The sequence below is a fragment of the Drosophila subobscura genome, chromosome E (assembly GCF_008121235.1).
Source record: "Drosophila subobscura isolate 14011-0131.10 chromosome E, UCBerk_Dsub_1.0, whole genome shotgun sequence".
Taxonomy (NCBI): Eukaryota; Metazoa; Arthropoda; class Insecta; order Diptera; family Drosophilidae; genus Drosophila; species Drosophila subobscura.
Genome location: NC_048531.1, coordinates 13,114,763 through 14,138,749, shown reverse-complemented (window position 1 = coordinate 14,138,749; position 1,023,987 = coordinate 13,114,763). Strand labels below are relative to the sequence as shown.

The window sequence follows — 1,023,987 nt, the reverse complement described above, 5'->3', positions numbered from 1 at the left end:
CACCCCACACGCCAGTCGTTGCAGCTTGCCACGCTCACAGCCCCCCACTCTCGCTCTCCCTCTATCTCTGTCTCTCTGTTTGTGTGTGTTTGTGGGTGTCTTTTGTGGCCTTTCAACAGCAACAACTCGAGGGCCGGGCGTGGAGGCGTAGGTGCTTTTTAATTGCACTGAAAACAAAATGCTAAACACTTGTTGGCTGCCGCCTCGCTGCCTTCCAGCTAGTTGCTGTGTTTGCTGTGTGTCCTCCTCCCGGACGAGGTGTCACCAAAGCTCTCTCTCAAAACATGCCCGTGCCCGTCAGCAGCAATTTTTGCTCACTGTTGATGTTGCAACTGGCACTCGCACTGGCTGTGGCAGCTGCTTTGATTGTGCGCTGCGCTGTGGCAGTTTCCATGTGGCAGCTTCCTTTGCTGTTGCTTCTCCTTTGGAGTGTCTGAAGCTGCGCTTTGATCGCTTTGCAACATTCTGCGACAGTTTTAGCATTTGCAATGGGGCACCCCGGGGCGACATTCGAAGACTCTTTTGATTGCAATAAATGTGGAATTTATCTTCAAATAATGAGCGATCTCTACACTAGTTGATTGCTGCCTCCTTGGGCTCAAAGATCGCTTAATGCAGTTGCTATTCGCCCTCGTACTTATTCGATTTATTGAGCGCTTCATTAGCCTTCGAGGCATGTTTAATTAACGAGCACAATGCTGGAGTTTGTCACTGACATTCGACGTTGGCTGCGTGGGGGGAAGGTTGTACATTTCGTTGCGACTCTCTGGTGACATTTCAAAAGTTTAAAATAATATAATTTTCAACGCTCTTGCTCTGGCTCTGGCTCTGGCTCTAGTTCTGCCAAAACTAACAAGTTCGACTGACGGCAAGCCCTGTCTGGGGAGCTGGTGGTGTTGGGGGGAGGTTTGTCTTAGCCAACTTTTGCCCAAAACTTTTTGGCTGCTGCACTGTTGCAATGGACCTGGACACCCACACACACACACACAGATCTATGAATGTATTGTGTGTACGAATATGAGAAAGTTTTCTTGGGCTGGGTGGTGGGGTGCTAGAGGGGAAAGTGCAGCGTTTTTCCCCGTGAAACCAGCATCCAACGTAGTCTTTGGGGAAATTAAACATTTTCTATTTGAAAACTTTGCTCGTGTGTCTTTCGGCTGGCGCAACAGTTGCCTCTGCACTTTCGCATTACATTTCGATGCCGTCCATGCCCCCTTTTGTTCTTGCAACAATTGCGGAAGTCATAATTTTTCCTAATTTTTTTTACTTGTGGCAAGTTTTCGGGGGGTTTTTCTTCGGTTGTTCGGTTCTTCGTTTCCTGTGACAAATTCAGCAGCAAATTGCTGGCAGATTTCCGACATCAAGCCCCCCGAAAAAGAAAGTTTCCTCTGTGAAAGTTCACGTTCAGGTTCAGGGCAGCAAAAGGGGGTGGCGCGGGTGGCACAATGGCCGGGATCTAAATGTCAAGCGGGTTACTGTCATAGGTGTTGCATATTTAATGCGCCTGTGGAGCTGCAACGGCAGCAACACCAGCGAACAACATTCGTGGCAGCAATTCAGCGATTCAGTGAAGTGCACCCCAAACGGCAAAGTGCATGCAAATATTTTTGTCAACAATTGTTTTTGGGCTGCCAGAATGAGGAGCTGCAGGGCAGCAGCACTGCAGTCCGGGAAAGTGCAGCATCGCGCGGGCTGGGCACAAGGATAGCGATAGAGGACACAGGACACAGCTCCCAGTTGTTGTTGAGTAATTGCCGCTGGTGCGAAATTTGGCAACGCTGACACAGAGCCGGAAAAGGATTTGGCTGGGGTTATGTATGACTCCAAAACTCTGATTGAGATGAAGTAGGAGCAGCTGCATCGCGTGCACAGAATGGCCATCAAACGTTGCCAAATTTCAGTAATCACTGGGAATGGCAGCATTGGAATCAAGTGAGGAAACTGTGGAAACTTTCAATTGGGACATAAAATTGGGACCACCTTTAATTTGTTGTTCAACTGACAGCGGACTGTGCTCAAGCCGATAACATTCAACTCTTTGTCCGAATTTTGCACAAATAAAATCAATTAAAGCGAAAAATACAAATGATATTCGAGTGCTGCTAAAGGGGGAAAAAAGACCCCGCCAGCTGATGGAAAAAATACTCATTTTCCACCAGAGAGGAAAATAAACGAAATTACGATTCAAAGGCTAACAAAAAAAGAGGTAGAAAAAATTGGTTAAAAAACCGAAAATAATTTGCACATTGACAAAAATGAAATGCGATGAGTGCGAATCCTGTTCGGGGATGCCTGATGGGATGTTGTTGCAACTGCAACTTTGGGGCATTATCAAATAATTCAGTTGTAATCCATTTTAATCCGGCAGACATCCCCCATCAAAATTGTTTGTTTGTTTGTGTGTTTGTTTGTCCATTGACATTCGCTGAAAGATCCAATCTCTGTGCGTGTTTTACGCGTATTTATTTGGCAGCTTTTGCTAAACATTTTTCGTGATTTAAATTCGCATTCAGGGCAAGTCACACGTGTCTATAGGTTCTGCAACTATCTGATGGAGTGATGGAAATGTCCAGCTTTATTTACGTCACACTGAGATTTCTTTTTTAAACCAAAGCGTAAAATATTCAAATGATTTAAGCGGCTTAGTATAATGGCTGCCAGCCAGCGGCTCTAAGAGCAGAAGAATCTGTTGCGGTGGCTTCAATTATACAATATAATTTGGCAATATAGATTAACAAGTTCACAACAAATACAAATGCAAATACAAATATCCACAAATATGCTTAAAAAAGCGCAGGCTGTTGGTGTTTTTTGTTCGCTGCAATAATCGGCTTTGAAATATTTTAAATTCAGGCGCAGTTTTTGTATTTTGTAGCAGAAAGTGTGGAATATTTGTATATTGTTTGGTGGATGCACTTACTTGACCTAGTTGCTGCGCAGTTTGTTGAGACCAAAGCTTCTGGCATTCACTTCCCTTCCAAGTAGATAGAACTGGCAGTAACTCAAATTGATGAATGATCCCACACGCAGATAGGCAAATGTAAAACACATTTTACACAAAATTCTTCAGCTAAGAAATTCCACAAAATTCCCATAAAAGAAAGCCCTCTGGTAGCCTCAATTCAGTTATGGAAAAAATGCGCCACCTGCTGCTCCTTCTATCAGTCCTGCCACAGGCAGTGCCTGCTCGGCAGCTCGCTCCTCGCATCATTGCTGGCACCACCGTGGAGCTGCAGGCTGCACCCTGGCAGGCATCGATCGTGATCCAAAACGCGCCACTCTGCAGCGGTGCCATCGTCCAGGAGAACTTCGTACTGACCAGCGGCTGGTGTGTCCACAGGGTCGCCATCTCCCAGCTGAAGGTGCGCGTGGGCAGCAGCACCCGCTGCACGGGGGGATCCTTGATCCACGTCTGTGGTGTACACATTCATCCGCACTACAATCTGTTCCGCTACGACAACGATTTGGCACTGCTGCAGCTGTGTGAGAATGTCACCGTAGTGGAGAACAAGGTGCAAGTAATCCCCTTGGCCACGGAGACTCCCAGCGACAGTGCTGAGGCAATCGTCTCGGGCTGGGGTTACACCTCGTCGAGCAGCTGGAGCATTCTGTGGAGAAGAGTGCACTCGATTCTTACTCTTCTAAGACTCTACTGGATCGATTGGCTGACAACCGGATCGCAGCAGTTGCAGCAGGCCCACGTGAAGATCCTCAACGTGCAGCAATGTGCCAGGGATGTGTCGATCTTTGGGCAGTTCCAACCCATCCAAGGCATCTCCGAGCGCACACTCTGCACCACTGGCGGGACTGCTGGCGCCTGCTACTTTGACCAGGGCGCACCTCTGGTGGCAAATGGCAGCCTGGTTGGCATTCTTGGCAAAGGTGGCTGTGCCGGCCAGCCCGATGTCTATGCGAATCTGGCGGAGCACAGGAGCTGGCTGCAGGAGAACACCAAATAGTGGGTGTGGTGGCTGGAGCTGGAATAAATTGACATTAGCGAGGCTCCACTTACCAAATGGGTTTCCCATGTGTTGGGTTTTTGTCGACTGCAACCACAATCCTGGGGCGGCACTCAGCACACACACAGGACACAGGACGCAGGCCACTGGGACGAGTCAGTTCATGCAAATTTGTCTCCTGCACCGCTGGACAGTTGCATTATTCATTGTGGTTGCAGCAAAGAGACAAAAAGAATGCACAAAAAATAATGTTAAAGGGATATGCGAAGTGGAAAGTACCCTGTGAAGTTGATGCTCACCTAAAAGATAATCCAGAATCCAAAACTCCAGCCAGAAATCTAAGGGAAAGACAGACTCCAAGGAAGCCTTTGCATACCCTCTTTCCCTCCTAAAATACCCTACTTAAAATCCCAATCAAATTGCCTGTAGCCATGTACTTAAGTTAATTAAAGTTTATTTTTAGTGCTCGGCCCCAAAAAAAAAGGAAAGCAAAAGCCAAAGACAAATGGGCGGAGGCGGCAGGGCCATGATGAAGAGATTCGTTGGCTTGACACCATTTATAATCCGACCTGCAGTAGCTGCTGCTGTGGCAAGTGCAACCGCGACAGGTGGCTGGCTCACTCCTTTGCTGCCACAAAATCACAAGAACTGGGGGGGACACCGGGTTGCAGGGCAGCAGCAAAGGAAAACACTTTTAGTGAAAATTGAAAAGTTCTCTCGCTGCTTAGACAAATATCTTCGAGGCAGCTGGTCCTACTGCTGCCACTGCCACTGCCAGTGCCAGTGCCAGTGCCAGTGCCTCAAGGACATCGACACGAAAGCCGTTTTGACCATTTATCAGAATGTTATTGGCCAAAAACAAAGAAAGGGGAAAAGGACAGAGGAAAAGCACAGCCAGAAGAACGAAGACAACTGCAATAAAATGCAATGTTTCTATTACAGCGATTTACGTGCCGCAGACGGACACAAACAGAGAGCGTACAGTGAGGATACGTCGTCATGCACAAGGCATGCAATTTGGTGCAGCTTGGGAGACTGTACCTAAGGCAAGTGTACGACTTTCTGCCTAATTTTATGTAACATTTAGGTTCAGCCACTGCAGGCTCATTATTTTGAGCCCCCACTGTGCTACACCGCCCTCCCCCCTTGCTGTCCAGTGGCTCAGCTCTGACCAATGTACCATTTCTCCGCCTCATGAGCAACATTTTTATGGCTTCTTCGGCAATGGCGAATGCTGTGCAAAGTTTTCGCTCCGGAATGATGTCTCTTTTGCAATGACTTTTTGTTGCTGTTGCTGTTGTTGTTGTTGTTGTTGTGTGTTTGGTTTGTTTGTTAACTAGCGGCAACTAGAAGATAAGCAGACCCTCCCGAAAATGTTTCTCTTGTCGTTGGTCAAAAGCATTTTCACTGCTCCCGCTGCTGCTCCCGTTGCTGCTGCTCCTCTGCTGCAGCTTTGCTGGCCATTTTAATTGCAGTTGAACTTTGTGTTTGGCAATTTCCACCAGCAACAGCAGCAACAACAATAAAACAGAAACAATACCGAAACGAACCCCATTTCAGCGTGCAACAAATCGAAGCAATATATTTGATTTAACTTGTTGGAACAGAACATATTGTTGTTCCGTTGTTAGTTCTCTTCTCTCCTCTCTGTTTTCTTTATTCGCTTTGTTGACGCGCTTTTAAAAACTATTTGGGGAATTGCCGGAGATTTGTGGCCTGGCAGCGTTTGGAATTATTATGGCCAGTCATGCCGCAATTTATGGGCACTTCAAAGTGCGGAAAGTATTTGAAAATTAAGTTCAAATCCATGGCTGGCATGGCCTGCAAATTGATTTGCCATTTCTGCCTCAAAGTAATTCCAATGAAAGCCCAAATTAGTTGACATAATATAAGTAATTTAATTTTAGTTTTATTCCACAACAGCAAGTGCAAAAAAAGGCGACGATTGTCCTTTGTGTGCTCATTGTTCGGTGGCAATTAAATATTTAACATATTTTTATTGTGTGTGTGTTTTGTTGTTGTTGCTGTGCAAGAGAGAAGAAGAATATGCTCTTAACATTGTGTATTATTCGCATGTTAACCGAATTTTCATTTTCCAATTAAGCTTAATATGTTTTTAATTCATGCACTAGCTTATTTAATTGAATTTGTTATGCAAAGCGTTTCACTCGCGTTTCTTGCTGCTCTTTCTCTTCTGTCTCTTTCTCGTTCTATTTTTCTGTGTTATTTTTGCATTTCGAGGGGCATGATGGCAGACACCAAAGGTTTGTAGCGCATAGAAGCAGGAGGATAGCTATAGAGTAGAATTCTGTATTGATTTGCGCTCTGGAAAGCACTTTCCTGGGAGCACTTTATCGTGATGAAAGATTTCATAATTAATTACCAAATAAATACAATAAAATGATATATGTATAAGCATCTCATATCCAGGGTATCCCATTTGTCCATCCTCCTATCGTTGCCTTTGTTGAATTTTTGCAACAATTAAATGTTGCGCTTCAATCGACAGCCAAAGAGCGTGTGTGAGAAATGGCTGGGGGCAAGGGTAAAGAGTAAACGAAAACATTTAAATTAGGATTAGTTGCATTTCCATTTCCATGTGTGCGTGGGTGAGCTTTTAAATCAAAACGAACTGAGAGTGAAAGAGTGAGAAAGAGGGGAATGTGGAGCGGAAGCGCCAACGAGTTGGGGTGACGCTGGATAGTTTTTGGCCATTTGGCATATTTTTCTTTACGCCGCGGGAATATTGATTTGGTGTGGACTCTGGGACACACACAGAGATATACATACACATATAAATTAATGTCCTAACAACAGCACCGCTGCTGTCCTCTGCCGGCGCCACTCTCCCCTGGCCGGACATTAGGAGACATTGAAACGGAGCGTCGCGGCACGTCGGCGAGCGCATTTTCAAATTATATTATTTTTGAATGGCTTTTTAGAAATTAATAATTACACACACACACACACACACACACACACACACACGCACAGGACAGAGGCAAGTGTGTGCGTTGGGGAGCTGGGAGCTAGTGGCGTTGTGTACGTGGCATTTAATTTTAATATTATGCAACTGTCAGCGTGTCGCGGGGTTAACGGCTTTAATGGCTGTATAAATGGAAATGCATACAGCCAATGCAGGAGCTATAACAGAAATGGTAGACTAGCTGGAAATGCAATGGGAAGAGCAGGTTAAAGAGGGGCTTATGCTGGGTGCGACTCTCGCTCCAATGCGAGCCAAGGAGAGTGATCCTGAAACTAGGAAACTAGAAGCGAAAGAGAATTAAATTAGCTGAACGACCACTCCTAAATGTATGAACGTACCTTCTAGGATCGCTTGAGAGTGTAAGGACTTGTCCTCCCATATATTCCCACGGGCAGAGCAATCAGCAATTGTTCACAAAGACCCTGCCGTACCCTCTCCTAACTGCACCTTGCTATTGTGATACACTCTTTTTTCTAGTCTTCTTCCGCTGTAAGCCGCATTCTCCCTTTGCCTTTTCCCAGGATAATTTATGAACCGAAATTGCGACCATTGAGCAGCATTTGCCATACATTTCCCGGCATTTTCCACCAGAAGTTGCTGCCTGTATTGCATGGCGTAGTGCGGCGACAACACTGTTGGACAGGCTACATCTGTGGAGTCCCGAGTTTTTTGTGGGCTCTGCTTGGGGCATCCCACATCACATTTGTATCTTTCAATCCTTTATTTTCCTTCTATTTTTTTTGTTATTGGGGATTTTCTTGTGGTGCTTAGGTGCCCATACGCAGGCCGTCCGCCAAATATTTCCTCCGTTTCCCGACTCTGACTCTCCCAGTGGAGACACCGACACCGAAACCGACACTATGACTGGAACTGCGACTGGGACTGGGACTGGGACTCTGTGACTCGGAATACTTTGGTCTCCCATTATTAATTGCTAACGTGCGCTGATTTCTGTGCTCCTTTTGGCTGCTGCTCTCTTTGGTGGAATTTATTGTTTGTTTGTTTGCTTTTGTTTTTGTTGTTGTCTCTCTTTCTCTCTCTGTGTTATTTGTTGCTGTTCGTTCTTTCTGTCTTTCCGCCAATGTTCAATGCCATTTAACCCCTGCTCCCAGCTAGCAGTTCCCAGCTCCCTGCCCTCCGTTTGGTGTTTTACTTTTCCCTTTTCTCTTTTCTTTACGCCCTTTTGCCAGATTCCCTGTTTGCTGTCCATTGGGCTCAGCAGTGACATTCATGCACCGGCGAACAAAGCATCGCAGGGGATCCCATTCCGATCCCCCGTAAGGCAATAAATCAATGCATGCTCTGCTCTCCACTCCTCTCTCTCTCTGTTTGTGTTCTCCTTTAAAGTCCATCCGTCTATCTGCCGTCCCATCTCCCGTGATGATGCGTCCCTCAGTGTTGTATTTAATGCATTTCATATGCCGTTCCATAAGGTGGCCTCACATACCCTGCCTGTTCAGCACTGCCGCCGCCTAATTAGGAAACCATTTCAAACGATGTCGCGGTCGCGCTTCTCTCCTAATTAGTTGCCATTTTTGCGCTGCATTTAGCAATTGTGCGCACCCTGCCCTGCCCTTTGCTTTGATTTTTATGAGCTTTTTCCACTGAATTTCGCCACTCCCCCCCATCGGTCACTGATGAGTTCCGTGGTGCACACAATCAATGGTATTTATTTCTAGGAATACTTCAATATAAACAAACTTTAAGTTAACACTTTGCAATAACAAATAAAAACAGGACCGCCCACAGAATAAAACTGCAATAAAACAGTTGGCAGCGGCAAATTGGTTGCGAGGGGACTCCAGAGAACTGGGAAACCAATGCGCCAAGTTTAACAATGGACCATCTCAAAAAAATATTGAACAAAAATGTGAAAGCAAACCAGTAAAATGCTGTAACACGATAGGTTTTTCAGCGATTCATTGCCGACTGCTTGGAATATTTTTGCACCAACAAAATATGTACAATTCGACTTTTACCATCATGATAATATCGAAATAAAAGACCAATGGCATGGGTGTGTAGTTCGTTTGCTGAACTTCGGTGTAAAACGCAACGTATACCATCACCAACAGCAACAGCTGATGAGCGGGACAGAGTCGGTCAAGCAATAAGAGCAGGCGGAGCTCTCTCTTCCTGCTCTGCCATAAATCTGCCTGAAGAGGGGAACGACAGAAAGCAAAAGAGTGGGATTGTTGTTTAAGTGGTGTAGGGTTGCCTTACAAGTTTCCATGACATTCGCATGCATGCATTACATACATACATACATATGTACATACATATGTAGATGAAGTGGCTCGCAACAACAGTTACTGTTGTGTGTGCTCACAGAGTATCGCTTCGTATCGTGCATGAATGTGCATGCATTACATTGTCTGTCGGCCTTTTAATTGCTGTTGCCGTTGCACTGGCACACGCTCTCTCTTCTCCTCTGTGCCCTGCTCAGCTTTGCGTTGCTCTGCTCGCGTCTACTGCTGTCCCTGCTCTCTCTTGATGCGTCTGTGCATGTGTGTTTGTGTGTGTTTACAAGCTGCGCCAATTTCGCGCGGCTATTAAATAAACCCCTCCTTCAATCCTCCCCCTCCACTCGGCGCTCTTAAACCAAAATTTGTTGCACAATTTAAGCGCTGATTGCTTCGGCCGCGCGCACTCTCTGCGACTCATTTTAATTTAATTTCTATTTAAATTCATGTCATCTATGCGCGCGAAAACTTTCGTGCAACAAATTTTACGGCCAACACTCAGGGCTCTCACGCCTCCGCCGCCCCGCAGCCCCACAGCCCACGACTGGGCGCTTAATTACCCCTGGCTTATCACAACATCTCCAAGAACGAAGAGCGAAAAACGAAGAAGATGTGGCCGCAGTCGACGACAGTTGAGTTTCCTTAATGAATTATTTAATCTACGCCCCTGGATCTATCCCCCACCCCCGCACGCTGCCAGATCGTCTAGCCTGGCATTTGTTTGGGCAGAGGGAGGAGAGGTGCGGAGCGAGGCGAGGCGAGCTAACATTTACTCGGTCCGTCGGCTAACCGACATTTTTTGCGCTCGACTTGTCAACCCAGCAACCCCATCATGGCAGGCGCAAAAAAGTGCTTGCGAAAGTTTCTGTGCTGCTAATTGAGGCATCGACGAATGCCCAGATACACTGGGAAAGTGTAAGATTGAAGGACGGAATTATTCGAAAAGTATGATATAATAATGTAAGACAAATTATTAAATAATTATAAACATAATTTGGCTGGTGCTGATTATATTTTCACCCCAACAAACTTTCCCTTATAGTGTGTATACCCTGCCATCAATTAAATGTCATGAACTGCTGCGGCTAATGCAAATAGGCCACAGATCCGGGCCTGGCATGGCCTGGCCCTCCCCTGAGAGAGGCTGCTGCTGAGACTTGACTTCTACTTCGACTTCCTCTTCGACTTCCTCTTCGACTTCCACTTCCAGTTCGTCTGAGGCTCACACTGAGGCTAATAAGTTAAACGACACCGTGACACAGTTACGAGGGCATATATTAATGCCAAGGCGGCGTGCTGCCCGTCAAGCCAGGGTCTCTGCACGGGGGGCATGGTGCGATGGAGGGCAGGCAGGTGGGAGTACACGGTTGAGTGAGCTTATTTGTTCACCTATTTACCACGCAAATGAAGTTGAAAATAACTGTGAAATGAAGATGAAGTGCCAGCAGAGCAAAGAGAACAGCGAATGAGAGTGGAAAAGAGGAACACAGAAGCTGAGCGCAGCAGCAGACAGGCCGGCGCCTAAATGGAATGTAAATATTTGAGCAGCGACACAGCAGAGCAGAGCAGAGAGCGCGTTACGGTAACTTTAACGCTTCTGTGGCCACCAGGAGGGGCAAAGAGGCGGGACGGACCAGCAGGCGAGCGAAGGAGCAGCTCTACGGCTGAGATGAGAGCAAAGGAGAAGCAGCAGCAGAAGGAGCTGCTCCAGCGCCGACTTGTTGGCAACTTAAGTGTCCGTGTGTGTGAGTGTTACGCCATGTCGCACGGCGAGTATGTTCGAGTGTGGCACTGCGACTATGTGTGTGTGTGTGTGTGTGAGACCATGTTTAACTTGGCAGCCGTATGTTTATTTTAGCCCACACCCCCCTCTACCCCTCTCGCTCACCTACTCTCGCCTGACAGCTCCCCAAAAAGGCCTTAAGCGGCAAAACAATGGCCAAGTGAAGCCATTGAAGGACAACGTGCCACGCCACATCACGCCACGCCACGGCACGGCTCTGGATATGGACCTGGCTCTGACTGTGGCCATAGCTTTGGGGAAGCTGAGGAGAGGAGTCAGTGCTGTGTGCCTTTGGGGTGTTGGAAATTAAAGTCAATTAAAAGTCCAGAGAAGATTTCCTTGTCTATGTGGGAATTATGCGCTGTGCGAGGAGGGGTATGATGGACTTGTGCAGATGTTTGGCAAGACAGATAAGGAGAGCTTGGAAAATATATAGAGCAGTGACTGAAACTTAGCTAATGGAAGAGTACCATAGATCAATCGAAAACCGAAAGGCAGGAATAACTCGTACATAAATATACTCACATAACCCCATAAATTCCAGGGTACTCACAGCTTCCTTACGTCTACTTCATTCCTTTCTAATAGAAGAACTCCTAACCCATTTTTTGGTTGAAATCAAAACGAGCAGCGCCTTGAAGTGTCTCTATCTCATGTGTGTGTGGGTGTCTTTGTAGATTCCTCTGTGTGTGTGTGTGTGTGTGTGTAAGTTCAAGGCAGCTGCTCACAGCACTAAAGTGCATGAACGGCCCACAAGTAAGCAAAAAACACTTTTCCAAGCCAAAGCCAAAGCGGGTCGAGTGGGCGACGCTGTGACTCTGAGCCCTTGCCTTCGATGCTGTGGCAAGAGTCTCGACTGACGCTGCATATGAAACTGAATGGGCTGCAAAGACCCACCAGTCAAGCACTTAATTAGTCATAGAATATTCTCACACACACACATCAAATGGCAGGACTAGGCAAAATTAGAGAGTAGTGGCTAAAAGTTTGTAATTAAAGAAGTTTTAGGCAAAGTCTCGAATTGAATTAAATTTAAGATTAAAGAGAGAAGCTTTGGGCAGCTCTTAAAGCTTGATAAGCGATTGATGTGCATACAAATATGCATAAAGTTGTTAATAGAATTATAGAACAGAGGCTTTGGCTTGCTCCTCCCTCTAGATGTCACTCCATCTGATCCACCTGTTTGCAAACAAAGAGCTGGTAAATAATGCTCTTCCCTTGCTGCACTCCACTGCCCAAGGATAGCAGCATAATCGTCTTAGCGTGCTCTTAAATGCTATTTGCAAATATACTTATAATCCTTTCAATCGCGTATTAACAAAGTCCGCATTCAGCCGACTGCCACAGACACCGCCTCCTGCTACTGCCACTGCCACCGCCATAGTCAGAGTTTTCATTTGGCAACATTTAACGTCAATTGTTTTATGACTGGCAGCAACAAAAACCAGACACAGCCAGGAGCAAAAAAAACAAAAAGACTGGCAAAGAGTGCATGATTTATTCAGCGCAAACTGTGAAAAGCGCAGCGAAAAAAAGGAGCGAGCAGAAATCACAAAAAGGAAACACACAAAAAAAGGTAATGGGCAAAAGCAAAACAAGCTGAAAACTTAGCGGAGTGCTGGGGAAATTTGCTAAAGTTGCGTTTTCTTTTAACTCTGCCGCTTTTGCCTGGCAGCCTTTTGTGGAGTTTATCTTGCGGCTGTGGTCGGAGGCACTGCATTCACCTGGACTCAGCAGCAGCTACTCCAGCTCCTCCTCCTGCTGTGGTCACGCGTTTTCTAAGCGTTTTCTTATCAAGAGCAGCCACGTGACCGCACGCGCCAGCCAGCCGGCTTGATTTTTCACTAAAAGATTCGCAGCATTTCGGCTGTGGCCTTTTGTTGCAGTTTTGCCTTTTGGCATTTTCCATTTCCCCCCATTTTCGCCCACATTTTCCATACAGCAAATGGCAGCAGCGCCTTGGACTCGCAGCGCCCGTAGCCTAATGGCCAACTCTGCGGCTGAGTGGTTTGGCTTAGCCTCTGAGCGATGCAGCTCCCAGCTCCCAGCTCCCAGTCTCTCTTCACAAGGATTTCTCTCGCTTTGTTTGTAATTAATAACACTCGACCACCGCACACTTTCATAATTAAAAGGCTGGCAAATGCAACCGCCAGCATCTTAAAGATTTAAAACTGACGACGGACGACGGCTGGCATTCGACAGGCCATTGGGTGGAGGTAAATCCCTGCATTCCTGATCGTAAAACGAGTTTAATTTCGTGCAACTTGAAAGTGGCAATAAAGATGAGGCAGGGCATGCCTTCACGCAGCACGCAGCAAGCTCGCAGTGCAGCCAGGTGGCTGAGGCCAGGAGCTGCTGCCCCCCCCCCCGTGCCACACGGCACTCGAAGACGACCATCAAATGGCAGTGGATGAAGATGTTCAGGCATTTGATGATGCGCTGCAATGCGGGGCGACACTCGCTCTCTGTGTGTGTGTGTGTGTGTGTGTCTGTGCAACAGTTTCGCCGATAGAAATCTTTCAATTTGCCTTTCAGCAGTGGATAATGTCCCCAAGTGTCAGGGCAGGAGTGCAGAAAAAATAAATACTCTGCCGAAGGGCAGGGAAAAAGCGAAACAAAAGTGAGCTGTAACCCATCCGGCTGGCAAGGGGAGGCGCAAAAGGGGGAATGGTGGCAGCTCAATTGCAGGACAATCAGCACAATTGATTTCCCCAAAGTGCCTGCGTCCGGGGCCCCTCTGGCCAACGGGGCATTAAAAGGATTTAATGCCATTTAAGCCAAACAATGTGAAGACAGCCAGAAAGCCAGCACAGCCAGGGGGACGTAGCAGCAGCAGGAGGAGAAGCAAAAGCGGAAAGCAAAAACGTCAAAAGAGCGAATCAGCGACTGGCTCAGCTACTGGCAGCAGTCTCGTCCCGCCCCTCAGCCACTCCCCCTGGCCCTCGTGCCCCTTGCCCTCTTGCCACTGCCAGTGCACTCGGTAAAAAGTTTATCAATAAAATAACTTGTCGGCAAACGGACTGCAGGACCAAAAGACAGCCGCCACGACTCGAGTCTCGAATCTCGAATCTCGAGCTCCTGACTCGCTGACTCCTGCTTCTGCTCCTGCTCCTGCTGCGACTCCTTCGCCAAGTCAAGTCGAAAATTGCAGCAACTTTCTGTCAGAGAATCCTCTGTCCTCCCTCGCTCTCTCCCTGCCTCTCTGCCTCTCTGCCGCTCTCTTTCGCTCGCTCACTGGCTAGATGGCTTGTCAGCAGCCAAAGGACAATTCGAGTGCTGCAAACCCTTGAGAAGTAACTTCAATTGCACTCATAGTTTTCGGTCTGCGTTCGGAATTCTTATATATGACGTATACGCCGTGTATGACAATGGCAAACGAAACCCCAAAGCTGAAGGCTGTCTGCCTGTCTGCCTGTCTGCCTGTCTGTGCGGCAACTTTTGTGGCTCCTCAATTAGTGCCGCTTGTGCTGGGGGCGTGACGCAGGCAGAAGGTACATTGTCGAGTGTGTGGCATGTCGATCCTCTAATGAAAATCCATCGAAAAGTTAAAGCAAGTCGCGACACAGGTGGAAGTACCAAGAGTTTGAATTGTCTGCCGAAGGAACTGCAAGAATTTGTACCTCTAAGATTTAGGCTGTGACTATGGCTTGTCAATTAATTGTTTAGCTTTGGGCTTTGGCTTTCCTTTTTGAGTTACTTTTCTGCCACTTGGACTTGGACAAAGTTCACACTCCTTTGGGCAACCTTCACCTCTCTCCGCCTGCTGCAATTTCTTGCCTTTAATCTTTCAACGCCATCGACTTCCATTGATGCCCGAGGCAACACGGAAATAAATTATTAAATAAACATTGCTACGTGACTCTCGCGTTGACCTTCCGCAAATGGCCACTCGAGGCGGCCAGGCAGGCAGGCAGGCAGGCAGCCAGGTGGCAGCGAATGCAAGTGCCACCCTGGGTCCAAGTGGCTGCCCCTTGAACTTTGTGCCGAATCGAAAGTTGTCCTCGCTCCATGCCCATCCATGGGCCTTTTGCACCATCTCTCTGTCTCTCTCCCTCCCTCGCTCTGTCTCACTTTCGCTGGGCGTTTCTGGCAATTTGCAAGTCGACTTGCTGGCTGACTGGCTGACTGGCTGGCTGCTGAAATAAGTGGCAAGCAAATGTGAAATTGTTTCGCTAGTGGCAATAAAAATGAGGCCAGAACAAAGGGGCTGGCTGTCAGGCAGCGAGACGAGAGATGGTTCTTCTTTCTGCTTCTCTCTGTTCTGTTCTGGGACAGCGGATTGTGGCAGGGGGCTGCACAGTTTATTCCTCATATGCTTGACTTGAACAAATGACTTTGGGTAACGTCCCTTTGCTTGTTTATGCATAAATTCCAAATAATCCTGCAAAGTTAAATGCGCCAAAAAAATGCGCTTTCCACTTACCCCATGCCCCGTCTGCCCCTCTGCCCCCTGCCACTTTTCAGCTACTTCTTTATGCCATTTCCTGCTCCAACTCCCTTTTCCCCTTTTGCCTGTCGGATTAGTGGCTTGAAATCCCCCAACGCTCCTTCTCCCTGCCTGTGCCACGCCCCCTGCTGACTGACTGCCGCCTCTAAGTATCGCTAACACATGCCCAAATAATGCTTGCGTTATCAATTTATCTCAAACGGCTCCTGCGGCTCTTTTATTTTCTGCCAATTTTCTGCTCTTTTTTTTTTTTTTTTTTTTTTTTTCTGCTGCTGCCCAAAAATTCAAATTACGTCAAAAATATTAAGTGAACCGCAGCAGCAGCAGCAGCAGCAGCAGCAGACATTATTATCCTTATTTTGGTTCGATGTATTGGTGTATATCCTTTGCTTTTGTATATGCACTCTCCTCTCTCTCTCTCTCTCTCTCTCTCTCTCTCGCTCTCTTGGTCTCTTCTCACCTACGCCTGTGCCCTGGCTGCCAAAATGTTCAATCAATTGCTACTCTTCCAATTTCATGCATGAGAGCTGCCTAAAAGGTAAAATGTTAGTTGACCAGGCCACAGACCTGCCTCGCTCCAGCTCACTGTCAGCCTGCCTGCGTTGCATGCAACACATACGAGTGGGAGTGGGAGTGGAAGTGGCAGCACTCTCACGCATACAAAACGCCACCCAATTGTTGAGGCTACAATTGAGGTTGATTCAACAACTTTTACGGAGCGCCGCAGTAGCTGGAGTAGACGAAGGAGTTTGCTGGCCGAAGTTTGCTTTTACCCAAAGTCTCACCTCTCTCCCCCCTCTTATCCTCTCCCTCTCTCCCTCTCTCTTGTGCTGCATTTGAATCGTTTATTGTTTTAATTTTACTCACAGGCTCACAGCAGCAAAAAGCATTTGCACATTGTTTACCATTTTGGCATTTGGCTTAGAGCACACTTTCCCGCCCGAACAAAAGAGGAGCAGAAGAGAAGAGTTGAGGGTAGACAGGGGGGTGCCTGGGAGTGGCTCCTTTTGTCAGGCCAGGGCTAACATTGAGTGACGCCAGTGCGTATGCAACATGCGATGTTATGCCCCAAGAGGGCACCACCCAGCTCTGGCACCTTAGACGCAGCGCGGGGGCAGAATATTAGTTGCTCGTCCCAGCTGTAGGCCTGGCTTAACTCTTAGCTCTGGGCCAAGAGCTCAAGTCTCATATTACACAAACTGTGTCCAAAGCAATAAGATTTATGTACGTACAAATGATGGGATAGTTTTTGGGAGCAGGTTTCCGATTTGTCTTCGTAACTTATGAGGTTCCACATGGCATAATGCAGAGCCTAATTTGGAGTCCTTTTTACTCCTTTGTACCTGTGCAACAGAAGCCGCATAATTGGGATAATTTCTGTATGTTCTTCAGCTCTGTTAAGAGTAATTTTTATTATATTTATTTCATGTGTAAAAACTCCATAAATAGCCACATGATTCCCCCCCTAGGGCCTAGGCTACACTTTCATCTCGTTGGCCAGGGATCTACCCTTTGCATTTGATTATCTCTCGCTCTCTCTCTCTCGCTCTCTCTCTCTCTCTCTCTTTCCCTCTCTCTGTTACATTAACTTCCCTCTTCTCGAAAAACATTTCTAATTGACTTCAAAATTAGTTTTTGCCTTTTTGCACAGCAAATAAATAAACCACACTTAAAAAAACGAATAAAAATAAATGAAAATCAAAGGGGAGCGAACGGGAGAGGACGAAAGCGAAAAACAAAATATCCTTTTGGCAAAAGGTGGCAGCAGGTGGGGCGAGCGGACATGGGGAGTGGCATTTTGCACACTCAACTGCACAACAGATCGGTGGTCAAAGCACACAAGCAGCAAACAAATAAACAACTAAATAAACATTAAACTTTTCTAGAACTAGGGAAGGGAGTGGCAGGGGGGGAGCAGCAGTGGGGCAGGAGTGGAGTTTGCTGGCTGTTGAATGCAACAAAGTGGAAAAAGTGTGCGCCGCTCGCTGGCCGTTGGTAACTTTCGTTTGTTCCCCGACAACATCAACTCCAAATAATTATGAGCTTGCAGCTTGAGGTGCGAAATGGTCGCTGCCCCTAGCCCTGCCCCTGCCCCTTAACCATCCTTGAACCCTACTCCCTGTGGCTGCTTTGTGTTCCATTTTGGTTTTAAATTGGAATTGTTTCTGGCATTTGGATTTACGCTCCCTGCGTGAATCCTCTGAAAGAAATATCTGTTTGGATTTGGATTTGGATCTGACTTTGGCTTTGGCTTCAGATTCTCCTTATGGCCACCTTTTGGCCAATTAAAGCGAACAAAATTAATTCTGATGCGGCTTTAATTTATGGCCAATTATATTTTGTTTTTGATATTTTATGGTGTCCAAAATGTAGATATTTATTGCCTTAAACTGTGCTGAGTTTTCCTAGTTTTATTGGTTATTGTTTCATGTGTTTTATGTCATCCGGGATCCGCTTCCTGTTACTCTTTGACAGCTGAAGATCTTCCCCTATCATTTCCCCAGTTCTATCAATGCCCAACCCATCTGATGTGTCATTTCTTTACCAATTTATCCTTCCATCTCCTGCCACTCGCAACCCTCTTTAATGCCACGTTTCCCTCTCGTATTTCTAGCCTCCCCACAACACTTTTTCCTTCAACTTCAAGTTGGACTTCCGTATCGCAGGACACGTATCTGCTGCGCGTTGCAACACCTTTAAAATCCATTTTTCATTTATGAGGAACATTTTCATTTATACGCAGGCAGCGATAAAACCATGCACCATGCAGCATGCAGCATGCCCCTCCACCCCACCCTCTCTGCCACATGAATGCGGTTGGTGGGGCGGGTGGCTGTTGGGCTGAAATCTTTAACCCATTTTCGTTAATTTTTGGTAGCACATTTTTTAATTTCAAAGCATTTTTGGTTCACGTTAAGCGTTGCCCCTGGCCCTGCGCCACCTCTGCCCGGGCCATTCCCTGGCTGCAGCCTGCCCTCTGCCTTCCCCCTTTTGCCATTAACGATTGCTTGCTGGACAACTCTAAACACGGCAATGGTCCGAGGCAGCAGCAGCAGCAGCAGCAGCAGCAGGAAGGAGGAGGAGCCAAAGATCCAGAAGCTGGGGCCCTGCTTGCTGGGGCGCTGCAGTCGGGAGTCGAGAGTCGGCAGTCGAGAGTCGTGGCAACAAGAAATGCGGTTACAGTGTCCAAAGGCCGTCCAGGAATGCCATAAATAACGTTGTCGGCAGAGCGGCAAGCCGGAGCCAGGTCCAGGTCCGTGCAGCAGCAGTGAGGCGGCAGTCTGGGACCCATTTCGCATCCTTTAGGTGCTGGGTGTCCATGTGCAGCAAGGATAAGCGGTGGGTAGGGGGAGCGGGGTAGCGGGGGGCGCAGTGCGTTACGTTTTTGGCTCTAAATTAAATTTTTGCCAACGCCGAAAGAAGCTGAAACATTTTTGTGCTGCGCATTGCACTGATGCCGCCGCATCGGAGAAACGGAGAAAGCGGAGAAAGCGGAGAAAGCGGAAGCGGAGAGCCATTAGTCCGTGTGTGGGGAGGGAAGGAATGGGGTGTGGGAAGGGGAGGGGTGTTGCCTCCTGTGCATGCCGACTCCCTTGGCCGGTTCGCCTCTGTTGCGCTGCTCGCTCGCTTTGCTTTGTGGCCACCGCCTCATTATATACTACATGCCCCACGCGGTGTCTCCTCCACGTGCTGGTCTGCCTGTGTGTGTGTCCTGTGTGTGTGTGCCTCTGAAATGTCTGCAATTAGCAGTCGCTTGTTAGTGGCTGCAATGGCAAATGGCCAACAGCCAACAGCCAAGCAGACAAACTGGCAAACTGGATATGATCTATCGTGGAAATCATTTGTGAACATTTACCTAATGCTCATTTATCCTTTTGGCTTGCTCCTCCTGCCTGCCTCCACTTGTCATAGCTAAGGAGAGTATTTTCTTCCCTTGGCATAGCTTTGGCGTCTCTGGTGGCTCTTCAAGGACCTTGTGGCATGGTGACATGGCCATCAACTGTTTGGACATGGACATGGACATGGATGGCGTGATATTTGCGACAACCTGTAGTCCCTCTGTTGTCTGGGACCAGTGCGCCTTTTGTCTCTGCCAACTGCCAGACTCCTGCAGCCTGCAGCCTGCTGCCTGCTACAAAAAGCCGCACGTTATCCCCTGTTAAGTGCAAAAGTGGATTGCTGTGGGGGGCTTGCAGCTGCAGCAAAAACATTGGCAGCCAAAGCTCCAAACTAGACATGGAATGTACCCTGTAGAAGAGCCAAAAGAGAGTGCACTTGTAGATGGGTAAATACATAAATAAATAGAGTAACTGCTGGCAGATTTAACAAACATTTCAAAGAACTTCCCGAAGCAGCAGGAACACCCAAAGATGAAGCTTCACAAGTCAACAATTTAAGTGCAGCTCCAGCCTATATACCCACGGTGGAACAATCCTCAACGCTCTGCTGTTTGCCAGCGACACTTGCAAATGAACTTTGGCCCCTACCCCCCGAAAGCAGCCAAAGCCTGGGCCACGCGTCAGGTGTCAGACGATGTCCCATTGTGTTGGCTCGCTGCCACGGCCACTGCCAGGCACAAGTGCATAACGCGGCGGCTGACATTATTAAATAGTTTTAGCTGCAACAAACAAGTCTTCCACCTGACAAGGCCATAAAAATGCCGAGCACAGCAGCAGGAGGAGCAGCGCCAGAGTGCAGCTTAGATGGGCATGGAAATGGAGCTGCGAATGGAGACGGAGACGAAGACGAAGATGAAGAGCCCTGACGGGCCTGAGTAATGATAACAATGATGTGGATGGCCACAATGCTGAGAAGACGGCAAAGCTGTGATCCTTAGTCAACTTCCTGGAGACCTATAATTAGGCCCTTGGTCTATGGCCTTTACACCGGAATAGAAGGTGGAGCAGGGTCGAAGCCGGAAGGAGCTCACGTATCCTGGCAACGGAGCGGCGTATGCCAAGGAGCCAAGGAGCCACGGAGCGACCCCTTGGGCCATTTTTCGGGACAATGAAATTGAATTTAGACTAAGGTACCCGTCACGTACTCCCCCCCACTCCCTAGCTCTGCGCTGCTCTCCTGGATATGGTCGCCAAAAAACTTTCTTTTTTTTCACAAATTATTTGATTTTTTTCGGTCGGTGGGGGAAGGGAAAACTTTGTGCTGCTGCTCGGGAAAAAGTTTACTGCATAATAAAGAATGAAATGAAAAGGGAAAGGGAAAGGGAAAGGCAGCAACATACTAAGTAGCAGAAAGCCAAACGGTGATGGAAAGCGGAGGGGAGAGCGGGGATAAACCCCAGCAAACAAAAAGCACAAAAAGCGTAGAAAATGCTCAAGCCGAGCCTTAACTTCAAATCAAAATTCTGTGTGAGATACATGTGGGGAGTGGGGCAGAAACTTTAAGGCATCTTCACTCTAATTGGAGCTGCAATTGGCAATGTCATTGCGTATGCGTAATGTAGGACAAATCAAGCATACGCCGTGGAATATTTAGCCATTGATTTAGCATTATTTAAATGGGGAGTGCCGAGAGGAGGGGTTGGCAGGGTTGGGGCATGGCTAGAACAAACAAATATTCAAGCAGGAGCAGCAGCAGCACCAGGAGCAGCGTTCGGAGGAGCAGCGGAAAACCAATGAGTATTCGCAGCATTCGCAGAATTTGAAACTCAAAATTAAAAAATACAAATAAAAAGAGGAAACGAAGTATGGCAGAAGCTGTAGATACACTTGCGAAATCATTGAAAATGCAGTTTGCTTTGCCGAAAGGTTGGGGATTTCCCCCCGCGAAAGTTCACGATTTTCAATAGATTTCCCCCATGCTAAGAGCTAGTCAAACTACCCTTCCAGAAAGTGTATACAACACGTAAAAGTACGGTAAATAAATGCATGAAAGAAGAGCAAGCACTTCGTTGAAAATAAAGAAATAAATGTATAAATTTTTCACTCATTTCGGGCATTGTGTTCATTTTCAGACAATACCAAAAACATGTATTTATCATGCATGTACAGCAGTGGAATATATGTACATAAATACATATTTACATATACATATATGTACATATGCATTCCTCATATAACACACGACATCCTGGCGGCCAGCTTCAATGTCTCTTTTGAATACAACAAATGGCAGGCAACATTTTTCCGCCTTCACATTCCACAAATCCATTTACGCTTGCCCCGCCCCCGCCCCCTCCTCACCGCCTCGGCTGCTCAACAAATGAATGAGTTTTAATTTTAAGGATAATTGCTTTCTGTGGGCTTTTTAGTTGTGGCGATGATCCCGAAGGCTGCTACCATAAATATGCAAAAATTGCAGAGATTTTGCTGCCCCCTTTGAGTACTTTACAAGCGACCCATGTGGGCTGTAAAATGACAACCTGCTTGGAGGCACAATTGTTGTTGTTGCAACGATGTTGCACCATTGCTGACTGCATGATTAACAGGTCTATCGAGTAGCAGGCGGTGGGTGGGGTCCTTTGGTCTCTCGACTTTCGGCTGCTGTAAAATCAATATGAAAATAATTACCAGCCTGAATGTGCGCCAAGCCATTCATCAGCTTTGGCTTTAAGCATTTCGTTGGCAAATTGAAATAAAGCCAGGACTCGGGTCAGACAGGAGACATTTGTCAACGGCAGAGCCACAACCGCAGACGTGTCCCGAGGTGGGCCAACTCCCAGGGCGACAACAACAACAAGCTTAGACGCCATAGTGGAGGAAGCTTTTGGCTTGGCCATAACCGAAACAATCATCATTTGGACACTTTTAATACTTTGTATGCCATTCGGGGCGAGCAGCTCCCAACTGGAGATTTGCAGGCTTCAACGAAGCTGAAACTGAAGCCCTTCTCCTCGTTGAAGCTGTAACAAGTGGCAGCCAAAGTGTCACAGCTTAATTTTGGGGCAGGGCAGGGCTAACTTTTCAGCTGGTGTCGAAAAGCAGCAAAATATCTCGCGGGATTGAAATTTATGCTTCTGGCGCTCTGCTCTCTGCTCTCCGTCTCACTGCCAACTTTTCAAATAAAAAATGGAAAAACTCCAAACAGAAGTTGAAGCTCAAACTGTGAACTGTGAACTGGGAACTGTGGTGCGTGCTGATTAGTTTTTGTGGCTGATGCAGACAGACATATGTGCCACAACAGCATCTGGCTGGAAATCTTTCAATTCAGCCCAAAAGACATGTAGAAATATCTGCAACATTATGGCCTCTGTCAACCACCACATGTTGCATGCCGTGCCACTCCGCAACATGTGCCCAAGTGCATATCAACATGCTGCTGCAGCACCCTCCTGCAACTGTCAGTCGACCGCAGAGTGTAAATGTTGTGACAGTTAATTTTGACAAATTTGTCTAAAGCTTATCACTTATTGATGTGGCGGCAGCAACAACAACTGCATTTGTGGCCTGCAACGGCAATTTATGGGCTGGCAATCGAGTTTTCCGGGTGCGCTGCATAACTAATTTTTGAGGTTCGCCGGGCAACAAATTAGTTTTTGCCATTGGACCACCTCCACTTTGTCGCTTTAATTGTTAAGCGTGGAAAAATGGCAGGGGGAAGTGCGGTGCAAAATGCGTGCCACAAAAATGGAAATCGTACATTTTTGTATCTTTTGCTGCCGCAGTTGTTGTTGTTGCTATTGCTGTTGCTGCAGCGTGCAACTGTATTTGGTTTCGGGATTCCTGCTGCTTTTTTGTGTTTTATTTCTTTCCTTCTCTTTTTTTTGGTTGGGTGTTGCAGTGGCCATAAAGCTCGATTTTATTAAGCGTGAGTGGGTGCGTGTGTGTGTGTGGGTGTGTGGGTGTGCGCTTTGTGTGTGTATTTTCTGTGTATGTTTGTTGCATTTTGTTTGGTTTCTCGTGCAAAAAGCGTAGATTAAAAACTTTTCCCATTACGTAAAAATTAACAACTTTCGGCTGGGTAGGGGCTGGCTATTGTTGCTATTGCTTTGGCTGCTTCTTGACCGTATCCAAAACACCAACAGAGAGCGTGGAGCATAGACAAATTGTTGCACTTTTGCTACTAAATTTGGGCGAAAAAAAACCAACAAAAATAAAACTGTAGCTAGGCGTGGGCCTGTTGCAGTTGCAACTTCATTTCTCGACTTCATTTAAACATCGAGGAGCCATTGCCCTGACCCCTTGGAATTTCGAGGAGTTTCTGCTTCAGTTTTGGAGAACCAAAACCAGAGGGTAGCCAGGTGGAAATCGTTTAATTAAGTGTAAAGAAAGTAGTTTGAATAGGAATTTAAGTTGGAGTTGGTGGGGAGCATTTCCACTTACAGCTGAGAGTTCAGTATCAAGGATTACCTGTGCTCCAAAAGTTAACCAAGAATCTATCTAAGCAACGTCTGTGAATGTTTTCATAGTGTAAAATATACCATCTCTGGCCATTCATCTATGCCGCGCACATCTCTGATCTACCTGCAGTGTAACTCGCATTTAAGCAGCAGCAGCTCATTGCTTGTATCTGTATCTCCATCTGTATCTGTATCTGTATCTGCTGCTGCCTTATTTCCTGTGCTTATTGTATCTGTATCTGTATCCGCACACTTTTCCGCAATATTTACCAGCTAGGAAAAGCATTTTTAGCGATTTATGATCCGAGAGAGCGAACGAGGATGTTCTGCCTCCCGCTGCTCATTTCATTCCCCATTCCCAGACGGCAATTGCAGCGGATATAAACATTTTGAACGCTGAATATCTGGCATTCATCTGCGGCTCATATGAGGGGTGTGCCTGGACCAACATTTATGCCACTGCCTCATGATGTGGCACGTGTCGCTCTATGTATTACACACACATGTACATAGAGGTGTATGTGTGTGTGTGTGTTTTTTATTCCACTTCCCTGCTGGAAGTATATTCCGTGTGTCTGACTTTGGCAAAGTCGCTGCAATCCGCTGTGCTTATGTTTCACTTTTCACAACATAAATCCCCCCAGGAAGCAGAGTAGCGGTGGAGCAATAGATCCCATGCCCAGCAGCAGCAGCAGCAGCAGCAGCCAGAAGCCATGCCAGAAGCCGCAGAAGCCCAGCTTCCAGGTGTAAGATTTTTGCTTCTGTCTATCTGCTGGCTGGCTGGCTGGCTGGCTGGCTGGCTGGCTGCGAGGGCACTCTCCCGATACAGCTCTCAACTCGAGACAAACTTCAGTTTGCTGAGCTATTTATTTAGATACTTTTCAGTGGCACAGCAACCGCTTCGGCTCTGAGCTTCAGCTTCTGCTACTCCTTGAGCTCCTGCCGCTTCCTAGCCTGCTCCTGGAGCTACTTTTGAGCTACTGTAAAGGAATCTGAGCCATGCATTATCCTTATTATTGCTGACTGGCCTGGCACGGGGCAACGGGTGGGGCGGGGGCTAAAGGCTTATGCCATAGCTTTTGCTCAACTTGCAGATAAATATGATGTGCCACACCCCCTGCTCCCAGTCTCTTTCTTTCAGAAGTCAAACGACAAAATCACAAGTTTTGAATCCAAAGCCAGACCCGCCTCATGGCCATGGCCCCTGCTGTGGTTCCACTCTCCCCCCTTTCTGCCAACCTCTTGCTTAGCTCTGGCTAAACAATATTTAATTTTTTCCACTGCTTATATTTATATGCATTTATTTATGTATCAGAACTAATGAGGCACGCGGTCCTATTAAAAATCTATCTTCTATTCGTAAATGCTTAAGTGCATCCTAGAAAGGGGCCTGGCCAAGAGGGAGGGGAGGAGTGCCCAAGAGAGAGACAAGTGGTGGAAAACGTCAGAAAACTTTGAAAATTATTACTTTGCTTTGTTGCTGGATAACTGAACGATGGAACGACTGAGCGACTGGCCCCTGGCCATGGCTAGAGCCAGTAAGCCATTACCCTGCAGGCGCCACGGTTGAGGCTAAGTCTATGAGCACCTGCCAACAAAGCCAGTGTTGGAAAGTGCTTACAAATTATAGGAATTAAGGCAGAAATAGAAGAGAATTAATGGAGAGAGGTTAGAGCGGAAATTGGACTCGATTTTGAAACAAAAAAAGATGCAGATAATGTTGCCCATTCCGAGAAAGATATTTAGCAGTAATATTGTGGAGATATCCATGTACCCCAGCAAGTACTCTACCATTTGCAGTGTCTGCCACGAGCGACTGTTGCCTTATAACACCAACACCACCCCACAAACGACCCGCCCCATTGCATCTTTCTATCTGTTTTTGTGGCCTGCATTTCCACTTTTGCTCATTAATAACGTACAGCAGCAACAATAACAAAAATATAGAAAAGAAAATAAGATACGAAGAAGCTGAGAAGCAGCAGCAGCAGTAGGGGCATGAGGCAAGCAAGTTGCAAGAGCCACAGAGCCATGGCGGCAGCTACAAACAAGTTAACAACTACAAAGGCAAAGATACTTGCAACGTTGACTGGCCACACAAACAAACAAAATAACAGAAAAAAGAAGAAAAAAGTTGAACGAAAAACCAAGTCAAAATTGAATTATGAATATTTAAAATGTGTTTAAGAGGCATTGCGGCTGGACCAGCCCAGCCCAGCCCAGCCCTGCCCTGCCCTGCCCTGTGCCGCCTCGATGCGGCTGCCACAGTTGAATTTGTTCATTTTCCATTTTCATTTTCTGCTCGGCTGCCTTGCTGATGCAAATCTATTAAAGATGAAGAAATATATACACAGAAATATATGAATGTATATTTTGCAGCCAGTTATCTGTGGCTTAAGTTGTTCGCAGCGATGCAATTAATGCGAGCTGCGCTCCGTGCTGCAAAGTACGCTCTAAAAATTGCACAAGCACAAAACTATTTTATGCAAAAAGGCAAAGGACAAGGCCTGTGCACACACGGCCTACGTCCGGGGGCTTACGGCTTGCAGCTGGCCCGGCCTCCAACTGTTTGGCCCGGCACAGTAAATGTCAAGTTGGCATAAATAATTCACCAATGCCAGCCAGCAGCATCAGCCGGTGCAGCAAACACACACACACACACACACACACGCACACAAGTCTGTTTACAGGTTGCATTGTCCTTGCAACAGCATGCCTCATAAATTCCAGCAAATGTCTGTCACTCACACAGTTCCTTCCTCACTCACTCACTCACACGGGGTCACTCTGTCAGTCAGTCAGTCAGGCAGGCAGCCATTCAGGCAGTCCCTCAGTTCCGCTCGAGGTGAAAATCTTTGCACTAATGGCGCTGTTTTACATAATTGCCGTGACATTGTGCAAATTTATTCAACTGCAGCTAGAAGCTGGCACTGCCACTGGCATGTGTAACCTCGAAATAGGTGAGACACTGAGAGTGGGATCTACGACGCGCGGGATACCCTGTGAGCGGAGAGGTGTAAGGTAAAAAAAGAATAATTAAAATGAAATAAAAAGGATGAAAAATCGAATATCGAAAAGATAAGTAGTAGGATGCCGTCTAACAGGTTGTTTCTCAGGGGGCAAACGGAACTTATAATTTATGCCAAGAATTGTATTTAATATTTTTACTTACCCTGCTGATGGCGCTGCTATCATGATATTCCCTGCAGATTTTCTCTGAAAATAAAAGAAATAAACTCGATTATTGCCTTGTAATTATGAGCAACGAAATTTAAAGATTTCTACGCTTTAAAAAATCCCTCTGCACGCTGACCTTGCACTCGGCAATCACGCAATCTTGTTTGACATTCAGCTCCATTGGAGCCATCAGTTTACGTTTTCTTAAGTCATCCGATAATCCATAAATATGCCACCCCGGAAAGGCGTGCAGGGTATAGTCGAGACACTCACACACACATGCAACTAACTGACTTTGGTCTTATGCACTCTTGGACACTGGACACAAGGGGCAACATCAACAGCAGCAGCAGCAGCAGCAGCAACAAGGTGCACAGTAAACACACAGTGGGGGGCCCAGGTGTTGGTTGAGAAGGTGTGGAAGGGGGAAGCCCGTATCAAGAATATGAATTGCTTACTGCGAAGGTGCTTTCTCCTGTGCTTTCACTCGTGCTCCCTGCCGTTGCCTCGCAGCTATTGTCCAACAATGAAAAGACAGTAACAGCAGCAGTCAGAGAAGCAGCAGGCAACAGTCGCCTTTTGTTCTCCTGTAAAATATAATAAGGCAACAGCAACAGTAAGAGAGAGAGAGAGGAGCGAAGCAAGAGCAAACAAACAAGCAGCTCAAGCACATAGAACGAGAGAGAGAGAGAGAGAGAGAGAGAGGGAGGGGGAGGGAGGGAGAGAGAGATACCCACACATAAATGCAAGCACTTTGTGGCACCCACTTCACCCAGCGCCTGCCTCTCCGCCTCTCCGTCTTCCACCGCCTTCCGCCTTCTCCATCATTGTCACCTTGAGCTTTGGGTTATTGGGTTTTTGCACACTCGTCCACGCGTGGCCTCCCACCCCTGCCCCTCTGACACCCGCATCCTGATGCACTTTGCACTCGGCTTAAAGTGGCAACAACACCAGTGGACAAATTGGTAGATGATGCAGGCAGCAGGCGGCAGGCAGCAGGCAGCAGGCGAGCCAACAGGAAGTGAGAGAATATGCTATAAATGAAGGCTATCAAATGAGACTGAAGAGTACGGGCGGATGGAGGGAGAGGAAAGGAGAAGCAACAAAAGATGGAGATGTACACATTAGATGATGAAGAGACATCTTTGGATGGAGATGGAGACATCTACTCGATGAAGATTTAGATATAAACAGAGAAGTACATGCAGAAGCACCTAAAAACTAGATATGTATATACCAATAATCTCTACATTAAATGTTTATAATATTCATTATTTTGCACCAGTTTGATTCCATTTTTAAAGTTCAGAGTTCGCAGTGTTCCGCCCGCACCTTGACATCGTTCTGCACACCCTTTTCCACCACGGCTGAGCACCCAAATTCCTCTTTGTTTTATCCGTTTTTGCCGTTCGTTCCACTTTTGGCACCACTAGGCGATTAAACAAACAACTTTGACTTTGAATTTCTTGCACAACACTGGGTAAACACACACACACACACCACAATGTGACACCTACGCCACACACCCACTCTGTGCCACTCTTCCGCTTGACCATATCACTTTGGTTATCGGCAAAGAGCGAAACGAAAGGCCAAGAGAGCACAAGAGTTGATAAATATTTGCCATGTCAAAATATTTGTGCTCGCTTTCAAGAGTCAAAGGAGATAGAGGAGGAGACAGACAGTGGGAGTAGGATGGAGTGGGAGCTCTCTCTTAGTTCTCAAATTTTGTTGTTTGGTTTTAATTGCGCCAATGAGTTCTGGGGGGAGGGAGGGAACGAGAGAGAGCGGGCAGGGCAGGGCAGTGGCTGACTGCAGTGGCTTTATGGTCTGGTCAAAAGTTTGACCTCACTCACCCACAGATATGTACATCCTGCTACCGTATACCCCTCTGCTGATACCGGCATCCATCAGCCACACTCTTTTCATGGCCATAAGCCATGTTTGTTATTAATGTGCATCTGCGAGTATGTGCGTGCCAAGAAACATGATCTCCGCTCTGCGCTCTGTACTGCTTCCGCAGCACAGTTTGCAGTAGTTTTTAGTAAAACTATTTGACCATGCCCATTTGACAGTAGCCCACCTCCAGAGCCACCCTTCAGACCCCCTCGTACGGCGTATTTATTGTGCACGGCAGCATGCGGCTCGCATGTTACATTTTATGTTTGCCCAGACTTATTTGTGGGTGTTTGTGTGAGAGAGAAGTAACGATATTTATACCCGCTGTCCACACTGCAAGAAAAGAGAGCAAGAGAACAAGAGAACAAGAGAGAGCGCCAGCTGCTGGGAGAGAGAGCAAACGCCAGCGTGGAGTGGGAAGTACAACTAAAGCACAGGGGAGAACGCAACCACAAAGCGAAAAGCAAAACAATTCCCCTGTTTACCTGCTTAGCTGGTACCGTTATTTCTTGCAGTGCAGCAACCGTCTGGTGATTCGTGGTAGTTGTGTGTTTAGTTTTCGGCCACGTGCCTCGCATAATAAGAAGCGGCCGCCGAGTCGCAGCCGCAGCTCCACAATGCCACAACACGCCTGATGCTGCAACTGCTCCTGCGGCTCCTGCAGCAGGCTGCAGGTTAAAAGCGCATTACAGTTGAACTTCATAAATTGCAGTAGCAGTGGGCTGGGGAATGGGAAGGGAAAGGGGGGCTACAGTGTTCACATGCCAAGCAGTTGGTTATAGCTGCCACATTGCTCTCATTCCACTTGCCACTGCCACAACCCCAGGGAGTGGGATAAAGAGAGAGAGGGAAAAGTCATTCTCATTGCACATTCCAACTGAGGCTGAGGTCCCGGGCTAAATGCAAATTCAGCTTACAAAGGACACGTTAGGGACTCGAGCACATGTCAAAGCAAAAGGCAAAGAGCCCCACAGCCCAGCACTGAACAGCTACCAAAGCCAAAAAGGTACCCAAAGCTCATTAGTCCAATCCGAAGGAGAGCGAGTGACAGAGACAGCAAAAGAAAGAGAAATAAAGAGGATTAATAAAAGAGAATGGAAGTGGGAGTGTGGGAATATAATTGAGTTGAGGCCAAAATGCAGTTTGCCAGAGAGATATTCCGGCCAAGATTCGTTGTATGGAAACTCAGTTAAAGGTAGAACAATGCAGAATAATATGACTGTAATAATATTACAAACAATTGAAAGTCAGTGCTTTAAATTGCTTAAAATAAATAATTTGATCGAATGCAAACAAAAATAAATTGAATTGGATATCAATTAGTGTGCAGCAGATTTAATCCCAACTAAAAATAACCAACAAATCTGTGAATGTAAGGCAATCGCTTGAGCACTTTCTCGTGTTTCAAATTGCAATTTCATGTCTATTGTGGAGCGGAAAGGAAACGCAGTCTCTCCATCCGTCAGTGCGAAAGGTAATCAATTCTACGTGCAGGTCTGGATGGATGGATTCCATTGACACGCCTCCATCGGATTCGGCCTTTCTCGCATAATTGACAGCCCTTCCGTTGAATGCTCTCACATTGAAATGTGATTCCAGATGAAATGCAACCAGTTGAAGCCGTCAACGCGACATCCTGTCATCCTTTTGTGCCTAACATTGAGCGCTTAGAACAATGCTGGGCCGGGCCCCCACTGTTACTCCATTGAATTTATAATCAAGTTGACATTGCCCCATCCATCGCTCATTGCCAGCCAGCCAGCCAGCCAGCCCTGCCCTGCCCTGCCACCAACCTGGTCTGCTCTGCGGTTATATGATAATTAAAATTCAACCCCGAAAACTGCAACAAAATGGGGATCAAAAGCGTGCTAGCTGCAGCGGTCCACCGATGGATGGTTGCCTTTGTTTATGCAGGCCAGAAACGTTTTCTAGCTGAATACTCGCATGTGTGTATGTACGTGTTCGTTTATATATGTATATGTGTGTGTCAGTCACACTATGTGCATAATTGCGGGCCTCCTAAATGTCGATGAGGTAACTGCCGCTTCAACTGCAGATTTGTTTCAACCATTAGGCACATAGTATATTTATACCCGGTATGATGAAGTGCCAGGTTAGAGTATGCCCTGCATGATTTACACAAGAGCGAGCTTTCTCGCTGGCATTTGGTGTGCCAGTTTCCACCTGTCCTCTGTCCCTTGCTCTTGTGTACTCCACCATCAGTGGGTATCTGATAGTCGGCACACTCTGCCATGGCATTTTTGTTTTGGACTTGTTTTGAGTTTGAATCACCGCAAGGGCTCCTGGCCATGGATGCAGTGGAAGCGATGCGCTAATTTGAAATGCCACAAAGGCATTTTACAAACGCGTCGCCATCGCCATCGCCATCGTCGTCGACGTCTGGCCAGCCGCCGCCATTGATTGCAATTATTTTCCATTTTGGAGGCAAAGGCTGGACAAAAGTCGGTGCGGGAGTGAGGTGTGGGAGCAGGACCAGGGCTGGCGGGACGTAATTACGAATCAATTGAAACATTAATTCAGCAACAGCAACTCGTGCTCGTAATTGATTGGGGCAGGGAAAATCAAATTAGAATGATGACGAAAACATAAATGAAGAGACAGAGACAGAGCTGGAGCTGGAGCTGCAGTTCGCTTATTGAAAGACTTTCCATGCATTTGTTCTCTGAATTGCAAGACAGTTGGCAGCCCTGGACAGCAAAAGAACAGCCAAAATAAAAAGAGAGCGAGTAGAAGAGGAGGAGAAGCGAAACCGTTGAAACCTCAAAAACCGTAACCGAAAATGCACTCTCCTCCCGCACTCTCAATACGAATGCAACGAAACGCAGGCAGGCAGAGGTAGAAGAGAATGGAAAGACTCCGTTAATTTGCTGTTATACACGCACAGGCACTCACACAAGCATACACATGCACACAGACAGTGGACACGGGCAGAGTTTTTGCCGGCAAAATGAATTCAATTAATTTAATTACTGTTCCACTGGCAGCGGCGGCGGCCAAATTGTAATTGGAAATGGAAACGGCAAAATATAGAGAGGGACTATGGAGAAGGGAGACTACGATATCAGAAAAAGACAAACAAAAGCTCTCGTTAGAGACACAATAACAAACGGCCAGTTATGCGACCAACAGTTTTACAGTCACATATGAAGCATAACTCGAATAGAAGAGTTAAGCTGTGCCCTTTTATCCAGTTTTGATGTTCACAACTCCACAAATATTTCCATGTACTGTACATAAATACATATATTGATGTTGAGAAGTTGGTGGACTGCAGGGCCAACTCAATTACAAGGAAAGTTGATGCCGTAAATGCAAAGGCCACGTGGGCCCGTGTGCCCCCGCAACTTTTTCTTGATGCTGCACTGCGTTTATGTATGTGTGCGCGTGTGTGCGTGTGTGTGAATTCTCTTTGGCATTTGCGCAATTTGTGACTCAATTTTCCAGTTAAATTGTATTAAGCGCGGCCCAATAATTAAGTTGGTCCAAATGGGCAGTGGGGCGGAGCTCAATTATGAGGCAGAACAGAACCCTTGCCCGATCGGCAACATTTCCGCTGCTGGATATTAATTGCATTAGTGACATATGAATGTATTTATGTACAATATGTATCTTTTTTTTTGAGCCTGTTGTTAACATATTATTAATGCTATTTTAAAGTGGGAACCCGCGTTAAATGCTAATCTCCGACATCTCATCTGGCTCCATAAGTCAAGTGAAATGTCTGTCATATGAAACACAGAATCTAAAAACAAACAAAAGTGCTAAAAAAAGGGTTTTTTTATAGTCAACGTTCATCACGGCATGATGAACGGGAGCGTCAAACTGTCAAGCACCCATCATGTCCCCCATCCACGCTTTTGCGTGAAAAATGGATGAGCCAGAGGTCGCGGGTGGTCCCACTGTTAAGGGGCTGTGACTGCGTACTCCTGTGTAGTGGGCCTCCATTTTGTGTGACTATTGCTATTCATAAAAATTGAGCAATTTCTTGCTGCCGTTTGCTAGTTTTTTCCGCATCGCGGATTTTTGCTGGCGTCGCGTCGCCAACACACAACGCTCATGCGGGGGATAGGTGCAAGCCATCCTCCCTGCTGCTGCTATCGGCAAGCGGGTGATCCCTCTCCTACGGCCATCCGTTTCGTCAGTTCTAGCATGCATGCATGCAAATGTAAGTGCACCCACCCCATAAAAATACACCTTGCATGTGCCGCAATCAGAGAGTGGGCGCCGGAGAGCGAGAGGGCGTAACAAAAACAAGTGGCTGTTTGGGTGGAGTGTTTAGATTGCGGCACAAAAACACAGACACCCCTGCAGCCACTGACTGTGGCCCTGCCAGCAGCAGCTTCCCTGTTAGTTGGTTTCTGCCAAAAATTATGCCCAAAATTATGCACAGCCATGCAAAAAATATGCCTCAAACAGGAGCAACAAAAAATAGCAACAAAATAGGAGTAAATGTTGGTACATTTTGCTGGAGTTGGCAAAAACTGTTCCCAGACCATAAATTACTATTTGATTCAATTTTTAGCAAGCAAACATATGTCTGTGCGTGGAAAAAATATGTGGGAAAACAGCCAGGTGCGAGTAACGAAGCATTAGATACCCTTGAAGATTGATCAGTCCTTTAAAGACACTTTCATATGTCCTTCTTCTGATTGAATTTTCAAAAACGGAACTCCCAAACATTTGTATTGATTTATTTTGGAGAAACTTTCCTTTTTGAGCGATTTTTACTCCGCCCTTCGCTCCCATTAACACTCCCAACTTTAGTGTTGAATAAACTGCTGCCCAAAATCGAGATGCCTACAGAAAAAGATCTTCTTCTACAAGCAAAATAAAACAACAAACAACAAACAATTTTTGTTGCAGTGGCAGCATTTTGTGCAACAGTTGCAGATATGCCCCAAAGCGGAGTGCAACATTTGCAAACAAAATGCATGGCTGAAAAGTAAATTGAATTAAGGCCACAATATTTTCTGCACTTTGAAGAAGAACTCTTCAATAAATGGAAAGGAAATTAATTTAATTTAAACCCATTGGAAATCATTTAAATGATGTGTCGAACCGAAAGAAAATGCTGCCATTTTTAGCATTTAATTTGTACAATTTACATACTTATATTTTACATTTTGATATTAAATTTCTTGTAGCTTTAATTTTAGTCAAGAAGGAATGAGGCAGTGGAAGTTCTGCTTGAAGAACCGAGACACACAAAAGCCAACCCGTATTATTATTTCTTAATTTTATAACTAATTTTCATTCAGTTTATTTTTTGGCTATTTTAATTTGCATTTTTGTATTTTTTTGTGTGTTTGAAGTTCCAATTTGAAGTTCTTTATGTTTTAATCGAGTTATACAAAAGTACACCAATGAAATTAATTACAGTTAATGGCAGCCACTCGACTGCTGAAACCGAAACCTTTTAAGCTGCCACATTCAGTTGCATACCCCAATCCGACCCACAGCCAGAACAGCCACAGCCGCCTCCCCTTCTCGTCAGCCGCCGCATCATCATCATCAACAGCAGCGGCAGCAGCAGCAAAGTTGCCCCTTCACCTGCTGCGGTGTGTGTTTGTGTGTGTGTGGGTGCAACAAGTTTATGCATCCGCACGCAAGTGGGAGGTGGGCTGGTAGGTGGCACGATCTCATAAATTAAACTAGCAAAACCCAGTGAAAAAAGAGCGAGCAAAGACCGTGCAAAGCCACAAAAAAAAAGGTATATGCTGCCCAGAGCAGACCCAACGCTTCTCGGAGCCTGCCTGCAGTTGCCTTACCGGAGCCGGAACCCAAACAGAGCAAGAGCCAGGGGGCAGGGGCAGAGCCGCAGAAGCCGCAAACATGCAAAGCCAAAAAAAAAGAAGGAGATACAGTGTGAGGGGCATGGGGGCAGCGAGAGCAGCAGCACAAACTAAGCACGTGTCAAGTGTGTGGCCCAAGTTTTAATTTGCACGAGGATGCCCCATCCCCATATGACACATGCCCCAGCCCAAACCCCCGCAATGGCATCAGGCAGAAGGGGAATCCCACCCAACGCTGTCTGACGCTGAGTAACTGTCCGGCTTGTTAGTCCTTTCATAGCTGGGAGCCGCCTTGATGTCTGACAATGTCATCAGTTGCAGCTGACACAGCACCAGTGGCAGTTGCAAGAGCAGTACATACCAACCAGTACGAGAACCAGTGTGGCAGTAGCAGTGTGGCAGCAGCAGCACCAGCACCAGCCCAGAGTTGAGTTGCAATGTTGCAATTGCTGGACCGGACAACGCTTCGCTGCCATTCTGCTCCTCTTTTCTTTTTTTAGGGATCTCTCTCTCTCTCTCTGTCCCTCTCTCTCTGAAGTCTACTGTCTCTGCGTGAAGTGTGAGGGTAGCAGTGGGGATACGGGTGGGGAGATATTCCTGCAGCAGACACAAAAACAATCTAGAAATAAACGCTGCTCAAAGTGGCTCAAAAATAGCTTAGATATGTTTTCGATCCTTTCCGCTTCCAGGGTATTCCAGCAGTCTGCGTTGCTGTTGGCTGCCACAACTTTTGGTTGGGCTGCTCGAGGGGGTTTCTGTGACAAGTGGCCAAGTGCGTGTGACTCTTAGTGCCCCACACCCACACGCTGGCGCTGCCTTTCACTGCCATTGTTTGCTGTGTGGCACCCTGAAGAGGCAGATAAAGCAAAAGCCCCCTGCTTGGACGCTGTCAGCCAGCCAGTCAGTCACTCTGTCAGTCAGTCAGTCAGTCAGTCAGTCATCCCGTCAGTCATCCCGTCAGTCATTCGGTTATCCAATCCACCGGTCAGTCAGTAAGTATAGTTTTCAGTTGGTTTTTGTGCGGCACGGCGCTGATTGCCGCATGCCTCAATGACATTTCATTTATTAAGTGGGCGTAGACACGTACCCCGTGCTACCGCTCTTGGTGTTTGTGCAACTCAGCGTGCCAGCAATTAACTATGCAACGAGCCCCGCTGATGTCACCCATGTAACCGATACCGATACCGATCGGATCGGAACCACTTGCCAAAAAAATAGAAGGAAGAGTGGAGCAGAAGGAGAAGGAGCAACCTGCAAGGGTAGAGAATTGTGCGGCATCATCTCCGGTCGTTTGCTCGGCCTTTGATTTGTTTTGCCAGAGTCCACGTGCCCCATGGCCCCGGCCCCCTGCCACCACTCAGTCGTATGTGTTACTTGTATCCGCTACAAAAGAGCATTTGCATATCAAATGAATTGCAAAGAGCATGAAACAAGCAAAAATAGCAGCGGCAGAGTAGGGTTCGCCTGCTGTCACACCCTGGCCATTGCTCCATCATGGATCCATGGATCCATGGATCCCTCCTGTTAGTCCTCTGACTGAAATATAAATGTTAATCCTGGCGGCGTCAATTGCAAAACGTTCAACGTTGTTGACAGACAGCCAACGGATGCGACGAGCCCTAGGCGGAGGCAGCAGCCAGGACACAGACACAACATCCTGGGGAGCCAAAGCCTCGCCCTGGCTGCCCGGGGCCTCCTCCCGTGCCTGCGCCTGTGCCTGGGCCAGTATGTCAACGCGTTTTTAATTGATTTTCATGGCTGCAGTTTTTGATTGTGCTGATTGACGCATCAAATGAAGTGACTTCAGTTCGGTGCCTGGCCCACAAGAGCTGCCTGTCCTTCTCTTTAGCCCATGTGTCCTTCCGCCTGTCTGTCCATCTGTCCGCCTGTCCGCCTGTCTGCCTCTCTGTGGGTCCTGGGCCCATATCAGTGTCGAAAGAGAGGCCCCGCTGCCAAGCAGTAATTAAATTTGTCAGCCGGACAAAACGTTCTCTGGGCCGCTGGTGGGCGGCCTATTCTCTGCAAGTGCACAGCATGGCGTGGCAGCAAAAGGAGTTTTTGTGTGGCCAGAACGGGGGCAGTAGTTGGAGCAGCGGGAGTCAGGGGAGAGCAATAGCAAAAGTATAAACACATGCAACCAAAACAGCAGGCAGGCAGCAAAGTGAATTTGCTAAGAAGGTGACTTTGCGCGCTGCGGTGAGGACCAGTTACTTATTCACCACGCTCTCTCGGCTATAACAGATAAGCGCTAGAAAGGGATGGAGATATAGAAAGAGATTCCACTGCGGTGAAGACGTCAGTAAATTCACCTTGAGAACTGATGCACATGCACATGCAGAGGGTATAATCATATTTAGCATATGTTTTGCCACACACAAAATGAAACATCAGAGAAGTGGGAACTGCCTCCCTCTCTCTCTCTCTCTCTCTCTTTCTCTATGACTCAACCGAACAGCAAGAGACCGAAAAGAGTAACTCGAGAGACTCAACTTAGATTAAAGTTCCCTATGCAAAGCAGCAAAGTTAGGGCATTAAACGCTTCGATGTGCAGTGTTAGCTCTTGCCTCCTGTTGTTGTGCGCACATTTGCAGTACATCGCGGTGCGTTCAATAAATTTATATTGTTTATCCTCTGGCAGTTGCCGTTGTTTGCGCTGTTTGCGAAAATATCAATTGAGTGAATGAATGAATTGTGGGGGAAAATCAGTGAATCATTGATACTCGCGTGCAAATGAATGAAAAGCAGGAGGCATAAATGAATGCATTTATGAATGTTTTCGGGACACGGCCGGCTGCTAATGAGCTGCCTTCACCTCCACGGGCTGGCTGGTGGCTGGCTGGCTCTGACGTCAGTGGGTAGGGAGGGGTTCTGGGTAGCGACTGAGGTAAAATCCACAGAGGTGGCCGCGAAAATCTGTGAAATCTGAGACGCAATTTAAAAATCATTATGAGAACACATTAAGCGTAAAAAATTAATGAGCAAGTTGCGTCAACAATGAGCTAGGGCCTGCTCCTGCCTCTCCTTCCATTCAGGATGTGGGTCGGTCGCATAGGAATACAGCTGGGAGTGTGTGTGTCTGTGTGTGTGTGTGCTGCAGTCTGTTTAAGGTGCGTCCTTGTGCCGCGACTGCAACATCCTCCATGTCGTGGCTTTGGGTTTCATAATGGTGGAAAAATGAACACACATAGAGGCAGAGGCAACACGGAAACAGGAAAATGAAGAAGGAAATCTCTAATAGAAGCAGCAGCAGCAGGCAAGAAAAAGGAGCTGGGGGGTGCCGTTGGAATCGTAGGATGTCGACTTGAATGGCCGCAACGGCATTGGGTTTCGGTTAACGGTAATAGCCAGGGAGCATAGGTCCTGGCATATAAGATCCAAGGCGGCACAGGAGGCACAGCGTTGGCAGCAGGCAGAGGCCTAGCGCCTGACAAGAGGGACTACAAAACGGGACTTTGTTTTGTTGAGAAGAAAGAGAACCAAGAAATTGATTGAAGAAAGAGAAGAGAAGAGAGAGAGAGAGCGATGGCTTGATTGAAGCGTTATTCACCAGAAACAAAACGAAGAAGCTGCTCTAAGATTAGGTTTCAGATTAAGATACAGCTGCCGGGCCCCTTCTGGCGGCGTCCCTGCCCAACCTTTCAGCTCTCCATTGGCTCTACAATGTCTACAACTTCGTTTACTTTGCCTAACAATATTTAGTTTGGCAACAAAAGTCACGAACCCCCGCCACCAAGGACACACTCGGGCACACTCGGGGCATGGGGCACACAGTGTGTGTGGTGTGGGGTGTGGGGTGTGGGCTGTGACATCCCCTTGTCACTCTGCTCTCCTAACAACTCATTTGGTACTCATGAGTAGGTCAGGGCACTGCTAATGCGACATATCCTTGAAATCCAGGACAGGATCCGTTTAAATTGTTGAGCTTCCTACGGCTGGACTTTGGCTCCACCTTCGACTACACCTCCAGCTCCAGCTCCAGCTCATTCCGCATGCCTGTCACGTTGTCCAGCGCTGAAAGGAGACACCGAAATGGAATGGGATTTTGGCTTTTGGCTTCTGTGCTCTGGCTCCTGGAGGTGGGGCACAGACAGAAGTTTTTTCCCGTGCGTGCCTGCCCAGAATTTTGCTCGATGAAGGAAGCGGAGGGAGGAGCTGCTGCTGCTGCTGCTGCTGCTGCTGCTGTGTGTGTGTTTCCTCCTCGTCTTTGTTGGTAATTACCTCAAGTTGGTCATTTGATGATGCGCAAATCCCGTCGAGCGTCGCTGTCGGGGCTGTGATTGCGGATGCAGGTGGACGGAGTGCTCGTCGTGGGGTCTTTTGGGGTTCGAATTTGTCTGCTGCTGAATCCACAGGTGTGTGTGGCCCCGGGGCTAATTGCCGTTAAGTGCCTGGCAAATCCTCGAAGCGTTTGATATTTTTCATCATAAATAATCCCAGGCAGGAGTTAGCGGATTCACCTTCATGGTTCCATGGCTCCTTGCTCCACAAAGCTTTAAAGCATCATGTTAGGGAGGGGTGGGGAGGGGATGGCTTGGTTGGCAGGCTATTCCCACCGCATGGTCAAAGTGCTTTTGGTCGCTGGGACCACTTAAGCACAACGCTTTTGGCATTGCTACCCCCATGGAGAAGGCCTCACCTATAGCCCCCCCCCTGCCCTCCTCCTGCTGGGGATTGTTTTTTGGCGGCAGCACGTGCAGGTGGCAAGGCTGCCTCAGTGGCGGCTGCAACATGGATGGGGGAGCATGCGGACTAGCTGAAATGCAGCTAACGAACCGCAATTGCGGTCACATTTCATGAGAGGTGCCTCACGTCGCCCCGCCGCACCGCCACAATTGCAGGATGGACACCAAACTCGAGCCCCCCCGGGGGCACCAAAACAGACACACACACACACACACACAGTCACACAGACACAGATGCAGACACGTACGGACAGGCAGGCAAGCAGACAGAGAGAAACTCTCTCACTAACGGACAATGAGAGACACACACACAAGTGTGTCGACCCAACGGCGACTGATTCAATTTGAAGCCACCGACAGGCTTTTAGTGCACTCCCAGGGTGCACTCTGCACTCCCTCTGCACCCCCTTTCTGCCATTGCAAATGCCTGACCCACCGCCTGTGGATATCGTCAGAAATTAGCTGCTTTGATGGGACAGCAGCGGCGGCAGCAGCTCCAAAAGTGGCAACAGAACAAAAAAACAGTAAAAAGAGCTACCTCCTATGGCGAATTAGGAGCGTGTCTTAGGAGTGTGGGAAGCGAGAGCAGCAGAGCAACAGGTGCCCCACGTATATGGCAGTCCAATTAAGTTAAATGAATGCATAATAAGTGCAGGGGAGCACTGCACTACAAAGGATAGAAAGGTGAAGGCAGGGAAATATTTACAGAGGAGATTGGAGATTCCAGAATGTAGAGAAAATGTAACGAAAGACCCCGCCCTGCCCCTTACTGGCGCACCTACAAAGATCAACCCAGCCAAGGTGAATTTACTTGCAAGATGAAAAGTAACTTATTCACCATGCACAGAGAGACAAGCGCTAGAAAGGAGTAGATATAGAGCTATATGTCCCCTTGTAAGTAAATTGATCCCACCATTTAGAAGTGTATTCAGACAACCATTCCATGTGATATATATTGTCTTAACTTTGTAGCACAGTGCACAAAAACTCTCGAGCCAAAAAGTGTGCATTCAGTGGCCTGTCTACCAACTCCCCACCCCTCTTTGTATTGCCATTCCGACTGCCTCATCATACTAAATGTAATGAGCAATTTGTAGAGCATAGCGAAAACTATTTCTGGTGACAGCTGAGGAGCTGCAAGGGGGGTGTCTCTCGCATACAACGGGCAAAAGATGTCGAAATAATTATGCAAATTCTTGGACCGCCCAGCGGAGACACGAACCAACAGCCGTGACACCTTCGGTGGGGACAGCAGTGCAAACGACGAATGCCATTTGCTGGCTACGTGCGAACGGAGGAAGTCGTGACACAGCACCCCCGCCCCCACTCCCCACAGTGTCTCAACCAGGTGGACCTCCGAAACTCTCTCTCTCTCTGTGCACTCTGGTCACCCAGTCACCCGGCGACACAGACGTAAGCGCATTTTAATGATCTCATTTATGCTAATCTCCAAGCGGTGTGTACACGCGCACACACACACACACACAGAGAGAGAGAGAGAGAGGAGGAGGAGCTGTGGTTGCCCCAACCTGAGGAAGAACTAACTGCCACCGGCTGCTAATGCTAATGAAGTCTAATTGAATTTCGGACACTTGACACGTCCCACAATCTCTGATCTCCTTGTTGACACTGCGGCACGGGGTGCCAGGTGCCATCGGGGCTGCACACACACACCACAAAACGAAATCTTTGTCAGCAAAGGAATTGCATTTGGCGGTAACAAATGTGCGAATCCTGATGTCAAAATCCTCAATTATTCCATCTACACTCTATCACTAAACTTTCCCATTTATTGTTCACGTCTTTTCCGCCATGACGAGTGCTCTGAGACCATCTCGGGATTTGTGTTCTGCTCCTCCAGCTGTCCAGCTTCTGCTCCAGTGCGGAGTCAACATTTGCGTTTTTGCGGTTGTGGCTGGCACAAAATTTCCTATGCATTCGACCGCATTCGAAATTTTCTCGTAATATTTGATTTGATTTTTTGAACAAAAAAGGCCGCACACTCGCTTAGTAAGAGAAACGGACAGAGAGGAGGTGGACACTGTCCGGTACGGGGAGGACTGCTGGTCAGGAGAAGGCTGTCATGTTGACTGACGAGGGGTAGGTTGTCAGGGGAAGGGGAGCAGCAGGACGATAACGGTTCGGCTTTTATTAGCATCCCAGCAGCAACAACAGCACTGCACTCCCTCCCTCTCTGGAACACAAATCAGAATTATTTGACAACGCAGCTAATTTACATGAGTGTCCCCACAGGGGCATACCGACATGCACATGTAGTACCACAGTGGGTACCAGCAGGAGGCGACAGATACGCTACACTCCTATCTGGACATGCCGCTTCGAAGCCCCCAAACATATCATCGTCAACGTCAGCATTGGGCATCGAAACTGAACTGAACCTGCGGCTTCTCTCTGCGGCGAGACTGTGGCCAGGTCATGGCACTGCTGCTCCCACTGAAACTGGAATGAGCTGGACATACCCTCTACTCTCCCCTCTCATTCTTTCTCTTTCTCGATTCATTGCGAAATCGTTGGACAACATTTCAAGTCAGTGGGACAACAAAAAGAAACTTTTTTCACCACTTGCGACTTGCATTCAATTTTATTTAATTACTTTCGACGTAAATTTCGAAACTTTATTACCTACAACGAGGCAGAGAGGTGCAAATGTGGATGGAGAGAGGAGCAAATGGATAGGGAAGAGAGAGCTGAAAGTTATAGCGACTAAAAGTTTCACTTACACGACACTGACCGGTGGAAGAGATGAGAAACCACGTGGTGGTAAGCCGAAGAAAGGTAAGCAAAGGGTTACTCAAGTGGGAACACCCTGGAGTGGGAACAGTGGAGAGCGAATACCAAGGAGAGCCAGAGCTCTTCTACTGAAGCTTTTACTGAAATGTTTATACAGATCGCAGGTGTTCGGGAATCGTTTTAAGTATTTCTGGTTGCCATTAATGATTCGATTTGATAAGCAAACACTTTCTACTTATTGAATAATTGTGTGTTCCAACAGCTTGCAAATAAGTTGAATGGAATTTTTATAGTACAACAATTTTCATAGTATTAGTATGGTAATGATACATTTTCGGTACATAATTATATAATTGAAGTAAACTGAAACGCCACTTACCATGAATAACTGTTGATTATTATTTAGCAATATATGCGCTCATCATTGAAAGTGTTAAACCATAATCTCTTCATTCGTACAGCTTCCAGCTTTACGCATCTCAATCAAAGCAAAACTACCACACGACCTAATCACAAAATCGCAAGGGAGAGTAGAAGCTGAGAGCCATCAACCACCAGACACTCTCTCCCTTGCTGCAGTTTTTGTCACTACGTCACACTCTCTTTAGATAATTCAAAACGAAAACGAAAGCGAAAACAAAAACAAAAGCATAATCAGCATCTTTCTCCCTTCGCAGAGCTTGGAAAGCAGAAGCGCGATATCACGAACCGAACGAACGAACACCAACACGATCCAGCGAAAGCGTAACAAAGGAAAACACTCACTCTAGACACGCGATAATAGAATCGTTTTACAAGCAGCCTATGTACATACATATGTACATACATAGGTTCATATGTATGAACATATTTGAGATATGGAATCCAGCAACATATTCGTGTATATGCAAATATAGTGCCCGGTAGATAGTGCACGGCGATAACAGGGCTGATTCCTATCTAAACTGTAACAGGTGCCCAGCAGACTGGAGCAGGCTGGAGCCGTTGGGCCCCGAGATAAAACTGATTGATAAGGGGGTGTACGAGTATGTGGGGGGTGTGGGTGGCTGGGAGGAGAACGCTGGCGAGAACACACAAAGCTCGAAGAGAGCTTGGGGGCAGGAAAGCTTCGTTTTTTTGTCATCTCGCTTTGTGATTATTACTGTTTCTCTCTCCCTCTCTCTGTCTGTGTCTCTCTCCCTGTGTGTGTGTGTGTGTGTGTGTGTGTGTGCGTGCGTACCGTACCGTGCCGTTTGTGGCTCGAGTTTCAATTTATTCAATTTACCGTTACAGTTGCAATTGATGACGACGCCGACGAGCACAACAGCAGCAGCAGCAGCAGCAACAGCAGCCACAACAGAGGAGGAGCTTTGGAGCAGTCGCGCCACCTCAGTCGCTTCATCCTGGCTGCACGACGAGCTCGTAAGTGTTGCCGCTGCTCTCAGTAGTGACTTAACCGCAGGCCGGCGATCATCTCTTTTCATTGTGCTCTCTCTATCCAACATCCAACACCCACACCACACCCTCCCCGCGTGATGAGTGTTCGTGCATTACTCTCCTGTTCCCGTTACTGTTATTGTTACTGTTATTGTTTCTGCTACTGTTGTATGTGATACTATCTTTGTGCACGTCTGTCATGTATCGCAATAATGCGGACAGCTCTTTCTGTTTTATCAATCGCCTCAATGGGAATGCCAACGATGACCTGCAGCAGCCGGGGGAGCACGAGCCGACCTCCGCCCTGCTGGACTATTGCAAGCGAAAGGTGAGGCCAACAACCGCTCCATCGATCGTTTGAAAGTCTTTCATTCTGCAAACAGTTTCTGCGTCCCTATGTCACGATCTTGACGCTGGTCGGCCTCAATCCCATCTCGACGGACATGAGCAATGTGCGGGCCTGCTGCAGCTATGTCCAGGCTCTGATGGTGCTCTTTATCCTGCTGGTGGGCTATGTACTGCGCTACATATGTGGCTACAGGTAAGTTGAATGTTATACGAATGCATGCTCACGTTAATCTTGCTGCTTCCAGGGGCGATCGCGGCTTCACCAGCTACAGGGATATACGACCCATTAGCAACAGCACGGATGGCGGCATCGCCACACCAAACACCATCGGCGAGCTGCTCTTTGGTTATGTGGTGCCGAGTGCCTTCAACCTGATGGCTTTTGTGGCTGCTGTGCTGGTGTGCAAAGTGATTGACCACGAGCAGCTGCAAAACCTAATCGAACGGGTGTTCCTGATGTCCGCCAAGCCCAAGAGACTGTGTCGGATGCTCTGGCTGTTTTTGGGGCTGGCCCTGACCCTGCTGGTGCTCCTGTTTGCGTACGCTTGCGCTGTGGTGGTCATGCAGCCGGCTCAGATCATCAAGGTGGCCTGGCTAGCTGAGCCTCTGAGCGACTGGGAGCTGTGCCTGCGCACCGGATTGCTGTGCACCATACTGCTGCAGGACCTGGTGGAGATAGTTGTATTGAGTAACTACTACATAGAGTGCTACTTGCTAAAGGTTCATTTGGAGTCGCTGTCGCACAAACTACTGATGCACTCCATCGATTCGCTGGACTGGATGCGGGAGGTGCTGGAGTTCCGCAAGCTCCTGGATCGTCTCAACCAGCACGTGTCCGTGCCCGTGTGCTTCCTGATTGTGATGAATCTGTCGTATGCCTTCGCCGGCATGGTCTATCTGTTCAAGGACTTTGATTTCCACTTCTGCGCCTTGCAGCTGGTCCTGCTGAACATCGCCAATGTTATGCTGTGGCTGTTCCTCGGCCTGCTCCCCTTCTTTGTGGCGTCCTCGGTGACGCGTGTCTGCCAGAGCGCCCAGGCCAATGGCCACCAGATCCGCGTGCGTCCATTTGTATACCACAATACCTCCGCGGAAGATCTCAACTCGACCCTGCTCTTTGCCTCGTCGCTGGACATGTCCGCCAAGCTCTTCCGCATGCCCATCCAACCGAACTACCTGTGCTTTGCCATTCTCGTTGTCGTTCTAGTGATACTCACACTTGGCATGTGCCTGAATCTCACGGCCCTGGGCAAGATCTAATCTACTTAGAGTACATACATACAAATATGTGCATATGCATACATTTAATAAAGATTTATGGTATTTGTCTAGCTTAAAACTTTCCGACTTGCCTGCCGCACGGCAATTTATTTACAATTTACGATTTGGTTCTGCCTCCAGTTACGATTTAGCTACTTATGGTAAAACTATAAGCTTAGTCTCATTTTGTTTAGTTACTATCGCTGCTTCAGTACTGACTAAGTATGCACTTTGGTTTTAGATCGGGTGTGTTGTGTGTTGTGTGTGTGTGTGTGTGCCTCTGCCGGGTTGCTCCCAGTGTCATTCAAGGTCCAGGTCTAGTCACCATCCCAGCCACGGCGGGTGATTGATTTTCGATGGCGGGATGAAGGTTAGGTTTACTGGTATATTGATGAGAGCATGCACCCGCTTCAAGCGCTGCAGCGTGGACCGTATGATCACGCCGTTCTTCCCCAGCAGGAAGCCAGCGGGTATTGAAGCATCTCGATTGGTGTTGTCGTGGATCATCTCGATGTAGTGCTCAAATTCCGGTGAATTCGGATTGTACTCGGTGATGATGGCGCCCACAGCCCCGGCCATCTCCGCTTGCAGGGTCTTGGCGAGGAAGGAGCACTCCCTGCAATTGCCACGCACATGGAATTCTGTTAGATAAAACTGTAATCAAATCTTATCAATGCCATCCGCTTACCCCCTGTCCATGAGAGCGATACTTCCATGAAGATCACGTGTATTGCGCAGCTTCTGGCAGGCGTCTGGGGGATCAGTCAGCACCAGGGGGACGCCTTCGTGCTTCTCCGAGAAGGTGATGCCAAAATCCTTGGCCGGCCGCAGTCTGTAGGTGTATTCCAGGTCTTGCGGCGATATGATTTCAAAAAACACGTCACCCGCAATTATGTCCTGCGTGGTGATGGGAATCGATATCGTGGTGGTGGCTCGGATGCATCGGCTCAAGGTGGAGGCAATCACTAACCAAACAATCAACATTTTGGACACAGACGCATAACTAACATATAAGTTTGTTGCAAAAACAAACTACTAATTTTCATTGCACTAAAAAACTATCGATTGCCCAAGCAGCCGAGCCGATGTATGAGTATCGTGAGCCGGCTGCGATTTTGACAACTGTCAAAAGAAGTATCGAGTATTTTCACAGCCGATACTGCACCACTTTAAGTACTCGATATTAGTGGGTCGACTAATACAAATATGAGTGCACGGTGCTACTTAGCAATGGGCTGTAAGTATATATACTAAATTGTTATCAAATATTGTTTGTTTTTCTCGCTGTTTTTAATGCAAGCCGGTTGGCGTGCCCTTAATGCAACAATCGATACGCTACTGTCATCACAATGGCTTGGATTGTGCACATTGGGCTGAAAGCAACACTTCGCAAGGTTAAACTGGGTCATTAGTAAAGTTGGTCGAAAATCTTAGAGTCCAAAGGTCAAAACATTGTTGAAATTGTATATTTGAAAAATCCAAGTTACATTTGACGGAAACGTAACTGGCAGTATCAACCACAGGGCTCAATATATGTTCAGTTTTCGATTTCATCCCGAAGTGAGAGCATCTCGAACCAGTGTTTTCAGAGCCAACCGCGTGGAGTTTCAGTGTTGCAATTTTCGCGTGTCAAAGCAACTCTGATTGGTTTTTTTCGTACTCGATACTTGCCGTCGATGCCATTGTACTAGTTCTGTGGTAGCCATTTTAATTTTTGGCGTCGAAAATACGGCGAGGAAATTGGCCCGGACCCTGTGGTTTTTCGCATTTAACGCAAGCAGTTTGTAGTCCTCGAGCAGGCAACGTGTGTGTCAAAGACCAGAAGTGTTTAACTTGTACAAATAACCAAGTTCCAATCCAGTACAATGTCGATGTCTGCCACGTGCTACAAGTGTAACCGGCCGGGCCACTTTGCCCGGGACTGCAGTCTCGGTGGCGGTGGGCCAGGAGGCGGCGGACCAGGTGGTGGTATGCGTGGCGGTGATGGCGGCGGTATGCGCCGCAACCGCGAGAAGTGCTACAAATGCAATCAATTTGGGCACTTTGCACGTGCCTGCCCTGAGGAGGCTGAGCGCTGCTACCGCTGCAACGGCATTGGCCACATCTCCAAGGACTGCACCCAGGCCGACAACCCGACCTGCTACCGGTGCAACAAGACTGGCCACTGGGTGCGCAACTGCCCCGAAGCCGTTAACGAGCGCGGCCCGGCCAATGTGTCGTGCTACAAGTGCAACCGCACTGGACACATCTCCAAGAACTGCCCGGAGACATCGAAGACTTGCTATGGCTGCGGCAAGAGCGGACATCTGAGACGCGAGTGCGATGAGAAGGGCGGACGGAACTAGGAGAAGACCCAGTACCGCGTTTCAACTTGAAAATCATCGAAGAAGAAGAAAAATTAAACACGAAAAAAAATTACAAAAATGAAAAATCAATTTGCTACAACATTCACAAAGCCAGCCAACAACAACAAGCGACAGCAGCACCCAAGTCAAGATCAACCCCAACCAACACTACCACCACCCCAAAAACACAACTACACATACTCCCATCACACACAAATACACTCACACCTACAGATATAGGAGGCACCTCAATCTAACCATCATCTATCCAAGAATCAACCAACAACAATCTTGCATCTCTGATTCCAAAAGCTGAGCCTGCAGCGCGGTGCCAACGTTCCAAAATATGAAGAAGAAACTTTTGAGAAAGTAGAAGAAGAACCCAGCCGAAGACAAATGAACGAAAACGAGGAGCTGAAGCAGAAGAGGATCCGATCGAGAAAAGGAAGGAAGGAGAGCACAGGAGACGCGGGGTGAGAGACGGCGGAGACGACGATAGCAACGGCAGCTGTGCAGCCAAGCAGACGATGATGATGAAGCCGAAGAAGAAGAAGACGACGACGTCGATGCGACCCAATTTGTAAGATGAGACTAAACCCCAAACAACAAGAAAAAACCAACAACCAACCACTTTATTATAATTATGTATGATTATGCTGCGAAAAAGTGTTTGAATTTACTAATTACATTATAACGAATGGAATGAAAACTATATAAGAATATATAAATACCTTAAAAATACTATAAAGCGATCCTATTAGGAGTTCCACACCAGAAGAAAAAAATAAATAAAAAGTATAAAAAACAAAAGCAAAGAAGCAAGCGAAGAGGCCGCGTTACTACTCCATCCAGCTGCTGCCGGCGAGCCGTAGGAATTATTATACACATGATGATGAAGATATATGTAGTGTATACCCAAACAGTCTGCCTACCAACCTACCTATACCACCACCACCATCTCCACAAACATCAGCACCCATAACCATCCACACCACCACCAGAGAAGAGAATCACCAAACCAAACCAAAACCAATTCCCAAGCAAGACGAAACTCGCCCGGCAAGATCTCGAGCGGGGTACATGCGGAGCTAGCTAAGCCGGAGGGGCAGCAAACAAGAACAGAAGACAGAAGAGGAGGAGCACATCAGCGATGGTAGAAAGAGACACTGGAGGAGATCGACAACGAACCGATGAGAAGAATACAGTACAGAGAGCCCCAGTTGGAAGACACTTTCAGTTGTAACGAGACACCTACGAGAGATGCGAAACCTACGATGAAGAAAATGAAAATTCAAATATCACTGTGATTGTTTTTTAATTGTAAATTAAAATGCTGGAGCTGCTGATTTGAGACAAAAAAAATAATCCCATGCCATGTGTCGTCTTTGCTTATTTATTCTTTATCTGTTCTTTTTTTTGCGGATCTCTGGGGCCTGGCGGAGGCCGATCGCTCATCATCGGTTCTCTTTTGATCTCTTACGTTGCTTTTCTGCTCTTTTCTTTGTTTCGTGGGCAACCAGTTTTCGGAGTGGTGCCGGTAAAATTGCAGCTGTGAGCGAACACATGGCGCGGGCAGCTGATGGGGCCCCAGCCTGTCCCGATCTCTGACTCAGCTTTTGGAGTAAGTGTGTGGTGTGCCGGCCCGGCAAAAGTCTGCCATTGTCTTCGACTGTGTGTGTGTGTTTCTGCTTTCTTTGCGCCGTTTCCTTGTGCATTTTTTGTACAAGTACACGCACACACACACATACTGGCACGCAAGTTGACGTACATACAGACACACATTAAGTGAATATCTCGAACCAAAGTACAGTCGTCGCCGTGTGCTGCTAATGGTGAAAACTCGCAGGCGGCGACAGCGACACATACATATGCATATGTACGTATAGAGGTGACTGTTGGTTGAAAGAGAGAGAGAGAGAAAGAGTAGGAACAAGCATGATATGCGGCACGGCGAGGGGGGTGGGGGGTACGATTGCGAAACTTCAACTCCACTCCGCCTTGCCGTGGCCATGCTGCTGCACTTAGCAACAAGTATCGTGTGGTATAATCTGGTCTGGTTGCCCGGGCGACTGTGATTGAGGGTCAAGGTCAGGCTCTCCGCGCATCAGCTGCTGCGCGCATGTGTAAAAGAAGTTTCTTGGTTCCCGGAGTTTCGTTTGGGCAACGACGACTCTGCTGGTGGTGTGCTTTGCGTTGCCCAAGCCGGTTTCGCATGATCTCCCTTTGTGTATGTATGTAGAAGCGCGGGGAAACTTCGAGTAAACGCGCCATTTAGCCAGGGTTACCCGCCAGGGTCGTGAAGATCAGCCAGAAACAACTCTGTCTTTGTCGGTGTTGTTTGCTGGGTAGTTTTATTTTTTTTTTCTTTTTTAATTTATTTAATGCTCAATCAATTACATTATTAGGAATTTATGCTACAATTTGATAGGTTTCCGATTCTGCTATCGGTTTATTTTGGTTAGTTCATTGGATAGGGTTGGGGGCGGGCTGCTAGGACACACACAATTGACGCTAAACGAGTCGTGAAATGAACATTGAATATCAACTAGAGCGCACCTGGAACTCGAATAGAATCACAAACAAAGTACAAACAATGCATATGTATGTATGTATATATAGAGCTATATATCATCGTAATCAGTTACAATTTAAACTAAAACTTGAGGTTCTGTGCGCTTGCACACCATCTGACAATCATCAATCATAAGCATCCAACAGCCATATTGAGCAGCAGATGAATACACACAAAGTACACGGATCTTCCCTTCGTCTGTCCATCTACTTCTCCGACTTGTTTCGCGTCTTGGCCTGGCTAGAAGATGATGTTCCCGTTACCATCTGAGATTTATCAGTCCTGCGGCTGCTGGTCCTGGGCAAGGTGGTGCAGCTAGCAGACATGGATTTGTCCTGCAACAAGGGAGCAAAGAGATTTTAAATATATATGTATATTATAATGGGATCACAGGAAACAGTCGAAAGAACATGCTGAAAATGCTGAAATTGATTGTTAGTAACGCAAAACTGTACAAAAGGGGAACAGGGGCCATGGAGGTTAAGAGCTGACAGGCCGCCCAGCGATGAACGAGCAAAACGAACACTTGGATGAGCTTTGATTAGAACGAACTCCCCGGCAGGGCTTACTTTAGATCTCCGTCTCTCTGCCCGCCAGCGGCTCGTCCGGGGCTGCCTGCTGGCTGGGATTAGCTTTGTTACGCAGCACATTAGCTTTGATATTCTGGAACAGTTGGCCGATACCTGACTTGCGCTGCTCCACACTGCCCGTCGATGTCTGGCTAATGGCATCTGGCTGCGGACTCAGCGAGTGGCGCTTGGGTGGCAGCGGAGGCGGCGGAGCTCGGCCCTTGCCATGCACAGCCCTTGGACGCAGCGACGGGGAGGGAGAGGGTGACAGCTGCAGCTCTGACTCCAGTTGGGCCCGAAAGCTGTGCTTGATCTCCTCCAAGGTGTCGCGTAGTTCCCGTGGCGACACTGGTCTAGATCGATCGGATGGTTCTGGATCTACAATTGAGTCTGTCTCTGTGACTGAGGAGCGTATCACCAGCAGAAAAGGATCTATGACGGATGGTAGTTCATTTGTCAGTTTGCTCTCGGTAGAGGCATCTGTTTGCAATGTTTTTGTCGTGGTTTCAGTGGGAAACAAATGCTCTGTTGGCTCTTCCTTAATGGCATCATGGGTTGTTTCTTCAAATGGTTCTTCTTTCTTTGGTTCTTCGCATGACAGAAGTTCCAGTTCTGAAGCTTTCTCTGCTTCATCTGCACCCAGCAATGGCAAGGCTTCATAGAAGTCATCCTCAACCTCATCTGGATCTACATCTACATCCTCTTGCTCCTCATCCAATTCATGATGTGTAATCCTCTCCATGTGGTCCAAGCCCTGCAGTTCTTCTGGCTCTTGCTGGCGCACACCTTGAAAGTAAAGCTGATTCTCCAAATAAACCTCGTCCCTCATCTCCTCCAGCAACTGCTAACCAACACCAGTCTCTAGATGGATTAAGATTGTCAGGGATAAAAAGATACACATTATGCCTACCTCATTGCGCTTGGACTTGACACGTCCCTTGGAAGCATTTGTCATGGAGGATGTGCGACTGAGCCCACTGATGGGCTCGGCACTGGAGTAGCCAGAGCTAATGTCATCCTGGCTGCGTATGTTGTAGCTAAAATACAGAGAAATTAGACTTTCTGTCAGTTGGATTGTGGACTGCAACACTCACTTGAAGTCACCCGCATTCTTGGCGGTCACATCGACCTCGGTGAAGTACATCCCGGTGGAGTGACGCGTGCCGCTGGCGGATCTGCCGACGGGCGTGTGATTGCGTGGCCGCAGGAGACGTGTTGCAGTTGGCTGTGTGCGCATCACCACCGACGAGGACATGGACGATCTCATCACCTCGTCCAGCTCATCCTGGGTGCGATGCATATCTGGCTCACTCAGATCGCTGAGGCTGTAGCTCCGCTTGATCGTCTGCACCAGATTGCCGCCGCCCTTTGATGGGATCACAAAGAGATTACAGAGGAGTACAGAGTGTACATTGAGCGCACAAGCAGTTGGCATTTAAATAATTTAATTAAACTAAAAACTTATCGAAACTTAGTCGTAAACAAATATAGGAATAATCATAGACATGGTAGCAGGCGGAGGCGGAGGCATAATCATTTACATGTGCGTGAAACGGAAAAAAAACGAAAAAGCTTCCAGCTGGCGGCTGGTATTAGATGCTATGTGTACATATGTATGTGCGGGGTGTATCGCTGAGTGTGTAAAATTCGATCATTCGCTGAGTATCTATTGGCGCAGGTCTCCAACGCCTGGTTTAGTCGTTCTCCACATCCACGTCGGGTGTGGGCTCGCGCAGTCTGCGACGCGCTCGCACCCCATGAGTGGCAGCAACGGGTGCATCCAGATCCGGGGCTCGGCTGACACGTTTGACGGCAGCTCTGGAGGCAGCAGCGGCGGCACGTCGTGACTGCACTCGGCGTGCTGGCGGGTCACGTAGACGGGCCGCTCCAGCATCTGGCACCGGCTCCTCCTCAGGTATCTCTTCAATCACCATTCCGCGACGCTGTGGCTCGGGCTCAATATAGCTCTCGATGCCGCTCAACGAACTGGAGCGCGGCAGCCAATCCTCCAAGCCATCCATCATGTCCTGATTCCTCCCGACCGCAGACAGATCGCCTGCCGACTGTGAGTTTTGCAGGCTGCGACCCACTGTCATTTCTGTCATCGCATAGGTCTGGCGGCGGCGGTTAGCGGATTAGTAGCAGGCAGGCAGGGCAGGGCAAGTGCAGGTGGTTGGGTGAGATTCGTTTTGATTTGGGTTTGGTGGGTTAAAATGCAAAGAAACATAAGTGTGAAAAAAGAAACGAAAGAGTTAATCAAAAAGAGGCAAACGAAAAGAGTCTTAAATTGAAATGAATTGCAGCTGAGGCACACACACACACACCAGCACACTCTGGGCCAGAACTGTCCCCATGGCATTCCCCACATATCTATTTTTATGCCCTACCCTAGCGGAGGGACTAGGAATGGGAATGGAAATGATGCAACGGGCAAGGGGAGTGCGATATCAAAGTGGAATATAAATCTAGCACCGAGGAGTGCCACTGCATAAAGGAAATTTCCCATTTCTTTGTAATACTTTCGGACAAAGACGAGAACAAGGGTTTCCAGTCATACAATATGACTAATTTGGACATGACAAATCAATAGGAAATGCCCCTACAACACCCACGCAGTAATCCCATATTCTCATTTAACTTTCATTAACTCTTTTGACCTACATCAACACACAAAAATCATCTAAATAAGTTTTAGTACCAGGCACAACACATTATCTTTCAGTCGAGCGTCTCGAGTGTCTTGGCCCCCATTTCGAGTGTTTATGCCGGGCTGGCCAACAATGTGCCGTGATGGGTACGTATTCGTACCCGTACAGCTGCTCCCTTCAGTTTTTTGTGTTTTTATTACATTCGTTTCAACATGTTCATTTATCTGCTATCTTCTATCGGGCATCGTGTAATGTACTGCACACAAAAAGAGAACAACGAAACTAAAAACTAAATCGAAACAAACACGCAAAATGGCACAAAGAGCATTCAATTCTATTTGTTTAAACTAAATAATATTAAAAGTAAAGTGTGAAGATAAGAGAACGCAAGCTCTCATGATGATGCTGTTGATGATGATGATGTGGATGTGATGTGGTTGGTGGTGATGATGCTACTGTTGTTGTTGTTGCTGCTGCTGCTGTTGCTTGCGATGATCGGTTTGCTTTGGCGATGATCAAGATGAGAGCGCGCGCGAGAGAGAGCATTGCGCAAAAGTTTATATCTATTTAGAACGACTGAAAGATGCTGCGGAGACGGAGGCGATGCTCTGTTTTGCTGCTGCTCATTTTATGCAACGTCGCTGGAGGCAATTGAAAATGGCGAAATGTATTGTATTGTGTGTGGAGAGCGAGCAAGGGCGAGCAAGGAGGGGGAGTGAGTGTGTGGTGTGGTGTGGTGTGGATTAGTGTGTTTTGGTTGTGGCTAATTGTAGGGGCGTGAGTAGTGTATGGTGGCTGTGGGGATTACCTTTACGGCCGTCTGCATGATGACATTTGTGGCATATTTGACTCCCTTGGAGCCCAGCTGTAGCACCGCCGTATAGCCACGCTCCTTGGCCTGAGTCAAATACTCGTCGATTTCCTACACAAAGAGAGAGCGTACACAGAGAGCGTTATATGCGAATAAATATATAGATCTGTATATGTATGTATGGTTAAAAGTATATCACACCTGTTCGTGGCGCGTCAACATGGGATGCACAAACTTGCGATACAATGTGGAGCTGCCCTTTGTGGCTGGCGACAGCAGCCAGAACACGAGGACCACTTTCACTTCATAGTAGAATGGAAACCAGGATATAAAGATGTCTGTGAATGTTTCAATGCATGTGAAAAATGCAAAGACAATCCAGTACATCATCCATTTTACCTGCAAGTAGAGACAGTTATAATTGGAATGCTCGCAGAATCTGTAGATCTAGGCTATACTCACATATTCCTTCACGTTCTTGGTGCGCACTGCCTTGTATGAGGCATAGGCCGGGTACAGGGTGCCGAAGAACAATCTGAAAGCGGGAAACAATAAACTTTGTGCACAAGTCCGCGGCGCTAAAAATATAATGATGAGCGCACAGATGCACGCCGTGTTGAAGGATAGACTAGGCAATGGCCAATGCTGCAGCAAATCTAGGAGCCAGCCCAGTGCGTTCAGATTCTGCACAACTTTGGGAGCGGGCGGCGGAGACACGGGCTGCTCGACAATGTAGGGACCAGTGTAGTCGTCCACGAAATCACTGTCCAGAGAGCTAAGGGAGTCTCCTAGCTGGTACAGCGGCAGCTGATTCGAATGCCGCTGGTTGGCATAAATGAACTTTTGATAAACGGGGACAACATTCTCTTGGTGGTGGTGCTGTTGCTGCTGCTGTTGCAGGTCTTCCTGCTCTTCCAGCGAGTAGCTGCGTCCGTAGACACCTCCTGCCGGGTGACGGAGGCGTTTAATATTAACTGGCCGCTGATAGAAGATCGGCCTCTGCGCCAGCGGCTCCTGCTGATAGAATGGCCGGCTCATGGCGATGTCGATGCATTGCCCGCACCCGAAAATGCCTTGCGTTTGCGGTTCCTAGCGGCTAGAACGCCGAGCACAGACTACTGGCCAAGGCACACAGAGAGCACAGTGCAAGCCCATCTAATGCTCAGGCGGGGGGGTCTATTAATAAACGAACGCTCGGCACACATTGTTAGTCTCGCTGAGAGACAGCAACAGCAGCACACACAGCCAGCGCCAGAGTAGCAGCATCAGCGGCAGGCATGTTTATGCGGAAGATTGTACACATCAACTGATCGACAGGAATCACGATATCCCCATCCCCTAGCCACTGTTGATTAGAACGGAGCACTCTATAAATACTGACAATAGTTTTGCATGGAGTTGCGGACAGAAGGCAGACTGCCGACTTCAGTGTGGCCTCGTTCGGGGTCGCACCATATTGGGCAAGGCGAGTGCGTCGGCCTCATGTGGCAACGCAACCATATTTGGGTGCAGTTCAATTGAGGGTTACACACACACACACGACAGTACGGAACGTAACGGTACTTCTCTGCCAGCACGCACCGCACCAACGCTCGAGCAAATCACAGACCAGAAGCGTGACGCCCACACAATTAGGAAGCACTGAAAATGACTTTCGTTGCGGCTGGAGCGGAGCGGAGAGCAAGGCCGAGCTTCGACCAACTTTGTTTTGGGGGTCAGCACCACTCGTTCTCCAATTGTGGAGGCAGATTTGTGTTTGTGTTTGTATTACTCACATGAGAAGTCGCGAAATCAAGCTGCTGATCATCTTGAAGGCTGAGGCTGGTCTCCGCGCAGCACCTTTGTATATCTATGTACGTCCTTTGTTCTGGAAGAGAAAAGTCAATCGTAATTACGCGCATTTCTCCTACCCCCTTCCCCATCACTTTTTCCATCCTTACCCACCTTTTTTTCTAGCACCTTTTTCAAGCACTAGTCGTGGATTTTGTCTTGTCTATTTTTTAAACTAACAAATTTTAAACAAAATCTCTAATAAATTTCGATTTTTGTGACTCTTTGAGCGGAGTTTGCTGAGATTCGCAGGAGGACTCCTCTACAACGCAATTTAGCACCGTGTTGCACGTCTCCACTTCGTACTGCGACTGTCAATCAACTAGACTACATTTTTTTTGTGCATTTCTCGCACGAAATTGGTGCCGTTTTGTGCACTGCTTTTTGCCTGCATTGCCCGCGCGAACAATAATGCTTTTGTTTAACACACAAAAAAACGCTTGCAGCTGGACAGAGACAGAAGAACAACAACAAGCTGGCAGTGTGACCGCCAATCCATCGATGGAATATACCGCCCAAACACTTGGAAATATACCGAAATTTACCAATTCATCTAAAAAGTATGACTCTGTAACCAACCGATGTCAGCAGATGGATAGAAACTCTTCCTGTTGCATTCCCATCATTGTTCTATTCGAATTCCTTCCCAAAAAAAACATTCTTGGTCACCCACAGGGTCTCAGTGCCACCAGCATACCCTTCAGGAGCTGTCGTAATGTCACTGGAGGCCACTGTGGCCTATTGTGGAACTAGTTCGATAGTATATTACAAAGCGACACGCGGCATATTTTATCGAAAAAACTGCGGTCACACTGCTCGATTCCGACACAAAATCAAACCTTATTTTTGTTAATTTAATTTCATAAAACATACGAAAATGGCGCAAAGTGCTCCAGCCTGTAAGGATACACAGGTGAGAGGTTCATTCAGGGGTTGCTCCTGCATAGTTTTCAATCACTTCCTTGCAGGACTTTCAATTTAAAGTGCACAACAAATTTGCGGCGTTCAAAAAATGCGGCGAGCCCCGCAGCAATGTGAATCTTTTGGCGATTTCCTGCAGCCGCGGCTTGCTCTTTGCCAGCAACCCAACGCAGCCGGAACTTAAGGGTATGTATGGAAGAGTGATTGGCGTTTACATAACGAGTCATTGCCAAACCTTGCAGTGATCATCCTCAAGGATTTGGCCAGTGCCAACAAGTCGATCGGCGAGCAGCCGCAAGCGAGGAGCGTGCCCCTGCCCAGCGTGCCCAACTACATTTCGTGCAGTGCCGATGGCACTCTGCTGGCCGTTAACCTCACACAGAATGGCACCAGCCTGCTCAACATATACGCTGTGCAGACGTTCCTGACTGCGGATGTGAGGCTGGTGTACAGCATTCGGCTGGCCAGCGAGGACTATGTCCATGCTGTGCAGCTGCTGTGGAATCCCGTCTTGCCCGGCAGTCTGGCCGTAGTGCTGAGCAACGGTGCCCTCGGCATGTACACCCTGAAGGAGGGCGACACCTTCGAGATGCATTCGCTGGACAAGAGTCAGCAGGTGAAGTGCGGCTGCTGGTCGCCCAAGGGCAAGCAGATTGTCCTGGGCTTCCCCGGGGGCAAGATACAGCAGTTCAAGCCCGATCTCACACCAGCCAAGACACTGGTGTGTCCACCCAACATCCACGATGCTCCGTTCGACACCATCGCCATTCAGTGGCTCTCGACGTACCAGTTCGCTGTGGTCTTTCTGCAGCATGGCGAGGACTGTAGTCCCGCGCTGTACATTCTAAATGCCCCCAAAGGTGGCGCACTCAGCTATGTCAACTACTACGACATCTGCTACAGCCTCAATGGGCCGCGGAATCATCAGTTTTTCTTCAATCATGTCGCCCAGTGGAATTTGCTGCTGGTGACATCGGCCAATGGCGTGGAAGTGGGCATAATGGGCACCTTCGAGGCTGGCGACACACCCGCCTGGCAGCAGTTTACGCTGCTGGATGAGGCGAGGATCGAACTGCCGCTGACTGAGGGCAGCCAAGAGGAGACCTTCCCCCTGGGGTCTGTCTACGACACTTCCTCCACGCACCAACTGTCGATCAACGAGCAGAAGCTACCCACAATGCCCATGGTGCATGTCCTGGGCACGGACGGCACCCTTCTCTCCTTCAACTTTCTGAATCTGCTGCCAGGGGCGCCCTCTGTGTGCTCTCCGCCGCCGCCAGTGTTTGACAGCTCGGGACAGTTCCGTCCGTTGGACACGCTGCTGCCAGCTGACAGTGAAGCGGAGGCAGCCACACCACCGCCAGAGCCTCAACCGACTCAGTCCGCTCCCACGGACATGTCCTTTGCCTTCACACCAAACACGGTGACCTCGACGCCAGCTCCTGCCAAAGACAAGCCGCCATCGCTCTTCTCTGGCTTCGCAGCACCCGCAGCGAGTACTCCATTTGGCGTGGCTCCAATTGCTGCTCCAACCGCGACAGTTGCCAGTTCCGCTTCGGGATTCGGTGGGTTTGGTGCGCCCACGTCGACTCCTGGCTTAGGATCGATGTTCTCCGCGCCAGGCGCACCCGCAACAGCAACCTCTAGCGCCTTTGGTGGTCTGTCTCTGGGGAAACCCAATGTAATGCCGAGTGTGGCCAGTGCTCCCGTTTCTGCCCCACCGTCCGCACCGGCTGCTGCTGCTGCTCCTGCTCCCATCAACAAGCCGCTGTACACAGTTCCGCACACATTTACGCCAGTGGCCACAAAGCAGCCAGCGGCAGCGTCAGCAGCTCCCTTGTCCAGCCAGTCGCTGGATAACACAGAGACCATCGTCAGGGACATGATAGCCCTGCAGATCGAAGCATTCAATCAGGACATACAGCAGCAGAAGGCACTCACCACGGAGCTGCTCAACACGGTAAGGCATCTTTGCATTTCCTCTCCTCTTCAATCTCTCACTGGTGTGTACAGATTGCAGCTCCCTCGTCGCTTAAAAAGTACGCCAAACGGTTGGACGACCTCGAGGAGCTGAACGAGCAGGCCAAGGATGTGGAGTTCGAGTTGGATGTGCAGGGACTGCGACAGGGTCTGAATGAAGCCTACGCCATAGTGGCCGAGTGCCGTGGCAAGCTGGAGGTCTACAGAAAGCCAGAGTGGGTAGCAACCATCATACAGGCTATCCAGCATGGGCTTTCATTATTGTATCTCCCTGTAGCATTACGCGGCTGATGAATTCGAGCTCCTATGATCCCGCTGGACGCCGCATGCTGGCTCGCCTGCAGAGCTATGTGGCGGCCAATGAGGCGCAGCTGCGTCTGGCCCAGCAGCAAGTGGATCTGCAGTGGGAGCAGTTTCAGGATGTGTTGCGGCGCAAGTCCAAGTCGAGCATGCACATACCGTGCCTGGAGGGAATCTATCAGCAACTGACGCGCCTGCAGAACCTTGCCTCCGACCAGCGGATCATGCAGAACAGCATCAAGGCCAAGCTCAAGGAGCGTGGGCTGCTCCAGGCCGCTCTACTCGACCAGGACAAGAGTCGCACGCGCACCAATGAGGCGTTAGTAGCAGCTTTAATCTCTGAGTCATCCGATTACTGACCCATTTGCTTCTGCTTTCAGTGTGGAAACCTTGGCCGACTCGATTCTCTCGATGAGTCTTAGCCAGGCCGTTGACTCGAATGCTGCCAAGCTCACGCAGCACAAGTTGCGCCAGATCCGGAAAGTGGTGCAACTGCAGAAGGTCAGCATCATTTGTCCCCAGCGTCCAGATCGTGTGGGACTCAAGTCGGAGGTTATAATCGAGACGAAGCGCAAGGCAGAGATGGTGAAAAAGGCCGCTGCCAAGGCGACGACTGCCAATAAGGCAACCCAGGCAGCGGCCGCACCTGCCCCGGCACCAGCTCCTGTTGCTGCGCCACAACTACCAAAACCGACAGCATCGAAGCCCGCGGTCAGCATTCCGGCCATTAGTGCTGCACCCATTGCCACGCCATTCGCCTTCAGCCAGAGCAGTCCGTTTGTGAAGACTTCGAGTGTGACGACGACAACGACCACGGTAAGCTCTGGGGAGGCGCCCAAGCCAGCTCTCTCCATGTTCGGAGGTCTAAGCAGTGGATCCGGCTCGAGTTTTGGCCCGGTAGGAGGCGGTCTTTCGTTTGGCGTTGCTCCAGCAGCGGACAGTTCAGGCGGAGCCAAGCCGTCGCTCTTTGCCGGTTTTGGGATTGGCAAAGAGGCCACAGCAAAGCCTACTCCAGAGCCAACAAAGCCACAGGATCCGCTAGCCAAGGAAACTTCACCATTCGGAGGTGACTCTGAGCCAACGAAGGCGCCGGAAACCCCAAAAGCCGAGACAGTAGGGAAATCGTTTGCCTTCACAGGCTTCGGAGGAACTGGGACACCCAGCTCCACGTTTAGCTTCGGAGGACTGGGCTCTTCGCTGGGTTTTGGCGGTGTGTCAAAGCCGGACACAACCAATGCTGGAGTGACATCATCAGCGTCTGCCGTTCCTCGTGGCCTGTTCGCTGCAGCTGCAACGAAACCCAATGAAAGCGAAGCAGCTGTAAGCAGCAGCAGCGCCACCAAGCCCACGGCCACATCTGTTGCTAGCCTGAGTGCTGCTCCTGCCATGCCCACAAGCAACAGCGGAGTGACTAGTACCGCACCCAGCAGCTCTGATTCGCTTGGCGGGCTCTTTGGATCTGTCAATATTTGCAAGCCACAAACTAAGGAAACTTCCGCAGGTTAGTTTTGATTTAGAGTTTAGATTTTACTTGAAAACTAATTCTGATTCCCTCTGGAAACAGCGTCTGGACAGCCTGGAAATATCTTTGAAAGCGGCTTCACCTTTGGGGGTCGAGGTGGAGATGCGCCAAAGGGTTTGTTTGCCACAATTACTCCAGTTACAACAGCCACCGAAACAACTGCAGCAGCCGCACCAGCTATGACAAAACCTGAGCCAGTGAGCAGCACAGCTGGAACAGCTGCATCGACTGCTGCGCCAGCAACTGCAACTTCCACAGCAACTGTGGCCGCTGCACCCACACCCACAACGACACCAGCTGCACCAACTGTGGTTGCGGTTCCACCAAACATTGCTCCAGCTACAGCGCCAGCGTCGACTGCCGCTCTGACTGTCACCTCAAACGCAGCCGTGCCAGGCAGTACGTTCTCCTTCTCGAACGCATTCAGCAGCCTCGGCACCGCACCAGCCGCCGCACCTGTGACTGCCAGCAGCTCCAGTGCCAGCACAGTGAGCAATGCATCGTCTTCGGTATTTGGAGGATCCTTTTCGGCAGCAGCAGCTGCACCAGCAACCACCGGAGCACCAGTAGCAAGCAATCCATTCCAGGCGTCGACAACGTCTGCAGCCCCAGCACCCGCCACGAATCTTTTCGGAAATGTGGCCAAGCCCGAGGCCAGCGTGTTTGGCGGTTCACCTGCAGCCAATGCCACTCCTGCTGCAGCCGCGGCATCCCCGCCGAGTGGCCTCTTTGCATCAGCAGCCATCAGCAATCCAGCGCCTTTTGGAAGTCCAACATCGGGAGCAGCAGCCTCCGGGGGCAACATCTTTAGCCAGGCCAACAAGCCAAGTGTATTCGGACAGCCGGCTGCAGCAGCAAGCGGTGGCGGATCTATCTTTGGAGGCTCAGCCGGTTCTTCATTCGGATCGACATCCATTTTTGGTGGAACCAATGCGCAGAGTCCTGTCAGTGCACCCGCTGCTGGAAGTACATCCATTTTTGGCCAGAACGTCTTTGGACAGCCTGCGGCACAAGCAGCGTCCCCTGTGGCAGGCGGTAATATATTCGCAAGTCCTGTCAGCGCCAGCCAACAGCCGCAGCCCTCTGCCTTTGGCGGAGCCGGATCTATTTTTGGCGGACCAACGACGCCGAACTCTTCACCTGCATCTGGCGGATCAATCTTTGGCGGTGGCAGCAGCACTGGTTTTGGTTCATTCTCACAGACTGCTCCTGCTGCTGGAGGCTTTGGCAGTGGCTTTGCTCAGGGCGGGGGATCGTCAGTGGCCCAGTCCGGATTTGGGTCCCCCCAAACGCCTCAGCAGCCTGCTCCGGGTGGATTCGGAGCGAAGCCCGTCTTCGGTGGCTCTCCAGCCTTCGGGGCCAGTCCCACCTTTGGCGGAGGCGCAACCTTTGGCAGTCCCAAGGGATTTGGTGGCTTTGGAGCCAGTCCTAATGTGGCCGCCCCACCAGCCTTCGGAGCTCCTGCGAAACCAGCTGGAGGCAACATCTTCGACACTTTGGGTGGACAGGAATCTGGCTTGTCCTTTGGCAATCTGGCCCAAACTGGCAACCCTAATGCCCAGAAGCCAGCTTTTGGCGGGTGAGTAATACCAGCGCTTTCTTACAGCGGATGTTTCGTTACCCAAATATTTTGTCTCATTTCAGATCGAGTTTTATGAATTATCGTTGAATTTCTGTACTGTTCTGATTTGTTCTTCCTGTTTCGATTCGATTATAAGTTTAACAATTAAATCCTAATTATATGTAAATGCTTAACTATATTTCAACACAAAATTAAAACATGTATAACTATGGTCCTAGAACCTTGATGTCCTTGATGCGAAACTGGTTGATAAGGATCGGGGAAGCTATTCTGAACAAGAGGAGGTATGCAACGTCCTGATTCGACGGGAAATGGCAGAGTTACATTCACTTACATAAAAATATGTTTTAATTCAGAGATTCATTTTACATGGCCCAACTGGCGGCCCAAGATTTCGCCAAATGTAATAAGACTAAGTCAAATTTTGACTTGTGCATTTGTGGCCCGACTTAGGCGAGATTTGGCCGTCTGGCTTCTTGCTGGTTGTTGTACAACAATACTAAAAACTTTTGTTGTGCAAGTATTTTATTTTTGTCGTAAAAAATGGTTTTTTGTTTGGAGTTGACAAGCAACAAGTTGTTAAAACGTAACATTTCATTGCCACTAACATAACGTCAGGAAAACTGTCCAATCTTATATAGAATTCAGTCATAAATTGGATAAAATTATAGTTTAAGCGCTGAGAGCCCTCGCTAGCTGGTAATATTAAGCAGAATATCAAAATCGAGGAAAATGTTATGGGATAAACGGTATGTTTACGGTATATTTTGCAAATGGAAAGATATTTTTGGTATCGATTTGCGGTCACACTGGTTTACAAGTTAATTATATTCTTTTTAATTTTTAAATGCTGCGTAACTGCGTGATCCGGGGATTGGCTCGGAGTCGCCACCAGTCGAGGCACGCACACAACGCCAGCACCGATATCTACGATGTGGTTGTCATTGGCGGCGGACATGCCGGCACTGAGGCCTCTGCAGCCGCGGCTCGGATGGGTGCGCGCACGTTGCTGCTGACACACAAGCTGGAGACCATTGGCGAGATGTCCTGCAATCCCTCGTTTGGCGGCATAGGAAAGGGCCACTTGATGCGAGAGGTGGATGCCCTGGACGGAGTCTGTGGGCGTTGCTGCGATGTGTCTGGAGTGCACTACAAAGTGCTCAACAAGCGACGCGGACCGGCAGTGTGGGGGCCGCGGGCACAGATCGACCGGCAGCTGTACAAGAAAGCTGTTCAGAAGGAGCTGCATAGCACGCCGAACCTGGAGATCAGAGCGTCGGCTGTGGACAACATCCTCATAGAAGATGAGCAGCAGCAGCACAAAAGACGTTGTGCTGGCGTTGTGTTGGCCAATGGAGAAGTGGTTCACAGTCGAGCGGTTGTGCTCACAACCGGAACATTCTTAAGGGCACACATCAACATTGGACTGGAGGTGAGACCGGCTGGTCGTATGGGCGATGCTCCAGCAAAAGCCTTGGGCGAGGCCATAGACAGACTGGGCTTCCGCATGGGACGCCTCAAGACAGGAACGCCGCCAAGGATAGCCAAGAGCAGCGTCGACTACAGCCAACTGGAGAGGCACGACGGAGATGATCCACCGATGCCATTTTCATTTCTCAACAACCAAGTGTGGCTACCAGCCAAGGAGCAGCTGCCGTGCCATCTCACCTACACGACGCCGCTGGTCAACGACATTGTGAGGAATAATCTCCACGTGAATCGTCACGTAACCGAGGAGATAACAGGGCCTCGCTATTGCCCCTCCATCGAGTCGAAGATTCTACGCTTTGGCGCAAGAGTACATCAAGTCTGGCTAGAGCCGGAGGGCCTGGATAGCCCCTTGGTGTATCCACAGGGAATTTCCTGCACATTGCCCCATGAGCAGCAAGTGGAGCTGGTGCACGCCATCAAGGGCCTGGAGCATGCTGAGGTGGTGCAACCCGGTTACGGTGTGGAATACGACTTCATTGATCCCCGCGAGCTGTTCCCCACGCTGGAGACAAAGCGGGTGCCTGGTCTCTTCTTTGCTGGCCAGATAAACGGCACCACGGGCTACGAGGAGGCAGCTGCTCAGGGCATCGTGGCTGGTGCGAATGCAGCGGGCAAAACGCGCCACGCAGACGGAAGGCAGCTTACAATTAGTCGAACTGAAGGCTACATCGGTGTCCTCGTGGACGATCTAACATCTCTGGGCACCAATGAGCCCTACCGCATGTTCACCAGTCGGGCCGAGTTCCGACTGTCTCTGCGGCCTGACAACGCCGACATGCGGCTTACCAGTAAAGGCTATGAATATGGTCTGGTCTCGGAGCATCGTTTCCGGCACTTCAAGCAAGCGGAGGAGAGACTACAGTCCGGAATGGAGGCGTTAAGGAAACTCAGCAAACACAGCAATTACTGGCGGCAGTCGCTGGACCTGCCCACGTCCAAAGCCTCTGTGGAAAAGACTGCCTTCGAGATGCTTGCCATACCAGCCGACAACATCACGGTGGATAAGCTCATCAATCTGTTCCCAACGGAGCTGACTTGGATGCGCGACGACACCAACCTCGCCGAGAGGCTAAAGATAGAGGCCCTGTACTCGTTCTTTGTTGAGGAACAACAACGGGACGTGGAGGATGTGCGCCGGGAAGAGCGACTGGCCATTCCCGCTGACATTGACTACTTCTCCAAGGTGCTGAGTCTCTCGAACGAGGAGCGCCAGAAGCTGAGCCTCATTCAGCCACAGACCATCGCTGCTGCCAGTCGGATCCAAGGTGTCACCCCGTCCACAATCGTGCGGATAATGAAGTACGTGAAGAAGGCAGACGTTGCCAAGGCATAGGAAAATATAAGCTAATTGTTAGATACATATGTATGTACATAAGTGTTAATAAATTTACATATAATGTATAAAAGATCCTTGGGTTTTTTGGGTCCTGACAGGCTCCTTGGGCTTTTTTTGGACGCACATTCATTCGTTCTGCAGTCGTTACTTTCTGAAAAATACTGTAGCATACTTTTAGTTACTTTTCGACTGAAAAAAATATTGCAGTTTCATAGCAGCCAGCTCTTGACACAGGGAAAAAACATAAGAACCAGCTACTTGCTGCTGATTTCTGTTGGCCTGGTGCTTTGCTGGTTTTCGGCCATTTGAGCGAAGCCATTTCCAAAGTTGTTGGTTGTTGTACAACAATTTTTGTTTGTTGTACAATAATTGTTTGTTGTAAAACAACAACAACAACCACATTTGTTGTACAACAACATCAAATGGACAACAACAACAGGCAAGATTTGTTTTGTTGTTTTCTCCTTTATTTGTGGGTCGATCAGGACGTGCCACGCCTCCTCGTGTTCGGGAAAATGTCCAGGATCGTTTGCAATCCCTTCGGCCGCAAGGACATCAAGGATAATGCCATTTTAACGGTGTTTTTATCTAGAAACCCTATACCGCTATATCTCGGCTGTATCCTGTCGGATCAGGACATGCCATACCTCCTCGTGATTGGGACCAGGTCCCGCCTCCTCTGCAATCACTTCGGCTGCAAGGACATCAAGGATAATGCCATTTTAATATATTTTTTTAGGCAGAGTTCGAAAAACCCTATAACTCCGCTCTATCCTGTCGGATCAGGACGTGCTTGTATCCTTGTGAGCGGGAGGGACTCATGCATCGTTGGAAGCCATCAAGGACCTCAAGGACTGCAGGATATGGCTGTTTTACGCAATTGAAAATGTTTGATCTCTTCAGCCTGAAAGTATGCCATACTTTTCAGAATCAAAACAGCCCACAAAAGATACTTCATTATTTTGACTAAAATTCGACCATTGCACCCCAAAAGTATGCTTAACTTTTTTTGTGATAAAAATAAGGCTGGCCCTTTCTCGAATTTCTGCTCCAGCTGCTCCAATGAATTTTTGTTTAGTTTTCTTGGCTATCTGGGGCGATCGGGGTCATGGCATTTCATGACCGCTTTATAGTCTCTTACAGTCATGCCTCACCCACCTCGATAGGCCGCTAATCGTGTCTTGCCCGGGAAGTCCTTACGGAAAAAGTCCCAGGGCAAATCAATTGAATGCTTACATACAGTTTATTTCATAAAATCATAACGTCATAAAATCATGACACGATCGGGACGTGCGATGACTTTCTGTGATCGGGGCAACATCCTTGATGCTATAGAGTCCTATTCAAGGATCAAGGATAATTTGTAGGATAAATATTTAGTTTTCTTCACCACTTCTCGGCCGATCTGGTCATTTTGTGATCGTCCCTACATCTCGGATATTCCTCATTCGATCTGGACATGCGATGGATTCCTGTGATGTGGAGATCGACAGTGGCCAGACTTAATAGTTAATTTACGACGTAGGTAGAATAATAGACAGTTTCGTTTTGGAACATTTTCGCTTGTCACTTTTATTACGAAATAAATATTACACACAGAAATAAAAGCCATATTTTTGCTGATTTTAACCCATTGCCAATCCGAAATTCGAGGATTCTGGCTTCGATCTCGTCCCCACTCTTTTTGCTGAACACAATTTAGGGTAGGTTACGGTAAGGTCAGTAAATAATAAGAACTGATAACTGATTAAACTTGGTTTAGCAACAGCTATTACACACACATAATATATATATGCATACATACATATGTATATATATTTGTCAATAGGTTATACATATTCGTATGCGTATAATTAGTGCAGTGTGCATAATTATACGTGAATAATGCATATAAAATAATACATACAATACAGCACAGATACAGATTAAAAGACAAGAATTAAATATTTATATAAGTATGTATAAAAGACAACTAAAGTGACCAAAAGGGGTGAGTGGCTATTACACATAGTCATGTATCGTATGGATCGTATATACGCATATATAATATATATGGATATAAATAGTGAAAAATAGTCAAAAACATTTTACATATACAATTATAGAGTCATACACATACATACAGCATACAGCATATACATATAGTAGGTATATAGATATAGATTGGTATAAATTATTATTATTATATATCAATATATATGTTTATATGCATATTATAGATTTCTTTAAATGCAATTCGATTTGTTTTTGTTTGTTTTTGTTTTGGTTCTTTAGGGCTAACTTAGGTTGGTAATTGTTAATTAATTGTTAGAGATTTACATGCGACTACCCAGCTTAGATGTTGTTATCCGAATTATGTTTAGGATATTTTTTGTGTTTATATTAATTGTAATATTAGTTACGCTTCGTTTGCACACAGGTTTTAGTTTACGCTTTAGTTACGATAATTAATTATTATTCTAATTCTAGGACAAAACACTCTGCAACAATTTTTGCTTTGAAATTCGTTACACGTTTTTTTGGGGGCAATTTGTTGTTTCGTTTTCGTTTTCGTTTCCATTTCGATTCTCTCATTCGTTTCTTTGTTTTTTACCGGTTCGTGCGTTCTGTTCTGTACTTTCATCTAATTTCATTTGAGCAAAACTTAAACTTAAGAAGGTTTTCCGTTTACATCTGCACTTATTATCGTTTTGCTTACTCGTTTCTTTGAGACTGTTGCTTGCAGGGTGCGTTTAAAACGACCTTTTTTTTGCATTTGTTAATTTAATTGTATTGTGTGGTGTGCGATTTTACGGTGTTTGTTTCTTTCATTAAGTTTTCATTTATCATTTATCGCTTTGTCATTCGATTGCCATGTGGCTGGCTTATCTTTCAACAACTGTTTTCGTTTTCTATCTACAACAGGAATCGGTACTGTACTACATCCAATTTCAGTGTTTCTTTGATCGATTTGGAGGGGAAGGAGCGCTGATGATTTGTTGAAGAGGAGGAATGTTTCAGATGGCAGGACTTTGCTTAAAGCTCGTAAAGGTGGTTTGGTTTGGGGGAAAGAAAAGAGAATTTACATCTCAAACCGAGTTGGAAAGTAAATTAAATCTCTCTGAAACGGAGGCGAAAAGGGATAAGGACTTGGACCTGCTACTTGGGCATGGCAGGGGCTACAGTTGCGTTTCATTTACATACATACATTGACTGGATAATTCGGATCGTATTCGATCGCCGTATAATCAGTTAGTTATTCAGAGTATTATGCACATCGCCTGGGTAGCTTGCACTAGTAAATTGGATATATCAATAGAAGATATATAATGAATATATAATATAGAATATATATATGCATATGTTGGGGAGCTCCATCAATTGCTGGACACTCCGCCGAAGGGTTACATAATAGCGGAAGGGAAAAGGAAAGCAAATTGATGCCGCTGCTTCATCATATATGTGTCTGCATATAGATTATGTGATTAGCTGATGTATATATATGTATAGGGATATATGGTTCGAGTATATATATATATATAGATCTGTGAGTATACATATGCTGAAGGAGCAGAAGTAGTAGTAATAGCAGAAGGAGAATGCCTCGTGTTCTAGTAGTCGATGGAGTGGACAACGATGGCCATAGCGATGACGATGACAATGCGTAGGGAATGGAGATGTAGATGTAGATGTAGATGGGAAAAGTGGGGCATTCGATACCGAACATCGAATACCCTTTGTTGTACTACCAGTGCATCATGCGCAGCTGATCGAGAATGCGCTGCTTGAAGAAGGTGCCCAGCATCCCGAAGACCGTCGAGACGGCCGCAATGCCCATCATGACCTGCATGACGCAATGGATGCCGGACAGCTCCTCCTCCGTCTGCTTGTGGCGGTGGCGTGCCCTGTGGTGTCGCCGGCCGCCGGAGCCTCCTCCGTTCTCGTGCAGGCGCTGCAGCCGCTCCATGTCCTCATCGAACTGCGGCACAATGGCCAGATTGATGACCTCCGTCTTGGCCAGCAGCTGCTCGTTGGCTATCGTGTGCGCCTCCGTGGCTCCACCACCGCCGCCCTTGCTGGTGGCCTCATTGTGCTCCCGCTCCCTCTCCCGCTGCCTCTCCAGCTCACGAATCCGCGACCGCTCGTCCAGCATGGTGTTGTCCCTGCTAAAGTCAAAGTCGCGGCTGAACGGCATCAGCGGCTGCTGCAGCGTCCGCCCCGAGGTGGGGTACTCGGCCAGATTCACCTTCGTGAGGAAGTGACGCGACGTCTCACCGCCAGCTCCGCCACCTCCGCCTGGCTGTGCCAGCAGGGAGCGAGGCGTGGCCTCTGTGGGCAGGGTGGGCAGCTGGTCGCGCACTCGCGTCTCCTGGAACTGGTTCTTCTTGATGCCCAGCACCTCGGACAGCGGCCGATTGATCATCGGCAGCAGCGAGTCGGAAGTGGGACGAATGATGAAGGATCCGCCAGGTTGGACATTTGCCGGGGGCTCCATAATCTCTGGCTGAACGGGCTTTGGCGTGGTGGCCGCTGTGGCCTCTGACTTGCCATCCGCACGATCCTCGCTATCCTCGCTGTCCGTATAGACGGAATCGTCCGCGGACGAGTCGTCGGCTGCACTGTCCAGGGTGGAGGTCTTCGAGGAGGACTCCTTCGACGGCGTGCCGGCGAACTTGTGGGTAAGATTGCGTATGGGCTCGTACTTGGAGCTCTCCGAGTCTCCGCGGTAGAGCAGAGCCACCTTGCCATCGGGTGTTAGAACGGGCGTAATCTTCGGATGTGGCGACGGAAAACGATGACTGCTCTCTGGGTCGGGCGACAAGGCATCGAAGTCGGTGAGCGCTGGCTTCTTCTGTTGCTGCTGCTGTTGCTGCTTCAGCTGCTGGTCCTTGTCCAGCTGATCCTGCTCCTTGTCCGTCTGCTGGTAGACAATGCTCACCTTGCCCAGCGGCGTGGAGATAATCTTGATGGCATCGTTGCCATTCTTGCGGTAATAGTGGCTGCCACTCTTCCGCTGATGCTGCTGCTGATGCTGCGAGCCAGCACCAAAGAAGCCAGCACCGTCGCCTGTGTCGGCGAACTCGTCATCAACGCCGTCATCGTTATCCTCGCCATCCTCATCATCGTTAGCAAAATGGCCACTGCTCTCGCGCAGATCGATCGCAGTGCTCGGCACGGCCACAGCCACAGCCACAGCCGCCGCCGCAGCGGACTGGCTCTCGGTCAGCAGCTTCTTGCGAATATTCTCCAGCTGGCTCTGTCGATAGCTGGCGCTGCCAGTGCTGCTGCTGCTGCTTGGCCTGAACCTTGACTGAAAGCCACCAAAGCCACTGCCCTCCTCATTGACAAACTGCTCCTCGTCCGCCCGTGGCCTGACTGTGCGCGGCCGCTCGAGTGCTATCCGCTCATCGTCCTCGTCATAGCCCATATCCTCCTCCTCGTCCTGTACGCCCACCAGACCCTTGGGGTCGGGCAGCGACTCGGGCGACTCCCGTTCATCTTCACCTGGAAAATCATCATCATCATCCAGACCATCATCATCATCGTCATCATCATCGTCGTCGTAGAGATCTGCCTGCATGCGATCTGTTTGCTCTGTGGGATAATCCTCACTATCCACCAACTCCGCTTCCTCCTCCTGCTCCTCCTTCTCCACCTTCTCCTCCTCTTCCACCTTCTCGTCAACACTTTTCTGGGCCCCCAGTTTCGTGGTGTCGTCCCTAGGGCTAAAGCTAAGACTATCGTTACTATTACTACTATTCCTACCGCTAATATAAGTTAAATTTAAACCTGTTCCTAAACTAACATCTAAGCTGCTATTGCTCCGTTCGAGCAATTGGGTAGTCGCATCTTTCAGTCAGTAGCATTTCTTGGTGCATCCACACTTGCGGACAATATCCAAATTCTTGATGTATTTGCGATTATTGCTGCACACCATGCGCACCTATCAAACAGAAAGGAGAGCGAAGGGTTAGACGTGTCCATTAATCAGCCATCCATCTGTGCACTCACCTTGCGGCGCCTCACAATCTTGGCCGCGCAGCACTGATTGCCGCAGCCTCCCACGCACTTGGCGTACTTCAGCGGCTGCCGGGAGCGGCAGTCGTTCTCCGTATAATACTCTCGCACCTGCTCCTTGCGGCACGTGGATGCAGCTGCAAAATCAACAAAGTGTAATTAGTCAAGAGGCTGGGGGGGGCTCATTAAAAGATGCTAAAAGCAGCAGCTGAGCATCGTGTGGCATGTGGCATGTGTCTGTTTGTGTGTGTGTGTTTATAGCAAATGATGAGGTGAGGTGATGGTGCGTGGTGCAGTCAAGCGATAGAGTTGAAGCAGCGCAAAAGTCAAGCGAAAGATGTACTAATAAGGAGGGATAGCTAACTCTTCTCCCTCTATCGTTGACCTCCACCCCCACACTTAATGTCAGAGTGTCTAAGCCTAAGCATGATAGATGCATGATGTATTTATGTATTTATGTACCGGTGATTGTTGGGGGCTCTGTGTTGCCCTCACCTTGATCGCAGTAGCGTCCACGTTGGCCGTGCTTGCACTTGCACTGGTAGCCATCCCGGGCATTGGCATTCGCCACACAGCGGCTGCCACGTCGGCACTTGTTCTCCAAGCAGGGATCCACGGGTTCCTACATCACAAAACGAATCATAAGTAAGCACAAAAGAAGAGTTTGAATCACTCATCGCTCACCTCTTTAATGTGAGGCGTCTCGTCCATAAAGTCCTGCTCGTCATCCTCCTCGTCGGCGGGTTCGCCCTCGAGCAGGGCACAGCCTGGCGTAATCTTTTGCTGTCGCTGTGCATTGCCAAAGTCCACCAGCTTGTGGTTGATCCACACCTCCTTCATGCAGCCCTTGAAGCTGGTCAGATTGCGTATCTGCCAGTTCTTGTAGGCCTGCTGTGCGGGCTCCGTGGGCAGACCGCCCAGGAACATGGGCGTCATCAGTTTCAGGTAATCGTTGGAGCCCTCATTGATGATGGAGCGTGCCAGGCCGCGGTCCACGCGCAGCGTGAAGTTCTTCTTGATGGCAAGCAGCTCGACGGCATGGTACTTGCCATCCGCCACCATCTCGAAGCTGTACATGGTGGACACGGGGTAGTTGCCCACGTCGTAGCTCACGCGAATGCGTCCATTGAACAGCTCCACCGCCAGATGGGCATCCTGTCCGTCGTACATCAGGATGCCATTCTGCTCCGCGCTGCTAAAGACAATCGTCACATTGGCCTCGGGTCTGGTGCGCAGCGGCTCGAGCTCCACGAACGAGTTGTTGTGCACAAAGCTGATGCTGGTGAGGTACTCGCACCACTTGCCCGTGTAGCCCGGATGGCACTTGCACAGGTAATCGGAGCCGGCGGGATTGGGCTGGAAGCAGACGCCATGCTTGCACTCGTGGTTCTGGCAGGGCGATGTCTGCGGATACATCATGGAGATCATGTTGTGGCCCTCGCAGTATTTGCCGGTGAAGTCGTCGGGGCACTTGCAGACGTAGTCGTTGATGCCATCGATGCAGGTGCCGCCGTTCTGGCACATGTGGTTCTGGCAGTCATCGATGTTGTCCGTGCAGTTGGTGCCGTGGAAGCCCGCCTGGCAGTCGCAGCTGTAGTGCGTAAAGTGATCCACGCACTTGGCTCCGTTGGCGCACGGATTGAACTCGGCGCTGCAGAATTGGATCTTTGTGTCGCAGAATTCGCCGCTGAAACCGGGCTGGCACTCGCAGCGGTACGACTCCACGCCGTCGATGCAGGTGGCATTGTTCTGGCACCTCGTCTCGCCCAGGCAATCATCGATGTTCGTCTCGCAGCGGGCACCCGAGTAGCCGGGCGCACACTGGCAGCTGAAGCGTCCCTCCTCGAGCACCGTGCAGGTGGCATTGTTGCGGCACGGATTGCCGTAGCAGGCGTCGATCATGTACTCGCAGTGCCTGCCATGGTAGCCCGGCTGGCAGAGGCACTGGTACTCCCGCTGTGGCAGGGCCACGCACTGAGCCTTGTTCTGGCAGGGCTGGTCGAAGCAGGCGTTGCACTTGGCCAGGATGTCGTTGCGCACGCGGCCGCGGCACACAAAATTGGACGAGGGCGTCGACAGGATCAGCTTGTCCTTCATCTGCTCGGGCTCCGCACAGCGTGCAATGCCCGGCTCCACATAGTCCAGCTTGATCCAGTCCGAGAACCACTTCAAGTTGCAGTCGCAGTACAGCGGATTGCTGCCCAGGGCTCTGAAAAAGCGGAAGAAATTCCATTGGTGAGCATTGGTGAGATAAGGCGGCAACATTCCACAGAGTACTCACATGTGTGTCAATGACTTGAGATCCTCGAAGGAGCCCTCCGGCAGCATCGAGATGCGATTGCCGTGCAGCGAGAGCACGCGCAGGTTATTGAGGCCAGACAACGCATGCCGCTGCAGACACTGCAGCTTGTTGTACGAGATGATGCTGCAAAAAGGGCGAAACCGGGAAACGTTTACAAATTGCATTAGCCACATGGACACACAGACACACAGACACACACAGACAGTCACAGCGAAAGACGCAATTGATGAAGAAATGAAAGTAATTGCAAAACGTTTTCTATTCGCAATCGGACAACAACGGCAAAAAATAAAGGAAGGATGAAGAAGGAAGGAGGAAAGAAACACCAAAGCAGAAATAACGGCTAAGCTTTGATTGTGGATAGAGCACACAATGTACAGGCGGCGGCGGCATCAGCACAGTGGGTTGATGTGTGAGATATGCATGTCAAAAACTACAACTGAATGGACAACATGACTGGGTGAAATTTCTGCCAAATGGCATCCGCTGTACCCAAACTAAATATCTAATAAGCTCATAAATATAAATATTCCTCCATATATGCATGTTTATGTTCTTTGCAAACTATTTCTTATATAATTTCCACAGCAAACATTTCCCTTCCATCCCACTGTGCGGCAGGCAATAGCATCGACGCGACGATGACGACGCTGCTGACGCCAGAGCAAAGGCAAAGGAAAAAGCAAAAGCCACAGCGCTGACGACTAATGCTTAAGCACGAGTCACGATTTCGACTTTACGTTTCGGAATGAATTTCGTGCCTGCGCCTTGGTTGGGTCCCGCCCGGACAGCGGACAGCAGACGGACTGAAGCCCAAACCCAAACCCATGCCCAAGTCTTGGGTCGACAAACGATGCAATTGGCGCAGAATTGTGTCAAGCCCTCTTGAGCATTGCCTTCGATTTGTGTTGCTTTTAGTTTGTACTCCTAGGTACTCTCCTAGGTACCATTATAGTTTCTGTCTTTTTTTGCGGCTTTTCGTTGCGGTGCAGGAGCAATTAAAAAGCCATTAGACATGGCCATGGACAGTACAAAACCCCCCCTTTGCCCGCCCATACTTACAGCGTGGATAGTTTGGTCAGATTGGCGAAGGTGTAATTGGAGAGTATGGTGATCTGGTTGTTGCTGAGATCGCTGCATAAAAAGAGAGACAGAAAATTAGTGCCAGGGTGAGGAAGTCAGCCCTCTACTCGTTTACTTACAGTCTGGTGAGAGCTCGCAAATGTCGAATGCGCTCGTAATGGATCTGTTCGATCTCATTGGACTCCAGATAGAGTTCCGATGTCTCGGCGGGAATGCCGCGCGGAATCTCCTTCAATTGATTGCGTGAGCAGCGGACCACAGTGCCGGTGCAGGTGCACGACGGCGGACAATAGCCATCACCCAGGCAGCCCTCACTGTTCTCGCTGCTGCATTTGAATTCGTTGTGTGGCAGATCCTTGATTTGCACATCACGTACCTTCGATGGGGCCGCACAACGTGCCGCTCCACCATTCAGCGACTTTTTACGCAACCATTCGGCAAACCAGGCCAAATGGCAATTGCAATTGAATGGATTCGAGGCGAGGTTACTGCAAAAATGGCAAAAAACAAAAGAATTAAGTACAAATGGCTATTGTTATTTAGTATTCCATCTAGGGTATAGCCTCCCTGCTAATCAGATAATCAGATAGAAATTACAATTGGAGTGGAGAACAAAGAATAAGAAATAGACAACGAATATACCCATTTTACCTCTTTGAATATTGGGCATACAAATGGGTAACGAAATGTGTATCGATGGGCATAAAAACATCCCAATTCAATTAGGGCTGTGGGACACATTTTTCCTATGTCTCTTTTCCGCTGGACATTCGGGGATATTCGGGAGTTTTCCGCTGGACTTTGAATATAGAACGAATGTGGATTGGGTTCTGTAAATCAGGAGGGCTCTTTGTCTGCTGCTCTCATTCGATAAACAGATTCCATTTGCCTATTCATGCCGTGTGGAGCCTGCTCGTATGTGGTGTGGCAGATGCCCCTCTTTAGCTCTGCCACTCGGGCCTTTAATTATGCGGTGTGTGGGGCGTTGAGTGGGACCCGAGCAGCACCAGCGGTTGGGTGGTACATAGGAACAATGGGGCACAAATTACATTGGCAATTGCAGAGTTACAACCCGAGAGTCCAGACTAATTCAATAAGCAATTCTGCTTTGTAATGCCATTAGTATTACAATAGAGGGACAGAGTGTGTGTGCGTGTGGCTCCTTTCACACATAAACACCTTTCGCAGGTGGGTGGGTGGCTGTGTGGTGTCATGTGGTGGGTGTCATGTGGTGCACAGCACTTAATGAATTTCATTGATGCTATTTATTAGCTAGTTAAATGAATTTTACAATAATTTAGCAGAGCAGCAACACGAGGCATAGGGACCACAGGCCATGGCAACTCTTAGTCACACCAACACACACACACACACCAGATACTGTAGCCACACACACATACACACACAGAGAGATACTTTTACTCGTAGACGAAGCAGCCGCGCGCTCTCTCTCTCTCTCTCTTCATTGAACTCAATTTTAATTAATTAAATCATCGAAGGCAGTCAGCAGGCGGCAGGCTGGGTGCCTCATGTGTGTGTGTGCCCTTTCCCTGCCGTTCCATCATTCACTTTGGGGGTTGCTTGATTTTCAAGTGAAAAGAGGAGCCAGTGGAATGGATCTGTTATCGCAGCGGGCAAGGCACACACATGGACCCCGCCATAAATTGGAGTTCAATTGAATTATATACAATAGTTTGCTGTGCTTTCGCTGGCGAGCACTGGAAGTAAGAATGATTTGGGAGCAGCCAGCAAGCGAAGCCACATCAGACACAGCAGAGTTCAGCGAGAGAACAATCAAAGCCATTAACCTAATTTTGTGCAGAGCAAAAGGCAATTAATGCTTAAGCTAAATCATTTATCTATTAAAGTGCTCCATGATGGAGGAGGAGTAGTAGGAGGAGGAGCACTTGGCACAGCTCTAATTATTATGTATAGGCAGCAAAGGCATCTGGTAGCTAGAGTCGTTGTGGGAGTCTGTGGTGTAATCAGGCAAACTTACAGCGACGTCAGTGAGTTGAGATGCTCAAAGGAGCCAGGCATGACGCAGGAGATTTGATTGTCGTACAAATTGCTGCAACGAGAGCGGAAGACAGAGTCTATGATATATCAGATATTCCCTTTTGTCGTGCACACTCAGCGGTCTTACAGTGTCTTCAGCTGATGGAGGCCCAGAAACATCTTGTTGGAGATTTCCTTAATCTTATTCTCGCCCAGCTGCAGGTCCTGGATGTGCGAGGCACCCTCGAAGGCATTCGGCTCGATGCCCGTCAGCTGGTTGCGCTTCAGCTCCAGCTTCACCAAATGCGGCAGCCGTCCAAAGAGGCCATCGGAATTGATGCGTCCCAGTTCGTTATCGTTGAGCAAACTGCAAAATCGAATAATGTATCAGCTTAGCTGGGCAAGGGGGGGAGCGAGAGGGGCAAGGAGTAGCCGGATGCAGCAGCCGGAACCGGACTTACAGCTCAGTTGTATGCAGGGGTATGTCACGTGGTATTTCCTTCAGCCCACGGCCCGCACAGTCGACGGTGGTGCCCTCGCAATGGCACATGGCCGGGCAGTCCGAGTCCATGCGACACTCTCCGGACAGCTTCATTCGCAATTCATCCCAGGAGCCTGCAAAAATAGTTTCAAGGGTTTAAGCGGGGGGTTCGTCCTCTGTCCACTGTCCTCTGTCGTGTCGGTGCCCAGAATTTTTACTTACATTTAAATTTCTCCTCGCGCAGAGATTCAATGCGACGACGATGCATCCGCTTGGGCGACTCGCAGCGCGCTCCACTTGTCTCTATGGGATTTTTGTGCAAATAGTCGGCCAGCCAGCGGAGATTGCAGTCACAAATGAAAGGATTCTTGGCCAGATGTCTGTGTATATATAGAAAATGTGTGTACATGTTTTTTTGTGAGAAAATGGAAAGAAAGTAAGCAAAAGAAAGTAGCATTGAGCATTCGACTGAATGGAATGGCGTTCTTAAGGGATTCACTGAGAAAGATGTTGCAAGCAGCAGCCCAGTGGAGGCTTGAGACGTCTTAAAAGTGCACCAGCCTTGTGGCTACGACATTTCCGTTGTTGTTCCACTTCCCAGCCACCCCGCCTTCACATTCCTGGGTGGGTGTTTTGGTTGTTTTGAAACTATTTAAAAGCAATTCCCGACAGGGTTGCCAAATGCTCAGGAAATTGCAAACTTGTAAGTGCATGTTTCAGTCTTTTATTTCGTTTTCAAATGTATTCCCAGGTGCACAGAGGGAGATTCAGTAAACAAAGAGCATTGATAGGTGGCATATTGATCCCTTTACGTAATGTAGCATTGCCAAAGCGAACTCTGGACGGGTCTGGACTGCTTTCATATTAAATTAAATGAATTTTTCTTTCACAATTTCTGCTGCCTCATTTGTTTTATGGATCTTAAGCAGCTTAAAGTGGTTTTCCACTTGAAGAACTGATCGCTTTCAGCCCAGTTAATGGTTAATGGGTAGTAACAAAAGCTGACATGAGAGCTGACAACCCTGGAAAACTGCTTAACCCACTCAAGCATACAAATCCTGGTCCCGTCGCGCACTTAGAGTCCCATGCTCTGGAGCCGCATACATTTATCGATGCCAAAACAGAATTCTTCTTCTCAGCGTCTCCTCGTCCCCGTCATCGTCATCGTCATCGTCATCGTCTTTTGTTCGCTGTAAAGAGCGACCCAAAGGCTTCACGGTTCACCGGGGGAATCCCGGGGGAGAGCAGAGAAGTTGCAGTGGAAGGCGGCTTGGAAGCTGCAGCTTGTTTGCCGCTAAACAAATGTCAACGCGCAGACGAGGCAGCGACGATGAGGCAACGACGAGACGAGGGACCCAGTCAAAGGCAACTACTAAATGCACTTCAGAGGTTTAACACCAAAGTGCCTGATGCTCCATTCAAGATGGGCCACGGCATGCACGAAGGCTTGGGCATGTTCAAGCTCTGGTGGAGGCATCCCCACCCATGCATCCATCCTTCCCATTCAAGTGGTGGGAGCAGCAGTGGCAGGAGGCCGTCTCTTTCCATGTACTTACACCGTTTTGATGCTCTTCATGGCGTCGAATGTGCCATTAGCCAGGGACTGTATGTTGTTGTCGTACAGCGAGAGCAGGCTGAGGCTGTGGAGGTCGCGGAAGGCGTCCTTGCGTATGCACGAGATCTCGTTGGCGTTCAGCAGCAGCAGCTGCAGCGAGCCGAGTCCTTTGAAAACGCCCGAGGGTAAGTCCTTTATTTTATTGCCGTACAGCACGCTGGTTTTGGGGCGTAGCAGAAGGTGGAGCAGCAGTTGGAGGCGAAGGTGGAGCAGCAGCAGCACAAGCAGCAGCAAACATGAAAAGAAACACAAATAAAACACACGACAAATGTTGATAAAAAAAGAATGCGCAAGAAATCACAAAAAATACTGGGCTGGCAGGACAAAGTGGTTAAGGCTGTTGTTGTTGCCGTCATTCTTCTTCTCTTGTTTCGTCTTTCCTCTTTCCTCTCTTCTCTTCCTTTTTTTTGTGTTTGTTGGCTGTGGTTGGCATTGCGGGCGGCAACTGGTTTTGGCTTAACCGACTGGTGATGGGCGTGGGTGTCGTGCGTGACACGTGTGGGGAATGGAATTCTGAATTCAGCATAGAATTTTTCTTTGGTAAAATGATTCCTTCCACTCCTAAATCTCTCAATAAACTTTTTTCGGCTTGTCCTCCCATTAAGCCGTGTCCCGTGTCACGCACTCCTCTCTTTAAGGGCTACCCATGTACTCGGCAGAAGGACAGGGCGTTGGAGCTTTTAGTCAGGTAAGCTGATGCCTTGCGGGCAGCTCTTAGCGTGGGCCCGATTAGCTCGCTTCTGGCCAGCCCCAGAGCACCGCCTGTCACACACCACACCACACACAGTGCCTCTTCAGTCACATTTAGAGTTCAGTTTAGCCTCAGGTGAGTGCACATTTTGTTGTGTGTGATGGCTACTTGTTGCGCACATCACACCAGACGGGACCAAACGGGACCAAACGGGACCACAGTGCACCTGAAACCTGAAACGCATACCGTGCCCAGGCCCACCCAGTTCTCTGGGCGCACATTATCCGTACTTACAGTGTGGTTAACTGCTTTAGGCCGCTGAGTGCATCATGGGCTATCCTCGAGATGTTGTTGTTGGACAAATCAATGCGTCGCAGGCGTCGAAAGCTGGAGAACGATTTCGGTGGCAGTTCCGTAATGAAATTCTGCTCGAGGCGTCTGCAAAAGAGAGAGAGAGAGAGAGAAGGAAAGAGTAAAGTAAAGAGTAAAGAGAGATTTGCATGCACAAGATGCGAGTGTTTCAAGAGATTTGAAATCCGAATTGCACTTACAGTTCCGTGGTGTCGTCTGGTAGCGTGACGGGCACACTGGTCAGGCTCTTCTCACGGCAATCAACGATGCCATCCGCACAGCGGCATGGGTGTGGACAGCTGTTCTCCACTCCGCATTCCATCGGGGCATGCTCCGTCAGACCTGATGGAAGACAACACACATAAATGAGATGATGGGGTTTACTTAATTTTGCAAAATTTAATTTGAACTTCAAGTCGCTAGACGGTAGTCTCTGCCGCTCAACAAGGCAGCCCATCCGATTTGATCGCTCTTTCTCCTCCCCTTCCTCTCTGTACATAATTATGAATGCTACTGCACAGCACGCCATGTACTAGAGGGGCTCTGGAAATGGATTAATGGATGTGGATGGAGCATGGGGAGGTGCAACTATTGCCAGCCGCTGGTCATAAATGTTTACCCACATAATTCCATAGCATTTCATCCAAAACGAAAGTCAAACAAGGAACGAAATCACAACTCAAGCAATCAATGGTTGCCAGGTGGAATTTGGGATGCTCTAACCCGAAGAGACGTTCCTTTCAGACGCTAAACTTTTCGTTTCATCAAATGTTCTCATCATTATGGCACAAACAGTAAGTATCTTGAGTATCAGATCTCATGACACGGGTCTCTATATCAATATCATGTCCCCCGCATTGGCATATCAATTTCACAGGCTGCCCCAAAAAAATATACCCTAACCATTGAGATTCAACAGAAAGGAGATTGAGGAAAGAAAACTCGTTTCATTTCGTTTCTTTCGGTCTGGGTATGGGGCACATTTTCCGCTTCATTGAGCGGACGCTCTGTGCCTCGATTGTGGCCAATTTCCCATTCACTTGGCTCAGCGCCTTGCCTTGCCTTGGCTTCGCTTGGCACTTGGCCCGCAGCCGCTGTTTCAGCTTCAGCTTCAGCCTTGGTTCGAGCATCTGCATCTCTGCGTCTTTCGTTTAGGAAAAAGAAGCCAAAAACACACACACAGAAGATGATTTCAACGGCGTTAAACGTTTTGGCAAACACACGACGCCGAGTCGATGAGCGGTGAAGCCGAAGACGATGCGCGATGCGATGCGATGCGATGCGATGAAGCCACCAAAACCACCAAGTGGTTATGTTTATACTCTTTCTACAGCGAGGGGTTGTATTATTTGGGCACTAAGGCAAGCTGTCTCTTAGTTTTTACCATATTTATAAAATATTCAACAACGTTAACAAATGATTTCTATGGTAAATAATGGAAATTTCAATAGTTTAATCTTTGCTACTTTTGAGGAAGTTATATTCTCCTCAAGCTCTCATGAATACTCTGATTTGTAGTGTATTTAAAGATTCCATCTACAGCAAGTGTACAGCTCCCTTTCGCATTGCTCCAGCCCCTGCACCTTCACCCTACTCATGTTGCTGTTGCTGCTGCTGCTGTTGCTGTTGGTGGTGGGCGTTTGCAGCGGGGGTGGGTGTGCCCATATGACTGCTTATGATTTATAGTGCTTTGTGTTTGCCATCGTTCGATGGGTGCTTTGGCTTTGGCTTTGGCATATAAAACTAATTAATTTGGCGTATACAACCACATGGAGGGGCATATGGCATGGCATGGCATGGCTTGGGCATGGAAACGGGGCCGAACGAAGCTGAAATGTTTGCCTATTTTTGGTAGCGCCTTTTGAGAGTGCAGCAGCAACATGTTGCACAGACCAGACACACACAGAGAAAAAACCATACCATATACCATAATCGTATAATCGTATAACATACCTGAACATTTGAACTCCTGGTCGTGCAGGTCCGCCACGTTTTGGCCCTTCAGCTGCGAGGGGGACTGGCAGCGGGTGTAGGGGGCCAGCCGCGGGGCGCTGCGTAGGTAGCGCGACAGCCAGGACAAATGGCAATCGCAGGCAAACGGATTGTCCGACAGTCGTAGCGCCCTCAATCTGCCCAGTCCGCCGAAGGCATTATGGGGCAGGGCGGTCAAATTATTGTTGTTCAGCGTGCTACAAAAAGAAGAGAGGATACAAATAAATAAACATATACTAGTAAATATGTAAGCATGTAGAAAGATACAGACAGCAAGATAGTTGGTTAAAAAGGAGAGAAAATATGAAGTTGACTTTATCAGCTGGGCCGCATCTTTTTTGGCTAGTTATGTTTTCTCTTTCAGGCAGAGAATGGGATGGGCCCAAGCACAACCGACAGCAGATCGAATGCTGATCGAAATTTAATTAAAAATTTACCATCCATGGCCGCGAATGAAGGTGGGTAATTCATTCCAATTTGCATTCTTTCAGTTAACAATTCACTCTAAATAAATCGATGTATCATCGAGGAGCTGTTTGTGTGTTTCCCCCCCTCGAATCGGTTGATATATGGCCACCACTTTGTGGGGCACTCCGATTAGTTTATCTCGCGCCGCGAAAAGCTAAACCATTTATTATGTAATTTGGGTGGCAGCGTCCAACATTAACCGATTGATTTTTAATTCATTGACTAACTCCCCAGTTGATTGATTAACAAAGGGCACTAATTTAGTGATTAATTACTCCGCTTATACTGGCTCACACAGAGATTCATTCATTGATGGACTTGCCAATTAGTGGGCTTAGGCATCTGTGGGGATCTACCTATAGCCATACTCACAGTATTTCCAGCTCCACGAGACCCTTGAAGGCATGCTCGTCCAGACAGGTGATCTGGTTGTTGTCCAACTGGAGGCTACGCAGCGACTGGGCACCCTTGAAGACTCGCCTTCCCACCGTCGCGATGACATTGTGGGAGATGTCCCTAGAGGGGGAGGAGGGATGGGGATGGAATCAGGAATGTTAGTATCGTTCGGTACATGGCGCACATCGTTGCAGATGGCTACAAGTATGCGACTACTATCGGCTACTTTGATTCGATTTTACGAGTACTTACAATCGCAAAAGATTCGCTGAACTTGTCACAAAGTTTTCAGGAATTGCCTTTAGTCGATTGTTGTTTAGGCGTCTGATTGATATTTGATTTGATTTGATTTGATTTGATTAGAGTGTTGGTTTGTGTTTGTTGTTGCGGTTTGGTTTGGTTTTTTGGTGTTTTTGATTTGGTTTTTGTTGGTATTTGGAGACGAGCATATTAGGGCACGCAAAACGAAACGGTAACGAAAGTAGAGAGTAGTCAAAAAACGGTAGAGATATGCAATAAAATAAAACAGAGAACGAATACGGGAATCAGATACGCAAAAATGATTAAACAAATTCGAACGGAAATCTGGCATCAAGCTAGCTAGAACTACTAATAGAGTGGGTACATAAGTATATCTAAATACGATATGTACTCGTGTTAGTATCCAATAAAAAAGAGCTTCAAAAAATGGGTTAGTATTAAATTTGTTCAACAAGTTCTTCATGCAGCTACTAGCATCAGTAGAAATGGAAAGTTAAATTATAATTATAATATGCCTATGCCACAGTGTACTTACAGTCGCTCCAAAGAGACCAAATCTTGGAAGGAGTTCCTCTCAATCGTATGGATTTGGTTGTCAGTCAGTTGTCTGGTTGGATATGGAAGAATATTTAAACATAAAGATTAGTAAATGCTTTAGAGTGGTGTTGAGATCTTTTTTCTGTTGGATGAACATCATTCCATGGCGAAACCTGTCGAAATTCTCTAGCTTCGGTGGGAAACTCAACTTCTAATCTCTTGAATCTTAAAATTGATTGAGTTCGTCCATGTGCATCCATCTCTCCGATGGAATTTCCTTTATCATAGATACTTCAACCACTCCCATTAATCGCTCAGGCATATTCCTGAAGCTAAAGCTTCCTTCTTATGGCATAAAGAACTCCCCTTTGGCGCATACTTACAGCATTCGGAGCTTGGTCAGCCGCTGGAAATCCGTCTCGTATATCACGGTCAAATTGTTGCCCTGCAAATCGCTGCAAATATAGATAAAGAAATTACGATTAAAGGAATGGAATGGCATTAATTATGTTGCAAGCTGTAGGATGTAACCCAAGGAGCCCCCATACCACAAACTCTTTCACATTCAAGGCAGAGCGATAATTTTTTTTAATTGCTTGTAAGACAAGAGGAGAAACAAGAATCTGAGATATGGCAAGCAGCGTGGAGTGGAGTGGTGTAGCTGCTCCAGCTGCGCCAGAGAGTGAAAGAGTGAAAGATTTTGTGCTGCCTGTTGGGGCTGATAAAGAAAATATGATATTTAATCATTGAACATGGAACCCCGCCAGATGATCGCAAAGAAGGAAGAACTCGGAACTCGTTTCTCTCGGTGGTGGTGCAGACAGACAGACAGACAGACAGACGGACATACAGAAAGAGAAACAGAGGTAAAATTTGTTACCTGTAGATGTCATAACAATGAAATGCAGCCAAAAGAGATACAAAAGAGCAACCCACCCCGGGACAGCGGACAGTGCGCAGTCTCTGCGCTTCGATCTTAACCGAAGTCCGAACTGAGCCGAGCCGAACCGAACCATATGCACATGCGCAGACTCAGACGCCCTCCCTCCCCGCCCCACCTACAGACAACAACGATTACAACAACTACACAGGTCCGGGCCGTCGTTTCTCAGCTGCTTATTTTTGAGCAAGGTTCCGAGACCCGCGAGACGAGACCAACTCCAACAGGTAGTAAGACCTTCAGCGACCCAAAACGTAAAATATTTTTTGTTCAGGCTTAAGCCTTAATGAATCCCGCATCAAGTTGCCAGCCCAGCCAGCACCGCGAACACCGCACGGAAATTTACACTGAGACAATAAGGCTGCTTCTCGAGAAATATGGTAGATCTTAAGTCAAAAAGGACACGGACTTTTCGGCTTGGGAACTGCATTGAAACTATTTTTATTAATTTATTATACATTTATGACTGGAGAATGTCTGGAGAATTTACAATTTACAACTCTGATCGAAACCCCTTCCTGCTCACCGACTAAAATATTCAAGTAAAACATTACCATTTTTTGGCCAGTGTAGACGTAGTCTCCGAAGAAGGGGCAAAGCCCGTATTCACTTGCGCTTCACTCTCTCAAACACACACACAAATTTTAATGAGCTTAATATCTCTTCTTTCCACATCTGTGGGCATCATCTCCCTCTCGCTTAGATCCAACAGATTACACCATACACCAAGAGCATATCCAACAGCAACAACAGCAACAACAATGCGGTGCGCGATTTTCGATCGCTTTTGCCTTTTGTTGTAAAAGCGAAACAAAACAAAAGCTTTGCCCCATAGTGTCTCCGCTTCTCCTCTGCTCTCCTCTCTCTTAATCTTTATCTCTTGCCTAATTGCTAAACATTTTTCAAATGCTTCTGGCACTGGTTGTGGCGGTGGCGTTGGTTTTTTCCGTGTAATTTGTTTCAATCATTTTTGGTTGGTTGGTTGGTCTGTGCATAATTTTTGCCGTTTTTCTCTGGCTTATAATTAAACATTTAGACATTTAACTTCATTAAGTCCTATGTGGGGTCGTCTCTCTCTCCAATGCGAAAGCTTTCGGTGTGTTTCTGTTTCTGTTTCGCTTTTTCTTTTGATTTTGTTGGTTTTTGATGCCAGCCGCGTGACGCCTAAGTGCTGCCTGTTGCCCAGGCAGGCAAACCTTCCTTCCCAATTAGGTGCCATCTTGGTTTTTGCTCTTTTGTGGCTCTCTTTGATGTGTGCCCAGAGCAAGAGGAGCAGCAGCAGCAGTAGCTCGAAGAACATCCAGAGAGGAAGGACATATTTGGATACCCTTTCGGTATCAAGGGGCATAAGGCAGAGTATACATATGAAAAATATTTAAGTTAGGTTTAATTGGAGTATCTTTGGAAAAATGTACTACCATGTACCACATATAGAAACCTCTCTTATAAACCCATCCCTTCCCTGCAGTAACAACCAGCTGCTCTAATTAACAATACCCTTCAGCAATACCCTTCTGCAGTGCAAAAGCAATGGTAAGCAGCTGCTGCTATAAATTAGCCGTTCTCAGGTGTGAAAGGGAGAGACGGTACCGAACCCGAAAGACCCTTTCCCACTCCCCCACGCCCTCACTCACACCCTCGCCCAACATTAAATATGCAAAAATGCTGTCGTGTCAATCGAGTAAACTGTGTGGGTGACAGCCAGTGGGAAAGGGATAGCCAGAGGGAAAGGAAAAGGAAAAAAGCATAGGAATAGGGACAGAGCAGAGCTGCCTGTCAGAGCTTAGATTGGCACTCCTCTTCTCGCTGCCAAGCTCGTTGGGGTTCATTCTAGTTCCGTTTTCTGTGTAATTAAATGGCAATGACTTGTCCAGCGGGTGGGGGGGATTGCTGGTGGCGAGCGGTGCTAGAATTTGCCAGGGAACCCAGTTGGCATTTGCCATTGTTTTTCATTGCTATCCCCTCCTTTCTCTCTCTGTGTCTGTGTATCGACAGGCCAATAGTTGTTCAATATTTGTGGTGTATGTTGTTCTTCTATGTTCTGGTTCTGTCCGGCATCAGGGTGCCTCAAGCTGCGGTCAATGAATATTCCAAAACGAATTATTTGAATTTAAATGGGAATGTATTTCAAATGCATTTCTCTTTGGCATTTAACTTTGAGTAAATGCTAATGTCTAGTGCAGTTGCACTTCATTTCAAAGTGAAATATTCAACATAATCTAACTGAGATAATTCTCCACCAATTCCCTATCAAATTTCATTCAATTTATGAGTTTCCCTTTGACAGCTTTCAATGAAATCTCCCGTGTCCATCAACCATTATTTATAATCTGTTGAAATCATAATTCCCCCGCCACCAGACACTCCATCATTTTCCTCTCCCCACCGCTTCGGCTGCTCTTTTCCTTTGCGCTCTTCTCTTTGTGGACTGTTCTCTAAGCTGTGCTCAAGTCTCCTCGACACATTCTTGGCACTCTGACACAGAAATCTCTCCACTCTCCGCCCAGGAATGTCACTCAAAATATGTGACATCTTTCTCTCTCAAAAGCAATGAAGCATGAAGCACCCTGTGCTGCTGGTGCTGTTGCCGCTGCTGCTGCTGCAATTCCCATTCCCATTGCCTGTGACCGTGCTCGGGCTTTCAGAGTATTGCTATTTTAAAATGCAAATATGTCGTGCATGTTGATATGTTTTCTGTTTCTGTGTGGCAGCATTAAAAAATAAAAGACTACATAACAAATAAATACCAAATGTGTCCCTGAGCGACGCTCGAGAGCGATCCAACGATGGTTGCCGCTGCTGCTGTTGCTGCTGTCGTTGCCTGTTTGACTGCTTATAACTGAACTGGGCTATAACGCTGGCTATGGCTACGGCTATGGCTGATACGAGTATCTGTTATTAATTTATGTACAAAAACTGCAGCCACGACAACAGCATGGCTTTTGAGGTCGTTTTTTTGTGGGGCTGCCAGAAGGGGAGGGGCAGCAGCCACAGCAGCAGCAGCAGCAGCAGAGGTTGAAAGGCATTCTGCATACACTTGCTAATTGCCGGCGCGTTAATTTATGTGGCGACTGTAAGCAATGGACAGGGAGTCCAAGCGGAGACGCAGAGATGTACGACCGGCGCGAACGATTGGCTTAATGCATTTGAGTCGAAGCGCGGCATGCAACAATTATGGCTTTGGTCGCTGTGGCGGTGCCCCCGATGCGCTTATGGGGACTCCTTCGGCGACAATTAATAAACTTAATGGCAATTTAATGTAAAAGCAACTCCCAAAGAGACAGACAGAGACAGCAGAGGAGCGTCTCCAGAGAGAGATAGAGGACACGAATATTTGTTTGAGCATGGCACTCTGATTTCAAAGAGTGTGCGGGCAGGCGCTTGGACAGTTCGATGTTCAGCAACGGACCTTTTCCGTTCGTTTGTTTTCTCGTTATCGACACGACGACATGGTCATGGCTTTGTTTGTCCCCTGACTCCGCTCCTGTTTGGCTATGTAGAGTTTTAAATAAATACAAAACGGAACTCAGCACCAGACCAATCCCGGCCGGAACCCCCACAACAATCAGACCATCATCGTCGGTCGTGTGCGTGCGTCAGCGTCTGCGTCTGGTCTGGACGTCGCCACCGGGGCTTTATTATTTTAATAGAGTGTGCATAATATTTGAACAATTGGCCCGGCAAAGAGTATTCAGCATTCGCAGCATTTGGCATTTGTCACGCCGCATTCAGGTCGGGTCTAGTCTAGCCCAAAAGGAAGTCTTTGAACAGATTTGAAAGGCATTGATATTGATTGGGGGATTGTGTCTGGTTCGAGCGGAAATCTTTGTTTTCCTCTCCAGTGTCGGCAGGGGAAATGTGTTTCTGATTGTTCTTTGGGCATTCCAAGTGATTGTGCTGATGGCAAATGTGCATATAAAAGGTGAATTTTCCATTGGATTTGTGTCAGGAATATTTCACAATGAATCCAAATGAAATTTGCGCAAATATTTGGATAGGTCTGTGTACGGAAATCTACTTTGATAGGACACATATTTTTGGGCATAAGTATTTTTCTGATATCAAGAGAGGAAGGGTTCTACTTACAGTCGTTCCACATCTGCTGAGATCTTTCTGGGTATCTGGGTGAGTCCTCGGTGCGAACAGTCGACGGTTAATCCGCTGCAGGAGCAGACCCGCGGACAGCGGGCCTCCGTAATGACGCCGACACCGCCTCCGGGTATGTGAATGCCCACAGAGCCCAGGCCCCCGCTGGCGACGCTGGAACTGGCATAGCCGCCCATGGCATATGGCTCGGCGCCCACTGGCCGGATGGCATCATGGTGCAGGACCAGAAGCAGCAGGAGCAAAGGCAGGGTCCGAAATGGTGTGGGTGGTGTTGGTGCTTTTGCTGATGCTGGTGATGGCAGCCTCGTCGTCGTCCTGGACGGCGGCGCCATTGTGGCACATTTAAGCAGCAGCGTGCGGCGTTTGTTCCTAATTGAAAGCGCCGTCGGATGCGTGGGCGGACGCCACTTTGTCAACACCAATCAAGCAATCGGATTTGGTAAATATTTGCCCGGAAACGGAACGAAAGGATTGATAGGGGCACACGGCACTCTCACTCGCGCTTCACTGTTTTTCCACTCTCTCTTGGATATTTTGGGGGCGGAGGCGGGATTAAACACACGCGCGCGCACTCCCCGGCGCTCACTTCTTTTTTTTGTCGAGCGTTTTACGTGCGGCCGTCTCGAACGCGCTTCTTGACCGTAATGAAACCAGATGATGATGGAACAGAAGCGTCGAGCAGCGAGCAGCGACCGACGAGCAGCGAGTAACGAGTGGCAGAGGGCAACTCCACGCTCTTTCCTTTCCGCTCGAGAATGTAGGTAGATTCTTGGGCAGATCTACCCGCTCTCTCGCTTAGCAGGAAATGCACTGTTCCTTTCGCTTTTGTCTAGTATCTTCTCTCCTCTCCTCTCCTCCTATCTTGTATCTTTTCAGTTGCACTTGGCTGTCAGCAGTTGGCCTGTTGCCTCGGCAGCAACTTCATCATCATCAGCGGCATCAGAGGCGGCAACATCATCGTCTCCGACAGTGGCAGCGGAGACCTGCTGCTGGGCGCATCTGCAACAAAAAAAACGTTGAGAGGGAAAATGAGAAAATGTGTCGGTGGAAAATCATGAAAAATTATCTATAAATTCGGCAAGCCATCGCAGAGACAGGAAATTGCCACCGAGTCTGAGTCCATACATATATTTATTTCACTTAAATTCGTTATATACGAGCATCAAGAAATCAAGTGGCCGGAAATTTATTTTCTCAACTGTCACACTCCAACAAGATCCAATGATATATTGGCCCAGCCATTGAATTAGTAGAGAGGGGCAGTGCCCCCTGTGCAACCCTTGGCACAGGCAAACAGAAAAGAAACACAAACACACCTGTCCGCTAGGTAGGACTAGCGGGGGCAATCAGCTCAAGGGAACCCTACCATTATCATTATCTGATGTTTAGATAACATGTGTTTTCAGGCTTCCTTACGAATTTCTTTATAATCGCTAATTGCTGAGTGGTTTTTCCTTGAGGAGTTGCTACAGAAATTCTGTACTTTCTCATGACTACCTACATATGGTTATTATTATACCAAAAAGTGGTTGCAATATTTTCTTTCGTGTGAGAGCATGTGAAATTGTTGATTCATGGATCTAATTGGTTCCATGGACTGTCGTTTCAAACATGTAAAACGTTCCATTCCTAACCTACCAGAATCAGAACTCTGCATAACCGCCAGCAATCTGTAATCTGACTTGCTCTGAGAATGCGTACGAGTCGTACATCTTAATTACTCCGATCCACAATCTGCTTGAGATTGTCTTCCGCTTCCTCCGACAGACTCTTGCCCCTGCCTGGAGACACAAATCATATTTAAGGGCACTTTGGCCCAATTAAATCTAGTGATTCTAATGATTCTACAACCCCTGCTTCGGCTTCAGCATCGGCAGCGGCAGCGGCAACTGCATTTCACTTTCTCTGTGCCCCCTCCTTCCTTTTCTGTCCCTCTCAAGTGCCAGTCTTCATTTACTGTAGGAAAATTCGATCTATATTTGGCTCTGCGGTGGTCTCGCCTCTGTTTCTCTCTCTCCCTCTCATTCCTCTCCACTCTGTTTTGTGTTCTTAATTTGCAAATTGACATGTTAAATACAGTCGCTCCCCTTTGGGGGCTGGGCCTTCTCTTTCTGCCTGTATTCCCAAATTAATTGTTTAAATTAACATTTGGATAACTGACAGAAGCGATTGATGCTGATTTCCGATTCTCAATCCAATTTCTGAGTATGAAATGTTCGGTTATTGGATAACTGGAGCCATCATCGGTCCGGCCTGTACCCCTCACTCACTCAATCACTCTCTATATATTTCTCTTAATCGACAATCAAGAGAAAACTCAATTGAATGTCAAATGTAATTTGAACAAGCTCTCAGTCCCAGTCCCAGTCCCAGTGCTCTCTCCCCACCGAGATGTACCATGCGATAAAAATTCGAGTATGTACAGACACGCACACAAATACTCGTAATGCATATCATATCCATGGAACCTATCAAAAGCATGCACGAAACTCGCACATATGAATATGTTTGGAGAAGGGCCTTTAATCAAAAATTTATCAGTCCACCAACCCCCCCGCGCTGGCTCTCCCACTGAAAAAGCTCTTTTACAGAGTAAGAAAATATTTTGTCGAACAGCAAAGGCATGCCATTGCCTTTCACATCACGGAAATGTGTGTGCGGGTGCGGGTGCGGGTGGGAGGTGATGGTGCTATGATGGTGCTCAAGAGATGTAATCACTGCATTGTCACCCTGGATGGAGAGACGGTAGACTCTTGCCTTGAGGGTATCTCAGCCTCTGAAGGCTCTGCTCCTCGCTCTCTCTTATGGAACATAAATCAGTGAAATTCTATACATGCCACTGATTGTCTACTCTTTTGCTTGGTTGCCTCTGTCTCTGCCTCTGCCTCTGCCTCTGCTGCCTCCCCCTACGACCAATCCTGAACACGAGCCTGAACCGGAGCACCCCGCACAGCAACCCGACAACGGAACCCCTTCAAGCCAACAAATTCCATGGCAAATTCAATGCATGCCAATAACTCGTTCTTCTCCGAGCCTCAAAGAAGCACACAAAGAAGAGGCTAAGCATAAAATGCATGGGAGCGGGGGGAACTGTGTTTAAAAGATACATAGCCTATGCCTAGTCATCCGATGTGGATTAAATGTTTCCCATTGATGAGAAAACGAAAAATCATAAATGAAACTTTTAACTAAAAGTGCAAAATAATATTTGAAATTCAATTTAGATTTATTTTGCTAAGCCTATTTGAAGCTCTTTGGTTATTGTCATAACGAATTTTTGATGGATTTCTGCTGTGAGAGAGAAGACTCAAGGCTGCAGTGCAACGCCTTGTGATGCGAAAAGTTTAAAATTGATAAATTAATTAATTTCTCAAGAGATTTACTGAAGATGGAGTGAAGCGTAATGCAATATTCTGGCATTATGCTGTGTAATTTTATAGTCTTTTGCCATAACTTAGGAGCAGAGCAAACACAGATGAAACCAGACCCAATGCAATCCTTATACCAACAAACCGGACAGACGCCCACACAAACAGAGCCACACACATGGACCCGGCCGCTACCCCTTCACCAACACTCCTTTCCCCTACGCTATGGGGTGGCTGCCATTTGGTATGACATTAAGAGATAACACGCGAAAAATAAAAGCAAAAGAGTGAGACATTTGGACAAACAAAACGAGTGACAGTGGCAGTGGAAGACGAAGAGGAGTACGGAACGAGGGGATGGACGGAATGTCATCTGCTTCGCTTCTTAATGACGCGACCTCATAGCGCGGTCTAAGAGTGGCCTCAGATTTATGGTACATGTCTCTATCTCTCTGGCTAGCGCCTGGAGGGAGGCTCCAACGCGTCTCTTGTGGATTTTCCAATAAATTACGCTTAAGTATGCTCTTAATTCAAATAAATCCAAGTTGCGCGCCACCAGCGAGGAGTTGGGGGAGACCCTCAAATGATTTGTTTTTTTGAGGCTTACATGAATAGACAGAGAGAGAGAGAGAGAGAGAGAGTTGGTGGGTGGGTGGCAGAGTGCAAATCTCTTGGGGATAACGTAGCTGGACTTCTGCCTATCTGTCTCTCCCCCTCTTTCACTCTCTTTCCGTCACTGTGTGTTTGTCCATTGCCTATGACATGTGTCAAAATGGTGTCTTCCCTCTCACTCACTCTTTGTCTCTCTGACAGATAAGCCATATACAGTTATCAAAGTTCGAAGATGGGGGACGGGGAGTGGATGAGCGGATTAGGCCCGGAGACAAGTCAAACATGCCAACTTGGCGTAAATGTTGAGCCTTAATCAATGAACCAAGCAAAAACAAACCAAACACAAAAATCACAATAAATAAGAAAATAAGAGGAAAGGAAAAGAAAACTGTTGACAAAGCAGAAAACAGAAAAAACAAAGTGCAAACAATCAATATGAGATTGGGAATTGAGATGGGAACACTCTGCACACTCCCGCCTCGCCCCCACACTTCCCATTCCGAAAAACTATTCGAGATGTTCCCATCCCCCCCCCACAAAAATAACAGAAAAACAAACAGGTTCCAATCAGCTTTTATTTATAGATATTCGTACTATGAACAGACACCCTTCACAGAACCTCAATTAGTGGCTCAAGTATCCCACAATTATGGATCTATAAAATGTGTGTGTGGGTGTGGGGAGGGAAATGATATAAAACAGAAATGAAATACGAATTTATAATTACTATAGAGAGATCTTCGAAGTTGATTATCCATAAAGGGGAGTCAAAGATATCATTTACAGACTGAATAGAACAGGAAATATCTGTCAAAATAGATAAGTGAATAATTGTTTAAAGATCCAACGATGATGATGGTTCTTTGCTTTGGAATTGTTTGGAATTTTATATTTATTATAAATCAGGAATGTATCTTGCCGCATTTCCTTCTCAACGACTGTTGCATTCGTGCTCTGGCATTTCCTGAGCTTCTTTCTTCTCTCTTTCCCTTTCCCTTTCCCTCTCTCTTTCTGTTTCTCTTTCCACTTGCAAAGTATGTGGGATGGGAAATAAAGGGGAAATCAAAGGAGTAAGCCCCTGAGAAGCGTGGTCAATTCTCAATGAATTGTATTACGGAATAATACAGAAAATAAATAAAAGGGGGAGAGCAAATGTCTGGACTCCAATTCGATGGAAGCTGCTGCCGAGCTGCTTGTCCGAGCCGGGCCGGAAGTGCCATACTTTTACGGATACACCGGCTTAATTATGCGCATAAAATGTAAGAACATCAGTCCAGAGAGTGAAGGAGGAGCAGGCAGGAAGAAGAAGAAGCAGCAGCAGCAGCAGAAGGAGCATTGCTGGGCATGAAATGACAAAACACAAACATTAATTGCTCCACATTCACATCAGCAGCGGCGGCGGGGAAAGAAATGAATGGAAGAAGAGGGAAAGATGAATGTACATACATATGTACATACATATGGAGGGGCGGACCAACGTCTGCCGTTGTCCCACAGGAGTTGGAATGAAAAGAAAGTAGCAACAAAAGTACAACAGAATGTGCACTGAGAGAAAACCTAACTCAAGAGAGTTTATACTTGTTTGCCATTAAAGAAGATTATCGAAGAACCAATGCTGGACAAAGAGAAGCTTTGCCGTTTCTTCTTTCGTGCTTTGACTCTCACAGTTTTACACGGCAAGCAGTTCTCTTTGAATCCCGTTGAAAGCTTTAAGCTTTCTACCACACATATTTATGTGATCTTCCTCTCCTTTAAGTTCCAGCCCCAGTCAAGGTCAAGCACGTTCTCGACTCTCTCTCCCACACTCTTTCAAGCTCCGTCGCTACCTTTCTCTCTGCCCAAGAAATCGTGAGCTCCTGCTGGTCTTTGCTGCTCTTTGCTTGTTATTGCTTTCCCTTTTCTTCTTAAGATGCACATGCACATGCCATGCCCCGCCCTGCCTATGCTTTTCTTGGAGTGTAATCAGTGCGACTTCCATGCAGAGAGCGGCGGCTTATAATTTATTAATCTATGCATAGAGCCCCCAACAAATACTCGGTGCTCTTAATTCCCGCTACCATTCCTCCTTGCCTTTCCCCACACTCTCCTCCACCCAAATGGTGGAAGGTGTCGTCAGGCAGTTCGTCCGTCCGTCTCTCTGTCTGTCTGCCTGTCAGAGAGTGCTCTGTCGAGTGGCGGTGGGGAGGGGTGCAGAGTGTATGTGTATGGAGTTCAGCTGGAGGTGCGGGACAGGCCACTACATGTCACTTTAATCTCTTAGAAGTGTCACTTTTGCAGCTCTCCAAGTGTTGTTTGGGTTTTGTTTGGTCTGCCTGCTGCTGCTGTTGGATTGCTGGATGAGGTCTGATGAAGGGGGTGCCCACTGCCGAGTGCGGAGCATGCGGGGGCGTGGCAAACAATGTGCTGTTATAGTTGAATTTGAATTTTCATTTTGATAAGCAACAAAAAGGCATAATAACACATCCAATTGCATATGTACGAGTCGAGTCTATGGGGAGATGGCGACGCTTTCCGAATGGTCCAATCCAAGGCAAAACCTTATGGTAATGAAGTGTGGCAGCTGTTTTTGAGTGGAATTTGAATAATACGAGAGCCGACGACCCTCCTCTGATTTACATTTGATACAGAGGCACAGAGACGCAGAGAAGCAGAGCGATGGCAGGGCAGGCCCAGGGCGACTCACTTGAACAATCAAATTCAATTTGTGCCTCGGCATTCTCATTCACATTCAGATTCATTTTCATTTTCAGATTCAGATTCGTTTTCGGATCCCCAAAACAAGTGATCAAGTGTAGGACCACACTCTTAGGACACCCCCTCTCCCATCATCATACATATTTAATTCTCCTTTTAAATTATGTTTTAGGAATATATTTTTTGATGCACTGCAAGAGGGAGTAATGACTGATTAGTCTATTTATCTTCGTGATACAAAGATAAATCCATTGATAAGATCAAAATCGAATCACTGTATCCCAGAGCTGTCATAGAAAGCAACCATTTGCTAGAGCATCTCAGTGTTCGGCCAACTAACGATCAAGTGTAGCTCCCACTCTTCGGATCATCTCCCCCTCTGCTCTCTGCGTTTATGCGTAGATTATGCTCTATTTGATTTAGGCTTGGATTTCTGTCTCTTTTTTTTGTTCGGGGGGTTTATTATTACAATGGCGCCACAAGTGCCCCGTGTGCGTAATCTTTATTTTACTGATATTTATCTCAATCTGTGGGTGTGTGTGTGGGGGCCTCTCCTCGCATCATTTTTATCATATCATCATCATCATCAGCACCTCTCCATCATCATCTTGAGCATCGAAATAGACAAATACAAAGCTCGGGCATTATTTAATTTCTGTCTTTCTCGCGCCGCTGTATGATTTTTCGTTTTTGTGGCTCAGGTTTCAACTTGTTTTCGAGGTTAACAAAATAAATGACATTAAAAAACACCCTGACACACACACACACACACACACAGATGCTGCTCGACAAATACATGCATGTAGATTCCATGTAAAGTTGTAAAATGTTTCACAAAATCATAAAAACTAAAAGGGCGCACAGGGCGTGTGCTATGTCCAATCCCCATCCCAGTTCCAGTTCCAGTCCCGATCCCAATCCCAATCCCAGGTGCTGCATGCAGTTTCTGCTTTTGTTTTCCGCATTTTCGGGTCAGGTACGAGTTTTTCTCCGTCACTGAAAGCCTTCGCATTGTTCTTGCCACACGAGAGAGTTGTGAAATATGTTGCACGCTGCTCTCATGCCTCATGCTGCATGCAGCATCACGGGGATTAGGACAGGTACGACGGTACGGTGCGGGTTGTAAATCTCTCCACAGCCACGAGAGTCGCCTCTAAAGTCAAAAGGTTGGACAAGCCAACAAGAAATGAGCAAAACCCACAGTCCAAAAGAACACGAAGGAGATTTCCTGTGCGAATTGGGAGAGTTCTGAAGAGTCTTGGCAATTGTAATAACAAATAAAAATTTCCATCCGCAAAATAAAGATCTTAATCGAAAAACCAATGAGCTTCAAGAGAAATATGATTTTTATGTATTCCCTTAATATTTCATCTTCTGCACAAACATAACCTCAAACTCCACAGGAAATCCCCAAATCTCTTTAATGAACATCAAAACTCATCTAGTCATAACAATAAAACCCCATCAAATGGCTCATATTTGGCCAAAAATAACGACGAATGTCATAAACGAGGGAAAAACATAAATTAAACATAACCTCAAATGACTGTCGTGGCTGTACTGTCGCCCAACATGTGTTTGGCTAATAAAAGACAAGTTTAGGCCATAAATCACGACATTCACGTTATTAATTCGACTTCTTGGCATACGGGGGAGTGAAGGAGTCCTTTGAGGACTCCCAAAACAAATAATAAAGTACTCTATTAAAATAGCGCCAGTCATAAGCTGAATCTGAAAAACAAACCCATCAAACCACCCATCGGGGCTGTGATGGTGGACTTGGATCGATATCATTGTGAAAGTTCACTTGATGGACGCCTCCCCTTAGTGTCCTGTGTCTGTCCAAGATGGACATATTTGTTGGTCTCCATTCTTTATCGAGCAAAGTTGTGTATTTCTGGAGGTACTGTCACCTTGGATGTCCCCTTTAAGTGGCTCATATTTAATGTAGAATATTGTACAACCTAAATTAGATTTTCTCAACATCAACAAAAAATATTAAATGGAAATTTCTCTGGTCTGTCCTGTGCTGCCCCGTCCCCCTGCTTCTTTAAAGCCTCCCACCTTATAGACCAACTCCTCCACTCGACTCCACGCCAAAATCCACCAACTGACGCACTCGCATCGTATCAAATTTCATGGCCCTCTGTGCGGGCGAGTGGAGTGAATGTGAATGTGAATGCGAATGCCTGAATGACTGTGAGTGTATTCGTTTCTTCTTTTTCTCTCTTTCTCTCGTCGTTCGTCGCGTGTTGATGACAGATTTCTGCTGTCGTCGTTGCGTCTGTCGCTCTGTCTCGTTTGTCGTTTCATTTTCGTTTCGTTGAGTGTCATTTTTACTCATTTATTGTCAACGTTAGTGCGTCAGCGTGAGTGTATGGGCGGTATGGGCCGTATGGCTGTATGGGTGTGAGTATGAGTGTGTATCCTTACAAGTACTTTCGTGGCACTGCAGGCGGTAGGACAGACTCGTCCCGTCCATCCATTTCCATTCCCTGGGTATTGATTCCACTTCCATTCTGCCACACAGCGGGTACACCGCTCCGTCAGTCAATTGACATGACTCAACAGCAGGCAAACGAAGCAGAGCTCTACGGCTCTCACGTTGCAACAGCTTTGGTACCCTTTAATATTGATAAAATGTGCATGACTAATATGCTTTCTAAGTACATATTTCCACCAAATATTTAGAATAAATCCCACATTTAGTACAGAAAAAACGAACATAATGCTACTCCAGTTAGGGATTGGAAAAAACCATAAGAGTGGAGTAACATATTTCCCATTTACAGTCTGTCAAACTCCGCAGAGTATCTGCAGTTTGGTTTTTCCAGTAATTACATTGACTTGACTTCCTTTTTTTGTTGTTTTCTTTTCTTATTAAATATTTAAAAGCTCTCTGGCCTTTGTTCCTCCAACTGACTGGCAAATACTTAATAATTTCATTTCTTGAGCCGCCGCACCGCAGGCAGCCATCGACGCGACTGTCGTAATTCATTCTGGAGTGGCTCCGAGTTCCTTTTTGACAAACTGCACGCACAGCGGCAAACTTTAAAATGATGGCTCGTTGCATTTTAAATACAAATTATATGGTTACAAATATCGGAGAGCGACGATTATATCCAGGCATTCATTCGTACAGTTCTGACTCATGGCAGGGGCAGGGGCAGGGGCATGCGGCATCGTGGCATGAGGAACAAGTGGGTCAGGTAAGACAATGAATGGTCATTAACCGCCGCCCTTCGTCTCGGTCTCTCACTCTCACTCTGCCCTGCTGCGCTGTGAGAACTTCAGGAAATACTCCTACGGAGTCCTGCGGCAATGGCCGGAGGGTTGCTGGAACAAAACACTTGAACTTCTTTTTTGGGGTGACTTCTTGGAGATGGTTCTTAGAATGCTCTTTCGGAAGCAGTCAAGTGGACAAACACCTTACCCTACACATGGCCGTGGCAAGCGCGGAATGCAATGCTGGAAATTCCTACATCTGTGACCCCATTTGAGCGTTGAACCCAACATCTAGGAGGGTGTGATCCCACTCTGTTGCTGCCTTTCGGGGGGTATTACTTAACTATACCTTGAACGCGTATGTTTTCTATCCAAAAGAGCAGCCAAGAGATGAGCCCAATTGAATGGTGACCCCGTTTGACCCTCTAATTGGTGACACGTCAAGCAGACGTGGAATTTCTTAATATTTACTTATGGCTGTAATGTCTTTAATCTATAAGGGTGGTCTTCTGCAGTTCTTTAACTACAAATCTTCCTTCATAATGCTGAAATTTGTTATGGCAAAGTGCCAACAGATGCCTGATTTTCCTGCTAAAACCCATAGCCAAACTGGAGTAAACCTCAAGCACACCTCGCAGTCACGTTGCAGGTGCTGTAGGTACACAAATGCATAGAGAAACCCACAGAGTGGCGTCTGCTTGGACATGGTTATCAAAAGGGAAACCTAGCGAATAGTAGGGAGTGCCCTGGTGCCCCGTTGCCTGCAGCCTGTAGCCGGACAATGGCAAATGGCAGAAGAATAGAGCCAAAAGGTATACATAATATGACAATTGTTGTAGCGATGGGATAGAGAGCAGAAATGCAATGGGTCTGCCATATGCGGTTTTTGTACCTATTCGTAATAATGGGAAATGTGAAATGAAAGAACAGATTCCCAGATAGCTGCAGGTGAAGTTTTCACTCAACTTATGGCCAGAGGATAATTGCTTTGGACAGCCCCTCAATGATCCCTAGAGAAACAGCAGCAGCAGCCGCAGAAGCTTTAGTGGATTGGGGATTAGAAGTTGTGTTTCAAGTGGAGAAGTTCTTTAATGCCTCCGCCTCTCCCTCTTTAAAGAGGGTTGCTTGCTGTCCAGCTGGCCGCTTTAGTGTTGAGTCTATTTGCAGAGTCTGCTGCTGCTTTTGCTGCTGCTGCTGCTGCTATCCATCCATTCAGCTAACACTCATTTAAGGTTGAAGCCCCTCTGCTACTTATTCGAGGAATGCCAGAAGTCCGCAAGTCTGCAGTGCCATGGATTTTGTGGTAAAATTTTTGGAATTGCTCGAAAAATTTTGAATTTAGGACTTTAGGAAAAAAATGAAGGGATTTCGAAGGGTTCAATTAAAGCTCGCTGCAGGCCTGTCTGATGCAATTATGTAATGGTTTAACTTCCTAAAATTATTGACAGGACTCATATCCTTTACGTAAAAGCTATCCCTATGCGATCCCTGCAAAATTCTGATCAGGAGAGAAAAAAAACTTCCAAATTAGGTGAAAATTTGAGTCTTTCATCCACTTCTTTATCAATTTACCGTTATATTTCGTGCGAGTATCCTGGTGAAAGTAGCACGACCGTGTGACAAAAATGTTGCAGAATCTCACCAAAGGACTTTAAGAGTAGCTTTCCCACTGATTTACTCAACATCCACGAAACAAATCGGGTGTCAAGTGCGCCATAAAAGCAAAGGGAACCCAACACCAGTATGGTCCTCAAAGGACTATTGTAACGAGTCAAAAAATTTTCTTTTTTTCTTAGATCATGAAAGAATTATTAAATCGACCTATTCTTTTCAAATTAAAACTTTTTTTATAAAAAAAAAAACGGATACAAAAAATTCGGTTTCCGGCGTCATGACACGCGCGACAACAATGCAAGAATCCTTGCGAGACCCAGTAAGAGGATAACTTTTGTCTAATTTCAATTATACCACAATGCTAATAACATTTTTTTTGTCACATAGAAAGGCTAGTTTCACCAGGATACTCGCACGAAATATAACGGTAAATTGATAAAGAAGTGGATGAAAGACTCAAATTTTCACCTAATTTGGAAGTTTTTTTCTCTCCTGATCAGAATTTTGCAGGGATCGCATAGGGATAGCTTTTACGTAAAGGATATGAGTCCTGTCAATAATTTTAGGAAGTTAAACCATTACATAATTGCATCAGACAGGCCTGCAGCGAGCTTTAATTGAACCCTTCGAAATCCCCTTCATTTTAATGTCCTGAAGGACATTACCGAGCAATTCCAAAAAAATTTTCCACAAACATTAATGGCTGGCTGCTGCTGCTGCTCGTTCCTCTCCTGCCACTGATTCGAGCAAATATTTGCAAATTTACGTTGGACTCTCTCTCCCTCTCTCTCGTGTGTGCATGTAACCCCGGGGCATGGACCGTAACGACGACCTCCAGAGCAGTGCAGGGCAGTGCAGGGCAGTGCAGGTCCAGGTCTAGTACTGTGTAGGGCAGGGACACGCTGGCATTAGCGACAACTCTCGTCGAGTGGCACTTAATGAGCAACGACTGTTGTTGGAGCTGCAACATTACGTTGCTGCTGTGGCTGCTACTGGTACTGCCACTGCCACAGCCACTGCAGTGGCCCGCATGACACCAGTGGGGCAGAGCGAGACAATCAAGTTTCAAGTTGAAGTTATGCACGATGGCCATGCAATTGGCGTGGCGGCAACAGCAGCGAGGAGGAGGCAGGCAGCATCTGTAGCAGCAGCAGCTCTTGCACTAGTAAAAATCTATCTTACGGATGCGGACTTTTGTTGCCTGAGTACGCGATGCGCTGGTCGTTCGTTTTTCGTTTCGCTTTGCTGTTTTTGCCACAGATTCTTCTGTTGCTGCTGCTGCCGCTACTTGTTTAGCATTGCAGTAATTTTACTTGATTTGTTGAAGCTGACATGTACAAGGGGGCACCACACACACAGATACAAATGCACACATGCACACTGGCAGAAATTACCCATGGAGTTTACTTTTTCCATGGATTCTATTGCAAAAGATGAAGCAAAGAATGATGCGCAAAGTCCTTCAATAACTGAACAAATTTCCCTTAAGCAAAAGGATAATATTGTAGCAATTAATTCAGGAAAATCTGGTACAGCATCTAATGAGCATCTCACAGAAAACTCTTCAATTTAGAGACCAACTTCACGCACACCAAACCCACTCTTCATCTCTCTCTTTGCCTCCCATTTCTCTCAGTGCAGACCCCTGCTGGAACACACATCGAAAGAGAGAGGGAGTTACACCATCTATGAAGCTCCACGGTATCCCCGGATGACAAATGTGCCGCTGCCATGTAATCGCATTAAACGTTCGGCTGCAGCACCCCGCTCCCCGCCGCAGCACTCCATCTCCATTCAGCCGTTCACCACCCCGAGTGTCCGTTGCATATGTTGCGCTCATTAAATTGGTATTTATAATAGCCATGGCCAAATCGCCTTACATTTAGCCACGCCCCCAGCCCCTCACGAGGCTTAGTGTGGAGCCCAACAGTGATGATGGTAATCATCATCATTTTTCGGCGGAACCCCTCCTCACCAGCTCCGAAATGTTAGAAATAATCGGAGGAGCCTGAAATTGACATTCGACGGTGGGGCCTGTTGTCTGTTGTCTGTGTCTCGCTGGTCGCCTGCCTCTTGCCACTGTTCGATCTATGAAAATTGTGAAATAAATTAATTTTTCGCACAACTTTCGAGCGCTAAAACGAGAGAGTTGCACGAGGCTTGTGCTGGGTGCTGGTGTTGGGTGCTGACGTTGGGTAACTCGTTCTGTGCGTTGATTGCCGCTGCGCTGCGGTCGCTGTGGTCGCCTGCTCGAAAGGGGTTGCCCCATTTTCCGGTGAGCAGCGGTGGCCAGGAAAAAAGAGGCAAAAGCCATTGAAGCCCAACCCAAGCCATGCCATGCCGCGCCGCTCCACGTTTTAACATTTCTCGTACATGCAAGTGACAAGGCAATATCCGTCACGCAAACAGCAGCAGGAGCAACGAGGCACGGGGCACGTTGCACGTGGCAGAGTCCACACTCTGACCAGCAACAACAATGGAAATCTAGCTACAATGGCAAGCATTGCAGATATTTTTGAAAGATATAGGCCCCAAAAAAATGGATTAGAAAATGTACAAAAAGTGTCATAAAAATCGCAAAAGTTATCCAAAATTTCAATCGAATTAATTTGAAACCAAAAAGGTAAAATTGAGCACTGAAAATCCTTCAATAAGTGCTCATAGATTGCTCACAATAACGTTTCCAAATATCGACATAAATGTGTTCAATTTTCCGGCAAAAGTTTTTCCAGTTTCTTTCCATATTGTTACCTTATACTTCGAGTAAATAATGGTTTAAGTTTTCTCACATGCTCCAATTCGTGAAGAAAAGTTGTACAATTTGATGGTAATTAGAGCTGCAGAAGTTTTACTTTGAAGTCTTGGCTTTAATTGCCAGTCAAGTGAAAGGAGAGAACAAGTTTCAGCTCAGTTATTAATTAATTATGGAAGAAAGGAAAAGTTTTAGCCTAGTTATTAGCTATTCAAAAGAAGTTTTCAATAGTTTTCGGAAGAATATCTTACTAAACATATGCCGATGAAAATTGTAGGAAAAGATTATTGACTTGGGTAGTTTCTGTCTTAATAAATCACATAATTTCTAATGAAACATTATTCCTGGCCATATAATACGGTAATCCAATAATCAAATACATCTGTTCTACCCCAATTGATAGTCAATAAATCCCATATGCCTTCCCGCTCATAAAGCAACATGCGGCAACGTTGACATAATGATTGCATCATTTGGTGGCGGGCTGACTCTCACTGGCTGACTCCTCGCATATGCGTTTATCTGAAACGACTACGACGATTACCTAAATGACACAATCGATAAGTTGTGGCCAACATCTGGGCGCAGTATTTTCACCGTTAATGTATGTAAATGTAATGCAAATTGCGGCAGCGAGATCAAACCCCGAAATTATTGACCATTAAAATGGCAATTTTAGCCACTGTGCATTGGTAGGACTGAGTATTGGCGGGGTCCTGTGTGACGACGACGACGCCGACGACGCTTTGGCAAAAAATTATTATTCATCGCTTGTACACCACACCAGAGCAGCGCAGTTGGCGTCGCTGTTTGCTGTTTCTGCTGCTGTTTGCTGGCGCTGCCGCAGCTGGCGTACGAGTTAATTACGGTCCATTAGACTGCACAAGGGGTGTTTATTACCACATCAGTGGGCGCCGCCGCCAACGCCATTTCAGACATCAGCGACAGGCGACAGGACAACAGGGACATCAGCTCAGCGGAATATGCATACTTGTACATACATAAACTAGGAATCGCCAGGAAGAGCGACAGAGAGAGAGAGAGAGAGAGAGCTGGTCGAGTGTGCGACTGCGACTGCGACCGCTTCAAATCGCTGGACACGAAATCAGTTAGAAAATCTGCTTTGACATGGAAATGGAAATCCGCTCGAAGCGGGCAAAAATCAACTCTGACAAACAGCCAGAGTCCTGGCTTTTGTTCTGGTTTATTTCCCCATGGCTGATCCATTAGTCCCCCCCACCGTCTAGAGTTGGGTTCGACGCACTTTTGTGCGTGCCTTGGGATACCCTTTTCGTTTGGGGCTGTGCTAGGCAGGGTATGATGTAGTCAAAGGAGTACAGCTGTGAGAACGAGTAGAAGAAAGAACGTTTCTCAAGAATGTAAGCATCCGAACTAATACTCCATGTCTTATCAGAGTAATGCATAAACAGTTCTGATTTATATTTACTCAATTACCACCCAGCTCTTTTATGTTTTCCCCCGATCAATAGGTGTCATCTAGTCGTTAGATCAAGAAAACTTTCCCTACCTGAGCTGTAGAACCTGCTGTGTATTTTGTTGTTGAGTTTTGTTGCCTTTCTTTTGTAGCTTTTAATTAGGACGAAAGTCGCCCGCTCGACAAAAACAACGACAACAACATGATTTGGAAACAAGAATCAGAGTTTAGATTGTTCTCTCTCTGGCTCTCTCTCTCGTTCTCTATCTGGCGACAAAAATTTATTAAAATATTACGGTAGGTTGGGCAGTCACTCATGGGTTCCGTTTGCTGCGTTGTTGCTCTTCACGGCACACAAACTTTTTTCTTTTCTCCGGCGAAAGGAAGCGAGTAAGAGAGAGCGCAAATATTTTCAACAAATTTAGAAGAGCGGAAATTGCAAAGCATTCAAAGCGAGTCGCAGAAGTCGAGTTATTTGTGCAGGGTAAAAACTTTTCCCTTCATGTTAGAGGGCGTAGCGTTTCGTGGGTGAGTTGGTGGGTGGATTGGGGTTGCTGCTTTAACTTGGATTCGGTATTGCAGCGTCGACACAAAAGAACTAGAAGAAACGTTGACTAAAGTTGTGGGCTACTGGGTGCGCTTAATACCCTTTTCCACATTCAATGGTCTTCTAACATTTTGATTAAATATTCTTCAAAATGCTGAAACTTTTTTGGGTTCTCTGTAGCAAGAGAATGTTCGATTGGGTACTCTGTGTCCCTTCTGCGTCGCAAAGGCTAACAAAAATCGTATTACTCCTCTACAGGGTAACAGAAAAAAAGTATGGTATAAAGTTCCCGTTGTTTACATAACAAAAGCTGTGCGCGGGAGTGGAAAAGGAGAGCGGGGCGGGGGCTGGGATGATGGGTTGCCTGTCAATTTGTGCATTGGAATTCGACAACATTTCGTAGTCCAGTTCGTAGAGTATGGCAGGGGCCAGAGAGGGTGGCAGGGGCGGGGAAGAACACATATAAATTGAAGTTTTATTGTTGCTGCGCCTCTGTCGTTGGTGCTCTGTCGCTGCCGCTGCCGCTGCTGGCTATGCTGCCACTGCCGGAGGCCATAAACAAAGTAATTAAATGCAAAATTCAGGCAGCAGCAGCAAATCCCCAGACGGCGAGAACAACAAAAGCAGAAGCCAAATGCAATTAAACAGTTGAAGAAAAACCGATTCTTTTTAGGCGTTCTTCTGTCTCTCCCCTCACCCCTCTCTCTACAATCTGCACTGTCTCTGCTTTTTTTCACATGTGCCGACCCCCAAGGCAACAAAGCAAAAACCAAAACCAAGCGCAAAATCAAAAGCAAGGAAACACAAAAAAAAGAAGCAAATCTGCAAATAAACAGACATTTGCTGCTGCCGACAACGTCGATGCAGACGCTGACGCTAATTGAAGCAGCGCAGCTGCGCTGTCAGCGTCAGCCGTTGACCGTTTCCACGACTCTCTTGGGTAGTGATGGTGAAGAGAGGGAAGAGGGTGGGAAGTGTGTGTCCATGATTTGATGGATGATCAGCAGGCACAAAGTGCATCGATGAAAGGTGGGCAGGTAGCTCTCTTGCTCTCTTTGATTGCCTAATTGCTCTGACACGGGTAGGAGTTACCCGATATTGCATATACCTTGAGCGCATCTAATAAAGTGTACCCCAGAGAGCTCTCAGAGAGCGTATCAATCGAAATGCTAAACTCCAAGAGCATCACTGCCCACCTGGCACACATACACAAATACATTTCGAACAGGCAGAGGATTCCCATTCCTCTTCTACTTTTTCTTTTACTTTTTTCTTGTTTTTGCGTTCGCCTCTTAATTGGCAAAAAGTGACAAGATTTTTCTTGTTTCATTTTGTAGTATTTTATGTTGTTTTGCTTTCTTCAAATAGCATGTAAGTTTATTTGCTAAAGATGTGGGCAGGTGTGAAGACTTGGCACCAAACTCCCCACTGGAGGATGGGGCAGCAGGCAGCAGGCAGAATGGTGAATGGTTAAACGCTAATGGAAATGCCGTCTAATTGCTGCAGAGTGGGGCAGAGGGAACAGCTAGGGAGGGGTAGCATGGAAGGCAGTTTAGTGTGTGAGCAACTTTGTTGGCTAAGTGTTTCATAAATTCACGAGTGCACAGCAAGACAGAGAGAGAGCGAGGCAGTGAGTGGAAGCGCTAGAGCGGGTGGGATGGGGTGAGAGAGAATGTTTAGCATAACATAATTAACCGCTACAATGGAAGACGGCGGACAGCGCCAAAGCAAAAGGGGGACGGCACCAGCCAACATTTAAGAATAATTGCAGCAAAGTGAAAAGTTCCCAGGAAAAATACTCAAAAGTAAATGCATTCCCTCTTTAATGGAGCGGAATGGTCGGGATTTATGAGGGGAAATTGCTTTAAAAAGAAGCTACAACTTGGGGAGCCAAAGAGTTAATGAAGGTATTTTCAAAGTATTTGATGGGAAAATCCTTTAGAATTTACAGATAAATTAAAGACAATGGAATTTATATTATAAATCATCTTCAATAAGATGTTTTTCACTAATTTCTGCATAAAAGTATCTTCCATCTTCCTAAAAAATACTTAAACGTCTCTAACAATTAATTATTCTCCACTTTGGTACTTTTAAAATTATTTCAGATATTTCCTAACATAATTATGGGACTCATCCATCAACTGTCTGTCGAATTGGGTTAGTTTTATCATTATCTATGTATACTTGCAGCGCAATGACATTTGTACCGATGGACTTCACCTGAGAAGCAAATTACTTCGTAACATACCTGCAAAGAGATTAGAAAGGGAATATAACGATTAGTATTCTCATAAATCATTCAAAATATTTCACAACTTCAGGCCGAATATAGCAAATATTTTATGGGAAAATGCGTACAGTTCTAGAGGAAGATATGAGGATTTAATCTCTCTAAAGAGCACATTCCTTACACAATTTTAAACGCATTCTAAGCACTACTGAGCTCGAAGTTTTAAGCACTCTAAGCTATGGGATCTGCTGCAGCCACAACAGAAGTCGAAAGGAAAATTGCTTAGCTTTTCAATTTTGCTTATTTCCCTGTCCCTGCCGCCTGATTGCGTTCCGTTCCTGTTTTCGTTTTTCAACAAGAGCAGAGTGCAACAGTGCAGCAACAGCAGAGGTGAAGGCAAAGGCAGCAGCAGATAAATATAACGAACTCTCCGAGTTCGAGTTCCCGGAATGATTTAAATGCAAAGTGTACATTTTAACACGCGGCCTGTGCACTCCTCCTGCCGCTACTGGAGGCACCACCTTCTCCCCGACTCCAGCTCGACTCCGGCTGCAGTTCCTTCTTCCACATCACAGCCCAACCCATCCTTCATTTTTTGCGTCTCCCCACCAGAGGTCCTCTCCTGCTTCATCAAGACATTGCCTGCCGCCAAATGAAGCAATTGCACATACAACCAGGCGGCAACAAGCGTGAAATGCCTTCATTTCCTGACGCACTTCCCAACGAATCGCGAATACTCTTTGGTAAAGCATATTAAAGTTATGATGGATAATATAAAACTCTGCCCAAAAGTGGTTCTAACGATTTTTATATAATTCCCAAAGTGTATTCCAAGAGTTAGGTTTGGTTATCCCTTTCTGCTGATTCAGGATGAATGCTGCTGCCGCTGCTGGTGGCGTCAGTCAGTGTGTGTTGCACAGGGCCTCTCCTCTGCCACTGCATCTGCACAGTGCCAGTACCCAGTGCCAATGCCGATGCAAGGCGACGCGCCAGTGCAACAACAAAACATAAATTCCAATGAAATAAGTTGATTTATGCTGTTGCGCGCGCCGTGAGCTGACAGCCGCAGAACCCCAGCACCCGAGCAACGTTAGAGGGGAGCGGGCAACGGGTAGTTGGGGGATCGTGGCGGAGAGTACGAGGTAAAGTTGGGAGACCATCATCTGGTCGGTTCTTTTTGGTCTGGGGGTCTCTGGTCTCTGGTCTCTCTCTCTGCTCATATGCCATATTTCTCATATAAACGACGATATATTTCTACTATATGTACATATGTATATCTTGAGGAACATTTCTCTTTGCCGACCCAACTCCACCTCCTTCAACGCTGACGTGCGGCATGCAAGAGTCAAAAATAACTCTAAAAAAACTATGGAAAATGTATGTACTAGTGGTTGAGGCGTTGAGACTCATGTGCCAGGGTGGCAGGGGAGGGCAGCGGGGCGTGGCACTTGGCGTTGATTGAATTATATTTTGTGCACCGGATAGCATAAAAACCAAATGTGCGCCTACAATTTCTTATGGATGTTGTTGGATGTGTTGCTGTGCCTTTGCCTTCGCCGTCGCCTTTCCCTTTGCACAATCGAAAAGCTCAGCGGCAAGTTTCATTCTTCATATTCCTAGAGATGGTAGATAGTTGGGGGCACGAATTGGAGGCACGAGACGGGGAAGAAGTCAACTTTGTAATGGGAGTTGGTGGAACTTCTTTAATAGCAAAATATCAGTGGGTAAAGAAAAAACAAATTTTAGTTTTTGTTGCACTCTAGCCAAACAGCAATATGCCGCATCATGTACACGACATGCATGCGGTATTCTCACTAGTGTTCCCAAACTTTCCTCAGGTTGTCTGCCGGCTTCCATCTCTAATCCAAGCATTACCCGTGCCAGCCTCCCTTTCTATGCCCACGCCATGTTTTTAGGGCCTTTAATTTTATGAGCTTTTAACCCAAAACACAAACATAACCGCGGCCCAGCGCACGAGGGGAGAAATGGAGAGCGTTAGCCGAGCGGGTGGAAATCAGGGAGCTGCAAGTGTAAATCATGAAAATTATAAGCCATTTTAATTAGCTGCCGTTCTTGTGGGCCAGCAGCGGTAGCGGCAGCAGCCGAGACATCATCAGAAACACATTTCCCAGGCAGCGGCAGCAGATGATGAAATTTTGAGGCTGCTTCTGCTGCTGCTGTTTCGCCTGCTGTTGAAAGCTATTTCCCTACAGCCTACACACACTCATCATCATTGGAGATTGGAGAAGGAAACACTGCCCGTCCCCCACATGGGAGGAACATGGAAGTCCAGACGCGAGTCGACCCCCAGACCCCAAGAGTGGAACCCGGCGGCCAGACAGGGGGCTAATTTGTGGAGGCCAGGGGTCAAATAATGCATTTTACTCATTAGACGGACTCTCGTCTTTGATGTTCTCTTAGCAGTCGGAGTAGCCGCCACACATCCCCCTACACAGTTCCATTTTCATTTTCCTTTTTGCTTTTTGCTTTTCAAGTGATTTGCATTCTCCATTCTGACCCAAACTCTGATTTATTTGCGATAATTGCAGGGTAATTAGGGTATGTCGGTTTCTTTTCTGGGCTCCTTAATGTCTTTAATGGATAGAATTTTTGCCTGGAAGTACATCTATGAGCACTTTGATATTGTGAAACGCTTTGAGAGAGCTGAAAAAGTTCTTTTCGTCTTCTTTTGCATCCGAAAATGGAGAAATTTATGTGATTTATACACTTTGAAAGCTGCACGCTAAAGATCAATCGAAAAGCTATACAAGTTTTCTAAGTACATAAATAATACAAGCAAACAGAATATGGAAATCGAAGTGGAATGTATCCATTCGTTTATGGGTAATTTGTATGTTCGCGCAGGAGGTGCCTTTCACTGTTCTCGTTCTGTACGCTCTCGCACTCCCTGTCTCTTAAAAACAATCTATTTCTTGTTCTTCCAGTCATAAATTCTTGCTGCTCAACGACTTGTCATTCATGTCGCGCACTGTGCGCATGGGCAGCAGGTTCAACAGAGGTATGGTAGGTATGGGAGAGGTGGCCAGGCGGTTGCTCTTTATTCGAGCTCCACTGTCGTCTGTCTTTTGTCGTCTGTCGCTGTCTTGTCGCCGCGTTGAGCCGCCGTCCGGTGTGCACCTGCGCCGATAAGATAAGATGTGTCAGGTGGGGCAGTGGCAGGGGGGCACTATGCAGCGGGGAATGCTTAGACGGGCGGGAGCGGAGCATGGGGAGGTGATTTCTGGTTTGTGTTTTGGTGGCATGCGGCTTGTAAGTAGCCTGCCTTTGTCTATGCTTCAATGTTGTTTAACGTTGTTATTGTCCGCCCAGGGGAATGAGGCGCATACACAGATAAAGAGCGAGACACACGCAGAGAGAGAGGGAGAGAGGGTGAGAGAGAGAGTGACGGAGAGCGGGTAAATGGGGAGCTCAGAGGGTGGTGCATTGTTGCTTCTCGGAAATGTTCGCCCAGGGAATTGTGTGGCGTACCGTGTTTTCATTTATATGGAACGAAAAATTGGGGGAATTGAGTCAAGTCCAAGGAAATGTTGCCACAAATGAAAAGGATGAATTTGCTCAGAGCAAACGAGGGGGGCCAAACACACAGAGCGATGGGGTTGGCGGGGGAGTAGACACATCTTGGGCCAAAGGAAAACAAGCAAAAGGCAAGGGAAAAAGTTAATAAGCAAAAGGAAAGGCAAAGAATGAAAGATACATACAATAGAGTTTCCCTGCCCTTGGAAAAGCTTGGCGGAAATTAATTTTGACAAAAATGCTCGTATTTCAATGGAAAACGCTACACCAAACTCACTTTTCAATTGATTCGTGTTCTGGCACTCGATTTTCAATTGATTTTCATCAGCTCGGAAAAGGTTAGACCTCTCTGGCGAGTGCCTGAAGGGTTGCCCCTATATCTGCAGCACTCTCAGTGAGTTTTTAATTGAACTTTCACCAAACGCAAAGCAGCCAAAGTTCTGACTCTAATTAACATATTTTTCCATAATTCTAATTTCATTTCCACCGCCAATACCCCCCGCCAGCACTCACCTTTCGCACTCAAAGCGAGTGACCCACAAAACACAAACAAAACACCAAAACAAAAATACAAAAAACCCTTTCAAAAGAGTAGATTGAAAAATACAAAGGGTCACCCATAAAGTAGGCCACAACGAAGTGGGGAATACCCTGTACAGGTAGTCATGGATGGGAAATCTAAAGGAAATCTGTTCAAATAAGGGAAGATTTATAGAACATTTCCGCTATTCAGTTTCAAGAGGTTTATTCTGCGTTTCAAGTGAATTTTGAGTGGAGTTTCCTCTCTCTACCTATCAACATGTAATTATTCATCCAACTACTAAAACCTCAAATGAATTCGGGCTTACGTATCTGTTTTTCAGAATCTTTTCCCATGCAAGGTGCACTTTTCATATTACTCAGCGTTTTCCCACCCAGCAGGGCTGGTGGCAGGGGCAGGGCTGGACTTATGGTTGGGAGGGAGTTGCTGGAGGGTTAGATGAAAGCACAAAACACATTTCCAATCAAAGTCGTTGACTGTGCGGATGATGACGATGACGGAGACGCCTTAATGTTTTAATTTTTGAGCCATTAACAGCTGCATATTTAGCAGGCAGTCGGAAGGCATATGCCCCTGCACCACAGGGGGGGGTTATGGGCTAGAAGTGTTAGCAGGGGGTGGAGTGCAATGGGTGGTGAAGTGGTGGCAAGTACATCATTTCGACATTTGCCAACATGCATTAAACAGGAGGCAAACGGAGTTGGAGACGATGGAGGCGACAACTCTCGGAAACAATGCCATTAGATATATCGCGTCGCAGCCACGCCTATTTTTTGCACATTTTTGGTTTGCCTTCCACTCCACACACACACACACACACACACAAACACACGCATGCAAAAGCGTATTCAAAGGATGCACACACGGACACACACCCTCGCATATAGAGACATTTGCAACCCCTAACCAAATCTTACCCCCAAAAAGCACGCTGCTCTTCCACTCTCTCTCTCTCACTCTCACTCTCCTTTCCTTCTTTTTCTTTTTTTTTGGGCTTACTTTTAGTGCTCTGCCCCACTCGCTTCACCCCTCCGGTTGTTCGGTGGCGCAGCAAAAATTAAAAGCATTAAAAATGCCCAAAAGAAAAAGGGAGTTCGGGCTCCGTGTGTAGCAGTGGTATAGATTGGACGAGAGATGGGTTGGGTTGGCCTCTTCTCGGGGATCTGGGATCTGGGATGGTCTGGTGTTGCACACGGATTGAGAGTGGGTTACGGCTGTCTGTTCCCCCTCTATCCTGTGCTCTGTGCTCGCGGCTGAGGTGTTGCGATTGCAATAACCTTGCGCCGCAGAGATGGGAAAACCCACAAAAAAATCCATTAAGTGCAGGGGAACAGTGGGGCTGCCAGGACATTGATGGATGATTTTCGAGCGAAAATAGAAAATCGTGATTCAGTGGAGAACAAATAATGTATGAGATTGTATAAAAAAACGTACGAATGTATTCTACTATAATTTTTAGACAGCTAATTTTATTCCATGAAACGCTAATTGATTTCATAATTGAACGTCATCCCAGAACTCAATCTTTTCTCTATTTTTAAATTGATTTTCTCTCGAAGGAAATCTGATCTGTTTGCATAGGATCACTGCGTAAATGGGTCTTGTTTGCCAACTGAATTCTGATGAATTTCCCACAACATAATTCCGCAGCAATGAATAAAAATAATTAATTAAAAATCCCTTCATACAATTAACCCCTTTGGGATCAATACAACATTTGATCCACAGTCGAAAGTTACTGCCCGTAATCATCCCTCCTCTTTATGAGTATCGGTCCCACTGTGCCCAGGTTCGGGTTCAACGGCGGACCGCGCACCGCGCACACATAACGGTCCATGTGCGTCGCATCGCCGTTTGGCTTTACTTTGCCGTTAAACGTAACAACAAATCGTTGTGGACTTTTATGAGTTTCCTTTCGCTAGTCCCTTCGCTCTGTCCCCTCCCTCTCCCTTCTAACTCTCCATCACCCATCCACCCATCATCCATCGCTGCTGCTATTGCTGTTTGTCTTGTGACAGGCAGCAAACAGATTGTTTTTATCCACGAACCTGAGGATGGGGTTGCTTCAGCATCAGCATCATCCTCAGCATCAGCATCAGCTTCAGCCTCATCCTCCTCCTGCTGGCATATTGGTGGTGGTTGAATTGCAGTTGCAATTTCCCCCCTTGGCTTTAATTTAATTTAAACGACAATTCGTGGCACGCACTGTCTACAAAATTTTACAATTTTTGATCTGCGGGCCGGAACCCCTTAACGGACCACGCCCACATTCACGTACATGTGTGGAACCACACTAATGAGACACATTTAACGGAAGGGAAGGGATCTCCGCGTCTCGCACCCGAGGGACACACACACATTTTTCCAATTTCCTAACTATTATTGCAAAGCGAAGCGGAAACACATTTTCATTCATCTCATTCCCGTTCATACATTCATTCATTCATTCATTCATTCATATACCCGTAAGTGCACACACGCACATTCGTACCATTTGGATATTTACCCAAGGGTCGGACCTATTTGCTTTTTGTACTTTTATTGCACCGGGATCGAAGCAGCTAAAGAGAGAGACAGAAGAATGGGCATAGTGAGAGAGAGAGAGAGAGCACCACCCACCACCATGGCAGAACGGAGAGCGGAGAGCATCCAACTGTTGAGTGGAAATACTTCGTCGTTGCATTCGGCATCGCTGCCACGAACATGTCTCGAACGAATGCACTTCGAAATCGAAGCCTTATCAGACACTGAAGACCGTGTTCAAGATAAGCCTCGAAGCTTTTTGATGCCCATTATGCGTGGATTGGAAAAGGGCATAAGGGGATTAGTGCAAGCAACAGAAAAGATCATCAGAATCAACAAAGAAATGAATCAACGAAGCAGGGAGAATCGTAAATAAAGAAAAAATATCCGAAAGAAAATCCAAGACGGCTTATCTCCAATCAAAACTCAGAGTTTTCAAGTACGCTGTGGCTTCCCCCATTGCTTAGTTCAGTACGGGGTAATCTTTAGTCGAATGTGTAAATACAATATTCCCACTTTTATAATCTCCTCTTACTCTACAATATTTTCCCTTTCGTTGTTTGCTCTACTAAAGCGTCCAATGCACATAAATAAATTGATTTGGGGTTACGATAAAGTGCATATAAAACACACATGTAAAAGGGGTGCAGTCGGGCGGGGGGGATAACCGATTAATATTGCCCACGTTTCCGGTGTTTGCTTTTGGGGGGGGGACTGACATTATTAAAGTTCTACTCAGCAGGGAAGAGCTTGGGAAACTTTCGATATTTCTATGATAAGCAAAGTAAATGAACGAATATACGAGATATGGTTATGGTTATGGGAATATGGTTATAACTTCATCGACGTTATACAATATAAACTTATATCTATTCATAGTTCAATGGGAGTCCCAGGAGCTTGGCAAACCATTTGGTTATCAGAATGATTGGGGGATTACGTTTATCTGGAACATATGCAAATGCTGGAATTTTTCCATCGGAATTGTTTATTTTTCACACAGAAACGTTAAATATTTATTCAGGATAGATCAAATCAATGTGTAGCCTGGGAACATTTATGGTTTTATTTTGATAACCAAAGAAAAGTTCGTCTCTGTTCAATTATGCTTTTGAAAAAGTTTTTATAGAATTCAATTACGCTTTCAAATTTATTATTTAAATGTTTTCATATCCGTTTCCCCTGCTCCAACTCCAGGGTTTCATTATGTCAATGGCATTTGAAATTTTAAATTGAAATCAATTCAAATTCTTCGACAAAAGAAATAATTCTGTATATAATCCACCACTATAAGACCCGATTGAGGGCCATTAGTGTGGACGGTGGACCCGATTGAGGGTCATTTATTGTGCTGCAGCCACTGGACATCCCCCAGGGCTAAGTCGCCACAGAAAAAAAAAGTTAAATTCCCTCCACATAATGGGCAGAACTTTCACTCGTTGCAGAGAATGGATTCTTGGTTGCCCCACAAACAAATTTATGTGAGCTTTCAATTTTATAATTGTGTAAATAAACAACTATTAGTGGGTCCAAAATGCGACATAATTGTCCAGTAATCCTAACTAATGAACCGAAACAGCAACGCAACCGAAGATGAACATGAAAAATGGAAAAATTTGTATGCTGAAAAGAAGTGGGAATGGGCATGGAAATGGGAATGGGAATGTAAATGCAGATCAGACCTGTCCACAGTCCCCCCCAATGCTCTATGCCCAGTCTTAAGGCCACGTCCGGGGCTCTGACCAGACCACCAGGTGTCACCGTCTCACGGTTGTTGTTGCTGTTGTTGCTGTGTGTGGGACCCATGTCTTGGGGGAACCCGAAATCACGAAATTAAACGAATCAAAAACGAATAAATAGAAACATTTCTGTGGCCCCAATCGTAGCAGACGGTGAGGAGAGAGGAAAATTAAAATTCAAATGCAAATGCAAACAAGCCTATAAAATTGAAAATATTTAATTAAAAAGATGCGACACATTTTTGAGAGAGGGAAAATTAAGGGGAAGCTGGATGGAAGCTTTTCCTTGATTTGAACGTGGGATGCGGTTTTCCGTTGTTGCTGCTTTTGCTTTTGTTGTTAACTGTTTGCCTGCTCAAATATTTGGCTACAACAAAGTGTAAAAGAAGGAGAAACAGAGAAACGGAAAGAGAAGCTAAAGAGCAGCAGACGAGTTGGTGGAAAACTACGACAGACAGTTTGCCTTTTATTGGTTACTCTCTGGTCATGTGGTATGTGTGTGTGTGTGTGTGTGTGTGTGCGTGTGTGTGTGTGTGTGTGTGCGTGTGTGTCTGTGTGTAGGCCACAAATGATGGCCCGGAGACAACGATGGCGACAATGTGACAACCACAACAATGACAAGCAAAACCCAAAGGGGCGAATGGGTATGGAGCGAGGGAGAGAGGGTGCTGAAAAGAGGTAGAAACTGCAGAGAGTAACTAATAGTGGAGGAGAGAAGCTTGCAGACCGATATGGGAATACGCTCTACCAAGAGAACAGCATTTAAAATTATCTGAGGCTTCTTCAAAATCTTAAAATCAGTTATAATTGGAGTTTTTGCAAACATAAAAAACTATTTTCTGTTAAAACTATGTATACCACTTTGATCATGTTGATGCCTTCTGTTGATTGTTTTATGAAAAGTTTCCTCGAAATAATAATTTCCTATAATATTAATATCATTTAACTTTAGCACATATCGCTCCAGGATCAATTTTTATCCCAAGAGTTCTGCTAAAGGAACCGTCCCATAACTATTAAAACACTTTCACTATTAAAAGAACTTTTCTCTACTGTTATATTGCTTTTCTTAGCCATAACTGCTTTTCCGCAAGTGTTTTCCAGCATTTATACGTTTGGATGCCAACCCATTGAACATTTACAGCCCCATCTAAAGGCGCGCAAGAAAAGCTACCAAGTCGTAATACCCCATTTACCCCTGCAGCGTATTTCTGGTATTCCTTGTATAATGAGGAGTAGTCGGCTTGGCTTTGGCTTTGGCTTGGCGCAGATTTTATTGCAGCATCACGTCCACGTCAACAATGTCCACCGGATGCCTGCAATATATCAAATGAGAGACGGACTGGCCATTGCCTGTGTCCCCCCCTGACGACACTCCTCGCTCGCTCTGCCTCTGCCTGTTTGACTCTCCCCCTCGGTGTGGTGTTTGTCTGGTTTACTTTTAATAATTCCGCCCCGAAGGAACGGCTGGTCGGTCACCTACACACAGCAATAACAACAACAGAAACCAACAATACTCGTAAAAGCAATGACAAAACTATAACAATAGGGGAATATCACTCGAGGCAATCCCGAATGCAGTGCCCGTCGTCTGGAGTGGCTTCACCTCTTCTTCTGCGCTCTCTCTCTCTCTCTCCCTCGTCTGAGATCTGTCTGCTCTCCCATCATTTTGGTGTGCAGCGAGGCATAGAAATTACCAAACCCCCACCCCACACCAGCCTACCCTACGCTACTCCTCCACAATTCGTTCATCCCTACCTACCTCCCGCACACCCTTCCCGCCGGCAGACAGTGTCCAAGCCACTGCCGTTAATTATGGGAAGATTTTTCATTGTACAAATGAGCTGGAAGAACTTTTGTCAGGCCTAATGATGGGCAACGGACAGGGGAGGGAGGGAGGCAGAGAGCTTCCCAAAAATGTAGACAAAATGTGGAAGAGGGAGGAGGAGAGTACAAGAGGCAGTCAAGCCGGAAGAATGCAAATGGGCAGAGGAGAAGAGAAAACTAAATTGGTTTATTACATTCCTTCATTAGGAATGGACAGCAGACAGCAAAAGAGAGAGAGAGAGAGAAAGGGAGTGAGAGAGTGGGATAGATGCGGGGAGGGAGATAAAAGCAAACGGAACCGTGACGCTCTCTTCGTCCGAAATCAGCGACAATCAAATAAAGTTTAAATACATATTTTTATTCCATTACACACTCGAAAGGTCTAAGCCCCGCCGCATCGAACGAGCCATGTCTCCGAGAGGTGGGAATGGCATGGCAAGAGAATGGCAGTGGGGCACAGGGCGGGAGGAGGAGGAGGTTGATGGCGATGGCGATGACGCTGCTGATGTTTGGATGCTCGGATGCTGTGGCCCGTCCCGGGGTCTCTGCCAAGTGCTAACGATTTGGCAATGGCCAGAGACACAATGTCCATCAGTGCTCCGTGTTCAAGCCCCCCCTCCCTCCCTCCCTCCGCCTGTTTGGCCATTCCGCAGCGCAAGAGCAGCGCTAAATGTTTTTGCAGCTTTTGATTTACTTAGCGATGATGCCGTGAGAGTGGGAAAAGATTGAAGGAAGGGATGGAGAATATTACATTCTGAGAATATTATTTATTTGCCTCTTTCGTTTGTTTCCCCTTCTTTCGAAAGTTCTTGGATAATAACTTAAATTTATTTTTATTTTTTATTGCTCCATTCACACGAAATATCTGCCAGTATTGCTCTGCTTTTATCCCCCCTCCCACACCATTAAACAATCTTTTCTGTGTCTATTAATTGTTGTTATAAATAAGAATTAACTCTGCTGTGGGGCAGGCAGGCACATTCATAAATTTCAATTTGTTAAGAACGTGATTTTGGTGAGCGTCTAAGGAGAGCGAGAGAAAGGTGTGGGGTGGCGGCTGAATGACCAAGTCACGTGCGCATCTCTAGGAGACGACCGCGAATGCTGTCTGCCGCCTGCTTACAGGTTTTCTTTCCCATTTTTTTGTTCAACTTTTTGGCCCAGGCTTTACTTGACTTTGGCTGACCAAAAGAGGCCTCAAACCCGCAACTCGAAGCGAGCCTCGGTCCAATGTCTGTGTCCTCCGCTCAAGCGAAAGGGGTCTGGGGGTTCCTGAGGTCTGAGAGCGCGGGCACCTAGCCTCTGACACCGGAGCGACACTCCACTCCACTCCGAATGCGAATGGAGGAGCGTTGCCTATACATTGTAACTTGTTGTAGCGACTCCTCGCTCCCCGCCAAACAACATGAACCCAGGCGTAGATGTTGAAGCAACGAAGTTTTAGATACTCTAAGAATACATTTTATCTATGGGAACTACAAACTTGGTAGTTTAGTTGGTTAGACACACAGTTGAATCAATAATGTAGATATTTTATAGGCATCATAGAAACTTTACTGTCTGTGATACCCTCTGAACGGGTAAGGGTATCAGCGGTGCGAGTGTCAGTGCCAATGCCAGTGCCTGTGCTAGTGCCAGCCTCGTGCACTGTGTGTTAGTATAAATTCTCGCCTTTCATTTTGGCGAGTAGTCACGATTTATGCGAAATCATTATAGGCAAGTATTTCTTTTTCATTTTACGACGTTTTATCTGCAGGAAGAAGACACTAACCGACACAACCAACAGCAGACACAATATATATACGAAATATATATAGATATATACAGGTATATGGATGCACCGGTGCTTGGTGTACACTATAATTGCAGTCAAGTCAATTAAATACATAGATTGCAGCATGTCGATAAGACATTAACCTTGCCTCGCTGCCCGATCGCTCTCGCTCCTCCTCTTCGACTCCCTCTCTCTTTCCTGCCCAAACTTATTATTTGTGACTTGGGCTTTTTATTTGAGGCACCACCAAAGCCAAGTCTTGAGATATTCCTCTTCTTTTTTTTTCAAGGAAAATGGCAGGTCATTTCACTTAGCCAGAGACTGGGCTGGAACCCAAAGAGAGTGGCAGCAGGGAAGAGCACCAGCACGAGGGGACCCAAAGAGAGTGTGAGGGAGCGACAGGTATTTCTTTTTGGCAAGGGAATTTATGAAGACATGAAATGACTTTGATGTTTTTTATCTCCCACTGCAAACGTCCGCTCACACGCCCTCCCACCCGCCCAGGAAAACCATGACTTGCAGTGGAAAGTGTACACCATTTGTTACGGACAACATGGTCTTGTCTAAACATCAAATTAGAGATTAAAATCTAACATGAATATGATTAGTGTGCTAGATGAGATCTAAGGCTTAAGCCTTTGCATCATTTTAATTGCCTAAATGTCACTTGTGTGCGGTTTCATGTTCCCCTTAAAAGGTATTGCAATGCGTGGAATTCCTTCATTTTATTTATATTATTTGCATAATTTCTGATACCTTAAATGTTACCGAGAAGTTGAACATATTTTATTAAAGGTAGAGGGCATATTTCTGGCATTCCTCTACATATTTTTTTCCTGCCATAATCCATCAGAAAAGCTTCCTAAAGTTGATTTGTTTGTGGATCTGCCTCACTCTCTGATTGTATGGTAAAATTGTCCATAATTTGAATGTCTTTACTCACTCAATCATCTTCCATTTAACCTCACAATCCACCATTGAAAGGTACACACTACTCTCTGTAATCTTCCAAATTCTTGACCCCACCAAATACCATAAAAGGGCAAATCTGTATTTGTTGAAATGACCATCAATCTGTCTCACTCTCAATCAAGCCCCTCAATCAATTTAGTGCTTAGATGAAATTCCCTGCAATAAAAGCGATTAATTAGAACATCAGACAGAGTGAGCTTCCGGCGGGAGCCCGAGCGACCCAACTTTTTACACCTGCCTACAATTTCCCCAAGACTTTCACTCATGTGTGTGTGTGTAACGTAACCCTAATGCTGGCCCCGTCCAAACCATTCCCTAGAGATAAGACTTGGGGAGGGAAACAGCAAGAAAACAAAACACTTGGCACCCAGGGAGAAGGGCCGTCATCAATGCGTGTAATCAACACTTTTATGTGATCCCAAATCCAATTCTCAACTAATTACCAAAGCATCGATAGGAATAGGCAATGGCTGGTATGTGGCATGTGTGTGTGGGGCAGTGTGGCACGAATGGGAATGGGTGTGTGTGGATTGCATGTGGATTGGGTCGCAATTAACGTGTGGCATTAAAGACCTGCGCTGATGATGGCCCCTAGCGATATTGTGCGATGTTTATTTACTGAACCGAAAGGAATCCTCAATTCGAACGAAACGAAAGTGCAACCTGGCAGTGCCAGTTCCAGTTGCTGCACCCGAAAGCTTATTGGGGGATTATGGTGGCAGCTTTCTGCTCTAGTGTGCAGTTTTGTTTAAACAAAATCAATCCAAATCGATTGGTGGAAAATAAAGACGTAAAACGTGGGACAGACGGCCGTACAGAGTGGAGGAATGGGCAAGCCGTAACAGATTAAAGTGGGCCCTTCCACCATTGCCTTTGGGTTCCCTGTGCGATAAGAGCGTGGTTTTGTCCATTCAAAATAAAGCAAACTGAGGGAATGTGCCGACGGGCAATGCCACCAAACGAGGCACTAATGCGGTGTAAGTAAAGAGCAGATTAGAAGGTAAACTACGAGTTTATTTAGTTTGAAGAACAAAATGTCACAGAGGAATTTCTGGCACAACTGTCCATCGAAAATCAATCAAGAATCTGTACAAGAATAAAAACAAGTAAAAACTGTTTGCTTTCCAATCTTCGTACTTCATACACCAGAAGAGTCTTTTTTGAGTGTTTTTCTGTACTACTAAAATCTGTATAATCTATTTAATATGCTAGGAAATGGTTACTCCGTGATAATGTCCCTCCCATTCCACACACTTTAGAGGATATCAGCTAGTCGTTGCCTCCACCTCCTACTCCTACTCCATCCATGCACTTGAGTGTTTATTTACACTCCGTCTTGAGTCTTGTGTCCCATTCCCTGCTCGAAAGATCTTTTTGGGGATCTTTTTTTTGTTTTAAGTAAGCGATTAGTGCGGCGGCTGCTGTCGGCAGGGCAGGGGAAGACAATGAAAATTTGTCACTTGACAAAACAGAAAACAAAACGATTTCCATTTGGGCAACGACAAATAAGACATGAGGCATACATAAGTGGACGATGACTACCCCCTGCCACACGCTGCCCTTGGAGTGGGCTCTAACTTGGGTCGCACTCGCCCTGCCCTCCTCCTCCTTTCTCTCACTCTCTTGAGTGAATGCCAATGTATTGGAAGTAAGAGCCAAATCAACAGAACAATCGTCGTCACACACAGGCAGGACACACACAGGACACAGAGGACACTCTCTCAATGATTGTTATTAGTACATTTGCTTCTGGAGTATATCTAATTTGCCATTGATGTGTGCATTAAGTTTGTATTGGAGGCACAGCACGGGACAGGACAGGATAGAACCACCCAGACATAGGCTGTGGCAGTGTCGTAAAACATTAGTGTCCCCTGAGATTAGAGCAACAACAGCGCGTAAGAGAGAACGATAGAAAGATAGTAGCAGGGGCAGGGACGGGGGGACAGGAAGCGGCAGAGGAAAAAGGCTGGCTCATCGCCCTTTTATTTGACATTGGGCCATATTTATTGCCAACTCATTTCAATGCAGGAAGATAGAGAGACAGAGAGAGGAACTAGAAGAAAGAGGATAGAGAGACAGTAACTAGGGGAAAGGCAGAGAAAGAGGCGCTACGCAATTCTGACAAAGCGGAAAAGCAAAATACACCATCAAAATAAATAACAGCAAAACAGACACACACACACACCCAGAGACATGTGCACGTATGCGGGAGAGGCTGTAGCAGCAGCAAGGGAAAAAGTCAGAAAGCTTAAGCCGATACTCCCGACTAAAGGATACCTGTTTAGGGATACAATTAAGCGAATTTTGATACGAGAGCAGAGGCCTTACACAGGAACTGGTTGCCTTCGATAAAAGTAAACGATTTCTCATTACCAGTGTGGCTATTGGAGGAATATACAGATAAAATCAACAATGCAGAAAATTTACATATATAATAAAAGCTCCAACGACTTCCACTGTATATTTTTATTTAATGAGGATAATTAGGACTGAGAATTGCAATAAAATTACACAGATATACCCCCATCCACTACTCAAGTAAGGGGTACACAAATACAGTAGCACAGCATTCGGCGTCCCGCAAACAAAACGTAGTAGTAGTAACGCAAGAGAGACAGAGACAGAGAGAGACATACATAGCCTGGGGGAGGGTTACGTTACGTTACAGTTACAGTTACTGTGTTTGGCGGCGGCGCCGCGTCCCACCCAAAATGTAATGAAATCCTTTGTGTGAATTCGTGTGCGTGTGCGCCAGTGTGCGTTTTGTTTGTCAACTTTTCTGGCCAAGGCGGCGGCGGCGGCATAAAAATGCTAATACCCAAACACTACAACAAATTGCGGCCCAAAACATACATAAGCTCCAGACACCGCCTAACTGTATAATTTCAGCGAGCACTTACCGTTTGAATTCGGCCAGGTGGGGGGGTAAGTAACCAGGAACAGTAGCTAAATCCTTCCCGTCCAAAATTGTGACACACTCGACAAAAACACACACACACAGAAACACTTGCAAAAACCACTGGCACTTGTACAATAATCACTCGGCGCCTGGCGTTGCGAAAAACTTAATTTTCATTCGTATTTTATTCGAATTGCGCTTTTTATTCCGATTGCGAGCCGAAATTCAGGAATTTCAAGTAGAAATCTTGTCGGAGCACTTTTTGACGACGGCAAACGGGTGGCGGCAACGTGCCAGAAAAACTTTAGGCCAACTTCTTAGTTAGAGTGTTTAATTAACGTTGAAAACGCGCGCTTCCCAACTACACACAAGTTTTTCGCTTCACGACAAAGTCTTTCCTTTTAGAAATAAATAAACACCGAGTTTTTACCGTTCAGCGACGCGCACGACCCGCGCAGTTGGAAATTTTTTTTGTTTTTGTTTTTTTGCTTAGTGTTGATTTAAGAAGTTGGCAGTTTGGTCGGGGAAGTTCCCTTTGGGAAATTCTCTCCTGTCGGGGAAATCCTCTCCTGTGTCTAAACGGTCAGGGGAATTCTCTCCTGTGTCTAAACGGTCAGGGAAATAATCTCTGTCAGACGCTCTCAAGTGCTCATTTCTGCGTTTCAAATATGAGCGAGCACAAAATATCCCAAAAATAATACCAAAATAAACCTTCGCTAAGCCCGCCTACGTGATTATTCGAAAATTCAGCAGCTTAACTTATCTTTTTTGCACCAAAGCAGATGCAATCTGCAATTCACAATCAAAAAAAGAAAATCCAGCCAAATTGCGTGACTAGATGAACCCGAACTGTATCCAGATGCACTCGTTTCCTGTCTGGCTCGGCTCCTTTTCCGAATGGTCACGTCACGTTTATTAATCGGCTTAAGACTTCGGTTTCGTTTGTTTTTTAAATACGTAGGGCACGTAGCCCTCCCATTGTTTGGATAATTGAAAGGGCAACTGCGTCGACAGACGACGATCCATAAGCATGAAATATGTGACACGGGGGTAGGTACGACGATCAAAGGACAGACTTGAGGACCGGTTATGTCCGCTGAATGTTTAGTTCTTCTCATTATTATTATTCGCATAACTACAAGTAATATTCGTATTTGTATAACTAGCGCTAATCAAGTCTAAGAAAGCAAGCAGATATGTGGCTCGTAGCAGAGAGTTGGCTTCTGTACGACACGAAATTAGTCAATTAAATCACAGATGTATTATTTTGCGCACACTCGTCCTGCACCTCCACGCCGGGCGTCCGATCGGGTGGCTCGGCATTCAGCACCAGATTCTCGATGGAGCGAAACGAGGCATCCTCCAGGTGCGTGGACATGGCCGCTGCAGGCGGACGTGGCAAAGTGCTGGCAGTCCCGCCCTGACGTACCAACGGCGGCTGGCGATGACGCACCGAGGAGCGCAAAATGGTGACCACATCCTCGGCGGTGTACGGACGCCGCTCCAGCGTGGCCATGGCCGAGGTGGACACCGTCTCCGAACCTGGCCGATGCAGCTTCCGGCCCAGCGACTGCGAACGTTGTGCATAGCCAGCGTGGCTGGGACGCTGCCCAATCTCAATCGACTCGGGACTGTCGCCGCTGCTGCTGCTACTGCTGCCAACTGGCGACAGTTCAGCCTCCGCATTGGAGCTGCTTCCCGCTGGATTGGTCAGTATGGTCAGATAGTCGGGCGGTGCCACGGGCGATCCAGACTCTGCATCAATGCTGAGCACGGGTCGTGTGCGCCTGGAAGAATCTCCGAGAACTCTGTGAATCGAATGGGGAATGTTTAGTTATAATCTGCGTGTGGATCTGTGTGCAATCTCTACTCCCTACCTGCGCACGCTGCGTCTAATGCTCTGGCGCAGCAGCTTGGCCAAGCGAGCGCCAGTCGCAGTGGTGTACGATGGCGGCGGCGTGTACTTGGGCGGGGCATCATTCTGGGCGTCAAGCTGCCCGTTGTCTTGCTGCTGCCCGGACGCATTGCGACGCCCCTGGGATGTGGTCTGACGTGCCGAAGGGCGTCGCGGCTCGTCTCCCTCCTCCGGCGGACGGTACAGCAGTTGAATGCGCTGATAAAACAAAGATTTAAGCAAGGATTCCGCAGGCAATCCACAGTGCAGACTCACCTCTAGGATGTCCGGGGGTCCGTGGGTCAAGTAGCGATAAATCTGAATGATGGCCGTGACGGGAATGACCAAAACGATGCCAATTTGGATGAGGCTGCCCGTCTTGCGAAGCCAGTAGCTAAAGTACGACTTGCCGCGCCAATAGTAGAACTGATTCGACAGCGATGCCTTGTAGTCCACCACCGAGAGCGTAATCAGGCCAATGGGCAGCAGCACATTCCAGGAGAGCGCCAGGAAGGCGGACATGGAGCCGCACATGCGCAGATCGTTGACCAAATCATCGCCATTGTATGGACGTCCGCGTATGAGAAACACTCCAAATATCTGAGCTGTCCAGATGATGGGTATAAACCAGGAGCCTCCCAGCAGAAAGTCCACGTAGTACAGTATCGAAATGCCCATCTCGGTGGCAAACGGAATGCTCAGCAGCAGCCCCGTGACGCAGCTCAGCAGCACGGAGCTGGTCGAGTTGCCCAACGCACTCGAAATGGGTTTCCACATCACACACAACTGAGCCAAGCCAAAGCAGGCGAAGAGGGCAAACGCCACAGCAGCCCAGACCCAGGAGATGCTGTCACTGGCCAGCGATAGAACGGCCGGAAAGAGTTCGGTGATGAAGCGCAGCGCCTGGAAGCCGCTCTCAATGTGTATCATGGTGCGATTTCGACGATACGTTTCCCCAATGAACGAGGAATAGTGCGGCACCAGCGAGCGCGGATACGACAGCAGCTGGGGATTGGTGTGCGACTGCAGCGAGTAAACGGACGTATAGCTGTCGGCATTCTCTGGCAAGGCAAACAAGATTCAATTAGTTTTATATTCTCTTCTGTTTTGTGTGCTTTTTCTCACCGAAGGATCCCGGCACATAGATGTAGCCATGCTGCCAGAGTATCTGAGCACAGCAGAGGGCCAGCAGCGCCATCAGCCCCAAGCCTAGAAGGGTGAGCAGCACCAGCACAATGGCATCGCGTCGCAGCGTTGTCTTCGAGACACTGGCATGTGTGCGACTGGTTATGGCTATGACCGAGGCACCCAGCAGGCCCCAGGTGAGGAAAGTCTCCTGTGTGGCCGCCGTCCAGCTGTTGGAATTCACGAGAAACTCATCGAAATCGCTGGCAGCAAAGACGTTCTACGAAAGGGAACACAGAAGAAGAGTTAGAGAAGTGACAGAGGAGAGGATTATCAACTCACCTGCAGCTTTGTGGGATCAACGACATGGAGAAACTTCACTGTGACCACCGCGAGAGCCAGCAGGGGCAGCGTGTTGATGAGATATGCGAATTTCCCAAGAGATTTCAGACCTTTGCAGAGTATGAGGAAGACGCCCGCCCAGATGAGAGCCAAGTAGAAGGCCAGCTGCTGAAAGGAAGAGGCAGAGTTAGTCGGTTAGATCGGGGGCGGGAGGGAGTGGAGGTAGGATGTGCAGGGAGAGTGGAGGATGTTCGTAAGGAGAGGGAGAATGAGAATGAGACCTACCCGATCGTTGACATGAAAGCGCACGCCACTCGCATCCGGATGCTTGGCCAGATGCAGACGCTGCAGCACGACAATGTTAAAGTACTCGGCGACCGTTTGGGTGAGATTCCCAGTGGCATTGGCCGTGTCATAGCGATAGGGAAAGGCCAACTCCTGCCAGCGATAGCCGATGCGCTCGGCTGTGGGAAAGACATCCCGCAGATAGACCAGAATCCAGGCAATCGACACCGTCGAGTAGATGGCCAGAAAGCACTGAACCATCACCAGAGCAATGCCCACGCCGGAGCAGATCGGACTGATCTTCCACATGGACACGGGCCCAGCACGGATCTTGGCCCCGAGGCACATCTGCAGCCAGAACATCGGGATGCCAAAGATGATGGAGAGCATCAGGAACTGAAGCAGAAAGTTGCCGCCATAGTTCATGGTGAGCACGGCAAAGCGGCACAAATTGAACACTCCGAGGGTGCAGGCCATCAGCGAGAGAGTGCGACTGGCGGCATGTGGCCACTGGCTGTTGAAGCCGCACTTCTCTCTCAGCGGCAGATGCAGCGGCTCCAATGGGGTGGTGCTGCTGGCACTACACATGGTGGTGCTCTGCGCCTGCAGCTCCACTTGGTCCTGATCCGCATCCTCCTGATCATGGGTCGTGCTCACCGAACTGCTGCTGCTATCCGAGACCAGGGACAGGGGACTGGGCATGCGGGAGGAGCGCACGGAGCTCAGTTCCGAGCAGGTGGTCATCATTTGATGCGTTGGCGTCTCCGACTCGGGCAGATACACCCTCGTTGGTGCGCTCTGCGGGCGGCCCTGTCCCGCAGCTGCGCCCCCACGCGATGGAGTGGGCGGTCCCTCCAGGCGGCGACCATATTGCCGGGGTCGCTCCTCGCTGGAGGCACGCGCCGCCGTTCGCTGTTCGTTCTGCAGCAAATTATCGAAGATGTGCGCCTCGGTGAGCATCTCCGAGCCATACTGTTGCGGTTCCTGGTGCTGGAGCAGCGCCTCCGGGCAATCCCCTTGCGAGAAGCAACGACGCATATCCGCCTCCCGCCTGTGCGGCAAATCCACTAGCAATGTGGGCAAATCATCTTCTTCCCCCACTGTGGCTTTGGTCTCATCTGATTCATGGTCCTGCTGCTGCTCCATGGCGCGTCGCAAGGACTGGCGCAGCCACACATCTGCGACTGGCTCATCCAGGGAGGTGGCACTTGAGCAGGCTGCTGCTGCTGCTGGGAGAGCAAAGTTTATGTAATTCCTATTGATTTCTATCGATTCTCTTCCGTTGTGCAACTTACCCGCCGCTTCGCTTGTGCTGGGCCTCAGGGAACAGCTAAATGTCTTGCGTATTTGATGCTCTCGCAGAAAGTCACCGCTGGAGCTGGCATCATCCTCATTCGGGGCAGACTTTTTGTGTGCCTTTCGTTTTCTGCTCAGCGGCAGGGTGCGTGTGCGCGGCTCTCGCTTGAGGCTCGAGTGACTGCCGCCATCGATGATGACCAGCGAGTCCTCTCGACTGAGGGCATTGTCCATTTCCTCCAGATAGTTGTCCAGATCCATCAAGTAGTCCTCCACCTTGTCATCGTCGCTGTGCATCGAGGGGGAGGAGTTGCGCGTGGAGCTGCCATTTAGCTGCGAGGCACCGTGCACGTCCAGTATGGCGTCCAGTTCGTTCAGCACACACAGCTCAGCCTCATTCGTCTCGCCCTGATCTCGCTTGATGGGCGTACTCAGTGGTGGCGGCTGCATCTCCTGGCTGCCGCAAAAGGCACTTCGATCGTCCTCGTTTGTGTCCATCTTAAAGCTAATGGGTTGGAGCTGCAGCTGCTGCTTTTGCTTGGATTTTTGCTTCTGCTGATGGAAGCCTTGTGGTGTTTGCTGGATCTCAATTAGATCCTCGTCGCTCAGTTCATCGTCGTAATAGTCACAGGCCTGGCGCATCGATTCGCTCGAGAGGCTGTGCGAGAGTCCATAACGCTCGGGCTCCTGTTGTTGTTTCTGTTGCTGTCTGCGCGGCTTGCCCGCTGTGGGTCCTGTGTTTGCACCTGCTGCCGCGGAGGATGTGGATGGTGTGGGTGGTAGACTAGCGTAGGCATTTGAATTGCGTTTGAATTCCCCCCGGCCTGCTGCTTGTTCTTTATTATTCATTTTGTTGGCATTGCCGCACAGCTGACGGCTGGTTCTCGTGTGTTGGCAAGCGGCGCCTGCTGTTATCCTGCTGCTGGGCCCAGTGTTGAGCAGGAGCTGTGGGTTCAAATTGGACCTGCAACAAAAAGAAGAAACCGAGTTAAGTTAAGTACTCGACTTTGCGGTTTACACTATCTGGGCATTGAGATAGGTCGGCGGTCAGTTTGTGAAGATCGGGGATCAGCTTGCATTCATTATATGCAAAAATGTGCAATCAAATGCAAACAAGCGCGTGCTCTCAGCGCTTGCGATTGTTTGCACGTGAGTGAATCGCGCCGTCCGACAACAAACCCCTCCAGCTGTCCGTTTTGTGACAGCCGCAAATGGTCGAGAAAATAAAAATATAATAAATAATTTCATATGTGGGCATAGTGGAATGCATGTATGAGCGAAACGGCAAGAGGGTGAAGTAGAAACAAACAGTGCGGAGAGCGTAGCATGTTCATTCAACTGATCAGGTGAATGTACTTCCGTTAATAACTCTTTTTTTTTTATTCATCCATGATATGTACGCGTTTAAACAATCCGAAAGGGAGTGGCGTGTGGAGACCGGAGGGGCAGACTAGGCACTCAAGCCGCTCTGGCACGTTACCTCGATTAAAGTCAAATTTCTGTGTTTTATTTCTTCTGTTTTTTTTTCGGACGCTGTGCCGCTGCCCGCCAAGTCGAGATATCTGGCTGTGAATCAGAGTCTGGTTTTCTTGTTTCGGTTGATTTTGCATACATATGTATGGAGTAGGTATAGCCGTGACCTTCACAGAGTTTTTGTCGCCGTCGCTGTTTTGTTGGGCCATAAAAAACTTTAAAGAGATCGGATAGGCACCGCACCGCACAGCATCGCATTAGGGCACACACAAAGAAAATCAGTTAACCTGTGTATAGGAGTCGTATGCATCTGTCTCCGGCTAATAGAATAAGCAGCGTCCATATATTAATTGTTGACTTGGGAGGTCAAATTATTTAGCGAACAGATGCCATTGATCGCAGATTCACAAACACACACAAGCCACTTTTCACCTCCCGCTCCCACTCTCACTCTCATTCGCTGGACGACAAATATTACGGGTCTCTGGGGAGACCATACCGTTAAATTTCGCCAGTGCTCTCGTTTTTTCACATAAAATGTACGAGAAATAAAGGCAAACAAGACAATTAGTGTTGCCGTTTGAAAATGCAGTTTGGCATTTGGCAACTCTGTCCGCACGGTCATTTATGTTTTCGAATGATCAAGGTATGTTGAACAGGGGGTGGGGTAGCATCTTTTGAGCGACCAAGACTATGCAGCGCTGCCTCACACACTTATTTCTTATACCTTGCTAATGACCTTCGGTGGGGGCTAAAAAATGGCAACACCCAGCTGCCAAACGGCGACGCGGCTAACAACTTGTTTTCTTTTCGTTGCAATTTTAATGCAATTTACAATGAAATTGACATTCACCAAACAAATAAAATAAAACTAGTTAATGCTGGGGTACACGACGCACCACACCACGTACATGCCCAGCTTCAGTAGTAGGTACCTATGATCGCTAGCGATGCTGGCTAGTGTGGTTTCCTTGTCACATGTGTGTGTGTGTGTGTAACTGGGGTTGCAAACGCAGCACCGAATGGTACCGTTTTCGATGTGAGCCACCAGTCAGTCCCTATAGCTATTATTATGGTTACAAAAAGAAAATCAAAGTGCACCACGTTTTTTTCTCTACTTGAGCGCCATTTCCTCTTTGACGCCACAGAGAGCGAGCGAGAGAGAGACAGAACTGACAGCTGCCAGGTTTTTCTTTCCAACGAAGCCTGCCCGGGGGCTTGGTACTGGTACTGGCACTGGCCCTGGTTTAGGGGGATACAAAGGGTGTAGGGGGTCTGATGTATGAGTAATGCAACAGTCAGAATGTTGCAAGCGGCAGCAACACGTTCAATTAAGTTCAATATTTGAGGAAAGCATTGGGTCAATTGCAAAACAAACGATCGTGCAAATGTATACAGCAGATTCTCTACGAATAGCGGGAACTGTGTTATTTATTTGTTTATCTGCTCATTTTGCATACATACCCGTACAACGGGAACGGAACGTGAAAGGGAGCCCCTGCCCAGCCCTGCCCTGCTTTTGTTTTTTCTGCGTTGTGGAAATCGCTTTTACAAACAAACACAAACACACACACGCACAGACACATTATCCGCTACTTATGAATAACTGTTTTTCAGCTGAATGCAAAAAAACTGAAAGAAATGCTGAGTGCTGCTGGATTTGCCATTGCGGTTTGTATGGGGAATACCTTAAGTGGGGATTGCTCATTCCCTAAGCGATCCAAAAACAAAAAAAAGAACCACACAGCTGTTTTCCCAAAAGAGTTTGACCCGAAAAACGGAATGGAGCCACCGCGTATGCGCAGCACGCCCCGAACCCCGAAACATCATTTCAGATTTCACATCAAAGTGTGTGTGTGTGTGTGTGTAGTATTACTTTCGGGTAGAAATAGTGAGATCTGCAGATACGTGTCGTGCTCTCGCTCTCACTCCACCTCACCTCCTCCCTCCTAAGACGACCGTGTGTGTGTGTGTGTATTTGTGCTGCTTTTGTTTCTAGCATTTCCATTTCCAAGCGCACGAACAAACAAACAAAAAGAAGATTCCAAACTTACGACACTAATCAAAAGGGAGCTGTGGGGCAACTTGCCACACAATCGCAGGTCTAGCACGCCTTCTCGCTCGCTCGCCCACACTTAGTACGAGCAGTTAGCATAATGCACCAGTCACACACTCGCACTCGCACCAACACACACTCTCAGTTGAATGTATTTTTGTATGAAGAATACTCACACACACGTGCACGCGATTGGTAATTTTGATATTTTGTATCTTCTTTTCCTCTGAATTCATCAGAAAAATTGAATAATTTGCTATTCTTTTCGAGTTGGTTTGCGTTTCTAGAGCTGTTTGCGTTGCGTTACCGTCGCGACCAAGGCGACACTCGAGTTCGTTCGTTTCACTGCGACCCGCACCTCGCACCACAACACAACTTTAAGAAAAAGTTAATAAAAAAACCACACAAAAATTAAAACTGAACGGCCAGTGCTGAAAAATGTCGAGTGGCAAAACAAGTGTTGCCTAGCAACCAGTATGAGCGTGAAACTATCGATAACATATTAAGAATATAGCCAATCAATACAATATCGCTAGAGATCGATCATTTGATTTGAAAAGAAGAGCGGGGTTTCAACATTTACATATATATTTATAATTCGTAATTGAATATCGATTTCATACACAAATCAGCGGCTTATAAACAGTATCAACAAAAAAACACACTTGTTAGTAGAAGTACGATAACAAAATAAAGATACGGTGATGAAAGTAGCGCCTTGCCTTGCACCCTTCACTGCTAGTGATAGGAAATTGCTTATAGTTCTTTGTGATGTGTGTTGTTTGCTCTTCATAAGTAAGATTAGGATCTAAGTGTGTGTGTGGACTGTGAAGGGTGCACAGGTGGAACAGAGTTGAGAGTTATTTAAGAAATTTCGGAAAATATCTCACACACGCACACGGAAGGACTACCCTTAGTTATTATCTAATATTTATGTATCAGCTTTCTGCTCCTCTACGATAGAAATGTGCGCACAAATCCCTTGATGTCCGCCCGGCACATGGGACAGTTGGAGACGCTGGGCGCACACTGATTGCACGTTGCTGTAGGGCAAAGAAATTTAGTTGAAACAAAAGCGACAATGCAGAGGTTTAAACCAATCCTTACCCAAGTGACCGCAGGGCAGAAACACCACGCCCACCTCCTCATCCAAGCACACTTTACACAAGCGGGCGTCCTTCAGCTGACGGTTCTCCTCCTCGAGCGAAATGTTGCCATTTGCCGATGCCAGGGACATGCTTTGCATCTGCTCCAGTAAGCTCTTCTCGGGCATGGCTGCCAGCTGCGGCTGCGACTGTGGCTTGAGCTGAACGAGATCGGTGGCTGCTGCTGCTGCCGCTTTGCTGGTGGTGGCCTGACAGCAGTCTAGCGGCGGTGCAGTCGGCTCTGTTGGTTCGCGCACCTCTAGCGCTGCCTCACTGCCCGCCTCGTCGAAGATGGCGTGCAGCAGCTCGTCGAGTGTTTCGAAAGCACAGCCCGAGCTGGAGAGCTTGCGTTGAATGGTGTTTCGCACCACTCCTCCGTCTATGCCCAGCGCGAGGGCCTCCTTGGCCGGTCCCTCGTCCATTAGGGCATCCAGCTGGGGTGCCGGAGCCGTTGCTATCTGGGAACCCGACGATGCCGCCATTGTCTCGCGCACCTCGTTGACAAACGTTGGTCCCTTGGCCAGCAGCACAAATTGGCATTTGGGCGACCACTTGGCGTGCTCGTGCCAGGGCTCGTCCTCCTTCTGCCAGGAGCGCAGACCAATGTTGCAGTGGAAACAGCGCACCTGATCGCCGATCTTCTGATAGTAGAGGCCTGCCTGGGCCAGTGGCACGGGCGGCTGAATGTTGCCAATGGGCCAGTCGCTGAACGTGCGCAGTCGCGCATCGACGCAGGCGTACTTTGGACGCTGTGGCTGGGTTGTGGGCTGAATACCCAGCTCCTCCAGGTTCTTGCCAGCGGCAAATTCGATGAGCGGTCCCATCTGGACACGCGGACAGTTGGGGAAGAAGCGTCGATGCTCCTCGAAGGCGTTGTCGTTCTTCTCCCACTTGGCTATGACGCCGTTGCACCACACGCACTTGACGTGATCCAAGATGTTTAGATAGTAGAAACCAGCCTTGGCCAGCGCCTGAGGCGTAACGTTGGGATTCTAAGTGGAGAAAATGAGAAATTTTGCACTGGAAGAGAATTCTTTTGGGACTTACTGGCCAGTCCTTGAATGTCTCCAATCGATTCGCTTCGATGAGCATATCGGGACAGGCACAGGGGGAGGTGTTGCCACCATCCACCATGCTGTTGCCTTCGTTGTCGTTCTCCTGGCTCAGCGTCACATTGCCGCAGTGATTGGGGGCCAGCACCATGGAGCAAATGGGGGAGGAGCGTCGATGTCTTTCGGCCACTTGGTCCCCGTACTCCCATCTGTCGATGCGCACGTGACACCAGTTGCACTCAGCCTCCAGCCAATTCCCCGTGGCAAAGAAACCATTCGTTGCCAAATCCTCTATACTGACGGGGGCATTTAGAGGCCACACTGCAAAAGTGGCTGTGCGTACGCTCTCCAGCTCCAGTCGCGGTTCCGTCATCGTGCTGACGCACAAGTGAGTTGTCTTCACTTCTGTCGTTTGTCTCTCTTATCTTTCGTGTAAGTGGTTCCCCTCAAAATGATGTAATATGGGATTGAATCCTAATTATCTTTACAGAAAACCAGAAAACGTAAACAAGGCAGCAGTGTGACCGCGGAACTATCGATCAAATATACCGTCTAAATATGTTTTTTACTGGTATTTTTTGCCTAGTGCTGCCAGGTCACTCTGCTATGTAATTATCGATGTAAAAATGTTATTATCGTTGCCAGTCACAAGTCAACGTGCTTTTATTTCGATCCAATCGCCATTCACATTGTTAATATCAGCTGTTCAACAAAACAAAAATGTATCAAAATTTCAATTATCTATTTAAAATCTATGTAATCTATTTAGGTAAGTGTTTTAAAACACATTGGGAAACGATAATAGAGCAGCTCACTTTTCTTTTTACAGCGTGCTATGTGTCTCCTTCGAATGCTGAGCTGTCTGGCCTGCTGAGTGCTCTGCAATATTTTGGCCTCTATGGCGGATCGGAGTCCTTGGGACAGTCGCGCGGCCAGTGCCAGTATTCATTCGAGTCTTTCGCTTTGCTGGGAGATCGCCACACTTGCGCGCCAGACGATGAGCATATATTGCACCTGACGCAGCTGCCACCGCAGCGAAAGCCGCCCATCATGATCAAGTGCCTGCAGCCGGAGCCAGCGGCCGACAATGGCAATGGGACTGTGACTGTGCCCAAGCTGCTGATGATGAAGAGTGCCAAGGACATTGTGAACCTGCTGAAGCCCATTGGCAATGCCACCAAGCGGCACGAACACGGCAGCTGTGTGGTTGTTCACTTTTGCACGGCCACGAGCCTGGAGTGCTCGCGCGTAGCTCCAGTGATAAACCTGCTGCCGCATCTCTTTCCCACGCTACCCGTCGCCTACATCGATGCGTACGAGTTTACGCCGTTCAATGCCGAGTTCGGCATTGTCTCGCTGCCCACGCTGATGATCTTCCATCAGGGACGACCGTTGCTCAAGTACGACACCTCCTGGACGGACGCGGAGAAGCGCGCCTTTGGCACGTTCATCATGCGGCACACCAACGTAAAGACCGTGGACCCCAACAGCATAGATCCACAAATTATGCTGCGAACACTCACCGAGCCGCTGGCCAATACGCCCGAGGTGCAGACCGACTACTACCTGGGCATGGCCTGGGCCTTTATCCTGCTATGCCTGGCCAACTATGTGCGCGGCACAGTCTTCTGGAAGCAGCTGGTGGCCATGGTGCAGCGCAACTGGCGCGAGTCCGAGGAGACGCAAATGGATGTCGTGGACTAACAGGCCAAAGGGGTGGCGGGGGTGGGAGCTTCGGGAACGAAGTACATTCAGACATACGCTTCACATTTTACTAATGTAATGTATTTAATGGTTTAATTAAATTCACATCAACGTTACTTAAGCCTTATTTAGTTATATATATTTTATTTATATATATATAGATTGGGGGGAATTGTAATTGTAATGTTCAGAGCGTAGAGCCTTCCAAATTAGTTAGATTCATTTCATCTCTCCACTTCTCTGCTACGTAATTAAAGCTTAGCGTCTAACCAAATCTGGAGAAATGTGAGAATTGTGTCCAAAGAGTCAAAGTAAAACCTAAAATTGCCTTCACTTCGCTTATTTTGGAAATTTTGAAAAATTGTTTCCATTTTCCTGCCTTAGTATCGTACAACTCAAGTGTTTTGTTTTTAATTTCGCTGTTTGGCAAATTTTGTGGGTGGTGGTGGAGTGCTTTTATGCCACAGCTGTTTATGTGCCTGCCTGCGTAACGGCACGCAGTCGGATTGAGGAACAGTTGGTTTGCACCTGTCGCGGCCAAACGATAGTTGTGTCGATAGTCGCAGGCAGGAACGCGCACAAAACGGCCGCCTAATTGTGTTCTGTGTGGGGGTGTGGTTGTGGTTTTATCTCTTCTATATTATAATTAAGTGTACTTTTGGAACAGGATCAGCGTTAGCTTTCCCAGTGTGTGTATGAGTGTCCTTGTGTGTGTGTGGTGGTTAGAGATGAAGCATTGTGTGTGTGGGTTTGCAGCCTGTAGCTTTTCTTCTATTTCTTGACCCGTTTGCCCGACTTGGAACTTGGTGCTTCGCCGCCATCTTCTGTGGCGTGCTGCTGCTGGTGGCTGTTCTTCATGGGCCGCTGCTGGCGCCTTGGATGTGCCGCATAAGGATGTGGATGTATGCTAGTCATTGAAGGAGTGAAGGAATAGATAAACTCAAATTAGTAAAGTTTGGCAAAACAAATCTGTTCGTAAGGCGAAACCAACTTAAACAAAAGACTCAAAGTATACGTAATCATTCGCACAGACAGGCCAATTCGAACGTAAATGGTAATATGATGGCGGGAAGATAGCAGTCGTCGAGGGTTGGTGATGATGATTAAGGCATGATTAAGATGGAGGGAGGCAGCAGCCGGGTATGTCGCGCGCAGTTAGTAGTGTGAGTGGCGGTGGCACAGTCGTCGTAGGCACAGCAGCAACAACAACGTTCGAATTTTGCGTTAAAATTAGCGTCGATGAATTACAATTTGTCGTCGTAACAGAGTAAAAACGTAAAGGGACATAGTAGATAAATTAAATGCGCAGTCTTAAACGTGTGGCACTCGCAGATGATAGCTGAAGGATTACGGATTTAGCGATTCACTTTTCGAGGGATTTACGGGGTGGTGGTGTAGTACGAGTACGACAAAAAGACAATTCGCACACGCTACATTCTTGTCTTGTTATACATATGCGAGTATATATAGAGAGAGAGATAAAAGTGTGAGTGGGGTGTGTGGTGTGTGTGGGATTGGGTGGGTGGAGGGTTGGTTGCGGCAGCCTTACACATAGCATGTGGCACAACACGTAGCTGCTGCTGCTGCTGTTGCTGCATTGCGTTGACGGAGTTGACGTTACGATGGTTGGTGTTTTGGTCTTGCGAGTGGCTGTGGCTGAGGCTGTGATGATGCGTAGATAGCATTGATGGCGCCGCCGAACGTCGTATCGGCGGGGGTTAGTATTGCACCGCACCGCACGGTGATCGAAGAACGCCGAATGCTGTTGCTCATTGCGTTGCGTTGATTTGTTTGTTTGGGTTAAATATGGTTACATGAATATTGCTTTGCTTTGCTTGGATTAAAAAAAGATTCGATTTTGATTTTGGATTTGCTTTGGTTGCGTTGTGGTTCTACTTTCGATGGAACCGTGAGTTATATAGACGCCAGTCTCTGCATAAATCGAAAGTACATAATAAGTATTGTTGGAGTAGAAGGGAGAGAGAGCAACAAGTCGTTAATAGAGATGTAAATTGCGAGTGTAACGTAACTCTACAGGGGCTAACATGTCGATCGGAAAACATTATGACTTTGGCTTTGGCTTCGTTTCGATTCGGTACTCCGAATACATTCTTTCAACGCGTTAATATCGAAGCAGGCAGGCAGGCTGGAATGTAAAATGTAAGCTATAGAACTTGAATGTAACGTTAGGCGGCTCTGCTGCTGGCTGGCTGGTTGGCTTTAGGTTAGGCTCCCTAGGCATTAGTTTAAGCCAAATCTTTGGCAGACTTTGGTCTATGGCTGGTGCTGGTGCTGGCTGGGGTAACAAACCTTGGCGTGGCTGCAATGCTGTGACTGCCGCTGGATATCGTGGCCAGCGGCGAGGACGCGGGGGTACGCAGAGGTCGACGGGGAGTGGCCAAGTGTTGCCCATTGCGCATGTAGGCGCGTCGCGAATTCCCAATGCTCACGTAGTTGTTGTTCGATGGATCGTGGACCGCTGGGGACGACGAAGTTGTTGCTGCTGCTGCTGTAGCATTGCGGCTGTCGTCGTATGGAATCGAGTCGAAGAAAAGTTGGAAAATATTACAATACGTTTTGGCGAGTCTTTGATGTGTGATTTTGATTACTATTTTTGGCTGTAATTATAGCGTGGCGTGGCGGTCCATAGAACGCGTTCAGGTGGGGGGGTTAAGGATTGCGATGAATGAGTAGAGAGAATTAATCAAAGAAAACGTGGAGTCATGGGTTTGGGAGCAAAGTAAAGGGGGGAACAAAGTAATGAACAAATTTGATAAAAACGAAAAAAGTTCTTGATCTTCTTTGGAAGGAAGGTGCCGCCTACCTCATCTCAGTGTTGGTCTTTCTTTCGTTATAGATAGAGTTACATATATGATCGTTATTTGTTATATATTTTCTTTGCTTTTCTTTTCGGGGTTTTTGGTTTGGTTTTTTGGCTTTGGCTTTCTTTGAACGTTGTTGGGAATGGTAAAAGCAGACATTTATAATATGCAATTCAATTCTGTTTCTGATAGTTAGTAAAATATACTTGTATGTACGTTAGATTTTAGTAATTGTATCTGCAAGTAAATACAAATGTTTTCAAATTTAGCAACAAGTTGTGTGACGGTTAGACAAGTGGTTGTAGGGGGGTGTTAGTGGGAAGTCTGTGGGCTGGGATGTCTGGGATAGCTCCAAATGCTACTACGCAAATTGCTAGACCTACACACACACATAGTTGGCGGGGGCGTACCACGTACTGGGGCATAATGGGAGGCATTGATGCAGTTACATGCCACACAGTAACGGACTGCGGGCACACACACTCACCTTCCGTGCGGAGCCGTAGGAGGTGCTGGCAGCGTTGGCAACTGCCGGCCAGCCGACGAGCGGCCCTGTGGCTGCTGCTCCTGAATCACACAGTCATCATCGTCGTCATCATCATCGAGCGGCTCAATGGTGAGCGTAGAGGTCGAGGCTGCTGGCGGAGGTGCGCGTATGGCCTGCATGCCACCGTGGCGGCCGTGTGGACCGCCTCCACGATGGGCGCGAGTGGTAAACTCGCGATCAAACTGCTCGGCCTCTTCCTCGTCCAGGTTGATGAACTCCTGACGCTCCTCCAGCTGCCCCGAGCGCATGTCCTGCTCCTTCTCAATGATGTGGGCACGCTCCCCAATGTGATGACCGATGGCCATTTTCTTCACGCCTGTGCGCGAGTCCTGGACTGTTTTACGCGTCTCGCGAACGCCGCCTGGGCCAGTTTTGGTGCTGGTGCTGGCCTGATAGATCTGTGGTCGGCCATCGGGGCCCGATGACATGGTCATCACGGTGCTTTGGCAAAACGAAGCGCCAGGATTGGCGCCAATATCTAGGGTAAAGGCAAAGATTAACATTTTTTACTATTGATGGTTGTTTAGGTGTTATCCCGGCTTACCGGCATTAAGCAAACGATTGAAGTTAGGCATCATGGGCATGCCAAACATTCCCATTGCTGGCATGGCTGCCATTTGATGGGGACGCTCCATCAGTGCGCTCTGCTGGAATCCGGGATCGAATGGCGATACTTGCATAAACGGATCCGGCATAAATGTGTTCATCAAGCGGTTCATCGAGCGCATTTGCATGCCCATGGCATTCATGGTGTGGTTCATGTGATTGCTGGTTGAAGGAAATGAAAATTATTAATAAATTTTTTCATTTACCAAGCACTCTGCAATACTCTTCGTCCATTTCCTCAACTTCGTGGTACTGATTGGCTCTGCCACCACGATAACTAGATTTTCCCTTTGATTTCCCCTTTTTACTCATTCCAAGTCACGATCCAAACACAAATGCTGTCTCCCAAAAACTAAACAATTTAAAACTGATATTTTTGACAATTTGAACTATAAATCAGAGGCCTGCCTGGTTGGGGCTCTTTGTGTGTGACATTTGTTGCAGCGGTTGCTAGCATGACACGGAATTAAACGAAGCCAATGCATTTAAATGCCGCCTGCGGTCGTACTTTTGAAATTATTGATTATTACGTCTTCTCTTCACGCATGCTGCTCTCACACGTACGCACACACCCATGCACACCCAACTGGCACACACACGTGAAAACACTAAGTATTGCATGTATCTGTCAATTAAGCACATTTTTACCCGCAAACTCTCAAGATTAACTTTTAACCCAGTGCGAAAACTTTTATCCGTGTGTTTCAAACCATTTTGTGCCAACGCTGGTTCGTTTTTCAGGCACCACAGCGAGCATCACAAATACACACACAGGTACACAGAGCCAAGAAACAGCTAGCTGCTGCCCGTTTAGGCTGACTAGAAAGGTGTTTCCACTTACTTCATTAGTCCCAAGTCATCGTCGAAGTCGCCCATTAATCCCAATGCACTAAAAAGTGACATTTTATTTGTTTTTGATAGTGTTTTAGTTGCAGAAGCAGATTTTTCTCGAACGCACGTATGTAGGAATCAGTGTGACCGCGGAATTATTGATAAAATATATAGTCAGACCCTCAAAAATAGACTAAAATATACCATATTTTTTTATTAAAAAATATACCACAGTCTTAAATTATATTTCTCGATGCTGATGTTCTATTTGATGATGTTCTGATGTTCTATACCAGCTTGCAAGGACTTTTAACACTGAAACAATAATTTATTCCGATTGAATAATCAATTTGACCTATTATATATACTCCTTTTTATTGGATTGTATACCTTATGATCTTATATTATACAGATTTGTATTTGAATTTTTAATTTGATGATCTGGGAAATTCTCTTCTGTGACCATCTAAGAAAAATATCGATGTATTTTACGCTCTACGGCTCATTCCTGCGTTGAGCACAGAAATAAGCGCCTTTATTTAAAATTCTTTCTTTTCTTTCTTCTCCTTTATAATCACACTTTCAATTTTTTTGGATTCTTTTGGAAAAGCAATTCTTTTTCAGGTTCACAATTTTCACACCCATTTTTATCTCTTAGATGTTGTCTAGTATATAATATATTGTGCACACTTTTCACACTTAAATGCTCATTTGTGGTTTATTGTAGGTACATAAAATAATAATTAATAATGTTTAAATAATTTGTTCGGTTATTTTGTTCGCTTGCAGCTGTTTAAGTCCTTTTAAGTTGTTTGAATTCAGAGGTAGGGCGCAGCCTGCTCCTCAATCCATGCAGTGTGCGAGGTGACGCTGGTGTACACGCCGGGGAAGCCTTCCCGGCCACAGCCTACACCCCAGGACACGATGCCCACGAGCACACCGTCCACAGCCAATGGGCCACCGGAATCGCCATTGCAGGAGTCCTTTCCGCCCTCCAAGTAGCCGGCGCACAGCATATCGTCGGTAACGGTGTAATCCTTGGTCATGTATTGGTCGCCACATGCACTACGATCGACAATTTCCAGCTCCACGGAACGCAACAAAGCGGGCAAGGCCTCGTCCTCCTCCGTGCGCTTGCCCCAGCCGCTGACAATGGCATGGGCACCCGCGGGTGGTGCCTCCAGGGCCAGGGGTATGGGCTGCACCAGGCTCGAGTACACCAGCGGCTCTCGCGTGATGATCAGGCCAATGTCATTGATGAAAGTCTTCTTGTTGTAGCCAGTGTGGTAGATCAGCTTGCTGACCTTCACGCCCTGCTCCTCCAGATCGGCAATCGAGTTCTGCCCCGACACGATGCGAATGTACGAGGCGAAGCGTCCCTTGATGCAGTGAGCGGCCGTGAGCACCACATTGGGGGCGTACACGCTGCCACCACAGATGTGGAGCAGCATGTAGGTCTCCAGGCGCACCGACACCTGGTAAGGGAAATCGGAAATGTCCGCCTGATCGCCACCCACAATGCGGGTGTTGAGGGGAGCGGATTGGCCGAGGGCTGCCAGGGATAGCAGCCCCAAAAGAATTAGTCCCAAGCGTAGCGACATTTTGCACAGTTTAAAGCAATAAAATCGTACGACTCGCGGCTCTTATATAGAGGTCTAGCTCCCCAGCTTATCGCTGGCCAAAACCACGAATATCGCGATCATCCATGCTACGATAGCAATTCGAATGGATTTCCATAAAATTTAGCCACGATATAGTAAAGTTTATAGGACCCACAGGCACGGCCAGCTGTGTCCATTTTATATCCATTATAAACAGCGCTGTGCCGTGCTGTGCCTGTCGGTAGTCTTCTAAAGACTTTTCCACAATAAGCCAAAACAAAGCCAAAACAAATTTAAGGGGAAGGCAGGCCAAGCCAAAGGAAAGGGGGATTATCAGCAAAAGCAAAAGAAATTCCATTGAGTCATGGCGCTATTTCCTTTTGCTCTTCGAACTTTCCCCCTGGCGCTGACGAAGATGTCTCGACCAATTTCGCTTGTCGTTCTCGGTACACTCCAACACGGAATAGATAAGGAGTCGACGACTAGCCAAAACAGAGATTTAAATACTATTAAGTTGGTTACGTGAAAAGTACTCTGGAGCAGCGATAAGCCAATCATAATGATAATGATTATTGCATGACTCAAGAAAACGCTTGAGAAAAAGGGAAGCAAATTCCCAAAACTAATATTACGAATGTGGAATTTCAGGGAATTTAACACTGAACACTGAAGATTAAGTTTAACAAATAATTTCTCCAAATTTGAATATTCGCGGAAACGATGCCCGAATAAGTCTGTATCTGGATGGGCTGAATTTATGATGACGTTAAAAGCTCAAAGCTTACTGATGTGCAAATGTAAATAATATTAATTGATGTAAGGGAACGGCACCCTTACCGATGGGCACTTGGCTTTGGCTTGAGCCTCAAGTGCATTTGAGCGACACGCGACTCACCTTTGCCCTTCTGCTTGAGGGTTTACTCCTTATAGGCAACAATGTGTACGTAGAATGTGTACGTAAAACCAGCTCAGATGAGTAGCTGAGAGCATAGGCTGGGATCTGGCAACTGTTTGTTCCCATAAATTGTGACTATAGTATGTACATCGGGGAAAAAAATGGTTAATTGATTGGCATGGCACTTGACTAACTTGCTGGCAGCATTACTTCCACTTCTAGCTACTTAGCACTTCAAGAGCCGACTAGTTAGCAATTACTACCTACAATATTTGCCCCCTCTCTCGCCAGAGCCACTTGGCTCCACGGCTCACGTACGCGCACGCCATTGAAGGTACAACTACGAGTGCGACTACGAGTACGAGTATTTTCGGCACAGTGCTGCGTTGTGTATGTGTACGCCAAAGCCGAGCTTGATCGAACCAAATCGGTTATAAGTAGACGCCATGCCGCTGGAGATCCCGCATTTGAAGCTCAACTGTCGGCAGCTGTGACCGGATAACCCATAAACCATAAACCCCAAAAAACTAATTACCAAAATCAATCGTGTGACACAGCGTGTCGGCGGCAAGGACTCTACCTCAAAGCACATCAGATTCCATTTGTTTCCCATGATTGATGTGAAAACTTGAGTAAAAGAACTGGAAATTAAAGTGTTTAAAATGTTTGTGGAAAAAGTGGTGAGTGAAATGTAGAAAAAAGGATTATCTCATCGCGATCTGCCACTCTCGGCTCGCCTTTAAATGGAATTCTGTCTGAGGTGTTGGACCCATAACGAGGCCTATGTTCGGGTCTCGTTTCAATGATGATTATGATAATTTATGAAATTAGTGAGAAATAATCATGATGTGCATTTATTAGTGATCAAGTGCCAAATGTTTAGACAAACACAGAGGTGCTCGGTTCTGCACACAGCCTCTGCTCTGCCTGGATACCTCGACAACACTCGAACTTTACCTTGCCCAAAAACAGAAACGAAAAAAAAAGCGGAAGCCTTCCCATGGAGCGGAGTTGCTTCACTGGCTGGCGGGTAAACAGCTTCTAAGAAGAACAAATAGAGATTTTGGTTCCGCTGGTGTTATTTTGTGTGCTGTGTTGTGGTGTGGGAGCGTTGCCCTTGAAAGCTTCTAATTGCAAATCGTTTTGTGCCAATCATTTAAATCTTTGTTCCCTATTCTGACTTGTTGGAAATCGACAGGAAATGTGCACTTTGAATTTGAAATAGAATTCCTACTGGCAACTCCTTAAATGTCTACAACACTGAGAATTTTGAAATAAATCAAGGCCACTGCCTGTACAGACTTTTCGTTTGATCACCACGAGCAAGGTGAATTTTCTTGCCTTGGGGGAGGACCAATAACTTATTCACCACCCTCAGAAAGGGATAGAGATATTGGTCGCCGCTGTAGTAAAGAGGGTGCAGATATCTGCTAAGTAAATTCACCTTGACCTGGAGTTTCATTCGCTGGGCAAAGAATATGCAAGTTCCCTTGCGCCTTGTGGGTACACCGCGTTGTTTGAAATTGTAGGTTACTCTTTAGTAACCTACTGAGATTTTCCTATTTAAATACTTTCAAGGAAGGACCCTGCTTTGTGTACATCCTTAGATAATACTCACACACTGCATGCAAATGGTTATTTAATTGCATCTAAACGCCTTTATCTTGCCGTTGATTAGCCATAAAAGATCAGCTTACGACTGATGTGCAGTTGGCCCTGGATTCCCCAGCAATATATTGGCTGAAAGCCATTAAGCAGCTGCTCCGTTTACGGATATGTACGAGCATATCAGAGTACATTGTTCATGCCCAGAACTGAACAAAGCTCTTGGGACAGGAAGATGCGACGTCGGAGGTGTTTCCGATTGTGTGCCATGTGGGAAAAAGCCAACAAAAAGCCTGTCCCTGCCAGGTGATCATCATTAGCATCTGTCATCTTTTTTGGCCAGCGACTTGGGTGTATTGTTTTGGCTGCCACCGCTAATCGTAACCTGTTGCACCACTGACACAAATAGGCACCAAACAACAACACAGAGACACAAAGCAAAGAGTCGAGCCGAACCAGACCACGTACTCCGTACTGAGGGTGCAGGGTGCAGGGTATGAGGCAGCGAAAGCGAGAGTTTTGAGATACTTGCTCGCTGACTTGTAGGCTGCCTTCGTGTGATTTTATCAATCTCAAATGCTGCACGTACTTGAGATGGATCATCGCATCACATTGCCCATACGCCATGTTGGCTTAATCAATTGGCACCTTCGTTTGGATACATAACTTGTACTTTCGTTGCCATTACTATTGTCGCAAGTGTGTGTGTGTTTGACAACTACTTGCGACACGAGGCAAGGGCATCTGTGCCATCAGTACATAGGTCCATCAGTCCGCACGTCGTTCCATTGCCAGTTAATTTGATTCCAAATACGTTTGAGCCGCGCACTGAAGTGAGCTTTAAGGGCCAATTGTCTCGCTGCTGTGGGGGCTAGGCAAACAACACTCTGACAAATGGCAGCCTGAGGGGCAAACACACAATAATAATATTGACAGATCAATGCAATTTTATACATGAATGACGACTGCTTCCACAGCTGGAACGCGCCACAAAGTGGGAGCTATGCTCAGTCCTGGCCCTGCTGGTCATCAGCCTGAGCATCTACACATTCTATGCCCATCTGGAGACGTATTTGCGATCGGTGCTGCTGTCGCTGCGACTGTCGGGACCGCCAACGTTGCCCATTCTGGGCAATTGTCTGCTCATCAAGGACAAGGATTGTAAGTTTCAACTACGAAATACTCGTTTGGGCATGCCCTTTGATTGATTGTTTCTGTGCCTCCTGTTTGTAGTGATGAGAAATCAAGCAGCCAAGGCCTTCGATCTGTATGGTTCCCTCGTGCGCATTTGGGTGCTCTTCTTTCCCTTTTTTGTGGTGCTGCAGCCGGAGGATCTGCAGGTCATACTCTCCTCGCAGAAGCACACCAACAAAGTCTTCATCTACCAGCTGATGCACAATTTCCTCGGGGACGGCCTCATAACCAGCAGCGGCCTCAAGTGGAGCACCCATCGCAGGCTCATCCAGCCTGCATTCCATCTGAGTTTGTTGGAGAAGTTCATTGGAACCTTTGTGGATGCCTCGCAGTCGCTGTACGAGTCACTGGGCGCCGCCGCCGTGGGCACCGAGATCAACATTGTCAGCATCGTGAACAACTGCGTGGTGGACATCTTAAATGGTGAGTTTCCCTTGCAGTTCCCCTCCCTTGACTCACTTTCTGACATTTCGCAGAGGCCGTTCTGGGTGTGCCCATCAAAAAGAAGGGCCTGGATCCAATCAACATTGAGGAGTCGCCGTTTCGCCAGGGCAAACTGATGATACCCACGCGGTTCTCGCATCCCTGGCTGCTGTTCGATGGCATCTACCACTGGACGAAGCTGGCCAACGATGAGCTAAACCAGAAGAAGCGCCTCCACGACTTCACCCGTCAGATGATTAAGCTGCGTCGCGAGATTCTGGCCAACATCGGCAACAACAATGCCGAGCGCAAGTGTCTGCTGGACTACATGATCGAGATATCCGAGAGTAATCCCGACTTCACCGAGGAAGACATTGTCAACGAGGCGTGCACCTTCATGCTGGCCGGCCAGGACTCTGTGGGTGGCGCTGTGGCCTTTACCATATTTTTGTTGGCGCAGAATGCCGACTGCCAGGAGCAGTGCCACGAGGAGCTGGAGCGCATCTTCGACTACAGCGATCGGGCGCCCACCATGGGCGATCTGCGTGAGATGCGTTACCTGGAGATGTGCATCAAGGAGGCGCTGCGGCTGTATCCCACGGTGCCGCTGATTGCCCGCAAGCTGGGCGAGGAGGTGCGTCTGGCGAAGCACACGCTGCCCGCGGGCAGCAACATTTTCATCTGTCCCTATGCCACCCACCGTCTGACGCACATCTACCCCGAGCCGGAGAAATTCAAGCCGGAGCGTTTCTCTACAGAGAACTCCAAGGATCGCCATCCGTATGCCTTTATCCCATTCAGCGCCGGGCCGCGCTACTGCATTGGCAATCGATTTGCCATCATGGAGATGAAGACGATTGTGTCGCGGCTGCTGCGCAGCTTCCAGCTGCTGCCGGTGCCCGGCAAGACCACCTTCGACGTCTCCTATCGCATCACACTGCGTGCCTCCGGTGGGCTGTGGGTGCGCCTGAAGCCACGCGATAATCCCATCACGCAGACGCGCGCAGACAGCACAGACAGCTATGGGTTGTAGGCTGCGAGGTGTTAATTTTTCGTTACATTAACTTTAATTAGTATGGTAAATAAGTAGATATGTATATAAATCGATACAATAATTTAAATATTTAGCTTCCTCCTAGCCTAAGTACAGTGCTTGAACCCGTTTAGTCGGGTTGCCTGATCTGATCAGAGAGTTGTGTGGGGTGGACGTGGATGTGTGTGTATTATGTGTGTTTATGGTGTGGCTGTGGGATGTGTGAGCTGTGGGTTGAGGGCGCTCTAAACCAGTGTTCGCTAACGCTAATCGCAATCGCTATTCGCATTCACATTCATATTCGAGTGTTTCGTAGAGTGTTTCTTCTCCTGGGGTTTGTTTTCTGCAATAATGTAATAAAAGTTATGTTTGTGTCGGCATTTAAGCGACATACATCTAGGACGTGATATGTTTCGTTTCGTTGAATCTATTGATGAGACGCCGCGCACGTGACTCGCGACTACTCTCTGGGACGTTTCCATTGCTGTTGCTGTTACTATTCCCGTTCCCATTGCCATTGCCATTGCTGTTTTGCCGTTGAGCGCTTGCCACCGTGTGCTGTTGGGAAAGACGCTCGGTCGCCTCACGGACACGTTGGCTCATCAGCCGCGTTGGCGTGGCAGCGCGCTGGGGCAGCGGTGAACTAGGCATGGATCGGGTTTGTGCAGATTTTGCTGCTTTGCTGCTGCTTCCGCTTTTTCCTGGCTCCTCTGCTGACATAAATAGAGAGAAAATACAGGCATTAGATAAGAGTCAAGCCTTCAAGCTTCAGCTAGCAGTTACTTAGCGGTATGCGCCCCACGCTGGCGACTTTGCTGATCTTGTTGGGCTCTGGGGCAAGCTTGGGTTTGTTAGCAGCAGCTGCGGAAGCGATTTTGGCCTGCTGGAACTTGTCCTTTAGCTGGGACACCTTCATTTTGGAGGACTCGCACAGCGGTTTGGCATGCAGCTTGGGTTTCTCGCGTGCCGCACTGTCCTCCAGCGACTTTTTGCGCATCTTTATTGTGTTGGTGAAGTCGGAGCGCATTATGGCCTCGCCTTTGGCGGGCAACTCAAGGCTGATGGGACTCTCGGGTGTGTCCAGGACCACTGGCAGCGGACTAATGCTCGCCTTGGCAATCTGTTCCAGCTTGGATTTGGCCAGTGACAGCAGCAGCGTCTCCTGCGCACCCACGCCGGTGGCCCCGAGGCTGCAGTTGGAGCATTCACTGTAGCCCGAGTCGCTGCGTTCGCTGCACTGGGACTTGTCGCGCAGCTTCAGGGCTCCGTGGGCATACCGCTTCTCCACGTGCGGCATCTCCACACTGAAGTCATCCTCCTCCTCGTGCAGCGACGACATTTGCGTGCTTACAGGACTGACCAGTGCGCTGGCGGCATTCAGCATGCCCAGGCCCGAGATGGAGGGTCGCGGGCTGTTCAGCGCGCCCATGGCAATGGCAGAGTTCCTTCGCGATGCGGACAGTGTGGCCATGCGTCCCAGGGCACGAATAGCATTTCCCGTTTTCTGGTTAAGCAGCAGCAACGGGAGTTCGGCAAGCAGTCCAGCAAGCAGGTCGGCAAGCAGGCAAGTTAGACAGGGAGAAGCACAAAAGGAGCAGCAATTGCGTTAGGTTAGGATTTGTTGCAGCAGCAGCCGCTGGCCAGCGATATTACTAACCTGCCACTTGCGTCGAATGATAAACTTCTTGAGCTTGTCCGTGCAGATCTTGTTGTTGCTGAGATTGTCATCGTGCCGCTGGCACAGCCACTTGGATTCCAGGCACTGCTTGGCAGTCAGGCGCTCCTCCTTGCGGTGCACCAGCAGCTGCGAGATAAAGTCCTTGGCCTCCTGCGAACTAAGGATGGATGGGTGATTAGTAAAAGAAAGAAATGCAACGAAAGCTCAAAGCCTACACGCAGTCAAAGGCATCGTCATCGTAGTCGTAGTCCGCTCTGGTAATATTCGAAAAGGTCTCCACATCGGTGTCGCCCATGAAGGGCGAAAGGCCAGAGAGTCTGCAAGGGAAACAGATGGAATAAGCACTTAAATACCAAGACATTCCCTTGATCCACTCACAGAACATAGCAAATAACGCCAACACTCCACATGTCCGACTTAAAGTCGATGGGCTCGTAGCTAATGATTTCTGGGGGTATAAATTCTGGTGTGCCGAAGAGCACGCGTACGGGCGCCTTCGTGTCCAGTCGCTGGGCCAGGCCAAAGTCAATGATCTTGATCTGGTGGCTGGTTCGTGTATGGCACATGATGTTCTCCGGCTTCAGGTCCAAATGGACAACGCTCTGGCTGTGCATGTAGGCGACGCCCTCGCACACCTGACGCAGAAACAGAATGCAGTCCAGCTCCGTGAGGGTAAAGTCATCGGCCACCACACGCTCGAACAGCTCTCCGCCAGTGATACTAAGGATAAACAGGAGACAAAGATTAGAGAGCGCTGCGAAGAACGTCTTGGATCCACTCACTATTCCATCACCATGACAATCTCTCGTGGACTCTCGAAGGAGGCGGCCAGCTGCAGGAGCTTGGGATGCTGCAGCGAACCCATGATGGAGATCTCCTCGAGCACCTTCTGGCGATCCCGCGACTTGATGCACTTGATCACCTTTGCGGCGAGCAGCTGCTGCGGCTGATCACGCTCCTGCACCTTGTACACGATGCCGAAGCGTCCCTTGCCCAGCTCCTCGATGATCTCGAAGCGTGCCTTGAAGTCTCCGCCAGACTGCACGCTCACCGCCTGTCCATAGTCCACGGTGGATGTGTCCGTTGTCGTCCTGGTCTCGTGCTGGCTGCTGCTCATCTGCACCAGTTCGCTGGGCTGGCTGGGCGCACTGCGTCCGTGTATGTTCTCGGCGCGCACGCGAAATCTGTACTGCACCTGGGGCTGCAGATCCTTGACGGTGTAGGCCAGGGTGTCCACAACGCGTGCCACCTGCTGCCATTCCGCATCTCCGTTCGCCTTATCACAGTCCGCGGGATCGCAGCTCTGCATTTCAATGCTGCAAGAAGAGAGGAACGTCCATTAAGAGCCACTTCTGGGCAAGCATCAGCGACAGATACTCACATGAAGCCCGTGATCATGCAGCCGCCATCGTAGGGTGGTCCACACCAGGCCACCGCCATGCGATCCGGACCGAGGGATACACTCGGCTGTCCGCTGGGTGGCTCTGGTGGTCCCTCGACGGCCACCGAGGCGGCTGCCGCCTCCACGCCGTAGTCATTCATTATTTCCACCGTGTACTTGCCGCTGTCATCGGCCGAGATGTCCGTTATGTAGAGCGTCGACTGCTGCGCGCTTGTACGGATTGTCACATTGGAGCCCTCAACAATGGCACGGCACTATAGAAGAGAGAGATAGATATATAGATGGGGTTACTGTAGGTTCGTGTGTGTGTGTGAGTGTTGGGTTAAGCGTTGGCCAACCTTCGTGTGGCGCGCACACACGAAAAAAACACGTTCATCTCGGTTCACATTTGCGGTTTGCAACCATTACGTAGCCGGGCAACGGCGGCATACGTCAATACCGCAAGCTGATCGTGACACAGTCTGGGGCTGTGCCCATACCAAGAGCTAAAGATAGAGCCAGGCGCTGGCTTATGACAGATAAAGAATGATACGGATCATGGCCATAACAATGAGAGTGAAACACTTAATCCCCCTAACAGCGGCCTGCCCAGCCCTAATTGGGTCAAGACATTGCTTGCGCAATCAAAAGCCGAACAAATTACCATATGCAAAAGCAAAAGGCAGATCCTCCTGCGTCAGTTGTCAGTTGTGACCCTATTTGGGGTTCGATTGACACTTACCGCCTTGTACCAGATGACTTGGGTGCCCGGCAAGGGGTCGTAGCGCACGCTTAGCCGCACATGACCACCAATGAGGGCGGTGCAATCGTCGGGGCGTGTTAAAATGCAGCTTCTGGCAGCCAGCGGTGAGCCACTACTGTTTCCCCGTACAATGGGCAAGACGAGCAGACTGGTGTATGTCCGTGCCGTGGGTATGCGCCGCTCCGTCTGTGAATGCTTCACTTGCAGCCGAATCTCGCCGCTCTGTGAGGGCTGCACGTCTCGCAGGCGCAGCACCCGAATGCCGTTCTCTGGATACGACTCCAACTGCAACAGAGCAAAAGAGAGATGATTAACGAACACCAAAAGGAAGCCTCAAAGCAGATGGGTAAACATTTGCATACACTGAGGGAACTATTACAGCCAGCGGATGGATATATATTGTGTGCACAAGTGTTTCCGATCCGGCGGAATGTGACGCGTCGCGGTGAATGGTTAGTCCAGCACTGAAAGCCTCTCTCAATGGCAACCGTACAACAATTAGTCGCGGAGAATCGGGAGCACACCAGAACCGAACCGATCGCCGACAACAATGACACTTTCACGCTCACTGTTGCTGTTGCTGTTGCTGTTGCTGTTACTGTCGCTGCTGCCGCTCGCGTTCCATTTCCATTGGAGCACACACAAAAACAGCGACAAGTGGCTGGTGCCCTGTGCATGGGCGACCCCACAACACTCGCCCTGCCTTATCTATAAGTTATTTTATCTACACGAATGTAAACGATATTGATACACCTTAAATGCAGCAATCCATTTGCCTCGCCTACCTTCGACATTGCTACTGCTGCTACTTCTATTGCCTAACTAAACCAGGTTGTCATCTGGGGGAATTCTTGGACCTGATGTGAGCCGCTTGAGCGCCACTGAGCGAGTGTTTCATTCCTCTTCGATCGGTTGGACGGGAGCATGGCGCATCGGATTGGGAGGCGGCATGCGAACGGGCCGGGCAGCGACGCCTCACTAACATTATCGTTTCGCATGCAGCTCACATGCGGCAGTATTTCAATCTTTTGGGTCTCTGTTTTCAATAACTGATGTATAGAAGCAACACACATGGCTGTGTACATATACACATATGTAAATGAGCATGCCTATATGTATGGAACAATCATTATTATTGTTATTGTCTTCTCAATCAAGGTGTGAACAAATCAGAGGCTGTGGCTGAGGCTAAGGCTTGAGCCTGCGGCAAGGCGACAACGAGAAATTGAAAGCAAGTCCAGCCAGTGGCAAGCCGCATTTTTTGATACACTAACAAATTGAACGTTTAAACTGCAGTGATTAAGTGACTCTAAGCCAGGGCCACACATTCACCAATGTGCGAAAACAGCACGCAAAACGGAACATTGCAATGTGTTGGTATTGGTGCGAATCACTGTAAGGCACGTGTACGTGAGCGGCAGAGAATTTACCTATTCACAATAGCTGCTTGCTGCTTTCTTCTTTGCTTTGCAAGCATCTACTCCCAGGCGTAATACCCTAAGCAAGGGCATAACACCACACTCAAATGAAGAGCTCTGTTTGGGAGATGGCAGTTATCCAAATTCTCCGCGTTCCACACACACACACACACAGGCACAGATTGGGGCCAGCAGCAGCGTCAGCGAGCACCCGAACCACTTAATGTTTATAGGGCCTGTTGCTCCGCGGCTTGTTCCCCCCTCCCTGCATACGCACCGTCATGTTTAGTGAGTCATCCATATCGTCGGTGAGCGGCTTTCCATTGAGATACCAGACGGCTTCCGCTTCGCAGGGGAAAACACGCGCATAGAAAAGCGCCTCCTCCCCCGCACCGCAGACCACGGGCAGCGGCGTCTTCAGTAGTTGGATGCACTCTTGGTCGTTTTGGGACAGATCGCGCTCTAGAATGCACAACTCCCCGCTGCTGCTGCAGTCGTAGCTGCAGTCCAAGGTGGAGTTGTTATGGATCATGTCCGTGCTTTCGTTGGGGGAGGTAAACACCTGACAGCTGTATGTGCCCGAGTCAATGTCGAATGGATCGTTCAAGCGCAGGCAGAGGCAACCATTGCCGTGATCAATGTAGCTGCAATATATAATTAATAAACTTTTAGTAAATGCCAGCGATTACAGGTAATACAATCGAGAGAATCGCCAGCGATCGGTTCTCAGATCTGATTCGTGGATTAATCTCTGGGCCTGGCATTCCACACTCACTTGAACTCGTCACTATCTGGTAGCATTTGCCCATTACGTAGCCAAAGGTAGCTGTAGGGCTGGTCGCAGTCGATGGTGCAGCACAGATCGATCGCCTCGCCCTCCACTGCTTTGGTAATCTCGGGCAGGGGCTGCGCAATGACAGCGCGACGCTGCGGCACCTCAGTGTTGGGTTCGTGGAAGGTAACGCTCGTGGCACTGATCAACGGATCATGATCGCCGCTTATGATGCAGGTGTAGACGCCCTCATCCTCGCGCGTCACATTGTCCACGATGAGCATGGCCACTGAGTCCTCCGGCTGCAGCAGAATGTGCACTCGGTCCGTGGGCTCCAGCTCCACGTTGTTGTGGTAGAAACGCACCGACGGCACCGAGGAGCCTCGGTAGCCGCTTGCCAATGCCATGCGTCCGCCAATGGCTGCAAGGTGAGAAATTGTACATGTAATTTTGAGTGTAAGGGAGGAAGGAGCATACACCTACCTGTGGATGGACCCATGATGCGTCTATGTAGATAGGCATTGCGGCGTGAGGAGGAGGCCCGAACACTGCGCACGGATGGGGACTTGGAATAGCGAGAGCTGCGAATGACATCCAGCCGTGCGGTGGCCTCAATACGCCCAAAGTCGTTCTCCAGAGTGATGCGGTAGAGGCCCGCATCGTCGAAGCCCACCTCATCGATCTCGATGAAGCGCAGATCGTCCACTTCCTTCACAGCTATGCGTGTGGTGGGTGTCACAATCAGTCCGTCCTTGTCCCAGGTGGCCCACGGTGTGGGATGGCCCCCGATGGCGCACTGGAAGCGCACGCTGTCACCCTCCTCGACGACGCGGTTGTAGGGAATGGCAAGGAATTTGGGAGCTGTGAAGGCATTTCGCGCATCGCTACGGCGCCGCTCCGCTACCCCAGACAGATCGATGCTGCTGGTGCGGTACGAGAGGCGTCGCATGGGCGAAAAGCTCCGATTGGGCGTCGATCGCGGCGTCGAGCGGGGCGTCGAGTGGGCCGAGAGCAGGCCGCTGGGCCGTGTCAGCTGGCGACTCAGCATGTTCTCCTTCTCCTCGGGCACATCCACGATAATGCAGGCCGACGAGAGCGTCCGTCCCACGGAGTTCTTGGCCACGCAGGTGTACTCGCCCTCATCCTCGGGATAGACGCGAGGTATGCTCAGAATGGCCTTTGTGCCGTCATACGACATCACGTAGTCCTTGTCGCTGGGCACCACATGGCCATCCTTCTCCCAGATTATGTACGGCTCGGGCATGGCCTCCACATGGCACTCCAGCGTAATGGCGTCGCCATCGCAGCACCGCAAATTTCTCAAGTTTCTGACGAATCGTGGGAGTGTCTCGATGTTGCTGCAAGGTACAATTATATATAATTGATACTAGAATTGCATTGCGTATGAGGGAGCGGAGCGTTACTCACCCATGTCGCGTGTGAACCTTATCCATGCGGCTATCTTTAAGTATATCTGCGAAACGAAACGGAAAATGTTTTAAACAAGCCATGCGATAACCATAAGATGCCAGTCGGCAAGCAGTGTAAAGCAGTGCAAATGATGCATTCAGCCCTGGCTGCTCTTTTGGTATTTTAAAACCGCGAAGGTATATTTCGGTATATGTTATCGGTAGATCCGCGGTCACACTGGTATTTATAGAAGATCTCAGAAAATCGTAATTTTATAAATAATTTAATAATGAAGGGGATGATTATTGTCCCCATGGACATAGATCCTGGCTACCGTAAGGCAACCATCCACAACTTGCCCATCCTCAACAGCGGAATGGTGTATAACTTTTGCCTGGCAGCAGCCTCCGAGAAGTCTCAAAATATGTAAGCAACATATCACTATCTCTCTCCCACACACATTAATAATAGAATTTCTGGTCCATAGATCGACGGATAAAAATGATCTACTAACAGACTATGTGCAATTGCGACAGCAGGGCAGCATCTGCGAACTGAAGGCTATGGTGTTCTCCACATCTGAGTTTGACAATACGGACACACATGCCAATGTGGCCATCAAAGTGCTCGACAACCCGCGGGCCATTGCAGAGGGTCAATGCAGCCGGTGTCCCGAATCTGGTAGGCAATCTGGAAGTCGTTGCTTTCCCAGCATAAATATTAATCAGACAATCTCCCACCCTTAAAAGCGTGTCCACACATTGTAGCTTTTATATTTTGGCTTCTCCACAAGAGCACGGAGCGACAGCCCTCAGCTGTGGTGGAATTTTGGGGCCACGAACTGGAATTGCTGGTGCAGCCGGAGCCCACACGAGCCATTCCCATATGTGATATGATTCCCAAAGACGAGGTGCGACTGCAGAGTGAAGCGAACTCTCAAAAAATAAGCGACAGCGATGGACAGGCTTTCCTCTCGACTGTGCTGGAGGAAATAGCCATTTGTGGACGGGGATCGGCGCTGCACCGGCAGTGCGTGGAGACCAGCGATGAGTTTGAGACACTCTTCGTGCATCATGTGCTGTTGCGTGCAAATGAGTACAACATACACGATGTCCAGGGCTTTCGACAGCACATGGAACAACAGGCGCAGATCGGGCTCCTCGAGAGCTTGAATGATGTGAGCAGAAATCAGTACAAGTCGCGGCTGTGGGTGGAAACGCAGTACATGCGCATACGCTGCTCCATGATAAACCTGGTAGCCAAGCGGAAAACGGCCGAGGACGATGAGACGATATACAACATGATGTTCTGCAAGGGACGCGACAGGAGCACCGAAGCCCGTATGCAGCTGAAGCAGCACAAGCGATTCATTCTGAAGCAGACGGAGAAGCTGGAGAACAAAGAGTACGTCGAGTGCGGATTGCTGCTGCACGAGGACTATCCGTTTCTGTGCGCCACACCAGATGGCATCACAGACGATCACATTGTCGAGATCAAAGCGCCAAAGTCTGAAGAGGATTTCGAAAGGTATTTGGAGGCTGGTGAATCAATAGCACCGAAGTACATGGCCCAAATACAGATACAAATGTTTGTGGCGAATGTCAGCAAGGCGCTATACTGCGTCCTTAGTCCCATCTTCGAGACGAACGGAGCCCTGCACTATGTCTGGGTGCAGGCCGATCCCGAATTCGTCTCTAGTCTGATCAGCATGGCCGGGGAGTTTTGGAGAGACATTGCCTTTCCGCGCCTGCTTAATACCTATCCCCAGATAACCTATACCCAAATTAGTTGATGCAGCAGGAGGAGCTGGAATGCCATCCTAGTCTAGTTAATAAATTAAAATTTAATCTTACCTTTGGCAAATATTTGTAGCGATATTACAGCCTTGGCCTCGCCATGGCAATTGCTGGCTATGACAGAGTAGGTGCCGGTAAAGTCCAATTTGGCGCTGGGTATCTCCAGTCTATACTCTGGTCCCTCGCCAATCCTGCGGAAATGTGGCGCGTCCTTATAGTACTCCGGCTGCAGATAGAAGATGTCAAGATGTGAGTCAAGGTCACTCTGAAATATAAGCACAAGCGTTCGGTCTGCGTTTGTCAACAAGGAGCATGAATCACGACGGACGACTGTCTTTATACAAATGTCTGAGGCCTGTGGCTGTGGCCTGAGGCTGGTTTCTATGTCTCGGACTTGTTGTTGTTGTTGGATAAAGCTTATGGCCATATAAGCACAAAATTAAATTTCGAGACTGTCGAATAGGAGAACTGGTAACAGGTATACGCTCTGACAACTGATGTTGAATGGTGACTGCTGACGTTGACCTCCTCCTGCCTGCCTCCCTGCCGCCTGCGTGCCTGCTTCTGCTTCCTTGGTTGCACGTTGCACACGACAACGGACAGCCAGCCAGCCAGCCAGCCAGTACGTGTACTCGTAATAATTTTGTTTTTCCTTTTTGGCTCGTATCGTATAATTGTTTGTATCAGTTTTCGATGGCCTGAACAAGCCTGTTATTTGATATGGCCTGAACTTGAATTAGCGTTTGACAGCGAATCGGATTTATAAGATCTCTCTATGTGTGTGTGTGTGCCTCTTGTCTCTATGGTGTGTGCCACTCTGGGTCTGGGAATGACGCATTTGTCCGAGTAATCCGAGTGCAGCTGTTTTTGCATTGCATTGTTCTTTCATCACAACATTATTGCTTCGCTGTCCTATCATATTCCGTTTACCTTTGAGTACGATTCTGTTTTTCCTTTTGTACTTTTCCTCTACACTTTGTTCGCGTTTTCTGCGGATCAATACGAAACTTTCTTGGAATCTATCCGCACGAGCAACTGTTGCAAATTCGAAATATGAAAAACTAACGTCTGTGGGCCCCCTGGGAGTTCACTTTATATACGAGCAAACACACAAAAAAACAGGCGGAAATCACTTTGCACTACTTCCTGATGCCAGTAGGGCCCCCCACGTTCCTTGTTTCACCTGTGCTTGAGCTTCTCTATGAGAATGGGCGCGCGAGAAGGTAACGAACGCGTAACGGGCGTAACTGGCGGGCAGCGATAACTGAATACGACCCACATTCGCTGGTGCCGTGAATGCAACTGACTGGCCGACTGGGTGGCTGTGGGGTTGCCGCTGCCGCTGCAACTGCTGCGCTTGCGCTTTTGACTCTCGCTCGTACTCACATTCAGAAAATCACGCAGCCAAACCACATCGGGCTTTGGATCGCCAACCACTTCGCAGAATATGATGACATTGTCACCCTCGTAGGCCTCACTGGAACGTGGCTTGACCACAAACAGCGGCTCCTTGGAGTAACTAGAAAACATAAATGGAACCTTTAATTGTCTCTTCTAAGCGCTCTTCAGTGTGCAACTTACGGCAAATCGTCAGTCTTGATGCTGGGTATTTCCATTGAACGTTGCTGCACCATTGTGTGCTCCTCCTCTTCGATGGCCACGCGGCAAATGGTCTCCACCTTGCCGACCACATTGGAGGCCACGCACACATAGATGCCAGCATCCCGCACTGTGGCCTCGGCAATGATCAGCTCGACGTAACCATTGCTGTCCAGCGTGGCGGTCAGGCGACGACTGGGGCGCAGCCGCATGCCATTACGATGCCAGGTAACGCCCACGGCTGGGTAGGCCTCCACCTTGGTGGAGAGGCGTATCTCTGAGCCCTCGGGGAACACATAGAACGGATCGAGAGGCACATAGAAGTCGGGCGAGATGTACGCGCGTATGCCTTTGTCCACCACCAAATTGCAGTGGCAGGACACGGAGCCCAGCTCGTTCTTAGCCAGGCAAGTGTAGGTGCCGCTCATGTCCAGCGTTGTGGCCGCAATCTCTAGCGTGAAGAACTGCCCCTCGGCTGTGATCAGATGACGACTATCGGCGTTAATGAGCTCCTCATCCTTGTACCAGAGTATCTCAGGCACAGGATAGCCCACAATCTGGCAGGTGAGACGCACTGGATAGGTGACCTGTACCCGACGATCCCGCAGGCGCATGGTGAAAATGGGCAACGAGTCACCCACCTCAGCCACATTGCGCCCGTGGGCGATTTCCTTCAGGCGGGAGTCCGCCTCGTACAGCCGCGAATCGGAGACAACCTGCAGCCGCGCAAAGGTGGAGACGCGGCCCTTGGAGTTGGTCGCCTCGCAGGTGTAGCGGCCAGAGTCCAGATCGCTGACCGTGGGTATAGTCAGGGCACAGGTAGAGCCAATCTGTCGTATCCTCACGCGCTCCGAGCTGCTGCTCAGCTGAATGCCATCCTTGTACCAAGTTATCTGTGGCCGTGGAGCTCCTCGCATGTTGCACTGCAGCGTGAAGGAGGCGCCAAGCAAGGCCTTCACCTGGCCGGGCAGGATCTTGACGAACTCGGGCAGGCACTCGACGCCGCCCACCTGCAGAGTGGAGCTCGTCTGCACAGCCGGTCCCCAGCCATAACGATTCTTGGGCGTCACACGGAAGTGGTACTCCAGATTGGGCTTCAGATTGAAAGCGTCGAAGGAGTTGATGGGTGTCAGTCCGAGTTCTCGCCAGCAGGCGCCACCCTCGTGGCCCACAATCCAAGCGTCCACCTTGTAGGCAATAACCGGAGCTGAGTTGGCGCTCACCGGCTTGCCCCATGACAGGGGAGATGTGCGAGGGTCCAGAGTCAACGACCAACGGCTCGGTGGATATGCAGCCAGGTGGATCTGTGCGGGGGTGCAAAACACATCAAATGAATGAAAGACAATACCACAGATGGAATATAGTATGTAATATATCAAAGAGATCCATCCAAATCCTCAAATCAAAGACAGTTCACGCCCCGGAGAAATATTTTTTTATTTTTCTTGTTTTTCCACTACGTAAATGTATAAGCTGGATTGCTGTGCTTTAAATAATACATTATTTATATACGATAATAAAAGTAATTAAGTCAATCGTTCAGAAATACTAACAAAAGATAAATACACGAATTACTTTGTGTGTGTGCTGCTGCTGCAGGGTGTATCGATCGTATTGATCTATCGATCTCATTGATCTCACAGGAAATCTCTTTTGTCGTTTGTGGTTGTGGTTTGTGGCGGTACTTAACCGATCTGCAAAAAGATCCAACCAAAGCTCTGGCATCATATCTCAAGAGAATGAACGCAGACGAACAGACAGACAGACAGACATGCGATGGAACGGACAACGAACGGACAACAAACGGACAAAGGAGTAAGACGACAAAAGATCCACACAAAAGAAGGGTACAAGTAAGGTCTTTACAGGGGATACACAGTAGTTACACTCGAGTACACTCACCTCTGAAATACGATGTGTCGCTGTAACTGTCCAGGGGTAGGCCCCAGCGTGGTTGCGTTGGCGTTGCTGAGCGTGCGCGCGGGTTTACCTATAAGTTTTGTAGTCAGAACGATATTATTATATTGCTTTGAATGAACACATAGAGAGAGAGAGAGAGTGTCAGGAAAGTTGACTTGTTGAATTATTAATTATAATTGTATTTGGAGTTGGATTTGTTGGTAGTTTGTTGGTGGCGGAGGCGTTCGAAATTTGCAAAATATATTTATATATGTTTAATTAATAAGCTTTATTCTTTCTTTTTGGGGATTTTAATCTAGAAGAAGAGAAGCAGAAGCAGAGAAGAGAAGAGAAATAATAGCGAAAGGTTAGTTAGCGAAAGCATTTGGCACTCGTAGAGCACACAGAAACAGAGACAAGACATGGAAGGTACAGCCACAAGCAATAGCAAACAGAAACCACATAGATACAGATACATTATCCCAAAGTGCTTACCGTGACGGTAACAAATATCCTGTCCGTGCCAAAGTTGTTACGTGCCACAACGAAATATGTGCCCGAGTCGGAGATTTGGGCCTGCTGCACTGTGAATCTGGTGTAGTCATCGGATACCTCTTGGCTGACACGATCCGATTGGGTGATGTCCTTGGTGCCCTTCATGAATGTGACTGCAACGGGAAACAATCGAATATGATTAGTGGATATTCCAGCACACGCAAAGGACTCGCTTACGCCTTGGTTTCGGATCGCCGGCAATGCGGAAGGCAAACGAGAAGGGATCACCCACGGCGATCTTCATTTCGGTTTCTGGGCGCGACAGGAACAGCGGTGGTCGCTCCTCCTTGGGTGCACCAACAGCCACATCGATATTGACATGCGACTCGATCCGTCCGTATGCATTCGAAGCGCGGCAGGTGTACGTGCCCTCAACCTCGGATCCGGCTTTCATGATGGTCAGCGTGTAGACACCGCGCTCAGCCAGCGTCTGGACATTGGGTCCCTCGACCACCTGGCGGTCGCGCAACCATTTTACCTCGAGGGGCGTGGCTGTCTGCATGAACTCGGCTGAGATGGCCACGGTGCCGCCATCGCAGACGGTCTGGTTGCCCAGCGGCATGAGGAAGTGAGGCTTGTTGGGATCACGATGGTAGAAGCCCGAAGTCTTCTCCTGTGTGTAGCGTTCGCGACCCTTGAAGTCCACCTGATGGGACATCTTGTTCTCGGCTCCCTCATTGCGGGCCACGCACGTGTACACGCCAGAGTCCTTCTCGGTGGGGCTGTTAATGACCAGCTTGGCATAGCCATCAGCCTGGTCGCTCATCACGAACTTGCCATCGTTGTTCAGTATCTCGGTGCCCTTCATCCACACAATCTCGGGGCGTGGCTTGCCACGCACGCGACAATCCAGAACCAACTCATTCTCATTGAGAGAATATGTGTCTGCAAGAAGTGAACAAGAACAAGGATTAGCAAAGAGTCAATCGAGTCAGTGGAGTTACAGAAGCGGTTAGCAGAACAGCAAAGATGTGGGCAAAGGCGCAGGCGAATGTTCTCCTCTTCGGGTACTCGGGTTCTACCTCGAATTGACTGCGTAAATGTACTTGGCTGTGAGGCTTCCTTGAAGTGCTTGTAGACACGCAACTGGGCGTGGGTGAGACTCTCGCCGAAATCGTTGCTGGCACAGCAGGTGTAGTTGCCGCTGTCATCGGCCACTGCGGCAAAGATCTCCAGCGAGGCTTCGCCGTTCTGGTAGAGCGTCTGGTAGCGCGTGTCCTTGGGCAGCGGCTTGTGATTCTTTAGCCACTCGATGTGTGTGTTCTCAACGCCCGAAACTGCGCACAGCAGCCGTAGAGTGGCTCCCTCGGAAACGGTGCGATCGTGCAGCAGAGCATGGAAGAGCGGCTTGGATTTGGCCACGCTGCGACTGATGCGATCTCCGGCCCGATGCAGCTCTCCATTACCATTGACCTGCGCTGCTGTTGTGCTTAAATGCGATGTGCTGCGTGACCAACTGGACAGATCCTGATCAGAATTGGCCAATGCATCCTCTGCGCTGGCACTGATGAGACGCTTAAGGGCGGCAGCTCTGATGGTGGTGCTGATCGAATCAATTCGTTCCTCGTGCTCCGCATAGCAGGCAAAGATGCCGCAATCGGAGGATATGGGATTGCGTATGACCAGCTTACGAACGCCTCCGGGCTCCTCCACTGTTTTGTAGCGATTATTGCAGATTGTGTGATCGTCGCGCATCCAACTGACACTGGGACGTCCATGCACCTGACAGCTGAGCACAATCTCATTCCGCTGCGCATCGTAGGACTCTGGCAAGCACAATTACAAAGATCAGTAAAGGAAAATGGGTACATGTATGGGTAAGACTCACCTGTTATGCCACTGGAGAAGCTCTCTGGCAGTTGTCCGTGGCTCTGATCCAACACACTGAGCTGTCCCGCACTCTCCACGGTCTGTTTGCTGTTCTTTACGACACATCTGTAGTGGCCACTGTCCTCGACACGCGCATCGTAGATCTCCAGGCTGATGGCTCCGTTTATGTTGTAGATCTTGTGACGGGCATCCTTAGTCACTCGCTCATCGTTGCGCAGCCAGTGCACATCCTCGATGAAGCCGGTCACATAGCAAATCATCTGCGCCTTGTTGCCGCTGCCAATGGTCATAGTCTTCAGGCTGGTCTCCAGGCTGAGGCGCAGCTTGGCTTCGCGAGCCTTGGCCTTGGCCGCCGCATTGTCACTGGCAGCCGTAGCGGAGGAGAATTCATCATCCCGCTTGATCTCCTGAATGACCATATCAATGGGTTTCTTGTCAGCCGCTCGCTCGCGCACATAGTCAGAGGCCTGCACGAACTTGCTGATCTTCATCTGACCATTCTCGCTCTCCGCATAGCAAGTGTACAGGCCAGAGTCGTCGCTGCCAAAGCGTGTAATGGTCAGGAGCTTCACGCCGTCGCTCTGCTCTGCATACTGGTACTTGCCGCCCTCCAGTGGCAGCAGCGTGTTGTCCCGCTGCCAGTAGATGTGTGGCTTGGGGCTGCCCGACACTTTGCACTCCAGCGTGAGGCTATTGCCTTGGGAATGGTAGGCATCTGCAGCCCAAATGGATGATGGATGATGGGAAAGAGACAAGACACAATACACATAAGACAGAATACAATAGACAGCTGGGAATAATCTAGGGATTAGAGTTCCTTAAAGCTACATCTAGGAGTACAGTAGGACTACACTTAGATCAAATCTGAAAGGTGGAACATTCACGTGGACGCACTGGCGTGAGACACTCAAGAACCCACAAACGAGTAACGCGTCCTACCTTTGATGCCCACGACAAAGGTGGGTGGGATTATCTCCTCTTTACCCGTGCTGTAAACGAACAGGTTGCAAGTGCTCACGATTTCGTTGTCGGATCCCCTCACCCGCAGCGTATACTCGCCGGCATCCTCCTCTGTTACACCCACCAGATTCAGCCAGGCAATGCCGTCCTGCATGGACATCTTGCTCTTGGGGCCGAAGGCAATCGGCTGGTCGCCGTGGAACCACTTGGCACTGGGCTCTGGGCCGTCAATGTTCACCATCCACTTGACGTTGCTGCCCGACTTGACGGTGCGGTTCGAGAGGTAGTTGCGGAAGTACAAACGCTTCCTTAGATCCGGTGGCATGGGCACCTCTCGCCTCGAGCTTGTCGCCTCCTCTTCGTCGGGCTTGGGCTTCCTGCGTCGCGGCTCACCGTCGGCTCCTACCTCTCCCTCCTCGCCTTCAGCTGGTGGCTCCTCGCCATCGCCAGCAGGACGTGGAGGACGACCCTCCCTGGGCGGTGAGACGCGTGGTGCCCGCACACGCTTCTCCACGGTGACCATATGCACGATCTCCGTCTTGCCCTCGCGATTCTCGGCCTGGCACACGTACTTGCCGCTGTCCGAGGGCTTCGGGCTGCTGATGAACAGCTCGCAGGTGCCATCATCGTGGTCCACCTGCTGGTACTTGTCACTGTTCTCGATCTTCACGCCATCCTTCACCCACGTGACTGCGGGCGTGGGCAGACCGCGCACATGCACATCCAGCTGCAGCTCGTTGATCTTGCCGTGCAGCGTGTCCTTGATGTTGCGCGTGAATGTGGGAGGCACATCGCCAGTGCCCGGATCCTCGAAGACCTCCAGGCGGCACGAGGTGGACGCCTCACCGGTCTCATCGCGTCCCCAGCACTTGTACTCGCCGTTGTCCTCCGCCGTGGCGCTCATGATCTCCAGCAGGCACAATCCCTCGCTGTAGCGTCCCCTGATCTTGGGTGAGTTCGTTATCTGCTCCCCGTCCTTGAACCACTTGACCTGCGGCTCCTTGGCGTCCAGGAAGCACGAGATCTTCACCTTGGAGCCCTCGGCCACCACACGATCCCTCATCGATGTGCTGAAGTGGATGACGATGTTCTTCTCGCGCCGCTTGCTCGAAATACTGCCCGAGTCCGAGGCATAGTCCGAGGCGTAGGCCGATGAGGCTCCCTCCTCATCGTCCGCCTTGCGGCCACGTCGCTTGCCCTTGCCTCCCTCCTCGGCCTCAGCCTCAGACTCGGCCTCGGGTGCGGCCGCCACTGGTGCTGGCTTTCTCCAGTCCTCCGATGGCTTCTCCTTCTCCTCCTTGGGACGCAGCAGATTCTTGTCCGCATGGAACACGCCGTGGATGTTGTCCGCAATGTGATGGGCCTTGCCCTCGAACAGCACATAATGCGAGATCTCCATTTTGCCGGCACGACTCTCGGCCTTGACCACATATTTTCCCGAGTCCTTGTTGTCCGGGCGATCGATGAGGAGCTCGCAGGTGCCGTCCTGATGCTCAATCAGCTGGAAGCGACCGCCGCTCTGGATCTCAATGCTGTCCTTGAACCACTGTACCTCCGGTGTGGGCTGGCCACGCACCGCCGTCTCCAGGATCAGCTCATTGGTGTTCAGGTGATACGTGTCTTTACATACGGAAAAGAGGATGGCAGAATTTTGTATTATGCAACGACAAAAAGAGAGAAGTCAACACCACAAACAACAGATAGGATTGCATAATGGATGCGATGCGATCGTTGGCATTGCACAACCAACAAGCGATCAATGTCGGATGGCAGCTAATTATAGATCTCCCACTGATCTGATCCGATGGGAAGACAATGTAATGGTTATGCTTGATCCCTTACCTTTCAGCGAGCGAATAAACACGGGCTGGACATCGGTGTTGACCTTCGTCTCGTAGACATGCAGCACGGCCGAGGTGGTGATCTTGCAGTGTTCATTCTGCGCCGTGATGGAGTAGGTGCCCGAGTCCTCTGTGGAGGCGCTGACAAACTCCAGGACCGCCAGTCCATCGCGATTCATGTTGCGAATTTTCGGTCCGAAGGTAACATTCTGGTCATCCTTCTGCCACTTGAGCGTCGGCTCGGGACCTCCAATTACGGCCTGCAACTTGACCTTGGAGCCTTCGGCCACATAGCGATTGGACAGATTGACCGTGAAGTAGAGCATTTGCTTGGGCGAAGGGTCCGGCATGCGGCTGCGTCGCTCGTAGCCGCCATCCCCACCGCCACCGCCTTCCTCTTCATCGTCCTTCTTCTTCTTCGGCCTGCTCTTGGCCTTGCCACCGCCCTCCGCGGCATCGCCCTCCTTTGCACCGTCCTGCATGGCCAAAGTGGAGAGAATACTCGATCGACGGGATGAGTGTGTGTCGACGACGACCGTGTGGGTGGTCGACTGAGTGCCCAACTTGTTCTGGGCCGTGCAAACATAGATGCCGTTGTCATTGACGGTCGGCTTGTTGATGATAAGCTCACAGATGCCGTCCAAGTGCTCGATCTGCACCACCCGATCGTCAAGCACCACGGGTATCTGGTCTTTGGTCCACGAGATGACGGGTCGGGGATTGCCGCGCACCTTCGTATCGAGAATTAGATCGTTCTGCGAGGCATGATATACATCTAAGGCAAAGGAAAAGGCATCCAATCAATCAATTCATCTATTTTCGTACACGGACGACCTCAATCGCGATCGTCGGACAACACACACGGACACCGCACACACACGGACACCGCACACACGGACACCGCACAAACACGGACACATATTGCACGTATAGCAGTCGTGTAATCAGAACACTTAGGGACATGGTATATCCACAGAGACATCCACAGTGAGTAACATTGAGAGACGAGACGAGACGAGACGAGCAAAGAATACCTCGCAGGGGCAGGGCGAATATGGGCTCCGATTCGTCGCCATCGGTCTGTGCCGCATACACTTTGAAGTAGCAAGAGGTTTCAATTTCGCTGAGATCGTTCTTGGCCACGCACTTGTAGACGCCCGAGTCGGCAGTGGTGGCGTTTTCGATGGCCAGAATGGCTTTTCCCTCTTCCGAGAGGTTCTTGATGTTGCCACCAACCACCACCCACTTGTCGTCCTTCATCCAGCGGGTGCTGGGCGAGGGTCCGATAACGGTGGCCACAAACTTAATGGTGGATCCCTCGAGAGCCATGCGATCGCGCAGCTGGGTGGCGAACGAGAGCTTCTGCTTGGAGGGCACCAGGGGCTCCGGGGACGCACGCACTGGACGGAGACGCGCCTGCTCGGCCTCGGCCTCGGCACGCCTCTGATCCGACTCGGCCATGGACTTGAGGGCCGCATCCATTTGTTTCTTGGCCTGCTTCAAGCTGTCCAGTTGGATCCTGTCGCGGGCATGGAAGATGCCAGGCACATGGTAGTGCAGATTCTTGGCCACCTCCACGGTGTGATTGATCTGAGCCTCGCCTATGGAATTGATAGCCTTCAGAGTGTAGATGCCGCCATCCTTGTTGCCGGGCTTGTAGATCAGCAGCTTGCAGACACCGTGTGCCTCCTCCAGCATGGTGAACTTGTAGCTGGGCTTCACCTGGAACGCACCACGCCACCAAGTGATGACCGGCCGGGGCACACCATGAACATGGCACTCGATGGTCAGCTCATCGTCGCGCAGATGATAGTACTCTGGAAGAGGCAAAGAAAAGCTACAGCATGGCAGCATGTATTGCACCTGAACGCGAACACGCTCACTCGCCGACATATACCTTTGATGTACTGAATGGATGGGGGTTTCGGCTCGTCCTTGAACACTTCGTAGATGGTGACAATGCACGAGGAGGTCACCTCGTCGTTCTGGTTCGAGATCACGCACGAATACTCGCCGGAGTCCAGGATATTTGTGTTGAGCACCTCCAGCACGAGAATGTTGTTATTGTTGAGAATACGATGGTTGCCATCGCGCTCCAGCTGCCGGCGATCCTTGAACCACTTGGCCGACAGCTCGGGCCCGTCGACAGCGCAGGCGAGGCGCACACTCTGACCGCACTCGACGGTGCGATCGGAGAGGAAGTTGATAAACTTGGGCCGACGTGCCTGCTCTCGGCGATTCTGCCAGTCGGCGTCGCGCTCCTTCTCGCTGATGCGCTTGGCCATGCTGTACTTGCGCATCTGCTGCATGAACGCCTCACCCTCGATGGCGGCAATGCGCTGCCAGCGCTCCTCCTCGTGGGGATCGGGACGAACAAAGTCGTCGGAGGAGTCGCTGCCGCGTCGTTTCTCCTTCTTCAGGGGGACCACAACGTCCTCCTCTTCCTCGGCGAGTTCTTCGGGATTTTCTTCACCTTCCTCGAGATTTTCGTTGCCCTCTTCTCCGTAGCCAGCCTCATCGCCCTCCTCTGGTAGCTCCTCTTCCTCTTCGGCTTCCGCCTCGGCCTCCTCTAGGGCCCGCTGCTCGGCCTCTAGGCGTTCCTGCTCCTCCTGTTCCTCCTTCTCGGCCTGCAGACGCTTCTGGCGCTCCTCAAAGGTCTCGCCCTTGGGCTTGGCACGTGCGGCCGCCTCCTCGGCGGCCTTGGCAGCCGCCTTGGCTTGCTCCTCCATTTGGAGCACCATCTTGCTCTTCTTTGGCGGTGGCTTGGGTCCAGCCTGCTGCTGCTCGAACATCTTCTTGCTGGCCTTCTGGCCGCCACCAATCTCCAGCTTCAAGCTCAACTTGGGACTGGGTGACTTCTCCTTCTTCTCCTTCTTCTTGGGCGGAGCCTTCTTTTTGCCCTTCTTGACGGGCTCGTCATCGTCGAGATCCAAACTGTCCTCCCGGTCATCGAGGCCTTCAGCAAGCTCATCGTTATCTTCACCGCCCGATGTCAAGTCGACGGACTTGCGCGCGACACGCGGCTTCCTGGCCTTCTTCTCCTTCTTCTTGGGCTTCACCTCCTCGAGGATCTCCTCCTCCTCGTCGACCTCCTCGTACTCCTCCACGACGTAGATAACCTCAACGTTCGACACATCCATTACGGCAGCGCGATCGATTACCGACAAGTCCGACGTTATGTAACGCACGGGCTTCTGCACATCCAACGGCTCGGAGATATCCATGACGAGGGCCCGATCGAAGACGGCAATGTTGCACGTGGTCTGGCTCTTTATGTCCCGACCCAGCTCGAAAGGAGTCTTCTCCTTCTCCTCGCGATTCAGGAAAGGCGTAATGCTGCGCCATGTCGAGGGCGTGGCACTGCGTCGAGTCATGTAGAGGGAGAACGGCGTCTGACTCCGGCCATGTATTGGCGTGGAGCTGCGTCCGCGTAAGCTGCCCGGAGTTGGTGATTTGAGTTTTCGCTTCTTTTGCGTTGGCACCTGCAAGGTGTCCTGCGCTGCTGGCGCCTCTGGTTCGGCCGAGGCCCGTGGCTCGATATCTCCATCCGTTTCTCCCATTTTGATTGGTTTCGTACCTTTTTTTCAAGGCGGTTTATGGAAGGATAACGTAGGAATGGAGTTCGTAATGGGTAACCGATAAAAATTATATCCGTCCGACTTTATATACTATCTATATGTATACTATATAGCCCGCAACGGTTCGATCGATAGTTTTTTAGGACGTGAGACGTCCGCTCGAAGCAAAAGAAGATTCACGACTGTCACCGAACGTGGTGAAATATTCGAAAATACATTCCTTCTCGAATCGAATCGAAACGAACCCCACCGATCTCTTCCGATCTAATCCTAATTCCCAATCGATTGTTATGCTCAAAACTATTTTACGAATTCTGTTTTGTTTCGCCGCAAAGTGTTCGTTCGCACAATCACACGATCACACACATGCAGCAACATTCAGTGCCAAAATGCATTTCTATTTAAATAATTATTCACTTGAATGAATGCAGACAGTAAATGCAGGCAGTAAATGCATATGTAAATTCAATTATATAAATGCAGCGAATTAAATGAGCTATTTAAAAAGGTTTCTATTTAAATGCCATGATAATGGGGCTGCCTCATTTACCTTCAAAACTGAACACATGCCATATTTGCGAACCGAAAGTGCGAAACGATTTGTTTGGTTAGTTAATGTGCGCATCCAATACACGCACACGTCCTACGATTAGTGACTCTTTTGTTATTACTAGTTGCACTGATAATTCTCTAACCCATTTACTCAGGAACTATGTAGCTGTCAGCAATCAGAGAATATGCATTAGTTATCACTGGATATTTCTTAGACGCAAAACCTACTATTTCGATAAATAAGAATAGGTAATATAATAGAATTAATACTTAATCAAGAGCCTTACGCATACTTGCTTCCTATATATTAGGTCTATTTTTATATACCTTACACATTAGGTGTACGTTGGATGCCAAGTCAAGATGCATAAATGCAAATAATTGAATAATTTGTCTTTAATTGAGTTTGAAATTCGGGCATTGGATCACTAGGTAGAATAGGTAGATCAGGGCACGATTGCCGCCACTTACCTCGAATGTTGCGTGTAAATATTGGCGGTGTGCCAAATTTGCTTGAAGGTGCTTCGTATATAGTCACAAGACAGCTCGTTTCGACTTCTCCATTTTGGTTGGACGCTATGCAGCGATAGATGCCAGAATCACTCAGTTCGGCCGATTTAATTTCAAGGCACGAGAGCCCGTCGTTCAATGTTTTCCTGTACTTGACCCCATTATCAATCGGAGTGTTCTGCTTGAACCACTCCACCCTCATCTCGTGTCCAGATAGTCCACAAGTCAGCTTAAGATCACTGCCCGATGCCGTGTTCCGATTGGTTAGCTGGATGTCTACGGTGGGCTTACGCTTAGCACTGCGCGATTCCTTTTTATCCTTGTACTCGGAATCCATTGATTTGAACGATCGCATACTAATGGCGTCGGTGGGTTGATCCACTCTTAGATTTCTCCCAACGTCGCGCTGTGATTTTCTCTCTTCAATAATATTGTCTTTGGGGATATTTTTGCTTTCTTCTACCTTTTCTTCAGATATCTTTTCAGCAGCAACCGAAGATTCCACTACCTTCTGGGACTTCTTTGCGGCATCCTTTTCAGCTTGCTTCTGCTGCTTCTCTTCCAGCTGCTTCTCCTCGAGTTCTTGTTGTGCCAGAGCCTTTGCTTTCTTGGCTTTAGCCTCGGAATCCTTGACCTCCGCCTTCTTGCTCTCTTCTGCAGCAAGCACAGATTCCTCGTCCTTCTGGGCCTTCTTTTCGGCATCCTGTTCAGCCTGTTTCTGTTTCTTCTCTTCCAGTTGTTTCTTCTCGAGTTCTAGCTTCTCCAGATCCTTGACCTCCGCCTTTTTGCTCTCTTCAGCAGCAAGCGCAGATTCCTCGGCCTTCTGGGCCTTCTTTTCGGCATCCTTTTCGGCCTGCTTCTGTTTCTTCTCTTCCAGTTGTTTCTTCTCGAGTTCTAGCTTCTCCAGATTCTTTGCTTTCTTGGCTTTAGCCTCGGATTCCTTGACCTCCGCCTTTTTGCTCTCTTCAGAAGCAAGCGCAGATTCCTCGGCCTTCTGGGTCTTCTTTTCGGCATCTTGTTCAGTCTGCTCCTGTTTTTTCGCTTCCAGTTGCTTCTCCACAAGTTCTTGCTGTTCCAGAGCCTTTGCTTTCTCGGCTTTAGCCTCGGAATCCTTGACCTCCGCCTTCTTGCTCTCTTCAGCAGCAAGCACAGATTCCTCGTCCTTCTGGGCTTTCTTTTCGGCATCCTGTTCAGCCTGCTTCTGTTTCTTCTCCTCGAGTTCTTGCTTCTCCAGAGCCTTTGCTTTCTTGGCTTTCGCCTCGGAATCCTTGACCTCCGCCTTCTTGCTCTCTTCAGCAGCAAGCGCAGATTCCTCGGCCTTCTGGGCCTTCTTTTCGGCATCCTGTTCAGCCTGCTTCTGTTTCTTCTCCTGCAGTTTCTTCTCCTCGAGTTCTTGCTTCTCCAGAGCCTTTGCTTTTTTGGCTTTAACCTCGGAATCCTTGACCTCCGCCTTCTTGCTCTCTTCAGCAGCAAGCGCAGATTCCTCGGCCTTCTGGGCCTTCTTTTCGGCATCCTGTTCAGCCTGCTTCTGTTTCTTCTCTTCCAGTTGTTTCTTCTCGAGTTCTAGCTTCTCCAGATCCTTTGCTTTCTTGGCTTTAGCCTCGGAATCCTTGACCTCCGCCTTCTTGCTCTCTTCAGCAGCAAGCGCAGATTCCTCGGCCTTTTGGGCCTTCTTTTCGGCATCCTGTTCAGCCTGCTTCTGTTTCTTCTCCTCCAGTTTCTTCTCCTCGAGTTCTTGCTTCTCCAGATCCTTTGCTTTCTTGGCTTTAGCCTCGGAATCCTTGACCTCCGCCTTCTTGCTCTCTTCAGCAGCAAGCGCAGATTCCTCGGCCTTCTGGGCCTTCTTTTCGGCATCCTGTTCAGCCTGCTTCTGTTTCTTCTCCTCAAGTTTCTTCTCCTCCAGTTTCTTCTCCTCGAGTTCTTGCTTCTCCAGAGCCTTTGCTTTCTTGGCTTTAGCCTCGGAATCCTTGACCTCCGCCTTCTTGCTCTCTTCAGCAGCAAGCACAGATTCCTCGTCCTCCTGGGCCTTCTTTTCGGCATCCTGTTCAGCCTGCTTCTGTTTCTTCTCTTCCAGTTGTTTCTTCTCGAGTTCTAGCTTCTCCAGATCCTTTGCTTTCTTGGCTTTAGCCTCGGAATCCTTGACCTCCGCCTTCTTGCTCTCTTCAGCAGCAAGCGCAGATTCCTCGGCCTTTTGGGCCTTCTTTTCGGCATCCTGTTCAGCCTGCTTCTGTTTCTTCTCTTCCAGTTGTTTCTTCTCGAGATCTATCTTCTCCAGATCCTTTGCTTTCTTGGCTTTAGCCTCGGAATCCTTGACCTCCGCCTTCTTTCTCTCTTCAGCAGCAAGCGCAGATTCCTCAGCCTTTTGGGCCTTCTTTTCGGCATCCTGTTCAGCCTGCTTCTGTTTCTTCTCTTCCAGTTGTTTCTTCTCGAGTTCTAGCTTCTCCAGATCCTTTGCTTTCTTGGCTTTAGCCTCGGAATCCTTGACCTCCGCCTTCTTTCTCTCTTCAGCAGCAAGCACAGATTCTTCGTCCTTCTGGGCCTTCTTTTCGGCATCCTTCTCAGCTTGCTTCTGTTTGTTCTCCTCAAGATGTTTCTCCTCGAGTTCTTGTTGTTCCAGAGCTCTTGCTTTCTTGGCTTTAGCTTCGGAGTCCTTGACATCTGCCTTCTTGCTTTCATCAACCTTTTCTTCTGATATCTTTTCAGAAGCAACTGCAGATTCCTCTGCCCTCTGGGCCTTCTTTTCAACATCCTTTTTAGCCGGTTTCTGTTTCTTCTCCTCCAGTTGTTTCACCTCAAGTTCTTCTTGTTCCAGAGCCTTTACCTTCTTGGCTTTAGCTTGGGGATCCTTGACATCAGCCTTCTGGCTTTCTTCAACCTTTTCTTCGGATATCTTTTCAGAGAGAACGTCGGGTACTTCAGTATTTTTGACATATTCCGCCTTTTCGTCGGATATCTGTTCAGTAAGAACTTCAACCTCAGAAATTTCCTCTACTTTTTTTTGTTGAGTTTGTTTGCCGATCAAGTCTTTCAGATCTTCACAAATGCTCAACAGTTTCTGCGTAACATTGTGAATTTTTCCATGGACAATTGCAGTATGAAGATCTCCTTGTTTCTTCTCAATATAGTCATACTCGCCGAGCAAAATCGACTTAATATCTTCAATCTTTGGCTTCAAGATTTCCGTCTTCTCGTCTAGTAGGTCGTCAAGTATGATGAAAATATCCATTAGATTCTGTTGCAAGCTGATCATCTTCTCGGATGACTTATCTAAATGTTGCGTAGACTGAATTTTCTCAGAAATCCGTTCAAGATTAACTAGCTTCGGCACCAATAGGGATGGTTTGGTGAACATGTTGCTCTCGTCGATGAGCTGAATTGAAGCTTTAGTCAAAATCACATTTGTCTTAATTTCCTTAAGATAGTTGTGAATTAATTGCTCAGCTGCATCGGGGCAGGTCTCTAGAAGGGCTTCGATTAATTCTTCCGCGAGTTGCTTATCATTTTCGGCATTTTCTTTCTTTCGGTCATAGGTATGAACGATGTGCTCTCGTAATTTAAATATGGACTTGGCTACCTTGTCCACATCACTGAGATTCTCGATAATGTCTTGGCTTTCTATCACAATTGCCTGCAATGCCTCGTTATTTGTGTTGAGAGCAAGGGCCTGGGAAAGATCCAAGAACTTCTCCTTCAATTTGTCTGCCTTTTGGGACTTCTTATCAGTTTCTATTTCAATCTGCTTTTGCTCTTTCTTATCCTGTTGTTTCTCCTCGAGTTCTTGCTTCTCTACAACCTTTTTCTCTTGAGGTTTGGATGCTCCGTCAGGTTTCTTGATTTCTTCCACGTTTTCTTCAGACACCTTCTCAGAAAGAAGTTCAAAGACTTCTGCTTTCTTGGCCTTCTCCATGTCCATCTCAGCTTGCTTCAGCTTCTTCTCCTCCAGTTGTTTCTCCTCAAGTTCTTGTTGTTCCAGAGCTCTTCCTTTCTTGGCTTTAGCTTCGGAGTCCTTGACATCTGCTTTCTGGCTTTCTTCAACCTTTTCTTCGGATATCTTTTCAGCAACAACCTCAGACTCTTCGGCCTTCTGGGACTTCTTTTCAGCATCCTTCTCAGCTTGCTTCTGTTTTTTCTCTTCCACTTGTTTCTCTTCGAGCTCTTGCTTCTCCAGAGCCTTTGCTTTCTTGGCTTTAGCCTCGGAATCCTTGACATCAGCCTCCTGGCTTTCTTCAACCTTTTCCACGTATATCTTTTGAGCAACAACCTCAGACTCTTCGGCCTTCTGGGACTTCTTTTCGGCATCCTTCTCAGCTTGCTTCTGTTTGCTCTCCTCCAGTTGTTTCTCCTCGAGTTCTTGTTGTTCCAGAGCTCTTGCTTTCTTGGCTTTAGCTTCGGAGTCCTTGACATCTGCCTTCTGGCTTTCTTCAACCTTTTCTTCAGATATTTTTTCAGCAGCAACCTGAGATTCTTCGGCCGTCTGGGACTTCTTTTCGGCATCCTTCTCAGGTTGCATGTGTTTGTTCTCCTCCAGTTGTTTTTCCTCAAGTTCGCGTTGTTCCAGAGCCTTTGCTTTCCTGGCTTTAGCTTCGGAGTCCTTGACATCAGCCTTCTTGCTTTCTTCAACCTTTTCTTCGGATATCTTTTCAGCAACAACCTCAGACTCTTCGGCCATCTGGGACTTCTTTTCGGCATCCTTCTCAGCTTGCTTCTGTTTGTTATCCTCAAATTGTTTCTCTTCGAGTTCTTGCTTCTCCAGAGCCTTTGCTTTCTTCGCTTTAGCTTCGGAATCCTTGACATCAGCCTTCTGGCTTTCTTCAACCTTTTCTTCGGATATCTTTTCAGCAACAACCTCAGACTCTTCGGCCTTCTGGGACTTCTTTTCAGCATCCTTCTCAGCTTGCTTCTGTTTTTTCTCTTCCACTTGTTTCTCTTCGAGCTCTTGCTTCTCCAGAGCCTTTGCTTTCTTGGCTTTAGCCTCGAAATCCTTGACATCAGCCTTCTGGCTTTCTTCAACCTTTTCCACGTATATCTTTTGAGCAACAACCTCAGACTCTTCGGCCTTCTGGGACTTCTTTTCGGTATCCTTCTCAGCTTGCTTCTGTTTGCTCTCCTCCAGTTGTTTCTCCTCGAGTTCTTGTTGTTCCAGAGCTCTTGCTTTCTTGGCTTTAGCTTCGGAGTCCTTGACATCTGCCTTCTGGCTTTCTTCAACCTTTTCTTCAGATATTTTTTCAGCAGCAACCTGAGATTCTTCGGCCGTCTGGGACTTCTTTTCGGCATCCTTCTCAGGTTGCATGTGTTTGTTCTCCTCCAGTTGTTTTTCCTCAAGTTCGCGTTGTTCCAGAGCCTTTGCTTTCCTGGCTTTAGCTTCGGAGTCCTTGACATCAGCCTTCTTGCTTTCTTCAACCTTTTCTTCGGATATCTTTTCAGCAACAACCTCAGACTCTTCGGCCATCTGGGACTTCTTTTCGGCATCCTTTTCAGCTTGCTTCTGTTTGTTATCCTCAAATTGTTTCTCTTCCAGTTCTTGCTTCTCCGGAATCCTTGAGCCTTTGCTTTCTTTTCTTCGGATATCTTTAGCAACAACCTCAGACTCTTCCGCCTTCTGGGATTCTTGACATCAGCCTTCTGGCTTTCTTCAACCTTTTCTTCTGATATCTTTTCAGAAACAACCTCAGACTCTTCGGCCATCTCGGACTTCTTTTCGGCATCCTCCTCAGCTTGCTTCTGTTTGCTGTCCTCCAGTTTTTTCTCCTCGAGTTCTTGTTGTTCCAAAGCTCTTGCTTTCTTGGCTTTAGCTTCGGAGTCCTTCAAATCTGCCTTCTGGCTTTCTTCAACCTTTTCTTCTGATATCTTTTCAGCCACGACCTCAGACTCTTCGGCCATCTGGGACTTCTTTTCGGCATCATCCTCAGCTTGCTTCTGTTTGCTCTCCTCCAGTTGTTTCTCCTCGAGTTCTTGTTGTTCCAGAGCTCTAGCTTTCTTGGCTTTAGCCTCGGAATCCTTGACATCAGCCTTCTGGCTTTCTTCAACCTTTTCTTCAGATATTTTTTCAGCAGCAACCTGAGATTCTTCGGCCGTCTGCGACTTCTTTTCGGCATCCTTCTCAGCTTGCATGTGTTTGTTCTCCTCCAGTTGTTTTTCCTCAAGTTCGCGTTGTTCCAGAGCCTTTGCTTTCCTGGCTTTAGCTTCGGAGTCCTTGACATCAGCCTTCTTGCTTTCTTCAACCTTTTCTTCGGATATCTTTTCAGCAACAACCTCAGACTCTTCGGCCATCTGGGACTTCTTTTCGGCATCCTTCTCAGCTTGCTTCTGTTTGTTATCCTCAAATTGTTTCTCTTCGAGTTCTTGCTTCTTTAGAGCCTTTGCTTTCTTGGCTTTATCTTCGGAATCCTTGACATCAGCCTTCTGGCTTTCTTCAACCTTTTCTTCGGATATCTTTTCAGCAACAACCTCAGACTCTTCCGCCTTCTGGGACTTCTTTTCGGCATCCTTCTCAGCTTGCATGTGTTTGCTCTCCTCCAGTTTTTTCTCCTCGAGTTCTTGTTGTTCCAGAGCTCTTGCTTTCTTGGCTTTAGCTTCGGAGTCCTTGACATCTGCCTTCTGGCTTTCTTCAACCTTTTCTTCTGATATCTTTTCAGCAACAACCTCAGACTTTTCGGCCATCTGGGACTTCTTTTCGGCATCCTCCTCAGCTTGCTTCTGTTTGCTCTCCTCCAGTTGTTTCTCCTCGAGTTCTTGTTGTTCCAGAGCTCTTGCTTTCTTGGCTTTAGCTTCGGAGTCCTTGACATCTGCCTTCTGGCTTTCTTCAACCTTTTCTTCTGATATCTTTTCAGCAACAACCTCAGACTCTTCGGCCTTCTGGGACCTCTTTTCAGCATCCTTCTCAGCTTGCTTCTGTTTTTTCTCTTCCACTTGTTTCTCCTCGAGTTCTTGTTGCTCCAGAGCTCTTGCTTTTTTGGCTTTAGCCTCGGAATCCTTGACATCAGCCTTCTGGCTTTCTTCAACCTTTTCCACGTATATCTTTTGAGCAACAACCTGAGACTCTTCGGCCATCTGGGACTTCTTTTCGGCATCCTTTTCAGCTTGCTTCTGTTTGTTATCCTCATATTGTTTCTCTTCGAGTTCTTGCTTCTCCAGAGCCTTTGCTTTCTTCGCTTTAGCTTCGGAATCCTTGACATCAGCCTTCTGGCTTTCTTCAATCTTTTCTTCTGATATCTTTTCAGAAACAACCTCAGACTCTTCGGCCATCTCGGACTTCTTTTCGGCATCCTCCTCAGCTTGCTTCTGTTTTTTCTCTTCCACTTGTTTCTCCTCGAGTTCTTGTTGTTCCAGAGCTCTTGCTTTCTTGGCTTTAGCTTCGGAGTCCTTGACATCTGCCTTCTGGCTTTCTTCAACCTTTTCTTCGGATATATTTTGAGCAACAACCTGAGACTCTTCGGCCATCTGGGACTTCTTTTCGGCATCCTTTTCAGCTTGCTTCTGTTTGTTATCCTCAAATTGTTTCTCTTCGAGTTCTTGCTTCTTTAGAGCCTTTGCTTTCTTGGCTTTATCTTCGGAATCCTTGACATCAGCCTTCTGACTTTCTTCAACCTTTTCTTCTGATATCTTTTCAGCAACAACCTCAGATTCTTCGGCTTTCAGGGATTTCTTTTCAGCATCCTTCTCAGCTTGCTTCTGTATGTTCTCCTCCAGTTGTTTTTCCTCAAGTTCTTGCTTCTCCAGAGCCTTTGCTTTCTTTGCTTTAACATCGGAGTCCTTGACATCTGCCTTCTGGCTTTCTTCAACCTTTTCCTCTGAAATCTTTTCAGCAACAACCTCAGAATCTTCAGCCTTATGGGACATCTTTTCAGCATCCTTCTCAGCTTGCTTCTGTTTGTTCTCCTCCAGTTGTTTCTCCTGAAGTTCTTGTTGTTCCAGAGCCTTTGCTTTTGTTGCTTTAGCCTCGGAATCCTTGACATCAGCCTTCTGGCTTTCTTCAACCTTTTGTTCAGATATCTTTTCAGCAGCAACTGCAGATTCCTCTGCCTTCTGGGCCTCCTTTTCGGCATCCTTTTCAGCTCGTTTCTGTTTCCGCTCATCCAGTTTTTTCTCCTTAAGTTCTTGTTGTTTTCAGCCGTTGCTATCTTGGCTTTATCTTGGCTATCCTTTTCTTCGGATATCTGTTCAGTAAGAACTTCAACCTCAGAAATTTCCTCTACTTTTTTTTGTTGAGTTTGTTTGCCGATCAATTCTTTCAGATCTTCACAAATGCTCAACAGTTTCTGCGTAACATTGTGAATTTTTCCATGGACAATTGCAGTATGAAGATATCCTTGTTTCTTCTCAATATAGTCATACTCGCCGAGCAAAATCGACTTAATATCTTCAATCTTTGGCTTCAAGATTTCCGTCTTCTCGTCTAGTAGGTCGTCAAGTATGATGAAAATATCCATTAGATTCTGTTGCAAGCTGATCATCTTCTCGGATGACTTATCTAAATGTTGCGTAGACTGAATTTTCTCAGAAATCCGTTCAAGATTAACTAGCTTCGGCACCAATAGGGATGGTTTGGTGAACATGTTGCTCTCGTCGATGAGCTGAATTGAAGCTTTAGTCAAAATCACATTTGTCTTAATTTCCTTAAGATAGTTGTGAATTAATTGCTCAGCTGCATCGGGGCAGGCCTCTAGAAGGGCTTCGATTAATTCTTCCGCGAGTTGCTTATCATTTTCGGCATTTTCTTTCTTTCCGTCATAGGTATGAACGATGTGCTCTCTTAATTTAAATATGGACTTGGCTACCTTGTCCACATCACTGAGATTCTCGATAATATCTTGGCTTTCTATCACAATTGCCTGCAATGCCTCGTTATTTGTGTTGAGAGCAAGGGCCTGGGTAAGATCCAAGAACTTCTCCTTCAATTTGACTGCCGGACCGCTGTCAGCATCCTCCTCAGTCTGAGCATCTTTCTTAGTTTCTTCTTGTTGGTCCTCAGTCATCACGCTTTCTTTGACCTTGTCTATGGTGTCAGTAACTTCAGATATGCCCACTTTTTTGGAATCTTTTTCTACATCCTTCTCAGCTGGCTGAATGGGTTGGTCGAGAACCTTTGCTTTCTTAGCTTCGGGTTCAGTGTCTTCTCGAAGGTTCTCTTTCTCTTCGTTCAGGTCTGATTCCTGGGCCGATTCGGACTCTGTTTGGAGTCCAGCAAGAGAAACATTCAGTTCCGTTAGCTTCTCCTTCAGATTATTCAGTTGCAGCTGCACTGTTTCTATGAGAGTGAATTGCTGTGCGGTTATCTGCGTTAGTTGAGGCTGAGAAAGGATTTCTTTCTCAATTTGAATGAGTGTTGCTTCCAACTGAGCAATATCCTCCGTGTTTTCGTCGAGAAGCAGGATGCTTTGGGGTTTGTTGGCCTGCAGTCCCTCCTCGATTTCTGTTAGGAAGGCTTTACCTGACGATACGTTTTCGATGATCATGCCAATGTCAATGGGCACAGTCTGTTCGAATGGAATCAGAGAAAGGGCCTTTAGGTCTCCAGTAATGGAATCAATTTCCTGAAGCAATTCGATAATGCGAATCGAACTCTCGCTGTTCTCAATGAAATCAAAGACGGTCACTAGGCTGCTCTGGGTTTTGAGCAGGCCACCCAATAGCTCATTGCTGGCCCCCTCGCTAACCTCATTGAGACTTCTAAATGCAGTCATCAGACTAGTCTGAAGCTGAACCACTACCGCAGATGACTTTTCAACATCAACGTTAGGTTGAACGGCCACAGTTTCTATGGACTGCAGAAGGTTCCCAATAGGTGCATTCAGGGAGATGAGTTCCACTGCTTCTGCACTCTGGCAATGGGCCACGAAGTTCTTGAAGACTTGCTCAATTTTGCCAAACATTTCCTCGGCCAATTGTGTCTCCAATACTGGCAAGGAGAGTAGTATGTCCTCGAAAGCACTCTCCACATTCTCCAAAGAGTCAACCAGTCCCGATTCATAGGTATGCACTAGACACTCCTTCAATTTGAACATGGTGCGTGCAATTTTCGCCTGAGCCAAGACAGTTTCCTGCTGATCGGTGCCCGACACAAGGGAGGCTTGAATGCTTTCCAGATCGGACTTTAGCTGCTCCATTATTTCACCCACTTGCTGGAGTTCTTCGCTGGCATCGGTCTGCGTGACCACCAGGCAGGCTTCGAGCTGCTTGATGCCACTCGCCACACCTTGCTGTATATCGAACACCTCTACCGTTGGCTCTGCTTCTACTACAGCTACCTCTTGGATGTTATCCGAAACGGTGTGCTTGTGTCCACTGGTCTTAAGGTCCGAAATATCTTCCTGCGTGGATATATCCATGGCCTGCTCCAGCACGTGGGTATCGAGCTGTTCACAGTATTCCCTTACATCACGCAGTGGTGTGGCCAATGTCTGAAGCTTCGATAGTTCCAGATCACTGATATTCTCGACCCCACTGTGGGCAATACACTCCTCCACATGCAGGACACAGCGCTCCAGGCTGCAAAGGGCCTCGGCAAAAGTGCCTTGATGACTGGAATCTGACAAAGAATAAGCAGCCTCCACGAGGTTTGTCTCCTGCACCAGAGCGATGCTGTTCTGCAGTTCCTGCATCTTAATTATGGCTGAATGGACCTGTTGGCCAACATTGCCGGCTAGAGAAGTCACATCAACGTCTTCACAATGGGATAGAACTGAGGCTATTCCATGGTTTAGGTCCGCGAGCAAGGCTCCAACGTCTGTCAAGGGCTTTTCGGCGCTAATGAGCTCTGCTTCGGGCTCCGTGGGCAATGACTCTGCAATCGATTTTAGCACTGAGACATCGTCTAATGTTTCCGATAAATCTTCCACAGATGCCCTCAAGGGGTGTACCTTTTCGAGCACGTGAATCAGACTTGACAGCGGACCGGCTATGCTGAGTTTTTCCTCCGTGCTCTGCTGCTGTTGGCCAACGATTTCGCTAAACTGATGAAGGGCATTCTGGAAGTCTCCTTCCGACTGAGCTGCTGGATTATCAAGTGCCCTGGCCAAATCGGCAAAGCTTTTGCCACACTCGTACAGGACTCTGGATGTGTTGGCTTCGTTCACGTCGAGCGTTGTCTCTGCCTCGCTGAAGGTGGCCAGCCCCTTGGCAATCTGAAGGATCCGCAAAAGTGACACTTGAGCTTCGTTTGCGGATGACTTGACAGTTTCCGTGGCTTTGGGGCTTTCGCTCATTTTATTTAATGCCACCTGCAGAGTTTCAAGATTTTCGATGGTCTCATCCAGGGAGACTTTTGTCTCGAGCACCTTCCGTAGCGCGCTAAACGATTTGTCCTGCTGCTGCTGCGAGGCCTGCTGTTCATCCAGCTGAATCTCCTGCTGAAGAATCTTAAACTCGTGCTCTTCAATGTCAATGACTGCGTTGCGAATGATGCTTCTGATATTGTCGAGCGACTGCAGGGCCTGTTGATCAGGCTCCCGGGCTGTAAGAAGCAGGCCATGGCCTTTCTGGGTGTTATCTTGCAACATGCTCAGCGGTTCAATTAGATCTGCCAGCGAGCCGGAAATAGTCTTGACCTCTGTCTGGCGAATGCAGTAGTTGAGTTCATCCACCGGACGCTTGAGTCTGTCGAGCAGCTCCACGTGATGTCCGGTTATCTCTCTGTCCAGAATGGTGCCAATCAATGCCGATAGCTCATCCTTCAGATTAAGCAAGCGAATTTTCACATTTGCCGAGAGTCTGGGCGAAATCCTCTCGATGTTCGTCTCAAAATGCAAGACTGCCTGTGCAAAGGACTGCAGTAGCTTCTGCGTATCGGCGACATCCAGTGCGGGCTCGGGTCGGAGCTCCTGCTCTGCCGCATCAGCCATCACGGTCTGGCCACTTTCCAGATCTTGCCCCAGCTGTGCCAGGCCATTTTGAATCTCTTGCAGGGGCGGCACCATCGATTCCACGGTGCTTACCGTCAGCATGCCTCCCTCCACGCTGTCCGATTTCTCGTTGAGTATCACCTCGAGTCCCTTGTTGAGCTCGAACAGTGGCGGCGTCACAATGTCAAGGATGGCCATATTGATCTTCTGCTCCATCGATTCGGTTCCTGCCAGTGATTCGGTCTTGTCTTCTATGGACTGCAGGGTGCTCTGCAGCTGCTTGATGGGCTCCACAATGCTTTCGAGCACTTTCTGGTGCACTTTCTTGTAGATTTGCTCCTCTGACTCCTCCAGCGACAGCTCCAGCTCCACACGTTCCAGTGCCTCCTGTATCCTGGCCACTGGCTGGCAAATCTCCTTTAGGGCGCTCGCTTCGCTGGGCAAATTGGCCTCCGATATGGTGGCAAAGGATACAGAGTCGGGCACATCCTGCATTTTCTCCACGGCTTCGGTGAAATGCTTAGCTGCCTCCAGTTCCTGTGCCTCCTGCAGCAGTGCCTGTGATCTGATGGTGCCCTGTGTGATGTCCAGTCCCTGCTGTATGTCATCGGCGGTGAGTTCTATCTGTGCCCTCAGGCACTCTGACTCGAACCGCCTGCTGACGATTTTCAACTCCTCGAGGGCCCGCTTCATTTGATCGGCCACACTGTCAATGATGCAGACACTGGTGCGCTGAATAAGCGTTGCCCCAGTCTCATCGATCTCCACACACTTCTCAATGACCTGCAGGCCCATGTGGAGTTTGCGTATGTCCTCGTCCATGGACTGTATGAGGCCATCGATCTGCGTCTCGCCAGAGTATACGCGTAGCTTCGATTCAATTTGTTTGATCGGATCAATAATGTTGCGGATAATGGCAATGCTCTGATCTGCTGCAGCCGCTGTCATCATCATGGTGGACTGCTCAACCACCTCGTTCTCCACTACCGTCAGATGCTTCTCGATTACCTTGAGCAGCTTGGCCAGTGGCACGAGGCCCATAAGATTTCGATTGATTTCACTCTCGTCGGTGACTGCTTTTGGGTGCGATTTTGGAGTCATCAAAAGACCATCACCCACTGCACCGGAGATGTCCTGCAGGCGGGCCTCATCCTCGTTGGTCTTGGAAGAATCACTGTCGGCTGATGGCTTCTTGGACTTTTTCCTCTTTGGCACCGACAATGACTCTGGATCCTGCTCCGGACTGGCCTTAGAGACTGAGGTGGTGGCCACCTTCTGCGATGTGGACATTTGCGCACTGGCAAAGGTCTGCAGATCCGATGTCTCCTCCTCTCCTTCCTGGCTGCCCGAAGCCGAGGCCTTCGACAGGCTGAAGAACTCGTCTGTCTCCGTGGGTCGTGACTTTTTCCGCTTCCTAATGGGCGCCGATAGCGATAGTTCCTCCTCCATTCTCTCAAAGGACTGCTGCACATATTGCTGCGTCTCCTTCTCCAGCTTGCCCTCCCTTCCGGACGAGCCGTGCACTGTAATCTCTGTTATCGATATGTCATCCATATCCGCCTCGGTGCGTAGATCCTCCTCGTGGCTAAAGTACTCGGGCGCTATGTCAATGACAACAGCTTCCATTAGCAGCTTGCCCGACTGTGAAGTCTCTTTGACAAAGCGCAACGGTGGCAGCTCAACGATATTGTGCTCCGTCACATGCTCGGATATTTGATCTGCATACATTTCCACAATCTTGAGGGCCTCCTCCTCGGTAAGGTCGGGCGTTTCGTAGAGCGAAACGGATACCTCTTTGCCATCGAAGGAGAATGAAACATCGCCCTTCTCGTCAATGGTTATGTCGCCAACGGGCGTCTCATACATCTGGGATGTGCGCTCCTCTTGAATTGTGGAGAGCGAGTAGTTTCGCTGCAATTCGTTTTCGTGCAGCGGCGATTCACTCTTCTGGCTCTGGGTCTTGCCCTGACCCCTTTGGGCATCCTCAAAGCCCAGCAGTGAAGCAGAGCTGGCGACGATACCCATGCAGTTCCTGGCCTCGCATGTGTACGTCCCCAGGCAGCAAGTGCCATCCTGGCCAGAGATGATTCGATGTATATCGCCTGGTTTCAGTTCCACCCCATCCTTGTACCACTTGAGCACGGGTTGGGGCACGCCAATGACCTTGCACTCGAGATTCACGGCTCCCTCCTCGGTGAGCACCGCTCTCAGACACTCGAGGAAGCGCGGCTTCTTGTAGTGCCGCGGTATCTGCAGTTTCAGGAAGCACGAGGTGATGCTGGTGCCAAAATCATTGACGGCAACACATTTCCATTCGGCCTGGTCCACAAACTCGACTGCCTTGATGTCCAGCAGCCAGCAGTCGTCGCTCTCCCCGCGATAGTGATTGTATCTGTCGTTCGGATCGATGGGCAGCTCATCCCGGAACCAGGACAGTATGGGATCCGGTGTCGCCTTCACCACCACCTTGAACTGGAAGGGTTCGTTGATTTTGGCATCGGTGCTCTTCAGGCCCGTGAGAAACTTGGGTGCCTGGTTCTGTTGCGTGAACACCATGCGCTCCTCGTCGGTAAGCTGATTCTGTATGTCCTCTACGGTGAGTACAGCCGTACTGCTTGTCTCTCCCATGCAGTTGCGGGCAATGCAGCAATAGGTGCCCAATGAATTGGTTCCCGTCAGCTGGTACACATCGCCGGGCTTCAGTTCGTGGCCATCCTTGAACCATTTGAGCACTGGCGTTGGGAAACCCACCACTTTGCACTCGAAGGAGACGAGTCCCTCTTCGGTAAGAACGGCGCGTAGACTCTCCATAAACCGCGGCTTGCGATAATTTCTGGGAACTGTAAATAAATAAATTTTAATCAATTCCGTAGAGTGTAATCTTTCGTTTATCTTCACTCACTGTCCATGTTAACCGAACAAGTGGAGATGCCAACACAGCCTTCAAAGCTGGTGACCACACATTTCCATTCCCCGGCATCGCAAGATTCCGATGGCTTTATCTCGATCATGTAAACGCCCAGCCCATCCTCAATCAGTTTATATCGTTCGGCGGTCTCCACACGTCCATCGGTGTTGTACCAACTGACGCTCTTGGGCCAGGGCGGCACCACCACTAAAAAGAAAACAATGTGAAAGAATTTACTAATAGATACGATACGATAATACGGTGAGAGCGGAAGGCGAGAGCTTTGTTCGCGTCTATCTCTCACTGCCTCCGCAGCAAAGTGTTTGTTTCCTTCTCTCGGGGCGGCAGGCAGCAAAGCAATTATCGGTTTTGTTTTGGTCGCCACACTCGCCACGCTGCGATGCTGTTGACCTGCCTCAACATCTGAGGCATTCCAACCATTTAATCGAGTTCAAGTTTCTAGAGCACGATCGCCGTGGTCTAAAAACAAACAAGCGCCGGCGAGAATTTAACTATATTCGCAAGAGCAAGATATACGAATGTGATGCCGATTGCGAACCACAAGTGTCCGAGTGCTCGAGAGAAAGATAAACAAATATGCTTTGGCACGGGGCCAACACGGGAGATCAGCCACGAAGCGAACGACGTATGCGTAGTGCTCACCTTGACAGCCGAGAATGATTGTCTCGCCGATGTGGATGCTCATGTCCCTCAGTTCGTTTGTGAATATCGGAGGCGGCGCATTGCTCGATACGCTGCAGAAAGAGAAGCAAAGAATCAGCACTGAAGAGTGACAAGAGAGACACAACTCACTTGTCCGCTGGCTTGAGAGAACCCTCCCGACTGCCGCGTCCCACCACATGAACCTTGGAGCTGGAATAGTTGACGCCCATGCAATTCCTCGCCTCGCAGGTGTACGTTCCAAGCGATGTGGGATCATCCGCATTGGCGGTCAGTGCAAAGATATCGCCAGCCTTGATCTCCTTAGAGTCCTTGAACCACCGCAAATGCGGCGTGGGCACCCCCACCACCTTGCACTCCAGCGAAACAGTTCCTTGCTCAGTCAGCACGGCTCGCAGCTCTTCCACAAACTCGGGCGTCTTGTACGCCTTGGGAACCAGCACATTTACAGTGCCCAGACACGAGTTGCGCCCGCCAAAATTTTCCGCCATCAGCATCCACTGCCCGCCATCATCCAGTGTCACGGGGCTCACTTCCAGGTAGTGGAACGTGCCCTCGTTGATCTCTGTGATGCGATCATTCTCACACACTCTCCTGTCGTTTCTATACCATGTTAGCTGCAGGTTCAAATAGTTTTTTAGTGGTTTGCAATTTAAATAGGAAGCGTGCACGACATGACCCCTTTGTGAAAATCTGTGTTGCAAAAGTTTACATGGTTTTTAAGTGGCTTGAAAATGAAATAGGAAAGCGTGCACGACATGACTTCTTTGCGAAAAACTGTGTTGCAAAATGTAGGAAAGGGGAGAATCGATAACTGCACAACTCTACACGGCAACCATTTTCTTTGTTTTTGTTTTGTTCTGGGTTCTTTCTGCGTACCTTTAGATCTGTTGAGCTGCGTATTTCGGTGAGGAGGCGAGTTCGTGTGCCCACTTTGACGGAGAGATCGACCAGGCGCCGCAGGAACACAGGCGGATCGTCTCCGGTCGATCTGTCCTCGACAATGAGTTCGACGTGCCTGCGCACCACATCGTTGCTTTTCGTTCGTGCGAACAGCGTGTAATGTCCTGCATCCTCCCGCTGCACATGCTCCACGGCGAGCTGAACGGCATTGCTGGTTTGTGTTATCCGAAAGCGATCGGAGTTCTCAATGGGTATCTCACCCCGGCTCCTGAAAGTGAAAGTTTAATATGTGCCACACCACACCAAGCAGCGGCCAGGCCATGATTCAGTGTGAGTAAGCGTAAACAGCAGAGAGTAGGGAGAAACGGTAAATCTAAATGGCTGAAGGAGGATTCACCTTTTCCTGTAGACGGACGAGGCCGAGGACAGCGTGCCGTTGAGCTGTTTATGTTCGTTGCACTGACACGTACAGCATTTGGAACATCCGTTGCCCATGGCGTTTGACTGACCTTTATGGCCTAATTTATGTTCAAATAATTACCGCCAGCTATTCGCTTTTGATTGATTGATTTCGTCTAATTTTAAGACTTGAAAGAATGCCTTAAATACTCTTGCAGTTCCCGCTCGTAACCGCGACAGCTGTCTGATCAGATGATGAGATTTAAAATTGAGACTGAGCGATCAATCCTGATTGATTATTCCATCTAGAATAGATGACTTAATTCTTTAAATGTTCAAATCTCTTTCCATCGATCTGTATCACCCCCAATAGTATTATACACGTGCCCGCGTATCTATTGGTTTGGATGGGTAAACGTCATTTGTTTATTTTGGCAGAATTATTGCCCAATAAAACAGAACCTCATAAAACAAAACAATGGAAGTGAAAGATGACTAAAATATCTTTGAACCGAAACAAGAATGTTTATAAATAAATGCTCGAACCTGCGGCGGTGAGTGTATTAATTGTATTTATTTCTTTCGCATTTCCCACCGCTCAGACTCGGACCGCAATAATTTAAACGTTAGCTAGACGGCAAACAGCGAAACAAAAGCGTCGGGTCGGTGCGGCTTTGTGCCAAACTTATTTCGGGATGCGTATTTCATGTTGAACGCTAATAACTTGTTGTTTCGCTGTCGTTTCTCTGAGGTTTGTGTGTGTTTTCGCTGTTTGTTTTTCATGCACAAAATCACCGAGATCGAGAATTTTCATTCAAATTGTTTCTTGTTTCTTTTGTGTGTGTTTCTATCTGTTTTGGGGGGCCCAGCACACCCCTAGACTACATTTATTTATTTATTTATGCTCTCGCGGATATTGCTAAACATCTGACCGACTCTCTCTTTCTCTCTTTGTTTTCACAGCCAAGTCAATTATGTAATTTTCAATTTCGTTTGAAAAACTTATTTCAACACTTTTAGGGCATAAAATTGAAACGTTTTGACGCACGCCACACTAGAATTCACCGAATTCCGTTCAATGCCCGAGACAATTTCACTGGCGCAACCCGAAAAATCACGGACGATGGCGGCGACGGGAGAGGAGAGGCAATGCGACGCGTCGCGGGCCGATGCGATTTGTTAATGCAGCTATATTTAGACGATCGTTATAGTATTCTGGCCGGACACACGCAGAATATGGGACAGGTACCAGGTACTGTTCCCCCAATTGCTTCTGGGCACTGTCTCCTGTCAAAGGAACTCTCACTAATTTGATTGATTTCGTTGTAGATGTGATTTATTAAGCATACGCCACGTTTACCCCCAGATATACGCACTACTCAACGTATACGTTCGATCTCTTTGTGTGGATATATATATAGAACTTTCGTTTGGCCGAACAGGAATGCTGATGCTGCGGATAGCCGGATGGGCAACGGATATGTTAGTGCGCCGATCGTCAAAGTGGAACTGTCCGCTCATTTCGGTGGGCCAGAGGCACGCCATACCCCATAGACCCCTAGAGCACGTTGAGCAATGGCACCGTAGGAGAGGCACAGCACTAGCGCTCGTGGCGCAGTCGCCGGTGGAACGCTGCTCACTCTCTGTATCTCTCTCTGGGTCTCTGCTCAATAGAGCGTTTGAAGGAGAAATCATATGTTAATGCGCACAATGCTGGCATTATGCAGACCAGGCACACACTAGGACGGGATACGGGCAAGGTCTGAGTGAATCACCAACGGCAAGTGCACAGGTAGACAAGCAGAACAGGCAGATTTATAAGTGGATATGACTTACCATTCGAATTTGAAGGGCAACAATTCGGACTCCTCATCCTCATCGCAATCGATTTTCACAAAGAATGTTGCCCGCTCGTTGGGTATGCAGCGGATCAAAGAGCTGGAATTATCGCTGAACGTGATGCGGGGTGGTGGTCTGCCCTGGACCACAGCTTGTTCCTGGCCAGGAGGTTCTATCAAGGAGAATGGAGAACATCATTTATGCGCGCCAGGCATGACTAATCGGTGTGTATGTTGCGGTGTCTCAGGAAGTTTCACAAAACATAAATTATTAACTAAATATTTGCAGAAATGTCAAAGATTCCCCTCCCAAAGAGCAGAACATAAATTGTCTGCCGGCAACAAGGCAGGCGCGACACTGTCCAGATACGACTGGGAGATACCCTAAAACGTGAAACTTTTCCTTGGAACTCTGCGGTAACATAGGCATCTATGAAGTTCCCTGTCTAAGCTCGGTAAATCTGTGGTTGTCACCTTTTAATGTATTCCATATTGACCGCTATACCCTCGGAATACATCGAGTATTCAGAATTGGCACTAAAAATAGTTTCAAATATTATTCATACACGCAAGACAAGAACTATTCTCGAGCATGTCGAATCTTTCCTTTCCTTTCCTTTCCGCCTGAGGAAGCATAATCAAATGTGATTCCTAAATACCATTGAAATATTAAGGAACATCTCGATCTTGGCTACGAATGACACTCGGCCAGAATGGACAGCAGCCGCAGCCGCAGCAGCAGCGCATTTTCCAACGTACAATTATGAAAATTTCTCATACACATTTCACAATTACGTAACTCGCGCACTGGGGCCGCTACCAGAAGACTAGCAGACACGGATACTACGGACAAAGGCGGAGCGGAGCCCGTGGCATGCCATAAAAATACACATAAATACACAAGAATTCCCATTGTCTGCTCGGGAATGGGCCGGGCACGGGCAAGGGAGCCAGAACGCAACGGCGGAGGGGGGAGACAAAAAAAGGAGAAATCGTTCGCTTTCCCGGTGTCTGGGGCCTTACCTACTACGACGGCAGCCTCTTCAGCGGCGGCTGCTGCTGGCGATGTTTCCATGTTAAGGTCTCGCTATATAATTAGCCAAAAACAGGGCCACCAAGCGGACAGTGGCGCCGGTTGGGGATAGGGGCACGGGTACGGGATACACACTTTCAGGACGACTTTCGCTGTAGGATTAGACCGCGCTATATACCGAAAATTGTTGAATATTTTTAAATGCGGCTTTAGCCGCCGACAGGCGATTTTCCTATTTATTTATATTTAGAACTCTCGACGCGCACACACCGACGACGTGAATGAACACGGATAATAATTGAAATTTTCCACTTTTTCGATGGGTAATTGCTCGTATTTTGCTTAAAACAATTTATATATTGGTTGATATAGAACTAGGATCTATTTAGATTCGGATGCCTTTTCTGGCATTGCATTGCAAATGGCTGCGTTTTCTTCTTTGAATTTCCAACAACCCAGACCAGACACACACTCACAGAAATTGACACATTTGTGAACACAGAAATGTTCATTTCATTTCTTTTCTTTCTATATATAAATAATATATACAACACGGCGTTCAACGTCGAGGGCGCGCACCACGTCCAGCAGACACCTCCTGGATCTCCGATCGTTTTTCTCAGACTGAACAGAGCAGACAACAGATCGTCGGCAGTCCATGGCACTAGCAGAACATACACCTCGCAGAGAGAGATACAGAGAGAGAGATCTCTCTCGAGGATGAGCAAAGATTTGCGCATGTTTTTTCAAACTTTTATTTCCGATTGTGCAGCACACAAACAGACACACACACAGACGTTACACTTACACATACAGACGTAGAAGTGGTCTGGTCTCCCATTAGGTACAAAATAAATACATTTCTTAGAGTAATGCTCTCCGTGTTCTTTCTCAGGTGTATAGTAAGTACAATAGATGCTGCACTCGACCAGGCGCTAAGGCAATCAGTTCGCTTAAGCTTAAGACACACATCGATTGATCGATCAAAAGTACATTAGGGGGGAGAGGAGGTTAATTAATGGAAAAATATAAAAATTGCACGAAGCGACTCCAACAAGTGGCGGCGGCGGTGGCGGCTACTTGTTGCCTCCTTGTACGTTTAGTTGTTCGATAAAGCTAGCCCATTGTCGGGATTGTCCGGAGGGGGATCCTGCCTCAGACCGAATAGAAATGGGTATGGAATTTGGTACGACACGAGGGCTCCGTAAATGGCGAAAACCACGCAAGCGAAAACCGCCCAAAAACCGACTGAATGCTCTTGAGGCGCGACTTCTTCGCCCAGCGAGCCTCCTCCTTCTTCAGTTGTTCAATGCCCTGCAAAAGAAGAAAACAAATCAGATGAGTTCTCCCAACAAATTGACATTCACTCACCGTCTGATCGTTGAATATGGCCGTCAGCTGAGTGGCCAGCATTATGATGGTGAATATGCCAAACATCAGGCCCTCGAACGTGAGAAAGAGCAGCAGGAATATTGTGGCCGGCGGTGAGTACGGTGAGCATGTGTGCCAATCGTTTTTCACGCACTCTGCAAACTGCGTGAGCACCAGAAAGAGCGTGTGCAACGATATCGAGGCAATGTAGAACTGCAGAGAGGGAGAGACAGCGTGTGAGTGAGAGTAAGAGTGAGCGTTCGCGTTCGCGTGGTGTCCGGAAAAAGTTCCGCATTCGCTTACGGTGAAGAGTACAAAGTACTTTTGATTGTTTTCGCCCACGCAGTTGTTGACCCAAGGACAATGGTGATCCATTTTGCGAATACATCGCTGGCAGACGGAGCAATGATGGGCACGCTCGGGCTTAATGCTACAGCACTTGGGGCACTTGTAGAACATTTGACCCTCCCGGTAGCCCATCTGCTCAATCATTTCCTTGGTGGCATTGCCTCTCGGCACAGCGCCCTGCAAAGTGGAGACAGTACATGATGAAGGTGCAAGCGGAATGCTTCAGTTGCTGGCTACTTACCGGATCCGAGAGCATGGTGCGTATGTGAGAGGCGAATGCGAGGAACGCCAGCGCTTGGAATATTATCATATTAATGGTGCTGAACACTGTGTAGTCGCTGGGCATGAGAATGAGGCGCATGACCACAAATTCGGCAAAGAGGATGAGCAGCCAAGTCATGATGACACAGACAATGCCGCAGATGTCCTTCACGCACCAGGCGCGATTACCGCAGCACCGATTGTGGTGGTCCACACTGGCCAGGGCGGAATATGAATAGTTGTTCATGGTTGTTGAATACGGCGCGCAAATGACACATCGGTTTCACCAGTTCCCAGATAACATGGCGCGACGGCAAACCATTGGCTATTAACAACAAACTGCGACCGAGTAGATAAAGAAAAACCAAATAAAAACTAAGAAAAGTGCCACTCACAGCGTGGCGGCGTCGAATCAGCTGGCCGCTCCATTCGCCCAGCCCCGCGACCGCAAACACAACCAAGAACAGCATTAGGGTGGTTCATAAAATCGTTCATTTCATATCATATCTTTCAAACTTAATCCAATTTGCAGGCACAAATACAACCGTTAACGTATCTTTACAGATAATGGGGGGAATGAAGTTGAGGCACAAGTTAAAATATACAGAGATTAAAGTATTAGGTCACTCAGTATTAGGCTGGCGTCAGCTTGGCCTTCGGTTCAAGCAGTGCCCAGAGGCCGGCCAGCGATGAAATTGCTCCAAGCAGGCCGATCGTCCGTGGGGTCATACTGGTGTAGCCCAAGGCCGTCAGGGGGATGAAGAAGTCACACATATTCTTCACAGTGTCCACCACAATGTCCTTGTGTCCCTGCATCATGACATACGACTGCAGAGCCAGGTCTTTGAAGTCCTGCGGGCTCTTAATGCTTGTTGGCAATCTGCAGCGTGTTATGCCGCTCCTGCAGCCGGACTTGTGAAGGTCCAGGACTCGCACTATCTCATAAAAGTCCCGGCACAGGTTCATGATGATCGAGAAGAGCCAATACTTGTTGGCAAGACTGGACCAACGCTTTGCATCCACTGTCGTCAGGCCCGTCCTCGCCAGCCACAGGAAATGGTCAGCGACCAGGAACAGCGACTGCGACAGCTTTCCCAGGGTCAGAGTAACCCGAATGGTGAGGTCCGGATAGTGTATTGTGCGCAGAGTTCCATAGAAAACATCCAAACATTTTCCAAAACGAAGCACTAAATTTTAGCATGTTTTAGTTGTGCAATGGAAATGGTTTGAATGAAACTCACGCTTTCGGAATGTGCTCAGGATGTACTCCACTGTCTTGAAGTTGTCCACCAACGCCGGACTGGAGTTGGCCGCCTCCAGGGAGTCCCACAATGCTCGCGACGCATATTGGATTAGTCTGTTGTATGGGGGTGAAATAAAGGTTACATTACATCTATGCCAACGCTAAGTAAACTCACCTCGCTAGTTTGTCCCGGCCAGCAACCTGGTTATTCAACTGCACCCACTTGTCCATATTCATGTTATGACCAAAATAAAGTCCAGTCGATCCGAACGGTCAAGGTACAAAGAAGCAGTGTAAGAAGAAGCAGTTGAACGGTATTTGCCTTTTACAGCACTGCTGCTTATGTGGTGTATTTTGCAACACTAGGCCGTTTCATTGGAGTGTGTCGCCACGTAAAAGTTTCGAAATTTTGAAATAGCACCATAGTTAATACATAATTATTAAACTAAATATGGCTGTAAGTAAGCTATACTCGCTGAGAATCGCCCACTAAACCATTTCTCTTACACAGCCAACGCAGAAGGGAAAACAGGGCACGAAGGGTGCGAAGCAAATCGTCGAAGAAAACAAGACCACATTAGCATTTTATCGGAACATGGCCATTGGCTGCGCTGCACCTGCTCTCCTATTGAGCTTTCTAGTCTTCGAGTTCACCAAAGTCACAATCGTAAGTCGTACAGTGGCTAACTGCGACCACCATTTGCTAATTTGCTTTCTCCACAGTTCATGTACATCCTTTCGTTGGCGATTCTTGGTGGTGCCTACCAGTTCATGGCGTTCATGTCGCAAGCAAAATACTCGGACACCGGTGCCCTAGTTGACTCGGGCAACGATCTGAACATGGAGGGCGGCATAGCGGAGTGAGTACTTGCACTTGCATCTGTTTCCCAATTTGCTAATCCTCAATCCGGCCTTCTGTGCTTGCAGAAATGTCAAGGATCTGATCATCCTTACGTCGGGCACGTTACTGATGGCCCTCATCTCGAACTACTTCTGGCTGGTGCTGCTGCTGGCCCCCATACGCGCCGGTTGGATGCTCTGGGGCTCGTTCATAAAGCCATGGCTTGCCCAACGCAATGCTCAAGAGGAGCCCGAGCTGGACGAGAAGAAGCAGAAGAAAATGGAGCGGAAGATGCGCCGCATGAGATAGGAGACAGCAGCAGCAGCATAACTTTCAGTTCACTATCGGTTGAGGTGTCCCTTGGGGCCGGCTTAAATATGTTTAAATGAGATTTTACGCTTAGATATTGCCTAGGACCATGTAGATGTGTGTGTGCGTGTGTGAGCGTTTCCAAATGATCCAAAAATGTTCAGCAAAAGACAAGAGACAATCCCCGCAATTTCAGCTACGTGAAGCATTTGTGCGATTTAATAATTTGGTGAAAATTTGATCCGAGTGAACAAACCAGAACAACAGCTGTATAGAACGCAACAACGCATTAACCACCTCTCCAGAAAACGGCCCACAGACTACTACTAAATATAATTAATTAATTTGTTCTGCGAACGTTCATCCTGTCGTGGTGTGTGCATTGTAAATACATATACATTACGATATATTGTTTATAAATAAATGTGTGCTTGAGTGCAGCAGGAACTAGTGCATGTCCACGTCCACGTTCATGAGCACGGGAGGAGTATGGAGTGGCCAGAAAATGTTCAAAATAGGTGCCAAAAATAAAAGGGAGCTCAAGCTTCTTGCAACAATTTATTCTCTTGTTGTGTGCATCCAAACTAAGGTAAGGTAAGGTATAAAAGAAGTATCAAATAATGTTATGTTAGGTTGTGATGTTGTTTGCCCCGCCCCCAGGGTGGTGCTTCGAGACACACACGCACGCATCTATGACAGATTACAGAAAACAACATGGGCTAAATGTTTGATAACTTAAGAAGAACTTTAAATGCAGACGTTAGTGGGAAGAGAAAGGGGCAAAGGAGAGACACGAGCGAAAGTATAAGAGATTGTTCTGCGCGGAGATAAACAGCTACTGGAGTGTGTGTTGTGGGTGTGTTTTTTGTGTGTGTGTTTTGTGGCCAACTCCTCCGTTTTTTGCTTAACATCGTACATCTGTGCTTAACTACAACAACTTCCGATTAATATACATATACATATATGCTTTGTATATATCTATGTGTGTGGGGGTGTATATAAATATATAACATCAGGGCTTGCTCCTCCGCTTCGCGAGTATGTGCTTAGTTGTACTGCTCGGGAATGACATAGGAGATGTCATCCCATGGATGGCGATAGAGACCCTGCTTGAGACGCTTCTGATCCATATAATGTCCAATAAAGCCTATGCTTCGGCCCAGCACAAACAGCGAGTTAATGGCACCCACATTGATGTACTCCTGCGCCTCCTCACTGCAAAATTTAGAGTAAAAGTTTATAAATGAAACATTTCCGCATAGATTATAGACACGTTACCTTGTGAAGGATCCACTGTTGCGCAGCATATCAACGAAAGCAGTGGCTATCACACCATCCACATTCAAAATCAAATTGGGCTTCTTGTTGGTGGTGATCTTCTCCACCTCCAGGGCGTATCTGAGCAGCGGGCACGCTGGGAAGTTCTCGAGTACAAACTCCTTGATGATTTTCACACGCACATCGGGATTGTTGATCGACTTGACTCGATGTCCAATGCCCAATATCAGTTTACCCTCCTTGCGCATCTTGTTCACAAACTCCATGGGATGCAAATTGGTGTCGTAGGCCTCGGAGAACTGTCTGGCCGAGCCATCCAGAGCACCACCAAAGCGATCGCCCTGTAAGTTAACATAAGAATTGAGTAATCTTTCAGATAACAAAACGAACTTCACTGCACTTACAATTGTGAGCAGGCCACTGACTACGGAAGATACCAGATCCTTGCCGGCACGGGCACAGACGATGGTGTTGTGAGCGCCAGAGACAGCGGGTCCATGATCGGCCGTCACCATCAGGCACATCTCAAAGAACTTGCACACGTACGAGGGCAGACAGCGCTGGAACCAGAGCAGCGAGATGACACCGCCGATGCCCACCTCCTTGCTGAGCACCTCCGAGATGGGCATGCCCGCGTAGATCAGCTCCTGGCCACGCTCATCGCAAATCGAGGTCATGAACGAGGCTGGCTTGCGGATGAGACCCAGCTCGCGGGCCCACGAATAGTCCATGGGCACGGTCGGTGGCGGTACCTCCTCCTTGGGCACCACACGGCCCGTCTTCACCAGCTCACTGTACACGTGATGGATGAGCTCGCCGAGAGTGTCGAACGAGTCGGGGACATAGGCACGCGCCTCGCGCAGCGCCTTGTTCTTGGCTGTGGCCGTTTCACGGTCCGAATTGGCGCAGGAGCCGGCGTGTCCGAACTGCACCTCTGAGGTGAACATGCTGGCGCAGGTGCCGATGCACCAGGCCACCAGTGGCTTGGTGATGCGTCCATCCTGAAGAGCGGCGCACACTTCGTACTCCTCCGTGCCACCAACCTCGCCCAAGAGCACAATCAGCTTGGTCTCTGGGTCGGCCTGGTAGCGCAGAATGTGATCCATGAACGTGGATCCCGGATACCGATCGCCGCCAATGGCAATGCCCTCGATCACGCCATCGGTGGCCTTCGATATGATGTTGTTCAGCTCGTTGGACATGCCGCCGGAGCGAGAGACGTAGGCCACACTGCCCGGACGGTAGAGTTTCGAGTGGAGAATGTTGTCCAGCATGCCGCCAGTGTTGCCGATCTTGAAGCAACCCGGCTTCACGCCGCCCACTGTGGCGGGTCCAATGATGGCGACACCCTTCTTGTCGGCCTCAAAGATCAGCTTGCGTGTCATGTTCTCGGGTATGCCCTCAGCAATGATGGCCACGGTGCGTATTTGTGGGAACTCCAGCACCTCCAGCGTCGACTCGTAAGCACTGCGCAGCGAGGCAAAGTTAACCAAGACATCGACCTCCTTGTTCTTGTGGATGGCATCGGACATCTTCTTATAAACAGGAATGAGAATCTCCTTGTGGCCCCAGTAGTACTTCTGCTTATGATCGCCAGTAAATGGATAAACCATGGCCACCACAGAGGGTTCATCGCGCCTGCAAAGATAGAGAGAGAGATTATGAGTTGGAAAGTGTCATTTCGGTTAGGAAATCTTTTGCTTGCCTGCAGATAAAATCAAAGTCAAGCATCGACTGCACGGCACGCTGCTGCATGCCCCACACAATCGCCTTGGTGGTGTTGGAGAAGAATTTGCGTGTCAGGCTCGAGCCATTACGATGCTGGCCACTGGCACTGCTGCCATTGTCCGCCTCATCTGCTGAGATAGGTGGTAGTTTAATCGATTTAGCTGCAGTCGAGCTCAGGGCTTTGTGAGTTTTGATCCCAGAATGAAGTCGAGTCGAGGTCGTGGTCGATTAGTCGATTAAAATGATGATGGAGTAGGTGGAGTAGAGAGCGAGTAGAGCGAGATCAAACCAGGATACAAGAATACACAAAGAACATAATACAAATACATAAACAAATACGATACAGATACGATATACAAACACGGGATACGATTTATGTGAGGGTTTTTTGGTTTTTTCGTGGTGCAGTTTCGAGGTTGGCCAAAAACGAGCATTTCAAATTGGATTTTTTGGATTTTTGTGGTTGATTTTTATGTGGTTTGTTTTTGGTTTTTTTTTCGATTTTGATGTGGTTGTCGGTTGTCGACGGCGAGAGCGAGAGCGATCAATGCAAATACATACAAAATACAGAGAGAATAAAAGAGAGAGAGAAAGATCAGAGATCAGATCAAAAGATTCAGTGCAGGACAATCAATGCAATCGATGCCACGGGCAAGGATACAAATGATTGAATATTTATCCTACGATTACTGCAGGAATGGATTAGTGACCTCCTTTGGGTTTACCTGGGGGGGACACATACACCACACAACAGAAACAGAATCAGATTCAGCTGCCATTCCATTCCACTTACCGGTGCCCAAGGCATCGCTGCTGCTGGCATCGCTGGCCGCCTTGAGATCGGCCTGTGCCTGCTGACCACCGGGGAGCAAAAAGTTGGCCGTGGAAAACTCCACACTGGCCACCTTCGGTATGGGCCGCTTGCCCAGCGCCATGCCGCAAATGGAAGTCATGTGTGTCTCGGGTCCAAACACGTGCAGCGGTATGCCCAAGGTGCCGCCAAAGTCACGCATGCGACGCAGACCCTCCTGATAGTTGGGTCCAGCGCGACGCACAAAGATCGAGACATTGTGCTCGACCAGCTTGGGCTGGAACTCGCGCAGTGCCGTGATGATGCCTGGTAATGAGAAACGAATTAGAACATTGTTGATCGATGGCTGATAAGATAATATATATATATATGGCTTATAGAAGGTATATATCACCTTGGAAGGTCGCGGCAACGTTTGTGAAGTTGGCAATGCCACCGCCGGTTATCAGCACCTTGCCATCGGGATGCTTGGGCGAGGAGGTCATCAGGTTGAGTATGGTTTTGGCGTACTCGTACGTCTGCTGCTCGGAGGGTGCACCGCTGTACTCTCCATAGTTGGCCAGCTCTGAGGCGCCACCCAGATCACAGATTGTGTCCGAATAAATGACGCTAGCACCGCCGCCCGCCACCATTGTCCAGATGCGACCATTTCGATTGAGAATCGTGAGCTTGAGCGAAGCACCGCTCTTGGCGTCCAAGTCGGCGATGTACGCCTCCTCGGGATAGGCATCGCGGCCAAATGGTGGCGGATAATCGATCTCTCCCCACTTGGGACGGCAAATGAAGTCGGCCGTCGAGTCCAGCTTGGCGGCCAGATCCAGTATGTACAGATTGTCGGCCGTCACCACCAGGGGATTGATCTCCAGATATGTGAAATACAAGTCCACAAATGTTGCATACAAGGCCCCAATGAATTTGGCAATGCGCTCCTTCTGGGCCGCATCCTTGACCTCCTTGAGCAGCTTGCTCTTGACATCAGCCAGCGAGAGTTCACTATTCACAGGGACATCCAGCTTCACGGCCTTGGCATCCACATCGCCAATATCCACGCCACCCTGATGATAAAACAGAATCGTGTCCGCCGAACGATGCGAGTAGATGCAAACGTACATTTCCTCGGCCTGGGTAGAAAAAGCAGAAAGTAAAGTTAGTGGAGATTCAATTGGGGTATAGAACGGAGTCTGAACTCACATCGGTGTGTGGCAAAAACGGTTCGATAATGAAGTTGCGCAGCTTGCCCACAGCATTGCCAATCTTCTGATCCTTGTTGATGCGCTCGCCAATCCATTGTTTCACCTGCTCAAAGCTCTTCTTCACGCCAATCAGTCCCAGCTTGCCACGGCGCTTAATCAATTGATCGGGCTTGACCACAAGCGGCTGCAACAAACGAAATCATTCCACAATATCGAAATGTTAATTAATTTGTTTATAAGGTACGAGTACAGCTAATAATAACAAAAATCATTGAACTTAAACAGGGGACAGTTAAGCCAGAGCAGAGAGGAGAGGAGCGCTAAGCCAGCCGGTTTTCTCAAGCAGCTGTAGATGTAGCTGTAAAGGCATCATTGTGTGTGTGTGTGTGTGTGTGTGATGAGCAAGATCATGCGATAGCGCGCGAGCGTCCCCAAGGGTCAGGCCAGCCATCGCCTCGTCATTGACAATGACAATACGAACAAACACAAACACACACACACACACACACACAGGTCGGAGATGCTTTTTAGAAGATCGTACGAGTGTAAATTGAGCGAAAAGTCATCCGAGTCGTCAGGCGACACAACTTTTTCGTGTAATTAAATGTTCATATCTTGAAAGAACTTTCATTCGCTTAAAAAAGAAAAAGTGTTTACGTTCGATATTTTTATGTGGACACAAAACGCGGCAAATTGTCAGCACAAAAACAAAACAAAACACGCGACATTTTGGGTGCAAAATCACAGATTTAAGATTTCTCGCTTCCAATGACCAATGACCGATAAAACGCGAGTGAATTTCCGTTGCGATTCCACATGATTGAGTAATTCTATTGTGTGGACGAGTAGCCTAGCCACTCACGCTAATCGTGCACTCAGGTGAGGACAACTACTGGAAGACCACGCCACACGACCTATAGCCATAAAGCTACATCTATAGCTATGGCACGCCGATAAACAAACACCACGCACAAAAAAGCCGCGCAGCCACTCTGCTATTTGATTGGAATCACTCGGCTGCCTGGCGCTCGAACCATGCTGCTTATCAGGAGGAGGCTTAGTCATCCAGGGAAGGCGTGCAGAGAGACCCCGTCCTCCCCGTCCCTCTGGTTGGGGTCAAGTTCAATGACAATGTCGAATGTTTGTGGCCGACGCTGGCCTAATTATCGGTTGGTGCTGCTGCTGCTATTGCTGATTAGGGATCCGGTAGGCTATTTTTAAGTGGCACTCACCGTGGTCAGCAACCAGGGATGATCGACACTCAACTTGGACCAGTCTGTGTCGGCATTGACTGTGGCAAAACGGCAAGTGGCCGCGCCTGCGCCATGGGCATTAAGGTGACGGTTCAGGATATCCTTGCCCGTGGCTTCAGTGATTGCTTTCGCCGACATCCCAGATGCTGTAAATTATAGAAAGAAAAACAGACAAAGAGGGAAGTAGCATTAGCATTATCGGATTGGTTTGCCAGTTCAATGTTAAATATAGAGGGGCCCGATGTCCGGGAACGTGTCGTGCCGTACCGTTTGACTTTTGTCTGTACTTTCAAACTTTGATTTTACAAGTATTAACTTAGAATTGATTAGAGACGGGGCTGTCCGTGTGTGTGCGTGCAAGTGCAATAGGTATTTCTGACAGTGTTGGTGTCGTTGTTGGTGTCCGTTGTCCGGTGCTTTATTTTTCTGGAACCACTTGGAACCTGTGTGTGTCGTTTGTCAACCTGCACGCTGTCGAGTTTGGAAGTAAACTGAAATCAAATATGCGCAAGCACCAGCCATGAAAGGGAAACAAAAGCCTAAGCAACAGGGCAGCGTCAGCGGACGCCTCGTCAGCGCCTTCGTGCGACGGTTTAAGCGCCGAGCGCGAACGAGCAATCGAGCGGTTGCCATGAAATTTTGAAAATTCTGTTTTCACTCTCTGGATGATGATTGGGAGACTGAAGAGCGACGCGACGATAAGCACCGTTATTCCCAAGAATGACCTCTCTTCAGGCGGGAAGCAATATGCACTAGCTGGACAGTGGTCCATCGTCTCCCAGTGGGTTTGTCAAACAAGTGGTTGGGTTGGGTTGGGTTGAACCGGTTATCGAATTGGTTTTTGGCTAAGGGCAGCCAGCTGCCAGTTGAACTTTCTCCAAAAATGTCTTTCAAACTAAATGATGAGTGTGGGGGAAACGGTGCTTACTAGTGGCTGGCTGGCGTAGTTTTGAATCTAATTTGAAAAGCACACACATTTTAAGCAGCCACTGACATTGGCGCCCTCCCCTTCCTATCCTCCTTCCACAGGTAATGACTTTGCTATATGTACAGAATGTGTATTAAATGTATACATTGTATGTATCTGCGTACATAGAGACCGCTGCCTAATTTACATCGGGCAACGAAGTTCACTGCGCAGCGGTGCGTTCCTATTTCTGACGCGTATGGAAATCTGTGGCGGTTTTTGTGTGAAGCCGAAACTGGCATTATTGGCAACCCAACCGCATTTTGTAAGCGGTGAAAGTGGGCAAAATCAATACAACGGCAGTTGCATCACAGGCCATGAGGTCAGCTTCACATGTATCTAACGGTGCAATTGCTCATTTCAGTATTTGGGAATACAATTCTAAAGCAAAACCAGATATGCACACACATTTCTGCAAGATTTAATGTGCGTGCCCGCCCGAGTATGTGTACACTTGCGAGTACCAAAGCCGAACGATCTACGTCACTTGGTTACCCATGTTTTACTTTCAAATAGCACTTGCAGTGCGTTATTAACTGCCGATTTAGCAGTCCTGTGCTATCCTTTTGGGGAACACTCACTTTAGTTATAGCAACTTTGCGTATATTAGCTTATAATTTACACGTAAACCAATTTTTTGCAAACTTTTTTTTTTAGTGTTTTGTTTTGAGTCGTGTGACCGCGGAATTATTACCGACACCCCGAAAATATACCGAAATATACCCTTGCATTTTCAAAATATACCGTAAATCTAAAATCATTTTCCTCGATTTTTATGTTTTATTTGATATTACTAGCTAGTTAGGAGTTTCCGCGCTAAAACTATAATTTTATCCAATTTATCAATCAATTCTCCACAAGAGTGGCTAGTTTTCATGACTACCTTTTGTTGGAATGTTTCCAAATTAAGCATAAATCTAAAAAGGTCAACGAACAAAAATAGCATACAACGTAACGTGAGTGGGAACGGAATGAAACGTAATTTGAGAATTTGTTGCTTGTCAACAGGTAGGTTTAGTATAGTATGTGCATTTGTATACCCTATTTCCATAAATTAATATAAAAATTTAATATTCAAAGCTGCTCTCAAACATTAAAAATGGCTTTATCTTAGACTGACATGTTTTTAACCTTTCTAATATATTTCTATTATTCTCCATCTCTCTCTGGATGGCTTTCCCGCTCGAATTTTAGATAAGTGAAATGTTTAAGTGTAGTGTCATGCGAGCAATATCGATGCGCAGGCTTGTTTTGAAAATAGATCAATATTTTGGTGCAATAAGCAAAAGTAATCGGCGTTTTATTTTGAAAATATTAATATTATATTCAGGTGTGGGCTAATAAACTATGGTTGATTTAAAATATAGGCATGCATAAATATTTTTGATATATACAGAAATACGGAAAAATCCAACAACTCAGCCCTCTTATTTATGTACATGTTACCGCAACGAGGTGAAGTCACAGAGAACCGATATACGCTATCGATACCAAAAGAAGGTTTCATGGTGTGTGACCTAGAGAGGGGGACACGCTCTGTTTTCGCACATTTTCCGCAGCCGAAAAGTATACCACCAAAATGGTTCTCAAATCAGCTGATTGTTGCAATTCTAGATATGCACCACGCCATGAGATTGCACTTTATACAAACTAACCATCATCTTGATGTATAAATCCCATACGAAACTAACTGAAAATAATTCCATGTGCATGAGAATGCAAATATGTATAGCTATGCGATAGTATCGCTTATCGGCATGCTGCGCTGCCATCGCTAACCACAGACACAGCTGATAATACGAGTCCAGAAAATAAGCGATAATAGCGACGAGACGATATTGAATAATATAAATAAAGCCCAACGCAGAGGAAACCACGACCGAAAAACGCTGGACAGTAACTGGAAAGGCTAGGGCAGCGCAACTGCAACCAAACCCACACACGATGTACACATATTTACCGCTGCGGCTCGTCCTGAGGCTGATACCAGCTCTGTTCGTGCTGCTCGGCGCCCGAGTCAGTGGCAACAACCAGCAAATGCAAATGCAGCTGGAGCCCAGCAGTGAAAAAGTGCTGGAGGGCCTGCAGGAGAGCTTCATCAGTCTCCCGGAGCCGCACACGCGCGACCACAGCGAAATGCTGGGCGACCTGCGGATCGTGCCGCCCCACCTTGACTTTGGAATATGGTCTGTGGGGCAGGCGCGCACTAAGCAAGTGACGCTGTTCAACCAGCACACGAATCGCACGCTCCAGCTGAACTCTGTGGTGGGTCCCAGTCCGGCCTTCTACAGCAGTTTCTTTGGAACGCGCGAGGTGCCGCCGCTGGGCAACACGACATTCAGTGTGGTCTTCCTGCCGCGGCAGCTGGGTGCCATATCAACGGATCTGCTCATACACACATCCTTCGGCCGTGCGGAGATGACGGTGCGCGGCGAGGGCAGCGAGTGTCCGTATCGGCTGAAGCCGCTGGTGGGCATCAAGGCGCCCATCAATGCAACGCTTACCCCAGAGATTCACATGTACAATCCGCACGAGCGTCCGCTGCAGATACTCGAGGTAAGTGGTACACACAGTCCACAACAAATGCACCACTAACCCGGATCTATGGCACAGATTTACAGCAGTGGCGGGGAGTTCCAGTTGGAGCTGCCCAGCGGTGGCTCCGAGGGACCACAGAATCTCTGGGAGATCCCGCCGCACACGCTGAAGCCAGTCATTCGGATCTCCTTCCATGGCCGCACCGCCGGCAACCACAGCGCCTACATACGCATCAAGATATCCGAACTGGAGGAGCTCGAGGAGAGCATACTGGTGATACCCGTGGAGTTCGAGATCCTGCCCAAGCACACACCCTACGCACGCAACCCGCTGGCGGACTTCGGTCGCGTGGCCACCCACAATGCGGAGGCCATGGAGTTCAAGCTGGACATGCACGACCACAACGAGCACAGCAGCGAGCTCTTCGGCAGCTATCTGCGGAATATTCCGGGCCTCTTCTTCGATCCCAACAGCACGAGCATCGTGCTCGATCCCAAGCTGTTCGAGAGCAGCGAAACCATCAACGATCTGCTGGTGATCAGCAGCAAGAGCTCCAGCTCCAGCCCGGAGCCAGTGCAACCTTTCACGGTTCTGGTCCGAGCCGAGATCTTCAAGGGCGGCCTCTCCTTCGACGGGAATGTCACCAAATTTCTAACCGGCGGCTCTACCGCCGATGGCTCGGAGGCAGCCTCACCGCTGGAGCGGAAACGCTCGCTGGTGGTGCGCAACAACTTTGCCATGCCGCTCATCCTCTACAATGTGAGCCTGAGCGAACCGATAGACGAGTCGCTGCTGGAGGTCACCATGATGGGTGATGCACTGCAAGTGCTGCTGCAGCCAGGCGACTCTGTGGAGCTGCTAAAGCTCAATCTGCTCAACGATGAGGTGATGTTCAAGTCCTCGCTGCGGATCGACACGAATGTCACCACCTTCGAGATGCCAGTGGTCTCGTGCAGCGGCCGTCTGCACGTCTCCGCGCAGCCCTTTGTGCTGCGGATACCACAGAAGAAGCGCGAGCGAGAGCTGCAGCCGGAAGTGCCCAGCCTGGAGCTGGATCTGGGCACTGTGCCATATGCCCAGATGTCGCGCGATGGCTATGTCATCCTGCGCAACGACAATCCCATGCCCATCAAGATCACAAATTGGTTCTTCAAGGAGCCCAAGACCGTCTACTCGACCAGCTCCTTCTTTGGCTGCCTGCTCGCGGAGGACATTGAGAACTCGCAGGATGACTTGAACGAGGCCACGCGCCTGCACATCTGCCGGTACTTGGGCCAGGGCGACAGCGCCGTCTTCCAGGTGGCCGTCAAGACCTACATCGATGGTCCGGCCGAGGGCACCCTCAAGGTGTGGACACCCTACGAGGTGGTGCGGGTGCCCGTCAAGTTCAAGGCCTCCATGGGACAGCTGGACATTGACCAGGAGCAGCTCAGCTTCAAGAACTGCTTCCCCGGCAAGATCTGCACCGCTGTGCTGAGCATCCGCTCCAGCTTCACGCATCCCGTGCACGTGAAGAGCATCAGCTTCGCCAAGCCGGGTCTACGCTTCAAGGACTTCAATGCCAAGGGCACCACCATCGCTGCCCAGACGCTCACCAAGGTGGGGCGCATCTACTTTGAGCCGACGGCCATGTGCCAGAGTCAGTGCTACATTCGGGACTCCACCAACGACCAGGCCGTGTTCCCCAGCATACCGGGTGGAGGATCGCTTAGCGGAGAGCCCAGCAGCATCAACAACAATCTGCTGTACGATGGCGTGGAGCTGCGCCAGCGCACGGAGCTCTATCGGCAGTTCAAGCGGCAGCTGCAGGCCCTCACCCTGACGCTGCACAGCGACGAGCTGCCGCCGCTGGAGCTGGACTTCGCCATTGCCGTCGAGTGGCCAAAGCTGGTGCAGTTCCAGCCCATACCGCCCACGCCTGCCATCGAGATCAGTCAGGTGCAGCGGCAGTGGATAACGCTGACGAATCCGTCGCAGCAGCCGCTGCTCCTCGACTACTTCCTGTCGGATCCGGCCTACGCCAGACGCACACAACTCTCGCTGCCCCACGAGGTGATCGATGTCAGCTCCACCAGCTGCTATCTGACCGACCGTGAGGTGTTCTCGCTGCCCGAGGCCGGTGGCCCCATCCTGCTGCCCGGCGGTTCCAGCCTCACCATTCCAATCACCTTCAGCGCCTATCAGCCGGAGAAGTACTGCACCCTACTCCATGTGAGGAGTAATCTGACGCTCTACGAGGCTGTCTGGCTGCAGGCGCGCGCCGTGCAGTCCCAGTTCCGCTTTGGCAATCGTCGTCCCGGCTCCCTGACGCCGCTGCTCTTCGATGTGCCGCCGGATCAGTTTGCAGACTGCCAGTCCGGCGACAAGGCTGTGGTTACGGTCCGGAGTTTCACGGCACGCAATGCGGGCGTCATACCCATGAGGATCGAGGGATTCCTGATTGGTTCGCTGCCCTGCGAGGACTACGGCTTCAAGGTGATGGACTGCGCAGGTTTCGATCTGGGCGAGAATGAGATGCGCAAAGTGGAGATTGCATTCAGCTCGGATCTGACGACATCGCGCGTGAAGCGAACGCTGACGCTGATCACGAATCTCACCTACGACATTGGATACTTTATGCTCGCCCAAATGCCGTCCGAGAGCGTGGAGCAGTGCGCCGTCCATCTGGTGCGACCCGTCTGGGAGACCTCGCTGCGCAATGCTGCACTTGTGGTGCTGCTGGCCAGCTTCTGTCTGGTTTTGGTGGCGGCCGTGTTCGATTCGAAGGCCATTATGACCCAGCAGAGTGCGTACGATGCGGCGCGGTACAAGGGCCCCGTTCAGCCCACTTTTAATCTGCGGAACATTGTCAAGATGCAGGCCGAGGAGGCGGCAGCCAAAGCGGAGGCAGTGCAACAGCAGCAGCACCATCACCATCATAACCACCAGCAGCAGCAGCAGCAGCGGGCCAGGAATGGCAACCAAGTGAAGGAAGTGCGCAAGAGGACATTCATGGCGCCCACAACCACGACAGCGTCGCGGAAGTCCAAGCCCTCCTGGTCATCCTGGGGCATGGACATGAACTCCCTCAGCAAGCATTTGCAGAAAGCACCGAAACCAAAGCCCCAAGCCATAGTCAATCCCACACCCAATCCTCCACAGCCAGCGCCAGTGCCCGTGGAGTCTGTGAAGCCCGCTAAGAAATCAGCGACGCCCTCACCGCCACAGCCAGCAGCGCCAGTGCGACCCCAGAAGAAGGTCAGACAGACAGCCGTGGTTGTGGCAGCTACAGCAGCTAAGCCCAAGCCAGCAGAGCCATCGCCCAAGACAGCAGAACCAGCGCCCAAAGTAGAGCCCAAAGCAGAGCCATCACCCAGAGCAGAGCCCTCCCCCAAAGCAGAGCCAGCGCCCAGAGCAGAGACAACTCCCAGAGTAGAGCCTTCACCCAAAGCAGAGCCTTCCCCCAAATCGGAACCTTCCCCCAAAGCAGAACCCTCGCCTGTGTGTACCCCAGTCCTCCAGGAGGTGCAGGAGAAGCCACTGCCCAAGCCGAGTGCCCCACAGTCGGAGAATATATCGCCCAAACCCGTCAAGATGCAGGAGCCACGCGTGCTAAAGGAACAGAACGGATCGGCCAAGAAGTTGGGCAAGACTCCGGGACGCGAGAGGGAGCGCGAGCGACGCAAGGAGCAAAAAGCAACCACCAATGGCACAACGGCTGTGGGCGCAGTAAGGAAATCGGAGCGTAAGCAGCGCCAGAAGCAGCTCAACTTTGGCCAAGCGGCGACCAGCACCTCGCCACCAGCCTCGCCGGACACCATGAAGTGCATCACCTCGCCATGGGAGACCAGCAGTCGAGTGTCCTTTAGGGATGTGCTACAAACAGCCAGTAGCCAGGCGGCACCCATGGATAATGGAATACATTTGGGAGGAGCAGCCACAGCAGCGTCGGTAGCAGCTCCAGTATCAGTCGTAGAACAACCAGTGGCAGCAGGAGGAGGAGCGGCAGCAGGAGCACCATCAGCTGCAACATCAAGCGATCTCGGACCGATTGGCGGTAGCAGAAAGAACTCGACGCCGCCAGCGATGACATCTTTGTGGGAGCCCTTGTCGGCCACCGCCAGCAATTCGCTCTTTGCCAATGCGGAGATTGAGCTGCCACCCGTGGATGGTAAGCAAGACACAGAATACACAGTCCAAGCAGTTTCTCTTTAGCTCAAATCTCCCATTTTGCAGATCTGTACGAGCAGAGGGAACGGGAGCGGCAGCTGCAGCAACAGCAGGTGCAGTGGGAGCGCAGCGAATTGGTTATGCAGCAGCAATTGCTGCTGCAGCAGGCCCAACAACTGGAGTTGCAGCAGCGACAGCAGGAACAGCAGCAGAAGCAGCTGCAGCAGGAGAAACTCTTGCTGCTGGCCAATATGGAGAGCAACAGTTGGGGTTCGCCCTGGTCGCCGCTGGGCTACGGTGCTTGGCCGGATCAGCCGACGGGCGTGGTGAATGTTGTGCGTCCGCCACCGGGTCTCAGTCAGCTGCTGGCCACATCGCACAACATTGCACAAGAGCAACAACAGGGGACAGCAGCAGGAGTAGCAGCAGTAGGAGGAATAGGAATTGGAGCTGTAACTGGAGCAGTGGCAGGACCCGGCGAGAGTCTGCCTACTCAATATGATCCATTCACCTCGCCAAGCTCAATCTGGTCAGACACCTGGCGTCAGTCTTCGCAACGCAACAACAACAACAACCACAACAACAACCACAACAACAATCACATGAACTGAGGAGGAGTTGGTGGGAGGAACAAGCTCACAGATCAAATAACTGAAATGAAATCAACCAAATGAAATTCTTACCACATAAACACAAAACTTAGGCTATGCTATAAACGATGGATGGATGGATGGATGGATGATGATTATTAATATGAAACAAAACAAAACAAGACGAGACGAGGACTAAGACGTTGCTGATGGAGCAGGGACGAAGCATGATCTTTTCCAATTTGACTTTTGACTAAATAAACGCAAAGATAAAATGACTTTCATATTACATTTTGCATTTGTTCGTTTTCTTTGCCGCTTCCTCAACCCAAACAGAAATCGAATTCATAATTATTTCTCCTTGTATGTGATGATGCCCTTCTCGATGAGGTCGGGAACCTCCACAGCCAGCCAGGGTGCCAGCTGTAAATAGATTCATGAGTAGATTTCTTTGCTGGATATTTGTGTCACTCACTCCCAAAGCCATGGCATGAGCAATTCCGAACTTTGGCACATTCCGTGCCCACAGTGGCTTAAAGTGATCTGTTAGGCAGATCTTGCCACCGCGGTACATCTTTGCCGTCTTGCCATCCAGCTCGGGCAGCGCTATCTCGGGCGCTGTCGTTGGGTATGTCACTGGAATGTCAAACTCCACATCGAACTCGTACTTGAGGAGGTTGTGCATGTACCAGCATTTGCCGAACCATTTGGTGCCCTCTTTGTTGGACTCCAGGCGGAACCAGTCGCTGCCCGACTGCTTATTGTTTTCCACATACTGCAAGACAAACAATGCAACAGTTGAGACGATTTTGCTGTAGCTGCGCCACTCACCTTGATCAGTGCCTGGTATTCCTCTTTGAGTCTCTGCACCCACACGTCCTTCTCGCGTGGCCCAGCACGTATCTGTAACAGTGGAATGTTGCTCAGTGTCTTCCTGGTGCTATCGTCCACCATTCTGGCCTATAGTTTGTTCAGGATGCAATAGAAATTAAGGAAAATCCAAAGGAAAACACCTTGGGTGACACGTTCACACGTTTGTGTGAGCGAAAGAGACAGCTGCAAGCAGCTGAGCGGGCAGGTGTGCATTTCAGCTTGAAAACAATCGATATTAATCGATACTTTGGCGCCAAAATGCGTTGCGAAATTCAATTTGATTCCACACATTGTGTCCCATAATGTATTTCAGTTGTCATTCGGCATTATAAAAAGGCATGGGGCCAGGCATTTTACTCAAACAATATTTGCTCGTCGCTAGATAAGCATCAGCCAGAAAAGAACTCCTCTAAGAGGTGATAGTGTGAATATAAAACCAAACAAACAAGATTGGAAAAAGTAAATAGTGTCTGCTCTCTCTGTGCAAATGAAAATACGTCTATAATTCGTCGAGTAAGTACAAATTAGAGCGCAAGAATTCTTACTTGTGAAATGGGTGGACAGGGAACACTGAGTAGGGAGGATACGGGATGGGATAGAAGGAGATTCTTCGTTTAATTTGTGATTCCCATTCGAATGTCTGGTCTGGGAACCACTTGAAGTGATTTCCCAGGCCTGCACAGAGCGACAATTTGTGGGGAAACACCTACAAAAGGTTCAAAGATCTTGGGTACTTTTAGAAATCTTTGAAAAATCTAAAAATATTCCATCGGTAAACAGGATGATCTCTGAGATGCTGCTAGAAAAAGAACAACAAATTGTTTTGTCATTTCGATGGCACAGATTTCAAGCATTCTGCATGAGACTAGAAAAAACGACATAAACACACACGCCGATCGATGGTACCTTTGAACTGAGCATGATAATGCCAATCCAATCCGTTGATAAGACGTGGAGCAGATCCACTTAAAAAACCAAACCAAACCGGTTCGAGTGTCTGAAGCCAGCTTGAGCCACAGAGCCATGTGCTATATGTGCTCGCGGCATGAAAATATAATAAAAAGTGATTACCAGACTCGACCTTAATCGCTGATAAGGCAGCGTCGATGTCCGTTATACCAGTTCGAGATGATCAGGGTGCAATCCGCGAACCAGTTACAGCCGGTTACAGTCGCCCAGCCCCCACTTTACACATCGATTCTCGCAGTTCTTTGAACAGAAATTACTTTTCGCTTTATTATGCGCCACTGTGTTAGCACTCCTCCGCTGCAGGAGGACTAGCTAGTGCCTCGACAGCCGTGGACTGTGGCTCTGCACTGCCGTCCTCCCTGCCCGCGGTGGTCTTGCGCACGCTGGCTGCAATGATTGAATCCTTTTTGCGTCCCCGCACCAAGCGCTGCCGGCGGTGCTCCTCCCACTCCTTCCGATGCACCTTCTTGCGATGGGCATGCATGTTGGCATTCGAGTTGAAGGTCTGCGTGCAGTGGGGACAGGTGTACAGCACCTCGCCCGTGTGCGTTGTCAAGTGTTCCTAGAAACAAAACAAACCCACAGGTTCAATGGCTATCAAACAGATGGGGTGACATTCCCTCTGGCTTACCCGCAATTCGTTGGGTCGCTTGAAGGCCTTCTCGCACATCGGACACTGATGATTGCGTGCCGTGTTGTGGGTGTACTTCAGGTGGTGCTGGTACGCCTGCAGGCTGGGTGAAACCTTGAGGCAAAGCTCGCACTGCATCGGCTGTAGATTCTCGAGAGTGTGCATCATTTTGATGTGACGCGCCAGGCCGTATTTGGTGGTCAATTTGGAGTCGCACAAATGGCACTCGATGGTGGCCTGCGGTGCGCCCGTGTGCTCCTTCATGTGCCGGACGAGTGCTTCCCGCCCGCGTATCGACTTGCCGCAAACGTCGCAGATCTTGGCATATAAATTCAAGTGCACGAGCTTGAAATGCTGCTGCATGGTGTATTGGGTGGGGAAGCTGCAAATTAGAGAATGAATCAGAAGTCTTAGAACACAATTTAGTCGCTGGCCCCACTCACGTCTTGTCGCAGCTGGTGCACTTCACCTGGCACTGCTCCTTGGGAATGTGCGTTAGTTTGTGGCGTTCACAGACGACGGCGCTGTAGAAGCTCTTCGAGCAATGATCGCACTGGTAGAGCCGCCCCTGCGACTTGGCGCTGTGCATTCGCATGTGGAGTTCAAGGCTGCGCCGCTGGCCCATGACGCGATCGCAGATTGTGCACTTGAAGAGGTCGGGATCCTCGTGCCGGCGCAGATGGTCAACCAGTACGCCGCGCTTCCTAAACTTTCGATTGCAGCAGACGGCGTAGCCGCGCTGATGATGCTCCCGCCGCACGTGTACGAGCATATCTGAGAAACCCTCCATGGGGGCATTGCACACGGGACACTGCATCTTGTAGTGCTGCTTGATGTAGTCATTGAACTCGCTCGACTTCTGCTGATTGTATACGGGGGCTTTTTTTGGCTTCTCTGCGAGCCGCACACGGCCACGCCCGCGGGCCTGTCCACGAGCCTTGCGAGTGATAGTCGGTTTGGGCGCCTCCAGTTCGTCCTCGTCATCTTCCGTTGCGCAGCCACTGTGTGACTCAAAGTCTTGCTCCTCCTGATCCTCCAGCACATCTGCGATGGTCAAATCTGCCTCGGGATACTCAATTTTAATCTCATTTAAATTGATCTGCTCCAGCACGTTCTGAAATTCCTCGTCATTGGCAGCGACAGGCGTTTTGCGTGGACGCCCACGCCTGCGCTTCACGGCAGCTGCCACGCTCTCCTCGTTCTCATCCTTTACAGCGCCGCCATAAACGGCCGCAACCACGGCTGTTGGAGTGCTGCTCTCCTCGGTCTCCTCGGGCTGCTTTGTTGCCAGTGCGGCGAGCGCTTTGTGGGCATTCTCCACGGTTAAATAGAAGTTGTGAAACAGCAACAATTGTTCCCAGCATGATCCGCACACGTATCCACTGACTGGATCAGTAAACTGCAATGAAAAGTGGTCAAATTTATTCGAAACTCAAGCCAAGCGATTTGTGTTTTTGTTTACCCGCAACCAAAAGTGTTTTTCAATTATTTGCTTTAATCCAAGTGAGTCAGCTTCGACGGAATCGAATTTGATATTGCTGATGGCGTTATCTACATTATGGGTGCACATAAAGCACGGCATTGTGCCTCAGGTCTCCTATAATTAAGGAAAATGCGGACAAATTGTTAATTTAACTTATTCGAGTCGGAAATGGCACAGCTGATTGATACCATCTCCAAAACTATCGATACAATGGTATCGCAACAGAAACAGGGTTGAGTTTCGTATTTTTACTGCGCCGACTAAATTAAGCAATTTAAGCAATTTAATTTAATTTGTTAATACGCGGAGATTTGTTTACGAAATGGCCACGCAGTGTCTGGGGAATGAAGACACAAATCATTCACCTTCAGGCGAATAGACGCGTAAGTCAGCTTCAGCTTCAGATCGGTTGTGCTTAGCTGCCTTTGGTCTATGCTCTGCTTATCTTGACGCTCTATCAATGCCATAAACAAGACAAACGTTTTTAATATTCTTATCTTACCTGTTTTCAGCTGCCTGAAGCCATTGTATTAGCAAACTTGGAGCGTATTTAGCCAGATATGGATGTGCAGACGAGCCGTGTTGTTCCAGACGGTGGCTGGGGCTGGGTTGTGGTGGCAGCCGTGGCCGTCATTAATGTAAGCAATCAACAATTGCGTTTTAGAATTTAAAATTAACTAACCCACATCATTGTTGTTCTTTATTCGCCCTCACAGATGACAAATCAGTCCATTTTGTCCGTATTTGGACAGCTTTTTGTGGGTGAGCTGCGTCGGATGAACGAGGACACCTTTACATCGGCGCTGATCACGAACCTAAACAGCTTGGCCTTGAATTTCTCGGGCCTGTTCGTTGGGCCGGCCATCAAGAGCTTTAAGCCGCGCAATGTGGCAGCCACGGGCTGCGTCTTGGTCTCCTTTGGCCTGGCGCTTTGCTCCTTTGCCACAGAGAGTTGGCATTTCATCGTCGGCTACAGCTTCTTTGTGGGCTTTGGCCTGGGACTCATTTCGCCTTCCACATTCATGGCCATCAATTCCCACTTCAGCAGCAAGCGAGGCCGTGCCGTGGGCGTCTCCCTGGCAGGTGCTGGCGTTGGACAAGTGCTCATTCCCCACGTGGTGCGCTACTTCCTGGATAACCACGGCTTTCGTTTTGCAGTCCTCGCCATGTCTGCACTCTCATTGACTGGGGTAAGTCTTGAACGAACATTTCAAACGAGAATCAGGTCTAATTATATTCATTTTTCCAGCTCTTTGGTGCCATGTTTTTGAAGCCACTGAATCCGCCCGTCAAGCACAATAACCGCCGACACATTCGCCTGCTGGCCGAAACGGATGGGGAGAAGGGACAATCGAGTCCCTTGCAGATTGTCGTTGTAGCAACTCAAAGCAAGATCGAAGAAGCGCAGCCAAAGAGCGAGTCGCTGTGCCTACGAATGGGCAATCGACTGGTCCAGGCCATGGACTTGGAGCTGCTCAAGGACGCCGTTTTCTGGAGCATCATTGTGGGCATGGCGCTGGTCTACACGGCCACCATCAACTTTACCATGATCTTTCCCGACTTTCTCGGCCAGACGGCTGGCCTGAACAGCACCGTGGTGGCCTTCTGCATGTCCGTGGTGGCCGGTGCCGACATCGTGTGTCGCCTGCTGCTGCCCTGCATTACGGATCACCTGAGGATACCCTACCGCGTGGTCTTCCTGCTCGGCACCGCTGGCCTACTGTTTGCGCGTCTTGTGCTGGCTGAGAGCCAAGACCTGAGCGTCATCATTGCCATGTCCATACTGATGGGCATGATGAAGTCTGCCACCGTGATCAACAACAATCTCACCATATCGGCGCACTGTCGCTCGGACAAGCTGGCCGGCGGTCTGGGGCTGAGCATGATGTCGAAGGGCGTGATTGTCATTACAGTGGGACAGCTGCTGGGATGGGTGCGCGACTACACCGACTCCTATATCATCTGCCTGTACGCCCAGATTGTGCTGCTGCTGGTGGTGGTTCTGGCCTGGGCACCGGAGATTTACTATCGTTTCCGCATGCAGAAGCGCACCACCTCCAAGTCCATGGAGACGACTGTTGATGCCGCCGAAGAGAATGCCAAACTGAACTCTTGAATCTCGTGGCATTGGTCTAGGATAGAGTTTAAGTTAAGAATGGGGGGAGTATAATTTACGATGTGATAATCGGCGCTGTGGAATAGTTTCAAGAGTGACCCACTCTGGTGGCTATTCCATAGCGTCGATGGGTGGATAGTATTCGGGTTGTGAGGAAAGACCAGTGCCATGTGCGCTATGTATTAGAATTAAGGTTTATTTTCGACTATTTATTGCCATGTAGCACTTAGAGACTTAACTTTTGTACTGCCACAAGAGCCAAAACAGAAACACAAATATAATTATTAAAAAACAATCAAACATAAAGAATTTGAACATAAAATAATGAATATATCCTATTATTATAGGATATAAAAAGTGTCCATACTCTATATTATAGAGTCTATAAATATGTCGCTGACACGCAGAGCACATGTAGTTACCATGTAACAAAAATACAAGTTGATTTTCTTTGTTTATTTGTTATTTTCGAGATAATTCAATAAATGGGAATCATTTAAGTTAATTAATGCTGCTACAAATTGATTCAACAATTGCATAAAATTGCACGTTTAGCGCTGAGGGTCCTAGTTAGCTTGAAATATTAAATCGAATATCAGAATTGAGGAATGTGATTTGGAATTCTTTACATTTAAGGTATATTTTGAAAGCCACCAGATATATTTTGGTATATTTCTGAGGGTTAAGCGGTATATTTGATCCACATCTCCACGGTCACACTGCGGGCTGGCGTGTTGTGTGTGGCGGATTGTTTTGCGTAACGTTTGGAATATTAATTTCTGTGAAGGCTCGTCTTGAAACGCTTTGACATGGTGCTGACGAAGGAATATCGTGTGTGCATGCCGCTAACCGTGGAGGAGGTGAGCCCATCCATCATTTGTCGCCAGCACCTGATTTTATGTCATTATTTCTTAGTACAAGATTGGCCAGCTGTATATGATAGCACGCCATAGTCTGGAGCAGTCCGAGGAGGGCGAAGGCGTTGAGGTGGTGGAGAACAAACCCTGTGAAGATGATGTCCACGGCAAGGGCCAGTACACAGAGAAACACATCCACTTATCCAGGTGAGCGGCGCCAGGTTTTTGCATAGACTTTTGGCATCTAATCAAAGATTCGTTCGCTTCCCCCTCTTAAAACAGTCGACTGCCTTACTGGGTGCAAGCCATCTGCCCGCGCGTTTTCTATGTGATAGAGAAATCCTGGAACTACTATCCCTACACGCTAACAGGTGAGTGGGTGGACAGCAGCAGCCCACCTTTGCGCATCCACGGGGGGTGTCGTGTCGCTCCCCACACGCACCTTGTGTTTATGTTTATCACTTTCTACTGTGGCCATATGGCAGCTGCCCAGGCCTTGTCCGTTCTTAGAACATCAAGCTATTCCGGGGATATCAATCGGGCAAGGGCATGTGTTGGTGGGGGTTTGTCTGCCGATAAAGCCCCCCATAAAGTCTTACGCACACTTGTCATGCCACCAATACGTCACCATTGCTAGGCATCATGGCAGCCGATATCAATTTCATGCTGGCCAGAACAGACAGCGACTCGGTTCCAATCAGCGTTTGGCATTTTGTTAACAAATGCTAGAATTCCCAGCGCATTCCTCCGCTCTGTTCTGATAATATCAGATTACACATGTGTCCACAATGCACTTCAGAGAGCTACACATGTACATACATAGATATTTCCCCGAATAAGCTGTTGGCCCTTTGATTCCCTTATCTATCACGCGTATTTATGGCTTTATAAGTGCTCGGATCAGTTTGCAAGTCTCTGATTGGCATTCGATTTGTACTTTTACTTTGCTGCGGGCTTATTTATAAATCGTTTTATTAGACACACGCCAGAAATATATTTAGAATGGATTATTGATTTCGATTTTCTCATTAAAATTTCATGTGCCATAATGGAACTGTAATTGGTAATGCCTGGAAACCCACCACCCACCTTCCAACCCTCCCATGTAGAGTATACGGTAATTACACACAAAAGTTTATTTCTGTATGTCCTCCGCTAGACCGCTCCTCCCTCTATTCACAGTGCTCCTTCATACCCAAGTTGAATGTCCTGATCAAGACCAAATATGAGGACAACAATGGCACCACAGATAACGTGAGACACAGACTTCCAGTCAGTACGCTCTTTTGTTAAAACAAATCTCTTTGACAGTGTCTGGATCTTAGCGAGGAGGAGCTGAAGCTGCGCTCTGTGGATCACCTGGACATTGCTTTCGATGAATTCAGCCCCAAGCACTACAAGCGCGAGGAAGATCCCAAGTTCTTTAAATCAATAAAAACAAGTAAAGTAACCCACAAGTCGCGATCCCCAGACATTAATTGTGACGCCTCTTCCGTGCTTTAGATCGCGGTCCACTGGTTGAGGGCTGGCGGGAAACGGACAAGCCCATCATGTGCTCCTACAAGGTAGTCCATGCCAGCTTCGAGGTCTGGGGCCTGCAGACCAAGGTTGAGGACTTTATACAGCGCGGCATACGCGACATACTGCTGCTGGGCCATCGTCAGGCCTTTGCCTGGCTGGACGAATGGCACGGCATGACACTGGAGGATGTGCGTGACTACGAGCGCCAGAAGCAGGCCGAGACCAACGAGAAGGTGCAGGCAGCTGGCGATGGCCCAACACCCAATGCCACTGGCAGCAATGGCCGTAACACACCCACTCAGGATAGTGATTAAGTGAATGACCAGAGATTTCAGCTTTAGTCAATGTTATACCAAAATTTTAGTGTAGACAAGTGGCAGGAGGAGGAGGCGTAAGTGTACCTGCACAAAGGAGACAACTGTTGAACATATGTACCTACAAACATATGCAAATACATATGTAGATATATTATCATTGCATTTCACTGGTCCAAAGAGGCAACTGCCGCAAAGACAAGCACAAAACTCGAAAGTCCAAGACCCCCAAATAGATTGTTAAACAGCCGCACCTACAGGATGCATACATACATAGAGAGTATATATCTTATACACATATTGCGCACTATATATTTGTGTCTAGTGAACGGTTTTTGTTAACTATATTCCGTAGCTTAGCGCTGATCAGATCAAAGTGCGTTCCATATTTTGATGTACAATAAAGATGATGTTACACCAGGCAACGATTGCATGCACCTCGTACTCCGTGGATTATTAATTACTTTTATTCAACACATTAGCCATTTGTTGAGCCAAAATCGGTTTGGCGGCCCATTGCTGGCCATTTGTATGCGCCAAAGTCGTCGAGTGTTGAACCAGGTAGTGTGGATTCGTCATGTCTCCAGTCAACATGTTGCAGAAACATATGCACATCATTTAATACGAACAAACATCGACCCTGACACTGATCGTAAATCAACAACGTCACGCGCGCAGGCAAAAACAGCTGCTCCGAGATACGAACGAGCCCCCACGTAGCGGCTCTCAAGCGCTCTCACACTCTCCTCTCTTTGCGCTGGTCAGCTGTTTTCGGTGCTGGAGATCTGTGGCGTGAAAGAGGAAGAACCAACCAAAATCAACCAGCAATTCGCAAACGCGCCTCATTTGAACTCAAAGCGCGCAAAGAGCAGCAAGCAGCACAAAACAGAGCACAGAACTTGGGCACATGGCAGCGCAGAGACACCCGCGGATATTGAGTGGCGATTAAGCAGCGGAACATCAGCCATGCCTGCGTAGCGAAATTAAAATAAATACCTAATTATGTGCGCTAAATCTGAACAAATTTCGGCAACAAACTTTTGTGACAATGGAATGAGTTTTCGTATTCCACGTGAAAATTGAACGAAATTTGCATAAACAATATCTCGAAATAGACTTTGGTTCCTGTTGTTAAAAGAGATCATGGCACGGCGAGCCAACATCCGTGGGTGTACGCATGGAAAGTGGTCTGTGAGTGGCGCCCTTTCGCTGCTCTTGGTGATGGTCTCGATGATGAGGTAAAGCGGCGTATGCGCTGTAAGCAAATGTGTGTCTCTGGCTCTTATCAAGTGTTTACAGCACTCATCTGTGTCTGTGTTTAGTCTAGCTTATTTACTAATAAGCACACTAAAACCTATTCTGGGCCATTCCATATGTGGGTTATTGTTCATAGTTAAACCGCCTCCACCCGTGCCAAAGTTATCGTTGAAACCAAATCAGAGCGCAGCGCTCTTTATTGGATCCGTGCTGATTGGGTTTTATGGTTAATATAAAGTCCAATTGATACAAAGTCAACTCAAAATATAAAACATCAACATCAGCCCCACACATTGGTGGAGCATTTCTTGCCATATTTTTGTACTTCTTCTTGTCATCTGTGTTGACACTTGGAGATTGCTGAGATTTATTACGCCAGAGACATAATTAGAGGCCGTATATTTCCCAGGTAGCGGCAGCAACTTCCTCAGCATTCAAGTCAAAGCCACACCGAGTGCTGCGAGCATTCTACGACTTTACTTATCTATCCTACCCCACACCCCACACCCCACACAGCGAAGGCTGAAGAGAACTTCTTTGCCTTCACGGAAGGGAAATGTGATATTTTTTTGAGGTATTCTATTTTGAAATTCTTATCACAAGGCGTTTATTTTTATTTTATTTATCAAATTCATACAACACCAAAATGCCATTAGATCTGGAATACGGATAGTTGCGGATTTCGGTAGGCATTTTGCCTCCTCTCTTGTCTATTTTCTGTTCTGTCAATCGCCAAACGAACCAAAAGCAATTGACAGCCGCTTTCGTGAGCGATTCATAAGTAGATTTATTCAGATCTATTTGCATTGTGGAATTGATAGACCTGTTTCAAGTGTGGAAGAAGAAACCAAATAACAGATTACCTTTTATCGATTCCTATCTGTGTGGAAGGTGGCACAGTAAATATTGAAAATTGAAGGCACGGGAGTTCCCTTTTCGCAGCATAACTCAGCGTGTGTTGTGCTGGCCCCCCCACTGCTATAAACAACTTATGCCAAGGGCCATAAATTTCATCTTTTATTCCTCTGCCACTTGCCGAAGCAAATCGAATCGATTTGATTGTCTAAATGAAACGCCTGTGACGCCGGAGAACACACTCAATGGACATAAATGCTCTACAAGTGAAACTTTTCAATTAATATCTGACATTGCGGCGCGCCTCAGAGACGAATCTTTATTAATCATACGCCATGGTGTACGTTGGTGAAACTTCTACGGATAAATAAAGATCAATTCGGTTGCAGAATTGGTTGAAAAATAATGAATTCAGGTCTGGGCTTTGGCATTTTGTGTACTTTAAGAATTTGCCAATGCTAATTGACGATAATTTTCACTCAGAGAGGGAGAGAGAGAGAAAGAGTTTCGGCATGAGTGGTTTATTTTAGGGAATGGCACGATTAAAAACCCAACATAAGTATTCAAATATTTATTGTTCGCCAATTGTTGCTGCCACTTGAATTTGACTGCAAACAAAGCTGCTACCAAACGATAGTTATTTCTTGTCGACTTTTTATTAAGTAAATATTTTTGCATGTCTATTCTTGTATTTCCAATTGTGTATTGTTCAATTTAACACCTCGAAGGCGAACCGAGTGCCACGAATAGTTGCTAATTGTGTGTTAGACACGCAAACAAATGTATGATATATGGCAAAAGCACGGCGGGATATGCAAGTCGATTGATATATAAGATTATCTGTAACTGAAAGTGTAACCAGCAACTTTTGGGCAATAAAGCTTTCAGTTGTTGTACATTCAGCTCAAAGAGCAACGACTTTGTCCAGTTTCGAGATTATATCTCCCACCAAATACCCAAATAATTCCTGGTAAACATTGACAGCTCTCGGAAATGTTGTCACACAGCGATCTGCCACCTCTGTACGTGCTAAGTGGGAGCATCATGTGATATACTTCGGGCTCTCTGCTCGCTAATAGAAGAGCTAAACAGTATATAGGCAGTGCAAACAACAACCCATACTACGCAGATTAACTCGTACTTGAGAGTAGTGGAACTCTAGGAATAACATCTAGAATATATTTACCCAAGTCTGCACCCGAAAACTTCTACTCGCATTTGAGATGAAACCTCTCCACTCATACCGCTGATATAACCTTTTACAACTAGTAACTAGCTCTAATTGTTTAGTCTCTATCTGAGGCTGTGTTTTTCCCCAAAGCAATCAAGACTTACCTGGCGGCTGCTTATCAAGCCCTAAACGAGAGTCGCGGGTCCCGTGTCCGCAGTGCGACGGAATTATCACCAGTTGGGCGGGTGGAGGGGAGAGCCGACTGAGCTAAAAATAGACCACAAAGCTTTCGGGCGGAGATGTGTAGGGTTAGGAGGGGGATCAGTGTGATGTACCCAATTATTTACTTACCAATTTACCCGTCTTCCTAGACTCCACCACGTCACGGCTGTTGACAGCAATGAGACAGGGACAGCAGCGACGACGTTGACAGCGCTTGAGGCCATCCCAAGCACGACCCTGAGGATGCCCGCTGGTTACAGTCAGAGCTGCTTCAACTGGACCTCCATGCCAGAGGCAGCGGGCGGCAACTGCTCCAGATTGAGCCGCAATGGATTCCTCAAGTGCTACGGCGGCATGAACAACCTGGGGGCACTGGCGTGAGTATGAGCTGAACCCTACCCGAAGATTTGTTCCTACATTGACTCTCTTTGCCTGCAGTAAGCTGGGCAAGCCGCTGCCTGCTCAGCAAATGCTGCTGTGTGGCTGGCCGCTGGATGCCTCCAGATTTCTGGGCGAGCTGCAGAAGCTGCCACGGCTGCGCGCTCTGACCATCGAGTACAGCGGCTTCACGGAGTTCACCTTTGACTTTCCCGAAATGGCCTATCTGCAGAGCATCAACATCTCGTGGACGAATCTCTCGTACATTTCGGCGCGCACCTTCAAGCGGGTGCACACGCTGAAGGTCCTAGATCTGCGCTGGAACCAGCTCATCCAGCTGGATGGCCCGCTGCTGCTGCCACGCTCCTTTGAGCAGCTCTACCTGGCTGGCAATCCCTGGAACTGCACGCGAACTTCAAGTGGCTGCTGCTGCAGCCCGAGAAGGGGCGACTCGTGGTGGACAGGGATGAGCTGCTGTGCACCGATCGCAAGTACAAGGAGCGACAGATGCTGCTGGTGATGCACTACAAATTGGTGCGCATTTGGAGCTCTCAACGATCCTTAGACTCTAGCTAATTCCTCCCGTTCTTAGGAGCTGAAAAAGGAGTGCCAATCGCATCCGGACCTCAGGAACTGCACCTGCCTGATGCACCACATTCTGCCCAAGACACACATTCCACTGTACACGGTCAACTGCTCCCACATGCAGTTCCACAGCCTGCCCGCCTATCTGCCGGAGAACACAACGACGCTGACCATCAACGACAATCTGGTAAGAGACGGTGAGAGATTGTGCCTAAAGGGTCGTAGTTTCAACTCTACTTCTATGCCAGATCAGCGACATCAATCCGCTGCGGGACAATCCCCACTACCGCCATGTGGTGGATGTGCATCTGGAGAACAATCGCATCTCGAATGTGGACGATCTGGAGAACACTTTCTGGCTGCAGAACTTTCGCCTCTTCAATCTGCGTGGCAACAATCTGCGCAAGCTGCACGTCTATGCCCTGGACAATGCGCTGAACGACAATGAGAATGCGAATCTGTTGCTGCTCAGCAAGAATCCCTGGCACTGCACCTGCAAGTTTGGCATGCGACTGCGGGAGCTGCTCAACAAGTACCGGGACATTGTGCGGGATGCGTGGAATGTGACGTGCACCTACATGCAGGAGGATGAGCTGCGGCTGGCCAAGGTGCTCAGTCTCAGCCGGCAGGACATGTGCAATGTGAGTGCGGAGAGTGGCGCGCAGATACATCCCATCGACTGGCTGAATGGCGTGCTGGCCAGCCTCATACTTCTCATACTGGGCAAGCTGGCCTATGACTATTATCACTACAAGTATTACAATCGAGTTCCTTGGATAGTTATGAAGATGCCATAGGATTAGATAAAGACTTAGCTATAAGTAGAAGCATCAGTCATAGTTTTAGTTGCCTCAAAGACCTCGAAAGTATTTGTCTGAAACAACGGTTTGGTTGGTTTTTATTTTGCAAATCTACACGTAGATTCATTCGGTTATCAATATGGGAATATGTATGTCTATATTTATAATGTATAAATAATCCTCTTTTTGGTATATATATTTAAGCTAAGATCAACACAAAACACACACAAAATAGTGGCCCTGCTTGCCTCATTTCGTAGCAACACTTTAGGTTGTACATTCCCTGGTTCTACACTCACTTTCCACACACTCACATACACTTTCCACACTCACGCACACGTTCTATGGGTAATTAAACTCCTTCTAATTGGCACAAAGCGCTTTAAACTTGTTTGTTTGATAATAATAATACACGTAGGAGAAACAGCAGAGCTAAGCTTTAGATTAGTCATTAAAACACACTACTAATTGGGCATAAAACCGAAATTGAATCTAAACATAAACTATTCCCCCACTGCGCTGCATATTTACATTCGAAATATAAACTACAATCTTTGGCTTCTCTTCCCGCTCTTCTCTGCACAACTAAACACTAATTAAATAATGGAAATGTTCAATCGTATCGCTTATAAATTAAACAACAGTGCTGGACATTGTAAACAAAGCTTAGAAAACATTTTTTGTACTTTACATTCAAGTTTGAAACGAGCAAAAAACGAAATGCAAATGAATTCGCTGGCTCGAGTCGAGTCTGCCTGCCAGCCTCTTCAATTGTGCACAGGAAGAAATGTGGTCAAAGTGGAGTACCCCTCTGCTACCTCGTTTTAAAATCGTTCAAAGACATGTCTCTGTCTTCATGTTCTTGTTGCTTGTAAATTGCATATAAAAAGTAAAACTTTTCGTTTAAAATTGTTCACTTGATGATATGGACAGCGGGAGGAGATGGTTGATTATTCTCGGTTCTTCAAGCACAATTCAAGAGGCTGCCAAATGGACGGCCAGGGACGCTTAAGGATGGCAAAGTAAGTTAACAGCGGATGGCATAATGTTGGCATTTTGTGGGCGCCGAAGCAGGCATCGGCCCCAACTAACAATTTCTGTTTTTCGTTTGGTTAAGCATGCGAGTATTCAATATGATACTATTCCATTATGTAATGGTTTTTGGTTACTTGTTCCTAGAACAACATGTAGGAGTGATCACGCTCCAGCTGCGCTTTGGCACGATTTTGTATGTTGCTGACTGGATCCGAGGGCGGCGGTATGCCATTGATGCGGTGCGTCGGCTCCTTGTAGTAGAACTCTGTCCGTCCGCACTTGTGGCGATAGTAAACGGAATCCTGGGATCTACAAAAGACAAGGACTGGCATTAGAAATGGGACATTTATCTCGCTGTATGCTACCCACCGTAAAATCAGGTCCGTCAGGCCACCGTGCTTCCCATCGGAGTCCGCGGTGTGCATGCTCTCGAGTATTTTCAGCTCCAATGAATTCCACGGTCCACTGCGCTCCAAAACGTCCCACTTGGCATCCACGCACATGAAGCTGTAGTTGCTGTAGTCAGGCATATCGCCCTCCAGATTGGCATTCAACGTTTGACTCAATTGAGATTCCATGTGCGGGAACTTCGCCACACAAATGTCAAACTAAACAGAGGGAGATCCAATTAGATATATCAAAGGACAGCGCAGGCTTCCACTCACCATCTTTTGGACCACTTCCTGCTTCTGGGAGGTGCCCTCCTCCATGAGCAGCAGCAGCGTCATGTTCTTCTGTCCACAGGTGTAGAGTTCCGTGCGTTGCATGCCATTTGCCAGGCTGGGCGCTGGATTCACTGGCACAATGGACTGTGCCGCAAAGGCGTCCACTGCGTCCTCACACTTGACGAAGCTGCGGGATGGAAAGACCATGCTGCTGGTCAGCGGAGTCAGAATCTCAATGGAGGGCGTCTCGCTGAGGGCCAACACCGAGAGCTTTGCCATGAGCGGAGTCAGCGGTACGCCACCAGCACCACTCCGCCCTGCGCCACGCTGCAGGGGCGCTGCGGCAGCTGGCTCCACGCCGCACAACTCCCCCGCTGGCTTGAGCGGCAGACTCATGGCGCTCTTTTCCATCGGCGACTTGACCACTTGACGGGTTGACAGATTGAGATTCGGATCGTCGGAGCCTTCAGCCAGTGCCTGCTGACGCATGTGCTCGTCCAGCTTGTGGACCTCTTCGTTGAACTCCTGGAACTCGGCCACAAGCGCTGCCAGCTCGGCATCCTGGTGGGCCTGCGCACTGGCGACGCCCCACAGCTTGTAATACTGGTCGAGAAACTGCTGGAACAGGTTGCGCGAGATCTGCTTGCCGTTGGCAATAAACACCGGGTATGTGGGATCGTTGATGGTGCGGGCGCTGCTGTTCTCGTCGTACTCCGAGTAGTCGGGCGAGGGGGAGGACAGATCGTCGCTGGCACTGCCGCTGCCACTGCCGTTGCCGCTGCCGCTGCCATTCCGGTTGACATCCGTCCGGAAGTTCGGCGTGAAGCTGCGTATCTTCTTGGAGATGGCTCGCAGGGCGTCTTGCAGATCAGCGGAGGACTTGCGGCGCGTGAACTGCTTGCTGGGATTGATGATAAAGTTCGAGAAGAACTTCTCCACATCCGACTTGAGCGATTGGCGCCGCGACTCCGCCTTGTCGTTGAAGTTGTGGCCGTCGTCGGCGAGTGGCAGCTCCTCGGGATCGGCGCAAATGGACATCACGCTGGCCACCGGCAGCACCTTGTTCTCCGTCATGGGCGTGTTGCACACACTCGTGCGTCCAATGAACTCAGGATACGAGTCCGTCTCGTCAAAGTTGATCGCCCCCGTGCCGGTCTCGGGCAGCTCCCGACTGTGCATGTTCTTGTGCCGCAGCGGCAGGAATGTGGGACGCATCGACTTGGGGCGGGCTGCTGGCAGTGTTGCCAGCGGGTCCACCGTTGCCTGCTCCTCCTCGGGAATGTGTGTAAAGATCAGCGACTTGTCCCGCTTCAGCTTCCGCTTGGCACTCGTAAACGGCAGCCCGTTCTGCGTCTGCGCCGTAATCATCAGCAGATTCTGCGCACGCTGTGCATCCGCTGCCATCTGGCGGTACTGCTTCTGCTCCAGGTACACGACCATCATCTGCACGCCATACGGGACGTGGAACTGCTGCGTTGTCAGCTGCTCTGCGGCGTTGCGGATGTGCCGTGGATCGGTGAGGACCAGTTTCTTGGTCACCACGTCGCTCAGCTGCGAGGCCACCACCCTGACAGAGGAGAGAAAACACAGATGGAGTCAGTAAACAGCCAAGAGCTGGTGTGCCGCTGTTGCGTCTTACTTGTTGTGATAGAGAATGACTCCGCCCAGTATGCCCTTTGTCTCCTGGCAACTCTGCAGCACCTGTATGGCCTCCAGGAAGATGTGGCTGGCGGTCTGGAAAGCACGAAAAGAATGTAGAAATGTTTACAGCGTGCAATCACCGCACTCACCTTGGGCATGCGCAGACGAGGAACGTTCTGGAATGTGTCTCCATTGCGGTGCATCATGGGCAAATATGTCTCAAAGATCTGGTACAGCTTGTCGCACAGATTCCTGGTGTTCGGAGCGGGCGGCAGGGCGTACTGGTCGTACAGCGTCTGCAGGTCACGATGAAAGAACTTGAGCAGGGAGCTCAGCAGCTCCGCGCGATGTTCCAGGTTCTCATCACTGATATTTCGATCGGTTCCAACGGCCTGAAAGCGAGGAAAGCCAGTTAGGATCGGATCTGTTGTTGCTGCTGTCCCCCCACTCACCAGTGTGAAGCGTCCGAATTCCTTGAGCACAAACTTGCCATTCTGCAAGGCCAGAACGCGTGGCTTGAAGAAGCAGTCCTTGAGGAAGTACGTCGTTCCCATCAACTGGCCGCAGAGGGCCACCTTCTGGTAGTCGGAGACCCAGCTGGGATGGAAGTACAGCACCGCCTTAATCGGATCATCCGCCTCTTCCTTCAGGCACTCCGTGTCGTAGACAAACACAATCATTGTTTCCCTGTGCACGAGAAAGAGCAGAAAAACGTCACAAATCGCTGGGTTTAGATCCACAGTTTACGAGTCACTGGCTGCACCTATCGGAAGGAGGCTTCTGTGGCTGCTGGTGGTGCCGCCAGCGCCTGTGGCTGCGGCTCCGCTGCCTTCGCCAATCTTTAAACATTGCTTCTGCTGCTGCTATGACAACAATCTACGAATATTTCGGCAATTCCGGGACAAGTCTAACGCTGCATCGTGGCAGCTTATCTACGTCTGCGTCGTTGCTGCTGCTGCTGCCTGCTCCGGCTGCCGATTGATAAGTCAACAAGCCAATACCGCGACAGAGTGCCAACTGTGTGGTCTAGCCTGGTCGGGTCGGTCGCTCGTAAATGTGATATGTGATATGGGAGAGCTGAGTGAACGTTCAGCATTCCGCTCACGATTGTAGAGCTACAGCTGCTGCTGGAAGTGTACCCAAAGGTGAGGCACTGAGAACTGAGGTGAAAGCTTCAGCTTGTATTGTAAATTTACAATCGCTGCGGTTGTGTCGGGGGTGGTGTGTAATATGTAAATTCATATACATTTGCCCATGAATCGATCACGCGACGTAATTCAATGCCAAATGTATCATTTACAGTTGCAGGCGGGCGCCTAGAGCTACAGCAGCAATAGAAGATAGCGGAAAGAGAGCGAGAAAATAGGTTTTAGAGCGACCAGCAATTCAGCAGGCAACAGTTTGAGAGGTTTCAAGAGAGTCTGAAACTCACCACTAACAAACAGTTCTAGCAGCTTCTACTCTAGCCAGAGTTTTACAGCCACTATCAAGGGACAATCCAAAGTTATTTATTGTTTGTTTTTATTTCAAGAAAATGTTAACCGACAATGGATTTGAGAACAGTACCAGGCAGCCCCAGCCCCAGGATAGGAGGCGAGTCCGTGGCCGTAGCCTTCTCATATCTATACTGGGCCACATAGCCATTGGGACCAGCCTCATAGAGCACCTCCAATTCGAGGCCTTGATCGGCAAACGTCTGACTTAGCGAGCCCCTGACCTGAAGCACACCCGGATCAATCAGCTCCACGTACTCCTCACGCGTTGCCATATCCGGAAGATATATCCTATGAGAATAAAAGTCGCATTGAGCGCAGTCTCTGTTGTTCCATGTCCAGTATCTACCTCAGAGAGTACATGGTTTCCTCCGGCTCGAGTTGGAAATCTTCCAAGTCAATGTGCGGCACGAGCTGTGCAGCAGGTTGGGGCGCCGCGATGGAGCCATTCAGAAAAACTGAAAACACTAGCAGCTAAACGAGAGATTAGCGGAGATCTTTGAGGGGAGTCGGTAGCTCACCGTGCTAAACAGCGTAGCAGAAGACATGTCCGTGGCTGATGCTTTGCCCGTGGCTGTTGGCTTGAGACTGATAAGTCCAGCTTTTATGCATCTTAGCCGAAAACTGGCTTTAACGTGCTAACTATTGCTTGAACAGACGTCAGTCACTAATACTAAACTGGATTCCAACGATATTCGATCGTTTAACATTAGTTATGTTTTGTTTTAAAAAAAAACAGTGTAAGATTCTGTTTCTGGAGGGGTTTTATTCATTCAAGAGATTCGCTTTAGAGCTAGCCCACCGAAGACTTTAAGGCATTTGGACTAAGGAATTGCGGCAGTTGGGGCGGCGGTGTTGGCGGGCCCTTGCCATACGTATACTTGGCCACGTAGCCATCGGGTCCAGCCCGGTAGGTGACCACCAGTGAAGTGCCCAGCTCCTCGAATGGCTGATTGATGACACCCTCAACTTGCAGCAGCCCCGGAGCAATCTCCTTCACAGATTCCCGGCGAATAGTCCCATCCGGATGCTGAATGCTATGAAACCCGGGAAGAAGTGATGAATCAGAATCAACCGTTGAATCGATTGTCGCTCGAATTGCGGTACCTGAGGTAGTACGTGTTCTCGAGGGGCTCCAACTGGAAGCCATTAGTGCGAATTTGTGGCACGAGTGTTGGAGGCGCCGATGCCGACAGGTGCACGAGCAGAATCACAAGGAGCTATGCAAAAGATTGAAGTCTGCTTGAAGCGGATCTTGCCGACTCATTTGGCCTTACTCACTGCGCACAATCCACAAGGCAGAGGCAAAGACAGAGACAGAGACATGATGGCCTATCTATGGTCGACTCGAAACTGTCTAGTCGACGACCCCCAACTCATCTTTATGCCGAATGTAGTCAGACGGTATAATTAACAGGGAAACAAGTTTTGATTTTGAATGAAGATAGAAAAAATCACATCACACAAGCGCTTGTCCACCTACAAAAAGGTGGAGAGAGACGTCAAGGGATTGTCTCTTTCCCATGCCACTTCGGGGTTAAAATTTGTTCAATAAGATAACAATCAATCCGGTAGATCGTCTAAAAAGCAATTACGACCACTTGCTAGCCTTTAAATCAATTTGCAAAATCATCTTGGTACGAGCAGTCCGCCAAAAAGCTCTGACTGCGTCCAATCTAAGGGAATTCCCCACCATCTGTTTGTACGTGTGACAAAAGCACTTTCAGTGCTCCATCCAGACACAAGTTATCTTTCAATGTCTCTATGTCAATGCAAAGTGCATTCATTTGGTGGTGCTGATTGAGTCCTTGACATTCAATACATTCAATACATTTCACCTGCATCCGCATCTGTATCTTATCAATATCGATTAGTTTTCTCGGCTTGTTGGGGCTTCCTTACGGCATTTTCATAAATGCGCATGCCGGGGCGTGGATGTGAGTAGGCGGCAGCTCAAAACAAACACCGAAATGCCACCACATACACACACAAAAGCCGCCCACTCACAGATACACCCACGCAGGTAAAATTTCACATCTGTCTGGAAAATTAAATGATTTCACTCACTTTGTACCCATTTTGAATTGCACTGGTCGTCCTGGTTGTTTGGTTTTATTGCACTTTATTTTTACTTGAGTTTATCCATATTATTTATTTATTATTTTTGTATTTAAACACGAATTGGGGGTGGTCGCCAGTGTGACAGCGGAGTTATCGATCAAATATACTGCAAAACCCTTACAAATATACCATAATATACCTTCTCATTTCAAAAATATACCGTAAAAATACCGTAGTCTTAAATCATATTCCTTGATTTTGATGTTCTATTTGATATTGCTAGCTAGTTAGGAGTCTCAGCGCCAAAACTATAATTTTATCCGATTTATCAATCATTGATTTTTGTTGACGAAGGCAACCAAGGTGTTGCATTGGAGAGGTGTTCTTAAATTTTCCGATGAGAATATCTTCCGTGTCTGCGTATTGGGCTAAAAAAAATACATTATTTTTCATCAGTATATTTTAAGGTATATTTTGAACATTAAAAAGTATATTTCGGTATATTTTCGAGGCCCCCTACGGTATATTTTATAGATAGTTTCGCGGTCACACTGAAAATAAAATGGCCGTCAAAGTGTGAAGTGTATACATTTTTTCGTGTTCCGTGTTTTCGCTTAATTTGATCATTTATTTAAATGTTTTTATGAATTTTGGTGAGTTGAAAGGGCACACAAATGCCTGCGAAATGAGTGCAGTGAAAAGAAGGTGCAAATATAGTGCGAGGATGGCTAGGAAAAGTGTCTAAAGTAGGCGATCTACATACAAATCAAACCAAATCCCAACCCCCGCACAGCGTCCCGTAGCGTTCGTACACACCCAGAGAGACGCAGAGGCATATAAAAGCAACAAACAGGTTTTTATTGTGTACAGACGTGTGTTTTTTCCTCCTCACAATAATTTATGCGCATGCAACAACAACGCATACACATATAAACAAAACCCAACATGAAGCTAAAGCTGAAGCTGAAGCTGAAGCAAGCATAAAAAACAAGTAATACAAGAAAATAAATCGTAGTGGTGTGTGCATGTGTGCGTTTATGCTGTTTCGTGTGTGAGTAAACGCTGTAAACAGCAGCAACAGCCAACAAGAAGCAGCAGCAGCAGCAACCAAAGTGGTAAAGTGGTAAAGTCGGTGGCTGGCTCGACTCGCTCCACTCGCTTGGCCAAGAAGTGACGCGACGCGACTTTATGCTACGCTCTTATAGCTACAGGTGAATTGGACTTGTTTTTCGAAGCGCTGTGGCCTGTGCTGTTCTGTGCTTTGCTTCGAGGCGGTGGCTAGGCAGCCAGCAATTATGGCAAAGTGTGTGTGTTGGGTGTCGGTGGTAGTGTGTGTCTAAGCCAAGAACTGTAAAACGAGTTTGATGTTCAAAAAAATCTAATAAATTAACAGCATAATCAATTTATGGTGCGCCGCGCCACACATTGACAAACTGTAAAACTGTAAAAAGGTGTCCAAGCGAACGGTAAAGCAGCACCCAGTCTCCATCTCTCTCTCTCTTTCTACCCCCTGTCCAAGTGCGTTGCAAGTCAAGTGTCAAACCCGAAAGTGGAAGTGGAACGCGTCCCACTTAACCCCACAGTGCAAGCTGTCCAAATTGTTTGCTGTTTGATTAGAAGAGGAGAGCAGAGGAGAGGAGAGAAGTGAATGCAAAGAAGAATTGTGACACCACTGGAAACTTGGGCTCCGTTCCGCTCCCACGTTTCACGTTCCGTATCAATATTGATTGTTCGTTTGTTCGATGTTTTTTGTGAATGAAAAACTTGTCGCGCCATATTCGTTACGCTCGTTTACCGCCCGTGTTTTTGTGTACTCCAAATGCTATAATGTGTAAAGTTTAAGCTGAATCATCTCTACATCTATGGCTGCCACATTTGTCCGACAAACTGGTTCTCCACCTCATGATTCATCTCTGAATGTTTTGGAATACATCGGAAGTCCGGTGATAATACTACGCCTCTGTCTCGCCTCTCCCCGCCTCGCTAGTTTCCTTTATGTACTCATATTTTGATATGTGGAAATGGAGGAAAAGCCAGTGCAACGAACCAACGCGTTGATAAGAAAGGAAACAACAGCAGCATAAATATTAAATTCAAGTAAAGTAATTTCAGAATTGATTGCATGCTGTATGCATTATGCATTACATCAGCGACAAGAGCCCAAAAGCTACAGATAGCCAGCCAGCTTGACTCCATAAGGCAACATCCACTTGAATCCACTCGAGTCCACCTGTTGCCACTTGTTTCGTCTTAATGAAAACGCCCACGGACCTGCGACTTGCTTTTGCTGCCAGACCCAAAACTGGTTGTTTGTTTCTCGAGTGCCCGCCAGTGTGCTGGGCTCACGTTTGTCCGCTGTGGGCGATGCGATGCGATGCCTGTGCCGAGTATCTATGTGTCTGTATGCCATATCTAATAATTACACGCGAAAATCAATTTCCCATTGATCACGTACGAGTACGTATTATACTGTAAAAAGACAGTTTCATAGTTCGTTGTATTTTTTATGGTAGTTTGCTGCTGCTCGAGAGAGCTATCTACAGTCTCGCACTTTCCGCACGTTCTCTGCCGACACCCCGGGAAGAGATAGCAGCAGCCCAGACGGGCATAGAGAATAGAGGAGAATCACAAGCAAATGTCAAACGTGACACACTTTTCACCACTATCTTGATGGAAGAAGCTGTTATCTCTGCCCTGAGCATCGTCTGTTCAAACTGCTGCTTATCAGTCAAAGTAGAGAGTGGACCTGTGGACACACACACAATACTCGCACACACACACACTCGCGAGTAACCCGATCTCGAATTCGAGTTATAGTAATTAATGCCAGACTGCCAGACGACGACCAGTTGGGCCATAATTGTATTTGTATTTGTATTTTTATGGGCCGGCAGAAGCGGAACGGACTTCCTGGCATTGAACCGAATGCGGCTTATGAAATATGAGAACCTCCCCAACTAAAACCGAAAATATGACCATTTTAGATTAAGCCGCAGCTGGTATACCCTTGTAATTAAGCTCAAGTGTCGCTAGACATACCCTTTAGGAGAGTGTTTACCGAGCACATAAACATATCAGACTCTATAAAGTAGGTCCATGAATGATTAGCCGAGTTTCTCTGTGCAAACAAGCATCTCACACACATGACTGGAAGGCCTTGTAGAGCGCGGAACTGCCACAATGCCATCATAGTTTTATGGCGTGTTTGGGTGATAAATTCCCCTTGAAGATAACCATGGCTGTGGCTATATAGTACTGATGAATATGGACCCAAATGAAGCCACCTCATCGTATAGGTGACATCCGAAACGAGGCAGCAGCAGAACATGGACAAGTTGAACGGAAATTATGGTGGAAGCCATAAGACTGATCGACCCGAGTGCTAGCTAAAGTTTCAGCATACCGCTTAAAGCATTTTTTGCTTAATTTATTCATGTAAAATGTCTCCAAGCTGTCGAGGGAGAGTACACTCTCTTGGCCGAGCCCAGACCCATTCGCTTTTGGCCACCAACAGTTCGTGAATTTCTCTGCCCTCACAAAGCCACAAAAAAACACATCACAGGGGAATGATAAATTGACCAGCTCAAGAGGGTATTCAAATGTAATTTATAATATTTATCATGCACTTTTATGGTGTGTTTGTACGTGTTCTAAAGGCCAGCGATGCGAGGCAACGGCGCAACCCCCATAATTCGAACACATTAAGCGACGGCCCAAGAGATGGGCCAAGAGTCGCGGCGGGTCACTTGACCTGTGACTGGCTGAATGACTGAGAGGCGGAGTGGCCAAGTGGCGGTGGCTGAGCCGTGAAAAGCCTTCGCTTGGGAAAGACGACACCAGCAACCACCAAAGAAGTCGAAAAAAGACGAATCTTTGCCGTCCATCCATTTACTGAGAGGCGAAACAACAAGTAGTTGATTGTTGCTGCTGCTGTCGGCAGTGGTGGTGGTGATGTTGACCTTCAATTGGCCAATAAAGCAATTTATCGACGAACTGTCAGGTAAAAGTTGTCCAACTGTAACCGAGCGACGCGACGCGACCCGACTGGGTGCGTGAGAAACTATAACATTCGTTCGTGTTTATCTTAATGTGAAAAGATAACCTGAAGACACACATGTGGAGATTGTAATGGAAATTACGTGTGTGTGTGAATGAGAAAAACACACCTATCTATTCCGTGGATATTCGGTGTTCGTCACAGAGGGAGGACGGAAGGAAGAGCCGGGGGGGAATGTACGTGGCACGTCCTGTAAAATATCATTGTAACCGCCGCGCCGGTGAGCGCTGATTAGAAGGGAAATTGGCGGAAAATACCGAACGTGATTCCCCACAAAACCCAAAGGTTTTCCTTGTGAGTCATAGGAAAAGAGCATGACACGACAGACAGGAGCAGGAGACACGAAATACACACACACAGACACATAGATTCGTACCTACAAGCAGAGCAGTGCTGCTCAAACTGTTACGCGGCAATGGCTTTGAAAGTGTGTGTCCGGCAGGGCAGGGCAGGGCAGGCGGCGGCTTTCTTTGTTTGCTGTTTGCATTTTCGTGTTCAGTGTTTGCCCAGTTCATCCCACGCGAGGTTCGTAGTTCGTTTCGTGGTCGAAATCTGCAATAAAAACAAGGGAAAAACAGCCAAAAAAGAAAGTGTGCAGAATTCACAAGTAGCCGACAAAAATAATAAAAGACAAAACAAGTTTTTTGTTTGTTGATTGTAATCGTTATATAAGATCACATATAATTAGCTGATTCGGTAATGAAATGAGACCAAACTAAATAGTGAAATCAAATTTGAAATTAAGCAAATTTTATAGCAGCAAAGTTATAGCAAACGTTTGGATTTATGGTTTTAAGACAGCCATAAAAGTGAATATGACCTTGAATGTGGTAGTTTCCAATGAAGTTCAAGCGCAGGCCACCGAAATGTATGGTGTTAAAAAATAAATCAAATGAAATTACACAAAGTTATGCTCCAGCAGAGCTGCTAAATATATAATTAACACACACGACGCTGCAATTATTTAATTTAACACTCAAAGTTATGGAGCTTAAGCAAAACCAGACCGATTAATATTTAATAATTATTTAATTTAATTTGATTACATTTATCAAATGAAGAAACGAATGGGTTTTCCCATTTGCGGATATCGCTGCCAATCTGTGGCACTGCCATCCCCATCCGTTCCGGTTGCACTCTTCTTGCACGCTGCTGATGAGGTCTTGTGGTCTCGCGTATTCCAATTACTTCTAACACACTTTCCTTCCATCTCTCCATCTTCATTGCAGATTTTGCGTTTTCCTTTTGCGTCGCCAGCTAATTGCATTAAAATAAAACCAACAACAACATACACATTGTTGTCGTTGTTGTTGTTTGGTGTAAATTATTGTGTCGTCGTTGTCACCGGACAGCAGCGGACAGCGGCAACTCAACACACACACGAGGAGTGTACTTGTTGCAAATTACAAGCCATGCCAGCAGCAGCAGCAGCTGCAGCAGCAACAGCAATCACAACAGCAACTATCAGCGACAATGGCAGACATCAGAATGAGAAACGTCAGTGATTAAAACCAGTCAGCGAGGCCAGGCCCCAGCCAGGCGGCCAGTATTGCCGTGCCAGCCCCATTGGCACCACTCCAGCGGCAGCAACAGCGACAGCAGCACCAGCCCAGACCAAGCTTCAAGCGAGTGGCCGGCACAAGACGCTGCTGAATCATCAGAATAGCAACAGAAATAGCGACAGCAATCGAGCCATAGCACAAGTAGTTGCTTGCTCAAGTGCGATCAGAGCAGGGCAGACATCTCCAATTGAGCTCAAAAGAGGGCGATAGACATCAGCCTTTGGCTTAAGCTACAGCATCAGCTTGAAGAGACCTTCAGCGTTCATCGTCGTCAACAACAATGCTAATTACTGGACACAGCAGCCGCCCTGGCACTGGGCTACGGCTCATCATCTGCTGCCTAGGCCTGACAGTCGTCGTTGCCTGGATGCCCGATGTGCGACCCGATTTGCAAACAAGTATGTGTATGCCCATGCCAGATACCCTAATCCCCCCAATCTAATAATTATCTGTTTATTTTTGTGTCACTCGTTGGCGGCTTTTTGCTGTATTTGTGTTTGTTTTCGCGCTTCTGCTCTCGTGGCCTGGTGCTGCTGGCCTTTTATCAATGACAAGCAGCAGCTGCCTTGCCTCGAGCTGTGGCTTGGCCCGGGCTCTGCTCTGCTCTGAGATTTTCCAAGCTGCTTATCGTGCTTAATTTTTCGCAATGCTTGCAACAAATGAGCATTTCCTCTGAAGCAAAAGTCCGAAATGCCGCAACAAAAAACGTTTTCAAACAAATTTTGTGGTGTCTGCTGAGGGGGGACACAACAAGACACGACACGAGTTTCAGTTCTGTTAAATAAACACATTTGGATGAGGCATAATTAAGGCCTTTAATCGCTAACCTTTCATCTCTGCTGAAATCGCATTTAACAACCAATCCGATTGTGTTTCTTTATTTATTCCTTTTCTCTTGCAGAACAAGATAAAATCTTGGCCCATTTTGTTGGCAACTCGACGGACTACTTCAAGATCTTGGATCACAACGATGAGAGTGTTCTGGTTGGTGCCAAGTAAGTACATTTCTATTCCCTGCTAAATCTACTAGACATTCGTGCCATAAAGAACTTAGAATTCCTCCTACCTGGCACGAGGCAGCCGCCGCACATATTTATAAAACGAAATAAAAGCAAAGTTCGATTCGCGGAATAATTAATGCGCCATTGGGGAAAAAACAACCAAACCAACGCCTCTGCCACGCCCATGTGTATGTGTTGGCTGTTTTTCTGCTGTTTGTTGTTTGGTTTTCATTTAGCGTCAAGTGCAAATGTAGCATTTATCATGCACTCTTTCCTGGAACCCCTAGATACTATTCGTATCCCCAGTGCGAACTTGTTTTGATTTTACTCATTGGGCTCCCAATGGGCTGCCGTCATACGAACCGCATTTTATCACGCTGCCTGCCTGCCCAGATATATTTATGGCAAGAAATGTATAATTATCATAATGCAGTAGGGTCTGTCCATAATTTACATACATATTGCCACATTTATCGCTGATCCATCTGAACGCCAACTGCTAAACGAAGCAACAAATTTGAAACTAACTTTGCCAGACGCTGTGGGGCCAGCCAGCCAGCAGATGCCTCAGCAATAATTAGCCAAACAAGCGCACAGAAAATTATATAATTGTATATACAAGTTCTAATTATTTGCACAAAAAGAACCTTGAAATTGATGACTGCCTGAGTGGATGAGTCTCTGTGTCTGCCTCATTTTGGCCTCTCTGGCGGCTGAGGCTTCTGCTTCGGCTTCTGCTGCGGCTTCCCAATTAGCAGTCCAGGCACACGCACACACGCCATAAGCGAATTAATTCCAGACATTTTTGTACTAATTCAATTGTTGTTTCGCCTCTACAGGGACGTCATCTATAATGTCAGCCTGCATGGACTGAGGGAGATCAGCCGCTTGGAGTGGCACAGCACGGATGCGGACAGGGAGCTGTGCGCCCTGAAAGGCAAGCACGAATGGGACTGCCATAATTATTTGCGTGTCTTTGCAAAGCGAGACGACGGCCAGGTGCTGCTCTGCGGCACAAATTCGTACAAGCCACGCTGTCGTCATTATGGCCAGGTGGAGAGTGCGTCCGAGGATGCTGCCGCCTCGGGGCAGAGCATTGGCATGCACTACGAGATCACCAGGGATGTGGAGGCGCAAGGCCTGTGTCCCTACAGTCCGGCACACAACAGCACGTATGCCTATGCCGACGGCCAGTTGTACAGTGCCACGGTGGCGGACTTCTCCGGCGGCGATCCGCTCATCTACCGCGAGAACCTGCGCACCGAGCAGTACGATCTCAAGCAACTCAACCAGCCGGACTTTGTCGGCACCATCGAGCGGAAGGGCTTTGTGCTGTTCTTCTTCCGCGAACTGTCGATGGAGTTCATGAACTTTGGCAAGGCCGTCTACTCGCGGGTGGCGCGAGTCTGCAAAAACGATCGGGGAGGACCCTACAACCATGGCAAGAGCTGGACCTCGTTCCTGAAGGCGCGCCTCAACTGCTCGGTGCCCGGCGACTTTCCCTTCTACTTCGATGAGATCCGTAAGTGGAAGAGTCACTCCCATTGGCAGCAGTCCGTTCTCATTCACTTTTATTCTCATCTACAGAGGCCATTAGTCCGATTGTGGAGCGGGGAGCAGATTCCCTGGTCTATGCCGTATTCACCACCTCAGTGAATGCCATTCCGGGCTCGGCGGTGTGTGCCTTCAACGTGGACGATATACTGGCAGCCTTCGATGGAGACTTCAAGTCGCAGAAGGATTCCCAGTCCCATTGGCTGCCGGTGGAGAGGGAGGCTGTGCCCAAGCCGCGACCGGGCCAGTGTGTAGAGGATTCCCGCACGCTCACCAGCATCGCTGTGAACTTTGTCAAGAATCATCCGCTGATGGAGAAGGCCGTGCCGGCAGTGCACAGGCGTCCCCTGCTGACCAAAGTGAATCTCCACCACCGCCTCACGGCCATTGCTGTGGATCCTCAGATCAAGGCGCTCAACGGCGCCCACTACGACGTCATCTACAGTGGCACGGACGATGGCAAGGTGACAAAGTTCATCAACATCCTGAACACGCACCCGAACTCCACTGTGGATCGCCTCAAGACAGTCGTCATATCGGAAATGCAGGTGCTGCCATTGGGCACGCCCATCCGGGAGCTTGTGATCTCCTCCAAGAAGAACGCCCTGGTTGTGGTGAGCGACGGCAGCCTGGTCAGTGTGCCGCTGCATCATTGCACGCTCATTGTCGACTGCGTCGGCTGCCTGAGTCTCCAGGATCCCATTTGCGCCTGGGATCTGCAGACACACGAGTGCAAGAATCTCGCCACCAGTCAGCACAAATTCGGCACAAAGACGTACCTGCAGAGCCTGAACACCACCAAGAAGGCGGCTGCCTCCCTCTGCCCCAATATGCCCCGTGATGGCCCAGGCGCCGAAACTGTTAGCTTCGTCACCATTGCGCCAGCACCAACGGAGGAGCAGAAGCTGCTGTACTCGAATGTTGGCGCCGCGGCGGGCAGCCAGCCCAGCTTGGAGCAGCAGCCAACGGGTGGCGATGACTTTGGCATGAACAAGATTACGCTGACCTCAATGGATCCCGAGGAGGACATAATTAATCTGAACGGTAGGTTGCCTGATGCTTGATTGCCGATGCTTGAACTAACATTTGTTCTATTTGTTCCACCCAGTAGATCCACAGAAATCGATTGCCAGCGTGGATGAAATCAAGCAGGCCTCCAGTCCGGGCACCATGGTGCTCATGATTGTCGTTTTCATCACCTTCTTTGTGGGTGGATGCGTGGGCATTGCGTGTGTCAAGGCAAAGAACCGCTTGGAGGGCCAAATGGACGACAGCCACCACAATCACTTTGGCAAACCAATGTAAGTGTGGCTCACATCGCTCTCCAGCTGTGGAAGTTATTTTAACCACGAATGCTTTTGCAGACAATTTAAAAACCAGAATAGCGGCAAGGATATCAATCTGCTGATGGGCTCCAATGCCTATGTCACCACACAGAAAACGCCGAATTTGGATCTGGAAAAGGATCGCAGTCATGAGTGCAAGAACTCCACAGAACATTTGGAAAAGGAGCTGCCCTGCAAGACGTCCACGCTAACGAAAGTGAAACGCACTTACATTTAATGCGCTAGCAGGAGAAGCTGCAGCAGCAGCAGCAGCAGCTCTCTGCAAAATTAGTCGAATTTCTATATATTCTATAACATATTTTCGTTGTTTATGTTGCTGTTAGTAACCCGAAACCCCACCACATCCCTCGAATGGAACAGACAACAGCTTCGGGGATGCGTTTGAAACGCGTCTCGAGAGCAGAGGGCGCAGAAGCTGTTGCACCTATTTTTATACCCGGTACTCGAAGAGTAAATAGGGTATATTGTATTTGTGCACATAACGGTTGTATGTAACGCACAGAAGGAAACGTTCCCGACCCCATAAAGTATATATATTCTTGATCAGCATCAATAGCCGAGTCGATTGAGCCATGTCTGTCTGTCCGTCTGTCCGTCTGTCCGTCTGTCCGTCTGTCCGTCCGTCCGTCTTGTTTGTCGGCTAGTTCTCAGAGACTATAAGAGCTAGAGCCACCAAATTTTGGCACCAGACTGCTGTATGCTCACACTGAAACCAGTGTATTTCAAAATGAGCCACGCCCCTTTCCGCCTCCGCAAAAGGGCGAAAACCTCCCAAATCTACAATTTTGAAGATAACAGAAAACTAAAAACGCCATTCCGTGGGGAATGACCATATCTATCAGATCACCAAATTGGGATCCAATTGGATCATTATTATAGCCACAATGGAGAAATTAATTTTCAGTGGCCAAACCCACCCCGTCCCGCAGCATTCACACTCTGCTTCGCGCTGTTTATGGCCTGGCCCCTGACACGTCACTGCCTCTGCCTCTGCCGCTGCCTCTGCCCTGACTCTGCCGCTGCCTCTGCAGTGTGTGTCTATAGGGGAGGGTGGCGAGCTAAAGGAGCGTGTTGGCGTGAGCAGTGTTGTTGATGTAGATGACAGATGAAGAAAAAATGTAAAATTTGACAAATAACCGCTAAAGTGCAGATGTAGTACTGAGTGCCGGGTATAAAAGTTGTGACGCGTAAGAAGCGTCTCACACGTCCCTTCTCGTTTTTATTTGTTAGCCTCTAATATAATTTAATTGTATGTATTAATTGTGTAAGCTAAGGTTAATTGGCAAAATTTAGTTAAATTTATTGACAACAAAATTCGCGGGCTGCTGCCTCAGCGCGGGGCCAAGCAATCCGCAATTCCCTTTACGCCGACACTTCTCTGTCCAAGCTGGAAGTGCTTGCGCCCCGGGCTCAAGGAGACGCAGCCCAGACATGTCGGGCCGCCCCTTATGTGTATTCTATATGTATATTCTGTAAGTGCAAATATTAGAGCTACACACCCACACACATATCACGGTAGATACCCCAAACAGCATGTGGCCCAACCCGCAGCTCGAATAATTTCTCGAAATTCAAACGAATGTTCTGCAAGTATTTTGTTAGACTGAATGTTTACTTTTTTCTGTATAATTGTGTTTTTTGTGGAGAACTAACATGCGAATGCGAACGACATAGACCGTGCAGTAGGTCTATGATTTGTGGCTAACAAAAGCGTAAAAATTGTATCTAACATAAGCTCAATAAGGAATTGAAAATAGAAATGTATTTTTGATAGTACTACTGTATAAGCTAGGCTAAGCTACGAACAAAACTTCTATGAGGCTGTTTGATATGAACTGAGTCCCGCAGCCCCCAACATCATCATCATTATGATGTTAAAAAATACGCACAAAAATAAAAAAAAAACAAAAATAAAATATAATCTGATGAAACAGCAAGCCTTATAAGTAACGTACAATAGAGTGTCGAATATAGGCCTTAAATATATATAAAGAAGAATCTGGCAGAGATTATTTTTGCCAGAATAAATCAGCATTTTAATATTTTTAATATGTGTACGTTTTAAGCTGTTGTCCGTCCCACTGAAGATTTTACATGAAACAATGTACAATGGCAATTCTATTTTATAAAGTGTAAAATCCAATTTTCGTATAAATAATACATAAACATATATATTTTTATATGCATGTCTATGCCTAGTGTCTAAAGAATCTACGCATAAGTAAACATGAACAAAGCTTCACATAAAATATTTTGAAAACCAACAAAAAAAGTAATATAATCGTAAAGGAAAAGAAAAATTCTCATATTGTGATAGATTTTATTGAAATTTTATATTGATGAAATGCGATGCCTTTTTGGTTAAAAAACAATGATAGAGTCTGATTGCATGCATGATAATATACATACCTGTCTATAGGAGATCCTCCGATTGGAGGATAAAATCACAAGATGGAACAAACTTCCATCGTGCAGAATTTTAAAGATTTTTTTATTGTGTATCCTGTACTTTGTATATTGTTTTATGTGTATGTATGGTATGTACAACCCGATAAGCAATTCGAAAATTTAATAAAGTCATTTTTTCAAATACTTTGAATTAATTCTAGGGAATCTCGAAAATCCCATTATCCAATGCTGAAGGAAAATATTTTAAATCTTCCGCAATTTCGGACATCGAGGCTTTCGATACCCCATTTTTCGATAGGAATATGATTTCCGATAAACAAATAACATTAACCCATTGACGACCATGAGGGTATTTAAAACATACACGAAATATATTAAACTTAAACAATTTTATTGCAGTTCAGGTGGAAAATATTATTATAAGTTTGGGTGGTGAGTGAAGAAAAAAGATGTATCTACGCAGAGAGTTCACAAACATTATTTTTTAATTCGAGTTGTTTACCTGTTTAATTAGAGGGGGGTGAAGTGGGTTAACTTATGGTATATCGGTATATTTAATAAACCTGCCGGTATATTATGGTAAATTTGCTTGCACGTGCATTTGAATGTCTCCAAACAAAAGTTGTTTTTAGCGCATAACTAATCCATTTTAACATAAATGCAGTGATCCGTAAGTATATGTAAGCAACAATAGAATGGCAGCCATAACGGAGAAGTCGAAAGACACAAACACATTTCGGGTAAGTGGCCAGAGAAGTCTCACGTGTTGCGCAGCGGCTCACATTTTTGCACCTTCTGCCTGCAGTTCAAGTCGTTCGGAGATCGCGTGAATGAAATCGACTTGCGCCACCTGGCCCTGTACCACATTGGGCACAGGAACGAGGAGCTCGACGAGGAGGAGGACGAGACCTACTTCCAGCAGACACTCCAGAAATGGAACGTCCTCAACCTCACGGAGGAGTACAACTACTTCAGCAAGCGCTGCCGGAAGATCGTCACCCTGCCGCAGCTGCTGCACCAGAAGGACTTTGTTATCGATCTGCTGCTGGAGCGACTCTCCACAGCCACGAATCTGTCGCAGCAGCCGCTGCTGGAACTTCTCTATGTCCTGGCACGTGACCTGCGCGAGGAATTCTATCCCTACTTCCAGCGTGTGCTGGACCGTCTCATCTGCCTGCTCAACACCCAGGATGCCGAGCAGCTGGAGTGGACTCTGATATGCCTCGCCCATCTGTTCAAGACTCTGAAGCCCTACCTGAAGCGGAACATTGGCATTGTCTTCAACGCCATTCTGCCCCTCCTGGACGAGCAGCACTACGCCGAGCATGTGATCAACTTTGCTGTTGAGTGCTTCGCGTACATTGCCCGTGATGTGCGCGACTTTCCCCGCTTTCTGGCCTACGTGCTGAAGACAGTGCTGCGGGAGCAGGTCGAGAGTGTCCACGGCTGTGGCAGGCTGATCTACGAGATACTTCGAGGCGTCAACGGACAACTGCACAACTCGGCTGCGGATATCTTTGCCCATGTGCTGGAGGTGCTCGTCAGCCGGGATGACAGCCACAACACGGCGGCACAGGCAGAGCTCTTGGGCGACATTGTGGAGTATTCCCTGGGTCTGCTCTTGAGCTTCCTACGCCCCGATCAGAGCGGCGTGCTCTGGCAACAGCTCTGCTCTGCAGCGAACCGCGAGGGCGTCGACGCTGCACGACTGATTGACTTGATGCTGCCCCTGGTCACGCACAAGGATGGACGCTATGTGGCTGAGCTGCCTCTGCTCGTTCCCACGCTGCTGAAGTTGCTGGAGCGTAGCGCAGATCCCCTTGCACCCGCTAACAACGCTGGTGACCAGCCTGCTTAAGGCGCAGCAAGCGCAACTGGCGCAGCTGGATGCCAGTCGGCTGCTGCAGAAGCTGTTGGCCACAAGCAGAGTATCCGCGGATGTGTATGAGGACTCCATTCTGCAGCTACTCGACTATCAGCAGTTTGAGATCTTGGTTCTGCCGCACGTCCTCAGCTACTACGAGGAGAAGCGACTGCCCAGAGCCTTGGAGCTGCTGGCTCGGATTGTGCAGCACAAGAGGCCGCTGCAGGTGGATGGAACATCACTCTCCCACTGGACAGTCTATCCGCTGCAGCTGAAGCAGAAAGAGACCATCAAAAGCGTGGAGCAGCAGCTCCTCACCCTGGATGTGGCCACAGAGGAGCACCTGCTGCTCCTGCTGCTGGCTCCCCATCTGCGGGGCTTCAGCAAGCAGTCGCTGGAGCAGACACTCCAATCGAACATCGAAGAACGCCTGCGCAGCCCCAACTCGGACTACACTCTGCTGCTGCTGCTGCTGCAGACCCATGCGCTGCTCAAGTTCAAGCTTCCCGCTGCACTGGCCTCCAAGCTGCATGTGTTCCTCACGCCCGAACTGGCCAAAGACATCCGAGCCGTGGCCTGTCTGCAGCTGCTGCTGCTGGAAACCCCAACGAAAGAGCTCTCCGCCTCCGAAGAACTACTGACTGCCGTCTGCACGCTGCTCAGCCAGCCGCAGGCGCAGTACCGACGCATAGCAGCGCACTGCCTGGACCTGCTGAACGCAGGGAGTAAGTGCAATCCCTACGCGCACTTCTACGCCGCTTCCTGCGTGGAGCCCACGGTGCACAACTACCGCGAGCTGCTCCTCGAGCTGCAGCAACTGGAGCCGGCATCCGCCCAGTTCAAGCAGTACTCCCAGCTGCCCCACTTCAAGGAGCACGCGGTGAGCCTGCTCCTCGGGCTGCTCTACAACAACTTTAAGTTTGTGTGGGCCCCGGTCCAGCAGCTGCTGTCCGCCTACGCGAAGGCAATGGGAACAGACGAGTTCTGGAATCTCTTCAGGGCGCAACTCCTCGAGACAGTCGCCTGCATAGACTACGAAGTGAACTCCAGCAGCCTGCTGCAACAGCCGCAACGGGAGGGGTATGTGTCCGCTGCACTGACCCTGCTCCTGCCCGAGGCTGGGGCGCAGCAGCTGAGCCTGCAGCAGGCGCTCAACTATCGCCAACTGCTGTGGCAGAGCCTGCCCAAGCTGGGAGCTCTGGCCGAGGTGAAGAATGCCGATGTGGTGCGACTCTTCCTGCAGTTCGTCGAGCAGGAGTACCGCGCACAGCTGGAGAGGACGGAGCACACCTGGAACGTCAACGAAGCAACAGGTAGGCGTAGCAGTTCCTTGTACATCGAATCATCATTGAATCTCCTTCTTCCTCTGCAGCGGAAGACGTTGAAGCCGACGAGGATGAGGAGAATGAAGCGCCGAGCGGAGTTCGCTCCCGCCAGAAGCGGCGCACACACAATGTCCATGCCAAGTTCATACTCCAAACGCTGCAGCTGAAGCTGGCCTGCTTCGTGTCGCAGCCGAACCCCAAGGCCCTGCACCGACAGGCCGAGATGCATGCCTTCTATCTGGAGCTGTTGGCCGGGCCCAATGCGCAGCTGCAGCAGCTGGCCCTCGACTGCCTGGCCGCCTACAAGCAGCCAGCGGCGCTGGTGCAGCAAAAGGCACAGCTGGCGGGTCTGATCGATGAGGCAAAGTTCAAGACGACGCTGAGTGGCTTCGAGCTGGCCAGCATTCCAGCGGAGCAGCGAGCCCAGCTGATGCCCTTCATGCTGCGCGTGCTCTACGGCAAGATGCTGACGAAGGGTGTCCAGAAGCAGCTGAGTGCACAGCAGCGCAAGACCCTCATCCTGCGGTTCCTCGGACAGCTGGAGGAGTCGGAGATCATTGAGTTCCTGCAAATGGCCTTCGGACGCTTTGCCGAATACACAGACAAACCCATCGAGGAGCTGCACCGCCATGTCCACAGCTCGTACGACTCCACGGCTGTGATTGCGGCCAAGCAGCTGCAGCGGATTGTCAATCTCCTGGAGCTCATACGCAAGGAATTCGCTGGCAGACTCACCGCCGACTTTCAGGTCTACGTTCTCAAGTTGCTGCTGCTCGTGGGCAGCGTCTCGCAGGAGGTGATCAATGGCCAGGGAAAGCTGGCGGCTGCCTACAAGAATGTGAAGCACTCGGCACTGCAGACGCTCGGCAATTACTTTGGCCAACTGGTGGATATGGAAGAGCTGTGGCAGCAACACGAGATGAATGCCATTTGCGGGGTGTACGTGTGGCCGGGGCTCGCCCGACTGCCGCACGACTCCATACACACGCCCACGCCGCTGCTGAAGCTGCTGCTGCTGTGGGGCGCTGAGCCTCGCTACCAGAAGTGGCTCAACCAGAGTCCCTCCCCGGATGAGCCCGCCATAATGGCTCAGCTGATGGCATTGCTGCTCAACGACAAGGCCAAGCCCGTGGTGAAGCGTTCGCTGCTGCAGCTGGTGGAGCAGCTGCTGGAGGCGGCTGCCAGCGAGGAGTTCGGCGTGGAGGCATTGGCCATTGTCCAGCCACACATCCCGGCCATACTGCAGCAGCTGCAGACCAGCTGGCGGCACCGCAAGGCCGGCAGACAGATGCTGGACAAGCGGGAGCTCAACATTCTGACGCTGATCACCTCGCACGTGCAGGAGCCAGCCACCTGCGAGCTGCTGCTGGAACTCGTGCTGCCCATATTCACCAAGCAGTCGGCCTCCGCCGGACCCGAGACTGTCGTGCAGCTGATCACCACGCTCTCCAATCTCAGCCAGCGTGTGCCCAGGCCCCAGGACTATGTGCGCCAACTGGCGCCGCTCTTCGAGCAGGTGCACGTTCTGCCCGCGAGGAAGCTGCTCTGCGATCTGCTGGCGGACATGGCCAAGCGGCTGCACAAGGAAGCCAAGCAGAAGCCCGAGCTCTCCGCCACTGCGGCGTCGCTGCGGGAGTGGGCGAGGATCGTGCTGCTGCTGAATGCGTGGGACAAGCGCTGGCTGGAGCAGCCCGACTACGACAAGCGGCTGGAGGGGCTGTCGGAGCTGAAGCAGCTGGTGGAGCACAAAGAGCAAAAGATTGACCTGCAGCTGGGCGTGCTGGTGGTCTACAATTGCTTCTACATGCTGCGCCACGTCTCGGATCTGGGCATTCGTGTCAACATTGGGGAGCTGCTCAAGGCGCTGCTCCCGCAGCTGACTCTCCAGCTGGAGGCCAAGGAGGATGTGCAGTTCTGGCTGGAGGACACATTGCTGCCACTGCTGCAGCGCTCGCTGAAGGACGAGCGGAACGAGCACGCCAGAAGCGAAGCCATTGGCTTGCTGGGCGAACTCTCGCGCCATTGCCCCGCCTCACACGAGATCTTTCGCGATCTCTCGCCCCTGGCGGATAGGCACGACCTGGAGGTGGATTTCTTCGAGAATATGCTGCACCTGCAGACGCAGCGACACGGTCGTGCCCTGCAGCGACTCGTCAACATCTCTGGCGGCAGCTGGCGGCAAGCGCCGCCCTGTGCCCGCACCCTCACGCAGTTCCTGCTGCCGCTGGCCACACGATACCTGCTCAGCGAGCGGCACACGGGCAAGCACACGCTGGTGGACGCTGCCATCGAGGCGGTGGGCGTGATGAGCGAGCTGCTGCCCTGGACGCAGTACCATGCTGTGCTGCGCTACTACCTGCAGAAGCTGCGTTACTCCCATGCCCAGCAGAAGCAGTGCGTCCGCCTGGTGGTTCGTATTCTGGATGCCTTCCACTTTGATCTGACGCAGGCAGAGGCTGATGTCGCCACGCTCGCGCGCCTCAAGCAGAAGCTGACGGAAGCCCAGGAGGAGAAGATGCCCGCAGTAAAGGCGGAAGAGGGAGAAGCGGAGGGAGAAGAGCAGCCCCCAAAGGAGGAGGACGACATTGACTTTGAGGGAGATGCTGAGGCGGCAGAGGCAGTGGAGCTAGTGGTGCTGCATCAGCGGAATCAACTCTTGGCACCCAATGCCGCCAAACGCGTCATGTCCACCATCACCACGGTGCTCCTGCCCACCCTCAATCGTTCCATCACGGAGAAGACCAACTACGACGCCAAGCACAAGGTGAATCGCCGCCGGCTGAGCCACGAGCGCGAGGAGGAGGAGATTCAGCGAGTGCCCATTGCGCTGGCCATGGTGAAGCTGCTGCAGAAGCTGCCCATCGAACTGCTGGAGAATAGCCTGCCAGGTGAGTACCCCACTGACACTCCAAACTCCCCTCCCCAACTAACTTTTCTTACTAGGAATCTTCATAAAGGTCTGCACCTTCCTGCGCTCCCCCCTGAAGTCGGTGCGGATGCTGACGCGCGATATTCTGAAGAAGATTATGATCACGCTGGGCGGCAGCTATGTGGGCATGCTCCTGGAGCAGCTGCAGTCGCTGCTCACGCGCGGCTTCCAGGTGCACGTGCTGTCCGTCACCCTGCACGGAGTACTGGACGCACTCCGAGGCGAACTGAAGCCGGAGCACATTGAGAGCTGCCTGCACAACCTGCTGGAGGTCGCCCTGAACGACATCTTCGGGGATGTGAGCGCCGAGAAGGAGGTGGAGAAGATTGTGTCGCACACGCCCGAGGCCAAGCCGAGTGCCAAGAGCTACCTGACACTCCACATAGCCGCCAAGCACATTCGGGACAACTGTTTGCTGGATCTGCTGCTGCCCTTCAAGGAGCATCTGCTCCGCTCGCACTCCCGCAAGGTCACGCAGAAGATCCAGGAATGCTTTGCCAAGATTGTGGCCGGACTGGTGGACAACGCGCACATTGCCAGGGAGAGTCTGTTGATCTTCATCTACGGCACGATGTCGGAGAGCATCAGCGACCTGCTGCCGGGCACACAGAAGCGCCAGCTAACGGCCAAGGAGCAGGCGCTGATCAAACGCGCTCGTCCGGACAGCCTCATACTGCAGCCAGCGCCGGGCCGGCGCAGCGTGTCGATTGGCAACAAGCTGGTCAAGTCGAATGCCCAGGCCAATGCCCACATCCTGGTGGAGTTCGGACTGGAGCTGCTGCACTTTGTGCTGAAGCGCAAGAAGCTCTCGGAGCTGGACTACCAGCCCTTCCTGCACCCCATGCTGCCGCTGCTGAGGGATGCGCTGAGCAGCAACCACGCGCGGACCACCACCTACGCCCTGAAGTGCTACACGGCCATTTGGATTGGGGAGTACGAGCTGTCGGAGCTCGATGCCGAGCAGCTGCAGCCAGTGGTGGCGCGCATGTTTGAGATCGTGAAGAACTTCTCCAGCTTTGGGGCCACGCGGCAGGAGGAGAACGCCCAGCTGGTGCGCGGCAGCTTCAAGGCGGTGGTGGCGCTGCTCCGCAAGTGCCAGGACTATCAGCTGAGCGACGAGCAGATCGAGCAGCTGCTGCTGCAAATCGAACAGGAGCTGCAGGAGGGCGAGTGCAGCAGCCAGACCATGTGCTTCACGCTGCTCAGAGCGCTGGTCGGACGCAAGGTGGACACTCGCTCGCTGCACGACCTGATGAAGCGTCTCTGCGATCTGTCCATCATTTCGCAATCGGACTACGTGCGGGACGAGTCGCGCGGCATTCTGCTCACCTACATCATGGAGTACCCGCTGCAGAAGCGCGTGGATCAGCTGGTCAAGTTCATGTCCGTCCAGCTGCTGTACACGCAGATAGCCGGCCGACTGTCGGCCATCCAGTTCATGCACTCGATCATCAACAAGTTCCCCCTGCTGCTGCTCGCCAAGCAGTCGGAGTTCCTGTTCCTCTCGCTGGGCACGCGGCTGGTCAACGATGAGGATCCCTCCTGTCGTCGCAGTGTGGCCGCTGCCTTGGAGGCGCTGATTTCGCGCCTCACCAAGCTGGATCGCCAGCCTCTGCTGGAACTCACTTTGCTGTTCTTCACTTCGGAGCAGTCCAGCCAGAAGCCGGGTGTACGCGAGATGGCTGCCGCTCTCCTCTCCCGGTTTGTGCAGGCTGAAAAGGCGGGCTTTGCGGAGCGACTGCCCCTGGTGCTGCCCACGTTGGTGAATATCCTAACCCTGGGCGATGCGGAAGCCAGCGGGCGGTATGTGCGTGCTCCGGGTAATCTGGCCACCGAAGTGGACGAAGAAAATTTGGAAAAGAAGCGGAGGAGAAAGGTAAGACATTTCCCCATTGATTTCCCAGCGGATTCTAAAGGGTTTCCTTTCAGCACTCTCAAACTACTCCCGACGAGGAGCTGCTGCTGGCCGGCCAGGACACTGAGTCGCGATTGGAGCAGCAGCAACGCAGCGCCGACCATCAGCTCATCCAGCTGCAGTATTGCCTGCTGAAGATCATGGAGCACTGCGGCGAGGCCATGCTGGCCGACAAGGAGATTTCCGACACTATGGATCAATTGGCCTACGGCTGCCAGCGGCACTTGGGGCACGAACACAACTGGGTGCGCTGCAATGCGGCCAAGCTGCTGACACATCTCTTGGCCCACTACGACTACGCCTATGTGGGCCAGCAGCTGGTGGGCGTTAAGCGAGAGGATGGGGAGGAGAAGTCGCTGGAATTTATTTACGCTCAACCTGCGCAGGATATCAAGTCGCTGGTCTTGGACCTGTGTGCTCAGGTCACGCCCGGCGAGACGGCACAGGAAATGATTGACGAACTGTCCAAGATCCTGCTGTTCGTTGGGCACATGCTGCGGGATGTCCCATTCAGTCTCAAGCAGGAGAAGGACTTGGAAGCGCAGGAGGACGAGGAGGAGCTAGAGCGCAAGCCGACAAACAAAATCAACCTCAACTGGCTGGTGCGAAACATTCGCTTTCTGGTAAACAAGGAAGTGACCAAGGCACCACACGACACCAGCACCGTATGTACAATCACAATCCTTCCTTTGCTTACCCATTGATCATGCATCCATCCGTTCTACTTGCCACAGCGCACCGCCATGTTCACGCTCATTGAGGCACTCAGCACGCTGCTCAGTGTGGAGGCGATCACGAGACTGGCGCCCGCTCTGCTCCAGTCATTGGTGCGTGAGATGTCGGAGGAGGATCAGAACGTCGATGCGGAACTGCGTCAGCTAGCGCTACGCGTGGGCAGTCGGCTGCGCAAGCGAATTGGAGCGGACATCTACGACAAACTACGGAATGTGTGCCAGACCAAGTTGATGGTGCGTCGGGCCGAGCGGCGCAAGGCCGTTGCCCAGGAGAAGGTGCATGATCCAGAGCGTGCGGCCAAGCGCAAGGCTGGAGTGCAGGAGCGCAAGAAGGCTGCGAAGCGCCTGAAGGTAGCGGTGATCCGTGGCAAGGCGCCAGACACCAAGCAGAAGCTGAAAAAGCGCAAGAGGAAAGCGGAAATGGACGGATTTTAATTAGTTAGTTGGCTGTTTGCCTTTATGTAAGTATTGCTAAGTAGAGTGGAAATAAATCAAAGTAGAATTCACCAATTTAGCGCATCCTAAATCCCAAGATAAAAATTTATTTTGAATTTGCCGGCATTCTATTGAGTACTTTAGTCGATATCGATTTGTTTTTGCATATGTAAGTATTTTTTTGTTTGGAGTTGACAAGCATCAAGTTGTTAAAACGTTACATTTCATTGCCACTAACGTAACGTCATGAAAACTGTCCCATCTTATATAGAATTCAGTCATAAATTGGATAAAATTATAGTTTAAGCGCTGATAGCCCTCGCTAGCTGGTAATATTAAGCAGAATATCAAAATCGAGGAAAATGTTATGGGATAAACGGTATGTTTACGGTATATTTTGCAAATGGAAAGATATTTTTGGTATCGATTTGCGGTCACACTGGTATACAAGTTAATTATATTCTTTTTAATTTTTAAATGCTGCGTAACTGCGTGATCCGGGGATTGGCTCGGAGTCGCCACCAGTCGAGGCACGCACTCAACGCCAGCACCGATATCTACGATGTGGTTGTCATTGGCGGCGGACATGCCGGCACTGGGGCCTCTGCAGCCGCGGCTCGGATGGGTGCGCGCACGTTGCTGCTGACACACAAGCTGGAGACCATTGGCGAGATGTCCTGCAATCCCTCGTTTGGCGGCATAGGAAAGGGCCACTTGATGCGAGAGGTGGATGCCCTGGACGGAGTCTGTGGGCGTTGCTGCGATGTGTCTGGAGTGCACTACAAAGTGCTCAACAAGCGACGCGGACCGGCAGTGTGGGGGCCGCGGGCACAGATCGACCGGCAGCTGTACAAGAAAGCTGTTCAGAAGGAGCTGCATAGCACGCCGAACCTGGAAATCAGAGCGTCGGCTGTGGACAATATCCTCATAGAAGATGAGCAGAAGCAGCACAAAAGACGTTGTGCTGGAGTTGTGTTGGCCAATGGAGAAATGGTTCACAGTCGAGCGGTTGTGCTCACAACCGGAACATTCTTGAGGGCACACATTAACATTGGACTGGAGGTGTGACCGGCTGGTCGTATGGGCGATGCTCCAGCAAAAGCCTTGGGCGAGGCCATAGACAGACTGGGCTTCCGCATGGGACGCCTCAAGACAGGAACGCCGCCAAGGATAGCCAAGAGCAGCGTCGACTACAGCCAACTGGAGAGGCACGACGGAGATGATCCACCGATGCCATTTTCATATCTCAACAACCAAGTGGCTACCAGCCAAGGAGCAGCTGCCGTGCCATCTCACCTACACGACGCCGCTGGTCAACGACATTGTGAGGAATAATCTCCACGTGAATCGTCACGTAACCGAGGAGATAACAGGGCCTCGCTATTGCCCCTCCATCGAGTCGAAGATTCTACGCTTTGGCGCAAGAGTACATCAAGTCTGGCTAGAGCCGGAGGGCCTGGATAGCCCCTTGGTGTATCCACAGGGAATTTCCTGCACATTGCCCCATGAGCAGCAAGTGGAGCTGGTGCACGCCATCAAGGGCCTGGAGCATGCTGAGGTGGTGCAACCCGGTTACGGTGTGGAATACGACTTCATTGATCCCCGCGAGCTGTTCCCCACGCTGGAGACAAAGCGGGTGCCTGGTCTCTTCTTTGCTGGCCAGATAAACGGCACCACGGGCTACGAGGAGGCAGCTGCTCAGGGCATCGTGGCTGGTGCGAATGCAGCGGGCAAAACGCGCCACGCAGACGGAAGGCAGCTTACAATCAGTCGAACTGAAGGCTACATCGGTGTCCTCGTGGACGATCTAACATCTCTGGGCACCAATGAGCCCTACCGCATGTTCACCAGTCGGGCCGAGTTCCGACTGTCTCTGCGGCCTGACAACGCCGACATGCGGCTTACCAGTAAAGGCTATGAATATGGTCTGGTCTCGGAGCATCGTTTCCGGCACTTCAAGCAAGTGGAGGAGAGACTACAGTCCGGAATGGAGGCGTTAAGGACACTCCGCAAACACAGCAATTACTGGCGGCAGTCGCTGGACCTGCCCACGTCCAAAGCCTCTGTGGAAAAGACTACCTTCGAGATGCTTGCCATACCAGCCGACAACATCACGGTGGATAAGCTCATCAATCTGTTCCCAAGGGAGCTGACTTGGATGCGCGACGACACCAACCTCGCCGAGAGGCTAAAGATAGAGGCCCTGTACTCGTTCTTTGTTGAGGAACAACAACGGGACGTGGAGGATGTGCGCCGGGAAGAGCGACTGGCCATTCCCGCTGACATTGACTACTTCTCCAAGGTGCTGAGTCTCTCGAACGAGGAGCGCCAGAAGCTGAGCCTCATTCAGCCACAGACCATCGCTGCTGCCAGTCGGATCCAAGGTGTCACCCCGTCCACAATCGTGCGGATAATGAAGTACGTGAAGAAGGCAGACGTTGCCAAGGCATAGGACAATATAAGCTAATTGTTAGTTACATATACATAAGTGTTAATAAATTTACATATAATGTATAAAAGATCCTTGGGTTTTTTTGGTCCTGATCCAGACAGGCTGCTTGGGTTGTTTTGGGAACTTTCAGTCGAACGCAGTGAGCCGTGGAACGCACATTCATTCGTTCTGCAGTCGTTACTTTCTGAAAAATACTGTAGCATACTTTTAGTTACTTTTCGACTGAAAAAAATATTGCAGTTTCACAGCAGCCAGCTCTTGACACAGGGAAAAAACATAAGAACCAGCTACTTGCTGCTGATTTCTGTTGGCCTGGTGCTTTGCTGGTTTTCGGCCATTTGAGCGAAGCCATTTCCAAAGTTGTTGGTTGTTGTACAACAATTTTTGTTTGTTGTACAATAATTGTTTGTTGTAAAACAACAACAACAACAACTTTTGTTGTACAACAACATCAAATTGACAACAACAACAGGCAAGATTTGTTTTATTGTTTTCTCCTTTATTTGTGGGTCGATCAGGACGTGCCACGCCTCCTCGTGTTCGGGACAATGTCCAGGATCGTTTGCAATCCCTTCGGCTGCAAGGACATCAAGGATAATGCCATTTTAACGGTGTTTTTATCTAGAAACCCTATACCGCTATATCTCGGCTGTATCCTGTCGGATCAGGACATGCCATACCTCCTCGTGATCGGGACGAGGACCCGCCTCGTCTCCAATCACTTCGGCTGCAAGGACATCAAGGATAATGCCATTTTAATATAGTTTTTTAAGCAGAATTCGAAGAACCCTATAACTCCGCTCTATCCTGTCGGATCAGGACGCGCTTGTGTCCGTGTGAGCAGGAGGGACTCATGCATCGTTGGAAGCCATCAAGGACCTCAAGGACTGCAGGATATGGCTGTTTTACGCAATTGAAAATTTTTGATCTCTTCAGCCTGAAAGTATGCCATACTTTTCAGAATCAAAGCAGCCCCCAAAAGATACTTCATTGTTTTGACTAAAATTCGACCATTGCACCCCAAAAGTATGCTTAACTTTTTTTTTGTGATAAAAATGTGTATGGCCAGCCTCTCTCGAACTTCTGCTCCAGCTGGACTACCATTTAGTTGAGCTCAATGCTGGGATGGACGCGTCCGATCCTCATCATCCAGAAATCACAGACTTCTTCATGTTCACCAATGAATTTTTGTTTAGTTTTCTTGGCTATTTGTGGGGCGATCGTGTCTAGCCAGGGAAGTCCTTAAGGAAAAAGTGCCAGGGCAAATCAATTGAATGCTTACATACAGTTTATTTCATAAAATCATAAATGCCTTAGGTAATGTTGCACAAGATTGTTTAAATGTTGGTTTCGCATATCGTTTGCCACATGGGTTGAACGCTGTATTTATACTGGTGCGCTGTTTTGTTTGTAGTTTGAATCGTTTGCCTCTGGCCAAGCCCGCTACTCGTGTGGGAATTGTGGGAGGAAAGTGTTGATTGGGACATGCATTTAAGGATTGAGCGGTATGTACTTGTGAGCTGGAAGTTGGAAGTGGCGATCGATCGATCGATCGATCCTTTTCTGTTAATGTTGTAATAAGTTTCGGATAAAAGTGCAGCGGGTAGCGGGTAGCGGGTTGTCCAGTGGTCTCAAGAGTGTGTTGTTGCTGTATGATCTGTTTCGGTAATTCTGTGTATTTGGTTTTCGAGCTTTGATTGCGTTTTCGGTTAGCTTACAATTTAAATGTTTTACACTTTGTATTCTGGTTTACACACACAACGAAGATTGAGGGAGAAGTACAGTACATTTAATTAATTTGGTTTTGTTCTCGTTTGTTACGTTTTGTTTTTTATTGTTTAGGTTGTATTTGAAACTATTTTTGCTTTAATTGATTAGCTATCGTCGCATGGCATTTGTGGATTAAGTTTAATAGATGCACGCCAATCGATATCAGTTATCAGTTATCGGTAGCGGTATCGGTATCGGTATCGGTATCGTTATCTGTATCTGTTAATTATCCAAGAATCTATTACGATTAGTTTACTAAAATATATAATTCACTTTCAGTTTTACTGGTACATACACATAGTTGTTGTCAGAAGGAAAAATCGACTTGCATATGGCAGAATTTGTAAGGAATTGTGATCGGAACATGTCGGTGTCTCCTCCATGGCTGTGTCGTCCGTCGTGTCCTGCCCCTCTGCGTGGCTCTGCTGGAGTGGAGTCCACTCCTCCTGTACACCCTGCCTCCAAAACTTCGATCTGAATTTCCAGTATTCGCACTCAAAAGTCTGTAGATTGAGGCTCATCCGCAATTTGGTTTGATTTGATTTGGTTTTTTTTTTGTCTTTTTTTTCATTTTATAATATCACAGATTGCTCGAGATTCATGCATTAAAAAAATAATATTAATAGATTTATTATACGTCACTTAGCATCTGCAAATTGTAGGCAATCTCAAACGGAAAGAACTCTTTGGGAAAAGCGAACAAAAACTATACATAGAATGTCTAGAGATAGCCTCGCGACATTCGTTGGGGTTTATGCCATTAGCTACTTACTATAAACATCAATTACAGAGTGTGTTTAAGAAGGGACACCCACCACACCCCTCTCTCCCGCTCCTGGCTCTATTTGTGTTTCCTCAAACTGTGTTTTGTGTGTGAAAATAATTCGAAAACGAAACGAAACGAAACGCTAAGGGGCCAAAGGTTTGCACACAAAAGTTGATCAAATTTCGAAAAATAATTTAAGCCTCTTGCTGTATCCCATGGATTTGTTATCTAAATTTCAGTTCCGTTTTTGTTTTGTCCCCCACTTTGTATTCTTTGTTGTGTTTTCATTTTTCCCACTTGTTCGTACTCTCCGAATCACAATTATTAGCAATTTAAGAATAAATTATAGCTACTCAGTGTGCTTTCTGCTTTTTCCTTTCCCTTACACCTTTCTGCTTGTATTTTGGTTGTGTATATATAAATTTCTTAATTTAACAGAGGTTTTAGTCTAACATTTACAACTATGGGTGACGAGAGCCGACACCTGTTCCTCACACACACACACACACACACGAAGACTACACTCAGAGTTCTATGCAAGTGCCTAAAAGATCTTACAATGATAATTCATTCTGTAATTATTTCACAATATATAATTTACATTTAATGCAGTTTACCCATGGAGAAGATTCTCTCTCTCTCTCTCTCTGTACATGCCTCCTTGTACATGCCTTCCGATTGCTGTAGAATTGTATTCAACTTGGGTTGGGTTTAGGGCTAACATTAGATTGTAACACACCGAGAACAAACAAATATCTGATATCTGTTAGCCATTATACAATTATACAATTATGGGGATCTACATATGCAGATGGTTTGCTATTACTGGGCTCCGTTCGTTCTGGCTTCTGTCCTCTCCTACAGCTTCAGGAACTCGTCGAGCATTCGCTTGCGCTGCTGGTGGAGCGCCCGTTCCGAGAGCAAGTACATGCCAATGTCGCCAAAGCCTTTCGTTAGTTAGTTGTTCGAGTTGCTGAAGAGCTGGTGTCATAAGGCGGTGGCCTCCTCCGAGCTGTTGCTGCGGCCCAGTCCACCCAGCGCCGGCTTGCTGTCTGCGCCATCTGCAAATACACCGAAGGGAGGGTTGGGGAGCTGTCAGTTTACTGTTTACTGTAAGTTCCATCAGGGATCGATCGGTGGGCAAACGGCAAATAATAATTGTACATTAAATGGTAAACAAAAGGATTTATTCAGGCAATCTCTAATGGTATACGCTTCACATTTAAATAGGGGGGCAAATAATAATTAATAATAACTAAAGTTTAGGGTTAAAAAACATTCAGAATTGGCTCTAGCCAGCAGCGTTGGCAAATACATTACAAACAATTCTTGTAGCATAAATAAAAAGATAAGATAAGATCTCCGATTAAACAACTAAATTATCGAGTAGTTAATGTTACTGAAGGTAGATGTTAACTAGTTCCGATCCAAGGCGACGACAAGTGTGCAAGCTTTCAACTTAAACCTAAACCAATCGAGACACTCGGGTGGGCGCATCATCTGCCACTGGCCACTGTGGCCACCTGCTCGGTCTCCGTGGACCCTGCCTTTGGGGTGGCACTGGTGGACACCTCTTCTGCCTTGCCGTCTCTTATGTTCGTGCTGCTGCTGACCACTGGCGGTGGCGTGCTGCCACTCGTTGTGGAGGTCACGCCACCCGAGGCAGAGACGGTGTCTGGTGCTGGTTCCGGCGACCCCGACACCGACACCGACACCCGTGTGCGCTGCTTCTCCTCGAGAGCTTCGCCAGCAGCTGGCTTGGTGGCAGGGGAAGTCGGTGCAGTCGACTCTAGAATCTTTGGGGTCTCCTCTGAGCTTTTACCTGCTGCTGGTGCTCCAGCTGCTGCTGCTGCTGCTGCTGCTGCTGCTGCTCCAACTGCTGGCAGCGAGGTATTCGTCTCCGAGGGCGGACTGGCGCTGCGTCGCGAAGAGTTCTCCGGCGAGCTGTCGGGGTGCAGCGGCTTCTCGGGCGCTGCATTCGGTGTGGCTGGCTTCTTGTCGCTGGCCGCTGGTGGCGGGGAGCTCTTCATGGACTGCTCCTCCTTGATTACTCCTCCCGCAGCCTGCTCCTTGCTCTCGCCCTGCGACGCTCCATTGGACTCGACGCCGTTCAGCTCGTGGTTGGATGTGGCCTGGCCACTGCTGGCATTGGACGTCGCCTGGTTGCTCGAATTGGAGTTGGATCCGGTCAGGTCCAGGGTGGCTGGCTCATGCGTGGCCGGAGCCGCCGCTGCCTTCTCGATCATGGCCGACTGTTGGGCGGCCGCTGCCACAGCCGCCAGGTGATGCCTCATCGCGTGCGGGCTGCCCCCGGCACGTCCTCCGTTGGAGGAGGCAGATCCCGCGATGGGTGGCGTGATCTTGGGCGAGCTGGGATGGGACAGCGGCTGCTGTTGGTGGGCTGCGGTTGGGGTGAGGCCGCTGGCAGCCGCCGCCGCTGCATGCATCGCGGCCAGGTGTCCGTGGTGGTAGTAGTGACTCATTGTGGGAATGTGCGAGCTGGCCGTGGAGGTGGTGAGCGCTCCTCCGCCGCCGCTGCTGCTGAGGCTGATGCTGCTGGGCGTCGAGGTGGCCGCCTGCTGCTCGGAGCTCAGCTTCACGGCGGCCGTCAGGTTGAGGCTGCTGTGCGGCGAGGATGCGGACGAGCTGGAGCCGGCAGTCACCGGAATGGAGTTGCTGTGCCCTCCTCCTCCTCCTCCTCCTCCGCCGCCGCCACCCGCTGAGGACGTGTGCGGTGGCAGCTGGTGGGCGGCCATGGAGGCGGGATGATGCGGCGACATGTGTGGATGGCTCAGGTTCAGGCTGTGCGGATGCGCACTCAGACCCAGCGCCGCTGCGGAGAATCCTGGATGCGTCAGACCCGCTGCTCCCGGATGCGCCAGCCCCATGGCCGCCTGCTGCAGATGATGCTGCAGATTGGGTCCGTGGCCGCCGAGTGCCGCCACGCCGGGCAGCCCCGCCATGCCCAGATTGAGGCCCATGGCCGCGTGCGGACTCTGCCGCTGGGCATTGGCCGCCGCCGCGTGATAGTGCGACATGCCGGGCAGGCCGTGCAGCGATCCGGGCGGACCGCGCAGACTCAGGTTGAGGTGGGGAATCATGTTGCCGAGCAGGGTGCGGTTCAGCGGCGAGTACAGCTGATTGGAGTAGTGGTGGGAGGCATTGAGCAGCTGCTGGCGCTCCCTCTCCCGCTCCTCGTCGCGCATCTTGCGCTCGCGGGCCTCCTTCTCCTTCTGCTCCCGCTCGCGCTGCTCCTTCTCGCGCTGTTCCCGCTCTCGCTCTCGCTGCTCCTTCTCGCGCTGTTCCTTCTCTCGCTGCTCGCGCATCTCGCGCTCCTTCTCCCGCATCTCTCGCTCCTTCTCGCGGTGCATCTCCCGCTCGCGCTCCTCCTCGCGCGCCAGCCGGGCCCTGTGCTCCTCCTCCAGCTTGATGCGATCGTGCATGGCCGGCGAGATGCCCAGCGCGGCGCCCGGCATCATCGAGTACAGGTGCGAGTAGGGCGAGGCCATCTGTGGGTACAGCGCAGCCGCATGGGGATGCGTGTGATGGGCCCCGGCGGCGCGGAACAGCTGATAGCGGTGCTCCAAGTACAGCGGATCCGAGTACTGCAGTCCCGCAGGGTTCAAAAATGCTGCAAGGAACCGAACATTAGAGCTATACAGAGAGAGAGAGAGAGAGAGAGAGAGAGAGAGTTGTGGCTTACCTGCTGGTGGCAGACCCGGCAGGCCCGGAAAGTGTGAGTAGGCCTCCAGGGGGAAGGCACCCGCCGGATGCATCAGCCGCTCGTCCGATCTGTACGGCTGGAAGCCGCTCCTGGCCAGCATCTCTGGCTGCATGGACGCACTCTGCGGCGTGTGGCTCAGCCGCGCAATCTTCTCCGGCGGCTGTGGCGACGGTGGCGAGCGCTTCTTGCTGCCACCCATTCGATCATCCCCGCCTCCACCACCACTGTTGGACATGCCACGCTCTGGTCCGCCCCGACCTGCCACCGAATTCATTGGCACCGACGACGGAGGCGGCCCTTGGGCCACAGATGTGGGCACATTCCCACGGTCGCAGCCCACATCCTCCTCCTTGATGTCCGCCTGCTTGGCCAGCGTCCGCAGCGCAGCGGCAAAGGATCCGCGACTATTGGCCGCTGCGGCGGCGCTTATGGCACCCGGGGGCATGCCCACACCTGCCAGCTGCTGCTGCACTGCCGCAGCCACCGCCTGCTGTTGCGCTTGATGTTGCTGCTGCTGCTGCTGCTGCTGCTGCTGTTGGTGTTGTTGTTGCTGCTGCTGTTGTTGCTGCTGCTGCTGCTGCTGCTGCTGGTGCGTCTGGTGCTGCTGCTGCTGCTGCTGCTGCTGGTGTTGCTGTGGTGATGGAGTGCCAATGTGGTTGCTGGGCAGGGCGTGGTTCAGCAGGCCACTAGTCTGGTTGGGCGGCACCGGGCTGCCGGCCACACCAGAGCCCGGCGGCGTCTGCAGGTGATGCGGCACGGGTATATGCGGTGCCGGGCTGGTCGCCGGTCGCTTCTGTCCAGCCTTGGGCGGCGCTGCAAAGGGAACGAGAGAGAGCATAAATAACGGGTTGGGCTAGTCCGTTGAAGTGGAGCAATGGGGGGAACATGTGGGGAAATCCGAGACCAGTCCGTGGGCAACCGTGGCTGCATCTACATATGTAAATGGAAGAAGGAGAAGGAGCAGGGGACAGGTGTTCCCCACTGTGTCGGATTTCCTTTGCTAATAACTGATTGATGTCGCCTCTCTGCGCGTACCCGAAAATTGCGCATTCGCCTCGTTGCTCTTGCGGTAATTTGCATACCCGTGGAGGAACCCCACGGGGAGGGAGGCAGCACGGGTGGCAATCGCTGGTCGGATGCAAACTGCAAAGGCCTGAAACTTGCATTTCGGACACGGCTCACTCAGGCATGCCGGGGAGGGCAGGGCAGGGCAGGGCAGGGCAGGGCAGGGGAGGGAGCCTGCTCTCCACCTTGGCCCCGCCTCGGCTTTTTCCTTTTGATGGCGGCTCCTCCGCTTGTCGCAAATTGCACGCCCAACGAATTTATCGATTCGCGTTTTGCACGCTGCGAAATTGCTTTCAGATATGACAGGCAGCGAGGCAGCCAGGCAGCGAGGCAGCAGCCCAACCTCTCGCTTCGCTGCGTTCCGTTCCGTTCCGTTCCGCCCCAGCTCTTTGGCAGCTCCACCCCTTTCAGGTCAGATCAGGTGATGGTCCACTCGACTGTCGCATTCAATGCCGAATGGAATTTGCAACGACAACATCGATGACATCGCAGAGGCTGCTGCGGAGGGCGGGCGGCTACGATGAGTGGAATATATGTACATGTTGGGGGGAGACCATTTCGCAGGTCCTTTGTGCACTTTAAAGCCAGCAAAGGGTGCAGCTGAAGAGCCAACAATTTCCCCGAGCCCAGGAGGGCCGAGGCAGATGAGATTTCAACTAGGAAAATCCAGCAACAGCAGCAGCAAAAAATAAATACGAAAATATTTGTCTGCATTTCGGCAGAGAATCAACAGCCAGCCGCAAAAATATGTAAAATGGAAAAAGGAAAAACGAAATTGCAGCAAGAGGAAGGCCTAAAAGGACACCCAACTAATCCCTGCTCCTGCTGCCACTCCCACTCCTCCCAGTCCCTGCAGTTTGCACTTCATAGATTGAGTTTTTCTGGCATTTTATTTGCATTTATTTAGCAAAGGAGAGAGTCGCACTCCGACTTGCATCTTGTTTCCATTAGATGCAGATGCAAAAATGCATCCACAGAATGTTTTCCACTCTGTTGTTGCAATTGTGGCCAATGTTGCAGTTGCAGGTTGCAGGTGGCAGGTTGCTGTAGGTCGCTGCCAGGACTCATCATGATAGCGTCTGCTGCATAAGCTTTTCGGGTTTTTCGAGCATTTTGTGTGTCGTTTAACGTAGCAACAGAGGGAGAGGCAGAGGGAGAGGCAGAGGGAGAGGCAGTGGCAGAGGCAGATTTGTGTTGCTTCTCCTCCCTCCCCCCCCCATCCCCCACTGACGTGTGTATTTACCAAACTAAACCCAAATAATGCCCGAAACTGCAGCAGAGGAACGAAACATTCGATGTGGACTACAACAATAAAATGACGACAACGATGAGGACGAGGACGAGGACGACGATGACTACGAATGGGAATGGGAATGTGAATGCGAGTGCCAGGCAGTGGTGCAGGGGAGCGGGGTAGCGAGGGAAGAGCAGAGAGAGAGAGGGAGGGAGAGAGAGAGAGCGCGCGGGAGGTGCTCCGATTCTGCTGCCTGCACGAAGCAAAACCAAACAAAGCTTCTCGATGGCTCGACGGCTCGATGCCATCGTTGACGTGGCTGTGCTGTATTTGCCCAACAGCAGGGGGGAGGCGCAGTAGGGAGGGGGTGCGGAGTGCAGAGTGCGCAGAGTGTGCCGTGTGTGTGAATGGGAACTAGAGAATCTCCTAGCTGCTAGCTGGGGAATCGGCCTAAGCCGCCCCTCCGCTGCACTCTCCCTGCCTCCTCCCTTCGATTGTTTGCCCTGCAATGGCTGTTCTGTTTGTTTGCATGGGTTTTGTGTACTTCAACATGTTCCCCAGTAGCAGCCGAGACCCAAACTCGAGTCCCCCAACATGCCACACCGTTGGCTGTCATTTTGCATTTGCCACACCCAGCAGCAGCAGGCACACAGGGAGACAGCGAGAGCGAGAGAGAGAGAGCGAGACCCTGCTCAGCAATAGGCTGCGATATTTGCCGAATTTAATCAGCGCACTGACACGAGAGGCACCACAAGACTGACTCGCCTCGCCTCGCCTCGCCTTTCCCTCCGAATGTGGAGCGATATGGCAGCGGGTGCAGGGGGAGGTGCAGCTGCAGTTTGGAGTCATTAAAGCCTTTCGGAATTCGCACTGAAGCAGGTGAAGGATCAGTCTTTAAGGATGCAACTGGCAGGCGATTAACAGCAGCACAAATCAATGAAATGAAAGTCCAGTGTGGGATCTGCTTATGCCACTACCATTCCGGGATTATTCCTCTACAAATGAGGCCTCAATCTCTGGCTACTTCCACCTCCTCTTGTGCTGCCTGCACTCCTCCCCTGCAGCTAAATTCTGTTGCTAAAATCTCTAATAAATTGGCTCTGTCTCCATTTCTGTTCATTTGCTCAAATGCAAAACTAATTTTCGCAAAGTCAATTAAGTGAACACCGGAGAGGGAGAGAGAGAGAGAGGGGGGTGTAGCAGCTGGCAGTCTGAGAGCATGGAATGCCACAGAATGCAATCATAACTGCCAATAAATGAATGCTGAATAAATGATGCCATGAAACAATGCCCCAACCACTGGGCAATGCCAAATGCCAAATGCCGACTCTGCCACTGCCACTGCCACTAACCACTCGACTCCTCCCCTGCCTCCTGCTACGCATTGGAATCATCCAGCAAATGATTATTATTACTATTGTAGTGCTAGAGGGGTGCTGGAGGGGTGCTGGAGTGGGCTGGAGGGGCATGCATTTCTGCTTTGCTGTGGCATTTCTGTCACATTTTCGCATTTTGGGGTTCAATTCGATCAAATTGGTTTTTCTCGCTTGGCTGCACAATATTAAAATGTTTGCCCACTCCCCACCTCCCCCCTGGAACCACATTAACACATGTTTCCATTCGCTCAGCCTCAGCCTCAGCACCAGCCCCACAGCCTCCTCCTCCTCCTCCACATTCAACTGCTGGCGGTGCCCCGCTTTTGACATTATGCTAAAATTCAGAGCCCGAATGGCACCCATTCCCATGGCTGCTGCACACACACACAGCACACCCAGCACACACACACAGTGACCAAAAATTCCTTGCCATAGCGATGGAGCGAGAGAGGGAAGGAGCTGGCACTGTCGACAGTTGCAGGCGATTATTCCACCACAACTAATTACAGTGGCAAACGGGAGTTCAGCTCAGTCTCTCCACCTCGTCCTGCTCCTCCTGCTCTACTCTATGGTGCTGCTGTGGCCAGGACATGTTTAGGTCAGCCACAGGACGAAATTCACATGGGCCACGACAAGTGCACTCTCGTCCAGGCCATGAATAATTTATTTAATAAATACATTCACAATTAAATCAAATGCGAGCAGAGGACGCAGGACACGGGACACACTCCCCCGGTAATTATGTGTGTGTGTGTGTGTGTGTGTGAGAGAGAAAGAGAGAGTGAAATGAGCGTTGAATGAGCAGCAAAGTACAGCAAAGAAAACTTTAAAGGGAAAATATCTGCAGAGTGTTTCAAATTGATTTTTGCTTGGGATTTTGTAGTCCCTGCTTGGGGATTTTGTTATCCACTTGCAGGTCTTACTTCCCCTGCCCCTTGCTACCCAAAAGCCCATCAGAATTGCTAAACATTTCCCCTCCTTTCTGGCGCTGCTCCTCCCATAACCCATTCCAATAAGCAACTCTCCTCCGCTCCTCCTCCTCCTCCTCCTCCTCCTCCGCTGCTGCTGCTGTTGCTCAGCCTAAGCACACACAGCATGTGGCAGGCGCAGCTGCTGCCTGCGGGTTGTTGCCACAAACAGCCCCCATGCAGCACCCAGCAGCTCCTTTATCCTTTGTCCTGCATCCTGCTAATGCAAATCTGAGTCCGAATCTTTGGCATTAATTTACTTTCGCAATTTGCAGCGTGTCTCGGCTCGGACTACGTGTGTGGCACAAATTAATTATAAATTAAGTTTGATTCCGTTGCAGTGCGGCCTCCTACCCCTCCCCCTCTCCCCCTCTGTGTCTCCAGCTGTGTGTCCTGTGTGCATGTCCTGCGGCTGCTGCTGCTGCTCCTGCTGCTGCACTGCAGCATTGGACGGCCGTCAACTGCTTCTGCGGTTTCATATGCAATTATTTGCCATTTGTGCTATGCCCCGACCGGAGCGACCCATGTCGACAGCTGCCCCAGCCCCAGACCCAGTTACAGTCCCAGCCCCAGCCCCAGCACGGTGGTCAGAGTTCCCCCCCTGCTGCTGTTGCTCCTCCTGCTCCTGCCCAGTTTTGGCCACACTCGCCCCGGGGCCTGTTGCGGCTGCCGCAGCACAATGGAAAGGAAGAGCTCTCCCTGTACTGCCCCCCTGCCACCCCGCCCTGCCCCCATCCTTGCCAAGCTGAAGGGTAGCCGGAAGCTGCAGCAGGAGGAGGGAGCAACGGGAGCAACGGGAGCACAGGAGCCTGCGAGTTTAGTTAGTTGGCAGCTCATGCATTAATTATGGCTGGTCTGCTGCGGTTGCAGAGAGCCCCACCCAGTGCCAGTCCAGCTCCTGCTTCCCCCAAGCAGGACACACTTGCGGGAGGAGGCAGGGGGGGGAGGGGGGGAGCACATGGACACATGGACACAAGCAAGTGCAGCAGCAGCAGGCAAGAGCGTAGCTAAAACTGACCGCAGCAACCGAATCCCAGCAGGATCCGCCCCGGCAATGCCATCAATTTCGAACATCGACCATCGACGTGGCACAGGCACCAGCCCCAGCCCCAGCCCCAGTCCGTGCCCATGCCCCATCGGAACGGAACGGAACGGAGCGGCTGTGGTCACGCCTCCATTTAGCTAACTAAAATTACCAAAATATTCCACATGTCCGAGGAGCAGCAGCAGGAGAAGGAGAAGGAGAAGGAGGTGTAATACGATTTGGACATCCCATCCCGCATCCTGGCGTCATCCTGGCACTCCGAACCGATGACCCCCCGCACCACCCGCACGGCCAAACAATTTCATTAGCCACACAAAGCAACAATAAATATGCATAATAATTTCATGCATTATCATGCAGCTGCAGTTCCTGTGTGTCCAGGAAGCAGCCCAACACATCCCCTAACCAATTCCACAACCCAACAGCCAACAGATCCTGAACATGCGGCACTTCCTGCCACTGCAAGGAGATGGAAGTTGGAGCATCGATGGCAGCGCTAATTGGGGCAAAATATTTCTGCTAAATAATAGTTTTCGGACTGGGCACAGCATTTGCGAGTCTTTCTTCAACACAAAATGATGCAGAAATTGTTTCAATGTGAAATATAAAATATTGAAAGCAAAACAAATGCTGCTCAAGATTTGCCTGCCTAAAGATTGGATTTAGCACAGAAAAACCAACACAAAATCAACAAAAAAGCAAAAAGTAATTTTAGGTTCTTCAGACATGGAAAAACTGTTTTTGTAACGCTAATTCGGCTCATTAAGTGCACTGACAGCGGCTAGCTCTAGTCCTTATTTAAAGCTGCTAAAACCATCCAAAATTGTGTTCTCATCTGCACTCCCACTCCCCCCGCCTGTCAGCAATTACAAACTGCAAACCCAAAGCCTGCCCGCGCCCGCCCTTGTTGCTGCTGCGATTTCCAGCATAATTTCCACCTCAATGCTGCTGACGAAATGTCATTGCTGTCATTTGGTGGCACTGTCCTTGGGCTGCTTCATCATTTTTTACTTCATTTAAAGTTTCTAGTTCCCAGTTTTGGTTTCCATGTAACTCGTGGCAACATTGCTGCTGGGCCCTCAACTAATTACAACTTGTCGCACTTCAAAGTGAAGTCCCCCACTCATAATTGTAGCCACAACACCCCCTTGTTGTGGCAGGTGGAGCTGGAATTTCCATCATTTGCATAAATATTTATACTTTTTATTCGTTTTTGTTGCTGTTTTTCGGTTGAAGCAGACACCCAAGCAGCAGCAGCAGCAGCAGCAATCAAAACTTGTTCGTCGCGTGCTGCGTTTCGTGTTTGTTTCGGGTTTCGGGTGTTTTCGAGTGTTTCGAATACTTCGAGTCGGTTATAATTTCATGGAATTAAACATCGATTTTGGGGGCGCAGAACAGGCCCCTTTTGGGTTGTCTGCTGCCCCCACACCTACACAAATCTCTCCTTGTGTGTGCTCCCAGCAAAAAGCGTTCGTTTTAATTAATTGGAAAGCAAAAGGATTCCCAGCAATGTTGTCTACACGACGCCAAAAATGCTTCGACTGCATTCCGGCACGCAGAAAGGACGAGGCAAGGAGCAGATGCCACCACACAGAGCGGCAGAGAGGAGGCTGCGCGGGAGGGGGGGGAGAGCAAGAAAAATGTTTGCAAACTTTTCGGCTCGCATTCGTACACAATTTGAATAGTTTGCAGTCGCATTTTCTGCCTCGCAAGAACACGTACACAGGGACACACACACACACACACACACACACAGACACACAGACACACAGCCACAGACAGACAATAAACAAGTGCCAGGAATCAGGAGCACAAAGGAGACGACGACTGCCAGGAGCAGCAGCAGCAGCAGCCTGCCAAATATTGTCTTGCACAAGCAGAGAATTCCAACCACACTCGCTCTCTCGCTCTCTCGCTCTCTCTCTCTTACTCCCTCGTGCTGTCTCTCTTTCTCTGTGGCCATGCAATGCCTAGGAGCTGCTGGCATGTCCAGAATGAAGGAATTCCACACTGGAAATTCCCAGCACGCGCCCAAGAAATGCACAAACTCCACTACAGTCCAGAGGCAGCAGCAGGAGGAGCAGCAACAGCATTCCAAGGCTGGAGGAAGAACGCACTCAGGCAGTTCCCCGGAGCAACTAAGATGCACCCGCACACACAGATGATGGATGGGTTCCATCCATTGGGTTGAATATATAAAAACACAAATGAACACACAGGCTGGGCCTTGCACTCTGCCGAAAGGTATGCCAGTTTTGAAGGGCTGCCAGTCCCACAGTCACTCAAAGTGCAAACCTCCAGCTCTGGCAAATATTTCCAATTAAATCTCGAAGAAAGCAAGCAGCAAAAAAATAAACACACTCAAAGGGAAAGAGTTGCGGCGGGGCGGCAGCTCAAGTGCTCAAGGAGAGAGCCGGGAAGTAAATAAAGAATGTAGTTGCCACATTTACATACTGCATGTGCATGTGTGTGTGTGTGTGTGTGTGTGTTTTAAGGACATGCCTGAGATAACTCAGTAGGAAGCGACGAACTCCCCGGCTGCTCCTTAGGGAAACCTTTTGAAAATGATAACTATTTGGGAGCAACACATTTTCCTCTGCTGTTGGACTCTAAGTTGGATTAGCATCCAGCGGCACGGATGATACTTACAGTAGAAATTATTGCCAGCCCTTGCCAAATGGGTAAACTCACCTGAAAGAGACAGAACATAAATAAATTAGCACAAGTTTCGGAATAATAATAATAATAACAGATAAGATGATCTGTGGAAGAGGAGTGCATGAATATCTCCATAATCCAAGCAGACAACTGCTGATGGATGTCTGAATTGCCAACGTCGGCAAATGTTAAGGCTAAGACCAAGGACAGGACAGCAGATCCCCTTCTGATTAAGTTGCAGACACACACGCAGGCACAACTAATGCCGCTTAATCCTGGCAACTGTTTCGCAGGATTTCCTGGGACTTGAATTGGTTTCCCTTTTTATGGTCACACACCAGCACCAGCCGGCACCCGGCAGCCGGCTCACGGCTCCCCCAACCACAAGTAACCCTCTCCTCTGCTCTGCCATGGTCTCTCCCCAGGGGTCTTTTGTATGCATTGTAAATGCCTAATTTTGGTCACAAGGGACAGAGGGAGTGAGTGAGAGAGACACAGCCCGCAGCCCAAACCCAAACCCAAATCCAATTCAGGAGCCCGCAAAGGCGACGACCGGTCGTCCGACAGTCGACGAGCACTTTGTTAATACCGTATTTATGCGCAATTACGTATTTTTCGCATTAGTCAGCCAAGCAGTCAGCTTCGGGCAAGGACTCTGTCAGGGACTGGGAGTCGGGAGAGTCGTGAGTCCTGGTGCCGGAGTTGGAGTCGAGACGGATTGCGGATTTCGAGTTGAGCGTGTCTAAGGGATGTTTGAGATGCCTTTAGCCGCTGCCTCCGCCTCATCCTGCGCCTCTGTCTCTGCCTCTGGGTTGTTGTCCTCGCACCGCCTCCTCGCCCTTTTCTGCACCCTTTGCCCTCCACAGTTGATCCTTTTATTTAGTATTTTCCACTTTTCCTCCTTCGTCTTTTTTTGCTGCTGCCATAGACCATGTTGTGGCTGCCTTTTCTTGGCTTAGCGCTGTCGCAATCCAACCCTCCCTTCCCCCCTCCCTCCGCTCTTTATTCTCTCTCTCTCTGTCTCTTCCTCCTTTCTCCTCTGCTGGCTGCTGTTGATTCTTTTTATCTTGGCAGTTGAAAGGCGTTGCTGGGTCTCGCCTCCGCCAGCTGTCGCTGCCCTCGCTCGACCCTCGCCTCCTTCTGTCCCTGTCTGTCCGTCGCTGCCTCTGACCCCAGCCATCGCTGTCTCTCCCCTCTCCCTCTCCGCGCTCTTCCTCTTGAGTCATTTACTTTTTACTGCCGCATAATATTGTCCCGATTAGCACAAACACAACGTTTTACCACAAAATCATCATCATTAGTGACGCTAAGGCAAAAGGCTCGGGCTGTGGCTGTGGCTCAGACTCAGACTCAGACGCAGGCAGACGCAGGATCTGGGCACAGTCCTTGTCTTTGCACAGTGGGGCTGGCAGCAACGAAGGTAAACAGGGAAAGAAATTTACACTAAAATAATTCTGTTAAAAGAGGGAAACATGTCCTCGAGGGACAACACTTTCTTTTTCTGCACTTTGGTGCCTGTTTTGCCCCACTGTGCCGAGACGCAACAAAGCAGAAAGACGGCACGAACGGCCAAGGACGTCGTTGGGCGAGAATAAGCAGCAGAAGCAGTAAAACAAGCAGCAGGAAAACAGGCAGCCAGGCAGAGGCAGGCGGCAAAGAGAGACAGGAGGCAGGCAGCAGTTGGCAGGGGAAGAGGCAGTCGGCAGGGGGCTGCGGCAAAAGGCGTCTATTATGCGAAGGCATCATTTAAGGGGATTATTTTATTTGGGCTCTAAACAATAAAGTGGGTTTATTAAAGGCGAAATGCCCCACCAAACACACTGCCCTGCCCTGCCCTGCTCCTCCTCCAGCAAACCCTCTTGTGGTTGCGCCACTCCCCCCACCGTCATTCCATTCATTCTCGGGTTTCTCCTCCTGCCCCACAGCACACAGGACGCAGGAGGCAGGAGGCAGGATGTCTGTGCACAAAAGATGTTGCGCTATAAAAGTGCAAAAATGTGTTCTTCGCTCTTCAAAGTGCTCCTGCCCCTCAGTCCGGACACCCTACGGCAGTTGGCCCCATCCACCATCCACCATTCACCCACCAGCCACCAGCCACCCACTGGCATCGCTGGTGGCTCCTACGTCCTGTGGCTGCTCTTCTTTATCTTTATTATTACTTTGTGCTGCAGCCACCACTGTTTGTACAGTTGCGTGTGGAGGCGGTCTGCGACTTGGCTTCAGCCCTTCTCTGAGCTTTCTGCTCCCTCTTCCCTCGCATTTTTGATACCCTGGCAGCGGTGGGTATTATGGTTTGGCAATGGCAGAAGCGGCAGTTTTGTGTTTTTATTAAATTCATTGTTAATATTCACACAAAGGCGCGCTCCCAATTTCAATTATACAAGACACAAGTCTGAGCCGAGCGGCAAGTTGGAGCTCAACACATTGGCCAAGACTTAGCACCACCCACTACGCCCCCTCCCAGTCCCAGCACGAATGGCTGGGGCTTAGTCAGCTCATGGACATCGCATTACAGAGCCAAAGCTGATTAGCCGCAAAAGAGAGAGAAAGAGACACAGACACCAGTCAGCAGTCAGCAGACAGCAGGAGTCTGCTCCTGCTCCTTCCTTCAGCCAGACAGGGAGGAGGAAAAAGCATATTGTTTTCTGATTCTTTGATGTGCTCATTGTGGGACTGGTACAAATACAAACACGCAAATTGTGCTCAAGATTAGAACTGAAGTCAATCAGAGGGGAATCGCCTTGGAACTGCTTCAACTTGAAGTGCTTGGAGGAGAAGTTGCACAAATTAAAGTATTTATGCACCCGCTTTGGGGTGTTAATTGATTTTAGGCAATTCATTTATGCAGGGACTTGGGCAAGTCTGCTGAACTGTGACACAAAAATGAGACGCCAAAGGGGTCTTTGCAGCAGTCCCAAAAGCAAAGATCGCAGCGGAATGCACTTGAAAACTTTCGAGCAAGAAACTTTGGCACCAAAGTAAACGAAAAGTTCAAACAGAGACTGAGGAGACACTTACACCCAGAGAAGAGCAGAGGGAGGGAGGAGTGCACAAGTTTCTGGCGACATATTTGGGACAGGATGGTAGCAGACACCATGTGCAGACAGGCACTGATCCCTAGTGCACACACACACAGCACACACAGCACCCCGACAGGGAAAAGGTTAAGCGAAACGAACCCACACTGACTGGGCGGGCAGTCAGGGGTTAAGGCTACGCCAGGGCAGGGGTCAAGCGGGGGGGCGTGTCTGCCCTGCAGGCCACACAAAATGAAAAGTTTCTCAAGCAAGTTTTCAACCAAAAATGGGCAATGAGTTTCCACAGAGAGAGCAAGTCTCTCCCCGGAGACTGTGTACATTTTTCGCAAAGAAAAACAAACGAATTTTCCAAAATTCTTTTGCAGTATTAAAATTTGTGTTTCCTGTTATCCTCTCAGCATTCACTTGTATGTGTGTGTGTGGGGGGCGTGCGTGTCTGTCAGAATGTGGCTGCTGGCTTTTTAGTGTCAAAAGCTGTCGCCCTTCCATGTCCCTCATGTCACATAAGTGGCAGGCCGCACAGCCCCTCTAGCTCGAGGGGGAAAAAGGTGCAGATGTGTCGTCCTAAATGCTGGCTGGCTGGCAACGACAGCAACAGCATGTTAATGACTCTGACCCCTTCTGTCAGCTGAAGGCGTAACAACATCCAGGCACATCCACAGAAGTGGACCTGTGGCCAAAAGGGTCCCTTCTGGGCTCTGGGTCCCCCCGCGTCCCTGCTCATTTCGTGCCTTGTCTTGTCAGGAGCTGCTTAAGTAATTGGCATACAAATTTACGCACTCATTTCCCTGTCTGTTGCTGCTGCTGCTGCTGCTGCTGCTGCTGTCCCCCGAGAGAACTCTCGTTAATGCTGCTCCTTGCAGTCTGTACATTAATTTCCAATCTGCCGGAATCCATGTTGCAACACTCAAATACAGATGTCCACCCCCCTACGAGACAATCTAATTGAATGTGTGTGTGGCAGGCAGCTGCTTCTGAGAAAGATACAAATTATTCAAGCACTTGTCGCTGTCCGGCAAGAGTGCAGGCGGCAGAAGAGTGCCGGGCGGCAAGCATTGTAATCATCATTCGTGTCGTGCCGTGCCGTGGCACACCCTAATTTAGACATATCATTGGGGGGGGGACTGGCTTCTAATAAGCCCAATAATAGTCAAAGCATTTATCTGGCTCCACTTTTCTACCCTCCACTCGGCCGATTGAGACATATGTGTGCTTGCCCGAACAAAAGATGGACAATGGAGAGCATGACGATGCCCGATGATTGTTTGTGCAAATTATTAACATTTCAGTGGCGATTCCCATTGCTGTTACTAAATAAATATTGATTTTAAGTCAAACAAGACACAACACAAGAGAGGACTGACAGCTGGAGAAGGAGCAGCAGTGGGAAATTCAAGTGAAAATCAGCCATCAATTGACATTTAACAAGCCATCACCATCAACGGCAAAGTCACTTGTGTATTATTTTTGGGAATTAATAATGCCTCTGTCTGTCCGCTGGCAGCAGTGTTTATTTATTTTATATTCCAATTCAATTTGCCAGAAAAATAACACAATCATAACACACACACACACACACACACACACACACACACACACACACACACACACACACACACACACACACACACGGAAATAATGGCAAAAGTAATTTCGTTTTGTATATTTGGCGGGCGGCAAAATCTCATTCTAAAATATTTACACACGAGTTCGGTGGACAAATGAATTACAAAACGCTGTTTGATTTTATAGTGGGGATTATGGTGGGTGTGTTGCTCGCTGGTTGTGCTAATAATTCAGTTTGTTTAAATATTAATTGACTTTGTTTGAGGCCAAGTCGATAATTGAATGATTAGTTATGCAAATGCACAAGCAGAACAATGAATAATAATGAGTATTCCACTGAAGAGAATTCCATCTATTCCTCTGTTCTCTCGGTTCTCAGCATCTTTCTCTGTGTGTGGCATGAGCACATGTTTCACTCGGAGAGACACAATTTACAAGGTGATAATTTTTCCCTGGCAGCGCTAAAAACCAACAACGGATCAACGCAACACAAGAACACAAAAACGAAGATGATCATTGGAAAAATAAACAGCAGCCGAGCAGCGGAAAGTGGAAGGCAACACGGAGGTAGGGGGTAGAGTGCAGAGGTGGAGGGAGCAAATGTTGCAACAGCTGCTGTGGCAGCCAAAACAAATAACTTTGATCCGACACTTCCACATTTCCCCTTGCAGCAGGATATCAGCTGTGCTGCTGCGTGTCAGCAAATTAATCAATTCCCCCGCCCGCGATCGTGTTTATGTTGCGTCTCTCTGTGTGTTGCCCTGAGTGATGCGTTCCCATTTCCATTTCCTCCCCAGGGGTAATCCGCCCGCCTTCAAAGTGATCTCCTCAACGCATCTCTCTGGGGATCGATCGTTGTGCGTGTTGACATTTAATTGTCGGCCCAGGGCCTCGCATGTCAAAATAAATAGACGAAAATTAAAGAAACTTATTGGAACAGCCACAGCTCTAGCCTCAGCTCTCTGCCCAAACGAGTGAAACGGAATGGAATGGAATGGGAATGGGAATGGGACGGGTGCGAGGTGCCATTAGATGAGGGATGGAACTATTTTTGGAACTACGCACTGGCCCCGAGCGGCAGACAATTAATGCCAAAGCATTTTTTGGTGCTGAAATTGAAATTTTATTACTCTTCAAGGTGGTGGGCGAAGTGGGGAGAGTGGGGAGCAGAGCGATTTGTGTGTTTGACAACAGTTTTAGATGGGTATCTGTTGAAAGTTCTCCATTAAGCACGGGTGGGGTGGGGCGGAGACTCCCAATTGGAAGATGGAACACAAATAAATTTCAAAGAATGCAAAGTGATAATGGAGGGATCAATGGGTGGAATATTTGCCCGATAGAAATTCCAATTCTACCCTACCCTAAAGCGATCTTCTTCAGCTTCCATGTGAATCAGCATCGTCATAGGACGAACCTTTTACCTAGGATGGGAGAACTTTACCAACGACTCACCACAAATCGGGATCGGGGCATGAATGCTGGGTAATCCTCTTGGTAGCCATTCCATCATTTATTCTGAGCTGTAATCCAGGCGAGGTGCCACCACTGGAGGGCAGGGCACAGACACAGGACACTGGACACTGGACACAGGCACCCGCACACTCGCTCAATAACCACCGAGGGAGATCCTGTGGAGTGTCTCTGTGCTCTCTGTGTGTGTTTGTTTGTGTGTATATATCGGGTTGCACTATGCGTAAGCGCGTACTCCTCTCTGCACTGCACTTCACTCCGCTCCTGATGTTTCTTCCCTTTTGTATTTCTGTTTGCTCCTTTTACTGCGTTTCGCGATGCGGGGCACAACAAATTGAGTTAATCCAAGAAAACGGAATAATAAAACGCCACACAAGCAGAGCGTACGAAAGAGTGAGTGAGAGAGAGGGCTCTGCCTCTTTATAAATGATGCCTCTCCGTGTTGTTGCGTGCAAAAGGTTGAGATTTACGGGTGGCGCGAGAGCAACAGCAACAGCAGCAGAAGGAGGAGCAGGAGCAGGAGCAGGAGAACTGCATTAATGAAAGGCAGCGAAACGGGGGAGGTACCGAACGAACTTGAGTTGGCTTAAGCCCGAGCTGCGGAGATCCGGATGCGGATGCGGATGAGGATGCAGGCGGAAGTTGTTTTCTCTACCTCCTGGCGCGCGCTCTTCTTCTCGGTGCACTCTCCACTTCCACTTGGTTCCTTCCTTCCGGGCTCTGCGCTTACCAGCGCTTTCCCTCTGGCTTTCTTTTATTGCACTTCACCGAAAAATGCACTGCGCGTTTTTCTTGCTCTTTGCCACAGCACACAGCACCGCACTGCACCACACCACACACCGCTCCACACAACTCCTCTTGCTTGCTTGCTGTTATTTCTTTTCGTTTCTTTTCTTTTCTTATTCTTTTCTTAATTTAATATTTACTTTGCACTTTGTTTAACTTTTAGTCGAGCGCTTTTCTTTTCATTTTACTTTTCCAATTTAAATTCCACGCCGGAAAAGTTTTCCCTGACTGCGCGACTGCGGATCGCTGCGGGGCGGAGAGAGAGTGAGAGAGAGAGAGGGAGAGGGAGACGGCAGTGGGAAACTTTTTGCCGCTTTTCGCTTTACTCCTCGGGTTCGGCAAAGGTTAACGGTATCTTGGAAATGAGGGCCACGACTGTAGTTGGGCGGAGGAACACTGCACTGACACCGAAGAAACACTCAGACTCCTCCTCACGACTCCTCCTGGTGTGTTCCTTGGGAACATGCAATTTGCTTATGGAAATATTTGCACCACTCTCAAGCACTGAGGCGGGGCGGGCGGGGTGTTGGGTTGTAAAGTTGTAAAATTCTGCGGGTGCCCACACAATTTCCCACACACACGCACACGCACACGTACAATTCAAGTGGCCGCCATAATTACGGTGTAATCGTAATCGCAATTGTGATTGTAACTGTAATTGTAATCCAATTCGCTTGGCCGCCTCTTCACGCCACGCCACACAAACGCCACACCACACCACACCAGTCAGCGATGCACTCACACTCTCTTAACTCAACGCGACACTCAACTGGAATCACTCGCACACAAAACACGAGAATCTCAAGCACCACGCGACTTAACCGTATATTTATAACCGTTAATTGTCTGAGGCATCAGCACTGGCAGAGGAGCGAGGAGCGTTTACCAGCAAAACCGAAGACACGGCAATGGCGACGATTGTGAAAGGACTAAACGGGCGAACGGTAGTCGGCAGACGAGTCGACTCGAAAATGGGTAAGACGTCAGCTCAGCACACACACAACACACAACACTCGCACTTGCTTACGCTCTCTCTCTCGCGCTCTACGAGCGCCCCACACACACACACACACACAGAGGGAGGGCGGCAGGCAGCAAAAGAGAGAGAGTACGTACAAGCGAGAGAAAACTGCCGCCCGTTGCTTAGAAAAGCGGCGGCGTCGGCGTGTGAGTGGCCCAAAAGAGAGATGGAGCGAGAGAGTGAGAGAGAGAACGTGAGCTAGAGAGCAGGCGAGTGTGAGCGCGAGTGCGAGTGCATGGCAATTCGTGTGCATTCTTTTCGCCTTCGCTCCACTCTCTGCTGCTCCCTCGCACTGCACCGCACTGCACTGCACTGCACTTTGGGGGTTGAATTGATATGTACTTCCTTGCTGCCAGCCACGGCATGACATGGCAGCTTGTCAGAAAGCACAAGGGCTAGCGGCAGAGGGAGACGGAAGAGGCAGAAGCGGCAGAGTCAGAGTCAGTGGCAGTGGCAGTGGCAGAGCTAAATGGGAGAGCAGAGTTACGGGCTCAAAATGGTGGCCAGCCACCGCAACAACACAACATAGTTGAGGTCTCTCGCTCAATCGGTTGCTGCCGCTGCCGTGGCTGCTGCTCCAACATAGCTGTAAACAAAATTTGCGGTTCATGAGCTCAACACCTTCGCAGCTGCAGAAGCAGAAGCAGCTGCAGCGCAGCGACGTCGAAGTAGAGTTCAGGTGTCGCACCATGGAAAATATTGCTGCACACTTTTCCGGGCAGGAATGTCGGAGAGGGGAGAGAGAGACAGAGAGATGAGAGCTTAAGTTGAGTTAATTATTGTAAAACACAAACACTGCCCTACACAAAACTCAAACATAAGCCACCCCGCCTCAGTCATTAAATGCATTGTAATTGAGTGTGCAAGCAGCACAGTGTGGGCCAGAAAAGAGTGGACAGAGGGGAGTTCATGCTTGAACGAGCAATGTTATGCGATTGATGGCTGGAGAATGGGAAGGCAATCGAACAGAAAATGGAGCTACGCTAAAGATATGAGTATGTTTAGGGATTATGATTGGGTTAGCGCAGATTTTGAAAGTCTTAGAAATCGAAAACTGCAACAAACGATAACACAATATCCTTTTCAGATCCCACCACGATCACCGATCGATCGTGGACCCTAAATTAAATTGATTGGAAATAAATTGCGCACAAATTGCGGCCTTAGGGGTCGCCATCGATACGATCTGTACTTCAGTTCCTGCACCCTTCACTCACAGCCCAACCCCTAGCAATGTTACAGTATTCTCTGTACGTCTCTAATATGTATTATCCCCGATTCGAACAAAAGAACCCGAACCTCGCATCTCGAATGGGGTGTGTGCGTGTGTGGGGAGCCGTAGCCGGAGCCGGAGCCGGATCCGACGAGAACAATGGGGTGAAACGAAGTGCTGGGTAGATAAAAAGAAAAACAACAACAGCAGCAGCAGCAGCAGCGGCAAATCTGAAATACTCATGCATGCATGCAGTGCTTCTGTGGCTGTATGTGTGTGCCGGAACAAAGGCAAGCTTCATGATATCCTCGGATGAGCATTTGGCTGAAGCTGCCTCTGCTTCTGTTCCTCCCTCTGCTCCTTCTTCTACTTGCTGCTGGCATTGCGGTTCGCTTGGATGTATGAAATGTTGTTGGCAGTGTCGCTACCTCTGTTTCTACACACTAACCCAAGGGCATTGATGTTTTCTTAAGCACTTTGATGCAGAATTTAGCTCTCCAACATATTTACTTGCTGATCTTCGTATGCCAAAAGTATATCCAAGTGGATGTTTTTTCTGCGTCATGGCAGGGTATTTGCTGCTTCGACTCCCCTTTCCTTGGTGTTGCTGTTATTTCTGGTGCTGTTTATGTACCCACACACAGGAACAGTTACACACATAGTCACACACTCTCAAAAAGGGACGATTACGGCGATGACGATAACGATGTCGATGGCGCAGCGGGACCGAAGCGGAACAACTACGAGTGGAGAGTATATGTGTGTGTGTGTTTGTGTGTGTGCACATTGGCACATTTAACAATGGCTCTGTGTGAGTGTGTGTGCGTGTGTGTTTGAGTGTGTGGCAGGCAGCCCGACAGCCCGACAGCCCGGCAGCAGGCAGGACGTGCAGTGAGGCGATGCCGACTCAGCAGGCGATGCGTGTAAAAAGGATAATTTGTCAATATGTTCACTCGTTCCGGATTTGCACGGCCTTTTGCCGGCAGTTGGCATCATCATGGGATTGAATTGGGCTAGCACTTGGGCTTGCCCTGGGGTTGTGCCTGGCTGTGGGTGCATGGGTGTGTGTGCGTGTGGGCCAGAGGACCGCCCGCTCTGTTTGCTCCGGTTCGTTCGTCCCTTCGCTTCGTGCCCGATTCAAGCAGCACTCCTGCTGCTCCTTCTGTTGCTGTCGCCCACACAAATTCTTTGTGCGCCTCTGCCGCTTATTCAATTGCTCGCTCAGTCAACACGAACTTCCCCTCTGCTAGCTGCCTGCTCCTGGGCACAGTCAATCCTCCTCCATCTCCTCTTCCATCACATCCTGGCCATTTTCGGTTGGCTGCTTCCACCATTCAGTTAGCAATGGTTAATAGGGCTTAGGAGCTGAAATTATTACCTTGTTCAGTGTGAACCAAGCCAAATCGGATGACGCTGATGGCTTTGGCCAGGATACATATTGCCATGCTCCTCTCATTGTGTGTGTGTGAGTCCACTTGGGTGTGCTTTTGGCTCGATAAACATTCGATTAGCGGTCGATGTTCGTTCGATAAATGATCGATAAATGCCAGAGTTGCTTCTCCAAAAGATATTCCCATTTTCATGATCTTTTAGCCATCTCTGCCCACTGTCCAGGAAACAGGAAAACTTGTTCAAAACCAATTACAGTTCAAATCTCCAGTGTGGCACATTCCCATTGCCATCGAAAAAGCAATCCGACTGTGGGCCAGCCACGAGGGTGCAACAGCCAGGAAGGCAGGGCCAAAAGCAAAGCAAAGTCATCGCCAAAACCAATAACAAAATAAACTCCAAACCCCAAAAGCCTCAAACCCGAACCCGAACAACACCAAACCCCGTTCTGCCTTGAAAAACCACAAAAGGCCACCACCCACAGCCACACAGGCGGCCACCTCCTCAACCATCCAGTGCCCATCTCTGTGCTCTGTTCGACTCGTTCTCCCTGCGGACTGCCTCGAGACACTTCTGCTCCGCTGCCATCGTCGAGGACAAAACGCTGGCGATGAGATTTTAAAAGCCATTTAGAAAAACACCCTCAGACACAAAACAAATCCACAAAAATACCGACACGGATACCACAGGGCCAACACACAGAGGCACTTTCGCACACACACACAGATAGACAGAGAGAGAGAGGGAGAGGGAGAGGGCAGCACTCACTCACACCCAGACAGTGGAAGAATAAGAGCAAAGCTTACACAAAAGTGGCGTTAAAAATGATGCGGAAACACGATGTTCGTCAGCGTCGACGGCGACGGCAACGACTACAAGGAATGAGCAGGCGAGAGACAGAGAGAGAGAGGGAGAGAGGCAGAGTGAGAAGGAAGGCCGGGGACAGTGTCGACAATGAGCCTTCAAGCGAAAACCGCTGCTAAAACTTCACGCTTAAATATTTTTCACACCACATAGCGACAAGTTTGTAAAGACAGAGAATAAAGGGAATGAGTAGGAGCAGAAGAGTGAAAAGGAGCTGGAGGATGCATGGTGGCAGGAGTGAGATGAGGATAACTACGCGGCCAAGACTTCAAAATGGCACGAAACCCACAGGAAGTGCAAGGAATGCGCGGGTCGGTGAGTGCCAGACCGAATGACTGAGTGGAGTACGACACAGAGAAACAAGCGAAGAGAGGGGTAAGGTGAGGAGAGAATGGAATGGAATGGAATGTCCGTAAGTAGACGGCAAATGTCTAAATACCCTTTCGCTAGTGCCAAATGCCGCAGATGCCAAACGAAGACCGCAACGAATTGCTCTCAAAGCTCAGGCTTTTACGAGACGAGATGAACGAAGGAGCAGCAGCAGGATCTGTTGCTTGGAATGCCACACAGCAACAGAGGGTAGGGCAGGAGTATACAAGAATACAACATAATGAACATGTCCATATGAATGCCGGGCAGGGAATGCAAATGAATGTTTCATTCGGCTGAGTTGGAATGCAATGAATGCTCATCCACCCATCCACAGTGACCACTGAACCCCGAGTGAATTGAGTGGCTGGCAACTGTTTGATGAATATGTTACTGAATTAGCAACTGATCTGAATGATCGTATGCCAAAGAGTTCCTGTATTCTGCTCACAGTATTCGTTATGCTCTCACTTGGAGTGGAGCTTAGGGCAAACGATGCCAAATGGAGGAAAACGAAAACCCAAATCTAAACCGAAACACAATTGTTGGAAATTAAAAGGAAAACTTTAATCATACCCGCGGGCAGTCACACAGCAGCCAACCGGATGGGAATGGGGATGGGGCTGGGGATGGGGGCGTGGACTTTGTTAGAATCTTGGGAGTTCGTTTGCAACTGTCTGAAAATACAAGGAAACTTCTGCAAGTTTCCGGTCGTGTGTACAATATTCCGTGCTCATTTCCGCAGCCATTTCCTACTGCCCACACACACACACACAGCACACACACACACACACACAAAAGGAGTCCAAGTCCTGCCACAGCAGTCGCCAGCAGTCCGTTCCGGGCCAAAGAGTCCAGAGTCCACCTAAAGGCAAAACTCTCAGACAATTGTTGTTCTTCCAAGGCGCTCCAAAGTTCCGAGCGCAACTTGGCTCTGGCTACGTTCAGTTGGGATCAAATCGAATCGCTTGGAGTGTGTTGCGGGGCAGAGGGGGGGACATGGCATTGCATTGCATGGCATGGCATAGCATACATATGTATGTAGCGATTACTTCCCTCTCTCCAAGCAAAGTGCAAACAAGTCTCTGCCCCCCCTCATAGTTGCATTTTGGAAAAACTTTTTCCACCAGCTTCCTCTCTCTCTCTCTCTCTCTCTCTCTTTAGGACCGACAGACGTCATAAGCTCGGGCGAAGGGGAGCTGCAGGCGGAGATGAATTTTTGAATGCTTGCAGGATGCTGCGGTGGTCCTGTCCCTGTCCCATGTCCCTGTTCCATGTCCCTGTCCTTGTCTCGGTGGTGTCTCTGTGTGCAGATGGTTATGGCGGTGAGGCTGTGTGGGTTGTGTGGGTTGTGTGCACAGGCAGTCAATCAATACGTCAGTTCAGGGCTCATCAAAAATTCCAATCACAAATTGGCAGAGAGCCGACAGAAGCGCACCATCATCCTCTGTATGTGTGTGGATGCGGCTGTGAGTCGGAAGCCAAGTCAAGCGCAGGCCCAAGAGCAGGACCCGCCACCCCAACCCACACACTTGAGTGACCTCCTGCTGGACGGATCGAAGGCGGGCTGACGGGGGGGAGCGATGGGTAAAGTGGTCTGGGCGTAGGCAATAATGGCATTTAAATGCAGGGTCACGTATCAATTTACTTGGTTATTAGTTACGAGGAGCATAACCTGCTCGGGGTCCCAGGTCCTGGCCCAACGTTGCGACTCCTTGGCCGCTCTGGTCAATCCACTCTTTCTCTCTCTCTTCCACAGTCTGTGCCTGTGGCTCCCTCTCTCTATCGCACTCTCTCTGTGTGTGTGTGTGTGTGTGTGCCTGCCTGCATCCCATTTGATATGCCCACTTGGTCGGGGCCGAGCGACCCGCACTCGCCACTTGCCCTCTAACCCGATGAGCAAATCCGAGCTGAGCTCTTAGTTTGTTGCTCTTTTCGAACGCTTTGCCTGCGCTCATAACGGACACGGCTTTGTGCTAAACTGACAGCGCAGTCCCCCCCACCACCATAACCCACTCCACCCAGTTGCAGCCATGGAAGAGAGAGGAGCGGCAGCAGGAACAGCTTTTACCACATTCGAACTGACTTTTTTCACTTTTCAAGTTCTCACTTCTCTGAACTGCACTTTGCGCCTCACTTCGTGTTGCTTCGTTCGCTTCTCTCTCTCTCTCCTCTCTCTCTCTCTCTCTCTCTCTCTCTCTCTCTTAGTTTGCTGCCATCTCCCTCTAGCAATATGCTAGAGCATCTCCCACTGGTGCTCCCACTGGTTGCACTTTCGTGCACTCAAGAAGCAGCTACCACGAAATCTTTTTGTCGAACCAAACCCGAACCGGCAGAAGCCTTCGTTGTTCCATTTGGCTTGCAGCTGAGAGAGAGCAATACGGGCAGCAGAGACAGAGAGCCAAAGCTCTCGTCGCAAGGGCATTAGGCGAAGGTGGGTGGAGGCGGCAGCAGCACCAACAGGAACGTCAACAGTACAAGCGAAACAATCTGCGATACAGAGATACTACCAGAGATGCACTGCGAGAAATGATCGAGCAAGAAGTTGACAGAAGTTAAAAGGAGACTTTGGGGAATTTGTTCAATTGGAAGATTTTAATTTTCTAAGGAAACTTGTACCAGTTAGACGAAGGGAATGTCCATCTTCAGCTTCTGCAAGAGTCAGCAACTAGAGCTAGTTCCTCACAGTGCACCGCATACAAACCCAAAAAGAGCCACAGCCAAAAAAAGCGGAACAAACTGTGTAGCCCTTGCTCCATCGATAGCCCGATGCAGGCAGGCAATGAAGCTTTTTGGTGCACTCTCCACACAAACACACAGAGGCACCTACCTAGGGGAATACAAACAAACACACACGCACAGCCACACAGCTATATACCATAGAAAAATACAGGGCAGGAGAGAGAGAGAGAGAGAGAGAGAGAGGAGTGCTGGAGTGAGCTGAAAATGTACTGCGCCGCCACAACAACAAATCCCTAAACAAGCAACAACCAACATTGCACAACTCAACTTCCGTCGTCAACACCAACATCGATGGCGGAAGAGCCGACACACGGCTCGTCCTGTCCCGGCCATGCCCTGCCATGCCATGCCATTCCTGCACGGCAGCCATTCCCCCAGTCACGATGCTCCCTCCTCCACTTTGGCCCCTGAATGTGACTCCTGCTGCTGCTGCATTCTGCATATAGAGCGGAATTTCCGGTCTAACCTCACAGCGCCCAAGCGGAAATACAAGCGGATTAGCTTTTAGATTTATATACTAACAAACACCGATTAGACAGGTGGGGTGTGGGGGCTGGGGGTGGGATGGTAGTAGTAGTAGTAGTAAGTGGGATAGAGACGAGAGCAACACAAACACACACACAGATGGGAGGGAGTTGAGGGAGTGAAAGCTTCATTCTGCTACATGGTTCGGAGAGTTTTTGCGTGCCAGCAACACATTTCACTGCGAAAGTTGGTGAGAGTAGGGCCAAGATAGAGACAGACAGAGAGAGTGAGTGAGAGAGAGAGAGAGAGAGAGAGAGAGAGAGAGAGAGTGTGCTCTTCCCATTCTAGTTGCTGTTGTTGTTTTTGTTGTTGGCTGGCATTGCATTTTAGTGTTTCCTGCTCGAAGTTCAAATGTGAGAATATTTTCCATCGATGAGCTCCGCTCCCCCCCCCTGTTCTGTTCTGTTCTACATGCCTTTTGGTCGTTTGCTTTTTCGGGTTTTTAGTGTTCATTTTTCAGATGCCAACAACTTTGGGTTATTTCCCAACTAATAGAGCCAGCAATACACATCCTCTCTCTCTCTCACACTCTCTCGCCTCCCCGCCTTTGAACTTAGACAACACAAATTCTATGACATATTTTTACTTGGGCCCGAAGCCCACTTGCAGTTGGCACTGGCAGCTGTGTGTCCGTGTCTGTGGCTGGGCTGGGGGAGCTCCAATTTCGCATAATCCCAGAAAATAGCCAGTTCGAATTTTGATTTGCTGATTGATTCATTACCGACGGAGATACAGTTTTAACTTCATTTGTGGGCGACTCACAAAAGAAATTTTAGAGCCAGTTTGGCAGCAGAATTTCCTGGCAATTTGTTTTTGCTTCACATTTGTGTAGGGAGACAATTTCTAGACAATTAATCTGTACTCAAAGATCTGTTTTTTTTTAGAAAATTTTCTGCCATCATTCACTATCTGACGGCGCGCACAAATTAATGAAGGAAAGTTTTGTATGCGCTGCTCTAGTAGTTTATTTATTTAACATCATTTGAAAACTATTCCCATAACTACTACTCGTAGTACTCGCTATTTGGAACTTTCAGACATCTCCCCATGGGGTCACACATCTGCCACGCCCGCACAAATCACAGCTCCCAGACTATTACTCCAGATATTCACTCTGGGTATACAAATATAGCCATCCAACTTGGCTGCTTCTGCTTCTGCTTCTCCTTCTCTTCCTGTTTTGTTTTATATTTTTTGTTTTATTTTCATTTTGCTGGCTGAAGAACTTTTGTTGGTTGGGGGGCAATGGTGCGCCACCTTAAAAATTGCAATGAAAGTCGTCGTCAAATTGTCATAAAAATGCGATAACTTTGTTTTGTGTTGTTCCAACGTTTTGTTATGCCTCTCCACCCTCCACCCAACACCCATCGCCCATCTGTCTCTCCCCTCTCCCACCACTTGGGTGTTGTTACTGCTTTTGCCGCTTTGCCAACTACGAGGAGAGAGTATGATAAATTTTTACGATGCTGCCATAACAATAAACCGAGCTTCGGCTGGCTCTGGCGCTTGGCGCTGGGAATGTTGGCGGGGCGGGCATGTGAAAAGCGCGCGTGGAAAATGCAGAACGTGAAAAACTAATAAAAATCTGCTCCAGCGGGGCTGGATGCTGGAAAAACTTTTATGGACAAACTACGCGCTTCATCACAAAAGGAGAGACAGGGGTGGTGTGTGCTGTGCTCAGTGCAAATGTGAAAAGTGTAAAAATACTCGCAGCTCAGGTGCAGGGCAGAGTAGAAGAGGGCGACGGGGTGGACCGGCATGTCCTCAAAGGGGTGATATGGGGGTGCAAAGTTGGCTCCCTTTCAGCATAGATGACTTTTGTGTTCAACTCCTTCTCACCTCCGCAAGTTGTTTGCTTCCGCTTTAACGTAAAAGTTTTTAAAGCCAAAACGGGGACAACAAAAACGGAACATTCTGCTTGACAATGAGCGATTATTTTTCTTGAAAGTGTCAACTTTGATTAACAGTAGCAGATGGCGCGGCAGTCAACCGACTGAGACATACTCTGCCAAGGAAAACAGGAGCAAATCCTGACATACACTTCAGTACAGCGGGACACACAAACAACAGGTAGCGGCGACTGCTTCTGTCACTTCCTCTGCTAGACTCCACGTTCCTTCTACTGCCTGTTTAATCAACCAAGTCACGAGCTGTGCGTCCGCTTTAGAGGAACTTTTTTTTTAGGCTTAAGCCATAGGCATAGACAGCCAACTTGAAGCAGCCACCAAACCATGATAATAGTCTCCCCCCACCCAACTGCCAGTCCATGTGGGACTAGCAGGAGGTTGGAAAAGTTGGACACGTTGGGGGTGTGGGGACTTTGAAGAGTTGTGGCTGGGCCTCACGTTGTTTGGCTTTGGGATATTTTTGGATTTTGGTTTTGCAAATGGATTTATAACCCCTTGTGTGATTTTATAGGCCCTTAAGCCATTGTTCAAATAACCCAGCATGCCGAGGCACCATCCCCAAACACACACACACACACATGCAAACGGAGCCAGCCCCATCCATCCTTTTCGCTTGTTGACTGACTGGCATCACTTGCCGGCTGCCTGTACCCTGCACCCTGCACCCTGTTCCTATTCCTGTGGTGCGTTTACGTATCCTTCTAATGATATTTGAGGAACGGATGTGTATGTAAAACCAATAATAAGACGGCCGCACACAAGGGAGCACGAGGATTCCGACTCGGCTGTTGGATGGATGGATTGGATGCATGGATGGACGATGGGTGGCTGGATGGGTGTGGCTGGTGGTCTGTGTCAGCTCAGGCCGAAATGGTTTAACAAGTGGTGCGTGTATCGATTCAATTGAATTTGCAAATGTTGTTGTTGCCCACTGAGGCATGAAGTTTCGTGCCCAGCACCAGGGACTAGAAACCAGGAACCAAACCCAGACCCAGAATCTGATCCAAGCTACTCTGAGGCTCAGTGGTATCCTTATCATGCTCATACCCAGCGCCATGCCCATACGCACCATCATCATCTCGTCCTCGTCGTTGTCCTGAGGCCAGCAACATATTTGGAGTGCTCGTATTTGGTGATGCATGTACCAATACCAATGCCACTTGATGTCTGTCTTTGGAATGGAATCAGGGGGATGGAAGATACACAAGAACAATGGGTAAGCTTGCCTAATGCCAAATCCCCTGGGTATGCCAGCATCAAGTGCCCACACCCCACCCAACACGACCGAACATAATGGGAATCTACATGCGAAATGTTTAACACGTTTTCACATCGGCAAGAGCGCGTTAATTAAAAGAAGAAACGGTAATAAATGCCGTTGTACAACAGCAACCAACATGCGGAAAAGCAATGGCAACAATTCAATTAAAATACCAAAAGGGGTGGTCGGGTTCGGTTGGGTTGGGTTGGGGGGTAATTTGGGCAGTGAAATTAACCCCTATAAACGCATAATATGCTCAAAATGATGCACTTAAAAACGCATTAATCAGATCGCCAATTATGCCGGACGTCTGTTGCATGTTTTTGAGAGAAAGAGGCAGAGCCACAGAGAGAGAATCGAAGCGAGAGAGAGGGAGAGAGTGTGCGGGCACAGGCACGTGCTTGAAAGTGCGTGGCATAACGCAATCAATCTTTTTGAAGAGTAACGAATGATGTGAAAATGGAAATTAACAAGGAAACCAACCACCGCGGTATGCAGAGCAGTACAAGCCAAGTCGGCACTGCGAGAAAAGATTATAAATTATAACAAGAATTAAATTACCTAACCCAAAATATGCACACAACATATTACTAATTTCTTCTACAATCTTCAGAAAGAGCTAAATTTATCATAAATACCTTAAATTTATCTCAGAGCAATATAATCAAGAGCGCTTTGGTATTATTAACCAATTTTATTAATTTGTATCGTTGAATTTCTCTCAGTGCAGTCCACTTGAACCCCCTTTTCACAGAATTCAAAGCACATAAAAGCTTTCGTGTCGTCATTAAAAACTGTTTTTGCTAATTAAGTGCTCAATTGAGCATTCAATTTCACACACAGATGAAGAGAGAGCAAGGGGAAGCTGCCAAACACAACAGAGAACGAGAGAGAGAGAGAGAGAAAGCAAACAACAGCAAAAGCTGGGCAAATAACCAAGAACAGAAAAGAAAATCAGCAGCAGAGCAGCAGCCGCAGGAGAAGCCATAGCAGAAACCAGAACGCAAACGGTGGTTGGCTCTGCTTTAGAACTCTCTCTCTCTCCCCACCAGTCGCCTGTTTACCCTCTCCTCAAGCCAACCACACCACCTTTCACACAAGCCAAAGGCAAACGAAACGAAATGAACGAAAATATAACAAAGTTGGTTTATTTGCACAGTTAATGCAAAATGATTCCCCAGGGGAGAGGTGAGGTCTGTGGTGCGACTACAGTGGAGATTGGCTACGACATAAATGCGAGTGCGAGTGGGTTAATTTACTTACTTACTAAGACTTATGGTATTGAAGCGACTGTTTTTATACACTCCATATAAATCTCTACTTAAAGTCAAACATCTGTGAGTCACTAGAATCTTTACTGTACCCAACAAAAGAATCAGGATCAGCAGCAACATTGCTGCCAGACCAACATGAAATTCACTCTTCGCTCGTACAAAAAGCGCGCGCCACAAGCAAATGGAAGCACAAAAGAGCGAAAATAAAAATTAGAAAAGGAAAAGGAAAACGAAACCCAGCAGAGTAAAGGAGTCAGAGCACAGACCAGAGCCAGGTCGGCATAAGGGCAAACATGATTCAATAAAATTACGTTGCAAAAGTATGCAACAGAAACAAGCAAACAAAGTGATGAATAAGGGAAGTACGAGACTACACACACATATACAGGAGGCAAGAGTGCTGGTGCTGAGCAGAGCTTATAAAGTAAACAGTTATTCCCCGCTGAATGAGAATGAATGTGAAGTAGCAACAAAACCACGAGCCAAAGGCACTGAAGCGCACGGCAGCGGCAGCGGCGCGGCGGCTGGCACACCAAAAGAAATGAAAAGAAAAAGTACTTAAAAAGCTCACAAGCAAATATTTATAACAGTAAATCACTTTGGCGCTTGCACATACACAAACAAACAAAGAGGGCAGCGACAGAGGCACTGCCAGAGAAAAAGTGTGCGGCAGAGAGAGAGAGAGAGCGCGCACACAAGAGAGAGGGGCAGTGCAAAAGTGCAATAAGAGAAGCAACAATGCCAACACGAAACTTGCGCTACTCAAATGTTGTGCTTAAGCACTGGCGAAACGAAACAGCCGCAGATTGGCTAAGCTCTGGGCTTGCCGAACAAAAACTTGGCGGCTTCAGGGAATTTTATTTATCGAGAGGAGAATGATCAAAATATGTATAGAATATGTACTAAAAATCATCAGTACCTTCGTGAAAGCTTATCTCTTGGAGGTTGCGCATCTGCATCCAATTAATAATGAAACAAGTGTGCAAGGTATTTATTTGAATGAAAAGCTTCTAGATGAATGATCATAATGGTTTAGTTAATGCTTTTAAGAAGAGTAAACAAATTAATCGATATGAAACCAATTTCGATACACTGTAAAATGTTCTATGGATCGACGGCCAAGCAGCTGCTTTCTCGTTTAGCCGGTGCTTTTGTGTCTGGGAAAGTCTTTGCTCGGGGATGCGTGGGTGCAAGAAAAACCAGCAAATATTTAAATTCGTGCGCTAAAACACACAATAAAAGCGTAAACAAATGCAAAGTAAATATGGCGGCAGCCAAGGCGGTAAGCAGGCAACAACAGCAAAGACTGCAACACAACTGGCAGTAACGGGGAGCTGGGGAGCTGGGGAGCAGGGAGCAGGAGAAATCACGTACTATAAGTTCAGCTCTTAGCTCTCAAGGCTTATGGCATTCGCTATCTACTTTTGCTGGCTCCACCCTACCCTTTCCTTTAGTTGCACTTTGGGGTTGATAAAATTCAAAGTCACTTTGTGTTTGTGTGGATGCGGGTGGGGGGGAGGTTGTTAAAGTGTTTGCTTTAGTTGTTGTCAAGTTTTTTAATTAAATTTGGGGGTGCACAAGCACAAATAATGGTAAAAACCTCGAAAAAGAAGACCAGAGGTAAGACGAGACAGCGATAGAGAGAGTGAGAGAGAGCGAAAGAAAAGTTTTGTCCCCGAAATTAGTTGCCAACAATGGGATTATCTCTCTGCTTTCAAACTTTTCCCTCAGATCGAAGATCTTATTAGCCAGGCCAATAAAAACCTTTTGTAAAATGCACAGCTCGTATTAAGATATGCAAACACTTGTCCAAGAGTTTTAAATGCAATTCGAATGTGCAGTACTTGCGGCACACCAATGTTGCAGCTACGAGGGAAAACCCAACAAAGGAGCGAAATGGGAAATCTCTCACTCTCACGCTCTGTCGATGCCAATTGTCGAAATAAATCCATGGTCTGGTTGAAATTGAATAACAAAATACAGAAGTTCGGCATGGAAAACCCAATGAACAATAGAAAAGCGTAAGGTGGGGTCGGGCAGCGCACCCAAATAAATATGTTTAACCAAATTGCCGGCCAACAGAACTTTTTTCTTCACCAGAAGGAAAAGCCACCCCGCAAAAGGAAAGAAAAAAGGACAAGTCAAGCGTAACATATTTATTGACGTTGCGGTTGCTGGACCCGGACATGGAAACGGACAGGGATACGGAAACGGAGCCTGGACCTGGGACACACACACACACATCGGATTTCAGTTAGCAGGCACAAAAAACCCACCACTAACCACTGACACCAGCACCACAGAACACAACACAACACACCAACACCCACACCCACGCCACCCACGTCAGAAACCACGGAATGAGTGGCACTTGCAAGTGTGGTGTTTATGTTCCATACATCAGGGGTTTATGGGCTAAACGTTTATGTGTCTGGCAACAACAAGCTTTTAAAGGGTTTCCACACACACACACACACATGCGGACTTACGACCCAAAGGGGGAGGAAGGGAGGTAGAGTAGTCGAAGCTGACGCCACTTGAAATTTCACTTACACCCAAGCCCCCCCACACTTGATGTGTCTCTGTGTGTGTGTGTGTGTGCCACAGTTGACGTTGCACACTTCGTTGACTCCCAAAAGACGCCCACACTCAAAATGCTTGACCTCGGTCGCCACCCCAAGCCCACAGATAAGTCGGTGGGGGTGGAGAAGGAGAAGGAGAAGGCGGTGGGAGGGGTATTACAAAATGTATTTTATCTTCATCGATTGGCAGAATTTATATCTTTTTTCATGCCACATCAGCGTTTTATATGCACACACACACACACACACAGATGTCTGTACATATCGAAGGAGAGGAATAAAGATTTAGTGAAGCTGTTTCCCCCCTCCACCTCCAGCTTGTCCCCAGTGGGACTGCCAAAGTGAGTTGAGGTTATGTGCTGACAGCTAGAAGCACCAACATATGCATATCCCCGCTGGCTGAGCAGATAAATCAGCTGTGCCACCCAGCAGATGATTACATGGGGATGAAGTCGTAAGTCGCGTCGAGATGCTGGAATAAGATGTACACTCGTACAGTGCGCACCATGGACATGTGGCCAGCACAATAAACTGCCATATTATGCAAATCAATATCAGTGCAGAAGATGGATGAACACTGTGGGTGTGGGAAACAGTTGGATAAACATGGTGGAGCATGTTTATGTGGTAATAATGTTGCATTTATCATGAAACATTTTCATTTCTGCTGCTTGCAGAAACTTCCTTAAAAATCACAAACACTTCCTCGTGTTGCGGCTGTCAATTTGCATTTTATATCCATGTTAATTCATATCTCTACACCGATTCTACAAGCCTCAAACCAAAAATCATTTCGCATCGAACTTCATTATTCTTTTTCCAATTTACATAATTCCTCCTTTACATACGTACACACCCCACACAGACCCCTTTTTTCGGGAGGAACCTTTCAACTTGCAATCATGTTTGCCAATTATGCAAATGATGATGCGACCCACTGTGCGTGCAGGCAGAGCCGAGCCACTGTGGGGCATGGCTGGGTAAATACTCTCCAAACACTTGGCTTCGTGTTTACCACAATTTACTGCGACTCGAGTTAGCACAAACACACACACACACACACACACACACACAGAAAGCAAAGAGAGAGAGAGACAGAGAGAGAGAGAGAGAGCTCTGGCAAAAATAAATGCACATTTTTTGCCCACAATTTCCTGGCAGCAAGGGGCCAGAAGAGTGACAGAATGGGTGTGGGGCGGGGGAGAACGGGAATGGGGAATGCGAGCACAATAAACTGAAAGGATGGCAGGGGTCGGTGGGGGTCGGGGGTAGGTCGTAGCTTGCCACAAGCCAAATACGAGCCTGTGTCTGGTGCTCGACTTGCCTCTACCCTAACCCTACCCTAACCCTTGCTTATGCATTCATTCCTCTTCCTTCTCGTTTCTTTCTCTCTCTTTGCCTTCATTCTGTATGTATGAATATTTGAGTGTCTGTCTGTATGTGTGTCTCTTTCTGTCTCTCTCTGGGTGTGTGTGTCTGGAAAGTGTGGCAATAAAAAGGATAATGTAACTGTTATTCTACGCAAAACGGAAGCGAACGAGGCAACGCTGCAGGAGCAGGAGGAGTGTGCTGCAAGCTGCAAGCAAGTGTTTGAAATATTTCTGTGGCAAAGGTGGCAACTTGGGCCCAACAACAAGATGTGGGCACAAGTAAAAAAGCACAACCAAAGGCTGCACAAAAGCGAGGTTGGGTCTGGGCCTGGGTCTGGGGTGGCCTTGTGGTGGTTGCACACTGAAGGAGTGGGCAGGCAGTGGGCTGTGGCAGGAAGAGGATGCGGTGCTAGGGAGTGGAGTAGAGTCCTTTGCTGAGTGACTGACTGAACAAGTGGCAACGAGGAAATGACTGCCCCGTGGCAGGCAGGGGCCACCACTGACAAGAGTCAGAGAGCATACAAAACGAAACGAAACGAATCGAGACGAGACGACACGAACAAAAGTGCCAAAGAGCGAAGCCGGAAAATTGTGTGGAAATTTGAGCTTCTTTTGAAATTGAGGCCGGAAATGACACCCACACGTCCCACTTTGTGTGCGAGAGAGAGGCAAGCACAAGCGCAAGAGAGAGAGTGAGAGAGAGAGCACACACAGACAGACTGACAGGCAGATGGAGAGAAGAAAAAGGGGGGAGAGCACAGTGAGTGAGTGCGAGAGAGATGTCTTCTGTCCTGCTGCTGCTGCTGCTGCTGCTGCTGCTGTTGTTGTTGTGTTAAGCAAAATGTTTGCGGGTGCAATAAGCGTAAATTCAGTGGTTTTATGTTTACTTATTCAACTCCTACATAACCAACGAACGACCCCTCCCCCTCCTTTGGTTTGGGGGGTGGCACAACTTCATGTTAGTGGCAGGAGGAGCTGGCGGCAGGCAGCTGGCAATATACTTTTTGCAAATCGATGCCAACTCCTTAAACGGTGGGTTGGTTGGGATGGCTGCATGGGGGCGGCCTGTATATTTGTTGGGTGTTTTTGGGGGGGGGTGCTGCTACTGCTGCAGGAAGCGTGTGGCAGTGTGGCATGTTGAATGGGTCTTGAGTGTTTTCGTATGGTTGACAGGATAACACGGAGTAATTCAATTCGAAATACTTTATGCTGTTGCTTTTATTATTTGTGCTTTCTCGTTGGTCTCTCTCTTTACAGTTCTCCCCCTCTCGCTCTCGCTCTCTCTCTCTCCTTTCCTTCTTTATTTACCACCTCTGCTGCTGCTGCTGCTTTACGGATTGCTGTTGTCGGAAGTGGCATTTGTAGGTGGTTTCTGTGAATCTAGTAGTTGGTGTGTGTGCGGGGGGAGGGGGAAGTGGCAGAAGGTTTCCTTCCTCTATCTGTATCTGTGTGTGTGTGTGTGTGTGTGTGTGTGTGTGTGTGTGTGTGTGTATATATTTTGTGGTTTCTCTGTTTATTTATTTTTATGATGTTTCCTTTTTGGCATTTTATTGAAGAAGTTTACCGACGCCATTGCTCGCTCTTGCATAAATAAGTGCGAGGTGGGGGGTGGAGCTAAGAGGGGGAAACGGCAAGGCAAGGCGGACTGCTAACAAGCATACAATACCCCACCTCACTGCCCCCCCCACACACCACCCCATTGCAATTCATATAAAATCAATATTTATTACAACAGCTATAGGTCTTGGTTTATGGGTACATGAACCCCGTCCCCATCCCCGTCCGCATCCCCATCCCCTGCCGCCTATCGGCCACCCACTGTGCTGTGATTGGGCATTTAATCAGTTGATTTCTTATTCAAATTGAGGATTTTTTCCCCTTATTTCCTTTGCTTTCATACTGGGAAATGCAATTAGAGAAGCTTTTTCCGAGATTGCTCTGCCACATAATGGCTGTGGAATGGGTTTGTGGCATTTCCCACAGGAGTATTATGTTGCACGGGGTTTTCCAGTGAAAGAAAGAAACTTATTTGGATACATTCAATATGCGAATTTGAACAGAAAATGCTTAGAGCCGCTTTTAGATGGAATTTACATATCATCTTCGGAAATAGTTGAGTCCATGGGGAATGTTTCTTTCCTTTTCGTCTTTTCGCCTTAAGTTCGTATGGAAATAGCTGGAATTTTCAATCACCCAATAGACTTCAAGGTTACTTCTGCTAGGTGGTGCTTTCAGAATTAATAAGTAGTCATGAATTAAGTAGCTATAAAGTAGGAGGAAAGACAGGAAGTGGATGGGATTGAAGTGCTGATCAGTCGATGGTCATACGGAAAAGATTGAAAATACCTTCTACATTCGAACATGTGATTCCCATTCCTGTCATTCAACTAATAATTCCATTCCAATATGCGAGTTAACATTGGTAAACAATAATTCACAATCAATTGAGCCACAACTTTGGAGTAACCTTTAGGGATTCGTTAACGTGTGTCCGTGTGCGTGTTTTGTGCACGCAATTCAAAAAACAAAACATAATTGATGACCACCCAAAACCCATCCATGATGAAACACTAACAAAAAGCAGCAATTAACAATTTGTATCAAAACTCTAAAGCTGTCCAACAAATGGACATGCAACCGTGCAGCATTGTGTGCCACAGGCAGATAGCTGCAAATGCATTGAAAAGAAATCCAAACTAAGGGAGAAGGAAGCCACTGAACAGATTCCCCACAAATGCTCAACTCTTTTGTGGCAAAATACAAAATAATCTGCAAATGTTGCCCCAACGCAGAGACCCAATGCAACCCAATACGCCCGATGCTGCCCCACCAATCCACCCGAACCACCCCATGAACAAAGGGGTGCTGGGTGCTAAACGAGCTCGGAGAACGCTCAACGCTCACGAGTTAAGTGAAACCAATTGAGATTTATTGACGCGAATTGGGTTTCACTTGAACCTGCTCGCCCTCGGGGCGCTTGAGGAGCCTCTCGCATTACCAGAACCAGAACCAGATCGGATTCCCCCCCACAGTTTGGTGCCACAGCGGCATAGCGCATAGAGACACTTACCTTCTTTTGACTTGTCGTACTGCTTGGGCGATGTTGTCTTCTTGCCTGGCACGGGCCGCAGTGCATTGCTGATGAGCTGTGTGGGGGGTTGGGAATTGTAATACAGACATTAGGCTTAGTGCGGGTTACTCTCTCCTTCTGTGTGCTACTTACAATGCGATCGGAGCGCTCGCCGCAGGGCAAACGTGCCACTGCGGACTCGGGACTGTCCTCCGGTGGCGGTGGCTGGGGCACCCAATTGTAGGCCCGCCTAGATATGGGCACCCCAAAGCGGTCGTGCTGCGAGGCTTGTTGTCTGCAGAGAAGAAACGAAAACCATTAGTTGGGCTGAACATTTTTGCACTCTGATCTCTCACCTCAAGCTCTCGTAGCAGTCGAGACAGACGACGGCATACTCTCCATTCTCCAGCAGCAGCCCATCGTCGCTCTTTTGGTGCTTCACAAAGGGAAACTCATTGACGGGCAGCGCTCTCACACGTTTCCTATAAGTCGTAATGCCGCACAGGTGGCAGTTGTAGTCGTGCCAATTGTATTTGCGCTCCGCCGGATTCACGCTCGGACTTTGCGCCTCATATCTGTCGAGCAATCAAGTAAATGTAATTAACAAATGTTCTGTTCATGGCATGCATTTGGTTGACTCACTTGCGCCACTGATTCAACATGGAATGATAACAGAAAGTGCAGACCAAAGCCGAATTGTTGCGCAGCTGCTCGGCATTCGGCAGAGAGTTGTGTTTCAGCAGCAGTGGAAAATATGGACGTGAACCCTGGAAAGGTAAACAAACTCGGGTCAACTTGGGCCATACATTTGTGAATTAATGGATGAAAGAACAGGCTAAACCTCAAAGTTTCTAAGATCAACTTATCTATTGCTTAAGATTCCTATGGTACATCTTGCTGTTTGAGTATTACGGAGTCTTAAGACTGTACTGGCCCTATTTTAATGCATTTCCATTGCTTTCATTGACTGGCAAAACCAATCTAACACAAAATATATTCAAAACAAACCCAAAAGACTCAAAAATCGTTCAGAAACAACTTGAAGCACGCTCAAAGATTCACAAAGAACAAAACAGTTAAATATAACTCTAATACGCACATAAATTATTAAATTAAATTGTTAATGAATGCAACTAACGTGATATATTATTTACAATGCTATCTACAACGGATGTACGCCATGCCCGAGGGCTATCTAAAACAATCGTATAACATTTGATGCCTCTATCTAATCACTTTTAATGGATACATCAGCGCTGGACTATCATTATCTCTATTGATTGACAACGCTTGCGGTTCGTTCCCTTTGGGAAATCCCTGTCCCACCTATCAGCAAATTACATGTTTGCCAAGGCGTTGTGTACAAATATTTGTGCATACAGAAAACGTAATCACAGCAAATATGTGACCCGAATCGAATGGGTAGAGTCTTCTGTGTGTGTGTGCAGCCGTAACATTCAATTAAATGGCTTAATGTTTAAGGACGAAGCTTAACCCGAAAGCCTAAGTATGACTGATTGAGGTTTGTGTCTTTTGAATATTCCTAAGTGTGTCGATTGTGAGCTACATTTCCTTCAATTAGAACTGCAATCAATTTGACATGCAGTGCGTGGAGTGTGGGCTGCCAGCAAGCGTATTTTGATACGTTTCATTCGGTAACTTAATCATTTCACATCAATTTAAGCCAAAGCAGCAGCTGCATTCATAATTGCAATTGCAATTTCTCAAACAATTATCTGTCGGTTGGCATACATTTCAGTCTACAAACAATGCATTTTACATTTGTTTGATTAATTACACAATTTTCTGATACAAAGAAGTTAAGGCCCAAGGCGAACGAGGCTTGACATGATTTTGTTACACTTTGGCAGCTCATTTTAGGGAGATTTTACTTAGTAATGGATGGCAAATGGATTTGTTTTTTAGTCAAAGAAATGACAATCCATATTCTTTGAAGCCAAGCAAATAAGTGACTAACTTTGCACACATTAAAATACATTCTTCATTGTCAAAATTCGACACTGTAAATTTGACTTATTACAGACATTCCACCGCTTTCCACACGCACAACTTATTCAAGACTCTTTTTGTTCTTTCTACAAAGGCAAACTCTGATCCTAAGCATCCCTTTCTATCCCTCTTCATAGCCCTAACCAATCTCTATCCTAGTCTAGCTCTTCAGAGACTCTACCTCTTTGCTGGCATAGAGCACGCGGGCTAGCGTGAGGTCCGAGTGTAGGCCGCAGAGGAAGCAGTAGATTGATGTGCTGGCAGGCGTCGACGATGATATGGATGGTGTGGAGGGCGGTGTGTTGATGCTCATGGCGCCATGCCGAGATCCGTTCGGTGAGCTGGAAGTCATCATGGGCGAGGGAATGTTGTATCTGCAAGGTGAAAGTAAAACACAATCAATGGAGAGTTCTTTAAGGTAAGAGGGGGAGGACAGGAAAGAGAACCTTCTGTGCTCTAGGGGCACGCGTTCGGCATCCATCGACTCCCACTGGCTGGCCAAGTAGTCCTTGCAGTCCTTGCACGCCAGCACACGATTGCTGTTCAACTCGTTGTTGTTGTTGTTGTTGTTATTGTTGTTGCTGCTGCTGTTGTTGTTGCTGTTGCTGCCAGTGCTGATGCTGCTGCTATTGTTGTTAATATTGCTATTATTATTATTGCTGGTAACGGCAGCGGCGGCAGCGGCATTGGCCTTCAGGCAGGGAAAGTGCATGGCATGGGAATTCATATGCTCGGCACTGGTCGACAGCCAATCCATTTTGTTAGACGGACAAAGCACTTTGCAAATGGAGCAGCTGCACAAGCGGAGAACAGGAAAGTCAATTAAAAGACAGCACAGCAGAAGGAGCGCAAAACACTTACGGATACTGTCCATGGCCATTCTCGATGGCTCCCTGGCTGGAGCCGGGCGAATTGGGCCTCGAGTCGCTGCGTCGTATCTGCTTGAGGTCGCGTGCCGTGTTCGAGTTGGAATTGTTCGAGTTTGTCTCGTAGGGCTATCAGTGGAGCAGCAAGCAATGGGTATGCAGTTATTAGACAGAGATTATTATAGTATATTGTTTATTCTATTAGTTATTTCTGTATTAGTTCTAAGAATATCGCGCACCAAGTGTCGACTGGCGGTGCGGCAATCCCCCACGCATCTACTCTCCACGAACCAAAGGCGAAACTGGTTCGCGCCTTATCTAATCGTTGAGGAGAACGTACCGAATTTTATGAAATATTTCATACAATTGATTTGCTATTCAAGGAGTAGCCACTCGACTATGACTGGCACTGGACTGCCTACGATTTGGCCGTTAGAACCGACTTTAACCGGTACGAACTGTGTTCGGCTCTCACTTATCTCCCTTCGATTTGCGACTTATATTTTCACTCGCAGAAAGAGAAAGCTACAGCGACAGAGATAGAGACAGAGAGAGTGAGCGATTGCGTGCATGCCTACAAATCTGCTACAATCAAAAGTCTTCTTATCTGCTGTGGCGGCTAATTACAGTCACCGCTGAAGTTCAAAGTTGAGGACCCGCACACCGAAAATGGTTCACTTGTGGCTTCCCATTATGACTTGACCGCCTCTTTGGCGTTCTCTAATGTGTGTCAACACTGTTCAAAAACTTGAATTTATAGTGGGCGCTGCTCGAGTGTCATTCAAGTCAAAGTCAAGACATGAATTCTATTCATTGTTGGCCACTTCACAGCTAATTGTGGGAAGAACGGGTGGGCAGAAAGAGAACTGCCAAACAGAAAACAGAAGCGAAGAAAACACTAGAAGAACTACAGCTAGAGTTGCCAATGGAAGTATCTTTAGAAAGGAAATAGTTCTGGCTCAAATGTTTAAATGAAATTAAATTAAATGGACACCTTTGACCCACTGAAAGAGGAACTTTCCTGCTATTTGAATGCATTTTATGGCATTGTATTATTTACTTTTTTTAGCGAGTTGAATGACTGCAGCTGCTGTTTGCTCGCGTATAATCCTTCAACCTGTGTTTGCTGGGGGATTCAGAGATACAGATATGGCTATGGATATGTCTAAGTGTGCTGCGTTTGGCTTTACAGTCCAAACATTTGCAATTGAAAGACCCTGCAGATCGTAATGCAAATAAAAGTGGAGAAATAATAACACAACAACAAAAACACAGAAGCCGAAACAGAAACACAATAAAACAATGCAAATGAAAACATTTCGAAAAGAATTATTTAAATATTGAAGTGAGTTGAGCTTGGGTTCTGTTCTTGATAAAGCTAACCCCCACCCCATTGATAAATATTTACATTTATCTATATTTAATTTTGCGTATTTCGTATTTCTGTGGCTTTTGTGCAGGCAAACGAGTTTCGAAAACACCGCCAGAACGACCGACCGACCGACCGACCGTCGGATTGTGCAATGACCTGGATAGGCTGCGAGGAGAAAAAAAACCTATATACCACACTACACATAGTAGATTGTATGTAAATATGAAAATGGAACAACTGCCTGCAGCACCTGTTCAAAGATGAATTATTGGCCCAGCACGCTCATCAAATAAAACGGAAACTCTGTTTAATCAAAGCAAACATTAATCGAAATGGAAATTGAAACTGAAACTGAGTCGCTATTTCTGATGAAATGAAGCAAATAAATGAAGTCATTCAACCCTGTGAATCAAGGTCGTGTTTCATAGAAAAACCAATGGATATTCGAAGACCCAAAGGTAATACCAAGCTACAGGAAACAGCAGCAACAATATCCAATAATTCACAAAACAAAGAATTCTAAAGACAAATTAAGCCATTCCATTTGCAGTTTAGAGCAATAAACAAAGCTGTTTTATGTACTACATATACATATGTACATATGTACATAAACGTGTGTGTATACAATAATATTTATAGTTATGAATCCGAAGCATCTGCCATAAAGGAGACGGCTAATAAATTATGGAAGAGGCGACGTTCAGTCTTTCAGATTTGTGGCAAAGCAAAACAAAACAAGGCAAAAATAAACAAAAAACTAGAATGTTAAAACAATAAAAGCAGCAACAACAATCGGCTATAAATAAAAAGTATTTAAGTAGAATTAACAAAACAGAAAGAGAACAACAAAAAACGAATCAAAAACCGGTTCAAAGCAGATGCCTGGACTATAACAAATAAAACAAAAACTGACTCCCGACTCGGAGTCGGACTCGACCAAGTTTACCCAGTTTTTTCTTTCCTCTATGCAGCCCACGATCTCGGGGTTTGTTTATACAATGATTCCATGCGGCTTGGGGCTACACCTCTCCGCCACCTGCGCTTATTACTTGCTCCCATTGCTATTTATTTACTTGTCTTTCCGGGGAGAGCGGGAGCGTCCCGCATGGAGAGCGGCGCATGCAGTGCCGCCGTGCGTTCTCCTGCCACTATCTAATCGCTTTTACGTACATTTGTTGACTCAAATTGCTTAACATGCTGACGATCCAAGCGGCTGCCAAGCACGCTCCCAGCATAGCGGCGAATGATAAGGCAAAAGAGCTGCACCCACTCGCTCTCTCTCTCTCTCTCTCTCCCACTCTCAGTCTCTAATTGATGTGGCGGGACGGTGCGGCGTGGAGCCTTCGAAATGAATTACTCAACAATTCCAGGTCGTGAACCAGCCCTCATCTATCTGGCAGTCCATATTCCCAGACGTCCCACCACCACCGCCCATTAATGGGGGTTATCAGTGCCCCGGGGGCAGAGAGGGCAAATGGGTGGCCGCTAATCGCTTGAAATGTTATCGCCGCTGGACAGCGCTCGATTGCCGCTGAAAGACCCGGCAGATCCCCTATCCCCCAAGCAGTCACTTTGCTGTAACAAGTGCTGTAAGCAGAGAGCCACACACCATCTATTATCTCTCGCTCACTCACTCACTCCGCCTAGTAAATTTCCATGTTTGCGCACTTTGCCGATACGCCGGGCATCATCCTCCATATACGGCATACGGCATACTGCATTATTTATGATCTCGATCGAGTGTGAGGCACAAATTGTTATTGAGAATCGATTGCGATCGATTCTATAAACGGAAGCACACACACAAATGTGTGTGTGTGTGGCCGGATGGGCAATGATTGTACCGAGTGCCAGGTATTTCCCAAGTTTATCCGATAAGAAGTAATCATTTCCCCTATGCTGTTGCTTTTTCCTTACCCTAAACCGCACATTGCTGGTGGAATCTGAATTGGCCACCGACTTCTCTGATGGGGAATTGCGACCACCACCAAATGGTGCCATCACGCCACTGGAACTATACAGCGCTGCGCTGGACTCCAGCGAGTGTCCGGCACTGGGCGAGCCACCCACTGGGTGCGCTGTGTGTGCGGCAGGCGGCGGCCCACCCTCGGCCAGTCCACTGTGCTTCTCATTGCAGCTGGAGCAGACCTGGACCATGCCTGGAGCGGGAAACAGTTTTGGTTAGATGTGGGGCACACAAAGGCGATAATTGAGTGCACTTACCCTGGGGACTGATGGGACTAGCGTTCTTGTAGACCTTCATGGTCTTGATGAACGGGTAGAAGGGCTCCCGCTCGGCATTGGGGCAGCAGTAGACGAGTCGCAGCTGTGAAGAGGGCGTGTCCGTGCCACAGGTATAGCACACAAAAGTCGTGCGCTCCGGCGCTGCTGCTGTTGCTGCGGCCGCTGGGGCTGCGGGTGTCGGACGTTTGCGCAGCATATAGGAACGCTCCGATTCCGGTTTGTGGGAGGCCTGCAAGAAGATACAACAGATCACGATCTCGCATTAGTCATTCGGTTGGTAGGTGCGCACATTTACAGTTTTAATTAACGGGCTTATATAAGCGTAATCTTGGGTGTGAAGCATACAAATATGATTCCATTTAAAACGAATTAGCACCGTGGCAGCGACGATTTTTAGCAAACAACTGTTAGATCTCAAACGTTTCAGCTGTAGCCAGGCAAAAGGTGGAAGCAAAGAAAAGATTCTCCTATTTATAGTACAGATTACACAAATAGCAAATAAAGTCTCAAATGGGCTTCTCTTTTGACCTCATGCTAACCCGATTTGCAGTTCGTTGGCTGTAGAAGCTGCCGACACATAAACGACTTTGATGAATTACATTTCGAGTTGATTGATGGATTGACAAGGGTATGAATAAAACATTTTATGGTGCCATCTGGCAGCAACTACTCCCTCCCATTGCTCCCACATCGAGACGCACAAGTAAAAGCTGCAAAAGAGAATTTCCGCGAATGGCAAAACCATTTTAAAGAGCGTTAACTAATATAATTATTCATATCTGTATCAATGTCTATACATAACTCTGTCATTTAGCTTCCTTCACAAACAGAAAACCGTAATGCGTTGCGTATACGACCTGTCAGGCGATGTGAGGATTATGGACTCCCGTGGGGGCGTGGATGGGGCGCAGCCCACCATATTACGCAGACGTCATTTGTGTTTGTACAAATTAATATACACAATCTGGTCACCCAAGCCGCATGGCTCGTCAACAACAATGACGGGTCGGCATTTGTCATATTACGTATACGACCAAGTGGCTTTGCGCACAAATTATTTGAATATTTTCATGTACATAAATGTATTCGCTCAACAAATCTTTACGTTTGTCATCTCCTTCATGGCAACCGACACAATTTATGTGTCTATGCATGAGCTGTACATATCTGCGTCTCTTTGCATCTAGACAGCTCTAAAGTGGACAGACGGGCGGGCAGGCGGAGCATTTCATTTATTTTATTAGGCACCGAGCAAAAATTTAATTGTTTGTTTACTTTCCTCATTTCGTTTTGTGTCAGATTTTTTGACATTGATAGGGGCGCGCATTTCGATTACACAATGGCGCATGGATTCCTTGTGGATACCAATTTGTGTCTGTATATCAGAGTGTCTGTCTGTCTGTCTGTCTCTGTTTTCATGTCTGTTTCCATTTTGCTTGTGTGTTTTGTCATGCGGCGGCTGTGCTCCACACACTTTCGCACACGCTTTGCCTCGCTTCGCTTCGCTTCGCATCGTATCCTATCACAGCGCATCAATCTGGACGGACGGACAATGCCATGTCATCTATATTTATTGATCCAATGCCTCGATGGCGTCTCCTTCGTCTCTTGTCTCTGTTCTGGGCATTCTCCTCACCCCCCAGCGATGGCCACTCTTATACAGCTGTCAGTTGGCAGTTGATGGAAAAACAAACTCACATTCGTCATACATTTGGGATACCCAGTACATGGGTGCGGAGTGCCATAAGAGCATCAATTTTTTAGCTGATAAAGTTGGAAAATATTGTATATTTTTCCAGACACATGCCTCCACCGTTTTATTTAAATATTTTATATTTAAAAAGCTATTTTAATGCATTAAAAATTACTACCAAATTCCATTCAAACCTATTTAATGCTGAGTAAGCCAAAAGTCGACATGTTTCTGATTCGATTTTCGTTCGCTTTTTATGTTCGCTTTTCATGTTCTTGCCCCTGCCACAAAAACATCTTTCCCCCCCGTCTCACCCATCATTCGGTTCTTCTTGTTTGCTTTATGTTTGTGCTTTTCATGCCCGTTGATAAGCCGCAATGGCAATGGGGGTCATGACCGTTTAATAACTTTTTTATGAACAACTTTTTTCCCCTCCATCTCACTCTGTCTCTCTTTCAGTTCTTTCATAACTTTTGTTTTGTTTCGTTTGTTTTTTTTTGGTAATTATGAAGCATAAAATAGACCCTAGTGACGGAGAGAGCTGGCGGGCAGGGGGCAGCCCTATGCGGTTTTTTCTCGCTCTCAACTTTTAGCAACAACTTTTTGCGAGTGGAAATAAATAAGTAGCCAAAAGTGGAATTTATTTCCACTAATTAATTTCTATTTTTTGTGTTTTATCTGTGGAGTGGGGATTATCAAACACAAAAAAATGCACTTCTCCGACATGAATCATATTCAAGTTTTGGTATTTTGAGTGTTTGCTTTTGGCATTAATTTGGGTCAATATTGATTGATTGCTTGAATGGTTGAGTGAGTGCGTGAGTGCCGCGTTTGAATGCCTTGAAGAACGGTTTCCATAACAGGCAAATGGCATTGTTGTCTATCTGTAGGTAAACATTATTATTTCTGCTCCAAATGAGGTTGGAAATAAATACTTTGGTAGCTTATTGAATACTCAAAAGTATATTCGTTTCTCATGAACGGGAACTACTTCAAACTATTTACAAAATAATCTTTTATACAAAATTTATCCTGGTACTTTTGCAGCTTGTTTCTGGACACAGTTCTGCACTCAAGTTACCTTTTCGCTTTGCTGATCCTTGAGAATCAGATAGGTTTTTAATTTCCTGTATTCGCGCCAGCCATTCGTATCCTTTGGCTTGAAGCTGATGCCTGAGCTGGAGCTGTTGGTGCTGTTGCCACTGTTGTGGCTGTTGTTCTCATTGATGCAGCAATTATTGTTATTGTGGCTGTGGCTGTGGCCGTGGCCGCCCTCGCCCACCGCAACGGTGAGATTTTGGGCCATTATTTCGCGATACACAGAGAGCGCGCGTTGGATGGGTATCCCCGGGGATTCACTAATCACTTTGCTGCCGTTGTATTTGTGTTTGTAAGTGGTTTTTTTGTATTTATGTGAATCATTTTCTTTGCATAATTTCAATTGTTTAATTGTTTTCGATTGAGATTGAATGAATCACATTTGATTAAACACTGAAGCTGCTGGTTGCCGGTTGCTGGTTGCCGCTGCTGCTGTTGGGGTTGTTGGCAGATTAATTAGAGTGGATTTTCCTCTCTCTGTCTGTTTGTCTGAGAGTCTGTGGTGGCGGTGGCAACTTAATTACAACACGAAACAAATTAAATTTAATTGAAACTGATATAAACGTTCTCCTCCTGCTCCTGCTCCTGTCCCCTCCCTGTTCCACCCTCTTCCTCTGTGTGCAGTTGGGCGTGGATAAAACGCGAACGCGACGACGGATGACGCTCATGATGATGATAATGATGATGCATCCGTATCCGTTTCGTATCCGCGGGGTGCTCTCTCTCTCTCTCTCTCTCGCTCACCATCACTACTTGCCACATGAAATTCCGCGCAAACACACGCGATCAGTGTGGATGCAGCAGATTAAGAGGTAACTAATTATGCATTACATGCAACATGCCAGCTATCAGCGTCAACATCCATCCCCGTTGCCGTTGGCCTAATGGAAGTGCGCGGCGCGTTCATTAAACCCTCCTCCTCAAGGAGACACCATCCCCCCACCCTCCCGCCTCCTCACCTGTTGCCCACTTCCCCTCCGCAATGGTAATTAGGCGGGGGGCACAAGCCACACAAATGGCAAGCACACGAAGGGGAATGGGAACGGGAACTGGAACTACAAGTGCCTCTGGAGTGCCCTGGTCCGCCCCTCTGCCTCAGACGGCAGACAATTATTTGTCGGGCAGAGCGGAAGGGCGGCGAAGCGTGCAAGAGATAAAGACAAAAGAGACAACAAATGGCTAAACTTGTGTGCAATTATTGGATAATAAAAGATTTGCCTTCGAGTGAAAGTAACGGAAAGAGAACAACACGAGAGAGCCATCAGCCACTGATTAGCGGGTGGAATGGGCGGAGACTCATTTGCATGCCGTGGAAGGGATTCATTTAATAACAATTAAAGCTTTTAATTAAACGAACTACAATTAGACAATGGCAGGCGGGATTATTCATTATCGTGCCAGCTATAATTAGACACTGGTTTTCGGTGCATATACAATTTTATATCTGTTTGTTCTCCATCGAGCATCCTTCGTGTATGCCTCAAAAAAACCCAATTGTACTCCTAGTTGCCTTTGTTTAATCAAATTCATTGATTCGATTGCAAATAGCAAACACCCTCGAGCTATGTGGAATGTTGACTTTGTGGCCACAAGCTTAACCTTGTCCGCCCACCCAAGTGGGTCACAGACAAGGACACTGTGAAACGAAGAGCCAAGAGAGGGCGTGCCAATTACTGTTTGACCCACTTAAGCGTCAATGTGCGTGCTCCACTATACAGGGGAGGGGTTAGGAGTACGTAGTTGTTGTTATTCTCAGGCGATATAAATCATGATTCGCACGCAAATAAATCACAGGAAACAACCGATAACAAAATACATGGAACAAAAAAAATGCCTCCTCTTGCGCCGAGCAACTCACACAAGAAGTAGAAGTAGAAGTAGAAATAGAGGAGGAAGTAAGAAAGCAAAAGACTGCACATGAAACGGTTTATTTATAGAACGGTACACAAACACACAAACACGCAGAGCCAGCCACACAAGAAACGCGCAGAAAATGGCAAAAACGCGCGTGTTTAAAAACGCTCAAAATAAAAACGGTATTTGTTGCTGCCATAGCTACTGCTGCTGCTACACTGCTTGTTTGAGGGCCTTTTTTGCACGGACAAGTCATGTACATACACATGTACTTGTACTCCCTTCCCCCCTCTGTAGAGACACCTAATGGCCCCAGGCAATTTTCCGACAGGTTGGTGGCACAAGAGTTCAAAAATAACAACAATAAACAAAAAACTGAAAAAAAACTACAAAATAAAACATGACCCCCACATTGACACTAGAGATGGGGCGAAATGATATTCATAACGGTTTTGTTGCTCCGTATAATAGGGGTTTTCGTTTAACTGATTTAAGTGCTTCCAATTGGATTAATTGTGGCAATTGCTGTTTATTATTTCCCGTATGGGATTCATTGAACTGCACTAAGGCAATTTAATTAACACAGATACACACACACACGCACACAGTAGAGATACGATTTATGGCACTATCAATCACGCGACCATCTCTAGTGTGACACCTTCGAAGCCTCCACTTGAGGAGCCCCACTGGTTCCCCGGCGAATAACTAACTGAAAAAGGGCAAACTTCGAGGCGGCATCGTTGACTTGTTGTTGCTTTTGCTGTTTTAAAACCAGTTTTTTGCGGCACTGCCACCGTTACCGGCTACTGTTGCGACTTGCAGAGTGACAGGGAGGGGGGAGCGAGCAGAGACATTGAACTGCTTTGACAGCCGTGACTTTTGTTTGCTTTTATTATTAACACACGACACGAAACACGTACACACATTAATACACACAAATATATGTATGTTTGTACATACATACATATCTGTCATTCTTATTTGTTACACTTTATTGCCAGTTGTGCATTTATCAATTTTGATTTTATGCGCCTCAAGCACGCACACTCACATATACACGAGCACAGAGTATGTGAGAGTGAGAGAGAGAGAGCAAGTGCTTCTCGTCTCATTAAGCGATTGTCGCAATTGCCGTTTTTGATAAGGTCGGTCTCACGTCTCACACACAAATACACTGGAAGCGTACGGCTGGGATTTCACTGATTGTGGCGGGAGAGATTGAAAATCGTGCGACTCCGACGACGCGCGTCACAAAACGGAATGCTCCAACAACCGAACGCAGCCGACGACGACTAACTGCGGCAACAGCGGGACCAGAGCCAGTGCCAGAGCCAGACAAGAACGGATCGAGCAAGCAGTTTCTGTTGGCGTTGGCGTTGGCGCTGACTTCGCTGCTGCTCCCGCTGCTCCTCTTTGCCTGTTGGAGCCCTGCGCTCTTGTTGTTCTTGTGGGGCACCCGCAAGAAAACAAAAGCAACGACAACGACGCCGATTCCGACGCTCAGGGCAGCGCAACTAAAACAAACACAAACAAACAACGCAGTCGCAGCCGCTGCTGCTGCTGCTGCTGGCGTTAACTGCGATGCCGGCGCTGGCGTAGCACGAGTCTACGAATGGAAGAGCCAAAGCGGAGCGGCAAAGCACGAACTGAATCCAAATTGAATTGATGCGGCGGCGAATGGAAAAACAAAAACACCAAAAAGCAAAAGAGCAGCAGCTGCAAAGGGAACTAGCTTATGAACCAGTGGGGGAGTGAACATGAATTTACGAGTGCGAAGAGTAGAGGAGGAACAGCAGACAGGCAGCTGCAGATTTATGAAAACATTGCGAATGAGCGCCGTTTTATTAGGGAAGCAGTTGGATGTTGGGGAAAAACCCCCCAACAAATAAATCACATTATTAATGGAATTTGCACGCAAATATTATGCCACAGTTTTTCATAATTGATGGACATTTGGGTGTTTTAATAATAATAACTAATTGAAAATACTCGACATACCATAATTCAAGTTAATTTGATCAATTATGCAGACTCGATTCGGTATAAAAACACTTTAGTGATGCCATAAAATATAATCACCAAAATGTATGTTCTGTATTAATTTTAACTCTTTTAAAACCATCACAAATATTTGTATATATGTACATACATATATAATATTTTTATTTTTATAACATTATAGTGCATGAAATTCCTCGCATACTCCACGGTGGTAGGCTCGAAGCCCTGAATTTGATGATTAAGAGAGACCAGCCCTGGAAAATTGACAGTTGCAAAAACAATCTCTACACGCGCTCCCACAACAAACACAAACATGACCAACGATTGGGAAAGGGATGGGAGAGAAAGAGAGTGAGTGAGCAGTAGGCAAAAACCAACAAGAGCAAGCAACAAAAAGGGAAGTGGGACAAGGCGAGGCAAGGAGCAGCTCGAGGGTCGCGTCACCTTTACCAAGTAGGCGGCGGCTGTGGCTGGGGGCATTCATGTAAACACGAGCCCCCAAAAACCACACAAAGAGGAAGAACAAGATGATAAAGGAGCAGACATAAGATGGAGAGGACTCTGGCAGGGTATCTTAAATATAAGGTATAAATAATGAGAGAGTGAAACTATGAAGAGACAGAGAGGGTGGCAAAGACAATATAACTGTTCTGCCCCTCCTTTGAATATACCCTGCAGAAGAAGAAGAGGATGCAGACACTTGGAGGTCGTCATGGCAAGAGTCAAATGGAAGAGACGACGTCAAGAGGAGGAGGAGAGAGTAGAAGAGGAGATGTGGAGCTGAGATAACGACGGGAAGCAAATGCGTAGTCTGCAAATGCAACGGCGGCGCCTGGCCTGGAAAGCAGAGCAAACACAAAAGCACCGAACACACACACGCACAGACAACACGGAATATTCTCTCCACAGAATAGATTGCAATGTGGTGCATTTATTTATTTAGTCAATGGAATCTGCAGAATGTGCAATGTGTACAGGGAGAGGACAGAGGGCGGCTACGTATCCACTCAGACACACTTAGCAACCCCGCAGTAATCCACCTGGCAGCACTGAAAGCCGAAAATACTGAGAAATAACTTCAACAAAAGGTATTAAAGATACATACACATATAAATTTACTACAAGCTTAAAATTCACATATTAAATGTATTTCTGTTGGATTATCTTTGAAAAAGAAACTCATTTCGGGCACTGTTTTTGCAGTGTTTTTGATGAATTTAATAAATCTAACCAAATTTCGTACTAATCTAATACTAGCGCAGAACCTGGGTATAACATTTAAAGACCAAACAAAGCAAAGACACAGAAATAGAAACAAAAGTAAGCAATGGAGTGGAGAGAAACCAGGCGAAAGCGATAACAAAAGTTAAGTAAACGCACAAACAAACAAACAAATGAAACAAAGTAAACAGAGCCAACGAAGCGAATGAAGGATGAATGAGAGAGCCAGTGAAAGAGAGAGAGAGAGAGAGAGAGGTGGGGAGGGGAGGGGAGGGAGACAGACGGAGACAAACTAAGCTGCGTTGAGGCAAAATTAAATGTTGCTTCAAAGCAGACGAAGTGTGAAATAATTACATTAACTAATGCACAGACAAGACCAAAGAGCAGGAGAAGGTAAAAAGAGAGAGAGAGAGAGAGAGAGAGAGAGAGAGAGAGAGAGAGAGAGAGTGAACGATGAGCATAATCAACGAAAGGGAATGACAGAGAGAGACAGGACAGACGCCAACTCGACGGCTTAAAGTCAACGTCATCGCCTTCGTCATCGCCAAAGGCAAGGCAAGGCTGTCTGAAAGGATATTCCAATAGTTGGCGAGAGTAAATTCGAGCACATTCCACTTTCAAAAGCAGCAAATGTAATCAAGTAATCAATGGCTAGGGGAATGTCATCAACAATTAGATACACAAATTTCAAACTTAACGATTCACAAGATGTTTATGGAATTAAGGAAGCAATTTGCCAGTCTAAAGTTATCGTTTAATGAAGTGCAAAGACAACCATCATCAGGAACAGTATCAGCAATTAATATTAACAAGACAACTTAGCAACTGCAGTTTTGTGTCAAAGGAAGTTAAATAAGACAAAAGTATGACAAAGGTAAAGGGAAAATAATAATTATTAATATAATAATTCCGAAGAATGATTTAATACTCGAAAAAATGCTGCCCCATTCTGCTCGAATCCTGCTCTATGCTCAGGTTTAACCCATAATCTCCGTATCTATAAATACTATATGTGATTTTCCCCATTCACCCCTCTGAACCGAAACGAATCGAACCGAATCCCACAGAGCTTATCAACCTTATCTGGGGGGTGGCATCAAAATGTGTGTATGTTTACCGTCCGAGCGTAATTAGGGATTGGCCAAACGAGCACTCGTATTATTACTATCAAAAGATCCGCATATGGAACGGACTTCAACAGCAATGATTATGATGTGGAGGGGAGTTGGTGGATTGCTGGGCGCCTCCACACTTGGGTGGGGCTATCTAAACAATTTTATCATCAACTTTTACTGGGGCACAGAGCAGCGGGAACTGTTGCTCAGTCGCTGCGTGGCATTCGAGGGCGCTGGAAGTCAAAACAGATTGCTGTCCGTTGTGGAGGATTATATATATATAACAAATACATATATATACTTCTATATGTGTATATAAACATAGTGCAAAATGGATTTACGTGTGGGCTTTGGTGACAAGCTGAAACTGGGTGCAAAGTGAGTTCAAAGTTCCAAGTTCTGATAAGCCTTTAAACAACTCTACGCCTGATGACTCATCTTTGTTTTTATTTTCTCCTTTCAGAGTCATTGGCCATAAGCTCATTCAATACAGGCTGGGCACGAATCAGAGCACGCAGCTGGAAACGAAGTACGGACTGGTGAAAGGACTGCAACGGCGCACCGTCTACGATGGAGAGATCTACCATGCCTTCGAGGGCATACCCTTTGCCCAGCCACCGGTGGGTGAGCTGCGCTTCCGCTCGCCCCAGCCCGTGCAGCCCTGGCAGGGCGTGCGGGACTGTACCTACTGCAGGGAGAAGCCCATGCAGCGGAATTCAATCACAATGTCCGCGGAGGGTTCCGAGGATTGCCTCTATCTGAATGTGTACGCCAAGCGATTGGACTCGCCGAAGCCGCTGCCCGTGATGGTCTGGATCTATGGCGGTGGCTTTCAAATCGGTGGCGCCTCGCGGGATCTCTACGGACCGGACTACTTCATGAAGCATGATGTCATTCTGGTGACCCTCAACTATCGCGTCGGAGCCCTGGGCTTTCTCAGTCTCAAGGAGCGCGAGCTCAATGTGCCCGGCAATGCGGGGCTCAAGGACCAGGTGCAGGCGCTGCGTTGGGTCAAGGAGAACATCGCCAGCTTCAACGGTGACCCCGACAATGTGACGCTGATGGGCGAGTCGGCGGGCGCCGCCTCCACCCACATCATGATGCAGACGGAGCAGACGCGAGGCCTCTTCCATCGCGCCATTGTGCAGTCCGGTTCGGCGCTGTGCGCCTGGGCCACAGAGCCAGACAGGCGCTGGGCCCAACGCCTGGGCAAGGAACTGGGCTACTTGGGCCCGCTGGACAACGAGCAGGAGCTGCTGAAATTCCTCAAGGACACGCCCGGCAGCAAGCTGGCCCTCCACTGCAATGCGATCGTCACACAGGAGGAGCAGCGGGACTACGAGATCATTGCCTTTGGCCCAGTCATCGAGCCGTATGTGGGGGAGGACTGTGTGGTGCCGCGTCCGCAGCAGGAGCAGCTGTCGAATGCCTGGGGCAATGCACTGCCGCTGATCATCGGCGGCAACTCGTTCGAGGGACTGTTCTCCTATCAGACTACATTGCAGGATCCGCTGCACATGCTGAGCGCCTTCGAGGCGCTCATACCACGCCAGGTGCGCGACGTGATCGACCAGGAGGAGCTGAACGAGATGGTCAGCCGGCTGAAGGTCGCCTACTTTGGCGACACCGAACGCGGCAGCATGGAGCTGTTCGAGTGCCTGCACATACTGAGCGTGAAGAACTTCTGGCACGACATTCACCGCACGCTGCTCGCCCGGTCGGTGTATGCCCCGGCCACGGCCACCTACTTGTACCGCTTCGACATGGACTCGCCGCACTACAACCATTATCGCATACTCAAGTGTGGACGGAAGGTGCGCGGCGTCTGCCATGCCGATGACATCTCCTACATGTTCTATGGGATACTCTCCAGCAAGCTGGACAAGGCCACGCCCGAGTATCGCACCATTGAGCGTTTGATTGCCATGTGGACATCGTTTGCCACCACAGGGGATCCCAACTGTGAGACAATTGCTCCGGTCAAATGGGATCCACTGCGTCCCGGCGGACTCGAACTGTGCCTCAACATTGCCGACGGACTGGAGTTTATACCGCTGCCCGAGAGCAAACAGTTTGTCGTGTGGGATAGTTTCTACACCCGAGAGAGTCTCTACTGATCGAAACAAAGCCTAGAATTTCGTTGAGCACATAAATTCATTATGCTAGAAAAATAAAGCCATAAACCACAATCATTCTTTCAACAATTGTTTGGCATGATTTATTGTCCTGCATTTGCCGCCACAGCTACATTTTTTATTGGCAACAGTTTCTGGGCGGGAAATGGATTTTACTCTGCCGTGTTTGCGTTTGCCTTTACTTTTTTTTCATCTCAGTTGGCCTTATGCCAGGAAATTCCTTGGTAAGCCAAGGGAACCACACGCAGCAGGTCATTGCTGTCAATCTACTTATTCCTATCCTCTACTTTCCTTTCCTTTCCTTTCCTTTCTTTGTTCTACTTTTGCCATTCATAAGACCAGACCCATGCCACACATTTTTTAAATGCTTAAATCACAATTAATCTTTTCTTTTTGTTTTCTTTTTGGTGCGGAATTTATGCAAACAATTTTGAAATATTTCATTTTGGTATTCGGGCAAGTGTCTGTCCGTTATGAAATATTATAATGATATTCTAAACAGAAACCAGAGATATTCCGAATTTGTATAGCTTAAGCTACAAACGGGTTGGAATTAAGCCAAACATTAATGTGGCAAAACGAAGATGTAAATACACTATAAATCGAAGTGGCATAATTTATGGAGCAACAAACATCATTTTGGCATTTATGTGGAATATTTAGGTCAAGGTTTTTGGTAGATTTTTAGAATATCTAAGTGTAAAAAAGTTGCCAGTAGATTCCCATCGGCTCTTAAAACATTTCCATATTTTTTCTTAGACTTTTTGTTATTAAATCGAAACTATATGTTCCCATGTGTTTCCCTATAGCGTACATATAGCGCACCCCAACACACGTTTCGTTAACCCCGAGCGTTGTTTATAACATTTTCTGGTTTTTTTTTTACGTTTTGTTTATGGCTATCCATTTATTTTCGTTTCGGCTGGCACCGTGCCAGCCACAAACGCGATCGATTTAAGAAATGTTTTTATTTTATTTTTACTTCGGTGTGATTTGATTTCGTTTCATTTAAGCAAAAATGGTGCATAAATAATTAAATTGCTTTTCGCACATTTCATTTTCCATTGGAAATTTGTGCACGTCATTGCGGAGAGGGGGCGGGATTGGGTTGGGTGGGTGGAGGCGGAGACGCGTTGCTATGGATCATTTCTGGCTGGCAGCCAGAAATGTTATTTCCATGGCTTATTGGGTTAAATTTAATTAATTTGTTTCATTCACAGTCCTTCACATTTTACCCCACTGCTGTGCGATTATACAACTGTGCATTCATTTTGCCTTTTCCCTGAATAGGGATTCCTCTCTCTCTCTCTCTCTGCCTCTCATTCGCTCTCCTGCAATTCAACTTTTGCAATTTTCAAGCACTTTTCAATGCCCTCGCAGAGGGTATTATGATTTTTATTAAGCGTTTGCAATGAACAGGTGAAGACAACATTTTTAAGGCATGATTCTCTTGGCAGTTAAAGTAGAAAGAAATTTAAGACTTTTCTTGCTCATTTCTTGCTTAAATTAAATGCTGCCAAAAATCGATGCTGCCTAAAGGGTATTCAATATTTCGGCTCCCGATTCCTCCTTATTTTATTTTCCTGTATTTATTTATTATTTCGTGTGCATTCATTTTCATTTTAATTTTTTTTCCCCACTGCCCACTTGTGTTGGTTGTGCTTCATTTAATTTATTTTGTTGCCTGCGAAATTTCCCAATTAATGGCATTTAATTATTTATCCGACATTTTACACAGTTCTGAGCCGCACCCCTCCGCTCCCCTTCGCTGCAGCGCCACTAAATTTTGCATTTTTGCAGCATGTTGCAAATATTTGCGTTTTGAATTTACAATTCAAATGTTGGTGTTGGCTGAAAAGTGGGAATATTGTGGAGAGGCGGCATTGGGCGAACACAATGTCCACTTTTGTGGCTCGGCTCGGTCTCATTGCGTGCGAAAAACTGAGCAAAGAGCGAGAGTGAGAGAGAGAGAGAGAGAGAGGGCAGGACAGAGAGCCAGAGTTTTAATGGGGTGTGCAAAAAGAAGGTTGCTAGAAGAGTTCTGAATAAAATCATAGCAAAATTCTCTGAAAACGTTGAACCAAATTTACAGCTCTATCAGAATAGTTTCTTAATTATTTGCAACTATTTTCTGCTTATATTTTACACACAAATAGTTCGAATATTTTGCTGCACACTGGTATGTGTTTCTCGAGTAAATATTTCAAATAAATCAAGATGTGAATCATCTAGAAACTAGGTTTTGCTCACCACACCCCCAGGTACACTACGCTCCACTGCCATCATCAATGAGAGCAAAACCGGGGCGATGTCTCAAAATTATAAATACATTTCGCCTACAGAAATAAAATCAAATCGAATCACGCACAACAATTCTACGGAAACGTAAAAACAGCTAAAAAATGAAGTCGAATTTTGCTACTCTTGGATGTGAAAAATTAGTGGAGATTCGATACGGAAAGGGGATTACCAAACAAGGGAATACTTTTCTGTGACTTTTATTAATATTAAGCGCGCAGTTTTACCTTTGCAACAACCTTCATGGAAGTGCATTAATACCCTCTGCCAAAGGGTATATTTTTTATATACTTTAAGCAACGAAAATGCGAATAAAAAGCATGAAGAGAAATAATCGCGAAAAGCTATTAAAATTTAATCAGAAACACAAGCGACCCTGCGGTCAAAATTCCCACAACATTCGCCGCCTATCTGTGACTGTCTATCCCCTCGCTGCTCCCCTTGACCCGCGACACTCTCCCTCTCACTCTCTCTCTCTCTCTCTGTCACCCTGTCTCCCTTTCTGACCCTCTGTCAGAGGCTCCACCATTGGCCTGTTGGGTATGTTGATAATTCCTCCTGTTTATGTCGGGGCAGGGGCCAAGGCGCGGACGACTGTATGTGGATGGTGATGACGACGACCCCACTGAATTATCGTCTGCACAGTGGAGTGGACCTCATTCTCGGGTCAATCGCCATGGCGCCAGCGACAGCTAAAACAGCATCATCCTCTGTATCATCATCTTTGTCATTGATTCGATGTGGCTGCACATATTTTGGGTGTGTGGTTTCTGTTTATTTTGGAGATTCGTGTGACGCGAATTTGGTTTCTCTTCCGTTTGATACTCAGCCTTTGGCAAGGGGCATGATGACTTTCTCTACGCAAACTTATTCCTAAATGAACACTAAATCTGTCTAAACCCTTGCAAAAGATAACCGAAATAGGGTATCGTTCATGGGCCTCTATTTTGTTTTACTTTTCCTCGGTTCTGTTGTTGTTTTTGTTGGAAATGTTTTTATTTCGCTGTTTTTGCATTTCCTCTTTAGTTCATTCCCTCCCCAACACTCCACACCACATGCCTTGCCCACACCCCCTTCTGTTTTCATTTAATACCATTATTTATGCCAGTCTGAACAATATGGAAATTTGCACAAAATAAATACCCGAAAAAAAGGAGGAGAAGAGAGAAAGCAGAGTGGAGTTGTCGGAGGCAGGCAGCATCCATAAACATTTCTATTCACGTAACGTCACGATGAGCCACAGCTTTAAACAATTTAAAGGTTTTGTACATATTTTTAAAGCAATTCAATTCGTAGAACTGTAGCGAAAAATCCCCCGATTTGAATGGTATAAGTACCAGAGACTATTCCAGGAAACAAATTCGAATTCCCATTGCAACGAATTATCAGAAAAAAGTTTCCAACTATTAAAAATATATAAAACTGAGTAAAAGTGCAAGACAGAAGCTCATAAAGAAGCTCGTATCTTGATGTGGATTAATATTGACATCAATCCGAAACCAAACTTAAATTCCTTTCAAAAATCTTCACAGGTATTCCCGGATTTACTCGCTCTTTCTACATCTTTCAGTTAACCAGGCTCTGGGGCTCGACCTCGTTTTCAGCCACGCGTCGTAGCTTGAAATGAAATGCAAATGGGAGACAGACGCGAATAAAACTGCTCCCTTCATATGGAAATTGGGAATATTCGAATGAGCGATTCGAGTTCTAGGAAATAAATCAATCAAATACGTGAATTTGTGAATTTACTGACCTGCTGCGTGTTCCACTGCTGCATGAGGTCTTCGTAGCAGGGCAGACAGGCCTGTATCATGCCGCGGGGATCCTTGGGACGCGAGCGCGCCGGACGTGGATGCTGCTCGTTGAAGAGCGGAAAGTAGGCCGCGGTCTGGCCGAGTCGCGACTCCTTTGACTTCACCGTGCTCAGCTCGATGAGGCTGCCGCGACGCTGCTCATCGCCGCACACGTAGCACACCTCCGTGATGGAGTTCTTGTCGGGCATCGAGAGGTCGAGGATGCCCACCTCTGCAGGCGGTTGACTGGGCGCTGCGGCTGCTGTGGCTGCGGTGTTGCTCCTTGTCGCTCCTCCCGAGCTGCCTCCCACGCTGGCGCTCACGTGGCGCAGATCCAGCACCGTGGCATTGTCATCCTCCAGGCCGGCTGTCGGTGGCGGTGGCCCCAGGTGGGCACTGCCCGGCGAGGGCATTGCACTGTACGGATTGCCCTTGTAGTGCGCCGGATGCTCAGGTCCTCCCGCCGCTCCGCCGGCGGCTGCTTGCTGCAGCAGATGGTAGGCTGCCGTCTGCTGCTGCAGCTGCTGATACTGAGCGGGATGGTAGCTCGTCGGCTGTCCCCCATACGGCGAGGCTGCCGCTCCAGGAGCGCTGCCCGGCTTGAATTTGTGCTGCGAGTAGTTGGAGGCGCTGCTGCTCTTGGTGGCCGGCGGTTCGCTGGGCGGTCGCGATGAGGGCGAGGCCACTGGCATGTCCCGCGACTGCGGACGACTCAGGTATTTGTTGTTGTTGTTGCTGTTGCTTGTGGGCGTCGTGGCATTCCGTGGATAATAGTCACCGCCACCCGCACCACTGGGTATGGGCGAGGGTGAGGCATTCCTTGAGGTACTAAGGTGATGAGGTGTCGGCGTTGCCGCTCCCGACGGCTGATGGTGCGGGGAGTAGTGGCGGGCGAGGGCATACGGATCCATGCCATGCAGCTCCGCCAGTCCGTTCTGGCCAAGATGATCCGCACTGAGGCCCAGCACCTGGGCGGCGTACTCGCTCTGCGTGGCCACATCCGCTCCGATGTAGCCCTTGCCGTCCATCCGCTTCATGTGGTAGATGCGCTGCAGCAGCGGCTTCTTGTGGCGCTCGTACGCGTCCCACTGCTCGTTGAGGGAGCGATAGCAGAGCAGACACGCCCACACGTACTCCTGGCTGGCCGTCACACTGGCCATCCCATTGGGCGGCTCATGCCGCTCCAGAAACGGGAAGAAGGACTCACTCGGCCGCTCCGCACTCTGACGCACGCGCAGCGCCTGCATCTCGTAGCCCCCGTGGCAGCCGCAGACAAAGCAAACGGACACGACCATGTGGTGTTCTGGGGGCGCCGATGCTCGACCCGTGGACTTGACTCCCGTATGTGCGGGATAATAGTGCTGCTGCTGCTGCTGTTGCTGCTGCGATGGATGCGGCGCATAGCCAAGGGACATGGCATGCTGGTGGTAAAGGTCGCTGGGTGTCCGGGATCGGTGTGCCAAGGCTGCTGCTGCTCCTGGTGAGGGCATCAGCTCGCAGTGTGGATACAGCTGCTGCTGCTGCTGCTGCTGCTGTTTGGACGATGCCGCAGAGGGCGATGGGGATGCGGGCGTCGTTGCTGGCTCGGATTGAAGGGGCTGCTGCTGCTGCTGTGGCTGGATGCCACCACGAAGTTCATTTTTGATATACGCTTTCGCTTTTTCCATAATATTTGTCAGCTGCAAAGGGAGGAAAGAAGATAAATTAGTTATAAGTGTCGAAAAACGGAGCAAATGTGACATGGAAATGGGTTAAATCTTCCCCACTGAACAGCTGCAATCGAGCCCCCCGCTCGCTGTCCGCTCACTCGCTAAAAGCATGCCAGAAGCAAAAAAACACAGAAAATTCGCTGCTCGTTAATCGAACGATTGCCAACGGCGATAACCTATTTAATCGCCAGCCCGCACCCGCGATAACCCACAGGCACTCGACGATCGTGATCCCTGATCTCCGACGAGCATCCGAATGTGGGAAGTATAAATAAATAACACAACAAAATAAAGACAAGAAAATAAAATAAAAGCAAAGCAACAACAAAATATTTGCATGCTAAAGTGATTCGACGATTTGTCGGACGTTGCTTCTTGTCTCTGAGTCGATTTATTTATTTGAGTGGCAGGCAGCGCGGCGTTGGCTTTTTTTTGTATTTCTTTTTTTTTCTGCGCATTTGTTTTCATTAATATGTATTACAGTTTCAGCGAAACATGTGACGCAAGTCACTGAAAGGAAACACTCGCGAAACGCTGATAACGAGCGTGGAGAAAATGCAAAGGAGAGGGATAGCCCACGGGAATGAGCGAAACTCTTGGAGCACATTTTTTTGCATATGTACATACATCTCACACTTGGGCTGTCCAGTGTAAACCGGCTAAATGTGGGGCTAAATATACTTAGTGTGTATATTGGATTATTTGTTTATACGCCGAACCAGATCGAAATGTTGCTAATTTGCTTTATCAAGTATTCGCCAAAGCAGGTCCCACCGCAACATTTGCTAAACAATTCGGTGCTGTCCTCGTTTAGCGCACTCGCAAAATGATGAAATCAACAATTGAATTGAAGCAGCAAGGGGAATGCATACTCTTGCAGAGAGTATGTTAAGTCTTAGAAGCACATTGGATAACATTTGCGTGGGCAGCCACAGAGAGTAACAGAGTCTGTAAGGTTACAGGGCGTAAGCGAAGGCAAAACTAACAGAGTTAACATTGCTAACAGAGCTAACATTGAGAGAGACACACTAGAAGTTTTAACAGAGAAGAGAGCCAAGCCTCAACGATCGCTGCCTAACATTCGCTGCACATAAATATTCATAAATAATGCAACTACGGAATAGCCGTGTAAAATATTACGAATAATAACTTATTTTCCCTCTACAAATCTATTATTTATTTTTTCTACATCATATACATTTTTTCCTGCGGAGTTATCCAATCAAAATATTTGCAATGAACTAATTAAAATTCCCATTATTTACTCACAACGAATTCTTTAACATCTACACAGCAGCAAAATAAAGTTGTAAAGTTCAAATAAAATATGAAAACAAATGGCTTGTTTTTCATGTTTCAATTATTTTTTATGAATGCACTTTTTCATTGATTTTCTGCTGAATGGTTTTTGTTTTTGTTATTTCCTGTGCTGCTGCGCCGGCTGCTGCTGTTGCCGGGCCCCACAACTTCATAAAGGGAGTGGGGAGGGCGAGTGGTGGCGAGTGGAGCCATGGCTGGCTCGTAGCTTTTATTTCACTTTATTATTATTATTTTCCTTTGCTTGTGCAAGCTTTTAAGAGTTGTTTTTCAGTTGTTGCTGTGTGTGCTCGAGCGGGTGTATGTGTGTGTGTGTGCTCTACAAATTTTGCCTCAAACTGCACTTGAACATTGTTGCTTTTGTTGTGCCCCGCCTGCACCTTTTACTGCACTCGCTCGTCCTGCAGTTGTTTTTAACAGTTTTTATACCCGACAATTTAACTGTTAAGGGGTATGCTGGAAACGTATTTAAACACGTAACACTATCATTCATATGGCAAGAAGTTGATAAATATTTAAGGCTGTAATCAATAATTACAAATTAATTTAATAATTACGCCAAGAAAATATTCACTGCCCTGGCAGATTTTCATACACTTAAATTCTTCATTAAAAGAGTTTTCGCAGCGGCATATTTTCAGCACAAGAAATTTGTCTTTAAAGGGTATCCCCACACCAACGTAATACAGCGACATTTATAGTTTAATTTTTGTTTTTGCTCGCTTCACATAGGAACATTTTTATGGCCCTCGTGTCCTTGTTTTTGTTTGCATTTTCAACGTTTTTCTTTTGTTTTTGCTCTCGTTTCGGAAGGAGTATAAGTTGCGTGGCAGGGGGTGGCAGGAAAGGCGTTCCACGCCAGTGAAATAGTGGAAAAAGTGAAATAGAAAACCGAAGCGAAGCATTTTTTAAGTTTTCACCAACTCCCGCTTCCGCTCTTCCTTCTTTCTACTATGTGTACTCCATACTTTTTATGCAATTTTTCAACTTTAACAATTTAACTTCTTTCGCTCTCCCTTTCTCCATCACTCTCTTTTCTGCTTTTCTCTCTCTCTCAAACTTATCGCTGATGTTCTTGACTTTGTTTTTGTTATTCTTTGCCTTTACAGTTCGAGGCGAAAATACATATAACGGAAGTGGCCATCACGCAAAGAGCGAGCGGGCTGGGAGCGGCAAAAGACATTGAACAAGTTGCAGGACAAGAAAGAACAAGTTGCGAAAGTTTTTAGCGCAGTTGGGAATTCCCATTCACCCATTCTACTCCTGCCCCTGCCTCACTACTTCCTATCTCGATTATGGTTTTTATACCCAGTAATCGTGGTATGGTAATGGTATGTGCTAGACCCTCAAATCGTAAAGTTCAGATTATTTTTACAAGCGGAATTAATAATAATAAAAATGTTTTATCGTGGCAGTCGAAACACGACTTTCTGTGGACTTTCAGTACAATTTGCAGTATATGCGGGGTATCCAGTTGTCGAGACAATCAACTGTAGAAGTATTCTTTTTGTTTTTTTGTTTTTCCTGCCTTCTGTTCTCTTACTTTCTTTTCAGTTCTTTGCCGAGTAGGAGCCTGTAAAGTGAGTTAAGGTGCTTAAGTTTCGCTGTCTTCATTGTTCGTTGATTTTCAGAGTTTTCCTTCGTATTTTTCTTGTGCCAGTTTCCATTTTATATTCTTTATTTTTGTTGGGCTGCGCAAAAAAAACTAAACGCTGCGGGGCGACACCGAAGCCATGTTGAGTTTTTGGCAAAGTTTTTTTTTGCCAACTTTCAGCGCAACGGTACCAAAATGGAGGCAAAAATTTAATAATAAATCTAATAATAAAATTGAAATATGAAAAATGGTAGAGCAGATAGCACAGAGCAGAGGATGTGAAAATAGCTGCGTATATTCCCATTTTTTTTCATATGTACATATTTTCTCTTTGTGGCAATTGCAGTTACGAGCGAAATTGAATTTTAAAATTTGCATTGGCCCAAAAGCAAAAAGGATACGGGGAATGAGAGAGCAGACAGCAGAGCCAACAATAGCGACATGAAACAGATAAATCCCGGCACCGGCCCCCCCGACCCCGACCGACAATAACAACAACCAATATGATGGCAAGACAAGCGCCGTGCCGGAAGGGGAGGGGGAGAAAGAGAGCATAAAATGGAATTTATTAAATAGCATTCCGCGCAATAAACTCTCGCACAAAAATAAAAAATAAAAGCGCAACAACAAAAACACGCACAGGCACACACACACACGCACACCAATACAACAATTTGGACATGCAATTTTATGGCAGGACGTTGTCTCCGCCGCTGCCGCTGCCTCCTCCCCCAATCACAGACAGATGCAAGAGGCTAAAGCAAGTGGGAAGTCGATGCATTAGATACCCTTCCAGGCGAAAGAATATATTCAATGACACCTCCGCGGTACAGCTAGGCACCAAAATGGTCATACCCTTCCCTTTGCAAGCATATAAGATTGGGAAAACAAAAGCAAAAGACGGCACAACATTTTTTCCATTAAGAGGCCACCAAAAACCGGCAACTGGACTGGGAGCCAGGACAGAACAGGACAGCTAAAAAGGGCTCAAGAACGGCGTACAGGGGGAGCCCCTGAGCAGATTCAGGTTCGAGCTGCTGTGCCAATCGAGAACGAATAAAACACAAAACAAAAACAACAATAAAAAGGGTAAATTAATAACCGTTGTCGCTGCCAAAGGTTTCCAGCCCAAGGCTGCGGAAGAGCCCGTGATATGTTCGTCGATGCAATGAATTGACATTTAATTATTGTGTAAATCATCATTTTTATTTTTATTCTGTCTGTTTCTCCTTTTTCATCTCTGTTTTTGTTTGCCCGCCACATTAAATAACCGTTTTAATGGGGAATGGGTTTTTTATTTCATTTTAGCAATTTCATTAAAAATGTATTTCTGACGAATATAATTTTATTGTGCAAACGAAATCTGAGTTAAAGATAAGTTAAAATGTTTAAAGTGAAAGTCCATGACAGATGGCAGATGTGGAGTAAGACATGGGTGCTTCAATACAAGCAAACAGCCAATAAAATGCTAAAAAAACTAAAATCTTAATCGGTAAATAAATTTCCCAAATGAACTCCCTTCCCATAACAACTTCCTGCCAGTGTTTCCATTCCGCAGCATCGAAAAATTGGCACTGCAATTCACTAATTCGCAGCCACAACGAATGAATGGGGTGGCCGGCTGCACAACGCTTTTCGGGGGCGCAATTTCACACCCATTACACTGCCTCCCCGCCTCAGACACAGGCCATAAACAATCAAAAGTTTTGCCCATTTTGGCAGACAAAATCGCATACTTGTGCAATATTTAATTGCACTACGTATCTATTGGTATTACGAAATACTTAGTCTGTGGCTCTCAAAACGAAACCGAATGGAAATCAAACTTTGATTGATTTAAATTAATTGAATTTTCAATTTGTCTGGCGTCTGGACGAAGCAAACAAGCGACAACCGACCAACAACCGGTTTCCACCGATTCAAGGCGCAAAGGCGAGCAATTGAAGAAACGTTATTTAAATGATAAAATGATTGTTTCAATGCGATATATATTAGATATGTACTGACCTGTGGTTGTTTTGGGGTGTTGGGTTGTGGGTTTATTCCAGTCGCTATCCGCTGCTAATCCCAGTCATGTGTGCAGTCAGTGCACTCACTGAGGAAGCCCAAGGAGAGTTAATATCTGGGTGAAGCACGTGGGAGACGACCAGGGCTTTGGGGGAATTAAAGCCGTTGAAGCATTTGGCGCTTAGCAGTGGTGGTGCCAGCCAGCAGGAAGACTCAAATACGGGGGGATTTAACTTTACTTTACTGAGAGCACATTTGGGTGCAGGCACTTTTTCTTGACTCGACTTTCTTTTCACACTCACTCTCGTCGCACACCTCTTTCTCTCACATTCTTTGTTGTTGCTTTTGAAGCTTTAAAGGGCACAAATGGGCATACAGATGGTTGTATTATTCGTTTGGATTCGTATTCTCAGCTGTTTTACGCGTTTTAAAACTTATTTGTATTATTATTGCTTATTTCTCACTTTTTCTTTCAACATTTACTGAATTCAGAACAACATTTTTCGCTTCATGGTCACTGCGGTGGTCTCTGCAGCGGCAGAAACGTAGACGGCGACGGCGGGAGCGTCGGCGAGGGCAACGACAGTCGACACCATTTCACCGGCGACCGACGAAAACGACAACCGAGCCAACCGACGAGAATCTCGATCACACGCTGCTGCTGCTGCTGCTGCTGCTGCTGCTCGCGCTGCGCTGCAACTGGTGCTGCTCTGCCCCCACGTCGACAGGCAGTGGCAGCCACAACAAGAACAATGTTTGTACGTAATGATGTTGAACTTTTGGCCAAGGTTTAAACGCTTAAAGAGTATCTATCAGCGTTAAGCAGCATGCACCCAACAACACCTTCCTCTCTCTTTCTCTTCCACTGGGGCTGCTGCTGCTGTTTCTGCGGGCCAGAGCGAGCGCTTATCCAATTGTTTGCTTTTTGCCTACGCTTGTTGCTGCGCTGCTGGCGCGCTGCTCCTTTTCTTTGCTGGCGTTTTACTAGAACTCGCGAGTGTGTTTAGCAACTGTTCTCGAATATCTTAACAATTAGCACAATCACCCGCGTGTTTTCCCCGACTAGCACAGTTATTTACGTACAATTATTCTTTTTTTTAAATTTCTTTCTTTTTGGTATTTAATCAGTGTGACCGCGGAATTATCGATCAAATATACCGACAGACCCTCGGAAATGTACCAAAATATACCCTTGCATTTTCAAAATATACCGTAAATATACCGTAAATCTTAGATTATTTTCCTCGATTTTGATGTTCTATTAGATATTACTCGCTAGTTAGGAAACTCAACGCTAAAACTATAAGAACAATTTATTTGTGGATAAATTTACGCTCTCTCGACTCTCGAATTGATATGGACAGCTTAAACGATTTGGCGGTAACATCTTCATCTTCTTTCTACATGATATCTACTTTTTACTCGGTGTTAGCAGGTTGCAAGGTGTGTTAGCTAGAGAGGGAGGAAAGAAAGTTCTAGTGCTGCCACATGTCACTGAACAACACAGCATAGCCACATCCATGAAAAGAGTGTCACTTTTTGAACGCTTTATTCAAACTGAAATCTATCATAGCTGGCAGTACACATGCAAATAAACCCTAAAATGAGACTATTTAGTGTTGTTATTGCCTCCCTGCTCATGGGTAAGTAATAAGTTAGCAGCTCTGCAAATAAATTAATCTCAATAATTTCAGGATTGGCACTTACAATTCCCCTGGAAAATTTTGAACAGAAACTGCAGCAGGAAGTGCCAAGGAAAGCCGCGAATAAACCCAAGCAGATGTCACAGCCGCCGATTTTTGTGGTGGACATGCTGCAGCCCGTCCTCAGCTATGAAAGGAACAACACCACCAGGAAGGAGGCCACTGTGGGCGGCAGTCTTGCCCCCAAATTGAGTTACGTTCGACTGATGCGCGTGCTGATGGAACACATTTGTGGGTAGAACCATTAATTGTACTGCCATGTGAGCTAATAGTCCTGCCACCCCCAGGGATCACTGCCGCAGAAGCAGCAGCCGCAAAGGGGATTCCAAAATTGACCAACAACACGATAATGTGAGGAGAGTTGCGATGAGTTGTGGCTGGGAGGGTGTGTGGCATGAGGAGGGAGGATATGGGCGATGTTTCATATATTGAAAATACACTTTATTCTAATACATATATCAGTTTTGGAGTACGGAGTAGCAAAGGAAAGAAACAGGAAGAATTAAGGGAAAGGGAAGAGAAAAGCGAAGAACTAAAGGTACAAATTATGAATATAAAAATCAGTTTAAAGTGAAGAAAAGTAGGAAAAAGAAGTAGAAAGTAGAACGAAAATAAAACATAAATTTAAAGTTTGTTTTGATATTTTGTTTGTTGTTTGTTTTTTCATGGGTAATAACATTGTTAACATTTATTATTAATATTATTAATATTATTATTGGCTATGGCTAATATCTGCGGCGGAGATATATCTTTTCGGTATCTTTTCGGTATTTTTGTGTTTGTTTTTTGTTTGTATTTTGATTCCGTTCAGATTGCAGGTTTGTTGTTGTTGTTGTTGTTGTTGCAGGTACTTAGTACTAGTTTTATTTTGTTTGCTCCTTAGATTTGCGATTATTGTACGCTTGTCCTATATACACACACACACAGACACAACACTCAGAATATGCCCTACATCAATTATGTTTTTCATGCATGAGAAGTTGGGGATTCATTGGGTTGGGTTTGCTGCGGGCGTATGGTTGGGATTGGGGGTTTGGTTTGGGGAAAATACTAAGCATTAGTAAATACATCTCGTGTTTAGTGGGTAAAATGAGCGCTAACATTTAGTAAGTAACCGATGTGAGTAGCGATTAGACACCTATGTCATATCATATATCGTATCATATAAAGGTAAAAGGTAAAAGGTATCGCTGATCTAGAACGATCGTTTAGTGTACAGTATGTGAAACAATCTGCAGATATTCTGGGCATAGGGCATAGAGGCATTTGAAGTCTTAGACGAGTTTTAAATAGCACTTTTCCTTATAGAGTTTCTACAGCTAAAACAGGTATACAGATCGAGTCCTAAAGCTATGGCCTACAGTTTACAGTTTACAGTTACAGTTTACAGTTAAGAGTTAAGAGCTACAACTTTCAGTTCACTTATGTCCCTAGAATACTTGAGTAAAGATATAGCTAAGATTGTTTTCTGACAGAGTTTCTCCCGCTTCTGTTCGTGCCCCTTGGGGTTTGTTGATTCGCTTTTTGGTTGCTTTGATTTTTGATTTTAGATTTTAGATTTTGATTTGTTGTTCCCTCTAGATTGTGGTCTTAGTGGATGGTCATTGGGTGATTCTCAGACAATCGGCACGCACATCCATTCCATCAGCCGGAACAGCAGCGAGCACAACCAATTCTAGGCGGCCGTTGTCACCTTGGCCTGACCGCCACCAGGCTCGGCCACACCTGCCACAGGAGCTGCAGCCGATCCGCCAGCTGTCGCTGTCGCTGTCGCCGCTGCGATCTCCTCCAGCTGCAGCTCTGCCTCTGGGGACACTTCGCTTTGGCTGTGGCTGTGGCTGTGGCTGTTGGTGGTGTTGCTGCCGCCACTGACGCACTCCGACTGGCTGGTGCGCAGCTCCGGTGGCAGATAGATTTTGACCACGCTGGTGATCTTCACCCGGCAATTGGGACAGTTGCTGCACCTGTAACGAGGAATGATTAGAATGATTAGCAAAACACTTCTTGGGGTGCCTGTGGGAATGGGTGACCCACCTGGCGGCACACTGGGCACAGGCAATCACGTGACAGCACGGATTGAACACTGTGTTGATGGCGCGATCCATGCAGATTTTGCACTGCATCGCCTCGGATATGCGCGTGTCCACGCAGCGCTCAATCGCCGCCTCACGCGCCTCCTTCTCGCGAATGGCCAAATCTATCTTGCCGGCCATGGAGCCGCCACCAGCGCCCCCAGCGCCACAACTGCTGCCCGGCCCAGCACCAACGACAGTTGCGGCAGCGGCAGCAGCAACAGCACCATCAGCCGCCTCAGCCTGAGCGGCGGCATCCCCGCCGCCGCGCTCATGCAGGATCCTGCGCGCCTGATCGTGCACCTCGCGGCACGTGTGCTGAATGTCGAACACGTAGCGCTTGCCCAGCTCCGTGTCCTCCTTGAACATGGAGGCAATGGTGCCCTTGAGATCCCGCGTAAACTGATTCGTCACCACGCCGCGCACCTTGTCGCACACGTAGAAGGCGTGCCGCTCGGTTATGGAGCGGTAGAGGCCGGCGGCAATTGGCTGCTTGGGCAGCTTAATCTCCAGCTCCTTGCGATCGTTGTGGTCGTCCACATACTCCAGCTTGAAGGTGCGCCTCAGCGACTTGGCGGCTGCAATGGCGCCAAAGGGGATGCTACAGGGAGAGGGAGAGGGAGGGATCTTGGATTAGTTTCGGATGTTCCACGGATCGGACATTAGCCTCCCGGCACTCACCTTTGTTTCTCACCCCCGCGGCAGACGGTGATGCCGTGGGCGCCCACAGCAATGTCGCAGCGTGCGGCACTCTCGTTGGTGGTGACGCCGCTGAAGAGCTCCTCGCCATAGCCGGGCAGATCCTGGATGGACTGCAGCAGCCAGTACTTGGCCGACTTGGGACTCATCTGCAGCTTGGCCAGCTTGCCGTGCTCCGTGGCGATCTGCCTGAGGTAGTCCGCCGGTGGCTCCGGCACAGAGGCCTCCGCATCGCCGCCGGCCTCGTGGCTGGGCAGGAACACGTACTCCTCGTACATGCGCAGGGGATTGCTGGCCAGGCGCTCGTCGAGTCCGGTTTGGCTGCTGCTGTTGCTGGGGCTGCTGGAGCTGGAGTTGGAGTGGGTGTGGGAGGAGCAGGTGTGGGATGTGTTGGCGGAGGTGGAGGTGGAGGGTGAGGGCTGCAGGCTGCAGCTGGTCGCGGCCAGCGGCAGGGCACAGTTCTCGATGTGCTCCATGGACTTTTGCTTGGACAGGCGACGCTTCTTGAAGCTCAGCACGTGCTCCTTCTCCTTCCGCTGCTGCTCGTGCCGCTGCTGCTGTGCCTGCTGCTGCTGCAGCTGCTGCTGCGCCAACTCCCGGCGCATCCGCATCGGACAGTCGGCCCTCAGCGCCGCCTCGTTGAAGCGCAGTCCGTCCGCCTGGCAGAGCAGCGCCGCCAGCTTGGCCGCACTGCTCCAGTCGCTGGCGGACAGTCGCCCCTCCAGCAGGTCGCGACGTGCCTGCATGTAGAACAGATTGCGCACACTCTCCTGCAGGATGAAGTGCACGGGCACCCAGAACTTGACGCGCAGCGCCAGCATCAGTTGAATGCCGCTGCCGCTGCTGCCGCTGTCGCAGGACAAGCGATTCCGCAGATTGATCCACTGACGCGTCTGCGTCTCCTTCTGGTTGGGCGTCCAGTGCTCGAGGCCGAAGTATTCCATCTCGCAGATGATGTTCAGGGCGAGGCAGACCTGCAAGCAGACACACAAAAGAGAGTTCGTTAGTGGCTGGCGGGGATTGGCAATTAAAGCAAAAGCTTAAAGGAAGGGGCGTCGCTTTCCAATCTATTCTGGATCAGCGGCTTATCAATTCAAGCTGCTGGAATCTGTCAGCGGCATACGGACGGCTCCGACGACGAGCCAAAGCATGTCCTGACAGTCGCGAGGCGGCCTGTCAGGCTGCCATGACAGCAGCAGGAACCTCATCAGCAACAACAACAACAAGTGGAGGGGCATGACAGGAGGGGGTCGCGATGGCTTGCCTGAGTCTCTCTTGAAATATTTGCTTATGCAACGAGCGTGTCATCATTGGGAATGGAATGGCGATGGCAACAGCAGTCAGCCAGCCAGCCAGCCAGCGAGCCATAAGGATGTTGTTTGTGTGTGAAAACGAACACGATGATGATGTGAGTGTTGTCGGGTTGCTGTTGCAGTGTTTTGCTCCTTGCCCACAAAATGAAATTCCGAAATGTCAAAACATAATTACGAGCAAAAGATGAATTTTGTTTGTTCTGCGAAACTCCCAACGTCCCAGCAGACGCAGAACTTTCACCTACAGCTACTTGTGCTGCTGCTCCCCTCCTGCAGCACTTTGCATAATGAGGCAGACACCTACACACACACACGCATAAATGTGTCTGTGTGTCTGTGGCAGTCAAGGCAACAAGTTGCTCACGCATCAACGCGCTCGCACAATTTCTCTTGCTCTCTCCTCTCTGCTCTCTGCTCTCTCCCGCCCTTCTGCCATTCTGCTTCCTGCATTCTCATTAGTGGCAAAAAAAGAACCGCAGGAATACAAAAATTCCGCACAAGAGAATGAATAAATGTATGAATACTTCAGCAGTGCGCTTGTGGCTTCCGTTTATTAGCTATTTAATATAATTTTTTAATTGGGAATTTGCTTTTTCAGGATTTTCAGGAATTTCCGCAATTTCCATTTCGTTGCTGGCTGAAATATTATTTGCATACTGTTTGGCGCGTTTGAAATTGTTTTTTTCACTTGCAAAAATACAACAGTAAACAAGTTGAAGCGTTAAAATAAAATATAGCTGTAAATATTTAGAAACATTAAAGTTTTGCGACAGATTTATGTACCGCTGTGCGGGCAATGTTTAACTACATTTTGCTGCGGCGGGGGGGCATTAAATTTTCGCTAAGACTCTCAAGAGGATTCATTTGATGCGCACACAGACACTACCACTATCCACTCTCCACCCTATCCAGCCCATCCACTCTCCACTCTCCTGTCTTTCTCAATACAATCCAATAGAATGGGCAACCTTGGGGGGGCTGGGGCTTGAAGGTGACACAACTTCCGGCACAGCCACAGCTGCCGCCTCGATTTGAAGATGAACATCTCGAGAGTTGTCTCTTGTCGCCGATGCACGCTGCCTAACAACCGTTGCCAAGTTGCCACAGCTACCCCCCACTGTGCGAGTGGCATGTAAATTGATCCATGTACTTGATTAATTAATTGCGTTCGGCTTGGTATTGGAATCTCATCCGGCGGCACCATCAATGCTTTCAGCAGCCACCCTCCCGCCGCTGCTGCTTGGAAAACCGCAAACTGTCGACGACATTTCGGCGTCTTAATTAGTCCGGCAACGTTTGCCCTGAGTGGCTTTGCTTGCTGCGGAGTGGATTTGCCCCACTCATCAGTGCATTCATTTGGATAGAATGTCGCAGCGAAATTGGGTTTCAATTTAATGAGAGAATGCAGTGACTTGGCATGGAATTCATTTGAGGTTAATTTGGACATTGAAGATGGGCAGACAATGTTCCCCTATGCAAGTGTCTGGCACAGCTGTTATTTATAAAGCTCTTCAAATATTCTGATTTATTTCTACATTAAATCGAAAGCAAACATGAAATGTTTGCACATTTTAATCCCTCTCCGTCAGAGACTTGAACTGAAGCTTAAATGGCACGCAAAATGCTTGGAACATTTGATTCCAATTAGGAAACATATTCAAACAAGTTCTGCCTCATGGGAATATGTTTTTTTGCTTTATTTTGAATTATTTTCTGTTGAGAGCAAAACGTGGCAACAGTTGTCTAACATTCCAGGGTGGGGGGCATTGCTCGTGTGCCTGTGTCTGACATATGGGAGAGAGAGATGGTTCACCTTGTAGGAATATGCCATGTGAATTCACCGCAAAAATACAAAAGAGCTTCGCCGTCGCCGTCGCTGTCTCTGGCACTGCTCTGGTCTGCTGCTGTCAAGTGCAAAGTCCATTTTTGTGGATTATTTTGCTAAAATTAAATGAAACACAAATGCAAAAGCAACGCGAATCCGAGCACGAATCGTGAACAAATTTATTTTGTATTTTGTTAAGCCAAAACAGCAAATAACAACAAAGGCGAATTAAGCCGGGCAGCGAAGCTTGACATAACCGAAACTTTCGTAATTCCCACTAAGGCACAAGCCAAGCACAAGCGCGGGAGCCAAGCACAAGCCACCAAGCAAATAGGCAGATGGCAAAAGTTTAGTACCCCCTCTTCTGATTAAACGACTTAATGTCTTTCGTAATACCAATAGCATCATCCCCTGCAACAGATTATTTGCTGTTATGGCCTATAATTTGGGCAGGTAGTAAAATCAGGTAGAATCATGTAAAATTACACAAGCCGAATGTAACAGCTGTAGACACAAGCTGCTGTTACTTCACTTGAAGACGCGCTTCTTAAGAGAGCCAGGCAGATTAAGAGAGAGCGCTCTGACTAGGTAAACACAACGAGCGACACGAAAACAAGTGGGAGACAGACAGAAAAACAAAAGAGCTTCGCATCATATTGCTGTTTGCTCTTTTACAAACAAACGAAAGACAAGTAATGGCATGGCATGGTGGGGAAGGGGAGGGGGGGATGGTGGTCCACATGTTTTGATGAAGCCGTGGGAGGGGAAGCCAAGGGGGGGCTGTGGCTATGACTAGCAGCAGAAAACCCGACCAGTGTCGCTTGCAGTGGACTTTGGACCCGAGTCTTCGAAATGCCGTTTGGACTTTGGACTGGCACTCGCCTCGCGAGTGCTTTTGTTGTGATGTTGCTCTCGATGCTTGTTTGCTAGTGTTGGTGTTGGTGTTGGTTGGTTGTCTCTTTGCATTTTGTTGCTGCTATAATTGTCATTGCTCTTTGCTGTTTGATCGCAGCAGTGTTTGTTGCTGTATTTAATGCCAGGCCCCAAGTCGAAACTGTATTGAATTTCTGACGTCACAAGCCGCCGTTTTGGACTTTGTACTCTGAACTCCGCACAAGCTTTTGTTGACCGACAGTGCAAGAGAGAGAGAGAGAGAGGTTGAACAAAGACGCTCTTACAATTTCCATATGTATGTGCGTACATGTGCGGTAAACGTTTCGCTTATCAAATTGAAAAGTTAATTATGCTTATTAATTGATTAATAGGAGCACACGTGCTGGAAGAGAATACAGCGGGAGCAAGAGATCGATGTAAAAGAGAAATGCAATATGAATGTTTACCATAGAGAGAGCGAAATAAATGCCTTCCTACTAATCTTCTGCCAGGCCTGCGGCGCGATCTACAATGTAAACGAAACGAATAGACAGATAGACGGAAAGAATGACATATCTGTGCATAACAGTCTTCCCCCATTCTCATTCTCTACCTCTCTCACCAATAAATGGTTAGAACTTGTTAAAGTTTTTGTTGCTAGCGGCAGACCATGCGCTTGTCGAGTGATCAGCCCAGTGGCTGGGAACTAGGTAGACTCCAAGACACACAGAGAAAGAGAGAGAGAGAGAGAGCAAGAATGAGCGGGTGGCAGAGGTATGGGCAGACAGAGATGCAGAACGAACACATTTTGTTGGGAATGAGAATGCACTTGTCTGTGGGCGAATGAGCAGGGATGGGCTCTGCTGGCTGTGCTGAAACAGGTTCAATGCATGGAAATTAATGACGGAACGCGCACACGGATACTGGCCATAAATTGCACTTAATTACTTATGCGCGGAGACGAAGAGCACGTGTTGGCCAGGTGTGCCACCTTTCTTTCCTGTGCAACGGAAACTTTTCAGTCAACCCCGTCTTTATCAACCTGTCAAGCGCCCGCTCTGAATCTCATCCCCCCCTCCCTCGAGACCACTCTCTGCAAGTCGCGCTCAATAGCTGCTATAACTGTTAATTGCTGACGTGCGAATGGGCAATCAACGCGAGTGCGAAGTAAAAGAAGCGAAAGATGAGGGCGGCATTGGACGGAGCTGAGCTGGAAAGGAATATTTACTTTAAATATGTAAAGCGAAAAGCGACCGCAAGTGCAATTTCATTAAAGCAGACTCTGGAAAGCCATCTGGTTATATAATCACGGAATATCCGAAGGTCGAAGATCAATATGATGCCGTGCGGGAAGAGAAGAGAACATTTAAACTGGTAAAGGCGTGAACAATTAAAAATACTGTAAAAATACTTTTCATAGGGAAATCGCGAGTTACAGTTGACATTAGCAAATATTTCCATGGATACAGCAAATCCAAATAATATTTTAAAAGCTTTCGTACAGCAAAGCGAATTTTCAGTTCTGTTTCCTTGCTTTTACATCAGCATAAAAGTATTGCACATTTGGCATTTAGAAATTGCAAGCAAAAAGAAGGCGCATCTGCCAATAAATGAATGCAGTGCCAATGTGCAATGCCCTTATCAGTCGCGCTGCCCGTTTCAATCCCCTTCCTACTATGAACTACTGAATGCAGCTCTCGTGACCTTCAGCTGGAAGCGACTCGACCTTCAGCACCTGACACAATGATGAGCGACACAAAATCCAATTTCGCTTTCAATGGAAATGACAGGCTAAACTAAATAGTTGCTAACTCGTTACTAATCAATTTTCTAATCTCAATAATCTTACAGCTGCAATTAAATGTGATTGAAGTGTCAGCTAGCTGTCGTGTCGAAGTGGTTGATACCCTACATTCCAGTTATGTATTGCACACATCTGTACAGTTATCTGTATATGCAAATGTGCTGCTTTGTTGGGGGTTGCAAACAGCTGTTACGAACAAATATACCTTCTCCCAGGGTATAATGTGAAAATAGCTGCAAATTAAGTTTTTGTGTGTACTCTTCTTTATTTCGAATGGGAGCACGTGTGCTTCGCCCCCCCCTCTCTCTCTATCTCTCTCACTCTGTCTCTGTGTGTGAGTGTGTGCAGTGCATTTAATTTCTGCATCAGGCCTAGGCAACGCCAGCAGCAGCAGCAGCAGAGTCAGCAGCAGCGCCAGCGACTGCGACCGAGTGCACATTGGACTTTGATCGTTGGCCATAAATCGTAAAGCAGAAACGAAACAAATGCTAGAAACAACTAAAAGCTAAAAACAAACAGCAAGAATACGGAGACGAATACGAAAACGCATACAAATGCATTCAAAGTGCACGCTAAAATGCAATAATAGCTTGAGCAATAGCTTTGGGGGCGCAATAATAAAGTTAATCAATGTTGCAGTTAAGTATAAATAATTTATTAAATGTTAAATGTGTCCTTGCTTGACTTCCCATTCTGCCTAGTATTTCTTTCGCTCTCTCTCTGTCTCTGCCTCTCTGTCCTTCTTCTCTCTCCTTGAGCGCTGCAGCTTTTATCTGCCAATAAGCCCCGTGCTTAAAGTGGGACAGGCTGCCTTTGTCCTTGCACTGATCTTTCTCTTATACTACTTCCACACTGCCTCTTTACCTGTCTTTCTTTGTTCCAGTTCAAGAGAAAGCTGATTGGCACCTTCCTTGTGACGCGCATCTGTCTTGCTCTCTTTCCGAGCTGATCCCCTCCCCGCCATCTGCTTCCCCTTGCACCCTCGCCGCACTAAAGAGAAAGCTGCCTTTTATGCTCCGTTTGTTTCATTTGCGGTTGACATTTAATTGCGGTTCATTGGGGGAGAGCAAAGTTAATGGCGCAACAGCAGCAGTCATAAAACTCTCTTTCCTTGCTAATTTTTGCTGCTGTTTTTGTTTTGTTTTTGTTTTTCGCGCAATTATGGGTGTCTGTCCCCAATTTGTTGAGTGATCCAGTGTGGCCTTCTTCCTGCATTTTTAATGAAAATGCTGCTGCTGCTGCTGCTGCCTCTGTTGCTGCTGTTGTACGTGACTTTTGGCACAGCTCGACGACGGATTGCGTCAACGGGCGCCAAAAGTCAGAGCCAAGTGCAAGTGGGCGGGTGGCGGGTGGCGGGAGGCTGCAGCAAAGTCTTAAATGAAAATTATGCTGATATTTGTATGCATGTGCTCCATATAAATAAAATCAGGGCATTTGTTTGTGTGTAAGCAAGAATGTCCTGCCGCCCTGCCATGCCAGTTGCCATAATTTTTCTCGTTTTCCTCTCGGCTTTTTCTGTTTTGTGTGTTTTTTGCATTTACTTATTGCTGCTGCTGTTTGTTGGCTCTCTCGTTAAGTATGCGTCATTTTCAGTGGCTGGCACTTTTTTTTTTCGCATGCGTTGCGCGAAAATGCGGAAAAGCCGCAGGGGAGTGGTCTCGCCCTGCCGCCCCTACACTCGATTCCACTACACTGAATCGTGCCGCATCCTGGCCAACACCCCCCTTGGAGTTGACTGCAGCGCTACGAACAAGCCCTTAACAAAAGTAACAGCAAAAACAGCAACAGCAACAGCAGCAGCAGCAGCAGCAGTGGAAATATGCATGCAAATGCATTAAGTTATAAGAGAGTGTGGCATGGGAGGGTCGGGTCGGGCCCTAATTAGCATGTCGCATTCCCAATTGCCAGGACGTGATGCCAGAGCCGAGCACCACAGATTGTGGGTTCATTTTGCGTGCCACATTTAAGTACTTCAATTATTGCAATCCCTGCGCGAGTGCATTCAGTTTTATTAGCTGCAGAGTTCCCTTAAAATCGAGTTGGAATTATGCCAGTCGAGCGATCTGTTCCTACACAAATTTCCATTCAACTCAATCAAAGTTTTGACTAAATAGTTTGGCCCAAGTTTAAAGTGAAAATCAGCGCTGGAATGCCATTTGCTTGCCACACAATTCGCCATCATTGGAATCACATTTGCAAGTTGATAAATTACATTTTGGGTTCGTCTTTTTTTTTTAGCTAAATGAAAGAGGAAAACTTTTACTGGGGTGACAACAACAAACAAACAGCAGAAAACTTTGCGAGAAGAATGTCAAGTGCACACATTTAGACCGAAGAGAGAGAGAGAGAGAGAGAGGGTGGTGGGGAGAGGGGCACGAGTCGTATACGAAATGTGGCATGGCCTGGCATGTTGTGGCATGTGGAGATGACGAAATTTTGCTGTTTTGCTGGAGGAGATGCATATTGTAGTTCATTTCTATGTCTATTCTGTGGGACTCTCTGTCTCTGTGTGTGTTTGTGTGTGTTTGTGTGTGCGGTGAGTCATCTGGCCGAAAGGAACTTGTAAATCAGAGGTCATGGTCTCTGCTCCACTCAGCCAAGAACTTGGACAATTGTCGAGATTTTATCTCTCGGAAATGTTTAAAATTCCCAGCGAAGGCAAAAGTAATAATACAAAAAAATTGCTCCTACTTAGAAAGGATTTCCTCTGTGTGTGTGTGAGGAAAAAGGATGCATAATCAGTGGCGGCATTATGCGGCAGGCCACAAAGGAAGTGGCATCCACCCAAGTGCCGGATGGTGGCTGCTGCTGGGGAAAGGCATCTTGCGGCATGGCTTGGCGGAGCAATTCCAAAATACTTGTATAATAAAGATATCAGAAAATCGGTTTTTTGGGCAAAGTTTACATAAAGCGAAAGTACACCGCTGCCGCTGCCGCTGCAGCTGCGCCTCCCGGCTCCGGCTCATCCTCTTGGATGATTTATCCGTTCAGCAACACGCCCGCATGCCCACAAATATCCCCGCTGCAATATCCATGTATAGCCAGCGCCTTTATGGGCCCTGGCTCTGAACTTGTTTACCCATAAATCCGGCAGGCATGGCAAACCGAGTTTCCAGCTTCTTTGCTACCCAAACAACGACTTGGCTTGGCCGTTCTCCAATGTATTTCAATTAAGTTATCAAATACACACACACACCTACACAGTGTATCGGTGTATCTGTGTGTCTGTGTAAAATGTATCCGCTTTTATGTGTATTTTATCCCACATACAGACAGCCACGAGTCTGTTGCCAGGTGGCTGCGGAGGTGCTGCCGCCGCCGCCAGGTTCTTGTCTCTGCCTCTGTCTGCCTTATATTGATTTTCTTTTTGGCCAACAACACACACAGAAAGCCCCAGCCCAAGCCCAAGCCAGAAAAGAACCCCCTGCAGCCATTCCATGTTTGCACTTGATAATTTCGCTTTGGCATTTGATATGCAAATGAATGTCGGGCCAAATACATAATAATATATCATTTCGGTTTCCTGAGGCGCACAGCTGAAAATTGCCCAAGGATTGGTGTGTGTGACATGTCCTGCAACTAACTGACTGCCCTGCCTGTCGTGCCTAACCTCATTTATTCTAATTGTAAATTGCATTCGTCCTTGAGCCCGTTTCGGTCTCGTTTTTGGCGCGAACAGGATGGGGCATATCGGAAATCGCGCGTGACAGGCTTAACCTAAGAACAACAACAACACAGTGAAACACTCCTTGGCCGCTCTTGGCTTTTACTATGCCGCAAATCTCCCGCCAAATCCCCCCTCCAAGTCCCGCCCTACCTTAATGTTTCTTTTGTGCTGCGCCGCCGTCTTTTCCATTCAAATGGCTTTGGTCATTGCTGTTAATGATCCTTGGCCTGCTGGTACACCCACCTATCTACCCTCCTGGTGTGGCGGTGTGGGTGCTGGCTTAACAGCTTTGATGGACATTTGATTGCGGAACCCCACCCACCAGCCCCACGCCCCACGCCCCACACCCCCCATATGCCAAATGGCAATTTTCACTTCGTTAAAATTGTAGAATTTTCTTCTTTGGAAGCAATTTTGTAGCGGAAAATGATTTTTCCATGCCAGGGACAAGTCGGTACGAGGTGTGCACCATATATAGGTCGCTGGAGGTGGAAATGTGCATTCTGTGGGGACTTTGCCATATGTCCGAGACTGCAGGTCGCAGATTATAAATAAATGATTGTGGGATTCCGTTCCGCTGTGATTATTCCGCAATAAATTATGCAAAATTGCAAACTTTTATTATACTTAGAAATGGAAATAAAAGGCATTCAATGATGGCCGCGAATGACATGTGGAAATGCAAATCAAATGCAAAAATTAAATCATTTTCACATCACACAAAGTTCGTTTGATTAGCTAAAGGCAGTAATTAATTATACAATAACTTGCAGTTGCCCCAAGCAATTAATATTCCCACTAAATCTCAATTAAAACACAAGAAATGTTAACCTTTCGCTTCAAGGCAATCAGGAATATTCGCAAAAGTTGCCCAGAAATCTCAACACCCAAAGTTTGCCCATTCAATGAATTTCTATTCCTGCGCAAATGTTTTACGAGAGTTTTCTGAGAAATAATTATTGCCATGAATCAATATTCAATCGAAGATTTACTTTTTGTGTGTAATTTCCCTTAAATCGCAATTAAAGTGCAGACGCTGAAAGTCCGCTCAAAGTGTTTCCTTTGGGAGAAGCCAAAATTAATATTTGTCAAGGCCGAGAGAGAGTGTCCGCCCCTTAAAAAGGCTTAATTAAAAGGCGATTACTCGCGCGGCAAGTGGACAAAGCTTCAAACAATGCAAACAGGATATGCCAGCCGCAGCCGCAGGACATTCATTGTACGTACGAACGTCTTTTGGGGCAGTGGAAAAATCACATTTAATTAAGAGACGACTCGCGAGTCGAGAGTGCTGTGTGCTGAGAGGCTGGGGCTTTTGAACATGGAAAATAAATTGAAATTTAATTTGATTCGTGAAATTCAATTGAGTTTGACGAGCAAATCCGTTTAGGAGATGAAAACTTTATGAGTGGATTAATGGCAAAACGGTGCCAAGAAAATTGAGCAGCATTTACCTTTCCCTTTCGGCAGATACATATACATATGTATTTACACACATGGCAGGTACATACTTACATATTATTTATGTATGTACATTCGCTCTTCACTTTATGTTGCTTCATTTGATTTCTGATTCGATTTATTGCCTGTTCCTTTCACTCACATCTCTACAGTGGCCATAAGTAATTTGATTATTCTGCCATAGCTGATAGCCGGATGATGCTACACATTAATAGAATTAGCCCCCTTGCATTATCCTTTGCAGATTGAAATTATTCCCCAATTTCACATGTAATTATGGGACTGGGAATGGGATTGGAGGGGATTGGCTTTGCCTTTCCTGATCGCATTTACGGACTCCTCTCAATATGTGATTTCATTTCCCCATTACATTTTCCGTATGAGCTTTTATTGCCTTTCTTTGTTTTACAAGGCCTGTAGCTGCCCCGACTAACCCCCCGCGCGAACCACAAACATGTGGCTAAGAGAAAGGCCAAAGAAAATAATAGTGAAAGCCACACAGGACTCTGTCAGGGGGCCACGAGGACAGCGGACAGCGGACAGAGGGCGGGGGCAATATGTGTGTAAAGAATAAAAAGACGAATACGATGGAGAAACAAAAGCTTTGCCATTAGAGACACATCAAAATGGCACTCAGCATGGCACGGGGTTGACTGTGGGGGGGGGAGGGTATACGGAAATGGGTAGGGGGCTCTTCGAGGTGGTTTTGTCGGCTTTTATGGGGGAACTCTGTGCCTACATATATTCGAAATACAATGGAAAGGCATTCAATGCATTCCCACAGCTTTGTGGTTTCGGTTTTACGTTTGTTTTTCCCCGCACTCTCTCTCTCTCGCTCGCTCGCTCACTTCTTTCTCTTTTCCTGATTCTTTTTCGGTTGCATTTTCACGCAATTTATTGTTCTCGCGCTTGGCTCTCAGCTCCCTCTTACCACAACCCAACCCCAACCCCAACCCACACCCTTTCCCTTTCTTATTCTGTGCAAACCTTTTCCTGTTAAAATTTTTTAGTATTTTTTCTGTATTGTTTAATATTGTTCTAAGCCGTGTTTGCTTGGCCCAGAGTAAGCTTTGTTGTTGTTGGTGGTGGCCAAGGGTTGGGGCGTGAGGCGTTTTGGCTATAGCCATATTTCCGCTCAGTTGTTGTGCATTCAGGTTTCTATGGTTTTCGCTACCCATCCTCTGCCTTCCGCTTTTAACCACATTTTTCTACAAGCAGCGGGAAAAGCAGTTCAAGGATAATATGCAAAAACCATGGAAACAATAGATAGCACTAGAACGGGGGAGGAGTGGGGGCCCGTTGCCGCTGAGTGGTGCAGTGGGAAAGTGCCGGTCCGCCTGCTTAGCAAATGACATTATCATTTAGTTTGCCACACCCCCCTCCCCTCACCAACCCACCCATCTGCTTGCCACATTGATTTTACTACAAATTTTGTCATTGTCATGTGCAGGCACGATTTCTGCATTGTCATAAAAGCATTTCAAGCGCCAAACACCGAGAGAAAACGGGGGTTGGAGTGCGCTTAGACTCTCTTGCAGCAAAGAGAAAAACGAAAAGATCATTTGAAGGGCAAGAGAGCGATAAGAGCTGCAGGAATGGGGAGCGGAGCGCTCTGTGAAATCGTTCAGTGTATGTGGGTGCTGGGAGCAATGGCTTCAGCTAACGGTAATTGCATTAAGTGTTGGCTTAAAAGCAGCTCCCTCTCTCGCTTCCTCCCTCGTTCTGTCTCTTCCTCGCTCTATCTTTATGCTTTCCCTTTCTACTTTGAGAGCGCATCTAGCCTGTGTGTGTGAGTGTGTGTGCCTGTGTCTGTCGTCATTGTCGCTGGATTAGCTCTGGCAAACCCCTCCCATTCGCCCCATTCTCCACTCAGTAACCGTATCCATATAGTTGCCATCTCTAATTAGCCACTGGATGGCTGACGGCTTGGCCAACACACACACACATAGTAGAAACAAACACAAATGCACAATTAGTTTGGCTTTAACCATCAAATCGATATGAGAGGAGAGGATTTGCCAGCAGAGTCGAGAATTCACTCCGTTTCGTGCAGCGCCTCTTGCTATTACTATTCTCCCTTCCTCCCACTCTCTCTCTCGCGCTCTCCCACTCAATTCTTTTATAGTTTCCTCTTCTGTACTCTTTATTGCTTCTTTTTTTATTGCGTGGTCGTGCGGCTGTGTCTGTGTGTCTGTGAGTCTGTGTGTGCTTTGGCACGCGAAAATAATTTCCTTTTGATTGGGCGCGCCTCGACTTCTTCGCTTTGGACTAAGAGCTTCGGGGTGGCCATTTTCCAGATAGATTTGCGGGCGTGTTGCCAGCACACGGTGTAAACATAAATTGGGTTGGCAAGGACGCGCGTAAAAGTGTGGGCTAAGGGAGGAGAAGTGGCGTGAAGCGAGGACGCAGACAGGCTGGCGCGCGCACGCACAACACAGCCTTGGGTGAGGCTGCCAACAGAGCGTCCGACCAGCAGCTGACAGGCTCCAGCAAACTCCACAAACCTCAACACACACATGCCACACACACGCACAGGGCACAGGGTCACCAGGGTTGCCAGGTAGCCGTAAGCTTACATTCTCCTCCTTCACTCGTAACCCTGAAACTGGAGCCTCCGTTTGTCTGCAATCAATGGTGCAGCCAATTAGCAGTTGCTCCTGCGGCAGCAATCACAATTGGAACAGTTGTTCATTCATAACTATGGCAACCCTGGCTGCCATTTGCCTGCGGCTTGTTCTGCAATTTCGGACACAGGACAACCGCAGCACACGCACAAAACACGCAGGAGGAGGCGATGTCCAGCGCACATGATAAACGCCCGAACTGCACCCAAAGCGACATCCAACTGAAGGCAGTCAGTCCCCTGCCCACCATCCCTCGGGCAACCCAGCGGTAAATGCAGGCATGCATTGGCATTGTGTGTGTGTGTTTGTTTGTGTAAAAGAGAGCGAGAGAGAACTGTCCCAATTAATTTCGAAATTGGCAAATGTCATTGGAGTAGATTGTAGATGGCTCCTGGTCTAGCAGCCGTAGCAGCCGTAGCAGCAGCAGCAGCAGCAGTGTGTTTCGGATTTCAGTTTGAATTTAATTGCTTGGAAAATTAATTTTTGCCTTGCAGCAGAAAACAAAGCGCCCAAAGAGACAGAGAGAGAGAGAGAGAGTTGAAAGTGGAGAAAGATATCGAAAGAAATGCGAACGTACGACCAGCCAGCACTCGAATCGATTTGCATAAAAACGGCATAAATAAATACAAATAAATTCTATGCAGCATAACAATGATTTGGTCAAGCATCTAGCGGCAATATGAAATGGACCAAATCTCTGTGCATATTTTATGTGGACTGCATTTTATTGCCAACTGCAATCAATGCTAATGAAGGCGACGTCCGAGTGGGGTTGGGTCGTTGAGCTCTGTGGTTGTTGTTTTCGGTATTCGCAGTTTACGATTTGTGGACCCCACCAAGCTTTTTTATGCACCCCGTTCGCCCCCCTTCGATGAGTCAGGGACGGAGAGCACACACAGAGTGTGTGTGTGTGTGTGTACGTGTGTGGCCAGGGCTGGACTAATTAAACGGTAAACAACAATTAAACAATACCAACAGCAACACTGCAAATTTATGTCTTTGTTCGGAACAACATTGCTTGCCCCCGTGCGTCCATTTGTCTTCCGGTGGGAGGGAGCACAACAGAAGACAGAGAGAACTTTGGACCCAAAAGTGTGTGAAATACGATCCCATGCGAATAAGGGAACAACAAAGGGGAATCTATTATATAAGCTTTACAGTATATGCAGTCGTAAATGTCATTTGCATTGCGTAAAGTCATTGCAGCTGGTTTTTTTCGCAGCTTGTTTAAGCTTTAAAAGTGTGCAGCAGATGCGTGCCAGCAAATCCGCAAATATGTTTGATATACTCGGCTTTAGAGTGGCATAAATGATGTTATTAATAAAGATTAACTGGATAGCAACTGCTCAATATTTTGGTGTGTTTAATGGCCAGGTGGCAAAGTATTTATGAGTTTTTCTGCTGGCTTCATTTTGCATTTAAATCACATTAAAACAAAACTTAATTGCGTTGTTGTGTGGCATGGCATGGCCCCAAAAGAACAAACAAAAAACCAGAAAGATTTATTGGCACACAGAAAAGGTGGAAGCGAAACGTGTGCGAAAAATCCCACATGGCCTCGCCTTAAATAAATCTGTATTTAACTTTTTGGTTATTTGCTTAAATTGTTAATAACATAACTGTTGACTGCAACAAAATCACAACAGAGCGGGCAGAGGCAGAGGCAGAGTCAGCGGCAGAAGCGGAGCGGAGAGCGCTACAACCAATGCAGATACACAGATACACAGATACAATGTGCATGTATGGGGGCATAAAATAAATACAAATAAAAACGAAACTTGACAACAAATAGGTAAAATCTCGTTTTGTGCCTTTTTGCGTTTTACATTTTTGGGGCTGGGCAAAATGGAGAAAAGACAGACAAAGCAGCCAGCCAGCAGATACACAGATACAGATACAGATACAAATACATTTATGCATGTATCTCATTCTTTTTGTATAACTTGTGGCTGAAACTCCCTGGCCCGGAAGATCCATCTGCCAATGCCATTTAGGCCAAGGCCAAAGCAGGGCGTACGCTTAATATTACCAAACTTGAAAAACTGTTGCTGCAAGTAAACAATAAACTTAAACAACAAAACACACACACAAAACAAAAGGGGGAAATTTCAATTTCCTACATCTGCGGGAAACAAAACAAACACAAAAATCCGACACAAAAATCCACAACAGAAATTGCGTTTTGGGCATACAACAAATAAAAATAGTAATAAAAAAAAGCAGAATTAAAGAATGTTGAAAACAAAATCATTTCAGCTTATTTATCATTTTGCGCTTTGATAGCGGCTGATATCTGTCTCTGTCTTTGGTATCTCCTCCGCATATCTGTTTCTGCTTCGAGTTCTGCTTCTGATTGCTCTTTCCTTCCCACTGCTTTGCCTTCACATTCTCGTTCTCATTCTCATTCTGTGTCTCTGTCTGGTTCTGTTTTTGTGTTGTTGACACGCCGCATTATACGATATTTCCACGCTGCTTATCACAGAAAGGTGATAAAAAAGCAGAAAAAAGCGGCGCAGAAAGAGGCAAAAAATTATGAGAGAGAGTCCAGACAGTCGCTGCTGCTGCTCTCTCTCTCGCTAGCTAATTATACGCAGCTACGTTATAGATACACAGCTACAGCTGCTTAGATACATAGATATAGAATTTGGCTTATCTTTGGAACACATTTGTGGCCTCTGCCTTCTGCCTTTCACCTGCTGGGTGCTGCCTCGCAGTCTGTTGAATTGGCCTTTTGTCATGGCATGAGGCAATGACAAGCAAATTGGCCAGCGGCTGCTGCACTTGACCTGCTACCCCAGCCTCAGTCCGCGTCTTCAGTCTACTGCTATTCAGCCGGCTGCAGCTGCCACTTGAGCTGCCTCATCAAATCTCGCCCGCCCCTCCCCCATGGCTGCCCGGCCACAGCTGAGAACTTGCCTCGTTGCCATCTTTTCAATTGTTGCAAGCTGCACACTTGAGCAGAATCCGCCGCTGGCTTGTAGCCCCCCCCACACCCACACCCACACCGCTCACTTGAAGCGTGTTGAAGGAACTCATCAGCCAAGATGCCCCTCTGGCCTCCTGCCTTGCCAACCTTTTGTGGGGCTCACCCGCAACTGCACCAGCTACAAAGTGTGCGCTGGCAAATATAATTATTTGCAGCGTTTGGAATCCCTTGTAATCAGATACTGTAGGTGCCTCTTAAAGCTCAAGATACTCTGCGTAAAATGTCGTGTTTCTGGAGTATTAATAAGGTCACTCGCTGTCTGACAGGCAGGCAGGCAATCCGATAAAGAATCACAGACCCACCACAACGCCTGTTGACGTCATTCCCAGAGTCGTCCTAGTACGGTGGCAAAAAGGGCAGAAAATACTCAACTCAAGTCAGAGAATTGCATTTCATCAGAGGAAGAACCGGTGCGCATTGCATCATCGCTGGAATCGAACGCTAGATCTGCCAGCCCCCAAAGCAAATGATTAACCATAAACGTGACCAAGCGACGGGAGTGGAATTTTCCCTCTTTTGGCCCGCTTTTGGCCCGCTTTTGGACTTTGTCATGTAAGAGAACAGTTGGCTGGAACATGCTCGAAAAGTCAATACGGAAGAAGGGCCCACTCCAACGGTCTCCACACCGAAATCAACAAACTGAAACAGTCAACAACTTGAGAGCAGCAGGAGGAGCACTCAGCAAAACTTGGCTCTGACGACAACAAAACTACCAACTACCAACTACGAGCAGGAAATCGTGGCAGTAAACAGCAATTGGCAAAGCAATTACAAGTAGTTCTGAGGATAATTGCAAGTGACTGCAGAAAACTGTTGCACAAAACAATTCCTCTCTCACAGTGTGTCTGAGCAGCATAGGGTGCTCGTACACCCCTCAAATACAGGGTGTACTTTGCATATAAACCGAGAGAGCTCCTTAAGCGATTCCGACATGAGTATTACCAGAGTTTGGCAGTTGCAAATGAAAATTGCCTGCTCTGGGTGAGCCTCACTGAGCCGCATGCACACCCACATGCCGCATGCCACATGCCGCATGCCACATGCAGTTAGACATCTGCATATACGAATACGAATACGAACTGTAAACGGGACACAATTGTTAAATCGGGGCCAGCGCAACAGAAAAAAGAAAGAAAAAGTAATTCCACTTTGACATGCAAACTCGTCGAAAGCGTAGCGTCTGAGCCCTAAGCCCGGAAGCCCTAAGCCCTGAAGCCCTGGCTCTGGCCCTAGCTCTGGTCTGGTCTGGCTTGGCCCTGACGTCAGCGCCAGGAAACTTTTCCGAAATGCGATTTCTGGAACTTTGTTGCTCTTGTTCGAGCTAGCGCAAAACTTGTAATTAAAATGTGCAATCCGTCGCTGGGCAGACTGGCTGGTGGCTGGACTCGCGGATTGGCTTGGGGTTCATTAGCCAAGGCGATAAGGCAGCACAGGCAGAAAAGTTATGCAAACTTTGCTTATCATGTACAGTTCATTTACACCCCAACACAGCGATTATCTTTGAGCCCTGACAACGGCTTCCCACTGCCACTGCCACTGCCCTTCGTTGCCTCAGAGGACTGCCAGCGGCTCAAGGGGTTGCCATGTGACAGATAAGTGTCCATTTGCTAGAGGTAGCCTGAATCAGCCCTGTGCAGTAATTAATTAATTATTATTTATTCTTTATTTATAGAGAACACCCAAGGCTGTGGTGCTCTGATTCACGATTCGGACACTGGCGGCTTATCGGTTACAAGAATTGCGTCATTCAGGCCACAAAACACTGATAAGGAATCGCTCTCTGTCTCTGTCTCAAGTCATTCAAATTGGACTTGGAATAGTCAGTTTGTAGATTAGACTGACGCACAATACACTCCGTGAAATCAATTGGATTAATAATGACATTAAGTGATGACAAATCGTGGGGGATGAGTGCGATTTGTATTCAATTTCTATAAATATATTTATGCCAGATGAAGCACCCATCCCATGCCATCCACTGATAGTGTTTGGTTTGCTTATTGGACATTGAACTGCAGGGTGGGGAGTGGCTTGTCTTTGGTTCAATGTCAATCAGAGTAATGAAATGAAACCGCGAACAGCGATTACTTGGCTTATGAGTTCTGGCAATTAATTGAAAGCTTTCCCAGAAGTTTCCCTAGTTAAGGCGAAGAACTAATTGTAATTCAATTACCCCGCTCCACTTGGGTGTATCCAAATCCCGAGTCCACCTTCTTGTAAAGCATTATTTACGGCCCATTCTCTGGCCCAATTTGAGTTGTTGCTGGAAATGTTAACCCTCGGTTTAGAGCTGTTAAAGGGAAGATAAGATAAAACCCCCGACGATGAACAAGTTGAAAAAATAAAACATACTTTTTGTTTTTGTCTTTCGTTTTTGTACATTTCTTGATAAGGAGGAATGGGGAATGGAAATGGCAACTGGGACAAATACACATGAATATTAATGCCTGTCTGTGTGTGTGTGTTTGTGTGTGTGTTTGTGTGTGTGTGTGGCTGGATTTGATAAGTTCTTGGCACCGATTAGATTGCAGACACACAGCCACAAAAGCCAAAGACTTAATTGGGCTGGCAAACAAGGGCGAATTGCCAAATTGGCTTTAATCTTTCGCTGTAGAAAGTGTGGAGTGTAGGGGGGGAGGTGTGTAGTTGGAGTGGCATTTATGATGCCCCAAGTAACAGAACACAGAAGCAGCCGCCTCAAGTGTTTGCGCTAACCGTCGCTCAAGTGCTGCCCCACTTGTACATTGAACCCGAGAACCACACGAACCCACGGATCAATGTCAACCCCATATATAGCCACAAGCACTCAGGCCAATCTATAATCGAACAAGACAGTTAAACCATCTTCCACTTGGATTAAATATGAACATTTAGAGCTCACTTTTTGCCACCTTTCAGTCTGTCTGCCCCCAAGGGAGCTTGCACTGTGCCTGTGGTGTACCCTGTGCCTGTGTACTTTGCCTTTGCCTTTGCTTTTTCTTTTCTTTTCTTTGCTTGTTGTTTACTGGAACTCGAAATCAACCTCGAACCTTATGGTCGAGTCGATAAGGGAGCTGAACCTTCATGGGTGGGCCAGCAGCACCTGCCAATGACGGCAACAATTCGGCATTTCAAATGAATTAGCGCAAAAAACTAATAAACAACAAAATTGGCCATGGCCCCCCGAGAGCGCTGATAAGGGGAGAGAGAGCTTTGCAAACACGAAAACACTTGCTCTCCCTCTCTATCTTAACTGTACTTTCGTCAAGCGGTTGATAAGCCTAGCTGACGCCCCCTTGGGCTGGGGTCCAGCCCCCCTTCTGACATTAAATTTAATTGTAGTTTGAGATTGAATCGAGTGCTTAAATAACACAAAACAAAAACGAATTCAGAGTGCCATTAAATTAACATTTTAAAATAACTTTTTTGGTTAATGTTTAAAGGTCTTGGCCCCGCCCCGCCATCAAACGAAATGAGAAAATTATAAGCTGTCGAGAAATGCTTGCACGCTTCGTAACATGTATTGGACAATAAATGAATTGATTTACGAGCCGAGAGCTAATTAGTTGCTAAAGGTGTGCCAATATCCGCCCTTTTGATAGCTGTCGTTCTCAGCCCTAACGAGTGTTTGCAAAGTGAACACCACTCCATGATCACAATGTTACATCTACATCTTGCATCATGCACTCTGCGGCACGCTTAGAGAAAAATGACATCATTTGCGATAGGGCAGGGCGACCACTCGAAGAAAAGCTCCGAGCAGCCCTCAAGGGATCTGTTGTAATATTTAAGTGGAGATGGTGAAGAACTATGTGAAGATCATTACCTAATGACGCGTCTAATGGTTAGATGATTTATTAAGCGGCCACAAATTTCTACACTAACACTGGGAAATACATATATCTAAGAAATTCTTTTAGCAATCTTTTATCTTTCACACTAACAATCTGGAGCATCAAATTGTTATCCCCAAATATTATATACTGTAAACTTTAGCCTTTTCGTGGCATTCACTCACCTTCTCTAGGCACTCCTGTCCATTGGCTTTTGGGTCCCATTTGACGGCCTGTTGTGTGCCGTTTGGCAGGTTAACAATGCACCACCACATTTTGTTGCTGCTGGCTGCTAGCTGTTAGCTGACTTTTGTTTCCCCTTTTTTTAATGGTTGATTAGTTGTTGAACAGGTAAAAGCGCGGCTCAACGCTGGTAAGTGCCTGCAGCTTTATGTTTGAAACAATTGCATTTGTTCGGGTTCAAGTGGCTTCCGCCTTACGCTCCTCACAGCTTACACAAAAGGCAAATGCAAAGCCAAAGCCAAAGCCAAAATCAAAGCCAAAGCTACAGGTTGCGCTGTGGTTTTGTTGTTGCTGCTGTCGGATATTTTACAATTTGCGCACCAAATCCAATTAGACTTGGGTGTTTGGATCAGTTTCAGTAGCCAGCGGGATCTTTGTACGGAGTATTTGTTCTGTTAACTTTTCAACTATTTTTGCACTTCTATTTTGTTCACATTTTAGCGGCACAAAACGCACGCACAAGTTTCACTTTTTGCCTTTTGGTTTCTTGCAATTTTTGATTGTTTTTTCTCAGGCGTTTGTTGTTATTTATAGATGAGTGTTGTATTTTTAAGCACAAAATGTATATTTCGAGTGATTAAGTTCACGGTAGGTAGGTGCAACTGCAACTGAGACTGCGGAACCATCATATGCTTGTTCGCGTTCAAATAATAGTTACAGGTTTAACGCAGCGCAACCGCTCGGCTCAAATAATAGTATGAAGAAAAGACACAGCCACTCGGATGAAGCGAATAACGAATATAACGTGCCAGTTGGCCGGTATCAAGAATTTATACGGTGTATATGCCGTTCGTGAGCAAAGAGAGAGCTTTCTAGCTTAAGAGAGCTTCGTGCGCTTCAAATGTAGGTACTACCGCAAGCAGAGAGATAAAATAAGAGCTTTTCGTGTCAAGTGCTACCTTTAAGAGCACCCTCTTAAGAGAGATTGCTGTTGCTAACATTTCTTATTGGCATGTGGACGTGCATGTGCGCTTTTCATTCAGGTACTGTACACTGCTCTTCTCTCTTTCCTTATTCCAGCTGTTGCTTTGTTGTTATTCCGGCTTTTGTTATCAGATTTTGTTGCGTTTCTTTGTCTCTCTGCGCATGTGCAACTCTCTCAATGCAGCAGCTGTTTCCCTTTTCCTTTGTCTCGTTTTCCATACATATGTATGTACATATATGTATGTATGTATGTATGTGTTTGTTTTGCGACCTGCACAATGCAAAGACAAATGGATTAGCCTTGTCGGAATTGGTGACTGTGGAGTGGGATGAAATGGATAAGGGAGTGAGAGTTGGATCTTGGTATTCATTGCATGTATACATACATACATACATTCGTATATAAGTACATATGTATGTTGAATATATGTTATATATGTACATATGTACTTATCAATCTGAAAGGTTACCTTCTGCTTGTTGAATGTTTTTCCGAAGCCGTTGGAATGTTACAGACACATTGCAACTGACCAACATGATACTTAGTATGTAAAGATGCGCACATTATGTATGTATGTACATACATATGTACAGCGATGTACTGCAAGCCAGAAAAATTCACACACCCGACAGGTGACACAGACAGGCGAGGGCGCACATGCTTATAGGTACTGGCCACACACTTGCATTGTATTTTAAGGTCACGTTTCCCGCAAATCCCCCAGCAATATCGAAGCATGGTCTAGAAATGACTTTGAGGGCAAATGAGTGTCCATTTGGGGTTTCATTTTCAGTTTACATGTGTACATAAAATCAATATCACTGCAATGCCCATCGGCAAATGGCAATAGACAATGATTGAGTGGCGCAACTGATGGGCGGGGCTTCGCTTGGGCTGGTTTAGTGTCCGCCCAAGCATCGATATTTCATTTGTATAAACTTTGCCACAAAATATGCAAATAGAGAAGCCCCTCTCCAGGGCTTCAGCTGCATAATGCAGCCAACACATTTGACACACATCTAATTAGGGTTTCTGGAAATCACACGGACAGCAGTCCAAATAACATGACAGTTTTGTTAATTAATTGAGCAAAAACATGACTTTTAGGAGCATTTCAGAGAATTAGAATTTATTTTTGGAAGCCAAAACTGATCTACCATTACGCTGCTTTTAATACGTTGCACGGCAACGGACATGTGGAATAATTAGCACTGAAATGAAGTGGTTAAATCATTTGTAATTACTTTTCGTTTTATTTACATATAGGCCCATTAAATATTGTGACATTCCATGTATTGATGGGCAACGCCGTTAGATAAACAGATCAATGCGATGGCCATGGTCTATCCTCTTTCCAACAGTCGGCTAATACTCGTTTTTAGTTTTGCATTTAGTTCCCATTCCTAGATCAGTCGTTTGAGAACAATGCAGTCCAAACTAATATTCGGTGCGCTCCTCGGAATATTCCTAACTTTAACCATCGATTATAACGTAAATATATCCTTTATCTTTTTGCAAAATATGTCCTGACTTTTTATTCTCATCAGGATGTGTGAAAGTTACAACCAGTCCTTGTTCGTGTTCGCTTACTGTCGTCTGAAGGCCATCAGTCGGAGCAAAGTGGTCTTCAATATGAGTGGAACTTTGCTCCATCCGTCCAAGGATATATCCATTCGTAGTAGAATTTTTAAAAGGGGAAATGGCTACAAACCCTGGCTCTACGACATTAACTTTGATGCCTGTCTGTACAAAATACTGAAACATTTGTCGAAAATGTGCCTTAAAATATGAGAGTAATTAGCTCAAAAATAAAGAAGGAGAATCAGCTTTAATTCCTTTTCATTTTTTATATAACATTAATAAAGTCATTAAACATTGTGAACAGATAAAGCTGCTGTTGACGAGGCAAATCGTTTGAACGTACATTTTTATTTTCTATATTGAAATCCAGTCAATATTCGAAGACAGAGCAATGCAGTCCAGGCTTATATTCGGATTTTTCTTTGGAATATTCCTAACTTCAACACTCGATTATAACGTACGTACATGAATAGATCGCCTAATTGTGTCGCGAAATATATCCTGACCAAATCGAACTTCACATCAGGATGCAGTAGTTTTTAAATTTACAAATTTCGTCTGCGAGAGTTACAACCAGTCCTGGTTCGTGTTCCACAACTGTCGTTTGAAGGCCGTCAGTCGGAACAGAGTAATCCTCAATATGAACGGAACGGTTCTACATCCAGCCAAGGATATATCCATTCATGGCAGAATTTTTAAAAGGGCAAATGGCTACAAGCCCTGGCTCGTTGACATTAGCTTTGATGCCTGTCTGTATTTCCGGAAGCGCAATCAACCCATTGTCAATCTAGTCTATGGGTTGTTTAGAGAGTTTACCAACATTAACCATACATGTCCGTATGTGGTGAGCTACTCGAATATGTTCTATATCCAAAGAGTTTTCATATTTCGTATGCAGGGTCCGCAAATCATCAAGGATTTTTATCTGAAACCTGAACTGTTGCGTCTGCCCATTCCGACGGGGGATTATATGTGTACGATTCAGTGGTACTTCGATAAAAAGCCACAGTTCGATACGAATGTTAGTTTTACATTCGTGGAGGATCTGATGAACAGAAGCTAAAACAAACGATTATGGATGTGAGGCGCTTCGTACGCGGCACATCTTTTATACCCGGTATGATGCACATGCACATACATTTAAATGCTTAATTTAACGACTTTCAGATCATTTTATTAGTGTCATCTGTTAAGCCGTTTTGGATCTGGCTCACTCCGCTACATATGTAGGTACATTTGGCAAAAACGTGCCTGGAAATATGGGAATAATTAGCACTGAAACAAAATGGTTTAATAATTTATATTTATTATTATTTGTCCATAAAAGGAATAATGCGATTCCAATGCAATTATTTTTGTTTAAATACTGGAATAGAATCACGATTGGCGGTTAGATGAACGGATAGACGACGAGATGGGATGGTCATGGTCTAACTCTAACTCTAACTGGTCTACAGATGTCTGTAGTTTTCATTGGGAGTTAGTTCCCATTCGTTGATCTCTCGTTTGAAAGCAATGCGGTCTAGGCTAATGTTCGGTGTTCTACTCGGGATATTCCTGGCTTCAAAATTGGATTTCAATGTTTGTAAACTTGTTGTGAAATATGTGCTAATTTAATAAGATTTCCCATCAGGATGCGGTCGTTTTCAAGTTTACAAACTTCGTCTGCGAGACTTACAACCAGTCCTGGTTCGTGTTCCACAACTGTCGCTTGAAGGCTGTCAGTCGAAGCAAAGTTATCCTCAATATGAATGGAACGATATTTCATCCGGCCCACGATATATCCATTCATGGCAGAATTTTTAAAAGGGCAAATGGCTACAAGCCCTGGCTCATTGACATTCACTTCGATGCCTGTCTGTATATCCGAAAGCGCAATCAACCCGTTGTCAATCTAGTCTATGGGTTGTTTAGAGAGTTTTCCAACATTAATCACTCGTGTCCGTATGTGGTAAGAAGCTGAAATACTTTCTATATCCAAGGAGCTTTGAGATCGCCTTTGCAGGGTCCACAAATCCTCAAGGATTTTTATCTGAAACCTGAGCTTTTGCGCCTGCCCATTCCGACAGGGGATTACATGCTGACGCTTCAGTGGTACTTCGATAAGAAGCTACAATTTGATACGAATGTCAGTTTCACGTTCGTGGAGGATCTGATAAACAGAAATTAAACCAACAAATTGTTTGTTCAAAGCAATAAAAAAGCAAAGCAAGCTTAACGACTCTCCGTAAACGGCTCTAGAATCATATTTGAAGCGGCAACCGTTTGGGCTGCACTTAAGCGCCAGACGAAAGCTGTTTTTAATTTAGCGGTAAAACAAACCAATGAAAGCTCCAGAGAAGAAGCTTTGCTTTCGGTGTCTGCTATGCTATGTAGAATGTAATAAATAAAATGTTGTTCTGGGGTAAAGCAACAGAATGGACAGCAGCGAATAATTTGAACTATATTTATCATTTCTTATAAATTAAGTTTATTATACCCGGTACTCGAAGAGTAAATAGGGTATATTGTATTTGTGCACAAAGTGAATGTATGTAACGCACAGAAGGAAACGTTTCCGACCCCATAAAGTATATATATTCTTGATCAGCATCAATAGCCGAGTCGATTGAGCCATGTCTGTCTGTCCGTCTGTCCGTCTTGTTTGTCGGCTAGTTCTCAGAGACTATAAGAGCTAGAGCCACCAAATTTTGGCACCAGACTGCTGTATGCTCACACTGAAACCAGTGTATTTCAAAAATGAGCCACGCCTCTTTCCGCCTCCGAAAAAGGGCGAAAACCTCCCAAATCTACAATTTTGAAGATAACAGAAAACTAAAAAATTCCGTAGGGAATGACCATATCTATCAGATCACCAAATTGGGATCCGATTGGATAATTATTATAGCCACAATGAAGAAATTAATTTTCAGTGGCCAAACCCACCCTGTCCCGCAGCTTATAGCAGCACACTCTGCTTCGCGCAGTTTATGGCCTCTGCCCCTGACACTTCTCTGCCGCTGCCTCTGCCGCTGCCTCTGCCGCTGCCTCTGACTCTGCCGCGACTCTGCCCTGACTCTGCAGTGTGTGTTTCTAGGGGAGGGTGGCGAGCTAAAGGAGCGTGTTGGCGTGAGTAGTGTTGTTGATGTAGATGACAGATGAAGAAAAAATGTAAAATTTGACAAATAACCGCTAAGTTGCAGATGTAGTACTGAGTGCCGGGTATAAAAGTTGTGACGCGTAAGAAGCGTCTCACACGTCCCTTCTCGTTTTTGAAATTATCTCGAGCTTATATTGTAATTGGCAATGTTTACATTTGTTAGTCCAGTCGCAGGGATATTTATTGGATCAATAACAACACCTAACGATGCGATAGGAAAATCTACCACTTAACATGTACAATATAATGATCCAGGGGATCGGATCATGAATCGCGATCATGAATATGCAGATGGACTTTGAGCACAACCAAAAAAAAAGCACTCGAGAGGCTTGTGGGTGGAATGATTTATGAAACTTTTGGGTGCTACGATTGTGAGTAGCTTGGTACATGCTTGGGCATGCGAATACAAGTCAGCTGATGACCATTACTCATACTGGATGGAGACGAAGACCGAGACGAAGACAAACAAACAGTGGCGATGGTGGGTGACCTCGTTCTGATAAGAGAGATTCGATTGATTCGATGGAGCAGGAGCAGGCGCTTCGCCGGAGCGGCATTTTGTAAACATTTATAATTATAGTCGAGCCCAACGAGCAATCTTCAATCGGCTCTTTGTGGCTGTGGCTGTGGCTGACTCTATAAATAACTGAGCAGCAGTTTCCTCGTATGTCTGGGAACTGGCCAACATGGCAACAGCTCCTCAAGGCAGCCATCCATCAGGTGAAACCACTAACTAGCTGAGTGATTGACTCCTTTTCAGAATCATTATGCTGTTATTTTTGTATGATTTATGCTTCTTGGGTTGTGCTGGATCTGATAAACGAAAGCACTTGTCACTTGTCTGGCGAAATACTATATTGGAGCGTGCTTCCCTGTCTGATCGTGTGGACTAATTAATAAAACGAAATCACAAATGAGCACAGAAACAATTTCTGGCTGATTGCTATAATCTCTTGGCTCCAAAGTTCATTGTCTGGGCCAAGGTATTAATTGTTGTTTATAGTCAAAAAGCAAAATTGGTTCACAATGGCAATGAACTGGTGCAGTTACTCGTATGTGTGTGCCAGTACCTCCTTCTTAGCTACTCCGCTTGATTCGACATATAGTAGAGTTGGTTTCGTAGCCAATGACAATACAGATGATTCGATTAGTGTAATCAGCAAGTGGAATTGCATTGTTTGTTTGCCTGGTTTAGTTATGCCGCTTGCTTAATTGCTTCAAACTGGGTCTTCAAATCATGGACTCTAGAATTCAGTAATGATCTGCGTGACGACTCCGCAGTCCTCCCCTGGATTGATAAAGAAGGAATATCCCCGATTGGCGGAATTCCCGGTAATTCCTATCTGATTTCGATTAGATTTGTATTTTTAAAAACGGAATTGCATACATTTGCTATGCAAATTCATTAAGTAAATAATCAGAGCAAAAGTTCACATTAGATTTCATTTCATTTTCAGATTATTAATCACTCAAACCAAGATCAGTTCTTGCAGCTTCTGGCTAGACCCTAGACCCTAGCTTCAGCAATACCTAGAAGATATTAATCGTATGAATTATGTATTCGTTCGCGGAACAATAAAGCAATTGAACAAATATTGCCATATATTCTGGTTACATCTGTTTACAAGGAAGGGGACTCACAATACGTTTTTTTCCTGGAATCCCTGATGTGCAATTACAGACATTGTTTTGACGTTAATTAGTGTCGACCCGATCGATCTATGTATGTACATCAATTTGAATGAATTAAAACGTAAACAAGATGGTCCCAGGTCAGTGAGATCAGCCGGGGAATGCGTGTATTACGAGTATTACGAGCTGCAATAGTGTTGCTGGAGATTCCGCATTATTGCCGGAAGGGAATTCTGAATGGGAAGGCATCAAATTGCATCATGATGTACGTCGCATGAGTTCTGGCCTATCGATCGTCCCGTAATCAGTGTGTAGTGCCCATGAAAATTCACTATCAGCAACATGATGTTTCACTAATTGTCTCTGTCTGTGTCTACGCAACATGAATGTGTCGCACATGCTCTCGTGTATGTAAATATGTCGATCGGTCGATCGCTCGATCGCTCGTTCCGACGAACGTCCGAGGAATGCAATGAATGAGCTGCACTTGGGGGGTGAGTGGTGAGAATGTCTGTGTATGTGTGGGTTTACTTTTGGCACTCTTCCTTCTCCATCTTCTCCTTGGCATAGACAACCCCCTTCTGTATGCTCTGCTCCAGCTCGGGCAGCATTTGCTCGAGGGACTCCCGCTCAAAGTCATCCAAATGCGGCAGTCCCAGGTTCTGCTCGATGCCCTTGGCACTCAGCATGAGGGGCGTGGCGAAAAAGGGCAGGCAAGGTGACTTGTAGCCCACGTAGGCGCACTCCATCACATCCGGTTCGCCGCTGAGGCCACGCAGCAGAGAGTTGACAAAGCGTGCCGCCGCATAGGCCATGGATAGAGTGGCGGAGCCGGCACCGTCCTTGGCGTTGACCACCTCGGTGCCTGCCTCCTGGATGCGATGCGTGAGCCGTCTTATGTCCTCCAACTGGCACTGGAAACTCGGACAGCACTGGGAGAATATGGGCAGTATGGTTTTCCCCGCATGGCCGCCAATCACAGGCAGATCCACCTTTGCCGGATTCACATTGAGAAAGTCCCCGACGAAGGTTCTGGCGCGCACCACATCCAGCGTGGTGATGCCGAACAAACGCCGCGGATCGTATGAGTTCTTGGACTTCAGCAGCTCCGCGGCAATGGGCACAATCGAGTTGATTGGATTGGTGACAAAGGCCAGCAGTGCCCCAGGACAGGACTCGCTGACGGCGCAGGCAACGCGCAGCGCCACCCCCGCATTCGCCTCGAACAGCTGATCGCGGGTCATGCCCGGCTTGCGTGGCAGTCCCGCGGGCACCACCACCACATCAGCAGCAGCCAGGCAGTCCTCAAGCTGCTGATCCTCGTACGCATTCGTCTGCACCGAGGTGCAGATGTGCGACAAATCCGCCTCAACGCCCTTGATGTTGCGCATGTCATGGATGGACAGCTCGGACACGAGAGAGTTCTGCTTGAGGAGCAGGCTCAAAGGTTGACCAATGCCACCGCTGGCACCCACCACAGCCACCTTGTAGTCCCGGCTGCTGGTGTTGCTCCCTGGACTGAGTAAGCGCTGCAGCAGACCCTTGCTTCTACAGACCAACATTGTGCAGTTTTCTCAAAATTATTGATCAAAAATTTCACACTTAACAAATTTGTTCTACGTTCGATTCGAGGGTGCTGGAATGAACGGAGTATCAAAGGGCGCTCTCTGGTCACATGTCAGATCGTATCTGTGATGATGAAGCTCAATAACGGTGCGTGCGCAACGGTGTGTTGCAGCCGAAAATACAAATTCCCCCCGCTGATTATGGTGGGTGGGAAACTCCGAGAGCGGCGCGGCATATCTCGCACGTCGAACCGAACCATACCGAACCGAACCTTTAGGCTCCACAGCCGCAGTCGCAAACGAGAGTGGTTCGCAGTTGTCGGGATCGTGTGAGTCGCTTGTGTGTGTGTTTCGAATGTTTCAGTTCATGTGGTATAAAAAGTAATGCCCGATCATTGCTGATTTCCAGTTGCGGGCAGCTAGGCTATCAATTCGCATGGCAAAAGCATCAACAAAAATATATGTCCAAAAGCACATTATATATAAAACATTCAACCAATCCAAAGTGTCGTCTAAGTTCGCGGTATTCTCCTGAGAAAGTGTTATAGAAAAGGAAGCAAACCAATCAAAAGAATGACTCAAAAAGTAAGCAAAAATTGTGTTAAACCTTGAATGATTATTGCGGATCCAACGATTATCGGCGATCCAACAATGATTTATGGCCTATGCCTGAAAAAAGTGAAGTTAATTGAAGAATCGCAAGCTATGACCATCCATCTATTGGCTCTTTATCATGACAACTGTTGTACACACATGTCCATCGCCGAAAGTGAATGAACTTGATTTAATTTGCAGACTTCCGTCTAACGGAGGTACAATATCATTTTAATTGAATCCCAGATTCCCTCAATTTGTGGCAATAATTTGAGTTAATATTTAAACCTGTTCGAACTGCCCAGAAGCAACTGAAATTGGGCACGAACGTGTTTGATCTTGCGTTAACTAGAACTAGAGTGTAAAGAACTTGGAGCTTAAGTGCAACCGCTTAATGGGGGCGGCAAACCAACACGTTGCTTACCATTAATTTCATAAATCATTTTAATTAAATGTCTCATTTCATCATCTTTGCAGATGTTCTACAATAAGGTACTACTGCTGATAGCGGCACTGTTTCTAATCAGCCTAATCACGCCCGGAGTAAGGGCGCGACCCTCCTCGCCAGACGAGAGCAGCGCAAAAATGATCGTGGATCCCAGTGAATACAATGGGAATCTGTCGGTGGAGACCATCATTAAGGTGCAGCAGTGCGAGATGAATGGCTCCACAATGGAGCTGTGCATGCGCTGTGCCAAAGTCACCAAATCAGAGATCATATATCCCATGTGCTGCAGCAACGATGATGGCATCAAGGATTGGTGTCACGCCTACGTGTATTACGGCAACGATGAGGGCTACTAAGGTGGAAGGCGGAGAGCGAGAACAAAATCGAACAAATTAAATTATTTTGTACTCCCCGGAGGATGGATTGGCTGTGATAAACTAATGTATTTAAATTAAACTATATTTATCTAGGAATAGGCAAGAAAAGGCTAAATTAGCACCCATGAAAAACGCTATAATTTATTTTTAAAATGCTCGATTTATTTTTATTGAATTTCTCATAAATTGTTTCTGTTTTGCTCTGAATTTGCTTGTAAATTCAGTTGAGGTGTGTTCTTTTTCTTTTGAAAACTTTATAATAATTACAAATATATAATGACTATTTAGAGTGATTGGAAAATATAAATGAATATTGGCTGTAACGCTCCTACCAATAATATATCGAAAAAGCAATCAAATAAATCAATGAAACTACCGCGAATGTAACTTAACGAATATTACAGTTCTTGCTGTTGCCTTTTTGCAAATTGGTCGCTCGATTTGTGGCAAAATAATAAACGTAATAAACCAAAAATTTTGATTCTCCGTACTAGTTAGGTATAAAAAATGCACATCCGCTCGAGCGGTCCAAGCTTGTTTGTACAGCCCCGAAACATCGAACGCCATCGAACATCGAACATCGAACATCGAACTTGCACGACGCGCGAGACAGTGCGAGAGGAGAGGTATATAAATGTAAGTAACAAACAAGGTTTAAACAAGTAACGGTGGTTTTCTCTTTTGTTCTTTTTTTTTTGTTTTTTGATTAAGATTTGGTTTTTGTTTTTGTTTGTTTTTTTTGCACTCATTTGGCTGCTACAGGCTGCTGTGCCCTTTGCTCTGCTCCCCATCAACAATTGCGACGATTTTATTTTTCTTTGTGTAATTTTCTCTTTTTAACGTTGACTGAAAGCAACATTTAAATATTAGTCGCGTGAAGAGTTCAACTTACCAGAATTCAAGCACGCTATTTAAGAATGTTATTTTTGTTTCATGTTTGTGTGTTTTGTGTGTTTTTTTTTAGGTTAGTTTGAAAGAGTTTGATTTTTGGCAGCTGAAGCTGGTCATGCGGTCCCAATGCTGGGGCTGGAGCTGCAGCTGGGTGTTGTCGTCACCTCCAGACGGCCCAAATGTAGATAGGAACAGTCCGCATCCTCACAGCGCCCCATCAGCTCGAACGGACAAATGGTGGCATGGACATCACATGGGCTTTGCGGTTTGGGGATAAAGTCACAGAAATACATTTCGCCAACCGACCGATCCGAAGCTTCTACTCACCTACTGTAGTACCGCGGCAGGGGAGATCGGTAGTCCGGCAGATACGCATCCGTTGGCGCCTCCTCCTCACGCAACTCCCTCATAATGCTCACGGTGTAGGGTCCTGGCCGTGGCTTCGCTGCCGCTTCAGGCTCCTGCGCCGCCACTGTTTCGTCTCGTGGTCGATTCTGAAAATAAACTCAACCGTTTCGTTAGTTTGGGGAGTTTTTGTGGGGTGGAGGGAGTGTTGTTTGTGGGTCACACAGTTCGGGGAGTGTTTTCAACACGGATGAACACACAGCCGTACACTTGAGAACTTTCTTAGCATTATAAACGAAGCAATTTGTATATGTATAATGAAATCCACGCACATCTGGCATCAGTTGGGACTCGCACACGGCGGCGGCAGTCGTTGGCGGTGGCTCTGAGCATGGCGCAATATCTCCCGATATTCCATTCTCATCCGTTTCCCTGGCTGCCTCAGTGGCAGTTTGACTCGCACTCGTCTCATCTTCCCTTTCCACCTGTGGCGGCGACTCGATCACAGTCTGTGGCTGGCTCTCGACTTCAGGTTGCTGCTGCTGGAGCTCCTCCTCCGTTAACTTTTTCAGATCATCGTATTTAACTATGGAGTTGTAGAGGCGAATCTGCTTGGAGAGTTGCGTTGATTTGCTGGTAATTTCCGCCTTGCCCTCGTCGAGTAACCTGCAAGAAAAATGAATCTATAATCGCATGGAAACATGCTGGTGTCCCGAGCTCCGTGGTGTTTGAAGCTCGGGCTTGCTCGTTTGTTTCCACCATTCCCACGTGGAGCTGCTTTCTGGCTGCTGGTTGTCGTTGTGGTAGTACCTGTACTGGTCGCCCCTTAATCCTTTGCCCAGATCCATGGCCGCTGCATAGAGCTTGTTGCGTTTCTGTTTGAGTGATATGATAATCTCGTGGCTGGCCTGAATCTCCGGCTGTATGCGCGCCAGCTTCTGTTCCTCTTGCTTGACCACCTGCCTCACGGCCTGCATCTCGCTGTAGAGCTCTTTCAGCCGATGCGAGCAGCGCAGGCGCACCGCCTTCGACTTCTTAGCCTCCTCGACCAGCAGCATGGACTTTTCCAAATTCGCAATCATGCTACCCCTGCAACGAACACACAATCAGAGATGAGTAAGCCTGAGCCCCATCTAAGTGGAAATATCTACCCGATTCTGGCAAATGAACTCTCGAAGGACTTTAGACGCGTCTCCCTGGGCGGTTGATTTGGCTTTACATTGCCATTGCTGCTGCTCTTAATGTCAGCCGTTGGCAACACTTTCTCGCAGTCCTTTGTGGCTTCCCCTAACGTCACAGCTGTTGCCTTGCCTGAGGCTGCCTCCACTTTCCTGGCTGTCTTTAGTTTCTTCTGCTCCAGCAGCTGCATGCGTTCGACCAGTCGGAGGTACTCCTTCTGCGATGCTACAGGCAAATGTCGCACCGCCTGAAATGGAAGAATAATGAGTACTAAGATCGCCGCTAAAGTCAGCTACTACCCACCAGAGGAGTTTTCTTCGTCTGCTGAGTCTTTGCGGGTGCAGCTTTCGGTGCACTTTGCGCCAACCTCTCACCGTCCGCCGCCTTCTCTGCTGTGGCCTTGTCTGTGTCAGCCTCTTTAGCATCATTTGCGCCTGTTGTGGGCACCTTGGAACGCGCCTGCTTCAGGTAGTCATCGATCTTCTTCTCAAAGTAATCACTCATGACCGATCGCCTGAGATTTGGGTTGGAGGTGGAAGCTGCCGCCGCTTCTAGTATCTCCGAGTTGGGAGTATTCGATCTGGTTGTGGAGCCACTGGGACTGCCCATGGCCAGGCTGAGCGGACTGGCATTCTCCGTGTAATTGGAGTAGGCAAAGCACGAGCTCAGCTCCAGATTGTCATCGCTCGCCGCCGAGTCATCGGCCAGGCTGATGATCAGCTTGCTCACCTTAATGCTAGACGGATCAACGCTGGTCACCAGTCGCGTGACCGACACGCTGCTTTGCACCTTAAGCGGCGCACTGGGCTCTTTGACCAGCAGCGTGGATGGCCGCTTGCAGCTCAGCTTTGCGGAGGATTGCTCCTCAGTGGGGAGCTTACGTTTGGCTGTCGTCTTCTTGTTTATCACCTTGTTGGGCTTTACAATTTTGATTATTTTAGTGGAGGGTGACGTTGGATCTTTGAGCCCCAAGACAGGTGCAGCTACAGGCGGAGTTTGCTCTACGGTTTCTATGGAAGTTTGTCCTGAGTCTTGGGACTGTGTGGCTGCCTCAACGATGGGCTGCGCTGTCACTTCTTGCTCCATTATCTCCCCCTCCTCAGGCTGTTCTTCCTGATTATCATGCTGGTCTCCCTGGGATTGCTGGGGCTCCTCGTGCTCCTCCTCTTTCAGGGGCGCCTCACCAGCGCACGACTGGAAGCGTCGCACCGCATTCTTGAGTATCTCTGGGCTAAGACGGGACTTGAGTGTGTGGCAATTTTTGCTCTTTTTGGTGGCAATGCTGGACAGCAGCAGCGAGCGCAGTTGCTCCGGATCATCCGAATCGTGGGAGCCAATTGAATCCGTTTTGGCGACAGCCAAAGCCAACACTGACGGGGCAGGGGCAGGTACAGGTAAAGGAGCTGCTTGAAGCGGAGCTAGCGTAGGCAGAGAAGCTTGTCGCGTGGGTGCAGGGGCTGGCCCCTTGGCTGTCTTTAGATTGGACAGAAGCAGGGCGCGCAAGGCACCAGCTTCATCGTCGCTGGGCGTTTCGTCCGCCTGCGATTTGTCCACACTCTTCGTTTGCGTCTGCGAGCTCTCCATTGACACGGATTGAGTATATGTGAGTGAGCTGTGAGTGGAATTCTGCTCATCCACCAGATGCATGGCATCGCGGGCATCCTCATCCAGATGCATGTGCGGAATTTGGAATGGCGGCGGTGGTGGTGGCTCTTCATCTTCATACAAATCATCGTCCTCGTCTATCACAATGGGCATGGATACGGGCGGCAGCGAATTGTTGGGCATAAAGCAGCGCCAGCTGCCGCCAGCCGTGTCCAAAGAGTTCCAATTATTCGACCACGTGTTCCAGCTGTCCTTCTGCTCATCGCTGTCCGTTTCGGCGAGGTCCATGTCCACCGATTTGGTGTCGACAGCATCGTCCATGCGAAAGGGACTTGCCACGCGCTCGGGCGAGGCAGCTGGACTGATCTCCATGAGGTCATCGATTTCGTCCGTGTTACTGATTGTGGGATGGACGCGGTTTATCATGTCGGTGGGTGAGTAGGCACGCTCCGCGTCGCGCTTCTTTCGCGCCCAGTGCTTCTTGAGGATGGCTGACTTGAGGGCTATCAGACGTAGTTTTAGTTCCCCGGTTTCTCCAGCTGCTTCAGCCGGCTGAATCGCATGCTCCTCATCTTCCTCCTCTTGACAGAGTTCATCATCAGAGAGTTTCTCAGCAGACGGTGACATCCGCTCGTTCTTCGTGGAGTATTTCTTGGGCGACTTGCGCAGCGGATACTGCAGTCGCTCCCTGAGGCTATTCTTGTACTGGCCGATCATATCATTGCGCTCCTCTCTGGCCAATGCCACGCGCAGCTTGTCCCTGCTGAGCTTCAGCCGCTCCAGATCCAGCACATGTTCGCCCTCATTCTCGGACGTCACATCGTACTCGCAGTTTTCGTCGTCTGTGAGGCTATCGTATGAGTCCAGCAATATGGCATCCTGCTGCTGCTGCGGCTGCTGCTGATAATGTTGATGATGGCTCGTCGGTGGCTTTTGATGCTGATGGTACTTGTAGCTCGGTGCTTGCTGGCGACTGCGTAGATGCTGTGGCCTGTTGCGCCGCTTGTAGTCACCATTCGGATGCTGGCTACCATTCCTTCTGCCATTTTCAATGCGTCTCACTCTTGATCTGTGGTATGGGCGCTGGGAATCGTATTCCTCCTCGGAGGGGCTGGACACGTCCGAAAGCAAAAGGACGGAAGATTTTCGTGTTAGGCGCAAAGTTCGCTCCTCCAGCTCCGGATAGTCTGTAATTCGAAATGAAAACAAAAACCTTATCTCGAGTGAGAGGAGAGGGGGATATAATCCTAAACTCAAATAACTATGCCTGGAATTTGACCCTTGGGCCTTAGAGTATTAAGCCTGAACACAAGTCGCGGTTCTATAATCTTCTCCCATGGGAGAAGCCGTACGACAAACACATGTATACCTACCCGTACACACTGTTACACACACACATACACGTCAGTCATATGCCATTCTACATGTTGCTTACTGTATTGATTTGCCAAATTTGCGGCCAGCATGTCCATGCGCTCCACATCCTTGTTGTTCTCCTCCAGCTGCTCGATGCGTGCACGCAGCTTGAACTCTTCATCCTCCGAGGATATTATCACCTCGTAATCATCGACAATTTCGCCTTCCTCGCGATCATCCTCATCCTCTGGCGTGACCTCGTCGTGGTCACCGCCACTCGCCTTCACATCACTGTATCCGTGTTCTTTCGCCCTCGCAGCATGTCTTGAGTCCGCTGACATGGCGGCAGTGCGGACAACCATCATCAAAACTTGCAATATGCAATATCAGCACCTTTTTTCTGGCACAATGATAAATTAAATTTTTTCTAATTGCTTTTTTTTTTGCAGTATATGTAAGTGTGAACGTATACTACTTTTGGAAAATTTCTGTGGCATTTCTTTGCTCACATTTGAGACGCAAGAATGAGGAGAGGAAGGAACAGTAATATCAATTAGAACAGCACAATCGAGGAATATGATTTAGTCGATAGCTCCACTGGAAACTCGGGCTGGAAAAAATTCGATGGTGGCCACCATCGATGGTGAATAGAGTAAGGTATCTTTGATTAACCTAGTAACAATAGCTATATGATTAGGACTGAAAATCGATTGCCTCGATGCCATCGAAAGTCATCTTAAGGAGCAACCTTCTGTTCTTCCTACTTTCTGGGGCAGATATCTGCTGCCTTTGCGACATAACATATCACTACTATACAATTTGTTATACTCTTACACGCGACCACACTTATAAGATCATTTCGAATGCAAAACCTTGCATGCCCTCATCAAGAACCATCGATAGCAACACTCATCAACAAATATCGACAGAAACACCGAACATACCCTTTTCAAGAAAATATCGACAGCCCCATCATCGAACTGAAGTACCTGGTCAATGCGGATTCATCGTCGTGCGATTAAATACCAAAAAAAAAAAAAAGAGTACGGCCCGATATTTTGTGTTTTGTATAATTTACAAAAACTACGCTACGTGTTTCGGACATAAATATTCAGTAATTTATAAATGCAAAAAATTGAGTGTGTCTCCATTTCCTGCTGCGAGCGAAGAGAACAGCAACAAGTTTGCCGCTGTAAGCGAAGATTGTGTGAAAGTGCAGCAAAGATTTGTCAACACAAAGAAGAAGAGCCACCCAGCGCCATTATTTGTTAATAATAATAGCAGTCGCAGCAGCAGCTGCTGCCCAATAACAATAGCAAACCCAGCCCCAGCCCCAGCCCCACAGCACCCCGCAATTGCGGAAGCTGAAACTGCCTTATCGTGTGTTGCGTTGCTTGTTGCCTTCGGGAGTGCTAAAAATAAAACCCACCCACCCACACACTCACTCACTCACTCGCGACTACAAATTTTGGCAACAGCACGGGGCAAGGTGAACCTGGTGCGGATTCGGATTCGGACTCTTCCTCCAGCACGCTTCTGTCGCTGTCGTCGGTGTTGACAATGCAGAAATGAAAATTCATAAATACAACGCAACGTACCCCTGGGAATTTCTGTAAGTAATTTTGCGTTTGCACTTTTCTTGGCCGTCCCCCTCCCCTCTACCGGATTGGGCTAAATGGGAAATGCGAATTCGTAGAGTCAGTCGTTGGCAATTGCAGGAAATAGATTCCTGGGCGGGATAATCGGCAGATGGCAGCAGCGGAACGTAACGTATTCTCTGCTCTGGTCGGCTGAGCTTTTATTTGGCTAAATTTAGTGGCGCATTGCTGAAAATAAGAATTGGAGCACCCTGCCCGTCGCTTGCCGGTTGACGCACACACAACCAAGCCATATAAGCCATAGTAGACCAGTCTGACATCGTGCCAAGTGGCTAGCAGCAGCTTATGGCATATCCAATCCTCTGCTAACCTGAAATGGCTAATCAATATTTCATTTAATAGACCAACCAGAGCAGAGCAGCGCAGACCAAAACCCAGCAATGCAAACATTCGCCATCAGCATCAGGCACGGCCCGTAGCCTAAATCAATAAAAGCTTCCAATCCCGGCCATATTGTGTCCATTGTCATTTTGTCAACACAGTATTTTGGGCAAATTTTCGGCCAAATACCAAAGGCATGTGCTTGTTGGCTCGCTTTCACACTGCGGCAGCCTGTTTGCCCATAACCAGGCCGATGGCAGCATCATGGCCTGGGCCATTCGCCATTCTGACGGCTTTACATGCCCATCACCATGTGTGTGTCAACCGCTTTATGACATCAACTGGCATCCTAACGAGAATGTACTGTGAAAATTCAATTACAATCCAGCTCAATCGGAATGCAGGCCAGGCCAGGCCCATCGATGCTGCTGGTGCCAATCCGGAAAATTAAGGGGAAAACTGGCTCAGAGAATGTGTTGAAGCTTCGACATGTCTAAACGGATTTCAAACAATTGGTTCAATTTGCATGAGAAATTCTAGCCATTACCACCACAATCCCAGCCCCAGTCCCTGCCAGTTCCCAGTTCTCAGCTGCAGTTCGTTCCGGCTGGCGTCTTAGTTGCTTTGCTGCAAAGTTTCCAATTTATTTCTGCTGCTATTTTGTTGCTGCCTTGCTAGCTAACCTTCTCTTCATACTCCTTACACTCTCGCATTGCACTTATTGATTTAAATTCCTCATTTATCTGTTAGTTCACATCTGAGTTCTGTACTTATTCCCTTACCCCAACCCCACCTCTGGTTTTATGTTATTCTAGCTTTGCTCTATCTTTTGCGCTCGGCTTCTGTTTCTCTTTTAAATTGAAATTGTGGTAAAGTAGAAATTGATTAAGATTCTCTCTCTCTCTCTCGCTGGAGAGGCCACTGGCATTCTGATTTGGACACATTATTTCATTAAAAATGCATTCCATTGAAATTGTTCATTGATTTCGACATTTAATTAAGCGAAAGGAATTTCACCTGCAGTTACAGCTTTTTTCCATTTCAATTAGCTTAATAAAACATTTCGCCCAACCAAAGAAGGACCTGTCAAATGCTACAGTGCAACCGAAGCCCTACCCTAGGCTCCTGCTCTGAAAATCCTCGCTCCCTCCCTCGTTGTCAGTGGCAACAGGAAGCTGGTGGACGGACCCTGAACGTGAACCGGACTGGCGGGTGGCCGGGTGGCTGCCTTTTGCGAGTATTGCTGAGCTCTCGCTAATAAGCTTATGCGCTAGTCATTTAAGTGCAAATATTTGCATCCAATTAAGAAAACCTTTGAGAGCAATCCACTCTGCAGCAGCTGCAACATGATTTATTGACTTAACTTTGCTTGTACCCCCAGTACCACCTGTGCAATGTCAAAGCTCATTCCCTTTCCGATGCGGAAACATTTAAGGCCCCAAAATGTACCAGCCAAGTTATATGTTGTATTTGTTGAAACTTGAAACAGTAACGTTTCCATAAGCTGTAGTTAAATATTTGTACCCAACGCTGTCAAATTTGTTTACCAGAAAAGAAATTCATAAAGCTCCCATTGGAACGACTGTGTGTGTGGGTGTGTTTCTAGTTATGACTGTCACAGCTGCAAATACTTGTAGAAGCGAGGCGCTGCCATATGCACACTCCGCATCACTTGAATAGTACATCGGATACAACGTGATCCAGAACAATGCGTTGTGACCATATTTGAGATAAGAGTAGCACAACTAGGAGGAAGTGTTTTCCATTTTTATTGTAAAAATCGATATAATAATGTTCTGAAATAATATTTGGGCGATCAATAGTGTTGTCAGCACCTACCCTGGGTGTGCAAAGTGCTATTCAAGTGGCGCGGACTGTGTTTAGCTTTCAATAAACCGTTATCAGTGTTCCATACTGTGCTCTCTCCCACACATTCAGTCACCTCGCATTCATGCCGTGACTAGTTGCTCCTCGTTCCCCCTTCTACCTACACATATTTCGCATTTTCTGTTTTCTCTTACTCACTTACTTACTCTTCTCTTTCTCGTCACCCTTTGCGTTGCTGTTCTGGTTTGCATTTTGATTGCACACCAAACCGTGAAATGAGTCACTTCTCAAGGTTATTCCAACGGTTCTCTCTCCCACTCTCTTGCTCTCTCTTGCCGCGTGTTGTTGTTGCTGTTGCCGCCTAAAGGCCAATGTACGATCTTTGGCTTATTTTACGATAGCCAGCCGATATCAATATAATTTTAAATGTGCAAGTGTTGGTGTGGGTGTGTGTATGGAAAGATAATGCGTGCGTGTGTGTGTGTGTGTGTTAGTGTATGCTTGTAGCTCGCATCGTGAATCCGTGGGGCTTCTGTGGGACATTTGTAAGATTTCGCATTGTTGTACGTGAAGCAGGAAGAACTTTAATTTGCAGTTGGGTTAACTGTATCGACTTGGAATGTTACTCTCAATTGAAGAGAGAGAGTCAATCACTCGTACATAAATGTACATATTTCCAATAAGGGGAAATCCATTTTGCCAATCATTCCGTTAGTGTTGTTGCGCTGACTTACTGATACGGCCATGTTTTGCTACGTACACATGCCCTCGTGCTCGTAGCAGCCATATTCACGCGTTGGTGAGCTGATCTGATGAGCCCCAATCATTCTGTTATCCAATCAGCTGCCTTTGGAATGATTCATTGTGCAAGTCGTTTGTGGCAACACTAATCACAGGTGAAAAGTCTGGGCGTTTCTCCTTCTAGTTGCCAACGCCAACTGCTTTGCTCGGAAAACAAAGAGCAGCCGAGCTCCGGGCGACTATTGGCACGCCACTATCGATGACGGGCCACAACCAGAGCCCGCACACATGTCCATTGTTTGCTCTTATCAGGGCAGTTATTGTTACTCCACTTGAGGCAACAATATGCATTGTTTAGTTAGTGCATGTTTTGTGCGGAGCAGACAGTTGAGCGGGGGGGGTGGCGCAGTATCGCATTAGCTAGTGCAGCCCCGTTGGGGGGCATGGGGAGGACAATCATTGTTGGGTAATTGCTTTGGCCTGCCTTCAGGCCCATCCCACACACACAGCCACATCCACAGCCACACATGTCGATGGCTGTACATAATCCTTGTGAAAATCAATAGCAAGTGAGATGCAAGGCATCTCGAGACTTGTTTGTAACCTTGTATCGCTTTTGTGGCCTTGTTGCAGGACCATAAGGCGCGCTGAATGAGAGTCCTTAAAGCAACATGTCGGATTTTGTGCCACGCGACATTCTGCCCGACTTGTGGCAGGAGATACTTCAGCGCCACTGGTCGTTCCTCGAAACGGAGGAGTGCACTCAGAAGCTCGAGGAGCGCAAGAAGCTAGAGGGTTCGTATGCTCTGTCCCTGCATGGCCCAAACACTACTAATACCAATTAATTTGCTCTTTGCAGGCTGCCTCAAGGAGTTCCTCTGCGTGGTGCCGCACGATCGCAAGTTCTTTCTGCCAGAGACAGGGCACATTCTGCGCAAATCGGTGCGAGAGCTGACCGAGTTTACGGCGCAGAATGCCATCGTGGGATTCGAGACCATCAGCCAGTATGCCAACAATTTGTTTACCAAACCCTGGCGCAAGGAGTACCGAATCCTCAAGGTTGGTTTGTCCATCCAGATCCCCATTTCCCTTTGGCTCAAATGTTATTTGCTTCCAGACATATTCGGGTTGCTATCAGCATGATGTTCTGTCCCGCCTGCTGGACGCTGACCAGCTCTTCCTGGCCATGGGCTATAGGCGCATTTCGGACGACACCTTCGTGCTGGAGGGGCCCATCTGCCCCGATCAGGTGACAAATGTGTCGCGTGATGCGATGGCCGCCTACGTCGAGTGCCAGATCATGAAGCACATTTATGCAGGCGTCCAGGCGGAGGGTTTCCCCTGCAGCTGGAAGGAGATTTTTCAATATCGAGAGCGCCACATTGGCGGCACCACACAGTCGATCAAGGAGATTGTCTACCACCTGAACGAGAAGCGATTGCACAAGGAGAAGCTCTCGGAGAACACATACAGCAACGTGCAGACCCAGGCACAGCAGCAGCCCACGAAGGGTGGCAGGGCAGCGGCTGCAAGTGCCAGCCCCTGCGCGTTGCATGGCAACAACCTGGCGCATCCCGGCAGCTCACACAATTGTGCCATGCATTCACCGAATGTCAGCGACTCGATGTCGGGGAAATACTTGCCGCCATATCCCGCACCACCATCGCAGCAGCAGCAGCATCACCAGCAGACGGCTGGCGGAGGCCTGATGACGCACTCGCGCAGCCTGGAGCACTACCAGGAGCCTCAGAACGTACTCCCGCATCGACACTCCTTCGACCAGCAGTGCCAGGCCATGCATCAGCACCCGCACCCGCATCCGCATGTCTACGAGGCGCCCTACGACTGCCTCGACGGACTGAGCATGGGCAGCAGTGCCTCCTATGCGGCGGTCGCCGGTGGCTACAATGCGCCCGGCAATCGCTATCCCCTGCCCTACAACATCTCCAATCAGCTGAATGCGCAGTATGCCACGCCAGCCGATGTCTTCACGAACCCGGAGCACAACATGTACGCGACCATTGAGAAGACGGGCGCGCCGGCCTCTGGGCCGATGCATAGCTGTGACTATCACAGGCGTCCGGGTCATCCTCCAGGCCCCATGCAGCACAGGCAGAGCACGTATCCGCCGGACCATCATTTGATCGACTTCGACGAGCGTGCGCATCTGACGCAGCACGACTTTGGGGCGCATGACTACGATCCGCGGATGTACGAGCACCGGGGCCACGGCGGCCACCTGTGTGGCAATGCTGCAATTTACGCGCAACCGCCAGATCCGACGTCGTATGGCGGCTATGATCTGCCCACCACGCTGCCGCACTCGCAGCCGCAGCCGCCGCCACACACTGCTCAGGACAGGTACGTCTATGCACGGCCCGTGCCCAAGAACAGTCGAACGCGACCGCTGGCAGAGACCGACCTGATGCAGGTAAGTGCCAAAACTGGCTCCCATTCCCAACCGATTAGAGTGCAAAAATGAACCTCTTTGTGGATGCAGGATCCCATGGACAATAACCGCAAAATGCACAAGGAATTGAAGGAGCGGGCCAGTCGGACAGCGCCCGCGGATGGATACCACAGCAGCAGCAGCAGAAGGCAGCCAGTCAACGATCCGGATATACCCACCACGGTGGCGGACATGACAGCGGGCTACGAGACGGCGAGCCTGGATGACTTTGTGACGGTGAGCAGCGCCTCGCCGCCGCTGATGCCCAAGGTGCAGGAGGGCGTCGGCAGCTTTGAGTCCTGGAATTATGTATTCAAGAACCTCGAGCGCTCTGGCTACTCCAAGGACTTGGGGGACCGTGAGGATTTGCTGGTGCAGAGCTTGGATCTGGACTCGCTGACCATTTCCAATGGCAGTGCGAATCCCGCAGAGAAAACCACGCGACGCGACACAGCCAAGACGCAGCCGGCGACACGTGCCGCAAGTGCAGCTGTTGCGGAGGTCAGCGGTGGCAAGGGAACACGTTTCAGTGCAGCCGCTGCGGAGACAAGTGGCGGCGGGAAGGCACGCACACTGGAGAAGAAGACTGGGGCCATCCGGCGGGAGGCCAAGGTTGTGCAGGCGCCAGCGCCGTCGCTGGTGCCGAACAGCAGCAGCACGGGCTTGAAGAAGGTGAAGTCCGCGTTGAAAACGGCCACAATAGACAATAGAGGAAGTGGTTCGCGTAATCGCACCGGCGCTGTGCCCAAGCAGCCGCCGCCCGTGTCCACGCAGCTGATTGTGACGAGTCCGAATGAGTGGAGCTGTCGCTTCTGCACGTTCCTCAATCCGGACACAAAGCGCATCTGCGAGATGTGCTGCCGCAGCAAGGACTTTAATCTGGAGGCAGCCACGGCGGCGTCATCAACGGCAGCGGCTGCAGCGTCGAGCGTGTCACATGCTTCCTCCACCTGCGTCTAGGCGATAGTCTGGCGCCCTACACCTTTCACCCCCCTCACCCCCTTAGTGATACAAAAAAGTGCAGTGTAAAGTTAGATATATTTTTATACGACCCATGTGTAGCCCTGTGCGCGTGTCTCTAGGATCTATCTAGTCTCGTGGCCACCTTTTGTTGTGGCATAAATACACGACACGACAGGACGGGACGGGATTTGTGCATACAAATTATATAGTATTCTATTTAGTTAGCCCTACCTGTAAACACACACACGCTTTAATTAGTTATAGATTGTTTCCACCCCCCCAAATTGTTTGCCTCCCTGCCCCACAGCCTGGCAGCTGTCCGGCGGCAAAAGCAAATTCCTGTTTATAGATTTGTGCCAGGCAGCAGATTGCAGCGCAGTGCGGGCGGGAGAGAGAGAGTGAAACACGAACTTTTTATATTTGTAGGAAATGGAAGAAAAACAACTGATAATTATATATATAGCCTATATATTCATAGTTTCATTCATAGTGTACGTGGGAGAATATATCCCACACACCCACAACCACACACACACAACCACACACACACACACACATACATATATATTCAGCAAATCTCGAACAGCCAATATACCTTTTCGACCTTTTCATACTAAATAATAATAATAAATACCTATAACTACCTATAACCATAGCATAAGTAACTGAAAATTTGAGGAAAAACTGGTACGAACTGGTACGGATAGGGGTACGAGGTACGGGTACGGGTACGGGTACGGGGTTGTTAACTTACAATTTTTGATTCGAATTTTACTGAAACGTAGGGAACGTACGAGTATATAGTGCAAATTTCTACACAAAAACTAAACTATTAAACGTTTACTTAGCCTAGTCCTCGACTTCATGTTAGCAGCTCAATGGAATTCAGGAACAAACTGCTCATACCACCCACCCAACTGCTAGATAGCCGACACACACACACACACACACAGCCTCCCCCCTCCTCCCACAATGCAAATTTGTTTGTTGAAATGTTAGGATTAATGTTGATAATAGTAGGGAAACCCAACACTGACGGCAGACAAGATATTTTTATAATAATACAAGAAACCATGTACCTATTGCTCTTTGTTAAATATATATTTAATTGGGTTTTACACACATTTGATTTGATTACCTATGTTCTATTTATTGTTAGTAGTTTTGAGAACCCAAATGCCTTTTACATTTATTATTGTATAAATAAACTTTGCAGACAAATCCAAGTCCACAAATGACGAAATAATAGCTGGAAGAACATAAATAAAAAACAGTTTTTGCTGAACCCTTTCAAGCGCAATCTTCGCCCAAAATTATATAAAAGAAAAACAATGCAAAATGCATAAACTAAAAACTTAAAGTGAAAACCTAATTCAATATTTATGGCATGCTACTATTACCCGAATGAATTTAGAGGCAATCTTTTTCCCGCAACCTTAACGAATGAAAACAATAAAAACAGAAAAAAACACTTTGATAAATAAAACCCTGGCAGTGTTTCACTTTTCAAACATTCAACAAACAAATACAGACTCGTCTTTGATTGTTGTTTAAATTTATAGTTAAGTATGCTGCTGCTGCTTGTGGTGTTGATGCCACTCCTGCCGCACATCTCCGCCTACAACTACTGCCACAATGAGAGCCATTTCTGCATGGCGGCCAACAAGCAGCACTTCATGTGCCGCCTGGATGCCGAGCTGCCGTCCGTTGCCACTTACAGGGGCACCATACCAGACACCAAGGGCCTTCAGGGGATCATACTCGAGTTGTTGAACTCCTACAGGGACAAGGTGGCCAGCGGGGATCTGGAAACGCGCAAGAAAAAGGCCTACCCCGGTGCCAAGCGAATGCGTCAGCTCATCTGGGACCTGGAGCTGGGCTACATGGCGCGCAGCCATGCCTCCACGGTGTCGTTCAAGCACTCCGAGTGCCGGGCCACTCAGCGCTTCCCGATGGCAGGTGAGGCGCTGGGCGTTGTGGGCGCCACAACCGATCGTCGCAGCATGAACGAGATATTAAAGTTGTCCTTCGATCGCATGTTCTACGAGCACTTGAGCGTGGAGGATCCCGAGTCGCTCGTCTCCTACTTCGATGCCAGCATTCACATGGACGCCGGCCACTTTTGTGCGATCATCGGTGATCGCGTGTCGCGTGTGGGCTGTGGCATTGCTGTGGCCACAGACTGCGGCCACGATGAGCCCGAGGGGCATTGCCACTTTCTCACCTGCCACTTTGACTTCACCAATATCCACGGCTCGTATGTGTACCTGGAGGGAACACCGGCCAGCGACTGCCAGATCTGGGGCACGGAGCCCAGCAAGCAATATCAGCATCTGTGTGGCAACGATGGTGGCATATTCGCACAGGTAAGTGGCAGACATCGATCCACTGATCCTTCAACTAATCTTTCTTCTCCAGGATCACGGCGATGATGACTTGAGTAATAAAACAAGAGTCTTGGGTGTTTAATGCCACATATATTCGGTAATCGGTATTTGGTAATCTTTATGCTATGATTTGTTGCCTTGTTGCACGAGTACCAAAGCGCTCAAGCGTTACATTCGAAATACAATTTGTGTTCACGATCCCACGATCCATTTTGAATTGAACTAACATTGACCAGGCCTGTTCGGTTCGTTTGAATTGGAATATTTATTTACTTCTTCAACATTTCTTTTAGCTTTTGCTTTTATCTGTCTATCCATTTAATGCTCTACTTAATACCCTCTAATAGCGCCAACAGACTTGGTCAGTTTGTGCCATTTACTATCGATAATGATTTTCGATTCTACTTTCTTTTGGTTTTTAACTGCATCGAATGAAACCCCCCCGTCCTTCAACTATCGTTAGAGATTCCAAATTTTGGGTCAAAATACATTTACTAATTTACCTTCAGACTACATGCGTTTTTGTTTCAGATCATTCGGATTAGTAGTAATTAATTAATTAATTAACGTTGCATCGTTCCATATGTCGTGTCGTCTCGCCTCGTTTCGTTGAAGTTTCGCATTGACTTTCAGGGCACAAAAGTGCCGATTAGCTTAATCTCTAGCTTAGTTGCTTGCTTGATTTTTGGATAATATTTTGCCAAAGTTGCGTGTAGTAGTAGTAGTGTCATTCCGGGCTGCTTCTGCCACCGCTATATTGATATTCCCAGACAAAAAACCTACGATTTCTGCTACTACGATTATGCATTTTCAAAGGCTTCTTCTATGCATGTACAAAAATACATATAAACACTACGAGTAAAGCAAAATTGTTTGGGCAAATCTTCTCTGGGGATAAGCTCGAGTTTTGCCACAGGATGCGACAGAGCTTAGTGGTGCATTGGGGGGCAAGGACTAAAGAACACACTTTGAGATACTATGAATATATTCCATCTGCAAGGTGGGTTAATGCCTATGTTATAACTAGTTCTTCGATTCGTTTCGATTGCAAATTGTTGGCCAAACCCTTGGCCTCTTGGCTTACACATCTATAAATCCCCACACGTGACCTACACCAAAAAATATACCTAACGCCGCCTAAGTGGCATTTCCCAAATTGATCTCTTTAAAGCCCTTCACACGCTGGCTGGCCATTTCATTCTATGAACTATTTGATACTCTATAATAACAAACCACGGTATCAGTGCACTTGTACTGCAAATTGTGTGTGTGCAAAACATTCAGTGCAAATTACGTGAAGCTGCTCCCTCAGGAGATCCTAGAACATTCACTTATGCAACTTGACTCTCGACTAATTCTATAAGACAATGGGACATCTTGTTCAGCAAATCTATATAGCCCAACAGCGGCTCTAGTCTGGGATAGCCTCGGTACTTTCCTCTACAAAATGGTGCATCCCGAGCCATGCATTACCTCGCTGATGAACATGGGCGTGCCAGCGCCCAGACCGCCGTCTGTCTTGTGATGTTCGTTCTGCCAGGAAAGGAAAACAGGATGCTCAGTTGTGTTATGGTTTGGACTGTCGCATGCCACTCACATCATCGTAATCGCAATCGAAGTAATTGCTCTGGCAGTCCATGCAGCGGCAGCTCTCGGACATTTTGCATGTGATGCCCCATTGCTTGGCCAGATCCTTGTAGATCTCCTTGCTCGTCTTGTTGCTCATCATTTCCGGTGTGAGCAGATTTGTTTGGCAATTCGATTGCTGCTGCTGCTGTTGCTGTTGCTGGCGACGTCCTCCACTGCGGGAGCGGGATGCCAGCGAACCAGAGGCGGAGCCGGAACAGCAGGCTTCCTGGCATACCTGACTGTTGCTGGAGACGGGCCTGGAATGGGAATTGCCACCTGCGGGAAGTAATGGGTAAGACAGTTGAGTGATTTATCCTTTGGTTAAACTCTTTCAAGTCTCACCCTCGTTGTAGTGGCCGTAGTTGCCGCGATTCAAGAGCGGGTCGTAAAAGGCTGCCGCCTGGCTGCTGGTGCTGGCCTCGTCGCCGTCGTGTGTAGCCTCCTCCCCTGCCGCTTCGCGCTCCTCGGTGCACTGGGCACACTGGTCGTCCGTGCACTGGCCCTGCTCCGTCTCATTCTCGTCAGCGTCACCATCTCCATAGAGCTTGTCCTGGCACCGGGAAGAGGATGCCGCCATTTCCGATTCCAGCAGAAATTCGTTCACGCTAATCGTGTTGAGGTCCTCCTCCGGGCAATCGAATTCCGTGTCGCTGTGCTGCTCCAGCTCGTACACCCCCTCGGCAAGCTGTTCCCCCTCGTTGTTGTTGTTGTTGTTGTTGCTGCTACCCCCGCAATGTGAGTAATTCTGGTTGAGATTCTGCTGGCAGTCCGGATCGTTGCACAGGCTGCTGCCGGTGCTGCTGTTGCTGCTGCTGCTCCTGCCGCCGCTGCTGATACGCCCCTCCAGCTGCTCCAAGGCGGCACCGAGTTGGGCGGCACTGTGCCGCGAGCTGTTCGCCGAGCTGCGGCGACTGTTCTGATTGGGCGTGACGGCGCTGTCCAGGGACACCTTTCGCTGATGCTGGGACAAGCGTGTGTTCTGTGAATGAAACAATTAGGGAAGGGGTTTGATCAAGGTGCATTTTGGCAGCTTCACCACAGTGAAATCTCGTTGTATGCATGAAAACAACACCAAAGGCTTATCTCTCTGAGAGCCGAGGGAGCGTGGACCTCACCACAGCGGATAACGCCACCTTCTAAGTAAATTCACCTCGGGCTGAGGTGTGTGTATTGGTACTCACCTCTTCTAGCACATGCTCGTAGGAAGGCGGTGGGGTGGTGGGTAAAATGTCAACGGCATCTGTGTCATCCGTCAGCGACTCGTTGATGCACGGCGTGCGGCTCTGGTAACCTGCAAGATAACAAAATTGAGCCATGCAGTCGGGAATGGGAGTCCCCAACTGGGACCTGGACTAGATAGTTGGTGCAGAAAGAATTTTAGACTCCAGACGTTAAGAAGTGCATGCACGGTGGGGGCACAATGGAGGTTGCATGCGGCTACCATCGAATTATGAGAGGACTTTCCAGCTGTTAGAAAAGGGTTTCCAATGCCAGGATCTATTTGGGTTTTGCTACAGTCCTTTTGCCACTACTGGTACTTACGCATACTGTTGCTGTTCAGGCTGAGCGCCGCCTTGTTCTGTGGCAGCAGCAACTTGCGCTCGCTGCTCATTGGGCCCAGACCATTGCAATCGGCCAGGTCTAGGCTGGAGCTGCTGCTGGCCTCCACTTCGGAGACTTGCTGCTGCTGTTGCTGCTGCTTCTGATGTTGCTGCTGCTGCTGTTGCTGGTTGCCCAAGAGTGCCTCGTTCACCTGCGGATCTGGATCGTGCTCTTGCGATGTGCTGCGGGAGCTGCCCATGCGGAACTTCAGCTTAAATGGCGCCATGGGGAACGTACTGCGGAGTGTATATTATATTGATGTTTCGGTGGATAGGCTTCCGCTTCCTTTTAGTTCTCCTTAGCAGCGTTTTCTAGGGATAATTAGCATTTGGACCTGCTGGAGCTGCTTCTGATCGTACGACATTGATGCGAATAAAACAATTACGAAAGAACGAGAGAGAGAAAGAGAGAGAAGGAGAGAGTATGCAGAGCAATAGAGAAAGTTACAGAAAGAGACACAGATACAGTTACAGTTACATAGCAGGTTTAATTTCCAATTTTACTCGAGCATACGTAGACACAGGGAATGGAATGGAATGGGATTGGGATCTGGTGGGATGGATGTGTCCCATTTGAATGCATTTACAAGGTGGTTACATGGTGAAGGTGTGTGTATGTGTGTTTGTGTTTGTGTGTGTGTTTTTGGCTTATTGCTCGCTGGTGTCTGTTGTCATGCACGGGGCTTTGTTTTATATAAATTACTGCAGAGCTTCATAATGCTTCTGATTATTATCCACTTACCCAGAGAATGCACTGCCCGGTCCTGCACTGCGCCGCAATGCACTGCCCGAAATCGTATCGAATCGAGTCCAGTCAGCTGTAATTAAATGATAGCAAATTTAATTATGATTTCATTAAAATTCCACAAATTGGAAAACAATAATCAGCAATAATCAGGGAAATGCACACTCCCACATGGCAAAAAGTCAGATTATGCCCAACAAAACAAAAGACTGAGCAGATGGAAGTTTGGGTGTTGAGCAAACCAATATGAAAAGCAATAAATAAACAATAAGCAGAAATTATCAGAATATGTACACACCATTCCGGTGAAATTTTGAATATTATTATGTAAAATTTGATATTAAAATAAACTACTTTTGGACATAGATCATCTTTAAGAGAGATAAATTGAAATGAATTAAATTCCAATTGTGTTCTGTTGTTAGATGATAGATGATGGTATGCATAGAAGCTTTATTTGTTGCTATAAAACATATCTGTATCCACTGTAACCAGTGTGCAACTTAAGGACACCTGACTGTAACTGTTTGACCGCTTTTACCCGATTTCCAAGCGACCCACACTTGAGCTGTTTTTAGTTTGCCACTAGCACGCGACAAGTTGTTGCAAGTTTGGATGCCAAACAGCTGTCTGTCCTCAGCAAACAGCAGCACAGCTCATTATTATGCAGATTACACAGCAGGCAGTTGTGTGTAGTACATGCAGCGCCAAGGACTTGCCAAGATGAGATGAGAGCTGAGTTGAGCTGAGACTCCGCACCTATTGAAGGGACTACGACAGAGTGGGAGGTTGACTCGTAATTACTTACAAGTGTGTGTGTGGGTGCATAAACTATTATTATGCTTATTGGGGCAGCTGCTGCACGGCGAGAAACTCATTTCCCGGTGGCTGTGTGCTCCGCTTTTACCGGCTGAAGATTCGATGATTGGATGCCACACTTTTGTGTGGGTGAAGTGCAAATGCAAATGGCAATTGGGTTGGCAATCAGAGCCACATACTAGATACATAATCAACTTTTGATGGATTCTCTACTACTCTAAGGAAGACAATGAATGCCGGGACAAATATGCTGCGAAATCACACTCTTTGCATTTTAATTCTGCAAACATTTACATACTCGTACGCTGCGAGTATTTGCAGACAATAAACTTTCAATTGCTGTTGACTCGGCAAGCAAAGGAGGTTCGTCTGGATGGGTTTGCTGCCTTCTGCCCTGCCCTGCCCTGATTGGATGCATGCAAATCCCTTCAGCTTGTATATTCATAAGCCATGACATGGGAAACCGAATTGAGGCTCGAACAATGGCAAGCGCCATGGAGCCGTGCCTTTGTACACATTTCACGCGTCCCGCAGCTTCATTTCATTGAAAAGTTTCCGTTCCATGGAGCAGCTTGGCTTAGTTTTTGGGGTTGAGTCTGACTTGAATTTTCTATGGAATACCTAAAGCGAAAGACGATGCAGCAGCAGAATGTCCTTGCAGCAACAGTTGGAAACCGTCCTCCCCTTGGACCGCAACCGCAACGTCTTGGCAGCCAGCAGAGCCATTGATTATGAATTCTTTATGAGCTGCAGCCCCCGCACAGAACGTCAGTCAAACGACAGCAAGGATCTCGCATAGAATGGGAGTGTTGCAAGTGCAAGAAAGTAGCCGCAGGGGCAAGGGATTGGCAGCTGAAAGGGTAAATGTGATGGAAAGGGGTCGGGCAAGTTAATGTTTAATCGAAACTTTTGGCTTGCAGCCCCATGGCAGCACAATCTATCTGACATTCTCATTAATTTCACAGCATGGCAGCTGGCAGGAGCAGGAGCTTGGCACAACTGTCCTGTCCGTGGGCGTACGTGGGCAGAACGCGGCAGGACTGGGGCCAGGACTGCAGTAAATTGTTATTCTCGAAAGACACTACAAATTGGCCGTGAGAATTAATCAAATATCTAGGAGTAGGAGTGAAACGCTGTCCGAGCCGTACCTGGACCATCGGCTATAAATAGTCGACCAGCCTGACCCAGATAGTGGCTTGTATTTTGTGGAACAAAACAAAGCACAAAACTGAAAACAAAAGTGCATTCTATATTGCAATTCCATGTGAGCTGCCACCCGCTGACAGGCGGCGCTCCATGCTCCTGGCTCCTGTCAAATACAAAGCGTAAATAAATGCATTTCAACTTTGGCTAAGGGGAAGGACTGGCACTGGCACTGGACTGCTTTTGATGCATCCGAGGTCGCTCCTGCCCCAATCCCATACCCATACCCCACTCTCTGCCAAGCCCTTTTGCTGCCTTCTCTTTTTGTGGCCACAAGCGCCCAAGGAATATTGTAACTGCAAAACTGTAGATGCAAATTGCTTTCCTTACTTTGTGGTCATTGGAGAACCCATCAGTGTAATCCTTCCCCCAGCTCCACGCCCAGGAGTGCCCATAAAATCAAAAGGAAAGTAAAGTCTCGTTTTATTTTTGGCCATTATTGGGGAGAAACGAAAGCGAAAACGAAACATTTGCCGCCAAATGGAATGAAATGGAAACGGAATGAATATTTAAGTTCAGTTTTTTATGCTCGTTGGGCTTTTTGGGGATTGTCGCCATCGATGATGGAGTCGAAGGGCAGGGCAGGGCAGGGCAGGTTTGGACAATTACGCAAATTGGATATTAATTGGCTGGCTGGCTGGGGGGCTGGCACTCGAACCGCAATTACTGGCAGGCCAAATGGGGTACGGCGGAGTAGGGCGACCACAAAAGCAAACACACGAACAAGTGTCAGAAGGCTGCGCTCATCATCGATATCAATACCAATGCTACGACAGCAACGACACCCAACGATGATGGAGTGCCCGGACTAAGCCAGGACATGGACATGGCCAACAATGGCATCATCAACATCATTTACATAGCCAGCGAGACAGCAGCATACGAGGAATCGAGAATGGAATGAATGCGGCGCATTACGCGGAGGCAACGAAACGGGGAACATCCACATCCATTGTGGTCCGTGGCATGTTGTCCTCTCTTTGGTGCTCGGTGTGTAAGCTGATACCTCGGTGTGTAAACAGTTTGGGTGTGGGTGAGGCTTGGGTTTGGGTTTGGTCATTGCCACTTTTATTGTCTTATTCTTCAGCTCGATTCTTTATGTTCGCGATTCAGACACTGGCCAAGCGATGAAAAATCGAACAACAAAAAATAAAACACATGTCATAGGAGCCATCGCCTGGGGCTGAGCCATCGCAATGTCGGGGTGGGGTTGGGGCACTCACCTGTCCAGTAGCCTACATCCAAATGCACATTCTGTTCAATTTATTTTGCAGACACTTGCACACACTTTTCCTACTCCGATTTTACTTCAATTTAAATGGAAATTGCAATTTTCCTGACTGCGTTTTGAGGGTTTCTTTTTTGTGTGTGTTTCGTTTACTTTTCTTTCGAGACAAATTCACACAACTCGGCCTGGCCTCCTGACTGCCACAGACTGTGAAAAGGTGGTCGAAGGACGGAGCTTTTATTGTCCTCGGCGTGGAGGAGAAAGCTTTCGAGAAAGCTCTACAGAGGATGAACGGCGCATGCGCTGCGCTCCTTCCGGCAATTCTGCTTCATTGTTTTGCATCGTTTAGTGCTTTGTGCCACAAAATCCTTGCCACCTCTGCTTTGCCTCGCCCATTCGCGTGGATGGAGCACCCACTCCCAGGACACTGTCATCCGAAGACACTTTCTTCTGATCTTGTATTATCTTTGTGGAGAATTTATTAAAACGTTTTATCCTTAATGTCCACAATGATCTCCACCCCGCCCACCTTCTCGCCTTTATCCAAGATAGTCAGCTTGGCCTTGATCAGTCCCCGCGGCAGAATGGCTGCCCAATCTTTGGTTTCAAATAGAACATCCTTAATCCAATATGTACCGCTGGGCACTGGGCACACATTGCCATCCTTGAAGTCAAAGTTCGTGTGGACGCCCGTGCGAATTGAGTTCTTGATGAAGCGGGGATAGTAGGTGCGAATGGCCGAACAGAAGGACATGGAAGGCACCTCCATGGGCATCAGCTTGTAGCCCCCAATGCCCGAGTTCGAGTACAGCTCCAGCGTGAACTTGTGATGGTCAAACAGATCCTCGAGAAACGTCATAGTCCCATTGAGGCGGCGATCGCGGCCAACGATTTTGAAATCAGTGACGACCATTCTGCCTGGGAAATTATTCGCCGCCATGTTGGTCACGTCGTACGACTGTTTCCAGCCCTGTGTGCGTTGGAAGAGCATGGGAGTGTGGCCGGATAGTCAGGATACAGATGTTACTTACTCTCACTGTGCCAGAAACCGCCAGCAGAGCCACCAAAACGGGCAGCATTCCCCTTGAAATCTGTCGCAACATTTGAGCTTCGCTACAACTTTGGCACTGCCCTTTGGGTTTGGATTGGTTGCATTTATTTATACACAATTTACACACAAACGAAGTTGTTTTTGTGGCATTTTAATATGGGAAGCCCGCCCAAACCATGCTGAGCTGGGGGCAATATTCCACTGTAACCTTTAATTATCAGTCCAACCCACAGATTGCAATCATTTTTCACTTATTCATTAACATTATTAATTATTCCACTCGATGGAGAACATTTTTGAGCTCTAGTTGAATTTATTTGATTAAAATTTGATTTTTCTTGGACTGCAACAGCAGCCGTGGATCATTTTTGTAGCGCAAGAATATTTCGCTCTTGAAAACATCAAACTTTCTGCGATTCACATTGTTCTGCTGCTCCCGCCAGGCGGGTCTCGCCTGCTTCCGCTGCAAGCCCCAATGGCCAGTGAAGACAGGCGTCAGCACATAGAACTTATAGCCAGCAATATGCATTTCATACACCTGCAAAAGAGCGTTTAGTTATCGATTGAAAACTAACATTTATGGTGCTGCTTGCCTGGGAGTTCCTGGTGAAGCCATAGCCCGTGAATCGTTCGTCATGTGCCGGCGCACTGTCGATTGCTATGTAAAATGGTTCATATAAAAATTCAAAGTTTGTAACAATGTGACTTATGGAGACCTCCGTGTCGTTTGTGTTCGAAGATAACCATCTGAAAAGTGTCAATTGAAGCTTTAACAGGAAGATATTGTGGACCTATAATACGCACTTGCTGAAATTTGTCGCGTACTGATTGTAGATGAAAACTTTCTCGTGAAATGGGCGCGCCAGGCCCTTCTTCATTAGCCTCTGCAGGCCATACTTTGAGCGAGGAAATGAGGCTCGCACGTCTATCTCGAATGTGGGTATAACGTAGGCGCAGTTCTTTGAGCAATTGGCGGTTTTCAGGAACTGGTTGAGCAGCGGCACACTGTTCGTGCTGGGCACAATGTCGATGTCGGTGAGGAAAGTGTATTTTGTCTGGCAGCCCTTGCGGGCCAGATTTCTCATGTGATTCTGGGGATAGGGATTCCTTTGGCGCCACTGCAGGCTCTTCAAGCTGCGCAGTTTCAGCAGTGCCTTCAACGTTCTGTCGGGATACTGGCAGTCGAATTTGCCGCGCATGTTGAACGCAATGGATACGAGTCGGGGCAGCTTTTCGTAGTCGGGCGGAGTCAGCAGGTGGAACGTGGCGTTCTCCCTGATGTTGGGGAAACATAGCCGCATATAGGTCACAAAGTATTGCAGGATAACGAATTCCTCGTGGCTGGCAGCGAACACGGCCACCGACATCGGTCCGTGCCAGTTGGCGGAGACCTGAGGCAGCGAGTTCAGGCGCTCCACCGAGGTCTGCGTGGCGAGGCAGACCAAACTGCTCTCGGAGGACGCCCTGTACTGTTCGCCCAGCAGCGCAAAGTCCTTGATCTTGTACAAATGCTGGCCATCCCAGCGGCCATAGCTCAGGTCCACATTATCAAAGGCCAGCGGTGCCGTATTGTTCGGAGTGAGCAAATTGTCCAGTCCTGCCAGCGGCTGTATCAACGCAAAGGCAATATCTGGATGCTAGGGGCAGTCTGCAGCGATTCGACTTCGTGTCGATGGAGCGACTTGCTCGGCCGTCTTGCATTTCGTGGAGGCATCTCCCGCTGGTGGATATACTTTCAACAGCCAGAAAATGTTTATCAACAGCATCGCCAGTGCAATTTTCAGGGAACTCCAATTTGATATGTGGCACTAAGAGATCACAGGGAGATCAGATCAAATTTAAAGCATTTCACTATAAGGGCTCAACAGTATTTACATACCATTTTTAGTTAATTGAATTTAATTTAAAATTTGTGTGAAAAAACACTGGCTATCAGTGTGACCGCCGATTTTTCGATAAAATATACCATCTCATGCTCAAAATGTACCGTAAATACATTAAAACGTACAACTTTTTTCCACATTGTGCCACACTGATTTGATAGACATTTTACCGTAACGGAATGTGATTAACGAAGAGTAAATATTTATTTTGTTGCTAGAAATAGCCAGCAGGCGGCAGTGTATCCCCCCTCCGTTCTGTGCAAGCGGACGAAACACCATCGAGGATCAATATACTGCACTTGCTGGTCCAGGGATGGCGAGATCATTGCGAGATGAAAGTATATGAGATTTAACAACGACACAAACCAGCTGGTGGGTCACGAGATGGAGCTGAATATTCACGATGGAACTGTACTCGACATGTGCTTCCTGGACGACTCCTCCACAAAGTCATGCATGACAAGTAACGTTTATATGTTTCCCCCCTCCAAATACACCGATAGAGAGCACATTTCATTGCTGATGGAATTTAATTGCTTTAATAACTTTGAACACAGACTGTACATATAGTATTCATTGGTTTAATTTTTCTTCAGGAGATCCTCTACGAATGTAAAACTGACATTTGTATCAAATTGTAGCTTCTTGTTGAAGTACCACTGAAGCGTCAGCATATAATCTCCCGTCGGCAACGGTAGACGCAACAGTTCAGGTTTCGGATAGAAATCCTTGAGGACTTGTGGACCCTGGAAAGCCAAAATGAGATCTTTTTGAGCTATGTATGTAAAATATATTCCAGTATCTCACCACAAACGGACAGGAGTGGTTAATGTTGGTAAAATCTTTAATTAACACGTAGACTACATTAAAAATAGGTTGATTTCGTTTTCGCATATACTGACAACCATCAAACTTAACGTCGAGGAGCCAGGGCTTGTAGCCATTGGCCTTTTTGAAAACTCTGCAGTGAATGGATATTTCGTTGGCCGGATGTAGCGCCACTCCATACATATTGAAGACTACTTTGCTCCGACTGAGGGCCTTCAGGCGACAAGTGTGGAACACGAACCACGATTGGTTGTAACTTTCACACACGGCGTTCGTCATTCTAAAGATGATGGCATCCTGATTTGAACTCTGATTAACTCAGTGCGAATTTCACAAGAAGTTTATGGATATATTTACGTACGTTATAATCGAATTTAGATGTAAGGAATATTACGAAGAGAGAACCGAATATTAGCTTGGACTGCATGTTACTGAATGGTGAACGAATGGGAACTAATTCCCAATGATTCAAAACTATTCATACACGCCGAAAGGTTAGCCATGTCCATCCCATTTATCTGTGTATCCGTTTATCTATCCCCAAATCTTGATTGGCTTTTATAGCGTAATAGCATTTGGCCTTATAGCTTTTAAATGAAAGAAAAGGTAATTACAGCTGATTTACTTTTTTTGTTTTTATGCTAATTAAACCATATTTTCATGCACGTTTTCGGCTAAAGTATTTGTTATTATGTAAGCAACAAGCTTAGTTATATGTAAAATATAAAGTCGAAGTTGGGAATATTCCGAATGCAAGTCAGAATAATAGCTTGAGCTTCATTGCTCTCCGAAAAGAGATGAAAAAATGGAACCTAAGACCGAATGATTTACCATCGGGAGATTGCCTCGTCGACAGAAGCTATTCCGCTCAAAATTTGTTTATTGGCTTTATTCATTTCGTGTAAAATGATTATGTACTAACACAGATTAGGCTTTTTGTTTTTGAGCTAATTATTTCCATATTTACCGGCGCACTTTCGCAAATTTATTTGTACATGTGTACATATGTATGTGTAGATAGGTATGTAAAACAGATGTACAATTTAATTATTCTTTAGGAGATCCTCAACAAATGCAAAACTAATATTCGTATCAAATTGTGGCTTTTTATCGAAATACCACTGACCCGTGAGCATATAATCCCCGGATGGAAAGGGAAGGGGAAAAAGTTCAGTTTTCGGATAGAAACCCTTGATGATTTGTAGACCCTGGAAGGAAGTGTGAAACTTTATGAAATATAACACATTCGAGTAACTCACCACATACGGACATGAGTGGTTTATGTTGCTAAACTCTTTAAATAACCCATAGACTAATTTAACAAAGGGTACATTAGGCTTTCGCAAATATTGACAGGCATCAAAATAAATGTTGAAGAGCCAGGGCTTGTAGCCACTTGCCCTTTTAAAAACTCTGACACGAATTGTTATATCGTTGACCGGATGTAATATCGTTCCATTCATATTGAAGACCACTTTGCTGCGACTGAGGGCCTTCAGGCGACAAGTGTGGAACACGAACCAGGACTGGTTGTAACTTTCACACACGGCGTTCGTCATTCTGAAGATGATGGCATCCTGATGCGAACTCTTATTAAATTAAAACATATTTCACAACAAGTTTGAGGATATATAACATACGTTATGATCGAATGTAGATGTTAGGAATATTCCGAAGAGGGCACCGAATATTAGCTTGGACTGCATTGCTCTTCAACGAATGGCAAACAAATGGGAACTAAGTCCCAATGATGAAAAACTACTCATATATTTTTGTATTTGATTTATTCGCAAATCTTTATTGGACGTATTGCCTCGTCAACCGAAAATTTGACTCTTCTCGATGTTTAATTGTTTTATTCACTTCATATAAAATGAAAGGTAATTAAAACCTATTTACCTTTTTGGTTTGGTTGGTTTTTTTTGTGCTAATTATTTCCATATATTCAGGCGCACTTTCGGCAATGTACCTATGGATGTACGTATGCATGTTATTTGAGTGTATAAGAGAGTGAGCGAGAAAACAAAAGCGAACTTTTTGAATCCAAAATCGGCTTTACATAAGCTGATTCCATTGCAATTTTCTGAATGGAGCTAAAGGTACTCATTAACCAACTTTTCAATGCGCATCAAGGTACATATGCTTTATTCCTTTTGCGCACTTTAATTGTATTTCAGTGTTTTAGAAAATAATTCAAGCATTTCTCAATGGGCAATTATAGCTTGATTGCTTTAACCTACAATTACCTCGAAGAAAACCCGCTTCCACTCCATTTGTTGGTTTAAATTTTCTTCAGTAGATCCTCCACGAATATAAAACTGACATTAGTGTCGAATTGTAGTCTCTTATCGAAAAACCATTGAATCGCAAACATATAATCCCCCGTTGGAAAGGGAAGAGACAACAGTTCAGGTCTCAGATAAAAATCCTTGATGATTTGTGGACCCTGGAAAAGAAATATGAAAACTTTTTGATATGTGTTCCATTGAGTAACTCACCACATACGGACATGTGTGGTTTATGTTGGTAAACTCTTTAAATAACCCATAGACTAACTTAATAAAGGGTACATTCCGCCTTCGCATAAATAGACAACCATCGAAGTAAATGTCGAATAACCAGGGCTTATAGCCATTTGCCCTTTTGAAAAGTCTGGTACGAATGGATATATCCTTGGCCGGATGTAGCACCGTTCCATTCATATTGAAGACCACTTTGCTCCGACTGAGGGCCTTCAGACGGCAAGTGTGGAACACGAACCAGGACTGGTTGTAACTTTCACACACGGCGTTCGTAAGTTTGAAGATGACAGCATCCTGAAAACGTGGTTTGTTTAATTTTCCACTCGATTTGTATTTTGTATATTTACTTGAACATTGATGGTGAATGCTAGAAACAATCCGATGACAGAACAGATCATCAGCTGACACCGCATCGTGCCTGATATTGATTGTAAAATAACATATCAAAGAGCCCAACGTGTTGTTTTATGCCATGCCCATTTCCTCTGGATAGAGTTTAATGGCTTTAATTACTTTATGGGCTTGTTTAGCACGGATTGCTTATAAAAATTAAAAATATTCAGATATCCGATCCGAAACCAAATTGATTTGCAGTGGGAGCTCGGTGGCTCTTCGAGTCCCGGCTATGCCAATATGTACTTTGCCGCATGAAAGAGCCAATAAAATGGGGGTTGATCATATTCCACTTTGCTTAAATTACTTCCGAAGAACATTATTTTATTTTAATATTTGTTTCATGAATTTTATTTCATTGGATGCGTTCACCCCACTTGCCACTTACGTTCTTTGAAACAGATTTGAGCGTGCTAATTAAATTTTGTCTTTAGTGGAGTAAAAAAAGTTATAAATACCAAAGTAAAAAACCTGCAACAAATATGTAGATTAATAATAGACATAAAATAAATGTATTAAATATAAAAATTAAAGCTCAGTACTTACAATAATATTTACTGTTAAGACAGTGAGCGAGAAAACAAAAGCGAACTTTTTGAATCCAAAATCCCTTCTGAATGGAGCTAAAGGTACTCCATTAATAATCTTTTCAATGCACATGGTACATATGTTTAATTCCTTTTACGCCCTTTAATTTTATTTCAGTGTTTTAAAAAATAGTTTTAAAACATTTAAGAATTTTCAATGGGCAATTATACTTTGATAGCTTTAAACGACAATTACCTCGAAGAAAACCCGCTTCCACTCCATTTGTTGGTTTAATTTTTATTCAGTAGATCCTCCACGAATATAAAACTGACATTAGTGTCAAATTGTAGCCTCTTATCGAAAAACCATTGAATCGCAAACATATAATCCCCCGTTGGAAAGGGAAGAAGCAACAGTTCAGGTTTTAGATAAAAATCCTTGACGATTTGTGGACCCTGAAAAGGAAATATGAAAACTTTTTGATATGGAACACATTGAGTAACTCACCACATACGGACATGTGTGGTTTATGTTGGTAAACTCTTTTAGTAACCCATTGACAATATTAATAAAGGGCACATTCCGCCTTCGCATATATAGACAACCATCGAAGTAAATGTTGAATAACCAGGGCTTATAGCCACTTGCCCTTTTGAAAACTCTGGTACGTAGGGATATATCCTTGGCCGGATGTAGCACCGTTCCATGTATATTCAAGACCACTTTGCTCCGACTGAGGGCCTTCAGACGACAAGTGTGGAACACGTACCAGGACTGGTTGTAACTTTCACACACGGCGTTCGTAAATTTGAAGATGACGGCATCCTGAAAACGTTATTTAATTTTCCACTCGATTAGTATTTTGCATATTTACTTGAACATTGATGGTGAATCCTAGAAATAATCCGATGACAGCACAGATCATCAGCTGAAACCGCATCGTGCCTGGTATTGATTGTAAAATAACATATCGAAGAGCCCAACATGTTGTTTTATGCCATTCCGCTTGATAGAGTTTAATGGTTCTATGGTTAAATATCCGATCTTCAGCACAATCTATGACAACGTTTTGCAACAAAATTGATTTGCAGTGGGAGTTCGGTAGCTCGTCGCGTCCCGGTTATGCCAATATGTACTTTGCCGCATGAAAGAGTCAATAAAATGGGGCTTGATCATATTCCACTTTGCTTAAACTACTTCCGGACAATATTATTTTATTTTAATATTTGTTTCATGAATTTTATTTCACTTGATGCGTTCACCCCACTTGCCACTTACGTTCTTTGAAACAGATTTGAGCGTGTTAATTAAATTTTGTCTCTAGTGAAGTGAAACAAACTAGAAATACCAAAATAAAAAACCTGCAATAATTTAAATATTTAAATATAAAAATTGAAGCTCAGTGCTCACAATAATATTTATTGTTAAGACTATCGAAGACTGCTGCAATGAATCTGTCGATACTATCGACAGTGAGAGCTACGGTAATAATAACACTGATAATATACTGATTTCACTTACATATCAATTCTTTGCTGTTTCCTTTCCGATTCGTTCCTATTTTTATTCCCATTCCTTCGCAAGCAACATTAGGTTGCTGTCATACTGACTGACCGTATATTAGGGGAAATCAGTGTTCTATCTATGTAGGGTATTTTAGGGTAACCATTTACGTATATTATAACCTTTCGGATTATTTTAATTACGAAAATGTGTTCAATGTATATTTACGAAGTACATAGGTTAAAATAGGGTATGTAAACTCCTATAAGCAAGTTTTTCAGGCTACAATCAATACAAAAATAAGTCAATCTGTTTCGGAGATCCATCTCAACGAAATTTTGCCGATTGTAGATACTGAGAATGTATGTAAATAGACAGATATGGGTGGAAAGGGTTACAACGTGTCAGTCTAGGATAAAGTCGTTAGTAATGTTTAAAAGCATCTTGGAAAACAGAATATTGCGATTAACCAACGAAAACAGGGTAAACGACTACACATACCAACGGTTGACATGCAACAAGTTGTCAAATCACGTAGCATTCCATGCCCACTCACATAACGTTTTATGCCAATTTTTTGGGTTGACCTTTTTAATGAAATTCTTAATTTTTAAACAATCCAAAAAAAGCAAGACATAAAATGTATTCAATCTGGTTGGGAATTGTTTCATAAATCGCACAAAATTTTAGTTTTAGTGCTGAGATTCCTAACTAGCTGGTAATATTAATTAGAATATCAAAATCGAGGAAAAATAATCAAGTTCTACGGTATATTTTGAAAATTATTAAGTAAATTTCGGTATACTTTTAAGGGTCTTGCGGTATAATTGATTGATAAATCCGCGGTCACACTGAGAGTAATGTATACATTATATACATATATATACATATGAAAACAGTGAGAAAAAAACAATCGAAACCAACATTTTAATTAAATATAAAAGCATGTGCTAAATGCAACTCTTCCAACATGCATTGGACCCTATAAATTGTGAATCTCTAAATCTTGCAATAGAAAAAACTGAATCTTCAAAAGTGCATAAAGAAAAACATCCATATGTATGCACTAACAATAATTAAGAACCTGTGTTGTTAAATCGTTCATCTTAAATCAAGTTCGCCGGCTGCATGTAAATGTATGTATGATAGTGAGTGCAATTATCCTTACTCATGTACACACACTTAGTTCTTTCAATTGGTAAAGAAAAAACCCCACGTTCAATGCCCATTTGCAATTAAATTTGTGTGTATTCCTACGATTGTGTTTAATATTGCTCACCCATAAACAGTGGCTATATATGTACATGCATACAATGGTATATAAGAGCAAATGATTCCATTCCGGTTACGATTTCTGTATGTACTTGCATGCCAATGTACATATGTAATATGTATATGAATACATACAAATGTATGTATGTACTTTGTGTGCAAAGCAAATAGAAGATTATATCGGCCTTAACTCGTAGCTGCCATAGAACTGTCAGTGTAGCAGGACATATTTATATGTACCTTTAATGTGCATAGTTATATGTACATTTGGTTGTATTGACTGAGCACTTCATGGCCTGTATGTATGTACATCTCATTTTAATGCCAGTGGAGAATTGTAATACGCCTTCTTCTGATGTAAGACCGACCACATCAACATTCTCATGGCTGTTAACAGTGAAGTGTAAGCGGTGATGAATGTACATACGTGCATACATACATATTTACATGCCTACATGCACATGTAAATATGTATGTATTTTCGGTTGAAGACGGTGCGAGACGAACCCATTAATTACACTTACTTTTACATACATACATACATATGTATGTGACGGATTGTGGCGGATATGATTCTGATCCAAGAGATTAACTTATTTATGTGTATGGAATTGTACAAATCATAAATTAATATTTGCAATAAAGTGTGTCATGTTTATTTACAACGCCCCAACCTTCAATGTTTGACACAAATCAAAAAATCAAATATATTCGTCATCCGGTAGCGACTCACGGACTTGTCAAGCAATTTAATTCGATTACAAAAATTCTAATTGACGTTCCTTGTTGCAGGGATACATCATCATCGCAAATAAACATGGAGGACCTAAATCCCAATTATTCGGGCGCTCAACGATTGCAAAATCCCGATGCATGGCCCAATATGCACGAGTTTCATCCATCGCTTATGTTTCCGGACGATCCGAGGCGGTATTTCCACAATCCGCCACCAGTCGATGCCATCGATGGATCGCTCATGCCTGCCAAGATGCCGGAGATGCACCCAGACATCAATATTAATATCCCTCATCCGCACATGAACCTGAACCCGAACCCGAACCCGAATACCCATCCACATTCACATCTGCATCCAATTGTGGAGAATCTATCCGCCGATAAATCAAAAATACCCCATCCGCCGGGTATCGCCATCCCACAGGAAGTGGGGAAGAATACTACAGCAGTACCTCACGGCCACAAGCGAAAGAACTCTGTGCAAGACACAGAGCAGAGCACGAATAAGAAAATGGGCCTGAATCTGACGGCTGCCGAGGAGAAGAAGAACAACCTGCTCCATCTCAGGAAGAACATTAGGGATGTGATGAACGAGAATAATCTGGACACAACCACGCTGGCGGCCCAGAAGGAGGAGGCCGAACGCTTGGCTCGCGTTGCTGGTCAACAGAAGTCAATGCGCGAAATCCAGAAGCAAGTGGTCCACAAGCAATTCTTTCGCATACTGCAGCTGGACGAGAGCGAGGGCATTGAGAGCTGTTCCGTGGCCAACCATGTGCCCGTCAACATGAACGTCAACGCGAACGACACACCCGTAGAGTTTCCCGAGGAGGAAATCGTCTCGGACACATTCGATGAGACAAACAGCAGCTTGAGCTGCAGCATCGAGGATGTGCTGAATAAGGAGGCCAGCAGCGTGGAGCCATCCGGGGAGGTGGTGACCATTGATGACAGTTCGGATGACGACTGCATACTCCTGTCCGAGGAAGAGGAGGAGGAGGAGGAAGAGGAGGACCTGAATGAGTCGGACGATGCCCACAACAGTGGCATGCATGTCAAGGATTTGTACAATGTTCCTGATGAAAACGGACAGGTGGTGGTCAACATTGCGCACCCCGAGGGCGAGGAGACCTTGTACTTGGCCCCACAAATCGCCAGGGTGATCAAGCCGCATCAGATCGGAGGCGTTCGCTTCTTGTACGACAACATCATCGAGTCGACACGCAGGTTCAACAAATCAAGCGGCTTCGGCTGCATTCTCGCCCACTCCATGGGCCTCGGCAAGACGCTGCAAGTTGTCTCCTTCTGTGATATTTTCCTAAGACACACCTCCGCCAAGACGGTGCTCTGTGTGATGCCCATCAACACGCTCCAGAATTGGCTGTCCGAGTTCAATATGTGGGTGCCGCGCTACACCGCCGACCCGAATGTTCGTCCGCGCAAATTCGACATTTATGTGCTGAACGATCAGCAGAAGACACTCACGGCGCGCGCGAAAGTCATCTTGAATTGGGTGCAGGAGGGTGGCGTGCTGCTGATTGGATACGAGCTGTTCCGGCTGCTCGCCCTGAAGCTGGTGAGAACTCGCAAGCGGAAGGGCGCCAATGCGTTCAGGGCCGATGGCCACGATGCCAGCAGTGATCTGATGAACCGCGTGTTCGAGGCACTCGTCAAGCCCGGCCCAGATCTGGTGATATGTGACGAGGGGCACAGGATCAAGAACTCCCATGCCGGCATATCGCTGGCCCTCAAGCAAATCAGGACACGTCGCCGCATCGTACTCACCGGCTATCCCCTGCAGAACAATCTCCTGGAGTACTGGTGCATGGTGGATTTCGTGCGGCCAAATTACTTGGGCACGCGCACAGAGTTCTGCAACATGTTCGAGCGACCCATCCAGAACGGACAGTGCGTGGACTCCACGCCGGATGACATAAAACTGATGAGATTCAGGGCGCACGTGCTGCACTCGCTGCTGCTGGGCTTCGTGCAGCGGCGCTCGCACAAGGTGCTGCAGATCACGCTGCCACAGAAGCACGAGTATGTTATCCTGGTGAAGATGACGACGTTCCAGCGGAAGCTCTACGACACCTTCATGACTGATGTGGTGCGAAAGAAGGCGTTTCCCAATCCCCTGAAGGCCTTTGCTGTCTGCTGTAAGATCTGGAATCATCCGGATGTGCTGTACAACTTTCTGAAGAAATGTGAGACTGACTTAGACTTAGAAATCGACGAAGAGCTTGCGAAGAGCGCTCCCACACCCACAATCACAGAATCCAGTCTGGAATCCAATCCTTCCTCGAACATGGCCGCATCGCCGTCTCCGCTCTGCGAGAAGAAGAGCAACGAGTCCACAGAGCCCACTGCCAGTTCCAATGAAACTGAAGGCCTGTTCAATATGCCGCCGGTAGCTCCCGAGCTGAATGCCAAATACTTAGACAAGAGCTGCAGCAGCCCCAATCTGGCCTACGGGGAGCCCCAGCTTGGCCTTAATTATGGATCGTTTGGTGCGGAAACCATCGGCAAGAACAACTATTGGATGGAATCGAGCTGCCCCATTCTGTCCAAGCCGGGCTGCGTTGAGGTGATTAAGCAGACGGATACGCACATGGCAAAGGACTTTGAAAGTATTACGGGATCCTCGGAAATTGTGGATCTCGACACGAATGAGATCAAAACAGTCGAAACGAATATCCAAGCGGCGTGCACCAACAACCAGTTGGACAACGAAGCCAACGCCCTCAAGCCAATTGGTGGCTGTGGTGTCGTGCCGGGCCTAAAGAACGTGACCGGCGGCGTTGGCATTGGCTTTGAGGCAAACAAAAAGCTGCTAAAGACCAAACGCAACGACGAATTCTCGTGCTCGTGGGCGGTCGACCTCATGCGGAACTATGTGGCTGGCCAAATAGAGAATTCACCCAAAATGGAGATATTCTTTTGCATCCTAAAGGAGAGCATGCAGTTCGGTGATCGCATATTGCTGTTCAGCCAATCCCTGCTCACGTTGAACATACTCGAGGGATATCTGAAGACCAGCTACGTGCCCGGCACCAATCAACTTTGGGCCAAGCATTTCTCATACTTTCGTGAGTGTTGCGCAAAGTGGAGTTGGCTTTTTATTGAAACTAATTATTGTTTATTTGCAGGTCTGGATGGGTCCACTTCCTCGCAGGAAAGGGAGCGGCTAGTCAATGAATTCAATGCAAATAGTCAGGTGAAACTGTTTCTAATCTCGACGCGCGCTGGCTCATTGGGCATCAATCTGACTGGCGCGAATCGTGTCATCATATTTGATGCCAGTTGGAATCCCTGCCACGACACGCAAGCTGTATATAGGATTTATAGGTGAGTGGAACACGAGCACAAGAGCAATCCAATAATAATAAATGTAACTTTCAGATATGGACAGACAAAGCCTTGCTATGTGTATAGAATTGTAATGGACAAATGCCTGGAGAAGAAGATCTACGACAGGCAAATCAAGAAGCAGGGCATGTCCGATCGCATTGTCGACGAATGCAATCCCGAGGCACATCTCTCCATGAAGGAGATTACGAACTTGTGCCACGATTACGACTCTGATGAGGAGGCCACGGAAGTGCCGAAGAATCCAACGCCTACGGAGGAGCCATCAAAGGAGCTACTCAAGCCAAAAGATGAGCCAGAAGAGGTGCCAGAAGAAAAAGAAGAGGAGAAGGCGGAAGATGAGAAAACACTGCCAGCAGCAGAGGAGCAAATAAAGCCCAAAGAGGAGAAAGTAGAGCCAGCAGATGCAGAGACAGATGGTGTAGCAAAAGTTGAGCCTGAAGCACAGAACGGCAACTGTGAGGATTCGCCGGCTAAAAAGGAAAAGGCAGAGACCCCGATACCCCATGTGCATGTGGATCCCATCATCAATACGCTGCTTGAGCTGCACAGGCATTGTGTGACGAAGGAACCCTTCCTGCACGACAGTCTGTTGGTGGATCAAAAGGATAGAAAGCTGTCGCAGGCCGAGAAGCGACAGGCACATCGCAGCTACGAGCTGGAAAAGAAGGCGGCCGTTAATCAAAAGTTTGCCTATACACCCGTGAAAACGCATTACAAGATTGTGAACAATGATGGAACGATTGTCTCACGACCCATTGCACCGGTGGGTACTTCAAATTATTGTTTAATATATTATGTAGTTATCTATAATGGTTTTGCAGGTCAAGTCAACCACTTCTGTCTCGGCTGGCGGGCGCACAACTCGTTGGATTCCCGCAGATGTGTGGCAAAGGCAGGGAATGACAGCACAGGAAATGACATTGCCATTGGGTATGTACCATCTGAATTACCCATTGGAATACCCCTAATAACTGAGTTTCTTTTCAAGATGTTGTCATACCCACAAACTCGTCGGACAAGGCCAATATTATACTGAAGGCTGGCCAACGGGTGATGGTTTTGAAGTCCACCAAGGGCATTTATATGCAGCTGGACAGTGGCAAAATTATAGCCATAAGGACAACGGCTAAAAATGAAACGGAAAAGACGAACAAGGACGATGTAATCGACATAACATCCGATTGTGACACAGATATAGCAAAGCCACAAACGCCCGAGCAAGGTATTGTCTTGCATAAGTCATAAAGTACATTTATTATTTATGATTTGTGTTACTTATTGCAGAAACTGTCAAAGATTTAACCACTGATGACGAGCCACATATCGTGAAGAACAAGGAATGCACGCAAACAACTACAAGCCGGCTGGAAATGTCCTCGAAGGAGCGAAAACAACCCACAGAGAACATACAGCAATTTAAGCCACAAACGCAACCAAATAATACTTTAGCCGCCACCACACAAGTGGGTCCGAATCCACATCAGATGCCTTGTGACTTGAACTTTCCGCCACAGCCACAGGGGCAGCCACAAGCGCAGACGCAGCAGCAGCAACAGCAGCAGCCGTACAAACATCAGAATCATTTACCTGCAGGCAGCGAGGGCTATAATAGTGCCAATCCTGTACAGCCGAATGTGCCACTGCCGCCGCATGCTCATGCGCCTGCTCCCAACGGAACAGAGACGGCGGAAAGTTCATATTTCCAGGCCAAGCATTTTCAGCACTCATATCCACCCCAGTACTATGATTACTATGACAATAAGCACAAGGCCACACCGCCGGCAAGCGGCGGATATCACATTAACAACTACACCTCCTATGGCAACTTGAATTTCTCACCCTACCATTCCAATCTGCACCCATCGGCGGCCAGCTATATCGGTGGACCGTCGTCGTACGTCAACTCAAATGTATTTCCCAGGCCACACTGGAGTTCGGTTGTAAATACGCCAGCGTCAAATGAGTCTATTCGACAGCCCTCGTATATCGGGAGCACTACTTACCCAATCAACGAGTGGTCGTCGCAATAACGAATGTAAATAAATTCTGCTCCCATTCATCTGTGTCCAGTTAGGGGCGAAGCAGCCGCCACTCCTCCTCAAACTTAATTTTAATCAACAGCAGAAACAAAATGATCTTTTTTTTTGGTTTTAATTTTGTGTCGATGTTAATGTTGCGCGCGCCTCGTCGCTGTTAATTTAAAAGTAGGAGGACTCGTGTGTAGTTTGTGTTCTTTTATTTATACTCAAAGAGCAACAATGTTTTTGATTAGTCTAAGTATTTGTTCTGTTCGAAACGATTAGGAAAACTGCCTGTAAACATCATTACTATATATATTATTAGATTAGACAATTATTGAGATCAGAACATTGCTGATCGATAAACCAAACAGAAATGCTTCCTAATCCTATTATTGTGGCTCCTTTTACTTTGTCGCTTTGGGTATTCAACCTCTTGACTGGACAGATGAAGGTCGGGGGCTCTATTCCTTACCATTAAGTTATTTATTACAATATTATAGTGAATGCCCCCCTCCCCCTTAAATTTATACATTTTCATTATGAAAAGATGCAAGCGAACATGAATAAATATTCTTATCTTAGATTTTAACATAGTCTTTACACAACTCGTTCTACCCAAGTATATTTAATATGATTTAGTAACCCATCGATGTATGGGCTAGTAAAACTCATTCGAGAAAAAAAACATTCAAAGATTGGTCTCTCTCTTGGCTACCCTGAAAACAAAAACAAACAAAAAACATTCGAAAACATAAACAAGCTTCGATTAACAAAATGTTAGTTGTAAGAAAATAAAATAATGGTATTATACAGAAACATTCTCGACAGTTCTCCCTTGCTGAACTTTGTTTATAAATGTAAAAATCTTTGACACGCTTCCCGCATCTCTCTTCCAGAACTCTCCAATACCAAAGTAATAACTCGCGTGGTTTGGGTGTTTATTAATTGACAATATATATTTAAGATTTTATATTTACAGCACACATTTCTATAGGAATTATAGTCAATACAATAATATATAAAATGTGTGTGAACCCCCGCCTTACCGGCGAATGGAGCCGTTGAGCGGTAAGTAGGGAGAATACGTTGGATACATCGGATTGGATTGCGTCGCTCGCTGCAACACGCATGCATCTTGGTACTGAGATTGCATATTCATGACGCCCATTTGCATCGGGATCTGGGAGTTGGGGTACTCGCCGCTGGAGCTGTAGCCGCCGGTGGGCGGTGACTGCTGCGGCGACATTCTGTAGCTGTTGATCGCCCCATAGGAGGCCATCAGATTGGGACTGATGTGGACATTGGTGGTGCGATTGTTTGTGCTGCTCATCGGCGCCGAGGTGTGCTGCACGGGTGCGGACGGTGTGTTCCGCGTGTTCCGGCTGGGATTCTGCGCGGACGCAATGGGCGCAATGTTCATGTTGCCGGGATAGTACTTGTGGTACTGCAGCGGTGCCACCTGCGTCTGCAGCATGTTGGGCGGCGTGGAAATGTTCCTGTTCTGCATCAGCAGGTGCGGTGGCGGTGTCATTGAGTTGGGTGGAATCGGATGATGCGGCGATGGCGCTAGATTCACTTGAGCACCCGGCGACGTGTTGCATGGCTGACTTTCGAGGCAATTCGTGAGCTGTTGCAGCTTCGAGAGGCTGCACAGATTACCCGCCAGCGAGGAGCCGCCGCTGGCGCCGCCACTGCCGCTGCTGTTCGATCCCGATATGGACTCTTGCGTGGCCTGCCGCTGGTCGTTGTTGTTGTTCGCTCCAGCCGATGGCGGACCCAACGAACTGGACACTGGCACACGCGGTGCATTCTCGCTGGCGGGCATGTTGTTTTGCAAGTAGAAATTGTTGACGGCACACGCCGAGGACGGCTGCTCGATGCGCTGATGGCTGTTCGCGAGCGGATGCACGGAACTATTGAGCGACATCCTCTGCTGTATGACAGCTGGCGGCATGCCCACAATGTCATAGTTCGAGGGATTCGTCGCAAAGTTCTGGCTGATCTGTGGTATCGGCACATAGTCCAGTGGCTGCATATTCTGCTGGTGTCCATACTGCAGATTGTGCAACGACTCCTGATGCGACTTTGGAATATTCGAAGCGGCGCCCTGCGGTATCTGGTGATGCGCATTTGTCGTGGTGGCTGCCGCAGATGAGTTTTTGGCATCCCGCTGCTGTGCAGCATTGCCACTGCGTATTTGCTTGGGTGTCGTGGCACGATGCGATGGTGTGGGGGAACTAACATTTGCATTATCCGCCTGGTAGGGAATAGAACGAAAAGAGATTAGAACTGCCAACCAAGTGGGAGCCATTGCCATAGCCTTACCTGCGTATTCAACTTCCTCGCCTGATGCTGATGTTGCTGCTGCTGCTGCTGCTGTTGTTGCTGCTGTTGCTGCTGCTGCTGGGCGTTGCCCAGTAAACTAATGTTGGGCGACCCCTCGGGTGCTAAATTCATATTCAGATTGTTCTGCTGCTGCATGTGCGAGTTCTGGATGGACATGTGCATGGGCGTGGTGACTGGCTGGTTCTGCATGGAGCAATCCGAGTACTGCCTGTGCGGCTGGTGCATGTGCACATTGGACGTGGCTGCCTGGATGTTGTCGGTGCCGTGATTAATGGCGCTGCCAATGTTGGCGGGTGATTCCATATTTATCTGCGCATTGATGCCGCAATCGTAGTGCTGCTGTTGCTGCTGCTGTTGTTGCTGCTGCTGCTGCTGCTGCTGCTGTTGCATGCCTGTCGCCGCCGCCTCCGGACTGTAGACCATATTCGGATTGACCTCAGACTGCCCTGGCACCTGCAGGTTAGAGTGTTGCGGCGCTGCGTGAATGTTTGGATGACCAATTTTAATTTTACTCTCGCGCGAAATGACTGGAACTGCGTTGACGCCGTGCTCGAGCTTCTGCTTGGGCGCCACGGCACCGCCCGCCTGTGGATTAACCGAGTTCGGCAGCAGACTCGACGCTTCAGCTTGGTTGGGATTCGGATTGGCATTGGGATTGCCCTGCCGTGGCCCCGCATTCTGCGCATTGGCCAGGGACTTCATTTGCTGCGCCTGCTCCGGCGATGGCTTGAACATCTTCTGCTGTGGGGCACATTTCTGATTGTAGATCGCCGCCTGATTGTTCACGCCGTACTCGTTGCAGCTGCTGTGACCGTGCGCTGCCTCCTCGCGCGATGCGCTGACCACATTCCCGCTGGACAGTAGCTTCGGATGCTCCTCCTTCTTGCCCGTGTTCTTGCGCTCCTGCTTGTGCTTCTCCTTGGTCTGGTGGATCTGGTGGTGTGTGGCCGCGTGGTGCATGGCCAGATGGTTGGCGGACTGATACAGATTCTGGGTTAGATTGTGCGTGTAGGCCATGGTGGTGGCCAGATCCTTCTGGAACTGCTTCTGGCCCTTCTGCGTGGCCGAATCCAAGTGGAGGTTGTAGCTGTAGTAGTCCCACTGCCAGTACTGCGAGGTGTGGTGATAGTTGGGCATCTGATTGATGTTGAACTGACTGGGAATCGGATTCTGCAGCTGCGTGTGCTCTGGTATTCCCTTCAGCTGCAGCTTCTCCCGCACCACGGGCACCATGTTCGAGGGAGCGGGAGCTGGAGCGGTGTGTCCTCTCGAGTTTGATTTATCCTCCTCCTTCACTTGCACCATGTGATGGTCTGGCTTCACCACATCCCGCTCGGGCATCGCTTTCATCTTGGCAGCGTCAAACTTTCTTTCTGCGGCATAGGCCTGATGCACTTCGGGCTTCACCACAGGCTGCACTGTCTCCTGCACGGGCTTCTTCAATGGCTTCTCCTTGACATCCGCATTATCCTTGGCCATCAGCTGATTACTCTTTTCCATGCTGGGAGTTTCATTGAATGGCTGTGGGTGTGGCTGTGCCTGTGGCTGTGGCTGAGCTTGTGCCTGCGCTTGTAGATGTAAATGTGGCTGCGGCTTTGGTGGATCCACATAGGAATGTGTAGCCTCCACACGCTGATGGGCATGGATATTCCCATTCGCATGGCCAGCTGGTGGATGTGTGGGTGCCATCACTTCGAGTTTTTTCGCTTCCATTGGTTTCTGCGCAACGGGCACCGGCACTGGCGCTTCGTGTGGCATTGCAGCGGCAATTTCCTTGGGCTTTTCATGTGTTACTGCCACGGGAGCTGCCACAGCTGGCTGTACTGGCGGCAGTAGTTCCGTGAACACCGATGCCTCTGGCTTAAGGCAGCTCAAATCCAAATTCGGTTTCTTTTCTTCTGTCATGCGAACGGGACTGCCAGTCTTAACCTGCACAGCCACCGGCTGCTGCTGCTGCTGCTGTGGGGCCAGCACAGGAGGTTCTTCTTTTTTCTCCACCACGACAGGACTCTTGGGTTGCACGACCTTCAGCTCTGGAGCTGCTGGAGTGGGAGCAGCAAGTGCAAGTGCAGGTGCAGGTTGAGCTGTAGCTGGAGCTGGTGCTTCAGGCTGCAGCAGCTTATGATCCTTGACATCGGCCTCCTTTCTTGGTTCGATTGAATGCTCTGTTGACTTTTGAGTTACGCTATACTTGACTTCGCTCTCAGTGTTCGTATTGTAGGACGTTGCATCGGAGAAGACCGTCTTTTTAGTTTTCTTGGCCACGGCATCTAGGACCTGCTCACTGACGCTGCTGTTGGCTTCCGCCTCGCTCTTCTCCGGCTCGACTACTGCCTTGACAGCGACCTCAGCGTTGGCTGTTTTCAACGGCTGCTCTTCAGTGGCTGGCTGCTTGCTGGGTGCTGCAGCTGGCGCTGGAGCTGAAACTGATGCTGAAACTGATGCTGTAGCTGCCTCTGTGGCTTCTGTGAACTGCGACTCCTCGGATCGCTTGCCATTGGACTGCTTGCCCCTGAGCTTGGGCACGATATTGACCGGCTTGTCGGTGTGTTCAGTCTTTTCGGCCTGACTCCTGCAGACATCCTTCGAGGGTGGCTCTTCCGCGACAGATCCAGCGTCCACTGTAGGCGTCGTCTCTGGCTCGCAGCTCTGCTCGACACTATTATCCAGCTGCCGCTCGAAATGCTTTCGCTTGTTCGTGTGCGGAATCATGACGCCATCATTGCGCTTGGCCAGTCTCTGTGCCCGTTTGGTCAAGTGCTCGGACAGCTCGTTCGAGTTCTTTGAGGACTTGCAATCGGAAGAGTCCGAGTTGTCGCCAAAGGAGTGATCATCGGCCACCGCCTGCTGCTCCAGAGCCAGCTTAATCTTCTTGCTCACGCTGGCGGCCAGCTTTAACACTTCCTCGCTGGAGCGGCGCTTTCGCGGGTGTTCCCGCTGCTCTTCCTGCCTCTCGACGCTGCGGTTTTTGATGTGCTCATCGCCGCCACTGGTCGCTGGATTCGCTGCCGGCTTCGCAGTGGTAATACTTTGCTTGGCCACCACGACTTTGGTGTCGGGAGAGGGGAGTTCCTTCTCCTTGTGCTCGGATTTCTGCATCAGTTGGTTGTTCAAGTACTCCCGATTGGAGATCGGTTTGATGATGTTGGGCAACTTGGACACGGACAACAGGGGACTCCAGCGCAGGCAGTCGGCCTCGATGAGTATGCGCGTCCTGCTGTTCGCCATGCGATTGTTGTGCGCTAGGACCTTCTTCCAGTCGATTTTCACGTTTATCTGATACCGAATGTCCCCATCGTTCTTCCGCAATTTGATAAAATTCAGCAGCTCGAAGGCCAGCGCAATGTCCGATATGGCGAGGCCCGTTTTGATGGCAATGTCCTTGAAGGTGATCTTTGACTGATTGCGATACTTGTACAGATACTCGAGGACCACGGATTTCCAGTACGAAAAGTACGAGAGTCGCCCCAGATCCGAGAGCGGCTTCTCGGGCGTGCCCAGCTGTCCCTCCTCGCGACTCAGCAGATAGCTAAAGTCAATGAGGAAGCGGCCATAGCCCTGCCGCTGGTACTGCGGCATGGTCAGGATGCAGGAGACATTGTACTTTTGTGTGCAGTGCTTCTCCTTCGAAAAGTATCCCACCAGATGACAGCCGCTCTGATCGTTCTTCGTTAGGATGTAGAACAGAAAGGGCTCCACGTCGTAGTAGAGCGTCTTGTGGTCCAAAAAGAACTTGGCCAGCAGGCACAGGTTCTGGCAATATATCTTGTTCACGTTGCCATCCACCTCAAACACCGAAATATTCCCCTGGCGAAATATCTCAGTGCCCGGCGGCTGCTTCCAGATGCACTTGTTCTGATGCCTGTCCAGCACAGAGCGACTTTTCGTGTACTTTAAACAGAATTCGCATAGAAAGAGTTTAATTAATCTGCAAAGAGGGATGGAAAAGAATTAGCTATCCGAATTTTGGCGGCAGTTTTAGGGCTCTACCTGGCATACTCCTGCGGGAATGGACTGGAGTACCATGTCTCAATGTCCCACTTGCCAATCTGTATGGATTTGGGACTGAGCGTGTGCTGTCCCTGCTTCTGCTGCGCCACATCCGTCATCTTCTGACAGTTGTTGGACATCTGCACAACCGCTTTGTGGAGCACTTCCTGATACAGATCCACATCCACGGGGTTAACGCATGGCGGCAGCGGCTGATTCTCTATAAATTGAAGTTATTAATGATTGGAATGGCAAGGCAAAGGTCTGGCTCTTCAGTTACTTACCAAATGGATTCGTACGCTTCATGTTTTCTGTGCACAAATCTTCCGATTCTGGATTTGTTTTGCCTTCGCTTTTTGTGTCCCGACAACGACCGATTTGCTCCATCATTTGACACTTTAATACAGTCTCCTCTGTGAGGTATGGAATGTCCTCCTCCTCTTCGCATTTCTCGTATGATTTACCCGCATCGAGGGGCATCGACTTGAGCGGCACAATCTTTTTCTTCTGCAAGTTAGACGAGGATTTTGCATCTGCCTTATCGGCTGTTGCAACTGGCCCTATTGGACCGGCACCCTTTGTGGCCCTAACGAGTGGCGATGCTGCTGCTGCTGCTGCTGCTGGTGTCGCATAGCCTCCAATGCCCTTGGCACCCGCATTGTTCTTGGACTTGACAAATATATCAATCGGGTTCTTGGCCACCGCTGCAAATCCCCAATTCTCATTCGCCACTTCATTGGTTTCCGGCGAACCACTCAGTCGATCCCTGGCACCGCCGCCGGCATTCAGCTTGCGGCAATTGTTCTGTTTATCATTCTCAAACAGCTTTCCCTTTAGCGTGCTCCGATCGGTGTCGTAGTCCTCGTCGTCATTCTCATCATCGCACTCTGAACTGTCGCTGGAACTTTCGCTCGAGTCCGAGTCTGAGCTCGAGGATGTGCATGAATCCGAGCTGGTGCTCTCATCCTGATCATTGTCATTCCTGTTCCTGTCATCGTCCTCGTCGTCATCGTCCTCGCTGTCACTGGAGGAGCTCGTCGACGATAGATCGGAGAATGTGCGCTTTCGCGTCTCTTGGCTGGCGATGTAGCCTCCCTGTAGTATTTGTGACTTCCGCTGCTTCGAGGGGAACTCGAATTGGTCCTCGTTTATGTTTAGTTTCCTGGCATTCAGCCCAGACCCAGATAGTTTCTTTCTCTGCCCATTGCCATCATTGTAGACACAAAGTTTTGATGTTGAGGGACTCTCGGCATTGCCCTCCCGCTTGATAATCTGCCGCTTGCTTAAGCCGACTCTGTCGTACGATGAATGATGCCTGAAAAGAAACATATTAGAGTGCTTAGAAGCTTAGAGTGGCTCTGTCTGTAGCTTACTTTTCATTTCCATCCTCCATTTTGATCTTTGTGGCATCCTTTTTCAATAGTTTTGGATTGTCAATGCTCTGCTTTGAGCACGTCTTGCATCTGCAACAGAAATGTTGATTAATATCAGTGGAATCCAAGGGTGGAGTAGAGTGTACCTGTAGGGATGCTTGGGCTTCTTGTCGGGTATCGTGTCGAGACATGTCAGATGAAAGTGGTCCTTGCAGACGGAACACTGCAGCAGACAGGGTCCACGGTTGCGCATCTTGCAGACAGCGCAATCGGCGCAGCTCTGGCAGTCCCACAGGGTTCCCTTGGTGACCAGCATGTAGAGCAGCACGTACGACTGGGACTTGCATCTGCCGGCAATGTTTGCGCATGTGGTGTGCAGCGAGATGCCACACTGCTTGCAGGAGCTTAGGGGCTCTGGAATGCCATTGAGGTTTTTCTGAGAGTTGCCGGAGCAGTGGGTGCACGTGTCTTCCCCCTTGATGACCACATCCGTCTGCGGTACACACTTTCGTGGCGTCGTCAGGGACTTGCCCTTTTTGTAGAGTTTACCCTCCTGGAGCAGAAAGCCAGAGTCCACGGCCTTCTTGATGGACGCCTTAATGACCGTCTTGAAGTCCACATTGGGCGAGAGGTCGATGCAGTTGAATTTCTGAATGTAGTTCTCGATGCTCTTCAAGGTAGAGCCCTCGCACTCGCCCAGATCGTGCACCGCCTTGGCCACCAGCTTGCACAGGTTCGTGTTCTTGTCCACTTTGACCCGTCGCTTGGCCATGGGCGCCTTGTACGAGTGCAGGCCCTTGTTGTAGACCTTAATCACAGCACCCGAGTCCACGGCCTTCTCCAGCTTCTCGGCCACGATGTCCTCGTGGAACTTGTGATGCGTCCCGATGGCCTGGCATATCCTCTGCACGGATGGCCTCTGTTTTTGCGACCTGATCTTGGAAATCGCCTCCAATATCCACTGTATCCACGTCTCCATGCCGATGTCGTGTGCCGACTCCCTCATCATGTTCACTGAAGTAGAGTACATAGGTATAAGAAAGCGAACTTGTTTTAACCACGGGGAGAGTCTCCGATTATTTGTGCAATATTTCCGAGCAGCTATTGGTTCACTTCACTCGTTGCGTGCGCACATTTGAATATGCAAATAGGGTCTGAAGTTCCGGGTAGACCGATTCCAAACAGGGTTCACTTCATTTTACTTGCTGTTTATGCGGGTACACTTTCAAGCAGTGTATATTGTTGATAAACATAAAAGCATTCTCGAATTTCGCCAACAGCATCGGATATTTGATTTTCAAGAGTGCATGCAAATAATTGTATGTATCACTTTGCACAAAACTAACTCCCACTTATTGCAATACATATGTATTTAGTTTGCATATGTATGCAAGCGTGATGTGTACGTACATTTAAAATTCAATTATTCGCGAAATTAATTGATAGTATATCGCGGACGATAAGTATTTCTTAGCTTCTAAGTAGGCGCTAACCACTGCATGTATTTCCAGACATTTAATATGTTGTAACTAAATCAATTATTAATTTTTAATGAAGTTTGATCGCCACTGAGTATTAGAACACACACACACACACACACATAATAATATGTGTATAACTATTTGTAAGGCTTTACATACATTTTTCGATAACACCGACTGGGGCAATAGTATCGTAAGACATTGGAACATGGAAATGAAACATTTATTATTTTATTTATTTTTGGGAGCTCTTCCTCAAACCTTCGATGTTTTATTCCAATATGTTCAGCAGTGTCTTAATAGCTGGAGGGGTTCGAAATAATCTATTATCCATTGGTAATATTGGGTTTTCAGGGATTATATGCATATGTATCTTAAATATTTTAGGCTTCTCTTCAAACTTGTATGGTACAGTTGAACGAGATAATTGTAGGATTGTAGTCCAGCATACATAAATTCATATGGGACTTATATTATATTATGCTATTATTATTGTTTTGCTATAAAAATTTGCAAAAAATTAATGCTATTATTTATTTAATTATCAATATACGCTTGAAACACATTAAGAAAAGAACGATTTGGCTATCGGCTGGCGATTCTCGATAGACTTTTCCAATCGGTACCCGGTCACACTGCTGGACATCTAGTTCGGCTTTTACAATTTTGTTGTTCGAAAAATGTCTAAATATAAGCATTAAAAATGGAATACGAATCTTCCGAATTCAGTGGTAATGTTTTAAAATTCGTGACACGTGATTGTGTGCTGCCAGAATGTGTGATTGTCTACATGATGCTGACGCGTTTGTGTTTTTGCACACATGTCATACACACACATGCATATGCATATAAACAATTATTTATTTATATCTGCACGGAGGAGAGGAAAGGAACAAACAAACGCACGAATATACACACATGCTACAATATGTGTATACTTATATTTCATATTCCTGCACGGGGGGTCTGGAGCACCCAAAGTGTAGTTTAGTTTCCCGCATACGCATTTGAAAAATCGAAACAGTCTGTCGAGAGTTTTGACTGAATAATTTGTTTTTAATGTACAAATAGGCAATTCCAATAAGAAGGAAATGGCTTACTCAATGGTACCGTGCCTAGCCGTTTCGTGTTATGAATTATGTCTGTCTGTATGTCTGAACAACCAACGTAATCACATTTTGGGTCAATGCAGCCCCTTCCCACCAACAACTATACCTACATATACATATATGTACTCTCCTGTCTCGTCGACACCTCTCTCCGATAAAGCTGAATTCGTGTCCCCCCCCTAGCCATGTTTTCAGTCATAAGGAGCCGCCTTGTGACTTATTGGGTGCGGCGTTGTTTGGGATACATTAAAATAAGCAAAAATAATAAATAATTCGACTATCCTTTTGGGTATCCTTTACAGATATAACCACAGGAAGCTGCAAGAAAAGGCTAAATTTTCTAAAATATATTCTAAGCGATACAACAGTCGATCAAAAATGGGCATCCGACTTGGGCGAGGACACGGAAGGGCATCAGTTCTCCTTGGACTATCTGCTCGACACCTTCATCGTGCTGTACGACGAATGCAGCAACTCATCCCTGCGTCGTGAGAAAGGAGTATCGGATTTTCTTAAACTATGTAAATACTGAATACTATTAACATATTTGCATGGAACACAGATATTTCTGCCTACTACCCACTACACTTTATAATTTCTGGATCTCTTTAAACCCCACTCCTGGGCAGAAGGTAATCTAATACTATTTTTGATAGACAGAAAGATGTTTACCCATAGTCGTGCCTTTGTGTGCTTTGTCTGTGAAACCGAAACCATTTGCATCGACCAACTACTACACCCATTCTGCTTTCATTTATTATAAATTTTGCATAGAGTTTTGTCTCTGTTTCTGTGCTTCTTAGAAGGTGTTCCGAATGGCGATGATTGCTCATTTATTTGTATGGGGAAATTGGTTTTATCTTGAACCATTCATAATTAGCTTTCCCTTTGTTTTGCAGCTAAACCCTTCGTTCATGTGGTGCGAAAACTTCGACTGGGTCGTGATGATTTTGACATATTGAAAATCATCGGGCGCGGAGCCTTTGGGGAGGTATGCGTGGTCCAGATGATATCCACCGAGAAGGTGTACGCCATGAAAATACTGAACAAGTGGGAGATGCTGAAACGTGCCGAGACGGCATGTTTTCGCGAGGAGCGGGACGTGCTGGTCTTTGGCGATCGGCAGTGGATCACGAACCTGCACTACGCCTTTCAGGACAACATTAATCTGGTGAGCAAAGAGTATCATTCAATGGCTCCACTGCCGCTAACTCTTGCTATTTTTGCAGTATCTTGTCATGGACTATTACTGCGGGGGCGATCTGCTGACGTTGCTGAGTAAATTCGAGGACAAGCTGCCGGAGGACATGGCCAAGTTCTACATTACCGAAATGATTTTAGCCATCCACAGTATTCATCAGATTAAGTATGTCCATCGGGATATAAAGCCGGATAATGTGCTGCTGGACAAGCGGGGCCATGTGCGGCTGGCGGACTTCGGCTCGTGCCTGAGGCTGGACAAGGACGGCACCGTGCAGTCGAACGTCGCTGTGGGCACGCCCGACTACATCTCGCCCGAGATTCTGCGTGCCATGGAGGATGGCAAGGGACGCTATGGCACCGAGTGCGATTGGTGGTCCCTCGGCGTGTGCATGTACGAGATGCTGTACGGCGAGACGCCGTTCTATGCCGAGAGCCTTGTGGAGACCTATGGCAAGATCATGAACCATCAGAACTGCTTCAATCTGCCCACGCAGGAGACCCTCAACTACAAGGTGTCCGAGATGTCGCAGGATTTGCTCTGCAAACTGATCTGCATACCCGAGAACCGGCTGGGCCAGAATGGCATTCAGGACTTTATGGATCATCCCTGGTTCGTGGGCATCGATTGGAAGAACATACGCTGCGGCCTGGCCCCCTACGTGCCGGAGGTTTCGAGTCCCACGGACACCTCCAACTTCGATGTGGACGACAACGATGTGCGACTGACCGATTCGATGCCGCCCTCTGCTAATCCCGCCTTCTCTGGCTTCCATTTGCCGTTCATTGGCTTCACCTTTTCGCTGAACACCAGCTCCCCCGCTGACTCGAAGGCCAATCAGAGTTCTGGCTTCGAGGATGACAATACCTCGTGCAGCCTGCAGCAATCCAGCAATCTGCCGAGCAACAACTCGGAGGCATCGGTCGACTCCGTGCAGGACAAGGCACAGATGAAGGCATTGACCGAACAGATAGCCGCCTTCAAGCAGGAGAAGCTCGAGCTGACGAAGCAGCACAGTGAGATCTTTGAGCGGCTGAAGACGCAGGAGGCGGAGCTGCAGGATGCTGTTTCGCAGCGCAATGTGGCCATGGTGGAGTACTCGGAGGTCACGGAGAAGCTCTCTGAGCTGCGCAATCAAAAGCAGAAGCTCTCGCGGCAAGTGAGGGACAAGGAGGAGGAGCTAGACGGTGCGATGCAGAAGAACGACAGCCTGCGCAACGAGCTGCGCAAGTCGGACAAGACGCGGAGGGAGCTCGAGCTGCACATTGAGGATGCGGTCATTGAGGCCTCCAAGGAGAAGAAGCTGCGGGAGCATGCCGAGGAGTGCTGCAGGCAGCTGCAGCTGGAGCTGCGCAAATGCAACTCCAGCGTGGAGACGACCATGCCCATGAGCATATCCTCGGAGATGTCTTCGTACGAAATCGAGAGGCTGGAGATGCAATACTCGGAGAAGCTCAACCATCAGCAGACGCGCCACAACCTCGAGATGGAGGCGCTGCGCGAGCAGCTGGAGAACTCGAATCTGGAGCTCTCCAAGGAGCTGCATCAGACGCAGGACAGGCTGAAGTACACGCAACTGGAATCGATTACGGACTCGGCCGAGACGCTGCTGGAGCTGAAGAAGCAACACGATCTGGAGAAATCTTCGTGGTTCGAGGAGAAGCAACGACTGAGCACGGAGGTGAGCCTCAAGGCAAAGAATCTGAAGGATCTGCAGGCCGAAGACGACGAGATCTTCAAGGAGTTGCGCATGAAGCGGGAGGCCATCAACCAGTGGGAGCGCCAAATGGCTGAGATCATCCAGTGGGTGTCCGACGAGAAGGACGCTCGCGGCTACCTGCAGGCGCTCGCCACCAAAATGACCGAGGAGCTGGAGTATCTGAAGCATGTTGGCACATTCAATAACAACGGGGTGGACAATAAGAACTGGCGGAACAGGCGCTCCCAGAAGCTGGACAAGATGGAGCTGCTCAATCTGCAGAGTGCGCTGCAGCGGGAGATTCAGGCCAAGGCCATAATATCCGAAGAGCTCAGCCAGACCCGATCCGATCTGATTTCCATACAGAAGGAGGTGCGCGACTACAAGAAGCGCTACGATTCCATTCTGCACGACTTTCAGAAGAAGGAGACCGAGCTGCGGGACCTGCAGAAGGGCGGCCTCGAGTATTCCGAGTCGTTCCTGAACAAGTCCACGCACCAGGGCCTGAGCAGCGCCTTCTTCCGGGACATATCCAAGAGCGAAATGATTGATGCTGCGGATAGTTTTGGCAACGACTCGAGCGACAGCTTCATCGGCACACCCAATTTCTTCCAGTCTGGAAACTCTGGCATGCTCTTCAACTACGAACCAAAGTATGCGGGCAAGAGCAAAGATGGCGGCTCTCTGGCAGCCATGAAGGATGCCTCGGTGAGCGACATATCGCGCGAGGATGCCGAGCTGCTGATGAAGGAATCTCAGAAGAAGGTGGCCAGCAGCAACCCCTCGAACACAGCCATCCATCAGTTTCTGGTGCGCACCTTTAGCAGTCCCACAAAATGCAATCACTGCACATCGCTGATGGTTGGACTGACGCGTCAGGGTGTGGTGTGTGAGATTTGCGGCTTTGCCTGCCACACGATCTGCTGCCAGAAGGTGCCGACCACCTGCCCAGTTCCTATGGATCAGACCAAGCGGCCGCTGGGCATAGATCCCACGCGCGGCATTGGCACTGCCTACGAGGGGTATGTGAAGGTGCCCAAGTCGGGGGTGATAAAGCGCGGCTGGATACGCCAATTTGTTGTTGTGTGCGACTTTAAGCTATTTCTCTATGATATATCGCCCGACCGATGCGCCCTGCCGAGTGTGAGCGTCTCCCAAGTGTTGGATATGCGCGATCCAGAATTCTCAGTTGGCAGCGTGCGCGAAAGCGATGTCATACACGCGGCCAAGAAAGATGTGCCATGTATTTTCAAGGTAATTACAGACTAACACTTAGAGTGACTTCAAATATATTTAATCCATTTATTTGCAGATCAAAACAGCGCTCATTGAGAGCGGTTTATCGCTGAATACTCTGATGCTGGCCGACAACGAGTCGGAGAAGTCGAAATGGGTCATTGCATTGGGGGAACTACATCGAATATTGAAACGAAACAGTCTACCAAATACTGCTATATTTAAGGTCTACGAGATACTGGACAATACGCTCTCCCTCATACGGAATGCCTTGTGCTCTGTCATCATATACCCCAATCAGATTCTGTTGGGCACTGAAGATGGACTCTTCTACATTAATTTGGATCAGTATGGTACGCGGCACACACTCTACCACTGCTGCATGTGAATTGTTTGCTTAATTCGTTTACTTTCCTTGCAGAAATTGCTCGTATTGGGGAGAGCAAAAAGATCCTGCAACTGTGGTACATCGAAGAGGAGCAAATTCTTGTTATACTCTGCGGAAAGCAGCGCAATTTGCGGCTTTTGCCCATTAGAGCGCTAGAGGCTAGCGATGTTGAGTGGATCAAGGTGGTCGAATCGAAGAACTGCATTTCGGCCTGCACTGGCATTATACGCCGCTTCCCCAACATTGTGTATTCGTTTATAATTGCCCTGAAACGGCCCAACAATCACACACAAATCGTTGTCTACGAGATCAATAGAACGCGCACAAGGCACCAGAAGACTTGCGAATTTACAATTGGCTACTTGGCACAGCATCTGCAGATTCTGTCCGATATGCGGCTGGTTGTGGCCCATCAAAGTGGATTCACAGCCTACTTCCTTCGGGGAGAAGCTACCGCAATGTGTAAGTGTGCAGCCCACTGAATGATCCTTGAATCTATCTCATTTCACAACTCTCTCTCTCTCTTGTCCAGCTCTGGTGCATCCCGAGAACCAGCTTTGTGCATTTTTAAATTATTCCGGCGTGGATGCTGTACGAGTCATTGAGATACTCTGCCCCAGCGGCGGTAACTTTGGGGAGTACTTGTTGGTGTTCCAAACCCTGGCCATTTATGTGGATCTGCAGGGACGCAAGTCTCGGGATAGGGAAATAATGTATCCCGCGTTTCCCACATATATAAGTGAGTAATTTGCAGCTGCTGGCTGAGGGCAAGTGACTCAATCTGTGCTTTGTTTTGCTTACAGCCTTTTGTGACGGCCATTTGTTGGTGTTCTCGGACACACATTTGGATATCTTTAATACACAAACCGCTGAATGGGTGCAGTCGATTGGCCTGAAGCAGTCGCTGCCCCTAAATAATCAAGGAAATGTGGTGCTGTCCTCGGTCAATGACACACCCTTGATTGTTTATTTGTCCAATATACACACAAGTAAGTGCATCGGATTATATTTCCAGCAGTGTGGAGTCTTTATCTGGTCTCATTTTCTCATATAGAGGGACTTTTGCAATATCGTGAGGGAAATCGCAAGGGAATGGCAAACATTAAGCGGAGATTTTCCATTCGTGAGATTAATAAAACAATAAAAAGGTATGTCAGTTTGTCAGATAAAAGAACTGTTCAACTAATTGCAAATATCTTTTTGACAGCGATCGAAGATCAAAGATGATTTCGGCACCGACTAATTTCAATCACATTTCGCATATGGGCCCGGGCGAAGGCATTCAAAATCAGCGACTTCTAGATCTACCAACAACACTCGAAACAGCCGACTGTAGTCCCATAATACATTCTCTGAGCTCCATACCATCTAGAAAATCAAATTTTCTAGAACAAGGTAATTATTGTTAAACCATTAACTAGCTATTGCTAACCAATGATTGATATTTTTAGTGGATGCTAACTCTGATGACTATGGCAACGATAATATAATCTCTAGAACTCCCAGTCCAATGGCATCGTCATTCATGGACGGCTTAAGCAATAACGATTAGTGTTTCAGTCAATCTCTACATCTACTTATCTAATTTAATCGAATTTTTTTAAGGCAAGCTGTTTGTAATAAACATATTTAATTTCTCGAATATCCCAGTCACTAACCAAATAGTATAATAGATATCCAGCTTTGAAGAAGCAAAACGTCACCGCAAAATGTGCGCCTTGGAGTCCCAGGCCTCTGCCTGGAGTCCCGGCTACAAGTATTAGTGCATGTAGAACACGCAGCAGAAGCCCAAGCTACATGGGTATTAGTGTTTTTAGAGCGCGCAGCTAGAAGCTACATTTGTATAAGTTCGTGTAGCCAATGATTTTGTAGCGCTCCAAACCGGTTTCACACGGACACTGCAAGCAATGTATGTGTTGGTGCGTTGACTTCCTAAACTCACAGTTTAGGAAAGAAAATTCGTTTTGATGATTTGATTTTGTTTTCGGGGCTTGGCGTATGAACCTGACCTGCCGCAACATGTGCAGAATGAGGGGTGGGGGTTGGTGGCCAGACCCTTGGGGGTTGGAAAAAATAAATATACCAATAAAAGTTGTTATTGTATTTGAATGCTGTAATTGTTTTAAATGCAGATTTTATACTGCTTTATTCAAAATTGTATGCATATTATGGAAACGCCGTCGCTTCTCGACTTCGTTGCTGCCGTATTATCAACATTGTTACCAAATCCATCTTTTACAGACAAATCATTTCATTTCATTTCATACAACTTTTCAACTGCTGTTCTCGTCGTCGTTTCTGTTCTCGACTTCATGTGCGCTTTAATTGTTAGCGCTTGAAACCTTTTCATTTTTTTTTTTTTTTCTTGTGAGCTAACATACCATTCAAAATGAAAACCCTCAAGACTTTATGAAGTAGCTTGCCCCTCAATATCAAAATAAATTTGTTTTGTGTGACCTTTATATGCTTTATATAATTTAGGGTGAAAGGGGTAACGGATATTAACATCTGAATATGTATACAAATAATGAATTGCGGCAATCGACTTTGCGATACAAATATTTCCCATTAGAGTATTCAGAGTCACGGTGTGAACAAGCAAGAAGTTTTGACGGAACGGGACATGGAGACATGTTTGATGGCAAGGCGGCTGCCTTGCACATGTACACACACATTAACACTTGCACATTTTCCTCCGTCTCCCATCGGCAAATCGAGATTTGGACAACTGACCTCAAATTTGATGCCCAAGCAAGGCACTAAAATCTGCATAGACCCACCGCGTACTTATTATTTTGTATATAAATATATATATATATGTTTATAAATTTATATATATATTGTAGTAGTTATAGAAATAGATGAAGAATATATACATATATACTATATATATATATATACTGTATGTATGTATCTATGTAAATTTGTACATTTGTTTGTATTTATAATTTATAGTTAAGCTGATCGTTAGCTCATTGTGCACAAATTTACACATACATAGTATGTACATTATACATACATATGTAAATTATGTACACAAATAAAACAAAAAAATATTCAGATGTAATATCCGTTACCCCTTTCACCCTAAATTATATAAAGCATATAAAGGTCACACAAAACAAATTTATTTTGATATTGAGGGGCAAGCTACTTCATAAAGTCTTGAGGGTTTTCATTTTGAATGGTATGTTAGCTCACAAGAAAAAAAAAAAAAAAAAATGAAAAGGTTTCAAGCGCTAACAATTAAAGCGCACATGAAGTCGAGAACAGAAACGACGACGAGAACAGCAGTTGAAAAGTTGTATGAAATGAAATGAAATGAAATGATTTGTCTGTAAAAGATGGATTTGGTAACAATGTTGATAATACGGCAGCAACGAAGTCGAGAAGCGACGGCGTTTCCATAATATGCATACAATTTTGAATAAAGCAGTATAAAATCTGCATTTAAAACAATTACAGCATTCAAATACAATAACAACTTTTATTGGTATATTTATTTTTTCCAACCCCCAAGGGTCTGGCCACCAACCCCCACCCCTCATTCTGCACATGTTGCGGCAGGTCAGGTTCATACGCCAAGCCCCGAAAACAAAATCAAATCATCAAAACGAATTTTCTTTCCTAAACTGTGAGTTTAGGAAGTCAACGCACCAACACATACATTGCTTGCAGTGTCCGTGTGAAACCGGTTTGGAGCGCTACAAAATCATTGGCTACACGAACTTATACAAATGTAGCTTCTAGCTGCGCGCTCTAAAAACACTAATACCCATGTAGCTTGGGCTTCTGCTGCGTGTTCTACATGCACTAATACTTGTAGCCGGGACTCCAGGCAGAGGCCTGGGACTCCAAGGCGCACATTTTGCGGTGACGTTTTGCTTCTTCAAAGCTGGATATCTATTATACTATTTGGTTAGTGTCCCAGTGCAGTGTGCACTCATTTTTGCGTCACTTTATCGAGCAGCTAATCGAAATCTCCATGCGTGTGTGCATTGGTGTGTGTGTTTATGTATGCATTTGTTATACCCGGTACTCGAAGAGTAAATAGGGTATATTGTATTTGTGCGGATAACGGTTGTATGTAACGCACAGAAGGAAACGTTTCCGACCCCATAAAGTATATATATTCTTGATCAGCATCAATAGCCGAGTCGATTGAGCCATGTCTGTCTGTCCGTCTGCCCGTCTTGTTTAGTCGGCTAGTTCTCAGAGACTATAAGAGCTAGAGCCACCAAATTTTGGCACCAGACTGCTGTATGCTCACACTGAAACCAGTGTATTTCAAAAATGAGCACCGCCCCCTTCCGCCCCCGAAAAAGGGCGAAAACCTCCCAAATCTACAATTTTACTCTGCAGTGTGTGTTTCTAGGGGAGGGTGGCGAGCTAAAGGAGCGTGTTGGCGTGAGTAGTGTTGTTGATGTAGATGACAGATGAAGAAAAAATGTAAAATTTGACAAATAACCGCTAAGTTGCAGATGTAGTACTGAGTGCCGGGTATAAAAGTTGTGACGCGTAAGAAGCGTCTCACACGTCCCTTCTCGTTTTATTTTTTATTTGTATACTAAAGTCTGCATGTTAATTACATACATTTAAAAATCTTTGATTTGTACACAGAAATCATTAGAATGAATTACATTATTATTATTATTTATAATTGTGTTGCAGCTTAGCTTAGATTAAACTCTAAACTAAACTCGAAACTACTTCTTCGATTTTTTCTTCTTTTTCATTATCTTGCTCTTGCGTTTGCTCTTCAGCTCCTTGCGCTTCTCGCTCTTCAATGAATCGGTTGACGAATACTTAGCATGTTTCTTAAGTTTCTTATCCTTTTGTTTCTCGGGTGCCGAGCGGCCGCTTGCTGGATGCGACGATCCATCATTCTGTATCGTATTATCATATTTTAGGACTAAATTACTCGACGAACTGCTGTCACCGGCACGTCTAAACGGATTGTCTGGGCGGCATGGCTTCGGTGGCGCGGCTGCCACAGACACGGACGACACAATGCGTCCCTCGCCCGACTTGACGCTTCGGACTCCCCTTCGATCCGAGTCGTGGATATTGATCTGATCGAACTTATCGTGGTGCTTGGCGTCCTTGTATGGCCGCCTTTGTCTATCGCTCTCGGGTAGTGTCCGCCCGCCTCTTGCCTGCTGCGAGTGTCTTTTCTCTGTGGAAAGTGCTCTGTCTCTGTCCCTATCCCTCGATTGCTTGTCCCTCCGCCGGGACCCGCTGTGGGCCCTGTCCGCTCGGCCCCTGTAGCCGCCATCATCATCAGCTGCAACTTTAGCCACAATCTCACGCCGCTTGCCTCCTCTGGACTTGTCCTCGGAGCGACTTCTTTCACGCACCACCTTGTTGCCCAGTCGCTCCTTCACGGACTTGCTGCTGGGGCGCTGCTTCGGCGAGAGCGAGCGATCCTTGTTGTCATTTCGTATGGATACGGAGCGGTCCTTGCTGTTGCCCTTGGAATTGATTACAACTTGAAACTCGACAGGTCGAATGGCGTTTATTGCCTTCGCGAAGATCGCATTCTCTGCCTTGCGGATAACGTCCGAAGTGATCTCCGTTTGGTCCCCTATGGAGTTGGCAGAGCCCGACCGCTTGAAGCTCTCATCGAAATTGCAGGACAAGCTGTTCTCCTCCAGTTCCCACTTGGAAAGGTTCATCGCATTGACCGACGCAGCGTCACCTCGCTTGCCACTCCTGGAGGAGGCACTCACGTTCTCCTCACCGAAATGATGCTTGTGTGGAGCCTCAACGGCAAACAGCGCCTTAATGGGTTTCACAATCTCATGGCTCCTGCTGCCCTGGGCTGGGGAGTTCGAGGCAGATTCATATTTGTCAAAGCTCTCGGCCATAGCCCGTAGGGGCGGAGTAATCTTACATGTCTGCTCGATTTGTTGCATGCTGTTGAGCTCCGAATCGGATCGATTCATGGACGAACTCTTCTTGGCTCTCTCGTGCTTCTCCTTTTCCTTCTTGACCTTCTTGTCTTTTTTGTTCTTCTTGCGTTCGGTCTTGTCCTTCTTCTTCTTCTTGCGCTCCTTCAGCGCCACAGGACTCTTGCTCTTGTTCTCCTTCCCCGCATGTTCGATGCCATCCAAGAAATTGGCAGGAGTCGCCTCTGGTGCTGCATTCGGACTACGTACCGCTCGGGGTAGCGGCTGCACACAATACTCCTCCCGTCCTCGTTCTGGCGTCTTGGGCGTCCGTTCTCTGTGATCGTGGCTGGAGCCAACAGTCGGTTGCCTCGCTGCCGTAATTGCTACTTTCGCTGGGGGAGGAGTCAGGCTTCTGAAGCTAGTGTCGATCAGTTTCTGATGCGTTTCCTTACTTCTGCTGCGCGACCTTTGCCGCTTGCGTGGCATATCATCGTCGGCGGCACCACCTCTCTTCGCATGCCCCCCACTGCCGCTCAGGTGGTGCTTCGTTTTGTAGGCCGCCGCATCATCAAACAGCTGCATGCCCTCGAAGCCTGGCGGTGGCGGTTCAATTGGATCAAGTCTTGGCGCACTGGGCTTGGCATACGACTTATCCCTGAAGTCTGATTTATACGAGCCCTTTGGGGATATGGAACGACGTGGCGCAGATCTGTTGAAACACAAAATTCATTAAGAAGCGTTCACTAGAGTGTGGTGTGGTTTGGGTTTTACCTTTTCATTTTGTTTATGGGCGACTTGGAGCCATCGCAGGGCAGACGACTGGGACGATTGTGTCGCGTGTGTCGCTCGTAGCTATACTCACGCTTTCGCTCCCGCGATCTGGGTCGCTTATCCTTCAGATTGAGGTCTCGCAGTGACTCTTTCTCGTACACGGGCGACTTGAAGCGATGCGACCTTTGCCTATCCGGCGACCTGGATCTGTGATGATCTATGCTACGAAATCTCTCTGATTTCTGTCGCTCCTTCTCCTTCATAATGCGATTGAAGGCCTCCAGAGGATCGTCAATGAGGCTGTAAGGCGAAGAAAAGGAGAATGTAATGAAAGGAACCAAGAGGAACCACCACAGAGATACTCACCCGGAGCCAACTTTTGCTGCCACGCCCTGATATATGGAGGCTAAATTTGGGGACTGAAACTGTTGGGACATGTTCATGTTCATATTTCCGCCCGAGGGTCCATACTGCGCTCGTATGGGATGCACGGGCTGGTTCTGGTACGGCACAAAGCTGCAAATTTAAAAGTTATTTGGGGGGAATCCAAAAGCTTAAGTATTGATTGGTGTGAAAGGAATGTTGTTTTAATAAACCAAAGCTTAAAGTAGAGTAACGTAATAGATTGTAGATTGTAGCTAAATTACAGCTGGAGGAGTAGTGCTGCGGTTGTGGTAGCCTCTGCTCGGAGATCCACTCTGCTGGAGATCCCAAGCGGATTAGGAGGAAAACATACCTTAAGGGCGGCCGCTGTCCCATATTATTGTATCCATTGCTGTACTGTGGCGGTATGTGGTGTCCCATCATATGCAATGGGGGCGGACCCCGAGGCATTTGCATATACGGCGGCTTGTACACATTCCCGCGATGCACCTCATCTGGCTCGTTCACCACATGATGGCCCTGATAGCTCTGGTGTGTCGAGATGGGCGTGGGCAGGAGGCTACGTTCACCACGTTCATTGTGTGGCTTCCCGGCGTCCGACTGCGATTGCGACTGCGTTGTTGGGCGTCGCTTTATATCGGACTCGGACATGTAATCCATTTTATGTTCACGTCTGTGGGACACATGATGTGCAGGCGGTTTCCTTGGATACGTGGGTGACATCTGCAGGTATACAAAGAGTGCAATTAGGTAGAAAAAACTATGATTTATTCGTACAAGTCAACTCCTCACCTTGCTGGAGACAATCGATGCTGAATCGGCCAGTGTTTGGGGCATCGTTATAGTTATATTATCCTCATAGTCCGAATCATATTTGTCCTTTTCTTTCTCCTTTTCCTTTTCTTTTTCCTTTTGTGAGTGATCAGCATTGCCATCCGTTGTTGTGGTTATAGCTGTGGCTTTAATATCAGCTGGTTCCGGAGATGCCACCTTGGGCGGATGCGAGTGCTTGTTGCCATTTGTCTCTGGCTGCTCCTCCTGCTTTAGACTCTTTTCTTTGCTGGCAACTTCCTCGGCGGCCGGCTCCTTCTCCACCTTCTCCACAATGGGTTTCTCCTCAATGTTTGGCTTCTCTTCGATGGGTTTCTCCTCACTGCCAGGCGGCTTCTCATCAATGGGTTTCTCCACCTTTTTAACTGCAACTGATGTGGCATAAATTTACTTAAATGTACTCCCCACATCATGGTCGTTGAAGTGAAATATCTTACCCGATTTGGCGGCACGCATTGTATAGCCAGTTTCGTTTTTGAAAGCATTCACAGAATTTCTGAGGAACCGATTTGGTATCAGGGAACCCGGTGAACAGTTCTTCTCCTTGCAGTCCGGGCATTCGCTTTCCTCAGACTCCAGCAACGAATTGCGCACACCTGCAAGTAGATTAGAGATAAAATCAGTTGGGGTTCGGGATAATCAAGCAGTGGAGTACGTACAGTCGTCGCAGAAGGAACTGCCGCAGCAGGGTATCATGACGGCATCAACAAAAATGTCCCGGCAAATGCCGCAGATTAAATCCTCGGGAATTTCCTGACTCTGCTCCGCTGGAATTACAAACATGGCTGCCTCTTCCTCCGTTGCACTGAAAGTGATTCGAAAATATGATTTTTAGCTTGACAACGAAATCAAAGTGTATCCTGTCACAACTTACGTTTCCGTTTTGTCCCTGAAGGAGCGCGGTATGCCAGTGGTTCGCTTCACCTCAAACTGATCTTTGCCGCCTGTATTCGGGCAATTCTTGATCCAGTGACCAGTTTTCTTGCACTTGTTGCAACGATACGAGGCGGGAACTTCGCCCACTTGAGATTGTCCCTTAATACGATGATACCTGCAACAATAACCAAAGGATTTATAGCATTAGCTAAAGGATTAGTGGTGCAGCTGCTTACGTCTTTGGGTCATAGTCCACGGTGCTCTGCATCATCATTGCATGGATTTTGTCCTCTTCAGTGCCTTGCATCTTGGAGAGATCCATGTTGAAGTTCTCCTGCTTGTTGGAGGAGGGAGCAGGTGCCGCATTTTCGGCAGGCGGCTCCCAGCCCTTCTTCGTGGGATGAGCCAAAGGTATTCGTGAAATGATTAGGGTGGTGTTTTTTGGTATAAGGACTCCATCATCCTTGTATTCTAAGGGGACATAGAGCATGGGAATGTTAGAAGTTTCTCTTTTATTTGTAAGCCATTTCAAACTTACCTTCTTTTGTCTGCGCATTTGTTATTTGCAGATCAAAGTCTATTATTTTACCCAATCGTTTCTGCTGTACAATTTCCCTTTTCAGATCGCCCACAGAAATGTGAAGTCCGTCGAACGTGATTGTATCAAAATTGAGTGTACTTTTAAATTTATAATGCACCGACATTTTCAATGGTGGTTATGATCTGAGATAGAAAGGATACAATTAGGAGAATTATGAACGTTGTTCGTCCTATATTTATAAAGGTTCTGCAAATTATGGTTTCAGACATTTTATACATGATGTGGGTAGGCATATATGTACATATGCACCTAAGTCCGCACAGAAATGGGAAGAAGAAGATGGTTTTGCAACTGGCAGGTAGCATCATCTGATGGCCAAAGGAACTCGAAATTCTGAGCTAACATCGTGAAAACCGCATTGAGATGGCCAAGAAAACGCTAAAAACATACGTTTGGCATTTGCAAGACTAACAATAAAAAGGACGTGTTGTACTTTCAGCAATTTTCATTTATTTGCACTGATTGGATCACCACGATAACATTACTCGAAGAAGCATTTGATCATTTTCTTTGCCGACAAATTACATTGGCACAATATTCGTACAGCTAAATACATACATACGTACAACTAAACACGCAATGACACCGACTAATCTATTACATAGGGATATGAAAAAAACACTGTTTGAACTTTCGGTTTATGCTACAAGCATACAAATGCGTGAGCATATTTATACGCACATTGTTACATCCACATGTAGACACTAAACAGATAACTAAATGCGATTTGAAGATCGTAAGGGTTAGGTTTACCAAATACACCACCCAGCACCGGGCATTTGCAAGAGATTACCGGTATAATTTAGCACACAAATTGCAATTACTTACACATAAACGTCGGATTTTTTATTATTTTTGCCTCGACACTATTTCACAGCACTGCACTGGATTATATCGATACCGCGATAGCTATCGCTTGGAATTTCGAGGCACGCACATTTTGGAATGACTTGGAATTGAAATGATTCGATAAAATACTGTCTTGCCGCCTGAATTATTTATTTTGGGGACTCGTGAAACTGATTAAGGTTTTGAATAAGATTTAATTCGATCAAAGCTAATGTAGTTTCTGAAGTTTTAGTACAGGTCAAATACTTGAAATCTATATACAAACACCAGGTTTGGCCACATAAATGATATATGTATGTAAATACTTTAGTGATGTGCCAAACCAGCAGCGATCGATATGGCAATGTGTTAGAGTGAGACGACTATTGTATACAGCCACTCTTATTATTTCGCGCTCATCTCTGTTTACATTTACAGTTACATCACATTAGTGATGTGCCAAACCAGCAGCGATCTGGCAATGTGTTAGAGTGAGACGACTATTGTACACAGCCACACTTATTATTTCGCGCTCATCTCGGTTTACATTTACAGTTGCGGCCGGTCGCAGAAAATAATTAATAAAAGAATTAGTGCATTGTATTCGAATATAAAGTGTGTTATTGTGCTATTTAAACCTGCAATTGGATAAGAACCTACCCTTCACTCCTCACTAAAATTGGAAGAGAATAAAGAGCCATGGATTGAAAGAGTAGAAAAATTTATTATGCGAGAAGTTGAACCAAAACTACGACCATATTTACGTGTACAGGTATGTAAGTAATTAGCCAAACAATATGAATACAGCTTATCCATAAACTTACGATAAATATTTACAATTACATCTGCTCTTTCTTGTGACAAAGGGTTTAAATTATAACTAATAAAATCTATTGTATTGCATTTTATCACCGCCATTCAACATTTGAACATACACTTAATAATTAAAACCAAAATTTCAATTAGAGCAATCGAGTATTGATTTAGGTGCTCGTCCTTACGTCTATTTAAATATTAACCAACGTATGCAAATGGATTATATGGGGGTGGATAGAAGTTGGGAAAGGATCCTGAAGGATGCTGAACAGGAATAGTTGCTGTGATTAGCTTAGTAACTTGTGTTGGTACAACGGCAGTTGAAAATATTGTGGTGTAAGCGGTCCTGGCACCAAATGTCAATTTCAGAACCTTGGAGCTCGTTTCGGTGGCCATTGTTTGCAGAATTTCAGTGGACGTAATCAGCTGCTGTGGCTGCATGGGCAACAACGGGTTATAGAACGGATTTATTGAGAACGGAAACTGCGACGTTGGCACCGCAAGTGGGGTTATGTCGGTAACGTATTCCGTTTTCTCGACCACTCCCACAGACTTGGAGAGTGTTCGCATAATGGTCTCAGTGCCTCTCACTAACGGCACCACATGCGACTCCCAAATGGTTTCCAGTTTAATAACGGGACGCGTTGAGGTTACGAAATTGTTTACTGGTGCTTGGCTCTCCGTAAAGTGAAGAGTTTCGGGTAACAATGGGTTGGTCACGTTGCTTAAGCCCTTAATTTCCACCTTATTTTTCGGTTTAATTTTCGCATCGAACTTTCCGGTATTATCCTCATCGCCAAACTCCAGATCCAAGTTCAACTCTGAGCCAGCCTCATCCAAATTGCCTTCAAAGTCCTTAAAGTTCTTGGGACTGAAATCTTCGCTCAACGGGGATATTGTTTGGGTGACTGTTATGAGGCTGGTATAGTCGTAAGTTTGCACCAGCGTCACATGGATGGTTTCGTTTCTTTTCTCGTTGATTACAGGCAGAATCTGTGTCTTCAGTTTGGTTTGTGTTATGGAAAACGATTCAGTTATTGTCTCCAAACTGGGCGTCTCTGAGCCATCTTCAATGTAGATCGGTTTCAGCGTTGATACACTTCCATCTAAAGGCTTCTCGTCTGTCTGCGCCGTCGACTCCAAAATATTCTCCGTCAGCGGGCCATCATCTTCCGAGTACTCCTTCGTGTGCTCCTCCCGTATAACCTTTTCTATCGTTGATGTGACAGTCAAAAATCGCGTTTTCTTCACCACACCCGCCTGAAAGACAGAGCATAAATGTGTGTGTAATGGAAACATGTTAGAGAACTAAAACAAATTCGAAATTACCTGGAATATAAACGGGCTTTTAATTGTGGCAATTTCGTAGTAAGTGTCAATAAAAGGCTTTGGCGTGGATATCTCAACATTTAATGTTTGCACAAAGTACTTTGATTTCTGATCGTCGTTTTCATTTTGATTGGCCACCGGTCCATTTTGGGAACCAGAAGCCTCCAAATCCCTTCCACTGTTTAAAACCTTCAGAATCTGCTCCGGATTGTCGCTTCCGATGGGAGCTTCCGCCAAGTTTTGCTCTACGTGGGCCGCCGTATCGTTTATTTGGCTGGCGATGGGACTGTTGGCGCTGGCATTCTTCCTAATGTTAACTTTGGGCTTTGCAGAGGTCTTGTATTGCCAGCGGCCAGGACGCCTATTTAGCTTGAAGGTGCCCGCACTTGGAGCTGTGACGGCCTCTTCCTGCAGACTTGTGACTTTGGAGCGATACGAGTGACGGGCAGTTTCCGTTGCCGATGCAGTAATCAATATCTTGCTATTTTGCGTTGATTTATGTCGCCTAGGAAAAAAATTGATTTTGGCAGGAGATCAAATAGTTATTCCATAATCTAATAATACCTCTTTCCTTTTGGACGTGAAGATTTTCTGGTGCTGGATCCCCTGTGATCCCGGCTGCCTTGGGAACTTTTCCGTGAACTCTTCGCGACCACAGTCTGTGAAGATGGAGATTCTTTTACGGTTTTGCTGGGCTGTATCGTTGATGTCTTATTAATTCTGGTCTGCCGAGGCTTGCTCTTTTTCTCGGAATTCGATGAAGTTATGGACTGAGGAACTTTCGTAAAGCGTCCCGATTCCTTTGTCGAAGTTACACCGTTTCTTGTCTGATAGCCATGGACACTTTCCTTTTTGGACAGATAATTTCTCTGCCGCTCAGCTTCATTTTTGCCCTTAAAATTAACCACGCGATACGATTCCTCGGCAAACTGCTCGGGCTGACGTGAAAGCAGATCGTATTCGGGTGTGCTCAACAGCGTTTGAATGGGGGAATTCGATATACTTGTGTTGTAGGATTCACTCTTTGACGTAAATGTTTCCGGAGGAGCATTTGTCTCACTCAAAATGAGAGGCGTTGGCTTGATTATCTCCTTTTCCTTTTCTTGTTTCGTAAATTTCGGCTTTGTTTCAATAATATTGATAATGTTGTTTGTGTTGTTGGGTTTTAGTTCTAAAATGGTTAACAATTAAACGTTAATTAAGCCATTTAACATCAGTTTATACTCCCAAATTGAAATGCTACGAATTAAAATATAAACTCACCAAAGTGTGGGGAACTTTGTGGGGAAAATACCATTACGGTATTCCCAATGGTCGTGGTAAAGTCCAAAAATCCATAAACAGTTTGAGTAAGTAACTCATTTTCGCCACAAGAAGCTGGCATCAAAATACACATAATAATAATTAAAACTTCCCTAGTTAAATATATTTTTAATTTTTCTCTTTGATTAACTTACCGCTCCTTAAAGCACAAAGCATAAGCAAGTAAATTAGCATGGTTGCAAAGGTGCACAGATTTAAAGTTGGGGAAATAATTTAATTAATCTGAAACAAATTAAAAATTACAAACAATACCCGCCAAGTGATCAACTATCAATTAAAGTGGGAATTAAAGTAGTTAAGTGGGAATATATGACCAAAACGGTAGGCATTTAATTAGGTTTCACTTCAGTTAATTGTCTGTGGCTTTTATGCAACTTCTTGGATAATGTGCCGTTGTATTACTAATCGCTTTTGTGTCTTTCTTTTCCGGCTATCTACGCATATTATTCAATGGTCATTTGGTAATCTCTGCACGATGCCCCAAGCCAGGCTGCCAGTTGATCTTTATTGAGATCAATAATCGAAATAGCTCGAAATAAGTAGGACGAACTTTTGCGACAAATGAACGCAACACAAACCACTCCGCACCACGCCACACCGTACCGTACAGCAGTGCCACCATCCGTTGGCATTGGCTCAGCTCAGCTCAGCTCAGCTCAGTAAAGGTGATCGTTCACATTTTTAGTAGGGTGTCTCTTTGGTACGCGAATATTAAAACATTTTTACAGTGCCTTTCGCTCGACTGCCGCCCGACGCTGCTAGGGGATGTGGGTTGATTCTTGCTTGGTTAGGTGGCTGGCTTGCCAGTGCTTTGGTCACTTGTACACACTCGTACATACTCCACATTATGCGTCAAGGTCTCAACAGATTGTCAGTGCTTATCCAGTCAGCGATCAAAAAAGTCTATGCACACACAGTTGCCAGCCAAATTGTTTGAACGGGCCCGTAAACTTTTGTTAGCCACCGTATGTAACCACTCGCAAGCACACACAAACACAAAGACAAGACAATGAAACATTTGGTCATTGAGAAACATTGAATAGAGAAAGGCCTACACAAATATATCATTATTCCCAGCTACAGCTGGCAAAAAACACTGTTTCATTTAATTGGATAATTCACTTAGACACATAAAAGTGATCATACATATATATAACGTTGTTTTATGTTTATACCAATAAAAGACTTGGATACATACATTCAATGCATTTGGAAACACACACAACACATAGCCATGTAGTCACTTCACTTCGTTATATGCACTGCTTCAACACACACATTTCACACACTCTCTGGCGGGTGGATTATGGGAAAAACAGCAGTGTAACAGAAACAAAATACGCGTATATAAGCTTTTACATATATTTATTTAAATGCACAGAGTATGATTTTGTCCAATGCGATTTGGTCCGCTGTCTAAGCCACGACGAAGCATAAAGTGCCTCTGACAACGTTACCACGGCATGCACACATGCGCAGGCGCCACACGAAGAGAACGTCAACATCATTAGTTTGTGGTGCCCCGCAGCACTAGGGTTACTCACGCCACACAGGCTGCGTGAAAACCAGTTTTGTTTCTTCATTTCAATACGCCCCATGGGTTTCGGTTTCAGTTTCGGTTTCGTTTCGTTACGAGCAAAATATCGTGGGGCCATGGTACAGATTTTTGTACTGCTAAAACTTAAAAAATACTCAACTGAGTTAAAAAACAAATGTTTAGCGAATACTTATTAGTATAAATCAAATGGCTGCACTGAAAGTTGATTAATCTGCATTAATGGAAATTCTTTTTGTGCTTTATCCATGCATTTATGTTTAATATTTAACATTTTTAAACCATTTTCGAACAACGATTTATTTAAATATTCGCTTCTCCGCTGATAAATTGAATTTAAATTAGAAGAAAGTTTGAATTAGCAAAACGCCTTTCTTTTTGGTGGTCTGATCAGCTGGAGAGTAACTGCTTCACTTGTTAATATATGTATGTGAGGAATATTATTCGTTTCACTTACCCCCCTGTCTGTTCATTTATTCATAATTTTTGTTAATTTTCATCCACGTTGGCCAAACGATTCTGGCAGCAATCGTAGGCCAGGCCCATGCCAATGCCCATGCAGAGCCAGATCGGATAGGTGCGTGGGCGTGTGTAGAGTACCGTAAATAGAGTGCCGATTATCATCCCGCTGGCACCCTTCATAACAAAGTCCGTAATGCACTTGTCTTTGGTGTCTCTGTTGCTGGCAGCACTAGCCGAAGTCTCAGCCACACGAGCCGCTGCCAATTTCTTTGACTCGTTACTTTTTCGATCTGTATTCATGTTGCGTAGTCTGATAAGTTCTGTATTAGATTGATGTATTATGAAAGGTTTGCTATAGATTTCCAAAAGTTAGCTGGCTATTTTCTAGCCTTTTTGGCAATAATTTCTTGGCTTGGCAACCGAGTGGGGGACAACGGCAACAATGGGTTAACAGCATTCTGGCAGCCTGACGTAGCCGAAAATAAATAAACACCAACCACACGGAGAAAGAAAGGCGAGATGGATGACGATGAAGGACTTGAGTGACTGAGTGACTGAGCGACTGCCATAGTTACTAAATCCTAGCAACAATATTTTTTTCATACCACCAATTCTCACCATGGCAACCACGGAGGTTCGCGTGTCGTGTCGTGCTGGATTTCAGCAGTGTCGTTTAACTTCAAAACACAGAAAGATGTGAAGGATACGTACGCAAAATGGAGTGCAATAGAAATTTCCTAACATTTGTAGCATTCGTTTTCCATTTAGTTTGTAGCTTTTTCAGCACTCAGGTGCTCTGTGTGGATGCACCGTTCATACACATTCCGGGCAATGGCGTCATCTCGGGAACATATTTGAAAATGTTTCGAACTCAAAATATTAAGGCTTATCTGGGCATACGTTATGCCCACGCAAGGAGATTTTCGCCTCCCGATGTCGAGCTAACGCCCTGGAAGGGCATTTTCAACGCCACCACATTCGGTGCGGACTGTTTGCAACAGAATCCAATGCCTTCCATGGGTCCAGAAACTGACCAAATCCTGAAAATCTTGTCCTCCGAAACCCAGCAGGGTGGCAGTGCCAGGAAATATGAAGAAAACTGTTTGTATCTGAACGTTTTTGTACCTGATGGTGAGTGGAATTTTACTTTTTAGAAATAATTATGATTGTCTTCACTCATTCTTCACTTTTCTTTCCATTTTTTTTGTCAGGTTTGCCCGAAATGAATGGATATGCCGTCGTTGTGTGGATCCATTCCGGGGATTTCTCAACCGGCAGCCCCATTGACGTGAATCCATTCCAACTGGTCTTTAAGCAAAAGGTGATTGTGGTTACCTTTTCGTATCGTCTGAACATTTTCGGATTCTTTACAACCGACGATGGCGAGGCGCAGGGCAACTATGGCCTAATGGATCAGGCGGCGGCCCTTTACTGGGTGAAAAAGAACATCAACTTCTTTGGCGGAGACACGAATCGCATCACACTGATGGGCCACGATGCCGGAGCCATTAGCGTGGCGCTGCACATGACTTCGGGCGAGTGGTCAAAGGGGGGCTTCCAGAAGGCCATTATAATGTCGGGCAATCCACTTAATGCTGTGAAACTGCCAGCGGACTACGAAGGCTCGCTGGATCAAGTATCGAGCACCTTCGGCTGTCCACGCCGGCCCACGTCCATGTTTATGCAGTGCCTGAGGAAGATTGACGCACAACGATTGTCCGAGAACCTGCCCGTCGTGAGTTGGGGACCCGTTTTGGACTTTGGATTGAGCAACACTTCGTACCCGTTCATCGAGAACCAGCCGGAGATTTTGTTCAAGCGTGGCAGCTACCACAAGGTGCCCGTCATCATAGGCGTAACCGACATGGAGGAGGTGTTGACGCTGTTCAAGGACAATCTTGATGCTGAAATCAGTGCCGCCGACCTGGAGGGCTTCTACAACGACATAGCCGTGAACGACATGCACAAGCTGGTGAAGAACTACGAATGGTGTTCCAACTACGACTTGATCGCTGAGTCAATCCACTTTATATACGACAACGACACGGACAAGGACATGAGAAAGGCGAATAAACACATCATCAGTGCACACACCGAGAAGTTTTACATTACGCCGATGCAAATGTTCGCTGAAATGATTGGCAAGGACCAGCCCGTGTACAGTTATGTGTTCAAGCGACGCCCCGAGAGCTTGCTGCAGGAGCTGCCCCGCTGGATCAGTGTGCCCAAGTACTTCGATCAGGTGTTTGTGTGGGGCAACCCGTACATGACCAACACCGTCAATTGGAAGTCTGCCGATAAGAAAATTGCTGAGATAATCATGACCCTGTGGGCAAACTTTGCAAAGACCTCGAACCCAACCAAGTCCAATGTGTACATCAAGTGGAATGCCATGAAGCCCAGCAACGATTCGGTGCTGCTGATCGATGAGAACTTCAACACGGACAATTTGCACAACAACCAGCGTATCCATTTTTGGAAGTCGCTCTATCCCAAGATTCTGTACTACTCGGCCGATTGCTGCAATTCCACAAACTCAGGTGTCTCATTGATGATCACAAAAACCCTCACCATAATATCCACACTCTCCGTAATTGTTAAGCTATTTTGAGTAAAGGTTTCTGCTAAAGAAAAAAGTGCAATTAAACAGAGCAAAAGTTAGAATATATTTGAAGTTGATTCTTTCGTTTATTTCGATCGCCATAATATACATACACACACATGTCGAGTTCGCTTTTAAAGTTACCTAATTTAGTTATGTTTACTATCTGTAGTTGTTATACTAAACAACACCAACGACGCCTAAGAAATATGCATGACTTTGGAGCTTTTATGCCATGCATAAATCCGAGAAATACAATACTAAACGTAGAATAAATCGAGTACAGCCTCGTGCAAAGTGTCCGTTTAAAGACTGTCAACCTGGAAATGGCCACAATTTGGAGCATTTGTTGGCAGACCTTTTGTTGGCAGTCTTGTAAGCGCACACTTTGGTTCGTTTAGGCCATGGTCAGAGTGCCAGCGCCGATGCCGTAGCCCACGCCCTTCGGACCGTAGTTCTTGCCATAGCAGGAGCGACAGTAAATGTTGCCATCGGGTCCGTCGTTCAAGTTGGTCGAATCCAGATACTTGCGGCAGTCCGAGCAGTAGAAGCAGAGCTTGTGCCAGATGCTGTTCTTGGACTTCATCGACTCGGCCGCAAACACGATGTAACCGCAACGTGGACAACCATCCTCCGACTGGCCACCACAACGATTGAGCTGTCCCCAACTGCAACGGAAAATACATCAGCTGGAAGCTGAGAGAAGACCCCAGAGTGCATCCCCTACCTGGACGGTGTATATTCGTAGCTGGTGGAGACCAGAGCTGGCGTGTGTCCGTATCCAACGCCCTTGGGGCCAAAGAGCTTGGCGTAGCACAGTTTGCAGTAGATGTTGTCATCGGGTCCGTCACAGGCCAGCACCGAGTCCAGTGGCCGATGGCACTTGGCACAGCTGAAGCACTGGCGATGCCACATCTTCCCCTTGGACAACTGCAGCTCGGCGGCAAATACGGCGCCACCGCAGCGCGGACAGCCCTCGCCCTCAGGCGCCTTGATGGATGTCGTATCGGGACACACAAAGGGGCGCTGCGAAACGTCATCACTGGGGGGAAAAACCCAAGAAATTATACACAACTCAACCGAATAATGCCGTGTGCCCACCTAACGCCATCGGTTTGAAGGAATCCATAGCCACAGGCAAAGCCGTAACCATGCGGACCCCACTTTTTGCCATAGCACGTCTTGCAGTAGACGTCGTTGTCCGGTCCGTCGCACGCGATGATTGAGTCGAGGGTCTTCGTGCAGTCGCGACACTTGAAGCACTTTCTATGCCACGGCCTTCCCTTTGACAGGACCTGCTCGGCGGCGAACACAACACCGCCGCACCGCGGGCAACCCTCGCCCAGTGGCGCCTGAATTTGATCCACATTTATGGCAGCGGTTTTCGGTGCCAAATCACTAAACAAACGAGGGCAAAAGCATGCCGAATGTTACTAACCCAAAGCCATAAAGCTTAATGGCTAAATAAAACCGAAACTTAATCATAAATTAGTCGTACCTCTGCCATTCGCAGTCTTTAATGTCGGACATTAAGCCATTCAGCTGGCCATAGCCGCGAGTGCCAAACTTTGGGGCATAGCATCCTGCAAAAAGGATAATACTTGTTGCTACACTATGAACTGTGCACCCCAAAATAGTGAGAAATACCTCGACAGTAGATATCTTTGTCGGGGCCATCACAGTGCAGGGTGGAGTCGAGTGTCTTGTTGCATTGCACGCACTTGAAGCATCTGCGATGATAGCCCTGGAATCAAAATGCCACCCAAAACGATTTAGCCAGATGCTATATTTAAACAAGAACTTTTTACCTTCCCTCTGGCCAGCATTTGTTCTGCTGCATAAACATATATGCCACACCTGGGACAGCCTTCCCCATCGGGCGCTTTTGGCGGAATTTTTGGTTGAACAAACCTATAAATGATTCAGTGAGTGATTCAGATCAGTTGCTGCTTTCCTTTTCCTCTACTAAACGAGTACGAGTGCCACCGCACAATACAAACAAAAAGAAACGAAGACACACAGAGTGATATCTGGCCAACATTGCAACAGATTTTGGGCACGGCAAGGTCATTGGGGGAAAACAATTATTACCAAAAAATAAATACACTTTATTTGTTTTTTGTAACCATCAAAAACATTGTGTACCAGTGGACAAACAGAACCAAATAATTAAACATTTAATTGCAGTTTAATTCGATTCGGGCCAGGGCTAGAGGGGGGATCCACAGGTGACAAATTTATAGACGAATTATAGACGTAAATAAAAAACAGAAAACATGTGACACATACAGGTTCTAATAGCAAGCAAAACTACACATTTAATTCAAGGAATTTTACACTTTTCATACAAAAACATATTTTATTTATTAGTCCTTACTCTCTGTTGAGGTGAGAGCCAGTGTCCATGGACAGGCAACCGGCACCACCACCGAAACCGTAACCCTTAGGTCCGTATTTGCGTCCGTGGCAGTTTTTGCAGAACAGCACCTTCTCGTGCTCGGCGCAGTTTGTGGAGTCCAGAGCCTTGTTGCACATGCCTATACATAAGTTAAATGTAGATATATAGATCCATCGATCTGGTAGGGTCTCTCCCCGTTATACTTACTGCACTTGAAGCATGTTTTATGGAATTTGTAGCCACCAGCAACGCGCTCCTCAGCGGCATAGACCGACTTTCCGCATGCTGGGCACTTGGGAGTTTCCACGGGAACAAAAGGCATTTTGATGTGTGTGTGTGTGTGTGTGTATGTCTGGAGGGGTCAAAGTTGGGGAAACAGAAACTTTAATTAAATGCAATTTAATTGTTGGATATTCGAAGACTGCGTTTCAGTAATAAATATTCCACGAGCAGGCAGAGACAGCAAAACTTTGCACATATGTACGTATGTACATATGCTATGTATATATATGCACGAATGTATGTATATAGTGGAGGGTGATGTATACCTTCGGAGGTACTCTTGTGAAGTAGTTCCTATTCGTCGGAAATGCCGCGGACTAGACTGGAAAGATTCTGTACACAGGTAGTCTATATTTGTGGATGCACACGGCACAACTAAGAAAATACAGTTTGCGTAATAAAAACAGCACTTTCTGAATATATCATTATTTATCATGCAATACATGTTCATGTTACTATGAAGTAGGGCCAATACATTGACTATAAACCATCATGGATCAGCACGTGTCCTTGAATTTCATGGAGACAGTAATGCTACCCTTTGCAGAATACGAAATTCCACTCGTATGAGTCTATCAAACGGAAAATAGCCCCAGCATGAAAGCAAAGGAATGGTTCGGGGCCAACACTGAACGTGTTAAAGTGGCCTGCACAGTCGCCTGACATAAAAGCCATCGAAAATCTGTGGTCCGACGTCCAGAAGGCAGTTGCTGATTCCAAACCAACCACTGTCGGATCACTTTGAGAACAAATTTAAGAGTCCTGGTCGAAAGCTCCCTAAAAGCTATGCCTGGACTTAGTGGATTCCATGCCAAGACGCAGCGCAGCTGATGTTGCCAAAATAGGACACTGAACTAAATCTTGAATGATAAATATTGATTTAGAATTAATAGTTCAAAAGTGTTAACTAAGAAATTCATTACTTGTTGGTCATTTTTTAAATTTTAAATCCATTTTTCAAAAGTGGTGCTATTATTTTTTTCGCCTAATTTTACGAGTTTCACTAAAGTTTCTTAAATAAGTTAAAAGCCTTACAAAAAATGTGCTTTTTTTTGTTGTTCCCAGATTTGTAAGAGTCTTCCCTTTCTAAAAATGTGTTTAAAGTTTTCTTAAAGTTAAAAATTTGAGTTGGGCAACTATTTGAAAATTTCTTGTGGTGGTGGTGCTATTATTTTTTTCACAGCTGTACATACATACATACACATATGTATGCATATACATATTCGGGTTGGCTTTACTGTTATGCTACTGCTTGCCTACTGCTTGCCGGTAGTAACTTTAGTTGCCATTAAAATTCTCTCGCTGCTATTGGGAAACAATGGTGTGATTTTCCATTGTGTATTTCCATATATTGATCCATAAGATTCTAAATATGTTTTTGCATATATACAGATGTGTACGTATGTATGTATTTATAAATTGCATATGCAAATTGTATCTAAAGTTGTGTGTCCGTACGTGTATCAAAGTAATTCTGCACAACGGACAATTTATTAGCTGTCTGCACGCACACTAAGCTATAACATAAAGAGAGAGAGAGAGAGAGAGAGAGGACTGTATATACATACATACATATATGTATGTTTAGTCTATAAATATATACATACAGTCATGCATACATAGGATATTGTATGTACATATGTATGTATCAATGTACATTCATGGCCTTATTTTAGGCGTCTCTAAAAATATATAAATAACTCATAACTGCTCAACCCAGTTCCATAAATAAATACCTTACGCAGACATTTCTTCATATCGAAATATTTCAATATGTACATATGTATGTATGTATGTTTCTTGTACATTTTATGTACATATATGTATTTTTTGGGGGGGCTTTTCATTTCCTAAATTCATACGAGCAGACATAAATACGTTTATGGCAATTGTGGGAGGCGGGCGAAAAGCTACAATAAAACTAAAACAGAGATTCATCTGTTCATCTGACTTTATAGATAGATTCACATATACATATGTATGTATGTATGTATACATATAATGAATAAAATTAGATATGTACAATGCACAGACCGCTGCGAACGGGGTCAAAAGGCCATGTTTAAATCCGTTTTGTAACAAAAAGGAGGAACATATGTACATATATTTACCACTGCTTCGCGATCTATCTATCCAACTTGATCGAAAACACACTTGTATGTATGGATATTGTGTGCAAATAATCCAGTTTGTAAATGCATACATATTTACATACAAACATATGTACATACAATGTATGTAAGTGGATCACATACATATGCTACGTATGTAGCCGCCAAGTCTTAACGATTGATATCTGAATGTTGCATGTTTTTATGGGAAATTAACAATGCTCTCTTGTGCAAATTGGCAGCCATTAAAATGCATATATTAATAATCTTGATACCCTTCGCAAATCAGTAATTTAGCAAATGTATGCATGATGTGGGGGTGCCCACACACTACACACCTAACCATACAATATTTAAATCTATAAATAAATATGTATTTATTAATTGTAAATCGCTCAATTGCGTTTGGCAATGAGCCTAACAATTTATGAAGGCCAGATCTACGATCCGATCTACGGGCATGTATGACTCGTGAGGTAAAAACAACAACAATTACAGCAACAGACACTGATTGTGCTGGCAACTGAAAATCTATTGAAATTAATTCCGCCTCACAGCGCTGTGTGTGTGTGTGTGTGGTGCTCATTAAAAATGGGGAATTTGTGACGAAAAACGAGTACTCCTTTAACAATTAAAACTAACAATTAAACCATCCATCACTTGATGCAATATTTAGGCAACTCCAGCGGTCATTCACCTGTTGGCAGTTATTTGACCAGCTTAGCCTCACCTTCAAGAAATCTCTAGAGTTGCGAGTCGCTTTCGACGCAGCAAACTTAACATAACAAAAGAAAGAAATCAATGAATGTCACAGCTGGCATCGCCTCGGATCAAGGCAACACCACACACTGTTCGTATTAAGATAAGATAAACATTTGGCTTTCGGCTGGTTTACCAGCATATCAAATATAATTTAATCAGTTAATATACTCGTACGGATAGCTATTTACATTTGACTTCATCTTTTATTTAAACCATGCAATAATTAATCGTAATTTATACATATTACACATTAGAAAAAAAACGGTATGTATATACGTATCATGTATGTATATGTATATGTATGTATGTATGTAAATTACAGTCACTGTAGAAGTATTTGTTGTTGTTTGTTTTTTGTTTGCATTAAAATTATTATCATTCCGCCTTCAATCGATTCGCAAATTCAACCTGCTGAATTTCCTTCCATTCTTTTTTTGGCTTCATCCTCTTTAGTTGTCCGTCCCAGACCAGATCAATGAGGCCACCCTGCTTGGCAATCACACCCTTGACACGATTCGCGAAGTCAATCGCAGACTCTCCATCCTGTCTGTACATCGGCGGGAGGTACCAGACATCGCACACAATGGCCCACGAGGTCATCATCATGTACAGATACTGCATCATCGAGTACTTGGCGCTGTTCCAGAATGCATCACCAAATCGTGGATCGTACCTTAAACAGGGAGAGAGAGAAGATGAATCTTGGCTCCAATATAACTTTGACTCTACTCACTTTATGGCCACTGGGTAGATGACGCCGCCGACTTCAAAGCTGCCCTTTTTAAACTGCATTACGGACGTATTGTTGATGCATGTGCCCTCCGGGAATATAAGAATTGGTGGATTGTTTGGATCCGACACATGCTGCTTTAGCCTCTCGGCAACCAAATGGCGATCCTTGGCCTCGCCGCGCTCAAACCAAATGTGGGGCGAAGCTCTGGCCAGAGCTCGTTGCAGTACGCCAAGAAAGCCGCCATGACGTTGGCCAATCTGAAATTCATATTCGAATGAGTCTTTAAAGAGCCTAAAATGGAGAAAACTATTTACCAACAAACAGACAACATGCAAAAGTACAAAAACAACCAAACATAAAAACAATAATCAATCACCATAAACCAAAGAAAGTATTAGTAAATTATTACCTACATGTGTGCGTGGCGAGGAATGGTAAAATTTTAATTGGGAACTTAATTTGTAACCTTAGAGTGAAATGGGGGGAAAACCAGCGTAAAAGCTACAACTGAGAACAAACGAAAAAGACTAAGAGCTGCAGTCCACATTCCAACCAAAAACAAAAAGTAGTTTATTAATTTCAGTGAAGAATATTAATTAGTATGTACAAGAAGAGAGGGGAGAAGAAATAAGAGCTCGCTGCTGATGCATCTACCATTCCACTACGAGGTTTTAACTTGAGAACTTAAAAAGGATTTGTTTGTTGGTTTGTTTTGTGTGTGGATTAGAAACTAAACGAAATTCACAAGTGTTTTCCATACAGTTGGTTAGTATCCTTTATGTGTACGAGTTGCCTTACCAGGGAATAGGTCGAGTCACACATCAGCACCAGCACATCGATGGGGCTGGTATGATTTGCGACGCAAATGCCAGACAATGGGCGATTCTCCTCATTGTGGTATGTTATGACAGCTGAAATCGCACTGGACAGGACACCAAAGCAGGTGCCCAGTACTAAATTCACGATGGCGCGCTTTGTTTGCCCGTCCTTCAGATAGCCCACAGCGGCCGTACACACCGTAAGCCATACCACCTAAGATGGCATAAAAGTATTGAGGTCATAATATGGTAATATATCGAGACGGGGGCATTTTTTCATTCAATTTCAATTGTGTGTTGTGGGAGAGTCAGTCTGCTGCTACGTAGGGGAAATAGACTCCTAAAATATAAAAAGACCAACGATGTTTCCTTCCGAACAAGTAGAATCATTCCCAATTAGACATCAGTTCAGTGGAATTCAATCAAGCAAAATCACCTAATAACACGAGAGGAATGGACACCCCACTGTGATCGTACACAGCATAGAAATCATTAACTAAAATGGTGGTAATAAATTAAATATATATTCGCTCCTCTTACCTGGTGCTTAGCTTTGCTACGAACTAAACGCTGTGTGAACAAAATTTAAAGCTTAATAGAATGCACAACTACGCGAAGACAATGACAAAAGCCAGGAAACAACGAATACAGAAACATAGAATAAATACTACACATAAAACTGAACTTATTCTAATCAAATTCATGCATGAATTCTCTCGAATCGTTTGTCCGTCGCTTTGCCCAGACGCATATTAGTTAGGTCTTAAATAGTCACCAGCTATAATTAATGATGGAATTATCGTTAGATAAGAGTTTTCGTCAGCCCGAGGAGGGGGTTGGGTTATCAATGCTGGTACATTCCAGGCCTGTATTTACTACCGCTTAATGATTATAGTTATGAGTATGTGAGAGAGTTCTACGTTCTACGTTCTGCAAATCCAAACGATAGGAGAATTCGATCGCGTATTCCCAGGGGACGGTAGGACAGTTTTGTCAGCTGAGAGTATGGGGAGTTGAGAGTTTTGAGTGCTTGTTACGAGAGATATGAATGTACCATTGTAGAGATGGACAAGAGTTTCGGGGGGTTACATGCATGAATTATACAATTAAAATCAATCCATTTTTATATGTAGCAGTAAAATTAAAATAAACTTCTTTCTCACCAAAGAAAAGGTACGGTCTGTCGATAATATTGCCACATCCAATGGAGAGGTATGATTTGCTACACAAAACCCGGATCTGGTGGGCCTGTATTGTTTATTATGAAACTTAATAAGGGATGACAGAGAACTTGCTATAAGACGGAACGTAATTTTAAACGCTAAGTCCGCTAAAAGGAGCCGCAAAAATCGATTGGGTATTAAAGCCACAATAGAGTTTGTTAAAACTGCAAATAAAACCTAGGAATCAAATATTTGCATTAGAGAAAATGTTAAATCATAAATAACAGGCACATAAACACAAATAAACAAAATGTCAAAATATCAATATCAAACATAAGATCTTAAAACAAACGTCTAAACGGCAAAGGAATTACAATATATACTCTTAAACAATAATTACTCATACTCTACGCAAAGTAAGTTGAGCAAACAAAGCCATTAATTATGCTACAAATAAATTCTTGGCACAAATAATAAGCTCTTTTTGTTGTACACAATTAAGCTAATTTTTAAGAGACAAAAAGTGGTTGCGCAAAAACATTTCATTACAGGATTAAAGTTTTATTTAGAGGCCTGACGACCTCATCGCTCAGGGAGTCTACAGCTGCCGCCCACCGCTGGACGAAAGCATCCAGACTGTACCAACCCGAGGCTAAAGGTTCTGCCAATGTTGCCACATCCCCAAAGGATTAAATGTAAGCAAATTCAATATTCTGATTCCACATAAAGAACGCTTTTAATATAATTTCCCCATGCCCAATGAACTTTCAGGGGAAAAACTGTCTGTGGTAGATACGTTTTTCGGGTTGCCAAAAAACTCCGGCCTAAACTAACAACTATTAAACGTTGGCTGCAGAATAAGGATGTCCACCTTTGTGTCATGGGGAGAGCACAAGGTAAGGTATACTTAAATGGTAACTGCTAGAAATGCCCGCTTGTTGCGTTGATTCCCTTGCCTCTCTACCAACAGCAGATGTCTGCAGCATTCCCTCGGACAAGGCAAAGGAATTCCAGCAACATTTTCAAGGATTTGTTGTACTACAAACAGATGATTTACAATTTATACTTACACCGACAAAGCAAACCAATACGCGCAATGGCATCAGGAACACATATCGGATAAAGAAGCCAACCATCCAAATGAGCGTTATCTTCCAGGATATGAATTCGTGGTGCCTGTTGGTGCGTGTCAGCATGTTCCAGCTCTTCAGCTCCTCCGCCTCGAAGCGGGATGTGACATCATCTTCAATAATGGACTCCACTCCCGACTTCAAGTAGTCCAGGCATTTTTCAAAGTCAAAGACAATTTCCTCCTAAAGTAATACAAAAATTAAGATAAAGCCTCGCGATGACTAGATGACCTTTCGTACCTTTTTCGAGGACGCTGGCTTCTCTGGGGCAGGCTCTTGTGGCTGTGGAAGCAGTACTGCATCTCTGGTAATTAACGTTGTTCCATTTGTACTTTCCTTGGAATCGGCATTATCGACGAACTCCTCTGAATGCTTATCGTCAGTCTTAAGATTGTTTTGTTTATGTTCTTTGGATGCTGTCTCTATGCTTACTCGACCATACTGAAAGTGAAATAACATCAAATACAAATCATCAAATCAATACATTAGTAATACATGTGTCTGCTCATTGAAGAATGTGTTAACAGTTATGAAAGCACAAGGAAACAGTTTGATAATAATTGTTCTTCCGACTGGCCGACCGACCGACCGACCATAAAGATAAGCCCGCAGCAACTCTTATATGAACATATGGGTGGTTGGGTGGTTGTGCGGGCCTGTCCAGTTTCATAATTCGGCTGAACACAGCCGGAACACTTTGAAATTGCAATAAAACAACACCTTTAAGCATAGGTATGTTTGCATGTGCGGGTGCGTTCCGTTCCGTTCGAATGTGCGTATCAATGTATGCATGTACTTTAGGCTGACTATATTTATGGACTTTGGAATAGCTAACTATCAGTTGGCCATGACTGGGCCAATCAACTGAAGGTACGAGAACGTAATGAATGTCTGTTAATGTGTCAATGGGTGGGCGGCTGGCCCGGACACGGCAAATTTACCTCAAATATCCTTAAAAGAAGATTCACATATGCCCTCCGGACGCCGATGGATTTGTTGATTGCCGATATGAATATCAGAAATGATATGAATCCAGCAAACGGTATCCAGAATATGTTTAGTATTTCGAAGATCATTTTACATTTGCTTGACTTTACATTAGTTTATTAGGAGAAGAAATTTAAAATTAAATATTAGAATGTCTGTGAACCCTTGTCTTCAGTGTGACCGCGGAATTATCGATGAAATATGCCGACAGACCCTCGGAAATATACCGAAATATACCCTTGTATTTTCAAAATATACTGTAAGTATACCGTGAATCTTAAAATATTTTTCTCGATATTGATGTTCTATTTGATATTACTAGCAAGTCGGGAGTCTCCGCGCTAAAACTATAATTTTATCCGATTTATTAATAAATTCTCCACAAGATTGGCTGGTTTTCACAACTTCCTTTTGTTGGAATGCTTACAAATTCAGTTCAAAACTAAAAAGGACAACCAAAAATAGCACACAACGTTACGCGAGTGGTAATGGAATGTTACGTTTATTTGACAACTTGTTGCTTTTCAACCAGTATACCTTTGTGAACCCTATATCCATTAATTCATATTAAAATTCCGTTTTCTAAGCTGCTTCTAAACATTAATAAAGGCCTTATCTTAAACTGACATGCTTTTAACCTCTATTGTATTGTATATTATGAATATGGCCATTAAACTGCACTTGAAGAGTGTTCACACTTAAGTTTAGTTGCAAGTTCGCAATTAATTTATAATCTAGACTGACAACTTGGAATAGCATGACAAGCAAGTTAGTGTTACCAGCTTAAGAGCTGAGGCACTATTTGTCACGCACAGCTGATTGTACTGATCTACAATTAGCGCAAACCGATGCTCACCAACACCAAATAAAGCCAAACTATTAACTAAAATTATACTTCTGCCACTCCGCTGCAACCAGTTCGATCACAAAGCCAAACCAATTTATTTTAATTTTCATTTTAATTTAATTAAATTTTCACAAATGCATGATGCGGTCACTTTATTCTAGGATATCGATAGATAAAATGTGATTATCGAATAATAGTGTTGACAAAGCGTGCTGGATGGTGTTCCTGAAGTGTGTTTGTTTTATGTTGGCAGTTCCATTGAATTATTATTATTACTATTATTTATTGCAACGAAGTTTAATTTTAACCATTTAATGTTATGCATTTGCCTATAATGACGGAGTGATAGATATATGGATGAACATATATGTGCGCATACATGATTGAAAATAATTTTAATTAGTTACATTTGTATACAATAAGTGTTCTTTTTATGTTAACGACGATGTCTACAAGCAATACAAACAACATAATCGAGAAAGAAATCGACGATGAGGATATGCTCTCGCCCATTAAGTCGTCCAACAATCTGGTTGTGCGCGTGAATCAAGATACAGATGATAATTTGCAGGCCCTGTTCGATAGCGTGTTGAATCCCGGAGATGCAAAACGCCCCTTACAGCTCCCCTTTCGCATGCGGAAGCTTCCCAATTCCTTTTTCACGCCACCAGCCCCCTCGCACTCGCGAGCAAACAGTGCGGACTCCACATACGATGCAGGCTCCCAATCCAATATTAACAAAAGTGCGCAGCCCGTGGACGTGCAGCAGCCAGCCATCTCACAGATCCAGCCATCACAACAAAGCCGCCTGGCGATACATCACTTTCGCGCTCGCAGCAGCCCAGCCTCATTGATGCAGAACTACAACGTGCGCTCCAGGAGCGAGGCCAATCCGGGCGCCAGCAGCCAAGGTCCATCGTATCCCGAGAGCAGTGCCGAGTTCCCGAACAGTGCTGCCAACACTATTGAGCTAGATGGCATGAGCACCTGCATGGAGGGCCAGGATATGCAAACGGTGCATAAAAAGCAGCGATCGTACGACGTGGTAAGCCCCATTCAGTTGCAAAGTCAACTGGGAGCATTGCCACCAGGTTGGGAGCAGGCAAAAACTAATGATGGCCAGATTTATTACTTGAAGTAAGTAATCACAAATACACATACTGTATGTATGTATGCGTGTATGTATGTGTATGTATCCAAGAGACTTTGTATCTACGGGATACATGCCCATATGTAGTTGTATCTTATTTGTACTTAAAATTAACCGTTCTTAAACTTAATTTCACATTTTTGTTTATATTTATATTTATTTTACATTTCATTTCAGTCATACTACAAAATCGACACAATGGGAGGATCCAAGAATCCAATATCGCCAGCAGCAGCAACGCCTAATGGCTGAACGAATCAAGCAAAGCGGTAGGTCTTACATCTTACATATTATGTATGTACAATCGGGGCTAGAAATGTACTGACGCACGTTCGATCTCACTAACCCTCATTAAGAAAAGGAAAGGGCAGTGGTAGCTAAGTAGAGCACCTACAATTATTTAACATGGGAACTGTCTCTGTTTGCCATTTTCCATGAAGGTTTCCATAAGAAATCTTTACACATTCCTGTGAATCCTAGAGTACAATATTCTGCAGTGGATTCTAAGAGAGTTAGCAGAGAGATATGGTAGAGTCGTCACTTGTCAGAGATGCGCAAGAAAATTCCCAATAATAGTTGGACCTTGGAGTGGGTATTCTTTGGTTCTATCCGATCCGAGCTCTGATTTTTACATTTTCCGAATCGAATTATGTATGTTTTCCCCCAATTAACACGCGTACGTATTTCTTTTAAAAATGGGATTGAACGCCAGGCCAAATCCAATTCCAAATCCAAATCGAATTCCGCTTTTGTTTTGCTTTTAATTTATTTTGGTTTGTAATACATTGTTTTTGTTTAATAGATGTTTTGCAAACAACAAAACAAACTACCACATCGACTATTGCTAACAGCTTGGGTCCACTGCCGGATGGTTGGGAACAGGCAGTTACTGAGTCCGGAGATATATATTTTATAAATCACATTGATCGAACGACTTCATGGATTGATCCCAGAATGCGTAAGTCTTGTTCCACCATAACCACACTAGCCTAAACCATAGGGGGAAATAGAATATGCTCGTCCAAGTCCAAGTGCAAGTGATCTGTTTCGCTATCAGTTATCTATCCCAAGATAACAATTGATATCGTGGATCTTATGTTCGTTCTGTCTGTGGGGCTCCCAAGGCTCTTTTGTGCGGATTTTTGAGACAGTTTGCAAGTGAATAAAAGCTGATTAGGTTGAATAAACAATACAATAAATGCGCATACCTGCTCGTACAAGCGTCTATATTAATACCTGTTTCCCCCGCATCTGTTTTGTTTCTTTGCAGAATCTGGACTTACTGTGCTTGACTGCCCAGATAACTTAGTGTCATCCCTACAGGTACGTAACTGATCCATCGGCCAGCCACTATGGTGTGTTTATAAATGTGTGTGTTTGGTGTGTGTTTTCCAGATTGAAGATAATATATGCACTAATTTGTTCAACGACGCACAGACCATTGTGAATCCGCCGTCTTCCCACAAACCAGACGATTTGGAATGGTATAAAATAAACTAATTCACATGTATACAAACTGTATTAGACCTAAAAGTTTTATATTTTGTATTATTCTAAATTAAATATTTTTCAAATTTTATAGTATTTATTTCTTATACACATTTTTGAAGTTACTGTGTGTGCCTGCCTGCCGTGTGTGATTCAATCAAAATGTACGAATAATAAAATTAAACGCTCAGCTTTTGCCCTACGTTTACAAAAATATTACTAAGCCATTTCCAATGTTTGGCTTTGGCACGTCTTGCCCTGATCTGAACTGATTTTGGTTGAGTTGACCATAGGCGTGGTCACCACCAGCAGATGACTCATTGCGAAGAATGCATCATCCACCCCACCTCTCTTTTGAGGCAGAATTTGTAACACGGTGAACAGTGGGTTGTGAGTCGTGGAGCTCGACGAAGAGCGGGGACTATCTAATCAATCTGGTGGCCATTCTGATGATCCTGCTGAATATAGAAGCCAGTTGGCAATCCACAATTGCAGTTTCTCCTGCATAATTCCATCAATAATTGTCAAAACGCTCAACATGTTCGTTATCTATTAAATATTAGTATTTTTATTTTTAACTATAATAATCTTACAATCTTACAAAATTTCTATAAAAGCGTACAACAACAGTAATTCTTTTTTTGCCGATTCTCTTGCGTCAAATTCATCTCGCGCACAATGGTTGCGAATACTTCATTAACGTTTATCCGATCCTTTGCTGATGCTTCAATAAATGGACAGTCCCACAGCTGTGCCAAGGCATTGCCTAAAAAATAAATGCAATTTATTATTATAAAGGGAGTCTCGCAAATGAAAACAAATAGGCAACAGATGGGAGAGGTAAGATGCAATGTGTAAATATTTGTGGCGTATTTATTTGCTTTTCCAGGAGTCGGCTTAATAGACAACGACTCATTGTTCTGCCTCAACGTTCAACTAGTTTATGCAAGCCGCCATTAGTCTGTACGTCTATTTTTAGCAGGCATTGTTTGACGCTCAAAGGATTATCAAGTTAGATGAATAGGACTGGGATTTGAATGGGGGTGCTCTTAATGATTTATGCATTTCAATTTGTAAGCCTACCTTCAGCGGTGGATACCTCTCTTTGGCAATCTAAATCAAATTTATTCGCGACTAGTAGTATGGGTGCTGGCTGACTTCCTTTTACACGAGTGATCACATTTTTCATACTAGAAATATCCTGTGGGGCAAGAGAACAAAGAGATTAGTGTGAGAAACAACTCGGTTGCAGCTATAAATAAATACCTGAAATGTTTGATGGTTCGTAAGTGAATACATTACAATAAAGCCATGCCCATTCTTGATATAGAGATCTCTCATGGAGGCAAATTGCTCTGTTCCTGCTGTGTCCAATATTTCCAAAACACAAGGCGAGCTGTCAACCTGTAAATAATAATAATAAATGCATTTTAATAAACTGGTATAACGCTGTCCATTAAATACTATCATGGCGCACTGGAATCGTATTCAATTTAAATGTAAATTAATTAAAATTGCGCAGATGCAGTGACAAAGTACACACAAAAATGCTTAAAACGCCTTCAAAGGTGGTTTTGGCTGGGAATAGAACGTGCCAATCTGGTACTACGAGTTCTGGATATGTTCTGTATCGTCATTGCATACGACAGGGTTCTTCCACCTATTAAGGGTTATTTTTACACCCACCCAATGCCGGACATGTGCTGCTGTCTGTGTAAAATGTCGCCTCCTGCCGCAGGAAAACTTAAGACAATATGTACGAAATATGTACTTTGTGTGTAATATGTACGCGCGTCTACTATTTTCCTAGCATCCGGACAATATTTTAAGAGGGGGGAATGCAATGCTGGCTAAAATTTATATTGTATGTTCACTCCATAAATAAATAAATATAAATGTCTGATGGATAATATATTGTGAGTCGGAGACATAAATTGATGTTGAAATTGGCTTTAAACCCTGTCCCCTCGATTCAACACCCACGCCTTAGAGTCTGCATAAATGTGCACATATGCATGTAAATATGTACATACACACCCGTGGGCACGGAGATACATGAATTACATAGTATATATATGTACGATGCTTTCATACATATATGTATACTTGAACATTTAAAAGAACGTATGTATAAATATATGTATAAAACAATAATATGTACATTTATTCTCGCATTAATACATACAAACATATGTATGCATGTGTACATACATATATATATGAGCAGACGTACATATGTATATGCATGCCTTTTGTGATTACGCATATGTATGTACGTATCATGTGCGTGCGTGTGTGTGTATGTGTATGTTTCATCTACAAATTGATTATGTCTGCTGCTGCTTTGTATCCATATGAACGTTTACGTACCTCTATTTCCTTGCGATAGAAGTCCTCAATTGTAGGATCATACTTTTCAATGAAGCATCCCGAAACAAATTGAACGGTAAGGGCCGATTTGCCCACTCCGCCAGACCCGAGCACAACAACTTTGAATTCGCGCATATTTAATCGAGTTTTTGTATTAGATGCGAATAATATGAATGCAAATATGTGTTCTGTGCGTGTTTATGCTGTGCACTATTTATGTAAATGTTATTTAAATTAAACAGTTTACAAAGCAAGATACTTTTGATGGATTGGCATTTCGTGTTAATGCATGTAATGCATGAATGCGTTGGCGAATTGTCGTTCACTGTTTCATAATCCTTACAATGGATTGTATTTTACGTTTATCAAACACATATTATATTGTAAAATATAATGAAATGATAATTGATAAATGATGACACTGACACTTATTGAAATGGAACGATGCATATGCAGGGAGGAAATGAAATAATGGTTTTAGAACGAAATTTCGTAGGGCAGTAGCAAACGATGGTGTGCCCAGATTGGCGCATGCCCACGATAGTCATGGCTGGTTGGTTTTAATTGAAACAAATTATAAGGGTGTTTATACTAATTGAATCAAATAATGCTTAATTCATTTTTTATTTAATTTTAGTTCTCTTTATTAAACCAAGAACTGAAAATTGTTTAACTTGCAAAACGCTCTTTTCATAAACAGCTGTTTAGTCTTTGCCTTATTATTTATGCATTATTAAATGCTTGTTTTACTTAAGAAATATCTTGTCAAAAATTGAAAACAAAGCCCAGTTGTGCCACCAGGCAAGTGAGAGCTAAATATATGGTTGTAGAAATTCGATACCGAGAAAATCTTGATTCTGATGCAGTCGTCATATCACAAAGTCATACAATGTCACAGAAAAGTAACCGTTGGTCACATTGTGCTTTTTATATTATGTTCAAAAGGTACTTGTAATGTGATTAATTATAATTATTCACCAAGAAACCAGCTTGTGTTTAGAGCCTAGTGCGCATAGTGTGACCAGGTTACATGAACTATGGTAAAACAAGATAATTTCGTATAAAAAAGAATGTTCTCTATGCGAGCAAGCTGGGATTTATTCATACTTCAAATATATAAAACTTAAAAATGTAGAGTTAATATATTGTTTCCACATTAGGTAAGATGAGGAGAATATTTTCGGCGAAAAGTAAAAGATTTGCGTTGGTTGTGTGAACCTACGCGCATCTTTGAAGTAATTAAAGTGGGAACTGGACTTAATTGGATTAATCTGGTTTAAAATGGATCCATAATATAGCAAACATGGGTCACAATTTCTAGTGGTGATTTCAAAACCTGCCGTACGACCTCTCCTCTATCACTATCTTCCTTATAAGAGGGTAGTGGAGTGTGGAGAATTCATGCATTTAGGCAATACAAATCTAGAATTTCCTTAAATTATATTTACCATTTATATCACAGAGTAGAAAATAAATATTATTTACTTATCTCTGTACAGCTTCTATAATTAATGTTCTTCTTTTACCATCGTTCCGTCAATGTAGTATCGGCAAGACCCTATATGCGCTATTCGATGAATACATGGAAATATCGATGGTTGCTCACCCCCATCCTTTCCTTCTTTCCGGTGTGGCTCGTTGAATCGGTCAGACAAAATGGTAAGTAATCAAGGAAATCCGTTGAAATCATAATATTAAATGTCAAAATGCAATTACTAAAACAAACGTACTGTCTTTCTTCTCTAGGCTGCACATAAATCGTTCAGAATTAAGCAGAAATTGGCTAAGAAGCTGAAGCAGAACAGGTCGGTTCCGCAATGGGTCCGCCTACGTACTGGAAACACAATCCGGTAAGTAATGCTAATACAAATTATTAGCAAAGAGTATTTTAAAGAGTCTATTGTATTATATTTGTGTGCCGTGTCCATTTTCTTGGTGGTCTTTGCTCTTTAACCACTCAATTCGTACCCATAAACTCAGGTTTGCCCAACGAACGTCATGATCTGCAGAATTAGGATCATGTAAATGTGCTTCCTATGTGGATAGTTGGTTTTTTATGTATTCATCAAGTTGCGGATCATATTAATACAAATTTTACTTCGCTGTCACGTGGATTTTGTGTAAATTGAGTCTGATAACACTTCAGTGGTAGTTTTGCCGCCACGGCTAAAACAAAAACAAAATGTCTAGTTGTGATTAGTTACATATACAGAGCGCCCTGAATTATTGGACACCTTGATAGTGGACACACAATATTGTACAACAGTTTTGCAAAATCACGATTATTAATATTCATGTAACTTTTATTTTTTAGGTACAACGCTAAGCGTCGTCACTGGAGGCGCACCAAGTTGAAGCTGTAAGCAGCTGAAGATTGAAGACGCATTTAATCCTGTGGAAATGCTAAATATCTTTTCAAGAATATAAAATAAAGATTCGTTACCGAAGTTCGGATTAAATAAATCGTTTAATTGGTCACACAAATGAATGACTAGAATCTAAATACCAGCCAACTGTCTTTCGTCCAATACATACATACATATATACTACTCTCTTTAATATTAATTGAAAAATGTATTGTTGCACTGGCAAAATCCGTCTTAACAATACGACATGTTTAGCATGGCTAAATTAATCTGTGGCTTCCAAGCTTTACAGACGTTATGGTACAACTTATCTAAGCATGGGTTAATTTTTTTGTAGGGTTGGCCGACCATTTGGTTGTTTGACTGTGCAAAAATCATCTGGTGGTGCAACCTAAAGCAATCCCATATTTTTTTTTCATTCATTGCCAGCAGTTCTTTTGTAATTTCATCTCGAGCCGTTGATTATCGCTTTTCTAGTCGCGCTCATGCATTGGGGCACGGGAAATTCTAAATCGACCAGTAGTTTTTCCCATTGTATCTGAATAGTCCTCAAACTGACCCCTTTTTTGATCGAATCGGTATAACCATTGAACTGAGTCGTCCTACCTCAAGTTCTACAGAAAGACCTAAGTCGAACCCTTTGCTATCGCTATCCACATTCATATCCGGGAACCCTTCGACTGCTTTTCTGCAGTTTCTAAAAGCTATTAGTTGTCTTCTTTGCTGTAGATCCGAGGCTCAGCTGACTTTAACAAATTGTTTTTGTCGCTTAATTTATGTCAATGTTCCTTGTCTGCCACCAATTCAGCAACTTATCCTCCTCTTCCAGTGTTCTTCAATCTCTATCAGCAATGAGTCTGGGATGACTGCTCCACTCCTGTACCATTAGTTCAATTTGTTTGTCACAATGTGCATTATATAGACGAAGTAAAATTCATTCCCGGGTATTTCAATTATTACAGAGTGTAACACAAACGATTTATTTAGTCTTTGTCAAAAAGAAATCGTTTATTCTGAGGGGACCTCGAACGAGCCGTCATTGATCTCGTCAATAACATCATGGGGATGCTTGCCATCGACAGTGCAGCCAACGCTCTGGGCGGTGCCCAGGACTTCCTTGCATGTTCCTTTCAATTCACGGGCCATCGACCTGGGCCTCATTGTACGTGCAATGGCCAGGATATCTTCAAAAGCGATGTTGCCACTGTGCTTAACTGGAATGAAAGATACGAAATGAATAAACTACACTTTGGGAACACCCACAACTATATACTTACTATTCTTTTGCTTCTTGCGATCACGTGGAGGTTCCTTCAGAGCCTTGATGATCAGAGACGCAGCCGATGGAACCACGGAGATGGTTGCCTGTCTGTTCTGAATGGTCAGACACACGGTGATCTTCAGACCCTTCCAGTCGGAGGTAGCCTTGGCAATATCATCTCCTACTTTTTTGGGGGACTGAAGTCAAATTGTTGAGACCATTCCGGCAGGTAAACAAATCACTTCTGTACTCACCAGACCAAGTGGACCGATTTTAGGGGCCAGGGAAGATGTAGCTCCAACTTCGCCACCCACACATCGCATGTACACTGAAATTTGAAAGAAACACAGCAATTGTAACAGATATTTTTTACATGCACAAATTCACATATATTTATTCAAGTCATTTTGTAAATATATATACACAGGAAGCTTAAACGTACCCAATTTAACTTCCGTGGGATCAAATTTGGGAGGCATTGTTGTATCGTGGCTCAAAAGGCTGCTGTAATGTTAAGATTACATTAATATTAGTCGATTTCTTTATAGACATATTTAGCTCTGTACTGTACCGCAAAAAGACACACAGAAAAAGAAAGAAGAAGCTTATCGATTTCCGGTTAGTGTGTGTTATTGCCACCTATCGCGCAGACTTATCGAAAAACAAATTGCACAAATCGGGTAGCTTACTATCGAGTGGAACGTGAAAGTGAAACTAATTGCAACACAGTTGTGGTCGTTTTGTATGTAAAATGGCAATTGCATTCGCGCTAATTTATTTATTTAATAATATCAGGTTGGAGAAATAATCTGCTATGTATTTAAATAAATAAATATAATTGTTGGACATAAATGCGATTGCTCCGTTGGTAGGGTTACACTAAAAATTAGCGTGTCTGCGCAGCGATGGTCACTCTGCTCTTTGTTTACTGTTTACATACATACATAGCGTTTCTGCAAACACATACATACATACCGGCCATGTTTTCTTTGCTATTTAACAATTTTCAGCCATTGAATAACATCACTCGTATGTACGCTAATTTCTTATATTCATACATACATACATATATGCTTTTTCTGACATTTAACCATGTATGTACATACATACGTCTGTGATGTAGATTTCGACCCAAGCTGTCTACACACGAATGGGCGGCAATCTCCGCTTTGTATTGATCAAAGTAGTCTGCCTCTACCCTTCCACGATTTTCTCGCCATCACGACCTACCCTCACCAAGAAATTCAAGACAGAATCGGCAATGTACATGCATACACATGCAAATGTATGTACATATGTACTGCCGGCCGGCAGCCGGCTGTAAAGCCTGTCGACAACTTCGTATGTTTTGTCCTTTCCTATACAATCATTTGATGTTAACTTTTGAATTCAATTGCATTCCCAAAACACCTTAAATAGCATCGTTTCGTCTAAAATATATAGGGAAAAGATAGCTAATTTCTTCTTAAGATTAAAACTATAGCATTTGATGTTGACGTTTAGGTAAAAAATTTTATTGGCAAACGTTTATTTTGTTACTTAGTTATTCAAACATGGATGCTTCGAGTTTCTGTTTTATTTATTACGATCTTCAGAACCAGATTTAAGATGTAGAGCCAACTAGCCTATAACAGCATCTTTGAATAAATTTGCTTCAGATGTAAATGCAACAGAAATTAACGGCAACACGTTTTGTTTATTTGTCCAGAGCCGTATTGTTCTTAGTTGCAATAACGCACTCCTCTCCACATGCTTTAAGCACAGTGCACTGTAAAAAGAAGAAACATAAATAAATATTAACAAATGCCAGTGGGCGAGTGTTTCGAGTGTAACTTACCAGTAACTCCTTGCCATTATCAAAATCTGCACGTAATGATTCGCCAATCTCGCCATCTGGAACCTTCAAGTCTTCACGCAAATCGCCGCCGTCCGACATTAGGGTGAGGAAGTTGTCGTCACTTACGGCAATCAACTGGAAGTCTTCACGTTTAACATGGGGAACATCCATGTTATGAGTAGATGGGCAAATATCCTCATATCTGCAATGAAAAGTCATAAAATAAACGTGTGTTAATAATTGCAATCAGCATCTAAATTGAAAATGCAATATGTCGTGGACACATTTGTATGTATTGGTCAGAAACAGGTTCGCGCAACGCTTTTAATTTGGTTTCTTTCTTTAGAGGCTTCGTGATAATTTTGAGATAAGATTATCACGCCATATAGAATGCTTGAATTGTACATTAAACGTACATATTCCACACATATGTACATCCGTACGAGCGAGCAAGAGTGTTAAGAAAACGATGGCTTCGCGTTGAGTAAAGCGTATTCGGTAGACGCCTTTTTCCTTGATGTTTCACATAAAACATATGTACTTACTTCTTGTTGGAAAAAATATCAATTCCAACCATATGAACTTTAGCGTGTCCGTGCTTTCCGGTCTTGGATGTAGACATCTCGACGATTTTGCATGGCCGCGACTTCAACATAACAAATCCGTTTTTGCGTAGGGCCGAGCATTGCATCGGGTAAGTGGTCGATGCTCCGGAATCGGCGGTGTCGAAATGATCGTCTAGGTCTGCCATATCTGCCACGACACAAGAATGTATTGATTTAGTTAATTTATTTTTACCAGCATCGCACAAGGGCACCGAAGTACATTCACACGCCACACATGTATGTATGTACATCCATTCATAAATTTGCAAGTTCATTGGCATCTGTATGTACATATGCCCAAGCGTATGTAAATACATGTCTGCGTATGTATATTCCGAAATACATATGTACACACGCACTTAGTTTACAATTAGCTAATTACACTGCAATGTTTCATTATTTACTCTGCTACAATTGTTGAGACATAGCAGAATGCAAAAGCCCGATCATTTTTTGTACTCAAGACTCAAGACATGTACATACATGTGTACATTTCTGTGTATGTCTGTGTGTACACACTTTCTTCCACATTTAATTGCACATGAATGCAGTCATAGGTTAATTTTACTGCCGACTACATATCGACAATTCGAGTGCAGGTTAGGGGCGTTCAAACACTTATCAAGTATGCCGAATGAATTTGCAAATTTTTAAGCCGCAAATTTGAGAAAATAGCACACCTACTTGTGAATCAAGCGACTGTTCCAACCGAAGATGTAAAACGAAAGAACCCTGCTATCGAATGAGACTCACGTTTTGTTTCCGGTCGATAATCAACAAAACAGGAATCACTCTGAAAATGTGCGCAATGTGCGCATCCGATAGGTATTCGTTTATTTGGAACGATGAAACTAGGACAGGGTGAGAAAATTGTAGCTCGAATTGACGATAGTTTGTGAAAATATTAAACTCGGACCCATTTGCTATTGGACCCATATTAAAAACTAAAATAAAACTCACTTTTAAACTGTGCGATATAATATCTCTGTAATTTTATATATTGTCATGTATAAGTTAAGGCTTTGGTATAAACAGCTGTTTTCTTATTGTTGGTTAACTTTTTTAAAATAGACTTCAATTGGAAGGGACGGAATCATACTATCATTTTCTATAAAGTTTATATTTTTTCCGCTGTGTTGGTGTGACTTTAGCTTCAATATTGGCTGCTTCAGCTTGATGTTGCCGCTGGATATAGTCATAATGGCTGATTCTGTGACCAACGAGGCTTTGTCCTCTATTATTCCGTCTGCACGTGACCTAAGTCCGTTACTCTTGGTAGTTTTCGTTGTGTTGCGTGCGCGTTCGTGCGCGGGTGTGGGTGCATGTTCGGTAGTTTCCATAATCTTGGACTTGCGAGTTGTTGTGGCTGTTGAACGGCGCTTAAACTTGCTGCTTTCACTTTCACTGGTAACATTTTTGGACGGCTCGCTTGCAACAGTGGTATTCAAGTATTTGCGTCTTTCAAAGATCCTGCTTGTCTTCTTATGCTTCGGTTTCAAGTTACTCGTTTCCGTGGTGTTGCGTGGAGCTGGAGTTGGTGTTTTTTTTGTTGATGATACAACCCGGACTTTTCTAAATGTTCGCTTTAGATGGGTCCTTAACGTCGCGGGAATCACTGACGTTGAAGTTTCGTTTAATTTATTGTAGTTCTCACTACTGGCTATTTCGGTCTTATTTTTTCGGTATTTCGGGGTTTCTTTAGTAGTTAAAATATTTTTGAAATTTAGTTTTAGCGACTTAAACTTTCTCCGCATTATTGACGTCATGTTTTTTCGAGCTCTTTCCATTTTTAGAATGGGTTTAGGTTTATCCGGTTTTAGAATAAGTTTGGGATTATACGATTCGGTTGTTACAATGGGCTGGAAAGACGGTTTCTCTTTAATTGTTTGCGCTGTTGTCCAATTTTTGTAGTTTTCGAATAGTTGTGCGAATTCGGTTGTACCGGTAGAAGTTATGGGCTTCCAACTGCTGCTATACTCGGCATCAAAGAAATTCGTTGTTGTCTGTATCGGGATCGGGGCTTCTGTCGTAGTTGTCGCCCTCGTTGTGGTCTGAAAAACTTCAGTCGTGGTGGCCGGTGGCATTTCACGTTGTTATTATGATTGGACCCAGGCGATACTCATTGGTTTCTTTTGCCGAGTTGTCTGCGAACCTGTTCCCTGAACGCGGTAGAATAACATCATCAAGGGTAAAGTAGGTGTGCGTAATATAGTTCATGTATGGAAGAGTAGTTGTTGTCTGTACTACTTCGATGGGTACGCTATTCAATCCATATTCCTCCCTTGGGTAGCGATTTAAAGTATTCTTGAAACAGTCATCTGATAGTCGTGCACCTGCATTTGATATACGGTCTGGGCACATGGACGTCCAACCTTCATTTGAGTAGTTTGAAAAATTCCTCGTATTCTCGACGCCTTTTAAAAATTCAGGATTTGGCAACGTTGCGGCAGTCAGAGGTACAAAGGGGTTGACAGGTCCCAGGGCCAGACTATAGTCCGCTGTAGTTGAGGGTGTAGTGGGAACGGTGTTTAAATTTCTGAAGACGCTTCTGGAAAACATAAATGATTAAAAATCTGAGAAATGTATTATAAATCATTGATAGATACCTTTTGGAAGTCCCATATATATCATGATATGGTGTAGGAGAATGTATATATCTAGGCAGCATGTGGATATTACGCATAAAGTTTTTTAGTCTCATTTTTCCAACTAATATTGGGGTCCTGGCATTGTACCAATAGAATTTTCTCAAAGCATTGGGTTGCTGTCTATATAACATGTAAGGTGGAGCTTCAACAGGCCACATCTAAAAATTAATTTTGGTTTAAAGAAAGTTTTATTTTACAAAATTGATTAATTCATACCTGTCTACTCGGTCCAATGTAGGTTGAAGATGCATTTATGTTAACTAGCACATATGCGATTCCTGATGGAATATAAACCAATTTGAGTAAAAATAGTTGTTAGGTTCTCGGCATCCCTTACCTATTGTCAGGTAAATGACAACAATATCGCCTTTCACTTTCCCCAACATATTGGCCAATACCTTTTAACTGCAGACTGCCGAAGACTACTTGCACTAACTAGCTGGCTCAGCATCTGAAGTACTCCCATTTTGCCATGTAAATGCAATACGTATCGAACTGTCTATGTATGCAAACAGCGTTTTAAAACAAACATCTAAAGTATAGTTAACCTCGCAATCATTCACTCTGAAGAAGTTGATTTTCCAGACTTCTTTATTGCACTTGGTTTACACTTTCCCATATGTATGATGCGGTGTAAATGATTTTCTGGTTGAAGTTTGCAGATGCTGTCTGGGAATGTCTTATTTCTCAGCGTGTGGGCTATGGAGCATGAAAATACACGCTTGGGCAAGCTCATCTTCTCTTTGGTAATTGTTGCATCTCTGCATCATCCTTATACCCTTGCCTGTGGTACGTTAATTTAGACAATTAGGTGGTATGATAAATACATACATTAGAGGATTATTCACCACTTTTACCAGCAGGCATGGGCGTATTCAGGAAGCTCACAAAGTGCATGTAAAATGGAAGGACTAATTGCAGCAAGCACGGAATGTAGGCGGCAATTGTATCATTCCGTTTTGATATTGATTTAGACAGACGGCAAAAGCAAAGGTATAATGGCAGGAAAATATTGCGAGGCGGCTATAGGATTTCTACTAAGAAGTTTTTCCAACAGAAGGTATTTTTAATATCACATAAATACACATTCCATTAAATAATATCTCACTTGCATTTAATTGCAGATTCTTTTGGATATGTGTCATCATTCTCTCTGTTTGGAACATGGCAACGATTTTTATGCTTATGAAGAATCGATCTGATACAGATTCGACCACCATTGGGGTAACAACGTCCTATATTAGTTGGATTAACACCTTTCCGGCCGTTAGCATTTGCTTGTCGAAGAACAGAATTACCAAAGAGTTTTCGGAGGCAGTGAAACGTCGCTCTGCTGACGGACATTCTCCTTCCTATACATACATCAGAACATTGTACGATTACCTTTTTATAAATCCAAATAATTTGTATTTGAAAGAAGAATATTGCAAGGAGTTCAATTCGACCTGTGGAGTGGATATTTTAGGCATGAGAAAAGAGGTATGTCTTTCCATTTGCACAGATTAAATTAATGCTCTCAGGATTACTATTTCTCATAGTTGTTTGCCAGCTCGTGTACAGAATTTATAGAAAAAATTTACTTCTCTGAAAAACTTCTGCCCAACTGCGAGGAAATATTCAAGTTTCACGAGCTAGAAATGGGATATTGCTTTCTAGCCAACAACTTGATTGATTAGTATGTACAATGACAGAAAAATATCCATTACAAAATTACCCATTGAAATTGTAAAATATTTATAGTCAAAGTATCGAAAAAATGCCACTGGTGTATTCTTCATTGGACGAATTCCGGAATCTGAGATTAGTTCTGCGAAGTGGCCTCATATACCGATACGATGTATGTTATATTTTAGTTACAAAAAGCGTAAACATATATCTAAACAAATATTTTTAAGCTATACATTCACAGCCCGGAAAACCAGCCGTACTTTAATGCTTTAGCCTATACGATTACATCGGATCCATCAGTGCACAGCTTCAATGTGGAAGGTATAGAGAATAACCATGATGTAATTGAGGAGCCAGTCTCTCAACGAATGTGCAAGTTCGACACGGAGACCAGTGACAATAATGTGCTATACAGGTAAATTTATTTATTTGAGTTCTTGTCTTGTGTTAATTAAATATTTTCCCAGCTTTTCCACATGCATGTCCAAAATACGAAGTGAAATTGAAATGAATCTCTGCAATTGCACTTTATTTAGCCAGAGTAAAAACAGTATGTGCACATAAAATGAGTGTTCCATCTTTATAGCTAACTTTTATTCCTAACTTAATGTAGGTTCCATAAATTATTGCGGTGTCGAAGGAATTTCGTGCCTGGACAAAGGTAGTGGGAAATATTCTTCTAGTTCTAGTGATTGCAGTGTAAAATTGTACAAAATTCTTTCAGGAAATCTACCAGCAAGAGTAATTAGACATGTGGGCTCTAATATGGCATGTCTGCCATCCTGCATGGAGCAGCAGATAAGCTACGTTGGGTGAGTGAAAACCTTTGGTTTGAAACGGATTGCACTAACAAGAAGATATCTAAGGTCTCGCGAGAAAAATCATAACGATTACGGAGACTCAAACATGGTCGAAATCGAAATAACATCACCACCAACAGCCAAATATTTCCGAACAGTCACTCAAACCAAACTGGATTTAGTTGGTAAGTTTTCTTGGATTTAGCACTCTCAGCGAAATATTTATATAATACAATTTTTGCTTTCCAGTTGCTGTTGGTGGTGTTATTGGCCTTTTCACTGGTGCATCCTTGCTGAACATCTTGGAAGTTATTTCAATTATTTTTTCTAAGATTAAGCGCACTTTTACACGATAAACTATCCGTAACGTGCTGCAAAGTGCTTTTAGCATTTATAACATCAAATTGTCTTTGTGCTTAATTGTTATTTTCAAATAGATCTAAATGATAGTTTGCAATTTCATTTTCAATGAAAATATTCAAATCCCGCGAGTTTTCGGTTTTTACTTTATGGACAGACGTATTTACTTTTTGATTTTTATAGCGTAATCCAACTCTGAAAGTTAGAAACGAGTTATAGTGGAAAGTGGAATTATAGTGCATATAGCTCACATTCTAATGGATGGGATATCACTTGTGCTCCTCACATTATCGGAATTCCTTGCTCTCAAATAGCGATGCTTAATGTCGACACCACTATTATCATCCTGTAGGAAAGAAGATTTAAATTATACACAATTTAAAGGAAATTACAGCTTACATCTCTCATATTGTACGTGAGTACCAGGTTGTTGACAAAACTTTCAAGAAATTCAGGATACAGATCCAGAACGTCCAGCAAATCATCTCTGTGTATCTTATGAATGTCACAATAGGTTAGCGCTCTAACGACACAATTTGATTTGCCAAGCGTTGGATATATGCACGGGTTCTCGCCAAATATATCATTTTTTCCTGAAACGAATGATGATCCAACGTTAACCATGATTGCCTTAAATAATTAAATTGTAATGCCTTACCCAAGACGACAATCATGTTGCTGTTTCTTTGAATTTCAATCGATCCTCTTGCTATGAAAAACAAAGAGGTCAGAACATCTCCCCGGTGCACCAATATGTCTCCCGGTGGCGCATGGGTTGTTTTAAATTTAAGAGAGAAAGCTCTGCAAATACATAGTTAATAAATGTACACAAATTCCATGATGAATGTACCTTAAGCATCCTGGACTAGCGTTTGCGAAGGCTGGGCATGTGGTTAATAGTTTCCTATTCAAATGCAGGCAAATATCCGCTTGGAGACACTCTGGAAAGCCTTTCAGCAGAGAGTTCATGTCAATTCCATTTGTGTAGGTCCACGCATGCTGGAAATATTCCTCTAGTCTTTGTCTCAGTGGATTTGGAATCTAGAAAAGTATAAAAATAAACCTAAATGTAAATTGTTTTAAAATATAATAATTACCTGGTGAAAGCGTATAAATTCCCGAACGCGCAACATTTGCGTGTGGTACCTTGCTGTTCCCGAGTAAAGTCTTTGTATTATAGCCGAAACGTTTCCAAAAATACTGGCATACATGAGAGCTACACAGTTAGAAAAGAAAGTGCAGCGGTTGTAAACATTTAAAATGGGAAGAAACATGTATTTACGTACATCCAACCAACATTACACATATGGTGAATGCTTTTTCAGCATCCGTGTTGGGTGCAACGTTACCAAATCCAACAGACGTGAGTGAAGTAAATGTGAAATATAAAGCTGTAATATACCGTGACTAAGCCACGAACCCGAATCAGCATTCAGTTTACATTATAAATGAATAATTTAATACCTTTATTGAAGGTCCACCAGTTTTGTTCTCAAAATATGGCTCTTGAATATCAAATGATAGGGAATGCAGCCAGCCTATGTTTTTGGTGGCCATTGATTTTTCAGCATTGCCAATTGCGTACCTGAAACGTACCGGTGGAGAGTGTATGAAACGCATGGCCTCTGGCCTGATCTTCTGAAAATGTCTCTCTTTGAACGTACCATATGCAGGCCAACCAATGGGCAATCAATATAAATGTAGCCATTAGCAGAATAAGTACAGCAGCACCATATTCCGAATACCGATCAATTTTCCGCGCCACACGAACCAGCCTCAAGAGTCGAGCTGTCTTCAGGAGTCCGATTAGGGTAGTTGTCTGGTGAATGTTGAAACAAATAATTTTTATTAGTGGGGGTTCGTTGGTTAATAGAGTTGTTACCCATAGGCGGGTTAAATATACCTCATCGCTTACCTCATCGGTATCGTCTCCAACCAATAGCAAGTCGAAGGGCACGGCTGCCACCAGATCAATAAGGAACCAACCGCTCAAATAATGAACGGCTATACGACCTGGATGGGATACCACTTCATCCTGGCCGTTTACAAAGGTAGTTCGAAAGTTAATGAGAATATCGACGATAAATGTAACGTCCACTGCAAAAATTCGCGAAAATGAGTAAACAATAACCAATTTAAGGGGCTACCACGTACCGATCAAATCTATGATGACAATGGGATCCGAGTTAATATATTTGTTGTTTCTTCTTTGGTAATCTTTTTCACCCAGCAGAAATGCAGCCACATAGGGCGTAAATATCGCTGTATACATAACCAGGATCAATATTATCCAATCCCAAACAGCTTTGAATGGCGAGTAGTGCAAAAGAGTCCATTTATGGTATTTGTTGTTCTGCAGCTTCTGGTCATGTAATATGTTCCCTCGCAAAGAAATGATCTATAAAACAAATGAACTATTAAAAGTAAAATTTATGTAATTAAAGTGTATGTACATACCGTCTCAATTGGTTCTTGCATCTTTGGTTCACTCTTGGATCCCAGCAGAGCTTCCTTGTCCAGAACATCGTCGAAATGATCGACCATTCCGTTCTCCACAGTTTTCTCAATCGGATTGTACTTGATATTCTTGAGCATGCATTCATAGGAGCTGTTGCTGCCCCTATGATTCCGATAGATATCATTATTATTTTTATACGAGCAAAACGATTCGCACTCCCTTTCCGAACTCTGATAACGGAAATATAGTTTCTTTTTATCACACTTGATACATTTTTTGATCTCTTTTTTAGGGACGTGACTCTTTGATTGGGCGGACTTAACCTCACTTCGAGACGGTTCTAGATGAGGTTCACTTCTATTTGCCTTGACTCTCTTCAAACATTCTTTTTTGTTATTAATTTTTAACAACAGAGGCGAAAAGTAGCAGTCGGCTATGTTCCTTTCCCTGTGCTCGTGTTTCCCTTGAGCACTCGATTTTAGCTTAAGATCGATGGACACGCTACTGTCACTGGCCCGTAGAAACTTGTGATAGACGATGGTGCCGTGCTCCGCCACATTTTTCGGGAATCTGGATAAACACTCCTTTTTATCATCGAACATGCTGGCGTTTATCAATATATCTGAAACAAAAACTTGTTTCTTTTCAGTTTTGTTGAGGTTGCACATGAGGGAAAAGAGTTCTCTTTCAACGAATTTATTGGACTTGGTTACACAATTTCTTTGAAACTCTTTCAAAGGCGGCTTTTTAGCGGTGTCGTTGATATTGTTATTGGACATGTACAGCTCGCACTGTTGCACTATCTTATCCAACTTTCGTATTTCGCTTAATTCTACACAAGACTTGTGGGACATTTTAATATCTGTAAAATATTGAAAAGTAAAAGTAAAAAGATTTAAATTTTGAGCTAGAATGCCAATCACCCACACTCACACACACCCCACGAATTCTGCTTCGAATCTAAAAATATGCAATAAAATAGAAGCCAGGGCAGTCTACGAATCCAAGTTTCGTCCTCCGCCTCTTACCTCGATGCACTGCACTGTTTTTTTCACGCATAAGTAAATAAGGATTTTAAGTTGCAATTTTTACACCTGTTTTGGGAGTTGCCAAAAAATAATAGATGAATGTACCCCAAAGACTTGTGTTATTACGAATGCAGTATGACAATACACATACAAAAAATAAAACGAGTTCTAAATTATTGTTCTTAAAGAGCAAACATACCATGGTTTCTTGAAGTCAAATTACTGTAGCTTTTAAGTAACTGTATTTTAGAAGTCACCAAATTGTAAAATTGCCAATAATGTTAGGCTTAAATCACTTAATTTGGTCAGAGCTCGCACGAACAATTCTTAAAATTGTTGAACTTGTTTTTTTCAGTGCATGCAAAAAGGAGGGCAAATAACGGGCATGCGCTTCGCATCAATTGTGTAAAATTACTGTATATAAGCCGTGGTATTTTACTGGCAACACAACACACGGCCACACTAAAATAAATGTAAACAATTGATTTTTCCTACGAAATCCACAAAAAGTGTGTGAAAAAGATGTCCGCTGCCAAGAAAATTGCCGAAGCGGAGGAGTTAGTTAGACAGGCCGAGAAGAGGTACGTGCCATGTTTTATATGCATCCAATAACAAATATAATCAACAAAACATTGCTATATTACAGCCTGAAAACATCGCTCCTAAAGTGGGTACCTGACTATGACAGTGCTGCTGATGAATACTCTAAAGCAGGTACGTGTCTGAATATGCATTAATATATTATAAGCAGGTGTTATTTGGGGTATATATGTATGCAAATGCATATTTATAAGAACATCAATTAACGTAACAAAGCTTTGTTTTCGTGCCTCTGATGGGTTTGTAGATGTGTGTGTACATATGTACACTGTTTACATTAATGCATTTTTTTTGTATGCATGCGTATGTAAACTTTAAATCAAAGGACTAACATAACTGAATGTGCAGTAATGCATATTGTTCGATTAAGTAGTGCCCTTATAACTAATTATAATTCAATTATTTGCAGCCACTGCTTATCGAATAGGCAAAAGTTTTGATAAAAGCAAGGAATGTCAGTTGAAGGCCATCGAAAGTTACAAGAACAACAAATCTTGGTTCCATGCCGCAAAAGCATATGAGCAGGTGTGTAAAAATTAAAACCACTATTTTCCTGACAATATGCTGATTTATGCACATATTATATATTGTATATTAGATTGTTCTACTATCAAAGGATACAGACAAACTACTGGAGATCGAAGAGTATGTTAATAAAGCTTGTAGCTTATATCAGCAGCATGGTTCGCCAGAAGCTGCAGCATCCGCTTTGGATAAAGCTGCCAAATTAACTGAGCAAAAGCATCCAGAGCTGGCTTTGCGATTCTACCAGCATGCTATAGAAGTAATAATGGTAAGTGAATTCTCTGATATATAAGTTAGCTAGTTAACTAATTCCTTTTCAGATTGAGGATTCCACCCGTCAGGCAGCTGAATATTCATCCAAAGTGTCAAGAATACTAGTCAAACTTAGGAGGTAAATCAACTATACTTTCCATCCAAGAATTATACTAATCGTGTACCACTTATTTCAGATACGATGAAGCTACACAAGCAATTAAGAGAGAGATTGGGCTCAATCAGCAAACGGAGTCCTATGGTCAAATCGGACGCTTGGTTGTGGCTTTGGTGCTAGTGCAATTAGCTCGTGGTGATTCAGTGGAGGCAGAAAAGGCATTCAGGGAATGGGGAACCTGCTGCGAGGCCGAAGAGGTGGCCACACTGCAAACACTTTTGAACGCATTTGATGAAGAAGATGCTGAAATGGCGGCCAGGATGTTGGCAACTCCATTCATCAGACACATGGATGTGGAGTACTCGATCTTAGCTAAGAACATTCCATTACCTGAAGGTATGCATCTGGAGAAGAAATCTGAAGATAATGCTGGCAATGTAAGTTAAATTTAAACGAGTTAAAAGGGCGGCAAATAATCATCCTTTTTTTCACCGTTTTAGGCAACCAACGAAGACGAGGACGAAGGAATATGCTAATTTTGTTAAAGTTTTACAGCTCTCTTCCCTATACAAACATATTTATCGTTATTCAGCAAGCTAATAACCCCTTTAAAATAATTGTTAAATAAAATAATCATCCCAAGAAAGCGTTCAAACTACTTGATGCTTACCTGTAAATGTCTTTATCCAGGACTAGCCAAGCGGGCAGACTTCCATTTTGAATGTTGTCATGTAGCACAAAGGCACTGTGGTTCGCGTGATGGTTCCTGCGGCTATCCGGGTTTCACGATCCATGAATTTAATGTCAAACCAATATTACACATTTTTCTCTCCGACGAACGCTTTCTCGGCCCAAACAACAACAAGCAAACTGATGTTCTGTTTGACGTTGCCAGATCGTCGTGCTACCATTTAAATTTAAATTAATTAATGTCGGAATATTCCATACCACAAAACTATTAAAACTGTGGGCAACTTAGAAGAAACTTTGTAGGGTTGGTTTGAGGTGCATTTTATTTAAAATATAAATATGTAAATAATTCATACACGCCATCAAATTTAGCATGTGCCGATTCCATCGTGGCATTCCCCAACGCACATTAACGTTTCGGACTCGCCTGGCAACTCCGCATTTTTTAGTTTGCACCATATTTTGTAAAGCCTATACTCAGATGCGCTAAATTTTCGGTCGATGGACAGGGATGATATTCCTATGCAAACGATAAGAAATCATCCCTGTTTATTGTTCGACAGAAAATTCCTCAGCTTCTGAGCTTCAGTTTGAACCTTATTTAATAAGCAATCCAATCAAAAAACGTCATGAAAACCAGTCAATCTCATCGGAAATTGGATCGTCAATCTCATAAAATTACAGTTTCTCAGTTGAGAGTCGTAACTAGTTGGTAATATTAGGTGGAAGATCAAAATCGAGAAAAATTATTCACGATTCGATATATTTACGGTATATTTAAAAAATTAAAAGATTTATTTCGGTATATTTCCCAGGGTCTTGTGGTATATTTTATCGGCCACTCCGCGGTCACACTATTCGTCCGGTTGTTCGTGAAGACGGAAGGTAAAACAGTATTTGTAAAATATAAATTTGAAATTTGTGAAAGTACTACAATAAAGCAACAATGGTATGTATTCGAACGATTAAATGATTAATAAAAATAAAAACAGACCAAGCGCATATATTTATAATGTATATGTGTGTTTGTATATATGTATGGCAGAATAATGTATGCCTTGATGTACAAATCCATACATATTTGTATGTTTCGATGAATCATATAAGCAGCTCCTTTGAAATCTGTATATGCATTGGAAATGTGTATGTACTTTTTTACAAGAGTGTGCGTGTATATAAGATTAGTAGATATATCTGTACGAATGTACGTCTATTCAAACTTTTTGCATATATGTACGGCCAACGTTGGTTTTATTCGGCGATATATGTTCATGTGTATGTATACATCCATACACATATACATAAACCAAATTAGTCATTGGTAGGAACGGATATTACTCATTTATTAAAGTGCTTCCATGCTTTTCGCGATTCACTCAAATTGCCAAATGGCAATTGCAGAAATAAATCGAAGAAGAAAAGATTGGAAGTGGTGCATTTGTATGTACATCTGTACATTTTTCGCTTCCAAATGGGCGGCGGAGGCGGCGTCTCCTGGGCCGAATCGAATCGGAAATAATTAAAAAAGAAAAATTGGAGAAAAATAGGCACGCTTATACACACACACACGTCCATACGTACATCCACTTTTGGATGTGTATATATTTTTACACACAAATGTATGTATGGAGTGTGTGTATGTGTGTGGGCATATACCGCTTTTTTTTATTTCGATGGCTATAAATATGTACACATGTCTGTATGTATCTACACGTTCTCCCACGGACGAATGTACAAAAATATATAACTATACCGAAATATGTATAAATATATATCCATATATGTATCTGCGGCATACATATTTAAGGTGTGGAGAGCGATCATTTCCTTGCCGCCGCGCCGCCTGTTCGTGTGTATGCTTGGATACATGTTCGCTTGCATATGCATGAAAGTGTGTGTGTGACGGCCACAGACGTTTGTATGTATGAAAAAAATGTACTGCCGATTGCCGAAAATTGCTGGAAAATGTGTGTAAATCCTTGGCTACTTGGAAAAGAAAATTCTTCTGTCAAATAATTAACCATGTGGCATTTTTCCAACTCCAGCTAAATCAATATCATTTGTTGTTGGCGATTTTTGTTTGCCCTTAGGTTTGCCGGTAGTTGTAAAATTACCCTTGAACTCTTGCCGGGTTGAAACTGTAAATGGTGCCACACCCACTGTCATCCCTGTAAATTATCTACCCACATTTGCTGTATTTCAACCATATTTGGATACATGTACATGTGTACAGATTTGATCAATGGTTGATAAATACGTATAACATAACAAAAAGTTATTACTTTGCATACTTATTTGTTGTTATTGCCGGCAATGACGGCAGCATTTTCGCATTGTTGAAAAGAGACGGCAATATTGCTGGTTCAGACACAGGGGGAGTTGTGTTGATGGGCACACATATGCACAGGGGCACACATGTATAATGCATGGGTAGAAAGGTTTTCCCGCCTTTACAAACATTTAAAATTAAACTTTTAGTTGTTACTTATTAGCATTGAATTTTAATTGTGTTTAAATTTGAACAGGCTTCTGGTGTAACTGTGTCCGATGTCTGCAAGACTACATACGAGGAAATCAAAAAGGACAAAAAGCATCGCTATGTCATTTTCTACATCCGTGACGAGAAGCAGATCGATGTGGAGACTGTGGCAGATCGCAACAGCGAATACGACCAGTTTCTAGAAGATATCCAGAAATGCGGTCCTGGCGAATGCCGGTAAGTTGTTCTCTAAGCTCCAAGGGCTAAGACATACATAGTCTGTTTTGCGCATGAATCCACATTTTAAAATCAAAGACAAAGTAAATGTGATTTCTCTCAATTAGAATTATTGTTTCGTAATAGTATAAGGAACCTAACTGTTCCTTTAAGATTCTTACGTTTTTCTTCCATTATTTTATCTTTATTTTGTCTGTTCGTATCCACATCCGAAGACTTTAAAAGCGGACACACCGCACGATCCAAGCAGAACTGCGATTGTAAATGTAGCTTAATCTTTACAAACCCAAGAACACTCTGCAGCCAATAATAACTTATTTCTTTGTCATTTCCACAGATATGGATTGTTCGACTTTGAGTACATGCATCAATGCCAAGGCACCTCTGAGAGTTCAAAGAAGCAAAAGCTGTTCCTTATGTCGTGGTGTCCCGATACTGCTAAGGTAAGCGTATCCACGGATCAACCATAAACAATCGCTTAATTCTTTGTGCTTTATTCTTTTGTTTAGGTTAAGAAGAAGATGTTGTATTCCAGCTCTTTCGATGCTCTCAAGAAATCGCTGGTGGGCGTACAAAAGTATATACAAGCCACTGATCTGTCCGAAGCCTCCCGTGAAGCTGTCGAGGAGAAGCTTCGCGCCACCGACCGCCAATAAATCGTATGGGAGAGAGCACTGTGCATTGCATTTAACGAACAAGCAAGGCATGCATAAAACAGCGATCGAAACACACACACGCATCCTGTTGAGATCGCCAATTTGTAAGAGAAATTTTCTACATAATTTGTATTTTCAGTAGAAATAAAGAAAATGAATGAAAGATACAACTTAATATTTATTCGCTAGCCGCCGCCCCTGGAGGCTAAGCTCGATAAGGCTATCTTTACAATTACGCATCGTTCACCGATTAGAACCTAGAACTAACCTACAACCAACCGCCTCCCCAATGGCCACGTTAATAGCCATGTTGAATCACTAATGTCTGCAGCACCTTCCGTATGGGCGGGCAGGTGTTCAGTGAGGACTTGAGCCCGAGGGAGAATGCAACCGATAAGATTTCAATGGCATGCTCCTGCAGCAGCACCGACATCTCGGGCAGATTATCAATCGCTGTCGCTGCCACCGACGAGTTCTCGTCCCGCAGGCACTGTATGTAGGCGTTCAGCGTGCACACATTGATGTCCGAGTTGCCCGGGTTGTGCTTCAGATGCCTAATCAGTATGATGAAGGCAATCGATCGGATCTGGGCACTCGGCGAGAATATCAGATTGAGCAGCCGCTCGAACAGCTCGTTGATGAACACAAATCGCTTGGATGTGAGGCACTCCAGCTCCTGCATGGGCCCCAGCACCACATCCTCGGTGTTGGACTGCTTAATGATCTTGATGAGGTCAAGGAAATGCGGCGAAATGTCCGTGTAGTTCGATCTGCTGTACGAGCTCAGGGTCAGCACCGACAAGGGTCCGCGCACGCCCACAATGTCTGCCGTCGGAACGGTGCTCACGCTGCCCTCCATCGGCTCCACCTCGGCCACCACTGGCTTGCTGACCGACGGCTTCACCTCACAGTGCTCGTCCAGCTCGTACTCGGAGCGCACCTCCTCGTCGTCCAGCTCCGAGGTGAAGTTCGATTTGTGCTGCAGCAGCGCGACCGCCTGCACGAGCACCTGCAGCTTGCCCAGCGAAGTGTACTTGGCGGCCAGTTCCATCAGGATGCCCACGTACTGCTCGATGAACAGCAAGGCGCTGGACGGGTTGTAGTTGATGTACGCCTGCAGCATCTGCACAAACTTGCTGAGCATCTGGAAGGCCTCCTTCACCGAGCTGTGGTGCTTGAAGAAGTTGAAGTAGCAGGAGAGCGTCGTCTGAATCTCGGTCTTGTACGAGTCCTCGAATATGGTCGGCTGCAGCAGCTCCAGTGTCCTGAGGATCTGCACGAAACGATGAAAGTGATGCTCCTCGCGCAGCGCCTTCATGGTGATCTGTGCCCTGCCCTGCATTATGGAGGAGAGTACGCTCAGCTGGCGCAGAAAGAGCAGTGGATGGGATGCGGCCAGTTTGCGCAGCAGCAGCTCCGTGTCAGTCGAAAGGGTTTCAAAGTCCTTCTTGCCCACCAGGCTGCCCAGACACGTGATCAAATTATTCGAGACATTGTCGGCCTGACAGCCCTTCAGGGTCTGCAGCTTGTACGACCGTTCCTTGCCATCCCTGCTGGGCCGCAGGAACTTGATGCGCGGATACATGATGTACATCTGTTGCTGAACCTGCAGTTTCAGATAGTCCGACACCGAGCTCTCCTCCACATAGTCCATAACCTTGACCATCAGATCCCTTCGCTTCTCGGTCAGCTTGAACAGCAGCTGCATGCGGGAGCACAGCTTGAAGTCGTAGCCTCTGCTGTCCACCTTAATCTCCGACACTCCCTCGTGCAGCATAAAGTGTGTGAATGGCTCCAGCTCAGAGTCTTTGAGCAGGAAGAAGGGATCGGGGCGCGCGTTCTTCGAGGAGGACTTCTCCCTGCCCTTCCACAGCTTCGGATTCGTGGTGAGTGCCTCGAAGTAGTTAAGTACCGTGCTGTAATCGTAATCTGCGCGGAACTCCCTGAACAGGAACTCTGCTATCCTCTCGATGGTGTCCCAGTTGGTCTGATGGTTTATCAGCGACAGCAAATAGAAGCGAAACTCGCTGCACGACTTGGAGAACAGAAACTTCTCCTTCAGCAGCTGGGTGGACACTATTTCGGGATCAACTTCCGCCAGCCAATCGATGAACAGTCCATTGTGGAAGATCTGATCTCTGCTGCTGCTCGTGCTGCTGTTGCTCCCCTTCTTGGGCGCATCGAAGCTCCGAATGATGTCCCTGACGATCTTCTTTCTGGCCAACAAGGCATTGTTTCCCTTCAACTGCTGGAAGTAAATGTCCCGCGAGTTGCGCAGCATAAACACCAGACTGTCGTGATACAGCTCCGTGCTCTGCAGCAGACTCAGATCCAAGCTGAAGTTGTGCTTGAATATCTTGAAGCTCTTCTGCAGACTCTTCTCCAGAATGCGGTAGCTGTCGCGGTGCAGCATGCAGCTGAAGAATGCTCGCAGCAGGGTGCTGGCATGTCGACTCATAATGATGGCCCGCTCAAAATCCACGCAACGATCGGGCGGCAGCTTGGCCACCACTTCGGTTACAGCGACGAGCAGTTCGTTGCTGCTGCTGTTGGTGCTGCTCCTCTGTGGGCTGACCACAATGTCCAGCAGATGATGGATCAAGGCGCGGCAATCGGTGCGTGAAATCCAATCCTGATCCGGCTGCGTGAGTACTCTCTGAACCAACTGTTTGGTTGAGTTGTTGCTGCTGCTGCTCGCATCTGTGGCATCGTAGTCCCCAATCTCAATATTCTCCTGAATAATCACACTGAGCCGAGGCAGATCGGGCACCGTCTGGGAGTGGGAGTGCAGATCGAGCGCTTGCACCGTGTAGTGCCCGTTCTTGGCACCGCGAGCCTGCTGAATCTCAATCAGTTGCGCCAAGTAGGCCTTGTTGAGTATGGCATTCTTGACCAAATCGAACTGCTCGAGCACCGCCGTGTCCAGCATGGCCAGCAGCTTGGACATGGAGTTGACGGGCGTGCCGAAGTTCTGCACAAAGAGCACAATCTGATCGGGCGTCAGGTCGTGCAGTGCGGCCTCGATCAGCCGGTCCACCGAGGAGCGGATCATCTTCAGCTTCAGCCAGTCGGGCAGCAGCTGCACCTGCTCCTGCGGCATGCTGGGCAGAAAGGCAACGGGCGCGGGTCTGCCGGGCGGAAACCAATAGTCCAGTATCGGTATAGACTCTGGCATGTTGTTGTTCGAGTACGTGAGGAGTATTATAAAGGCGTGAATGATGTTAATGTGCAGCGGTAGCTGCACGCCATCATCGAACTGCACCATCAGCAGATCCGGGTACTCGGTCCACTCGTACGGCTCGTGATACTCCCGCAGCTTGATGATGTAGTTGTTGAACATCACAAAGAGACACTTGAGGGTCTGTATGCGCGTGTCATCCGGCGCGTAGTCGTAGTCCTCCTGGGATATGATGATGTGCTGAAACATGGTGCTGCGCTCCACAATCAGCTGCGCCATATCGATGACATGATCGAGCATTTCGTTCACGGGATCGCCCATCGTGTGGGCCGTAATGAACTGGATGTAGGCCATGATCAGCTCCGGGCAGTTCTCCACCTGGCAGGCAGCACGCAGCTGGGGGATTATGAACGGCTTCACCTCGAAGAAGTGCGGTATCTGCTGGATCGATTTCAGGAGCCATTCGTGCTCGTAGTCATCCGAGTGCCTGAAGATGATGTTGAGGCCAGAGAGCGCGGCCACACGCGACTGCTTCACGGTGGACGAGAGCCGCCTGAATATGTAATCCAGCAGCTCGCACACAATCTGATGGTTTAGGCTGGCATCAAATGTCAAATTGCGCAGGAAGTTCACCAGCTCGGCATCCCGACTGTTCTCCTCGTTGATGTTGACCGAATTGAAGAGCAGAAACTCGCACAGGCACTGCACGGGCAGGTGACTGAAGTCGCCCTCGCTGTTCTGCACCAAATCCGAGAGCCACGGCATCGATTGGGTGGTGCCCTGCCGCTGTATGATGTCCAGCAGCAGGTCGGGCTTGCGGCAACGGCAGAACAAATGGCCCAGCTTGTAGGTCTGATTGAGGAACTTCATTTGATCCAGCACCATGGACGGCACCTTGCGCGGAGCACCCAGCGGCGCCATCAACATAAGCTGCGTAATCAGTATCGCATTCTCCTCCGTGATGACGGCATTCGGAGATGTTTGCGCAGCCAAATAGGTTTCAAATTGCAGAATGTGATCACGTTCCACAGTCATGATCTGCAAAATGTGAAGAGGGACGAATCAGAGATTGGAAATGCTTGCAATGAACGCCACAACCTACCTGCAACTCATCCTTGCTGGCCGCTGTGTTCACAAACTGACTCGTGATGCATATCTCAATCAGCATTTTCATTGTGGGATAGTGATCCCAGCAGAAGGCACCGAATGTCGATGGATTGTGCGCGGATATCATGAGCAGAATCAGCCAAGTCTTCCAGTAGAACGCAATAATAGCCAGCTTCGGGGGCTCGTAGTCCGACGGCAGGCGAATGTTCTCCGGATGATGGTACTCGGACATGTTGAACAGAAAGTCTATGATGTCAAATTTGTTGGCCTGCACGGCGGGTATGTTGCTGGTCTTCATGCCAGAGACCCGCTTGATGACCAGAAACAAAATGTCAAACGTGTTGGCTATCGAAAAGGGTATGTCTTTGGTGATGCCAATCAAGATGATGCGCAGCAGCGTCTCCTCGTGGATGGGCGTCTCCGAGATGATCCTCAGTATGGCCACTCGCTCCGGCTCCGAGGGCCACTGATCGCAACGCGAATACTGCTCGGGCGTGTCCAACAGCAGCAGCTTGTGCAGCGCCTGATGGTACTCAATGCCCGTAATTTTGAACACATTCGGCACCGTCTCGTACATCCACGACACCGTGTCCAGCTGGATTTGTCCCATCTGGTTGTACAGCTTGAGCAGCGCTTGATTGTTCTTCACGTCGCGATTGTTCTTCAGCGAGAGGCTGGCCTCACGCGCCTGCGGTGTGGCCGAAAGGAACATGCACAGGCAGACAATGTCCACCATGGAGTGGAATATGCGCTCCTTGAACTCAAACTGTTCGATTTGCGGCGTGAGAACCTCTCGTTCGCTTAGAAATGTTTTGCAGAACCTCACGAGATTCACGTCGAAGCGTAGCATGCGCACAAGTTCCCTCAAAAACACACGCAAAGTCCGCAGGCAATCGTCGCGCTGCAGCAGAAATTCCTGATAAATTTCGGCCAGATTTGCAGCCGATTGATCCGCCGATGTTTGAAACATTGTGGCTGCAAAATGGACACAATAAATAAGGTTTAAATCAAAGTAAATGTTTAGCTTAGCCGTTGGCTTACCCAGCATGCCCATATTGTTGGGATTCCTTGTGTTTGAGAGCTCGTTTTGCACCACCAGCTTCATGACGGTGCCCAGTATGTCTGGCTGCAGGCAAATCATTTCCTTGAGGCAGGACATGTAGTGATTGATCAGCGGCTTCGTCTTCAGGCGCATCTTCACCAGCACCAGCAGAACTTCGTTATCCTGCGTGTTGCCGCCCTTGATGTTGAAGCAGATGTACGAGAGGAGTTGCTGTGCGAACTTCACGAGCTTGCCATTGTGTATCCACAGCTCCAGGCGGGATATGCTCAGGCAGCGCACCTCGGCTATGCCCGAAGTGGTGCAGAGGAACTTCAGGAAGTTCCTGGTGTAGTTATCCTGCTGCTGGCGCTTGTTCAACTGGTCCCGAATTGCCTCGCTGACATGCTTCTGCACCGTCTCGTCGCTGAATCGTGGCTTGACGGCGCCTATCGAGTCTGGCACCGGCTCGAGGTCGGAATTTAGGGGGCTGGCATCTAGACTCTGCGTTGAATTATCGCCCGAGTCGTCGTCTATGGTGACACTGTCCCTGTGAGCCGACGGTATGGCAGTGCTCACGTCCCAGCGCAGTAGGCTAATGTGGGGCGTGCGGGTCTTGAAGGCGGCGCACACATTCTTCACGTAGCTCGCACAGTACTCATTGTCCGCCCAGTAGCGCTCGTTGACAGCGTCGTCGATGTACGTGCGCAGCAGTATCTCCGGCCACTGTGGTATGTCCGCGAATCCCCTGGTCAGCAGGTTCGTAAACAAAATGTGCAGATTGGTGTTGTAGCGCATCTTCATATTGGCTTCTCGTCGCAGAAACGAGAGCAGGGCACAGGCCACGATGTCTGTGCAGAAGATTTGCGGCTGCAGTTTCGCCACGTATATCAGCGCGAGAATGCCAATGTTATCCACCTTGGATCTGGACGCATTTGCTGTCGTGTGCTTGATGACTCCACACACCAATCTGCCCACGGAGTCGGTGTCGTTTTGCTCCAGTGCCGCATATATGGATTCAATGATATTCTCCAAGTCGCAGTCGACGGCAAACTGCTCCCAGCTCTCATACTGACTACTGCCTGTGGAGGTGTCGGCTCCAGAATCTTTTAGGTTTCCTCGAAATCGTTTGGATGGATTTCCGAGGGCGGATGAGGCTTCCCGCTTTCTTTCGGATGATGATATGGGCTTAATGGGAATAATTTTGGATTTCGCATCATCGCGACAGCTTTTTGTGCCAAGGGCAAACAGCTCTCCCCCCAGTGGCACCTTTTTTTGGGATCTACTTGATCCACCTTTTCCGCGATCCATTTTTACTTTATTGTGTGGATTAATACATCAAGGTGTGACCAGATTGAGTAAAGTGCGGCAGATGCAGTAATGCTAGCAGAAATGTACTAACGGGTTCCACGTCGATATTACTTATACTTTGAAACGATGGGAGTTATCCACAGCCAGCACGTATATATTATTGTATATATGCGGGTCACTCACATATCATATAGAAATACATTTACAGTGCAATGTTTTCCAGCACACAGACAGCTAGGAAAATTGAATCAATAAAAGATACACTATTATCTTTTTTTTTTATTTTAAGTCACGATATGAGAGGTGACGACTTGATATTCCACGTTCCATTCCGAATAGTTTATCTTCAAAAAGTGTGCCTTTATTAAGTTATCCAGTTAAGGTCACTCTAACCTGTTTCTGGCATTGTTTGTTTATAAAATAATAATTTTAGCGTTTCTTGAGAGTTCTACCCCACTATTTTGAATATATATAGTTGGAGCTCGAGCTTGAGGACAGGTCTCAATCATGTTTCTATCTATCGCCCCCCCGCTAATGGACTTTGAGGACGAATTGCTGTGGATAAATCAGTCGAACAGTGGAAAGCTGAAAATATTATATGACAAATCGAATTATGTTACCCCCAATACAAAGCTGCTCATTGAACAAGCGTTTCTGCAGCCCCTAAGTCTTCAGGATCAACAGATTTTGTTTGATGATTTGCTGAAACAGAACTCTGACATTGCGCACCAATATGGGCTGACACCGGCAAAGGTGCGTATCCTCTCTACGAAATGTGGCTGTTATAATGATAGTTGTTTTCCTTTCATAGCTACCCCTGCTGGTTGAAAACAATCCACTCATTTCCATTGAAATCTTACTAAGACTGATGATGACCTCAGACATAACAGAGTACTTCAACATATTGGTCAATATGGACATAACGTTGCATTCCATGGAGGTGGTCAACAGGTAAGTGTCCACACAAATGTTTTAATTGTGCATTAACTTAACTCTGTTTCCTCCTTTCTCTCCAACAGATTAACTACGTCGGGCCCTTTACCCACAGAGTTTATACATTTGTACATCAGTAATTGTATTTCCACCTGCGAGACAGTCAAAGACAAGTACATGCAATCCCGTCTGGTACGGCTGGTGTGTGTGTTTCTCCAGTCTCTAATTCGGAATAAGATTGTTAATGTCAAGGCAAGTAACTGCATAATCTAACAGTACATATGTACTAATTAATTTCAATCATTTTCAGGAATTGTTCATTGAAATTGAGGCCTTCTGTGTTGGTTTTAGCAAAATTAAGGAAGCAGCTGCTCTATATCGTCTCATTAAACATTTGGAAACGGGAGAGAGTGCACTGTCCTCGAATGCCTTAACGAAGCAATAGACAATAGACCCACCTGTGCGTGTAACTTTTTTATGCAATGAAAAAGCTGTTGATGAAATGCCAATCCAAATTGTATCAATTAGAGTCCAGACGGGCCCACATTAATGGATATTGAAAAAAAGAATAGTGTTGTAGTAAAAACAAATTCGCATTTAATAACTTAAGTATCTAGAGTTGAAGATTTGTATTTTATGAGTGAGTGTTGGCTGCCTCGTTTGGAAGAAAATATGGTGGCTCGGCTGCGGGTTTTGGGAAACGGCTTAGATAGCGTTCAAGTCTTAGAAATTTAATCGATATTAGGCGATTGTCGAACCACCAACCATTGATCTCGTTGTGTATCATGCCGGCGTCCTCCTCGGTTGCACAACGTATGTAGACGCAGCACGATTGTATGTCCAGCTGCACATCGCATATCTTGCAGCGTGGTCCCACCTTCTCGATGATCGACTCCACAATGGACTGCTTCAGGTTGGGCTGTTCGACTTCGGTCAAGTCAAACATGTGCCTGATCTTCAGGCAGGGTGTCGGTGGGTTCGCAATCTTGTTGGAATTGTCGAGTGCCGAAATCTGCCACTTCTTGCCGAGTTCCTTTTTCTCCAGGTTCCTGTTCCAGGCAATGGTGCGCAGGGGCTTGCCGTCACGTATGGCCATGCCGAAGAGCACACGGCTGTCGTTCTTCTCCAACATCTTGAGGGCCTTATTCCAATAGGATAGTTGCTTAGAGCGTTTCTCGGAAGGCACTAGCTTCTCCTGCAGCTGGTTCAATATCAGTTCAGGGCTTTCAGACTGCGAGCTCTGGTTCTTCAGCTCTTGTATGATGTCTTTTGTGAATTGGTCCACAGCAATCAAGGCTTTCTTCTGCTGCATGCGATAAACTACTATGCCAAAGTAAACTAGGAAGGCGACGGATACTACCAGAATCAGAGTACCCATAACGGCGAAGAAGCGTGTAACTTTCTTAGAAACAACGCACTTGAGCGGAAGATTTGGTTCCGCCAGCTCAAAGTATGAGCCGTGTTCCAGAGCGCTGGCCGAGTCCTTGGCTTCCAAAATGTTTATCATCCACTGCGGATTCTCCGCGATTAGATATTGAGTCGCTAGCAGATTGCTATGCATATTCGCCCTTGGAGTCTTGCTGCTGCTGACTAGCTCTCTGACAAACTCATTCACGTCAAGGGTCGGCGGCTGGCTGGCATCGGAGCAGTGATGGAGTCTGGCACGCTCGTTCAAATGCTTAAAAAGCTCCTCACTCATGAGCAGAGCACTCTTCAAAGATTCTTTACGTATGCACTGCACCTTTCCGTTGGCCAATTGCAAGTCGTTTTGGTTGCACAATGTATACTTCAATGCCGTTTTGTCCATGGGGCTCTGATCGAATTTCTTGCTCGCATAGAGCACTGTAATTATAACCAGAAATATCAGCAAGAGCCCAATCAGCATTTTTGGTATGATGTATTGTCTAATGTCGGGATTCTTGAAAAACGACTTAAGGTCGGATAGGACGAAACGTTTGAATTTTCCATTCCTTGGTGGCGGCATTCTCGACATTTGAGCAGCGTGCGTGACTTTGGGACTGATCTTCCTCTGCAGTGTGGTGTCCCGAAAGCTTAGCAATCGGTTAACGACGCCTCCATCCGACATTTTCACTTTTCCACTCTGCTTGGCATAGCTGTTGGACGAGTCTATCGAGAAGGGCATGGAGCACTGTTGGCGGTATTTGCCATTCATGTTCATATTGTGCGGCATGCATTCGCTGTCGTAGTTGGATGCCACAACAGGTGGTGGGGCGTACATCTTGGAAGCCGACATTTGCAATGGACTCAAATCAGGCTCGTCGTAGTTACGCTGATTAAATACTGAAGGATTTAGGCACAATTCAATGTCGTTGTTGTTGTTCATCCTTGGATATTTGAATATCGGTGAGGGATCGCGCTGCTCCTGCGAGTACAGGGTGTACTTATTACTTCTTCTCTTTAGTTTCTCCGCCTTTTTGTGTTTTTTCAACTTCTCAATTAACACCGCTCTGGTTGTTTCCGTCACAGGAGTGCTTGGGAATCCGCATTGAATCAGCTTCCTATGCAGATCGAGGTCGCTTAGGCTGTTTAAGCTTTCCGTTGACATTTTAGGTATATGCTCTCTGCAAGAAGAATTATTAAATTGCATATGTAAGTGTTGTGTTTCAAACTGAAAAAGATTGTCAATCGAATTCCGGCATATACACAGGTATGTGCACATTGTACATACAGTAAGCACACATATTATTCGTACACCACCATCACCCTAGTTTGAACACCTATAACTTGGCGTACGGTCAACGTAAACAGGAAAAGTTAATTTTGTATCAAAGATCAACATATCTACTATATGTTTATGAAAAAAGTTTCTAATTTTCCTTTATGGTATCCTTATAAAAATTAACTTAAGCAAAAAAGACCTTTTTTTTCGCACATAAATTATTCGTACAGCCGTCCGATTCCTTAAGTAAAATTAAAATATTAAAGGTAAAATGAACAATGAAAATTTTTGTTTGCTATATTTAGCCTTAATGATAACTAAAAGCCCTAGAAACAATCTATCCCCTAAGCTATTGATGCCCCATGAATTAATAGTGACCCCCTCCACAAGCAGTACCGGTTGCAATAGCTCCCTCGATGAAATGTTGGGCTTCCGTATTCTTTTTTACCAATTTTGCCACGCAGGCTTCATGAAACTCAAGTTTACTAACCGTAGTGAAAGTTTCAGCTAGTTGCAGTTTTAAATGAGCCAGATTTGATCCAAAAAAGATTACATTTTGTGTAATTTTTTGGGATGGGTCAAGTTTAACTTCGAATTATGACCAAACGGAATGACACATGGATGCCAATTGTCACTCAAAATAAAGTTTAATACACCCTTTTTTATATTTCCATTACATAAGACCATTCGTAAAGCTTCAGTTAAAAAACAACACAGGTGAAACACTAGGCACCCTCCGAAATGCCATACAGGAGGGACCACCATTTTCTCATCATGGGCTAAATGAACTTTCGCAAGGCCAACCAATCAAAAATCTGTCTTAGATGGACTCACTAGTCATTCTCATTCTCTAGAAATGAATCTGGCCATGGGTTTCTCCAAAAGTCTTCCGGAAAATTAATTTAACATATCTGGAAAAAAATCGTATGGGTCATTAGAGGGTGCCTAGTTTTTCACCTGTGTTGTTTTTTAACTGGAGCTTTACGAATGGTCTTATGTAATGGAAATATAAAAAAGGGTGTATTAAACTTTATTTTGAGTGACAATTGGCATCCATGTGTCATTCCGTTTGGTCATAATTCGAAGTTAAACTTGACCCATCCCAAAAAATTACACAAAATGTAATCTTTTTTGGATCAAATCTGGCTCATTTAAAACTGCAACTAGCTGAAACTTTCACTACGGTTAGTAAACTTGAGTTTCATGAAGCCTGCGTGGCAAAATTGGTAAAAAAGAATACGGAAGCCCAACATTTCATCGAGGGAGCTATTGCAACCGGTACTGCTTGTGGAGGGGGTCACTATTAATTCATGGGGCATCAATAGCTTGGGGGATAGATTGTTTCTAGGGCTTTTAGTTATCATTAAGGCTAAATATAGCAAACAAAAATTTTCATTGTTCATTTTACCTTTAATATTTTAATTTTACTTAAGGAATCGGACGGCTGTACGAATAATTTATGTGCGAAAAAAAAGGTCTTTTTGCTTAAGTTAATTTTTATAAGGATACCATAGAGGAAAATTAGAAACTTTTTTCATAAACATATAGTAGATATGTTGATCTTTGATACAAAATTAACTTTTCCTGTTTACGTTGACCGTACGCCAAGTTATAGGTGTTCAAACTAGGGTGATGGTGGTGTACGAATAATATGTGTGCTTACTGTACATATGTACGCATGCACACTTCGGCATACACCTGAATTACATTTGCATTACTTGATGAAATCCATCTAGGATCACATGCAGATTGATGTAGATAATGCTTCAATAGTCCCTTCAACCGTAAATAGAGTCTCTCAAAACTATTTATAGTTGCACAAACATCGAAGCGAGTGTTCGTGCACTTGGAAGATAACATACATACACAAATACACGTGGACGAGTTGAACATATGAGCGAATCACATAAATCTTTGCAGTTTGCAAATATAAAATTTGTTAATTACATAAAATAAAAACGAAAACTGTAATTTTTTTCAAGCAACAGTTTCAAACATTTGATTACAAATTTATACGGCACATACTAAATCATTCAGAGTCAAGGATGCGGCGTCAAATACATATTAATGGAACACATGAGATGAAATTTTTCTCACAATATCGATGTTATTAATTACTATCGGCGGAACAACCATCAAATTAATCACGAGCAAAGTCGGACAACTTGGCTCACAGTATTAGCTTATAGTAAATTCTAGCTTGCTGATGCATTTATAATGGTTTAATAAATATATTATGTTATCATTATCCCGTGACAAGTAATCGCATTGTGAGCGAGGGAAATATATGCTCTTGTTTCGAAATTAAAGTTTCAAATAATAATCTGAGCAACTGTGGCACAGCTGTTCGATTAATATGACTGTTAGGCTTCCTCTGGCTTTCAGTAAAGATTTGACTTAAAGTCTCGTGACAAAGACAATGAAAAAATGACTATGTTTCTTTTCAGCCATTCCGTTGACAAGGTAGCCATGTTTTCACATGCAGGGCTTGTATATCGCACAGACAGGGTCGCTCAGAAAGCGATGACGAAACTATCGGCAGGGGCCAATCAGTTTTCTTGAAATGTAGATACATTTATATGTGTTTGTGGCTTAAGAATTAAAATATTGTATGCCTTTTGCAAAGGTAAATATACGGAGCATCCCCAATCAAATTAAATCAAAAAACGATTGCGGAGCAGCAGCAAGTTTAATTTTGCCAAAATGAATGGCCGAAAAACAGAGTGCTTACATGTATATACACATATTTTGTAAATGCATTTGGGCATTAGGACAAGTGCACACATACGTACATGCTCGTATAAATATACAAAACGCTATAAACACGATGATTTTTATGGAATAGCTCAGTTGTATCTAAAATACGTTTGTTAATTTCAGGCCGAACCGCATGTCCTTTAATAATTACAGTAGGCATGAATCGTAGAGGTTTAAATTCTGGAAATACGATGTCTTCGCAATCAAATATTGACGACGGTAGCTGGAAAGGAGTTTCTGAGGGCGGATCAATGTTGCCCACGTCGAACTCGTCCGCTCTCAATCCGGATGGCAGCAACCAGAGTGGCTTCTCGCAAGGAGGACTGCCGTACAACTCAGGTGGCAATCCGTATCCACCTGCTGGCCAATCCTCACCCGCTGGAAATCAGTCTTTAGTGTTTCAGAACACTAATCAGCCTGGATCGAATACACCTCAATATACCTCTTCACCTGCACCCTCGGGTTCATCCACACCGGGTCCAGTCGGTTCGCAGAACATTCCTGGGAACTATCCACAGTCGTCGACAGCTGGAAACTTCAATGGTCCTGTGGGCGGACCCTTTGGATCGCCATCCTCTGGCCTGGGCCAGTTCAGTCGACCGGCCAGCTCGGGCACACCCTTCAACAGCGGGCAGGCCGGCCACTTTTCATCGCCCACGGTCTTCGGAGTGGGCGGTCAATTCAACCCAATGCCGCCAGCATCTCCCTTTGGTCACGGAGGAAATCATCCCATGATGGGCGGTCCCCAGCAAATGGAACGCATCGATCAGGGCTTTAGGAGGCATAACTCGTACTTCAGTCACACCGAGCACCGAGTATTCGAGCTGAACAAGCGCCTTCAGCAGCGGAACGAGGAGAGCGACAACTGCTGGTGGGACTCCTTCACAACGGAGTTCTTCGAGGATGATGCCCGATTGACAATCCTGTTTTGCCTGGAGGACGGACCAAAGAGGTATACGATTGGCCGCACGCTCATCCCGCGCTTCTTTCGAAGCATATACGAAGGCGGTGTGTCCGACCTATACTTTCAGCTGAAGCACGCCAAGGAGTCGTTCCACAACACGTCTATCACCCTGGACTGTGATCAGTGCACGGTAATCACTCAGCATGGCAAGCCGTTCTTCACGAAAGTGTGCGCCGATGCCAGGCTCATCTTGGAGTTCATGTATGACGATTATATGCGCATCAAGTCTTGGCATATGACCATCAAGGGACACAGGGAACTCATTCCAAGATCCGTGATTGGCACCTCGCTTCCCCCCGATCCGATGCTTCTAGATCAAATCACTAAGAACATTACAAGAGCTGGCATAACCAACTCCACGCTAAATTATCTACGATTATGTGTTATCCTCGAGCCGATGCAGGAGCTAATGTCGCGGCACAAGGCCTATGCTCTGAGTCCACGGGATTGCCTGAAGACGACTTTATTTCAAAAGTGGCAGCGCATGGTGGCACCGCCGGGAAAAAAGGATCCCCAAAGGCCACCAAATAAACGTCGCAAGCGGAAAGGCTCCAACTCGGGCGGCGGTGCCAATAACGCAAACACTCCGCCCGTAACAAATCAGAAGCGATCACCGTCGGGTCCCAGCTTTTCCCTCTCCTCGCAGGATGTAATGGTTGTGGGGGAGCCCACCCTGATGGGCGGAGAGTTCGGGGAGGAGGATGAGCGGTTGATAACGCGGCTGGAGAACACGCAATATGACGGCACCAATGCCGTGGAGCACGATAATCACACCGGATTCGGTCACGCCGACTCGCCCATCTCCGGCTCGAATCCATGGAGTATTGACCGAGCGGGCAATATTCCAGCCAGCCCAGGCAACGGTGCTGCGCCGCAGAACAACGCGAATATATCTGACATAGATAAAAAGAGCCCCATTGTATCGCAATAGAAGTTAATAAAACATATTTCGCTATATTGTCAAATGTATTTTCATACTTGCATGTAAAAAATATTTAAATAAAGCTTTCAAGTTTTAGGAAATGTATATAAGACATACATACAAACACATACACATAAAAAACATATACATACATCTAAATATATATATATAATTACACTTAAGCTGTCTTAATCACACACTCTATTATATAATTGTAGCGTAGGAACTACTCTATCTACTATCTACTACAACTACTACTTCTGTCTTGACTGCCTTTCCAAGTAATTTGTGTTTTTTTGTAGTAAAGCAGAACTTTTAAGCACAACGCTCAAGATATTATAAGTACATTTATTTTTTGCCTATACTCTAAGGCCTGTGGAGAGCCGCAGCAAGGCGCCCACTTGCGGCCAAGCCGAATTCGATGTTCTCAGACTGTTACCTAGCTTTTTTCCCGTCTGCCCAACTGCAGTCATTTTCGAATCGATTGAGCATGTATGCTCAGCTTGTGCTAAGATCCCTATTTAAGATTGAGGCGGTACGCATTCTGGCTAGTACAGGTCCCCAGATCTACAGCAAGATCTGCTATTTACTGCATAAAAGTAAAAAGTAAAAGTTCTCCAAAGTTTTCTATTGATTCTTTTGTATTTTGAGGACACAAATTATTTAGATACTCAGAAATTGTATGGCAAAAAATCACTCATCTGGCATGGGTGCTTTTTTTACAGCGATAATTACTATTGTCATCTCATTTGAGATTAGATTCCTATCCTTAACTGCAAGGCATGGTGTGAGAGATTTAATGGCATTCCAGGTCCAGCCTCCTTTGCGCATGCACGAACAAATGGGATACACAGTTTCTGGCGCTCGTTCAGATGCCCACAGACGGGCATACAGTTGCGTATTCCAAGGAGTAGCTCAAATCAGCTGACCTTACAGGTAGACAGACAAGAACTGATATGAATTCTTTTACAATATTTGGATTCAAATATTTTCAGCTGCCTTAACAGAAGTTATAACCAGGAAGTGCAGGAACTGTGCGCCCCAAACAGACGCCAAGGCAAGAGTCTATTTATAACCATGAATTCTAATATAAAATCGTAGTATCGTTGTCCCATTACTTCTGTACATTCTTTGGCTCTCGTGGCAAACATCTATCCATGGAAATGTGAAACCTGAACGTCCTTACCCTTGACTCTTGGTGCTGCCACCATCCACACAAATGAATGCAGCCCAGTGGCACCACACAGAATGTAAAGTCGTACGACTTTTGTACACATGAATGTATATTATATCTTATTATTATATAAAATCTACATATGTATTTGCATTTACAGACAATTAATTATTTACTGTGACTATCAACATAAACTGTTGCATTATCTACGCCCGCGAACTGGTGTGTGCTCAATGTGGAGAGCATTTTCAACTGCCCCTGATAGAGGACATCGGCGATTATTTTCTCCGCATATATAGCTTGGGTGGCATCCATGGAACGCAGCTTGTGGGCAATGATTTTCCCGAAACTCGAGAAGTGGTCGTCGAGCTGGTGGTCGGCACTCTTCAGTGCCAGCGAAAACAATCGCTCAAAATCGATTGTAGAGATATCCGCTCGGAACTTGGCAGCGGGAACTGCTTCATTATCTTCGGATTGCTGCGAGGATAGCGAAGACGAGCGCTTTCGGTTGATTTTGTTCTGGTTCTGGTTATGTTTCTGTTGGCTGGCGGCCACCACTGGCCTGACCTGCTCGGAGTCATTTCCTATTTGTTTCGGTATATCGGGTAGGGATTTTCTTCGTTCCGAAATAACTCTGCTGTCGGCCGCGGTCATGACGATTTCCACCTCCTTGATGGTGGCTCCTGAACCATGATGATTGTTGTTGTTGTTGTTGTTGGCGTTGACTGTTTGAATACTGATAATGGGGTCAGGAGCGCAAGCAGCAGATGCGTCCTCGAATAAATATTCGGTTGGACAGTTTTTGGGCGACAACTTTTGATTATCCGCCTTGTGTGGCTTTGTGAGACTCTCGGCATCGGAGAGTTCTTCACAGTTCTCAGCCGGGATTAGAGTTACAGCACTCTCGGAGTATTGCTGCTGCAGCGGGGGGTGGTTATCGTGACGCTTTGCCTTTTTATCAGGAATTTCTTCGTCCTTCAGGAACATGAGCGACTCGAAATATCGCCGCTTGGGACAGTAGGGCTCGAACTTCTCGCCTTTTTTCTTAATTTCATTACATTTTCTTAATTGGTGACGAAATGCGCACCGCAGATTGTTTATCTTTTGCTTTGTTCTTTCCACATTGTACATCTCCCCATGCTTGGTGGCCACTTCTATTAGCTTCATGTAGGCCTCCTGCCGCTTGCTCCTGTTTCTAAAGTCCACGGAATCGGCCTTCCATAGGCACGGATTGACTTTATATTCTTCTATGAAATCGTCAATAAAATCCATTTTTGTTTACTAAATGAAAACTTGGCCCGAAATGTGTGTTTGTGTGAGTATATGTGCCAACACAACGTTAAAAAAAATTAATTGGAACAACTGGGAATGAGAAATAACAATCGGTATCACTAAAAAGTGAAACAGTATTTATCTAAACAATTTTGAATGGATATTAAAGCGAATACTTGTGCAATGTGCTGTATAAATAAAGTATTAACAAATTACACCCAAAAAGTATATATTTAGTTCTTAATTTTAATTATATTTAGTCTTGCGATGCATCGATATAAATTATAAAAACAGCATATTGGAGGACGACAGTTTCTGGTATTTAATACTATTGCTACGCCTTACTATTGTATCTGGTCACACTCGCAAAATTACACCCACATTGGAATAAAAGAAAATAAACATTTTAATAAATCAAAATGAGTGGTGCTCACAGAGAGGCGATTCAAAAGCAAATACATCAGGACTGGGCGAATAGGGAATACATTGAGGTCATAACAGCCAGTATTAAACGCATTACGGACTTTTTAAACTCCTTTGGTAAGAAAACATAGCCAAGTACATAGCACTACATGCATGTGTGCGTGTTTCTGTGTGTGATCGCATCTGCCGACATATTCATACATACATACAACTTGCATAGATTTGTATGTACAATTTTTGATTATTGGCGGTCGTAAATAGTGTCATTGTCAGTGAGTGTATTTACACTTGTTATGAGTAGTAAATAAACTTCATACCTACATAATAACGTGCGAATTTTAGCGTAGTTTGCGTATTATACACGCTGTCTTTCCAAAATCAGGTGCCACTGACAGTGTAATTATTATCCGGTAGCTGTGATGTGCGTACATCATGTGCATATATGTATAGCTGCTTAACCTAATTAACATTCTGGCAGTACATGCGAATTCTGTTTCTGTCACAAGAAACTCTTCCGGCTGTTCGGAAAGTTTCTGCTATAAATTTTATGAATTATCCTTCTCCATTTTGATATGATCTCTGTTTTGATTGTTCTCTAATTGTTGCTTGTCTTTGCAGATATGTCCTGTCGCTCTCGATTGGCAGTACTGAATGAAAAGCTAACGATCCTAGAGCGGCGCATAGACTACTTGGAAGCCTGCGTAGCTCAAGGAGAGACATTAACGTAAATTCGCCACAAGCTATGTTCTCACAATTATATTAAGCTTTGTACATTTATAAGATAATTAAACATTAATGATAAACTCGAGCTATTGCGTATATTAGTTTATGGATTGCCAATTTCCATGACATACAAACAACAATTGTTATTACATTGTGTTGTTCTTTGAAGGCTGTCCCTCCATGCTGTTTCTTCCTTTCACGGTTGACTTGACGGACAAACGATCCGATCCGTTTCGCTGCCTGGCCCACCATCAAACTAAATATAATATATTATTAGGAATACGTCAGACAGAGACTAGACACGCACGCAACACAATGCCCGAATAGTCGTAGCTTCGAAAGCTGCAGCCCAAGATGACGTAAATTGACTCACCATGTAATAATGTCCAGCGGGAAGTATCATTTGTATATTCTCATATCGATAATTGCTGTCTTTGCCTTTAATAGAACACTTTCTAAGTGGTCTATTATAGCCCATACACTATACATATTTACGTGCCTGCGTTTTATCATCCGTTGATTTGTCATAAGCTGCTGCTGCGCTTACAAATGATTACCACGTGTGGCTGCTATAATTGATACCTGGAACACCTTCGAGAAGCATAGCCAAATGCATTTTGTTACAAAATAAATCTCTTTATTGAGCGTACGATCGAATCATGTACAAATTTAGATGAGCAGATAGACATATAATAACAGCTAACAACAATTATAAATTTTTTGGCAATATAATAATGCGTGTATGTAGATCAAGATTGCGTTTAGATCTTGATGCCAGCGTCGGTGGCCTGTGCGCGGTAGCGCTTGATGTAAATATCCTCGGGATCGAACTTGGCCTGCAGCTGCTTCCACTCCTCCGGCTTGTTGTCGATGATGAAGCGAATCACCTTGTCTGTGTTGGCCCTCTGCTTTTCGCTGCACTTGCTGCACTCCGTCTTCAAGGCGTCCGGCAGGGACTTCTTCAGCTCCCGGCCCTCGGGTGTGCACTTGCCAGTGTCCACCAGGCACTTGAAGTAGTTGGTGAAGAGTCGATCCGATTTCAAAATCTCATCCACATCCAGGTTATCATATTTGGTGGTGTACTTCTCCTCGGCGGCAACCAGCACCACTCCGAGCAGCAGCAGCGTGAGTAGGAATTTCATGTTGAAAGTTGAGCTGCAAAAAAAAAGTACATACAATGAAGTGTTAAGTGGAGTGGAGTACTTTCGTAATAGTATTAATAAGCAGTCATTGATCGGCACTTTTAGTCACACTCTACTGCACAAAGAGTCTTAGTGTAGGTCGGTCTGCTTTTGGTGGCAAACCAGTTTGAAGTCTAACCCAGTCTCTGACTGAAGGCTTGATGGACAGCGCCCATGGAAATCATTATAAATCTGATTGTATATCTCGAATGGGACTACATTAAGCTCTACTTATGAATGCCTGATTCGAGTCACATTTGAGTGCCCTACTGAGGCTTTATCACTGCCAAACGCGACTCAGTAAACAGGTTCGATTTGGCTTTGAATAAATTAGATATGCAATCGGCAGCACTAAATGTAAATACATATTGGCACATCTTACAGTGGAGAGCGACTAGGTGACGACGAGACTACAGGTAGATGCGTAGCAATGCAGCAGCTTTAACTAACTGACAAATGTGTCTATGAAGTTTTGCTTTTATACCTGGCCTAGGCAACGATTGAACTTCAAGTGTAATATATACAAACAGAGAGACTTCGATTTGTAAGCGTGTATTAAGGCTTTACGTACATGTGTACAGACCTGAGACCCGAGACAGGCGCTTGGGATTGTAGATACTTTAGACTTTGAAGCACAAATCGCTATTGCTAAAAAGTCAACCCGGTGATTAGTCAATCGTCGTTATAACTTTATATAATGTGTATGGGGGATAGTTAAAGCTTAATTTGATTTTAATATTAAGCAGGTGACATACGAAGCAGCTATTCTCCGAACTATCAACTCGTCGTATTTGTGCTAAATGACTTTAAAACGAATGAACCACTTCATACTTAAAGTGCCTTGTGGACACTCATCGCACAAAGTGTAAACATCAACAAATTAACGACTGTCAGACACGTTTCAGCAAGGAAGTTCAGTTTTTAGTGCTTCCCAACATAAACGTATTTCTGGGATGCTGCTCTTTAGAGCATTGTATGTTCCTGGATAGTCCCAAACCCTGCTCGACTCGTAAGTGATTGATTAAGACTCTCCCTCCCAATTGAAATTTAGTTTGATTTAATTCATTCAACGAGCAACTTTATATATCAAGTATTTATGTTTTATTTTAGTTACAAATATTGAAATGTAAAAAGTAACAAAAACTTATACATTTTAGAAATCTGTACAAGGAAAGTAGCTGTAGACCCGCTTCAAATGATGGTCTGATAGTAGTTTTGTCATTTTTAGACCTAAATCATGCTCTTGTTTTTGTGTTTTGTGTTTCAAAGTAAAATGTCAGGAGGCAGTTGCAGTTCGGGATCATATGTCTATATATTTTTGGAACAGATCACTATTGAGTCTGGGCGGTACGTTGGCGTTGGAATATCGACTCAATGGTGGAAAAGACATCGCTGGATTTACGAGCAGCATCAACTTTGTAGTGCAGTCCCCGCAGGCCATAGTAGTCAACCAATGGACGAGTTTGCCTGTGGTATGATTCTAGTCTCTTTTTCAAAGCGTCAGCGTTGTCATCGCTTCGTCGCATCAAGGGCTCGCCAGTAACCTAAAGTTAAATGTTTTAGCAAATTGGATTTCAGCTCAGATTCTCTGCTACGTACATCGTCCTTCATTGTGACTTTGGGAGGAGCAAACTCCTCGTGATAAGATCTTCCACTCGCTTGGTGGATCAATCGTCCAGTAATTCTCCTCACCAACAGGCTGTCGTCAATGGCGAACTCGATTACAGCATCCAGATTAGCTTTCCTCTTGTCCAGCAGTGTATCGAGCTAAAATATACAAACAAAATCTCATTAAAAGAATTGGCCATTGGCACAGTGACAACAACCGACGCTACCTTTTCAGCTTGAACAACCGTCCTCGGGAATCCATCGAGAAGGAATCCGTTTCTGCACTCGGGTTTGTCCAAATTGGAGTCAATCATATCCACCACAAGCTCATCGGATACCAATTTTCCCTCGTCCATTACTTTTTTCAACTCGGAGCCAAGCTTGGAGCCGGAAGAAATCTCCGCCCTCAACATATCGCCAGTTGACAAATGGCAGACACAGAACTTCTCCTTAAGAAGGGGAGCCTGAAACAGGTGATAAAACAATGATTTATTAATTATTTGTAATCTTAACAGCAAAGCATGGGAATTCCCGAGTGGGGGGAACTGATTGTCGATTGTCTGTACACAAACATTCGAGATTACTCTTGTTCATTTCAGACATCTCATTGTTTATATGGCTTAAGTATGTAATTTCTAGTCTATGTATGCCGGAAATACTTCCTTTACTGAGTTGATGTATATACATATGTATGCATGCATGTATGTATTTATGTACACGTGCACACATGTTGGAGTGCGAACTTTGTAGTTAAATGCAGTTATATAATCGCACTGGCTATATTTTTTTTGATAAAAAAGAAGAGATAAATGCGTCCAAGGTACACGTTTCCACATACACACTTACATATGTGTATACAAACGTGCATCTTTCACATTATGTAATTTTGAACCCACCTGCGTTCCCTTGCCGGATCCCGGCGGTCCTAACAGAATTGCATTGATTCCGGTAGTTTGGGGCTCATATCGCTCCACTGGTACTGCTACATTCGGCGCCATCGTTCGGTTTATTTACAAAACTATTTACTTAATGTATTAATTCAAGAACTTAACTAAACGAACAAGAAATGAAGGTTAAACAGATAAGATATGGGATTAAGTGTGACCGCGGAGCAAAATTATACCGCATGAATCAGAAATATACCGAAATATAGCTTTTCATTTTTAAAATATACTGTAAATATACCGTATATCCTATATAATTTTCCTTCGTGAACAATTAGGATCTGGTTCGTAGGGAGAACAGATATAGATTGGGAAGAGTGGATAATTCCGTATCTGTTGAACCGTTAGACGACGAATGGAATGGATTGTATGTTTATATCTATTCTAAATAGCCGAAGCGGCCCGCTTCTGCTAGATCTGCTACTCTCCTAACGAGAGACATTATGAAGTAAATTGTGTTAATATTAAAATGCAACCTCTTTGTTTTGCTATAACAATTTGTTAACTATTTATTTATTCTGGAATTCGTGTATTACAATTGCCATGATACATTTTGATATTGCCCTCGCAGCGGAAGTATGCGTCAAATATGTCACTATAGCCGTGATCTTTCCACCAAGTACAAAGCTGCCTATTCCACACGCAATCTAGTCTATATATCAAATTGGGGTACTCGTATCCCAGTAATGTGAAAAAATCTTGGTCTCCCAAGTGTCCCTTGAAGGAATACTTTGCAACGAGCGTCTGCACTTCCGAGTTTGTAAGTTTTTCCAGATATGATTTCGAGTTTCTTATGCGATTTAAAAGCAGCAGTACGACGCCAGAGTTGAGACCCGGATAACCATGGCGCTGCTCATGGTTGTGATTATGTTGATTTCCCATCTCGTGGTTCATTGGATAATATGGGTTTCCAAAGCTAGTCTTTGGATACCGGACGCGATAGCGGTAGAGGATATGACGATATACGGGAGTTAGTTCTGGCGCCAGTCCATAAAGTTGGTGCGGCAGAAAGTGATCAAATTCATTGAACAGTAATCGAACATCGGAACGGAAGACTATATCACAATCCAGCAGAATGGCTCGATTTAAGCTTGCATCGGCGATTCTATGGAGCCCGAGGGACAAAAAAAAGAGCGAGTCGCTATAATAGGAGTTGGGCGCTGAGCTAAAGAACGGGGATAACTTGGCAGCTATGTCCTCTATGATGGTGGAGCAGACTTTAACGTCGTACATTGTATATATCACCGTTCTACGAAATCTGCGAATCTGCCTCTGAAGGATCTCCATGACGGAGCTGGAGCTCTCCTTGTCGGTGATTACATGCAGATGGAGTTGGGCACTTGTGTGTTTCAGCAGACTGTGTGCAAACAGATCGAATTTCAAGTTAAGATGGTAGTTTTCTCTGGTATAAATTATAAATATATTATAATTATTGTCCGAAGAATGGAACTGTGCGCCCAGTTCCAGCTGCGTGGAGGAATAGTTCAGCAAATAGTGGGTAGGCTTTAGGAGAATGGGCTGAACGGACGTCGTTGTTTGTTGAACATTGGAGTCTCTTGTCTCCTGCTTCTCAGTGTGTGATAATTTGTTAAGCCGGCTCGAAAGAAATGCGGAGAGTATATTTCCCCGAACTGATAGATGCGTGTTGGCGTAAATTATAAGAACACACATACAAATTAGTATCAGCAAGAGAACTAGTTTCTTCTGCCATCTGCAGCGTAGTACGCTCCAGGTCCAGCTCTTTGATGGACGAACGGAATTTCGGCGATTGATGATTAATGTCACATTTTCCTGCTCCTCCAACAGCTGCGATTTGCACTTCATAATACCATACATGTTAACGTCTGTAGGAAACGTTTTATGCTTTTGACTGATTGTTTTAAAGCTGTACTTTGCCATTTTAGAATGAGTGTAAGCTGCACCTAAGTCATAACAATACAATACACGAACGAATGAGTATCTTGTGTTAGAATACACTAAACGGAAACTTCGAGCAAATAAGCAATAGCGCACTAAACATTTCGACTGGCTTTAACTAATTTTAACTACAATACGACGATAACAAAGCACCCAATGGAAAAATCAATGTAAAATATCGATTTCGGTTCTTGACCCTTCACATCGATGGTGTTTCTCACACATCGAAGTGCTAAGAAAAAATATCGATAGGTTTGTGCTAGTTGCTAGTTTTATCACTGCATTTAAACAAAATCTCAAAATAATTAAAAGCAATTTGTAACAATCCAATATAAGGAGGATATGAAAACTTGCCAATCTGGTGGAAAATTGATTCATCAATTGCATAAAATTATAGTTTGAGGGGTGAGAGTCCTAACTAGCTTATAATATTAAATAGAATATCAAAATCGAGGAAAATGATTTAAGATGTGGTACATTTATTACATGGAAAGGTATATTTTGGGTTATCTCCGATTGTTAGGAGGTATATCTTATCGATTATTCCGCGGCCACACTGGTGCCAAAGAATTATACATAAATCCAATCATGCGCAGAAGTAATATTTTTATCAGTATAAGTACATGTTTTTCCAAAACTACAAAGAGATTTACATTAGGAAAATGTAATAGTTTTAGCATCGTATAGACTACAAAGTATTCTATTGCGGGCTTCAATTTGGATACACGCTTACATTTGGTGCAATACAATGGACGTCCATCGGATTGAGGTTCCCCTGCGATCTGGCGGAGGAAAGAAAATGAAAAAACGAAGGGAGCTCGATGCCCTTATAGCGCAGTCATCTTCGTCCAAGAGAAACACCCGTAGAACTGCTGGAGGAGCGACACATTCCCAGGACAAGTTGTTATCCGTTTCCACGGATGACCCTGAGGATTATGCATGGGTAAGTAGGGGCCAAACTAATGATGGGTCGTCAAGTACAAGGTTATTTCAATTGGTTTGTACATGTGTATGTGTACATCTGTACATGTAAATCGAGGAGGAGTTTTCTCCCCCTTGTTAATAACCTTTATAAGCGATGTAATATGACAATAGTCGCAACCTTGATCGACGTCACGGCCGAGTGGCTGGAGCGAGTGCATACCTTCGTGATTCATTTGTGAATGCGGGTAATGAATACTTGGAACACATTTGTTTACCTTTGTGGTTTCCCCTTCCAGACGAATGTTGCTGGCGCCACTCGTCGCAGCCATCGGAAATTTGCCTACTTTCGCATGTGTGGGCCCCTGTTCTTGGGCATCATTGGCATTTTAATTGTTTCGATATTGTACTGGCTGTACTTCGATCTTCGCCAGCAAATGTCCGATTATCGTCAGAAAATCGAGGAGGGTAAGTCCCAGTTAACACGCATATTGTGCCATTATGTAACTCTTATACTTACAGTGTCTGCCATGAGCAAAAACTTTCCGGATACTCTGCAGCGGTGGCATGAGACATCGTCCTATCTGATGAAAAATCAAACGGCAGTTATTTACGAAATAAGCGAATTGCAAAAATCTATCGAGGGATTGCGCATGAACTTTACCAGTCTCGAGGCAGCGGTGGCTTCTCAAAGGAATCACGGAAAGGACGAGAAGATGGTGGCAGACTTTGGAGCGAAGATAGAAGCTGTCGCCACAGACATTGAGGCTATAAAGGAACATTACAACAAGTATATCGAGGTGCAGAAAAGTATTCAAGCTGAAACGGATGCTTTAAAGGTGCGTCAGTCATTAATATACATAATAACAATAATTAATGCGATATCAAAACCCTTTTTCAGGCCAATTTGTCGCAGTTGCCGATGCTGCATGCCAACGAGTTGCCCACAAATTTATCGGACAATATTGCAGCACTTAATCAGACCACACTTAACTCCCTGAAGATGCTGTCAAACGACTTGAAAGTCGTGAACAACACACTGAGCCAAACAACGAACATGCTGGGAGAGGAAGTATCACTCCACAAAGTAACTATTAGCCACACTCTGTGTTAGTTCTACTCTAACTTTTACGTTTCGCAGACCAAAATAGATGATTTGATGGATCGGTCGGAGAATGTGACATCACATGTTGCCACCATAAGCAATAGCTGGCCGGAATACAAGCAGAAAGTAACAAACTTTGACGAGGCCTTGGATAAAACTGAAAAGGAGGTAATATTTTGGATGTGGCTTGCCTTGCGATTCCTTGCTAACTTCTTCTTATTATCCCCCTAGATATCGCTCTTGAACAGCAAGAACTCAATGCTTTCTGCTGCAGTTGAGCAGTTGAAGAACTTTTGCATTCAGCGTATCCAAGGCACAAACAGCGAAGATGCAGCAATTATTCCAAAGGTAGAACTTAGCCAGCAAATTGTTTCAGTTTTTTACCATTATACAATTTCTTACAGCCTGAAGTCAAAGCCGCTGGTCAGGAACTTGTGAATCCGCCAGAGAATGCCACAGTCAAACTACAGGAAACGCCCACACTGTAAGCAATGCAATGCTGTACAAATATGGCATTGGTTGAAAGCTATTAATTATTCAGTGCCCATAGCCCATAAGCCTGGGTGAAAGTCACAGCCAACGATTGAAAATATTTACATTTAATACACACGAAAACTGCAGTGTACATACATAAGTGTAGTTCAGAGAGCTATCTAAAATAATGACAAGCAAAGTATAGAATGGATGGATGGATGGTTGGGGATGTACGTGTAATCGTGTGATTTCAGTTAAGTTTACTTTTAAAGTCCGTCGTAGAAAAAGGTAATTTTTGTATATAGAAGTTTGTAAGGTAAATGCAATATAATTCTTTATAGGTACAATATGCATTTTATGTCCAATTAATAAACGATTCAAGCTCACGCTCACCACTTTGCAATTTTGATATTTAAATCAGTTCAGTCCATGCTTGCTGTTGTACTTAATCAAAATACATTTTATTTCAATATGCATAATAAACAAGAAACATTAAATTTAACAAATTATCGCCGCCTAATCATCTTCAGAGTGTTCCTCGGACTCGTCCCCGTCCTCATCGTCAAACTCTTCGATGTCTTCGCCAAGCGAGGCGGGTTTCCTTTGCTTGCTGAGCAGCCACTCGCGATAGGCGGCCTCCTCCTCAACGGTCGGATCACTGGCCTCGATGAAGTCTTCCGCCCCGTGGGTGTACTCCTCCTGCACCATGGGCAGGTGATTGAACGGCATGTTGCGTGCATGGTACTTGTGCCCCCAGCCCAAGTATATGGATTCGCAAGTTTTCTCGAATATAAAGGTGTGGGCGCCCGGCCACACGTTCGATTGCATGAGGAGCACGCGTTCCTTTTGATTGGTGTACTTGCTGGTCTGGCGAATCAGCCAAGGCGTGGCTATTTCCGGACTCATGTCGTTGGCGCACGAGGACAAAATACTGGGCCCTGTTTCCGGTTGGTTTAAGCCCTCAATCATGCCCTCCTCTTCGCCCTCTTCCTCATCCTCGACGTCCTCTTCCTCCTCCAGCTCTTCCTCCATTTCCTCCATGAGTCGCATTTTCAAATAGAGTGCCAGCGCCTTCTCGCGCTCCTTTTGGGCTTTCTCCTCGTTGAACCACACGACACGACCTTGATTCAGTATATTCGAACGGACGTGCACCCAGGCCACTGGAGTGGCCAAAGATCCCAGTGTTTCTGCTTCATATTTTTCATTTTTTCAAGAGCATAACGTCGTTGTCTATAAATGAATTTGGCGTTTAAAACCCTCTTCGATTGGTTTGTGCACTCATTTACCTTCTATCTGATCTTCGCCTTCGTTTAAGTCCTCGTCTTCTTCATCCTCCTCCTCCTCCTCTTCACCTTCATCGAGTTCCCCTTCAAACGCGCGCTTCTCCTTCTTGGTCATGCGCCGGTAATAGCCAATGGGCGCGATGTAGGTGCCAGCTGTAATGCGACCGATCATGGCGCGCAGGTAATGCTTCTCCTTGCCGGGAAAACATGGATACGAGATGACATCCGCTTCCAGATCGCCAGTGAGAAACTTTTTGATTTGCCGCGAGATGACCACTTGGCGGGGCGTCACTATGGGCAGCTCAATCCAATCATCGGACAGGGAATTGACCACAAAGTACGAGTAGCGGTTGCAGCCAACTCCAATGTACTCGGGTGGTATGTCGTAGAACTCAATTTCCTCCACCAGGGGCACATCTGCGGCCTTTGGCTTCATGTTCTCCAGCTCTTCAATGGCATAACCCTCCCAACCATAGATGCCGGGCGTGAGCTCTGGACCAATGTGCGGCGGCAGTGGTCGCTCCTGTCTGTCGTGGCGCATCTTGATCGGCAGCTGCTTCTCGCGCATCTCGTCCTGCATCATCGCCAGGCGCGATTGTATTTCCTCGCGAGTCAGAGTGGCCTCCACTATGTAGTAGGAGGCCTTCAGTCCATTGATGCAGCCCCAGAAGCGGCACTGCATGATCGAGGAGTGTGTCTGCAGGCGGTTCATGGCGCAGGCCAGCTGGAAGATGTCATCGTTGCTGATGCTGAAGCCGCACTGATTCCAATAGAACTGCAGCTGCTGCACGCGCTCGTTGAAGGTCACAAACTGACGCATAGAATCATCAACGACTATGCGCAGCTCCTCCTCATCGTTTGTTTTGCCGTCCTCGCCATACAAATCCTCGGCACCCACCAAGTCTTCGCCCTCAATGTTGTAGGGCAGCTGCGGACAGAATTATGCATTAGATCAGAAACTTTATGGTTAAATATATTAGAAGTACCTGCATAGATTGCAGAATCTGCTTGGCGACCTTGAAGGTGCGCACTTCGTCGAATATGCCATTGGGCGGAAAGCGTTCCGGCAAGTGAAATTTCTGTTCGCGCACATTGCGGCTGAACTCCTCGAAGAAATCAATCACATTCGGCGGGCGCTCATCAATGACACGCTTAATAATATCGCTCAAGTGATCGAATCTAAGTGAAAGATACATTGGGGTATATATTAACTAATAGTTACAAGTAATACTCACAAGTTATCGCCACTTAATGTGCTGTACTGCTGCATTATGGCCTTGGCCACATTCACTTCATAGTCAATGTTGGGCGGCTCTTTGACCAGAGCTTTGTTGAAGTGGCAATCGGAGTCGAATGCCCCCATCGAGATGGTGGTCGAGGAGGATGTCGAAGTCGATGTAATCAGTTGCGAGCATTTTGGCGACGTCTCCTGCTCCACAATAATCTTCTCAGGTTTCTTCTTCTTGGTAACACAAGGCGGCGGCAGCCCCAGCAGTTCAGAGCTGGATGTGGAGCCGAATGAGAAATTTTGGCACGAATTGTTATCCATCGTAGTATTTATTGTTATATTTATTTGATTGGTAAATTAAAACTATGTGTTGTATGAGCCCAAGGCGCACAATGAATGAATGTTAAATTGAAAACAAAAGCCAACATTGTTCTTGGTCATTTTCTGTTTTATTTGAATTTCAGTCAGTCGACTTATCGATAACATAACAGAGTTATGTGTGTGTGCGTGTGCGTGCTACCTGTTGTTTACCTTGCATCTGATTCTCTCTCTCAGCTCTCTGTTTGGTGTTTGGAAAAAAGAAAGTGCCCAAGAAAGTTGCAATGTGCTGATCGTCAGCTTGTACTTGCAGAAACCTTTGGAATTGTAGTAATTTATGCAGCATTTTATTTATAAATTCCGTGTAGAATCTCTTTGCGCAGTTCTTAAGTTTCTTCATTGACTTGGAAGACTTGCTAATAGCTCGCATTGATCGTTTGCGCTTCAGAACAGAGCCCCTCCCTGTTGCTGTTGCTGGTCTCATCATTCGGGAATGCTTTGCCTAAAATAAGTTTAATAAAAATGTATTACCTTAACGAAACAACACTTCCGTCTACGGAGAACTTCGCCCAAAGAGACGCTCACGCCTCCAACTTGGAGCTGAAGACTGTATCCATTAATCCAGATGGTAAGGAATTAATTAACATTGTTTTAGTTCCGTCAGTTTATTATTTTATTATGCAGACACCTATACAGTGCAGCAAGCAATTAATGCATTCGGATTTGGCTGGTTCCATGTGAAATTGTCGCTGCTGGTGGGCCTCTGCTGGATGTCGGACTCCATGGAAATGGCCATTCTGAGCATTATTGGCCCGGCATTGTTCTGCGAGTGGAACGTGTCCAAACTCCAGCAGGCTTCAGTGACAACAGTTGTCTTTTTGGGCATGATGATCAGCTCTAGTTTTTGGACACAGCTGAGCAACAGATATGGCCGCAAGTCGGTAAGTTAGAGGATCCAGTCTTGAAGTTTCTTTCAATTAAATCAAGTCATATACTTATTCGCAGGCACTCACATTGTTTGGCGTGTTAATAGTTTTATATAGCATTCTCAGCTCAGTTGCACCCAGCTATGCTTGGCTGCTAACGCTGCGTGGGCTCGTGGGTTTCACCATTGGCTGCGTGCCACAATCGTGAGTAATGGCATAGATAAATTCGCAACTTCTGCAACTTATTGTACCTTTCAGTGTCACACTGTATGCAGAGTTTCTACCCACAAAACACAAGGGAAAGTGCGTTGTGCTAATGGATGTAAGTAGCTGATAGTTGGGCCTGCTACATCCAATATAACTTTATTTCATTCTAGTGCTTCTGGGCATTGGGAGCGTGCTTTGAGGTTGTCCTCGCTCTGGTTGTATATCCCTACTTTGGCTGGCGTGGACTTTTGGGATTATCTGCTACGCCGCTATTAATTTTCACGCTGCTCTCGCCGGTATTTAAATGGTTTAACAACTAACGTCTAAGAAATATATTAAAAACTTTTAGTGGCTCAGCGAATCGGCTCGTTATCACTCGAATAATGGACGCAATGATAAAGCCTTGAAGGTGCTAGAGCAGGTAAGCACACAGCCATCTAGTAATGGCTAATAAATAATCAAGTTTGATTTACTTTGCTTAGATAGCGCAGAATAATAAGCGTCACATGCTGATCGGACGCCTGATTGCCGATGAAGAACCCAGCGCCACCGAGAGCTTCAGGTCCCTGCTGAGTCCCAATCTGTATCGGACGACGCTCCTCTTGTGGTTTATCTGGCTTGCCTCCGCCTTCTGTTATTACGGCTTGGTGCTGGTTACCACAGAGCTGCTGGTGGCGCGAAACAAGGAAAAATATCCCAATGATTGTGTTACATTTATGACCTCCGATTTCATGGACTTGCTCTGGATTACCCTGTCGGAGTTTCCCGGCATACTGCTGACCATCAGAGTGATTAAATTGTTTGGCAAGAAGAAAACGATTGTCCTGCAATATTTGGTGCTTGTCTTGTGTACTTTAGTGCTGACGACAGTCTCAAGGTAATGTTTAAACTATTTTATTGTTAGTCTCACACATTTACAATATTTATTTGCAGTCGTTTTGCCACTTCGGCTACGCTCTTCATTGCCAGGGGCGCGATATCTGGCATTTTCCAAGCAATTTATGTCTACACACCGGAAATATATCCCGCTGCACTCCGATCCATAGGTGTCTCTGGTTGCTCTGTGCTGGCACGGCTCGGCGCCATGCTCACCCCTTCGTGGCCCAAGTGCTGATGGAGTCGTCCCGAGTGCAGGCCGTCTCCATCTATGGATTCGTTGGACTGCTCGCAGCCATCGCGTGCGCCTTTCTACCCCGCGAAAATGTGGGCTATCACTAGTTGTGTGGATAAATTCGAATTCTAAATGTAATGCGCGACCTACAGCTGGGAACGCTGCTCAATAGCCTACCCAAAAACCATTCCCGACCACATCTAAAGAATTTGCCTAGTTTTGGGGCTTGTGTGTAATAATGGTTTGCCTGCGACTACTTCTAGTTTCCTGGTTGTTGAAAAACTAAAATAAGTTTTCTTATTTTCTCAGTGTTTTCAATGCGAAGCAGCTTTTGTTCTTAGGCATCACAATTACCGCAAAGACTGAATGCGTTCTCTTTTTGGTGGGCATACCTGAGCTGGAAATTCGCGAATGAATCATCTAAAACTGAGCGAAAAAAAGCTCAATAAATGCTCAATGAGATGTGACCAAAACCAAATGATCATTAATTATGCTCTAGGTTATTAAGCTTTTGCAGTTCCCGTTCCCTTGATGGTTCTTCTGCTCCCTATATTCAGTATTGTGAATAATTAGACTCGGATGTTTCAACACATCAAACAACTAACTATATATTTCATCCTGTTAATGTACCGACAAGCAATATAAATATTTAAATTATATTTTTATAAAACTGATTTATATCTATTACATACAGTACGAGTGTGCTGTGGCATACATATGTATGTATGTATATATGTATGTATGTTTGTGCAGATGCAAGGGAAGGGATGTACAATGTGTGCATAGTAGCGTGTGTGACAGCTATAAACTTTGAGCACGTGTGTGTTTGTGTGTGTGTTTTAGAAGTAGATGAAAATCTAAGCACATAAATACATACATACATATGTACATATGTGTGTATGCACATGCATTGTGAGGTGCATTATTTTTAAATTCTGCAACGATTTTTTCGAGGAAAGCTTTTGTTGTGATCAGCAAATATCGATCAGTCGTACAGTTGTCGGGATGCAGTTAAATTCATTGGCATCTGCACGCGGCGGCTGGTTCTCTTTTGTTTCATCATTTCTCGCGACGACCGTCTGTCAATAGGGAAATCTAATATACGGGGGCGCTGCAAACGAACCGATCGAATATTCCGAACACAAATTATGACAAACGAATTCCGGTGGTGCACACAGCCATAGCAATCAAAATCCTTTGATTTGTCGTAATCAAAAACCCTGTGCAAATAAATAGAAACGAATTTTTGAGCTGCCTGCAGTAATAAGTTATGCAATACAGAAAGCAGTGCATACATTTATGCAGAGACTGTAAAGTGAATTAAGTGGAGTGGATAACAGAGTCAATCAGATCCGGAACTACAATGGATAACGTAAGCTATGCGTGATGGCGAGGGTCGGGTCGGGTCGGGCGAGTGCGTAAACATACAACATAAGACCGTGCGAGAATATGAACATGTGCCAAAATTTACTTATTAATACATTTGTGCAAAGCAACCTACATACATACATATACATATACTAAGAGCGTATACATATGTATATAGTAGAGTACCATTACTGTGAAGCTTTCAAATAAAATCAGAGACAATGGATGTAATTTAACTTCGAACTGGTGCTGTCACTTAAACTTGAACTCTTTTGGATAATATTATATAAAAATAAATGCAACTAGTATTTCGGGAATACAATTAATAAATTGTCTTAAATATAATAAATGTTGGACCAAGCTACATACATATGTATGTATGTATGTATGTATGTATGTATGTACATACAAAGGGGTCGGAACGATCGGAATGAAACCCCGTTAAAGAGGGGACACTGTGGCTGCACTGTGCGCAATCAGCTGATGTCGAACGCATCAAGCTTTGCACTCAGTCAAATTGAAAAGCGGAATAAATAGACGAGCCATGCCATGCCCCCCGCGTGTCTATGTCAGCCGCAAAATAGACTTTCAGCTAACGAGCTAATTTTTGTACAGCACTGATACAGACACTTCCATTTGGCTACACGCAGTACGTGTGCCCGTACGTACATATTATGAGGCCAGTTCTAATAAATCTGCTCAAACGGAAAGCTTTTCGCGCTCTCCCAAGTACATAGGATACGCGTAGTGTGGCTCTTTCGATTGCATGTAAAGAAGAAGGACTACAACTTGTTTATTTGTTCAATCAACAGGTTCCAGATATTGTATTCGTGAGTCGCGACTATCAGGCTCAAACATTGGCCACGGACGAGATCAGTGTTGCCCGCGGAGACCTGGTCGAACTATTGAGCACAAAGGCTACAGAGAAATCAAGGTACGTTGGACTAACCAAAGCTTAAAGCTAAAGACTGTTAATTGATGAATGCTTTCAGATGCTTTGTGCGAATGTTCGATAGTGGGGATGCTCCCAAGGAGGGCTGGGTGCCAATTGAAATACTAGAATTTAATCCCAATATGAATAGCTCCAATGGCAAAGAGACCGGCGATGCAGAGTTTAGAAAGCGGTAAGCATTAACGATCTCTGCTATTTATTGAATCATTACTTTCGTTATTTTCAGCACCATATTGAGGGAGCTGGTGGAAACCGAGGAGGAGTTTTCCAGGGATCTCCTGCATGTGGTGGAGAAATATATTAAAGGCATTGACAAACCGGTGGTGCCCAGATCTGTGCGAGACAACAAGGATGTAATATTTTGCAACTTTCTGCACATTGCAGAGTTTCACAATAAGTAAGTTAACTGCTAAGATTAGGGAGGATTATCTAGGGTACATTTATTTGCCATTGCCATTACAGTGTGCTCAAGGAAGGACTCAAGTGCTACAGCAATCAGCCGAATATGGTGGCCAAAACCTTTCTGCGGCTGGAGCGGGACTTTGACAAGCATGTGGAATACTGCCAGAACGAGCCACTGGCCCAGGAGTACCTCAGCTCCAACCCAGAGGCCATGAAATACTTTCAAGTGAGTAAACTAGGCAATGGCAGGGCATAGATCGTTTGCCCATAGATCATTTTTGGTGTCGATAATGCTTTCGTTTCTTTGACTTGTATTTGTGTAATTATTGGTTGAATTCAAGCTGCCCAAACGTTGGATCCGTTGGATCGGATCCGTCTGCACACATTATGCGTACGAGTACGAGAGTATGTGCGAGAATATCAGTTTATTTTTAAAGGCAGACGCTTTCTATCCCAAAGCTTTCGCAGTTTTCAGTTGCTTCCGAGTGGTGTTGGCGGTCGTGTCGTGCTAATTATTCCCATACGTAACGGTTTCGCTTTAGGTACTTGAACTTCCCACCTACCTACCCCCTACACCATTTATCATAAATGGGATCCACAAAGATAGTTATCGGAATAGTTATAGAAACTCTTTGAATATATTGCTTGGAAAATCTGTTTGTGAAGCGACATAAATCGATTCGAAATCGATCGATCGATCGTTTGATGTGTGTGAAAAAGTGAAGCGAGCAGCAAAAAATATTCAAAATCAATTTGTTAATATCTGTGACGTTTACCCGTTATGCAACATTATTTTTCCGACATTTTACTGTGCACGATACACGATAATACATATATTTAAAGATACATTAATACGTATATATTTATAAAGATATATGTACGTATGCGCAGACACCACACACATATTTGACCTCACATCTAAAAGTATTCAAACGCGAGGAGTATATACGGGCAAATAATATATTGTAACATTGACTTTAAAGAGAATCTCATGTCGTGTCTGCCTCTGCTCTGTAATTGGTTCAGCAGTGAATGCGACGAATATGAACAGTGAATAAAATAATACAGTCCATGACCGAGTGAATCTATCTAAACATCTTTCACATTTCACGACTAATATTCAAATATTAAGTATACATATTCGTATGGCAAATATGTATCGTACATCTGACTATGTCTTTCCAAACCGAAAATCATTCACGCACACATATCCATTTTTGCAACAAGTGATAAATTTTTAAACATCGTTCCAAAAATAACCCAACAGCGAGAGAGATAGAGAAAAATGCTGTTTTCAATGTATAAGTGAATATTCAATGCTCTCGTGGATGGCATGGGCTGGGATGGGATGGCCAAGCGGGGGGAGGGCACTGGCGCAAATCCAAACCCAAACGGATGCACAAAATATCAACAAATATTCATGATTATTCCATTTTTTCAATATATTCAATACGAACTTTTTCTAGAACATATTTTTGTGTCTTGCAGGAACTTTCGAAACAACTTGGAGACGATAAATCTCTTTCGGAACATCTGAAGCTACCCATTCAACGGATAAACGACTATCAACTTTTGTTCAAGGTTTGGACATGCCCATACACAGACATTTGTATCACATTTTCGTTACTAGTTGGTGGTACTCTACAATCTTTGTTTATAAACAATATACTACACACACAAACACACACAGAATAATATGCTAGCCTAGCTAATCATCCACTGCTTCGTGCCAAGAGACTCTACTCTATTAATGTTTGTTTTCGCAGGACTTCATTAAATACTCACTAAGCTTGAAAGAGAATGTTAAAGATTTGGAGCGGGCCCTAGAGCTAATGCTTAGTGTGCCGAGTCGGGCATATGACAACAGATTTCTTTCCAGCATCGAGGGCTGTCGCGGCAACATCTACAAGTTGGGGCGTCTCCTGCTGCACGAGTGGTGCACTTTGATCGACAAAGACGGCAAGGCGCACGAGCGCTACTGCTTTCTGTTCAAGTCCAGAATATTGATAACCAAAGTTCGAAAAATATCCGAGAGCAGATCCGTGTTTATTTTGCAAAACATCGTCAAGCTGCCGCTCTGCAACATCGAGCATCGAGTCGATGAGAAACAGATTCTAATCAGCCTGAAGGCCCCCGACGCAAACTCAATCTTTCCGATTAATATTAAGCCCCACGGCGAAGCGGCTCCCCTGAACTGGTACCAAGAGATCTCCTCGTATGTCAACCAAGACGTGACACTGCAAGAGCATAACGCAGACGATCTGAAGGTAGACTCCTCCCAGGTGGCCGCCGAAAGTGAGCTGCTGCTGCACCTGCCACAGCGCGCAGAGGCGCATGATCCCAGCACCAGTGTTCGCGCCTCCGATGTGGCCGAGAACTACTTCCTGAGCAAGGAGACCAAAGAGCGTTTGCAGCTCGAGCAGCAGGAACTGCTGAAGCTGGAGCAGGAGGCCATCGAGCTGTACAAGCAACAGCACGACCGGCAATACTCATCCAAGACAATAACCACCAAGTCCGAGTCCGTACAGATTTCTAGCTCGCAATCGCAATCGCAATCGTACTCTACCAAGACAGAAGCTTCCAGAGTCGAGACTATTTCTAAGAGTGTGCCAGAGAGGAGTACACCATCTCCAGCTCCACCAGTCAAAGAGGTGGCACCGCAGCCCAAACCGCAGGCAGTTTCAGTGCCAGAATCGGCTTCACATTCCAGGGAAGTCGAAGCAGTGGCTGTCGCCAGTTCAGTTGCAAAGCAAGAAGTACACGAGAGTGCAGCTCAAACTGTAAGAGAGAAAACGGAGAAAACTGAATCAACTGCCATCGAATCGGTTGTTCTAAAAGAAGTGTCTGCCACCACAGAAACCAGCCAGATTGAAGAGACATTAGCTGGTAAGAGCCCCGAAGAGCTAAAGCCCAATACTTCACAATATTCGATTCCAAAAATCCAAGTATACAATCCAGTAGAAAACGAAAACAAAAACCAAAACAAAAACAAAAGCGAACACGATAACACTGTTGTAACTAAGCACAGACCCATAGAGCTCAAAGATATCGTTGGCTACAGCGAATCCCTGCAGGACAGCGACACTGCGCCGCGGGGTTCGCAGGGCCGACATGGATACACCGCTAATATAACCGATAATGCTTCATTAACCATTTGGAATAACCGCCTGGCCAATATCGCCGGCGATAGGGGCGGCGCTAATCAACACCTGCAGCAAACAGGGCCGCCTCCGCCTCCAATTCCGCCTCATTTCACGCGTATGCCCGGCTTCTTCCAACCGCTTCCGCTCATTTCGTATGAAACTACCATTGAGATACTAATTGTCAAAGCACGCCCACCCTCACCGCCTCCACCGCCGCCGCCCACCATCAAGCGCCTTCTAGTCCATACTGAGAGTCTAGAGCAGAAGACGCAGAACTTCTTCGAGGGCATCTACGATGTGTCCTCGTCGGACACCTCGCTTCGCAATGCAAAACAGAAAATGCGAAGCATTAAGAACACCGTTCTCAAGTCGAAGGACTCCACTAACTATGCACAGGATACTGTGCAGAAGGCCAAAGCACGCGACTTCTTGCACATATTCACCCCGCCAGTTAAGAAAAGACCCATCTATGAGATTATCGAGGAACCTGTTAACATTTATGAGCTTGATCGCGATTATACTGAGTCTATTGCTGACGATTTCAGAGAGCCAAGTGCAGATTTTGAAGCCAGAGGCCAAAGCGTCGGTGGCATGGATGATTATTATACTGGCTACTCAGTGGCTTCCAAACGGCGCTATGAATGTAAGTTCCAGACTCTCTGTTCCACTCCATTCCATTTCAGTTTTAATTTTAATTTGTATTTACTTGTATGTTAAAGTAACTTGTGTGACTATCGATCGTTGGGATGGATGCCCCTGTTTTAAATGTTCATAATTGTCTTAAATGTTAAGAATACGTAGGTTGCGTTTATTACCTTCCAGCAAATCGAATTCAGAGAATTTCATGTGCTTTCCACGTTGGTTTCGTGTGCTCCGTTTTGCCTGCTGTCTACGCACACCAGCGCACTGCATATCATGTGCATACATGTGTGTACGTGCGTGCCGTTCTCTGCTGTAGAGTCACATGTTCCTCGTTCCGTTCCTCATTCCGTTCCTCGTAAATAACTGTGTTTAAACACCAACCAACCATTTCTATGTTCACTTCAAACACACAACAGTCTCCGCTTGTTTAATTAACAATTTATTTGTGTCCTATACCTTCACAATCCTCCATTGAATCCCACACACATGTATTTCCAATCCTAGTCTGTTTTCCCAATTGGTTTCAAGTCAATTCAGTTTCTAAAGAGTACAAGAAAACGATGCAGAAATATGTGTATCAAGTGCATATATTTTTTCATTGCATTACGGTAAATGGATAACATATACTTTTCAACACCTTTCCACGCCTCGCTCTGGCTACCAGCGTCCTCCAGAACTGGAAACTACGATAGAGGTACTTCGTATGACAGCACTGCCGAGAAGCACTATGGAGTGAGCTCCAGACGCGATCGTAGCTCCGTTGACAAAGTTGAGGCACGCTCATCCCTCCTGGCCACAGGCCGCACAGAGAGCCGCGCCGAAAGTCGTGCTGAGAGCCGCGCTTCCTACTCAGTCGCCGAATCACGTGCTGGCATCCGGTCTGCCTCCCGGCAACTAGAGGATCGACCCCTACGCTCTGTCGACAAGCCAGTTGTCGTGAAGATGCTCAAGAGCGTCCAGGTGGATAGTAAGTTTTTCTCATGCATCGTTTTACTGCTAATCAGACTGCTAATGTTCGCGGGTTTCGTTGTGCTTTTCAGTTGGAGAGACTGCGCATTTTGAGATCCAGTTCAAGGACCAGCCTGGACTGGTCACCTGGCTGAAGGACAACAAGCCGCTGGAAGATCGTTTGGCTGATCGAGTTATTCAGACAAGTGCGCCAATGAATTCGTATCGATTGGACATCAAGAACTGCAGGTTTGCAAGATAATCTAAATGAGTTTTCTTCCTTTGTCACATTAAGATCTTTGTTCTTGCAGTGAGAGCGATGCAGGAACTTACACCATCCGCGCTCAGTCCGCGTCCGAGACAACAACTCTATCGGCACAGCTGGCTGTTGGCCAAGGTATGCTCGAGGTTCCATACAAATCTAGCAGAGATTTTCATTCATTTTTCCCACACAGCCCCAGGCCATGATGAAACTAAAACCAACGTGGCCCCGGCCTTTTTGGTTAGCTTGAAGGATGCCGAAATGATTGAGAACACTCTCTTCCGTTTCATGATCAAAATCAAAGGAGATCCCAAGCCCAGGGTTAAGTTGTGAGTAGAGAGAGGGAGAAAGCCTCAGCTTGGGCTCCAAATTAATCCAAATTATATTTCCTTGTCAGCTACAAAGATGAAGTGGAAATACTGGAGATCAATGAACGCATTCAAATCATCAGAGACAAGGACTATTTGGGCTTCTATGAGCTGGTCATTGCCGATGTACAGAAAAGTGATGCGGGAACGTACTCGTGCAAGGCCACGAATAAGTATGGGGATGCCAGCTGTGATGCTGTGGCAACCACTGTGGGTAGGTATTCGATTATAGATTGTTATGCCCATGATTGCATTGTAAAATTCCACTTGTAGAGGACAGAAATCCGTTCGGTGCGCTGAGTGGACAGATTCTGCCTGCCGGCGAGAAGCCCGTGTTCGCTTGGAAGCGAAACGGCGAGGAGTTCGATCCCGAGGAACGCTTCAAGGTGCTCTTCGGCGAGGATGAGGATTCGCTGGCTCTGGTGTTCCAGCACGTCAAGCCTGAGGATGCCGGCATCTACACGTGTGTGGCTCAGACATCCACTGGCAATATCTCTTGCAGTGCCGAGTTGTCGGTTCAGGGCGCCATTCAGACCCTGAACAGAGAGCCGGAGAAGCCCACGCTGGTGATCGAGCACCGTGAGGCCAACACGAGCATCGGTGGAACGGCCATCCTGGAGCTGCAATGCAAGGGCTTCCCGAAGCCAGCTGTTCTCTTCAAGCACGAGGGCGAGGTCATTGAGGTGGATGATCGCCACAAGTTCATGTACGAGGACGAGGAGAGCATGTCGCTGATTATAAAGAACATCAACACAGCCGATGCTGGGGAGTACACCATTGAGGCTGTGAATGAGTTGGGACAGGATGAGTCGACCATTAATCTGGTCGTAAAAGGTGAGATTTCAATTATCAATTTGAGGAACTTCCACTTCTTACTCTTCCCTTGCAGCTCCACCAAAGATCAAGAAGATCAAGGACATTACCTGCTCGGCTGGAGAGACAATCAAAATGGAAATTGAAGTGGAAGGCTTCCCGCAGCCAGAGGTGATTGTTACCAACAATGCAAAGGACGTGAGCAGCGAGAGCAACGTGAAGATCACCTCCAGCTCCATTGGCAAGAGCGTGGAGAAGGTTGTGGTGGAGATATCGGACATTAAGCTCGCCCAAGCGGGCAACTACTCGATTCGGGCCACCAACGACATCAGCCAGACATCCGAGTACTGGAGCTGCACCGTCAAATCGAAGCCAGTGATTGTCAAGCAGTTTGAGAGCGAGTACATTCACGGGGAGAAGGAGAACGTGCAGATGACTGTCCGCATTGATGCCTACCCCGAGGCGAAGCTCGTCTGGTATCACGATGAAACTGAGATCAAGCTGACGGACGCCAAGTACAGCGTCAGCACCGATGGCAATGCCTACACTCTGAAGATCAGTGGCGCCACCCGCGTGGATGCTGGCAAGTACACGGTAAAGGCCACCAATGAGCACGGTTCGGCGACCAGCGCCACGCAGCTGCTGATCAAGTGCTCGCCGGAGTTCACCAAGAAGCTGAAGAACATGACCGTGGTGGAAGGAGACTCCAACGTGGAGCTGGTTGTGGGCATCGATGCCTATCCTCGGCCACACGCCAAGTGGTACATTGACGGCATTGAGATCGATGAGAAGCGCAACGATGTCCGCCATGTGGAGGAGGGCAACGACTTCAAATTGATTCTCAATCAGGCGGCAACCAATATGCAGGGCACATACTGCTGCAAAGTAATGAACGATTACGGCAAGCTGGAGGACAATTGCGTTGTGACAGTCAACTGTGAGTTTGTCTCTGGATTTATCTGCTCCCTGCCTAACTCTTTTGAACTCTTTTTCCAATTCAAGGCAAACCCAAGGTGAAGCGTGGTCTCAAGAATATTGAGGTGCAGGAAGGCAAATCCTTTACCTTGGAGGTCGAGGTATACAGCGAGCCAGAGGCGAACATTAAATGGTATGAAAATGAAGCAGATTTCAATTGTTGAGCTGCTCAACGCACTTGTCTTTTGTTTAGGTTCAAAGATGGCCATGAAATCTATGAAGATGCACGCATTAAAATCTCCCGCGACTCTCAGCGCATCGAGAACTATTATCTTACGCTGAATCTGGCTAAAACTGAAGACTCGGGCACTTATGAGGTGAAGGCAGCGAACTTTATTGGCGAGACGACCTCCACCTGCAAGGTCGTTGTTTTGAGTAAGTTTTTCAGAAGCAAATCGATGCCTCGCTCTTTCTATCTATATTATTGTATTGGGGAAACATTTAGGGCATAGCTAAGGTGTACCAACAATGCGTAGGGGTTTTCCTTTTGAAATTACATTGAATATAAGCTAATCTACAATATGCAATTTCGATACAGCAAGCGACACAATGTCTCTGGAACAAACAGTGACTAAAACAATGATTGCGACAACTGAACAGCCTGAAGAAGGGGGTAAACCACAAAATACATTTTCAATACATCAACAATAGGAACCATAAGATAAAATACTACTCGTAATACTTGTAAATATAAATTTGCAAAATGCATAATGTGGATGTGGAATGAACAGAAATTAACATAACAAACATGACAACCATTAACATTTCATTCATCATCATCAAAACTGTACAAAGAGCCAACAAAACACTAACCCAGACGAATATTAACCATCTGATCTGTAAATTGAAATTGCTGTCTCTGTGTGCATCGTGTAAAGGGAATGAGAATGGACATCGAACCGAGTAATACCTAAAAATAGTTTCTAAGCATTGAATGTCTTTTTGTACAATGTATGGCACTGCTTTAGGGGTGATATCATTTGGCTCACAAGTGTAAATAGCTCTTGAAAATAATCATCAAAAGATGCAGCTAAATACTCTGCATTCTGGATACTGCGAAAGAAGAAATCTTCAACAACTTTCTGGAACTGCAAGAACAACTTTTCAACATATTTACTTGACCTATTGAATATTTCGGGTTTGGGTTTACAGTACTTTCAGTGGCCAAAAGGCTGAGAGGTTGCCATGCCAACTTTATGGATAAATGCTGCACCGCAAAAACAATAACACTAACAAAACAATTCGATTGTGTACTATAAGTACTTATTCTCTGTACAGATATAAAATAGTGCAAAAATAGCAATTAAGTTTGGCATTTATGAGATCCACGCATGCTGATAACTCTCCTCCTTGTAGCTGTTCCTGAAATCCTGCACGTGGACGTCTTCCAGACGCACAGTTTCGAGAGTGTTCCACTCAAATATGAAGTCATTGCCACGGGCATACCCAAGCCGGAAGCGATATGGTATCACGATGGAAAACCAATTACAGCGGATAAGCACACGGCCATTACCGTTGATGGGGTTTGTTTTTGAACCAATCACCTTCGAGATACAAGAGTTAAACTGTTCATAAATCATTCCAGGATCATTACAAGCTGGAGGTGCAGTCGCTAGATCTGGTCGATGCTGGAGAGTACAAGGTGGTGGTGCAGAACAAATGCGGCGAGAAGTCGCATAAAGGCGATCTCTCACTTTCAGGTGCGATAATCCATTCAAAAATGTTTCAAAATCATTTAATTAATTCCTCTCAAAGGTGTGGCTGAGTACCGCAAGCCGCTACTCACCAAGGGATCGGGATTGAAGGACATTAAAGTGAACAAGGGCGACAAGGTGTCGGAGCCGGTCGTATTCACAGCCGATCCAGCACCCGAAATTGTGTGGCTAAAGGACGGCCAGCCAGTGAAGGAGAGCAACAACCTCAAACTGAAGGTGGAAAAAAAGGAACTGGAGCACGGCCTGCAGCAATATACTTGCACGCTGAATATTTTGGATGGTACTGCAATCCCTTTAGGGTAAAGTTTGAAAGTTTTTCACTTGTTTCTTCGTTTACAGCTGACATTAAGGACTCGGGACGTTACGAGTTGAAGGTTAAGAACAAGTACGGAGAGCTGGCCACCAGCGGCTGGATAGATGTGCTGGCCAAGCCAGATATATCCGGACTGGAGGATCGCAAGTGCCTGCCCGGCGACACCATCTGCTTCGAGGCTTTGGTGCTGGCCAACCCGAAGCCGAAGGTTTCCTGGACCAGGGGCAATGAGAATCTGTGCAACAACGAGAACTGCGAGGTGATTGCCGACGTGGATGCCGACAAGTATCGACTCGTCTTCCAGGCAGTCTCTCCCAGCGAATCCTCCAAATACACCGTTACGGCGGTCAACAGCGAGGGCAGATCCAGTGTTGACTTTAACTTGAATGTGTTGGGTAGGTTTTCTCCATATCCTTGGTGTTCCTTTACAATTAATTATTCAATAATTTTACAGTGGAGAAGCCCACATTCATTGTCAATCCTGAGAGCCAGAGCATTCATGATTACCGGCCAGTTTCCACCAAGGTGCTGGTGCATGGCGTGCCACTGCCTACGCTTGAATGGTTGAAGGACGATAAGCCCATCAATTTGGAAGCCATCAACAAGCCGCACAAGGACAAGCTCTACAAGAAAGAGGACACCAAGAAGGCTTCCGACCAAATCGAAGGTGTATTCGATATAAAAACATTCAGGGAAAACGATGCAGGAACGGTACGTAAAATATTCGTGGAAAAAATCACTTTTACTGAGGGCCTCTGCTTTTCAGTACACCTGTGTGGCGACCAATGAGATTGGTGTAACCAAAGCACCCTTCAAGCTGGCGCTGCTGTCGCTGGCACCCAGTTTTGTCAAGAAGCTGGACAATGCGTTGGATGTGCTGCAGGGTGAACCGCTCGTGCTGGAGTGCACCGTGGATGGCAGTCCATTGCCCACTGTTCAATGGCTAAAGGATGGCGAGGAAGTGAAGCCCAGCGAAGCGTAAGACACCACAGCCACGACTATCCCCGCACCCAAATGATGTACCTTTCTTTTCAGTGTAAAGATCTCCACCAGCCCCGAGGGCTTGGTCAAATTGGAGATCAACAACTGCGAACCCAACGACTCGGGGGCCTACAAGCTAATCATATCCAATCCGCATGGCGAGAAGGTGGCACTGTGTGCTGTGGCTGTTAAACGTAAGTGCTTGAGCCTCTATCCGCTAGCCACTAAAGTTTATTCATTTATATTACAGCTGAGGAGGTGCAGCCGCGTTTCCTTAAACCCATTTCGAGCCAAACTGTTGTCGTGGGTGAGCCTCTGAAGCTGGAGGCTGAAGTGTTTGGCTTCCCCGCTCCCGAAGTAAAGTGGTACAAGGACGGCTTGCTGCTGCGTCCCAGCCCAGAGATTAACTTTATCAACAATCCCAATGGCCAGATTGGACTTAGGTAGCAGCTGTGACATGCCACTAAAAGTACAAACTAAATTGAGTATCCCATATTTAGCATTGATGCTGCAACACCCCAAGATGCTGGTGTCTATAAGTGCCTGATCATCAACAAGGGCGGCGAGGTGGAAGGTGTGTCCAAGGTGGAGATTGTGCCCAAGGAGTCAAAGCCGGCATTTGTGGCCGAGCTGCAGGATTCGGCGAGCATCGAAGGCTTCCCCGTCAAAATGGACATCAAGGTGGTTGGCAATCCCAAACCGAAACTCCAATGGTTCCACAATGGCCACGAAATTCTGCCAGACCCCAAGCACATTGCGATTGTCGAGAATCCGGACAACAGCACGAGCCTAATCATAGAGAAAACCGTTCCCGGCGACTCGGGATTGTACGAGGTGATTGCTCAGAACTCTGTGGGTTCCACAGCGTCCAAGGCCAAGCTCTATGTGGCGCCCAAAGCGGACGAGACAGCCACAGAGGAAGCGCCACAGTTTGTATCGGCCCTCAGGGATGTAAATGCCGACGAGGGTCAGGAGCTTGTGCTGTCTGCGCCGTTCATTGCCAACCCCATGCCCGAGGTGATTTGGACCAAGGATGGAGTTACGCTCACGCCCAGCGAGCGTCTGCTGATGACCTGCGATGGCAAACACATTGGACTGAGCATTAAGCCAGCCGAGGCAGCCGATTCCGGCAACTACACATGTCTGCTGGCCAATCCCCTGGGCGAGGACTCGTCCGCCTGCAATGCGAACGTCAGGAAGGTGTACAAGCCGCCAGTGTTCACCCAAAAGATCTCCGATCAGCAGCAGGTGTTTGGCAACAATGCCAAGATCCCGGTGACTGTCTCCGGCGTGCCCTACCCCGAGCTGGTGTGGTACTTCCAGGACAAACCCATTCCCAAGTCGGACAAGTATACCCTCAAGAACGATGGCGATCATCACATGCTGATTGTCAACAACTGCGATAAGGAAGATCAAGGCGTCTACAAGTGCATCGCCAGCAACAGGGAGGGCAAAGACATCACCCAAGGACGTCTCGATATTGTCAATGAAATGTGAGTGTTCCTTCTTTAGATTGTTAGGCTATAAAATCTTTACTAACTCGATTTGCTTGCAGCAAGAAGCACTCGCGCTCGGAGCCTCCGGTATTCCTCAAGAAGATTGGCGACTGTGACATCTATGAGGGCATGATTGCCAAGTTTACAGCCTGTGCCACGGGTTACCCGGAGCCAGAGGTTGAGTGGTTTAAGAACGATCAGAGGCTCTTCCCCTCGGATAGATTCCTCATTGACATCGAGCCGAACGGCCTGCTGCGGCTAACAATCAAAAATGTTACCGAGTACGATGTGGGCCGTTATTCTTGCCGCATCTTCAACCCATACGGAGATGACATTTGCCACGCCGAACTCTTCTACGACTGTAGGTGCAGCTGGACTCGCTTGGGTGCAGATTATGCTCAAAATCTTTCCATTGCAGCTCTGGACAGCCAGCAGAAGCCACTGGAGGATCAATACACCGATTTCAAGAAGTACAAAAAGTCCGGTGCTCCGCCACCATTGTCCGAGGGTCCAATCATATCCCGCATGACCGATCGTGGACTGCTGCTGTCGTGGAACCCATCGGTGCCTCTGACGCCCCGCTATCCCATCACTTATCAGGTAAATTATTGTAAAATCTTTCACTTATCCCCAACTTATATTGATTCAACGCTTTAGATTGAAATGATGGACCTGCCTGAAGGTGACTGGCGTACACTGAGAACTGGTGTGCGCAGCTGTGCCTGCGACATCCGCAATCTGGAGCCATTCAGAGACTATAGATTTAGGATACGCGTGGAGAATAAGTTTGGTGTGAGCGATCCCAGCCCCTACACTCAGACCTACAGGCAAAAACTGGTGCCAGAGCCACCAAAGACCTACACCTACCTGCCACCGGGCACGGACTTTAGGCCAGAGACTTCGCCGTACTTCCCCAAGGACTTCGATATTGAGCGGCCGCCACATGATGGACTAGCACAGGCGCCACAGTAATTTTAGGACTCTCTTTTGGCTTGGAGCCACTAAACTTAGATTGATTTTTGCTACACAGATTCCTGCTGCGCGAGAACGACATTGGCTATGGAGTGAAGGGACACAACACGGAGCTCATGTGGTTCGTTTATGGCTATCCCAAGCCAAAGATGACTTACTACTTCGATGACATGATCATCGAGTCGGGTGGCAGATTCGATCAGAGCTACACACGCAATGGCCAGGCCACGCTGTTCATCAACAAGTGAGCTTCAAGCTACTTTACTCAACATCAAATAATTACCATAATATTTATGTTTACTACCCACAGCATGCTGGATCGCGATGTGGGTTGGTATGAGGCAGTCGCCACGAATGAGCACGGTGAGGCCAGGCAGCGTGTGAGGCTGGAAATTGCCGAGCATCCGCGTTTCCTGAAGCGACCAGATGAAACCTTTATAATGTCCCGCAAGAACGGAAGAATCGAGGCCAAACTGGTGGGCATTCCCCTGCCAGAGGTTCATTGGTACAAGGACTGGAAGCCAATTGCTGAATCATCGCGCATCAAGGTGAATATTCTTCGAGGTTTTCCCGCTGCCTCCTGGTTTGAAAGTTTTCCTTTGGTTTTTCAGATCAGCTCCTATGATCCCGACATCTATGTTCTCTCCATCCACGATTCGATCATCAAGGATGGCGGACTCTATTCGATTAGTGCCAGAAATGTCGCCGGCTCCATTAGCACCTCGGTCACAGTGCACATTGAGGAGAATGAGGATCAGTACATCTACAAGACCTACGGCCGACATCCGTATGTGCGTTCCAAGCAGCTGCGCTACCAGGATAAGTACGATATTGGCGATGAGCTCGGACGCGGCACTCAGGGCATCACCTACCATGCCGTGGAACGTGCCACTGGCGACAATTATGCAGCAAAGATCATGTATGGCCGCCCAGAGCTGCGACCCTTCATGCTGAACGAACTGGAGATGATGAACACGTTCAACCACAAGCACTTGATTCGTCCCTACGATGCCTACGACACGGACCGCAGTGTCACACTCATTATGGAGCTGGCTGCTGGTGGCGAGCTGGTCAGGGACAACCTACTCCGACGCGACTACTACACAGAGCGAGACATTGCCAATTATGTGAGGCAAACTCTTTGGGGACTCGAGCACATGCACGAGATGGGCGTAGGCCACATGGGTCTCACGGTAAGCAAGAGAGGAAATGCATAAACTGCAAACTGCAATCAATAATTATTTCATTCTCAATTGCAGATCAAGGATCTACTCATTTCGGTGGTGGGCAGTGATTACATTAAGGTCTCAGACTTTGGTTTGTCGCGTAAAATCAACAAGCACAATCTGTCAACTCTCGATTATGGCATGCCGGAGTTCGTTTCCCCGGAAGTGGTTAACAAGGAGGGCGTGAACTACTCCCACGATATGTGGACCGTGGGCTTGATCACCTACGTGCTGCTGAGTGGCCACAATCCTTTCCTGGGCATTGACGATAGGGAGACCTTGACCAAGATTCGTGAGGGTCGCTGGGACTTCAAGGACGAGCTGTGGACCCACATCTCTGATGATGGCCGTGACTTTATCAGCCGTCTGCTGCTGTACAGCCCGGAGGAGCGTATGGATGTGAAGACAGCACTGAAGCATCCATGGTTCTTCATGCTCGATCGCCAGGCCTCCGATCACGACTATCAGATCCGCACCGATCGTCTGAGGAACTACTACGATCACTTCAGGGACTGGTATGCAAATGCCTCGTGCAAGAACTACTTCCGCAGACGTCGCCTTAGTGGCTGCTTCCAGCATCCATCCAAAATGGTTTATCCTCCTGGACACGTTTACACGCCAGAGGCGACACCCGAGCCCCTGCCAGAGCCACGCAAGCGGGCAAAGCGCGAGGAAGTTGTCTCGAAATACTTGCATCCCGACTACGAGCTGGGTTTGATTCAATCGGAGAGCCAGTAAGTATAGCCATAGAGTGGTGATCGTTGCGATTTCCTTACCTGTTTCTATTTCTAGTTACCAGTATGGCCCGGACACATATTTGCTGCAACTGCGGGATGTCAACTTCCCCGTGAGGTTGCGTGAGTACATGAAGGTGGCCCACAGGCGTTCCCCATCGTTTGCCTTGAACGATTCTGTGGATTGGTCGGTAAGTACAGCAGCCCAACCAGCTCCTAGTCGTGCCTAACTATAGCAAATCTTTCTCTTTCTTTAGCTGCCTGTTATCCGCGAACGACGTCGCTTCACTGACATCATGGATGAGGAAATCGACGATGAGCGCACACGCAGTCGCATCAGCATGTATGCGGCCAATGATTCCTACTCCATAAGGCGCCTGCGCACAGAGCTGGGCCCACGTCTGGATGAGTACACTGAGGCCGAGGCCATGATTGAGACGCAGCGCGAGGGCTATCCGCCCTTCTTCCGCGAGAAGCCACAAACGATTGCCATCACCGAGAACCAGCCCAGTCACATCCATTGCTTTGCTGTGGGCGATCCCAAGCCTTGCGTCCAGTGGTTCAAGAACGATATGGTTCTGTCCGAGAGCAAGCGCATCAAAATCTCAGTCGATGAGGATGGACGCTCCATTCTGCGCTTCGAGCCAGCACTCCACTTCGATGTGGGTGTCTACAAAGTGGTGGCTAGGAACAAGGTGGGACAGACCGTGGCCCGCTGCCGCATCGTGGTGGCCACTCTGCCAGATGCACCCGACTCTCCGGAAATCTCTGCCAACAGCGGCACGGAGATTCTGCTCAGATGGAAGCAGCCACGCGACGATGGCCACTCCACGGTTCTGTGCTACAGTCTGCAGTACAAGCTGAGCAATTGCGATGCCTGGACCACGGTGGCCGACAATATCGATCATGAGTTCTATCTGCTGCACGATCTGCAGCCAAACACCAGCTACCAGTTCAGGCTGGCCTCGAAGAACCGCATTGGCTGGAGCGAAATGGGCATACCCGTGGCCGCATCCACCGTGGGCCATGATGCACCCAAAATTCACATCACCAAGGCAATGAAGCATTTACAGCAGCTCACCGAGAACGGTCACCAGGTGATACCCGAAGAGGAGCGCGTGCACACCGACTATCACTGCGAGCGTGAGCCACCCAACTGGGTGACCGACTCCTCCGTGAGCGACAAGTACAGCTTCATCTCGGAGATAGCACGCGGCGAGTTCAGCACCATTGTGAAGGGCATTCAAAAGTCCACCGACACAGTGGTGGTGGCCAAGATACTCGAGGTGACCGACGAAAACGAGGACTCGGTCGTGGCCGAGTTTGATAACTTCAAGACGCTGCGCCATGAGCGCATACCCGCACTCTTCAGTGCCTACAAGCCGCTGAATGTGCCCATTGCCATATTCGTGATGGAGAAGCTGCAGGGCGCCGATGTGCTCACCTACTTCAGCAGCCGCCACGAGTACTCCGAGCAGATGGTGGCCAGCGTTGTCACCCAGCTGCTGGATGCACTGCAATACCTGCACTGGCGCGGCTACTGCCATCTGAACATACAGCCCGACAATGTGGTGATGGCCTCCGTTCGCTCGATTCAAGTCAAATTGGTGGACTTTGGCTCGGCCAAGAAGGTGAACAAGTTGGGCGTCAAGGTGACGCCATGCGGCTCGCTGGACTTCCAGCCGCCAGAGATGATCAACGACGAGCCAATATTCCCACAGAGTGACATTTGGTCCGTTGGAGCACTGACATACTTGCTCTTGTCCGGATGCAGTCCATTCCGCGGAAGCGACGAATACGAAACCAAGCAAAATATTTCCTTTGTGCGATACAGATTCGAGAATCTGTTCAGAGAAGTTACACCCGAGGCGACACGCTTCATTATGCTCTTGTTTAAGCGTCACCCAACGTGAGTACAACAGCCAGACCCGAGGCATATCTTGCATATATCAATGTGTTATTATCATTACAGCAAACGGCCATACACTGAAGATTGCTTGGAGCATAGATGGCTCATGTCCTCTGACTATATGGTTAGAAAACGAGAGCGTGCCATCTTTTTGGGCAGTCGTCTGAAGGTAATATTTGACCATCTACCAAATGTTCATTTGAAATTGCATAATTATTTCCCTTTTAGTCTTTCTGCGATGAATATCATGACCACAAGAACGCCACAGCCACATCATCCAAGGTCCTCAACACGGTTGCCGGTGGACCTACACCAACTCAACTGCTTCGATCGAATAGCATCCAAGAGGAACTGCTCACAACATTTTAGTCAATTAGCTCCGACGTACGCATAAGAGAATGTTGTTTTTATTTCTTGTATATATCGAATACATTATCTGGTTAATTCAACAACAAAAACAAAAAAAACAGAAAAATATACCGATTTGAATTGAATGAAATTTTGTTTACAATGTTGAACTTTATGTATAAACCGCCCACACGGCTGTCGACTCATCGCGGCACTCCCACGTTCTCACCTCCACAAATCTATGTACATATAAACGCGAAATGCGGCCATAAATTAATAGATATAGCGGTTTTCCCCCCACAAGCTAAAAATAGACAAAGGTCATCCATCAGGTGTTTCAAACACCACACAAAATGTGTAAACATTTATGACCGCAATGAATTTTGGGCTGTTTCTATGCAGCTGTAAACAAAGGCGGAATAAAGGGCATTTAACTGTCACTCGGAGCTTTCTTAATTGTTTGATTAATGGCAATATATATTCATAAATATGTACATGTGGATGTATGCACGTCCATATCTATGCAATAGTTAATAAAAATCGGTGAACTTGGACTCATAAATCGATTCAATAAAATCATCTCTGTAAAAGTTAGGTGAAAGCTTTCATGCGAGCTTTCTTATCACTTTATTGATTAAATTTTCCCCAGAAGCCAAAGCACAGAAGTAAGTGGCAGAGATACAACACGAAAATTTAATTTTAAATTTAAGATAAGCCGCTGGATAATCACAATGTAACGAAAAACAAAGCGGAAGTTTCGATTTTATAAAACACCTGAGACATACATACATCAGAATCAGCGCGCATTGATTTGCACTAGGAGTATAAATGAACGACAATTTTTGGTCACAAGATTTACGGTGTCCAGCAATTAACAGCTAGGTACAAAAGCAGACAACAACGACACACACTTTTTTGGCACACGCATACGTACATGTATAGTATGTGTAGATACGAGAATGTGTAATCGAGAAGAAATCTAATCTAATACTTCGCTTAACCCTTTTTAGAGTTTGGACTTACTCACTCGCCCACATGTCTCTTCCCAACGCTACCATTTAAGTCATTACCGAAGCAGATTCAACTGTTTTAACGAGTTCAAATCAGCAGCACAAAAGTCAATCAATAGTATACGATCAATTAATTTTTAAAATGGCAGCGGAAGATTCCATTGGACGTGTCGAGAGGTAAGTTCCGTTCCATTTCGTTCCAACTGTAAGAATGATAACAAGTGATAACAAGTAAACATTTGTGTCTCTATGCAGAACCGAGCTTCCAGCTCCAATGATATCGCGAAAGGAAGTCAGTATCTGGGCCATCCTCAAGAACTGCATAGGAAAGGATTTGAGCAAAATTACCATGCCGGTAATGCTGAATGAACCCCTGAGCTTCCTCCAGAGGCTGTGCGAATATATGGAGTATGCACATCTGTTGACACAAGCAGCACACCAGGAGACTCCCGAAGACCGGATGAAATATGTTGCAGGCAAGTATTGAAATTGGGTTGTATGTCGCTATGGCATTTAAACAATCACAGACTGTTGCTGATTACCCTACGCCGCAGTTCATTGAGTGCATGTGCACTTGTAAACAAAGCAAATATTACATTTTGTATGCAATATCCATACATGCATGAACTTTGCGGATCACATATAAGCGATAAAAAATGTATGCACTTAATTAACGACTAGCCATGTTGTAACTTTAACACTTCCAGTCAGTCCAATTAAATTAGAAAGAATTTAATGGTTTTGTTTTACACGTGCATATGTAAGTAATGTATGTATGTAAGTGCGTATATTGACGAAAAAGAACAGGGTGTTCATGGTTACAATTTTGTTTATTTCCAACAAGTGTAGAGTGTGACCAGATCAGACATATGTAGAAATATTATAATTACTTTGGTTCCATCAGTTATTTTATAATAAATTTAAATACTTCCAGCTTTTGCCGTTTCTGCTTTGGCTTCCAATTGGGAGCGACTCGGAAAACCGTTCAACCCGCTTTTGGGGGAAACATACGAACTGCAGCGAGACGACTATCGAATTGTGTGTGAGCAGGTCTCCCACCATCCGCCAGTTTCTGCATTTCACGCAGAGTCCAATGATTTTAAGTTCCATGGTTCTATTAACCCCAAAATTAAGTTCTGGGGTAAGAGCGTGGAAGTGAATCCCAAAGGCACGGTCACCATTGAGTTTCCCAAGTGGGTACTTGTTCTTGTATCATGTTCTTATCATGCTAACGTCAATCGCTTTCTTTCAGATGGAACGAAACTTACACCTGGACCAACGTCAACTGTTGCGTGCACAATATTATAGTCGGAAAACTCTGGATTGAGCAGTATGGCAAGATGGTCATAACCAATCATGCCACCGGACACGTTGCGAACCTAACATTCAAATCAGCTGGATCTGGGGCCAAACACTTGCACCGAGTCGAGGGCTTTGTGCGGGATTCCAGGCAAGTGAAATGCTCAAAAATAACTCAAGAATAAATCTTAACATTTAAATACCATACTTTCAGTGAGAAGAATATATTCTTTTTGTATGGCAAATGGACGGACTTTATCAAGTGCTGCACTGCGGAATCCTATTCGCAATACATAAAGCAGGGCACCAGAAAGAATGATGACGGTGAAGCCGCTGATTCGCCGAATGGAACCCCCAAGAGGATGTTTTCCAAACTGAACAGCTTCAAGCTGAGCTCTTTTCGCAGCATGTCCATACAAGATGTGAGTCTGAGAATACCGGAAACGAAAGGCTTACTGAAAATGGAATTACTTTTCAGAACGACAGCATTCCACCGCTGGAGCAAGAGACAAATGAGATACCAAAGAGCGACTCTGCATATTCGCTTGATGTGCCAGACTCTACATTATTATGGAGTTGCAAGCCACGACCTTCCAACTGCGAGGAGGTAGTACTGCATATTTAATATATTTATATTTATTTGTAACAACCCAAACCTATACTCTGTGCTTGCAGTTCTACCAGTTTACACACTTTGCGCTGCAGCTTAATGCAATGGAAAAAAACATGAAACCACCGCTAACACTTTGCCCTACCGACTCGCGCCTGCGACCTGATATACTATACCTTGAGGACGGAAACTTAGATGGTGCATGCAAGGAGAAGACTCGTCTAGAGGAGAAACAAAGATACACACGCAAGCATCGAAAAAGCACCAATGGCGATGATTGGACACCAAGGTAAGAGCCACAAACCAATCCAAATCAACTCCAGCTAAAATGTATCCTTGTGATCTTCCAGATGGTTTAAGCATGTGACCAGCGCCCACACCAAAACCGAGGATTGGAACTACATTGGAGGATATTGGGATCGTAAATACGACATGGCCAATACAATATTTTAGAAACCTTTTTAGAGTATACATGTGATTACCTTACTATATATTGTATTTGTATAAAGAGTTTGTGAAGTGTATTCACTAAGCAATCGTTGCTAACTGGATGGATGTACCTATGTACAATGGTACATGGCCAAACATAACACACGAGCTTTTGGCATACAGCAAAACAACAGAGAAACCCAAACACAATCCAGTCGCACAAGCAGAGCATTCTCCATTGAATTGTTTTGAGACAATTATTAAGTTACAGCTTACACTTCGTAGTCAAGTATATATATTGTATATTGTATATCTATGTGTGTAGGTGTTAATTATCTGACGCATTCCATATGATGCAATTAAAATGTTATTCAGTTATTTGTTGCGCTGTAAAATGTTGAGAATTTTTTGTCCAAATCTCCCCCAATCCCTGATGGAAAACACTTTCCGTTTAACAGTAATAATCAATTTATTTGCTTCATTTTAAAAGATTTCAGAACCTTCCTTTTAATTGTCTTCTTCACATACAGCTACCAACTTGACTTTGCTTCTATTTACAGTGGTGTAAGTATACTTAAAATTGACAAATAATAATTAAAAACAAAATCTATTACTTCATGTTCAGCGTTTTAGGTTTCGTGTTGACGTCGTGCAGGCTAACTACGTTATAGGCAGAGACGCATGGTTCCAGTTTGTGTTTAAATATATCATTCTCCGACTTTGAGGAGCATATCTGTTTGCCGGGTTCGGTGTGGCTTGCAGCAGCAGGCAGCGATAGCCTCAATTCGTGATTGCTGATTGAAGAGTTCAATTGAAATTGCTTTGCATAAAGTGTTTCCATCTTGTTGTGTTTGGCTGCAGGCAGAACAAAGTTTCATTATCAATGAGAAAACATAAACGAACATCTCGTTGCAGCTTACCTTCCGTGTTCTTACATAGTTTGAGGCCCGTTCTTTGTGTTGCCGGCAGCTTTGCCTCCTCGTCCAGCCCCCCAATGGAGCTGTCTTCAATGTGCGAGAAGCTCTCCTGCGGCGAAATGGTTGACAGAACGGATGTGCTGGAGTAGTAGCCCATGAAGTGAATATCCGGTTCCGCCTCGTGCGCCTTGCACGGCACAATCCACGAGAAGTTAAACTGCGAAGAGCTGACGTCCTGCGTGAGCCACGGATCGTTGATCAGCTGCAGCATTGTGCAGCGATATTTGGGATCCTTGTTCAGCATGGAGGTCAACAAACGACTCAGCTGCTCCGAAACCATCTTTGGTATTTGCACTTCCGCCTTGACCGTATCTTCGACATCGATAAAGGGATTCTCAAAGAACATCAGCACATACAGAGTGACGCCGAGGGCCCACATTTCCAGCTCGGGACCGACATATCTGTTGCCGGCCAGCACTTCGGGACTGCAGTACTCGGTCGTGCCGTAGAACGTGGAAAAGTATTTACCCTCCTCCATGAATGTCGCTGAGCCAAAGTCAATCAGCTTGATGTTAAAGTGATGATCAATGATTATATTCTCGTCCTTTATATCACGATGGAGTATCTTCTGCTCATGCAGGTAGTAAACGGCGTCTGCAATCTGCCGGAAAATGTAGCTGCCCAACTTCTCCTCCATTAATGGCCTACGCTCGATGAACGTCCAAAGGTCCATGCCCGAGCCGTGCTTCTCCATCACCAGCTGGTAGAACAAATCATTCTCGAACACATCCAACACCGACACGATGTTCTTGTGGTCCAAGGTCTGCAGCAGATGGATCTCGATAGGAACTTCCTTACCATCCCGGTTCTTAATCATGAACTGCGGGCACAGCTTCTCCTTCAAAATAAACTTTGTGATGACCAGCAGTCGATCAGTGTTCCGAAAAGCCATGTTCACATAGCCGTAGGCTCCCTTGCCAATCTGTCGGATCGAGGTGTAGTGTTTGCTGTAGTCCCCGGAGTAGAGCTCATCCTCGTACTTGGACATCAGTGAGAGAGAGTTTGGTCTGCTGGAGTTCTGCGCCGCTGTCGTCTTAATCACCTGTCCCAGGGACTGCTCAATGGTGCTGGCCATGCTGTTGAATGTCGACGTGAGATTGGCATAGTTGTACTTGTCGCTCTCCAAGCGATTGGAGGGGTCTCGGCACACCCAAATGCAGTACACTCGCCGCGAGCAGGGCAACACGTGCAGCAGCACCGAGTAGACAACGTCTATGACAGTGCCGTCGGCGTGTATTGCCTCGCCCAGAAAATTTCCATTGATGGAGCTGAGCAGCTTTGTGGCTGCATTACTGCTGGAGGCATCACATGCCTCTGTGGATGGGGACTTTGCCTTGTCCAGGTTCATCTCCTTCAGGTGGGTCGGTGACTCCTCATACTCATCCGAGGGAAACTTCTTCGAGGGATTCACCGGTGTCAAAATATCGTCGATTGTCAGGTCTTCGGGTGGTCGAATATCGGAGAACATGTCGCTGCTGCTCTCCTGGGCATGGGCTCCGCCATTGAGTCCCGCATCGTTGAGGGAATGTTCGCTTGCAGGTGGGATGGTGGACAGTTTTTTGCAAGATTGCAGCGAGGATTCATTGTCAACGATAAAAGGATCCGTGTCGGGCTCCCAGTCATTGCTGGTTATGGATGTATTCGAAACGTTTGGGCTCTTGTCCTCGCGGAAATCTTTGCCAAAGTTCGGCAGTATCGAGGAAATATGCATTTTGGTTATCTTCTCCTGGCCGTATCCGAACATTAGCACAGAAAACGGCTGATTGCATGTCTGAATGTTGCCAATTTCATCCACAACAATGAGTCCACTGAGATTCTGGAATACCCACACAGTTATGTTGAAGCACGTGTTGCTGGTGTACGTCGTCGAAGCATTCGGCTCCGCTGTTGTTAGCAGCAGGCACAGAGGGAATTTCACATTGTCCGTGGTGCGTCCGGTGGCTCTTTGCTTGCGCAGACCCTTCGAGATCTCCCTGCTGTCCGGATCTGGGAGCTTTATGAAGGGTATCAGCGTGGTGATGTTCACTCCAATGACATCCTCGGTGGCGTAGTATAGGAATATTGTGGCTGTGGCAGCATCGGCCATGGTTATCGCACCGAAGCGGTCAATACTTATTTGGCAAATGTGTCGCTGGACCGGCTCGGCCACCGCTATGTTGCGTCCCTCGTTGTCTATTTGTCGAATCCAGAGCGAGACCAATATCTTGGTGTTCTGCTTTGTCTTCATTTCTATCACTTTGCCGCTGAGCAGGACGACCCTGCCCTCATCGACATCAATTTGCATTTCCGCCAGTGAGGAAATGTGACTCTCCGATTTACAATTGAGTAAGTCGAAAAAGCTTTTGTTCCGCAATTCGTGGGACGTGTATCCCAACAAGTGGCACGCTTTGTTGTTCACAATGAAGATCTGTCCCGTGTTCGAGTCTATCGTAAATATAGCCTTGTTCGGGTTTATCACCTTTGAGGAATGTAGGTTGGGGGGCGGCATATTAAACGAGTTCGGATCCATCATATTTAAAATACTCGACGTGTCCTGATAAGAGCGGGAACAACTGAGCGTACTTTCGCCTGAAAAGCATATCATTCGGAATTAGCTAACAGAAAACTCAATTTACATCCAATAATAAGCATAATTTTGGCAACATTTGTTACTACTTTCTAAAGTGATGCAAATGTAGAGCTTTGTCCTCTTGTCATGTTTAATTCTTAATGACAAAATCAAAACAAATGTATAGCTGCCATACCAGGGTCAATTTCAATATATGGAAGTGGGTTTATGGTTTACCATTTGTAGGTTCCACCATGCCGCATTGATCCTCCATTTATGGTTAAAACAGTTTCCAGCTTCTGCAAACTAATCGTAGAGTTTCGAAGCAGTCTACAGTAATATTTAAAAGAAAACACTAAAAACATGAGAACAACTGTGTTTATCACAAAAATCAATTGCTTGGCGCATGCGTACAAATTGTCGTACTGCCATTCAAATTGGTCACAAATACGGTCTCATTCGTTCCATTTGGAACATTTCTGGCCCAACCGCCATAGTATTTCCAGCTTCAGTTAACGAAAAATACTGAAAAATGGTGCTGGGTAGTGCCATGAAGTAATTATATAAGGAGGAGCCGTCGGCAAAAGTGCTCTACTATCTTTGCTGTTTGCAAGTGCGAGTGAAAGGGCTCTTCGCTGTAAGTGCGAGTGAAACGAAACTATCGTGTGATGGATTAACCATATGGTGGCATGGAGGTTAAAGTTGCTTAATAAGGGGGGTTAATAGGGTTAAAAAAGCACGCACTGAACCTCTATAGGCCGAACAAACCTGAACGCCGACACGACAGCACCTCCTTATATAATTACATCATGGGTAGTGCTATCGATAACCGCCCACACACACAGACACACACTAAGCTGGGCCTACGTATGTAAAATGTATCTCACAAATACCAAATACACACACACACTTTACCCCTAGGCGAACAGTTCTTCCACGTAGAATTTCTTTGTTTTAATTTACTTAAATAATATTAATACAACATAGACTATAGAGACACATAAAAGGACGCACAACATGGCTCGAAAGATGGGAATCTCGGCGGCGCTTTGGTACATTTTGCTGGTCAATTTGATAAGTGTGTACGGCCTGGTGGACCAGGGACAGGGGATGTACCGAAAAAATAGTTACGACTCCGCAACAGGCTCCACAGGATCCTTCCCCTTCCTGATGCCCATGGTTTCACCAAAAACTGTAAGTAGGCTGAAACTAAATTGTTTTTCAAGTGTCAAGTGACATGTGGACGGTCTTGGCTTGTGGCCTAATGACTTGTTTGTGCTGTGCCAATACCCCGATACATGTGCATCATGTGTGTATGTATGTATGTACATACATATGTATGTAGGTATAACTAAATTCTACAGATGTCTACAATAACAATAAAATTATGTATAAATGAATAAGTTATACAGAGACACTACCATATGTTTGCTTCTGGCTGTGTGTGTATGTGTAGATACATACCAATAGGCTGCCATATGGAGTGCATTGAAACCTGTAGATTGCGTTTCGACGTGCCCTAGGACACGATTAGCAAATTGCGCTGTGCGCTGTAGATACATACAGATGTACACACATACATACATACAGATATGTACATATTTATATCAAATGAAAAAAAAGATGCGTGGGAAAATGAAGGGCACTTTGCACTTGTAAGCACCCTTAGAAACTACATGAAAACTAATCCAAAAATCTTTTGTGTTTGCTTTTAATTACTAACATTTAGCCGGATTTGTACTTGTGCACTCCAATAAAAGTAGATCCAACTACCACATACTATATTGGTACGTCAAATAGTCATCAAAGTCTTTCCATTAAAACATTTTCTGATTTCATTTAATTACTTAAGTTGGCTTTAATCCGAATGCAACCATGAACACGGCGCACCATATGCTGCTGTACGGATGCGGCGAGCCAGGAACCACTAAAAGCACTTGGTCAGTTTTGTTGAGACCTTCGAACTTTGATTTCCAATAATGTATGTAATTTCTTTCGTTTGCAATCCAGGAACTGTGGTGAAATGGCTCAAGCAACGGCTGAGGAAAAGGCCAGCCCCTGTGGACCCCGTTCCCACTCTCAGGTACAGCTTTAGTTTTAGAACATTTTAACTCATAATTTAATGTGTTTATGTGACATAAACTGCACTGCACTTGAGGCAGATGGGGTTTCCGTTTTCTATGTCGAATATATCCGTCGTAATTCGGTGTCCGCAGCTGTAGCATTCAAAGCAACGTGGGTGCCATTTTGTGTTCAAGGCCACTATGACATTCTTGTCAATGGTCTCTCCACAGCCGGCGCACCGTGACGAAAAGACTTCGCGAAAGTCACATTTACAGAACAGATATCCGTTCACTTCAAAGAATGTCGAAGCCACCAGATTTTGACAGCATCCCACACACCTAAAGCACTCTTCGTGCCACTTGTGTCCCACAGCGGCAATGACACGCTCCTTTATCACATTGCCACAGGAATGGCATCTGGGGGCATGCTTGCTCTCGTGGCACTCGTTGCACACCAGCTCGTTCCTGACAACATTAAACTGCGACTCGCCTATGGGCTTCTGGCATTCCGAACAAGTGAAGTGCTCCGGATGGTACATCTTCCCTTCGCTGCATATAGCCTTGTCGTCTATTTCCTCGTGGCACTTGCAACAGATCGTAGGGGCCATTTTTCAACACCTATGGGAAAGCCTCTTGACTACAGGTTAAATTTGTGCCTGGTGAACTACTTACTGGCTCAAACTTTGCAGTTTCCGAACGGAGTTTTTAGAATTAAAATAATTTTCATACAAATACCTAAGTAAATCTGAATTTTAGTGACTACTACGATAGTGTATTAATCTTTGTATTTGTTCTTCACTTTAGATCCTATATGCATGGGCGAGAGATGCCCAAAAGGTTATTTTGCCTGCGGGTGTTGGCTTCAAGGTTGGAAAGGACTCACCCACAAAGTATTTAGTGCTGCAAGTGCACTACGCACACATTGACAGATTCAAGGGTGAGTAAATAAACAAGTTTCCTCTTTGGAGAAGGCTGGAGGTAATCGAGTTTTTGTTTTGGATCGCAGATGGTTCCACCGATGACTCTGGCGTGTTCCTCGACTACACCGAAAAACCGTGAGCCCTATTTTTACTGTTGTTTCTCCAACGCATGATATCATTATGCTCTCTCTCTCTCTCTTTCAACAGCCTTCAAAAGTTAGCTGGCACATTGTTATTGGGAACGGACGGAATCATTCCCGCACTGCAAACGGAACACATGGAATCAGCTTGCGAAATAACGGAGAATAAAGTGCTGATTCCATTTGCCTATCGCGTGCACACTCACGAAATGGGAAAAGTTGTGGCTGGATATAGAGTGCGATCGAATAGCGAGGGAATTCAAGAATGGGTCCAACTTGGCAAACGGGATCCGCTTACACCTCAGATGTTTTACAATGTCACGAACACCGAACCCATTTTGAGTGGAGATCAGCTTGCCATCAGGTGCACCATCAAAAATACCCGTCATCGGATAACAAAGATTGGGTATGCAAAATTGTGTTTCTATCGACATGAATTACATATTTTCTTATCCGTTACAGCCCCACAAATGAGGATGAAATGTGCAATTTTTACCTGATGTACTACGTGGAACATGGGGACACTCTTGACATGAAGTATTGCTTTAGCCAAGGTCCGCCCTACTATTACTGGTCCAATCCCGACACTGGTCTACACAATATACCAAATATCGAGGCGAGCACTTTGTAATTTGGAAAAACTCTCATCATGCCGTGGATGTGGAATGTGCAAAATTAAAATTAAAGTATACTAATTTATTATCACAATTATTTGTATCGTGTAACCGCCCCAATGGATCATAGTTTAATCTCATAGTGTATTCTATTATGTTGGATGTTTCCTGTTGATTGATGATTGCTGTGTGTTGCCACCAATGATTGATGTAAAATATATATACGTGTAAATAAACATATGTAGATACTTCGCAAGAATAATCGCATTCATAAGTAGTTCTTTACTTCAAGAAAAGAGAGCTTCAGCCAGTGTCAAATATTTTCAATGCAAAGCATTTTATTGTTTTTCTTTTGTTTTCTGTTTTATGTATATACTCGTATATATATAGAATTTATGGAATATATATATGTATGTATATATATAATTTGGTGTAAAATTACAAACGTATAATTATGCATAGTATTAGTTATAAATTACACAAAACTTAGGGCTATTTCTCACATTTTATAATAACTTGAAAAACTCGTATTTGTTAGTGTTAAACTCTAAATGACTACCAGTTGGCTGAGGCGGAAAGTCCTCAACTGTGAGAGCTAGAAGATCTCCGTTGTTATCATGTGCGGTGCAGTTGAGATCATTGTTTGTTTCAATTACATTTCCGGTGTAGTCTTGGTTTGTGTATGCACGATAAATGTTGATAGCGTCCGATTCAACGAAACTATTGCTTATGCTGCTGCTACAGAAGCCGATTTGTGGCGAATGGGAGGCGGTTAGTATGCTGCTGTCGCTGTCTTCGGCTGCCGACGGTATCGGATTGAAATCGTCATTTTGGAATGTGTGCCCGCCATCTCCCCCGTATGGAAGAGTGCTGTTGTGTATCTCGATGTTCATTGTCACCGTTTGCGGTTGGACTTCGAATTCCACTTGGTGAGAGGACGAGTTGTCGCCACCGCCAGCGACGCAGTCTTCGGCAAAGCACTCGTGAGTTTCAGGCACATACGGAGGTATTTGATGGCTGGCCGAATGCAAATTGGCATCGTTTACTATGTTGTCTTCCGAGTCGAACACGGGCTCAATGATATAATTGCTATCCGAGAAGCTTGCGTGGGACTCTATCACATTTAAAATGTGAGCATTGCTCCGATTGTTGTTGGCAGAGTTCACATCCATCAGAGACTCGTCACAGAATGGCAAATACTCCCGGACGCCGTCGCTGGCATTCATCAGTCCTGCGGCTGGATCCGATTGATTGTGCTGGTGGCTGTGGCTGTGGTGGCTGATGGACGAGGAGTTCACTTCCAGCTGGGAGTCCTCGTTGTCGGTGGAGCTGGCGAAATTTGGGAAATACTCGGCTAAATTCTCACGTTGATTGGCGGACAGATCCCGCAGTTGACCAGCACTTAGGTCTGAGTGTAGCTGTAGATCACAATCAGCATTGCTAGTTGTGTTCAGAGGTAAATATTCAGATGATTGATAGCTTAAAAGATTATCGGTTGACGGTAACATAATATCAACGGCATTGTGCTGCTCCATCGGAGCTTTTACATTTTCATTTACATTTACATTTAGATTGTATTTAGGTTTCGAAGTATCACCCGTATTGTCACTATTTCTTATACGTTTCGAAACTGAACCAGTTTGACATGTAGAGGTAGATCTTTTGCTTTTCCGACCGGCAGTGGGTGTTCCATTAATTGCAATAGTCGCCAATGTGGCATTCTGTGTGTCATTTTTAATTTCGCTGCCATCCGCATCCGGATTCTGCTTCAGCGCTCCCGGAGATCTCGACTGCTTCTTTTGTGGCCTGTACTTGTAGTTGGGATACTCGATCATGTGCAGCTTCCTGAGCTGCTCCGCCTCACCAATATACGGCTGCTTGTCTTCTTTGCTCAGGAGCTGCCATCGTCTGCCCAGTTCTTTGGATATCTCGGCGTTATGCATGTCTGGCGTTCGCTCGCAAATCTTTCGCCGTTCCATTTGACTCCATACCATGAAGGCATTCATAGGTCTCTTGATATGGCCGGGAGAATGTTTCTTCGTCTGGAAAGAAAGAACAAATGAAACAATCATCAGCGAGAGCTCTACATAAATAATCTTTCAACTCAATCATGCAACTATGGGATGTGGCCATGAACCCAGATCAGCTGATTTCGATTCCTGAATGCTACGCAAATTTTCCGAATCTGTTCTAAGTGTTTGCAATCGCGGAATTGAAAGCACACCTCGTTGAATCGAATGGATACATCTACAATATATGCACTCATTTATCGCTGTGTTCATATTTTTTAAACGAAAATACATTTCCCTATTATAAATTCATTTATATACAGATGTTTCTATGTATGTTTGTAGATGAGTGTGTTCATTGCATATTAACGTTCCACAGATAAAGAGTTAGGAAATACAAATTCACACCAGGCGAAAGCACCGACCAGGCACGCACACTAGCACAGTTATATATGTAGTATAGTGGCGTACATCCGTACCCTACATATATGCATTTTGTGTATCGCCTTGTCTATGTTCGTTTTGGTATGCATTCGTATCTGTACGAAAAATACGTATTCGCAGCGTTTGAAGTTCAATGTCCCTCGCCAAGGTTAATAAAACGCTCCTAAAAACGAAATATGTCTGTGCATATGTATCTGTAGCTGTTGCTGTGGCTCTGGCTCTGGCTGTTGCTGTTGCTGTTGCTGTTCGAGTATATATTTCACATTCGATTATTAAGATACACAGACAAGTGCACAAATGTACTCGCATGCATTCAATTAATAAGCAATTCCGCATCTGCTTCCTGGTTATGCTTTTGTGCGCTTAATCCTTTTAAATCACACCGAACGAAATCACAAAACGGAGCAGTGTCCGAGGAACAGTGTCGGGAATCATTTGGAATAGGTCATCATCGCTTCGCTATGATGCGTCCGTTGTCCGTTGTCCGTCAACGTGTGGGCCGGCCAACGAGAGCAGAGCAGAGCCGAGCAGAGGAGAGGAGAGTAGAGAAGAGAACATGGCCAATGTGAATAACCGTTTTATTCACACAAAAGAGAGACGGCAAAAACTACCTATTAATAGCGTTAACTTCGACCTTGCAGCAGTTCGTGTACCTCGTAAAGTTCATCCACACGATACCCTTGGCAGTAACGACGGCCTGAGCAGGGAGCAGCAGTAAGCAGTCAGCGGTGAGCAGTGAGCAGACTTTCCGCCGAAACGAGTGATGGAAACAGCCGAAGAGAGCTGTGGGCACCGACGATGGGTCGGGATGGGATGGGATGGGGATGGATGCGACGATGCGATGCTCCATCGGCCATTGCCGTCGCCGTGGCTGTTGCTTTTGCTTTTGGTGTTGCTGTTGCCTTTGCCTTTGCCTTTGCCCTCGCCACAAGTCTGCTCCAATACTCACTCTCAATGTCGCCGTCAGACAGTTCAAGTCTAATAAGCAGACCGACTCTCGTAGATCCATACACACACACACACAAACACCACATAACACAGACAGTGCACACAGATACACACACGCAAACATAAACAGAAGTTTACTTTGCAGACACCCGCATCCGTAAGATACTCGTGCATATGTATGTGTGTGTGTTTGTATGTATGTATGCACACTCGAATAAAGTAAAAGTGATGAAATGGGGCTGGGAGGGCTGGCTGGCTGGCTGTGCTGTTTGTTGGCTTTCGATTTTAACTGTTCTTCACTTGGGGGCGCCTGCACGCTTAGGGCCAAAGGTCATGCCGTCCAAATACCCCTACACTTACATGCCACATTAAATGCATCTACAATATTTTTGCAAATAAAGATACAAAAATGTATAAACAGAAGTCAACGACGTCTCACTAAATACATGTGTCCTTATGTGCGTCTTCTGTATGTGTAGAATATATGTATGTACATATATTTATCTACGTATAGTAAGTAATACGCAATTGAGTTTGGTGTTCGTGACGCTGCTTCAGCTGCTGCTGCTGCTGCTACTGCTGGCGGAGTCATTTGCCTCCTCTCCCCCGAGTCCGCCACTAATAACCGTAAAAAACAAACTGCTAAGCAAGGTCAATGCACCAAATGTTCTATGAGTTTGTACGCGTATAAGTACATGTGCATATGTTTGTGTGTATTGTGTGTGCACACAATCGGACATTCCGTTTCATTGCTAATATTATATATTCTTCACATGTTTGTATGTATTTATATTTAATATGCATTTGGATAGCCTGGCATGAGGTTCTTTTCTATGTAAGTTCTTGAAGGAGTTCTTGAATGGGGAAAATGTTGCTGGGGATCGGAGTGGATTTTGATCAGGTTTAGCACGTTGCAGCAGGAACATATTGATAAGCTTTAAGGTGACGCTGCTATCATATGACACGAGTTGTGGTATCGGTCAGAGTGCAATATAATGATAGGTACTCTTAATCACGTACTATTCGTGTGTACAAACATACACATAAGCATACTCATACTCGCATTTACGTACATATGTACGTACGTATTTCCTACACGACAAATGCAAGTGAGTCATCAGGGAAGCAAAGCGCGGGTACAACCGCCCCGTTAAAATATGCATTGGTGCAAAAAAAAAAAAAAAAACAGCAACAACAACAGAAAGAGACTACATTTCCAGTGAATCCATGTATTGATGGGATGGTAGCGCTACAAATATCTGGGGATACCATCACACGGCGTGTGCATGCATTTGAAGAACCTGCCTTTGGCTTGAAATTAATCGTCTCGATGAGGAATACACACCATTCCGTCACACTGTCCCCTGAAACTGGTATTTCATCATACGAACCACACAGCTGCATCCAAACATACAATACAATACATCAAAATAAATATAAAATACCATGATATTCGTACGCATTCGTATACGTATTCGGGTTACTAATCTCGTTTAATTGTTTTGCCATATTTGTGTTTGTAAACAAAGAAATAATCGCAAGAGAAATAGAATCTAATCTACAGGAAATCTTATCAGTCAAACTTTTTGTTGACCTGTCCAGTCTGGAAAAATAATGTGCATATGTGTGTACATACACACACATACATATGTAGAATATATTCAAATACGAGTTGCAGGTCTTTAGCCCAAAAAAAAATATCAGCACAAATTTCATTAGGGCTTATCTATGCAAGTGTTTAGCTTAGAGGCGGAACACCCGATAAGGTGTGTGCATCTTGGAATGGAACTTACTTGAGTTGCATCTGAATACGGGGTACTGGAATTTTGAGGCACCCGTGCGGATCCAAATACCACACTGGAGTCGAGGCCCATGTTGACTGTCATGTCGGGAGTGCCCTGCGCTGGAGATCTGTCGTTGTCCATGCTGGATCTTGATCTGGATGCAGCTGCAGCTGCAGCAACAGGCGCGGACACAGGCGCGGGCAGAGTCCCAGCCACAGCCGTCGTCGAATGAGTAATAGCTTGCCCGCTTTGTGTTGTACTCGTTGTCGTACGTATCCGTATCCGTATCGGCTGAGTTGGGGCTGAGTTTATTGGGGTGGTTGCAATACTAGCAGTATCGGTGTTGGTGTCAAGAGTTCCCTGAGCTGGCTCAGCTATCATCTTTCCACTTGTATCTCAAATTTGAAGCGTGTGGGGCGCTGTGTCAGTGGGGTGCATCGCACACTTAGGTTAGCTTAATCCAAGTGCGTTTGTCTAGATCTGCAGCAGCATTCGCCGTAATGGATACACATTTACTGGTCTGGGCTGGCAGTGGTATTGGTTTGGGTTTTGATTTTTGGATTTCTTGGTGGTGCACTCGTCGTAGTTTTAGCTGTAGCTTAAGCTGTAGCTGGTGATAAGGGTCGGGTTCTTCCAATTTTATCGGGTATTATTAAATAGAGCGGTTGGCATTTTAACCGCACATTACCCTGCGCTGTGCATGTTTATGCATGTAACTTATGTACGTATGTACGATTATGTATTCGCAGTCGACCGATCGTGCTGTTTCATTTAACAATATACTCGCGCACACACAGATACTCTGTCTTCTTTGATTGTGATTGTGAATGTGAATGTGTGTGCTCAAGGTGAAACTGGTTCCTCGTTATTTATTTATTTTTTTTTGTTTTGTGTTTGCAATATTCCAAGACTCACGTTCGCTTCGCGTTGCGTCTGTGTAATGGGTTTATACTTATATATGTACATATATGTATATGTGTTTGTATGTATGTATGTATATACGTTTTTTTATGCACACTCTCAGCTGAGCATTATATTAATTTATACATAAATGCACTGTATTTAATAGATTGGATTGGTGGTCACTACACATACACACACACTAACACGCACGTACACTCACAGTTCGAGTGTTTATTTTACGTATTGCAGTTTTGTTGATTTGCTTAATTTTATTTAGGATATTCCTCAATGCTATCACGTTATCGTAGAATTTTTCTCACAGCTTCCAAGTGCAGTGCAATGGCGAGATTAATTGCGCACTAGTATGTGTCTTGGGTTTATTTTATTCTAGCGTTTCGTTTCAATCACAATCCAATCCAATCTGATGGATGCACACACGTTCCTGTTTTGTTAATGTTAATGCTGCTTAGAGCTGCAGTTGAATTGCGTGGTAGTCGGGCTAATCGCGGTCTGGTACTGTGCTCTGCTCCGTGTTGTTATTATTTGGTGTCTCGGTTCGGCTCTCTACGGCTACGGTTAGTGCTGCTGCTGCTGGGTGGTTAGGTTAGGGGACGACAGTGTCGCGACAGCCAGGGCATTTCTTGTCCTGGTCTGGTCAAAACATTGGCTGAAGCAAATAAGCCAGTCAGTACTCTGCGCCCGCACAAGACATCCAGCGCGACGAAGATACGAGTTCAAGTGAAAATAACGAACGGCTGTTTATTTCAACGACTTAAATCCGTCGTACCCACACACTGCTGTTTTCACGCATACGAGCACACAAAATACACACGCACACCATCACACACTGTGTGCATTTATTTTGCTAAGCAGCGAGAGCGAGAGAGCAGGTTTGTGTATTCTTTGTTGGTGTGCCCAATGACTCTCTCAACCAGACTTATTTCCTCTCAGCCCAGTGACGCATCGGAGTTGTTTTGGGGCTACGAAAACATTTTCCATACATTTGTGTGGCCACAGATTTAGCGTTTGAGCATGTTAATGCTAATTAGTTAATGTACTCAATTGTGCTAGACTGGCCATCCGCAAATTGGCTCTCCAATGTGTTCAAAATCAAAACTGCGTCTGATTATACAGAGCAAACAACCAACCCTCGATTCGGCCCTGTTGTTGGCTATCAACTGTTGCACCAGCTGGTGTGAGTAACATGTGGGAGCGAGAGAGAGTGTTTGTGTGTGAGTGTATATAGAAAAAACGCGTATGAATCAGCTGTTTCGATGTGTATTAATCATATGGCGCACATAGTTACATACATTCATGCATACACAACCCCACATACATACACACAAACAAGCGAGATCACTGGCTGCGTAAAATCTGAATAATTCGTATTATACATCCATAGATTTGTATAAGAATGTGTCTAATCACATATGTTTTAGATACATATGTCCATATATTGATGTGGTGATATGTGTGCAGATATATGTATGCAATTCAAGTTAATTATTAATGCACATAAACGTATAAATGCATGTCAATATGTACGTACATATTTACTTTTAAAAAGATCTAAGTACATACATACATTATTGTATACATGTTCATGTACATAAGTATGTACATACATATGTACATACAAACGTGCATGCATATCCGAGAATGACGCAGCGGAACATGCACTTGCATTTTTTACAGCTTGCACTATGTATGTATGTATGTATGTACATACACATAGAAGCATCGGAAAATACAACTATTTTTGGGATTTACTCGTGTTCGGACACGCGTGATTAATCTCTTTAATCATATCACGAATCAAGTCACGTTTACTTTTAAGTACGAAAAGGATGTATTATTAGGGCAGTAGCATGCATTCTCAATTATTATTGAATGAAATTCCTGAAAAGTGAATTTTTTAACAATTTTGCACATCATTAATTGATACATATTGTTATTCTACGCACTTGGTTACCTAAGTGCATCCTTATACATGCACACATGTAAATATACGAGCGTATCTAAGTGGATATATACATTCATATGAATTTACGTACTTCACTTCCTGTATCGTATGTAAATATGTTTGTACATACATATGTATATACTTTTATTAATCCCCATCCATTCCACCAGAAAGACACTGAGACAAGCTATAAAAATCTTGGGGGAAGGTGTCAGCGGAAGATACATATATATGATCTAGCTTCACGTCAGAGAAACGGCAGGGCTATACTTTCAAAGCATGTCTTTCTAATTTGGATAAATTCATGAAACAGCTGTCCACCCATCTCCACAAATCAGAATAACTTTCATTAAACTTGACGAATTCGTCGGTTGTACAATCTGTACATTTCCACAAAACATTGTTCAAGGTGACCAATCGATAATGTTATCGACAAACCTTCAGCTCTAGTGAAAAAGTATGGAACTATTCTTGTGTAAAACGTGTAAAATTATAAATATCTTCGTAACTGGACAATATATTTCACTGTGTATACGCAAAAGCAAAACCCTGCAAGTCTACAATTGATATAAATTATTTTTGATACGGAACGGATGACAAATATACGTAACATTTCACAACATAGATGCACGATTTCATTCCATATTCCATTTGTTCATCGAGTAATCATGGATAAGTCTGCTACAAATTAAAGTTGGCTTTACACAATGCCACCCAAAACAAAACACAAGAAAATGGCTTTTCAAACGGAATTCCACACACAGACTTGTGCTTTGAAGAATAGATGTCGAAATTTCACACCCTTATGGGAACGTTGCTTGACTATTTCCTCCTCTTTGTTCTTCGAATGATTGGAACCATGAGCTCCCCAATATACGAGCACTATCGATGCGCTGCCCCGTCGCGCCAGCATCAGCCAGGATCATTGTGGAAGGCTGACAGTATGCAGGAATCAGAGCCAGCACCTTCGCTTGAGCAGCGAACGGGTACGGAGAACCTGCTCCTGGACTCCCTGGAGCCAGAACCCTTGGCCAACATGTTCAACTCGCTGCAGCTTATGGCTATTAACGTTGTCAACCAAATGCAAACGGCCTTGAAGAAACGCGTTACGTCGAAGGCGGATCCAATCGCTACAATGCCAGGCCTCGACGCTTTTCATCCATGCGTGCCGTCGTCTTCTTGCTACTTTTTTATCGATCTGCGAAACACCACACCCCGCTTCATGGATTCTCAAGAAGAGTTTGGCAACAGCTCTAGTCATATATCCAACGACAAGAACAATAATGCGGACGACACGGCAGATTCACCTGCCAAGAAGTCTATGCAGCGGCAGAGGAGTATTTCGGAATGCAGCGATAATAGTTTTGATATTTGCTTTGAGGACGATGACGAGAGTAGTATTCAGCCTACAGCATGCAGCGACGATGACGATGATGATGACTTCGAAGAATCCGAGGTGTGTGAGTGCAGCAACGACAGCTCGACAACCAACAAAAAGGTATGGAATCCACATAAGTGTGCAAGAACTTGGTGCTAATTATTGTCTCGTTGATAGGTGCGCTTCAACCTGAAGCCCGAGGTGCATGTCATGCTGGCCTGGGACTTTGCTTATCGGGCTGCGAGGAAGAGCGAGTGGCAGGTGATGGCTCGTGATCGTTTCAGATTTCAGCAGCGGATACATCGGGTGGCTCCAATTCTAAATCCCATTCTGACTCCAAATCACAGAGAACAAGTCTACAAGGCTCGATTCCTCGATGTAGAATAATTCATTTTATATTTTGAATTAATATTTGATGTACATACATATTACAATTTAGCACGATTTCGATTGCGATTACAAATACGTTTATTTTTCACACTATTTGGGTGTAAAGTAATCGATGCAATCGCTGAGTTTGTGATTGACCTTTTCCAAGCCAAATAATATTCAACCTGTAATGGCTAGCACGTCAAACGAAATTTCATTTTGCTTTTCCGCTAATAGTTAGTACCTTAAGAAATTTGGATTTGTTGATAGAGGGATAAGATAATATTAAACAGCTAAATAAAATAAGATTTAGACGTATTCGAGGTTGCCTTACTGTATATCTGGAAACCAAAAAGTGTTCCGTTTCATATTTGTAGACATAAATTACAAAAATCACCATTTCTTCAGTTAATCAATGATCAATTTTAAAGGTAAACGACTTGCTGTGGACTCTTAATGGAGAACAGCAGTCTGATAAGCTCAGATAAGGGAATCGATTCTTGAATTTCATAAATGTTATCACTTCTTTGGGCTGATTTCTTCATTCATGAGCGTACTGTGCGCACAATTTACTTGGCCAATTGGTAAACTCCACCGGAGAATAGAAGCTTATGCTCTCTGACTTTACGCTGCAGAAAGTGCTTCAGCTCGTCTTGGGTAAACTCCACTCCTCCACTGTGTGAGGCAAAGAGTTTGAGCATCTGGTGGATGCGATCGATGGGCATGGAATCGAGATTCGTGAGCATGCCAACAATATAGGACCAAAACACCTAGAAATATTTCAAATTAAATATAAATAACCACATAAAACACAGTCTGGAGTACACCTACTTGAAGTTCTTCCTCCCTTTGATCGCTGGCAGATGCCATGGCCGACTCCAAGTCTTCTTCGTCGGCCTCGGCCAGACTCATTTCCTCAAACTGCGACTTTTCTGTTTCCTTTTCCAGCAGTGTAAATACTCCAGGTGATGATTCTGATATCAAGCCATGATTTTGCCAAAAACTTATACGACGCCTGAGCGCCGATGCTGGAACTTTTGTGATTGAACTAAGTTCTTCGATGGCCCATTCACCTGTGGAGTTGGTTTACGTACCAGTAGATTTATGCTAGTTATTTTCTATGGCATTTTCCTTACTCTTGTTCTGGAAGTGGTATATGATCACGGCCAACGTGGGGCTCACCACCATGTCCAGTGTTCGGTCTCCAATTTCAATGACAATATTGACGCGACCAGTTACCGTACGCCAGTTGAGAGTGCGGTTACCTTTGTACCCCTCATAGGCCTTTGTGTACTTCTTGAACTCATTCTCGATCTCCTCCGGCAACTGAAGACTCTCCTTGTTAAAGGATGGCCAAAACTGGGCAGATATGATCAGGGAAGAGATGTCAAACAATTGATCTAAAATAGCAATAATAATAATAATGAATCATTTAATTTCCTCCACAGAGTGTGCGTTGATGACTCACTCTCATTGACATTGCCATCGCCGTGAATGTGCGCGTTGATACGCTTTGAGTCGGTCACGTCTTTCAGCATCACCTCGCAGCTATGCAAAAGCGATTCCCCAAAACGAATTTTCAACAGCTCAAGATTTCGAATTTCCTTCTCCGAATTAAAGTCGAGATGGGCGAGCAGTCTGTCTGCCATCAAATTACGATATTCAGTCATGAATAGCTCTTTGCTTCCGTATATATCCACCACCATTGATATGATGTCTGCGGATCGCATTATCTTTGAGCTGTTGTACTTCATGAGATTAGCATCGATTCCAAATGGATCCGGTTCCCAGTTCTCCCAATTGCTGAACTCGTCGGGACCAGAGTCCTTGCCATCCTTGATTGACTCCCCCTTGGCCAGTTCTTCGGACAAGTCGGTTGGCCCCTCTTCTGTCAGGCCTGTTACGACGCGTCGCACTGTGTCGCTTCGTTTCCGCAGATAATCCTTGATCGGGGCTGTAACCATCTCTAGAATAACGCCCGATTGGTCCAGATGGCGAATAGCCTTAATGGCGGCAACGTATCCAGTTAATATGTCCATCGTGTTAACGCCAGGATGCAGAATTCTGGCTTCCAACGAACTTCGCAGCGACTCCGTCAGGTAGACTCGCATATCAATTTTCTCCATGCAAATCTTCAAGTCGTCTATGGCTGGTATTGAATCTGGATAATCTACAGAACAAAGTTGGATGTGAGATTAAGAAAATAGTAAACATAATAGACCCAGAAACGCACCAATGATAATACTGAAGAACTGTCCAATTACGCTCTGAGCAAACGTTTCGTACATATAATAAGTAAGTTTCACTTTGAAGGATTGCACAGACGCGGGAGCTTCTGCTTCCTTGGCATTATCTTTGGTCTGCCATTCTGTGAAAATGCTCTTCAACCAAGTCATTATAACTTCCGCCAGCCACTGTAAAGGAAATCCCACAATTAGTACAAGTTTAGCCTCCATTTGGAGTACTGCACGTGGCTTACCTTTTCCAGCTGCTTGAGGTGGCTTCTGTCAAAGATGCCCTGGCATGTGTCGTTTATATGCTCTTTGATTTTGAGCTTTATGAGCGATGTCAGAGCACTACCAGTTAAACGATCGATCAGGTTCATCTCGAACAATTTCATGTTCGTCTTGTTCACCATTTCAGTTAGTCGCAGACAGCAGCACTGCTCCACGTCGAAATTGCAGCCCACACATAGCAGCTCATCGAATACCTCAGAGTCTGCAAATTATAAGCCATAAAGTTTATCCATTTTAATTTATAAATGTTTGCACATACCCACTGTTGTTAAGGCTAGATGCGAAGCTTTGGTGTAGAGCTTGAAGTGAACCCAATAGAAGGCACCCACAACCACACTGAAGGCTGGTGGCAGCTGCGAAAGCAACGAATCGCGTAGGTACGATTTGATGGAATCTTCGTGCAACAATTTGGCCGAGTTTAGGGCTGAACTATTTTCCGTGCCGATAAGATGCGCAAGTCTGGGCTTAACTTGCATCAAACTGTTGAAGCTAAGGTACAACTCATTGATAGCATCAATAAACTGAGAGAACAATTTGTTCTTATCCGGAAGAGCTTCTATGACCAGCGCTTGGTCTTTGATGCACGTCTGCAGATCTGTTGGCACGCTGTCCCCATGGAAATGCTTCCAAAACTTGGGTGCAAGTACATTTCGAATCACCGACTGAATTTCCAGATCCAGAATTGCCGCAAATGTCTCAATGCTGCCCAACTGTTGTAGGTGCCGGCGAACATTCTTGTACAGAGTTTCTTCAACCGGCTCGGCAGTCCCAGGAATCTGTGAAAATGTGTTCTGCTAGTAATGAATTTATAGATGCTCTCAATGGCAAACCTACCACTCCACCCAGAACTGGAAATATTTTCAGCACATCCTGCCACAAAGCACCAAAGTCGCACATCTTAATCTATTAAAAAATGTAAACAAACTTTCAATAGAATAGTGAACAAAGGAATCGATACTTCGATACCACTATCGATATAGCCTGCTGCGATTGAGGTGGGTGTCTCGTGTAAAAATGCAAGATTGCCATAATTAACTAAATATTTAAAGACATGTTAACTATATAGTGTATATATTCTTTTAATGAAAACATCCCAGTCCATTTTGAAAAATACATACATAAACTTAAATGTTCATATGAAATACAGAGAAGAAGTATTTACACGCATAAAGTTACGGTTTTTCAGAACCAGGAATAAATATTAGGATAGGAATATTGTTAAATTGCAGAATTATTTATTTTTATTGTACTGTGTGTCACCCAACACACGCCCGTTTTAGCCAATAGAAATTGGTATGCCAATGGCTTTGTAACTTATTGAATATTTAAGAAACTATCGTATTTTCAAATGCGTCTGTTGATGCTTTTTCAAATGGTCGCTGCGTACGAAGCGGCGACAGCATTGAGGACAGGCATAGGGTTTCTCGCCCGTGTGCGTTCGTATATGCCGGTTAAGATCATCCTGCCGCTTAAATCGCTTTTCACATTGCCGGCAGCGGAAGGGGCGATCCTGCACAAACTGAGGTATACCATAGGTACCGGGGCCATCCTGTGGCGGTAGTTGAGACAGTGTATTTACAATTTCGTCGGCAGGCTCGTACTTGACCTCAGGCTTGGAGTTAAGGAAAGATGGCAACTGGCTTTCAGGTAAAGGTGCCACAATCTGGTACTTGTCACTATGCTCGGGGCGTTCCAACTTAATTTTCAGTGGCTTGTGCTGATAATCAACTAAATCCGCAGGCTGCTGTTGATGTCGGTCTATGTTCTGCTCTCCTGTGCCCAGCACAGCCATGAAGTGGAACCCCGACTCTGGCTCTGACGGCGGCTTCCTGGATGATTTTAACCGCACATTGTTGGGTATCGAACGCTTCGGAGTGCTGCTCTTCAGTTGCCGGTCATGCGTGGCCAGGTGCTTCGTTAGGTGATCACTTCGAGAGAACTTCTTTGTGCACTGCACACACTCGAAAGGCTTCTCACCTGTGTGGGTGCGCAGGTGCCTATTGAGCTCGTCCGACCGGGTGAAACCCTTTCCACACTTGGGCTCGCTGCAGACGAACGGCTTGATGCCCGTATGCCAGGTGAGATGGGAGCGCAGGTGAGAACTTTTTCCATAGCTTTTTGTACAGTTGTCGTAGGGACAAACGAACTTGCGTTTGGGGTCAGCCGCATGCGGAGTTGCTAGTAGTTTGATGGTGGGCATTATGCGAATTTTCGAATTCCCGGCGAATTGTGAACCATCTCCGTTTGAATTCCGGTTATTCTCAGTCTCAACTCCGTTGTGTACATTTTCGAGATCCAATGGCGACGAATCATGCTTCAGATCGCCAAAAATGGTCGAGGCTCTAAGTATTATATCTGACGCCTGTTCATTTAAATGTGTGCCGCCCGCTAGTGTCGGGAACGCTGGTGGTGGTTTCATGGATTCTATAGGCGTTAGCGTTGATGTCGTCAGCATTTGGGGTGTGGGCGTGTTTGCTACTTGTGACATTACGCTCACGTTTGAGTTTCCTTAAAAGCCGAAATGTGTTCCGTATCCAGTCTGCAATTTCAAACCAAAACACATATATATATATAAAATCAAATGTGAAACGCAGTCTAATTATGTATTTACTTTACCCTATTTATATTTGTCCAAAATTCATGTAAAGGAAATTCTGCTCAGTGGGCGTCGGCCGTATTTATCAGTAAAATGGTCCCTCGTCACCATAGCCAGCACGGATAACAATTTAGTTTCGTATTGCATGCGCCGCACACATTTTTTATAGATTAAAACCAGCAGAAATACATATTCTATACAACTGTAGTTGTATTTTCTTCGTGCTTTATTTTATTTATATACACTGCAGAACATTTATTTTATTGCGATGAAAAATATCGGATGGACACAAAAACCTATTTGCCTGACACTTATTGGTGGCACTCTGGCGAAAAACTATCGTTAGAGTTCAGTCTAGACGAAGTCTCTGGCTATCTTAGAAAGATATTATAATTTACACTGCCGATGCAGACACTACACTTTGACCGTGCCGTGACCAACTTGTTGGCTTGCTTTAGTTTGTATCTGGCTGATAAGCTAAATTGGAAATGTACATGATCAGACTAGATATCGAAACATCTGCAATTTACGTTATCGATAGCTATCGCAGTAGTTTGTTGCTTTGAAGGAAAATCAAAACATTCATGGATTAATTAATTTATTAAATATCTTAAGATGTCTGCTAACACTGAAGATGTCGGAGACCCTGCCCCAGCTAAAAGACGTGTGCGACGTAGGCCAACCATATGGACCCGCGAGAAGATTTCCAAACTAATCCAGCTTTACCGAAAATCGGATTGTTTATGGAATCACTACTCGGAGTTGTATAAAAACAAAGACTGCCGTTCTAAAACAATTGAACACATTTGTTCCTCCCTTGGGATCACCAAAAACGAGTATGGGAAGAAAATACACAACTTGCGAAACCAATTCAATTCAGAACTGAAAAAGCTGGAGCGTCGCCAGGAGGAGACTGGTGCCGACAAGACGTGTCGCTGGGAACATTTCAAATCTCTGATGTTCTTGCGGGCTATCATTGAACCACGGCCTGGATATCAGCCAAATGGTCCAACGCAATGCAAGGTATGAGCTTAAATCTCACTTAAGTTGTTTCCTTGTTAATTATTCTTTGACTATTTTAGAAATTGAGTGCAAAACTGGATGCCGACCAAGAGGTGGCCCCATCTTCAGCACCGAAATGCCAACTCGAGAACGTGGACCAGCGGGTTGCTGTTGCGGACGAAAGTAGGGCGCCTCAAATTCAAAGCATGTGTGAAACAATTGAAGCGTCTGTTCCTGAATATGTCTCCGCCATCCTATCTGCATCGACAACATGCACTAGCTCTGCTGCAACTCGACAAGTGGATGCGGCAGGAGCAGTTTCTGTTCCGGCACAAGTCAGCATTGGCAGGGACCAGTGGGACTCGTTCGGTGAATTAATAGCCAATGAGTTTCGCAACTTGAATTCAGACATTTCCCGCAAGAGACTTAAGCGGAGAATAATGCAAGTTATGCTGGAAGTCGGTGAAGAGGATGACAGAGAACAGGCTGGACCCAATAGTTGATGTACATGTAAGCATATTATTACACAAATAAATAGTTTACACAATTTCTATAGATAATTAGGTTGCATTTTATTCGATAAATGAGAGTGGGTACATAAATCCAACATGGCTTAATATTATTAAAGCATCAAAACGTGGAAAACGGCATTGTGCTCATGGGAATTCATTTAAATAGCTGAGGAGAAACATAAATTAGTCGACCAAATGGTTAACAAGATCTTTCTAGCTATGGTGGAACATACATTTGTCAGAACTTTAGGTCCTTAATTGCCTGGGGCAGATCGGGTAGCTTTATATCTTTAATCTGTTGAGGAATGTTCATACTCTTTACTGCGCTCACAGCTCGCGCAGGTGCTGCTGAAATGCCCGCCTCCTGTTTGACAATCTTATTCTGCTCCTCAATACGAGCCATTATATCATTCATATTTGTTTGTAGCACCATGCCACCCATGACCAATTCCGACAGAATATGGTGCACGGCATCAGCATGAAATATGAGATCCAGTTCACAAACATTCTCAAAGCACTTGTCCAGAGTTTCCACAAACACTTGAATCAAGTCCAGAATGCCCAGTTCGCTCTCTGAGGAGTCCACACAGAAGACAAAGTACAAGGTGGCATAGTGACGGTATATCAGCTTATAGTCCGATCCACCAATCAAGCTATGGGTAAACAGATGTATCAGTTGCATTTTTACATATGTACATTTGTGTGTCCACTGAGGATTTTGCAGTTTATAGAACTCACCTGCCGCCTTCTAGAAAGTTGCAAACATTATCGTCCCTTTTGGAGACAAGCTGAAACGTCTCTTTTATTATTTGTTGCTGGAGGTTTTCATCCTGGAACATTAAATATAATGTATAAAAACTGCACTCGTCATACGTGTCGCCAATCGTACGGCATACACCAAGCTCACGTTATGGTTAACTCCACAGCAGATATACTTACGAAATATTGATAGAATTTGGACAGCCTGGGCTTCCCATGGTTGTTAAATACAAGAATGGCTTTAATCATTTCCAATTGTTTGTTAAATCCGGAAACAATAAGTTGACCAAGCAGCTGTTTTTATTTCGCAGCTATCGATACTTTCGATATGTGTGTAATTTGTTTGTTCCACTATACTTTACCTCTAGTCTGAAAATGAATAGCAAGACACAAAATATGGTTGTTCCATACAACTTATTATTTATTGGTACGAATTAAATCCATTTCCACCAGATCCACTACAAATCGAATCCAAAGCATATATTTGCACATCCGCTTGCACTTCATTTCCCTTACCTTGAAGTTCACTGGAACTCGACCACAAGTAACAGGTGCGTGTTATCGCCATCACTAATGCCTCTAACGTGGATGCTCTGTTTTGTTTATGCCGAATTTATGAATGATATGATTGATTTGAGATGAATGTGTTGACTAATGTAAAGTTTACATGCAGGTTAGATCAAGGTTAAGCACCTTTCTGAGCCGCTATCAATAAATTTTCGATTGAACATTCGCAGAGTGAGCTCCGTGTTGAACAAAGACGTGAAGCAGTATGGCAAGCAATACATGTTTGATCAGAACGATGATACCTCTTGGAGCTCAGATGAGGTATTATATAGTATTTATCTTGTATAAGGATAGCCTCTTTATACTACTATCTCACATTTGGCTAGGGAACACCTCAATGGATTATCATGACATTGGATGAGCCACAAACTGTCACAGGACTGTGCTTACAGTTTCAGGGCGGATTTTCTGGTCAGCAGTTTACGGCTTTGGTGTATTCACACTCCCGCGAAGGAGAACCCACCTACCAAGAGACATTTTATCCCGAAGATATCAACTCTCCTCAGCGGTTTTACTTTAAGGATGCATCTCTCACAAAAAGTTGTTCAAAGATAAAACTTGTATTTGAGTCTATGTCAGATCTGTTTGGCAGAATCATTGTATACAATTTCCAAATACTTAGCTAATTGTTTTTATGAAATTGTGTCAATTAATATAATAATAATAATAATCAGTAAGTGAACTGTAGTGTCAATCGCTATCAGCAAACAATCTATTTGTTTTTCCCCCAAAATGCAGCGTCACAATTACCCAGAGAAAACTGCTATCAATTTCATAATTCGGTTCGGTAAATGATCAGCCCACTATCTATTCTGCCATTCGACTTAGGGGTTAAGTTCAAGGGGAAGTTTTCCAGTGAATTTTCTGATTAGCATGCCACCTGCGTGCTTCCGAACTTGGCATGTGCCACACGCACTTCTGACACTTCGATCGAAGTCTTATCCGCACCTCAAACGAGAGAATCGCGTGATAAGAAAATAAATTGAATTAAAGCAATCACTCATCATGTTTAAAGCACCAAAACCATTTGTTTATTTGTCCAAAACCATAAAAAGAATTTAAGCAAAAATTGAATATTTTGAATGCTTTGGTTAATTATGCAGCTACAGAGATTTCCAGACGCGGGCAATTGGGTATACCACACTCGAGGTCGGGGCACGTGTCCTGGTGGCCGCAGCTCTCAGTGTTGCAGAACATGCAGCCGTTCGGGGACAGCGGCACATTTGTCGACAGATCAACCATTTGCCACACCTTCTTCAAGTCCGTAACTAAAGCGTTCATCATTTCAAAGGTATGGAAAGGTGTCGGAGCTAGACGAAGTTTCTCCTGGCCGCGGGCCACCGTTGGATAGTTGATGGATTGTAGGTAGTGTCCGAATTGTTCGATTAGCATGTTTGAGATTTGGGTGCACTTCAACGGGTCTCCAAGCTTAATTGGGATGATGTGGCTGGGCGTGTCCTCGACTGGAAAACCTGAAACCAAACAAAAAACATCGAAAACAGAGAATTAGATCATATTAAATGCACTTAGATATCTTTATCTTTTAACGTTGCAATGCTTTTTGCTATTTATAGCAAGAAACATTTATAAATAGATTATTTAGAAAATAACCTTCAAGTTACATAAAGCGTGAAATTACACGTACCTTCTCGTTTGAGCAAGTTCTTTAGGTAAGAAACGTTTCGTTGGTGCAAGCTGCGAAGATGACGGCCTTCATCCGAGGCCAGAACATTGACAGCTTCCAGAGCGCCACAAAGCACCGTGGGTGGCAACGAGGTGGTGAAAATAAATCCAGCCGCGTACGAGCGTATCATATCGACAAGCTTATCGGACCCTGCTATGTAACCTCCAATGTTACCAAACGCCTTGCCCAAGGTTCCAGATATGATGTCCATTTTGTGCAGCACCCCGTCTTGTTCACCAACCCCGGCGCCATGGTCCCCATACAGTCCCACCGCGTGCACCTCATCGATGAACGTAATGGCACCGTATTCGTGGGCAACATCGAGCAGCTCTTCAAGTGGGCATATCGCCCCTGTCATGGAATGTACGGTCTCAAATGCTACTATCTTGGGAGTGCTTTTGTCCAATTGTTTTAAAAGAATGCGCAGATGGTCAACATCGTTGTGCCGGAATATATGCTTTGGGACTCCGCTGTTCCGTATTCCCTGAATCATTGAGGCATGATTGCCAGCGTCCGAGAAGATGTGACATCCCGGCAGCAGCTTGGCGAGCGTGAACAGCGTCGAATCGTTGGCCACAAAGCACGAAGTGAACAGCAAAGCGGCCTCCTTTTGATGAAGATCCGCCAGTTTCTCCTCGAGTCGTTCATGATGTAAGGAGTTGCCCGAGATGTTCCGAGTTCCTCCTGCGCCAGAGCCATGCATATCCAGAGCATCCTGCACAGCCCTCTTCACACTGGGATGTGCGGACATGCCCAAGTAGTCGTTGGAGCACCACACAGTAATGGGGCGCTCCGTTCGGTCGGAATATTCGAGTGCATGGGGGAACAGCCCATCGCCAGCTAATCGGTTCACCTTCTTGAACACGCGATAGGAGTGGTCCCGTTTCTTCTTCATGATTTGGTCATTGAAGAACTTTTCGTAGGGAAAAGTATCCCTAGCGGAGGCGACTGCCCTCTCGTTTTCGTGGCCCCCCTTTACATCACTCCCAAAGCGACTACTCTCGGTAGAGTACTCTCGCTTGGACAACGGCCTTGTAACAGTTGCGGCATATGGCAATGAGGCGACAAGAGAAAGTTTTTTCTCACTTCCACTCCCACTCAACGTTTTGCCCACCACGGGGCAGTACATTCCATATGACTGACACAACACCTCCGCATAATTGCGGACGAAGTTGGTAGTAAAGCGGTTTAAAAACGGACACTGCATGACGAAGCACTTCTCCGAACCTACTTTATTGAACTTTGAAAGTAAATTAATTCAATTCAAATTATGCAAGACTGTCGAAACTACCTAAACACCTGAGCGCAGGGTGACCGCGGAATCATCGATCAAATATACCATCTAAACCTCAAGTAAATACCGCAATATACCTTAAAAGTTTCAAAATATACTTTAAATATACTGATGTGTCCATGAACGGAAATCGTTTTCCTCGATTTTGATATTCCATTTAATATAGTCAGCTAGTTTGGACTTTCAGCAGTAAAACTATAATTTTATCCGATTCGTCAATTAATTCTCCACAAGGCAAGCACTATTTTATATGTTCCTTTTATTGAATTGCTTACAAAACAAGGTTACAACTGAAAGCTAAATTAGCATAGAACGTTAGTTGAACAACTTGAACAGCTTGTGTATATCGCTTTATTGCTTAAAAACTTTAAACTAATTCAATTTCACAAACGTTTCATCATCGACAATGGCAAAGTTGTCCTCACGGAAATGCAGCAAGTTGTCGTTGAAGCATTTGCTGCTTTCATTGTGTAATTTTGTCATGACGGGTTTGATATTTTTAACTCCAGCGGTTTCTGCCAAGTCTGTGAAATAGTCAATCTAAAAGCAGAAGAGTTCAAGTAAATGTTAGACTAATCGGAGACCTTTAGGGATATAAATATTTACCTGTCTTGGTCCCAGCATGTGTGCATGTCGTTTTCTGTAGCCGTCTGCCCAGATCTTGGACATTGCCGTTTGTGTTTCCTTCAGCATTTCCTCTCTGGATGGCAGCTGATTGGACCCGTTATAGTAGCTCAAAATAAATCGTGCCTGGATGTCCATCATTTGTGCGGCACAAACGTAGAATGGCAGCCCAATTAATGCCATTGTTGGATTTCTGATATTAATGCACTGCTTGTAGAGGTCTTGAACATAGTTTTCCTCAACATAGATGCCAGAATCTGCTGTCAGAAACGGAAAAGCAAACTTGTATCCAGTGCAAAAGAAGATGGTGTCAAATTCCTCGTAAGATCCGTCCACAAAAAAAGCGCCCTTCTCGTCCAGCTCTCTTACGTCCGGTTTCTGATGCACATTATCATAGAATTTTGTGTGTCCAATGTCCTTTAAATGGTGACTCAGAGTGACTCTCGTAGCAGATCTGGATATGATATTGGATAGATCCATGCCACTTGGGCCAGCTCCGATAACTAGTACAGTTTTATCTGTAATTAAAGGAGTTATTCGATTTAATTTTGTGGGGATATAGCTTAAGGATAACTTGCCTTTGAAGACTCCACTGGTTCTGTAGTCGTGACTGTGCAAATAGTCGCCCTGAAAGCGATCCATATTCGGAATCCGTATGTAGTTTGGCGTATGGTAATGTCCGTTGGCCACCATGAGCTTATCGAAGTATTTGAATTCTATTTGGTTAGTGAGCAGATCTTTGACCAGAACTTGCCACTTTTTATTCTTGTGTAGAACTCGAATAACATAGCTATTAAATCGGATGTACTGCTTCAGCCTGAAGTGGTCCGCATACTGATTTAAAAAATCACAAATCTCATCCGATCGCACATAGGAAACTTCGTTTTTGGGAATTTCAAAGTCCGGAAAGCCCATCACTTCCTTGGGCAAATTAGTTCTGTACAAACAGATGTAACTATTTTTAATAATATTCATATTTGAATGATGCGACTTCTTACCGCAAATTCTCGTACATACTGGAATGAACATCAATGCCATTTTTGACTCCGGTTTCCTGGTTGTACACCCATGTACCCCCGATCCGATCAGAGAGTTCAAAAACGGTTACTTGAAACCCATGCTCAATGCCGTGCCTTGCACAGCAAAGTCCAGCCGTACCGGCACCAATTATACATAAGCTCATTATTGTATTACAGATTAATTAATTGTTTCTATGGGCGATACGACGATCCGATCTCGCTCTCTACCGTCTGATTGATTTAACGAAACTGAACTCGAATCGAGAATCAACAATCAAGAGCTTTATGGCTTCCCTTGTTTTGCATACCCTCAAAGCAAATGGGTGGATTATAAATCTGATCATACTTGATTCAATACAGAATTACAACATAAAAAATATAAATTTTCCATTACTTATATATGTATCTTTAAAATGTTGCAAAATATTTCTGCTCTTCGTTGCACTTTCAATATATTTCCAGAAGTGTATCTGCCGTTCGGCATGCTTCAAGCCTACGCTTTTATTTATTTTACTGATTGCTAATATTTCACTGATATCAGTATGAGCATAAAACAATCTTAGCTACTTACTGAGGACAGCACATACACAAATATGTACTTACATACATACATATGTACATGTACATTCATAATTAAGTCCGTAGAGTACAATTTTTTTCTATAAAAACAACAAATAAAATCCGCAAAAAAACGTTACGTACATATGTATGCAGCATGCACTCTCTCGGACTGTACATTTTAGCATATCTATGATTATTCTTTCAGAAAATTCCTCTCCAAAATGCACAAAGATTTAACTTTGCTAACCAACTTTCTGCTGCTTGCTCGTATGTCACTTGTCCCACACCCACAATGAGCGGACACACTCGTACTTAGTCGTAAATGTGGGAAAAGTAACACGGGTTTCCACTGCACTGCCTGCTGCAACTTCAGTTAAGAATTACCTGTTGAGAACAGAACGTCAAGACATGGGACTAGCGGCTTGTATATGTACAAAAGTTCTGCAACTTGCAAGTGTCGTTACAAATCACATGGAACATGACCTACAAAATTGTTTATATTCTAATAAACTGAATGAAACACTTAACGAGATAATGAAATACACACAAAAACTAAACATGCTCTAATTTCTTACAGATTGCTATAGTGGCAGCTTTAATCGTCAAAAGATTATCCGATAAACACTCAGAGAGAGTTTATGTCAGCAACCAGAAGCAATCCAGGGAATGGAGGCTTCTGAACAACATTTCTGGGACAAAGGAAGGCGACGATTTCAGTACGCTAACCTTCGTTGGATTTACATTCATTTCGTCGGTTTTACTTCTTGCAAGGTAAATACCCAGATAATTGCATGCCAATTATCTTCCTCATCTCAGCTCTCAACTGCTTGGTGTACAGTGTACACCATTGTTTTACTCAAGGCTTTCGAGTCGGCTCTAATCAACTTTTTCTTCTAGGATAATTCAACGAAACTCAAATTATGATACATGCGAAGTTCTTCTCTTGGGTTTTGGTTGCCTGTTCTTCATCATAGAGGGTACTTATGTCAGATTACATTTATTAATGAAATTATTAGATAAAATCTATTTTTATTGCAGGATTGCTCATACTCATCAGCGTGGAACAGTTGCCTGAGGAGATCTTAACGTACGCCTATTCCCTTGGCGCGCTTTCCTTTCTATGTGCGGCGCTGTTCGCTCTGGATCTGATGCTCTTCAAGAATATGCTGAAGTCTAAGAACGTCGCTGCCCAAACGGATTATTCACTGAAGGAAGCTTCTACACTAACAATGAAAGTGTTTAATGTGTCGAACGCAGACAAAACAAATTGTTGCCGCAGCTCCGCAGCTCTTCCTCAGATGAGTGTGAGCAATGAACAAAGTGTTTTACGAACCGATCTGTAAGGGAAATCCATTTAGAAACATTTTCTTTGACCATCGAATATTTGCATAAATCAAAATCACTTTGTTTTACATACATACATATACATAGGTACGGATTTGTCATTACTTTTATTGCCTTAATTGTTCAAATGCCGTGAAACAAAGTATGCATTATAGGATCGTGCTGTTTAAAGTAACTAATTTGAATTTGAATGTTTAATAATAAAAGTTTTGACATCAATCAACGCTAATAGCATCTCCAACAAATACACAAAAATTGTATGATTTACGAATACCTAACACAGTGTACACTATATAATAGAATATGAATAATAATAATAAACAGATCTGCTCTGGCTCAGAATAGTAAAAATGATACTCTCGTCCTGCGGGCATCTCCCTTGGCTCTGCGAGCCATCCCGTAATGTCACATGCTTCCCTCGCTGCTGCTCGTCGTTCCTTTGGAGTCGCACATGCCGCCAGCCATATTCTCGCCGCCCACCGCACCGGATGTAAGACCGCCAGTTATTCCAGTTAAATTCAGTTTGTACTGCGAAAGAGAGAGTTGAAATATTTATGATATGTGTCTTTCATATAGTTCCACTGCTAGCTTAGAAAATGTGTTCAACCGGGCGATAAGAACGTACCGAAATATTCAGAAAAGTTCGTAGACTTTTAGAGAATTCTACCGGACTCTATCTAGCTTTGGATATCTTTGAACTTAATTGTTAGCATTTGTTATTTTACAGCCGAAAACTTTCGGAGTTACTTTGTTATCGGAGAATAGTTCAATGGGAATTGGGCAACAAGCACCATACACTGGTAATTAACAATAGGAAACATAATCATACCTGTAATATGTACACTCGTATCACAGTTAAACATAAACCTAATATATTTCGATTGTCATATTCGTTTCGAGAGCGCTTAGCGCAACTGAAAAACGGAATTGTGTTGTGGATTGAATGTGGTTTGTTTAAGTTACCTTATTTGCGCACTCAAAGCACTTCGATACTACTTTATTAATAACGTTCATAAGGTTTTTCGTTTCTCTGATGACATGATCGACCTTCACGAAGGTGGCTGCCTTGCCCACTGTATGATCTTTGACTGTAAATTGAAGTGCTTGGACAAAAGTCGGCACTCTGTCTAAAATGTTAAGAAGATCCTTTTTGTTGTCACTAGCGGGAACCTGAAAGAACAACAAATAATGGAATGTAAATGGTTTCCTGTTTAAGCGGTTAATGGCCTGATGTACCTGGTATGAAAAGTGACGTAGGACCTTGTAAAGTCGATTGGCTTCTTCAGCAAAATATTCGGCTTGAGTAAACAGATCCTGAGTTGTTCTTAGAGAACCATTTCCTTTTGTAAATTGATACATGAGGAAAGCCATGGCCGACATGTTCTTGGCTCGCTTTAATATGTCGTTGTCATCGGACAAGTCTTCACTCCATTTTGATTGATATGTGCTTAGATCTCCATTATTTTTGCCTTCGAGGCCCGAAAACTCGACCATTTCTCCATCATCTGTTGCAGGTACACCGGATTTTGATAGTTTATCTGTAGCTTCACATTTCTATAAAGCAAAATAAATATAATAAAGGTTTAATATAATATTTTATAGCACACTCCTACCTCAGTTTCAGTTTCTCTTTCACTCTTTGTTGGATTAATTGATACAAGAATCTTCTTAGCGATCATTGAGATCTCATTGGTCAGCCACTTCCACATGTCTGAGAATGATTCAAAATTTTCGTTTGCCGCACTGCTGTTGGAATACTTCCAAAGTATTTTGGCGGCAATAAACACCTGCGGCCCGTAGATCCTTAAATTGATAGCCAGGCATTTGGCTTGCACCTGCAGTCTCTCTGTGGGTGCGATATGCTGCAAAAGCTTGCAAATATCAAAAATGAACTCACAATTCTCGTGAAACTTTGTAGAGCGTTGATTAAGATTATCGATGTCATAGGCCGTTGCCAGCACATGGAAAGATTTCACAAGCTTGGCGCACACCTTGAGTGATTCGTTAAAGTCCCCAATCTGACTCGAGACAGAAATGACGAGCTGCTTGCACAATTCCTCCAAACTTCGCAGCATTCCCAGTTCCGGCTCCCGACCCTTCACCTGGACTCCAACATTCTCGTGCGGGTCCTTCATGATGGTGTTGACGTACATGTTAAACTCCAGCTTGCAGTTATCGCAGTAGGTTAGAATATTCTTTCGATGATTGTGACTTATGTACGGGGAGTCTGTGAAGTCGTGGGCCTTCTCGAACAACTTCTCAAACGCCAGGGTCAGCTCTTCGCGCAAGTCCATGCTTTCCGAATTTAAATGCTTCCTAAAGTTTGTGTTGTTGATCATTCGACCCGAACCACCTCCACCACCACCAGCAACTCCGCCGGACTGGGCTAGGTTCTTTTCCGACTTCCAGAGATCATCGTCGGGGAAATTAAAGTATGAATCGGAGTTATTATTGCCCTCAGTGTTGCTGTCGTAGTAGCTCATCTGGAATTTGTATCTTTTGATCAGGTTCACAATGCGCTTTATTGTCGTGTAGATGCTCTCGTTCTCGTAGTGTGGATTGCTCGCCTGCTTGTCGTAGGGCATATGCTTCGCCGTATCGAAGATGCTGTCCTTGACCACAAAGTGTATCAGGTCCATGGCCCTTCGTATCTGGCAGAACACAGTGTCCCGGTTCTCCTTCACTATGACACAGTCACTGTGTATCAGGCTGTTTTTCGATGAAGTTAACAGAATTGCAATGGACTTTTCCAGAATTTGACGTGCAGAGAACATTTGGGCTCGCCGCCGCTCCTCTTTAAACGAGTTGCGATGGTGGCCGGTCAGGTAGGCTAGTTCGATCATCTCCGTGCCAAAGACAGAGAATGCGCGCACAAATTCGGTGAAGTTCATCACCGATTCCAGCTTCTCCAGGCTCTCCGAAGCTCGTTTCTTAGCAGTTAATAATTTCTTCACAACTATAATGTCCACGAGCAGCAGTATTCGCGTGACCGAGGAAAGCAGCGACCTGGCAGCCAAGATGATTGCACCGTAGTCCTTCAGTGGCTCAATGTTATGCCTAAGCTCCATGCCACACAGCGGGGATATTTCGCACAGCCGTTCAATAGATTTGCCTGTGGACGAAAATCAATTGTGTAAACTGTACTGTGCTGCACCCACCTCAGTCTCAGGCCAATTTTTGCCATCCATTTTAATAGGCTTATAAAGGTAATTGACGTGAACGAACCTGCGTCTCTTGCCTCCTTGGCAGCCTCGTACATGTCCCCCTTTATGTCGATGTTCTCCTCGGCAATTATTTCCCCTATTGTTATGAATCGTTCGACAGCTATGTTTAGCAGGTGCCCTATGTTGCCAAAAGTGGACATGATGTGCTCGTTATCTATATCACGAACTCGAAAGCGTTGATTCTGAAATGAAACAAAAGCAGGCTGTAGCATTTTTCAATTTCCTTACTCAATGGCGAAACTAAATTGTTCTAACAGTAAATAATTCGCAGGCCATGCCGGTTGTGGAACTTACGTTTACTGTTGGTTGAGTCATTCCGTACATTTTGGATACGTCACGTCTCGATAAAAGGATTCACAACTTTCTTAATACGCACAAATTGTATTTTATTCATGTAACATTTATATTTACTCCATATTGATTTTTCTCAACACCCACATAGAGTCGAATAGGCGTTGCATTAAAACTTAATCAAGTGTTTTGGCACCTGTTAATACCGTTACGTTACCGTGTAAAGTAAGAGAATTTACATTCAAGCTCGAAGAAAAGTCAATATTTTATATTAAGCCAACGAAAGCTTCATTTAGTGGATATAGTTAGCTTTCAGTAAACAAGGTATTTACTATATATATATGTACTTATGCACTTTCAGGCCTATCTATCCATGTATATGTGGTTTGAACTTGTAAAATTGTTCTTTTCTGTTCCGCGCAAGTCCCGTTCTGCGCAAAAAACCAAAACACTCGATGTACGATAGATTCGTACGATATCGGTCGTGAAGTGAAGTGGAATACGAGCACAGTCACACAAAAACATCGCAGCACGCACACACACATATCGATGTATGACCATATGATTGAATGTTGGTTACCTAAACACGAGCACGGCTAAAAAATATTTGAAACCTGCCGAAGGAAACTATTTCAACACATTGAGCAACCAGATGCAGAATTTCAACTTGCAATTACCGGCAGAGTGACGCTTCAGAGGAAGAAACATACAATTACTACGTGTAATCCATCAGCCATCAGATTCCGGCAAATTCGTCAATGGTCCTTGTCAAAATGATGCGAAATTTTGGAATTTTATCAATGAGAAAGTGTAATTGGGTGAGCCTGCTGGGCCCCAAGGAACGCGCCTGGGCGTCTACCATGCGATTATACTCCCCATGCACTGGATCATACAACCAAAATTGGTTAAAGTGTGAGCGGAGTGACAGTAACAAAATTCAACCAACACGAAGTCTTCACGAAAACAGCAATGCACAGACATCCGCCAAAGAGAACGAAAATGTGCGAAAGCCTGAAGATCTGGAGCGAGCCTTCGAGGTGCTGAGAACGACGCTGCCCAAGCTGTTTGTGGAACCGCTGGACTATTCCATATACAGCCCACACCTCATATTTGAGAACAACATCACCGGCAAGCACACAGTCGGTCTCTACCACTTTGTCAAGCAAATTGCCATTCTCCGCACCGTGGGCCACTTGAAGTATGCCTACGTGAAGTTTGAGGTTCTCAAAATCACAAAACATCCCGACGACCAAACCGTGCGCATTAGGTGGCGCGTGAGGGGCATCTCCGGGCTCAAGGTGATGTTCCAGTTCTGGAAATACAAGGTGTGGCAGTTGAAGGAAGTGCTGCGGGACCAGGAATCGTGGTACGATGGATTTTCCATATGCTACCTGGGAGACAGTGGTCTAATAGAGAAACATGTCGTTGACAAAGTCATGCCGGATGAAAGCCGAGAGTCTGTTAAAAATACCTCTGAAACATCGCTGCCAACCGAGTCCCTGGCAGCGACAGCAACACAGAAACTGAGTTGTCAATGAAATTGTGGCTAGTTGTAAATGTTACTTATTTATTGCATTATTTTACATAATAAACAGCAACTGTGAAGATGTTTAGTAACTGCATTTTAGTTTCTGTTTTTGTACAAAATCATTTCCAAAATCTATCTTGAGTGATTCATTTACTGCTTGAATGCGTATACGGAACCCTTTTTTATGTACTTATATGGACGCAATCGGGATCGTTTGGCGAACGCACTTATATAAGGCTTTTCCTTGTTGTACTCTATGTTGGTCTGCATCGAGCCCTCTGTCTCCAGGAAGATGTCGAAACTATAAATGGTACGGAAAAGCTGAGCGTAGAGAAAACGATCGTTTGCTTCCAACTGTTTGGGCTGCAGGGAGTTTGTCCAGTATTCCATCATCTAGAAAAAGATAAGCACTTGGATATAATCTCGTGACGCACACAAGTTTCACGACACTACTAACCTTGATGGCTGAATTATTCTGCGATGTGTGGCGACCGTTCCAATGCACGCTCAATATCCAGAGAGGCATTTCCAGTGGATAGTTGCTCGGTATACGAATGAAACACTCCATCTTGGCAGAGCCTCGCACAATCACGGCGCGATAGGAATTATATGTAATGCCCTTATCGTCTGGCGAAATGTTTAGTACGTCAGAATTTTGCGCTAGGAATTCCTCGAGAGTGATCGCCGTCCACTGCACGAGGCTGCAAGACAAGGCCGCAGGATAGACATTCTCCTTGAGGGTGAACAAATCGATATCCTTGTTGGTCAGGCCACGTATTTGCTGACTTAGCTTTAACCAGGCGTTCCAACGACGCGTAATGCGAGCGATGATCTCCCGCATGCTTTTGTTGAGGTTCAGCTCATGCTTGTACAACATCGAACTGTCGACTGTTGGTATGGAGCACATGCTCTGTAGCCAACAATATGCCTTACCAAAGTCCTTGGACTCTAGATAACGTATGCACTGCTCGGGTGTCAGATCCTTGTTCTGCAACTGAAGTAAAATAATTAAATACGGGTAGAATAAGTTATTGATTGGCCTTACATCATATTGGATGCCGGGTATGGGTATTTCATTGCCCAAATCGTTTGCAAACAAATGCCGAAGGAGATGCTGAACGAAATTGGTATCACTAAAGGTGTGAAAAGTATTCAAATTAGTCACTGATTAATTGAATCACTAACAGAAACTCACCCTTGATGGTTTGTGTTGTTGGAAACACTCAATTGGGGCCAGACTGTGGTACATTTAAGTAGATCGAAATAGCGAATAAGCAACACCAGTTGAATCGAGCCACTAGCGCCAAGCTAAGCAACATTTACACATTAAGTTTTGCTTCAATATATTGTCGAGATCTTTGACCTAATCTTACCGTAACACGAATGTGCAGAGGATGAGGATTTAAAGCCTTGTCCAATGGATTTTCCACAGACGAAGCTTTCCGGGACAAATCAATATCCTTTTCAGAATAATCGCGCCTTGCTGTTGGACTTTGCTTCAGGTTTGTCAACTCCTGCATTTGAGCTTCGCTTTCATATCCTACCACTTCCGCATTGAAGGATGGCTCATCGCTCGCCCGCTGGAGGCTTTGCAGGTTGATAAACAATATGTAAAGTGGCTTGGGCAGATATTTGACCACAGCGCTAAGCTTCCATTCAACGTCGAGAGATAGCTGCAGTGCATCATGCAGCGGCTTCGTGGCACCCTTCAGTGTGCGTAGAGCTGGGGCGAACGAAACGTATCTCTGATTTTGGTTAAGATTCTCTTGCAGCAGCTCCTGTTTGGAGCTCAACAAGAAGCTATACTGTTTATCCAGATCTTTCCTTAGACGCAGTTCACACTCTAAGCGCTGCAAGTGTTTGAGGTGCTTGGATTCTGGCTCAGCTTTACTATCTGCAATGTTAGGCAGCTTGGTAGCATACTCGTTATCGGGAAGCAGATCCAAGTCGGAGTCACGACTCTTGAATTTCTCGCAACGGACAATGTCCTTTTTCAAGTGGCTCACTTCGTACAGAAGATTTTGCAATTGCAAGCGACTTATGTCCACTTTACATTTCTCCAAGTGTAGGTTATCCCGTCCAGACTTTATTTTATGTTTCACTTCCCGATTGGCATGCTTTAATGCAACAAATTTTAAAGCCGCCGCAGTGCGCAATGTCTCCGAGTTGTGGCCCTGCATTAAAAACAATAATAATAACCGGTGTCTGAGCAGCTTGTAAACACTTACGCTCTTCTTGACCTTTAATATTTCCCCGATGATATCTTCCAGTTGCTGGAACTGCGTATTTAAAATAGCCTCCATCTCTTTTAAAACAAATCAAACAAATTTTCTTTTTGGCAGGCCGCAAAACAATTATTTTAGTGCTGGCTGCAAAACAAAAGCTGGCACTATCGATGTTTTCGTCGACTATCGATTGGTTTGACAGGCGAACGATTGTGTATGCTACTACACTCAAAAAAATCTAGTCTGCATTGCTCCCATCACTTACATGCACCTCAAAGCGGCTTTGTAAATAAAATAGAAAACAATAAGAATTTGTTAAATAATATTGTTTAAACATTGAGAAATTTTGAAACCTCACAATGCTACGAATGCTGCAAAAGAGAACGAGCATGATAAAGCTCATGGTGCCCAGACCCCGGCTGCATCAAACTATTGCGCAAACCACAATAAAGGTAAGATAAATAAATGGTTAATGGATATTTATATTAAACTACTTTCCATTACAACCCACATCATGTAGGAAATACCAACAATTAAACATGCTACTATAACAAATAGTGAGAAAACTGTGGGAAGATGGTTTCTGGGAGTCAGCGGCATGGTTTTTGTTGCTGTTGGACTTGGTAATGAAATTCTTTTGACTATTTAAAACATTCGTATTATAACCCTTCCTTCCATGCAGGTGGTGTAACAAGATTAACAGAGTCTGGCCTTTCTATGGTTACCTGGAAGCTGACTGGAGAACGCATGCCGAGAACTCAGGAAGATTGGGTCCAAGAATTCACCAAGTATCAACAATATCCGGAATATAAACTGCAAGTATTAAAGGCAGTCCAGCTATTACATAAAGTGCTAATGATTCAACTATTTGTTTACAGGAAAAATGCAAACATGACGGTTGAAGAGTTCAAATTTATATACCTCATGGAGTACATACACAGAATGTGGGGTCGTGCCATTGGCGGATTCTTCCTAGTCCCGGCAGCATATTTCTGGAAGAAAGGATATTTCTGTGCAAAAACCAAGAAGAGTGTGCTATTGCTAGGCACTCTGATTGGTCTGCAAGGGCTAATGGGTTGGTACATGGTTAAATCCGGATTGGAGAACAGATTCGAGGACCCAAATGATGTGCCGCGCGTCTCCCAATACAGATTGGCTTCCCATCTGGCAGCAGCATTTGTGTTGTACTCCCTTTCACTATCACAAGCAATGTCCAAGCTATTCCCCTCGGAGCCATTCGTGGTGAAAGCAAAGAAAGCTTTCAACATCAAAGGACTGTCACACATGACCAAAGGAATGGTGTTTCTAACTGCCATCTCTGGCGCCTTTGTGGCCGGACTTGACGCCGGATTGGTGTACAATTCATTCCCGAAAATGGGAGACAGCTGGATACCCGACGATATGTGGCAGTTTAAGCCTGTGCAAAGGAACATCACGGAAAACCCAACGACGGTTCAGTTTAATCATCGCATACTGGGCATCACCACAGTTTCCTTAGCTTCAGCCCTCTGGCTAGTCACGCGACGCATGCAGCTGCCAAAGCGAACAAAGTGGGCAATCAATGCAGTGTTTGCCATGGCGTGGACGCAGGCTACGCTGGGGGTTACGACACTACTGACCTATGTGCCAGTACCTTTAGCGACAGCTCATCAGTCTGGATCGCTGGTCCTGCTTAGCTTTGCGCTGTGGCTATCACACGAGATTCGGTTCCTCAAGTATTTGCCCAAGTGAAACTCCAATGAACTGAACCGAGGGAAGCATTTGATTTGTTAAATGTGTAAGTTGATTATTGCACTCTAATAAAGTTTTGCAGTCCAAAAAGAGAGATTCAATGAGTAATAGCAACAATCATTTAATTCATCCTTATTCAATATTCATTTTTACACTCTTCTTCTCATCATTGATCTGATTGTACTCAATGTTGTTGGTGTTGAGACACGAACCAACGTTTTTAACATGTGCCGACGAAGACTCGATGCTGGATTGGTTTGAGCTGGAAACATGATTATACACTGCCAGTGCTTGCGCCACAAATCCATTAACATCCGCGGCATTAGACGGCAAGATCATGGTGTTATTTGTTTTGGCCAGTTTCTTAAAAGCTCCAATGTATTGCTCGGCTAGTGTGAGGGAAGCAGCATTCTTTCCGTCCTGCAAAAAAGAGTTTTGTTTAATGAAAACAACAAAAAACCATTAAAATATATATTTTTTTGTGTTAGCAATAAACTAAAGAACTGTTATCCATCACAATATACCGAAAGTTCAACGAAATTCGCGGCGTTTAATGTTTAATAAACATTTCAAAAATTGTGTACTCAAGAATTTAGACTTTATCGTATATTGGAGTAAAGGCTCAGTGGTGATCGTGGCTCAATGGGATCTTTTCGTTGGGTAAATACATTCCAGAAGCGAAGTGTCTCGTCACCGCCGCCCGTTACCACTGATTTGCTGTCTGGGCTTACAGCCAGATAGATCACACGGCGGTTGTGGCCCGACAGGTTGGCAACCTGCTTCAGGGAGGGATAGCGCCAGACCACAATCTGCGGCTGTCCGAATCCATGAGTGGTAACGAGTTCAGGGGAGTTACGCGACCATGCCAAGTTACTGATTTGTGCTCCGGTGTCAACGGATTGCACCATCTCGCCGCTAACCACGTTCCAGAAGCGAAGGCAACGATCGGCTGTGCCACCGCCACTGGCCAAGAGGCCGGCCTTGTGCGGAGACCAGCCCAGAGCCTTCACGGCGGCAGTGTGTTCGGTAAACGTGTGAAGTGGCTTAGGACTCCTAGCCGTCCATATGAGCAAACGATTGTCATTGCCTCCGCTGGCCAGATACTCCCACGTGGGAGACCATTGCAAGCCGCAAACCTCCTGACTGTGGCCCTGCAAGCAGCTGGAGATGGTATTGGTGCGGATATCTCGCTGCAAAATGGTCCGATCACGGGAGCCGCTCGCCAAACTGTTGCCTCGCCAGTCCAATGCTGTGACACGGGATAAATGTCCGTCTAGGTTGGAAATCAGTTTCTCATAGTCGACATCCCAGATGCCTACGGAGCCATGATTTGTGCCAAAAGCTAATTCGTTTCCCCCGCTGTGCCACTTGACAGATGTTATCATATTATCTTCGTCGCTAAGGTCACACAAGCATGTTACTTCAGAGTTGACTGCACTCCAGAGGTAGAGAGAGCATCCAAGGCCAACGCCGAGCATGTCCTTCGACGACCAGTCCAGGGCGTTCAAGTAAAAGTCATCCTGTAGCTCGGGGGCATCCAGAACCTTATACGGAAGTCGAGCTACCCGTCGCACAGCGCTTCTGGGACTGCCCAGCAGCCTACTACTGTACTCGCTTAACCTTGAGAATGGGTGGCGCACGATCCTATTCGTTGGAGAGTGATTTCCATATCCGAAAAGCCGAATATTTTCCTTTTCTGTAAAATCGCCCGTATCCAAGAGAATATTTTGACTTCGCCTGCAATTATCGATTGAGGACACCTCCGAGTCTAGCAGCTCGTTTCGCAGCAGACATGCATAGGGGGAGTTGTGTAGTTGCTTCGCACGAACCGGATTTGGATCCTCCGCCAAAGAATAGTTTCGGGCCCAATTGTTTCTGGCGCGAGATGGAATGCAGCGCAACTCCAACTGCTCTCGACCAGTGGCTCCCGGTATGCCTAATCCCTCAAGCAGTCGTTTTTCATACTCCGGTTGGAACATTACTTAATTTTTAGTTTTGTGTTTTTTTGCGTTTTGTTTGTTTTTTTTACGTTTGTTTTTGTGACTATCCCTATGTGAGTGTCTAGTTTTAAAAAGGGTGTTTTGTATACTCACAATGTGTGCCAGAGATTTCGCTATGGCCTGCAGGCTGCGAGCTCTTGCATCTGCCACGGCAATAATGGCAGCTGCCTCACCGCTCGCCTTGTTTATATGCTCCTGCCGTTCAGCCTCTGCAAAGAAAGAAACCCAGGAATATGGTAAGTTAAAAGCACACAGTGGCTTTGCATATATCCTACCCGATGCCAGGATTCTGGACTTTCTTTTGCCTTCGGCAATATTAATTTCGGCCTCGCGAACACCTTCCGACTCCAAAATGGCAGCTCTTTTCCTCCTTTCTGCCTCGACTTGCATTTGCATTGCCTCATGTACTCTCGATGGCAGCTATGCAGATAAATTATAAGTTTAAATTGCATTTTAGCTTATGCTAATTCCATATACTCACACGTATGTCGCGAATTTCGTAGCGCAGACAGGCAATGCCCCACGCTTCGCTTGCCTTGTTGATTGAATCGACAATGCTGACGTTCAGGGATTCCCTCTCGCGAAATACCTTGTCCAGTGACATTTTTCCCAGTTCGGACCTCATTGTGGTTTGGGCGAGTTGCGTTATGGCAAACTCAGGATCCTCCACACCGTAAGAAGCTTAGAAATGATATAACAATGTAAATACCCACACACACACGCACGCACGCACGGCACACAAAGCGATGGGGAACTAACCTCTGTATGGATCAATGATCCGCAAGTAAAGCACTCCATCGATGTCAAGTGTGACATTGTCGGATGTGATGGCGCTCTGTTTTGGAACGTCTATCGCAATTTCCTTCAGGCTCTGGACATATTTTATTTTGTCCGCAACAGGAACCAAAACATTGAGGCCAGGGTCCAGAATTCTATGAAATTTACCCATTCGCTCGACTACCCAGGCCTTGTTAATTATATTTACAATTGGTATAAGATAGTTCAAGTATTATCCAACATTAGAACATACCTCTTGTTGTGGCACAAACATTACAACAGTGTTCATGGGAGTCGAGGTCTTTCCTCGTCGGAACTGCGTGGAAATCCATGAGCCGGCAAGCAGGAAATCTTGCTGTAAAACGTCAATACATTAATTCCCAATCAAACTTTTGTCCTGGCAGCAATCCAACAGACCTGGGGCATCAGCCTCCGCGAAGATAAGAGAAATCTGGACATTTTTAAACAATTTAATGGGCAAAATCTTAAGATTTTGATAAAAAAATAAAGCAAAACAGACTAAGTATAAGTGTGACCGCGGATTTATTGAACAAATATACCGTCAGACCCTCAAAAATATACCACGAATAATATACGTTCACACTACGTATGTATGTAGGTTAGTATGTAAATGTATGTAAATTATGAAAAGAGACACATGTATGTTAACTGATATCATTGAAAGTTATTTAATGATACCGCGGGCAACTTCCTTCTGTTGCAAAGAAAAATGAGTTCTGGAAAATTCATCTTTACTTACCTTTGAATACAATGAATGAGCTTCTCTACCGATAGTTTGACATATTCGGGTAATAAAAAAGCTTGCTAGCCTTGAATTCAAAATATAGCTAGCTGCGCGCGCTGTTGATGGTCCGGGAAATTCAATTATCTCCTGCCAGACTCTCTCCAGTGCTTATTTTTGAGTTTCAAATATGAGCACAGAAATATACCAAATATAATATATGTGCACACTTACATATACCGTAAATCTTCAATAATTTCCTCGATTTAGATCTTCTGTTTAATATTATCAGCTAGTTAGTAGACTCTGCTCTAAAACTATAATTTTATCCAATTAATCAATCAATTGTTCACAAGATTGGTTAGTTTTCCCGACTTCCTTTTGTTGCAATGTTTACAAATTAAGCTTAAAACTAAAAAGGCCAACCATTAAAAAGCAATAGACAGAGCTAAGAGAACTAGCTTAACCCACTTGAACCCCTCTTAAACACACGAGCCACTTGAGTTCATAATAATGTACATTTATATTACATGATTTTGATATTCGATTAAATATTACTAACTAGCCAGAGCTCTCAGCACTTAACACATTATTTGATCCGTTAGATGAATCAATTCTCTACAATCGATCTTATTTTAACGACTCCCTTTTTATTGGATTGCTGATAAAATATGGTTTGAACCAAAAAGGGCAAATCAGTAAGCGTCCCTGTGCGTGAAATAAAACGTAATGTGATCGAATGCTCTGTCATTTGAACACTTGTTGCTTTGAAACTATAGTATGAACATTTGAATAACCTATTTCCTTTTTTTATAAATCCTAATGCATGCTTTGAAACCTGTCAAACCTGTGGCAAAGAACTGAAAAATTACCGTCCGACCTTGAGAAAAATTAGTATAGGACTCGCATTTCCAATGATCCACGGTAGAAACAGGCCAACGGTGAAGATTCCAAACAGGTGTATATTCCCGTTGATCAACGAGACAAAGAGGGGTAGCTTCACATAGAGCTTCATAGGCTAGACCACCGCCAACATTAAGCTCAGACAAGGCCAGTGGAAAATCTTGATACAAACGGAGGAGAGGAGGGAACTTTGTGGGTCGATGCAGCAAGATTAGAGCTACATATGTACATATATCAGGGTATTTAGAGTCTTTCTCTTTACATTATTTTTTCTTTATTTGTATCTTTTTATCAAAGTTGTTTTAATGTTTAAGCCGACTCTGAAGATCCTGTCATGCTACGTCACAATGAATGTAGCTGAAAAGCTCTATATTCCTTTCAAACCATTCATGTCTGTAGTAGTTTAATTCAATAGTCCAAATGTGCAACACACACTCGAAGATAATTTAGTTAACAACCAAAAGAAATTAATTCTGTAAAGGCAACTCAAACTATACTGTAGTACAAATTAAAACTAAATATAATGAAATTGAGCATATGGTTTGAATGCACGTATGTTTGCTGAAATCTTGACACCACTACTGTTCTGTTTGTTGGAGTATTTACCACAAATTATTTGAAATATGGTGCAAGTGACGCATTAAGAGCATAAAGGAAACCACACAACTAAGCTGTTAATAGTGGGTGCGTTTGCATGGGGCTCCTAGCGGTCGGAAGCTATCGTTACTTTCTGCGTTTCCATTCCCGCACCCTGCTTTCATTTTGTGGACACGGAGCCAGCACCAGACCAGTATAAAACGAACACTGAACTGACGGAAGCGCACAGTCTTCTTTCACACTCCAAGGAGTATTGTTTTACCAACTAAAGTTTCATCGGAATAGGTCTACAGTTGAGAATATGAATCTACTTGTGGTGTTGGTGATTGTGACAACGGTCTTGAACATTATAAGAGCAGCACCCAGCGGCGTGGTATGTACTTTCAATTGTTTAAAGTTTAAAACAATAGAAATGTTTTTAAGTCGGTTGACATGGAATGAAGTGATACTTAAAATGAATCCTCTACTTGTTTATTTCAGGACATAAGTAATGACGAATTGTTGGATGGGAAATATCTGTGTGAAGGTAAAAGAAATTCGAGATCTCAAATCTAGATATGTAAATACGAATAATATCTGCCAGATATAGGCAGAATCTATCAGCATCCAATACTATATCCAAAAACGTTTTAATTATTTTATTTTTAAAGGCCAAACTGTTAACATGTAATTAATTATTTTTGAATTTGTATTATTTTGGCCAGATCGCTCAGCTTTAAAGCAATTTGGCAACAGCCGCATAAGCGACGACATTTCCACCAATTCATCACCAATTTTAAATGAATTTTACAACAGTTTCTTACGAAGCATTTTGCTCACAAAGAATAAAAACTTTGAAGCTCTGTCTGAGAGGATGTCGCGTGCAATGTCTAAGCGTAATTTAGACAGCATTGGTGGAGGACATCTAATCAAGAGGAGTGATAGCAGCAGACTGCTAAGCGCCTAAGATTTTATGGCATTTGCCTACCGTAACTGACCGCACCATCGATTACAGCCTCGCAATGTGTATATGATTTGAGTGTCGAGTGTAAATAATGTAAGGGATATTTATTTGATGTGTACATATCAAAGGATGTAGCTACTATTTGTTAATAAATTATTGCATTTATATATATAGTTTTTTAATTTGTGCAATTAACAAAATAATATTGATTTATTTTTAAATATAAATATATCTATAATCACTTAAATACTTGTAAAAAGAATATATTTATGCCGTAATATTACAATATTTTAGATTCCGAAGCATGTAAGAGGAAAAGCAAGACGTGGCTTATGGCACGAATATTCATTTTTATTTATTCTAAAACACAGCCTTAATAAATATATTTTCTCTTTTGCAAGCCGGATCTAAAAAATATGATGGACCTTTTCTCGTAAGGTGAGTGATTAGATCTAGACCTAGATTATGTTTCTCTGCACTTCAAACTTGAAAAACCATCAACAAAAGAAGGGTTATTTTCTCAACAAAAGAGGCAACCGAATCGATTCGGTATATGCAACGTTCTGTCCGTTCGAATCAACGATTCAGTTGTGTATTACACATGAAAGATCCAGTAAAATAACATATGCACGGTTAATAGTAACTGTCCAACGGAGTTATCAAATATTAAAGATTAAACTGCTGTTATCAGGTCTTATCCGAATGTTATCGAAACAAATGCAGTATACACATACATACATATGTATATATGTACATACATACATACATGTCCATATGTATATGTAGATAACAGATCCGTTCATTGGAGGCTTTTATCTTCAAAGGTCTAGAAACTATTCATTGCCAAAATGCAACTTATTGATTTCTATGCAACTTTAAACATTTCCTTTCCATTGCAGATTAATAGCTACCACAAACGGGCAAACTGTCGTCTGCTATGAGTGCAGCCAGTCGGAATTTAAAACCAAGTACAATGTTAAGCCCTGTGCGGAGCGCCTGACACCAGGCAAGCTCGTTGGGAGTGGCCACCATAGGGAGGCAGTGCCGTACCTGATTAGAATGGATCCCATCTACAACAAGGACACCTGGGGCAGCAAACTCAAAAGGAACTTTGATGAAATTGACAAGGCATCGGCCAGTTTCAGCATTCTGAACCAACTTGTCTAGTGATATCATTTTAAGTGCTTGTAAATGCTCACGGCCACGAACGAATACCCGACCAAAAGATACTGATACTCAGCCAAATATGCTTCATGTCAAGGGATACATACTAGCAAATAAATTAAACGTATTATAAATAAAACGAATATGACTGTTATTAACATGTTTATTTATTATTCTTTAATGTTGAGTTTTGTGAAAGGTCATACCAGATCTAAATGCAGCGAATTTTTTTTTCTTTTAATCAAGGGACTATTTAAATACAAATTACATTTGATAATTATATTTAAAACAGTAAGTCATTAATATTTTTATTTACTTGCATTACGGCGATGGGGGATAACCTATAACAATTCATATTGACGAAGGTGCATCCTTTGAATAATGTCTCTGCAATCATTAAACACTCGTTTAATGTTTTCTGTGTCAACGGCGCATGTGAAATGTGGATAGCAATAGTGTTTACCATCTCCACTAGCTGTAGATATACGCTATAAAAAGGAAACAACATAACAAATTAGTTTACTGTACAGTACCAATCATGCACATAAGACTAGTGGGTTTATGGGTGCGCTGACTTACTAGAAACTCGTCTCGTATGAAATATTTTGCTCGTATTACTTCTGGGTCGTCACTTGATTCCATTATTGCGTCACCTATGTCGACAACACATTTTAAAAAAAGAGACAATATCATATTATCCATTAAAGAAATTCTATCAACATGTGGATGAGCTTATAAGTAATCTTCAGCGGTGCAATCCTCAATGGCAATCAACCAGCTGCTCTACGATCAGAATCAGAATCAGAATCGAAATATTGCAAATAATTTGGATCTTAAATGGTTACTTCTTATTTATTGATTGATTCATCTGTTCGATTTGATGACAAATTTCCAAGTATTTAAATTGATGAGAAGTCGGATTAGGTTCTACTTACTTGGCGTTTGGTATTTGTTAAACTCGGAGAAATATTCCGACAATTTACTTTTTCCAGCCTTAATTTTCTCTGCTAACAAATCTTGCTTATTTAAAAATAGTATAATAGAAATCGTGCGAAGCCATCTAGAATGAGAAGGTTAACCATGTACAACTCCAAGTCCACATTGTGTTAATGTTGAGTGACTTTACCTGTTATTCCAAATACTCTTAAACAAATCCAATGATTCTCGAAGCCGATTTTGGGTGGGATCTTCACGCAAAACCATGTTATAACTTGAGCACGCTGTTACGAATATAATAGCAGTTACATCATTGAAACATTGAATCCACTTCCTGCGCTCGTCCCGCTGTCCTCCTACATCAAACATGCTGCACCACACACGCGACATTCCAGTTAAAACTCAATCAATCAATGCATTCAAAGACATTTTGTACTCACTGAAAATTAACTTTGTCCACCTGAAATCTTGTCTCGAATATTCCAGAAGTCAACACACGGCATCGAAGAATATCTTGCTCATTTGGGGTATAGTTTGGGTTCTTAATTGTGCTAACACGATCCAGAAAGCTTGAATATAAAATGTCATGCATAAATATGGTTTGTCACATCAAGTTTTTGCCACAAGCATTGGTTAGTTTAAGATCACAATACAGTTTACTGGAACTATTACAGCAAGTACTTGTAGGAATTGCCTTTCTTAGTTTCGATTTCTCAAGCGATATGTGTTATTTTGAATTATAAATAGTTAATCCATACGTTCAATCCACTGTTTACTTTTAATCTTCAGTGTTTGTGGCACTTGCAGGAAAAACACACAGTAAAACAATCAGAATATGATCATCAAATTTCAACCAAGTCGGCAAGCATACCCATATTAAGAAATATACATTTATGACACATTGCATTTCTAATCCGACATTTTAACATTTAAAAATTGCTAATTATAATTCGATACTTACTATTTCGCACAGTCAATTAATTGATACTCATTTGATCTCTCATAGGTTTGAAGAACGCCCTTGTCTTTCCATAGTTCTTCGGTATGCTCATAAAATTCAGGAGGATAATTAAAGTCCGGACCTGCAGAAGGAAACAAACGGATTGAGAGTTATATTTGTACTTTTAGCATTTGGTTTTTATTCTATAGTAATCTTTTATGTGAAAAAAGTTTGAATTAAAGTTGGACAACTTACTAGATGCATAATCCTGAATATATTCCACTCTGGGTTCATTTTCTTTCTTTTCTAAAGCTACAGGTGGATTAAGTGTACTCATGGCTCCTGTAATAGTCTGTAAGAGAAAGTATTCATAGTTAAGTAAATGAAAATTATGTTGTAACAAAACAAAACTCTAGAATGGAAACCATTTAAAGGCTGTTAGCACTTACCAAGATAGCGTCTCGAATATTCTTTTTAATATCATCAATTTTCTGTTTTTTCTCTGTTTCAGAAAATCCGTCGACATGCAATATTCGCATTTGCTTGACTATAGTTGATTTACCAGACTCACCGGCCCCCAACAGGAGCAGCCTGTGTGTGGCCCTATAGAGCTGTTTATCTTTCTGCAACTGTCTAGATATTGCATCGCTCCGGCGCTTTTGACTTTTTGAATCCTCCGAGTTCACATCGGACTGCTTCGAGGTGGGGGACCCAAAGCAACCCATTGCTGCCCAGGGTGTCCACCAACACGTCGCTCGATTTTCCTGGTTGGCGTCGGGTGACGGTGACTCGGCACCCCTTGTATTTTCTCCGTTCTGCTCCAGTATAGCTGAGTTTTCGAGTCAATATACAATTTCCTTTGTACCGTTCACTTCCCCAATCTCAGTAACACCACCGGTCGCTCAGAGCTTCGAGAGATACGCGCCGAAAGCTACCGAAATTCAGGGTATTCAAAATATAAATAAATTCCATTAGTTTCCGCAGACTAAACTTAATGGTAAGGGGTCATATTTGGAAGCTAGAAATCAATCAATTTTGCACAACTCCTATCCAAAACCATAGCTGAATATTCTTTTTTGTTTACTTATTGTGTACTGTTCGTGTGTACATACTTGTACTTATACAAGTATGTATGTGCAGGTGTGTGTACAAACGAATCTACGAGACATTCCTGCCCACGAATTTATAATGTGAGTCACGGATTGAATGTCTGTGGCTCAAGCAGGGCTTTAATGTTTCCGAAAATTATGTTGCGCGTTTGCTCGCTGCCATTCGAAATCTATTTTAGAAAAATGACAATATTTCACTCGAATACATCAGCCCAGCACCCCATCAGCAGCAGTGGCAGGACGAAGCGTTTACATCAGGGCAGTGTAACAGGTGAAGCAGAGGGCGGGTGGAATTTTTGCGCATACAAAGGTGCAGGTACGCATGTACATAGAGATACCAACATAATTTCATCTGCAGGCCCGTAAGGCAGTTAAAACCCATACATATGTACACATGTATGTATGTACGATGTCTATATTATTGCATACACATCCAGTGGGCGAATCTTTTTTTTTTGCCGAAATATATGTATGTAAATGGGCGAAAATTTGATTAAACTTTTACTTTGAATATGAATATCTGTACACATTATATGCACGCATGGGCATGTACGAGTGTGCGTAGAAGTGTTTAATCTATTAATTATTGGTGTCCACCCAAAATACATACTTCAGACGAAAGTCGAGAATATTTAATTGTAAATAAATGTGCATAAATTCATCGGGATCTAAGCGGGTATATATGTATGTACATATATTAGACGGATATGTGTACACATCGTTGTGTATCTACTCATATATATGTACATATGTGCAGATGTATGTGCTTGGATATATATGCATATAGACACAAGTTCTCGGTTTGCATGTGTGAATGGATGTACATAAATAAATGTATGTACATATATCTCTATATGTATGTACTGCCCAGAATATTTGCCATTTCTTTGACACTTTGGGACACGAAACTATATTATACCCATCTGATAGTATTTTGAATTCATGCGCGAACGATTTTTCACTGATTTCGGGTCTAAGGATGAAAGGAAGTCGAGTCGGACCTCGGCCAGCTAATCACATCATTGCGCGAATTTTATTGTCACAGGCGTATATTTGCATGTACACAAAATGTTTCGTTATTGTTTACCGTGCATTACCGAACATTTTTATTCATGGGAGCAACTTGGGTGGCTGAGCAAAAGCAAAAGGTGCACACGATATCGGAGAGCAGAGCAACTTTCGGAGGTGCAGAAAAAGATACTTTGATGTATCTGTCGCGGAGCGTACTATGATTATGGGCGGAAATGGCCAAACATTTTCCACCTGCCCTGTATTGCAATCGCATTAATTATCACTCTAAAAATGCATTTTAATACCACACTAACTCACTTTTTTTTATATTTTTTATTTTATGTATTCAACCTAGGGATGGGATGTTAAATATATATTGATACAATGCCGATGTTTTTTGTCAGTAGTTTCGGAATATCGATGTAGTGCTATCGGTATTTTTGTGCAATTAACGACTCTGAATTTGGCAAATGGCAATATATACGTTATCCTATATCCTTTTTTTTGCACAAATCTCATTAATGTTATAGTATCCTGTTGGCGGGGGAGCTGATTTCCAACCGTCATATACGTTAAACTGTATATCGAATTTGTGCAAGTGCAGTGTTGTTAAGTGCATTCAAGGGCGTCTCGTCTCAGCCGGCCGAGTAAAAGCCTTGGGAATTATGTAGTTTATACGGCAAAATTGCTCATAAACGCTATTTTTAAACTTAATTTTTTATTCAAGTAGAAAAATATATGTTTTTTTAACATATTTCATCCTCCACCCATTACAATGTTGTTTGAAACTATTACCAGGGCTTACTTAAAATAACTTTTGATCAAATTCTCCAGCTTCACAGTGTCCACTGCGAACTTTCGAATGCCCTCGGAAAGTTTATCAGTTGCCATCGCATCTTCATTTAGCAGCCAACGGAATTTGCTTTCGTCCACGGAAATCTTTTCGATGTCCTGCACCTTTGCATTGTCCACCGACAAATATGTTGTCACCGAATCGATGTCGTTCTCCAGTTCCTTCAGCAGCGACGGGCTAATAGTCAGCAAATCACATCCAGCCAACGCTTTGATTTCGCCCACATTCCGGAATGAGGCACCCATAACTAGGGTTTTGTAGTCGTACTTTTTATAGTAGTTGTAGATTTTCGTTACCGAAATCACACCAGGGTCCTTGAGAGGCTCGAATTTCTTGTTTTCGGTGTTGGCCACATACCAATCCAGAATCCTGCCCACAAAGGGGGAGATTAGGGTGACGCCAGCCTCTGCGCATGCCACTGCCTGCGCAAAGGAGAAGAGAAGGGTAAGGTTGCAGTGCACACCGTGCTCGTTCTCCAAAATCTCTGCCGCCTTGATTCCCTCCCAGGTGGATGCCAATTTGATTAGGATGCGTTCCTTTTCGATGCCAAGGGATTTGTACAGCTTAATCAGCTTCAATGCCTTCGCCACACTGTTCTTCGTGTCGAATGATAGTCGGGCGTCGATTTCGGTGGACACACGTCCAGGAACAACTTTCAGAATCTCGGTTCCGAACAGCACGCACAAATAGTCCATTGCCTCGGCAACTTGATCATTCAAAGACCTGAAAATAAATTTCAGAGCTTAGTAATATGCGAGAATAAGCCATATTGTATTAGTTTATACCCTTTTTGGCTTTTTGCATACTCCACGGCCTTCTGTACCAAGGGCTGGTACCGCTCCATGGACGACGCCGACAGAATAAGCGAAGGATTTGTGGTGGCATCAGTTGGCTTGTAGATGTTGATGGCTAAAAATAATACAATTGAATGTCAAGTTTGCTTAGCAGTGGAGTTTATTGCAAACAAATTTGCATAGAAGGCTGGTTTTTTTTCACTTTAAGACTTGTTAGAACGGCCTTTAAACCAGTTTTAACCAAAACCACAGGCCGGCTGACTTTCATTTTACACGAACAAATCCTTGACAAATCATTGCCACTCACATATGAATGTAGCATTTGTATATTTGAAACCTTATCACCACAGCGGTCACATTTCCAGCACACGTATGCACATAAGGTCAAACTAAAGTCAGGTTGAATTCTGCTTTTCACTTTTATTTGATCTTCACAAAAGAAGATAACAGCAACTCGAATAGAGAGATGTTCCTCATGCATTTATATGTTTGTACATACATTTGTATGATTACCAACTCCTGTACATACAGCATAACATTAAGATACTTCAGAAAGCATGGTACGACTTATTTCGTATGTGTGTGTGTATGTGATCAAACTCAGCTTTAAATGAACTTTTAACCTCACCGAAATTCCGATAAAACAAAACTTATCCTTGTATTTGAATATATTTAAGTATGTACCTTCAAAGTCGCCGGTGTCAGCCACAATTGTAGTGACTTGTTTAAGTTGTTGTAGAACCGACATCTTGAGCTTTTTTGACGTGCAATCGCTTCCCATTCCAGAAATTAAAATAAAAAAAAAATCCACAAATTCCGCCGATTTCTGTAGCAGTGTGACCGCGGTATTATCGATCAAAAATACCGTCAGACCCTCAAAAATATACCAAAATATACCCTTCCATTTTCAAAATATACCGTAAATCTAAAATCAGTTTCTTCGACTTTGATCTTCTGTCTAATATTATCAGATAGTTAGAGCTCTTAGCTTTAAAAATGCAATTTTACACGAATCTTCTTTTAATTCTCCACAAGATTGGTTGGTTTTCATGACTTATCTTTATTCGATTGATTGCAAAATAAGGAATGGAACGTTACGTCATTTGAGGTCATTTCTCTCGTACATGCTCCTCGCGTATGGTTTCTATACCTGTCTTGAAGTGTAGTGCATCGCTGAAAAAGAAAAGTTTCATAATAGATAGAGCTTAAGCATTTCATTTTCACTTACCTAATCTAGTTCCATTCACAGCAGCGTGATCACTTTTCTACCATCACTACGTGCTATCGATACAACGCTGAAAACATATGTTTATGTTTATCAGAATCGCACGTGCAAGTTTTTAATTGAACTGTTTTAAATTGTTTGCCAGGAGTTTAACATGAAGCAGAAGCACTCGAAGCATAAGGCAAAGCCATACCGGCAGGTGGCCCCCGTTCGCAAAAATGAGAAATTTTCGAAAAACTACAGCTACATCCAGAGAAGCAAGCAAATGGAGGAGTCGCACAGAAAGGAACGAGTCCCGGCCTTGACAGGAAACAACTCCTTTGAGCCTGTAGCAGATCTGCTCCCCGACTTGCAAAATGATGTTGACGAAACTGGGTTCTATGAGCAGCTGGTGAATGGATTCAACAACGTACAAACGAGTATGTCAATAATTATATTTCCGAAGCATTTTCCTTGACTACCAATCGTTTTTGCAGGCCGCCTTCTCAGCACAAACGAGAGCGACGGTGCCTCGGTGCCTGCACCAGTGAAAACAGTTGAGAGAGAGAGCAAAACTCCAGTCCAAACGAATGATGACTTTGATTCGTACAATTCGTTTTCGAAACGATTCGATTTCGATCTATCAGCAGACAATATCAACGATTTGATCTCGCGTAAGGATGCCACATTGATCAAGAGCAGTTGGCCGGCAGTTGGAAATCTAAAGTTTGAGATTCCGCAATTAGATGCGAATGCACAAAATCCCGATTGCAGTCCACCGAGTGCCATTTCCAACTCCTCTGATCTCCAAAAGTTGGAGGTTAAAATGTCCATATGCGCAAAGGTTGCGTATCCCCTTTCTGCGCTACAGTCGGAGCTCTTTCATGTTGCGAACAACTATCAGGACCTGTACTTTCCCCACAGAACACACAACAACGCCGAAGAGATTCGGTACATGTACTGCCTGCATGCGCTGAACCACATGCTAAAGGTCAGATCCTTGATTCTGCGTAATAATGAGAAAGTGGCGGCACTCGCCAAGTCACTAAAGTTGTCACCGAATGAAATTTCCATACCGGAGACATTCAGAGACCAAGGACTGAAGCGTATGAAGGTGCTATTTATTGTGCCCTTCAGGGAGTCGGCTTTAAAGATAGTAAAAGTAATCGGAGACTTACTATTTGGCATTCAAGATGGTAAGAAATGCAAGCTGAAAGTCAAAGGCAAAAACTCATCCACTTTACTTTGCAGATCAAGCCAGGAAAAATTCAATGGCAAATTATGAGCGGTTCCTGCAAGACTACTCGGGAAATACGATATACTTCCCCAAAACGAACCCAAAACCATTCGACTATGAGCAAACATTCAGTGGAAACACAGATGACAACTTTAAAATTGGATTGCGCTTCACAAAGAAAGCCGTTTCTCTGTTTTCTGATATGAACGCCTCAGACATACTGATCGCCTCTCCGTTGGGACTGCGAATGCTTGTCACGGACAAGGAGAGTGACTTTGACTTCCTAAACTCAATTGAGCTGCTCATAATCGACCAAGCGGAGCTTTTCCTCGCGCAGAACTGGGAGAATCTTCTGCACTCGCTGGACCACCTTCATCTGCAGCCACAGAAGCTGCCGGACACCAATTGCCAACGGGTTCGGACTTGGTGTCTGAGCGGAGCATCCAGCTTCTACCGCCAAACCTTATTTTTCTCATCCCACGAACTTCCTGAATTTCGGGCAGTGCTCAACAGCAAATGTCAAAACTACCAAGGCAAAGTGCGGGTCACAAATCTAGTGGAACATGGCGATATCCGGAATGTCATCACGCCAATTCAGCAAGTTTTCCGCCGAATTAACTGCACCAATGTGGAGTCATCGTTTGACGATCGCTTTCAGCATTTTGTCAAGCACATAATGCCTCAGTTTAGTAAGCCCGGCTTCTCGCATTGCATGCTGTACGTGCCCAGCTATTTCGACTTTGTGCGCATACGCAATCAGTTCAAAACAGATATGATTAGCTTTGTGCAGATCAGCGAATACACAAAGAAGGAAAAGATTTCCCGGGCGAGAGACATATTCTTCCACAGCGGAGCGTCTGTGCTGCTCTATTCGGAAAGGGCTCACTTCTTTCGACGCACCCGAATCAAGGGTATACGAAATTTGATTATGTACCAGCCGCCCAACTTTCCGCACTTTTACTCGGAGCTCATCAATCTGATGCTCGAATCCAACCAGAATCCGCGAGATGGCTTTGGAGATGAGATGAGTGTCAATATACTGTATACAAAATATGACCTTCTGAGTCTGAGCAACGTCGTTGGAAGCGAGAATGCGCTTAAGTTGACCACGGGGAAAAAAGATTCCTACCTCTTTTCGACCAAGACATAAATAGCCCACAATGCAGACCTTACACAGTGAACGTTTGTACATATTCGTTTAATGAAAATATATGTGTCATTGCAAAACGAAAATGATTATCTATTGGAATAATGGCACACTGCATTGAATATATTTATAGGCGGAAATGCATGTTCGCGGGGAAGGACATTTCGCCAAGACTTATATTAGATATTTGTCTGCAAGAGACAACCGCACACCTTTGCTCGTTTCTTTTCAGAGCAAACTGCGAGTGCAATTGTTACATAACACAATTGTAATCTCTCGAGTCAAAGAACAAACAAAAATTGTATAGAAAATTCCAACTTGTGCAAACATTATAAAATAATTATATTTCAGTCAGAAATTAGATAATCCCTTCTCTAAGACAAAGCGCTTTAAGGATCCTTTTCTATAAGAAGATGTAAGATTTGGTAACATATATATAATGTTTGTAATGTAACAATGATTATACATGCATCGTTTATATAAATCATGCAAAATATTATCCAATAAGTACAAGAGATATTAGGATTAGTGCCAGAGTTGAGCCGTGACCCTGACCCGTGCATATTTATAACTCGAAAGTTATTCAGGTAGTTTACAAAATAGTGTCCATATATGTATATGCACATATATGAAAAGGTAAAATCGTAGACAAATGCATATTTATGGGTGCTCTCTGAAATTTTGTTATAGGTGCTGCAGAAGGCGGATATACTACAGAAAGGAACATGTGCGGAGAGCGATTGTGCTCTTGCCAACTTTTTGAGAGGCCATAAAGGCATTACAAGACTATTTTTAAGCGGCTAAACGACGGCTGCCAGTCTCTGCCGAAACTCAAAGGAAAAAAGCAGAAATATCCGGAACGTGCATACTCTTCTAATTGTTCCGACTCTGCGAATGCTATCTACAGTACCGGAAAATAATGTGCATGTATGATAAACATCCATATTTGGATGTGCTACGAGTAATACCAATGTATTGTGCTTAGCTGATGGGGGTTTCTTGATAAAGTTTACAATGAACTTGACTGTTTGGAAACAATTCCATTGATAAATCCAGAATCGCTGGCTGTCTGCTATCCAGCATAATCCTGTGTGTGTCAAACGCTTTGGACTAGCATACTACGATTCACGGGGCAGAGTTTATAAATAATGATTTCTAAATATTAAACAGACACACGTGCACTCACAAATACTGATGATCATGTATGCCCCACACGGCTGCTTCGCTTCGTGTCTTTGAGCAGAGCAGAGCACACGTTGGTGCTGTGGCATCTACATACAGCCATAGCCCAGCCATATGGATGTGCCTGCATGTATCTGTATCTACCTACGTATATGTAGATAATGTATTTGTATTTTCCTTCGGCGAGATCGATCCGAGCGGAGCAGAAGCAAACACGAGCACCGTGAAGCGAGAACCGACAACCGCCAACAATCGGATAGGTGGTAAGTGCTCAACAGTTTGTGCGTGCTAAAAGTATTTTCCCGGGCCAAAATAGAGAGTGTATGTAGTTTTGGGAATTTTGCCAAAATATATGAATTTTGTAATTCAAATAGACACTCTCATCAAGCAGCGTTCTCCTTGCGTTCAGTTGCCGTTGATCGTTATAATAGCGCGATCTTTGTGTTAGCTCTTGGTCTTCCGACTCAAATAAATTTATTATATAATAACGGAATTTTTACTAAGAATAATAATTGTAAGTTTTGTTGATTTTTTTGCAACAATTCCAAACAAAATAATTAGTGATTTTACTCCAAACTCTCTATATAAAAAAAAACCAAATCCAAAAAAAAAAAAAGAAAAACTCCCAAACTGTAAAAATGTTCAACCGCGCGCCTAAAATCATGGAAAATTCAACAATTTATATAAATTACCTACATACACCCGTACCGTACCGTACTTACACTTGAGAGTTGGTGTTTTGAAAGTGTCTCCACAGTTTTAGTCATAAGTTTACTAGTTGAAACCCCTCGCCTACAGCTATCCATCCATTGGAAGTAGTCCGTAAAGAGGACAAATCGTGAACAACCTCGACCTCCGTAGTCATATTGAAATATTTGAATGTCACCAATACCAATGCCCAAATAGATACACTGCTCTAAAGTTTTCACTTGTGTCGTCCTACATAGCATAGCATGGCCAGATCTGTGATAGAAAAACTGATTATGCAACCGTTGTGTCAGCCCCCTGAGGCGAATAGGAACGGAACACTGTATGCATGCTACGTTCTTACACCATCATGTACATACAGACATGTCATTTCACCTCATTTCATATCGTTCTCTTACTGAAATGATTAAATAATAAGCACCGAGAAGGCTGTGAACCCACGTAAGATACTCTTTGCCGAAAGGATAATAGATTTGTACATAGATAATTATACAATTCATTAGCAGACCCGAGCTGTCCAACTGTCAATCGGAATTAGAGATTTCATGTGGAGGAGAGCAGCTCCCCTCTACACTTGTCGACATCCATCAGAATGCTCAGAAATATCTTGAGCCGTAAAAATATACTTATGCCTAAAGACACACATATGTATTTATGCGTATAAAAGTCCACCCTACGATCGTCTCCCAGTACATATGAACATATGTCTGTATGTTCATACTTATTTATGTGTTCCCAGTACATATTTATATATGTACATAATATGTGTTCAAAATTAAGCTTGTATTTTTCGGGTGCTAGGTTGCTATTTTTAGCCCATCTCGGCCAGAGGCAATTTTTTTTGCTCCATAATGCACACGTATAGACCCATACATGCACATTTCACGTATGTATAAACGGAATATATAGACCAATACATACTTATGTGTATATAATTTAGAAACACATATAGAAATACGTTTTAGCCAGGCACATTTGTGCAAATTAGAACTCTCTCAAATATGAATTATTAATTCTAAATTAACGTTAAAGCTGTAACTTTCGAAATACCGTTAGATTTTGACACATGTGACATGTATATAATTAGAATTCGAATGTGCCTCGTAAATATTCTCACATAATCCAAACAATATTCAAATTGTTGGATCCGGTTCAAAATTTTCCGCATCGCCTGATGTATATCTAGTCCACGGTCCTGTTCTGGATGTCATGTCTCGTTCTAATTGTTCAAAAGTGAAATGAAATGAAATGTCTCTGCTCTGCTGAGACCTGAGTTTTTTGAATGTGAAGGAGCGCGAAAGAACAGTGTTGGGTAGAGGTGCAAGCTCCCTGCTGTGTGTTTCAGTTGACAGTAGTGGCTCGGCTCGGCTCGTTCTGGTTTCTTTTGTCGGAGAACCAACAAATTAATTTGATTCGATCAAATTCTTTTAAGAATATTAATAAAAAGCTGAATAATCAGGTACATGCAAATATAATAATGCGATTGCCGCACTATCGATATGTTCATAAGTGACTGGTTACATGCAACCCTGCGGCCAATAAATGTCGTGTCATAGTGGCCAGGTGAAACACGAACGCCGATAGTGCAATATTATCAGAAGCATTTTAGAAAAAAAAGCGCCATGGCGTATAATATATAACAAGTTGTGAAAATACAGTACTTAACACGCAGTGCGTTGTTTCATATGAATTGTACTGAATCAATACACACATAAAGGAATCCATTTCCGTGTTGGCGATCTTGGCAAACTCTGTTGTGCAAAGTGACACGTGTGTGAATCTCATAAGTGGAGATTAGACTAGTCTGGCACGAGCGGTAATGCCAATGTTCTTACAACCTCTTAATTAGTACTTAATTAATTTGTAATAGTTGCTCGACCACTAAACGTCTCAACTGGTCCAAGCCTCCCAGCCTCCCCCTTTTCATTTACTTTACCCGAATGTCTATGAATTTGCATATTTACTCTACAGTAGAGATGTACATACATACATATGTACTTATGCACGTATGTATGTTCAAGCGTACATTATTTGCACAGATGAGAAGGTATGTATGTATGTACGTATTCAGGTATGTACATACGTTTGTACATGCTCGCATGCACATACATACATACATACGAAATCTAATGAGGTAGTTTTAACTGCAATTGAACACACTTGCGTAGGCATATGCATATTGATATTTATTCCCAATTACTATTCCTGTCAGCACACAGCACACAACCTATTATCAGAAACTAATAAAATGTACTTGGCTTTGTTTTTCTTTTCAATCTCTACACATCACCCAATCACATGAAGTGAAGGCTACTGAACGAAGAGGATAACAAATCAAAATGGAAGACGGTCACTCGAAAACCGTCGAACAGTCTCTGAACTTCTTCGGTACAGACGGAGAGCGCGGTCTTACCCTTGAGCAGATCAAGGCTAACCAGGCGAAATATGGACCGAACGGTAATTACAATTGTTCAATATAAATATCGTAAGCAACACTGACTCACCTGCATTCACTTCTTTATCATTTCAGAATTGCCAACTGAGGAAGGTGCGCAGTCAATATCAAATCAGATCGAGTGCAATGCGCGCTCACGATCATGATAACGAACAACGTCCACTAATGTCATTCACATTTACCAATTGTTTTCTATTTCGCAGGAAAGAGTATTTGGCAATTAGTTTTAGAGCAGTTCGACGATCTTCTAGTGAAGATTTTGCTTTTGGCAGCCATCATTTCATTTGTAAGTCTAACCCATTCCGGAGTTGTGTAATCTCTGCTCCACACACACGATTCCCATACGCAACTAAACTTTGCTATCGTTTTATTTAATCACAGGTATTGGCGCTATTTGAAGAACACGAAGAGACGTTCACTGCATTTGTAGAGCCCTTAGTTATTTTACTTATTCTGATAGCTAATGCGGTGGTTGGTGTATGGCAGGAAAGGAACGCCGAGTCCGCCATTGAGGCTCTCAAGGAGTATGAGCCAGAGATGGGCAAGGTGATCCGTCAAGACAAATCTGGCATCCAGAAGGTCAGGGCGAAAGAGATTGTGCCCGGAGACTTGGTCGAGGTGTCTGTCGGTGACAAGATCCCCGCCGATATTCGCCTAACCCACATTTACTCCACCACCATCAGAATCGATCAGTCCATCCTCACCGGCGAGTCTGTGTCGGTTATTAAGCACACCGATGCTATTCCCGATCCACGTGCCGTCAACCAGGACAAAAAGAACATTCTGTTCTCCGGCACCAACGTGGCCGCTGGCAAGGCCCGTGGCGTCGTCATTGGCACTGGACTGAGCACTGCTATCGGTAAGATCCGTACCGAAATGTCGGAGACTGAAGAGATCAAGACACCACTGCAACAGAAACTGGACGAGTTCGGAGAGCAGTTGTCCAAGGTTATTTCCGTCATTTGCGTCGCTGTCTGGGCCATCAACATTGGCCACTTCAACGATCCCGCCCACGGTGGCTCCTGGATCAAGGGTGCCATCTACTATTTCAAGATTGCTGTCGCCCTGGCTGTCGCTGCCATCCCAGAGGGTCTCCCCGCCGTTATTACCACCTGCTTGGCTTTGGGCACACGCCGCATGGCTAAGAAGAATGCCATCGTGCGCTCCCTGCCATCCGTCGAGACCTTGGGCTGCACCTCCGTCATCTGCTCTGATAAGACCGGCACACTCACCACCAACCAGATGTCCGTTTCCCGCATGACGATCTTCGAGAAGGTCGAGGGCAATGACAGCAGCTTCCTTGAGTTTGAGCTGACGGGATCCACCTACGAGCCAATTGGCGAGCTCTTCTTGGGCGGCCAGAGGGTGAAGGCCGGTGACTACGAGGCACTCCAGGAACTGGCAACCATTTGCATCATGTGCAACGACTCCGCCATCGATTTCAATGAGTTCAAGGCTTGCTTCGAGAAGGTCGGTGAGGCCACCGAGACTGCTCTGATTGTATTGGCCGAGAAACTGAACGCTTTCAATGTGAACAAGTCCGGTCTGGATCGCCGATCCACCGCCATTGCCGCTCGTGGTGAGATTGAGACCAAGTGGAAGAAGGAATTCACCCTGGAGTTCTCTCGCGATCGTAAATCCATGTCCTCGTACTGCACACCCCTGAAGGCCTCCAAACTGGGTACTGGCCCCAAACTCTTCGTCAAGGGCGCTCCCGAGGGTGTGCTGGATCGCTGCACACACGCACGTGTCGGCACAAGCAAGGTGCCACTGACATCGGCGCTGAAGGCCAAGATTCTGGTTCTGACTGGACAGTACGGTACTGGTCGCGACACCCTGCGTTGCCTGGCTCTCGCTGTTGCTGATAGCCCCATTCGCCCAGAGGATATGGATTTGGGAGATTCCAACAAGTTCTATCAGTATGAGGTTAATCTGACATTCGTCGGAGTCGTCGGCATGTTGGATCCCCCCCGCAAGGAGGTCTTCGATGCCATTGTCCGCTGCCGTGCTGCCGGTATTCGCGTTATTGTGATTACTGGCGACAACAAGGCCACTGCCGAAGCCATCTGCCGCAGAATCGGCGTGTTCACTGAGGATGAAGATACCACTGGCAAATCCTATTCCGGTCGCGAGTTCGATGATCTGTCCACCGCGGAACAGAAGGCTGCCGTTGCCCGCTCCCGTCTCTTCTCCCGTGTGGAGCCCCAGCACAAATCCAAGATTGTTGAGTACCTCCAGGGCATGAACGAGATCTCTGCCATGACTGGTGATGGTGTGAATGACGCCCCCGCTTTGAAGAAGGCCGAAATTGGTATTGCCATGGGATCCGGTACTGCTGTGGCCAAATCTGCCGCCGAAATGGTCTTGGCCGACGACAACTTCTCATCCATTGTGTCTGCCGTTGAAGAAGGTCGCGCTATTTATAACAACATGAAACAGTTCATTCGTTATCTCATCTCCTCGAACATTGGTGAAGTCGTATCCATTTTCCTTACCGCTGCTCTTGGCCTGCCCGAAGCTTTGATTCCCGTCCAGCTGCTCTGGGTCAACTTGGTAAGTGAAAGTCTTTGAATTTAACTATGAACATTGCTCTTTATGCTTTCCCCTTAGGTTACTGATGGTCTGCCAGCTACAGCTCTTGGTTTCAACCCACCTGACCTGGACATCATGGACAAGCCACCCCGCAAGGCTGACGAAGGTCTCATTTCCGGCTGGTTGTTCTTCCGGTAGGACTTCTTCTATCAGGAATTGAAGGAACTTCAACTAACATATATTTTATTTGTTCTTTTTCAACAATTTATAGCTACATGGCCATTGGTTTCTATGTCGGCGCAGCTACTGTTGGTGCTGCTGCCTGGTGGTTCATCGCCTCTAGCGAGGGTCCCGGCCTGTCCTACTGGCAACTCACTCACCATCTGTCCTGCTTGGGTGGCGGCGACGAGTTCAAGGGTGTCGACTGCAAGATCTTCAGCGATCCCAAGGCGATGACCATGGCTCTGTCCGTACTCGTAACAATTGAGATGTTGAACGCAATGAACAGGTGAGAACAAACTGAGAAAACCTTAACATGTTTATGTGCTGCTGACACGGGATCTACGTTTATGTGTGTAGCTTGTCTGAGAATCAGTCCCTGATCAGCATGCCCCCATGGTGCAACTTGTGGCTGATTGGATCGATGGCACTTTCCTTCACTCTTCACTTCGTTATTCTTTACGTTGATGTCCTCTCCGTAAGTATCACTCAACAACACTAACCAAACTAAAGCGAAACTAACCCTAACCAACACTAAACCTGATATTCTCCCCCCGTCTTTAGACCGTCTTCCAAGTGACACCGTTGTCTGCAGAGGAATGGATAACTGTGATGAAATTCTCAATTCCTGTAGTTTTATTAGATGAAACATTGAAGTTTGTTGCTAGAAAAATCGCAGATGGTGAGAGTCCTATATATAAGATGCATGGGATTGTGTTAATGTGGGCTGTCTTCTTTGGCCTGCTGTACGCTATGATGCTTTAAGAATATAATGATAATCCATAAGCCCAACTTCATTATTCTAATTTCTAGTATAAAATGTTACTAAATATAAACAGAAAACAAACAGAAACCACAATTATAAATATCTAACGTAACGACATATAACCAATATAAAGATTGTTCCCGAAAATATTACTGATTTCCACCGCTCCACCCACTCCCCGGTATCACAGAACTACAGACTACTCTAGTGATACTCTGCAAATACTACGGGGTCGCCGACTGACTCACACCCTGCTTTGGCATTGAACAAACAGCGTCAGACTTTCTATATTCGACACTCTATGACCCTAACGATTCACCTAACACAAACACACACACACCACACACGTATATATCCAACAAATACACAATATATTTGTGTTTGTATATTATTAAATTATATAGCAGGATGCTTTTTGTACATACAATGCTGTAGATACATAAGAGTTCCAAACCCGGGTATATTTTTTCAATTGTAATAGTTAGGTTTTATCCAAAAATATATGTTTACTGTCAGCAATGTTCGCTGTACATGAGATAGCTTCTTGGAACAGAAAAGAACGAATCAATTTGAACAATTAGTCTCCTCGTTGAGTAACTGACAAACTAATCATCTATCTGTAGGTTTAGTTATGCAAAAGAACAAACAAATTTACATTTATCTACTCTCTCCCGCTACGTTTGCGTACCGTACCCATTATTTGTGGGCATTTTTGTTTAGCCTGTCAGAAATCAATTCTAATTTTTGGTTAACGTTTTTTCGTACTTGAACTCAGTCTATGGTTAACGTAATTAATATTTTCAAAGATGCAACACACACACATGTACTTATAGTAACCTTTTGCGTTCGATAATACTTTCATAAATAAAATCTGATATATTGGTAAACTCATTCCGTAGCTGTAAGGATTTTTGTTGAGCACAAGATATTGAATGAAGTCAATAGCTGACACAGCAACTTACACAGCATCGTATTCGGCGCGTTCGTATCGTCTCGACTCGTCTCGGCTTCAGATTGTGTTTGCATTGTATTGTATGTATTTAGGCAAATGCTTAGGAACCTTCTAGGGCATATTTCGTCTATTCTATGCACACCCCAAGGGACCACAACCACCATCTTGGGGTACCCTTGGGGTAGTGTGTGGGTGCAGCAATCATTTTGAACATGTTTCAAGTTTTAACTGACTTTGAATCGAATTGTGTAACTTATGTCAGTCTCAGTTGTATGGAATTAAGTAATCCTTATAGCATTTGTTAGCGAATACTTAATTAAATTAACATAATACATAATTTATTTTGTTATACAATTAGAGACGCTGTGAATTGATTAAACAAAAATTACCCACACAATTACCTAACATTAATTCAATAAATAATGCAAAACTAAAACATGCCGAACTGAGCTCTACGAAACCCGAAGAAAGGGCAGGCTCCATGCCCCCCAACAATAAGCTTCCCCCTGGCTGCTGCAAATTCTATTTATAAGTTTTGTTGCTTGCACGTGCACGTCGTTGGTGCGAAGAACGATCGACAATGGCAATTGAGTGCCAACGACTTGATGTTACATGCCAGCCCAATACTCCCTACCAATATACACATTCTCAACGAACTATTGTTTATTTTATTTATACAGTCAATCCCAGATTTCATTAGTTGGATCCCCGATTAATTACCATAACATAAATGAATCCATCCCTGCTTTAGAAAAGTACGTGCAGTTATTATATTATGTCGCGAGTGCGCCGAAATTTGTGGTTAATGTAAAAAGAAACAGAACAAACCGTTGCTGTACTGTACATTATGGTCTATGTATTACATTATCGCACTCAATGGCATAAACGAACACAAAAAAGAACAAAGAAAAAACACAGATTTGAAATTCAGCATGTAAGATATCTAAACGTAAAAACGAAATAATAAAACAAGAAATCCGAAACTCTGGTCTACATATGTAACTTCCCACCCTGCCCCTTGCCCCCTGCCCCCTGCATCTGCGTATGCCCACCGAAACTGCCAATTTCCAGAGCTACCCGAAGATGCTTACTTGGTCCTGGTCCTCCCCTGCAATCAATCCGCTGAAGTGCCGTACCCAGTACTTATGTATTCCCCGTCAAGCTTTGGTTTGCTCATGCGTTGATCGGTTAAATATATTTAATGAAGAAACAACCTGGTAATAATCGTCACCATTGTTTGCATATACACTAAATGTAGTTCCTGACGCCGTCGTCGACAAGTGGTAAACGGTTTTGTGCACCATAACCGGATACGAGAATGTGGAAATGAATGTGAAGGATGACAAATTTTTCGACCTTTATCATTCGTGTATTAATCGCTAAGCCAGCCCTGTTACTTGCAACTGCAACATTGAATCCAACATAAATAAAATTATTTGCTTTAGAAAGTAAAACATTAATGGAACTGTGGGTTAGTAAGAATGGATTAAATAAATATATACCAAATATAAAACTTAAAGCCTGCTCCTTTTATTTAACTTTACTTTGGGTATTCAATAGTAATTCGAAGTGAATATTTTGTTTATTTATCATTTCCAAAAGGGTTAAATAACGATTGCATTGCGCCCAGTAACATATTGCAAAGCCTTTGGCCGGATTTCATGATCGGTAAAGTTCTAGTTTTAAATTAGTTACGCGAGCACGCTCTGTGTGTCTTTCATAAATTAGATCAGTCTGATCAGCAAATGCATTGCTTCCTTCTGCTAAAATGCAGCATTGACAACGAAATGAAGGCATTTGCTAGTGGTCCGTGAAATTTGGAGAAACATCTCCGTTACGAGGGCGGCAAGGCCCATAATGTAGCTGTTTTGTCCGCTGATGTTGAGATGAAGGAAAATTCTGTTGGATGCCATCGAATGGTTATTGCTTTGTCCTTATGCTCCGCCACCACCACGGAGGACAGCTCATGTGCCAGATCACCTTGCAGATCTGTGAGCTTAATGGAATTGTCGTAGCTGCAAGTCAGCATGTAATAGGCGGAGGGAGAAAACCGAACGCACCTTTTATGCACACGAATACAGAAATGGTGAAATTACAAATTAGTGGTCCAATTCTGGTCACGTGAGGTTCGGAATCATTACCTTATTTCAGCGCTGTGTGGATAAAACCGCTGTATTGGCCGATTTCCACGAATGTCATACAGTACGCACGAGCTATCCGCGTGTCCCGATACGAGAAGCCTGCCTGTGGGATCCACGCAAACGGCTGTCACAGCAGAGTTTTCCAGTGTGCCATCTTTACGCTCATGCTCCAAGGTGTTTACCGAAACGTTCACTCGAAGATCCCAAAAGCGTATCGTTTGATCCTGAGTAGAAAATCAGCTGATAAGAAGATGTGTATATAAATGGGAATATTGTTGACGATTACCTGTGATCCAGACACGAACATTGCATTGTTCCAGCTGAACAGTGACAATATATGACCGGAATGGCCACTGAACGCCTGAAACGGGGTTCCTGAAACACAGTCCGTTATGTAGATCTTGCAGTCACCAGCACCACCGCTCACTAGGAGGCGGGACTTTGTGGAGGAGTCGTCCAGGAAGCACATGTCGCGTACAGTTCCATCGTGCATATTCAGCTCCATCTCGTGACCCACCAGCTGGTTTGTGTCGTTGTTAAATCTCATATACTTGATGGTTTTATCATTTGATCCTGTGGCAATTATCTCGCCGTCCCTGGACCAGCAAGTGCAGTAGATTGATCCTCGATGGTGTTTCGTTCGCTTGCACAGAACGGAGGGGGGATACACTGCCGCCTGCTGGCCATTTCTAGCAACAAAATAAATATTTACTCTTCGTTAATCACATTCCGGTACGGTAAAATGTCTATCAAATACTACCTTAGCTTGGAAAGTTGTGGATACTGGCAGATGCGAAACGTCTTGGAGTTGGAACCCACCGCGTACAACTTTCCATTTGGATGAAAATCGACACTCCGAATCGCCTGCGAGTCTGCCAAAGTGGTCACTGCCTCAAAGTGTGGCCGCTGTTCTGCATCGCCCTTTTGGCAAAGAGAAATTGAATTTGATTAATTGTCTGCACAGTTATTTTATTTAATGCACACCACTCATACTACATAAGTATGTTTATGCAAATGTTTATGGGCTTTGTGTCTTAATTCTTTTGTTGCCACCAGGCAAACTGCCTGCGTGTTCAAAATAAACAAATGGCCCTAAGCAGCGCTTACCTTTCGCAAATCCAAGTCCTTGGCTTCAGAATTCATGAATGATGTGTCTGTCGTTTCCTTTCAGACTGTTTCTAATTGTAAATAGAGTATTTTCAGGTATTTCAAACCAATCTATGTTGTTCAAGCCCCTTCAGCCATCGATGGTAATGGGTCGTACAACTCTCTACGGTTCAATTAATTATATTTGAGAGAGACGGCGAGACATCAAAATCAGTGTTGGGTAACGTTTTTATAGATCTTTCAAGCCGGAACGATGACTTCGTGCGTACATACAGACATGTGTAGGTATGTATGTACATACATTTGTGAATGTTGGTAGAATTTAAACAAAATTGTTTAAACATGTCTCTACTCCTTGGCGATGTAACCAACGCAACGAGACTTTTTGATATGTACATCTCCCACGCACGCCTATGTATTTTATTTAGAGTGCATTCGCTGACTTTTGGCACAAAGGCGCCATCAATATGGAATTCATCGGAATGCACCTGAACACACCTTGCCAGACTGGGTGGAATGTTTCCTTTAACTGTTAAAACATCATTCCAAGCAAATACACAAATTGACACAAAACGTAACACAGTTGAGTTATTGTTACAATTTTCTGATATTTTATTTACGTAAAAATAAAATATTTGGACATATGATTGAATATAACAAATTAATAACCTTCTTTTAAAAATTTGATTGATTCTTAAACTTGTCTAGTGTTGCGAACTCTTATAAAACTGAGCGATTAATGCTCTTAAGAGTAAATTGTTATAACCTCACGGCCTCCTCCACGAACCATTAACACCTTCTCAAGGCCCTCTGTTAATACTTCCAGAAATTCCATATCTAAAAGATAGAGACAAGAAAAGTAAGTATCCAAGTGCTCTGTTTTCCAGGTAGATCGATCTACTTACAATTGCTTTCACGCTCCGCTCGCACTTCCCTAGGTGGTCCTGGTAAATTCATTATGACCAACTGGGCATCCTGCGACTTTTCCACAATAACCTCGTTCAGTTTTATTGCTGTGTGCATGCGACGAACATTAAACTCGTCCCTGAAAGTGGATTTTGATTAGAACATCTGCTGACTCGAACTGTTGTAAGGTTGTGTCTTACGGTTTCACATTGGACTTGAATTTGCTGTCGGCTTTCTCTGTCGATTCATCCTTGCTAGAAGTAGTTTCGGGTGCGTCCGTCTCCTCTGGAGCATCCGAATCAATTGAGTTACGTTTCTCATCGTTATGAGACTCCTGCAGAGTGAAGGAACACAACCAAAAATGTTATCAAAACAAATATAACACAAATGAAGAAACCTAACTACGAATGACAAGTGCAGTTGATTTCAAAAAACAGAAAAGTTTATGTAAAATCATTGTCAAAAAGCCAAAAAATATTTATAAAACCAAAATCCAAACTAAATTGATGTAGGAATAGATGGATTGGATTCAAAAACAAACGTCTTTAGAGGTTTACGCTTTACGAGTTCGTTGATCCCATTCAACTTGTATGTTTTGCAGGACTGTGGGACTGGAGGACTGGAAGTAATGCTAAAATAATAATTTAAATAGAGTACATACGTGATTCTGTGTTTCTTCTATAGTTGGATCGGCAAACCGAACTTTCGACGCCGTTCTGGTGGCGTCATAATGGTGGTCTACAATTGTTTGAACCTGGAAATGTTACCATGATGCATATGAAAAAACGGTTGATCAAGTGGAAGAGAGGCCAATACTTTTCGGGGGGGATGGGGAATAAAGTACGAGTATTCTTGGGTTTCACACAACAAAGGAGGAACTATCTGTTATACAATCTGGGTATTCCCAATGGCAAACTTTCAGCTAGTCTGATCATTTGAGTATTACATTTGGATCCGCATGCCGAAATAATTGATTAAAGTGCAACAAATATCAAGATTGTATAAGCTTGAGGATACCAAGCTGGATAAACCACTCAAGTAAGTGCCATAGGTATAAAAATAAAGCTATCCAAATGATTACACATGACTGACGCAAACCGCAGCACACTTGAGTACAATAATATGTATAATGGGGTAATGTTCAAACTTTGGAGCAGCCAACCAAACTTGTTTATGTAAAGGAACATTAAAATGAAACTCATATGCGGAGCACAATGGAACTTAGAGCTATGCAGCATAAAGCATTCAATAATAGATATCATATATTCGTATGTATTTATGTAGTATATAAAGGGTATGCCCAGCCCGGCAGTTGCCGATGTTCTGTTGATGTTGATTACTTGCTAATGAATCATAATTCTAGAAAATCCCTTCTCATGGGTAGATGGATACACTCATTATGCAATATCCCAGGATGAGCAGTCGAAATTCGAGAGGGATTTACGGGTTTCCATGGGTATTTGCTTTAGCCACATAGTAGATACAATATAATGTACAATTATTGGTACAACACAGAAATGTATGAGGTGAAAGGATGATTTGTCAATGGGAATCACACATGCTCCTTTAATGTAATGATCTGATGAGACACAAATAGGATGTATGCTTTTATGTACATAGATAAACATACAGAATGATTTTTCTTTGATTTTTTGTGGGCTAATGAAGAGTTTTTTGTATCTTTATGTATAGTGATTCTGTATATATTCTTTACCAAAGACAATTTATTATCACTGGGTGTTTCCTTAAAATCCATTATAGTCTGAACCTTTTGATTTTCAAATATACAAAGTGTAAAGTTTTAATTTCGATCTCAATATTCATATGGGGTAAGAGAAGTCAAGTCGATATATTGATGGGAAACAAAAGCCGAAACGGTTACTACGGTTGGTTGTTTTTTTTGTTTTCTCTACAGTTGAAGTAAATAAATAACTTATTTTTCGTATAGAAATTATGCTAATAAAGATTGAAATAAATCAAAACCTTAATGTGCAGTATGAGTTTGAATCATTTGAACTAAAAATAGATCATGTTAGTATGAAGACCTTTTACTTGAAATAATCTGCAGTGCAGATAACATGAGCATAATGACAGTTGATTGTTGTTTTTATTGACAACACAACAAAACCAAATACTCACCACTTTGGAGTTTTCTTTCTTATTTAAACCTAAGGCTCTCAGCATCTGATTGCGCTGTTCCATCATGAGTGTTCTCTCATAGGTGTACGCAGAAATGTCGCTGTTATTCTGAAAGAATATAAAATACAAATAATTTAGTATTTATTGAGCACTAGCTATGTATCTGTTTGCTTTACCATTTCAACCACTTCAACATCGGCTTCAATTCGAAGGTGGTACAGGAATGTCTTTAGATCTTTCTTCATTTGAATCGAGTTATCCTCGATTTGAGCAACTGTGAAGATGCGTAGCTTGCAGTTACGCCATGTGCGATGTTGTTTTAGCAAGAATGGCAGCAGCATGAGCAACCCTCCGTCGTGGACTATCCACCAAATGTCAATGTTGCCACCAATCTGAAAAGCGGATACAATTAATCGGCAAGCCAAGGGGAAGGGATTTCTCTTTACTACTTTGTGGTTCGATTCTGGATAGAAATTGATTCCCTTTGGCACCATCAGAGCCATGTGGCAGGCGGCCACTGTTCGCACCGTTTGGATAAATGTCCTCCAGCTGTTGCGACCCTCCTGCCTCCAGCTGTAGGGCCAGCCAATGATGACTGTGTTTGGCTTCATTCCCCCCAGGCCAATTGTTTGGATGCTACAAGAAAGTTGACAAGCTCAAGGTGGGCGCTAGCAATCGGAACTCCACAGTTGAACTTACACTGAACTTAGACCTTCTCCGATCTGTTGGGCTACCAGAATATCACAGAATCCCTTTACCTTCTCGTCGGTCATGTACTTGCGCAATGTGGATTTTGCGTCGACGGCTTTGTTAGCAATCTTTGTGTGATCGCCTTTTAGCACGGACACACAAATTGTCAGTCCTTTGCCAGCTTTCAGCTGAGTGGCAAAGGAGAATATCTTTCTATACTTTGGCAAGAGGTTGTCGTTCAGCTTCGACAACACCAAAATTTGCGGACGCCAATTTTTCGTATGCGGTGGGCCTTCCTCCAGACGAAGCAGCGAGAATCTTGCGGCAGTGAGAGCCATTCCACGAATGCCATCACCCCACTCCTTCTCAGCTCTGCAAAGAAAAAAACGAAACAAGTTCCAGACATGCAGCAACATGCGAAATGTACGATTTATCCTACCCTCGGTACTCAATATATTTATAAATGACGATGGCCATGCCCATTGCAATCAGTGCAAAATACCAGGAAGTCATGATCATGACTGATATGCAGAGCGTCAGGCCGATCAGGGACAAGCTCCAGTGATAGAACTTGAAGCGTGGCCTCCAATTCGGTGTCCTCAGTAAGGTTTGTACGGCGCAAGCCAAATTTACGAATCCGTAGCACATGAGGAAGAACATGGATAGCAACGGCGCCAGCAGATCCACATTACCTTTCGATGCAAAAGAATATTAGCCATAAATAAATACAAGATGACTCTTCGAAGCTCACCTAGGAGTATGCCGCACTGGCAAATGACAATAGTCAGCAGCAGGGCCCGCGTGGGCTCTCCGCGCTTGGAGGACTTGGCAAACGGAGCCAAAAATGGTATAATTTCATCTCTGGCGATGGCTTGCAGCAGCCGTGGGGCGCCAGTCAAACTTTGTAGTCCAGCTCCGAGGGTCGACAGGAACGAGCCAATCAAAATAACCCATTGGTTTGGCCAGGCGATGTTTGCAACGACCAGTTTGCCACCGATCGATTGTCCAAATCTGAGAAACGAGCAAAGAAACCAATCAAATTTATTCAAAATCTGTTCCATTGACAGCTTACTTGTCTCGCAGCAAAAGATTGTCCACTGTGCCGGCGAAGAACAAGACGCTGGACAGGTAGACAGTGCTGGTTGTCAGGATGGCACATATCGTTCCAATTGGTATACTTTTCTGGGCATCAGCCAGATCGCCCGATCGATTGGAGCCAGCCATGATGCCTGGCAATTAGATTTGGATAAGTTTCACATTAAATTTTAGGCCAAAACTTACCTGTGACCGATGGGAAGAAGATGCCGATCAGCAGCGTGAAAGTGGTGGTTATATCGGCCATAATTTGATTGTATGACTCGTTGTCAATGTTCTCAATGTCAATCGAATCGTGGCCATACGATATAAACTGTCCTTTCTCCAAAAACGAGGGCCAGACATTATCGTAGAAGACGCCGCTGGCAAGACCCTTGATGCCCTTCACTTTGGACACATTGTTATCTATGAAGAAATTAGATGGAGAGATTTTAAAAGGTTGCTGATTCAAGAGAATTGCATCTTCATTACTTAGGTAGTAATCATCGCACTTGTTGTTCGGGCAATAGATATCGCGCATGAATGAGTCATCCTTTGTACAATTGTCAATGGGAATGTCCTTGAGAAGTCGCTTTCCAAGGACACACATGCTGCAAACGAGTACAAGATTATTTTATGCCACCAGACATAATTTATGTGCACTTACTATAGCTTTTCGTTGCCATGAATATTGTCAAAAATGCCGACATACACTGCTATGATTGAAAGTATTACACAGGCCAGTGCCACCGTCGCGAACTTATTGACAAACTTGACGCCCACGAACACAATTAAGCCTTGGGAAGTGAGAGACAACAATTAATTTATGCCCATTCACACTCGATTAGATGTGAGCTTACCCATGAATATGAGCAATACTGTGCCGTAGACTCGAAAGTTGTTGTACATGGCATCGGCATCCTTTGTGAAGTCCCCAAAGATCGATGCCCAAGGTGCCATATACGTCTGTGCATCATAGAAGGGGTGTGGTGTGGTGTGGTGTGGGTGTTGTGGATTAACATATTTTAATATTTAATATGTTGTTGCATAACTTACCAATACAATCTCAACAGCACCAACAATGTACATCGCCGCTGCCAGTGTGGTGCCCGTATAAAACAGCATCCCCACCGCACCACCGAATTCAGGTCCAAGGGATCTGCACACAAATATGATTAGACTTTTAAGTTGGGAGTCCTTTAGGACACATTTACCGTGATATCATAAAGTAACTCCCTCCCGCCGGAACTACTCCATTTGTTGCAATGGCTGACATTGAGATCGCAGTTAGCATTGTCTAAATATAAATGTGTTAATGGCAGCTGCACATTGGAATGCTGACGATGTCGCTTACCACACAGCAGCAGGTCAAAACAATCAGAAATCCACATACTGCGCCAGCCGTACCGACAACCCATGTTAACCGAATGAACAATATTACTCCAAAGATATTTTGAATGCATGGCAAGAACACTCCAATTAGGGTACCTACAAGAACAAAGGCATTCAAGTCAATTTGTAAGTCGCTTATCCATCGAGTAGATCTTGCAGAAGCGAGGCACACTCGTTGAGAATCTCCCACGATTCAGTTAACAATTTATTTTCGATTATTTTGTGGCACTGGCGGAACCCTTTGGTTCCCATTCGAGCATTTACGAGCACTTGCAAGTTAATTAATTTGTGTACCACATACCCATTCGAGCCGATGGTTGTGGTGGCTTTGCATCGGGATCAGTGGCCGCTGGTATCGTGTTTTCATAATTGGCAATTGATGAAATGAATGTTGATATATGGGGCCTGGTCGCCAAATCATCATCGTATAGATAGAGATTTGGGTCGATATTAGACTTCTGGTTTTCTTCAGCCCTGTGGATATCACCTGAGTCTGCAAATATAATCATTAGAGAAGGATTAATACAGGGGTTAAACCTCCCGTCAAAGTTCATTCAACGATAGATCAAAACTTCATGTAGTGCGGGATTGTCCCACTTCTTAGACTCTAAAGTTAGCTACTTGTTTGGTCACTAATTCTCAGCATACCTTCATTTTTTGTGTCGTGTACTGTGCCATTGTGTTCGGATGATATTATTTCCATTTCATCCGAATCATCTTTTGCACTGTTATTTTGCATGTTAACGTTATGTTCGGGTTTAAAGTTTTCTTCTAGATTGCACTTTTTCACTTAAAATTAGGTAACACTAGAAAGTAGTTCGAATCGAGCGAGAATTTAGTAGCCATAGCATTGCAAAATCTGTACATATATTGTACATATATATACATATGTATACATATATGTATTATATAATCAAAAGGCGTGGTCCATTCAGTGCTGGTGCTGGTGCGGGTACGGGCCAGAGGTAGGTTTTTTCTCCTCCTTTCAAATAGGTTGATTTGCAATCACTTGGGATTGTGCGAGCCCTCACTCACACATGCATACATGGAAATATGTATGTACTCGTAGTATGTGAAGAGCTACTCATAAGAGTATTAAAGGCCGGAGATCAAAACAAGGAAAGGGCCACAGCACGGGTGCTCCAAAGTGAAGTGCGGACATTATGCGAATAGAGGGCAGGATGCTCGATGCTCACACAGTGCCATCGCGCGGATGGAAAATATGTAACCGATTAATTTAGGTCAAGGATTTTTCAGCCCCTCCTCGTGCGTAGGTAGCTGAGCGCAAGTGAATTGGCGTTATTGTGGAATGTGGCCACTGTCCTGGCGGAGCACCCCAATCGCCGTTAATATTTCTTCAAACTGTTACGAAACGAACACACAGACAGCACTTGAAACATTCGAATACGAATACGAATACGAATGGGTGGAAAAACGCAGCCAGGCCTTTGGATTATGTCTTTTCGCTTTGCAAAAACACTTAATAATTGAACGCACTCTTATTCGTGTGTGTGTGTGTGTGTGTGTGTGTGTGTGTATTTGATTATTGTTGGATTTTCGTCGATTGTTAAAAGTATGTTACATATTATAAGCGCTCAAAAAGAACTGGTTTTTCATGTTTTTTTAGATTTATTTGAAAGAATATTCTTTCTAAAATTATTTTAGACGAGCGAAAACGCTCAAATGTATGCTACTCCTCGTTCAGATTAATAGAAAAACTAAGAAAACTGTGTATTCGGCCGAATAAAAATTATGTTGCCCAGGACCCTGAGCATTCAATTGAGATGAAATCGAAAGCTTTTGTCTACACACAATTTCTATACACACTCACTCCTGGTCTGCCAAAAGAGAGAGAGAGCGATGCGAAAAGAGAGCGTGAGAGAGCCGTCGTTGCAGGTGAACATTTCTCGGCCTACGACACACAAACCCACACACACACACATTTACCAGGACAATCCAGCACTCTCGCACGGGGCGGCACAGCATCCGCTAGAAATGCCAGGGCAAAAGCTGCGCTGTCTGGGCTGCCTCGGCTGTGCTCGGGAGCTTGCTTTACAGCTGAGAGAAAATGTGTCAGCAGGGCACTCTGGATTTTTACAATTGGGGCACACAATGAGATTGAAATGCAAGCCCATAAGCTCTATACGACAGTACAGTAGTCACCACTAGAGCAGTGAAATTAACAACTGCTTTCAATAAAAATATTTGATGGTCCTCTTAACTTTAGTCAGAAGATGCGCATGTCCTGAACAGATAAGTACATCCACAAATTACTGGAGCATCCCTAACATGAGTATGAACAGTTTCATCATTAACATAAAAATGATCATCAAAATTTGAATTGATATCGCCATTACTTACGTAACGTTAATTCTCACCTAGTGTTTCATCGTGGATGTCTCCCAAAAGCTTTCCACTTGCTGATTCATCTTGATGATAATCCAATACCGTGTCTTCATCTGCTTTTGTGACTTGAAATCTATCTGGCATATTTGTTAATCAAAGGCACTCTGAAAAAGAAGAACAAAATGTTAATAAAATAATATCAATATCTAACTTTCTACCTCTATGCAGGTCTGCACTTTCCGAGTCACTAGGATCGACTTATCATTAGAAACCAAAGTGGGTCACGCCACGCCTAAGTCATGTTTTTGTTATATCACTTCACATATTTTATAACTTACTGATGTCACATGATAGTGCGAGTGGGAGGGATTTTATTCATTTTGGAATCATCTGGAATCTCATTAGTAGATAAGTTTTTGGGGTAATAGCTCTTACATAATCGTTTGCATAATAACTGCTTTGGTTAATATCCCCACGGACCCAATTTCATGCAAAAGAATAAACATAAATTGGTTCTGCAATTTTAAACACATTTCTTTGTTCGACTACAAGAAGAGTTTTCATATTTCATGGCGCAAGTCAGTGACATTCGGAAACATGGGCAGAAAGAAATTCCAAAATTCATTTTTTGCTGTCATTAAAATGCATTTGATTTATCTGTAATGCAGATACACAAATCGAATGTTTGCATATCTACAAAAATGTATCTACATATTGGCATTCCTACACACGCTTATGTACATTCATGCATACAGATGTATGGACATGCGTGCACACAAAATCTGCATCCAAGCTTATCATGATCATTTCTCCTCCGTGATTTCGGATAGCTGCGGTGAATGCGTGTGGAAATGTGTGCGCATCGGCTTTCAATTCATAAAAGTAGATTTGTATGTGTACACGTAAGAATTCATGTATGGACACTTTGTATCTTTACATACAAAACCATTAAATAGATTATCGTTCAAAAGAATCTTCATACACATACATATGTACATACATATGTATGTACATGCAAGAGTGCATTTGAGCAGGAACATGTGTATCCGCACGTAAAAATATGCCTCGGATAATATGTACATACATACATACATATGTACATACGGGTCTGCATGTACGTACGTACATATTATCTAACAACAATCAAATCGTAGGGGAACAGATACAGTACTTATTGGAACAGTCGCACAATTAAAACAAATCTCACAATGGCCAAAACAAACAATTGTATGCACAAACGTATGTATGTACATATGCACAGACATTTCATGCGATTATGATACGGGAAAAATGTAATGTTTACGCGTAGCAAAATTCTTATTTCCATTTACTTGAAAAGGCGCCTGGTAATCGGGGATCAACGGCACTCTGCTTTGGCTTTTAGCTTCCTTTCTTGTTATTTATTAATTATTGTTACTCCTCTCCTCCTTTCCTCCTTATTGTTTAGTGAACTTTTCAATTGTACGAATAAAATAAAACTATCATATTAAAGGCGCATGAGTAATACAAAATGATTTTCTACTGTATATAATTTGGAATCGCGAGTTGGGGGAAATGCTGTTGTATTAATGAAAAGTTTAATTGACATCAAATGTAACGCATAGGAACGCATGGTACCGATTGTATTTTGGAAATTAGCACCCTAATTCCAATGATACCATTTTTTGATAATTTTTATTCAGCTTTTGTGAACGCACAAATGTACGGTTTCTTGTCCAAATTTATAAAGCAGTTAAAAGTGGCTAACATACTTACATATGTACACACACAGCATATGTACATGCATACGTATATAAATATGGGCATTCATATTTAAACGTAGTTGCCAAAATATGCTAGTACATTAGATCTAGAGCTTAATTTTATGATTAAAAGAGCCAACTTAAATACAGCTGTTTGTACACATGTATGTATGTATGTGCGTGTTTGCGGCGTTTTGAGAATTTTTACATTCATATTTAGGTACATGTATACATGTATGTCTACATACATTTTACATTTGTTTATGATGTAGGGGTTGAAGACGAGCATTTTGGCAGAAATTTGGATGAATATTAATCACTATTAGACACATCAGCTGTTGGAAAAAATACCATCATGCTAGGTATTCCAGTATTTTAAAATTTATTTTTGACCGTATCCACTACACTTCAAGCTTAAGGCGGGATAGCAGTTGTAAACCAAAAATTTAATACGAATGCAGTGTGAGCAATAGATATATATGCTCTAGTTTATAATATTAGTCGATTAGGTTGTTAGGAAAATAAGTTGGCTAGCCTTAGTCATCTGCGAGTGATGATGAAGAGATTTTTTTGTTCCAAATATTACATTAAATTTACTTATACTTATATTATGAAACAAACATGCAAATATATATTTGCAGAATAGATATATCTATGTATATTGATATCGGGAGGGGTCCCGATACATATCGTTTCGATATAGAGCTTCTGCCTACAAAAGTTGTTTATTGGGTTTGCTTTGGATTTCGCGCGTTTTTCGAACCGAGCCCCTATTATCGATGAGAGTCAAAAGTCGCTGCTTTTCTTTATTTAACAACGTGATACAGCATAAAGTAGCAACATATTAATATTATGTGATGCTTTTCCCACAAAAATATTCCCTTCGCCAATGTATTTACACGTATTTAACCCCGGTATATTTTTGATGGTCCGCCGGCATATTTGTTCGGTCACACTTTCTAGAGCTGGCCAAACACCGATAGTGGAAACCCCTGATTGTATCCATTGATCTATCGACATGTACCCCCATCCCTATTTAGGCACAGCAGAGAATTTCCCTTACCATCAAATGAAAAATTCAAATACAAATTTGTAAAATACATGGTCCTAAGGTATTCAATCCAACAAAAAGGAGATTTATAATAAGCCAAATTGATTTTTTAATTGGATTAAATTTTTGTTTCAGTATTGAAAGTCTTTGCAAGCTGGTAATTTCAAATAGAACATCAACATCGAGTAATATTATTGTAGATTACGGTATATTTTTAAAATGAGATAGTATATTTTGGTATAGTTTTGACGGTCTGACGGTATATTATATCGATATTTCCCCACCCCTATTTCTTTCCATCGGCGTCGTTTGCGGGGCCTGTCGAATTTTTTTGTGCGAATTTTGTTCTAATTGAAGGTAAGGTCGACTTTTTATGTTATTAATGTTTTTTTAAAGTGTATTGAATTGAGAAATTATGCCCGTGGTTAGCTTGACTCGCACAATTAGATTAGATTTTAGATTGTCTAAGAAACATGAACGAATTCTATGATGGACGCCTGGTCGCGAATTTGCGCTAACACGTGTTTTCTAATAACGCGAGGTGATTGAATATGTATGCATGTACATACCGACACACACATATTTGTGTAAGGGCGATCGGTATGGCGTATTACTTTTAATCAAATCTATCTGAAAAAATGTGTATTATATGTTTAGGTATTGTGTGTGTATGTTCTTATGCATATATATGCATGTAACAAGCTGTGTACACATGTGTCTTTTGACATGTGCACTCATCTTTAGATTCCTTTACTCGCAGCGAATTTCATCAATGCTCATGTTGATGCACATGTGTGTGTGTGTGGTAGGGCGTGTATGCTTGGGCATCTTAAATAAGTGCTAAATTAGAAAACACAAATGGTGAAAAGTTATTAAATATACTATTTGGTTTGTTAAAGAATTCCGCATTTATCAAAAATGGACGCTCCACCAGAGGGACACGTAGAGGCAGAGTCCTGTAACGAGGTCGATGACGAGAAGTCTGTCAATTCCGACTGCCAGTCCATGTAAGTAATGCGCACTTGAGGCCTGCAGGCAAATGTCTGAAGTTTTGAAATTGCAGGCCGGCTTACATGAATTCGGTATTGCGGCGCCAGTATTTGCAAGAAATGGTTAAAGCCATGCCAGTGGCAATTCAAAACAGAATTGTAGTGCTGAAGAATCTGCAGTTGGAGCATCTGAAGATCGAGGCCGAATTCTTTGAGGAGGTATACAAGCTAGAGCAGAAATACCAGCTCAAGTACCAGCCGATGTTTGACAAGCGCAAGGATATTGTCATCGGGGCAGTGGAGCCCGCTGTGGAGAAGCCCAATTGGACGGAGCCCGAGAACCCAGAAACAGAGTCTGAGACCGAAGAACACTTCAGCGAATCACTGAAGGCCATCAAAAGTATTCCTCAAGATGCAAAGGGCATCCCCGGATTCTGGCTTACTGTTTTCCGTAATACTGCTATTCTCTCGGAAATGGTCCAGCCCCACGATGAGCCAGCTATGCGCAAACTTACTGATATATCCATCAAATACGATGACGGGGTATGTAGAGATCTACGCTTCCCTTCCCTTTTTGGGCTTGGCTAATTTTTGAACTCTTTTTTTCTGCAGCACTCGTACACATTGGAGTTCCATTTCGACAAGAATGAGTACTTTTCGAACACAGTCCTTACAAAGCAGTATGTTCTGAAGTCCACTGTCGACCCAGATGATCCGTTCGCCTTCGAAGGACCAGAAATTTACAAGTGCTCGGTATGTGGAGCTTATCTTGGCATTATCTGACAGCATAATTAATTTAAAGATTTAATTTAAAGGGATGCAACATCACCTGGGAGAAAAAAATGAACCTAACGGTTAAGACAATCAGGAAGAAGCAGAAGCACAAGGAGCGTGGCGCAGTGCGCACCATTGTCAAGCAGGTTCCAACCGATTCCTTCTTCAATTTCTTCAACCCACCAGAGGTTCCATCCGATAAGGAGGAAATTGATGATGAATCTCAGCAGGTAAGAGCATCTCATGTTCAGCTCTAAACTGAAATTAATTATTTGTTTGTGATTCTTTTGCAGATCCTGGCAACCGATTTTGAAATTGGTCACTTTTTGCGTGCCAGAATTATTCCAAAGGCGGTGCTTTACTTTACTGGTGACATTGTCGATGATGAGGACGATGAAGACGAGGAGGAGTTTGATGAGAACGAAGAAGAGGAGGATGACGATGATGCCGCTCCCCCAGCCAAGGGGCACAACAAGCACGCTGGTAACAAGAAACAGTCCCCCAATGACTGCCCCAACCAGTAGTTGTAGTTACATCCACAACAAACATGGCGGTGTTTCATCAACAGGAATAGTGTTTACCGATATTATGTAAATACATAATTCAAATTTAATTTGAAATATATTTTTGGTGAATTAAACTAAACGAAAGTGAACTACTAAACGAGCAGAACTACCTTTTTCCAGCCAACAGCTTTAGCTCCTTTTTTGATAGGTTGTAGGGATAGTGTAGACTAGTGGGTACAAAGATTTGCCCAGTAACTCGACTGGAAATAGAAACGAGACATGTGAGTAAATTTGCAAGAAGAATTCACTCAAACTTACTTGTCAAAGTTCTCTTCATAGCCGACCGTATAGTCTGCTGGTATTTTGGCTACCTTTTGGAAGGCTATGCACTCGGATGGCGTCGTGTTGAGCGCGTAAAATGGATAATCAAAAGCATTAATGTAGATGTCAACGCACAGTCCATGGCTGCCAAGATGCAGTTGACTGGCTACTGATGGTTGTGCCAGGCCACAGCTGCCCAGCATTATATTTCTGTGGCAAGAGTACACAAAGGTTCCTTTATCACGGCTCGAATGGAAACATTGCACATGTTTGCCAGCTTTCGAGTGATCCACTGCAATCGGATCAAATCCGGGCCCTGCCATGTCGCACGCTAACCAATGAAAGAACAATTTATGAGTCCGTGTTGTGAAAGGAAGTGCATCACAATATAATTACTGTCTATGCTTTGCATCATATGTTGTGGTGCTAGTGAGCGGCCCACGGCCGAAGCAAGTTGTCCGCCAAAGCTAAATCCAAACATGTAGCCACGTTTAACATCGAATCCATTTTTAATGAGAGTCAGAATAATGGTGACAATGGCACCAGTAATGTTTTCGAAATTTGTGTACAATCTGTGAGGCGAAAGGGTGTAGATTTAGCATAGGATTCTACCAAAGATTTTACACCTACCGCATGTACGATGTACTTGCAATTACGCTGTAATCAATACATATCACGCAGCCTCCACGATAATAGCTCAACCCTGAAATTGATATGTGATACAGCAAAGTTAGGTATTAATTACTATCTGCTTACGATCGATGAGCGCCAGCGACCACTCGTCAGCACAACTTTGGATCCAGCCATGCAGCACAATAGCAAATTTATCCGAGGGGGAGCAGCCAGAACCTCTTTGCAAATAGTCTTCGTCAAAAGCGGATGCTTCTAAGGTTTTTGTGTTGTTTCTTTAATACAAAAATATGTATAATTGTTTGTTGTACTTCTGCTGGTTTAATCACTTACTTATAAAACATAAGTTGCATTGTTTTCTGTACATCATATTTGGTTCGTGGACGGAAAGCTTGAAGAGAAAATACTCTGAGTTGGAGACAATAATTTTCTTTGAATGCAGATTATGCTACCCACAGATGCTTTCATTTCTAGCAGCAAGATTTGGAGCTCGTCTCAAAATTCCATACTTTAGGTTCAGCTTAGAATTAGTCTTATAAACTAAGAGTAGTAAAATAAATACGTTTAAACTAAGAAATCGATTATGTATCAGCATTATCAACTATTTTTCAAAGCATCATAAAATAGAAAACAATAAGGTAACACTAGTACGAATCTCTTGCTCGCATAAGGCTTTGTGAGAGATCAATGACCAGTTCCAGTTCCGGTTCCGGATTTTGGTTCCAGCTGCTCCGACACACACTACAGAACCACAACACTGAACTGAAATGTGTTTTGGTTTATTTTGTAAGCGGTTTTATTTAAAAAATTTGCAGAAAAACATGATATATAAGTAACATTACCACCAACAATATACTTTTTATATCTCGCATCTCAATTTGTGTCATATTTATCCACATTACTATTCACCTATGTAGAACATTTTTCATTGTCGTCAAAGTCTAAGGTGTTCAGTACGTTGACGTCTAGTTCGGGGTCCGCATACTCAAGAATGTTAAAGTCATCGCCTATTTCAGAGGTTAGCGACTTCAGCAAGTCGTCATCGTCACCTTCACCCAGCCCGCCCAAAAGGTCACCGAATCCAACATTTTCCAGCTCGACAGCAGAAGCTGCACCCTCCTGCGCCTCGTTCATCTTTACATCTTGCTCCAGGCTTCTGCCATCCGTTGGCGGTGCTTTACCACTCACGCTCATCATGGGATTGTTCTGTGTTAGCGGCGTATTCGACATCATACCCATCCGCAGCACATCATTTTGTAGAAATAGTTCAGAGTTTGATCCCATTAGCATGGGCTCTGTGCTATTTTTCTGCAATAGATTCCTTAGCTTTTTGTCGCCAATTGGCTCGGTTCCATAAACTGAATTCAACTCCAGTCGATTGTCTACTGTGGACATTTTCACAGTGCTTGATGTGGCTGCTGCTGATGCATGAGCAATGGCTCTTTGCATCGGCGCCTTGACTACGAGAGTTTCATTTAAACTTGGGGACGCAAGATGTGGATTAATTGCGGCCGGCTGTGGGCCACCCACATAGCACGACGAGTCATATTGATTGCCATCTGAGCAGAAGGGAGATTCATTCGTATTATTTGTGCTGTGCGTTCAATTACTGGACTTACTATAATTGACAAACATATTGGGTTGCTCCTCCTTCAATTTAGTTTGATGCTTCCATTGTCGTCCAATTTCTTCTTGCTTCTGGGGCTTTGCGGGCAGAGGGATCTTGTTCTGCTCCCGTCTCTGCCTCAAGGCCGAGCGATTATCCTTGGCTTTTTGCAAGAACGGAGCCTTCTTTTCGTTGCACAAGGAGCGCCATCTCTTTAGAATCTGCTTGCAGCGATCATTCCAGTTCGGAAACAGATCCTTGAGATTCGGATGCTCAGTATTGGCATACAGTACCGCCGAAATGGTTGCCATTAGACCAAGATCTATAAGAAGAAACACACTGCTGTAGATATGGAAAATAAGGTGTACAATGATTGGGCTTACCTTCGTCCTTGCGCATTTTCTCAGCGGTCTTTTGTGTGCCCGCATTCAAACTCTCCGCGACGGGCTCCACTGGCTTGGGCTCTTCCTCGACTCTCTTTTCGGGCTGCAAACACACTTGACCCATCATGCCTTGCATTTTCTGCTTGTTCGCATTATTCGGCTGCGGGTGATAGTGCAGCTGCTGTGGGGGATTGGCAACAACATTTCCCGGCAAGTATATTTGATTGTGGAACTTCTGTTCGGGCACAATCTGTTGAGGCACTACGTAGTTATTGACCAAGACAACAGGTGATTCGCTGCAAAAATCCAAAAGAAATAGATGAAATTCTGCCTATAAATCTGTAAACTGAAATATCCACTTACCGCATAGACTTTTCCGTATTTTCGGATGATGTCACCGAGTTCACAGACGTATTCATTCCGTCCAGCTCTGAAATGTTTGGCGAGGCCAAGGAATCCAAAGGATTCCTGCTGGCCAGCACAGTATTCGATAGTTCAGATTGTGAGGGGTCTGCAGGTGGAACATTATTAAATTAATTCTCAAACTGAAATAACACCTGGGACTTTTGTATTTACCAAAAACGTTTGCTGTCAATCCATTAGCTGTTTTCGGCTGGAGTCCGGATCCAATTGATATTTGCTCTGTCAAAGTATTTTTATTTTCGGGCTGATTCTTCTCAGCTTTCACCTTCTTCAACGACTTGGCGGGACTCTTGGTGGCCAGTGCAGCATCTTGATCGGGGCTCTTGCCCTCGACACGCGTAAAGTACATTTTCATTGAGGCATCAATTTCATCGGAGGAGTCTGATTCGCCAAGCACCAGCTCGCCCGACTCCAATAGCGGCTTGCCGAAGAAGGCCTCTTGCAAGTACGGTGGATACGCTTCGATGAGCTTATTTTTCTGCTTCTTGCGTATAATTTTCTTCTTTTTGTCCATAACCATAATGGCATTCAGCTGATCGGCCGCTGGCGTATCCTCATTGTCCTTTTTGAGTGCTCGATTGCGCACCGAGAACCCACCAATGCCCAGCTTCTGCAAGTTGCGCTGCCGTTTCTTGCGCAGTATATGCACACCCTCGTCATTTGTGGTAATGGTGAAGCCCTCGGGTATGGGATTCTCCGTGCCATCCCAGACCATGCCGTCTTTGTACTTCTCGCTTTGAGCCTCCTCAGCAGCCGCAGCATCAGCCAGCGCGTCTTTGCCATTGCCAATTGTTTGTCGCATTTTCCGCTTCCGCTTGATCTCAGTGGACAGGGACTTAATCATGGTTAATCCATTCTCACTCAGGCACACACCGTCAATCCAATGGATAGCCTCTGGTGTGGTCTCGATCAGATCGCTCGGCAAAGTCATTTGGCTTTGATCCGAGCCACTGGCATTCTTTCCATCTGCACCACAGCCTGGTTGAGCCGATGCCTTATTGGACTGTGTCTGGGAGCTGGAGCTGCCGGGTTTCCCGTCGGTCAGTGCCTGCGGCGGCTTTCCAGAGCAACGACACTTTAGGCACTTGTAGACATTCTGGTCATAGTGCTCCATGTTGAGCTGAGCGTTTATGGAGTCGCACAGGAAATGCGACCACAGCTCGCAGTTTTCACATTGAATTATCATTTCTCCGGTGCTATAAGAACTCCGACACACTGAGCAAGCCGACTGGCTGGTACAAGGCGGGCACTCGGGCATGTTGGAGTCGCCATAATCACTCTTTTCCGTGGGATTTAGGCCGCACTTTTGGCACAGCGTACAGAAGGAGCACTTCCAGTTGCCAGAGGGCACAGTCTCCAGCGGGGGATTGACACAGTAAATGTGGTACGAAATGTCACATTCATCGCACAGCAGCAGCCGCGCTTCGTCGTTTTTCTTGCCACATCCCTCGCACACCGTACAGTCGAGGCAGCGCCAACCTTTTTGAAGAATTCCCTTGGAGGGCTTGACACTGGCACAATACGAATGATAGCATTGGCCGCACTGGGCGCAGGTGATCATTACCGCGTCACTTTCAATGCCCAGTGAGCCGCACATGACGCAAATATCCTGATTCAGCGTATACTTGTCTCGCGTGGAGCACAGTACCATCTTCTTGTCGCTGGTTAGGTCCGCATCCACGTTACGATTTACATACCGATCGCTCGAAAGATTTGGCAGCACAATCGTCCGTCCCTTGCCACGCGTGCTGCGTTTTTTGTTTATCTGCGAGAGCACGCCCATGCGCTGAAGCACGAATTTTCCACTCTTGCCGCGTACGTTTGTCAGGCACATTTTCTTTTTACCAGTGGGCGGCATCTTCTGCACATCCTCAGTGGACACATCCGCAATGGGTTTGCCCTCCAAGGGATCAACAAGTTCCAAGTCCTTTACGCTCAGCTGCTCAGCGGACGAGTCCATGGCAGTCAACACGATGGAGTCAATCAACTGCTGAGGCTGGGCAGGACCAGAAGAATTCAACTTGCAGTTTGGACAGACATAATCATAGTCCGGATTCTGTTCCTTCTTCTTGTGATAGGCCGTAAGGTCTGCTTCCTCGTCACATGTACTGTGTACAAATCTAATAAAAATGAATGCATTAATAAATGTACAATGCAAGGGAGGGACTACATAAATGCTTTAACATACTTGTGGCACCAGCTACATTTGACCATTTCCTTGTGGGATGCTGCTCTGTATGCCTTCTGGCAAATCGGGCAGGAAAATCCTTTATTTCGCTGTTGATAACAAGAGTCGCAGATGGTGTAGTGGCTATGCCAACGAGAGGAGCTACCACCACCGGGAGTCCTAGATCCGCAGTCCGTGCAGACGCGACAGCGCTGAAATAATAGCTCATTAAATCGAATCATATATAAAAGATCTTCCAAACTTCCTACTTACATTGCATTTCCATCCATATTTTGGAATTGCTGAGATTACGGGCCTAAAGCAGGAGGCGTGATAGATCTTCTGACACTGCTCACACTTGACGTATTTCAAATCATTTGAATCTTGCTGTCGACAAATTTGGCATTTGGTACAGCGAGCGCAGTTCCATCCAGAACGGGTGTCTGCAAAGATTGGATTAGCTGGGAAATCGAACAGAATCGGTACAAACGCTACCTGGCATATTGGCTAAACCGATGCAGGTGGAATGGAAATGGTCCCCACAGGTGCTGCACATAATCAGCTTCGATAGATCCCCCAGCGAAGAACAGGATAGACACTCAACGTTATTGTCACTACCTGCAAACGCAACAAATGGGACAAATTTATAGTTAACAAGTCAATGGATGTAAAAGGGTTTTATAAGTCTTACATATCAAAGGCACTTGGCTCAAATGCTCTGTGCAAAATACTGTAAAGCTCTCCAATATCAGCAGACATCCGGCGGCAGCGGCACACGGCCAGTGATGAACTTGGCGGCAGATCATCTTGCAATTGATGGAGGCTCCATATCGGCCGCAAAAGTTGCATTTCTGTTCTAAGAACCCGCCAATATGGTTCACAAAGTAGGCAGCATCCAAATCGGTCATCTTTGTTTTGCGCAATGACCACATAGCACACATTCGGTGCACATAAACGAAGCCCTCATCGAGGAACTGTGAAGGATGCACTATCTCCGCTTGGCCAATTTTGTCCAACTCATAGTTGCTCTCGGCCGCGCCAGTGGCCTCCTGTTTGGAGCCATAATACGGCCGACTCCCATCTTCTGTGAGCCGATCAGGTGGATATTCATCTTTGATGTCCGCTGGAGCCTTAAGTTGCAGAATTGCCCCCTGGCCCAAGGCACTTCTTTCACCCAGATTGCATAAACAGCACACCTTTCCCGGAAACTGTTCGGGCGAGTATGGAAGTTCATCGCCCACCGCAGGCTTCTCTTCAACGTTTGCTACCACACTTGTATTCATTTATTTAATTAATTCCTTGCGCTTTATGTAAAACAAAACATAAATTCGCCGCTTTTTTTATTTTGTATACATTCACGAACTGAATAGGTTCACCTTAACCCATTTAAGACCCCATTGAAAGACGTCCATAAAAACAGGTGAACCACTAGAGTTAAGACGCGGAAAATATGAATTCTTCCATGTTCTTCCATCTTCCATGTTTCCATGTAGATCTTTTCAATCAACAAAAACTATCACGATATCTTTTACTTCACCTGAACTGCCCGGAAATTCTTCGAGTTTCATAATTTTCTTGGGTACCACGCTGGTCTTCCATGGGTTAAGTATTACTTTTTGTTTATGGTCGGAAATTGTAGTTTGTACCTTCTAGTTTGAACCTTATTTTGTAAAAAACCCAACAAAAAAAGTTCTAAAAAATAGCCATTCAAGTGAAAAATGTATTCATTAATCGTGTTAAATTCTAGTTTCAGGGCAGAGAGTTTAAGCTTGCTGGTAATATTAAGCAGAATATAAAAAAAGAAGAATATGATTCCCCATCATGGGCTCACATTGGTTTATTTATAAAATGAGAAGGTATATTTCGGTATGCTTCTGAAGACCAGGCGGTATATGTTATCGATAAAAGAAGTAATTGTGATAAGATAAATATAAGAAAAAACAAGACAAAAACCAAATTTAAGTAAGACAAGAACATGTAAATAAGCTTTTAAGATGGCTATTTATCGTCCGCGAGGTACACTAGCCCGAGTCATTCATGCTAAATTCCACAATGACAACTCCTTGGACAACATAGACACTCGAAGGGTATGTGATGGACTGAGTTTTATGATTCTTATGTATGAACCTCCCTAATGTTTATTGCTTCCAAATTTTAGTGGTACTCATTGGCGCACTCACTACCTCCGAGGTTTCAGTCGAAATTTGTGCCCCTCGAGCAACCGGACAGCACCACAGTACACTGGCTGGAACGCACCAAATTACTGTCGGCCAACATATGGATGCATTTATGGCACGCGCTAGCCCGTTCAATTCTTCAGTTTTTCATGACTCAAACGGATATCAATGGTTTTCTAAAACGTGGCTCAATGTTTATTCTGTCAGAGGATCAATTCAACAAGTTGCTTGTAGCAGGGGGCTTTACCGCATCATCGGAGCCGGTACAAGTCGCACCTTTTATGTTGTCGAGCAAACAAAACTTAACGAGCATCCCATTTCAGGTTACGCTATTGGATATCGGTGCCGGCGACGGTGAAATATCATTACGAGTGGCAAACACTGTGGCCGAACTGAGTGGAAATGCCGACCTTAGAGTTTTTGCGACTGAAGCTAGTTGGACAATGCGAGACAGACTGAAGAAACTCAATTTCAATGTGATTACCGAGATCGGAGGCTTGCAAAACATGGAGCTGATACTATGCCTGAACGTACTAGATAGATGTTTTGACCCTTTCAAACTTCTGGAGGACATTCGCAACACACTCGCTCCTGGTGGTCGAGCTGTCATAGCCCTAGTGCTTCCATATATGCATTATGTTGAGACCAATACTTCGCATTTGCCAATACGTCCTTTACTAGAAAGCAGCAACAATGGACGCCAGGCTTCTTTCGAGGAAGAGGCCACCAAGTTTATGGAGCTGTTGGAAAACTGTGGTTTCAATGTAGAGTCCTGGACGAAAGCACCATATCTGTGCGAAGGAGACCTGCATCAGTCATTTTATTGGCTCATTGATCTAATTGTTGTTATATCGAAGAAGACATCTGAGACCTAGACCATATATTGGTCTCCAAAAAACTCTTAAATCTCCAGTTAAACGCGAAGTACGGCCCCGAGTATAGTACGAAAAATGAAGCTTTGATTCCTAATTCTTTATAAAATAAGTTAAAAGCCATGTTGCTGCGCTAAGCATTTATACTTAATACATTTATAGGCTATCAAATAGGTATCAAATTATACTTCTGTAATAAATTACCAAAAATGTAATTTACAAAAATTGCTTCAAATAATTGCTAAAATGGGACTATAATGGTGAATCCGTGAAGCACTAAAAGGCAACATTTCAACAGTTTAATGATGTTTAATATATTGAACTAGATAAGATTATTATGGAATGTAACAGTTTTGAATCCTTTAAAATAGATATTTATTACGTGGTTTCACACGTAATTTAACAGATAAAATAGTCAACTTTTTAAACCCATTTAGAGGGTATTGCTGAGCTTATGTATGCATATACACATGTAACTCTATCAAAGAGTCCAGCCTTTTGGATACTAGTATCTCAGTATTTGGGTTGCGTAAACATCACCTCCAGGTAGTTGTTGGTGTATACTATCGTTTCAGGATCTTCGGCACAGTGATTACGCAATGGCAATATCCCGCGATAAGGATTCTCGGCGATATTATACGCTCGTTCAATGACAATGTCGTTCTCCCTGGCCACTCGTTTGCAGAGTCCTCTGCAATCGCCTGGCTTGCAAAACACGTGGTTGTACACCCAAACACATCACTTTGAGGACGATCCGTAAGCAGCTCCATTGTTTGTAAACAAAATATTAATCAAAAAGCGAATCACTTCAGGAATCCCCATAATAACATGAACTTGAGAACTAGTTCTGGAACGAGTCTTGTTAAGAGTGGCACTGGCATTGGTTTTAATGAGCTACCCAACAGGTCGTGAACTGAACGAGTCGCGGCACCTCTGCTGGTTCCTTTTCGTGCTGTCACTTGCCATTCACTCGTGCGCGTAACATAGCAATCATTGTTTTGATTTTTGGGCAAACATGTCAGAAATAAAAGATGAAAAGCAGAAGACCAGTAATCCTGAAAGTAAGCCAGAGAGGTCGCGAGGAAACAAGAGGAAAGACAGAAAGGAGAAGGCCAATCCGACCGTCAAGATAGTTATTCGGCATTTGCCGCCAACAATGACGGAACAGGAATTCTTAGATCAAGTGGGGCCGCTGCCGGAAAGCGACTCCTACTATTTTTGCCAAGCGGATTGGTCCCTGGGTCATGACGCGACATGCCGAGCATACATCGACATGACCCTAAAGGATAACACCGAGCTGCTGCAGTTTCGAGATCGATTTGATGGATACGTGTTCGTGGATCAATACGGCGTGGAATACCATGCCATGGTGGAGTATGCTCCATTCCAGTGCTTCCTTAAGAACAAGTCCCGTACTGATGACAAGGTGAATACAATAGAGTCCGAGCCGCACTACCAGGCTTTCCTGCAGAAGCTGGCCGATGAACGAGAGGAGGCAACCCGCATGGGTGAGGTCAAGATTGACCTGACGTTCGACCGAAAATCTGACGACAGGGTGAGGTCCACGCCGCTGCTTCAATACCTAGCTAACAAAAAGGAAAAGCGGCGGGAAGAAGCCCGAAAACGGAATGAGGAGAAAAAGAAACACCGCGAGGAGCAAAAGCAAGTCAGATTGATGGAACAGAACGAAATCAGTAAGCCGAAAGAGGCCGGCGCCGATGCTAAAAAAGATACAGGCACCAAGCCCAAGGCCGGCGGTAAAGATAATCAATCACAAAATCAGACAAATGATGGAAACAAGAATTCGCGGTCAAAGAGACGGACGGAACGTGACCAGCGGCGGCGCGAAGAACATGAGCAGCGAAAGCTCGACCGAGACCGGGACCAGAAAGACGGAAAGATTCCTCAACGCCAAGAAAACACCGACAAGGAAAAGCCATCGAGCTATAAAAATGGCAAGAAAACGAAACAGTTAAAAGATTTCAACAAGACAGAAAGGGACATTGCCATTTTGAGAAAAGAAAACAAATCTGATGTAAAGAAATGTGAAGTGCCATCGGGCTCCAAGAAATCGGTTGTAGATGATCCAACGCAGGCACCAGAGAAGAATGAAGAAACCAACGCTCCAGATACCGGCAAGAAAAGTACACAAGCTGTCAGCGATCAATCGGAGAACGAAAATTCGGCAGCTACCACGGTTAAGCAAGCAGCTCCATCTAGGTCAAAAAGTTTTGATGAAACCCGAAAGTCCAGCTTTAGATCATCCGAGGAGCGTCGCATTCGAAATAAGGTAGTACCCCAGCATATATTTAAGAAAAAAGAGAAATTATCATGGTGTTTGCTTGCAGGATCGTCCTTCTATTGCTATATATCAGCCGAAGGTGCGCACCCGCAAGGGATCGGGAGACGGCAACAAAGACGCCACCAAACCGCGCGATGAGCCACTTTCGGATGGAGAAGTTTCTATAGTCGAGGAGAAGTCATCGGCAAGGAGAAACAAGAGGCCAGGTCGACGGAATAAGTCAAAGCCCAGCGAGGGTGTATCCAAGTCTTCAGAGAATAGTTGCAGTGCACCCCAAAACCTCTTGGCCGTCGTGAAGTAAGGAAAATATGTTTATTTTGAAATAAATGAACATTCACTCATGGGGGGGGCGCAGCTCCGTCAGTAGAACTCGCTCTCCATATCCATTTGTGTACACGTTTTCTGATTATTCTTAACTTGATCCTGCGACTGGTACATGTTGGCCACTTGATGGGCATCTGTGGCGTTCTCGCAGCTCTTGTCATCCCGAATTCGAATGAATCGAGGGAATCGCAGCGAAATGCCTCGCTCTGTGTCTACGATGCCTATTGCTGCCCTATGGATGGGGCTAAGTGAGAGATCGGCGCACTTTACTTCCCACACCTGAGCCGGCTCAAACCAGTGATCCGGCTCCAAGCTTGAGTCATATCTAAAGTACGACTTGGCACTGGGTATGACGTGCTTGCCCAGGAATTCCGAGTGTATTCGCAAATCTTCATCAGTGAAGCCTAAAAAAAAGAGAACTTAGTGAACGGGAGGTCCATAAATGGGATATTAGAGCATTACCTGTTCCAATTTTACAGATGCTTTGGTATTCCTCGTTTTCTGTATCATAACAGGCAAGCAGAAATCCACCGTACGTGCCGGTGCGTCGTCCCTTTCCTTTGTAGCCACCAATTACCACAAGATCCAGTGAGTCGCCCACATTTGACAAGTAATCCTTTTTCAACTTTAACCAATTCCTCGATCGTTTGGCAATTTCATACGTTGCCTCCTCATCGAGAGTCTTGACCATGAGTCCCTCACAATTGCCTGCAAGAACACCAAAGATTTAATTACTGGAAATGGCTACACTGCTGCTCGACTTACCTTTGACTGATTCCTCTAAAAATTGTTGCACTTCATCCATGTCGTTGGTGTCCAGAGCTGTGGCGAACTTCCATTCACCTTCAACCTCCTGGAAGTGCTCCAGCAGCAGCTTGCGCCGCTCGGCCAATGGGCTTGTGACCAACGTCTTGCCATTAATATACAGAAGATCGAATATGTAAACGCAGACTTGAACCTTGATCTCTTCAATGTCCACGTTTTTTCTCTTGCGCGTACTCAGTACTTGGAAGGGCAAAATCTGCTTTCGCTCCACATCCCAGGCAACGATTTCGCTATCAATGATATAGGACTGCACTGGCCCTTTGAGGAAACCCTTGCTCCTGGCAATCAAGTCCGGATACTTTGCCGTGTTGTTCTCCGAGTTGCGAGAGAATATGCTTATCTCTCCCTGCTCGTTGCAGTGAATCTGAGCTCGCTCCCCATCATACTTCCACTCGCACGTTATGTGCATGCTACCGAAACGCTCAAACACCTCATGGACTCCTTTTGTTGGTTGGGCGAGCATGGGCCTCAGCGGCATGCCTGGGTGCATGGGGCAACGTTCCTGGAGTTCCTTGATGTCATACTTCAATATAGCAGGAATGATAATATCGTAGTTGGGACATTGGCTGGAAAATATGCAAGTTAATACGTGCAGATTGTAAAACAAGTTTTCGGTTATACCTGTAAGCGGTCTTCAGCAACAAGGTTGTCTCGGCTATTTCATCTTTGTAAACGTCGACTACTTTACTGGGCTTGCAGTCGTTAATGTGATTTTTCTTAACCAAACCAATGGCAAGAGCAGTGAGCAGACTTTGCTCTGCGATGCCAATTCGTAACTTGCCAATCAGGGAGCGTATGAAGAAGCGTGCTTCGGATGATCGACAGGCCACAAAGACATCATAGACGAGCGTCATCTTGGTCTGTCCAGATATCTTGGCTATTTCCCTCAGCTTGTTGAACACCCCTCTGATGTTCAGTGGTGCCGGCTGAAACATCATGCGTTGAGAGACACGCGATTGCTCGGCGACAATGCCCAGGTCGCCGGTTAAGTGGGTTTGAGATTTGATGTGTGCCAAGTTGCGGCCCGTGGCTTTGCAGATTGCCTTCATTAGCGTGGTCTCCGCCACGCCAAGTTCCAGACCCTCGTAGGCGGGGGCCAGCTGATTAATACTTAGATACACACTGGGCACAAGGTCACTTGGGCTAACCAGCATAACCGAGCAGAAAAAGTTGCTCAACGTATCAATCATCTTGAGGCGGCCTTTGGTCTCCTCTATGACTTGAAACGTTCTAGCTAACGCCAAATACGGTGTCCTGCAAGGGTTGTTCTATTAAATAATAGCTCCGACTCAGAATTCGACTTACTTACACCGCTTTGGCCGCCCAGTATGCGTTGTTCAGTGGATGATAGGATTCGCTCGAAGGGTCGTAGTTCTCCACATCGTCTTTGCTATCTTTAGATGTGGTGTTCAATCCTATTGTTGTTACTTTCCGATCAACTTTGCTGTCCGCTGCCGGCTCCTCCTTAATATCCGTTTCCATAGGTTCACTTTTGGTTGGATTTGGATCAGCACGTTGTGGTTCCGTCTTGACTTCAGCTGTCCCGTCTTCGCACTTGATTTTTGGTTCATTTTCAGGCAAATCACTCTCTTTCTTAATTCTATTCAAACAATTGGGAAAAACGATTGAATTAGTTGCATTTTGTTAAATAAAATGCATTGTTTTGGTCTTACTTGGCAACTGTTTTGGCCTTGCCAGGGCTCCCCGGCACATCGGATTTTTGCTTAAAAAAGGAACTGTTGTGGAAAAACAAAAACAAAAATTTGCCATTTACAGTTAGAATGAATAGAAGTGAACTGTATTTACCGTATGGACGACTGTTGCATGTTGATCTAATGTTTAAGCAAATGCAATTTTGTGCAGATATTCTTTGTTGTACTTTTCCCGCGAATTTATCGATAAATTGTGTGCACTAACTTATCCCTTGAGCCCCCATTTATTTAAACAGGAGAGGAATGGACGGTGAAAATTTGTAAATTCTTTTAAAGCCTTCTTGTAAATACTTCCTCTGAACTTCCAAAAAAATATTCCCCCTATATCCTTCACCCGAATTGTTGGTCTTATAATGTTCGTTTGCAGTTTAAATAACCACTAGTGACAATGGGTTAAGCGTTTTCTGTCGATGATCAAAATTATATTCCCCAATGTCGATATCTTGCAGGTTTCGCAGCCCTAGTATGCAGTTTACTGAACGATATTAAATAATTTGAATAAGAAAGTTTTAATTGAACATCCTAAAAACAAATACATCTATGAGAACTCTAGAAAATAAAAAAATAAATACAGCTTTGATTTTACATTAATATCAGACTAAATATTCGTGCAACTATAATATCGATTATTCCTATCGATATTTTAAAAGAAAATATATATACGTAAGGGCTTGTTGTAACTAAAAGTTAAAATTGATAATTACCACAGCAAGAATATGGCGGACGAAAGCATTACTCGAATGAACCTGTCGGCAATTAAGAAGATAGACCCCTACGCCAAGGAAATCGTTGACTCGTCGTCGCACGTCGCATTCTACACCTTCAACTCGGAACAAAATGAATGGGAGAAAACTGACGTCGAGGGCGCTTTTTTCATATATCACCGCAACGCCAAGCCATTTCACAGCATTTTCATCAACAATCGTCTAAATACAACTTCATTTGTGGAGCCAATCACTGGGAGCCTGGAACTACAGTCGCAGCCCCCCTTCCTCCTCTACCGCAACGAGCGCTCACGCATCCGCGGATTTTGGTTCTACAACAGCGACGAGTGTGACCGCATGAACAGTGTAGTGAACAGCTTGCTGCAGAATAAGGAATCCAATGGCCAGGTGACGAATACTAATCCGGCCCCTACGTTTGTGATCCCCAAACACGACAATGCAAGCATATTTAATATGCTTAGCAAAGCCCAGAAGGAGTACAACGCACAGTGCAACAGCCACTCCAAGCCAGTGCAACAGGAAAATGTGACCCCTGGGAATGTACTCAAGTTCTTCGAGTCGGCCAAGCAGGCTACAGCGGAGTCGCTTTTCAATCGCGTACAGCCGCTCTCAGTGGATCAATTGGAGAAGCAGCAGCGTGCAGCAACGCCTAGCGAAGGCTTAATTCCATCGTCGAATAGAGAGGCTCCTGTCGAGAGCCGGCTCTCGCCTTTTCAGAAGCCATCGTTGAATGCTCAGCCCTTGCCACTGCTCAGTGAATTGAAAATCGGATCTCCATTGATGGCAAACGAAGACGCTGGCAACTGTCTTCGGCGTTTGCTGGTGGGTGACCAGCCGGAAGTAAAGCCGGCCCTAATGCCACCTTCCATGTTCGATGCACCCAATGGGAATCCGGAATTCGCGAGGCAGCCGCCCGTACAGCCATTGAGCTCGTCTCGCTTTGTGCAGGCCTTCACTTATCTTATCCAAAACGATAAGGAGTTTGTCAATAAGTTGCACAGAGCATATTTGAAATTCGATGAAGATTCTTATTAAAACATGAATTTATGTATATGATTTATTTTTGTTTGTGTTTTTGTTTTGCTCTAGGGCCAACACTGAAGTCGGATTTCTGATGGAAAATCCATTTGATTCAGCTTTATCATTTGATTCATTCAAATCTCATCTGTTTTGACCTGCAACTACTTCGAAGTATTATTCAATTCTGTTTGCAACTTGAGTCTACATATCAATTCCAAGATTTAGTAGGAGGATAAATCGTTTAGGCTCCTAGCAAAGTTGTCGAATAAGTTTGTTCTATACTAAATTTTCTGAAATTAATGCTTCAATTTACTTTAGTAGATCTAGAGAGGATCACGCCCTATAGCCGACTAAATGAATATGTTTTTAAAGTATGTAGTGACGCACTGCTTTACCAACAATAATAAATAAAACATCCATGTGATCATAGTAGTAAATAAATTGGCAGGACATTGCAGAATGAAACGAAGGTCTAAATGGATGGAAGAAGCAATGTGCTGGGTGGTCGGTGTTGATTTATGTTAGGGAGCCACACAAACATCACAATGATATTTCAGGTTAAGTTCTCTTTATTTACAAAATCAATTGGAAAGCCCAAGAGGCACACAAATGATAGTTGAATGGCAAATAGAATTCAATAAACATAGTTTTAGTAACAACAAATATCAACAACTTTTTTATTTAAATTAAAACTTTCAACTTCGAAAGGAAAAAGTACATAACACAAAACAGCCACATTCTAAGATCGATATGGCCTCCCCCAGACCCTCCGGATGTTGCGAATGCGGTCAAGTTTTTGGAGTAGCCCTCGAAAGAGACTACACACTGATAGGAGTCCACATCGTCATCACTGTCGTAGACTGCAACAACCGTTGTCGCATTGAAGTATCCGTCTTCGTTTTCCTCAGGCGCTCGGGGCTCTTTCTTTACAACATCATCGTCTTCCGATCTGCAAATGGGGAATGTTAAGATCATTCATTTCACTTGAGAGTATTCGATTTCTTACATGATCGTTAGTGTGGGCTTGGGAAAAACATTGGATACCACGCATTCCAGCTGAGTTTCATTTTGAATTTTATTCTGATTCAGGTATAGAGTGTAGTTCCTCACATCGATGACCTGCACTTTTTGATGTCTGGTAATCGTCTCCGATCCCGTCTGAACCACACACTTGTAGTCCCCGGTTGTGTGTATTGTGGGATTTATTAAAGCCAACGAGCTGTACTGTTTATTGGGATCCGTTGAGCTTTCATAGGAGCTGTCAATATCATTTTTGAATTCAGGCTGCAAAATACGATATTGATTAGTATCAGAAATCTGCGTAGTTCATAATTATAGTTACAATGGGTGCTGGATGAGCTCCGCGAATCCACTGATATATAGTTTTATCATCTCTGAACCATTTCACGGTGAGAAACGATTGTGTATCTTTGATATCATAGGCACAGTCCAATACAGTGGGCTCCATGTCTTCATTCTGAAGGACGATCAACTTTGTTTGGGAATCATCTTTTGCTGGCAAGCATAGCCCACCTATAAACAACAAGAACAACAATTCAATTAATGATAAACAAAGAAATAAAGATTGCTTTAAGCTTCTCTTTCACATCAGAGGCATAGACCCCATCTGCAAAGTAAATTTCCATAGAAAAAGCGAACCATAACTTGTAGGATATGCCAAACCCAGATATCCATATTTACATATATGTATGTATATGGGTAAGAACACATGCACATTTAATAAACTGGAAGACTATTTGAGTAAAGAAATTTGTATATATCATGAAAATTCACAATGTAGAAACACGTCTATAGATTTCGCGAAAAAGCTTTTATTTACGAAAAGCAAAATATCGAGAGAACAGATGCTCGTTTAGCTTAAAAATAGAACCAAATAACAAACAAACTGAAACAAATAAATAAAAAATATTTTACTTTTGGTAGTTTGTCATACACATATGCATTTGTATGTACGAGTTAACAGATCTTCCAAGTACAAGTAAATTCAGTTCCGACGAAGATTTATCCTCGAACTATATGTTCTCAAACTGAAGTTGCAACCAGATATGATGCTGTCACCTTTCTTATAATAAATATCCGTTTCACATCACTACTCAACATTTAAAGATCACAATCCCTTTTCACGTGTAGCACAGTTTTCGGTTTATTTTGCAGATTATAATGGTTATGAGATCAAACATCAGTTCTGTACAGTTTTCCGCTTTATTCAAAGATCTCTTTTTAAGAATTGACCGCTTAGGATGAACAATTACTGCGGTGGTCAATCAAAAACTATGTGTTTTATATACATAGGTATATGTGTTGTTGGACACATGTATTTATTTATAGATATCCGATTTGTCATTATTTTTCTCAAGGTTTGTACAATGTACATTCGGTTTATATATATTTGTTTTATACATATATGTTTATTTGCACGATGAAATGATTTCATTTCTTAATTTAAAAATAGTTCTCCAATGTTAAATATTGATCACATTTCGCACTTGCAATAGCTCCGTACCTCTTTGGAATAATCCTATCGTAAGAATGACAATAAGCAGAGGATCCATAATAGTTTATTTACAACACTTCCTCCTCCTACATATACTAGTATGTATAGTATAGTATACCGCCGAGCAGACTTTCACAAATGTACAAGTATTTAGCTTAACCGCCAGCTCTGCATGGTCAAACACAAGTGTCGGGTATATCACAACTGAACTGAATGTTTTTGGCCACCGTCAAGAGAGAAGGAGAGAACCGAACCGAACCACACGACATGTGGAGAGAGCCAAGAAGAAACACGGCAGGCAGCGGGCACACCACCACAACAACCCACCCAGCGTGGCTATATAGCAAAGATAATGCCGGTATTTCTCTCTGCCTCGCTGATCTCGCATACAGCCCGTGCCACTTGTGCATGGTAGAATTATATGGACATGTGCGTATGCCATGCATGCATGAGAGAGTGAGGGAGAGTGGGAGAGAGCGATCGTTGTGCAGCTGCCTGCTGCCTGCCTGCCCTATGCACATGGGGGTTGGAAAGGCTTTCCGCTTCGTTACTCTCCGTTGCTCCTAGCTACTAACGGCTGGCGTTGACTATTTGAGCGCAAGTTGGTTGGCCCCCACCTGGTGACCTTTAGGGCAGAAAGGAAGTGTGCCTGACCGTTTTTTTGGTGTGTTCCGATCAGTGTTTTAATTGGCAAATATAAGTTTGGATTTAAGTACATGCTTGTGCTTAGGAACTTTGTGCTCTTTGGGTAGTTGTTAAGGAAGGGTATGCTTAAAGTGAGTTTACTTTAAGACCACTCTGATTTTGTTGTTGCCATACAAAAACTGAGGAGCTCGTTCCGTTTCGCTGCCCAACAAAAGAAAAAGCCTTCACTGTACCTCTATGTATCTCTCTGAATACAATACACCACGAACATATAACCCTTTCGGTATTTAATCATATGTAGATGCATATGTATGTACATACTTCTACCAACATACTTATGTATGTACGACAGACCCAACTGTATATTACTCCATTACTCGCTCTAAATTGGTTGTTTTGCGAGGAGGAATGTTGGGAATGTTGAAACACTTACTATAATGTCACACTTGAAAATGAATATATGTACAACTAAGATGAGTCACTGAACCATATAGAACCATTCCACAGTCTTTAAGAAGTTCCCAACAAAAAAAGTCACACTCTCTGATGATCATATGCAAAGCAGTTTTTTGAATATCTTTCAACGTTTATTGGGGTAGAGTTGCCAGTGGAGTTCTTGCCACCACTTTTAAGCATTCCTTCCCTCCTTCGTAGTGCCGTCTTTGTTCTCTAAAGTTTCTATTGCAGATGGTTTTCCAAACTAGCTCCCTGTAGCTGTCTTCCACAATAAAGGAAAACTCCCGAAACCTTGAAACAGATGCGCCCCTCACGCCGGGTAGCTAAGTAATTGCATGGGCGGTCTATTGATGGATGGAGAGTGTCGGTCGCCCCCCTTCAGGAATGATATAATACTTTGCAAAAAAAAGTAGACGGATTCCCAGGGATATAGCCAGGTTAGAGCCAGCGAGCGTCCCGCCAGGATTTGACCGCCCATACAATTAGCGACCAGAAGTGATGTGCTGGTGCCTGGTTTAAGGGTTGGACCGTTCTTCGAATCGTTAGTCCGATTGGATTGACTTGCTAGGCGTCACTTGTCACTTGTCGCGTGTTTGCCAGAACACCCCCGAACACTCACCCAACGAATATGAAATTCTGTCGTGGTTTTCCTGGTTATCTATAAGCCATCAAAAGTTGCGAACTAATTTCATCTCTCGTAAAGCATAATCTTATAAGCATTATAGTCCTTTGCTCCTGTTTGTATAATACATCCATCCGAAACGATGTGTTCAAGGCAGAAGGACACAGTCGAATACCCTTACATTTTGTTGGAAAATACAGAGAAAATATTTTCATAATAAATATATTTAATAATCTGTTTGAAATGTACTTAGCGCAGATGAGTAATTAATTTTTATTGATTTTATGTTCTCAATGGTAGACTTACGTTCTGCATTTCAGAGCTAATGGTATCAGGTGGGCTAATTTACTCTTCAGAATGTGACTTCTGAATGCCCGTAAATTGAATTACACTTAAAGAAAAGCTAACAGAAACCGCACTTGGAATATTCCACCATTTCATTACGAAACCAACTGAAAAGTGGGTTGTTTCCGAAGAATGCTTACCATCGATGTGATAGAAAATCAAATTCATATAAAATACACCAAAATTTAAACATTTCCCATATGCGAAAATGGGCAAACACTTTGCCTTTGTCGCAGTGTATGGCAAAAAGTGTAACGTAAACTTTCCACCCCTAGTTTGTTTCGAGCTCGTTAGCTCACGCCCCCAAACGCGGAGTGAAGTATTTTCTATCTCTCTCATCGGAGACAAGTGCAGCATCCTTTTTTGTCCAAAGGCTGTAGTTGGTAGATTCGTAATCGAAGCTTATTTATTCAAGGGCAGTTAAAAGTGTTGTGTTTCCGCGCGACTCCATAATTATGTGTTTTATTGGGATGTGACTCATTAACGGACACTAAAAATACCTTCAGTGCGGCGAATGTGTATCCTATATGGGCTGTCAGTGCAATGGAATTTTCATTTCTAAACAAGGCGAACTTCGACAAGGACTGCATCTACAACACCAACACGGACTTTTATAATAACAACACAAATGGGGCCCTCTCCGTGGCCAATCACATGAATCATTATAATCTAATGATTGACTCCAGCTACAAGCTGTGCGCCAACGAGACTGCAATGAGGAGTTCATTAAATCAAGAATCGAGCTTACTATTTTCGAAAATAACAACTGTTTCGGAATTCTACCCCTCGACACATAACATTGCGTCCTATAACTCGGGTGAGTATTCCAATAAGTCCGACATTCTATGGCATAGTGCATGATAATTCTAAAAAGTTCTAAAAACACTCTCATCCTCGTACACTTTTCTGTTTCTTCAGATTTTCATTTAAAGGCGTATGACGATGGATTGAGCTTGACTGATAAATCGAAACAGAGAAGAATTCGAACGACATTTACTTCCAACCAGCTAAATGAATTGGAAAAAATATTCCTAGAGACCCACTATCCAGATATTTACACAAGAGAAGAGATCGCTACCAAATTACACTTGACTGAAGCCAGAGTACAGGTAAGAGTATAATCATTGAGACACTGAAGCTTTCGGTGCCCTGTCTGCAGAGCAATCGCTTTGTGCATTGCTATAGCTATTTGAAAAGTTATTCGAGCTTTATGGTTGAATCATTTAGTTTTATAGTGATCTTTTTATCCAATCAACGATCAAACAATAGTTAGCATTGCAGCGAGATTCTGCTTGGACAAGTTAGGTATCGGGCTCCGAATTTCATTTCTCATCTCTTCACTTTTTTCTCAGGCGTAATTATAGCTAAAACAAAACTCCACAAATATATTTTTGAGATCAGTCAATTAGCTGAGATTTAACTGATTAATGTGTGTGAAGAATCTAATTTCAGAACTGATTTCTTATCAGATAAACAGGTCGATCGATGAAGTGGCCAACACCTGTCACATTTTCTTTCTCTACGGAATTCTAGCTATAGTCTGAATGGTGTACAAACAAAATTTCTGTGAAGCAAAGTTTCATATCACCCAGTTTGGATTTGTATCAGAATGGTAATTATGAGCTTTCTAGAAACAGACGGAGAGACGAACATTAGGAGATCGATGCTTATCGAATCCAGAATCCTATGCTTATTTATCGTACAAGCCCGCCTCATAAATAACTGGTGACCCCGAATTGTGACTGGTTGGTTTGATCTAGGGTTAAAATAATGAAAGACACTCATCGAATATTGAAACATTAGCAAATCAACACTGTCATGTATTAAACAAATTTCCTCTCTTTCAGGTGTGGTTCCAAAACAGAAGAGCAAAATTTCGAAAGCAAGAACGACATGCTATTTACATTATGAAGGATAAGTCTGTAAAAATGGAAAGCCGCAAGAATTCTGTATCCGGCTCTAAATATCTGAGTCCAACAGTGAAAGGACCTCCGAATTCTCGTCAAATGAAATGCCTATATGATCAAATATAGGAGCCACCAATATCTATGTAAATATCAAGATACATTTTCACAACTCCCATTATTTTGATATTGTTTTTACTAAGCATTGTGCGAAATTACGTTAAATAAAGATAAATCTATGTACTACTACTTTGAAAATCTTTGGATTCCCATAAATATATTTGTTGCAGTTTTCCAGGCTCTAATAATGTTCCATTACTTTGACACGGGTGTACTTAAAGTGCATGGCGGTAGTCAAAATCTCTCTTTCTCTGTCTCTCTCTATCTCTATTTCCCTCTGTTCGGCATTACACGGAGTCTACCTCGACTCACAATGTCATGATTGGTTTTTATGGTGTGACCAGCCTATTCGCAGCTGCTTCATAAAATACGCTCAGTTTGATTGCACGTGTGCGCTCGCACAACTTCTAAAAAGAGATCAATTAATTTAATGGGTGAGAACTAGAGGCCTCCTTATACATATGTACAGAACAATTTTTATTCGACAACAAAGGAAACCCCGGTTGTTTCTGAACAGTTTATAATTAACGGAATCTTGCAGCAAAATTAAATAATGGCAAAATCACAATCAAAGTTCTGCTACAATTTAAAAGAATTGCACTGATGAATTAAATTATTTTTTAGTTTATCATGTTCCAGTTCCATGTTCCTATTCGATGTATATCCTGCAACTGTTTCGAGAGTACCCTTGATGTAGACCACAGGCACACTAATATTATTTGAAGCACTCACTCCGTTATCTTGACTGTATTGTTTTGTAATAGGCGATTACTATTTTTCATTTTATGAATTAAAATTAATATTAATTGGCCATGTTGAGATCGAGAATTTCTTGCACATTTGCCACTCGGAGATGGATGTCATACTTCTCAACAGAATTCAACGCGCTGGCGAATGAGGGACCAGCCAAGTTCCCACACCTCCTACCTCAGGACAGTCAGCATGCTGCCGCTGCAACAAATATAGATTTGGATCTGTTTGTAAATGCGGATAATCGGCAACTGGACCTGGTGGACAGGCTGCTCAAGCTTAGGTAAGCATGAACGGTAGCTGCAGCACCCAAACTAATCTCCGAATACTTACAGAAAACAAAAAGAATGCAGCCTTGTGCCGCTTTTGCCGGGTCTGCTGGTGAAGCAGTTACTCGACTCGACAAATCCCCAGGAGGCAATCACGGTTCTGCGCAGTCCCAGTCAATATGGTCTGTTTATTGACCAGTTCTCCGGCTGTTTCTTAATGGACGTATTGTTGCACAGCGGGAACACCCTGGAAGCAGCGCAGATTGCTGCTCTTCTTGTGGACAGAGGCTTATGCAACAACGAGCTGGTCGAGGCGTTGGCCCTCCAATCGTTCTTCAAGTTTGTGAAAGACTTCAAACCTGTGGAATCGTCGGACAGTAAACCAGCAGCAGCACCTGCCCCTGAAGTGGTAAGCTGAAATATTGGCCTTTCAGTGCTTTCCACGAACTGACCTTAAATATATTTCCAGGAGAAAGTTCGTGTTAAGTTTGTTCGCAACATTGTTGAAGAGACCAGCAAGGAGACGGAAGAAGCAGCTCTTGGCCGCGCTATGATTCAATTGGGCTCTGGCGAAGGCACTCTGAAAGAGCTGAAGCAAAACATTGCACTTCTTGGCTTTGTATTGAGCGGGAAATTACCTGAAGCTGTGAGCCTACTGGCCCAAAACCGTGAGGCTTTCCACAAGGAGACTTTCACCGCATGCCAAAGTTTGGCTGAAAGTCTGAAGCTGGAGGTGTCGGAAGAGTTTACGCAGTCGTTGCAGCAAACACTCGATAAGTGCACGCAGAACAGCTCCATCCACGACAAATTGGAGAGCAGTGTGAGAAGCAGTGCCCAAAAGTTCGAGCCGAAACTCTTGGCGGAATATGGGCAGTCCTATGAAGCGTGGACCAAGCAGTTTGAGAACGCTGTGAAGCAGTTTATCGATGAGCAGAGTCTGGTGGAACGCAAGCAAAGCATTGAGAAGACGCTGAGCGAACTGGAAGCGAAGCGTCAGAACCTTTGGTTCTTTGAGAACAAGGATGACATCGATATTCAGATATACAAGAAGAAGGTGAAGTATCCACAGCGTTGGTTTGGCAAGAAAAAGACACCAAAGGCAGCGGACACGTTCTACGTGCCGCCGAGCGTCACCAGATCCGCCAACTGAGTCGAAGCCACGTCGTAGCCCAATGCCTGAGGTAAAAACAAAGCAAATCCAATTGTTTTTAAGCTTTAATTAAACTACTGGAGAATCAATCCAAATTCAAATGTTGTTTCTTTTCTCGAACGTTAAATTTTTTTAAAATTACCATAACGTAACATTGAGGGTCACAGTTATATATTCATTCCATCTCAGTTTACAACATTTTTTTGTAGTGTGTTTTTCTTTTCTTTTTTTGTAATTTTTCTTTTGGAGTTTTTCATAAATGTTCATTCTTAGAAGCTAATCGTCTGTCATTTGTGTTGCATTGCCGAAGGCAGATTAGTTTTTAAAACTCTCTGCCCTGGTGCAGATGGAGATAGATTAATGGGCGATGGTAGGTCATGCCGCTTGTCCTGTATGGTCAGGGGTAAGAATTGTTGTTGCTTCTTTTTTCGGTTCATGTTTATGGGGTGCGTATTGTCGTTCTTTCCAAACAGAATGGTCAAGTGAACTGCGCAGAAGATCCCTAAGCTCTGTAAGCAAAAAGTGTGATTAGATGCTGAAGAGCAGAGAGATGTGCGTCTCACCTGAAATATAGCTATAATGGCAGCCCCAAATGCGGTTATGAGCAAGCGATTCTTGATTTGCTCCGATACAACGGCCAAACATCCGCGCTTGTAGTGGGTATCGCATGCGGATTCGTAGGCATGCTCCGGACGTGAGCAACAGGACCAGGGCAGCGAGAGTCGACGATAATCAAGAGGACCATCAACGCCGCAGCATTGTAGCTGTAGAAATCAGTAAACTGTGGAATAGTGTTTAATTGTAAATGATCTATAGACTTACCTGCGACTGCATCCTGTTCCACAAATGCAAGTTGTCAACTTTGGTACGCGAAAATTTGTCCAGGAACTCCACAAACGAATCGTCAATGAAAATCTCCACCGAGGTGGGAAGGTTCTCCCGCATAGCCAAGGACCAGCCGCAGAGAATGAATTGAATACAAATGCAAGCCACCAGAAGAGCGGAAAACTGTGGGTAAGCGAAGTTCAAACATAATCCATAATTAACTAGAATATTTTGATAACAATTGCATTACCATTCCGAGCAGGCAGCGTTTCCTTTGGTTCGTAGCCTGGCATCCCATCCAGCAGAGGATGAAGGTCACAGGTCCCAAGCATAGGAGGATCGCGGCTGGTGCCCACAGCTTGTTCTGCACAATTCCATAATACACCGAGTGTCCCCACAGCAGTGATGTGCCCAAAAATATCTGCGCGGCTCCAGTTAGCTGCAACACAAAAGGATCAAGGTTTACATTTGAAGGAGTCGTTTGAGCAGGTGGAAGTGCCCGTTAATCACGGTGTCCTTGCAGATTTGGGAGGCTCTGCTTTTGGGGGCTCTTACTTCCTTTTGACGTCATGCGAAGTGCTATGTGCATAAGCTGCCCATGTACATACATACATACATATAAGCATATGTAGGCGCAGCTTTTAACTAGCTCAAGGTCACTACGACTCGGGACTCAATATACTATATAGGAGCATGTATTCAAGGATAAAAATGTGTACATATCCCCCGTGATTCGCACTACACCATGCCATGCGTGTAAGTATGTATGTATGTATGTATGTAGAGAACGCTGCACAGATTCGAGGACGCATTAGCAAACACAAGAAGTTTTTACATACATTGTGCAGGCAGGGTTGTCTGCGACGTGTACACGTACATATTAACATAATTTGATGCACGGATTTGCATAGTTTAAGCAACATGAAATGAAGTTTGAATCGAATTTGCCTGTTAAAATATGAGAATGAATATTCATTCCTACTTGCACATTGATGTAGAACCAGAAGGATGTGCCAATGCTTCCCACAAATTGATTAAATTTTCCATGCAATTACATACATATGTATATGTATGTGCGTATGTAAACCGTTATCGGACGCACACACATGCCATGGCATTGCATTTACCTTATGTAACTCTACAAAGCTCTAATCATGTATGCTCTCTCGCTCTCCCATTTGGAGCGAAGAGAATGTGGGCCAAACTTACCGCTAGGAGAAATACATAACTGTAAACCAAATATTTAAAACATTTAATTTTCTTTGGCAACGCCATTGCTGTTGTCGTTCGCGAGTCTTCGAATCTTCGAGTGCTCTCCGTTGAATATCTCGCTGCTTGCATTCACTGATGTTTATTATAAATTATATTAAGTCGTCTCTCAGCATTCGCGTGTGTGTGCGTGTGTTTTCTGGCTATGTGTGTGTGTTGGCGTGTTGCAGCTTCACTTTTCGCTTGCACGGATGTACGGTTCTACTGTTGTACGGTTGTGTGTGGGTGTGTGTGTGTGGTTGTTGTGGGCCTATATTTTGGTTGGACTGAAGTTATGCTGTCGTTGTTAGTTAGCCTTCGCTTGAATCTGCTGCAGTGTTCATCACATCACATCACATCACTTATCATCACTGAACGTTGTTGCTGTTGGTCGCGGTTGTCGGGACATCCACATTTTGCCAGGCCAGGTCCAGGTCCAGGTTCAACTTCACAGATGCAATTTTTAACTAAAAATAACAGTTTGCGTTAACTCCGAGCCACTCAGATCGGTCGCAGTCGAAAATACGCATTTGACGGTCTGACCATTTCGTTCCTTGCTTTGTTATACTTCTGCGCCAACAGTGGTAATATTATCTATAACCGTCGAATAACCGTTGGCTAGCGCGAAACTTTATCACGAGTACTTTTAAGCCAGTCACAAGTCACATGTTCGTGTAAAGTACATTTATGCTATTTTACTTCAATTTATAGTGAATTTCGTACTGGCCTGGCTTCGTTTGCGGGCAATATGAATATTTATGCTCTGGAGATATATTAGGATATATATTTATGGCAAACGAAGCAACTTAGACAACTCATTCGAATCATTTGAACATTGCGCACAGTTATCTACTTGGTTTTAACATATTTCGACAACATGTAAAATAATTTCAAGTGTTGTAAAGTGGTCGATTTCACAAGTCTTTTTTTGGCGCCACACTACGTTCAAACGGAAATTTTAAACTCCAAACATAATTGCAGTCAAGTTGTAGACAATTCCAATTAGCCAACAAATATTCCGCAGAAACAAAGCAGTAATAGGTTCAACATAATATATATTTCTTAAATGTGCTTGGAAAATATAGACAAAACTGAAATGCTTTTCTGATTTTATTACGATCTTGCGAATTTATACTGTACTATTTACACACTTTATTGGCGATTTTAGGAGGGAATATGTAAAATCTTAGCATGAACAGAGTGTATAAAAATTATTCAAATATTGTATGTGTAGGTAGGGTGGAAGGAAGTAATGTAAATGAAGGAGTTTCATGTAAGACGACGGGGGTAGAAAATAAAATAGAAATTACAATACCATTTGTATAAAAATATGCTTAGAAATTAAGTGTTCCATTTATGGATGGACCAGCCGTTTTACAAAAAGTGGATAGCGGACACGGGGGGTGTTTTGTTTGCAAGTCAAAAACAATTTTAAATGAGAAAAAAAAACAACAAATTGTTTGGCCGCTCTCTCTCTCTCTTTTCCTCGTTCGGGCTTGGATCCGCCCCAGCCCCCATCTCTGGCTGTGTGTTTTTACCGTACCGTTCATGCTTACGGTAAAGTGAAGATCGTGAATCCAGTCAAGTGGTCACGTGAATGTTGTTGTTGTGTAAGCTTACGATTTAAATGTACATTTTACATATGGTATTTATACAAATAAGTAATTAAATCTGTTACTCGTTACTGTTACTGTTTACCGTATGTTTGTTTGTTTGTATACAATATACATATATATAAAATTCAGGTCTCTTTGCAAGTATTGGATTGGATTGGCTTGGCGGCCAACTCAAAGATCGGTTAGGTTATTCGCGAAGATTCTTGGTCAGCAGCAGGTTGTTGTGGTGGCCGGAGAGATGCCGTACCAGCTCCTGCACCGACTCAAAGCACATCGAGCAGAAGCAACAGCTGTAGCGATTCTCCGTATCCGTGCCATTGGTGGTGGTTATGATGTTCCGATGCACCGAACACAGGTGCTTGAGTAGGTGGGCTTTCTGCTTGAACATGGCCACGCAGAGGCGGCAGGCAAAGGGCTTCTCGCCCGTGTGGACGCGCAGATGGGTCTTGAGGTTCCAGGACATGCCAAACTGTTTGCCGCAGTACTCGCAGCGGTACTCCCGCACCGACGACGAGTGCGGGTTGCTGCTGGCTATGTTCGAACCGGAGGCGGAGCTGCTGCGACCCTCCGGGTCCAGCCCCAGATTCATGTGGGACAGACTAGAGAGTCGCGACTGCAGATTGGGCATTGCGGAGATCGCAGCATTCTGATTCGACTGCCACTGGTACACAAACTGGGGCCCCAAATGCATGGGCATGTCCGGGCTCTGTGCACGATTCCTCTGCGATTCGAGTAGCTTTCGGTCCGGCGTCATGGTGTCCCCGTTGAGTGCCCCATCCTCCAGATGGGCGAGCATATTCTTTTCCGAGCCAAATCCAGATATGGGCGATGTCGTCGACTTGACCAGCCGCAGTTCCTCCAGCAGGTTGTGTTGATACGAGGTGAATGGCTGATTGTCGCTCTGAGTGTTGTGAAAGCCAGGTCGTCTTTTTCGATGGGGCGTAACCACGTAGTTCTCCGGCGAGCTGTTAATGTCGGACCCGTCGGACAGCGGCTTCAGCACATCCTTGTGGGAGTCGAAGAACAATCCCTTTCGCTTTGTGCTTTCGCTCGCGCTGACTGCCAGGTCGATGCCGCCGCTGTGATCCGATCCGGAGCCGATGGTTCTGCTGGCGTCGCTGCGGGCCGAGTTCTCGCTTTTCGTCCGGAGGTCAAGTGAAAGGTTTACTGGATTTATAGCCGAATTGTTGTTGTTGTTATTGTTGTTGTTGTTACTGCTGTTGCTGTTGGTGTTGCTGTGATTGCTGTGGCTGCTGACGCCACTCGGTGGCGCGTTGGAGAGATTTACGATTTCATCCGTGTCTTTGTCGCTTTTGTTGTCCTTGTGCATGCAGTCGTCGTCCTCCTCCTTGGCCACCTCCCCGCTCCCGCATTCGGGAGCACTCTGACAGTGCTCGGCCGAGCAGGCGGAAAAGTCGGCCGCATTCCTGGACTCGTCCACACTGTCGACCTCATACTTGAGGGTCTGGTCGAGGTTCTGCGAGGATGAGTACTGCTTCCGCGATCTCTCGCGTATGCTCCCACACTTGCTGTTCAGATAGGCAGAGTCCGTGGTCTTCCAGCTGTCGGACTTGATCTGCAGCAGCAGCAGCAGATCGTGCAGGTAGTTCACGTCGCGCGAGGTGATGCACGTCTGTCCGGAGTACAGAAAGTCCAGCAGGAATTTAAAGTAGGTGGCATTGACGTCCGGAAAGTAGACGGTGGTCGAGCAGTCGCTCAGGTGAGTGTCCTCCAACAGATTTCTGGAAAAACCAAACCAATTACCATCTGTTGACCATCCAAAGCGACCCAAAACGAAACCCAAATCGGAAAGGAAATGCTTACCTTATGAGGGGGCTGGCGGCGGCCAGCACCAGTTTGTGGGCATGCAGCTTCACTTTGTTCTCGCAGACGATTGTGAGGTCCGCCGGGTGCTCTCCCCGGAACGCTGCTCCGATTTCCTTGAGTATGCACTCGCCATGCTTGCTGTATTGCAACATCAACATTCTCTGAAACTGCAAAAGGGAAGAGCAGACATGAGTGGGGATCTCGGATTCTGCGCATTAGCACTACAAATATTATGTTTCAAAGAATGCAAGTTTCAAATCGAAGCACACAGACAATTCCACATATATTTGTGTAGCTGTACTCCTCTATGTGTTAACCTTCCAGTGCTGGGCATGCAGTACACTGTGAAGACAGCAAAATAGAAAGTTTTGGAATGGAAAATGTCTGCATCTGGCGCTGTCTCGCTGTCGCTGTCTCTCTGTCCCTGGCGGGTATTACACAATCTCTGAGCATTAAGCCGCCTTTCACCGAAAGTGCTTCTCTTCCCCTCTCCCCATGACTATATTTCACGATTGTGTCATGCAGACGGCTCTCACACACAGCAGTCTGGCACACACCCATACACATCGCTCGCGTATCTGTGAGTTAGAAAAAGGATCTTGCAGCATTCGAAAGTGAGCTTTCAGCGTAACGGAGAAAATATCACATATATGTACAAATACAAACACATTGAATGGCATTAAGAAATGGAAATTACAAAGCATTTAATAAATGTTTACTAATCAGGTTTTTAGGTTTTTCTCTACTCTGTATATTGCTGCACAACCCACACAAACACACACACATGCGTACAGCCATTACCTTCAGACATACAGCCAAAGCATTGTTGCTGGAAAAGATGAAAGCTCCACTTCATAGAGCAGCCCCCAACAACAATCGCAGTTGCGTTGCTCAAGAAACGCTCGCTATGCTGCTTCTGCCACTACCTCTCTCTTTCTCTCTCTATCTCTCTCTCTCTGGCTGCGCGACTGCGCAAAAAAGCTTTCCCCTTTCGAAGTTGTTGTTGCTGCTGGCAGCTTGCTGTTGCGTTGCGTTGGTGTTGGATTCGAGTTTGGCGCGAAGGCAACGGCGAATGAATACGATGAAATTGTTACACTGAAATTCGCTGGCCTGTGCGACTGTATCTGTGCAACAGCCATGCACACTCGCTCACTTTATGGGGCCATTATTGTGTTGTGCAAGACCATGGCTTGTAAGCTCTCTCGTCTGTGTGTATCTGCATGGCCCCCACACACACGCGACACTCAACAGAGCTAAAGTTCAGCCACAGCAGAAACGGCAGCAGATCTGAAAACTTCGAAAAGATAGTCTTGCTTTTTGTTACGCTCTGCTGCGTCGCTGCTTTTGCCTCTGCTTCGCTGGGAGACGAAACGTTCACTTTCAATAAAACTTGAATAAAACTGGCTTGGCGCAGCACCAAGAGAATGGGGAGAATGGCTTCCCCTCGCCGACGCTCCACTCCACATCGTAGCAGTGTTATTTCTCATGGGAAGCGAAAGCTGAAAGAGCACGATCGTTTGTGGAAGAGATTGAGGGGGGGATGGGGATTTCAAGCTTGTTCTAACGTTGGGCAAGTCCGAAACGGTGCTAATGGAAAAACTGAATACTGGATTCCATTCCTTTCCTCCCAGCAGTCGCCATGGCCATTCCATTCATTCTCTTTCTACAAATGCTTTCAGATTTCGCAATCGGAAATGTACATACAACCACACGCGCACAATAACTGGCTTTCATAAATGCATACACTAGGCTACGAAAGTCTGCAGCCACTGACTGGAGTTCTTTACACATGGAACATCATTTCTGCCATAATTTTTCCCTCTTTCTTTCATACTTTCATGAAATGCGATCATAAAATATCCAAAGCGAGATGTGGTATTTCGACATTTTTCTCCACTTTGGACACAGACTGGTGTTGGTGAGTGTACAACATACATTCATACATACATATGTACAAAACAACTCGAAATGAGAATGAAAGGGACAAAGCAGAGATGATCGAGCGCAAAAGTGAGACAAAACAAAACACGCTAACTCACAAAACAACGCGCATAAAAATCACCTTTCACAAAAAGCTTTTCTTTTTCTCTGTGCTCTGCTGTATGTATGTATGTCTGTGTGTATTGGTAAAGCAAGAGCTAAACAAAACGAACACAACACATTCACACTCCGCATTCAAAATTACATGCATACACAGATCGTACATACATTCATACATACATTTTGTGCTCTATACTTTCCGATTTTTGTAGTCGTCATCGTTCCAATGTAATGTAATGTTTTTCAATTACTCTATCTTCTATGTGAGTGAGAGTATATGTATATGTGTATACAGAGAGTATGCAGATTGTGAGTGCTAAAGCACATGTCATGTCTGGTTCAGATCGAAGTCGAAGAGAACGGGGGCCACAAAAGAGAAAGCGCATTCGAAATATTTTGAAAGTTGTATGAGCGCTTATAAAAAGGGAGCGGATCGGTGTGGAGAGAGGGCTAAACTTGTTTCTACACCAACACACTCGCACTCGCACTCTCGACTCAGAGCTGTGCTCTTTCCCCTTTCACGAAAGCTCTCTGGCCGCCGCAGAAAATGGCAAAGAGTCGTCGACGCCACGCCATTGTACTTGCTGTAAATGCTACACTCGTAAAAGTGACCCAAATTTGAATTACATAACTTATGAGGCGAACGATACACATGCTGGGAAAGATACGATAGTACTTTTGGGCATATTGAGCAGGCTCTACAAGAAAATGATAAATAAATACAAATGGTAGCATGTTTGTTGAATTTCTCCATTTCCCCTTTCAGCAAGACAGTTTTCGATTGTAGAATGTTCAAAGCTTTCGTCACATATTACTATACATATTCCTCCCCTCTATATACGTACATATGTATGTACATGAGTGCAGCCACAGACCGACAGACAGACGTGTGTATATATGTACATATGTACATGCTTGTAAGTATGAATGTGTGCATGTACCTACAGCATATTTTGTAACATCTGCGCGATCGGCCTGTAATTGTGGGCTTGCGTGCTGGCTGTGTGTGTGTGTGTGTGTGTGCGCGCATTTGCTTTTGGTGTGGTGTGCTTTTTCACCTTCACTCTTATTGGAAAGCAGTTCAGTTAGTCGTCAACAACTACTATTATAAACAGATTATATCTGTACATGGCTATGAATGTGTGTGCGAGTATGTCTTCAAATTTCATGTCATGCATACAAAACATACAAACACACAGAGACAGAAATATTACGCAGACAAAAGCACGCCATGAAGGTCACTAAGCCTTTCTTGTCTTTTGGTTGGCTGCGCTTTGTGGCCGTTGCTTTTGCTTTTGCTTTAGCTGTTGTTGCTGCCCTGTTAATGATGATCACGATGACGAAGATTGGATCGCCACGAACGTTCGCTATATCGGAACTTCGTTCAGGCCCAACTTTGGCTTTAAGCTTGGTCTGGTCTGGCTTTGGAATGTTTTTCTCTGCGACTATTAAGTTAGTGTTTGACCTTGGTCGCTGTGTGTTTTTCGTATGTTTAGGTGCATATAGACACGCGTACGATCGCACAAGTTTGTGGTTTTCGTTTCGTTAAAGATGTTGCAATGCCAGCCATGGAAAAGTTTCTGGCTCATGGAACCAAACCCTCACCATGTTAATACGAGTAGAAAATGTACGGTAAAGCTTACCTCTTTCATTAGCAACTGGTCGAAAATTGTTTAATCCTTTGCACTAAACTAAGATTTAATAGATATGCTGCTCCTCGATCAGTTCACGGTGGACAAGGGGTTCCTTTGTATGTACGCCGTGGGCCTCTGCACAAGTGTGCGTCCAAGTCGAGCTTTCCCCTTTCACAATCTCTTTTGGCCACAACAGCTCCGATGTGCAAAGAATGCGAGAGTGTGAGTGTTGAGTATGAGTGTGTTTGAGGGATACACACACGCGACGCGTTCTATTCCGTTGGCTGGTCTTCTCACCCACAACAACTTTCAATTTCGATTTCAACACCAACACCCAGCTTTCGTGTGTATGTGTATGCAGTTGGTGATCTTCGAGGGCGGGGGAACACGACTTTTGGTGGTACTATTATTCATATTTTTAAGAACACATACAGCTTTATTCGCTCACTATATTGGCCACTCAACGCGGACTTTAATTGTATTCAATTTCTCTTTTGTTTTTCCTGCTTGCACATCTTCTTCTTCTGCGACGCAGCGATCAACTCAACACCAGCACATGCACAGCACACTCACGAAACGGTCACCACGACAGCGACATTAACTTTAACTAGGTTGAAGTTTTGTTTCTTTTTTCCGTGCTTGTTTTATTGCGAAATAAAAAACTTGATTGGTAAAACTTTTTCTGGCGGGCGAGCGAAGCGAGTGTAAGAGATCTCTCTCTCTCTCCCTCTCTTTCAAATTTTTTTCCTAGGCGCGCGCGCTTTTTGAATTGATGCCTCGGCGGGCGAGTTAACACTGCTTATTACAAACATTCAAAATATTACAAACTTGCCCGTTCACAATATGCCAACAAATGCGAGTTCACAATGAGGCAAGAGATCGATAGGTTCGCACAAAATTATCGATTTTACACATCAGGGACCTATATTTTGTTCGTTTCCCATTTTTGTAGCCTGGGCCGGCTATATTGAATCATGAAGAAACTATAAAGAGGTATCGTCGTCGGCAGCGTTCCTCGTGTCATTTCCCTCTGAGTTCAGTGCTTCAGGCGCACACTCCATTGTCGTTTTGCTCACATTTACAGCGAGAGCCTTCTCACTTGCACTTATTAACAGCATTGTTACGTTTCCCTCTTTATTCCGACGAGACCTCCTTATAGTTTCTTCATGTATTGAATGAAACGGTTCATCGTGTTATTCAGTTAACATTCTGTAACGTGCGCTGTTAAATTGCTTTGTTTTTCCGTTACAACTTAACATTCAATCGACGAATGGATTAATCGATTAATAAACTATAATATTTTTTTAATTATCTCCAATGGAAATAAAACCAATTATTCAATTATGAATTAATTAATTAATTTTAAGGGTATTATTTATAAGCTAGGATTTGATTCCACGACGAGCAAGTCTTACATCCCATTTTCGAATCTAGTTTTATATAAATTTTCTTTGTTTCAACCAGAATCCTTTATATGTGTATGGATATTTATATTCTCTAGCTTATGGTCCCATTTTATATTGCAATGTCCATGAAAATGATTAGTTCCTCGTGAGCGGTCTTTCATATGGCCTTGATCCCCAATAAGTTTTGGATAATTTCCCTATTTGTTTTCTTTGTGAGAATGGTACGCCCACATTTGCATCTTCTACCCTTTCACAGTTTAGGGCACAATTAGACATGTCCTTGAACCAATTTTCTTTAGATGAAAATGGATGGCATATACACACATACATACATACATGCATATTTACACGAATGAGTTCATGAAAGAGTATGCAAATACAGAGTAGGTGGTGATTGCAGGTAGGCGCGATAGTTCAATAAACATGCAGAGCCGTCATTACATAATTTAAACTGAAATGTAATGCATTTCCTGATTTAGACTTAGGCACTTTGGCATTTCAAGATCGAAATAGTACAAATATTACCCCAGTTACCCTATCAAAGATCAGTCTAATCGAATGGCTACAGCTTTAGCTGCCGAAACTAATTTACATACAGCTGGCTTCGACAGAACAGACGCATCCTTTAGGTGCCACTGCATCAATTCTTTACCCTAAGTTTCAAGGACACTTGCAATTGTTCTCCTTAATGGGAAAGGGTAGAGAGAGTAGATGTGAATTCGTAGGTGGCGTGCGCATCTCGCATCGGGCATTTGAGGATAATAAACAACAAATTAAAAAGAATAATCGAGGCGCAGCGAGGGTCAAGGTCTCTCAAGAAATCTTCATCTCGTAATGGGTTTCCGTTTCCTTGATGGAAACCTTTCTTTTGCATACCATTAAGGACAATTTGCATGCAATAGATATACATACATGTGTACAGATGTACATATGTATGTACATGCTCAAATCGTGCCTTCATGACACGAAAACTTTTTGTAATATATTCGACTGGATCTAAAAACTATCATTTGGCGTGCAGCTTTTCGTTACGTTTCATTCCCGTTTTTTCTTGCCGTTCTTTTTAGTTAGAACCCCATTTTGAGAACAATCGAATAAAGGGCAGTCTTGAAAACTAGCGAAACTTGCAGACAATTGATTCATCAATCGAATATAATTATAGTTTCAGCGTTCAAATTCTTAGCTTTCAAGTAAAATTAAACCGAATATCAAAATCGAGGAATATGATTTCCGATCATGGACACAAATCGGTGTGTTTTGGTATATTTTGAAAACGCGAGAGTATATTTCCGAGGGTCTGTCGGCATATTTGATCGATAATTCCGCGGTTACACTCTATACTCAGCTGGACGCAAAATAAAATAAACCGAAAACTATAATAAAAATGAGTCAAAATATCTGCCTTTTGGGCCGCAAGAGCCATGGCCTCAATATTCTGAACATATCCAGAAAAGGTAAGTGTTTTGGAGCATAAGAGTGGGATCGAAGCATATTCGAAATGTAGGCGACGCACTTGTTGGACTTTGGTTGTCCGGCAACGGTGGAGAGAGGAAGAATGTGAAAGGGGCAAAGTCCAACATAATCGGCTGCTGTGACGTCTGATGCTTATCATAAGTAGACTTGATTTTGCCATGGCATTACTTGGTCACCCATACAGTGCATAATAATAGCAAAGCTTTTCTTTGAATATAGTTCAATGCAGGGCATTGTCGGCCGCCGTGGCGGCACCTCAACCCAAGCAAAGGAACAATCAAAATATTGTGCTGGTTGATGGTGTCCGTACGCCCTTCTTGACGTCCGGAACCTCCTACTCGAAACTTATGCCACACGAATTGGCCCGACACTCTCTTCTGTAAGTTTTGCGTCTATTATTTTCGACTATTTGACTCTAATGAACCTCCACAGATCGCTGCTGCAGAAGAATCGATTGGACAAAGAGCTCATCGACTATATAGTCTATGGCAGCGTCATCCAAGAAGTGAAGACCTCGAATATCGCACGCGAGGCCGCACTCGCAGCTGGGTTCAGCAACAAAACACCCGCGCACACGGTCACAATGGCTTGCATCAGCTCCAATGCGGTAATCCCCATGAAAGCCATTCCTCTAATTGCATCATAATTCTCGAGATTTCACTCTTTGCAGGCAATAACCACCGGCATGGGCTTGATTGCGACCAACACATACGATGTTATTGTGGCTGGTGGCGTTGAGTTTATGTCTGATGTCCCCATTCGCCACTCGCGCAAGATGCGCGGCCTCATGCTAAAGGCGAATAAGGCAAAGACTCTGGGCCAGCGTTTGGCGCTTTTGTCGACATTCAGACCTGGCTTTTTGGCCCCCGAACTCCCAGCCGTTGCTGAGTTTTCGTCTGGCGAGACCATGGGACATTCGGCGGATCGTCTGGCATCCGCATTTAATGTTTCCCGCGCCGAACAGGACGAGTACGCGCTGAGGTCGCACACGCTGGCAAAGCAAGCTCAGGAGAAGGGTTACTTCACGGATCTGGTTCCGTTCAAGGTGCAAGGCGTCGATCAGGTAGTGGACAAGGACAATGGCATTCGTGTGTCCTCTCCCGAGAGCTTGGCGAAACTGAAGCCAGCTTTTGTGAAGCCCTACGGCACCGTTACCGCCGCAAATGCCTCATTCCTGACCGATGGTGCCTCCGCTTGTCTGATCATGACCGAAGAGAAAGCGAAACAGCTTGGCCTGAAACCCAAGGCCTTCCTACGCGATTTCCTGTACGTGTCGCAGGATCCCGTCGACCAACTGTTGTTGGGTCCCGCCTACGGCATTCCCAAACTTTTGAAGAAAGCCGGCGTCACTCTAAAAGACATTGATTCGTGGGAGATCCATGAAGCGTTTGCCGGTCAAATTGTGGCCAATCTGAAGGCCTTAGACTCGGATTGGTTCTGCAAAACATATCTGGGCCTGAGCGAGAAGGTTGGCTCCCCAGACCTGACCAAATGGAACAACTGGGGCGGCTCCCTGTCCATTGGCCATCCCTTTGCCGCCACTGGCGTCCGTCTGTGCATGCACACGGCCAATCGGTTGGTGCGCGAAGATGGAAAACTTGGTGTGGTCGCAGCTTGTGCAGCCGGCGGCCAGGGCGTGGCCATGCTTATCGAGCGCTATCCTGGCGCAACAGCCGACTGAAATCGAAATGAAATCAATAAAGGAAAGTTGCAGTTTGACTGCAGTCTGATGCCTTAGCTTTTATACACTTAAAACTATGTCTACGAGTAAAGAAATTTTGAAATTATATTAATATGCTCGTTTAATCCCTAACAATGACGCAAATAATCTACAAACAGGTAGACCGCTCAGTCTTAATCGGTCTCGTACAGTTCCTTCTGCTTTAGCTTTGTTTGCAGAATGTCGTTCTCGTTGTAGGACAGATGCAGCGGGGGTATGAGTGCACATGCCACCATTCTGCTCTCAGCATTTAGAAAGTTGAAGGTAGCACAAGCCTGCAACAAAGTAGCGAATATTATAGAGTGCTCTGAGCTAGAGTGCATCAAACTGCATACCTGTTCCGTTCGAAGAACCTCCACGTTTATTTTGTATTTCTTCATGAACTCTACGATCCTCTTGGACAGCGTCGGCGTTGGGCTTTGGTCTCCAATGCCAATTATGAGCACATCAATTTTAGGATCCAGAATGGGGAACAAGCTGAGGCTTTCCTCGTTGATGTCCTCGTACGTGTCCACGTTCCAAGAAAGAACCGACCTGGAACCAATTTCATGTGAATGTTTACATAATTCGACCGCCATTGTTGGATAGTTCTTCTGGTTGGAAACTTACCTAGGAAACACACTGATTGGACCAATTAGAACCATGTCGTTGTTCAGCCTGAACCCATATTGACTATAGCCGGTAATCATCAGTCCCAGGTCCGTTTCTGTGTTGAATATTGAGACTTTTGTTTTGCCATCGTAGTCGTAGGCCTTGCTGAAGTTAACAGCCAGGCCAGTGTGCAGCTTGCGGCAAAAGCCAGGTCCATTGGGCAAGAGGAGACTGCGACTTCTTTGCGCAATGCTCCTTAAGGTTTGTGCAATCATAATTAAGCTATTTAACAATTATTTAAAACCAAAACAAATGTTTATTTCCCACGATAAGTATGACCGTGTATCGAGCTGGCCGGTATATTTCGGTATATTTGGATGTCGCAATCGACGTGAAGGTATTTTTGCAGCTTATCGGTATTTAATTCCATTTATTATAAACTCCGTGCACTTTTGGGCAAGATTTTCTTATTTTTATTTATTATATATATATATATATTGTTGTTAATTGCGCATAGTTACGCTAATAAGTGTCTGCGAAACTTCAACAGAGAGGCAGAACAGCCGGAACAAGATGTTTTGATAGAGGAACGTTATTTGTGAGTTGAGCAATGAAACAGCAAAAAAGTAAGTTAAACATGCAATTTTCCATATCTAAGCAATGCCGTATTGCCTATTTATTGGTTCTTAATATCAGCATATGTTCGCACTTTGTCACACACCCACTAACGCAAGCATTCCTATACATACGGGTGCGTAATTTATTTGATTGATTGCGGCACACATGCATATTTATCATTGTTATTGTGGGGCTTTAAAAAGCGTTAACTTGCCTGGTAATAGTCATAAGCAGAGCAAATTCCATATAATACTTAAGCCATGCCATCCATCGACATGTTAATGGCTTCCACAAATACCTAGAATAGATAGCGCTTCCAAAGGAGAATCGCTGGAGCTGCTATGTGTGTATGTCGTCATGCATGCACACAAACGTAAATATGTGTGGGGGCACGCTTGTGTTTGTGTGCCTGTTTATTGGGGTATAGAACATTAATTTAACTTTAACCTTTATAAACTATCAACACTAACGTAGATTTTTCTCGTTTCGTTGCAGTTGAAAGAATTTAGAATTGAAAGCTACCTCAAAATAACACCATGATTGGGCCCAGTTCACAAGTCAGCAAGATACTGTTGACGCTGCTGTTTCTGTTGATAATCTTCTACATTTTTATGGATGTGGAGCTATATCTGCGGATTCACAACTATGTTATTGAACGGAATTACCACACGAACACCTCAACAGTAGCCGCACCCTCGCCGCTAGCCCAGCTAGCACCACCAGCAGCAACATCGGACCTCAGCAGCAGCAGCAGCAGCAGCAGCAGTACGAAACTTCCCACCGCTGAGAAGGAGCCGTCCTATGAAGATCACACATGGATATCTTGTGATATAAACCCGCTCTGCCATGTTACTGTCAAGGCCATTTTGCTGGACCACACGAACCACTACCTTTTCGCGCCGCTCGCCACCATGTTCGACAATGTAATTGGATTCTCCCGCTCCACGTTCATCACGCCCAATATGATATCATTTTTCCACGTGGGTGTGGCATGTTTGTCCGGCAAGCTGGTGGCGTCCGACAGCCTGGGATACAGACGGCTCGGCGTGCTCCTCTTCCAGATACGCACCTTCCTGGACGATTTGGATGGACATGTGGCCCGCGTGAGGAAACATATTCGTGGGGAGCGCTCCGAAATTGGCACGTCCGGCTACTATGTGGACGGCCTGTGCGATGGACTCGGCTGCATTGCCCTACTGCTGGGCATCTTCTTTTACCTGAAAAACAACCCGCCTCGACGGGGCTACTCGATCATACCAATGAGTGACCCCAAATCACCTGAGCCGACAATGATTCCAAAAATGAAGGCAACCACACGAAAAGTGGCCAAAAATGTGATTAGCTTCACGGGCCAGCTCTTGCTCAGTTCGACTGCGTGGAATCGCTATATAGCGGTCTACCAGAACATGCTGGAGCGGGAAGATGTGAGCAGCAGCCAGTACCTTTGCCAGAACTACGTATTCAAGTCCACTTGGTTCTTCTGTGTGGCGTGGATGTGGCGCATTGTTAATGTACACTCGCTGCTCCACCTTGTGCTGCTCAGCATTTTTTGCGACAAGCTTTGGGACTTTTTGAGAACGATACGTTATAGCGGTTATATTATATTGTTGGTTGCAATTTGCTTAACGGAAATGCACATATTGGAGGCCCAGAACTACATTTTTAATTCGACAGCGTGCAGTAATATTTCACTGTGATTTTATTAATATTACGAGAAAATACAATAATATTTGTGTAGCGGAATACAACGATGCCTTTTTTATTGTTTATATCTTGTATCTATATAATGTCTCTTACACGTTTTCACACTACACTACACCCGGCACCTGGCAAACATCAATATTTCAACAAAGTACACAAAACAACTAATGCATCCTTTCATACAGTGCAACTTTTTGTTAAAGCCGACTACAAGAACATGTCTTCAGCTGTGATAACAATGTTATTGATCAATAAATCTATAATAAATTGTTATAAAAACTTTTCGAATCATCCAATTCCTGGGACACCTTTAGTTTGGTGGGTATTCAGAAACGGGTACGCAGATCTCTGATCATCGTGATTATATTTTCAAGATCAATATAATTTATTTCATTAATATATGTTCGATACTGGATATACTAAGATAAAATCGATCATTCAGAAACAGTGGAACAAATGGAAAAAATAGATGTAGTTGATTTGTGTTTCGTTTCAACTGTTTCAAAATAATTATATATGGGTATTCATAATTTGTGATATTTTTGTTGACCATTTTAGTTTTTCAAACGTAATTTGTAAACAATCCAATGAAAGGATGTTATAAAAACTTTCTAAGAATTCTAACTAGCTAATAATAATAAACATAGCATAAAAGTCGAGAAAAATGATTTAAGATTACGGTATATTTGTAAAATGAGAAGGAATATGTTGGTATATTTTTGCGTGGTAGTGAGGTTTACTTTACCGATAATTCCACGGCCACACTAATCGTCGTGCGACCAATACATACAAAAAAATTTTTTTCAGCAAGCGAAGGAAAAATGGTGTTATTTACTAAATCAAAGTCATTAACAATGAAATTGTAAATATTCTTTGTATTTATTACGCACTAATTGAAAGTGGATGTGCATATTTAAATGGCGTGTGTTGTTTCGAAAAAACGAGCGTGAAAAGAAAAAGTGATTTCTCTGGTTTTGCCTGTGTGTGAGCGAGCGAGCGAGCGAGCATAAATGCAAATACATACATAATACCATATAAAACATTACGTACGTGTGCGAGCGCTACCAGAAATCAGATACCAGATATTACAGGCACTACGTCTGTGGTGTTACATCTAACCCCTATCAATAGTGTAAGAATCGTTGTGTAACCACCATTTAGGATGCGCTATATGTACATATGTATGTGTGTGTGTGTGTGTGTGCACCCACATGACATATGTATGTACATACGGCTTCCTCTAGGCCAATCTGCCCCTCCCTTCCCTCAGTTTGATCCCCATTGAATTTTTCCGTTTAGAGAGCTGTTTGCGTTTTTTTCCATACAAAACATAACCTCGTAGGACCACCATTTAAAGACTTATCAACATTTCGAAATATGTACACAGAAGTTAATTATGCATATTGGTTTTTATCTAGTTCAATCGATATTTTCGTATTTTCTTTGTGTTTTTTTTTTAATAAGAAAAGAACATGGCTAGCATTGTAAGAGATAAATCTTCTAAAGTTCACTTTTTCAAAGACATCTAAATTTTCAGACGTAGACATTTTGGATCTTCGTTTTGTTTGATTTGAATCTGAGCATTAAATGGTTTGTTTGTTTGTTTGGTTTATTTTGAAAGAAAGTATGAGACGAATGAGTTGAGTTGAGTTGAGTGCATTTTATGTATGTAGCATAGATAGAGTCTGATCTGAATATGTACGAGTATATTACCAAGTGGGATGCTTCAGTTGATTGAATGATGGATCAAGAACAGAGCGACGTGTGGAACCGCTTGCGCAGAACATTGCATTAACTTTCCTGTCATTTTAGTGTTACTCAGAGAAGACATAGTTATGGATTTTGTTCAAGTGTCGGAGGAGGAGGGTGATGAGCCCATCGAGCTACCAGCTGAGGAAGATGGCACACTGCTGCTGTCCACTCTGCAGGCACAGTTTCCCGGCTCATGCGGCCTCAAGTACCGCAACATGGACACCAAGGCCGTGCGCGGCGTTCGGTCAAACGAGGGCCGACTATTTCCACCAAGCGTAGACTCCGGTTGGGGTGAATACATTTACTTTTGTGTCTTTCCCAAAGGTAAATCACATGCAACACGATATTCTCTGCAAATATCTCTTATCACATCGCACTTCCTCTTATAGAAAACAAACGCAAGAGCGATGATAATTTAGAGAATTCAACAGCCAAAACGAAACGCATCGAGACGCGGCTGCGCTGCACTGATCTCATTGTTCTGGGACTCCCTTGGAAAACAACCGAGGACAGCTTGCGGGAATACTTTGAGAGCTATGGAGAAGTGCTAATGGCGCAGATCAAGAAGGACGTCAAGTCCGGACAGTCCAAAGGTTTTGGATTCGTGCGTTTCGGTTCGTACGATGCTCAGATGCGTGTTCTCTCTAACCGGCACCTCATCGATGGTCGCTGGTGCGAGGTTAAAGTTCCAAATTCTAAGGTAATACACACCCATCCATCCAGCCGTGCACGAATTTTAAACTACTCAAAATCAACTTACAGGGGGTAGGTCATCAGGTGCCATGCAAAGTCTTCGTTGGTCGCTGCACAGAGGACATCAACTCGGATGATTTGCGCGAATATTTCTCAAAGTTTGGCGAGGTCACCGATGTGTTTATTCCCCGGCCATTTCGAGCCTTTAGCTTTGTCACATTTTTCGATCCAGATGTAGCGCAATCCCTGTGCGGCGAGGATCATATAATCAAAGGTAAGAGCAACGTTTGTGCGAGTCAAAGACAACCATAGCGATAACCGAAATGCTTCGTTTCGTTCGTGGCTTCTATAGGTGTCTCAGTTCATGTTTCGAATGCCGCACCGAAGGCCGAGCAGAGCAGAAGCCACCAAGGACAGAACTACAACTATAGCTCGGGCAACAGCTATGGCATGCATTCGTATCATCCTCAAGGCAACCACATGACATCACATCCTGGCCGAAGTGGGCACCACAGAGGTAATAATCAACACAATGCACACGGTGGTGAGAACCCGAATATCGCCAATAGTCACAGTCACAGTCACAGCAACAATGCCAGTGGTGGTTACGGAATGGGCGGACATAATTATGGTGGCAATGCGGGTGGGGGCTACCATAATAATAGTAGTAATCACGCTAGTGGTGGGCACATTAACCGCCAGGATGGTGGCGCTCCCTACAATAGACAGGGAAACTTTCATGGAATGAACCAGCCCCACAACGGAAACGTTGGCAGTGGCGGCTGGATGAACAGGGGACCCTTGGACATGCCTAACTTACAAGCATTAGGCATTAATTCGCAAGGATCGAGCTCGTCCAACCAAGGACAGAACATGAACAACCCTTTGGGGGTCGGACTTAATTTAAACTCATTGCCGATCAACCCTGCTTTGGTTGCTGCTGCGTTGAATCAGTGGAGCCTTGTGGGCAATCAGCTGCAAAATCAAAACCAGGACCAGCAGGCAAGCCTTCTAAACTCTATCATTGTTTCAAACAAAAAACTCTCTCAGTTACTTTCCAGGGTGGCAATTTTTTATCATGGATGGCTCAAAACGGCGGCCACAATGCCAACAACAACGTGAACTACGGCGGCCGAAAAGGATCAAACAACCCAAATAATTCAGGACCCGGTGGAATGATTAAAGTTGACAATTCTTCCTGCAACGACCAACAGGTTAGTTATCCACTAAAATTCCATCCACTAATATAAATAACTTATTTTTGATTATCTTCATTCCAGAATGGCTGTGCACCCGGCAACGCTGGTTGGTCAAATCAGAGCAGCGGCTCCCAGAACTCTGTGGAGAAATCCAATTTTCTTTGAGTATATTTACCAACTAGAATTGGTAACAAACAATTTTTTTTTTTGTTTAAGAAGTAAACCTTTGTTTAACCACAACTTGTGTAGTTTATTTAAATGTCTATTCTATTCTACTATTAAAAATGCAGGAAATATAACATCGGCGGCAGGAAGTTTATTTGCCCTTGCAGTTCAACGACTTATAAATAATGCAACAAATGTGTTACTTATTTTACTATTATTTTGATTTGATTCGCCACGAAAAAATATGATCGGTCTGACCAACACATCGTGGGTTGTGGTTTATTCTGAGCGCTACAAAATTTGGATACCCGGCAAGGGTCTGCATAAATTGGATTATATTTCACTAGATTTTGGATATACATATGTAATGTCGGAGAAACATAGACTAAGAACATCGGTGTAAAATACATAATATCACTCAATCTATAGTTGCAAAAATAAAATCCAATAAAGCCAAAGCTGATTTTAATTTGTTTAACTGGGATAATGCAAATTGGAACTCTTACACTAATCAGATAATCGACTACAATTATATTTCGAAACAGTCCACAAATATCATTTGTAGATATTGAGAATGTACATATGTATATAGATCGGTATATATATCTACATAGAAAACATGTATTTTTGGTTACAATGTCAGTTTGATCCTTATTTTGTAGGTAATCCAATAAAAGGAAGTCATGAAAACTATCCAACCGTTTGAAAAATTGATTGATGAATTGGATAAAATCATAGTTTAAGCGCCAAGGGTTCTAATTAGCTGGTAATGTTATATAGAATAGCAAAATCAAGGAAAATGTTTTAAGATGTATGGTATTTTTGCAGTATATTTTTAAAATGACAAGGTATACTGCGGTATATGGTATCGATAAATCCGCTGTCACACTGGTTCCATTGACGCGCACGAATTTTGACATTAACGGAAAGCGGCCAGATTGTGTTAAAAAAAAATTTACTTTTGGCCAAAGTTTGCTCAAAATGAACGAAATTATACAGGATAAGTTTATTCCGCAGCAATTGCTGTACTTTGTGGCTGGTCGGCGATGCTGCCAAGAGTTTCCATGCACATTTCGATCGACAGACCACGAAATTTTCCTGCAATACGCGCGCTCCTTGGGTTTGCGCACACAACGCATGTTTAGCAATGGCGAAATGATCAAAGTCTTCAAGCGCACTTGCCGCCATTACCTTGAGGAGCCCAAAATAATGACGTTCTCGCCCGCGACGGCAATAAACATTCTCACCATGTTGGGGCGAACAACCAACTTGGGCAAGGACGAGCTTAGATTGAGCTCAGATTTCATACCGCAGCGTGCGTGCGTTGCGGAGATTATGGTGCCTCATCTACCATTTCCGACGATCAAGCCGCCCACGCAGCGCATTAAGGACGATACACAACGCAATTTGCTGAAACAGTTTCCTGGCTATTCATTCATGGACACCGTTATGCAGACGCTATACAAACAGCGTGTTGTGGTGTTCAGTGCCGATCTCTCGTGGGACAAATCGGTTTATATGCCGCTGCTCATTTTCGAAGACTGCGAGGCGAAGAAGACAAATGCGAAGATCATTTGCATTGAGAAGGAAAACGTTTTGGCGCTGCACAATAGCAAGCGCTTGGTCCACTATTTCGCCGAGGATTTGGGCGAGACTGTGGGAATTCAGTTGCCGCACAGCAGCAACATTAGCTCGGAAACGCACATTATATGCTCCACGGCGCAGTACGTGCTGCGCTCGCTGACCAAACAGAAGTGCCTGAACATCAGTCATTTTATTGTAAACGACGTGCACCTCCACGATCCCTACATCGACGTGTTGCTCAGTGAACTGCGCATTGCCCTGACCCAGCACCAAAATCTAAGAGTCGTTCTGTTGTGCCAAATGGCAGACGCTAAGAAGTTTACCGAATATTTCGAAGAAGGCACCGAGTTGATGCCGAAGGAGGGAGTGCCAAAAACGGCACCACGCATTTCGTACTTGGGCGATATTCACAGCCGTATCTCAGTGGCAGGCATACACAAGGGACAGGACATATACAAGGAGACGCCAGAGGTGTACAGAACCAAAACCCCGCGAAATGAGCAAATGGATAAGTGCCTGGAGGCGTACGAGGAGTTCGGCTCGGATCTTTCCATTCGTCCGTTTCTGTATGCCGTCAACTACGACCTGGTGCCGGTCAACTACCGCCACTCGACGACCGGCAAGACTGCTGTGATCATTGCGGCTCAGCACAACAATCCCAGCCACCTGCGCGTCTTGCTCTACATGGGCGCGGATCCCTACGTAGCGGATGAGCAGCTTCAGAATGCCATCACAGTGGCCGCATCGATGGAGAAGAATGAGTGCATCGACATCCTCAACTGCTTCAGTCTGCGTGGCAATGCAATCAAAAGCGCCAAGCCTGAGTTTGTGGACTACGATCTGATAATTGATTTGTTTTACTTGTTGCGCACGAAGCCGGAATATCCATCGGGTAAGTCTCTATAAGGCTACTATAAGGCTAAGGGCTTAGTGAGGGATACCTATTGTTCAGTTAGTAACGGTTATTTGTACTATATGCATTGAATTTGCATATAACAGTGATTCATCGTGTTGTGTGGTGTTGCTGCCCTGGAACGTGTTCCACCACCATGTGCGCAATTATCGCAGTATCGATACATATCGCCCTTTGCCATATACTGGCATTGTTTTTTTAATAGAATATAGAACCAGGGCAGGCATTGGCATTGGCTGAAACACCAAAAACCAGAAATATGAGCACCTACCAGCAAAGCAGCGAGGGGAAGTTTATCCCGGCCACAAAGCGTCCAGACGGCACTTGGCGCAAGGCGCGTCGTGTGAAGGATGGATACGTGCCCCAGGAGGAGGTGCCGTTGTACGAGAGCAAGGGCAAGCAGTTTGTCGCCCAAAGACAGACTGGAGTACCGCCGGGCATGTGTCCCATTGTCGCGGCCGAGTCAAAGAAAGAGCGCGAGAAGCAGGAGCGAACGAGAGCCAAGAAGCAGGACAAGGACAAGGATGGAGTTGCACCAAGTGGCTCCAGTGGTGGATCTCCGCTCAAGGTTAGCAGTCAACCTTCGAACGACAGCAAGGCCAATGTCAATGTGATATCAGACGCTCTGGCGGATAAATTGACGCTCAACGTGCCCGAAGATGTCGACACGGAGAAGCAGTTGAAAAAGCTACGCAAGAAAATCCGCGAAATCGAGCAAATCGAGAGCAGGATCCAGGCCGGCGAGCACAAAAAGCTGGACAAAGATCAGCTGGACAAGGTGAAAAAGAAAGCCGAAATCCTCAAGCAGCTAGCGGCACTGGAGAACAGCAGCGAGGCTGCACAATCATAGCAAAATGTTGAACTCAACTCGCTGCCTCTGTCTCTGCCTCTGCCTTAGTCGGCAGGCATTTCTAATGCTTACACTTAAACTTAAAGATTACACACCAGACCTGATGATGTCGCGTCACTCTGCCCGGAAAGCCCAAACACACACACACTCATTTATGCCTGTTAAATAGTTCTACATATTAGTTATAGCTTAAGAAATGCCATGTTAGACATATATTTGTATCGGATAATTGTGTATCATCAGCGTGCATCTGTCTTCAATGTTCAGTTTCATTTGATTTGGATTCAAGGAATCGCCGGGTGTATTTGCGTAGGAAGAAACAAAAACAATATTGTAAATCAGATTTAATAAATCAACAAAACTCTCTTTTATGGATATATCCGCTAATCCATCCCTCCTCTCTCTCTCCAACTCTCTTTTGCAGGCAACATTTTGGTCATTTTGCCCACCTACTATCATATTGTTAAGCTCAACTACATGCTGCTCAGTCACTACATGTGCGGCAAGCTGCAGGAATTCTCCATATTTCTGCTGCACGAGAATATGGGCGTTGAATACATTGACGAGTTGGTTAATGCTCGCAAAGACACGGACAAGGTGGTGCTGGCCACGGATATAGTTGAATCGTTGCCGCTGCAGGTGTCGTTCAAGTACGTAATCGACACTGCCTGCAAACAGTATTCCGTTTACAATTGCAGCAACTACTGTGCCGAACACCGATACGAATGGGTGGCCAAAGATTGTCTGCTACGCAGGGAATCCTTACTCGATGGTAAAGCTTCCCTTTCGATGTCTTGAGCTCACTCTAACGTATTGTTTTTTCCAGGAGCTGCTTCCGACACGCAATGCTTTCGCTTGTTGTCCAAGAGCACGTTCAATATGCTCACCGAAAGCAGCCCAGCCCAGCTGCAGAGAATCCAGCTGGACAAGATCTGTTTGACGGTGAAGGCGCTGTCGCCCCACAAGATTATCAGTGAATATCTGGGCCAAACCATTTCGCCACCGCCAGTCATCAATGTGCACCATGCTGTGCAGTTCTTGAAGAAAATTGAAGCCCTAAACGAGGTGGAGGAACTCACTTGGCTGGGCTGCCGCCTGCTGGACATACCCGTGCCCTGCCAGCTGGGACGCATGTTGATCTATGGAATTCTTTTGCAATGCATTGATCCAGTACTGACCATAGTCACGTCGCTCTCCACAGCCGATCCGTTGAGCATTCCCTTCACTGAGGACATTGACAGCTTGTGGGATCGCTTCACGATTTATATACAAAATCTCATCAAGAATGAACGTGGCCGCCTGGCAGACAATCAGTTCTCGGATCACTTTATATTCCTGCGATTGTTTCAGGACTGGCAGAATAGTCAAAAGAGCAAGATGCCAATTCTGTACTTCACCAATGAGTACGACTTTATTCTGAATGGACTGATGGAGCAGCTGAGCTTCATTCGCTCCAATATTGTGAGCTCGCTGCGAGCTGCACACTTGATTCATTTCCGTGGCACGATGACCATGCAGAATCTGAACGTATTGTCGGGCAATTGGCACGTGGTTAAGGCGGCCCTAACCGGCGGCATGTATCCAAATATATGTGTTCTGGATGTTAATAAATCGTGTCTCAAGTCGGCCTATTCGGAGAGGGTGCATCTGCACCCAAACACCGTGCTGCGTGACTTCCTAGAGCCATTTAGCAGCTCAGCTCTTAATTTCCGCAGCCCCTGGGTGGTGTGCACCAAGCAGAGGAATTACATTTTATATGCCACCATGGTACTTCCCCTGGCAGTGGCCATGTTTGCGGGTAAGTTTTCTTGCCATAGCCTAAGGAGCCTCACTAATTGATTGCATTCCTTTGCTAGGTCCCAGCCGCATCAAAACTTCCCAGATAAGCCCGAGTCAAAATGACAATGTCAATGTCTACATCGATGAATGGCTCTGGATGGTTATGCCGAAAACTGTAGCCGAGCTGGTCATCAAAACGCGTCAATGTTTCTACGATGGATACCATGAATTTCTGAAGCACTGCAGCGATCAGGAAAAATGGAGCGCCGACTCTCTCCTCATGGTCAACCAGGGCTTGATCAATGAAACGCTAGCCAAAGTGTTTGAAAATGAAGATCTGGCTGTGGGTTTCTCAAAGACTCCAAACATTCATTATCATCCAATTGTGAAGCTGCCAACGACTTACCTGCTGACGGTGAATCGTCACTTTAGCTGGAATCAGGAAATAGAAGATAGCAAAGATGTTCTGGTCAAGCGGCCATTATCATCATATTTTGACATCCACTCGCACTTTATCGAGCGACAGTTCTTTGTGCTGCACACCAAAGAAACCTGCGAGGATTTCTACAAGAGCAGCAGCACTCCCTTCATCGAATCCGTGCTGGGCAAGTTTGCCAGACCCATCGAGTCGCCCAATCGACACATTTTCGTGATTTTGTATAAAAAGAATGAGGACGAAATGCTGAGCATCAGCCGTGCCAAAACCATCAACGGAGTATTCACATTGAAGGAATATTTTCGCAATGTTATTCCAGTGTATGAAATTATGTAAGTACATAGAGAAAACGAACGTAACTCGACCTAATGTGTGCCGCATTCTCTCTTCCAGTGAAGCCTGTCGTTCCATAAGTGTTAGCATGCCCAACTTTGATGGCCGTTTAATGTCTAGTCTTATTGACAAACGAGTTGGAAACTTAATTATGGACCTGTTCGCCTTTCGCCATCATTGGATTCACAAGCGATAAATGTAAACGAATCGTTCCTTATGGGCTGACGAGCCGCACAATCAAAAATATCATTTAATCTTTGTACGCCTTTTTGTGAAACTCTGAGAAAGTTGGAGATGTTAATGTTTTGAGTTGATGAAATCAATGAATTATGTTTTTTGTTATGAAATATGTAAGCAACGTACCACAAATCGAATCAAAATGAAGTCGTACTGAATAAAGACATTCCTGAAGAATCAATACTTATCGTTTTCTCTTGGTTAGGCACTGCTTTTAATATTTCTATAAAAATATTCGAGATTAGTACAGAGACGAGACGGTACATGTACACAGAAATGCTTTAAAATGCTTAGATTAGTTTATAAATTGGATTCAATGGCACCCGCAGGATTTCACAATCATATTTCTATACTTCTTCAGGTTGACATTCTCATCATTGAGATGATACAGCACAGGCAGTGCGCCCAGTCGCGTCGGTGCACAGCACGGCTTTGGCACCTTCTTGGGCTCCAGCAGATGCACCAATGTTTGCACAATGGCATGATTGGTGGCATTCATGTGCGCATTGAGCGGGAAATTGCATTCGCCGCTGCAATAGAACGCCCCATAGCCCTCGGGGGCGATTATCCAGTCGTGCCAGCCCAAATCCTTAAAGTCAATGTAGAGCGTTTGCATCTGGCAGCTGCGTGTATTCTCGATGGGCACATCCAAGAACGGATGCACCGGCACCGACTTCTTTTTCTTGCGCTGATGCAGCGTGCTCCGCTTGCTTCTGTGGTGGCTGCTGTGCGAAGTTGTCTTGATCAGCTCGGGCCCCCTGAAGAATCCAATCATAAATGGCTGATATTCGTCGTCCACCTTGCGGTGGATCAGTCCAATGTCGTCCAGTTTGACTTCTCTATCCGGCCGATTGACTGCGTGCGCTCCAATGTAAATGCCGTGGTTCTCCTTGGAATGGATCAACCACTCGTGCAGACCCTCAGTCACGTTCATCTCCAGCCAGCCGACATAGTCGCCAGTGGTGTTCACCGAGGACAGCGCTTCCATCGTATTCTGACCCGACTCATCCAGTCCCATGGAGTAGACGGTGATCGTGAATTGCTTGTTTGCTGTCAGCCATTTGCCTTCGTTGGAGTTTTGGTAGATGCGCAGCTCTGCCATCACCAGATAGTTGTCGCTCGGCACCTTGGAGACGTCGAACCACAGCCGGCGGCCGTGTTCGTGGCGCAACTCCTCCACGTTGTGATTTCGTTTGTTCAGGAAAGTCATTATAATGTCGCTCTCATCAATGGCGCGCTTGTCCAGATCCGTTATGAAGTTTTCTTCGCCATCTCCAATCCTTTCATCGGCCATCAGTTCGGCGTTTCGCTTTGAGCGGTGGCTACGCTCAGTTTCCTCGGTATTGCCACCGCCCAGACCTTCCTCCTCCGTGATGCGGTGGTAAACGTCCAGCAGAAATTTCGGTGCCGACTTTCTCAAGGACAACTGATGGCTACTGTGGTGGGAGGGGCGCTCGGCTATGCCCAGGAACTCTAGTATCTCGTACGAAACATCCAGCTTGTCGTCGTCGCTGAGCACGCGGTGCATGACCGTCTGATCTTTGCCATTGTCTATGTAGATCCCTGACTGGGTGGCATCAATCACAGTTGGCGTTGTAGATACGAATATAAGCAGAACCAGTCCCAGAGCCAGCGAGGCGAGCGCCGCCACAGCTTCCGAAGTATTCCGCACACTCGAAAACATGATGCTCATGCTCCGGAAGGATCACAGTAATTGGTTTTGTGTACGGGAGCTATCTTCTGCACGTTGGCATTTAGTTGGCCATAGACATTTATTGCTTTTTAATCGTTTTTTAATGACCAGAATATTCTCGTGGAAAATTCTGACGCACTTTGTATACAGATTCAGATTTTGTGTATCTTAATCTTGAAGATGCATTTTTTCTTTAGATTTTGAATCAGTTGGCAGAGCGATCTTCAGGGCTGGCAAGAAAACACGGAACAATAATCTAGTTTATTTCTAGTATTTTAAACAATACAAAAGAACAAGTCATGAAAGCTACCTAATCTCGTGGAAAATAGACTGATGAATTGAATACAATTATAGTTTTAGCGCTGAGAATCTCAACTAGCTGGTAATATTAATCAGAATATCAAAATCGAGAATGTACATTTAGGTATATTTTTGAGGGTCTGACGTTATCCTAAAACGACCCCACAAAGTATATATATTCTTGATCAGCATCAATAGTCGAGTCGATTGAGCCATGTCTGTCCGTCCGTCCGTCCGAGAGCCTAAAAGGGCGTGTTGGCGTGAGAAGTGATGTAGATGACATATTTAGAAAAAATTTAAATTTTGATAAAAACCACTATAATACAGATGTCCCACTGAGTACCGGGTATACAAGTTGTGACGCGTAAGAAGCGTCTCACACGTACCTTCTCGTTTTATTTTAAATAAGTTGGCAGAGCTATTCAGGGCTGGAAACATTTCTAGTATGCAATTATTTTTTGTTTACATCTTTAATTGAAACCTTATTTTTTAAACAAAACAATAAAAGTAAGTCCTGAAAGCTAGCCAATCTCGTGGAAAATAGACTGATAAATTGAATAAAATAATAGCGCTGATAATCTCAACTAGCTGGCAATATTAATCAGAATATCAAAATGGAGGAAAGTCGTTTAGGATTTACGGTATATTACGGTCAATTCTCAAAATGAGATGATATTTTTTGGTATATTTTTGAGGGTCTGACGGTATAATTTATCGATAATTCCGCGGTCACACAAGAAATAAGTAATTATTATGGTTTTTAGCTAACAATAGCTCTTTAAAGTTATTAATTACAATTGATTCACTGAATTAGACCATTGCTTCTGTGTAAAAGTTGGACTACCATTCAGTTTTGTCGAAAGGTTCTTGAATATCCATATCAACCCCTCACATCTGGCGCAGACTTATGTATGTATGTACGAGCATATGCATACATATGTATGTGCAGCATATGTAGTATATACTGTGTATTTCTATAACCTGAGGTTTGGCAATAAAAAACGTCTCGTTTTCCCGAAAAGATTAAGATTATATCTGAGGCGGATCGAAAGCGCTACTGGCCACCGTAAGGTCAAAAGAGAGCGAGGGAGAGTGGTGGTGGTGTTTCAAGCAACGTTCGTAAGGTGTGGTTCGGCACAAAAACAATAATGGGTCGGAACGGGACGGGGGTGGGAAAGTCTGTGCCGTTCCCACCTGTGAAGATCCAATAACATTAGCAGCCGTATTTCTGAAAACCTTTTGTTGTCTCAAATCAATACAATGCACACATGAATGCGCGCAAATATTTGTATATGTATTGTATGTACATCTGTTGCAGGTTGAAGAGTTTCTTGAAATCGCCCACTGTGTGGTAACTGTGGAACATGAACACTGCGGAAGCCAGCGTCAACCAAAGCCATCATGCGACGCCGCCCACCAGCAATGAGCGTAAGTTATGCTGCATTTTCTTTAGTTTCGTGCCACGCAACGTCACATTGGTTTTCTTTTGCTTCAGCCTTCTGCGAGGACTACGTTCTTCATGTGAATATGCCAAACAAAAGTTTCAAGGCAGTTCGCTTCCACGAAACTGAAACCGTGTGCAATGTCATCAAGAAGACGGTGGAGGACCTCAGCAGGGATGTGCGGGCGCCGAGTATTCAGCGGTACGCATGCCGCATGCTCAATATGATCACAAAAGAGGAGCTGTGGCTGGCCAGGACAACGCCCATGCGCAAGGTGCTCACACACATCTTGTCGCCGGGCTGCTCAAACGTGGACTGTCCCAACAATGATGCTGCCAAAGCGGAGCTCGGCGAGGGCAAGCTGCAGTATCAGGATCATGGCAGAAGAGTCATTACCAACAGAGTGTGGCGCGTGGAGCTGAGAGTGCGCTATGTGCCAAACAGTATTCAAGATCTATTCGATGAGGATAAAGCCACATGCTTTTATTACTTTGATCAGGTGCATAATGCTCACATAAACCTATTGAACCTTTTCTAAATACATTTCTTGTCCTGGCAGGTGAAGGAAGACTTCATTCAGGCCAATCTAACGGTGGACACTGAGCTGGCGGTGCAGCTGTGTTGCCTGGGCATTCGTCACTTCTTTAAGAACATAACCGTCAAAGCACCGGACAAGAAGCAGCACATTGATTACATTGAAAAGGAAATCGGATTTAAGAGTTTTCTTCCACAATCTGTGATAGTCACAACCAAGCCAAAGAATCTTAAGAAAATGATACAAGTCGGTTACAAAAAGGTCTATAATTATAACGACATTGAGTACTTGACGAGGTATGTAGCTGATCAAATGTACTTCCGATCTTCATTTAATGTTTATTGCATCCTTTGCAGGTTCTTCGATCTTTTGAAGAATATTTATTTAACGAATTATGAGCACTTTGCGGTTACCCTCAGCTCGGCATGGAATATATCAGGAATTCTACACGTTGGTCCGCACATTGGTAATTATCTAGCTCAAAGATGCCACGCAAAGATATTCCATATTGTTTGTTCAATTGCAGGAATCTCTTATCAGACTCATCCGCAAGCGAGCCTGACGAACGTTGCCCAGTTCAAGGATGTCGTTGCCATCAAAACCTGCACTCTACCAAAGGAAAAGCTGCCCAAGCCCATGGATAATACCACAGAAAATGAGTCAAATAACTTAAATTGCAATTGCCAGAAGATCAAAACTCAAATTAAAATCTCTGCGTCCAACAATGTCGAAGATCTGGTTATAACCTGCAATGGAATTAATGTGAGTTAAACGATTGCCATGACCACTGTACATCCCTTACCATAATTTTGATTGATTGCAGACTGCCGAGAGTATTGCCGACCTTATCGACGGCTATTGCAGGCTGCTATCAAAAGACCTAGACTTTACGATTTGGCAACGAGAGACGACGAGCGCATCGACCGAAGACAGCGCAGCGACGAAGGTCAATGATCTCCCGATGGAGCAAGCCCAAGCCGCCGCTTCGAGTCCGAGAAAACCAATGCTGACGGATGATTATGCGGAAATTGGTTTATTGGAGGGCGAGGGCGATTACTCAACGCCCACAGTTCGAAACTACGAGCTGGACAGGTCTCACATCACTCCAAGTGCCAAGATTGGAGTGGGACAATTTGGAGATGTTTACGTTGGCACCTACACGCTCCCCAAGTCAGCCAAGGCTAAGCATTCGGATGCAAATGGGAAAGATAATGGTGCCGATCCGAAATCGAGCAATGGCCGACCAGACGTGATTCAAGTTGCGATCAAAACCTGCAAAGCAAACGAAGATCCCGAAAAGACAGAGAACTTCCTGGCCGAAGCTTGTACGTGCATTAATCCTCTATCATTGCTGCCTCTTAATCTGTTGTTCGCTTTTAGATATCATGCAAAAATTCGACCATCCACACATTATACGTTTGATTGGAATATGCAGCGTAATGCCCATCTGGATAGTCATGGAACTGGCGAAGCTGGGCGAGTTGCGCGCCTACCTAAAGGCAAACAGCGACAGGTGCTTAGCCAGACTTGAAACCCCATCTTTGATGTGCATTATTAACCATAAAAAACATTCATTAGATTAACTCATGGAACCCTGCTTAAATACTGCTACCAACTGTCGACGGCCCTCAGCTACTTGGAGTCGAAAAAGTTCGTACACCGAGATATAGCGGCACGCAATGTACTCGTTAGCTCTCCCACGTGTGTTAAGGTGGGTAACATTATATGGTGTTCCCTTTTTCTCATGCTTTAACTACTGAATGTTTCCTACAGCTGGCTGATTTTGGTCTCTCCCGTTGGGTATCCGATCAGTCGTATTATCACTCCACACCCACTGTGGCTCTGCCTATCAAATGGATGTCGCCCGAATCGATCAACTTTCGTAGATTTACAACAGCCAGCGATGTGTGGATGTTTGGTATGTAACTTTACATTCATTTTACATAAATCTATAGTTAATAATAAACTCTCCTTTAGGTGTTTGCATCTGGGAGATACTCATGCTGGGCGTCAAGCCGTTTCAGGGCGTCAAGAACAGTGACGTAATTTCGAAGCTGGAAAACGGCGAGCGGCTACCACTGCCACCAAACTGCCCGCCACGACTGTACTCGCTCATGTCTCAGTGCTGGGCATACGAACCATTGAAAAGACCGAATTTTAAGCGCATTAAGGAAACATTGAAGTGAGTTTAACACCCAAACTTCCAGCAGTAACAGCTAGATACCAATGTTGCTTGTTTATTTGCAGTGAAATTTTGATGGAGGATAGCATCAGCGCATCCGAGACACTGAAACGTGAGCATCGACGGCTGGTGACCAAGTCCTGGGTGGGCAGTGAGGAGTCTGACATTCCGCCATTGAAGCCATCAAGAGCAATGCATGACTCTGGTAAGACATAAGCCAAAAAAAAATTAGAATCACTGAGTTAATATCTCCAAATGTTGCAGATATTCCAAGCATGATGTCCAAAGTGGATGAGACAACTGGCATACCTCAAACGTATATCATTGCACAGAATCCTGCGGTGCTGGCCCGACTGATGATGGAGAACCAAAAGCGAGGAATCAATCCGGCAGCTTACACCACGCCCGCTTCGGTATTTAATACTCTAGCTGTAGGAATTGATGACAGCAAATCGAATGTTTCGCTTAAGACAACCAAGCTGCCAGCAGCCGATATGCTGAAGCTTGATCCCATCGCCGAATCTGAAAAGAACAAACTGCAATATGCCACTAACCCGAACCCCAACTCAAACCCCAATCCCAATCCCCTAACAGCTGCAGCTAACACCCTTGACCCATCCCTTGCTTATGCTAGGCCAGCGCCAAAGGGAATGTTTTCCGGAAGTTTGCCCTCAAAGAGTAGCTTCGTTGTTTGTCCACCGCACATGGAAGAGCAGATGCAAATGCAAATGCAAATGGATCTGTCCAATCCGGCAATATCGAAAATCGCTGGCTACAGCCTGTACGGCAGTCTGGAGCGACATCAACCGGTGCCGGCCGGCAGCAAGGGTGTCCATTCGAAAGGCGGCAGCTTAGAGCGTCACAAGTCATTGATGTCGGCCCAGAATTTGGTGTTCTACAACACAAAGCCGCCGTCGCCACACTGCAGCAACACGTCCGAGCGTTCGAGGAGCATGGAGCGAAACACGTACTTTCACGCCTATCGCCAGCAAATGAAAAACTCCATTGAATGCGACTCGCTGCCCGAGGAAATCTACGACTTTGGAGGTGCCGGACTCAAGACCTGTGTGTCTGCGCGTCAGAATTCGAACTTTAGCCCAGCGATGAACGTGTGCCCCGTGGAGCACGGCCAAGCAGCAACTCTAGATGCCAGCCAGCACATGGTGATGGAGCCACAGATGATCAGTGACTCGTATGGCCTTGTCTGTCATGGTGGCTTAGTGCAAGGCGAATGGGATCGGCAATGGATGCTTGCTAGCCCTCAAAATGTAACACACGATGGCAGCTTGGACGGAGCTGCCTGCATGGCAACTTTGCACGCTGACGCTGCGGGAAATCAGGTTTGGACATCATCTTGGACACGTTGGCAGCAAGGCGGCGGCGTTCGCATTTTATTAACTTTTTCTTTTTGATTGTGATTTTTTGTGTTACCTTTGATTTGTTTGCATTTATTTAAGTTGTTTTGTCAGACTTTGGAGCACATTAATAACCGCGAACTTTTACCATTTCAGACCTTTCAAAACGTGTTGGGCGAGAAGCTGCGGCAGCAGCGCAAAGACAGCAACAGCGATGGTGAATGGTTGTACCAGGAGGAGTTGCTGGTAAGCTTGGAAGACCTGCCGGTGAACAAACCCACTCAATTGCTCTCATTTGTTACAGCGACGTAGGTCCAGTTCGATTCCGCATGGTGCCAGCAACGAGCAGCAGCCACACATGTTTAAGCTAGACCTAATGTCAGCCGGACCATCCAGCCTGCCCGATTGCTCCAATGCGAACTCCCGACCCATGACACCAAACACCAATCAGCTGTCGCTAAAGTCAAACAACTCCTCCGCGGATCACTTGTCCTCGCTGGCAGCTGGCGAGGAGCTGCAGTCCGGCTCTAACTCCAGAAGCTTTGGCACTTCGCCCTCCAGTCGGCCAGTCAATCGTGCCAATGATGAAGTTTACTGCGCCACAACATTGGTGGTCAAGTCCATAATGGTGCTGTCGCAGGGCGTTGAAAAGGCAAACACGGAGGGCTACTTGGATTTGGTTAAGAATGTGGGCGTTGAGCTAAGAAACTTGCTCACATCGGTGGACAAAATATCTGTGCTGTTTCCAGCGCAGGCTCTCAAGTAAGGCTGCAGCAAAACCATACGAAACTTGTGTTTAATTAATGTTTCTCCCCTACCCTCACAGGGAAGTGCAAATGGCACACAAAGTTCTATCCAAAGACATGCACGAGCTCGTTTCAGCGATGAGATTAGCGCAGCAATACAGCGACACAACGCTAGACAGTGAATATCGCAAGTAAGTTTAATTCCTTCTCTTAAGAATGCAAATTAATTGCCATTGATATTTCAGGAGCATGCTATCTGCCGCCCACATCTTGGCCATGGATGCCAAGAACCTCTTTGATGTCGTTGATTCGATACGGCAGCGTTATCAGCACATATTCCCGCCAGTCACACCAAAAGAAGCGACTAATGTGCCCTGCTTTGAGGCCACAGAGCCCACAAACGAACTGAGCAGTGGCTACATCAAGTCCAGCACATCTGGGGAGCTGCTCCAAAGCACAGACAGCGCTGCAGGCAACTGCACGGGGATATACGATAATGATTTACATTTAAGCTTGAACACACAGTTGCAGCTACAAAACAGCAATGATCGCAGTGCTGTGGGCAGCTTGCAGAGGGGAATTAGCCTGGGCTTGGACACGACAAGGGCTTCAAACGAACCTCTACGCATTGTAGAGGACGCTCTGAGTAGCCCCACCGAGCACATGTACTGCAACACGTCCGCTGTCCATGGCCATGCGTAGATCCAAGTGCATCCATAATCCGCATGACTGCATGAAACTGATGTACATATACTATAAATCAAAATATGTATACATAAACTAACATAAACATAACTCTTCTGCGAACTATTCGAGTATTTTGCTTATAGTTATTACTCTCACACAGTACTCCACCCTCAAGATTGACGAGACCCCACTCGGCCGGCCGCATTCTCTCCTCGTCATGTAGTCAAAATAATTTAAGGACAAAAAGACGCGTTTAATGTATGATTTTAGATGATATTTATAGATAATCTACGAACCCAATCTAATACAACTAAATGTTCATTTTATAAACAATTCTATTACTTTCGGGTGTGTTTTAAGTTTTAATGTGATTATTTGTTCAATATAATAATGCCTACACTCAATGCACATTATGTTGGGTGCTAAATTCAATCACAACAAATGAAAATAAATCGAAACTACTAAACAACGAGAAGGGACGTGTGAGACGCTTCTTACGCGTCACAACTTTTATACCCGGCTTTCCGTACTACATCTGCAACTTAGCGGTTATTTGTCAAATTTTACATTTTTTCTTCATCTGTCATTTACATCAACAACACTACTCACGCCAACACGCTCCTTTAGCTCGCCACCCTCCCCTAGAAACACACACTGCAGAGTCAGGGCAGAGTCGCGGCAGAGGCAGCGGCAGAGACGTGTCAGGGGCAGAGGCCAATAAACTGAAGTATCTTTTGGGGGCTGCTTTTGTTCTCAAAAGTATAGCATACTTTCAGGCTGAAAAGTTCCCAATTACAAAATAGCGTAGGACAGCCATATCCTGCAGTCCTTGTGGTCCTTGATGGACTCAAGCGATACAGGAGACTCGTACCTTCGCCAGGAGGCATGCCATGTCCTGATCCGACAGGAAACAGCCGAGTTATAGCGTTGAAGGGGATTATATAGAAAAACAATATTCAAATGGCATTATCCTTAATGTCCTAGCACCCGAAGTGATCCGGGACATTTTCCCGATCCCGCGGAGGCGTGACATGTCCTTTTTCGACAGGAAACAGCTGAGCTATAGCCTTGTAGAGATTAAAAAGAAAAAACAACGTGAAAATGGCATTATCCTTAATGTCCTTGCACCCGAACTGGTCGCAAAGGATCCAGGACATTGTGCCGATCACGAGGGGGCGTGGCACATCCTGGACGGACTACAAATAAAGGAGAAAACAACAAAACAAATCTCTCCTGTTATTTTTTTCAAATTTTGACAGTCACCTCTTTGCACAGTGGCGCCCACGCGATGAAGACGGTCATTTCTGGAACTAAAATAACGTAGTTCGAGAATTGGCCGATCTGTGTTGGGACGCCATTGTGAACTTTGAAATTGCTTCACTGAAATGGCCGAAAACTGGAAAAAGACCGTACCAAAAACAAGTCAGTAAAAGGTAACTGGTTTCCATGTTTTTCCACGTGTCAAAACTGGATGCTATTAAACCGCAATTCATTTTAGCTTGGCGACTGAAAAAACCCGGATCCCAAACCCGTTTTTAGTTTTCTGTTATCTTCAAAAGAACATTTGGGAGGTTTTTGCAGAACAGCGGTCAACCGCTCATCAGTATGCTGTATAAATTGAAGCGAACCCATCAAACCCGTAGGAGCAATTTGGTCAACTCATCGGAATCAAAGGCAACTCGGAATACTGGTCTATACTGTTACCTCTGTGGCCGCTCTTGCCCCATCAGAATTCAACGGCTGTGTGTAGACGTGCCTCTGCATGTGCCTCTGCCTTTGCCTCTCCATGTGCATGTGCATGTGGTGCATCGCTGCTGCAATCGCTCCCAGCACTTGAATCCCGCACAGAGTTCAATGGCGAGTCATCGACGCAACTTGTGCATATATTGTAACTAGATTGATATCAATTTGTTATAATGGCTCTGCCATTATGGGCCGATTATATGGTTAAGCTGGCCAGTGCCAGTGCCAGTGCCAGTGCTGGTTGGTTGCAATAAAAAACACTTTATTATGAGTACGACTATTAACAAAGGAGGCTTGTGCCAATGCTTGTCTGGACTGCGACTGGGAATGGGAATGGACTGGGAGTCAATAGCCCACAAGTGGATGGGTTGGCTCGTCATGGGTAATCCTAGATTGATTCCAATGGCCTTGCTAAATGCTGCACCGAGGAGCACGGAGCACGGAGCACCATGCCATGCCATGCCACAGCAGTGGAATTACCGTTTAAAACGGATGTTAAGTTGTCCGTTCCAGACACGACACCCGAGTGGCAGCAAACTCGTTGCCAGAACTAGTACTTAGTTGCATCCCACCAGAGTGCTGGAGAAATTTGAATAAAGACCGCGACAGCGGTCGAACTGGATTTATGTTGTGTGTTCAATTCTCGTTATGGATGTCCCCCGGCAGCCTGCGGCCTTGCTGGGGCTCTTTCCTGATAAGTCATAAATCATTATCCACGTTACGTTTATGCAAATCTGTACACTGCAAGTGTGAATCCACAGGAAGCTAATTACTCAACGCAAGTTGGTTGCACTCAAATCTACGCTTTCGCTGGTTTTTTTTTCACATCCTCGTTGCTCATGGCAGTGCGATTTCCAACAGATGTTTTTACTGTTTATTTACTTCGTGGGCGTTGCCCACAAAACGTTTCCACATTAAAATTGTAATTAGATCCCTGCCGTGGTTCGAACTATAAATAGGACCTGGCCGACAGGCTGGCGTACAGTTTAGATCCAGACCGATGGCAGACCTCGACTATACATCACATCTTCGCCTGATTCGCGACTACTGGGGCGAGTTCCGGTCTGTGCACGGACGCAAGAGGCCTGACCGAATCCCGCGTCCCGTCATGCACACCCAACGCGCCTTCCTGGTGTACGTCCAGCCGATTGAAGGCCATCTCTAGCTTCATTTAACATCTTAAATATTCTTGCAGTGCGATCTGTCATTATCCCAACAAGAAGATGACCTCGAAGCCCATGTACCGACCGTTCAACTGGTTTTTCCTGTGCAACCAGGCGCTGATGTTCACGGCCATGGCCTGTGCTGTGCACGAGTCCACGAATATCATCGACATGGGTGACGACTTGGTGTGGATCATTGGGGTAAGAGTAATCCTGAGACTCCACTTAATAAATCTCAACATTAAATGCCCTTTAGGTGGCTCTGATCTGGACCAAATCATATTTCGTTCATGAGCACGCCAACGATATGGACGAGGTCATAAGGGACTTTGCCTACTACGACGAAGTGGTCCGTCCGAGCCACGATGACGAGATTTTGGAATGGCAGAGCTACGCGTACATCATAGAGTCTTACATGAGCTTCGGTTTTTTTGCACTCTTGCATATGTTCAGCATTGCCATTTGCTTGCTGCCGCTGTTTGGCGAGGGCCGACTGCCGTACCACGTGCTCATGCCCTTCGACTGGCATCGGCACGACCTCCACCCGTGGGCGCACTGGGTGGTCTATGTGTGGCTAAGCCTCAGCTCCCACCACAACTTGTTAACCATTCTGAATGTGGAGATCGTAGGCTTCAGCACGGTCATCCAGACAGCACTCAATCTCAAGCTACTCGGCATTGAGCTCCGAAAGTTGGGCGATCTCAAGTCCCTTAGCGACGATCAATTCCACATTGAGTTCCGTCGGGTGATTCGCTACCACCAGCACATCATCAAGTGGGTGGTTGAGTGGCTCAGTGGTTGGTTCTTCCGCTAATCGAATCCCCATCTATATTTGTAGCTTGGTGGACAAGGCCAATCGTGCGTTCTACGCCACGTTCATTACCCAGATGATAGCCAGTTTTGCAATGATCTCGATAACCACCTTCGAGACAATGGTAGCCGCTGAAACTGATCCCAGGATGGCCTTGAAATTCGTGATCTTCACTATGATCGTGTTCATGCAGTTGTCCGCTTGGTGCACGGCCGGAAGCTACGTTCACCATTTGGTATGTCTTCTGCCATCTTCTTGGGATTCATTGTCATTGTCACATTCACTTTCAGTCCACGGAGATCGCTCAGGAGGCGTTCGCAATCTCCGACTGGCACACCAAGTCTGTGCAAATTCAGCGGGATCTCGGCTTTATCATTCTACGCGCCCAGAAACCATTAGTCTTTGTGGCCGAGCCGTGTATGCCCTACACTCTGGGAACCTACATGATTGTAAGGAGAATCTAAGAAAAATCTAATTACTTTTCCAATTACATTTCCCCTCTTCCCCTCAGGTGCTCAAGCAATGCTATAGACTACTCGCCGTGCTGCGCGAGTCCATGTAGTGGATGAACATCTGCAAATTAATTTGTTAAATTAGTTTCTAAGGTTAGCAATAAATACGAGTGTATTTGCTTATAGTTTGCTCTCTAGGAACTAGCCAGTAACCTCCGGATAGAGATTTCAGCAACATTTGTTCACAGGAACTCAAGTGACTCAAGTTGATTGAACTCTTCTATGGTTAGTTGGGGTTCGGTTCGTTTTGGCCATCATTTTGGATGATAATATTTTGCTATACGCCTCAAAAATTGTGAATAAACAGAAGCAGCGCAGAGGCTGAATTTAACATGAATTTATATGACATTATTCATTGTTCTTAATGATGCTGATGATCTAATGGGGCACCCGAGCAGTCACGCGAATTCCGAGCTGGGTTCATTGAACGATCCAACCACCCATCGAGACACTTATCAGAATAAATCACGACATATCCATGACAGGTGTAACAATCGATCGATCTGCTTTAGTAAGACCCTCTGACTGATGCCTGACTTCTATGAGAAGAGAAGAGCTCCAAGAGGATGCAGCTTAGCTCATCCTCCAGAATTATTTTCGAGCTTGTGGGTAGAACCAATGCCATACGAATGCTCTTCTTGCTGCTTGGGTTCCATGTAGATGCTGACCATATGTGCAAATGTGAAAATAGAAGTTCGGGGCACCGGGGTGACGTTTGCATTTGCATGGCTCGTTTGGCTGCTGCCGCGCCCAGTGACACTCGGTGGCAACAATGGGGGCGGCCTACGCACACCCAGCGGCGACAGGTGCACCTGTCGAGTAGGAGGAGATGCTGCAGAGTGTCTCTGGCTGTTAGCTGCAGCCAGCCTCGAACTTATTCAGACGTGACACGCATTGTCATGTGCTGACCCATCGCGGCACAATGAAAATGAAGAGCGGTGATCGTTTAGCTGGACATGGAGCCAGCTCAGAGCAGAGTCTGCTGCTGCTGCTGCTGCTGTTGCTTTTGCATGCCCTTCAGAGTTGGGAAAGTCGCCCATGTCCATGAAACGTTGAACGGCCTTCCTGCTGCCTGCGTCTCAAATGCATTGTTGGCGGTAAAACGATTATAGACAACTGGCTTTGGCAAATCTAAGGGAAAAGCAGAGCACACATTAAATGGAAATGTAAAGAAATAAATGTGCCCTTACCATCTCTCATCGAGTGATCCAGGATACGTTTCAGCTCCATCCAATCAACTTCCATGTCCTTGCCAGCGATGCTGTCAAACAAACGTCTCAAGCTCTCCTTCTGCGGATCCAGTGGCTTGGGTGTTGGGTATCCCGGTGTTATCTGTTGACCAAAGCAAAACATTATCAAGGAAATCCTCCTATAGGTAACCCCTACTTACCGTATCGGCCTTGCCATCGGGATCCACCAGCGTAATTATATACTGGGGATTGTGCCAGAAAGTGTCCAGGAAGTTACGGCAGCCGCCAGCTGTCACGCCTGGTGTCCATTCACCCTCGTACATGGACATCTCCCACTTGCGCTTGCCACTGTTCTGTTGGTCCTCTGTCAAAGAGTCGGGAGACAAATTGCAAATCTGAAAAAGAATTAATTTTACCATTAAACAATTCCTAGACAGGGTAAGGGCAGCCCTTTCTTACCTCCACTCTGTCGAAATGGTGCAGGAAATCTTGGAATGACATCCAGAACTCGCCATCTCTATCGAAGGTGAGTCCGATTTCCTGCTTCTGGTCTTCTGGGATGTAGCGCCACTCGGCGGAGCTGTCACTCCACGGGCCATTCCACTCGGCTTCATTGCCCCAAGGGTTACGCATGCGTATCATTGGTATCTTGCCCTGTCGATTTGGGAGGTTTTCGACCTTTTGCGTGGGCGGAAGGGGGCGGGGCTAATTTTTGAAATACACTGGTTTCAGTGTGAGCATACAGCAGTCTGATGCCAAAATTTGGTGGCTCTAGCTCTTATAGTCTCTGAGAACTAGCCGACAAACAAGACGGACAGACGGACGGACGGACGGACGGACGGACGGACGGACGGACGGACGGACAGACGGACATACAGACATGGCTCAATCGACTCGGCTATTGATGCTGATCAAGAATATATATACTTTATGGGGTCGGAAACGTTTCCTTCTGTGCGTTACATACAACCGTTATCCGCACAAATACAATATACCCTATTTACTCTTCGAGTACCGGGTATAAAAATGTGAAGTTTGTTTTATCCCTCATGGCTCATGGCCCCACAATGCCCACAGCTGACAGACAGCGCTTGCTTTTTGAATGCCGATTTAGTAGATGAAACTTTAAGATGGATGCATCACATTTGTTTAATTGAATAAGTTAACACCGTGTCAATACATTAATATACCTAATTTATAATTCGGAAAGACATAAACATTTATATAAATATCTCTGGGATTTGTCAATTGATATTTAACAGCTGAACAATTTATGCAATTTCGGGCGGCAGCATATTATTGGTATGAAAAGTGCTTTGTACTATGTATATATATAATGCCAAGTATTGCAACAATATGAAGACGAAATTCAAACAGAATGAGATTACAGGTAAGTGTCCCTGGCTCTGCCTCTGGCTTAAGAGTAAATTGTACGTTCAATCCATTCCTCCAGCGTAAACGTGGCTGTTTCATTTTTCTCCGTATCCCGCTCCTTGAATATCTCTGCAAGGAAAGTAAACGGCTTTAACACAAAGGGAATTCTCTTCTTTTGGGTGCCATAACTTACCAATATAAGTTTTTATTTTCACTGCACACATAATAAAATCATCAAAGGCAATTTGTCCGTCTCGGGAGCCATATCGATGACCCAAAACGTTCAGCACGCGATTGTTCAAGTGATAGCCAGCAGAGTTGAGTGCTTCCCGCAGCTGAAAGCCCGACACCCTGCCAGTGTTTTCCACGTCGTAGACCTTGAAGATGGCCTTCCATTTGGCAATGTCCGACAGCAGAGTCTCGAACTCTTCGAATCCTAATTTGCCAGATTTATCAGCATCCAGCATGGCCACCATGGAGCGACAAACATCCTTGGAAAAGCCATGAGTCTCATCGACAATTACAGCTGTAAGTTGATAATTTAAAACTTGCATCGGAGACTTTTTATCCGTTCTCTCTTACCACCTGATGTTACAGCAGCACCATCCGATGGGTTCTCACCCATTAACCTCTTACTCGATGGATCACTCCCGCCCAGCTGATCCTCGAAGGGCGTACCCTTTAAGAATGGGCCACAAATCAACGACAAGAGTCCACAGGCGCCGCCGGCATCCTCGCCAGGGCCTGCTGCCTGCGTCTCAAATGCATTGTTGGCGGTAAAACGATTATAGACAACTGGCTTTGGCAAATCTAAGGGAAAAGCAGAGCACACATTAAATGGAAATGTAAAGAAATAAATGTGCCCTTACCATCTCTCATCGAGTGATCCAGGATACGTTTCAGCTCCATCCAATCAACTTCCATGTCCTTGCCAGCGATGCTGTCAAACAAACGTCTCAAGCTCTCCTTCTGCGGATCCAGTGGCTTGGGTGTTGGGTATCCCGGTGTTATCTGTTGACCAAAGCAAAACATTATCAAGGAAATCCTCCTATAGGTAACCCCTACTTACCGTATCGGCCTTGCCACCGTACCCCACATGATCATCATTCTCTCTGCAGAGAGGTAGAAAGTGAAATGATTGATGAGAATGAAACGCAATTGATAGTCAAATGTTTTAAATGTAATATCACAAGATCTAAGCATGCCAAATTTGAGAGAAATGTCACGGGAAATCTCGACTTATGTTCCATAGATAAAAGGGGTTTCAAGTTTAAAGCACAAAACGTTGTTGGAGGGGTACTCTGCCGCTCTGTTTATTACCATATTTAATAGTTGTTTAGGTACATGAGAAAATACATTAAAGACAGCATTAAAAGTAGACCGCGAGGGTAATCTCAGTAATTGTTCGATTGCAAAAAGAGTTAGGAAAGAATTAAAGCATAAAAATATATTATAAATTGCACTATTTTAAATACTTTTGTTGCTATGAGCATGAGCATCCGTAATACTCCGTTTAATTAGTCTAGAATCTAAGATACAGTTGTGCAAACAGTCGGACAGACGTACTTTAATCAGGTTTTTGCTGTTGCTGTTGTTATTTTTGTTCTGTAATGAATACTGTGAGGGGTCGGAGATAAGCTACAATTGAAATATATAGCATGTAAACATATATATAGAATATGGGAATGTGTAGAGGGGTAAAGTAAACAAACTGCGGTAGCTACAACAACTACTTGCACTAGAAAACAAACATAGGGGTATTACGTATAGACTGCGTCTTCACCTACCCATAATGCACTTTAGTTGCGTTTTTAAAATAGAAATTAGAAAAAACCCCGCAAAATTGAAGCATCCCGAATTATTTCTAATATACAAACTGATTATCATTTTCTACATGTACGCACTCCATGTTATTTTGGGTTTCGGAGAACACGCGAATGATGAACTCTCCCTCCTCGTTCGGATCAAAAGTGGAAGGCACAATCAGATAGTGGCCAGGAGGCAGCTTGAAACGAGCACAAACCTAAGCAAGAGAAACCCCAAAAGGAGTTAAATTATTAATATAAACTAGAAAACTGTTGCATACATACTTCTCGGGTATTAATGAAATGTGGAGAACGTCCCACCGACGACTTGTACCGAAAGAAGTTGAGGCCTTGCGGACGGTTCTCCAGTTCGCGTTCGTTGAGGTTGTAAATGGCAAAGCCAATGGTCAGACATTCCATGCCCATGTTGCGCTTTGATCTGCGATTTTTCTGCATTAAACCAACAATAACCGTGCAGTGTCCCTCCTCATCATCCTCATCGGGATCCACCAGCGTAATTATATACTGGGGATTGTGCCAGAAAGTGTCCAGGAAGTTACGGCAGCCGCCAGCTGTCACGCCTGGTGTCCATTCACCCTCGTACATGGACATCTCCCACTTGCGCTTGCCACTGTTCTGTTGGTCCTCTGTCAAAGAGTCGGGAGACAAATTGCAAATCTGAAAAAGAATTAATTTTACCATTAAACAATTCCTAGACAGGGTAAGGGCAGCCCTTTCTTACCTCCACTCTGTCGAAATGGTGCAGGAAATCTTGGAATGACATCCAGAACTCGCCATCTCTATCGAAGGTGAGTCCGATTTCCTGCTTCTGGTCTTCTGGGATGTAGCGCCACTCGGCGGAGCTGTCACTCCACGGGCCATTCCACTCGGCTTCATTGCCCCAAGGGTTACGCATGCGTATCATTGGTATCTTGCCCTGCCTGTTCGGTGTAACAATATCTATAAAGCACACCTGCAAATACACAATCCAAAGATGTTGATTAGCTCTCCCATAGGTGACATTTTATGCGTGTTTGCACCTTGGTAATGGAGTACGCGTGTCCACGAATCAGTCCCTGAGGCGTTTCTGCCTCAAGCACATTCGGATCCGGCTCAATCGAGCAGCCCATCATGGAGTTGCGGTCGGCTGCCTTTTGTAAGATGGCAAAGAGATTACCGGGCGCCTCCTTGAGGTCATACCACTCGCTGACACCGCCGGTAAAGTCCTCCAAGGCCTCACACGTGCTGCCGCCCTTGAGCGCCTCATAGGAACCATGAAGTCTGAGAATGCATAGAATAAATAAGCTATAAGTTAGCGGGAATAGCTTGCTCATACTTGGCATAGGCCTTCTCCAAGAGTGCACTCCAGAATTCATTTTTCTCCGTTGAATGCATGTACACCAGCTCCCCGCGTGAGGTTGGCAAACGATCATCGATGGTTACATCCACCCATTTGCCTGTTTTTAATTGGTTTAGTTTATAAATAATTGTCAGATGATGCTCGTTGGCTGATTAAACTTACCGTACTGCCAGAAGCGGAAGTGAAATATGCCAGCGTAATTCTCCTCGAAGCTCTGCTCGGGTGGCACGACGCGGAAGAACAGATTGGATTCCTGTGTCAAGTTGGCGGTGGCTGCCAGGAGCCAGCAATCCCCAAGTTCGCCCTGTTGCACATCAAACCGGGAGAATCCCTCTACAAAAAACTGCGGATTGTCGGCAATTTCCTAATCAAAGATAAATTTATACAATTAAAAGCTAATTTATAACCAATTAAAGTTTCACTTACATGGGGCCTCAGCCACTCGATGTGACGATCTGGGCGACGCGAGAACATAAGTGACTCATTGTTGGCCGGGAAGATGGGATCTTCAAAGAGTGATCCACTGGACAGGCAACTGTTCAGAATGGTCTCATAGTCCTGCACCTCAGAGTAGGGTCCCAGATTCGAGCTCGTTTCGCCCAACTAGAATATGACACAATGGGATTATCCTCTGACTCATTTAAGTCGTTTAAATGTTTAAGTTCTAGATGATAAATGAATAAATACAATGTATGTACAGGGTACAGTGTATTTTTGTATAATTCGAGGACATAGAATAAGACTTTACACACATCTAGATAGGTTACACACATCAAGGACACGTTACAACAATTTTGGCAGCACAATTATCCTTCGAATGGAATTGTGTCAATGCCAACAACATGTACTTACATTCCCATAGAACACAGCTTGAGATGATTGCAAGGGTTGCTAATGTCAGTAACGAACGATTGAATGGAATGTATTTAATTGTTAGGAGTTGGTGGATTACATGCATATGGATTTCAGTGTCTATTTGTTACTATGTACTGTATATGGCTATGTCTACTTATGTATATTTTATTTAAACTTTTGCACTTACGACTCGCATGTTCTTGATGCTGGGCAGCACTCGCTTGGTGTCGGCTTCCTTTTTGATAAATATTTCGTTTATCACAGAGCCAACCACCTCTTTGGCGGCCCCCATGGCAGCATCGCCAGCGGCATTCAGAAATTCCTGGCCGGCTTGCCGCAAGAAGCCCTTTAGATCATCCATCTTACGCTTTTAGTTATCTGTTTTAATTATAGAAATAATATTAAGCACAAGTACCGACAGGGAAAGCTTAGAAGCTTGGCAAAAGATTAAAAAGCGATTCATAACCAAATTTTTATCTAACTTTTTAGTGTGTCCCTCACATGACAGCCCAGGCCGGCACACACCTTAGGAATATGCGAATAATTGGGTTAACTACTTGGCAAAATTGTTACAAATTCCCAACGTGGCTGGGGCTTCAATTAGATTACTTAAATTCACGCAACGACCATTAGGTGTATTCTTTGGAGAGCAGAGCTCGTTCGCTGTCAGCTCCCACCCAAATATAATTTATACGGATATAAATACATATGTAGATATGTATATAATGTCTTTCTAGTTTGTGTGACATCATTCCGAAGCGAAGCATGAGATGGTTGAATGCCTCGTCGAGTGACTCAAAGGGTGTGTGCCATTCGGCCAGCAGACCAGACCTTGATTTCCACTCCTATAATCTCCTCCTTTGATTGCATTGACACTGAACTTGAGCAGAGCCTGTCGTCATTTAATCAAACACAATATGCTAGTTGGTTCCACATCTATACATATGTATGTGTTTCTCAATTGCTACATTTATATGTACGTATGTATGCTTGAATACATATGGATGCGATGTAGTATATAAAAGCATTAGTAATTCTACTGCGAATTCGAAACAGGTTTAGTAATTAATACATTTCTGTGCCCTGGCTCATGCTTGTGACCAGAATTCTTGTGGCAGGTGACACACGAAACTCACTCACACTATTCTGTTACACTACGAATATTCTCTTATTTATAATGAGCCCCGGACCTTGATTTGCTCTGATAAAACGATTTGAATCCACACACTTTCACCAAAGCAACAACACAACACGAACACGAAAGTACCGTACGGAAGTGGTATCTCAAAATATTTATGTTTGTGTTTGTGTAGTAAAAGTATATCGGACTATCGATTTCGATAGAGGAAACAGCTGATAGTCCTTCGGTATTCTTGGGGTATATTTTGTCCATAAGAAAGTATATTTCGGTATATTTTTAGGGCTCGGTGGTATTTTTAAACGATGCATCCGCGGTCACACTGAGCGTGGCATAAAATTGGAAAAAATATTAATATTTCGTGAAAAACCAAACAAAACCTGTAGTAAGTGCACATATTTACATATCACAGTGCACCAGCATTCAATATTTCAACACTCAGATCCTAACGATGCGTTTGATATGCACTTTTCCGTGATGCGCTTGCCCGCAGTCGCACACGTTTACAGATTTAATTAGAATGTCAGACTCCGAAGTCAGCAATATGTCGGACAGTGGGTCGGAAGATGGATCGATATCAAACAAGTCGCAGCGCAGCGTCAGATCCAAGTCTGGCCAGCGCTCAAGGTCGCGATCCAGATCCATGTCCAGATCTTCGCGCTCCAGATCCCGATCGGCTCATTCGGGCTCCGGGTCCGAGTCTCCGCACGGACGTGGAAACCGAGCCAAAAGCGAAGAGTCGGGCGAGGAAGAGGAGGAGCCACCAGGCGAAGACATCGACTCTGAGGAGTACGAGGAGGAGGAGAATGACGATCATCCACGAAAGAAAAAGAAGAAGGAACGCTTTGGTGGCTTCATCATAGACGAGGCAGAGGTGGACGATGAGGTGCGTACGCGAACGCTTTTCTACTCAAATTTGTAGTATAATCTTTGAGCTTGCACACACCATCAATAGGTTGACGAAGATGACGAATGGGAAGAAGGTGCCAATGAGATTGGAATTGTTGGCAACGAGATTGATGAGCTCGGGCCAACGGCCAGGGACATCGAAATAAGGCGACGCGGCACAAACTTATGGGAGTAAGTAAAGGAATAACCATTCATCACAGGAAAAGTATCAATGTTTGTTCTCTTTTAAAGCACTCAAAAGGAAGATGAGATTGAAGAGTACCTGCGAAAGAAATATGCCGATGAATCCATTGCAAAGCGACACTTTGGCGATGGCGGGGAAGAGATGTCCGATGAGATCACCCAGCAGACGCTGCTGCCTGGCATTAAGTGAGTTTAAAGGAATATAATCTTGCCACTACCATGTACTACATTCTGAATCCTCATAGGGATCCCAATTTATGGATGGTCAAGTGTCGCATTGGCGAGGAGAAGGCCACAGCTTTGCTGTTGATGCGAAAGTTCTTGACATACCTCAACACGGATGATCCCATCCAAATCAAATCGATTATTGCACCCGAGGGCGTCAAGGGTTACATTTATCTGGAAGCCTATAAGCAAACGCACGTCAAGACAGCCATCGATAACGTGGGTAATCTGCGAATGGGCAAATGGAAGCAGGAGATGGTGCCCATCAAGGAAATGACGGATGTGCTGAAGGTGGTCAAGGAGCAGGTCGGCTTGAAGGTCAAGCAGTGGGTGCGCCTCAAGCGTGGGCTCTACAAGGATGACATTGCGCAGGTGGACTACGTTGATTTGGCACAAAATCAGGTGCACTTGAAGCTGCTACCCAGGATAGACTACACCCGCATGCGCGGTGCTTTGAGGACAACAGCAACTGTAATTAATTAATTATGACATTGCTTAAATTGGAACTGAACTCATAGCATTTACACTTTCCTTTTGCAGGAAACAGACGATGGCAAGCGCAAGAAGAAACGGCGGCCAGTGGCTAAACCTTTCGACCCAGAAGCCGTTAGGTACGTCTGTCCAGCTTTTAGCCATATCAACCCCTCTAATTAATTTGTTTTCACAGAGCCATTGGTGGTGAGGTGCACTCGGATGGTGACTTCCTGCTCTTCGAGGGAAATCGTTATTCGCGCAAGGGTTTCCTCTACAAGAACTTTACCATGTCGGCCATTCTATCAGACGGCGTAAAGCCCACGTTGGCTGAGCTGGAGCGCTTTGAAGAGTCGCCGGAAGGTAATTACCATGAAGCATCCCTTGTCACACATTTTTTACATACATTTTGCCAACAGAGGTGAACCTGGAACTGTTGGGCAATGTCAAGGATGATCCCACTTCAACGCACTCCTTTTCGATGGGTGACAATGTTGAGGTTTGCGTGGGAGACTTGGAGAACTTGCAGGCAAAGATTGTGGCCATTGACGGCACCATGATCACGGTTATGCCCAAGCATCAGGATCTAAAGGTTTGCTAAGGTTCACCCTGTACTTGCTGCAGCTCTTTATAATGCTTTTTCTCGTTTAGGATCCTTTAATTTTCAAAGCCAGCGAGCTGCGCAAGTACTTCAAGACCGGAGACCATGCCAGGGTGCTGGCAGGTCGCTATGAGGGCGAAACTGGTCTCATTATTCGCGTGGAGCCACTGCGAGTGGTGCTCGTCTCTGACTTGACCAATCACGAATTGGAGGTCTTGCCACGGGATCTGCAGCTCTGCTCTGATGTGGCCACAGGCGTGGACTGTCTCGGCCAGTTCCAATGGGGCGACTTGGTGCAGCTTGAGTGAGTTTATTGTGCAATGTTTAGCTTCTGCAATGGGTAATGGAATTCCTTTTTGCAGCTCTCAAAATGTGGGCGTCATTGTGCGCTTGGAGCGTGAAAACTTTCATGTTTTGGGCATGAATGGCAAGTGCATCGAGTGCAAGCCAACTGCCTTGCACAAGCGGCGAGAGAATCGCAATACTGTGGCTCTGGATGCTGATCAAAATCAGATACGCCGCCGTGACATAGTTAAGGTTATGGAGGGGCCTCATGCTGTGAGTAAACACTCGAGTCCTCTGGCTGGGCATGTCAAAAATATATTTTAATTTCAATCCTCAGGGTCGTTCCGGTGAGATCAAGCACTTGTATCGCAGTTTGGCCTTTCTGCACTGCCGCATGTATACCGAAAACGGCGGCATATTTGTGTGCAAGACGCGTCACTTGCAGTTGGCAGGCGGCAGCAAGGCAAACGTTAATCCTGCAGGAACGATGGGCGGACTTGGCTTCATGTCGCCGCGCATACAATCGCCCATGCATCCATCTGGCGGAAGGGGAGGTGCACGTGGTGGAGCGCGCGGCGGCAGGGGCGGTTTCCGCGTGACTCGTGATCGTGAAATATTGGGCAAAACCATCAAGATCAGTGGCGGACCCTATAAAGGTATTAATCTACGTTCAGACTCACATTTATCTTTATTTCTGACCCATTTCTGTTTGGTTTAGGTGCCGTGGGCATTGTCAAGGACGCTACAGACGCCACAGCTCGCGTGGAGCTGCATACTTCGTGTCAGACAATATCGGTCGATAGGAATCACATTGCCATTGTTGGAGTGCCCGGCAAGGAGGGCAGCGTCTCCACATATGGCCGCACGCCAGCACGTACTCCGGGCTATGGTGCACAAACGCCAAGCTACACTGCTGCGGGATCCAAGACCCCGTTGGTGGGCAATCAAACACCCAACTGGGACACGGATACGCGTACGCCTTATGGCACAATGACGCCATCGCATGATGGCAGCATGACGCCACGCCATGGTGCCTGGGATCCGACAGCGAACACAACGCCGGCGCGTAATAACGATTTCGATTATTCGCTGGAGGAGCCCAGCCCAAGTCCAGGCTACAATCCCAGCACTCCTGGCTACCAGATGACATCTCAGTTCGCCCCACAAACACCGGGCACGCTCTACGGTTCGGATAGGAGCTACAGTCCGTTCAATCCCAGTCCCAGTCCAGCTCCCTCGCCGTACCCTGTTGGCTACTTGAACACCCCATCGCCATCAACTTATTCGCCCAATACGCCCGGTGGCATACCGCAGTCGCCGTACAATCCTCAGACACCGGGTGCCAGCCTGGACTCGTCGATGGGCGACTGGTGCACCACCGATATCGAGGTGCGGATTCACACGCACGACGACACCGATCTGGTGGGACAAACGGGCATCATTCGCACCGTTTCCAATGGCGTGTGCTCTGTGTTCTTGCGGCAGGAAGATCGCAGCGTCTCCATTGTCAGCGAGCACTTGGCACCCGTGCCGCCCAACAGCGGCGATGAGTTCAAGGTGATCTACGGCGAGGAAAGGGAATCGGTGGGTCGCGTACTCTCCAAGCAGGAGGGCGACGTGCTCGTCTGCAAAATAAACGACGAAGTCAAGATGATTCCCGTCAATCATCTGTGCAAAATGAAGTCCATTGATTAAACACCTCAGTTAGTGCATGTTTAGTAGCCACAAAAATTACAATTGGAACGCGAGTTATTCAAAATATTTCAAATATAACTAAATACAAGTTTATTAGCGGCATAGCAACAATATAATGTAACGAATTGGCAGGCGACGGAGGCCAAGGATTGGGTTGTTGTGCCGCACCCAACTGGGAATATCCAGTCTTAAGCTCACAGTTGAATTCATTAATAAATAAACAACTTTTTGAAATTATAAACAAATCTCTGAGTTTCCCAATCTCTTGCTAGCGAGGGAGGTCTCAAAAGTTATGGGCTCTTCCGGCTTGAGGTCTGTGTAATCTCTGCTCACATTTCAAACGAATTTCTTCTCAGACGAAAGTCCCCTTTGATCATCAGTCGTCTGCTTACTTTTGTGTACTATGCACCTTCAACGATTTGTGGCTGCTGTTTTGGCGCTTGTCGCTGGCTTCGATGTGATACTTGGCATAGGCATCATTGTGCCGGGCACGAAATGGTGTGGACCCGGCAATATAGCGCTCAATTACGACGATTTGGGCGTCGAAAGGGAGCTGGACATGTGCTGTCGCGCGCACGACAACTGCCAGGAGAAAATACCACCGCAAGAGGAAGCCTATGGACTGAGCAATGATGGCATCTTTCCCATGTAAGCTGCACACACTTGGTTCTTTATTCCTCACCAACGACTGCTCTTCCAGCTTCTCCTGTGCCTGCGAGTCTGCCTTTCGCAATTGCCTCACTTCGCTGCACAACACACAATCGCTGACTCTGGGCCGCATTTACTTTCGCGGCAAAGATGTTTGCTTTGCACATGGCCATCCCACAGTCTCGTGTACTGAGAACCAAGTGGACATGTTCGAGAAGCGCTGCCTAAGCTACAGAGTGGATGAGACACAGCCGAAGCGCTGGCAGTTCTACGACTTGGCCTTCTACACACATGTCGAGGAGAGCACAGAAGATTGAACTATTGGCATTGGCCAGCGATAAGCCAACGATTACAATACATCAACAATTCCATTCAATTAAAAAGTTTGTTGTTTTGTTTTTAATCTCTCCTGCTCTTCATCTGTAATTCCAGAACCCATCTATCAGCTAACATCATCCGAAACAAGAGGAACTGTTCGTTCCATGGTCATGTCAGGCGGCATTCGTGTGGTGGATTGTGTAAAATGGCATGTCATAGAATTGCCAGACCTTTGCCGAGGCCTTGTCCACATTGTAGCGTATGCAACGCTTGCGGAACGTTCCCTCCTGGTACTGCTTGCACCCAGTGGTGGGATAGCCATTGGCAAAGCACTTCCTCCGACTGCCGTAGTAGATGCGGCCCAAGGTGTTGGACGTGAGACTGTTGACTGCCTGCAGGCAGTTGATGAACGTTTGCTCGCAGGTACACTTGAGGCTGCAAAGAGAGAAGAGCAGTCACGACTTTATATCGATTTTCCACTGGGAGTGTGGCGTCTCTCACATGGGAAACCAATCCGTGTTGGTGGGTAGTCCGTGCAGCGCGCTGTGTGACTCGATGATCTCCTCGCAGTGGTCGTGTGCCCGACAGCACTTGTCCGTCTCTCGCTCTCTGCCCAAGTCATCGAAATTTGCTGCCGTATTGCCGGGCCCACACCATTTGGTGCCTGGCGCCGTGATGCCCGTGTGTGGCACTGGCGGCAGCGCCTGATTGTAAATATCCTCATCCTCGAAGATGGCCTCATCCCCAAAGGTGGCCCAAGTGGTGGCCAGCAAACAGCAAACGAAGAGCACCTGCAGCAGCCACATGCTTCAGCTTTGACGGACGCAACGCGACTGAGCTCGCGGCAGCGTTCGATGCAGTCGCTTATCGGCTAAACATTATCTGTGTGTGGAATTACATTTTATTGATTGTCAACAGGTCAAGGTCCTAGCTTAGTATATCCTTAAACGCTTCAGCTGCTGTCTTGGCTGGCATCCGTTTGGCGCCCGGCAGCTCTGGCTCCAGCTGCTTGGCCAGGCTCGCCTGCCACTGCGTGGGCGAGAGGTTGTACGTTTCCAGGCGATACTTGGCGTAGAGAAGACGCCCGAAAGGCGAACCCTTGAGCATGTTTGACTTCGCGGTGAGCTCCTTGGCTATGCGCAGCTGTTGCGCCTCCTGTGAGGCCTTGAAGCATTCCTCGAGCACTCGTGATCCATGGCGGGTAATGGCCAAGTCCACATAGAAGCCATCCAGCTGTCGGATAAGCCGCTCACGCGACTTTTCGCCTATGAACTTGCTCTGCATGAAGGCATCGACTATGTGGGAGCCGTTGGGTGTGTTGAAGATCTGCGCCAGTTGGGCCGCTGGCAGATCGAGGATGCAGTTGACCAGGAAAATCGGTTTGTTGAACTGCAGCACATGCTGTGCAATCAGTGAGCCATGGAGGTGCACGAATCCCGACTCATCGCTGGCCAGCACCTCGGAGGGTTTCAGTTTGATGAGGCAATTGAAGAACAATTTGGCCTTCTCCTTGTCGCCGCCGCTGACATGCAGCGAGCTCTGTAGAACGGCTATCATCTGTGCCTGCTTGGCGCCCAGTCGCAGGCAGGCGGCACTCAGGGCAGACACCACGCCAGTGTAGCCCATTTTGAGCAGCTCCTCCACTTGCGGCTGAAGCTCTGTGAAGACGGCCTCAAAGTCTGTCACCTCCTTTATGTGCTGGAGCAGTCGCTGCACGGCAAAGTTTGTCCCTTGCTGCTTGGCGAGGTAGCCGACACGGCCACTGAACAGCATCGCATAGAGTTGGGTCAGCAGCTTGGCACCCGCCACGCTCAGAATGGTCTCCAGCAGGATGACGGCGCTCTGATGGTGAAAGACTTTCGGCAGCACTGGCGCATCCTCGGCTGGCTTCTCCGCGCTCTGCTCTTTCTCTTCCGTTGGGGTAGCCTCCTTCTCCTTCTCCTCTTCGTCATCGTCTTTGATTTCGATTTTTGTGTCCTTTTTCTCCTCATCATTTTCATTCTCTTCGTTGGGCTTCAGCAGGCTCTGCACCAAAATTTTCTTGCCAAAATGCTTCAGCAAACTCTTGTCGGCCACACTCAGGGCCAGGCAGATGACGCCCAGGAGGGCAGACGAGTGCTCCTGGTAGGGGAAGTCCACGAACTGTGGCCACATCTCCAGGCGCTGGGGAAACTCTTTCATCACCTCATGCCAGTCCTCGGGCACGGTGTACAGCTTGCGATGCTTGGCCATCTCAGCGCCTCCCTTTTCGAAGGCTATTTTGGGAACATGCATGCCCACTAGGCACAGTATAGCCGTCCTCATGATGTGACTGGCACACGTGTCCCACACGAAATCCTCCAAATTGTTCAACATAAACTTTGAGATGCGCACCACGAACTGGCGACACTTCTCGCGATGGTCCTCGCTGAATTCTGTTTCCAAATTGTACTCCTCTTCGATTTGTGCAGCATCTGGCTTGGCCTTCTTTGCCGTGGTCGGAGCGTCGCTGACCTCCTGGGCAGCTGCCTTGCCCAGGCCGCGCAAAAAGGCAATTTCAAGCATCTTCTGCAGCACGTGCGAGGCAAATCTGTCCGAGCACAAGGGACGCAGACTGTCTCCAAATGTGTTGAAGTATCGCTCCAGCTGTTCGCTGTCCACGAATCCAATGAGCGATTCCAGTGCTTTGGATACAATTTGATTGGAGGCCAAGTGGATCTCCTGCTCTCTTGTCTGCTCAAACACATTGTTGGCCATGTTTACTGCACAGAGTGATAAATAGGTGATGCCACTGAAAAACTGAATTACGACCATTTACTCACCGCGCTCCTCCACATCCTCGAAGCCAGCCTTCATGGCGTCCAGAATGTTGATGAAGTAGCTAAACTGCTCATCGTCTATGTGCGTCCCTCGGCCAAAGATTCCCTGCTTGGCAAAGCCCTTAGCGTTGCGCATGAAGCGATTGCCTTTCTTCTTCGGTCGCTTACGTTTTGCATTGCCTTCTGTTTGCATTTCGAGTGAAAATTCGTTAAATAGTAATACAAATGGTCTGCTTTTAATTTAAAACGTGCACGCTACGATCAGCTGTTCCACCTGCTATCGGTAGTTGTATCGATAGGTGCAGTCGAGCGAAGAAGTGCTGCCATTTCAGCTATTTTATGGCTAGTTGCGGATCTTTTAAAGATTTCTAGAAATTAAGATTAAAGTCCCAAAATAAAAATTAAAATTGGATTATGTAAAATAATTTCATTTAATGTTAACTATTTGTTGGCTATTTTCTTTTATCAGCACTGGTTCCAAACTCATGTCGATAGTTGCTGAATTTATCGATAGCAGCAGTCGAACTAAGATACCCATACCGCGGCGGACCTATTATTTTGCCGCGAAAATTTACAATTGTGATTTACGAAGTGAAAACAAAAAGAAAACGCGAACCAGCAAACAATAATGGTGCGAGCTATACTTACTAAAGTTGTTGGCCATTGCAAATGAATGCACACTTACTCTCGACAATGAACGAGTGCATTCCTGGGGTCTAAAAGGTCAATGAGGTTACAAGTCCATCAATACAACGGCATACAAACTGTTGACAGTTCATTGACAGCTCCAGAGGATCACCATAAAAGGCACACAAGACACACATGCCCGGTCCTCCTCCATTATCAATGCCCGATTGTGTTCCACATAAGCCCCTTTAAGGCATTTCACAGATTGTCTTTGAGTTAAAGGAGCGTACAAATGGTGATGGCATTCGGAACTCGGTTTATCGAGTAATCCCTTTTGTATGACAATTTTCGGAGAAGAGTCTTCAATGAAAGGTGTAAAATTCCAGGGTTTCCATTGCCCACTGCCGCCACCAAATATCCTTCCTGCAGGTGGGCGGTCATTAATTTAATTTTCCACAAGACAGAAAGAAGAACAAACACATTAAGGCCGTAATTAAATTATCGGCAAAAAGCCGCCGCAAGATAAAAGAAGTCAAAATATTTTGTAACCAGATATGTTACCATCAATCTCAATCAGAGTCAGAGACAGTCGCAGCCCAGACACGTGTGTGCTGCTGGTCCCGTTCTCCCTGGCAACGTTCAGCGGGGGGGTGGCATGGCATGGGCAAGGACGACGACGAATGGGGGAGGGCAGTGACTGGAAGCTACGACGACGTCTGCAATATGTAAGTACAGTATCAATAAACAAATCAACCAGTCAGACAGCATCCACCCCCACGGCCAGACATAGACACCGCGACACCCAGCCCGACAGCCCGTTCGCACCCCGCCACAGCACCGTTCGGTTGCCAAGCGCCGCCCCTCGACAGTCCTGTCTTGCGTTGGTTGCCAAGTGCTGTTCAAACTTTGCGCAGAGAGACACGCACTCATTACACGAGACGTGCAGGATCTGCTGACGGGTCGCGTGTGAGAGGAACGCACGCGCCGACGACGCCCATTAGACGTGGCCATTAGCATTAGCGGGCTTACCTGTCGGCGTGGATTAGTGTAGACAGGGTAGACCGGCTCTCAGGCTCTCATTGTTGTGTTCGTGGTCGGTCAGTGGGTAATAAGTGCAGACTACTTATAGTAATTTACATAGGCTTAATAGTGGTATGGGAGGGCGTGGGATCTTAACATTCATTTGATCATTTGAAAATAATTTAATAGAATTTATTGTTAACAAAAATATGGATTACTAGTGGCTACAATTAAAAGTGTATAATTTATGCATTAGGTAGATATATAATAATAGGTATATAATAGTCGTATATGTATAATTGTTTGCACATTTCGATTTGATTTGCATTTCGGTTGTACCTCCCTCCCTCCTCCTCCAACCGCTCTAAAACTAAAGCCTAGCCTAGCTATTTACACAGATCGATGCAGTTGCAGTTGCAGTTGCAGTTTGAAGTTTCTCTCCAGTTATCTCTCTCTTCCATGTGCTCTCTCTCTCTTTGTTTTGGGGTGGGGCGTAGTCTGCCAAAAGCTTGTGCTGCAGCGTGGTGCCTGTTTGTCTCCCTCTCGCTTCACCTCTCCCACACTATCTCTATATCTCTCTCTTTCCATTTGTTTGCAGAAAAATGCTAGATTATGCAGAAAGTGTTGTTGCTGTGTTTAACGTTTATATAGAATTTGTTGCTACGACGATGCGCTCTCTCTCCTCTCTCCTCTCTCTCTCTCTCTCTCTCTAAATATTGCTAAGGTTCCGTTCAGCTGCGCTCCAGAATCGATCAGAAGTAAAAGCTCTCCGACAGATCCTGCTGGCGCTGACGCTGCTGGTGCCATCCGTAGGCATTGTTGCTGCTGCTTCCGCTTGCCTTCCCGCTCCCGCTGGCGCTGGCGCTGGTGGCGGCAGCAGCCGCCTCCAACTAGAATCATAAGTGCTGATACTCCCCCATGTCGTACATGGCGGTCATGGGCATGGCGCCCATCACACTGTGCAGGTGGGAATATGCGACGGCTGCGGAGAGGGGCGGCATTTGCATTTGTGTTGCTGTTGCAGTGCCGCCACCTCCCCCACCGCCGCCACCACCTCCTCCTCCTGCCCCGCTGTGACCGGTCTTACTGGCGACGCTTGTGGCCCCAGTGCCGGCGGGATGGTGTTGCTGGTGGGGATGATGTTGCAGACTCTGTTGCTCGGCGGCAGCATGCTGCTGCTGCAGTTGCTGCTGATGCAGGCCGTTGTTGTTGGGTGACTGCTGCTGTTGCTGCTGCTGTTGTTGTTGTTGTTGCTGCTGTTGTGCGCTTTGACTGGGCAACATGCTGCCCTCCATCTCCGAATCGCTGGAGGAGTCCAAGTGTTGCTTGTCCGTGGAGCCGCTGAAAGTAAAACGAATCGATAGATTAGCAACTGCAGATAAGTTACAAATTTAAGAGAAATCACTGCGAAACTACTAGTTGGTTCAGTGGCTACAAAACTGTAAAGCTACAGGAGGGTTTAGTCTGCACTGAAGCGAATTTATTAGGTTTATAGCACTGAAGAAGTGCTCTACAATGCAGAATTTACATTGTTCGGTACAAACGCTACTCTAAATGGTACATTGGCCGTCGTGTAACCACCAGGGATATGTACGCGTATGCATGCCCAGAGATGTCAGCATCGTTTACATTAAAATGTGTCAATTGTTGCAACTAATTTACAGCTGTCAACACACCCACACATTCCCATTGGGAGTGCATAATTTATTTATAAACAAATGACAAATGACGGGGCACACAGCATACACACACAGCCAATGCAATTGAAAATATGGAAGTAGTTTCCGGAAGGAAATCGTTGTCTCTCGCCTTCTCTCTCTCTCATATCTATAAATGGTCTCATGTTCCTTTTTCCTGAGGTGTTGCCCCAGACAGTATGACACGAGAGGGAGCGATAGCGAGAGCGAGAGGGAGATATCATTATTGCATTCCCCAGAGCGTTCGGCGTCTGCGTGGCATCTGATTTCAGCTACAGTTATTTGAGCTGCGTCACGTCACTTTCGATTGGGGGATGTTGATGCACACACACACCCCCTACTGCCTGCCTGTGGCACTTGTGGCCCGAAAGTTAAGTAGCTTGACTCTTATTATTGTTTTGTGGCTGGTTCTGTAAATGGCATTCCAATCGGGTAGCACTTTGGGGTTAATTTTAGACATGACATCCCCTGGGGCCTGACAATTGTTGAAATGATGCGTTAATGGCATAACACCTCCACCCACACCTCCACCCAGCCAGAGAGGCGTAACATAATTGAAATTCGAGCAATTGCCTTTCAGCGGATATCACATCAGCGGCATGGCAAAGTGTTAATCTTGTCGCCAATTGCATGGCCAGGCACAATCAGGCAGCCAGCCGGCAGCCGCGGAAACCAGTTTGCAGCACAACAAATTGATGAGCGACAGCAACAAGGCACAACCAGAACATTAAATACCCTTTTATGCTGAATTGAAGCCATGACTTATGGAAGAACGTTCTGGCAGCAGTTTGAGAGTGTGTGTGGAGGGAATAGAAACGTTAAAGCAACTTCCTGACCCTCATTCGTGGAGGCAAAGATCAGATTTAACCCGCTGGCGAGCTGAACAACTGACTCAGCGAATATGCATCCTGTATCCAAGGGTATCGGAACAGGCAGGCCTGCGACCCAGCCCCGGCCATGGCAATGCAAAACATTTAAGCGCACACTCGACAAATTTGCGATCAGCCCCAAACAGACAGAGACGGAGAACAGGGCATGGGCCCCTGCCCCTTGCTCTGCCTGGGTATTTGCTGACTCCGCGGCGGCTGCAGATTCCGACGGAGGCCCACATACAGCGCGAGCTCCACTGGGTCCCCAGCTGTATGATATCGGCAATCATGTAATTGTAGATTATATCCACAGAGGAGAGGAGGATCAGGATCAGTGCCACCAACAGCGATGGCAATTCATAATTGTCTTTCGGTTCTGTGTCTTGAACTTGAACTTCGACGGCGGCGGGCACATGTGACATTTGACGAACAATAGCCAAGGAATGGAGTGGAGTGGAGGAGTGTCGATGGAGTCCCCTTACTTCTTCTCCAGCGAAATCCCTTTGTGGACATTAAAGTAGCGCTGCTCTAAACAAAAATCGATAGAACTCGGCAAATATGGGAAAACGCAAACGAAACGCCCCCATCCAGCCAGCCATCATCCATCCAACATCCACCATATCCAGCCCAGTTCGTGGACGGGGTCGGGGCCCAAAGTGGGGAGCAAACAAAAGACAGCAGAAGCCGCTGGCTGGCAGGCAGAAGAAGGAGCAGCAGCAGCAGCAGCATATAAACAATGATATCGAATTACCAGAATTTCATAGTTTCTGCTTCTCTCTCTCTCTCTTGTTTCGCTGTTTGTTCGGTTCTCTCTGCAACACTTACCAAGGCCCCCCCACCCCACGCCTCTCACAGACAACACTGAAGCGGAAAGAGAAGAGCGCCAGCTCCTATGTAGGACTGCCCTGCCTGGCTGACTGTCCTTCGGTGTACCTTCCAGTGATTGCACTTATGAAACAAATGTTCCAGTTCGATTTTTCCATGCTCAGGGCTGGAGGTGTAGCCACGCTCAAGGACGATTCCCCCACAAGAAGTGAATGTCACATAAAGTTTATAACAAAATCAAGAAGCAGGTTATGGGCCTCGTTCTCGGTGTGTGGTCTTCTCCCCCTCCACCTGAAAAAGGTTCTTTGAGCTTTTCTTTTCCTTTTTATTTGGGGTCTGTGCTCATTGAGGAGGAATTAATATTTTTTAACTTGTTTGCTCAATTGATTTTTGTATATGTAGTTTTAAGCCATTTCTGTTGGGACGCGCACGGGACGGGACTCGGAGATTCATTAGCTTGGTAATAATGCATGATCGGATTATGTTTGAAGTGGAAACGGGGCAGGGACAGGGCAGCAGTAGAGAAATTGTCACGTGAATGAAGTTGTTCTTAAAGGGTTTCCACAGGAAGTAGCACAACTATGGGAAGACTAAGTCTATCAAGAGTCTCCAACTGTCTCAGAGACAAAAGGCAAATGAAGGAGAGATCTTCCCATCATAGGGTTAAGGGTAGATGATGGCTGGAACATGGGCGCTTCCAAGGAATTCCACTGCTAATAAAAATTATAAGCCAATAAATCCTAAAAAAACAAACAGACAACACACCACAGAGAGAGAGAGAGAGAGAGCCAGTGGAGGCGCTGCTTCGTGGCCCTAACCCGGCGCACAGGGAGATCGATCCGACGTGAGATCGCGAGGAATCGGGAGAGAAATCGTTCGAAGGAGAGAAGGCCAAAGAGGGAGAACAGAACAGGTTGAGTTATCGCATTGCGCGATCGGTACACAAATCTCGGGACGTGTGCGCAGCAGGACACCCAACTAAACGGAGAACAGCGATCCGATCCATAAGTGGAATCTGAAAAGGTGTTGATCATAAATTATCATTTAATTTACGCATGTGTGTGGTGGCTGTTGTTAATGCTCGTGGCGACCCTCTGACACTCCACACAGAGAGAGACGACCCCAAAGCGGTGCAGGAGAAGGAGTGGAGGCTGACTTGGAGGTTTGGGGGAATTTTCGTCTAGCCAGTGTCTATCTCTACCTAAGCATTGTGCCATGGTCCACAACTATTTAAGATCTTAACGATTAACCAGCGAAGAGCACAGAGAGGTCTCCCCAGCCCATCGCAAGGTCTCTTCTCCCCTGTCATCGTTATAAGATATTTTATTATCTGTCCGAGAAACGTTTTCCATTCCATGCCATGTTTTTGGCCGTGTGGCGTGTGGCGCATTTTATGCTGGCTGTGGATTGTTTTGACAGTTTTTTTTAATAATTTTGTTGCCTTTTAATTGCCATGCCCCAGCGGCGGAGGGAGTCTCTCTCTCTCTCTCTCTCTCTGCTACAGCTGTAACTCTTGTGACCCCCCGCGGTGCCCAACCAAACTTTTATGTAATCCTCACGACTCTTGGCCGAGCGGAACTCTAAGCAGCTTAGAGTGTTTGATGGGACGGTTGGGGGGGAAACCATATCAAGACCCAGGCAGAGAGGTCAAGTTGGAGTTTCCCCAAGATCTCCAATTGTAGGCGAGAGTACTTGACGAGCACTCACCAGCGCAGAGCGGGGGAGTGGAGTGTGGGGGGATGCGTCAAATCCCGTGCAACGGGACGGGACTGGGTCCATCATCACCAACGACATCATTATCAACGCCATCAGCGAAAGAGATGGGAGATGCAGAGAGAAAGAGCGCAAGAGCGCAAGAGCAGGGCAACGAAAACAACACACAAAAGCGAAGCATGAAGAGAGCGGAGAGGAGTGAAGAGCGGACAGACGACGGGCAAAAGCGCAAAATACATAATAATAAAACAGAATGTACAATAAAACGAATAAAAATGAATAACGCGCTGGAGACAGCAGATGGAAGGAGAGGGACGCAGCGCGGGGTAGGTGATGGTGATGGGTAGAGGGGGACGGGGGTTTGAGCAGGGCGAACGAATAAAGAACACACGCACATTTTGTGGTAACCTGATACCCTGCCCAGCTACCCTCCAGCCAACCGTGGCATTCGACGAACGCAAAATGATGACGACGACGACGACGACGAGGAGGAGAGAAAAACATATACAAACAGCGAGAGGGATGGGGGCAGAGGAAGGGGAGAATGGGATGGGACTTGGGACTGGAAGTGGAACTCGGACTGGGTCGCATCGGTAGTGTAGTTGTTGTATGAAGAAGTATGATGGTTGCTCGCTGGCTGCTGCTACTGCTGGAAACAGACTGCGACTGGAAGGAACAGAAAGTAGGGAGAGGGAAGGAAAGGGATGGAGAGAGTGAAGCTAATACATGGCCTGAAAATTCCCTTAACAACTGCAGTTACGGCCAAAGCGGATCGGATCAATCAAATTGGAGATGAAAGATTTGCGTGCCCATAGAGTTTTCTTTGCTAAAAGTTTCGTGAAAACTTGGCTAAAAAAATACACCAGTTTGTCGAATTTCCATAACGAAATACATACATAGAATTCAATTGAATGACTGAAAACTGAAAAAGTGTCAGCGCATTACTTCAAAATAGTTAAGGAACAAACCCAAAATTGTTTCAAAATTGATCAACACAAAAGATAGTTCTGCCAAATTCCTTGTGGAAAACAGTAGAAACATGCACAAGGCCTGGAGAAAACCGCTGCACAAGCGGAAAGTGGTAAGTCCCACGGTAGAGCAATCCAAACTGCGGGCAATCTCTTAATTTCCACATGCAATCCACAGTGGAAGAAGATCTCAGTGCTGGGTCGCATGGTGTACTATATGCAGCCATTGCTGTCAGATCTGCAGGATATCTGGCTGGAGCCGCTGCCCTTTCCCACATTGCTGAAGCTCGCCTATAGCTGCCTGCTGTGTTTTGTCATCCTGCTGCCGCTTCTTTTCCCGCTACTCGTGGCCCTCTTCTACTTTGGCATCTTCCAGTACGTGGCCGAGCAACACTCGTGGCTGAGCTTTGATCAGAACTGGGACCTGCTCGGCGCCATGTCCAACCTGTGGAACTTCGAGGTGACCAACAAGAAGTACCAGCTGTACCTGCTTATGTGCCTCGATCGCTATCGTACGATTATAATAGGCATATCCACGACATTGGACTACATGCGCATGGCCCTGTTTTTTATCTTCAGTTGAATGATGAAACGGAAAAGGGATCGATCCTACATAGCACCAACCCAATTTTGATGTGTGTGGGGCGTTAGTTGAATAAATGTAAGGCACCTAGAACCAAGGAGAATTTACCACAGGGCCATCTCTTATCTCTATCCCTTTCTAGCACTTGGTGGTTTGTGCGTGGTGAATAAGTTATTCCCCTCCCTACAGCGGGCAACGTCAGCTTGTTGGCAAATTCACCTTGCCTAGGACATCTACATACCTAAGCGCTCTCACTCTCTCGCTCTGTGTTTCTCTGCCTATTCCCAAGGTACTGCCTATTTAAACAATAACCACTTTACTTGGCCATTTGTGTCTGTTGTGCTCTCTGTTCAAAGTGCCGCTTTAGATTCAGATTTGGCGCCGTTGTGGTTTGCTGACTGCCACCAAAGCTGCATGGCACACACACACACACAGGCAGAGCGAGTGCACATGCAAAAAAAGAAGAGGAGGAGAAGAAGAGGCTGAAGATGTTGATGGGGGGAAAAAAAAACAATATGGAAAAAAGTTAAAGTAGCAGCAGCGCAGCGCAGCAAAGCGAGTTGAGTTGGTTGCTCATCGAGGCAACAAACAGCCATAAACATATATCAAGTTACCAGCAACAACAGGGCCAGCAGCAAACAACAGCAACAACAACAACGAACACGATGGAGATACGCAGCGACGAACTATCGCAGAGAGCAGAGCAGCGCAGCGCAGAGCGTATGTGTGTGTGTGTGTGTGTGTCTGTGAGTGCTGCTGCAGTGCAGTGCGGTTGCCACTGCCATCCCATTTTTAATATTTTTTACAGCCTTAACAGCACCATTCAGTCTTACGTTTTCCATACATTGTGTGTACAAATTTTGATTGCGACAATTTCTCCTAGCTGTTCCCTCCCGTAAGTGATACACCATTTAGCATAATGGAACTACCATTCCGGGGAAAGTTTACAACTAATAATAGTTAATAGCAATAGTTAGCACAGACAGAGATAGAGAGCAAAGACAGACGCGGCCACTTCAAAAATCCATTCGAAATTTCCATCGACTGTTTGCACTTCACATGACTTCTAGCAGCAGCAGGATCTTGCACTGGACAGCGTGCAAACAAAAAGGATGCTGTCGGCAGAGAGGATGTTTAATATTTGAGAGAATGTAAATGTTTCCTATCGGCAGTCAGGCATCTCCCGGGCACTCCCTTGCACTCTCCACTGCCAGTCCGAAAAGAGTTTTCTTGAGTATTTGCTTAAGCGGAAATGCAGATGTTTCGACAGGACGGGAACGGGAACGGGATCGGGCAAAGGACTGGGGATTTTAATTAGTGACGAGGCCTGCCACACATATGTATGCCGAAGTGTACGTCTGTCTCTGCTCATACCCGAAACACAAACACAAACACATCCCACAAATTAAATAAAAACGAGAAGGGACGTGTGAGACGCTTCTTACGCGTCACAACTTTTATACCCGGCACTCAGTACTACATCTGCAACTTAGCGGTTATTTGTCAAATTTTACATTTTTTCTTCATCTGTCATCTACATCAACAACACTACTCACGCCAACACGCTCCTTTAGCTCGCCACCTTCCCCTATAGACACACACTGCAGAGTCGCGGCAGAGTCAGTGGCAGAGGCAGCGGCAGAGGCAGCGGCAGAGGCAGCGGCAGAGGCAGCGGCAGAGGCAGTGACGTGTCAGGGGCCAGGCCATAAACAGCGCGAAGCAGAGTGTGAATGCTGCGGGACGGGGTGGGTTTGGCTACTGCAAATTAATTTCTTCATTGTGGCTATAATAATGATCCAATCGTATCCCAATTTGGTGATCTGATAGATATGGTCATTCCCTACGGAATGGCGTTTTTAGTTTTCTGCCATCTTCAAAATTGTAGATTTGGGAGGTTTTCGCCCTTTTGCGGAGGCGGAAGGGGGCGTGGCTCATTTTGAAATACACTTGTAACAGTGTGAGCATACAGAAGTCTGGATGCAAAATTTGGTGGCTCTAGCTCTTATAGTCTCTGAGTACTAGGCGCTCATCAGGACGGACAGACGGACAGACGGACAGACGGACAGACAGACAGACAGACAGAGACTCGGCTATTGATGCTGATCAAGAATATATATACTTTATGGGGTCGGAAACGTTTCCTTCTGTGCGTTACATACAACCGTTATGTGCACAAATACAATATACCCTATTTACTCTTCGAGTACCGGGTATAATAAAACAAATATGTGAATATATCGAGAGAATATGTTTTGGAATTTGGAACAATATGTTAATGACTTTGTCAGCGCTTCCACCCCCCACCAGCGCGTGTGCCACTTTTGGCGGTCTTGTCCTTGGCACTAATTAGCCACAGGCCACACCCCCCTCAAGCCCCTCACTCAATGACCTTGGTAGTAAATGTCGCCAGGTTTTGTAATTGAAATATTTAAATGCAAATTAATATATAATCTGGTATACGCTTTTGTTCTGTGCTTGACACTTGCCGCGGGACATTTCGAAAAATGAAACATAAACAAACTGATGTACAGATATCTGTGTGTATATCTACATATCTGTATCCTCTTGTAGAGATCTGCTGACCCAACGCCAGCTAGCGAGGAAGGACAGAAACTTCAAAGGCCAGCACCCCACGGAGTGAATCATTTAACACTTGGAACAGCTAATAGAAAACTAAAGGCACTGTGACATTGTGGCTCAGCTAATAAATTCCTAAATATCTTGATAATTTCATACAAAACTCACTCTTTATGCTCGGCGGCTCGGTCTCTTTGTCGTCGATTCTTGAACCAATTGGAAACCTGCAAAGGCGAGAGAGCAGAGAAATAAAATTCTCGATTACTCAATGAATATTTGTGGCATGATTAATGAGTGGCAATTAACAAGTGGAGGATGGGTATGCGATGTGCATGTCATTGGTGAGGAATTGCAATTGAAATTTGTGAAGAGCCAAGAGCTCCTTGGCAGCCATCAACCGCAGAGGGAATGATTATCTCACCTGTGTGGTGGTCAGTCCGGTGGCCTCGGCCAGATCGCGTTTCTCCCTGGGCGATGGATATGGATTGTGCGAGTACCAGTCTCTCAGTACAGAGCGTGATTTCTCCTAAGAAAGAGAGAAGCGAGAAATAAGCATAATTAAATGTAAACAAATCACAAATCAGTTGTAATCAATTGAAAGCCTGCACTGGGCAGGACACACCCGGCACAAACAGAAGGCGTTAACCCTGCAGGAACACACATAACAAACGACCGAAAACCCACAAACCCCTCCTCATACCAGCGGCAAATGCAATCAGACAGGCGTGCAGACATTTCTACGATTTCTTTTTGGTCAGAGCAGGGAGAGCCCTGGCACTGCCACTGGCACTGCCACAATTAAAATGAAAAGTTGTTGGAGTCCTCGACTCACCTTAAAACAGTAGCTCGTCTCCTCGCCATCCCAGATGGTGCGGGGCAATGGAAATTTGCGACGAACCCGATATTTGCCAACAGCACCCAAGGGTCTTCCGCGCAGTTTTTCGGCTTCCACATAATGCGCTACACAGCCGGAGAGAAAGAATTTCGATTTGGGGTTAAGCAGAGGAGCAGCAACAGAGGGGCAGGAGTTGGAGGAATCCCTGGCTCACCTTTCAACCACAGGGCCTGAAGCTTGGCGTGATTTTGGGGCGAAAAGTGATGATGCTCGAGCAGGCGATACAGCTCCTTGTACTGGCCACGATGGAATGCAACGACCGCCTTGGCCTTCAGCACGGACTCGTTCAGCTGCAGCTTATCACATTGTGGCAGCGACCAGAGGAAGCGGCCCAGTCTCTCGATGTTGCCAGCCTGCTGCAGAACCTGGATTTTGGCTTAGATTAGATCGTTGCACAGACTCAGATTCAAGGCAAAACTCACCTCGCAGACGCAGGCCACCTGCTCCTGGGTGAAGCCGAAGCTGGGCAGATTCTCCCTGCCGCCCGAGGCAGCGCCTCCGCCCGTCACGCCTCCATTGCTGCCGCCAGTTAGGTGCAGTCCACCTCCTCCGCCACCCACTCCATTGTGCGTCATAATGTCCAGATTGTTGTTGTTGTTGTTGCTATTCCCAGTGCTGCTGTTGTTGTTGTTGTTGTTGGTGAGGAGCGCCACGGAGCCACTCAGGCCTGTGGGGCTGTAGGGCGGCGTGTGGCGGGCGGTGAGGACAGCAGCCGCATTGGCCGCCGCCAGATCGTAGAAATCTGTGGCAGGATGTTGAAGCATTTTGGGCGGGAAACGAAAGCAGAGCTGGGTGCGGGGATCGGGATCGGGTGGGTACCTCGATCGATTCTAGATCCTACTTATTCTACGTTTATTTTTCACTTTTTCTTTGGTAATTTGAGCGCTGCAAAGAGAGAGAATCGAGAGTTGAGCAATTGTTAGTGGATTTATCAGATATTTGTGCAAATTTCAAGCGTTTCCAAATGGTTTTCCCAACACAATTTATCCAGCTAATTAGCGCAAAGATTTCTCATATTTTGATGGGCATATTAAAGCAAAATGCTAATTGAGACACATTAAAACTGTTGAAATTGCCATTGGAATATGGCAATGAATGATGATCGGGAAATGTTGAACAAGAGATTTCCCCCCTCAGAAATCAAAACAAAACGAATCGCAGGGCACCGCTTGGACCCCATGGTGTCAAATATGATTAACTAATCCGCGTACAATTATAGATACAACATGTTCGATTATTGGAAATATTGTTTGGGCACTCGTGCTCCAACCATAGCCAAGAGAGAGAGAGTGAGGGAGAGAGAGAACTCTTACAGAAATAAACTTTTTACACAATATACTGCAGAGGCGAGATCTGTGTGTGGTTCATATGGGGGCTTGGGTGTTGGGGCGCGTGGTGTTTCGGTTTTTCTCTGATTTCAGATTTCTGTATTCAGTTCTAAGAATATTTCTAAAATTACCAAACGACGGCGTCGCTGTCGCTGGTCTCTTCTTACACACAGGCAGGGGACATAACCAGAGAGAGAGAGAGAGAGAGCAAGAAAGAGAGCGAGTGTATCCCCCAGATAGAATATCTTTTGGCTATATTTTATAGCAAACTTTGATATATGCAATCGATCTCTGTTTAGCTATAACAGATACACATGTAGATACACAGATAGATATCCCCCATGTACACACACATCTACATCTACATCTTCATATACAGCTACATCTACATCTACATGTGTGTGTTCGAGATATTCTTGGATCTGTTTTCAGTTCTCGTGTGTATTCCGGGGCAGATTATATATACAAAAACAAGAAAATAGAGAAGAGATTTCGTTTTGGCTGCTGTAACAAAAATACCAACGCCAAGTTGGCTCTATGCTCTTGAGTCATCGGCCTAGTGGGATCCCCCCCGTCCCGCCAGTCGTTCCCCCACATAACGAATTGGATTCTCTTTCTTTTTCGATTTTTGTTGTTGTTTCTTTTCTGTTGTTTTCTTCTGTTCTTTCTTTCTTGTTTCATGTTTGACGCAAGTAAACAAGCAGCATGCGAAAGTGAAACGAAATACGCGATAAATTCCCAACCTATAGGATCGGGGAGCAGCTCGATGACACACCAACAGCTCTACATAGTAGCTCCAAGATAGCAGCCCAAATTAATAGCTCAACTCCGTTACACAGCCAGAGCCAGTAGCCGGAGCCCCAAAAGATGCTCTATCTAAGGTGGATTTCCCACTGCATTTCTTCTACTGTCTTCGGCTCTCAACTTGTATGCGGGAGATTTCTTATCCGCTGTCTGCCTCGAATAAAATTAATTTAATTTATTTTACAAATTTCGTTATTTATTTCCAACGTTTCTTCTATCTATGCGAGAGTATCTATCGCATTTCTGTCGGGTTGCTGCTCTGCTGTTTGCTCTGCTGTTAAGTTTGACTTTTATAAGATTTTAATTTGAGTGTTATTGTGGGGGTCTGAAAGCGGACACCTCGCTGCATTTGTTTCTTTTTCTGTGAGTATTCTATTGGGCTGTTAATCAAATTGAATTGTTGTGGATGCTGCTTGCTGCTGCCTAATTAGTTTGTGATTAAAGTCAACTTACTATAAAAACTGTTGTCTTCTGTCGTGATTGTTCCTTTTGTGGCAGTGATTTGTAGATAGTTTTGATGGAAATGTTCAACAAAGAAGTTGCCTCTCTGCTGCCTGCTCGCACTTTAAGCTCTGAAAGGGAACTGCTTGAAGCCCTGGATTGCCTTCGATTGTGTTCCATTGATCGTGCCAACCGACGACTGTTTTGCAGCCACATACTGGGGGGGGGCCCAATGTCTGTGTTTACTTAATGTAATCGCCTGGAGAGGCTGTTATTGGGTGACGGTGCCAACCTGTTGGGGCACACCACCGCCATTCCAGGAATGGCCACTGTCTGGCTGCTTTGCCAAGCAATTGTTATCTGCCAGATACAGATACAGCCGCCAACTGTATTTATAGACTTTATAGTCTGCTTAATTGTTGCCCCCACGTGAGGCAGACACACGCACTCACAAATCAAAAAAAGAACTTGCAACGTAATGAATGAAATTTGTCAATTTAATGGGCTTTGCACACAAAGATGTACAGACAGAGTCCCTTCCTCCGCTGCTGCTGCTGTTCCACCGCTCATCTTCGTCACATTTTTGCGCTACATTTGCCAAAGTTTTGAATGAAACCCAAATGTAATTTTTAAAATTGAAAATGTAGCCAAATTACGACGAATTCTGTAGGGCAGTGCGTAAAATGTCAGATCAAAGACAGATCGCTACGCTTGCGTATCTGCCATGTTGCATGCAGCATCTTGCATCTGTTCTTGCCTCGAGGAATGCGTTAATTTGTCAATTTGGCAACTTTGCTGCTGTGCTGCTACCATTGATGGCGCTGGCGACTGGCTCTGGTAACACAACATCATTATTGTAGCAACTGTTTCCATCTCCGCACCCCATTAATCAGACCCACTAGCGACTCCCTGGCAGCGACCAGACAAACACACACACGCGCTGGCCAATTCATTTAAACGCTTCCAATCCCATCAAGAATTTCCTTACTATTTATATCAGCAATTTAGCATGGCCAGACAGGAACTGGTCCACTGACCGACCAGTTTCCCACTCAACCGAAACTTTCCTCAAGAAATAGAGCCGATACGAGATGTGTATGTGTGTGTGTGTGTGTGTAACCCCCTCGATTAGTTAATAATTTTGTTCATATTTCGCGTCCCAAAAGATAAATTTGCATGATGAAGCGAAACTGCTTTATAAATAAACGCGCGGAACGAAATGGATCCGATGGCCACAAGACGGAGCCTCTCGAGAGATGTGCTGCTGGTGCGGAGCGGTTCCCCAGTGATGAATGAATGTCAACTGGAAATGGGTTTTTCTTTCTTTCATTCGGTGCCTACTTTTCCTCTAATTAATAAATACACATGTACATATCATCCGCGAGGAGTGGGTGTATCCGTGGATATCCAATTTTCGCCCACTCAGGAGGGGGAGCCGTGTAAACAATTACATTTCCCAAATATCTCCAAACATGAATTCTAGAAAATATTTCAAGTGCCTTCAAGTAGCTGTGTTCTCTTGAAGGCAATTTGGAAACCGCCAATGTCGGAATTGCATCGAATTCGCCCTCTCGCACTGCCCGCAAATAGAAGATGGATGCCTAGTCATACAAGTTGTGAATCGATTGCCATGATAGATCGATGCATTAGAATGGAAACATGTGAAGACTTCCCATTTGGCACACACACTCGTAGAAGGTGGGATCTGCATTCACTCTGCGGAGCATTTCCTCCATGTACTCCAAAGCCTATAGATCCAAGATCAGCTATCATTAATGTATGTTCCAGATATGAATATTCTGTAGTGGAACCTATCCTAAGAATGGTACGAGCATAATCTATGGCCTGCTCCTCCTACATTCTCTCACTCTTTTCCCGCCAGCTGCGTGTTGCCGTCGGCAAATTGAATTCTTAAAGTAATCCAATCGGTGGCTCACCTGTAGTTTGATTATTTATGAATCTGCTTGATGTGGTTGTATATATCCGTGTTTGTTGCTTTGCTTTAGTTTTGTTTTTGTGCTTTTGTTACACTTGGGGACTCTCCGATTTCGATTTTTGATATATCCAAACAAAAGATGATGTTTTGGGTGGGGGGTCGGCTTATGTGCCAGGCACTATCACACACACAAACACACACACTCTCGCACACACAGTTATGTACGAGCTTTAACACTTTTGCACCACCACTGGAAGTGGCGCCACTTGTGCAGGGCCGCACATCATTCTTACGCACTGTGCGAACACGTGAGCTCCTCTCGTGGAGCTTTGCTCTAACTGTGCCGCGACTCGGACCGTGCCAGACTAACGCACGTCAAAAGGTGCGACACTGAAACAGTGCCAGCTAAAAGATGGCCGCCAGCAGATTGATTAGATTAATTTATCTTTCTATTTTGTTGTCGTTTTCGTGTGCGTTAATTTGTTGCATTTCATTTCATTCATTGAGAAATTATATTTAAATATTTTGTGCGAGAGTCGAGCGAAAGGCCGCCGGATCCGGATCCGGATCGAAGTTGAGCGACGCGACGTGAGGCAGCGAACCGAACGGCGAACAAAACGAACCGCAGCGTGGCAGCGCAAGAGAAAAACTGAAGGCAGAAATTGGAAAAGGCCAAATGCAATGGCCAACAAATCTGGTTGGTGCCGCCGACACTGGCATTGGTGTGTGCGAGCGAGATGGGTCATGTGTCTGTGCTGTTCGCTCTAGAGGGTGTGATACGCACACTGTTAACATCGAGACATGAAGTAACTATATAAGGTGGTCTCGTCGGGCCCGTTTGTCACTTATCTATGCTGCTTGTGAGTGCGAGTGAAAGGCTTCTGCGCAGTAAGAGTGAGTTTAAAGTTGCCCATTACATGAAAATGAGTTTAAGCTATTTTGTTTAATTTGGTGGGGTTAATATACAACCTTTCGCATTAACGATCACGCACTGAACATTTAGTGACCGAGCACACCCGAACGCCACCAATCCGGACCACCTTATATAGTTAATCATGGTTAACATCGAGAGAGCCGCAGTGAGCGAGAGAGTGTATTCTACACTAGAGGCCAGAAATAGTGATGCATTTATGTAGAGCACTAAGCAACAGCTGATGAAGGGTTCTAGAAATATGTATGTACAAACAAGCATACAAACATTTAAGTATGTTTCTACATTTATTTTGAAAAATATATATATTTTTTTGTCATTATAGAGCTTTGTTTTAAGTATTATTTGTGTTGATACCTGCATTGAAATTCTGTCCAAAATTATATACATATAATTATGAAAAAGTACAGCTGCTAAAAGTATATACAGATATGTTCCACTAGACAGGACTGTGGCTAGCATCTTTCTTGATTTGTTTAATACGCCGCACACTTTTTGGTGCCGCGACTGTGCTGTGGGCTTAGCAACGCAACAAATGCTCTCTGCTCTCACATGCTCTCTCTCTCTCTCTCTCTCTCTGCTGTATGATCAGCAACAGTTTGAGAGCCACTGCTTTGTGCAAATGAAAGAGCAGATAAACAGGTTGTAAGACGCCGCCCCTTCCAGGTTACCTGTTCCCCGCACACACACACACAAAGAAACTGCAGACACAGACACACACGCACACAGCCACAATGGAGCAGCAACAAATTTGTGATTGGTCGGCCATGGCAGCGACATGCGCAATGGTCGCCATATTGAAAAGTGTAGCTGTAATTGCATCCTATACGATGTTCATACATAGTTACATTTGTGTGTATGTAATGTACATGCACATGTACATGTGGATATGTACTGCATAGGCATTGTACATATTATGCTCACTAGCTGCTGCTGCTCCTGCATTCCCATTTTAATTATGTGCCTGCGCCGCATTTGTATCTCATATCAGTGCATCTTGGCTTGGGTTTCCGTTTTGCCACACAGCCGTAATTACAATTACGAGTGCGCACTGCTTGCCAGGACCGATGCCAGGATGCGTGGGTGCGTGGCTGCTTGCACGGTTGCGGCTTCTTCGGTTTCACCTGAACTGAATGCAATTTGAAAATGGAAATTCAATGGATTAAAGTGTGTTCTTTAATATTAAATTATTATTGCTGCTTTTTTTTGATTTTATTTTTATATTGAATAAACAGGGAAAACTTTCCACAAAATAAACACTCTTAAAAGTTATTTCTTTAGCATTTTTTGGATACCATAAGCGGGCCATGGATCTCTCGTACGACCACCCAAAATGAATGTAACAAAAACTAGAAGGAAAGGTAGGAACATTTATTAAAAAACTCCACAATTTTGATGGATTGATGGGGCGCCAGGCTGTGGCTTCTAATCAAGATCGTCCACAGCCCACACATATCCTATCCCATACAATATTTGTAGATCGATCTCCCCTCCCGCTGGCAATTTCCCGTCTCACTTACAGCATTGGACACATTTTTGGCGCCACAAAACAACCAAAAATAAGTGTTAAAAAATTAGAAAATCGTAAAATTTACATAATAACAGATCATATTTCAGTGGAATTAGGCGGAGGCAGAGACAGCCAGCGACAGCGACAACGACAACAGTTGGGAATGTCAAGAGAACGAGAAAACACATAAAGATGATCATAAAACAAAGTTGGAACGTACAAGTCGGAGTCGTATTCGATGCCCACAAAATGTTAATGAAAAAGTGCGATAAAAATCTTGTCGAACATGAATGAGAAAAACGAGGCAGAGGCAACACCACAATTCTGTGGATCCATCGGTTTGGGGGAGAGAGAGAAAGTCCCATCAACCGCGTCATCTGTCTGATGTCCGGATACCCTCCTGCTGCCCCTCAGCCCTGCTCTGTCCTCTATCGCTGGTGTTAAGAATGAAGATAATAACGAGGCTGGCACACGCGCGCCTAAACTCTTCAACAGTCACCTGCTGTGCAGCGGCCCTCGGCTCCAGCCCGTGTCCATGGGTAAGCACAATGCCCCGCCAGGCGCCTGCACACAGCATCCACTGGATGCCGTACCGCAGCGCACCGCATTATGAGCCATGGCATTGCCGCAGATGATTAGAAATGGTAAACAAACATTTAAATTGTATGGAAGAGTATTTTGATGGTCCCTGGGCCATTTGGAAACGTGCGCACATTGTTAATCATCTGGAAACGGGCCATAAAGCAGCCTTCATTGGCCATTATTAATTTAGTTGAAATTATTATTAATTTTACGCCATAAATCTAAACCAAACTGAGGTCCGTCCGTGTGTGGGTAATTAGCTTTGAGTGTTTCGGGATTGGGCGTTCATTTGCCTGGTCAATCATAAATTAGTGGCGACTGACTTGTGTTCAGATTTCCAGTCAATGCCGGAGCCTAAAATGCTAAGAAATTATGTTAATAACCAGCACCAAGCGGGTAATTATGCAGCATGTAAAAGCCTGAACGATAAACTCTCTGAATCGTTTCGTAATACCCAATTTCGAGGAGGTGTCCCAGCCCACCGGAAATTTAAAAAGTTCTCTCACGCGCGCACTGCTGCTGCTCCGCCGATAATTGGCCTCCAATTCAATTACCAACTGGCAGCAGTCCCTGCCCTCCGCTGCAGCTAGCTGCAGGATCCTGTAAAGAGAGAGGGGACTGTGGCTGTGCAATTGCCTTGTAATTTGCCACAATTATTCATATTAAAAATGAGTTAAGCGTCGGTCGCCCTGGGTGCCCGCGAAGTGCTGGAAGAAGTAAGTAATTTTCACGCGTGGGTAACATTAAACGATGTTGCGGCCTGGTCAGGGCAGGGAGCCATAATAATCGCCGACACATAAATATTACAAGCATCTGACAACTGAAAATTATCTCCTTCACTCACGAGCCATTTAAATCAATTTTACACTTCGGATTTCACAGGCGACCGGCAGTCCGGCCGGCCCACAAGGATGCGGACACGATACGGGTCGGGTCTCGTGTCTCGTGGCTGGATAGGGAACCTGAAAATTGAAATTTATTGATAAAATGATGACAAACGAACGAAAATAAGCGAATGCGGCAGCTGCAAGGTGGTCCCGGGGGTGTGACGTGAGAAGCTGAAGCTGAAGCTGAAATTTAAGGCCACGGCAACGATGAATATGTAGGAACAAATATGTGGTTATATTTATGATCAAGATTGGGACTGATTAGGGTTGTCAGGTGGTAGAATGTCTGTGCTGGACATATGTATAAGTATGCAAGCCAAGGGATGGTCCAAGAATTATGCATAAATATTTTCGAACTATTCTCCGGGATATATTATATTCCAGCAAGAGTTTTTCCAACACTATTCCGTCACTCGACAACCCTGTGCACATGCCTCACATTTCGTTGTGGTGTCATAAACGTTGCTTGCCAGCCCGTGCCCCCAACCCCAACCCCATCCACATCCACATCCCCATCTCCCCTTCCCTGCTCCATTTGGCGAAAACGTTTAAACCAACAATTACGCGAGCATAAATCAAACAGTCGAGTAGAGTGTCGAGGAGCCAGGCGGGCGGTCCGATCCGGGCTCTCTACGTTCTGGGCTCGCGTGCACTGAGAGAGAGAAGGTGCCTGCCTGCCTGCCTGCCAGGAATGCCAACCAAGCGACCAACCAACCGACCAACCGATCCGACACCATCTGCTGTCACAGGCGGCAACGCCTTGGCCGGCCCGGCAATCCCAGCCTGGACTTGCACTTGGTGCTGGAGTTGGAGTTGGCTCATCTTCCCCTTTGGTTTCAAGTGTCAATAAATAATCGCACGCCCAGCCCCCCAATGCCTGCTGATGGTGCGGAATTCGCTGATCTCGTTCTGATCGCTGGCCCAAGATTAGATTTTGATTCTCTTCCACCATCTCCCATCTGCCAGGCCATCCGAGTTGCTGTGTGGAGCCCGCCCAGGCGGGGATTCTTGCTTGCTGCAAACATTTAAATAATTTTCATATTAATTAAATAGTTGGAAACAATTTGCACTTGTCCTGGGACAGTCGGGACAGTGGGAGTGTCAACGCAGTGGGAGGCTGTCCAATTTGTAGATAAGCCCAAGGGGAGATCCCATTTGAGTTGGAACGGATATGCTCCGCTGGCAATGGTGCCTTGTGCTATCCCAATTTAATCATCGCTGACACTTATAAATAACCAATTTCCTCTCGCTACCAGAATTGGTGTCGAGAGGCAACGGCAAATAAAACCCACACACGCAGGAGACGGCGGGTGGCGAACCGTTGAATAAATCAATGCCACAAAGACACACAAAAATTGAATTGTGTGCAACGCTCGCGGCACTTGACCAATGCCCCGCCCGACACAGGGAACCGCGGTCGCCAGCACCGCTCCAGTCCGGCATATCGAACTGCCTCTTGGTCCAAGATGAAGCCTCTGCCAAAGGTGTTAATATTCAATTAAAATTCTAGGCACACAAGTCGAATGGCCAATAAATTAGCGACCAACAAGCGCGGGATGCCAATTTCAATTTGTTTTCGTATCACTCTGGCGTCGTGGCGAGAAGAGGAGTCTCGGCTTGACCCCAGGAGCCAGAGTCCCCTTGTCCTGGCTGTGGGAAAGCCTCCAATACACACACTAATCAGATCGGAAATGGAGAACCCTGGCCAAGGGTTCCATGCCATATCGATGGCATCGTCTCAATCAGGCAACAGCTCAGACCCGAGACCGAGCCTCGTGCTTCGCTCTGCATGGGATCTTGTAATCGATGTTGTACTTGGACATTTCTGCTTACACCAATGCTCGACATGATATCGCTTTAATGGTGCCACAGACGACCGATTGACTGTGCGACAGCAGCAGCAGGAGGAGCTCGAGGAGGAGCTGGAGGAGGAGGATGAGCAGACGAAGACGAAGACTTGTAGCTACAACAGCGAGATATTTATCGCCCCAGATTGTGATGGCATAGGGAGAGAGATGAGCTGAGATCCGTGGGGGGTCCTCATGATTGTGCTGGCATTCCAGGTCTTCCTACAAAATGTGTCCACTGCATGCGGTCCGGGAGCGTACTACCAATTGGCATTGTGGGGGGATCTGATCTGATCTGATCTGATCCCCGATCCTCGATTGATATACGATCACTGATTGAGTTTTAGCCACAATTAGATGCGATTGTTTTCGATCTACAGCCGGCCATTTGGCACTCTCAGGGAAGTCTTCAATGAAATTAAGATTCTCATTATTTATGTACGAGTCGCGTGTGGGCGGGTGGGCGGGTGCCCGGCGGGGGCAGGTTCCATTAGAGACATTAAAATAATTTCAAAAGACATAAATTTTGAATTATGGCCACACAACGTGGCCACGGACACGATCCCGTGTGCATGTGGTCCGCTCACGATGTTGCCAGAAAAATATTTTAAATCAATTTTTGCCGACTTTTGCCTAGGAGAACTCAGCGGTGCAGTGGAGGATGCAGTGGGGGTACGGAGTCTGCTGTGTGCCAAGTGTTTTCACTATAATTACAGACAATTTCAAACATTCACCGTCGTGCCGGGACCTCCGCTCCCTCGGCTCCACTCTTTCGCCTGCTGAGATGGCCATTTAAATTGATTTATGAGCGCCTGATCGGGCGCATTTGTCCAGGGGGGGAGGAGGCGAGCAGGCGGGGGCCAACGTCAAGCCCGTACATCATGGTCTGCTTTTTCGCCCAGTTGCTGCTAATTAAATTTGCATAAATGGGCGCGCGCACTCATTTGCCATCCGTGGGCGTGGCACAATGGACAGCTGCCACTTCCTACCCATTGCTAGCAACAGTTAGGTAGTCGGCAGGACGCACAGGATTGCTGATTGTTGAACCCAACCCTCGTCAGGGAGTGGAAGATGACGTTGAAGATGAAGATGAAGACATGGCCCAATTTCAGTTTGCCCCGAGGCCAGACAAGACCAAAGGGGGTCAAGGGGTCAGCAGTAGTTGTAGTTGCGGTTCTGGAAAACAATGGAAACTTTAATTGATGCAAGATGCCGATCCCCCAGCCGACATTTGTCAGCGATCCTTTGCTTACTTTTGATTGCCTGGGAAATTTGTAATTTAATCAGCATGACATTGTCCCCGGTCCTGTAACAATTGCGTTTTGACTTTGTTAATTCCTCAGCATGATCCAGAGACATCCTAATTAGGCTGTCGATTCAAAGGCTGTCTGTCCCTTAAGTGGAGGAAAGACAAAAGTGAAATGATTTGCTCATTCGATCTTCATTTTGTTGGGCAATAAACTTGGATTGCTGCTTCCTATCACTCTGCATTATATATGGGGTAAATCGAGGATAAACCTTCACTCCAAAATCAAAGTACCCTCTGGCAGCGCATAATAATCGTAACAAATAATGAGAAATAACTTTGCACAGAACGAATTCCAGTCCATAAATGAGAAACTTTTCGCAAACGAAAGTGTCGATAGGCGGGTCAAAGAATGAGAGAGAGAGAGAGAGAACGGGAGAAATAGAAAGGAAGGAAGTGCCATAAAAATGCAATTTTAGATTCCATCAACTGATAAGAAAAGTTTTTAAATTAGCCAACAAAACGGAATAGGAATATGAAACGATGAATGTGTGCGAGTGTGTGTGTATAAATTGGAAACTGTAAAGTGAGCAACAGCCAGCGCAGGCAGCAGCTCACAAATGTTTGATTAGAAAACAGCAAAAAGCAAGGACAACAGCGAGGGGGGAAACTAGAACACTGCCACCAGCACCGTATGCGGAACGGAACGGAAACGCAACACAACGGCACAGCAGTCGTCACAGTCGTCGTCCCACAAATGGCCTGCGTCACGCCAAAATACCGTTAGAAAGTTTCTGCAGTTTGCACTTTGGCCTGGCGGGAAGACCACCCACCTGCCCCCTGCTCCATCCTCCATCTTTTCAGCATTTACCTGCCAGGCGAAGGAACAATGCTGAATGGGAAGGGGAGAGAGGAACAGGCCTCATACAATACTAAAGTACCCAAGGAATGGAGGGAGAGAGAGAGGGAGAGCAAAAGTATCAGTTACAGTTGGTTTATCAAATGCCAGAGATCGCAAGTGGCACAGATTATGAAAATAATCAAAAAGGATGCGATGCGATGCACAGGGAAAGGAAATGCAGAGAGGGGGGGAAAGCGAAACAAAGTGAAATGTAAATGGAAATGGGAATAAGAATGAGAACGATATTGGAAATGGCAAATGGAAATAGAAAATGCATTGAGGCGCAGACTTTCGGCATCGGCGGAATCTTAAAGTGCGGATCTAGATGGGCAGACGGGACTGAGCAGGCAGGGCAGGGCAGGGCAGAGACAACGCTCAAGTAATTAACGCCCCGATAATGGGCAGCGGAGCAAACTGACAGCCGCATCCTACTCGAGACTCAATACCAAGCCAAACAGTAGCCGCGGCGACGGCGACGGCGCCTCGAGGATTTGCGCAAATGTTAATGATGATCTTCCCAAGGGATGATGCTCATGTGTGTGTGTATGTTGGCTGTGCTCCTGTTGCTTGTTGTTTGTTTGTTGTTTTTATGCTCTGGAACCGATCTGGTGTTAATCCTGAGGGCGGCTCGTTGTTTGTTTTGTTTTGCTTTGTTTTCGATAATCGCTGATGCGATTTGAATTAATTCTGGCTGCTAGTGGTTTGTCGGTTGAACTGCTAGTTGGAGACATACCTTAAATGCAGCCATTAAATGTTTGCCATGCCTCGAATTAATCGCAATTTGAAGATAACTTTCCAGGCAGACGAAGAACTGAATGATTGCTTGCAATATTAATGATTTTCATTAATTAATTCTGATTGGAATTGCCCATTTACAGTCTTACGAAATTCCGGTAGTTTCCAGTGCTGTAAGCCGCGACTATTTCCGTGCCTATTTGGTGTATTAGTTGATGTAAAAATCAACAGAGGGCGCCAGCACGGAGAACGTATACAAATGCTCATACATACCAGACAAGCAACAAGTGTTCAGGTGCTTATATTTTTCTATTGACCTGTTTTTGTAAACCTTGTTTTATAAACAGTCTAGTGTATGGGCGTTTCTCAAATAAGCCAGCTTGTAGAAAATTGATTCACCAAACGGTTAAAATTACAGTTTTAGTTCTGAGAGTTCTAACTAGCTGGTAAAATTAAATAGAACATAAAAAATTGGAAAATGATTTAGAATTACGTTATATTTATGGTATATTTTTAAAATAAGAAGGTATATTTTGGTATTCTTTCAAGGGTTTTGCGGTACTTATCGATAATTCCACGGTCACGCTGGCGGTCACACTGGTCTTCGGTTGGTTTTTATTATTCTTCAACAATTATATTTTTAAATACAAAATTAAAGACGCCTGTCGCTGTAGGGAATATTGTGAAAGCAACAAGCAGTTTAGTGGAATCACCTAAATGCGATACAGTTTAAAGTGGAAAAGATGTGATGGACATTTCGACAGGGAAACGCAGCATTACGCACACACTGCCGTTCATACATATGCAGCAGCGCGTACATATAGACGACGAGGTCTACGTTTTTCGTCTACGTTTCAATTCGATTTTCGGAAATTTCACCTTCGCTGTTTTTCGGCTATTCAAACTTGTTTTGTGTTGCCACTCTGCCACAGCCAGCCCCGCCCCGCCCCCTCTTCGACGACCGACCCATTTGCAGCCGCTCACTTTTTAATTTTTTGCTTACGTATTACATGTGGCAGTGTGCGTGTGCGTTCGCGTTCGTATTTTCCAACAAATATGGGTGCTAATTTACATTAAACATGGAATGTGAAATGCAGAAACGGGCATAATTTCACGCGCATTCAACCCGAAATCAAGTTCTTGCTGCCGTCCGTCCCTGCGTCGAGAGGCACGTGCCTGTGTGTTTGTGTGTGTGTGTCACAGCGTGTGTGAAAGTGCTTTATGCTCGCTAAAAATAATATTGTACATATGTTTGGTAAAATGTGTGAATAACAGTGGGAGAGTAGTGCACATCATATGTATATATGTAATATATAGCTACGTAGTTCTCAAATGTGTGTCAATATGTATACCAAAGCAGCAGGTGCAAATGCAGTGTTATAAAGCGTTGCAATCTGGCGTGTCTTTGAGTGTGTGTGTGCTGCGCGTTTCGCAAACATATGGGAAATAATAATAATAAATATTTCTTCTGTCTTCTCTTCAGAGATAAACGCACATCACGTGATGCTAAATGCTAAGCTATAACAAATCAAAACGAGAGCTGTCCAAATAATAATACAACGACAACGAGAAAATCCAATGTTAAATACTATCACAAAAACCCATAAACCGCCCTGAGGAAGGAGGAGAGGACCTTTAAACTCTTCTAAGTTCTTTCCTTTTTTTTTGTTTATTATTATTTTTGTTTTGTTTTGTTTGGAGAACGTGCCTTCTTTTTTTTTTGGCGTGCAACACTTTTTTCGCGATTTCTGTGGAAAAGTTTTGCATCGTTACCAAAAAAAAAGATACACGTCGACACATACGGCCGCTAAGATTCCAAAGCCCACGGGTACTAAACTGCAGCGTCTCAAGGCCAAGGCGGCTGCCAGTCAACATTACGGCAGTGGCAATTATCACAAATCCGGGAGCAGCCACAACAGCAACAACAACAACACCAACAGTGGCGGTGGCGATGTAAATTTTGGGACACAAGGCGTCTACAATTATCAACGCGGTGGCGCTGCCGAGGAGCGTAGCTTTGCTGCGACGTCGGCGCTGGCGGCGGGAGGGGTTGCAGCTGCCACAGTCACAGCGACAGCCACAGATGTTGGCGAGAAGTCATATCAATATAGCAGCAGCAACAACAACAACAATTATCAAAAGTCAAACCACACCAGTGCCAATTACAACAATAATAATAATCAAGAAACCTCAACAAACCTGCCTTATCAGCCACATCAGCCTCCGCAACAGCACAACCACACGATGATGATGACCAAACAAAAGAACACGCTGGCCGAACGCCTCAACATCGGGGATGAGGTGCGCGAGCTTAAACTCGGCTCCACCTTCAATCCGAAGAACACCTCCACCGCATTTCACACAATCAAATGTAAGATTGGACGCATTAAAGGTCGAATCGCTTCTTACACTACTTCTTCCCCTCTGTACTCTACGCCATTGCAGATGACTTCAAGCCAGCGAGTGTGGATACGAGCCGAATGGCGACAGTGGATGTTGGCTCAAATAATCAAGTTACTGTTATCGTGCCAAATTCAGGTGAGTGCAGCAGTCAATTCAATTTCAATTAGAGTAAATGAGATGTTGATTAGGCAAATCCCTGATTAAGTTCGCTGCAATTAGCAAAGCAAACTTGACACTGATGTAATTTATTGACACGCACTTAATACACGCAATACGAAGAACGAGTCGCATGCAAATTGAACCGAGAAAAACGAGACGCTGACAAGATATCTTCGAGTAGTTAGTTATCGATTGACTTCCAAAGCAAAGGGGGAATATAACAGAGAGTTTTGATGTGTACACAGACCTCGTGTCAGCTTCCTAACCTACATAACTCAGCCCAGTAATATCTACTTTTTTAAGTGGACTATAATCGCTTCATTCGATCATTGGCTTGTAAATTGAATGTGGGTTTCCACACCACAAGTGAAAATCGTTGGATGAAATGGACTAAGTGTGGATTTCCGTAGACTTCAAACAGGCTTGTGGTTAGGTTTGGGCTCCACTGTCTGACTGATGACATAATTTCGCCGCATTATGCGATAGGAGCTCACTCCGCACGGCAGCTCACACACAACTTACGAGCCACTTACATTCATAGATACAAATTAATGGGTTGCCCCTCCTGTGTGTTATTTTGTTTAGACAAAAGACAGCAGCCCCAGCCCCAGCCCCTGCCCGAAGCCCAGCAGCAAAGGGTAGCCAGAGCTGGAGGAGGAGGAAAAAGACTGAAAACCAAATTACATCAAGCCAGTCAAAATGCAGCCAAGCGTTCAAGTTTTTCTCTCAGTTTTTGTTGTTGTTGTTGTTGTACCCAGAGCATTATTTTATGCTATGCTCTTTGTGGCCAGACACTGTCTGTAGGTTGTCGACGGTCGATCATCTGTTGTTGTTGCTGTTGTTGTTGCTGTTGGTGATACACTCATTGCGGCCGAGTCTTGGCTTGGGTAACGCTTCGTTGATTGCGGGTCGACGAGTCGCCAAAGAGTTTCGGCAGCGACAACGATGCGTTGAATTCGTACTGCCTGGCATTTGGTCAAGTGTGGGTGGCTCGGCTCACGAAGCTTTTACATTAAAGCGCTGCAGTAACGGTTTCATTTCTCGCTCCCGGATGCAGAATTTTAAGCTCATTCGCTGTGCATTCGCCACAGCTGCTGCTGTAAAATAAAAAAATTCTAGTGGACCTACACCTAAAGTGACATTTATATTTCTGTTAACATTGCTCTCACAATCTGTCCCATAACGCATTCGCTTTGGTATATTGGCACTAATTTCCTTTCGATCACTCGGATAACGTTCCTCCTTCCACTTCGGGGGCTTCTTTGGAGTTTGGTGCTGTTACCTTTATGTAATTTTAAAAGTTCAACCAGAATGTTATTCACATTTTTGTTGTAGTTTTTGTCTGAATCACTCGATGATCCGGGATGGCTTGGCCCTACGGAAGGAGTTGTTTCTATGGAGAGAATAGGTCCTATGGAAGGAGTTGGTTCTTTGGGGGGGAAGGGAGGAGTAAGTCCTACAGAAGGAGTGGTTTCTATGGAAGGTCCCACGGATTTAGTTGGTTCTTTGGATGGAGAAAGTCCTACTGGAGGATTTGTGAGTGCGGGATGATGTTTTACTCCGGGATAAGGGCATACGTTTCCTGGAAGACAGAAGGCTCCGCTCTGACAGTAGGCTCCTGCAGGTTTCGGGCAATAAGCTCCCGGCGGTAGTGTTACGGGACGTGGTCCATCAACATCGTGTCCACCCGGTTCATGCAGTGGGCATGTGTTTCCTGGCGGACAGTATAAACCTCCCGCGCAGTAGGCTCCTATTGGTGGTGGGCAAAAAGCTCCCGGCGGGAGAGTTAAGTATGGTCCGCCTGGACGTCCAACTCCAGGTACTCCAGGTCCATGCTGCGGGCATCTTTTTCCTGGAAGACAGTAGATCCCGCTTTCACAGAAAGCTCCTGCAGGTTTCGGGCAATAAGCTCCCGGTGGCAGTGTTACGGGACGTGGTCCATCGACTCCGTTTCCTGCCGATTCTTGCAGTGGGCATGTGTTTCCTGGAGGACAATATAAACCTCCCGCGCAGTAGGCTCCTATTGGTGGTGGGCAAAAAGCTCCCGGAGGGAGAGTTAAGTATGGTCTGCCCTGATGACCAACTCCGGATCCATGCTGCGGACATCTGTTTCCTGGAAGACAGTAGACACCTCCCTGACAGAAGGCTCCTGCAGGTTTCGGGCAATAAGCTCCCGGCGGCAGTGTTAGGGGACGTGGTCCATCAACTCCCTGTCCTACCGGTCGATGCTGCGGACATCTGTTTCCAGGAGGACAGTAGAGACCTCCCTGACAGTAAGCTCCTACTGGTGGAGGGCAAAAGGCTCCCGGCGGCAGTGTTAGGAGACTTGGTCTGATCGTACGATAACAGAGCTTCATGAGCTCCACAAGGACCTCTATCAGTGTCACCATTTGGGGGCTCTTTTCGGCTTGTGAAATGATCTGCACAGCGTTACTCAGCTGAGCCTTCGTTTGGGCGTTGACTTGCTCGTTTTTCATGATCCTTTCTAACAAATCCCTCAGCTGCAGCACATTGGGCTCGGTGGTGGCGATTGCGTTGTGAAAGTACGCAGCCAACAGGACACCTAGGGACAACACTTTTAATCCAGAAGTCAAAGTAGATCAGCGGTTCCTAACATACCATAAAGTATTCTCACGTACAGCTTCATGCTTCCTATGTTTTCGTTGAACTGAATGTAGTCGGAGAGAATTTTCGATATATATTGTGTGCGCGATTCGACATGGATTGTTCTTTAACGAATCGCATTATACTGTAACTAAAGAGCTTATCTACTAATCATTCAATGCATTTTTCACAAATTTCAAGGTCAACGGGGGCTACATTTTTGCTGATACATTTAGGCCACCGTTTCCCTTGTTTGAAATTGTCTGAATCCATCTCCCACTTTTTCCATTGGAGCCCGAAAGTAACTTGCTGTCTGCCGTGTACTAAATTATAAAGTTTTATTTACTTAATCGATTGTGGGAAAGGGCTAATTCGTTTAGCCTGCATTGCTCGAATTGAAATTGATTGGCTCCATCAGCTTACCGTCTGCATAAATCTCAACAAGTGTGCCAATGTTGTAGAGCGCCGAGCTGCTCTTCTTTAGTTTTGTTCCGGTCTTATTTAAGAAATTCGAGAACATTTCGTTAACTTTCCAAATGACTGCAAATGTATTTATGGGTAGCTGAAGGCAGAGTAAAGCTACTAGGATTTTAATATCCACATATCAACGATAACTATCAGCCACTTACCGAAAAGCAGCAACGACAGCCTCATTTTGGTCGTTGCTGTGGTGGCAATGTGCCTCGGGAGACTTAAAATCTGTCACACAACACTAGAATGTTATATGGGGAGAGCAGCATGACAATTGGAATTGGATAAGCAATGCCAAAAATATTTATTCTCGCAATATTTAGCTATTGGTTTTGTGCTGAGCTGTTGAGGGCTAAATGAAAGAGATTCCCTGCCTACGCGGGCGAGAAATTGGACTTACATCAGTAAGTTGGGTTGCCAGAATCAAGACGGAAGTGAAGTAAACACCTTGAAAAAGTGTCGCTTGTCTTTATTAACCCAGCGCTGGCTTATCCACTGAGGGGAGAGGGAAACACAAGAGCAACACGTCTAACGGCGCACTCATTCCATCAAATGCTCTATTTTGTTGCTTTTATGCGAGCGTTATTTCTTGGACTTTATCTGCTTTTTGGTGTGGGTGTGAATGTATCAGCGATACAGCTGATCAAGTTGTACTCGAACTCGAATGAGGTGACAAAGAGAAACGAGGAAATTAAAGACAAACAAGAACCAGACCAATCACTCTTGAACGATTCTTGCAGCATTTATTGACGTTACCAGCCAGTGATCATGCATTTTGTAGGATTGCAGGTCCTTTGATTGGGACACTTCACTGTACACCCAAATATGCCGCACTTGGCGTTGAGTGTCTGGGCCAAGCGGTCAGGGTCGACTCTGGACCTTTGATGTCCAGCGTTCAATGCCTTGGGGACGATAGCATCGAGCTGGGTCTCAAGCTCTTTGTCTTCCAGATTTCTGGTTGAGTTGGATGGCCTATTTTTTATGATATCACGCAACGCTTCCAACATGGTTAGTAGCTCTTCCTTTCCGATATTTGGTATATTAATTGTTATACCCGGCTCCGCCGATGGTGGTCTTATTATACATCCCGGTGGTTGCGCTGTTATACACACCGGCGGTGGTGTTATACACTGCGTAGTTGGTGGCGTTGTTATACACACCGGCGGTGGTGTATGACACTGCGTCGTTGGTGGCGTTGTTATGCACACCGGTGGTGGTGGTGTTGTTATACATCCCGGTGGTTGCGTTGTTGGCCCCTCGGGTGTTGTTGTAATTGGCGAACTTGTAGGCCACGTTTGAGGTGAAGTTGTTTGCACTGTTGGAGTTGACCAAGTCGGCGGAGTAAATGTTGTTGACCATGATGGAGGTGGCATAGTGGGCGTTGACCATGTTGTTGAAGTTTTTGGTGTCGAAGTCGACACAGATGGAGGCGGCCATCTTGTTGTTGACCATGGTGGAGTCGGCCAAATGGGTGTTGAAGTTTTTGGTGTCGAAGTCGGCCCAGATGGAGGCGGCCATCTTGTTGTTGACCAAAGTGGAGTCGGCCAAATGGGTGTTGAAGTTTTTGGTGTCGAAGTCGGCCCAGATGGAGGTGGCCACCTTGTTGTTGACCAAGGTGGAGCCATCTTGTTGTTGTCGGTGGAGTCGGCCGTTGTTGTTGAAGTTTTGGTGTCGAAGTCGGCCCAGATGGAGGTGGCCACCTTGTTGTTGACCACGGTGGAGGCGGCCATCTTGTTGTTGTTTTTGGTGTCGAAGTCGGCCCAGATGGAGGCGGCCATCTTGTTGTTGACCAAGGTGGAGTCGGCCAAATGGGTGTTGAAGTTTTTGGTGTCGAAGTCGGCCCAGATGGAGGCGGCCATCTTGTTGTTGACCAAGGTGGAGTCGGCCATGTGGGTGTTGACCAAGGTGGAGTCGGCCAAGTGGGTGTCGAAGTCGGCCCAGATGGAGGTGGCCATCTTGTTGTTGACCAAGGTGGAGTCGGCCAAATGGGTGTTGAAGTTTTTGGTGTCGAAGTCGGCCCAGATGGAGGTGGCCACCTTGTTGTTGACCAAGGTGGAGGTGGCCATCTTGTTGTTGACCATGGTGGAGTCGGCCAAATGGGTGTTGAAGTTTTTGGTGTCGAAGTCGGCCCAGATGGAGGCGGCCACCTTGTTGTTGACCAAGGTGGAGTCGGCCACGTTGTTGTTGAAGTTTTTGGTGTCGAAGTCGGCCCAGATGGAGGTGGCCACCTTGCTGTTGACCACGGTGGAGGCGGCCATCTTGTTGTTGACCAAGGTGGAGGCGGCCATCTTGTTGTTGACCAAGGTGGAGACGGCCAAATGGGTGTTGAAGTTTTTGGTGTCGAAGTCGGCCCAGATGGAGGCGGCCATCTTGTTGTTGACCAAGGTGGAGTCGGCCATGTGGGTGTTGACCAAGGTGGAGTCGGCCAAGTGGGTGTTGAAGTTTTGGGTGTCGAAGTCGGCCCAGACCTTGTTGTTGACCAAGGTGGAGGCGGCCACCTTGTTGTTGACCAAGGTGGAGTCGGCCACGTTGTTGTTGAAGTTTTTGGTGTCGAAGTCGGCCCAGATGGAGGTGGCCACCTGGTTGTTGACCAAGGTGGAGGCGGCCATCTTGTTGTTGACCAAGGTGGAGACGGCCAAATGGGTGTTGAAGTTTTTGGTGTCGAAGTCGGCCCAGATGGAGGTGGCCACCTGGTTGTTGACCAAGGTGGAGGCGGCCACCTTGTTGTTGACCAAGGTGGAGTCGGCCACGTTGTTGTTGAAGTTTTTGGTGTCGAAGTAGACCCAGATGGAGGCGGCCATATTGTTGTTGACCAAGGTGGAGTCGGCCAAGTTGGTGTTGAAGTTTTTGGAGGCGAAGTGGGTGTTGATGGAGGTGGCCATCTTGTTGTTGGCCAAGGTGGAGTCGGCCCAGCTGGTGGAAGTTTTGGTGTATGTGGAGGCCCAGTTGGTGGTGGCCATGTTGGTGGAGGCCAAGTATGTGGAGGCCCAGTTGGTGGTGGCCATGTTGGTGGAGGCCAAGTATGTGGGGGCCCAGGTGGTGAAGACGGCCAGGCCCAGCTGGTGGAGGCCAAGTATGTGGAGGCCCAGTTGGTGGTGGCCATGTCGGTGGAGGCCAAGTATGTGGAGGCCAATATGGTGGAGGCCAAAATGGCGGAGGTGGAGGTTGACAAACACACAGAGGCGGTTCAATTTGTGGACATTGTGGTGGTGGCGGCGGCGGTGGCAGTCTACGATGCCGTTTACATATATATCCAAAAAGCCTTCCCACGAAGCATATTAGAGTTTTTAGTCCCCATAAAAGCCCAAAAGTGCGTCCGTTTATAATCGAAGTACTTGGAAATACGCCTGGTTGGGTTCTCTGTGCTTGATACACGTACACTGCATTTTCCAGAGCCGTTTGGTATTGCTGTAACTTGCAATCATGGTCGCAACACTCCTGTCCATTTATCTTTGTCGAGAAGAGCACCGCTTAAAGGATAAGGGTAAGGATAAGGATAAGCCGTCCATGTGGTATCCAGTAGGGATCCATAAAACTCACCCAGAAAATACACGGGCAGCACTCGCATCGTGCTGGATAAAATATAAATTGTGGGGTCGTGGGAGTACAGTCACTTATAAAGAGACGAAGATTTGTCAAGCGCATTGTATAACATAGCCATGAAATTCCATTTTATCAAGAGCCGTGACGGCATCTCCTTTCTTTAACCAGGGGAGAGGCTCACCGAATATTTGCTACGATTAGTGAGAAACTGATCTCGAAAGGAATGCCTAGAAATAATGTTCAAAGTTGCTGATTTGAATGAAATTGTATTTGCATAATGTGTTGTATGAGGGTGCCGTGGACTATCTTTTTTCCAGTTCCTTGACTTTCACACGAATACATTCTTTCACATCAGAATCTAGAGTTGTATTTTTCGTTCGCACTGAGAGTTGATTGCTTCGGTTTTGAACTCGACGTGCGTGCTTTCCTCTCGAATTTCGTATTATTTTTGACACATTTGAGGAGTTGTTATTGTTCTCGATAACAAAACGATATTCCCGCTGCCATCTATATTTTCTCCTTAGAACATGAACTTTTCCTCTTCTCTTGTATGGGGGAATCAACCGCTGATTCTTGTTCATTATAATAATGGTAACGGGTGGCTGTTGGAGTTTTGGGCTTTCAATTACGTTGTTTATGTTATTAATGTTGTTGTTGATGTTTGTGTTGTGTGCCACTTCTTTTTTTCTATTATTTTGCTCTATCTGACACAGCTGGAGTAAAATATCCAGCATAACGATTTCGTTCTTCGCCTCCGGCGTGGTCTCGGGACTCGATTGAAGTACCCGAGTTCCTTCTTCAATCAATTTATCGAACAGAGCGTGCAGATTAGAGAAGGAAAATGCCATACATTGCAGTTGCAGCACATCAAGTAGAGCTTAGGGAAAAGGCGATTTATTTTATGAAATTGTTTGATCAGCAACCGGAAACTCACCAGTAAAAATGAGGAAATTCCGCATTTCAAATAACACTTGGACACCTTTGATCTTGCACTGCAGACTGACTATTGGCCACAGTCTATGAGGATTTAATTCTCGCACAGTTCTGGTCTTTGATTTCATGGTACATTTGTGTTGCCTGATTAAAAGCTTAAGGCATTATTAACAGCCAATTTGAATTTAGTTAGAAGTTGACGTTGTGCGCTGTGGGGAGGACAGAGAGATTGCCCTGTGGTAAAGACGTCACCTTGTAAGTAAATTCACCTTGGCTCAGCTGACGGCCGAAGCAAAGTAGCAAAAGAAAGAAAAGAAAGAAAGAAAGCGAACTACTGGCATTGCAGCGCTCCCACTCTTCCTTCTCTCTCTCACACCCCCAATGCCATCGCCATTCTCGCTATAAATTATTTATTTATGTCAATTTCTGTGTCTGTTTTTCGCAAGCGGAAGCAGTTCTTCTGACACGCTGTGGAGTTTTCTGGTTTGTCCAACGCACCCAGAAAATATGTGGAAATTAGCCGCTTAAAAAGAGTTTTGGATTAGTCAAGTAAGGATCGTGTATCGAAGGATACACCCATTCAAAGCTGTGTCAAGATTAGAACTTGGAAAAGGTCTATTCTGTTCCACAATTCCGAGTTGGAGAACATTTCCAGACAGGAAAAGTTAAACTTGGCACTTGGCAGAGCAGGTGGGAGCTTTAATGTGCACCGAAAATGTTTATTGTTTAGCTGAATGCGCACAATGTTAATATGCACACTGAAAATTTAGAGGAGTTTCTGTTCCTATTGGGATCTTGCAGAACATATTTACAAACTTCCCACACACAATTTGCCGCACATTGAATTGAGGGCATTGGCCAACAGCTCAGGATCGATTCTCCTGCGCGTTTTGGGGTTGGAAACTAAAGCCACAGCGACGACATCGTCGAGCAGGTTCTCCAACTGTTTGTATTCCTGGTCTTCCTCAACGCTCTTGTGGATTTTCTTTAGGGTATCGCGCATGGCCCTGCACAGGGTTAACAGATCTTCCTTTCCGATTTCGGGTAGATTTAGCCTTCGAATCGGATTGCTGTCCATGTTTTTGATATCGGGCCGAAGGCGCCAGATATACTGACCTTTTTGGTACTGCGTCTCTGTCGTAGTCGGAGGTGGCGTGGGTGGTGGTTGCCGAGGGCGTGGAGGTGCTGGCCTTGGCGGTGGCGGCCGAGGTGTTGTTGTCGTTGTTGTTGTAGTTGTTGTTGTCGTTGTTGTAGTCCTTTTAGTTGTCTTAGGCGGTGGCGGTGGTGGGCGTGGTCGTGGCGGTGGCGGTGGCGGTGGCGGCCGAGGCGGTGGTGGTGGTGGTGGTGGTGGTCGAGGAGGAGGTGGCGGTGGAGGCCGAGGAGGAGGTGGCGGTGGTGGCCTAGGCGGCTCCGTCGAACGCGTATATCTTGCCGGATATACACGTGGGGGTGGTTCATTACCGAAAACACCATACCAGATCGTCGAACCGCGATATCCGCTAGGCGGGGGTATCGTGTTAGGCGTATGTCGCTTCGGCCATACTCTTGGTGGTCGTTGATTACCAAAAACGCCAAACCACAACCGCTGCCTTTGCCGCTTCTTGCAACCAGGCACCGATTTATTCGGTTTTATCAATGTTGCCACTCTACACGCTGCGGTTCTTGCATTGTCAAATCTCGATCTGGGTGGAACAAAGCTGCTGGTGACCGGACCAGGGGTAAATGTGGGAGGTTTGATGTTATTTTGGTACTCGTACACGGCCAGAGCATTCGGCAGGGCCTTTTGGTATTCCAATAGCTTGCACTCATTGTCGCAATTGTCCTGTCCGTAGACCGTTGACGTGGCAAGCAACTCTTTGAGTATTTAAGCATTAAGTAGGAAGCCACTGCTTTGTGATGCAATGATCAACTCACCCAGAAAGAGCACAGCTAACAGCCGCATCGCCTTGGCAAATGAGTGCAATTTTGCAGTACAGTCGCTTCAATAGCGTTGTGGATTAGTCAAGCACTTTGTACTCGTATAACATCCATGGATAAATGGTTTAATTTGAAAGGGAACGCCCATTCTAAGCTATGCCAAAATAAGACCTTAAGTAAGTTCCACTAATCCACAATGACAAGAAGTGGAGCATTTTTAAACAGATTAAAAAAGACAATCCAACTATCTCACACATTTTATGACTGCCTAATATTTACAAACTTCCTACACACAATTTGCCGCACATGGAATTGAGGGCATTGGCCAGCATTTCGGGATCGGTTTTGTGCCCTTTCTGCTTAGAAACTAAAGTCACAGCGATGACATCGTCGAGCAGGCTCTCCATTTGTTTGTATTCCTGATTTTCCTCTCTTTCAGCCTTGCTAATTTTCTTAAGGGTATCTCGCATGGCCCTGCACATGGTTAACATATCTCCCCTTCTGAGATCGGGTAGGTTTAGTCTTCGAATGGGATTGTCATCCATGTCATCGATATCGGGTCCACGTTTCGATATATCAATTTCGTACTTTATCGGTTGCCACCCACTGCGAGGAGCCTTCTCACAACTAGGCACCGATTGGTTCGGTTTTATCAAGTTTGCCACTCTGCACGCAGCAATTTTCGCGTTGCTAAATCTCGATTTAGGTGCGATTAAGTTGCTGTCAACTGGACCGGTGGGAAATGTGGGAGGTATGATGTTATTTTGGTACTCGTACACGGCCAGAGCATTTGGCAGGGCCTTTTCGTATTCCAATAGCTTGCACTCATTGTCGCAATTATCGTTTCCTTGGCTACTAGTCCTTCCAAGCAACCCTTATAATATTTTAGTATCTCAGATCCATCGTTTACATGGGTTCCATCCAACTCACCCAGCAAGAACACCGGCATATTCCACATTCTGTTGGAAAATGTCTCGATTTTTCCAATCCAATAACCCATTAGAGATGACGATTGGTCATGGCCATTAGGCATGAGATTACTACAATCCGTAGCGAGATTATGGTGTAACAAATTTCTCCACTATGCACGATTTCGGTGAAGCAAAAACTTACAAATAAATGAAATTTCTGTGTGGGAGTACTAAGAATGTTATGCGGATTATCGCATACAATATTCTTTCAGGTGGCAAAAGCCGCCCCTTCAGCTTGTACTCATAAGAGGCAACCCACTTGAGTGTGTTCATTTATTTATCAATTGAATTGCTGTATTGGGCATAGAGCTCAACTGTTCCCTGAGGGCACTGGCACTCGCATTTCGTTCGGGTTCGGCTCACCGCGCTTTGAATTTGTTGCTCATTATTTTGCTTATTATTATGGTTTTGCCTTGGGCAATACTTGAACTTTGAGTCTGCTGTGAGAGCTTGTCGGAGACTTGAAGCAAGCATTTCACGTATTGCATTTCTCCTATTTAAACAACGCCAAAGCATGGTATTAATTGTAGTCATAAATTTCCATATTCATTTCGGTTGGAGTTGAACTGAACTCTCGTTGAACCTGTTTATGTACGAGCAAACACTTATGGAATACTCTTTTGTTATGTTTCTAATGCAGAAAGTTCCGGTGTGCCTCATACAGTTTATAAGGGTAATCAGAGAGAGTATGCGAAGGAGTGCTTGATGATCTACGACAAGGAGACGGGTGCTATCACAATTGAGAAGCTCAACCATAACATTCAAGTGAAGAAGACAAGGTGAGTGATAAGAGAGTGATGATTCCCAGTCAGCGTCGAATTATACCGAATATTTTATGCACTTTGCAGAAGTGAAGTCACCAACAAGCCCGTGCAGCTGCCGCCGCAGAATATGCCCATGAATATGGGCCATCAAGGCCAGGTTGTGGGCACGAACGGATCTGTGCCGCCAGCCATGGCACAAATGGCACCAGGACCGCAGCCCGGACCTGGCGGTAAACTGGAGAACAGCACCATGCGGATCTCAACCAAGACAAAGGTCTCAACGGGCAGTCGTCGGAATAATATAAGTACGTAGCAGTCGATTGCAGTCAGTGCGATTGGAAACACTCATTTGAATTTGCAATTTCATTGCCTTTCAGTTGACTTCAAGCCACGCAATTCTCCGATGCAGCAGAGCTCACCTTCGCGTCCAGTGGTCACCCATCGCAGTCCGCAGTCTGCGCCAGCGTAAGTGCCTCTCCTTGGGTAGTCTGCAGGCAGCCAGCTAATGTTTTGAATTATTCTTTCAGTTGGGATGCAAACAATGCCCAACAGACGTTGCCCAGCATTCCGATGATAACGGATGACGACGACTTTGGCTTGAGGGCCGCTATGCACAATGGCGGCGGCCAGGCGAATATCTCTGGCTCCTCAACGGGCTCGTCGTCGGGGCAGCCCGACCACTATGGTGGCTCGAGCGCGTCCTCGTCGCACATGGCAAAGCAGCGGCAGGCGCATGGCAAGCGACAGCAGATGCAACAGCGATCCAGTCCACCCATGCAACAGCAGCAGCCAAACTACGGTCGTGGGGGCTACAATGGCGGAAATAACTACGCACAACAGCAGCATCCACAGCAGCAGCACCAGCCACAACGGCACTCTCCACAGCAACAGCAGCATCAGCGGCACTCTCCGCAACAGCCGCAGCATCAGCGGCACTCCCCACAGCAGCAGCAACAACACCAACAGCGGCACTCTCCACAGCAACATCAGCAGCAACATCCACAACGGCACTCTCCACAGCAGCTGCAGCAGCAACAGCAGCAGCGTGCCACATCTTACGGCCATAGCAATAATATGCCCATGGACTTGGACTCATCCAGGGAACACGATTTGGCCTCACAGTCTGTGGCACAAGCGGCTGCCGCTCTCGAACAGGTGGGTGTAGGTGTAATTTATTCTTACAACGTAACTCAATTTGTGGTTTTTTAATTCGCAGCAAATTGGCGGTGCTCTAAGTGCCTCCAGCTCAAGTTCCGACTCGGATTCCAGCGACAGTGATAGCGGCAGTGATTCTGATGACAGCACCGAGGATGATCGTCCAATGAAAGGGCAACCTGAGCAACTACAACTACAGCAGCACCAACAACAACAACTACACCAACAGCAGCCGCAGCAGCATCAGCAGATACAACAGCCAACTCCACAGCATCAACGCCATCAACAGCAGCAGTCCCAGCAGCACATGAATCAGCTGCCCAATCTGGGCTTGGGCTCCATATCACCATCCTACAACAATCATCACCATCAACAGGCGCAGATGCAGCCGCAGCAGCAACAACACCAACAACAACAGCAACAAATGTCCGGCGTATATGCGCCCAATGGTGGATTTCCAAATGATTTGCTGCAAAACGATCTGCAGTTGTCCTCCAATTCGTCCGACGATGACGATTGAGCTGCATTTAAGTTTCTATTCAATTTGCCTTCTATAACAAACAACAACAACAACAACAACAATTATTGATATTCTGTCTATATGCGTGTAATTAAGCTGTAATTATTGACGGGGGAGAATTTAATTGCTAGTGAAATTTTTTATAAATAAATTCTTAGTTCATACACGAGCATGCATGCATATACATATTAATTAATTTTTAAACCTTATACTTAAACATCCAAATGTGCGGAAGAAGAACACACTCAATACGAACACAATACGACACAACGCAAAAAACTACTTTGCCAATACATAATGTAAATTAATTTTAAAATACGAAAAATCAAATACAAAGGTTATGTGAAATTTGGTTGGTAGTCCTAAATAAGAAAGAGCTCATATATGTATAGTACTCGTACACCAACAATATTCAACAACACCAGCAACAAGCAAACGAAGGGAAAACTACAAGAATTATTTAGTTTCTAATGCAAAACGAATGCAAATCTTAATCCTAATTGTTAAGTTAGCGACACACACAACAGAAAAAATGACCACAGCGGATTTTTGCCATTAATTACGCATTTTAATGTAAGCCTTAAAAACCATTTGGATACCAAAAGCGAAAATAGAATTTCATGCAGATTGGATTTGAAAAGTGGAGTTCCCCTTTCGTTTGGCTCATTTTAGCTATTTTAGTCATACAAAAATAATTATTTAATTTTGCGTTAATCTGGCATTGTTATGGAAGCGACAAATCCCCTATAAATATGTTTATTTTCAATTGATTTCCGCCTTATCTTATCCTATCTTTATTAGTTAACCATTTTTGTGCGGTATGAAGACATCATAGATACATCTGTATGTGTTTTTAGCTCATGTTTTATTTGAATTTATTTGTAGTTTTTTAATTAATTTGTAATAGCTATTATTATGATTTTGTTATTTGCTTGCAATAGTTTAAAGCAATGAAAAATGAAATAAATGTGAAACGAAAAAAGACGCCCGAACCGTGTAAGCCACTGTTTTTTGTTGCCCTTATCCACCAGCCACTCCCCGTAAACTATCAGAACTACCCATGGGTACACATTGAGCACTATTGTGGTGCACTTATTGTATATTGTAATACTTTAAAAATCCTTCCAATTGGGTTGAGGGTGAGCGTGCGTGCCGTGGCCCAAAAGTCCAGACACACACTTACTAATATATGTATATGAACACTATTTGATTTGCCAACACAATAATGAATTGTATTTATAATGTACCATCCATCAGGAAAAACGACCAATAGAAGAGGAAGATAGCCACATGAGCGGGAGAGTTGGAGAGAGGGAGACATGAGATGATAGGAATTATTTTTTGTACATGCTATATTATGATAGTAATCAGGCCTTGTATAGTAGTGAGTGTAGTAGGTGGAGCTCCCCTCTCCACGTCTCGCTGGCAGACTGCAGAAGCAAATCACCAATAACTACAAATACAAAACTAACTAAATGACAAAATGATTCAGATAATCATAAGCACAATATATACATATGCAAAGAAAACTAGAAATAATTATAGAATCGAATCCACAAAATGCCTACGATCACAATGAAACAATGAGAGTATCTTAGTCTAACTGGTAAGCAAAAATATATATACATATACATATAAATACATACATATATTATATACATACACATGCATGTACACGACTTTATATACAACAAAAAAACATACATTCATTCATACATACCGAACCTAACAAATACTCTCAGTTGAATTAGTTTTAATAACGACAATTAAACAGTCAACAAGCAAAATAAAATTGATGCACGATTTGTCGGTCGTGTCGGTTTTACTTATTCGAGGGAAGGGGAGTTTTGGGCCGCAGACTTTTGGAGCTTCCTGTGCAAATTTTAATGTGCCGCTAAAGTCCGATGGATTTTTTGGTATTTTTCGATAGCAAGATTCGCGATCGCTTGAATAATCTAAATCAGATTTCTGTGCAATGAAGGGAATTTTAATATTAATTAATGAAAATAGGGTATCCAATGCCACATGCTACAAATTGTCAAAGACTTAACATTGCTTCTCACTCACCCAACGTTGTATGCTATTTTTGTTGATTTCCCTTTTTAGTTTTAAACTTAGCTTGGAAACATTCCAATAAAAGCAAGTCTTGAAAACTAGCCAATCTTGTTGACAACTGATTGATTAATTGTATAAAATTATAATTTTAGCGCTAAGAATTCTAACTAGCTCGTCATATTAAATGGAACATCAAAATCAAGGAAAATAGTTTTCGGTCTATTTTGAAAATGAAAAGGTATATTTTGAGGGACGTGCGGTATGTCTTATCGATAAATCCGCGGTCACACTGATGATAACACGCATACGCACATTTCAACATATATTTTACAACAGGTGTGAGATTAATTGAAGAACAGCGAAATGGGCGATGTCACTGGCATAAGCAATGCTGAGGCGGAAGCCTTGTGCAAGAAGCCGGAGGAGGGAACACAGGTGAGCCGTGGCAAAGAACCGCAAAGTGCCGAGCCGGTCCGCGCCGGTCGTGGGAAGGTCGCAATTAACACGCGTCATTGCGATTTTCTCTAGGATTTCCTGTTCCAACAAACCATGTACCGCATCAAGGATCCCCGCAAGTCGCTGCCCTTCTACACGGGCGTCCTTGGCATGACGTTGCTGGCGAAATTGGACTTTCCCGAGTCCATGTTCTCCCTGTATTTCATGGGGTAGGTTATGTGGGGAGGAGGGCACAGCATATGGAACATAATTACTCTGCTTATCTCTCTCCCACAGCTATGAGAATGCCGACGATATACCAAAGGACCCCAAGGAGCGCAGGAGCTGGGCGTTGAGCCGCAAGGCAACCATTGAGCTGACCCAGTGAGTGTTCCGCTTGAGCTTTATGGCTTGGGGCAGGGACTGTACATTGTGCTTCTCTCGTTAACAGCAACTGGGGCACTGAGAATGACCTGGAGCAGGGCTACCACAACGGCAACAGTGACCCCCGTGGCTTTGGACACATTGGCGTGATGGTGCCCGATGTCTATGCTGCCTGCAAGCGGTAAACAGTCAACCCGAAAGAGCTTTAAACACTGCTAATCTGTGTCTGTAGATTCCAGGAACAGGGCGTCGAGTTTGTCAAGAAGCCAGACGATGGCCGCATGAAGGGACTGGCGTTCATCAAGGATCCCGACGGCTACTGGATTGAGATTTTCAATGCCTACACCGTTCAGAAGTAGAACGGGAATGGAAATGCAAAACTGAACTCCTGTGAAATTTTCATGTGCTGCTGGCTGTAGCGTTCCTAAACCCAACCCTTTAAATGGAGAAATTGTTACAAATAAATTAGGGAGTGTCCCATGTCCAGCTGTCCAGTGTGTCCATTGTTCGTATTGTATTTCATTCAGCAGCACACAGAGCCTGAGCTTGAGCTGTAGCTGTCAGCGCACAGGCACAGGCACACATTCTGTGGCGGAGATAATTGGCTCCTGTGTCCTTGCCTATTGGGTATTTTCACACGCTAATTATTATTTACAGAACCGACAGACTCGCCGAACCTTTTGATAAGCAAATGTGTTACCTTTTTCGCCACTGTCTGCTGTCTGGCATGTGCCAGCAGTGGGTTGGGGCCATGGCTGTGGCCATTCCCTAATAATAGTCAAATATTAGCGCGCAGTATTTGCACAGCGTTTTACAATTTAAGAGCCATGGCTGGCGGCCATTCTCGAACAGTTCTCGACGGGAAGTTGTGCCGTGAAAGTCTGACTCTCTACTTTGATCCAAGATGGAAATATCGGAGCCCAGCATTGGCATCTTCTACATAAGCAAACTGCTGGCACTGGCGCCGTATGCGACGCGTAAGAACTCCAAGGGACAGTATGAGATTCGTCGCAGTTGGCTCTTCTCGATCTATTCGGCATCCTTGACCGTGGCAATGGGTGAGCAGTGGAGGGTGGAGAGTGTAATGGCTATTAGCTAGCTGTTCTCTTCCCTTTCCTCTAGTTTTTCTCACCTATCGTGGATTACTCTTTGATGCAAATGCAAAGATTCCCGTGCGGTAAGTATCTGGCACTGTCTTTGGCTCTCTTTTTACTTAATTAATTTCTACACTAAACTCTGTGTCTGCGTCCCATCAATGTACCTGTCTTACTTCCTTCCTTTTTCTCTATCTAATCCACACCTTTGGCCACCTCTAACCAACAAACTGCAAACTGCAAATGTGCAAATCGAAAACAAACCACAAAACACAAATCAAAAGTGCATCTTTTAGAATGAAGTCGGCAACGTCAAAGGTGGTTACGGCCCTGGATGTGTCTGTCGTTGTGCTGGCCGTTGTATCGGGCGTTTACTGTGGCCTGCTCAGTCTGAGCGAAACGCTTGAACTAAATGCTCGTTTATACAGGGTGAGAATCTCTCAGCGCCAACCCCTTGAGAACCCTCAAACACGACTTTCCTGTCCTTCTGCCACTCTTGCAGATTGACAATACTCTGAATGCCTGCACCCACTCGAGGAGGGATCGCTGGCGCGCCTTGGGCATGGCCGGCGTTTCTCTGCTCACAATATCTGCGCTGCTCGGCCTGGATGTGGGCACTTGGATGCACAAAGCTGAGGAGATGAACATATCTGATTCGGATACGGGTAGGCAGGCTGGCTCTCAATCTCAATCTGATCTGTGGCTCACTCTTCCCCTCTGTTATCTAGAGCTCAATGTGCACTGGTATATACCCTTTTATTGCCTCTACTTTATACTCACCGGACTGCACCTTAACTTTGCCAACACCGCCTACGGGCTGGGCAGACGCTTTAGACGACTCAATCAGATGCTCAGCAGCAGCTTTCTGGGCGGTAAGTGACGCGCATAATCCTATGATTCAAGCAAGTATTGTTTCCTCCCTCCACAGAGCCAAAGGAGTGCAACGACGCGCTGAAGCTGCGCAAGATGAGCACCGTGAAGACTGTGAGCACAAATGCAACGATGACACCCACCGCCCTGCACTCGAGTCTGACCAAACTGAGCAGCGAAATGCTGCCAAATGAGTCTGCAGGTGACACGAACAAGACTCCATGCCGCGTGTGGCCTTGCCCTTAACTGCTTCTCTCTCTTTTGCAGCCAAGAACAAGAGTCTGCTCATCCAAACCATGGCCGACAATCACGATTCGCTGACCAAATGTGTGCTGCTCTTGTCCAAGTTTGTAGTCAGTCCCAACCGTGTAGTGTCCCTCCTTCAATTCGTTTCATTTCGCAGCTCCTTTGGCATCGCCGTGCTGTTTATTCTCGTCTCCTGTCTGCTGCATTTGGTGGCCACCGCCTACTTTCTGTTTCTGGAGCTGCTCAGCAAGCGGGACGACGCTTACATGTGGGTGCAGGCGCTCTGGATATTGCTGCACTCATTTCGCCTGCTCATGGTGGTGGAGCCGTGCCACCTGGCAGCCCGCGAGTCGCGTAAAACCATTCAAATTGTGTGCGAAATCGAGCGTAAGGTGCACGAGCCCATACTGGCCGAGGCGGTGAAGAAGTTCTGGCAGCAGCTGCTCGTGGTCGACTCGGATTTCTCCGCCTCTGGTTTGTGCCGCGTCAATCGCAACATTCTGACATCGGTAAGTGGAAGAAGTCCTCGCTGTAGCTCTTTTGTATCCTCCTCTGCTTGCAGTTCGCTTCAGCCATAGCCACCTATTTGGTCATACTCATACAGTTCCAGAAGACAAATGGATAGGCGCAGCGGTCGCACAGGCCACAATTAGATATAAAAATGTTTGCTTCTTTTTATTAACACTATTCACTAAACGGAGTTGGTATCTGCTGGATATCTGCTGCTGCTGCTGCTGCTGCTGCTGTTGCTGCTGCTGGTTAAATGATTAATGCGAAAGGTGTGCCTAAGTTGAAGTTGATCAAACAAATAAAAGCAAACGGATTACTTCATTCCGCAGCAGTTTTCAAACAATTAACACCACAGGGCTACACACACCATAGCCAAATAACTCCTGCATAAATTTGCTTACTACTAGAGGGCAGCGCGGACAACCTTAGAATCCCTTTTGGTACTGCTTGGTTTCCATGCGCTGCTGCAGCAACTCCAGCTGACGCTTCGCCTCGCATTGAGGGAAGTTGTTCAGGTCGTAGTATTGCGGCGCCAGGCTGATGAGCCATTCAGCTGGAAATGCAAGGAAATTGGAGATCAGCAGGGGCTAACCAAAGGTTCATTTGAGCTACTCACGCTTCACATCTGTCACCGTGCGTATATAGTTCTTGGTGGTTAGCACAAACTCATTGTAAATGACCCAATCGGGCTTGTGGTCCAGACACGTCGATGGATGCAGCTGCACATTCTGGTTGTCCTTGATGGTCAGATAGTGGCCAGTGCGCTCCAGATGGGCCACCTGCATGAAGAAGCCCTGCACGAGGGCCTTGCGTATGTTTACATAGTAGTCCTTGGAGGTGAACTCCGTGCTGGTGCGCCGCAAGTTGAAGCGATCCATAATCCTAGCCAGCTGCTGGCGCACATTGTCCGCGCTCTTAAGCGAGCGGAAGTTGATGAAGTTCTCATAGCACCAGTTGGGATCCTCACTGCCTGCAAGAACAGATGGGCAATAAGCTAACAGACAGATAGAAAGCAATTCCTCTACTTACTCTGCTTGAAGGCATGATAGACATTCAGCAACGTCAAATGGTCTCCATCGATGTGTGCGAATCGCATCTTGGCCTCGTCGGCCGCCTTCTTGGCCTCATTGGGACGCACGAAGCATTGTGGCACTTTGGTCGTTTGGCGTTTGTTTTGGCAGTTGGTCGATTAAGCACATGTTTAGAACATTGTTTCTTATTTTTGTATATTTTTTATATTAACAAATAGATTCGATTCGATTCGATTCGATTACTGCTTACTGTGTGTCAGCTACGCAATCTCGAGGCTTGTGATTCAAAAATTGATTGCATTTGTGAGTTGCAAGTGCGTGGCGCAGGGGGGAAACAATAAATTAAGGCAAGGCCCTGCCGCCGCTCGTTCATCATTCCATTTCGAATGATGGCCACTGGTGGGGCATGGGGCAACGCACGTGCAACTTTACTTTTCGTGTTGAATGCAAAGAACAAATAAATTGAAGAAACTTTTTTCTTTGCACTTTTTTTGTTGCTTAACAAAATACTTAAAAGCGTCCACGTAGCGTCTGGGTCGTCCGTTTAAGATTGACAAACGAAAAGGAGAGCCCCGCTAGCCTGCTGCAACTTTCAATTTCAAAGGATCAACCCACACCCTGAAGCTACAGCTAAACCTTTCCCTTTGTGCCTCTTGGCTGGTGGGGCACGCCTCAACTTAAGCTCGGAATTTTGTTGGATTTGTTTGCTAGTTTTTCTCACCCGACAGCATGGCCGTTATGGAAAGTATCTCGTTGGAGCAGTTGTGCTGGCAGCTGGCAATCAGCATCTTTGCTAGCTGCGGATCCAGCGGGAACTCGGACATGACGGCGCCCAAGTCCGTGAGGTTGCCATCATCGTCCAGGGCGGCCAGATAGTTGAGCAGCTCCAGGGCACGCATCAGCGTCTCCGGTGCCGGGGGATCCATAAAGTCAAAGTGCACCAAGTCATCGATGCCCAGCTTTTTGAGCTGCAGCACCACAGTGCCTGAGAGCGAGAGGAAGGAGCACAATTAAGCAAGAGCCAAAGGTTTCCCCTTCCCGCTAGTTACCCAAATTAGATCTGAGAATCTCGGGATAGGTGTTGTCCTGCATCTCGTTCTTGAACGCCTTCTCCGTGTACAGGCGGAAGCATTTGCCCGGCCGGGTACGACCGGCACGACCTGCCCGCTGCTGTGCCGATGCCTTGGAAATGGGCGACACCAGCAAACTCTCGACACGAATGCGTGGATTGTAGACCTTCTGCTTGGCAAAGCCCGGATCAATCACAAACACCACACCATCGATGGTCAGCGAAGTCTCGGCAATGTTGGTGGACACCACCACCTTGCGGCCAATGGCTCCGTTGGCATTCGGCGGTGGAGCTGCCTCGAAGATGCGCTGCTGCAGATTCGGCGGCAGCGTGGAGTACAAAGGAATGCACTTAAGCTCGCCAATGTCCGAGCCCAGATTGTCAATTTCACGCTTGATGCGCTTGCACGCCTCTTCGATCTCCTCTTGGCCCGTGAGAAACATGAGAATGTCACCTGGCGAGGGGGAGGGGAATGGAGTGTCAGATTCAGTGAGGGCTTGCCTTTCAGGCGGTTTCAACTTACCCTCGATCTCCTCGCACATGTGTATCTGAATGACTGTGCGTATGGCCGCCTCCAGGTAGTCTCTCTCCGGCTCTGGCGTGTAGAAAATCTCCACGGGATGCGTGCGGCCGGGCACATTCATGAGGGGAGCATTGTCAAAGTACTGCTGAAACTTGCCAGCATCGAGGGTGGCTGACATGACAATCAGCTTGAGGTCGTTGCGCTGCCGAATGACCTCCTTGAGCACACCCATCAGGATGTCCGTGGCGAGTGTGCGCTCGTGAGCCTCGTCCAGCAGGATCACCTGGTACTGCTCCAGCATGGGATCGGACATGGCCTCGCGCAGCAGCATACCGTCCGTCATGTACTTCAGCAGAGTCTTGGCCGAAGAGCAGTCCTCGAAACGAATGGAGTAGCCAACCTCCTCGCCCAGATTCACATCCATTTCCTCGGACACGCGCTGCGCCACAGACATGGCGGCCACACGACGTGGCTGCGTGCAGGAAACGCCCTTGCGGCCTTTGGATACGGCAAAGTCCACGCACCATTGTGGTATCTGGGTGGTCTTGCCCGAACCTGTCTCGCCCACCAGCACGATGCACTGGTGCTGGCTCAGCAGGCGCATAAAGTCCGCCTGGTACTCGAACACCGGCAATGCGATGCGCTTCTTGTACAGATTCTGGAAACGCTGCGAGTACGTCTTTCCGGTCAGGGCGTTCGTTGTGGGTGGCTGCTTGCTGGGCACAAATCCGCCAAGGATCTGCGCAACAGTGCCGGCGGCCGCTGCCACAGTCGCTGCCGATGCCGAAGTGGACGACGCCGTCTCCGCACCCCTGCTAATATCGCAAAGATTTCTACACTTAAGCACGCCAAACAGTTAATAATTGACTTGGGTACTCACTTCTTGGACTTGCTCACGTAGGTCTCACCGACTTCAATGCGGCGCTTGGACATTTTGCGTAGATTTTGTTAATTTTTAATTTTACAAAATTTTTTTTAGCAACACGCGCTGGATGTGAAGAGTGTGACCGAGGAAGAATTGCTAAAATATACCCTCAGACCCTCAAAGATTTACCAAAATATACCTTATTATTTTGCCAATATACCGTAAATACAACGAATGCTTTGTATTCGAAGTATACAAATATATCGATGATTTTGTGCGATAAATATAATGTATTTGAATTCAAACTCTTCTTTCAAACAAGTAGGCAAAAGTTTTTGTGGACCCTGCTCATTCCTCAGTTGTATTTAATGTGTCGTACAGTTCACATTACACAGTAAATTTTGTAATAGCTTAAATCTGATAAAATAGATTAAATATTTCAAATTTAATTCGGCAAATACTTATATTCATTTAAAAAGTTTGCCCCTCGGCTTTCAGTAAAATGAATTCGGCGGACGAGTTGTCAGCCACTTCTCCAAAGAAAATAGCAGTTGTCGTGCCGTCCAAGAAGACGCAAGACAAGGAAGATAACGAGGATCCCCAGCTCACAGCAGACCAAGGCACAAAGCCAGAGGATACTTCCAACAAGACTCTTTCGAAACGCACTGTAGTCTTGCAAATCGATTTACAGTCCAAGGAGGTGCAAGTGAAGCAGCACAAGGCAGATGCTGACAATGATCCAGCGGAGGATCGCAAGACATTGATTATCGATTTCGACACAAAACCTCTCGTTGTGGATGCTCAACCAACAGAAGAGGCCACCTCCCAGATGCCACAGCAGATTAAAATAGTTTTTTCATTGAAAATGATGCGGTGGATCCTATCGGAGGCCAAGGAAATGCACGCAAAATGCCAGTTGGCAAAGAGCGGCTGTTGGTGCGTTTGCCACCTTAACAAAGGGGATGTCAAGGCACTGACTGCAGCCCAGAAGGTTCGCCAGGTCATGGAGGTGCGGAAGGTCTTGATGGACTTGTTGCGCGCTGACAAGCCAAAGAAGGCTGTTATCTCCACTCTGATGAAAATGCTCTTGCCACCCAAGCTGCCCAAGTTGTCGAATGTTCGCAAGCTGATTTCAGGCAAAGCCAAGCACCTCCAATATAAGAATATTGTTTATTTATTGTATGAAGACGAATAAATTTAAATCTTTTATCGTATTTTCAAAGTACATGTTTTTACCGCCAAATTCGTCCGCAAAAAATCGATACTTTGGTGTCCAAGCTAGTATATTGTAGTTATATTTCGGTATGTTTATGATATTCGGTTGCTTTGTTGCAGCGACAAGACCGCGGTCACACTGTTTGTATCGATTCACCCGCTGCGTTGTTTTTTTGCACATATTTTAAAATAACGCTTTAAAATGCACACAAAAATGGAGAAAACCAAGTGAAAATCCAGTTGGCCAACAGCGTGAAACGACTACCATGGAGATACCCATACAGGTGGCCGTGCGCATCTGTCCACAAACGAATCGCAGCGTGGAAACGAAGCCTGCGGCGGAGGCAGACGCGTCTGCGTCTGATGCTGTGGCGGCGGATGTGAAGGTAGAGTCGGTTTCGGAATCGGGGGAGTCCACCAACGATGCCTCGGAGTCCACAGATGCGAATGGCAACAGCGGGCAGCAGGACACACAGCTGAAGCAGGAGCCGCCGCCAACGGACAGCAATGGGAATGAGAACGGAGCGATTGTGCCCCTCGGTTCGGGCTGCTGTGTGCAAGCCATTCCCATATCCGCTTCCGCTTTGGGCCTGCCCAGCGCACTGCCGGGCGGCGGTGCCCAAGACAGCATTGCAGCCGGCCTCATACAGGTGGGCGCCCACACGGTGCCCGTGACACACGCCCTGGGCCCCGGCACCACCCAGAGCCAGCTCTACTATCAGACGGTGTTTCCGCTGATCAGCCTGTTCCTGGAGGGATTCGATGCCTCGGTGGTGACCTACGGCCAGCGGGCACAGGGCAAGACCTACACACTCTACGGCCCTGGCTTCGAGTGCGTCCACGGGGAGGCGGATCAGGGCGTGGTGCAGCGCTGCGTGCGGGACATTTTCACCCACATCGGAGGGCATTCAGGTAAGGGATTCCCTTCTGTCAGCGATCCTCCACTGTAACGATTCTCTCCCTCTCGTCCACAGAACGCACTTATGCCGTCAATGTGGGCTTCGTGGAGATCTGCGAGGGCGAAGTCTGCGACCTGCTGGACATGGGCAACGTGCACTGCCAGAGCGTGGAGGAAGTGTTCCGCTGGCTGCAGCTTGGCCTGGCCAACAGGAAGCCGAAGCCAGCGCACACGCTGTTCACGCTCACGCTGGAGCAGCAGTGGGTGTCCAAGGAGGGGCTCATCCAGCATCGTTTGTCCACCGCCAGCTTCTCGGATTTGTGCGCCACCGAGCGTTGGGGCGAGCCACCGCCCGGCCAGCCTCGCGACGCCGGTCTCCAGATGCTGGAGCAGGTGGTCAGCACGCTGACAGATCCCAGCATCATGTACGGGGTCAATGGCAACATTCCGTATGGCCAGACGACGCTCACGACGCTGCTGAAGGACTCCTTTGGTGGCCGCGCTCAGACGCTGGTCATTCTGTGTGTCTCGCCGCTGGAGCAGCATGTGGCCGAGACGCTGGGCAACCTGCAGTTCGCCTTCAAGGTGCAGTGCGTGCGGAATTACGTGATTATGAACACATATTCCGATGACAATACGCCCATCAGCCCGGAGTCCATGGGCGGCGGCAATCCCGCCGCGGGACCCCTGGCCCAAGTGGCAGCTGGAGACAACTTTGGGCTGCAGTTTGCGGCGAGTCAGTGGTTCAAGCTGGTGTCCAATGCGGAGGGTTTGTTTGCCAAGTAGGACTGATCCCCCTGTGCCTGCCGTGAACCTCTTTTCAATGCCTTTCCCCTTGCAGATTGATGGGCTCCAATTTGATTAGCGAGCTGGAGAAGGAGCAGATCGAGGAGTGGCTCTTCCTCAAGCAGGAGTGCGAGGAGTGCCTCAGCTCAACGGAGGCCATGCGCTCCCACAAGCAGCTGGTGCCCATCCAGGAGGCCGAGGAGCCCGAGGAGTCGGTCAGCGAGCCACCAAACTCGGACAATGACACGGACAATGAGTCGCAGCGGCCCGATTTGGCCGACAAGCTGGAGGGCCTCATGGAGGAGTTTCGCACCAAGACGGATGCGCTGATTCAGGCCAAACATGCGGAGTTTCTTACCAAACATCCCACGGGAGTTATGCAGAGTTTGGAGCGTGATAAAGAGGGGAGAAACAGCAGGCAAACCCCGACAAAGAGCAGGAGAAGTTGGAGGAGCGCAAGAGCAGCAGTGCGGGTGAGTTCTTCCATCATTTATAATCTTACTCATGCCTAATCCTCTTCCTTTCTGCAGGTCGCCGTCGCAGCATTCAACCCGGAGCGAGCTTAAGCACCGCGGAGCTGGCGCTGCTCAATCGCGTGGCACTGCAGCAGCCCGTGGTGCAGCCACCGGTCGCTGAAACCCCCATCGATCCGCTGGACAGCTCTGGCGGCGAGGGCCTCAGACAGGCGGCCATTGCCGCCGCTGCTGCTGCGGCGCCCATCGAGCAGCTGCAGAAGAAGCTGCGAAAGTTGCACGCGGAGATCGAGGCACGGCAGCGGCAGCTGAAGGAGATCGAGCAGACGATGCAGGTGAAGCAGAACATCATCAGTGAGCTGGTGAAGAACAGCGACACGCGCAGCCACGCCAAGCAGCGTTTCCAGAAGAAGAAGGCCAAGCTGGAGGCCGAGTGCGAGAAGGCGCGGAAGCATCTGGCCAGGGCGCTCGTGCAGGGCAGGGAGAAGGGCGAAACGGAGCGCTGGTCGGCGATCATAGCGCACATTGAGCATCGGCTGGAGGATCTCAGCTCCATGAAGCACATTGCCGGAGAGAGTGGCCAGAAGCTGAGGAAGCTGCAGCAGTCCATGGCCGAGTCGCGCAAGCAGCTGGAGGAGCTCGAGAAGAAGATCCGCAAGGAGTGCAAGCTGCGCGACCAGCTGGAGCTGGAGCTGGCCAAGCTGAAGGAGAGCCGCGACGGCGCCAGCGGTGGCAAGGAGCTCGTCAAGCTGGACTCGCCCGAGCAGCAGGGCCGCCAGCTGAAGGCCGTTCAAGCGCGCATCACGCACCTGAATCACATTCTGCGCGAGAAGTCGGACAACCTGGAGGAGTGTGCGGCGGGCGAGAGTCCCGCACCCGCGCAGCAGGAGAGCCTGCGGCACGAGATACGCAATCTGCGCGGCACGCGCGATCTGCTGCTGGACGAGCGCTGCCACTTGGATCGCAAGTTGAAGCGCGACAAGATGCTGACGCAGCGCGAGGAGCGCAAGCTGCTGGAGTGCGACGAGGCCATTGAGGCCATCGATGCGGCCATCGAGTTCAAGAACGAGATGATCTGCGGCCACCGATCGATCGACACCAGCGACCGGCTGCAGCGGGAGAAGGGCGAGCAGATGCTGATGGCGCGCCTGAACAAACTCTCGCCCGAGGAGATGCGCACGCTGCTGTACAAGTACTTCAACAAGGTCATCGATCTGCGCGACTCCTCGCGCAAGCTGGAGCTGCAGCTGGTGCAGCTGGAGCGGGAGCGCGACGCCTGGGAGTGGAAGGAGCGCGTCCTCTCCAATGCGGTGCGTCAGGCGCGGCTCGAGGGCGAACGGAATGCCGTTCTGCTGCAGCGGCAGCACGAGATGAAGCTCACCCTGATGCTGCGCCATCTGGCCGAGGAGACGTCCGCCAGTTCGGCCAGCTACGGCGAGCGTGCCCTCGCGCCCGCCCATCAGACGAGCAGCGGCGACTTTGACTACGAGTTGGACTTTTACAAGGCAACAGCCAACACCACGACCAGCCACAACCACAACAAGGCGCTGGTCAAGGCAGCCAAGCCCACGCCCAGTGGCGCCGCACTGGAAAAGTACAAGGACAAGGAGCAGCGCGGCGCGGGGCGTAACATTTTCGCCAAGTTCCAGGTGCTCACGCGGTACGCGTCCTCGGCAGCAGCAGCCTCAGCGTCCAGCTCCACGGTGGACGAGTCCACGGCGCTGATTGAGTCAAGCACAACGGCGACGGCCACGACGACTACGACCACAACCACCACGACAACGGGCAAGGGCAAGGAACGGGGATTGCCCAACATACGGCAGGATCAGCTGAAGCGTCTGCTGCCAGCGCCCACGGCCACCAAGGTGACGCGGCAGAAGAATAAAATCATTATCCAGGATGCCAGCAGGCGCAATTAGAAGCGAATTTAAGGCAGCGTGACTAACTAAACTGTACGCTAACTAACTAAATACTCAACAATTGTAATTTTAATCTCAAGGCTGGAGGAGCTCGCTGCTGCCTTCGGCCATTCGTACTGAAACAAGTTACGTCCACAGTCATGACACAAAAATAGACTTTTGACATGGTTCTCAGACACTGAACCGCATTTACTTCACACATAAGTTACCATAACTATAACTATAACTATAACTAACTATCCTCAAGGGAGATCTGACGAATACTCGCAAGACACAAACAAACCACCAGGAGGGGAGCGCGGCCTCAACTCTGCTTGAGCTGCGCATCTCCCCACTTTGTATTACCTGTAAATAAGCGAACAAATGTTAGTTTAAGCTGCTAATTTAATTGATTTTTACCCCAGCTAATGATTTTACTATGTTTAAGCTTAAGTTTTAGCGACTTTTTGGTGTCTTCCTGTAATTGTAACCCAAAATACTCAGCCCAAGCATTTATCCTCTACCCTTAAGTACTCAGCACTAACACGATCTTAAAATGTCCTAAATTTATAAGCGAATCTTAACTTTTTGGTTGTGTTTAAACGTTTTTGTGTATTCCGATTTGTGTAGACTTTAATTACTCCAGAATCTAATGGGGACACACTTTTTATCGCACACAGATTCCACAGGAGATAAACTTTGTGTATGGCTAAGCAAATAAATAAATAATAATTAATACAATACAACCAAGGCATTTTTAATATTTACAACAGTTACTGCACAGGTGTGATAAATGTTAAACTCTTGTTTACTTTCCTTGTGCCGGCAACAGGTGAGAAAATATCCCATACAATTTCCCATAACAATTACCCCTGCAGCAGCTGTGCCAGAGAGCGCGAGAGTAAAAACAATCACAATCCACAACATCCACAACGGCGCGCCCGCTGACATCAAAAAACGGCCGGCTAGCGACAGTCTTCAGTGGAACGCGAATCCGAAAGCAACGGTTCTTCTTGTCAGTATCGTACGTTGTTTTGGCTACGGTTAATACGGTGCGCGCCCACTCACACCCCCGTAAACCGGTCCAGTCGGTGGTGGTTCAGCCACATCGCGTGCGTGTGTGTATCTCGGTGTGCGGCAGATTCTTCTTCTGCGCAAAAATAGTGAATAATAGAATGCAAAAGCGGTTAATCGACCACCAATACGCCAATTAGTTAACAACAAAATAAAAGCAGAGCAAAGCGAGTGCAGCAGCAGCGTCTCTGCTGTCTGTTTTTGTGTGCGTGTGCGTGTGTGTGCGAGTCAGATCTTGGACAGAGTCGTCACCCCCGTGGATTAGTGGCACCCTGTTACCAATTTCGCTGCACCACTCTCACTGTGTAGTGTCAGTGTGTGAGTGTGAATAAAGAATAAATTAAACAACAACCAATTCAACAATAAACGGTAAGAAAAGCAGGAAATTTTCAGCGCTGTCTGGAAACTTCTTCTTTGTGTGCAACTGTGTGTGTGTGTGTGCATAGACTGACGCGGTGCGTGGGTTTATGTCCTGCCCACGCCCACCCAACAACGCTTGTCTGCCCCCAAGGCGGAGGGATAACAAAAGGAAATGAAGTTTTTTGCCAAATTTGTATTCCTGTTCCCAGCTTCCCATTGATTTTTCAACACAGAAAGAAAGGTTTTCCCGTTGTGAGGAATGCAAATTTGTTACTTTCTGCTCAAACACACACTCACACATGCACACGCTGGCCAAAAGGGTGTGCCAAAACGTATTCTGAGGAGATGAAACGGGGGTCTTAGCCCACAGAATCGCCTGAAATAACCAAATTTAACAGACCCCGGTCAATATTTGTGTACATTTAGGCCATTTCGAATACATTTTCATTTAGAAATTCCAATCTAGAGAAAATCTATTCGCCTGTGTGAATTTTTCAGCGAATTTTTTTTTCTGCGCATGCGCTCTTTGCCTCTCGCGAAAGCAACTCTGCGGCTGGCTGGCTGCTTCTTGCTGCCTGTGTGTGTTGCAACCTGCTGGCTGGCTGCCTCCTTTGTCCTCTCTATCCCTCGGGCAGGTAGTTTTTCCTCCACTCCACAGTCCACTTTACATTTCGAGCATCTTTTAAGATCCTTCGCAGTTTCCCATCTGGCATACATATTGCCTCGCTCTGGCTTTGCTTTTGTTTCTGTTTGTGTGTGTGTGTGTGTCTGTATGCGTGACTGTGTGAGAGCAACCCCTGCTTAGCCGGGCACCAGCCAGCCAGCAAGCACCATTTCATCTCTGAAATCCCATGCAGCTGCCGCTGCCGCCGCGCTGTAGTTTCCGTTATTTGATTTTGCAAGTGTTGCGCCGCAGACCCTCTCCCTCTCCCCTCTCCCTCTTCTTTGCTCTTCTCTTCTCCACCTTCTTCCTTCGCTGTCTGCTGCTGCTTGCCTGCCATTTCCTTTTTGCTTCTTTCTCACTTTTTGCTCGATTTTATACTCTGCCGGAAGGAGCGCAGTTTTGAGTGTTTAGAATTTGGCACACATTATGGAGGGATATGTGGAAAATACTTAAATACTGTCCGTGGAAATAGTTTAAAATGTTTAATTTTTGCTGGATATGCATAGAATATTCTTGAGGTTTTCCATTGGTTTATTTAATTTTTACTTTTATATCAAACCACGAATAAATAGTTTTTGAAGAGCACTAAAGCGTTCGTTGTGCCACCCCCGCTGGTTCTCCTTCAAAGTTTCTTTCTTTTATTTTTGTCGTCTCTTCATCCTGTTGCTAGGCGGCGCTCGGCTTCTGTTTGGGCGGACTCCCAGCTACCATAGATGGCATCCTGGTCGCATATGATGCTTGCCTTTCACTCAAAATCATCTGTTGGTAGTTCCACGGATCGCCTGCGATGCCAAATATTGATTTTAGCCGTTGGCCTTTCAGCACAGAACACAAAAGGTTAAAGTGAACAAAGGCGGACAAACACGGATGAGGCACCAAATAAATACTCGTGTGTTCCTTTTGTTTCTGCCTCTGTGGCACTTGACTCTCAATTGGGGGGCGCAGTGCGGAAAGCCATCGCTGCCGCTGTCCGCGTATGGGTCACAGCGACTGGGATTCTGGGGTACTATCTGGGAACTGGGCGAGTCGGAAACTGCAAAAACTGGACAATGGACAGTCCATTGCTGTCTGATGTACGTGGCCCTGCATTGGGCCACTGCACTTTGCCAGCCCAGACAGTGGCCCCCATCCGTCTACGCCCCATCCCATCCTCTGCCCCTGGAACCATTTATTGGCTCGTCACCCCAATTTTAGTTGCAAATTCAGGCAGACGAGCAAAATAATATGAACGAATGAGTAATGTAAAAATACATACGAATATGCTTGAGTTTCGTTGATTTTACCACGCGATTGCCCAAACGGATCTGCTCAGAGCACGAGGGGTTGACTGGCTATATACTTATAGTTGTACATATGTACACAAAGTAGATGGGTGCGACTCTTGACTGATTACCAGATGTTTTCTAAATTTTGCCTCATTCGAGTGGCAGAATCGTTTACGAGATGGGAGCGTCTCTCACAGGCAAGAGCCAACCCCGAGATGCATGAGTCACGAGAAGCACTCAGAAGCTTTTTTTTAAGCTTTAGGAACTTCCTTTAAAACGGGAAACTACTACAGCTACTAGTTAATAAAGTGTTCCTTTGTTAGAGGGGAACTACTACTGCGAACAAGGGTAAATGTTACTCTCTCTCGGGACCTCTTTGTGGTGTGTTCTCAACCAGAACAAACCCTACTATGCATATCTATCCTACAGCAGATCCACACCCTCTGCTGCATAGTGTAAAAGTCCTATGATCCACACCCTCTCGCTGGTAGTGCCAAAGTCCCATGAGCAGCTGCTCAACCCCCTTGTGGAAAGAATGCTGCAGAAGTTCATTAAATCAATTGAAAAGCTAACATTTGTTGAGCAGGCCACGTGCGGAGTTTTACGGGCTTAAGTACGCCTGCGCAACCCTCAGAGAAAGAACAGAGAAACGGCATAAACACACACACACACACACATATGTATGTATATGTATTCATTTATTTCTGCCAGTTATGTCTTCAATTGAAAGTAAAATAAGAAACGTAATTCATTGACTGAGCGAATGAAGGAATCCACTTAAGCGTTAATTAACGCGCTAAAAAGCCAAGCAAATTGCTCTGGAATCTATTTCTATAGCTACAAATGTGTCCGTGTATCTGTTCATCCATCTATCTGCTGGCTATCTCTTGGATTAAAGTGAGTGGCGGAGGAGAAGCTGCTACTCTGTCCCAGGGGCCTCATGTCAGGCAGAGCGGGGCAGGGCAGACAGACAAACCAACACACAAGAATTGTGGAATCGTGACTTCCTGCCTGTCATAAAATATATAAGCAATGCGGATAAGGGGGGTGGTGCTTGTGGGGGGAAACGCGTGACATTTTATGGATAGCAGAAGGCAGAAAAATATGAAGTTGTCGCCTTCCGATCGGTCGTCGGAGTGTTTGGCCATTTGCGGTTTAATTAATGACACTGCCACATCCCCAGCCACATCGTTGCCTTCTGTCTTCTGCCACTTGCCTTTGGTTCATTCTTTCATTCATTCATTTGCACTTCTATTCCATTTGCTAAACGCTTTTTTATGGCTTTGTTAATACTTTTGGTTGCCACTGACAGGGCAGATGGAGCTGAAATACTCATAAAATATATCCAGGGATATCTTTAATACTAGGAATTTACTTCCCCAAGGCATGACTCAGTTTTCCCTTGCAATATTTAACATTTTTAACCCCTTTTAGGGGTATATATTCCACCCCTTTGCAATGTGAGGTGCACTCAGGTGGGTGGACTGTGCTGGCCCTGGTCCCTAATCAAATTACTTGCATTTCATTGGCAACCAACGAACGAGCGAGCTCTAGTGTGAATGTAAATAAAATCAATATTGTTGCCAGCATAAAGAACACAAAACATTCTGAATTTACTTTTTGCAAAACTAATAACATCTTTTCTATACTTTCCAACTTGCAGATCAATTCCATATCGAATCAAATCGATACGCGTCCATCACAGAGAGCAGGAGAACACCCGCTGAGCGGAAATATGGCCTATACTATGGATATGGCCAACGAACGCCACAAATGGCTAATGCTGTACGCAGCTGTTGCCCTATTGGGTGAGTAATGAATCAATTTTCTATTTGCTGTTCCACTCATTTTCCATGCGGTTAAATTATTACAAAAAATAGATACAATTGGATGCCGATACGAATTTAGCTGGAATTCTGGAAACTATAGATGCAGTCTTCGACTCAGAAATCAGAAAAAATATCCATGTCTCACCGTTCTTCTGGCTACAGTCTTCCAGCCACTGACATTCCTTTTATCTAGTTCTACTATCTACTATCCAGTTCTTTCTTTTGTGTTGAAATTGAAGTTTGTTTTCTCTGTAAATTCTTCACTCTAACTGCACTCTGACTGCAGTTTCGGTTTCGTTTTCGTTTTCATTTTCGTTCTGCATTCTGTTATCGCTGTTGACACATTCTGTGCTTTGTTGCTGCTGCTCCTGCCTGTGGATTTTCCCGAGCATTTTCATGCATTTTTAATTGCGTTTACTTAACATTTACATTGGCTCTTCCATTGGAACGCCACTTTTGCTGACTGTTTACCCGCTTCTGTCTGTCTCTCTGTGGATTGTATCTTTGTATCATTTGGTGCCTGCATGTGGCTTACGCTGCTGCTGGCGGGCAGATAAACTTGCTGCTGCGGTTCATTGCCTCATTCGTCCGGGAAATCTTGTTGCGGCATGAGGCAAGGGGTGGAAGGTGGGTGGGTTATGGTGGGGGGCGCCATGAGTGGGTCAGACATGAGGCTGGGTCCAAGGCAAGATGTGTGCCATGCCCAGATATGCACATGGAAACCTCTTCTCAATGGGTTTATCTTCAAGTAGAAATATCAGTCGTTCTTGGAACAAGTCTGCCACTTTTTATGTATGTATGAATGATTGGAGATTAAAGAAAAGTAAATACAATAACATAAAATGAGTAAGCGATGAATTATTCATTACTCTTGGTATTTCCTTAAAGGCATTCATGGTTCAGTTTTCGCTTTAGCTCAGTGTTTGCCTGGGAACCAATTGAAAAGTGCAATCTAATATATAAGATATTTACATATATTTGTACATAATACATATTTGGGTTCTGTTATCAGACGCACCAATTTAGGGGCTTGAGCCTTATAGAGCAAACTCTTTATGCTGTGCCAATGCCGTGCCCATATTTAAATTACAAATTCCATATTCATGAATCCACAAATTTGCATCAAATTTAAAGCACACCAAAATTTAGATCAAAATTCAAATATGCGTCCACAATCAATGCTAAAAATATAGCAAATAAAATACATTCAACTTTTAATGTAAAAACGACTTTGTCGTCTGGTGTGAGTGTACAGAAATGTTCATTACGTGACTTGTGGTACGCGAGGGGCATACCAAAACAGGCAACAGAAATCGAAATTGTATCAAATTTCCTTGCCAAAAATTCTGCTTTTGCTGCTGGTTGTTCTGTAAATTGATTGAGGCTGGAAACTTCAAGAAAGATTTAATTTAAATGATGCACAAGCACACCGCTTGCTACTATCTGCAAGTGACAAAAGCTTTTGAGCTGTCCGCCTGCTGCCTCGTCTTGCGTCTTGATTGTGCCCGGGTCATCATTCAATTGAAATTGATTAAAAACAATTTTGCGCCAATTTGTATTGCTTTTTTATTATTGTTATTATGATGCGAGTATGTCCATGGTTATTTATTGAAACGTTCCGCCAGAGCATACTCCAATATGCTCGCATGTAATGCGAAAACTGAACATTAAATGGGATTTATTATTGTACAAGTTGAATGGGAAAGTTTGAAATGTTTTGTTTCTGGCAGCAACTTTGTTTTGCTTTCGTCTGCCGACTGCTGCTGTCTGCTGCCTGCAGTGGCAGTGCCAACGCATTTAATTTGCAATTTCATTCAATTCAATTGGAATTCAAGCAGCGCGAACACACTCACACAGGAAACATTGTAATGGAGCTCAAGAAATGATGAAAGACCTGCCCGAAGAATGAATACCCTCACTGGAGGTTGTTTCTATGGCAGAAATATGAAACGAATGTGGAGTCTACAGAGAAACAAAAGATATTCCATCACTGCAGGCAAGAAAGGAAGCATAAATCCCGTTCAAGTCTCCGGAATTCTCTTTTGTAGTCGAGCCACGCATCATGTCGTATAAATGGTGGCCCTCTTGCAGGGTATGTTACACAAACAAAAAGATAAACAGGAAGCAAACAATTGATGTCAGCCCATGTGTGCGAATCAAATGGAATATATGTACATATGAAGCTTTATCGTAGGCAAAGCTCCCGCTCTCCCTCTCTCGCGAGCATAAAGCTTCTGGTTCTTGCGCTCTTCCACTATGCCATTGCATTTTTGGATTGCATTGCATTGCCTTCCACTCTGATAAGAGCGAAGATCTCTGAGAGGGCCACTTATCAATTGGGTCACTTACCGCTCCACGCTATCGTTGGAATCTTTCTCTCTTTCCTTCAGAGATTACAAAAAGATCGAGCAAGCACTCGTAAACATGACAGAGATCACTAGGGGGAGAGATCACTGAACCAGAGGCCCCACACCTCACACCAGGGGAGAAGACTATTTCTGGGGCTGGAAGAAAGGAGCCGAAATGAGATGAGATGTTGGATTGGAGAAGAGCGGAGACATGCGTATAATTACAAATGATTGATGTACCCTAGTCGTCCCCTCGTCTGGACAGTTCCTAGGTCTACTCTGCAGCATCCTCCTCATCTTTCTGCTGCTCTTCCTGCTTCCATGTGTTATGATACCTCCGACGATTGAGGCACAGCACACACAGACCTGCGGAAGGGGGCCCCGAGTGGCGTAAGAAGAGCCGCAGCTGTGGATGGTTCAATAGAATTTTGCTTCCCCATCTTAATGGCCTCTCGCTGTACGTATTATTATTAGTTGAACAACCGCAGGAATGCCTCTACAGATCCAGGCATAGACATTCGAGTAATCTACAACTGACGTCATCATGCAGTCGCAATTTTCTGTTTTATGAGCCATTGCAGGCAGCCTACTTTTCCCCGCATTTGCACTACTCATAGTTCAAAAGTTGTTTGTCAACTTCTCTGTGGAGAATGGAGTAGAATTGGCAGCGAATTGGCTGCCAGACGGAGCAACTTTTTCGATAATTGTGTAAATAATTGGCATATAATGAAGCTGAAAATTGGCAACACACGAGAATCGTGGCATGCAGCTCTCCAAAAGAAAACGCTTCAATTTAGATACTTCAAAGAATCGAGCGCTGTGCTTTGCTCGCTTTTTCTCTACATTCTTAACAAGTCCACACGAAAGACATGACAGCCCGAAGGGGGCACCATTAAAAGCATTTGTCATACACACAAAATTCTATGGGACTCTCCTTAAGTGCTTCTGGCTGAAACAAAACTTGAAAATATCTATCTGTGCATGCTGTAAATATAAAAAGTATTTTGTAAACTCGAAATATTTTACGACTTGCCTGCAAATCTCTACAATTTATGGGGTTTTTTTTAAGATACTTACTTAAGTGGGTGCAACATTTAGTAGGGAAAGCTGAAAAATTCTAATTTTTATGGACTCGAAAAAACGGCAACGTTGCTTTTCACCCTCCGTCAACCCTTCGCACTCTGTCACCTCACTCTCACTCTCTCTCTCACCCTTCTTATATAGTGAGAGAGAGGGAGAGTGAGAGACTAACGAAAACTTGTGAAAAATGGAAATTGTTTTTATCCAGTTAAGATTTGCTCTAAATTTTGGGGTCATGCACTTTTTGATTTCAAAGACAGTCCCCCAGTGGGAGAGTGGATATAGGACTGCACAGAGAGGGCGAGCACTTGCTCCTCCCCTGCCATTCTGTAATAACTAAAAGCACTCCGTCGACACGCACAAATCTCCTCTCTGCCAAACATTATCCCTCATCCCTCTCTCTCTCTCTCTCTCTCTCTCCGACTGGGTGTCCGTCCCTCATCACGTTGGGTGTAAAAATATTATTATACTTATTTATGTCTCTGCCTGCGCTCGGAAAAGCGTATTTGGAGCGAGAAGGCGCTGTTGCCGCACTTCACAGAGTCCCTGGAACGCAAAGGGACTCAACCTCGTTGCTCGCATTAGGTGGGGCCAGGGATGGGATGAATGGGTGGGTGTTGTTGTTGGGTGTTTATACCGTTTTGTGTTGGATTTTAAGGGGCCAGTGGTTGACCGTTTTACACTGCTTATTCCCCCCTTTAAATAGCTTTGATTTAAGGTTAACTTTGCCTGAAATATAAATTTCCATATTTTATATGGCGTTAAATTGAAAATTCTTTTATCTTCAAAACACAAGGCAGAGGAATCTCAAAAATCAAGCCGATTCGGTGGAAGAGTTGGAGCGAAGCGGGTGAAATGATTAACATCGGGTTTGGCGCCCCCTAAAAATGGAATCAAGCCATCATAATAATTTGTAAAATATGTTGATTATTGGCCTCACCCATCCACCAGTTCTTCTCGCTTCACGCTCCTCCTTCATTCCTTCACATGCCGAACCCCAATTTCAGAACGAGGCGACACTTATCTGGCAGAGACATCATCTACGACGAGCCATGGATGTCTGTACGTCCAGGCATGTTGCTCCCTCTCGTCATCTCTTACCTTTTCATATGTACAGCTGTGAAAAAAATAATAGCACCACCACCACAAGCAATTTTCAAATAGTTGCCCAACTCACATTTTTAACTTTAAGGAAACTTTAAGCACATTTTTAGAAAGGGAAGACTCTTACAAATCTGGGAACAACAAAAAAAATCACCTTTTTTGTAAGACTTTTAAGTTATTTAAGGAACTTTAGAGAAACTCGTAAAATTAGGCGAAAAAAATAATAGCACCACTTTTGAAAAATGGATTTAAAATTTAAAAAATGACCAACAAGTAATGAATTTCTTAGTTAACACTTTTGAACTATTAATTCTAAATCAATATTTATCATTCAAGATTTAGTTCAGTGTCCTATTTTGGCAACATTAGCTGCGCAGCGTCTTGGCATGGAATCCACTAAGTCCAGGCATAGCTTTTGGGGAGCTTTGGACCAGGACTCTTAAATTTGTTCTCAAAGTGATCCGACAGTGGTTGGTTTGGAATCAGCAACTGCCTTCTGGACGTCGGACCACAGATTTTCAATCGGTTTTATGTCAGGCGACTGTGCAGGCCACTTTAACACGTTCAGTGTTGGCCCTGAACCATTCCTTTGCTTTCATGCTGGGGCTATTTTCCGTTTGAAAGACCCATACGAGTGGAATTTCGTATTCTGCAAAGGGTAGCATTACTGTCTCCATGAAATTCAAGGACACGTGCTGATCCATGATGGTTTATAGTCAATGCATTGGCCCTACTTCATAGTAAGAGAATCAGGCCCATACCATTAAATTCAACCTTTTATTTTAAATGGTTTTCTTTGGTGTACTGGTGTTCCTTGAACGTCTTAAGTATGATCGAGATCCCTTTTCAGTAAATAAAACACTTTTTACTCATCTGACATTAAAATTTATGCGCCATTATAGGGATGTTCAATTGGCATGCTCCCTTGCAAAAATCATGTGCTTAGTAATTTGCCTGGCGTTTAAAAGTGCGATTTTTTTTGGGCAGCAGGCTTTTAGGCTATGTTGTCTAAGTTATTTCCAAACTTTTTAGCCCATCGCTTTTATTTTAAGCTCTTTTTTTAAGCTCCATAGCAGGCTTGAAGGGAACCTTCTTGCTCTCGCGAATCAGCCTTTTGACCCCAAAAGGGGTCATAGATCGTTTTCATCCACGTGTTTTACACTTTTCTTCATAGTTTAAGGCGTTTTTAATAATTTTATTGAAACTGCCTACCAATTGACCAAATTCTCTGTAAGTTTTTACGTCAAACATAAATTTTTTGCAAGGGTCGCGCTTTTTCGCATTTCAGAGCTTTCCACGTATTATTGTAATGATTATTATTAGCTTTTATGATAGAAACAATGAAATATTAGTTAAAACTAATAAATACGTGGTTTATACAAAGTCAATTCCGCGAAATTACGGATATTCACTTAAAATAGTGCTAACGGTGCTATTATTTTTTTCGCCATATTCGTGGTATTTTTTCGTAAAGTTAAAAAAAAAAATATAAAGACAGAATTTTGAAGAAAGGCAACACTTTGTTTGTTAATGGGGAGAACTTAACTATATGAAAAAACTAAAAATTTAAAAAAATCGCAACAGTAATTGCTTTTTTTTTGTCCAAGAACAAAATGTGTTGTAGTGGTGCTATTATTTTTTTCGCAACTGTATGTCGTTTTTTCCCCCTGCCTGAGTCACGTTTCGTCATTTTTGGGGGCTGCCAACTTGTCCATCGTGTTTCAGTGTATCATTCGCATCTCCACAATCTGCAGGGCAGGCTACAACAAAAAAGTTCCATTGTGAATTACGAGTAAATGTACAGTACAAACATACATACATATGTACATACATATTTACATATATTTATCTGTACGTATGTTTATGTATTTTTAACAAGTCTTTTTGCGTCTGGCTTAATTAATGCGCCGGCGACGGTGACGACGTCAACTCGATTCAATATGCAAAGCGCATACGATATGCTTCTTTTGGTCTTCCTCAACTTCATCCTCATCCTCGCTTCTTCTACATTTTCTTTGTCTCCCACTGTCTTCTGTCGTTGGCTCCTTGGATCTCTCTTCAACGCCAAATGCATTCCCCAGCATGACGCAGATTGTGCACGTGTGCTGGCTGTCGTTGTCTGCTCTCCGGTCTTACGCTCTTCTGCTGCTTTCTCTGGCTACCTGCTGCCTGGCCTCGGCTGGCGTAACTGTTGTTGTGCAACGCTTTCAATTAGACAGCAAATCCACCCTCAAGCCATTCTTTTTAGCTCTCCTTCTGTCACCCACATTTGTGGGTCGCTCGCTCTCTCTCTCCCACTGCTCCCTTTCTAGTAAAAGCTGGTCAGGCACAGTGGAATGGAAAGCTTAGTATACATGTTGTCCACCATTGCTCCACGCTTTGTTGTCGTACTTTGACTGTATCCCACTGTGCGGAGCCATCTACTGTCTGTCAAATCATCATCATCGTGCCAGCAGCAGAAACAGTAGCATCATCATCATCCCCCACTGAACCCCACGTGGTCCGTGCTGCTCCACTTTTTGTTCTCCTGTGTCGCCTTAACGGTGCCTGTCTGTCTGTCTGTCTCTCTCTCACGTGTCGTCTGCGGCTGCGGTTTGTTGCGGTTATTCTGCCTGTTGTTGTCACCTTCTGTCAGCAGCGTGGCAGCTCACTCTGACATCTTGTGTCCACGCAGAGGTGGGACAGGTTGGGTTGCGAGGTGTCTGCCTGCGCGGTAATTGAGTGTCTGGACAAAGTTGGAGAAGTGTGTGGGCAGGACACGACTGCAATTATCTGTGTCACGCATTACCTAATTATTTGTACGAGTTCTTGTAGAGTGCTTAGAGGGTATGCTGTAGGAATTCTGCTGTAGGAATTCAATTTCGATCTACAGAAAATCATTCTCAATGGATATTAACTTTTCCATTTGGACCAGCACATAATTGTTCATATTTTGTGGACTTAACTGTGTGTGTGGGTAAACGCCACACGATTCGCATGAATGAGTGTGGGTGTGTGGGTACCGTACCCGTACCAGTATCGTATCGTACCGCTGACATTGAGATACCTGTTCTGATCTGCCGGCTCTTTCGAACAGCTGTCGGACTGGTTTCTGTACCTCTCGCAGAGCAGATGTTTCTTTCAGCGACACGAAATTCCATCGAAATGGTTGAGATTCATTGCATGCAACACCAGAAGGTACTCACTCCTATTATGTGGAATCGTATTGGTTTGGGGGGTTTGGCTGGACATTAATTGTTCCCCATATGGTGGTCGCTGGTCGTGCGTGTGTTTATTTTCCGACCTCGATGACAAGAGTGCGTGATGAGGAGGCGTTCCGTTGGGTGGGGCCTGCCGTGTCGCGTGTGTGTGTGCTTATTGAACTCTTATTCCCTTTGTTTTTGTTTAGACGGAAGTTATTAATTTCCAATTTGCCTTTACATGAGGTGCCAAGGGTTTTGTGTATGTCTGGAAATGGGTTAATTAGTGGAACGGAAGCAGTTCGTGATGAGGAGAAGGAGGAGGGCTTTATATTCGAACCCTTTTGTGGCTGTCGAATTCGATGTTCAATATTTGTTTACTTTTCTTGAGCTTTCGACGCCGTAATTTGACACTTCTGGAATTGCGTGTCGCCTCGTTTCTTCTCTTCTCTGTTCCCTTCTATTGTTGTTTGTGGTATTAGTCATTCCATTACCCCCTGACAAAGCTTAATCTACTCTTTCTTTCTCTCTCTCTTGCTCTGCTGTGGCTTTTGTTTATTTGCTATTCGTCGCGGCTACTGTGTGCTGTGTTGACCCAAGACGAGTGCTAAACATTTGAGAGGCTGCCGACTTGAGACTGAGTCACTTCCAAGACCCCCTTTCAGGCTTTTGATGCAGTGCATAATGTTGACCTTAGTTGGAATCAACAATCATCATCATCATCGTCTTGTGCAAATTGCCTGCATAAGTGGAAAATAGCGCGTTTATTTCAGACAAAAACATAGTTTTGAGTGCTTCATTAAGCCGAGCACAGAGAGGGGGAGAGAGAGAGCAGAGAGCTTTGCTGTCTCCAGGTTTTGCTTTGCTTTGCTTTTGCCTTTGCTTTATTAGCTTTTTGGTTCGCTGTGTTAAATGGCGGCTACTTTTTTGCCACTTCAACCGGTTTCGTTCTGTGAATTCTGTTGTTGTTGGTTTAAGGTAAGCTTCAAACTTTTGGCAATAACAAAAAGCACCTGCTGCTATTCCTCTTGGGGGGAAGCTGCAGAAGACAAAAGGAAACAAAAATAAAAAGAAGAAGCAGGTGCAATGCGAAAATCTGGTTGAAAGACGAATTGGACAGCGCGCGAACTCTGCAGCAAGTGGAGGTAGAGTAAAAGCAAAGCCTAAAAGAGAAGAAAGAAGCAAAAGACAATCAAAATATTTGCTTAAAGAGCAAATCTCTTTATGGAAATTACTCACAATAGAATTAATAAGACGAAAGAGAGTCAGTAGAAAGGGATAAAATAACGTTTGAGTGGAAACGGAAACAGAGAAGCAGAAAGAAAGAAAGCGATAAAAATCTTAATTTCCCCTTTTTCACATCCTTTGTGTCGCATGTTTATCTTCCCCCTCCTGTCGATTGATCAGTTGCAAGAACAGCTGCAAAATATTATTTTCAATTGCGTATTTTATTCTTTCCGCACGCTCATTCCTCTTCCTCGTTTTGCGCACATCTTTTTGCACGCTTTGCTCGCGCTCTCTCGCTCTCGCTGCCCGTATGGCAAGCACATGTTGAATCTGATATGAGCGTGCCTGTGTGTGTGTGTGTGTGTGAATGCAGAGCCATTCAAGTACAGTGGGGCTTAAAATTAAATGGCAGTTTGAAGTTGAATCTGGTGGCATTATTTATATTACGCATTTTATGTTTGAAAGGAAAATTCATTAAATGGAAATTACACTTCCTGTCCTCCCCTATTTATGGAACACATTCAACAATTGAGCAATTAATTTGTTAAGCGACAATTCAAAGTAACGCCTCGAAACGTAATTTGTTGGAATTTTTAATGGACACGCACAAGCCTCCAAAAATAGTCAACCAATTGATTCGTTCGTTTTCATTTCATTCCATGATTTTCTTGGGGCAGGAATTCTCATAAATTTCAGAATATTACAACATTGAGTTCCCTGAAACAAGAAATCTGTAGCCTGGGATATTTAATATTACATTTTCCCTTCAGATTACGGTACAAATCGGATTCCCCAACGACATTTCTCCTTCTTCTCACTGTTGGCGCATGGCAGCCAAACAATTTTCTTTGGTAAATAGTTTGCCAAAGCCTAAAATATCCCCAGAGCCGACAAATAGCAGACTCACGCCTCAAGAATTGCATCAAAACCTGACGGGGCGAAGGGGGAATGGGAGACTGTGACAAAGGATAGACACGGGGTGGAGGAAGAGGCAGTGGGACATGGCAGTGCATAAAATTGAATATGGAATCGTTTGCCAGTGCAAAACTGACAGCAGTAACGGCAGGAAGGGGCTTGGGGGTCTGGCAAAAGTGTCAACGAACGATTTTTGCCTTGTGCCTGCCTGTGCCTGGGCCTGGGCCTAGGCCTTTTGTCTGCCAGCAAAAGTTGTGTCTGGAAAAAACTAAAATAACATAAAAGAGCTTTTGTTGTTGGCACTCGGGATTGCCCGGTTGAGAGAGTCGCTGATCCGTGGCACTCAATTGTCAAACAGCAAAGGTGGAAAACAATAGACAAACTGTTGACATGGATCATGGACATGGACATGGACATGGACATGGCTATGAATACAGAAAAGTACTCCACCACGTACACCTACTCCACCCATCAATGCACTTCCGTTGCGGAAGTTCTACGCTACCATTCTGTTTGTATTTCTAATAACTAATTTGTCTCTCTCTCTCTCTCTCTCTCTCTCTCTCTCTCCCGCACAGCTTTTGCCAGTCAAACTCTGGCTGCCAATCCACCAGATGCCGACCAGAAGGGACCCGTTTTCCTCAAAGAGCCCACCAATCGCATTGACTTTTCGAACTCCACCGGCGCCGAGATCGAGTGCAAGGCCAGCGGCAATCCCATGCCCGAGATTATCTGGATACGCAGCGATGGCACAGCCGTGGGCGATGTGCCCGGCCTGCGACAGATCTCATCCGACGGCAAGCTGGTCTTTCCGCCCTTCCGCGCCGAGGACTACCGCCAGGAGGTGCACGCTCAGGTCTACGCTTGTTTGGCCCGCAACCAGTTTGGATCCATCATATCACGGGATGTGCATGTGCGAGCCGGTAAGTTGAGCGGTTACTTGGCTAAGCGAAGGGCAGTGCAAGGTGTGGAATAAAATTAAAGTTGGTAGAGATTCCATTTGCAGGGAGAATGTAATACAATATTTTGCAATGAAACAGCTAAAGAAATCCATTAGAAAATATCAAAGAAACACTCAGAGAAAAATGGCAAAGTAAAGTCAGACAAGAAATGCTAAAATTCACTTGGAAAAAAAAAAAATATATACATATATATATTTAATCTATGGGAAAAATGATTCCAAAAATGTTTAAAAATATATTTTTTTTCTGTCCTGCTTTAAAACTTAAATTAAATGAATTAGCAAATATTTGAAAAGAAAATCCAACTCTTAAACACTTGCACTGCCCTCCGCTTAACATTTCTACTCAAAGTTTTCAGCTGAAATCCCCCCCGCAACCATCCGATGATCGATCGACGTTGGCGAGTTTCGTTTCACTTTGACCGCCCGCCGCCTATCGTCGTTGGGGATTTTTTTCTTCCACTGTTTTGCAGTTACATTATCGGCAATTAAAAATGAATTTTCCTTGGATTTAGCTGCAAATGTTTTCCACGCGCTTTCATTTTCACACACACACACACGAGTACTCGTTCAGACATTCGTTTGCAGAGTTTTTTCGCAATGTTCATTGGAATTTAATGCAAGTTGGCATTTTCACTTTAATCGGTTTGCCGCTTCGCTTCATCTCCTCTGCTGTCAGCCACTTGAAGTGTTTTGTTGGCAACTGTACTTGCCACTTGACAGCTCAGCTTCCTGCGGTGATGCAATTGTCACTTGGCCACAGTTCTGGCTGTGTGTGCGGGGGAGGTGGCTTATCGAGTTATAGGGCCAGACAGCCGCGTCCCTTGGCCCCGTCGGTTACTTCCGCTTCCATGGAGCGACGCCTAAATAGGCCAGCCTTGATTATATTTTAGCTAATTATGTTGGCATCATGCTGGAGAGCAACACACAACTACAACCCCGCTTACTCATCGCCGCTCCATCGGCTGACGTGTTCCCTGGCAATTAGCCAGCCAGCACACCTGAACGGACTCCTCGTTACCTCTGCCCCCAGTCGACCTGTCCCTGTCCCTGTCCCCTCCTTCTCTCTTTCTCGCCTGACATCATTATTGTCGTTTGCTTTCGCTTGCTATTAACCAGGGGAATTTATCATTTTATGCTCATGTTATGTGTGAAGGAAAACGAAGTATGCAGAGAGCCAGCCAGCCCGCTGCTTTTGTCCGGCATGAAATATATCTACGAAGGCCACACAGCAAAACTTTTGCTTAATTGAAATTAACTTGGCCTGTCCAGGCGGCTTAAGAGTGATTATGATAGTTTCGGGTGTTTTTGTTCATTTAATGAGTTTCCAACCAGCCGAACCAAAGAGCACTTCCAGGAATAGGTTTTAGCGTGTGAATGTCACCCGACTCATTCTCCCTTTCCCCACTCTGCAGTGGTTGCCCAGTACTACGAGGCGGATGTGAACAAGGAGCATGTCATACGCGGCAATGCGGCGGTTATCAAGTGTCTGATACCCTCGTTTGTCGCCGATTTCGTTGAGGTTGTCTCCTGGCATGCCGACGAGGAGGAGAGCTACTTTCCGGGCACGGAATACGGTGCGGAATCTAGACAGAATCCATTCCTCTAGCGTTAGATTAGATTGTTTTGGTCTACTAAAAGCATGAATTGGTTCCATCCATCTTTCATCTCTCATCCATCACTCTTTCATTCTTTTATTATCAACTTTATTTTAATTTCTTACGTTTAGTCGTTTCGCAACACTACGAAGAGGATATACACAAGGCGTTTGTCATACGCGGCAATTCTGCTATCCTGAAATGCGATATACCATCGTTTGTCGCCGATTTTGTGAATGTTATATCGTGGCATAGCGATCAGCAAGAGAATTTCTATCCCGACACTGAATATGGTGTGTGAAAAATCTCTGTGTGTGTTTTTGTGCACTGCTTTAACTATTGTACAACACTAGAACAACGAGAAAACACACAGAGAAACAACCAATACAGTCCACTTCACTTCTGTACAGAGCTGCTGTACAGTTAACCAACACTAATAATGATTGTAACACTGTACAAAAAAGAAATACACCCAACAAACTACACTCTACTCAAACAAACACCAACTGTAACTCAATTAACCAACACTGGTTAGGCAATAACTGTTTAGGAAAACAGTGTGCAAAATGATTCCTTCGCCTTCGCCTTTGCCTTTGCCTTTGTCTCCGTCTCCGTCTCCTTGGATCTTCTTTAGTTTCCTTTTTTGCTTTCTGTATAAAATTTCATTTGTTTTGTGGTTTGTGTGCGCTGTTTTAGTCGTTGCCCAACACTATGACACCGATGTAAATAAGGCATACGTCATACGCGGCAATGCGGCGGTACTCAAATGCGAAATTCCCTCATTTGTGGCCGATTTTGTGAGCGTTGTGTCCTGGCACACGGACCAGAGCGAGGACTTTTCCCCAGGCCAAGAATATGGTTTGTCTAAACGCATTGCCATTTTGGCTATAACTGTAGCTGTAGCTTAAGTGAGACTCTGCCCATCTCCCCATTCCCCACTCCCTTCTTCATCTTTTAAGTTTACATTTTGTGTGTCTTAATCGGAGTTTCTGTGTGTCTGCGTCTGCCCCTCTGCGTGCTGTTGAGCAATGTTATCAGAACTACGTATTATTAACCATTTTGGATGGTTGCATGGAGGGAGTAGCTTTCCCACTGGCCTGCGCTTTAGTGGCCTGCCATTAAGTGCACTCCACTGGCTGTGCACATTTTCACACGCCTCGCCACACGCAAGGAGTCTGCCAGCCAGCGACTGTTCGTTCTGCCGCGTTCTTTCTCTCGTACTTTCATTATAAAATCTGCTGTAATCTACTCCCACGATTCCCCTCCTGCAGTTGTGCAACAGTTTTACGAGTCAGAGGTCAACAACGAGTATGTCATAAGGGGCAACGCGGCGGTGTTGAAATGTTCCATACCATCATTTGTGGCGGACTTTGTCCAGGTCGTATCCTGGCAGGACGAAGAGGGCAAGCTATATGGCACACTCGGCGAGCAACAGGGAGCTGCTGGTACACAAAACACTTGTTTATTCTTGGGCAAATGAAATCTGTAAACCCCTAGAAGATCATTACCCCTACCCTTTCCTTTTCACCCTTTTCTTTATTCCCTTACAATTTTCATTTCATTTTCCAACCTTTGGCAGTCGTGAATCAGTATTACGAGGCTGAAGTCGTCTCTGAATATGTCATCCGTGGCAATACGGCGGTGCTGAAGTGCACAATACCCAGCTTCGTGGCCGATTTCCTGCGCGTGGAGGCCTGGGTGGCCAGCGATGGCACGGAGTATGCGCCCCAAGAGAATTTCGGTACAGAAATCAGAACCCTTTGGATCTACTTTGTTGTTAGTTTTAAGTAGGACTTACCTTCCTTTTCCTTCCAAAATCAATTCCTTGCTTTAGCTTTGATTTCCTTTCTATCGTAACGCAGTTGTCAATCAGTATTACGGCGCTGATATTCTCATGGAGTATGTCATTCGTGGCAATGCGGCGGTGCTCAAGTGCTCCATTCCCTCATTTGTGGCTGATTTTGTGCGCGTGGAGTCCTGGATCGATGAGGCAGGCACCGAGCTGCGGCACTCTGATAATTATGGTACTTTATTTACTGCAGAGAAAAGGCAAACCAAAGACTTGAGGGGGTTCCTCGTCACTCTCCCACCCACAGCTTTCATTTTACACCTTTTCCTTTTATGATTTCCCTACATCATTTTTGCAGTTGTCAATCAGTTTTATGAGGCCGAAATAATGACCGAATATGTCATACGTGGCAATGCGGCGGTGCTCAAGTGTTCCATACCCTCGTTTGTGGCCGATTTTGTGCGCGTGGAGTCCTGGATCGACGACGAGGGCAATGTCTTGTCCTTCTCGGACAATTATGGTGCGATGTGGTGGCCAGTTTTGGACTCTACTTTGACTTAGTCTTAGGATTATTACAGCTACAAACCCCTGCATTCCCTCCAGCATCCTTTAAAGTTCATTTCCCATTCCGTAATTATGATTTGCTCTCTCGATTTAAAGTCGTTTCGCAGTTCTACATAACCGAGGCAGAGAACGAGTATGTGATCAGGGGCAATGCGGCGGTCGTCAAGTGCAAGATTCCCTCATTCGTGGCCGATTTTGTGCAGGTCGAGGCCTGGGTGGACGATGGGGGCGTCGAGCTGTGGCGCAACAATGCCACTGCCGCTTACGGTACGAAGTACAGTCTCAACAAAATGTAACTAAGGGTCCTGGCTGCTAACTCCCTCCCCCATCCACGCTTTTATCTTCAACTTTTATGTTTTCTCTTTGGCTTAGTCGTGATCCAAACATATGAAGCGGAGGCGGACAATGAGTATGTCATTCGAGGCAATTCTGTGGTAATGAAGTGCGAAATACCCTCGTATGTGGCAGACTTTGTCTTTGTCGATCACTGGCTGGACTCGGAGGGTCGCAATTATTATCCCAAATAATGCAGACGAGACGGGTACTTGGACTCTCTCTCTCTCTCTCTCTCTCTGTAGTCCCTGTCCACACACAAAATCCTTGCATTTCCCTTCGATTTTAGTTTGATTCTTCCCTCCCTCAGTTGTCCATCAGTTTTATCAGACCCGCGTCATCGATGAGTTTGTGCTGCGCGGCAATGCTGCCACACTCAAGTGCCTGGTGCCCTCATTCGTGGCCGATTTCATCGACGTGGAGGCCTGGATCGATGAGGAGGGTGTCGAGATGCAGCGGCCCCTGCCCACCGAGTCTACGGGTAACCCCTTGGAGAAGCTCTCTCCTTCATCTCTCTCTCTGTTTGGCTTAAGCGTAGTACTTCCACTTCCATGCTCCATGCTCCATGCTCCTTCCAATCCCTCATTTCGTATCCCCTGACTTGTTGCAGTGGTTAAGCAGTTCTTTGAGTCGCAAGTGTACGACGAGTACGTGATCAAGGGCAATGCGGCGATATTCAAGTGCCAGACACCGTCCTTTGTGGCGGATCACATAGACATTACCGATTGGATCGACACCGAGGGCGAGGTGTACACCAAAAACATCACGGGTAGGCCTCCCCATCAGAGAGTTTGGAGTCCGCACATGAAGGGGTTTTCACCCACCCGCACAAATATGATTTATTTCCTTTTTCATTTTCCCATTCCTAAAATGCCTCAAAACTCTCTACCAAAAACTCTTGCAGTCGTGCCACAATCGTACACCGTCAATGTCATGGACGAGTCCATATTGCGCGGCAACAGCGCCATTGTGAAGTGCCACATACCCAGTTTCGTGGCCGATTTCATAGTCGTCGACTCGTGGGTGGAGGATGAGCAGCGTGATATTTATGCCCAAGAAGATATCACAGCCAGCGGTAATGATTCCCTTCTCTGCCTCAAATTTACTCCACTAAAAACTCCACTCCGATCCGTGCTCCCTGCCATTCGATACGATTTGCTTCGAGGATCAATGGATCTCTGGGATATGCCGCCGCTGCCTAGGCTTTCACTTCTGCTTTCTGTTTCCTTCTGTTCCTTCATTTCTTTCTCTTCTTTTCCTTTTTATCTCCCACATCCCAACTTGTTTTATTTTCCCCCCCCAACCCAATATCCAAGAGTCGCTCCTGACTCGCCCGCACATCCCGAACCCCTTCATGTAGTCGAACGTAGCGTTGTGTTCTGTAGTCCAGTGTAAATACATACAAAAATGCTAATAATAAATATTACAAATCAAATACCAAATCGATCTAACCAATCGCTGTACAAAAGTCATTATCTGTATTCATATATCTGTACATAAAATCCATTTGTAATCCGCATTTCATCTCAAGTTATTGGCATTTTTGTTGGTGCATGCCACACACAAGTTTTAAGGCTGCAATGTCGGGGAATTTGTGGCTCCTAAAATTAAAAAGAATATAAATTAAAAGTGCAATTAAATTGCAGCTAAGATTTCGTTTTGTTTATGCCACAAATGCCTGGCATTGCTTTGGTGTTTAGTTAGTTCATAAACAAAGGAATTTTATTCAAACTCGGACAAACAAATAATAAATTAAAGTCAGTTTCTTGCGCCTCAAATCAAAGTTTGAATAAAACTCTTTCGATTGGCCTTTGGGACTGAGGAGTGCTGTAAATTGTACATAATTTGTAAACTTAAATCTCAAACCTCCTTCAGTCCCAAAGCCAGTCCCCACGAAAGTCACACTGCATGAACATTGCCGCACAACGATTAACAATGACAAAAAGATTTGCACAAATTAAAATCAAATTAAATTGAAGTAAAGCAAAAGCAAAAGCAAAAGTAAAAGCAAAAAATGAATATTCATGAGGCTTGCATGTGGCTTTCTTGGGAATAAATTCAATTCGATGGCTCGCCACTCAATTGAGTTTATTCCACGGTAAATGTAGTTTGATTTTGTTAGCCAAGAAGCTTAGCTCTTTGACCCAGCAACCACTAACATTTGCATTTTGTTATGCCCTCTCTCTCACCGATTGGCCCACACAGATGGCAAGTATCTGGTACTGCCCTCTGGAGAACTGCATATCCGCGAAGTGGGACCCGAGGATGGCTACAAGAGCTACCAGTGCCGCACCAAGCATCGTCTGACCGGAGAGACACGTCTGAGCGCCACCAAGGGTCGTCTCGTCATCACAGGTAAGTCGAGCCTGTGGGGCCAATTTGCTTTCCATTTAGATTATTGCATTTAAAGAAGAACTTCAGTTATCTGTGGGATAAATATTAGAAATCAAATGTTTCATTAATGTGGTAATAATTAATAATTACAAATTTACAAAAATATTCCAATGCCAATTTGAACAATTATCCATTGACGCATTTCTCGAAATTATTAAATATTGAAAGCCTGCAAATATTGAACATTTCTTTAACTAATTGAGTAGATTGATAACTTTATTCGATAAATATTTGCTTAAATATCAAAAATCTTCAATTATGTTAACATTAGTTCTAAATTCCCTTATTTCCATGATAACTGAAGTTTTTCGTACGGCAAAAGTCAACTTTAGAGAACAAAATATTGTTAAATATAATGTAATAATACAAAATTCTACATTACACATTTTGGTTTATTTTTAAACCTTTTCCAAAAGAAAGTTCTATAAAGTTTTCTTTTTGCTAAACCAAAAATTGAAAGAAATAACAAAAATAAAATGAAGTTACTTTCAATTGAGGTTTGTTTAAATACACAGCAATTATTTGGAATGCACTAAATATTTACAGAATTTTGTATTTGATGAATTAAATGATTTAAATGTTTCCAAAAGTATTCCAAAGTATTCCAAACATTTGTTCAACGCAAAACCAAGCAGAAATCGTGAAGTAAACACGAAAACTGCTTGGTTTTGTTATGGAATTAAAGTGGATATAACGTTTAATGTTTTATATATGCAATATGCCACATTAAGCGCTATATTCTCTTTAATTTCTCTAGCTATTAATATTTATTAATAAACAACAAGTCTTGCAAGCCACTGAAAATGCAATCAAAACGATTTTTCGCCTAAAATCTCTTTCTTTGCACACACAAAATAATTCCTTGCTAAATATTCGTACAAGTAAATGTTGAATGGTAGAAGTTTAAACTTTTTGGTCTACTTTGTGACCACGGCAAAGACTTGTTGTTGCTCCAAATTGAAAACTGCCTGAATGTTGGGATAGGGTACTCGACCGGCACAGCGATGCGATCTGATCCGTGGCTTGAAACAAAGCCCAGCTTAGAGTAGTGCTAGGGTCGGTCCGCTCTCAACTAGACCCAGTCGAAGCCCAAGTCCAAGTCCCAGTCCAAGTCCTTGCCACAAGGCAACATTTCAATTCGATTTCTCAAGGTAAGTGCCACACTTTCAGCTGCAGCCTCCTCCATGGATCCATTGATCTGCTTTCTTGGATACTTAATCTGAATTCTGATCTCCGATTCGTTTGCAGAACCAGTTGGCAGGGTTTCGCCCAAGTTTCCCAATACGCTGACCAGCAGCAGCTTCACGGGCGACGCTGGCAGCAGTCAGACTCTGCTCTGTCCCGCCCAGGCCTATCCAGCGCCGTTTTTTAGGTGAATTTCGGGACCCCTTCCGTGCCCCTATTTGCACCCAACTTTGGCCAGTTTCCAGTTAAAGATTTCTCTATTTTATGAGCCATTCGTTTCCCATTTTCTCTTGTGAAAGAACCAATTGCCAGCGTCGCTCCCAGACTCCTTTCGGGCAACGACATCAAAGTGGTTCAGTTTGCCGCTGGAGCAGCTCTCACTCTGCTCTGTCCCGCGCAGTCCTATCCGGTGCCCTTCTTTAGGTAAGACTTCCTTCCTCCTGCTCCTATCCCAACTGCAGGTGCTAGATCCTCAGCTGCCCTTCACTTAATCGGCATCTCCCTCCCTCGCAGAGCCCGTGGGCAGCGTGGGTCCCCGCCTCACCAGCGGCGATGAGTCGCGCATTCTGCGAGTTCCTCTCACGGCTGGAGCCACCCTGCTGTGTCCTGCTCAGGCCTATCCGGTGCCCTTCTTTAGGTAAAACCTCTCAACATCCGGGCAGTCCTTTCGTTAGATTTCCCCACTCAATCCACATGCTTTCCCTTCTCAATCAAGAGCCCGTTGGCAGTGTCAGCCCCAAGGTGACAGCTGGCGATGATGCCATAAGGATACCCAAGGTTACAGTGGGTCACAGTGCCACGCTGATGTGCCCAGCACAGGCCTACCCCGTGCCCTTCTTTAGGTAAAAGCCACAACCCAACATTCGAGGCGCTTTCCCCAGACAGGAGCCTCCATTTAACATCCTAAATTCGCTTACTCAGAGCCCGTGGGCAGCGTCAGTCCCCAGTTGAGCGGCAATGGGAATCAGGAGCACATCACACTCCTGCGGGCGCCCATGAAGGGCAGCGTCACACTCATGTGTCCAGCTCAGGCCTATCCAGTGCCGTTTTTTAGGTAATAAAAGCACAGTCCCCGTCCCAACATCAGGCAGGGGACAGAGCAGAAACTCATCGACTTCTTACCCTCTTCAAGAACCCGTTGGCAGCGTTGGGCCCCGTCTGACCTCCGGCGATGATTCGCGCACGGTGCGCGTGGGCCGCGAGGCGAGTGTCACTCTGATGTGTCCAGCTCAGGCCTATCCCGTGCCCCTCTATAGGTAATTCCCAACTCAGGCAGTGTTCCGACCTTTTCCCTCTCCCTCTCCCTTTTGCAGAGCCCGTGGGCAGCGTTGGTCCCAAAATCAGTTCAGGCGAAGATTTCAAGCATATCAAGGGGAAAAGCAGCCACGATTCGAGTCTGCTCTGCCCGGCACAGGGCTATCCAAAGCCTTTCTATAGGTAAGGCAGCTTTCAAGCGGGAAACTTTATTTCTCTCCCCTGCAGAGCCCGTGGGCAGCGTTAGTCCCAAGATCACAAATGCCGATGATCTGAAGCATGTGAAGGTCAGGAGTTCGCTCAGTTTGAGTCTGCTGTGCCCCGGCCAGGCCTATCCGCAGCCGATTTATAGGTAAATGCCAGTCCCAACATTTGTCAGGAGTTTTCTCGTTGGACTTCCCTTGATTCCCTGCCTCCTCTTCTAGAGCCCGTTGGCAGTGTGGCGCCCAAGCTGAACTTTCTCGAGCGCTTTCGCATGATGCAGCTGCCCAGTGGCCACAGTTTCAACATTCAGTGCCCCGTGCAGTCGTACCCCATGCCAGTATTCAAGTAAGAGTCGAGTTCCCTTCCCCTCTGTGTTGTAGAGCCCGTGGGCAGTGTCAGGCCCAAGGTGAATGCCCAGGACAAGCATCAGTTCATAGACGAGGAGCTGTCGCGTGGCTTTGCCATGCTCTGCCCGGCACAATCGTATCCCATGCCCCTCTCCAGGTGGGTTTCTGCCGCTGCTCTCACTCCTCCTTTTGCTTATAGAACCCGTTGGCTCGGTTAAGCCCAAAATAAATATTCAGGACAAGCTGCAGACACGCGAAATGGCGGAGGGAGTCAGCCTGGCATTGCTCTGCCCCGCACAGGTGCGGGCTGAACATTTACAATTTATTCGGGGTGTTTCCAGGCTGTAATTGAAGTGATTATTCCATTAGGCAACCCCCCGGACACCTTTCAGGCAGTGCTTTGATTGTTCTTACCTTTCCCTTGGGTCTTCTCTCTTTGCAGAGCCCATTGGCAGTGTTCCGCCCAAAGTCAGCATCGACGATGAGGTGGCCAATGCCCGCGCGTATGTGGGCAAGAGTCTCAGCCTCAAGTGTCCCGCTCAGTCGTATCCCATACCCGTCTACAGGTGGGTTCTCCATCCAGCATTTGGGCAGTTCCCTTTAGGCGTTAGCTCATCCTTTGTTTGCCATCCTCAGAGCCCGTGGCCTCGGTGCCGCCCAAACTGAATCTGCTCGAGCGTGTGCGCACCATGGAGGTGCCCCTGGGTCGGGTCTATGCCATGCAGTGCCCCGGTCAGGCCTATCCCGTGCCCAGCAATAGGTAATGAATGCTCCATCTCACCCTTTCAGAACCCATTGGCGCTGTGCCGCCGAAGATCAACAACATCAACGACAAGTTCCAGTTGATGCAAGTCCCACTGGGTGCAGACTTTGCCATGCAGTGCCCCGGTCAGGCGTATCCTGTGCCCATCGTTAGGTGGGTGTCGAGTCCATGCCAGCATTCTAGGCTGCCTTTTTGGTGTTCCTCCTTCCCTAAGCTGACTTCTCTCTGCCCCCTAGAACCCATTGGAGCGGTGCCACCCAAGATCACGAGCCTGCACGACAAGTTCCAGGTGCTGCAGGTGAAATCTGCAGAGGATTACTCCATGCAGTGCCCCGGCCAGGCCTATCCCGTGCCCATCGTTAGGTTAGAGTTCCCTTGAGCAACATTCAGTTCAACATTTCGACCCAAGATCAACTTTTAATTCTCACAAAACAGAACCCGTGGGCAGTGTGGCGCCCAAAGTGGACACTCGCGATGAGTTCACGTTTGCCAGGACTCGTCTGGGTGCCTCCAAGGCGCTCATCTGCCCCGCTCAGTCGTTTCCCATGCCTGCGTTTAGGTAATCCCAGCATTCAGGCTCCAACTAAAGACAGTCCCTTCCCCTTACCCTTCCACTTCCTTTCCGTAGAGCCCGTGGGCAGTGTCCGGCCCAAGGTGGACATCAAAGATGAGATCAACTATGCCCGCGTGGCAGATGGGCCACAGTCTGGCCATTGTTTGTCCCGCTCAGTCCTATCCCGTGCCTGCCTTTCGGTGAGTGCTTCCCGTTCCACCATTTCGGCAGTTTTCTTCTTTGGGCAGGAGCAGGCAGAACCTCATTTGAATTCCTTGCAGAACCCGTGGGCAGTGTGGCGCCCAAGGTGGATCCCAATGATTGGGTCGATAGGCAGTCTGCTGTGTCCGGAACCCAGTGCCTGGGCGGTAAGCTCCGAGCTCCGAGCTCCTTCTCCCTCCTGGAACCCCATCTAAAGCCCGTGGGATGTGGCCCCTAAAGTGGATGTCAAGGATCGCATCACGTGGCTGGATAAGCCTCAGGGCCAGCCCTTGAGTCTGCTCTGTCCCGCACAATCGTATCCTGTGCCCTCCAATAGGTAGGACCGACAGCTACGCCCCACTCTCAGGCAGTTTTCTTTTGCTTCCACCTCTACCGTATTCATGTCCTTGCAGAACCCATTGGCTCTGTGGCTCCAATGGTGGACATGCACGACAAAATGGATTTCACCATTCGAAACTCGAACCAAGCGTTGAATTTGTTCTGCAAGGCGCAGAGTTATCCCATGCCGGCGTTTAGGTAAATCCTTCGTTGAGTGGGAGACCCACTAGCCAGCAGCTTCAGGCAGTTTTCCTTTGCCAGTTTATGTAATCTTCCCTCCCCGTTGCAGAGCCCGTGGGCAGTGTCGCACCCAAAGTAGAAATCAAAGATAAAGTGGGCATTTTTTGGGCCAGTTCCAACCGTTCACTGGCGCTGCTGTGTCCCGCACAATCGTACCCCATGCCAGCATTTAGGTAAAGAACCCCCCTTCAGGCAGCATTAACATTCCCTTCCCTTAGAACCCATTGGCAGTGTGGCGCCCCGTGTGAATCGCAACGATGAGTTCAATCATGACAGAATAAAGACCTCCCAGACCATAGCCATTCAGTGTCCAGCGCAGTCGTATCCAGTGCCTGCCTACAGGTAAAGTCGAGTACTCCAAGGCATTCCCTGAGGTTTTCTTTGTGCAGTTGAGGATCGCCTCTCCCCATCTCTCTTTCGCAGAACCCGTGGGCAGTGTGGCTCCCAAGGTGAACAAGAATGACGAGTTCAGTCACGATCGCATCGCTGTCCATGGCATTGTGGCTCTGCGTTGTCCCGCACAGTCCTTTCCCGTGCCCTTCCATAGGTGCGTCCAGTGTCGAGTTGCCCAATCCCAATGCCCCCTCCAAACCCTCGAATCTCTTTCGCAGAACCCGTGGGCAGTGTGGCGCCGCGTGTCAATAAGAAGGATGGCTTCAGTCACGACAGCATCAGGCTCTCGCGGCCCGTAGCCATCTTTTGTCCCGCCCAGGCCTACCCCGTGCCCTTCTACAGGTGAGGCACAGTTGCGGCGCTTCGATAAAGTTTTCCAATTAAGAGCTTTACCGAACAAACCCACTCCGCAGGCCTCATTGGCTTCTGGCACTCCAATTAGCCAGCTCAGAACTGTCGCCCGATTTAACCCATTCTTGTCACGCCAATGTCCCCGCCCCTCTGCCAAAAGTTAGTTGAGTGGAAGGAGGAAGGCAGGAGGCTTGAGGGGAGGCACGTGGGCAGCTGTTTGTCTTTCAACTTTGGGCAGTTTTCAAGTCTCCTTCTCCTTACTGATGCTCTTTGTTCTGTCTGTCTGTAGAGCCCGTGGGCAGTGTGCCGCCCAAGATTAGTGTTGGGGAACGTCGCAAGGATGCGGAAGTGCTGCTGCATGGGGATTTGAGCATCTTTTGTCCAGCCCAATCGTATCCAGTGCCAGCATTCAGGTAATCACTCCTCTCCATTCACTTCATTCATTGCAGAGCCCGTGGGCAGTGTGGCACCCAAAATCAGTGTTGGGGAACGCCTCAAGGATGCGGGCGCGCAGTCAAATGAAACTTTTACGCTCTTTTGTCCAGCTCAGGCGTATCCAGTGCCGTTCTTTAGGTAAACAGTCCAAGCATTCAGGCAGTTTCTGGAGGTTATGGATAGAGTTTTGTATAATTTTCTTCACTATTCAGAGCCCGTGGGCAGTGTGGCGCCCAAAATCAGTGTTGAGAATCGTTTAAAGAATGCCGAAGCACGGCTGGCAGACACTTTTACGCTCTTCTGTCCGGGTCAGGCCTATCCAGTGCCGTTTTTTAGGTAATTCCCAAAGCTTTTGGGCAGTTTTCAAGCGTTCCTTTTCAATCCTTTCAAACCCTCAACCCCTTTGTAGAGCCCGTGGGCAGTGTGGGCCCTCGCCTTACCTCTGGCGATAAGACGCGCAACGTGGACATTCCACTGACGGGCAGCATTACCTTACTCTGTCCTGCACAGGCCTATCCAGTGCCATATTTCAGGTGATTCTCCCCCGCTCCCAGACATTCAGGCAGTTCTTTGGGTTTTTCTCAGTGGTTTTACTCACTTGTTGGATTGTTCTTTCAGAGCCCATTAGTGGCGCTGCTCCCCGTGTGGCTTTAATACAGAAAACGAATATCGAATATGTTCTTCTGGGTGGAATTGTGGCCATAATGTGCCCCGCTCAGGGTTATCCAGTGCCAGCATTCAGGCAGGTTTCCACAATCCCCTTTACTCCCTAAAACTGTTCATTGTTTTCTTCCTCAATAGAGCCCATTAGCAGCACTGTGCCCAAAGTTGTTTCTTTGGCCAAATTCGATATGAAAAGCTATGCAAGAGGCGCCACAATGGCTGTGCTGTGTCCCGCGCAGGGTTATCCTGTGCCGTTCTTTAGGTAAATTCTCACCATTCAGGCAGTAATCAAAGTTGGCCAGAGATTAGAGATTATATGAAACCCTTTGCAGAGCCCGTTTCGAGCACTGCGCCCAAGGTGCCGCCGCTGCAGTCGCGTCCGCTGGTTGTGCCCGGCCACAGCAGCCTCTCGATCTTGTGTCCCGCACAGGGCTATCCGGCACCCAGTTTCAGGTAAAACCAGCAACATTCAGGCAGTTTAGACTCAGTTTAGGTTGTGGCTGAAGTTTCTTATCATTTCACCTCTTCCAGAGCCCATTAGCAGCAGTCCACCCAAGATAAACGCGCTGACCTACAAGCCAAATGTCGTGGAGTCCAGCCAACCCACTGCCATACTCTGCCCGGCTCAGGGCTATCCCGCGCCCAGCTTTAGGTGGGTTTAGCGTCCATCCCTAGACCAACATCAGGCAGGCAGTGGGGAGCTTTACTTTTGCTTTCATTGAACAACTTTTGTAGAACCCATTTCGAGCAGTGCGCCGCGCACCCCAGCGCTGGTGCAGAAACCTCTCGAGCTGCGGCAGGGTCAGTCGATATCGTTGCTGTGTCCGGCTCAGGGCTATCCAGCGCCCAGTTTTGGGTAAGGCCGAAACTGACAACATTCTGGCAGGGCAGGGAATAGATTCTTAGATATTTCTTTACTCCCTTTGTAGATCCCGTTGGGGGCAAGGCTCCGACGCTGCTGTCGAATGATATTAAGCGCTCGTGGATCGAGCGGCAGCTGGCCACCAATTTGGCACTCTTCTGCCCCGCGCAGGCCTACCCAGTGCCCGCTTTTAGGTTAGAATTGGAGTCCCGTCCCCAAACTAGCATTCGGGCAGCCACATCATAGTCCTCCCTCACTAGTCTTAGTCTTCTCTTCCCTTAGAACCCATTTCGGCCAAGGGTCCCACTCTATCGGTGGACACCAAATGGTCGGGCATTGAGCGACAGTGCGGCCGAGATATTGTTCTGCTGTGTCCCGCGCAGGCATATCCGGTGCCCGTAAGCAGGTTAGGCTACGCTCCCGACTCCCTCCTTGAAACGTGACTTTTATTATGCATGAGAATGTGTGAACTTTAACCCCAGACAGAGACAGGGGCACGGAGGTAGCTTTGCTTCGTGTTCATTCATAAAAATGCGAGCGCGCAAAGTAAAACAAACAAAAAATCACACACACACCAACAAGGTATATTCCATGGAAGGTGTTCGGCGGCTCTTCTGGCCAGTTTGTAACTGTTTGTGGAGCTGCTTGCCCGCCCATTTAATGTGCCCTGCGCCGCACCCACACAGCCGCACGCATAAAAGTAAGCTATGTAAACAAACCATAAACACAGAGCGAGAACCAGAAAGCGAGAGAGAGTAAAGTCAAAAGAGTGGAGAGAGTGAGATGACTTCACCCCACCCCAACCACCCAGTGGAAAGCTCCCGCTCCCGCTCCCTCTTTCCCTTTCTACCGTTTCAATTTGTAAACAAAACCATCAGCTGGTTCCACACACAATCCACACTCTCTCGCGCGCTCTCGCGCGCTCTTTCGGCCTCTGCGCATGCTTGCGTTCCACACGAAATTTCCCAAACAATTACCCCGCCATGCGCTTGGTTGTGTGCGTGTGTGGATGGCATCCAGCTCGCTCGCACAATTTTGCATGAATGAACGCACGTTTTTGGGTCAACAGATGACGGGCTTTGTGGCAACACTCTTAAGGTCATCCAATCACACCTCTCCCCCCACTCTGGCTGCTCCACTTGTTGCACCATTCAGCTGTTCTTCCGGGCACTGCGCATGCCCCTTGCCGACAGCATTGACCTCTGTGAATTATGCATTTACTTTCCACCCATTCAGCCACTTTCGCTGCTTTCTTTCTGCTTTGGACTGTAAAAAGTTTCGTGTCATCTTGAGGTGGGTTGTCTGGGGTCAGGGTTCATGTCTGAAAGTCACGTAGAATGTCTGTAAGTAGCTGCGGTTAAGGTATTCCAATCCCATTCAGGCAGTTCTCTAAGTGGCTACCGTTGGATTAGCATCCATTATCTATGGTATATGTACATTTGCAGAGCCCGTGGGCGCCAAGGCACCTACATTTTCCCTCGAATATAAGCTCATTGAGGTTGAAAAGCTAAAGGGTTCGGACTTTGCTTTACTCTGCCAGGCGCAGGCCTATCCCGTGCCCATCATTAGGTGAGATCCGCTGCCCAGAAGCCTCCCACCATTCAGTGCAGTTCTCACACCGCTTTGATTTGTCTTCTAACATAATTCCTTACTCTAGAACCCATTGGCTCCAAGGCACCTTCGGTGGCCACTGGCGTGCTGTCATTCCAACAGAGCATTCCCTTGGCCACCACCTTTTCCATGCTGTGTCAGGCGCAGGGCTTTCCCGTGCCCTTTTTTAGGTAAATCTTAGAGCAAGCCATACCCAAACCTTGCACCAACATTCAGTCAGTTTTCATTATGCCAAAATCCGAGGCTGCAGGCTAAAGTCTAATGAAAATATTTCCTTCAAGAACCCATTGGCTCCAAGGCGCCTTCCGTGGGCACCGGAGTGCTGGGCTTTCAGCAGAGCATTCCCTTAGCCTCCACCATTGCAATGCTGTGTCAGGCACAAGGCTTTCCCGTGCCCTTTTTAGGTAAATCTGCGATAGAATTTATGCCCCAAGCCCAAACATTCAGTCAGTTTTCCCTTAAGGTGCCAAAGCCCTAACTTAAATCTTTCTTTCAAGAACCTGTGGGCTTCAAGGCTCCCAGTTTTCCCAGCGTGGCCTCCACATTTACCATCCAAACGCCACAGAACACTGCCCTGGCGCTCACCTGCCAGGCGCAGTCCTAGGTTAGGTTAGGTTGAGGCGGCTGTCGGGGATTGTCAGAGACCCGACACACTTAGGCCGGTTTCGGCCCATTGTGATACCGCATGTTTCGCTCCCTTCTCTCCCGTGAGACCCTATTTTATCCATTATCCCATCCGGATGCCCTTATGAAGCCAGCGATCCGTCTGGGACTTATTGTAGACATGTCCGAAATGTCATTTAGAAAAGGAGAGCCCAAGTATTGGAGTCTCCTTCTACTGAGAGCCGGGCAGGAGCAGAAAAGGTGTTCCACAGTCTCCTCCTCGTCCTCATCTCTACAGCTTCGACAGAAATCGTTATAAGGGGCTCCCAGCCTGTTTGCATGTGTGCCTATTAGCCAGTGTCCCGTAAGGGAGCGTATGACTGAGCTGCACCTACTCCTACTGAGTTTGCAGAGCTCATCGGTGCGCTTCCTATTTATGTTAGGCCATGTTTGCCGAGTTATGCGACATAGTGGCACAGTTTGCCATCTGTCATTTGTAAGTTTCTTAAAATGTTCTTTTATTCTGAGCTTGCAGGTGGCCATTGGCATACGAATATCCTCCTTATCATTGAGAAGGGGGGATTGTTGTTCCAGCTCTGGCCAGCTCATCTGCTATACAGTTGCCTTCAATGTCCTGGTGGCCCGGGACCCATATTAGGCTGATGACGAACTGATAAGCCATCTCGTGAAGAGATTTGCGACAGTTCGCAACTGTGGCCGAGCTTGTCGTTATCGCATTCAATGATTTGATTGCAGCTTGGCTATCACTGTAGATGTTTATGTAAGTCGCTTCAGGGGTTAGTTCCTGAAGACAGCTCAGAGCTTCCTTGATCGCTATGACCTCCGCTTGGAAGACACTGCAGTGATCCGGGAGCCTGAAGGAGTAGCTTATATTCAGCAGTTCGGAGTATATTCCTCCTCCGACCTTGTTGTCAAGCTTTGAGCCATCAGTAAAAATTTGAATGGCTTCCTTTGGACCAGGCGGTCCCTCAAGCCAGTCGTTTCTGTGAGGGATGATTGTCTCAAAGGGGGTATCTGTATACTCCCTCGGAACGCAGTAGTCCGTTTTTTGCAGGGACGATGTTGTTTCCATTTAGGATGGATGCATGGCCGGTGCGTTGTGACACCCATTGGTCGGAGTCTCTGAGACGGATTGCTGCCATTTCTGCCTGCTCCTTACCTGCAAGTTCAGGGCTCTGCAGGCAAAAGTATAGCATTTAGCGCATCCGTTGGCGTTGTGCTCAGAGCTCCACTGATGCTTAAGGCTGCAGTTCGCTGCACCTTGCTTAGTTGTTTTGTGATGGTCCCCTTCGATAGGGCAGTCCACCACACTGTGACTCCGTAGAGCAGTATTGGTCTAACTATTGCTAGGTAGATCCATTGGACTATTTTTGGGTTCATGCCCCATTTTAGCCCAATGGCCTTCTTGCAAGTGTAGAGGGCTATCGTAGCCTTCTTCACTCTGTCTTTGATGCTTAGGTTCCAGCTGAGCTTTTTATCAATTACCAACCCTAAGTAACTGGCACTGTCGCTGAAGGAGAGCCTGCATCCGTTTAGTATTGGGGGGTTGAGGGGCGGGATTTTGTATTTGTTTGTAAACAACACAAGTTCCGTTTTAGAGGGATTAATTCCCAGTCCACGCGACTTTGTCCATTCTGACAATCGTGCGAGCTTTGCGGTCATTAGTTCGCAGAGTGTTTGAGGGAATTTTCCCGAGAAGATAATGGCAACGTCGTCCGCGTATGCTACCACCTTGCAGCCCCCCCTTCCAAGTCACACAAGATCTTATTGACGGCTATGTTCCATAGAAGGGGAGACAGGACACCGCCTTGCGGGGGTGCCTCTGTTGACATACCTTGACTGAGTGGACGATCCCATTGATGATGTCACTGTCCTGCATGTGAGCAATTGATCTATGAGCATCACCAAGTGACGATCCACCCCAGGTCAGTCAGTGCCTCTGTGATGGCTCCCGGTATGACGTTGTTAAAAGCTCCCTCAATGTCTAGGAAAGCGATTAGGGAGTATTCTTTGACGTGAAGAGATTTCTCTACCGCCGAGATTACTTCATGGAGTGCCGTTTCCGTGGATTTCCCTTTTCGGTAGGCATGTTGAGCGCCTGACAGCCACTGAGGTTTAATGGTTTTCCTCAGCTGCAGCCCGACTAGTCTTTCAAAGGTTTTAAGAAGGAAGGACGATAGACTTATTGGTCTGAAGTCTTTTGGGGTTGTGTGAGAGGGTTTTCCTGCCTTGGGTATAAAGACTATTTTAGCCTTTAGCCAAGCGCGGGGGATTTTTCCCACTGTCAGTATCTTCCTGAAGATACTTTGCAGCCAGTTGATGGCCACGTCCCCGGCTTTTTGTAGCTGAGCCGGAGTGACTTGGTCCGGGCCAGGCGATTTGTAGGATTTAAAGCTGTTTACTGCCCAGCTTATATTCCGTTTTGTGAGGATGTGCCCCATCGAGGTTTCCGGGCCTTCACTTGGGGTGTCTGCCGGCTCGATGGTCGTACACCCAGGAAAGTGAGTTTCGAGAAGAATGTGTAGGGAGTCCTCGCTAGAGTTTGTCCACGTACCATCAGTTCTCTTGAGATATCCCACCGAGGGGGATGTTTTTGACAGGACCTTGCGTAGCCTTGCGGCTTCTGACGTGTCCTCAATTTCGGAGCAAAATTTATGCCAAGAGGCCCTTTTGCTCTCCTTGTTTCTTTTTTGTATAGGGTTAGCTTACTTTTGTAAGGCGCAGTCCTACCCCGTGCCCATTTTTAGGTAAACAAATCCCAACCCTTCCTCCCCAACGCTGCTCAACTGGTTCTGTTTCTGCTTCTGCTTAGGCCATACAATAATTAAATTAGTTCTCCTCTCTAGCTAGTAGTTACACCTAAAACGTATCCCTTTCTAGAGCCCGTTGGCGCCAAGGCCCCCACCTTTTCGAGCGACTCCAAGGGCAGCATTTTCGAGCGTTCGGTCAGTGCCAGCTTTGCGCTGCTGTGCCAGGCCCAGGCCTATCCCGTGCCCATCATTAGGCAAGTTTCAGGCGGGAATATCCTCTTTATTTGATTGTTTTGCAGAGCCAATTGGCGCCAGGGCACCCACATTCTCCTCCGACTACAATTCCTTCTCCTATGCCCGCGCTGTGGGTCAGAGTTTTGCGCTGCTCTGCCAGGCTCAAGCCTATCCCGTGCCACTCATGAGGTTTGCTTTTGATATTTCCACCCATTCAGGCAGTTTTTCCTTAGCTTTTTAGTGTCTTTAATCTTTTAAATTGTTGCTTACAGAACCCATTGGCGCCAGAGCTCCCACATTTTCCACTGATTCGAACTCCTTTTCTTACACCCGTTCCGTGGGTCAGAGCTTTGCGCTGCTGTGCCAGGCCCAAGCCTATCCCGTGCCACTTATGAGGTAGAGTCCCCCGAGAGTCCCTTCAGGCAGTTTTTTAGCAGAGTTTTTCCATGATTTCCAGAGCCCGTAGGTGCCAAGGCACCCACATTTGCCAGTGTCTCGAAAATCTCCAGTCTACTCGGCGCCAGTTCGAGTGATCTTGTGCTGCTGTGCCAGGCGCAGGCCTATCCCGTGCCCTTGATAAGGTAGCGTCCAGCCACCCACATGCGTGTCTCCTTTTTATTTTATTTTAGAGCCCGTCAGTGCCAAGGGTCCGACCTTTGCCAACGACATGAAGAGCTACACATTTGTGCGCTATTTGGGTCAGAGTTTCGCGCTGCTGTGCCAGGCGCAGGCCTATCCCGTGCCACTGATAAGGTAGTCCCTAATGTAGCCATTAGGATTAAGTCTCAGCAGATCCCCGTCTGCCATGTACCCACGAATTGTTGTTCTTTTTGTAGAGCCCGTAGGCGCCAAAGCACCCACTTTCTCGGGCGAATCCAAGAGCTTTACTTTTGTCAAAGAGATCGCCACTGGCTTTGCTCTGCTGTGCCAGGCCCAAGCCCATCCCGTGCCCTTCATCAGGTTAGTTCCACAAACAAGCAGGCAGTGCCCCTTGGATGCTTTAATGGAATGAGAAGACTTTGCAGAGCCCGTGGGCAGTGTGGCTCCTAAGATAAGCGGCGGCAGGCTGCAGGAAACGACGCGCACAGATCGCTTGGATTTGGCCATTCTGTGCCAGGGTCAGTCGTTTCCCACGCCAGCATTTGGGTACATAATTCCACATGTGGCTCCCCCAACAGCAACATTCAGGCAGATTAGACAGCTGATGCGGAGATCTATTCCCTTGCAGAACCCATTGGCAGTGCAGCGCCCACAGTCTCCGGGGATCGCCTGCAGGAGCAGACGCAGCCGCTGGGCCACAGCTTCTCCATTCTGTGCCAGGGACAAGCCTATCCCATGCCCATATTTAGGTACTTAAGCCACACCCTTCTTCCCCTTTTGCAGAGCCCATTGGCCATGTGAAGCCACGCATAGCCGTGAAGAGCATTGAAATCAATGAGTTGCCAGTGGGCGAGACCTTTGTGGGCCATTGTCCTGGACAGGGCTATCCAGTGCCAGTTTATAGGTAGACCTCCTCTCTCTTCTGTAGGGTGTGTCCCCCTCTGCTAGGAGTAGGGTTTGTCCCCGCCCCAGCCCCAGCCCGCACAGTGGAGCACAGAATGAGCAAAGAAAAGTAAAGGAAAGTTCAAGGTAAGTAAGGGTCAAGTCCAATGCCCGATCGGAGACGCGTAAGTAGCTCGAGGCATCCACAACTAAAGGACTTTCTAGACTTTGCTCACTCTGTGCACCCCACTGTGTCCTGCAACCCCTGGCCCCTGGCACCAACGCAACTCACACGCAACTCCCACTCCTTGCAGGTGGTACAAGTTCATCGAGGGCACCACCCGCAAGCAGGCTGTGGTGCTGAATGATCGCGTGAAGCAGGTCTCTGGCACACTCATCATCAAGGACGCCGTCGTCGAGGATTCGGGCAAATATTTGTGCGTCGTCAACAACTCGGTGGGCGGCGAGAGCGTCGAGACGGTGCTCACAGTCACCGCTCCACTCTCCGCGAAGATCGATCCACCCACACAGACCGTGGACTTTGGCCGTCCGGCGGTGTTCACCTGCCAGTACACAGGGAATCCCATCAAGACCGTCAGCTGGATGAAGGATGGCAAGGCCATGGGCCACAGCGAGCCCGTGCTGCGCATTGAGTCGGTCAAGAAGGAGGACAAGGGCATGTACCAGTGCTTTGTGCGCAACGATCAGGAGTCGGCGGAGGCCAGTGCCGAGCTGAAGCTGGGCGGCCGCTTCGATCCACCCGTCATACGGCAGGCATTCCAGGAGGAGACCATGGAGCCCGGGCCCAGTGTGTTCCTCAAGTGTGTGGCTGGCGGCAATCCCACGCCCGAAATCTCCTGGGAGCTGGATGGCAAGAAGATCGCCAACAACGATCGCTACCAAGTCGGGCAGTACGTGACGGTCAACGGGGACGTTGTCTCGTACCTGAACATCACCTCGGTGCACGCCAACGACGGAGGCCTGTACAAGTGCATTGCCAAGAGCAAAGTGGGCGAGGCGGAGCACTCGGCCAAGCTGAATGTCTACGGTCTGCCCTACATACGCCAGATGGAGAAGAAGGCCATTGTGGCCGGAGAGACGCTGATTGTGACCTGTCCCGTGGCTGGTTATCCCATCGATTCGATTGTGTGGGAGCGAGGTAGGTCCCCTGGCTGCCTGCTCCTGGATTTCCATTAATCATTGATTTATCTCCAGACAATCGCGCTCTGCCCATCAATCGCAAGCAAAAAGTCTTCCCCAACGGCACTCTGATCATTGAGAATGTTGAACGCAACTCGGACCAGGCCACCTACACGTGCGTGGCCAAGAATCAGGAGGGTTACTCCGCACGCGGCTCCCTGGAGGTGCAAGTCATGGGTAAGTCGAAGCAAATCCACTTACAGCCCAGAGCAGATCTCTGGGCGGACTCTATGGGCGGGTTTTCAGCGCAACGTTGGTCGCTCGCTTCCTCCTCGCTTCCTCCACTCTCTCTCAGTCCCGCCGCAGATTGTGCCCTTTGATTTCGGGGAGGAGACCATCAACATGAACGACATGGTCTCGGCCACCTGCACGGTCAACAAGGGGGACACACCGCTCGAGCTGCACTGGACAACGGCGCCGGATCCAACGACCGGTGTGGGTCGTCTCATGTCCAACGACGGCATTCTGATAACCAAGACCACACAGCGGATCAGCATGCTGAGCATCGAGTCGGTGCATGCGCGGCATCGTGCCAACTACACGTGTGTGGCCAGGAATGCGGCGGGTGTCATTTATCACACGGCAGAGCTGCGTGTCAATGGTGATAAGGGAGGGCCTCCCGCCTCCACTGCTAGAGTCGTTTAATGCGTAGTTTGATTCGTTTTTTGTTGCCCCAACCACCAAACCTCCAAACCCCTCCGTTCTACATCCAAAGTGCTGCCCCAGATTGTGCCCTTTGACTTTGGCGAGGAGAGTGTCAACGAGCTGGACATGGTCTCCGCCTCCTGCACGGTCAACAAGGGCGATCTGCCCGTGGACATTTACTGGACCAAGAACGGCGGACGCGTCTACACCAACGATGGCATTGTGGTGACCAAAACCAGCACTCGGATGAGTGTCCTCAGCATTGAGTCTGTCAGGGCAAGGCACGCGGGGAACTACTCCTGTGTGGCCACCAACAATGCGGGGGATACGCGCCACTGGGCCATCCTGGCAGTCAATGGTTAAGACCTGCTCAAGCTCAGCTCTAAGTGTTGCCTTTTGCCTTTTGCCTCTCCTTTTGCTTTTGCTTTGGTTTTTATTTGTGTTTCCCTCTCCTGCACCGCCAATCCCCCCCCCACAGTGCTGCCCCAGATTGTGGCCTTTGACTTTGGCGAGGACAGCATCAACGAGCTGGACATGGTCTCCGCCTCCTGCACGGTCAACAAGGGCGACCTGCCCGTGGACATTTACTGGACCAAGAACGGCGGACGCGTCTACACCAACGACGGGCTGATTGTCACCCGAAATAGCCAGCGGCTGAGTGTGCTCAGCGTGGAGTCCGTGCGGGCGCGGCATGCGGGGAACTACTCCTGTGTGGCCACCAATCATGCGGGTGCCATCAGCCAATCCGCACTGCTGGCTGTCAATGGTTAATCCTGATGCTACGTCTAGTCTTTGTCTCTCTCCTAAGTTTTGCTTTGCGTTTTGTTTGCCCTCCTGCTCCCCAGTCCTGCCCCAAATCATGCCCTTTGACTTTGGCGAGGATATCATCAACGAACTGGACATGGTCTCCGCTTACTGCTCGGTCAACAAGGGCGATCTCCCCCTGGACATAGCCTGGACGCGCAACGGCGGTCGCGTCTACACCAACGACGGGCTGATTGTCACCCGAAATAGTCAAAGGATTAGCGTACTCAGCATCGAAACTGTGAGGGCGCGGCACGCGGGGAACTACTCCTGTGTGGCCACCAACAATGCGGGGGAGACACGACAGTCGGCCATTCTGGCAGTCAAAGGTTAATCGCTGGCAGGACTCCGATTAGCTTTGCCTTTTGCGTTGATTTCTGTTTAGTTTCTCAATCCCTAACTCCACCCACACAACTCCACTGCAGTTCCACCCTCCATCGCACCCTTTTCCTTCGGCGATGATCCCGTGAACACGGGCGAGAATGCCGGTGTCCAGTGCATGGTGCAAAAGGGCGATGTGCCCATCACCATCAAGTGGACACTCAACTCACGTCCCATCATCAACGGCGAGGAGGGCATCACCATACTGAAACTCTCACCCAAGACGAGCGTCCTCAACATTGCCGCCGTCGAGCAGTTCCATCGCGGGCTGTTCAAGTGCATTGCCGAGAATGTGGCAGGCTCCAGCCATACCACATCGGAGCTCAAAGTGAATGGTACATGGGTGCCATCCTCTCTCTCTCTCTCTAGCTTTTATTTTATTATTATTTTTTATGATTTATTTCTCACACCTTCCACGCATTGCCCAATGATTGTAGTGCCGCCCCATGTGCTGCCCTTTAGCTTTGGCAGCGAAATCTTCAACATGGGCGATGTCCTGGGCATCAATTGTGTCGTTCTCAAGGGCGATTTGCCGCTGCAAGTCCATTGGACACTGAATGGCGAGCGACTGGAGGGCGATCAGCATGGTTTCACAGTCCTGCAGCTAAACAGTCGCACGAGTTATTTGGCTGTAGATGCCCTGGAGGCCAGGCATCGTGGCAACTACAGCTGTGTGGCCGAGAACCAGGCCGGGCGCGCGATCTATGCCGCCGAACTGCAAGTAAATGGTTGGTGAACAGCCTCCCTTTGGGACTCTTTCTATCTGTAGAAGTTCGCTTTTTCCCACTAACACAAAGTTGGTTTATTGGTGCATTGGAAGTGGTTTTGTCTGTGTGTTGAAGAGTGTTTCCTCCCCCTAGTTGCTCCACAAATCAGTGCCTTTGACTTCGGCGACGAACCCCTAAACCGCGGCGAGGTTGCCAGCGTGACTTGTGTGGTGCCCAAGGGCGATCTGCCGCTGGACATCTATTGGACTTTGAACTCTGCCCTCATTGTCAACGGGGAGCTGGGCTTCACCATTGTGCGGCTGAACAAGCGCACGAGCTCGCTGAATGTGGACTCGTTGGAGGCCGCGCATCGGGGCAGCTACAAGTGCATTGCCAACAATTCAGCGGGCTATGCCGAGCACGTCTCGATTCTAGATGTGAATGGTTTGTCGCTTGTCCGGTTACCCATTTACCCTATGTACTTTTCTTTTCTCTGAGTTTTCTTTGTTTTGTTGATTTTGCCCATCTTCATTTCATCATCAAAGTTGCCCCACAAATCCAACCCTTCGACTTTGGGGTGGAGCCAGCGAACACGGGAGAGGTCGCGGGCATCTTTTGCATGGTGCCGAAAGGTGATCTGCCCATGGAGATACGCTGGACCCTCAATGCGGCGCCCATTATCACGGGAGAGCATGGTTTCTCCTTGTCCCGTTTGAATCCGCGCACCAGCTCGCTGAGCATCGATGCGCTGGAGGCGCGGCATCGCGGACTGTACAAGTGCATTGCCAGCAACCGGGCGGGCATTGCTGAATACAGCGCTGAATTACATGTCAACGGTCATTATGCACATCACAGTTATATCAACAGTTAATCCTTTAGTTGGCCTGGTTTTATTTGTATTTTAATCGTTATTCCCCCGACTCCCCCTCCGTCACACCTTCAAGTGCCGCCCCAGGTGCTGCCGTTTAGTTTCGGCGAGGCAGCCGCCGATGTCGGGGACATTGCCAGTGCCAATTGTGTGGTGCCCAAGGGCGACCTGCCGCTCGAGATCCGCTGGTCCCTCAACTCGGCGCCCATTGTGAACGGCGAGAATGGTTTCACTCAGATGCGCCTGAACAAGCGCACAAGTCTGCTGAATATCGATTCGCTGAGCGCCTTCCATCGCGGCGTCTACAAGTGCACGGCCACCAATGAGGCGGGAACGAGTGAATATGTCGCTGAGCTACAAGTGAATGGTTTGTGCGCCCCCTCCCAACCCCACCAACCCCCAACGCCTTGCGATACGATATAAGAGCACGCTTTAACCAACAAATTATGTTACAAGTACGCGTAGTCCACTCACTCGATCTGTTTTGTTTTTGTTCCTGTTGTGTTGTTGCTGCTTAGCGTTGGAGCACAGAGCACTTGAGCTGAAATGCAAGTTGTATCCTCCTACATGTTGTTGGCAAGCTTTGGTTGGTGTTTCTGAAGATTTAAATGAGAATTTAACTACATTAATAGGTGTTAAAATAATTTATAATCAAAAGATTAGCAGCCAAAGAGGTTTGGAACTTGACTAGGACACATTTGCTGAGTGGTACCAAAAGAGGTTGAAAGCCTGTCTAGCACTCCGCTGAATAGTGCCTCAAAGGGTTCGAAACCTGTCTACGCCTTTGCTGAACGTCCCAACGATGGTTTGGAACCTTTCTAATGTCCCTGCTGAATGTCCCAAAGGAGGTTTGCAACCTGTCTAGTTCTCTGCCGCTCTTTATAAGTGGAATTTCGAATCTGTTTTTAGTGGATTAGAATTCGTTTTGAGTGCTCTCCTCTCCCCCTTGTGTGTGTCTAGTGCCGCCCCAAGTTATGCCCTTTGTGTTTGGCGACGAACCCTCCAACTACGGCGACAGCACGGCCGTACAATGCATGGTCTTCAAGGGCGACACACCGTTGCAGCTGCACTGGACACTGAATGGACAGCCCATCACCAACGAGATTGTGGGCATACGCATCATCAAAATGTCCCCCAAGCTGAGTTCCCTGAGCATCGACGCCATCAGTGGCAATCATCGTGGAGTGTTCAAGTGCATTGCCACAAACGCGGCTGGCACGGCCGAGCAAACAGCAGAACTGGTGGTCAATGGTTAATGGATAGAATCAGTCTTTTTCACCTAAGAAACACTTTTGTTTTACCTATTTGTTGTGTGTCTTATTATGTTATGTTTTCCCAATCCGATACCCAAAAGTTCCCCCACAAATCCGACCCTTTGACTTTGGCGTGGAGGCCTCCAACTCTGGCGAAACGATGGGCATCCAGTGCACGGTAATCAAGGGCGATCTGCCCATCAATATCACGTGGGTGCTGAACAATCACACGCTGAACAGCGGCGACCTGGATGTGGTCATCGGCCGCATGTCCAGCAAGTCGAGCACTCTCAATATCGACTATATAGCGGCCGAGCATCGGGGCCTGTACACGTGTCTGGCCCGCAATGAGGCTGGCGAGAGCAGCTACAGTGCGGAGTTGAAAGTCAATGGTGACTCTTCCTTTAATATCTAAACTAGAGCTAAGAGTTTCAGTAGAGTTTCAGTAGAGTTTCAGTTCTTTGTTATCATTTTGGTATCTGCGTCTGCCCTTTTCCCCGTCCCAGTCCTGCCCAGCATCCATCCGTTTAGCTTCGATGCGGAGGCCAATGAGGGCGACAGCGTTCAGTTAACCTGCCACGTGGCCAAGGGGGATCTGCCGCTCAAGATACGCTGGACCCACAATGGTCTGCCGCTCTTCTCGCATCTGGGTGTGCTGGCCAGCAAGATCGGGGAGCGCATCAGCATGCTGACAGTGGAGTCTGTCAAGGCTGGCAATTCGGGCAACTACAGCTGTGTGGCCAGCAACAGTGCGGGTCATGTCAGCTACTCCACCGAGCTGCTAGTTAATGGTTTGATTATGCCCTAAGTTATCCTCTATGTATGCTTAAGTGTAGCTCTTAGTTAGAGTATTTCCTACGTTCATTTTGATATCCCCATCCAAAACCCAACCCAACTCTGCCTTTAGCTCTGCCCCAAATTGTGCCTTTTGCCTTTGAGGATGTCATCAACACGGGCGACTCCATCGATTTGTTTTGCCAAATCCAGAAGGGCGATCGCCCCATCAAGGTTAGCTGGAGCTTCGAGCGCAGTCCCAGTCCCAGCGATGGCAGCTACGAGGGGCAGCTGCCGCAGATGCGCACCAATCGCATCAGCAGCAAGACGAGCATGTTGTCCATACCCAGCGCCAGTCCGGCGCACACGGGCAGGTACACCTGCCTGGCCAGCAATGCGGCTGGCACCACCTCCTACGGCGTTGATCTCACAGTGAATGGTACTTGAATGCTCAGTCCAGGACTTAGCTCTAAGGGTGGAGGAATGACTGCTAATCCTTGCGTATGCGTTGCTACTAATACACCTAAACACCCCTCTACCTTTGCCTAATTCATCTCTGACTAACTGCACACCTCTCGCTGTTCGTTAAAGTTGCCCCCAAGATAGCGCCCTTTGACTTTGGCGAGGAGCCTCTGAACTACGGCGAGCCCGCCTCCGTGCAGTGCACCATTTTGGGCGGAGATCTGCCCATCAATGTCACCTGGCTGCTGAACAATGCCACCATCGATAGCTATCATGACATATCCTACTCGCGGATTGGCAAGCGCATCAATGTTCTGTCCATTGAGTCGGTGTCGGGCCATCATGCGGGTTTCTATTCGTGTCATGCGCAGAACAAGGCGGGAGTCACGGCCCATTCGGCGCGTTTGATTGTGAATGGTTAGCCCCAGCAGACATTCAACTGTTTAGATCTAAGTTTAGTTCATAATAATTATGATTTTCGTTTACTGATTTGCCACACCCTGTCCACCCAGTCCTTCCCAAGATCAGTCCCTTCTCCTTCAGTGACGAATCCATGAGCTATGGGGAATTTGTCAACGTGCAGTGCACCATTTCGGGCGGTGATCTGCCCGTGAACATTACGTGGACCCTGAACGGTCAACCCTTTGAGGATTACCTCGAAATCCTAACCACAAAGCGTGGCAAGCGCATCAATGAGCTGACCATCGAGGCGGTGTCGGCCAAGCATGCGGGAAACTATTCCTGCATTGCCGAGAATCGTGCCGGTCGTGCCAATCACACGGCCGAGCTGAAAGTTAATGGTTAATATGCAAACAATTCGTTAATATATTTTCTCATTATGGTTTTTATCTTTTTACGTTTCCCCCCTTACCCCAACCTGCCCCAAGTGCCACCCAAAATTGCTCCCTTCAATTTCGGCGATGAACCCTCGAACTTTGGCGAGTCGGCGAGCGTGCAGTGTCTGGTCACCTCGGGCGACTTTCCTGTGAGCTTTGCTTGGTACTTTAATGGACGCGAAATCAATGAGAATGTCTACGATGTGTCCATGGTGAAGCTGGGCAAGAAGATCAGCGCCTTGTCCATTGACTTCGTGCGCGATCAGCACGCGGGCAACTACACCTGTGTGGCCATCAATCGGGCCACAGCGGCCAACTACACCGCCCAGCTGGTGGTGAATGGTGAATGCCACTCGATAGCAATCCCTTGCAGCATGAACTTTATTTTGTTTTCGATATTTATTGATTTTATCCTACCCCAAGTTCCTCCCAAGATTGCCCCCTTTGACTTTGGGCACCATGCCGTCAACTTTGAGGAGTCTGTTTCGGTCAACTGTCTCATCTATCTGGGGGATCTGCCCATGGACATTGCGTGGCTGTTCAACGGGGCACACGTGAGCGCGTACACCGGTGTGTCCATTGTGAAGGGTGGCAAGAAGGCGAGCCTCCTCACCATCGACTCGGTGCATGGCGGACACGCGGGCAACTACACCTGCCAGGCACGCAACGGTGCCGATTCGGCGGAGTACACCGCAGAGCTGGTGGTCAATGGTACCAGCAATACGTAGAATTAAGAGTGTTGTTTGTTTCCCTTTTGATTTCCAACCCACATTGTAAACACCCTCCCCACACAGCCCCGCCCAAGATAGCGCCCTTTGACTTTGGCCAGTCACCGTCCAACTTCGAGGACTCTGTCTCGGTCAACTGTTTGGTCACCTCCGGCGACCTGCCCATCGACATTGAGTGGCTGCTGGGTGGAGAGCCCATCAACTTCTCCACTGGCATTGCAGTGCTGCGCGGTGGCAAGAGGACGAGCCTCCTCACCATCGACTCGGTGCACGCGGGGCATGCGGGCAACTACAGCTGCCAGGCCAGGAACAAGGCGGCCAGCAGTGAATATTCCGCTGCCCTCACAGTCAACGGTTAACCATACACACACATCTGACTCTTTATCTCTCACCTTTGGTGTTTTCTTTCGTTTATTGACTTTCATTTATCACATCCTTGTGTGCCCCCCACAAAGCTCCACCCAGAATCACATCCTTCAGCTTTGGCGAAGAGCCAGCCAATGTGGAGGATTCCGTGTCAGTGACTTGTCTCATTTCCACTGGGGATCTGCCCATTGATATCGAGTGGCTGTTCAATGACTACGGCATCAGCTCCTATTCCGGCATATCTGTAGTGAAGGGGGGCAAGCGGAACAGTGTCCTGAGCATAGACAGTGTCCAGGCCCGCCACGCGGGCAAGTACAGCTGCAGGGCCAAGAACCACGCGGCAGCCGTGAATTATACAACGGAATTAATTGTCAATGGTATTTCCACGTTCAAGTTGGAAGTTTCTTACTAGGCTTAAGACGTTGAGTTTGCTTTTAATTTGCTTTGATTTATATTTCCCCTTCACTCCACTTAAAGTCCCCCCAAAGATCACACCTTTCTCCTTTGGCGAGGAGCCCACAAACGTGGAGGATTCTGTTTCGGTTACTTGTCTCATCTCCAGCGGAGATTTACCCATCGATATTGAGTGGATGTTCAATGACTACGGAATTAGCTCCTACTCGGGCATGACAGTTCTAAAAGGTGGCAAGCGGACGAGCATGTTGACCATAGACAATGTCCATGCCAGTCATGCGGGCAAGTACAGCTGCAGGGCCAAGAACCACGCGGCAGCCGTGAATTACACAACGGAATTAATTGTCAATGGTATTTCTGTCACGAGTAGTTGTTGCTTTATAGGCTTAAGAAGTGTTACTATCATTTCCATTTCTTATTTATAATTTCCCTCCACTTAAAGTCCCCCCAAAGATCACACCCTTCTCCTTTGGCGGGGAGCCCACAAACGTGGAGGATTCTGTCTCAGTCACCTGCCTCATCTCCAGCGGAGACTTACCCATTGATATTGAGTGGCTGTTCAATGACTTTGGCATCAGTTCCTACTCCGGCATAACCGTGGTCAAGGGCGGCAAACGTAGCAGCGTTCTGGGTGTAGATAATATCCAAGCCCGTCATGCGGGAAAGTACAGCTGCAGGGCGAAAAATCACGCAGCTGCCGTTAATTACACAACGGAATTAATTGTTAATGGTATTTGCAGCCACACTAAACATTTTTCCTATGCTTAAGCATTTTATTTATGAGTTTTTGTCTTTGTTTCGAATATTTTCCCTGCACTTAAAGTCCCCCCAAAGATCACACCCTTCTCCTTTGGCGAGGAGCCCACGAACGTGGAGGATTCTGTGTCAGTCACCTGCCTCATCTCCAGCGGAGACTTACCCATCGATATTGAGTGGCTTTTCAATGACTTTGGCATCAGTTCGTTCTCCGGCATGACTGTCTATAGGGGCGGCAAGCGGACGAGCATGTTGACCATCGACAGCGTTCAGGCCCGCCACGCGGGCAAGTACAGCTGCAGGGCCAAGAATCATGCGGCGGCCGTCAACTTTACAACTGAATTCATTGTGAATGGTATATGGATTGGCCTTTAGCTTAGTTATAAATAGAGTAGAGTACTCGCATTTTATGTTTCTGTTGATTTTTACACTCTCCTTCCACCCCCCGCACACCACAACTGTCTGCACCCCTGCCATCTGCAGCGCCACCGAAGCTGGCGCCTTTCGACTTTGGGGAATCGCCTGCCAACTTTGAGGATTCTGTTTCCGTCAGCTGTCTTGTGTCTTCCGGGGATCTGCCCATCGACATCGAGTGGCTGTTCAATGGGCAGTCGATCAACTACGCCTCCGGCATTGCGGTCCTGCGCGGTGGCAAGCGGACGAGTGTCCTGACCATCGACTCAGTGCACGCGGGGCATGCGGGCAACTACAGCTGCAAGGCCAAGAACAAGGCGGCCAGCAGTGAATACTCCGCGGCCCTGATCGTTAATGGTTAACAGAAATAGTTGTAGAATATTTGCACTCACTCTTTTGACTTTGAATTTGAATTATGATTTCGTGGCACCACAAGTTAAGTTGAGTAATTATTTCCATCCCAAGTTCCACCCAAGATAACGCCCTTTGACTTTGGCGATGTGCCAGCGAATGTCGAGGACTCGGTGTCGGTCATGTGTCTCATAGCCAACGGGGATCTGCCCATCGACATTGAGTGGCTGTTCAATGACTACGGCATCAGCTCCTACTCGGGCATATCCGTGGTGAAGGGGGGCAAGCGGAACAGCATGCTAAATATAGACAGTGTCCAGGCGCGGCACGCGGGCATGTACAGCTGCAGGGCCAAGAACCACGCGGCTGCCGTGAACTTTACAACTGAATTAATTGTCAATGGTATTTCTATGCACTCTTTAACGATCCAAGTACCCCCCGTAGGCTTAAGCTATTTGGTTTTGATTTGTTTTCTTGATTTGGCACTCCCTTCACTCCAAAGTTCCACCGAAAATCACACCCTTCACCTTTGGGGAGGAACCCACGAATGTGGAGGACTCTGTTTCGGTCACTTGTCTGATCTCCAGCGGGGATCTGCCCATCGACATCGAGTGGTACTTCAATGAGTACGGAATTAGCTCCTACTCGGGCATCAATGTGGTCAAGGGCGGCAAGCGGAACAGCATGCTGAGCATTGACAGTGTCCAGGCCCGGCACGCGGGCAAGTACAGCTGCAGGGCCAAGAATCACGCGGCTGCCGTGAACTACACAACGGAATTAATCGTGAATGGTAGAGCGTCTTTCCCTCCTGTAACATATGTGCATACATTTTGTGTTTCCTTCTGTACAGTTTTTAGTTGAATTTCCCTTGCTAATTGTGGCCCCAACTCCCTCATCTCCTTGCTTCAAGTTGCCCCCAAGATAGCGCACTTTGACTTTGGCGAGTCGGCGGCCAGTTTCGAGGACTCCGTTTCGGTCAACTGTTTGGTCAGCTCCGGCGATCTGCCGCTCGACATTGAGTGGCTCTTCAACGAGTATCCCATCAACCACTACTCTGGCATATCCACCTCCAAGATGGGCAAACGTCTCAGCGTGCTGATGATCGATGCCGTGAATGCGCGGCACGTGGGCAACTACACCTGCAAGGCGCGCAATCTGTGGGCCTCCGCAGTCTACACCGCAGAGTTGATAGTGAATGGTATAAAGAAGAGAATGTTTGAGGCTTTTATCTACTTTTTTGTTGGTACTTCTCTGTATGTCCCCCTTCCTTATACACACCCAAACGCAGTTGCATGTCCGCTTTGGCTTGGCTTTTGATCGTTGTTCAGTTCAGGAATCTTACAAATCTAGGACCAACCCTCTCCCAGTTGTTCCCTTCTTCTATCCCTGCTACAATTTATGCTTTGATCTCCCTCAAGTGCCACCCAACATCAGTCCCTTTGAGTTTGGGGCTGAGCCGGCCAACTTTGGCGACTCGGTGACCGTTCAGTGCACCATTTCCAAGGGCGATCTGCCCGTGGACATTACCTGGCTGTTCAATGACTATGCCATCAATGACTACCACGGCGTAACCACATCAAAGATTGGCAAGAAGGTGAATGTGCTGACCATTGACTCGGTGAATGGCAACAATGCGGGCAACTATACGTGTCGGGCGAGGAACAAGGCCAACACGGTGGAGTACACCGCAGCGTTGGTGGTTAATGGTGGGACATTAGCTTAGCTTCTCCTACCAGCTATAAAGTAGTTAAAGATCATCTTTTTTAGTTGTTTATTGCTTTGATTTCCCTTCTGTTTCCGACCATCACAAGTCTTGCCCCAAATCACGCCCTTTGCCACTGGCTCGCAGGCCACACACTTGGGCCAGTACATAACTTATCAGTGCACCCTCACGGAGGGTGATCTGCCCCTGAACATACGCTGGACATTCAACAATCAGCCGCTCTTCAACGACGACGATCAGGACATCCTCGTGGCCAAAATGGGGCGACGCAGCAGCGTCCTGACCATCGAGAGTGTGGCGGCGCGGCATGCGGGCAACTACAGCTGCCACGGCGAGAATGCCGCCGGCAGGGCCAGCTACAGCACCCAGCTGAGAGTGATAGGTGGAGCACCTGTAGAGAGCAACCCCGTAGCGCCACTCCCCCCTCATTAATTGTAATATAATTTGTGCACCCTTTTCTGTTTTTCATTCGTATTTTCCCAACCGAATCCGAATCCAGTTCTTCCGCGCATCATACCCTTTGCCTTCGAGGAGGGTCCCGCCCAGGTGGGTCAGTACCTGACGCTGCACTGCTCCGTGCCTGGCGGGGATTTGCCCATGCAAATCGATTGGACGTTGGATGGCCAGGCCATGCCCGAGGATCTGGGCATTAGCACGGCACGCGTGGGCCGTCGTGGCAGCGTGCTCACCATCGAGGCAGTTGAGGCCTCCCATGCGGGCAACTTCACCTGCCACGCCCGCAATTCTGCGGGCCACCAGCAGTACACGGCGCCACTGAATGTTTATGGTTAGCCAAACCGCAAAAGGGGATCGCTTGAGTAGTTTGTTTGTGGCTGTCTCTACTACTACTAACCAGAAGTCTGCTGCATCATCCTCTATCTGTCTCCCTCTCTGTTGCAGTCTCCCTGCCTCTGTCTATCACTCCTTTGTAGCACCTTAAGCTAGACATACTCACACACACACACAATACTCGTAGCCTGCATGACTGAGAAACTAAGAAAAGCACCGATCCTGATCTGAACTGAACTGAATTCTGCAGTAGAATCCTCCCTCAGGGCAACTATAGGTTCGTTAGGGTTCTGCTCTCGTTACTGGTTACTCGTTGAGGCTCTTATCTCGTTACTCGTTACTCGTTGAGGCTCGTAACTCTCTTCATTCTCTAGGGTTCCCCTCTATTTCTGTGCACATTTTATGTTTAATTCTTTATTTTTTCAACATTTTTATCAAGTGCTGCCCAAGCTGGCGCCCCTGCCCGTCAATTCCCCGCTCTATGTGGGCGACTACTATCAACTGTCCTGTGCCGTGGTGCATGGGGATGCGCCCTTTAACATCACCTGGGACTACAATGGCCAGCCGGCCGGTGATCTACCCGGTGTCACAATCATGATGCACAGCCGTCGCAGCAGCTCGCTGAACATCGAGAGCGTACAGGGCGGCCATGCGGGTGTCTACACCTGTCGGGGCGCCAATCGGGCGGGCGAGACAACAGCCGAGAGTCATCTGAGTGTCAAGGGTTTGTTTTCATTCACAACTGGTAGTGGGTAGACACTCAACCTAGACTAGGACTTCAAGTTTGCATCTGTAAATCTCTCGCTCCGTGTTCTCTTTCTTTGTCTTTGTCTTTGTCTGGTGGTTGGTATTGCATTAGCACGATTTTTGTATTATAAATAACACGCGATTGGGTTTATCTATATGTAAATGGCTGCTCCCCCCCGCCACTCACTCACCCCTTTTGCACGGCTTTCGTTTCACCCGCTGCCCAGAGCTGCCACAAATGGAGCAATTTCATTTCAATGCCAACGGCGTCAATGGCGGCCAGGCGGTGCGTGTCATGTGCATGGTCACCTCCGGGGATCTGCCCATCGACATTTACTGGCTAAAGGACAGCCAGCCGCTGCTGCGCTCCATCTACCACAAGATCGACGAGTACACCCTCATACTGTCCCTGCGCCAGACCACCATCAGCGACTCGGGCAACTACACGTGCGTGGCCAGCAATGCGGCAGGCAATGCCAGTCGCTCATCCAGCTTGAAAGTGAAGGGTACTAAGTACACTACTGCTGCACTGTATATAAGAACTATACGAACCATTCTAGTTGGTTCACGTGTAAATTGTGTGTTCTTATCATTTGTATAAAGTTTTCCCATATCCAGATCCAACAAAAGACGTGCCAAACGACGCGACAAAAGACGCGACAAACGACGCGACAAACGACGCGACAAACGCTCCTTTAGCTCGCCCCGTCCCCTAGAAACACACACTGCAGAGTTAGGGCAGAGGCAGCGGCAGAGACGTGTCAGGGGCAGAGGCCATAAACAGCGCGAAGCAGAGTGTGAATGCTGCGGGACGGGGTGGGTTTGGCCACTGAAAATTAATTTCTTCATTGTGGCTATAATAATGATCCAATCGGATCCCAATTTGGTGATCTGATAGATATGGTCATTCCCTACGGAATGGCGTTTTTAGATTTGGGAGGTTTTCGCCCTTTTGCGGAGGCGGAAGGAGGCGTGTCTCATTTTTGAAATACACTTGTAACAGTGTGAGCATACAGAAGTCTGGATGCAAAATTTGGTGGCTCTAGCTCTTATAGTCTCTGAGTACTAGGCGCTCATCAAGACGGACAGACGGACGGACGGACAGACGGACAGACAGACATGGCTCTTTCGACTCGGCTATTGATGCTGATCAAGAATATATATACTTTATGGGGTCGGAAACGTTTCCTTCTGTGCGTTACATACAACCGTTATCCGCACAAATACAATATACCCTATTTACTCTTCGAGTACCGGGTATAATTAGAAATATAAAATCCATTTACATGGAAAACATAGTATATGGTTAGGATTTCGCTGCTAAATTTAACCATGAAATAAGCCCAGAAGCCCCGGAAAGATTCAGCCGAAAAACACAATTTAACTCTATTAAATCAGAAGCTTAGGGAACTCTCATTGAACACGTTCATTTCCTGAAACTATCTGGAATCTCAATTACCATTTCCTTCCCCCTACTTCCTCTTCCCTCTAAGAACCACCCGTGCTCGCTCCCCTGCTGCTCTCCGCGTCCATATGCGATGTGGGCGACTACGTGCAGCTGACGTGCATTGCCAGCCGTGGTGCCACGCCCATACTGTTCGAGTGGTGGCTGAACGGGCGACAAGTGCACGATCACGAGGGCCGTGACGATGTCTCCGCTGTACAGCAGGCGACAGTGGGCGAGCACACGAGCCTGCTGCTCATCCATCGGGTGCAGGCGAGCCATGGGGGCAACTACAGTTGCAAAGCCAGCAATCAGGTGGGCGTCGCAGAGCGACAGGCGAAGCTAATTGTAAATGGTAAATGTTCGCAGTTTGTTTTTACTTCCTCTCTTTTGCTCAGTCAAAACTCTCGCTCTTCGCTCTCTTTTTTGACTCTCTTTTGTCTCTCCCAGCGGCTACAAGCAAAAGTTTAGCCTTGACTGCATTTTGATTCTCTTTCGCTCTCTCTCTAGGCCAAAGACTGTAAAACAGTTCGATTTCGGGGTCTAAATTTATACTCGTTCAGATGTACATAAATATATATCTACGTGTAATTATGAACCACACTGTACAAAATATATGCAATGTATGGAATACGCTTCAACCTGCGATCTCTAGACTCAATTTATATTATTCCTCCAAAGTTCTATTGACACTTTTGTATGGTTAACTCAGCTCAGATCTGACTCTGCACCACACACACTAAATGGCACACCAAATCACACACACTCAGATACTTTTAAACGCACCACACACCCACACACCCACACAGAGAGCACTCTACTCTAGCGAAAATCCACCAAAGAGAACTCACAGCCTGACAATTTTTGCTTTAGCTTTTACCACACACATTTTATGAGGATATTTTTTGCTCATGCTCCAACACCGAATAAACCAATCAACCAATCAATCAATCAATTAACCAACCAACCAACAGCAACAACAGCAAGATCTTTGCCTTATATTTAATCGCTTCTCAATGTCTAACTAACGATAAACTGTACCTAATCGTGTAAGCCCAAAATGTGCCATTGAGGCTGAGTCCTGTGCGCTTCCATAAACGTAACATTTCGACCCCCGATTCAGTCCACTCCAGACTCCGAGAAAGAACCCACGAATATCCCACTCAATCCCACACCTTATCCCACATTAATTAACTTTCATTTTGTTGTGCTAATCATTTACTCAGTCACTTAAACACAAAACGAAGTCTGTTCGCAAAAGAAATACTTCCAAATGAGAACCAAAACCACGGACCAGACTTCGTTTTGCACCAATTTGCATGAACTTTAACCTTTAGTTTGATTGTAACTTTCAGTTTCATTAAAGCCCAACTTTCTGTTGTCCCGTTAGCAATTTAGTTATTTCATTGTGCTTACTATATAATAATGTATTTGGTTGTAGTTCGAATTTATTATTTAAACCTAAAGTTAAGCTAAAAGTGCGCAACTATTTTTGTGTGCAAAGAAAAAACTTGAAGAAAAGTTTGTCGAGAATATTTTCGCACTTTAAAAGCAAATTGAAATGAAGCTCAAAAACTGTTCATTGATACTTAAATCTTTCTAAAACTTCCAAAAGAACATTTTGATTTGCTTGTAGCAAAAGTCCGTCCATCCGTTGATGCGTCCTAACTGGATGTCGACCAGCCGCATGCTTTTTTGCTATATTATAAAGAGAAACCGCCACAGCCTTACTAACATATTGTTCTTCCACAACAACAAAACACCACAACACACACCACCAACAACGAAACGATGTACAGTGCCACCAAGATGGATTCTCGAGCCCACCGACAAGGCCTTCGCCCAGGGTTCCGATGCCAAAGTTGAATGCAAAGCCGATGGATTCCCCAAGCCACAAGTGACATGGAAGAAAGCAGTTGGTAAGTAGAACAAAACAAACAAAATCCTCAGCAAAAGCAAAAATCTAATGGCATAAATCTCTCCTTTAGGCGACACTCCCGGCGAGTACAAGGACCTAAAGAAGAGCGACAACATTCGCGTCGAAGAGGGCACTCTGCATGTGGACAACATCCAAAAGACCAACGAGGGCTACTATCTGTGTGAGGCCATCAATGGCATTGGCTCCGGACTCTCTGCCGTAATCATGATCAGCGTTCAGGCCCCACCCGAGTTCACCGAGAAGCTGCGCAACCAGACCGCTCGACGTGGCGAACCCGCCGTGCTGCAGTGCGAGGCGAAGGGCGAGAAGCCAATTGGCATTTTATGGAACATGAACAACATGCGTCTGGACCCCAAGAACGACAACCGCTATACAATTCGCGAGGAGATCCTCTCCACCGGCGTCATGTCTAGTCTCTCCATCAAGCGCACCGAACGCTCCGACTCTGCCTTGTTCACCTGTGTGGCCACCAATGCCTTTGGCTCCGACGATGCCAGCATCAATATGATTGTCCAGGAGGTGCCCGAGATGCCATACGCCCTGAAGGTGCTCGACAAGTCCGGCCGTTCCGTGCAGCTGAGCTGGGCCCAACCCTACGATGGCAACTCTCCCCTGAACCGCTACATCATTGAGTTTAAGCGCTCTCGAGCCTCCTGGAGCGAGATTGATCGCGTCATGGTGCCCGGCCACACAACCGAAGCTCAGGTACAGAAACTCAGCCCCGCCACCACCTACAACATTCGCATCGTGGCCGAGAATGTAATTGGCACGTCGCAGTCTTCGGAAGCTGTCACCATCATCACCGCAGAAGAAGCGCCCTCTGGCAAGCCGCAAAACATCAAAGTTGAGCCCGTGAATCAGACAACAATGCGCGTCACCTGGAAGCCACCGCCACGCACCGAATGGAACGGCGAGATCCTTGGCTACTACGTCGGCTACAAGCTATCCAACACCAACTCCTCGTACGTCTTTGAGACCATCAACTTTATCACCGAAGAAGGCAAGGAGCACAACCTGGAGCTGCAGAATCTGCGCGTGTACACTCAATACTCGGTGGTCATTCAGGCATTCAACAAGATTGGAGCGGGACCTTTAAGCGAAGAAGAGAAACAATTCACAGCCGAAGGCACACCCAGCCAGCCACCCAGCGACACATCCTGCACCACCCTGACCTCCCAGACCATACGCGTTAGCTGGGTGAGTCCCCCACTCGAGTCGGCCAATGGTGTGATCAAGACCTACAAAGTTGTGTATGCCCCCAGTGATGAGTGGTATGGTAAGTGGGGAATCGACAGCAACCAATAAAGTGCAAATCCAATTAACTTGAGTCCCTTTAACAGATGAAACCAAGCGACACTACAAGAAGACTGCCTCCTCCGACACCGTGCTGCATGGCCTGAAGAAGTACACCAACTACACGATGCAGGTGCTGGCCACCACAGCTGGCGGCGATGGCGTACGCAGCGCACCCATCCACTGCCAAACCGAACCTGATGGTGGGTGCATAATCCTTCGGGAAGATCCCTCTCTAATTACTCTCTGTTTCCCCTTGCAGTTCCCGAAGCACCCACCGATGTCAAAGCTCTGGTCATGGGCAATGCTGCCATTCTCGTATCGTGGCGTCAACCCGCACAGCCCAATGGCATCATCACGCAGTACACCGTCTACTCCAAGGCTGAGGGCGCAGAGACTGAGACCAAGACACAGAAGGTGCCACACTATCAAATGAGCTTCGAGGCCAGCGAGCTGGAGAAGAACAAACCGTACGAGTTCTGGGTCACGGCCAGCACAACCATTGGCGAGGGTCAGCAGTCCAAGAGCATTGTGGCCATGCCCAGCGATCAGGTGCCCGCCAAGATTGCCTCCTTCGATGACACGTTCACTGCCACCTTCAAGGAAGATGCCAAAATGCCCTGCCTGGCTGTTGGCGCACCCCAACCCGAAATCACCTGGAAGATCAAGGGCGTCGATTTCAGTGCCAACGATCGCATGCGCCTCCTGCCCGACGGCTCGCTGCTGATTAAGTCTGTGAATCGACAGGATGCCGGCGATTACTCCTGCCATGCCGAGAACTCCATTGCCAAGGATTCGATTACACACAAACTGATTGTTCTGGCACCGCCTCAATCGCCACATGTCACGCTCTCAGCCACCACCACCGATGCGCTGACCGTCAAGCTAAAGCCCCATGAAGGCGACACTGCACCGCTGCATGGCTACACTTTGCACTACAAGCCAGGTGGGTGGAGTCCCCTACGAGGGGGCAAACTTTCCTCTTACTTTTTCCTGATTTGGAATTTATTCTTGCAGAGTTCGGCGAATGGGAAACTGCTGAGGTGTCTGTGGACTCGCAGAAGCAAAACATTGAGAATCTGCTCTGCGGCTCGCGCTATCAGGTTTATGCCACAGGATTCAACAAGTGAGTAGCAGCCATAGAGACACAATCTTTAGCTCCAAACTAAATTAATCTCCTCTACCCAGCATTGGTGCCGGCGAAGCTTCCGATATATTGAACACCCGCACCAAGGGCCAGAAGCCCAAGCTGCCCGAGAAGCCACGCTTCATTGAGGTCTCCTCCAACTCCGTTTCGCTGCACTTCAAGGCCTGGAAAGATGGCGGCTGCCCCATGTCCCACTTTGTGGTTGAGAGCAAGAAACGGTACGTAAACCTGTCTCTAACAAAACCCTTTGCTAACCAATCAGCCTGACTCTTCACAGCGATCAAATCGAATGGAATCAAATCTCGAACAACGTGAAGCCCGACAACAACTATGTGGTGCTCGATCTGGAGCCTGCCACCTGGTACAATCTCCGCATTACGGCCCACAATTCCGCAGGATTCACCGTTGCCGAATATGACTTTGCTACACTGACCGTAACCGGAGGTATTTATGATCTGTTTTCCAATTCGAAACTCCACCAACACCCAAAACGATTCCCGCATTGCTTTTGTACATAGAAGTACGCTACGTAGACAGTGTGGGGTGCCCGCACATGAGCCACTCCATGGGGCAGCAGTCCCAGTCCCTTTGGGTTGTGTCCCATGGAGTGGCTTGCGGTTTGTGCCATCCCACCAGCACTGTCCATATACAAATAACAAGATGAGAAGCACCCCAGCTAAATAAAATGTTGTACACCCACAAAAACACTTCATAAATATATTTCCTGAGTTCATTTTTTGCCTTAAAAAGATAAACATGAGCAAATTTTTCATTTAATTTTCAATTGTGAACAAATTGCACAGTAAATTAATTCTCTAAATATTTCTTTTTTATAATTTTCTGTTTGTGATCTGCACCAAACTTGGCTTGTGGAATTAGTTCCCACATTTTTTTATGTTTTTTTGGTAATGTTTATTATTTTGTTGCTAAATGCCAGAACTTTGAACGCAGCGCCACCCAAAAAAAAAGATAATTAGTGTAAAAAAAGCGAATAATTTTCCTTACGTAAATGCAATTTGTTTCTTTCTATTTGTTGTTTAACCATAGCGAAGAGATGTACCTAACTGAATAGTTAACCAATCCAACTCACGATCCAGCAACAGTTTTACTTTATTTTATGTTATTATTTTATCATAGAACATCCATTTGTAGTGCTAGAAGATCACAGTATGAATAATGTAACTACATAAATATGATTTTTATTATTGTTTTGTTTATTTATGTTTTATGTTTTTTATTGCATTTCTGTGCCCAGTTTGTGAAAGAGATATTTGTACAAATGCCAAAACACACTTCAGCAAAGGAATTACAAAATAGTCTGCGATAGTTTGCAGCTTTAACTGCCTGAAATACATCGTATTTATGTACAATAAATGTTGTCGTACCCCGCGATCCATCCTCCCACCCAGTTCTCACAGGTTGTACAAATTCCAATCTTTGTATATTCCCAGCTAAACAAAAATATTGTAAAAATCTTCTTCTAAGCTCCATTTTATAGCAGTGTGCTCAAGCCGGAGAATTCGTTGACTTCAAGAATATTTCTCAATCCGCAACTGGTCACAGATTCCATTCACCCACTCACTCGCATTTTAAGCTATAATTTTAGCATTTTATTTTCAGTTTATATTTCATTTTAAAATTAGCAAAATGCTCATTAAAAAACAAAATATGTAAACACAGGAAAAAAATATGAAAAAGAAACAAATTCAAACTCCAAAACTGGGAATCGAGCAGAGCCACTACCACAAGTACAAACAAAAAAGAAAATATAGTAAAACACAACAACCAAAGAATTGTCCATCCAATCCAATCCAATTTATCAGCGAGTCCGACCCGATCCGACCAGAGAGCCGAGCCCGAGAGTTGATTTTCCTTATCTACATACGTACATACATATATTCTACATATACATACTCATTACAGTTACATGGAAACTACATTTTGATTTGGGTTTTTGTGATTGATTCATTACGATTCATTTCAGTTATGTCAAGTTTATGGTTGAGTTGTTCCCAAGTGCCTAAGTTAGTTAGTTGGTTTCATTTCAAGCAGAGCTCGAAACTCTTTCTCTCGAATGTTGTTCAATGCGTTTTGGATCGAAGTTAGAGCATTTTTACATACATCAATACTCGTACGTACATAATTACAATTACAAATTAGCTTTAAGCGGTTAACAGAAAAAACAAATTGCATTTAATCGTATTTTTACAATTTATTGTTACAAATTAAACAAACTATTAAACATATTCAATAGTTCAATTAAATTAGTTTTCAGATTCAAAGTTACTCAAGTTCTGCGCATTGTAAAATAACCAACGAAAAAACAAACAAAAACCATCAAATACTTTAATCACATTTCACTCTCTCTCCTCTCTCTCTCTCACTCTTTAACGAGTTGCTATCGATACTCTTTCATCAACGATAACTGTCTGTATTTGTATATGCATCGATCGTATGTGTGTGCGTGTCTGGGTACAAAAGTCAATGTGCAACATGTGCCACAAGCTGAAGCAGAGGCAGGCGAAAGGCCACAGCAGATTGGCCTACTCGTTCGTGTGAGAGCGAGTCTCAGTCACTCGCTATCGCCTGTCTCGCTGTCGCGCTCTCTCTCCCTCTGTCTTTCTCTCTCCTTTTGTACCTGTCCAAAAAAAAAAAAACACTCTTTGGTTGTTGTTGTTGTTACTGTTGTTGTTGTTGTTTGCAGGCACTATCGCACCCTCTCGCGATTTACCCGAATTAAGCGCCGAGGACACAATCCGCATTATCCTCTCGAACCTCAATTTAGTTGTGCCCGTCGTGGCGGCTCTGCTCGTCATAATAATAGCGATAATTGTTATTTGTATACTGCGTAGCAAGGGCAATCACCACAAAGGTATCTATAAGTATAATCCAACTAATTACGCATTTCGTTTTCTCTCTTTTCGGTTTCTCTCTCTCTCTGACACTCACAATCTGTCTCTCTGAAACACACACGACACACACGCGTACACACCCACAACACACTTGCGCTTTTGCCTTGAAATATTTTTTGCATGAAACTATTGTCGTTGGTCCTCTGCATGACATTTCCATGACCAAAAGGCACCATTGCCCCACTGGACGATGGCTTGGGCCATGGCAATGTGCACACACGCATTCGCCTGCCCGCCTGGATGCCCGAGTGGCTCGATCTCAACTTTATGGTGCCACTGATAGCCACCGTTGTGGTGGTTGCTGTGGGCATTTGTGTGGTGTGCGTGGCGCTGTCCCGCAGACGAGCGGATGATCTACGCGGCGGCCAGAAGGATGTCTACTGTAGGTTGCCCACCGCCGCCCAAATCTTGCGCTGTTTCAGAGGCGCAATGTGTTGTTTAACGATTTATATTTAACTTTTAGTTTAGCTCGATATTTTATTACTGTTTTTCTTTTGACAATCCGACGATAGCCGTCACTCCATGGTAAAACTTTAAACTACAAAATATATTTTATGGCATGTCTGTGTCTGATTTTACGCACTCTTTGCATGATGGCATGATTCACAGTGGCTTATAGACAAACATTCATTCATACAAGGCTACACTCACAGAAACAAATTAAAAGTTTTGCACTACAAAAATATACCAACAGAATATACCAAATACTGAAAATATACCACCAGATCTTACATATGTAAATTCCCATAATATATATCCAATCTATTCAATGTCTATATCATTAGTTCTTCCATCTTCATTGAAGCCAATTGGAAAATTAACAAATTCAAATATAAATATAGTTTGCGATGATTCAAAATGTACAGATTTACTCAGCAAAGGGCCAACAGGCAAGCTCTAACTGGTCCTGCTGGTCCTTTCCTGTATTCAAATATTAGTTTAATCCAAGTAAAAGTTATACCCCTATGCCTAGCCTTATTGTTGTACATACGTTTTTGCTTATGTGCTAAGCAACTTTTACAAATCGAAACGACTTCTCAACACTATCTCAACTATCCAACTATCTATCCATATAAATACTCGTACATATCAGACCACAAAAACCAAGACAAATCAAATCTATCGTAAATGTTTTTTCAGTTGAATACTTTCCGCACTTTTTACCCCCTCTTTCTGTACTTTGAAACCAAACTAAGATGCTTTTTGAAATCGCAATCGAGATCGTTCATTGGATCAAATCTAGAGTAAAAGTCGAGTCGAGTACAAAATTAAGTTCATCGCTCATTTCATGCCATTATTAATCTCTCTCGTAATTGTTATCCAGTTCACCAGTTGGTATATTTTGAGAAAACCAAAAAACACTTCACGTAACATCTTTTGGAATCTTTTTCGCAATTGTAACTTGTATTTTTGAGCTACTAATTAGCACATTTAGTGTGTTGAAATGCCGCACCAAAAACCAAAAAACAAAAACCAAAAAAAAGCATATCAAAATAATTGTCAAAAATCCAATAACGAGTGACGGGAACGCACAAGTCGAAAAATCGAAATTGAAAACGAAAAACAGAAGTAAAGTATGCGAGCGGATGACGGAAAAGCATCTTCAGTGTTTCAATATTGAGTTGGCGATATCATATATTAATTCTAGACGATGTAGTTTACAATCAGACAATGGGACCCGGCGCCACCCTGGACAAGCGCCGTCCGGATCTGCGCGACGAGCTCGGCTACATTGCGCCACCCAACAGGAAGCTGCCCCCAGTGCCCGGCTCCAACTACAACACCTGTGACCGGATTAAGCGAGGTACAGTCATAAGTAAGCATCTAAATTTCCAATGCAACATTTATTAATGCCACGAGCCCACGTTCGGGACGCGCCAGTGCAGCACCCGGACATGGCGCTGCGGCTTAGTTCTTTCTTCCATTTACTTTGCAAAAACCAAAAAAAAAAAAAAAAAAGAAACCAAAAAAAAATCAAGTATTTTGCGTTGCTATTGCACCAAACAAATGCAGACACGCCCATCTGCCCTACACACGACACTCGAGCTAAGCTTTTAAAATGAGACTGAGAAAATTCTTAATGTTGCTTTTTTCGAAGCGCTTCCTTTTGAGTTTGAGTCCACCCAGAGTCCACGTCCCAGTCCTGTTCCTCGCATGAAATGAACGAAAGAATAAATCCATTCCTAAATGTTGTTGTAAATTTAGATACATTTTATGTTCAGCTTTGTCTTCCTTTGGGGGCTGCATTCGCAACATTGAAAAAATATTGCGCAAGCAGCCCAACAATTTTTAATTGCATTTATAAACTTTTAATTTAAATATTCTTACCTCCCACGAACTCCCGACCCCTCCGCACATTTCGGTTGCTTCGATTCCATTATGATTTCCGTTGACTTATCTTTGATGTTGTACGAAATTGGAAATTTGAAAAAATATCACACGAAAATCCATCGCACCGAATCATACCACACCAAAAACCATGAAAAAAACGAACGCGAAATCGATTAGGCCGCGGTGGTGGCCTGCGCTCGAACCACTCCACGTGGGATCCACGTCGACCCAATCTGTACGAGGAGCTGAAGGCACCGCCAGTGCCGCTGCACGGCAATCAATATGGTCATGCCCATGGCAATGGTCCCGCTGAGTGCCATTACAGGCATCCAGGTAGGAGGAGTAGCAAGGAGCGGAGCAGCAGCCTCGCTCTCTAGTTATCATTTCTGTACATTCCCAAGCTCCCAACTAACCCACCAACCAACCCAACTGACCCAACCGATCCTCTATCTTTGAGTTGATTTTTGCCATCACTAACAAAGTTGTAGTCTAACGCCTGGTCGCAACGAGCTAACAAAGTAGTAAGTAACCACTTGGTGGGGGATTATCTTAATCGGGGAACACGATTCATTCTCAATCATACTAAACACACTAAACAGACATCATCCAAACACAACTGTCGCCAGCTGTGGAAGCTAAACACCCAAGCTAATTGATTTCTCTTGTCCCGCAAAGGCATGGAAGATGAAATCTGCCCCTATGCCACCTTCCATCTGCTTGGATTCCGCGAGGAAATGGATCCCACCAAGGCCATGAACTTCCAGACGTTCCCACACCAGAACGGACACACTGGACCCGTGCCCGGCCATGCCGGCACCATGCTGCCACCCGGACACCCAGGACATGTGCACTCACGCTCGGGCTCCCAGTCGATGCCACGGGCCAATCGCTACCAACGCAAGAACAGCCAGGGAGGACAGTCATCAATCTACACACCAGCACCCGAATACGATGATCCAGCCAACTGTGCCGAGGAGGATCAATATGTGAGTACAACTTTGGCTACATGGAGAACTGCCTGACTTGACTTTTGTTTCCCTCTTTGACAGCGCCGCTATACTCGCGTCAACTCTCAAGGCGGCAGCTTGTACTCTGGACCCGGACCCGAATACGATGATCCAGCCAACTGTGCACCCGAGGAGGATCAATATGGCTCACAGTATGGCGGCCCCTATGGACAGCCCTACGATCATTATGGCTCCCGTGGCTCCATGGGACGCCGCAGCGTTGGTAAGTGCTAAAACAAGGGAAATCCATTCGAATATCTGCTCAACCTTTGCTGTGTTGTACAGGCTCTGCTCGCAATCCTGGCAATGGTTCGCCCGAACCCCCACCACCGCCACCACGCAACCATGACATGAGCAACTCCTCATTCAACGACTCCAAGGAGAGCAACGAGATCTCAGAGGCTGAATGCGATCGCGATCATGGACCACGCGGCAACTATGGCGGTAGGTTCTCACACAAAGATAAAGCTCCACAGGAGACCCAAGTGACACTCATATTCGCTGTGGTATATTTCCAAAGAAATTCGTCTAATTTTAACACAACCAATTCGCCATCTCTTTCAATTCTATTTTTTCGAAATTTTTGTGTATATAAAAAATACATACAAAACATAACAAAAATACCAAAATATATATTAATCAGAAGACTCCAATGAGGGTGAGTGATGCAAAGCCGAAGAAGTTTGAGTTAGCTAGTGTGATTATCCATTATCAATCATTCGATAACCAGAATCACCCTCATTCTTCGACTCCTCACTGTCACAACAACAAAATACACTTCAAATAGTTATCCAGTGCCCCCCCAACCGCTCATTTACCCATCAGTCAGCGAGTTTTTCTTTTTGGTTGTTCCACTCATTCACTCCACCTGCAAAAATATTCATGCTGTGTTTTGCTAAAACAATTTTCAGAGGAACAATCCATCAATCAGTGTTCTAATTGTCCTTCAGTTCTATATATTTCACATTTTATGTTACATTTTCGGTTGATGGTTGAATATACTTTTTTTGTGTTAAGTTTCGGTTATTCGTTTATAAGATTCAAGTTTAAATTTGCACATTTAACATATTTCATTTCACTTCATGGCGCACACACACACATTTCACACTTAAATGTTTTATGTTTTTCTGTAACTAACGGGGCACTCTCTGGGGGGGAATCGAATCGTATTCATTGTGACTAGAAATCTGCATGCGATGGCCTCATAGAGGAACCTCTTCTACAGTGGGATCAGCACTCATTTCACGGTATCCCCTGCACGAATTATTGGGGACATCGAACACGTGTCTAGACCTAAGCCCGATGCCCTCCATCCTAAGTTTTATTTTCATTTGATGTTTTTCTTTCTATATCCCAAAAATAAATATAAATATCCTACTTTTTCGGTTCGGGCAAAAACAAACAAACAAATTTCTATTGCAAATATTTTTGAATACAAAAAAATGTGGAAATCGCAGCTGTGAAGCGATCACCCCAACCGAAAGATCAGCGCACCACCGAAGAGATGCGTAAACTGATTGAAAGGTAAGACTCTCGAGAGCACACTCAGACACTCAATCACAGTTGCACTCAACACACACTCACATCCAGTTGTTAATTGTAGTTCTGGTGCAGCAAATCTCCCAACTAACTTATCCTTTTTTGTTCATTTTACCCACTAACTAACTAACTTGATTGTGAATGATTATGATCGCCGGCACTAGTCGTCGACTGTTGTAAGTTCTCTCAAACTCTAAACTCTCTAAACTCTAAACCCCAACTAAATGTGACTAATCCACAAACGCCAATGCATGGTCCATCCTTGTACATATGTATAATAAAACAGAGTCTGTGCATCCCATCTATATACTAAAAACATATATAACCAAGTTTATTTTCCTTTTCTGGTTTGTTTACTAATTTGAATTTGAATTGTTTTGGTTTTGGTTTTGGTGTTTAAGTTCATTTTGTTCTGATTTTGAATTTTGTTTTAATTTCTGGTTTGGTTTTGCTGGCAAATCACAGTTGAATGTTTTGAAAATCGTTTTGATACAACTACTCCCATATATCGTATACGATACTGTAAGCCATAACTCGTACTCGTATCCGTCTATCACGATATACTCTATCTACCCGTACATACAATATTCCCACAAGTTCTAACAGTCTCTTGCAGCTTTTGCGCTTGGCCACAGCTTGCCAAACACAAGAAGTAAACGTAAACTCGTATGATCAAAAATAAACCACGAACAGAACATAAAGACACAGCCAACCCGACGAATTGGGATCCCCGAAGAAATTTAAATATCGATCAAGGGATCCCAGTTCGAATTATTGCAATTGCTTTTGGTTGCAGCCTATAAATAGTTGTTTTGAAATTAATGTAAATTTGCTCTCTAATTGAACCGATTAATCACACACTTATTTTTGGATTCCTCCTCCTTTGACGCTGTTTAGAAACGAAGCCGGCCCAAAACAACTCCAACTCCAACAACAAGCAAATGGCGCAGGATTCACAGCCTACGATACTATGGCAGTGTAATTTGTAAGCAACAAAAGCCAGCAGCAGTGTGGGCGTGGCATTGTTGCTTAGTGGTTTTAGGTGCATGAAGTGCGTGGGAGTTGAATGACACACTCGGACACACAACAGACACACACACACATCATCCGTACACAACTTGTGAAAGAATTGGGAGAGAAAAGTGAATTATATAACGCATATATGCACGCATAAAAAATTACTCAACTACTCGTACTCGAATATTCAAGTATTTATAACGTAAAGAAAGTAAACTTCAAAAGCATATTTATAGTGTCTATGCCGTAAACCGTAAACCGTAAACCGTACATAAAAGATACATACATAAAGATATACATCATATATACATGAATAACTACTCTAAGTGTGTGCCGTAAAGGAAGGTATCTACCAATTACATAAACGAGAAAGAAGCGAGGAAACGATAAAGAAACAAAAAACAAACTTACATATTCGCATCTGAATATTTGAAGTTAATTTTAAATATATTGTATTTTAGTTAAGTAAGCGAGACCTACCAAAATATCAGCAGAAAACCACTAAGCGCGATAACGATAACGAGGAGCTGCATTTCGGACTTTTGTTTTTAATGTAAACGCAAACGCAAAAACTCCTCTGCCATCTATGCCAAGAGCAGACAAACTCATCCTTTGCCTAGCCTAAGTCAGAGTCATAATATTAACTCACCTAATTGATATATTATATAAATAATACTTAGTCATATACGGATTGTATCATTTCTCCTATACGTATTGCACACATTTGCAAATTTTGTTTTTAATTTTTTTTGTAATGCGTTTTGCGTTGACGATTGTGATGATTTTTAATTTGTAGCATTGTGTCAGTCAGTAATTGTATTCGTGTGTATTCGTTTTGCTTTTAACTCTTATTTATAACATAGTTTTATTCTGATTTTAGAATGCGCTTCCAATAGAACAAAACGAAAGAACTGTTCAATGCACAAATTGCAGCCACGACAGATTTTTAATTGTATAATACAAGATCCCCAAAGGACACCCACACAGACTCACAGGACCCACTCTCGCACGTTTGATTTAGACCAAGTTTCTGCACCTCGGTTATACGCATTTGAAGCTTTAAAGAGAACTTGAAATTGTTTATGCCCCGCCATTTCAATTTCATTTTCAGTCGCTCTACTTTAAGTTTTCTAGCCTGTAAGATTTTAAATATATGATTTTATTATACATTTTATTTGGTATTGTTTTATTTATTTACTGTTTTGGTTTTCCGGCCTGCACAACAAAGACTGAACTATGCAAAATTCAATACGAAAACGGTTGAATCCCAGTACTAGAATAGCCGACACGAAAGTGCTGAACAGTAGAAATAGCAAAAGCATTTTCGAGGTAGCTCCATGATTGTTCAGCAGGGCACTGCCATCAGATCCGCAAAAGGATACTGATTTACCCAGACTCTATGCACATCACGAACTGCATTTACCCAAATCGCAAACGGGGGGAAAACAACCAACAACATTTATAGGAACAATTATATTATACTTAATGTTAAGTTCGCTTCATTTCATTCGCTTTCAGTTCCCACTCAAACTCTTTATCCACTCTTACCCAGACTACTCTACCAATTTTATATAGATATATACAAATACAAATACAATTACATATAAATATATATCTAAATGTAGCGTTGTGAGTGAACAAAAACCGAAACAAAACAAAACAAAAGATACTTTGCTTGTGTATTATGAGAAAACCTATCTGAATGTACTACAAATTTTCATGGTAAACGAACTACAAATATTAAGTAGTGTTTAGCGAAGAACAAAAGCATTTAATCGGTAAAAAAAAAGAGAACACAAACAAATAATGATGAGGAATCAAATCACCTACAAATTTTCGAGTAATTCAAATAGCAAGCAATAATCGATGATGGTCAGAGAACGTTGGATTTCAGAAATTGTAACGAAACGAAAACCAGATTTTACTCACAAAATAATTAGAGAAACTTTTCGGCAAATCAAAATCAAAAAAAGAAAATATATAAAAAAATTACACTTTTGGGCATTAAAAAAACGAATTAACACAACAAAGCGGTTTGAGATTATAAAAACTTAGGCTAAGTACAGCAAAAAAACATTAATTGCATACATTTATTAACAATCATGAAGACATTTTTCATACTACAATCTCGTAGGCGTACGTACTCGTATCATGCATGCAGAATCGAATCAAATCGATCGCTTTTTGTGTTGCTTCATTGCCAGCGGGAATACTTAAAGATATTCCGCAGAACGCTATTTTTTACCATACATACCTACATATATAACTAATTTTCTACTTAACTTTACATAAAATGCATTAATCAAAATTTAACTTCCATCGCAACAACAAAAAAATTGAACAACAAAGTAACGAGTAAATGATAAATTCACTTTCACACACACAACCGACATTCAACTTCAACGCACATCAGACTCAACATCCACAAGGACCTACCTAAGCAAAGAAGAAAGAGACATTGGATAAGTACATTGCAGTAAAAACCAAAATGTATATCCAAAATGGGAAAAGACAAGCAGTTTAAAACGCATTTATACTAATCACTCGCTCCTTCTTAGCAGAACAAATATTATACGAAATGAAGAGAAGAATCAATACCCCCAAGTGGAAACATTCGTAATCATTAAGCGAGGCATTATACTACATACAAATATGTGTATTACTAATTACAATTACAAAACGCATACATATATATTAACTATATTAAATATCGAATGTATTGAATTGACAACACAAGAGACATGCCAGGGCATATGTGTACCCATTGCCAGAAGAATATCCAAATGAATCTGCAGGGTAGCCCCCAGAAAGTTTTCGATCACACTTTGCGCATGCCCAGAAATTTGTCAGTTTCCAGTTTCAGTGTCATTCGAATCAAACAGAAACCAATTCAAATTAAATAAATGCCAATTTATGTTGGATAAAACCAAAACAGACATTCTTTTCTTTCTGCGGCAGCTCGCAGACATTTTGGGCTACATTTTATGTTCAATGCATTACCAGCAATAGGCATACTTTTGGGCGGCTGCTTTAAAAATCATTATTGGGAATAAAAAAATTGGAGAAAAAAAAGATTCAAGGAGCTGTGGCAATAAAAAGCTGTGGTATTAAAATAGTAAAGATTTCTGCTCTCACTTACCTTTTGGGCAATAATATTACGCCATTACGTTTACGTTAGCAGCTTTTGCTGCTCCTCTTCGACGATTGCGTGGACACTGCGGAAGGATGAACGAGAACGTGAGACTACGTAAATGAGCGACGATTTTCGAAAGAACGATTTACGAAACGAAAACGAAAACGCACTGGCACATCCAAAGTAATTTAAATAATTCCATGCACATTTCAATAAGAGCTCATATTTTGCGTAGATTAATATAAGGGGAGGCACTGAAGCACTAAAGCTCGTGTGGGGGAGAGAGACACTTGGTGCGAGAGAGCGTCGCAGCTTTCTTGTTGCTTTTTTTTGCTGGAGACACACATTTGCACACACAAACACACGTACACACAATGCCAGAGATCACGTGACCGAACGAAAAACAAAATGTGCATAGAACAATATACTGGTACAAATTTTTTACATAAAATCTACACTTTTCACTTTCACTTATTGACTCATTTTTCATCTGCCGCTCTGCCTTTTGCTGCCATTCGGACGACGACCTCCTCCACTCTTCATCAGGAACTTTGGGCCTTTAATCACTGCACTGCACACTGCACCATATCATTACACCACAGCACTGCACTACAACACTACACCACAGCACTACATCACAACACAGCACTACACACTTTTCCCGTTGGATTTTTCATCCTTTTCCCGATTTACGCGAACCGCGACGCGGAGCTAACTTAAAACCACGCGCTTTTCCCGGCCGAAAAATTGAAAGTGTGATAGCGGCGCTGATATGCATGCGTGGGAAGCTTAATTTCTAGAACATTCCATGCTCTCTTTTTGATGCGCTTCCGTAATTGCTCTCTCATTGACTCCTCTCCTACCTCAAGAGAGCGAACGTTTGTGCTTTTGGTGAAAGACAAGCGTTAATGCAACTGTGAAGAGCGAGAAGGGGAAAGCGGTGTGCACCTGGCTTGGCATGTGGTGGGAGAAGGGGGAAGAAGTTGAGCAGATCATAAGGAGAAGATGCAATGCCGATAAATTGAAAGTGTGATAGCGGCGCTAATATATGCATGCGTGGGAAGCTTAATTTCCAGAACATACCATGCTCTCTTTTTGATGTGCTTCCGTAATTGCTCTCTCATTGACTTTGACTTTTGTATTCTTCCTCTCCTACCTCAACAGAGCGAACGTGTGTGCTTTTGATGAAAGACACGCGTTATGCAAAGCGGTGTGCACCTGGGTTGGCATGTGGTGGGAGAAGGGGGAAGAAGTTGAGCAGACCATAAGGAGAAGATGCAATGCCGAAAAATTGAAAGTGTGATAGCGGCGCTGATATGCATGCGTGGGAGGCTTAATTTCTAGAACATTCCATGCTCTTTTTGTGATGCGCTTCCGTAATTGCTCTCTCATTGACTTTGACTTTGACTTTTGTATTCTTCCTCTCCTACCTCAACAGAGCGAACGTTTGTGCTTTTGGTGAAAGACAAGCGTTAATGCAACGGTGAATGGCGAGAAGGGGAAAGCGGTGTGCACCTGTGTTGGCATGTGGTGTGAGAAGGGGGAAGAAGTTGAGCAGACCATAAGGAGAAGAGAAGACGCAATGCCGATAAATTGAAACTGTGAGAGCGGCGCAGATTTGCATGCGTACGAAGCTTGTTTGTAGAACCTTCCTTGCTCACCCTCATAAGCACTTCCGTAATTGCTCTCTGATTTGGCTTTGACTTTTGTGTTCTTCCTCTCCTACCTCAAGAGAGCGAACTTTTGGACTTTTGATGAAAGAAACGCGTAATGCAACTGTGAATGTTGAGGAGGGGAAAGTTCTGTGCTCGTGATTTGGCATGTGCTTGGAGAGGGGAGAGTAAGCAGCGCAAAAACGTATGTTCTTCGTATGTGTATGCTCTCCCATAGGTGTATGTGTATGTATGTATGCTTTGTGTGTTTGGTCTGCGTAATTATCTTGTAATCTTTGTACAAGTTTACATATGTATGTGTGTAGGCATCGGCTTAAGAATATTGGCTTTGAAAAGCACAAATGTATGTAGACCGACTGAGGGGCAATTCCAGGGGGTTACCCACTGACACCGTCCGCTCCAAGTCTAAATATTTGCCATCATGCCTCAAATATTACCCAATTGTGGCCGTAATCATCATTTGCATCCGTCTGTTGCCCAATCAATCAAAAGTAATTTATATTTGCACTCTCTCGGTGGCCAGGCGCCTTGCATAATACAATTAATTATTACAAAATGAGCAGTTGCAAATGAGCAGCATTAAATATAAATCCATACGGCTATGAGCATTTTTCTGCGACGCCTCACAGTAAACGACTGCCAATTCAAGCACGGCTAAAGGCTATGTGTGTGTGTGTTTGTCGGTAGTTAAACAACAAAAAAATGAAGAAAAACTATTCGCAAACAATTGCGTTTGACGCCCCGCAATCGACAAGCCGCAGCGCCCCATCCCGTGCCCAGCCGACAATTGTGCATTGTCTTCAATGCTGCCGCTGCTGCCGTTGCTGCTGCATAACAGAAATTACAACATGCAAATGGGAGTCGCAAGGGGGCTGCTGGTGAAGGGTGTAGCCGAGTGGAGAGGGTGGGACGGTGAAAGAGTTAGTCAAACGTTTAGACGCTAAACGACGAGCCACTGCCAACTGGTGATGGAAACATGACAAATACCCGCGCACCCATGCCGCACTCCCGCACTCCCGTACTCCCCCATCAAATATTGATCATTTAGCGTATCGGCAGCAGAACACCGCAGGAAGTCATAAACTGCAATTTTCTTGAAGCATTGCAATAAATCTGCCGACAGAGAAAGAGCCAAGCTGCGGTGAGCGGAAAATATGGAGAGAAAATAAAACAAAAGAGCGAAAAAAATAATAAAAACAAAAAATAAAACAGCGTTTGACAATCAAATCGTTTGCATGTGAATGAGTGAATGGAGGGGAGCCAGAGTGGAGCCCGAGCTGCTGCTTGTGGAGATGGAGCGTGGCCAGGCTTTGTTTTTGTTTTTGTTATGAGGAGGCGTGGCAGCAGGTGCAACAAGTAGGCCACAGCGGTAATTGTGCATCAAATTTGCATAAGCGCAGGCTGGTAATTAAATGCATAAAAAATAAAACTAATTAATTGAAATTTACGCCAATAAAAGAGAACTGGAACTGGAATAAATTAGAACAGAGAATAGAATCAGCAATTAATTGCGAATAAAAGATTAGAGGGCATGGTTAAACTTTCTGTTATATTTTTACTGAAATCAATAAATTAAAATAAATAAAATCATCTGTTTAATGGCTCAATAAATGCATTAAAATAAAAATAAAATCATTTTCCTGCCATAAATTACTAAAACAAAGTAAAATGCAATTTCCAAAAACAACGCAATAAATTAATAATATTCCAAATGCAGCAATCAAAATATTTGACACTCTACGAGAAATTGAATAAAAATAAAGCTGCGACTGTGGACAGCCGCCAAACGAGTTCGTTGCCAGAGTCTTTTGTGCTCAAGTGCCGATTGTCCAGCGCGGCCCCACCAGAGCCGTAACACACAGTTTAGATAGATCCGCAGACACGAAGCTACAAGAGCAGATTGCGCGCCTGTTGACAACGCAATCTCATCACTGCGTGCCGCGCTTTAATCAGCTTTAACGGCTCGAATGGGGGGATGGGATGCAAGTACCCGCCCCGTACCGTGCCGGGCCACGTCTCGTTTGCAACACATTTCCAGTGGCATTTCAGCAGCGTCATGGCCTGGTCTTTGCTGCTTAGTTGCTTTGTTAGTTACTTCATTTCGCATTCTCTTTACGGCCCACCGCTAATTTCCTGCCCCTCTGCCGTTCCACAGCTTCTTTTTTTCAATCCGCCACAGTTGACGTACGACCTTGCCGCACTTGGGCAACAGGGATAGGAGAGGCGAGGCTGTGCTCCAGTTCTCCCAATTCGCTTTCGTTCGACCCACATATGTCGCACGATGCCAGAGTCAACAGCACCTGCGAGGCGTGCAATAACCTCCCATACGTCATCCTAGCCACCAGCCATCAGCCACCAGCCACCAGCCGCAGTTGCTGCAGTTTCACGCTTGGCAAACGCTGGCGCTGGCGCTGGCGGCAAAGGCGTCACGTGCTCTGCTCTCCTTCAATCTGCGGCTGCGCTGCTGCTGCTGCTGCTGCTGCTGCGGTTTGTAACTTGAACCTGAGTCGCTATTGGATTTATTTTTGTAATACTTTTTTTTTTCTATTTATAGTTATAAAAGAAATATTTATTTTGTTGGCCAATTTGCAGGGGCAAGCGAAGGGTAGCAACGAAGCATCAGCACTCTCTCCGCTTATCTTTCCACCTTCCCATTTCCTAGGGTATCAAATGCTTCGCCCCCTCTCCATGCATCTCTTTGGCTGGCTCAAATCTGGGCTGTCTCTCCGGCTGGAAACAAAAGATTTATTACAACAAAATATTTCTGTCGCTTCGCATTTTGCTCGTTGTTGTCTCAGCTTTTTGTTTTGTTCAACAAAATTTATTTTTATTACATTTTTTCAATTTCTTTTGCGCTCTTTGTGTGTGTGTTGCGGTGTGGCTGGCTCCGTTTTGTTTTGGTTTTTGTGGCTTGTGCAATGGCCACAGATGTTGCTGGATGTTGCCTCTGCCGCTTCAATAATTAAAACAACAACAATTATGTGCTCCACTCAAATGCGTGAAGTGTTCGTTGCTGTTGCCGCTGTTGCTGGTAAATCTCAGTTTCGCATGACACTTGCCTCGCTTTTGGTTATATAAAAACGGAATGCAATTTAGGCCTCAGTCGAGCATCCCAGCGATCCATAGGCCATGTCGAGCAATTGCAAATCAAACGAACAGCCAAACGGAGATCGCATTAATAACAAATTGAAAACGTGACAAAATGCTGAATCACAAAAAGGGAAATCAAAAGATTGGGGGCTTGCGACACACTGAAAATGTCATGGAAATCGATTGGATTTCCATTGTCCATCTCTAGAAAACTTTGACATAGACCTTGACTAAATTAGTGGCTAGTTGTTCGACAGCTTATGGATACTTTGGGGGCAGCATTAAGGAAATGCCTGCCTTTGAGCACTAATTACTGCAGCTATTTCGGGCCTAATCTTTGCTCATCTCTGCAGTCCCTTTCCCTTTCGGACACGCCCCCCGGCAAATGCTCGTTTGTCTGCCACATCAATTGTTGATTTGCCAAGCGAAAGATTCGGCAACATCATTAAGATAAGGTGGGGGCCAGTCGGCAAGTCGGCAACTCGCCAACTACCGCCACAAACATTTCCCAATGGAATGTTTGCTTGAACTCGAACTTTTTGGCGGCGGTTACCTAATCAGCGCCAGCACCGCATTTGGGACTCGAATTGCAAGCGGCAACTGCAACTGCAACAGTTGGCTTCCTCGGCTAACCTTATGTGGGGTTTCGACGCTGCTGCTGCTGCTGCTGCTGCTGCTGCTGGCACACAGACACAGTGGAAGCCAGGGACAGGCAGAGGCACAGATATAGAGAGGGAGGCAGGGCGGGTGGCAAGTCAATTAAAGCAACATGTTGCAACCAAACAGGCGACGCGACCGACTGACTTGGAATTGTAAGACACCAGCCAGCACCACCACAGGCTGCTCTGTCTGCCTGTCTGCCGTCTGCCAGCTGCAACTTCAACTTCAACTTGGCAACAGGAAGTGGCCAACGGTATTGTTGCTGCTTATCTGCTGGGGAGATGCTTCCTTGAGATTTATTTGGCATCTAGCAAAAGCGGCAAATGCCAACAGGCAACATCATCAACCTCATAATGATCATCAGCATTGACAGTCCCAGCATCATCATCACGACGTGTTGCAGTTGTTGACTTTGGCTCATGGCCTCTCCTCATCTTCAGCTCGAGACCTTTTTGCCAATTCCAAACTGAATTGAACCCCGATGTCTTTCATTTTTCGGCTCTTATCTAACTTCCGCATATCGCGGGACTGCAATTGAAGCTTTTATGAGTTGCATCTTCTGCCACGAAGCCACGAAGCCACGAAAATTGCATCATCCGCAGCCGCTGGCCATGGGAAGAGCCATCAGCCGGAGTGGCTCTCGGCTCTGAATTGAAATATGCCCGAGGATGCGTTAAGTTTGTAATTTACGCTTAAAGCCGTAATTAAAAGCGTTTAGTTGTTATAGTTTCTTATTTTTTGTTGTTGTTTTTATTAATTTTCAACTTTACATGAAATGTTTTTCTGCTTTTCTTGTTGTTGTGTGGACTTAAAGTGGATTATAATTATGTTTAAGTACATATTTACAAGGCAATCTTTTTGTGTTGTTTATTTTCAGATTTCACACGTACGTATGTGTATGTATGTATGTATGTATGTATTTATGTATTTATGTATGTATACGTACTCGTAGTACTGGCAGAGAAATGTTCAAAATTCGTAGATTTTTTCGTTGTTTTATTGAATTTTGTGATTTTATTTTGTTTAACTTAAAGACAAAATCGCGCGCATGACTAATTTGTACACTTGAGAAAGAGAGATAAGAATACATGGAGAGAGCGAGAGAGACAGAAAGAATATGGAAACAAAGGAAATAATGAAATGTTTTATACAACATGATGAAGATGAAACATGGAGCAGGCTGCTGCTGAGTGGAGTGGAGTTTAAATCTATTTAACAAATTTCAACAACAATATCGCTTGTACACAAAGGTGTTTCCTGGCGGTAGGAGGGGACAATGGATGGATGGATGGTTCATTGGATTGGGATGAACAAAGAGTGGATCAGTTAACAGATATCAGTGCTGTCGCATAGCCTGCGAGCCGTCTCAGTCCCAGCCGTGACCATGGGGTGCGGGCACCCAGACCTTCTCCCAGACGGGCTTCCACACCTTTTTCCACTCTTGCACTTTGACCTCCTTGTGCACGGGCACATTCACCGATTGCCATTCATCCTTCCACGCCTGCCGCTTCTCGGTGGCCCACACCTGACGCTTCTCGGTGCGCCAAATCTGCACCTTCTCCTCGATCCAAGTCTCGCGCTTCTCCTTGATCCAGATTTGTTTCTTCACAGTCTTCCACACCTGCAAGGAAGGAAAATGTCAATGAAAATGTATTTGAATGGGGCATGGAGAGTGAAGACCCACCTGAATCCATTCATCCTTCCACTCCAGCTTCTTGTCCTGCTTGCACTCCTGCACCTTCTCGGTTTTCCATTCCTGTTTCTTTTCGGTGCGCCATTCCTCCTTCTTCTCGGTGCGCCACTCTTGCTTCTTCTCGGTGCGCCAGACCTTCTTCCACACGGGCTTCCACACGAGCTTCTTGCGCCACAGATCGTGGCTGGTGTACTCCCAGCCCTCGTGATCCTTGCCCAGGAACTTTTCACCGGGAATGCCCATTTTCACCTGCACCAGAGGTTCAGGTTAAATCTCTTCCATCGGGAAATTCGCTAAAACTTACCCATTGAGGCTCGAACATTTGCTTCCAGTCTGCCACCTGTACTTCCTTCCAAACGGGCACTTGGATCTCCTTCCAGAAGGGCACTTGCACCTCCTTCCAGACTGGCACTTGGATCTCCTTCCACACGGCCACCTTGGTGGGCACCCAAATGGGCTTTGTGATCTTCTTCCATTCGGCCACCTTGACCTCCTTCCAGGCGGGCACTTCGCGCTCCTCCAGCTTCGGTTTCTTTATGATCTTCCAGTCGGGCACCTTCTCCTCCTTCCAGACGGGCACCTTGACTTCCTTCCATATGGGCACGGAGACCTTCTTCCACTTGGTCTCCCATGCCTCCTTCTTGACGGTCTTCCACACCTGCACCCAGTCCTCCTTCCAGGTGAGCTTTTTCTTCCAAACGCCCTCGGGTGGATGGGCGTAGGCAAAGCTTATGACAAGCGCGCAGCTGGCGCCGAGTAGCTGCGGGGGTAAGGCAAAAGGGAAGGCAAAGAACAGTTACTTCATGTTTCTTATGCGTACAGAGTTCACTTTTTCACTTTTATTTATTAGTTGTATTTATTTGTATATTTTTAGCACTAATATTTTCACTTCACTTGTTGAATTTTTCATGCAGTTTTTGATTTCACGTTTATAAAGGATTCACTGGGGGATTTTATGGCTCTATAGGGCCGATCACTGGCTGGAAACACTAACCAACAAACTGAGGGATCTCATGCTTGGTATCCCTGTACCACCAACAGCGCGTCAAAACTAAAGGGAGCTTGGTGTGTGCCTCCGTTGAGGTCTTCTATGAACAATATTCGCATTTCCCTACATGCACATCTATTTATATTTTGAATGGCTCTCGTCTCGGTCGGTCTCCGGAGACTCCAACTCCAGCGCCAGCGTCAGCGTCGGCAGCAGCAGCAGCAGAAGCAACAGCAGCAGCAGCCATAGTGCCCGAAGCTACAACAACAATTTGACAAAACAAAACAAAACACAACCCAAACCAAACTGTAACCAAAGCAAAGCTCGGATCGCCTCGCGCTCTCTCTCTCTCTTCTCTTCGCTGTGTGCTCTTCTGTGCAAAATGCACGCAACTACCACCGAAAGCAAAAGCGAAAACCGCAAGAGAGTGAGAGTGAAGCGGCGGCGCTACGCTACCTACCTGCCCGCCTGCAAGATCGGCTCTGCCGCTGCTGCTGCTCTCCAGCTGATGAATTCGAATTCGGATTTGGTCTTGGACCCCACCGTCGATGACTGCGCGGATTTTCCCAAGGTAATGCGGAGTGCCTCGGTCGCAGCTTCAGCCCAGGTCGCAGTCGCACCATCATCCAAAAACAATGGTCTGCTCTTGGACTCAAGTATGTACACATACCTGTATGTATGTATGTATGCGTTGTCTTTGGAGTCGCAGTCGCAGGCGAAGTCAAAGTCCGGCGTTGATCCACAGTTAGAATTTGACATACGAATACTCGTAATTATGTTGTTGGCAGCGATGATTTGTGCAGGTACTCGGACACTGGTACACAGAGAGAAAAGAAGAGAGACAAAGAACAGTTGCATAATTCAGCACATGGATGGTTCATGGTTGATGGTTCAGGGGAAATAATACACATAGATCGCAGACTAAGTCTGAGTTCGGATTGGTTTTGTTTCCATTAATCAACCTTCATTATTATGAACAAATTATATCCGCAAATATGGTAAATCTTCACGAATCAATCATTTCGCGCTGTGCAGAGAGTGGTTCACCTCCTCCGGCTACATCGATAAGGTCAATTGATGTGGGCGTTTGCCCCGTGCCCACCAGCTAAGTACCGCTAAGCTATAACAAATTGGAGCCGCTACGTGCCCGCATTTTATATGGCACGATTAACCATGTGCGACTCTGAGTGACAAACAATTAGCACAGTTCAGTTGCAAAATGATCGAAATAAGCAAGAAAAGACACCGCCATTTGGCCAAGCTAACACACGACTAAGTACAACAACAAAAGTCCATTTATGGACGGGACGACCCCAACTGCTCAAATGGCAAAGCGACCTCCGCGAATGGAACGAAACGGGAGGGAACGGAATGGAACGGGACGGGACGACATAGCATGAAGACGTAAACCACCGCCGACGCCGTCCGATGGTACGCTTCAGTGGCTACCGGGGGGCCAAATGTACATTTTAGCATGGTAATAAGGCTGGCATTTTATGAACACCTAAATAGTTTTGGACATTAGGTTTTGATAAATGCGCCAAAAGCACCGAATATACCGAAAGAGCAACTGTTTTGAACTGCAATTAACACTCGAGAAACGGACTCACAGCAAGCACTTCGGCAGAGGCTACAGCTCTGACCCTTTGAGACGTTCCGAATGCCTCGTAAATAATATGCACAAATCGAATGCGACGGACAAGACCACACCACAGACTCTACACCAGAGACCAGAAGTTACATCACAGCCCGAAGGAGGAGCCGGAGGCAGACGACGCTCGAATTGGCAGTTGCCAGGCGAACGGCCTTCAATGCAGGAACGGCAAACTGCAAAAGGAAAGCAACAAACCGAAGACACAACGACATGTTAAACCAATTTATAAAAACCAAAAGAAACTCGAAATTAGGTAAAGAAAAAACAACAACCAGCAATACATATGCGAATAATGAAGAATGTGCAACAGGCTCTACGACTTCGACTGCGACTTCGACTTCGACTCCCAGTTCCAACTGTTTCTGCTGCTTGCGACCATGAAGAAACTATATAAGGAGGTCTCGTCGTCGGCAGCGTTCCTCGTGTCATTTCCCTTTGAGTTCAGTGCTTCAGGCGCACACTCGATTGTTGTTTCACTCGCACTTACTGACAGCATTGTTACGTTTCCCTCATTTATCCGACGAGACGTCCTTGTATAGTTTCTTCATGCTTGCGACTCTTCGTCTTTGGCTCTCTTTGTGCTTCTTTTTGTTTGTGCAAAAATGAAATTGAAATTCCCGAAACGTGCCCAGCGTATTGGGCGACGGACTGGGACTGTGGCAAATCGAGTTTAGTCGAAGATGTGGTGGAGGATGGCTGCTTGGCTGGACCCACTGGAAAACACCTTTCGCTGCTGTCGTCCCTGGCTCACCCAGTTGCATAATTTACGGCATCTCTTTATTGATCTGAACGTTTATCGTTTACACATATAAATATATGTATATGTAGGTTATATAGTACCTTGTCGTGCCTGCCAGGCATACAGGTTTCTGGCCTCACTTAGCCATTCATGGCTAGGACAGGAAGCGTGTTCAATTGCCTGGCAAATGGCTCACGGATGAAAGCAAAGCATTAACGGATTGACTTAAGAGAAAGGTTTGCTTGGGAATTACATATAATCGTAGTTACATTCCATATTTGAATCCATTTTTTGTTGGCATTTTCTTGACACTCAAGTGAAGCACGCCCCATTGCTGCAGCGGCAGCGGCAGCGCTGTTGCAACTAGAAATATCTGCCACTTAGCTCTCGCGAACAATAAGCCATAGAGGCAACTCGCTTAACCTTCAATCAGGCAAGCGCTCTCCCCTGGCTTCGTCTTAGGCCTAATCCAAATGAAATGGAGAGGAGTAATGGCCTCCACGGCATAAGTCTGCAACGTCATCCTCGGCCTCATCGTCGTCATCTCCCCAATCGACAGATTGCGCTTGTAATTGCTTTTGGCTTTCTTCAGTTGTGCCACTTGGCGCTGCCCCAATTCGTTACGTGGTCTCAAGCAGGTGCCCGCACCTCAAGTGTTGACGTTAATGTCATTGTTGCCACGGCATCAGCAGCAGCACCAGCACCAGTCCAGCTCCAGCTCCAGCTGCGTGGCGATGATGTTGACCCACATCCATGGTAAATGAACCAATGGCTAATTGCAGCCTCCGGAGCGGCAGCGTAAATTGATTTCATTTGCAGTTGCATCACTCCGCGGAGCAGGCAAGTCCGGCAAGTCAGGCAAGTCAGCAGCCAATTGGCAGCGGTGGGTGCGTTTAGTCAGCTTAAATGCAATGCTCGAATCGATTAATCGGAGTTGAAAGTGCGTGTCCCGCGGATCGGCGGATTAAGCAGCAGGTGGCGGAGCGAACTGGCGCCAAAGATGTGCACAGAGGCAGAAGGCAATCGCGCAGTCTGCCAGCCAAGGTCGTTCCGACATGGCTGCGGCTCTGGGTAAATGGTAAATGGTATTAAAGTTGATTAACAAAGCAAAAGCCAAAGCAAAAGTCTGTTGCAATGAGCATTAAAAGCAAGAAGCTGCTGAGACGCCGCACATTGATCACGCCCCAGTCGTCCTTTGAGCAGAGTTGCAGACTTGCAGACTTGCAGAGAGTTACAGTTGGCAGCAGCATACTGGATCTGTGCTGAAACCGGCTCAGTGGCTCAGTTGGTCATTACGCAAGACGAGTATCTCGTGGAGCTCAGCCACAGCCAGCCAGTCAGAGGTCTCGCATTCCAATTTGCGTAGCCAAAAGTTCCCCCCAAAATGTTGCTGCTGGAGTTGCAGCTGCACCCGCTGCCAATTTGATTTCCTCATTGCTACACAGCGGCAAATATAGCCAAAGAGTCGGAGAAAGTAAGTCTGCAGACAGCAAAGGGAGCGGAAAGCGAGGGAGTTCCTTCTTCATTTGCTTGCCAAGAACTTTCGGGCACTTTCGGGCACTGTTCCCCCCTTTTTGCGGCAGTGTACTTAAGCTGCCGCTTAGCGCCGCTCACGGATGATGCCACTCGCCAGCTGGAATGCTGAATTGGGACCTGTCTGCGCAGCTTGTTATAGCACTTTGACAAATATTGCTAATTAAACGTCATATCATGGGGGGACTGGCAGACTGGCCAGCTGGCCAAGCGATTGGGCAACAGAGAGGAGCGACTGGTGGCACCCACCCGCTTGCCATTTGCCGCTTGCCATTTGCCTTTTGGCCACAGCGGAACTTCCTGGGAGACACATCTTCGGCTGCTTCCTGCCACACAATTAGATGTTGCGCAATCGGACCAGCCCCATCGATACGAGCTGCTGGCCGGGGGCAAAAGAAGATGCAGCCGCATTACGTGAGATCCCCTTTCACCGTGCTTCGTGAACAACAACATCAGCAGCCGCTCTCTCTGCCCCTCGCTGTCGCTCTTGCGAATGATTAAGCGACGTGTTGTCAGCGCAGGTGGGCGGTGGGGAAGCCTGCGTCCAAGTGGCCAGCTACCAAGTGGCTAAATCACAACAACAATTGAGTCATTGGCATGCGTGCGAATGCCTCTGACTGTCTTTTTGCTCATTAATACGCAAATTCATTCAACTCTTGTTTTTTATGGGCTTTTATTGCAGTGAGACCAGAGACTGCGACTTCCCCCTTGTGTTGTCCCAGCGGAGTGCCGCCTGCCAGTGGCTGGTTGCACTTGCAGCTTGTCACGAGTTCCGCCTGCAAGTGCCACCAACGTTCCGGTTAGGCTATCCCCGCTGCCAGTGGGTCTGTGTAACTCTTTCAGCGCCACATTCATTTGCTGCCCAGTCTTCCAGCAGCACCAATTAGCTCACTTTCCCACTCTCGAAGGCACTGCCACTGCTTCTGCTTTATGTAATGACACGTGAGAGAGTTGATTTCATTTTTGTGGCAACTTCCCAACTTGCCAACTTGCGCGAGGCATGTGAGTAGGGGAATATTCGTGGCTGCGACTTCAATTCAGCTTAAAAGAGTTGTAGAAACATTCAAATTGATGGAAAACTTTAAGTTTGAGTTGCTATCACTTCGGGAATACTCATTCTAACAGCACGAAGCAAATATTCGGTGAGAGCTGATACAATTTTCTTGCAAACTCCTGATTTATCTCTGCCAATTCGAGCTGCAGCTGTGGCGCTCAAATTATAAAAGTTCTGCCACCAAATTGGTGTTTTCTTTGATTCTTTAAAAATATTTTGGGCCATCGAATGCGAGTTCTAAGTATGAGCAAGAGAGCTTCTCTTTCAGGCCTACAATCCGATTGTTGTCTCTTGAAATGTACATTCAAAATTCTATCATATGTCGCACACTATAAGGTACGGGGTGTGATGCCGAAAGCCTTAACGAAAACCTAATTAAATGCCCATAAATATGGGGCCATAATTATGTTCAAATATTCACAAATATTCCTAGCTCCAATGGCGCCTCAAGCTTACCCGAACCCACGCACTTGAACGCCAATATTTAACGCTTTTTCAACCACAAAAATTCCCATTTGAAAAGAACTTCAATTATTCCTTATCCGCCACAAAAATTCCACTGCCTTTTTGTCAATCTTCTGCGCTTTGTCAACCGTTGTTTGTAGATTTTCTACGGATAGTTTTTGTTGCTGTTTTGTTTGCCCATTTGCGGGCAAGACAAACGGTGCTGACATGCGGCAACAATGCCAACAAGGAAGTTGGAAGCGCATCCACCACGCGCGCCCAATTATGACAAACGACAAGCAGCACCAAGACCACGTTGCCACACGTCACATGGAGGCGGCTGGCGCTGCTGCCGCAAACGACAGGCTTTGGCATTGTCATTGCCGCTTGTCGAAGACGCAACAATGTGGCTAACTGGAACACCAAAAGGCTGACAGCAGCCAGCAGCCAGCAGTCTCTGGCTCTGTGCGAATTGTGTTTATGGCTGTGGGTTTGGTGCCTCTTTGTTGCACATTGCCAGCAGTGGCCTGCCCTTGCCGCAAGTCTGACGAACTGAGGGCTAACTGGGTGCTAGCTAGAGACATAATATCAGCCCGTAACGAGCTTCAATCGGTGCACACAAAATCAAGTAAACTGCACAAAAAAGTGGCCAACAAATCGCAGCAAATGGAATTTCGGTTTTGGGGCCGATTTTATGGCCACGCCATGGCACGACGCGGATCGGCATGGCAGCCATCTACATACGTGATTTGATTGGCATCGATTGCAGCGTCATTGCGAATAAAACCCAGCGAAAAAAGTTATAAATAAATGCGCAAAAAGAGCGCCAAAAGAGTGGCAGCCAAAATGGGTCAAGCAGCATTTAAAGCTGCAAATCAAAAGCCAAATCAAAATTCGAAATTCGAAATTCGAGATGCGAAATTAATTGCAATTAAACGGAGCAGCGGTGTCGCAGCTACTAGTCACAGCGCTTAAGATAATTACTAAATCAGCGCCATTAGCGGCACTCAAAGGGCGAGCCGCAAGCGGGGGGCTCCACGACCTTTAACACTTCCACACAGCCACACAGCCACACGTCCACACGTCCAGCCGTTGATTAATTAATAAGTTTCGGACCTGGCATTGAACTTCGACAGCTGGTCTGTTCGTTCCGCTGCTAATAGCCCCGCAATTCATTGATGATGATCTGCTAAGCTCAGTTGTCGACTTGTCAAAATCATAATGGGGGGGCGTTCCCCCCCACACCAATCCTCACTCCTCTCAGCCGCCCTCTCTCTCTGCCGTAACGAGCTCAAGTATGTCTGTCTATTGTTTATGGGCATAGCCGCCGGGGGGCGACACCTTTCAACCCCATCATCTTTTGGGTTGCGCAAGGGCCCTCGCGGTGCCTGCCACACGCATGCGCAGCGCCCCGAAAATAATTTTCATTTGCTTCTTCAGCATTCTGGCCGCAAGTGTATTTGTGCGTGTGAACCAAACCTGAGAGAGCAGCTCCAAGACTGCCATAAATTGGAGTGCCTCTCGTTTTCTTTTCCGGACGTGAGCGGTGAAATTTCATAAATCATCAGCGGATTTGAGGCTTCCCCTCGATTACTAATGACGCAGAAACTATAAATAATCCTAGCCGAAGTGGATCCAAGTATTTTCACACTTTTTATGCATTTTATTTATTAAGTCTAAGCACTAAAACGACTTTTACGCGCGCAAACAGTTTTTCTTAGAAACTCCCTGCCTTTATTTTGAAACTTCGCGCCCTTTGCTGCTGTGTACAAACAGCACTTTACAGCACTGCTTACAGCTCACTAGTTGTCCCGCTCGCACAGCTAACAGCAGTTTCACCCAGCTTAAAGCATGCGTTAGAGCGAGCCACATAGCAAACAGCTGTTGCGCCCGGCACATAGCACATGTTAAAGCGAGCTGCAACTATAGGCTGCAGCGAGTTACAGTTTCTGAAGCACTGGGCGGCACAATTTGAGCGCCTGAAAATGTAAGCAACTTTGGCAGCGATTTTTGCGCTGTTCCTCAAACTTTTAACAACAAATTCGAGTTTCATTTAACACTAAGGTCTTTTATTCATTTATTTACATGCACACAAACTAAATACAGCTACAAACTAAGGCTAATTTCATGCGTTTTTGACTGCAACTTCAATAATTTAAGTTTAGTTTTAGTTTAAAGTTTAAAGTTTACAATTAATGATTAGTTGTTGTGCTAAATCGAGGCTAAGTCTACGCTTCTCATGCTGCTAAGGGGGGGCAGGACACAAAATCGCATCTCAGCTGCAGTCGCCGCGGGGACTTGCAGTGGAAATTGATTTTAGGCCAAAGCGCGGGAACCTACACTAAACCTACACTGAGGGGGGGAGGGGAGGGAGTTGCTGCCTATGTACAGGGTTAACTGGGCTGGCTGGGCTGGCTGGGATGCGCTCTGATCCAGTCCCAACGGGTGGCGGGTGCTGCGTGGGGTCACTTCATGTAGTAGCTGCTGGGCGCCCGCCCGGAGGTGTAGGTGGTCATGGGTATGCCCTGTGGCCCGGGCATGTGATTGTTCCCCGCGGAATGCGTCACGGACTGGTTCTGCGAGCCGTACAGATGATCCACGCTGCTGTTGCCAATGCCATTGCCCGACGGCTCGTAGTCCACATCGTAATAGATGCCAGATTGGTTCTGCAGAGGGAGAAATTTAAGTTTCAATTGAGGCAGCAGCTAAAGGGAGGCTGGCACCCACCGCTATGCTGCCATTGCTGCGACTCTTGGGGCGTGGCACTTGGAAGTTGCGGCCCAGCAAGTCCGCGCGATCCTCCTCCTCGCTGGAGCTGCTGTTCTCCAGCGTGCGCATGCCATTCGAGCGCGGGCCCAGGCCAAGTCTTCTGAGTGAAAGAAGGGATAAGAAAAGGCAACCGGAAAGGGTCTGTGCTCCTACCTGGGTAATGGCACTGGCGGTGCCAGACTGGCGCTCGGGTGCATTTGCATGGTGCTCTGCAGCGACATGCCGCCCAGCGTGCCCATGCCCATGCCCATGCCCATGGCCCCCAGGTTGGGGTAGGCAAACATGGCCGAGGAGGGACGCGTGGGTCCAATGGGCTCCGCCTGCAAAGCGAAACAACTTAGAGATTTGGAGCGGTTTTAAGGCAACTCGCAGCTCACCCCGTAGTGATTCGTTTGGGCCATCACATCCGCTATCTGTGCCCAGCGCATGCGGTCCTCCAGCGTCACTTGGTAGCCCGCCTGCGGCAGTCCCGCGGCAGACTTCAGGGGCGCCGTGTTCATGTACCCGAAGACGGGCGAGCCCATGGCATTCTTTTGCTCGCGCTGCCAGCGACGGGACCACATGATGAGGCAAACGAGTGTTAGGACAATGATGACAATGGCCGCCACGGAGGCGCCTATGGCCACGCCCAGCACCTCGCCATCGATCTCGCACTGAGCGCCGTAGTGGCTGGAGTCGCAGGTGCACAGCTGGCTGCCCTCGTCGCTGTAGCTGCAGCTGCCGTGGTTGTTGCAGTACGAGTCCAGACACGCCTGACACTCGCGGCCCGCACGCTGCGGCTGATCGGCCCAAGGATCGCGCAAACCCGCCTCGCAGGCGCAGCGGAAGCTGCCCCAAGTGTTGCTGCACGTGGCGCCGGGATGGCAGTCGTTCAGCTCCGGCGACTGGCACTCGTCGAGATCCTGCAGCGGCGAGACGGCGCCCTCGGGCGAGCTCACATACAGCACGGAGTTGCCAATGTTGTTGTTCCGGCGGTGCAGCACGCCCAGCAGATGCTTCTGCACATCGCTGCGTAGATTCGGGCGCAAGGTCTCCACGCTCTCGTCCAGCTGGAAGGCAACAAAATGAGTCTTTTGGCTGGGCTATCGTTGGGACTCTCCGCTCACCTTTAGGGTCATGTTCACGTAGACGCCGTTGCCACCCAGATTGGGATCTCCGCGATAGATATTGTTCACCTTGGCCTCCATAAACTCATCCGAATAGGGGCGTCATGGACATGGCCGAGTCGAGCTGCGGAAGGGGCACACAATTAGACTTGTTTCTGGCTGCGCTGCGCCTGCTGCTTACCGCTCTAATGGACTCGTAGCTGAGCTGCCCGAAGGCTTCGCTGTGGCGATCCATCAGCTTGTGATCCCACACGATGCGATGCTCGTAGATGCGATCCACGCGCAGGCCCAAATGGAAGGAGATGACGCGGCGACACGGCTCGCGATGCTTGCGACGGGAGTAGCCTGTGGGGGGGAGGGAAATGTGAGTCGGGAAAGTCCTTGAGTGGGCAGCAAATCCTCACCTGGCCTGCAGTGACAACTGGACACGCCGCTGTCCGTCTTGCAGCGCTCGTGCTGCGCCTGATCGCACGTCGAGTCATCGCCCACGATGCACGTGTCAATCCGCACAGGCGGCGGCGTCGGACGCTGGCGATAGTGCGGCCGCGTGGGTCCCGCATTTGTTGTGGCTGCTCCTGCACTTGCACCGGCACCGGCACCAGCAGCTCCCGTGGATTGACTTTGTCCCTGCAGATCCACCACTTCCGTTTCGGGCACCACATAGCCGCCGCTGCTCTGAGTGACGGCATTCGCGGGTGGAGACGAGGCAGCCACTCCCGGACTTGAGCCTGGCAGCTGTGGCAGCTGTGGCAGCTGTGGCAGCCGTGTCGCTGGTGTTGTGCCGCTGCCAGCGGGCGCATCTGTGGGATCACCAAAGAGATTGATGTAAGTGCGCTTGCCATCGATCGAGACGAAGCCATCGTCACCTGCTGCCGACACAATGATGTCATCCTGCCGCAGTCCCTGTCCCTGTGCCTGTCCCTGTGCCTGTCCTGCGCCGTACCCTCCGTACGGCTTAATGTTGATTGTCTGCTTGGAGCCGCTGCCCTTGGGCCCCGGGCCCTGAATGGCCGACAGTGTCACGTCGAAGATCTCGCCATAGCCGGGCGGCAGCTGCTGTCGTGTGGGCTGTATGGGCGGCTTGGGCTGCACGGCAGCGGCAGCGGGGCGCGGCCGGCCCCCTGGCTTGAATTCGGGATCGTCCAGCACGATGCCGGGTCGGGGATGGTAGGGATTGGCAGGCGGTGTGGCACTTGTGTTAGCAGTGGAACTGGTAGTGGAACTGGGACTGGAACTGGAACTGGGCGGCTGTTCGCTCGTGGTGGTTGTGGTTGAGGTGGTTGTGGTGGAGGTGGAAGTGGTGGAGGTGGAGGTGGAGGTGGAACTCGTGGTGGAGGTGCTGCTGCTGCTGCTGCTGGAAGTTTCAATGGCGAGCAACGGTGTGGCCGTCGTGCTGCTGCTGCTGCTGCTGCTGCTGCTGCTCAGAGCCGAGCTGGGACTCGTCTCCAGTCCGGGCGTGCGATTGGCCGTCATGAAGATCACCTCCTCTGTGGAGGGATCCAAGTCCAGGCCCTCGGAGCTGTCCATGGGCATGGGCACGTACGCGGAGGAGCTGGCGGAGGACATGCCACCCAAGACGGTGTGCACCACGGAGCTCGTCTCCACGATGGTGGTGTAGAGACCATCGACTGGCTGCTGCTGCTCCTGCTTTTTCTTCTCTGGCTTCGGCTTGTGCTTCTTCTTGGGCGCTGTGGGCGTGGTCGAGGGTGGATTGGGTGAGGTGGAAGGCGGCGGCAGCTCATCCTCCACCTCGCCACCACCCCCAGTGGCATCTGTGTCTTGGTCCGAGACTTCGATGTACTGCGCATTGGCATCCTCGTTGGAGAACTCCGAGTCGTAGGTGGTGTCCGTGGGCAGCACCGCGTCCTCCAGCGGCTGCTGCAACGCGGGAGACTGCTGCTGGGGCTCTTGGGCCACCTGCGGCACAACCTGCGGCGCTGGCAGCGGCTTGTACTGCGGCAGCGGGCGACGACTGCCACCCACGCTCGTCGTGATCGGCGGCCGCGGCTTGTTGCGGTACCAGGGCGGCCGATTGCTCACGAAGCCCGGCCGCAGCGGCACAATCTGCTCGGGGATGGGCACGCCCGTGATGAAGGGCCGCTCCGGTCGGTCGAAGGGGTAGGGCGGCGGACGCATGGAGGTGCCCGGCTTCTGTGCCTCGTAGTCGATGGGCGGCAGATTCTGCGTCTCCGAGATGCGCGGCGGTCCGCGGTTGTTGATCCTGCTGGCCGAGGGGCGGCGGACGACGCCCTGCGTGTTGGCATGGACATTGACGTTGCCGTTGAGCAGCTTCACGATGCCCGTGATGATGTCCTGGATGTCCGGGTTGCCGTTCTGCCGGGGACTATGCGGCGCCTGGGTGGCACTGCTCGCCGTGCCCGAGGTGGCAGTACTGCTCGGACTCGGACTCGGGCTCGGCCTGATGGGCGGGGACCCCGACGTAAGCGGTCGCAGGTCCCCCGCCCCTAAAAAAGACTGCTCCAAGCTGCTGCTGCTGCTGCTGCTGCTGCCTGTGCTGCTGCTCCCCGTTAACGTCTTCCCCGCTCTGGTTCTCTGCGTCTGCTCGGGCTGCTCCTCCTGGCCGTCGTACGTGCCCGTGGGCTTGATGTTGTAGTGGAAGTATCTGCCCGCGGACACATCCTTCTGCTGATCCTCGCGGTAGTTCACATCGTTGGGTCCCAGGTGGGCCTTGCCAGGTGGTCCGAGCTGCTGCTGGTGGTGCTGCTCGTGCAGAATGGGCGACGCCGAACGCTCCACACGCTCCGCACGCGTCTCGTTCTCATTGTCCTGGTCCTGGTGCTGGTCCTGGTCCTGCTGCAGCGTGGACTGGCTCTCCGCCAGGCCATTGATGGAGTCCGCAATGGTGCTCTCAATGCTCAGGCGATCATTGCGCTGGCTGCTCGACTTGGGGGAGATCTGGGAGATGCTCTCGTGCTGCGCCCCTGCAAAGAGAGAGAAGCAACAAATCGTTGGAGAAAAGTTGATTCATCAAAGAACCTTCCCACTGCTGGTTTCACTTTTCACCCTGCCACACCCCGCACCCCTCTCTCCGGGTGTATCTGTTGCTGTCTTCGCTTTGTCATTTTCAACGAGTTTCATTTGCATTTGCAGAGCCCCCAGGCAAGGCCCGTTGCAAGATCAGTTTCCATTCCATCTGCAGGCATCATTTGTTTTCCATGTCAAGTGTGTGCCCCCCTTACTCCTCCTCCCCCTGTGCTGCTCTGGGGCCTATTCTTTTCACTCTCTTTCCATGTGTAATTTCATTGGGTTTTGCCTTCAAAATTGTGGACTTGGAGCTCGCTGCCTGCCTGCACATCTGTCACAATTGTGAAGGCCCATTCCACACACAGATGCAGCTCGCAGCTCGCAGCTCGCAGCGCCAACTCACAGCTGGATCTGCTCTTTGAGCTGGGAAGAATTTCACAAATTGCTACGTCAAGCGTTGAAAAGATGCCAAGACATCGTCTGTTGTGTGTGTGTGTGTTGGAATCGTGCTGGAATCGTACTCTGATGAGCGCTGTTTGTCGTTGTAGTTGTTGGCTTTAGTTGTAGTGGCATGTGGCATGTGGCATCTAGTTGCTGCTTGCCTGTGGCTGCTGCTGCCGCTGATTTTGATCTTTTTCCTACGCCTTTGGCTGCTGATTTTCATCATTTTCCTCCGCCTCTGCGTCTGGCTGCCGCTGATTTTCATCATATTCTCCTCTGGCTATGGCAGATTAATGAGCAAAGCCCAAAATCTATATTTAAGCAACGATTGCTACGACTCGAGCACTTCCGCTGGCAAAAGACTCGCCAGATTCGAGCCAATAATCTTCAGTGATTCTCGGCAGTATGAAATGGCAGCCCGAGGCCTACAGATTCTGTTAAACACAGCCTGAAAACTCACTCGAAATGCCATCTATGATCAGTCCTAGATCAGCTCTTCCTTGTCTAAGTTCTGCCTTCTGCAGTTCCCATCGAAACTCTACTCGAAACTGAACAGAACGAAGAGCCTTGGCTCTTATTTGCTCACCAATTTGACAGCTCTTTTGCGCCCGAAAAGATTTCTGGAGATTTATGTGCCTGCTGCTGGCTTTCTATGGCCACAAAAGAACTCGAACCAAAACCTATCCATCTTGCTCTGTCTCTTCAATCTCCGCTTAAAGTGCCGCCAACCAGTTTGTGGCCCAAAATGTGTACGCAAATCTGTGCTCAGTGCTGGGCTCACAATTCACACTTTAACACGCCGCAGAACCCGCACCCCCCCGGAACACGTTTAGTTATTGAGGCTTAGCCCAATTGTGGGTCTGGCTCTGGGTTGGGGTCTCGCTTTCACCTGTCGCTCACTCCGCCTCGAACGGGATCAAAACTCTGATTGAAATATGAACAAAAATAACTTTGTTTCACTTTCTACTTTGTTTTTCATTTGCTTTTAATATAATTAGCGCTTCCTTGTGGCTGCCAAATGCGCTCCAGAGACACAGTTTTCAGTTTTCAGTTTTCACTTTCCTCGCCTGGCCGTTTCTTTTTCACTTTTAATCGATGCCAAAACTGAGTTGTGCGGATGAAAGTGAGTCTGGATTGCCCGCCCGCAGGCTGTGAAATGGTCAGAAAGAGTGGAGCTGGGACATGGACTGGGACATGCAACTGGAACTAGACCCTGCCCATGCTTGGCTGTTGGCTGTTGGCTGTGTGTAAATGTGCAGCAAACACATTTGAAATGAATCACAAAAATTCAATTGCACTTTCACGGCTGCTGCTCCAGCTACAAATGAAAGTAAAACTCCTCCAATTGTGGCTCGCTCTCGAGGCTATGTGCCGGGTTGAATGCTCCCTCGGCTGTGTGACAATTCAGAGACTGTGGCAACGGATAATCGTACTGGCAGACAGCAGGCAACAACGTCATTAGTTCCAGGCGCTTGCCTACACTAATTTGAGGCGCTACCTCAGCCCACGACAAGAGGCAGAGGCCGAGGCAGAGGCAGAGGCTAAGGGACGTGGCAGTGGGGAGGTGGCACAGCGAGTTGGCTGCTCGATTCGAGACTACAACTTCAGCCTCTACTCCAACTGCTGCTTCCAGCAAATTGGCAATTTTCAGCGCCGCCAAATTGACGACAGAAAATCACTTTCTATTTCGCTGCACTTCGAGCACTTCGAGCACCAAAAAAGGCCACCAACGGACACACTGCCAAGCCGAGGCCAAATGTGGAGCTGGCGTGGATAATTGCTGACGAAATGCTCATAAGTAACTACAACATTTGGCACACGTACAGGCAGCCATTACGCATACGACATGCCAGCCCCAAGACACAGAGCGGAGGAGGAGGAGGAGCAGCTGGAAGTGGAGCTTTGATTATGCAACAATAACATTTGTCATGTTTTCACCACAAATAAATGCCTGCATTTATATAATTATAAATAAATAATGCCTGCAGCTTAGGCCCACAAAGTAAAGGCAATTCCGGCATAAGTTTTCATATTTGTGAGGCTCGAAACTCATAGAAAATTGGTGAATAAAAGGCAGACTTTGGCTTAAACAAAGCGCCAGCGTTTATGTCTCTGAATCTCTGCATTCGACAGATTAATCTTTACATTTAAGCAGCAGCCTTTGGTCAAGCATTCACATTTCTCAGACAATAACCAACAGGAAATATTCCTCAGCTCTTTTGACAAAGCCAACTCAGACAATATATCTCTAAATGTATCTAGGCCCGAGCTGTGTGTGTTTGCAGCTTTTATGCTCAGTTGTTTCTGGCTCTTTGGAGTCATAAATACAGCCAAAGATTTCTTTTGTGAGCCACGCCTCAAGAGCCTCTCCCCAGCCAGCTCTAATCTGCGTCTCAAGCCCTGACCTGTGTTCCAATCTTCTCTGAGGGCGTTGTCCAGTTTGCGGCATTTAAAATTTGATTTAGTGCTAATTGATTTGCTGCGGGGCAACATCCACATTCTGGCCACAAACTTTCGTTGTGTTTGGGCTCATAAACAACAACAAAAAGCTGAGAGCCACAAAGGAAAGTCGCGGCAGCCACAAGAAGTAAAGTGTAGAAGATATTTCATTAGCAAAGCAAATAGAGGAAATTCCCAGCCGCAACTCCACACTTGACAGACAGATGGAGGAGCAGCAAGCAGCCTCTCCTCTGGAGTGTTGAAAAGAACTTGAAATGTGTGTGGCTGCTCCAGCCTTCAAGGCTCTCTGGTCTGAGATGCATGAGCAGCAATTAACAGCAAGACGAATGAGCAGACAAGTCCCAAGACAGAGACCCAAGACCAAACGCAACTTCGGCTTCACTTCTCACTGCACTTGAGACGCAAACTGAAGTTTTGGTGGTGTAGTGAAATTTCACTGAAAAATTGATTTTCTATAGCTTTTCGCTTTTCGTGCGGCTTTGACCATGACGTTTGGCCTTTGATTTTAGCATTTTGCATGTGTTTTGGCTTTAGCTATGCCCAAATCGAAGGCATAGGAGTGCTGGAGATAATCCCTAAAGCTTTCCTTTTCTGCGAGTGTACATGGTGGCAGCCTGTGGAAGGTTTTCTTGCAAAAGCGAATGACCTTAATCAAGGTCTAAGTCGACTCTGATCTAACCGCCTTAAAGCACAGACTCGGAGTCAAAGCCAAGTCCCAGACTCAAACTCAGTGCCAAAGCCAAAGCCGGTTGCAGTCGAACTGCATTGCTGTTGCCACTGCCGGTTACGCTCCACAGCGACTGCGGCTCCCCCTGGCGGGTCCATGGCTAAGCCAAAATCCAAGACAGCAGCAGGAGAGAGGGAAATTTATTAGCAGCAGCAGGAGAGAGGGAAATTTATTAGCAGCAGCAGGAGAGAGGGAAATTTATTAGCAGCAGCCACTGGATGCGCTCTGTTGCAACTCAGGGAAAAATGAACACTGGCAAAATGTGCGGCCATCCTCGTATTCGATATCAATGGAGCGGGCTGGTCTGCTGCCGAGAGAGGGCTGTTTGCTGCTGCTATCCCCGAGTTAATTGCTGCCACTTGTAAAATCTAATTCCCCCAAAGAGCTGCTTAATTAAGTGCGGCAAGCAGAGGTACAACAAGAACGCATTCCACTGCCAGCTAGAACAATGGAGAGACTCGCGGGACTAATGGCCCTGGACACAGACCCCAAGCAGAGCCCAGTTCCAGTCTCAATTCCCAGTTGGAGTCCAAGAACAAGCAACCAGATTGTAAGCCTATAACTAGCTGCAATTTAGCAGGCGATAAGCGATCTGCACGATTCCCTGGGATAAAGAATGCGACGGCGCATAGTTGAAATGTTTGTCGTGCCACAGTCATAGCCTCAGTGCCTGTCCCTGCCCCTGCCCCTGCCACTTGTGACGTGCAAAGTTTCCATGTATTTCCCGTGCCGCTGCTTGGGTCAGTAACCCAGCTTTGGCTGCTGCTGCGCGGAGTGCGGGGCGCTACACTAATTGAACAATTAAAAATCACATTTTAAGTGCAAGCAAAAATGGAACAGCACAGAACAGAACCTGGCCAAGAACTGGCACACAAATGACGCCCCTTCAGGCGAAAAAAAACACGTTCCAACTAGCTTAGAGCCAGGCTGTGCTTGAGAGTTTTATTGATTGATAAGTTGTGCTCTCCCTCTCTCGCTACATTTCTCCATTTCTCTCTCTCTCTCTCTCTCTGTCTCTATGCTTCTACCGAAATGAAACTGTGTCAATGTACCCACAGTAGCCGCCACCAAACGGAAACAAGTTGCCGGCCAATATGGTCTTAATGGTCTGTGACAAGTTCAAGTCGCTGCGGCAGAGACTTTGCTGTTGCTGTGTGTGTGTGTTCTGTGTGTATCCGCATCTGTGTTTTGCCTCAAATATAAATCTACAACAAGTGACCAACAGAACCGGCTGCCACTCCGTATATAAAAAGAATCTATAGCTGTTTATGTACAACATAAACTCTTCTATCTGTTTGAATGTCTTGGCTTTCTGTCTTAGCTTTCTGTGTCTCTTTTTATTAGGCTACTTTCTGGACTGCGTGCCAAATAGTGGAAATGGGTAAAGTGGCTGTCCAACTGTAGCTTTGTGTGTCTCTCTCTCTCTCTCTCTCTGTGTTTGTGTGCGTGGGCTTTATTGTGTCATGCCAGGCCCGTCAGCCCAGATACAGGCAGGTGTGTGTGTGCGTGCGTGCGTGCCAGCTAACTGCACCCATTTAACGGTGAATTTACCTGCCAGCTTACACTTCGATATTCGAGCTTCTTTTTGTTTTTTCGAAACTTTGTATGTGCCTATTTGTTTTTCAAACTTTTTCTTGGCCTAGCTGTTGGAAATTTGTGGCTAATATTTGCTGATAAATATTTTGTGGAGTTCTTAAAATTGTTTTAAGTAAAAGTCGCATATTTAAACAAATTCCTAAGCAATTACTTAATGATTTCTAATTACTAAAATTGTAAATTCAAAGCATTTCTTTTTGTTTTAGAACTTAAAAACCAGCAACAGAATTTAAAATATTTTTTCTTTCTGTTAAATTCGGTTAGAAATTCTCTTTCTGTTGCCAGTTTGTTGTCCAAGTCTTTTGTTTATGCAAAAATAAAACTCGCTGCTGTAGGAATGTGAGAATGTGCGGCTGCCAGAAGCGTTTCCAAATGCGAACCGGTTTGAAGGGAAAGGGGCAACAGCAGAGTATCTTCATTGATTGCCATTGATTGTCAACGCCGCCAGATGAAAGGGTTTCTATCTGTGCCTCTCCCGCTCCCACTCTCTGCGAGACTTGTATGGCCTCGGTCCAGGACAACCCATTAAAGCAGAACGAACATGAAGCCCAAAAACGAGATAAATTGCGGGCACAGCGCTGTTACTTTCCGTCTACCTGCGCCAATTGTTGTGTCTCTCTCCCTCTCCTTCTGCTTCTCCTGCTGCTTCTCCTCCCCCTTTTTCTTCTCTCTCTTTTGGGTGTGTGCAACTTTCGTTGTGCCGAATTTCATTGTACAATTTTGGGCATCTTCTATACGAAACGCCGCGCAGCGCATCTCTCTTCTCACGGGAAAGGGAAAGTACGTATGCAGTTATTGATACTGCCACGGATCTGGGATTGGGTTTCGTGTTTTGATTGGCTCCAAGCTCAGGCAGTGCGCGCGCCTTCGATTGAATGGTCGCCGCGACAGGGCTTGGCGGGGGTGGCGAAACGTTTACGTTAATTGAAAACGAAAGATGAGCGGAGAAGCAGCGAAAGAGCAGCAGCATGTGGTCTGCAGAAAGCGAAAGGAAGAGAGAGGGAGAGGAAGCTTTTATCGAATCAAATAAGAGAAAGAAGAGCGCTTCATCCCATCGACATATTCTTCATTATGGATTACGCCGGCACACCTGTTCATACACGAAATTAATTGCATCAACATTCCATGGTACTTCCATGAGCGCCCCGAAGCCCGCCAAGAATCCAGCTAAATCCAAGTAAAAAACCTGCCAAACGAACCTCCACCTGCCTCTTGACCCAATAAAAACTCAAGCGATAAATTTTTGTTCAGCCTGCAAAACGGCAACGACGGCGGCGGCTTCTTTGCTTCTTCTTCTGGCGCATTGAGACACAATTTTTGTTGGCTCTTTCTTTTGCTTTTTGATTATTTATAGTTTCTCCCACCAGCCCTCTCTCTCCTTCTGGCACTCTCTTTGCAGCAAGTGGGCCATGTAACAGCATTGTGCCAAAAAAAAAAGAAAATACTGACAAAAATGTGCAGGAAAAATTGTTTATGGCAGCAGCTAATCTGAAAATGTAATCAGCTTAACAGTTGGCAGCGAAACGAGAGAGGCAGAGAGCTGGAGGGAGGCAGAGCGAGAGAGAGCGAGCACTAAGTCAATGGGTTAGAGTGTCAACAGCACCGCGCATCGAATGGCAGCCAATCTCTCTCCCATCGCTCCCATCCAGCCCATCGATTGTTTTCATTGACTGATTCCATGACTCGGGAAAATAAAAGGCCAACTCATGGCGCTTTCTTTGACACTTTTCCAGGGTGTTCCGTAGCAAAGCTTCGTTATAGTTCCACAAATATCGACGGTCCGGCCCCCTAAAAAACGCCGTTACATGGGGCTATAACTGTTACCATGGCATTGCCTCGTCTTCTGTTTCTGTAAGTCCATAACTCAAGTGAAGATTATTTTTAATTAAGTCTTACTCCCTGCTGCCTGCTGCTGCTGCTCTCACATCTTTTCACTTTACCCAATTTAGCCGCTGCCTTGTTGGCGGCTTTATGTAAATTCCATTTGGATATGGAAAGGCTTATTAGCTGCATGAAAGGTTCCCCAGTGCCAGTTGCAGTTCCAGTTACAGCCACAAGTGTGTGCTGCTGCCTCAAATGGGCCAGTAAATAGTGCAGTTAGCTTTAATTGATTCCAACACACACCCCCTTCCACCCTCATCGCAATTAAACGGTTACAGTGGCTGCCTAATGGCAAGTGCTGTGGCTGCTGGCAGCAGCTTTCCATTGGTATGCACAAGCAAGCGGTGCATGAGAGCATGTGGAATGCATGGAGAGCATGTGGAATGCGTTCCACAAAGCACACGGTGGGTATGGCTCTTAATTGGGGAGGGAATTTACTTGCATGGGAAATGTTGGATTTTAATTAAATGCAAATACAAATGATTAACTAGAATGCATATGTATTTGTTGTTAAACAAAGTTATTTGAACAACAAAAGGGTGTTCTCTGCATGTTAAAATCTTTTCTCAGTTTAATTTGTAACAAAGCCAAGGCATAGCTTATAGCAGAATGGCTTTACCCTGCCCTTTGCCAGCAGTTTAATAACCTTTGCATTTTACCACAACTAAAATTATATAATCACCAATACAGCGAACGCTTGCCGATTATCAAGCCGCTTCTGCTCAAGTCATAATAAACATTAATTAACTTGGACTTTACGCACGTCACGCACTTGGCAAGGCGACAAAGAAAACAAAGAAAAAACCCAACCCAAGTCCAATGAATCGCGGCATGAATAATCGCGATTGTGCAATACCAAAGTAAACCCCATGATTCACCCCGGATCAAAGCGCTGCGATGATGGTATCGGGTCTAGCAGACAACCCAGTTTCGTGATGGATTTTTGAGACATTTTTGAGACATTTCCCCCACACACAAAAATCAACAGAGAGGCATGCGACAGCGCAGAGTGGGTCAAACCCGTATTTCAGTGGCAAAAAAAATTAACAAACTTCTTGGCCCACAACAACTGAACACAACTGTGCGGGTGTGCAGATAGAAAGACAAGCGGACACACAGACAGATAAATAGAGTACACAGGTACAGTCTCGTTGTGCACTTCATTACGCTTGGCACAGTTTTCCATTTGCAACGAGTCCAAACGAGCCACCGAACCTATGCGCATTCTTAGTAACGCCTAATAAATTATGCAGCAAGCACAAGCTTTCTAAAAAAAACACACAAAACAAAAAGAAGCTAAATACGAGGCACGTACGAGCCGTGTCGGAGCATCTTCATCGACGGCACACGTACACGCGGAGCATTGGGAGAATTTATGTTATTTTTTCATGCTCTTTTATTGCTCAGAATTCCATGGAAATGATGGGCATTTTTTGATCAATTCAAATAGTTCTGGGTATTGGTAATATCGTAGGCTTTGTCTTTAAAAATTCTCAAATTTGCTATCGGAAACTTTCATCCTCTCCCAGTGGGAAAGTTGGCTGGCTGACTGCTTGTTCCCTTGGTTCAATTTATTAACTGAACTTAACTGAATGTGAAATTCTTTTGTTGTATGCCCCCCTCTCCACTCTGTACACTTACCTGTTGTTTGGATGAGCAGCAGCAGCAATGCCAGCCACATGGCCATCATGTGTCGATGGTCTCTTGGCATTCTATTGTTGTATTCGTTGGGGATTGCTAACGCTGAGAAGTTGCCACCTCTGTGGACTGTTCCACCGCCTTCGTCTTCGTCGCCGTCGCCTTCTCTGCCACTCGATTGTTTACTTTCTGTTAAGTTTTGTGGCTTTCGTCGCCTTTTTGCATAAATCCAATGGCTCCTCCTTTTTCTTCTCCTGCAACTCCTCTGTGCCACACTTTGCGGGTTTTCAATCTCTCTGTGTGGTTTGTTTATGTGTTTTTTTTTTCAGATTGTTTTATTGTTGAATTGTAGTTTGTGGTGGCATTTTGCTGCTCTCCTCATGCAGATTTATGCTGCAAAATAAACACAAGAGAGAGAATAAATTGTTAATAAAAATATTCTAAAGTTTGTGGCTTGAGTCTTTTGTTGCTGCCAGTACAAAGTGCCAAAAGAAAAGCATTAGCAGACATTCCATCAGTGAGGTTAGCACCAGGCCATATGTGTCCCCCGAGTGATCTACAATTGCTTTTGGCCCTTGGCCCCACGCTTATGTAAATACTTTTGGAAACAGAAATACTTTCAGCAACAGTTTAGCTGTTTCGATGATTGCATAAAGTCTCGGGGCTTCGTTCAACAAAAAAACTAACTGCAATCTCCAGCTGATTGAAATGCTAATTTTGATTGATGTCCAGCGACTGCTGCGCGCACAGAAATTGGTTTGCAGCGAAAGTTTTTGGGAGCACAATCTCGAGGTGTCAGCAAAAGCAAAAGTGAAATTCCAGGCCAAAAACACAAATGTGTCTACCACTCGGATGTACATAAATATCTACATCCATATGTAGATGCCCCAAAAGCCATTACCATGCGATGATCTCTAATCGATCCTGGGGCTGGGGCTTAACGAACGATTACCGAATGTGTCTCGAGTCGCTGCTAATCAGAAGCCAAAACAAGATCAGGCCGCCGCAGACCGCAAAAGCAATTGTGCCGTGCATTAGATGGAAAGTGAAAGCATCGAGGCGGCATACAGAGGAGCGGCCACAATCGGGGCGGTGGGGGGCAAAGTCAAAGCCAGAGCAGCGCAAAGCCAAAGGTAAGCAAAGGAAAGGAAAGGTAAAGGTTGCTGTTCGCTGGCTGCTGGCTTTTTGTTTTGCTCTGCTACGTGATCTCAGAGCCGGACACGACCGGATTGAGCCGGTAACATGTGCAACATGGGGTTGAGTCATGCCCAGAGACCGATTTTAGGCAGTCTTTTACTTTGTATTTACAATACCCTCAGCGAGGGTATGCTAGAATCTGACTAAGGAGGGAACCTATGCACATTTCCCGTCTGTCATTCTGTATTAATTGATATCTGTAAAATGTACATCTTGCACTCTGGTCTCTATATTCCTGAGAAGTAAATCAATATCCCTGTAAGGTAAAGGGTATCCCCATCTTCGACCCTTTGCGACCGGCTCCTCTTTCTTGTTTTCGGGATTTTCGTGTGGAACCTTGAAAAGAAGTTAACGGGTACGCATGGAGAAGCGCGAATGAAATAGAAAGTTTTCTTGTAAACAAACAACAAAATTTGTTGCTTCGTGGGCGTTGTTGTTGCTTTGGAATTGTGTCTGTCGTCGTTTGTCATTAAATGACTCCATTTCATCATTTTCCTGCTGTTGCTGCTACGACTTTTCCAATGAATGATTCGCCCACGCTGGCGCTTGTTTTGGCTTAACTTCTCTTCTGTTCCTCTCTTTTGTTCCTCTCTTCTGCCCAAATCCGTAGGTATTTTACCAGATTTGCTTTCTTTTCGAGACTTTTTTAACACCCCAACGGAAGTTGCACTCGGTAATTAGTTTTTGTTATGTTTTCATCTTCTTCTCGGGTTAAATGACTCATGGAATTTTCATAAAGGTTTTTTTGGTGCTCTTTTCGGTTGCGCAACCCTCATATTTTTGTTGTGAGAGAGTGGAGAGTGGAGAGTGCAGAGTGGAGAGTGGAGAGAAAGAGAGTTGCATAAGACTCTTCTTGTGACTTTGCATTCGCGCAAAAGTCTGCAGTTTCATCTCAGATAATACTAAAGAAGTTGGCAGAATGCTCATCTCAGACAGACCCTGCCCACAAATTTCTTCTTTCATTTTTCTTTTACCTCCCAGACTCACCTCAAAACACTGCCATTAATCATGTGATTCGCCAATTCACCAGCTTTTTGCGATTGATGTTTTCTGATTATTGTTTTCCTTTTCCTTTTTTATTTCTCTTTCTATTGCACGATATTTTCAATTAGTTTTTGCACATAAGCAACGTTACTAATGGAACAAATTTCACCCAAAACACAAAACTGCAAAAAACAGACGGAGAGGCACAACAAATTGAAGATATCCGAAAGCCAGCCATGCAGCATGGAGAAGGATTGGGATTGGAGTGGAGTGGAGTGGAGGTAGCAAAGAGGTTTGCCAGAAATGCGGTTTTGTGGCTTGAAGGAATGTTAGCTTTAAATTATCGAAAAGCAAAAATCAAGCGACAAGCAGTGGACAAGATGGAGGGAGGGGAGGGGCAGCTGCTGCTGTTTGCTGCACACAAAATTGGCACAAGTGCGCGCAAAATGGCACAAGTAACAGTATTAAATGCTGGAACGGGACACTTGAGTGGGGAGTATCATAGAGTAGAGCAGCAGGGGGTAGGCAGTGGAAGGGGCGAGCGCTCTTGGCAATTTAGCAGAGTGAACAGGCCAGATCACATTGCGGCGACAGGCAGGCAGGGAGAGAAGTTGTGTGTGTGTGTGTGGGTAGACAGGTTGACCACGGTGGAGCATATCCGGCTAGGAGTGGAGAGTCTCGCTGCGTCTCTCTCTTCATTTTCTGCAGTTTTGCTATACTTGTGATTTATTATTAATCGTTTTTTTCTTTGCTTCCACAAAATTTCAATTTATTCACATTCTTTTTCATATCTTTTGCAGTGAATGGCCCGTTAATTGGCCAGCAAATAGGTGCAACAAACACTGGGCAAATTATAAAATTTGCAACCAATTCCATAGCGGCGGAACTCAACAACAGCAACAATGCAATAAAAAAAAGCCGCAAGACACAAAAACAAAGTTACAGCCAAAAGGTAGCGCGAAAAAAAGAAAGTTTTTTTGATGTTTTTGTTGCCGCTGTACATAGGCACACACAACCGCATATATTTTTGCTTTTCTACACAAACACACGTACACACAGTAAGAGAGAGAGATACGCGCAAATATCATTTATTCGTTTTACATTATTACCTTTTGCGGCTGCTTCTTCTAGAGATAAAGAAAACACTCTATTTTGTTGTTGTGGTTGTTGTTTTCTTTTACGCACACACTTTTGTAGCTTTGAGCTCGTTTTAGTTATTCACTTTTCATAGATTTAAGCACGCACACACTAACACACACACACGCGTAAATATGTAGCTGCCCGGCAGAGTGGCTTCTTCAATTTGTGTTGTTGCTGTGTCGCTTCTTTCTTTCTTCTTTCGCGCGTCTTCTACTTCACCGTCGCCGTTTTACAGCTTCGACGCTGTCTTACCAAAAACACACCGCTAACACAGGTGTGCACCGTTCGATCGCCAGAGACTGACTAAGGTGGAGGCTCCAAGCCCCCAAGTCGTGGAACGACAAGAAACCAAGACCCAAGCGCTGCAATCGGTGAACGAAGAGTGGATGGCAGACAGCGTATTGAAAGGTATATACGACTTGGCAACACGTTGAAGATGGGGAGGAACAAAGGAGCAGAGAAAGCACAAACTGTTCATTAGTTCTTACATAAATAAATGTTTCAATACGAAAAAATGTAAGCTTCAACCACAAATAATTTCGCGCAGTGTAAAGCAATGAACCGGTTTTGGCGTGGGCAACTTCGTGCTTTAGCTGCACACACAAGCGCACTGCTAGGTAGCTCTGTAAGGGTAACCAAACGCCACCGTGGATCCGTGGTGAATTTCCAACCAGAAAGAAAATAACAACAATTGAAAGTGGCTATTTATTGAATATACAGCCATTAATCCGATCGCAGATTAGGACTACGCTGAACGTCCTTAGTTAGGGAATTTCGCGTTGCTTGTTTTGCGGCTCTAAATTGCGATTTTCAGGCAGATCGGAACAGATTCCATTCCAATCATTGGCAATTACCATGCAAATTGCAAACGCACGAATTCAAATGGAAAATCCTTAGAGTTTTTTGGTTGCAATTCGCTTGCAGCTTGTGGCTTGGGGGGAACCGGGAAAGGCGCAAAACGTGTGATGAAGAGGAGGCAAACGAAGATTTGCCGCTGCTCGGCTCATCATGCCACAAAACCATGCCCCATGACCAGTGAAATTGTGTTTGCTGTGCTGCGTTGCTCGTTTTCTTTTTCACCTGCGCCTTTCCACACTTTTCACGAATCGACAGCAGCAGCAGCGGCAGCGGCAGCAAGAGCGCCTGCTCATTGTTAATGGAAACACCTTTGGGGCATCAAAACAGCATTAAAGCCCCCCCAAGCATCTCCATTAATTGAGCACGCCGGCGGCTTTAATAGTTCTTAAGCAGTTGGGTATTAGTGTCAGAGGGAATCAAGCGAAGTGGAATGGCAACGAGCGGTATCTTGCTTTACTTTATTTTATTAATTAAACAGCATTTATTCGTAAATATATTTCATAGTTATAGTACATAAATATTCGAACATTTCCCATTGACAATATACTAAGAAAAACAAAGGATTATTTAGATTAAAATTTAATTTAACATTTAAACATTTAATAGAGTGGCTAATATTTGGGGAGCTCCGAGTAGCGGGGCGGCGTGGACCAGAGCACACTGGAGTTGCGCTTCAGCTGGCTGGGATCGATGTTGGGGAATATCTGCTTAAGGTCCGGCGTGGTGGGTGCCACCGAGAAGAAGCTATCGATGATATCCGTGGGGCAGTGGCTCTGCATGGCAACCGCTTCGGCGCGCACATGACCTGCAAAAGCGACACGAGAAATCGGTTTTAAATCGAGGAACATTTGGCCAAAGCGAATCCCAAACTTACTGCGACTCCAGGTGGGTGCCGGTGGACGCTTGTGTGTGACCTTGCCCTCGTCGTCGGTGGAGTCATCCTCGTGCAGCATGTCCCAGGTGTATTTTGTCTTCGGCGGCGGTGGCAGCATCTTCTTCTTGGCGCCCGTCAGCTGCGCCAGCTTTTGCTGCTCCAGCTCCCGCTGCTTGGCCTTTTTGAGCGCCTCGGCTTCCTCCTGCTGGCGCATCTTACGATGCAGCTCCTCCAGCTCCAGTCGCTTGCGCTCCTCCAGCTTCTTGCGCTCCTCCCGCACCTTGGCCCGCTCCGCCGCCTGCTTGGCTCGCTCCTTCTCCTTGGCCTCGCGCTGCTGTGCAGCCTGCAGATGCTTCTGCTCGCGCAGCTTCTTGCGCTCCTCGGCCAGCGTGTGCAGACCCTTGCGGAAGTCGTCGCCGCTGTTCTCGCGCGACAGCGTCTTGCTCGATGTCGAGTTGGTGGACTTCAGATTGGTGCCGGTGGCCGTCTTCAGCAGCGTCGTCGCCTTCGAGGCACTCATGGGCGCCTTCTTGGGCTGCCCCGCGCTAACGGGCAGTGTGCTCGAGCTCTGAGTGGGCGTATAGAAGCGACCCACAGTCGGTGGCTGCAACTTGCCAATCTTGGGCGTGATGTTCGATGTTCCGGGCGTGCCCTAAAGAAAGGAGAGACACGAGAGTTATCAATCGTGGAAGCAGGTGGGAAGTGCCTCCTTCACTTACCGCATTCTTGGCTCGCGGTGCACGCAATTTGCTCTGTGCAATGGCCGCATTCTCGAACGCCTCCACGCGCATCTTCACGGGACTCTGGAGCAACGGACTGCGGGGATGGAACAACGGGCAATAAATGGCAATCTATGCAGCTTCCATTTCATACTCACTTGAACAGCTCGTGCGGGCGACCGGGGGGCAGCTTCATGGTCTTCACATTCGAGAGAAATTTGGCCACCGGCACCACCCTGTCGTCCAGCGACTCGTCCTCGGTCAGCAGACTGTTCCGCTTTGGCTCCGACTCTGGCATTGCTGGCTGCCGCTTGCTGGAAGTTACTTCGAAGGTGGCGTCGGCGGCCGCTATGCTGGGACTCACATCGTTGGGCGCTGGACCCAGCACAATGGTGGCGTTCGACAAGGTCATCGTCTCATTAACAGCACCAGAAATCTGTGGCTGCTGCTGCTGTGGCTGCTCCTCGATTGTTGGCTCCTCAAGTGCATCCTTGTAGATGGAGCGCTCCTGGGTGCGCGACTCGCAGCTGTTCTTGCGTGTCCGCGAGGACACCGGCGAGTTCTTATCAATCTCACTGAAGCGCTCCACCTTGATGGGTCGATGGCAGGCGCCGTCCTTCTTCTTCTTGCGCAACTTCTTGGACACATCGGCCACGGCCAAGGTCTCATCTGTGGCGGTAGATGCTGTTGTGTCAGCGGCAGGCAGCGCTGGCGCGGTTATCTCGCCCGACAGCTTCTCTCGCTTCACTTTCACGACCAAATTCTTGGGTAAGCTCTGTTTTGGTATCTCACTGAGCACCACTGGAGCTGCCAGCTCTGGCTCTGCCTGTGGCTCATCCACGGCTGCTGGCTCCTCCACAGCTGGCACCTCAGGCTGCGGCTCGGAGGTTGTACTCTGTGGCCTGCTGCTGGCGCTGGAGCTGTTAAACTGCGAGACGCGATGCTCGCTCTCCACCTTCACGCGAATCAGTTCCTCGTCGCTGGGACGACGCATCTTGCGGTTGAGCGAGGGCTCCTTGAGCAGTTTTTCCGACTTCAGCTTGGCCGCACGCTGTGGCCGACCCGAGCTCGTGGTGGTATCGGCCAGTGTGGGCGGCGGTGGCGGCGGCATTAGCGACGCGGTGCTGTTCAGCTGGCTCTCCTCCTCGGCCACGGCCAGCAGCTGGAGGTTGCTCTGTCGCGCACTCTGCCTGCCCGACGAGTCGGCTGTCACATCGTGCACATCTGTGGAAGGGAGCAGCGTGAGATTTGCTGCTACATTTTTGAACAAAACTCACCTTCGGCCTCGTCCGAGTTCTCCGACAGCTTCGTCAGGCGCTTGGGCCGCTTCTTCGTCTGCTGTGGCGTCACCGAGGTGCCTTCGCTCTGTGCCGGAGCACTGTCTGCTGGCTTGGCTTCTTTGAACTTGATGCCGTAGAAAAGTTCATCCAGTTCCCTGAAGTGAGCCTGCAAGCAACCAAAAGAGAAAAAAAACCATAAGCGTCGTCGCCATATTGATCAACGTGTTCCGTGTCCACTCCATGCTCGGATAAGTACCTCTCTGATCATCTGCAGCTCCAGCTCCAGCTCCGACAGGGGCCGCATTATATCCAACAAGTCATCCATTTGGCACAAAACAGAATCTACACAAAATGCGCAAAGTTGGCTTTATTTTTCGTACCCCGTTTAAAATGGCGGCAATAGCGATGCGTGGTGTGACCGCGGAATTATCGATCAAATATACCGCACAGCCCTCAGAGATATACCGAAATATACCTTCTGCTTTTCAAAATACTATTTACGTTACCGCAAATCCTAAATCATTAGGGCTGTCACCACCAAAACTATAGTTTAATTAGTTTTTAAATCAAATTGTTCAATCAATTTTTTCATAAGGAGGTTTCGAGAGAAACGAGAATATTATTTGCTGTTATGCGCACAGCCGACTGCTCTTTTTACAACACTGAACGGTGCGGAAAAGTTCCCGCGCAAATTGTGAAATTATTGGCTTATGCGTCTGAAATGGGTAACTGTGCACGTAAAAAATGTTTTAAATTGATAAATATCAGTAGTGAAATAAGATAGCAATGAAACCAGAAAGATAGCTACTAAAAGAGCAGTTTACATGTATACTAGACACAAACACAAATAGCTTTAAATTATGTAGTTTGAATGGCAAACTGGAATAAATGATTGAATGTAGCAGGCCGAGAGATTTGTGAAGGGCTCACCCCACAGAGGGGAAGGACATTCTCTAGTTCAATCAACATTCAACGTTCGACTAAGCCAACAACTACAAATTGTCAGTGGGAGAGCTCCAAAGTATTTCGAGTTTCATTTAACAAAAAGAAGCAAATTTTTCGTTTTTTTTTCTATTTTTCTTTGCCAAATTTCTGTGTGATTTTGTTTATAAACAATGGCCAGCTCGAATGTGTCCGACTGGGATGAGCCGCTGCCGACATCGTCGAGCGAGGAGGTGGAGGAGGAGGATCCGGACTACTGCAGTCCAAGCAATCGCCAGCAGAGGCAGCAGGAGAACGTGGACAAGTTGCGTTCGTACGTGCGCCGCATGGCCTACCAGCCATCCATGCCGCCCAAGACACGACCCGGCGATGTGGCCAGATCGCAGCCCAAGAAGAATCAGCTGATCGACACGTACGCACAGTTCAAGGACTTCTACAACCCCAAGAAGCGAGCCACGCGCATCAAGCGGCTGCTGGGCAAGTACAATGCCATAACCACAGAGTAAGTGCCAAGGCAGGAGCAAGTGCTAGGCTCTAACGACATGTTCTTTCGCTGCAGACAGCTGGCTGAGGTGCTCAGGAGCAATGAGACAAAGGAGCGGCGCAAGGAGGACTTCTTGAAGCGCAAGCAGGAGCTGTACTACAGCATGCTGACCAAACTGGAGCGCCAGTGTCGCACACAGTACCTGAACGTGCTCATCAAGAAGTTTGCCAAGTTCATCACCCATTTGGCCACCACAATGCGCATACCACCGCAGCTGGTCGATCCCTATGCCCGCATGCAGCGCGGCATCTTCTGCAACGTGCTGCTGGCCATCGGGGTCCAGCCGGCCTCCCAATCGGCCATCTACTACACCAGCGAGGATGCCATCGAGTATGATGTGTGCCATCGCCTCGCTCACGCTCTGCTCAGTCTCGTGATCAAGGCCTTGGACTCGGCGGCCGCTCGCGATCCCAACGAGCTGGTCAGGTCCGTCGAGTTGGACCTGGAAATGGACAATCACATCAAGCGTCGCCTCATGTGCGCTGCCGAGAAGAAGATCGCCTACGAGCGTCGTCGCAACAGGCATCAGTCGGCATACAAGAAGAGCTCCAACAATAAGTGCCAAGTCCCCGAATGCGAGTAGCCAGTAGTCAGTCAGGTTGTACATATATTTAGTCCAATAAATCGGGATTGCTCGGGATCGGAAACCAGTGCTCAGGCACCTCAAAGCTGTCTGTGGGATTCGGGGTGTACACCTCGCAGCAGGGCACTGTCCCTCAGCTGTCGAAACTGCTCTTCGCTCAAGGCCACCGTCTGCCGATGCTGCCGGCACTTGCCCAACGGCCCCAGTCGGCTGGCGGTCACACGCAGCTGTTGTGGCAGCTGCTCGACCAGCTCCTCGAGCAGGCGCCAGGCCAGCTCCGCATATAAAATTTTTAGTGTCTGGTAGAGCCCCCCAGTCCTGTCTACAATTTTTTTTTTTTTTGATATTTAATCGCTACAGCGAAATTGGTTGGTCGCAGAGATGTGTCCGCATTGACCAGGTACTTCAGTTTTGTGTTTTGTGTTGAATATTATAATAAGTTACGGAAAATTTTGAACTCAACGCTGTTCGGGTTTGGGACTTTCTTGTCAAGGAAATCCTCTCCTGTGACAACGGTCAGGGAAATCCTCTCCTGCTACTAAAAGGTCAGGGAAATCCTCTCCTGCTACTGAAAGGTCAGGGAAATCCTCTCCTGTCAAGTGTGTATTTATTTTGCCGCTTTTTCACTTTTTGTATAATTTTTCTTCTCAAAAATGTGTTACCTTCTCAAATATACCGTAACATACCGAACAATTGTCGAAATATACCGATATACCCTACATATACCGTCGACTCAATTTCGACGTCAGAATATACCGAAAAGTATAAATTATAACATAACCGGTCAGCCTGCTGCTGTGGCCCGCTGCACACGTCCAGGATGACGGCCATTGATGTGCTTTAGCACTATTCATAAAGTGCGACCGTACATTTTGGTATATTTTTGACGGTCCAACGGTATATTTTAGCGATAGTTCCACGGCCACACTGCTCATTTGTTAATATCGCGTTTTTTGCAACAAGCTACGAAAATCCGACTTGGAAAGGGGGACAACAAAAAAACCGCGCGCATTGCGACCACAACAATAAGATGTATATATAGGAAACCGTATGCGGGAGTAGACACACTTGTCCCCAATTCGTAACCAGAAGTCCCAACACACACGCAGAGCAAAACTTACAGGCAGGCAGCACCCGCAGCAGCAGGCAGGCAGGCAGGCAGCAGCAGCGCAGCCATGGGACTCGATTTCGATGCCCTGGAGTACTGCAAGGGTGTAAAGAACAAGCAATCCCAGCCACCGTATGCGTGTCCGGTGCGGGACTGTGACCGCAGCTACAAGACGATCATGGGACTGCAGTACCATTTGGTCAAGTACGACCACGATAATCCGCAGCCGCTGACGCCCGTGCTGACGCCGCATCGGAAAAAGGCGCGCTCCCGCTCCACGCACCACTCGACGCCAAAGCCAAAGGATAACGGCAGCGGCGGGGATGCGACCAGCGTGGGTGGAGAGACGAAGAACGGCGGCTGCAGCGGCATTGGCGCTGGCAGCGGGAGCGTCGCGCGGCATCAGTACGCCAATCCCGAGTCCCTGGTCGCCTACAACGAGGAGGAGGCCACCGTCACGTTCAATATCGAGGGCAAGAGCGTGCGCTTGGGCATCGACGATGCCCTGCCGCTGGTGGAGGAGGAGGAATTCGTTGCGCTGGTGGAGCGGGGATGCATCCTGAATGCGGACGCAGCGCCGCTGGAGGAGAATGCACCGTGGGCCAAGGTGCAGGTGCCGGTGGCAAAGGTGTGCGAAATCGAAGACTACAATGTGCCTGACGCCCCGCCCCGACCGCTGGCCTACTATCGCTTCATCGAGAAGTCACTGGAGGAGCTGGACGGTGAGATCGAATACGATGTGGACGAGGAGGACTCCGCCTGGCTGGAGCACATGAACGAGGAGCGACAGAAGCTCGGCCTCACAGCCGTCAGCATCGACACGATGGAGCTGCTGATGGATCGCCTCGAGAAGGAGTCGCACTTCCAGGCGGCGGCCAATGGCACGCCCACGGGCGTGGAGGTGGACGATGATGCCGTGTGCTGCATCTGCCTCGACGGCGAGTGCCAGAACACCAACGTGATACTCTTCTGCGACATGTGCAACCTGGCGGTGCACCAGGACTGCTACGGTGTGCCCTACATCCCCGAGGGCCAGTGGCTCTGCCGCCGTTGCCTGCAGTCGCCCAGCAAGCCGGTCAACTGTGTTCTCTGCCCCAATGCGGGTGGCGCCTTCAAGCAAACGGATCACGGCCAGTGGGCGCATGTGGTGTGCGCTCTGTGGATACCCGAGGTGCGGTTTGCCAACACCGTTTTCCTGGAGCCAATTGGTTTGTAGTTGCCACCGATCCTGCCTCTGCCCTGAACTAACTTTGGCTCTCCCCTCCCCGTAGATTCTATTGAAACCATTCCGCCCGCGCGCTGGCGTCTCACGTGCTACGTGTGCAAGGAGAAGGGTCTGGGCGCGTGCATCCAGTGCCACAGGAACAGCTGCTATGCCGCCTTCCACGTGACATGCGCGCAGCAGGCGGGCCTCTACATGACGATGGACACCATCAAGGATGGCCACAACGACTCCTCGATGCATGTGCAAAAGTTTGCCTACTGCCACGCCCACACGCCAGCGGACGCCAAGCTGAAGATGAACGTGCCGGACTTCGAGGACACGCGGCACAAGATGCGCGAGGCACGCAAGGCGCTGGCCAAGAAGCGCTCGACGGCGCCCGTGGTGCTGATACCGACCATACCGCCGGACCGTGTCCAGGAGATAGCCACCATGGTGACGATGCAGAAGAAGAAGGAGTTCCTCGATCGCATCATTGCCTACTGGACGCTGAAGCGGCACTACCGCAACGGCGTGCCGCTGCTGCGGCGCCTGCAGAGCCAGGGACACAACCACGGCGTCATTCAGCGCAACGGCATCGAGGGCTCCCCGGACACGAACGAGCTGTACCGGCAGCTCAAGTACTGGCAGTGCCTGCGGCAGGATCTGGAGCGTGCGCGGCTGCTCTGCGAGCTCGTGCGCAAGCGGGAAAAGCTGAAGGTGGCCTTTGTCAAGATCTCCGAGGAGGTCGTCATGCTGCAGCTGAATCCGCTGGAGTCGGCGCTGACCAAGCTGCTGGATGCGCTGGAGGCGCGGGACACCATGGAGATATTCCGCGAGCCGGTGGACATCAGCGAGGTGCCCGACTACACGGACATTGTGAAGCATCCCATGGATCTGGGCACGATGCGCGCGCGGCTCAAGGACTGCCAGTACACGACGCTGGAGCAGCTGGAGAGTGACTTCGATCTGATGATCCAGAACTGCTTGGCGTACAACAACAAGGACACGGTGTTCTATCGCGCGGGCATCCGGCTGCGCGATCAGGCGGCGCCGCTCTTCGTGCAGCTGCGCAAGGAGCTGCAGCGGGACGGGCTGCTGGAGCGCACACAGAGCTCGCACGTCGACCATGTGGAGGCGGAGGTGGAGCAGGAGCTGCGGCAACTGCTGACGCTGCCAGCCAGCGAGGATGTCGTCCAGAAGCTGCTCATACTCGCCGACAAGTCGCAGGTGCTCAAGAATCCCAGCTACCGCACGAAGAAGATCAAGCAAATTCGCTTGGAGATTACGCGCATGCGCAAGACGCTGCAGAAGGCGCGCTATGCAGCGGTAAGTGCACGTCCCAAACCTCTGCAGTTCTCCCCTTAACGTCTCCTCCCCCCCCTTGCAGCGCCATGCCAATCGCAGCCGCAGCGACGAGGATGAGGCCAGAGGCTCACCCACCAAGAAGCGTCCACGCAAGCGTCTCAACAGCAGCGCCATGGACCTGGACCTGGAGCCGGATGACGAGCTGGACGAGGATGAGGACTCTGAGGAGGACTCATTGGGCGACGCTGATGAGGAGGAGACAGCCAAGGAAATGCTCAGCACCACCCAAACGCCGCCCTGCAGCCCCATCAAGAGTCTCAACAACAGCAGCTCGCCCGTGGGCATCAATCGAAGGTGAGAGCGCAAGTCAAACCATAGCCCAGACCCCAGCCTAATCCCTGACATTCCCCACATTCCCCGCAGAACGGCCATTTTGCTCACGCGCAAGTCGCAGGCGGCGCTCAAGCGACCCTCCGAGCCACTGTCCACGCCCGTGAAGGAGGAGCAACACAATTCCCAGTCCTCCAGCAGTCAGTCCATGGGCCACAGCGCCAGTGCTAGTGCCAGTGCCAGCTGCTCCTCCAATGCAACGGCGGCGACAGCGGCCACCAGCGTGGCCTCACTCAACAGTGTGCCGCCCACGCCCACGCCCACAGCCAATGCCAGCCTTAACTCTGCTGCCGTCTCGAACTTCACGCTGACGCAGAACAGCAGCAGCAACAGCGGGGGGAATGGCGCGGGCTTGAGCGCCGCTACGACGCCCGGCGTGGGCGCACTCGCGGGCGCCGCTGCCGCAGCCAGCCTGACATCCACGGCGCTGTCCATCAGCAGCAAGATGAGCCTCAATCTGGGCGTCAAGTCGCCCAAGCGGCCGGGACGCTATCGTCGCCTGCCCGAGCTGCGAAACAGTGCCTCAATGTCACCAAAGAAGTCCCCTAATCCCGCTTCAGCGGCGGCTCAACCGCTGCCCGATGCTCGCCTCTTCGAGCGCATTCCGGACAGTTTTCGCGTTTACCGCGCCAACAATCAGCGGGATGTGAGCGACAGCGACGAGGGACCCTCGCAGTCGAGCAGCCCCTGCAGCAGCTGCTCGGACTTCAGCATGTCCGGCAGCTGCTCGGACTTCGACAGCGACGAGGCCAGCGACGGGCACAGCGAGGAGCGGGAGTCCACGTCCACGCAGGACGGCACCACGGATGCCATGGACCTGCAGCACGCCAGCCTCGGGCTGAACAACAGCCAACAGGGCAACGGGAACATGGCCATCAGCAGCAGCAGCGGCGCCAGCGGCAGCTCCAGCGAGGATGAGCCGCTGCTGAACGATGGGCAGCAGCATCCGAAGCGACGCGGCAGGCCGAGCAAGGCGAGAACCAACCGCAGCACGCCGACGCCCACGCCCATACCGTTGGCAGCGCGGGGGCCCGTCATGTCCGCCGCACGCGGGCGTGGCAAGCGGCGCAGCAATCTCAGCGAGTCGACGACCAGCTCCACGGCCACGCCGCCGCCCATCATGCGCAAGGCGGGCAAGCTGCGCTCGGCCACGCCCAGCATCGTCTCGCCGCTGGTGAACAACATCAAAGCGAGGAGGAACACCACGGCAACGGGAATGGCAACGGCCGCCGCGACGCCTGCCATCAACAATAACAAGAGTCGCCACGGGGACATGGACGTCGAGGAGGTGGTGACCATGACGCGGCATCACAACTCGCACAAGCCGACGCTGGAGCCGCTGCAGCTGGTGTGGGCCAAGTGCCGCGGCTATCCGTGGTATCCCGCGCTCATACTCGACCCCAAGACGCCCAAGGGGTTCGTGTACAACGGCGTGCCGCTGCCGGCACCGCCCACGGATGTGCTGGCGCTGCGCAAGAACTGCCTCGACGACATTGTCTTCCTGGTGCTCTTCTTCGATGTGAAGCGCACGTGGCAGTGGCTGCCGGCGAACAAGCTGGACATACTCGGCATCGACAAGCAGGTGGATCAGCAGAAGCTGATCGAGTCCCGGAAGCCGGCGGAGCGGAAGGCCGTGAAGAAGGCGTACCAGGATGCGTTGCACTATCAGAGTCAGGTCTCGGATCTAGAGGGCCAGGGGCCCGATCCGATTATGTGAAAGCTATTTGCCCAATTGAGTTTGTGCTGAATGCGCGTCATCGCTCGAAATTAGCCATAAAACATGCCCCCAGCCCCCAGCCCCCAGCCCCCAACTTCTACTATAAATATGTCCCCTTGCTCCTTGCTCCTTGATCCTTGATCCCTTATAGTGTGTGTATTTGTACGTCATTTGTTGTTATACGAAGCAGAAGCAGAAGCAGAAGCAGTAGAAGGCCCTCCATTAGCGTATTTCGTTTCGATTCCCCCCAACCCCCACTGCAAGTGTCCTTTGCCCACGATTATGTACAGTTTTTTGTGTGTGTTTTTGTAATCCCAAGCGATGATTTTTGTACATTAGATATTTGGATTTTTCTATTATTATTATTAATTATTGCGATGAAACGGAAAGTGTTCAAAGAAAATGCCCCAAAACCCAATCCCTAAACCTTAAATGAAAACCGGAAACACGCGGCAACCAGATGGAATTTATAACCTCAAAATGTTTCACACGAAATCAAATCAATGTTTAAGTTAAATAGTTTTAAGTACAAACAACAACAACAAGCTACAGAATAAGTTCCAAAACGTTAAGCAAAAAGTGTGTGAAGAAGAGAAAAACACCTTAAAAATCAAGATGAACAATTTACAAAATAGCATTAAAAACAAAACTGTAAAAGAGAGTACGTGAGAGAGTGCGTGTGTGTGTGTGTGTGCGTAGATATGTACAGTTATATATCTTGATTTACCGCAAGGATTAGGCTTTACTGTACATAATGATTATTACGATGTGTGTATTATATCCAACAATGACGAGCGAGTACTAATTATAGTTAGTTACTGTGCGTAATCCATGCTAGAAATCCTGCGTTTGCTTAGGCGTGAAAGTATTGAAACTCCCCACACACAATTCCAAGCCACACCTCAGAACACACCACACCACCACCTTTGACCTTAACAAGATTGAATGTTGTTCAAACACACCTAAACATAAATTCAAATGCAGACGAAATAAATGTTTTAAACAAACGTTTTTCCATTTTGCCTTTTCCGCTGTGTGCAAAAGTTTCGCTGACAGTTTTGTGCGCACTGGCCGCACAGTTTTAGCTGCTGCCCATCACGTGCTAAGTGTCGCCTAAATTGCGTCAGCAGATCGGGGCAGGGTGTTTTGTTTTGATGAACTGGCTTACATTCATTTTGATTACTTACACTTTGCGGTCATTAAACCACGTTTTGGGTTGCCTTCGGCGGCAGCTGATTTATCAATTATCACCCGAACAGATGGTTTCAGCTTTACAGTTTCATGTTTATTTTTACACAGGCGTAATTACAGTTGTGTGATAACTGGCCTGGTTGGCGGTTGTGGAGTCGCTACAAAAGGAAAGCGATCCCACAATGCATTAACATTAACATAACAGCAGTGGTTAACAGTCTGACTGGTAACAGAAAGTTGCCTGCTGCTGATACAACAGTTGGGGAAGTGGTGTATGTATGTATGTAATTACTGTTGCACTTCTGCAGCTGTTATTCCTACAGTTTCAGCATCACTATTCCCAACTACAGCTCTACAGTTGTTGCATCACTGACTTAAAAGCGCATTTTGTATGTTTCGCAATCAATTAGAACTAAATAAAGCTTTAATTATATTAGCTGCTCAATTATCTTTACAAAATATTCCCCTCTTAAATGCCAAGTGATTTACACGGCCCTTAATTACATTTTTATTCATTTTCCATCCACTCTGCGGCTGTTCGGCCACCTCACAGTTGAGCACTCACACGTCACGGTCCAGCCGCATGATTAGGCCAATTAATTTCGAGCATTAACAAAGTCACTTTTGTGCGTTAAAAAATTGAATTGTTTTGTGCTGCGTGACAAAACGAAATCTTGAAATATTTTCAACGCATTTTTCACGTGCTTAAGGCCGGAAAAATACACAACAAATCCGCCACAAATAATTGTAATCGTTTTGTGGCAGCGATCTTAAGGCACAAATCAAGTGTCTAAGCGGGGCTTACGCCCGACAGTCGCAACAACTCAATTTGCAGCTCAGCTCTGGCTTGTAGAACGCCCCAAAATATCTGGTAGCTGCTCCATTAGCTGGCGGCCTTAATTGTAAATGCAAATTCATTTGCTGCTGTCGACGATTGTGGATTGGATTGGATTTACTTTCGTTGTCGGTTGTCGCTTGTCGCTTGTCGCGGACGAGCTTGCCAAGTGGCCAAGTGTCCAGCTGTAGGTCATTGCGTTGGCGCTCTAATTGATGTATTTATTTATCACTGAACTGAACGCAATTATGATCTATTCGCGCGCCCTCGCCCTCGCCCCGGAACTGCGAGTGCGAGTGCGAGTGCGGGAAATGCCCAAGAGAAACGAGTTTTAGCTGCGGCCAAAGTGACGTCAAGAGAGCGCAGCGAATTTTTGGTTTAAATAAAGAATATTTTGGGCATACAAATACATGGCCTTGAGTGTGGCTGTGAGGTAGGAAAAGTGCTGGAAGAGCTGCTCCAAAATGTGCTCTAGGATTTGGGTTTTTTTTTTGGGTTTCTTCCGTTCATTTTTGTGGAAAAATACGCGCCATCAAAAATAAATAAATATAGTAAGAAAATCACAGCCAAATCGATTTTATTTGCTGCTTGTTATTGAGTCTTTTTTGCTGTTAAATTAATTTAAATTTGCACGCAGCTGCAGTGACGTCTTGGGTTATTTCGTAGAGAAAGACGCACGTGATCCGGTCAACGTTGCCCCCGAAAGAAGAGCCCAACTTTGGGCATTCCTTTGCTGCTGCTGCCGGTTCAAGTGCGTTTCTTGGCCATAAACTTGTGGCCTCTGGCTTGCGGAACATTTTGATTATATTTGAAGCTGGTTGAAAGTTGTGCAGTCGCTACAAAAGGTTTACAGGTGCAGAGTCACCACGAAGGGAAAGCGATCCACAAAGCAGCTACATTAACAGAACAGCAGTGGTTAACAGTCTGACTGGTAACAGAAACTTGGCTGCTGCTGATATAACAGTTGGGGGTGGAGAATGTAAATACAGTTGTAATTATTACAGTTGCATCTCTGCAGAATCTCTACAGCTGTTATTCCTATTCATTAAAGTGCGGAATTTTTTGATTATATTTGAAGCTAAGGGAAAAGTTTGCAAAGCTCTGCGAGCGAGAGATGGCGTGTTGGGCCACCAGACACCTTAATGAATGCGCTAATTGTGGACTAATTAACGACTACAAATCTGCCACATGCAGCGCTCAGCGATTGCTGCTGTGGCTATCATTGTGACTCTGATAAGATAAGCGGCAACGTGGTAAGCAGCAGGCACTTTGAACTGCTCCAATTAGCGCGGACGTGCCTCCCTTTTTTGGCGTTCATTGAATGGCAGCGTCTGGGCACAACAAAAGAATTAAAAGCAGCAATTGATGGCGCAGCAAGCTACACGCGCCCCGAAAAGATGTGAGAGCAGAGAGAGCAGAGTGGTGGAGAGGAGGGGGAGAGGCGAGGCTGCTCATCATTGGATCTACGTCACATGTGCGTTGGGCGTTGGGGCAACGTGACTGTGGTCAGTTCGAGCAAGAAGAGAATCTATCTGCGAGAGATGAGATCTTTCTACCAGATCTATCTGCCTGGCAACAAGACAGCTGCCCGAACGCTTTCTATGCCAACTGTGTGGCTGGATTATGAAATGTTTTCTGCCTGTTTTCTGACTGTGAAAGTTGAGGCTTCGCGCATTACGTGAGGTATTCCGCATGTCCATTACACAGTCACAGTCACCGCGTTGTCATGTGTCTTCCCCGTTCAAGTTCGTCTTGCAGAGTGTGAAAATTGTAGCCCGAAGCCAAGGTGACTTTTATGGGTGAAAATTTGCCAATGAAATCGAACAACTGACTCAAACAATTGGGCCAGGCCAAGCCATAGCATGTGATCAATGAATGAGCACAGAAATGTCCAACACAAAGAAGGCAGATTATCAGCCGGGGCAACAGATAAGCAAAATGCTCTGCAAGAGATAGCTGAAAAAGCGGCGAAAATTTGACTGCAAAGAGTGAAAGAAGAATGTAGAAAGATTGGCCTGCAAAAAGAGTGAAAGAGAGGGAAGAAACTAACCCAGGGGAATTTACTTGCAAGCTGCCGACCAGAAAGGGTTGGAGAAGGAGCTAAATATCCCCGAAGGTGACTTCCCTGTGGAACGTGTAAGAAAATTCCCCTGGGGGTCTAAAGGGATTGTTTGGCAAACACATGGCAGAGATTAGAGAGAGAGAAGAAATCAAAGCAGTGGAAGATCGTGCGAAGGCTGTGGCTATATTAGAGCCAAGCAGTGAGCAGTCAAAGCAGTGCAGTAATTTTTGCACAACTTTACCGATACATGAATATATGTATTTAAATATGTACATATGTATGTACATTGTACATATATGTACATAAGTACACATTTGGCTGTAAATAAATTCATTGTGCATCTCTGCTGCTGCTGTCTCTTAGTTTGCTTTTTGTGCGCTTCTTGGCCACAGCTGTTTGCTGTTTTTGTTTAATTTGATTACAATAAAAAGGGGATTTGCCGCTGAGCACCAACCACAAGAATGTGCAGGGGCTGCGACTGCGGCTGTGGCATCTTTTGTGTGATATCATTTGCAATGCCCGAACTGGCTCTCCAGCCAGAGGCCTCCCTTGTGGCCATATAACGGCGCCGGCTGGAATTAACTTGAATTTTATTTAAGCAGCTTCGCAGTCGCTGCCGCAGAACCGGTTAGAGCGCAAAAGAAGAGGCCAGCCAGCCAGCCATATTGGGTATTAGCTGGGTGCTCCCTGCTGCCAGCCAAGAAGCGTCTTGCAGGCGCGACCAGACGGCGACTGTACAAAAATAAGTGAACTGCTTGCAGGAGGGACAGGGGCAGGGGCAGCTGGAGTTCTTCCCGGTGAGACTTTTTGACAAATTTAAATAATTATCCAGCCTGATGCCGCCTCTGTCGTTGATCAATCAATAGGCAAAGCAACGTTGCAGCCAGAGATCGATCGATGGGGCCTAAAAGGGCCTCAAAGTTGTGTCCTTTCACTTGGTCTGGACTTGGCCATAAATTGCCGGCAGTCAGTGCTAAAAATAAAACGGGGCCTAACCTTGAGCGGCTGCCACATAACGGAAGAGGGCAAAAAGCGAAATGTGGTCCTGGGGGAGAGGCGGAGAGGGGGCCACGCGGGCCAATTAAGTTTTCAGAGATAAAAGAAGACTCAAGAATCGCAGAGAGAGGGAGAGGGGGAGAGAGGGAGAGACAGGGGTCAGACCTGGGGCAACAGAATATTTATTGACACATCCTGTATCTGGTGTCTGGTCGCCCAAGGACACGTCCCATAACCAGTCCCCGGCTTGCGGTTCTTTCCCACTCAGCAAGCGCTATAAAAGCTCTCCACTCGCAGCCAGAACAGCATCAGTCCATCCCCGAGAACCGGCAGCAGTAGTCCTTCGAAGTTGTAGCGAAATCTTGGAGCGGCAGCCCAAGAGTCCTACAAGTCCAAGTACCAGTCCCAGGAGCGACTTCTCCCCCCTCAAGATGCGTTTGTTTGTGCTCGGCCTGCTGGCCCTCGGCTCCGTGCAGGCCTTCGCCGTGGTGCGCACGATCCAGCCACAGCCACACCCACAGCTGCTGGCCTATGCCCCAGCCCGTGGCGAGTTCCCCGTGGTCAGCGGACTGGCTCAGGGCTATGTGCGCTACCTGGATGGCACGGGAGCGGAGCGTCTGCTGGCCTACAACTACCCAGAGCCACTGAACGGCATACGCGCCAGCGCGGGTCTGCTGCGTTCCGGCTTGGCCTCCGAGGAGCAGCCGCAGGACACGGCGCTGTTCCGCGCCTGGTGCGAGCAGCGCTACAACGCCATGCGCCTCGAACTGGAGCGCCTGCGCGCTCAGGGGCTGCAGCCCTCGCCCCAAATGATGGCCCAGTTCGAGCCACTCGAGCAGATTGTCAAGTACGCAGCCTTCGACGCGGTGCCCGGCCTCAGTCCGGAGGTGCAGCGCGCCCGCGACGAGCATTTGCGCATCTGGAACGAGGCGCGTCTGGAGGTGCTGCGCGCGGAGCAGGCCCAGCAGCTCACGGGACACTATCAGCCCCAGGAGCAGATTGTGCAGGTGAAGACAACACAGAAGGCAACGCCCGTGATCTATGGACAGCAGTTCCAGATCAAGTCCGCGGAGGCACCGCAAACGCACTCCTACGGACAGAATCCGTTCCTCGTGAAGTCGGCAACGATTACAGGCTACACCCAGGAGACGCCGCAGCCCGTGGAGGAGACACCCGAGGTGAAACTCGCCCGCGAGCAGCATCTCAAGCAGTTCTTTGCGGCGTTGCACCGCCAACCCGAGGCTGTGCCGGAGTTACCCATCCTCAAGACAATTCCTGGCATACAGCAGCCGCAGGCCAACATCAAGACAATCAGCTACGTGGAGCAGCAGCAGCAGCAGCAGTCGCCACAGCCCGTGGAGGAGACTCCCGAGGTGAAGCTGGCCAGGGAGCAGCATCTCAAGCAGTTCCATGAGGCGCTGCAGCGTCAGCCCATCGCAGAAACCAACGTGCAGGCAGCGCCCCAAGTCAAGTACGAGACAGCACAAAGCGATGCGAGCTTCAAGTTTCCCACAGGCAACCTGCAGACGCCGCAAGCAGTGGAGGAAACCGAAGAGGTCAAGCAGGCCCGGGAGCAGCATCTCAAGCAGTTCAACGAGGCGCTGCAGCGTCAGCCCATCGATGTGCAGCAGCAGCCGTTGATTCCCAGTGCGCAGTTTGCACCACAGATAAAAACCATCGAGCAGCCCATGGCCCAGCAGATTGAGGACACGCCCGAGGTAAAGTTAGCCCGGGAGCAGCATCTCCAGCTGCTGAACAAAGCCAAGGTCAGGGCCGAGGACAAGCTGGAGGACATCAAAGACATGATACGCCTCGAGGAGCTCGAGCGGGACGAGGAGAAGCTGCGCGAAAGGGAGCGACAGGTGATGGAACAAAAGGAAGCGGCACTGGAGCGACTGCGTGAGGAGGAGCGCCTCAGCCAGGAGTCGCGTCTGCTGCAGGCGGAGCAGCTCAAGATCGAGGAGGAGGATCGCCAGCGGCTGTACGCCGAGCGGCAGGCCGAGCAGCAGGAGCTGAAGAGCACCAAGAACTATGACACCGGCTCGGAGACGACAACAACCAGCGACAGCGACTCACTGCCCCTCTTCCTGGGTGCCACAGAGGGTGGCAGCATCAAGCTGCTGTCCTCCCAGGCAGCACCAGCTCCGGCTCAGACCCAAGCCTCGACCATCAGCCAGCAGCAGTCGGTGCAGAATGGTTTCTTCCTGCGCATTCAAACGAGTCAACCCAATGCCATACAAACATCCACGGCGCCCATAGGTGCGCCAGCGTTTGTCTACACGGACAAGGCGGCTCCGGCGGCCTTCATCCAGCCCTACACAGTGAAGGAAACCTACAGTCAGGCCTCCCCCGCGGGCGCCACCGAACTGGAGCTGGCCACACGCGAGCATCTGCGGGCCCATGAGATAGCGCTGGAGCAGCTGCGTCTGGCCAATCTGCAGAAGCCCTGGAATCCGGACTGCAATCACTAAGGAAGAACCTCAAACCACGAACAACTCTCCAATTTGAATCACTTGCATTGCCCGTAGGTTTAAGCGAACGCACTGCTTTACGCACTCGCCGTAACACTCATTATTCACGCCCACACTCATGTCCCACACACCTCCCACATACTCATACTCATACTCGTACACCTGCATAGCTTAAGTGCCAATTCGTAAATGCAATTCAGTTGATAAAACAACGCAAAAACGTGAAGAGACAGACGGTGAACCGTAAATGAGAATCATCTGCAAGGGGCAGTGGCTGGTGGCAGCGGGGTTGGGTCACAAAGGAAATGGAATGCTTGATTTTGTACAGTTACGAGAGAACGTTCTCAATTTCAATTTTGGAGTCGCCAGATTGTCGGACTGATCGGCTGATCGCTCGATCGCTCGATCGCTTAGGAATGCGCATAAAAGGCGCTCAAATGACGCCGTAAACTGGCACAGATGAAGATGTTATCCGTCCCGGCACTTGACGCATATATCAAAGCAGTGAGCAACGGTACATCAGCCGGTAATGCTGTCTGTCGCACTGCAGCATACCCTGTGGCAGTTCAAGCAGTGCCAGCTTCATGCGGTAATTGCGAACTGCTTTACAGGATTTTGTTATGAAATTGGAACTAGGCCAGAGTGTGGCGCTGGACATTATTCAAGCGCATTCGAATGGTTCCTTGAACAATTGAGGCCTGTTATTTTATTATTCACATTTATTCGATGTCGCTCAATTTTAATATAAACTTGATCTACTTGGGGCAGCGTGTGCGCGCCACAAACAAAAATCTACATACCAAATTTGGTATGGGCTAGCCGTTAAAGATTGTTCTAGCTGCTGGACGGACTGCACAGAGGCTGGACAGAGCCTGGACAGACGGATGTAGCTGCAGTCTAGACTGGGCTTATGGGCTCCGTTACATATATCCATTCCGCCGCAATATAGCCTTGTGTCCAGCTAAAGTAGCGGGTATTAAAATGTTGAGCAAATTTATACAGAACGGAATCCACTTTGCATCGCATCCCCCCCAAAACAGAATTCTGATCGGTGCCGCTTTGCTCGGTGCTTTGCGGCTCTGCACTGACCTAGCACAAAAACCGAACACAAACTCGAACCGTTAATCGCCGGTGGAATTGATGAAATTACCGTTGGAGCACCGCTCTGCCCCTGCTTTGTGGTACCTGTCGTGCGCCCTGCTTGCTGTCTGCCCTGCGCTGATAAGCTTCCGCTGCCCGCCGCCAGCGATTACGTGGCTCTAGTGTGAGTAATGTCGGGCGAAAGTGACTAATGAAAGATGTTCCTAGCCATATATGGACAAGTTGTCGGAGCAGACGAAGTGCCACTGCGGATGCCACTGCCAGACATGTGACAGAAAAGGCAGATAAGAGGCAGAAGGCATAGAAATTACAGCGGAACTGCCGTTGGTTTTTGGCGTCTTCCGAGTCCAAAGGTTCCACGCAAATGAATCACTCTGAGAAAAGATTGCCAATGTCTCCTGATGTGCGCCTGTCAGGGTACAAAGTCTAAGGGTGCTTGGGAGGCAGCTGCTAACCCGCACAAACCAAACCTTATCGCTGCCTAATCAAATCAATCCCCACTCCCAATTGGAGCGATATCTGTGATCTGATATGGCTGATGCAACTTGCGGCTAGACAAAGCCCCCAATTTGGCCTTGTTCAGCTGGGATGTGGGGCATTCCACGTCTGTTCACTCCATGCCGCTGCGCAGTTTCTTTTGTGGGTGCGAATTATTTCCCTATATTTATAGAAGCCGCTCCGCTCCACACAAATGTGTTCGCTCTTGTGTTTACATTTGGCTACAAAGGCACAATGGCACACGGGGAAGTGATTGGCAAAACTAAATTACCTTTCAAATCGAAATTCGCTGGAAAAAATGGGAAATATCTCAGGCATTTGAGAACTGAACTGTGGGAAAGGAATCTCTAGAGCAAGTAAATACAACAGAGGGGATTTTCGCAGGTGAACAAAGATAATCCCACTCATCATGTGTGGGTGATTCCTTGAACTTGAAATCATTAATAGAATGGGGAACTTTTCGGTTGCAAGGCGTAACATCTTAGGCGGAAATATAATTTCTTCTTTGGGCTTAAATATTTCAATATTTACATGATGTATTATTATCATTTAAAGCGATGTCCCGCTGCACACTTTTTCTGTTTCTTTCAGGCGCCAGCTGTCATTCATTTTCCATTTCACCCGAAATCGCACTCGTAATCGCAATTAACGCGACGGCCACTATAAATAATAAACTCCACACTTTTTGGCCTCTTGGCTATCTTGGCCGTAAAAGGCATTGCCACTGGGGGAGTTCCCCCCATCGAGTGCTGGGCAATTTTTTCTGTGCCAAACCCAGTCGCAGTCAAAGACTTTTGTTTTTCTCCGGAACTACTGATAAGAAAACGCCCAGAAACGAACACGAACGAACAGGAATTTGTGCTAAAGTCTCTTTACTTTGATATTTATGCAGAATATTTGCTTTCGTTGTTATTATAAATTTGTTATCGTTGTTATTTTTAGCCAGCGGACAGTTTATTTTTAACATTTGTTGGGTTATTTTTGGCTTTTTGTGTGTGTGGCTTGGATGTTAATGCGACGCAGACGGTAATGAGAAAGACAATGTCAAGTGGTGGCCGGCCATCAGTCAGAGGCACAAACGAACGGGTTGAACCCCAGAGCCAGCCCAATGCAAACATTGTGTGTGGGTGATAACAATGCTTGCCTCTTATCAACGAGAAAGTGTGTCTCCATGGCAGAATCGTTCTCCTTGAATGTTGTTGTTCTTACCACAATTTCGATTGAGTTCGTCTGATTCTGATTCCGATTCTGATTAGATAGAGTTTAAGTACGGGTATTTCGCCATGTTTGCTGTTCCATTTTGTTTGTGCATTTATTTATAGCACTTCCAGTGGGGCAGTGCATGTAATATCTTTACCCAGAAACAATGGGAAGTTCGTGATGGGGGGAGCACTCTGGCCACTCCATATGGCCGAGTGTTTTGTTATTTCCTTCCTCAATAATATATGTATTTCAGCAATGATAAACAATTTGCCTTGTTGCCAGGCCCGCTTCACAGTTGTCGCATGATTATGAAAGCTGAAACGTGATATGATAGTCACGCGTTTATGATTATCACGTTTTTTGCGATAATTTTTCTACCTTTTTGGTCTCTACAAAAATACATAAAACAACTCGAGTATGGGCGCTGGGGTTTCGGTTGGTTTGAGGCTGGAAAAACTGTACCTAATTAGGTGTACAAATGCTCCAAAATTTAACTATATTTTTGTGCCTTATTCTTTAATATTGGAACCTCTTGCAGACAGACAAGCCAGACGTCTACTGACGTATTAAATAATGCTCAAAAATTGGTTCGCCGCCAGAAATGAAAGATTTCCCAGTGGATAAGTCTGCTATTCCTGTAGGAGTACGTAGCAACCGCAGCAACAGCAAAAACAAATTAAAATCCGCCCCCAGAGCAGAGCACATGTGATATTTCGTAGGTGCCTCGCGTATTGACGTCACGAAGACACGGCGCTTTCGTCACTGTTGGAGGCAAAGAAGAAGTGATATAAGATGTACCAAGTACAAGCTCTGGCACATAATTATATCACTTCTTGCGGGGGTTTGGGTTTGGGCATTGACGCTGTACTTCCTCCGTTGTTCTTGTGTTAAGTAAGCGATTTGCTCGTAATAATGTTTGAAATGTGCAGTTTCCCTTTTTGAATGTGTTTTGTTTGCTGGAGATCTGGCAAAAGATAACTTCATTATATCCACTCGAGATCGTAAAAACTGCCATAAAACTCGTATTTATACACCCAATATTTTTGGTCAGGCCTGGGGGTGGCGATGCCAGTGCTGTTGGTTGCTTCAACAAAGGATAAGCCGAGATCTGGGCGACAAGATGTGTACGTATAGCGGTACTCTCGCCAGGCACTGACTCTGCCTCTGTCTCTGCCTCTGACTTTGACTTACGTGAGAAACTTTTATGACATTGACGCAGTTGTCGGTCGCTTCGTTTGCCTTTGCAGCATCTGTTTGGTGGGTGGCACTGACTGCTGGGTGTCTGTTGGGTGGGTGTTGCGCCTGCTCACTCTCGCTTGCATAACGGTACACGGTTGGCGGCGACACGCTGTGCTGTGGATTACCGGAGCGCCCGTCTTTCGATTTCGATTTGCGTAAGCAGCCAAGACGATGGTGCAGGACATGTGCCCTGACAAATCGTTAAATATGCAATATAACTGTGTTCTTATCGACGGCACATCAGTGTTCGTGCAAACGTGCTCGAACATGTCGCTGGCCGCTGGGTGGAAGCACCTTGTGAACTTGCCCGTGACCACCCCGGCATCGCAGCCGCAGTCAATCAGTCAGTCGGGCAGGCAGTGCGACATTCAGGTAGTCAGGCGCTGGAGCAAGAGAGGGTGGGGTGGAGATCCCCCAGCCACTCGACAGTAATCTTATTTGCTTGGCACGCTTTGCAGCAGACGAAAGAGAGCGAGAGCGAGCGAACGCACGCGGAGAGTGGGAGAGGCAAACATAGCGAAGAGCAAGCTTTAAATATGCAAGGTGAGGGTCATTGCGGCTGCTAGCTTACTGCTCTCTTTCCAGAATGCTGGCGACTATTTTAGGCACCCTCAAGCTCTAGCCGCACATGCACACCACACCCTGCATGCATATACCCTGCTCTTCTGTGTTCTTGTGAAATTCATCGCCCTTCCGTTAATTGCCGCTCACTCTCACACACACTAGCGCTCTCCCGTGCGCTTTGCAAAGTTTGTAGAGAGAGAGAGAGCAAAAGCTACGAAAAAAGATTAATTAAATAGAGTACCTGTCTATGCCTCTCAATTACTAATGTGGCGCTAATTTCCCCTGGCTGTTTGTTTGTGCAAATATTTAACCTACTGCTGGTGGAGCGGAGCAGGGCAGAGGGGGGCCCTATATCAATGGCCGTAACAAGTGCAATTGCGTTTTAGCTTCGCGCCGTTATTTGACTGTTATATTGGTCCGCACAATGAACCGAACTATAAATGTTTGACTTTGCGATTAGTTTTACCCACCCATAAAGTGCGATTTGAGCTTATTCGATTTACGGATCATGTGAAATACCAAACCGAACCGGTTCAAACTGTCTGGCTGGGTCACAGGGATCTGTCTGAGGCGCACTTTAGGAGGCAGCTGCTTTTATTATGTTTCCTCTAAGAAATTGTGTATATAAAACAGCTTCATTTGCTTTGCTTTCTCTGGAAAGCATTCTTAAAACAAATCTCATTTGGCCAGCACGTGCCCCAAGCGAGCGAAAGTAAATATTTAAATTTCAATAAATTTCAATTGCTCCACAAATGATTAGAGCTTTGGCGAAACGAGGCCACAAACTTCTTATCAGCGGAACGCGGAGTATCCCCCCGACTCGTATTCTGCGAACTCATGCTTAATACGAGTACTATTGGAGCACAGATTTCGCCCGTCAAAGTACACATTGTATAATACTGTTCCCAGCACCAGTTACAACTTTTTATTATTACATTTTTACGTTATTTCTGCTGGCTGGTTTAACCCAAGCAACACCCAGTGGGGTAACCAGATTTGTAAACATTTTCCCCGAGTAAAAACCCGTTTTGAAGCCATTAAAATTTCATTCATAATACAGCGGCAGCACCGCAAGATGCCTTTGCTTTCATATTTTTCTAAGCTGCGGAATAACATTGGACGGGGGGCGGGGGAGAGTTGGTAGTATCTAATCAATCAAATTGAAGGAATAACAGTGGAAAAGTTCATAGCATTTAGTGAACTGTGCGGGTAAACAAATATCGAGCCATTCGATTAGGCCAAATTATGGAAATTCTGATCAATTATCAGTGGCGGCAACTGCGTCTGTTTCACTTTCTGCGGTGTGATTCCCTATCTGTGGGCTGCTGTTCGAGGCTGGGAAATTCAGCGGCACGCTTCGTGTCAGTCCAGACCAGCCCAGCTCCATGCGCAGTAGTCATTGTGTTATTCTGCGTAAGTCCCGGGCAACTGATAATTCTACGCCGCATAATCCCCTGCTCTGCCGCTGAGGCGCATCCCAGGCATTGATAAGGCAGCGCTCAGGCTCTCGTTTTGCTTTCCACAGAAATCCATATAGGGATTTGCGGGGAAAAACCGCAAAGCAGAGCCAAGAACTGTTTATTTTTCGCCCGAAACGCAGATACAGATACTTCGCAACAATAACAATAAATAATAATAAAAATATTTTGTATTTTCGTGCTGAAAGCAAATAAGAAAGTCAAATAAACGAATTAAAATAGACATTTCTTCGGATCAGGTTGAGGCCTGACCACGTCACAGCCGCTGAGCTCTACAGGTGCTACCCGTACATGGGTGGTGCAGGCCATAGGGTGGTGCCCGGACCCCACAGACACCACACACACAGCACGAGCTCATGCCAATCACATGTACAGGTTCGAAACAGCTGAGAAAACTGCGGCATTGTCACACGAACTCAAAAACTAGTTTGCTCGACCAACAGACTGGCTGTAGATCGAGTTCCCCTGAGCATGGGGGTATTTTGTAGTGGGGTATCTATGGGTATTCCGAGCCAGTATTTGACGTACATTTTGCATTGAGAATTATGCTAATTTCTTATCGAGAGAGAGAGAGAGGGGCTGGCACCGTTTTGATGTGAATCATTCACCTTCGACGACATCGCCGCTGGAGGTGAATCTTTTGAGATTTTGCACTCTGAGCTGGGGCAGCGCCAAGTCTCCAAGTCTCGTCCCGTCTGCCTTCACAAAAATCTCGCCCAGTCACGCTGTCAGCTTGGTTCCGGCAAAAAACACACAAACACACACACAGATGAGCATCTGTGCTGGCGTACAGAGTGCAAAGATTGCCGATCCAATTTGCATACATAACAGCAGCAGCCAGCCAGCCCCCATACTGTCCCCATTCACTGGCTAACTGAACTTCCCCGTTTCCCGACAGAGAGAGTGAGAGCATCGAAGCAGCCAACTTCAATTGTTCAGTCAATGGCCGCATGGGACATTACTCAACCCGGCATGACTTGGCCGGAATCGGTACATGACAATGGAGTGTGGATCGGTTGTTCTTTGGAATTCACCAAATCCGACTTGGGGGTAAAGTACAGCCGATGATTAAGTGCGGATTGGGTTTAAGGTAAACAGAAGTCGGGCAAATATTAGCTGACCTAAAAGTACATTTCAATTATAGGCAAGTAAATCCCCTAGGTAGGGGAATTATCTAATAGTTCAGTTGATAATTGTTGGGGTAGTATGCACTACAGTCCACATTGATGCAAAGTACTTTGAGCATTTTTGTTTCCATGAAGAGTGGAAATGTTTGAGCTGCTTCCCCGCATAAATCGTGCTCAGACATTCCTCCTAACTGACCTATGTCTGGACCATACCCATACTCAAATTCATGTTAATCGTCCTAATCAGTGGCAAACTTTTGTTCCCAGTGATTTTCCCAGTGTTTGCCACGAGTCACTCACATGCTCTTCCTGGCTGGCCGCCGCATCTGGTCCGCCACTTTGGATTCGTACATTAAGCTAACATTTTGCGATGTCTGGCATTGATTATATTAACATGTCGCAGCGGCTGCTTAACAGCCCATCCATCTGTCTGGTTAGTTAACTCAATTGGCATGATCACGGAGCAGACACGTTTGGGTTTAACACTCGATAAATATGATGAATAGGATATGGGATAGAGGGTGAAGCAGGTCAAGCAGTGTGTGTTGGTGTGAGAGTTACACTGCACAGTGGAGTGCATAACAGAATAAATAAATAGCCAGACATCTCATTAGTACCATAATTGATAATATTTGAATTAGCTGGAACATTTGTTCGCACCTGCTAACCCAATATTAGCCCATTACACACCTGTTGCATAAATCAAGCTCTACTTTAAACCCCAAAGAGCAACTCAAAGTTGAAAACCAAATGACCAAAATTGTGCCCATTTTCAGCTGCTGTCGTATGGTTGTGCCATTGCTTGGGCTCGTTCCGAGAATTATTTGATAAGGGGGACGGCATATGCATGGCACGGATCGCTGGGGAATGCCCCCAAAAGTCTTATTCATAAGCAGATTAATGAGGGACTTCCATTAGCCAGGCCTTTGCCATGATTGACGTCAATGGCTGGAGAAAATTTGCTGAAATAATGAACCAAAGAAATGACAAGACAGAGAGGGAGTTTGGTTTTTATATAACATTTTATTCAGTTGGTTCAGTTTATTTTTTGACCAACAAAAAATCTTTAAATTTAATTTGCTTATAATTAAATAACCATTTTGTGTGTGTTTTTTTTGTGTTTTTCCATTTTTTTCTTTCTTTTATGCCTTGGGAAAAGCTAACATAACAAAACTTTAATTTTTAACATTACTTCGGATGTGCTTTAATTTTTACTGTACAATTTACCGCATGCATCCGATCAGTGTGAACAGAATAATTGCCATTATCAATAAATTTTGAGCAAGCAAAAGTTGTATGTGTTTGTGTGTGTGTGTATGCTTAAGCGGCAGCTGGTCACGCGCTTTTGCGAGTGAGTGTATGAGTGTGTCGCAAAATTACTGCTGCTGCGTCTCTGCTGCTGCTGCTTCTGCTGCTGTTGCCAAAGGGGAAGAGGGACTGTGAGAGCGACTTCCGCGGGTGTTCAGAGGCAGGTTCTACCCGCCCCAACGAAGGTCGCCTTTCAGTTCCAATTATCTGCCTCCTCCTCCTCCTCTCGTGTACAGTTATATAAGATTTTACATATATATGTATGTACATCCTATGTATATGACTGATATTTATATACATTTGCATGTACAAGTTATGTGGCTGTGGCAGCCCAAACGTCGGTTTCCCTCGGGGAACTCTCCAAGACGTTGGAGTACATCAACCTCTAACTGGTTATTGGTTTTCGCTCATTGCAAAGTTTCTCTCAATTTAAACCATGTTTGCCCCACTGTCCTCGGGGGTTTTTACTGTTCAATGATGTGGCTGTTCCGCTCACACAGCCTACACGGCCGGTAGCTGCACAGTGGGCTGCTTGGGTGCATCCCAGTGTGCCTCGCAGTAGTCAACCAATTGATTCTCGGCTTTGCTCAGGCGCTCCTCATCCTGATCGGCGGTCCAGGTCTTCTGTATCAGGCAGCACGACTCGACCGTCTCCTGGCCCAAAATGCGGCTCAGCTTGGTAGCGTCGTCCACTTTGATCACGTAGATGTCGTTCTCATAGCAGAAGGCCTCCAGCAGCACCTCGTGCATGTGGGTGGCAGAGTCTCCGTCCTTGGGCACGGCCATCAGGCAGAAGAGGGAGCCATCCGGCGACTTGGACAGCACGTTGATGGCGGCGGACAGGCCCACGATCACACGTGACTCGTCCTGGGCCCTGAGAAGGGCCGATTTGACGGTGCGCCCAATGGGGGCACACTCCATGGGCAATTCCATGTTCAGCTCCATGTCCAGGTGGTGCATTGTGCAGTTCTGATCGACGACCATGTTGCTTAGATATTCCAGTGGTTGCTGCAGTTCTTGCTCTGACGAAATTGTATTGCGGCTTGGCGGCACTTGAACAATTTTTTTTGGCTCTTTTTGCACTGTGGGTTTTTGGCTAGTCTCTTGCTGACTTTTTGCTTGTCACTGGCTGGCACTGATTGTTGTTGTGTTTGTTGTTGCTTGTTGAAGCGTTTGGATTAACTTTTGATTATGAAATTCTTTTCACGTTTTGTGTGTGGCACGCTTTGCGATCCGCTCTCAACCGTTATTTCCCGCTGTTTCAATTTTGATTTGCAATTTCACAATGAATGCCCCAACCGGGCGAACGCGAGCTTTTATAGCTGTGCTCTCCGCAACGTGCGTTTCCCATTGAATTTCATCAGAAACGAACGAACGAACGAGCGGGAGAGAGAGCGAGCGCCAACGAACGAACGAGGGCAGAGAGGAAGAGTGAGAGAGTGAGCAAGGGAGCTTTCTCAGGGGGGCTCACTTCACACACATGGACACTCTCTCAGTCTCTTTTGACGCCTCTCTCCCTCTCTCACACCATTTTTGCATCGCTCATCGAAAATTGGTAATTTTTTCACTGGTGGGGAAAAGATTTCCGTTCATTTCGGGGTAATTAGCAAGTCTTGGAGTTTCTTTCCATGGGTTGCAACTGCAGTTTGTCGCGCCTCGGATCACGCATTGAGGTCATACAACTTTGGAAGTTCTCTCCCACTCTCCTCACACACACACAGGCACACGCACCTGTCTGGCCAAAAGTGTCTCCCTTAATTTAAGAGTCTTCTTTTTTATAATCTTTCAGCGGAAAAAAGTAATTTTGATTGAAAGAAAAGGTTGCTCAGCGAAATTCGGGCAAACTTGTATGATTTCCCTCGATTTTCCTGAACACTTTTTACCGGGAAATTAGTGGATTGGTCATGAACCATTTGGCACTAGGCCAAAAAGGCATTCAACAGGTTCTTGCTACTGTCACCGGGTACGGGACCCTGTGACGTCTGTGTTTAAAGTGTTGTTTTGGCCAACGCGACGATGGTGCTGGTGTCTCGGGCATGATTAATTAACGACCTTTCTTATTGAAAACGAAATGAGTTCGAGCTAAATTTATTTCTGTTCTGGTTTTCGCCCGAAATGCAGCGAACGAACGAGAGCGGGCAACGCCTCCTCAGGCTCCTTCTTTTACTCGATTATTTGCTCTGCTTTGGACACCAGACATTGGAACAAACATGGGAGCAGACCCCGAACAATACAATGGAAGCTGCTAATCAATTTATCGCATATCCCGTGTGCTCCCTGTCCATCGCATCGATCTCTTTTCTGCGTAGTATTCGTACAATGAGCACGTGGGAACGTGTCGAAAATTTATATAAAGATTCACGCGAAATTTTTATCAATTGAACCTCGCTGAACGAGGGAACGTTGAAACTACGCCATTTAGTACCGTTTCCCGAGCCATTACCCCCCTGGGGGTTCAACTACCGCGCACAAATTCTCAGTCCCGTTAGTGCACTTTTTAATGAATTATTTGTGTGCTTTGGATTTATTAGGGGTAATATGCAATTTCGGAGAGGCTTGTGATGCAGAGAGGGATGATTTTGGGCAGGTAAAAATTAATATAACTCTCTTCAAAGAAACTTTTATATTTGAGTAAATTTTTACTAAAATTGTTCACTTTTTCTTTAACCTTTCATACAAAATGTTGATCATCGTACTCATAAGACTAAGTAAATGCAATCCTGCACCGCTCCCTCCATTAGGGTATCCCCTAAGTCGACCCTACAGCTAGTTTTCACATTCTTTATTGTTGTGGGGGTTGGGTTTTATTTCGTTTTGCGCTTCGGCAAGCATATTTATCTTCATCGAAGGGTTTTTTGCACAGTTTTTGTTTGTGTCGAATAAAAAGTTTTAAAAATAGCCAGCCGCATACATTGAAACATTTATAAATAAATAAATAAATGTGTTATTACACATGTAAATGGGTTGAACAAACTGCTGACAGTGCGGCCCACTAAAATGCTACAGGGTATGCATCATAAAGATGAGATTTATTGAGGCTGTGGATTAACTGTAAGCTTACTTGCTGGAACCCCTACCTGTAAACAACCCTTAAAAATAAGTTCTTACTGATATTTTCCAAATGAAAATTAAAACCCATTTATTCAATCCCAACTGTAGCTACTGATTCAAAGCCCAGCAATGGCGTTTCCCATCCAAATTGAATTTCACACAATAATGCAAAAATTTCTGCAAGAGTTTAATGAACTTCCAGGAAACAGAACCTTCCCCCCTCCCGCTCCTCTTGTAATTTGAATGTTGAAAAATATAAAATAAAACTACAACAAATTGTGGATTCAATGAACTGTTTTTGGCATCAAGTGAAGTTTCCCGCACCCTCTTTGGGGTTCCCCCGCCAAATACTGACCTATGCAGTGCACCGAAAAACATAAACAATATTCGCTGCTTACTCGGCGCTAACATGGCACTACAGGGGAAGCGCAGTTCTATGGGAAACTGCGCATTCAGCTCAGAATTTGCGCGCCAAATTTGACTCAAAAGTGGCCAATGAACCGCTAGTTAGGGGCGATCCATCGCCTGTTATTGTGTGTGCAACATGCCAGCGGCACATGGGTGCCAAGGGTGTCGTATGCTCTCGCCTTACACAGTGATCGATGCATGGTTGTGGCTGCCACTCGCTGGTGGGATGCCTCCGAATGCCCAACTGCTGAGTCACGTCGCCGCAGCACTAAATCTGGCCTGGCCCAAAGCCCAAATGAGTCAAAGCCAAAGAGCCAAATCGAGTGCGTCTTTGGGCGATCGGCGGGGCTCTTGACGACCGAACTGGTTTCGGAGAATTCCCCTGAAAAACTCCGCTGCATTGAGCCACATTTGGCTTTCAAAGACGTTCCAAAGTCCGAATTGGTACGACATGCAGCCAGTCACCTGTCTCTTGCGCGTCTCTCTCTCGCCTCACGTGCACCGGTCGGGCGAGGTGTCTCTGCTTGGCTTCTGCTGCACTGCTGCAATTATGTATGCGGTGCAGCGTCTATGCTGGGGGATTTCCCATTTATCGTTGGCTGCAGGGAAAACCCGCCCGTGCACAAGAATTCTCTGCAGCAAAATCCCCAATGCAAATAGTTTCTGGTTTTTTTTTAGGCTTCGTTTTGGTGCTTTTTGTTTTATAAAAACGATTTTGAGCAGAGTTTATCTAAAGTGGAGAGTGGTTCCCTCTGCATCTGAAATGAAAGCTTTATCTGTTCTTTTTTCTTAATGGTGAAATATTTATGTTGAGTTTCGAAAGCTTGTGAAATTTAAAATTTAAAATTATAAAAAAAACAGAGTATGTACTTCCCATATGTATAATAAATTAAGAATTCTTTTTTGTATGCAAAATATTTTGTGGTGAAATTACATTGATTATTTTTAAGCGCTTGTGAAATACATTTTGTACCTGTGACACAATTATTGATTAGTTTAAATCTTTAATAAGTGTCAAATAGTATTTCCATATTCTCACAATTTATTTTTACGTTCATTTATTTCCACTTGTCGCTTTCGCACTCCCTTTTGCCACAACTTCTCCTATTGAATATTCAAATCTTTAACGGGTTTTAACCGTTTCGTTAAACTTTCTGCTGCTGCTGGCAGCCCTGACAAAAGTTTGCTCTCCCGCTCTCTGCGCTCAGAGCCCGAAGCTTTTGTGTTTGTTTTGCCGGCGAAAAGAGCTTTTGCTTGCTCTGCGTCTGCTTCTTACCCAAACAAGAGCAGCTGTGGCCAGGGCTGCAGAAGTGCAAAACTTTATGTAATCCGCACTAGAATAATTCCAACGCATAAATTAAGAAATAAAGTCATTAGCTATAATAGATGGCATTTCCAGTTGAACTTTCCAAGCTGCAGACAGTCATTAGTTCCGCAGAGAGGGAAAGGGAGATTCATTACACAACACGGACAGACGGGCTCGCAGGTAGACGCAAAAGAAACAACCACCAGAGGCAGAGCGAGCCAAAAGCTTCTTTCAAAGTCAAAAGAACGAAAAAAGTCGAAGGCAAAGCAGAACAAAATGAGAAAAGCAGAACAGTGGAGTATTTTGTGCCAAAGTGAACAAAGAAGTTGAAGTTGGATTTCCAATGATTGCCCTGTGACTGGGATAAGTGGGAAACCCACACGACGGAGGCAGCAGCGACAGAGACAGAAACAGCGACTGCCATGATATAAAAACACAGAGCCAAACCGGCTCCGCCACTCAGTTCGCGTCTCGCTGGTCGGGGCGAAAGTTACGGACGGCACACGAAGAATCTCTCAGCATCGCCACAGATCGGACTCAGCTGTTGGCCCGTCCACAAATAGAGCACAGAGCAGGCGGAAACTGGCAGCACAGTAAATCAAATGTGTGACGACGTAGAATCGCGAAAAGTACCCGCTCCACGCTAATTTACGAACGAACACAATGGAGTACCTGAGCTATGTTTATGAGAAATTATTCGGCGGCAATGCCCCAGACGATGACACGCAAGGGCGCTGCCACACGTAAGTTGGGGGGAAATCGCTCTGGGAAAGCTCAGCACTAATTTTCCTCTTTGGTTTTTCCCGTACTCTCAGGCCCCGCAAAGTCGTGTGCTTTGGCAATGTTTTGCTGGATCGTTTGGTCAAGCTGGAGGATCCGGAACTGCTGCAGCGCTACGATCTGCAGCTGGGCTCCAAGGGCGAAATGGAGCTGGAGAAACTCAACAAACTGGCGCTGGAAGCTGCAGAGAGGTAGGAACTATACCCCAAATCTCCCAAAATATCTTCTATAAAGGTATCTTCCCGACAGCTCCCAATGCCTGACCAAACCCGGTGGCTCGGCCTTGAACACAGCGCGCATCCTCAAGCAACTCGGCACGGATCCCACGTTCTTTGGTGCCGTTGGCGCGGACAAACATGCGGAGGAGCTGCGTTTGATCTTCCGGGAGCGCGGCATTGAGGCGCGCCTGCAGACCATCGAGTCGACGCACACGGGCCAGTGTGTGTGCCTCATGTACGAGGATAATCCCACGCTCTATGCGAACATTGGCGCCTCCGCGCAGTTCTCGGTGCAGGCACTGAGCCAGGCGGCCATCCATGAGGGACAGTCCTTCCTGCGTCCCCTCGAGCGCAAGCAGATCCTCTACGTCGAGGGTTTCTTTGTTCCCCAGTGCGCCGACGTCTGCGACTACATTGTGGAGAATCTGGTGCGGAATCGTCGTCGCCTGGCACTGAATCTCAGCGCTCCGTACATCGTGCGGGGACATGCCCAGACCATCCTGAAGCTGGCGCGGCACGCCTTCTTCCTCTTTGGCAATGGACAGGAGTTCGAGGAGCTCGCCGCCGCTTCCGGCGCCCCGAGTGTGGACCAGTTGGCCGAGCAACTGCTGCGCGAGGGCCAAACCCGCGTTATATTCATCACAAAAGGCAGCGCCGGCGTTCAGGTGATCACGAACTACGTGGATGAGTTGGGTCCACCCGGTCCCATCAGCGTCGAGGACTATCGTGCGCCGCGTGTGGAGCAGCTGGTGGATGCCACCGGTGCGGGCGATGCCTTTGTCGCTGGCTTCCTGCACGCCTGGCTGGAGAAGCGATCGCTGGGCGAAAGCATTCGCATGGCCACCGACGTGGCCGCCAAGGTGGTCACCCAAGTGGGCTGCAATCTGCCGAGTCCTTAGCCGTAGAGGATCTTCGCACAATCAAGCACCAAAGTAGACTCTTAGCATGTACGTTCCACAGACTCTGGGCAGAACTCTCTGCCTTTCCCACACACTCCTGGCCTTGGCTTCCTGCCGCTCACCCTCCCACAAGCAATTTGACTTAATAAAAACTTAATTTTTTGCATCCAACTGCGAGATAAGAGCACTTGAGTCTGTGATCCACAAATGGAGATGTGTGTCAGTGTTTGCCCATGATTAATGGGGGATTTGTGTATGTGGAACTGCGCAGCTTAGCAATAATTGCAAGGGGGAGAACTTCGCAGGGGGAGAACTTCTCTGGGGGCGTGACCTTCCTGTCCGCATTTTGAGATAAAAGATTTTTATGCATGTCTGAGAGCAGGGTTTAGTCACATGTTATCAGCGAGTGCACTGGCTAAGCATTTTAGCTTTTAAATATAGATTAGAGTTGGCTGTGGAAACGTGATCATAAAGAAACAAAATGATTAAGTGGCTTAAAAGTGTTTCAATTGCAAGAGAAAGCGCAGACATGTGCGCACACCTTACGCGTATTTTTTGGGAGATTTTTATAGCTGACATAAATGATTCATTACAATTGTAGACTCAGTTTGCTGTAGGTAGAGCTCCAATGTTTCGTAAATGCAATGGGAACAGCAGGCAGCAGAGCAGAGCTCATTATCGCAGCTCATCGTTGCATCTCTCATCTCATATGGAACCTTGTTAGATAAGTGAAAGCTGACAGCCAGAGATCAAGCTATATTTGTAGCAGTTCGACCTCAATTGGCTTGGCTCAATACATATATACATAAATATGTATAAATAAATACTTATAAATATGTAAGATGGAAGTTCCACCTCGCTGGCAGTCTTGGCGCATGTTCTTTCCTCATTCTTCCTGCCTCATTCGTTATATTTCGTTTGTATTCCCTGCAAATTCTTTTGAGGCATGTCGAAATCGTTGCCTTATTATCCGCAAACAAAACGTTTCTCATTTTCCTAGGCCGGCTTACTCAGTCCACCCACACACAGCAGGCAGAATGACGGCATAGAACTCGCTTCGATATCAGCAGAGCGTAAGCGAATTCCGCTTTTGTGGCGCCCTGTGGGGGTGGCGGCTGTGACACACATGTTTGCAAATCGTTAACAAAAACTAAGCCGAAGAGCGCTCAGCTGATGCAGGCAAATCCCAATGCCAGATCCCAAAACAATAAAGCGAGCGACGGGCCAGGCCAGGCCGGGCCGGGCCAATGGGCTACACTTTAAAGGCCAATTCTCGGCTCAGCTTAGTGAGCTGCCTAATTGGCAGAAAGCTGCTTAAAATGTCTAAGAAGAACCAGCCAGAGTGGAATCTGGCAGGGAGTAGACCCAATGGCAATGGCCATGTGGCAAAGCCAATATTGACACGCCCACACAATTGAGTGCCGCCTGGCGATGGGTCTGCCCGTTTCTGGCTTAAATGGAACTTGCTGCCGCTGCTGTTAATTACTTGATATTAATTTTATACAAGCCAAGAGGGAGCCCAGTCCCTGCCCCTTTGATTGTTTTCTATGCTGTGGCCAGGCACACGGCCACTCTCTGTCCCTCCTGCTGTCTGGGTGGCCCGTAATTAATGTCATCGTGTGGTTTATGGGGTTAACAGGGCCGACCACAGTCTGCAGTTTCCACTTTGATGTGCGGCCTCCCAGCGCCTTCTGCTCTGGCCCAAGATCTGCTCTAAAATGTTATAATTAACTGTGGCATTTTAATTAGTAATAAATTGGCTTGCCTCTTAGATTTTCTGTTCGATTTTCCGATAGATTTTCTCTGCAATTTTCTTGCAGTGCATTCGATGCCCAAAAAGGCCTCGGCTGGCGTTCCTCCTCTTTGATTTATGTGCAACGCTGCGTATGAGCAGCCAAACGGGGCAGCTGTAACTGACATTGCATATTTGTCCAGCCTCGTAGATGCCTCACAGCCCCACCCCACCGGTCTGGCCTGGCCCCTCCCCCTCTGGGGCTTGTTTGCACAAAATATTGCGCATACGCCGCCCGAGTCGAACCTTCTTTGCCGTTTGGCTTTGTCCCTTTTGCCTTTTTGCGGCATAACGCGCGGTTAAGTGGCCATAATGTGTGCCTTTATGGGCTTGGCGTTGGCATTGGCATTGGCAGTGCCTGGCTCCTGCCCTTGTCCTGCTTCCAGTTCCCATTTTAATTCCTTTTTGCCATATTTGCTGAGCCAGCATTGTTGCTGAATTATGTTTTACCAGGCCGCTCGCTGGCTGGCTTGTTGATTTTTGTATTGTATTTTTTTGTATGTTTGCTGGGAGAAAGTTGTCTGGCTGTCTGTTGGGCAAGTCCTTCGCTGGGTGGACTTTCGGCCGTTTGCATGCACGATAAGCGGGTCTCTGGCCAAACACATTCGACTCTTTTGGCATGTTTGCCCAGTTGTTTACGGATAATCCGGTTTTATTGTTTAATAAGTCATCCCAGCTATCGCTGCCAGGAGAACCTGTGCTGTGCCAGCCTCTGCTTCTTGCTTTCTGACTGGCTGGAGGACTGCCCTTTTCTGGCTGCTGAGAGTGAAGCTTCTATAAAATCGATAGCCAAATTAAATGGCATTTCGCATGTAGCAGAAAAATCTACTTTAATTCGGGCAAAACCTGTTGAAAATATCTTTCTGGGGGTGTTGGCTGCTAAGGCACAGATAACGCTATCAAATGGGACATCAAATTATACAAATGGAGTGGCAGAAAAAAAGGGAACAGAAACAGCAAATTAGGGTAAGGAATTTAGGAATTACTTTTGGGATGCAAGCGCAGAATTTGTTTACATTTGAGAGCCAATAATTGCAATTTAAATTGTGTAAAATTGTAGAATTAATTCTCGCTTTGCTTGCTGGCATTTGGAAGCCTTCTTTCGACCCCTGCTTAAAGTTTTCCTTAGCTTTTTCTTGGCGTAAATTAAATGTCTTACTTCTATTAGTGACACATGCTAATTTTCCGGGGGGTTAGACTTTGCCAATCAGCAGCCGTTGCTCCCACGTCACTTACATCACACTCATCATTAGGCAGGCCATTAGCTAAATTATAGACTACGCAATGACAAAATCCCCTTAGCCATAACCAATGCAAAGCCCATTCCTACCAGGGCCATCGAGGGCGTCAATTGGCGAGAAGAATAAAAGACATTTGCCACAGCACTTTGCGGCACAGTTGAAGGTGGAGAATTACTCGAGTAAGTGGCAGAGAAATGGCAGCGACAATCGATGACAACGGCTTGGTGGGGATCAACGTGAGGATTTGGAGATATGTGGCCGTGCTGTATCCCACTCCGGCCACCAATTGGCGGAAGTTTGCCTTTGTGCTGCCCGTTTGTGGCATGAATGTGATGCAGTTCTTCTATCTGCTCCGCATGTGGGGCGACCTGCCCGCCTTCATCCTGAATTTATTCTTCTTTGCGGCCATTTTCAATGCCCTGATGCGTACGTGGCTGGTCATAATCAAGCGTCACGAGTTCGAGGCATTCCTGGAGCAGCTGCACGGACTTTATCAGTGGATTCACGAGTGCTCCGGTGATGAGTACAGTCGGGCCGTGCTGCTGCAGGCGGAGCGAGAGGCCCATCGCCTGGCGGTCTGCAATTTGTGCGCCTCCTTTCTGGACATTGTTGGGGCGCTGGTCTTTACGCTCTTCAAAGAGGAGCGAGGTGAGTTGTGCTGCTGGTCAGTGGAATGATTACTCCTTGTCCTTCCCCCTCCTCCCACAGTTCATCCCTTTGGCGTGGCTCTACCCCTGCTGGACATGAGCCGTTCGCCCGTCTACGAAGTCGCCTACTTGCTGCAGCTGCCCACGCCCCTGCTGCTCTCCGCCCTCTACATGCCCTTTGTCAGTGTCTTTGCGGGGTTTGCGCTCTTCGGCCGGGCCATGCTGCGTATTCTGGTGCACAAATTGTCGCTGATTGGCGGGCAGGGCAAGGACCATCGCATGCTGGTAGATCTGATATCCTGCATACGCTTTTACATCGCAGTAATGGGGTGAGCGGAAGTCCGGGTTGCATCCATTTGACCAGGTTTGAGCAGCTCTGTCTGTGTCTTTTCAGTTATGTGAAAAACTTCAACGAATTGGTGAACCTCATTGTGGCCGTCGAAGCAGTCATCTTTGGCTCCATCATCAGCACGCTGCTTTTCTGTTTGAATATTGTAAGAGAGTAAAGAGGAACATCGACTTTTGCTTACTGCCTCTCTTCTTTCAGATAACTTCACCCACGCAAGTGATCTCAATCGTCATGTACATTCTCACCATGCTCTATGTGATGTACACCTACTACAATCGTGCCAACGACTTGGTCATTGAGGTAGGCGACATGCTCTCTTCTTTGCTTTATAGCTGGCAAATAACTGTCAACACTCTTTGCACGAGAGAGAGGGAATAGACCCACCACCTTTTATAACTTCAGCATGCGCTCGCTCTTTGGTTGCGCCGAGACACGATCGATCATGTCTCACAATAACACACAGCAGAAACGAAGCCAAAAACGTTTCTTGCTTCTCTGCCGCTGCGCACAGTCGCGAAATTGTGCAGCTTCTTCTCTGCCGCTGCGTCGCTACGTGTCGGATCTGTGTGCATAGGCCGAAGCTACACGAAGCTTTCACGGTGTGCATGCGCCGACTGCGCTGCCCGTGATCGTTTTCTATGCACACAGCATGCGACGCTGCCGGCAGCCTCTGCTTTCGCTGAGCAATGCAAAGCAAAGGTTTGTTTTCAGGTACCCCTGCAAACGTTTACAGTTATTTGCGAGCTCTGCTTTGCTGTGACTAATTTCTCTACCTGCTTCTAGAACTCGCTGGTGGCGCAGGCCGTCTACAATGTGCCCTGGTATGAGGGCGGCATTTATTTTCGCAAAACTCTCTTGGTATTCCTGATGCAAACGCAATGTCCATTGGAGGTGGGTTGGCATTTCATTTCATTTTGGGTGCCAGTACTCCACTCTCTAACTCTAATCCTGTGTGCTGTACGCTCCATTTCATCATTTCAGATAAGAGTTGGCAACGTTTACCCCATGACTTTGGCCATGTTTCAGAGTCTGCTGAATGCATCCTACTCCTACTTCACCATGCTGCGTGGCGTTACCAATAAATGAGCTGAAAGAGACCAAGGAGAGAGGGAGCTTTGCATTGCTGTAAGCCCTGCACTGTATTCCTTTACCTCGCCTCCCACTCTCTTGCATTCCTTTCCCGCTCTGGCACAGCGGCAGCAGTCCGCTCTCTTGCATTCCTTTTCCTCTATTCCGCACACTGCCAGCAATCTGTGTAATGCAAAAAGTTGTTGCTGTTGCTGTAGCTGATGTTGTTGCCTGGCTTTCCTTTTTGCCTATTTGCATATGCTTGCCGTTTGAAAGGATTTAATCGGACTGTTTGCCATCGCAGTGCTGGCTGCCGACTCCTAGCTGCCGACTCCCTGCTAGCCTCTGCCCTTCTGCTTGCTCCTGCCAGCTAAAATTGCTTTGAATTGGCTTCTGCAGATTGTTACACAAAATAGATTGTAGATTAAAGCAAAATGTTATCGTTGAAATAAAGTCAAACCGAAAGTTTTCGTTTCTCGGTTTGTTTTTGCAGCTTGCCAGAGCGCTCACATTCGTGGCTAAAATATGGAATAAAATTGTGATTGGCAAACATCAGACACAGCCACAGCCACAGAGTTAGTTAAATTACACGAAAATCTGTCCATGCCAAAATTGAATTTGTTTTATGAATATTTAAGCCACTGGCAAAGCCACAAAGTGTAGAGTTTGTGGCATTATTTTGTGTACATTTTGCATTGATTTGGTTTAAACTAATGACAATTATAAGCACACATTAAGCGCTGACATTTACCTTATTTGTTTTCAATTATTTTAGGCAGCAAATTTCTGCTATTTTGTGCTCTTTTATTTGCTTTTTGGAGAATGCTTTGAGGGCGGCCAATCGAATTTTTGCATTTGCATATTTGAGTGTTTGTCTGTCTGCCCTTTTAATTAAAATGCCCAAAAAGCACAGGGCCTGGCCTAGTCGTTGTCTGCTGCAACTTAATTAACATTAGTCATGTCCTTTATTATGCAAATAAAAGGCTTACAGCAGCAGCAGCAGCAGCAGCAGCAGCAGCAGCCCGGAGGAGCAGCAGCAGCAGGCAGCAGGCAGCAGCGGGAGCAGCTCCAGCTTTGGGATCGTTTAATGCCAGCAACGAACAGCAATAACAACTTAATTTAAAATTCATTATAACTGACACCAACTAGTTAAACAATTGCCAAAGGCATGCAGCCAGCCAGCCAGAAGGAAAACAACAGCAAGGACCCGCGCTCGCTCTGGGGAAAATTGAAATGAGCGGCGCTGGAATAAACGCAAATAAAGTTCACTTCAAGGTTCCCGCACCGCCCCGCCCCCCGCTGTGCCGCTGCTCGATGTCCTGCCGCGGAGCAGCGCATAAATAACAACAGTCGGGCAGGACAGCAGAGCTGCGCCGCCATCCATCGCTCGCCTCGAGTGGCGTATACTTAATTTTATTATGAGGTGTCAAGTGGGGACGGAGACCAGTTGACTTTGCCACCCAGGAGCCGCCTTTTGTCTGGTGCTGCTGTTATTTATGTTGTCTGCCTTGGCGGCAGGTGAATGCCTATGCCGCCAGGCGACTCCCGCAAAATGTGAACTTCCTTTGGGCTTTCGCTTTTTGCTCCTTGCAGCGGCATAGTTTCCTGGCGTATCCTTTAATTTTTATGCCACAAATATGCAAATGCGGCAGCGGAAATGTAAATGTGGCAGACAGCAGCAGAGTGTCCTGTGTGTCTCCTTCATTGTTGTGTGTTTGCTGCATAAAATTAACAAGTTTTGGCGCTGGCTTTTGGTTTCATTAGAGAAGGGAGCAGCAGCCACGGGCACGGCCACTGCCACTGCTTCTGTTCCTGCTCCTGCCACTCGCCGTTTTATAATTGAATTCATGTGCCTCAATGGCGAACAGGACACGCATTTGCGCTGCACTTTTAAATGGATTTTCAATTGCGGTTTTGCTGCCGCTTGTGGCATAAATTGCTTTAATGAGTTTGTATCGAAGCGGCAGCCCGGCCAAGTGGCTTCATTGATGGCAAGTACATGTGCCGTGTGTGTCCTGCGTGTCCTGGTCTCCCCACTCGTGACACTTCCATTGACAGTTTGCTGTTTGCTCTTCGCATTTGGCTGTTAATTTTCGTTTTAATTTGTGGCTTCAGCGCTGCATTTTGTTGCCTGTTTTGCGGTTGGAATTTCATTTGCATTTCGGGGTTTGTGGCTTAGCACACACTTGGCCAGTGACTGGCTTTAACTCTACTTAAACTCCATCAATCTGCCGGCTGCTGTTGCAGTCTCTATCTAATGCCTGTTGCAGCCCCTTTGCCAAATGCCAGTTGAATATTCCAGCGTCCATTGTCTGTGGGGGTCATTTGCACAAATCTCTCATAAGCAAAGCATTCATTTTCCAATTATTTATTGATGACTCCCACACAGGCAACAACTCGCTCGCTCTCTGCCCCTCTGCCGTGCAGACTCCAGCAGTCACCTGCAATAAATTGCCTGAGCCACAGCCACACACAGAATGTTTGTCTGGCTCCGGCCACGGCTCCGGCTCCGGCTCCTGCCTGGCTGCTGCTGTCTGTGTTCTGGCACAACATTTGCATTTTCACTTTTGATTTATTAGTGCCATTGCCATGTGTAAATTGCCAAAGCAAAGGTGCAAACAACAAGCCAGAGACGCCTCGAGAAGGAGTTGCAGCTGCACAGTCAGCGTTGACAAGGACACATTATGTTTGGGGCGAATGAATGGTAATTGCGGCACTGGAACAAGTAATTGAAGTGCAACTTCAAATGAAGAGGCAGCCTAGAGGCAGCTCCTAGCTCCCGCTCCCACCACAATTTCGATTAGTTTTCGAGGCTTTCGCTCCCCCAGGGGCGTGGCCCGGCCTCTTATGCCATTGCCAATTACTTCCGCTTCTATGCAAGTTCCGGCTGCGCAGGTTGCGAGCTGGAGTTGGAGCTGCAGCTGGAGTTGACTGCCGCCTAAGCGGCTTTTCTTTGGCTGGAAAATGTCAAGGCAGCGCAGAATTCTAGATGCCAGCCAAAGAGCCACAATAATGACAGCCACAAAGAGCAGCAGCGACGAAGGAGCGGCAAGCATAAGCAGATAATTACACAACAGAACGAAAGAGAGTCTCCCTCCCCGCCTCAGTCTGCCCTTTGGCTGCAGCCACAAAGTAGAAAATTACAAAAATAAAAAACCACAAGCGGAAAATTAAGAGGCAAAAGTGGCAGGCCAATGGCCACAACGAAGGCAGGACAGCCACGGAGACAAAGCCGCCCAGAAAATGCCATTTGTCGGGGCTCTTAATCAGCAGCAAACCAACTTTAAGTTGAACTTCCACGCCGCCCCAGGGCGAGGCCTCAAACTTGATCAACATTTTGATTATCGGCTGGAAAATGCGAAATTCCTGTTAACCGAAAGCGCAGACACATTTTCCACATTTTCGACTGTCTGCCCCGGGGTGGGAGGAAGTGTCTGTAACCCCATCTTCGACAGGGCTTCAACTTCGACTCCCACTTTCAGTGTCTGCCCCGCAGCCACATTTAAATATGCCGCCAAGTTGTACCTTCGCTTCGACGCTCACAGGAACTCCGCTGCTCCTGCCTTCTGCTGCTCCTGCCTCCAGCTGCTACTCCTCCTCGTTATTCTCGCACTGATTTTATGCCTTATAACTCCCTATATCCGAATGGCAAACAACGTTTAGCGCTTTAGCGCGGTGCCTGCCTGAGTGTGGCCCGCCTGCGGCTGCCGCGCGGCGTATGCGCAATGTTTGCTTTTGCATTTTTCCACCTGCTTTTCCTTTTTTTTGGGCACTGCCGTTGGGGGGTTGCTGTGTGTGTGATACATCAAATATTTAAGCGATATTTCAGCTATGCTCAGAATGAGTCCAAATCCAGGGGAGAATGACTCTGCCTGCCGCCTGCGATAATAAAGTTTGCAGATAAATGTTATGGCAATCAAATCATGGAGAGGCAGCAGGGGAATTCACAATTTTGATTCACATTTTTGCAGCTGGAATTTCAATGTAATTTTGTAGGATTTAGATTGGGCTGCAAGTGAATTTAAAGTTAGTCCAGAGAGCGACCACATGATATTGTTATTCTTGCCGTAATTAAAAACCCATGAACGACAAGGACAAGGACAGCAGGAGGAGCAGGAGCAGGAGCAGCAGACAAACACAACAACTGGCCACAATCGCATGAGCAGCGCCAGACAGACAGAGAGACAGCGCGTTGGAGCACGGAGTGCGGGGAGTGTGGGAGTGTGTGGAAGTGTGCGAGTGCTCCTCTGCGTGTGTATACCGCTCTCTGTCTGGCAAAATAAACATGAAGCGTATTGATGGCACAGGCGCCGTCTCTGGACAAAAACTGCCATATCAATTTTAAGCCAAAGTAATGAAAAAGTAACAGCAAAGGGGAGAAGGGAAAGGGAGCAGGAAGAGCCACAACAGCAACAGCAAAAGCAAAAAGCAAAGACGCCAAAAAAGAATTAAAACGAAAGCTATAGACAAAGCATATTTGCACGCAGCGGGGGGTGTGCGGTGGGTGGAGCAACCCAACCTGTCTGCCAGCGGCAAATGTTGATGATATCGTTGGGGAAAACGCCAAACGCTCTATGACAACCCAATGGGCAGCAGCAACTAGACGCGTGGAGAAGCATTTCGTTTGCCTTTGCCGTTTTGCAGCTGTAGTTATGCGGCTCCTGTGCGAAGGATGCTGTTTACATTCGCTGGACAAGGCGGACATTCCCGGGCGAAGAACGAAATTAAAAACCAATAAAAAATGCCCCGCACACGAAATTAAAAATTATGTTTCATGCGCCCCCACCCTCGACCCCTGACAATAGCGGAAAGGGAAACGGAAAACGGAAAACGGAAAGCAAACATTCCATGCCCCGAAAAAGTTGTAAAAAAGACGAATACAATTTCCACATAAAACTTTAACAATTAAACAAAACGATGCCAAAGTTGGGCAGTGGCAGAACCAGAGTCCAGGGCCTACCACTTCGATAATTGAATATTTTAGCTAGAAAAGGGAGGGGGGGAAGGAGGCAGCAAAAAAAAGTGTAGCATACATTTGAGCGCGGAGCATGGAGCCATCGAGCAGTCGCCGGGAATTAATTGCTGCACAGCATTTCTCGTGCATAGATCGTTGAAACTTTTTCACGACGAGTCCATTTATTTAATTTACTAGCTAACTCCGCAATCGGTGTGGCAGCAACCCCCGCACCCGCACCCGCACCCGCACACCCAAGGCCAACTGCATAGCTATGAATAATTTAAGCAAATCGCTGGATTGGGTGGACTGCGACCAGTTTTGTCTGCTCCGTGTACGTGTCGCCTGGCGCCGGCTTAGACGGCATTTGCATATTTTAATTATTTAGATGGCGCGGCAGCTACTTAGATTCGACTTAATTAAAAGCTGCCTGCCACCCAAACACAAACGCTACTGATAGCGCCCGGAACATATGTTTCGGTAGCCACATTAAAGCTAGAGCCAAGAGCAAGTAAACATGTTTCAGAGTTAGCGAGCGAAAGCCTGAGCCTTAGCCAGAGCCAGAGCCAGAGCTTGGCCAATAAACACATTACAAGCAGCGGCGAGGCACATAAATTCATAATGAAATATGAAGCCAAGACACAGCCGAAAGGGATACAGATGCTGGGCAGGGATACAAGTCAGAGCTACAAGCAGCCGGAGCGAGCAGCCAACTGGCAAGTGAGCGGCAAAAATATAACCAACATAAATACGGCCAACAGTGTGAGTGTAAGACACAGCGCAGAAGAGAGTCGCAAAGGCAGTGCCAGCCAAAGGAACCTGCGAGTGTCTGCGGCATTAGTTTTATGATTATTTGTGGCATTTATGGTGTGGACAGTGGACAGTGGACAGTGGACAGTACCCGTCATGTGTGTGCTGCGTGGTGCAGCTTTAATTAGATTTGAACATTAGACAAGGCAGAGCCAGAGAGCCAGGCACCAGCGGAGCTAATGATTGTGATATTTGTATGCCCCACACGACTCGCCGCACAGTGGTGCCAGTACTGCCGGAGCTAAGACGCTGCCAGATGCTAGCCAGATGGTGAGCTCTCAGAGTCGCTGCTTTGGCAACTTTTGGCCTCTGTTTCTGCCACACTGTTGCACGTCTGGCGGCTGCCCCTTGCCTCGCTTAATGCACGGCAGACTCTTGTGATGCGATAAACACCAGGGACCAGCATCCCCCTCTTCGCGCCATCAATAATGCCTAATTTAATTCGACACTCGCTGACTTTCGCCCACTGCCGCTGACTATCTCTTCAAGGCCCCGAGTCCAGTGCCCAGCCTGATGATTATTAGCTATGATGATGTATCCTTGCCCCCGCCCCACTCTAATGGCCACACATGCACAGCCTGCACGTGTGCGTGTGTGTGTGTATGTGTGTGTGGGGCGAATATTAATAATTGTTTCTGCTCTTTTTTTGCTGTTGCTGTTGTTGTTGCCGCCGCCGCGACGTCTGCGAAACACGCTAAAAATTAATTAAACGTCCCCGGCGAAGGGTGTATATATTTTTTTTGCTGCTCGGCCATTTCGTGGTTATTTATGCGCCTTTGCCGGGACCTAGCCCCTGGCAGGGAGCCGTACTCCGAGCCTACGTTTGATTCATTGTTTTTGGCCACACGTCGGGGGTGGGGCGGTCGGCCAGCACGCACTCGCCTCGTATTGCCAATTTATATTTGTATTAATTAATGGGCCAGTAAACAATTGCTGAAAGCTGCGCCATTAGCCGCAGTGCCCCGCCAGCCCACAGGGGGCTGGGGAGTGGCAGAAAATTGCTGCAACAATAAGCCAGCCCAGTGGACACATAAATTAAACAAGGTTTTCCCTCATTTTGTGCATTTTATTGGCACGGAGTTAATCTCTTTTTTAGGTTATGAATTTGTGCGAAATTTTGGCCGCAGTTTCGTTTGTTTTTGGGCGCAGACAGCGCCATTTTGTTGTTAATTTTGGAGTAGTTTTTGGTGGCAGTTTTTGTGCAGTATTTGCATATTTTTTTCAGCAAATTTTTGACTATTTTTAGCTCTCAATTTCAACAGCATTTCTGGTACATTTTTGTGAATTATTTTCGGCACTTTTTATACCCGGTACTCGAAGAGTAACCGGTACTCTGCCTCTCCCTCTGACACGTCTCTGCCTCTGCCGCGTCTCTGCCCTGACTCTGCAGTGTGCGGCGAAAGGAGCGTGTTGGCGTGAGCAGTGTTGTTGAGTAGATGACAGATGAAGAAAAAATGTTAAATTTGACAAATAACCGCTAAGCTGCAGATGTAGTACTGAGTGCCGGGTATAAAAGTTGTGACGCGTAAGAAGCGTCTCACACGTCCCTTCTCGTTGGTGTTAATTTTTGTATTTTTAGCGTTCAATTTTGTTGTATTTTTAGCGTTCAACTTTTGTGTTTGTTTAGCAGTCATTTTTTGTGTATTTTCTCTGTGTTTTTCGTTTATTTTTATGTACATTTTCGTGTCACTTTTTCTGCATTTGTTGGCCAGAATTTCACTGATTTTCCATTGCTTGGATAAATATTTTTTGTGGCTCAATTTCAGCTGCCTAAAAGTATGCCACACGTTGCAGTGGCAGCTTTAATTTCTGGCCTGCAAATGGCAGCATGAAAGTGCACAAAAACCAATGGCAAATTCGCTGCACACTGCCCCTGCTTGTGGCATAAAACAAGCGGCGTGAAGAGCGCAGTTCGGCAAATGCCAGCAGCAGATTCTGGCTGCAGGTCAGCCAGCAGGGCAGCCGTTTATTTGTGCAGCATCCCCAATCCCCCCCAATCCCCCCCTGCCGACACGCTGGCCACAAATAAGTACTCTCGCTGGCTGACAATTTGTTCGGGGGTTGACTCTCTCCTTTGGCCTCTTTTGGTCCTGATAAAAATGAGCGTCGGAAATGCGAATATAAATTCTGCCATATCTGATGTACAAGTGTGCGATTGTCTGTCTGTCCGTGTGTGTGTGTGTGTCGTGTGTGTGTGGCAGGATAAACATAATGGCTGCAGGATGCCAGCCAGCCAGACTACCTACCGTCGCCATACCAATCATCGGAAGTGTGCCGCAGGACCGGGCAAAACGGAAATGACATGCAATAAAGCACAAAGGGACACACACAGGGCAGTGGGCAGAGGGCAGTGGGCAGAGGGCAGAGGGGAGGCAGCACGCACATCGCAGTGAAAGCAACTCCAGAGCATTGTCTGCTGCTGGATTATAACGAAAAATGGCATCTAACAAGCAAAAATCCATCTGGCAAATGCACTTGGCGAGGAGCAGCACCCCAGAAACTTTTCCCCAAAATTACAATTGCGAAAGTTGCGTGGCAGAGGTCCAGATGGCCAGCCCCTGCGCTCCCTTTGCCCATTCGGGCTTATCAATGCCAGACGCAGACAATTTTGGCTCGCTTATCGCTTGGTCGCATCGCCAAATCCATGCAGGTGGCATGCGGCATGCGGCACTCAGCAGCGGTGTGAGCGCATTATTAAGTGGCCATTAGTCGGACCTTGGCGACACACTGGTTGGGGCTGCAGCATTAACGCAAATTACACAGCTGCCAATGAGCGAGGGAGGGAGGGATTGGCTTTGAGTTTGGGTTTGGGTTTGGGTTTGGGTTGGAGGCGCGACTGTGTTGATTCTAAGCAGCGGATGGCAGGCAGGCAGCAGCAGCACTTTGCTCAGCATTCCTTAGCAGCAGTTCCCCCCTCTCAGCCTTGCTAATTACGCCCTGCAGCCAGCGAGCCAGCCAGCCAGCCAGCCAGCGAGCCAGCGAGCGTTGCATGCATGTGATTGCAGTGTCAGTGCCGTCCAAGCGGTGACTTTGCAACGTTGTGGTCGTTGTCCCTGCCATAATTTGCCCGGCAACTTATTAGCAGGAAAAACGAGAAGAGCTCTCTGGCTGTGTCTTCGATTTTAATTTTCGTGCTGCCTGCCGCTGGCTGGTCTGGGCTGGCCGCTGCCTGCTGCCTGCCACATGCAAATGCAGAATGCAACAAGCAGCAGCCAGAGCCACGACATGCATAATTTGTATTCATTATGCGTTGGGTCATAATTATGGCTGCAAGTAGGCAGCACAGTGTTTCATTTGTTGCAGAACTTATAGGCATGGCAGGCACTGTAGCTCTGCTTTGAACTGCAGCAAAACCTTCAGCCAAATAATTCTCTATTTCTGTTTGCTTTATTCATAAAAATGTAAGTGGCTTAAAGTGGAATTATTTGCGCCTAAAATGTAATAATAAATACATTTAATTGTACTTAAATTTATGCTTAAATTTATAGCTTAAAACTCGTACTTTGCCGCTGCATAAATAGTTTTTTAGCTGCTTAAATGTTTGCGTATATAGAAATAGTTTTTCCAGTTGCCAGTTTGAAGTTTTTCGTAGCCTAAACTAGCGCTAGGTAGGGTTCTGTTTGCTTAGTTGCTTGGCCTAAACTAGTTGTGTATTTGCTTAGTTGCTTGGCCTAAACTAGGGCTGTGTGTATTTGGAACAGTGTTGAGCCGCCGCCTGTGCTTGGCTCTTATTGTATTGTATCCTCGGGATCTCGTTTCTCTCCCTGCTCTGCCCCTCCGCTGCGTTCCTCCACGTTCCGCTCTGAATTGATGATCCCTTGCAGCTTCTGTGGCTGCTTCGTTAGCGAGTGGAGCTGCCCCGAGGCGGCTCATCAATAATGCTCCTGCTGCCACGCTGCCCTCCGTTTCTGCAGCCGCTCCTCGACTCTAATTAAAACGCCCTCAGGGATCACGAGATGATGCAATTCTTGTCCTTGTCGGCGGCCAGCTCGGCGGGTTTCCGCTTGCGATCGTAGGCCAGCGCGTCGTTGGGCACGTAGCTCACCCGCACGCCGCCGTAGTGCCGTCGCTGCGGCAGCTGGTACATCATCATGTAGTCCTCGGAGCTGGAGGAGCTCGAGCTGCACGTCGAGCACACGTCCGACTCCTCCGCGGACTCCTCGCGCTCTCGCGGCTCCCTGGGCTGCCGCCCCTTGTGCGGGGAGTCGCTGTCCGCCTGCAGCATGGAGGGCGCACCCTGGTAGGACGAGGACAGCGGCTGTGCTGGGGCGTAGGTGTCTGCGCGGCTGGTGGAGTGCGAGCGATGGCCGCTGCCGCTGCGATGATGGTGACCGGAGGTGGAGGAGGAGGCGGAGGCGGAGGCTGCGCTGGTGGACTTGCGGCGGCGTCTGCGCCGCGAGGAGTGTCCCGCTCCATGCCGGTCCTTGTCCCGCTCCTTGTCCCGCTCCTTGTCCCTGTCCCTGTCCCGCTCTCTGTCCTTGTCGCCTCGCGTCTCCTGGCTCGTGCCCGCTCCATTGCCCGAGTAGCTGCGGGAGCGTGGCAGCGTGTCCGGGATGCCCTCAAAGCGGACGCCCTTCTTCTTCGCCGGCTCCCCGCTCATGGGCGACGAGGAGGAGGCGCCGCTCAGTATGGACACGGGGTGGGTGGCTGTATGTGTGGAGAGGGGCGTGTTCAGCGAGCGATCCCCAGCGGAGTTTGTGGGCGAACCCATCAGCTCGGGCGGCAGCGCCGTGGAAGCGACACTCAGGTTGGGCGTCGGCAGTTCGGGCAGCTCCCCGGGAGCCACCGGTGGATGCAGGATGTCCGCATACTCGTGCTGAAACTGCTGCGCGGAGGCATGCAACGCTGGTTGCTGCTGCTGCTGCTGCTGCTGCTGCTGGCCCGCAAAGTGCTGCAGCATTGGCCCCTTCCCCGCCAGCTCGGGCATGCTGGAGGTGTGCGAGTGCTCGAGCAGCTGCCGCTGCAGCTGGTAGCTGTGTGTGGCGCCCAGCGGTGGCTTGGCGGGCCACGCGGCATCCAGATTCGAGGACATCTCGTTGAAGTTGTAGACGCCGTCCCGCTGCAGCTCCATGGGCTGCGGCATGAGCGCGTGCGGCGGGAAGTCGCCGGGGGAGTTCAGCGGCGACAGATTCTGCGAGGTGCTGGAGAAGTCGGTGAAGTCCGCGCCGCCTCCACGGCAGTGCTCCAGATCCTTGACCACGCCCGCATCCGAGTCGGAGGTGGCGTAGCTCTGGCTCTGCTTGGACTGCTCCAGCAGGGACAGTTCCCCGCCCAGCCCTAAGAGACTGCCTCCAGCTGCAGCTGCCCCCCCTGCCGCTTCCATTTGCTGGCTCTGCAGCTGGTACATCGCCTGATTGAAGCTCGCTTGGTGCTGCTGCTGCTGCTGCGGCGACATGGGCGGCGAGCTGGAGGCGTGGCTGCTGGTGATCCGCGTCTGCGGCCGCACACGCTGCGTGGGCGGTGTGGGCGTGGTGTACATGCCGGTGCCGGAGCTATCCGACGGCGTCGGCGGCTCGCCCTTGCTGCACGCAATGGAGCAATAGATGGCGCCACGTCGCGGCAGAAAGGCGCGTCCCAGCAGCGAGCAGCGGCACGTGTTGCACGAGAAGCACTCATCGGTGGCATGCCAGTGCTGCCCGTCGTGGCTCATCTGCCCCTGGTCCACGCCAATGGCCTCGCCGCAGTAGTCGCAGTACTCCGCGAACATGGCATCGAAGCAGTGCAAGCAGTAGGGTTTTCCCTCGCGCATAATGTACCGCTGGCCGCCCAACTGCTTGTCACACTCGTGGCAGGCAAAGTGGTTCATGTGCCAGGCACGACCCTCCGCCTCGGTGCACTCATCGGCGAGGATGATCTGGAAGGAGGTAGAAAGTGGAACTCATAATCCTCCATGCTCGAAGGGAAATTCTTACCTCATCGCAGGCCGAGCAGCGCGGCTTGAGCGTCTCCGCGTGATGCCGACCGCAGTACATGCGTCCATCGCGATGAAAGTAGATGAGATCCACAAGCAGTTCGCGGCAGATGCAGCACGCAAAGCAGGCCGGATGCCAGCTGGCGTTGGGTCCCAGGCGCGTAGCAAACACCGCAATGTCGCCCGTGGAGATGAGTTCGTCGCACTATCAGGGGGGAGATCAAAAGAGTTATTGAATGTGGAACAGAGCAACCCCGTGCATACGCTTACCCCATCGCATGGTCGCGCACTCATCAGCTGTCGCACATTGCCGCGTCCGAGGGCATCCCGCTTGCGTTGTGTGGAGAACAAGCGCAACTCCTTGCGCTCCTCATCCGTCAGTGAGTGACAGTAACGAACCTGCAATGACAGCACCAAGCAAACTGAAGAAAACCGTTCTACCTTTTCCTCTGCTCCCTCCTTTTTGGACAGGGAAATCATATGTTCAACATGTTGCAGCCAAACCGTGGGCAGTGGGCAGTGGGCAGCTTCAAGTGATCTTTCCAGGAACGTACAGTCGCAGATTGTTTGTCAGTCAGTGGGGTGGCCAGACAGGCAGGCCGCAAAAGGCAAAACGGTAGCCGCGCAGACCCAAGGCTGCCCATCAACGCGCTCAGCCTGCAGCTCCACTGCGGTCAGCATACCTTCCCAGCCCAACTCCCGTCTCGTCTCGTCTCGTCTCGTTTGTGTGTTGTATGCAAATTTCTGTGTTTCGGCTCTGCCTCCACTTATTTTTTCGGGCACACAGTTTGGCCTTCAATGCGCGTTCTTGGGAGCCATCGTTAGCCAGTGTTGGCCATGGCAGTGGCTGATATCTGGCAATCCGCTCAAGCCTCTTTTTTTTTTTGTGTGTGTTTGTTTGAATAGTTTTTTGCGGTTTTTGCGTCTGCTCTAAATACCGACAGGCGGCCAGACTCTGCACTGCTTGCACTGCTCTAGCTGCCTGCACTGCTCTACCTACTCCTCCTGCACTTGTGTGTTTTTTTCGCCTCGTTTAATTAAAGGTTACACAGTGGCCAGGGGCTGGGCGTACAATTTGACTTTGAAATGTCATAGCCCCGTAATGCGAGTCGCTTTCAATCACGATAAAGCGGCCGGGCGGGCCGGGCCGGGCCACAAAATTGACAGGTTCCAGGCAGACTGCAGCCAGCGACCAGTAGGTGTCGCCTTTTTTTGTTGTTCCGTACTCACCTCGTTATCATGCGGCGGCAGTTGATGCAGCAATTGTCGCACACGATACTGCTCCCCCGGACTGTTGACGTATGGCACTTTGTCGTCGGGTATTTGCGAGAAGTACAAGCGAACCTGCGGGTAAACAGCCACACAATGTGAGCAAATGGAATGGAATGGAATGCTTAAATACAGTTAACAGCGGGGTGGAGGCAGAGGGGCAGCTGCTGCCAAAGGGTTAAGCGAGCTCCTAGCCACACAGCGGGGTAGAGTAAAAGATTTTTGATTTTATTACGCTGATTTCCCTCTCTCTCTCTGTCTCTCTGTCTCTCTGTCGGTGCTTCACTCTGGTTGAGCCAGGTTGAAAGGTGCACAACGTGCTAAGCCAACTTTATTGGCCACGCTTGCAGCAGACGCTGCAGAACGTTCTGCCGTCGCAGGCCCCCAATCGGAGTCCCGTCGGAGCCCCTCTGTTTGAGGCTCGTGGAAACCCCTTTCGGAGGCTGTGAGAGATGCTGCCAAGCCAACTCTCACAGCGAGTGACTGACACATGGCTTATGCCGCATCAACGTAAATTGCTGCCACATGGCTGTAAATAAATTTTCAATTCTGTTTGTAAAAGTCACAGAAAAAATCCAGCGAACCGAACGGAACGGAAAGAGAGAAAAAAGAAATGCAATGCTAGACATTTGATAGGCCCGTTGGGCCGGACTGGGGGACAGCTTTAGCTTTAACGGAAGCCACAGCGAGTTCAGCGGAAAATGGCAAAAGAAAGATTTGGAAAATTTGGCAGCAGGCAGCGGCAGGGGCAGGGGCAGGCAGCGGATGGGGCATGCAAAATGGTTGCCCGTTGCCGGTTGCGAAGATTGTGAAAGATTTATTTGGCATTGTCGCATATTTCACGCGAATAATTTACGAGTTCGTTTCGGTTTTGCGGGGTTTTGCAAATAATTGAAAAAGGCACGAAACGATGGCCAGGCCAGAAAGAGTTCAGATCAGTTCTCGGGCCGGCCCGGGCCATTAAAGTCAAATTCGCATTGAGCAATGGCCCTGGACTGTAGTTCCAGGCTTTCATTAGCACAATCTAATTCGATAGATAGTCGTAGATGGACGGTCGGTACCCAGAGTGGAGCTTCAACTAATTGACACAGTACCATAAAGCGGGTTTCAGCTCTGAGCTCTCCGACTATCAGCTGCGTCTCCCAACTATGGCTCCGACTCTGCCCCGTTGCTGATTTATGGCCTCGTCGCGTGTATTTATTTACAGCTCGCTCCGAGTGACAAAATAACGCACAATAACTCAAGTATTTCGCTTATCGCCAGCCCACAAATCTTGCTCCTAGTCGGGCTAGCCCTGGGCGTGTGAGTGCCAAAGGGTTTTAGGACCAGCTTTAACACGGTTTGTGCATTCTCTAAGGGGAATTTTCAAAGGGAAATTTGTAGGATCCAAATCTCACCTGATCGGGTCGCAGTCCGGGCGGCACCCAGGTGTATTCCTCCAGCGCACAGCCACTGTCATCGTCCGAGTGCGACTGCCGCTGCATGTCCATGTGTGGACCGGCCAGGAAGGGTGCGTGTGCCGAGACAGAGGACGTGCCTGCGCCGGGATGATGCAGCAGCGAGGGCGGCGACGGCGTGGACAGCGCTGGGGACAGCTGATGGTGGTGCGGTGGCAGCGGTGCATTCGAGTATTTGGCAGTGGAGGAGCAGCCCGAGACGGCGGGCGAGTACTGCGGTCCAAGTGCGGCTCCAGGCAGCTGCTGATGGTGCGGCGGCAAGTACTGCTGATGGCGTTGCAGCGGCAGCGGGGAGGTGGGCAGCATGCCCGCATTCTGCGCGGCATACAGAGCGCTGGCAGAGGAGCTGCTGGGCAGGCCCAAGGCGGAGCCACAGCCAGCGAGGGCCGGCGGTGGAGGCAGTCCCTGGGCGCAGCCGCCGCTCGGCGAGAAGTGGCGCGGCAGCGTGGGTATCTTCTGCAGATAGGAGATCTGCGTTAGCGGCGTCCGGCTGATGGGTCTGCAAACGAGAAAGAGTTTAGAGTTTAGTGTGGAGTCTCGAGCCTTGACTAATTCAAATTTAATAATAATGAAAATCGCAATTAAAGTGTTTCCTGCTGCGGTGCGGGCATGCCGGGTCAGAGTTTGGTTGTTTTCGGATCAAATTGTTAATGTAATATAAAAACCGCATGGCAATCATCATACTCGGACGGGTTGTATGTATTCCCTTTGTAAGTCGCCGGATTTATGCGGTTTTTCACTTCCTATTGCCGCTCCGAATAAGCTGTCAATTTTAGTTTGTTTTTCATGCGTTTTTTTTGCTTTTTGTTTTGTTTTCTTTTTGTGTGTGCTGATGGAGTGTGGTGGGGGAATTTTTTTTGCAAACGTCAAAATGAAAAATATACGCTTCAAAGCACAAACAAATCGACAGCCCGCGTTGTGTTGCTGTTTGTCTGGCAGCAAAGTCCTAGCCCCCAGGCCCAAACCATGCCACAGGGACAGGCCCCAGCGCAAGCCCGCAGCGCTGTCGCCGTTGTCATTCATGTTAAAGCCAAGCTCGACATTGTTATCGCATCAGTGCTGTATGCGAGGTACACTGTAATCCAAGCACCGCGGCCTACCACAACGACTGGAACTTGCAGTGAACGTCAGTGATCCGCTTCGGCTGGGAAGCAGATCAAAAATTAGTTATTGCCTAAGCGCAGTGCTCTCTTCGATGCTCTCTTTGCTTTGAGGGTCATGCTGTAGGCGCTGCTTGAAGCGAAAGCTGCTGCAGCCAGCAGGTAGAAAATAAAGTTCTGCTCTCGTTGATCCTCTCTTTGCTTTGAGGTCCGCCGTCTCTCTTTGCTTTGAGGGTCATGCTGTAGTCGCTGCTTGAAGCGCAAGCTGCTGCAGCTAGCAGAAGCGCAGTTATTTCTGCCCAAATTCAGGCTCTCTTTCTTGCTCTCTCTCTCTTAAGCTTGCCCTTTTGTAGCGCATTCTCTGTGCTTTGCTGCCGAACATCGGGGAAATGAACACGCACCATTTCATGGCAGTTTGCCATATCAAAGGATAACTGTGCATTGTCTGTGCAGGCACAATCGTGTCGAACTTTGAGTGAGCATGGGAGGGGAGAGCGGGAGAGTGCTGTGTTGTGGATTGTGGGTAGTGTATGAGGGCGTAGCGAACTGTACTGTAAATGTGCAGTTCATGCGGGCGTTTTATCAAAACAATGCTGTCCGCCCTTTTGTTGTTTTTAACCAGTGAATTCTTTCATTCTCTCTCTCTCTCTCTGTCCGGATTCAACATTCAGCATTTTCCAATTCCATTTCTAGTCGAGCAGCCATTGGGGAGTGGGTGGGCGGGGAGAGAGTGTGGCTGGCTGGCTGGCTGGCGCTGATGTGTCAATAGTGAGTGCCAATGCGCAGCGGTTGCTGCGGTTTGCCAGCAAATTAATTGCGCAGATTCTGACTAACCAACAACAATTTCGTTTGACATTTGCATTTTAAAGCGCCAAAAGCTGTAGGCAAAGAATGCTCTGGAACAGCGACCGGGAATCGTAATTGGGTTTGTGAGCGGGGAGAGCGAAATGGAAATGGGAATGCGAATCAAAAGTCGCTGGACATGCACGTGCAGCGTCGCGTCCCAGCTGGATACGGCTTGGGGATACCAAAGTGTTGCTCCGCTGTCAAATCAGCTGCATTCAAACTCAAATTACCGAACCAAACAAACGGCCCACAGTCGTAGCAACACAGACGGAGCAACACAGTCGGAGCAACACAGCCGGGACACCTCAGTCGCAGCACACAGGCCGCTGCTGCAATCTCCAACTGTTCCACAAATGAAAAGCAAACCCGAAACTGTGCCTAAACACAAAATTTGTTGACGGCCCCGCGGCACCCAGAAACATACAGAGAGAGCGGACGCGAGAGAGGGTGCCTGAGGAGGGTCTGTGTCTAAATTTATCGTACGACTTTAGTCCAGCTCCAACGAAACATGGAAACATGGAAACATCCAAGACCCACATCCCACCATCCACTGGGGCGAGCGACCTGCATTTCTTTTCCTTTTGCGCGCTGCAAATTTATTGTTGACTGCAGCGAATTGCGTAAAATTGCCACAGCAATTGTGGCAAGTTTCAATTTGGTTGCCTGGCTCTTGGTCTATGAAGTCATTAAGGCGGCCAGCAGAACAAAATGGAAAGTGCAGGCAGGCAGCAACACACAAACCCATGTGCTGGCCCGGCCTGGCCACAAATGTTGCACAACATTGTTGTCCGGGCAACATAAAAGCGCGCGCTCCCAACTGCAGCTGGCACTGCGCGTCGCGTATTTGCATTGATCGGGGGGACTGGAAACCCTTCGTTCTTCGCCAGCAATTACTTTGGCAGTCGTTGACCCAGAAACTGGTTTTTGCCAACTGGCCCTTTTGGAAAACTAGTTCAAAGCCAGACAGACATCGATAGCGACATTGGCACTGGCATATCGCAGGCAGAGGGCCATCCATCCATCCATTGATAACCGCAGACTGAAGGTGGCAAGGCTGCAGCAGAGGGTCTCTGTCTGTGCCTATATTTAGCCAGATCGTTCGACTTTATCCGGCAGCCACATCCATCCAAATGAATAATCATTAGGCCGCCGCTGGGACGGACACGTTGACAAATTGCCCAAAAGCAACGATGAGCGACGGCTCAATGGCTGGCCAAAGACGGCCTAAACGATGGACAGACGGACAGACGGACACACAGACAATGGCTGAAAAGGTTAGCCTCAAATCACTTTGGCACTTTGTGTGCGGTTTTTTCACACAAGTCATTTGCCGTGTTTGTGGATGAGATTTGGGTTAATGTTGGAGCGGATGAGCTCGAAATTCAGTGAAACATCTCCACAGGCGAAAGTTTCTACACTGTGCAACATGAAACCAGCAGCCATATCTTGTAGGGTTTCCGTGTGTCTCTCTCTCTCTCTCTGTCCCTTTGGGGCAGGTGTGTGCTGCCCTTCCGGACTGGTTTTGCCCGTGCAAACTTTTTACGACATTTCTGCGCTGGACAGCAATTATGTGGCGCTCCCTGTGCTGCCCTCGACACATGTCCTTTTTATTGTTTTGCTGCACACAAAACAAAAACAAAAACAACAAGGAAAAAGTTTATTAAAAAGCTTCGAACCCCGCTGCGGCGCGCTCTTTGTGTTGTCTGCGATTGTCGTAAACGATTTTTGAATTGTCCATAAAACGGCTGGGAACGCAGAGAGCAAAAGCTCGTAAAGTTTCGATGAGAGAGAATGCGGACAGCACTCCGCTTGCACCTTTCCGCCACACGGACCGCGTCTGCCTTGTCAACATGACAATTTGACATTTGGCGTGTTGACATTTTTATTGACTTTGGCAGGCAGGCAGCAGGCAGGCGGCTGGACGGTTCGCACTCAACCTGAGAGTTGATTAAGAATGTGAGAATCTGCCACGCTGCCCCCCCACCCACTGGGTGGTCTACGCAAAGTGGCGCAACTGTACTTTTCCACGCTAATTTGTTGCTTCAATTTGCCAGGCTGCAGCCTTCTGCCTTTGTGGCTTATCTTTGGCCAACAACTAAACCAATTAAAGGTTGGGCGGCAAATATGCTGCTGCCACATGGAGCTGGCTGCTCCTCTGCCCCTCTGCTCCTCTGCTAACGGGCAGCAAAATTGTTTTCCGAGCGTGCAAATTTTCACAGCTGCGAACAGCAGCAGCAACTATGCCAGCAATTTGTGTGCTAAGCGGCAGCATGGAAGAGAGAAGGCAACAGGCAGCCAAAGACACCGCGAGAACAGTGCCTGGCAAACGCGCAACATAAGCAAGAGAGTGATCAGGTTTGTGGCAGCAGCAACAGGCTTTCTGCTGGCTGCCACTTCAATGCAAATTCTGCTGCAGCAGCGGGGAGAGCCTTGTTTTGTTGGCCCAAGTTCCAATTTGTTTTCATGGTAATTGATTCAGGGCATTCATTTTGATTCGAAGCGGCGACCAATTAATTGCAAAAACTTTGTTTTGCCAATACATCAGCAGCAGCAGCAGCAGCGGCAGCGGCAGCGGCAGCAGGAGAGATGCAACTGCGCCCTCTGCCCGCTAGAGGCGCTGCCTGGAAGAGAAGCAAAAGGAATGGCAGAGGCAGGAGTTGCTCGAGGCAGCCATGTGGAGACGCTGCTGGCTGGCTGGCTGGCTGCTGCTTCTGCGGTCGTTGTCTTTGGTCTATGAACTTGTTTTCTACACTCCAAGCTGCCAGCACTCCACTCTGCCTCTGCCCGTGCCTCTTCCCTGCTCTACCTGTGGCCCCTTTGCGCACTTATTTTTTAATTGAAGCCGTGTCTTTGCCTCTTTCTGTTCTTTTTCTGTTTTCTCTACTATTTTTTGTTCCCCCTCTGCTTGTTGTTCCTTGTCGTTGGCTGTGGGTCTCTCCACTTCTCTTCTCTTCGCCTCTCCTCTCTTCTGTCTTCTTTTTTCTTCCACTATTTTGTGTTTGTTGCTGCTTCGATTTTTATACATTAATGCTGGTGGCTTTATTGCCGCCGTGATTATGCTCAATTTTGTTTTTGACCATAATTACATTTTTCGTTCTTCCTTTCCCCTGCCCCCTGCCCCCTACCTACTACCCCCACACCGGACACGCAGAGCCGCTGCTGTGGATTCTGCTTTGGTTCTTATGCTGATTCGGTAAACAAATTGGCATTGATTGATTTTTACTTGGCAGCCAAAAGCAAACAAGCAAAAGGCAGTCAGCTCGGTGCTGAGTTCACGCCGCCCCGAAGGTCAGCCTGCAGCATTGTGGAGCTGCTTCTGGGCTCTCTTTCGGGCATAAATCAACTGCACTCGCAGCTGCCTGCCAGTCTGGCCGAAACCATAATTATAGACGACACATTTGCAGGCCTAGAACATGTCGCGGAGCTGCGGGGGGGAGCAGCGGGTACGGGTCCCAGTCCAGGCAAATCCGATTTGATTTATGCGGCTGGCAGCGCAACAAAACTGTTCACAAATTAACCGTAATAAAGAGGAGGCTGGCGGCTGCTGCTTCCCGCTCCTCCCCCTCCCCGCTGCTGCATGTTCGCTTTTATTTTTGATTTATGGCCAACTGGAATTGGAATCTAATTTCGTGGCCATTAACAAAACCAAACAGCAGCAATGGACATTTGTGTGTGTGTTCGTCTGCCTACGCAGCGGAGGATCCTCCGCTGGAGCCTCTGCGGGCTCCGGCAGTGTGCCACAGGGTATGCCGCTGCTGGCCAGCAGCTTGCAGCAAATGGGAGTTGCTCCAGCACAGATCGATTTATCATTACTTAAGGTCATTGAATTAGCCAGACTCTCAGTTTCGTTAGAGCAAAATAAAAACAGAAGGAATTATGACAGCGGGAGCTTGAATGCTGCGGAAGTTTGTTGAGCAACTGCTTGATGAAGTTCCAAATGGAACCCTTGGAAATCACCCATAAAGTGGTGTGCAAATTGTTCCTAAATGTTGCTAATTTGCCGCAAAATAAACCTTGCCACAGCTGCCAAACATTGGGCATGGCCTCCAGCTGTTGCAGGGTATTTGGCCGCCTTTCATTGCCTTTTGCTCTGGCCAAATGTTGGACAAACAGCGCTGCAACGGTAAAGTGCACTCCGGCACTAACTGTTCCCTCTCGCTGACAACTGGCAGGAGGGAGGCAGCAGGGAGCCACAGGGGGAGCAAATAATTAGCTGCTAATTGCATTTTATGAGCTGCCCTGACAGTCGCAGATTGTTGCCAGGCTGAGAGCTCTGCACGGAGATCGTTGCTGATATTTTGTCTGCTGGTTTGCAGCATCTAATCCCCGTTCAAACAATGATTCCGTTTCGCTTATCACTCGCGGCAGATCGCCACTGCCACTGCCACTGCCTCACAGCCAGCCAAAACCCGCTTGTGGCAAGTTCAAGAGCTAACGAGGCAGGAATGCAGGCAGGCCGCAACTGGTGTTAATGCCGCGCTTCCAGTCCGGTGGCATGCAGCCAATTTAAATGCAAAAAATTGAAGCTGTCAATAAAAATTACGCGACTGCCGCGGCATGCCGCAAGTGCCGCACATGCCCCCTGATTTATTGCCTCGCGTGTGCGTTAAATGTTTCGTTAATTAGATCTAGAAACTGAGAGCAGTGGGGGGGAGGCAGCTCCAGGAACTCCAAGGAATTTCCCGTGTCCCTGTCAATCAAGTGTCGACTTTTCGGCCAACAAAAATGATACAAAAATGCTTCAAAAATCCCCCAAAAAGGCACAACAAATGCCTCGTGGAGGCACGCACTTGTTCGGCTGTCTAAGAGCAAAGATTTCCGATCCGATATGAGCCCAAAACTCACTTTGGTGTGGGCGAGCCTCGAGCTGCCCTGCGGCGCTGCTCGTTTCGGACACTTTGACAGCAGCTTGGGACGGCTCAAAGAGCAACGAAAAGCGCTGCCAGACCGAAGCGTTGAATACCCTTTCGTGGGTCTCTTGGCCGCCCTCTGGCCGTGCCCGCAGCCCACTTAATATGCGCGGCAGTTTGTGTTCTGGCCATAAATGCGCATAAACATGGTCTAAGCCCCGCCCTCTCCCTCTCCCCATCCGCCTGTGCGAAGAGGCAATTAGCATGGGCGAACATGCCGCGCGGAGACCGCCGCTTCATGGCCTTGCTTTATTTTCACATTAGCGCGGAAAAACCTTCAGAAGGGGGGAAACAGGGGAGAGAAAAACGAAAACAAAATCATATTTTATGGCCACATGCAGAAATAAATCACAAAAGGCTGCGGCACTTCACGCTGGCGCCGTGGCAAGTCCGCAAGGAGTTGGCCAATTGTCTGGGGCAGCTCCATCAGCCGAGGCAGTGGCTCTGTCTTGCATTTTGTTTTTGCAATTAAGTTGCAACTGCAGTTGCCAAGCAGCACATGTGCCAGGGCGGAGTGCAGCCCAATGGCTTCGTTAATTAAAAGCCAAAAATCAATAATTGCACGCCGCTTGGAGCATTCAACTTGAGCAACTCCGCGGAGCGGCTATGAAAATATTCTCAAAAAGAGCAAGACATTGCTGCTGCACATCAACTTGTGTCATTTGAAGACGGAGGAACGGGTCGTAAATGTCTCTGGCCCCTGGGCAACGCCTCCTCAACACGAAGCAAGAAGCGCTCCAGGATGGAGCTGGCAGTGGCAGAGTCTCTGCCGCTTAAGCGCTCAAGATTTATGCGGCATTCGATGGCAGTTAAGATTGAATTGAATGCTTAGACACGAGCTGCACACAAGTTGATTGCCAGAGAGGCAGCGGCAGCGGCAGAGGCAGAAGGCAACCAGGAGCTAACAGGCAGAGTGCCAAGGAGGAGGCTGGGAGCTGGGAGGCTGGGATTGGAGCTGCAGCTGTAACTGCTGCTGAAAATTAATGCACTTCTCTTCTTTTAATAACTTCATTAAGCGCTGAGCGCGAAGCGCAGGCGACGAGTCTCCAGTTTGGCCCAGAACTCCACGAAGCTTTGAGGAAAATCTCTCATTTGCCTCTCTGTCTCTCTGTCTCTGTCTCTCTGTCGCTGTGTCCATCGATTGCGTGTGGCTGCCGCACGTACTCGTGTCAAAGCAGAGCAAGAAAAGCAACGGCAACTGTTATTATTAATAATTATGCTTTGATTTGTGCCTTCTGCGCTTGGCGCTTTAATTTGCAGTTGCCCAAAGGTTCATCATCATCCGCAGCATCATCTCCATCCTCACGATTAGCTTCATCATCATCGAAGCTAATTGAGTTGTGGCTGTGCCGCTGCCTGCCTGCCTGCCTGCTGCCTGCCAGTTTGTTGCTTAAGTCTTTTGTTTTGGGGCTCCACAAAGCAAATCCTTTTGCATACTAAATCAAAGCCCTTAAATGTGCATAGAAATACATTCGCGAGTGGAAGTAGGAAATGTCATGCGGCACAAACAATCGCTGGCCATAATTCATAAGCTGCGTGCCTGCCACAACAATAAGCTGGGAGGAGGCGGAGCAGGAGGAGGAGCAGGCTGCCTCCGATATTTGCATGGCATTATGCAAAATCATGACATGAAAGCGGAGCTCTGGTGCAGAGCCACGGCAGGAGGCAGGAGGCAGGAGGCAGAAGGGGAGTGTGTGCAGCCAGCGATACCTGAACGGACGCACAAAGGCCTCTGGTAAATCACACTTTGGCAGTTGTCGCTTGTTTACCGCCGCAACAGCACACAAAATGGCCATGGCCAAAGAGGGGCAATGCGGCGGATGCGTAACCCGAGCCAAGCGACGCTGCCTGCGAGGTGAGTGATGCGTAGAGCTGCAGCAGCCGCCTGGAGTGGAGTGGAGTGGAGTGGAGTGCACACAGCGGCTGTCGCGGCACACTGGGGCAAGGTGTGATCACAAATGGAATGCACACAGAGCCAGGGCAGAGTCGGGACAGAGTTGGGGCTGTGTTTTCTGTGTTAAATGCAAATTGAAAAGTGCAGCGGGGCGAGCAGGCACTGGGAACTATCAGAGGTAATTCCGTTGATGGTGGGAACGCAGCCCAACGGAACCCAAGGAAGTTGTTGCGGGGGAGCTGCGTGGGAGAGCGCTGGCAGAGCGATGGGAAGGCAGGGAGCTCTGAGCTCCATTAGTGCCCGTTGCGGGGTGTTTGCTGTGAGTTTGATGCGGCAATTGGCAGCGCTAAAGGAAGTGATTTTGGTGCAGAAATTGTGATGGAAAGGAGCTAAAAGGCAGGCATATTCCACACATATTCTGGCTCCTTTTCCCTACTCCATCGCTGACACTCTGGCACCACTGTGCTCTGCCTTCGGGGGTTTCAGTTTCAGTGGCTGCCAAGACAAGAAGACAAGTTCCCCGGCCCCGCAGCCCCCTGGGCACTCGTCTGTCTGTGGCTGGAGGTTCGCTGTCGCCTGTCTCCTCTGCCGCGTGTACTTTGCGGCTGCTCCGACGGGAGTTTCGGCTCCACAGCACACGCAACGTGTGTTCATTGACTTCTGCTCTTAGGCTTCAGTTTCAGCTGCTCCTTGGCTGCCGGGGATCTCGGGATCGCTGTGCTCCTGCGGGTAATCAATCATTAGGCGACCGTGGCCAGAGGCAGCTCAAATTGTGCATTTAAATTGTCAGCAGCAGCGGGAGCAGCATCCCAAATGCTGAAAAGGAAAAGGGCTCTGGCTCGGCTTGACAAATGCGTTTGCCGAGCTGCCGGGGCGGAAGGTTACTCACTCATTGGACTCCTGCTGCGTGGCGGGGCCAGCTCCTGTGGCCACTTCCGCTCGTGGCTCCGTGTCCAGCTCGTTGAAAGTGAAACTGATATCGTGGGGATCCTTAAACGGCTTCATGCTGCGCGGTAAACTGCGTTGCCGCAGGCTCAGGTTCAGGAACCGCAGATCGCCGATGGTCAGAGGTTGCAGCGCCGACGCTGCGGGTGGCGTGAGGCGCGCTGGCAGCGGCGGGGGCACAGGACGTGGCTGCTTTTGCTTGGGCGGCAGCGCGGGCTTGGCTGGCTCCTGCTGCTGCTGCTGCTCCTGCTGCTGCTCCTGCGGGGCTTCCTCTTCCTGCTCGATGATCTCCAGCACTTGTGCCGTGACCTCTGCTGTCTCCTGCTGCAGCTCAGCGTAGTATCTGGCAATGCTCTCGGTGGCCTCCAGCGGACTGTACTGCTTGCCCCTGCCCCTGCCACCGCCTCTTACCAGATCCCCCAGATGATCCGCGTCTATGTCCAGGCCCAAGAGAAAGGGATCATCGAGCACGGTCACACGGGCATTCCGTTGGGTCAGCTCTGGCTTCTCCCTCTCCCTCTCCTTCTCCCTCTCCCGCTCCTGCCTGCTCTCCCCTCGGACGTGGGCTCTGAGCGAGCGGAGCAGCTTTTTGCTGCGTCGCGGCGAGGTGCACAGCGGAAAGAGTGGGCGAGCAGCAGCTCCAGCTCCAGCTGCAGCTCCTCCTCCTGGCTGCCTGTTGCTATCTCCTGCCAGATCAATGCCATCGTCCGCATCTTCGGCGGCATCTAATTGCGCAGCGATAAGATCACCAGCCACCGTGTCGTACTCCTGTCCCTGTCCCTGGCCCTGGTCCGAGCCTGCCTCATTGTTGGTGGCTCCGTGGGCCAGCCGCTGGGCCGCTGCCTTGCTATAGAGCTGTCGATAATATTTCTGCTGGTCGCCGTACAAGAAGCAGACGCGCCACCATTGTTTGCATGCCAGCAAATTGGCGGTACGTGGCACCATCGCTGGCTCCATGCTGCCCGTGGCAGCTCCAGTCGCTGCTGCTGCTGCTGCCCCTGCCGCATCTCCCGGCACCGCTGACAGGCTGCTCATGTTGCTTATTATTATTGTTCTTCCAGCGGGCGAGACGCCGTAATTATTTCTCAGTTCTCAGTTCTCAGTTGCCTTTTCTTGTTAGCGTTGACATTATCCTGGCTGCCGCCTCCTTCCCCCTTCCTCCTTCTGCTGTCTCCTTTTTGTGTGCTTTTTGCTACAATTTATTTGGGTACTTTTTAAGCTGTGTTTTTTGTGCTGTTTACAATTTATTGCAGCTTTTTGTGCCTTTTATTTTAGTTTTAGCTTTGCTTTTCTTTCGATTTGTTTATCCTTTTTTTTGTATGTCCCAAATTAACTATTTTTATGCGACATTTAAGTGGTTTAACAGATTCCATTTGCTTCCATTTGGGACATTTTCCAGCCGCACTTCAAACGCTACACACATTTTTCCTTGCAACTTTCACAACAACAAAAACAACAACAAAAACACTTTGATCGATGGGCCATAATTTGGAGCCCAAACGAGCTGGAAATAAGGCCAAAACCAGCACTTTCCCCGAGCAAAAAATGAAGAGAAATTTAGGCATCAAATCTGCTTGCAAATCAACAACCAAATCCAGACAAAATTCCACAAAAAAACCATCGAAAATCCAAGCAGAAGTCCAGCCCAAAATCAGGCAGAACTGAAGCAACATTTTGTGCGCAGTGCGAAAATTGGTAGCTGCGTTGTGGCCTTAATGGTGATGGCAGCAGCCAAGGCAGAAAGCAAATAGCAAATGGCAAAGTGTTTTTGCCACGTCTTAGCAGCAGGCAGCGTAATGGCAGGGCCAGGCCAGGCCAGAGCTGGAAGCTGATGATGATGATGATTCAGGCATCAGCCATCAGGCGATTAGAGACGCCTCTAATAAAGACACAAGCCACAAGACACGTAGATAGATGCGCAGATAGAAGCGTGGAGCTGCCAGCGAATGGATGTGCCAAGTGCGAGCTGGAGAGGTGCAAAACTGCAGAAGTGCAACTGCAATGCGAGGCGGCGATGCCCTTGTCAGATAATAATAACTTCATCTTCATCATCATCAGCGGCAGGAGGAGCGGCACAGCGAATGGGCAGTGGCAGCATCAGCTTTGAGTGCCTTTGGAGCCACGCCAGCCATTATCCAACCCGAGAGCCAAGTGAGAGCTGCCTTAATCTGCGTTTAGCTCAGCTTTTGGAGGCTCCCAGGCACCAAGCAGTCAAAGGAGCAACAGCAGGGACTGGCTGTCAATCAAAAGTGGAGGCAATATTCAATAGATTAGCAGAGGCAAGATCCAGATCAAAGATCAGACACGAAATGGCAGCAGGCAGAGCGAGAGAGAACTTTGGGAAGAGCTTCCCAGGCAGCAGCCAACAGCTGGGAGACATTCCACGCATTCCAGTTCACCTTTTTCTAATTGAATTCTAAGGCAAAGCAAATGCAGCAAACTCATAACTGGAGAGCGCAAACTGGGCTGAAGCTGATGTTTCCAGTTGCCAGCAAGTCGCTGTGTGTGGGGCACGCGATCTGCGGCCAGAACTGCAGTTGGAGCCGAGATCTGTCGGTGAGTGGCAGGCAACGGCGGGTGTGATTAGTGCCCAATGAGTGGGCAAGTGGCAGTGCTCATGGGAACGAAACCAGTTTACAGAGAAGAAGACAAATAAGCGGCACTCGAGTGCATGATTCACAAGGAGAGCAGCACACAGCCTCAGTTGCAGTCAAAGTCAAAGTCGAAGTCGAAGACTTCAGCTCTTGCGGCGATTAAAACGCGATCACACAATAATCATAAAAAATAAAGCAACGCAAAGAGTGGAGTCCAAATGCTCAAACAAAGACTTCCGGCGATGGATGGACGGGTGGATGGATGGCACAAAGAGCAGCCTCTGATGGAAACTCTAGGCTAAAGCTCTGGCGGAGACTCATGTGGAGCCTCCCAGCCGCTTGTGCAGCATCTGCTGGTGCCGCTGACGAGTGTCGGGCGAAGTTGATGCCGCCGGGCACCGTTAGTATTTATTGCTGCCTGTTCGTACATGTGTAAGTGCCACCGATCGATGCCACCGATCGATCGCTCCTTCGATTGAATATCTCTGGCTGTCGCATAATTTATGGCCGAAGGAAATTGCTGCTCGCGCTAATGCGCAGCCTGCGCAGCGGCTGACCCACTGGCAGTGATGGAAACTCAAGCTGACTGGCGACACTCGATTGAGTCGGCTAACGGCTCCACAGATTTGCATACGAGTCAGCCACAACAGCAGCAAATCAAGCAAAAAACATCTGCGACAGTGACTTTTGCGGATTTCTATTGATTTTTAATGATTTTTATTGATTTGTTTCCCCATTTGTTTGTATTTTTAGACATTATTTTTGACTGCTTTTTGTTGATTTTTGTTGATTTACTTTTCGTTATATTTTAGCCCCAATTATTCCATATTTGATTCAACAGTTTTTGCTTTTATTTTGCCTTCTTCCGACACATTATTCTCAGCTGATTTTTACTACAGATTGAGGTTGCCTTTTAGTTGTGTTTTTAGTTATTATTTTTGATTGATTTTTAGTGATTTTCTTTGGTTTATCTTTTAGTTCCATTTATTCACATTCTATTTACAGGTTTTGCATTTATTTTGCGCTTTAGTTTGACTGATTTGCTCTTGCTTTTACTGCATTTATTTTGCTTTGATTTATTTGTATTTTTCCCCAGTTTTGGCTCGGTTTTGTTTGCATTTTCAGTCATCAATCCTCTGCTGCAATTACCCCTCAACTACTGCCCGCTCTCCCTCCTCCAGCCGTGCTTTTGGCAGCCTTTTATTGCCGTCACATTTGCGCAGTTTTCCAGTTTTCATTGCCAGCGGCTGGCAAACTCGCGTGGAAAATGGCAGACAGGCGCTGCAATTAATTTTATGGCTATTTATGCAGATTTTTTGCTCGCTGCTGCGGCGGCAATGGCAACTTTAATTTACAGGAATGTGGGTTAAAAAAAGGTCAATTGCTTTGTCTTGGTTTACTTTTCATTGGAATTGGATTCGGCTGCCCCCCGCACAACGGTTCCACCTTTTGTTGTTCCCACTCGAGGTGCCGCCAAGAGGCTTTTCTTTTGCTTTTGATCTGAGCTCAAAGTGGTGTTATCAAGAATCCCATTCAGCGCTGAATCTGGCATATCTGTGGACTTATCACTGTTGGGTTAAGTGGTTTAGAAAGCCGCCGCAGAGGCGGCATGACAGCTCACTCCGAGTGGCAGCTTGCAGCATCAGATTGTGGCTGCAACTGTAAAATGTCATAATTTATTATGCAGTCTGATGGCCCAATGGCAGCAGTATTAACATGCGATAAACAATGAGAAATATGCGTTTAATGGCGGGGCAGCCGAGACAGTGTTGCGGCTGAGTTCTTTCCGGCTCTGGCATTACGTGGGGCAGGCAGGCAGCCAGTGGGGCGTGGCAGGCAGTGCTGCTGATGTCTCACTTGTGCAGACAGCGCCCGCTAATGGATTAACTTGTTTGTCTGTTTTATGCTGGAATTTCCTTTTAGATTTGCCAAAAGCAGCGCCTGGCCCCTCTGCCGCTTCTCATAATTACACAGCTTTGGCTTTGGCTGTGGCTTTGGCTGCGTGGAACTTGGTGGCGAGCCTAGAACTAGTTTTGGCCTTTAATGAGGCGGCTTTGTCCGCGGCTCTCGATAACAATCTAACGCCTCTCCTCTCCCGACTCCAGTTTCGAGTGTTAAATGCCTTTTGTCTGCTCTGCGTATTGATTGCCCATTAATGGGAATTTGTCATTCCTGGTCATTCCCAGGGAGTTGAAACTTTAATTGCAAATACACGAAACCCGAACGCAGACACGCCTCCTCCTCCTCCTCCTCCTCCTCCCCGCTGGCTGTGTCTGTGCCTGTGTTGTGGGCGTGTTTGCCGCGCTAATCTGTGGCAGCAGCGACTGCGTGTTAAATGTCAAATGCAATCAAAACAGCGTCGCGGAAAAGGAAACGCCAACGAGCGTTTGCTCCATTTTCCACGAGGCAAAACCCGTTCGGGGAGTCGCTCCTCGCGGCTTATCGCCGTGGCAGATGTTTGGCGGCAAGCTAACGCGAAGCGACAGAATGACAGATCAAATTGGGATTTTTGCCTATCTATCTAATCATTGCTGAGGCTGGCACAAGAGTCCAACTTTACTTATGACTTCCCGACTGGACTGGGGAGGCAAAAACAGTCACACGCAATGTCTGTGCGCCGTTCGTTAATAGTTCATTAATTGTCCATGCAAATGTGGAGGGAAACACACAGAAAACATGTGTAATAAATATGCAAATGAGTGAGTGCCAAGAGGAACACCTTGGGGCTGTCTCTCCTCTCTTTTCTCTACAGTTTGTTGACCCTTCTCTCCCCCCTTTGTACCTTTGTCATGCTAACGACACAAACTCTTGATAACTGTAAAGCGGCAGCCAATCTATTCCACACATTCCACAGCCGAGAAGATTCTTTGCGTTTTTCGGTTTTTCCTCGCTCCAGCAATTCCCGAGCGGCTGTCGCTCTGTCTCTCAAGTGGAAACTAACAAATTAACACGCCAGTTAGTTAGAGGCGTCGATTTGGGTTAAGCAGCAGCAGCAGCAGCAGCAGTCGCAGCAGCAACCAAAGTGAGGGAGAAAGTTGCTGCAGTCGGAGTTGCCCATAATTGAGACAACTTGTTGCCAGCCACAAACGCGGCACAACGCGGCATAACGCCATAAACAACAGTTTTTCTTTCGTTAGTGCCGCCGGCGGCTATCCGTACATAATTACGAAGAATTTCTTAATAAAGGCAAACAAATCAAAAGCAAAAGCTAAAGCAAAAGCAAAGTTTGTGCAAAAATTGATTAGCGGGGAGCTGGCTGCAGCTCTACCACACTGCCTCCGTCTCCAGCTTGAGCCGCCACGCTGCCTCTCCCACTGGTTGTAATCTCAGCTGGTGCCATAAAATATTATGGCAAATTGTGGGTTGCCGTTTCGGCATTCGAATGTTTATGGCTGTGTGTATCCGATGCAAGGAATTCACTTGAAATTGCCATCGGTCGAGCATTAAATTTAAATTGGCATGTCAAGCAATTAGAAATCAAAGATAAATTCTGATCAAAAGCCCACACACGCAACACACACACACACACTCGATCGAGTCAAATGTCTCTTGTCAAATGAGGTGTTTTTTTTTACCATTTTAAACCCATGTCGGCTGCCCACACGGACACGTATCGGGACTCAAATGCTAACAAGCCATTGTTGACACATTGCCCAGGCCATGTACGTAAGTCAATTCCATTACAATCGTCCGTTTGGTTATGGCTTTGGTTGCTGGGTGGCACTGCCTCTTCTAGCCTGGCTAATTGGACCAAGAGAAGTAGAGAAAGCCTCGACTCGGTAATCAATTTTTGTTTTGGTTTTTTCCTATTCTCTTTTATGGGCAGACAAGTAATGTGTGTAAGTTGGAGCATGTTTTATGGGCTCGCAAGCCTATTTGGTTATGACTTCATTCCGCGATGCTGTTAGGCTGGCGAAAGTGCACAGCGCAGCGCAGTGGCGATCAAAATTTAACGCATCTAAATAAATCAAATGAAGTGCTGCGAGTGGCTGGTCGCTCCGGTCATCAAGTTCGTTGCTCAACTCTAGCGTTTGCTGTCGGCACTCACTCACTACCACACACACACCTTGACGCACACACACACACACACACACACTCCCACTACGCTCGAATGATTCTGAATCTGTGATAAAAGCCATAAAAATATTATGCTGCGGCCGGCCGAGCCCGCTGCCTGTGCCTCGCATATCAAATCGCACTCGAATTTCATTCGATTTTTAATGTAATTTTATTGTTGCTGCTGCATCGGTATCTGTATCTGTGTATCCGTAACGTTTGAAATGCGCTGGTGACAATGGCTGGAGCTGGGTCTGGGCCTGGCCCTGGTCGCACCTCACTCGACACTTGGAGCGGCCTATCCACTGGCGGCTTTGCCTTCACTGTGGAGCCCGTAGCCCGGCTCTTTGCATAATCGAACGCTTTGCGTCGTCGTTCCCTTGGGGATTGGGCACTGAGATCACTTTTTGTGATCCTTTTTTCGCACTTCACTCACACTGGGCACGGACACACACTGCGATATGGATCGCTGGGATTATGGCGAATTTTTGTGTAAAACTCGATGGGCCGATTTTTTGTTGTCAGCTGCTGCTTAAATTGATGTTGTTTTTTGAGTGCACTTTGCACCGATCTGGTAGGAGAACGGTAAATGACAGATCTGGCGCAAGATAACATGAACCGAAATCGACATCGACATCAACGGCGCGACCCGAACGTGCCACGGAATGAACGAAAGAACAGAGCAAACCACCGGTCGATGGAGGTACGAAGCGCACGGCAACAGGTGTAAACTTGGATTGGCTGAGTGTACGCTGGCAAGCACAAGGCGGATCATGAGAGACGAGAGAGAGGCGCTCTCTGTGGATCGTATTTGGGGATGCTTGTGCGCAGAGAGCGAGCAATGCTTTGGGTAGGAATTTCAAGCTACGGAAGTGGTCGCATTAAACAGTCCCAGTCTACATACATTTAAACCATAAATGTTGCTTACCACTTTTTATATGCAAAAGATATTCCCAAATATCTGATCTATCTTGGCAAAAACTTGTTTCGTGAACTGACTTCATCCCAGAAGTATGTTACAGTGTCTATGGAAGGTAATGCGGAACTGCCTGCCTGTGGATCGCGTTTATTTAGGTATTGAGTGATTTTTTCTACACTTAAATACCCCTCGAGAGTTTTCGCCTATGAAGAATGGCTTCCCCATCATTCTAAGAGTTTTTCAACTGCCCGGCGCTCTTGTACTTGAGAAGCCATTCAAAAATAAACATAGTTACTTCCTATAAACAAAAAATGAACAACAGTGAACCTCGAACTTAATGCAGAACTTTAATTGAGTTTTTGTTGTGTTGAGTGAGTTTACTTATCTCAAAAGCATTCGCACTCCAAGCAAGAGAGCAACGCGCGGAGAGAGTCTAACTCAAATTTGCGTTACAAGCTACTCTCTCTCTCTCTCTCGTTTGCTTGTGGAGCGCGTTGGGTGGATCTTGAATAGCCAGCGCAGCCCAGCGGTGTGCTACAGTTTTAGAAGTACAAGGCTGCAAGCGATTTAGTTGTTTGCATATAGAATACATTTATTTGTAATAAAACCTTATAAATGTGTCCGGGAAGTATCAATTAAAATCGAACAAACAATTATAGATTTGTGCTGCAAAATATGTGCTTAAATAGCCAACATTAATATTTATCAATTTCTTTGCCTGAGAAATGTGAAGTTTGTGTAGAATGTAAGTTTTACGTCGCGCCATAACATGTAGACGTGCATAGTTCCCAAATTCGACGCCTTGGACTTCTTGATCGTGGCGCCACTGAGCAATGCAGTGCACCGTGGAATCTCGCACTTGAGAGTGTCATCGGCTGCAGTGGCTGGCCCCCTCCTGCTGCTTGAGACATTAAACCGTGACAAAAAGCGCGTATGTCAACCGTGTTAGCCATGTGAGGGGTTCAAGGCTAATGCCTTGAGTTGGTCATGTTAGTTGGTCAGCAAAGTCAGCCAGCCACATGCGTTTGCCGGTCACAAGATCATTAGGCCCGGACCCCCACCCAGGCGGAGCATGACATTAGGCCCTCAATGCGGTCTCTGGGCTAATTAGATGCCAAGCGTGGAGCGTAGTGAGAGCGGAAATGCCTTTTTTGTTGCACTCAGAGACCTGCGATGCTCTTTATGCTTTTATGATTTTATGATTTATGGAGCGGCGGGGCCAGTGCGTGGCTCTGGCCGTGTGAAGCTCCCGAGGTGCCGGCAGTCGCTTTACGAGTACCGGCTGTGGTGGGGGGGCAGTGGCAATGGAAAACTGAAAATTCCAAATGCAATTAGCCAAAGCCAAAGCCTAATTAGGCAACCAAATGAATTCGTTATGTGTGCCGCAGCTGGGCCTGGAACTGAACTCAGAGCTGGGATCAGCGGCAGGACCTTCTCCTGGCTGCTATCACAAAATCAATTTGGCTAATTGCAAAGCATAATGACCTCGTTTGCTGCCACATTTCGTGAGACACCCAAACGTCAACACGCCAGGCAGCAGAATTGGGAACGTCAAAGGGAGCTGCCTTCAGGCTGCAGACAACTTTTTGACACGCCAACTCAGGGCAGGGGGTTGGGCAGGGGGTTGGGACTGGGGGGTTGTATCGTTTATTAGTGAAATAAAATAAGCCCCAAAGTGTCATCAAATCAATGCAAACTAGCGCACAGGCATCGAGGCAGAGGCCAAAGGGGAAAACAAACTTTTTCCCGGGCAACATTTGCCGCCATTAAAGGGGGTCGGGTCGGGCAGCCTGCTGTCTCGGACTTCTTCGAAAAATGGGCAATTCGATTGGCCCATTAAAGGCCATAATAATGGGCAAAGTTAGCGCCACAGCACAGGGTCACAGGTGTGTCCCACAGGGCATGGAAATAGTTTTTCCTTTTGCCCATTTTCGGCTAATAGATTTCTGCGCTGATGTGTCCCAAATCAATGGCAAGTCCCCGAAGATTGCTGAAGTTCTTTTTGTACGAATTTTTAAAGAGTTTTTCCCTTAGTTTGTAGCCCACTAAAGTGCAATTTATGAGCTCTACTTTGGTGCTGTGCTAATTCGCTAACAATCGGCCGCTGAAATAAGTATCCAAAATGTGTGCCTCGTGTGACAAGTCATCGTAATTTCCATGCTTTCCATGTTTGAATTGGAGTTTCCCCTTTGCCATTTACCTCATTGGGTCTCCAATGACATTGACGTGCCGCCTTCACACAATTCACAATTCACAAATGTTGAATGTTGCCATTGCGACGGCCAAAGAGAAAGGAATCCTTACCTAAAACGAGACGCAGAGAGAGAGGGAGAAATATGAAATTGATTTATGTACGAGTCATGTGCAAAATTAACAACAACCGAAATAACTGTAGGCCAGAACCAGAGCCTTATTTATGATGCTTCGAGGGTACATTAATTATGTCATCTGCGGTTAGGGCCAAGATAGCAATAGAGGGGCAGCAGGCAGTGTCTTTCATGTGGGTAGGGTTTGGGGCTGAGGGCTAAAGGCTTCTGGCATAAGTTCGTCCTCGTTCGCTCAACAGAAAGAGCCCCCAAAGACGAGCACACAAGCCCAAGTTGGCCGAGCGAAACAAAGCCATATCAATTACCCAGGCAACCGACAATACGGAGCACAACACACAAAGTAATTTAGAGCCGAATGAGTGTGGACCAAAGTAGAGTGGAGTATCCGTATCCTGGCCAAGAACAAAAGGCCACAGACCGCAGCAGAGGCAAGCTCTGAGACTCTCTGCGACTGTTGTTGTGCGGAAATGCACTGTGCATTGTTACCAATTTCAATGCTCATCATTATTATGGCCAGACGGGGGCTGTGGCTGGGGGCACTGGAAGCTCTCCCGGAGTGCAGTGCAGTGCTCCATGTGTTCCAGCTACGTGCCGGGCGAAATGCAATCAACATATTGTAATTCAGAAATGCATATTGAGAACGTGCAAAGAGATACTCCACAGCCAGTCCTCTTCCCCTTTCCCCTTTCCTCCCTGTTGCACTTAACGGCCCGGCGGATAAAAACAAAACGAAGCCAAAGCAAGCAACCGGCAAAGACATTGTTGCGGCATCAAGTGCATCCCGTGGCAAGATGCAAAATCTGGCAGCGTTTGCATTTTGATTTCCCATTTCGCGTGCTCTCAAGTAACGCATTTATTATTTACCAGAAAAAGCAACAGCAGCAGCAGCAGGCAGGCAGGCAGGCAACAAAAGGAGGCATGCAGCAACCGGCAGACTGCAACTCAATTTCGCAGACTCATGCTGCAGTTGTCAACGCCAACGACGACGAAGACACTTGTAGAGGAGCTGTAGCTGGGCCCCCACACCACTTGTCCGCCAGCTGCATGTTGCATACCACTTGGTGTTGACAGTGAGACAACAGCCACAGCCACAGCCACAGCAACTTGCAACTCTCGACTCTGGTTGCTGCAGACTGCCAGACGGCCAGACAGCGCCAACTGTCGAGTGAGGACTGATGGACTGATGGACAGACAGCCGACAATCTGTTGATGCTCTATCGATACGTGGGTTTTTTCGGGTGAAAACCCACCAAGAATTACGGGTAAATCTATGATCCGAGTTGTAATCAGAGCGGAGCTGCTGATACGTAAATATAATGGAAATATTTATTATATTGCCAGAGATTATGTCTTCCTTCGCTTGGGTTTACCCATTAAAATAGTATAAAAAGCGGGGATCTTAGGGTATGCGACTAAGGAATACCCTCTGAGCTGCTTTTAGCTATAAAAATGCCAAATGTTGCACAAATATCACAAGCAAGGGACAAGTTCTGGTACAAATATTGTGTCTAAACATAATCCAATCAATGCCTGCCACTCCATAAGGTATCTACTCTTGCCCACACTCGATTTCCAGGGTATGTGTGCGCCAAACACAATTTAATTTCCTTCGGTTAGTGGCTGCTTGTAATGCAAAATGTGAATGACGCCCATAATAATCAAATTTTTATTGAATGAATTGCTGGCTGTAAAAATGCGCAAATTATTTGTCAAGCGTCGAGGCCAAATCCATTGAGATTGTCAGCGGTGTGAGAGGGGTGCGGGATGCGGGGAGGGGCATGTTGTAGTGGTCCAACCAGATCGGCCATCGCTTGTGTGGCCATAAAAAGTGCGTTACAAATAACTGCACTTTTATTGAATGGCACCGGCACCGGCTCCAGCGTCTGCAGCAGCAGCAGCTGCCTTGGACCGTTACAGACAGAGACAGCAGCAGCAGCCAAAGCTCCTAGCAGCAGCCCAAGCACAGGCCTAGCTCTCGCTCTCCCTCTCCCTCTAGCTCCATGTTCATGTCCAAACTCCACTCGAATTGAGCGCCGATCGCGCTGATTTGAGCTAATTGCTGTGCAATTTGTGAGCGCAGCAGCAAAATGGAATGCTGCGCTGTCAAATCAATGCAGCAGCAAAGCACTTAATTAAAAGTTATTGAAAGCCAATGTATGGCCAAATGTATATGCAAAAACTGCACTTTTAATTGCATAAACATGTTGCACGGGAGACACAAGTGTTGCGGGGACACTGAGACATAAATGAGGCAGAAAACAGAAGAGAAAAGAGAGCAGAAGAGCAACGCAACGTTTGGAATTAGATCTTAAGTAAATTATGGCATAATCTGATTGGATAATGTTAATCTTAAATCTTTACTTATTTGTGGACAGCTCATTAAGCTAAGCTGAGAAAATTCCATTGAAGATAGAGACTGCAGACATGGGAAGCACCATAAAAAGCTGCACCAAAAAGCTCATTCACTTTCTCATTTTGTTTTATGTCTTCATTTGGTGACACTTAGGTTTAAAAACATAAAAGAGAATACTCCGAAACTACTCTTACTTTCCCGCAGTGTAGTTTACAACTTCCTCTTTGATATTTACCTCACTTCGGCCGACTTGATGATGGCCTTTGGCGGTGCATCCCAGTAGTTGGGCGCGGGTGGCACCCATTGGCGCAGCACTTGATAGTTGCCCTCCAGCAGGGCCATGCCCTCGATAACCTCCTCATCCGAGTCGCCATCATTATGTGGTGGTGCATCATTGGTGCCGGCATTATTGTTGCTCAAATGATGATTTTGGCTATCGCTTGGGGCATGCAAATTATCCAACGAATCGTTCATTGTTTTTTTTTTGGCGCCGCTTTCACTGGAGGAGGTCACTTTGTGGCCGTTGGGATAATATTTTGTGGGTAAACAAAGATGCGCATTGCCATTTGCGCTGACTCACACGCACGCGGCGCTGGGAGAGAGACACGTCACACGCACACACACACACACACGCGCACAGAAACACCGACACAAAGGAGAACTATTCCTTGAGAGAGAGCAACTAAAAGAAGAAGCAGCTGGAGCCGCGTAGCAAACAATAACAAAGACAGTCAGCCGGCTTCGGGCACACAAGAAATTTCTCTCTGTTGCTGTTGAGATTTTGCCTTTTTTAACACGATTTCGATTTGGGTTTTTGCCACAGGAAATATTTTTAATAATATTTATTCAATTAAACTGTTTTAAACGGAGTGTTACTACGACGAACGACAGACGGAAGGTCGCGCGCGCTGCTCTCCGCTCGCGTTGCACTCACGGATTGTTCTTCCTTCTAATCGGCGAAAATGTTCGTTGCGTTTGTTTTGGCACCCAAAATTGACGGCCACGGCGAAAAACACATCGCACAAAGGCAAGCACACACACACACACACACACACACACACAGCTGTACGTGAGGGGTTAATATCTGGCATTCGCTTTTGCATCCCTTGTCGATGGCAAAGAACTCGCCACCGTTTCGCCTCGCGTCCTTGAGTCGCCAGCCACCTCGTCGCTGTTTCAGTTTCAGTTTTGGTCGCTGTCTCGCCTTGTGTTACCGTTCTTCTGCCCTTTTTTTAATGCATTTGCGAGTGTGTCTGTGTGTGTGTGTGTGTGTAAAATAAGGGTTTGTAATGTAATGTTTTTATGTCTGATTTCGGTTTTGAAGCGATTGTATGGGGTGGCAGGAGGCAGGCGGCGGAAAGCAGTGGGAGGGCTCTGTGTTCAATGCACGTATATTGTTGAAATTATGTAGCCAAAGAGAGAGGGCACAAAGTGCTAGCATAAGGGGGGAGGTGGAGTGGTAGTTGTGTGCCTGAGTGTGAGTGTTCACCTTTTGAAGCTCTTGAATTGAGTTCGGATTGGATTGGCACAGTGCTTGGGAAACATTGGTAGAATGCAGAATGCTGTTTGTAGTTTAATATCTGATTAGTAATCGGAATAAAAGAAAATAAATCTGAGCTAAGACTGCGCAGGAATAAGAAAGATATCGTTGTAGATTTTCAGACTCAGAAATTTAAAATCGTGACCCAGCGGAGTTTATGCTTAAATTAAATGCCTTCGATCGAAGGAAAGTTATAATAAAATTCTTTTGCCATTTATGAAATTTATATATTACATCCCATAATAATGCCAAATTATATTTGTATTTTAAATAATTCTTATTGCCAAATATTGTAATATCCAGTTAGATGTTTTCAATTCGCTTTCGCCGCAATTGGATTTCACTCGAGACCCAATAGCCCACGCACCACTGTGCTCAGTTGTAACTTATAGCCATAAAAGTCTGCACGACACGATCCCCGTGAACTCGCATACACACACAGGAAAACCTTTTACCCCTCACAGACGAACACACAGGCAAGCATATTCTTGAAGGGAACTCGAAGCGAACAAACCCCAAAAACAGTAAACAAAGGCAGGAAGGAAACGAACGCTCGAACGTATGCTCATACTTTGTTACACACAAAGAGAGAGAAAGCTAGAGCGAACGAGGGAGAGAGTGCAAGAGAGAACGTCACGTCTCTCGCGTTGTGTCTGTAGTTTGTTTCTCACTGATTGCCAGGTTTGGTTTTTATTTTAATTCACTCACTCAATTTGAATGTCGTTTGGCTCTTCGAGCTGTTGTGCCCTGCAGAATGCAACCCCCAAGCCTAAGCGTCTTCACGGCAATTTGAACACGTGCCAAGCGGCAGAGCAGCACAAGAGCAGCGGAGCAGAGCAGCGAAGCAGAGGCTGAGCTGAGCGGCATAGCAGTGAAAGCAGCAGCAGGGCAGAAGCGCAGCGGAGCTGAGCAGAGCAGCCGAGCAGAGCAGAGCTGAGCAGAGAAGCTGAGCTAAGCAGAGCAGAGCAGCCGAGCAGAGCTAAGCAGAGCTGCGTGGGTCGCCTGGTCCGCCCGGGGGTTGGTTTCACTCGTGACCAGACAGCGCAGCGATCGTTAAATTTTATGATTTCATATGCTGCTTATGCTCAGAGGCAGACCGACAGACAGCGACGCGTCTCTGTCCAGCTTGACGAAGCTTTTGCTATGCTATGCAATTAACACGCAGCACAGAGAGGAAAGAGTTTAGACAACATAACTGTACCCCACACACCGCACCGCTGCGAGTGCTGGGCCAAAACAATCATCCAGGCAACACTTACGAGGCCCCAGGGAATAGGATGCACGCCGCCCCCCTTCCCCAAGGAACACGGGTAAAAGTGAAAGCTCTGCTGGGTAACGCTACGGTATTTAATGTGCAAATATCTCATACTACGCGACATTTGACAGCCACTGACCCACACCACGCCACACCATTCTACTCCACTCCTTGGCATGTTGCTGTTGCCTGTTACTGTTGCGAGCACAAACAAATTGCGTCGTTTGGCAAATCAACCCTGCAGACAGGACAACAAACATGCATAACGTTGACTGGTGGGTGGGTGTACTGCCAGCAATAACAACCAACAACCAACAACACTTCAACAGCCGCACACACAATTTCCGCTTTGGATACAGGAGGGGAGCAGCGGCAGCGGCAGCGGCAGCGGCAGAGGGCTCTCCCTTCGATTAAAGCGAGAACTGCTTCAAAATTTTAATTAAAATGCATCTGGTTGGGAGGTGTGAGGCCAGGCCTGGCTGTCATTAGCAACATGTTGCAGCATCAGCCACAACGAGCAACATCACAGCCAATGGCACTGGACGCACAAATGACATTTGTGTAATTTAATTTTATTCATTGCATAACTCACATATTTAGCAAGAACAGAGCCGACGCTGACACAGCCCCAGGAGAGACCACACACTCCCCACTCGAGTCCACACTCCACTTCTATGCCTATGAGAGTCGGCATAAAAATAATTATATAAACTTTATGCCCTTGCCGTCTGGCAGTTCTTGGACTGCCTTTTCCACCCTCGATATTGTCACACGCCCACACGCCCACACGCCCTTCCATGTCCAACTCCAAGCTCTCCCCCAAAAACCGCACAGTTTTCAAAACAGCCCAAAAACCGAGAGCGGTATAAACATTCAGCCCGCCGGCGTTCTCGTTACCGTTACCCTTCCCCTTCCGCACCGCTCGACACAGACACAACGATACTCACCTCGCTCTGGGCCGGAGCCGCCTTTAACATGATTTGTTGGATTTGGCGAAAAAGATTTCCTAATTCCATTTGCCAGACATGTTGCGGGCGACGCTTTTGGGGTTGGTTTTTACCCAACAAATATTGCAGGTCTGTGTGGCCCGGCAGGGAACAGTTTCAAGTGTTAAAGCTGCAGCCGCTAAGGGGTTAAGCATGGGAGACAGAGAGAGCAGCTAGTGCGCCCTCTTACAGTGAGAATTTCTAACAGAAAATACACAAAATTGCACCTTGAAGTTGCGTTTAGATAATGACAATATCAGTGCCCAAAAAAGATGTTTCCCATCATTATCAAACGACAAGTACCCAAGGCGGCAGCTCAATTACAACTTTTGTCCCTCTGTGACTGCTGCTGGAGCATTTCATTAGCTGTTTTGTCGCTGCTTGATATTTCCAAACACTTCATTAAGGGGCGCACTATTAGCTGTGACTCCAACTGCCTGCCAGACTGACTTTGATAGGCCCATTGTGTTGTGGCGTCTTCTTATTAGTTAGCCAGTGACTGGCACTGTACCTGTACCTCAACCCTGCCTGTCTGCTGTGGGAACAGCCCACACAGAAGCGCTCATAAAGAAGACAGACAGACGACAGACAGACAGACAGCAACTAACTACGCCGCTCTCTACTCCACTCTTTGAGCCACTTTTTACCTCCACTTTCGACCAGCTAATGCCTCGACTCTAAGCCTGAGCTCTGGGTCGTTCCTCCCTTTGCCAAAAAAAATCATATGCAAATTGTTGCTTTGGCAACTTTGGATCTAGGCATCCGCTTGCCTCGCCGCTTGCTGACTCTGCTGTTTATTTAAAGACTTGCCACGCATCGTTGGGTTAGCCCAGCGGTGCCGTGCCGTGCCACATGTTGACGAAATCCATGGCCAGGCATGGCCACATCAAAGTGAACTACAGATCGCTGGCGGGGGTTGCTGGCTCTTCCGCTTTCCCCGTTTTTATTACGCCTTTCGCAATGGGGTAAGCAGAATTCCAGCAGCCTTAGGGGCACCAAGAACCAGACCAAAACTCAGGCGAAACTTGCAACACATTTGGACGAGCATTTCGTGGTATTTGCCTGTTCTTGTGTTTGTCTGTTATTAAAATCTTTCGGCTTATTTGCACTCCGTTTGGGTGGGTGCCCACAGGCACGGGCTCTGGTTATGGGCTCTCCCCGGCTCATAAATATGCAAGTCATTAATAGATAGATGAGGCGCCCCAGGCCAGAGCTCTCCACCATCCTGTGCTGTCCTGTCAGCTCTCATCAAAGTCAGCAGCCAGCAACCCTCTGGCCCCTTTTTTGTGGGTGGGCTAAGCGTTCCCACTGGGATTGGGGGTACTCTCTCTGTGTGTGTGTGTGTAACGGAACTGCCTGCACATAAATTGAGTAAAAATTATGCTTCATTTGATTTAACACAATCGGTTTGACTTTGCCATCCAGAACTTTGCCCGTGCTTCTGCAGCCAAGTCAAGGCATTTGATGTTGGGCTGCTGCCCTTTCAGCGACAATTGGATTAGGCGCAGGATGGCATTGATTCGTTCTATATACCAAGGGGTAGTGCCATGTAATGGAGCATACTTCAGGCATTGCCAGTGTAGCGGATTGCCCTTTTGGGGAAGTTGTTCGGGCCAACAGAATTCGAGCGAGAGCGAAGGGAGTTTGAGGCGGAAGAGCTGCAGAAATAGCAGCAAAATGCATTCGGTTTGAGCTACAAAACTAATAGAAATTTATGGAAAATTTATGCAAAAGCTTTGCCCACAAATGCTGATAAGTTCCACTCGTCTGACCCACTTCTTACCCTAGTTTCTGGAGCACCGAAGCTCCTTCTTCTAATAGCTCCTAAACTCTCTCAAATTTCTAGCAATTTTCAGCTTAATTTCCCGCCTTAACTTTGCATATTCAAAGCGCTAAAAACCGCCCACAAGTTGATCTGGAACTGGAAATACAAGTTCAATGGATAATTATACACACAGCCAGAGCCATAGATCGGATCGGATCGGAACGTATCGGAACGGATCGGATTGAATCGATTTATTGGCGAAATACTTTTCATATTTGCAGCGGCTTTCAGCGTCGGAGACTGCTGCACCGCCTGCGAGATTCTTATCCATCTTTCTATGCCATAATAAACACATTGTCTGCGAGCTGCCCTCTCCCCTCTCTCCTCTCTCCTCTGCCCCTTTCCCTGCCTTTCCTGGCGCAGTTTTCTTGACTTTTCCAGCGACTAATATTTCCGCTATGGGCAGCTATTTCTTTCACTTAACCGCGGGCCACTGCAACTTGCACATGTTCGGCCCCTGCCCCCTGCCCCTGTCCCTGCCACACTTTACACGGATTTTCCACCCATTGCCTTTTCTTTTTCTTTTTCTCTTCTTTTCTTCTTTTTTATTGACAGGCAGCAGGCTCGCCAGCGGCAGGCAGCAGTTGTTGCTGCAACATCCGCACATGTGGCTGGCTGGCTGTGGCTTTTCCTGTTTTGTTTGCTGGAGCGGCAGCCGGAGCATTGTTATTGTTTATTGATGCACTACTTTGCGCTATTTTCGTGTGGCAGGCAGCAGGCAGCAGGCAGTAGAAGTTGCAACAGCAGATGGCGTTGCCAGTCCGGTGGGCGTTCAAGATGAGAGAAACAGAAACAGAAACAGAAACCAGAAATCAGCCACCGAACAACAGTTGCTGTTGCTGCTTGCCACATAAATTGCTCGGACGCGGCAGGAGAATGCCTGCCACAGATGCAGATTTAATGAGCAGCCGCCATGCCACGGGGAGTTGCCCCAGCCACAGCCACAGCCACAGCCAGTCGCTCGCTTTCAATTAGCTCTGCTCAAAAATGCTCAAATTACAGCCGGGCAATGTCAGGGCCACAAGCTGCCGATTATTAGACATGTCAACAGTCGGAGCTCAGGTTTTATTGAATTGTCAAGTGGCAGCCTCCTGCTGGAGTCCCTGTGGCAGCATGCAGCTGTGGCAGCCGTGTGGCTCTTGGCTCTTGGCTGCTGCTGCCTGGCTGCCTTTTTCCTGCCAATTACTGCTGCAGCCGCTGCCGCTTGTTGTTTGCCAATTTCCAGATACTTTTTCTTCAATTACGTATACGACCTGGTTGCTAGCGCTGCCTCTGCCTCTGCCTCTCTCTCGCTCTAACTCTCTTTCTCTCTCCTTCTTTGGCTGCGTCTTGGGCTTGGGGATTTCTTTCGTTTTATGTCGCATGTAATTAGTCACGATGTTGGCAGCAGACACACTGCAGGCCGCTCCAAGTCTGTCTTTGGGTGCCATTCCCTGCACTCGATTCTCAAGCTTAGAGACGGCGACTCTTGAGCTCTCTCTCTCGCTGAAGCTGTCGATGCCGCCTGCCCCCAGCCTGCCCCCAGCCTGCCCCACTGCCTGCCTCTGTCTGCCTTTGTTGTTTGCCGTTTTGCCACTGCCACAACTGATGCAACGGCCAAAACAAACTCTGGCCCCATCGCGGAAGTGTGAATCGCCATCCACTGGCCTGCCATTTGTATTGTCCTCGCCGTAAACGGCACCATAATTAGGCCAATTAGCTGGGGCCGAGGCTGCGGCTCATAAATTACACAAATACGCCTGCAATGCACGTCTGTCAGCCGGCAGAACCTCTCCTTCCATCCACAAGCAGACACTTTCCAGGCAGACACTCAACGCACGAGGAACTCAGCGGCAAACCTGGGGCAAAACATAATTTATAGACACATGCAGCGCGCTCGGCTGCGGTTCGATTTGATCGAATATTAATCAAAACACAGTTCATTTTTTGTGGAGAAAAAACACACCAGCAAACCAGCAAACCAGTTTCCCCCCCGCCCCCGAGCAGACCAAACTTCTGCAGACTCATTACCGGCGCACAACAACCGAAAACTTCAACCACAAAAAATACTCGAAAAGCACTCGAAAACTTGTCTTGCTGCGTAATGCTCCCAACTATGGAGCCGCCAGAAGGTAGATGTACATTTTGTTGTAATGTTTAATGCCCGCCCCGCACTCTGCACTCTGCACTCCCCCCACTTGAGACCCCCTGCTCTCGGCATATCGCGCACTTGAATCTGTTACGCAAATGTGCGTAATGCGCATATGAATATGGCTGCCTGGATGACTGGACTGTTGCCGAGTGTGCCTGTGTGTTGCTCGAAAGCGGCCAAGAAACGGCCACAGAATGTACAGCACAAAATGATTACGTACGAGCGGCGGAGGAGGCCGTTCAGCTGGGAACCGTTCAGCGCGCGTGGGCCTTGACGGACAACTCACAGAATGGGTGAGGAACTTGAGGCTACCTAACAGCGGACAGCCCAACAGCCACAACAGCCGCCTTTCAAGTGCCTTCCCTCGAGTGGACAAAAGCAAAGTAAAGCTTACAAAATGTTGGCCATAAAAAAGTTCAACTTTCGGCAAATGAGTCACGGCACAGCACAAATGTATTTATGTATGTAGAATCTATGTATGCAAGTCTGTAAATATGTAGAGAGAACACACTCGGAGGCAACAGCGCTACACAGATCAGTGCTGGCAAAACTTTGACATTTTGCAATTAGTCAAAGCCAAAGCTGCTGCGCTGCAGCGAATGTTCGGCTGAAAACACAACTGGGTGGGCGCTGGGATGTCAGGGGAGCAGGAATACAAATGTGCTGAAGGAATTTACTGGCTCTATAACATTTGGAGTACAAATTTGAGTGCATTTCGGGGTAGCTTTAGGCTTAAAATTCAATCAAAAATTATTCTTTCTTTTAATAAATATTTTCAAAGAATTAGCACAGAAAACGGCAATTAAAACTAAAGATTTAGGGGCTTCTGCAGGCTAAAAATCAATCTTTTATTGAAGTTTAATTAATATTTGTTCTGCTCCTAAATATTCTCAGATATTTCCCACAGCAAAGTGCAACCAAATCTTAGCCCCACAAGGCCATCATTTATTTCCCGTTTACACTTTTATTTATCTCCACATTTGGGAGATTTCATCTTTAATCTTCCAACTTTATTACGCCGTAATCTGTGTCCGGAGCTGCCAAGAGTTAAAACATTTTTAATGACTTTAGAACTCTTTTGTTAAAAAGAAAATAAAACCCAGAGGAATCTTCCGTTGATCTCCGAATCGCGAGACAAGTTCAATGGACCGACTGCACGGGCAGCTGTGCCTCAATTGGCTTCAATTGAGGATCATGTTCGGAAATCAATATCAATTATCGCTGCGCACAGGCTTTGGGGCAGAGACACAGAGCTGGGACGTTGATTGACGAATGGACTGCACTGAGCCGAGCAGACTGCAGCTTCGTGGCACAATTAATCCTGTGAGTAAATAGCTCAGAGGAGGCTCCCAGAGAGCGCGGCGGAGAGCGGGAGAGCGCTACATAAATTCAATTTACGCGGCGCGAGGCGAACTTTGCTGTCACACAATTTGCAATCAGGCAGAGGCCGAGATCGAGGCTGAGAGCCCGAGAGCCCGAGAGCCCGAGACCTCGACGTGTTGGGTAATTTGGAGAATTTATGACAAGCATTATGGCAACACTGGCTCCAGCCATCTCGCTCTCTCTCCAACTGTCTCTCTCTTCCAGTGTTTGCTTGTAATTCTGAGAGCTGCCGCCCCAAAACCCACAAACCAGTTTCAATATTTGAGTTCTCCTTGCTGCCTGCTGCCTGCCGCCTGCCGCTGCTGCTTTTCCGATTACTCACGCCTAACCGGCTCCGCGCGGCTCGCTGATCGTGAATTTTCCAGCTACCAACTCCATAATAAGTCACCGGGCAGCAACTGGTAGTCGGTCGGTATGGGGATCGGGCTTGGGCTCGGGCTTGGGATTCCCGCAAAGCGCAAAAAATTAGAGTTGCCAATTATACAAATGGTCAAAGACAGGCGGAGAGACAGGGAGACGGAGAGACGGACAGAAGGTAAGACTCTGATTCCCAGTCGGACATCAAGTTTAGAGTCCAAAGCGCAAGTCCGAGGCTGGTGGTAAATTGTCAAAACTGTTGGCCCGCACTGCGGCGGCTCTCTTGGCCAGTTTTCCAGTTTGACAGGCCGCGACAAAGGTGCGGCTCTGCGCGCACCGAGCGATCGGGCAGCGGTTTAGTTATGGCAGCAAGCAGCAAACAGCAAAACAAAAAGCTGCCACACAAATCCCTGACGCTTTTAAATTGGTTTTCCTTTTAGTTTTTGCCCTCCCGCTTTTCCGTCTTTCAAATGTCAAAGGCAATTGTCATGGGTGGATCCGCTGGCGGCTTTTGGGCGTTGCTCTGACTCCGACTCCGACTCCGACTGAAGCTCAAACTTTAATTGCAAATCCACAAGAAAAAGATCTGCGATCCGTGGCAAAAATGTTAAAGTTGAAGGCGGCCTTTGGGGTGTGGCAGGGGCCAGCGAATGTACACCAGAAATGAGCCACATTATGCAGCTAAGGTCGATCGGTCGCTCGGGCTCTGCGTGCGTGCTGCATGAAAGATGCAAATGAGCGACAGAGCCACCGGGAAGAGACGGCCAAACATTGCGTATACGCGGCGTTGCCCCGAGGCGAAATTCAATTAAGTTGTTCGGGAAATTGGCCACGAGAACGTGTTGGACTTTTCCAGCACTGCAAGAAATGCTGGGACTTGATTTTTAATTGAAATTGAAGCAGGAATCAGCGCTGTGCACTTCCCAGAGGGGCAGATTCTGCTGAGAAACTTTCTCTGCTCTCTGGCCCCAAATTTCTCACAGTGTTCGCCCAGGTTCTTGGCTTTGCTGCAATGCAAATAAATCATCATGTCGATGCATTTGAGTCTGCCTGGCTGGCTGGCTGGCTGGCTGGCAATGTTGTACGTGATACTCGCGCACCTTCGTGTCTGCCGGCCAATTACATATTTGTCTTGGGCTCTTCGGGGCTCTTGGGCTCTGCTCCACCCCTGACATGACATGGCCTGGCCTGGCCTGGCTCTGTGCTCTGCTCTCTCTCTCTCTCTGTTCGTGCCAGTGTGCTCCAGTTTCCTATGTAGTTCTCTGTCTGCTCCATGGCCGTATTACCCGTGCGATAATGCCGCAATTCATCATTATTCTGTGGCTCTTTTTTGTGCTTTTCCTGCACTCTAATGAAAGGCTGTTCCGCTCGTTTTCTTGTGCTTGTTACATGCGGGGCTGCCCTGCGTTGTATTCCCCCGTCTGATATATTGGCAAGTCAAGTCAGTTGGATACGAGAAATAAAACAAAATGCCAGCGCCACTGGCAGTTAGCTGTTTGCTTTTTGCTTCAGCTCTTTGCTTCAGCTTTAGCGGTACTTTCCGCCTAATCTCGCTCTTGATTCCCCCCATTGTGGATTGTGGGGGCGTGGCTGCGGCTCCAATTAAGCCTTAACTGATTACAATAAGATTTCGGCTCATTAGAGTCCGTGGCAGTTAAATCTATAAAGGAAATAACAGACAATTGCGGCGGCCCCAAAATGCCAATGGAATGCCAAGCAGCAGCAGCACAGAGAGAGAGAGAGAGAGAGAGAGAGAGAGAGAGCCACAAATTTGCAAACCACAAATTTAGATCAATAAAGAACACGCAGAGTGGAGTGCAGCCGCAACCAGAACCAAGCCCAAAAAGGAGACTGCAAACAATGGAGCACAAAAACAACAACCGCCTGGCTGCTGACCTCAGCAGAGCGCTGTCTCCCTCTCCCTCTCTCCCACTTGAGATCTGTGTGTGGGTGTGTGCAAGGCTCAACCCATTATGGCGCCTAACGGGCGAGAGAGGGAGTCAGAGTCCGCGCGACAGAGAGTCGAGTCTCTGCCGAGCTCTCTGACATTCAGAATGATTGCATCACGAAGTACAAATTTAAACAGCGATTACCGGCAGTCGTCTCTCCCTCTGCCCGAACTTCCAGCGCACCCGCGCTGCACAGTTCTTGGGACAACAGCAAGAACAGCGTGAGAGCGAGAGCGGGAGCGGCAGAGAGGCGGGCAGCAAGAGAGAGCGCAGCTTCGCTTCCCGCAGCAATTTCTATAAATGCTGCTAAATGCATGATCGGCTGAATTTACGTCTCCACAGAATGAAGTGGGAAAGCCAAGGCGGGGGGCAGAGAGGACAAAGAATGCCGACTATGATTAAGTTACAGCAAAATAATAAGTTTCCTTTATGTTGCTTTAATTGATGCCAGGCTCCGGATGCAGTGGCGGCGCTACAGGAGCGTGGAGCTTTACGCTCTCTCTCCCCATGCATTCGCCTCGTTAGCAACATGTTGCGGAGACAGGCTCACGCCACATACAACACGTCTGTATATGGAAATCGCATGTGTAAATATTTTGATGGCAACTTTATGATTTATTTGCCATAATTATATGCAAATCGGGCAAATCGTGCCGCAAAGCGTGCAATTTAATGCGATTTTGTTGTAAGCGACGCCAACGGACAGTCAGTCCAGTGTGTGAGGCTCATGTGCCGCCTTCCATACACTTCCCACTCCACCTGCACTCCACCACTCCACACCTCCACCCCTGCCATTTAATGCTCCAGCGACTCTCCACTCAACACGCAAATTAATGAGTGGCAAACTAGAGTCTGGTTGGCAGCTTGCAGCAACAAATTGCTTTTGTGGTTTGCCCGACCAGCAACATGTTGCGCACGCTAATTGAGGCAACATTGCAGTGACAATTTATAATATTTTCATGCTCTGTGGGTTGTGGTTTGCAGCGGGTTGGTGCGAGGCAGTTAATTGAGTGACTAATTGAAGGAAATCGCCAATGAAAAGTGGAATGCACATAAATGGCAGACACTGTACTTGAGAGCAGAGCAGATCCATCCATAATATATTTCTTTTTAATTCCCATAAATCTGCGAATTGATCTTTGACTTGCGTTGGCTTTTCTGGGGAATTTCTTATACAAAAATATTTATTTTTCATTGGAATCTAACAAGAGGAGGAATGATCTATGCAGGTTATCAGCCAGTTAAATAATGATTGAATTTGTTGCGGAAGATAGCAGCTGATTGAAGCAATTCTTACCACAAAATGACAGCTGAAAGTGGAGCCAGAAGATACACATCTGAATGCCAGCAGCACCGCTCTATGGCATAGACATTTGATAGACCCAATCAGAACGATGTTAAAGCTGTCCCTCTGCCCAGTCGTACTGCTTGTTGGCTGCTCGTACTGCTTGCTGCCTGGTCGAACTGCTTGTTTGCACTGGCAAAACACTCGACGACAAATCAGTCACAGGAGGGACAGATTCACAGAGTTGAATGGAATGAAGAGCACGCACCTGGGGGCAGGCACTACAATTAGCTGGAGTGTGTGCCCCCCCGCCCCCCTGGGCACTTTTAACTTTGCTTCCACTCCATTTATTGATTGCATTCTATGCCTATGATGCCTATGCCAACCCCCGTTCATGTGCCTGCTATCTGCGATGCACTCTGAATATGTGCCCCAATTTCGTATGCAACAGAAGCAACAGGCGGTGTGGCAGCACCAGAGTGTGTGGAGTGTGGGCGTGGCGCACTAACAAGGCGGTGGCGGTGGCGGCGGCGGCGGCACTCTAATTGGAGTAAATTATGTTTACACATTCGGCCGCCTGCAAATTGGGTCACAGAACGAACCAGATTGAGTGCTGGCAGGGGGTAGGGGAGGGAGCGGGAGAGTGCTGATATGAAATGCATTTCGTGTTTGGTTTTTACATAATTAAAAAGGTTCCAGCAGAGAAACTGGAAATGGAAATGGAAATGCAGAGAGTGAGGCTGCAACCGGGACCACGTGTGCGGTCTGGCTCCGTTCTTAGATTTTATCTGCCGGCAGGAATATCTAATTAGATGCTCGCGCTTATATTTATGGTCTGTGACTATGGAATGGATGTGGAAAGAGGGGAAAAAAAGAGTTATCTAATGTGCTTAAGGTAGCATTTTGGTGGCATACAAATGTCAGCAGGAAGTGGCAGAGTTATGAGTCGATGCCGGGCCCAAGATAATGTTTCTATAAATACAACAAACAGAGAGAGAACTTGTAGACAGGTTTCCAACTGGAAGATGTTCTTTCGCATGAGTCACATCTCGCTGCCAAGTGGGAAATGGGAAATGGGGAATTGCAGCGGCAACCCACGCGGCAAGCCAACAATTGGGGGCAGAGATCGGGAAAACCAAGCAGGCAGCAGCTCCACGGACACATGTGTCTGTGTGTAATGTCGCTACACATGAGTCTGTGTGTACTGTCTCTACACATGTGTCTGTGTGTTTGCATTGATGTCTGTACCTTTTGCTTTTTGTGTGCAATTAGAATCAGCATCAGCATCAGCAGTGGCTTCGGCCTGGGCTTTGCTTCGCTTCGGCTTTTGCTTGTGCTTGGGTTTTTCCCCACTCGAATGGCCCGTAAACAGACGGGAGAGCAGCGAACCTCAACTGGTTCTGCCTCTCTCTCTCTCTTTCTGCGCTGCCAGCATAGACGTCGTGTTCTGGACCGGTTCTCGCGCTCTCCCTCTCAGCATTCTGTTCCGTTTTGCGCTTGGCGATTTGCGATCATCTTTAAGTTCAGTTTTGTATTAAAGCTGCAATCGTGCTGATCGTCTCAGCACTACACCGCAGCAGGCCGCACAGCGACAAGGAATTTATTGATATTTATTTAAATATAGTGGGGAAAACAGTAACGGGTCAAGCGGCTGCGATAACAGACAACAAAATGGCAAGCAAATGCAGTAAGCAAAAGGAACAGCTACACCTCGAGGCACGTTCTGTAGTCCAATTTCTGTTTTCTTACAGTATTCCTGCTGCTCCTGGTGTTGGGACCCTACCTGCTGGCTGCACAGGCCTATACGCACGGCACCTATGTCGTGCCTATCTCGGTGCGTATTGGAGGCGCACTCGCCGCTCCGGCAGCACCCAGAGCTCAGACAGACAACCAGAGGCCGCTGGAGGATGACCAGCAGCCCCAGACGACTGCCGATGAGCAGCCTCAGCCACAGCCAAAGCGACAGCCCGCCAATGTGCTGGGCGCCAACGAGGTGCATCTGCCCGCCGCCTCCAACAGTCCCACGCGTCCGCCGGCCAAGCACAGCTTCAAGGATCGCTTCAGCTCGAAGCTCTTCCAGCCCATTGCCAGCCGCTCGCAGCAGCAGAATATCGTCTACTCGCCCGTGTCGGTGCACGCGCTGCTGGGCATGATCTATGGCGCCTCCGAGGGTCGCACCTCCCAGGAGCTGCAGCAGGCGGCGGAGTTCAGCAGCGATGCGCAGGCCGTGGGCCACGACTTCCGCCAGCTGATCAAGCAGCGACGACAGCTGCAGAATGCGGAGCTAACCATCGTCAGTCAGATGTTCTACAACAAGAATTTGGGCGCCGTCAATCGGGATTATCCGGAGTACGCGGAGTACTACTACTCCTCGGGCATAGAGCCCGTGGATATGGGGCGCGCCAGGGATACGGCTGGCTGGATCAATGCCTGGGTGTCGGACAAGACGCGCAACAAGATCCGGCAGCTGGTCAAGCCCGGCGACATCGATGGCCAGACGGAGGCGATGCTGGTGAATGCCATTTACTTCAAGGCCCGCTGGGCCAACGAGTTCTCCGCCACGGACACGAGCTCCGGCAAGTTCCGACGCGGCACCGGCGCCCCCAGAAATGTGGCAATGATGTTCAACGATGATGTGTTTGGCTATGCGGATCTGCCCGAACTTGGGGCCACTGCCCTGGAGATGCACTACGCGGACAGTGAGGTCAGCATGCTGATTCTGCTGCCCAACCAAGTGGATGGCCTGGCACAGCTCGAGCAGCAGCTGGCACGTCCCCAGCACGATCTCAATAGGATTGCGGCACGCCTGCGCCAGGAGACGGTGACCATTCGGATACCCAAGTTCCGCATTGAGTTCGAGCAGGACATGACGGAGCCACTGCAGCAGCTCGGCATCCGCGAGATGTTCTCGCGCAGCTCCCAAGTCACAAAAATGCTCGACCGCCCCGTGCGCGTGTCCAAGATTCTGCAGAAAGCTTTCATCGATGTGAACGAGGCTGGTTCGGAGGCGGCGGCTGCATCATGTGAGTACAGCTAAAAGGAGAAGCTTTCAGTGCAGGATTAACTTTATTCTCTCTCTCTCTCCTGGTAGATGCCAAGTTTGTGCCCCTCTCCCTGCCCGTGAAGTCGCGCGAGTTCAATGCCGATCATCCGTTCGTCTTTGCGCTGCGCACACCCGACTCGGTGCTCTTCATCGGCCACGTGCTGCAGCCCACGGCAATGGCCTAAGCGACTCCGCCGCGACACACCCTAGACCAGAGAGGGATTGATGCATTTGCGAAACAAATAATAAAATGAACAACAAATACTCATAATTCCCCCAAGGAGTATCATTCAATGCGAATCACCTTTCGCTTTAGGAACGATAACCTTTGCAGCCCACAGCTGCACCTCCGGTGGGTGCCTTTTCCCAGCTCGTGCTCATTCTGTTTGTTGATTTGGTTTCAGAATTTCCAGCGATTGCCGTTCGCTCGTTGCTGTAAGTTGGCAAACCCGTTTGGGTAGCCCAGCCACGATCTGGCCTGGCCCCCACTGCCGCCTCACTGTGTGGCTATAAATAAAAAGCGAATTTCTCAATCATTTTTCAAAGCGAGGCAGCGGCTCGAACTTCCTCATGCGCACTTCAGCCAGTACGAGTGTATATCGAGAGAGCGACAGAAAGACAGAGAGAGAGAGAGGGGAAAGCCCGAGATGAGTAATTGGAATACCCGCTGAAAGCTGCGCATAATTAATAGCCTCGACTCAAGGTTGCCCATGCACTCGCAGAAAAAAAGGGGCTGAGAGCAGCCACACACCAAAAGTTCAGCAGGGATTAAGGCTCGGCTGGCTCAATGTTTACAGGTTTGTTTTGTGCAAGTGTAGCGAAACGGCGAGGCAGAGAGGCGAGCAGGTAGAAGCTTGATCTTGAAATCAGCAGTGGATAGCATGACACTCCCCTCCCTCGCCCTTCCTCTCTCCATTCAGCAGCGTGCGCACTTCAAAAGTTTAACTCCCGCTCTCCCGCTCTCATTTCGTTTGTGTGCTTACAGCAGCTTCTGCTTGCGCGATGCTTGCTTGTTGTTTGTTCTCTCGGTCAGCCTCCCTCCCCTACCCAACCCGAGGCAACGCTGACAGAATTTCAATGCCGAGCTTTTGGCTGCGCAATCAATAAACAAACTGTGAACCCCGACCGGCTCAATGTCTTCGAAGTATTTTTGAATTTCCATGAATGAGCCGCGCTCGTGCTCGTGTGACGACTTCGTTTAGTTGTGTGTAAACCACTGAATCACAAACTACGCAAACCAAACAAAGCTTGGAATAGCCCCTAGCCATGATCAATAAACAATACTGGAGACGACTCCCACTGGCCGTGCTGCTGGCTATCCAACTGCTGGCAGTCGTTGGCGCTGCCTCGGGCAGTCCAGGCGCAGCTACCGCCAGCGCCTCCAACTACCGCTTTGGGCTGCGACTCTCCGCCAGACTGGGACGAAGTCAGCCCAGTGTCAATGTGGCTGTCTCGCCCATCCTCGTGCAGGCAGCACTCGGCCTGCTGTATGCCGGCACCGAGCCCGACTCCGCGGCGGCCCGGGAGCTGCGCGAGGCACTCGATCTGCCGCATGCGAGCAGCGCCCGACAATCGCTCAATGGCCTTCGGGAACTGCTCTCCGAACTGAAGCAATCCTCGGCCGTGGGCTGTCGCCTGCGTCTGCTCAGCGACTTTTACACGCTGCAGCGCTTCACCTTCAACTTTCGGGATGAGTTCCAGGCGCTCGCAGCCCAAATGGGAGTCGGCAGCCATCGCCTCGAGTGGGAGTCGCCCGCCAGCGCCGCCCAAGCCATCAATTATGACTTCCTCAGTCGCAGCAACTTCAGTGTGGGAGAGCTGGTCAGTGCTGCGCAGTTGGAGGCGATCGCCGACCACGACACACCCTTCCTGCACGTGTCGGCGGTGACATTCCGCGCACCCTGGGCCCAGAGCTTCGACCCCGATGAGACGCAGCGCATCAATTTCTTCAGCGAGGGAGAGCGACCCAAGCTGGTGGATGCCATGTTCGGGCAGCATCGCTTCAGGTACGCGGAGATAGCCGCTCTGGACGCACAGCTGATCGAGCTGCCCTTTGCCGTGGCAGATCTGCGGCTGCTGCTCATCCTGCCCAACCGAGCGGATGGACTGCCGGAGCTCGAGCAGCAGCTGGCCAAGTACGATCTGCAGTATCTCCGTGGGCAGATGAGCGAACGCAAGGTGGCCCTCACGCTGCCCAAATTCCAGGTGCTGGTCCACACACAGCTCTCCAAGGTGCTGAAAGAGGTGAGCAAAAGAGAGCAAGCAAACGGTAAACGAACCCCTTCCAACCCCCTTCTTTGCCTTGCAGTTGGGTCTGACGCGACTCTTCACAGCGGAGGCGCAGCTGAGTGAAGTCTTCAGTTCGCTGCTCGCCAGCTCGGCCCCCCATCTGGGCGAGATGTCGCAGAGCACGCTGCTGGAGCTGCAGGAGGCGGGTGGCAGCGCCGGCGATTCGTTCTGTAAGTTTGTTTCTGGAAGTCTTTGCTCTCTCTTTAATCAGCTGCCTGTTGTCTTTTTGCAGCCTTTGGGGATCTGTTTCGACGCGCCCTGCCGCTGGTCATCAATCATCCGTTCTTCTATGCCATCGGCAATGACAAGAGCCTGCTGCTGGCCGGCCACATAGTCGACATCTAATGCATTCAGCGCTGGGAAGGCCACACGGAGGTTATCGGCTTATCAGTGCCCCGACTCAGGCTCGAATCAGTTTTTAGTTCGTAGCAAATAAACAGAGACCAAAGGTGACAAATGACTTGTAAACAGCACTCTCTGAGAACCCCCGAAATAAAAGAGCGACCAAGAGAGCGCAAGAGCGCAGTGAAAATTGATGTGAATTCGCAGCTTGAACAACCTCCAAGGCGCAGCGCCGCTCGACTGCTCGTTCAGTTTGTATTCCGACGCGTTTGGGTCTCATCTGTGTCTCAAGTGCGAAATCAGTTCCACATATAAATTACAGCTACAAACGACTGCGATCATGGCTGTCACCGTCAGCTGCCTATTACGTAAGCCCCAATTTATACGATCTGGTTTTAGTGGGTTCCAGCGCTCGTGTTTATTCGCTTTTATGACTACTTATGATAAAGGGAAAACATTTTCCGCTCCCTTCTCTAGTGCTCCTTGTGGGACTCTCCCTGGGGAAGACCAACTCGGGCTTTGATGCCTCCATCGATCGCAATTTGCTGGCCGCCGATCTGTACAATGCGGTGGGCGCCGATCACTTGAATGAGAATGTTGTGATCTCGCCTGCCAGCATACAGAGCTCCATGGCTCTGGCTTTTGTGGGGGCCAAGGGTCAGACGGCCAGCGAGCTGCAGCAGGGCCTGAGGCTGGGCCCCGGGGATGTGGATCAGGTGAGCCAGAGGTTTGGCAGCTATCAGCAGTCGCTGACACGCGACAACAATCTGCGACTGGCCAACAACATCTACATCAACGAGAATCTGGAGTTTAAGGGCTCCTTCCGGGACGTGGCCCAGCGGCAGTTCGACTCGAACATCGACAAGTTGGACTTCCATCCGCCGTACAACAAGCGGACAGCGGATGGCATCAATCGAGCGATCGCCACCAAGACCAATGGCAAGATCAATGACATTCTCGCCGCCGAACTGCTCAACGATCGCACCGAGGGCGTCATTGTCAATGGCATCTCGTACGCGGCGCCCTGGCAGAAGGCCTTCAAGCTGGACAAGACCGAGAAGCGCTCCTTCCGCACCGGCAACGGACAGTCCGTGCGCGTGGACACCATGTGGACCCTGCAGAACTTGAACTATGCCGAGGTGCGCTCTCTCGATGCCAAGGTCGTGGAGCTGCCCTACCAGAATGCCGACTTTTCGATGCTCCTTCTGCTGCCCAATCGCAAGGATGGTCTGAGGTCCCTGCAGCAGTTGCTGGTGGGCAAGAATCTGCTGGCGGAAATTGGTGAGCTGAGCCAGCACAAGGTGGAGGTGCTGCTGCCCAAATTCAGCGTTACCTTCGGCCTCAGTCTGGAGAAGCCCTTCAAGCAGTTGGGCGTGCACACAATGTTCTCCCGGGACGGTGACTTCAGCAACATGTATCGCATGTTCGTCAGCCACTTCATCAATGCCGTGGAGCACAAGGCCAATGTTGAGGTCTCGGAGGCGGGCGTCGAACAGCCCCTAGAATCGGGCGGTGAGTATTGTCATTCCCAAAGTGTCTTTTCCCTATTTATCGTTTACTTCCCTCCCCAAATACAGTTCTCAAGGGCTTGTTCTCGCGTTCCAAGAAGTTCGAGGCCGATCATCCGTTTGTGTTTGCTGTCAAGTACCGGGACTCGATTGCCTTCATTGGGCACATTGCCAACTATGCGTATGTCTGAGGCGCATTCTTTGAAAGTTTTTTCTACATTTTGTTAATTTCATTTATTGCGAAATAAAAGCTGTATAAAGGGGCAACTTTTGTGCTTGAATTTACATATACTAATTTAATTAAATTTCGTGTGAGAGCTTGAGCAAACGAAAGAGGTGTTAAGTGTTTTATATTTTGTTGTTAAATAATTAACAAAGTGTACACAAATTTGTGAGCTGCTGTGTGCTCGGAGTCTGGAATTTCTTGCATAGAATATGTAGCTGAAATGTAGCTACACATGTTGCCATAAACTTAGCTACAAATGTCGCTTTGCTCACCTTTCCAACTCCATGGGCATCATTTGATTGGGTTTATCCATGTTGCGGGAATTTATCCTTGTTCTGCTGCTTATCTCTGGCGTTTTATCAGCTGTTGCCTTTTGGCTTTGTTTTTCGCTTGATTTGCATTCATAGGTACACAACACACTCACGGTGGGGGGTGGGCAAGGGTGGGGGGCTGCAGCTTCACGGATTTATTTATTATCGTATTCTGTCGCTGCTTTTTGGACTTTTCTGTCGCTGTTTCCTTTAATCGCGCACATAAATCAACAAAAAAGCCGCACAAAACTGACAACAATTTGAGCTTAGGCGTATTTATTATTAGGTTTTTGTTACTTTTTTTGGCTATAACTTTTATTTTGCAGTTGGTGGCATTTGGAGGTGGAGTGTGCCTGTCGATTGCTGGACTGGCATTAGAAACTGGAAACTGGTTCGCGGTGCCCGAATTACGTTTGCGCTGCTCTGGCTTTGCCTCTGACTCGGACTCTGACGCTGTCTCCCAGTCGCCTTAATTGTGTTTACTGCCTGGCATCTGTGTTGCACAAAGTGGTGGACATTTTCGCGCTGATTGGATGTCGCGCACTGTGGCTGGGGGGGAGGCACTAAGTTGACCATTTAAAATAATTGATGCACATTTTTTTTGTTGCTTACTTTACCGAAAACACAGACACACACACAGGCACACACTGATGCTGCTACACGTATGGTTACGGCTACTTGTTGCATATATTTTTATTTTGTATTCATTAAAAACTCCTCTTGGCTGTGGCACGGTACGTTGCACACGCAAGCCTCGGGGCGGTTTCGAGACAGCTGCCCCGGATCCGATCCTCGCCACTTGATAAGAAGGCCTGGCCGAAAATAACGCGGGGGCAGTAGACGTTGTCCGATTGCCGTTGCAATAACGTTTTCTTTCGCTACGTTTCGCGCATGCGCAACTTGAACTGTGCTCAACGTGGAGCCGAGTGATCGCGCGCTCGCGTGTGTTCGTGTCTGAAAGCAGACTGACGGCGCACCGCGATGGGGCTCCAAAGACGAACTCCAAACGGGGAGTCGCGCGCGCTCTCTTCTCTGCCGATCGCTCGCGCTCTCTTTCGGCTGCGGAAATACTGGTAATTGCTGAGCGCTGGATACTGGGAACACACAGACAGCTCGTCGCGGCGCTAAAAGTAAATAAAATCAAGGAACGGCTCAACGTATACAAAATGTAAGCGTCGCGGGGAGTGCTGCACCTTATGGAGAATAGGCCTTGGAGCGCTGCCTCGTTGTAATTGTAATTCCTGCAGTGCTCCCTCTTGGAACGCTGCTTCGCATGTGGCATGTGATGTCGCTCCTCTTGCTGTCCGTCCCTTTTTTTGTTAGAATTGTTTATGTGCGCCCTGACAAGTTCTCCCTGTTGCTGTTGCTGTTTCTCCTTTTGTTTCTTTGTTTTCACGTTTTGTGAGCGGAATTTTAAAACGCCTTGCCACAGCCCCTGCCACAAGTGCAGCAGCAGCAGTGCAGCAGCAGGTGCAGGTGCAGGCGCAGGCGCTTTTAAAACAAATGCCACAAATACAGGCATATCTCTGTGGCTGTCTACTCGGCAGAAGGGCCCCGAGAGATCTTGATTCTCGATTCAAACTCGTTTCTGAGCTGATCTGACAGTTCATTTAACTAATCCCAGAACCTAGAAGGGGCCGCTGGGAGGGGGCTAACCAAATCTTGATCATGGCAGGGCATCCACCGTTCGTCCAGCTGGACTTTCTCCCCACTCTCTTTTGGGGTCGCACGTTCTCTGCTTGTTTCGAGTTAAATATTGCAATTGCCTTCGAAAATATATTTCCATATTTATTTCCACAGCTTTTATGTTTATTTTTAGCTTTCGAGTTGGCCAATAAAAGTCGGCCGCTGAGTACGTTATGAAATATCAGCCGAAGTCTCTCCTGATCGTTAAAGCTGAAGTGCCTTCTTGCCTTTCTGTGACTTGCATTTATCATAATTGGATTCTTGAACCCTGTAGAATGGATTGGGCATGGCTGAGAGTCACGCCTGCCAGTTGGCCGCTGGAATCATTTTCATGCAACGAATCGAAGATGAAGCGCGCTGCCGTACTCCTCCTTGGTATTTGGCTTGGCAGTTTACACTCGAGATTTACCACCACAATTGATGGCCAACTCCTTTATTGCAGTTCTAGCCCTGCTGCTGCAGGTGGCAGTGCCTCAGATGCTGTGCCCCAACAACTGTCCGACACCCGATGGCAAAATGGTTTGTGCCTTCAGCGGCTGCTACTTCAACACGGAATTTTGCACCATTAAAACGTTGAACTGCCATCGCAGGGAGCGGGGCAGGAGCGGTGAGGATTGCAGGCTATTATGCAGAGTGAAATCCATAAAAGAGTTTCCCTTTTGCAGTCATCAAAGTGATCTCCGAGGGAGAGTGCAACAATGAGACCCAAACCCCCTACTGCTCCACGGTGACGTTCTAGAATCTAGATCGAATGGGAAACGAGTTCCAATTTATTCATTAATGAAGCGATTACAAATGTACTTTCAATGATACGATATGAGAGCTGAATAATAGCTAAAACTTGACGATGTGTCCGGTGAAGTAGACCGCATGCTGGTCGCGTATGATGAACACAAATGGATGATCGGCCACAAAGGTCTTCGGATCGAGGGGCAGCGACATGGGCACCCCAGCGGCATCTAAGGAGGGGAAATTGTTAGGCATTATCTTGCGGGGGGATAGGGAATACTTACAGCTAACGCCTGCTGCCTCGCAGCCAATCTCATTCACATCGATGAACGTCTTGTGCTGCACCTGGCTGATGCGCGTGCCAATGGGCGAGTCCTCGAAAATGTTGCTGAAGTCCGCGGCATCCGAGAACATGGCGCTGATGCCCATCTAGAAAAAGAAGCAAATAAAAACTGAAGCATGAAGTGTCAGGCCCGACTTCCTACCTTGCTCAGTGTGGGCTTCAGATCCGTATCGAACTCAAACTTAAACTTGGGCAAGTAAACGGACACGCTCTGGTACTGCCAGCGATCCTCGAGCAGCTTGAAGTCCACGCCCTTCAGCTGCTCCTCCAGAGCGCGCAGACCCGTCCGCTGGTTGGGCAGAATGAACCACATGGTCATGTTGATGTTCTCGAAGAACAGCTCAATGGCCTTGGCATCCAGCTCGGGATAGTCCGCGTAGTAGTACCAGTTGTCCGCGAACATCGTGGGCACTTGGACGGACAGTCCCTCGCTCAGCCAGAAGTCGCGTTCGCGCGTGTCCTCATCGTTGAAGGGCCGCGCCCAGCGTGCCTTGAAGTAAATGGCATTGACCAGCGCCACATTGGTGTCCGGCTCCACACTGTCCACCACTCGCTCGATCTTCTGCTGCGTTTCCTGCTTCACCCACGCGTTGATGCGATCCACGGCCTCCGTTTCGCGGCTAAAGTCGAGCGCCTCCACGTCCGAGTCGAAGTACTTTTGGGCCACCTCGCGGAAGTGTGGCGCCACCTTGAGGTTCTCCCGCGTGTACACCTTGTTGGCGATCTCCAGCACCGTCTTGGACTTGATGTAGGAGTGCAGCAGGCGGTGGTAGCTCTCGGCCAGCCCGTCCTTGCTCTCCTTGGCCGAGGCGTGCAGCGTCTTCTGCAGCTCCGTGGCGGTTCTGCCCTCCGCACCGTAGTAGGCCAGGCCCAGAGCCAGCTGAATGGACACGGGCGAGATGATTACATTCTCGTCCTGCCGCTCCGTGGCCAGGGTCTGGAAGAGCTCCGTGGCGAACAGATTGCGCTCCTTGATCGTGTTGCACCGCCCGCCCGGGACAGCGAGCGCTCCAACTAAAAGTAGAACTGAGAAGAGAGAGAGATTAGGGATCGTGTTCGGGTTGTGGAGGGAGTGGCACCCACAGCTTAGCCAGCGATTCATTGCGACTGCGTCGTTGGGTCGATACTGAAAGGGAAATGGGCCTGGAACCTGTCATTTATAGCCGCGCCAGGAATCACAGCCCAAGAGGAGCTGCTGCCAGCAGAGGCAGCGACAGCGACGGCGACAGCGGCTTAATGCACTTTGCATTGCAGCCACAAGAACACGAACAAGAACAAGCGACGCAATAAAAGCAAGAAAAGAAAGGAAGGAGAAGGTTCTGGAAATACTGGGAAGAGATTAAGCGAACGATCTCATGCGCTCCACGCACGCACGTAAAACTCGCTCTCTTGCTGGCGCTCTCTTTTGCAATGCAGTTGTGCGCGTGGCGTCTTGAATAAGGTGAAGCAGTGCCGCTCTTTCTTATGCTCTCTTTACGTACAAAACAGATGACTGAGAGCGTGCGCTGCGTTGCGCCTCACCCTGTTGTAATTCCCTTTGGTAGTTGCACTTGAGTTGCCGTTTTTTGCCTTTTGCACTTGTCTCTCACCCCTCGCCTTCGGCATTTACTCTTCTGTCAAATTATTTACATGACTGACTGCTTGGAGAGCGCGCACTCAAGAAGAAGAGCGATCAGGGGAAGAGCGGCGGAAGCAGTGGCGCAGCAGATCAGCGTATTAGTTTTGGGGGGCATTTCATTAACTCTAATTTCTCGTGTTGCTTCCTCCAACTCCCTAGAAAAACACCTTAAAATGCCCCTGTTTAACAGCCGCTGAATTTAACGAGTTATTTTCGTATTTGTTTAGATAATGCGTGCATAAACAATGGTTGTCCGTGTCGGACTTGGAAGGGGAGAAACAAAAGCAAACAGAGGTTGCGCATAAACTGTTTATCAGTGGGAAAGATGCGCTGCCCTCCAATAAAGTGCAGCGCGCACATACCGACAGACAGAACGATATTTACGAAACCCCAGAGACCCCCAAAAATCGAAATCACAGCATGCTCAACGAGCGTATCAGAGGCCGAAAACGTTAAGCAATTTTTAATCATTAAGAGGGGCGCGCGGTTACCGTTTCAGAACAGCTTCCCCCACCCCCACCGCTCTCACGCTCTCCTTCGTTATCTCTTTGCCCCTCTGCGGTATGGTTTCAAAAGTATCCCGATTTGGGTCCACGTTATTTATGCACATTTTGTGTGAAATGCTAATAAATTTTAATGGAATTTTAAAAACATGCTTTATGGACTCGCAACACTGACCCGCACTCCCGCTGTTGCTACCGCTCTGTTGCTCCTTCAAACTGAAACAAGGAGGATGACTCTGGCAAAAAAAATGGAAGTACCTTTTATATTGTTCTGCTGCTTGGGGTGTCATAAATTGGCAGCTACCGTGGCATTGGATGGGCAGCGCCGGCATTTGACTGATGGGCTGCTCAGATCTGTGCGGAATAACGACGCAGATATGAGCAGATGTGCTTTAGATATTGCATAATTACGGTATAAATATGAGAAGTGAGAGCAGCGCAAACAAAAAAAGAGAGAAGCAAACACTTTCAATCGATTTCACTGCAGATCGAATCGTTGGCACTGGGGAGAGATGTTCGCTGTGACTCTGTGGCTTTGGCTTCCTTCCTTAAAAGCACAAAACCAGATTCGGTTTAGCCTTATATAATTTACAACTACAAGATTGTTTCTCCAAGTGTGTGTGCCTGTGTGTGTGTGTGCATCGTCTCCTGGCAACGACCGCAGGCCGATGCTGACCGTTCTGATTGAATGATTTCACTGATCGAGACAAAACATGTTAAAGATCGTGAGATGCCGGGATGCCGCAAAAAAAAGCCCTGTCTCTTGTCTTTATAGATACACACAGCAGCAGCAGCAGCAGCAGCCAGCGAGAGGCACTGGCCGTGCCAAAGGGAATAAGGAGCAGGGGGAGTTGAAGCTGCAGAAGGCATCATGCAACGGCAGCAAAATGCTGCCTGCCTGCCGCTGTTGATAAAAATAAACTTGGCAAAAAGCGTCTTCTTGTTCCGTCCCTCTGCCCGTCTCTGCACTGGAGCCAAAGCCAAAGCCCCAGTCGGTGCTCCAGCCTGGAAAAGCATAAGAATGATGAGGCAGCAACACGAATTATGTGATCGCTGCTGCTGCTGCTGCTGCACCTCCTCTCCCGCTCTCTCCCGTTTCGACCGGACTCTACTCTGCTCTGCTCTGCTCTCTGTGTGCGTGCACGTAACCCGAAACCAGTTGATGATAGAGCAGAAGCACAACTTGGGGCACAAAACTCCCCAAACACCACCGAAATACAACAAAAATAAATAAATAAATACAGAAATAAAAGAACACACAAAAAACAATGGCAGCAATCGCTCTCCGCGCTGTCCCTTTGTTTCCACAGCTCATCATCGGGTGCTGCTGCTGGTGCTGCTGCTGCTTTTATAAACAATAAATTTGCACATAACTAAAACAGAATACTCGAAATTTGCATAGTATCGAAGGAGTAAAGCCCCAGGGGGATTAGCCACGTTCTGTCCGGTGCTGGCTGGTGCTGGTGCGTGTTCACAGCTCAAACAATTGATGGTCAGAGGGAATGCAGTGGAATGGAATGGGAGTTGTGGGAGCAGCGAATGCCTGAGCGGGGTCCAAAGTGGGAAGTGGTACAAAGAAATGGCTGGCTGTGCTATGCAGCTGATTAATTTCGTTAGAAAAGAGTGCCAAAGTCATGCAAAGTGTGAAAAGAAGGAGATAAATATTACAATTATAAATTATACATAAACATAATTAAAAGTCTGTTAATTATTAATTGTTAATTGTGATTTGTGCTCTATCCACAGCTAATATTTATTTCAAAATTTATCTTTTACTCCCCGCACGGGTGGCACATCCTCATTTACTTTGCTTTCGCTCATCTCTAACTGGAAGTAATTCAGAAAATCCGCATCCGACCGGGCTGACATCTTCTAAGCGGTTTGACCGCCACTCAGGGGACTACAAGCCGCAGTTCCCCCTTCCTCCGCCCTCCGCCCCACTGCTTGGACAACTCCACGACAAGCTCGGTAATTAGCTAAATGCTGTGGCCCAATCTAATCGATGGCTCAACCGAGGAGGCACTTTAGTGAAAACCGCGAGGCGTTGGCCGTGAAAAAAAACTTTCATTCAATTGCGGCAGCCAAATCCAAATCAAGCGTCGCACTCGGAGTGGATCGTATGCAAATAGAAACCTGCCACGCCACACACTCTGCGACAAGTCAGCCGCAAGACACGCAGCAGCAGCCGAGTCCGAGATGGAGTTGGACTCCAGTCGGACTCCACTTGACCAGGCCCGAGACAGAGGTTCAGTCGCTGACAGGGACAGACGCCGGAGTCGCCACAGCAAGAGCATGGATGACACGTCAATCTTGCGTCTACCCACTTGTGGTGCATGCAACATTGGCTGGAACTGGCTTCGCCTCAATCCGAGTCGCTCCAGCCGCGACAAATTAAGCTGCAACGAGTAGAACGACTGCTTGTACTTCTCATTAATTAGCACTAAAATAGGCAAACTGCAAGAGGCAGAGGGCGAGGGAGAGGGACACGGGCAGACCCTAGACCCCTGCCTGCCTGCCTGCCTTTCGTTTTCTACGAAATCAGAGACATCTATCAGGAGGAAACATGCCACACCGTGTTGTTGGCCGTCCGTTAAGGCATCTGACAGCCGCCTAAGCAGTCAGTCGCGATTGGTATGCCCAAAGTGGGCACCGAACCAACAGAACGCAACGATCCACAAACCAGCGGATCCACAGACCAATCGAAGCCACAACCAAATCGAATTCAATTGGAGAGAGGCTGAGGCAAAGTTCTCAATATGATGGACAACATATCAATTCAATGTAATATTTTTTGGGCAACCTTCGACGTTCATTTGTCTATTGGGGCGGAATGTGTCCATCATAAAATGTCAATTAGCTGATTGAAATCAGCGCTGGGGCAATTATTTTAGACTCAGTTTATGGCCAGCAGCAGCAGCAGCCAGCGACTGCCACGGCCACAGAACAAATGACATGATCAAGATGCCGTTTGCCAGAGGAGAGGCACTCCAGCTCGGGCTGCACCTTCTTCAGGCAGCCAAGCAGCCATCCAGTCAGCCATTTCTATTCCTTTTCTTTCGCAAGTCTTTCGCTGGCGCTGCGCTCTCTCTGGTGGCGTACTTTATGTAACGATCGATCCCCATTCAAACGGCAGCGGGAGCCAGCAACATTTTGCATTGCAAATGCTGCCTAGATGCTGCCTTTGAAGATGCATTTGAAATGGAAATGTTTGGCCAAAGCACACGCTCAGCGGGAATGGGCCATGAGGATAACGATGATGATGATGATGATGGTGGTCCCAATACCAAACCCAAACCCAAACCCAACCCATCTGCGAAGATCCATCGCAGCTTCCTGCAGGCGATCATCCTCAGCAAATGACGCCGTCTCCTCAGAGGCCTGTGCCTCCCTCGTCTCTCTCTCTTTTGGCGTATGCTAATTTGCTTGTCAAAATGACACATCGATCAAAGGTAGCAAGGGAAGAGCAGGAGGGCGCGGATTGGACATCCATCGCCATGTCATGCCTGCGTGATAGGCAGCTCCATTTGCCTCTTCGGCCCAAAAGTATACCACGCCGCTGACAGTCGATTTTCAGCGACAATGGAATGGAACAAAGCAAAGAGCGATGAGATGAATAAGCAGGCGAAGCAATAAAAGAGAAAGAGTTTTTTGTGTGCAGAATAGCCTTGGGGCTCCGAAGCTTTTGATGCCCTTGCAGTGCCAGCGTCATTGAAGAACTTTGTACCCTTTTGCATAGCAAAAGACAGAGACAGCAGGAATGCACATACATATGTACATATCTAGATCAGGGGCCGGCAGCGTCGTAAGCTCGGTGCATAGGAAAAGATCTCCAGCAGCGCAGTCGGCACACGCAGAGCATGAAAGCTTCGTGTGACTTCTGCCCATGAATAGAGATCCGCCGCAGCGGCAGAGAATCTTCTTCGTTTGTCCTCTGCACAATTTATCGGCTGCGTGCAGCGGCAGCGAAGCAAGAAACATTTTCGACTTCGTTTCTGTTGTGTGTGCATACAAACGCACTAAAGCTTGAGAGTGACCTCGGCCGACCACCGTTTTATATCACTTACAGTCTCCAAGCTGCTGCTTTAGCTAACAGCACTCCTCCTAGAAAGAGTATCAAAAACAGAAGCCAACAGCAGCATCGCCCAAATTGAACTGTCTGTCAGTTTGGTGTAGTTTTTGCTGCCACAGGGAACCAATTTATTGACGTATTGGCACTGGCTAAAAGGCTCTAACCCGGCGTGTGAATGACGACAGCAGGGCACACGCATCCTCCGCCCCAACTTTGCCTCACTTTATATGCAAATTCGCTGAAGCAAAAAGTTCACCACCCACACACACACACACACAGGCACACACACATGTGCGTTTTAAAAGCGGATTTTCCACGGAAATTGTCGCTGTCGCTTTTTACGATCCACGAACAGAGTTTAGAACAGAGTTTAGGCAACGTTTTTCGAGCAGCAGGATGGAGGAGCAGGGGCTCCAAAATTTATTGTTCGACACGCCCCTGCCAAAATAGTTTCGTAGAGTGCGTTTTATGGGGTTTTGGCGCCACACGAAGATGTGTTAATGTGCGAGATTCAGATTCGGATTTGGATTTGAATTCGGATTCGGACTGAAGCCCCGCCGCCTGACGCGTCTAAAGTGACATTTAAATGGGTCCCGCCTGAGAGTGCGAGGGAGGTTAGAGTGCCGTAAGAGGAGAGAGTGAGTGCAACGCTATTGTGGGTAAGTGGAGAGAGCGTGAGTGAGTGAGGAAGTGGAGAGTGTGAGAGAGTTGGGGAATTGGAGTGTTGGAGAGTGAGAGAGTGCGCGCCGGCCTGGCTAAACAATTGTAAAAGTGTAAAATGTGTTAAGCCATCCTGAAATGGGGAAAAAGAAAGGTACTGCGCTGCTTCGCCCTTCCCTTCCGCACCCACAGCTGCTCACACTCCCCCCACCCACCAAACGGCTTAGGAACTTTTGTTGCTGGCCTGCCCTCAGCCCTCTGCTGTGACTTAGTTTTCACTTTGATGGATGTAAAGCCCCTTGTTGTGCGCGTGTGTGTGTGTGTGTGTGTGTGTGCTCTGGATTTATTTGTGGCAACACAAAGATTTTTTAATGGCATCTTTTGTAGCAATTTTTTATATACTCAAACACTCTGCACAAAGCCATTCCATAAGTACGAGTGTGTGAGTGTGTGTGTGGGTGGCTGAACATTTGATATGGGACCCCACCCCTGCTCAAGCAGCAGAAGCAACGGGGGCGCCAAGTCTGGGAGAACTCTTTTTAGCACAAATAAACTTGGCTACATTGTTGCCGGGCTTTGGGCCATCACAGCCATCACACAGAACCCTCCCCGCCGCACGACACAATGTGTGTGCACTCGGGCAAGGTGTTTGCCTGTTAAATTATATAACAATGCAATGAACTGTAAAATACGCAGCTAAGTGCTGCTCCTTAGTGCTCGCCTTAAAGGACTCTCTGCCCGACTGGCACTAAGAACTACGACGTCTCAAGAGCAGAGCAGCAGGGCTCAGGCAGCTGGAGAAACATTTTAATTGGACAAAGAGGCAGCAGGCGACAGTTCTGTGGGTGGCGAATGGTGGCCGCAAAAGGCCATTAACTTGGTTAATTAGAGCATGCCAAATTAAATGGTGAAATTATGTAAATTGTCCAAGGGAGTGGAAGTTACAGTTGGGCAAAGAAATTCAGAAAAAGATTTGACAATTTAGAGACCAGAAAATATATTCGATGTTTGCAAAAGTTAAAGCTGAAAGCTGTCTATAATTTTGCAACCAAAACTGCTTTCTACCAGCTCCCAACCGCGGAAGAACTGTGCTCCCAAGGTCACTCTGTCACAGCTTTTACTCTGTCACTCTCACACAGCACGCCACAAATTGCGTTAAATAATGAAAAACTAAATTAAACATTTAGATAAAATGTGAAAATTATGCAGGACCCGTGGCAGTGGTTAATTTATAAAACAAACACACACGCTAATGGCGGGAGACTAAATATGAATTACCGCGAAAATACTCGCCCCATAATGGCAGGGAAACAGTTAATTAAATCATAATGAGGCCTTCACATGCACAAAAAAATCAATTAAAGCCCAGCACGCTTTTTGGGTGCCGCCACACGCACATGGAAAGTAAGCAAAAAAACTTAAATTTTGAACATTTTGTGGTAAACACTTTAATGTGGCCAAAAAAGGAGCGAAACCGAAAACCATTTAAATTCAAATCGAAACCAAATGACTTCACTTACGAGTAGATGCTCCAGCGAAGAGGGTAGACCACTGCCGCCGCCCCACTCTGCTCTCCCCAGAGAGGCAAAAGCACTGCACGACCCTTAATTTAAAGATTACTTTTTTTCCCCCATTTGGTTTTGTTTGCTTTCAATTGTTTTTATCAGTTTACATTTGAAAAAGAGAAACAAAAAATCCGAAACAAAACACATCGAGAAAGAGGGAGAAGAAAAAACCAAACATTGAACGACAAACAAATAAAATCCACCCACTGGGAGAGGATGAGAGATTTAGCTGTGATTTAGTCGAAGGAAATCGCTGAAAAACCCATAAACTTTTTGCTCTCTTTGGCTTTGTATTTTATTGGCATTGCTGTCAGCGATGGGGACAAGGGGAAGGGAGAAGGGAGTTGCTTTCTATTTGTTTCGATTTGTTTGCGCAGCAGCTGAGACTGCAGCGGGAGGGACAGCGACATGGCGCTGAAAGCTTCGATTTAATTGAAACTTTGCTCATTAAATGCCTGAGCGAAGCCAAGGGAGAGGAGGAAAGTTTTCATATATTTTGCATTCCATTACTCATCGTAGTGACGGAAGGGAGAACGGGGAGCAGCAGTCGCATGCAGACAAGGTAAGAAGACATGGCGAATGAAGAATATAATAAATGATGTCACACGAGGCGATGAGCAGCGGCAGGTTGTCAGAAACACATGTGTCTGACTGTCTGAATGTCTGAGTTGGTGTAAACAGTAGTGTGAGGTGGCACTGAGAGAAATGATGAGAAATGACAGTGTGCAAATATCATGCAATAAATGCAAAACTTCTGAATTTGTTATCTCTTTCTAGGCCAGCAGACGGACCGCAGCCAGCCACATGTTTCAGTGCATTTGTATGCATGGACAACAGAGACGAAGTCTCAAAAAAGTTTCTTGCTTCTCTGCCGCTGCGCGCAGCCGATCAAAGTTCTTTCTCTGCCGAAGCCGCACGAAGCTTTGACGCTCTTCGTGTGCCGACTGCGCTGCCCGAGATCGTTTGCTATGCATAGAGCTTGCGACGCTGCCGACGCTCTGCGATAGGCAGAATTTTGCATGCTTTGGAAACAGTAGATCCGCTTCACTATTTAACCGTCTGCATTCTCCTCAACCTGCCATCGCTTGTCGCCTAAAATGTTGCCATTTCTCCCTGTGCAAATGCAGATGAAGCCCTCAAAAGTAGACAATAATAATGATTGTTTTTCTCGTGAGCGAGCCACAAAAAAACTTCTGCTCGAGCAGCACCATTTCACTTTCGTTCCATTGCGTTCTATTCCAAGCCGTACCCATGACATGCAGGAGTGTTCCGTTTATTCATTTCTGCTCTACACTGACTGATGAGACAATTTGTCATCTGCTGCAGACGCGACCCACGCACACCGTATGCTGGCAAGACTCTCTCGGGGGAGGGTTGACAAACGCTGACAATGGAACTATGTAGTTGGGAGCTCTAACAAACAACTGAGCCGGCAGCCACCCTGCCTTTGTCTGTGGGCTGTGCATCAGCTGGCAGCTAAAAAATAATCATAATTCGTCCGAGGAGCAGCAGTTCCCCCGAGCAGGGGAAAGTGAAGTGGCAGGGAAATGCAAATACTCATAAGGCCAAGTGGGGCTCCAAAAGCTCCGGCTTTAGTGTCGGCTGACCAAATAGCTGCGAGCCTGGACCAAAAGAACAAAGGCCGCTTATCCGGCAAGCCAAATGTCGGGCTATGAATAATTATGAAAAATTTAAGAGCGCACGCACATCATTCATGGCAATGCATAAAAAATTTAATGGCATTTAAGTGGCCTACAGCAAAATGTCCCTGCCAAGGAATCCATTTTCAAGCGGAGCACAATTAATATTATGGCGTGGCAAGCAAAGTTGATGTGGCACCTTGCCCAGACCCACAGACCCACAGACCCCACAGACCAGACCCCAGCCAGGAAGCACTTAGCGTCACAACATGCGAAATGGAAAAAACTCCTCCTGCTTTTTGGGGCTGTTTGCTGTGTGTGTGTGTGTTGCACAGCCATTGAACTTGCCACGGCTGGCTGGAGCGAAAGGTCACAGAGCAGAGCAATGAAAAGCCAAATAAATAAAATGAAAACTGTAGAAAAAAAATGCTCATAAGTGCTTGGCCATAATTCAAACTGCTCTCTCCTCGAACTGTGTCCAATTACCGTGTCTAAGGCGAATTGCCTACTGCCTTTGTTCGGCCTTATCGGGGGAACAGTCTGCATATGCCCCAACTTAATTGAGCTAATTTCGAGCCGGGAATCCGGTCTTAAAGTTGCCAACTTTTTGCAACGGCATCCATCATGTCGGGCCCGTGACTTATGCAAAATAAATAAATATAAGAGAGTATAAGGAAGGTACGTGACCAAGTGCGTAATATGCAAAAAGTTGAGCTCCATCGTTATGCTCGGCGCATTCCAAATGAATGTCAGCCAAAGGACAAACCAGCGCACACACACAGAGACACACAGAGACACGTGTGTGGAGTGTAGAGGAGCGGGCGGGGTGCTAGTGTCACCGACACAGACACTGGCTGGGGACATGCTTGTGCGACAAGTCATGGCCATGTAGGATCCCCTGAACGACGACATTTGAATTCCTAAGCAGGCGGCAAACAATGTCGAGTTGAGTACGAAGCGAAAGCAAAAGTTTCGCTTTAATTTTGACAATTTATTTTAATTTGCCAGACGATTCAGTGCTGCGAGATGGGAGCTGGAGCTGGGAGCTGCAAGTTGTGGCATTCTCACTTGCAAATCATGTAGCATACAATTAGGCGACGCCAGGCTGAGTGAGGGGCGGGCCTGGCTGCTGTCAACGCTGTGTCCGCCCCCCAAGGGGTTGCCTCGACAGCTGCTCCTGATGCTCCTGCTCCTGCTCCTGCTCCTGTGCGTATGATTGATGCACAAAAGCAGACGCCGCAAATGTAATTTGTGACTCTCAATCTCACACTCTCTGCGCAGCTCTCCCTTTGGGGACTCTGACGTCTGACAGCTGAACTTTTTGTGTAGTTTTTGGCTAGTTGAAGCTTGGGGCACTTAAAGCTGGCCAGTGCCAGACAGCACATCGATCTTCATTTCTTTGGCGTAGGTAAAACGTAAATTCAATCAAGTTCCTCCATTTTCCAGTCAAATTGAAAACATATGTTTCCCGGGCAAAGAAAAGAAATTCCACGAGAGGCAAAAGAAAGCGGCAGGGGGAGAGAGAGAGAAGAGGAAAGCTACTTAAAAATGTTGCACACGTACAGCCAATTGTGAGCAAACATGCCTCCACCCCTCCAGCCAGCTGTTGGGCTCTTGGGAAGGAGTCAAGGAACTTTGCCGCCATATCCCCAAGGCCCCTGACAGGCACACACAGAGGCAGAGGCAACTTCATCAGGCGGTGGCCATAGCCGCATCCACATCCTCGTCCGCAGCAGCATCATCATCATCATCATGAGGCTCATCAGCATCAACTTGTCTGTCCCTAGCATTGCCCCAAGAGCTACTAAATTTCACGCAATCACGACCACACACACACACTCTCACACACACACTCCGTCTGCCTCTCCATCTGCCTCGCTTCTTGTTCTTCAATTCTGCCGCACTTTTTCTTCCGCGTGTGTGTGTGTTTTTGGTGCTGCCAACTGCCTAATAAAATATTTAGTTGCCAGGGCTCATTGACAAGTTTGCAGACAAGGTCCTTAGGTTTTTGTGGTCTCTTTATGCGCCTTGATGAGGCAGACAGCCCGTGCCCGTGCCCGTGCCCATGCCCATGCCTGTCAGGTGTGGCTGGCCTCACGTCAAAGTCTTCTGCAGTCGCTCCCTTCATTTCTTTTCCTTTTCTTTTTACGAGGCCTCAAATCTATTAAGCGGCCATTCAAAGTCTTTTGCTCGTCGTGCGTTGATTCGGGTCCAGGAAATAATGAAAAATTCAGAAACCAATATTTAACATGCCATCAAATCAAACAAAGTGCAACAATGTGTGATCCCGTTGGGGAGTCTCCTTCTGCCGCTGCTGCCATCCTTTCTGTTGCTGCTGCTGCTGGGGCAACGTTTAATATCTCATCAAGTGTTGCGCTTTACGACTACTTAAAAACACATAAAAAAGAACAGACCCGAATAAAAAAGCGAAAATGTTGAATGGAGAACAGAATGATGCCCAAACAAAATCAACGCTGAAAGCTATAAATTCTTTATACAGCAAGAAAGAGAGTGCGCCCGCTACTGAGCAAAAAGAAAGAGAGTGAGAGCGCGCGCCCGCTACTGAAAAGAAAGAAAGAGAGAGCGCGCGCCCACTGCCGAGCAGAAAGCGAAAGGAAATGCAAAAAGCGAAATAGCAACAGCAACAAAAGCAGCGACTCGGGCAGCGCAGCAGCGACAGCGACAGCGGAAGAGATTTAATGATGCAGCATGATTTGCGCATAAAAAGGGAAGCGAAATAGAATGGAATGAAATGGAATAGAAGCGAAGCAACGGCAAGGCAAAGCAAAGAGTGGAGCTGGAGCTGGAGCGCTTCATAGCTTTTGACAGACATTGGCAGGCAACTGCTGGGCAAGCTTTGATAAAGTGCAGCACACATAAACACGGATACACAGAGATAGCTAAACACATACAACACACATATAAATACATAAACATGCGAGTATATTCTAACATTTTAGTTGCGCATAAAATGTATAAGGCGTTCATATAACATGAGCATGGAGGAGCCAAGCAAACGAAAGTTGTGTGTACATAAATACATATGTACATATGTAAGTACATTCATACATGTGTACATCTACGTGCACTTCCTCTCAAAAAGGGGTGAATAAACCCTGAATACCCACATGAATATGGTTTACGCTGCAACAGTGAAGATGCCTAATGAGAAAACACAGCAAAGGGTATCCAGCTGCTGATAACTTACAAATCTGCAAAACTATTCCACAGTTGACAGACTGCATCCACCAGAGTCTCCACTGTACACGGACCAACGTGCTGGAACGCCCCTCCCCGTCTTCTGCTTTTGTCAATGGAGTTTGATGCATGATAGCTGCTGAAATATATCTTCAGTTGCCTTCTTCTTCCGCCTCTGATTTGCCGCCGCTGGTGTGTCTGTCGCAGAAATGTTGTTGCAAATTTCCAAACTGACAAAATGAAGCGGAATGGCAACCAAAACAAACGTCAGACAGCCAGAGACCAAACTCTGCTCGGCAACAAAACTGTCTAAATATTTAATTATATATCTGGCATAGCGCTTGGGGCTAACTTGAAGCTTTAACTGTTTTTAACCCATCGGAGTGGGGCTCCAGTGCTCGTCCCATTGTGTGTGTGGCTTGGCTGTGACTCGCCGTCGGTCAATATGCTTAAATATTCAAACAGTAAACCGCCGCATCGCATGAACACAATACTTTTGGTGCTGTTTCAGAGCCGGCCCAGGGGTTTACATCACATTTGGTCACGGCCACGCGTGACATGACAGACTGAAGTTCTAGTTGGATGACATAAACATATAAGGGGAGAGGCATAAACTTTCTCAACTTAATTGAAATTGAGTTGGATCACACAGAGCTGATGGCTCGCAGAGTTTTCTGCTTGTTTTTTGCCCAAGGGCAAGGTCGAAAAATTACTAAAGGAATACTGATTACCATATAATAAATTTATTATACATAAATTGATACTCTATCTGGTCTCGGTTACTATTATCTCTTCACATATCCTAATCTAAAGGCTTCCCCAATTTAATAGAAATGTCGGGACATTGCATCAGCATTGATTGGAGAGCAAACATACTCGACCGATACTCAACTGATAAACAGAACAATAATTCTATTTTGGCGGCCAAAACATTCGATTATTGCTTACTTATACATATAGTTTTGGACACGCTTCTCTGTTGATACAATAAGTAAACGGTTAACAAAATAAACAAGAAGATATTGCCACAAACAAAGAGAGAAGCGGAAAATAGAGAGCGATAGCTCGTTGGAAGCTTTTATATCGGAACGTTCTCAGTGCAAAGAGGGAACAACCTGTTAATCAGTGCGCTTCATAGTTCGACGCTTCAAACACCCTCACAGTTTGAATCGAAGCATATGTCCATTAATACATATATAAATCCACAAACGTTGATCCTATTTACTGTTAAAGCTGAAATTCGGCAACGTCGCTGTGCTCTACCTGCTCTAGGACGTTCGGCAGCGCTGCCACTCTCTCCCAGCTTTGCGTCTAGCTTTGCCAACGACTGCAGTGCATACGTCTCTCTCTTGCATTTTGCTCTCTTTTTGCGACAGCTACCTGACCGCGCACAAGAGAGAGAGCGATGCTCAGCTTCAGGTAAGCTTAGCTTCATAGTTAAAAGCAGAGCACATGCTTAGAATATTTATTTTCAGCGTTCTGATCACAGTTAAAGTACTGTGTGAAAGGGTAAAGCGAACAGAGAGTAACAGTTATCTATCTATTGATACCCAATGTAAATATAAAGAGAATAAAAGCATGCACAAAGTTGAGTATGTACAAATGTGTGTACATAGTAGGTACATACATATGTATGTATGTACTCATCACAGGAGGGTATAAATTGTCGCGTCGCGCAATTGCGCTACTCAGTTACTAATATTAAACGCAACTGAAAAAACCTTCAAATGGTTCTCTTGGAAATATGTTTGGCCGTTCTGGTCGTGGCTGTACTTATATACAAGTGGTCTAAGGCCACTCACAATGCGTTCGATGGTCGTGGTATTTACTTCGAGAAGCCAAAGCCCTTCTTTGGCAATCTAGGAGCTTCGTTTTTAAACGGAACGTCGTTTCATAGGCAACTCAGCGAGTTCTACAGCCGCACGAGAGAGCAGTAAGTGATCAGTCGAAGAGACTCCTATCCAGATCTTAATGTAATACGAATATATTTCTACACTTTTCAGCAAAGTTGTTGGCATATTCAGTTTGCGCACGCCCATGATACAGCTGAATGATCCCGAAGTGATCAAAAGATCTGCGTCAAGGACTTTGATCACTTTCCCAACCACCAAGTCTTTGCACAGAGTAACGAACGTCTCATGAACGACATGTTGAGCATCATGCGGGATCAGCGATGGAAACACATGAGGAATACCCTCACGCCGGTCTTCACGGCAGCCAAAATGCGCAGCATGTTCGCCCTCATGGGAGACAGCTTTGGGGAGTGCCTCGATCACTTGTCGGGACTATCGAAGGGTTCTTCAGCTGGAGAGGGTGTTGAGTTGGACATGAAAGTGCTCTGTAACAAGTTATCCAACGATCTGATTGCCACCACCGCCTTCGGCCTGAAGGTGAACTCCTTTGAGACCCCAGATAATGAGTTCTACCAAATCGGTCAGTCGCTGACTTTCTCGAAAGGATCGACCATGTTCAGGTTCATGCTAGCCACCCTTATGCCCAAAGTGTTTTCAGTAAGTAATTATTAATATGATTCTTAATCTATTGACACTTATGGATATAACTTTGTGTTTCAGCTATTTAAACTGAAGATCTTTGACGGCCAGAAAGTCGAATATTTTGTCCGTTTGGTGGTGGATGCCATGAAATATCGCGAGGAGCACAACATCAATCGTCCAGACATGATCCAACTGCTGATGGAGTCCAAGAAGGAGCGAGGACAACTGGACTGACGATGAGATCGTGGCCCAGTGCTTTATTTTCTTCTTTGCTGCCTTCGAGAACAATGCCAATCTGATCTGCACCACATCCCTGGAGCTGCTCGAGAACCCCGACATCCAGCAGCGCCTCTATGAGGAGGTGAAGGAGGTGCAGGAATCCCTCAAGGGCGGTCCTCTCACCTACGATGCTGTTCAGGGTATGAAGTACATGGACATGGTCATCTCCGAGTCGCTACGCAAGTGGACACTGGCAGCCGCCACAGATCGCCTGTGCTCGAAAGATTACACCCTAACTGATGATAATGGCACGAAGCTTTTCGACTTCAAAGTGGGTGATCGTGTGAGTATTCCCATTGCCGGCCTCCACCGGGACGATCATTACTTCCCCAATCCACGAAAGTTCGATCCAGAGCGTTTCAGCGAGGAACGCAAGAACGACATAATTCCGTACACCTATTTGCCTTTTGGAGTTGGTCCCCGAAATTGCATTGGCAATCGTTATGCATTGATGCAGGTCAAGGGCATGCTGTACAATCTGCTGATCAGATATAAGATCGAGAGATCGCCCAAGACTGTCAAGGATCTGTGGGAGGAGGCACGCGGCTTCAATCTGGCGCCCAAGGCTGGGTACTGGATGCGGCTGGTGCCGCGCAAATAAATGTGTTACAAATAGTCGATAAGGAATAAAATGAGCAAAACCAAGAATATAATCCACAAACATTTGTTGAATAGATAACAAAAATTACAAAACCAACTACAAAGATATTGATTAAAATAAAAAGAGATAAGAGGGAAATTGAGAGCGAGAGCGATCCCGCTGGAAGCTTTCTTATCAGAACGTTCTCGCAGCTAAAAGCTTTGCCAAATTCTAGACAAATTAAATTAAAAGTCTTCGGAGTCCGACGCTACAGTTTGAATCACAGTTTGTTTACACGCAAATCATTAGAGGAAAAGTATAAATTGTCGCGCCGCACAATTCTGATGCTCAGTTTGAAATAAAACGAGGCAAGTGGGGGAACCTTGCGATGGTTCTTCTGGAAATATGTTTGGCCGTTCTGGTCGGGGCTGTGCTTCTATACAAGTGGTCCACAGCCACACACAACGCGTTCGATGGGCGTGGCATTTACTTTGAGAAGCCAACGCCATTTTTTGGCAATATGGTGGCATCTTTTCTGGGTCGAAAGTCGTTTCCCAGGCAACTCAGCGAGTTCTACCAACGCACAAAGAAGCAGTAAGTAATTCGGACACCGATAGTGATATAGAAATTAATGTGCATATCTGATTTACAGCAAAATTGTTGGCATATTTAGTATGCGCATGGCCATGATCCAGCTGAACGATCCCGAAATTATCAAGAAGATTTGCGTGAAGGACTTTGATCACTTTCCCAACCATCAGGTCTTTGCCCAGAGTAACGAACTTCTCGTCAACGACATGTTGACTGTGATGAGGGATCAGCGCTGGAAGCACATGAGGAATACTCTAACCCCCGTCTTCACGGCAGCCAAAATGCGCAGCATGTTCGCCCTCATGGGAGACAGCTTTGGGGAGTGCCTCGATCACTTGTCGGGACTATCGAAGGGTTCCTCAGCTGGAGAGGGTGTCGAGGTGGACATGAAAGTGCTCTGCAATAAGTTATCCAACGATCTGATTGCCACCACCGCCTTCGGACTGAAGGTGAACTCCTTTGAGACCCCCGACAATGAGTTCTACCAAATTGGTCAGTCTGTAACCTTTGCCAGTGGATCGCAGCTCTTCAAGTTCATGCTGGCCACCCTCTTGCCAAAAGTTTTTCGTGTGAGTTAATCATTATCTGATTTCTAATCTAATAAGATTTGTAGATTTTTATTTTGTGTTTCAGTTCTTTAAACTAAAGATCTTTAACGCGGAAAAAGTCGAATATTTTGTCCGTTTGGTGGTGGATGCCATGAAATATCGCGAGGAGCACAACATCAATCGTCCCGACATGATCCAGCTGCTGATGGAGTCCAAGAAGGAGTCCGAGGACAACTGGACTGACGATGAGATCGTGGCCCAGTGCTTTATTTTCTTCTTTGCTGCCTTCGAGAACAACGCCAATCTGATCTGCACCACTTCCCTGGAGCTGCTCGAGAACCCCGACATCCAGCAGCGCCTCTACGAGGAGGTGAAGGAGGTGCAGGAATCCCTCAAGGGTGGACCACTCACCTACGATGTAGTGCAGAAGATGAAGTTCATGGACATGGTCATCTCAGAGTCGCTTCGCAAGTGGACCCTGGCAGTGGCCACAGATCGGCTTTGCTCCAAGGACTATACTCTTATAGATGACGATGGCACGAAGTTGTTCGACTTTAAGGTCGGTGATCAAGTTAGTGTTCCAATTTCCGCTCTCCACTGGGACGATGAGTATTTCCCCGAGCCCTTAAAGTTCGATCCGGAGCGGTTCAGCGATGAGAGGAAGAACGACATTGTGCCCTATACCTATTTGCCTTTTGGGGTGGGTCCACGGAACTGCATTGGCAGTCGATATGCACTGATGCAGGTCAAGGGCATATTTTACAACCTGCTGATCAGGTACAAGATCGAGAGATCGCCCAAGACCGTCAAGGATTTGTATGCACAGCAACGCGGCTTCACCATAGCTCCCAAGGGTGCCTTCTGGATGCGCCTGGTGCCTCGGCAATAAATTGATAACCAATCGCCGATAAACGATCAAATAAACTTTTTTATGTTTTTATATTTCCAAACACATTTTGCTGCAATTTATTGGATAAGATATTGTTTCTTTTCCCCTATAAGATAGCTAGCGTTCTCTCTCTCTCTCTCTCTCTCTCTCTCTCTCTCTCTCGATTGTTTTTCTCTGCTGACAAGTGCTAGCAAAATTGAGAGAGTCGCGCTATAAATAGAAGCGATCTCAATTGATCAATGCAAATACCCATTACTCGGACAGTGCTGGGGTGTGCCGGTTTCCTACCCTCTCTCTGTTGTGTGGGCCAGCTGTATTAGTCACCAATAGTGTCAATAAGTGGTCTTCCTCTATCATTGAATTGCTGTAGATAACACACAGTGCGCCACTGATATGAAAATTGTTAAGTGGATTGAACTCAGATTTCAATGGTCGAATTTGGTTCGTTTATGAATAATTACTTGTTTGCTGCTTAAGATAAGATTAGGTTGCCAAGCAAATGAATACTCCTCTGATCATATGATAGGTAATCGGTAGTAGATACTGACAAAAACAAAGAGAGAATAGCAAATTAGAGCGCGAGTGTCAGTTAGAAGCTTTCCCATCGGAACGTTCTGTGTGCTAGGAGCTTTGCTTAAAGCTGCGAAACCCGTTTATCAGTTGCGAAATTCAAAACAAATTCTGCTTCGGAGCCCGACGCTTCGAACACTCTCACAGGTTGAAACGCAACATAAATATTTACATATATACATCAGCAGACGGTGATCCCATTTACGGTAAAAACTGAAAATCGGCAACGCTGCTATGTTCTTCCTGCCGGTTCGGCAGCGCTGCTACTCTCTTCCAGCTTTGCGTCTAGCTTTGACAGCGACTGCAGCTAGTGCATGCGGACTCACCCTTGCATTTTGCTCTCTTTCTGCGTTATAGGACGGTAGGCAGCGCTGCCACTCTCTTCCAGCTTTGGGTTTTTGCTTTGAAAACGTCTGCAGCTAATGCATGCGACTCTCTCTCTTGCACTTGCACAAAGCGCTGCTTTGCTATTCCTGCCATAGCACGCTCGGCAGCGCTGCTACTCTCTCCCAGCTTTACGTCTAGCTTTGCCAACGCCTGCAATGCATGCGACTCTCTCTTGCACTTTCATCTCTTTCTATGACATCTACCTGAACGTGCAAAAAAGAGAGCGCTGATGTTCGAACGTGAATTTATCATGCAATAAGCAGAACTCTTGTGAAATGTTTGTGTATATTCTGCTTATCAAAGTTAAAATACAGTTTGGAAGTGTATAACGTAATTGCGAGGTTCTCTCTGACTCTGTCACAAACAAATATTCACAACAGAGAGTGCAAATAGCTAACTATCTGTAGATCTACCCCCACCGGCAAACAACAGTCAGATAATTGGAGAGCTTTGATGCGTAATACTTCGAGAGAACATAATACAACCATACATACGCGCTTTTTCGGCGGCTATAAATTGTTGCGGCGAACAATTGCTAAAGTCAGTTATAAAAAAATACAAGCAAGTGAAGGAGCCTTGCGATGGCTTTCCTGGAAATATGTTTGGCCGTTCTGGTCGTGGGCGTGATGATATACAAGTGGTCCATAGCGACACACAAGGCATTCGAGGGTCGCGGTATTTACTTTGAGAAGCCAAAGCCCTTTTTTGGTAATATTGGAACCTCGATGTTGGGCCTAACCTCGTTCCACAAGGTGCTCAGCGAGTTCTACAATCGCACACGGGAGCAGTAAGTGAACTATCTATGAGCAGGCATGCCCGATACGGATAAGAAATTGATTTACTTTTCAGCAAAATTGTTGGATTTTTCAACTTGCGCTCGCCCATGATCCAATTGAACGACCCCGAAATGATCAAGAGGATCTGCGTCAAGGACTTTGATCACTTCCCCAACCATCAGCTCTTTGTGGAGAGCAAGGAGCGCCTCCTGAACGACATGTTGAGCGTCATGAGGGATCAGAGATGGAAGCACATGAGGAATACCCTCACGCCGGTCTTCACGGCAGCCAAAATGCGCAGCATGTTCGCCCTCATGGGAGACAGCTTTGGGGAGTGCCTCGATCATTTGTCGGGATTATCGAAGGGTTCCTCAGCTGGAGAGGGTGTCGAGGTGGACATGAAAGTGCTCTGCAATAAGTTATCCAACGATCTGATTGCCACCACCGCTTTCGGCCTGAAGGTTAACTCTTTCGAGACGCCCGATAATGAGTTCTACCAAATCGGCCAGTCGCTGACCTTCTCCAGGGGATCGCAGCTATTGAAATTCTTGATGGCCACACTCATTCCAAAAGTTTTCCTAGTGAGTTATTATCAATATTTTATCAGCTATCATTTATTAATATTTATTTGTGTTTCAGTTCTTTAATCTGAAGATCTTTGATGGCCAGAAAGTCGAATATTTTGTCCGTTTGGTAGTGGATGCCATGAAATATCGCGAGGAGCACAACATCAATCGTCCCGACATGATCCAGCTGCTGATGGAGTCTAAGAAGGAGGCCGAGGACAACTGGACTGACGATGAGATCGTGGCCCAGTGCTTTATTTTCTTCTTTGCTGCCTTCGAGAACAATGCCAATCTGATCTGCACCACATCCCTGGAGCTGCTCGAGAACCCCGACATCCAGCAGCGTCTCTACGAGGAGGCCAAGGAAGTGCAGGAATCCCTCAAGGGTGGACCCCTAACCTACGATGCTGTTCAGGGTATGAAGTACATGGATATGGTCATCTCCGAGTCGCTTCGCAAGTGGGCCCTTGCCCCGGTTACCGATCGCATCTGCTCCAAGGATTACACCCTAACCGATGACGATGGCACGAAGTTGTTCGACTTTAAGGTCGGTGATCGCGTGAATATTCCCATTGCCGGCATTCACTGGGACGAGGAGTATTTCCCCGAGCCAAGGAAGTTCGACCCAGAGCGGTTCAGTGATGAGCGAAAGAACGACATCGTTCCCTACACTTATTTGCCTTTTGGAGTGGGTCCCCGTAACTGCATTGGCAATCGTTATGCATTGATGCAGGTCAAGGGCATGCTGTACAATCTGCTGATCAGATATAAGATCGAAAGATCGCCCAAAACCGTCAAGGATCTGTGGACGGAGGCTCGCGGCTTCAATCTGGCCTCCAAGGCTGGCTACTGGATGCGCCTGGTGCCGCGCAAATAGTGGAAATAAAACAGAGTTTGCTGTAGGATAAAATACACGTAAATATATTTTATTTTTGATTATGTTTCCATACACATTTGTTGAATTTCAATTGAATGTTGATATAGCATTAGCGTAGCTTAGACGAATAACCGACACAAAATGATGGACCTTATCGTATGATTCATTTGCTCCAACAAAACTTTCGCTTGAAGACGTTTTAGTATTCTGGACATGAAGAGTTTTACATAATAGTTTCCCTTTCACGCTGGCTGCCTCGGGTGAAAGCTGCCAAATTACATAAAACAAAAACACATTTTGGCAAACAAAACAAAAGAATTCTTCAGCTTAAAATTGGAAACTGCAAATGTTGTAAAAATTTGGTTATTGGAAGATTTCTGTTTTGCTTTTTGTCGAGTTCTCTTTTGGACTTTCACTCTTTTCGGGGGAGATTCTTTCGTTGGCCATTTCGAGTGGATTTTTATTCGTTGAAGTTTATTGTTCGTTGATTGTGGTCTCTGGATCGTCTTAGATCTAACACTAGAATACCTAATTAGTTATGATAATGCCTAGACTGTATATAATGTTTAGATAGGTTTATGTAAATGCAAAATATGATATAGGTTTTAACTTTGTACAAGGTTTCACTTCACTCCTCCTCGATGATGTCATATGTCTCGTCTGTGTATAATACATTTCGATATGTTATTTACAATCCCCAGTCCTATCCCCGCCTAGACGCTGTACAGCCTTCCATTGCTGCTGTGCTGTAGCCGCTGCCTGCCCAGTCCAAAGAAATTCCACACGCGACGCAGGCAGCCGGGCTTCTTCTCCGGCAGCATCAGGCTCTGCTGCTCCTCCAGTATGGTGTCCAGAATGTAGTAGCTGCTCAGGTTGAAGGGCGGCGGTGGCAGTATGGGAGGTGGTCATGATATTGTGCAGTTCTTGCTCTCGTGCATGATGCCCGGCACACCGTTGACAGCGTTCGCGGCAGCTGCTGCCAGCGCTGGGTCCTGGGCCAGCTTCTTCTTGCGCTCGTAGGCGAGGGCATCGTTGGGCACGTAGGCCACGCGGACGCCTCCGTAGTGCTTGCGTGCGGGCAGGCGGTAGACGTAGTCGTCCATGTCGCTGGAGGAGCTGGAGGAACACGTCGAGCAGATGCTCGCCACATCGCAGTTGTCCAGATTGTTCAGCAGATTGTGGGCGCCGTGGGGCGGCTGGTTCTGTGCGTTGTGCAGTCGCAGATTCGTTTGGTTGATCTGCATCTCCGAGGAGCTGCGCGACTGGTTGCGACGTCGTCGCCGCCGGCGCGCGTTGGAGTTGTCCGTGTAGCTCTTGGAGCGCGACATGGTGTCCTGGACGCTGTGGAAGCGCACCTCCTTCAGCGGCGGTCGATTGTCCAGCTGCTCGCCGTCTTCCTCCTCCTTCGTGCTGCGATTGTTGGCAAAGAGCTGCTCGTAGCCATCCCCGTCATGTGGCAGCTCTCGCACCGGCTCGTTGTCCAGCTCCAGCTCGTTGGCCAGCTCCTGGGTGCTCTGCGTCAGATCGGAGTTGCTCGGCGAGTTCAGGTTGATCTTGTCGATGCTCTGGTAGCTGTGCGAGTCCTCCGCCTTCGACAGCAGCATGTCCGGCATGGAGGAGGTCAGCTGGCTGTCCCCAAAGATGGACTTGTCGCCCGCACAAATGTTGTCCAGGCTGATCCCCAGCTCGGTGAGGTCGATAGGCGGCGGATGGGCGGGCCGTGGCATGCCTGGCACTCCACCGCCCAGCAGCAAATCGGCCACGCCGGCCGCTGCCTCCATACGTTTGCGCTCCTGCCGCTCCAGCAGATCGCCCGCGCTGCCCGTGCCCTTGGCCGGATGCCCATGTCCATGGTTGCCCTTCCGCGCGGACTCCCGCTCCCTGTCCCGCTCTCCGCTGCGTCGTGGCGAGCGCGCAATTTGACTGGAGGTGGAGGCGCGATGTGTGGGCCGCAGCTGTGGCCCGGAGCTCGTGTCCGACGGCGTCGGCGGCTCGCCCTTGCTGCACGCGATCGAGCAGTAGATGGTGCCGCGCCGCGGCAGAAACGGTCGCCCCAGCAGCGAGCAGCGGCACGTGCAGCAGCTGAAGCACTGATCCGTCGCATGCCAGTGCTGGCCGTCGTGGCTCATCTGGCCCTGATCCACGCCAATCACCTCCCCGCAGTAGTCGCAGTACTCCGCGAACATCGTGTCGAAGCAGCCCAGGCAGTAGGGCTTCCCCTCCCGCATGATGTACCGCTGCCCGCCCAACTGATGCTCGCACTCCTGGCACGCAAAGTGCTTCATGTGCCACGTGCGACCCTCCGCCTCAGTGCACTCGTCGGAGAAGATGATCTGCAAAGAGCAAAGCAGAACATAGAGAGAGAGAGTTAATATTGAGAGAACCATGTACGTTGGAAGGGGGGAGGGAACGGTAAGGAGCTTTTTCACTCACCTCATCGCATGCCGAGCAGCGCGGCTTTTGTGTCTCGGCGTGATGGCGACCGCAGTAGAGATTCCCATCCCGCTGAAAGTAGATCAAGTCCACCAGCAGCTCCTTGCACACGCTGCACACAAAGCAGCCCGGATGCCAGCACAGTTGAGCGCCCAAACGCTGAGCAAAGACCACAATGTCGCCGCCCGATAGAGAGTCTTCGCACTGCAAGCACAAAAAGAGATAAAGAGAGTGAGCAAAGTGAACGCAATTGTGAGCGGGAGAGAGCGGGTGAGGCTGAATCGCATAAATAAGAGAAATATGCTTAAAGTTCTTCGAGCGATACAAATCTGCAGCGTCTGGCTGCTGTTTGGGCGAAAATATTTAAGCGTCTATAAATGCTAAATAACGGTAATAAAACGCTTAAGCTCAGTGCGCCACACGCCCCACGCCCACGCCTCAAAAGTGCCCCAAGCAGGGACACGGACACCGACACGGAAACGGCAGAAACAGAAACTGAAACAGGAGCCGAGTGCCTGGCTCTGTCGCTGTCGCTGTCGCTGTCCCTGGCTCTGTTTCTGTTTCTGTCTCTTCATCTCTGCCTTTGCCTCTCCCTCTCTCGGTGTGGTTTTTTGCTGCTTCCATCCGGAAATCATGCAAAAATAGCTGCCGGCCATGTGCCCGTGTCGGCCTCGCCACCACCCCTACACACCAAGTGCTCCCTGGTGGCTAAGGCGGCACTTTAAGCGGGTACATTTTTGAAAACTCTGCTGCTGGTAGCAGGAAGCTACGCTTTTAATGACTCCGAACCTCGAGACTCGTTAAATTTAAACGCGTTCGCATAATGAACTCATTTCGGGACGCAGAAAAGGGGCAAAAGGGGCTTTGGTGACGCTTTTATGCCCTGGATCCTAATTGAGTTTCCTAAGAAAAGATATTTAGTGGGAGGAGAGCTACTAAATTCCTGGACAGATATTAAATTTGTGAGTGATTCTGACTTTAAACGCTGATTCTTGAAGCTTCTATCCAGCACCCCTCTATTTTCTGCCCCCACAAAAAGCAATTAGCGCCACTGCATTGATGTATGACCCCCCCCCACCTGGCAGCACATGCAGGCCCTGAGAGCTGCGAATCTTTGCCAATTTACGCGCCCATTCCCTTCCAGACCTTTGCTCAGAGATTGCTCTCTGCTGGCGGCAGGCAAATTACCCAACGCGACCGCAAAGAGCAGCCGCAAGAGGCGCCCAGGCAGCAGTCAGCGCTCCTGTCTGCCGTCTGCCGTCGCTCCATCTTCGCTGCTTTGGTTCCTTAACTTTCCAGGCTATTAAACCTCAGCGCCCCCCCACACCCACACCCACACCCCCGCAATCAGCATTTACTTTTGCAAGCCATTAAGCATTGACAGGGCGAAAGCTTTGGGGCGCCGAACTGTACTCTCTACAGGGTTGATAATTTCCGCCCGCTATGTAAGTGGCCAGCGCACTGCATGCGTCGTTAATTGTTTGCCAACTCCAAAGAATTTATCGTGCACAGCCAACGCAGCGAAAGTGGCATACAAATGAGGCAGCGCCACGCACTTTAATTTGCACGGGGCCAGCCCTTGGCCTGGCTAATGACGCATCTCGAGTCGCTTGTCGCTTGTCGCTGCCAAACCGCAAGAAACGCTGCAGAAAAAACTTTTGTCAACCCCCCACAAAGTGCTTCAAGTAGTTGCTGCGGTGAGCTGAGAGTGGAAAAGTTTTAGCGGCCACATCCCTGTTCCTGCCATTGATTAGTTTTTGTCTCGGCCAAAATCCCTGCACTTAAAATGACATTTTTCATCGAGAGAGACTCCGCCGAGTGCGGGTGGAATGTCATGTAAATGGCAGCAATCGCTGTTCATTTATCTTATCAATCCAATTAATCCCGGTTGGCTGTTTGCTGCAGGGCAGGAGCAGGAGCAGGGACAGACGACAGACGACAGACAATTATGCTATTGACAAATTGTTGCTGGCGGTGCTGGCTGGCACCTAGCCTGAACCCGAACGCTGACCCTGTGTCCTTGCTAACCCATTTCGTGTCTGGATTAATACAACTTTGAGCGACAAACCTGCACAGCGGAGGGACAGACTGGCAGACAATTTCCTGCGCAGTTCCGGTACCAGTCGCAGTCGCAGTCGCAGTCCCTGCCCAACCCTCCCAATTGCCTGAGCCAAAGTCCTGCCCCGGCAAACGGCAACTCAAATTATTAATGACGCTCGTTATCATGCCCTTTTCAGTACATAAACTTTTCGCTTAGCAGCCAGTCAGCTTTAGCTTTCCACCTTTTCTTTTCCCTTACTTTATTTTCGTACATTTTGCTTCTCCATTTTGGCAGCAGTTTGGCTGCTGCTGCTGAGAGTCTCATAAAGTCTCTCTGGCCTGAGTGCTGCCTTTTCTTGTAATTATTTCATTGTTGCCAGGGACGACCTTTAGTGTCACATCCTTGTCAAAATTGCAGACTTCCGCTGGATGTGCTGCCTGCCTGCCTGCCTGTCGTTCGTGTGGAAAATCTGTCAAGCAGTTTGCCCGTTGAGAGACACGTTTTGTGTGGCTCCTTTACGCCTGACTGCGCAACTGCCTGCCATCCCTTTCGGGATCATTGAACGTTTTCATAAATTCACGCTCATAATTTCCCTCATGCTTTTCACGCTTTCCATTCGATTGAATGGGCAACAGGGTCTGGGACCCAACGTCCAAGGTCTGCTGTCCGTTTAGCAAGTCGGTTATGGTCTGTGAATTTTAAGCACTTTTATCCTCGGGCAGGGGCTTGGATTTTGAATCCTTTTTAAAGTTAATCTCAGTCCCTTTATTTAGTTTAAAGTTGTGCAAAATGAAGAAAGATTTGAGTTGAACTTGAAGTTTTGCAAAGGATTCTCCCGTATCTCCTTCCGCTTCTCCCTATAAAACTTCGCACTGATTATTTCTGGCGTTGGCTAATGAACTGCAGCCGCAAGCTGGCGGGGCAGGCGGTGTAAGTGCAAGGGTCCTGGTCCATAATAAACGGAACTTGTCTGCCAATTTGAACCGAAACCGAATAAAATCTCACGCAGCCACAGCCAGTCCTCAGTTCTCTCTTCACCCACACAGCCAGCACGTAGCAGACAAACACGACCCGACCCAACATGCGGCATAAAGTTTTTAATAAGTTTTACGAGTGGCGAATGTGTGCACAATAAAATCGAGCTGCCAGGAGCCGCGGCCCAACCCAAGCCCAGTCCCCACTGTGTCCAACTTGAAGTTGAATTTGGAAGTTGAACTTGTGGCACGCACCGCGAAAGGGGTGAGAGGGGAGAGAGAGAGCGTTGTGTCCTCCTGCCGCCTGTCAGCTAATAACAATGCAAATTTCTGCAGCAAGGATAGTCTTGCCACTTCTCCTTGGTTTACTGCCACTGCCATTGTGCCACGTTAATGCCATTTCATTGCGTCTTTGGCAGGCAACTCCATTCACTTTTTTTTGCGGCCCCAAACCAAAGCTGACTCTCTTAGCCTTTATGTTGTCAGCGGCAAGAAGCGGAGTCCCCACTGCCACTGCAATTGTTGCTGCAACAACGTTTTTCATTTTCATTTTTTTCATTTTCTGTTTTCAGTTTTCAGTCGGTTGGGGGACTTCCCTTTGCCGCCTGCCAAAAGTGTACTTAATGAAATCTTTTTGTCATCTTTTATTTCGAGACGTTTGAAAGTTGCTGCAACACCGTCCCCTTCCTCGACTCCAACTCGAGCTCATTGTTTTGCGCCAGCCATTGTCAGATTTTTGCACCCAACCCTCCGCTCGGGCCAGCCATTCATGACAGGCAGCCAGAATTTCTGTTGGAAAACTTCGCCCAGGCCCAGGCCCAGACCCGACACTGAAATGAAATCGAAACGACTGCCGCTCCCGTCTTCGCGCACTTTTTGTTCATAATAAAATGCAAATTTTTGCAACAATTAAATGGGGTTGGGGGTAGAAAAAAATTGTTTTTCAAACTTACCCCCTTGCAGGGTCGCTCGTCGGACAGCAGCCGGACGGCACCGCGGCCGAGAGCCTCCCGCTTCCGCTGGGCCGAGAAGATGCGCAGCTCCTTGCGCTCCTCGTCGCTCAGCGAGTGGCAATAGCGCACCTGCAACAGACACGTCGAAAGAGACCAAAAGAAAAGTTTGTTGTTGTATTCACGGATTTTAATTACGGCAAACTCAAAAGGCAGCAAGAGGCAGCAGCAACTGACAAGTTTTTTAATCTCATGAAGGACTTTCTTTACGAGAAGTTTCTTTCTATGAAGCAACCGGAGAGGTAATTATAAATCTCGTCGCAAATCTTGATAATGGGATACTGTCGCTGAAGGCCGGGAATATTTATGATTTATATTTGGAAGGGAGTTGCCTTCTTTTTCATTGAACATTTTGTTTATTTTTTAAATAATATTTTTCACTTCTTAAAGATTTTCTTTTGTTTATTTTCCTTCCTTCTCTTTCAGCACATTTTAATCGATTTGTTTTGGTCACTTTTTGCTCACTTGTCATCGATATCTTAAAAACTTCCAAGAACCTTTCAAAAGTTTTCCTCTACTGTTTTTCGTTCGCTTTTCTCTCAATTTTTTACGAGCTGCCTGCGCTGCTAAGTGCATTTTCCTTTTGTTTCTGTGGCCATCTCCACACTCCACTCTCCACTTTTTTGGGCTAATACTCACTTCGTTATCTTGCGGCGGCAGCTGGTGCAGCAATTGTTTCACGCGATACTTCTCGCCGGGACTGTTGACGTAGGGCACCTTGTCGTCGGGCAGTTGACTGAAGTACAAGCGAACCTGTGGAGTAGGGAGAGCGATAATCAAGTCAGTTTTATGGTGGCATCAAGTGGTGATTTTTAAAGTAAACAAATTATAACTTAAATCAGAGATCGGCAGCGTTGTGTGCTTTTTGCATAGCAAACGATCTCGGGCAGCGCAGTCGGCACACGCTGAGCGTAAAAGCTTCGCGTGGCTTCGGCTTATGGAGAGAGAAGCGCTGCAGTGGCAGAGAAAGAACTTCGTGTGCGCGCAGCGGCAGAGAAACGAACTTCATGTAAGCGCAGCAGCGCAGCAGAGTAACGAAATTCGCATGGCGCTGTGTACAAATGATCGGCAGCGCGCAGCGGCAGAGAAGCAAGAAACGTTTTTGATTTCTTCTATGTTCTCTTTGCATGCAAACGCACTAATAGTGGAACGGCACAGTGGAACAGTGGAATTTCGGTGCAAATGGAGACACAAATTGTCATGGGAAAGCCGCGACAAGCGAGGCAATCGAAACATTGCTTTTGGGTGCACTTTTCCCAGGGGGCGCTCTTATGTAATGCCAGCAGCTGGGCGATATCGACATGCTTTCCCGCTTTAATTGCTGCCAAATGCAGCATGCAGCAATTTAATTACAAAACGCTTTCGCTTTTTCCAATCGATACAGATACAGATGGCGATTTGGGAGCGATAATTAAAGTTGTTTCACCAAAACGATTTCCTTAAACGTGCACAGCCACCATCTGCAGTCGCGGCCGCGGCTTTGGCTCGACTTTGAACTGGATTTTGGAGCAGCGTGGAAAAATCGAAACGAAAGCAAAAGTTGCCAGCGGGTGGCCTTCGGGTAATTTCACTTAATTAGTGGCAACAAATCGATAGGCGATAATGATGCTATATAGTAGATACGCCCCCTTGCTGGAGGCACGCCCTTACCTGATCTGGCCGCAGACCCGGCGGCACCCATGTGTACTCCTCCAGGGCACAGCCGCTGTCATCGTCCGACTGCGAGTTGCGCTGAAAGTCCAGTTGCTGGTGATGGCTGTGATGGTAGCCGGGGTGTCCGGCGGCAGCCACTGGATTCGCTCCAACAGCCGCTGCTGTGGCTGCCGTCTTGTAGCTGGCGGCCGTGCGCAGCGGCGAAGCCACCGAGTTCAGTGGCAGATGACTGGGCGGCTGGCAGTGGCGTCGCTGGAGGGGCGACACAAAGTGACTGCCGCTGCCACTGCTGCCGGCTGAGGGCACATCGAGGTTGCTGGACGTGGCCGTGGATGCCACATTGCTGCTCAGCGATGCCTGCTGCAGCTGCAGCTGGGAGCTGCTGCTGGCCGCCAGCTCGCTGTGGCGATGTGCCACAAATGTCAGCCCTGTGCCGCCTGCCTCAATCTGCAGCAACTCGCTCTCCGTTTGTGTGTAGTAGCTGCTGCTGGGCAGTGTTTGCCCCTGCCCCGACTGTTTCATGTTGCACTGTTGCTTGCCACTCGAGCGAGGTGCGGGCGTGGGCTTGTATTTGCAGAGTACTTGCTGGCCGGTTTGAGTGCTGCAAAAGAGAAAGAGAAATTAATATAAGGAGGTAAGGACTGTGGCTGCCCCACTCTCACTTTTGGTGTTTTTATTGCGACTGAATCTTGCACCATAAAGTGGCATTAAACCTTCACCAGTTAACCGGCAACTTATTTCCCCCGTCGTTAAAGCTAAATCATTCCTCCAGCACCAGCTGCATCTTCTGTCTGTTTGCAATTAGTCGAAAAATCCCATTCTGGTCGGAGAGTTCCTGCAGGCATTTCTAATGAGTTTTGACTGCAATTATGTCCGGTGTGGCATGCTGCAGCTGCTGCGCATGCGTGGCGATAAGTCCTCAAGTCTTCCCCAAATTGCGGCCGCACCGGACTGTGCCGGACTCTTCGTGCAAAGTCATAAAAGTCTTCTGCTGCCGCTTTCTGTGCTGTACTTTCACTCGATTTGTGGCACGCTGCGCGATTATGCAGCCAAGCACAAATTCCAGCACACACATGTGGCACACACACACACACACAGAGAGAGGCTTGGTCATGTTGCAGCTTTAATTCCGTGTCGTTTTTCTCTTATTTTTCTGTGTGTCTTTTCCTGTTTTTGTTTTATTTTGTAATTAAACAACAAATGTCGAGTGCTGCTTGCATGTGAAATATGAAACTGAGTTTCATTCACAAAAAACGTTTTTACATTTGTGTCGAAACGTTTTTGGAGCATGAATACCCCAGCCCGGCCAGCTGTTGGCCATTAGGCGCTGCCAACTTTGTATTAACTAATCAACGTGAGAAGCTAGCAGCAGCAGCCGCAGGGGGCCCCCGGCCAGCGATTTATTCACATTTGCTGCAAATTTATGCAAATGAAAGACATCCAGCCCATCGCAGCTCGTCACAATCAGAGGGAGAGACCATGAGACAACCTTCAGCTAACGAAGCGAATCCCACAGAGCCTACGCAGAAAGTGAAGGTACAAAAAAACTGATGGATGACCAGGAGCCATTAACACCTTACATATGGTTCACAGATCACAGTCTGTGGGAGAAAGTTTTGCTGCGGCTCGTCTCAATGCAAATTTGTATTTGTTTTTTTGTTGCTGCTCTCTCTGGGTCGTAGGCAAGGCCAGGGCAGTGGCAGTTTCAGTGCCAAAATGTTGATCGATCACAGGGTATGTGTGGTACTTTCTAAACCGATCCATTCGCTGCGATTGTCCAAACAAAAGTCAAGGCATAATCTGTCAGTGAATGAATTGTGGCGCGCCGCTGATCGACTTTGGATAGCGGACAAGCAAAACTAAACAGTGGCCAAGCGCCAGGGCAGGGGCAGGGGCAGGCCGTGGCTCAGATCAATTCAAATCAAAGACACACAAATCCGCAGCCAAATCCAGCTGCCAAATATGGTTGGTCAGCAGCGGCTTAGATGGTTTTCTCTTTTCAACCAGCGACAGACACGAAACGACAGCGAAAAAAAACCTGTTGACGGTTTTCTATTGGTTTTTCTTTCCGACGGCTGTGCATGCATTTTCAGCATTAAAGCCAATTCGGCAAAAAGGCGCAAAATACAGACAAACACACACATGTTGCATGCCACTGGCAATTGGTTGTGGCACTGGTTGTGGCATGACCAACTATGGCTTCAGCCGCTCTGGACATATACATAAATTTGGGTTAAGAAGATTTTGGTTTGAGTTTATTTGGTTTGATGTCTGTCATTTCCTTGATGGCCTGTCGCCCCGTTGCGCACATCTCAGCATAATTAAAATAAAACTGTTTGACACTTAAATCGCATGGCGGCGGAATGGTGGAATTGGGCCTGAGAAATCGTACTCCATTCCAAAGAGCAGGTTTCGGGTCTTCGGGGAGCAGCGCTTGAAGACTCTTTTGGGACTTACTTGTCGGTATTTTTACGGTACATAGCTTATGTGTGGTATTTTTTTTGTACGAAATTTATTTGATTAATTAAATGCGCCAGGGGTAGATTTTGCGGTGTGCCAATAGAGCAAAAATACAAATGCAATTTTGGAGTGCCGGCAAATCTTATCTCGGAAATCTCTCGAGGGCTTGCCATAACATTAACAATTTCAAAGCAGCAGATCTCCGCCACATATCTACGATCTCTGCACAATTTCTGATTGCAACAGCTTCAGTCTCAATCCTCAATCCCAATCCCAATCCTATGCTCCGCTCATTAACAAATAATTTCGCAATTTCAGCACGTTTTGCCTCAGTTGGAAATGCCAGAAAACCATGCCACAGTGAGCTAATAATATCTCAATTATCTACAACACCATGGCATCGATTGCATTTCTATGCGCTTCACGATGTTACCACAAACACTCGGACTGCGGACTGCGGACTGCGGGACTCGTATTTCCACGATTTCATTAAATTTTAGACACGCAATTTCCCCAGAAAAACAACACAACCAGAGCCTGGATCAGGAACAGCAGCAACACGTAACTGGTTCAAAATCATTTAGGCACACACACCCCACCCCACTGGAAACTCGTTTGGGAGCCTCTCCTTTGGTTCTGAGAAAAATTCAAACTGCACTACGACACAGCCACAGACAGAGCCAGGGAATGGCCTGCAATTGAAGCAACAACGAAACGAAATTAATACGTAACATGCAATTCGTAATAATTGAAAAGACTTTTGTGTGCAGGATCTGTTGCGAGGCCAATCCGCACCAAATTACTTTCACAATTGGCCCAAGAGATAAACGCCGATGCGGGCTGGCATTAGGCCTACTAATGCTTGATTATCCCCCTGGCTAGCACACGATCTGTGTCTAGATCTCTGATCTGTATCACGCATCCCAAAAGGAAATCCCCAGCGCACTGGGGCGTGGCTCGGACCCAGGCATTATGAAATCAGTTTCGTTCAATGGCCCCCCCAACTCGTGACCTTGTTGCGTGTTCTCCATTGTCTGGAGCCACTCAAATAACGAAATATTGCTATGCATTCTCTGCCTCCCAGTTTGACTTTCGGGTTAAACGGTCGCTTTTGACTGCATTTACGTCACACACGAACAAAGGCCACGAAAACGCGAGGCGAGCAGCGAGCAGCGCGCCGCAACCCGAAACTTCGCTCTGCGAACATAAACAGCCACAAAAAAATGTCCGTACATGCAATCGCGTCATATATTGCACGTGTTGCTGTCGCTCAACGTTTTTATGCATCGGCTTCTTCTTTTTCTTTATGGGCTTTTCGTATGAACATGAACACATTTTTGTGTGCTTGTCCACACGGCTTGACTTTGGCTTGGCTTTGCTTGGCTTTGCTTGGGTGTTGGGTTCGTTTCGGCTGCTCGGCTACGGGAGATTCGACAAGAGTTTGGGTTCGGGTGCTGCTGCTGCCGCTGCTGCGCAATGGGCAGGTAGACAGCCAGCCAGTTAGGCCCGTTGCGCAAGTTCCACTCTTGCGCGCTCTCTCTCTCTCTCTCGCAGAACCCTCCTCTCTTTATCGACGAGTGTGCTGCCTGCTGCAACGCCTCTTTAAGTACCGCGTAGTGATTTAGTGCGGTGTTACCGTTAGACCAGGCTAGTGATAAGCTCTCTGCGACTTCGTCTTTGGGTCTACACTGGATCTATTCGGTGGGTTCGCCGCAGCGAGGAGCATCACAGCTTCAGCATCTCAGCTGCTTCAGCTTCAGCTTCAGCATCAACTAAAATGCATAATTAATCGCAGAGGCCACAAGCAGCAGCGGCAGCGGCAGGAGCAGCCAGTGCACAGGCCCACAGCCCACACTGGCTGTTGAATGTTGCATGTTGCATGTGGCATGTGAAACCAACTCCACTCAAGTCGAGTCAAGTCGAGTGGTGCGGTGCGGTGTGTGTCTGTGTTGCTTGAGCTGATTCGCGTTCCGTCATTAACAGCTTTTGCTTAATTTTATGCAGACTGCCACTGCCGCATGCCCCGTGCCCCCTGTGCCCCACAGTCTGTTCCCCCCCTTGTCCCGCTGTCAACAGCTTTAGACACGTTTCAGCGATTTTCATGTTGCATGGCTCGTTCTAATTTATGCAAAATGTTGTTCCTCTTCTGTAATTCATTTCGTTTTGTGCTCGTGAATTCTCTTTGCTTCCACTGCTCTCTGCTCTTCGCTGCTCTCTTCTCTTCGTTTTCTACTCATCGCCCGGCCACTTGGTTTGCTCTTTTGTGTTTTGGGGAATTTTCTTTAAACTTAAATGCGCGTTTTAGCCAACTCGTTTCGTGCTTCATTAGTTCAAGTTGATGGCCAAGTCTTTATCTCTCTCTGTTTTATTGATTTCTCTGTTCAAATTAGCTGCGGGATAATTGTTATTAACAAAAATAGTTTTGTGTTATGCAAGCGTAGAAAGTCGCTTGGCATCGCTGAATATCCATTTCTAATCGGAATTTCCTAACTTTGTGTCGCTGCACTCGTTCCGTTCCCAGCAGTTCCTACACTTTGTTAGCTGTGAATTCCTGGGCTGCCGGTGTGCTCCCACAGTTCTTAGAGACATAAATTAAATATCTTCTCTAATTTGATGTACTCCACTTAATGATGATGGGAGTTGGGACGGGGCTGATGATTGAAGCTGATGATAAATGTAATTGCTCTCTCTACAGCTCCGGCACATCAAATTAAGGCACATCAAAGCAAAGATTATGTTTGGGAATTGAAGATGAAGAATAGGCACAGAGAGAGAGATACAGAGACACGGACAATAAGTTGATTAAATTAAAGTGCGTTACAGCCCAAACCAAAATAATGGAAACGGCCAAAGTCTGTTTTTCGTAGAAACTCGGTGAAATCGGAGGAGAACAAAGCGGAGCCCGAGAACAAGAACAACTCAAAAAGCAAACGCCAAGAAAATGTTGCTGTAAAATTTATTGTCTGTTCTCGTATGACAGCGCCAAGTAAATCCATCGAACCATGAAACGCGAGCAGAGTTCCAAAACAAAACAGAGGAGAAGAGAAGAGAGCTTCTCCCCAATGGAATGGATGGATGGATGGATGGTTATATGGATGTGTCTGTGGCCAACAGGTGGGCAGTGGCGGGTAGTGACTGGTTTCACCTGTTGGAACGTGGGAATCTAGTTTCAGGAGAGCCAAAAAGCAATTACCGAAAAATAATGTACAACTTAAACACAATACTCAGGGGAGGGTATTGGTTCGACGTTCTTGCGGTTGCAGTTCTCCTCTTCCCCATACTCCTACTCCTCCTTTTTCTACGCTGCATTCACCTGACCATGACTCGGAGTGCAACAAATGATGGCCAGGGGTTGGTCGCTGTGCAACCAACTATGACTATTTTGGTTTGTGCTTCGGCAAGCAGAGCAAGAACAGTTCACAGCCCAAAAAGGATGTTTGGCTTTATAATTAATGATGGCCTATGGAGAGTGTGGAGTGTGGAGTGTGGAGAGTGCCAAGTGATACTTTCCCACACAAAAGCTCCTCGCACGCACGCAACTGCAGCTCTAACTGTAACTGCACTCGTTCCACTTTCAATATTCCATTTTGCATTTCGCATTTGCAATTGGAATGCCATTGAGGCGTAAAAGGATTACGGACATGAGGGGGAACATGGCGTTTGATCAGCCGCCAAGACTTCCTACTACATGACTCAAACTCAAGCGCATGGATGCACAGCGATACATTCAAAGATGAGCAGACAGAGAGGGGGACGGACGTTGCTAACTGTAACTGTAATGGCCATTGCCATGCCAATGTCAAAATCGTGTAGGTCCCCGCTCAGAACATGACAACTGACAAAAGCAACAACGAGCAGCTGACGGACAGGCAATCTGACGTTGCAGACAAACAAACATCGGAATCAGCAGCAGCAGCAGCAGCGTCTCCATCTGCATTTGAAACAACAGCAACAACAACAACAACATTTCAATTAACAAAAGGGGCAGGCAAGAGCCAGAGTACTGAGTACAGAGTACAGAGAGGGTGCCAGTTGGTGGGGACAGAGCTGAGGGAAGAGGCTGCTAGGCTAGGCAGCATCCTCGTCGTCGTCTAATCGCCGCCTGTCAAAATAAAGTTGTTTGTGTGTTGCCTCACGGGAGAAGCTCCTTAGACAACAAGACACAAGGCCACACTGAGCGAAATGAGTGAAAGAAAGCTGCACAGAGCAGAGGAAGCATTCAGTCTCCCGAAAACCACTCAGCATCGTGGCACAAATTAAACTTTAAGCGCCCAAAAATGTAAATAAAATGCTGATGCAAATGTACAAACATAAAGATAACCAAATGCCCGCATATTTAGAGGCTACTTCGAACTAGTTCCATTATCCCAGAAACTAGAGTGGACAGTGACTGGCATTCATTTCCCATTTTGCTGCCTTCTCGCAGTGCAGAGCCAAAGCCTTGCGGCTGCCTGCATTCATGTGTATCTGCTAAAATGCGCAATTAAGTCATCAAATGTTTGGCCCGAGTGTCCAAGTGTCTTGACACAGCAGCCGGACAGATGGATAGACTCTCGGAGCAGACCCAAAGCAGTGCAGCGCGCATTAGACTAATGCATTTGGGTGCAACCAGGAAGCCAAGACACCCAGTCCCAGTCCCAGTCCCAGGCCAAGCAGCAGTCCCGTTCCCGTTTCTGCTGCTGTGCACTCGAGAGCGAAAATGTTAGAGCCGAGCCCCAACTTTTACTATTTAAGAGTACACACTGCTGAGAGAACTGCTAATGAAGCCTGAATGGGGAGACTTTGCCAAGTCTGCGAACAGGATCTTGTTAGAGCAGCTCAGAACCGTTAGAGGCGTTCGCAAGTGGCAGTGACTTCACTTCGGGCTCCAATTTATCAAGTGGAATTGCTAGGGCACCGCAGCAATGCGGCCCAGCGGCGTCTCATTAACGCGTCGCAAATCGCGAGTCGCGTAGGCGTCGGCACTTACAATATGGGAATGACTTCGCGCTGCTTCGCTTCGGTTTGGCTTCGGCTTCAGCTTGGCGATTGATGCTGACGATTGTGTTTGACTTGACCCCACGCTCTCTCTGTCTGCCGTTCCTCTGTCGGTCTGCCGTTCCTCTGCCGGTCTGCCGTTCTGCCGCTCCTCTGCCGGTCTGCCGTTCCTATGCAGCTCTGCTCTCCCGTTCCCCCATTCTCTCTGCACGCCTAACCGAACTGTGATCTGCGCTCTGCCGCCTGCGCTCTGCCGTCTGCGCTCTCTGCTCTGTGCATGCGCTGCCGTAGGTGGCGGGGCAACACGTGTTTTCTTAGCTAAATTGCTATCGAGGATTGGGCCATGAATAACCAAATCCAAATGCATTTGGCACTGGCTTTCTCCTGCCACTACGACTGAGTGTAAATTAATTTGCGGCCCTCTCAGCGCGGCTCTCGACTCGCCGCTTCTCGAGTGGCTAAATTATTACACGAACATATCACGACTATCAACTTGACAGAGAGCTGTGCGGGCGAGCCAACACTTTCTCAAAGAAACCCAAAGCTGCCGTATGGAGCGACATTTGTGCCAGTTTGCTAAATTTACATTTGATTCTGTGTTTAATTCCGACGCCCGACTCTGATTGATGGCAATTTCTAAAATTTGCTTTTCTGACCAATGACAAACAAAATTCGCTGTGGTGTGGTGTGGTGTGGTGTGTGTGGGAGCTCTGCAATTACACGCGTATTTTTAGGTAATTGTTTGGGCAAAACACGCTCGGACTTTGGCTCTGCCAGCGGGTTGCGGGGGGTTCGCCATGAGAGGGCATGTTTCTCTCTCTGTCTGTCTGTCTGTCTGTCTGGCTGCCCACCTTCTATTTAATGTACAAAACGATGGCCATTAAATTAATTACATGCGGCTGCTACGCTCCATCCAATTTTCAATTAAACATAAATTACGAAAAAATTAAACTGGTTAGAACGCTCAACCAGCGAGCGAGTCAGCCACAAGCGACCTCTGGCCACAGCCGCAGCCTTCACCTGCACCTCCACCTCCTACTCCAGCTTCGTCTCTGACTTATGGCCACTAAATTGCTGCCACTCGCACAATGTATGCCTGGGATCCAGCGCAAGATAATCGCCATTCAGCCGTGTGGCAGCAACAGGAAATATAATAAGCTGCCACAGCAACGCCCTTCAATTTGCGGCTGCCCCAACCATAGGCTAATTTTATTTGCGGTTTTCGATTTTACTTTATATAAGCACAAATTTTCTCCCTTTTTCTTTGTCTTTTAAATTGAATTTCCTTCAAACTTGGAACAAAATCAATCAACTTGTCTGTCTGCCCTCTGTCTGCCCTCTCCCCATCCCTTGCCTTGTCAATTTCTGTGTTTTGTTAATGCGTTTTATGGGTGCCCGATTGGCTGTTGATTCAATAATAAAAAGTTTACGCGTAGTTCTGACAGCGCTGAGACAATGCTGAGACATCTCCTCATGTATAAAAGCAGTTCCCTTTGTCTCTTCGGTTATATAAATAATTCTTTTGCCTCGAAGATTGTGTCACTGCTTTGTGGCGGAGTCTTCTGGCAGCTTTTTGATTGCTTTCTTGTGTGCTGACAGCCAGAGAAATGCCTCCATACGCCCCGGCCCGTGCAAAAATTAATTAGAAAATATTTCATGTGGAGAGAGAGTGGAGAAGGCAGCTGCAGAAGGCAATATTTTAGGAGGCGTTGCTTGATATGTCTGCAAATCAGTTAAACTTGGCTTACACACTGCAACCCTCTCGCTGCCTCCTTTCTTTTTGCCATTTCAATTAAAATGCCATATGTCAGGGGCAAAAGAGGGTCTGGCCTGCACATCGAATGCAATTAAAATCAAATGCGTAGCTCATTTGGAAATCAAAGCAAATCGTAAAACGATAAGCCATGAGGCTGGAGCCGAGGACCACCCGTGTCTGCTTTTTGCCAGCTTCAATTAGCCGGCAGCCAACTGGCCCGAGAGCAAAGAGAAGGCCGCCAATGCCAATGCCGACAGAGCCGCCTATTTATTTATTTCATTGTGCGCAGCCAAAGGGGGGGAGAGCGAGGAAGGGACCGACTTGGGGCCTATGCAAAGTGTTCTTGGGCCCTGGGCCTGGCCTGCCTGCGCGCTTAATTACGCTTTAAGTAGCCGCCAGTCAATATTGATTTTGGTTTATTTAAACTGGAAATTTAATAGCCCCAACTGATTGCTAATGGCTCGTGTGTGGGGAGGCAAGGGCCGCCTCACTGGAGGCGTCTCCGATTACACACAGCCAAGATATGCGGCACACACTTTCCATCAATATTTTTATGACCAAAGTGGTTCAACTTTCGCAAATCTAATTAACAGTTTGCGCAGATTTATGGAACACAGCAGCGATGCAAATGCAAATGCAGCAGCCAGCCAAGTAAAAGATCTGCAAGATACCAAAGATACCCCAAAGCAAAGCCCAACCTTCGAAGGGCACTCAGTCATGCGGCAGGAGAAGAGAACTCAATTTACGGAGACGACACATGGAATTTATGAGTGCGCGGGGCATCCGTGCCCGTTGCCGTTGTCCTTTCGGGCACAAACACAATGTGACAGGGGGCAGTGAGGGGGCTGTGCCCACTGGACCTGAAGTTGTGCCAACTTTGTTTAAGGCAAAGCCCGAAGGGCCCAGCGGCTGTTGCCACTTAGCCGGAGTGCAATTCATTTGCCAGTTAACAAAACTTGACAAAGATGCAAGGAGCAGGAGGAGCAGGAGGAGCAGAAGGAGTTGGAGCCTGCCAGCGCACGTGCTGCTTGGCAACTTGATAAATAACTTTTCGGTGTCAGTTTTGCAAATAGTTGGGCATTAATAACACCTTCTTAGCGGGCACCAAAGAGTCGCCCGAGCGTCTCCCCGAGAGCTGACAGAGCCGCTTAGGTGGGATTATAGCTGCAAAGATCGCTGACTGTCGCGGCATGATCCGCCGAGGCTTTACTTTCAACACAATTGAAACTGAGACGACTTGGAGGGAGTCAAAGAATGCCCCAAGGAAGTCTCAGTTTCCACTCTGCGAGTTGCCTTTATGGACAGATTTTGCGCCAGAAATTTAACAGCTTTTCGTGCGTTTTAAACAATCAATTTTGATGTTGAGTTTTAACTCTAATTAATATTTAAACGGCAAACCGAAACTCCTCCCCTGACAGCCTCAATTCCTGCATTTTCCACCCAAATTATTTGATTGTTTGAGCCAGCAAGCACACATATTGCCGCAGTTATTGGAAACAAAGGCCAGCGACTGTGGCTCAGAACTCGACGCATATAAAGCCATAAAGCTATTAAGCAGCCATTAAATTGGCTCATAAAGTGGTTTCCACTCTCCAATCCCAGATCCCAGATCCCAGTTTGATGGCCTCTTAAAACCGAAAAATGTAAAGCTCATCAAATGGATTTCAAATTAGTTTAAAGCGGGGAACCCCAACCCCGCTCCTCGTCACCGTCACCGCTTATCGGCAAGAGTTATGGCCAAAAGGAAAACTTACATTTTGGCTGCCGCTGCCGCTGCCGCTGGCGCTCCTACTCCCATGACTCTGACTGTAGCTGTTGCTGTCGCTGGCGGCTGTGCCTGTGCCTGTGCCTGTTGCGGCCTCTTTGAGTGGCCATCAAATCTGGCCAATTGTTCTTCAATATCGCTTAGCTGTATATCATCGGCAATGGCCCGATTGAAGTAACAAAACGCATCCTTGCGGTCCGCTTTGATTAGCTGCTCCGTGTCCTTGTTGTGCAGCCAGAGGGCGTTGCGATTTCTGCACAGATTCAAATTGCGCAAATCACTGACCGGCAGGGACAGCGCCAAGGAGCGGCTGGCCACTGGCTGCTGTCCCTGCTGCAGCCTGGACAACTGCGCGGCGCTCAGGCTGCCCGTTAGCATGGCCACCTCCACATCGTCGTCGGTCTCGCCGTTGCAGGAGATGCCCGAGGAGTGGAATTGCTCGTCGCAGGTTGGCAGCTTCTGCAGGCTGCTCGCCTGCTGCGAGTGACTCTGGGCCACGCCCATGGCCAGGCTGGCGGCCGGCGACTCATTGGGCAGCTCCAGCGCTATCTCGTAGGGCGCCAGCGTGAGCTTTGGCTTCGGTTTGGTCTTCGTTCGCACCGCGGACTTCACCACGCACTTGGCTGTGGCGGCGGGGGTGGTGGCTGCGCGGTTCTTCGAGCAGCTGGCCTTCGGCGGCTTCCTCGGCGAAAGCTTCGTCACTGTGGACAGACGCGACTGCTGCGTGCTCTGCTGCTGCTGCTGCGGCTGCACGGCTTCGGCTTTCTCCCGCTCCCTCTCTGCGGACACACCCCGACGGCGACTCCTGCGAATGCTGGGCATGTTCCGCGGAAACAGTTTGCTCGGCAGCTCCGCCTGGGAGCTCTTGGACAGACTGTCGCTGGGACTGCCGCTGCTCTCCGTGGTGGCGGTGCTGCCGCTGGACACTGTGTTGGCCAGCACCGAGGCGCACTCGCTGGCCATGACTATCTCGCGATAGTTCTTGGACTGATCTTGATGCGCCTGCGGCAGGCAGATCTTCCACCAGCGTTTCTTCGAGAGTTTGGGTATCATTTTTCCAGGGGGGAGGCACGCGTCAATCACGCAGCAAATCAATCAATTGACACATTAACCGTACGCGGGAACACACCTTAAGCGGAAAGCGCAACAACAATTAGTGTCGCCAGCAATTAACGGGCAATCCGCTTGCTCCAATTACGTGCCAGTCGCGTAGCCCGATATCAATCGGAAAATATGGAAAAAAACACGCAGACGAACCGCTCGCTTGGAGGCCGTGGAATAAACTGAAGATTGAAGATCGCTTTGGCGGCTTTGGGGCGCTCGCGTAGAAAGTTGCTGACGGCCGCGCGCAGAACCGGGCCTCGGCGCTGGCGAGGTTGATGCAGGTCAAACTCACCACGAACCAAAACACACCACAAACAAAAACCACCACCACAAACCACGCTCTCCCTCGCTCGCTCTCTCTTTTGCTTACAGCAAGTGCAGGCGGCGGACAGGTACCTGCTTTGAGTCAACTTTTGAGCGCATTTCGTGGTGTGGTTTGAGCGCATTCTGGCGGAGCCTCGGCCCCTTGGAAGTGGCAGATTTCTGAGTTGCAGCGGCAGCTACTGGTTGCCTGCCTGTTCTCGTTGATTGTTTAGTTGTCTTCAGGCCATTTGACACATTTCAGGCCGTTTAGTGATTGACCCATTTCAAGCAGCAACCGGACAGCGGACAGCCGCAGGAGGGTGCAAGCCTAAGCGGAACTGAATGGCCATTGGGCGTTTTGTTGCCACATTAGCAGGCGGCCATACAGCCAGTCATTATGCTGCTTGGTTAAGTGAAAAGAGCCAGAGGTGGGCCATAAAAGAGCGCAAGGAAATTGTTCAATCAAAAAGGGTGTTTAGGGAATTATTTGCTGATTTTTTAACCCAGCAATTTAATTAGTAATATTATTGCAAATTGTAGCCCAACTTTGCAGCAACTTGAACTATTTTGCCCCACAACTAATTACATTTTAAAACATTTATCAAGCGAGAGCGAACATAAACAAACTTTTCCAACTTACTTTTAGAACTTTCCCGATTGCTTGGCCATTTTGCAGCGCGCTGCCGTACAACAAATTGTTTTCTGGCCAACTGTAATGAGAGACGAAAAACAAATAAATTAATTTTCCGCATTTTCGCAAGTCAAACATAGGAGGATACGAGTGAAGAGTGGCCAAAAAGTGTTGCAACTAATTGAGAGAACGACAGCAAACATTAAACATGAAACGGCAAATGGAAGATGGAAAACGGCAAACGGTAGAAAAGAAAATGGCTACAAGACAAACAAAGCGAAGTGCCAAAAGTATTTTAATTGCCACGAGATGCCGGCATCAAAAGTTTATTTGACAGTTGAAACAACTGAAACAATTCATGAAACAATTTTGATTAAAAGTGCGACACGCAGAGCTGTACAAATGTCAGCGAATGTAGTTGGCAGCTGCCAGGAGAAGGTGCAGGACGCGGCAGGACTACACGCCACACTCCACTGTCCACTCTGTAGCCAACAGGTAAAAGTCAGCGCAGCAAAACCCACGTAGAACTCTAGTAACTCTAGTAAAACAACGGGAACCCCCAGAGGTCGTAAAAGTTGAGATTTGAACGCGCCACGCCACAGCGTACACGTGTTAGATGAAAGTTGCAAGGACTCAGAAAAGACTGCGACTGGGAGGAAAGTGTTTCGGTACAGCTGACGCCACTACGCGCTGCAAGATGGCGCCATAAAGCACTAAAAAGTATTAAAACAATTTACACTTTGTAAAAAAGAGCGAGAGAGAGCGAGCAGCAGCAAAAAACAACTGTAACAAAAAACTGTTGTGCGGCTTGTACGCAGCACGTGTCTGGTTGGATTGGATTGGATTGGGGGTGGGTGTCTCTGCGTCGGGGGGCCAGCTTGTTGTAGTTGTTATTTGTATTTATTTTTTCCAACATGGCGCCCTGTCATAATCATAACTGCAGCACAGCGGGACGGGACCATGACAACAATTTGAGAGTGTGCGAAGGCAGGAAGAATGGGATGGAGGCAGTGAACGTTATAAAAATAAAATCAAGGCTGCCGCTGACAATCGCGTTATCATAATTCCTTTCAACTAAATTCAAATAGAATTTCCCGCCCATTTGCATAAACAACGCGAGCGAGAAAGTCGTAAAGTGAAAAATTGCAAAAATATATAGGAAAATACAACGACAAACACACACACAGACACTCCGTACTGTGTCTTACCCGTAATAAGGCGAGTGTGCAAAGGGAAAGGGAATCGGAGAGGGAGAAAGCAGGAGGCGTAAGCACTCGAATGGGGCGGACGAACGGAACAGAACAGAACGTGAAACGAGTAAAGCTGCAATTGCGCGCTCAACGGTGAAGGTGGTACAGTGGAAAGCAACGCGAAATTAAGCCAGTAAAAACTAGATAGGGAGAGCTAAGCAGAGATTCTCCTTTTCTATTTTTACCAGCGAACGGCAGCGTCGTAGAAAAAGATTTCGGGCAGCGCAGTCAGCGCACGCACAGCGTAAACGCTTCATGTGGCTTCGAGAACCGCCGCAGCGGCAGAGAAAGAACTTTGATCGGCTGCGCGCATCGGCAGAGCAGCAAGAAACGTTTTTGACTTGGTTTCTGTTGTCTGTGCACACAAACGCACAAAAGCATGTGCCCGTGTTTGAGCTTCTACCTTCTTCTACCCATCAAAAATTGCATTCTGCTTTAACTTTTCATCGTTGCGTTTCACTTTTCAACCACTGTAAGCCCCTCCATGCAATTCTTTCATTACATCCGCACGAGCAACAACAAGAGGGAGCAACATTTATATGAGATGCGTACCCCCAATCCGCTTGCCAATCTCAGCGGCAGTTCCTCCTGCCGACTTCCTCTTAAGACAATAAGCACCGCTGAGCAGGCAGCTGGTGGAGAGAGGGGAGAAAGCAGCAGGAGAGGCCACACACATACACTCGAACAGGCGCTGTGTAGGCGGCAAATGTTTCCCTAATGATGACGTCCCCGCCGCGACACTGCTGCTGTCACTCCTGCTGCTGCTACTGCTGGTGCTGGTGCTGCTCCTGCTGCTTATGAATTGTTGTCGCTGGCGGGGAAATGTGGCAAAAAGTCTGAAGTGTTGCCTGCGTTGAGGGGCGCAGCGTGGAGGCTTCGTAATATTTATGAAAAATATTTTTGTATGAAAACCAAAGACAATAGCTACAGAGGAGCGCAGAGAGACGAGAAGTGAAGTGAGGGAGAGAGAGAAAGACGAGTGTTGGTGGGAGACGCAATGCAATGATTACGTTGATTTACCAAATGGCGCTGATGACAGTCGAGCGTTGAAGGAGCTACGCAGGAGGGAGGGTAGGAGATGCATGGCAGGGGGAGTTTACTGATTTTTAATTAAAAAAGGAAAATGAAAAAAAAGGAGAAGCAACAGCGGAGGAAATGAAACCCAACCGCGGATGAGAGCAACCAAAAGAAAGAAAGAAGAGAGAGAGAGCGAGAAAAAAAGCTCAAAGTGCGCGTCAGAAGGTTTCCTTTTGTTAATCGACTTGATGGTAAATATTTTCTTGCTGCCACCCCGCCCTTATTTGACTACAATTGTTTGTCATTGGTTCTGGGCTTGGGACTGGGACTGTAACTGGGGGACCTGCGACTGTTGCTGCCCTGCACCCAAAAATCTCACCCTCGCACGTCTGCACCTGTCGCCCTGCCTGGCAGCTAGCGGCTTCTCCCCATGAGAGGAGTGTGCTGCAACATTTGCCTTTGTTATTTATGGCATTGTTGTTGCCACGTGATGCTGCCTGCCAGCCTGCTAGTCGTCGTCGTCCTGCTTGTCGATGTCGCCAGTTGATGCGTGCCGCGTTGCTTTTGCCATTTGCTGTTGATTCTTCACGCCTCCGCACGGGGGACTACGACGAGGTTTGTGTTTTTCATTAGACAAACATTTTGCTGTCAGCAGCAGATGAGCAAAATCTTTGAGTTGCGAAATAATTAGAAATGTTGCCATGATGGTTATCGTTAGTACAAATGCTACAGATGCTCTTACATTTAAAAATGTATACAAACTGCTAAATTTAATTTACTGCTGGCATCCCTGTCTGCCTTTGCTTGGGCCGCGCAGAGAACTAACAGACAACTAACATAAGCCTAACAGCTTATGTGAACAGTCAACTAACAGAGGAGCTTCGGGTGTAGTTCAGTCAGAGGGCAGACCGCTCACTTGCTCCCATCCTTCTCTTCCTTGTCCGCCTTGGCGCGGCGTGTTGCCTTCTTCTTCTCGTACATCTTAATCAGCTGCTTTTTGCTCGGAATCGGCTTGAGGTAGCCCCGCTTCACCAAAAACTTGATCGACAACGTCGTGCCTCCCAATGTGACTGAGTAACGCAGTGGCGTCACCACCTTAAAGCACAGAAAGGCGATGGCAAAGTGTCCCATGTCGGAGGACTGCACCCTCTCGATAATTGTATCGCTCAGATGAGCGTATTGCAGCAGCGCGGGCACATCCACGCCGACTTTGGAGAGATAGTAGAAGCCGCCAAACCAGCACATGGATGTCACACAATGCACGGGGATGAGGACATACCAATACTGTTTGTACATGTGCCTGAACCTCACGAACAGCCCCATGTTGGTGGCATCCCCAAACAAGTCAGAGGTCTTGATGGAGTCTGTCTTGTTGCTGGTGGCTGCTGCTGCTGGCCACTGGTGCTGCTGCTGGGGCTGGTGTTGGCGTGGGCGGTGCGGACTTTTGGCAAAGGCTTCTGTAGCGTGTGGCTGCCTGAGCTGTTGGCGAGCTGCTGCCAGCGAAAAGCTGGATTCTTGTGTTTGTTTTCATAAACAAAAAGCTCGCAAGTTTTCGCTGCTGCTGTGCTGCATGTCCGATGAGCCGCGTGAGCTGTGACATGGCTGGCATTATGGTTGAGTTGAGTTTTGGAGCCAGCAGAAGACAGAAGCTGTTACTCTGAGCTGACTGCTGATGAATACTTCTAGCTCGTTCGTTTGACAGATATTGTCTATGTTGCCCTGCTTTTCACAGGCAAGTATGATTCTATGAATATTAATTCCAGGCATGGCACACACATCTTTTAGTGCGTTTGGATGCACACAGAAGTCAAAAACGTTTCTTGCTTCTCTGCCGCTGCGCGCAGTCGTTCAAAGTTCTTTCTCTGCCACTGCGGCGGTTCTCAGTGATGGGCCGAAGCCACACGAAGCTTTTAACGCTCTGCGTGTACCGACTGCGCTGCCCGAGATCTTTTTCTGTGCACTGCACTATGGGGCATTTGACCACTTTTCCTGGCCGAAACTCATTTGTCAAAAGTCAAAAAAGTAATATTTTTTTAACGGATATTCATAGGGATAACATCAGTCCGTAATGTTACATACCCAGAAAATTAACAGTGCGCACCACTGTTAAGATAACAGCTGTTAAAGTCAGCTGTTTGCTACGAACAATATAAAGTTATCGGAAAACTGATTTTTTTTATGAAGTTTAAAGTGCAAAAATTGCTAAATTTACCAATTTAAGTAAATTTTTTACAACATACTTGATTCAGACAGGTATTAAAAAGTTGTTTGTGAGTTTGAAATTAAAAAATTAACCTCATAATATGTTTAATGGCTAGTTTTTTAACAAGTCCATATTTATGACGAAAATTTGTCTTTGAATAGACTTACAAAGTGTTCGGTTCCCGCCGGAAGCAATAAACTGCATAGATATTGTAGAGTTTTCAATTCTTAATCCAATTTATGTTACTTTTTCTTGCGCTTTTCTGCGTCTTCGGAGATATTTAAGTTTTCGTTACATAACCTAAAGTTTGGAAATTCGGAGTTGTTTGCAATGTTAAACTCAGTGAAGAAGAAAGTTGTGGAAGAAGATGTCGATTTGCATTGCATTTAAGTGGTAATACCTGTCACTAGCTTTGAGACCGATAAGGGATATTTGTAGACCCTTTGAAGAACTTTTTTCACGGTTTGTCGATTAAATTGAACAATTCCACGGAAAAATTGAAACAAATCGTAAAAACTGTGCAGGTTGGATCAATTCGTGCTCAATCGTGCAATTATAATAACGTTGAGACATTTCCAGTATATCTGCACTGACGTGCAGTGCTATTGTGTCCAACATTCAACAAATTAAAGAAAAGAAGCTGCTTGCCGTATACAAGGAAGTCAATGTAAAAATCCGATTATCTTCTACTTTAAAATTTTTAAAAATCCGGGCACAACTTTTTTAGTTTAATATGGCATTGCTTTACATATTCCCATCATTATTTGTTTAATTCAATTTAAAAATAAAATAAAAATTCGATTTTACCCTGAAGAAAAGGCGGTGCCACGCCCATTTTTTCAACATACCTTCCTTTCACTATTATAAACTCATATCAAAAAACTAAATCAAAAAATAATGTTTCGTTTGGAAGTTATTAATTAATGCCACAAAAAGTGGTCAAATGCCCCATAGTGCACTGATCCGAGCATTTCACTTATTGCTCATTCCTTTTTGCCAAGGGCTTAAGCTTTTGAGGTTGTTGCTTTTGTAAATAATTAAATGGCATAGAGCATAATTGTAATTTAATTTAATTTACGGCTGGTAGCCGTATTTGTGCTTGTGTGTGTCTGGTCGTGGTGCCTCTGCGGGGCGAGCTCAAACGATTTCATAACATAACAGAGAACTAACAGATAACTAACTGATAACTAACAGAGAACTGAACAGCGAACCAACATCAAACTAACAGAGAAGTTTCTGGTGTGGCTTATTCCTCAGTCAGAGGGCATGCCGATCATTTTTTCCCATCCTTCTCGGAATTGTCCGCCTTGGCGCTTCGCGTTGCCTTTTTCTCCTCGTACATCTTAAGCAGTTCTTTCTTGGTCGGAACCGGCTTGATGTAGCCCCGTGCCACCAGATACTTGATCGACAATGTCGTGGTGCCCAATGTGACTGCGTAACGCAGTGGCGTTACCACCTTGTAGCACAGATAGGCGATGGCATAGTGTCCCTTGTCGGAGGACTGCACCTTCTCAATGATATTCTCGCTCAGATGCGCATACTGCAGCAGCGCGGGCACATCCACACCGCTTTTGGCTAGAAAGTAGAAGCCGACCAGCCAGCAAGCCGATGTCACCCAATGCACAGGAATGAGGACATACCAATATTTTTTATACATGTGCCTGAACCTGGCGAACAGCCCCATGTTGGATGCATTGCAGGCTGGAGTTGGCTGTGCGGACTTTTGGCAAAGGCTTCTGTGGCGCGTGGCGGCTGCCGTTATCGTCCCCTGAGCTGTGGCCAGTTTGCTGCCGCCGTAAAGGAAACATCTTGTGTTTGTCTTCGTAGTCAACAAGCTCGCAAATATCCGCTGCTGCTGTGCACCTTGGCCAAGGAGCCGCCAGAGCTGTGACATGGCTGGCACTGTTAGCTTTTGCTCTGTTGATTGTTGATGAATATTTTTTGCATGTTCCTTTGACTGATATTCTCGAGGTTGCCCTGCTTTTCGTCTACATGTTTCACACAGCTCAGACAAATATTAATTCCATGACTATTATTTCCATGTATTGCACACACATATTTCAGTGCGTTTGTATGCACACAGAACAGACACGAAGTCAAAAACGTTTCTTGCTTCTCTGTCGCTGCGCGCAGTCGATCAAGTGTGCACCGGGAATTCGAAGTTCGTTCTCTGCAGCTGCGCGCAGCTCTTTCTCTGCCGCTGGGACGGTTCTCTGTGCATAGGCCTGAAGCTACACGAAGCTTTTAACGCTCTGCGTGTGCCGACTGCGCTGCCCAAGATCTGTTCCTATGCACAAATCCCAGCATTCCTCTTATTGCTTATTCCCTTTTGAATAGGGTTCAAGTTTTTGGGGTTGTTGTTGGATAAGCAGCAGATGTTCAGATCAGATTAGCAATTTACGCATTTCTTTGAGTAAAAGTAACAGTGACAGTGGATGGTGGGAGTTCCTTAGATCTTTCCCTTGCTTTTGTTCAGCGCTGGTGCTGGTATTGACAGCTATTAAATCAACATTTCTGCACATATTGTTTGGCCATTTGTCAGGCAACTTGTTGACAGGCACACGTACATAATTAGCCAACATTTTTTGTGTGTGAAAGTGAAAGGCGACATTGCACATGTCGATGATTCGTTGGAAAAATTGAGCACAAAAACTGTCATCACTGGGACGCCGCTGTGTGCACAACACTCAAAGGGGACATGGCATGGAACATTGGGGGGGATAAAAGTAAACGTGTACATAATTAAATGGCAATGCGTATAAAGTACACACAAACAGTGAGTGGACAGCGGACAGGGAACTGGTTCGAACCAACACCCTCAATTAGGAGACGTTGACACGAGGCAAACAAATAAAACGTGAACGCCGCAGGGGCAAACATTTTGAAACACAATGAAAAGTGAAGAGTGCAGAACCCCACCCACACCTATGAGCAGCACAACCCCTTCTCCTACCCACTGTGCACAGCTTTGATGCGGAATTTATGAACATTGAATGGACCGCCACTGTCGCTGCCTTCAAATCAAGCAGAAAAGGAAAGCCGCCTTCTAATATGTGTTCCGCTCTCTGTGGGTGTATTTGTCTTAGTTAATAAAACAGAGCACTCTGTCTGTGTGTGTGTAAATAATTAAATTCTTAATTATCTCCAGCCAGCAGCAGCAGCAGCGGAGGCGGAGGAGGAGGAGGCGGAGGAGGAGAAACACCTCGTAAAGTCTCATATGCAGAGGAAGGCTCGAGGTTTTTTCGTTCTTCATTCCTTTAACCGACACACTGTCACACTCACTTAATTAACTTTAATAATTCATATGTGTGGCATGCCAGCAACTTTTGCTTCAAGCAGGTAGCATTTCACGTTAAGTGGAAATAATGTTTTCCCGACAACGTCAGCGCCACAGCAACTAATGAGCGAATTAGTATTCATTATAAGGTGTCGCCTCGGGATGATAAGTATGTAAGCTGCTCCTCCTGCTCTTCCCTCTTTCCCTCTTTCTCCACTCTCCTTTCTTCTATTACTTTTGCCACTTGCATTTGCATACATAATTCCCGTGGCTTATCGGCCGTGTGTGGGCGTGTCAGAGTGGCAAAATTAAAATAAATTGTAATTCCTGCAGATAGTTCTCCCCGTGCTTGTGCTTTTTCCATGTAGTTTTGGTAAGTGTTAACGATAGCAGTGGGAATTACGAGGGAGAGCACCGCCTGGGGGCGCCATTGTCTGGCGGGGATTGACTCGAACTGTGGCACAGATAAGCCAGGTGATTATAAATGCTAATAAAGTAGGTAATTAGGGGAGAATTTAATGTGTTTTAGGAGCTGTTTGGAGTGATGGAATGCCACGCTAAGTAGTCGCGCAAAGTAGGTTCTTGGCGTGGAATTTAACTCCGAAAAGGAAGGCAGAAAACATAATTTAAATTTAAAAATTTCACGTGCAATTTTCTCATATTTTAGATCCATTCAAAGTCTGATTCTGCACTACCCATTCGATTATTTCTTTGCTCCATTCTATACATTTTCCTCCACCTTCCTGCCTTTGTCCTAAACTTAATTTCCGTCGCCTGCCAGTTCTATTGTGTCCAGCATTAAGTCCCTTTCAACGCCTTTTACGCAAGTCAAAACCTCGTCAATTATCCCTTTGTATCCCTGTTCCTGGTTGCCGATTTCAAAGCCCAGCAGGCAGCGTGCCCAATTACGCATTCATATCACATGACAGAAGCTGTCCTCCTGACTCATTACCATGACCTTCAGTCGAGCGGGGGCAGAGCTAGGAACAGGAGCAACTCCAGCTCGAACCTGTAACAATTAGACGCCCATCGGCCTATTGTTGGGGCCACTTGATTGTCAGTCGAGACGCACTTGAAGCAGGACTAGAAGCTGAACCTGGGTCTTCGCTTGAAGTTCATTACGGCTTACCCGACAAACGGCAAATGCTGAGGCCAGCCCTTGTCTTGGGCTTGGTCTTGGTCTTGGTCTTAGCCTTGTCACAAGTTTGTTGACTTCTAATCCAATTAGAAACTGTTGTTGGTGGCACGTACTTTTGGTTGAACTTCTCGATGGACTTTCACTGGCTCGTTAAGCAATTTGCGCGCTCAACCGAAACGAAACGAAACGCACAGAAATTCAATTCACAGACAAAGAGTCGAGTCGGGGCAGGAGTCGCGGAGTGCAAATTCAATTTGTTAACATTTCAATTTTCAATTTTCACCTTCGTTATTCAATTATGCACGGGGGCACAAGCACACGCGACACTCTGGCACTCACTCCTGCCGCAGGATGCGTGAATGTTCATTAGAACGAGCTCAAACCCTGCTCTGGCCACGAGTCCTTCGACTGTCAGTCATCAAACAAAGACAAAACTCGACACTCAATCCAAGCGGAAGTGAAAGACGAACGGAAGACGCGTGCCAAAAGGATATCGAAAGGATGGCAAAGGGACACTGATAGCTCCGCCTGTACGTTGTGTGCTGCCGCGAGTGTAAACCGCAACTGAAACGCGAGCGAACTCCTGTCCGTGCGGTGCCCGGCTGTCTGGCAAGGACACGCTGCATGTGGCACGCTGGTGCCGTCGTGTCTGGCGTCGAACAAGTGCCAGCCAGCAGCGGCGACAAGTGGGTGCGTGTGCTTGTGGCACATTGTTTTGGTTTGCCCCACAGCCGGCTTCGAACCGCGTTGCATACGCACAGGCGCACTGCGAAAAGCGCTCTTCGGCCGCCGGCAAAGAGCGCCGCCAAAGAGAGTTTGCTTTCTCTTGGCTTTTTATTTTGATTGTTTTGATTGGCGGCCAAACAAATTATTCAGTTCGTTATCGAAAGCAATCAGAAATGATCCATTCGGGGGGACAGGTGTGCAGGTGTGCAGCCAACCATTCCGCCAGTCAATCAATTAAAAAGTATTTCAATAACTAATAGTAGAGAATATTTGATTGCTATCAAAATTAGACAAAAGGCAAGCCAACAAATCTGGCATGCTTGGAGTTAAACTTTTAAATAAATAAAGCTGTTAAAATTTGCAAAAAATAATTGTTTCCTGAAAGATTTTATCTATATTTTGAGCACACAAAAATGCCGAATTTATAATCTAAATTTTGTAATTTCTCTGACGGACAGTTGCACCCATTTCAAGTGGTAGTAAGGCCACATTCTGACACTCTCGGAAAAGACATTTCATCCAGCTAAAGGTGTCCAGAAATTCCCGATTTAATTACAAAAATCCCCCTCTAATTTGCCGGCACTCGCACATAATTGTAACACCCAATTCAAGTGCTAAATTCTCTCGCTTAAACTGGCTCCAGCTTCCACCCATAAACTTCCATTTGATTTCCCTCATCGAAATTAGTCTGGGCATCGATTAAAACGGCCATCAATGCAGCATCCAGTCCATCGATGAAAAGATCGCAATGAATGTAAATGAATGGAAATTAAAATCAATCAGTTTTAGTGTGGCCAAGGAGCCCGGCCAATACACTCGAAATGCAGGCACTTAAGCAGCCCCAAGACCAGTCGGGGCTGAGGCAGGGAAAGTGGCAGGGAAAAGCCAGGGAAAGTGCCAGTCAGTGGGAGGAGGACGTCTGAAGGACGACATTTATGCCACCCCAGAGACTTGGCCATTTACGATGGCCAGCGCTAGTGTCCTTGGCAGACCGCACACGGGCCATGGACCTGAGGCAGGAGCGGGAACAACTTGCGGCCTGAGCTCAGCGCTTCGTGGACGATGGTGTGAGGGCGACGCTTGACAACTTTGCTTAAAGTTATTTGCAATTCTTAGACAATTCTTCGGCATAAATGTGCATGCGTTACGCACCGTTGAACAATTACGTGTGGGGGGAAGGAAGGTGATTCCCACCCTCGAGGCCTCGCTGCCCTTACCCTCATGGATTTGAATGATTTTTTTCTTACTTCTTCTTGCTTTGCCTTCTCCTTCTTTGCTGACTCCTTTGTGGGGTGACTGACTGCGAGAGAGGGTGGCATTTGCGACAGTCTGACGAATTTGAAATTGAAATTGCCTCCCCCCGCCTGCAGATTGGTGACCCGCCACCCCCCGCTGCCACACACACTAAATTAATGAATGTGTGAAAAACGTTCAGTTCAGGGCAAATGCCACCCCGGCCATTCAAAGCCGTCATAAAAGCTCGTCTTCTATTAAACAGTAATAACGATTGAAGCAGTTCGAAGTCTCGTCCTAGTTCCTGTCGCATCCTTATCCTCACAGCAGTCAACACTTTGTTCGCATGTGTCAGGCGCAATTTTACGAGCGGTTCGAAATACTTTTGCCAAAAGTTTTTACGGCAACAAGCGGAAATGGCATTTTTACTGGCCATCTAAACAGTAACAGCGCCCCCAGCTCCCAGCTCCTAGCTCCCCAGCTGCCCATCGTAACTGCTAACCCTCATAGAAATGCCGCACAGATTGCGTCCGAGTCCGTGTCCGAGTCCGTGTCCAGCTGTTCCGTGTTTGGGGCTGCCTTTTGCCTGTTCGTCAATGATGGGAAAATTGAAAACTATGAAAGGGAATAGAAGGAGGAACGGCATGGGATGGGATGGGATGGCATTTTCTGCTGCAATGGCACAAAAATTGATTTGTTGTCGGTTTCGATAGAGGTTCGGACAGTGCCAGGGCAGCCATGGGAGAGCGACAGGGACAGGGATAGGGATGGGGAGTGCTGTTAGGGCAGCAGCACGGACAGCAGCACTTGGTGGTTCTGATTCCGTTTTCAATCTAATTTATGGTCACTGCAAGTGCAAGTAAACATGTGCGACAAACGACCTTATGAAGCCCGGAAACTTTTGCTGCCCCCATAAGCTGTTAAATAAAAATACTTTTCTGTTTTTGGTTTATTGGAATTTGAGTGGAACGCAGAGAATGGGAGAGGAGAGCGTAGAAGTGGCAGAGTGGAGAGACAGCAGAGTGCAGAGTGGAGAGACAGCAGAGTGCAGAGTGGAGAGAATGCAGACTGCAGAAACGGCAGAGTGGAGAGAGTGTAGAACTGAACGCTGAGAACTCAAAGCGCTGCCTGGGACAGGATGTTGCCGAGATGCTTGTCAGCGACAGAAGCTGCTGCCATTTGTCTTCTTCGAGAGCCGAAAGCTGCGAGGGCCGCAAAACGTAAGTGTTGAGTGCTTTGGCGGGGGAGCGGCGTCAGGTAGCAGATAAACAGATTGCGGATCGTCAGTCAGTGATCGATTGAGCCGAAGCCGAGCCGAGGCCGAGCCGCATGTGTTATGCTAAATGTGGTGTGGGAAGGGAATTTCTCGTCGAATTGCCGATGCGCTGCTCATAGAGCAGAAAGAGAATGGGAGAGTGAATGGGCAGAGGGAGAGTGGTGGGGAGGGCTAAAAATAGAAAGGAGAATCACTTGGCATTCCCTCAAACTATTTCAGTTCGACTTCTGCCCATTCTGCACTACGCATTCTACTCCACATTCTGCTGCTCTTTCTACTACAAATTCTCCTCCACATTCCTGAGCTGGCTGCAGATTTCGAGCCGCTGTGACCCCTTCTAGTCGCCGCTCATTAACATTATTCGGATATGCCAGATTCAGCGGCAGTGAACTCCATTCTCATTAGCAGGAATTACCTATGCTTAACCCCATGGAGATATGTCAAAGCCACGATTGTTCATCTCTCTCTTTCTCTTTCTCTCTCTGTCTTGTCTTTCTTTGTCTTTGTCCACCTACTTAATTATTTAAAGCATTCGCTCAAATATTTTCTCAAACATGTTTCTTCTTATTCACTTAATTCACTTTTTTTTCCTCAGCCTGACAGACAGAAAAGGTAGTGCTGAAGTGCTGGAACAGGTTGCCCAGCTACAAGCGTACACCCAGAGCACACACGCACACAGAGACAGAGACACTGTGAGAGAGGGAGAGAGGTAGAGATACTCACATAGATAGCTTGACTTGTAGCTGGAGGAAGCATTCCTTGGCCTCCGCATTGATGCCAAAGCCAAGTGAACTTGAAGCCTTTTGGCTCGTAGCCGTTGCCGTACCTTTATCTGCAGCAGCAACAACAGCAGCAGCAGTCGTCTTCACGTATAAGTTGTGAGTTTTTTAATTGCAGTCTAAATGGACTTCAATGAATGCAACAACAACAGCAGGAGGAACGGCAGGGAACGCAACAACAACAACAACAGCAACAGCAGGAGGAACGGCAGGGAACGAAACGGTGGCTCGGTTGCTTGGAGTCCCTGCCGATGCCACTGGCACGGCGGCAGTTTATCTTTTGATTGTTGCAGCAGCAGCTCCTCTCTCTTGCAAGCATTGAAAGCACTCGAAGGGCTCTTAAAAGCGAAACGACGTCGCCTTTTTTAGTGAACTCAAGTTTTTAATTACAGCAGAATGCAGCAGCTCCCCCAACGCCTTCGCTCCTTCGCCCTCTCCACCTTTCTTTCTGTCACTTGAGTGGGCTGCAGTCGCTCGGTGTGTCTCTATTTAAGAGAAATTAAAAGTTCTGGCTCTGGATTTGGTTCTTGGATTTTGCCCCTGTTGCTCTTAATGCCAGGATTGATGTGGCACATTAAAAACGCCAGCAACTGGCTGTCCCGGCGAGCGAGAACACTGGCAAAGATTGATGAAGCCACTGTAAAAACCACAAAAGAGCTGCCGGGGCGCAGGAGCTGCGACTGTAGCTGCTGTCTCAGTGGCTGTTGCAGTTGCTGGGGAGCACGTACTTTGTCTAACTGCCAATGCGGCATGCCCATCCTCCAAGAGTCCAGTGTCCAGTGTCCAGTGTCCAATCCCAATACCAATCGCCAATCCCATGCCCAATGCCAATGCCAATGTCTTGGCCACATGCCGCGCATGGCCACAATTCGTAAATTTATTAAACGTCAACACGGCACTGAGCCAAATAAACTTGTCTCACGACAAACAGACGACTGCGTACCGTACCCGTACCCCTGGCAACGACAGCCTCACTCCAGCGATGGGTTTGTGTGGGGAGAGGAGGGGAGGCGAGCAGGCACGCAGCAAACGGTTAAAATTAATAAAGCATCTTTGGCTGTGGCTGTGGCTGTGGCTTCCTTGGTGCTCTGGCTTTCGCCAACAACAGCTAGACGGGGACAGAGCAGAGCAGATAGATAGGAACAGATAAATGAAACGGCAGAGCGGTGGAGAGCGGGAGACATAGAACGGTAGAGAGAGCGGGAGACAGCGAGCGGGAGACATGGAGCGCAATTGTGAGCAGGAGAGCGCGGCGTGGAGACTGACTTTGGCGACTCTTCTATCGCTGCACTCGTCTTACCATTTCCATGCGGCCACTGACCACTGTGTGTGTGTGTGTGTGCATTTGCTGTGTTCTCTGCTCGTTGCAACTAAGCAAACAACTTGCAATGTTGAGCTGGCGTCCAAGTGCCCGGCTCCATCGTGTGGGCTTCTAACTGTGATATTTATCTGCGAGTGCAATTACCGTTGTATGGGCTCGATTAGGGTTCGGTCTGGGGTTCGGTTTCAGCCTCGGCTGGCTCGCTCATAACTTGCATGTGCAGAAAAGCGCAGAAAGCAAATGCTTGACAGTTGAGCAATGTGGCAGGCACACAGCTCCGAAATTTATATGCAAAATCTTGACAAAAATGTTGCCTGAATGTTCCTTTGCTTTACTGGCTCTACCCTCGGACACTCTGCCACCTTTCACTTTGCTGCTGGGTCTCCACTTTTGACTCTTCTGCCGATACATCCCTCTGGGCATTGTGGCGCATTCCACTGCAAACCAAATCCCCTTATCTGCCATGTAAATCGGCAGCAATGATTAGAATTTTTTAATAAAGCAAAACGGGCCGTGTGTGGGGTGAGCTGCTCGGTAATTGCCTACACGGCGTCTTGTACTCCATTTAGTTGTTGTAATTAAAGTACGAAAATGAACGGGGTAACAACAGCAGCAGCAACATCCAGCAGAGCCACCAACAAGATGCTCGATTAGGCCCCAGCATCACCCCCCCGCAGCCAGAGCATGTTGCAGTGGCAGCCTGAGTCTGTGGCTGCCTCTTGATGATCACGGTGATCAGGCAGCAGCATCGTAATTAGACTAAGAAGCAATTTACAATTTCAACTTTAATCTTGTTAGTCGAATGCGAGCAGCAGCTGAAAGTGAAGTGAAGTCCGAGTGGCTGTGGCTGTGGCTGTGGCTCTTGCCTTTGCGTGTTCTCGCTGCTCCACTCGGGGTGTGGCACATGCAACGAGCCACGCCTCTGCCTGCCAACATATGAGACGAGGAGGGGCAGAGAGCGAGCCCAGAGGTCAGTGTCAGTGTCTGAGCGAGAGCGAGAGCGAGAGCGAGAGGCAAAGAATTGAGTTGTTGGTTTTGGCCGTCTTGGACGGGGACCTGAAGCCTGCAGCCTGAAGCTCCTCTGCCACCTCCTGCCGCTGCAGCGACTTTTGTTGACTCTGTGACTTATGTGGCAAATTACAGCGCGCCCCTTGGCTTTCCAAGAAAGAATTGAAAAAGCGCCAAATTATCTGCATTGTGTTTCATTGCCACACCGCCTGCCCCCGAATGTGGCACGTCATGGCGCCTAATTGAATTTCTGGCTGAGTCTGACTCGTCTCCATGGCTCCTTGGACTAATCCCTGCCCCGGCGTGTAAGTGATAGCTTTGTTTTGGCTTAAAAATGGCAGCAGGGCCACGCAGAGCAGAGACTCGGAGTCGGAGTCGGAGTCGGAACAATTAATTCCACACAGACACTGAAACTTTTGGGAGCTGCAACAAATCCCCGGCACTTTCCCAACTTTCCCAAAACACTCGAAACGAGTTCAGAGTCGAGCAGCGAGCAGCGAGCAGCGAGTGTGTGTGGCATAGTTTTGTGTGCAGCTTTGTGGCTGCCACCGTTTTCTGTTTTGCCCAAAACAGTTTCCCGGGCTGCCTTCCCTCCCATCCGAAACTTGACTGTTTATTGCTTATGGCATCATTGTGGCCCATTGTTGCTGCTTCCCCGAAAGCTGAAATCCTTTTAGTGCTTTGTTTATGAACTTGCCTATAAATTCGCCAAACACAAGAGCTGAAAAGTTGTTCCCAGCAACAGCCACTGCCCCCGGCCCCCACTTTCTTTTTCCTTTTTGCGTACCGCATGTGGGTGCCAGATAATCCGCTTTGGTGGTGGCATGTGTTGCATAAACGCTTGCCACAGCCCGAGAGCCATTAGCATGCATCAAAAATTTCACAGATTTCGGGCCATGAAAATACGCAAAATTATTATGGAAATTGTTTGGAGCTGCTGCAGCGCATAAACTTTTGATTTTTATGAATTGCTGGCAGCTTTTCGTCTTCATTTTTATCGAATTAAATTGATAAAATAAACGAATTATAAACAGTGCTGGAAAGTGTCTGCTTTTGAGGCATTTGCTGGGAAATTTAATTATTTTCTGCCTAGTTTTCATTTACTTTTTAATCAATTTTTCAACTTTCAACATGAAGTCGTGTGAGTTTTTTGTGTGCAAATTTGTTTCCCAGGAATTATTTATTTCCTCCTCTAGCTGTAGTGATAATCTTTATCTGGAGCAGCTTCTACCTGCGCGGCGAGACTCTGCTGCAGCCCAGTCCTTGTGCTCGGGATGCCTTTGCGAATGGTTTGCTGCGCAGTCTGCTCCAACCTGAGACCCCGCAGCCCGTGGTGCTCTTCTCGCCCGCATCCTTGCAAAAGCTTCTCGTGGCCTTCTACAACTTCACCTACCCGGATCACATGCGTTTGCTGGCCCAGGATTTGTGTCTGATTGAGGGCCACAGTTTTGTGCCCACCGAGGGGGCGGAGGTGCTCACGGGTCCGCTGCCCGTGCGCTTGCGGCAGGTGACGGCGGATCTGATCACGGGTCACATTGCTGCCGACATCGCGCAGGAGTACTTCGCGCAGGACTTTGCTGAGCTCGGATCAGACATTTTGCTGCGGAATTACTTCATTTACGATGGGCAGCACGAGATTGCCAGCAGCTTTCATCGCAGTGTCTGGGAATACTTCAACGTTGAGGTCCTGTCCAGGCGGCAACGCGGTGTGGGGGCGCTGCTGCAGCAGCTGGGCATCGGCTCGCCGGAACTGCAGCTCTACAGTGGCCTCCAGTTCCATGCACATTTGGATGAGCAATTCCGCTCAGTGGGCAGGTACAGCTATGCACGTGGAGAGTATCGCTATGCGGAAGGACTCCGGTTGGGTGGCAAGCTCGTGCCTTGCCTGGGCCTGGAGCTGCCGCTGCTAACGGAGACGAGTCCGAGTCTGCTCACGCTGCTGCTGCTGATGCCGGCACCCAAAATGTCGCTGGAACAGCTGGAGGCAGCGCTGCTGAGTGCGGAGCAGCGCAGTTATCAGCAGCTGGCCGAGCAGCTCATCCCCACGAGCGTTGCGGTGCGTTTGCCCAATTTGCAGTTCTACAGCAAGGGTGACGCTGCAGCGTTTCACGAAGGAGGTGAGTGGCACAACCAGGCAACACGTGGCATATGCTTTCGGTATTCCTTCATCCCTAGATGACCTGGCTCTTTGATGCGCAGCTGCCGTACCACGGCAATCCCCGACGCACTCGCCTCAAGCGCCTCGTGCAGACCGTTCGCCTGCGCATCCACGCTCCTGGTGGTTCCTCCACGCTCGCAGGTTCGTGCCGCCGCTCCAGCGATTACCATAACAATGTTAACTTGCAGCTTGATCCTCTCAGAGTCCGCCGTCAATCTGTTGCACTTCTTCTACACCAACAACACATTCGATTGCGCCACGCGGCCGTTTCTGTTCGTGGTACGATCGAAGGATGTCATCTACTTCATGGGCCGCCATCGCCGCATCTCCGCCCGGGCAGGCGCACACTTTGGCCGGATCTAGGGATCGGCCAGTGCCAGTTGTTACTTTCATTAGGCTCCGCCGTTCGCGCACTTGACAATGACGTATCTGACGAGGCATGTGAAAAATTGCAGCTGAAAAAAGCAGAGAAAGAAGGAGAAAAACCAGAACCGAGCGAACAACAACTTAAATTGGGTTCTCTATGGCCAGCAGTTGGCTGGTGGCTTTGTGTCTTTCCTCTGCTGGTTCCCTCATGTTTGTTTAAATGTGGCCATTGTGTGTGCGCGAATCGCTTGAGCGTTCATTTGATGAACATTTTACAGGCGGCTCGGCGACACACAGCTGGGGCACCACTTGTTCGTCAGGGCACCGAAATGACTGTGACATTCCACGGCTCAGGTTGGGTCCGGTCTGCGCGGCTCTCGTCTGTTCTGCGCTGGAGAGCATTCCTTTGTCTTGGCCAATTGCGATTTGAATTCAATCAATATGAGCCAGAGATGTGGAAACAATGCCGATACCCCAATGCCCTCCCTGGCCTGTGGGGCCTCTTCTCTTCTTTATGTTTCCTGTTGCCAATTTCCACTTTAATTTCACAATTTGAATGCACAAACACACACGGACACACAGGCACACAGGCACACATCGAATGTAGGCTTGTCAGAAATGAATACATGAACTCTGCTGACCGCTGCCGCCGTGCCATAGCCAAAAAAAAAACAAAAACAGCAACGAAAAAAAAGATTTATGGGCGCATGCGCCGCCGCTTACTGACGGCCCAGCCTCTGCCTGGCTGCTGCTGCTGCTGCTTGACTGCACTTTTGCACTGCTTGCAACTGCCTTCGCATCTGTGTCTGCTTGCCCTGCCGCCAATTGACGTTAATTTATGGCACATGCACACTCGGCATCGACATCGCCGCTGCTCGACTTGACTCAACTCAACCAAAAACAAAAATCGAACTGCAATGCCGGCTAGAAGCAGAAACAAAAGGCCCAACGCGACTTATGAACTGCTTATGAGTATTTATTTTTATAGAAATAATCAAAAAGGCAGTCAAATTTATGGACCACATCAATGGGACATGCCATACCCATACAAGGCGCGGTTGCGAGGCTGCGATTGCGTAATCCCTGAACCAAGGAGGAGCAGGACAAGAGACTCGAGACTCGAGAGTGGAGTTGGAACTTATCAGACCTCTCTTAAAGCGCTGACATGTTTAATTTTCGAGCGACGCAGATAAGAAGTTTGGCGACTGTCAAAGCAAAAGGCTTAACGGCGAGCGAGAGTAGACTGGAGAGTTGCAGAGAGAACACAGCTTCGGCGCAGCTGCCTGCACGTTCCATTTCCAAGCATGCCGCGTGGCGTAAACTTTCAGCGCAGCCCACGCTGTCGCTTAGTTTCTACCTGCGCAGCCTCAGTTGGGAGGGTAAGCGACAGCAGAAAAGCGACCCGAGATATTCACTTTAAATCGCATTTATAGCGACAAATGGTGGCAGCTTCTGCAGCGCCAAATTTTATGGCCTGTCAGTGGCCCACAGATCGGTGGTATTATCAGCCAAGAAGGTAACACTTAACCGTTGCTTAAATATTTGGCGAGGCGAAAAATGTTAATTGCTGTGAAGGGGGCTCCGGACTACAGTGGACATTCGCTTTAGTGTCAGTGCTGGTCAAACGTTGTCCATAAAGATACAATTTATGCCAAATGGCAATTAAGCGGCAGCACAGTGGGCACCGCAAGGCAATAAACCGGCAAGACGGGATTTTCACTTTGTGGGGAAAAGCCTGTTAACAACCGCCCACCCCCAATTGATTGCACTACAAACTAACTTTAACCACAGCCAAGTGTGTGTATGGAAAGCCGCTTAATATGTCAATAAAAGAAAGAGAGAAAAAAGGATAAGCCAAATTGGCTGCGTTTTGCAAGCGTTTCGCCAGCGTTTTGCGTGCGTTTTGTGTGCGACTTTTTTCGCCCCTGCCGCGGCTGCAGGCAGCAGGGATCCTTGTGGCCCTCGTTTGCGCTTATCTGCGATGCTGGCCGGCAAACAAACTGCCAACAACTGTCGATTTTTTCAATCTGGACAGTAAAATTACATGCAAATCCAATTAAGTTGTTAACTCTTCGCTGTTACGGAGCCCCTTCCCACGGTGCACTCCCCACGGACCCTCCCATTGTTTCTCCCTCGATTTCGTTTGTTTTTGCAATTTATTTTAATTCTTTTGGTGCGCTAACAGAGGGTATGATGGGTTTTAATAGAGGTTTGAGACAGGGAAAGGGAGAGCATGTACACAAATATTTTACACCCATTATAGAGGTTGCTGCAGATATCGGAATGATTTATGATTTTCATACTCGGTTGTAAGTAAGCTTTAGTTTACAGTTGATTTTATAGAACTTTGGACATTCGACTGGCAGAGTATCAAAAGCTTCGATTATCCGACTGGCTGCTGTCCCCTCTCACTTGTTTCTGTATTGTTTTGGTCCAGGTCCAGCCGCGGAGAGAGAGAGAGAGTGTAAGTGTGAGAGAGCGCGGGGTGCACAGCGAATAAGTTAAGCTCTTTGAGGTCAGTGTGGCGCGCTTTTAATGAGCAAGTGCAGGGGGAGAGCGGAACAAAACGAAACGGAACGAAACGGATCGGCGCTGTATGGGCTGGGGATGTGGGATAGTCTGGGGACTGGGAGTTTGGGATTGGGGCATTGCCAAAGTGTTGGCATTTCTGGTCTCTGTCTGAGACGCGACAGCGATTAAATCACAGTTGTCTGCCTGTCTGTTGTCCGCCAATTACCCGTTTTATTTACAATACGAAAATGGCACAAAAGGAGGGGTGGCAACAAAAAGGGGCACAGGAAAAACGCTCGCCAAATTGTTGCCTTAGTTCAGTTTCGTTTTGGCTTTCGGCCATCGGCTCTCGACTTTTATCGTATATCTAGCGACTAAATATAATTGGCAATTTAAGTCGAATCGCCGCGACTTAAATTAAAATCAATTGACAGTCGCTGTGGCAATTGCTGGGCCACGCCCACAGGCCATTAACATGGGCGCAAGTTGCCGGCCCAAGCACTTACCTATGCACTCCTTTGTCAGCAATTCCGTCGTAATCCCACTTGCTCTCCACTCTATAATTGAAAACGCATTACAAATGTCGCGCACGGATGCAGCAAAACACACACACGCACACACACACACATGCACACTCAGTGACAAAGTTGCAGCCTTTGGCTCGGAATGTTGCGTTTAGAGCACGAATTTATGAGAATTTAAAGAGTGATTTTCACGCTTTAATTACCGCAAGTGAGCAAAACTAATAATAGTCCTAGACCTCGACATTGGCAGCGCTTCCCATTCTCCCAACACGCAGTTGCAGTGGCAGTTGCACTGGCTGTGGCAACGACCCAAAGGAGACCAAAGAAGACCGGCCCGAAGAAGATCTTCTAAGCAGAAGACTGGTTGGTTGGTTGGTTGGTTGGTTGGTTGGTTGCTCTTCCTGGCCGGCGGTGCTGTTGCTGCTTTGCTTTTGCTTTTGCTGTTACGGGAACCAGCTACCTCGGTTACCTTTCGAAAACTGCAACCGTGTAAGCGGCCAAGCTGCGAAATTTGTTCGTTTGTTGTTGGTGTTTTTCTTATGCGAACCCGCGGCGGTTTTTTGGCTTAATTTATTGCCGTTTTGTCAGCTTGGCAAGCGATTTTAATGCCTTCTTTATGCCACACCATAGCACCACACTGAAACGTATCTCTTACACATCGCGGAAAGCTGAGATTTTACACCGCACTACGAGAAAGAGATCCCGATGCCAAGTCTCTGCTCTGTCGCTGTCTCCGTCTCTGTCTGTGATCCGTGCTTCGGTCTGGAGTTCTGCTCGCGTTGAGCTTGCTTTTTGCACTGGCCGCCGCCGCGCAAAGCATTCGCCGAAGCTGGAATGGCATGGGGATGGGCTGCTGGTCCGGTCGCGGTGGAGCAGGCGGGACGCAACGGGAACCAGGTTGGCCAACGAGTTTTTTTTGTATTTCATTTCTCCCCCTCGCTTTTGTTGCGTGCTGGCTGCATCTTCTGCCGGGGACTTCTACTGGAAGTGCAAGTTTTTTTTATTATTTTTCGCTTTTGTGTTGGTTAGAATGTAATACTGCTGCTCGTGGGCATCAGGCTTAATGAGAGCAGAGGTGGAACAAGAGAAAGAGTGAGAGAGAGAGCGAGAGAGAGAGAGAGCAGCAGGTTGCAGCGTTGCCAGATGCGTGGAAGAAAAGCTGCAGCTCAAAATATCCTTATCTAGAGCCCCACGAAGCCTGAACCCCAAAGCTGCGTCATTTACGAATATCAAGTTCGGGTTTCTGCTGTCAGCTTAGGGTCTGAGTCTCTGGTCTCGGCCCTTGGTGCCACTTGGGTCTTATCTGCTCATATTTCCAGCTCCTTTGCATTTTCTTTTCCACGAACTTAATTGATTCCCGAACACCTCCTTTAGCCATTAGCCAGATGACGGTGTAAATTGTTGTACCAGCCAGCAAGCAAAAACGAACATCAAACACGCTCGGCTAATGCTGATGCAACGCGATTAAGCCATAATAATAAAGAGCCGTTGCAGTTTTTAATTTAAATGAACAACGAACATGCTCCAAGGGAGCCTGAACACAAACTGGATCAAGTGGCCGCCGCATAACGGAACGCTGGCACAGCGATAGAACTGCTGTCAGCGATCTTGGCGACAAGGCGACACAGGCGACACAGGCGACAGGACCACGTCCCTCCATGTCTGGTGTCTGGCTTCAGTTCAGACAGCGAACTTGATGGATGCCTCACACACAAACTGGTTGCTGGCTGCTGGTTGCTGGCTCTGCTCAAGTTCAACTGTTAATGGCCATGATTAGCATAAGTGCTTTTCGGCCGGGCCCACAACATTTAAGACAACATAAGCATTAACATTCCCAGCATGACTGGAAGCGATCCCCGATCCCCCCCTCTTCGATCTTCGATGTTGAGCAAATACTTGGCGCGGGCAATTGAAATTGCTTTCTAATTTTACAAGCTGCTGCCGCCGCTGCTGCTGCTGCTCAATGTTTTTGGCCATTTATGGCGATTGGCTCATTAGGCCAACACAATGTTAATGGCCAGCGACGACGACGAGGAGGAGCTTCGTTTGCTGGGTGGCCTGCACCTGCACCAGGGAGCCGGCAGCAATGCAGCTAGCAAATTGCTTTTGGCTAACTTCTAATTTAATGACGCACATTAAATGCTCCAGAAATCGCATATCCGGCCTAGCCAAAAGTCAACGCTTTCCCACCAGGATGCCAGGATGCCAGGACGCCAGGCCGGCGCATTCGTCACGTTTTTGGGCTGCCTCTTGCCTCTTGCTGCTGCCTCTTGCAACCTGTTGCATTTTCATTTCTTTTATCGCACATTAAATTTACAAAAATAGTTTTAAAACCTTTTAGGCTGGCAGCACACAAGCGCAAGAGGTCTGGCCTGGCCTGGTCTGCTCTGGGGCCTTGATTTATCCCGGCCATGCTCGTTCTCGACATGATCTTTTGCTGTAGACATGAGCTGGTCATGACCATGGGCAGAGCCATGGAGCCTCAACAACAGCAGCAACAACAGCAACAACAGCGACATGGCTCGTACATAATCCAGCCATTATTTCTGCCTTGGGTTCGCTCTCCGCTGGCTCGTTGCTGTCGACTTATCGCAGAAATTGCGTCAAGATGTTTTAATGCCAACTCAAGTCCAGCGAGGCGACTCCACTGCACTCCACTCCACTCCACTCCACTCCTTTGTGGCAGGGAGCGAGGGGAACGGGTGCAGAGCTGCCAGAGCTGGTCGGGATCTGGTCTGTGGCGAACATCCTTTTTAATTTAAAACATTATCGTAAATTCCCTGGCAATTATGCGCTTGTTCAAATGCTTCTTCCACCATTCTCACATTTCTCCATTCTTTCATTTCGCATTTGCATTGTCCGCAGCGTCACAACACATGTCCCTGTCCCCGCCCCTGTCCCCCTCTCTGCCTTCCCGCCTCTAATGCTAATGAATTGTTTGCCATAAGGAACCTGCAACTCTGTGGCGTGTTGCCAGCAGATTAGCGTAAATTCTTCTCCCAGTTCTCTCAGCGTAGCCCCCAAAGACAGGTTGATATTTTGGCTCTTCGCTTTGACTGAATAGTTGGGGGCATAGTCGTATCTTATCGCTGCCTGTCGACACATCGTTCCAGCCAAAAGATATCACAATTGCCAATGTTTTTGCCAACACAGCACAGCACACAGCCATTCCTGCCTGGTCTCTGCCCCCCTGTGGCAGTGCGTGCCATTCTGTTGTAAGTCATGAGGAGGATACAGGCGCTGGGCATGAAGCAGAAGGTGCCTGAGGAGTAGGTGTAGCTGCAGCCAAACATAAGAAAGCAATCAGCATGTGGCAGCAGATAACCTTGACTTGGAGATGTGAACATAGAGACCTGTTCGATTGTTCCATAACAAATGCTTTACAGACTTGAAGAGAGTCTTTGGATGGGTAATACATTTATGTGGAATTTTCATACACTTCTATTAGTGTCTCCCTCCTGATTAATCGTTAACCCTTAACCACATCTCTACTCGCAGTTCAGTCTCATTTCACGCCCAACATTTGCATAGTCGAAGCAATTAGACGCCCTTTTCCAGCTGAGCAAACAGTTGGGCAAAAAGTTGCAGCAAAACTTTTGCCACTGCCAACTGCAAGCAGTCAGAATGCAATCGGGAAAATGTGGAACCCCAGACTGTGGGACTATCCTACTGTGAATATTTAAGCAAAAACTGCAAAGTAGACAACTTTTGTTTTAAAACTGTCAACACAGACACGCCTACAACACAGCGGGGGAGGGAGACCACTAGGAAACTAGAAGGGAAAGGGATACCACACGGAAACTAGAAAGGGAAAAAACAGACTGGAGAAATCGTAATAAAATAAATTGTTTCAATGCACGGCAGAAGTAATCCGCTTTACGGTCGCTTCATTCCTTGCGGTCTAAGATTTATGCACTGCTAAGACCCCGATTTTCGCTACATTTTTCCGTTCTTTCGTTCTTTCTTTCGCTTTTTTCACCATTCCTTGCGAAAGCGAAAGGGGTGCAAGGGGCGTGCACGGGGGTGGCGTGCCCATAAATTAGCCAAGTGGAATTTTCGGCTATTCTTGGGTATTCTTTTTTGTTCTTCCCTGCTGCTGCTGCTGCCTGGCAGTTAAATACAGTTAATCCCTGCATTGCTGGCAAACAAAGTTTGGCAATTTGGGCATCTTATTCGAGACCCTCATCCCCGAGCGAAAGTCTCCCCTGCCAACGCTGCTGCTGAGACACTGATTCGACGGGGGAGAGTTTTTCAATTAAAGTGTTGAAAAATTTAAAGTCTCGCCGGCTTACAGCAGCGCAGAACACATGACAAATTAGCTTACTAATGAGCCAAGACATAAATCTTGACATGTTTGGCTGTGCCACACCCCACCCCCAGTGTTGACACGTGTACTTGTCCGGGCTGCTGTCAGGCAACACGAGAGCCCGGCAAAGGCATTAGGACTTCATTACAGCAACAAGACGCAGCCTCCTTGGAGGTACGACGTGTGTGTGTGGGCGGGGGTAGGTCTGCCTCGGCGTCGTTATTGAAATTAACTGTTAATACAAAGCATGTCAAACGCTTGACTCAACAATGCGTTGGCTTAGTGCAAATTACAATACAGAGGAGAAGGAGAGTGCCATTAGTGGAGTGTGTGTGTGTCGCTGTACGAATAATTAAGCACATTTTAATACGCTGATTGGGCTTACACTGTAAATTGGAGACACGAATGAAGCATACAAAACAGTGCCGTTTTCTACATGGGTTGTGGAGAGTTGTGGAGAGATCAGGTAGCGGCACGCAGCTTCAGTGCGTTTGTATGCACAGACAACAGACGCGAAGTCAAAAAACGTTTCTTGCTTCTCTGCTGCTGCGCGCAGCCGATCAATTGTGCATGGGGCCATACGAAGCTCTTTCTCTGCCGCTTCGCGCAGCTCTTTCTCTACCGCTCTGCTCTCAGAAAGCGTTGATACTCTGCTTGTGCCGACTGCGCTGCTCGAGATCTGTTTCTATGGGCATAGAATGCGAAGCTGCAGGCAAAGAAAAGAGAATCAAAGCCGAGACGGATAACTGAAAGCTCCAGCTCCGGCATGGATTACAATAACAACGTCGCCGCGACGCTGCCGGCCTCTGCTTTACAGTCCCTTCTTTTGAGTTCACGATTGCCTTATGCCCGTTTTCCGTTATTTATTAACGACAGTTCTTCCGCACAACGATTGACTGGGCATCCTCCTACAGCGCAGCGTTCACTCTCACTTTTAACGTTCTTAGAGCAGCAGTCACTGACTTAAATTCTTCGGAAATAACGTTGCTCCAGCGAAGGTTTTATGCCTCGTCCTGCGCAAATCCCCACCTAAGCCAACTGACACATTATCCGTGATCTTTGTGGCCCCCTCGAAAGCCACTCATATTTATACGCATTTGGGGCTAAATCTGTGCAGCAGCTGTTATAAATAATAAACGAATATGTGTGCGTACGTATCTATGTACATTTAAATGCTCATAAATTTGGCTGCGGCTTTATTAAACTGTAGTAAAAGAGCTCAGCAGCCACTCTTGGCTGAGATTTCAGGCACAGCTCCCCTGCCACTGCCTACTTTCGGGGGCAGCGCATACACTTCGAATCAGGTCGACTGGCAGTCAGGCTGGCAGTAAAAGGCCTGGCATTCAGACCATTATTAGCATAATAAAAATACAAGCACTCAAACACATACGATGAGCAGGAGGCCTAAGCCAGAACGGGAGGGGGGAGAAGAGATTGCCCTTGCCGCTGCCACGACGGAGTCCGAGTTCAAGCTGGCCCCGGCCTGGACAATATAATTTTATGGTCACATTTTTATTGTACCAAAGAGTCGTCTTAGTCGCAACATCATCGCTATCATCATCATCATCATCAGCAGCAGCAGCAGCAGCATTGCCATCATCCTGCGTCGCAGTCTTTGGCTTCGTCATCGCTTGCGAGAGGCGTTGAAAGCCTAGCCAGCATAAAATTTAAATGTTATTGCCCCTGTGCACACGCACACACACACGGACGTACACACACGTGTAACCATAAATGCAATAACAAATTTTTCGAAAGGGGCGGAATGCAAATGGACAGACACAGGGACTCAGACCCCGAGCCCATGTTAGTTTGAACCGCAAATTGCGAAGTACTCCACCTGGGTTACAGGTGCCACAACTGGTGCCCGCTGCCCTGCCCTGCTGCTGCTGCTGCTGTCTGCGAATGTTTTAATTAAATATTCCATTTGCCTAAACCAGAAAACCAGAAGACCAGAAAAGCGCGCAGTTAGTTTCCGGTTTCCGGCGGGCACCCGCTGCAGCGCATAAATTCTGGATGGTTCAGTGGTCAGCACATGTTCCCATCGGTGATTAGGCGCGGCCAACACCCACACAACTCCTCTCACATTTAAGCCTTAAGTTCCCCAAAAGTTTGCGCACCCATCGAGCATTTTTGGTGTATTTTTTGTTGGCATTAAAATAACATTTAAATGCAATTGAAATGCAATGCCACGGAAAGCCAATAATGAGCCGCAGAACAATTCACAGCTGAATAAATAATTTGCCACATTAATTGGCATTCAGTCGATGTAATCCTTTAATTGCTCATACGCCATGTGAGTCCCTGCTGTCCCTGTGTGCAGCCCAAAAAGTTAAATAACAAATCAAAATTATTTACGCTGCTGGGCAATGGGAAATTAATTTTGGTAAATATTTTTGTACAGAGAAATGCCAAAAATTAAATGCAATTGACGTGGAAAAATATTTGTTTGGGAAATCTCAAAGCAAATCGAATTAAAATCTGCCAGAAACTCGCTAAATATTTTACACAAAATATAAATGTAAAATTACATGGCAAATAAAACCAATTGTTGGCTGTTTTGTTGCCCCAAATGGCCTTCAATGCCACAAAAACAATTTCCATAAATTTAAATTACAAAACCCCAAACCCAATTAATGTAAAAAAAGTTCCTCTAAGCTTGAAAAATCATTAAAATTCAATAAAATCCAACATAAATTATCAGAAATTCTAATTTCAGGCAACGTGACACATAATTCACTGGAGGCAGAGAGCGAGTTTCATTTTAATGAAAAATGTCAAAAGGAAAAGCGAACAAGGAAAGGAAAAAAGTTTTTACAAGCAGCCAGCGGAAGCGGAAGTAATGCCACTGCCAAAGTGGGGAGGTGCAAAAGGCAGGAAGAGCAACACATAATAATGCCATCATCATCATCGACAATGGCAGTGGCAAGGGCAAACAACAACAGCCCGAGGATGGGCAGGAAATCGGCAAGGAGCAGGGGCAAAGCCATCGACAATGGTCCAAAAATTGTTAAAGCCGAGAGCAACAAATGATGGAAGATGCTAGCAAATGAACAGCACAAGGCACAAGTCGAATGCAAATACGCAGCAGGAAAATAAATTAGATAAAGGAGCGGGGAACAGCTACCAGGACTCGGGACAATGCCGCAAGCCAGCCGCAGCACGCGCAGAGGCAGGATTACCCACCAGCAAGACCCCAGCCACATCCCTCTCCCGCTTGTGTCCTGCTTCGTTAGAGCTTCCTTTTGGGGCGTGGGTTTCGGGTTTGCGTTTCCTTAGAGGTCAAATGTCAATAAGTTAAGTGGAGGCATGGTCACGGGCTGGGTGAGACAACTTTTCCACGCTATAAATATGATTAAAACATATTCTCCCAAGCCCATCGAGTGATAAATGCGAGAAAAGTTTTGTGTCCTGGCTTTGTCTTCGACTCTGCCTCTGCCCGTGGCTCTGTCTCTGCGCTCAGCATGTGGCAGCAGTTGCTGATATAAATCCAATTTAGTGGCGCCCATAAAATGTGGGAGGCAATGCCCACCCACTTCAGCTGCTTAACTATTTGCATGATAAAAATCTTTCATCAAGCGGCAGCAGCAGCAGCAGCAGAAACAATCTCAATCTCAGTATCCAACTGGCGCTCAACTTTCTCCTTGGGTGGGGTCTATCCGCTTCTGGCCTTTTGTGTGGTAAACACCTAAAGTAGTAAACTGGGATTTAAGCATCCACCCACACACACACACACACACACACACAAGGAGTGCTGCCTCACCTACGTGTCTATAAAAATTTTACGTTGCTGGCATTGGCAAGGACAAAAAACTTTGCCCAGCACAGCAGCAAGGAGCAGGAGGCTGTGCCAGGAGCTAGAGCTGTTCCTGGAACTGCCTGCGATTGGGTGTTGCTTGAAGAGGAAACGTCCTTATAGCTGGGATATTCCTTTTATTGCCATGCGTGGTGGCATGGGGAATTGTGCTGCCCGAATACATACATAAATTTCAACCTTATGTGATGCTGCCTGCCGCTCCCAGCTCCTGCTGTACACCCAATAGGGACATTATGTCGTGCGCCCGAATCTATAGAATATGTAAAACGTTTCGCTTCAAAAAGATTAAAAAATTTTGCAATTTTAATATCCAAGGCAGGGCAGGAGCAACCTTCCAGCCAGCACAATTGCCAGACAAAGTCACTGGGCAAACAAACAAAAATTTAAAAAGTTTAAGCAAGAAAAGGGGCAAGGAAAAAGGCAAGGAAAGGAGCAAAGGGCAAAGAAAAGGTTCCCAGTTCAGCCATACATTGTTTGTTCTTTCCCCAGTAATTGTTTTGTCAAAAAGTTTCGTAAGCCTCAGCTGTTCAGCGCTGAAAAGAAGCAAAAACTACTCGCACTTTTTTGCATGGAAATGTTTTAAATTAGGGCTGAAAAATCAGCAACTAAACTTAGATTTCAAATAGAAATCTTCTAAGCTTTGATTTCCAGCTGGAGTATATCAAAAGGCTGCCAGACTTTCCCTTAAATATTTGAGTTTGAGTCTCGCTGAATCAACTTTTCCTTTGGTGTGTGCGGGGGGTGTGGCGGAACTTTTCCCTTTCAACTGTGCAATTTCCATTTCAGGCCAGCCTTGACCCTTGGTCATATCCCCGGGTAGCTGGGCTCTGGGCTCTGGGTTGTCCTGCCCGCAAAGCTGCTTAGAATCATGAATTCCATCGTTCATCTTTCAGTCTTTCAGTCCTTCATTGTGGCTCCTTATTAGGCAGTTGGCGTGCACCTTTGCTGGAAAACTTGCTCCTGGCTGCCAGGCAACCAACTTGCCCAAAAAAGTAAAAGCAGGAAGCAAGACGTTAGCACCCAACAGGACTCCAGCCTTGGGGCCCCCGTATCCATGGCCTGGCATTTAAGATAAATGATCGCCTGCCAACAATGCACAAAGAGTCACAAAAACTTTGGTCACGTTTGTGCTATTTGGCGGCCCAGGCATATGCTCCAGCAGGACCCGAGTTGGGGATGGGGCTGGAGTCCTGTGTGTCCTGGGGGGTTGGTTCTGTCTAGCTTGCATCCCACCTTGGCGCAATTTTAATATGTTTATGGGAGGCGAGTGTGGTGTGGGTGGCACTTGGTTTAAAATTCAAGACACATGCAGCAGCTTAAACGTTTCTGGAAATCTATTTTTCAAAAAGGAGAAAGGCGCCGTGACAGGTTTCCAGGCAGTCCTCCAGCTCCTTGCCGTCACCTGTGTGCGTGCGAATTGCATTTAATTGAATCGTCTGGAGCAGCAGGTGAAAGTATTTTCGTTGTTTCTCTTCCTCACATCCACAGTGCCACGAACACAGCGACCAGCGACGCGATCGTGAAGCCCCACATTTTGTGGATTCTATTGCGGTCCTCCATGGCAATCTGACGATGGAGCTCCAGTTCCCAGTGGAGCACTTTCAATTCCACTTTCTGGTCCACTCGCTCGAGCGTCAGCTCCACTTTCTGGTACAGCTGCTCGATCTTCGCTTTGAAGAACTCGGCCATCATTTTGTTCCGCAGAAATGCCCTCACGCCGACCTTCTGCTGCTCGTTCAAAACGCCACACAACTCGATCCTCTCGCCACGCTGCAGTTTTTGGCGCAGTTGCAGGCGGAGCACAATGCCGCGCAGCACGACCGTCTGCCAGGGTGGCAGTGGCAGACTTTTGGCGTTTAGGATGCCCTGTGCCTCCTGGTACTGGCCCTGGCAAATGTACCCGATCACAATTTCGGACATCTGGCGCTGATATGCGCTCAAGCCGAGCTCCTTGGGAAACATTTCAGCGACGAGAAGCTGCTGCAGCGACGGATTCAACGTGGAAGGAACCATGGCTGGGGACAGATTCGGGACAGGATGCGATTAGTTGCTGTGTTGCTCCTGCTCGGGGTATTACTTACTTGAACTTTAAACTGTTGCTGCTTGTAGAATCTACACTGCTTAAAGCTGCCTCCTGGATGACTTTACAGTTTTATACTAGAGATGACAAAACCAGCGATAGTGTGCAAGCCAAGCCATCGATAGTTATGAATGGTTGTTCAAAGAAAAATCGATATTAACTTAATAGTATCGGGTTCTAGGAATGAATGCAACAAACCAACTTTTAAGCGCTAATTTTGAAGCGAAGTGCAATTAAGATTGTTTCAAATTAAACATTTTGTGCATAATCTTCCGCTTAAACTTAGACGTCTACAAATAACCTCCGCCTCTTATTTACGGACACATTGCGAAAAGGGACGCAGAGAATCCGTTAGAGATCCGTTAAAATCAGTCTCTGCTCAAGCGGAGCCCGATTTATGCACTTCTCTGTTACTGTTCTTCGCTGCCTTTTGCCCCAACAAAACTAACGGCACTTAGCGCAGCGCGAACACATGCGAGCGCTTTCGTTGAGTTGTTATTGTCAGACACGATCGATCATGTCGCGGCTCAAACAAAAACACGAAACAGAAAACACAAAAGAAAAGGCAAAAGTGCTGCGCTTAAGAGCGGGAGCTTGATGCAGTTATGGTGGTGGTTCTCCCTCTCTTTCGTGTCACGCAATTATGAGTAATTTCATTACGAGGGAGAGCGACATATGCACAGACATATGTATGTATGTATGTATGTAGGTGTGTGTTAGATTTGTGATCGAAGCGATGCATCGCGATGTGCGTCACGCACAGAAGAAAACTTTGCATTCTCAATTATGTTCAATCAATTTGTTGAAGTTGTTCAATCATATTCAATCATGAAGCTAGCATCTGTCGATAGTATCGACAGTGTTCCTCTCTGGTTTTGCACCTCTAGCTTGCATTATTTCTGGCTTCCCTCTTTTTTCCATTTGCCGGCGTCCATAAATCGGTGGCACATATGGCAACTTTACAAGTGGCTCGCGTTGCCGTCTGTGCGCACAATTCAAATGGAAATCAAAGTGGGCGTTCATGAGTTAAACACTCGACGAGTGGCGCGCGGCACGAGAAAGGAGCAAGGAGCCGCCAGGCAGCCGGCGGAAGCCCCCAATGCGACAAAGTCGCTGCCACACAGAAGCCAAACCCGAGGCAAGTCGGAGGCACTTGTGGTTTACGACCTGTCCTGGAGCGGGATCCTGCAAGCAGAAAATAAAATCACACACGAGTGCCAGCCAGTGGCAGGGGCAGGGGCAAGGGCTGGCTGATGGAGCTGGGAACATGGTGGATGCGAATGGCCCATGAAACATAAGGAGGATGCCTTAAAATGGCTGCTGCTGGCACTGCCATCGGGGAAATTTATTATTCTCGTCTAGAGATGAGTTCATTATGCGAACAGCAGTTGCCTGCCGTTTCCTTTGAATGTCGAATGCGAAAACGATTCAATTTTATTGTTTTCCACATCAATTCTCAGCTCTCTCTCTCTCTCTCTGCCCGAATTATGCATTGTATAAAAAAAACATCACATATGAAATTTGAGTAGTCCCCTCCCAGACCAAGGCAGAGATTGTTCTCCACATAATTGAGTCACGTTTGCCATGGGGCTTAAGTTGCATGCCGAAAATATTCAGATTTATGTCGCGAATGGAAAGTTATTGGGAACTGATTTATGCCAAAGGACAAGCTCACATGAAGAGCCAAAGGAAATGGGAAAGCAGAGTGAAGTTTAAAGACAAATAAGTCTAGAAGTAGAGCAGCTAAAACTCTTTCCAATTACACACTAAAAACTTGTAACCCTTACAGGTAAATCCTCACTGGAAATGCTTGGCTGCTGGTCAACGAAAATACAATTTAAAATCTCATCTTTATGTCTCACTTTGCCCACAAACTAAAGCCCCCCCATTAGAACCACAAATAAACCCATTTGGGGAAATGATATCAGAGCGGCGTGTGCAGGAGCTACGTGTTTATAATGCCAATAAGCTCGGGCAGAAGGGATCCCAGAAGGCAGGAAGGAAGGGCCATGGAATCAAAATTCGTGCTGGCATGCAAGTTCCTGCTCCTGCTCCTGCTCCTGCTGCCGCTCCTGCCATCGACAGACCTTGTAAACAGAACAAACGAAATTAAATTTATCTGTATCAGTTGCAGAGTTCCACCCCAAAGGAATGTCTCGCTGTTGGAACAGCTGCAGCTGGAGCAGGCGAACACATGTTCGGACACAAATTCATCTGCCATGTCACAATGCGCAACGGTATGCAGAAATAGTCTTTGGGGGCAGCTCGGGCTCCAGCGTCGGCATCCTGGTGCTGCCATTCTGCAGCTTGCACGTGACAGGACTCGCCGAAAAGTGAAACTTGGCAAATACACAACTTGGGGTGGCAGGGGAATGTCTATTCAACCCCCAAACTCTCTCTCCCCACACACACAGAGCCATCACAAGTGTCATTAATCAAATGCCGCCCAATAAGTTGGGGAACGGCAACCCTTCGTTGGGTTTTCTGAATTTTTGAAATATGAACTTTTGGCTCTGACGAATGCCGACAGTCATTAATAAATTAGGGGTTAAAATGCCATAACAACGGGTGGGAGTGGCTGCCGGCGGAAGGGAGGTACAGCCGCTGAAAAGTTGTTCATTTAATTGAAAGCGAAACGCGGCAGGTCCCAAAACCCTCCCGCCACCGGATTTGCTTAACTCAATTAAATTAGCCGATGGAGGGGGGTGCGGAAATCAGTTTAACTTTGATTTAACGAGCCGTGCAGTTGCTGTCAACACTTTAAAGTTGAATTTCATTTTGATTACAGTCCCAGCAGAGAACTCCCAACACACACAGTTGAAATTACACACGAAAATCACGCGAAAAACACGAGAAAATCATTTGAAAATTCCTCGAAAACTCCCACCCAAATATTTATCCTAAATCCCTCGTCCCGCCATGTGGAACTACGGCGAGTGCCGTGCGCCAGGACTGCAGCAGCAGGAGCAGAGCGAGGAGATACTCAGCAGCGGCCCCGAACCCACAGCCTCTGTGGGCGAAGAGGAGCAGCAGCTGGATCTGGAAGCGCTCTACGACGAGCTGGAGGCCTGGAAGCAGCGTCTCTTGCTGCTGCGCAGCAAGCTCGTTGTCAGTCCCAAGAAACCCGAGGCGCAGGCAGCGCCAGAGGACACAGACGAGTCCTTCCTTACCATAGAAAGTTGCCAGCTGGCGGCGCTGCGTCGCCAGAAATGTGTACTCAGATGCCAACTGCAATCGATGGCCACGCACCTGAATGACAGCCGCAAGGAGCTGAAGGAGATGGACGGTTGGCGCTGTATGCTCACCACACGCATTCAGCGACTGCGAAAGGAGTTGGATGTCTTTGGGGAGTTCAAGCTGCGCGCCATCCATCACTTTGGGTTGTGCATCGAGCGCTGGGAGCAGCACAAGGCCTGCAAGGTGGATAATAATGCGTACCGGCGGCGCATGCGGGAGCTCATCCAACACATTGACGGCAGGCGGGTGCAGCTCGTGCCGATGCACTGCCATCGCCAGACAGCGCAGCACTTGCGCGGCGAGATCATTCAGACGCGGATCTTTCTGCACAATCTCTACGAGAGCTTGTTGGCCCACTTGCGATTCTTCCATCTGCAGTTCAGTGTCAAGTGAGTGACGAGGGACTTCATACGGCTTAGTCCCTAATCCTTTCCTTTGCAGAACCTACGTGGTGCCACCGGACACCCACAAGTCACTCGTGTCCAATGCTCCCTCCTCGCCACCCAACTCGCTGCGCTCCGAGTTTCGCGATTCGAGTGAGTTTTGAGCGGGTTCCTCGCTCCTCGCTCCTCTCCCCTTTTGGCGCTTAATGTTGATTTTTAATTCCCAAATTTATCTGCGGGGCTCGGGTCGGGGCCCTTTGTAATTGCTTTGAAACTGTCGCCCAATTAGGGTTATTGACGTTTTGCGGCCCTTAATGGCGCCCATTCCCCTCCCTTCCCTTCCCTTCCCTTAATAATTACAAAATTTCAAACTCTGCGAAAAACGTGGCCTTAAAGTGGGGTTGTGTATCCCTCGTATCATGGACACTCCGCCTAATCCGACTTCCCAACGTGCACGCATTCCCACCAGGATAAGATGGCAAAGCGGCTAAATAGGAAACGGCATCAGATAAAAACAAAAGCAGATTTCGCCACACGGAAAACAAAGCAGAGGAAAAAACGGGAATCAAATCCTCACCACAGCAAGAGAGAGAAAGAAAGAGAGAGAGAAAGCTGAGCTGACAGCTCGAAGCTAAGCGCCGTCGGCAGCAGCAGCAGCAGCAGAAAGGAAGAAAGGAATGGCTGAAATCCTTATCCTGCTCCGGCTCCAACTTCATCTACCGACTCTAACATTCCCATATCCTTTTCGGAGGTTGTCGAAATGCGTAAAAACTCAATTGCTGCGCATTTGACGTGGGGGGTGGGGTGGGGCGACATGGGTCGCTCTTTCGCCACTGAGTGAGATGCAAGATAACGCGGAACGAGCGAAAACGAATTTATTGGAGTCATGTGCTGATAAGCGGCTCTGCTGGCTCTGGGCAGCCCAAAATGCCCCCACACCAAATGCCAATGCCAATGCCAATGCCAAATTACAATGCTCTAACAAGCGGCGAGTGCCCCGAGGGAGTGTTAAGAGAGCAACACGAAGAGCGGATGCACTATAAGAGAGAAGAGGTAAACGGTTATTGGAATGTGCAGAGCACAGGGAACAGAATGGAATGCAGAATGAGACACAAGCATACATATGTACCTTTGATTTAGAATTTATTGGTTTGGGTTTCTGGAATATTTAGCAGCAGTTAGTTGCTTGCAATAGTTGCTACTCCCCGCGGCCATAGTGTATCCAAACACAGATACAAACACGCAGATACACGCTCTGCAGACAGCGACACAGGAGGCTGGGTTTGGGGCGCTTGGACACAGACACCGAACGGGCTGGCTACATGGCTAAAACACAGGAAACGCATTAGATACTTTTTGGCCGAAACGCTGGCCGGCCAAGGGGCGGCGCAGACTCTCCACTGGGGCTTTAGTGCGATAAAAATCTGCGTAAAATGATGCCGGCAAATTTGATGAGCAACTAAGTTCGGGCAATTAGTTTTGTAAACGTGCGGAAGTAGCTCGTTGGATGTCCAGCTAAACTGTTGCAGGGGGAATTTGCTCACAAAAGTTGTGCGTAGGGGAAAGGGGAATCATGTGATTTATAGGGGGCACTTCGATTGATCGGAGGAGGCACACAATTTCCCAGGCAGGCGACTGACCTCTGGCCATTCTCCAGCCAGCCATTCTAACGGTGCTCCTAAAACAATTGCCTGGCGGTTTTCGTGCCTTGCCTGCTCCACTGAACTCTTTGACAGGGCAAAGTAACAGAAAACCAAAAAGCGTTTTGCCCCCAAACTTGCTAATAAGCTGAATGTCTAACCAAAAGTAGGAATCAACTGTGGAAAGAGTAGAAAGGAGCAGGCTGCCCTCCCCTCCGCCTTGGGCTGTTTTCTAGCAATTTCAAAGATACATTTCAAGTGCCCAACTTTTGCACCACTCTACGCTCTGTGTGTGTGTGTGTGTGTGTGTGTGAGGCAACCGCAAAAGTACAAATAATTTCCATTTGGCCAAAGCGGCAACATTTGCATTTTTCTTCAGTTCTTCTGAGACGCAGAGACACAGCGCCGCAGAGACAGAACCCAGCCCATTCCGCTGTTCCTTTCCCATTCCCAGTCCACTCCCAGTGCCAGCCTCAAATAGGCAAACATGCCTGCGAGCAGCAGCTGCACAAAGAGGGGAGCCAGAGAGGGGGGGAGAGTGCCAGCGAGTATTTAAATAGCAAATAGCAGATACGTACGATACGTCGTCGTCGTCGTCTACTTATAAATACTTTGTCGTCTTCGGCACAAGTTGTAGATAAATATGGCATAGATTACATAACTAGTTCTCTCGCTCTCTTTTTTCCATTCTCTGCGAAAGATAAGTGTATGCCGCCGACTCTCTCTCTCACACATACAGTGGGCGGTGGGGTGCTGGCCATATGTACAGTTATTTATGAATTTTCTTCCGCCGGCTACCTGCCCTACCGTGCTGCTGCTGCTGCCTGCCGTTCTGCCTGCCTTTGTGCAGTCTTCTGCCCGAGCAGCTTTCGAGGGCGCCGTGGCTTAGTTGGTTAAAGCGCCTGTCTAGTAAACAGGAGATCGTGAGTTCGAATCTCGCCGGGGCCTATCCCTCTTTGCTAACAGGGATTCTTTGATTTTTTATAACACTTTCCTTTCCCTTGAACCACACCATTTTTCCGAAGTTCTTCCGAATTGCTTGTTGGCTTTTAATGGCTTGCTTATTGTTCCGCCTGCCAGCTGACGCCTTCTCCTACCCCACCGTTAATTTGTTTCTATTGCCTCAATAATTGTTTCAATAATCATTAAAACAGGCAGGCATTTTGGCTGCCACAGACACACACACACACACACATATAAAGCATTTGCCCTGGAGCATGGGCAACAAATCGGAACAGTGTCTGCTTTTGTTAACAATGCCCATGGTGCAGTGGGAACTGCTCGACTGCTCGAACTGTTATCGGTTCGATAGAGGAAGTACTGCCCAAGTAGCTGATAAGATAAAGTATGAATCGTATGAACACAGTGACTTTTTCTATTAAGTTTTTGGTCATCATTCGACTTGAATATACTCTAAACTCAAAGCTTACATTCTCGTTTAAGGTCCTTTGTAACATAATTACCCTTTCTGGAAGCTTAATGTCAACTTAACATTCGAAATTGACGGTGCTTTTTGCAGCTTTAAGGAACTACGGCTACAGTGAAAGCTCTCACAATGCCTTTCTGTCGAAAGCTCTCGCCTTACCGTTAAGTTGAAAGCTCTCAAGTGAAAAGCTTATTGTTTCCCGTTATAATTTAACAGAGCTTACCATTAACATTTCTGTTATCTTAACAGTTGACAACCGAAACCATATCTCATACATCTCTGCCTCTCTCGGGTTCAATATCTCCAAATTGAAACAACTGAACAAATATTAATTTCGTAAATAGAGTCTAGAGTCTATAACAGCCAAAAATAGGCACCCTCTGCTCGAAAAATGTTGCTCAAATTGAGTAGTTGAAAGGTGGAAGTTGCAAGGGCGCCGTGGCTTAGTTGGTTAAAGCGCCTGTCTAGTAAACAGGAGATCGTGAGTTCGAATCTCGCCGGGGCCTGCCATCAAGGACGACGCTTGGATGGTTGTCTACTTTTTGTCAATGTTTTTTTTTCTATTTCCAATTATTTATATCGTGCGTAAACCTAAGGAGAGTGACGCGCTTTAGAAGCTCTAAGGATTAATCCTTGTGCACCAGATACAGGACAACGATGAGGAAGTAGGTGGGCCGCTCAAAGACCAATTGTGTGAAATTATCCCGCTTCTCGTCCATCAAGTGGCACATCCTCTGGTAGATGCCCTGATTCTGCTTCTCCACAATCGACAGCAGGCAGATGATGCGATGCCTGAGGAGTGTAAATGAATCAGTAGAGAGTGGGGAAAGGGGAGCCGGCTTGAAGGCGTACATCACACTTACCGACTGTGGTTTAACTTCTTGACCCGATCGCGTATCTCGGCCGCCAGACTCTCGACCAGCTGCAGCGCCCGCCACGAGTCGTAATTGCGACTGAAGCGATCCCACAGCAGACGCTCCTCGATGCAATCTTCGATGATCTTGTGGGCACGTTCCATATTGAAATTGGTGTGAAAGAATTTCCAATCATTCTTCGGCTTCTCATTGCGCTCGCCGCCCTCAAAGCCAGCCACGCCCTCACCCTCTGGATTGAGGGCACGTCGACGGCTGAGCATCGACTCCGAGAGCAGAGCATTCATTCGGTTTGTGGTGCGAACCGATGCGGTTATCCTGTGGACACACAAAATTGGGAATTGTTTCTTCGATTAGCGTTGAGTTTCAAGTTTCAATTTTCTATTTTGCGAGTGGGTCGCGTCCTACCGCGTTTTCATATTGCTCCAGCTGCTCATTGTGTGTGTCTTTGCCCGCTGGATATTCCGATAAATTGGAGCAGCCTCTGGCCTTTGTGTGCCGGCAAAGGAAAACAAATAGCGAGCGCTGCTATCTGTGCACTGACAGGAATGTTGGCCAGGACGACATGCCGACACGAGCTGCCGAGCCGATTCATGCCATGCCCTCCTGGGGCATCCACACATCGTCAAAAGTTTCTGCCTCAGCATTGTTGGTTTAAGCCCACTCTTCACATGCGGATCTGGAGGTGGCAGTGGGAGGTACAGCAATCCCTGCCAGTTATGGGAAAACTAACACAAACCCTTTTCCAACCAGTCTCTTCGTTCTGTCCATTTGCCATTTAGTTCGTTCAACAAGTTTCTTTAGTACCCTAACTGCGCACTCCATCGAGTGTTCACTGTACTTCCTTTAGTTGGCATTTGTTGAGGCACACTCGTGTCACGCTGCCAACCCTAAGTGGGCGGAAGCCTTGCGTGCCGCTAATCATAAATCCAAGACAGAGCCCACCGGCGCACCGGTTGATGGCGGTGGAGACGTGGGTGTCATCGCCACCAGCCACTCGACGGGGCAGGAGCCAGCGGAACGGCAAAGTGTTGCCATATGGGAACTGTTTGTGTGTGTTTTTGTGTGTGTGAGGGGAAATTACTTCGAGCCACGAAGGCGGCACGCGATTCCTTTTTGAAGTTGATGACTTTTGATCGGTTTGCCCTGCGACACCTGGGTGAGGTCTTTCCTCTGGCCCACAAAACTTTCAAGCACTTTGATTGCTTTTTATCGCGAAAGTTTTTGTTCGATTGTAGCGTATGCAAACTTCGCTCTGGCCACCCAAACGTCTATCTATCCATGTACATAAGTAGGTAAATATGTATGTACATATGTACAATATATGAAGTTATTAAATTGATATAACTGTCAAGTCTCGTGTGCCCTGTTGACGTCTACTCATTGTTCCCAAATGGCCGGGAGACAAGTGGAAGCGGAACCATAAAACATTTCGAATTGGGGTAGGCGCCCAACAGTCTGGGGAGTCGCCCGAACCTTATCTGCAACATTTGAGGGCAAAACAATCTAATCGAAATGGCTGAACTAATGACTATATATTTTTTTATAGTGTAGGAAGCGATCCAAACAAATTCTCTAACACAGAGTAGCAGATGCAGGAGTCTGTGGCACGTTTATTGGCAGATATTGTAGATTTATGCATAAACTTATTTGTTGGATGATTAGTTTACAAATAGCCATTAAAATATTCCAAGAATATTCAAACTCCCAACCGGTTACCAGGTTACTAATTGCCAAACACACAAGAACTTTGTCCCGGCACACGCCAAACGGTGCAAGGAATGGGAACAGTGGCGCGTTTTTTATGCGATTTGTGTGAGAGAAATTAAACAGCAGCTAAACAAATTAGGCTATTTGTACCGCCTTCCTTTCCGCTAATATGCGGGCGACGTGGGAGTGGCGGCAAGGGGGTAACAAAACTCGGAACGGGCTCGAACTCATTAGCACTCGGGTGCACGCGAAACGGTGAAAATTTGCATGGAATAGGATGGAACTTACGCTTGCATGCGACTCATAACAGCGGCGCCTCGGCCTATGCTACGTCTAAGCAGGAGCTGGAGCTGGAGCTGGAGCTGGAGTTGGAGTTGGAGCTGGTGCTCTGCCTCCGCCAGAGAGGGATTTCCGGCAAAACTGCACGTGCGCTCGTCACAAATGGAACTGGGGCTCTGGCTCCGGGCTCCGGGCGCTCCCAGACATAAAAGCGCAAAACTCAGCAGCTAACAATGTGTGGTGGAAGGTGGTTATGAAAGGGGTAAAGGTGTACGCGATGATGGTGATTGACTTACGAGCTCTGACAGCACAAACACACAACACACACACACAAACGTATACCTTTACACGCGGTGATATGAGGGGGAATGAGCTCGTCTCCGTGGCACTCGTTAGCTCTGCCTCTGGTTTGATTTAGGTTGGCATGTCTACAGACAACTCTGCAGAGACTGAAAGAGAGAGAGAGAGAGAGTGGGGCGGGGTAGCAGTGAAGCAAATGTGTGCCAATGTATTCTAAATTGTGTTTATTTTGAGTAATTTGCAATCTACTTGACACAAACTGCCTGTTTCTGCCTCTCCTCTCCCACTCTTTCTTTTCCTTTTCGCTATCACCAAACATTGCATGACCCTGCCATGCCAGACAGTTAGGCAATTAAAATTGCAGGTAGCCAACTGTCGGCATGCACATCACTAAGAATCCTTGGAGAGTGTGGAGAGATTGAAAAGGGAGAAAGGTGGAGAGCATGTGAATAGTGTGCGGGAGAAGCAACTGCAACTTTTTGGAGACTCTAACAGTGTCTGTAGAGAATGTGTGAAGAATGCTCGTAACAGCCCTCGTATTTCACATATTGAGGTAATTATATTAGACAAAATGTGAATTAATGATTAAGCACGATTACGTTCGATAGAATCGCTGATCGTTGTGATTTATTTGGCAAAAATAATCGATGGCCCAGAGAAAAGTAAAAGTGGTAACCAAAAGTATGCAGCAATTGAAAGTCCACAGTTGTGAATTGGTTGCCCTCAGGCACCATCAGTAGCGACGGCGTTGCTCATTTCTAAATGTTATGGCTAAAAACACGGCGCATGCAAATGCAGCAATCTGTAAAGACAGAGACGGAAAGAGTCAGTGTTAAATGGCTGAATGATGCTCAACGAACGTACCTCAATGGCCAGGAATATCCATCCAGATGTCTTGCAGCCCGTCAAAAGATTCTCATAGAACTCACTTAGCTTGGCCAGGCAACCAACTTCGTAGACTTTTTGGTCGCTATTGGGATAGAAGCAGCTGGTGGGCACAGTTAGATTCGCCTCGGTATAGTCTCTGGTTCCATTTATGCCGCAGCAGTGCAACTAAAATACACACAAAATATGAGATGACGAGGAAAGGTGAGTGCCATGGTCATACTTTCGTTTGGAAAATGGACATGGCATCGGTGTGGTTCTTCTGCTGTGCCCAGGCATCATCCAATTCATTCTTGGCCAGGGTTTGATCACCCGTGTGCCTAGCGAGGATGCACAAAAGGATGATGGATATGATGGCAGCAGCTAGCACCGTGATGGCATACTGGGGAAAGGGAAAAACTTGTCTTAAAATGCTCAGCAAAACTCAGATGACGCGATCCACTTACCGTCCACGTCATGCACACATTCTCCTTGATGGCACCGAAGCAGCCGAAGAACGAGATCACAAACACAATCACACCGACAAGAATAAACATGATGAGAATGGGTTTTCCTTCTTCATTAATATCCTCAAGGGCCAGCGAGCTTATCACCGCAACGGCAAGGCCCACCACCTGCAAATTAATGCGAAAAATATATTAAAAACAAAAATTAATTGCAAACGTGAAATTACACCTACCGAACTTAGTGTATTTATCAGGAACACCAGATACCTAATCACTCCCGCTGCACAGCCCATTTTCAGTGGATTTCTCTGGTTGGTAATATTCTCAAAATTGACAGATCAAAGCTTCGATGAGCTTCGCTCGCTCACGGCTTATGCTGAACTGAATAACTGCATCAGCAAAAGCTTCGTTTACGTTTCGAAGCAATGGAAACACATATGCAAATACGATCAGCAGCCAGAAAAGATTTACAATTTCGTGGAGCTTGCCTTTGTGGCAACGCAACTCCCCGCTGACTCACTCTCCAAGTACCGTAACAGTCACTGTAATCTGTAGGGGGGATAGTCCATGACTGGTCACTGCTTATCTGTAATAAATGTAACATTAATAATAATGGAATCACTGCATAGTGTAATAATTATTCAATTACACAATCATCGTTAGCTCAAATAGCTCTCCTATGGAGAATGCTTTGTGGGAGAACAAAATCCGCTTATCTGGGATTTTTAAGTTGTTTCATTTCGTGCTACGACATTTTTGTATAGAATCTTGCATTGCTAAACATATTCCCATAACTGTTTAGTTTTTAACATTTTGAGAAAAAAAACTGAGCTAATTTTGACAAACAAAAGTGGTCTTTGGGACCACAGTGCATTGGAGGGGCATTGCAAGTCGAGTGGCTGTCAAATAACGGTGCTAATTAGGTACAAGCGAAGATTGTCCA

At 46.8% G+C, this 1,023,987-nt stretch overlaps 172 protein-coding genes, 4 long non-coding RNA genes and 2 other non-coding genes across 325 annotated transcripts; 85 read left to right on the top strand and 93 right to left on the bottom strand.

Annotated features, from left to right (window-relative positions):
• The first annotated feature begins 3,137 nt into the window (after nt 1–3,137).
• On the top strand, nt 3,138–4,424 carry LOC117891300 (trypsin alpha). Its single transcript, XM_034796707.1, has one exon. It carries the CDS (start codon nt 3,138–3,140, stop codon nt 3,957–3,959), a length of 822 nt encoding a protein of 273 aa, XP_034652598.1. The 3' UTR covers nt 3,960–4,424.
• Nucleotides 4,425–5,974: 1,550 nt separating this feature from the next.
• LOC117891301 lies at nt 5,975–43,040 on the bottom strand. The gene is made up of 3 exons (XR_004648619.1): nt 42,416–43,040; nt 26,887–26,930; nt 5,975–6,492 (listed from the first exon to the last, which is right to left on the bottom strand). It is a non-coding gene; the product is annotated as an uncharacterized LOC117891301 (long non-coding RNA).
• A 254-nt stretch (nt 43,041–43,294) lies between these two features.
• LOC117891294 lies at nt 43,295–45,139 on the top strand. Its single transcript, XM_034796699.1, has 4 exons — nt 43,295–43,437; nt 43,727–43,780; nt 43,836–43,993; nt 44,046–45,139. Exons 1-4 carry the CDS (start codon nt 43,318–43,320, stop codon nt 45,058–45,060), a joined length of 1,347 nt encoding a protein of 448 aa, XP_034652590.1. The 5' UTR covers nt 43,295–43,317; the 3' UTR covers nt 45,061–45,139.
• A 6-nt stretch (nt 45,140–45,145) lies between these two features.
• On the bottom strand, nt 45,146–46,136 carry LOC117891298 (PRADC1-like protein). Its single transcript, XM_034796705.1, has 2 exons — nt 45,749–46,136; nt 45,146–45,676 (listed from the first exon to the last, which is right to left on the bottom strand). The coding sequence occupies exons 1-2, from the start codon at nt 46,042–46,044 to the stop codon at nt 45,382–45,384; spliced, it is 591 nt and encodes a 196-aa protein (XP_034652596.1). The 5' UTR covers nt 46,045–46,136; the 3' UTR covers nt 45,146–45,381.
• Nucleotides 46,137–46,730: 594 nt separating this feature from the next.
• Nucleotides 46,731–48,605, top strand: LOC117891299 (CCHC-type zinc finger protein CG3800). Its single transcript, XM_034796706.1, has one exon. It carries the CDS (start codon nt 46,926–46,928, stop codon nt 47,403–47,405), a length of 480 nt encoding a protein of 159 aa, XP_034652597.1. The 5' UTR covers nt 46,731–46,925; the 3' UTR covers nt 47,406–48,605.
• A 1,167-nt stretch (nt 48,606–49,772) lies between these two features.
• On the bottom strand, nt 49,773–56,305 carry LOC117891292 (receptor expression-enhancing protein 1). 12 transcript variants are annotated; one of them, XM_034796697.1, is made up of 9 exons: nt 55,950–56,305; nt 55,781–55,872; nt 54,468–54,540; nt 54,207–54,404; nt 54,003–54,116; nt 51,641–51,912; nt 51,457–51,583; nt 50,661–51,387; nt 49,773–50,312 (listed from the first exon to the last, which is right to left on the bottom strand). In XM_034796697.1, the coding sequence occupies exons 2-9, from the start codon at nt 55,810–55,812 to the stop codon at nt 50,293–50,295; spliced, it is 1,563 nt and encodes a 520-aa protein (XP_034652588.1). In that variant the 5' UTR covers nt 55,813–55,872; nt 55,950–56,305; the 3' UTR covers nt 49,773–50,292. The 12 variants fall into 12 exon arrangements, with proteins under 12 accessions (XP_034652588.1, XP_034652584.1, XP_034652578.1 ...); XM_034796688.1 differs by having other exon boundaries at nt 50,171–50,312; nt 50,547–51,390; XM_034796689.1 differs by having other exon boundaries at nt 50,171–50,312; nt 50,547–51,387.
• Nucleotides 56,306–56,607: 302 nt separating this feature from the next.
• On the top strand, nt 56,608–62,329 carry LOC117890412 (nuclear pore complex protein Nup214). Its single transcript, XM_034795223.1, has 8 exons — nt 56,608–56,748; nt 56,804–56,942; nt 56,999–58,716; nt 58,770–58,951; nt 59,014–59,355; nt 59,417–60,537; nt 60,601–62,137; nt 62,203–62,329. The coding sequence occupies exons 1-8, from the start codon at nt 56,713–56,715 to the stop codon at nt 62,225–62,227; spliced, it is 5,100 nt and encodes a 1,699-aa protein (XP_034651114.1). The 5' UTR covers nt 56,608–56,712; the 3' UTR covers nt 62,228–62,329.
• Nucleotides 62,330–62,953: 624 nt separating this feature from the next.
• On the top strand, nt 62,954–65,028 carry LOC117891235 (protein MTO1 homolog, mitochondrial-like). Its single transcript, XM_034796581.1, has one exon. The coding sequence runs from the start codon at nt 62,988–62,990 to the stop codon at nt 64,962–64,964; it is 1,977 nt and encodes a 658-aa protein (XP_034652472.1). The 5' UTR covers nt 62,954–62,987; the 3' UTR covers nt 64,965–65,028.
• A 2,658-nt stretch (nt 65,029–67,686) lies between these two features.
• LOC117890454 (protein slit) lies at nt 67,687–89,185 on the bottom strand. Its single transcript, XM_034795291.1, is given in 20 exon segments — nt 67,687–70,890; nt 70,959–71,101; nt 71,427–71,586; nt 71,649–73,173; nt 73,246–73,389; nt 74,329–74,400; nt 74,469–74,837; nt 76,349–76,420; nt 76,496–76,714; nt 76,809–76,962; nt 77,051–77,208; nt 78,385–78,600; nt 79,429–79,572; nt 79,686–79,827; nt 81,439–81,674; nt 82,318–82,461; nt 82,594–82,665; nt 83,138–83,209; nt 83,523–83,594; nt 88,166–89,185. Coding segments are annotated over 20 exon segments (6,666 nt in total). The 5' UTR covers nt 88,519–89,185; the 3' UTR covers nt 67,687–68,691.
• A 34,400-nt stretch (nt 89,186–123,585) lies between these two features.
• On the bottom strand, nt 123,586–131,348 carry LOC117890456. Of its 5 annotated transcripts, XM_034795299.1 has the most exons (8): nt 131,126–131,348; nt 127,420–128,384; nt 126,125–127,353; nt 125,840–126,007; nt 125,498–125,777; nt 124,649–125,433; nt 124,356–124,591; nt 123,586–124,286 (listed from the first exon to the last, which is right to left on the bottom strand). In XM_034795299.1, the coding sequence occupies exons 2-8, from the start codon at nt 128,267–128,269 to the stop codon at nt 123,725–123,727; spliced, it is 4,110 nt and encodes a 1,369-aa protein (XP_034651190.1). In that variant the 5' UTR covers nt 128,270–128,384; nt 131,126–131,348; the 3' UTR covers nt 123,586–123,724. The 5 variants fall into 5 exon arrangements, with proteins under 5 accessions (XP_034651190.1, XP_034651185.1, XP_034651186.1 ...); XM_034795294.1 differs by lacking the exon at nt 131,126–131,348 and having other exon boundaries at nt 125,840–126,004; XM_034795295.1 differs by lacking the exon at nt 131,126–131,348 and having other exon boundaries at nt 126,125–127,350.
• Nucleotides 131,349–131,523: 175 nt separating this feature from the next.
• LOC117890460 (death-associated inhibitor of apoptosis 2) lies at nt 131,524–133,654 on the bottom strand. The gene is made up of 3 exons (XM_034795306.1): nt 133,142–133,654; nt 132,057–133,086; nt 131,524–131,992 (listed from the first exon to the last, which is right to left on the bottom strand). Exons 1-3 carry the CDS (start codon nt 133,517–133,519, stop codon nt 131,904–131,906), a joined length of 1,497 nt encoding a protein of 498 aa, XP_034651197.1. The 5' UTR covers nt 133,520–133,654; the 3' UTR covers nt 131,524–131,903.
• Nucleotides 133,655–133,783: 129 nt separating this feature from the next.
• On the top strand, nt 133,784–134,966 carry LOC117890464. Its single transcript, XM_034795319.1, has 2 exons — nt 133,784–133,915; nt 133,976–134,966. The coding sequence occupies exons 1-2, from the start codon at nt 133,867–133,869 to the stop codon at nt 134,848–134,850; spliced, it is 924 nt and encodes a 307-aa protein (XP_034651210.1). The 5' UTR covers nt 133,784–133,866; the 3' UTR covers nt 134,851–134,966.
• A 226-nt stretch (nt 134,967–135,192) lies between these two features.
• Nucleotides 135,193–139,805, bottom strand: LOC117890463 (myeloid leukemia factor). 7 transcript variants are annotated; one of them, XM_034795312.1, is made up of 5 exons: nt 139,667–139,805; nt 138,764–138,987; nt 138,160–138,697; nt 137,161–137,373; nt 135,193–135,757 (listed from the first exon to the last, which is right to left on the bottom strand). In XM_034795312.1, exons 1-5 carry the CDS (start codon nt 139,726–139,728, stop codon nt 135,622–135,624), a joined length of 1,173 nt encoding a protein of 390 aa, XP_034651203.1. In that variant the 5' UTR covers nt 139,729–139,805; the 3' UTR covers nt 135,193–135,621. The 7 variants fall into 7 exon arrangements, with proteins under 7 accessions (XP_034651203.1, XP_034651202.1, XP_034651206.1 ...); XM_034795311.1 differs by lacking the exon at nt 139,667–139,805 and adding an exon at nt 139,049–139,186; XM_034795313.1 differs by lacking the exons at nt 135,193–135,757; nt 139,667–139,805 and adding exons at nt 136,700–136,782; nt 139,049–139,187.
• Nucleotides 139,806–140,355: 550 nt separating this feature from the next.
• LOC117890466 (trypsin alpha-3) lies at nt 140,356–141,280 on the bottom strand. The gene has a single exon (XM_034795321.1). The coding sequence runs from the start codon at nt 141,255–141,257 to the stop codon at nt 140,475–140,477; it is 783 nt and encodes a 260-aa protein (XP_034651212.1). The 5' UTR covers nt 141,258–141,280; the 3' UTR covers nt 140,356–140,474.
• Nucleotides 141,281–142,605: 1,325 nt separating this feature from the next.
• On the top strand, nt 142,606–146,806 carry LOC117890459 (probable cytochrome P450 4aa1). The gene is made up of 4 exons (XM_034795305.1): nt 142,606–142,832; nt 144,735–144,918; nt 144,991–145,374; nt 145,428–146,806. Exons 1-4 carry the CDS (start codon nt 142,815–142,817, stop codon nt 146,405–146,407), a joined length of 1,566 nt encoding a protein of 521 aa, XP_034651196.1. The 5' UTR covers nt 142,606–142,814; the 3' UTR covers nt 146,408–146,806.
• On the bottom strand, nt 146,423–168,090 carry LOC117890451 (muscle M-line assembly protein unc-89-like). The gene is given in 23 exon segments (XM_034795289.1): nt 146,423–147,117; nt 147,191–147,911; nt 148,065–148,242; nt 148,301–148,402; nt 148,464–148,805; nt 148,868–149,401; nt 149,467–149,741; nt 150,209–150,514; nt 151,925–152,291; nt 152,423–152,840; nt 152,903–153,777; nt 153,848–153,893; nt 155,683–155,851; nt 157,012–157,144; nt 157,207–158,465; nt 158,467–158,528; nt 159,127–159,214; nt 159,619–159,791; nt 159,856–160,563; nt 162,448–164,088; nt 164,311–165,084; nt 165,344–166,126; nt 166,207–168,090. Coding segments are annotated over 23 exon segments (11,931 nt in total). The 5' UTR covers nt 167,870–168,090; the 3' UTR covers nt 146,423–146,803.
• On the top strand, nt 154,061–155,652 carry LOC117890462. The gene is made up of 3 exons (XM_034795310.1): nt 154,061–154,255; nt 154,317–154,510; nt 154,579–155,652. Exons 1-3 carry the CDS (start codon nt 154,119–154,121, stop codon nt 155,619–155,621), a joined length of 1,374 nt encoding a protein of 457 aa, XP_034651201.1. The 5' UTR covers nt 154,061–154,118; the 3' UTR covers nt 155,622–155,652.
• Nucleotides 168,091–169,717: 1,627 nt separating the features above from the next.
• On the bottom strand, nt 169,718–185,914 carry LOC117890453 (titin-like). The gene is made up of 8 exons (XM_034795290.1): nt 185,679–185,914; nt 185,258–185,549; nt 184,511–184,995; nt 184,361–184,452; nt 183,692–183,904; nt 176,787–183,629; nt 175,307–175,811; nt 169,718–170,030 (listed from the first exon to the last, which is right to left on the bottom strand). The coding sequence occupies exons 1-8, from the start codon at nt 185,774–185,776 to the stop codon at nt 169,844–169,846; spliced, it is 8,715 nt and encodes a 2,904-aa protein (XP_034651181.1). The 5' UTR covers nt 185,777–185,914; the 3' UTR covers nt 169,718–169,843.
• Nucleotides 185,423–188,381, top strand: LOC117890470. 4 transcript variants are annotated; one of them, XR_004648577.1, is made up of 4 exons: nt 185,428–185,611; nt 186,644–186,932; nt 187,010–187,743; nt 187,808–188,381. It is a non-coding gene; the product is annotated as an uncharacterized LOC117890470 (long non-coding RNA). The 4 variants fall into 4 exon arrangements; XR_004648578.1 differs by having other exon boundaries at nt 185,430–185,611; nt 187,010–187,472; nt 187,532–187,825; XR_004648575.1 differs by having other exon boundaries at nt 185,423–185,611; nt 187,010–187,825.
• A 1,060-nt stretch (nt 188,382–189,441) lies between these two features.
• On the bottom strand, nt 189,442–190,924 carry LOC117890465 (palmitoyltransferase ZDHHC3). Its single transcript, XM_034795320.1, has 4 exons — nt 190,512–190,924; nt 190,226–190,447; nt 189,923–190,135; nt 189,442–189,865 (listed from the first exon to the last, which is right to left on the bottom strand). Exons 1-4 carry the CDS (start codon nt 190,776–190,778, stop codon nt 189,707–189,709), a joined length of 861 nt encoding a protein of 286 aa, XP_034651211.1. The 5' UTR covers nt 190,779–190,924; the 3' UTR covers nt 189,442–189,706.
• An 82-nt stretch (nt 190,925–191,006) lies between these two features.
• Nucleotides 191,007–192,096, bottom strand: LOC117890467 (peroxisomal membrane protein 11B). Its single transcript, XM_034795322.1, has 3 exons — nt 191,950–192,096; nt 191,773–191,888; nt 191,007–191,718 (listed from the first exon to the last, which is right to left on the bottom strand). The coding sequence occupies exons 1-3, from the start codon at nt 192,009–192,011 to the stop codon at nt 191,165–191,167; spliced, it is 732 nt and encodes a 243-aa protein (XP_034651213.1). The 5' UTR covers nt 192,012–192,096; the 3' UTR covers nt 191,007–191,164.
• Nucleotides 192,097–192,115: 19 nt separating this feature from the next.
• LOC117890468 (transmembrane protein 208) lies at nt 192,116–193,379 on the top strand. The gene is made up of 4 exons (XM_034795323.1): nt 192,116–192,231; nt 192,286–192,441; nt 192,498–192,634; nt 192,702–193,379. Exons 1-4 carry the CDS (start codon nt 192,226–192,228, stop codon nt 192,922–192,924), a joined length of 522 nt encoding a protein of 173 aa, XP_034651214.1. The 5' UTR covers nt 192,116–192,225; the 3' UTR covers nt 192,925–193,379.
• Nucleotides 193,380–193,472: 93 nt separating this feature from the next.
• On the bottom strand, nt 193,473–200,836 carry LOC117890457 (ATP-citrate synthase). 4 transcript variants are annotated; one of them, XM_034795301.1, is made up of 9 exons: nt 200,736–200,836; nt 199,167–199,333; nt 197,933–198,118; nt 197,136–197,862; nt 196,724–197,047; nt 195,908–196,109; nt 194,607–195,840; nt 194,203–194,543; nt 193,473–194,139 (listed from the first exon to the last, which is right to left on the bottom strand). In XM_034795301.1, exons 2-9 carry the CDS (start codon nt 199,323–199,325, stop codon nt 193,971–193,973), a joined length of 3,342 nt encoding a protein of 1,113 aa, XP_034651192.1. In that variant the 5' UTR covers nt 199,326–199,333; nt 200,736–200,836; the 3' UTR covers nt 193,473–193,970. The 4 variants fall into 4 exon arrangements, with proteins under 4 accessions (XP_034651192.1, XP_034651191.1, XP_034651193.1 ...); XM_034795300.1 differs by lacking the exon at nt 200,736–200,836 and adding an exon at nt 199,455–199,677; XM_034795302.1 differs by lacking the exon at nt 200,736–200,836 and adding an exon at nt 199,455–199,677 and having other exon boundaries at nt 195,908–196,061.
• A 1,087-nt stretch (nt 200,837–201,923) lies between these two features.
• Nucleotides 201,924–207,722, top strand: LOC117890455 (transmembrane protein 131 homolog). 2 transcript variants are annotated; one of them, XM_034795293.1, is made up of 4 exons: nt 201,924–202,710; nt 202,768–206,076; nt 206,113–206,842; nt 206,908–207,722. In XM_034795293.1, exons 1-4 carry the CDS (start codon nt 202,099–202,101, stop codon nt 207,450–207,452), a joined length of 5,196 nt encoding a protein of 1,731 aa, XP_034651184.1. In that variant the 5' UTR covers nt 201,924–202,098; the 3' UTR covers nt 207,453–207,722. The 2 variants fall into 2 exon arrangements, with proteins under 2 accessions (XP_034651184.1, XP_034651183.1); XM_034795292.1 differs by having other exon boundaries at nt 202,768–206,842.
• Nucleotides 207,707–208,496, bottom strand: LOC117890469 (ubiquitin-fold modifier-conjugating enzyme 1). The gene is made up of 3 exons (XM_034795324.1): nt 208,263–208,496; nt 207,907–208,206; nt 207,707–207,854 (listed from the first exon to the last, which is right to left on the bottom strand). The coding sequence occupies exons 1-3, from the start codon at nt 208,383–208,385 to the stop codon at nt 207,783–207,785; spliced, it is 495 nt and encodes a 164-aa protein (XP_034651215.1). The 5' UTR covers nt 208,386–208,496; the 3' UTR covers nt 207,707–207,782.
• Nucleotides 208,497–208,683: 187 nt separating this feature from the next.
• Nucleotides 208,684–213,795, top strand: LOC117890461 (monocarboxylate transporter 13). 2 transcript variants are annotated; one of them, XM_034795309.1, is made up of 4 exons: nt 208,684–208,817; nt 211,900–212,025; nt 212,104–212,577; nt 212,637–213,795. In XM_034795309.1, the coding sequence occupies exons 2-4, from the start codon at nt 211,948–211,950 to the stop codon at nt 213,501–213,503; spliced, it is 1,419 nt and encodes a 472-aa protein (XP_034651200.1). In that variant the 5' UTR covers nt 208,684–208,817; nt 211,900–211,947; the 3' UTR covers nt 213,504–213,795. The 2 variants fall into 2 exon arrangements, with proteins under 2 accessions (XP_034651200.1, XP_034651199.1); XM_034795308.1 differs by lacking the exon at nt 208,684–208,817 and adding an exon at nt 211,617–211,770.
• LOC117890458 (transcription factor grauzone) lies at nt 209,140–211,570 on the bottom strand. Its single transcript, XM_034795304.1, has 4 exons — nt 211,367–211,570; nt 210,348–211,303; nt 209,905–210,286; nt 209,140–209,835 (listed from the first exon to the last, which is right to left on the bottom strand). The coding sequence occupies exons 1-4, from the start codon at nt 211,484–211,486 to the stop codon at nt 209,557–209,559; spliced, it is 1,737 nt and encodes a 578-aa protein (XP_034651195.1). The 5' UTR covers nt 211,487–211,570; the 3' UTR covers nt 209,140–209,556.
• A 420-nt stretch (nt 213,796–214,215) lies between the features above and the next one.
• On the top strand, nt 214,216–216,487 carry LOC117891401 (cytoplasmic phosphatidylinositol transfer protein 1). Its single transcript, XM_034796845.1, has 7 exons — nt 214,216–214,363; nt 214,419–214,567; nt 214,643–214,731; nt 215,470–215,477; nt 215,543–215,614; nt 215,672–215,801; nt 215,864–216,487. Exons 1-7 carry the CDS (start codon nt 214,313–214,315, stop codon nt 216,193–216,195), a joined length of 831 nt encoding a protein of 276 aa, XP_034652736.1. The 5' UTR covers nt 214,216–214,312; the 3' UTR covers nt 216,196–216,487.
• Nucleotides 216,488–217,048: 561 nt separating this feature from the next.
• On the top strand, nt 217,049–222,053 carry LOC117890367 (protein singed wings 2). The gene is given in 6 exon segments (XM_034795162.1): nt 217,049–217,433; nt 219,850–220,077; nt 220,139–220,485; nt 220,488–220,612; nt 220,671–220,850; nt 220,912–222,053. Coding segments are annotated over 6 exon segments (1,524 nt in total). The 5' UTR covers nt 217,049–217,338; the 3' UTR covers nt 221,461–222,053.
• Nucleotides 222,054–222,328: 275 nt separating this feature from the next.
• On the bottom strand, nt 222,329–228,502 carry LOC117890366. 2 transcript variants are annotated; one of them, XM_034795161.1, is made up of 7 exons: nt 228,365–228,502; nt 225,257–225,491; nt 224,954–225,196; nt 224,803–224,897; nt 223,164–224,730; nt 222,868–223,106; nt 222,329–222,807 (listed from the first exon to the last, which is right to left on the bottom strand). In XM_034795161.1, exons 1-7 carry the CDS (start codon nt 228,373–228,375, stop codon nt 222,639–222,641), a joined length of 2,559 nt encoding a protein of 852 aa, XP_034651052.1. In that variant the 5' UTR covers nt 228,376–228,502; the 3' UTR covers nt 222,329–222,638. The 2 variants fall into 2 exon arrangements, with proteins under 2 accessions (XP_034651052.1, XP_034651051.1); XM_034795160.1 differs by lacking the exon at nt 228,365–228,502 and adding an exon at nt 225,568–225,808.
• LOC117890368 lies at nt 227,071–227,857 on the bottom strand. Its single transcript, XM_034795163.1, has 3 exons — nt 227,579–227,857; nt 227,405–227,517; nt 227,071–227,334 (listed from the first exon to the last, which is right to left on the bottom strand). The coding sequence occupies exons 1-3, from the start codon at nt 227,621–227,623 to the stop codon at nt 227,091–227,093; spliced, it is 402 nt and encodes a 133-aa protein (XP_034651054.1). The 5' UTR covers nt 227,624–227,857; the 3' UTR covers nt 227,071–227,090.
• Nucleotides 228,503–233,634: 5,132 nt separating the features above from the next.
• Nucleotides 233,635–238,396, top strand: LOC117890117 (semaphorin-1A). Of its 2 annotated transcripts, none has more exons than XM_034794788.1 (6): nt 233,635–234,375; nt 234,879–234,972; nt 235,818–236,500; nt 236,566–237,576; nt 237,641–237,833; nt 237,897–238,396. In XM_034794788.1, exons 1-6 carry the CDS (start codon nt 234,258–234,260, stop codon nt 238,093–238,095), a joined length of 2,298 nt encoding a protein of 765 aa, XP_034650679.1. In that variant the 5' UTR covers nt 233,635–234,257; the 3' UTR covers nt 238,096–238,396. The 2 variants fall into 2 exon arrangements, with proteins under 2 accessions (XP_034650679.1, XP_034650680.1); XM_034794789.1 differs by having other exon boundaries at nt 233,645–234,375; nt 237,644–237,833.
• A 2,469-nt stretch (nt 238,397–240,865) lies between these two features.
• Nucleotides 240,866–249,580, top strand: LOC117889752 (small subunit processome component 20 homolog). Its single transcript, XM_034794198.1, is given in 7 exon segments — nt 240,866–241,027; nt 241,093–242,103; nt 242,105–243,464; nt 243,524–246,364; nt 246,420–248,281; nt 248,335–248,985; nt 249,055–249,580. Coding segments are annotated over 7 exon segments (8,205 nt in total). The 5' UTR covers nt 240,866–240,982; the 3' UTR covers nt 249,490–249,580.
• Nucleotides 249,581–249,944: 364 nt separating this feature from the next.
• Nucleotides 249,945–251,960, top strand: LOC117889753 (protein MTO1 homolog, mitochondrial). Its single transcript, XM_034794199.1, is given in 2 exon segments — nt 249,945–250,745; nt 250,747–251,960. Coding segments are annotated over 2 exon segments (1,974 nt in total). The 5' UTR covers nt 249,945–249,966; the 3' UTR covers nt 251,942–251,960.
• A 3,690-nt stretch (nt 251,961–255,650) lies between these two features.
• LOC117891803 (chromatin modification-related protein eaf-1) lies at nt 255,651–322,441 on the bottom strand. Of its 6 annotated transcripts, XM_034797479.1 has the most exons (14): nt 321,325–322,441; nt 316,298–316,376; nt 314,658–316,234; nt 299,466–299,715; nt 299,160–299,401; nt 295,866–295,999; nt 295,451–295,798; nt 295,186–295,378; nt 293,637–293,761; nt 293,351–293,569; nt 293,148–293,289; nt 292,995–293,070; nt 258,181–259,014; nt 255,651–258,108 (listed from the first exon to the last, which is right to left on the bottom strand). In XM_034797479.1, the coding sequence occupies exons 2-14, from the start codon at nt 316,362–316,364 to the stop codon at nt 255,974–255,976; spliced, it is 6,342 nt and encodes a 2,113-aa protein (XP_034653370.1). In that variant the 5' UTR covers nt 316,365–316,376; nt 321,325–322,441; the 3' UTR covers nt 255,651–255,973. The 6 variants fall into 6 exon arrangements, with proteins under 6 accessions (XP_034653370.1, XP_034653369.1, XP_034653371.1 ...); XM_034797478.1 differs by having other exon boundaries at nt 314,658–316,376; XM_034797480.1 differs by lacking the exons at nt 314,658–316,234; nt 316,298–316,376; nt 321,325–322,441 and adding an exon at nt 302,261–302,700.
• Nucleotides 308,683–310,660, top strand: LOC117891805 (esterase B1). The gene is made up of 2 exons (XM_034797486.1): nt 308,683–308,849; nt 308,935–310,660. The coding sequence occupies exons 1-2, from the start codon at nt 308,803–308,805 to the stop codon at nt 310,586–310,588; spliced, it is 1,701 nt and encodes a 566-aa protein (XP_034653377.1). The 5' UTR covers nt 308,683–308,802; the 3' UTR covers nt 310,589–310,660.
• A 388-nt stretch (nt 322,442–322,829) lies between the features above and the next one.
• LOC117891806 lies at nt 322,830–323,655 on the top strand. 2 transcript variants are annotated; one of them, XM_034797488.1, is made up of 4 exons: nt 322,830–322,967; nt 323,019–323,258; nt 323,315–323,397; nt 323,490–323,655. In XM_034797488.1, exons 1-3 carry the CDS (start codon nt 322,910–322,912, stop codon nt 323,380–323,382), a joined length of 366 nt encoding a protein of 121 aa, XP_034653379.1. In that variant the 5' UTR covers nt 322,830–322,909; the 3' UTR covers nt 323,383–323,397; nt 323,490–323,655. The 2 variants fall into 2 exon arrangements, with proteins under 2 accessions (XP_034653379.1, XP_034653378.1); XM_034797487.1 differs by lacking the exon at nt 323,490–323,655 and having other exon boundaries at nt 323,315–323,481.
• A 213-nt stretch (nt 323,656–323,868) lies between these two features.
• Nucleotides 323,869–347,133, bottom strand: LOC117891804 (E3 ubiquitin-protein ligase MYLIP). Its single transcript, XM_034797485.1, has 4 exons — nt 346,346–347,133; nt 325,781–326,772; nt 325,062–325,700; nt 323,869–324,991 (listed from the first exon to the last, which is right to left on the bottom strand). The coding sequence occupies exons 1-4, from the start codon at nt 346,433–346,435 to the stop codon at nt 324,703–324,705; spliced, it is 2,010 nt and encodes a 669-aa protein (XP_034653376.1). The 5' UTR covers nt 346,436–347,133; the 3' UTR covers nt 323,869–324,702.
• Nucleotides 347,134–349,115: 1,982 nt separating this feature from the next.
• LOC117889744 lies at nt 349,116–349,972 on the top strand. Its single transcript, XM_034794183.1, has 3 exons — nt 349,116–349,121; nt 349,436–349,753; nt 349,808–349,972. Exons 1-3 carry the CDS (start codon nt 349,116–349,118, stop codon nt 349,970–349,972), a joined length of 489 nt encoding a protein of 162 aa, XP_034650074.1.
• Nucleotides 349,973–350,424: 452 nt separating this feature from the next.
• Nucleotides 350,425–351,079, top strand: LOC117889741. Its single transcript, XM_034794164.1, has 3 exons — nt 350,425–350,490; nt 350,543–350,860; nt 350,915–351,079. Exons 1-3 carry the CDS (start codon nt 350,425–350,427, stop codon nt 351,077–351,079), a joined length of 549 nt encoding a protein of 182 aa, XP_034650055.1.
• Nucleotides 351,080–354,082: 3,003 nt separating this feature from the next.
• On the bottom strand, nt 354,083–355,311 carry LOC117892503 (malate dehydrogenase, mitochondrial-like). The gene has a single exon (XM_034798779.1). It carries the CDS (start codon nt 355,243–355,245, stop codon nt 354,211–354,213), a length of 1,035 nt encoding a protein of 344 aa, XP_034654670.1. The 5' UTR covers nt 355,246–355,311; the 3' UTR covers nt 354,083–354,210.
• Nucleotides 355,312–355,661: 350 nt separating this feature from the next.
• On the top strand, nt 355,662–356,789 carry LOC117892504. The gene is made up of 2 exons (XM_034798780.1): nt 355,662–355,833; nt 356,320–356,789. Exons 1-2 carry the CDS (start codon nt 355,822–355,824, stop codon nt 356,644–356,646), a joined length of 339 nt encoding a protein of 112 aa, XP_034654671.1. The 5' UTR covers nt 355,662–355,821; the 3' UTR covers nt 356,647–356,789.
• A 121-nt stretch (nt 356,790–356,910) lies between these two features.
• Nucleotides 356,911–362,506, bottom strand: LOC117892500. Its single transcript, XM_034798777.1, has 7 exons — nt 362,123–362,506; nt 359,386–361,874; nt 359,055–359,329; nt 358,714–358,992; nt 358,236–358,569; nt 357,886–358,052; nt 356,911–357,816 (listed from the first exon to the last, which is right to left on the bottom strand). Exons 1-7 carry the CDS (start codon nt 362,406–362,408, stop codon nt 357,672–357,674), a joined length of 3,975 nt encoding a protein of 1,324 aa, XP_034654668.1. The 5' UTR covers nt 362,409–362,506; the 3' UTR covers nt 356,911–357,671.
• Nucleotides 362,507–363,071: 565 nt separating this feature from the next.
• Nucleotides 363,072–371,457, top strand: LOC117892501 (protein tamozhennic). The gene is made up of 5 exons (XM_034798778.1): nt 363,072–363,655; nt 367,224–367,385; nt 367,450–367,649; nt 367,708–369,021; nt 369,091–371,457. The coding sequence occupies exons 2-5, from the start codon at nt 367,262–367,264 to the stop codon at nt 369,997–369,999; spliced, it is 2,547 nt and encodes an 848-aa protein (XP_034654669.1). The 5' UTR covers nt 363,072–363,655; nt 367,224–367,261; the 3' UTR covers nt 370,000–371,457.
• An 81-nt stretch (nt 371,458–371,538) lies between these two features.
• LOC117891366 (venom allergen 3-like) lies at nt 371,539–372,628 on the top strand. The gene is made up of 2 exons (XM_034796802.1): nt 371,539–372,368; nt 372,421–372,628. Exons 1-2 carry the CDS (start codon nt 371,571–371,573, stop codon nt 372,469–372,471), a joined length of 849 nt encoding a protein of 282 aa, XP_034652693.1. The 5' UTR covers nt 371,539–371,570; the 3' UTR covers nt 372,472–372,628.
• On the bottom strand, nt 372,528–379,824 carry LOC117891365 (probable serine/threonine-protein kinase DDB_G0282963). Of its 2 annotated transcripts, XM_034796800.1 has the most exons (7): nt 379,610–379,824; nt 376,362–376,437; nt 375,561–375,969; nt 375,200–375,309; nt 374,361–374,997; nt 373,987–374,294; nt 372,528–373,922 (listed from the first exon to the last, which is right to left on the bottom strand). In XM_034796800.1, exons 3-7 carry the CDS (start codon nt 375,844–375,846, stop codon nt 373,830–373,832), a joined length of 1,434 nt encoding a protein of 477 aa, XP_034652691.1. In that variant the 5' UTR covers nt 375,847–375,969; nt 376,362–376,437; nt 379,610–379,824; the 3' UTR covers nt 372,528–373,829. The 2 variants fall into 2 exon arrangements, with proteins under 2 accessions (XP_034652691.1, XP_034652692.1); XM_034796801.1 differs by lacking the exons at nt 376,362–376,437; nt 379,610–379,824 and having other exon boundaries at nt 375,561–375,699; nt 375,955–375,962.
• A 271-nt stretch (nt 379,825–380,095) lies between these two features.
• Nucleotides 380,096–380,717, bottom strand: LOC117889740. Its single transcript, XM_034794163.1, has 2 exons — nt 380,646–380,717; nt 380,096–380,584 (listed from the first exon to the last, which is right to left on the bottom strand). Exons 1-2 carry the CDS (start codon nt 380,715–380,717, stop codon nt 380,096–380,098), a joined length of 561 nt encoding a protein of 186 aa, XP_034650054.1.
• A 257-nt stretch (nt 380,718–380,974) lies between these two features.
• Nucleotides 380,975–382,874, bottom strand: LOC117889738 (beta-1,4-glucuronyltransferase 1). The gene is made up of 4 exons (XM_034794162.1): nt 382,848–382,874; nt 381,470–382,302; nt 381,259–381,412; nt 380,975–381,203 (listed from the first exon to the last, which is right to left on the bottom strand). Exons 1-4 carry the CDS (start codon nt 382,872–382,874, stop codon nt 380,979–380,981), a joined length of 1,239 nt encoding a protein of 412 aa, XP_034650053.1. The 3' UTR covers nt 380,975–380,978.
• A 255-nt stretch (nt 382,875–383,129) lies between these two features.
• Nucleotides 383,130–383,803, bottom strand: LOC117889737. Its single transcript, XM_034794161.1, has 3 exons — nt 383,771–383,803; nt 383,356–383,685; nt 383,130–383,294 (listed from the first exon to the last, which is right to left on the bottom strand). The coding sequence occupies exons 1-3, from the start codon at nt 383,801–383,803 to the stop codon at nt 383,130–383,132; spliced, it is 528 nt and encodes a 175-aa protein (XP_034650052.1).
• A 616-nt stretch (nt 383,804–384,419) lies between these two features.
• Nucleotides 384,420–385,082, bottom strand: LOC117889734. The gene is made up of 3 exons (XM_034794157.1): nt 385,017–385,082; nt 384,636–384,965; nt 384,420–384,584 (listed from the first exon to the last, which is right to left on the bottom strand). Exons 1-3 carry the CDS (start codon nt 385,080–385,082, stop codon nt 384,420–384,422), a joined length of 561 nt encoding a protein of 186 aa, XP_034650048.1.
• A 557-nt stretch (nt 385,083–385,639) lies between these two features.
• LOC117890531 lies at nt 385,640–386,381 on the bottom strand. The gene is made up of 3 exons (XM_034795451.1): nt 386,246–386,381; nt 385,875–386,192; nt 385,640–385,822 (listed from the first exon to the last, which is right to left on the bottom strand). The coding sequence occupies exons 1-3, from the start codon at nt 386,309–386,311 to the stop codon at nt 385,658–385,660; spliced, it is 549 nt and encodes a 182-aa protein (XP_034651342.1). The 5' UTR covers nt 386,312–386,381; the 3' UTR covers nt 385,640–385,657.
• A 467-nt stretch (nt 386,382–386,848) lies between these two features.
• On the bottom strand, nt 386,849–388,242 carry LOC117890530. The gene is made up of 5 exons (XM_034795450.1): nt 388,098–388,242; nt 387,694–387,954; nt 387,327–387,644; nt 387,075–387,274; nt 386,849–386,979 (listed from the first exon to the last, which is right to left on the bottom strand). Exons 2-4 carry the CDS (start codon nt 387,757–387,759, stop codon nt 387,110–387,112), a joined length of 549 nt encoding a protein of 182 aa, XP_034651341.1. The 5' UTR covers nt 387,760–387,954; nt 388,098–388,242; the 3' UTR covers nt 386,849–386,979; nt 387,075–387,109.
• A 962-nt stretch (nt 388,243–389,204) lies between these two features.
• On the top strand, nt 389,205–396,001 carry LOC117891155 (helicase ARIP4). Its single transcript, XM_034796413.1, has 7 exons — nt 389,205–389,458; nt 390,387–393,415; nt 393,476–393,674; nt 393,729–394,461; nt 394,520–394,628; nt 394,687–394,920; nt 394,983–396,001. Coding segments are annotated over exons 1-7 (5,052 nt in total). The 5' UTR covers nt 389,205–389,456; the 3' UTR covers nt 395,729–396,001.
• Nucleotides 396,002–396,648: 647 nt separating this feature from the next.
• Nucleotides 396,649–420,834, bottom strand: LOC117891154 (histone acetyltransferase KAT6A). Of its 4 annotated transcripts, XM_034796409.1 has the most exons (14): nt 420,725–420,834; nt 419,834–420,018; nt 419,532–419,766; nt 419,294–419,470; nt 419,079–419,224; nt 418,857–419,015; nt 418,381–418,790; nt 417,941–418,311; nt 417,571–417,720; nt 417,205–417,504; nt 415,287–417,142; nt 402,056–402,086; nt 398,045–401,993; nt 396,649–397,976 (listed from the first exon to the last, which is right to left on the bottom strand). In XM_034796409.1, the coding sequence occupies exons 2-14, from the start codon at nt 419,997–419,999 to the stop codon at nt 396,762–396,764; spliced, it is 9,165 nt and encodes a 3,054-aa protein (XP_034652300.1). In that variant the 5' UTR covers nt 420,000–420,018; nt 420,725–420,834; the 3' UTR covers nt 396,649–396,761. The 4 variants fall into 4 exon arrangements, with proteins under 4 accessions (XP_034652300.1, XP_034652301.1, XP_034652303.1 ...); XM_034796410.1 differs by lacking the exons at nt 415,287–417,142; nt 417,205–417,504; nt 417,571–417,720; ... (6 more) ...; nt 419,834–420,018; nt 420,725–420,834 and adding exons at nt 402,340–403,370; nt 403,429–403,518; nt 403,575–404,442; nt 404,922–405,029 and having other exon boundaries at nt 402,056–402,275; XM_034796412.1 differs by lacking the exons at nt 415,287–417,142; nt 417,205–417,504; nt 417,571–417,720; ... (6 more) ...; nt 419,834–420,018; nt 420,725–420,834 and adding exons at nt 402,340–403,370; nt 403,429–403,518; nt 403,575–404,442; nt 404,839–405,021 and having other exon boundaries at nt 402,056–402,275.
• Nucleotides 405,520–412,186, top strand: LOC117891156 (serine/threonine-protein kinase Genghis Khan). The gene is made up of 11 exons (XM_034796414.1): nt 405,520–405,640; nt 406,321–406,539; nt 406,918–407,189; nt 407,248–410,172; nt 410,231–410,507; nt 410,576–411,004; nt 411,075–411,281; nt 411,346–411,531; nt 411,597–411,690; nt 411,750–411,937; nt 411,994–412,186. Exons 1-11 carry the CDS (start codon nt 405,613–405,615, stop codon nt 412,092–412,094), a joined length of 4,926 nt encoding a protein of 1,641 aa, XP_034652305.1. The 5' UTR covers nt 405,520–405,612; the 3' UTR covers nt 412,095–412,186.
• A 671-nt stretch (nt 420,835–421,505) lies between the features above and the next one.
• LOC117892158 lies at nt 421,506–425,629 on the bottom strand. The gene is made up of 6 exons (XM_034798218.1): nt 425,391–425,629; nt 424,327–424,414; nt 424,133–424,246; nt 423,434–424,040; nt 422,870–423,374; nt 421,506–422,800 (listed from the first exon to the last, which is right to left on the bottom strand). The coding sequence occupies exons 2-6, from the start codon at nt 424,364–424,366 to the stop codon at nt 421,739–421,741; spliced, it is 2,328 nt and encodes a 775-aa protein (XP_034654109.1). The 5' UTR covers nt 424,367–424,414; nt 425,391–425,629; the 3' UTR covers nt 421,506–421,738.
• A 581-nt stretch (nt 425,630–426,210) lies between these two features.
• Nucleotides 426,211–426,509, bottom strand: LOC117889728 (MICOS complex subunit Mic10). Its single transcript, XM_034794150.1, has one exon. It carries the CDS (start codon nt 426,507–426,509, stop codon nt 426,237–426,239), a length of 273 nt encoding a protein of 90 aa, XP_034650041.1. The 3' UTR covers nt 426,211–426,236.
• A 151-nt stretch (nt 426,510–426,660) lies between these two features.
• Nucleotides 426,661–428,854, top strand: LOC117892159 (carboxylesterase 5A). The gene is made up of 2 exons (XM_034798219.1): nt 426,661–427,340; nt 427,421–428,854. Exons 1-2 carry the CDS (start codon nt 426,926–426,928, stop codon nt 428,818–428,820), a joined length of 1,815 nt encoding a protein of 604 aa, XP_034654110.1. The 5' UTR covers nt 426,661–426,925; the 3' UTR covers nt 428,821–428,854.
• A 17-nt stretch (nt 428,855–428,871) lies between these two features.
• LOC117892164 (muscle LIM protein 1) lies at nt 428,872–431,874 on the bottom strand. Of its 2 annotated transcripts, XM_034798231.1 has the most exons (8): nt 431,417–431,561; nt 431,189–431,348; nt 430,620–430,722; nt 430,459–430,555; nt 430,310–430,394; nt 429,913–430,209; nt 429,539–429,853; nt 428,872–429,479 (listed from the first exon to the last, which is right to left on the bottom strand). In XM_034798231.1, exons 1-8 carry the CDS (start codon nt 431,529–431,531, stop codon nt 429,209–429,211), a joined length of 1,443 nt encoding a protein of 480 aa, XP_034654122.1. In that variant the 5' UTR covers nt 431,532–431,561; the 3' UTR covers nt 428,872–429,208. The 2 variants fall into 2 exon arrangements, with proteins under 2 accessions (XP_034654122.1, XP_034654121.1); XM_034798230.1 differs by lacking the exons at nt 428,872–429,479; nt 429,539–429,853; nt 429,913–430,209; ... (1 more) ...; nt 430,459–430,555; nt 430,620–430,722 and adding an exon at nt 431,758–431,874 and having other exon boundaries at nt 431,093–431,348.
• Nucleotides 431,875–434,541: 2,667 nt separating this feature from the next.
• LOC117892160 (glycerol-3-phosphate acyltransferase 3-like) lies at nt 434,542–439,379 on the bottom strand. Of its 4 annotated transcripts, XM_034798224.1 has the most exons (7): nt 439,150–439,379; nt 438,449–438,649; nt 438,149–438,391; nt 437,079–437,315; nt 435,896–436,129; nt 435,098–435,354; nt 434,542–435,037 (listed from the first exon to the last, which is right to left on the bottom strand). In XM_034798224.1, the coding sequence occupies exons 1-7, from the start codon at nt 439,282–439,284 to the stop codon at nt 434,740–434,742; spliced, it is 1,605 nt and encodes a 534-aa protein (XP_034654115.1). In that variant the 5' UTR covers nt 439,285–439,379; the 3' UTR covers nt 434,542–434,739. The 4 variants fall into 4 exon arrangements, with proteins under 4 accessions (XP_034654115.1, XP_034654111.1, XP_034654112.1 ...); XM_034798220.1 differs by lacking the exon at nt 435,896–436,129 and having other exon boundaries at nt 439,150–439,378; XM_034798221.1 differs by lacking the exon at nt 437,079–437,315 and having other exon boundaries at nt 439,150–439,378.
• Nucleotides 439,380–440,273: 894 nt separating this feature from the next.
• LOC117892161 (transcriptional coactivator yorkie) lies at nt 440,274–442,776 on the top strand. Of its 2 annotated transcripts, XM_034798225.1 has the most exons (5): nt 440,274–441,179; nt 441,370–441,461; nt 441,995–442,150; nt 442,463–442,515; nt 442,588–442,776. In XM_034798225.1, the coding sequence occupies exons 1-5, from the start codon at nt 440,476–440,478 to the stop codon at nt 442,690–442,692; spliced, it is 1,110 nt and encodes a 369-aa protein (XP_034654116.1). In that variant the 5' UTR covers nt 440,274–440,475; the 3' UTR covers nt 442,693–442,776. The 2 variants fall into 2 exon arrangements, with proteins under 2 accessions (XP_034654116.1, XP_034654117.1); XM_034798226.1 differs by lacking the exon at nt 441,995–442,150 and having other exon boundaries at nt 440,276–441,179.
• A 445-nt stretch (nt 442,777–443,221) lies between these two features.
• Nucleotides 443,222–445,490, bottom strand: LOC117892162 (ras-related protein Rap-2c). Its single transcript, XM_034798227.1, has 4 exons — nt 445,051–445,490; nt 443,947–444,084; nt 443,764–443,881; nt 443,222–443,446 (listed from the first exon to the last, which is right to left on the bottom strand). Exons 1-4 carry the CDS (start codon nt 445,183–445,185, stop codon nt 443,289–443,291), a joined length of 549 nt encoding a protein of 182 aa, XP_034654118.1. The 5' UTR covers nt 445,186–445,490; the 3' UTR covers nt 443,222–443,288.
• A 1,097-nt stretch (nt 445,491–446,587) lies between these two features.
• LOC117892166 (60S ribosomal protein L39) lies at nt 446,588–447,509 on the top strand. The gene is made up of 3 exons (XM_034798232.1): nt 446,588–446,709; nt 446,797–446,900; nt 447,365–447,509. Exons 1-3 carry the CDS (start codon nt 446,707–446,709, stop codon nt 447,411–447,413), a joined length of 156 nt encoding a protein of 51 aa, XP_034654123.1. The 5' UTR covers nt 446,588–446,706; the 3' UTR covers nt 447,414–447,509.
• Nucleotides 447,510–448,377: 868 nt separating this feature from the next.
• LOC117892163 (60S ribosomal protein L12) lies at nt 448,378–449,316 on the bottom strand. Of its 2 annotated transcripts, none has more exons than XM_034798228.1 (5): nt 449,249–449,316; nt 449,120–449,181; nt 448,932–449,005; nt 448,694–448,874; nt 448,378–448,630 (listed from the first exon to the last, which is right to left on the bottom strand). In XM_034798228.1, the coding sequence occupies exons 2-5, from the start codon at nt 449,154–449,156 to the stop codon at nt 448,425–448,427; spliced, it is 498 nt and encodes a 165-aa protein (XP_034654119.1). In that variant the 5' UTR covers nt 449,157–449,181; nt 449,249–449,316; the 3' UTR covers nt 448,378–448,424. The 2 variants fall into 2 exon arrangements, with proteins under 2 accessions (XP_034654119.1, XP_034654120.1); XM_034798229.1 differs by having other exon boundaries at nt 449,120–449,178; nt 449,249–449,267.
• An 859-nt stretch (nt 449,317–450,175) lies between these two features.
• On the bottom strand, nt 450,176–451,918 carry LOC117891259 (eukaryotic translation initiation factor 5A). 2 transcript variants are annotated; one of them, XM_034796631.1, is made up of 4 exons: nt 451,804–451,918; nt 451,060–451,267; nt 450,515–450,716; nt 450,176–450,445 (listed from the first exon to the last, which is right to left on the bottom strand). In XM_034796631.1, exons 2-4 carry the CDS (start codon nt 451,263–451,265, stop codon nt 450,374–450,376), a joined length of 480 nt encoding a protein of 159 aa, XP_034652522.1. In that variant the 5' UTR covers nt 451,266–451,267; nt 451,804–451,918; the 3' UTR covers nt 450,176–450,373. The 2 variants fall into 2 exon arrangements, with proteins under 2 accessions (XP_034652522.1, XP_034652523.1); XM_034796632.1 differs by having other exon boundaries at nt 451,800–451,824.
• Nucleotides 451,919–452,096: 178 nt separating this feature from the next.
• Nucleotides 452,097–453,190, bottom strand: LOC117890375. The gene has a single exon (XM_034795172.1). The coding sequence runs from the start codon at nt 452,904–452,906 to the stop codon at nt 452,163–452,165; it is 744 nt and encodes a 247-aa protein (XP_034651063.1). The 5' UTR covers nt 452,907–453,190; the 3' UTR covers nt 452,097–452,162.
• LOC117890374 lies at nt 453,190–454,215 on the bottom strand. The gene is made up of 4 exons (XM_034795170.1): nt 454,105–454,215; nt 453,984–454,045; nt 453,726–453,925; nt 453,190–453,667 (listed from the first exon to the last, which is right to left on the bottom strand). Exons 1-4 carry the CDS (start codon nt 454,151–454,153, stop codon nt 453,205–453,207), a joined length of 774 nt encoding a protein of 257 aa, XP_034651061.1. The 5' UTR covers nt 454,154–454,215; the 3' UTR covers nt 453,190–453,204.
• A 550-nt stretch (nt 454,216–454,765) lies between these two features.
• LOC117889727 (acid-sensing ion channel 5) lies at nt 454,766–456,613 on the top strand. Its single transcript, XM_034794149.1, has 9 exons — nt 454,766–454,827; nt 454,892–455,246; nt 455,306–455,442; nt 455,508–455,604; nt 455,663–455,850; nt 455,903–455,985; nt 456,049–456,247; nt 456,302–456,420; nt 456,485–456,613. Exons 1-9 carry the CDS (start codon nt 454,766–454,768, stop codon nt 456,589–456,591), a joined length of 1,347 nt encoding a protein of 448 aa, XP_034650040.1. The 3' UTR covers nt 456,592–456,613.
• A 21-nt stretch (nt 456,614–456,634) lies between these two features.
• On the bottom strand, nt 456,635–462,394 carry LOC117891072 (potassium voltage-gated channel unc-103). 4 transcript variants are annotated; one of them, XM_034796248.1, is made up of 13 exons: nt 462,247–462,394; nt 459,053–459,915; nt 458,750–458,993; nt 458,499–458,692; nt 458,260–458,414; nt 458,060–458,180; nt 457,882–458,002; nt 457,693–457,811; nt 457,446–457,636; nt 457,254–457,396; nt 456,995–457,188; nt 456,847–456,941; nt 456,635–456,790 (listed from the first exon to the last, which is right to left on the bottom strand). In XM_034796248.1, the coding sequence occupies exons 2-13, from the start codon at nt 459,905–459,907 to the stop codon at nt 456,652–456,654; spliced, it is 2,571 nt and encodes an 856-aa protein (XP_034652139.1). In that variant the 5' UTR covers nt 459,908–459,915; nt 462,247–462,394; the 3' UTR covers nt 456,635–456,651. The 4 variants fall into 4 exon arrangements, with proteins under 4 accessions (XP_034652139.1, XP_034652136.1, XP_034652137.1 ...); XM_034796245.1 differs by lacking the exon at nt 462,247–462,394 and adding an exon at nt 460,082–460,202; XM_034796246.1 differs by lacking the exon at nt 462,247–462,394 and adding an exon at nt 460,082–460,201 and having other exon boundaries at nt 458,511–458,692.
• On the top strand, nt 460,516–462,234 carry LOC117891073 (gamma-soluble NSF attachment protein). The gene is made up of 7 exons (XM_034796250.1): nt 460,516–460,662; nt 460,728–460,795; nt 461,091–461,206; nt 461,280–461,474; nt 461,527–461,597; nt 461,656–462,013; nt 462,077–462,234. The coding sequence occupies exons 1-7, from the start codon at nt 460,604–460,606 to the stop codon at nt 462,110–462,112; spliced, it is 903 nt and encodes a 300-aa protein (XP_034652141.1). The 5' UTR covers nt 460,516–460,603; the 3' UTR covers nt 462,113–462,234.
• A 689-nt stretch (nt 462,395–463,083) lies between the features above and the next one.
• On the top strand, nt 463,084–465,787 carry LOC117889870 (cofilin/actin-depolymerizing factor homolog). Its single transcript, XM_034794378.1, has 4 exons — nt 463,084–463,215; nt 464,792–464,982; nt 465,320–465,425; nt 465,492–465,787. The coding sequence occupies exons 1-4, from the start codon at nt 463,213–463,215 to the stop codon at nt 465,636–465,638; spliced, it is 447 nt and encodes a 148-aa protein (XP_034650269.1). The 5' UTR covers nt 463,084–463,212; the 3' UTR covers nt 465,639–465,787.
• Nucleotides 465,788–465,799: 12 nt separating this feature from the next.
• LOC117889869 (integrator complex subunit 1) lies at nt 465,800–472,314 on the bottom strand. Its single transcript, XM_034794377.1, has 3 exons — nt 470,965–472,314; nt 469,919–470,898; nt 465,800–469,854 (listed from the first exon to the last, which is right to left on the bottom strand). Exons 1-3 carry the CDS (start codon nt 472,271–472,273, stop codon nt 465,937–465,939), a joined length of 6,207 nt encoding a protein of 2,068 aa, XP_034650268.1. The 5' UTR covers nt 472,274–472,314; the 3' UTR covers nt 465,800–465,936.
• A 345-nt stretch (nt 472,315–472,659) lies between these two features.
• LOC117889846 (CCR4-NOT transcription complex subunit 11) lies at nt 472,660–473,715 on the top strand. The gene is made up of 4 exons (XM_034794339.1): nt 472,660–473,026; nt 473,085–473,224; nt 473,293–473,458; nt 473,517–473,715. The coding sequence occupies exons 1-4, from the start codon at nt 472,781–472,783 to the stop codon at nt 473,649–473,651; spliced, it is 687 nt and encodes a 228-aa protein (XP_034650230.1). The 5' UTR covers nt 472,660–472,780; the 3' UTR covers nt 473,652–473,715.
• Nucleotides 473,716–473,780: 65 nt separating this feature from the next.
• LOC117889836 (inner nuclear membrane protein Man1) lies at nt 473,781–498,660 on the bottom strand. Of its 3 annotated transcripts, XM_034794326.1 has the most exons (3): nt 498,654–498,660; nt 496,139–496,147; nt 473,781–475,547 (listed from the first exon to the last, which is right to left on the bottom strand). In XM_034794326.1, exon 3 carries the CDS (start codon nt 475,458–475,460, stop codon nt 473,841–473,843), a length of 1,620 nt encoding a protein of 539 aa, XP_034650217.1. In that variant the 5' UTR covers nt 475,461–475,547; nt 496,139–496,147; nt 498,654–498,660; the 3' UTR covers nt 473,781–473,840. The 3 variants fall into 3 exon arrangements, with proteins under 3 accessions (XP_034650217.1, XP_034650215.1, XP_034650216.1); XM_034794324.1 differs by lacking the exons at nt 496,139–496,147; nt 498,654–498,660 and adding an exon at nt 477,749–477,905 and having other exon boundaries at nt 473,781–475,788; XM_034794325.1 differs by lacking the exons at nt 496,139–496,147; nt 498,654–498,660 and adding an exon at nt 477,753–477,905 and having other exon boundaries at nt 473,781–475,788.
• Nucleotides 478,392–480,672, top strand: LOC117889838 (LIM domain-binding protein 2). Its single transcript, XM_034794327.1, has 2 exons — nt 478,392–478,512; nt 478,767–480,672. The coding sequence occupies exon 2, from the start codon at nt 478,802–478,804 to the stop codon at nt 480,536–480,538; it is 1,737 nt and encodes a 578-aa protein (XP_034650218.1). The 5' UTR covers nt 478,392–478,512; nt 478,767–478,801; the 3' UTR covers nt 480,539–480,672.
• On the bottom strand, nt 481,827–483,040 carry LOC117889843. Its single transcript, XM_034794336.1, has one exon. The coding sequence runs from the start codon at nt 482,973–482,975 to the stop codon at nt 481,872–481,874; it is 1,104 nt and encodes a 367-aa protein (XP_034650227.1). The 5' UTR covers nt 482,976–483,040; the 3' UTR covers nt 481,827–481,871.
• Nucleotides 483,324–484,210, top strand: LOC117889848 (probable protein BRICK1-B). Its single transcript, XM_034794341.1, has 2 exons — nt 483,324–483,515; nt 484,017–484,210. Exons 1-2 carry the CDS (start codon nt 483,395–483,397, stop codon nt 484,124–484,126), a joined length of 231 nt encoding a protein of 76 aa, XP_034650232.1. The 5' UTR covers nt 483,324–483,394; the 3' UTR covers nt 484,127–484,210.
• LOC117889847 (ejaculatory bulb-specific protein 3) lies at nt 484,742–485,805 on the bottom strand. The gene is made up of 2 exons (XM_034794340.1): nt 485,685–485,805; nt 484,742–485,276 (listed from the first exon to the last, which is right to left on the bottom strand). Exon 2 carries the CDS (start codon nt 485,261–485,263, stop codon nt 484,883–484,885), a length of 381 nt encoding a protein of 126 aa, XP_034650231.1. The 5' UTR covers nt 485,264–485,276; nt 485,685–485,805; the 3' UTR covers nt 484,742–484,882.
• Nucleotides 486,392–487,996, bottom strand: LOC117889844 (adenylate kinase). Its single transcript, XM_034794337.1, has 4 exons — nt 487,807–487,996; nt 487,138–487,374; nt 486,902–487,069; nt 486,392–486,846 (listed from the first exon to the last, which is right to left on the bottom strand). The coding sequence occupies exons 1-4, from the start codon at nt 487,906–487,908 to the stop codon at nt 486,634–486,636; spliced, it is 720 nt and encodes a 239-aa protein (XP_034650228.1). The 5' UTR covers nt 487,909–487,996; the 3' UTR covers nt 486,392–486,633.
• On the bottom strand, nt 488,334–489,933 carry LOC117889840 (xyloside xylosyltransferase 1). The gene has a single exon (XM_034794330.1). The coding sequence runs from the start codon at nt 489,751–489,753 to the stop codon at nt 488,368–488,370; it is 1,386 nt and encodes a 461-aa protein (XP_034650221.1). The 5' UTR covers nt 489,754–489,933; the 3' UTR covers nt 488,334–488,367.
• On the top strand, nt 490,335–492,657 carry LOC117889842. Of its 2 annotated transcripts, XM_034794334.1 has the most exons (8): nt 490,335–490,714; nt 490,992–491,160; nt 491,215–491,531; nt 491,594–491,779; nt 491,834–491,965; nt 492,029–492,145; nt 492,202–492,281; nt 492,348–492,657. In XM_034794334.1, the coding sequence occupies exons 1-8, from the start codon at nt 490,520–490,522 to the stop codon at nt 492,352–492,354; spliced, it is 1,203 nt and encodes a 400-aa protein (XP_034650225.1). In that variant the 5' UTR covers nt 490,335–490,519; the 3' UTR covers nt 492,355–492,657. The 2 variants fall into 2 exon arrangements, with proteins under 2 accessions (XP_034650225.1, XP_034650226.1); XM_034794335.1 differs by having other exon boundaries at nt 490,520–490,714; nt 492,202–492,657.
• On the bottom strand, nt 492,751–495,163 carry LOC117889835 (radial spoke head protein 4 homolog A). The gene is given in 5 exon segments (XM_034794323.1): nt 492,751–493,480; nt 493,482–493,501; nt 493,558–494,482; nt 494,541–494,733; nt 494,790–495,163. Coding segments are annotated over 5 exon segments (2,145 nt in total). The 5' UTR covers nt 495,104–495,163; the 3' UTR covers nt 492,751–492,787.
• On the top strand, nt 495,324–497,975 carry LOC117889839 (synaptic vesicle 2-related protein). Its single transcript, XM_034794328.1, is given in 9 exon segments — nt 495,324–495,728; nt 495,785–496,041; nt 496,106–496,230; nt 496,285–496,348; nt 496,404–496,529; nt 496,583–496,654; nt 496,716–497,110; nt 497,167–497,321; nt 497,324–497,975. Coding segments are annotated over 9 exon segments (1,428 nt in total). The 5' UTR covers nt 495,324–495,622; the 3' UTR covers nt 497,452–497,975.
• On the top strand, nt 498,329–517,057 carry LOC117889834 (obscurin). Of its 7 annotated transcripts, none has more exons than XM_034794321.1 (37): nt 498,329–498,716; nt 499,525–499,646; nt 499,705–499,836; nt 499,891–500,061; nt 500,127–500,292; nt 501,555–501,647; nt 501,833–502,952; nt 504,516–504,818; nt 504,892–505,048; nt 505,111–505,196; nt 505,255–505,390; nt 505,459–505,643; nt 505,703–506,263; nt 506,319–507,179; nt 507,245–507,350; nt 507,411–507,592; nt 507,756–507,830; nt 508,574–508,740; nt 508,803–508,917; nt 508,973–509,212; nt 509,272–509,640; nt 509,700–509,956; nt 510,012–510,220; nt 510,278–510,420; nt 510,477–510,669; nt 510,727–511,719; nt 511,782–512,083; nt 512,141–512,322; nt 512,380–512,690; nt 512,753–512,938; nt 513,005–513,242; nt 513,306–513,887; nt 513,954–514,654; nt 514,713–514,845; nt 514,912–516,563; nt 516,627–516,732; nt 516,792–517,057. In XM_034794321.1, exons 1-37 carry the CDS (start codon nt 498,708–498,710, stop codon nt 516,930–516,932), a joined length of 11,685 nt encoding a protein of 3,894 aa, XP_034650212.1. In that variant the 5' UTR covers nt 498,329–498,707; the 3' UTR covers nt 516,933–517,057. The 7 variants fall into 7 exon arrangements, with proteins under 7 accessions (XP_034650212.1, XP_034650207.1, XP_034650208.1 ...); XM_034794316.1 differs by having other exon boundaries at nt 501,833–503,852; XM_034794317.1 differs by having other exon boundaries at nt 501,833–503,852; nt 510,012–510,223; nt 510,281–510,420.
• A 503-nt stretch (nt 517,058–517,560) lies between these two features.
• LOC117889841 (oxysterol-binding protein-related protein 2) lies at nt 517,561–520,637 on the top strand. Of its 3 annotated transcripts, none has more exons than XM_034794333.1 (9): nt 517,561–517,576; nt 517,922–518,098; nt 518,177–518,397; nt 518,856–519,114; nt 519,174–519,371; nt 519,435–519,642; nt 519,699–519,827; nt 519,896–520,119; nt 520,181–520,637. In XM_034794333.1, the coding sequence occupies exons 2-9, from the start codon at nt 518,064–518,066 to the stop codon at nt 520,281–520,283; spliced, it is 1,377 nt and encodes a 458-aa protein (XP_034650224.1). In that variant the 5' UTR covers nt 517,561–517,576; nt 517,922–518,063; the 3' UTR covers nt 520,284–520,637. The 3 variants fall into 3 exon arrangements, with proteins under 3 accessions (XP_034650224.1, XP_034650223.1, XP_034650222.1); XM_034794332.1 differs by having other exon boundaries at nt 517,564–517,793; XM_034794331.1 differs by having other exon boundaries at nt 517,564–517,852.
• An 80-nt stretch (nt 520,638–520,717) lies between these two features.
• Nucleotides 520,718–524,162, bottom strand: LOC117891356 (PAS domain-containing serine/threonine-protein kinase). Its single transcript, XM_034796791.1, has 3 exons — nt 524,022–524,162; nt 521,180–523,804; nt 520,718–521,114 (listed from the first exon to the last, which is right to left on the bottom strand). Exons 1-3 carry the CDS (start codon nt 524,056–524,058, stop codon nt 520,870–520,872), a joined length of 2,907 nt encoding a protein of 968 aa, XP_034652682.1. The 5' UTR covers nt 524,059–524,162; the 3' UTR covers nt 520,718–520,869.
• Nucleotides 524,163–524,693: 531 nt separating this feature from the next.
• Nucleotides 524,694–527,765, top strand: LOC117891028 (peptidylglycine alpha-hydroxylating monooxygenase). Its single transcript, XM_034796191.1, has 8 exons — nt 524,694–524,978; nt 525,514–525,571; nt 525,637–525,724; nt 525,795–525,867; nt 526,652–526,784; nt 526,854–526,902; nt 526,975–527,313; nt 527,370–527,765. Exons 1-8 carry the CDS (start codon nt 524,802–524,804, stop codon nt 527,536–527,538), a joined length of 1,086 nt encoding a protein of 361 aa, XP_034652082.1. The 5' UTR covers nt 524,694–524,801; the 3' UTR covers nt 527,539–527,765.
• On the bottom strand, nt 525,898–526,536 carry LOC117891033 (paxillin homolog 1). Its single transcript, XM_034796200.1, has 2 exons — nt 526,520–526,536; nt 525,898–526,465 (listed from the first exon to the last, which is right to left on the bottom strand). The coding sequence occupies exon 2, from the start codon at nt 526,453–526,455 to the stop codon at nt 525,913–525,915; it is 543 nt and encodes a 180-aa protein (XP_034652091.1). The 5' UTR covers nt 526,456–526,465; nt 526,520–526,536; the 3' UTR covers nt 525,898–525,912.
• Nucleotides 527,766–527,954: 189 nt separating the features above from the next.
• On the bottom strand, nt 527,955–534,345 carry LOC117891023 (putative transcription factor SOX-14). The gene is made up of 2 exons (XM_034796185.1): nt 532,716–534,345; nt 527,955–529,563 (listed from the first exon to the last, which is right to left on the bottom strand). The coding sequence occupies exons 1-2, from the start codon at nt 533,085–533,087 to the stop codon at nt 528,028–528,030; spliced, it is 1,908 nt and encodes a 635-aa protein (XP_034652076.1). The 5' UTR covers nt 533,088–534,345; the 3' UTR covers nt 527,955–528,027.
• Nucleotides 534,346–536,001: 1,656 nt separating this feature from the next.
• LOC117891029 lies at nt 536,002–537,637 on the top strand. Its single transcript, XM_034796192.1, has 2 exons — nt 536,002–537,070; nt 537,128–537,637. The coding sequence occupies exons 1-2, from the start codon at nt 536,357–536,359 to the stop codon at nt 537,335–537,337; spliced, it is 924 nt and encodes a 307-aa protein (XP_034652083.1). The 5' UTR covers nt 536,002–536,356; the 3' UTR covers nt 537,338–537,637.
• On the bottom strand, nt 537,579–540,791 carry LOC117891020 (anaphase-promoting complex subunit 2). Of its 2 annotated transcripts, none has more exons than XM_034796183.1 (8): nt 540,670–540,791; nt 540,095–540,611; nt 539,799–540,037; nt 539,553–539,733; nt 538,788–539,489; nt 538,456–538,719; nt 538,151–538,392; nt 537,579–538,089 (listed from the first exon to the last, which is right to left on the bottom strand). In XM_034796183.1, the coding sequence occupies exons 1-8, from the start codon at nt 540,730–540,732 to the stop codon at nt 537,889–537,891; spliced, it is 2,409 nt and encodes an 802-aa protein (XP_034652074.1). In that variant the 5' UTR covers nt 540,733–540,791; the 3' UTR covers nt 537,579–537,888. The 2 variants fall into 2 exon arrangements, with proteins under 2 accessions (XP_034652074.1, XP_034652073.1); XM_034796182.1 differs by having other exon boundaries at nt 540,095–540,626; nt 540,670–540,760.
• A 257-nt stretch (nt 540,792–541,048) lies between these two features.
• Nucleotides 541,049–542,698, bottom strand: LOC117891027 (zinc finger protein 48). Its single transcript, XM_034796190.1, has 2 exons — nt 542,452–542,698; nt 541,049–542,374 (listed from the first exon to the last, which is right to left on the bottom strand). The coding sequence occupies exon 2, from the start codon at nt 542,321–542,323 to the stop codon at nt 541,169–541,171; it is 1,155 nt and encodes a 384-aa protein (XP_034652081.1). The 5' UTR covers nt 542,324–542,374; nt 542,452–542,698; the 3' UTR covers nt 541,049–541,168.
• Nucleotides 542,699–542,984: 286 nt separating this feature from the next.
• On the top strand, nt 542,985–545,939 carry LOC117891030 (nuclear receptor 2C2-associated protein). Of its 3 annotated transcripts, none has more exons than XM_034796193.1 (3): nt 542,985–543,454; nt 543,514–543,943; nt 545,442–545,532. In XM_034796193.1, the coding sequence occupies exons 1-2, from the start codon at nt 543,047–543,049 to the stop codon at nt 543,934–543,936; spliced, it is 831 nt and encodes a 276-aa protein (XP_034652084.1). In that variant the 5' UTR covers nt 542,985–543,046; the 3' UTR covers nt 543,937–543,943; nt 545,442–545,532. The 3 variants fall into 3 exon arrangements, with proteins under 3 accessions (XP_034652084.1, XP_034652086.1, XP_034652085.1); XM_034796195.1 differs by lacking the exon at nt 542,985–543,454 and adding an exon at nt 545,598–545,939 and having other exon boundaries at nt 543,808–543,943; XM_034796194.1 differs by lacking the exons at nt 542,985–543,454; nt 543,514–543,943 and adding exons at nt 545,251–545,377; nt 545,598–545,937.
• LOC117891032 (AP-3 complex subunit sigma-2) lies at nt 543,981–545,041 on the bottom strand. Of its 2 annotated transcripts, XM_034796199.1 has the most exons (4): nt 544,885–545,041; nt 544,684–544,775; nt 544,179–544,598; nt 543,981–544,111 (listed from the first exon to the last, which is right to left on the bottom strand). In XM_034796199.1, the coding sequence occupies exons 1-3, from the start codon at nt 544,951–544,953 to the stop codon at nt 544,184–544,186; spliced, it is 576 nt and encodes a 191-aa protein (XP_034652090.1). In that variant the 5' UTR covers nt 544,954–545,041; the 3' UTR covers nt 543,981–544,111; nt 544,179–544,183. The 2 variants fall into 2 exon arrangements, with proteins under 2 accessions (XP_034652090.1, XP_034652089.1); XM_034796198.1 differs by having other exon boundaries at nt 543,981–544,598.
• Nucleotides 545,940–546,274: 335 nt separating the features above from the next.
• On the bottom strand, nt 546,275–548,250 carry LOC117891025 (5-aminolevulinate synthase, erythroid-specific, mitochondrial). Its single transcript, XM_034796187.1, has 2 exons — nt 546,917–548,250; nt 546,275–546,743 (listed from the first exon to the last, which is right to left on the bottom strand). The coding sequence occupies exons 1-2, from the start codon at nt 548,160–548,162 to the stop codon at nt 546,367–546,369; spliced, it is 1,623 nt and encodes a 540-aa protein (XP_034652078.1). The 5' UTR covers nt 548,163–548,250; the 3' UTR covers nt 546,275–546,366.
• A 327-nt stretch (nt 548,251–548,577) lies between these two features.
• On the bottom strand, nt 548,578–550,143 carry LOC117891026 (senecionine N-oxygenase). Its single transcript, XM_034796189.1, has 4 exons — nt 549,872–550,143; nt 549,452–549,810; nt 548,856–549,391; nt 548,578–548,789 (listed from the first exon to the last, which is right to left on the bottom strand). Exons 1-4 carry the CDS (start codon nt 550,054–550,056, stop codon nt 548,622–548,624), a joined length of 1,248 nt encoding a protein of 415 aa, XP_034652080.1. The 5' UTR covers nt 550,057–550,143; the 3' UTR covers nt 548,578–548,621.
• A 788-nt stretch (nt 550,144–550,931) lies between these two features.
• Nucleotides 550,932–551,876, top strand: LOC117889726. The gene is made up of 4 exons (XM_034794148.1): nt 550,932–550,946; nt 551,031–551,224; nt 551,351–551,430; nt 551,492–551,876. The coding sequence occupies exons 1-4, from the start codon at nt 550,932–550,934 to the stop codon at nt 551,794–551,796; spliced, it is 594 nt and encodes a 197-aa protein (XP_034650039.1). The 3' UTR covers nt 551,797–551,876.
• Nucleotides 551,868–555,715, bottom strand: LOC117891021 (alpha-catulin). The gene is made up of 6 exons (XM_034796184.1): nt 555,316–555,715; nt 555,023–555,203; nt 553,411–554,909; nt 553,034–553,351; nt 552,761–552,967; nt 551,868–552,325 (listed from the first exon to the last, which is right to left on the bottom strand). The coding sequence occupies exons 1-6, from the start codon at nt 555,343–555,345 to the stop codon at nt 552,203–552,205; spliced, it is 2,358 nt and encodes a 785-aa protein (XP_034652075.1). The 5' UTR covers nt 555,346–555,715; the 3' UTR covers nt 551,868–552,202.
• Nucleotides 555,716–555,868: 153 nt separating this feature from the next.
• LOC117891031 (uncharacterized protein C6orf136 homolog) lies at nt 555,869–556,934 on the top strand. Its single transcript, XM_034796197.1, has one exon. The coding sequence runs from the start codon at nt 556,071–556,073 to the stop codon at nt 556,848–556,850; it is 780 nt and encodes a 259-aa protein (XP_034652088.1). The 5' UTR covers nt 555,869–556,070; the 3' UTR covers nt 556,851–556,934.
• Nucleotides 556,922–559,217, bottom strand: LOC117891024 (THO complex subunit 5). Its single transcript, XM_034796186.1, has 6 exons — nt 559,069–559,217; nt 558,214–559,014; nt 558,036–558,148; nt 557,886–557,973; nt 557,298–557,834; nt 556,922–557,233 (listed from the first exon to the last, which is right to left on the bottom strand). Exons 1-6 carry the CDS (start codon nt 559,141–559,143, stop codon nt 556,991–556,993), a joined length of 1,857 nt encoding a protein of 618 aa, XP_034652077.1. The 5' UTR covers nt 559,144–559,217; the 3' UTR covers nt 556,922–556,990.
• Nucleotides 559,218–559,346: 129 nt separating this feature from the next.
• LOC117890853 (cytochrome c oxidase assembly protein COX15 homolog) lies at nt 559,347–560,867 on the top strand. The gene is made up of 4 exons (XM_034795940.1): nt 559,347–559,517; nt 559,586–559,688; nt 559,748–559,880; nt 559,944–560,867. The coding sequence occupies exons 1-4, from the start codon at nt 559,425–559,427 to the stop codon at nt 560,794–560,796; spliced, it is 1,182 nt and encodes a 393-aa protein (XP_034651831.1). The 5' UTR covers nt 559,347–559,424; the 3' UTR covers nt 560,797–560,867.
• A 25-nt stretch (nt 560,868–560,892) lies between these two features.
• On the bottom strand, nt 560,893–564,130 carry LOC117890854 (stomatin-like protein 2, mitochondrial). Its single transcript, XM_034795941.1, has 7 exons — nt 563,991–564,130; nt 563,827–563,928; nt 563,556–563,763; nt 563,278–563,477; nt 563,072–563,216; nt 562,890–563,005; nt 560,893–561,216 (listed from the first exon to the last, which is right to left on the bottom strand). Exons 1-7 carry the CDS (start codon nt 564,030–564,032, stop codon nt 560,929–560,931), a joined length of 1,101 nt encoding a protein of 366 aa, XP_034651832.1. The 5' UTR covers nt 564,033–564,130; the 3' UTR covers nt 560,893–560,928.
• Nucleotides 561,314–562,874, bottom strand: LOC117890852 (fizzy-related protein homolog). Its single transcript, XM_034795939.1, has one exon. The coding sequence runs from the start codon at nt 562,773–562,775 to the stop codon at nt 561,396–561,398; it is 1,380 nt and encodes a 459-aa protein (XP_034651830.1). The 5' UTR covers nt 562,776–562,874; the 3' UTR covers nt 561,314–561,395.
• A 1,899-nt stretch (nt 564,131–566,029) lies between the features above and the next one.
• Nucleotides 566,030–568,076, top strand: LOC117890928. Of its 2 annotated transcripts, XM_034796060.1 has the most exons (4): nt 566,030–566,188; nt 566,296–566,341; nt 567,160–567,196; nt 567,658–568,076. In XM_034796060.1, the coding sequence occupies exons 1-4, from the start codon at nt 566,117–566,119 to the stop codon at nt 567,923–567,925; spliced, it is 423 nt and encodes a 140-aa protein (XP_034651951.1). In that variant the 5' UTR covers nt 566,030–566,116; the 3' UTR covers nt 567,926–568,076. The 2 variants fall into 2 exon arrangements, with proteins under 2 accessions (XP_034651951.1, XP_034651953.1); XM_034796062.1 differs by lacking the exons at nt 567,160–567,196; nt 567,658–568,076 and adding an exon at nt 566,520–566,925.
• A 62-nt stretch (nt 568,077–568,138) lies between these two features.
• LOC117890927 (guanine nucleotide-binding protein G(s) subunit alpha) lies at nt 568,139–572,149 on the bottom strand. Of its 3 annotated transcripts, none has more exons than XM_034796057.1 (9): nt 572,005–572,149; nt 570,248–570,729; nt 570,054–570,150; nt 569,820–569,940; nt 569,299–569,427; nt 569,049–569,228; nt 568,858–568,982; nt 568,502–568,584; nt 568,139–568,410 (listed from the first exon to the last, which is right to left on the bottom strand). In XM_034796057.1, exons 2-9 carry the CDS (start codon nt 570,521–570,523, stop codon nt 568,264–568,266), a joined length of 1,158 nt encoding a protein of 385 aa, XP_034651948.1. In that variant the 5' UTR covers nt 570,524–570,729; nt 572,005–572,149; the 3' UTR covers nt 568,139–568,263. The 3 variants fall into 3 exon arrangements, with proteins under 3 accessions (XP_034651948.1, XP_034651950.1, XP_034651949.1); XM_034796059.1 differs by having other exon boundaries at nt 568,502–568,575; XM_034796058.1 differs by lacking the exon at nt 572,005–572,149 and adding an exon at nt 571,827–571,844.
• A 496-nt stretch (nt 572,150–572,645) lies between these two features.
• On the bottom strand, nt 572,646–574,403 carry LOC117891257 (probable transaldolase). The gene is made up of 3 exons (XM_034796627.1): nt 574,250–574,403; nt 573,557–573,680; nt 572,646–573,494 (listed from the first exon to the last, which is right to left on the bottom strand). The coding sequence occupies exons 1-3, from the start codon at nt 574,344–574,346 to the stop codon at nt 572,720–572,722; spliced, it is 996 nt and encodes a 331-aa protein (XP_034652518.1). The 5' UTR covers nt 574,347–574,403; the 3' UTR covers nt 572,646–572,719.
• A 468-nt stretch (nt 574,404–574,871) lies between these two features.
• Nucleotides 574,872–577,239, top strand: LOC117892059 (digestive organ expansion factor homolog). The gene is made up of 3 exons (XM_034797992.1): nt 574,872–575,209; nt 575,267–575,965; nt 576,021–577,239. Exons 1-3 carry the CDS (start codon nt 574,945–574,947, stop codon nt 577,154–577,156), a joined length of 2,100 nt encoding a protein of 699 aa, XP_034653883.1. The 5' UTR covers nt 574,872–574,944; the 3' UTR covers nt 577,157–577,239.
• A 1,487-nt stretch (nt 577,240–578,726) lies between these two features.
• LOC117892058 (calcium-transporting ATPase sarcoplasmic/endoplasmic reticulum type) lies at nt 578,727–587,421 on the top strand. Of its 4 annotated transcripts, none has more exons than XM_034797990.1 (10): nt 578,727–578,849; nt 581,353–581,500; nt 581,574–581,591; nt 581,702–581,784; nt 581,880–584,051; nt 584,109–584,224; nt 584,302–584,538; nt 584,610–584,727; nt 584,814–584,931; nt 587,226–587,421. In XM_034797990.1, the coding sequence occupies exons 2-10, from the start codon at nt 581,383–581,385 to the stop codon at nt 587,252–587,254; spliced, it is 3,009 nt and encodes a 1,002-aa protein (XP_034653881.1). In that variant the 5' UTR covers nt 578,727–578,849; nt 581,353–581,382; the 3' UTR covers nt 587,255–587,421. The 4 variants fall into 4 exon arrangements, with proteins under 4 accessions (XP_034653881.1, XP_034653882.1, XP_034653878.1 ...); XM_034797991.1 differs by lacking the exon at nt 587,226–587,421 and adding an exon at nt 586,648–586,917; XM_034797987.1 differs by lacking the exon at nt 587,226–587,421 and having other exon boundaries at nt 584,814–585,215.
• Nucleotides 587,422–587,475: 54 nt separating this feature from the next.
• LOC117892060 (WD repeat-containing protein 47) lies at nt 587,476–589,369 on the bottom strand. Its single transcript, XM_034797993.1, has 5 exons — nt 589,216–589,369; nt 588,869–589,029; nt 588,395–588,797; nt 588,109–588,332; nt 587,476–588,027 (listed from the first exon to the last, which is right to left on the bottom strand). The coding sequence occupies exons 1-5, from the start codon at nt 589,249–589,251 to the stop codon at nt 587,802–587,804; spliced, it is 1,050 nt and encodes a 349-aa protein (XP_034653884.1). The 5' UTR covers nt 589,252–589,369; the 3' UTR covers nt 587,476–587,801.
• Nucleotides 589,370–589,803: 434 nt separating this feature from the next.
• Nucleotides 589,804–599,246, bottom strand: LOC117892387 (solute carrier family 12 member 6). Of its 6 annotated transcripts, none has more exons than XM_034798597.1 (22): nt 599,094–599,246; nt 597,795–597,926; nt 595,718–595,909; nt 595,379–595,512; nt 595,239–595,321; nt 595,081–595,183; nt 594,885–594,990; nt 594,692–594,821; nt 594,517–594,635; nt 594,232–594,450; nt 594,023–594,179; nt 593,702–593,961; nt 593,390–593,642; nt 592,960–593,322; nt 592,710–592,896; nt 592,437–592,652; nt 592,261–592,368; nt 591,836–591,889; nt 590,783–590,875; nt 590,322–590,455; nt 590,121–590,260; nt 589,804–590,052 (listed from the first exon to the last, which is right to left on the bottom strand). In XM_034798597.1, the coding sequence occupies exons 2-22, from the start codon at nt 597,904–597,906 to the stop codon at nt 589,961–589,963; spliced, it is 3,255 nt and encodes a 1,084-aa protein (XP_034654488.1). In that variant the 5' UTR covers nt 597,907–597,926; nt 599,094–599,246; the 3' UTR covers nt 589,804–589,960. The 6 variants fall into 6 exon arrangements, with proteins under 6 accessions (XP_034654488.1, XP_034654489.1, XP_034654490.1 ...); XM_034798598.1 differs by lacking the exons at nt 597,795–597,926; nt 599,094–599,246 and adding exons at nt 596,065–596,222; nt 596,914–597,155; XM_034798599.1 differs by lacking the exon at nt 591,836–591,889 and having other exon boundaries at nt 599,094–599,245.
• Nucleotides 599,247–600,816: 1,570 nt separating this feature from the next.
• Nucleotides 600,817–602,931, top strand: LOC117892388 (nucleosome assembly protein 1-like 1). The gene is made up of 6 exons (XM_034798604.1): nt 600,817–600,912; nt 601,455–601,562; nt 601,619–602,087; nt 602,157–602,297; nt 602,360–602,548; nt 602,612–602,931. Exons 2-6 carry the CDS (start codon nt 601,474–601,476, stop codon nt 602,840–602,842), a joined length of 1,119 nt encoding a protein of 372 aa, XP_034654495.1. The 5' UTR covers nt 600,817–600,912; nt 601,455–601,473; the 3' UTR covers nt 602,843–602,931.
• LOC117892389 lies at nt 602,887–604,398 on the bottom strand. The gene is made up of 7 exons (XM_034798605.1): nt 604,232–604,398; nt 604,109–604,166; nt 603,902–604,050; nt 603,776–603,848; nt 603,542–603,717; nt 603,143–603,476; nt 602,887–603,084 (listed from the first exon to the last, which is right to left on the bottom strand). The coding sequence occupies exons 1-7, from the start codon at nt 604,368–604,370 to the stop codon at nt 602,991–602,993; spliced, it is 1,023 nt and encodes a 340-aa protein (XP_034654496.1). The 5' UTR covers nt 604,371–604,398; the 3' UTR covers nt 602,887–602,990.
• Nucleotides 604,399–604,553: 155 nt separating this feature from the next.
• On the bottom strand, nt 604,554–609,637 carry LOC117892386 (histone-lysine N-methyltransferase 2C). Its single transcript, XM_034798596.1, has 9 exons — nt 609,046–609,637; nt 608,850–608,972; nt 608,628–608,797; nt 608,376–608,566; nt 606,341–608,307; nt 606,128–606,275; nt 605,765–606,060; nt 605,395–605,703; nt 604,554–605,334 (listed from the first exon to the last, which is right to left on the bottom strand). Exons 1-9 carry the CDS (start codon nt 609,635–609,637, stop codon nt 604,685–604,687), a joined length of 4,446 nt encoding a protein of 1,481 aa, XP_034654487.1. The 3' UTR covers nt 604,554–604,684.
• Nucleotides 609,638–610,247: 610 nt separating this feature from the next.
• Nucleotides 610,248–611,618, top strand: LOC117891398 (methyltransferase-like protein 9). The gene is made up of 3 exons (XM_034796841.1): nt 610,248–610,441; nt 610,513–610,794; nt 610,855–611,618. Exons 1-3 carry the CDS (start codon nt 610,349–610,351, stop codon nt 611,404–611,406), a joined length of 927 nt encoding a protein of 308 aa, XP_034652732.1. The 5' UTR covers nt 610,248–610,348; the 3' UTR covers nt 611,407–611,618.
• A 748-nt stretch (nt 611,619–612,366) lies between these two features.
• On the top strand, nt 612,367–614,087 carry LOC117892620 (regulator of nonsense transcripts 3A). The gene is made up of 2 exons (XM_034798971.1): nt 612,367–613,693; nt 613,752–614,087. The coding sequence occupies exons 1-2, from the start codon at nt 612,419–612,421 to the stop codon at nt 614,004–614,006; spliced, it is 1,530 nt and encodes a 509-aa protein (XP_034654862.1). The 5' UTR covers nt 612,367–612,418; the 3' UTR covers nt 614,007–614,087.
• Nucleotides 613,987–616,791, bottom strand: LOC117892619 (DNA ligase 1). The gene is made up of 7 exons (XM_034798970.1): nt 616,661–616,791; nt 616,528–616,590; nt 616,164–616,454; nt 615,476–616,108; nt 614,795–615,420; nt 614,492–614,737; nt 613,987–614,433 (listed from the first exon to the last, which is right to left on the bottom strand). The coding sequence occupies exons 1-7, from the start codon at nt 616,678–616,680 to the stop codon at nt 614,066–614,068; spliced, it is 2,247 nt and encodes a 748-aa protein (XP_034654861.1). The 5' UTR covers nt 616,681–616,791; the 3' UTR covers nt 613,987–614,065.
• A 426-nt stretch (nt 616,792–617,217) lies between these two features.
• On the top strand, nt 617,218–618,351 carry LOC117892622 (mRNA-decapping enzyme 1B). Its single transcript, XM_034798973.1, has one exon. It carries the CDS (start codon nt 617,283–617,285, stop codon nt 618,324–618,326), a length of 1,044 nt encoding a protein of 347 aa, XP_034654864.1. The 5' UTR covers nt 617,218–617,282; the 3' UTR covers nt 618,327–618,351.
• A 607-nt stretch (nt 618,352–618,958) lies between these two features.
• On the bottom strand, nt 618,959–621,033 carry LOC117892624. Its single transcript, XM_034798976.1, has 4 exons — nt 620,836–621,033; nt 619,654–619,844; nt 619,318–619,595; nt 618,959–619,260 (listed from the first exon to the last, which is right to left on the bottom strand). The coding sequence occupies exons 1-4, from the start codon at nt 620,882–620,884 to the stop codon at nt 618,993–618,995; spliced, it is 786 nt and encodes a 261-aa protein (XP_034654867.1). The 5' UTR covers nt 620,885–621,033; the 3' UTR covers nt 618,959–618,992.
• Nucleotides 621,034–623,272: 2,239 nt separating this feature from the next.
• LOC117892625 (retinal homeobox protein Rx1) lies at nt 623,273–625,036 on the top strand. The gene is made up of 3 exons (XM_034798977.1): nt 623,273–623,711; nt 623,813–624,003; nt 624,742–625,036. Exons 1-3 carry the CDS (start codon nt 623,438–623,440, stop codon nt 624,925–624,927), a joined length of 651 nt encoding a protein of 216 aa, XP_034654868.1. The 5' UTR covers nt 623,273–623,437; the 3' UTR covers nt 624,928–625,036.
• Nucleotides 625,037–625,667: 631 nt separating this feature from the next.
• LOC117892621 lies at nt 625,668–627,182 on the top strand. Its single transcript, XM_034798972.1, has 3 exons — nt 625,668–625,951; nt 626,004–626,346; nt 626,407–627,182. The coding sequence occupies exons 1-3, from the start codon at nt 625,731–625,733 to the stop codon at nt 627,085–627,087; spliced, it is 1,245 nt and encodes a 414-aa protein (XP_034654863.1). The 5' UTR covers nt 625,668–625,730; the 3' UTR covers nt 627,088–627,182.
• A 137-nt stretch (nt 627,183–627,319) lies between these two features.
• LOC117892623 (leukocyte surface antigen CD53) lies at nt 627,320–629,721 on the bottom strand. Its single transcript, XM_034798975.1, has 5 exons — nt 629,122–629,721; nt 628,163–628,351; nt 627,910–628,095; nt 627,651–627,851; nt 627,320–627,596 (listed from the first exon to the last, which is right to left on the bottom strand). Exons 1-5 carry the CDS (start codon nt 629,251–629,253, stop codon nt 627,375–627,377), a joined length of 930 nt encoding a protein of 309 aa, XP_034654866.1. The 5' UTR covers nt 629,254–629,721; the 3' UTR covers nt 627,320–627,374.
• Nucleotides 629,722–630,223: 502 nt separating this feature from the next.
• On the bottom strand, nt 630,224–637,083 carry LOC117890869 (transcription factor Ken). Its single transcript, XM_034795958.1, has 3 exons — nt 636,287–637,083; nt 632,601–632,770; nt 630,224–632,518 (listed from the first exon to the last, which is right to left on the bottom strand). Exons 1-3 carry the CDS (start codon nt 636,293–636,295, stop codon nt 630,964–630,966), a joined length of 1,734 nt encoding a protein of 577 aa, XP_034651849.1. The 5' UTR covers nt 636,296–637,083; the 3' UTR covers nt 630,224–630,963.
• Nucleotides 637,084–638,997: 1,914 nt separating this feature from the next.
• On the top strand, nt 638,998–640,940 carry LOC117890369 (trifunctional enzyme subunit beta, mitochondrial). Its single transcript, XM_034795164.1, has 4 exons — nt 638,998–639,137; nt 639,376–639,535; nt 639,589–639,763; nt 639,827–640,940. Exons 1-4 carry the CDS (start codon nt 639,068–639,070, stop codon nt 640,835–640,837), a joined length of 1,416 nt encoding a protein of 471 aa, XP_034651055.1. The 5' UTR covers nt 638,998–639,067; the 3' UTR covers nt 640,838–640,940.
• Nucleotides 640,941–641,742, bottom strand: LOC117890372 (NADH dehydrogenase [ubiquinone] 1 alpha subcomplex assembly factor 3). The gene is made up of 3 exons (XM_034795168.1): nt 641,486–641,742; nt 641,212–641,410; nt 640,941–641,151 (listed from the first exon to the last, which is right to left on the bottom strand). Exons 1-3 carry the CDS (start codon nt 641,740–641,742, stop codon nt 641,011–641,013), a joined length of 597 nt encoding a protein of 198 aa, XP_034651059.1. The 3' UTR covers nt 640,941–641,010.
• Nucleotides 641,743–641,929: 187 nt separating this feature from the next.
• LOC117890370 (ceramide phosphoethanolamine synthase) lies at nt 641,930–643,828 on the top strand. The gene is made up of 2 exons (XM_034795165.1): nt 641,930–642,093; nt 642,581–643,828. The coding sequence occupies exon 2, from the start codon at nt 642,622–642,624 to the stop codon at nt 643,780–643,782; it is 1,161 nt and encodes a 386-aa protein (XP_034651056.1). The 5' UTR covers nt 641,930–642,093; nt 642,581–642,621; the 3' UTR covers nt 643,783–643,828.
• Nucleotides 643,829–644,568: 740 nt separating this feature from the next.
• Nucleotides 644,569–647,806, top strand: LOC117890907 (TAR DNA-binding protein 43). 3 transcript variants are annotated; one of them, XM_034796020.1, is made up of 7 exons: nt 644,569–644,918; nt 645,599–645,862; nt 645,928–646,238; nt 646,301–646,505; nt 646,584–647,233; nt 647,293–647,445; nt 647,512–647,806. In XM_034796020.1, exons 2-7 carry the CDS (start codon nt 645,622–645,624, stop codon nt 647,593–647,595), a joined length of 1,644 nt encoding a protein of 547 aa, XP_034651911.1. In that variant the 5' UTR covers nt 644,569–644,918; nt 645,599–645,621; the 3' UTR covers nt 647,596–647,806. The 3 variants fall into 3 exon arrangements, with proteins under 3 accessions (XP_034651911.1, XP_034651913.1, XP_034651912.1); XM_034796022.1 differs by having other exon boundaries at nt 644,571–644,918; nt 646,584–646,748; nt 647,282–647,445; XM_034796021.1 differs by having other exon boundaries at nt 644,577–644,648.
• A 709-nt stretch (nt 647,807–648,515) lies between these two features.
• Nucleotides 648,516–653,771, top strand: LOC117890442 (benign gonial cell neoplasm protein). The gene is made up of 5 exons (XM_034795272.1): nt 648,516–650,071; nt 651,367–651,714; nt 651,769–652,740; nt 652,799–653,489; nt 653,551–653,771. The coding sequence occupies exons 1-5, from the start codon at nt 648,577–648,579 to the stop codon at nt 653,684–653,686; spliced, it is 3,642 nt and encodes a 1,213-aa protein (XP_034651163.1). The 5' UTR covers nt 648,516–648,576; the 3' UTR covers nt 653,687–653,771.
• LOC117890444 (partner of Y14 and mago) lies at nt 650,265–651,329 on the top strand. Its single transcript, XM_034795275.1, has one exon. The coding sequence runs from the start codon at nt 650,352–650,354 to the stop codon at nt 650,940–650,942; it is 591 nt and encodes a 196-aa protein (XP_034651166.1). The 5' UTR covers nt 650,265–650,351; the 3' UTR covers nt 650,943–651,329.
• Nucleotides 653,772–653,917: 146 nt separating the features above from the next.
• LOC117890443 (protein 60A) lies at nt 653,918–655,602 on the bottom strand. Its single transcript, XM_034795274.1, has one exon. The coding sequence runs from the start codon at nt 655,418–655,420 to the stop codon at nt 654,041–654,043; it is 1,380 nt and encodes a 459-aa protein (XP_034651165.1). The 5' UTR covers nt 655,421–655,602; the 3' UTR covers nt 653,918–654,040.
• An 825-nt stretch (nt 655,603–656,427) lies between these two features.
• Nucleotides 656,428–662,905, top strand: LOC117890482 (focal adhesion kinase 1). Of its 5 annotated transcripts, none has more exons than XM_034795352.1 (17): nt 656,428–656,464; nt 657,039–657,148; nt 657,216–657,661; nt 657,722–657,993; nt 658,054–658,163; nt 658,224–658,459; nt 658,521–659,022; nt 659,078–659,210; nt 659,276–659,408; nt 659,471–659,615; nt 659,675–659,879; nt 659,945–660,084; nt 660,144–661,219; nt 661,391–661,480; nt 661,539–661,996; nt 662,061–662,171; nt 662,226–662,682. In XM_034795352.1, the coding sequence occupies exons 2-17, from the start codon at nt 657,085–657,087 to the stop codon at nt 662,680–662,682; spliced, it is 4,578 nt and encodes a 1,525-aa protein (XP_034651243.1). In that variant the 5' UTR covers nt 656,428–656,464; nt 657,039–657,084. The 5 variants fall into 5 exon arrangements, with proteins under 5 accessions (XP_034651243.1, XP_034651242.1, XP_034651244.1 ...); XM_034795351.1 differs by lacking the exon at nt 656,428–656,464 and adding an exon at nt 656,487–656,629; XM_034795353.1 differs by lacking the exon at nt 656,428–656,464 and adding an exon at nt 656,498–656,633 and having other exon boundaries at nt 662,226–662,905.
• A 2,505-nt stretch (nt 662,906–665,410) lies between these two features.
• On the top strand, nt 665,411–666,946 carry LOC117889725 (odorant receptor 47b-like). Its single transcript, XM_034794147.1, has 6 exons — nt 665,411–665,544; nt 665,606–665,774; nt 665,830–666,347; nt 666,412–666,619; nt 666,675–666,833; nt 666,896–666,946. The coding sequence occupies exons 1-6, from the start codon at nt 665,411–665,413 to the stop codon at nt 666,944–666,946; spliced, it is 1,239 nt and encodes a 412-aa protein (XP_034650038.1).
• Nucleotides 666,947–667,863: 917 nt separating this feature from the next.
• On the bottom strand, nt 667,864–669,137 carry LOC117889724 (calpain-A-like). The gene is made up of 5 exons (XM_034794146.1): nt 669,102–669,137; nt 668,546–668,764; nt 668,287–668,481; nt 668,087–668,228; nt 667,864–668,027 (listed from the first exon to the last, which is right to left on the bottom strand). Exons 1-5 carry the CDS (start codon nt 669,135–669,137, stop codon nt 667,864–667,866), a joined length of 756 nt encoding a protein of 251 aa, XP_034650037.1.
• Nucleotides 669,138–669,210: 73 nt separating this feature from the next.
• Nucleotides 669,211–674,770, bottom strand: LOC117890868 (calpain-A). Of its 3 annotated transcripts, none has more exons than XM_034795955.1 (14): nt 674,671–674,770; nt 673,668–673,858; nt 673,052–673,228; nt 672,788–672,989; nt 672,602–672,722; nt 672,306–672,546; nt 672,008–672,238; nt 671,551–671,943; nt 671,365–671,483; nt 670,530–670,572; nt 670,330–670,471; nt 670,043–670,270; nt 669,654–669,986; nt 669,211–669,589 (listed from the first exon to the last, which is right to left on the bottom strand). In XM_034795955.1, exons 2-14 carry the CDS (start codon nt 673,839–673,841, stop codon nt 669,504–669,506), a joined length of 2,490 nt encoding a protein of 829 aa, XP_034651846.1. In that variant the 5' UTR covers nt 673,842–673,858; nt 674,671–674,770; the 3' UTR covers nt 669,211–669,503. The 3 variants fall into 3 exon arrangements, with proteins under 3 accessions (XP_034651846.1, XP_034651845.1, XP_034651848.1); XM_034795954.1 differs by having other exon boundaries at nt 674,621–674,759; XM_034795957.1 differs by having other exon boundaries at nt 674,617–674,738.
• Nucleotides 674,771–674,909: 139 nt separating this feature from the next.
• On the top strand, nt 674,910–679,119 carry LOC117889985 (transcription elongation factor SPT5). Its single transcript, XM_034794568.1, has 12 exons — nt 674,910–675,003; nt 675,112–675,504; nt 675,574–675,698; nt 675,759–675,896; nt 675,956–676,406; nt 676,476–676,546; nt 676,603–676,769; nt 676,826–676,998; nt 677,058–677,311; nt 677,370–677,565; nt 677,630–677,948; nt 678,011–679,119. Exons 2-12 carry the CDS (start codon nt 675,139–675,141, stop codon nt 678,985–678,987), a joined length of 3,237 nt encoding a protein of 1,078 aa, XP_034650459.1. The 5' UTR covers nt 674,910–675,003; nt 675,112–675,138; the 3' UTR covers nt 678,988–679,119.
• Nucleotides 679,120–679,323: 204 nt separating this feature from the next.
• On the top strand, nt 679,324–680,031 carry LOC117889988 (phospholipase A2). The gene is made up of 2 exons (XM_034794571.1): nt 679,324–679,635; nt 679,688–680,031. The coding sequence occupies exons 1-2, from the start codon at nt 679,391–679,393 to the stop codon at nt 679,950–679,952; spliced, it is 510 nt and encodes a 169-aa protein (XP_034650462.1). The 5' UTR covers nt 679,324–679,390; the 3' UTR covers nt 679,953–680,031.
• An 8-nt stretch (nt 680,032–680,039) lies between these two features.
• Nucleotides 680,040–680,797, bottom strand: LOC117889987 (phospholipase A2). Its single transcript, XM_034794570.1, has 2 exons — nt 680,455–680,797; nt 680,040–680,388 (listed from the first exon to the last, which is right to left on the bottom strand). Exons 1-2 carry the CDS (start codon nt 680,757–680,759, stop codon nt 680,127–680,129), a joined length of 567 nt encoding a protein of 188 aa, XP_034650461.1. The 5' UTR covers nt 680,760–680,797; the 3' UTR covers nt 680,040–680,126.
• Nucleotides 680,798–680,864: 67 nt separating this feature from the next.
• Nucleotides 680,865–683,017, bottom strand: LOC117889986 (nucleolar protein 9). Its single transcript, XM_034794569.1, has 2 exons — nt 682,755–683,017; nt 680,865–682,694 (listed from the first exon to the last, which is right to left on the bottom strand). The coding sequence occupies exons 1-2, from the start codon at nt 682,942–682,944 to the stop codon at nt 680,881–680,883; spliced, it is 2,004 nt and encodes a 667-aa protein (XP_034650460.1). The 5' UTR covers nt 682,945–683,017; the 3' UTR covers nt 680,865–680,880.
• Nucleotides 683,018–684,951: 1,934 nt separating this feature from the next.
• LOC117891925 (protein sine oculis) lies at nt 684,952–713,152 on the bottom strand. 2 transcript variants are annotated; one of them, XM_034797757.1, is made up of 7 exons: nt 713,146–713,152; nt 694,948–695,128; nt 694,680–694,890; nt 694,463–694,590; nt 694,052–694,156; nt 693,799–693,854; nt 684,952–685,739 (listed from the first exon to the last, which is right to left on the bottom strand). In XM_034797757.1, exons 2-7 carry the CDS (start codon nt 695,098–695,100, stop codon nt 685,295–685,297), a joined length of 1,098 nt encoding a protein of 365 aa, XP_034653648.1. In that variant the 5' UTR covers nt 695,101–695,128; nt 713,146–713,152; the 3' UTR covers nt 684,952–685,294. The 2 variants fall into 2 exon arrangements, with proteins under 2 accessions (XP_034653648.1, XP_034653647.1); XM_034797756.1 differs by lacking the exon at nt 713,146–713,152 and adding an exon at nt 699,036–699,673 and having other exon boundaries at nt 694,948–695,410.
• Nucleotides 690,461–691,083, top strand: LOC117891929. The gene is made up of 2 exons (XM_034797764.1): nt 690,461–690,583; nt 690,649–691,083. Exons 1-2 carry the CDS (start codon nt 690,542–690,544, stop codon nt 691,051–691,053), a joined length of 447 nt encoding a protein of 148 aa, XP_034653655.1. The 5' UTR covers nt 690,461–690,541; the 3' UTR covers nt 691,054–691,083.
• LOC117891922 (ell-associated factor Eaf) lies at nt 708,217–723,172 on the top strand. Of its 3 annotated transcripts, none has more exons than XM_034797746.1 (8): nt 708,217–708,280; nt 709,157–710,044; nt 710,119–710,211; nt 721,315–721,453; nt 721,523–721,743; nt 721,816–721,903; nt 721,966–722,593; nt 722,655–723,172. In XM_034797746.1, the coding sequence occupies exons 2-8, from the start codon at nt 709,918–709,920 to the stop codon at nt 723,111–723,113; spliced, it is 1,755 nt and encodes a 584-aa protein (XP_034653637.1). In that variant the 5' UTR covers nt 708,217–708,280; nt 709,157–709,917; the 3' UTR covers nt 723,114–723,172. The 3 variants fall into 3 exon arrangements, with proteins under 3 accessions (XP_034653637.1, XP_034653638.1, XP_034653639.1); XM_034797747.1 differs by lacking the exon at nt 708,217–708,280 and having other exon boundaries at nt 709,295–710,044; nt 721,966–722,422; nt 722,465–722,593; XM_034797748.1 differs by lacking the exon at nt 708,217–708,280 and having other exon boundaries at nt 709,295–710,044; nt 722,655–722,766; nt 722,986–723,172.
• LOC117891927 (collagen alpha-1(VIII) chain-like) lies at nt 711,361–712,914 on the bottom strand. 2 transcript variants are annotated; one of them, XM_034797761.1, is made up of 3 exons: nt 712,855–712,893; nt 712,033–712,798; nt 711,361–711,931 (listed from the first exon to the last, which is right to left on the bottom strand). In XM_034797761.1, the coding sequence occupies exons 1-3, from the start codon at nt 712,880–712,882 to the stop codon at nt 711,928–711,930; spliced, it is 798 nt and encodes a 265-aa protein (XP_034653652.1). In that variant the 5' UTR covers nt 712,883–712,893; the 3' UTR covers nt 711,361–711,927. The 2 variants fall into 2 exon arrangements, with proteins under 2 accessions (XP_034653652.1, XP_034653651.1); XM_034797760.1 differs by having other exon boundaries at nt 711,361–712,798; nt 712,855–712,914.
• Nucleotides 714,217–716,915, bottom strand: LOC117891923 (probable serine/threonine-protein kinase clkA). 7 transcript variants are annotated; one of them, XM_034797749.1, is made up of 6 exons: nt 716,851–716,914; nt 716,031–716,780; nt 715,821–716,000; nt 715,470–715,721; nt 715,182–715,211; nt 714,217–714,921 (listed from the first exon to the last, which is right to left on the bottom strand). In XM_034797749.1, exons 2-6 carry the CDS (start codon nt 716,313–716,315, stop codon nt 714,352–714,354), a joined length of 1,317 nt encoding a protein of 438 aa, XP_034653640.1. In that variant the 5' UTR covers nt 716,316–716,780; nt 716,851–716,914; the 3' UTR covers nt 714,217–714,351. The 7 variants fall into 7 exon arrangements, with proteins under 7 accessions (XP_034653640.1, XP_034653641.1, XP_034653642.1 ...); XM_034797750.1 differs by having other exon boundaries at nt 715,821–716,030; nt 716,061–716,780; XM_034797751.1 differs by lacking the exon at nt 715,470–715,721 and having other exon boundaries at nt 715,182–715,265; nt 715,809–716,000; nt 716,851–716,915.
• Nucleotides 718,485–719,794, bottom strand: LOC117891926 (extensin). The gene is made up of 2 exons (XM_034797758.1): nt 719,701–719,794; nt 718,485–719,640 (listed from the first exon to the last, which is right to left on the bottom strand). Exons 1-2 carry the CDS (start codon nt 719,726–719,728, stop codon nt 718,595–718,597), a joined length of 1,074 nt encoding a protein of 357 aa, XP_034653649.1. The 5' UTR covers nt 719,729–719,794; the 3' UTR covers nt 718,485–718,594.
• A 2,272-nt stretch (nt 723,173–725,444) lies between the features above and the next one.
• On the top strand, nt 725,445–726,477 carry LOC117891928 (lactoylglutathione lyase). The gene is made up of 5 exons (XM_034797762.1): nt 725,445–725,603; nt 725,697–725,833; nt 725,901–725,987; nt 726,055–726,168; nt 726,220–726,477. Exons 1-5 carry the CDS (start codon nt 725,532–725,534, stop codon nt 726,344–726,346), a joined length of 537 nt encoding a protein of 178 aa, XP_034653653.1. The 5' UTR covers nt 725,445–725,531; the 3' UTR covers nt 726,347–726,477.
• A 111-nt stretch (nt 726,478–726,588) lies between these two features.
• Nucleotides 726,589–728,871, top strand: LOC117891931 (gustatory receptor for sugar taste 43a). Its single transcript, XM_034797766.1, has 9 exons — nt 726,589–727,045; nt 727,110–727,164; nt 727,378–727,510; nt 727,584–727,746; nt 727,810–727,953; nt 728,010–728,153; nt 728,219–728,297; nt 728,355–728,706; nt 728,760–728,871. Exons 1-9 carry the CDS (start codon nt 726,892–726,894, stop codon nt 728,820–728,822), a joined length of 1,287 nt encoding a protein of 428 aa, XP_034653657.1. The 5' UTR covers nt 726,589–726,891; the 3' UTR covers nt 728,823–728,871.
• On the bottom strand, nt 728,847–732,363 carry LOC117891921 (putative pre-mRNA-splicing factor ATP-dependent RNA helicase PRP1). 2 transcript variants are annotated; one of them, XM_034797743.1, is made up of 7 exons: nt 732,211–732,363; nt 731,331–732,145; nt 730,788–731,261; nt 730,460–730,723; nt 729,737–729,859; nt 729,324–729,677; nt 728,847–729,260 (listed from the first exon to the last, which is right to left on the bottom strand). In XM_034797743.1, the coding sequence occupies exons 1-7, from the start codon at nt 732,261–732,263 to the stop codon at nt 729,133–729,135; spliced, it is 2,211 nt and encodes a 736-aa protein (XP_034653634.1). In that variant the 5' UTR covers nt 732,264–732,363; the 3' UTR covers nt 728,847–729,132. The 2 variants fall into 2 exon arrangements, with proteins under 2 accessions (XP_034653634.1, XP_034653635.1); XM_034797744.1 differs by having other exon boundaries at nt 731,331–732,142; nt 732,211–732,351.
• A 1,189-nt stretch (nt 732,364–733,552) lies between these two features.
• Nucleotides 733,553–738,208, top strand: LOC117891930 (kinesin-like protein costa). The gene is made up of 4 exons (XM_034797765.1): nt 733,553–734,322; nt 734,385–735,090; nt 735,150–735,547; nt 735,625–738,208. Exons 1-4 carry the CDS (start codon nt 733,677–733,679, stop codon nt 737,484–737,486), a joined length of 3,612 nt encoding a protein of 1,203 aa, XP_034653656.1. The 5' UTR covers nt 733,553–733,676; the 3' UTR covers nt 737,487–738,208.
• Nucleotides 738,209–738,449: 241 nt separating this feature from the next.
• LOC117892061 (Down syndrome cell adhesion molecule-like protein Dscam2) lies at nt 738,450–804,661 on the top strand. 50 transcript variants are annotated; one of them, XM_034798038.1, is made up of 26 exons: nt 738,450–738,908; nt 742,492–742,636; nt 753,089–753,433; nt 756,341–756,514; nt 759,961–760,110; nt 762,256–762,388; nt 774,955–775,799; nt 775,856–776,017; nt 781,406–781,711; nt 792,102–792,221; nt 792,291–793,517; nt 793,582–793,737; nt 793,797–794,480; nt 794,552–794,660; nt 794,723–794,899; nt 794,959–795,125; nt 797,386–797,553; nt 799,251–799,409; nt 800,102–800,257; nt 800,600–800,910; nt 800,974–801,154; nt 801,217–801,375; nt 801,575–801,589; nt 802,389–802,455; nt 802,635–802,646; nt 803,368–804,661. In XM_034798038.1, exons 2-26 carry the CDS (start codon nt 742,564–742,566, stop codon nt 803,450–803,452), a joined length of 6,141 nt encoding a protein of 2,046 aa, XP_034653929.1. In that variant the 5' UTR covers nt 738,450–738,908; nt 742,492–742,563; the 3' UTR covers nt 803,453–804,661. The 50 variants fall into 50 exon arrangements, with proteins under 50 accessions (XP_034653929.1, XP_034653921.1, XP_034653936.1 ...); XM_034798030.1 differs by lacking the exons at nt 781,406–781,711; nt 797,386–797,553 and adding exons at nt 780,600–780,890; nt 797,763–797,975 and having other exon boundaries at nt 799,242–799,409; XM_034797997.1 differs by lacking the exons at nt 756,341–756,514; nt 797,386–797,553 and adding exons at nt 758,660–758,830; nt 797,763–797,975 and having other exon boundaries at nt 738,451–738,908; nt 799,242–799,409.
• LOC117892063 lies at nt 760,029–806,745 on the bottom strand. Its single transcript, XR_004648673.1, has 3 exons — nt 806,627–806,745; nt 779,720–779,841; nt 760,029–760,180 (listed from the first exon to the last, which is right to left on the bottom strand). It is a non-coding gene; the product is annotated as an uncharacterized LOC117892063 (long non-coding RNA).
• A 6,207-nt stretch (nt 806,746–812,952) lies between these two features.
• On the bottom strand, nt 812,953–814,820 carry LOC117890376 (golgin subfamily A member 6-like protein 1). The gene is made up of 4 exons (XM_034795173.1): nt 814,731–814,820; nt 814,041–814,496; nt 813,728–813,985; nt 812,953–813,664 (listed from the first exon to the last, which is right to left on the bottom strand). The coding sequence occupies exons 1-4, from the start codon at nt 814,749–814,751 to the stop codon at nt 813,410–813,412; spliced, it is 990 nt and encodes a 329-aa protein (XP_034651064.1). The 5' UTR covers nt 814,752–814,820; the 3' UTR covers nt 812,953–813,409.
• A 7,379-nt stretch (nt 814,821–822,199) lies between these two features.
• Nucleotides 822,200–835,958, bottom strand: LOC117892216 (mucin-5AC). The gene is given in 9 exon segments (XM_034798316.1): nt 822,200–822,814; nt 822,876–823,017; nt 823,071–823,966; nt 824,024–824,122; nt 824,124–824,147; nt 824,205–824,368; nt 824,428–824,823; nt 824,890–826,965; nt 835,755–835,958. Coding segments are annotated over 9 exon segments (4,068 nt in total). The 5' UTR covers nt 835,825–835,958; the 3' UTR covers nt 822,200–822,613.
• Nucleotides 835,959–839,437, bottom strand: LOC117892223. 2 transcript variants are annotated; one of them, XR_004648710.1, is made up of 3 exons: nt 839,325–839,437; nt 837,936–838,114; nt 835,959–836,144 (listed from the first exon to the last, which is right to left on the bottom strand). It is a non-coding gene; the product is annotated as an uncharacterized LOC117892223 (long non-coding RNA). The 2 variants fall into 2 exon arrangements; XR_004648709.1 differs by having other exon boundaries at nt 839,042–839,386.
• A 919-nt stretch (nt 839,438–840,356) lies between these two features.
• On the bottom strand, nt 840,357–843,223 carry LOC117892217 (inner centromere protein). Its single transcript, XM_034798317.1, has 7 exons — nt 843,060–843,223; nt 842,801–842,969; nt 841,682–842,747; nt 841,524–841,620; nt 840,805–841,456; nt 840,542–840,735; nt 840,357–840,508 (listed from the first exon to the last, which is right to left on the bottom strand). The coding sequence occupies exons 1-6, from the start codon at nt 843,126–843,128 to the stop codon at nt 840,542–840,544; spliced, it is 2,247 nt and encodes a 748-aa protein (XP_034654208.1). The 5' UTR covers nt 843,129–843,223; the 3' UTR covers nt 840,357–840,508.
• Nucleotides 843,224–843,809: 586 nt separating this feature from the next.
• LOC117892220 lies at nt 843,810–844,889 on the top strand. Its single transcript, XM_034798321.1, has 2 exons — nt 843,810–844,247; nt 844,305–844,889. The coding sequence occupies exons 1-2, from the start codon at nt 843,919–843,921 to the stop codon at nt 844,870–844,872; spliced, it is 897 nt and encodes a 298-aa protein (XP_034654212.1). The 5' UTR covers nt 843,810–843,918; the 3' UTR covers nt 844,873–844,889.
• A 901-nt stretch (nt 844,890–845,790) lies between these two features.
• Nucleotides 845,791–851,163, top strand: LOC117892215 (peregrin). The gene is made up of 4 exons (XM_034798315.1): nt 845,791–847,188; nt 847,252–848,510; nt 848,572–848,843; nt 848,913–851,163. Exons 1-4 carry the CDS (start codon nt 846,048–846,050, stop codon nt 850,594–850,596), a joined length of 4,356 nt encoding a protein of 1,451 aa, XP_034654206.1. The 5' UTR covers nt 845,791–846,047; the 3' UTR covers nt 850,597–851,163.
• Nucleotides 851,164–856,086: 4,923 nt separating this feature from the next.
• On the top strand, nt 856,087–858,371 carry LOC117892218 (trichohyalin). The gene has a single exon (XM_034798319.1). It carries the CDS (start codon nt 856,112–856,114, stop codon nt 858,149–858,151), a length of 2,040 nt encoding a protein of 679 aa, XP_034654210.1. The 5' UTR covers nt 856,087–856,111; the 3' UTR covers nt 858,152–858,371.
• An 8,105-nt stretch (nt 858,372–866,476) lies between these two features.
• On the bottom strand, nt 866,477–867,947 carry LOC117892222 (growth arrest and DNA damage-inducible protein GADD45 alpha). Its single transcript, XM_034798322.1, has one exon. It carries the CDS (start codon nt 867,651–867,653, stop codon nt 867,171–867,173), a length of 483 nt encoding a protein of 160 aa, XP_034654213.1. The 5' UTR covers nt 867,654–867,947; the 3' UTR covers nt 866,477–867,170.
• A 3,805-nt stretch (nt 867,948–871,752) lies between these two features.
• LOC117892219 (adenosine kinase) lies at nt 871,753–873,451 on the top strand. The gene is made up of 3 exons (XM_034798320.1): nt 871,753–872,177; nt 872,250–872,405; nt 872,464–873,451. Exons 1-3 carry the CDS (start codon nt 872,098–872,100, stop codon nt 873,329–873,331), a joined length of 1,104 nt encoding a protein of 367 aa, XP_034654211.1. The 5' UTR covers nt 871,753–872,097; the 3' UTR covers nt 873,332–873,451.
• Nucleotides 873,452–876,558: 3,107 nt separating this feature from the next.
• LOC117890439 (odorant receptor 43a) lies at nt 876,559–878,446 on the top strand. The gene is made up of 6 exons (XM_034795269.1): nt 876,559–877,012; nt 877,073–877,340; nt 877,406–877,505; nt 877,559–877,660; nt 878,144–878,251; nt 878,342–878,446. The coding sequence occupies exons 1-6, from the start codon at nt 876,559–876,561 to the stop codon at nt 878,444–878,446; spliced, it is 1,137 nt and encodes a 378-aa protein (XP_034651160.1).
• A 9,203-nt stretch (nt 878,447–887,649) lies between these two features.
• On the bottom strand, nt 887,650–935,804 carry LOC117889730 (protein prickle). Of its 2 annotated transcripts, none has more exons than XM_034794152.1 (6): nt 935,165–935,804; nt 892,770–893,328; nt 891,334–891,447; nt 890,374–890,502; nt 890,105–890,308; nt 887,650–890,046 (listed from the first exon to the last, which is right to left on the bottom strand). In XM_034794152.1, exons 1-6 carry the CDS (start codon nt 935,203–935,205, stop codon nt 888,142–888,144), a joined length of 2,952 nt encoding a protein of 983 aa, XP_034650043.1. In that variant the 5' UTR covers nt 935,206–935,804; the 3' UTR covers nt 887,650–888,141. The 2 variants fall into 2 exon arrangements, with proteins under 2 accessions (XP_034650043.1, XP_034650042.1); XM_034794151.1 differs by lacking the exon at nt 935,165–935,804 and adding an exon at nt 915,009–915,495.
• On the top strand, nt 929,007–931,063 carry LOC117889731 (alaserpin). The gene is made up of 3 exons (XM_034794153.1): nt 929,007–929,171; nt 929,236–930,507; nt 930,576–931,063. Exons 1-3 carry the CDS (start codon nt 929,156–929,158, stop codon nt 930,710–930,712), a joined length of 1,425 nt encoding a protein of 474 aa, XP_034650044.1. The 5' UTR covers nt 929,007–929,155; the 3' UTR covers nt 930,713–931,063.
• Nucleotides 931,734–933,264, top strand: LOC117889732 (antichymotrypsin-2). Its single transcript, XM_034794155.1, has 3 exons — nt 931,734–932,771; nt 932,836–932,986; nt 933,049–933,264. The coding sequence occupies exons 1-3, from the start codon at nt 931,794–931,796 to the stop codon at nt 933,159–933,161; spliced, it is 1,242 nt and encodes a 413-aa protein (XP_034650046.1). The 5' UTR covers nt 931,734–931,793; the 3' UTR covers nt 933,162–933,264.
• On the top strand, nt 933,390–934,937 carry LOC117889733 (serine protease inhibitor 42Dd). The gene is made up of 3 exons (XM_034794156.1): nt 933,390–933,526; nt 933,636–934,670; nt 934,736–934,937. Exons 1-3 carry the CDS (start codon nt 933,499–933,501, stop codon nt 934,855–934,857), a joined length of 1,185 nt encoding a protein of 394 aa, XP_034650047.1. The 5' UTR covers nt 933,390–933,498; the 3' UTR covers nt 934,858–934,937.
• Nucleotides 935,805–937,180: 1,376 nt separating the features above from the next.
• Nucleotides 937,181–937,734, top strand: LOC117891373. Its single transcript, XM_034796810.1, has 3 exons — nt 937,181–937,264; nt 937,332–937,496; nt 937,555–937,734. The coding sequence occupies exons 1-3, from the start codon at nt 937,237–937,239 to the stop codon at nt 937,626–937,628; spliced, it is 267 nt and encodes an 88-aa protein (XP_034652701.1). The 5' UTR covers nt 937,181–937,236; the 3' UTR covers nt 937,629–937,734.
• On the bottom strand, nt 937,631–939,149 carry LOC117891372 (serine protease inhibitor 42Dd). Its single transcript, XM_034796809.1, has 4 exons — nt 939,045–939,149; nt 938,104–938,987; nt 937,903–938,047; nt 937,631–937,848 (listed from the first exon to the last, which is right to left on the bottom strand). Exons 1-4 carry the CDS (start codon nt 939,061–939,063, stop codon nt 937,724–937,726), a joined length of 1,173 nt encoding a protein of 390 aa, XP_034652700.1. The 5' UTR covers nt 939,064–939,149; the 3' UTR covers nt 937,631–937,723.
• A 13,745-nt stretch (nt 939,150–952,894) lies between these two features.
• Nucleotides 952,895–954,623, top strand: LOC117892746 (cytochrome P450 9b2-like). The gene is given in 5 exon segments (XM_034799170.1): nt 952,895–953,147; nt 953,218–953,279; nt 953,282–953,724; nt 953,788–953,924; nt 953,926–954,623. Coding segments are annotated over 5 exon segments (1,512 nt in total). The 5' UTR covers nt 952,895–952,941; the 3' UTR covers nt 954,590–954,623.
• Nucleotides 954,624–954,931: 308 nt separating this feature from the next.
• Nucleotides 954,932–956,659, top strand: LOC117892745 (cytochrome P450 9b2-like). The gene is made up of 3 exons (XM_034799169.1): nt 954,932–955,162; nt 955,221–955,728; nt 955,793–956,659. Exons 1-3 carry the CDS (start codon nt 954,957–954,959, stop codon nt 956,594–956,596), a joined length of 1,518 nt encoding a protein of 505 aa, XP_034655060.1. The 5' UTR covers nt 954,932–954,956; the 3' UTR covers nt 956,597–956,659.
• A 1,432-nt stretch (nt 956,660–958,091) lies between these two features.
• On the top strand, nt 958,092–959,824 carry LOC117892744 (cytochrome P450 9b2-like). Its single transcript, XM_034799168.1, has 3 exons — nt 958,092–958,340; nt 958,403–958,910; nt 958,969–959,824. The coding sequence occupies exons 1-3, from the start codon at nt 958,135–958,137 to the stop codon at nt 959,770–959,772; spliced, it is 1,518 nt and encodes a 505-aa protein (XP_034655059.1). The 5' UTR covers nt 958,092–958,134; the 3' UTR covers nt 959,773–959,824.
• Nucleotides 959,825–959,979: 155 nt separating this feature from the next.
• Nucleotides 959,980–979,592, bottom strand: LOC117892743 (protein espinas). Its single transcript, XM_034799167.1, has 6 exons — nt 978,831–979,592; nt 967,881–968,484; nt 966,870–966,983; nt 966,174–966,302; nt 962,206–962,409; nt 959,980–962,105 (listed from the first exon to the last, which is right to left on the bottom strand). Exons 1-6 carry the CDS (start codon nt 979,343–979,345, stop codon nt 960,678–960,680), a joined length of 2,994 nt encoding a protein of 997 aa, XP_034655058.1. The 5' UTR covers nt 979,346–979,592; the 3' UTR covers nt 959,980–960,677.
• A 4,347-nt stretch (nt 979,593–983,939) lies between these two features.
• On the bottom strand, nt 983,940–984,664 carry LOC117889718 (protein FAM210A-like; the record flags this gene model as incomplete). The annotated part of the gene is made up of 1 exon (XM_034794139.1): nt 983,940–984,664. A coding segment is annotated over one exon (606 nt), but the record flags the coding sequence as incomplete, so codon positions are not given.
• A 1,958-nt stretch (nt 984,665–986,622) lies between these two features.
• On the bottom strand, nt 986,623–987,287 carry LOC117892747 (uncharacterized protein C18orf19 homolog A-like). The gene has a single exon (XM_034799171.1). The coding sequence runs from the start codon at nt 987,241–987,243 to the stop codon at nt 986,623–986,625; it is 621 nt and encodes a 206-aa protein (XP_034655062.1). The 5' UTR covers nt 987,244–987,287.
• A 9,951-nt stretch (nt 987,288–997,238) lies between these two features.
• LOC117889717 lies at nt 997,239–998,728 on the top strand. Its single transcript, XM_034794138.1, has 4 exons — nt 997,239–997,248; nt 997,304–998,224; nt 998,283–998,406; nt 998,468–998,728. Exons 1-3 carry the CDS (start codon nt 997,239–997,241, stop codon nt 998,297–998,299), a joined length of 948 nt encoding a protein of 315 aa, XP_034650029.1. The 3' UTR covers nt 998,300–998,406; nt 998,468–998,728.
• A 12,382-nt stretch (nt 998,729–1,011,110) lies between these two features.
• LOC117890675 lies at nt 1,011,111–1,011,940 on the bottom strand. Its single transcript, XM_034795656.1, has 2 exons — nt 1,011,868–1,011,940; nt 1,011,111–1,011,801 (listed from the first exon to the last, which is right to left on the bottom strand). Exon 2 carries the CDS (start codon nt 1,011,797–1,011,799, stop codon nt 1,011,263–1,011,265), a length of 537 nt encoding a protein of 178 aa, XP_034651547.1. The 5' UTR covers nt 1,011,800–1,011,801; nt 1,011,868–1,011,940; the 3' UTR covers nt 1,011,111–1,011,262.
• Nucleotides 1,011,941–1,014,672: 2,732 nt separating this feature from the next.
• On the top strand, nt 1,014,673–1,015,827 carry LOC117890399. Its single transcript, XM_034795204.1, has 3 exons — nt 1,014,673–1,015,492; nt 1,015,545–1,015,650; nt 1,015,685–1,015,827. The coding sequence occupies exons 1-2, from the start codon at nt 1,014,786–1,014,788 to the stop codon at nt 1,015,648–1,015,650; spliced, it is 813 nt and encodes a 270-aa protein (XP_034651095.1). The 5' UTR covers nt 1,014,673–1,014,785; the 3' UTR covers nt 1,015,685–1,015,827.
• A 2,173-nt stretch (nt 1,015,828–1,018,000) lies between these two features.
• On the top strand, nt 1,018,001–1,018,074 carry Trnat-agu. The gene has a single exon. It is a non-coding gene; the product is annotated as a tRNA-Thr (tRNA).
• A 910-nt stretch (nt 1,018,075–1,018,984) lies between these two features.
• Nucleotides 1,018,985–1,019,058, top strand: Trnat-agu. The gene has a single exon. It is a non-coding gene; the product is annotated as a tRNA-Thr (tRNA).
• An 86-nt stretch (nt 1,019,059–1,019,144) lies between these two features.
• Nucleotides 1,019,145–1,021,554, bottom strand: LOC117890625 (tctex1 domain-containing protein 2). Its single transcript, XM_034795572.1, has 3 exons — nt 1,021,423–1,021,554; nt 1,019,416–1,019,742; nt 1,019,145–1,019,344 (listed from the first exon to the last, which is right to left on the bottom strand). The coding sequence occupies exons 1-3, from the start codon at nt 1,021,437–1,021,439 to the stop codon at nt 1,019,179–1,019,181; spliced, it is 510 nt and encodes a 169-aa protein (XP_034651463.1). The 5' UTR covers nt 1,021,440–1,021,554; the 3' UTR covers nt 1,019,145–1,019,178.
• A 799-nt stretch (nt 1,021,555–1,022,353) lies between these two features.
• On the bottom strand, nt 1,022,354–1,023,609 carry LOC117890140 (protein late bloomer). The gene is made up of 5 exons (XM_034794826.1): nt 1,023,278–1,023,609; nt 1,023,045–1,023,212; nt 1,022,822–1,022,980; nt 1,022,578–1,022,766; nt 1,022,354–1,022,515 (listed from the first exon to the last, which is right to left on the bottom strand). Exons 1-5 carry the CDS (start codon nt 1,023,335–1,023,337, stop codon nt 1,022,447–1,022,449), a joined length of 645 nt encoding a protein of 214 aa, XP_034650717.1. The 5' UTR covers nt 1,023,338–1,023,609; the 3' UTR covers nt 1,022,354–1,022,446.
• Between the last annotated feature and the right edge of the window lie 378 nt (nt 1,023,610–1,023,987).

Excerpts from the sequence above, each read along its gene's own strand:
- LOC117891300 (XM_034796707.1), top strand. The coding sequence starts at position 3,138 with ATGCGCCACCTGCTGCTCCTTCTATCAGTCCTGCCACAGGCAGTGCCT.
- LOC117891294 (XM_034796699.1), top strand. The coding sequence starts at position 43,318 with ATGACGACGCCGACGAGCACAACAGCAGCAGCAGCAGCAGCAACAGCA. Across the intron at positions 43,438-43,726 it reads CCTGGCTGCACGACGAGCTC|CAGCCGGGGGAGCACGAGCC; the intron begins GTAAGTGTTGCC and ends GATGACCTGCAG. Across the intron at positions 43,994-44,045 it reads CGCTACATATGTGGCTACAG|GGGCGATCGCGGCTTCACCA; the intron begins GTAAGTTGAATG and ends TGCTGCTTCCAG.
- LOC117891298 (XM_034796705.1), bottom strand. The coding sequence starts at position 46,044 with ATGTTGATTGTTTGGTTAGTGATTGCCTCCACCTTGAGCCGATGCATC. Across the intron at positions 45,677-45,748 it reads ATCGCTCTCATGGACAGGGG|GGAGTGCTCCTTCCTCGCCA; the intron begins GTAAGCGGATGG and ends TGGCAATTGCAG.
- LOC117891299 (XM_034796706.1), top strand. The coding sequence starts at position 46,926 with ATGTCGATGTCTGCCACGTGCTACAAGTGTAACCGGCCGGGCCACTTT.
- LOC117891292 (XM_034796685.1), bottom strand. The coding sequence starts at position 55,043 with ATGAGCCGGCCATTCTATCAGCAGGAGCCGCTGGCGCAGAGGCCGATC. Across the intron at positions 51,584-51,640 it reads AAGAATGCGGGTGACTTCAA|CTACAACATACGCAGCCAGG; the intron begins GTGAGTGTTGCA and ends TCTGTATTTTAG. Across the intron at positions 51,391-51,456 it reads TCAAGTCCAAGCGCAATGAG|CAGTTGCTGGAGGAGATGAG; the intron begins GTAGGCATAATG and ends GGTGTTGGTTAG.
- LOC117890412 (XM_034795223.1), top strand. The coding sequence starts at position 56,713 with ATGGCGCAAAGTGCTCCAGCCTGTAAGGATACACAG. Across the intron at positions 58,717-58,769 it reads CCACGGAGCTGCTCAACACG|ATTGCAGCTCCCTCGTCGCT; the intron begins GTAAGGCATCTT and ends TGGTGTGTACAG. Across the intron at positions 62,138-62,202 it reads CAGAAGCCAGCTTTTGGCGG|ATCGAGTTTTATGAATTATC; the intron begins GTGAGTAATACC and ends GTCTCATTTCAG.
- LOC117891235 (XM_034796581.1), top strand. The coding sequence starts at position 62,988 with ATGCTGCGTAACTGCGTGATCCGGGGATTGGCTCGGAGTCGCCACCAG.
- LOC117890456 (XM_034795299.1), bottom strand. The coding sequence starts at position 128,269 with ATGAATAATAAAGAACAAGCAGCAGGCCGGGGGGAATTCAAACGCAAT. Across the intron at positions 126,008-126,124 it reads GCTTTCATGTCAACGATCGG|CAGCTGGCCTTCTACTTGGC; the intron begins GTAGGTCTCATT and ends TCTTCCTTTCAG. Across the intron at positions 124,287-124,355 it reads ATTAGACGCAGCGTGCGCAG|AGTTCTCGGAGATTCTTCCA; the intron begins GTAGGGAGTAGA and ends TTCGATTCACAG.
- LOC117890460 (XM_034795306.1), bottom strand. The coding sequence starts at position 133,519 with ATGACGGAACCGCGACTGGAGCTGGAGAGCGTACGCACAGCCACTTTT. Across the intron at positions 133,087-133,141 it reads AGACATTCAAGGACTGGCCA|AATCCCAACGTTACGCCTCA; the intron begins GTAAGTCCCAAA and ends TTCTCCACTTAG. Across the intron at positions 131,993-132,056 it reads TCTGCCCTGCGGTCACTTGG|CAACGTGCAATCAGTGTGCG; the intron begins GTAAGGATTGGT and ends TTTGCCCTACAG.
- LOC117890464 (XM_034795319.1), top strand. The coding sequence starts at position 133,867 with ATGTATCAAAATTTCAATTATCTATTTAAAATCTATGTAATCTATTTA. Across the intron at positions 133,916-133,975 it reads AATCTATGTAATCTATTTAG|CGTGCTATGTGTCTCCTTCG; the intron begins GTAAGTGTTTTA and ends TTCTTTTTACAG.
- LOC117890463 (XM_034795311.1), bottom strand. The coding sequence starts at position 139,137 with ATGAGTAAAAAGGGGAAATCAAAGGGAAAATCTAGTTATCGTGGTGGC. Across the intron at positions 138,698-138,763 it reads CAATCGTTTGCTTAATGCCG|ATATTGGCGCCAATCCTGGC; the intron begins GTAAGCCGGGAT and ends CCTTTACCCTAG. Across the intron at positions 137,374-138,159 it reads CCTACGGCTCCGCACGGAAG|CCGCAATGCTACAGCAGCAG; the intron begins GTGAGTGTGTGT and ends ATACGACGACAG.
- LOC117890466 (XM_034795321.1), bottom strand. The coding sequence starts at position 141,257 with ATGTCGCTACGCTTGGGACTAATTCTTTTGGGGCTGCTATCCCTGGCA.
- LOC117890459 (XM_034795305.1), top strand. Across the intron at positions 144,919-144,990 it reads GCTCATCAAGGACAAGGATT|TGATGAGAAATCAAGCAGCC; the intron begins GTAAGTTTCAAC and ends TCCTGTTTGTAG. Across the intron at positions 145,375-145,427 it reads CGTGGTGGACATCTTAAATG|AGGCCGTTCTGGGTGTGCCC; the intron begins GTGAGTTTCCCT and ends GACATTTCGCAG.
- LOC117890462 (XM_034795310.1), top strand. The coding sequence starts at position 154,119 with ATGAAGGGGATGATTATTGTCCCCATGGACATAGATCCTGGCTACCGT. Across the intron at positions 154,256-154,316 it reads TCCGAGAAGTCTCAAAATAT|ATCGACGGATAAAAATGATC; the intron begins GTAAGCAACATA and ends TCTGGTCCATAG. Across the intron at positions 154,511-154,578 it reads CAGCCGGTGTCCCGAATCTG|CGTGTCCACACATTGTAGCT; the intron begins GTAGGCAATCTG and ends CACCCTTAAAAG.
- LOC117890453 (XM_034795290.1), bottom strand. The coding sequence starts at position 185,776 with ATGGGCAACGGATGTTCCAAATGCTGTACGTGTCAGTGCAACGAACAT. Across the intron at positions 184,453-184,510 it reads TCTCTCAAGCCAGCGGACAA|CGTATCGAGCAATGCGCCGC; the intron begins GTGAGTTGTGTC and ends CTCTTTCTGCAG. Across the intron at positions 183,905-184,360 it reads AATCATTCTCGGCTGTCAAG|TGGTGGTGCCGCCCTGGCCC; the intron begins GTGAGCACTACG and ends TTTTCTTTTTAG.
- LOC117890465 (XM_034795320.1), bottom strand. The coding sequence starts at position 190,778 with ATGAACAACTATTCATATTCCGCCCTGGCCAGTGTGGACCACCACAAT. Across the intron at positions 190,136-190,225 it reads AGTACTTTGTACTCTTCACC|TTCTACATTGCCTCGATATC; the intron begins GTAAGCGAATGC and ends CCCTCTCTGCAG. Across the intron at positions 189,866-189,922 it reads CCATATTCAACGATCAGACG|GGCATTGAACAACTGAAGAA; the intron begins GTGAGTGAATGT and ends CTTCTTTTGCAG.
- LOC117890467 (XM_034795322.1), bottom strand. The coding sequence starts at position 192,011 with ATGAATATGGACAAGTGGGTGCAGTTGAATAACCAGGTTGCTGGCCGG. Across the intron at positions 191,889-191,949 it reads GGCCGGGACAAACTAGCGAG|ACTAATCCAATATGCGTCGC; the intron begins GTGAGTTTACTT and ends CCCATACAACAG. Across the intron at positions 191,719-191,772 it reads CCTGAGCACATTCCGAAAGC|TGCTTCGTTTTGGAAAATGT; the intron begins GTGAGTTTCATT and ends GCTAAAATTTAG.
- LOC117890468 (XM_034795323.1), top strand. Across the intron at positions 192,442-192,497 it reads AGTTCACCAAAGTCACAATC|TTCATGTACATCCTTTCGTT; the intron begins GTAAGTCGTACA and ends CTTTCTCCACAG. Across the intron at positions 192,635-192,701 it reads ATGGAGGGCGGCATAGCGGA|AAATGTCAAGGATCTGATCA; the intron begins GTGAGTACTTGC and ends CTGTGCTTGCAG.
- LOC117890457 (XM_034795301.1), bottom strand. The coding sequence starts at position 199,325 with ATGTCGGCGAAAGCAATCACTGAAGCCACGGGCAAGGATATCCTGAAC. Across the intron at positions 198,119-199,166 it reads ATCCCTGGTTGCTGACCACG|CCGCTTGTGGTCAAGCCCGA; the intron begins GTGAGTGCCACT and ends CGTTTGTTGCAG. Across the intron at positions 197,048-197,135 it reads CGTTGCCGCGACCTTCCAAG|GCATCATCACGGCACTGCGC; the intron begins GTGATATATACC and ends TCTCATTACCAG.
- LOC117890455 (XM_034795292.1), top strand. The coding sequence starts at position 202,099 with ATGTACACATATTTACCGCTGCGGCTCGTCCTGAGGCTGATACCAGCT. Across the intron at positions 202,711-202,767 it reads GTCCGCTGCAGATACTCGAG|ATTTACAGCAGTGGCGGGGA; the intron begins GTAAGTGGTACA and ends TCTATGGCACAG. Across the intron at positions 206,843-206,907 it reads TGAGCTGCCACCCGTGGATG|ATCTGTACGAGCAGAGGGAA; the intron begins GTAAGCAAGACA and ends CCCATTTTGCAG.
- LOC117890469 (XM_034795324.1), bottom strand. The coding sequence starts at position 208,385 with ATGGTGGACGATAGCACCAGGAAGACACTGAGCAACATTCCACTGTTA. Across the intron at positions 208,207-208,262 it reads AATACCAGGCACTGATCAAG|TATGTGGAAAACAATAAGCA; the intron begins GTGAGTGGCGCA and ends TTTGTCTTGCAG. Across the intron at positions 207,855-207,906 it reads CTCATGCCATGGCTTTGGGA|CTGGCACCCTGGCTGGCTGT; the intron begins GTGAGTGACACA and ends ATCTATTTACAG.
- LOC117890458 (XM_034795304.1), bottom strand. The coding sequence starts at position 211,486 with ATGCCGTGCTTTATGTGCACCCATAATGTAGATAACGCCATCAGCAAT. Across the intron at positions 211,304-211,366 it reads AAAAACACTTTTGGTTGCGG|TTTACTGATCCAGTCAGTGG; the intron begins GTAAACAAAAAC and ends TTTTCATTGCAG. Across the intron at positions 209,836-209,904 it reads AGCGACCCAACGAATTGCGG|GAACACTTGACAACGCACAC; the intron begins GTAAGCCAGAGG and ends TTTTGTTTCTAG.
- LOC117890461 (XM_034795309.1), top strand. The coding sequence starts at position 211,948 with ATGGATGTGCAGACGAGCCGTGTTGTTCCAGACGGTGGCTGGGGCTGG. Across the intron at positions 212,026-212,103 it reads CAGCCGTGGCCGTCATTAAT|ATGACAAATCAGTCCATTTT; the intron begins GTAAGCAATCAA and ends TCGCCCTCACAG. Across the intron at positions 212,578-212,636 it reads CTGCACTCTCATTGACTGGG|CTCTTTGGTGCCATGTTTTT; the intron begins GTAAGTCTTGAA and ends TCATTTTTCCAG.
- LOC117891401 (XM_034796845.1), top strand. The coding sequence starts at position 214,313 with ATGGTGCTGACGAAGGAATATCGTGTGTGCATGCCGCTAACCGTGGAG. Across the intron at positions 214,568-214,642 it reads AAACACATCCACTTATCCAG|TCGACTGCCTTACTGGGTGC; the intron begins GTGAGCGGCGCC and ends CTCTTAAAACAG. Across the intron at positions 215,615-215,671 it reads ACAATGGCACCACAGATAAC|TGTCTGGATCTTAGCGAGGA; the intron begins GTGAGACACAGA and ends TCTCTTTGACAG.
- LOC117890366 (XM_034795160.1), bottom strand. The coding sequence starts at position 225,653 with ATGTTTAAAGATTGGCGAAGGCAGCGGAGCCGCAGCCACAGGCGCTGG. Across the intron at positions 225,197-225,256 it reads AATTCGGACGCTTCACACTG|GCCGTTGGAACCGATCGAAA; the intron begins GTGAGTGGGGGG and ends CCTCGCTTTCAG. Across the intron at positions 222,808-222,867 it reads CTGACGGACCTGATTTTACG|ATCCCAGGATTCCGTTTACT; the intron begins GTGGGTAGCATA and ends TGTCTTTTGTAG.
- LOC117890368 (XM_034795163.1), bottom strand. The coding sequence starts at position 227,623 with ATGTCTCTGTCTCTGTCTTTGCCTCTGCCTTGTGGATTGTGCGCA. Across the intron at positions 227,518-227,578 it reads TGCCTTGTGGATTGTGCGCA|CTCCTTGTGATTCTGCTCGT; the intron begins GTGAGTAAGGCC and ends TCTTTTGCATAG. Across the intron at positions 227,335-227,404 it reads GAGAACACGTACTACCTCAG|CATTCAGCATCCGGATGGGA; the intron begins GTACCGCAATTC and ends CGGGTTTCATAG.
- LOC117890117 (XM_034794788.1), top strand. The coding sequence starts at position 234,258 with ATGCTAATTACTGGACACAGCAGCCGCCCTGGCACTGGGCTACGGCTC. Across the intron at positions 234,376-234,878 it reads GCGACCCGATTTGCAAACAA|AACAAGATAAAATCTTGGCC; the intron begins GTATGTGTATGC and ends TTTCTCTTGCAG. Across the intron at positions 237,834-237,896 it reads AATCACTTTGGCAAACCAAT|ACAATTTAAAAACCAGAATA; the intron begins GTAAGTGTGGCT and ends ATGCTTTTGCAG.
- LOC117891805 (XM_034797486.1), top strand. The coding sequence starts at position 308,803 with ATGGATTTACGTGTGGGCTTTGGTGACAAGCTGAAACTGGGTGCAAA. Across the intron at positions 308,850-308,934 it reads AAGCTGAAACTGGGTGCAAA|AGTCATTGGCCATAAGCTCA; the intron begins GTGAGTTCAAAG and ends TTCTCCTTTCAG.
- LOC117891803 (XM_034797478.1), bottom strand. The coding sequence starts at position 316,364 with ATGGAAAAAGCGAAAGCGTATATCAAAAATGAACTTCGTGGTGGCATC. Across the intron at positions 293,290-293,350 it reads GACTGCTACGAGAGCTTGAG|ACAACAAGCCTCGCAGCACG; the intron begins GTGAGAGATCAG and ends TCTTCTCTGCAG. Across the intron at positions 259,015-292,994 it reads GTACGACAAGTCAAAAGAAG|CGCCGCCCAAGGCTGGACAG; the intron begins GTAAGTGTCTCT and ends TTCCCTTTGCAG.
- LOC117891806 (XM_034797488.1), top strand. The coding sequence starts at position 322,910 with ATGCAAATAAACCCTAAAATGAGACTATTTAGTGTTGTTATTGCCTCC. Across the intron at positions 322,968-323,018 it reads TATTGCCTCCCTGCTCATGG|GATTGGCACTTACAATTCCC; the intron begins GTAAGTAATAAG and ends CAATAATTTCAG. Across the intron at positions 323,259-323,314 it reads CGTGCTGATGGAACACATTT|GGATCACTGCCGCAGAAGCA; the intron begins GTGGGTAGAACC and ends TGCCACCCCCAG.
- LOC117891804 (XM_034797485.1), bottom strand. The coding sequence starts at position 346,435 with ATGTGGTGGTGCATTGTTAACCTGCCAAACGGCACACAACAGGCCGTC. Across the intron at positions 325,701-325,780 it reads CGCGGGGGTGAGAAACAAAG|CATCCCCTTTGGCGCCATTG; the intron begins GTGAGTGCCGGG and ends CTCTCCCTGTAG. Across the intron at positions 324,992-325,061 it reads TGTGCCCAGTGTGCCGCCAG|GTGCAGCAACTGTCCCAATT; the intron begins GTGGGTCACCCA and ends TCCTCGTTACAG.
- LOC117889744 (XM_034794183.1), top strand. Across the intron at positions 349,754-349,807 it reads ACCATACATGTCCGTATGTG|GGTCCGCAAATCATCAAGGA; the intron begins GTGAGCTACTCG and ends TTTCGTATGCAG.
- LOC117889741 (XM_034794164.1), top strand. The coding sequence starts at position 350,425 with ATGCGGTCTAGGCTAATGTTCGGTGTTCTACTCGGGATATTCCTGGCT. Across the intron at positions 350,491-350,542 it reads CTTCAAAATTGGATTTCAAT|GATGCGGTCGTTTTCAAGTT; the intron begins GTTTGTAAACTT and ends ATTTCCCATCAG. Across the intron at positions 350,861-350,914 it reads ATCACTCGTGTCCGTATGTG|GGTCCACAAATCCTCAAGGA; the intron begins GTAAGAAGCTGA and ends TCGCCTTTGCAG.
- LOC117892503 (XM_034798779.1), bottom strand. The coding sequence starts at position 355,245 with ATGTTGGTCTGTAGAAGCAAGGGTCTGCTGCAGCGCTTACTCAGTCCA.
- LOC117892500 (XM_034798777.1), bottom strand. The coding sequence starts at position 362,408 with ATGATGGTTGTCCGCACTGCCGCCATGTCAGCGGACTCAAGACATGCT. Across the intron at positions 359,330-359,385 it reads AGACGAAGAAAACTCCTCTG|GCGGTGCGACATTTGCCTGT; the intron begins GTGGGTAGTAGC and ends CTTCCATTTCAG. Across the intron at positions 358,570-358,713 it reads TTAAGGGGCGACCAGTACAG|GTTACTCGACGAGGGCAAGG; the intron begins GTACTACCACAA and ends TTTTTCTTGCAG.
- LOC117892501 (XM_034798778.1), top strand. The coding sequence starts at position 367,262 with ATGTCGGATTTTGTGCCACGCGACATTCTGCCCGACTTGTGGCAGGAG. Across the intron at positions 367,386-367,449 it reads GGAGCGCAAGAAGCTAGAGG|GCTGCCTCAAGGAGTTCCTC; the intron begins GTTCGTATGCTC and ends TGCTCTTTGCAG. Across the intron at positions 369,022-369,090 it reads CAGAGACCGACCTGATGCAG|GATCCCATGGACAATAACCG; the intron begins GTAAGTGCCAAA and ends TTGTGGATGCAG.
- LOC117891366 (XM_034796802.1), top strand. The coding sequence starts at position 371,571 with ATGCTGCTGCTGCTTGTGGTGTTGATGCCACTCCTGCCGCACATCTCC. Across the intron at positions 372,369-372,420 it reads ATGGTGGCATATTCGCACAG|GATCACGGCGATGATGACTT; the intron begins GTAAGTGGCAGA and ends TTTCTTCTCCAG.
- LOC117891365 (XM_034796800.1), bottom strand. The coding sequence starts at position 375,846 with ATGGCGCCATTTAAGCTGAAGTTCCGCATGGGCAGCTCCCGCAGCACA. Across the intron at positions 375,310-375,560 it reads CCTGAACAGCAACAGTATGC|GTTACCAGAGCCGCACGCCG; the intron begins GTAAGTACCAGT and ends GTTATCTTGCAG. Across the intron at positions 374,295-374,360 it reads CTACGGCCACTACAACGAGG|GTGGCAATTCCCATTCCAGG; the intron begins GTGAGACTTGAA and ends TACTTCCCGCAG.
- LOC117889740 (XM_034794163.1), bottom strand. The coding sequence starts at position 380,717 with ATGTTGCGACAGATTTCAAGGGGAATGCTGCCCGTTTTGGTGGCTCTG. Across the intron at positions 380,585-380,645 it reads CGGTTTCTGGCACAGTGAGA|GGCTGGAAACAGTCGTACGA; the intron begins GTAAGTAACATC and ends CAACGCACACAG.
- LOC117889738 (XM_034794162.1), bottom strand. The coding sequence starts at position 382,874 with ATGATCTCGCCATCCCTGGACCAGCAA. Across the intron at positions 382,303-382,847 it reads CGCCATCCCTGGACCAGCAA|CATCCAGATATTGCCTTTGC; the intron begins GTGCAGTATATT and ends GACTGCCCCTAG. Across the intron at positions 381,204-381,258 it reads GCTTCACCAGGAACTCCCAG|GTGTATGAAATGCATATTGC; the intron begins GCAAGCAGCACC and ends GCTCTTTTGCAG.
- LOC117889737 (XM_034794161.1), bottom strand. The coding sequence starts at position 383,803 with ATGCAGTCCAAGCTAATATTCGGTTCTCTCTTC. Across the intron at positions 383,686-383,770 it reads TAATATTCGGTTCTCTCTTC|AGTTCAAATCAGGATGCCAT; the intron begins GTAATATTCCTT and ends TGAGTTAATCAG. Across the intron at positions 383,295-383,355 it reads ACCACTCCTGTCCGTTTGTG|GGTCCACAAGTCCTCAAGGA; the intron begins GTGAGATACTGG and ends TTGGCTTTCCAG.
- LOC117889734 (XM_034794157.1), bottom strand. The coding sequence starts at position 385,082 with ATGCAGTCCAAGCTAATATTCGGTGCCCTCTTCGGAATATTCCTAACA. Across the intron at positions 384,966-385,016 it reads CATCTACATTCGATCATAAC|AGTTCGCATCAGGATGCCAT; the intron begins GTATGTTATATA and ends TAATTTAATAAG. Across the intron at positions 384,585-384,635 it reads ACCACTCATGTCCGTATGTG|GGTCTACAAATCATCAAGGG; the intron begins GTGAGTTACTCG and ends ACTTCCTTCCAG.
- LOC117890531 (XM_034795451.1), bottom strand. The coding sequence starts at position 386,311 with ATGCGGTGTCAGCTGATGATCTGTTCTGTCATCGGATTGTTTCTAGCA. Across the intron at positions 386,193-386,245 it reads CATTCACCATCAATGTTCAA|GATGCTGTCATCTTCAAACT; the intron begins GTAAATATACAA and ends CCACGTTTTCAG. Across the intron at positions 385,823-385,874 it reads ACCACACATGTCCGTATGTG|GGTCCACAAATCATCAAGGA; the intron begins GTGAGTTACTCA and ends TTTCTTTTCCAG.
- LOC117890530 (XM_034795450.1), bottom strand. The coding sequence starts at position 387,759 with ATGCGGTTTCAGCTGATGATCTGTGCTGTCATCGGATTATTTCTAGGA. Across the intron at positions 387,645-387,693 it reads GATTCACCATCAATGTTCAA|GATGCCGTCATCTTCAAATT; the intron begins GTAAATATGCAA and ends TAACGTTTTCAG. Across the intron at positions 387,275-387,326 it reads ACCACACATGTCCGTATGTG|GGTCCACAAATCGTCAAGGA; the intron begins GTGAGTTACTCA and ends TTTCCTTTTCAG.
- LOC117891155 (XM_034796413.1), top strand. Across the intron at positions 394,462-394,519 it reads TCTCACGACCCATTGCACCG|GTCAAGTCAACCACTTCTGT; the intron begins GTGGGTACTTCA and ends ATGGTTTTGCAG. Across the intron at positions 394,921-394,982 it reads GCCACAAACGCCCGAGCAAG|AAACTGTCAAAGATTTAACC; the intron begins GTATTGTCTTGC and ends TACTTATTGCAG.
- LOC117891156 (XM_034796414.1), top strand. The coding sequence starts at position 405,613 with ATGGAATACGAATCTTCCGAATTCAGTG. Across the intron at positions 410,508-410,575 it reads CATTAATTTGGATCAGTATG|AAATTGCTCGTATTGGGGAG; the intron begins GTACGCGGCACA and ends CTTTCCTTGCAG. Across the intron at positions 411,691-411,749 it reads ATTAATAAAACAATAAAAAG|CGATCGAAGATCAAAGATGA; the intron begins GTATGTCAGTTT and ends TCTTTTTGACAG.
- LOC117891154 (XM_034796409.1), bottom strand. The coding sequence starts at position 419,999 with ATGTCGGTGCATTATAAATTTAAAAGTACACTCAATTTTGATACAATC. Across the intron at positions 419,767-419,833 it reads AAATGCGCAGACAAAAGAAG|AATACAAGGATGATGGAGTC; the intron begins GTAAGTTTGAAA and ends ATGTCCCCTTAG. Across the intron at positions 419,471-419,531 it reads GTGGACTATGACCCAAAGAC|GTATCATCGTATTAAGGGAC; the intron begins GTAAGCAGCTGC and ends TTATTGTTGCAG.
- LOC117892158 (XM_034798218.1), bottom strand. The coding sequence starts at position 424,366 with ATGCTAATTTACTTGCTTATGCTTTGTGCTTTAAGGAGCG. Across the intron at positions 423,375-423,433 it reads TCACGTCCAAAAGGAAAGAG|GCGACATAAATCAACGCAAA; the intron begins GTATTATTAGAT and ends TTTTTTTCCTAG. Across the intron at positions 422,801-422,869 it reads AAAGCCCGTTTATATTCCAG|GCGGGTGTGGTGAAGAAAAC; the intron begins GTAATTTCGAAT and ends TCTGTCTTTCAG.
- LOC117889728 (XM_034794150.1), bottom strand. The coding sequence starts at position 426,509 with ATGAATACAGATCGAAAAAGTAACGAGTCAAAGAAATTGGCAGCGGCT.
- LOC117892159 (XM_034798219.1), top strand. The coding sequence starts at position 426,926 with ATGGAGTGCAATAGAAATTTCCTAACATTTGTAGCATTCGTTTTCCAT. Across the intron at positions 427,341-427,420 it reads GAACGTTTTTGTACCTGATG|GTTTGCCCGAAATGAATGGA; the intron begins GTGAGTGGAATT and ends TTTTTTTGTCAG.
- LOC117892164 (XM_034798231.1), bottom strand. The coding sequence starts at position 431,531 with ATGCCTTTTGTTCCCGTGGAAACTCCCAAGTGCCCAGCATGCGGAAAG. Across the intron at positions 430,210-430,309 it reads AAAGACTGCGAATGGCAGAG|TGATTTGGCACCGAAAACCG; the intron begins GTACGACTAATT and ends TCGTTTGTTTAG. Across the intron at positions 429,480-429,538 it reads TACGAATATACACCGTCCAG|TTGGGGACAGCTCAATCGTT; the intron begins GTAGGGGATGCA and ends TTTCCGTTGCAG.
- LOC117892160 (XM_034798224.1), bottom strand. The coding sequence starts at position 439,284 with ATGATCTTCGAAATACTAAACATATTCTGGATACCGTTTGCTGGATTC. Across the intron at positions 436,130-437,078 it reads CAGACCGTACCTTTTCTTTG|GTGGTATGGCTTACGGTGTG; the intron begins GTGAGAAAGAAG and ends ATGCCATCTTAG. Across the intron at positions 435,038-435,097 it reads ATCTACCCAGTGGCCATAAA|GTACGATCCACGATTTGGTG; the intron begins GTGAGTAGAGTC and ends TCCCTGTTTAAG.
- LOC117892161 (XM_034798225.1), top strand. The coding sequence starts at position 440,476 with ATGTTAACGACGATGTCTACAAGCAATACAAACAACATAATCGAGAAA. Across the intron at positions 441,180-441,369 it reads GGCCAGATTTATTACTTGAA|TCATACTACAAAATCGACAC; the intron begins GTAAGTAATCAC and ends ATTTCATTTCAG. Across the intron at positions 442,516-442,587 it reads ACTTAGTGTCATCCCTACAG|ATTGAAGATAATATATGCAC; the intron begins GTACGTAACTGA and ends TGTGTTTTCCAG.
- LOC117892162 (XM_034798227.1), bottom strand. The coding sequence starts at position 445,185 with ATGCGCGAATTCAAAGTTGTTGTGCTCGGGTCTGGCGGAGTGGGCAAA. Across the intron at positions 444,085-445,050 it reads TCTATCGCAAGGAAATAGAG|GTTGACAGCTCGCCTTGTGT; the intron begins GTACGTAAACGT and ends TATTATTTACAG. Across the intron at positions 443,447-443,763 it reads AGAGGTATCCACCGCTGAAG|GCAATGCCTTGGCACAGCTG; the intron begins GTAGGCTTACAA and ends TTTATTTTTTAG.
- LOC117892166 (XM_034798232.1), top strand. Across the intron at positions 446,901-447,364 it reads CGTACTGGAAACACAATCCG|GTACAACGCTAAGCGTCGTC; the intron begins GTAAGTAATGCT and ends TTTATTTTTTAG.
- LOC117892163 (XM_034798228.1), bottom strand. The coding sequence starts at position 449,156 with ATGCCTCCCAAATTTGATCCCACGGAAGTTAAATTGG. Across the intron at positions 449,006-449,119 it reads TCCCACGGAAGTTAAATTGG|TGTACATGCGATGTGTGGGT; the intron begins GTACGTTTAAGC and ends TTCAAATTTCAG. Across the intron at positions 448,631-448,693 it reads TCGCAAGAAGCAAAAGAATA|TTAAGCACAGTGGCAACATC; the intron begins GTAAGTATATAG and ends CTTTCATTCCAG.
- LOC117891259 (XM_034796631.1), bottom strand. The coding sequence starts at position 451,265 with ATGGCAGACCTAGACGATCATTTCGACACCGCCGATTCCGGAGCATCG. Across the intron at positions 450,717-451,059 it reads GATATTTTTTCCAACAAGAA|ATATGAGGATATTTGCCCAT; the intron begins GTAAGTACATAT and ends TTTTCATTGCAG. Across the intron at positions 450,446-450,514 it reads ATAATGGCAAGGAGTTACTG|TGCACTGTGCTTAAAGCATG; the intron begins GTAAGTTACACT and ends TTCTTTTTACAG.
- LOC117890375 (XM_034795172.1), bottom strand. The coding sequence starts at position 452,906 with ATGGAAAGAGCTCGAAAAAACATGACGTCAATAATGCGGAGAAAGTTT.
- LOC117890374 (XM_034795170.1), bottom strand. The coding sequence starts at position 454,153 with ATGTTGGGGAAAGTGAAAGGCGATATTGTTGTCATTTACCTGACAATA. Across the intron at positions 453,926-453,983 it reads ACATTGGACCGAGTAGACAG|ATGTGGCCTGTTGAAGCTCC; the intron begins GTATGAATTAAT and ends ATTAATTTTTAG. Across the intron at positions 453,668-453,725 it reads ATATATGGGACTTCCAAAAG|AAGCGTCTTCAGAAATTTAA; the intron begins GTATCTATCAAT and ends TATGTTTTCCAG.
- LOC117889727 (XM_034794149.1), top strand. The coding sequence starts at position 454,766 with ATGGCAGGAAAATATTGCGAGGCGGCTATAGGATTTCTACTAAGAAGT. Across the intron at positions 455,851-455,902 it reads GACAATAATGTGCTATACAG|CTTTTCCACATGCATGTCCA; the intron begins GTAAATTTATTT and ends ATATTTTCCCAG. Across the intron at positions 456,248-456,301 it reads CAGCAGATAAGCTACGTTGG|GTCTCGCGAGAAAAATCATA; the intron begins GTGAGTGAAAAC and ends AAGATATCTAAG.
- LOC117891072 (XM_034796245.1), bottom strand. The coding sequence starts at position 460,112 with ATGCGTGAAAAAAACAGTGCAGTGCATCGAG. Across the intron at positions 458,994-459,052 it reads TGCAAGAACCAATTGAGACG|ATCATTTCTTTGCGAGGGAA; the intron begins GTATGTACATAC and ends TTTGTTTTATAG. Across the intron at positions 456,791-456,846 it reads GATATCCCATCCATTAGAAT|AGTTGGATTACGCTATAAAA; the intron begins GTGAGCTATATG and ends TCTAACTTTCAG.
- LOC117891073 (XM_034796250.1), top strand. The coding sequence starts at position 460,604 with ATGTCCGCTGCCAAGAAAATTGCCGAAGCGGAGGAGTTAGTTAGACAG. Across the intron at positions 461,475-461,526 it reads ATGCTATAGAAGTAATAATG|ATTGAGGATTCCACCCGTCA; the intron begins GTAAGTGAATTC and ends ATTCCTTTTCAG. Across the intron at positions 461,598-461,655 it reads ATACTAGTCAAACTTAGGAG|ATACGATGAAGCTACACAAG; the intron begins GTAAATCAACTA and ends CACTTATTTCAG.
- LOC117889870 (XM_034794378.1), top strand. Across the intron at positions 464,983-465,319 it reads TGCGGTCCTGGCGAATGCCG|ATATGGATTGTTCGACTTTG; the intron begins GTAAGTTGTTCT and ends TCATTTCCACAG. Across the intron at positions 465,426-465,491 it reads GGTGTCCCGATACTGCTAAG|GTTAAGAAGAAGATGTTGTA; the intron begins GTAAGCGTATCC and ends TCTTTTGTTTAG.
- LOC117889869 (XM_034794377.1), bottom strand. The coding sequence starts at position 472,273 with ATGGATCGCGGAAAAGGTGGATCAAGTAGATCCCAAAAAAAGGTGCCA. Across the intron at positions 470,899-470,964 it reads CAACAATATGGGCATGCTGG|CCACAATGTTTCAAACATCG; the intron begins GTAAGCCAACGG and ends TCCATTTTGCAG. Across the intron at positions 469,855-469,918 it reads CCAGCAAGGATGAGTTGCAG|ATCATGACTGTGGAACGTGA; the intron begins GTAGGTTGTGGC and ends CACATTTTGCAG.
- LOC117889846 (XM_034794339.1), top strand. The coding sequence starts at position 472,781 with ATGTTTCTATCTATCGCCCCCCCGCTAATGGACTTTGAGGACGAATTG. Across the intron at positions 473,027-473,084 it reads ATGGGCTGACACCGGCAAAG|CTACCCCTGCTGGTTGAAAA; the intron begins GTGCGTATCCTC and ends TTCCTTTCATAG. Across the intron at positions 473,459-473,516 it reads ATAAGATTGTTAATGTCAAG|GAATTGTTCATTGAAATTGA; the intron begins GCAAGTAACTGC and ends AATCATTTTCAG.
- LOC117889836 (XM_034794324.1), bottom strand. The coding sequence starts at position 475,772 with ATGTCAACGGAAAGCTTAAACAGCCTAAGCGACCTCGATCTGCATAGG.
- LOC117889838 (XM_034794327.1), top strand. The coding sequence starts at position 478,802 with ATGAATCGTAGAGGTTTAAATTCTGGAAATACGATGTCTTCGCAATCA.
- LOC117889843 (XM_034794336.1), bottom strand. The coding sequence starts at position 482,975 with ATGGATTTTATTGACGATTTCATAGAAGAATATAAAGTCAATCCGTGC.
- LOC117889848 (XM_034794341.1), top strand. The coding sequence starts at position 483,395 with ATGAGTGGTGCTCACAGAGAGGCGATTCAAAAGCAAATACATCAGGAC. Across the intron at positions 483,516-484,016 it reads GGACTTTTTAAACTCCTTTG|ATATGTCCTGTCGCTCTCGA; the intron begins GTAAGAAAACAT and ends TTGTCTTTGCAG.
- LOC117889847 (XM_034794340.1), bottom strand. The coding sequence starts at position 485,263 with ATGAAATTCCTACTCACGCTGCTGCTGCTCGGAGTGGTGCTGGTTGCC.
- LOC117889844 (XM_034794337.1), bottom strand. The coding sequence starts at position 487,908 with ATGGCGCCGAATGTAGCAGTACCAGTGGAGCGATATGAGCCCCAAACT. Across the intron at positions 487,375-487,806 it reads GATCCGGCAAGGGAACGCAG|GCTCCCCTTCTTAAGGAGAA; the intron begins GTGGGTTCAAAA and ends CACCTGTTTCAG. Across the intron at positions 486,847-486,901 it reads AAGTCACAATGAAGGACGAT|GTTACTGGCGAGCCCTTGAT; the intron begins GTACGTAGCAGA and ends ATTTAACTTTAG.
- LOC117889840 (XM_034794330.1), bottom strand. The coding sequence starts at position 489,753 with ATGGCAAAGTACAGCTTTAAAACAATCAGTCAAAAGCATAAAACGTTT.
- LOC117889842 (XM_034794334.1), top strand. The coding sequence starts at position 490,520 with ATGGACGTCCATCGGATTGAGGTTCCCCTGCGATCTGGCGGAGGAAAG. Across the intron at positions 491,532-491,593 it reads CTGAAACGGATGCTTTAAAG|GCCAATTTGTCGCAGTTGCC; the intron begins GTGCGTCAGTCA and ends ACCCTTTTTCAG. Across the intron at positions 491,780-491,833 it reads AGGAAGTATCACTCCACAAA|ACCAAAATAGATGATTTGAT; the intron begins GTAACTATTAGC and ends TACGTTTCGCAG.
- LOC117889834 (XM_034794316.1), top strand. Across the intron at positions 509,957-510,011 it reads GGGAAAACGATGCAGGAACG|TACACCTGTGTGGCGACCAA; the intron begins GTACGTAAAATA and ends TCTGCTTTTCAG. Across the intron at positions 516,564-516,626 it reads TTGTTTAAGCGTCACCCAAC|CAAACGGCCATACACTGAAG; the intron begins GTGAGTACAACA and ends TTATCATTACAG.
- LOC117889841 (XM_034794333.1), top strand. The coding sequence starts at position 518,064 with ATGGCAGCGGAAGATTCCATTGGACGTGTCGAGAG. Across the intron at positions 518,398-518,855 it reads CCGGATGAAATATGTTGCAG|CTTTTGCCGTTTCTGCTTTG; the intron begins GCAAGTATTGAA and ends AAATACTTCCAG. Across the intron at positions 519,115-519,173 it reads GTCACCATTGAGTTTCCCAA|ATGGAACGAAACTTACACCT; the intron begins GTGGGTACTTGT and ends GCTTTCTTTCAG.
- LOC117891356 (XM_034796791.1), bottom strand. The coding sequence starts at position 524,058 with ATGGAGGATCAATGCGGCATGGTGGAACCTACAAATG. Across the intron at positions 523,805-524,021 it reads CATGGTGGAACCTACAAATG|GCGAAAGTACGCTCAGTTGT; the intron begins GTAAACCATAAA and ends TATGCTTTTCAG. Across the intron at positions 521,115-521,179 it reads ACTATGTAAGAACACGGAAG|CCAAACACAACAAGATGGAA; the intron begins GTAAGCTGCAAC and ends TTCTGCCTGCAG.
- LOC117891028 (XM_034796191.1), top strand. The coding sequence starts at position 524,802 with ATGGCTCGAAAGATGGGAATCTCGGCGGCGCTTTGGTACATTTTGCTG. Across the intron at positions 526,785-526,853 it reads ACACATTGACAGATTCAAGG|ATGGTTCCACCGATGACTCT; the intron begins GTGAGTAAATAA and ends TTTGGATCGCAG. Across the intron at positions 527,314-527,369 it reads CATCGGATAACAAAGATTGG|CCCCACAAATGAGGATGAAA; the intron begins GTATGCAAAATT and ends TATCCGTTACAG.
- LOC117891033 (XM_034796200.1), bottom strand. The coding sequence starts at position 526,455 with ATGGCCCCTACGATCTGTTGCAAGTGCCACGAGGAAATAGACGACAAG.
- LOC117891023 (XM_034796185.1), bottom strand. The coding sequence starts at position 533,087 with ATGATAGCTGAGCCAGCTCAGGGAACTCTTGACACCAACACCGATACT. Across the intron at positions 529,564-532,715 it reads CGTATTCAGATGCAACTCAA|ACGAAGAAACATTCTCCCGG; the intron begins GTAAGTTCCATT and ends CTTTCTTTCCAG.
- LOC117891029 (XM_034796192.1), top strand. The coding sequence starts at position 536,357 with ATGTCGAAATTTCACACCCTTATGGGAACGTTGCTTGACTATTTCCTC. Across the intron at positions 537,071-537,127 it reads GCTCGACAACCAACAAAAAG|GTGCGCTTCAACCTGAAGCC; the intron begins GTATGGAATCCA and ends TCTCGTTGATAG.
- LOC117891020 (XM_034796182.1), bottom strand. The coding sequence starts at position 540,732 with ATGTGCGACTTTGGTGCTTTGTGGCAGGATGTGCTGAAAATATTTCCA. Across the intron at positions 540,038-540,094 it reads TCTAGCCTTAACAACAGTGG|ACTCTGAGGTATTCGATGAG; the intron begins GTATGTGCAAAC and ends TATAATTTGCAG. Across the intron at positions 538,393-538,455 it reads ATACCACTTCCAGAACAAGA|GTGAATGGGCCATCGAAGAA; the intron begins GTAAGGAAAATG and ends CCAACTCCACAG.
- LOC117891027 (XM_034796190.1), bottom strand. The coding sequence starts at position 542,323 with ATGTCACAAGTAGCAAACACGCCCACACCCCAAATGCTGACGACATCA.
- LOC117891030 (XM_034796193.1), top strand. The coding sequence starts at position 543,047 with ATGTCTGCTAACACTGAAGATGTCGGAGACCCTGCCCCAGCTAAAAGA. Across the intron at positions 543,455-543,513 it reads ATGGTCCAACGCAATGCAAG|AAATTGAGTGCAAAACTGGA; the intron begins GTATGAGCTTAA and ends TGACTATTTTAG.
- LOC117891032 (XM_034796198.1), bottom strand. The coding sequence starts at position 544,953 with ATGATTAAAGCCATTCTTGTATTTAACAACCATGGGAAGCCCAGGCTG. Across the intron at positions 544,776-544,884 it reads CCAAATTCTATCAATATTTC|GATGAAAACCTCCAGCAACA; the intron begins GTAAGTATATCT and ends TTAATGTTCCAG. Across the intron at positions 544,599-544,683 it reads AACTTTCTAGAAGGCGGCAG|CTTGATTGGTGGATCGGACT; the intron begins GTGAGTTCTATA and ends GTTTACCCATAG.
- LOC117891025 (XM_034796187.1), bottom strand. The coding sequence starts at position 548,162 with ATGCAGTGTCCGTTTTTAAACCGCTTTACTACCAACTTCGTCCGCAAT. Across the intron at positions 546,744-546,916 it reads GAACTTGCTCAAACGAGAAG|GTTTTCCAGTCGAGGACACG; the intron begins GTACGTGTAATT and ends GTTTGGTTTCAG.
- LOC117891026 (XM_034796189.1), bottom strand. The coding sequence starts at position 550,056 with ATGAGCTTATGTATAATTGGTGCCGGTACGGCTGGACTTTGCTGTGCA. Across the intron at positions 549,392-549,451 it reads AACCAGTGGAGTCTTCAAAG|ATAAAACTGTACTAGTTATC; the intron begins GCAAGTTATCCT and ends CTTTAATTACAG. Across the intron at positions 548,790-548,855 it reads ACATGCTGGGACCAAGACAG|ATTGACTATTTCACAGACTT; the intron begins GTAAATATTTAT and ends TTCTGCTTTTAG.
- LOC117889726 (XM_034794148.1), top strand. Across the intron at positions 551,225-551,350 it reads TCGGTTTTACTTCTTGCAAG|GATAATTCAACGAAACTCAA; the intron begins GTAAATACCCAG and ends TTTTTCTTCTAG. Across the intron at positions 551,431-551,491 it reads CCTGTTCTTCATCATAGAGG|GATTGCTCATACTCATCAGC; the intron begins GTACTTATGTCA and ends TTTTTATTGCAG.
- LOC117891021 (XM_034796184.1), bottom strand. The coding sequence starts at position 555,345 with ATGTACGGAATGACTCAACCAACAGTAAAC. Across the intron at positions 552,968-553,033 it reads TACGTCACTTTTCATACCAG|GTTCCCGCTAGTGACAACAA; the intron begins GTACATCAGGCC and ends TTGTTCTTTCAG. Across the intron at positions 552,326-552,760 it reads GCTTTGAGTGCGCAAATAAG|TACAAACTGAATTTAACTGG; the intron begins GTAACTTAAACA and ends TCTCTTTCGCAG.
- LOC117891031 (XM_034796197.1), top strand. The coding sequence starts at position 556,071 with ATGGTCCTTGTCAAAATGATGCGAAATTTTGGAATTTTATCAATGAGA.
- LOC117891024 (XM_034796186.1), bottom strand. The coding sequence starts at position 559,143 with ATGGAGGCTATTTTAAATACGCAGTTCCAGCAACTGGAAGATATCATC. Across the intron at positions 558,149-558,213 it reads CTCTGCACATTCGTGTTACG|CTTGGCGCTAGTGGCTCGAT; the intron begins GTAAGATTAGGT and ends AATGTTGCTTAG. Across the intron at positions 557,974-558,035 it reads AACAACACAAACCATCAAGG|TGATACCAATTTCGTTCAGC; the intron begins GTGAGTTTCTGT and ends TCACACCTTTAG.
- LOC117890853 (XM_034795940.1), top strand. The coding sequence starts at position 559,425 with ATGCTACGAATGCTGCAAAAGAGAACGAGCATGATAAAGCTCATGGTG. Across the intron at positions 559,689-559,747 it reads TTTTGTTGCTGTTGGACTTG|GTGGTGTAACAAGATTAACA; the intron begins GTAATGAAATTC and ends CCTTCCATGCAG. Across the intron at positions 559,881-559,943 it reads CAATATCCGGAATATAAACT|GAAAAATGCAAACATGACGG; the intron begins GCAAGTATTAAA and ends ATTTGTTTACAG.
- LOC117890852 (XM_034795939.1), bottom strand. The coding sequence starts at position 562,775 with ATGTTCCAACCGGAGTATGAAAAACGACTGCTTGAGGGATTAGGCATA.
- LOC117890854 (XM_034795941.1), bottom strand. The coding sequence starts at position 564,032 with ATGTCCAGATTTCTCTTATCTTCGCGGAGGCTGATGCCCCAG. Across the intron at positions 563,764-563,826 it reads TGTTTGTGCCACAACAAGAG|GCCTGGGTAGTCGAGCGAAT; the intron begins GTATGTTCTAAT and ends ATAATTAACAAG. Across the intron at positions 561,217-562,889 it reads CGAAATCTCTGGCACACATT|GACGGAAAGAATGCTGCTTC; the intron begins GTGAGTATACAA and ends TCTTTTTTGCAG.
- LOC117890928 (XM_034796060.1), top strand. The coding sequence starts at position 566,117 with ATGAATCTACTTGTGGTGTTGGTGATTGTGACAACGGTCTTGAACATT. Across the intron at positions 566,189-566,295 it reads GAGCAGCACCCAGCGGCGTG|GACATAAGTAATGACGAATT; the intron begins GTATGTACTTTC and ends TGTTTATTTCAG. Across the intron at positions 566,342-567,159 it reads TGGGAAATATCTGTGTGAAG|CCGGATCTAAAAAATATGAT; the intron begins GTAAAAGAAATT and ends CTCTTTTGCAAG.
- LOC117890927 (XM_034796057.1), bottom strand. The coding sequence starts at position 570,523 with ATGGGTTGCTTTGGGTCCCCCACCTCGAAGCAGTCCGATGTGAACTCG. Across the intron at positions 570,151-570,247 it reads ATATTCGAGACGCTATCTTG|ACTATTACAGGAGCCATGAG; the intron begins GTAAGTGCTAAC and ends TTTCTCTTACAG. Across the intron at positions 568,983-569,048 it reads AAGAGTATTTGGAATAACAG|ATGGCTTCGCACGATTTCTA; the intron begins GTAAAGTCACTC and ends TTCTCATTCTAG.
- LOC117891257 (XM_034796627.1), bottom strand. The coding sequence starts at position 574,346 with ATGGGAAGCGATTGCACGTCAAAAAAGCTCAAGATGTCGGTTCTACAA. Across the intron at positions 573,681-574,249 it reads TGACACCGGCGACTTTGAAG|CCATCAACATCTACAAGCCA; the intron begins GTACATACTTAA and ends TATTATTTTTAG. Across the intron at positions 573,495-573,556 it reads TATGCAAAAAGCCAAAAAGG|GTCTTTGAATGATCAAGTTG; the intron begins GTATAAACTAAT and ends ATTTATTTTCAG.
- LOC117892059 (XM_034797992.1), top strand. The coding sequence starts at position 574,945 with ATGAAGCAGAAGCACTCGAAGCATAAGGCAAAGCCATACCGGCAGGTG. Across the intron at positions 575,210-575,266 it reads ATTCAACAACGTACAAACGA|GCCGCCTTCTCAGCACAAAC; the intron begins GTATGTCAATAA and ends TCGTTTTTGCAG. Across the intron at positions 575,966-576,020 it reads ACTATTTGGCATTCAAGATG|ATCAAGCCAGGAAAAATTCA; the intron begins GTAAGAAATGCA and ends TTTACTTTGCAG.
- LOC117892058 (XM_034797987.1), top strand. The coding sequence starts at position 581,383 with ATGGAAGACGGTCACTCGAAAACCGTCGAACAGTCTCTGAACTTCTTC. Across the intron at positions 584,225-584,301 it reads TCCGGCTGGTTGTTCTTCCG|CTACATGGCCATTGGTTTCT; the intron begins GTAGGACTTCTT and ends AACAATTTATAG. Across the intron at positions 584,539-584,609 it reads ATGTTGAACGCAATGAACAG|CTTGTCTGAGAATCAGTCCC; the intron begins GTGAGAACAAAC and ends TTATGTGTGTAG.
- LOC117892060 (XM_034797993.1), bottom strand. The coding sequence starts at position 589,251 with ATGAATTCTGAAGCCAAGGACTTGGATTTGCGAAAG. Across the intron at positions 589,030-589,215 it reads AGGACTTGGATTTGCGAAAG|GGCGATGCAGAACAGCGGCC; the intron begins GTAAGCGCTGCT and ends CTTTGCCAAAAG. Across the intron at positions 588,333-588,394 it reads TGTTCGTGTCTGGATCACAG|GATCAAACGATACGCTTTTG; the intron begins GTAATCGTCAAC and ends TTTTCTACTCAG.
- LOC117892387 (XM_034798597.1), bottom strand. The coding sequence starts at position 597,906 with ATGCCAGATAGATTTCAAGTCACAAAAGCAGATGAAGACACGGTATTG. Across the intron at positions 595,184-595,238 it reads AGTTACTTTATGATATCACG|ATCCCTTGGACCTGAATTCG; the intron begins GTAAATGTGTCC and ends ATTTGTGTGCAG. Across the intron at positions 594,451-594,516 it reads GTGCGATGATTACTACCTAA|ATAACAATGTGTCCAAAGTG; the intron begins GTAATGAAGATG and ends ATTTCTTCATAG.
- LOC117892388 (XM_034798604.1), top strand. The coding sequence starts at position 601,474 with ATGGACGCTCCACCAGAGGGACACGTAGAGGCAGAGTCCTGTAACGAG. Across the intron at positions 601,563-601,618 it reads AATTCCGACTGCCAGTCCAT|GCCGGCTTACATGAATTCGG; the intron begins GTAAGTAATGCG and ends TTGAAATTGCAG. Across the intron at positions 602,088-602,156 it reads CCATCAAATACGATGACGGG|CACTCGTACACATTGGAGTT; the intron begins GTATGTAGAGAT and ends TTTTTTCTGCAG.
- LOC117892389 (XM_034798605.1), bottom strand. The coding sequence starts at position 604,370 with ATGCTGATACATAATCGATTTCTTAGTTTAAACGTATTTATTTTACTA. Across the intron at positions 604,167-604,231 it reads TGCTAGAAATGAAAGCATCT|CTTTCCGTCCACGAACCAAA; the intron begins GTGGGTAGCATA and ends TTTCTCTTCAAG. Across the intron at positions 603,849-603,901 it reads GTCGCTGGCGCTCATCGATC|GGTTGAGCTATTATCGTGGA; the intron begins GTAAGCAGATAG and ends TATCAATTTCAG.
- LOC117892386 (XM_034798596.1), bottom strand. The coding sequence starts at position 609,637 with ATGAATACAAGTGTGGTAGCAAACGTTGAAGAGAAGCCTGCGGTGGGC. Across the intron at positions 605,704-605,764 it reads GAAAATGCGCAAGGACGAAG|ATCTTGGTCTAATGGCAACC; the intron begins GTAAGCCCAATC and ends TTCTTCTTATAG. Across the intron at positions 605,335-605,394 it reads CAATATGTTTGTCAATTATA|ATGGCAATCAATATGACTCG; the intron begins GTAAGTCCAGTA and ends CCTTCTGCTCAG.
- LOC117891398 (XM_034796841.1), top strand. The coding sequence starts at position 610,349 with ATGGCTATTTATCGTCCGCGAGGTACACTAGCCCGAGTCATTCATGCT. Across the intron at positions 610,442-610,512 it reads ACAACATAGACACTCGAAGG|TGGTACTCATTGGCGCACTC; the intron begins GTATGTGATGGA and ends TCCAAATTTTAG. Across the intron at positions 610,795-610,854 it reads TTACCGCATCATCGGAGCCG|GTTACGCTATTGGATATCGG; the intron begins GTACAAGTCGCA and ends ATCCCATTTCAG.
- LOC117892620 (XM_034798971.1), top strand. The coding sequence starts at position 612,419 with ATGTCAGAAATAAAAGATGAAAAGCAGAAGACCAGTAATCCTGAAAGT. Across the intron at positions 613,694-613,751 it reads AGCGTCGCATTCGAAATAAG|GATCGTCCTTCTATTGCTAT; the intron begins GTAGTACCCCAG and ends GTTTGCTTGCAG.
- LOC117892619 (XM_034798970.1), bottom strand. The coding sequence starts at position 616,680 with ATGCAACAGTCGTCCATACG. Across the intron at positions 616,109-616,163 it reads TACTGGGCGGCCAAAGCGGT|GACACCGTATTTGGCGTTAG; the intron begins GTAAGTAAGTCG and ends CAACCCTTGCAG. Across the intron at positions 614,434-614,491 it reads CATCTGTAAAATTGGAACAG|GCTTCACTGATGAAGATTTG; the intron begins GTAATGCTCTAA and ends TCTTTTTTTTAG.
- LOC117892622 (XM_034798973.1), top strand. The coding sequence starts at position 617,283 with ATGGCGGACGAAAGCATTACTCGAATGAACCTGTCGGCAATTAAGAAG.
- LOC117892624 (XM_034798976.1), bottom strand. The coding sequence starts at position 620,884 with ATGGATCCTCTGCTTATTGTCATTCTTACGATAGGATTATTCCAAAGA. Across the intron at positions 619,845-620,835 it reads GATAGGATTATTCCAAAGAG|GTGGGCTATGCTTGCCAGCA; the intron begins GTACGGAGCTAT and ends TGTTGTTTATAG. Across the intron at positions 619,596-619,653 it reads GAGCTCATCCAGCACCCATT|CCTGAATTCAAAAATGATAT; the intron begins GTAACTATAATT and ends CGTATTTTGCAG.
- LOC117892625 (XM_034798977.1), top strand. The coding sequence starts at position 623,438 with ATGGAATTTTCATTTCTAAACAAGGCGAACTTCGACAAGGACTGCATC. Across the intron at positions 623,712-623,812 it reads CATTGCGTCCTATAACTCGG|ATTTTCATTTAAAGGCGTAT; the intron begins GTGAGTATTCCA and ends CTGTTTCTTCAG. Across the intron at positions 624,004-624,741 it reads TGACTGAAGCCAGAGTACAG|GTGTGGTTCCAAAACAGAAG; the intron begins GTAAGAGTATAA and ends CCTCTCTTTCAG.
- LOC117892621 (XM_034798972.1), top strand. The coding sequence starts at position 625,731 with ATGTTGAGATCGAGAATTTCTTGCACATTTGCCACTCGGAGATGGATG. Across the intron at positions 625,952-626,003 it reads GACAGGCTGCTCAAGCTTAG|AAAACAAAAAGAATGCAGCC; the intron begins GTAAGCATGAAC and ends GAATACTTACAG. Across the intron at positions 626,347-626,406 it reads CAGCACCTGCCCCTGAAGTG|GAGAAAGTTCGTGTTAAGTT; the intron begins GTAAGCTGAAAT and ends ATATATTTCCAG.
- LOC117892623 (XM_034798975.1), bottom strand. The coding sequence starts at position 629,253 with ATGCAAGCAGCGAGATATTCAACGGAGAGCACTCGAAGATTCGAAGAC. Across the intron at positions 628,352-629,121 it reads GTTATGTATTTCTCCTAGCG|CTAACTGGAGCCGCGCAGAT; the intron begins GTAAGTTTGGCC and ends TTTGTGTTGCAG. Across the intron at positions 627,852-627,909 it reads GGAACAGGATGCAGTCGCAG|CTACAATGCTGCGGCGTTGA; the intron begins GTAAGTCTATAG and ends TGATTTCTACAG.
- LOC117890869 (XM_034795958.1), bottom strand. Across the intron at positions 632,519-632,600 it reads GCCGCCAGCCCCCTCATAAG|AAATCTGTTGGAGGACACTC; the intron begins GTAAGCATTTCC and ends TGGTTTTTCCAG.
- LOC117890369 (XM_034795164.1), top strand. The coding sequence starts at position 639,068 with ATGAGTCAAAATATCTGCCTTTTGGGCCGCAAGAGCCATGGCCTCAAT. Across the intron at positions 639,138-639,375 it reads TCTGAACATATCCAGAAAAG|TTCAATGCAGGGCATTGTCG; the intron begins GTAAGTGTTTTG and ends CTTTGAATATAG. Across the intron at positions 639,536-639,588 it reads TTGGCCCGACACTCTCTTCT|ATCGCTGCTGCAGAAGAATC; the intron begins GTAAGTTTTGCG and ends GAACCTCCACAG.
- LOC117890372 (XM_034795168.1), bottom strand. The coding sequence starts at position 641,742 with ATGATTGCACAAACCTTAAGGAGCATTGCGCAAAGAAGTCGCAGTCTC. Across the intron at positions 641,411-641,485 it reads CCAATCAGTGTGTTTCCTAG|GTCGGTTCTTTCTTGGAACG; the intron begins GTAAGTTTCCAA and ends AATTGGTTCCAG. Across the intron at positions 641,152-641,211 it reads AGGTTCTTCGAACGGAACAG|GCTTGTGCTACCTTCAACTT; the intron begins GTATGCAGTTTG and ends ACTTTGTTGCAG.
- LOC117890370 (XM_034795165.1), top strand. The coding sequence starts at position 642,622 with ATGATTGGGCCCAGTTCACAAGTCAGCAAGATACTGTTGACGCTGCTG.
- LOC117890907 (XM_034796020.1), top strand. The coding sequence starts at position 645,622 with ATGGATTTTGTTCAAGTGTCGGAGGAGGAGGGTGATGAGCCCATCGAG. Across the intron at positions 645,863-645,927 it reads CTTTTGTGTCTTTCCCAAAG|AAAACAAACGCAAGAGCGAT; the intron begins GTAAATCACATG and ends TTCCTCTTATAG. Across the intron at positions 647,446-647,511 it reads CTTCCTGCAACGACCAACAG|AATGGCTGTGCACCCGGCAA; the intron begins GTTAGTTATCCA and ends TCTTCATTCCAG.
- LOC117890442 (XM_034795272.1), top strand. The coding sequence starts at position 648,577 with ATGAACGAAATTATACAGGATAAGTTTATTCCGCAGCAATTGCTGTAC. Across the intron at positions 651,715-651,768 it reads CAGGGAATCCTTACTCGATG|GAGCTGCTTCCGACACGCAA; the intron begins GTAAAGCTTCCC and ends TGTTTTTTCCAG. Across the intron at positions 652,741-652,798 it reads GGCAGTGGCCATGTTTGCGG|GTCCCAGCCGCATCAAAACT; the intron begins GTAAGTTTTCTT and ends TTCCTTTGCTAG.
- LOC117890444 (XM_034795275.1), top strand. The coding sequence starts at position 650,352 with ATGAGCACCTACCAGCAAAGCAGCGAGGGGAAGTTTATCCCGGCCACA.
- LOC117890443 (XM_034795274.1), bottom strand. The coding sequence starts at position 655,420 with ATGAGCATCATGTTTTCGAGTGTGCGGAATACTTCGGAAGCTGTGGCG.
- LOC117890482 (XM_034795353.1), top strand. The coding sequence starts at position 657,085 with ATGAACACTGCGGAAGCCAGCGTCAACCAAAGCCATCATGCGACGCCG. Across the intron at positions 659,211-659,275 it reads CTAAAGGCAAACAGCGACAG|ATTAACTCATGGAACCCTGC; the intron begins GTGCTTAGCCAG and ends AACATTCATTAG. Across the intron at positions 659,880-659,944 it reads CGCATTAAGGAAACATTGAA|TGAAATTTTGATGGAGGATA; the intron begins GTGAGTTTAACA and ends GTTTATTTGCAG.
- LOC117889725 (XM_034794147.1), top strand. The coding sequence starts at position 665,411 with ATGGCAGACCTCGACTATACATCACATCTTCGCCTGATTCGCGACTAC. Across the intron at positions 665,545-665,605 it reads ACCCAACGCGCCTTCCTGGT|TGCGATCTGTCATTATCCCA; the intron begins GTACGTCCAGCC and ends ATATTCTTGCAG. Across the intron at positions 666,834-666,895 it reads CTCTGGGAACCTACATGATT|GTGCTCAAGCAATGCTATAG; the intron begins GTAAGGAGAATC and ends TCTTCCCCTCAG.
- LOC117889724 (XM_034794146.1), bottom strand. The coding sequence starts at position 669,137 with ATGAGGGATAAAACAAACTTCACATTTTTATACCCG. Across the intron at positions 668,482-668,545 it reads ACCATTTCGACAGAGTGGAG|ATTTGCAATTTGTCTCCCGA; the intron begins GTAAGAAAGGGC and ends ATTCTTTTTCAG. Across the intron at positions 668,229-668,286 it reads CCGATGGCAAGGCCGATACG|ATAACACCGGGATACCCAAC; the intron begins GTAAGTAGGGGT and ends TTTGGTCAACAG.
- LOC117890868 (XM_034795955.1), bottom strand. The coding sequence starts at position 673,841 with ATGGATGATCTAAAGGGCTTCTTGCGGCAAGCCGGCCAGGAATTTCTG. Across the intron at positions 670,573-671,364 it reads GAAACCCAAAATAACATGGA|AGAGAATGATGATCATGTGG; the intron begins GTGCGTACATGT and ends ACCTCTCTGCAG. Across the intron at positions 670,472-670,529 it reads ACGGTGGCAAGGCCGATACG|ATAACACCGGGATACCCAAC; the intron begins GTAAGTAGGGGT and ends TTTGGTCAACAG.
- LOC117889985 (XM_034794568.1), top strand. The coding sequence starts at position 675,139 with ATGTCAGACTCCGAAGTCAGCAATATGTCGGACAGTGGGTCGGAAGAT. Across the intron at positions 675,897-675,955 it reads ACGCTGCTGCCTGGCATTAA|GGATCCCAATTTATGGATGG; the intron begins GTGAGTTTAAAG and ends GAATCCTCATAG. Across the intron at positions 676,770-676,825 it reads CTTTGAAGAGTCGCCGGAAG|AGGTGAACCTGGAACTGTTG; the intron begins GTAATTACCATG and ends TTTTGCCAACAG.
- LOC117889988 (XM_034794571.1), top strand. The coding sequence starts at position 679,391 with ATGCACCTTCAACGATTTGTGGCTGCTGTTTTGGCGCTTGTCGCTGGC. Across the intron at positions 679,636-679,687 it reads AATGATGGCATCTTTCCCAT|CTTCTCCTGTGCCTGCGAGT; the intron begins GTAAGCTGCACA and ends CTGCTCTTCCAG.
- LOC117889987 (XM_034794570.1), bottom strand. The coding sequence starts at position 680,759 with ATGTGGCTGCTGCAGGTGCTCTTCGTTTGCTGTTTGCTGGCCACCACT. Across the intron at positions 680,389-680,454 it reads AACACGGATTGGTTTCCCAT|CCTCAAGTGTACCTGCGAGC; the intron begins GTGAGAGACGCC and ends CTCTCTTTGCAG.
- LOC117889986 (XM_034794569.1), bottom strand. The coding sequence starts at position 682,944 with ATGCAAACAGAAGGCAATGCAAAACGTAAGCGACCGAAGAAGAAAGGC. Across the intron at positions 682,695-682,754 it reads CGAGGATGTGGAGGAGCGCG|TAAACATGGCCAACAATGTG; the intron begins GTGAGTAAATGG and ends CACTCTGTGCAG.
- LOC117891929 (XM_034797764.1), top strand. The coding sequence starts at position 690,542 with ATGCACAAGGCCTGGAGAAAACCGCTGCACAAGCGGAAAGTG. Across the intron at positions 690,584-690,648 it reads CGCTGCACAAGCGGAAAGTG|TGGAAGAAGATCTCAGTGCT; the intron begins GTAAGTCCCACG and ends TGCAATCCACAG.
- LOC117891925 (XM_034797756.1), bottom strand. The coding sequence starts at position 695,289 with ATGCTTCAACATCCTGCCACAGATTTCTACGATCTGGCGGCGGCCAAT. Across the intron at positions 693,855-694,051 it reads CCGGACTGACCACCACACAG|GTTTCCAATTGGTTCAAGAA; the intron begins GTGAGATAATCA and ends TCGCCTTTGCAG. Across the intron at positions 685,740-693,798 it reads CGAGCCGCCGAGCATAAAGA|CGGCTCCACGGACAAGCAAC; the intron begins GTGAGTTTTGTA and ends TTTTACTTTCAG.
- LOC117891922 (XM_034797746.1), top strand. The coding sequence starts at position 709,918 with ATGATGATGACCAAACAAAAGAACACGCTGGCCGAACGCCTCAACATC. Across the intron at positions 710,045-710,118 it reads CGCATTTCACACAATCAAAT|ATGACTTCAAGCCAGCGAGT; the intron begins GTAAGATTGGAC and ends ACGCCATTGCAG. Across the intron at positions 721,904-721,965 it reads AGTCCGCAGTCTGCGCCAGC|TTGGGATGCAAACAATGCCC; the intron begins GTAAGTGCCTCT and ends TTATTCTTTCAG.
- LOC117891927 (XM_034797760.1), bottom strand. The coding sequence starts at position 712,882 with ATGAAGCTGTACGTGAGAATACTTTATG. Across the intron at positions 712,799-712,854 it reads GTACGTGAGAATACTTTATG|GTGTCCTGTTGGCTGCGTAC; the intron begins GTATGTTAGGAA and ends TGTTGTCCCTAG.
- LOC117891923 (XM_034797749.1), bottom strand. The coding sequence starts at position 716,315 with ATGGCCACCACCAACTGGGCCTCCACATACTTGGCCTCCACCAACATG. Across the intron at positions 715,722-715,820 it reads ACGTGGCCGACTCCACCTTG|GTCAACACCCACATGGCCGA; the intron begins GTCAACAACAAG and ends GACTCCACCTTG. Across the intron at positions 715,212-715,469 it reads ACGTGGCCGACTCCACCTTG|GTCAACACCCACATGGCCGA; the intron begins GTCAACAACAAG and ends GACTCCACCTTG.
- LOC117891926 (XM_034797758.1), bottom strand. The coding sequence starts at position 719,728 with ATGCGGCTGTTAGCTGTGCTCTTTCTGG. Across the intron at positions 719,641-719,700 it reads GTTAGCTGTGCTCTTTCTGG|AGTTGCTTGCCACGTCAACG; the intron begins GTGAGTTGATCA and ends AAATACTCAAAG.
- LOC117891928 (XM_034797762.1), top strand. The coding sequence starts at position 725,532 with ATGGGCGATGTCACTGGCATAAGCAATGCTGAGGCGGAAGCCTTGTGC. Across the intron at positions 725,834-725,900 it reads TTCTCCCTGTATTTCATGGG|CTATGAGAATGCCGACGATA; the intron begins GTAGGTTATGTG and ends TCTCTCCCACAG. Across the intron at positions 726,169-726,219 it reads GTCTATGCTGCCTGCAAGCG|ATTCCAGGAACAGGGCGTCG; the intron begins GTAAACAGTCAA and ends CTGTGTCTGTAG.
- LOC117891931 (XM_034797766.1), top strand. The coding sequence starts at position 726,892 with ATGGAAATATCGGAGCCCAGCATTGGCATCTTCTACATAAGCAAACTG. Across the intron at positions 727,511-727,583 it reads TAAATGCTCGTTTATACAGG|ATTGACAATACTCTGAATGC; the intron begins GTGAGAATCTCT and ends CCACTCTTGCAG. Across the intron at positions 727,954-728,009 it reads CAGCAGCAGCTTTCTGGGCG|AGCCAAAGGAGTGCAACGAC; the intron begins GTAAGTGACGCG and ends CTCCCTCCACAG.
- LOC117891921 (XM_034797743.1), bottom strand. The coding sequence starts at position 732,263 with ATGTCCAAGCGCCGCATTGAAGTCGGTGAGACCTACGTGAGCAAGTCC. Across the intron at positions 730,724-730,787 it reads GATTCTCAGATCTAATTTGG|GCACTGTGGTGCTGCAGCTC; the intron begins GTAACTAGCGGG and ends TCTCGCTCTCAG. Across the intron at positions 729,678-729,736 it reads CTATCATGCCTTCAAGCAGA|GCAGTGAGGATCCCAACTGG; the intron begins GTAAGTAGAGGA and ends CTGTTCTTGCAG.
- LOC117891930 (XM_034797765.1), top strand. The coding sequence starts at position 733,677 with ATGGAGATACCCATACAGGTGGCCGTGCGCATCTGTCCACAAACGAAT. Across the intron at positions 735,091-735,149 it reads GCGGAGGGTTTGTTTGCCAA|ATTGATGGGCTCCAATTTGA; the intron begins GTAGGACTGATC and ends TTCCCCTTGCAG. Across the intron at positions 735,548-735,624 it reads GAGCAGGAGAAGTTGGAGGA|GTCGCCGTCGCAGCATTCAA; the intron begins GCGCAAGAGCAG and ends TCCTTTCTGCAG.
- LOC117892061 (XM_034797994.1), top strand. The coding sequence starts at position 742,564 with ATGGCCTATACTATGGATATGGCCAACGAACGCCACAAATGGCTAATG. Across the intron at positions 795,126-797,762 it reads TACACTGACCGTAACCGGAG|GCACCATTGCCCCACTGGAC; the intron begins GTATTTATGATC and ends CATGACCAAAAG. Across the intron at positions 800,911-800,973 it reads GTGCCGAGGAGGATCAATAT|CGCCGCTATACTCGCGTCAA; the intron begins GTGAGTACAACT and ends CCTCTTTGACAG.
- LOC117890376 (XM_034795173.1), bottom strand. The coding sequence starts at position 814,751 with ATGAGATCCCTCAGTTTGTTG. Across the intron at positions 814,497-814,730 it reads TGAGATCCCTCAGTTTGTTG|CTACTCGGCGCCAGCTGCGC; the intron begins GTTAGTGTTTCC and ends TTACCCCCGCAG. Across the intron at positions 813,986-814,040 it reads AAATGTTCGAGCCTCAATGG|GTGAAAATGGGCATTCCCGG; the intron begins GTAAGTTTTAGC and ends CCTCTGGTGCAG.
- LOC117892217 (XM_034798317.1), bottom strand. The coding sequence starts at position 843,128 with ATGGATGACTTGTTGGATATAATGCGGCCCCTGTCGGAGCTGGAGCTG. Across the intron at positions 842,970-843,059 it reads AGCTGCAGATGATCAGAGAG|GCTCACTTCAGGGAACTGGA; the intron begins GTACTTATCCGA and ends GGTTGCTTGCAG. Across the intron at positions 841,457-841,523 it reads CACCGCGAGCCAAGAATGCG|GGCACGCCCGGAACATCGAA; the intron begins GTAAGTGAAGGA and ends TCCTTTCTTTAG.
- LOC117892220 (XM_034798321.1), top strand. The coding sequence starts at position 843,919 with ATGGCCAGCTCGAATGTGTCCGACTGGGATGAGCCGCTGCCGACATCG. Across the intron at positions 844,248-844,304 it reads TACAATGCCATAACCACAGA|ACAGCTGGCTGAGGTGCTCA; the intron begins GTAAGTGCCAAG and ends CTTTCGCTGCAG.
- LOC117892215 (XM_034798315.1), top strand. The coding sequence starts at position 846,048 with ATGGGACTCGATTTCGATGCCCTGGAGTACTGCAAGGGTGTAAAGAAC. Across the intron at positions 847,189-847,251 it reads CGTTTTCCTGGAGCCAATTG|ATTCTATTGAAACCATTCCG; the intron begins GTTTGTAGTTGC and ends CCCTCCCCGTAG. Across the intron at positions 848,511-848,571 it reads AGAAGGCGCGCTATGCAGCG|CGCCATGCCAATCGCAGCCG; the intron begins GTAAGTGCACGT and ends CCCCCCTTGCAG.
- LOC117892218 (XM_034798319.1), top strand. The coding sequence starts at position 856,112 with ATGCGTTTGTTTGTGCTCGGCCTGCTGGCCCTCGGCTCCGTGCAGGCC.
- LOC117892222 (XM_034798322.1), bottom strand. The coding sequence starts at position 867,653 with ATGGTCGTCGATCAGAACTGCACAATGCACCACCTGGACATGGAGCTG.
- LOC117892219 (XM_034798320.1), top strand. The coding sequence starts at position 872,098 with ATGGAGTACCTGAGCTATGTTTATGAGAAATTATTCGGCGGCAATGCC. Across the intron at positions 872,178-872,249 it reads ACGCAAGGGCGCTGCCACAC|GCCCCGCAAAGTCGTGTGCT; the intron begins GTAAGTTGGGGG and ends CCGTACTCTCAG. Across the intron at positions 872,406-872,463 it reads GCGCTGGAAGCTGCAGAGAG|CTCCCAATGCCTGACCAAAC; the intron begins GTAGGAACTATA and ends TCTTCCCGACAG.
- LOC117890439 (XM_034795269.1), top strand. The coding sequence starts at position 876,559 with ATGGCAGCGACAATCGATGACAACGGCTTGGTGGGGATCAACGTGAGG. Across the intron at positions 877,661-878,143 it reads CCAACGACTTGGTCATTGAG|AACTCGCTGGTGGCGCAGGC; the intron begins GTAGGCGACATG and ends ACCTGCTTCTAG. Across the intron at positions 878,252-878,341 it reads AAACGCAATGTCCATTGGAG|ATAAGAGTTGGCAACGTTTA; the intron begins GTGGGTTGGCAT and ends TCATCATTTCAG.
- LOC117889730 (XM_034794151.1), bottom strand. The coding sequence starts at position 915,247 with ATGAACGATTCGTTGGATAATTTGCATGCCCCAAGCGATAGCCAAAAT. Across the intron at positions 893,329-915,008 it reads ATCAAGTCGGCCGAAGTGAG|ACCCATCAGCCGGACGCCGC; the intron begins GTAAATATCAAA and ends TCTCGTTTGCAG. Across the intron at positions 890,309-890,373 it reads GTGCGCGACCATGCGATGGG|TGCGACGAACTCATCTCCAC; the intron begins GTAAGCGTATGC and ends CCCCCCTGATAG.
- LOC117889731 (XM_034794153.1), top strand. Across the intron at positions 930,508-930,575 it reads GGAGGCGGCGGCTGCATCAT|ATGCCAAGTTTGTGCCCCTC; the intron begins GTGAGTACAGCT and ends CTCTCCTGGTAG.
- LOC117889732 (XM_034794155.1), top strand. The coding sequence starts at position 931,794 with ATGATCAATAAACAATACTGGAGACGACTCCCACTGGCCGTGCTGCTG. Across the intron at positions 932,772-932,835 it reads TCTCCAAGGTGCTGAAAGAG|TTGGGTCTGACGCGACTCTT; the intron begins GTGAGCAAAAGA and ends TTTGCCTTGCAG. Across the intron at positions 932,987-933,048 it reads CAGCGCCGGCGATTCGTTCT|CCTTTGGGGATCTGTTTCGA; the intron begins GTAAGTTTGTTT and ends GTCTTTTTGCAG.
- LOC117889733 (XM_034794156.1), top strand. The coding sequence starts at position 933,499 with ATGGCTGTCACCGTCAGCTGCCTATTAC. Across the intron at positions 933,527-933,635 it reads CACCGTCAGCTGCCTATTAC|TGCTCCTTGTGGGACTCTCC; the intron begins GTAAGCCCCAAT and ends TCCCTTCTCTAG. Across the intron at positions 934,671-934,735 it reads ACAGCCCCTAGAATCGGGCG|TTCTCAAGGGCTTGTTCTCG; the intron begins GTGAGTATTGTC and ends CCCCAAATACAG.
- LOC117891373 (XM_034796810.1), top strand. The coding sequence starts at position 937,237 with ATGAAGCGCGCTGCCGTACTCCTCCTTG. Across the intron at positions 937,265-937,331 it reads CGCTGCCGTACTCCTCCTTG|TTCTAGCCCTGCTGCTGCAG; the intron begins GTATTTGGCTTG and ends CCTTTATTGCAG. Across the intron at positions 937,497-937,554 it reads CAGGGAGCGGGGCAGGAGCG|TCATCAAAGTGATCTCCGAG; the intron begins GTGAGGATTGCA and ends TCCCTTTTGCAG.
- LOC117891372 (XM_034796809.1), bottom strand. Across the intron at positions 938,048-938,103 it reads TGAAGCCCACACTGAGCAAG|ATGGGCATCAGCGCCATGTT; the intron begins GTAGGAAGTCGG and ends TTCTTTTTCTAG. Across the intron at positions 937,849-937,902 it reads CGAGGCAGCAGGCGTTAGCT|ATGCCGCTGGGGTGCCCATG; the intron begins GTAAGTATTCCC and ends TCCCCTCCTTAG.
- LOC117892745 (XM_034799169.1), top strand. The coding sequence starts at position 954,957 with ATGGTTCTTCTGGAAATATGTTTGGCCGTTCTGGTCGGGGCTGTGCTT. Across the intron at positions 955,163-955,220 it reads TACCAACGCACAAAGAAGCA|CAAAATTGTTGGCATATTTA; the intron begins GTAAGTAATTCG and ends TCTGATTTACAG. Across the intron at positions 955,729-955,792 it reads TCTTGCCAAAAGTTTTTCGT|TTCTTTAAACTAAAGATCTT; the intron begins GTGAGTTAATCA and ends TTTGTGTTTCAG.
- LOC117892744 (XM_034799168.1), top strand. The coding sequence starts at position 958,135 with ATGGCTTTCCTGGAAATATGTTTGGCCGTTCTGGTCGTGGGCGTGATG. Across the intron at positions 958,341-958,402 it reads TACAATCGCACACGGGAGCA|CAAAATTGTTGGATTTTTCA; the intron begins GTAAGTGAACTA and ends TTTACTTTTCAG. Across the intron at positions 958,911-958,968 it reads TCATTCCAAAAGTTTTCCTA|TTCTTTAATCTGAAGATCTT; the intron begins GTGAGTTATTAT and ends TTTGTGTTTCAG.
- LOC117892743 (XM_034799167.1), bottom strand. The coding sequence starts at position 979,345 with ATGGGCGTGGCCCAGAGTCACTCGCAGCAGGCGAGCAGCCTGCAGAAG. Across the intron at positions 966,984-967,880 it reads CGGGTCTGCGGCCAGATCAG|GTTCGCTTGTACTTCAGTCA; the intron begins GTAAGGGCGTGC and ends CCTACTCCACAG. Across the intron at positions 962,410-966,173 it reads ACGAGCGACCCTGCAAGGGG|TGCGAAGACTCTCTATCGGG; the intron begins GTAAGTTTGAAA and ends TTGTGCTTGCAG.
- LOC117892747 (XM_034799171.1), bottom strand. The coding sequence starts at position 987,243 with ATGTCACAGCTCTGGCGGCTCCTTGGCCAAGGTGCACAGCAGCAGCGG.
- LOC117890675 (XM_034795656.1), bottom strand. The coding sequence starts at position 1,011,799 with ATGGTTCCTTCCACGTTGAATCCGTCGCTGCAGCAGCTTCTCGTCGCT.
- LOC117890399 (XM_034795204.1), top strand. The coding sequence starts at position 1,014,786 with ATGTGGAACTACGGCGAGTGCCGTGCGCCAGGACTGCAGCAGCAGGAG. Across the intron at positions 1,015,493-1,015,544 it reads CATCTGCAGTTCAGTGTCAA|AACCTACGTGGTGCCACCGG; the intron begins GTGAGTGACGAG and ends TTTCCTTTGCAG.
- LOC117890625 (XM_034795572.1), bottom strand. Across the intron at positions 1,019,345-1,019,415 it reads AAGAAGTTAAACCACAGTCG|GCATCGCATCATCTGCCTGC; the intron begins GTAAGTGTGATG and ends TACACTCCTCAG.
- LOC117890140 (XM_034794826.1), bottom strand. The coding sequence starts at position 1,023,337 with ATGGGCTGTGCAGCGGGAGTGATTAGGTATCTGGTGTTCCTGATAAAT. Across the intron at positions 1,023,213-1,023,277 it reads TGATAAATACACTAAGTTCG|GTGGTGGGCCTTGCCGTTGC; the intron begins GTAGGTGTAATT and ends ATTAATTTGCAG. Across the intron at positions 1,022,516-1,022,577 it reads GGATATTCCTGGCCATTGAG|ATTGCTGCATTTGCATGCGC; the intron begins GTACGTTCGTTG and ends CTGTCTTTACAG.